At 44.2% G+C, this 1,039,479-nt stretch overlaps 73 protein-coding genes and 6 long non-coding RNA genes across 169 annotated transcripts; 39 read left to right on the forward strand and 40 right to left on the reverse strand.

Moving 5' to 3' along the window:
• Positions 1–2,650: 2,650 nt before the first annotated feature.
• LOC105274461 (G kinase-anchoring protein 1) lies at positions 2,651–5,013 on the reverse strand. The gene is made up of 6 exons (XM_011330616.3): positions 4,531–5,013; positions 4,305–4,370; positions 3,892–4,123; positions 3,537–3,794; positions 3,295–3,449; positions 2,651–3,214 (listed from the first exon to the last, which is right to left on the reverse strand). The coding sequence occupies exons 1-6, from the start codon at positions 4,723–4,725 to the stop codon at positions 3,182–3,184; spliced, it is 939 nt and encodes a 312-aa protein (XP_011328918.1). The 5' UTR covers positions 4,726–5,013; the 3' UTR covers positions 2,651–3,181.
• Positions 5,014–5,163: 150 nt separating this feature from the next.
• LOC105274458 (U6 snRNA-associated Sm-like protein LSm5) lies at positions 5,164–6,225 on the forward strand. Of its 2 annotated transcripts, XR_893078.3 has the most exons (4): positions 5,164–5,454; positions 5,545–5,741; positions 5,868–5,994; positions 6,088–6,225. XR_893078.3 is itself a non-coding variant. In XM_011330605.3 (3 exons), exons 1-3 carry the CDS (start codon positions 5,409–5,411, stop codon positions 5,898–5,900), a joined length of 276 nt encoding a protein of 91 aa, XP_011328907.1. In that variant the 5' UTR covers positions 5,164–5,408; the 3' UTR covers positions 5,901–6,059. The 2 variants fall into 2 exon arrangements, 1 of the variants encoding a protein (XP_011328907.1); XM_011330605.3 differs by lacking the exon at positions 6,088–6,225 and having other exon boundaries at positions 5,868–6,059.
• LOC105274680 (serine/threonine-protein kinase mos) lies at positions 6,043–7,567 on the reverse strand. Its single transcript, XM_011330994.3, has 4 exons — positions 7,264–7,567; positions 7,007–7,185; positions 6,548–6,927; positions 6,043–6,345 (listed from the first exon to the last, which is right to left on the reverse strand). Exons 1-4 carry the CDS (start codon positions 7,338–7,340, stop codon positions 6,043–6,045), a joined length of 939 nt encoding a protein of 312 aa, XP_011329296.1. The 5' UTR covers positions 7,341–7,567.
• Positions 7,568–7,700: 133 nt separating this feature from the next.
• LOC105274459 (band 3 anion transport protein) lies at positions 7,701–24,041 on the reverse strand. 5 transcript variants are annotated; one of them, XM_026973600.1, is made up of 9 exons: positions 23,840–24,041; positions 17,051–17,231; positions 16,886–16,967; positions 16,091–16,483; positions 14,701–15,388; positions 14,133–14,195; positions 11,989–12,580; positions 10,773–11,883; positions 7,701–10,696 (listed from the first exon to the last, which is right to left on the reverse strand). In XM_026973600.1, the coding sequence occupies exons 1-9, from the start codon at positions 23,900–23,902 to the stop codon at positions 10,027–10,029; spliced, it is 3,843 nt and encodes a 1,280-aa protein (XP_026829401.1). In that variant the 5' UTR covers positions 23,903–24,041; the 3' UTR covers positions 7,701–10,026. The 5 variants fall into 5 exon arrangements, with proteins under 5 accessions (XP_026829401.1, XP_011328910.1, XP_011328909.1 ...); XM_011330608.2 differs by lacking the exon at positions 23,840–24,041 and adding an exon at positions 19,508–19,664 and having other exon boundaries at positions 14,145–14,195; XM_011330607.2 differs by lacking the exon at positions 23,840–24,041 and adding an exon at positions 19,508–19,664.
• LOC113562893 lies at positions 21,015–36,754 on the forward strand. The gene is made up of 2 exons (XR_003407225.1): positions 21,015–21,448; positions 34,482–36,754. It is a non-coding gene; the product is annotated as an uncharacterized LOC113562893 (long non-coding RNA).
• LOC105274679 (disco-interacting protein 2) lies at positions 34,659–63,550 on the reverse strand. 6 transcript variants are annotated; one of them, XM_026973597.1, is made up of 15 exons: positions 63,346–63,550; positions 52,647–52,718; positions 48,294–48,452; positions 46,740–46,961; positions 45,731–46,235; positions 45,273–45,609; positions 44,289–45,102; positions 43,784–44,214; positions 43,411–43,642; positions 41,926–42,056; positions 41,449–41,835; positions 41,040–41,375; positions 40,575–40,871; positions 39,938–40,494; positions 34,659–39,747 (listed from the first exon to the last, which is right to left on the reverse strand). In XM_026973597.1, the coding sequence occupies exons 1-15, from the start codon at positions 63,428–63,430 to the stop codon at positions 39,495–39,497; spliced, it is 4,818 nt and encodes a 1,605-aa protein (XP_026829398.1). In that variant the 5' UTR covers positions 63,431–63,550; the 3' UTR covers positions 34,659–39,494. The 6 variants fall into 6 exon arrangements, with proteins under 6 accessions (XP_026829398.1, XP_026829396.1, XP_026829395.1 ...); XM_026973595.1 differs by lacking the exon at positions 48,294–48,452 and adding an exon at positions 50,289–50,510 and having other exon boundaries at positions 46,767–46,961; XM_026973594.1 differs by lacking the exon at positions 48,294–48,452 and adding an exon at positions 50,289–50,510 and having other exon boundaries at positions 41,926–42,038.
• Positions 48,459–52,716, forward strand: LOC109611588. Its single transcript, XM_020034577.2, has 2 exons — positions 48,459–50,092; positions 51,092–52,716. Exons 1-2 carry the CDS (start codon positions 49,731–49,733, stop codon positions 51,384–51,386), a joined length of 657 nt encoding a protein of 218 aa, XP_019890136.1. The 5' UTR covers positions 48,459–49,730; the 3' UTR covers positions 51,387–52,716.
• LOC113562891 lies at positions 52,750–63,352 on the reverse strand. Its single transcript, XM_026973606.1, has 2 exons — positions 55,663–63,352; positions 52,750–55,255 (listed from the first exon to the last, which is right to left on the reverse strand). Exons 1-2 carry the CDS (start codon positions 56,502–56,504, stop codon positions 54,322–54,324), a joined length of 1,776 nt encoding a protein of 591 aa, XP_026829407.1. The 5' UTR covers positions 56,505–63,352; the 3' UTR covers positions 52,750–54,321.
• A 525-nt stretch (positions 63,551–64,075) lies between the features above and the next one.
• Positions 64,076–70,670, forward strand: LOC105274452 (ATP-dependent DNA helicase Q4). The gene is made up of 7 exons (XM_011330593.3): positions 64,076–64,342; positions 64,638–67,811; positions 67,987–68,274; positions 68,598–68,936; positions 69,193–69,355; positions 69,440–69,762; positions 70,050–70,670. Exons 1-7 carry the CDS (start codon positions 64,232–64,234, stop codon positions 70,278–70,280), a joined length of 4,629 nt encoding a protein of 1,542 aa, XP_011328895.1. The 5' UTR covers positions 64,076–64,231; the 3' UTR covers positions 70,281–70,670.
• On the reverse strand, positions 70,596–78,240 carry LOC105274453. The gene is made up of 7 exons (XM_011330594.3): positions 77,118–78,240; positions 76,224–76,817; positions 75,727–75,834; positions 75,490–75,645; positions 72,160–72,549; positions 71,254–71,415; positions 70,596–71,175 (listed from the first exon to the last, which is right to left on the reverse strand). Exons 1-7 carry the CDS (start codon positions 77,451–77,453, stop codon positions 70,969–70,971), a joined length of 1,953 nt encoding a protein of 650 aa, XP_011328896.1. The 5' UTR covers positions 77,454–78,240; the 3' UTR covers positions 70,596–70,968.
• A 103-nt stretch (positions 78,241–78,343) lies between these two features.
• LOC105274454 (probable splicing factor, arginine/serine-rich 7) lies at positions 78,344–80,617 on the forward strand. Of its 2 annotated transcripts, none has more exons than XM_011330597.3 (3): positions 78,344–79,124; positions 79,200–79,980; positions 80,128–80,617. In XM_011330597.3, exons 1-3 carry the CDS (start codon positions 78,803–78,805, stop codon positions 80,489–80,491), a joined length of 1,467 nt encoding a protein of 488 aa, XP_011328899.1. In that variant the 5' UTR covers positions 78,344–78,802; the 3' UTR covers positions 80,492–80,617. The 2 variants fall into 2 exon arrangements, with proteins under 2 accessions (XP_011328899.1, XP_011328898.1); XM_011330596.3 differs by having other exon boundaries at positions 78,345–79,124; positions 80,107–80,617.
• On the reverse strand, positions 80,529–83,920 carry LOC105274455 (dual oxidase maturation factor 1). Its single transcript, XM_011330599.3, has 10 exons — positions 83,388–83,920; positions 83,192–83,249; positions 82,956–83,090; positions 82,765–82,866; positions 82,533–82,686; positions 82,144–82,355; positions 81,667–81,780; positions 81,438–81,547; positions 81,238–81,356; positions 80,529–80,823 (listed from the first exon to the last, which is right to left on the reverse strand). The coding sequence occupies exons 1-10, from the start codon at positions 83,547–83,549 to the stop codon at positions 80,700–80,702; spliced, it is 1,290 nt and encodes a 429-aa protein (XP_011328901.1). The 5' UTR covers positions 83,550–83,920; the 3' UTR covers positions 80,529–80,699.
• LOC113562892 lies at positions 81,774–82,125 on the forward strand. Its single transcript, XR_003407224.1, has 2 exons — positions 81,774–81,873; positions 81,955–82,125. It is a non-coding gene; the product is annotated as an uncharacterized LOC113562892 (long non-coding RNA).
• LOC105274456 (transmembrane protein 208) lies at positions 82,791–85,572 on the forward strand. 4 transcript variants are annotated; one of them, XM_020034570.2, is made up of 6 exons: positions 82,791–82,878; positions 82,963–83,118; positions 84,586–84,738; positions 84,866–84,968; positions 85,082–85,166; positions 85,279–85,572. In XM_020034570.2, exons 2-6 carry the CDS (start codon positions 83,103–83,105, stop codon positions 85,411–85,413), a joined length of 492 nt encoding a protein of 163 aa, XP_019890129.1. In that variant the 5' UTR covers positions 82,791–82,878; positions 82,963–83,102; the 3' UTR covers positions 85,414–85,572. The 4 variants fall into 4 exon arrangements, with proteins under 4 accessions (XP_019890129.1, XP_019890128.1, XP_011328902.1 ...); XM_020034569.2 differs by having other exon boundaries at positions 82,795–82,878; positions 84,832–84,968; XM_011330600.2 differs by lacking the exons at positions 82,791–82,878; positions 82,963–83,118 and adding an exon at positions 84,145–84,246 and having other exon boundaries at positions 84,832–84,968.
• Positions 85,573–86,205: 633 nt separating this feature from the next.
• LOC105274451 (protein abrupt) lies at positions 86,206–89,235 on the reverse strand. Its single transcript, XM_011330592.3, has 4 exons — positions 89,128–89,235; positions 88,453–88,653; positions 87,784–88,375; positions 86,206–87,694 (listed from the first exon to the last, which is right to left on the reverse strand). The coding sequence occupies exons 2-4, from the start codon at positions 88,645–88,647 to the stop codon at positions 87,426–87,428; spliced, it is 1,056 nt and encodes a 351-aa protein (XP_011328894.2). The 5' UTR covers positions 88,648–88,653; positions 89,128–89,235; the 3' UTR covers positions 86,206–87,425.
• A 406-nt stretch (positions 89,236–89,641) lies between these two features.
• On the forward strand, positions 89,642–92,492 carry LOC105274448 (dynein regulatory complex subunit 3). Its single transcript, XM_026973603.1, has 9 exons — positions 89,642–90,001; positions 90,187–90,470; positions 90,531–90,703; positions 90,790–90,947; positions 91,009–91,201; positions 91,354–91,558; positions 91,650–91,898; positions 91,976–92,052; positions 92,133–92,492. Exons 1-9 carry the CDS (start codon positions 89,824–89,826, stop codon positions 92,275–92,277), a joined length of 1,662 nt encoding a protein of 553 aa, XP_026829404.1. The 5' UTR covers positions 89,642–89,823; the 3' UTR covers positions 92,278–92,492.
• LOC105274449 (enoyl-CoA delta isomerase 1, mitochondrial) lies at positions 92,353–93,901 on the reverse strand. The gene is made up of 5 exons (XM_011330586.3): positions 93,561–93,901; positions 93,200–93,471; positions 92,942–93,120; positions 92,761–92,882; positions 92,353–92,679 (listed from the first exon to the last, which is right to left on the reverse strand). The coding sequence occupies exons 1-5, from the start codon at positions 93,661–93,663 to the stop codon at positions 92,513–92,515; spliced, it is 843 nt and encodes a 280-aa protein (XP_011328888.1). The 5' UTR covers positions 93,664–93,901; the 3' UTR covers positions 92,353–92,512.
• A 247-nt stretch (positions 93,902–94,148) lies between these two features.
• Positions 94,149–106,286, forward strand: LOC105274450 (F-actin-uncapping protein LRRC16A). 5 transcript variants are annotated; one of them, XM_011330587.3, is made up of 24 exons: positions 94,149–94,963; positions 95,276–95,373; positions 95,477–95,527; positions 95,613–95,806; positions 95,883–96,060; positions 96,144–96,382; positions 96,457–96,551; positions 96,722–96,763; positions 97,010–97,197; positions 97,272–97,349; positions 97,436–97,769; positions 97,861–98,257; positions 98,344–98,662; positions 98,797–98,910; positions 99,048–99,253; positions 99,358–99,445; positions 99,587–99,811; positions 99,912–99,932; positions 100,129–100,270; positions 100,338–100,587; positions 100,717–101,462; positions 101,647–101,886; positions 102,055–102,119; positions 103,006–106,286. In XM_011330587.3, the coding sequence occupies exons 1-24, from the start codon at positions 94,927–94,929 to the stop codon at positions 103,120–103,122; spliced, it is 4,464 nt and encodes a 1,487-aa protein (XP_011328889.1). In that variant the 5' UTR covers positions 94,149–94,926; the 3' UTR covers positions 103,123–106,286. The 5 variants fall into 5 exon arrangements, with proteins under 5 accessions (XP_011328889.1, XP_011328893.1, XP_011328890.1 ...); XM_011330591.3 differs by lacking the exon at positions 102,055–102,119; XM_011330588.3 differs by lacking the exon at positions 99,912–99,932.
• Positions 106,287–106,713: 427 nt separating this feature from the next.
• Positions 106,714–113,051, forward strand: LOC105274446. Of its 2 annotated transcripts, XM_026973602.1 has the most exons (13): positions 106,714–106,924; positions 107,053–108,450; positions 108,538–108,902; positions 109,019–109,366; positions 109,472–109,730; positions 109,857–110,275; positions 110,409–110,639; positions 110,716–111,191; positions 111,307–111,418; positions 111,491–112,128; positions 112,184–112,269; positions 112,652–112,750; positions 112,848–113,051. In XM_026973602.1, exons 1-10 carry the CDS (start codon positions 106,909–106,911, stop codon positions 111,644–111,646), a joined length of 3,780 nt encoding a protein of 1,259 aa, XP_026829403.1. In that variant the 5' UTR covers positions 106,714–106,908; the 3' UTR covers positions 111,647–112,128; positions 112,184–112,269; positions 112,652–112,750; positions 112,848–113,051. The 2 variants fall into 2 exon arrangements, with proteins under 2 accessions (XP_026829403.1, XP_011328886.2); XM_011330584.3 differs by having other exon boundaries at positions 111,491–112,269.
• LOC105274444 (cytochrome b-c1 complex subunit 10) lies at positions 113,008–113,716 on the reverse strand. The gene is made up of 2 exons (XM_011330580.3): positions 113,559–113,716; positions 113,008–113,250 (listed from the first exon to the last, which is right to left on the reverse strand). The coding sequence occupies exons 1-2, from the start codon at positions 113,597–113,599 to the stop codon at positions 113,136–113,138; spliced, it is 156 nt and encodes a 51-aa protein (XP_011328882.1). The 5' UTR covers positions 113,600–113,716; the 3' UTR covers positions 113,008–113,135.
• Positions 113,257–122,729, forward strand: LOC105274445 (probable ATP-dependent RNA helicase kurz). 2 transcript variants are annotated; one of them, XM_011330582.2, is made up of 18 exons: positions 113,257–113,391; positions 113,910–114,135; positions 114,344–114,523; positions 114,607–115,035; positions 115,107–115,431; positions 115,523–115,758; positions 115,827–116,178; positions 116,272–116,518; positions 116,586–116,754; positions 116,816–117,048; positions 117,250–117,470; positions 117,635–117,868; positions 117,934–118,126; positions 118,417–118,554; positions 118,630–118,836; positions 119,100–119,318; positions 119,394–119,491; positions 119,623–119,879. In XM_011330582.2, the coding sequence occupies exons 2-18, from the start codon at positions 114,058–114,060 to the stop codon at positions 119,697–119,699; spliced, it is 3,636 nt and encodes a 1,211-aa protein (XP_011328884.1). In that variant the 5' UTR covers positions 113,257–113,391; positions 113,910–114,057; the 3' UTR covers positions 119,700–119,879. The 2 variants fall into 2 exon arrangements, with proteins under 2 accessions (XP_011328884.1, XP_011328885.1); XM_011330583.3 differs by lacking the exons at positions 113,257–113,391; positions 119,623–119,879 and adding an exon at positions 122,534–122,729 and having other exon boundaries at positions 113,735–114,135.
• LOC105274443 (prolactin-releasing peptide receptor) lies at positions 119,128–182,261 on the reverse strand. 6 transcript variants are annotated; one of them, XR_893077.3, is made up of 4 exons: positions 181,254–182,261; positions 178,858–179,110; positions 140,840–141,092; positions 139,895–140,204 (listed from the first exon to the last, which is right to left on the reverse strand). XR_893077.3 is itself a non-coding variant. In XM_026973605.1 (3 exons), the coding sequence occupies exons 1-2, from the start codon at positions 182,226–182,228 to the stop codon at positions 178,871–178,873; spliced, it is 1,215 nt and encodes a 404-aa protein (XP_026829406.1). In that variant the 5' UTR covers positions 182,229–182,261; the 3' UTR covers positions 119,128–119,256; positions 178,858–178,870. The 6 variants fall into 6 exon arrangements, 5 of the variants coding, with proteins under 5 accessions (XP_026829406.1, XP_011328881.1, XP_011328877.1 ...); XM_026973605.1 differs by lacking the exons at positions 139,895–140,204; positions 140,840–141,092 and adding an exon at positions 119,128–119,256; XM_011330579.3 differs by lacking the exons at positions 139,895–140,204; positions 140,840–141,092 and adding an exon at positions 122,845–122,927.
• Positions 182,262–187,936: 5,675 nt separating this feature from the next.
• Positions 187,937–195,607, reverse strand: LOC105288250 (autophagy-related protein 101). Of its 6 annotated transcripts, none has more exons than XM_026973678.1 (4): positions 194,368–195,606; positions 194,191–194,281; positions 192,435–193,628; positions 187,937–191,653 (listed from the first exon to the last, which is right to left on the reverse strand). In XM_026973678.1, exon 4 carries the CDS (start codon positions 191,643–191,645, stop codon positions 190,989–190,991), a length of 657 nt encoding a protein of 218 aa, XP_026829479.1. In that variant the 5' UTR covers positions 191,646–191,653; positions 192,435–193,628; positions 194,191–194,281; positions 194,368–195,606; the 3' UTR covers positions 187,937–190,988. The 6 variants fall into 6 exon arrangements, with proteins under 6 accessions (XP_026829479.1, XP_011352673.1, XP_011352672.1 ...); XM_011354371.3 differs by having other exon boundaries at positions 192,435–194,079; XM_011354370.3 differs by having other exon boundaries at positions 194,191–195,606.
• On the reverse strand, positions 193,844–198,766 carry LOC105288251 (transcription factor 21). Of its 3 annotated transcripts, XM_011330574.2 has the most exons (4): positions 198,195–198,765; positions 197,614–198,130; positions 196,764–197,079; positions 193,844–195,829 (listed from the first exon to the last, which is right to left on the reverse strand). In XM_011330574.2, the coding sequence occupies exons 3-4, from the start codon at positions 197,076–197,078 to the stop codon at positions 195,632–195,634; spliced, it is 513 nt and encodes a 170-aa protein (XP_011328876.1). In that variant the 5' UTR covers position 197,079; positions 197,614–198,130; positions 198,195–198,765; the 3' UTR covers positions 193,844–195,631. The 3 variants fall into 3 exon arrangements, with proteins under 3 accessions (XP_011328876.1, XP_011352674.1, XP_011352677.1); XM_011354372.2 differs by lacking the exon at positions 197,614–198,130 and having other exon boundaries at positions 198,195–198,766; XM_011354375.2 differs by having other exon boundaries at positions 196,764–198,130.
• Positions 198,767–198,993: 227 nt separating this feature from the next.
• Positions 198,994–202,183, forward strand: LOC105288248 (craniofacial development protein 1). Of its 3 annotated transcripts, none has more exons than XM_011354363.3 (3): positions 198,994–199,292; positions 199,702–200,067; positions 200,554–202,183. In XM_011354363.3, exons 2-3 carry the CDS (start codon positions 199,731–199,733, stop codon positions 201,072–201,074), a joined length of 858 nt encoding a protein of 285 aa, XP_011352665.1. In that variant the 5' UTR covers positions 198,994–199,292; positions 199,702–199,730; the 3' UTR covers positions 201,075–202,183. The 3 variants fall into 3 exon arrangements, with proteins under 3 accessions (XP_011352665.1, XP_011352666.1, XP_011352667.1); XM_011354364.2 differs by lacking the exon at positions 198,994–199,292 and adding an exon at positions 199,348–199,366; XM_011354365.3 differs by lacking the exon at positions 198,994–199,292 and adding an exon at positions 199,385–199,499.
• Positions 202,184–205,792: 3,609 nt separating this feature from the next.
• Positions 205,793–209,340, reverse strand: LOC105288244. Its single transcript, XM_020034515.2, has 3 exons — positions 209,060–209,340; positions 208,558–208,685; positions 205,793–206,370 (listed from the first exon to the last, which is right to left on the reverse strand). Exons 1-3 carry the CDS (start codon positions 209,249–209,251, stop codon positions 206,085–206,087), a joined length of 606 nt encoding a protein of 201 aa, XP_019890074.1. The 5' UTR covers positions 209,252–209,340; the 3' UTR covers positions 205,793–206,084.
• Positions 209,341–211,799: 2,459 nt separating this feature from the next.
• LOC105288246 (breast cancer anti-estrogen resistance protein 1) lies at positions 211,800–255,987 on the forward strand. Of its 2 annotated transcripts, XM_026973700.1 has the most exons (9): positions 211,801–212,314; positions 238,131–238,280; positions 240,683–240,832; positions 249,003–249,132; positions 249,489–249,783; positions 250,168–250,514; positions 250,725–251,017; positions 251,352–251,708; positions 252,281–255,987. In XM_026973700.1, exons 1-9 carry the CDS (start codon positions 212,270–212,272, stop codon positions 252,566–252,568), a joined length of 2,055 nt encoding a protein of 684 aa, XP_026829501.1. In that variant the 5' UTR covers positions 211,801–212,269; the 3' UTR covers positions 252,569–255,987. The 2 variants fall into 2 exon arrangements, with proteins under 2 accessions (XP_011352663.1, XP_026829501.1); XM_011354361.3 differs by lacking the exon at positions 238,131–238,280 and having other exon boundaries at positions 211,800–212,314.
• LOC113562919 lies at positions 212,321–230,392 on the forward strand. Its single transcript, XR_003407250.1, has 2 exons — positions 212,321–216,094; positions 217,782–230,392. It is a non-coding gene; the product is annotated as an uncharacterized LOC113562919 (long non-coding RNA).
• A 20-nt stretch (positions 255,988–256,007) lies between the features above and the next one.
• Positions 256,008–258,143, reverse strand: LOC105288243 (N-alpha-acetyltransferase 10). The gene is made up of 2 exons (XM_011354358.3): positions 257,996–258,143; positions 256,008–257,218 (listed from the first exon to the last, which is right to left on the reverse strand). Exon 2 carries the CDS (start codon positions 256,990–256,992, stop codon positions 256,438–256,440), a length of 555 nt encoding a protein of 184 aa, XP_011352660.1. The 5' UTR covers positions 256,993–257,218; positions 257,996–258,143; the 3' UTR covers positions 256,008–256,437.
• A 148-nt stretch (positions 258,144–258,291) lies between these two features.
• On the reverse strand, positions 258,292–259,551 carry LOC105288242 (protein TSSC4). 2 transcript variants are annotated; one of them, XM_011354357.2, is made up of 2 exons: positions 259,446–259,551; positions 258,292–259,365 (listed from the first exon to the last, which is right to left on the reverse strand). In XM_011354357.2, the coding sequence occupies exon 2, from the start codon at positions 259,342–259,344 to the stop codon at positions 258,616–258,618; it is 729 nt and encodes a 242-aa protein (XP_011352659.1). In that variant the 5' UTR covers positions 259,345–259,365; positions 259,446–259,551; the 3' UTR covers positions 258,292–258,615. The 2 variants fall into 2 exon arrangements, with proteins under 2 accessions (XP_011352659.1, XP_011352658.1); XM_011354356.2 differs by having other exon boundaries at positions 259,441–259,550.
• A 123-nt stretch (positions 259,552–259,674) lies between these two features.
• Positions 259,675–261,120, forward strand: LOC105288241 (endonuclease III-like protein 1). The gene is made up of 2 exons (XM_011354355.3): positions 259,675–260,487; positions 260,573–261,120. The coding sequence occupies exons 1-2, from the start codon at positions 259,840–259,842 to the stop codon at positions 260,978–260,980; spliced, it is 1,056 nt and encodes a 351-aa protein (XP_011352657.1). The 5' UTR covers positions 259,675–259,839; the 3' UTR covers positions 260,981–261,120.
• Positions 261,121–261,152: 32 nt separating this feature from the next.
• LOC105288240 (nucleolar protein 12) lies at positions 261,153–262,500 on the reverse strand. The gene is made up of 3 exons (XM_011354354.3): positions 261,989–262,500; positions 261,811–261,916; positions 261,153–261,733 (listed from the first exon to the last, which is right to left on the reverse strand). The coding sequence occupies exons 1-3, from the start codon at positions 262,090–262,092 to the stop codon at positions 261,227–261,229; spliced, it is 717 nt and encodes a 238-aa protein (XP_011352656.1). The 5' UTR covers positions 262,093–262,500; the 3' UTR covers positions 261,153–261,226.
• Positions 262,501–262,802: 302 nt separating this feature from the next.
• LOC105288239 (small nuclear ribonucleoprotein Sm D3) lies at positions 262,803–263,750 on the reverse strand. The gene is made up of 2 exons (XM_011354353.3): positions 263,270–263,750; positions 262,803–263,080 (listed from the first exon to the last, which is right to left on the reverse strand). Exons 1-2 carry the CDS (start codon positions 263,583–263,585, stop codon positions 262,968–262,970), a joined length of 429 nt encoding a protein of 142 aa, XP_011352655.1. The 5' UTR covers positions 263,586–263,750; the 3' UTR covers positions 262,803–262,967.
• A 360-nt stretch (positions 263,751–264,110) lies between these two features.
• On the forward strand, positions 264,111–269,246 carry LOC105288238 (major facilitator superfamily domain-containing protein 8). 2 transcript variants are annotated; one of them, XM_026973701.1, is made up of 10 exons: positions 264,111–265,042; positions 265,120–265,255; positions 265,424–265,571; positions 265,710–265,953; positions 266,039–266,127; positions 266,244–266,463; positions 266,626–266,725; positions 266,875–267,009; positions 267,102–267,211; positions 267,333–268,279. In XM_026973701.1, exons 2-10 carry the CDS (start codon positions 265,224–265,226, stop codon positions 267,845–267,847), a joined length of 1,593 nt encoding a protein of 530 aa, XP_026829502.1. In that variant the 5' UTR covers positions 264,111–265,042; positions 265,120–265,223; the 3' UTR covers positions 267,848–268,279. The 2 variants fall into 2 exon arrangements, 1 of the variants encoding a protein (XP_026829502.1); XR_003407249.1 differs by lacking the exon at positions 264,111–265,042 and adding an exon at positions 268,490–269,246 and having other exon boundaries at positions 265,224–265,255; positions 267,333–268,355.
• A 227-nt stretch (positions 269,247–269,473) lies between these two features.
• LOC105288237 (zinc finger C4H2 domain-containing protein) lies at positions 269,474–271,699 on the reverse strand. Of its 3 annotated transcripts, none has more exons than XM_011354348.3 (5): positions 271,375–271,699; positions 271,126–271,297; positions 270,520–270,701; positions 270,162–270,386; positions 269,474–270,017 (listed from the first exon to the last, which is right to left on the reverse strand). In XM_011354348.3, exons 1-5 carry the CDS (start codon positions 271,431–271,433, stop codon positions 269,888–269,890), a joined length of 768 nt encoding a protein of 255 aa, XP_011352650.1. In that variant the 5' UTR covers positions 271,434–271,699; the 3' UTR covers positions 269,474–269,887. The 3 variants fall into 3 exon arrangements, with proteins under 3 accessions (XP_011352650.1, XP_011352652.1, XP_011352651.1); XM_011354350.3 differs by having other exon boundaries at positions 270,162–270,371; positions 271,375–271,697; XM_011354349.3 differs by having other exon boundaries at positions 270,171–270,386; positions 271,375–271,697.
• A 245-nt stretch (positions 271,700–271,944) lies between these two features.
• Positions 271,945–277,829, forward strand: LOC105288236 (ras-related protein Rab-11A). Its single transcript, XM_011354347.3, has 5 exons — positions 271,945–272,303; positions 273,970–274,165; positions 274,536–274,810; positions 275,103–275,256; positions 276,818–277,829. The coding sequence occupies exons 1-4, from the start codon at positions 272,264–272,266 to the stop codon at positions 275,234–275,236; spliced, it is 645 nt and encodes a 214-aa protein (XP_011352649.1). The 5' UTR covers positions 271,945–272,263; the 3' UTR covers positions 275,237–275,256; positions 276,818–277,829.
• A 732-nt stretch (positions 277,830–278,561) lies between these two features.
• On the reverse strand, positions 278,562–280,842 carry LOC105288235 (vacuolar protein sorting-associated protein 72 homolog). Its single transcript, XM_011354346.3, has 6 exons — positions 280,313–280,842; positions 280,013–280,230; positions 279,768–279,950; positions 279,461–279,689; positions 279,103–279,327; positions 278,562–278,961 (listed from the first exon to the last, which is right to left on the reverse strand). Exons 1-6 carry the CDS (start codon positions 280,444–280,446, stop codon positions 278,727–278,729), a joined length of 1,224 nt encoding a protein of 407 aa, XP_011352648.2. The 5' UTR covers positions 280,447–280,842; the 3' UTR covers positions 278,562–278,726.
• Positions 280,843–281,172: 330 nt separating this feature from the next.
• Positions 281,173–283,751, forward strand: LOC105288229 (beta-ureidopropionase). 2 transcript variants are annotated; one of them, XM_011354340.3, is made up of 6 exons: positions 281,173–281,346; positions 281,599–281,762; positions 281,934–282,190; positions 282,267–282,655; positions 282,882–283,199; positions 283,279–283,751. In XM_011354340.3, exons 2-6 carry the CDS (start codon positions 281,665–281,667, stop codon positions 283,348–283,350), a joined length of 1,134 nt encoding a protein of 377 aa, XP_011352642.1. In that variant the 5' UTR covers positions 281,173–281,346; positions 281,599–281,664; the 3' UTR covers positions 283,351–283,751. The 2 variants fall into 2 exon arrangements, with proteins under 2 accessions (XP_011352642.1, XP_019890120.1); XM_020034561.2 differs by lacking the exon at positions 281,173–281,346 and having other exon boundaries at positions 281,394–281,762.
• LOC105288230 (peregrin) lies at positions 283,473–288,793 on the reverse strand. The gene is made up of 8 exons (XM_011354341.3): positions 288,086–288,793; positions 287,511–287,790; positions 286,370–287,210; positions 285,890–286,192; positions 285,562–285,736; positions 285,058–285,476; positions 284,462–284,839; positions 283,473–284,278 (listed from the first exon to the last, which is right to left on the reverse strand). Exons 1-8 carry the CDS (start codon positions 288,203–288,205, stop codon positions 284,101–284,103), a joined length of 2,694 nt encoding a protein of 897 aa, XP_011352643.1. The 5' UTR covers positions 288,206–288,793; the 3' UTR covers positions 283,473–284,100.
• Positions 288,794–289,197: 404 nt separating this feature from the next.
• LOC105288233 (inhibitor of nuclear factor kappa-B kinase subunit epsilon) lies at positions 289,198–292,156 on the forward strand. The gene is made up of 4 exons (XM_011354342.3): positions 289,198–289,835; positions 289,916–291,089; positions 291,180–291,381; positions 291,534–292,156. Exons 1-4 carry the CDS (start codon positions 289,412–289,414, stop codon positions 291,966–291,968), a joined length of 2,235 nt encoding a protein of 744 aa, XP_011352644.1. The 5' UTR covers positions 289,198–289,411; the 3' UTR covers positions 291,969–292,156.
• On the reverse strand, positions 292,149–295,468 carry LOC105288234 (protein VAC14 homolog). 2 transcript variants are annotated; one of them, XM_011354344.3, is made up of 7 exons: positions 295,263–295,366; positions 294,760–295,141; positions 294,102–294,684; positions 293,390–293,961; positions 293,182–293,300; positions 293,016–293,095; positions 292,382–292,695 (listed from the first exon to the last, which is right to left on the reverse strand). In XM_011354344.3, exons 1-7 carry the CDS (start codon positions 295,364–295,366, stop codon positions 292,382–292,384), a joined length of 2,154 nt encoding a protein of 717 aa, XP_011352646.1. The 2 variants fall into 2 exon arrangements, with proteins under 2 accessions (XP_011352645.1, XP_011352646.1); XM_011354343.3 differs by having other exon boundaries at positions 292,149–292,695; positions 294,102–295,141; positions 295,263–295,468.
• Positions 295,469–295,554: 86 nt separating this feature from the next.
• LOC105288228 (nucleolar complex protein 3 homolog) lies at positions 295,555–299,014 on the reverse strand. Of its 3 annotated transcripts, XM_011354337.3 has the most exons (10): positions 298,868–299,014; positions 298,431–298,702; positions 298,068–298,359; positions 297,720–298,005; positions 297,297–297,628; positions 296,812–297,182; positions 296,571–296,735; positions 296,121–296,475; positions 295,946–296,043; positions 295,555–295,826 (listed from the first exon to the last, which is right to left on the reverse strand). In XM_011354337.3, exons 1-10 carry the CDS (start codon positions 298,871–298,873, stop codon positions 295,616–295,618), a joined length of 2,388 nt encoding a protein of 795 aa, XP_011352639.2. In that variant the 5' UTR covers positions 298,874–299,014; the 3' UTR covers positions 295,555–295,615. The 3 variants fall into 3 exon arrangements, with proteins under 3 accessions (XP_011352639.2, XP_026829500.1, XP_026829499.1); XM_026973699.1 differs by lacking the exon at positions 298,868–299,014 and having other exon boundaries at positions 297,720–298,002; positions 298,431–298,861; XM_026973698.1 differs by lacking the exon at positions 298,868–299,014 and having other exon boundaries at positions 298,431–298,861.
• Positions 299,015–299,127: 113 nt separating this feature from the next.
• On the forward strand, positions 299,128–300,372 carry LOC105288227 (membrane magnesium transporter 1). Of its 2 annotated transcripts, XM_011354336.3 has the most exons (4): positions 299,129–299,303; positions 299,462–299,514; positions 299,630–299,807; positions 300,056–300,372. In XM_011354336.3, the coding sequence occupies exons 1-4, from the start codon at positions 299,222–299,224 to the stop codon at positions 300,079–300,081; spliced, it is 339 nt and encodes a 112-aa protein (XP_011352638.1). In that variant the 5' UTR covers positions 299,129–299,221; the 3' UTR covers positions 300,082–300,372. The 2 variants fall into 2 exon arrangements, with proteins under 2 accessions (XP_011352637.1, XP_011352638.1); XM_011354335.2 differs by having other exon boundaries at positions 299,128–299,303; positions 299,630–300,372.
• Positions 300,373–300,376: 4 nt separating this feature from the next.
• On the reverse strand, positions 300,377–302,127 carry LOC105288226 (proteasome subunit alpha type-7-1). Its single transcript, XM_011354333.2, has 6 exons — positions 301,928–302,127; positions 301,403–301,529; positions 301,201–301,314; positions 300,972–301,105; positions 300,686–300,868; positions 300,377–300,577 (listed from the first exon to the last, which is right to left on the reverse strand). Exons 1-6 carry the CDS (start codon positions 302,027–302,029, stop codon positions 300,488–300,490), a joined length of 750 nt encoding a protein of 249 aa, XP_011352635.1. The 5' UTR covers positions 302,030–302,127; the 3' UTR covers positions 300,377–300,487.
• Positions 302,128–304,481: 2,354 nt separating this feature from the next.
• On the forward strand, positions 304,482–312,904 carry LOC105288224 (glutathione hydrolase 1 proenzyme). 4 transcript variants are annotated; one of them, XM_026973704.1, is made up of 12 exons: positions 304,499–304,688; positions 304,763–306,882; positions 307,121–307,271; positions 307,388–307,512; positions 307,672–307,811; positions 307,962–308,194; positions 308,321–308,481; positions 309,175–309,398; positions 310,012–310,207; positions 310,535–310,700; positions 311,181–311,327; positions 311,663–312,904. In XM_026973704.1, the coding sequence occupies exons 3-12, from the start codon at positions 307,146–307,148 to the stop codon at positions 311,849–311,851; spliced, it is 1,707 nt and encodes a 568-aa protein (XP_026829505.1). In that variant the 5' UTR covers positions 304,499–304,688; positions 304,763–306,882; positions 307,121–307,145; the 3' UTR covers positions 311,852–312,904. The 4 variants fall into 4 exon arrangements, with proteins under 4 accessions (XP_011352630.1, XP_026829505.1, XP_011352633.1 ...); XM_011354328.3 differs by lacking the exon at positions 304,763–306,882 and having other exon boundaries at positions 304,482–304,560; XM_011354331.3 differs by having other exon boundaries at positions 304,499–306,882.
• Positions 312,905–315,804: 2,900 nt separating this feature from the next.
• LOC105288223 (NPC intracellular cholesterol transporter 2 homolog a) lies at positions 315,805–319,212 on the forward strand. The gene is made up of 3 exons (XM_011354327.3): positions 315,805–316,008; positions 318,347–318,651; positions 318,899–319,212. Exons 1-3 carry the CDS (start codon positions 315,930–315,932, stop codon positions 318,980–318,982), a joined length of 468 nt encoding a protein of 155 aa, XP_011352629.1. The 5' UTR covers positions 315,805–315,929; the 3' UTR covers positions 318,983–319,212.
• Positions 319,213–320,173: 961 nt separating this feature from the next.
• LOC109611584 lies at positions 320,174–322,501 on the forward strand. Its single transcript, XR_002194007.2, has 2 exons — positions 320,174–320,679; positions 320,771–322,501. It is a non-coding gene; the product is annotated as an uncharacterized LOC109611584 (long non-coding RNA).
• A 2,574-nt stretch (positions 322,502–325,075) lies between these two features.
• LOC105288222 (nephrin) lies at positions 325,076–634,136 on the forward strand. The gene is made up of 14 exons (XM_011354326.3): positions 325,076–327,441; positions 461,986–462,115; positions 556,866–557,077; positions 581,813–581,923; positions 591,638–591,728; positions 591,880–591,992; positions 594,754–594,920; positions 599,844–599,988; positions 602,866–602,996; positions 614,713–614,872; positions 617,934–618,233; positions 620,389–620,709; positions 629,661–629,891; positions 630,239–634,136. The coding sequence occupies exons 1-14, from the start codon at positions 327,357–327,359 to the stop codon at positions 630,577–630,579; spliced, it is 2,538 nt and encodes an 845-aa protein (XP_011352628.1). The 5' UTR covers positions 325,076–327,356; the 3' UTR covers positions 630,580–634,136.
• Positions 404,638–408,331, reverse strand: LOC105288220 (glucose dehydrogenase [FAD, quinone]). The gene is made up of 9 exons (XM_011354324.1): positions 408,223–408,331; positions 407,793–408,006; positions 407,340–407,468; positions 407,051–407,247; positions 406,885–406,979; positions 406,262–406,538; positions 405,705–406,173; positions 405,030–405,403; positions 404,638–404,891 (listed from the first exon to the last, which is right to left on the reverse strand). The coding sequence occupies exons 1-9, from the start codon at positions 408,223–408,225 to the stop codon at positions 404,811–404,813; spliced, it is 1,839 nt and encodes a 612-aa protein (XP_011352626.1). The 5' UTR covers positions 408,226–408,331; the 3' UTR covers positions 404,638–404,810.
• On the reverse strand, positions 408,890–428,584 carry LOC105288221 (glucose dehydrogenase [FAD, quinone]). The gene is made up of 10 exons (XM_011354325.3): positions 428,058–428,584; positions 425,956–426,164; positions 414,411–414,539; positions 413,745–413,941; positions 413,094–413,453; positions 411,710–411,857; positions 410,932–411,249; positions 410,277–410,647; positions 409,866–409,960; positions 408,890–409,780 (listed from the first exon to the last, which is right to left on the reverse strand). Exons 1-10 carry the CDS (start codon positions 428,432–428,434, stop codon positions 409,699–409,701), a joined length of 2,286 nt encoding a protein of 761 aa, XP_011352627.1. The 5' UTR covers positions 428,435–428,584; the 3' UTR covers positions 408,890–409,698.
• Positions 631,786–641,677, reverse strand: LOC113562973. The gene is made up of 2 exons (XM_026973865.1): positions 636,441–641,677; positions 631,786–635,633 (listed from the first exon to the last, which is right to left on the reverse strand). The coding sequence occupies exons 1-2, from the start codon at positions 636,642–636,644 to the stop codon at positions 635,391–635,393; spliced, it is 447 nt and encodes a 148-aa protein (XP_026829666.1). The 5' UTR covers positions 636,645–641,677; the 3' UTR covers positions 631,786–635,390.
• An 11,738-nt stretch (positions 641,678–653,415) lies between these two features.
• LOC105288217 lies at positions 653,416–656,177 on the reverse strand. The gene is made up of 4 exons (XM_011354311.3): positions 655,609–656,177; positions 655,038–655,362; positions 653,709–654,377; positions 653,416–653,572 (listed from the first exon to the last, which is right to left on the reverse strand). Exons 1-4 carry the CDS (start codon positions 655,679–655,681, stop codon positions 653,518–653,520), a joined length of 1,122 nt encoding a protein of 373 aa, XP_011352613.2. The 5' UTR covers positions 655,682–656,177; the 3' UTR covers positions 653,416–653,517.
• A 1,309-nt stretch (positions 656,178–657,486) lies between these two features.
• On the reverse strand, positions 657,487–676,818 carry LOC105288218 (steroid hormone receptor ERR2). Of its 12 annotated transcripts, none has more exons than XM_011354314.3 (9): positions 676,428–676,818; positions 663,492–663,632; positions 663,008–663,121; positions 662,770–662,899; positions 662,289–662,507; positions 662,109–662,219; positions 661,723–661,893; positions 661,416–661,618; positions 657,487–661,234 (listed from the first exon to the last, which is right to left on the reverse strand). In XM_011354314.3, exons 2-9 carry the CDS (start codon positions 663,624–663,626, stop codon positions 660,896–660,898), a joined length of 1,422 nt encoding a protein of 473 aa, XP_011352616.1. In that variant the 5' UTR covers positions 663,627–663,632; positions 676,428–676,818; the 3' UTR covers positions 657,487–660,895. The 12 variants fall into 12 exon arrangements, with proteins under 12 accessions (XP_011352616.1, XP_011352614.1, XP_011352615.1 ...); XM_011354312.3 differs by lacking the exon at positions 676,428–676,818 and adding an exon at positions 671,657–671,812; XM_011354313.3 differs by lacking the exon at positions 676,428–676,818 and adding an exon at positions 671,657–671,811 and having other exon boundaries at positions 662,289–662,492.
• Positions 676,819–676,949: 131 nt separating this feature from the next.
• LOC105288216 (DNA polymerase alpha subunit B) lies at positions 676,950–685,989 on the reverse strand. Of its 3 annotated transcripts, XM_011354309.3 has the most exons (7): positions 685,835–685,973; positions 685,672–685,751; positions 685,160–685,422; positions 679,904–680,028; positions 678,010–678,777; positions 677,673–677,888; positions 676,950–677,528 (listed from the first exon to the last, which is right to left on the reverse strand). In XM_011354309.3, the coding sequence occupies exons 3-7, from the start codon at positions 685,304–685,306 to the stop codon at positions 677,210–677,212; spliced, it is 1,575 nt and encodes a 524-aa protein (XP_011352611.1). In that variant the 5' UTR covers positions 685,307–685,422; positions 685,672–685,751; positions 685,835–685,973; the 3' UTR covers positions 676,950–677,209. The 3 variants fall into 3 exon arrangements, with proteins under 3 accessions (XP_011352611.1, XP_011352609.1, XP_011352612.1); XM_011354307.3 differs by lacking the exon at positions 685,672–685,751 and having other exon boundaries at positions 685,835–685,989; XM_011354310.3 differs by lacking the exons at positions 685,160–685,422; positions 685,672–685,751; positions 685,835–685,973 and adding an exon at positions 683,237–683,793.
• Positions 685,990–686,256: 267 nt separating this feature from the next.
• LOC105288215 (dipeptidyl peptidase 3) lies at positions 686,257–690,363 on the reverse strand. 2 transcript variants are annotated; one of them, XM_011354305.2, is made up of 4 exons: positions 689,958–690,363; positions 689,012–689,309; positions 687,138–688,893; positions 686,257–686,973 (listed from the first exon to the last, which is right to left on the reverse strand). In XM_011354305.2, exons 2-4 carry the CDS (start codon positions 689,285–689,287, stop codon positions 686,816–686,818), a joined length of 2,190 nt encoding a protein of 729 aa, XP_011352607.1. In that variant the 5' UTR covers positions 689,288–689,309; positions 689,958–690,363; the 3' UTR covers positions 686,257–686,815. The 2 variants fall into 2 exon arrangements, with proteins under 2 accessions (XP_011352607.1, XP_011352606.1); XM_011354304.3 differs by lacking the exon at positions 689,958–690,363 and adding an exon at positions 689,588–689,912.
• Positions 690,364–690,585: 222 nt separating this feature from the next.
• Positions 690,586–692,779, forward strand: LOC105288214 (protein FAM50 homolog). Its single transcript, XM_011354303.3, has 5 exons — positions 690,586–690,803; positions 691,014–691,768; positions 691,927–692,081; positions 692,157–692,269; positions 692,352–692,779. Exons 2-5 carry the CDS (start codon positions 691,090–691,092, stop codon positions 692,470–692,472), a joined length of 1,068 nt encoding a protein of 355 aa, XP_011352605.1. The 5' UTR covers positions 690,586–690,803; positions 691,014–691,089; the 3' UTR covers positions 692,473–692,779.
• Positions 692,780–692,799: 20 nt separating this feature from the next.
• LOC105288212 (uncharacterized protein C15orf41 homolog) lies at positions 692,800–694,446 on the reverse strand. The gene is made up of 6 exons (XM_011354302.3): positions 694,272–694,446; positions 694,026–694,130; positions 693,759–693,889; positions 693,580–693,659; positions 693,413–693,462; positions 692,800–693,354 (listed from the first exon to the last, which is right to left on the reverse strand). Exons 1-6 carry the CDS (start codon positions 694,367–694,369, stop codon positions 692,967–692,969), a joined length of 852 nt encoding a protein of 283 aa, XP_011352604.1. The 5' UTR covers positions 694,370–694,446; the 3' UTR covers positions 692,800–692,966.
• A 101-nt stretch (positions 694,447–694,547) lies between these two features.
• LOC105288210 (G protein pathway suppressor 2) lies at positions 694,548–698,188 on the forward strand. Of its 4 annotated transcripts, none has more exons than XM_011354294.3 (10): positions 694,548–694,863; positions 694,945–695,119; positions 695,243–695,456; positions 695,527–695,701; positions 695,787–695,901; positions 696,143–696,196; positions 696,353–696,523; positions 696,611–696,735; positions 697,128–697,408; positions 697,815–698,188. In XM_011354294.3, the coding sequence occupies exons 2-9, from the start codon at positions 695,020–695,022 to the stop codon at positions 697,308–697,310; spliced, it is 1,137 nt and encodes a 378-aa protein (XP_011352596.1). In that variant the 5' UTR covers positions 694,548–694,863; positions 694,945–695,019; the 3' UTR covers positions 697,311–697,408; positions 697,815–698,188. The 4 variants fall into 4 exon arrangements, with proteins under 4 accessions (XP_011352596.1, XP_011352598.1, XP_011352597.1 ...); XM_011354296.3 differs by having other exon boundaries at positions 694,549–694,863; positions 695,527–695,674; XM_011354295.3 differs by having other exon boundaries at positions 694,550–694,863; positions 696,353–696,511.
• On the reverse strand, positions 698,103–705,966 carry LOC105288211 (probable ATP-dependent RNA helicase spindle-E). 3 transcript variants are annotated; one of them, XM_011354298.3, is made up of 9 exons: positions 704,668–704,998; positions 704,102–704,331; positions 703,716–704,016; positions 703,128–703,585; positions 701,662–702,019; positions 701,411–701,577; positions 699,721–701,331; positions 699,276–699,622; positions 698,103–698,815 (listed from the first exon to the last, which is right to left on the reverse strand). In XM_011354298.3, exons 2-9 carry the CDS (start codon positions 704,312–704,314, stop codon positions 698,632–698,634), a joined length of 3,639 nt encoding a protein of 1,212 aa, XP_011352600.1. In that variant the 5' UTR covers positions 704,315–704,331; positions 704,668–704,998; the 3' UTR covers positions 698,103–698,631. The 3 variants fall into 3 exon arrangements, with proteins under 3 accessions (XP_011352600.1, XP_011352602.1, XP_011352601.1); XM_011354300.2 differs by lacking the exon at positions 704,668–704,998 and adding an exon at positions 705,031–705,966 and having other exon boundaries at positions 698,632–698,815; positions 704,102–704,247; XM_011354299.2 differs by lacking the exon at positions 704,668–704,998 and adding an exon at positions 705,031–705,966 and having other exon boundaries at positions 698,632–698,815.
• Positions 705,967–706,619: 653 nt separating this feature from the next.
• Positions 706,620–710,190, forward strand: LOC105288209 (cytoglobin-2). Of its 2 annotated transcripts, none has more exons than XM_011354290.3 (4): positions 706,620–706,810; positions 707,792–707,984; positions 709,449–709,674; positions 709,761–710,190. In XM_011354290.3, the coding sequence occupies exons 2-4, from the start codon at positions 707,827–707,829 to the stop codon at positions 709,890–709,892; spliced, it is 516 nt and encodes a 171-aa protein (XP_011352592.1). In that variant the 5' UTR covers positions 706,620–706,810; positions 707,792–707,826; the 3' UTR covers positions 709,893–710,190. The 2 variants fall into 2 exon arrangements, with proteins under 2 accessions (XP_011352592.1, XP_011352593.1); XM_011354291.3 differs by lacking the exon at positions 706,620–706,810 and adding an exon at positions 706,841–707,004.
• Positions 710,191–710,319: 129 nt separating this feature from the next.
• Positions 710,320–714,283, forward strand: LOC113562981. Its single transcript, XM_026973926.1, has 2 exons — positions 710,320–711,391; positions 711,538–714,283. Exons 1-2 carry the CDS (start codon positions 711,196–711,198, stop codon positions 711,807–711,809), a joined length of 468 nt encoding a protein of 155 aa, XP_026829727.1. The 5' UTR covers positions 710,320–711,195; the 3' UTR covers positions 711,810–714,283.
• Positions 712,302–719,748, reverse strand: LOC105288206 (protein dimmed). Of its 2 annotated transcripts, none has more exons than XM_011354287.3 (5): positions 719,246–719,745; positions 716,406–716,567; positions 715,513–715,704; positions 714,762–714,898; positions 712,302–714,599 (listed from the first exon to the last, which is right to left on the reverse strand). In XM_011354287.3, the coding sequence occupies exons 2-5, from the start codon at positions 716,535–716,537 to the stop codon at positions 714,446–714,448; spliced, it is 615 nt and encodes a 204-aa protein (XP_011352589.1). In that variant the 5' UTR covers positions 716,538–716,567; positions 719,246–719,745; the 3' UTR covers positions 712,302–714,445. The 2 variants fall into 2 exon arrangements, with proteins under 2 accessions (XP_011352589.1, XP_011352590.1); XM_011354288.3 differs by having other exon boundaries at positions 714,446–714,599; positions 716,406–716,564; positions 719,246–719,748.
• An 18,021-nt stretch (positions 719,749–737,769) lies between these two features.
• Positions 737,770–769,067, reverse strand: LOC105274677. Its single transcript, XM_020034576.2, has 9 exons — positions 768,571–769,067; positions 741,652–741,975; positions 741,487–741,559; positions 741,176–741,346; positions 740,931–741,110; positions 740,508–740,673; positions 740,168–740,375; positions 739,676–739,994; positions 737,770–739,494 (listed from the first exon to the last, which is right to left on the reverse strand). Exons 1-9 carry the CDS (start codon positions 768,697–768,699, stop codon positions 739,364–739,366), a joined length of 1,701 nt encoding a protein of 566 aa, XP_019890135.1. The 5' UTR covers positions 768,700–769,067; the 3' UTR covers positions 737,770–739,363.
• On the forward strand, positions 767,551–769,351 carry LOC105288204. Its single transcript, XR_895586.3, has 2 exons — positions 767,551–768,723; positions 769,067–769,351. It is a non-coding gene; the product is annotated as an uncharacterized LOC105288204 (long non-coding RNA).
• LOC105288205 (poly(A)-specific ribonuclease PARN) lies at positions 769,324–774,587 on the reverse strand. Of its 2 annotated transcripts, none has more exons than XM_011354285.3 (12): positions 774,409–774,587; positions 774,085–774,298; positions 773,652–773,930; positions 773,183–773,465; positions 772,921–773,042; positions 772,538–772,764; positions 772,231–772,300; positions 772,076–772,131; positions 771,835–771,921; positions 771,553–771,745; positions 769,710–769,792; positions 769,324–769,617 (listed from the first exon to the last, which is right to left on the reverse strand). In XM_011354285.3, exons 1-12 carry the CDS (start codon positions 774,425–774,427, stop codon positions 769,532–769,534), a joined length of 1,719 nt encoding a protein of 572 aa, XP_011352587.2. In that variant the 5' UTR covers positions 774,428–774,587; the 3' UTR covers positions 769,324–769,531. The 2 variants fall into 2 exon arrangements, with proteins under 2 accessions (XP_011352587.2, XP_011352588.2); XM_011354286.3 differs by having other exon boundaries at positions 774,085–774,290; positions 774,409–774,586.
• A 142-nt stretch (positions 774,588–774,729) lies between these two features.
• Positions 774,730–778,733, forward strand: LOC105288203. Of its 9 annotated transcripts, none has more exons than XM_011354276.3 (3): positions 774,760–775,429; positions 775,552–777,283; positions 777,618–778,733. In XM_011354276.3, the coding sequence occupies exons 1-3, from the start codon at positions 775,375–775,377 to the stop codon at positions 777,619–777,621; spliced, it is 1,791 nt and encodes a 596-aa protein (XP_011352578.2). In that variant the 5' UTR covers positions 774,760–775,374; the 3' UTR covers positions 777,622–778,733. The 9 variants fall into 9 exon arrangements, with proteins under 9 accessions (XP_011352580.2, XP_011352578.2, XP_011352584.2 ...); XM_011354282.3 differs by having other exon boundaries at positions 775,552–776,370; positions 776,578–778,732; XM_011354283.3 differs by having other exon boundaries at positions 775,552–776,295; positions 776,578–778,732.
• Positions 778,734–778,858: 125 nt separating this feature from the next.
• On the forward strand, positions 778,859–791,251 carry LOC105288202 (neuroendocrine convertase 2). Its single transcript, XM_011354275.3, has 11 exons — positions 778,859–779,936; positions 782,851–782,955; positions 783,302–783,569; positions 784,070–784,107; positions 784,844–784,920; positions 785,742–786,006; positions 787,570–787,782; positions 787,894–787,994; positions 788,116–788,514; positions 788,674–788,791; positions 788,916–791,251. The coding sequence occupies exons 1-11, from the start codon at positions 779,781–779,783 to the stop codon at positions 789,078–789,080; spliced, it is 1,905 nt and encodes a 634-aa protein (XP_011352577.1). The 5' UTR covers positions 778,859–779,780; the 3' UTR covers positions 789,081–791,251.
• A 1,398-nt stretch (positions 791,252–792,649) lies between these two features.
• LOC105288200 (neprilysin-1) lies at positions 792,650–800,891 on the forward strand. Its single transcript, XM_026973907.1, has 15 exons — positions 792,650–793,121; positions 794,699–794,918; positions 795,782–795,889; positions 796,178–796,392; positions 796,561–796,692; positions 796,768–796,866; positions 797,032–797,225; positions 797,342–797,528; positions 797,592–797,768; positions 797,882–797,985; positions 798,126–798,181; positions 798,265–798,551; positions 798,643–798,801; positions 798,989–799,065; positions 799,162–800,891. The coding sequence occupies exons 1-15, from the start codon at positions 792,918–792,920 to the stop codon at positions 799,259–799,261; spliced, it is 2,319 nt and encodes a 772-aa protein (XP_026829708.1). The 5' UTR covers positions 792,650–792,917; the 3' UTR covers positions 799,262–800,891.
• Positions 800,892–802,545: 1,654 nt separating this feature from the next.
• LOC105288199 (glutathione S-transferase omega-1) lies at positions 802,546–804,611 on the reverse strand. Its single transcript, XM_011354273.3, has 6 exons — positions 804,458–804,611; positions 803,963–804,120; positions 803,716–803,880; positions 803,511–803,643; positions 803,300–803,415; positions 802,546–803,130 (listed from the first exon to the last, which is right to left on the reverse strand). Exons 1-6 carry the CDS (start codon positions 804,480–804,482, stop codon positions 803,008–803,010), a joined length of 720 nt encoding a protein of 239 aa, XP_011352575.2. The 5' UTR covers positions 804,483–804,611; the 3' UTR covers positions 802,546–803,007.
• Positions 804,612–804,677: 66 nt separating this feature from the next.
• Positions 804,678–810,977, reverse strand: LOC105288198 (mediator of RNA polymerase II transcription subunit 23). Its single transcript, XM_011354272.3, has 11 exons — positions 810,697–810,977; positions 810,372–810,616; positions 810,117–810,249; positions 809,836–810,018; positions 809,423–809,710; positions 807,091–809,233; positions 806,697–806,936; positions 806,182–806,341; positions 805,807–806,094; positions 805,460–805,666; positions 804,678–805,137 (listed from the first exon to the last, which is right to left on the reverse strand). Exons 1-11 carry the CDS (start codon positions 810,748–810,750, stop codon positions 804,999–805,001), a joined length of 4,080 nt encoding a protein of 1,359 aa, XP_011352574.1. The 5' UTR covers positions 810,751–810,977; the 3' UTR covers positions 804,678–804,998.
• Positions 810,978–811,393: 416 nt separating this feature from the next.
• Positions 811,394–822,620, forward strand: LOC105288194 (protein lingerer). Of its 8 annotated transcripts, none has more exons than XM_011354257.3 (15): positions 811,394–811,537; positions 813,054–813,253; positions 813,572–813,935; positions 814,180–814,437; positions 814,603–814,796; positions 814,874–815,143; positions 815,224–815,544; positions 815,635–816,072; positions 816,315–816,506; positions 816,588–816,795; positions 816,862–817,064; positions 818,106–818,315; positions 818,388–818,534; positions 818,610–818,885; positions 818,971–822,620. In XM_011354257.3, exons 2-15 carry the CDS (start codon positions 813,125–813,127, stop codon positions 819,217–819,219), a joined length of 3,459 nt encoding a protein of 1,152 aa, XP_011352559.2. In that variant the 5' UTR covers positions 811,394–811,537; positions 813,054–813,124; the 3' UTR covers positions 819,220–822,620. The 8 variants fall into 8 exon arrangements, with proteins under 8 accessions (XP_011352559.2, XP_011352565.2, XP_011352564.2 ...); XM_011354263.3 differs by having other exon boundaries at positions 818,145–818,315; XM_011354262.3 differs by having other exon boundaries at positions 811,396–811,537; positions 814,630–814,796.
• A 260-nt stretch (positions 822,621–822,880) lies between these two features.
• On the forward strand, positions 822,881–825,242 carry LOC105288196 (WD repeat-containing protein 13). The gene is made up of 4 exons (XM_011354264.3): positions 822,881–823,449; positions 823,521–824,194; positions 824,273–824,565; positions 824,665–825,242. Exons 1-4 carry the CDS (start codon positions 823,329–823,331, stop codon positions 824,909–824,911), a joined length of 1,335 nt encoding a protein of 444 aa, XP_011352566.1. The 5' UTR covers positions 822,881–823,328; the 3' UTR covers positions 824,912–825,242.
• On the reverse strand, positions 825,233–834,275 carry LOC105288197 (transcriptional regulator ATRX). 6 transcript variants are annotated; one of them, XM_011354265.3, is made up of 10 exons: positions 833,333–833,420; positions 832,881–833,020; positions 832,757–832,780; positions 829,080–832,261; positions 828,437–828,986; positions 828,140–828,346; positions 828,026–828,034; positions 827,700–827,826; positions 827,521–827,592; positions 825,233–827,416 (listed from the first exon to the last, which is right to left on the reverse strand). In XM_011354265.3, exons 1-10 carry the CDS (start codon positions 833,418–833,420, stop codon positions 826,896–826,898), a joined length of 4,920 nt encoding a protein of 1,639 aa, XP_011352567.2. In that variant the 3' UTR covers positions 825,233–826,895. The 6 variants fall into 6 exon arrangements, 4 of the variants coding, with proteins under 4 accessions (XP_011352567.2, XP_011352570.2, XP_011352569.2 ...); XR_003407267.1 differs by having other exon boundaries at positions 827,346–827,416; positions 828,022–828,034; positions 833,333–834,275; XM_011354268.3 differs by lacking the exon at positions 832,757–832,780 and having other exon boundaries at positions 826,896–827,416; positions 833,333–834,275.
• Positions 834,276–834,363: 88 nt separating this feature from the next.
• On the forward strand, positions 834,364–835,858 carry LOC105288193 (S-adenosylmethionine sensor upstream of mTORC1). Its single transcript, XM_011354256.3, has 2 exons — positions 834,364–834,640; positions 834,817–835,858. Exons 1-2 carry the CDS (start codon positions 834,509–834,511, stop codon positions 835,735–835,737), a joined length of 1,053 nt encoding a protein of 350 aa, XP_011352558.1. The 5' UTR covers positions 834,364–834,508; the 3' UTR covers positions 835,738–835,858.
• A 114-nt stretch (positions 835,859–835,972) lies between these two features.
• Positions 835,973–836,991, forward strand: LOC105288192 (60S ribosomal protein L28). The gene is made up of 4 exons (XM_011354255.3): positions 835,973–836,058; positions 836,349–836,445; positions 836,542–836,784; positions 836,870–836,991. The coding sequence occupies exons 2-4, from the start codon at positions 836,359–836,361 to the stop codon at positions 836,954–836,956; spliced, it is 417 nt and encodes a 138-aa protein (XP_011352557.1). The 5' UTR covers positions 835,973–836,058; positions 836,349–836,358; the 3' UTR covers positions 836,957–836,991.
• A 10,953-nt stretch (positions 836,992–847,944) lies between these two features.
• Positions 847,945–854,061, forward strand: LOC105288190 (ejaculatory bulb-specific protein 3). Its single transcript, XM_011354253.3, has 4 exons — positions 847,945–848,332; positions 851,193–851,367; positions 852,858–852,952; positions 853,767–854,061. Exons 1-4 carry the CDS (start codon positions 848,327–848,329, stop codon positions 853,866–853,868), a joined length of 378 nt encoding a protein of 125 aa, XP_011352555.1. The 5' UTR covers positions 847,945–848,326; the 3' UTR covers positions 853,869–854,061.
• On the reverse strand, positions 848,658–851,186 carry LOC105288191. Its single transcript, XR_895584.2, has 2 exons — positions 850,037–851,186; positions 848,658–849,961 (listed from the first exon to the last, which is right to left on the reverse strand). It is a non-coding gene; the product is annotated as an uncharacterized LOC105288191 (long non-coding RNA).
• Positions 854,062–871,231: 17,170 nt separating the features above from the next.
• Positions 871,232–967,957, forward strand: LOC105288188 (leucine-rich repeat-containing protein 24). 2 transcript variants are annotated; one of them, XM_011354251.3, is made up of 4 exons: positions 871,234–871,679; positions 932,263–932,309; positions 959,594–960,813; positions 960,906–967,957. In XM_011354251.3, the coding sequence occupies exons 3-4, from the start codon at positions 959,825–959,827 to the stop codon at positions 962,185–962,187; spliced, it is 2,271 nt and encodes a 756-aa protein (XP_011352553.1). In that variant the 5' UTR covers positions 871,234–871,679; positions 932,263–932,309; positions 959,594–959,824; the 3' UTR covers positions 962,188–967,957. The 2 variants fall into 2 exon arrangements, with proteins under 2 accessions (XP_011352554.1, XP_011352553.1); XM_011354252.3 differs by lacking the exon at positions 932,263–932,309 and having other exon boundaries at positions 871,232–871,679.
• A 41,361-nt stretch (positions 967,958–1,009,318) lies between these two features.
• Positions 1,009,319–1,014,581, forward strand: LOC105274675 (pickpocket protein 19). Its single transcript, XM_026973813.1, has 6 exons — positions 1,009,319–1,009,591; positions 1,009,748–1,010,018; positions 1,010,262–1,010,540; positions 1,011,619–1,011,888; positions 1,011,988–1,012,044; positions 1,013,237–1,014,581. The coding sequence occupies exons 1-6, from the start codon at positions 1,009,319–1,009,321 to the stop codon at positions 1,013,503–1,013,505; spliced, it is 1,419 nt and encodes a 472-aa protein (XP_026829614.1). The 3' UTR covers positions 1,013,506–1,014,581.
• The last annotated feature ends 24,898 nt before the right edge of the window (positions 1,014,582–1,039,479 follow it).

A 1,039,479-nucleotide genomic window follows, 5' to 3' on the forward strand; every position in this document is an offset into this window, starting at 1 on the left:
CTTCTTCTACCAATTAATTGGAACAACTTTTGTCTGAAACATGTTTTCTGAAAATGCCTCCATAGTGATACCAAATACTATGTTACACAAACCAATTATGAATACGTAAAAGCATTTAAAAAAAACTGAAATAGCTGTCCCAAATACGGGACAGCTATTTCAGTTTTTTTTAAATGCTTTTACGTATTCATAATTGGTTTGTGTAACATAGTATTTGGTATCACTATGTTTATTAATTATTTTTCCGTTTTTTTGGCCGTACCACTGAAAACATTTTAAAAACATTACAATTTTTTAAATTAAGAAAAAACATGGAACTAGAAACTCGCCACGTCCTCGTCGTTAGTTCTGGATTATGTTAAGAGCGAGACTTTTTTATTTCAAAATGTAGTTTTTATTTCAAATACATGTCAAGGTCAATGGAGGCATTTTCAGAAAACATGTTTCAGACAAAAGTTGTTCCAATTAATTGGTAGAAGAAGATGATATAATAAAAAATGGGAGTTTCCATTTAAGATTTTAAAGTTGACCTTGAGACTTCCTGCATAACTGCTGTCAAGGTCAAATATGTATCACCATTTCATGTAATTGTTAAAGCCCTACAACGTTTGATTAAAACATTTTTATCTGTCACGCTCAGTTATCAAAATATTCGGCATGTACGGGTGGTCTCAGACACCCTGTATATATATATATAATATGTATGTATAATATATATATGTATATATAGCGAGTAGTAGTGCTGCGGTACTCTTGGCCCAAGCAAAATCTCAGCCCGCAGAAATGACAATAGACTGTCAGATAATGAATCCCCACTGTCACCCCCGGTACCGCCGCGCGTCCTAAAACCCTCAATCTACCGTGTTCCCTTTCGACGTCTCGCTCTCACTCTATCTATCTTTCTCACCCTCCTCCACCCCTCCCTCCCACGCTCATTTCTCTCTTTCTCTCTCCCCGTAGCGATGGACTCGAGAAAGTCGCGTTTTATCCGAAAGAACAACTTTCTGCGTTCGCGGAAGCAAAAGCACAATCCAAGGGCCATTGTGGGGAGTTGCTTCTGCAGTAATTAATTCATTACCATGAGAACGAAAAGATCAAAATAATTGACTGCTATACTAATTTTTATCGTACTTGAGAGAGTACACTTCACATAATGATAAATCAGTAGCATCCAATGATAAAGAGATACTTCAAACATTGTTCATTAAAGACAGAATATTTCATGAAGAAACATGCAAATGATGTTCACATGATCGCGCTTGGTCTGGAATTTATTTGTCGTTCAAATGTACTGGCGACTGCAAGCTGTTCAAATTAAGCGGCACGGCAGTTAGATCTATCGCTGAGCGCGCCCCTTCTTGTACTTTCCACCCTCTGCTCTCGCGTAGCAAACAGGACTATGACCGAGTAGGCGAGGCGTCCACTTAGCGCTAATGCCCCTTTTATTGGTCAAGATCTCAGTCAGAAGATGAGTAGAGGCCTGCCCGGGTCGGTCTCCACATATCGGCCTCCCGCTGAAATTAACCCGTGATATTAATCGCCAGCTCTTCGACGTGATTATTCGCGATTTTCGCGATTGACCCAGTAAGCCGCCTCATCGACAAAATTGCAAAACTTGGCGTCGAGAACGCCGAAGCCCACCCTCATTATTTCGGCAGCGAGACTGAATCGAACGTCTAATTGATGTCTCGTGAATTATCGTGAATCCCTTAATTTCGTACGCATGCGATCGTGTAATTTCATCCGCTCGGAGATAAGATAATCCCTTTTTTTTAGCACAAGATATAATTCATATTTAAAGGCAGCGCGGATACGCGGATCCTCTTTTTTCCAATGCGTTACCGCGGAACGGATGGAGTAAAGCCGTAGAAAAAAGGCAAAAAAGGTAGGAAAGAATCGGAACGTGAGGTGTAACGTATCGAACTGCATGTTGAAGTCGCCCGGAGCGAGCCCGAAAAAAATTCACATGGAATAACTCGAGGCAGAAAAAGTGGACAAAAAAATTTCCATAAAAATGCGCACCCGCACGTATAATCCGGATGAAGCTTAGTATCGTGCGAATGGACGTAGCGCCCAATGGAATGGTTGAAAGGACTGGAAATTGGCGGATGGAGATGACGATCGCGGAGCGACGACAAAGTCGCATGAATTTGGAAATCACGGTATTAACTTCGAATCATATTACGCTCATTAATAAAGATCGCGGCTTGCGTACGCTACGCGCAAAAATTCTTTTTATGACTTGCGCGATGCCTCATAAGTTTAATTTTACGTACTGCAAAATATATTCCAGTAATATGATAATATGTATATGGTTTATAAATGTATGTAGAAATCTGAAAAAAAAAAAAAACAAATTAGAGAAATTACAATAAAATAGATAATTCTGGATCTTTATCTCTCGTGTGCGTATACGTATACATACAATTTGATAGTAAAATATAATAGTAATAATCATTAAAAGATGCGAACGTTTTTTTGGTTATTGAATTATGTTACATGTAAATGTAAAAAAGCACGTTGATGTAATCATGCAATAATTACATAAAAATATAAAGTGGGGAATAAATAGGTAATAAATGATAAACAGTATTGTGTAGAATGTTTATTACAAAATATTTCAAATAATATTTATATGTATATATATATATTTTTTATATTCGCACGGATGTGTGTACGCAGTTTTTGGAAGGAGATGAAATACATCGTGAAACTCTTATCCTCTTATAGAAAGAGCCTTCAACCAATATAGTTTTGTCGGGAATTGTTTTACTACTGCCGAATAATAAAAAAATATGCGACTTCTCTTAAAAAGAAATTAGGACAATATAAAGCGCACTTTGCAGTCTTTCGAAATGGGAACAGAAGTGGGAAGCTACCAACGCGCGTAGGCTTCAATCTTACTTTCACGGTACGCATTCGTAGAATAGCTAAGCTAATAAAAACTCTCTCGTGTACCACGTATCTTAAACTTATGCTTCATAAGCAGATACAAAATATGTTGTAGAGATTGTGACGATTTCTTAGAGACTGACACGATTTCCTCTCGCGAAACGTAACGTCTAGCGTACTATAAACATAATGCACTATTCTTCTCTTCGAAAAAAAACCACTACTTAATCAGTACGTATCAATTAAAACTAGTGGATCACAATGGTACGGCTTTTCGCGTAAGAGCGAATTAGGCATTTTCGCTGGCCGGCCTCTTCTTGTTCTGAAAATGGATAGCATACAGTGAGTGAAGAACTCACTGTACTTGATGAGAAATCGATAAAATTTCATATCGATTCTTACAGTCTGTTTGGACGTCTTCACATCTGTGCTGGATGTACGCGTTTTGGACCTCTCTTGCTCCAATTGGGCGTGCAACGAGGTTACCTCGGACGTCAGTTCATCCCGTATCTCTTGTAGCTTCGCTACTTCGGCTAGCACCGACGCTTTGTCTTTCACTGGAAAAAACAATTGCGCATCATCAGTCCGTGCACGATGTTCGAGGACGATCGAGTTGACGTGTCCTGAAGAAACGCGATACTAACTCTCGCCGTGCGACAATATTTGATAGAGCTTTTTATTTCTCTCCTTAACCTGCGCCAACTCCTCCTTCAGCCCGTGCACCTCGGATTTCAGCTGGCCAATAGTCTCGTCGCGTTTCTCGATCTCCACTCTCAGCTGCACGGACGTTATGTCGTTGTCGATCTTATTTATTCTGGCCTTTAGCATATCCTTCTCCTTCCCTTTTGTTATTTCCTCCTTCGTTTCCTTCTCCACCCTGTTGAAGAATTCAGCATCTACGTCTGCAAGAATCGGCAAATATATCGGTTATCGGAATCTGCTCTCATGCTTCGAAGGTGATTTTCCTACGGATTTCCCAGTAATTTAGGTAGATCGTACCTTTCGCTTTATTGTCTACAAGTTCATTTGGTATTACCACTGCTGGTGCTGTGCTCACTCCCATGCTATTGAACTCCTCCAGAGACATAGTTGCCTTCTTCGACTTCTTACCAGATTTTTTGTGCTCCTGTTCCTTCTCTGTCTTTGCTGCACTCACCAGCTGCTCTTCATATGCCAGTTTCGACAGCAGAATGGCTTGGTGCATTTCCTGTTCGAATGTCTCCTCGACGGCCTTAAAGGAAGAGATTACAGTTGGAGAATATTACAGATCACGTAATTCATTAATAAAAAAGACAAAAAATATTTAAAAAAAGAGGTATAAAAATTTAATTAAAATACCATAAATCTCTAACAGAGTTAAGGACACTGGACAAGCAAGTCTCATAGAGTTTCGTCAAAAATTCATATTTTACCATCGTGTCTTTTTGCTTCCACTGCTCCCACTGCTGATCATCATTGTTTGTTTTCTTTTTCTTTCCCTAAAATAAAAAATGATAGGCGGATGACAGATATTCCTTATAATTGGGAAAAATAGTTTTCGAAACACCCGGTTTATCCGCCGCGTCGCAGCATCCGCGATTAAAATTTCGCCGGCTAATCAACAACAAAACCGCAACAATGGACGCGTAGAGCCCGTACTTTATTCTGCTTTTTCTTGTTGGACTGCTGTTGTTGCTGCTGTTGTTGCTGCTGCTGTTGCTGCTTCGGCTTATCGTTCTTGTTCTTCGCGTTGTTCGTCTTGCTCGTTGTCGCGTTCTTCTGCGTCTTCTTCGGCTTGTAATCGTCGTCCTCGATGCTGAGGACAGCGAAACGTGATGGTACGGCGGTCGCCATTTTCCCCGTCTGACAGTGAACGAGGACGCACGTCGAGGTTGACGCCGGACGGTGAACCGGGCACTTCCGGTGTCAGGTTAGAGGCACCGCGGATGATTGGCAACGGGAATCCTGGCGTCCGGGACGAATTCGTCGATACGCGAAACGGCAGTGGATCGGCAAAGCCGGAGGGTCGGAGTCGCGTCGAGAAAAATTGAACGACGCTGTTGAACGAGACGATGATGACGGCTATGTATGTGTATTGTACATACATACACCGTATGTATCCGGCATATACCGGAAGCGGACTGCAGCGCCAGCGCCGTGCCGTGGCGGCTAATGGTGTCACATCGCCCGGCGACACGGGATGACCAACTGCAGAGTAATAAAAAAATCTACCGGCATTTTAATTAATTAATTAACTACACGCTGCACAATGACAATAATTCAAGCACGATCGATTGAGGTCTCTTGCTGCGAGGTTATCTGCCACTGTTGGCTATATTCGGAGTATACGATGCTCGAGCGATTGGCTTCAGGAAGGCAAATCTGATTGGCGGAAGCACGCACCAATCACGAAGAATTGTCATTCAACAGTTGGGTTGTTGAAGCCGAACCGGTTGCGTGTATGATTGAGTACGAGCGTAACGAGAGAATTGGTTATATTTTCGCGAATTTGTGATCGTTTTGAAGTACAGATCACCATGACTACCTCGGTCAGCACGAATCCGTCTACGTTGTTACCACTAGGTAAACTAATCACTCGCAGTTTCGTGAGATTCGCGTTTCTAACCTCAACCTGAGGCTCAAAAGATGCTTTAATTCAATGATCGCTTGCAGAATTGGTCGACAAGTGCATCGGTTCGCGGATACACATTATTATGAAGAATGACAAGGAGATTGTGGGTACCCTGCAAGGTTTCGACGATTTCGTGAACATGTTGCTGGAGGACGTGACCGAGAGCGAAGCTACTCCAGAGGGTCGCAGAGTCACGAAGCTGGATCAGATTCTCCTGAACGGCAGCAACATCACCATGGTAATTACCAGTATCACGATCTCGAGATACATGAGATTCCTGATAGAAGTTCCTGTAGTTTCTGGCATGGCCAAAGAAGTGCAAGACGCGCAGATTTCTCTGATTTATTGATTTATCACGTTACAGCTGGTACCTGGTGGCGAGATGCCAGACTCATAATACTGAGTTGAATCTCCAAGCGGCAGATTTATCCTGCATTCTCGCGCGATTGTGTGGATAAGGCATGAACTGATAATCTAGCTACCTATCACAAGTAAGAACCTTCGTGTACGCTTAAGCTTAACTTTTAGGTAAATAAATATTAACGATCGATTAAAAGATTGAGTCTACTGATTATTTCGCTCAGCGAGGGCCTGTCTGCGATGTTCTGCGACCACGTCGCTCTGAACAACTCCCTGTACCTGCCATCAAACTCGTCGTCGAGATCATCTTTGGGGCGTGTGCCTTTCGCGGAGAGGTATATGATGGTATGGATGTGCAATCCATGGAAGGGTACTTCCCGAGACAGCATTTGCCAGGCTACGATTCCTAGCGAATAAATGTCGGCGGCGAAAGTTGGCGCGTCTCCTCTGAGCACCTCCGGTGCCGCGTAACCTGGCGTACCCTGATGGAGAAGTGCACGTTTGAATGAAAATAAAGATCCTGCTTCATTACGTACATTTTCATGAGTATGTAGAAAACCATTTTGTACTCTACTACACATATGTTTATCGAAATATTTAACAGATTTCGAAAGTTTGATTTAAAATGGTTAAGTTAAAAAAATACGGCATTTCAAAGAAAGATTTAGCGAGTTGCTTACGCACTTGCGGCTTGACCGAAACGTGCGGCTCGTCGATCAGCATAGAGCTACCGAAATCTGTGAGTTTGGCCCGACCATTCGCGGTCATTAGAATATTCGTTGCCTTGACGTCCGCGTGTATCACGCCCGAATTGTGGCAGAATTGGAGCGCGCAGGCGATGTCGCTCCAGACGGAAACGCGACCGTCCCTCGGCAGCGCCGATTCCTGCAGCCGGTCCTGTAACGACGTGCCGCACAGTTCCATCGTTATCAGCGACAAGCTGCTGCCTTCCTCTATATTTAATATTCTCACGATGTTGGCGTGCCGTAGAGCAGCCGCGTGCCTCTCCGCGTTCACTACTTCGTTCTGTTTGCGTTGTATCACTTTGGCTGCTACCTGGTTTCCTGAGGAGTGATGAATGACAGTTTTTCGCGAGATTGATAAATTAATCTAAGATTATGATGCATCTCGTAGAGTAAATACCTTTGTAAAGCGCCTTGTAGACGGTACCGGAGGCACCTGTTCCTAGCACGGGACGATGTTTCCTCGGCAATCCGTCTTTCAGTATCCTCATTCGATTAGGAGTATCGATATTGAACGGTGACAATAATTTCTCATTTTTCACCTGTCTGTCGCTTGGAGTTTTCGGACTCGAAAGTGCTCTACGGAATTGCCGGAATTCACTTATAATCTCTGGCTTGAACAATAAAGAGCTTATCCTTACGAGATCTCATCCTCACCTGACGTTCAATACATTTTCGAGTGGCCGCGGTGACAAATGCTTTAGCGTGGGCATCAACCTTCGCGGTGAAGCCATTTATCTGATCGTTGTAATCGATTGCCATAACAATCCTTACATGCTACTAGTGAAGAACGTAGAGTTGTTTTAGCACCATTTCCACAGGAAATTCCCATGAAATTTCCATTATCCAAATTACCATTTACCCATTATCATTCTATCATGTCTACAGGAAGACAGAGTTCCATTAAGATTCCGTTCACTGTGTACAAATACAGCAAAGGACGGTAGGTGAACACTTCTTACGCGTGGGCTATTTATCCGGGCATTATACGGGGTGTCCGAAAATAATTTTCGACCTACGACATTTGTCTGCCTTCGATGTGTCGCAATGCGAGGTGACGATGGAACGGGATAAATGTGAAAAATAACAGGGAGGAAGTAAAATAACTTTTATTTTTTTTCGGTCGCTAATTTAAGGCGTAAATTAGCTACTGAGAGCCTATTCCTAATTATTACTTCTCTTTTAATACTGTACGTTCACTAGATTATTTACAATCATTCTCTATCGCTCCGTAACAATTCACTTCGATAATCTTTTGTTACAACGTAATATCAATGAATAGTGACGCATGTGGGTGTATCTGTGTGTTGCGTGTGTCTGTGTGTGTCTGTCTGTACATGTGTTGATAATATTCTACGGATCGGTTAAACGTCGCTAAAATCTGCGTTACAAACTCGTTACTAACATCAAGTGCTCGAAGATATCATCTTGCTGTTCGAGTGGTTTTTCTGCTCGCTATCACAATAGTTAAGTATATCGCTTTTGCTCTGCTTTCTAAGTTTTCTCGCACTAATCTGTCGGTTAATTAATTAACAATTGATAAGTCGTAATAAGCGGAAACGATTTTCACGGAAGTTTCGTAAAATACTCTAACGAATGAAAATACAGTGTATTCTCTATGTAGTATATCCTCTCTATTTGTTCGAAAATAGTTCATTTAGCTAACTGCGTTATTGTATACTCTCTCCGCCTCTTTCTCTCACCAGCCTTATTCCTTACTGTAGTTTCCGTTCTAATTATAGCATTAATTGATCTCTTACCCTTGCTCGACACACGCGCGTGTCTGATTCATTATGTTTTTAAGCCGTACGAATGAATTAAAATTGCAATTTTTCTCTTTTTTTTCTGCGAGTATAAATACACGCGAATACCTATCCGGTAGGATTCGCAGGACGTACAGATCAGGTAAATCGAGTAAAACGTTGTAATGCACTTTGCCATCTCGCGGAACTCGAATATTGAAAGATCTATGAAACGGAGGATTTGTCACACGCAAGAATTTAATCGAAAATCCGTGCGGACGCATCTGTAGATATAAAAATATGTATATATCTATATATGTATATATATATATATATATATAATATGTAATATATATAGTATTTACCTATTTTTAAGTATTTAAGTGAATATAAGTACCCGTGCAAGAAAAGGAGATTACCTCAAGGATTTTATGCGCGTGTAAGTATATCTTGTGTAACAATGCATATAAGTACGAATTTAAGGATATTATGTAATATACGTAAATAGAAAGAGGAGCGAGCGCATAAGAATCAGAGATCGCTTTAAGCGAAATTAAGGGAAATAGGAAAATTAAAATTTTTAAATCTAATTATAATGCAAAGTACTGTCATTCTCATAAAATAAAAAACGCGAAGGATCAACTTTCTTTTATGCCTACACGCGACTCACAATAAATGCGTACCGTAAGTACTTATAAATTCGAGGATTTGCACTTGAGCGCGCACAAATGTAGATAGGAGGGAAAACCTAAGTGGACTGGTAGGATTTAAGAATTTGATTCTTAGCTTTGTAAACTGCTTGATATATATCTTTGAACAATTAAGGACTCAAAGGAATTATACGGTATTATTGTATAATTACATTTGTGGAAGGAAGGGAAGAAGAGAAAGGATCTGGAACAGTAATCCTTGCGATCGCCAGTAGCCAAGTATTGATCTCGATTTGGCACTCTATCCTTACGCGTGCCATTACACAATAACTTTTCCTGAGCATTGTATCGTCGAGCACGAACTTAGGCACTCAGAGGCACCGATTTTCCATTTAATTTCAAGAAACGCAAACGTATCCCTTATCACTTACGCGTGTGCGAATGAATCAATCACTTTGAAATGCACCGTTGCACTATTTATATGCAGCTCTACAATAAAAAGCAGCTGGAAATATGGAATACATGGAAGTATACTGAATCAAATAAATCGCTGAAGAGGGACCTTTACGATCGTGTATCCTGAGATTCGTGAAGATTGGAGGGACAGAAATATTAAGTGCAATTGAAAATACGTGGAGATAAAGTGGAAATGAGGATTTTTAAAACGAGAAGGATGAATGGAAGCAAAATTCTGTGGAATCGAATAGGATTTGTGCAAACTGATGATCCACAACCGAGACTTGACAGTCTGACAATTGTCAATTTTCTCTCTACGCCTATAGCGCCTTATCTATCTAAACCACATTACACCGCTTATAAGCCTCCCATCAATGGACCCGAAACATCATGTATGTCGATCTGATGAAAATAGAACTCTGTAATTCACGGACTGTGTCGCTAGATGATATTTTTTAGTGACCCTGATATGGAACAGGTAGAAGTGTAGAATAATAGTTTCGGAAGATACAAGGACAGACGAATTCGGAGGGAAACACGTCATGATACCGAGTAGTCGATTAAGGCACAGTCTAACCAGGTAACGGAGCCTCCTCATAGAAGTCGAGCTCATCTTCGACGTCGTGCTCGGACCCTTTACTGTCGAGGGCGCGCAGCTCCGCGGCGGTGAAGAAGCGGCTCATCTGAGTGCGCAACGGTATCATTAGGATGAGGAAGAATGGCAGGGCCAGGGCGGCTTTGGTACTCTTGACGATCCACAGCACAGTCAGGCACAGGATTTGTACGGCGGTGAAGATGTGCATCTTGGACGTCTGCACGCGGCGCACGTAATTCGCCGTGCCGTGATGCTTCACCGGCATGAAGTACAGCTTGATGCGATCGAATAGCTGCACGCCGTTCGTCGACGAGATGCCCATGTAGAGGAACACACCCAGTAGGACGGACATCGGCACCCGCCGCAGCAGCGGCGCCATCAGCACGCTCACGCCAATCAGTATCGCGACCAGGAGAGCGCTTACCCGTTGCTCCTTTACTTCGACGATGTGCGGCTTGTCACCAGGCGCGTGGGTGCGCGACATTACGGTCACGGCGGACACGTGAGTGAGGGAGCGCACGGACGCGGCGCAGCACCAGGGCGCGCCCATCAAGCCGCATCCGACGTTCATCAGGCACACCACCACGATGTCCATGTGGTAGCCGTTACCTTTTCGCAGTTTGCGCTCCTTCTTGTCGATGATCAATCTATAAAATAAAAGAACGTTGTTGATCAAATACGTATAAACTCCGATATTTAGTAAATCAAGCTGAATTTACTTACTCTGATATTTGCGTTTCCATGAACACCAGAATGTAAACTAGGAGTGCCGGTACCACGCAGGCTAGCGCCATCCAGAGCGGGATTGGTTTCGTGTAACCGAAGGGAGAGACGAACCAACTTCTGTCGGGCATGGTCGGAGAGAGTCCTTCCGGGACCAGTAACTTTTCGGTTTTTACTGTAGCCAGAAAGTCGATTAAGACGAAGCTGATAATGCTGATGGGCACGCCAAAGTCTCCGAAGGCTCGTCGGGCGCTACGTCCCAAGTAATGGCTGTTACGGAAGATCCTCAGGTAGTAGGCACCCAGAAAGGTACCGAGGCATAGAATAGTGCACATCAGAGCTGTGTTGGGTTGATTGATCAACATCCCAACCTCGTTGTGACTAGGTATCAACTCGCGAGCGTTCTCCAATCGTATGATTTCTTCAGTTCCGTTCCATGGCGATCTGCTGACCTTCATCTCGGTGACGTAGAGCGGGTAGATAATAGTATCGTTAGCGTCGGGTCCGAAGCTATATTCATGGTGGAGTGGATTACGCACGAAGTAGTTGTAAAGCTTGATGAATGTCTCGACAATGTAGAGAATAGAGATCAGCCCAGTAAAGATCTCCTCGGTGAAGCGCGTGAAGAGCCGTACAAGAACCGAGCCGTCAACGCAAGCGATCGCCAGGGCAATTATGCCCATCCAGGCGCCAACATATACCCGCACGGTGAGGAACTCGAGCTCGTTCACCTGGCAGAAGTTGTACAGACTTTCGTCGAACAGTAAAAGTGGACCGGTCGTGCCAATGATGACCAGTGGCTGCGTGGCGAACAGTGCCATCACCACACCCGTCCACGAGCCGGAGATCAGAGTCTCGGAGATGCCGATCGTGTTCTCAGTCTTGTCGCTCATCAGCCCGCCGAAGGTGATAGCGGTGCACAGCGCAGCGAAATACATGAAGATTGCCGCCGCGAGGCAAGACGAGTTCAGACCGTCTATGAAATCGGACCCGTAGAACGGATAGCGACGCTTGATGTCATTGATGAGACCTCCGAATGGTCGTTTGGTACGTCGCAGCGGGTCCTCATCGTCGTCCAATGGTTTCTTTTCTTCTTCGCCCGCCAAAAGAGCTGTTTAATGAAACAGATAATAACGATTATAATTAATATCACGAATAATATAAAAATGATTAATAAAAATAAGTAATAAAAATTGAAAGTTTTTGAATAAATCACCTTTTTTTATAATCGCTTCATTCTGCACCGGCTTACTCTTCTCGAGTGCCTTCTCCTTTCTCTTTTTGATCGCTTCACTCTTCGCCTTGAGTTCATCGAACGGCAGTAAGGCCTGTCTCTCCCAGTCGCCGGGTGGCAGTACGATTGAATCGTCCAGGAACTCATTAATAGCCGACAGCAATTCTCGCTTCTCAGTGGCCTTGTAGGCGATTTTGTGGAACGACGTATTCGCCATTAGGGTGGAGATCGACCTACCGATCTCATGGTAGTCCAGTTCCGCGTCTCTCGGTCCTAGTAAGATGAACATGAATCTCACTGGTATTTTTACTTCCGTGAGAGACGGTAAGATCGCACCCTCGGCCAGTCGCACAAAGCCTATCGTTGGCTGATCCAGAAAGTCAACAGCGCCGACGAGAACGACCGTCGCCTCGGCACCGGCTGGAATCCTCTTCAAGATATAATCGTTGTGACCTCTCTTCAGATCCTCGTTACTGCTCGTGTATGTTAGCTCCTCTTTTATGTCGATCACCGTGTGATTACTATCGAGTGCCAAGTTCGACGACACGATCTTCGGTTTTGCATCGTGCAGACTCTGTCGGGTGTTTCGAGATTTTTAGAGAAAAGAACTTAAGAACTTGAACTTTATCGAAAAAGAACTACTTAGCTTTTAAGGGAACTTCAGCGAAGTTTTTGTTCAATATCTTGAAAGTAGAACAACATGTGTCATTAAGTCTTAAGGTATTAAGGCATTAAATATATGATTGTACTATCGATTAATAATAGATTTTATATGGAATAAAGTTTCAAATTTTCACTTATTTCTTACAAACCTATGTGAGGTGCATTATAGTTTTCAACTTGTAGAATGACACATGTTTATCTAATTTTACGATATTGTTCCATATTTAATTTATTAATCACGAAAGAAAAAGTTTAAAAATTTTAATAACAAAAACAATTTCCTACAGAAAACAAATCGACTTATTTTTAAAAGTGTAAAGCCAAAGAGAATAAAACTATACTGTGACAGAAGAGCGTGATTACTTTTTCGTATTTCATGATTTATGAAAGACGACACCACTCAACGATAAAACATATTAACAAAAAGAGTGCACCTGGGTGATAGAAATATCGATTTAAAACTGAAAAGCGAGAGAAAAAACGCTTTGTCGGGCATGTCACATAGCGTACTCGTAGATATACACCAGACAATGTGATGCACGAAGATATGACGTAATCTCGAATACTGATCCTCGCAAATGCTGAAGATCGCAAAATATCTAATACGAACATAAATGTAAGAGACGCATCATATCTTTGTGATTTGATCCGACATGGAAACGTAAAGAGAAGAATAATAAAAATATGTCTACAACTAATCATGAACAGTGTAATCTAATGGAAACGGAAGCGCGATACGTATGATTACAAGCATTTGTAGTCGCTATTGATCGAGCGGCGCTATACGAATATTTCTAGAACTAGTTTGTCCCAAGTTCTAGAATTAGTTGTACTATCAAGATGTGTGCAGCGATGCAACACAATAGGAAAATCGCAAGCTGCACATGATCCAGCAAAGACTTATTTAGACCATGAAATGAAATCACGACGATAATTTCGTCGAAATAAATAAAAACTTTAGTCCCATCTAAATCTTGTACTTACTTTTCACTTCTCGTTTTGAAGATAAAATTTAAAAGATTATACAGAAACTGCAATCAAACTAGATTTCACTCCAAGATGTAGATTATCAAGAGCTATCCTAGTAAATGATCGGTACAGCTATAGCTAATCGTCTACTAGAGTTGATAACAGTCTACTGATAGATGCCAGCTTTATAGTGACGTTATGAATATTAAGCACAGAAAACACACAAAAAACATATATATAAAACTAAAACTAAAAGTATGGAAAAAGTTATCCCAATAGATTATCGTCTTGTTAATCCAATAATCGATTATTGAGAAAAGGATTTGGAAGATCGCTTATGATAGATTTATGCGCTCGTTGCCCCGTAGATTCATGCCGGGTTTACGTTAAAAAAATACAGAAAAAGGTAAAAGATTCGTGTGAAAAGTGCGGGTGAAGGACTAGCAGTAAGAATGAAAACAACTGCGTTTGATTCGGGAAAACGAGAGATTTACATGTCGGGTTACATGGTTCTCAGCGGCTTCCCGCGCAGCATCTTCTTCCTCCAGCCAGATGGACTGTGGAAACAACATTAGCACACTGTCAGTCAAACCTATCTCCTGTCACCACCTACGACTACTCACTACTGATCGCGACATCGCCCTCGCAGGTGGTCTTCAATGTTTCCGTAGAACACGGATTTATCGTAAAAAATACTCGTCCTTTCAGATTTCAAAGCAAATATATCAATATCGACTACATCTACCGCGATTGTTCTCTTTTTTTTCACTTTCGAGCAACTCGAAACATTTTATAAAGCCCAGGCTTGGTATCAGTCTACGAAATAGTAAGAATATATAACAGCTGGTACTTGTTGAATCTAATTTGCACGTCAACCCTGAGGCCCTGCTCGTTACCTGCTTCAGAATTGATTATCGCGACTTCCCGCCTCTCATCGGCGCACATTTATCTTCTAGTACAAGGAAATTCGGCGGAACTCTCGAAAATTAATCGAGGATCGGCCGTTATCACGCGCACGTCTATGTGAACACGCAAGCAAGCGTATCGTTATGAACGAATTACCTGAAGGCTAGTGTAACTGGAATAGCTCTTTCTGCCGCCGAAACGGAAGCCGCGCTCGTGCTCGTGCACATGCTTGTGCTTGAGCAGCAGCGTCCGCATTACGATTGGCTTGTCCTCGACCAGGATCTGCCCGTCCACGGCCAGTTGATCGACCACCCTATAGGCCAATCCGGGCAAAGTCTTCTCCTCCAGATCGAGCAGAACAACGCCAATCTCCAAGCACCGACGGAGGTTCAGTAGCGAATGGAAGCTCAGGGATGCTACATGAGGTCTACCCCACCGGTCGGCGCCTTCTTCGACGTCCTCCTCGTATTTGATCCACCTGGCGGTCTCACGCCACTCGCACTCATCGCCCATGCCATGCAATTCGTCCAACTGAACGAACACTTCGTGTGGTGAATGGTCGTACATCTTCTTGAAGGTATCGTGAGGTATACCGCCCTCCTTTCGTCGGCCGATTTGGACCGTCGAGTGAGCAGCTTTGTGCCGGCGCATGCCGCGCGGGTCATCGCTACGATGCGACTCCAGGTCATCGATGTCCAGCTCCTGCAGGGTACTCGCCTCCTCTGGCTGAACGCTGACGCGTCGAGTCAACAGGCTGGAGCTGTCTGGGAGGCCGGCTCCTGATCGTTTTCGCCATTGCGGATCTTCCTGCAGAGAGTACTTGCGCGATTTATGATGGTGGCGTCTGGAAAAATAGCTCGAGATTGGTCATCAAGTTGTTGGTTTACTAAAAATTTGTTCACGGTTTGTTCACCAATTTTGTTGGCATGATTTTAATAGCTGAACCTCTATATCCGTGATAGAACTCTAATTGAGTCTCTTCTTATAGTGCTTCTATTTATTTCAAATTAAGGGTAATTTAATAGAACCCCTATTCGCGCAGAGTTCTTATCTGAACTCAGCAGTTTAGCTTATCTAAATTGAGTCGCGGATTAAGCTACATTTTTTAGCACACCCCATAAATCTTTAACGAACTGGCCCGCTTGGTACCGCTCCGTACCGGAATTGTCACGCTGCGAATCTAGCTCGTTGCCCGGGATGGCACGGAATAAAGGTCGGCGGTTTCGTGTTCATAATTGCACGGTTTGTGCAGCGCAAATATGAATTCGTAAAATTGTGACCTAGACTACGACGGATTTAAACTTTCGCTTAAATATCGAGGACGATCGGCGAGCACGAAAATTTCGTAGCACGTAAATGCGCGCAGACACAATATTGAAGCCCAAGTTGACTCGACCTGATATTCTCGTCACCTTTTTAGACGTTATCGTATTATCATTATCGGAAAGAGAGATTGTATTTTCATTTAATGCGATCTTTTCTTCTCTTCTGACTTAACTTGCTGACTTGATTCATTAATCGTAAAGAGAAGGAGAAGAGAGCTTACCTATGCTCGTGCTTCTGATGTCGTCGGCACTTCCGATCATCTTCGCTCTGAGCAGCATCCGTCGGCGCTTCTAGCGTTTGCGCGTTCGGCACATCTTCCTCCTTGATATTCTCAAACTGCACCCTCGGACTGCCAATAGTCGGGCTATCGCCAAAAGCGGAAGCTGCCCTCTCCGAGACGAGTGCTTCGCTCTCGCTGCTGATTACATTTTCCGTCTCTTCCGCCACTTTATCGTCGATTTCGGTCTCAGTCCCAACTGCCCCAACAGTCGACTGTAACCCATTGTTCACACCGTCAACTTCCTGGACTCCCTGGACTCCTTGGACTTCGTTACTCTTTGTCTGAGCGTTGCTGTGGTCCTCTTCAATAGATACTTCTGTCGCCGATCCTTCACTAAAGATATCGAAAAATACACAAGATCTATTTCTCCTGACGCTTTAGTTCTCAGTCCGAAAAGTATTTACTTAAACGAACAAAAATAATTTCGGCGTTCGCGAAATTTAAGCGAATCTGATAAACATATTTTTCAAGCAAGATATTTTTTTCATATTTAGAAGTTTTGTTGAAAGTTAGACTCTTGGTAAAAAGTTTCAAGGTTTACCGGAAATATTAAATCATCCGCGTGTCTACAGCGAAATCGATCACCCGTACGTGATATGAAACTGTGAGAAACGGATAAGAGATACGTTCTCTCGATAATGAGCTTCATTAGCAAGATGCTTTAGTTGGCAGGATGTCTGAAGACAGTTAAAATGCATTTTACGGACTTACATCCGTCTTCGCCGGGTAACTTACGGTGAAAAGTGTCGCCGCATAGATCTGGAATGCAGGCTTTTCAGAGGCATGTGCGGATGAGGGTAGCTCTTTTTCCGGTGTTCTGCAGAGTAAACAATGCCACCTTCGATTCAAAGAGACACTTCCAAGAGATGAAGCGGAAAAAAAAGAGAAAAAAGTACTTACGATTGAAATCGCGATCGCCATATCGTGGCGGTGGGCCGCGATCACGATCTCGATCGGATCCAGCCGATTCTGTGGGCGAACCGAGCCGGGCCACGTCGAATTTGTCTCCAGCGTCCATCGCGAAGACCTTCTCCATCTCCTCGTCCAGCTCCGGTCCCGTTTCCGCTCCATGCCCGTCGACCTGACATATCAAATAGATACATGTGTTAACACAACGCACGTTGATAAAATTTCGATTGAAGTTTTCACAGTGGAAATCCTCGAATCTCATATCGCTCTTCCACCCTTTTGTCGAGCATTTTATTTTACAAAGTCACGCAATCATGATTACATAAAAAAATCAGGAAGGGACTTACAGCGGATTATTTATACTGTACAAAGCGCGACGGCTTTTCAGGATTAATGCCACCCATGAGTGAGAAGCTTTATGTCCTGCTCCGTAGGTGACGTACGAACTACCACGTGTTACGTAAAGCCGCACGTATGACGTTCCACCGCGCGTAATGAAATACTCGCCAAGTCCTACATGGAATGTCGTTTATCGCGCGAGTGCGCCGCGCGTTCTCGTTAAAATTTTATATCTATAAATAGCGAGGAGCGCCGCCTCAATTTCTCCCGTGAGAGGCTTTCATTCCGAGGGGTTCCGTTCGTGAGGCGATTCCCGAAAAATCCTGCATGCGAGAGGCAGATAAGTGCTCTAATTGGCTTTAAGCTACCTCGTCTATGCAATTCAGGAAGAATCAATACAGATATCGACTTCCGCGCAGGGTAAGCCAACCCCCGCGATTGCCCACTACGTTATTAACGCTATTTAGGGTAGATGCATATTATCGACCTATTTTAGGAGACTGATAGATAATGCACTCTCTCTTTGTGCAGCGGCGATAATGCAATGTTCCAAGCTAATATAGTGGCCTACCTCTTCAGGTTCCACCGCGCATATTTCCATCACTATAATGCACATGTACATGAAAAACGTGTATTTACACAAAATATTATAGCTGCAGATTTCAAGAGTCGTGATTTACGATCGACGTCTGGCAATTCCGAATTCCGGTTCATTATGCGTCTCGCGCGAAGAAACTGCGCGTGAGATCTACGAATAATTTTTCCATCTGCAAACAATTCGCTGAGAATAGATTCCACCATTCATCTCGCGGAAAGCGATCAATCGCTGCGCAGCATACGTGCCACGTGCAATCTCATTATCTAGCCAATCTCAGTATGGAAATTTACTTTGAACTTCATCGGGTCTCTCTGTGACTCACTCTCATGCAAGCTGAAAAATAGTAGCTGTTAGCATATCCGTTCGGGTCAAGCACATGTCGTCCGTTCACCAAAAGAGCCATTCAGGATCGATCTCGTATTTTGTTATACGTTGTCGAAATCGCGATACAGATATGTACTGCAAATTTAGAATATGTTCTCGTTTTTCCAGCAGAAATTGTGCGGTCGTGGAAATCTCCTAAAATTAAACCGACGCTCTCGAGTTTAAGCCTTCAAATGTCATGTAGAAATATAATACCGATCGTAGCTCAACATCAAGAAAAAAAGATACAAAAAAACTTGGATACCACGTGCTGTAACGACAAATCTGGAGCCAGACATCCAACTAACTAATCTTGTACGTCATCTGGCACGACGATCAAAGATTGCACAATCATTCGGCCAAGTTCTCTCTCGCGAATTGCCACTGTGCTGAAACTCGGTGAAACTGAGAAAAATTGTCGTCTCATCACGTGCTCACCAGCAGCGATTTTGCGACAAGATTACCTTGGAATTCCACGAGCCAGCCGTTTGCTTCAGCTGTGGTTTCCGTATTTTGGCACATATAAACTTGCGTTTTGTTAGGTAAAATTAGATAAAACTAATTTCGCGACAAGTATATTATTCAATTAAATTGTAATTGTTGCCCTGTTGATCCAAGGTAACTGCGATGTAAAGATCACAATAATAACATCATGACATTATCTAAATGAAAATAAAGAAAAATAAAATTATATTGAAACATCCCTTACATACATTTTGCAATGTATTTTACATCAATGAAAGAATGCTTCTTAGTTTGATTCACATACACTTGTATGAAAACGTTACAAGATATCCCCGATTCGTAATCTATTTCTTCCTTCATAAATAATTCCATGAGATACCGAATGTGATTCTGGAATTCGCGACTCTACCGAATCATATTGAGACTTTTATCGATTCCGGATTGTCAATCTTCAAGGTACGAAAGATACAGATTTCACGGATTTCATGCTCTAAGAAGTCTGGCGAGCTACCGCCTCTGCTTGCCTCTCATACTCCGCATGATGATTTTTCTTACTTGCTTCCTCAATGAATAATATTTGAACTGTGAAAGGATTTTGAGAAAGAGACCCTCATCATGTCTGAGAGGATGAGTCCGATCAGTCGCGAGGCGCTTTGAGGTACAATGTACGGGATGTCGTTCACCTGGTGTGTCGTTCGCAAGGAGCGTCGTAGCCAGCGGAGAACCTTGCTTCCCGCTCGCTGAAGAAACGACTTCCCGGAGGAACCGGCGACGGCCTCGGGCATGGCATCCCGGGCCGAGCGGCAATCCGGCCGGTCGGCGCACAGAGCTGGAGGAACCCGAACTGAGGGCGGAGGGTGGTGCTGCCGGACCACCAGGAAGAGAGAAAGAGGGGAACGCTGGTGGGGAACGTGCGACAGAAGGGGTGGCACGGATCGATATTAACCCCATACGCTCAATCGAAGAGCAACTCTGTTCCTTTCTCGCTCTCCTCCTTCCCCCACTCACTCTTATCGTCTGTATTCGATTTATAATCCTTCAAGATTTTCAATTTCCTACTGTACAAGCCAATTTCCTGACCAACGATCATGTAACGCCAAGGGACCATAAAACGACCATATATAACGCCGATTTCGCGTTCAATCGGTCAAGTTAAACAGTACGGCGATTAAGTGCTTGGATGATGGATCATTCAAGAACACTGTGTACTGTTGAGCTGATTAGGGAAGAGGGTGAGCATTTATCCGTCTATATAAAGAAGATTATGTAGTTTATGAATTATAAAAATTGATAGAACTTTACAAAAGGCAAATATCCATAAAGGAAAGTAAGTGATGGAAGATACCTGATCATTCATGCGTTCCAACAACAAAGAATTATCGACCTGATCTACTTTAAAGAAGAGAGATATGAGATATCGATGGTGAAGCGCATCTTGATTCGAACGTTCCGCAGGAGGGCTACGTAGATGATTGGCGGAGGCTGGCGAGCGCAACAAGTGTCAATCGGCCGTGAAATCCGGGATAGAAGGGCCCGAGTGAAACAACTCGAGAGTGGAAGAAGGACAACAGTAGGAGGGGGATCTCTCTACGGTCGCAGGTAGGAAAGCTCAGCTGGTGGTGCTGAATAGTAGACAGTGGGTGGTAGAAGCCAGATGGGGAGAGAGAGCAAGAATCGGAACGGGTCAACTCCGGCTAGGCCTAGGTCATAGAAGCCTTATCGATTATTGTTAGAAGAGAGGCGCGCGAGAAAGAGAAGAAAACCGGTGCGATAACTAAACTCGAGGCTGAGTAGCCTAATTATTCGATCGTTAGGATATCGCGTATCGATCCTGCGTATCTTCCATCAACCCGGTTAGTGAGGCTTGCGAGGGAAAGAACCGGTCGAAGGACGCACGAACGAAAGACCTCACAGAACCAAAAGGATCTCGCGGAATTTCTTGAACCTATGCGTTCGCCGCGAAGGCAATGTTGAGCATGATCATGTCCGTTATCCATCACTGAGCTCCATCAATGATCGCATTTTCGCGAGATGGACCAATATTTTACTACCGTCTGCACTAGTGACCGCGAATGCGAGCGAGAGGCGAACGTGCAAGCTTTTCCACCATCGACCGCATTTCCCCGTGTCCCCGCTCGACGTGCGCTCTTCGCTTAGTGGTCCGATCAACCTTGAACTTGAACCGCAGCCTCCTCAGTTTATTCCCCGGCCGCGCCGCTGGTGACCTTTCCTCCCGAATGCCGACGACGGAATCGATGGAGCATCCAGTGCCTGTTGGCTGGTGACGAGCGACGAGTCTCCTTTCCTGTCGATAAATCGATCATTTCCGCGAGATAACCGATGAACGCGCGATTAATTTTGTCGGGTGCATAGAGGAACGATAAAGGAAGCGTTTGATCTTCTCTTCACAGAGCTCTAGCAGCTTTCACTGTGTTACACGTCTCGTTCTCAGGTGACGTTCTAGAGAAACAAAGGACAAGAGAGATAGGACATTGCTCATCCGCTGAGAAGCTAAAAACTGATACTTGAAGCGGATCCTTTTCCAACTTTTCACGATACGCGATTCCGCAATCTTTCTAGCATCCCAAACATACGCGAGGTCAACGCGACTACAATCCTGCACGGTGAGTGAACATCCGGCCTTGAACTTGACTAAGAGATGAGCACAAGAAGGCCAACAGGCCGCGAAGGAATACAGAGCGTGGAAGGGCAGATCTTAAATCATTCGTCAAGAAATCTCTTCTTCCCATCTACCATTGTTCTCGACCATTGTTGAGCCAGCACAGCTGCACACTTTCGTCTTTTGCAACTAAGTTATCTCTCGATAATAATGTCATCGCAAAATCCGCAAAGAATTATTGTTACCAAGATAATCTTTGTACTTTCTTAAAGTACCGCGTTCTGGCGAGTCAGACTTTGATAGCTTATCCAATTCATGAAGCCAAGCGGCAAAGAGACTCCGTACAATCGTTGCGTAACGAATGATCTTCCTAGCTGGACGTCGTGTGGAAAGAAACGGATAACGATGTGCTATACGATTGTGAAGTTCATTGTAACAGCACGCTATCTTTGGGTGTCCCTACCTTTGAGCTCGTCGCGGACATAGAAGAAATATCTCTCACGCGGATCAGCGCGCAACATGCTCCGACGCAACCGGTCCACCCGTGCACTGACAACGCGGACGACGATCGTGCTGCATGATAGCGCGGACACGATTGACACCACTCTTGATAATCGAATTTGCGGCTTCCGACCTTGCGCAAGCGTTACCCTGAACAGCACGTCCGCGAACTCGTTAACACTATAAATCTACACGACGCGTGTCGAGAATGCAACGGAATGGCAAAATTGAAGCGGATGCAGATTTATTACAGAATTCGTCTCTTCGAATCGTTTACTTGTTTCTTCTCGGACTGCAGCTAGCGTTTTCATAAAAGTGGACGCGTCATCGAATTTCCGGGCGTTTCGGTTCAATTTAGATTCCCATCAGGCAACTTCCGGCTTCAGGCAAAATTCGCTTACAAACAGAAATAGGAGCGAAGTAGATGATGACGCACGAGCGAGCTTGATGATGTTTCCCAGGTTGTCAAAGGAAAGCAAAGAGTTGGGAGTTCTTCACGTGTCTCAGAGTTCCTCATGAGAAACTTTGTGGCACGAATATATGGCGGAATAAATACATGTTCAGCAATTTGGCGTAGAAGTACGTGATTACGGCGTGTTCTCTAACAGCTTTCCTGCCGATCGAAGTCACGTGCCAGTCACCACGCCGTTTCGCCGCTCGTTTCTGGCCGTGTTCGTGTCGCGCGATCCGCGCGCACGGTGTCAAATGGTTATTGACCCGCGACCGTCAACAATCAAGCCAATCAGTCCGCGCGCCGCTCGAGGTTGTCCCGCTTTTACGAATTCATGTCGGAGTTGGGAGACAACCGCGATAAAACGATAATCTGCACGCTATTCCGCGTGCGGCTGGTCCCCGTTCAGCACGCGGGGCTGCAACGTAAACGACCCGCTCGTGGCACGCACGAACCTGCGGCACGGGTCATCGTGACTCATTCACGGACCTCATTACATCTGTTTAGTTCACGTAAAACGGTAGCGCATGCGAATGCGATCGAATTTGTTTATTCGTTACAATTTCTTCAGAACTTCCAATCACGACGATTCTCTTTAATCACAGCGATGCACGAGATATCAATCTTGATTAATGATTCCTGTGAATAGTAATCAATTACGCTTTCCATGTTAAGGTTTGAGGATGTCTGACTGTAGCGAAGTATCGTGCAATGCGGGGCATGCAGTAATTGCTATTGTCGGTGATTCGATCTTCGCTTGATTCGAGCCTGCTGCAAGTGGTCGTTTCGTATGCACCACGCTCTTTTTCACTCTTACAGTCTCGTTCTCATAGCTGTGGTTAATTCGTGGAGAAGAATCATGCTGCTCGTTCATGCCGGAAATCTTGAAGTCGATGCATGACTTCGGCAATTGCCATGTGGCAATTCTCGCATTGCGAGCCACTTGCTCAGCCCTCGTCTTCCTCGAAAACGCTGGGAAAGCGAACATACCAGTCTCTCTCTCTCTCTCTCTCTCGGCGAATGTCATCCCGCGAAAGGGAAGATAAAAGGATGATCAATATTTGAACTTGATATTACCCTGAACACCCCTAGGAATCCGCTGAATTCGATAACGCTAGAATCTCGTACCAATCGATATCAGGGGCCCTCGAAGCGAGGTGAGATTCTTCAACGTCGAAGAAAGCAACAGTTGTGCTAGTGATTCGTCGCACGTACATACGTGGCATACGAGACATCGTCCGAGGTAACGCGATATGCATTTACGACGATAGTCTGTAACATGCATATCACGCATGATTCCGATACCGTGCATATCATGTATCGTTGTTACATCATCCGGTTACTTAGTCTCCGGCGCCCGGAGACCAAGCCTTGACATTTGCCGGTCGATTTGCCACTTTCCTCACATAATTAATTGTTAAAATGACTGTTTCGGTCACTTACCGATACCCGTTTGCCGAAGCCGAGGAAGGAGAGCTTCCTCTTGAATCCATCGGTGTTCTCCATTCTTCACGAGCCACGCGCCAATTGATCGCGCAGCTATTAGCTTAAGGCTGTGTCTTTTTCCTGGGTGCTCGGCCGATCCTGAGTCTGGACGGCGATGTCCACATGTGGAGTAGTCGCTGTGATAGCAGCTCCGTTCTGCTGGCTGTTGAAATACAAGTTATTAGATTAGACAGCTGATCGTCCATCCTCTTTCGTTAATTGGCGATCATAATTGAATTCTCTATGTTATTCGGAGATTGAAGAATACAAGTCATATCAAAAATACATTTCGTCATATAATAAAATTCTATAGTTCGCGAGGCACTTGGTTTTCATTAAACGAGAACAATTGGAGTTTGATGCAGCGTGCAGCTCGCATAGACACAACGATCGGATTTTTCATCCGTCACAAAAGTCCAGCAAAAGTTTTATACCTACAATGCAAACTCATGATAAAAACAATGTTGATGCGGGACGACGGAATGACTTTCATCGAATAAAACCGGTTATATACCGGTTATTACCTGGACTCATCTAGGAGATTAATATCTATGTGCCTCGGGATATCGAGTCGAGCAAGGGGGTTTACGTGCCCGCCTAGCGAAGTAAAAGTTGGAATCGATTAGGTAGTTACGAGCTGCCAGAAAAATTCCACGAGAAATCGATCTCCGTCGATCTGATTGCTTGGAATATCCAACCGGAGACTCAACCGGATCCCGAGTACTTTAGAATTCTATCCGATACACATTCTAGGAAGCCCTACATTACCAAGACTCGCGTGAGCGATTTCGAAGCAAAAGCGGATGATTCGGACGAGCTGGGTCTCTCGAGAGAGGAAGAAACACGAACCTTTGGACGAGATGACACGGTGGTAGTGGTCTCGCGAGCAATCCTTTGCGAACTAACGATCGCAAGGAGCTCTCGAGCGGCAAAGCCACCGCTGTTGGCATCGACAATGAGATATATGCCTCATCGAAAGTGGCCGACGGCCACCAGCAGTACCGATATCCGTCTTTATACTTGGCAATACCTTGGACACTTAGAAAGTATCGAAGTACCGTTGAAGCACGGATACTTTATTGCGATCCGAGCATCGTACTTCTGCATCGTGGTAGCTCGGAAGCTGCTTGAACGTCTACACAATTTCTTTGCTCAGTTTTCGCTCTAAAATCGGACTCTTAGATCGCACCGTATCTTTGCGAATGATTTCGTCTCGTCAGTTCTCACCTGATTACCAAAATTAACTATTTATCAATTTATCACGACGCTTCCAAATACAGTCAGGCGGGTCTTCCTCAACGGCACGTCTCCGGTTACGTGCTGCAATGGGAGATGATGTAATGACACATCCGACACTTTTCCCTTTTCGACACGCTCGTATCAGCAATCAACATAATTCAGTCCGCCACGACACGTAATTTTCGTCCTCGTCCCACCGCACGATCACGTAACAATAGCACATTGACATTCGGTTAAATTAAAGAAAAAACAATTTCGCTCTGCTGGTGTGTTAGATAATGTACACGTGTACTGGATAGACGGCTATTTATTTTACGTACACGCATTATCGATATCGAACTTGATTTTTTCATGTTGCGTTATCTGAACTCACGTAAGTATTCTTAGCAGAACTACCTTTCCGCTTTACTTCCGCGTCTTCGCCCAGGTTTCCAGGATATCTTCTGTTCTCCTGAAGATCCCACAAAGAACAATCAGTCCTCCTTCCAGGAACTTGACAACAATCCGGTCGGCTTTATTGTTGGACAACAGACTGCACAGACACGCAGTGCGCGCGAATATATAGATATAGGGATCTAAAGATCGTTCCACACAGCCAGACGTCGTTGTTTCCTATCCTTCATCGAAGATCATACTCTTCTGTAGAAGTGCGACATTTCGTAAATCGTGGGTGATTTATGCGATCTAAATATCGCTTGACATCTTGATGTACATTAAATTGATTTACATTTCAGCATCTGAAGTCTTTGCAAGGATAATGTTTATTCTAAAGATACACCTGGTCTCGCTGGTGGCTTGGTATGAAGGCACCTTAAGCTTCCGTCGTGATGCCATAATGAGGAGATCTGGCGGTGGCGAGGACCGGTCGGTTCTCCATTTATCGCCGTCTGTTTGGCGAAAAGACGGACCCTTTGTAAATGCAACATCTGCCACGCTCTGTCGTTACGTCAAGTTTTCTTGTTCCGCGGCGTCTGTTTTTACACAGGCTCTTGTGCCTTCATTATGTCCAGGTCTTGCGCATCACTCATGGAACTGTGCAGAAAACGACGAATCGAGCGAGCCGATCAATCGTCTTCGATGAAATCCCAATTCCCTCCAGTGGAACTTGATACGCACAGAGTCGATCAGGAATTTCTTTGCTTATCGCTCACGCTTGCAACTTGGATGTTATCGCAGATATTATGAGCTCATGCAACGTCCGAAATGCAAATGCGCGCCTTTCGTCCGTGGACAAACGTGCCTCATAAAACTTTCAACGAAACCATATTACTACAGCTATCGAGTGAATGCAATAGTAACATCCCCGAGATCGTTAAACGATCGATAAAATTTTACATCGAATAAGCATAAATATTATCCGCTCCGAATACAAAATAATGAAACAGCGATCCTCTTTGTTGCAAGGCAAATGAAACATTGTTTCTAGACATTGTTTATTTACCAGACACCTCGCGCGATTAAAAGGTGATGATAGAGAAACGAGCTTCATGAATTAGAGCTTGGCTCTCGCCTAATCGATCGGCATTAAATTCTCATCGAACAGAACGTGGACAATTCAGCCCGACCTGGGAGCGTTTGACCTAGTAAAAAAACACACGAAACGATATATAAGTAAAATGCATATTACGTTCGTAGGTTTCACGCGAGCAGTCAAGGTTTACGACCGAGCCCCGATTGTTAAATTATTCAAGCGCTCCGCGCGACTAAGAATGTATATACGCCGGCTAAAACACAATTGCATTGTCGCGACTATGAATTGTTGAGAGGCGCACGTCATATAAATATGCAGAACTGTTGCACGTTTAATGTAACATCAGCGTACGGCGTTTCCGATAAAACTTGGAGATCGCACGTGTAGGCACGTCGCAGGACGACGATAATAAAAATCGATCATCCGTCAAGCGTATTCCTCTTTTGTCTCTTCCGTTCCGGCTTTTCTGCGAGCGCTCGATCTCACATTTGCGGAGACACTTTGGTAGATGATGCCGGTTGGATCCTTGATGGATCCTGCACATGCACATGAGACACGTAAAACGGACTCCTTGTGAGAGAAAGGAGCGCCTACGTTTTCCCTCTCGCGTCCCCTTTGTGGGACAAGGTTGTGCAAGCGAGGGGGGCCACCTCGGAGGTTTTTGACCTGGTTTCACGAAACCCTGATACGTATCTACTTCACTCCACACACACATACACACCTACGGGACCGTATAGCGGAGCTCGTTAATATTAGCACTCGCAGAAAGATCGCTGTGGTCCGACTATTTATCTATAATAAAAATTAAAAAATTATGTTTTTTTCCATTACATTTAACAAATCAAGTTTTTGTTTCTATAAAACGACAGATAAATAATTTAAAATGAATCCAGTCCGAAGAGGGAGAAGGCAATCCTCTTTAATCATTATCATCTGCGTTGCATTAACACGCTCCGCTGTACTGTAGTGTTCGCATCCTTCTGGAGCACGCACGTGGTCGCTCCGTTCCGCTCCGGGCGACATTTCGCTTCTCGGCAGAAAAGAAACGGGCTGTGCGCGCGTTCCTTTTGTAACACCGCCGACAGATCGTAAAACCTTCTCTCGTGGAAAATTCCACGGCGGCACCAAAAGGAAAAAAAAGGAAACAGCCTTCTTTTTCTATGTCGGCCGACGTCTGTCTTGTGCGATTTGTGTAATTGTACGATGCTTTTCACCGGGAGAGAAATCAACTCCGGCGTCGGCGAGGAGTGCTCTGAATAATGCGGGAGTATCTCGGTCTCCAGCGTTTCAGTCATCATTGTTTATTCGCCGTAATTGTATCATCTCAATTTTTACCTACATTTTAGCGCGTTCAGTTTCTTTCTTTAAGCACCGTTACAGCTGTCGTCTCGGTTTTTGCACACGTTTGTTACATATTATGCACGTCTGCAACGCTCGCATTCGAAGTTACTATTATTAACGATGTTATTGTTTCGCTTGCAATGGCACGAAAGAGCCGAGAGGATGGACCATCTCTGACGAGTTTAATTCGTCGAAATAAATGCCGGCCACTAGAATTTTATGGCAAACTATAAACTTTACAGTGGTGTCACGATTGACGATCGTCCGGGACGACGGTGACGCTTAATTGCTGCTAATGAACGTGCTGTGACGACGCATCCAACAATCGTCACAATTATTACACGTGCAGCGAGAAGCGTTTATGATCGCGTTTATTATCACGTCCTGCTCTCGCCCTTTTAATCATCCGCGTCTCAATTTCCTTTTAATCGTCCTTGTACAACCGAGAATAATGTATGTAACGAGCGCATATCCATGTAATTCACATGGACGAATTTTCAGCGAACTCCGCACGCTGTATCCATCGCAATCAACTGGTTTCCGGTTATCAGTACGCGATGCTGATTTCGTATTCCAGGCGTATAACGAGTGTGACAAACGTGCAATGCATGGAATTTCAAATGAAGGCTGCGAACGATGACTACGCTGCGGTTCTCCTACCAAAAAGAACTTCATTTGAATTTAATCGAAGAACTTAGTTACACTCCTATCCTCGAACTTTCGACGACATCAGATTGGCAATTAAGCTCGTGCGGATCTGAAGGTGGAACTGGAGCGAATAATAATCCGTTTTGCCCGAAGTTTTATTCAAAGACACCCTCGCGGGAGCTTAATGCCAATCCGATACATCGAAATGTGCGAGTCGTAGAACACTGTGCAAAAATGTGAAATCGAAAGTCTGAAAACTAGAGTGCTCGTGAATCAAGATTAGTCTGCTCTCCGATAGGAATCTTTGAACGTGACACAATAAACTGTGCGATTACTACAATCGCCTATGTAATCGTCCAGCCTGCCGGCGATCCTCCTTGTGCCACAATTTCGCCGATCACTATGCAAATCTCGCACGATATTAATCTACCAAGTCGAGTCTCTTAGGATCTAGGATTTTCGCCATCGAAGAGCTGACGGCCGGCAAGCGTCGTGGAATTGATGGTCGAATTATGCGAACGGAATTGAATTTAATTCAACGCCCGTCTCGTCTACGACTACGGCGCTACGTAAATCCGGTATAAGCCTACTACATTCCGGATTCGAGGAAGCCGTGTGATAAATCGTTCATTAACCGGTTGTTGTAATAGATGACGAACGGCAAGGGAACGTGCTCAGCATTATTTGTCGATTTTAGAAAACCGATTGTAAAACTCGCAGATTGTAAAAATCCGCACTATCAAACCTCAGACGTATTCATCTTTTTGTTGCGTAGCAAGTGAAAGCATTCACTGAAAAAAGAAAAGGTTTTCACCGAAAGACCTGTGGCTCTTTTATGGCTTTTCGGATATGGGCTCCTCAAAGGAATATTCCCAAAGGGATAAGGGTACGTTTTTATCTCCCGGAAGGTCCTCATATTAAAGAGAACATTTTTCCTAAAAAGGTCTGTCTCGTTGAAGATCCGGGTTTCTACAGGTCAGAACTGGCGCGACCGAAGTCTCGTATGGGGAATGTATGGAGGACACGAACGTACTCCCTTGGTGCTGAACGCTTGGGTGTCACGGTGATGATTCATCGTCACGAGACGTCGCGTGTGCGATTAAGCTCGTTGAGAGCGAGACCGTCTCGTGACTTCGATGATGATGATGATCGGAAAGTTCGCGAGACTCCGATAATCACAGCGCGATGTTCCGCACCTGATCCTGATCCTGGCGAGAGATCTTCCTGGTTGTCCGTCGAAATCGGGGCACTAAGAAGGTAGCTCAGTCTGTCTCAGCATCTACGCACGCTGGACCAAAGTGGAAGTCGTGACTGATGGCCGTCGTGATCATGAAGCGTGTTTTGCCACGCATTCACGCGCGTTACGCCCCGGCCGTTTATCGTCGGTGCGATGAATCAGTTTTATCGTGAAACTCGCGCGGCGGAACGCACCGGCATAAACGTTTCGCATTGAGGGTCGGCATAATGAAAACCTCGTGCCGAGATGATTGTCAACATGCGGCGAGCATGGACGCGCGAGACCAGTCATTAACCAGTTTAAAGATGACGTTAGGCGTCTTAATGGTCTGCCCGAAAAAATTACCCTGATCGCTGATGGGACGATTTCTCTTGAACAAGATGGGAACACTAGATCAGAGATCTAAAGGAGCGCACAAGTTTTGTCAATATTCAGGAATAACTGAGCGATAACTGAGTAACCTTGCGATAATAATCAATTTTGCGATATGTATTGAGCGGAATGATCGAACTTGAACTGCAAGTGACGTCCAGAAAAATTTCGTTGGATAGTCCGGCAATAAATAACGACCTTTGTGTGCAATTTTTATTGCACACTTCTGGCCGGACAGAAGCTTCGAATATGTAAACAGTGAATCGACGTTCCGGAATTTACGAATCGTTTATGTTAAGTGCCTTGAAGAAGGCACGAGTTTGTGTGAAGAGAAACAAGCCGCACCTTTCGAGCGCTCCATGATTTCCTGCTCCATGATTCACTTGATCTTTTGCGTAGGTACCAGAGATAATTAAATGAAGCGAAGCAGCCTTTCTCGTTGGCAATTAATTAATTGAGAATATTGTAAAATTCCTTTAGAAGCTTTTGCTCTTCCACTTGAAGTAAAACCTGTGTCTTTCTATTAAACTCAAGAATTTATCTTTTCTAATTAATTGAAGTAACTGGAAATCTTATCGTAGCGGTAGCGGGAACGCGTGCCTTGTCCGCGCGTGTTTCGCCTAATCACGGCTGCGTTATTATGCCGTTCCGGCACAAGGTAACGTGAGTGCTGCGCGATGTGGCACGAGCCGTTCCATCAGTCACGACTGTTCCGGAACCGACGGGCAACCGTGGCAAGTGCAGTCGTATGATGTATGAATCTCCAAGTCAAAAAGACGCGGCGCACGACACTCGTCAACCTGGTTCGAAAATAGAAGGAACCATCAGCAGCTCGAGGAAGCCGCCCACATCCTTCTTCTAGTCCTTGTCCCTGATCCCGCAAGCTGCCTCCTATTCGACGTCAACCTGCTCCCCTGGTTTAGTCTCTTCGTTTTCTTTCGTTCTCCGTTAGCTAATCCAATTTCACAGGCCGGAGCGTTTTATTGCCGTCGTCAACATTTTATCGCGTTGAGCGACAAGGAATTCTCCGTCATCAGGGCGCGCAAATATTATCGCAAAGAAATGCGGACGATCCTCTGCAGAACACGATGCGTGTCCTGCTGACACAAGGTTCCCGTGAATGCGACTGGAATTTTTTCGAGCTATCGCTCGAGGAACCTCCCTCGCTCGAGGATTCGTTGCGCAATGAAAAAATATTTAATGACCGCGCTGCCGGCTCGCCGATGCATTTAAATCGTGACGATGTCGCGACGTGGAAAAAAACGTGCGATTTCCGCAGTAAATTGCGCGACGCTGTGTACATATGACTATAAATAAGCCATATATGTGCATACACACATGTATATGGCTTGCTTTAGCTGCGAGGGCATCTGTGAAATGTACATATACAAGAAACTACACCTTACAAATTATTAAACGAAAACGTTGCGGTCGATATTGATAAAACTTTCCGCAAAACTTTTCCTAAAATTGCTCGTTGCAGAAATCTCTCTCTCTCTCTCTCTTTCTCTAAGATCTCTCGCGCGAATGCAATGTAAGAAGCGCAAGTACAAAGGATACAGGTTCCCCGGTGCCGCGCGCTCGCCATTACTACTTCCGGCGGCGGCGGCGGCGAGAGAAAGAGCGCGAGCGAGATCCAGGTGTACATACACACGCGATTTACGTACCTGGGTTCCGAATCGATCGGTCGACGCGCACCACTCGCGTGGACAGAAGAGGCAGCAGCTTGGCCGCGAGACCGGACCAGAGTCCGCTCCGCGACGATTCTCGGCTTCGTAATACGGCACTCCTCTCAGCGTCCCCGACGAGCGCAACTCATACCTTCGACAACCGGCTTTCTCACGGCAAGAGGCGGAAGACACGCCGATGCCACACACGTGCGTGCGTGCGTGTGTTTACGTGTTGTTCACCCGGTGTTCAACGGCGATGAGGAACCGCGCGGCAGTCATGCGCGCAAGAGCGGCGCTACTGACGAACTGACGACGGCCGGTCGGTTGGCTGGCCGGTCGGTCGGTACAATTCGGGACGAGCTTCCCTTGGGATAGGCTCATTTGTTCTCGCACTCGGCCGCTGGCACCAATACGACTGGCGAAACGAGAAGAGCTGCGGGGAGAGAAAGAGAGGAGAGAAAAGAGAAAGGAGCAGCGAGAATAAGTTTCTGCGAACGACCGGCTGACCGACCAGTCGCTCGAGCCCGACTCGAGTCACTCCGAAGCGGGTTCACTTGCTCGCGCGCCGTCGCAGTGCGCGCGAGAGCGCACGTTTTATTTAAATTTAAAAATATCTTACTTGGAAAAGTACTGATAGGATCCCGAAAATAACGTGGCCTCCTCGGCGTTGCGGCAGAATTGTAAATTGCAATGTTACTCTGTGGAGTTTCCTAATGTAATGTTTCTGCACGTTTGCAGTCCGCGCCTCACGTGAGAAACGTAGTGGTTTCATGCTACATCTTCTTCAATTACATTACTGAGATCGATAAACGCACTTACGTTAATGATCGTGGCTGTCGATGCGTTTGTCCTAAAAGAAACGAATGATTTAATAGAAATAACTGCATTTATCCTATCATTTGTCCGACATGTTAAAGCAAATAATTCTATTACTAAAAAAATATTTTGATTCACTGCAATCAGAAAACAAAGCGACGTTTTTGATTCTAGCAAAAATTTCCTGCAGCGAGATAATTACATAAATTCTTAAATAAAATTTCCATTCAAAACGGAAGTCGGTTTCCATCCTCTTAAAATAGCACAAAACCAGCTTAACGATAATTCTGCCAAGTCAGAGAAGGAATAAGGATACATTTTATGCGAATATATTATAAAAAGACACGCGAGAGACGCTTGAGAATACAGTCAAGAGTCTCTCGCAAATTACCTGCGCACGAAGGGAAGACCCACTCTGTCGCTATGAAAATATTGATTCTCTGATTACTCACGTCGCGTCATCGATGCTAGAAAAATAAGAAAATGCTGTTCGTGGTCCAGCAACCAGCAGCTAGTCATCGGAATGCTTTTTCCTGCAAAACACGGAAGAACATCTCGCACGTCGTGCATATGTTCTTCATGCCGCTTCGTCCTTTTCGTCATGCAACGCATGTTCGTGACGTGATGCGCTCGCGTTGCTACATTACGTTGATGATTTTCAGGATGCATGCACGCGAATACGTGCGGTGTACCGATTTCTTCCTCGTGGAGGAATTAGGTCGACCGTGGGAGATGCAAAGTCGAATTCGCCCCGGTTTTTGATGAATATACATCGCCGGGGCGCACGCTCGTCAGATCCGTCCGTCCCATTTTTTCCTCCTTGTCATCTTGCGCTATTAACGCTATTGCCGGTCGTACGTATGTGGATTATCGGCGCATACCGCCGACATCGCATATGCATGCGTTTGCAACAAGTATTCGCGGTGCTCGTCCACTTTGTGCGCTGCATATGCATTTATGCAAAGTCCGAGGAATCGGCCTGACCGTAGCGTGGTTTCATATCGTTCGGAGTCAACGGCCTCGATGCTTTGCGCTTTTGTGCGCAGTGTCTCTAAAATGTTTAATAATGGATATTCAATGATAAGCAAATGTGTTCAAGTACGTTAATATTTAGTATTTAATATCAAAATTGCTCGTAATTTTGTTAATAAGTATAGCAATTGTAATTGTGTAGATCAGTAAATTGTAAATAGATTTAATATAACGTATGTGCATAAATAAATTTGAATGTTTTCTTTCCAACTGCAACGTTCCTCTCCAAAAACATCGACAAGGAATACTCGAGTCGCCACGGACAATACGCGGCCAGTTTCGTGATGGTAATACGACAGCGAAGGCCAACGATGCAAAGTTAAACGCGCATTCTCGGACGACGCCGTCGCAAATTGTTATCAATTGAACAATGAAGAGCGCAGATTGAGCGTGACGACGACCGCGCGTTAAACCATCACCATGCACTTTTTCTACGGCCAGGCCAATGGGACGGTGTACGATATCTTCACAATCAACTCTCGGCGCTCCAATTAATTAGCTAATCTAATGCATGCCACGCGACAAGTCGTGCGATCATGCCATTAATTGTTCCCCGTTCGCCAAGAGGCTGTTCCACCTATCAAATCTCTTATTTTAAATCTGTTATAAGAAAGATATAAGAATGATAAAGATTTAACAATGAAAAATCTTCAAGAAAATTCCTTATCCAACTTGGAAAATTTATCTTTTCGTTTTAAACAATTACAGAGATCTAGCTCTACATTTTTTCTAAGAATATTTAATTTTACCTTTATCAACTTTTTATTCTTCCAGTACGACGTATCTCCGTGATACGCGAGATACGGGAATCTCTCCAACGCGACCGGCGTGAGGGATGACAGCAGATCAGAGAAAGCACACGCGCGCGCGTGTGTATGTGTATGTGGATTGCAGGAGGACCAAGGCTTGAAGGCTTCGTCGTCGAGGAGGGTGGTACGAACACGCGAGTATTAATATGTCCGTTTAATGTGATACATGAGGCATGATGATAGTATCGGCTTGGTAGAGACAGTGACCGTTATATTATTCGTGATAATAATAATAATAATAATAATAATATATAATATGTATATAATATATATATAGTTCAACGTACAAACTATATACCTTAATAAACTCTAACGCAGGGGATGGAGGAGGAGGAGGGGGCGTCTATGTACACAGCCTTAGACCATGCGCTGGCCTAGGTCATGCCGATCGTCATCGATCGGCTCTAGATCCGATCTCTAGAATTGGGATCTGGGTGGATTGGTGGATCCTGTCCTACATAACTCCGCGGATCCTCTCGTCGCCTCGCGGCGCGGGCGTCCTGATCCTGACGTGCATGCCACGTACCTATTAATTAATTATCGACATTTATACACAGTACAATCGAATTCCTCGCACGCGTACACGCACACACGCACGCACGCACGCTAGGATGCACGCGAGCACACGCCCGTTGGTGGGATCAACCAAGGACCCTCCTGATCAAGGACGCTCCTGGTCGGTCAGCTCGTTTTGGGATCATCGTGCTCGTCCGAGCAGGGATAAGAACACAGCGAGATTACACATAAAATCAACCAAGATTGTTATTGGTATATCTGCATAGAGAATGTATGTGTGTGTGTGGCACGTAACATCTTAAATTAGGAAATCTCCCATTCGCGCAGAGGTGATCGCGTAGCGATTAATTACGCTCGATTATCCTGATATAACGTCGTGGCGCAATGCTTGCCTATGTCGTATGATCTACTTGACGATCTTCTGGGCCAGATTTCATTTCACTTCGCTCTTCGTCTTCCGCACAAGTGCAAGAGCGGACATTCCTCTCGTAGAACCAAATGAAAGCTTGATGGAAATAACAATTTCACTTAATCGTAAATCGCAAAATTAATCATCGACCCGATAACGCCCGACGCGGTGTATTGATCAACTCTTTCGTGATAGAGAGTGCTTAACGCAATACGTCAATCCCGCAATCCCTTCAATCAAATTGACCGAAGGTCCTGCGTTAAAGGTCGGACGCTAACGGGTCGATCGGCACTTTCGCGTGCCTCGAATCGAAAGAGAAGAAGAAAAATCGCACGTTCCCAGAAACGAGAACAACTCGAGGAGGCTTCTTCAGGGATGCAAGGATCCGCAAATCCAACAACTCTTTAAATCGATGCTCCGCGTAATCCTTCCGCTCTTCAGTAATAATTCTACGACTGTTTTTTACGACTTATAGTTTTAAAATACAATACCTGCAAAGTTCTTATAAAACGTTTATATTTATATAATCCATTACGCGCGCGCGAAAGAGGGCTAAATGTTAAGGATTATCTATAACCGCAAGTCTACGATGTCGGAGGTGAGGGGGATCTTGAATATTCGTGGGATCCGTACGTGATCTTCCGTTACAGTCGATATCATTGCATTATTATAACAGCCGCTTCTTGTCGTTACGATATAAAAATCATTCATTGCACATTCCTACTTTCCCCGGGGAGGCATCTGTGTATCATGTATATTCTCTTCCACGCACGGAGAAGGATATCGGTCAGCGTTCAAATTCGAGACACGGGGAGCCTCAAAATCCAGAATTTTCGGCGAGAAATCCGGCTCATTCGCGATTCGATCTATGATATTCCACGAGTAACTTTGCAATTACATTTTTACTGTAAATATACTTCTTCTTCGGGGAGGTCCCTCTTACGAGAAACTAAGAATCAGTCTCTGAATTTCGAGGCAACATTGATATATATAATAACGCGTCCATTACGTCTACACGAAAATATGATTTCGCAGTTGAATCTGAATCAGATCTCGCAAGGAGCAATCAACAGGGAAATTTCAAGAACACTTTGAGAAGCAAAACTCGCAACTTGATTTTTTTCTCGTAAGATCTGATTCAGTTCAAGAAGTTCCATTGTCGATTAAACGCCAGCTGCACTAACTTGCCATCTTGTCAATTAACCAGGGCTAGCTGCTATTTAAAAAAAGTTTGATAAAGAAAAAATTGTTTAAAAGTCTGTAAACGGAGATTCATTAATTCGAGAGAGAGAGATAGAGAGAGAGAGAGACAACCTATTCACCGGGTGTGTTAAACATCATGGTACAAGATGAGATCACGTTACGATAATGTGAGAAAGACAGGAAGAGATGAGAAGTTACGACTTAAAATAAAACTATGAGAAATTGCGACTTATAATGAGGAAAACAAACAAGTATAATACTAACGAGATAGTCAATTAACCAGAACTATCAGTGCAACCGAGCCTGTACAAATGCGGCTATTTACGGGCGTGGGTTTCTTTTTTCCCGTGCGTAAAAGTGCGGAAGTAACGCAATAGTGACATGGCACGATAGCTTAACAACAAAACGCGGGAGGGTAGTGAGATAAGGGTGAACGGGACAAGTGTGAAGATGAGAAAGTGGACGAACGGGTCGCGGCAGAACAGTGGAGCATGTGGGAGGACAAACGCCTCTTTCTCGTGTTACGTATTTACAAAAAGCTGCCTCTGCGAACAGCCGTCGAGAGTCCGGTACGATTAATCATCATACTCCGCGCGAGAGCGATTATAAATCACTATGCCATGCGTATATTGCACTGCCGAAGCCGTCGATAATAAGTTGCGGTCGTTCACGAACGCGCATCTCGCCTATGCAGAAAAAAAGGAAAAAAGAAAGAAATAAAAACAAAGTTTAACAAATCAACAGAAATGTAATTTCAGGTAGAATCGAGTCGAAATCGAGCTTTACTCACATATAGCATTTCTGTCAATTGAATAAAAGCGCGCATTTCACGATCTTGTTATGTAAAGAAGGAAACACTGAAGAATTGAGATATTCCGGCAAACATGAGAATTAATTTCTGTCGAGCGTACGCTAATGCGTCTCTGCATTTAATGTCACGTCTTTCGACGGCGCGAATACACATGTGTGATCATTATAATCGCGATGTGCCTTCGCAGTTACAACAATACGCCGTTCACAACACATTATACGCCGTATGTCGTCTCTCGTGTGCTAAAATAAGAATATAAAATTAAAGAGCTATCAACAATTGTACATATTCGTAGAAAAAGTGGGTAAAGAAAGTCGTCCTCTGGTGAGAAATCAATCGCGATCGACTTCTGGGCCTGGCATTTTTCATTTTTCGACAAAGTTCCAAAATTCGACTCTTCGTATATTATTAATCTTATGTTATGTGTGTGTGTATATATATATATACCAGAGTGTATTTCGTCAGTCTACGTATAAAATCGCACGAATGCATTTTGTACAGAATGTTAAAAGTTAAATTCCTCCGTGTTGAATTTTCGATTGAATCTTAATATTCGTTAAAATCACGCTAATCTTATTTTTACGTCTAAGTATAGGCCAATAATGTTGTTGTTCGGTTGACATTTTCCGATGTACGTATAAATAATTACAGGGAAAAAAAAAGTTAGAGATCGGCAGCCCTAAAGTCGATATTACGCAACACGTTTGGATTTCCTTGTACGCGAGCTTGAGCTGATTTGAGCTGGTAATAATAATAATAATAATTCTTTGTGCGAATAAAGTTTCAGGGAATAGAAAGCAGCCGACAAAAATCCAAATTCCAAATCGTGATCCAAAACTCGACCTCTGACTGAATTATAAAAACACGCTGAGCTAACGATCGTAGAAATTGAACAGCGAGCGATCCGCCGTAAATCGCCGAATCGCCACCACGACGAGACTCTTCGTTGTTCCCATCAATGAAAGGGGACTCCGTTCCTCGCAGTGGGAACTACAGCTAATGTAAAAAGACGTCGGAACGTTTGTCGCGCGCTGCACAGTACGGCGTACAAAGCCAAAGGCTTGTAAGGTACAAAACCGCGACGTTGTGCGTGTCGTAGCTCAAAGTTGTCGCACGTTCTTCGCTTCCTATAGCGAACGCAAGGGATCGGATGGTTGGCTAGGTGGATGTGTGCTACTTGGTCTCATCGTCGAAATTGCATGCGATTGTTGTACGGGTCGGCTGGACGTTGTGGAACGGAGCACGGAAAGTCGGACACTTGCAGGATACGACATCGAACGTTTCGGTGACGAATCGGTGGCTGCTAGAGCGACAACGAGCTGCCAATTTTACGTATTCATTGTCGGCTCTACAATTCGTCATCACTCACTCTGTCGTGCATCATATACGTATGTGTAACGCGATAATGATTCCTTGCGATTTAATCAGTTTCTAGAGATGGCAGCGTGGACTGCATTAGAAATGTTTCGAATATGCACGTACGTACCTTTTGCTAGTAACACTCACTTCGTTAGAGTGACGTTTTTCTTGATACATAATATAGTAGAACTCCATTCCTTGAAGTATTTCCGTTCACGTTATTTACGTTATTTACGTTATTCACTTTTTCGCTTTGAACTATAATAGATATCGCGCGTGATTGACTGACTAAAGTGGCAGGCTGTCAGCACGTCTTAAAGATTCGTGACGAGTATAGTAAGTTATAAATTCGTAGCTTCCATAAAATTAAAAGTACGTGGGATTGCAGACCTGAAGAGTAACTCCAAATTCTGCATTCAAGTTCGCGATCCGGGAAAAAATTTCATAAAGGAGTCGCGATCCCGTAAAACGAATAACAAATTTAAAAAAAACAAAAAACAAAAGAACGAGCTCTCATAGAATTCTCATCTTTGAAATCGTTCGTCCCATCGTCATACTTGGCGCGAGTCGTTGTCGCGAATGGAGTTCCACTGCAGCCTCAGCAAGTCCGATAAGGACTGTCCACGGGGAGGAGGGCGAACAATGGAAAGGATGAGAGTCCTGTGTCGCACGTAACTTGTTCACATATTATACGCCACGTAGATCGGGTCGAGCTGGTCCGCCAGGAAACCGTCGCGTAGGTGCATCCGTTGCTTCTCGCCGCGCGAATTGATGGGCACCACGCCAGGGTCCACTACCACCACTACGCCGACCACCAAGTGGTGCTCCTCGAGCACGGCGCTCGTCACGAGTGCCACCAGATCGAGGGCCTCGCTTTCGTTGCCGTCCAGCTCTACCACTACCACTAGGAGGTTGGTCCATGTGAATACGGCACTAGAAGAGAGAAAAGACACGGTGACATTCGTCGTAAGCAGAAATGGCTAACACGGCGATCGGTTTTTAATCAAACGATTTTGAAAACCATCTCAGATTGTACTTGAATGTGTTGCAGATAATTATATTAATTTCTTTGATATACATAAATGTATTTGCAAATTTTGGGGAAAATTTCCAAGCAACTCACCATTCCGCAATTTTCTTGTGACACCGCATGACACTGTTCTCGATGTCAATCGGATGGTAGCGCATACCACGTAGCAGTATGGCCTCGTCAAGGGCGCCAACGACAAACACAGCGTCGTGTAGCTCTGGATCGCTCGGCACAAGATCGGCCTCGGCTGGATTGGTGGTGTCGCCGGGCACGTCGCTGATTACCGATTGTTGAACGCTCTCTGTTCTCCTGAGGAAGCCAAGGTATCCGGTTCTCGCGTAGACCTCACTCGTGTTGCCGGTGACCAAACGCGCGTTAAAATGATCCGCGTAATCGCTCTCGTCGCCATAGATCGTGAAGTATCCGCTCGCGTTATGCGACGACTGTACCCAAATCTCTCCCAGATGCGAGTCGCCGCACTGACCCTTCGTCTCAGGATTGGCGATGATCACTTTTACGCCAGGCAGCAGCTTGCCCGACTCCATCAAGCACAGAGAGTGCGGACTGCCTCGTTCTACTAAGGACACTCGATCGTTGCGTAACGCGCGAAGATCTACGTAAACCGTCGATGGCTCCGGACTGGATGCTCCCTGCAGAACATCAATTCAACATCAATCGAAGCATGTTTGTGAAGACAATTGAAGCGATTAATTGCGTTAGTCGATCGTACCTGTAAGCAAATGGCAGTATTTACTCGGCAGCCGAACGAGGTGGAGACGGCGCGGGGACTCAAGCCGAGAGCGGAGAACAGTTTGCTAAAACTCGTGGTTAGCGCTATCCGCGGCCTCTCCTCGGCGACGACGACGCACGTCCTCACGCACGCCAGACTGACGCCTCGCGCTTTGAGTGCGTGGACCGAGGAGCCGAGCCCCTTGGTGCACAGCTCCATGACGCCGTACGAGCAGAACGTGTCTCTCACTCTGGACTGGCTGACCGCCGACAGCCAAAGCGCGGGATTGGCTTCCACCTGGCAACAAAACGACCGAGTTAAGTAAGCTCAGATAAAACTAAGAAAAACTGTAATTTTACAATTTTTATTTCTTTAGAAAATGTAATTTTATAATTTTTATTTTACTAATTTTATCCGAAAATTAGAGAACAGGAATTATAAGTAAGGAATCATCATGAAACTCACCTCCGACGGTGGTATCAGTATAGAATGATGTCCACTGTATATACTGCTGAGACACCACAGTGCAAAGCCGAGCCCCGAGTACGGGTCCAAACAGAGAGCGATGTGCCGAGAGGGATAGAGCTCGCACGCTAGTTTCATGGCGCGGCACAACGATGTGACCGCGGCGTGGGACATCTTGATGCCGGCGAGCATGCCCGTCGTCGAGACGCTGAAGTCCAGGTAGGCCAGCATCTCCGCAGTAGGCGCCCGGTACATCACCGGCAATTTCTTCTTTGGCATGTCGTCCATATCCAGAATCATCGGCCAAGTTTTCACATCGACCACGTTATTCGCCTCCTGCAGGAAACAATGTTGATGAGTTAATGTACAATTCCACTTGTACCTTCAACAATCAAACGTTTACGGTTACCTTTGTCTTCAGCAACTTCAAGAGGTTCTGATTGGTCAGCACGAGGACGGATTTGCTGACGTCCACGATCATGCGAACGGTCGGCAAGGTTGTCTGGAGATTTTGCGGATGAGGCGGCCTAATGGTGACCGGCACAGCACCGACGTACAAGCAACCGTAAAACGCACATATTAGATCGGTACCGGGTGGGAAGATTAACGCCACGTGGTCCCCGGTGTTGACCCTTCCGCGATCCAACAGCAGATTTCCAATCCTTTCGGCCTTCTTGTGCAGCTGCGAGCAGGACAGCGAGGTAGCCACCGCGCCCTTCGCGTTCAACGATGTAAATATCACATGGTCCGAAGTGCTGACAGCACGCCACCGTAGAATCTCGGAGATAAATTGATACTGAAAGGTAGCACAAAAATGTAATGCGTGAGGACATGCAAAAACATTGAAAATTTTGCATAGAATGATAATTTCTCATCGGACACAAACCTTTTTGGCATTGTCGCTGTCCTCGTCTAGAACACCCATGTCTCGCCCTTGCGCTGAGGCCAATCGGTTGCCTTGGACGATGTTGCCCACCATGACGCTGGCCGGACCGACATCTGCAACAGAATCCCCCGCTACACGCCCCCGCACCATTCCGTTAGTAAACCAACACAAACACTCAACCCTCAATAATGAGTAGCTCACACACTCTCTCCTGACTGAGGCCGGAAAATCAAAGCTAGAGCAATCTGGTTCTCGCCATCCGAGCCGACAATACAAGCGTTCACGTGGGCCTTCCGCTCCGCAGCCTTCTACGCTTTAACGCGAATCTTTAGATCCACGGATGCTTGAATTCCCGAACGTCTTTTGCGTTTCTTTCTTTCTCATTTTTAATGGACTGTACAATCCACAGATCCCAGATTTGCAATTGCGGTCGCATTGCATCAAAAGTACAAATCAAAGTATAATCAAAAGAGAAAATGTAGAGATGCACTGTACTCTGTAAGAAGCTAAAATAAAAGAAACAGTCTTCCCAGAAAGATAAAACTAGCTAAGTAAAAAAGGCAGAACCTCTTGCCGACGAAATCAATTATGCTTGCGCACAATTAAGACACTACAGGATATTCGGAACTCAGCCAAAAGAAAGAAGGACAACTAAATGGAGTAACATGCTAAGCGTAATTAACCATGTAAAGATTGTTAATGGAATAACAATAGTATGTAATAAGGTTGTGTCTTGATTCAACTTTTTGGTATTTCGCATGTCCAGAAAGTTAGGACGCAATTTTATCACATACTTCTCTCACCGAATGCCTCAAAAATGTGACACATATATTTAATTATTAACAAATTTGTATGTGATATAATTTGCGAATATTTCACTTAAATTGTACAATCAGTATCCAATATTCGAATATTAAATAAATTGGCACTAAACTCCGAATGCTATACATATATATGTTTTATGCACTTATTTCGAGACATTCTGTATATATTTATAACCAAGGACGTTACACCATGCAAGTGTGCGCCAAATTTCTGAAGCCTACCAACAATTTTGTACAGATGCATGAGAGTTAAATTCCTTGGTGCTAATTTAGGATTCTAGAAAAATTGAAATTCGTAATTATCAATATATTTCATTGCCATTTCCCGCTACTCCCTTTTTTTCCGCTTCCACATTCGTTCCTCTTTCTTGTCACTATCATTCTTGGCGACTCATACAGTACAATTCAAGATTCATACATCATCCATACTAAACATTTAACACTAAATATGGCCAGCTAATGATGATACTTTTACCAGATAATGATGATACTCTTTGCAAACGTTTTACTTCGTATAAACAAAACACATTTCTGGCATTTTCAGTAAAATGCTCGCTAGTATTTATATTTGCAACGATTCTCATTATCCAGGTTTACGTCGATACCTGTCGGCCAGATAGATATCGGCGCGATACCCATCAGTGAACTCCGCTTCACTTACCTGAGTGGACTTCGCGTGGTTTCGGCAAGTTGGTGACGCAAGTGTGAGGGCAGAGCAACACGTTCGCCGGATGTAGGGCGCCCTCGAGGAATCGACGCTTCGTCTCCGACAGATGAATGCCGCCCAGCGGCGTCTTGGGCAAGTAGTTGGGTGGCACCAAGGCAAGACAGTATATCCCTACTGCGTGGATCGAATCGACCGCTTGCAGTACACGAGACATCCACTGGAAGCTCTGTACAAAATGACGAGAAACTTTTGAAGCCACGTCGTCGCAAATCAGTTTCCGACGAACACAATGTTATCAGAAAATAAAATATAGAATCTCTTTTTCAATTCTTTTGTAAAATAAATAGTATTTAATTTCAAAACGCACCTCCTCCTCGCTACAATCGGGCCGCTGTTCGGCAACGACGCATATCCTCTCGTCCCTGAGAACCCTCACGCTGAAAACGGCGATTCTGCCGCGGTAGATGAACTTCATCGGCTCGACCGCCAACACGGTGGCGATAATGTCGTCGGCGTTGTGCTTCCTGCCGGTCACCGTCATGAGACCATCGCGCGATCCGCAGACGAATACGAGTCCTCCAGGACCGAGGAAACCCAGCAAGCCGGAGCGCGTATACTCCACGTCACCCAGAGCGGTACTGTCGGCTTGCAACGGCGACACCTTGAAAGTATTGTTGGTAAGACCCTGCAAGCCCCAATATTGGCTGCCAGTCGCAGAGCTGTGCACGCAAATTTCGCCAACTTCATCCGTTTTGCAGATAAATGGTTGCCCTTCCATCTTAATAACGACCACTATGCCTGCAGCAAAGATAATTCTTTTTGAGAATTCGTCACAACAGAAAACTATTTATTAGTTTGTAAAAATGACTTACTTCCAGGCATGACTTGTCCGCAGTCCTGTAATGTCAACGACGTGAGCGAATTCTCCTGATCCACTCTGACGACTCCGTAGCTCAATCCGGACATCGACAGGACTCCGCGGCCAGTTGCGTTTACTCCCGCGCGTCCTGGCCTTCTCACAGAGACCGTGAGTGCCTCGCTGGAGGAGGCACAAGGACAGACAGCGTCCGGCCTGAGTCCCTTGGACTGGAATACCGAGAGAAACTGATCGCAGGATGAGAGAGACCAGGGATTCGCACCATCCGCGACAAGCAGCAGCCTCAGTGACGCCAAGGAAATATCCTTGTGATCCTTAGTGGCTAGCAAACCCCAGTGGAGATCCCGCGATTTCACAACGGCAACGCTGGCACGGTGCTTCGTGATCATCTGCATCCAACTGGCGGGATTGACCTTCATCAGAGCGTACGGGATGAAAATCACGTGCATGCCATTCAGCACACTGGTCAGCGTGCTGTGCCAAAGGCCGACTTCCCGCTTAAAGTCCAGCACGCAAACGGCGTTCTCGCCCTCGGTGTAGCCGCAGGCCTGCGTGAGTGCGCGGCAGTGGGCCATCATCGCCGCCCTGGTAATAGTCACACCCATAACGGAGCCGTCCTTGTCGGTGGTGTACTCGATGTACGCTGGCGTGTCGTCGGTGAGCCGCGGCGGCGGTAGCCAGTCCTTGGGCGTCTTGCCCAAGTGCTCGGTGACGAACCAGTGCAGCTTCGGCCAGCCCTTGAAGGCCACCACCTCGCCGGCCGCCGTCTTCGGCAAGCCCTTCAGACACGCTTCGCTGGTCAACGCCACCTGAAAGTATCCGTTAGATGTTATCAGTTTCCAAGAGGTCGGACGTGTCAGTGATTACATATGCTAATGGATTAACGTCGATGCAAGTCGCAAGATTGTACGGCCAATTGAACATGCAAATGCTCGAAGGAAAGAATGCCGTTTAGCGGGCAAGGCAGCGACCCGTTTACCTGGATTCCACAGCTTCCCAGAAGAAAACCAATCTGCTGGGAGCCCGCGTCGCGGCGGGTCAGAGGCACCTCAATGGGCACCGGTACGATGCCGGCCTGCAGGCAGCCGTAAAAGGCGCACATGAAGCTGATCGGATCGTTGTTCGGGTAAACCAGGGCGATCCTGTCGCCCGGCTTCAGGCAGCAATCCGCGCCGCGACTTAGAGCCTTATTCAGGAGGGTATAGGCGATCTTGTGGGAACGGCTGAGCAACTTCCCATACGTGAGTGTTACGCAAAGCTTGCCATTAGGATCCAGAACGGTGGCCACGGGTGCCTTGTACGTCGCCGAGCCGTACCTAGACACAAATGGATGTCAGAAAATCGATGTAAATATTAAAACATGTGAAAATGGAATTTACAGATTGTTCTTCGTAACGTTCAATCACCGGTTCTCGATTTCAGATACGTGATTCTCACCTCTGAATAGCAGCTTCGAGAGACCGCGGCAAACCGGACGGCACCGACAGTGCCTCGCCCACTGCCGACGTCATAGAGCCACCCTCGGGCTTCGGCGCGTTAGGATCCTTCGGATTCGCCGCAATTTCCAACTCGATGTCATCATCTTCATAGAACTCTGGCAGCGGTCGGCGTTTTGGCCGCTTCAGCGTGTTCAACAATTGCTGGATCTTTGCGGAGACCTTCCAGCGACCGGTGGTGCCAGTACTATTCTGATCCTCGACCATATGTCCATAAAGGTTCACCCGGTCAGCGCCTGGCCGTCGCGTCGCCGATTGCTGCTGCCCGACCGGGGTGCTGCTGGTCACGTGGGTGACATCCGGAGGCTGGATGTTGCAGTAAGCGTGCGGCGTGTACTCGGCGATGTCGGTGATGTCGGCGCCGGGCGGCCTCCTCGCCGGCGGCCTCGGCGGTGGCGGAGTGTCGCGGGCGGAACCAGTGCTGCTGGTGTCCGAGAGACCGGTGCCTGTGAAGGTCGACGATACGGGGTTAACTTGCACATCATTATTGTGTATATCGAGTAACCACATGTCGTGCCGCCACGCGTATCGCAACGTCACGCGCGCGCGGCTTCCTTCACGTTCCAGTGAAGTTCGCGGTTCGACCACTTTTTCCATTTCGTTCTTCCACGTATGGAAGAAAAATAATACGTATTGATTATTGGCGCATCGTCCGGCGGAAATAGTCAAGGACACGCGACGCGGCATGTATGGAGCTGGACTTTGCGTTTAAAACCATAACGTCGCGGTTGCGTTACGTTCTTTTCCAACATGTGCATTCAAATTATACTTGTATGATATTATCAGCATTATGTAACTTACTACGGACATTCCTTAGATCTATATTTATCTATTGTATGCAAAATTCTAGATCTAGCAGAAAAAAAAAGAAAATAAATTTGAATGAGCAATAAAGAACTGTCTATTTAATAATTAAAAATCCATCGTTTGTCATTTGTTTTTAAACATACCGTACATACAACTATTAGTGATCCTACCAGTCGGTCCACCCGCGCCAGGACTCTCCTCAGTGACGACGCTGTCCTCATCGCTGCTGGACTCGCCGCTGTCACGTCTCTCCCGGTCGGGGCTTCTGGCCATCACGGAGGTTCTCTTCGACGGCATCGGCAAGGAGGGCTTCGGCCGTCCCTGCATCGCCGCCAGGGCCTGCTGCACCGCCTCCTGGCGCACCTCTGAAGCACGTACGAATTGATTACTCGAGCGGACGACGAGGAACGGATGACACGCGAAGGCACTCCATCCTCTTATTTCCGCGTCGTCATCCGTTCATCATCTTCCGGCACTATTTATACGTGCACGGCTCATGCATATTGCGCATCGTACCGCTCTTGCGTAGCTGATGATCTAACGCGACGTTCGCGCGGTGCGTACAAATGCGTATACATGGAAGGATCTTGCAGAGGGGTGAAACTTGGAAAGACTCTTGCTTCGAATGAAAAACTTCTTCTCGACTAAACACTGCAAGCCAACCACATGACATCACGACTACGCCAGACGAAGCAGGAGATCACGCGTGATCTGTCTTGCGGTACACATCAAGATATTATAAATGACGTCTCTTTCGCATGCGGCCGCTTGCAAGATGTGCCAACTCGCTCGTCCGGATTCGGATGTCCAAACAGATCCGACAAATCGAATAATATTTGCGGCTGTAATTTAATGTGCACGTCTAGCCGACAACAACGTGTCGGCCAACGTGAAACGCGACGTAATGCAGGTAACATTCGATCACTGAGTCGATCGCTGTGGACTTCCGGGTGAGGCATACCCGTATCATTATTACGACATCATGCAACCGAGGCACAAGCTGTACTCGGGCCGTATATGTCTGCGCGTATATATGATGTCCCAATAAAGCACTTACACTTTAGTTTATCGCGTATAGTTAATAGAGAATTTATGAATATTACTGCAATATTTAGATACAAATATATGAAAGACATTAATTTAGAAAGAATGATATTTTACACTATTAAATAATGATAACTAATTAATTAATAATTGATGATAAAAATGATTACTCTTTAGCTGGCTACATTTCAGAATTTTCTTCGCATGTCAACATAACATTACAGAGACCATCGACGCGAGTGTTCTCGGGCCGGCTTATCTTCCATGAGGTACAGTCCGTCGACATCGGCCGTTAACGGTGCACCAGGTGGAAGATTGCCTGCACCTTGCGTTAAGATAAATGAACCTCTCTATCGGCGCTTCCGAACGAGGCGAGTTTTCCTCTCACTCATGCGAGACGACATTTCACTCGCAGACGAGGAGTGGAATGCGCCGAACAAGGCACGTTCAGTTGAGATAAACTCGAAAGGACTCATTCATTACTCCATCGTTCGATTACATCGCTTTTGCGAAAAGAAACTGCATTCATCGAGTCAAGACGAACAATTTATTCGGTACGAAACACCACATACCGGAAGGAATTAATGACTTAAGGACACCTACTTGCACGATAATTCCGGTACCCCTAAAGTCATCCCTGGAGGTGTACTCACCGGAATGGTAGCGGCTCTCATTGCGCGTGAGTCTGCGATTGCCGCGTCTCGCAGCCGCCGCCGCCGCCGCCGCAGCAGCCGAGTTCGAGTTTCCGGTATTCCCTGTAGAGCCGCCAGATCCCGGGGGACTGGCAATCCCGCCAGGCACTAGCCGGCCGCCTGCATGCAACACAACAACAACGGCACATAGACAAAATAAGGGACGCTACGAGGAGGACTGGGCAGCGCAGGAGGAAAGCGCGAGTTGTCGTCGTTTGCGTTTCCTCGGTCTTGTCGCATCCGGATAAACGAGCGCTCGGAAAGGGACTCGGAAGTATCAATCTTCAGCTGAAGCTGAAGTTCGCTCTCCATTTCGTTTGGAGCGATCAACGAATCACTCTCGACGGATCTACTGATCTAGAAAAACTCTGGAGAAAGGAAGCTGGCTGATGTTAATGATCTGAGGAACTGCGATTCCGCAGATCGTTGGAATGGAAGTGCGGGTCAAGGATCTGTTGACTGCACGTTACTGGAAAGAGGAAGAGGATGAAGGCAGAGTGTAGGCTCGAAGCGAATTAGTAGCAGAGGTCTAGCAAAGGCCTAGAGCGAAGGCTCGCGAGGCACCCTATGAGATTTGCGCATGCCGCGCGGCAGCGTGTTATTTATCCGGATGCGAGGTAACCGCCTAATTGCGCCATCGACGACTGGTCATTCCACCATCGGATGCTGCGTCGAGAGTGCGACCCGTATCGATCGTCCGTGACTTGGCGCAGGAACGGACGGAGGAGGAAGAGGAGATGGAGGGCCGGTCGGTGGCGTGATTCAGTCGGAATAATGATCGCGGGGCCGATTTCAGGAGAGCCGTGCGTATCATTCCAGCATCCGCGTGTCTACCGCGCACCACACTACCTGTCGAGCGAACTCGATCGAACTCGAGCGAGGCGCGGCACGCGAAAATAAAATGCGAAAGAAAGAGAGAAACAATAAAAAGATCCCCTAAACGTTAAGAGATCCGCTTTAGAAAAGGAAAATCTGTCTGATATTTGTAGGGATCCATGGACTCCCCTCGTGCGGAGATCCCGCGCGAGATATCGCAAACTCCTACTCGGATACCGGAAGATCCGCGACGCGGATCCGTGGTATGTGGATATCGGTGATCTACGCGTTCAAGAATCTCAATTGACGGGGAACACGCGAAAAATCGAGTGTTGCGCGCACGCGGATACGCGAGGCGGTCGGTTAAATAGCGAGAATGCCGATGGACGGCAGGCCGGCCGACTGGCTGCAGCTCTTGAGTCACCCAAAGGTGGAACAACCGGTCTCGCGGCTACCGCCTGGCTATGTCAAATTATAAAGGTATCTAAAGGTGCAAAAGCGTCTCGAGGCAACACACGCGAGACAGGGGGAACAAGCAGGCAAGCTATACACGAAGTGAAGTATACACAAGCGGTACGATGGATGGAGACTCTCGTTTCGCCAGGACTGATCGGTCTAACGATTTTCCACACGGTGCGCGCGGAAAACAGGAACGCGATCGTTCCGCGGCGATTTATTATGCATCTGACGTCTCGTGCAAATCTGAACACGACGGTACAGAACGAGAACGAGGACACCGACGCGAGAGAGACAATGACGTGTGTCGCGGGATTGATTAAAGTGACCAGAATGTGTGTGCACCGAATCTTTCCATTCAACAGGAAAGAAGATCGTGGAAAAGTTGTTGTATCCAAGTCCCGTGACCGAGACCACATCAATCGTGGCATCACGAGCGAGCGATCGGGAACCAGCAATGAACTCTCCGGGTCTGCGAGCAACTCTAGGTGAATGATCTACGGTGATCGGCGGTTCTCTACAAGTTCGTGTACCGGAGCGGCAGGCTAGGGGCTAAAAGTCAAAGCAAAAATAAAACACAGAATCAATAACGTGGCTAACGCGTGCTAACGTTCGCTGCGCTCGCCGCCGCGACTCGAAGAAGGTGCTCGTTCGTTCGCTGGCTAACGTAGTGCGCGGCGCTACCTGAGTGATAGCGCTTCTCGTTGTGCGTGACACGCCGTTGCGTGCGCCGTGCACGTGGCTGCGGTCGGCCGCCGCCACCACCTCCTCCGCTTCCGTAACCCGTTCTCTCCAGCCCTCTACCAACGACGCTTCCTCCTCCTCCTCCTCCTCCGCCGCCGCCGCTGCTGACGCTGCCGCCGCCGCCACCACCTCCTCCACCACCACCAACACCATTTCCAGCCCCTACGATCGACACAGGCGTATGCGTATGCACAGAGCTCGTCTCCCAACGTTTCGATTCTCAGACAGTCGTTTACCCTCACGTTACATCAACGCCTCATCGCGCCCTTAAAAGCGGTACCAAACGTTCTTCCCGTATTTGATGTATTGTTATCACATGCAGCAACAATGGTATTGCATGATAGACTTTGTTGGAACGGATACGTTGATGTAAAATTAAAATTTCTTTCATAAATGCATCGGTTGTTATAATGATGACATGAGAGTGATGCAATTTAGCAGGAAAATTGGAAAGAGATTGCTATAAAAGTATACATCTCTGCAAAGACTTCCTTATTAGCGAAATTTGGATTTGATTAACATAATACTCGCTCTTTCCTGAAAAGCTGATATTTGAAACGATAAAAAAAGAAATATACCCAAGAGCTTCCCGTTATTCGGCCCGGACGTGCCGGCTAGGAAACTGTCGTCGGTTCGACTCGCGTTCACGACAATGGCAGATGCACGTAGCATATAACGAGCGGATAACGCGGAAGCACTTCTTCCGCGTGCAGATACAGTTAAACTGCGAGCTTTGATTGCAGCGGCTCTACCGATCGCAGCTGCGGGCGCAAAGGCGCGTCCGAATACCTATACAGGATGGCACCGTGCAAACTCATGAGGATTCTCAATCATCGCTTCCCGACCGAACTGAATTTCACCGGCAACAGAATTCGACGGATATTTAGCACGAAGACGGACAGAAGAGAATGGAAATGTTGTGAACAGAAAATAGACTGGCATTTCGATTCTGATACTAATTGTTTTCAATTTTTCTGTTCAAAAAAAAAAGAGAAAGAAAATGAAAAATTAGATAATAATAACTTCATTCTGCTATGATATAGTATCCTGTATCGCGTAATATGGTATACAATATCTGCATTATTTTAGATCCACTTTTTGCACACAACGAACTCGACCGTGAAATTTCTGTTCGATGCCGTAATCACTTTGCTCTTTTCGTAATCACTTTGCTCATGTCAAGCTTACGTTATCCGGAATATTCGGTTGGGCTTCTTACAGACCGTTAAAAAGCGTCTGACCGTGAAAGGGATTAAATTGATAGGTAACGGCGCGATCGCACGAGTGATGCGCCCGAGGAATGCATAGTGCGCGGACCAGCAAATGACGCGTGGAGACGGCAATCCCGTCTCCGGTAATTTGCGGCGATAAGACGTAGTGTCTCGTGTTCGCAGTTGCGCGACAGATGCGGTAACGGACTCGGGGAATCGACTTGCGTTACACTTTGCGCTAGCGATAAAAGCGATATGAAAATCAAGCGTTTGTCTTCGGAGATCCATCCTGCAGGATTTTCGTGGAGCTCGCGGCCATTCGAAGCGCGATTCGAAGCGGCACGGTAATGAATCACGAAAACAAAGTTACGCACGAAGCCGCGAGACATTGTTTTCAACGCGGTGCAATCTCTTTCTCGAGGTTTTTCCCGCTTGCTTGCGTTCCGCAACCGGCAACAGGCATCGTCCGATTGCGGAACCAAGTAAGTACCAACAAGTGTGCAAGTACGAGCGCGCGTGCCGCGAGGATTGCGCTTCAACTCTTCCTCTTATACATAGGTTGCATTCGCTATTGTGTACACAATGGGGCGCGCGGTCCCTTGAGAATCGGAACGCGATTGATAATGCGAGCTCGCTGCATCTCGCGTGACGCAATAATCGCACACGTCGGGACGCGACGAAGGATAAGACACTCCAGTTGGCGACTCGAGTGTCGCTCCTTCGTCCGATGACGAGACGTCCCTCTAATTATCGCGACACCCGACACTCCACCGATCGTACTTTCTGCCCAGTCGAGGCGCAAGTTATAAGGATTCACGTTCCGACTGGACGTCAGATTGAAATTGACGCGAGCGTGCCTGAGAATGAAGGCATTCTCAAACGTTACGCGGACAATTCCGTCCAGGAGTCTCTGCGAAAGCATTTTTAACGCGCACGATCGATCGAATGTAGCGAGCACGCGGAGCAATAACAATGTTTTCACATCGCTGACTCCTCGTGCGCCTTTCGTGCCGCGGATAAGGCGCGCGATGATATCTCCCAGCTACGGCGGGAATCCTAATGATTCCAGAAAAGCGTAGAGGCTCACCTATCTGCTTCGAGGCGTACTGCTGAAGTAGACGCGTCCGTTTCTTCTCATATCCCTTTTGCGTGATATCTCCTGCAACAGTGTGGAAATAGCTTAATTAATGTCTAAAAAAATCGGTCCAATCTAAAACCGAATTTGCATTCGCACTTAATACCGCTACATACGTGCGGCTCGGACGCACGACGGCGAAGCTCTCTCGTCTTCGTCGTTGTACCTTATGATCGCGCGAAAGCGCTCTTATTGAGACGCGACTCGAAAACCGCGTGTTCTCTCCCATCATAAATTCGTCTTCCACAACATTTACGAGAAATGGAGAGCATTTAGAAGTGTGTGTATTACGCATGTACGCGATATTGACGGCACGATCACGATGCGATGCCGGGGAAGGTGGTATTTGAAAAGTGGAGTATCTCGTTACGGATGGAAGCGAGAAGATGCGGATAAACAACGCGGGATAAGCAGCAGCCAGGCAGTAACGTGTACCTCGTGTAACGCACATCACGTGAATACCGTGCCGGCGGTGTAATTTTTCAGTCGCCGTGAATAAACCGCGCGATTAACGATCGCGCGCAGGATCGAACGGGCGTTTTCAGGATTGAATTTTAGATCGATGCACGCTTGGCTGCTGCCGTCGCGGCCGGTGCTCCGCTGCTGACGCAGCTCGCGCTCGCGCTCGCGTTCCCCGCGTGCACGATGCAAAACTGGTTGGCGTACTCGCGCGCCTTTCGTCACGCCTCGTAACTCGAGAAAACGCCGAAGAATCGATCCTAACGGCCGAGACACGATTTTTCCGACGACGTGCGCGAAACGGAACCGGGCCACCACGATTACACTAATCGACATATTCGAGCGATCGCCGATGCGAAAACCAGATCGCCTTCGCCTGTACGCGACGATTTGTCGAGGGAAAAGCGACGCGGTATGTGAGCGTGCATAAATTCCGCCTGGCGTCTGCGAAGTCTCCTTGCGAAAAGCAATGCAGCTCGAATGGACGGCGAAGGAAACGATAGAGTACTTTACCTTCTAAAACTTGAACGTGGATTTCATATCTCTCGCGTTTAATCGCCGGAATTCTTTTCTTTCCGGAAAGCAACAAGTTTCGATTTCGTTAGGAAAAGAATTGTAATTTTGTTGTTCGTATTTTGAAAAAAAAGAGTTAATTACGCGGGGATGAGCGAGCCTTCGAAGGAAGTAGCGAAAGCCGCCGGTTGAACTACGATCATGATATGCGTGCAGGCTCGCGATCGAGCAAGAAGCTTACCGAAACCGATCGGGAAACGCGTTGCGCAATTAACGTCGACGGACGTGAAGTAACGGCCGAGTAAAGGATAGACATAGATAGATGGAACGCGTAGAGAACGCTCGTAATCGCCGCGATTCAATTGCGTGTTATTCAATAAAGGCTGGATATAACTCGCAGACCTCTAAAGCCGAGATTATGCGATCATGGACTGTTGCTATTAATGAAACGAGAATCGAACGATGCAAGGAAAATACATAATTAGATTTCTAAAAAAGATGCTTCATTGTGTGCATCCGCGAAATACAAGTGAGATCACACAGGAAATTAGATATCATTAGGTTTTTCCAGTGTTTTCTTCATTCATTCTCGCATCTTTAATTAGAAAAAAAACAACTCCAGCCCAGCCCAGTTTCTAGAACCGGTGATCATAGTTTAGATCTTACTGGGGCGTTTCCTCAAGGACGAGCACTTGCGCACGAGGAAAACCGGCTGGCCAGACGTTCTTCTCAACTGCGACTTCCTGCGCAGTGGTCGCCTCCTGAGTCCGGATTTTTGCCTCTTCAGATGTTGCTGTCGCTGCTGGGGAAAGTTGACGTTCCTCCTACGCTCGTTGAAGCGAGCAGCGTCGTCGTCCTCGCTATCGGTCGACGAGAGGCATCTGTAGCCCGCGTTTGAGTTCTCGCTCTTCGATCTCTCTTTGGCAGTGCCCTTAGCAAGGAAGCTGAGGAACTGGCTACTGGCGAAGTAGTTTCCAGAAGTAGTTGTACTGGTCGTCATCATCGTCGCTGTCGACGTCATGGTTGTCATCGTCATCGCCGTTGTCGCCGACGGCTTCCAAATGGTTCTGCGCGTCAAGAGGCCGTTGGTCCTTAGTTCCTCGGAGAACAGCTTGTCCTCATTGAAGTCGCTGATCTTCGGCACCGGACAGGCCGACGATGAGGACGATGTCGCTGAGAAAGAACCCAGGGACGACGAGACGATCGAGTTCAGGACGTCATCCTCGCGGCGCTCGTTGAAGTCGCCCGACAGCAGCAGCTTCTGATCGTCGAATTGATCGTCCGACATGTTCGACGACCAGTCGTTGATCCTTTCTAGGATCGGGCCCTCTTCATCGGGCAAGTACCTGATTTCGCGCCAAACGCGTCGTTGACGTCTCGAGCGACGTCTCTCCGGTGGGACAAACCATACCGGACTGCTGGTGCGAGCAGCTGGCTGTTGACACTTTCTGCGCTGAGAGGTCCTCTTGCCGCTTCGGCGACGAGAACTCGAGCGTCTGGACGCGCTCGTACGCTTGAAGTAGCCCTCTGCACTCACGCTAGGCGACGGCTTCGGTGCTTTCCGGCGGAAGAGACCGTTTCGCGTGACCCTAGAGTCAAGCAGCGACAATTTGCAATCGAGTGATCCTCGAAAATGCGATATTCGTTCGATCAGTGAAAATTCGAACTCTCGGTGCATCTGACTTGTCTCAGGCGTTTATCAAGATCTAATTAACGATTCTCTAAGAAACTATAATTTATAAAACTCAAAATAATATACTTGCTCGTTTCTTCATCGTATTTGAAATAAGGGAATAAGATTTTAACAGAGATATACACCACATGTCTGACAATCTATCTCTGTGTGTTGAGAAAACTCGTCATTAATTTTAGTCAAATGCAGAACAGACTCCTCAATAAAAAGCTAAATACTTTGACTCGAGACTTTGAAACGAGGCGCTTTTTCATTTCCTCATTTTCACTGATCGACCGTTTATCATTACAAACTCCTAATCACCCTGGTCTGAAATCCGCGAGTTTGGCGATCCTGAGGGAGAACCCGAAAGACGACGACGACGACGTGGTATCCTTGCTGACGGGTTTCTCCGGCGCCGAAACCGTTCTCGCGACAGTCGGTTGTGGTTTCTTCTCCTTCAAGGCGCTGTCCAAGGAATGATGGACCGAAGGATTCGAGACAGAGGTGTACGGAGGCGGCACCGGGGCCGAGACCCGAACTGGAACCGGCACCGCGTCCCTCCATATCCTGCCGAGGCTGATACTGACGCTGGGTGGTCCTTCCGTGGAGGACTCCTGGGTCCAAAGACCGTCATGTCCGTTAGTCGTCTCGTCCCGGACATGATCGGTGGCGATCCTGAAGGGTTTCGGCTTGGCTGTTAAAATAGGCGACGCGTCGAGCTTGAGAATCTTTAGATCCTCGGCAACCGAGTCCGCATCAGCGTGCTTGGAGAGTTTTGCGGTCTTGGGTGTGATCTTAGGTTGCTGAGGAGATTCAAGATGATCCTCGTGAAGTTTCTCACGGGAGGAGGAGCTGACCCCGTGAAGCCACTCATCATAAGTGATGGACTCGCGACTGAGGGAGCACTCTTGATTCTTCTTGAACTCTTGCTCCTTGTCGGTCTGCCGAGGGGAGACCTTATCGTTCGTCACTGGCTGCTGCACGGGAGGGTTAGCGGCGGGCTCCAGATTCTTCTGGAGGCGATTACGTCGCTTGCCGCGGTCCAGGTAGCTCTTCCTGATGGAGATTCGTTTGAAGGACTCGCTGCGCTTGAAGGAGGGCTCATTGCGGTCCTTCTTGCGGCCCACGAGCCTCCTCAGATTCTCGAAGGAGAGGGGCCTCATGGGGCAGCGCGACCGACCTCGCCTCGCGGAAGTAGGATCGCTTACGGATTCACGTTACCTCGAGGCGGTGGTGGTTGGATACGTTCGCGCGGTGAAGATTAATGGATGCATTTGCGAATGCTGAGCGCCATGTTAAACGCGAGAACTCGTGGGTACAAAAGGATTCCGGATGAGGAGATCGGGAAAAAGATATTTGTTAGGCCAGGTAGGATCTGGCCACCTGGAAATCCACAAAAGCGAACGTTTTGTGAAAATGTACGGATTTACGAATTCCTTTCTCCGTCTCGCTCTCGCTTCGTTTCTCCGTTTCTCCTTCTCGAATCCCTTCTCTCTTTGTTTCTCTCTTTCTCTTGCCCTCCTTGCCCTTTTACTATCCGTATCCTCCTATCCTGCTCTCTCTCACTCTCTCCTTCCTTGACGTCGTCCCTTCTCCGTCGCGCTAAGGTTCGCTAAGGTGCAACGCCGAGGTCTTCCAGTCGTGGATGATCAGCGTGGCTTTCCTTTTTCGACGCCGTGTTGCTGCGCCGCCGCCGCCACCGCCGCTGCTGCTCCTCCTCCCTCCTCCTCATTACCCTCCTCTTCCCTTTTCTCTCGTACCCTCGGCACGACCGGGATGATCATTCTACGCGAGAAGATTCGGCACGGATTGCATGAGCGTCTTCTAGAGTCAACGCACTCAAACTTGCGATGGACGTGTATTGATTTATTCTCAAACAAGACAAATTTTATGCTTTTGACAATCTTTACCTATCATGACTTTTATTATTTGTTTGTTCTTTTGTGATTGATAATTGTTCGGAATTAAGACAATATTCAACGACAATAATAACTTTCTTACATATCGATATATTAATATGGTTTTGGTTTCGATATATTTTACCGATATTTATGTATTATTTTCAGTCCGAGTCAGTACAACAATGACTGTCAACAAACGCGAACTTTTTCTCAGATCATTATTATATATATAATTTATCAATAGCAATCTTTCCAAGCATCTTGCCTGACAATTTAACTGCCGTACTTTAAGAGCGCTTCGTCGGATACTTTCTCCGCCCTATCGGCATTTGTTTCACCCCTTTCCTCACCTCCTCCGCAGTTCTTTACGCAATATTTCTCAGCGATCCGAGTGCACTTCCATGGAATCCGTAAGAATGTTATTCTCTATATTAATTTACACTATAGATTAAATCTAATTCTTCCGTCTTCCGTCACTTTTTAATACTGAAGGAATTTATCAGAACCGGAATCTCATGTCGTATGATGCAAACGATGCTGACTTAAATCCAAATTTGGCAATGTAGTGAGTACACATTTCTTCTACAGTCTGACTGCACGAGATTCGTCGTTCACGTAAAAGATAACACCAACTTTATACGCCGCCAAACTTTCTTACAGATCTCTTGTGTAACACACTGTTCACACATAACGATTAACACAGAAGAGCAACGGAGCGCTCTATTGCTCGCTTCACGGATCTCTAACGGTCGTTCGAGATCACCACCATGATCACCGCCACAGGCACGTATACACACCCTTTCTGGGAGTCTCGCAGGTATTTTCGCCTTTGGTCGGCGAGCAAGAGCCTCTCACTCGCGCCACGAGACACGCGAGGCGACTTTGCCGCGCGTATACAAACGCTCGCGATCGCTTCGGGTGAAGAGGAAACGTAATTTCCCGGACGAAGGACTGGCGTTCCTCCACGAGGAAGGAACGTTTTAGAAAATCGGCCCGACACGCTTGACACGCGAGCTAAGCGCGTTGCGAGATCGCGCAACGTACGAGGACGGCTCGGCGCGCGTCCGCGCGTTCGAATTCGCGCGGCGCCCGCTTCTCTCTCGCCGTCGAGGCGCGTACTCCAAGTCGCGTCGAATCACTGGCATTTTGCGCGCTCTCTGCGCTCTCAGCGACTCTCTCGTGCGCGCGGGAAGAGAGAGACAGAGATAGCAGAAAGAGAAAGGATGAGAGAGAGAGAGAGAAGAAGCTACGGGTGGGAAGCCGGCTCGCGCGTATAAAAGTCGGAGTAGGTGAGAGGACTGAACGCTGGAACGAGCGAGCGAATGAAGAAGGAGAAACGAGCGAGAGAGAAAGAAAGAGACATCAAGAGAGAGACGGACGAAAGAGACAGAGAGATACTGGGAGTGGTGGTGGTGGCATGTCGTCCGTCCACTCTCGCCTGCCTTCCTCGCTTGCAGCATCCCACTCTCCCTGGATCTCCATCTCGCTCGGCACCCCTGGCCGCACCGAGAACGCGTCCTGCTCGCGCGTTCTGATCCAGCGTTCCGCAGGCTCTCGCGATCTCGACTCCGTGCCCTGCCTCTTTCCGACGGGGAAGGAGCGAGAGAGATTCTTAAGGTGGGGGATCACGAGGGTCGACCGGAGGAGTTTCGGTTCCTCCGCAGGATCAGCGCAGTCAGCGGCGGCGTAGTGCACCCGCTGCAAACCGCGACGAGCAATTATCTTCGTAATAATCTACTCCGCTCTCTCTTTCTCTCTCTTATCCGTAGCATAAATCCCTGGTATCACGAATCTTTGTCGGTTGCACTCGCGCCTCGCGAGTGTCTTTCGTTGGCGCGCTTTGTCACCGAATTTGACTATCTTGGTAAGTCGCTGAACGCGCAAACAACGCGCCCGAACGGAGCGGAGCGGAGGCCAGCCGGGACTCGGATATAACCGCCGACTCGCCCGTAGGAAAAGCTTCAATTTATGGGTCGATTGCTCCTCGACCCTCGGAGTACCAGCGAGCAGGACGGCGATGTGGGCTCTTACTTTCCATGAATAAGATTCGAGACGCCTACGCTCGATCGCCTCGCGCGGTCCGGACGCTTCGGCATCGCCTGCGATTACGGACGAGCGAGTGGGCGGTGCGGAATTACCGCACGGCGAGATGCTTTTCAAACTCTTTCTCTCTTCCTTTGGTCTTATCTGCCCTCTAAGGACCGCAGATTCCACATCTCGCAGTGGAGTGCGCATTAAGCAAAGAACGCGATCGATACTTTACGGACAATCTCAATCAGCTGGACCATGAAGCAATCGTTCACTGGAACCCTGAGAGGGAAACATCGGAGAGATTTTGAGGGAATGATTCAATCAACCGGATCTATAGTAATAGAAATCGTTCACGGCATGTTAAACCTGAAATATTAAACAAGTAATTATCTGGACACGTAATGACAATTAAGGAGCCCCACGTGGTCGTGTCTCCTTTCATCAATGACGCGATTCCCGAATTGTCGTCGGGATAATCGCGCATCGCGATCCCACATGACCGTAATTTTCGGATTCCACGGATGTTCGGCACCGGCGATCCTAGGCGTGGTGCGGTAGACGTGGACCATTACACCATATATAGGTATATCGCCAGAACGCTGCGGAGGAGGGATACACACAATAATGGCCGATAAGCGCGAGGAGTTGTCTACGACACGCTGGCGCGTACCGGGCACACTGACTCTCAAGGCGACTCGAGGACGTTTACCCACGAAACCAGCGACCTTGATCTTACAAACGATCCGTGAAGAAGGAGCGCCCGGTGATGCTGCGGTTCTCCCGCAGCTGCACCTGCGTCGCGTGCGACAAAATCGCCGCTAATCGACTCTGCTCTCCTCCCGCCTCTCTCTCTTTCTCTTTGCTCCGGCTCTCCTGCTGGGGCAGCAGAAAGCATGACGAGAAGATTACGTCGAAGGATTAGCCGGATATTCATCGCGATCTTCGTTGCGTCCTGCACATTCCGAGGAACCATGTGAATGGCAAAAAGAATACCTGGACAATCATGAAAGATGAATGTAATGGTTGATAATAAGTGACGCGATAACATTTACTTCTGTAAAAATTTCTACGACGAGCGGTATCCTATCAAGTTTCGGCGTTAGGATCGTACAATACACTCGTACGGAATCAGCGATGATCCTGCGGATTAAGCAACACCGCGTCGCAATCGTCGGCGAATCCACGGAAATCGTCGAGATAAACGCACGCGTTACCTCTAATTGGCCCTCACATAATAACATGGCAATTATGAAATTGCACGTTGAGATTGCTTTCTATTCTTTTTCTAGGTGAACCGCCCGCTTGTGTGTCCGTATCGAGGACTAATGACTTAATAACGCATCACGTGGCAAATATCCGGCGAAAGAACTATCGTGACGAAGACGGCGCATCCTAAGTGGCTTAAATCACCGACGAACGTCGCGAAATCATGAGAGAGAGAGAGAGAGAGACATTCATTTTAAGAAATACATATTTTTCAACAGATGGGGATATCTACCAAACTAAGATGTGAAATAAAAAGTAATATTTCGTCTTGAAATTGGATTGAAAAATTTCAGAATTCTGAGTACCATTTTTAACATTGAGCATTTACGAAATAATGCGTCAAATGAGCTGTAAAGGAATCCCGTTCGCCTTTTACTTTTCCACTTTGTCTCTAAACATTAGGAGAATGCAAAGCACGCATTCTTACGTTCTCTCTTTTAAATATAATCTATCACAGCGTCCCACGATGATTAATGCATGTATTATTCGTTGGTTATGCTTTCGAAACGAATCAATCACTCTCTCAGTGAGAACACGAAGCCCAGATTACACGATACAGTTTTGCACGCGCCGCTGGTATTTGGTCATAAAAAAGGCAAGAACCCGTGATCTAGAATGCCAGTTTGTCTCCACGAGGCAGCGCGTTGTACGTAATGCAAGAAGTGCACGTAAATACCAATCGCAAACAGTGCAGCGATTCCAATATTGAGTGTTCGTTGTATAATTCCGCGATAAAGTTGTTTCTATTTTGTAAACCATAACGTGTAATAAATTACGAAGCGCCTATTGAAGCACGCACAATGTGCGACAGGATTTGATTTCGACGATTTCTGTCTATCATAATTTTTTCCATTTTTTTATAATATTTAAATATCGGCATTTGTTTCAACCCTTTCCTCAGCTCCTTCGCAGTTCTCCAGCGATCCTAATGCACTTCCGTGGAATCCGTAAAAATGTTATTCTCTACATTACTTCACACTGTAGATTGAATCAGGACGAGAATCGCCATGCGAGGTTCGCGCGTTGCAGTGAGCAGCGATGGAGCCGTCACCTCCTCGCTTTATTAATGCGGATGCATGATGCTGTTGACGCAGGCTTTTAAGTCTTATTTACAGCTGGACGACGTAAGCCGCTTACGTTACACGGCCGTGACCACGTGGTGCTAGTTGGCAACAAGCAGTTGACCAAGAAATTGCGTTTTCCTCGTTCGTTCAACCGGTGAGTCGTCGCCGCTGCCTTCCAAGTGGCACGGCTTTTAAGCCCGAGAGGTGATGACCTCAATGATTAATCGACGTCCGTTCGTAAGTAACGAGAAACCTTTCAGATTCAAGGATCCGTGCATCATCAACCATCGGAATTGCGGACCGATAATCGCAGAGAGTTTAAGGAACCAAGTGTGAATTCTTTATGTCAAGAATCATCTTGAACATCTTAACCGTAACATAAAACACATCGAATCTTTCCAACACAGATGTTCGATCTCTTTATACAAACTTGTGAATCTCTACAAAAAGAGAGAAGGAAGGATAAAGAGAGAGTGCGATTAAATACGTTGCTAAACGGGCAACTCACGGTTAACGATCCGTAATGTTTCTGTAAGTGCAGCACCTAATTAGTTAGTGCGTAATTAACCGAATGAGACTCGTACGAGACGCGAGACAGCTCTTGGCCAATCGACGAGCCCTTTCAATTTCACGTTACATCATCGCGCGAGCAGACGACTAAATTTTCCGTGATGGGACACCTGTCGTCCGGGAGAAGCGGCCAGAGAAACCGGTCGCTTCTTCGTTATAACAGTCCTAACTACGAATGCAAATAAGCGCATTCCCGGGTACGGCGCTTGCTCGCTCGCGGAAAGAAAACCCAAAACCTCGCACCTGCTGTGCGCTGTAATTCTGTAACCGGCGACATTACGCCGGTGTAATTTTACGACGCAACACGACAGAAGGAACAACGACACGCGAAACCGCACGAAGATGCTCGATCAAATGAACACGCAAAATGCAAAAAGAGCTCAACATCACGAGAAATCCTGATCTAAATATAAATAGAATAAATATAATACAAATTTTAGCAACAAATCAGTAAACGCAATAATCTCGCTTACGCCGTTCGCTGTTACCCTTTACCCTTTGCTTTGCCCTTAGTACTCAAAAATGGACCGTTCGATAACCCTAACCGGCATGAACCAGCCGCAAGAGCGATGTGCGAGGTTCAAGAGATATAACGTCACCGGTGCGCCACGGGACAAAAACTGCGAGCAAAAATGGGCGACCGAGGCACGAGCGAAAGGGCAAAGGATCCTTCTGTTACTCGAAGGGGATGGACACGCGCAACGTAACGATCCACGTTAAACGAGCGGTGTCCCGCATTACGCATCGATATAGCACCGTTCATCGTGCGACAAATTTCGTGGCTCCACGCATCGCATCGCGTTCTCGGCGTTCCGTCACTTTCGGCATAAATGGTGACGAATTAAACCGACGTTGGCACGTTCGATGCAAAACGCACTCGGCAAAACGCGCGTCACGTATCGGAGTATCTCTGGAAAAACAGCGGGAGCCGCGTCTCGCCGCACAGGCGAACGGAGACGGCAACGGCCGTAAGGTGTTATCGATTTTATCAACAAACGGGGGGCTTCTAGGGGATTCTGTCTCGGTGTCGCACGGGGTGAGTCAGGAGGAGCGAGGGAGACGGGCGCCGCGGGAGAAACCGAGACAGAAACGGGCGAGACGAGGGTTCGTGCCGCGAGGGGCGGCGGACGGTCGCATCGTTCGTTCGGCGGAGCCGCAGAAAACTCACTCACCCTCGGACAGCTCGAGATCCAACTCGGCGAGCTTCTCCCGCACGTCCTCCGGGAGCTTGCCGATGTCGATGTTGTACTCGGCCATCGCTAGGCCATCCGCGCTGCGCCGTGATCGCGAATCCACCAGCGGTGCATACCACGACCCGTCACCACTGCTCGGCCATCTTGCCTGCCACTGAGTCCACCGTCGCGCCGCCGCGCGGCGCCACCGGACGCGCGCCCGCGCCTCCGAGCCGCGAACAGGTGATCCACGGGCGCCAACTTCGATATATCGAGTCAATCGAACGTCATCGGAGTTGACAAGATGGAGGCTCGTATGCGGCTAAATTCATGCGATTAATTATGTAGCCGAATCGTAGGTTGACATAGGAAATCTTAATGCAGTTTGCAATTCGAAGCGAAATGCGCGGAAGTTTCATATACTGTAATATACGAGAATCGTGCGTTTAGAATTGAATCTTGAAAGCTAAGACACTTTTGTGATCAAGATCTTACAAGCGCGCGCGCGCGCGCGCGTGTAGGATGATTTCAATAAGTTTTATGAAGGAAATGTTAGGAAAGATATTGATGCTAATCACTCCACGCGTTCTTCTAGCTTGTCTTTTGCGAAATCTCATGTATACTGTACGTAACAGAGTCATAAATACCTAAAAAACGGCGTTGAAGAAGCACGTAATCACTTGTCTCGATCGCGCCAATTCCTGCCGTTACGAAACCGCGCACGCGCACAGTACTGCCAACGGTAACGGTACAGTTAATGCTGGCGCACTCACCTGACGAGTGTTTACGCGGGAGACCTTGGGGGCAACCTAACCTCGGACACTCGGCTGATCGCCGAACGTTGAAGTCGGAATAACGTGGTTCATCCGTTTCGTTTCGCGATAAAATGGACGTGCTAAAGGATCCCGTCTTGAAAACGAAGTATCTGAAGAACAAACTCCGCGTGAAGCAATGGGAGAGCGATTTTATGGAGAAATTCGGACGCAAACCGAACAAAGTAGGTTGCCTCATGCGTTTTTATCGCGTTCTCAGTATGCAATGCAGTTGTTTAATATTTTTCTCATATTCGCATATTGACATAATATTATAATAGATGAATTTAATTAAAGATTAAGTGCTTTTAACTTTAGATATGTACCACGAACGCGATTCAGTATTTGTGAGAGCTTCGGCTACTTTCACATATGTCTGTCGTATGATGAATGAAAAATATTGGAAATTACGTTATTGTGAACGTCACATAAATCACTGTATTGTACTGTTGCATAATTAACTTTTTCTGTGCATTCCAGAATGACATAAAGGATGCGGACGTATCGATCAAAGAGGCATACAAGATGTACTGGAAACTGAAGACGCGAGCGCTCGAGGAGACTCTGATGGACATCACTTTCTGTGACGACGTGCAAGGCAACGTGACGAACAAGTCGCCATTAAAGTCATCGACGAATGATCAGAGGCAGGATAAGAACTCGAGTCCGGAGAAACTCGCAAGAGACACAGAGAACATAGATCCTCACAACAGCAAACACGAAAGCGAAGCCGCTGTTCAAGCAGACACGGTGAACATCGAGGGAGTCTGGGGCGAGCATCTGCACAAGAGCAAGGAACAGGCGCCGAAGAAGAAGCAATCCCTGTTGATCGGTAGGTCCTCCTCCTTCCAACTATCCAGGAATAAATTTGAAAGTTCGTCGTTCACCAAGCGGAACCCGAGGAAATCGCTATCGTCGACTAAGCTGAAGAACAAGTCTGGCAAGAATATGCCTAGTAACTCGAGCATCGACCAAGCAGATATGGACAGCAAGGATGGTTTCGACGTGACAACGGAAGAGACAAAACCCATATTTGGTGCACCAGTGAAAGTGACCTTTGAAAATAACAAATCCGTCCCGCATTGTATTAACGCTGTTCAACAACTGGTTGATGGCCACATGACTAGCGTCAACCGTAATCTGAATCCGGGCTGGCTTGATCGCTGCACGAGATACAGCAACTCGGAAGTGGCGTCTTTCAACCCGAGTCAAAGACTCTCGGGCACCAGCGACTCCGGAATAGAGTCTATGGAGTCCAGTACGTATTCCCCAAAGGACATGACGCCTGTGGTGAACTCTATCACGTCCCTTCAAGAGTCTGACGAGGACGATTTCGTGTGCAACAGCGATTCCGAGGAGGAGCGCAGGAACAAACGCATCAGAAATTTCAAGAAACGATGGAGCGACCAAGACGGTCAACTCGCGAAACGACGGTGCGTTGAAATCGAACCCGTTGCGACCGCTCGGTCTGCTGATACAACCGACGGCGGTGCATTCAAGCAGATTTCCAACGCTAATACGAATTCTAGTGTAGTATATAACAATAGTTGTAGTAGTAGAAGCAAAACTGACGATGTTAACGCGTTTAAGTCAGTTAACGATATTAGTACGAACTTTAGTTTAGCGAAAGAGCCGATTAAGGCTCAACAAAACGACAAAGTCGCCTCGAGTTCAAACATTGATTCGAAAGCTATTATTGACGGCGGAATGATGTCCAAAAATGTCCAGACTGATAACGGTCAGACGAAGAATGAATTCAAGATAACGGATAGCGTTCCTAAATCGACTGATATTTCGAATCAAGAATCAGGAACTTCATCTAATGAAAAACTAGTGAAGCAACATGTGCCACATCGAAGAGGTAAAGATGTACTATCGGACGACTCTGATCCCGATTATGTGGAACAGAAAAAACAAACTAGAACAAAAACAAAGAAGACTACCGTCCGAACTGTTAAAAAATCTACAAGTAGAAGGAAGAGAAACGACGAGGGGAAACCTAATTTAAGAAGATCTTCTAGAGCAAAGTTGACTTTAAACGTGGATGACGAAGAACGGAGTTCAGACGAAACGCAAGCGGGAAAGTTCCCGATATACAGCGTGGAGACGTTACAAACGGTTCCTCGCTTCGCGATGACGTCGACTGAGAATGGTGACCTGGTCACACAATTTTCCAAATCGGTTTCCATTGAAATGCCGGAAAGAGGCGCTTCGGTATCTTCGAAAACGAGCGCAAAATTAACTGACAGGGAAAAGCTTGAGAAGAAAATAGCCGCCGGGACGATGAACGACAACTTCGTCAGAATAAATCTGAAGAAGAAAGTATTCGTGCGAGGGAAGAAGAATTTCAATCTGTCCAAGTACAAGAAAAATCAATGGAAACAAAGAAAGAAGGATTTGGCGTCGAGCGAGAGCAACCTGGACGCAGCCGATCTGATCGACAAGAACGGCATGACATGCTTCAAGTGTGGCGAGTCCGGACACTTTGCTAAGAATTGCTCAGCTTCCAAGAGCGATGCTCTTCTGCCTCTGGAGGAGATCGACGAGTCGTCAAGTTACCCGACTCTGGAGGAAGCCGAGAGGATGGCAAATGAGAACGCTGTTGTCGCTCATGGTCACAGGATCGATCGGCTACCCGAGAAACCGTCTCACTCCGTTGCGAAAGCATCGCAGAGCGACGAAGCCGAAGACATGGCTCGATTATTTGAAGACGACTTTGAAACTCCATATGAGAAGAGCGAAACTCCGATTGTCGGGCACAAGATACCGCAGGATTTATTGTCGAAGTTACTGCCGCCACAGATGGACGTGGTTGAGCCGTTGTACCCCACAAACGAAGACGGCAGTCTCACCGAAACCCCAGCGGAGGTTTTCGAGGCGTTACACATGTTCGGCCACGAGAGCTTCCGGGCTGGCCAAGAGAAGGCGGTGATGAGAATTCTGTCTGGCCAATCCACTCTGGTAACGCTGTCGACGGGCTCCGGGAAGTCCTTATGCTATCAATTACCAGCATACCTGTATTCCCGGCATTCGCGCTGCATCACTCTGGTAATTTCACCGCTGGTGTCCTTGATGGACGACCAGGTGACGGGTGTGCCTTCATTTCTATCCGCTGCGTGCTTGCACACCAGCCAGACGCCGAAGGTGAGGGAGCAGGTGATGCGCTCCGTGAAGGACGGCACGGTGAACATTCTGCTGGTATCACCGGAAGCAGTAGTGGCGGGCGAGAAGTCCACTGGTTTCGGAGCCCTGTTGCGCCAGTTGCCTCCGATCGCGTTCGCCTGTATCGACGAGGCCCATTGCATCTCCCAGTGGTCGCACAATTTCCGGCCGTCCTACCTGATGGTCTGCAGGGTGCTCAAGGAGAAGTTGCGTGTAAAAACGGTGCTGGGACTTACCGCGACCGCCACGAGGGCGACGGCGGAGAGTATAGTAAATCATCTGTACCTCCACGACGGCATGGCTGGCGTTATATCGGATGTACCGTTACCCAAGAATCTTGTTCTGACGGTGTCGAAGGATGAAAATAAGGATCAAGCTCTGATCGCGCTGTTAAAGAGCGAGAGGTTCCAGAAATGCGACTCGGTGATAGTCTACTGCACTCGTAGGGAAGAGTGTGCGAGAGTTGCAGGGTTGCTGAGAATAGCGCTGCAGGTAAGCGATAAAATATTAAGCTTGATCAATTAAGTCCGTTTTAAAATTAAGTTTTACAATTAAATCTGTTCAATTGCTAGCGTTTGAATATCTTTCCCTGTTTTTACATATAATATTAAAATGTGCGTGATTTTTATTTTTTGATTCGCATACTAAATTTCTGTACGCCTCGCAGGATCCACGGAATCCTGAGAAGCCGAACGCGAAGGTGTCCACAATAGCCGAGGCCTACCACGCCGGTATGACTGCTCACAGACGCAAAATCGTGCAAAAGGAATTTATGAGCGGGAAGATCAAGATTGTGGTCGCTACCGTTGCGTTTGGTATGGGTATCAATAAATCGGATATTCGGGCTGTCATTCATTACAACATGCCTGGCACTTTCGAAGGATACGTGCAGGAAGTCGGTCGCTGTGGGCGAGACGGTCTTACTGGACACTGCCATTTGTTCTTAAATCCATTGGTATTGTATTATTCACGATCATTATTTACTTGCACTTTCTTGAATTTTTGTCATGTTTTGACTGTGGTCATGTCGAATTATCATGTAAATTCTTCCTTTTGCTTTGTACGGTGAAATTAATTTCTTCACATGTACATCACACATTCGTGCTCGACAGCAGAAACTTATAAAGTATATTGATATCTTGTTAATATCGATAAATGGCTGCAATGAGGAATCAAATATTAAAAAATTTCAAATTTGTTTCACTATATTTCACACGATTTTACGATTTTTTACTCAATTTTTCAGTTTCACTAATCAAATTTATGATTCCTAAACAGCGAGACAGTGATAAGTGGGAACTGCGCAGACACATACACGCGAACGGCGTCGATCGTCATACAATCCGACATCTGCTTCAAAGAATCTTCATTCCCTGCTCTTGCGCGAGGATCAACAAAGAGAAAGCTCCGGATCAAAGATGTCCCGGTCACGAAGTCGCACTTCCGATCGACGAGACTGTTCAAGCCCTCGACATCACGGAAGAAACGATCTCCACATTGTTATGCTACCTCGAGCTGCATCCGAAGAGATTCATTACTGTGCTCTCATCCGTGTACGTCCGAGCGCGAATCTCGAGCTACAATGGACCGCAAGCTCTCAAACGTGCGGCGCAATCTGTAAGTTTCTATTGGAAACTTTACAGTTTCTCTGCAATTACATACAATTGTAATAAATTGTATTGCAAATCTAGTAATTAATTTTAATTAATTTCCACGATATCAATGTGAGAAATTTTATTTGAAATATGTGCAATAGTAATCTCATAGTATCTGCATTCATAAAGTCGTGGTATTAATTAATATAAATTATTCTGGTACCTATTGATGAGTAATCTTCCAAATCGATTAATGAGTAATTTTGCAAACGTTTTAGTCTCCACCGCTCGCGATGGCGATAGCACTGGACATGCAGAAGGGAATCTCGCATGAGAAGAGCAACATCATCGAGTTCCCGATAATCGACGTTGCGTCGGCCATCGGTTGGGACAGCGGCGTAGTCAAGAGCCACCTGAAGAATCTGGAGTGGACGACGGGAGGTGAGCATTCCGAAATTTCACCCCATGTAATTTCTCGCTTTTTTTTGGAAAATGTGTTTCATTTACAAGCAACACTTTTCGCAGGTGACGGCAGCGTAAAACGCTCGGCTATATCGATGCATTACGACAAACTCGGTTTACGGGTGAAGACACCGGGCGATCTCACCGATACCGAGTTGGACGAGGCGCTCGATGCATTGATTGCGCGCACCCGATCTCAGGAATCCTCGTGCTTGCAACAGCTCGAGATCATATCCTCCGCTCTTAGTAAGATCAGCGTGCCGTCGATCGAGCACTGCTCAGTCTTGAACGACAATGTCACAAAGAGATCGGAAGAGCTCAAAGGCACCATCAGGGACTACTTCCAGTCGGATTCTCCTTTGGCCAGTGTGGACATCAATTTCCAGGTACATTTTTCAATCGCAAAATCTGCTTCGGCTTTGCTGACGTGATAAAATATTTGATCTTTTTGGCCTTTCTCTTTTTTACGCATTCTTATCACTCATCCATCTTTTCCTTCTTTTTTTCTGCGTTATGATTTATTTGATCATAATTCTTTTGCTGTTCCTGTAACGTATTTGTGCTCTTGAAGAAATATTATCCCTAGAACGAAATGCTATGGATTACTATTGTTACTGGTACACATAAGTGATTATTGGAGGTACGTTAATAGATTTTTAAACTCTTTTTACAGGATAAGATAGCAAACGAGCAGCAAATTGCCGCTGACGTGCGCAGTTTGGTAATGTGCTACAGAGATACCAAATTCACCGGGCGCGCTGTGGCTCGAATCTTCCACGGTATACAAAGCCCAAATTATCCCGCGGTGATTTGGGGCAAGTGCCGCTTCTGGAGGGCTTATTTAGCCGCAGATTTTAACGCTATTTACAGAATTGCTACTAGAGAAATTTTAGCGCTACGATAACGAGATCAGAGATTGTAGTAAATAACGGGATTTCGTTCGACATGATTGTACATTAACATGAAATGGTAACGTCATCAGTTTTTAGACTTAAAAATAAGGGAATATTCTTACGCTCAGTTTAACGTTAATTATTGGAACAGTGAATTGTTACGCTATTGAGACGCACATTTAAGAGATAACGTAGTAACTTATTTTTATATCGGAGTATTGTATAAATAAATTTTTTTATAAAATAGATACGTTCTGTTATATATTTTATGTAATAGAGTATATTTAGGATTAAACATATAGTAATTTATTTTATACTTAAATCTTCGATAAAAAAATTTTTTAATATGAACCTGTTTACACAAGAGTACAATGAGAGTACAATAAAACAGAGTAATATAAAACAGTTTTCCTCCTACATGTTACGGTGTTAATTCCTATTAAAAGATAAAGTTTTGCATGCACTCCTCTTAGAGGTATAAGACGATATAAAACTTAACAAGAGAATTATAATCTTTAATCACCCCGACGGTCTCCGACAGTTGACAAGCAATGAAGAATAGAAGCATAACAACCGCACAAGAAATATTAACAATTACTTTGTAACAACTTTTCACGTTCGAAGGAATTAATTATGGTAATCATCACCACTTTTTTAACGCTGCAGCGCCTAAAGGATGGCCTCGCGCCGACCAGATATTCATGTCACGACTCTCTTCATGTAGTTGCACTGCCGCAGGAACTTGTGCATGCGGATCTGGTGTAGCTTACCGACGCGGTTCATGCAGGTTTCGTTCTGGCAGAGAGCGCAAAACTCCGCGGAGATGTCGTGGAATGGTGAACGGAAGTACACGTTGGTATTCTTCAAGGCCTTGTTCTTGTGGTGCGCCCAAACGTGGAAAACGACCTGAGGAAAAACAAATCGACGTAAAGTGTTCGAGGCAGCGGCAAAAGTATTTCCCACGATCTCGATGCCTGTAAATACCTCGAAGATCATCAACAGAGCGACGAACCAGCGGAAGTACATGATGGCTGGTAGAAACAGGCACACAGGATTTATCTGACCGAAAGACGCGCCGGCCGGAACCGGCTCCAGCTCCATGTGATGGCGCTTCTTCGAGGACTTCTCCTTTACCTCCTTCGGTATCTACGGAAGACCGACTCGCTCATTTCACGTTAGAATTATTTTATTCTGTAAATAATATTATAAATAACGTTACGTCACTCTGCGCGTGTGTGCCTCGTACGCGTGTGTGCGTTCATCTACGATCATATATCATATATAAAGTTATCAGTATACGATATCTGCGATTGCGTGAGAAAACAAGCCGGTAGACGTATGGAAGTGGAATGCAATATCTTGGACACACCGTCGTGACACGAGCACCGATCCGTCGCTCGGTGGGAGCAATAAAGATGAATTTACGACACATGCAAAATATCTACACGCGACACACGTACACACATATCCAATCCAAATGAGAAACGCGCGTGCAAGCCATCAACCGCTTATTAAGACTGTCGCGCGCGCTTACGTAAAGTCTCTTTTGTGAAGCGAACGTGACGCACTCGGTAAGATATGTATCGGGCGCAAGTTCACACAGCTCGAATCGTTCAAACATTATAACGCATCGGCATCTTGCATCTCACTCCGCAGATTCATGCGCATAACTTAGAGATTTACGTCGAGCGTATCAATTATCGCAGCGCCGAGTATGCTGGCGCGCTAAGCTGGCCTGAAGTCTCGAGTTACTTGAGGTCGGACGGAGTCGAGATGCAAACTAAGGCCTAGTTCCACAACGTAACCAGAGTTTAACTCTTAGTTAATGGAGAATTCACTTTCAGCGAGGGAGAAAGAGAAAGAGACGTAGACGTGTTCCCCGGAGTATACCTGAAACGGCACTCTCCTGTGCCGAGTTTGGAACGTCGTGTGATCCACGTGAGTGACCTCCGGTTCGCCGGTCTCGGCGTCGTTCACCGTCGTCGTGGAGTCGATCGGACGGGCGACGCAGTCGTAGAACGGATGGATCAGGTCCTCGCCGGTCTCCTCGTCCACGAACACCCTGTCCATGCCGCTACCGCGTTCGCGCATCTGGCAGAAAAGAGTCGAGGAACGTGTCCAAGTGTGGGATTCGATCGCCGGGTCGCCGGGGTCACACTTCCCGGATGTCCAACTCCACGCACGCGTTATGTTAATCGCCTTGGCACCTTGAGGTAGGGAAGGAATTCCTGAGGCACGTCTTGCAGCAGTCTGCACCGGGATGCGGCGGTGCCGGTTTTTCTGAATTCGGAAAGGCAAAATTGTTCTCATTAATGTTCCATAAAGCGATGTCGTTAATGTTGCTCGATATTGCTCGAAAAAAATATATATACTCTTATTTCTTTGGAAATATATATATATTTTTGGAGTAAATATATATATATTTCTTTGGACGTTTCTCCCGCTTCTGGAGTGCGCGCGATAATCGCGATAATCGATATATCGCATCGGCCTATCTGCTTATCTACTGCAAATATGAGGAATTAAAGTACGGAACGTGGTGAACGATTGCTCACGTAATACAATAATAATAACGCTTCGAAGAAACGTGTAACACACGGCGCGTGCGATGCGTCATCCGATGCGGAATCCGCCTCAAGAGAATCACGGCGCAGCTGAAGGATCATTTCTCTTCTCCTGTTTTTGTTCTCACTACTTCCACGATGTTGCTCGGCGGAATTGCAGACGAGGCGGACCACAGGCTTCCTTTTTTTCCCCCCCAGTTTCATCGAGAAGCTTCTTACGTCGGATTACATAAAATTATACGTCCGTGAAGACTGACTCTCGTGGCTATTGGTATCATCGTTAAACGCTTCCGCGAAACACACGCAGCACGTGCATCCGCATTTTCTACACGCGCTCGCGACGATTCTGCAAAAATACTCGATCATACAGCACATGACTCTGCCCTGGCTTTGACAGCCCGACGAGCTTCTCCTCTCGCTTCTCTCTTCAACAAAAGAGAATCATCGATAAATCATCATATATGAACATAAAAAAATAACAATCACAGAAATTATTAAATCCAAAACTCACAACAATTAACATTGTACAATATATCAGTTCACGCATGCATGGTTTTTCATTGGTCGAAATTTATTCCCTATTTTTTTCTTCCTTATGTTCTATTCATTGTGTCTGGGCCTAATTCGAATGTTGCGTAAACTTTTCTACATCTGAATAGTAATATCTTTTTTCCGAGGAAGGAAAAAAAGAAAAGGAAAGAGAGAGAGCAAACAAGATACAAAAGAATAAAGAATGAAGAATAGGTATGTATTTTTGTAACGAGGCTTCATATTACTGAAAAGCCATCGCGGTTTTTGCTCCAATAAAGACGAGGACGCGGCGGCGCGATCTCGAGGTATCGGGGAAACGGAGATAACTTCACGGCGGTCAGCGGCGGCATAGCAACTCGCGCTCGTTCCTTCCATCAAGCGCAATTATCGAGGTAATTACGATAGCGCGATGCGCCCCGGGTGTCGCGAGTAAACGACGCGCAAAACAACGGGATAACTCCTGGCCGCTCGTGAGCGTTATTTGTCACCCTGTTTTCCATATACATTGCGTAATGCTCGGGCATTGAATAGTACTATAGATTAATAATAGCGATTTTATAATACGTTACTAATAAAAAAAAATCCACTCGGAACATTGAAAGCGAGTTTTGCACCGAGTTTTCACGAGCTTTCGAATGTTTCGTCATCCGCTTCCGTTTAGGAAAATATTACACATTCGCAGCGCGTGAATTATTATAGCTGAAAGGTTTTGCGAGACGTATAATAACTACTCTAGCAAACTTATCTCTGCACATGCGACTAACTTCAGAGCGAAGATAAGTAACCGAGGAAAGCTGCGAACACGCGTGCGGCTTTCTCGGCGAGATGCGTACGTGCGGGAGAATTTTATTCGTTAAAAGTGCATACGCGTGGCGATGCGCACGCGTACTTTCGCAGCGGCGATACTCTTCGCGAGCAGCATTACGAGGAAATGACAACATCGAGGAACCATCACGTACGCAGCGTGATCGGAAGAGAAAGTGGAGAACTCACGGTTGGCGGTGTCGGTGATCAGGAAGACGTCTCTCGCACAGGATCACGTTATCAAATTATATATATATATATATAAAATAATATAATGAATATATATATATATATATTCGTTACGCAGACACTCGCTTGACGTTAGATCGCGACGAGTCGAGCAGAATTCTCGTGATCCAGATGCGGCCCGTCAGCGGCCCGCGCGGCTGAGGAGTGCAGAACGTGCAGCGCGATGCCGGGACCGCAGCAGCAGAACTGCGCAGCGGTCGATCGAACGCGACGTTCGATGGACAATTCGATACAAAATAACTAGTACCGCACGTGTCTCACGTCGGCAGCGCGCCGTCTTACTATCGACGTCACAGCGGATCGCAGCGTTTCTAGATCGTGGAATTTTCCGACGCATGCGCAGCGGCGACTCGAACTTTTTAGCGTATACTTCAGGAGCGTATACTGGTCCAAATATATGATGAGAATCAAAATGTGTGTCAGAAATCTTTTGAGATTTGTAAATATAACCTGATTAACAAAGTTAATCAGGTTATAGACAAAGTTTGTCATAACTACTTGAAAATAAGATGGATGGATTAGATCAATTTAAAGATGAAAGTAATAAGATGTGCTATTATATTTTTACACATCGTGAGTTATAGAAATAAAGAAACTTTGCTGTTTTATTCTGATAAATCATTTCTATGGAAATATATATTTTCATTTTTATTTATTTAAATTTTATTTAAGGTGATCTCGGAAATTTCTCTAATAATAATATAACGATATTTTCTCAATATTCAATAGCGATTCGATGTATCTTCGTTATGAGAAACTGTGTAACGTTCGCTTTTATCTGCCTTCATCTAACGATTGTAAGAAGAAGAAGTATGACATCGCGGTATTCACGATCTGACAACAGAAACCATGAATTAGAACTATACGCGAAATAGAATATTACTTATACACTGAGTATTAACAAACAGAAATATTCTCTCGAGTTCTGCAAATAAGTAAAATAATAAATAAAATTTTGCTGAAATCCGCGTTTGCGCGATCGAGAAAATCGATGACTCGAACGATAATCGATGACTCGAGAGATAAGTTTGTGTCGATTTTCTTAAAATAAATTGTCACTTCAAGTACTTACAGTAGTAAACATGTTAACATTTATGGAAGACACTTTCATTGCCTTTATTATCATCGGCTTTTGCATCATGGTCACAATAACAGTTGCCCTTACGTGACGGTCGCAGCTAGAATCCGTCCACTCGCCAAAATATATTCCCTCACGAAAGTGCTCGGACTAGATACATACATACATATGCAAGATGATTTATTCTGATTTTGTAATAGTGATTCATCGAAGGAAGAAACGGAAACTTACCGCACTGGTGACGAGACCGCCGTACCAGGCATAGATGAACGCCTGCAGTAGCTTCAGTGTCATGTAAGAGACGAACACCGAGGCCTGGCTGATCGTCAGCTCTGTAAACTGTCATTACTATCATTTGATAATTCTTTATTATTAATTTGTTGTCGTGTTGGTCAGAAAGGCTTTTCGTATTTTATGCAAAATTGTTTTTCACGAAAAGCGCTTTTATTTTAATTATCAATACGGTCTCCGCCTAACCTCCTCCTATCAATCTACAAGCTTGAAAATTCTGTCCTTGAAGAAGGCACTAGTTCTGAATTAAAGAAAAGACTCTCCAACTTTCTTTGGAGTCTTTGTCCGTCGAATCGAATTTTTTTCCGTTAAGAAATTCTTTATTTGACGCGATTACGCAAAGCGCACTAACTGTAAATTCCTGTTTTTCGAGGTAGCTTCGAAATCTGATATTCTACGGAATGTAAATTCCGGCAGTTTCGGATGCAATCGCGTACCGGGGTCGCCTCGAAGATCAGCACGCACATGAGTATGGCGTTCGTGAGCAATATTCGCATGATTATGAATCCCCAGATGTCCTCCAGCATATGGCCGCACCGCAGTAGCCGATTATGCGTCTCCACGCACGTCTTCAGGACACCCGTGAACACGTCGTCGGCTCGCGGATTCCTCAGCCTGGCGGACATGGCCCGCAGCGTCGAGGAGATCTGGAACGCGTAGAAGCCGAACAGGCTGTCGACGCCGCTGATGGTGAAGATCATCCAGCAGGAGGACAGCTGGTACAGGACGTGTAAGAAGAAGAAGAAACCGCTGCTCGGAAGCGGCCACAGGAACCTCGCCGGCAGCAGTAGCCTGTATTTCCTCGGCTGGACATCGTGAATGATCTGGTGGAACATGGAGATCAACGGGGAGGAGTAGAGAAACAGCATCGTTGATGCCAGTACCAATACCAGCAGGTAAAACGGCCGGTCGAACGCGTACAGAGTGGCGAGCGCGGTTTCCTGATCCTGCGCCAGTTCCCGCTCGAAGAGGTCGTCCAGCATCTCGTGAAGCTCCATCAGTTTCTCGCGTTTTACCAGGAAGCAGGCCGACTGGAAGAAAAGGGTACGCTGTCTATTTAAATGTCGCTATCATTATATATCGTGACTGAAAATTTTATTTATTTTATATTGAACGAATTCGGGAATGAACTGGCAACTTTCTTTGGGAAGTTTTTGAAAGAAAACTTTCAAGGCATGAATAATCTTGCGAGGAGATGAATCAAGCGGGAGTAAGAGAAAAAAAGAAGAAATTTAGCAATTTATATTTTGTTAGGCAGAAACAGAAGATAAAACTATAGTGAACTGGCACTTCCTACGCAGACGCGGCATGCGTCTTTACGAAAAGTGTACCATCACGACGGGCGCGAGCAAGCTGCAAGTCAGACCGAAGCACTTGGACAGGAGCAGCAGATTATCCGTGTGATCCCGACAGAAGTTCATCACGAAGAAGCACTGGCTGGAGAACATGACGATCACCAGAAGGCCCATGACGTACGACCAGAATACGGAACGTGTTCGGTCCTGCAAGACACCACCGAGGTACAGCATTCTGCGAATGCGGCGAGTGTACACGCGATATCGGAGCACCAAGGCGTCGTCGACCGGCTTATTCGAGGGTCGCTCACCCTTGGGGTGCCCATGCGGGTAGAAAAATAATTTGCCGGGGGAGTTATCTAGCGGCAACATGTAATATCGCTGGAAATTGCTGAGCAAGTGGCAATACAAAGCGATTCGCAGAGAGTTACGTCCACGTAACGATGCGACTGTAGGAAACAAGTTGCTTCCGTGATATTTGCCAATTATATTGAATCGCGAATGTAGCGGGGGCGGGATGATTGTACATTTTGTGTTACTAGTTTGCCGTTTCCCGCATGTTCGGAACGTATGGACGGCACTTTGAGGATCATCCCTCCGTGTTCATTATGCTCCATTAGGAAAGTTTTGCTATCAAAGATTAATCGTCGATTCAGAGGGAGCATATGGCATATCCGATACAGTTATACAGAGGATTGGTAGGGGTAACGATGTGAGCAATCTTTCAACGCTACTTGCTGTAAACGAGCGAGTGGAGAAACGGTCGGAAGCAAACGACAGTCTTGTCAGAAAAACGAAGAACTGTTGCCCGTGAATTTAAGATCTACCATTCGACACAGGTAATTAGCAAACCGCAAAGAAGAAAATTGAAAATTTGCAATACTTAATATTAATCTTGATGCTTCTTTTTCTAAGAAGTTATAATTTATATATGAACATTATATTATTACTGGAAAAATAAGCTCTATAAATTGTAGAATAAAATTAGTCAATTTGTAGCTTTATGATGTTTCAGTTTTAATAAATCATATAAAATGTGATTATACGAAAAATAATAATATAACAGTAAGTTTAAGTGCAATAAGGTATAGTTGCAGTAATTTAATATACTTATTTTTATAAATCATTTTAATATATATTATTTCTTTTATATTTATTTAGTTTGATTGTACATACGTATATATTTGATTGAAATAGATTCAGTCAATATATTTCAAAATTCATCTTATTGATATTTTCTCAAATATAATATGTAATAACTTTTTAATAATATTAATAAATTGTTATATATACTGTATAAAAATAATATAGAAATTAGCAATCAAACTATACTAGATTTTCCGCCTGAATGCTGATTGGCTCTCAGTTCGGATCTCGATCCTGATTTGTTAGAGAACGCAGCCAATAGTTAATCGTAAACTTCCGGTGGTTTATTGCCGTACTCCGAAAAATTTGTTCGACATCTTCATAAGCATTTTGTACGACCACGGTCTATAAGACCGTGTGTACGACAAAATAAAATTTTTTGAAGCCAATTATCAAAGAATTCCTTCAAAATCCAGAGGCAAGCAATCAATTATTTCAGTGATAAAAAAAGTTCGGTTGCAATCGCGTTGTATCGACGCGCGTGAATTTCGTCGCGGTGAACATAACCTCTATAACCTCAGTTACGTTTTGTGCGGGTGAAATCGCAGTTATTTATCGGGTCGGCTCGCGGTAGAATGGCGGTCGGCTCGACAAAAGTCGTCCAAGTGACGAATATAGCGCCGCAGGCTACCAAGGACCAGATGCAGACGCTGTTCGGGTACCTGGGCAAAATTGAAGACATCAGGTTGTATCCAACGATCAGAGACGTCGCTGTACCGGTGCAGTCACGCATATGCTACATCAAGTTTCACGACCAAGGTTGCGTTGCGGTGGCACAGCACATGACCAACACTGTTTTCATCGACCGCGCATTGATCGTGATCCCTTATCAGAACGGTGACATTCCGGACGAGCAGCGTGCTCTGGAGCTCACTAACAATGGCACGGTTGTGCCAGGTAAGTATGAGTCACGTAGCTGTCATTCGTTCATTCGAAAAATTTCTGATTCTAATTCTGAAATCCCCCTTTCAGGTCTCTATCCATCGGAACCGAAACTGCCACCAAATGTGGTGAATGCCATTGAAGGCATCCCACCGAATCATGTCATCACCACAATGGATCCTAAACTAGAAGCCAACGGCTTGCCGTCCTATCCGCATCTGCCGGGCCATCTGGACAGCAGACGAATCGAGGAGATCCGGCGGACACTCGTGATAGCGAACTTGGACGTATCAGTGAGCCCTGAGCAGCTGATGGACTTCTTCAGCAACAACAACGTGGAGATCAAGTACCTGCGTACATGCAGCAGGGACTCGGATGGCGAGCACTATGCACTGGTAGAGCTGTCGGAACAGGCCTTGGTAATTGCGGCGCTGTTGCTGAACGGCAAGTCACTGGCGGAGAGAGCGATCAAGATCTACCACTCGACACAGGCGATTGCCAAGCCAGAAGCGAAGAGCAACGAGGCCGCGCAGAAGGAGATCGAGGAGGCAATGTCGCGGGTAAAGGAAGCGCATAATCTCATCTCGGCAGCGATCGACCCTATGATCGGTATGTTGTCGAAGGATAAGCGCAGTAGAAGCGGCTCACGCAGCCGCAAGTCACGTTCCCGTTCACGCGGCCGCTCGAGGCGCTCGAGGTCGCGCAAACGCTCGCGCTCGCGCCACCGTCGCTCACGCTCCCGTCACCGGCGCCGATCGCGTTCGCGCTCCAAGAGCTCGAGATCAAAGGATCGCCGACGCAACTCGCCATCACGACGACGCAGCAACTCGCGTAGCCGTCATCGTTCGCGCAGCAGATCGCGCCGATCAAGGTACAATTAAACGATATTCTATCTTTTCTTCTCAATATATACATATATTGTTCTGCGCTTGTGTTGCGCAAGTTTAGTACAGTTATAGTAATCTTTTGTATATACGATTGATAAATTTTTCTAAAGATCACGCCGATCACCCTCCAGATCGAAAGAACGTAAGAAGCGATCTCCACGCCGCCGCAGCCGTTCACACTCGCGCAGCAAGCGCTCGAAATCCAGATCCAGACGGTCTCGCTCGAAATCGAAATCCAAATCGTCCAAGAGCAAGTATTCGGACAAGTCCAAGGACAAGGATCGGGAGGGACGCAGCAAGGATAAGTCCGACAACGGCAAGAGGAGCGACAGTGACCGGGAGAGGCCCGAGAAGGAGAGCAAAAGTGAGAAGAAGTCGAGCAAGGAGAGCAAGAGATCCAGCGACAAGTCCGAGTCGAAACAGTCCGAGGACAAGGGCAGATCCGCATCGGAGAGTAACGACAGCAAAGAGAAGACGACGGAATCGGAAGCTTAGGCGAATACTCTACTACTTGACATTGTCGTCCCGTTTGCGTTTCCATCATTTCGTTTATTTCGAAAAACTCATCATTTATCCTCGTTATGTATTTATACGCTAACAGAAATACATGGATACATGGCATTTACATGGAGCTTCCTTTGAGATGACGATCTGTTCTGATGTTGGACAGCCGGAGGTTTGGAACTGAACTGTCAGTTGATTCTTAGGGACCGACTTTTCCTCTCTTCTTCATTGGAATGGGCGGTGGTTGCAATCGAGGTTGGAATTCAACCTCATCGTGCACTTCCGGCATCCCGGCCGGAGCGTTCATCCCGGAAGTGGATGGTCTTCAAGAAGCGGACGCATAATTTGCTTTGATATTTAATGATACGATATGATTGTGACGCGTGCAGTCTTCATGATAAAAGCTGTAGCAACTTTTTTATTCTATCTCATTTACTTTAATTTTATTTTGATAATGATAACAATTATGAGGATGCAATTAATTTTAGTAGCCAATTATATTCGAATTATAAAAATTCGATTTACGTATAATTATTAACATAATCATAATTAACACCGTGTTTTAAATGTTATATATATATAACATTTAATTTATATTTGTTCAAGTAATTGATGAAAAAAACGAGGAAGTGATTAATTGCACGAAAGAAATGTATTTCCTTGAAGAATATAATCTGTGAATTATCTTTTTCAAACTGTGAATTAGGTGTTCTTAAAATAAGCAAAAACATACGTACTCTGGTATATTGTTTTCATAAATAACTCGCTCATCCTGAGGGATTTCCATTTTTGCTTGCGGGCGGAAGAGTGATTTCTGTGCGTTTTGTATCGTCGATCGTCTTTTCATTACCATTTGCTAGTTTTATTTCGATAAATTAATTATTCGTTTGTCTTGCAGATTTAAATACGGAACGTTTATTTTAGCGTTAACTCTTACCATCTTCGTGTTTGTGTTTTCCGAGGAAGTAGACACGGGAACCATTTCCATCGAGTCGATCGCAGGACGCGAATCATTGTTACGTCGTATGTCATCCACTTGACAGCTTTCTGCCAATTAAAACGGATATTGCTTTAGTTTTAATTCTTTTAACAGGCGGTCAAGAAGTAAAGTAAACTTCTGAGAGATCTTATAGAAGCTATTGAATCACAGTTATTAGGATGCTTACGATATACATCATCGTACTCGGCGAGAGGATCTATTCCCAAGAACGTGGACAGCGTATTAGGATAACGCAAATCCATGTATATCATTAGAATTGCCAAAAACAGACAAAGCAGACCTGGAAAGGAAAAAGTAGATGACACGAATGCCATATGTGTATTATGAAAGAACGTAAAAAATTCGTGTAAAAAATAACATGCTAATTTGATGAGTAAGAATAAGCGAATAAATGGCAGCAAATTTATCACTGTTAATATTAATTATTAATTTCAATAATTTTCAAATATTACAGGGAATTCCAAAAATTTTACTATTGGAAGAAAAAGGAGCTGTAAGAAGTCTTGAGATTCTAAAGATGAAAAATTTGGGAATGTAAAAATTCTAGAGTCGAAATCCGAAAGTCAGGTGCAAGTCTAAAGCCTGCGGATTAAACATGTTGAACAAGACTGAGGATTCGTCGATCGAAGAATTAATCAATCACCGCATCCGAAAGTCATCCAGAAGTGTAAGCCAAACGCCATCCGAATGGTTCCATGCTCGAAAGGAATCGCGAGCGGAGTTGGATTGTGCACGAGGACCCACACGATGCAAGTTAGCAGCTGCAGACAACCGATTACCCCGGTTAAGTAGGCCGTGTACCGGATCACAGACTGCAGAAATATGTTAGCTAGTAACCAGCAGGCGAAGGCTGTCCTAAAATTTAAAGGTTTCACATTTGAACTTTTTCATAAAAGATTCAAGATAAATTAACGAGCGAGATTTATCGTTTTTCTTTTTTAACTGATTTTGATTCATAGACATCACATTACTAATCATCTTCTGTATCTATAATATATGTTATATATTATACATATTTTCTTTTATACTGACCACAATAAGATGTGGCAATACCATCCGGCGGTTCGATAAAACCTTCCGTATCGAATACCTTCGCCGTCAATAACGAAATATTCAGCGATCCACAAGATGGGAATCGGCAAGCCTCTTCTTTGGCCTTCGCGGAAAGTTCTTTGCAGTAATCCAGCTGTAGAAATTTATCTATTCTTTAACTGATTTTATTTTAATTGTAGATTATCAATTCACAGCAATGCAAATTCCATACCATAGGGTCCGAAACCGATTCTGCCTTGGTCCCACGTCCAAGGAAATCTTTCGTTGTAATTGATCGTTTCCTTTGCGAGCGGCGTGCCTTCTTCGGGTTTGGCTTCCGGTTAAAGTAATTCCAATTAAGTTTCATTTAACAAGGTGTGCGATATATCGATCGTCATTTTAATTCGTTTTCATGAATTATACCTTTCAGCGTGATGTTCACCGATCTCAATCCTATCTTGACTGCCATTTCGGCCTCGATCTCCTGACCCTCGCCAGCCCGATAGGGTGTTTTGCTCTTCGTGCAACCGTATTCCCATTCCTGCCCAAAGTTCTCTACTGCAAATTTTAATGTTCGATGTACCAGGTGAATTTACATGTTCGATTTTGCGCACATTACGTAACAAACTTGAAACAAAATTCTATTTTGCGATACTCACTTATCAACAAGCATCCAATGACGATACTGAAGCCGATCTTTATGGCCACGTTGATACTCTACACAGTATCAAGGAATTATTTAATAAGTATGTGATTTAAATTTAAATTCAGTATAATTTAATATTTTTTGATACAAAATATGTAAAAGACTTAATTATATATACGTAAAGAAAAATTTTGTTTCACTGCACTTACTTTTCTCTTTCGGTAACTCGGTATAATACTGACAAAAGCGATCGCAATTATTACAAAGATTGTGATAAATATGACCTCAGTCACGTCCACCGTCACTGGGGTATGGTGCGCGGAGTATATCGAGGGGAAGCCCTCTGATCGTCCAGATTCAAATATACCCATTCTTGTTTAGAGTATAAATAAATTTACTGTTTACGTGAAAAATTATTTAACGATATTTCTACGTAATTCGGCAAATTGGTACTCTCGTAAAAACCCATCGGCACGTTCTGCCTTTATCTAAATTCCTTTTCCGGTTATTCTTATACTTACTGTTGCTGATGACTAAAACCTCGGTTTTCTTATCATTAATTATTTCCGCATAGTGTGTAATGATATTACATCATCATACAAATGAACATATATTTTAAATGTATATAAATGTCTAAAGAACTTTAACAATTCTATAACTTTTTGATAAATTCTGAGAAATTTAGAAATTTTATTCATCTGCGTTTATTATATTCATATTAATACTTATTATAAGTAAATTATACAGATTATTAATAACTCTAAAGGTAGATATAAAATCATATAAAAACGCTACAAACATGTTTTATTGTTTTGCGTACTTTATATTTGTTTTATAATTTACAGATTTGAGCGTGCATAACGCATGTTCTTGCTCCTCAGTATATAATAGTAGAATCCTTATATTTTTTTATTACAATTATTTGAATTTATCATCTTTCGCGCGCTATTACTGCTGCCCCCTGCAACGCGAGTATGCCTCATGAACTCGAGTTACAAATATCTAATATATTCACAGTTCATGAATTACTCACGTGTACGCAACATAGCGGGACGTCAGGTTGATCAGGTTAACCGCTTGTCACCAGTCATCGCCCGTTATCAGTTTTAATGCCGTTTATTCAAAGTTAGAGTAACATTTTTATCAGGAGAATCAAAATGACAGTGAGTCTCGTATCGATCCCTCGTATCTTGCGTTCCTCTCGCAACAAATAATTTATTCGCAATTAACCAGTATTGCCATAAGGAGCGTTTTAATTATCGTCCGTTCTGCTATCGCCACTTAAAAATCACGCGAGATATTTTTGCGCGCGTTATCAGCTTACGATCTGTAAACTGTAGAAATAAGTTGGTTTTTTGCATTCGGTTGCGTTGAATCCGAGTCGTGATCTTTGACATTTCTGTGCAGACGAAGAAGGGCAAGACACTGACGAAAGGAGCGAAGCAGATCAAGGAGGAGAATGCGTCCACCCTGAGTTTCTACACGAATATGGCCTTAGGCGCGACAGGGATCTACTTTGTCGCGATGATGGTGCTGTTCGAGTTCACGATGTTGACGATAGTAAGTCGCACATCAGTCCTCTGGATCTGAACTGGCACATGGTCGTGTAGCGTACGAGTTACCTTAACAGCACGTGTTGCGTTATCGTTACAGACTCTAACGGCATTTTCTGCAATTGTATATACAGGAAGCGTTCAGTTCATGTCGTACATGGCTCGCGCCACGTACTCGGAATCCGGCCAGCTCCTGGATTCTGGCGTCGATCTCAATATGGAAGGTGGCATAGCGGAGTAAGTAGCTGCAGTGCAGTGTACAGTCTTTCCGCTATTGTATTATTTTTTTCTCCGGTAATCTCCTTTGCCGATGTTATTATACGATGTTAATGTTTTGTCGTTCTGTTTAGACATGTCAAAGATTTAATCATACTGACGTCAGGAGTACAAATCTTGTCTCTGATTTCAAATTACTTCTGGCTGCTGTGGCTCTTGGTAAGTATATGCAGAAAGTCATTCGCGCATCATTCTTTTTTTGTGATTTATAATTAAACATGAGAGTAATATCTGTAAAAGAGTTCTTGCTTAATCATGGAAATTTCAATAGGTGCCACTGAGAGGAGGCTGGATGCTGTGGAAGCAGATCTTGGCTCCATGGTTCTTCGCCCAGCCTGAGGAGCAACCCGAAATCAGCGAAAAGAAGCAGCGAAAGTTGGAGAAGAAGATGGCAAGGCGACACTAACGCAGTTCTCGGACGTTTCTCCAGTGCAATATACAAAAATTCCGTTATACAATACAATACAATTTATCTAATCCAAGGATGGGGAACAAGCTCGAGAAGCATACCGGGAAGGGAAAGAACATTAAAACAGGTCCTCCCTCACTATTAAAAATCGAGAATTGCAGGGAGAAATGCGACTGCATTTATGACAGCAATTAATCAATCGGTAGGCCGCCTCGACATTACGATCGAGGCTAGGAAAATTGGGAAATTCTTGATAATCTTTGTAGATCTCTAAATTCTGTGTAAGCCAAAGGTAATTTTGAGTAATCGAAAGATCAAGCGCGACAAATGTGTCAACATAGTTGCTTGCAGTCGTTTTCAGTCGTTCAGAACTCTTAGCGTTATTGTTGCCTTTGGCTCGTACAGAGATAAAACTGTAAGCGTCTCAGTGTTCATCTCTCTCTATTCATCTGTCTTCGTTAGCTACAATGCTAACGTAGATGGTCCACGTTTTTATAATTAAATAGTGATAACGTTGCGATAACGCGCTCCGTTTTATAAAGTTCTTCCATTGTGCGCGAAAACGTGAAAAAATGTAATAAAATGGTGAACAGGTGCCTTTATGGAAACAGAGAAAACGACGGTCAAAACGCGCATTTAACGAAAGCGAACGCAGATATATAACACTTCTCTTGTATATTCGAAAGTTTAATCGCTCTTCTTCTAGTGAAAGTGGATTTTAACTCGATCCGTATCTCTAATTAAGAAGGTATGTCAGTTGCATTATTATTATTATTATTCTCGATGATATCACGTAAATAAATTATGCTATTTATTAAATTCTGGAACATCAATGCATCTCACAATTGCGCTAAAATCCATAATATACTGTATATCTTATAACATCTTTATATGGGAATGCTCGCTGGGAATGCTTACGAGAGTTAACAATATTCCGATTAACTTTGTACAGGTATTTAGCATTATGGCATTTATATTAACCGTTAAGACTTCTTTATACATTGGTCGCGGAATGTATTTGTATAATGTAAGATAAATCCCGTTTCTCTTTCTAAAATTAGGCCAACGTTGTTCGTATCTCGCGTACAACGTTTGTACTAGACTTTAAACTCGCTCTCTTAATTCACAGCTTTCGTTTTGGCTTTCATGTGTGCACGACTCTGTTCAGTGAAATTCATTTATAAATTGAAAAGTATGTCATTTAAATTGGATCATGACTCTTACAGTATTTATACTAAGTAATTTGTTAAATACTTTCTTGGAAGTTTTAAGAGCACAGCAGAAAGGCAGGAAGATAACGAAAGCAGTTTGCTTGTTTTAAATATAAAATTGGAAGATTACGATATTAAAAAAGAAATTTAAAACTCATGACTCGAAATATAATCTATATTTAATGTTATGATCCAGCAAGAAACCTTTAACCGGGATATCCTACAAATTTAAAACAAATATGCCTTAATATAATTATATTGAGGTAAGATACGAAATTAATTATAGACTTAAAATGTATTCTCTAAATTAACTAAAATGGAATGTAAATATGTAAAAAAGTCCTCTTAAAATGATTTACACGCTTTAGGAATGTAACAGCGACATAACGTCATGATGGGACACGTCTCGGAATGTTCTCCTTAAAAACAAATTCAGTTATATTTGGATCTCACTGAACAGCAGCGTACAGAACCGCCAGGTTCTAGAATCCAGTCCGCCGAGGAAATAAACTGGCCAGATCCTAAAACTTTGCCGGTAATATTTACACAATTTGTAACTGGAATAGTCAATATCGCTTTTCGATAGAACCGTATAAAAAAATCCGCGATCACGGTAGATCAATTGTACGCTCGAATATATTTAATATAGCCTAGAGTGTCGCCGGTTTTCAGACATCAGGGAAGTGCACGCCACTTCTGGAAGATTTTCTTATCTCTCGACTTGCATATCGCCTGTTCCAGTTGTCGAATTCGATACGGACGCACAGATCATCCAGAACATACGACATCCCGATTTCTTTAGACACTATCCGTGTCCAGGCCCTTTTTCTTTCTGTAATCGTACTCCGATTGATAACCCGGTAGATGATTGTGTTCGCGTACTCCAGTGGGCATGAACCTCTCGGCGATCACCGAGCATTTACCCCGGCAACCACGGTGCTGCTCCGCGCAACGGTAATGCGACCTGTTCAGCACCTCGGAACGGGAGGTCAAGTTGTACACGTATCCCTCGTGGACCAGCTGCGGTCTGCCTCTCGCGGAGAGCCTGTAAGTTACTGGTTCCACGGCTGAAAATAAATATCGCATTTTTTACTTTATCTATGCAATTTTGCAAGAGATTACGTTCTAATTAATAATTAGAAATTATTGTATGTACCTTCTGACTGCGTTGTAAATTTCCTCGCAATGGATTCGTCAGGTAACTCGATTATTTCTTCGCTATCGTTCATAGCATCGTTACTCTCGCCGTCGTGGGTAACATTTTTGCTACTCGCGGAGTCGTTCGCGTATCTCTCGTCGTCGTCGTCGTCGTCGTCTAACACAAGATTGATATTGTCCACGCTGTTAACGTTCGCTATCCTTTTAGATTCCTTGACCGATCCGCTGTCACCCTCGACTGCGTGCACCTTTCTCTTTTTGGCGCTTCTCTTGATCCTGTTCCTGTGAGAGTGCACGGATTCGTCCGAGCTCTTGTTCTTGCTACCCTGCTCACTCGCGGCGTCCAACAAGGTGGCAGTGTCCTCGAGATCACCCTGTGCATCCGACACGTAATCGTTTAACAGCGGTATGATCTGCCCCTCGCCGCCTTCCAGCCCCTTTATTTGCAACATCTGTGCCACTTTCAGGAAAGTAGGTAAGTCCTCCTGCCTCACGTTTACCTCCCCTTGATACATAAACTTTAACAAAGCTAAAAGCTCCTCGTACTTCACATCCTTTAGTATTATCACTGGATGCTGAGTAGGATGCTCCTGTAGAACAACCCTAAGCTTTTACTTAAGCACATTTATCAGGGGAATAATAGTAACAATTAAAATAGCTAAAGTACCTTGAATATATTCTTGAAGTAAGGGCTACATACAGAAAGGACTAGTTTGTGGGCGACCAATAATTTACCCTCTACAGCAAGCGTCACATCGACCAAATCATGCTGGCTCAAGTGAGAAAGAAAACCGGAAGTCAGATTGTCCGAAAAGTTATTCCACTTCAAGGAAAATTCTTTCGATGCCAATGCAGCAGTCATGTTTGCCTACAGGGAAATAATCGATTACTGATCGGAATCAGAATCTTTTGATCAATTAAATATCTTTTATAATCTATGCGTATGTGAGTTCATAAAATAACATGTGTGTGTCTGACTTGAGAAAAGTAAAAAAATCCCGCTGTAGAACACTCACACACAAAGTTTTTAACGGAGATTGTCAGTTTGCAATTATGTAATCGTAATTTAATACACGAATAATAATATTTTTGCAATAAGCAGTAGCTTAAGTAATACATTTATTTAGCGACAGAAAGATGTATTGATATCTTCATTCGATTATTACTTAATTATGCAAAAATGCTTCAACATGATCGTCTCGAGAATGTTATCGTAAATTGAAACGTTTTGAAATGTAGACGATCGTTTATATATCATTTGGATTTTTTAACCAGGCGACGTCGCAATGACAATGCTTGCGTTATCAGCACCCGCGTTATTATTAATAATAAAATTCGTTACCTTTTTTATTACAAGAACGTGATCCGTGCTGTGTAACTGGGACGCGCCTATTTACGGTAGTTGTCAAACATTTCTGCCATGGAAAAAAAGACAATAGTGATGCGGCTGCCACCGTGCGTGGGTTTCCTATACCTCCAATCGCTACACACCACGCACACATTGACATGAAATGACATTTGTCAATCTCCATCATTGGCTAAAAATTGTAGAGTTCGTACACTCAAACCTGTCTCATCACTCGAAGGCAGGCACATTCGGAATATATTCGCGAAGCATCGCGTCTAGATACTCGTGCATCTTGTTTCTCTTACTCGATGATCGATATTCATATAATTTAGAACTACGCGTGACGATTTGATATTTGTAAGCGCTCGGTGCGCGTGAAAACTAAACATGACATTAAGAAATAACCGTAACAGATACATAATACTGGATCAATTAATAAAAACAAAGTTGGAGTTTTAAATCAACAGTCACGGTGCGTGAACATCAAGAATGAGAACGGAATGAAGAACGAGTTCGATATATCGAGAGAGCTCGATTATCTATCGAACTATCTATCGGTCGCGCGGGCAACGCGACGGATTCCAAACAGACCGTGCACTCGCGTGACTACGAGGACTCGACACCTGAGATTTCTCAAATTTGCACATTTATATCGTCAAATTGCAAACTGAAAAATAAGTTCTCGATAAAATGTACAAAGTGGAGGCAGCCAGCGCGCTGTGCGAAGTTGCGGAGCCAGGCGTGATAACTGGAAACATACTTATTTCCTTGGCGATCGAGCAGGGACCGAAGAACGAGGCTGGCAAATTGTTTCTCAAAGACGGGATCGAGTTGAACAAAATGAAGGAGATACGCATCGAGTTTCTCAGTAGGCTCGCATTAAGAATCCGTACAGTAGCGACGTAAATTGTTTATTTTATATATTTTTTTATTATATTTATTACATTATATTGTTTTTATTATTTTATTATATTATAATTATTATATTATATAATATATTATATAATTTTTATTATATAAATAATTCCAATATCTAAATACATTGCTTTGCAGATATCCTGAACATCGATTACTTGTGGCTGTTGAAAAATCTAGTCAAACTGTCATTGTCCCACAATGTCATTGAGGTAATCGAGAATCTCGACGAGCTTGTACACCTGAAGGAGCTGGATCTCTCGTTCAATCGCATCAAAGTCATGGAAAACCTGAATCACTTGGATCAACTAGAAATTCTGCTTTTGTACAGTAACGAAATCTCGATTGTACAAGGCATAGATAACTTGAAGAAGCTCACTATTCTCAATATTGGTAAAAATAAGATTGCGGACTGGAAACATGTACGTGTGATTGATTGATCGATCTATTACTTCGTTATCAATGACGTTTAATTATTGCAGGTCATGTACCTGCGCGACTTCAAATTGCTGCGAAGTTTAAATGCGTGTGACAATCCCTGCGCTGAAATGGATGGATACTTGGATTATTTAATCGCATTCGTGCCGCAACTGGTTTATTATCAGTATAGAATGATATCGGAAGACGCACGTCAATCTGCCATCAACAAGCATTAGTAATTTTATGAATTTCAAGATTGCATAAAAGAGAAAAGTGAAAGGCACTTTAATATTTTGAGTAATAATGCTATTATTTTTACAGTCGTGTAATTACTAATCTTGAAGAAAACGAAGCAAAACTACAAGCGGAATTAAAATCGCAACAAGAACTGGAAGACAAAATTGCGTTACTGTCTGTTTCGTACGTAGAATACCTTGACGAAGACTGCCTTTTTCAACAAATGTTTTCTCTCGACAAAGGTAAATTTATGTCTCATCTCTTATTGCCAGTCACGCGTGTTAATTTATCTAAATGCATTAGATGGTAGGACGTTATCTCTGATAAACGAAGATACGCAGAACGCGTTTGCGCAGTATCGAAAGTCCTTCTCTGCGATATGCAATGAATTATTCGAACTAGGATTACAGGAGCATAGGAAAAGAGCGGAAGAAGTACGATTGTTCGAGGTTGCCGTTAATGAAGGCAAGGAAAGCACGCAGAGTGAAGCGAGAAAGTAAAGATAAAATATTGATAAAAATTTATTAAAAGGAATACTTTGTAATAATTCTTTCAAAGTTGCGATTATTTAACTGCAATGAAATATATATTTCAATTAATAGCGCGTAACAATTACATTTAGCATGTAATTTCGTTCAATTGTGCAAGGATCATAGACGAGGTGCTTGAAAAAAAAGCCGAAATATTCGCGAACATAAAAAAAGTGATGGAAGCTCTGGTGGAGGAGGAAGCTGAGGCAACTGATGACAAGGCTATGAAAGTGAGAGGATTACTTGATGAATTTAACGAGTTACTGTCCAAGGCACAAACCCAGTTGATGTCGAAGGAAGTTGTACTACACGATCAGCTGGAAGTGCGTATGGATGTGTTAATCCGGAAATGTTTACCGTAACGTAATTATCTGATAATTAAATTTAGAAGAACGATTCGATTTTTTGGAAAAGGACATAAATGAAGTCTTCGGATCTAATATGACGGATATGGTGGGCTCGTTCCTAGAAAATGCGCGGATATACTTCTCCAACTTGCGAAACGCGGAGGCTGAGTATAACGATCGCGTAAATGAATCGGTTTCGTCTTATCTAAGCGGTTTTGGGGACGAAGAGAGCGTACCGGCGCATCTTGCAGATCTCTGCGGGGACAAGGATACTTTGGCTACCACTCTCGCCGCGTCGCATGATGTACATTTGCAAGTAGGCAGTGAACATTTGGAAAGATGAGTAAAAACTGTTCAAAACGAGTAAAGTAAGCGGCAAAGCGGTGATTTTAGGTGATAAACGATCGAGAGGAACGCATGATGAATCGGCTCAATGATTGGCTGAGAGAATATACTGATCAATTAATCGTGTAAGTATTATTTGAATATTTAATGATGATATAACGACGTACAAAATAAGTAGTTAATTTTTTCGATATTTTCGTTATAGAGATGAAAACAAGAGGAATCGTCAACAGATACTGGAAATATCGCATTTCTTTGGATTTCAACGACAGGAATTAAGTACGGTGGGTTTGCCGCAACCGGTAGAGTTGACGGACGTAGATCTGGATATGGATAATCTAAATGATTAAAAGTTAACGATTAACATGCCACGATGTTTTTCTTTTTGGAAGAAAACTCGAGAAATAAACGCACGTGAGTTTTACATTTTACGTATATCGCATTTATTGGCTATTAAAAAATATATATATATATTCTAATATACACAGAAAACCTCTTATATAAAACTCTTATAAAAGTTTATCAAAGCTGATTTATAAAAATCACAATTTTACAAATACAAAAATACAATCATCATCGCCGTAACTATTGTTGCTTTTGCTTCAGGTGTTCGATGTAGAATTTAAGCCCAGCTTGTACCTTTGGTAATTGTATGTAAGTCAAGAATTTATTAACATCAGCTTCTTGATTTTCTTTCATCCATTGAATCAAGTCGTTTCGCACCTCTAACTTGGTCGCGCCCCTTCCGTTGGCTTTATCAACAACAGAATATACGATTAGTATGCGAGCATACCGAAACCCCGTCGCGAAACGTGATACCACGACAGTCTTACCTGGTATATTCTTAAAAGACAGTATGTAATTCTTGCACTTCTCAATCGCGTCGGCTTTATCCTTGGCGAGCTCATCCACGAGTCCCATTTGCAATGCTGCTTCAGGTTTAAACATCGCTCCCCTGAAACGTGAGAGTCACGTCGTACGATGTCTCATCTCGATTAAATCAATTCTACGTACTTTAAGAGTGCTTTCTCGGCCTGTCGATAGCCCAACACCAAGATGTAAACCTCCATAAGCCATTTAGGAGCGACAATGCCCAACTGTGTCTCGTTCAGCCCTATAGTGTGCTTTCCTTCCACGAAGACCCTGTACTCCGTAGACATCGCCAGCATGCAACCTCCGGCAGGACTAGAGCCCTGCATGAAACGGGAAAGCAATATCTTTATTATATTGTGTCACGCGCAGATGCATAGTAACACTTGGAAGAATTGCTACATTGATGGCAGCAGCGACTGGAATCTGCAGAGTGTAAAGAGCCAACCAGGCGTCCTGAAAGGCACGCCAGAAGGTGGTGAGCCTCTTCACGTCGGAATTGTACATTTCCATAATGTCTAATCCTGCTGAGAATACAGTCGGCAACGATGACGTCAGTATAATGCCCTTGCTGCGATTCTCTTGAGACTGCAGCAGAGATGTTTTCAGTGCACCTAGCAGCTCTGTGTTCAGGCTGTTGACAGGTGCTCGTGCCATAGATATAATGTCGATCCCTGTTGGATCATTGGGTCGTAAGACTCAAAATTCAGGGGGTAGGTTGTGTATTAGGAATGCTAGTCTGTGAAGATAACACCGCTGTTACCTGTATCGTTGTCACGCGTAGTTTCGACCAATTTCGAGCCTGTGGCGTAACATCTCCTGAAATACACCTGTCCTCCAGCGATCAGGGTCTTCAGTATAGTCATGTTGGCAGATGGAGCGTATTTCAGTCTTGCTCGCAAATGGAAGAATGGATAGAAAAAGAACTTGTAACAAGTCTGTATTACAACGAATATATTAGAGATAACGACAATATGCTGATGACTGAATTAATGGTAAACAGATATAATTATCTGCTTCACTTCTGTGTAAATAGTTAGTAATCTTGGAAAATCTTCAGAGCAGTTCAAGTCCGTACAGTTAATTAGACATAAACATGTAGTAGTGTCACAATCTTGGAAGCAGCAAACACCGATGGACCGATTGACCAAAGTTCATTTTCATATACGATATCTTTCAGGGATGGCGCTAGAGCACGCAGTGCCTCCCTGATATGCATATACTGTATTCTTGTTGCAACATACGTGATAGCTATAAATTAATATCGGCACAAAAGTTTAATATAAGCGACATAAGTTTTTCCAATATCAATTAGGTAATAAAAATCGATAGATAAGTAATGCATCAGTGTGATGGGCCACGTCGCGCGCGAGATGTCAAAAATAAATTATGTATGTATAAATTTATAATATTTATAACACATCCATGCGACTTTCCATACATGATAAAAAGAGCGGAGCAGACTAACTTTTTAGTTATTAAAATTATGGTCTAGTTAACGTTAAATGCTTCTCCTTTTTTTTCTATTTTTTTTCTTATCCAGAGTCAGTATCTTATGTAATCGATTAATTTTGCATGTATTATCGACTTCATTTTCGTCTAGCAATATATGACATTTGCGATTCTAATTATAAATTGTAATTATCCTCGCGGCTCGTAAATAATTATGGATAACGCGTATATTTATCGCGCGATCGCATTACGCATTTCCATGAAATCGAATCATTTACATTTATGTTTGCTGCTTAGGTCGTGCTTTCTCGCTGCGGCGCGGCGTTCACCGAGAGGGCGTAAGCGCACGGGGCACCTCGCGAGCTACGCGACAATCCGCGCAGGAGAAATCGGTGTTTGACAGCGTCCGTTTCGCCGGGTGCCCTAATCGCATCGCCATCGCTTTTGCCCCCCGCCGTCGCCGCTGGCATCATCGGTGACCATCGCAGCAGACCAATCGCGGACAGGTGCCAACATGGCTGCTACTGCACTGCCTGCTCGTCCTCTCGTGACATCGCCCATTGTCTCGACGGCACTCTAATCTAACGGCGGAAAGCGGAGGGACCAGCGATCGGCGAGCGCGAGACGACGCTTTAAATGGAACGGCGCACTTCAATGGAAGACTTCAGCTAGCAACAATGTCCACCCGGTCGCAGCTCACGAAAGATCTGAACGGTTCGTTTCCCTTTCGTCGCAAAAGTGTTTACATTTACGCGCAAGACCGAGCGAACTGTCATCCGTCATCCCCGAGCGATCATCTCCCTAGCGCTATCGAGTCTTCTCAGTCCGCCCCGCTTTTCGTGCTGCGTGAGTTCTCGCGCGAGCAATTGGCAACTGTCATCGTACCTTTTTACACGTAAAACGAGAAAAGAAAGCGAACAAATTGACGAAAAAGTGCAATTAAATTGCCCGTCCTACTTTTTCGTTCGGCACTGTTGTCCCATGTACATACGACGCACGATTGTGTGAATTATTCATTACTTGCAGAATCGGTGAAAGCGCTACTCGGCAAGCATGTGAAAATACTATTAAAAAACGTGGTGAAATTAGAAACGAAGCAGGACAAGCAGGAAAATCGTGTTCTCGTGAGTAATCTCTGGATCCTTTCTTCCTTTCTCTTTCATGTTGCGATTCGCGACGATTTGTGTTTTGAGTTTTCAGCTAAATCTCTATCCTTTTCTATTCAAGGTGTTTTCGCCATGTCGCCTCTTTCTCTTATCGGCCAAAGTACCCACAAGAGTAAGTCTCGCTTATTTTGTACCTCCTTTCGTTCCCTCGCTCCCTGCGACGCAGCGATGACGTTTAAATTTTTATTCTTTTCTAGATCGACTGCCACTTTCATTACTTAGAGATAACGGCTATAGAGTCGAGAAGAGCCAATCAGTTATGTTTGACTGTTGGGGAACGATTTTACAATTTTACCACCACCAACCAAGGTGCGGATACCACGGAAGTGGACGCCATGATAGAGGCCTTACACACGGCGATTCGAAATATTTTTCCTACAGTACCGTTAAAGTACGTTCCATCCAGTTTGCGATCGAGTTACATCTGCCACCCTGTTACTAACGCGTTCCGAAACATTGTTTTCCAGTTACATTATACGAAAAATAGAGGTAATACCAGCTAGCAGGCTGCAAAGTATACGGGGGAGCGAGTTAGCTAGAAGCACTGAAGCCACGAGGCATACAGGGCCATGCGGTGGTTTTTCTACTCAGTATGCATGCATGTGCGACTTGCACGGCGTACCGTACAGGGAAGAGGTAGCTTGGGTGAGAATCGTGACACTAGTCGCATCCGCGACGCAAAATCTGTTGTTGTAGAAACCTTACTTGAACCTAAACGCGAATTTTAGGATGTGGACACGATATATCTCTCGCACGACACGCGGGAGCTGAATCTGAGGGACTTCGATCACCTGGACCAGAAGGATCTGGTGCCAATTATCTCGGCCTTGGAATACAACACTTGGTTCACGAAATTACGAGCGTCCCACCTCAAGCTGAATCACGAGCCTCTGGAGAGATTGCTACACGTGATGCGGAGGTCGCTGTCCATCCAGGAACTCTACTTGGACAATCTCGGGATTAAATGGTAATTAAAGCATGCGCGTGGGCGTAAGAGGTGACTTGACGCGCGCTCGTAACGTATGAATATTCGTTTTAAAGGGATTTCGCTCACAAGCTGTCGTTAGCCTTGATCTCCAACGCTAACACGATACTGCAAACGATCGATCTGTCGCACAATACCATCGAGGACAAAGGTACGTTGACTGATTAATAAATCGATATCGGTGATCCACATTGCATCGCTTTTGTATTCGAAATCTTTATCCGCACTACACCCGATTAAAGCGATCTCCGTTCTCTCCACTCGTTACTCATAATTTCAAAAGTAAATATCTTGAACAGATTTTTTTTATATTTTTTGTAGGAGCCTCTAGCTTGTGTGGGATAATTGCCAAGCTAATGCAAGGTGTGCCAATAATCACGTATTTTTCTTATCCCTAGTAATTATACTAATATATGTATTACAATTCGTCCATTCTTATTTTACACTCGTAGAATCTCAGCACTCATTACATTTTCCTTTCATTTTGACTAACGTAATAGCCTAGACATCTGTTTTACATTACCGTACGAAGTACTTGGAAATGAAAACAGTAATTTCTAGTCAAACGTTTATCGACGCACCACTTAAAGTTTGTAATGCATATTTAAGGTGGCACGCATTTGAGCGCTCCTATCGGCAAGCTGCCTAAGGGTTTGCAAAAATTGAATTTGGCCCATTGCGGACTAACCGGGAAAGGTGTAGGCCAAATAGCGCATGCACTAAGCTTGAACAGGAGCATGCCGACCAGCTTGCGATATCTGAATCTTTCGGAGAACACCTTGAAGGATGACATTAATGTAAGTTCGTAAAGCATCACTTTGAAATTGAATACAAGTTAATCGTAATCCTGACTTCGACATTTGATTTGCAGAATTTGTGCAATTTCTTGGCGCAACCTAATAGTTTAACACACTTAGATCTTAGCGGTACGGATACTACCTTAGAATGTGTAAGTAGATAATTTTATAATTAATTTCCTCTAGATATTAATTTCAAAAGTATTCATTACTTGCTGCTTTGTAACTTGACTTTTAGTTGTTCGGTGCATTGCTGCGGGGTTGTGCAACTAATCTAGTCCACCTGAACGTTGCCCGGAATTCTTTTTCGAGCAAGAAGACCAAAGAAATACCTCCGAGCTTTAAGCAATTCTTCACGGCGACTCTCTCACTCAAGTACTTAAATATATCCTCCTGCAAGCTACCGTTGGAGGCACTGAAGCATCTGCTGCTCGGCTTGGCGTGCAACGAAAGTACGGTCGGTCTGGAGCTCGACATGAGCGGGAACAACTTGGGGTCCATGGGCGCGCACGTTTTAGAGTCGTGCATTCATGGAGTTCGATGCATAGCGTCGCTCGATATATCGGACAGCAGTGAGTATAACAGTTGCACTGTAAATATTCTCGTCAAGTATCGAAAAAGTGTTTTACAATTTCTTTTTCTTAATTTGAAATTCTATTGCAGACATGGACGTCGATCTCGCGCAAGTTATAACGGCCGTAGGCAAAAACAAATCGATAAAGCAGCTGTACATGGGACGTAACACCGCCAGCATGAAGAGCAAGCACATAGCCGTCGTGATGGACGCTCTAGTGCAGATGCTTCAAGAGGACGACTGCGTGTTGCAAGCCCTGCATCTGCCCGACTCCAGGCTGAAGGGCGACCTGTACAATTTGATCAACGCGCTCGGTAGCAATACTTGTCTTCATGCCCTGGACATCAGCGGCAATCAGATAGGAGATCCCGGCGCGAGGTTGCTGGCGAAAGCGTTGCAGATCAACAATCACTTGCGGACGATCATATACGACAAGAACAACATCACGTTGCAGGGCTACGCGGACATTGTTCACGCTCTAGAGAAGTACGGTTATATATCTAGCAGGAAAAGAACAGAAAGCAATATAGAATTCATCATTTGTAATAAATCATCGAAATCCATTCTTGTAGGAACTGCAGCGTGCGACACATGCCGTTTCCGATTTACGATCTGCAGCCCTGCATGAAAACCTCCGCGGAGAAGACGGAGCAGCTGGCGAAAAAGATACAGGACCTACTGCAGAGAAACGTCACGCCGTGCAAGTACAGTCACGGGCAAGCGTTCAGGTTGCAGCAAGGATTCCTGCTGAGCTCCACGCAGCAGATGGTTGACAGACTCGTCGTGCAAACCCAGGATACCATCAAAGCTCTCGCGGCGGAGAGCTGCGACGCTAACAACGATATCAATTACGCGACCGGACTTATACAAGATGCGGATAATTCTAAACAGGTAAAACGACTTGAGAGCTTGAAGAAATTAATTATTTGGAGCTCCTTCGCATTCCAGACTGTCTTATTTTTGCATTACTTGATTGGTTGAAGGTTCACCTTGAAGACTGTCGGATATAATTTTATATTTTCCAGCTCTTGCCGAGATTGCACGAGGTACTTCAACGGCGAGATGAGAATAATCCGGTGGAACTAAAGTTACACGAGATGGCAAATGAAATTCACAAAGTTGTAACGGTGTATCTACAGGTATAGGCTTTATACCATACATTTATACACAATTGCTTTCTGCTGGTTTAAATTATGAATTTTAATATTTATATATTCAAAGAATAGCCACATTATGCTTATGTAAGACATGCTTGATTATGTAACGATTATCGCAGGATTCCTTGGATGCAATGTTGAAGTGTGCAAATGAGCAGTGTCCTACTATACTTTCGCAAACGGTGATCAGGGGCGACGAGAGTGAGCCAATCGCGATACAGGATGATCTTCGTAACACGTGTAAAGAGAAGAATCAAATCAATAATGAATTCATACACACCACCGTCACCGAGCAAGCCGGCGCGGATATCATTAACAGAGTCAAGTAAGCGTTAATTTGCGCATTGCTATATTAATTATTGCAAAGTTGATTTCTTCATTCCTTTTTAAATCATTTTAATCTTTTAATTCATTCCTTTTTCAAATTAGCGAACTCAACTTGGCGGTTGCGGCGCACATATCCGATAGAATTACAGACGAGGTAATCGAGTCACTGTCAAGAAGTTACAAAACTCTGGTGAGTATATTCTGGTACATCTTACAATTAGAAAATGAATTTTTTAAAGATATTTTGATATATTTTACAATTAAAAAATGAATTTTTTAAAGATATTTTGATATTATAATCTGATGAGTTAATGTAATAAAATGTTTCCAGATTGGCGACTGCGATAGCCGAACACGTAGCAGTACACCGGACGTTCTACGACCCAGTGCCGGGTCGATGAGCAGCGGAAGCGTGATAGGAGTAACCAGCGCGAGCGGCGTCTCTATGACTCTACCTCCTGGCAGAGCCAGTCTCATGTCGGAAGAGGACTGCCCGCCGGAAACGTGCTCATTGGCAAACTCCATTGGCCAGTGCGTCAGCGATCAATCTCCGATGGTAATACTCCTCCTTTAATGTCTCAGCAACGGGCGAGTTTGCAATTTTTAATTGTGTCTGTGGTAATTATAAATTTATTTTGTTTCACATGCGTACGTAGAAATTGGATTATCTCAATCTGGTAGGTATTACAAACATGTACAGAGGTGCAAGCAGAAGTGCAAAGTTTCAACATTATGTATTCTGATATTTTAATAACTTAAAATCTAAAAAATAAATATAATAAAAAGAATAAAAATATAAATATAAAAAATCTAAAAAGATCTATCGTCTCGTACGAATATTTTGGAGTGCAATATTTTTTTGCTTTTTTTTAGGCGACGCCACACTTGTCGAACAAGCGTAAAAGCCTGCATGGACGGAAACTGAGGCCCAAGTCCGTAGTTGACTCGGTAGAGGGTCTGTCCGCCGATGATATCCCGGATCTGTTACCGTCGCTACCGAAGAGTCAAGCGGAAGGTACGTATCAGTTGACGCTGTCGCGAATTTACCACGTTGCGAGATATGGAAAATGATTTTTTTGCAGCTATCTCGGAAACCGAGCACTCGTTAACGGAGTCGTTGGACTCCGTCTCGGAATTGCCCAATACCGTAGGACAGCAGTTGCAACATCTGGTGAAGTCCAGGCCGCGTAGAACGAAAACGAGAGCGCCCACTAGACCGATGCTGAGACCGGATCAGCCGGTCGATGGTCTCGCTCTGGGCGAAGGTCTTGATGTATTCTTCCGACCTACCACGCCGACCACTCCTCTGATATCGCCTACGAGCGACGATAGGCAAGTAAACAAAGAATCATCGTTTTGTAAAATATCTGAGTTTTGTCAAAGTATGACTTCGTTTTTTGAAACTTACACTTAGTGTTTTATAGATTAGAAAATTTAATATTTATTCGCTATAACTCACAGTTCTCTACATACTTTCCCGACGGATGGTAGCCCTAATCTGTCGTTGACGAGTCACAAGAGCATTCCGCCGGACATGGAAAAGAAACACAGCTGCAACTCGCCGATGCTAAAGACGCTTTTGGAGCCCGCGCCGCGTTCCCGATCCAGCGACAATTTGGAGAAATTTTCACCTCTGGTCGGCAGAAGGTCCCAAGGGGATTCTCCGTTAACCGCGTCACCGCTCGCCCGAAGAAACACGACCGACAGTGCTGACAGAGCCAAAGGCGAAGCCTTTGCGAAGGAGACGTCCAACAGCGGCATCGCGAATAATGACGCCAGCGATGATTCTAAGCGCAGCACGTTAACGAACGTGTCCAGCATGAGCCCACGCGGCTCACGCGATATCGACGATAGCTTTACGAGCACGTCGGAGAAGGATCAGGCGTCATCGGTGATGTCGAAGGATCAGGAGAGCCGCAAGAGCGCCATGAAGAAATCCACGACCGACATGGAGAAATCATCGACTACGTCTACCAAATTGCGATCGGCCGGTCACGATCTGAGAAGTCCCATAAACGGCAGCGGCAGCGCCAGTTCGAAGAACGCGTCCGATTCGGCCAAATCGCCCGTACTGAAGCCATTGGTGAAGAACAGCGGGTCCACGAGCGATGGCAAGAGCAACGGCGCACTCATGAAGAATAAACCGACTCCGCCGGCGACGGCGCCTAAACCGCGACCGTGGAGCATGGCCACCGATCGAAAATCCGGTAAAAAATGTTTCCGCATTATCGTATTATTACAAGGTTATAAAAATTATGAAACCATAGAGTAGAATCTTTTTAGAATTTTATATATTTAACATGTATAAAATAATATATTATTATAATAATATAATAATAAAAGCGATTAAATTTCTCTGGATGGGAATTTTGATTTTACTTAACTTTACAGGAGAATTTAGTCTGTTGAGCGACGGCTCTAGTCCAAACACTTCGGCCGGCAACACGCCCGATTCCGGCGACGCTCTCGACGAGTCGACCGACAGCGGAGTCAGCGGTCCAGCTTCCCTGCCGCCGACGCTATCGGCGAGCAGCACCGCGAGTTCGTTGAGCAATACGAGCGTTGAGAAGAGATCGGTGAGGGAATTGGCGGCGAGCTTGAGCAAGAACAAGGCAGACAGGAAGGAAAATGGTAAGTACCTTCGATTAATCAGTTGTAGGCCTCCCTCTGTTATGCGCATGGTTCATTTCTTAGTAACTCGGCGATGACTTTTGAGTTGGACGTTCCCTAATAGAGCGCGCTAAAATACGCATGTAAATCCTTCAATGTACAAGCCTCGCCTGTTACCTATTATTTTAGAGCATACCGCACCCGCAGCATGGCGGTCGCTGCTTCAACGTTCTGTCGACCGAGCAGACGCCAAGGTATTTTATTTATTTTTTTTCCTTTTCATGTACACGAGAATCTTAATCTTAAAAATATAGTTTTAATTGATTAATTTTTTTTATAGTTTAATTGATATTACAAAATATTATTTATTTATATACAGGGTGTTTCCTAAGTAAGTAGACAAACTTAAGGAGGATATTCCTTGGCTTATTTTAAGAAGAAAAGGTCATATAAACATATGTCCTAAACTGCCTTGTTTTCCAAAAAAAGTACATCACTGTTTTCGTTCACTTTTCGGATAGCGTGCTTTTGCAGTACGAGTCAACAGCGGTGGGGATGGAGTGGGGATGGTCTCGCGGCGCCGCAAGTGAACACTCGTTTCAGACTGCGCCGCGCGGCCGCCGCGAGACCATCCCCACTCCATCCCCACCGTTGTTGACTCGTACTGCAAAAGCACGCTATCCGGCATCACTGCTATCACGTTATCTTTGACGCAAACTTTATTAGTTCCTATTAAGTTTAGTAATTTTATTAATTATGGTAAATTACACAAACGCCGAAATGGCAGATATGCATTTCGTATACGGTCTTGCTAATGGAAACGCTCGTCAAGCAAGACGTATTTACAATGACAGATACTTTTTTTGGAAAACAAAGCAGTTTAGGACATATGTTTATGACCTTTTCTTCTTAAAATAAGCCAAGGAATATCCTCCTTAAGTTTGTCTACTTACTTAGGAAACACCCTGTATAGTAGTGACTGCCCAACGCTGACTCGTTTGTGTGCTTTTTTAATGCCATGATTAATTTGATCCCATGTAAATTCTAAATATGTGTGTGTGTATAATCTTCCTTATCTTGATTTTAAGAAATAGCCTTATCGTTATCCTTTGCGAGATATACAACATTCGCACGTTGCAGGTAACGGAAGTGCCGAAAATGGTTGAGGAGAATCGTCTTAGCTTCAAGCTTCGTCGCACGTCATTCTTGCGCGATTCAAACTTCAATTACAACAACAACGATGTGGTTGACGTTTGATCGCGCTAGATCGCGGACGGATGGACGGTCAGTATCGAACAAAAACAATAGTATCTTCTTCCGTGATTTATGCCGACGCCTGGCACACGAGTGTACTCTCCTTGAATCTTCGTGCCATAGGAGGATTTTATTCTGTATATACATATACATATATCAACCGACTTCTAACATTAGTGACAGGGTACTGAAAGTTTTTACGACGACTAAAAGTACTAATCTGTTGTTAAGGTGGCATTAGAGAATCTTATACTAGTTTTCTATGACGCTGCGCTCTCACGGTGCAGCTACGTTTTGACTTAGTCGTATTCCCGTATGTTATACGCTTCATACATTTCGTCTACCGAGACCAATTATTTTTAACGTTTCTCTCGGCTTTCTACCGAGCCGCTTACGCCTTCCAGCGGAACTAAATCCAACTCCCTTCATTCCGTCGAGTCCCCAGCGAGCGGCGCGCTACACACGCTTGCGTGCGAACATCAGCAAAGAAGTTTTCTTTCCGCCGTTCGATCGTTTTCTCTAGCGTGTATATATTTATATTGCATATTGTTCGTCTATATATTTCGACCGCGAGAATGTCTAGAATAGACAGGCCACATCACAGTTTTAACGCGAACTGAATCTTTTACTTGATCTTGGATAGGATGATACGAAAGCGGCAGCTGAGCTAGCACGACGCACGTTGCGCGTGTAGAAAAGCATAGGTGTCTTCCAAGATAAGATGCAAGCGGTAATAACGATACTTCATGCGCACGTATTCTTCGTTCCGGTAATGTTGCTCTGGCATCGTATTTTTTCGTGAAGAACGCGTCGCGTCTTTTTAATCTGTGATTAATTCGTAGAAACATTCACATTTGGAATTCAGTCCAGTCGAAGTTCCTACTACAGTAATATATTTTACTATCTATAAAAAGACGTTAACGGGGAAATCTCTCGTTTAGTAGGATTTCCGTGGCAGCTCTCACTTCCTTTGTTATTGGCCAATAATTTCTTTTTACTGGACGATGGAATTGACGATGTGTAAAACGAGAGAAGCCGTATTATACTAGCGGATAAATTAATTCGATCCTGTTACAGACAATTTATTCATTATTTTTAAGACGAAGTTTCTTTAATTCTCAGGTTTTGATATCCTTAAATTTTATCGTAAACGATTTTCCATGCAGAGCGCATTAACAATCGTCGCGGGAAGTTTCCATACGCGATGTACTTTGAATACGCGATCTACGAATTGTCGATGTATCGACCAAAAACAAATATAGAATTCTAGATATATCTCGTCGTTCAATTGGATAGGACTAACAATACAAAATTATTTATTGGAGCTCTTTACGCCTGCAAAGTTTCGAAAAACAATTCTCTTTACGAGTGTTAGATCATGGTTTATATATACATATATCTCTCTCTTTCGAAAATGCACATGTCTTTTTATATAGCGAGAAACGCGTATTGTACATATATATGTAAAAAGAAGAATATATATATATATAGATAGTAAAGTAACCAGTAGGAATCTGAAATTCTTAATGATCAAATGACGCACGAGGAAGATCGGAACGTCTTATGAATTTTTTTACCATTTACCTATTATCACGTAATGTAACATCGGTACAAGTCCCTCGTGCGGAATTACATAAGACATGTGATCGTACACTTTATCACGATATTACGCATTAGACGGAGAAGCATTCTTCCTCTATCGTTAAGAGTATTAAAGCATCGTGTCGACAAGATTTCTGCGTGATGTGTGTATGTGCGTGTGTATCTTCGTATGCGTGGTGGTGTGTGGTATGCGCGCGCGCACATATGCCACATGGCATATATTTATACTAATTGTAAACGCGTAAACGTGACTGTTTGACGTTATATATGCGAGACGTCCGAGGCAGCCGTATGCGTATACACGTATGGATCTAACGTAAAGACGTCTTTTTCGAGCAGCAGTTGGTCCTAAAGTATACCTCTCTTAATTACTCTAACAAATTATTACGCGGCGAGACGCGTTTTCGATACACTTGTATGGTCTACTAGATAAACGTTAAGGAAGTTTCGCATTAATACTTAACCGAGAGATCCGACTTGAGAAAAATAGCTACTTAGAAGAGGGCGAGCTTGCGACGTTACTTTTAGGCGCGCGTCTCTCTGAACACGATGTACCGCCGGATGTACTGCCCGGTGGCCGGAATCATATTCCTAATACAGTCTCGTATTACCCGACGAAAGAAGAAAAAAAAACTTATACACGTAACACGCGCATTTATTGCATCAGTGATTTTTATATGCGACGTAACGCTGCGCGCGAAGCGCGTTTATATTTAATCTTATTATTGTTGTGTAAGGAAACGAATCTGTGTGTAGTCGAGAGGTGAGGGGGAAGGGGGGGGGATCGATGTAATCGACGCACGTATATAAAAAAAAACAAATGACTCTGCCGACTATTGTGCCAAAAAGCAACAAGTACGCACATTCTTTTCTACGATTTTGAGGATTCTCACGTTCCAGTCTCGACGATTTTTAATACTCTCCGGCGTAGTTCGTAATCGCGTCACTTGACTCGCTTGCAGATTTGTAGATTTCATTCGGCGATAACAACGAGCGGTGTAAATAATCGCGAGGAGAAGAGCCTGGCGATTCGCGCCTCTCACATTCCATGACGTTTCATTATTCATTATTCATTATCGAGCGAAATTGCAATACTTTCATTCAGTGTATATGTGTATATGTGTATATATATATATACATATACATACATACATTCATATATACATATTTATGCACATATATGGGGACGAGAATCAGCAGCATCGGCGTGTGCGTGTGCGTGACGTGTGAACAGAAATGGATGGATGTGACGTAGCGTGTGATATATCGTATATACAGCGTATTTAAATCTTCCCTGATAAAACACACATTCCTGTATACATATACGGTACATTCTATATCATACAATGCGAAGATATACGAGATATACAACACATGCCGAAATATATTGTGAATATTAATGCCATCACGCACGACGCTTCACGTACGCTCGGCAAAGAAAAGGTAACAGAAATGTGCAATCGACGATGTTAACATTTGCAATCTATTTTGGTAGGCAGCTTAATAGAAGCGCGATATAATCCGTTATTGAATAAAATAAAACTCGTATCCACGTACAGAAAGTAGTAACGTTTCCCACTTGCTCTATCATGGACCTGTTCTAAGCGCTTTATCATCGTTGTAAAATTTTTCTCCGCAGGATAAAAATATAAATAATAGAATAAACAATATATAGTAACAAATAATTAAAATATATATAATGTAGATTATTTAGCAGATTTAAAATTAATAATTGAAAAAGTAATATAGAAAAGGTCAACACGTTTACAAAACTTGCGTCTGATTTTTAGATTTCTCTCGATATTATATGTATATATATATAAATGATTTAAAAATATATTGAACAAACCAGTAGGTACATATAAACGATTTACTGGATCGAAAACAAATATATTTATTTTTTTGCCGGCAAAATTTAGTTCTAAAAAATTCCGCTACGAGCTTCCACTGTTTTCGGTTGAAATTGAGGTGGTAGTACGACTCGGTGGCAAATCAGACATAACCTTTCTTCTTAAGTAGTACGATACAACGATGATGCTGACTATTGCAGACGAAATCGAAGAGGTTATAGACTCTAGTGAACCTTCAAAGTCTTGAGTTTTAAAAATTTATTTTACATGTTCATGTGGACGTAGATGAGTTGTGACAACTATTAAAAATAGATCGAGGAATACTGAATTTATTACAATGGCCCTATCGAGAGGTAAATGAGCAGCTTTCGCAAATTTGTAAAAGCGTGTCAATGCACGTTACCGCATAACCTAAAATTGTAATGATAATTGCGAGACACGTTACAAAGTTTTTTACAATAATGAAATTTACATCTTGCAGAGTTCTTAAAACGCTTGAATTCAGAGGAATATCCCTTGCCGAAACGACTAAAACTAGCGGAAACTGCATTTTCCTCGGTGGATCTGCCACTTGTCCGGAAGGAGGACTTGCTTCTGGAATGGTTTTGTCAAATTTGTTTAACGAATCAACACGCTTGGAAGACTTTAAACGATTGTCTAAAGTCTGCTCATGTCGACGTTAAAGCCAGTGTTAAACAATGTGTGATCGACGCGCTTGAGCTGACATTGAACAACGATGTGGAAGACGTGTGTGATGAGGTCCTCGAGTGCAGCAATACGGTCCTTACCAACAATAGCATGCGGCAATATTTTACAAACAACCCGAAGAGTCTAGGGTCGTTGATAAAAGCCTTATTAAATAACGTGCTGAGACATTCCAGCTGCCCTAATGCGTCATCTGAGGATAAAATACTCGAGACACATCGTGAACTGTCGTCTGTGCAGAGTTACACAATAATTAAAGTTATTGAAAGTCTAACACAAATATACAAGCTATCGGTAACCATGAGAGATGAGTTAAGATCAATTTTTATACAAGACATTTTATATCCCATGTGCGAGTTGGCTGGTCACAGATGCACAAACAATACAAACAAGTTTGGTATAGTGGCATGCAAATGTATCCAGCAGTTGCTATTAGAACAAAACAGGTCTGCTCAATATAAACAGATCATGGACAGCAGTCAAACTTTCTCAGATTTATTTTCCGTGCTATCTAAAAATGTGGAAACGCTAGATCTGCGGAGCAATCTCTTAACGTACCAGGTCATTTTCCACGCTGTGATAAGTTCTTATAAATCGGATGCCGCTTCATTGGATAAATTCTTCAGAAATCTTGTCAACTCCGCTGGAAGATACAAGTGGGAAATTTTGAATACTTACCTCAAATTGCTAAATGATGTGACGCTTGATTTTGACAATGTTGTTGACGATATCACGTTATCCGAATATTTTCAGAAGCTTATAAGCGACATTTTAACATGCAACATGACACACACGCAATATGGGGTACTCGCACAACTTGCATATATTAATCCGCTTTTGATAGAGAGGAATGTCTCAGGTATCTTGGATAAGATACTTATGGACGAAGAAACCACTGATCACACAAATTTATTGATCGCAATTTTACATGCCAGCACGAAATTGAGACGCGAGCAGAAGTTTATCATGCAGTTGTTAATGTCGTTGAAGGGACAAATTGCAACAAGGGAAACGTGTAAAGTTGACGCATCTGCATTTTTTCCGTATGAATTAAAGACAAAGCTGATCAAAACGATTAGCAATTTTTCCAACAAACAGGCAATTGCAATTCTAAGGACATTGATATATTACTTAAATACAGATTGCCTAAAACTACTGCAATGTGATAGCTCATGTAAGTCTTTTATCCTTGCGATTATCATTTGAATAAATATAGAAATATACGTAATATTATGATAATTTATTGTTCTGTAAATTGCAGGTAAAAATGTGTTAATATTAAAAGCGACCGTGGAACTGCTCGTTATACTTTTCGAGGGTATGCAGATATTTGAGTACACCAGAACGTTGCCCGCTCACGAGAAACTTATCAATGCTCTGGACGAACTGGAAAGTGCTCTTTCACAACTGATAAACAAATCGCTGTGCTTAACTCACAATAAGAATATTACTATAGTATTACTGAGCGCGGTGCTATCGCTGAGCGAGGTACAAAGCATGTCGAAATATTACGTGCCAAAAGGCGCTGTTACGAAGAAGCTATCTTTTCCAATTCTCGACGATTCCTGGCAACAATTGATTCAGAGAATAACGAACTTCGGGGAAGACAATTGCAAGACTATTATGGTACGTGCAAAATTACTACTCTAATAAATTGTTTGTATTGAATTTTCCAAATGGAATATTTTCACATTCTGTATCACTTCTGCAAAGCTTATTTACATTTTACGTCGCTATTTCAGAATAAACTTATTTTACATCGAGTAAGACTAAACGTATCGAGTGAACCTGTTAAACTTGACGGTTTAATAATAGGTGGCATCGAGTACTCTTGGAGTACTATCTTACAACATGATATAGATGTACTTCCGTTGTTACGTGACAGAGATATATCCAAAGTGACGTGTTTCTTGTTGGCAGACATGACGTCGAGCGAAAATAATTTTCAAAAATGGCGTTATATATTAGTTAAAGAATGCCTTCAAGAGAATAGACGCTTTGTCATGTATCTCTCGAGTCATATCCTTGCCCATATTGGACAGTCCTTGTCACTGGGACGCACAAAATCCATCATAGAACACATCAATGCAGTAAGTAGTGATGTGCAATTTAATGACAGTACTCTTTACGTCTTTTAATTAACAGAGTGCTAATTGAAACAATCGTGTTTTTATTTTATTTTCCAATAATTTTAGAAACTCTTAATGGAGGAAAACGACAAAGTGCTGGAAGTTTTGCAAGTTATAAAAGAGCTGATATCTCAAAAGCAATGGGTGCAGGTAGCAAATGATACCTCCTCTAAAATTATATTACATTTGAAAATATTGTCACTTTTACCGACGATATATCTCGGGCCTAATGTAAGAACATTACTATTTTTGGCTGTATATTCTGTCAGCAGAGAATGTGAAGCAAACGATACAGTATTGACGTTGTGCAACATGATATTCTCAGGTAATTTTATTTTACTTGGCTAAAACTTGTATTTTCTAATAATTTTCTGATTGTTTTATTTGTGTGTGAAGTATAAATGCAGAACACTTGTTTTAGATTAATAAAAATGATTTTCTGATTTTTCAGAATTATTGGAGAAACCAGGTATTGATATATTTCAGTACGTAGAACCGACAATATTGATAAACCAGTTAACGCGAAATAAAGCATTTTCGAAAGCTTGCGAATTCTCTTTTCGCAATGTAACGACATACGACATTTTAAAGAGTCTCATAAAGAGTTGCGTGCAATGCAAGGAAGTAATGTGCATCCTTCTGGAAAGCATGGAGATCGTCAAACCCAAATTGGATACTGAACAGAAAGCTATCTTCAAAAAGGCGGAGAAAAAATTGGCCAAAGCCATTTTAAAATTGTTACCTGACGAAATGGATGATGTATTCGACATAAGATGTTTGATAGCAGTGTTAAAAGTGACAATTTTAACGAAAGAAGTTCCCGACTCTGTGAAAAGATTGACCGAACTAACTCTAAGGAATATGTTTACAGTAAGTATCATAAATAACAGAAAAACATGAGAAATTACTGTAGTATTTGTATATAAAATATTGTATTATTTATATAAAATATAAAAATTAATATACAGATTTTATTGAAACTAAATTAGCAATTTTTTTACAGACAAAAAAAGATTTAGATGACACAAGCGACAATACATTGTTAGAACACAGTGTGCAATTGGCTGTTATTGTTTTACGACATCGTAAAACGTTCGAAGTTGAAGACGCGATTATTAAAAGCCTGTGGTCAGTCATGCTAAGGCACCCTTGCAAGAACTTACTTGAACTGCTCTTAGAGTCAACTGGACCAAAAGAGTTCGATGAATTTCTGAAAGTGCTGTACGATAAAACGGTAATACTTTATTAAAATACATTACATGTTGAAGCATTATCGATAATATCTAAATACGTGTAATTTTTTTATACAGATAAACAGCTTGTCGCAAACAGATGAAACAACATGGACAAACCTGTTCGTTATTTGGAGCGGTATAATGAAAGTAAACATGAACTTCAAACGTAACAAAATACGTTTGGTCGCGGTTAACAGTCTTCTCGAAGCCGCAGAATTACTGGATATTCCCGACAAATGTTGGCGAAACTTGTTGCACTTGTCGCACGACATAATTGGCGCTAAACACTTGGTTATTCCCAACAGTATGATTGATCTGATTATAATAATTGGCCTAAAGTCTCTCGACAACGTGAAGATATCGTCGTGCGAGAACGTGCTGGCTATATGTAGAACGTTGATAAACGTCAGAACGAACTTGATAACGGACAAGCTGCCCATTTTACTGTTGCTGTATAGAGCTGCAGTAAATACTATTGTTCACGCGTCGAAAAGCGTGGTCGATAAATTCGAGGAGCATCGATTCACAAATCTCGCATTCGATATCGAGAAGTAAGTTTGAACAGTTTGGCTTCGAAAGAGATCTGTAAATCCAACATTATCAGAGATGCGTAATAAGTTCTACCGTTTGATCTAACGTAACAATTAATTAATTGTTTTTGAACAGGGTTACGAGTTTACTGATAAAATTGAAGAAAGATATGACTCGACTAAGTGTCTATCTGATTGCTGATTTGTTGCAGTTGATTGTTGAAGGCACTGCACCGTCCTACATCAAGGTACTGTCTTTTTCGTTTAAACACGAGCGTCTTGCATTATTCTTGTACTAACATTTCTCATTTTATTTGCAGACGGCTTTACAGAATGCTCTGTGCCAGTTAATTAGTATTTGTGATCAGCACGGAATTGCCTTCCTGTCTCGCGCGTTACCGACATCGTTACAAGAAGTTTTCAAAGTACAACTGGACATGTTTAACAAATTTTATAAATATTCTGGCAAGATTTGAATTTCCACCGATTGTTCAAGAAGTCTATTCGACTATCCTGAGAAATAAAATTAACAGGATATATAAAATAGGAACGAATAAATTGTATAATGACTTATAGCTTGTATAAATATAATTGTACAATATTTATAAGCGTTTACAAATTCGAGATGTATTTTTGTATAAATAATAGAGCAAGATGTTTTAAAGTTATAAATTGCATTAATAAGGCGTGATTATATAGGTTATACAGATGATCACTGGCGATATTTTTCTATTTGTAATATGATTATGTAACAAGAGTAATATTAGTTTTGTTATTCACGCATGAATAACAAAACTGTTACTTCAGTTTGCGAATTGAATAACAAAAAAATAATACTTCAGTTTGCGAAGTATTCTTATCCTTTATGCGTAAATGACTGCACAGCATTTCGAGAGCATACAATCTTAAAACGTGATTCAAGATTGGGTCTATGTGGTAGATAGGAAGGAACATGAAGGTTAGAATTCCGCGTGGAATCAGCAGAGATCAAATCTTCGTTACTATTATCATAGGTGCAGTCTCCGGTAGTTACATCTGGAACAAAACGTGGCAGCAACACGTGAGGGAAGAACGTGAGAAAGAAGAAATCTCTAATGAGGTAAACCGTTTTCTGTAACAGCGACGTTGACATAACCTAAACACAGCCAGTTCATTATCCCGTGATTTATGTAACAGAATACTTCGTTACATCTAACAATTCATGATTATACCTAGAGACGTTTATATATTACTCTAATTAATATCTTAAAAAATGGAATTTACACGTATACAAATTGATGTGCATAGCAAGAGCAACGAATGAGATAAATTAATTAAAAGAATAAAGATACATTGATTAAACTCCATTTTTTCTCATTTCTCTTCCGTTTCAATTGTTCAGCAGTTTAGCTTTCGATGAATTACTTTGTCTTCACCTCGGGATGCGTTCAATTACGAGCAAAGTTTATTGTGAAATACTCTTTCAATTTTACATTTTATAGTCCATCAGTCAATCAGAGAATTAAGAGGGTGCTCCTTGAAAAATTTGGCGCAGTGGGACTTCTAATTGTCGGAGCATCTCTTATTTACGTAACTTACACGTAAGTATCATCTTGTTCCATACTCGTGGAATATTGCATAATTAACAACAAACCGAACGTGGGAAACACGATTCAAATTGTACTTTTATTTTCACAGGGGTTTTATTAGGCCTGTGTACCGTCGGTACAACAGCATGAAAGCGGAAGAAATTGCAAATATCATCTATGAACAACGCAAGAAAAAAGTTCTACAACAGCAAGAAGATAAAACATAAGAAACTAGGGTTTCCAAGGCAGTTGTTATTTTATGTGCATAATACTTTATCTTCATTTTTATTTAAATAAAGAGGAAACATGTAAATAGCATGATACAATATTCTCTATCATTCCTGCAGGATTGTTACATAATCCAGCGGAGAAGTGATGCCACTGCCTGCTTAATGGCCTATTGTTCGAACTTGCTACCATAGATTGGCACATGCCGTAACACGTACTTCCAGTCAGTGAAATATAATACCGCTAGCGTTGCGGCAGCTCCGTAGGTCATTGCACTTGGCATCCTAAAGCAAAGAATGACAAGAATGACTTTAAACACAGAAGACATTTATTGTGTGGTGGATTGTAGACCCAGTTTCATTGAAGCGTAATGAGATATAGTCTCAGTCTTTGATAGAAAGTGGAGAGAGACAGAGGACCGTGAGGTAAAGTGCAATTAAAATGAATAAGTTTATTCTAGCTGTGTTATGATGTTTCATTATTATTACATCATTATTATGCATTCTTGAGTCTGAAGAATGTTGACGATGGATTATCAGATTTCACTGACGTGATTAAATGATAGATTCTAACGGTAATATGAATGACTTACCATTTCGAAGCTAATACAAAGTGTCTTTTAGTTAACTGCATATTTTTCGATTGTTAAATTTTTCGACTAATTACGAGTAAAAAGGTCGAGAAAGAGACAGATTTTCCACAAACAGTGCTGCCAATGCAATTTGGCATCTAGAGAATTTGACATATATTACAGTGGTATGCATAGTTCATTCCGTTCATGTAACTAGATAATCAGTTTACGTTTTATCAGATCAGCTACGTGATTGGCGAACACAATCTTAGGATTACATTGAAAACAATCTTAATATCATCGAGGTTATGATATCACGTGCATATTATTTTTGAGGAATAAGGATTATTTATATTGTTTGTTCGGCAACAGTTATTTGCAGTGTCTATCTACTAAGCGATCTTGTATTGTGTGGAATTGTCTCCACATCGGACAGTGAGTTAGTACGATTCAATGTTCAATCAGAACTTTTACTCACGTTTACTCTCAAATAATCCACGTGCGTCAGTTCTGTATAATAATGGGGAAGAAAAGAGGATACAACTGGGAAGCAAGAGCAGGTGGAAATGTACAAATAAATGATTCCACTACTAACGAGGTAAATTTTCTTATAATTATAATTTTCTTTTAAAAAAATATTCGATGAGCATGTGCAGAATACCTACTCTCTCAGCAATTTCAATAAAATTTTGTATGTGTACATTTTGCAGTGTAAAGTGAGATTGTAACACACAATGAGAATTGCTGCTGGATATTACATTATTCTCATGATTATTAAATATTGACGACTTATTAAAATATTTCAGATTCAGGTAGATATCAAGCATCGAGTTGATCATTACGACGACTGTAATACGTTTGTATTGCCTTCCAAGAAGAGAAATACAAAGAAAGTAGATCATAGGGTCACAAAGACCCCATTATTGTCAAAAAAACGTAGGAAAGAGTTGGAAAAGGTGATAGAAAAGAAGAAGAAGAAATTACAGGTATATATAATTTTATTGTACAATTTTATTCTACAAAATTATTAATATCAAGTTTTCATAGCATAATGTCTTTTTTATGATAGAGAGCTGCATTGTTAGAAAGGCTAGCAAAACACAACGCACAACGAGCAAGTTCTTCGGAACAACAACACTATGTAAGCGTAATCGATTACCAAAACAAAGGTCGAAAGCGATTTTTACGAGAATTAAAGAAATCAGAAATAAAGCATGAAGCTATCAAAGAAGAAAAGAATTGTGTCGAGACTGTGCCAGAAATACAGGAAGATCCTTCGGAACAACAACATGAATCAACCACAAATATGTATGAATCAGAAATGCAGCATGAAGCTGATGGGATAGAAGAGAATTGTGACGAGACTGTGAGACCTGCAAAAAAGCGATGCAGGAGAAAGCCTAAATGGATGCGAGAGCCAAAAAAACCGGACCTATCCGCTGTGTACCGTCAAATGCTGGCAGAAGGAATAGCCCCTGAAAATATCATTGGATTCGAAGTGAGTACAAAGCAATTGCAACAAAAATCGCATAAAATCGTGATAACACAATAGATGAATATTGTTTTTAGAATTACAGTGATACTAGCGATGATGATGTTCCTGATAGTACTGTCGCCCCAAAGATTACTCCCCAGCAAAGTAATAAGACTAATGAAGGCCTGAATAAAACTGTGGAAAGCCAAGATGTACAGATTGTCGCCGAACCGCAAAAGCCAGTTGAAATAGTGCCACAGGCTACTAAAGTTGCCACACCTGCTGTCTTCGTGCCGGTGAACAGGAAGCCAGACATAGAAAAAGAGAGATTAAAACTTCCTATTTGTGCAGAAGAGCAGCATATCATGGAAACAATTAATGATAATCCAGTAGTTATTATAACTGGAGAGACAGGAAGTGGTGAGTAAAAAAGTGAAATAAAATTCATGCAATACACAATCAAATGTTACTTCTTGAAATATATCTCTTATTTAATTATCCAAATCTGTAGGAAAGACAACGCAAGTGCCTCAGTTTTTATACGAAGCTGGGTATGCTCGAGAGAGAACGATCGGTATAACCGAACCGAGGAGAGTAGCAGCGATGTCGATGAGCAAGCGCGTAGCGGAAGAAATGAACCTCACTCAGGACGAGGTTTCATACTTAATACGTTTTGAAGGAAATGTTACCGACAAAACAAAGATAAAATTCATGACTGACGGAGTTCTGTTGCAAGAAATTAAGACTGTAGGTAGCTACGCATCTTTAATAATTTGATGACGCAAGAGATTCATGATTTCTTTGCTTGTTTACAGGACGTTCTGCTCAAAAAATATTCGGCAATCATAGTAGATGAAGCACATGAATGCAGTGTGCATACGGATATGTTGATAGGCTTTCTATCAAGAATCGTTCTGCAACGTAAGAAACGTAATGATCCGTTAAAGGTGATTATCATGTCGGCCACATTGCGCATAGAGCAGTACATACAGAATCAGAAACTGTTTCCCGTGAAGCCGCCTCTTATTACGATCGAGGGACGGCAGTTTCCGGTAAAGACATCTTTCAATCGGCAAACGAAGAAAGATTATGTGGATGAGGCATTTTACAGAGCGGTAAAGATTCATAAGGAAGAATCGGAAGGCGGTATATTAATATTTTTAACAGGTAATATCGAACTCCTGTTCATTATTCTATATATTCTACACTATTGTTATCAGTATGCAATATTTATGCAATATTTCGTTTTCTGATTTCCAGGCCAGCAAGAGATACATCGACTCGTGAATCGATTGCGGAAAGCATTTCCTTTAAAGAAGTATAACAAGATTCAAACTAATTTGGCACATCCAGAGAAAAATAAAACGCTTACAAAAGAAACAACGAATGAGGAATCCAGTGAGGAAGATAATTCTGAGGATGAATTTGAAAGGCAAGCCATGGAAGCATTACATCGTAACAAGCGGAGACGGAGGCAACATGTTCTTCCGACCATTAATTTGGATGAGTATGTACATTCTCGTTCAATCTGTCAATATAGTTTTGAACCATACATAAGAAACATCTATGTGTAGCTATTCGGCGATTTCCCATGATAACAAGCATGAGGATTCAGCGCAAGACACCGACGAATTCGAAGACATGGATGGTGAACAAGTTATGGATTTCATAGGACTAGGAAGTGCCGAACCAATGTGGGTATTGCCGCTTTACTCGCTGTTGGACAGTCGTGAGCAAGCGAAAGTAAGTACGCAATGCGCAAAAATATTGCGAATACAATGAATCTTACAATATATGATTGCAGATATTCGAGTCCCCGCCGGAAGGGTGTCGTTTGTGTGTCGTCGCGACGAATATCGCAGAAACGTCTTTAACGATACCCAAAGTCCGGTACGTGATAGACAGCGGTTATTGTAAAGTGAAACGTTACGACAAAGTGACGGGCGTTAGCACATTCGATATTTCCTATATAAGTAAAGCAGCAGCCGAACAACGTGCTGGCAGAGCCGGTAGGACTACGCCCGGTTGTTGCTACAGGTACTTGACACTGCAAGCATGGTTTTTCTACATATGAGACAGAAAAGAGAACTTTAATATAGCAAAATAGAAATTCCGCAGTTTGCCAACTTATTCCACTCCTGTTCAAATATCTTTTCTTAGAATTTTAAAGTAACATAAATTTAAATGGATCTCTTATAAATTGTGAAACTTTCACTTTTTAATATCTCTTTCTTCCAGACTCTACTCAGCGGCAGTGTTTCACAATGAGTTTAAGGAGTATGATCAACCGGAGATTCAGAGGAGGCCGTTGGACGACTTGGTACTGGAGCTAAAGGCGATGAATTTAGATTATATTATGCATTTCCCGTTTCCTACACAGCCGGATATCGAGCAGTTGAAGGCTGCTATGGACCGACTCACGATACTCGGAGCGTTAGAGCCACCAAAGAAAAAGGAAGGTAATCGAACATTGTGTCCTAAGCATTCCTGCAAACGAATTTCGGCAAAGTAGTAATAGTACAGGATCGAAGCATGTTGTACAAAGCACAATTGTTCATTCTCTCATATTTAAATAATGAATTCTTCAATTATACCAACATAGAATTATTGTTTTGTTGTTTAGAAATATACCGCACACAAATAACTCCACTGGGTCGGCAGATGGCCTCTTTTCCAGTAGCGCCGCGATATGGTAAAATGTTGGTATTGTCAAGGAGAAAACACTTGGTTAAATATATCATATGTGTAGTCGCGGGTCTTTCCGTTCCGCAGCTGTTTGAGGCGTTCGGGGAATGTAAGAATAAATGGCTGCAATCACATTATCAATGGGCCGGCGAAGGACACAGTTTTCTTATGGGTATGTAATTATCTCGTTTCCGTTTCACGAATGTGAAAAGTAAACGGCGCGTCTTTCTTCCGCAGGCGATTTGATGGTTCTACTAAAGGCCATTATGGGTGCCGAACACGTGGGACCTGTTAAGAATAAATTGGAAGCTTTCTGCAAGGAACATGGCTTGCGACATAAAGCATTGGTGGAGGCCAGGAAGCTGCGACGCCAGCTGATCGATGAAATTAATTCGAGTGTGCCAAACTCGAACCTGACGATTGATCCCGAGTACGTATCGCATGCATATGTTTTTCATAGAATGAATTCAACCAACTGTTTTATCAACGTACTGAAGATGAGACCTCAGGTGTCGATACTAGAGTCTTCCCAGTTTTTCGATGCACAGAGAGTGCAGTATAGAATACTAAGATTCTTGTGATCAGCTAGACGTAAGAATCCGATTGCTTATGGTTACAAGTTCAATTAGACCACAGCCGCAATTTGTGTGTTACGCACACGTACACACACATTATATATTATATATAAGATATCTCCATGTAACATGAGGATTTTTACAGAATGCAGCCGCCAAGTGATGAAGAAGCGAAATTCCTCCGCAAGGTAATTCTCGCTGGTATGGCAGATCAAGTCGCCAAGAAAATTTCGCCCGATGAGATGCCGGAAGGTCAAAAGAAGACCTGGAAACATGCGTACAGGTACGATGTCGCTTCATCTCCTCATAATATTTTATTATTTATTAAGAACGATTTCTAATCTGTGCTGTCTTTCAGGACACCGGAAATGGAGGAACCAGTATTTATGCATTCCTCTTGCGTTCTACGACAGACTGATCCGGAATGGGTGGTTTACCAGGAGGTGTACGAGGTGGATAAGAAGATGTACATGCGAGGTGTCACGGCGATAGAGCCTGAATGGTTACCAAGATTTGCGCCAACCTTGTGCAATATGGACGATCCTTCAAATGACGAGCCGCCAATGTATTTTTGTTTGCTATGATTATGTTATTTTATTTAATATTATTCTCTAACTTCTCTTTTACCATCTTCTGGATTATTCTGGATATATTATAATTATTGCATCGCATAAGATGTATTAACTATCATATTTAAATTTTATTGGAATTACGTCCCTCTGACGTAACTTTTACAATTATCTCTATTTTGTAATGTTAGTTTCATAAAAACTACTTTCCCTTACAATATAAATCAGACTTCTCTATGTATATGTGTCTCATTCGTAGATATTATCCTTCAACCGGAAAGGTCATGTGCCGTGTATCTGGCACATTTGGAAAGGCTGCATGGAAACTGCCAATGGTATATATAGAGTATCCACCATCATCGAATGCCGTCAAGTGGTTTGCTTGTTTCTTCTTGGAGGGTGAGGTGTGTCCCAAACTGAAACGATTTGCACCATTATTGTTGAGTCAACCACGCAGCATGACCAAGTCATGGGCCAAGTAAGTATTGTTACATCCGCTTTTGTTGACTTTAATCTTATTCGATAGATTTGATTATTTCTGTGATTTTTCCAGGTTTATACCACGCACTCAGGCGATATTGCAACCGCTAACAAACCATACGATCTTGTGCAAGGATAAGGTACGAGAGATGTGGGATTCAGATAAGAGATGTAAGTTTATTTCTATTTCTGCAGTAATATATTTCTTTTTTATAATATAACAGGTTAGTACTACATATGTATAATTAAATTTGGCAAAAAATGTATTTGCTACTAAATTGCGGAACTTATGAAATTTTCAGTTTTACTATCGCAATACCAGATGTGGCTGCCTTCATCCGTGCACGCTGAAGTAGCACGTTTGTGGCCACCATTATAAAAAATTTTGTTTTTCTAAAAATTATTATAAATTTATATAAATATAAAAATATTTTGTAAAAATATTTCTAGTCTGCATTAATTTTGTGTGTACGTGTGTTAATTATGTATTGACAATGAATTATAGAATCATATATTGATAATGTAAGATGAAATACAAAACTTGAAACAACGATAAAAATTTGTGTTCGATGACTGTGCCGTAAATATTGCATAAATTTATAATAAAATATGTTCAAAATGCATGCCTTGCATTTCTATGCATTTTTATTTGCTCTGCGGATTTTTCTGTATATAGTATTTCCGATAATAGTTGCTTCGAGGATAATTATACAACATAATAGTATATCTTTTAATGAATAATTATATCACTGTGATGTAATAGAGATTTCATTTTTGAACAAATGTTTGCAAATGCTTTTTATATAAGGATGAATCCAATTAAGCAATGCGGAAAGAAGTCTATTCGAAGTTTTCTAAGACTGTTTAATGCTATTTCATTACGACAAACTTTTTCCTCTACCTTTCCCGATTACTTCTGTGAAAGTATTTTCTGATAAAAGATTAAATATACTTATCAGAGTTACACATGGAGCATATATAATATATACAGGGTGTCCCGGGTTTTAACCGACAAACTGCGGGAGTATATTCTACTAGTGGAAATAAGAAAAAATTCTTATATCGAGTTTGCTTAGAAATGCTTTATTACAAAGTTATAAACCAATATTGAAAAGAAATATGAGATAAGTAACAACGGATTTTTTCACAAAAATAAAAATTATGTACGCAATGATTTAGTGACGCATTTCAAAATGTTGTCCTTGCACATCGATACAAGCTAGACATCGACGTAGTACAAAATTTGTTACAGTACGACATTCCTGAAAATTTTGTTGCATCTCAGTAACTGAATTAGTAATTCGTTGCTTTAAATCTATCTGGTACTCTCCTGTTAGGAAATCTACGTTGATACTCTCGTACGGCAGCTCGTGCATTTCCGTCACAGAATCCGTACACGAAATGAATATCAGTGTATTCCTCATTTGAAAACACTTTTGTCATTCTGATAGTAATTGCTAGTTGACACGACGATTGAAATCTAACAGCTACTGTTGTGAAAGTAACAATCATACTGAATCGTTTCAACATAGTGAACATGAATACATGTGAATACACATAACATAAACATCTTCGACCTTCCAAATTCTACACTATGTTCCGTTGTTACTTATCTCATATTTCTTTTCAATATTGGTTTATAACTTTGTAATAAAGCATTTCTAAGCAAACTCGATATAAGAATTTTTTCTTATTTCCACTAGTAGAATATGCTCCCGCAGTTTGTCGGTTAAAACCCGGGACACCCTGTATATAAAATATCGATATATCCTGAAGCGAGCAGTGGCACGCCTAGTATCACGCTATTACCTGTAGCTGGAAAGATGAATGTATTGTATGTACAGCACGTAACATTTCCTCCCTTCCGCTTTCATTTCGCAGAGAATATAACTTCGTTCCCGTTTCGAGATATTAATATCACTTTATAGAGTAGTAATAACAATGTAATTTACTTTACGGCGTAAGCTTAACGTCACGTTTACGGCCGCGGAAGTGTGCGTCGTTCCTCAAGCGCACTGTCTTCCAAGTGTTAAATGCGTTATACAATTGTCGTCCTAACGAGCGCACATTCATATCAGAAAGCAAAGTACCGCCGGGGAAGAATATGCGAATTAATTATAAAGTTAATTAACTACCGTGCAAGAGGGACGCGCGGTATCCGTGAAACGGATATAAAAGGGGAGTGCTTGTGCAAAGCGCGGATTTATCCTCGTTGATTTTCACGCGGAATCTTCCTCTCTCTTTTTCTCGTGGGCGAAGAAACACATTGCTTTCATTACCGTAACTCTCCACTGGGATAAGCCGTTCGTTCGTTGCATTGTGGCATATGCTCATACCACCATTGAAAATATTTATGGGTTCCATGGACGGCGCTGCGCAAATAAAGACGCTGCCAGGAAGAACACGGCATAACTAATTTACTCCACTTGTGTAACTTCGATAAGTGAGACGAGCGTTCTTCGAGATATGTGAGGTTTCTTTGAAAATGCATGTAACGCAGTGTTCTTGATTCAAGAAACTATAATCTTGTTTGATCATAAACTGGCATCCGATCACAATAATTATAAGACTTATATATTATAAGACTTTGAAAATTTTTCCAGAATCTTGATAAATTAAGTCGCTCACAGCTACGCTTCGTGAAATGATCAGATTCTTCGTGCGGGAGTTACATCAATAAAATTATCGAGATACTTTTTGATTCGTATAAAATAAAAATGAGACGGAACTGTAAATTAGTGGGTAAATGTATAATATTATCGGGTAAAATTTTCTCTCCAAGGCAAGTTCTAAGATGAGACAGAGGATAGTGGGTGATCTCGAGTCGCTGTAATCTTGATTTCGCGAGACGACGGAAACGACTTAATGCGGCACCTCGGGCTCTAAACGTAGATACAAGTACACTGTAAACTTTGCCGAGCCTCTGTGTAATCAGTAGGTTTGACACAATTCTCGATTGTAGTTTCCGTAATAGCGTGCGGTAATTTCCCACAAAATTACTGTCTGATAAACGTCTTTCCACGGAAAACATCATCATTCGATTAAAAATATTAATCACTTGCAAATATCAAGCATCCATAACGAATCATACGAGTATTTTTAATGAGTCCATAAGAAGTAATTTTTTTATTCTTTGCAAAATAGGTCAACGTGAAACATCTTGATTTTCTTCTGTAATGGTTCTTCATTGCTCATCCTCTCTTCTGCTTTCAGCTTTGCTTACGAGCGGAATATGTTGTGCGACGTTCTCGTCTTTCTACCGTTTTATTGGACCGACTTGACATCACGATGAGATTTTTACCATGCAATTTACCGGACGCCGGCGGTGCTGACCACCACACTCTCCACTGCTGTTTCGCCGTTTTACCTCTTCTTTATTATGTTTCTCGAGTGTGGTCCATTCTGGTCTTTTAGTTAGAAGACACGTTGCCACTCTTCATTCGCAGCGACCGCATTTGGTCGCCTTTGTGCGCTAGCCCCATCCTCCCCCGGAGGAAGCGTTTAATTTGCTGGCTAGAGTTGCAATTATCGTTTACGAGAGAGACTTTCATTTATGACCAGAAGTAGCGCCTTCCCTCTTCCCTCCGGCGCGGCGCTGGGACGACGACTTGAAACATCAGCGGAAAGAAAATATGCGTTTGTGAGGGAATTTTATTAAGACACAGAGGCGTGATGCGTGCGAGAAGCAAAATATAACTCAAATTTGTACGTAGGATGTACGGACATTAATTAATATCAGCGATTGTTTCTCAACTGATTGTGAGATCACTCGACGGTTTAATTTTACCTCTTGACATTCTTCTTTAAATAAAATACAATTGTCCCATTCGAAATGTGTTTGATTTAATTAAATATTAAATTGCAGTTGGGTTAAAGCTAATCAAGAATAATTAAAAATTCACTTAACGTAAGTTAAATTAAAAGTCTAACTTTTGATGAGATATCATTGAGCCATCCATGTCCATGTCGCGATGCACCATTAATATAGCGCGTGTGTGTGTATATACATATATTTTTTTTCTTAAAATATCTCGTTATAAAATATATTATCGGCATTCAACTAGTGTTCTCATCTTTCTACTCGATGTTGATACAACAGGATGGCTTGTGCTCGCGAACAACGAGCGGGCAATCTATGGAGGAAACGGCAGACAATTATAAAACACGAAAACGTAAAATTTTCATAACTAAATCTGGCGCTCGTTGGACGGCGGTATTTTTCGCAGCCTGAATGCAATGAGAATAAATTTAATTGCTACGTCGAATCGGTACGCGTCGGAAAATCCATCCACCGACGTCCGCCATTTATTTCCGTATTATTTCGCAATTATTATTTCTCATTTCCTTTCTCCGCTCTTTCGCCAGTGTCGATTTTTCGAGGTCGATTTACCGAACCATTCTATTAAATTGCAAGCGCGGCCTTTTGCGAACCCGCATGGTCCCGTTCCAATCTATTCTCGAGAATTCGTTCAATTCGCGCTTTTATAATCGAATCGTGCCGGGTAATTTAACACACGAAAACAAAGTTAATTTACATATCAGCGTCGACCGATAAACTCGCGTGCAAAATGAGCTCGTACGAAATCGCGTGATTTTAATTTATTAGAGTCAGGAATGGTTCACATGTATTATGTGATAAGCAATGGTATATAATGGTATAATATGGTCTATATCGTGTTGATTATCTATTATTATAGCTATTATTAGAGTGGGCATGTTCCTCTAGAAAATTTCTGAGAAGTCACATCAAAACCAATGTTACAAAGTTAAATCAATAACATTTCAGTGATATTATTTAGATTCCGGTCGGTTGCGTAAAACGGTTTCAATGTGCCGCTCTTTGTACTCCTTTTTGTACACGGAATGACGTAAACGAAGCACCTGCCATTCTCACACGTATATGTGAACAGATTTATCGTGCACACATCGTGCTACAGAAATTCTATAGCACTTTAATATTTCCCCGAGAAGGATGAATCCTTTCGACGTGAATCAACAAACATTTTATTAGCCCGCAGATCGATATTTCTTTTTTTTTCGTTATTACGTAGATTTATTATTTTACGTAACGTTTGAGAGATCGCGTTTGTGAGCGTGGGTTCACTTCAAGAGCGGCCAATAAATAGCGAGTGGCCGAAAACAATCGATCGATCGGCGGTTCATTAAACCCAGCGACGCGATATTTCGTCGAAACTAACTAACTAAGCGACAGTCTCGGTCATTTACTGGCGCACCTCGTAATTTATGATCTCTTCTACGAGCAAAGTGGGAGACCACGACGCGTCCATTAACTATTTATCACTAAAACAGCTGCGCAACTCCGCAATTGTGTTCGCAATTTTATCGGGATTGTCATCGGGGCGAGCTCTCGTTCCGACTTCCGGCGCGATGCATGATTTAATCGGAAATAAATGCAATCGGGATTTAATTCGCGATGCCACCCCTCGGAAACTCTACTACGAGCGTTTCCGAGAGGGAGAGTCGCACGAGGAAGCGTCGTGTATCTTGTAGGAGCATCATTAGAAATTGCATCCGCTGGCAAAACTCTGAATCTTGTGCGACAAATCTTAAGTGACAAATTAATATTTTATCAGCACGAGGAAAGAGAAATCGCATTTTGAAATCAAACGTCACGCCGGAGAGCCACTCATATTGCGCGAGATGCATCTTTCTCGTGTCGGAAGAGCCGATCTCATAAATTTCGATATTCTGAAATATCGGTCTCTCCCTTAAATAAAACCACAAATAAAATTGCGGCGATCGTAAAACTAAAAAAATAAAAACTGTTGCAGATAAATAATTGAGCGTACGTAATGCACTTTATGACTCGCGACCGACCGCGCATGAGACTTGGTCGTGCTGAGATTTCAATTCTGCTTCAAGCGAGACAAACTTTCCATGGCTTTCCATAAATTTCACGATATTCGAGGTAGACACCAGCGAGAATCGCACGTTGTAGCGAGCATTATGCGATGTAGGGTTTCACCGTAGAATCGCGTCGTTTTCTTCTTTGCGCTGAGTTGCAACGACAACCCTTTGGTATTTCCGAGGCACATAACTCTGCCTGCTATTCCGCGTGCAGCTTCTCCGTTCGTCGCGCGGCCGCGGGGAAAACGAACGTTAAAAAGTCTTTCATTTGCAGTACCGAAGTGCTCTCGCATTTGTCAATATTACACGGGACACCGGGAGAATCCCAAAGAAGCGCAGTTAACTTAATAAGCTCTCCGATGTCCTGGAATGAAAATGAAAAGTGGCTGCGCGAAGCTTAATTAAAAAGCTTCTTGTAACGCGGAACGCTCCGTATTCATCGCGTGTTCTTCATCAATGAACTCTCTCTCATTTGGAGATGACTTTTCTCGTAGTATCAAAGCGCCGATGATTCTGTGTACCTTAAAATACTTCGTATTTTTAATGGTTTCTTTAGGCTCGCAGCTCATCCGTCCATCGTGCTGGATTGTCGAACCGTCCTCCTCGTAATCCGATTATCCCGATATCTGTTTAATCAATCCTGCTGATCATCGTGACTTTGATTTACCGTGCAGCCGACTGTCTGGCCCACGTGTGAAGATCGATCTTCGTCAGGAAGAAGTAATTGAAAACTCCTCCGCGAACTTTTGCCAATGTGACCCTCGTCATGCTTTCTTTTCTGTCTTGCTCGTACAATCAGGAGTATTGTTCCGTACTTTTTTATATATCGCTTTTTTTATTATGATTTCGTTTGGGTATTTCGCGGCGTCGTACGTCACTGGGCTATTGTCGCCGTTTCGTTGTTTTTCCCGAGTCGCGCGGCGCGAACGCGAGCTCGTAGAGCCAGAACGAGTCCGTACGGGCATGCGAACAGAAGCAGAAGCAGCCCAAGTATATTTCTATATAGTGCGATTAGTGGACTGTAAAAAGTAAAATCGTTTGTGCTCTAAATATAATAAGTAAAACGAAGCTCAAAATATTTTCTCGCCCCACCTGGAAATACGTGGAGACGAGGGCGTCATTACAGACGCGGCGGATCGACACGACACAGGGTCGTGGCTCGATTGCATCGAAAGGTGCGACACCGCGCACGAGGCACGGAAGCTTCACAAAACAAGTATAATTTGTAAAGAAAAGTCTTCCTTAACGTTTCTTCTCTATGATCTCTCTTACGATTCGGAGACAGGACGCAGACTGATAAAGGACTCGCGTCAGTCTTCGACGTGAATTTCAATTTGCTTTTGCTACTTTTTACTTCGACAACTTTTGTTGCTGCACAGTAGTTACTCTTCTGAAACTTTCGCGCGATTACCTTCCCCCGGAATTTTCTCCATGCGAAATCAGGAGTAAAATGAAGGGACGGTGTCACGCCTCGGAAGGGTAGCCGCATCCGCGTAACCGTCTGCTGGGATTTGCGCGCGGGATGCGAAGGACCAGTGAAAAGGGCAGGCTCTCTTCTCGCTCTCGCTCTCCTGCTGTCGCCCATCCCGGAGAGCTTTATCTCGACGATGCCGGCGCTCGCAGGCATCCGAAATTTTCGACGCCCGGCTGCGGGGATGGTGATTTATTGACGTTTACGCCGGCGCGGATTACGACGCCTCTACTTTCCGCCGTTGCGGAAAGTCGACGTGATTGACGGTGCCCGTAACGTCGGCCCTCGTAGGGCCTCCTCTCGTTGTTGCGGCCTGTGTGGCCGCGCACGTGCCGAGACTTTTATGACTGCCAGTTTTTCCATGCCTCTCCCGTACTATGACGCACCCCATGACGCCTGCCGTCGTCGCAGCCGCCGACGCCGCAGCCGACACCGCCGCGGGGGGTGGATATTATCGCACCGTGTTACCTCATAACGATTCAATTTCGGCGGGTTAACAGCATCGAGTCATGCCTGGCCGACCAATCAGACGATTACGCGAGTGCGGGCTGACCGACGTGAATTCTCCCAGGCGCGAGATGTAACATCGTATATACGAAATCACGCAGGATTTCGTGGGGGTTCTTTTCTCCTTTATTTCTCTTCGGAGGGTCTCATCTCGCGTCTGCTGACCGAGAGACAACCGGACCATACCCGAGTCTCGACCACGTTCCACGACCGAGATTCTGAATAGTGTCGCGCGACAATGTCGCAATTGGGAGTTGGGATCTCACATGAATAGCCCGCGGGATTAAGGGGATCCTGGAGTGACGACCGAACTCCGACGCGAAAGCGTCATCATTTAGATGGATCTCAAAAAATCGTGATTACATTATCAATAGCATTGACACTACCAACATGTCGGGAAGATGTGAGGAAATGCTTCGAAACACTCTTTAGTTTCTTGTTTTTATTTGAAAGAAAAAAAAGGTATAAAGTTTTTGGTTGCATAGTTACGCTTTTAAAGTCGCTTCTAAAAGTTTCTTCACATGCCTTTATTTTGTCTCGAGATCCGACCATTCCAATTTGTGCGTACAAATTGATAACAAAATTATAACTTTCGAACTTTATTTCGTTTTTAACATAAAGTCGAGTAAATCCTCGATTTCTGTATGTACTTTAAACGTGGAAAAAGATTTATCATTTTGTACAATCAATAAAAAGAAAAGTAAGAATTAAAATTTGTCAATTCGTCGATGAAACAGACGACTCCAAGATTCTTTTAAAGAGACCGTGTCAACCGGGGCAAAGAGGACTTAGGAGTGGCAGCAAATCGGAGGGTGGCTCGCCGGCGATCCTATCTCCGCTGGTCGTCGGTGGTTTCATCTCGGCCGTGTCCTCATTACGTTAACCATCGCGCGAACAGCAGCGGCAACCCCTCAGTCTGTCGAATATCCGATGAACTTGCCGAGAACGGGGCACAGCTTCGTCACGCCGGCAAAGTTCCGAACTTAAGAAGTTCCTGACAAACTTACGGACGACGTGAGAACGGATGGATCGTCGCGCATCGATCCCGCTCGCGAACAAAGTGGTAACGAAGCTACTTGAGCTTTTCATGGTCACGGGGGGGGGGGAGAGGCCCGCAGCCGGGCACGGTGGTTAGTTGGGGGTTTCCTCTTTGCATAGGGCAAGCAGCATTTTGCGTGGCACCGGATCTCGTGTAAAATGGGAAGTAATTAGAGCTTGACGCGCGCGAAGGCACGCGGCTTTGTGCGGATTCTCTATCACGGGCCATAAATTCAGGCTCGATATTTCTTACCGAGAGAGGGGGAGGGATACCACAGAGAGAGAGAGAGAGAGAGAGAGAGAGGAGAACGGAGGTGTACACTGAAAGTATAATACTTATGAAGCCAGTTTGTTCGTGGTAATATCCATTGTTGCACGAGTAACAAGGACAAACGCGCATTGTAATGATCCTGGGTATCATCCTCTTTGCAGCTCGACCTTTTTTGCTCCCTTGGACCACAAGATAATGGAACCGTGTATATGCGATACCCAATTATTATTAATATAGGAGTTATGGGTTCTATGAGAGCTCGTTTCACTTTCTTACTTTCTTATTTTCAACCTTTAGCTAACAGAGTCACGAAGAATCGGTATCAGCTGGCCATCGATTGTAACATAGTCTTCCGGACGGAACGGTCGTGCAACGGAAGATCACATTCGCTGCAACTGGTTGCGAGAACTCAAGTTTACATATTTTAAAGAATTCTCTTCATTGGCTTGCAGCGCTGCAGGCTGCGATTTGATGGGCTTTTATGCACAGATGTGCGCCCGAGCAGTGCGCTATAAAATTGTCCGCGGGTGTATTTTACAATCGTGATTTGTCACTTTGGTAGTTCCACTTGGGGACGGTCGAGGAGGGCACTTACGCGACAAAAAATTGCGGTCAAAGAGCGCACAAAGTGTAAAATAGCTCTCGGATAATATTGTTATTTATCGAATGCGAGTGTAGCAAATGGCTGTAATAAAAATGGAACAACTTTGAATTACACCCTCTCGCGAATTTTTATTTAAAGTCAAGGAGATTTATTTATGTATTATCTCATTATCATTTTTACTTAATTTATTATTATTTATTATTTATTATTTATTAATATATTTAATTTGATATATCCGGTATGCTTAGCGTAGCACAATCTCAACACTGAAAAGATATACAAGTAAACGCGAAGGTATCACCTCGGGCTCCTGCTTTGGAGAATTAGCACAAAGCGATATAAAATCTTCCCGCGCTCTTTCGCAAATCCTTCGTAAAGTTTCTGGATCGCGCAAGATGGATATGCTAGCAAAATATGAATCGTGCGTGTGCAGTGTATTCTCTCACTGACTGCTTTTTTTTTCTTTATGTTCTCTCAAAGCCGAGGAAGGTTTGTGCATGTCGGTCTGTATTTTTTTCTTTTTATTCCGTTGCATTTGGCGTTGCTCGAGGCAGATTAAGATAACGGACAACACGTACGATATATGCTGCAAAAATCCGCTCAAGAGGAAGAAGAAGAAGCGGCCCATGCTCACTCGGCTGCGATATCAAATCGAGATCAACTCACGTAACTCTGATCCTTCGGGTGATCCCCTCAGGAAGAATATATGAAATGAGGAAGATGGTCCCATACAAAATCCTCTCGGATCAATCCGACAAACAATTCCGGGCCAGCTTGCCTGCGTTGTTCCAGCAAATGTGCTCGTTGCTGGGCTCAATCGCGGGAAAGTCACGGGAACGTCACTTCGCCGAGAGTAATATCTCGCTTGTTAGTACAACCCCCGTGTGCGTTCGGGATCTAAGTTATGCGTCCCTCAAATACACTCGCATGTGTACTCGTACCTCACCGGGAAACGCAATCTGCTCTAACTCGCTCGAATTAAATTGCGGAGTGAGAGGAATGCTTCGCGTAACGCGCACGAAGGCGACCTGACATGGAAATATGGAAAATCCGATTTTATAAGCTGGCAAAGAGAGATGTTCTCTATTAGGAGGGAGGTTTCTTCCCTTTTGTCATGGCTCCGATTTCCCGCAATTATTCCTCATTACCGCGGGGAATGATTGCGGTAATCCGAGTCTATGTCGAGAGAATACGTGAGGACACAGGGTGGGAACGAACCGAGGGCGGAAGAGTGGCGATCGCCACATAGACCTTGGTACTGCTGGGGGTGAGGGAGGTGGGTGAGTTAGTAGCCACGATTTAAACCACCGAGGAAAACAGCAATTTACCAGCGGCGGCTCTTGTTGTTCGATGCGAGGAAATGTCTGCGAAGCTTTGCCATTATAGTGAAAACTAAAAACTATAGTTTTAACGTCTGACAGCGACGAAGATTGCGACAATAATCGCAAAGATTCGGAGTCCGGTTTTCATGTTTCTTCCGTGCAAAGATGCACATTTGCGCGACGGTCAACATGGTGAGGGTGCATCAAAGTGCATCTACATAAATCAGTTAGATGATCGTAATTGTTGTTTTTTCACCTTAATTCTTGCGAGATGCGTTCGCGTCCACGGGGTGAGATAAAATACCGTAGCGGCGCGTAAGTAATCACCGCACAAGCGATTTCCTCCCTAGAAAGGGGTAAATGTCAAATGCAAGCCATTAAGCGGGACACGGAACTCCCATTTTTATCGTACGTCTAATTCGTCCGCGTTTATTGCCCGGCATAAAACAAGACACGATATTTTGTTCATGGCAGTAATGCAATATTGCCACTAAGGTCTGATATTTATAATTGACTGGTATACGTGCGACATGTATTATCGTTATCGATCGGCGTTACGTTTCGTACGATATCGAGGGACGACGATTATTGCCAATAAACTGTCCTCTTAGTTATTGGACACTTCAGCAGCAAAGGAAAACTCCCGCCTCTTACATCGGGAGAAAATTCGCTCTCGGGCGCGGAGGGTATTTGCGGAACTCGCCAACGGCGATCTGACAAACTTGGAAAAATCGCGAGGCACTTTACTTCGAGCTTCACAAGAGCTGTTAAAACTTCATTAAGCTTACTCTCGTGGAAATGTCGTAACGTGGAAAATCAATCCGCATGGAGACCGGATTATTGGAAGAGTTGATTATTCGCTGGTGAAATGGGGAATTTTGACATCGCCAAGAGGAAGAGAGAGAGAGGCGGAATGATTCCAGGGAGAGATAGAAATTTCGCGAATAAAAATCATCATTATAATTCAGGACGGTGCTCATACGTGAGCAATTTGTTATCTCGGCTTCGCGACACGTGGCCAGGTGCGACCAACTGTACGGGAATTGCCCGGCAACGGAAACTTTTTGACCTCGCCACCCCCCGGGGACGGCAAACGGAACTACCGAGGACGCGATAATGCGGGGTTACTCGAAAGTTGCCTGTATAAATTTTCCCCCCTCACTTAAGATTCGGATTAAGTTTCTTCTCGACCGCTGCGCGAGAATTCGTGCGTAAAGTGACGCTCGGCAAACTGGTATCGACAGTTTTTCACGGCGAAGTTTGCACACCCTTTTACATGTACGTTGACTCTCGGTTCACTGAGTCTCAACGTGTGTGTATGGATGTATGTGTGTGTGTGCGTGCGTGCGTCTGTGCGCACGGTAAATTATTCTCTGACATTTTACTCGGATTTAACGATGTCGATTTGTAACATCATACAGAAATCACGTTTCAAAACTGAAAAATAGAAAGTTAATAAACGAATGAAACATTTTTATTTTTCAAGCTTTAAAAGGCGTGAACGATAATAATATCTTCCGATCTCAGCGGCAGTGCAAAAATTATATAATTACATTGTTAAAAGAGAATTTATTGTTCCATCAGAGAAGATCTCATTATTTCTCAAGAAGATCTAACGACGTAAGATCTTCTGAAAGCACTATTGCTTTCTGCCAAGAAGGAGGCACACCTGGTCTTATTGGAGAATTAACACTTCGATGAGACATTACCGTGTAATGCACTTTCATGCGAGTGCATTATGCGGCCATTCGATCGCAAATTTTATGATCATGTAAAAAAAAGAAAACTTGCTACGAGTACTTTATGGATCGGGCGGTCGTATCAGCACTAAATATTCCAGAGCACACGTGCTGATATGCTGATGCTTGAAACGTGCCTCGTTGTTATGCGGAACTGAGGCATAAGACCGCTCCGGAAAAGTGACAAGGGCGTAATCTCTGATCGATGGCACGGCGATGTAAGCGAGAGAGAACGGATAGAGCCGGTCTACAATGAAATCGGATAATAGACAGGAAGAATGCCGATGATGCAGTGGCGTTTCGGGAACGGAGAACACGTACTCGCGAGAGAATGAATATTTCCGTTTCCGTGCACAAAGAGCATCCGCTGACGCGCGGATAATGCAATGCGTGCAGTTGCAACCCCCGGAGACGCGCTCTCGGTCCAAGGTGTAACCTTTAAGCTCTTTCGAGTCTCCAGCCTGTTCCATCACACAGCGGACTGCAACTTTCTTTCTGAATTTCTCACGAGTCAGCAGATAACTTACGCGGCTCTTAATTAATTTCACGGCGATCGTCAAGCTACGTCGAGCCGATCAATTTACCAGCGGGACGTTTACTGGTGCATTTACCCTGCTTATTTGAAACGAATGGCTAAAGACAAGAGGTATCGATCGGCGCCTTTTAGCGAGGGGAGAAAAGGCGCTGTCTCGGGAAATCGAGACGTATCGTAACCGGTCGCACGTGCACGCTCGCCGAAGCAAGTAATTACTAACGGTGACAAACTGTTTTTCCCGCGTAACACATTAATTTCCAGATCGACATATATAGAAAAATAACACTCGCGAGCGCGGAATAATCTATGACGCGATCGATCAGGTTTATGCAATCTGTAAATACAGAGCCAGGATAGATACCGTATAAGGGGCTCAATTTTTATCACACGGACGTTCGCCGCCTCTATTTGCAATTTCTGATAACGCGGCCTTAATTAAGGATTTCGATGTTAACGAGATTCCGTGATCGGAATTTCTGAACGATACCTGATGAAGATTGGCTTACTGCGAGCTGCTTGGATATTTTGAAACTGTAGCTGAACTGTAGCCGTATCATTCTTCAGGATGTTCCCGATCCCGACTTCACCTCCACAAATTTCAGCTTCAATTCCGTTAGATCGGGAGAGCGTCATCGGGCGAATCAAGTGACTAAACGCGATGATAAGCGAGAGAATCATCATCGATGGCACCTGACGATCAAGCAAGAAAAGTCGTTCGAGCATTTTTCCAGTGTACATCTCTCTACTCGTTCGCGCTCGCTCTCGCAGGAAATTAACGTCTGTCCGGCAAAACTCGAGGATCGACATGAGCCGGACAGCGACACGATGTTGAAAATCATACCAGCGACCAGATGAAGGAGTAACGAGGGCAGAGTTGGCAGAGTTCGTTCTAGGAGACGATAGGATTACTATCTTTGTAACAGATCGTTCAATTTCAGCCGAGTTCAATCAATCGAGCTCAGTCAAAATTCACGCGTAATTATTTTCAGCCAAGTATACCCATTCACTGATCAATTCCTGACCAAAAATCAAAGGTCAGAAAGATGTAAGCGAAAGAAACATGAAGCTTAAGAAATAGAAAAGAAATGTATAGAAAGGGATGACATAAAAGCGAGTATATGCAGTATAAATAAATAGTGGTGTGCAGAATAACATAAATAAAAGGATAAAATAAATAAGCTTTATAAATAAATAAATATAAGAGTACAAGTAAAAGCATTTCCTCCCTTACTGCGCGCATGTATATTTCATATTTCCAGTTTCATATGTGTACGTACACAAATCAGTGTTTATTTTATCATATTAAAGTCTTTATTGCACGAACGATACCGTCGATTGCCGTAGTAGAATCAGAATTTAACGTGAATGGGAACCGTAGCGGACAATCGATGCTATTGATACGCGGCTGCCGGTTTTGCATGGGAAAGAGAAAAAAATCGATGACTGCTTCATATCGGCCATAGTGTCGGACAATATTTATTGTTTTCTGGAGAACCGTGGAACCGTGGCTGAGAGGCACGATTTTACTGGATTGTGCGTGTCGCGTTTCGCATGATTCTACTCGATTGTTGACGAACGCTGCCGTGCACACTGCGCACGTGGCGGGAATGCGCTTTTCCGACAATGTCGCAAATAAATCGATATCCTGTTTGATTGTCCACGATACGCGCGGAAGAGGAATCGGTCATTTAAGAGAGGCGCGTTGCTTGCCAACTTCGAAAGTCACAAAAAAAAAACAAAAAAAACGGACGCATATCGCGTGTCCTGTTCGCTTTTATTGACATTACGATACAGTGCGATCTAGCCGGGTACACAAAAATGCGAGATATTCGACGGATAAGCGCGATCGATCCTCCCTCGCAATCCCCCGACGCATCGTAACTATGAAATTACTCCTTGTTGCTCGGCTGTGTCACAAATAAGCAATCTCCGAAGAGATTTTTACGTAGCTTCGTAGTAATAGACGCTTGCTTCGATACAATACGATACGATCGAACGAACGGCCTGATGTTCCACGTGAACTTCAATCGATCGCTTATATCGTTACATTTGCACACGGATCGCGTGTACAGAACAAATGCCGAAGGGAGACATCTGATGGCCACCGCGTTTGCCGGTTTTATTATTATTTTATTAACCCATATTTCTTGGTCACGATAGCCGCGCATGAAAGAAATAGAATTTCATCGAGTTTTTGCGTTAATTTAGCAAGAGTAACAGCCCGTTGAATTATTAGAGGAGACAGCGACTGAGGAGAGCGCCTCTTTTGATATTATTTTGCTGCACGGACGGGGCAGACGAGCGACGAAGTACGACCGCAAAATACGCTTTTACATTGTTCACCTGGGTTTTCCGTGTTTACACGGACCGAAACCGGCTGGAAAAATACACGCGGATGCAATATATACGAGATAAAGGAAACGTGAAAAGAAGAAATGGAAAAAGTAGATGTTTGAATAACGCTGGACGTAATAATAACGCGTCGCGACGCAAACAACGCTTGCATCCGCGGGGGAAGCCGCCGCGCGGCTTTTGATGTCGTAACAACTCGTTTTTTTCCCTTTTTCTCCTTTTTAGCACAAACATTAATTTTCTTATGCCGCCAGCTAAAGCGTCTTACGAGCCGTTTTACAGTTTGCAGCCTGAGTCACGGTCGTTTCCTCCAAACGCGGACGACTCTTTTGTAACTCCACCAGCGGAATTCCACGGCGAATTTACCGCGAGCAACAAAATGCATCAGTTTGCATAATAATATAATATAATACTGCGAATATTCGAATTTCAATTGGATCCGCGCTGATTTATATTCCGTCCCACTCGACAGTTATTCACCTCGTCTCACTTCGTTATTATTTTATTACTTAATTTATTATCTTCTCAACCAGTGCGCACCTGATTACATCATACTCCTCTCGCTGCTTGTATCTGTAATTTTTTTCCCCCTTGAATTGCATTTCTCTTTGAAGGAAGGAAATAAAGATGAGGAAGAAAGTCAGTTACCGGATATTGTACTTCATTCCTCCGCGTTCACAAAAGGGAGAGATTTCTCCGCGTAAATTTTTCGCGAGAGCATCTCGCGACAATTTTCGCCACGCATGGGAATTCATCGAGCATGCAACGCCGCGTCTATGCGATTTTGCAATCGGTCGCGTGTACCACACAGATTTTCGCCCGTCTTTCACGAACGGCAGATGCGCGCGCGGGGGGAATTCTTTCGCTTCAACGTGGAATTCTGAGTAGGAGCAATCTACTCGATGATTAAATTCCTTCCTTACATAAGGGAAGACGCGTTTCCTTGTACTTCTTCCATGTGGGACACGCGTGGAAGTTCCATTAAAACTACGCCTTGTCAAAGTTTTTTTTTCTTCCTTCACCCTCCGTTGTCCCTCTCGTATGAAGGACGACCCTTACTTTTGACGTAGATTTATTTTCTCACGATACCCAGGAGCATACATTTGCAGAATTTTTATAACGGTCCCGTCGAAATTGATTGCCGAAGGATATGAAAGTCAATTGTTCAGGAATATCAGCGCGGTGAATAATTTGATGACACGCTTGTCGAGCAACGTCGCGCGACATTTGGCAAATAATAATTGCAACGTCCGGTATGCGTTACATAGGTTTATATAATTGTACACAAGACGCTATATTCTTTAAAATAATTCACGTGTTTGTGTAATGAGAGAAATCTTTCGACATCTTTTCCCTTTCGCCTTTTCCTTCGAGTTCACGTTATTCCTCGCGCGTGATTTGCGCATCAGTGTAGCGAGTGATTTTATCTTGATTTCCCTTGATTTGATCCGGGGTGAGATGGCGAGTAATCCCCGCGGTCGAATAAAGTGGGTGACTTTGAGCCGCGAAGGTCGATTGCGGTTCCGCGACTTGGAATTTAAGAAGGGCGCGGCTTAATGGTAAAACCCGAATAGACGGGTGTCATTCACTCAATGTTCGCGGCCTTCGCGCAGAAATCCACTTAAACCTTAAGAGCCGATAAATTTTTGGAACACGATTGCCAATATCTGAAATTGCGTGACGCGTACATCTCTACGCAACCGCAAATACAGAATATCTCCCGTGAACGTCTCAGTTTTAGTTGAGTTTTACGTCTCAGTTTTTTATTAAATCAAAAAGGTTGCGAGTCGACAGCTCAGCGTGCGCCACCGAAACGCGACCTATCGATTCATTACAATGTAATTACCTAAGGAAGCGGGGGCGGCGGGGAGTATGGAGTATTTTTACTCATTTACTTTCCATCGTGGAAGTTAATTGGAAGAACCGTGGGGTACCAGGATTGATACTTATCACCTCCTACTATGACGACGGCTTTCATTAATGGCACTGTCGGCGTTCTTTGTTTTACGCTTTTACTCTCGCCTCACCCTCCACGTCTTATCACTGACGTGGCGCTATCGACACGGGATTGAAGCCGATTGGATTCGCGTAAAAGCGCGATCGAACTTTTCCCCGGCCGATGACTGCTCATTCCTTCGTCTCATGATTCGGTCTCGATTCGATCATCATCCGCCTTGCGCATCATCATCCTCCTTGTGAAAACTTGATTGGAGGATGTTTTTCTGTTCTGTTTTTGCAAAAAACCAACCCTACAATGCGCGCGAGGAAATGGTTTCACCATCACCATCGACAAACATAAAATATTACCCTCGGCTCGCTCGGCGTCACGTGAACCAAGAACTTGATGGAAAACGCTAAGAGAAACTCGATTTTATGTACAATTGTCCTCAATGAAAATTCATTTCATGCGCTTTAATTGGAATTGGAGTTCGTGTGACTTTTTGTAAAGTGTACGTAGATGCAACATACGTACAGCATTTTGTATTGCATTTCGATACGATGATACGTCGGGAAATATTCGTAATTTCAGCGACCGTTATACCATCTGAAAACGAATCCAATTGTCATCGTGATTTCCACAACGCAACAATAACGATGACAGGTCGGAGAGACATCCTACGAACAAATGATGTAATACGATTCTGCGATCGAATTGGAATCCGTTTCCCTTTAACGACGGTAAACACAGAGGACCGCTATACGATTTCAAACTACTATTTGCGCGCGCGAAAAGTTCGTCTTCCACACACGCGAACGGTAATATTTCATTCCCGGGGATGCAATTCGATACGTTCATCATTATGCACACGTGCACTCTCATCTCGTCCTCGGTCCGCGTGGGAAATTAATTAATAGTGTATTCGGTTTTTCGTTAATACACCGTAATTTAAGTAAACAACCCCCGCACATAATAACGCAATAAACAGATGCAAATTGTGGGTTATCAAGCAGATAATCGCGTGATTCACCCAACAAATCTTCTTTTCCCGATATTCCATCGATCGTCCCACGCCTTCGTTCGTCTCCTGCAACGCTCTTGTGCAGGTCGCAAAATACATTTCGACGTGTCCGCACGGTGCCCGCAATTTATTCACATTACTCACTCACCCGCTTCTACTCCCTCTCCGGGAGTTGAGAAAGAATGAGCGAGTGGCGATAATTAAGAAACGGTCAATTTCCCGGCGTCGGCGCCGCGACGCAAACGGACGACGGGCTCTGTTGCCGCAATATCGGTCCTCGTTAGCTTAATGCCTCTCATTAATAATCGTCTCGGTCTCCCACTTTTTTTCCATCCGTCGTTGCGGTCCATGCAGAAAAGTGCGGCCCGTTTTTCAAGCGGCGGAACGTCCGTCATCCTTCCTCTGGAGGAGGACGCGGGAGAGAGGATCTTTCGCGTGGTTATACGTATATATACCGCCGTGCCTCGTAATTTCCATCTCATTTCGTTCACGGCGACGCTTAAATGCCACCCAACGACTCCACGCTCCACCCTCGCGTCACGTGCACCCTGACGACTGCGACCGGGGGATAAATGCGACAGATAAGATGGACGAACGGACGTTAGACGGCTGATTTGCCTTCCGCCGTGCGCGACTGCTAAATTAACCCTCGTGCAGGGTGGCATGGGCACGGAGAGACTCCTCTGGAGTCCTTTTACATTTTAAAAGGAATTTCTGTGTTCCCGCCCCACCGCCGAATGTGCAATAATATCGCCGAGACGCCGTAAAGCGATATTAAGCGGATCAAAGCCGAAGCCCGACGCGACTTCAAATTTAACAATGGATCTTTTTGGACGAGTAGGTTGCCGGTCGTTTTTAATTTTTGGTATTAAAGATCCTTGCAGCGTTGATCCCCGAATCCGCTATGGTGGTGCTTCGTTTTGAGAAACGAAATAAGAAGTGAGATGTTCACGCAGACAGATATACAAGTCTACTATGCACGATAGCATTCCCTTTCGGATCGATGCGTTCCGACAGCCCGCTTTCGCACGCCTGCCTCATTAATCATTCGATGCAGGATTTGGTAGCACACAATATATGCTATTAAAGCCACTAAGGCGGGAGGGAATGTCAGCACGTGATCGGAAAGAATAATCTGTTTCGATTTGCTTTGACAGAGAGTCCGGCGAAACCCTTTGAGATGTCTAATTCATTTTTTTCCTTGGGGAAATATGACGGAAAACATTCTTCGTTAAAATAACTCTGCACCGAGGATAGAATATTAATAAAACTCAATACCTACACTCAGATGAAAAATTATACCGTTGAATGCACGAGAAAGATTGACATGTGCAGATTGTTGCAAATATTTATCAATTCTCCCGGCGGTATTATTTCGAAGATCAAAGCAGAATTCTAGACCATGCGGTTCGATCTCGAGGGCCGAACTTGGCGACTATTGAATTGTCCCGACCACGCATTATTCGCATGAAGGGACGCGTTTCCGCTTTGGTTTCAACTTTCTCAAAGTGTATGGACCGAGTCCTTGTGGACAAAGAGAGAGCCCTCTCGCTCCCTTAGGACATCGGTCAAATCAATTTTAGCTCTTGCGACAAAGTGCAACTCCATTTCCTATTGACTGACCTGTGACCTGTGAGAATGTAATATTCTACAAGTCCCGCTTCCTCTTTCTCTCTTTGGATACGTGCATCGGCGAAATATTCTTTTAATCTAACTCTTTAAATCCTGTTTATTCCGCCAAATATTTTGCCACGCACACAATGCCCGTTTTGTTTCAGCGCTTTCAGTTCTCGTCGGCAGTGATATCCGTTTCGCGATCTAAATTGATAGGAGTGTCTAACATCGAAATACTTTCCCCATAAGAAATAAAAAGACAGTGAGTTGCGGCAAAAAATGAGAACAGTGTAAACGGTCGATTGATGAAGATTTATTCATAATTTTTATATTTTTTACACATTTTGCTTTCGAATTTATCGTCGACGATCCGATACATGCATGCTCTTATCGCTAAAGTGCTTCTAATATTGTTCTTAATTACATCACAGTTTATACAAGTACGCGTGAAATATATTATACAAGATTCGCGCGCTAAACACGTTTCTTCTTTCCTGCAGCCATCCCCATCGCATGTCTTGATTTATCCAATCGACAGTTTCTCGTTCACCGAGAATGGAAGCAACGGCGTCCATCAAGCCTCATGTGTTGTGACTGCAACGTCTGGAAATAAAAACTAATGTTTATTTTGTAAATAAAGTGAAATCGATGACGGGCAATTGGTGGAGATAGACGTGACAAAGTTATATTGCAAAATATGTAATGGATATTTTTTTCCTTTTATTTAATTTGTATTTATTTATCCGTGAATTTTCAGACTGATTTAATAATGTAAATTGGCCTGCAGATGTGAGAGTACGTTCAGTGAATCAAGATAATAAATCAAATTAAACAGTAGATTAAAAGAGGCAATAAATTTTCAATGTTTTTTTATTAATAACGATATTTCGTCATTCGTCATGTAACTCAATATACAGATTTACAATTCTTTTTAATTTTTACGAGTTGATTTTATTGCATGCCAACTTAACCAATTTATTTATAAAACCTCCGCGTTTTTCGATTATAAATGGTTTTCCCAAAATAAAAAAAACGAAACTAGTTTTTTACATTTTATCAGAATGAATGAATGATGATGACCGGAAGAGAAAAAGGAATTGGAACGGTAATGAAAAATTCTCATTGAAATTTCATGATATTGATTGTACTGCGGAAAATTGAGGAAATTATTATAATACAAATTTAAATCAAAAGTGATACAGATAGAAATGTTTTAATGTTACAAAAGTTAAACTTACTTTCTGACAACGTGAAAATATATTCGATCGCCTACGCGCGTACGGGAAATTAAGTATTCCTATGTCGGAATAAAAATATGACGTTGATTAATCGGCGAACGGCGCAGGTGTTTGTAACCCTTCCGTTTTCGAGAAATTCGATCGGGGCTGATCGGCAATGCGTTGAATATTATTAACTCGCTCCGAGTTCGCCCTCACGCGTTTCACGTACGACTGGCAACCCGCATCGCCGATGCGTTTCACCACCGCAAAGCTGTGGAAAGATCTGACAATTAAACGCAGGTGTCTCGATCACCGTTCAGTGCTTCAAAGCATTTATCTATTTCCGTTATTATTAAACGCGTATTTCCATTGTTACCAAAAAGAGCGGCGCACAACGCGTTTACAAACACAATTATTGTTATTTCAACCAAGTGCCGTAATTAAATTCAACTCACAATAACAATTCGATTTACAACACGTACAAAAGCGCGACTTCAACGTTCCCAATCTCGTTTCACCTTCAGAATAATGCAAGTTCACGTTTTAGACGAACTTATTCATCTTAAACGCAATTTTCACTTCGACTCAAACACGATCTCTCACTCGGGGGAGGAGGTGGGTGAGCTCGGGGTGCATTCTTGAAGTACTTCTCATGTAATAACGTTCCCAAGAGGAGGATATAATAATAGCGAGATCAAAACGGTGTTATTTTACACGTCAAGCCACGTCCTTTGACACGAGCAAGGGGGTTGCGGAGAAAGCGCACGGCTGCTCGCGACACGTCGTCGTATTCGTGAGGGTGGATTCCTTTGGGGAAGATACCGCAAAGCTGGGGTTCAGCGCGCGTTCGCGTCGTCGATTTTGCAGTGTGTGTATCGGTGTGACGACCAGTGGTTGCAATACGATTCCTCAGACGTTAGAGTTTCGATACGGAATGGCAGTCCGTCTGTCATTTCGTAATTTCTCGATTCGCTCGATCGGCATTTTGTCATTCAGCACGGAACATCGTCAAATATGCTGCAGTTGCTGCTCATAGGACAGTTTATCGAATGCCCCTCATTTTTCATTTCGGTACTAGCGACGTTTCGCTCTCGGTGCGTCCCTTTGCTTGTCCCCGCGAGCGTTCCATCCCCCGCGAGACGGCAGCTTTGATATTCGTAAAACTCGTTTGTGAAAAATGTGTAGCTCTTGCTTTGGCATTTATTTTTAAAAAAAAGAATTTATTAATTACGAGCGACGGACGCTGATTCACCACTTACGGTTTTTTTGAATATTCTGCTGGCAATCAAGGCGCGTAATTTTAGCTTGGAGATTCATAAAAAAATGCTGCTGGAAATATGAGTTAATCAGATGTGGCGCTCTCGCGTTGGTCGGAAACGCGGAGCTTCATCGCGCGAGCTTCTATCTTACGCTTTTCAAAATTTTCTCAAAATAGTACGTCCTCGTATATACAATATGCGTATCCCCGATGGGATTTGATTTGATTTGACGGAAAGGTCGAAATGCATATACACTGCAGACTCATTGGCACCGAGCCGCAAGTGCACGCGATATGCGGAGTTTGTTGAACGTGTTTGATTATCACATCGGATTCGTCGAATGGCGAGCGAGTGGTCCGCGCTGCATCTACACGCTAATCACGGATTGTTGATGCTGCATCGAAATAATTCAAGCAAACTGTCACATAATTAAAAGTAGTTTAATAAATAAATTGTACAATGTTTATGTGTAAAGATATATAATACAGTCGGCAATTTACACGCGTGCGCGTACACATTTGTTGCATAATCGCGCCGACATTCCCGAAGAAGACAATTCTACATTTATTTGCGCTTTGCGCTTTTCACTTTGTGAATGCGGAATCGCGTGCGCTTTGTGGCTAACGAACTTTCGCGGACGGGATTAGAGAGTCGGTATCGCACAAATAAGGCGAATGTCAATTTAATTACTCTCCATTTTCCACGTTGCGACGCAAATTGCACCGCGTAATGTCTGAGACAACAGCGTGGCGGTAGCGATATCAATTTCAGTTTGAAAATAGAGTTCGGAACTTGGTGTTAGTCTCCGCTGGACTTTCCTCGTTAGGTATTTTTAGAGAGCGTGTGGTGTGGTGCGCGGAAAATACCTGCGGCAAGATCGTTTCACGTAGATCGATCTTTCCTACAGCTCACACGCGCGTGAGATAATTCCCCTTCACCCCTTCTTCCCTCCAGTCCTGAAAATCTCAGGATTAATATAGCCGGTACATCATTCATGCTCACGGCTCATCTGCACTTTAATTCACTTGGAGGTGTTCCTACATCGTTAGTTATTGTGACGATTATCATCGTCGATATTTCTCATCCATGATCCACTGGATACAGTTCCATGGAAAATATTTGTAATAACAACTACACAATTTAGCCACGTATCGCGTAAATTCTGGCTATCACTCATCGCTCTGCTTTCGGTTATTTCTGAGATCGTTCCTTATTATAATCTAAACAATCTGAGTTTCTCGATATTAACGAAATTAATTTGTATTATCAAGTATTAACATATTTCATTAACATATGTATAATAAAGAAACATATTTTGGACTGTCTTTATGAAAATATAATATATTGAAAATTCGGAAATATTTTAATTCGGTATGAAGAACCCGCGAACAGAGGCGCCCCAGAATTTGCACAGAGCACGTAGAAAATTGTTTGTATATCTTCAACGGATTGGCTGATATTTCCATCGAATCGCGAAACGTCGAGAGTTCACAGGATCCGCGCGGAAAAACTCGATTGCCGCGGAACTGCATTCATCCATCTGGGAACTGAAATATGACTTCCTGGCGGTTAATTCCGTACCACTATTTCGAGAGAGAGAGAGAGAGAGAGAGAGAGTGCGCTCGATTTCGGAGTAAAGCGATAAAGTGCCGACAAAGTCGGCGCCGGTTTTTCCCGCGGAGCGATGTCATCGGTAAATTAAAACTCGCCTTTAAAACGGGCGTGCGATGACAATCGGAATTCACGGTTAAACACTTTTCGCGCGACACGCATCCACATCGATTAATTAATATTTTTCATTATTAATTATTATTATATTAATTATTATTAATTATTATTATATATTATATATTATTAATAGTATTATATTATTAATTATATTAATATTATATTAATTAATATTATATTTTATTAAGTGTCACGCGTATTATTTATCACATTCACGTTTGCACATTTGATGCGTTACTGCTCGAACTAGGTCGTACGATACTCCGACGTGTTTTTTCTTTTCCCGTAATTTGTCCGTTAGTTTGCACACATGACGTAATCGTGATTTGTTCGTTTCAGGTTCGGCAGCGAACGCTTTATAACTTATAGGACCGGTATGTAATATTGCACGTAAAATCCTTGCTTCTAATAGTACATGGTCGAATATGCACAAATAAATTGCATTCGCGGCGTGAAGTGAATCGAGGATTTTGTTCATGAAAGGACGAGCGTTCTTGTCTGTGTCTGTAGAGAGTGTAGCACATAAATATTTATGAATTTTTCAGCTTCTCGTATCTGTTAATGCCGCGGCGGAATATTCATTAAGCGCATTCTATGAAACTATTCTATGAGACAAAAGGGCTATTAAAATGTAATACAATTTACAGTATGATTCTAATTAAAATTATTATATAATAGAACCGAGAATATCGTCAAAATCAGGATTAAACGAATTAATAGCAATGAGACCTAATGAGAGATTTAACGAGATTTAATCGCTCCTAATTGCATGCATGGATGATAATAAGCAATCGAGTTTTACATATTTACTCTAATTTAATTTGATTAAACAATATCTGGCTTAATTTAATGTAATCAATTTTCTCGAGTATTTAGACTGTGACGTCAACGTAGTTATGACGTAGTTATTTCATCAAGCGCGATTCAACACGTACGTATTCAATTTTGGAAAAACGTTCCGATTAATCCACTATCGTGCATTCTCGTCGTTGACAGGAATTATTAAAATATTTCGTGAATATACGCGACCTTATATCCGCCAATGTGTATCCCCTCGAAAATATTCCGTGTTGCAGTATTATACATGCGCTTATATAAACTTTTCAAAATGTCGCGTCTATTGTTCTCCACGATCGATTTTCTTTCGACAAGGAAATTAAAAAAAAAGAAAAGCTAAATTGATGTCACGGAATTTTTCAGATATATAGAATTTTTCATATTTATTATGCGCCTTCATTTTCTCTGTGACATGCAAACTACTTTCCATTATACCTGTAAAAAGCATACCCTTAAAGAATAGCAGCACAGTTATTACGTCTATAAATTTTTGAGCTAAAATCTTTAAAAGATTACTCGAGTTTATTCGACGAGTCACACAAATACACATACATAGATCAGCACTATATACATCTATACATACATAGTAAATTCTTTTGTCTACATTGGAATAAATTTACGTATATTTCTACAATGGTTTTTGCTCTTTCTATGAAAATTTGTTATTTACTTTCACCGACTTTAGATCCCTTTTTCGTCATCGGCCAATGCATTTTCATGGATAGCAAGCAGACGCACGAGACATTCGACGCGGCTGAACAACGCTGGATCTGTGATTGTAGCTCCCGTGATTATCCATCCTTCACCCTGGATCGCTAAATCTCATCGCTCGGCCGTGAAATTCCTTTTGTATGGTCCGCGCGGATCGTTTCCGGTTGGAAAGACGCGAAATCGCAGGAGGCGATGGCTGAACATTGCGATGAAATCCGCGCGAAATTGCGCGCGCGATGATCGGCGCGCTGAATTACGACGCGGTAGTTAGGAGACGGTGGATCGCGTTGAATTGTCTCGTGGTCCTTGACATGGATGCTGAATGCCTTGCATCTCTCATCGTTCCGGTTGCCTTGCCGCGAGGCGCAAGTTCATCGCGCGCCGCCGCGTGCAAAGCTGACGAGCGTACCGAGTCAGTCAGTCTGCTATCCTGCTCCTGTAAAACTGATTCGACCTCTGGATCTTGTTGAGTTAGGTCGGACGAAATGCGATCTTTTCGTGCATGCCGATCGCGTGGAATGTGGAAATTGAGAAGTTGCTTTGGGAATTTGCTTTGAGAATTTGCGCACGTTCAGCTAGAGTCTTAAGAATACATAGCATTTGCTGGGCCGGATCGTCGTCCGTTGAAGCAACATTGATTGCTCTAATCCGGCCGGCTCCCCTGAGCACTTTAATCCACCGATAGACGTGCACGGACGGCGCGTTTGACCAATGAGCAGTTTCCTCTTAATGACCGGCTCCAGCGGATCGGTTGTACAGCAGCAGCGGATCGTTTAACAGTTAACCGGGTAGTTAATTTTAGTAGTGGAGTTAGTGGTCGCGCGTCCAACTCGAGCATCTTTGGAAAGCTCACTTTGAGAGCGATTATAATTAATTGCTTGCCGCGCAGAATTTCGGAAGGCGCAATTTGCGCGCGAGACGAATTCGCGAAAGGAATCTCTGTCAATGTCTCTCTCTCTCTCTTTCTCTCTTTTTTAAGCGTTCAGTGTCACAGACAATTCTTTCCGATTCCCTCCATCGTTTAGTCATTTTTCACAGCGCGTGTCAGCCATAAAACACGATTCGATTTCGAGACGAAACAATGGCGATGTGACAGCGCGGACGGTATCTTATCGAACATTCCATCCGAGTGGATTTGTGCGGTACATTGACAATCTCGTTGCCCGATTCTCTCCTAAGTTCCCTCTGATAATGGTTTTTATTTCTTTGTTTTTCTTCAAAGAGAAAAAAAGAAAGAGGAAGGGAGGTACATACACGCACAGTGAGTGGCGACCGATATCTTCCAACAGACGGTCCATTGAACGGGTTCAGGTTCCGTTACTGATTTCACAGGTTGCCGGATGTGTTTTCACGGTAGAGCTGCGTCGCAGCTCGCACGCGAGCCACAAAGCGATTGATAACGGACGCCCTAAACGAAACGTCGACGGGTCCTATTGAAAAGCTGTTGTGCGAGTCGCGGAATCGCGCTGCGACTCGAAACATCATAAAGGAGCCGCTCGCTACCTCGCTCTCGCGCCTTCAATTACATAAGTCCCCGGTGACGTAACGTGTTCACGCGGAGGAATCAATAGCGCGTAGCATATCGGGCGCGAAAGGGGCGAGTGACGTAGCAGCGAGGAAGCGGTAGATGCGATCGGACGAGAATTGCATTTCATCGACGTGGAGCGAGAAAAGTGCCGATAATTAAAATAATTAAGACGTCGGGCATGACTAGTGATCTGTGCGGAAGGAGAAATTCCGTGTTCCGTGTTGGAATGCAGCTGATCTGTAAAAAATGCATTTTGCATATTTTATTATTTATCATCACAGATTAATTTTGTGTAAAAATGAGGATGCGGTGACTGATAATTGCTACAGGATATTCCCGTCGGAGCGGATTTATTTTATACTATATAAATTTCATAATAAATTTCATAGAGCGTTCTCTCTGAAAGGATAATGCGTTTTCTTTTAAAGATGATGGTATTATTCCAAAAAGATAAATTTTCTTGCTTTATTCATTCTGCAAGGATTTTGTTACATATAAACATGCAATACAGTTACACAAAGCAAAGTTCCATAGAATAAACAAATTAGACGTCGAATCTTTCGATCTTGATTTCAATTGATCGAAAACGATTCCCTGTAATTGGAAGTGCCCAAGCGCATCTTGCAGCGCAAAAAATTAATTGCACGTTTAATTACGATTCCGAGATAAAAACTAACAAACACGTATGCAGCGTGCACACGCATGCATACACACAAATATATTCGTTCTCTTTGATGCCTGGAACGGGCGGCCCGACCTCGTAAACAGTTTACGCCTCATTTACTTGAAAATTTTATCGACACGCGCGTCATTTGCATATTTCTTCAATCGCGCTGCATCAGATACATTTTGCCGGGAAATAAAATTCCGCCGAGATCCACCGTTACCCGAGAAGGTCCTGGTAAATCGTTTACGGCGATGCTTGCTTCTCCGTTGTCGTCGCAGCGCGTTTAATTACCATCGACTATCTTATCCGGAACTATTAAATCGCGAATCGCAAAGCATTCGGTTCGCGCAACTGGCTTAAGGCATAAACGATCCTCCCCCTCAGGGACATCCGGCATCACCGGAACGAGATTACATGCACATTTGAGGAAATCAAGGTCGATCTCGTATAAGTCGGAATGCGCCGTAAATGCAGCCGTATCGCAGCGGTTGCGAGGCCAACGAGGATCGCATGTATAATACTCCTTCTACGAGCACCGGGTGCTTGTGTGTGCACAACTCCCTCGGTACACGTACACGTATGTGCAATGCGCATTAGGAAAATGAAAAATCGCGGTGGCGTACAACTGGCACGCGAGACAATCTGCACAACGACGGAGTTGGAACTTTGAATGAACGAGCGGGACTTTCTCGAACAGAAGAAAAGAGAGACAGAGAAAGAAAGAGAACCTTGTTTCACGAAAAAACTTTGATTCAAATTATTCTCGTAGCTCCGGAGTGGATCGCGTTGTACGTCCAAAATCCAATTTCTCTCATGGGGGTAGTATGAAGCAAAAGGAATCGGAGGTCGATCGTTTTTGGAATCGAATGGGGAGAATTCTTCAGGCAATCCTATACAGTTCGGCCAGTTTGCCTGCGAAGGGTCGCCCTTCGTTGAATTCGGCGACGGCTTGTTCTCGGTTCTCGATTTTCTTCTCGAGTTTCTGGTGCTCGGAAGGACGTTGGAGTTGATAACCCTTGGTCGTTCCGGGACCGATAAGCAAATGATAACCAGCTCTCTTATCCATTAAATCTATTAACGCTACCGGCTTTCTCGCTATCGGTTTCCGCGGCGCCGCACTGACGGCGAGCTCCGCTTGGATTTGCCTTGGAGAACGCCGGGTGAAGACCAACCCCCCGGCACGTTTGCGGAGAGTCCCCGGGATTCCCCGCATCGCCGTCATTCGCCGAATCATCCGCGGATTTCGACTCAATTTCTGAGGGAAAACATCGAGATACGAATACCATGCGGATTGTAAATGGATCGGGTGAATGTGGAGAAACGGAGGGAGAAATTACATTTTGATGTCATTTCCTGTGTACGGACCTTATTTTAACAATTCTTTGCAGAATCTAGTCCAGAGAATTAGCTTCAGAATCAGCATAAGAAAATATTGCATGTTAAAAATTAAACAGGAATACGTGTTTGATCTTTTTTTTTGTTCGATCTCGGAGAGATTTTGGAAAGATTATGATTTTGATTTATAATGATCATGATTTACAACGATTCTGCAAAACTATAGTTGCAATCAATTTCGATTAATTTAGGTTTATATTTAGGGTTGATTAAGTATCAGCGAGATGAAAAACTTCCCGGGAATGATATTGCTGCGATGATATACTGGCACGGTATGCGCGATAAATTGCGCGTTATTAGTTTCCCCACGCCGAAACACCTAATTTTCTTTCTTGCCGCACGTGCAATTACTATCTAAATCCGCTTATGCGCCGTGATATATCATTGCACGAGAGGAACGATCTATACAGAGTGTCTCACGAAATCTAAATGCTCACAGTATTTTTTTATTTTTAGGAATTTTCGGAAAAACCGTGCATCTTGACAAGCACTTGATCGGGCACTAAACTTTTTCACAATTTCACTAAATTGAGAGTATTGTCTCGACAACAGGATCTCGAGGCAATTCCCCAGTTCTGGAAAGAGGAAAGTGATTTCAAGTTGCGAAAGCAGATGACTTTTACGGGCACCCTGTATTACAAGCGTTACCTCATTAAGAAAGCGCGGGAGCAATTATCACGGAGTATAAATCGCCTTGGAGAAACCGGAGCAAAATTCAAAGAAGCCGCCGGATGAGATGGGTTATCGCAGCGAGAAAATGAGAATCCTCTTGGTCCAGGTGTACGGTAATCCGCCGCTCGTGCAGATAACAGCGAGTTGCTATTATCCACAGTCCGTGCGCTATTACGTGAATTTTTATCTTGTCGAATGTGCTTATCCGTAGAGAAAGCACTAATAATAACGGCCGTGATAAATAAATAAAAGTAAAAAGAGAGAGAGAGAGAGAGAGCGTGACCTGGACCGAGGTGACAAACTTTTCGGCTAAGTCGGCTTGTAATTCTCTTAGGGAATTAATTCTGGTAAACCAACTCAAGATTATGTACTTACTCCGGCGACGACAGATTAGATCGCGAATTTCGTAGTTTTTTTTGTACCGCTAAAATAATATCCGCTTGCTCGATGTAATTACTTGTCATTTAAGCGCTAATGATTTTGGTCTACTGATCTTGGTATAATGACATTTGTATATAAAATGTATATTATTCCTGGCATTTCGGGAGAAAAATTTTAATGACATTTTGTCATTTGATTGCACAGCTGAAAATTCCCGAGAAGCCTTTTGTTTTCAATAAACATTTATAATTGCAAAAACATTAGAGTTGCGGCGTTCTGCAACCGAAGCAAAATTGACTCCGATTTGGTCACTTAGTGTTGAAATGAAAGTGATAACTTTACACATTTAATCGAGTTTCTCCCCCATATTTTTTTTGTTCGACATTTTCGTTGAATGAATCATGAGGGTGAGGCTGGAATCGATCGATAGCGCCAGTATGCTTGGTGCGTTTCGCAACCAGCCAACCATATGTTTTTCATTCAGCTCTTTCGTCGTCATCTACATATTTAAAAAGCGACGTCGTCATGTTCCTTTTCTCGCGGCGACAGCTCAATTTCTGCGCCAGCAGGCTGCTCTATTTTACTGTTCACAACAGAACCGGCAGGCCATTCGGTTTCGTCCATGCTATAAAATATGTAATACGTGTTTTAAAAAACGAGAAAGAAGGAAAATAGATTCTTGAGATATCGTGATTATATTCTGTCGTCCATGTATATACTACGTATACGGTCTATTACTAAAATAGCAATTACTAAAATAACTCATGTATTATTTGAAATCCTCTGCTAACGCGTTTCACGTGTTAAAATAGAGGAAGGATTTATTATCCTCATGTTTAGACTTGAAGATCTCAAAGATATCTTTCACTGTGATTCTTCACTTTGACACGTTGTATATCAACAAGTTGTGTTTTTCAAATATTTCCTCACACATTTACTCGACATAGAAAGAGATATGCTCCATAATTTAAAACCTAAATACGCCTCTCACAATTTATGCGCCTATGTCCACGTGTCACGGCATCGAATGTCTTGCAACAACGTGCTGCGTATCGATCGGTCAGCATTCGAAATTACCGTCCCTGAAATTAAATACCACCCACATATTTCTGTCAGGAGCATCGAGTGGTAGATGGAGAATCTGGCAAGCGTTCGTACAGGCTCGTAGCAGTTGCAGACAACCACGACATTCGTGAGAGGCCATATTCGCCCACATAGCACGACGATATCAGAAGACAGGAACACGAAATAGCCGCGTTCGTGTCACGGCCACTATATAGTGGTTTCGTAATTGCGTCTATGCTTCAGTAGATATATTTATCGCGATGTAAAATACCTGGTCTCCTCTCTCTCTCTCTCTCTCTCTCCTTCTCGCTTTCTCTTCTCTCGATTACTCTTCATTTAGAATGATTTAGAGCATTAGATACGCTTAATACTGTCATATATAATAGTAAATAAAATATTCAAGAAATTAAATATTCAAGAATACAAATATCAACGAATCATCCAACGCTTTTTGCAGTATCTGGCCGGCGTGTTTCGTGCCGTGCGTTTATGTGAACGCGATTGAAATTCCCCTTGATAGACAAATGATAACGAGAGCGATGAGAAGACAGGTGTAATTACTTGCGGGGTTTCGATGTACGCGCTGTGCGAAACTGCCTGATATTCCGCGGAAATTAAATTCCGCCAAAGTCCGTCAGAGATTGACCGTCCATGTCCGTGCACGCGATTACAATCTCGAATTTCGCGACACCGAGTCTTATCGCGAGGGCCATTATTTGAAACATGCAAAATCTACAAAATTGCCTCATGTGATCGTAAAGGTTGCCAAGGTTTCTAGTAAAATTACAGTCTCTTTCCAAGGCATTCTCCAGAATTTACCAAATATTTTTCCGTCACATTATTTTTTACAACACCATTTATTCCATTCTCGAGATTTCATGTCCTATGCTACCGGTTCCAATCGACTTTCATGGACGAAAAATGACGGGCCTTGGACCTTGAGAGCGGATGCTCGAGATCGAGGTGTTCCCATTCGTGCCCACTGGCGTGTTCACAATCCCGCTGTCGTCTTCCAGTAGATGAATCAAGAATGAAAGTCAAATAAAGGGGTGAAGTTACGGATCGACACCTCGTCGTATACTGGAATCAACCCCAGAGTCGGGCTTTTCCACGCGCCGAGGGGAGTTAATGCCACGAAAAATATTGGAATTTGAATTCTCGCACATCTCGCACCGGGAGAGAGACGACACTCGCGTTGTCGACGTCTGATCTCGATAAAAGAGAACGGCCGCTGCTCCGATTGACAGGACGCTTCTCGTGTGCCTCTGCACCGATCATCTGAGCCTCATCAGCGAGCCAGGGCTATCGGAAACACATCAAAGCCAGCAGCTAATCTTATTCTTGCATTTTTTTAAACATTTGCATTTTTATTCGTCTACATCAAAGCGTTTCTAAAAAAAATAAAAGAAAACAGAAATGAGAGGATACGAACTTTCCAACTGACAGTTCACCAAAAACAGTTCTCCACGCGAGTTTCGAAGATTCTGAAGCAGAACTATAACGCTCTTACAGTCACTTTTATACAATAATTCTGTCATCAGCAAGTGAGTAAATTACAAATGACAAAGCCAGACTTCGTATTGTGGGAACACCTCGTAGACCTCGGCCGGAGGCGAAGCGAGCGAGAGCGGCATTAATTAAAACCGCCGAGCGTGTCGAGCGGGCGCCGATTCGCTATCGCTTCCTCGCGCGACCCTGTACCGCTTTTACCGGCGCGCAAACAGTGCTGTCGCTATCAACGGCTTTGCCCGTTGTGTGCTCGCTCTCTCGCACCCTTCGTCTTCCACCCTCCCCGCGTCGCCGTGTCATATCTGTCGTTCGACGTCCGTATCTATCGTACCCTCTCGCCACACAACGCGACGTCTGTCGACGCTGGCAAACACACCGGCGTCGCCCTCACAGCCGCTTCATCGACAATGAGCCTCGATGCGCGATTAAAAACGGAATCGAATGTGTCGTATGCAAAACTTTCCCACCCTCGGCCGTTCCGATGATTAATCCCTTTTGCGGCGGCCGATTATTACTTCCAGAAATCCCGCAGCTCCAGCTGCTGCTGCTCGATTATTGCCCCCTTATCGGTTTCCCATAGTCTCCCATAGAATGTATTAACTAACGCCGCTGCATCGCACATGCACAACGCGCACGTGGAGCGCAATCAAAAAAGGCGAAGCAATCTCCCACGATCTCGATACCGTGTGCGGAGGTAAAAGCGTCACTGAGGGGTGGAAGGACATCGTGCTCAAGCTTGCACGACAATTTTATTTTACGACAATTTGCGCACGTGCTGGCGCCCGAGCATGTCACCCCGACGTAATAACGCGCGGAATCCCGAATATAATCTAAATGTAACGCAAACACGAGCGCTCGCTTATCAGCCCGGCTAACAGCCACTTTCTTGTATATACGTCGACCTTTTTTTTCTCTTGCCAATTTTTCTCCTCCTCCTGTTTTTCTTTGCCGGGACCAAGCGCCGTTTGCGCAGGAAGCGGGCTGGATTATGTCGGATGCTCAACGCGGTTACTCAACGGACATATTCGCTTAATCGCCGTGAGCGGCATGTCCATAAATCGCGCTTAATCTCCGTGTTCATATCTCGCGGCTTGCATAATCCCTGGCTTGAGGGTAGCACGCCAAGCACGTGGGGTAAGAAAGTCAGTGTCCTTCCGCTTCTGGTTGACTCGCGCGCGATTAACGCACCTCCCCCCCTCTCTCTCGAGATTTTATACCATCCCGCTGGCCCGTGTTGCGGAAATTCCTGGAGAACATCCGGCGATGTTCGTCGGCTCATGCTACTGTTTATGTGATTATCGAGATCGCATTAGTGCACTTGACGTGCGCGCGCGAAGTGCCGCGGGAAACGTGCACGCAGGTAACCGGAAGCTTTGGAAGCGCGCGATCCGGCTGCTAGATTAATAAAAAGTATTATGCAAACGCGCAGAGCGCGCGCGCCGTTAACGAACTGCAGTTATGCGAGAGTATCCTCAGTGCTCTGATCACGATGTGTTCCCACTACCTGCTCATTGATTATATCGGCTCGTAATTCCTATGGCTATGTGCTGCGCCGCGTAATCTCTCTTGCCCAGATTATTTCAGCGATAAATCACTCTATGTGAAACGTTTTTACGTAAACTCTCTCTCTCTGGCTCTTTGGTCCGCTGAAAATTCAACGATCAATAGTGCCCAGAAACTTTGGCGAGTAATGTCCCGAAGAAAGAAATATATCTCATCATTCTAAACTCCATATGATCAGCCTCACGTTATACACGATTAATTAGGGCTAATCGACACGTACAACAGTACAAACAACCCGAATGGAATCGCACCGGCATTGGATCGCGGCCAGAACGCTGTACGGTCCAGACTTGACAAGAGATGTGGCACATCGAGAGAGAGAGAGAGAGAGAGAGACCAGAACAGAAAGGGGTTTCCAACTTTCGCCGGCAATAGTCCACGTCTATTCAATCCGCGACGCGACCTTTGGTAGCCGGAGTGAACCCTTGGGGGTGGACGTGTACGTGTACGAGAGTGTAGTCGTTCTCCTGCGTGTGGAACGTTTCTAAAGGCATTCCCGCGATGCATGGCACGGCACAGTCAGAAGCGGATAGCGGCGACCAGCGCGAGGAAACGCCGTCATGGGACAGGCCATGACACTCGGTCCAACTTGCCAAGTTTGCGGCGTACCTTACTTTATCATGCGGCCACTGGTGAACACGGGGATGCGGTAGCAATCCGCTCAGCTATCTGCGTCCGGGAAATCCGCTTGATTGCACATCGCTCTGCATGTCGCGGCTCGCAACAACGTGGCACGCGTTGAGCGTCACCGATCGCACGTAAAATTGTGCATTAACTTAAATTAACCATGATGAGGATGATCAAAGCGTCGGTGATCAATCCGATCTTTTTGATGGATCACGACGTCGCACGTGACTGCGTGAGACTGCCGCGAGCGAATGTGTGCTTTTTCGAAGCATTTTGTTATTTGATTAAAAATTCGATATCTTGTGTAGGAAAAAAAAAATCTGATCATTTTCCATCCCATCGGGCTGGTTTTGTTATTGGTCACCGTGCGTAAATATTTCTCACTTTTACGCTTTTTATTGGGCGATTCTGCGGGCGATTCGCGCACCGGTGCATATTGTGAGCATACCGAGCTTTATCTGTATCACGCGGATAACGTTTGATGGATATTCTGGAATATCTATCTCAGGTACAGGTTCACTGTAGTTATCTGCCATCGCACGCGCGCGTGGATACGCGTATAATTATAATAATACTGCGTAATAATGCGTAATCTCCGGATACATTGTGCTACTACGAAAGAAAACGCAGTGTGCTCTCCGTCCGAGGAAAGCAATTTCGGAGAGCACGAAGATACCGTAATAACGCGCATCTTTTATTTACACGCGCGTGATATCAAGCGCTTGCTCCACTTGCCCGAATTCTCCCGCCGGATATCATGATAATGGATCCTCTGGTATGGTAATTTCCATTCGATACCCGTTAGAATATTCATGTCACTCGAAAAATGCGAAAACGCGCGTGGGCACGAGGGCTGGCACGCAGCGGTGTTTTAGGCTGCAAAATTTAAAGGAACATTTTATACATGGGGTGGATAAGGGGAATTCCTGGATAAAGGAAGAGCCTCGAGAGCCCAGTCACTACTGGGGGTTTTGTGATCGTCTCTGTTATTATGATGCTCCCCCGAGGAACAGGAGACCTCATATCTCCCGACGCAACGGCAATGTTAATGGCATCAAGCTTGCCTTGATAATTTATAATTCGTGTGGAAACAGCCGTTTTGCAGGATGCGCCTGCACACTCCACGAACACCTCCAGTCTCGCCTGCGAGATCTGTCTCGACGGTGAAAGCTGCACCAAGGGCGAACGCGCAGTTAAGTTAACGGAATTACATGAGCCTTCGTGGCAATAGCTCGGCAAATTAGTGCATTCTCTCAACTGTTAAGCTCCCGGGTGAATTTATCGGCGGCTACGCGCGTCCCTGCGCCCTCGTGCCGGCGGCAGCACGAAGGGTGGTTGTCCATGGCAGCAGCAGCAGCAGCAATAGCTGCTACAGCAGCGGCAGTTGCGGTTCATTCCGACGATTCGGCTGCACTAATTAAGCTTTATCCGTCGGTATAACCGTGAGTTCGTGATCAACATCTTCATGGATACGGGATTACGGATACAGCAGGTATCCGGCGAAATAAACGTAAATTCGTTATCAATTCGAAACTCTTACGTTATCAGACTTCCTGAGGATTCGTAAAATATTTTTTAAAAAGTTAGTACAAAATGAACGAGAGAAAGAGGCTTTTGAACGTAATTAAAATGTTTCCGAGACGTTACACGCGTTACATCGCGATTGCGAGGAGTTAAGTGGTGCCACGGTCCCGTATCTTTTCGACAGAAAAATTAGATTGTCTCGATAAGCCTTAATTGAATCGAGTCGCGCGAGTTATCTCGATGGGGACGCGGGGCTTTAATTCCTCCGAGTTTTAAAGCGTCCTTAAGGCCCTTTTATCCAGCGACCCGAGCTTCAGCTTTTCAACCATTGGCTCGCTAATTAATCCCGTCAGCGTGACCGAATATCCGGGTATGTTCGACGACGCGTAATGGAGTCATCAGCTTGGCTGGAGAATGCTCGAGCGGACAAGTTAGATTAATGCTAATGCTATCGAGTAAATACGTGTGTGCGCGCGCGCGTTAAAAAGGGTACTCTATCAATATATTTTTTTTATGATGTCATACGTGAAGCTATGACGATCCTGTTCGATCGTCCATAACGCGTGACAGTATACGAGGGATAACACAGCGAAACTTGTAAACGTGACATTACAAGGGAAACGTTTCGGAGCTTACGTACGAAATCGTAAAGCGTAAAGCGCGGCGCTTAACACAAATTCCCTCAAAAACTATCCGCGCGCTGCCCGATGTAACCGTAATTGTCTGCACGTGACATCCCGAGAACCATCCCTCTGGTTTGTATGGCACGGCCGCATCTTTTCGAACCATCCGGTCTCCACCTGAATTACAGCATCCACGAATGAAATTGCGTTTAGAAGTTCTTTAATGACATTACAGAAGAACAGAAAGACAGAGGATAATAGGAGATACGCTGGTAGCGGGAAATTTTGCATTCTAATGGAAAATATACGTCGGACTAATGGGATTACTGGGAACTTTCAGCGGGCATCGGTAACGACGTTACGTATAGCTAACCGCTATTAGGACGTTGTAACTATGCAGGTTCTCGCGTATGCCGGCTTAAGGTTTTAACGGGGGACGAATTTGCGACGGAACGTTCAATTGAAGCATTAATTCGCTTGACCAATATAGCAACCCTATTAATACCTCCTGAAGGAACAGTTCCTCTTTAACGGCAATGCAATTCACTATCATCAGATATCGTTTTCAATCACCGATACTTTTTTGGCTTTTCAAAATTTTCTCTCGCGGAAAATAACAAATGCTGTTTTGATTGGAAACAACGATACATATTGTAGAATACGACGAAAAATATACAATAAAAATAATTCACGTAGCTATGCGGTATCATTCCCAGTGTGCGGCGCGTGAATGCAACTCATTGGGGGTGCGAGGAAACGCGCGTGCGTTTTTTTTTCATGGACTCCGACAGTTTTAATATTCGAAATTGAGTGATCTAGGCAAGCGGCAGGAATTTCGATCTGGCAGGAGGATAGGCGAGGATAGGCTCTTCCTCTGGGCAGAGGAAGATAAATCTCAATTCTCCGCGCTTTATTGACAGGCGCGTGTTCCCTGCGCTCGTGTTCTTTCCGTTCGGTTGCGCGTCGCGCCGAGCGAACGAGCGGCTGGAAGAGAGCACGGGAGAGAGAGAGAGAGAGAGAGGAAAAGAAGCAGATTTATATTATATCCACGTTTAGATGGGAATCGCGAATAGAATCCGATATCGCCATGATGAGAATCGCGAATGGTTGCGATCGGGACGATCGGGTATTACGCGGCTCTCGGCATCTGCGCGATCGATTGGCAAACGCGCACGAGATCGCGGCAGATACATATTTTATAGACGGGAACACGCTTTAACACTGCCGAGGATGCTAATTACTTTGTTCTTGAGCTCCTTCAAGATCAAGATATTTCCCCCATCAAGATATTTTCAAGATGAAAGACGCTTCTCTTTCTCTTATCATGATACTTTCGGCGTGATGAAAGAATTATCGAAGACTCGGCAAATCAGACGAAATGATCACCAGATGTCCTAATTTTCTTATTTTATCATGTTCTCTGCCCACGGAGATGTCTGCGGAAAATCTTTCGAGTTTCCCACAGGAAAATCTGCGATTGAGAAGACCCAAGTAGCAGTAAGATCATTCGCAGACGGCGCAGATGCGAATATGCAATTGCCATCAAGCATGCATTGCTCATCTCACTGTCGCGTATGTCTTCAGTCTCATGCAACGAATTACGGATTATTGGGTTATTCACGACTAATTGCTCGTTATCTATTAATATCATATCTCGTCCTGCTGCTGCTATTTCGTTATTAACAGCGGCATCGCGTAGCACGCGATTTATACGGCACTTCGAAAGCTGTCGCAACACGAATATCTCGTATGTTATATGTTAATCATGCAACTTCCCCGTGGGCGATATAGACGCACACATGATGTAGATGCATCTACGGGGACCCGCAATTTATCGTGCACCAATACGACATGAATAAAACAATGATGGCAATTTGCGGGCATGTGTTCAGCCTCGCGCGTTTTCACAGCGAGAATCCGTGTCGCGATTCCACGTACGGTGCTACGTCAGCTTTTCTTTGATTCCGGGAGACGCATTGGGACGCATTAGTCCATGCGACTGCAGGCTTGCGTCAGGATCCCGGCAATTCCTATTAAGATCGCACTCTCGGCGGCACTCTGCCTGTAACATCTGGTAAAGCCGAAGTGAAATCTTAATTAATCCTTTCAGTGGGCGGGTTTCCTGCGCACGGAGAGAAAACACCGTTATTTCTGTCGATTGCTTCCGGATTTGCATCTGCAAACGTCTCGGACACTTGCAGGGAAGTTTATTCGATCGGTCAGCTTCAGCATTGGGATTAGTCGCGGATGGAATCGTCGTTGAAACGACGATGTCTCTTGGAAAAAGAGCGGGACATTGAATAATTCTATGGCTGTACGTGTCGCTAGCATATTATGAGGAGTGAGGGAAGTATCCGTACTGTTTGCGGAAGCTGGAGCCGAGAGGGTTAATTAATCAGTAATTTGCCGTCGGTCTTCTGCCCGCACTTCTCGGCGAAAGTTTCCCAATTTTCTCGTGATTTCCCGTCGCGTGGGACGTCCGTTGAATTTTTCCCCCTTTGATTATACGCGAGGGAGAGTGATTTCCTCGTTGGCGACTGCGTGTTGCCTCCAGTCGAAGCCGTGAATTATTTATGGATCCACGCTGCGAATAACATCAGTTGCATCTCACTCGAAATAATTACGGCGGAGCGAATATTTAACGAAGCGTACGGCATCGCGACAGCTGTTCCTGAAAATCGCTCGATATCCGCTTGGGATCTCTTGGTAGACCGATTCAATTCAGCGGCGGATTTATAGCGAGTTGTCACGCTTCCCTTCATGCCTTCTCCTAATATCTTTCTGATCGCTGAGTTCAAGAATAAGCGGGAATAAATTCATGAAATTTCCAAGAAATTTAGATCTCTCTAGTGGAATAATTCGACAAGTAAACATCTTTTATATTATGCCACGTAATGATCTTGAAGCATCTTAAAAATCACTTACAAACACTTCGAGTGTACACATTTTAGTTTTTATATGTTTACTCTTTTCACTTTTCGCTATCAAATCGCTTGATTTGCGGCAAACATCGTTTCGATCCGTTTCATATCGAGCTTATACAGGGTGTTTTAAAAAAGGTCGGATATTGTATCCACGTAGTAGTACTCATCAAAAGACGCAAAACAATCTTAGGCAACATAGGTCCGCAAATCAACTGTTTCAGAGCTAGAGTTGATTTTGTATTGTTGTTAATAATACAAGATTTTTCAACGAAAAATACTTAAAGAAGATGTTGTATTATTTAGCTATTAGCGCATTTACTGTTCGTTTTTTCATAATAATGCCATTTTGACAAAAAACAAATAAATAAAAATAAAAAATAAAACAAAAATAAAAATACAAAAGAATACAAAATCAACTCTAGCTCTGAAACAGTTGATTTGCGGACCTATGTTACCTAAGACTTGTTTGCTTCTTTTGATGAGTACTTCACGTGGATACAATATCTGACCTTTTTTTAAACACCCTGTATAATATTATGCGACGCACGTGCACGCTTGCAATGTTCGTACTATCGCAGAGCGTAAATATAGATCCTCGCAAAGTTGATGATTTATCATCGCATTACGTATGCCAATGCATAGTTCAACTTGCCACATCTTCATCTTTTATTCACCATCTGCATCTCTCTCTCTCTCTCTGTACTTTCTGTATCTGTTACATGTGCATGTGCGTGTGCAATTGGTTGGGAGCTGGCTTCGTTCCGGGCGCAATTTATGTTCCCTTGTCGAAAATCGGTGAGGTGCTACTTCCGATGAACGCATGTCGGCTACGATTTATTTACGACTCCAGATCCGCCACGGAACTTCGATTCCGCCTGCCAGACGCTCGCGCGGATGACGCGGAATGTTAAACGTTACTTGCGAAATTTATGAGGGCGTCGGTCGACTGACTAACCCGGCGAACTTCGAGAACGAACTATGTGGCGGTCGATGCACAACAGGCAAGGAGCACCGGAAGAGGATGCTGTGGTCTTGGCTGGGACACGTGCTCTTGCTTCTGCTGGCTTGGTGCAGATCACGTTGCCGAAATTAAGCTTTACCGTGAAGCTCGCTCTTGCGTCTATCCCAGTCTGCAGTAATCTGACCACGTTCATTAACAATCTACTCGCGGAGATCCCTGGATTCGTGGGTACGAGGAAGCGGAAGACCTCACTGCAACGAGGAAGTCTATCTACAACGCGAGGCGGAATCTTGCACGTTGGATGACATTAATTAAACTAAAGTCTCATCGTTACGGGCGACAACCTGGCGTAATCTACTCCTAATAATCCCATCAAATTGCCATCGATCAAGCTACTGTTCGGCAATCAAGACGTCGTCTCGAGGCTAAACGAACGCGGAGCACACGCCGGTCGGTGCATGACTCCTTCGCTTCCGGTTCTCTTTCGCCAAACCGCGCGTCGCGTTATTCACTCTGCGGCCCCATGAAAACCAGATGACGGCACGCGGAAGAGATTTTATCGGTGCTCGTAAAATTTATAAGGGCACCAGCAGCGCGGACGTGGAAGCACTATTGAGGATATTAGTCGGACGGACTGCGCGGGTTTAACGGCGACAGGGATAAAATGGAGAACGACTTTGCGTCGAGCTGGCTCCTCTAGCCGGAAGCGTCCCGGTAATTTTTGATACGAACAGGTGGGAATCGATTGACATTTACAGCGAGCAAGCATAACCCTCGTGCTCCTCGAGGTACGATGATGCAGGTCTGCCCGATGCAGTTTTCGGTCTCCTTGCGGCGTATAAATTCGCTCGACATTCACGCGTGCAAGCGAGCTCCCTCGTGAATAATGTATCAGGGGTGGCCCGATGATCGACATTAACGATATAGCGCACCGGCTGCACTTCGAAGGTGGTATATCGCAAGATTATAATATACGATAGAAGGATACTGTCAATATCATTATGCCCGGTGTGCATTCATATGAGAGTGGTGAAGCCGATGAATGTTTCACGATTTGCGACGCGAATATTTTGATAGCCCCGAGCACGGTATTTTTTTAATATCGAGTATGTAAGTATAATATGATATTTTTTAATATTTTAAATGTCCGTGAAATGATGATATTTTGACTTCACTCGCTGGTAAAGTTCTATTCGATCTAAATTCATCGCGGGGCCTTTGTAGACCTTCGAAAATGTCGTTCTCATTTTTTGGATCGCCAGAGTATCTTCCATAGCTGCGGGACGTGGCAGGTATGTGCTACGTCAGTTATTTACAACATTACCACAAACTATTGCTGCCTGAAAATAGCGCCATTCGGGCACATGATTATAAAAAAAAAGCCTCCAGCAGATAGTATTTTATCAAGTACGCGCATGCATCCCCGCCGATGCGAGAGCCGCGGTTCTCGCATCGGTTCTAATTGCGAGGCATTTTCTTGGCGCGGCCACCGCGATGGCATCCCGTTTAATTTGCGACTATTGTCCGCGTGTATCGACACTCGTTCCCGATTCGGCGTCGCATTATCGAGCGCGAAGTCACAATCGCACAATCTCATCGCGCGTTTGTCATGGCAGTACGTGCTCCCGGGACAATGTCAATTGGTTTATAAATCGTCCGTAACTGACTTTATCCCGACGCCGCAGGCGATTAATGTGACACAGGGCTGTTCGCACTGCGTTTCGTTACGCGTGGCTGCTTGACTACATCACATACGTTAAATGACATCGCACGAAGTGCAGGGCAAACACGGAGTGTTTCCCGATCCACGATTTGCACGGGCGAAGCGCCGTATATTCAAGCAAATGGACGAAGAAATACTCGTGAACCGTGATAAAACGTTATTTAGTATTACGTAATGTCCAGGGTACACGACGGGTGCAAGAACATTGCAGTATCGTGTTACGTAACGCGCGCGTTGCGCAGTATACACGTGTTTATTTCACTAGGAACGCTCAACGTAAAGAAATTTGTAATAACCTTTCAGCAGCGGACCCGGCGGCGAGAAAACTTGAGAGGAAATCAGATTAAGGAAGCAGCTTTATCTGCCGCTTCTCTAAAATTTCATTACTCGGATTTCCTCGTAAAGTGCCGTTAAATCTTCCCGTATCCTTTTCGTTTAAGAATGAAAATCCGCGAAAATCTTATAACTCCTTTATATAAAATTCTTGATAATATCCGATTGTATCGTCGTGTAAGCACTATACGTTCAAAAATTCGTGTTACCATTTCAGGCCGCTCGTGCGATAAGAGATCTCCCGTAAAGATTGATCAGATACGCGTTATTGCGCCAGAAATCGATAAAGGGCCGAAAAGCGACGAGTATTACCGTTTTCCGGTGCTCAACAATGCCGTTGTTGCGGCGGAACGAAATTTCCGCGTCAACAGGCTCAGCTCGAGAAACTGCTCGGGGAAGGGTTCATGGGATAACAGAGTTGAATGGGGAAAAGGGTGCTCGGTTGCGATGAAAACGCCGCCCGCGAATCTAAAATGCTCTTTCACGTTCGTATGCAACCGCCGCATGCATTTTAAGCCGGATGCTTGTATTCTAATCTTTCCCCGGTTTTATTCTTCCCTTTTTCTAGCACGTCCGCTGGTGCCGCACGGGGGTGATTTCCGTCTCGTTTCCTGCATCCCGCCCTGTTTTTTTTTTCTCCCGATCTCGCCTGCCGTCGATGCATCGATTGAGTTTACATGAAATCGATATCCGACATCCGTGATTCGTGCAGTCGCAATTTACGGCGGCGCGCATCCGCGAGTGAAAAGTTTGACGGCGATATCGTATCTCACATCGGCGCGATTGAAAGCAGCCACTGTGGTAGAACTCGTGAGGATGGAATTTTTGAAAAAAACAGTGGAACGTATTTATGGAGGTTAGTCTTGTCGCGCGCGACATCAGCCGCAACGAAGCACACACGCGTTCGCGCGATTGTTCGCGCGAACGAGGGAGAACTCAACGCTGACGTTGCAATGTGAGTACAGCCGCCGCGAAGTGAATGAAATCGATGACTATCGACGTTATGCATCGCGACGACAATGGGACCTCACGTTTGCGCGTCATTAAAAATCCCCGTAATTAAACCAGCGACGCGACGTCCCGCTAGCCTGTTCCGTGGAATCGCGTGGATCGAGAGGAAATGGCACGTCAGTGCCGATTGTATGTATTATAATTGCAACTGCAATCGCACGACTCGAAAAATCACGTGGTGACGTTTAACACATTTAACGCGATTACGCCCATGCTATTACGCGATTCAATCTATTTGATACGATTAATATGACTAAAATGTTATTGGAAATGTTATTGGAAGTTTGTGTGAAATTGGATCTTCAAATATAACAGAAAATTATTACTTATCGCTTCTCATTCATTTGCCCATAACATTCCTCTGCCATTAACATTTTCCTGTTTGCCTTTCCTCATGAAAACTCGGATTACTGCAGTTCGTGATATTTGCGGGGGTGAGGACGAAGCGGATTGGATTGGACGGGTTTCCGAGCGACTAACTTTCTGAAATAAATCGGCTTTCGTTCTACCGATTCCATCGGTTTCTCGATTATAAAATCCGTTTGATTCGAAATGGTCCTGCTCCTCCTCCACATCCACCCCTTCCCCACATTTTCGTCCGCCGCTGTGTCAAATCAAACGTCGTCATTGATTCCACCGAAACTGCCCATCAATACCAATACATCATTCTCGTTTCGGATGCAGGCCGTGCGCCGCCGGTTTCATTGTGTTTAACCGCACGAGCGATTTCGATCGTTCCAATATTCGCACCGGAAACTGGCAAGTGCACGCTTGGGGTGCGCTTCCGGTGCATATGCGCAGATTTCTCATTCTCCCTCGCGAATCCGCTTTGATGTGGACCCACATGATCGACACTGTACGAAGATGGTATTCAATATACATATTCAAGTTTCGTTTCGTTTCATTGCCGGACAACAAGCTGGAGAGTCGAGCGATACGCTTCGCTCCGCTCCTAACGCTCGTCGATACTAATGCTGAAACAATCGGGTTTAGGCAATCGCTAAAACGAAGACGCGCCCGTCTTCCGAAGCAGCTGAACCAATTTCTCCGGATGTACCCCGACACTCTAAATGTAAATCAGCCTTGCTATCTTCTACGTCGGATATGGATCTTCGGGATCGCGAACTCTTTTTGTACCCGCAAAGCGGTGGCGAGCGGAAATTAATCCATTTCGCTTCCGTAGTCGCGCGTACGTGCGCTAATTGTTTCGGGCAAATAATACCACTGTTATTGGAGGATATCGCGAGGGCAGTAATCTACGAGACAGTTTCCGCGTTTCCTCCGTGTTTATTATTATCCTATTACTGTAACGAGACGATGATCTGAATCGGACGATGATTTATTTGCGAGACGTGTGTGATTTCGTTGTTTACTTAATTATCTGCGCCCGGGGAAGAAAACCAATGGCTCGTATGACGAAATAGCGGAGTTGCATGGCGCCTCATCGGTGAATTACTTGCTATTCTCGACGGACGCTCTTGCATCCGTAATAATAACAACACACTCGCACGATCTCGCAAGATTGTTCCGCCAGTTACAGTAAATTGAACGCTCGCGTTGTGATCTTCTTTGCAGGGGATTGCACTTGTTCCGAGTTTGATTGCGCAAGATTGTCCCGCCGTGCCGCAAAAAGAATTAGCGCGCAATGACGCAGAATATCCGAGCTATGAAAGGTGCAATTTGCAGTGCAAATTTTGCACATCGGAACAAATAACTTACAATTTATTTATAATTCAATTTATTTCACGATCCGGAGGAAATTTCACGAGATCGGGATTGAGTGACGATTCCAAATTTCGTCGAAATAAATATGATCTCGACCGAGAATCTTGAAGACAGAGAAGCTCGTTCGTATATGAATGCACGAGCGCACGCAATAAATCAACAGCGAGTAGACAAAGGCGACGCGCATCGTAAAGAGACATACATTATCCCTTTTACTTTGCGCAATATTGTTTGATGCATGCAATGCAAAATACGCCGACGTATAAACGCGTTTGACTGTAGTTTTCCGCGTTTGCTGTCCGGCTGATGCAAATACACAAAACGGAAATCCTGATTTGTAATGCCTGCATATAATGCCGGCATCGATTTACCATTTTTTCGCCAAACACAAGTGCCGCGTTTCGCGTTCGCCGCCGGCAAGTTCTCGCGTCGACGTGACAATTTAACGTGTCGTTATTATCGGTTGCAATTAGCGTTTTCCCGCCGATTAGCTAAAGCTGCAGTATAAAACGCGTTGCATCCGAGCGAATCATCAATTCGCGCGGCTGTTATTCTGCACGTTGCAATATTAATGTGCGATACGCTATTCGTGTTATTCGTGTGTCGAAATTGTGCGCGGTAACTCGTGGACAAAATTTAATGCCCTATTATTACAGATATCGGACGCAACGGGTAAAATCTGCGTGAAATGGCTCGCTTTGGAATAAATAGCTGAAATAAACACCAGCAGATGTGTGCGAGAAATAATGGATTTCGATGCATTCTCTCTCGCGTTCCATATCTCTCTCTCTCTCTCTCTCTCTTTCTTTCTCTTCTAATGCAGCCATACAAGTGAATTAAGTTATCACAATTTTAACAGTGAGTAATTAAAATATATGTGGGATAACTAATCTATTACTTTATCGGTTTGTTATCGTTGTCAAACTTTCGGATGAAAATGTGATAATATAATAAACGTAAATCTGATAAATGTTGAAACAAATCGAGTTAAAGTGATTTGTTTATGTTTCAAATCCGTGTGAAATGCTATAAATTCGAAGGAAAAATGGAAAAACGATAAATACTGTTTTCCGATGATATTATGGTTGATGTATAATAGAAGCGGATTATTTTAGAAACATGAATAGTTCAGAGATTTGATCAAATCTGAAAATAGATATACGAAGATAATTAATATCGCAAGTTATTGATGGCAGTAAATACTAATTCACTGAGGAACAAGACAGTTGCATCTAATTACTATACGTGCTCTTAGTTAGCCGCAGACGTCATGAGTTGAACTATGAACTTGTTACGAAAGTACATACAAACTAGCGAACAACCGAGCTCATCGAGAATCTTGGAAAATGTAACGGAATCTTGGAAGGGATTCTGAATTTCTCTTTAGAGATGGATCTTAATGCCTGAAGGCAGTACTTAGTAGTGATTGCAGGATTACTTAACATGGTATATAAGATATTTTCCTCGTATTTCCTAGAAGGAAGCAAATACGTTCGAAGATAAAACGCAACGTTTTTTTATTCAGATATTCACTTTAATTTTAATGTTCTCTCTCGGAGGATTTTGAAATTTCAAAATTCATCCGATAGAATCTACGTATAAAAAAGGATGCATACGTGTAGAATGTACGTGATATGCAATGATGCATATCTATAAAAATTTTAACCCGGTAATATTTTAATTCGGCGCAAGAACGATACGAGAATGTCAGAGTAAAAGAAATACGCGAATTTGATTTTTATAAAAATGAACTGGACACATTTAATATGGAAAAATATTTTATATATCACGGAATTTCTGGGCTACGCCCCAGAAGTTCTACAGAAAGGCAACACGGTATTTCGCGATTTCTCTAAAAGAGCATACAAATGTTTCGTTCACTGTGCGCAATTCAATTTTCGAAACACGCGACCTTTTCGAAATAATCGATACGCATATAACAAAGGGCCCACCGGGTAAAGACTTGTATAAGGACTGGCAAATCCCTACTGCTCTACCGGGTGTTGAGAAAGTTCGGGAAACACGATTACGCGTTATCTATCCATCGTAATGGAGGAACAAAGTCAGTCCGTGGCACTGAATTAGATTTCGTGCAAGCCGGAGACTCGAGTTATCGCAGGATTCGGCGAGACGAAGGAAGATTCACGCTGGCGAGAATTATCCGGCGTGAGCGAACGCATGTTGGACTACCTTATGGGAACCATATATAACACCGTGGAACTTCCCGAGGGATCGGTCCGGACGTTGATCCTCGAGATGCGCGTTATCCGCGACTTTATTCGCGATGACGAGGGTGGACGACGAGGACGTTGCTAAATCCGTGCCGAAAGCAGCTTCGTGCAAAAGCTGTCGCGAAAATGTCGCGTAACTCGTGTGTGTGTTACATGATTTAAAAGCGGATTTCATGATCCATGGATGGATTTGTCGGTCGTTTTCATGAGATGAGATTAGTGAGCCGAATCGCGCGCACGTTCGGTGAGATGATTAAAATAAACGACGCGTCGTACGTGAGCTGTTCACATTGTAATCGAGTATCGGAGCATGGTCACACGCGGGTACACGGAGTTTCGTGACCACGAGCACGGTGACGACGAGGGTCGGCATCGTCAATTCTAATTGAAAGGAGATCCGTATCGCGGCCGTAATCCGCCCCCTGACATTTTGTTCGCCGAATCGCGTCTGGTGTCAGTGATACGACACCACTTTATTAGTAACTAAAGATTCCCGGCATCATTATCTGTTTGCAAATCTCGGTTTATCTTTCCGCGGGAATGTATAATATAATGACATCCTCTCGCTGAAACATCCCCCGAGGGAAACGCCATTTGATACCACTGAAAACCGTTTGATATCGCGAGTGGCTGTTGTATCCTGTCGTATCCTGTCGTATTGATTCGACCCTACCAATTGCAGCGACGAAGTCCGGTCAAGATATGTTATATCGGCCGATCGAATTCACGTTTTCACATTTTAGCCCGCGCAACAACGGCGTTACGACTCTTGTCACGACCTTGTTAACATTATCGCCCGTGCACATGCTGTACTCTCAGGTAATAATGTTGCAGTAAGGCTGGCTTCTCCCCCGAGATAAGGGATCGATCGATGCCCGCGCGAACGTATCCCTTGCCGCTCTCGGTACAGCCGATATCGTGGAATTCGTGACCGCGAAATCAAACATAAGCGCCGTCAATCCTTCACGAAAGACTAATGACGATAGGGATATAATGATATTCACGCGACGCCAGGCGCAATGTCGCGTGCGACAATTTCTCTTTACGAGACAGGCAGCTGCAGCGAATATTCAACGTTGCATTTAATCCCTTCGTTGTGACGAAGTGCTGTAACATAGATATCGTTATCGCCAGCAAGAGGTATACCCAACGCGGTTTCAAGTTAATGGAATGGTATCTTTATAATATACGATGCTCTGATGCAGAAAACGCGGACACATCGATCGTTGCGCGAATTTCGAGAACGGAATTTTATATAATATTATAATAATAATAATGTCGGGGGATGAGAAAATAAGACTCGCCACGGAAACGAGCACGCGACGAATTTTTAATCTAATTGATACTATTAAAAATTAAAGGAACTTTAATATCGCGCGAATTTTCTCCCGGTCAATGAAAAATGATCGATTATAGAAACGTTCGCTCTCTCTCTCTATTGTGCTAAGTTTACTCGAATAACTTCCCTCCTGCTACTACCGCCTCGTAATTTCTTACCCCGGGGGATGATCGCGGCGTAAACTTTCCGTGCGTAATGAATAAGAAAAACCGTGGCACTCTCTGGCGAAATATGTAAAATACTTTGTGAAAATTTAAATCTTAATCCTCGAAACCCTGGCGTTTAAGTACTAAAGTAATCACCCAACCTTAGCGCACGGGATGGAAGAGGTATTTACCCTTAATAAAATAGGAAATAAAACAGAAAAAACAACGAGAAGAAGAAGAAACAAGAAGTGAGCGAAGGAGGCACAGGGGATTATCACGAATAAATTTCCAGATACATAATCCACTCTCTCTTCATATCCGTACCATCTGGTAGGTATCTGGTAGTAATATGGTTAATACAATCCGACACTACCTAAGTGAATTATGCCGGAGAAGAGTCAGACACCGAAGTCGGCCCCTTTATTTCATTTTATCCTGAAGCAGGCAACTTTATCCTTAGCGGGCTTCTCGGAGACATGAGGGGAGGTTCTGACCGGTCGCGTGGATCGGGGGTTGGCCGTGAAACTCCCGCAGAACTCAATTTAACTTAAAGGTCCCGTTGACAAATCCCACCAGTCCGAGGTGGCTCTCCCGGTCCCCTTGGAAGTCACGCCGACCCAATTTCGCCGACGAGTAGTGCCCGGTGAGAGGGAAACGGGGCCGGCGAGGGTGGAATGGAGTTTTATATATCCGCGCGAGGGCCACCGCGGCAGTGAGAAAATTAATAGCAGCACTTCTCGAAAACAGCGTATTTTAGTGCACTTCCGGGAGTTCGGCTCTGCCCCGCGCGCGCACTGGGAAGCATTTCGCTTAATGGTCGAATCCGTTCGCATGTCCAAGAGCAATTCAAGGCCGGGTTCGTTGCACGGGGTGAGAATGCGCGGGCACGTGGCGGGCTTAATCCTCACTCAAAGATCTGTCGATGTTCCCGGAAAATGATCGTGACAACGGAATCGCGGAAAGGAGAGGGGTATTTCTCACTCTCCTGTTATCTAAGGGGAATAACGCAGAATCCTCCGGACATTTTTCGGATCGGATTCATATCCGCGGAAATGGAAAGGTGCTTGTTACAACGCGGTTGCCCTTGTTGGCAGCGAGTCATCAATGGATTTTCGACGCGCGGTTGCGTCGTTCGCGACGCGATAATTCGTGCGAACGACGGCGATAAATGTAAACGTGGCCGATGAATATCCGCAAACACGGTTTTCGCGTTACAGGACTCGCGAGTTAATAGACTCCTCGCCAAGTGCTGTTGACCAATTAACTAATCTCTCTCTCTCGTCTCTCTCTCTCTCTCTCATTTTCTCTCTCTGTGTACAACTCTGTGCAGAGAGGCAAGTACCTATCTACAGGAGTAAGGTGCTGTACGACATGATGTTGCGGTGTTCCCATGACCACGAGTCTATGGAAGAGCCTCACTGGGCCGCCGAAATGGGAAACTAATTTGACGAGGGAGTTCAATGCGAAATAGTGAAATTCCGGATTCTGTCGCCATGCGCATAAATTGTTTGGAGGTAATCTGCCGTGACTGCCCATGCCCATAATTTCTCCCTTTCAAGTAACATCGGAACAAGAGTTAAACGCGTGTAAGTGCGTGCGGGTACGCGCGAGCACGCGAGACGTTCTCTTGGACGGAATAGCCTGTGTACCGTAAAGTTGCCACGCGTCCCGATATAATGGCGCAATTCTGGCATGACGGAATGACCAGACACAGAACGTCGACGACGACGACAACGACGACGAACATTTTCCGTTTCCGCCTGCGAAGAATCGGCTGCGCCGATGTTAGTGAACCCTTAGGGGCTGACGTGTTAGGGCGATGATGAGTTTTACGCGAATAAAACATGACTTTTACCTTCAACTTTGTTCGCCGTGATCAGTCTGGCTGTACAGGATGATCCGCCAAAGACGAGCCGCCAGAATGACTCCGTACCCGAGTCGAAATTTTAGTTCTACATTGAACCTCGAATTCTTCATTTGAGGCGTTATTCAGCGTCTATTTAGCTACTACTTTAACACTAAAATATGTGCGAAATTTCCTTTTTTGCCGCTAGAGCGTCAAAGCAGGTTACGATCAAGATTATAGCCGAATGTTGCAGGGTCAAAATAGCATCTTAACATCTGTTTGTAGGAGTTTGAGTTTCAATGTAAGAGTTCTAGGTTCTATTTTCCTAAAAGTAGGTTCGTACGACTGCTAAAAGCATTAAAGTAGGCGCAAAATTTCGACTCGGGTAGATTCTCAGGAGCGTAAAAATGCGGCGAAGAGTTTGCTCTTTACGACGCGAGATTAATTCGTCTCGACGCCGGTTCAATCACGAAAAGTGAAACGTACTTCTCTTTATGTTAAAAAAGAAATATTTCTTTTTGATCTTAATAATAAATTAAAGTTCTTCCGAAAGCGCCTGACGAGAATGTTTGCTGTTTACGACTCGTCAGGTCTTAGATCAAATTGGTGTGCTTGGAGCAGACTTGACTCGATCGTCTTGATCAAAGAATCCGCTTCAAAGGGAGCTCACGGAATTCGGGACGCTTCGTGTGTGACATACGAGTACCATCAAGATGCAGCGTTGCAACGCTATTTTTTTGATCAAACTTAACATATTGACTTTTGCTCTACACGCTGGAGGGAACTGGGTCACAACGTTTCGCCGGGAAGCTGCGCCGAGAGGATCCTACTAACTTGTGTGCCACGGCTGCCTCTTGTCTCGTGAGGCGTTTATTGCTCACGTCGTTAGTAGGTCGTTGTAAAACGCGGTGAAGTCGTTATGTTCTTGTTACACTAAACTGAAGCGGCCAGCTGCAATTATGCCGGTCGCTTTAATTTCGCGAAGCGGTGAGAAGCGTGTAGCGGCCGTTCCCTACTTAGAGCTCCGGTTAATTACGTAAATAATCATAGGATACGCTTACATACGGCAAACAAATTTTTCCCCCATTTCTTTTTCGTTGCAACGAGCCGCGCGTTTCCTCTCGCTCGCTAAATCGCGGCAACCTCCTGCTGCTCCCTTCCCCCCCCCCTGCGGAGAGAAAAAACGCGAATTGCCTCTCGTTCGGTGCAACATGCAGGCTAAAGTGAAATTACAGAGCTCGTGCAATGGTGTTGGAATTTCGTCCACCGGTTTCCCGACTAAACCGATTTTCAAGCGCGAGCAGGAAAAACGCGTGCTCAAGATAGCCAAGAGGGAACGAACGAATGAACGAACGAGCGAACGAACGTGCCCGTATTTGAGGAAAATGCTACGCAAGTGCGCACAAGTACCTGTAAATTTTATATTCTATTGTAGTAACGGTATCATGACAAAATTGCAAGATTTTTATCTCCGATTCGTGGACAGTAATAATTTGAAAAAATGTATGCCATACGGATATATCTTGATTTAATCACGATGGTTCACGTGATAAAAACCGAACTCGCTCGCAGAATTAGTTTCTACTTACGCAGCTCTCTCTCTCTCTCTCTCTCTCTCTCTCTGCGTGATTTGCTATTTCCTAACTGATTCATCTCCGCAAGGGGGTCATAAAGAGGGAGGAGGGTATGAAAAAAATACTATTCCGTGACGGAACAAAGCAAGTAGTCCGCTCGTCGATGAGACAGCGGAAAGGAGAAGGAACGGCTAGAAAAACAACGGAAAGTAAAATAAACCATTTGCTACCCCCGTATGTTGGAAAGGCTTTCACGATTCTGCTCCGAGACAATGGAAATGAATTAGCGCAAGAAACACTATACCGTTATTCTCTATTTGGCGAGATGCGAAATGCACGACTACGCGAAGAGCTCCCTCGATTATTTGATCGCGTATACGTGTCCGTTTTTTCCCGAACATTGAACAGAATTGAACAAAATTGAAATTACTTACAACAAAGCAAATCGGACAAGCATTACGTACAAATTGCTTCACATCAAAGACCAAGAATGTGCAATCAAATTACTTAACTTTATGTCTAAAGAGTTTTTGATCCTTGCGAAGAATGCTGATACGGAAATACCATGTATTCGGAATACTCGCAGAATTTTTATACGAAAAATTCGTGCATCTACGGTATCACGCCCAAGCATAATTAAAACTTTAACTTTGCATACGAAACTCGCGGACGCACTATCAGGAATTTATAATTAAACAGTTTTTTTCCCCATCTGTGCGGTTTGTTGCAGAATGTTTACGGATCCTGCAAAATGTCGATGACTGTTCGCGTTGTCTCGCTCGTTTCATGAGCAGCATTCAGTGGCGTACAGAATTGTGAGATAAAAAGTAAACGCGCCGTGTTCCTCTCGAGGATAAATGATAACCGTTCGATTTTAATTCGGTTTGACGTGATCAGAATAATAATACAGCACGAATGAGCGATGCAATGATACGTTATCGCAGCGGTAATGGCATCCGCTAATTTGCATTCGCGTAACGACGTGTAACGCGGTAAGAATTTAATCGGTCAACGAGCGTGATTGTTGTTAAAATGCAGCAGCTTTCACTGATAAATCGAATCATTATTTGCCGACAAAGTTTAGCGTTGGACGTTACATTGATTCCCTAACATCATGCCCAGTAAATCAAACATAAATACTTAACAAAGCTTATTTCTCAAAATGTCACTGCGAAAAAGCGTCATGGAATAGTTCAGAATGCAACGATCATGTCGTATAATTGTCAAGATGAGCATTTTTAATAATTCCTTTGGATTCGCCAATTATTTTGGATTATATTATATTGGATCCGCACACGTTGAAACATCGCGCTGACACCTCGTTTCGACATACGTTTATACACGAGCGCATACGCATGAGCGAACTGCGAAATGCACCATTCAGATCGTTTTGTAAGTTGCGATAGATTTCGAAAATTGGCTACAGCGTTTATTGACATGAACTGCGCGACTCGGTGCTTTAATTAGTTATAATCCCTAACGAGTTTAATATATCCAGATAAAGAGCCGTGCCTTTCATTCGAGGGAGTCAGATTCCAGATTTTGAACAAGAGTACATCGATTTTCCTCGCGTATAATGATGTAACCCGCGGTCGCGTAATCAGCAATTTTGGTCAGACATTCTAATTAGCAGGATTATGATGATTTCTACCGCGGACAAAACCAGCCCGTTGCAACATTCGTTATCGCGTTTGTTCAACGATTGATCGATGTTGACAGTCCGACCGAGCGAATTTTCACGCAAAGGCCGATCAACCGCGCAATTACGCTCCCACCCGATACGATTTTCAGAAAATTGGTTTCGTTATCGACTCTTCTCGCGCGTGTGCCGAGAGTAAACGGGTTTTGTCGAATCTTGTGTTGTTCGGGTTTTTTCCCCGGGCGCGAGCTGATAATTAAACCAGTACTCACAATTGTGCGTGTCGACGAAGCTTTCGGCAGGAAACTCGTTAGCTCGTTAGCGCGAAGACATAATTTTCATTGGCCGGTTTGCGAAACGTTACGATAGTGTGTCCGCGCGATGCATAATAAAAATTTATGCATGACCGCGCGTGCGGAAATATAATCATGACACATATTTAATAAAAACAAATGCAGATTTATGTCCAATGCTTGAAATTTTTCAGAGTTGCGTTTTAATTTTCTGGATGTCAAACGAACGGAAAACGAACGGAAAATTATAATACAATATCGATATTTTAAAGAGTTCTTAAGAATTACCGGATAAAATGGAGTTAATTATATTTCGAGATTAACAATCGGGACAATCTTCAATTATAACGTCCGCTTCTATCGTAGGACAAAACTTTGAAATTAATTTCCTCCTTAAGGACAACTTAGCTCCAGCACGAGAGTGCTTGCAGCTCATTACAAAGTCCTTTCTCAAACCCGCCGAATTCAATAAAAATGGAAGCCTGCTTTGCAATTCTTTACCGATCTCGTTACGCGCGTATTACGATGAAATGGCACTTTTGTCTGTCGCTCATTGTTTAATGCAATTTTGCTAATAAAAAGTTCTTCCATCATTCCTCGATAAATGCTTTAAAAGACATCTCTTCCGTACGCATCTCTTTTACAAAAACTCTTCGATAATATCCAGACAGACTTCATTAAGAAGTTTCTCCATCTCCTCTGGCGGCTTTGGCTTTTCTGTCCTACTCGATAATAGGAATTTGTTGGGATGGATCGACTGGTAGCGAATTGCAGCGTCAACGAGAATCGACAGGGAAGCACGTCTCGTGAAACCCACATTCTTCATGCGTTTAGCATATGAAGAAGCATCTGGTTCAACGATAATCGATCGTCACGCTCGGTGCGTTAAACGAGAGACAATTGTATCTTTCTTATGCATAGATATTGTGCAGCTTTTTGCACTGCTACTTTTGCGGATTACCTGAGCAAGCCTAATGTAGCGCGTTATTCAATTTTTATTTTTATTTTAGTCCTTGAAGCTTGAAGAGATGGGCAAAAAAAATGAGGAAAAGCTTCTGGAATTCTGACTCAGGAGACATGCAGTCCGCATTGCTCAAGAACTGGAGGAAAAACACGCGTCTCTTTGAGCACTGTGAGTAGAACACTCTATGAATGCGTTTAATCTGCGATATTATGATTATAGGGATTATAGGAAATCTCGGGCTGCAGCAGCAACAGCAACAGTAACAGCAACAGCAGCAGCAGCAGCAGCTCTGCCAAGTTAGAACAACCTTATCCCTTATATAACACGAGCCACTGTATAATCATCACAGTCAGTCTAATCAGTCTGATAGCTGTTTGATCGGCAGTACACATCGGTTGTGCAGGCATCGATCGGCCTGTTTAATATTCAAGAGGATAACCAACAATTGCATTTCAATTGTATTCTAATCGACATTATCTCCGCTTCTACAATATTCATGCCGCGAATTCACGCGGTTATTGTTGCCACGTTGTGGGTATGTTATGTCCCCGTTACATCGAACTGCATTTATTACGTGCCTAAAAAAATCGTAAAAACATCACTGTGTCATCGCGAAAATCAACTCGTGCAACCGCGCGCTGTGTCTCCATTATAAACGTTATTTATAAACATTAACACGCCCGTAAACGTTTACGGTAATTATTCCGCGGTGGAATTACCAAAATCCATAATAAAATAATATAAATAATAATAATAAAAATAAAAATAATAAATATAAACCAGCTACTTCTTTTCAGTGTTTAGGTAGCCGATATTTTCAGCACGAAGGCCAGAATATCCCGACGACAGATTTACCTTGGCGCGCAAATGAAAGCGTTCGAGTAGCACATTTCTACGCGAAATCAAATAAAAGCTCTACAGGTTGAAGGTCGTTATATCGTTTTCGCGTGCTTTCCACCCCATCGATTTATGGCACAACCTGGATCAGGCTCTGGTACACCCATGGAACGACCCCAGTACCGGGTGATAACGTATGATTGCGTAAGCAATATCGCGTCGGCGCCACTGTACGAAAGGCCGATTCAATATCGCCTTTCGGCTCAAGTTTAACTTGCACTCAGCTTTTAAACAAGGATGAGCTCAGCCGAGCGTGGGTGAACTATCGCATGTAGCTTCGAGATGCAATACATGAAACACCCCTCCAGAAGAGTCAATCTATCCGTCGTTCTCCCGCGGAACTTTCGGCTCGTGACGCGGATCATTTCCGGCGGCTTTGCGGAGGCTGTTCGCTGTTCGAAGTTACCGAACTTCTTCCCGCTTTGTTCCCTCCACTTTTCCACCGTGAATAATTGCGCCGCTGTCACGCGACGCTGAAGTATCCTCGCATATCGCGAGGAGCCCTCTCCCTCGGGAACTTTTCATTCACCTCTACCTCCGCGCTGCATTCCTTCTGCAGAAGCGCTAAAGGTAAAGAGGCGGCGGTAAAGGATGTTTGTATACTACAATCGGAGATGTTATATAATGAAATCTGCGAGGATTACGGAAAAGTGGAAACTTGGAGGAAGACTACTTCTCGAGACGGAAGAAATACTTGCGAATTTCGATATGATAAAGATCACTTGGTCCTTCCGCGAAGAGCGAAGGAAAACGAAACGAAATACTCTGCTTTGCATGGCTAAGTTGTATAAATATTCAGTTACGATGATGATAGCTGAATATATTTATTCCATGAAAAGGAGCAAATATTTTCGAAGCCAGAAAAGTAGCTAAAAACATGAAATATCTGCAGGGATAGATTTTCGATCAGAGTTTTCCATCCATCAGTGTAAGTCGAACGTAGATTCACGGTGGAGATATCGATGGCAATTTTGCACTCTGGCGCCTCTGCAATTTCATTGGTAGGTGGCAACAAGACCGGGAATGAGACCGATAACTCGCACTGCGGTCGTTACGTAAATCGATTCGTCCCCGTTTGAGGAAAGAAGCGAGCTTTTCCGTCGTATCAGCGGTACGTGCGTAAAAAGACCGGGCGATACGACGGCGATTAAGTGCGAATGACGGAATCCTCCAATTGCGATGTCGCGCAAAAATTTTTCTCCTCTCGATCTACAAGGGAGCACGTCTCCGGCGTTCCGAATAATTCCCCCGTTTCGCTCTACTTTTCCAGCTGGTTGATGAAAACCGCGTGTGCGCGCGTGTTCAAACGCGGCTTCCCCCGTTGCCACGTGGATCTCGTAAAATGCGGGATTCCTCCCTTTATTATGTCCGCTGAAACCGCGCGCGCGTGTGCACTATGTTAGCCAGCCAACATTTGTCGTCGTGCGCCCACGGAGCCCCATAAAGTCGCGTACGAGGGAAATGGGAGGGCGTGGAGATGAACATTTCTACGGAATCAAAATACCTCCAGAGAAAAGAAGAAAGAGACAGAGAGAGACCGGAGAGAGAGAGAAAAAAACTACAGAGAAATCAAGTTTTCTTGCGCAAGTGAGACGTCTCGCGAGATTCAAAGGGCGAAAGTCCCGCGACTCCATTTGCGCCGTGTGAGTCATGGGACGAATTTCATCCGACGGCGAGCTGGATACGATTATAACGTTCGACTCGCTGGTCGCCAGAGAAAAAGTAGCGACAGGAAAATTGTCACGTAGCAACGAGAAATTGCGCGTGATACCGAGGAAACATAGTCTTACAGTCCGGCAAGTTTCGCGATTGGATTTGTCACAAACAAGCTGAACGTATCGGATCAGTTTTGTTCCCAAGTAAACTGAATTTATCTCTTGTGTGAGTTTCGATTTATTATCTTGAAGAAAGTCTTAAACCACGCTAGTAAGTTGATGAGTTCTTAGAAACAAAATATATATACACACATCAACTATTATGCCAGTTCGATATTAGTGCCGGCATCTCATATATTTTCTAAGGACTTATTAGATCAGAACCCTCGTATTTATACACTAATATATCAGAAATAAATGATATGCATAAGGAGGCATTTATGCAAAACGAATGGGTATTTTAATGCAGACGCCAAGATGCGATCGTCTCAAGAACGAAGCGTTGTTTGGCGAAAGACAATTTGAATGTAGGATAGATGAGATTCACTGGACCGCGAAAATCCACTATCGCTAGCTTGACAGAATGATGAAGTTGCTCTCTTTCACGATAACTCTATTAACCGAGACTCGTTTCATCTGACGTATCTTCCGTGTCTAACTTTATGTAACAAAGCACATTAACGTACCTGTCGAACTTCCTTACAGAGCAGCGTCGTCGAAGTCTTTGGAAGAGCTCGAGGGCTGATCCTGGTCTTTCGAAACGTTCGTCGTCGCCTCCAGGATGATCATCTCGTATCCCTCGGGATTCTGCACTCTTGTCGTGTTGCTGGGCAGTAGAGTCTCCTGCATGGTATTATTACCGTTACATATCTTGTCGCTCTTGCAGCCCTCCTTGGTCCTTGGAGTGTCGTCGGAGCTTCTCGAGAAACACGGCAGGACCTACGCAAATAATCAATGGTATTGTCTGATGATTCCTGACCTGATCGCGAAATGTTAATTAACGCGAAATGTTAATTAATGATTACACTATTCGCGCAAATCGATGTTCTAAGATTTTTCTCATTTGAAGAAAAGAAAAAATAAAAATTTGTAAAAATTATTTGAATAATTTAACAAAGATAATTTACATTTATAACATAACTTACGATATAATATTTTATATGTTTTAGAATTTAGAATAATTATTCTCCCTGAAACATAAACTTTTTGAGGCTTGCTAGGTTAATTTTATTAGTGCAAGAATTCCCTCCGTCTCTTCTTTTCGTATGTACGTCAAGTGATGTTTGACTTTGCATGATCTTATTTATCAACAATATCCTTCCAGGCAAGATGTATTTAAATTAATTTTGCGCCCGGACGAAATTAATAGTCGATCCTGTAATTGCAGTTTATGGCGGAAGCTTTGTAGGAGTTGTTATGAGATACTCGTCAAGTAGGTTTTATTATTCGCGGAACTTGAGGTCGGAAATTAATGAATGGGCGTGAGCGAGATATAATGGATGCGGATAATTAAAAAATAATTCAATGCAAGTCGAGAAAAATTAATCAAAATCTGAGAGCGCGAAAAAAGTGCTGATGACGCACGAGGATAAAGTCTCATTAACGTATGAGAATATTTTCTATGACTCCAACTACCATGTAGAATCATATTTCTTGGCGTTATACATTTTCGTAATTACTTTGACATTCTAGAAGGATGTCTTAATTTTGCGGCGGAAATTAATGGGCTATTACATGATTACATCATTCTTCTTCTTACTTTTGTTTCCGACCAGATAAGGCTTTACGGAAATCAAATGTCAAGAACAGTATCATAAAGTGCAAGGAACGTCTTGGGAGACGTCATGCAATAATATAAAAAGAAGATAATAGAAATCATGAGTGATATAATATCTAGCACAATATATTTTCAAGAAACGGAAGACCACAGTAAAGTACAAAAATATCATCAGACACTCGTAAATCATCTATTGTATGAATTTACAGTAGCAATGAGGAAAATCTGAATCTTCTCCGGAAAATAAAAAATAAAAGCTAGAAAAGGAAAGAGAGAGAGAGAGAAGGAGTACGAGATTCAACCTTTTACCATAAATTCCTGTCTCGGCAATCGTGTGATCCTGCTTTAAAAGCCAATATAGTGGCATCTTGAATCGACCAAATACCTCTCGCTCAAAATGCCTGACACGATGTTCATGCACGTTTGGCTTTTAATAGATATTAACGTCCTAAATTTCGTCACTTCGCAGAGCGTGCAGACAGAGGGAAGAAATAGCTGGGCTGTAAATTAACTCAGACCCGACGAAATGTAGTTGCTAGTTTCTCCTTTAACGTGCAAAGTTCCGAGGGAACATATCATTACACATATTAGTTCCTTGCTCCCTCCAACGATCTCGATAGTTTCGATGCAAATAATTCCGCAATTACTTAAAGTGCATCATCACACGATCCATCTCGGAGATTGCGTGCGCCGCAATTTACGCGAACCGATGTAAACCTGCATTACCTAAAAAGAGAACTTCTTTCCTCCCTTTTTTGTGGGATATATGCATCAACCGCTGTGGTTATTAATATAATATCGTGCGTGCGCGTAAAATAATTTCTTTAATATTTTTTGCAGGGAAATACGTTCTCAGTTTCTGTGGTAAAATTGTCGTTCAAACGGATCCGAATTCAATCATCAAAAGCTCTGGAAACTAAAATTGCTGATGCGTCATCGGGATCCATTCTTAAAAGAGCCGAACCGAATCTCATTGTCGTCCCGTTTCCGTGATTCGTGTATTTGGCGAAATCCTATTTTTGCTGCGCCGTTCCCGTGCACTCTCGCGATTTTATATGCGCGGCTACCTTTGTAGCATTGTAGATCCCGTACGCGGATCCTGTCGGCTGTCTCGACTGTGACAAGAATAATCGGCTTACTTGTGTACGTCTCACGGGCGGAACGGGACATGAAACGGGAATGAACAGTTTGCCAGATAACTTCTGGAAGTCGCGCGAACGTTCGGTTCTCATTCGAGAGCACGAAAGCCAAGGGTGAGCTCAATGTGCAACCACTGTGCACTGCCGCCACGTGTCGTCATCTCACCTGCTTGAACTCCTTGCGGAAGTTGTCGTTGAGCCAGGCGTAGAGGATCGGATTATAGCAGGTGCTGCTCATAGCGAGGCAGTGCGTTATGAAGAAGCATAGCCTGTAGTAGGACCAGTCGTTGGCGGGCGAGTAGAAATCGTTGACGATGTTGACGATGTTCAGGGGTAGCCAGGACACGCCGAATATCACCACCATGGCGATCAGCATCCGGTTGGTGCGTCGTTTCCGCTCGCGGTCCACTTCCTCGCGCTTGCTGGTCTTGCTGCCGGGCTTGGCGCGCGCCCGATCCTTCAGCTTGATCGACACGCATATGTAGCAGAAGGCGATCACGAAGAACGGCACGATAAACTGCAGTATCGTGGTGATCGAGCTGAAGAGCTTGCGGAACGGCTCGCTGGGCCAGTGCTCCTCGCAGAAGGTGTACGGCTCCTCCAGCTGCATGTAGAGCCCGTACGGCACGGTCAGTAGCAACGCGAACACCCAGATACTCACGATGATCGCTATGCACATCTTGATCTGCATGCGCGGGTGGAACGGATAGATGATCACCAGGAATCGGTCGACGGCTATGCTGGTCAACGTGAGCATGCTGATGTATACGCTGACGCCCTGGGCGTACGGTACCAGGTGGCAGAGGGTATTGCCAAACACCCAACGGCCCAGGAAGGTGTAGAGCGGCGTGAACGGCACGGCCAGGAAGCACAGGAGCACATCGCTGAGCGCAAGATTCGCGATGAACAGGTTCGTGACCGTGTGCATCTGCCGGTTGCGCCAGACGACGAATGCCACCAGCACGTTGCCGAAAATGCCCATGAAGAAGATACCCAGATAGAACACGCAGAAGACAAACTGCACCGCCCGATTTGACGTCACGTCCTCCAGCGGGTAACTGAAGTTACGCGATGACGATGATAGGTTCTGCATCGCGAACACCGACGACGCCGACGTTATTTGCGCCATGTCGTTAGTCATGCCGCGTATTCTGAAGGGGCGATATCGCGCCTCTACTTTTCTTCTTCTCCGTCGAACCTACCCCGAATCGATCACGCGTCGCAGTAAAGTCGCTGACATAGATGGACTCGCCGCCGCGGCATCATTTCCCAACGGAGGACGAACAGAAGGGAAGGTTGATCCCGGTAATGCAAGTCGGCCAGGAGTTACCCGGAAGAGTGCAAAGCTACCGAGGAAGACGTTCGCCGACGTCAATTTGCAACCGGCATCATCGATCTCCGAGCCATGAATTAATTTCTCGTGGCGGTTCACGTCGACGCTGTTGTATACCGCACGGCGGCCGCTTAAGCGACGGGGCTCTGATAGATAAGCCAGTTATAGCCTCAGATAAGCAGATTAGTTGGAGTTTGGCGCGCCGCGGTATCCTCGCAGGGCCAACTCGCATCGATTATGCTCCAAGTGTGTACGCGAGCGTTGCGTTCCCATCTGACTTCGGCAGGTCAAATTGCTCGTTCCTATCGTGCGTTCAATTTCACAATGGGTCAAACGAGGACAAGAAGTTCGATGAGGAAGCTCGTGCTTCAGCATTAGGTGTTCAGTTGTTTTTATTCAAACTCCTCACTTCTTCACAATGTTCTTCGAATGAACTGAGGAGTCCTGTGCCACAGTTTCTCGCATTCAATCAACTGTTTCTTCATCACCTATCGAGCAAAGTTCACGTTGATAGAAAGTGTCGAGAGTCGTAAATCATTGAGAATCGACGGATTCTCGCCAGAAGTGACACCAATTTCCTCCTCGTTCGTTAGCTCGCAAGGTGGCAGTGAGTAAACGTCTAAAGCGTTCTTGTACCAATGAGCTTGCGGAATATTATCAAGAAGCCTGCAACGGGCGTCGGTGCACATTCGCTTTTACTTCCGAAGATGAAGTAATTGTTTGAGTACACAATCTTTATGCTGGTCTTTGACGACGACTCACGATGAAACGTTCGTCTGTTTCGACAATGCAGTCATTTGCAGTTACTTCAACTTGATACGCTCAGTTTTACGCTATACAAATACTATGACACGCTGGTCATGCTATAATACTAACACCAACGCATTTATTCAGGAGGAGCGACGATGACAATTAAGCAATTAACATGCCACGTCGAAAATTTCGAACCCGAGGGAATGGCACGAGGATGGTCGATGAAACTCCCTGAAACAGGACATGAGAGCGTAATTAGGAGCTTCGATTAAGACCCGGCAGGCGAGTGCTCGTGAGCGAAACTTCGCCGGCAAACTTGGACGGTGTTGTCGTCGCCGAGCCGTCAAACAATTATTTGGCAAGTTCTGAGCGGTCGGCGACATTAGCCACGTCGCGTCACGTTTGAGCCTCCACGGCGAAGGGACTATTTAAAAAGCTTGACAGAATCTTCTGAGACAGTTGCTCAAGGTCGTCTCGCCATTAACAGCCAGGAATAGGGAAGCGTTCGCGACAATAGAGCCTCGTGTTCTAGTTCCCGTTCTTCTTGTTCTCCTTCATGGAATCGAGTAATAACTTCGTCAGAAGAGCGTTCTTCTGACGGATCGGTTTTATAACAGCCGGTTTTCGTTTTTGCGAACGCGCGTAGATTTATTTACGCGCTGCTGAAGGGCTGTAAATTACACGAGATGAAAACAGTTTTCCACTCGTTGGACACGCGATGCGAATTAATCGGAGATTAATGGAAGCGCGTTGCGAGCTACACGCTCCGTTGATGCACCGATGTTCCGGCCATCGTGGATATTAATGAATTCGTTACGCTTAACTGAGAACTATTGAGAAATGAATATACGAAGTTCGTGGAACGAGACAAAAGCAGTTTTTTAAAAGCATTCCAGCCTGATTGCGAATTGTTGCGTTGATTCAGCGTAAATTAATTCTATTTCTTTTAACAATATTATATTTGTCCTTTTTAAATGTAATAATTTTGTATAATAAATTCAATAAACAATATAGATTTTTATTTCCAGAGATTACTCAAGAAAATTCGACTTATTTATTTCGTAACGAATAAATCCAATTCTTACTTTCCTTCCCTTTCCTATCTTATTGAACTTCGAGATCGACCCTGTGCATTTTCTCATTTATAAAATTTGCCGTGAGAGGATTGGAAGATTATCGAGGAACGTGTTTGCGAAAAGGAAAAGCTGAGTGCACGGTGAAGAGTCACTACGTACGCTCGCACACGTGCGATATCGATTTCAGCCACCTGTTGAAGAGTCCGCGGCGATTTCTTCAGTCGCGCGATGATCAGGACAATCGCACTGTCGCACGGAACAAGAGATCCTCGGAGCTCGGGAGCGTCGCGACGCCGCGCGAGTATCGTCGTCTCGCGCGGACGATTCGCGCGCGTGATTAGCGATATTAGGCCGGTGTGACTACTGGAACTCGCGCGTCCACAGGGACTCGCGAAGTCGAAAGAACAATATGATATCAGGAAATTAACGGCGATACGCGGAAACAGTCACGTACGAGAATCACGCACGAGGATTCGCTGCGCGATCAAATACTCTTCTACAACGGCTTTCCGCCGTTTTTGCCACGATTATTCCTAATTATAATAAATTAAAGCCACGCTCAGTTGTCGCTGCGTGTTTTTTTACAGTCTGACGACTCAGAGCGTTCCTTTGCGTGAAGGTCCATATGGAGATCTCCCCTTATTTTCTTCTTCTCGAGACACGCGCCGGATATCGCGCGCGACAGAGCAGCACGTGTCTACCACGTCGGATTTCCGTCGCCGGATCGAGCGAAGAGGACGCGTGTCCGCTCGCGCGTGGATCTCTGCGACGCCGAGGGACGCCGGGACTGCGATCGGGGTGCATCCGCGCTCAATCACGATACCCTTATCCCGGGAGTCTCGGACTCGTGGGGGATCGTGCGACGATCACCTCGGAGCGTCGCGGCGCTGGCGATAGCCCGCGCTGCTTCCCTGTCGGCGACTGAGACGCAAGAAAATCGGATGCGCACCGGCTTCGAGGGAGACCGGGGGGCGGCTTTGCCGGCGCGGTTTTTCGCGCAGGCGTGCTCGCCATTACGCGTGCACGCGTGTGTGAGCTACGTGCGAGAGGTGCATATCTATCTATCTTCGAGAGTACTCACGAGTCACATTTTGATGACGTCGAAGCGGCGTGGCGTTTGATTTCGCCGCACAGGACAACCGATTTGTAGAAAGCGGTGCGATGACTTGTCCTCGCTCTTCCCTCTCCTCCTCCTCCTCTCCTCCGCGATTTTTGAAGCCTCCGTCGTCTCGCTTGTTAAGTTCCGGGCGCTCGCGAGAGGTCTGCCAGATAAAGTTTATTAAATCGTGCTCGCCTTTTTTTTGTATCTCATAATCTTTTTTATATTCACGATTTAGCGAGTTCAGCGCGCGAGTTTTAAGAAGCGCGTCCGATAAGATGGACGACGATCCTCGTAATCCTGTATAAATTTGCCACGCGTTTTTTCGGTACTTACCGCGCCGCGCCGCGCTTCGCCGCACGTGTCACGTCGAGAGCTGTGTCAAGGCAAGTCGGCCAAAAATACTTGGGATTCCCGCGAGCCCCGGAGCATTCTTCAGAATCTAATAAAGTCTGAATGAATATATCATTCGCGGTCGGGCGCCAGTGAACATTCGATTACGAGTGGGAATCGAGGCGGACCTTCGAGCTGTCGCTTCGTTTGCATCTTATTGCAAATCTTCGGCAAATGATACAGCCGCCCCCCGGTGCTCCGCTGATTCCTATAGCGCGAGGTATGCGAAAAATGTTGCGTTCCCTCGCAACGACGAAAACGCAAGCCACGCGCGCGAAAGCCCGCGTCACAGGACGAAGGAACGTCGACTGGAATGCCGGGATTAAAAGATGGCGGGAATCGCTCGCGCGAGTTTCTCAATCTCGATGATCCACAATCGCAATCGATAATCGCGGGGACACCAGCGCGTACCGACGCGTGGTGACTCGCTGCCAGCTTCGCTCGGATACTCGCGCAGGCGCCGCTAGAGCGCAGCACTTGACGGGCCGCTTAGCGCGCACTTGTCGCGGTACGAGGTGCTCGTAATTACTCGTAATCGAGATTTGTGTGTCACGAGCCGTTAAATGAGGCGAAGATAAAATATATTTTTGGATGTGGCGAGTCGTATCTTGTTCCTCTTCCATGAGGCAGATAATTCTAGATTGTTTACATTTACACGACCAAAACAAACATTTCGAGTAATATTAAACATATAAGAATGTTATAACGTAATATATATTGGGTTGGCCAAAAAGTAATTGCGTTTTTTTATATAAATAAAAGGCGAATTTTTCATGGGAAACAAAAACTTTATTAAACAATATATTGTCCATTTTGTTTGATTATCTTTTGCCATTTTTCAGGCAACTTCATGATTCCGCGCTCAAAAAAGTTCTTATCTTTTTCAGCAAAAAACAATTCCAAGAACGATTTGATATCCTCATCAGCAGTAAAGGTTTTACCATTCAAGGTGTTTTGCAAAGAACGAAACAAATGGTAATCTGATGGTGCCAGGTCTGGCGAATATGGTGGATGTGGTAACACATCCCATCCGAGCTGCAACAATTTTTCACGAGTGACCAAACTTGTACGTGGTCTAGCGTTATCATGGTGAAACACAACACCTTTGCCATTCACCAATTCTGGACGTTTCTGTTTGATGGCATCATTTAATTTATCCAGTTGACGATAGTATACGTCTGAATTAATGGTTTGATTCCTTGCAAGCAGCTCAAAATACACAATACCTTTAAAGTCCCACCAGACTGACAGCATAATCTTTTTTTGGTGAATATCTGCTTTTCAAGTGCTTTGAGCAGGTTCATCACGCTTGCTCCACCATTTTTTTCGTTTGACGTTGTTGTAGACGATCCATTTTTCGTCGCCTGTTACATACGTTTCAAAAATGGATCATTTTCCTCACGTTTCAAAAGAGAATCGCAGATGTCAATACGCTTAGTGAGATGAATTTCTTTGAGCTCATGTGCTACCCAAATATCGAGCTTACTAATGTATCCAAGTCGTTTTAAATGGTTTTCAACACTCGATTTCGATATGTTAAGATTCTCAGCAATTTCTCGTGTCGTTAAACGCCAATTGGAATCGATCAGTGCCTTTATTTTGTCATCAATTTCGATTGGCCTTCCTGAGCGTGGTGCATCTTTCACATTAAAATCTCCAGATCGAAATTTAGTAAACCAATTTTGACACTGCCGCAGTTTTAAAGCATCTTCGCCATATACATGACATAACTTTTGATGAGCTTGCACAGCGTTTTTCCCTTTTCGGAAGTAATAAAACAAAATATGAGGAAAATGTTCTTTTTGATTTTCCATTTTGAAATCGACGGCAAACAAACAATTGTTAACGAAATCGTGTACTTTCTTTTTCTAAAACAAGCTTGAACTGTGAGTTGTTAACCTACATAATGAATTTGCGGTTTAGAATGAAGTTAGTTACATTTCAAGACATGTATGTCCATCTATTGGAAAAAAACGCAATTATTTTTTGGCCAACCCAATAGTTTAGATCCTTATCGTGGTTCCTCAATGATTATCACGATTTTAAATAATGATGCAATGTTTTATTTTATGCGTATATAATATTGTACATACGCATGTAATTAATGATGTGCATTTCGTCATGCGACAGGAAAAGAATACGCGATGGAACGCGTCGCGAATGGGAGGAGACGCGAAGTAGTTGCAGAAAAACCATTATAAAATACAGTAATTTATTAATAATTACTCATTTATCGTCAGCGTACTCATCGTGATAAATTAAAAAGAAAAACACTTGCAGATATTTCATTTTCCTCGCTATACTATACTACACATTTTGTCACATTTCGTCTCACAATGTACAGGTCTCGGTTTTATCTTCTATTTTGCTATTTATATATATATATATATATATATTTATAATTATTTATTTATAACAGCGTGTGGCAATCTGACAAATCCACAAAACTCTAGTCGCACATGTACACGTGATCATTCGCCCGCTCTTTCGTTCCTTTTCTCTCTCTCTATCTTTCTCTCTTCTTATTCTTTGTATATATCATATTTATACATATATGCGCCCGTACACATGTGTACGCGCGCCTCTCTTTGTCATAATGTCGTATCGCGGTCCAATATCGCGAGATTCCTCTTCTTTTACTTTTTACAATCGTGCATGGCATGTACCGGGTGGCGCGAGGGAAAGAGATTGCCTACAGAAAATCGCAGAGAGCGGCGGACTATCGACGACGACGACGACACCGTGTTCCCATCCCCTTTACCTTTACCTTCTCTCTTTCACATCGATCGGACGAAAGAAGAAAACAATCCGCTGCGACCCGTGACGCTCGAGTCGCCGAATACGTAGCGCTGAATCACTCGAATTACACGTTAAACCTACTTAGAGAACATCATGAGGAAAGCAACAAGGACGATACATGATTCATTAGCGTTCAAACTCTTCATCTACGGCTAACTCGGTATAATAAAGTGCCACTACTGTTTATGCGTCGTGATATCTTTGTCGATTGGTCGTAGACGGAAGTCGGGAGCCGGGAGCGGATCGCGGAACGCGCGATGACCGTTGCGACGCGTTCGTCTTTGATTTACGGCATAGAATTTTCGGACACGCTATTTACATTGTACAATATAATTATGTGTAGAACCGCGCGCGGGTCGCCGCCGACGTGCGCCCCGTTGCATCCGTCGTACCCCGGCTCCCGCGAATTTGAGTGGGGGGGGGGGGGGGGGTGGGCCTTAAAAAACGACGTGACATTAACGACACACGTGGGTTTGCCGTTCACGAGGAACCGAAGAGAAACGCTTCGTCCGTGAGGGATCACAGATTAGTCTTCTGCGCACGAGAACGAGATTATTTCGCTTTACAAGAGACGGGGGGGGGGGGCGGGGAAGAGTGCGTTGCTTCGCGCGGTCAATAAATAATAACGATATTACTGTCTGGATCTCAGGTATGTTAGTTCCTTAGCACATTAATTTAATTTCTCTATCAAAAATCTGACACGAAGGCACGAAACGTTTTCTCGGAGAATGTAAACGTGACTGCGATTTTTCGTGCGATTCTTTCGTATCACCCGGTGCGCTTCGATATCGCGGCCGTCGCGCTTGCTTAATCGTTAATGCAATGTAAACTTATATTACGATTTCATTATTACAACTTAGGGGCCAACGAAAGCGGTGTGAACGATTGTATTTGCTAATCTGCGCGCATCACGCCTGGCATTACGTTACGTATCATCATCACTCTTTAAAATAAATAACAGTCGCTTCCACGCATACATCGTAATCATAAAATAAACGCTCGGCCGTTTACGCTTTAACGCTAAATGTGGCTCTCCGGTCGTTGCTCGTTTTCTGTTGAAAAGAATCACAAATCAAAATTTGATCCAGAAGAATCGGCAAATGTACATTTTGCTCAGGTTTTCTTTTCCGATCGAGGTCGAAATTCAGAATTTCAAGGCAAATATGAAAAGCGCAAAACAAGTTGGATATAATACAATTGGAAAGAAAGGAAAGAGAAATTGCAGAATTTCTTCTACAACTCGATGTTGCAATCATTCACGTTACACGGAAACGAATCCTAAATTCACGCACCACGACCGGATATTTAGCGTTAAATTTACAGTGAAGGCCGTAACAGCAGTTTTACATGCAACGCGCGTGCACGTGCGCTGTGTGTACGCAGCGCTTGTATATATGTACATATGCAGAATAATTCAAGTACTCTATAATCGCCAGTTTATAACTATATATATATACTTTCAACGTTAGTGACTGAAAAACAGAGTATACAGCGCCGAATACAATTACCGCCATGTAATCGGAGGAGTTTGTCAAGGAGTAAGTGACGAGTACCATTAAGATACGTCATTCAAAGATCATCCTACTGGACATTAAAGAATCTGAAAAAACATCCTGCACTTTGTCTAGTAGCTCAAAATATCCGCATCCTTATTCCTAACTCAAATAATCTTCTTGTACGCGCGAAGATGAAGATCGGGAAGTTGTCGAGACTATCCTAGGTACACAGCATTAAAAAAAAGGGAAAAAAAAACGTATGAGAAGGGACAGGAACATAACGTTGTTCTGCCACAAGTGTTGCCGCCTGTGGAGACTGTTAAGTGATGCAACGTAAAATGTCGCGTAAAAACCGTAAAATGAGAAGGGTGACTAACATGATCCTGCTAAAAATTATATACGGCGGACGTTCATAGTAAAGTACAAAAAAAGCAAGTATCACGAGTGTCGTGTTCATTTGTACTATATAGACATTAGAGACACGCAGCAGCGAAAGTGTCCCTGTGATGCGTTACTTCCGTTGTAAGTGATGTCTTCCACGTGATGATGCCACGATGCATGCTTCACGCAACAAAATCCGACGGATTCTAACATGTAGGCAAAGTACTCTTGACGATATCCGCCCGAGGCAGATCCTTCCAAGGACTTCGGAGGAGACACTCTGCCTCTTTCGCAGCGAGTTCGGCAAATTTAGAATTCTCCCTGGTACTCGTGATAACAGCTAAGCCGGCGGGTTAGAGTCGCTGAGTCAGTTATTAATTACAGTTAGTGTGTCGGTGTGTAAAACAAGATCGCGGTGCAGCGCGGAGAACGGAAATACATGCGTCAAATGGGTGCACAAACGAAAAGAGAAAGAAAGCTGGCTTCGCACTTTTCGAATGACTGTGGAGTCGTGTAGCTCAGGGTACACGAGTGTACTAATGCGAGAACTCGAGACTACACGTTACAACGACTAAATGGACAGCGTCTCTCTTATCAACTTCTTCATGGTGTTGCCCATCGTGGTGGTCGACGGACTGGAGGTCGTGAAGGACAGCTTGAAGAGGTACGGCTGTATGTCCGGATACGAGGTGTCGAATATCAGGTCCAACTCGGCCTGACTCGGCACTTTTGGTATGTAATCGTGCCGATTCATCACCTCGGTGATGTAGAGGATCTTGTCGGTCAGCAGATCCCCCACTTTCTCCCGACATATCTGCCGTTCGTGCTCAGTGGCGAGTTTGATGAGCTCGAGGCGCACGGTCCAAACCTCCCACGGAATGCACTCCGGTTGAAACGGCCAGCGGCTCTTTTTCCTCTGGAAGAATTCTAGGGATATCTGACCGGAGCCCGGGCTATCGGTGGAGCGCAGGGCCTCCGAGAAGCCCGATATCTCGCGCTTCAGCGTCTGATCGAGGTGCACCGACGAGCAACAGACATAAGTGAAGTCAATGAAGTCGCAGTCCACGTCTTGGTATCCCACAGTGCCCACCGAGTAGCTGCCCTCCTGTTTGTACTTGAATTTGCCGAGGCTTCGGTGGAAGAGCACGCTGTGGAATATGCTCGCCACCGCCTCGTCCACCTGCCGTCCCTCCATGCTCAGTTCAAACAGCTGTGTCCTGGCGTTCATGGTGATACCTGGCGAATCAAGTATTGTATATCTTTTTATAATGTAAATTCCATGAAAAGGGGATTAATAAACAAGCTTTCATGTGCACGGAAACAATAAGATATCACTGTTATAATTAGAAATGTAATCATCAATAGAATGATGAAATAGAATCAATAGAAATCATCATCAAAACAATACTATTTGTAGGTATAAATTTTTCTACATCAAGATGCTCCATTATCAAATGTTTTACTGATGCTCAAGCCAGACTGATTCCGACAGATTAAGAAATTAAATGATAAGCTGCCGACAGGTGTAAAACTACAGATTTATATTGCAGGAGGGTAAAATGGTGGGGTGCAGAAACCAGTAGTGACTCATCAGACCGTAGCTCAAACTAGTAACAATAACAAAAAGTGTATGAGTAACTCTCCTTTCCTGAATAATCAAAAAAATATACGTCGCTTCAATACATCAACTCAGTGTAAACTTGATAAACGTACAGAATGCTTTTGATTATGCTGCTTCGAAGTGCTACTGCCGAGTGGCCGAGATCTAACCTCAAATTCGTTAAGAACAGCAACAAACGACACATGCACATGCGAACGTAATAATTCCGCGAGCGAAACGGGCAAGACGAAAATCAGCAGCAGGAGCAACGTCGGCACGGCGTCGTCCTCCTCGATCGTGACGCGTCGCGACGCTCCGCGTTCGCCTATTTTACGTAACGTGGCCTCAGAAGAATAATAGAGAAACGACGCAGCCGGAGAGGAAGAATGCGCTAATCATCACCGAAAACAAACTAACTTCGCCACTTTCTCCCTCGGAAACGACTCTGCCCGATCGCGCCGCCTCGCCGCCGCCGCCGCCGCCGTCGTCCTCCTCGCCGTCGTCCTCGTGCCGAGCGATGGCGGACGCAAATAGGTTAGTTTCTCGCGCTCGATTGTTGCTCGCTGACTTGGTGACTTCTGCCGCCGCCAGTGGCCCTGCTAGCCTCTTCCATTGAGCGCGTCTTCCTCGCGCGTCCGTTTTTTCCTCAATGATGCACCGCCGCCGCCGCCGCCGCCACCACCACCACCACCACCACCGACACAACCACCACCACCACTACCACACCACTGCTGCCTCCGCTGCCGCCACCGTCGTCGTTCTGCTGTCGTCCTCGTCGTGACTGTCGTCGTCGTTGTTGTCACGTTCCCGTCACGTTCCCGATTCCCTCGCGATCTACGCGTTACAACTCCGAGAACTCGCTAGTCCCGCGTCGGGCATCTCCCATCGTCCCGACGACGACGAGGGGAACCAGGACACGTCGCGCCGCGCACACAGTGCTCGTCCCTCTCAACGCAGCAACGACGGCACTCCACGAGCTACCACGAGCAGCAGCAGCAGGAGCAGCCAGTGGCCCGCACCACACGGGTTTGTGGGTAAACAACAGCTGTGCTCGTGGCACACGCCATCTTGACGCCCGTCTCACGACTCGCGCTTCGGCACCTGGCCCCGCGAGGGCTCCACGTTCTCGGAATTAGGTTTCTCTCTCCGCGTATGTGTGTGTGTGTGTGTGTGTGCACGCGCGATGTCGAGGACTCACCGAAGCTTACCTGAGATCCGAGACGCGACGCGAGATCTCGTTGCGACTTTTTGCGTCCAATCGCTCGGCTCGGATGTGTCGCGAGCAGCAGCAAGCCGATCCGATCAGCGATCCGATGTTCCGCCACTCCGAGCCTCCTGCCGCTACATCGTGAAGTTGCGCGTTTTATCACGCACGTACGAAACGACGCATGAAGCGAGGATCGATCGACGTCTCCCGTCGGCACTCTGGCAGTCTACTGAGCTCTCCGCGCCGCGTTCCGCTCCGTTCCGCTCCACTCCGCTCCGCTCCGCACCGTAGTCTACAACTTCTTTTTTTATTTTCTTTCCTCGCCGATTGTTATACTGCATCCAATTTTGTTATACTCCTCGTGTTTTTTGAGATTCTTGGTTTTCACTTCGATCAGGGAAGATCTGAGAATGCATATTTTTGCCAATTTTTTACATTTTTTATTTTGGAGTTTATACAGTTAAATTAAAAATATTATGTGATTAAACGCGAAAATAAATTTTCTTAATCTTAACATCTTCAAGATCAAAATTAAGTTCAACAAGATACTAAAAGCGTAAAAAAAAATAAAGTAGGGATTTTAATTTAATGTATCAATAAATGAATGAAGCTTCCTTGAAGATTTAAAAACTTATCCTTTCATGTATTTTCCATTAACAGAAGTAAACTTATCTCTGAGATTATCATCAGAAATCTCCTCTCCAAATGACTATTTTTAAATTTTAGAGATATACACTCAAATAATCCAGATATCTAGTCTTTTAATATTTATCACGCTAAGTAATATCTATCAGAAAGATCAAGTGGATGTTTCCTTCTTTTATGACCTTTTCCTTCGCCAACTTTTAATTTTATCTACAAGAATTATCAGAAAATATACCACAGAAAAATTTTAGTTCTATTAAACACGGTCAAAAAATCTTCAACCATTAAAATAAAAATTTTCGAATATTAATTGTTGATTACCTTTCTATTCTTAAACATTGTCTTGCTTCCGTTTGCTCGTTACTATCAGTATGTTTATTAACCTACTCAGTATTGCGTTGTAAATTATGACCTAAATCAAATTCCATATTCACCACTTCTATCTTTTCACACAGCTTTTAATACGCATTATCACAATTATCCTTTCTCAACTTTTACCGTTTCACAGCAATAAATTCGTTAACGTTTCATCATAGATCGAGAGCTGTCAATTCCATCTGATTCCATCCACAAATGCGCCTCACGCACTGAACGGCCGTGAGAGACTTGGCACGGCGCATGCGCGTGGGCCAACGCGCCAAGTCATATCTGCGAGTAGGAAATTTCGCCGCCTTTTTAATTCGCTGTGCGACGAGCTCTCGCTTGCATCGATTAAAACGACGTTAGACAGAAAACTTGTCGAGTATCTCCGAACTTTTCTCTGAAGAATCGTTTCGAAAAGGCGTCCTACTGCGCTATTTTTTTCATGAACAACCGTCTTTTAGCTTGTATAAATATTATATATCGTATGTAAAATGTGTCAGGAGTTTCGGAGTACAGTTGAAATAAGCATGGCAGGGCATTATCTCGCATTTATAAATTTTCGGAAGCATTGTATGTTGACGTAGCGCGGAGCACGTAAACGATACGTTTAATGCCGGCCGATTTGTCGCCGGGATGGGATATATTATTTTAGTATCGGGTTTACACAAAAAAGCCCTTTGCGCTGTTTATTTAACTTGAACTTCTTTATCCTTCTTACCTTACCGCACACTTCCTCTCTGCCGTTCCGGATGTCATTTGGCGCCTCTCTAGCGAGAAGCGATCTCGATCGACTGCATTTCTCTGACAAACCATAGACGCACATATTGCACAATGTGCACGCACATGTAGCGCGTAATATAACATGAAATATTAATATTAAATGTTAGATATTTTATTAAAAAGAGAGAAAAGAACAAAAAGACTTTCTTCGATTACTTCAGTCATATTTTATATATTAATAATAATTGAGTAATAAAATAAAAGGGAATTTTTAAAAGTCTTAGAAACATTTTATTGGACTAGTTAGCACGCTTTGGTATTGGTTGCGATTATAATATTACATGATATTGCAATAACCAAATGTATGACACAAGGGAATAGTCTCTCCTTTACTTGACTTCGTTTCATCGAGATTTCATTGAAAATCCATTGCCGACTGCGTTTCTTTGGCACGCAAAAATTATGATCATCATTGAAAATACTATTTCCTTGTCACATAAAGTAGAATAGATGTATAATTATATGTTAAGATATGAAATCAATAAATAGTAAGATAGTAAGGCACTCTGGAATAAATAAGGCGTGAAAATACGACGTAGTGTAGTCGTACAATTTAGCCGAGTGATCGCTTTTGGAGATACCGCTCGTTAAGCTCCAATCGGATTGTCAGAATTTTTTGTTAGAAATAAGAGAGCTGTTGCTCCTGATTATGGCGCGTCGGCGCGGCCTGATGCCCTGCATAATGAAAGTTTTGGATATCATGACTCGCTTGCTGTCCTCGATACTGATTACAGCTAGAAGACGTCGAGGAGGACACGTTGCAACTGTTGTTCATCAGCGTGGCGGTGTTGCTGTTTTGCAGAGCGAATGGCCACGACTGTAATTAATGGTTATACCACGTTATTGAGTAAACTCTAAATTGAAACACTTAAAAATAATTTCTATTACGAGCGAAACTACGTTATGCCGCGCATTATACTTTTTCATTCTTCTTCTGACGTCGTTAGCGCTTAAATATTTCTAAAAGTAAAATTTCTAATTTCTATATAAAAATGTATTTCTGAAGTAAGTTATACATATCGAGATTCTTGTATTCTTAATATTCTTGTAATGCCAATTCAGGTTTATTCGAACTAGAATCTGCGTGGAAACATTTTTAGAGATGAATATGCTTTGATCTTCCTCGAAAGAAAAAGCCCGACTATTTCGCAGCGGAAAACGGCACGCTTCTTCAAACAACGGAACTAACTTAGAATTAATGGTGGAAAAGGGTGAGTAGAAGGTTTTGGAGTGATTCGATCCACCTGGACAGACATAAACAGAGTGGATGACTGCGAAGACGGCGCTCGCCTCGCGACTCCGAGTGGATCCACCTGGACTCGATGTTATTTCATGGAATCGTTATCAAGTCGAATGTCTGATTGTAAAAGCGAGAAATAGTCTGGAAATAGCTTTCTCGAATTCTTGGTAAAATCTGACAAAATTTATCCTAGTTTATAAGTCCCGGCGTACGTTTAGCAGTATAAAATAATAATTTTGCAATATGAATTCTCTTCTCTTTAGAGTCTCATTAAATTTATCTTTCCTAATTTGTCAATGTCATTATTATTTATTCTTAACTCATGATATTATTAGAAAATTATGCAGAGTAAGTAGTAGTATAGCTGTTCTTATAAACATTCTTATCAATTACTAATTAATGATGGAAAGTTGATCAAATTTGATTTTTCGTTACCTTTAAAACACAAAACTGGAAGAGGAACAAACATCACTCAAAACATTTCAATTTGCACGGAAATAAATGTACTTACCAAAGCCAGCGATAAGGACTTGGTAGTTTCAGGATGGGCTTCGCCGTCGTCTCTGAGGACTGCTCGCAAATGCGCAATGTAAGTCGCAGCCAGTCTCAATGTATCAAGCTTGCTCAGTTTCGTATCCGCTGGTACCCAAGGCAATTTCTTTTTCAAGCTGCAAAAGGCCTTGCTCAACGTTCTCATTCGGGCTCGTTCTCGTGCATTGGCTGCATTTCGCGGCGCGCGACAGTCCATGTCGTCTTTCATGTACTTTTCTTCGGAAGTCGGGTACTCCTCCAACGACGATACCGACGCGCGTCGTTTTCGTGGCATTCTGTCGCAGTCAATTTAATCATGTTTAATCATTAATATCATTAATAAAAACTATATGTTTAATTTAATAATTAATGAATACGTTGGAGCATTGACAATTAACGGAGAAATTCTCGAAAGCGATGGCGATCGCGCGATTACTTTCACAAATTATGAGATGCGTAATTATCACGCGGCGTAATCTTGATGGGTATTAGAAACTGAACTTCGCACGCACGCACAGTTCAAGAATATCCGCACAAGGCTTTCTTCACTTCTCAATATAACTCCAAGCACTTATAATAACACGAAGACTTACACACAAAAAATCTGAAGTAAAAAGACCTAAAAGCAAACCCCTGCAGTACACTGAACTTTTTATTCCGAACAAACTTCTAAGCAATCAATCAATTCTCATCAATGTGAGGAGACTTGAAAATTGGAAGGTAAAAATTATGCAAAGGAGATGCGAAAACGTTTTTAGATAAATACGTGGCCAAGTCGCCGATCATCATTATTTGCATCGCTCAACAAGTAACGCAAATTAGCTTGATACCTGTCGCGTAATCGACGATTCTCTCTTACGTGACTACGAGCTGATCTGCCAATCGAGCAGAACGTCACGATGGACTTCGCGTCTCCGGCGCGAGACTAATTGTTAGGCAAAGTTTCCGATGAGTGAAAAGCAAAGACAGAACTAAAAGGAGCAACGCGATGGAAGAGATGGCAAGCGGAGAGAGAGAAAATGGGTGGAAGATGTTGATTGGAGGGGCGCGAGATTTTGGGACGTTCCGAAAACCAGGCGGAGCTTTCGAACATCCTCAGCTCTGATCTCATTTGTCTCGTTTCTGTTTTCCAACGTGCTCCTCTCCAATCGCGCGAGCTGCTCGCGGCCACCTGGCACATCCTTCCTGATTTCCGTCGTCCGCTCTTGCTTGGGAATATGCAGAGAGACGATTAGAGATCCACGTGCGATCTTACACGTTGAGCGTGCCAAAGTGGCACTTTGATTCCGAATCTTATCGAGATCTTACGTGTAACGTTACCTCGATTAATTCAAAATCAAGTTGCACCTGTCATTGAATTGAAATTAAATAAGTTTCAATCATCTGCACATGATTATGTAATTATACGTACCGCTGATTTGCCAGTCGCATTGTAGAGTAGATTTTGGTAAATAGTAAATTTCTTGCATCTCAGTTCGCTGCTAAAACTTTAAATCATGTCTCCCCCATAGCGAACCCCGTACAAGCCGCACATGTGCCGGTCCTCCGTCGACCGTCGTTCCTCTCGAAGGGAAGGCTCGGTCGAACTATTAATCCACCGAAAATCCCCGTCAACCGGCAGTCATCCGTTTCGTCGAAATTAGGAGTAGAAATGGATCCTGTAATATGAGGTTAGGCTGAAACCCTACTGATCCTACTTAGTACCTCGACGAAGGCGAGTTTTAAGTTATTGCTCGAGAAAGATTCGTGAAAGATGCCGGCAATCCGACACTACCCGCCGTCCTTTCTCCCCACAATGTCTCGTCGTGCCATTTAAATGTGAAAACCCCGTAACAAACCGTGAACGATGATGACAGCCAGTTCACGCGTTCTATTGAAAGTTAATGCGCGATGTTTTGTCTTAAAGCACACACGCACATACACATAGGTACGCGGGGATTATTATTTCACGTGATAATTTAATCGATGATTTAATCCGCTCGATACGCCACAAGCTATTATTAATATTATTTTTTATGTTTAACAGCATATCATATATCATATATTAGCATTTTAGTATTGTTTGTAGCCTCGTACATAATTCATGAATCGTTTCTCGATCACTCGCGCGCGTGCGGATAATTTAAATGATTACCGTGTGCGGAAAGTTCACTCGTGGTACCCGAGCGCGACGTTAGATGACAGCACATGCACACTATCGGCGCGTTGCGTGCCAGACGCATTTTACAAGTACGTCCGACTCCGAGTCGAGTAGAGTCGAATCGAGTCGAACGCGTCGCGACTTCATTGTGTTTCGCTTTCCAGGTGTTCCGCGGATTGTTCGGCTAGTCGTTGCGTCCTCGTGCGGGTACACGGGGACGGCGTGGGTATCCGGCAACGTCAGTTTATCAACGGTGGCGGAGATTCGAGCGCTAGATCCGCCGCCGTGTCTCGATATAACATTTCCGGAAGGCGAACCGACGTCCGCCTGCGGAATTCTTGGCATCGGCGGCACACCGTTCAAAAGAACGTGAGTCACGAAAGTGCATTTCACGTGGTGCTTAACCACGCTGAGAAATCGGCGAATTTCAGTTAATTAGGGAGGTTAGGTTCTGTAATACTGACAATGCAAGAAAATGCAGCTATATGAAATTCTCAGTTGTTACTTTTTTTCATACCGGGATCCGTTCGTTGTTTTAAATATTTTGAAACAAAGAGCATCGTAGTATTGACAATGGTAATTATTTATTGGCGAGAAATTGCTTTTAAGTTTATAATTTAAATCTCGATTGTTACTTTAATAATTTGCAATGTCTCAAAATGTTCAATGAGAAGAAATAAAGTAATCTGAAGAAATTTCAGGTTTCCTTCTTCATGTTTCTTTTCTCTACAATTTTTCTGGTATATCTGTGATATGTAATTCTGTCATTTGTTTTTAGGTGTCTCTTATACCAGCTCATACTTAAGCATGTCAGAGGAACATCAGCTACCTTCCGATTCAGATGAGGACGACGAGGATTATGTTCCCAATGGCACTGACATCGATCTCGTATCGGAAGTAGAATCTGAGGGTGATGTTGAGAGCAGTCCAGAAGATGAGAATGATGAGAACAAAAGGCAAACTGGACCGAAGAAGAGATCTAAGGGGCGAAGAAATAAAAATTCAAAGCGCGCGAGAACCAAGCCGAGAGCATCGGAGGATGAAGGCAAGGAAGAAGAGGAATGTAAAGCGAAGAAAGAATTGACTGAGGAAGAGGAGAAGAAGAGAGCGGATTCACTTTGGGCTGACTTCATGAAGGATACAGGCAAAGCGTACCATAATACTCATACAAGATCCGCAATCTTATTCAACGGCAAAAAGATACATGCGTCGCAAAGATTTAATATGAGCCTTTTGGCTGCTACTCCATATAGTCCACCTATGAGTACTAACACACCTTATTAATCCTCGCTGAGGACGGTGCCTGGGTCTATCCGGACTCCAAATGTATTATAAAAAGCTAGTCTGAATAAATAATTTTTTTATAGCTTTCGTATTGTTCAATTATGCCGCAATTCAATTATGACAGAACTAACTTGAAAGATAAAACGAAATTAATCGTTCTAATGACAGAAACTTAAAATTTAAAATAATTATATAAATAGAATACCATCGAGCTAACCCAAGTACTCATCAGAAAGTCTGTGCGGTCGCCAGTAGCAGATTGCGAGGATTAAAACGAGCCTAGCATGTAGAATCAAACTTGAATTTAGATTCAACCTTGTAAACATGCTCTTCTGTGATTTCACAGCTGTCGTGTCGAAAGAGAAACCGCAGAATTCAATCAACAAATCGAACGAGAGATCGCCACCGACGCAGAAGCCGAAGGTCCAGGAGAAAGTTAAGATAACGAAGGTTTTCGAATTCGCCGGGGAGGAAGTGAAAATCGAGAAGGAAGTAGCGGTCGACTCCGCGGAGGCTAGACTGTCGCTTTCCGCGGCTGAGAATTCCGCGAAGCCGTCTCCGGAGTCCGCGTCGCCCACGCCTGTGCCCAGAGGACGAGGCAGAGGCGGTGCCAGACGCGTCGGACTAAGCGGTATCTCGTCCGTTTTAGGACAGATCGGGAAGAAGTCCAAGATCAGCACGTTGGAGAAGTCCAAATTGGATTGGGACAACTTCAAGAAGCAGGAGAACATAGAGGAAGAGATCAACAGTCACAACCGGGGGAAGGACGGGTATCTCGAGCGGCAGGACTTCCTTCAGAGAGCGGACCTGCGGCAGTTCGAGATCGAGAAACAATTGCGGAACACGAGCAGACGCACCACGCGGTGAATCTGCGTTTTCCGTTTGCGCGCGCGCGTTTCTTCTCCTGGCACGGGACGATACCATCGCGGCAAAAACATATTTACTCACCGACTTGCCAAACTCGAGCGCCTGCTGCACACGTTTAGCCTAATTCGTACGTGGGGATTTTGCGGTGCATCATCGACGCGATTGCGAGGAGGGGAGAGTTGCCCGCGTTTAATTCGACGCGACGAACTGACGACGCCTATAACTGACGATCGGCGATTTCCCACGAGGAGAGACCGATCCATTCCACTATATCTTGAGACTAATTTCTCTACGTAATCTACGTAACGTAATAGCTTAATTTACTTTCAATGAGTCCGTTTTCGTCTCGGTCCGACGACCGCACCGGAACTTTGCATCGAAGCGGGTTCAAAGTTCCTGACGCTTCTAATGAGAAAGATTATGTCCGCAGAATATTTTTATATTTCGTTTCAATCCGATGCGATGCGTTTGTATATGTATGATATCGATGTGTGCGTGCGTCCGTGCGTGTAGTATGAGAATATCACGCGATACTCTTTTTGGTAATAATAATAATAGTGATTAGCCGATTGTCACAAGTGAGTAAGAAGTATTTCTACTTCTGTCTGAAGTAACTAAAAGTATTTTAGAAAAAAAAACGTAGCGTAATGACATCGATCAACCCTTATTCATGACCACTGCCTCGGGCAATTCACGCGGAATAGCAGTACCGTATTTATGAATGAACCTTGTAATAGATAGTGTAGAACATTTTTCGATACGTCGACGGCGGTGACGGCGGAGTATCTTTGTATATCGTCGTCACGCTGTCCAGTGTTATCGTGTAGGAAAATTACATACATTACACGTCGTATTACTTCATAATGTAATTTACCAGACAGCAATATCGACGCGACACGTTTACTCGAGTATACGCGCGAGTATACTCAATGTCCGATTGACGATTCTCGATTCAGCTCAGGTTTTCCCTCCCGATGTACCGAATTTGGGGATGTGTTCAATATGATCCCACACACACACGCAAGACTACTTTTACGTTTTCTGAAGTAATTGTGTCCTTAATATTAAGCAAATAAATTGTCGATAAAGAATCGCATTCGTTCATGATACTTGTGGCATTATATGGCTCAGACACCGTGAAAAACCTATGAGAAACACCGTGAAAATACTATGAACATAATTCTACGTGTTCTCATTCCTAACTCCTTTGTGAACCTGAACGACTTGAATGGCGAGCTACAAGTACGAATCTGCAGTCGATGAAGTCGGATAAGATAGATGGAGATTCCGTCAGTTTACCATTTCCCTCGAATTTATTGAATCACCGCTTGACACCGAAGAGTTTAACTGCGGATGCACCAAGTCTATTGATTTCTCTGCGAATGATGTTCAATCCCCGGACAATCGTGCTGCGCTCTTCACTGCAAATTCCGACAGTTGGAGGTGAATGGAACGCTATCCGAAAAACGAGCTTGAGTGTACTAACATTGGTTTTGCTGATAACGGCTCGCTGCCCGGTGGATCTGCAGTATATCCGGCCACTTGGATGTCTTTCTGCAACGCACTTCTAGACGTCAGTCCGCATGCTTCTTTTCGCCCACCCTGCAAGAAATCGATGATTCGCAGCAGCACGACTTCCATGTTTCTTCACATTTTTTATTTTATTCACATCTTTAATTATATCTGCTTAAGTTAAAATAATACTTATATTTTTTTCTATTATATTTATTATATTTTTATCTATATTTTTTATATGGAATACGCATTTTCTATCTGGATATTTAACGATAATTTTTCATTCTAATTTTATTTTCAATTTTCAACTTTTTGTTAAAGAAATGATCTACATTTATCGGAAAGATAACGATACTTTTAATTGTGGCGAAATGACGTGCTACTATAACGCGGTTAAATTATTGTTTATACGAAATTAATAAAAAATAGTAATTTTGATATTATTGTAGATTAACTTGAACGCAGCAGCACTCATGATGACTCGAGAGAACCTCGTGAGACGATGCGCATTTGCAAGCACTTAGCTCATCCAAAGAGCGACCTCGCATACAAACGCAAAACGTCGTGAAACAGTCTCGCGGTCGATCACTTTCTCTTTTCGATGCCTTTTTACGTCCGTGGCGTCTTCTCCTCCGTCTCCTTCTACTTCTCTCTTCTCCAGGTATGCTCCATGAATTCGCGCAGCCGTGTGAATTTCTTCTCTGAGAATTGCCACGTCCTGGTATTTGTGTGAAACACGCGTGAATACGCTTTCTGGAGTGTTTCGTTATATACTTTTAATTTCTTTGTCACCTCCACAGGTACATATCTGTTCTGCACGAGAGCTGCCGGCAATCTGTCCAAACGTGCCCGGTCCTGCCGAATCCGTATTAGATGCGCTGTAAAAATCACGTTGAACAAGACAGATACAAAAACTATTAATGCATTACAAGGTGTAATAGCTCAGTTTCTTTTACTTGTGCACGTCCCGATTGTTAACCGAAATAATCTTTCTTTCTAGGTCAAAATATTTTCAGCGATATTTATCTTCAGGAATTTATATGTGTTGTATTTTATGAGTTTAATTTTGGATCAATAGAAGTTGGCACGAAAGAGAGAATTCTCAGGTAAACGTGGAATGTTCCGCGATACTGAACACTACGGTGTAACGGTAATTCATTATCTTGCATCTCACCGTAACTTTTGTGGGAGGTACGTCGAAGTCGAACTTTCAGAGGTTGATTGCGAGACCTGATATTTCTTGCTGAAGAAAATAAGATAATGTAGGGAGATAAAGATGTAACAAAATGCGACTGAACTTGCAATAATTTGTTGACTCATTAAACCTTTTGTAATTTTTTGACTCAGTAAACGATATCCTCAAATTTTTCATATCATTCCTCGAGTGTTTCGAGCTTGGCGTCGTGCGTTTTTGCGTGTTTCTGTACTGCGATGCGGTAGAATTTTCCAGAGAGCCGCGACTCGACGTGGTGGTCGACTTCGGCTCTTTCTCTTTGCCTCTAAATTTACGAGTATTATCGACGATAAAGAAGATACTTAGCAAGTATGTACGCAGCATACTTAAAGTATGTGTATGTCATAGGCGTGTCGTAAAGCGTGGCATTTCATGAAGATCCTGCTCTCGGTGACGGGGAATTTCATAGAGAATCCAATTGCAACCGTCGGCTTTTCACAGAGCGGCCTGGGATCTTCGTGAGACGCCGTTTCGCGACAGGTTTGTGTGAGCGCCTCGCTATGACCACCAGGAATCGATTACTTAAAAGGCTGCCGCGGAGGTTTTTCTCCCCATAACTTTGCCATTTTTAAGATATCAGAATGCGGCTTGGATCATCTTTCTCGACTCATCGCGACCTTTCCAACAACGCCCAGTTACGATCACCAGGAGCCGAGAAAAACGGCAGTTAAAGGCTGTCGGGGGTTTTCTCCCCATTTTCCATGATAAAAATAGAGGTGTATCTCGAAAGAGGTAAACACTTCAGTAAAGTCTGTAATCTTATTGAGCGCAATGTTGCCGTAGCATTTCAAGTGAACAATATTAAATGGAAACTTCGTTTCTCACGTCAATCGCTTTCTGCTTCCGATGCATCGGGGATTGCGACACTGCCTTGGCATTTCCGACTTATCCAATAAAACTTCACGTCTTTGTCAGTCGAGCTGTTGCAATTTTCAAGAGAACAATTAACATAAAATTACATGATAAATAAATGCGGCAATATTATCGATTGTTTTAGGAAAAGGTGTTACAATTTTGCGTATTTTTCAAACATTCTCTGCGACTTTTCACGGAAAATTGATCCAATGAAATAATTTCTTCTTTATATTTGCGATTTATTCCCGCGAATGTTCTTATATGTTTTTTATCTTAATATTTAAATTGAATTTTAACCTGCACACATATGGTACAGATCAATAAGAGCACTCTTTCGATTGCGCGATACTTGATTCTAACTAACTTCAATCAGAAATTTCAGAGAGGGAGAGAATCCTCCTCCTCCTATTCTAAAAAAGGCGTGCTAACTTCGTGAAGTTCTTTTTTATCGAATATTGAGGCCTCTTTTCTGCGACGCTGATTGGTTCTCTCGCTTGGCTCGAACTTCGTGTGACTTGAACTTCGTGTTGCGAATGTCAGAATGTCATAGTGGCTGTCAGTGCGGTTATATTAATTTATTATTTCTTAGGAACGTGAAAACGGCAGCTGTCAATTCTGTCAAATTTGTATTGACGAAACATAAAAAAAAAATAACACCTCTAACGCCTTTTTTAGAATAGGATTTGTGTTATTTATTATATAATAAATAATAGATGAATATTATTATTCGAAAACATTATTAATATTGAAAAATAAAATAGCGCGCGCCTGTGGTGCTAGTAGAATAAAAAATAATGATTTCAACAACTCAGAACTTCTCGGAAAAGAAAAAATTTTTACGGGCTAGAATTTTTTCATTTTCGAGTTTACGGTATTTTCAATAGCAGAGAACTCTAGCAATATAAAAAATACTGATATCAACAACTCAGAACTACTCGGAAAAAGAAAAAATTTCTAAGGGCTAGAACTTTTTCATTTCTGAGTTTACGGTATTTTCAATAGCAGAGAACTCTAGGCAATATGCCAATTAATAATATAAACATCTCAGAACTCCTCGGAAAAAGAAAAAATTTTTTAATAAATAATAGAATATTATTATTCGAAAACATTATTAACATTGAAAAATACAATAGCGCGCGCCTGTGTTGTACTAGTTAGATAAAAATCGATTGTACAATAGCTTCATCGCTTCTCTAACATCTGCGTAACTTTATAAATGATTATTTATCAGAACAGCAAAAAGTTTCTCTATTTATTACGGCGATTACATCAGTTACAGCTGATCGAATGATCGAAGATGCGATCCTCCGCGCATCTTTCTCTCTCTCTTTCTCGATTTCTCGTCAGCTACACAAATAATTGAGGAAATAACTGTGGGCGCGCGCTCGGTCCTGCGGCGCTCGCGGTTACACGTTGCAATGCGTATCGAACGCATCCTCCCGCTCGAATCTGACGCGTGCAACCGCCAGCAGGAGTATCGACGCCAGACTGGCGGCCGTTAGTCCGCGACCTTGCCATCGGCAATTTATTCGCCGGTTGGGGTATTTTACCAGCGGCCATCCGTTCCCCGGCAGGCACCATCCATTCCGGATCAAGCGAGCTAAGATTATTCCAGTCCCTCCGAAGCTTTCCAGCGTGGTGTCTGCAGTTGTCTTTCCGTATTCCATCCCTTCGCGCCATCGCTTCGCTACACTAAAACAGATATTATTATATATTTCGTTTTCGCAGAAATGCTTTTAGGAGAAATCGGAATTCTTCCCAGTAGCCTATCTCGTAATAAATGATATGTGAATGAGAAATGAGGAGATAGTTCAGAAGACGGACAACTTTTTGAATTGCGAAATCGGTGAAAGTAGGATATTACACGTCACGTTTACGTTTACAGATTTGCAGTTGTAAGTGGCATCGCATAAATCGAGCATGAGCTACGTCTAGAGGCGTCGCGGTTTAAATTTAAATCTGTTTTACGCCTCTCGTAATTCCTGCAGGATATTCCGTAGGCGAGATGCACGTTTGCAACAACGTACGTGGCTACGTACGATCGTAACAGCTCATGAAAATCCTCTGGCTATTTTAAGGAGAGCCGAGAGCGAGAGAGACGAGAAGGAGAAGAGAGAAAGGCGAACGAGGGGAGGAAAGACGCAATTCGCGCGCAATTCTGCACAGTCGATAGGATAATAACTTTTAATTGAACGCCATTTTCTAATTAAGGATCGAAGCGCGCTAGAGCAAATCGAATTCAACTCCTCGAACACCGAGTGATCATCGACGTCGCGCGCACGCAGATGAATGTGTTACTGCACGCTTCGCTTCGCGCACAGTGAGCCTTAAGTGCATCAGCCTTCCACCTCCATTTCCTGCCTTGTCAAAGACGGGAGAAATATGTCCCGGGTAACTAAAGTTTAATTGAACCCCCGGTTATCGTATTACTCGAATAATATAGCCTGCCAAGTCCGAATCGAATACGTACACGCATTTGTTTGCTGATTAAGTGATATTTTTTTGCAGCAAGACAGGAGAAAATACAGCGAGAGTTACTGATTTATAAGGGATGCCCGTAACGAGAGGGATTTGATAACGAGCGCAATTTTGAATAAACGGTATCTTAACGGAGCATCGCGATTATTAACGAGAAAAGAGCGATAAAAGGACCGACGGAGACTTTTTGATCGTGGTATCCGTTTCGCTCTGGCATTCCGTTTTACGCAGCAGACATGATTGTTGATTTCTCGTTCGGATCGCGTTTGCATAATTGGAAATATTTCGATTCTTTCGCAACAAGTGCAGCGGAGAGCAACCGAGGAAGGATAATTGATGCTCCAGAGGCGGATGCCCCGCAGACTCGTTTCTCCTTACTTTGACACTGCTAAATGCGATTCCCGGCGCACCTGGCTCTATCCTGAATCTGCAAGGCAAAGCCGTACTGCACTCGCGGAAGCGAAGAAACCGCCTCGAGGATCTGTTTTCATCGGTCGCCGATCATTCACGTCGCCGGAATTGCATTAGCTAGTCGCAAGTATCGGGAATCGCGACGATGATGTGCAAGCACCTTGGACGAAGATTCTGGTCGTTCATCATTTCGTGACGGATAATTCCGATCAGAAGTAGATCGACAGCTGCTATGAATATATGTGAAAATATAATATATAATGTAAAAATCACATTATAGTATAATTTTATAACAAATTATTAATATATCCTGAGCAAATATAATAATACGTGCATAATAAATTTCAACGTTGTACATTTGGAGATCGACACCACGTCGTGCACCTCCAAGACTAACAGACACTGGTTCATTCATTGGACAAAAAGAGATTGATTCACTTCAAAACGCCGGGAGCACTCGTGAGCCTAAAAGTACTTGTGAGTTGGTATGCGGCTCAATTACGTGGAAGAAACGTGGCGCAAATTAATGGGAGACGAAGCGTGGGACGAGGGGGAAAAAAAAGAAGAGGAGACGCTGACGCGAGAGCGAAGTGGTGTCGTTCAGCTTCCTTCCCGGGGGTACTTGTGCCGACAAATCGATTATATTAGATAGAGTGCTCGAGCTGATGAAGAAACGATTTACTCGTGAGAGATGAAATAGTTCGAGTTTCCCATTTCCTCTCTCTCTCTCTCTCTCTCTCTCTCTCAAGGAGCATCTACAAGAGGAACTCGAATGCTGCATTCATCGTTAACGCGAGTCTTCTTGTCGATTCTCTGAGAGCTCTGCTAGCTTAATATTTGCGAATGACGAATAAGTTGGTTCTCGATTGAAGTGATACCCCGCAGCGTGTTGAATCAATATTTAGACAATGCCATTCCGCTCGCTGCCGAGCAATCTCCGACACGTGACACATGCACATTCCATCAGACTAAATCACAATCTGCACATACGTTCTTTCATTACAGTAGAGCCCCATGTATCCTAGCTCGCTAGAAACTCGCTCTGACATTGTTGTTTGTGGAACTTTCGACCAACTATTTGTAACATTCTCCTCTTGCATCCTCCAAGCAAACAGAGACTACAACAAACAATGCAACAAATGCTCCGTTTAATATACTCTATCTGCTTCATTCACTTCACTCCCGCAACTTTATATTGTTATTAGTTATATATTAAAAATTAAAATATATAAATAAAATATCAAAAATATGTTATTATTTTTTTTAATAGTATCTTTGTTATCCAACTTGTATGTCCATCGCATGAACTGTTCAATCTAGCACGCAGATGCAGACGATCTTTAATATCATTTACGTAAGGAAAAGCGATACTTGCGCCGAGCGCAATTTGTCGGCCAACGAACCTCGACATTGCCTTGCCCGGGGTCATTTCACCTATGGGACAAAGAGGAGCTCGTGTGCGTGTCATTTTTCAGCGATCGTTTCCGTTTACCTTCTCCCTGCACGTCACCGAGTCACCGTCCGAGTCGCACCCTTCGTGTGAAAACGAGTCCTGGTCATCCCAACGAGGGTCTCCCTTTCGCGGAAAAACATGTGGCGGGAGGATCCTGGTTTTCTTTAGCTTCGTCATCGCTCGCCTCCTCCTCCTCCTCCTCCGACCACCACTTCCGCCGAGAACCGGCATGTTTTATGGATGCACTCCGAGACCTCTCACGGTACTATCGGCCCGCTGAATATTTATCCGTTTATTTATTTAGACCAGCTAGAAGAAGAAGCCCGTTACTGCAACATGACGTGATTCACAAGTCGTTATGCTCTATTATTTACAGCGACTATCGTGTAAATTAAATCATGTAACAATTCGCGAGAAACAATCGATGAAATTGTCGCTTTCCTTCTCCAACATCAATTAATTTTTAAAACTTAATTAAATTAAATAAATTATAATAATCATCCCCTTAATATCGAATTACTGCAATTGAAATCAATAACCCGGGAAGGAAATGTTATTTCTGTTTATTGCAACGATAACGCAGTACTTGTTGCAAACAACACAATGCGTAACGAGGAAACCGGTCTCGCGATTTATCCGTCTCGCGCGACGATCCGTAATCGCCCCGCGAGGGGCATGATTTAGAATCAATCAACCATTTGTTGTGTGGGAATCGACTGCGAATTGTCCCGGAAGTCGAGCGTCCGACGACGCGGATAAGAGCGATCTCGCCGGATGTAGGTCGTAGAAAGCTGCGCGACCGAGGAAAGTGGTACTCGCGCCGTTTTAATTGAAATTGTCTTGTCGGTTTATGCATGCGGGGTGCCGGGACAGGGTGCAAAAGGGTGTTTTCCCTTCCTAGCCCTTCCTCTCCCCTGTCTTGCCGGATTTTCGGACGGTAACTCACGTGGAAGATGCGTTTTGCATGTGAAACGATGCAAGATGAAAGTGCCAGGGCGTCCGCAGGATTTTTTTCAGGGGGGAGGCATGATTCAAAATGTTATTCCCGGACTTAGAATACTTATATAATTATAATAATAATTATCATTATTTTAAATTATATAATTATAATTATAATTTAAAATTTATACACCTTTTGGTAAAAAACCAAAACTTTCTCACCGCGACAAGATACTATAAACGTGCGTTACGTCTGCAATCTTCTTTCTTTATTTCAAAGAATAACAAGTGTTTAATTGTTTGCTGATTCCGGAAAGGAGGCCCAGTCTTGCTGCCCCCTGCGGACGCCCATGGTGCCAGGTAACAGGTATTTCCCATATGCTTACAAGATTCCCGTACAGGTGCACGCGAAATATGCGCATAGCGTCTAACCTAACCTCGTCACCCATGCATAATAATGTGCGCCGCGACTGATAAGCGAAGTACCGCTTGCAGGTGAGATAGCTCGCAATCGCCGACGTGAGGGACGATAATTAAGCAGTGCTACCTTTCGGATGCAAATGTCCTTATCAGATAAGAGAGAAAGGCAAGAAAAAACGTCTTTATCGCGTCGACTTAAAAGATAAACGTTCGCGTAAACATCAACATGAGAGAAAAGACCTCGCGCGATGACGTTACTGCTCGACTTTCGTTTCGGCGATCGACGAGTCAAGCTTCTTGACTCGCTAGTAAGCAGAAATCGTGCGAAGGGAAGAGCGTACGAGAAGCACGACTAATATGGCAAACTATCGTGTACCACGTGACGTGTTCATTCACGTTTTCGGCGAAAAACATTGACTCGTCCCGATAAGAGGTATTTGATTTGATGACAGTCATTTATGGAGATTCATGTGTGGTGATTCATGCCTCGTGACGCAATCGGTTTGCTTCTCGCGACTTTAAACAGGTGTGGCGCGTGGAAATTCCGTCCCGCTATTCGCCAATATTTATTCAGCGTCTTCGTCCGAAATTCGCCTCCTTAACCTTCAATCAGTACGTTTATTTATTGCATTCTCAAATGCTACTCCGCGCCTAATCTTCAAGTGAACCGCGTGTAAATAATGAGCTTTTTGTAAATAACAGTAGCACAAATTGGAATGCCAAACATTAAGACAAGAAATCTTGCGTGAGAATTTGCAGAAATGGCGATGCGCAGCGATCTCCTGTTCCTGTAAACATTCTCATAAATTTTCACCGTTCGACGGATGTAAGTGCGATGACGCGCGATACATTATCATTACTCTCGCCTTAGTTTCTGGCGTTTCGAGGCATTCCGGCGTGGAAAAGAAAATAATATAATGCGGGGTCCATGGTCCTTGGAGGGACCGGTTGACGTAACCGGTCCACTATTTTTAACCGCGTCCTTTTGTTTCACTTTTTCCCGCCGCTCCCCGTCCTTGTTCCCGTCTCTGCATTCCCCTCTTCCCACACGTTCGCGCGCGAGTGAAGGAAAGTTTCCTCCGTTTTTCCATTTCTGTCCCTGTGATTAAACATGCGAGTATACTTACAATGTTTCTCGTCACGTTTCGGCGTTTCTTCTCACGGCGCAGCGGGCAAGCAAGCAAAATGACTGCGTGACACGCGAACTTCCCGCGAAGAAGAAACGTTTTCGACATGTCACGGAGGAAGCCGCACAATCGCGCGTAGCCGTGGGCTGTCGATAGTCCTCTATCGATAGTCGTTACCCATCAAGTTTCGGAAACGCCGTGCTTCGATTCGGAGCTCGGACGCGTACGCGCGAGGGATGACAGCCTTTCGGGCGCGTCCGCCGATGCTCGGCGGTGCTCGGCCGCGCAGCTACACCGCCCGGACCCGTCAGTCTTGCGCACGCCTTCGACGCGTGGGGTTGTGTCGTTGCCCGCTGCTCTCTGGCGTTTTCTTTCGCGGTTAGGGAACACCTCGCTTCGCCGATCTCTCGCGAATCCCAGTCTGCATCGCGATCTCGGAAGCGTCCGCGGTACGATCGACGGTGCTGCGTGGTTCCGGTACAGTGAGGAAAACCGTGCGAGCGAGGACGAGCGAAGGAGAAACGAGGAACGAGGGAAGCGAGAAGAAGACAGAGAGAGAGAGAAAGAGCGAGCAGGACGGTCGGAGTGGTCGGAGTGCTGCTCGTGATCGATCTCGCAGAGTGTCGCGCGTCAAGGTGTTTTCTCCTCGCGTACGAGTACGAGCCGATCTCTTATTATTATGTCACCGATCGCGTGTGGTCACCGTAGATCGCTTTGACTTCGAAGTGACTCGCGAAACCAAGGAACGACGTCCAACGCAACGATGTTACCGCAGACACCCGATATCATCCCGACTACACTCAATCAGGTAAGTGTCCGTAGTGGCGGTGCACGGTGCACGCGCGCCGGTCATCACCGATTGCCGCCGATCACGTATCACTTTGAGCATTCAAGAAAGTTAGAATTCGTTAGAACGCGAGATGGATTCGCGGATATGTTCACGACCAGCTTGCGACTTGGGATCGCGATCGGTGAAATGTATGCACATGTAACGGCATTGCCGAGCACATATTTGGCGAATCGAAAGTTGTAACGACAGGTCAGACACGTGACCTGTCGAGATGCTGGTCACGTGATCACACGAATTTTATTAATTGTTTCTTTATGGCGGTGTTATTTTAATAAGAATTAAGAATGCTTTAATAGAAAAATTTGTTACTTTTAATAGAAGAATTACTATTTTTCTATTGCACTTACTCGTGTATTTTATAATATAATACTTTGTATTTTGTTGTAAGAGATCGATATTATATCGACGAAACAAGATTGAGAAAAATATCGAGCGCACAACCTCGGGATAAATAAATGGCGTGACGCGTTAGTCCATATTTATCGAAGCCGCCGGAAGTGAACCGGTTCGCGGCTCCGGAGTATCGCGATTTTTCGCGATCGTTGGAAAACGACGCGATGCATTTCGCGGGGAAACATTATTCAAAATGAATGTTTAATGTTAGACAACAGGTAATGGAGTAACAGTTTAATTCTCCGCGATTTCCCGCACCGGTACGGTTGAATTATTTTATATCGCCATAGTCGCGCGCGATTAAGCCGGTTGCGTGCGATATTTAAAGCTCCGTTACTCCGCGGATCATACGTGTATGATGTTTCGCGTTGCAGCGCGCGCCGGGCAGAAATTGATTAACCTTGGTACTCTGCGATCCGATAGAGTCGAATGATCGTCTTAAGGTCACGCTGGATACTTTTGGATCACGCGCGATATATCTCCCGAGAGAAATAACGCCCAGCATCATTCGGCTGTGCGGATGTAATCGATTCGAGCAAAGTCTGAATACTGAGTACCACGGCTAGACAGCATCCACTTTAGTTATCCTAGGAATTTTAATGAAAACTCGCTCCGCCTGCGATTGTTTGCTTTCCGCCGCGAATGAGTGATAAATCCTGCACAACGTCCGCTGAATCCGCAATTTTTCAACCTTAACCTTAGGGGAAATATTAATTGCAATGTTTAATCGCTCGTATTATCAATATTACGGCGCGCGATGAATTTTACGTTGTAGCACATTTCAAAAGGGGGAAACATAGCGATAATTTTATTATAATGCATATATCTTGGCTATTATATATATTGACTATTATATATTATGTATTGGCTATTAGGTTGGCGCAAAAATAGTTGCGACTTTTGTTATTGATAATTGAAAACTGCAGGTATTTTTGCCACTTAATATATCATGGGTATCATTTAGCCGCAACAACATTGTATGCAACTTTTCGCGAAAATATTTAGCAAGAATTGATTGAAAGTTATAATTTTTAGAGATTGATTATGCTGAAGACAATGATGCTTCTCGTTGAAGACATTTTGAATGTCTTTCCCGCAATCTGCCACGAAAATTGAAGCTGGAGTATTATCAAACAATGCATGACAGTTTACGTATCATTTTCAGTGATGAAAAAGGCGTATGCGAGGAAAGGCAGACATTATCGATAACCGGAAGGTTTTGCGAACTCGCGCAGACGACGTGACAATATTGATATTTTATCATATATAAAGTGACTCGAGTGGTTTATCTTCTCTTTCTGCTCTTTACGTTACGCTTTATGTATCTTGAACGTGATACAATCGATCAAACGGACTGGACTTTAAAAATGATTTCTGTCGTACGGTATTTCCCTCCGATATTGAACTTTTATGAGCGAAATCTTTATACGTGGACGTTGAACTAGATTGCAAGATTGTAAACTAATTTTTGCGCGTATATTTTTTACGTGTACGATCCTGAAGAGAAAGAGCTGTAATTTGGAAGAAGTTTATCCCATTAGAGCTTCAACAGGTGGACTGTAAATTGATAATCTCGCTTCGCTAATGTTTTGAAAGACGCTGCAAATCTTGTTTCCCGCTGAGGTTCATCGATTGCTGTTTTTTTATGCCAACATAATATAAAATTATTTTTCAAGGTACGACATGCCAGGAAAATCGATTTACACAATTATTACGTTTTCAATAACAATTTCTGGAATGAAATTCATCGTTGAACGCGGCTGCAACAAGCGCGTTGGAATTGCTGTAATTGCCGCGAACAATTGTGGCATACATTTTTCACACATCGTCAGCGTGTTGGTTTCGAAACGTCGATTAGTTATCCCGATCGAATTTTGCTAGGTCAAAAATTACCGTTGACAATGTGTAACGTGATGTAACGTATCACGTATTCAACGTCAGCAGAAACTCACACCTGAAAATCAATAATAACATTCTTGGTGAAATTGATTCTCTAGGAAATTGATCTTTCTTTATAAAAAATGAATAATCTCTGCTTAATCTTAATAAACTGTTAAGAAACAGATCTCAAAAAAGTGCACTGTCAAAATTTACTCTAAAAATCTGCGGAGTAAACACGTATCTTTTACAATAAAATCCTTAATAAATCAGGGTCCACTTGTTATAGCACACAAACAGGTAAATTTTTTATGGCAACAGAGGACATTTCTGACGAACTTCTCACGAGTAACATGGACTTTTCCAAGTAGCCTCGATAATTCCAGAGGAAAACCACGGTACATTACCCCATGTGTGTTGTCCATGTCCGATTTTGTCTTCTGGTGTTTCCTCCTCGCACTCGTTGCTCAGGTTTATCGTCCGTGGAAGGTGCGTGACGTACTTCACGAGAGAATTCTTCAAGCGAGTCTTATCGATTGCTTCAAGAGCCTGTGTTAAATAAGGCAGCACTTCGTGCATTCTGATACACGACACTTCTCGCACGGAGACGCCCAAGCGTCAAATTGGAACGAATCGACGAATTGGACGCCTGGTGTAACAATTAACTCCACTGGAATTCGCACTTGCAATTTGCGATTTGGCGATCTGTCAACTTCTGCAAACGAACTCCATTCCACATGACCACTCCCATGAGTCGAGGATTAACAACAGTATTTGCAGAATCAGCCAAGTTAACGCCCAGCACATGGTATATCAGCGGCATCGCGGTGTGATAACGCGTTGCGCTCAACCGCTGGCATTTCATCGTCATCGCGCGATTCCGTCATGCGTGTTTTATTCAAATACCGTTTCATGCAAATGTCGTTGACGTCGCGGCCTTTACAGAAGCTGTTACGAACAAGTCGAGCGCCGCTTGACCTCGCAGCGATTCTAGTACATTGTTGCGGAATTGAACGTGGCAGAAGTGCAGCATCGCGGTTAATCCCTTTTCCGGTGAAAATTTGCAGAAAATGCACGAGTACGCCGCTCGCAGGCTCTCGATGATGATAAATCGCAAAAGTGGCGAATAATGATGACAAAATAAATAGCGCAGCTGGGAGAAAAAAATAGTTACGTGTTACGTGGGAAAATAATGATGAGAAACGGAACACGAGGTGATATTTCAACGGCACGTACAGGCCGAGGCTGTGAGAAAAATTCAGGGTTATTCGCGTGGTTACGAAAACGTGGAACGGGGAGTTTAATGATTGCAGGCTCGAGATGCCTTCCGCGCGCGCGGTGTTCCGTGTTAATGATCACGTTGTCATTCATGCGCTGTATGTGTCACGAATTGCACGAATCGCGTCCAAACACAAACCGGATATTAAAACAGAACGTTCTGCCGAAGGCGATCGCGAACGTTTCTCCGTGAACACCGGTGTGAACCTGGCACCTGACTTTAACGAAATGAAAATTTTCGGGCATATTTCGTTTGTACCTGTTTGTACCATCGTTCGTTTCGTTTGTACCTTAACAGTTTAAAAGTTATAAGGGGTCAAACAATAGTCAGCACCCGACTAAAAGATATCCGAATTTTAATAATGCCATTCGAAAGAGCATCGTTTGTACCTTCAGGAACCATCGTTTAAATCGTTTGTACCTCAACGGAACCAGAAATACAAACTTTTAAAAATTTGAAAAAAACGTCCAAGAGGTATCTTCGTAAATTTTTGAGATATCGCAAAACGGCCAACGACATTCGAAAGAGCTCGATTAGCACCCGTTTGTACCTCCGTTTAAATCATTTGTACCTCAAAGCGACCGGAAGTACAGGCTCTTCAAAAAACGTCCAAGAGGTACTTTCGCCAATTATCGAGATATTCGAAAACGGCCAACGGCGGTCGAAAGAGCTCGGATAGTGCCTGTTTGTACCTGCGTTCAAATCGTTTGTTCAAAGGAACCGGAAGTACAGCATTTTCACAGTAAAACAAATAGTTGTTCGTACCTCCGTTGTTTGTAGAGAGGTACAAACGATTTGAACGGAGGTACAAACAGGCGCTATCCAAGCTCTTTCGACCGCCGTTGGCCGTTTTCGAATATCTCGAAAATTGGCGAAAGTACCTCTTGGACGTTTTTTGAAGAGCCTATACTTCCGGTCCCTTTGAGGTACAAACGATTTGAACGGAGGTACAAACCGGTAGAAACTATGCTCCTTCGAATGGCGTTGGGCATTTTCGGATATCTCTACAAACAACGGAGGTACGAACAACTATTTGTTTTACTTTGAAAATGCTGTACTTCCAGTACCTGTGAGGTTTAAACCATTTGAACGGAGGTACAAACAGGCGCTATCCGAGCTCTGTCGACCGCCGTTGGCCGTTTTCGAATATCTCGAAAATTGGCGAAAGTACCTCTTGGACGTTTTTTGAAGAGCCTATACTTCCGGTCCCTTTGAGGTACAAACGATTTGAACGGAGGTACAAACCGGTAGAAACTATGCTCCTTCGAATGGCGTTGGGTATTTTCGGATATCTCTACAAACAACGGAGGTACGAACAACTATTTGTTTTACTTTGAAAATGCTGTACTTCCGGTTCCTTTGAGGTACAAACGATTTAAACGGTGGATTCTGAAGGTACAAATGATGCTCTTTCGAATGTCGTTATCCATTTTGCGATATCTCAAAAATTGACGAAGATACCTCTTGGACGTATCTTTTTCAAAGTTTTAAAAGTTTGTACTTCCGGTTCCTTTGAGGTACAAACGATTTAAATGGTGGATTCTGAAGGTACAAATGATGCTCTTTCGAATGCCTTTAGCCGTTTTGCGATATCTCAAAAATTGACGAAGATACCTCTTGGACCTATTTTTTGAAAAGCCTGTACTTCCGGTTCCGTTGAGGTACAAACGATTTAAACGATGGTTCCTGAAGGTACAAACGATGCTCTTTCGAATGGCATTATTAAAATTTGGATATCTTTTAGTCGGGTGCTGACTATTGTTTGACCCCTTATAACTTTTAAACTGTTAAGGTACAAACGAAACGAACGATGGTACAAACAGGTACAAACGAAATATACCCGAAAATTTTCATTTCGTTAAAGTCAGGTGCCAGGTTCACACCGGTTCCGTGAACACGTTTTCCGGACGCGATCGCGATTTCGATCATCGTGAATTGAAAAGCGAATGGTAATTCGCGATCATCAGCAATATCTGATCATAATCTGATGATTCTTCGCCAACTTGGGAAACCTGTTAGTACGGGATGCGTTACGCTTGGCAGGATTTTTCGAAATATTATCTAGTAATCTTGTCGTACTATGCGCTTTCTAGTAACGAACGAACATTATCGCTTAATGATAGCGCTGTAAAAGCATTCTCGTAACGGGCATTCTCCACTATGACTCGTGATCGTGATGATCGATCCGCCGATACACGGATACATCGGATCTTGTCGATATTAAGGCGGAGCGAAATCGTTCCGCTCTGAAATTAAGCTCTGGAGATTTTAATGAGTAAATCCGCGCCAGATAATTAAGGATCCCCGGGAAGAGATGGGACGCATCCGTTTCGTAATCGAGTCTACAGCCCTTTGATCATCCTTCGCCTTCGTCTTTTATAAGTTGCATGCTAATAGCAAGAAGAAATGAAGAAAGAACAATATTCACAGGAACGTTGACTCTCGGTATCTCCGCTTTCCTCTCCTGAGGGAAAATGATGAGCTTATTATCGGCTTTCACGGTTGAGGCGAGAAAGGACATATCACTGAGCAGATACGGCCGAGGTTGAATAAAATTAACACCGTGGAAAGATCCGAACGATAATTTCGCTTCGATAAACGGCTCGCGCATAAACGGCTGAAAAGTGCAGTTATGCAAATCAAGGTGGGAACGATTTTGCGGCGCGCGGAAGCATAACTTCTCGTACCGATCACCGTAATTAAATCTGTACACTTGCGTCGTTTATACTCGAGCGAGGTCCCATTTATCGGACCACTCGGACACGGTGGTCTCGCGGATTAATAAATCGGCGAGGGGAGAAAGGGGGTAGTCTAAATCGTCGCCGCGGTAATTACGTTGTGCGACTTCTATTGCAAAGTAGAAGGAGAACCCGGCGCGAAAAATCGCTTCCGCCGTGTCGCGGATCAATTAACGATTTTTCATGCTAATTAGAGTGCCGGGACCACCGCCTTATCCGCGTGAAGCAAGACTCCCGAGTCGTATATTGACTCTAAATAATCCAATGCGATTAGAGTATCGGCGTCGGGCCGGCATGCACTCGCATGAGAAAAGGTTGTGCAACTAGTTATGAGTGGCTGCTTACCAAGGCGAGCGTGGAGCGCGTAGAGAGACTTTATTACCTCGTTCTTTGTTCTGTATTTATTATGCTTCTTTAAATACCGCGGTGTTTGCAGAAATAGCATGGCATTCTTTCAAGTACACGTGGACTGCTTTATATATTACGCAATTTGTTTATTTTATTTTATGATGCGGGTTATATGCAATCGAATCCAGCACAGAACGTAAAAGTTCTGTAAATAGAAACTTTTAATCCAATTATTTGACTATGTAATATCTATATATTTATAATATCTATAATTATAGATTTTTAAATCTATAATACTATATGACACTTACCGGGTGATTGACACGTTTGACTTTTGTGAAATCTGCGGGACCATTTAATGATAGTGTTCAGTCACACGTTTCGAAAAGATCTTTGACACAATAATTTCGAGTTTTCTGCATATACTGAGGAAGGTCCAGTCGTGGGTTCCTCGAGGCTGCATCGTGATTGCATTGCCCGGAGCGGAGACGAGAGAGCAGCGTGTGGCTTTCGGGCCCAAAAGGCTCGAAACGGCGAATGGTTTTTTCTCAAGACGAAGCCGGCGGTCTAATGAGATTTTGCGGTCGACAGTGGCGTAATTGGGGGCGGGAGTGCCCTGTGCCCCGCTTCTTAAAAGCCACCCGCTTCCGCGCGCGCGTTTTAACGCGTTTTAATTTACCGTTAGCTGCACTCGCGGTTACCTGCCGCTCATTGGAGAAAGGTGAGTGTATCGGTCCCGGTATATAAGGACGAAGAATGAGCGGAGGACGCCGGTCTCCCACTTTTTCTGGCCATCGAGAGGGGCATGAATATACGTTCGCCAAACGGTATGCGATCTTGCGGAGCTTGCCGATCGTGAAACTGCCGTAAACCGTAGAAATCGAGTTGTGCATTTAGTGACGAGTCTCGACGTAGCTTCGCACAAGAGTACATTGAGCAGTTCCGTGTCTGATACATAGAGATTCATTGACACTCATTGAGATTCTAAAAAATAACACAATTCATTCAGTATATTATGAAAAAATGAATTTAAAACGTAAATAAACTCTGGGATACGAAAGATGAATTATTGAAAAATTATTACAATATATAATAATTGATAAAATGGATTAAAGAACGGAAATTGTTTTATATAAAATAACTTGTTACCTAATAATGTGTCTGCTTTGTGGTTATTATGGTGAAAAACGTGGGCGGATTTTTTATCCTGGTGTGACATTGACCAGACGTGCAAGGAAACCCGAGGTCGAGAGTAGAGAGAAGTAGAGAGAATACTGCGATCGATCGGTCTCGAGGTATGCCAGCGACGTAGACGTGTCTCAAAGCCACCCTCACTGACTTTCTCTTCTTTCGTATACGTTGTTAAATATTAAGAGCGTCAACAACGGTGGTTGTACTGGCGGTGATAGCACTTGGAAAAAATCGATAAATTCTTGATAAATTTGTCGTCCAACAGACGCGAACACATTAGAAAACGTGAAAGTAATATCGGCTATTTTTGTGTGAATAAATTATGAACACCGCATTATTCAACGATGATACTTGATATAAAACGAGCGAATATTTACGCGATTGCCTTTTCAATCAACGTTTTACGTGGAAATCTTCAAGTCGGAATCGTCACTTGTGCAATTGATAACGTTTTGTTGAAGGATGAAACGATCTAAGCCACCGTACTGGCCAATGTAACACATTGATAATTATATCACATATGATATCATATCACATATGATATCAGTTTTTTAAAGGTGTTTTAATAAATTCACACACACATGAGCCTGTGCGCGTATATGCACGCGTTCTTTGATCCGCTGTAGCTTATATCGCGATAAGTCCGGATAAGTACGGATTTTCAAGTGTAATTGAACAAAGGATTCGAGAATATAATTTGTTGTGGCAATTTTTGCCGTTCAGCATATCGGAAGGTTCACCGAAGACTTTGATTAAAGAAAGTCTCGTGTTTGCGTTCACAATCAGTTAGAAATCTCGACAGTCGGTCGATTGTTCTCGCTTTCTCGATGGGTACTGCGTACTGTGTTTGGTTTAGCAACAAGTTGTCGGTCTATGCTTCGCTCTATTGCAACTCACCGATCCTAATAAAGGTATAGACAATGAATTGCGTAAAAACGGTAGTGCCGGTTCTCTCGGTCGTCCGACATGCCGCATTCTCGCGTTCCTCAAGTGATCATTTCAGAAGCTCGAATCTTGCTCGAATGGGTGGCACGATATTTTTTATCCGACCAGGACATTGATCTGCCCATATTCAAGACATATCGATACACGGAGGGATAATCTGCAACGATTCCCACGGTCTTCAAGATACTTCACACACGCGAACATCCACGCCTCTCAGCACGCTACCTTTTCAAGGTGTTTCAGAGGCTGAATCTTGGCGGGTGCAGGGTGCATCAGCCGCGAGAATCGTTCGTGTTCGCCAAGAAAATCCACCAAACCATTATGGAACTTGATTGCACGTGTTTTCAGGATCGCGTCAGTCATCGCGATTTTTCTTTCTCTTCCCTTGGCTCTTTTGTACCTCGTCTTCGATCGGATTTACGATACGTCTTGATCGCGTTCCGAGGAGTTGCCTTTCGACGCAATGAATCGCGTGATTCTTTAACGCACCAGCACACTTGGAATTGATTACGTCTCGCCGATCGAATAACACTCGGCAGGGAAGATGACGGAGGGTCCGAGGGGGATGCCGAGCGATAAAATTATCCGGATGGATTTGTCGCTGTGTGCTCGCCGCGTGTCACGTTCACGTTGTAAAATCCGATTGAGAATCACGGGGGGAACGTTTAATCGCGTGACAGCGCGAACCGCCCGATAAACTCGCGATATTACATACTTCGGGTCCCTTACATCGCGCTTTTGCAACCCTCTTTGCCTCGAATCACCTGCGCACGTAATGCGGTCGCTGCTTGGTAGGTTTCTGCCTGAAACACCTTGTAGAAGATCGTGATGCGCGCGAGACGCAGCGGATTATTCGATTCGGCCTTTCATGAACTTTTTTTCTCCTTACCTCTCCTTACCTCCATTCAAAGAGGACCGCATTGTCGGAGTTTGACGCACCCTACGTATATGGAGCAGGTGCGCGGTTTACCTGCCGCGGGCGGTACTGCTTTTTCATTTTCTCCACTTTGCTCTGCCTTCTGGCCCCGCCACCGTTGTGCCTCATTGCTCCTTTCCTTTTTCTTCCGCAGCATCTTCCCGTCCTTTTCTCCGTCGCCGCACTTGCCGCGAATTAATACCGCACGCATAAAAGGAACGTTTACACGTGAGTAACGTTGGACTATCGTTATTGCGCGGCGACGTGATTGCAACACGCACGCGAATTTCGACTCGATTTACCGCAAACTGTTGTGGCGTATCTAAAATCGCACGAATACAAAGTGAATTTTCTTACTTGCGAATTGCTGTTGGAAACGGTTAGCAGGTAATATAAAGCGAGATTTCTAGGATAATTCGAGGAACAAATCTCAAAAATCAGATTCTTTCAAAAGTAAAGGTGGGACTTTATGTATTGCGATTATCGCTGAGTTATTGTATAAAGGTGGTGGAAGTCAATAAGCCTCTCGGGAGGTAATTTAGTTCTTATAACTTCGGGCCTTTATAAACGTTCTGTTCCGTGCATCCTGTGAGAAAACTCTCCGGAATCCGTTTATTTATTTGAACTGATCCGCCGGCCACCAGCAGCGAATATTCGAAAGGAACGCTAAAGGTCTTAGTTCTACCTTTTCCATCCTTTATATTTCTTCAAAGAATATTAGGAAGAGATAAGTTACATGAAGAAAGCGGCTTTCACTTCATAAAGCGTAACTTAAGGGATAATGTCAGACTACACTAAATAGTAAATTAATTTGTAACCAAAATAGAATACAGAATTCAGAATTATTCAATCAATCATCACTTACATTTATTAATCTTCTTCGAGTTCTCGGTTTTTAGCTTCTTTAAGATTTTTCAATTCTGAACTAGATGTTTCAATCGATTGTTTGAGAACTCTCTCATCCGGAGATTCGGAAATCAGTCAATCACGCGAGAGATGATTCGGTTGTACGTGTGCGTGCGTGCGTGCGTGCGTGCGACATGGGTCCCATGACGAATCATCGTCCCACGGCTGTAATGCCATGACGGCGATGTGGGTCGCAGGTCAAATGACGAAACATTCGCTCGATGTGGGTAAAACTAATTCCTCGACCTTCGCGAGTCGCCAGGAAGTACTCGTGTTCCGCCCGCATTAAATCAAGGATCTTCATAGGAATCCAATGATGATCTTTGCCTTTACGCAACGCCGACTTGACAGAAACGAACATGAGTCATAATTCATGCTGCGTAACATCCTGCTAGTTAAACTTCGCGATTCGTACGATGGAAAAAGTGCTACAAGTCTTATTTCTCGATCGTTTTACTTGCTATGGGAAGAAGAGAGAGATAGAGAAAAAGAGAAAGATGAAATAAAAAAAATGATATTTTCTCGTTGCTGAAGGCGAAAGGAACCGACGTGAGTTCCATCAGCGAGCGACGTCGCAGCAGATATTCCGGGGGGAACTTCCACTCTCCGGGTAGAATCTAATCTCTCGTAGACAGGGGCGATCACGCTGCACAACGATGGCGGGGCTGCCGCCGTCGACGGAACACCCCATTTCTACCGGCTTAAAACGTCGTAAGACGAAAAACAGAGACCCAAAGCAAAGACCTTTTGTTGAAACGTTAAAGCTCGCTTAATTGCTCGCTTGTTCCGGATCGAATCGCACCTATTACGACGCTTCTGCAAATCTCCAATTAACATGCTCCAAGTTGAACTGTAACCCGAGTCTCGGGTCATTTACTGGACACATATTTTTGTCGGAAACAAATGGAGCATTCAAAAGTTTTCAGTTTTCAAAACGTTTTAATTCACGAGATCACGAAGCGAACTCATTACTGCTGCAAGATGATAACTAAAGATCTGTTTAAACAACAATCGAGCAATCAAATCACCTTTTCTTACAAAAGCTACTCCTCCCTTTGTCGAATAATTTTATTACGTTCTCTCGTGCGACGACGGCGGAGACCACGGTAAAGCTAATCCACTCAAGTCGTCTGTATGCTTACTTTGAGGCACTTTAAGTCATCGTTGTTGCAACTGCACTCCGCGTGTAGGATTTCCAGAGACGCGTTTCGTTCCGAGTGGAATGTTTGTGCTAGACACGTTCGCGCTCTATTCCCTCCCTTTCTCCTGCCCTTTTCTGTGGCACTTTCCTTCTTCTCGCGCTTCCATTTCGCTCTTCCAGTCGTACTTTGAAGTCGCCGTCGACGTTTGTCGTGCAAACCAGTTTATTACTACGTGCGCGCGGGTCATGGAGAAACCCGTCGCGTATCTCATCTTGCGGACAATTTTTCCGCAACGTGCGTGTTACATTTGTCAAACCTCGCGCTTCCGCCATGCAAGATGCACGAAGATTACTCTGTCTGATGACAAATCTTTTTATCAAACCAAAATAAGCTTCTGCCGCGATTCCAATTCCACTGTGAATCAAAGCGAACTTAAACAAGCAGTGGAATTTTTCGTTCAAATAAAAATTTCTTTTATTTCTAGCTCGAACATTTGATTTTTTTGTTCTTCTCCAATTGGTTGTAAACTAACGAACAATTGCGGATTCTATAAACATTGTTTACCAATTATAAAATAATAATAATATTATTATTATTACTTTAATTCGTTCGTTTATATTTTACACAGATTTTATAACGCACCGTCAGTAACATCGATCCGTTCTTTTTGGAAAATATCACTCTCGAAATTATCTAATCTTATCGTTCATGCGCGTGTCCGGGGATCGATCGCATTACGTGAACGATAAACGTTGCTATTAATAAAATCACGTCTTTTTCCCGTACTGATATGTTTTATTCGGAAAAATTCTTCACGTAGTCATTTCCTTGATTTTCCACTCTTTTCATTAGGTCGCTCCTTTCATTTACAGTTACGCCAAAAGCGTTAGCAACAATCTCGCGAATGACCGGTAGAATGCGATATACGAGCGTAGAAAAGAGCTTCCTGTAATGTAATTTTGGCCTTCGCGGATTGTCTTGGAAAGGAGCAACGAACTCTCTGCCATTCTGGCTAGTTGCTTGGATTCGTTCATTATGTTGCTCGTACAGCGTATCAAATGATGGACGAATATGGAGGAACATAAAAGAACGAGAAACTATAATCTTCCTTTATTTCCACGGTAAGAGGAAAGAATTCTTTTTCTTAATTTTCAATCGTTTATCCGGTCGATGAACTTTTATCTTCCTCATAAAATGTTTTTTCTTTGGGCGGTTTGGCTTCCAATTGCGACTTTTACTCGACCGTTATCGCCGTTATATGATTATGATAATTGTTTAATTTGACGCTTCTCGCTTGTGTGATATTTTGCGAATTTTTTAAGACTGTTTTGACGTCATCGCGCAGATTAATTATATTCTTGAACTTGAATAGCACGGCCGATTGTATCAAGTGTGACGACAGTTTAGGACGCGAATGCCCGTGCTTGCCGGCACTTTGATTTCACGGTGCTATCTCGATAAATTATTGCCGACTGTCTGGACGTTAAAGAATTATTACGTGCTCACGCCCCTAACGTGGAAGGCGCGGTGCGTAGGACCACACGAGATATCTTTTCGCCGTGAATAACACACGCGATGCACTTGCACGTCGTCCGCTTATAAAAGCGCAGTCACGCCCGCCGACTCGGTCGTCAGAAAATTTCTCAGCGATAAAAACGTCATTGAATTAAACTCTAATTAAGTTCCTTCTCTCATTCCTCTCCTTTTTATAATATATATCGTCGCTTACACGAATAGATAACAATCTAGATGCGCGCTTTATTACTCGGTGCAACCAGAACACCGTGTTATTACACGTGTCAAAGCGATTTCAGATAAGCAGATTTAATGCTCGATTGATGATACCAGACTGCTTAAACACCCGAGATGCTCTCTCACCAGGATCGACGAAATCTTCGGTCACGCGAGAAGGATGAAGGCCGATTTTTTTAGCGTGCGTCCGGTCTAGCGATTAAATTGATCTTATCGGGGTGAATACCATAGGCCATAAGGGATTAATATCTTCTCCATGGCGCAAATTTCCCGAGGACATCTTACGCGCTTCTCGTGATCATCATGCGTTGCCTCTCATTGATATTCGCGGCGTTTGTCGTCTGTGGAAAGGAATCTGATCGATATCAGGCGTGAATGCGGCGCGCGCGCTGATTGGAATATTAATGGTAAGGGTGGATGCGTGAAAGAACGGGAATCAACAAAGTTCTGTATGCCAGATGTATGAAACCTGCAGTCTTCCATCAATTTATACGCGTATCATTACGTGCATAATTAATTCGGTGTAATAATGATTATAATAATTAATGCGAATTCGGTGTATGCCATACACGATCCGGATTCTGGATCCGATTGTGGCGTATGTGAATTTGATAGGCCATTTCTAGCAAATTAAGTTCTGGATACACGAAATGCCATCATTTAAACTTTAAAAATATTAAATATCAGACTTATGTGAACTTGGCACTCCACTTTTGCTGAAATTATAGCATTTTGGAGAAATGATTGGTTACTCTACGGCAACCGCTCTGGTTACTTCCATCCGCAAGGAAAACGGTCTTCATCAAGTTATCTGTCGATATCCTTCGATTTCACGAGTCGCCGATCTCCTCGCCGGAAGCGAGAGGGCTCGATTAACCGGAAACTCCATCGCGGCTAAACCGTTTCGTCGTGTGGTGGATGACTGGTCGTCTTCAGCCAGAAGTATCCGCGGCTCGTTTCTAGTTTGCTCGATATTTGCCCGAGGCTTCGTCGTTTACCGAACGTTTGATTATGAATTTTATTTATACGCATTATGCGAATTAGGATCCGCTTACGTATTATAAAATCCGTCTGGGAATAAGTCGTACTCCTGTGAGCACATTTCTTGCATTTCTCTCACGTCCGTCACACTCTTCTCTATTCACCCAGCAAGCTTAAAGCCGCGCATTCTGATCTCGCGTTTTATTTGGCGAATCTGCGAAATCCCAGGGAATCAAAGGCTCATGCAGAAACGATATGTGCGCGAATCGGTTTGAGTAATGTCGGCGATAATTCAAACTTCGTATCGAGCTTTCCAGAATTTATCGCCACGTGTACGTGAGTGTACTATCGACACTGACGGATTAAGACCGAACGGCGCGGTGGATACGAAATCATTTAGCCGAGTGCATATGGTGTTACCGCACGCATCGTGCGCGGGAATGCGGATAGGCAGGATAAAAATGACACGGGTTGAGACGAGGGCGCGATCCTGACGGAGATAAAAACCCGGCGGAAACGGCACGGGATCGATACAGCGATGGGGTACGTCATCGCTACATGAGGACCACGCCACGTGGGTCACTGCAATGATTCTTATGAATGCGATCCCTGTGCTCCTTCAGAGGATGCGTGACAGCCGACAGGCAGCACATCGTACGTGTCCGTCGCGATTTTAATGGAACATCGATCTTGATTTCACGCTCGACGCCCCTCGATCGTTGCATCGCAAACACTTTCGTGACATTCGGGTGCCTATGCAAAGATATTGGCGCCTTCTGAACACTTGCACCCTCCTGATGCTCTTCCAGACTACGTTTTTATTATGACTTTTTTAACCGTTATATAGATTGAACAAACTGGAGAACGAAATGTATCTTAAGTATTTTTTTCAATGATAAAAGGCGAATTATGATCATCACACGATCGTATGTATTATTCGGGCGTCTAGGTGTATGTAGATGTAATTGTTTATATTAAAAAATAGTTAGTTCATGTTTGATATATAATCCCAGAATCATAATAGATCAAGTAGATATATTATCAATCATAATCATAATCAATATATCATAGATCATAATAGACAATATTATATGAATTTCTTATATTATATAATAATAACGAATACGTTCGCGAAAAATACATGTGTAGAGATCGTCCGCGCGCTTTCGGAACGCAAAGTGTTAAAACGTATCTTCCCCATCTGTGCATATGTCATACCCAGGTATTATATCGGCACACTTGAACAGGATTCTCATGCATTTTAACGACTCTCGCGATCTTTGTGTGGATGAATGCCGGCCGCCATCGATAATTTGAGGGTGGGACCGGGCGCCCGCGCGCAAACAAAAGGTAACGTGGAATATGCATCCGGCAGGTATGCATCCGCATGGGGTTTTCATTTCCTACTCGGTTATTTGCGAGTGTCGTCGATCGTTCAACGACACGCATTTCACGCACACGGCTGGGGACGAAAACGCGAATATTTGCAGTCGCGTCGCGCGCCGATACGTTTCTATCGAGGGAAAAAAAAGATTGCGCAGGATTATGTGTCCATTTAGCAAACAGATACTGTTTATAACGGCACGTCGTTCTTGTAAAATCCAATGGTTATTGATATATGGCAAAATTTGAATTGAATGTCTGCTGTCAAGCGGACGAGCTGTAGTGTGGAACCTGTTCAGAAAAGAGCGCTTGTGAAAAAATATCAGTAGAATTTTATAGAAACAATTTGAGTACTATCCCAAACATTGAATCATGTTTTAATAGAAAATAGTAGAAATTTTAGTAGAGAATAGAAAAAATAAAAAAGTGATTTAGAGAGAGAGAGAGAGAGAGAGGTATCTTTATAAAACAATTTTAGCTGGGCGACTTGGAGGAAGTTGCAAGTTCCTCGGATTGCGAGGGTGTTTCTTCCGAGGGCTTAAACGTCCGATTAGTCATATGACTGAACCGAGCCCTTAGAAGGGCTCGCATTGTCCAAGTGGTCCGAGCATCAAGTTTCGAGTTTCTTTTTCCTTTCCTTCCGCATCATCGTAGTCTCTCTTCCTCTCTCGAGCTGCGAAATTCTCAACGAAGAGAATTATCTCGCACGACAATGCGTATAACACGAGTTACGTGGGCGTCCATTGAATGGCTCTTGAGAGTTGTCCTTAAGACGACTGCGTGCAGAACACCGCGACATTCTGCAGAACAACATGTCTCAAAGCTGAATGAGAAAGAAAAGCTCTTGAGACCTCTATCGAACTGCCACTTCTTGAGTAGAACGGAAGAGGAGTGAAATAACGATGGACAACTAAGGATGCGAAGAAAGGAAGGAAGAAGGGAAACGAGGAAACATGATTAATTGCACAGCATGAGAACAACGAGACAGAAGAAATTAAATGTATGATCGCATTTAGTAGGGCATAAGTCAATGTGTGAACCGATGAAGTGAATGGTCAAAGTTGACTGAGGCTGGTCGCTCTTACCACATGTAAACCAAATGTTCAGTACACGTTCCATTGTTTTCTGCCGCTCAGCCTCCGGTCGCTGTGGACCAGTCGTCATTCTCAATTTCCTCCGCGAGAAATCTCGGACGTCGCCGATGACGACACGTGTTACATCGTAGTTTAGAACTGTGAGCTGACGAACGTGCAGCATTCATCTCCAGTGTATCGCCAGGATACACGTACGAATACTGAGCGGATGAGTGTGGGTGCATCGGCACACGCGTATACATATACGCAGCATCTCGCTTCTTATCCGCGAGACCAAGAGGGAGCAAAAGGACCGACGACACTCGGATCGTGCAAATTGATTCGGGTGCAGAAACTGGTCTCGTAAACTCGACCGGATGCTCTTAATGATCGGCAATTTCAGCGTTACGTTACGTGAGAGAGCGAGCCTCGTCGACGTGTTTCCTCGGCGTGTCGGCGTGTGTGTGCACAAGCGATCGGCGTCGACTTCGGGGCCGTGCACACCTCGAGACCCGATGGGAATTTAATTTTTATGGTAAAAGAAAATAGAGAAAGGTGAAGTAAAAGCAGGTTGAGCGAGAGCTGATTCATTTGCGAGCGCCGCAAACGCCGGTCGTTTCGCATGCGAGACGGCGATTCGCGTGAAGCGAAGAAATGAACATCCCGAGACGCGCCGTTAAGTATCTCACCCCCTTAAACGGGATCGCGCCTCTTGGTGCACCCTCGTTTAAAAAGTGAGCACGAACGGGGACACTCCAGCAGAAGGACGTCGTCGGCTCTTTATTATCCCGCGACTAAGGGGAGAACAAGCGGCCACGGATAAAGCGCAAGGGCTTCTGATTATCCATTCGTCCTGGAGGCCTTCACGTTTTCGGCGTTGCTCGAGCTTCCCCCTTTATCGTCTTACCGCACAGGATGCGCATATGAGGTGCACCTATGCATATTTATGAGGTATCAGTGGCTGGTCGAACGAATTGGGCGCTGAGGCTCCTAATCACGTCCAGCGCTTACGTGGTGTGGTTCCTAATGCTTTAGACTCAGGTAACTTTGAGGGTGCAACATGAAGTTACTTTTTTTAATAATTATAATTGTTTAGAAAGTCAGAGCAAAAGAGATAAATAAAATTTTGATATCGTTAATTGGCTGTGATGGACTGTTAGAAATATTAGTCGCGCGAAAAGCCAGAACAATTATTCTTGATTAAATTAAGATCAGCATTTCTAAAGCGTTATTTTACTTGATACGATCTTTACTTTCGCAACGTTGCACGCATAAAACGCGAGTCTCGCGTCTCCCTGTGTCGTTGACTTCATCACCGGACGGGAACAAAGAGTCGTTTAGCTTTATTCGCGTGACATCGCAGAAGAATGACTACAAGACAGTCATTTTTCCAGCTCGTCCACTCTCACAAAGGAGACCCTGTCTCCTACACGCAGGATATTCCAAATAAATGTGGCACGGCACGAAAAGATCAGATGTGTTGGTGCCTGTTGGCACCTCGCGAGTCCCATATCTCGCGCGAGCGAGATAACTCACCGTATCTTGTAATCCTGCTGCACATACAAAAGGTGTGTTCCGCCTTTTCTACATGTATTGTTCACTTTCTTCATGCACCTCCTTTTCCAATAATCTCCTAACGTCTCGAGTATCAGGAAAAGTATCCACCCCAAAAATGTGCTTTGAACGATAAAATGAAGCTTCTATGCAAATTATATCTCTAAGTTGCATGATCGATCGCTGAATTCAAATCTAAAAAATCGTATAATTTTCAAGTTTAAGATTGCGGCTCCAGCATGTGGATGAGACGGTCAGAGTTTGAAAAATCCTGATTTTGGATTTAAATCTAAGCGATCTATCAAAAGTATTCAGACTCGTTTGAATTCTATTAAAATTGCTATCAGAAATCGCTCCTTCTGCTATTCCAATTGAATTCTTCCAAGAATCTGGGCCCCAAAAGAAATATAAAGACTACTTGGAACATATCGCGTATCTCGTATTATACTCAGCATCCCTGCATTCGTGCTGCAACTCTCGGGTTACTCGTAATCAGCGTATACCCTCGCCACACCTGAACGCGACGACGGATGGAGACACGCTCAACGCGCAAAAAGCGCCGGACGGATGCTGGCGGAGTACTCCGAGTACCGTTTCTCTTTCTGTCTGCCTCCTCGAGACGGCACGTAGCCCACGAGCGAGCGAGCTTAACGATGCTGTATAACGATTAAGCCACGCGTCGATAAAAAATTGTAGAAAATGGTGAAAAATCGTCTGCTATTTGCTGCGATTTTTCTGCGGACAGAAAATTCTACTAAACCACCACTTTCATTTTTCATTCTCACGTTCGAGATATTTAAATGATAATTTCTCGTTCTTATCGTTGCAAATAAAATTTATGATCTCGAAATATCTCTCCATTTTTTTATCCTGCAGGAATTTGTTTATTTAATGAAGAGACGTGGTATTCGTGTTCGCTTGCACGTAATGTTTGTGCAGCATTCGGTTGAGCGAATGGTTAGCAACGAGTCGCTTGCCGAGATTGGCCGTCCGTTGGCGATTCGTCCAGCAATCAAGCAATCTGTTCATTCTATTGGGTTCGCTTGATTTTATTGCTTTCATCAGATCATCGCGTGACTGTTTCGTCCGTGCGCTCGCAGTCAGACATCGCGTTCGATGGTCTCGATAACTGTAAAAACCTATTATTATCCCATGCAGACGCAGGTGCACGGATATTTTCAGGAATGTACAACGGTACTATTTATGTTTTTCATTCATCTGACATTCTTGATACATTCCATTAACGACCTGGAAATACTTCTAAACCAGTAATTTCAGTTTCACGTTTGCTATGAGTTTTCTGCAAAATAGTCACAGGAACGAAAGGGAAAACCATGTTTCCTGAAAATGATAACAAAAACGTTTTCTGACGGTAACAGAAACGAAAGGGAAGCGACAGCCTCGCGCGATCGAGGGACGCAGGATAAGATCAATTCGTGCTTCCGTCTCGCCCACCGCTGGGCAGGAATTGAATTATGCAAATGCATCCCGTAACCTTCGTCCAGCCCCGTGCCGAAATTTCCGGGGGGATAGTGTGGGACGTCATATGTCCTCATCCTCGGCAGCGTGACTCGGAGAACCACCTCCTGTCGCGAACAGAAGGTGCCGTCTCTAACAGGATGTCTCTCCTCGTGCGCTTGAATTATTCCGAGATCGTTGTTATCGAGATACCCGGAGAGACCGGCGGACAATGCGAACTAATCCCGAACTAGCTGTGCACCGTATCGAGACATCGTTAAAACGCACGCGTCCATTCAGACTGATTTAATTCCCCGCGTTACACGCGTTCTCGTAACAGGACGCATCCGGTGTCTGCGTCAATGGCCGTTTTTTTCCTTACGACTCACTCGATCGAATCGTGGGCGGTATATTTTCTCGTTAGAAACTGTAAATATTAATCTCCCTTGTCGAATCTTCTCACTAAAGAACGGAGATTCGATACTATATTTCCAAAATTTCCAAGATTAAAAATCTTTGGCCAAGAAATATAAATTTGATTTGCTACCATGCTATAATCGAAAGATCCATGCCGACTCTCTTATTAACAATAATTAAATTCAAATGGAAAACTCTGCTCTCTCATTAAGAATCAATAAAGTTTTGCATCTCGGAAGGTCTGTGTGGAGTTTTTTGACAGAGTTTAAACGCAACGCTTTGTATTAATTTTCAACGCAGAGTTGGAATTTTGCAATGAGGGTCGACATGGACTTGCCGGTCAACCAAATATTTTCTGAGCTATTTATACCGTGCCTAACACAAGACCAACACGCATATTAATCAGAATATCACGAGTGCACGAGCGTCCATGCGTGAGCGTCATCGCAAGCGGCTTTTTTCTGCAGGATTTCGCTCTTCGCAACTTTTTTTGCGCACGCAAGGCTTGCAGTGAACCTGGTGAACACCCCCGCTGTGCGTAAGTCGGCAGGCTATTTTCGCAGCTGCGGCCACGCGATGTTTCCATATGATGCACGCGTGTTCATTGACGTCGGCACCATCGTGTACGCGTGCATGCATGCGTGCGTGCGTAGGCGGTTGGAGCGTCTGGCTCGGTATAATTGTCGCATCGTACACGACACTCACGCACGTTCCTCGTTAATCAATCGTTTCCGTCGGCGCGCGAACCCCAAGAGAGAAAGACCGCCCGCTGCCGTTTTAATACGACCGCCCAACGTGCAACCTTTCATTTTCCGGAGGTCTACTACCCTGCCCGGGAACAAGCGGGGAACAAGGGCAGCCACTCGTTCGTCATTCGCACGTGGATTACCCTGTAATTACTCGCGATGTTTTCGCCAACGTGCTGCCTCAGCCCTTCGCTGTAAAGTCGACAGAAATCGATCTTCTCGTCTGTGACGCGATCGGATAAGACTCGACGTCGCTCAAGGAGGACGACTGCATCTTATCTTCAATCTACTTGATTTTGCTTAGACCTCTGCACTTGGGAGAATGTGATTGTTTCACATGATTCTGGTTGTTGCATTATAATTATTCTTTGGCAAAACGAACGTCAAGATATTCGAAATAATGCACAGATGATGAAGGACAGAGGGCAATTGTTCTCCATGTGTCTATTATTCGAAGTATCGCTTGAACCGAAAAGCACGTCACCGTGTTTCATTTACACGTGATTAGCCAAATCGCATTATTCGCGCCTCGCGCGTTTCGACAAAACGTTAACCCTGGCATTACACACGAGTAACACTTATAGACCCCTCATAGTACGTGCCATCGCTTTATAAGCCTACTTGTAATTGGATTACAGACTTACGGACACTCGTACACTCCGATGCAAGAGTTCGGCTTTGTCGCTTCTTCACGCTATATTCGTGTAACAGTTGTATGAATTTTTTAATGAAAATCATAGATACATGTTTCGAAATGAATTACAAATTTTAACGGTTTCTTCTTTTTCCAGTAAACAATTCTGGTACGTTATCTCGAAGGGTGTCTCCAAAAAGATACCGTCATGTCGTAAACATTTGCAGCAGTTTACGGTAACTTTGCCGAGCATTTTGTTACAACTGTTTACAGGACGCTACATTTTCGTTGCAACGGGGTAAATGTAGCGGCGCGTTTTTGTGCAGTTGGGGAAGCACATTGACTCATTGTCAACAAGCGTTTGATAATAGCGTCCTCGTAAAAACTTCACTTCCTCCTGGAACAGCACGTGTCTACGAAACGGTTTTAAACCCCCTGCGAAACACGCTCCGTTGCACGCGTCATTTGTATAAGGCTACTTATCTCGACACACGTGCTCGCATCCCCCTGCTCGCAGGGAGACGGAAGCTGGTGAATGTCCCCCTGTAATCTAAATTTCAAAATACAAGTCATTAAGAATTGGATCGGAAAATTCGATGTGCCTTCGAAACCGATCAGCGTACTTCCGCTTTTGTGTAGCATCTTTCACGCCGATTGCATAAATATTTTATCCGTGCAGCAGAACGTACACTTTTCCAATCAAAAAGCGAGGAAAATGTATAATCACTAATATAAAAATTAATTAAAATCGTATAAAATCGCTTATTTTTATATTAAAATCTTTTTTTCCACTTGTGAAGAAAATACCGCTAATATCATTAAATGTCAATAGCATAAAATCATTTGATGTTGGAATAAAGCATTCTATATGAAATAATTTTATCAATTTATTTAATTTAAAATTGACGTTATTGAATTATTGATAACGTGCAAGTGTCAATTTTCTTTGTATATTTAAAAAAATTTTTTTATTTTACATATAATTCATGTAAAATTGTATTCATACATCAGTCCAGTGTTCGTAAATAAACGAGATGGTTTTTAGCAATAACTACACGATCGCGCGTCGCACCAAATGTAATTCGATCCAATTTCGGTCCTGTCAGCTTTGATTCCTTCCAGTTGAGTGGATGTGATTATCCTTATCGATGGGATTATGCAAAGGAACTAACACGAACGGCAAAGCGCGATGAAACGGCTCTCGCCCTATGAAACGGCTCGATGAATCGAGTTAGCCGTGTGTGAATCACTGGATGATCACTTTTGAGTGTCAGGTTCAAGCCAGCTGGACAGCCGATCGGAGATAAAAATTCCTAACGATAACAATTAATTGCATTTCTCGCGACGCGCCCGAAATTACGTATAAACATGAACTATTTGATCATCGACGGCGATGTTTTCTCCCCTGCTCCATCAATCACAAGCGCAGATGTCTGCGGATGCTTTTTCAACCCCCGAACAATAGGAGGGCTGCGTAAATACGGTCTCCGGTGACACGTGTGTGGACCACCCTTTGCGATCGGGGTTTTATGCGCGGCTATCTCAAAAAACCCGTCGCTTTCGATATCCGCATCCGCGTCGCTGCAAAAATCAAATTTTGTAAACGTCAATGAATTTAGAATTAATTCGATTTCTATAGATGCATTTTACGCGAAGCCGACATTGTCGCATATTGGAGTCATCATTTTGAAATTCGCTACGAATCAAAGATTGCGACAAAACTTAATTTATTTCGTACGCACCCTCCGCTTTTCTGCAATTGTACTTCGGGAACTTGTCAGTGAAAAGGTCGCGAGAGTGCATGTATGTACCTGCGCGTCTGGCTTAACGTTCAGGGCAGACGAGCCTTTTATGGCAGCGAACTGCATTCTTGACAAGCTTGCACAGCGTGCAACCTGACCGTTCCAAAAATAGGATCGATGTGCTCGGTCCACGTACAATGAAGCCGACGCATCGATACAGTCGACACAGTGATGAACGGCTTTAGGTGTACATCGGTGCGAACCCACGCTCCTCAAGGGCTTGAGAAAAATCAGAAGGTCCGAATATAATTCGTTTGTGCTTCGCTTGTACTTGAAAAGACATGAAACATGAGATGATTGAAAGACAACGAACGTCCAATTATGAGTCATCCCAATCACATAGATTTCCTCAAATTAATTTAAAAGAGAATTTTATAGTTTCGTTCCTCTATCTCGTCTTTCATCGTTAATATTATATAATTCAATATTAAGTAATACACTCGCGTGCAAACGCGGTTCTCCATCGACTCTCTTCAAAGAAGCAAGCGTCTCGTCGCTTAAGGGGTTACATACGTTCTCGGCGCCAAAAACTTAACGTACTTTGAGAATTTTTTTCAGGAAGGGAGTAAAATAAATTAAAAAACCAATAATTCCGTGTTGTTCCTCGATACTTATTTTATATAAAAATATTTTTTAAATTTATTTGTGGTATATATAGGCCCCGTAATTTGCAGCCGCGTAATCCCTTTCATAAAAATCCGGACTCCATGGGCAGCATCCTAACTTCCTGTAGAAACACGATATCGTAAAAATTCAACTGGTGTCTTGTAAAATGATGTCGCTAAGGTCCATCGGGCCAAATTTTTGAATTTTTGAAAAATAAGAAAATGAGACCATTTTGAAAAAAAATTTCATTTTTCGTCTAAAATTTATACCTTTAAACGTAGTGCAACAATATTAAAAATTAAAATAAAAAAAATGGCTCGATGGACGATAGACAATGTAATTCTGCGTAGATGTGCGCAAATTTTATCCAAAAATATTGAAAATTGTTCAAGTTATCATGCTGCCCGGATTTTTATGAAAGAGTTTACGCGGCTGCAAATTACGGAGCCTATATATACCACAAATAAATTAAAAAAATATTTTTATATAAAATAAATATCGAGGAACAACACGGAATGATTGGTTTTTTAATTTAATTTACTCCCTTCCTGAAAAAATTCTCAAAGTACGTCAAGTTTTCGGCGCCGAGAACGTATGTAACCCCTTAAACGATCGCACTCGCGTCACGTCAGATCGGATGATGTAGCCGCCACGTTTCCACGTGGACTTCGTGGAAACGCGAGCAATTGCGTTCAGTAATAATTTGTAGCAAGGCGATCGCTAATGATCGTAGCGACGCGTTAATTCCGAGCCTTCCCTGAAGGCGCCGGGCATCCGCGGCGGAACTTCATCAGAGATCGCGTTCATATGACATCACTGTTTGCCAGCAACGAGAGAATGAGAATAAAAAGGAGAAAGAACTTGAAAAAGATACTCGGGAACGGTCGCCGCATTGGTCGAGGCACTTCAATTGAGCTCACTTGAGAGCAAGGAGAGACAGAGGGTTGCCTTTGTCGCCGCGGCTTCCTCGTAAAACGCATCTATCGCGCGCTGCACTTCGGGAACGGGATCGCCGTTTAAGTGATCGTTACGACTCCTCTGCGACGACAGAGAGAGAGAAAGAGAGGAAGAGAGACGTCCACCGCGGTGTCTCGAAATAGATGTGGCAGATGGGCGCGAGGGGGTGCGACGTGGGGATAGCGCTAGGATTTTATGGATTTAAATTGGCCAAAGGGCGAGTCGTGCTGCTGCTGCGTGCCCAATTGGCGCGCCCGTGGAAACTACTGACTCGTTGACTTTTCGAATGAAACCAATTGCTTGTTGCGGCACCGATACGATGGCGACGTGCCATCTGTCTGCTTGTACGTCTATCGCACATCCGTTGCGAAAAGTGTCCAGTCAGAGGTATACAGGGTGTGTTTACTTAGCGAGTCCTAGTTGACATAGGAAGTGCTGTTGAATGGCAAGATCGATTTTTCGAACGGGTTCTTTACGTTTCGTCGATGGTACCAGTAGTATTACGAATTTTCATTGACAATTACGGAGAGAGATTGTCAGATACTTTTAATTGTAACTTTAATTCATTACTCATTTTGCGATCTTGACGTTTTCTCTTTTTTGAGACTTAAGGCTGATAGCTTTGCGCGCAAAGTGTCACCACGCTAATTGCATTTTTTTTCTTTTATGTTACAGCAAAAATGCGTGAAAGCGCGGGCTTTGTACGACAATATCGCCGAGGCGCCCGACGAGCTAGCTTTTCGAAAAGGCGACGTCCTCACCGTGCTGGAACAGAATACCGCCGGTCTCGAGGGGTGGTGGTTGTGCGCCCTGCGGGGGCGACAGGTAATTGCTTGAAAATATATATAAATTAATAAAATCAAAAGATGTATTATACAAAAATTTTCCTCGAACGAGAAACTTGAGATTCTTACGAGGGGGTATCACGGCGCAGAAGAATCCTGCAGAGATTCTGCAAACTGCAGATCCTGGATAGATTTATCTATCCTGGATTGGACAGGGAATCCAATTTCATCCGCGTAAGACTGGCTCTGCGGATTTCCCGTTAATCGAAAACGCGTAATGACCGTAATGGATGTAATACGTGAAACTTCTTGGCGGATCGGGATTCCGCCTACGTCTCTCCGTTAACCGAGTCCCCTCGTTCTATCGCGTTCTAATAGAGTTTGCTCATCCTATTAACGAAACACGCGTCCGGAACTTCCACTTCTCGCGTACGTGCTTCGCTCGCGTATTATTTATGTCTATAACGTACAAGATGCGATCCAGAATGAGATTCTCTCTCTCTCTCTCTGTCTCTCTGTCTCTCTCCCTCTCCTTTACCAGCAGCATTATTATCGCGAAAATAGGACGCTCGACTACGCTTGGCAATCTAGCTTCGTGATCTTCTGCCTTCGGGCTGATAGTAGACAGTGCATACCGATTTGCGCAACGAGAATACGTGATTGTCAATGATAAAGAATCACCGACATCTACGCTTATCGTTTCATCCAGAATTAACCAGGCAAGAGAAAGCAGACGAAAAGTTTCTCCTCGTGGACGAAATTGCCGTAACTGGATACTTTGACAGACTTGCTAAAGATATCTCAGGAGACCTACGTGTAATCGCGTTAAATAATAAAACGATAAAATTTCATCGTCGCCTCGTGTCAATTTGATGATGAGCGCTTCATTTCCATTCTGATCTCGCGGCTTTGTATTTCTCGCGGTTATTCAACTCGACGGTTCTTCTTACGATGTTCCATTCAACAAATGAATGTATCTATCCCGGTAACAAAGCTGTCCTCGGCTGCCACGTACGAGTGCTTCGCGTGCAGAAGACAGCTTATGCACATCTGTATAATGCATAAGAGCCGATGCGGCCTGGTGGTTCTCGCAGTATGACAAGGCAACGTTATTATCGCGGAAGTGGGACTAACGACTATGCATTGCAGTTACCGCCGATCTGGCGGTCTCATCTCCACGATAACAGGTATCATAAATGTTCGAACATTACTACCTGGCTTTTTCGAGGAGTCGTATCATGTCTCTCCGCGTTCGTAAAACGTGATCAGTCGTGAAAGCCGAAAACCGAATAACGTTATATATTTTCGTTCGGACTTAATGCACGATGTGTGTACTTTATATTTCCAGCTTGGAAGTAGAGAGATTAAAGTAGATAATAATATTTCGGTATTTCAACGAGCGAAGAAGTGATGCAGCCAGATTTTTGCGAGGAATAGCATTAAATGTGCATTTCTCAAGGATTCTGTGCGGTATAATATTTAATTCTTTTTTTATTATTTAGTTAGTTGAGTTCAGTCATTTACTCGTTTGTCGTTACTGTTTTCAAGTTTCGCATTGAACGTGTATCTCGACAATGTACCAGAAAACTAGGTTTACAATCTGGGACAATCTCCTTACTCGACCGTATCGAGCAGTTTTTCCTGAAATTGCCTTCATCTATCGAACATGTCCTCGTCGTCGTTACTGACACACATGTGTGCGGCAATAATTGAGAGTTCAGATTGAATGATACGGTCGTTTGACCTTTATTGAAAACCGGGAACTTCCGAGGTCGTCAGAATGGCCCATTAGCGGAAGCGTCGGTCGAACCAGTCGCGCATGGATGTGGGATAAGCTCTCTCGCGCAACTTTTGCAGTTACCTCCTTCATTTCTTGTTCATTTTGCGAGGAACTCGCCTGCTAGGTCGTGGAAACACGCCGTACTAACGTCGGTGTTATTATCCTACCAAAAGTGTGCACGAGAGGCTCGTATCTCTCGAGATTTACAACTTTGTAGCACTTAAGTCGCTGCGGGGTAAACGGATGAGTTACGCGACATGCGTTTCTCAGTGGTAACGCCACTTTCTCAAGACACGGTGCCGGAGGGTGCCACGTTTATTTTCGTCCTGATCTTACGAAATTAGACAGCGTCACGGTGCATTCGAAGATGCCTAATTGGAGCCCCCTCTCACTGAAAACTAATATAATAAATAAAAGATAGAAAAATAAGAATAAAAATTAAATGACGAAAATATTAAAAATATAAAATAATAAAACGGGATTAAAATTGAACCTATTTATGTTGCGTTAAGGAATTACCGGTTACGAGGCAGGAAATACGTTCAATTTTATCGGAACATACCAGCGATATGATATCGGATATGAACGTTTAAAACTGTTTATTCATGCGTAGCTTGTATAATCGAGCCGTTGTTACGTTATATGATTTTTTTCTGCCCTAGGGCATCTGTCCAGGAAATCGATTGAGGCTTCTGGTTGGCCAATACGACACAGGGGGTTGTTTGGTCGGCAGCAGAGCCGACCTAACGATTGCGGAGGACGGTATACAGAGACACGGGAAGAGGCGTAGCTGGCACGTGCAGCCCAACAGGGTGAGTTACCTGAAACCATTCTTGAATTACACTTTGAAGCTATTCTCAAGCTACTCACCCGAGTAAATCTTACGTTGCTGTGTCCAGCGTTTCAAATCACCGATATGATCGGCCTCCATTCCACGACTCGTCTTTATTTAAGAAAAATCTAGTACTTGCTCTTGCAGAAAAAAAGTAGAAAGATGCGTCAGAAACCGCCTTGTAAAGTGCGTAACGAGTACGCGAATAATTGCTAGTTCACTGCTACGGGATTACGAAGAGTGCTTGAGTGTAAAGGTACAATCACAAGTGCCGGAACAACCGCAACGAACATCCCTTAGGCTCGTCTGAAGGAGGTCGAGAGAAACACGTGTGGTACCGTTCATTTACGAGCATCTAGATGCAAACTCTCTACGTCCACAAAAGGACTCTGCGGCGAAGGGGTAGCACGAACGCATGAATACGTCCCACGATTATAATTATTCCATGCCGCGCGTTTGAATAGCGTTTTATTGGCCCGACTACGACAGCTGGCTTCTCGAATTAATATATCCACTATCTGAAAAGGCGCGCGCGGGAGCAGCCGGAGCACCGCTCGCTATCGATCGATCGTTTGTAAACGCGTCTATGGGCAGGGTTTCCCAAGCGAGACATCTGATCAGCCCTATAAATCCCTCTCAGAAATTGAAAAATAAAATGAAGAAAAAAACGTAGTTTATTCAGCTAATAATATTTATTAACTTGTCACTATTTTACTGCTAATTTTTCAGACTGAATTTATCGACGAATGTACTTGTAACGCACGCTAAACGTGAATTTATGTTAATATTTTGTTTTTTCTTGCATTTCGAAAATGCATTCACATATGAAAATCGCAAATTATTTCAGATGAAGTTTATTTATACTACAGATTTGTGCGCGGAAGTTTTCGTTATATACTCCCGCTCTTTCCACTCGAATAATTATTTCGCTTTGCTCTGCCACTGCTACGAAAACTCTGCATCTGTACAATTGACAATGTCGCACGGACGACAGTTCATTGTGCTTCTCTTGGGGACGACCTTTTACGCCCTCGCGTTCGTTGAAACGAGATCTGTCAAAATCAGCTGACTGCCACTTGGATCGTCCGACACTCCTGGACATCGCCGTCGTCGCCGCCGCCGCATATTTGGCTCTTGCATGGTTTAACATCTGTCACTGGCATCAGTTCGATGAAATGAATGCGATCGATCAGGCAGATTGAATTTGCCTATGTCGAAACAAAGGAAACCGGTTTTTTGCATTTTTGTCTACATTATTATTCTTCATCTGTGCAATATTTTCCTTAGAATTTAAATTGTTTAGTTTATTTTCTCCCCTTTCATCGAATTTTAATTTTCATTCTTAATATTCGTTGTTCAAGTTTCACTTTATTTGATTTAATTTGATTTTGAAAATTTTATTTTAATATCATAATTGATACATATAAATTTATTGATGTGATGAAGTTTTCTTATTCATATTTGCAACATGTTCCTCTTGAAAGGAAATTTCTGGATATCTCGAAGCACGTTCGATCTGTCATCATGCATTTTGGAGTATCAAAACGTGGACGAAAACGGACGACAGTTTCTTGTCTGCGTTGGCAGTTTCTCGAGCTTCTTGTTTCCTAGCTGGTTTGCCGAGACTTTTCGCTTGTGCGATCCTCGTGAGCAAACATCCGCGCACGACGTCGCCGTCATCGTCATCATCGTTTGCATCGTGGTCGCATGCGTGTGCGTCTTCTGCGATAGAAATACGACGTTGGCGTCGTCGTCGGCGTCGTCGTCGTCGTCGTCGTCGCGGGGTCAACGTAACGCGAGCTTTGCTGTATCAACTATATCATGCAGATTATCCTGCAAGCGAATATTTGCAGATGATGCGAAAGCCAGGTTCGATCGTCGACAGTTGGACATGGAACTCCAGTAACTTCCACTTCCTTCCGTCTTCTTTTTATAATATCTTCTGCTTTTACGAGATATCGCATGAATACACGTAACACTAATCGATTGCCGTAGAAAAACGTATGCCACCAAGACGATAAGTTCTCCGATAGCGATAAGAAGAGAGTTTCTGCAGCTGTGCAGACACCCGAAATCGTGCAGATGTTGTCACGGCGATTTCTTCCCTTTCTACGTCGGTAGCATGCCATCGCGTCGCATCCCCGATTGATTTACGAGAAGTCGAAGCTGCAGCTCGCGGGACAAGTAGCAGCACCCTACAAGGAGCTACCTTTTCTGACGCAAAGGCCGAGGATATCCTTATATGTCCTTCGGTCACCAGACAATGTCCGCTCCCTGACGCCGCTACTGCAGACCTCTCCTCTTCCTCGTGCCGTGTCTCATTCGCGAGGCTGAACGTGCGTGGAAACGCACACCCGCGCACACTTCTACAAAGTGGGGTCCTCACGGAGTCATCACGATGGAATGTCTAGGGCGGTCAGGCTCAAAGAAGGGCGGGTGCGTTTCATCGTGCGCGCCTGTGTGCGTCCACGAGTTCTCTTCCTCGGTTGCATACCCTCGCGCTCTCTTCCTTCTTTCACCGACTGCTTCTCTCGGTTTCCAAGAATAGCCCGTGGTGCACGTTTTTACGGCTAGATCTGCAAGACCGGAGCCGGCTTCCTCTCCTCACTTGCGGCCGACTCGTTACATGCAACAGCGACGCAGGTCCGTAATGGGAAATAAAGGAAAAACGTGAAAAAAGGTGCGTCATAGAGATATCGAAATTCTAAAATCCTCTCGATGTTGCTCTTTGTATAATTACAAACTACAAAAATAAAGAAAAAAATATATTATTTTATTCGGTTTTAAGCACGCACAAAAGAAGAGAAAAATTGCTTTGAAAGAGAATTGGAATAAGTTGGAATATATTTCTTTCCATTAACTTAATGAATTATTTTTTAAAACGAGATATTCCATGGTGTCTGGTCTGCGCTCGCTATATGTGTACCGAGTATTTAAATTCGCGGAGACGCAAGAGGAGAAACACGAGTGTGGAGACATGGGCGAAAGGAGCTTCGTGCACCGGCGATGTTAACTAGAATAACCAGATCGTGGTACGTTCGCCTCCCTCGGACTATAACAGCCAGTAACGTACGCGGTTCCAGCCACTCGAGATTCGCGTGATTCGATATTATTCATAAAATTAAGTCTTGTCAAAGACTGTCAAACGCTGATTATATCCTGCGAACGCACAGGACTTTTTTCTACTCGGACACATGATAAATCAAGACCACAGTTAATTACATAATTGCAGGGGAGCGTTACAGCTTTTTCCTCCCGGTAGCGATTAAATAGTTTATGGCTTGCCTTTATAACCAGCGTTTCAGCTGGGAAACTCATGGAAACCACGGGTTTCATCCGAGGTCCATCTAAAGAGGAGAAGAAAAGAGAATAAAATGCGATACATCTTCGTTCTGCGTTCTGAAGGCGAATGGAGATTGCTCGCCTCCGAACCAAGGCTCTTTTATGCCTTCCGCTTCGAGGATGCAGACAGTGGTGCGATAACGATGGTCCACGGGAGCGAAATGATTTCTGCCCGGGGCGCGAGCGTTCCTCCAGACCGCCACTGGCGAGCAGGCAAACTGCAGCCGCCGCTGCACCGGCTGAAAATGGCATGGAAAAAGGAGAAGGTGGAGGCTGGAGAATAGCGGAACGGTAGACAGGCCTACTCCGGCCGGGAGCCGCGGAAGACAGACTCGGCTGAGACGAGAGTTGTTTGAACGTAGGCAGAGTTGTCTTTAACCGCCGGTATCAATGAACTGTGAAACCCGTACGCGTGGGATTGCTCGCTCTTTCTCAGCCGGCGAAATTTCCGATCCCTGACAAGACGAAGTAATCCAGCGCTGCCGGAAACACCCCGAGGAAATCGCGCTGCGGGAAGTCACGTCTGCCTTGCCTTTTCAACACTGCAGTCACGCGGCACGAAACTTGTCCCTCCTATTAACTTTCGTCCGATGCTTTTAAGGACGATCCCGGGCAGATACGCTGCTCCGCTTAAAGGAGAGTCTATCTGAAGCAGCCGCTACTCCGAAATTTCGGAGAAAATGTTCTTGAGAGAAAAAAAAGAGAGGGAAAATTTGTTTCCAAGGAAAGTACAGTCTGATGACATCGCTATTTCGAATTTCTAATTAATTAAAATAATTATCTTTTCACGATATGCCTATGCTGAGCGTAAATCATTCGGTACAGGAGTACTTTCGAGTTGCTCGAGGCGATGGAGTCGAGGACTGACTCAGAAGCCGCGACAGTAGCCTCCTCTTCTTCATCGTTAAGAGACTGCCTCAGTCGTTTATTAAAGAGACAATAAACGATGTTATCCCACGTAATAAACCGGCGCGCATATATGCTATCATTCATAGGATCGTAAAGGATCCTATTTATCGCGTGTACATGATTTATATATATATCCTTCTCTCAAATATTCATGCGTTTCGCAATTAATCGAATAGGATAATGGGATTATATTTTTATTGATACTCTTGAGCGGAATATATTGGCGAATTATATCGTTAAATTATTATACGAATCGCGAGAGGGTTAATACATTTTTGAGCACTTTAGAAAGGAACAATTTAGATGAGAAATATATGTGCGTGTATGGACGAGATTTGTCCTGAAGATTTTTCTGTAGACATTTAAGCAAGTGCACGTTTCGCGAAATCTAATTTCGAAATCTGCGTAAATCGCTCTTACCTTGTTCGTGCTTAAAAAAATCCTTATCATGGTCTGAGACAGACCGAGAGTCCTGTTTCTGTAGGAAGTGGAAAGCCTCCTTCCGCGTTTCCATGGAAACCATCTTTCTATCTCCCCTAACGTTCTCTTTCTCCTTCCTTTCCCTTCTATTTCTCCCTTTCTCCCATTCTCTTTCCACCCCTCTCAGGAGCGGATCCACGCAGAAGCTAATGAAGCTTTGGCGTAATCTCTTTGAATATCTGTTAACTTTTTAGATTATACGTGATGCAGATTTTAATCGAGCGGGGCTAAAAAGAGTGACAGAAGTTAACAATCCCTCTACAATATATTCAAAGCCTGAATTTATATTTAATATTTGTGTCAGGCATGTCTCAAAGTGGCTTTATGATGTATCAATTTCTATTTGAAAATTTTATTTCTCGTATTAAAAAAGAATACTTAAATGTTTTTACTAAATGCACCGATATTATCGCGCATCTGTGTTATAATAATTAAATTATCCGGGAACCACGAGCTCTACGCTCGATAAAATTTCCAGAGAGCTGCACGCCCGATAAAGACAACAAAATTGATTTCGATTGTGCGTTGGTGGATTCTAAATGTCTGGCTTTCGGGTACTAGAACTATAAATCCACCACTGTTCCGCTTTCCCTCTCTTTCCCTTTCTCTTTCTCTCTTGTCTTCTTTCGTACGCTCTCATAGCGTAATACGCCTTTCACAGTTAGCGCCGCGACGCCGATATCGACCGACGTGTTATCCCCCTCTCCGGCTTCATACTCCACAACACCGCCCCTTCTCTTCAGTTTCAGTGCACCCCCGCGTTACACGAACGCTCTCAACCTTCCCAGCATCCTTCCCCGCTCCAGTGCTCTTGCACCCTCCTCCCCCGTTCCTCCTCTACTACGCGCTCACTACTACGATAGTACTATTCGATTCATAATAACAAAGAGAGCACGCGATAGCGCGCTCGCGTGCGGCTTTAATTCATGAGACAGATCTTGCACGGCGCCACCCCGTTTTTCCACCGCGCGGGGGTCGTCGCCCTGTTCTACATTCTGCACGGGGGTAATTTTCGTTAATCCCCCAATCGATCTCGTAATACGAAATTACGTCTCGAAATCGCAGCTTCAGACTCGAATCTGAACGGGACACAAACGCGCAGGAACGGCTCATTAATCACTCGGGAAATTCTCTTAATTAGGAATCCTGATTCAAGAGGTGACAAAGGTGGATAATCGTGCGAGAGGCTTTTTAGCGTTACTTTCATACTTTCGCCAATTTATCCGGTTCTGTCCCCGCGGGAGTTTCATCTGCTCGAGGACGCTCGTAACTTGCGGAGGGTAATCTCAACTTTGTCGCGTGGGAGGCGAGCTATAATCGAGGGTGAGTTACGGTATAATTAGCACACTTCCCGGTCCGGGAATAACGGCTACTTTCTTGCGACCAGCGCACGCTCGCAAGAAGGAGAACTCGCGCCTGGAGAACGGGCAATTAGTACGGCAAGCTGTTCTTTTCGTTGATTTTCAAGATTTTCGTCGATTTGTCCATACGCCCAAGTTCCGGAAGTTTGCATGCTAAAGAACTTTTCCCTTCAATTCTATTATTCCATGCTCCATTCCTTCTATTTCGTTATTCTATGCTCCATTTCGTGTTCTGATACCTGAGAAAGGAATTTTTTTAATGTAAATGCATGACGTTTACACCGACGCCTATAATAGCTTGCAGATCAATGCTCGCATTCCCTTTTCAGAATCCTACGTGGTTATATCACTGACACACGCTTATATGCAATCCCGCCTTCTCGGTACCCATCGTGGTCGAGTATTCCAGAGGTATTAAAGCAAATCGCCTTGGGTTTCCTAGTAAGAGTGCCCAGTCGCCCGAATTAAATGGGGCCGAAATGATTTGTCGAACGGGGGTAGTGATTCGAAGACGTAGGTGTGGCTCTGTCCTATTTGGGGGATGGGCCTGCCGCCTGCTCTGCTCGCCGAACGATAAGAACTGACCCAGATTCACGTCGAATCTTCGACGATTCCCTGGACAGTGCACGTTGCGGCTCCTGCGCGGCTCTGCTCGTCCTCCTTTTGAATTATACGATAAGTTTCACCGTTCGGAAACTCTCAGTCGTAACTAAAAGCCTCGGCTGTTCCACTTCGGTGGTGAAGACTGGTCATCGACACGCCGCGATGTCACGAAAATGTACTTTCTGAAACTGTTAAAAAGTGGATTAATATCATGTAATCAAAATGTTAACGAATAATCAAATGTAAAGATATACAATGTATTTCAGATAAAATATAAAATAATTATTCATCTGTATATAAGTATGTGTCTATTAACTTACCCCCTGCTTAAAGAAAAATCGCCAGTACCTTGAATTTTTAATAGTTACAAGCGGAAATTTTCAACCGCTATCGCTCCGTGGACGTGGGGACGTGGAAAATAAGGGATGATCGAAAGTGTAGCACACTTTAATCATAACGCAAGGGTTGCGAGGGACTTCTATTATTGCAAAGCAGTGGTCGATGAGCTCTCGAGATTACGCTCCCCTGGGGGATGCTATTCCCCTCTTTTCTCCCGTTATTTATTCGTCGCATCGACTTCCTCACTCGTTTTATCAACGAAATTACATTTCGTCGATGGTTCAGCGCTCGAAACGCGCAAACTTGTTATTAAGACCGGACGATAATTAGCCAGTTTAATTAGCGGTGTGAAATTATGCAAACGCATTATTTCAGCGAATTATTAATGAATTAATCTCTTCGGAGCAACACGGGCATGACGAATATCTCTTTGTCAGAAAAACGTCATGAGAGCGTTTTACGGGGTCCCCCCGAAAGCCTGGCGGCGCGCTTGACGATTCTGTCGATAGGATATTGAAATTCCCTTTTTTATTTCGGTCTTTCTCGTCCCTCGTAGGAAACTCAATTAACGATCTCGTAGAATTAATCCCCGACTGCAGCGACCGCACTCGTCCTCGGTGTTACATCGCGCGCAACGGAAAGAGTAACAGAGCTGATTGGCGTTCGCACAAATAACTTCGTTACGAGTTCTGTCACGGGTGCGGCTCACGTAGATTTAGCTCCTGTGGTGTCGATCGAATCAGGCCTCGTTATCCTCCTTCTTTTCTTGCTTTTTCAAGTTACTGTCGAGAAGCTCGGGAAAACGTTGATGCTCGATAACGACGTCCGTAAACGTGCGGGTGCAAAATTAAAATGCGAAATTGTGGTTCTTGATTCGCGAAGCGGTGAATTTATTGATTTATAGCTGAAAAAAATATATAAATTTTAAAAATGCGTCCAGAAACGCGTATTCCATCAGACAGAATGTTGGAATCGAGTTACTTGGTTACGTTTAATTAAACTTGCTACCAGACATTTAAATTCGTGATGGACCGAACAAGCCACGATGAGAAACTTTCAGTCGCAGAGACATTATTAATCTAGATATTAATCGCTCGGTTGCTTTCGATTGCGTAGGTTGTGACGCCGCAGAAGTGCGGAGATGTCTACTTGTATGATCTCCCAGCCAGCCGGGGGAGTCCCGCGCCACCATCCAGACACGATTCACCCCTCAACTCTACAAACAATGAGCACTCGCACAATACGGGTACGTATTATTCGCGAGCTGAACAGCAGAATATCTGCAGCAGAATGCTCGTTGTGATAAAGTTTACGAGGAGTTCGCGAAAGTTTATTCATTAATTGAGACACTGATCAAGTTTGCCGCCTTCGGGGTAATTCGCGCAATAATTTCTGAGCAATTAAAAGATAATCTTAAGCGACTACGAAATAACAAATAATAAATAACCACAGTAATACAAAATTTCAAGTTTAAATCAGTCCAGAATCCAATCCTCGAGCCATCGTATTTTATCTGAAGCCCATAAAACGCATTGAAAGGAGGTACATTGAAAGGCATCGAGCAGCCAAACAGAAAACGCTCATAAGATTCTATCTGCTCAGGGCGATACACCAGCAACAGCACGCGGAGCTCCGTCGACAACGGGGGTGGCGATGTAAACGAGTGTTACGACGTGCCACCACGTGCCATCCCTGTGATCTCCTCGCCGGCGAGCAGTCCAAGCCCGGCTCCATCGTGCTACGATATCCCAAGGCCGCCGACATCCTGCACACCAAACTCGAATTGCTCTGGCATTACGCCGTTGGATTGCTACGACGTGCCGCGACCCTTGCAACCCCTCACGCCCAGCAGCTCGGCCTCCAGCCTGACCAACGACTCCCTCAGCGGGTCGAACAGGTACGGCTCGCTCGCATTTCCACGATGCGTCGCATTATTCGGATCGATTCTCCGAGTGTGCTTACTATGGCATTACCGGATGTAGCCATGCCCGAGCCAGGAATTTGAGAACTCCGCGGGAACTTGAAGCGCGCAAGGATCTGAAACGCAGTCGAGTTTCAAAATGAATGAAGATCCGAGTAAAGCTTCCAGGAATCCTGCAAGGGATGATTTAAAGCCGTACGAACTGTAAAAGTCGGAAGTCCCGGGAATCCCAAAGTTCCAAGATTGTAATTTCTTACTTTGGAATTTGACGGCGCCGCGTCGATAATAAATTTCTCATAAGTTTTCGACTGAGATTCTTCGTGTGTCTTTTCACCGCATAAACGGTGATCTGGATTTCAGATCGAGTTTGGCTGCACCGGATTACGACGTGCCCCGACCGCGTCTTCCAGCATCCTCGTTGCCGTCCCGACACAACACTCCCATACCGAAGACTCCGACACCACCGCCACCCACGCAGCAGATCTACGATGTACCAGTCAGCAAGGAACTTCCGTTGGAGCTGGACTCCGCCCTGGAAGGTTTACAGAGGTTGCAGGGCGAGGCCTCCGCCGCGATAGCCAGGTTACTGGGCTTTGTAAGCCCCGGCTGGAGAACGCCACAACGGTTGGATGCCACCCTTATGGACTTGAGGCTAGCTGCTCTCAGGCTCAGAACATCTCTGCACGATCTAGCTGAGTTCGCGGAAGGTGATTCTTCATGTTCTATTTTCCTTTATCTTCAGAATATTAACGGCAACTATCTAGCACAAGCTATAATTTTCAAAAAAATCAATTCGTGATATTATAAATCAAGTAATATAATGCTTTCGTATTCAGATTTATTATTCAATTTTTATAAAAATCTTCTAAGAATGTATAGAGGGACATTGATGCAGAGAGGTCTCCTTTTGTGTACAGGTACGCTGGGTAATGCGGGCAAAGCACCGGATAAAGGCCTGGCGACGAAATTACGGCCGCTGGTGAAGGCGCTGCGTGATTCCGACAAGCTCGTGCAGGAAGCCGCTACTGAATTGGACACGATGGAATGGGACGCGAGTAAGCTCTGTCGCGGCGGTGGTGATACTCCGACGCCTACTAATGGATCCCCGCCCTCGTTACTACTACCTGTGCAGCCGGATCCCCTCGATCAGCTGATCGCGTGCGCTAGAGCACTCACGGAAGACGTTCGTCAGGTCGCTAGTTTCATTCAGGTGAGTATCCTCTGCAATTGTAGCATATTTGTCACGAGGGGCTTTCACTCTTCTAGTCTAGTCTCGAGTCTAGTTTATCAACAAGAAATTAAATTTTTTCAATTAAAATCTGGTTGTAAGAGTGAAAATGGAAACACGAAGAAGCTGGAAGAAATTTATTAACTGTGAGTCTCTGATTTTTAAATCAGGAGATATTATTAACTTAAAAAAAACAGATTTTTATTTTCATCTCATAAGTTTCTATTCACGTTCGGGGATTACTGTATTTATCTGAATACGATTGATGATATGAGCGAAAAGAGCTTTTGTCACTGATAAAGGTCTACATGCGCAGGGAAACTCCACATTGCTTTTCAAACGAGCGTCGATCATCTCTACGGGTAGCAGCAACAATAGCGGCGCCGGCGAGGATTACGACTACGTGAATCTGGACTCGCGTGAGGTCGTGGCGAAGCAACGGGAGGAACTGCGAGCCGCACTGCCGCAGGAGCTTCGCAGTAATTACGATCTACTGGTGTCCGAGGCGGACAATGCGGCGATTCAAATGCCACCCACGACACCGACGCCTATGGATCCTAACGACAAGCAATTGTTGGCCTTCTATGTTGCACAAGTGATCACGCATGGCGCACACCTGACTCACGCCATTGATGCCTTTCTGCAGACGGTCGAGCACAATCAACCACCCAAGGCGAGTCAGAATTGAAATTTATAATACCAGTATTCAGCTAGTACTTCTCAGTGAATCCTTTCCATTTGACGGTGGCTTGAATGTTGGAACTCGTTCCAAAAACAGAAATTTCATTCCGCTTTTTACGTAATATTGAATTATTCAATATTACATAGCTTACTATGAAAATGTAATAAATGCGTCGTGCTAAATGCATTACATTTCGTTTGAGCACTGTTTCTTTGTAATGACTGTGCATTATCGCAAGGCGCTTTTAAGTACGCATGCATATAGGTCAATAGTCACGATAAAGATGATAGAAACGTAGATACCGGCAATGCTACAATGTGCTTTAGGTCTATGCACGTCAGTTGCCCGTTTTCATTACTTTTTCATGATGGCCTCTTTCGCTCGGCAAGTGCATTGCACGCAACCGATATCGCGGTTCAAGATAAGTACACGTACAGCCAGTACGGCACGTATCGTGAAAGCAACAACGACAAACGGAATAGAGAATTCGAGAATACAGTGCACCAGAAAAAACTTTTCTTCTTTTGCAATTTATTTGTAATGTCGTGAATGAAATCTTGCAGGTTTTCCTGGCTCACGGCAAGTTCGTCGTGCTGAGCGCACACCGGCTGGTGCACATCGGCGACACGGTGCACCGAAACGTGACGCGCAACGACGTGCGGACGCGCGTGCTGCAGTGTGCGAACGCCCTGAACGAGGCACTCGCGCAAACCGTGCAGAAGACAAAGCAGGCCGCACAGTTTTTCCCGAGCGTCACCGCGGTGCAGGAGATGGTCGACAGCGTCGTCGACGTTTCGCATCTGGCCAAGGATCTCAAGGTTGCCATGATACACGCCGCTCAACAGCCGTGAGGAGGATCTCTGTCGCACGTGCAGTCACAAAACAAGTTCCTCGAACGCACTCCTCACAGCCCACAGCTTAGTCCTCCTCGTTAAGGAGTAGATCTTGAGACCACGGAAGACGGGACTGCAACGCATTACGGGATTCACTTCGCGATTAGATGTAATACCGAGTGCGATCAAATTAAAGATGATATTCGAAGGATAAATATAAAACGTTATTTAAATTTTTTAGATTTTAGAGTAACTATTACTAAAAAATTCCAGCACATTCATGAAACGTGAATATTCATTTTTCACACGATGATTGCAAACTTTGGAGAACTCTCACGTATGATCCTTCGAACATTGTCTATGAGATGCTGCTATTATTTCAGCAAGCTCATGAGCAAGGACGCAATGGTATTGAAAGTGCGTGATTATTTTTTTCAAGAGGAAACGAACGCTAGAGAATTTCGCTTGGAATTCTCGGCGACTACACTTTCAGTACCAAACGACGAAATAATCAAACATAATCCGTATACGCTTCATACAAGGCGGGGAACATTTGAATCTTGCACATTTTAGTACGTCTCGTGCAGCTATTGTCCCCTTGCATTATTATCGTTACAAAAGAAAAAGAGTCCGTGGCCTAAAATAGAAATCTGCTACTGCCAAAGCTCCAGTATATAGTTGATAAGAGAGACGAAGGATGTCTTAGGACGAGTGTCTTTATAATGTACTCGAAGCATTGTAATCTTTCATAGGAAATCTGTATCGTCATTCAGATAGACTAGATAGTCGTGTGTGAAATGAGATATAACGAGGCCAAGTGATAGCTTTCTGGCACGTGAAGCATTTCCCGAAGTGGAAACCTCCGCGAGTTCACGACTTACGGCCAGCACCGTTGTCCGTCGCGAAGTCCACTTCGGGCATACGCCAACGATCTAAGCAGCTAAACATGTAGTAGTTTCATAGATGTACGTATACACGTAGAACATACACATGCAACTAGACAGTTAAGGTATTCATATCTCTCCCTTAGAGCCGGTTTCGCGTCGAGTTAACTGTAATCCGTCGTTCAACTGTTTCCTCATCTCCATCTCCGAACCAGAGCAGAAAGAAGAAATGAGTTAAGCGATGCTTACAGTTAACTAACGTCGCGGAAACCAGCGATTTGAGTAATGCGGATCGGAAGTGTTTTCCTCTCGTCGGGGAAGAATCACCGTTGCTTTTATATTTGAGGGTGATACGAGAAATCGATGTGAATACCAACGCCGGAAGTTAAATTGCACGACAACCGCGTTCTGTGTCTGCGGTTCGATCGTGTTCGATCGGAAAATTGACATCGCGGAAATACAGATGCAGGCCGCGCAAGACTTTGCTGCGGGGAGTACACTCTTTGGGATATGCCGCGCAGGCGAATCTACTTATTTGTTACGAACGGTTTTTTTGTAAGAGGACTTTAAACGAATTTTATACGAAGCTTTTACCGCCGGGTTACGACTTTTTCGAGCGCCCAGGCCTTTTTACCATAAGGCTCTTCCATAACAGCGAATTGATAAGCGCACACCGCGATCCGCAGCGGATCGAGTTTACAAACCGTCGCCGCAGAATTTCCACAACTACCCGTGAAGACTACCAATGCCTTTTTCACAGAGCGAGTGAACGTTGTTATAATACTAAACTTAGCAGGTTCAAATCCTGTGGCAAATCGATGCAGACAGAAAATTGCATGTTTTCATTAAGAAAAAAACTGGAAAGATTTTTTGTCACTTAATCATCAAAGTTGTCTTCTTCATAGTAAGATGGATTAAAAGCAGGATTAAGATTACAACATCAGACAATATCTTCAAGTTAAGAGATCTCAGAGAATCGTGAAACAGTTTTAAATGTTTGAAGTCAGAGATGCACGTACGACCTGATTGCTAATTTGCGGCGTACTTGTTCCAATGGTATTCCTCACGTGCAAAAGTGTACTTAAAAGTAATTTACCGACTATGGAACTCGCTCAATGCATGCGAAACCATCCTTCTATTTATTAAAATTTTGCCGCGCCTCGATTACGCGACGGAAACATGACTGTGTGACCGTGCATACAATTACATGCATGCCGCTAGCATACCGTGCATTAAGATGTAACCGGCCGTTTTCGTTGCAGCTTTAATGGTAACGCGCGTCTGTTAGCATCCTTTTATTATTCACCGAAATTGTTTCCTCTGACGTCCTTTTTTCCCTGAAGGATAAAATTACCGTGATTGTTATTGTAATAGAAACGATCCTTCTGAGAATGATTTATGACACTTATTACGCGACATAGTTCATGCTTTATTTTTTAGAGATTATACACTCAAGCATATCGCGTATGTAGGAAAGCGTTTATACACGAACCTCGTTTACGAGACCTGTATTATAATTCATTGGCGAAGTGTTTTTGTAATATAATACGTATATGGGATAGGCAGTTTATATATATATACATAGACTTTAGAATTGTATATTTAGAAATTTCTAATAGTCGAATCGATAGGTGCTTATCAGACATCCACGTTGAGACATCGTGTGTTACAACAAACGTTAATTCGAATGACTTTTCCTTTTCGCAACCGACCGTTATTGCTGATGTCATCCGCATGACACGTTTCCTTTTTGTACATTGTACCTGGAAGATCCTTTTGCGATAATTATAGACCATCCTCGCGATTATTCATAGACGTATGTGTATACACGTAACGGTATCCCGTATTATTGGATTGATAAGTGATAAAACTTACGATCGAGAGCAGATGAAATTAATTAGACGAAGAAATTAGAAGAATCGAATATAACGCGCGCGACGTAATCATTAGCGGAATTTAATCACACATCGAACGCTCGTTTATCACAGTGACGCTTGTATCATGCTTTCGACATAGTTGTGCTCGAGGACAACTCCTGCGTTTAATCATCGAAGACTTTTTTTGCGCCGTTTCGCAGAACAGAAACTACATTACGAATTAAATATAACTGATTATGTTACCTTAAGAATATCTTATTTGTACATAGATATATTTATACATATTATATATATATACACACATAATTATTCCTATTACAGAAACGGAGTATGTATACATGAATGCAAACGGTACACCCGTGATGCTACAGTGGAGAGTAAACTTGTTTGAATATATCGTGCAATGTCAAACATAATTTTTAAACCAAAATGTATTACGGGGGACGAAGCATTTGAAGATGAAACCGTCTGTCGAGACGGGTATTCGTGAATTCGATTTTAAATGTAAGTAGAAACTCTGTATAAATTGAGCTCATTTTCGATACTGTAAAATATTATGTTTTTCTACATATTTTTTAACACGCTTGTGACAACGCCCTTGAATGATTGATTTCGTATATTGGCGCGTTACTTGTACATTATAGTTTCGATCATTCAATAAAGTTTCGGTAAAATGAATTGACACTCGAGTGGACTACCTTTCCAGAATTTCCTTTATTGCATATATTACATGCATATTGATTAAGTTTTTAATTATGTATAATTTCAGAAGAAACGTATATAGAGTATCGATTGAAGGATACAACAGTCCCAAAATTCATTACCCCAAATTCATCGCGCACAACTTTAACAAGTAGTCTTCACACAGAGTCGAGTAGAAAATATTTTTACAGTGTGATCATTTAAAATATTTTTCCCGATATTTCTCCAGATTAAACTTTGATACGTAGAAGCATCTAGTACATTCACAGGAAACAACCCCCAAGTGTCTATGGTCTCAACCACGTCATCCAGATACGATTTCATTGTTCATGGTTTTTCGTGAGTGACATATGTAGCGCAAATATACTCTCATGTTTGCACGAAGCAAGAATCGGTTCAGTTTCGCTATATAGCAATGAATTGACTACGAATGATCGCCGCAGCATCTGCCAAGATGTGTATGAACGTTACCGTCCTTGTGTGCTCTGTCCCTAAGAGCTTTCTCGTGATGGAAACTGGTAAGATCGCGCTTCATGGCGTACGCGTCTTCGCCATCCGCGTAATACTTGGGCTCAACTTCCGACACCTCGAACTGCAAGCTACTCGTGTACAAATTGAGAGCTGCACGATTACTCCTGCGCACGTGCAGCGAAACGTATTTTGCACCGAAGCATTCCACCATCGCTCTGGAGGCCTGGTTCATCAGCTTTTGCGCGATCCCCAGTCTTCTATGAGAGCGTTTCACAGCCAGACTGGTAATGTGCCCATGAGGATTATCCTCGCAATCTTCTTCCATCTTGGCGAGCACGTAGCCCACTATTCTCCCCTTCTCGTCCTCCGCTACGTAGCTCAACTGTGGCCAAGAGAGAGCGTGATAGAGATAATACTTCATCTGATAATTTTCAGGCAGGCATTGCAAATTACAGTGTTGTATGTTCAGCAGGTCCTCCGTAGTCGCACAACGTATGTTTACAGACATCTTGAGTGGATATGTTTGTCACGAGATACTTGAAATCAATTTCCTTCAGCTTCTCTTGCTTATACAAATTGTGTAATGTTAATATATTAATCTCGTCGAAGCTTCTTTAGACGAGAACGACCGTTCTTTAAATCGGTAACGGCCGAAGATTCGCTTATTCCTCTCCCAGTTAGCTCTCGCACAAAGCGGAATCGCGATAGGAAGAACGTCCAGACCAGATACCAACCTGGAACAAACCAATCGCGCATGAACAAATTCAAAGCAGACTGAATACGCGTAACGACGGTCTGCACAAAACGTGTGAAACGAGAAACGCTATCTTCCTTGTATAATTCTTTGTGTCATTAAAGTCACGTTCCTCTCGACATTGATACGAGTTAACATTTGAAATGCTTCACAACACTTTTTTACCCTTTTTCTTCTTCCAAATAAAAAAAGGAGAGGAAAAAGGTGTTTTGAAGCAGTTATAGTGTTACGTGAACTGCACTCGTAACGTGCAGTACATAATAAAAACACGGTGCCAGCACGACGATAAACTATACCTGCAACACGTGCTTACCTATGACAACAAGGAGGACTACTATAAACAGGCTGAATATCACAGAGAATGCCGTCAGGAGAATTTCCATTGAGATGTCTATTAAAATTTTCACAGGGGCACGAAAAAAAAGGGAAAAAAAAAACTCGCTATACCACTACGCCGTGCATGGAATCAGCAGCAGCGGCATTCGGCAACAGCAGCAGCAGCAGCACTACCCGCTCTGGAAGCAACTTTGTCACGGAGCGACCGGTGACAGAATCGTGTTCGTAACAACGCGGAGGGACGAGGGAGAACGCTGCAAAATGTGGGATCCCGTGCCCGTTATCTGCACCTCACATTGCACACGCCATTTTGGAAAATAAGATGCGCACGGAGGTTATATCTACCCCCACCCGCAATTTATGATGCGAACGTGTAACTGCTGCTTGGACGATCGCGGCGAGTGCCCGTGACGTTACTTACCAAAGTCCGACAAGCTAAACAGCTACCTCGGCTGACACAGCAGCACCTTCATGAGACTCCGAATTTCCTCAGCCGGCACGTAACGTTACAAACAGGAAGTGCACCTAACCTATCGTATGTTCGTGCGCGCAGTTCGAATCGCAGTTGGACAACGTAGTAGTTTATTTAGGGCGGATTATTTAAAATGTAATGTTCGATCACGCACAGCGGCAACTTCGTGACGGGACACTCGACATTGAACCAGTGGAAAATTTATCAAGTTGAAACAATACTACAATAAGTTGAAACGGTACCACTCGTTTTTGTAGACTGTATTTATATTCTTTGTTCTATATTACAAGAGACAAAACAACCAGCTATTTATTGTACTCACGATCAAATTGATAGTTTCTTCAAGATGGTTATATACTTACATATTGCATTCACTTATTGTTATATACAATATTTTAATAGGAGAAATTTATTTCATGCCCACGGCTTGTAATCTTATTTGCACTACGTGTATCATGCAAATGAATAATTCTAAACTTTTGAATCAAGTAAATATCTATAAGTTTCCTTATATGCACAATAGCGTATAATAATTTTAGTTTCTCAGTTTTTTATTTTATATACATTTCTCACTCGTCTTCTTCCTCCAGTTGCGTCAAATGATCCAGTTTCAGCTCTTTCGAACGATCGACCTTAACTATAGGTCGATTCTGCTTGCAAACCTTCTTTGGTCTCTGCCCGACTTGATACTCTGGCAAAATAATTTTACTGCTCTTGAACACGGGCCTGTCATCCGGTTCTACAACGACCGCTTCCGAGTCCTCTGGTGTCGGTGTGGCCTGTGGTTTCTTGAACATCACTTCTGACGTTGACGTATGCTTTCTCGACTTGAACCGTGTCTCTTCTGACTCGACATCCATTTTCTCACGACAGTGATCAGCTTCCTCCTTTTTCTTGCGTGCTTTCAATTCCTTCAGAAATGACAAGGCAGCCTGCGTATTGCTCTGCTCTGTCATGTCTTCATTGGATACATCATCCAGACTATACCTGGTCCACTTGCGCGGATTTTTGCGAAAGTCCGGAATATTTTTGCACCTCGCGCGTGGTGCCGGACCCTCCGGACGGCTAAAGATGCTCTCCTTACCACGAAACCTTTTAGTTTCCCTCTTCTGCTTCCAGTTATCTCTGCAAACTGAATCCCTTTCGTTCATCTCCTTGACTTGAACGTCATCCACGTTAGGACTGTCATGCTTGTTACATTTGCTTTCAGCAATCAAGAGTTGATCGAACAACATTTTTTGTTTGTCGGCAAATGCTGCGCAACCACCACGTAGAACGAAGTTGGCGGACGTGTGCATTGTAAAAGTGATTATATCTCGCTATAAATTATTCAATTTATATAACGTACATCCGGTTAAGATAATAAATAAGCATAAGTATCACATATTCCAAACCTCACAATTGTGCAGTGTCTCGGATAGATTCTGTCAGGTTATGTCGACATTTATTTTGACGGATACAATACTGCCAAACTGAGTTATATTTGGTAAATTTCTAGCAAATCGATGTTCTAAACCATGATGCACGAATATCTAGATACGAGTGATACGACGAGATAGAAATTGCATCGTGCAACCAATGAGAACATAGAATTTCTAGTAAATTGCTAAGGTCTAAACACAATCATTCCCGATTCGATCTTTGCTTGACTCAAATCTTCCTTGTTCAATATAAGCGGGAAAGGTTATGCCAATTTCGAAGGACGTAGTTGGTACGAACACGAGATTAGTCGTTACACGAGGGAGAATTAATCAAACTCTTTGTCAATATCGTGACATCTCTCGCCAAATAAAATGAGTAAAAGGTTAAAATTAGGTGCTCTCACAACACCGAGAAAGTTGCGCTCTGGGAAAGTGTTGGCTAAAGAGTCTACAAAGAAAACGTCACCTTATTTCGACGGTGAGAAAAGCTTGCCGACAAATGACCGTGCGAAGGACCGTTCTCCGGTCAAAATCAAGCGTGAGGCGACAGAGGACAAGGAGGATGCTAAAAGCGTCGATGTAACATCATCTGTCAAGAAAAAAAGTGAAGATATAGAAGAGTCAGCACTGTCAGCAGATGCTGAAAATATTAAAATCGAAAAATTTGATTTGAAAAATGAGATTACAGAGGAATCGGTAGATGTAAAAACTACCAAAAAAGGGGAGCAATGGATGCCACCGAACTGGGAAATTATTTTGAAGAACATCAGGGAGATGAGGAAGCACGGAACAGCTCCAGTTGACGAAATGGGTTGCCATAAGTGTGCAGATCCAAATGCCAGTCCAGTGGTATCTAGATATCAGTCGTTGATTGCTCTAATGTTGAGTAGTCAGACGAAGGATCAAGTTACCCACGCTGCTATGCAGCGTCTGAATACCTTTGGTTGTACTCCAGCTATACTGGCAACTATTTCTGATGAGGTTTTGGGTAAACTCATATATCCAGTTGGATTCTGGAAGGTATACATTTGTATATAGTTCTCAGATATTCACTTGTAAGATATTTGTCAATCGTAGTTGTAAAATATATGTATCTCTTTTTCAGAGAAAGGTGGAATACATAAAGAGGACGTCAATCATACTTCTGGATAAGTATGATGGTGATATCCCCAGAACAGTAAAGGAATTATGCGACTTACCGGGAGTGGGTCCTAAAATGGCTCATATATGCATGCGGATTGCATGGGGAGAGGTATCCGGAATCGGTGTGGATACACACGTTCACAGAATTTGCAACAGATTAAACTGGGTGAGAAGGCCAACCAAGACACCGGAGGAAACGAGAAACGAACTGGAAGATTGGCTTCCTAGATCTTTATGGAGCGAGGTAAATCATCTGCTCGTGGGATTTGGTCAAGAAATTTGTCTACCTCGATTTCCCAAGTGCTCTGAATGTCTCAACAAAGATATCTGTCCATATCGTTCAAAGAGCAGTGAAAAAGCTAAGAAATGATATTTATATAAAATGTTGTTAAGAAATATATTTATTTATAACTCATGTACATTTATCAAACCTTAGCGACGTCTTGATTTCTTTTTAATTCGCTTTGTTTAATTATCGTCAGTTATATTTATAGATACATGCTCTTTGAGCGATGGAAAAAAGAAATGATAAGCATGTAAAATGTTCCTAAAAAATATATTTATAACAAAAAAATTATATATTTATTTACAACTCATTATCATTTATCAAACACCCTTAGTGATGTCTTGATTTATTTCTGACTTGCTTATCGCGTTTCTTGTCGCGTCCCAGTTTCTGAGCCTTTTGCGATTCTCGTCTGCTCTGCTTTTTGTTTTTCTGCTGTTCTATCTTTTGCTTCTGTTGAAAGGCTTTGCTCTTCCTAATTCGCTTCAGCGCCGTTTTCTTCATCTCACGTTTTACATCTTTCAGAGATTTTATGTCTTGGTTATTAATTTTAGATTCCTGACGTACTGGAAGCTTCTGTTTCTCTTTTAGTGACATTCCCACAATCTCCTCATCATCGTTGTTTGAATGTTCACTTTCATCACTTTCCTGATCCTCTTCCTTTTCCTCCTCGATCTTATTTTGGCCTATCCATTTACCTCCTTCTTTGAGATCCGCAATATTCAGTTCCAGGATGCTGACAGTGTGATCCTTCATGTCATATTCCTGCTGAGACAGCAGTTCTTCCAGCTCCGGGACGTTTCGATGCGACACTAATTTTTTGTAACATTCTCGCGTCTACAAAATGCATTCACATACATTTCCCATAATCTTCAAAAATATTTTAGTACTTATGAATAACAGCATTAACGTACCTCTTGTTTAATTCTCTTCCGTTCTTCTTTTAATTGCTTTTGCAACTGTTCTTGGGCCTTTCTTTTCCGCTCTAGCTTTCTTTGACGAAATCCTCCTAGAAATTCTCTACATTCACATGTGTGTATAATATTTCTGACGAGTATATATACATATATGTATATCTAAAGAGATATTTACCGTCGTTTTTCTTCGTCAAACACGAGCGTGATCTTTTTCCGCCTCTTTGGTTGACCGGGTATTTTATTTACGTCGAGTAATCGTGGCTGAGGTTTTTTATACATTATTATGTTGTATGACAACAGGTTATGTTACACTGATAGCAGGTTATGTAGGAAAACAGAAGTGCGGATTGTAAAATTCCATAAACTACACAAAATTGTGAGGCACGTAGTACAAAGAAAACTGTAGAATAAAACTTGAGAAGTAAGCGCATCCACCAATCACGATCGACAAATCGACGATATAAATTGAACCTAACAAACTCGAACCTCTTTTTCCCGAAGATTTTAGTGCCTTGAGGTTTGCATGACTGCGCCTCGTTGCTTGCGTTCAGATTTCAAAACTCAACTCGTGGATTCATCACTTTTGTTTGAGAGGCATTTTTTGCTCAACGTTGAGAGTATTTGTTCGGTGAACTATTTGTTTTCGCGATACTCGAATATATATGCCGTCAATTAGGATAGTAATACTAAAAGCATGGAAAAATGAGGAAAGAAAACATGAAAGGAAACACATGCATAGGTTGATACGTTATTTGGAGAGTAATCGTTTATATCGTAATTTATCCCTAGATGGAAGTTCAAATTACTCCGAAAGTTTGATATGCGATAGAAACGTTTATTTTCTCTCAAATTTCATTAGTTGCCTTGCCTTTTGAGTTTTCTTATTGGATATCAGACATTCTTACGAATGCCTTCGTATAAAGAATTAGTGATACAGGAAAACCGCACGAGCATTTAGATTTGTAAAAATGCATTGAAAAATGAAATCACAATGATATCAATAATTAATTTACTTGCAATCGTGTATCAATGTATAATTTTGTGGACAGTTTATGTGTTATTTGTACTGTTTGTACGTACTACCAAATGTAAGAATAAAATCACTTTGTTTTAATTACGGAAATAGATCTTATTTAGAGCATTAGAAGTAAAATTTAACCCCTGCCTCTGCCAGACTGGGATCCACCTGGCTGATTCTGTTGATTAAGCCAGGGTGCCGAGCCAGTGCCTTTTCCTCTCTGATTTTGTCCTCTTCCTCTACCGCGAGCTGGAATAAATGTCATTTATTAAATAAAATCATATTATTGTGTATAATATTATTACAATATAATATTGCGGATAACATGCGTACAAAAATTTTGTCTTACAAATACTTGAATGCGATTTTCTCACAACTAAATTTTAATTAACAATTAAAAGAGATAAAAACAACATTCTATATATTCTGATAACATACCTTGAGCGCGCAATATAGCTGACTTTCCTCTGCCAGCGGTGCCTGATCCCTTGCCGCCAGGTCGTTTAAACATAGGAGCGTTCTTCAGCATATCAGGTAATATGAGGAATCTTATTTTCGATCCGCGGATGTACACGTTTTCGAGTTGCCCGACATGACCGTCTCGGTACGTTACTGTGATATTCTGCATCTGACAATTCATGTTATCCTCCGCTTCTATCAGCTTGCCGCGATACACCTCGCCGGTATTCGTCTCACAGGTTATGATGTGACCCTCGGCTTCGTGAAGCACTTTGATGGGAACTCCGATCGACATGGTGTTAAAAGTGCTCGGAAATACTTCTTCTTTCAGTCTTAAACAATACTTGCAATTTGTTTTTCAAAAATGTAGCAGCATGTACAGCGGCTTCACACACAATCTCAAAATTGTGCTGGACACACAAAATGTCACGCAGACTCGATACAGTAGGACACGTAGCGTCCTCTTTCGTTTCGTAAATATTGTATCACGCATGCGTGAGCGGAAATGCAAGCAACACTGTTGGGCTCATGCACACAAGACGCGGCAAGCTTTGCTGCGTCCTGTATACCTGAGCCCGTAGGTTTTATTTATTTATCTGTAGTTAGTTAGAACTACAGATTTTGCAAAAGACTTTCTATTCTTTTTCTTTTTCAAATAAACAGAAGGATAAAAAGTGTCTTGTAGCATTCGCAGTGCTAACTGGATTACAGTCCACTAGTTACTTTTGCGAGCGACACAAAAATTTCATCGCTGTTGTGCATCTTCAGACGTATTTTGTTAATGGCGATTCGGATTCGTATATTCACTTTGGCCCTCTAGTGCTGTCGTATGGGCGTTATTCGCCAACTGAGCCATACAACAAGAAGAAATCATATATTCACTAGGCTCACTAGACTTATTTTTCAGCTGTACGCTTTTGTGATTTCGAACAAAGATGCTTCACGTCAGAGGAGAAAAGAAAAAATTAGCGTAAAAAGTAAAAGTGCAGTAAACAGAATGATTTACTGTCGGACTGTATCTGATATGTCATCTGAATTAGATGATCTGAGCAGGTTATGTTTACATCACGGGCATCACGATCGGAGTGCAGTCTTCGTATCTAATAGTGTAGGCGTGAAGTAAATCATGTAGCACTTTATTTGCTTGTCATGATGCGCTTCAGCGCGCTTTACGCGGATGGATGGATGGATGAACCGTGAAAAATTATTTCCTAGATGGGCACGGGATGCACCGCGTGCCAATGCATCTCTCGATGCATCTTCAAATCGGTCACGTTCAACTACGTGGAACGGTATCTAGATTCTTCAGAATCAGCTGTTGAATGTCAAATGTGTTTTCTTTTATTTTGCCAACTCATGGAATGACACTTTTGTTCCGAGTTTGATCTTGTAGTGGAAAAAGGCGTTTGGTTCAACGACCCTTATCGCTCGAGTATGATTAAGACTGATCGCGTTCCGTGAGGAAAATAAAGAAAAATAAGTAGTTGGCCTTGCACCTTTGTCGAGAGATTACCTTGATAGCGCGTTGTACTAATAGCGAGGAATGTCGCACAATTTATATGCTCAATAACAATATTAGCATAATTAACTTTTCCTACAAAAAAAACTTTAGATTGAAAAATTAGTATGTTCTATTTGTGCACAATGAAGCAATAGATATATTCAAGATACATATAGTTTTATATCTGTATATGGAGTAGTCAAGCGATACGTATGTCAGATCAAAATCTGCAGAAATTTTTGCAAAGAAAGGCAAGTGTCACAAATTTATATAAATTACAATCATAATGTAATAGTTTGTGTGAATAACGTTTTTATCCATTCAATAGAGATTGATGATCTGTGTGTCATATATTAATGCTTGGTGCCAAGATTTTTACAACAAAATCTTCAATTATATTTTTAAATGGGAAAATAGTATAGAACTATCTTAATGGATCGCTGTAAGAAATTTTTTATCAGAAGGTAAGTTATATACACAGCCTGTTTTATCAGATATCATATTATAGATATTAGATAATTATAGATAAGTGCTAAGTAAAGTACCATCTTGTATCATCATCGATTAATCATAGTATATTATATATTTGTATACCATTAAGATTGCTGAAACATGTACATCTGCTTTCACAGGAGCAGTGTATCTTCCCTTGATGGTTTAGAGACTGAACTAGAAAGAAAAGAACGATGGAGAAGCATCTACGCAATTTACTTTACCATGTTCCTGATGTCCCTTGGTTTCAGCATTATACTTACTGGCGTTTGGCCATACTTAGACAAGGTAGATACAGTAACAACAATAAATATAAAATATTTAATATAAATAAAGAAAATATTAAATATTTTATTTATTTATTTTATATTCTTATTATATGAGAATTAAATGCAACGCATACCTGAATGTACATTTATGTCTCAGTTGGACCCCACGGCAGGAAAAATATTCATGGGTTACGTGGTGGCGGCCAATCCATTGGGACAAATGTTATTTTCACCTCTGGTCGGCTGGTGGGGCAATAAAAGGGGATCAGTGCGGTTACCACTTTTGATAACACTGGCTTTATTCACTCTCGCATCAGCAGCTTACAGTCTCCTCGAAGTGATACCTGGTGATAAAAAGATTTATATGGTCGTTGCTAGATTCTTCGTTGGAGTTAGTTCTGGTTAATAAAAATTCTTTTTGAATTTTTAGATCATAACGTATATTTGAAAAACTGAAGTAATGTGGATGTATGTTATCTCTTACAGCTAATATTGCAGTAGCGAGATCTTATTTATCTGCAGCTACAAAATTTTCAGAGCGCACACAAGCTGTTTCTATGGTCTCTCTTGCACAGGTAATTGTTTCATTGTAGCTTAATATTTGTTAAAACTTTGTAAAACCATTTTTATGCGAAAAGTGCTTCAATGATTCATATTATTTATTCAATTAAACGAAGAAGTAATTCTGCAGGTACTGGGTTTTGTGGTGGGTCCTGGTCTGCAAGCTGCCGTGACACCTCTTGGAGATCATGGTGTAACATTTATGATGCTGCCTATAAACATGTATACAGCAGCTGGTTGGATTAATGTGATAATGGGAGTCATCAATTTCATTTTGTTTTTTCCATGGAATTTTAAGGAACATAAGATTGCCATAAAAGAAGCTATGCGTAACGAGGGTAAAGCTACAGGTAATGGACATATCAATTTTCTTCTATGATTTTATTGCCAATTTTTGATTATATATAAAGTATCACAAAACTTTGTCTAAATGTTCCATAGAATCTGTCCTTAAAATTATTACCGGTAATTTTAAAACGTCCGAATTTATATTAAATTTGTTGCATTTGTAGAAGAAGAAACTTGGAAGGCCATTAAGCCTGATTATCTGGCATCGTGGACATTAATTTGTGCATTTTTCGTTTTGGTGTTTAACTTTGTTCTTCTTGAGACGTACGTATATATTCAGTTTCCAATATAAAACTATAATACAATGTACATACATATGTAGAAAAATGTTAGTGATATTTAATTGAGAATGTAGAAATTCAAATCACGGCTTGGAACATAAGGAATCATAATTAACAATTGTTTTCTTGCAGACTTGGCACCTCCCTCACCATGGATCAATTTGCTTGGTCTAAGAAGGAGGCGCTATATTATATGGGAATATTGATGAGCGTTGGGGCTGTAATAGCATGCGTTACATTCGTCTTGATCGGACCACTTTGTAAAAGGTAATTATGTAATATTTTATAATAATATATTAATGATGTCTTTCATTTTTTCTTATAAATGGAGTATGTAATGCTGCGAACTTTTCTAACAGATTCGAGGAACGTAAAGTAATGTTATGGGGTGGATTCTTTTTGATGGTGATTGGAAGAGTGCTATGTATCCCATGGGGTCCTGATCTTCCTAAAATTGCAGATTTTGGACGTAAGTGTCTATTTTAAAGTTACGTCTTTACACCTTTATATACTATGTGTTACATTATAATATATACATACAACTAAGAGATTTAACAAAGATATATCTTGATGAATATCATGTTTTGTAGCATATAATAATATTACGGAGGACGATAACGGTACAGAAATAGTAGGATGCCCAATTACTCAGGAATGGTGCCTGTACACTCCGCAATTGACGATTACTCAATTTTTCATCGGTTACGGCTTTACCTCCGTCGGTTATCCTCTAGGAGTTACTCTGATACAAACGATATTTAGCAAAGTCCTCGGGCCACGTCCGCAAGGCGTGTGGATGGGTTTGATGACGGGTGCGGGTTGCGCATCTCGCGTCTTGGGTCCGGTGTTCGTAGGCTTCATTTATACTCGCCTAGGAACGTATCATACCTTTGGTATCACCGGGATAATGTTGATCATTTCCATGCTTTGGCTGCAAGTCGTGAATAAGCGTTTGATCCCACCAGAAGCGAACCAAGATAGCCACGCGCCGGGTAAGGAAGGCAAAGATGTCGAAATCCCGTTAGTTAATTTAAGGTCTGCAAATATTCAGACGTCGCACGAAACGGAAAAGCATAACGGAGCATCGGATTGTGATAAAGCGTAACAATAATTGTTGATAAAGAAAATCCTTGCCAGTGCAATATGCCAGTGCAACTGCCACAAGACAAACGAATGCACAAACATTAGTGCGATAACGATACGAATTAATCTATATTTTTTATGAATCTATACAAATTACTGTTACATTCTTTATACACGTGTAGATATTTTATACAATATTATTATATACAATGTTATAGGCGTTGTGTTAAAGTATGAAGTGAATACCTTACTTAGAATTGTTATGAATATAACAATGAGACAAAAAGAGATTAATAATTATTCTAAACAACGATTTTAGTGATACAATTTAGTGATACAATTTGTTCATTTCATGATATTTTTATAAATTCACGTTGCAAGCTCATATTAATAATTACAGGATAATTAGATAGCTATTGCGAAACTTAGATTGCAAAGTAGTAAAGACTCGCCATAAATAACGCCAAAGATGGCATTTTAAATTTTTTGTATTCCTATTCTTACTGATACAAAGATGTTTTAACTCTAAGGTACTATAATATATATATATATATTATAATATTAAAATTCATCTTAGTACTCTTTCGATAGAAAAGTAAAAGATATTAATATATATATATATATATATTAATATCTTTTACTTTTCTATTGAAAGAGTACTAAGATGAATTTTAAAACAAATCATGATTTTTATATATAAAAAATTCTAGTATTAGAATAGTGTCATAATTAAGTATAAACAATTTTGTAATGTACAAATTCGAGTCTAGTACAGGCCCTAGTATATTATAAATTACAGGTAATATCGTGTACAAACTTGTACAACATTTTTACGAAGGCCATAAACGTTATGCGATATTTGTATTGAAATTTTATTATGGAGGACGCAAATTTATTAATCGATTCTTCCTTTTTATCTCGTTATTAGTGAAATAACTTGTTCTTGCTCAAACTAGATGTTGAGATGTTTACTAGATTGTAACAATTGCATACTTTGGTACTTCTCTACTGAATAACGAAATGCAACATAAATCAATGCAAGAATGTAAAAAGGTGCAGTCTGTTTTTTTACCTCTTCAGGTAGTTTGAAAAGCAAAGACTGACCTCTAATAATTTTTACAATTAAATAGAAATTTTATAGACCATATAAAATTAATGTAGGAAATAAATGATTAGAGATATATTTTAGTAGCAGATGTATTAGAAAAATTATGATATATTGATAGCAATAATGTATATTATAAAAAAAAGATGCAGTTTACATATACTGTTCGAAGTGCAATCAAACTAAAAACATAAAGCGATATTTCATATCTACAAAATGCGATGTAACACAAAATAATATATATACATAGATATATATTTTTTAATACTTATATGAAGAAAAAATGATAGTTTAAATGAACTACTTGGCGGCAAAATAAAAAAATATATTGTACTTATGATTATATACACATATATTATATGCCCACGTACATACACACACTGGTTGATAGGCATAATATTTCATATATTTTATATCAAAATTAATAAAAATAGAACATAGGAGATGTAAAATTACAATAAATAATTTGCATTGTTATGCAATGTCTAATGCATTTGATTTCTTGTGAAAGATGGAAACCTTTATATTGCACGTTGATATATAATTCTTGGAACAATATATTATATTTATTGCTTTTTACGATTACAAATCAAACGATAAAAAAACGAATATCAAACTTGATTAAAAATCAAGTGAGTCGCCAAATACTAAATTCTCAATTTTATTCTACAGTAGTATAGAAATTATTTGGTTATATTTCATACTTTCCGTCTTATACATTCTTAACTCGGATACACTTAATAAATCTTGGAATCTAAAAAAAAGCTGTCGTTACAAAATTGACATATTACGTAAACGTAGATTCTTATGGATGCTGTGCTATCCCTTACAAATGCTAATGATACGGTAATAGTGCATAGACGCTATGGATTACAAAAATGATTAATAGATGCAGATTCTTATGGTGAATTGTAAAAATGCAGATTATACTCATATAAATAATAGTTCTAATTACGATTAATCTTTTTTCTTTGGTTTCTTAGGATTACGTGAACGTGATTTTGCTTTGCACAGCGGGCAAATTGGAGCATTTCTATGAATTTGTTGATGGCACGAGAGGCATGACTTCATGGGTGGCGGTTGTTGCCTGCAAAATCACAGAAGGAATATTTTTGTTCTGGAAATGGCAGATTTGTAAATTTACATTGTTGCTCATTACTCGTTAACCGTAACGTTCAACGATACAAACTATACTAATTATAAAAAATGTAATAAGGGGGTTGAGATATACCAGTGGTACCTGAATGTTGGAGCCGGCGGCCCCGGGGCTGGCGGTAATGGTCTGGGTTCTGGTTTGCTTGGCCCTTGAAGCGGCTGCGGCGCTAGGAAGGGCGTGGAACCACCCGGATGTCCGGGATGGTGCAGTCCTAATTGCGGCAACAATTCGTCACCTCGTACCTCTACTCTCCATTCCGCCTTCTGCATTGGTCGTTCGAAGTAGCTATGAAAAAAGCGTCTACACAATAAAAGTTTAACTCAGCTTAGTCTACAATCTACAATTTCATCTCCCATTCATCAATGCAGTCATAGACATAGACATAGTCTTTTCAGGCTGGAACTTCAGCTTCATCATTAATTAAACCACTTACTCAGGAGAGATAAGATCCGCCTCAGTCTCGTACAATTCTGGTAACCTTTCCAAGCCCAAAATTTCTCTGCGCATACGGTCAATGTCGTGCTTCAACGGTTGATAATCATTATTATGAATCAGCTTAGCAGTTTCCCTTGCTCTGTTACGTGCTTCCTCTGCCTGCTTGATCACTGATTCCATCTAACAAAAATGTATGCAAACTTCTAAATTCGCGTCATGGAATTCAAGAGTCAGTTTATGACCGCGAATTAGAGTCGCGAAAAACAGGAGCAGGGCCTCGAATAATGAACTCTGCATCTTGGACGAAACAAAGTTAATAATAAGAACAAAAATTTCGATTACAATCGCTGTAAAGGGAGCCTTTTCAAGAAAGAGCAAAAAGGGCGGTATTGTCTGCGAGTGATCTGTTTAATTATAAGACATCCAGGTCCATGACATGGACCATCAGTAGCCCATACAGCCTAAAGGGAAAGCCATGTGAAATTGGCGCGACACTAAACTTGTTAAGAATTTTAATTGCAATTTTAAGAGATCTTATATCACAATATGCAACTTCTTGTTATCTTATGCTTGTAAGACAATATAATAATGTATATGAATGTACCGCATTAATATCTGCATGTATCTGACGTAGCTCTTCTACATGTGCCATTTTTTCCTGCATCAGCAGGTCCATTTCTTGTTTATACTCCAATAAACATTTCTCTTCCTGCTCGGTCTGCTCCACTTCTTGCAATATCCTTTGCTTCAATTTCTCCAACTGAAGAGTCTTTGATCTGGAGAAAACGCAAAGGGGAAATCGTGTGACATGATCAAATAACTATGCAACCTACAAAGATATCGCTTCACATACCTGATGTCTTTCAGAGCTTCTAGCTTCGCAAAAATCACTACTGTCTCGGACGCTGACATTTTGGAAATAGCTGTCTCTTATTTGTTGTTACAAATCCCTTTAATAATTTTCCTAACTCAGATTATTACATATACAATATCGGAGTAATTAAAACTGGTATAACCGATATAAAATCTAATGATTCGACCATAAATAGTCAAAGGAGTCTATAAATTGGCTGTAGCGTCTCGGAAAACTATCTGACAGGAGTATGTCAATAGCAGTGTCGCAAGAATACAACGAACCCAGCGAGCAGTTTATTAATCGTTTCTTATTAATCTACTCGTGTGAGATAGTAAACTTCAAATCTCTTCAATGAGATGAGACGGGGCACGCCATCTGGGATGCTGGGAAATGCAATCTGACTTGGCGCTCCGATTCTAGGAATCTTTTACTTTATCCCTATCGCGTCCGCGCTCTCTCTAGACGCGCGATGCAGCTTCCTCTCTCAAGTAATCGTGATCAATGGCGCGTGGGGCCGCGCGTGCGTGCGGGGTACGCGTACTGCGCACGCGCGGTCTATCGGCTCTGGAGGGGCGTAGAAAGGAGGCCATATTGTACAGTTAAATTGAAAGAACGAAAATAATTGTATCGCCGTCGCGATCGCCCGCGTTCGCGCTCCGCCTTCGGTTTCCCCTATTTTTATCCCGTGTCGTTGCGCGACGGCGTTGCCCGACGTAGTCGCGTGCCGTGGCAGCCGAGAGCAGCGAACGGGAACCAATCGGCGGCGGTACCTGGCCTCCTGTCTCTTTGTATATAAGCCACACATCGCGCAGTAGTACGGCTCGACCCTACACGGGCACCTCGACATCGGCTTGCCAAAAGGTGCTTGTTGCTTGCTGCGGTCGAGATGGGCACTCGAGACGACGAATACGATTATTTATTTAAAGGTAAATCTCGACAATGACTTTTTCCTCTGATATTCCGCCTGGAGGAAGGTGGAGGAGGAGGAGGAGGAGGAAGAGGGAGGGGTGACTTCCGCACGATCCTCGCCCGTGATATATTCCAACGGGAATCGCTCCCGTATTCCTCCGCGGCGGCGACGCGTGTAACACGTCATACGTCACGCCGAAACGGGACGTCACCTCGCATGAACCTGAACGGCGATCGGGGCCCTGTCGCCGTCGCGATACGCGCCGTTGCGATGACATCAGAGACGATGACCCATCGTCACGCAGAGGCCACGCTCTCGCGGGCGGATGTCCGCGATATCGCTCGCACCGTCGGTGGCGGGCCGACTTCCTCGTCGACGATGATTCCGAAATTTTTTCTCGATGGACCCCCCTCAATTTTTCTTATCGCTTAGAAAACCGCGACGTACCGATTTTTGCATTACGTATGTAATCGGGCGAGCGCGCGCGCAATATATGTACTTCGAATCTGCACGATGCACGATTGCGTGTCGCGGTGTTACTAGCCGTGTCGTGATTGTACGTGTGTGAGCGCGTACGTGCGTGCGTGCGTGCGTACGTGCGTACGATCGCGGATACGTCTTTGGCCTTACCATCATCTCCGCATCATCTGCATTTTTGGAAAATTTTCGGGGGGAAAATCGCCCCTGTAATCGCTTTGTCATCGTCGCGTTTCTTGTCAGCTGTTGCTCTCGCACACATTCTTCGTTGAATTTCTTCCATTTATGTCAGCCTTTACTCGCAGCACAGTTAATGGATTAAATATGTGGCCCGAGGATGTAGGCGTATTCGGCTGTTTAGCATTAGCATTCGCTGGGACATTTCCATCAGCATGGTCGGTCTTGACCCTTGACTTCATAAGGATATAATGTGATCATGCACATTTAGATCTGTATCATGTGTGTGTTCTCTCGTACACACGTATATTATGTATGAGTTTGATTACTCATGCCTTCTTGTTTGAGCATTCCTGAAATAGTCACTATTGTTTGTATAGATAATTATGTAGCTGTTAAAATAGTGGAAGATGTTGTTAATTTCTTAGAAAGAAGGAATAAATAAATAAACGTTTGTAAGAGCAAAATGCAGAATAAGAAGGATAAACCATGTTTCTTTCTGTTTGTCTTGCATTATTTTTGAGATGTCTAAAAAGCAATACAGGAAGTGCATTCATATGTACATGTATGATTTCATGATGTGGCACTGATTCATAGACTTCAAATACTTTTTCATTATTGGAGATAGAAGCCTTTGTGCAATATTTTACACTATTTTCAATGATAAAATTAATTGATTTTATTGAGGATTATCTTCTTCTTGGTATAATTATGACCAATTAACTGTAAGCAGAACTAATTGCTTCTAATGATTGTAACTAATGGTTTTTACGATTAAAGTGAGACGTTTTTAAAAAAATGATATAAGGATTGTGAGAAATATGGAACACTTTTCATTGAATTATTCTGTAATATAAAGCTTACATTTCATTTCATACCAATTCTTTAAGATATATCTTTATAACAATGATTTTACAATTTTTAATTATCGTTATCAATAAATAATTATGATAGTACTACTTACGCATCAATTCCAAAGTGCAGCAGTTACTCAGGGTTTTGTCTAATTGATTTTCTTTGGTTTTTAGTTGTCCTCATCGGAGATTCTGGAGTAGGAAAAAGTAATCTCCTATCCCGATTTACGAGAAATGAATTCAACTTGGAATCGAAGTCTACCATCGGAGTTGAGTTTGCCACGCGCAGTATACAAGTAGATGGTAAAACCATTAAAGCTCAAATTTGGGATACAGCTGGGCAGGAGCGTTATCGTGCGATTACCTCTGCGTAAGTTTAGATTTTCATTCTATATCGTATACACACACGCACGCACACTTGAAACTTTATCTTAATTTCAAATATTCTCACAAGTAAATGCCGAAAAAGGACTGCGGTAATAAAATTAAAAATGTGGCAATAGACTTAATAAACAATATTAAATAACAAGTAAAAACATATATTTTTATTATTGAGACATGATTTATCAAAATGTTTCCAGTATGTAAAAAGTTCCATGATTCTCCAGAAAACTGTCGATATTCATAAAGTTTGTTTAACAAACAAATAATAAAATTAGAAAAATAACTTAAAACTGTTAAAACTGTGAAATATAGATTTAACAGACGTAATATTAAAATTTTTCTTCTCGAATTATTAGATATTACCGTGGAGCAGTCGGTGCACTACTCGTGTACGATATTGCGAAACACCTGACGTACGAAAATGTAGAGAGATGGTTACGAGAATTACGGGACCATGCGGATCAGAATATTGTGATCATGTTAGTGGGAAATAAGTCAGACTTAAGGCATCTGCGTGCTGTTCCAACTGATGAAGCTAAGGCGTTTGCTGAGAGGAATGGCTTGTCTTTCATTGAAACATCCGCTTTAGATTCTACTAACGTTGAGACAGCGTTTCAAAATATATTAACAGGTAACAATCTTCGTTTATAGTACCGTCATATATAGCTAGCGTACACAGCTCATTGTTGAGCATTACGTTAAAGCCGTGATCTGCGTAACATGCAAGTGTTTGTTTTCATGAAAACAGTTATCGTAGTGTGTTACACATGTTATTACGTTCACTTAGACGGAGTTGTCGGATGTAGACATTATTTTCTTTTAATATAATTTAATTCCTTTCAAAATTCTCTTTTCGTACTGCGCAAAATGTAGAGCGTATTTAATAGGCTGCAGAGACTAACGCAACTCTTTCGTTTGTGCAGAAATATACAGAATCGTATCGCAAAAACAGATACGAGATCCACCTGAAGGTGATACAATCCGGCCACAGAATGTAGAACAAATTGAAGTCAAACCAACGATGAATGAGGGAATGCGTAAGCAGTGCTGCCAGTGACTCACCTTGTTGCTTAAAATGTGTGTATACATAAATACAGTATGAATATTGAGAAAGTACAGTTCGATGATATCTTATTTCTAATGATGAGGGAGATTTAGTTTATCCAGGTGCAGTAAAAACAATTTCTGGGATGATTATTTGTATGATAGGGTAGACTTAATAACGTAAGGAAATTGTGGTTAGCTTATTACAAATACTAACTTGAGATTGTACATTGAATTAATTTTATCACATATCAAATTTAAATATTAGCAAAGATATGCTCTCATCACGTTTTTTTTATTCCGATAAATTCTGCTCTGTGTGTGTATGTTAAGAGTGGTAACGATGAATATGTATTACGTTACAAGTACGTTGCAAATTATTTGTAATAAAAAATGTAGTTTTGTGCTCTTTTATGCTATTGCTATATACTTGAAACTATTGAGCAAATTATAAAGGAAGAATGCCGAAACATGTTAATGGAATACCAGTTAATGGAATTTCTTTTTCCTAGTGTATGTATATATAATAATAGTTCATAGAGAGAGATACATATTAGAGTATTGTACGTCTAATAATATATAAATGAGTATATAAAACTTTTCTCCCTTTTAATCATCATGAAAGTTGTTATATTTAATTTTCAGTACGAGAAAGCTTATTGTTTGTAATAATCTATGTAGCAATTATAAAATAGAGAAGAAATTTGTTGATACACAGCTACTTATATTTTTTTTGTTTATGAACATTAATGAAAATCATTTGAGCATTAACTGTGTGATTCACAAAGATGTGTTGTAACCTTTAGGTGATTTGTGACATCATTGTGAAGAAAGTTTGCATGAGCGTGGGTGCGATTCTGAATAATTACGGAGTTATGTAATGTTCATAGATTCTAAGAAACACACATCCCTATATGAATAGCGTCACAGTATTATTAGCTATATTTATGTCTCTTTGTAAGTATTCTTATTATTTCTGTTTTTTATATATTTCTTCTGTACCTTTCTCTTTCTTTCTTTTTACTCAAAGTGTGGGATTTGCATTTCAAACATGCGAAGCAAGACGAATTTATTATCCCTATCTTGCGTGTCTCACAGTCATTTTATTTTCCTTGAAAATTCATATCAGTCACATCCGTAATCTTTCAGAATTCTAAATCCATGCTTATACGAACTTACTGAAAACGTTTTCATCCAGAAATCATTATGTCTATGTGAAGCATTAGATATTACAGACTCAACTCTATTTTTTCATATAAATAATTTCTAAACCATAATCTGTTTGAATATTTATGGTCCCACTGACATAACGCATACACGTTTGCTTTTGATTGACTTGATTATTCATACTTGTATAAAGAATATATAATAACGCACCCACACACATTTAAAAATATGAAGAAAATCACATAGGAAAAAGGTATGTTAATGTTGTCACGATGTAAATTACATTTGTACGCAATATTTCTTTTAAGATGCTAAATTTATAGCAATTTTTAGTGATAGAACATTCTACGCATACGCAATGAATCGAAATGCCTGATATTATTGCTGCAACGTGTTTGCTGAAGAACCGTTTAATTTTATTTTACAGAAGCAGTCATACAGAGGAGGAAAAAATGGAAGGTCTAGCTGGTGGTAGATACATTATAGCAGAGGTGCGCGCATAACAGAACGAGAGTTAAGACTATATGCGCAAGCATGTAATCTCATGTGCTAGAAGGTTTTATCCGTAACAATATGGAAAGTTCCAGCAATCCATATACGAGTATACATTACATATTCATGGAAATAATCAAGTAAGGATAAGCGTCGAGAAATTGTACGATGCTGTAAAACGCGAGTAACACGTGCACCATTCTGTCCGCGAGAAAGATCATCTTTACTCTCTCTGTCTGTCTCTCTATCTGTCACGATATAAATTATGTTATAATATAAATAAATGTTGTATTACTGCTTCTTTGTAATACATATACATATATATATATACATATAAACGATTCTTCTTAAACGCGTAGCGTGATCGTGAGTATGTGAACAATTTATGATCGTATAATGCAATGAAGTATCAATGAATAAGCACTATCATGCACTGCGTAGAAGAAAGCGAATGCGATATATAGAATAATGGGCTTACATGGCGAATGATAAAACGGCAGTGGAAACAGTTAAAGTGAGAGATAGTCCTTTCTCGTTGCTCACTCTCGGCTCGTCGTAAATAATAGCGTTAGTCTGTACAAGCTTGGGCACTACATGCTTCGGAGTTATTTTATTTTTACACCAAGTTTTTCCCACCAAACGTCTTACCGGATACAACTGTATAAGAATGGTTACGTACGAGGCTGTATAGTAGGCATTTTTCAAAAATTTTGAGAGATACCGTTGCTTTCCGTGTGGCTGTACTGTAATACGTTATCGTCTCTCTCACGAGCTTTTATTGTATCCTAAATAAATAGAGAGTGAGTAAAGTGTTAACAAATTGAAGTGTCTACTTCTCAATGGATTATGTGCGAGAACAACGGTTTTCAATCTATCACTTACTTATAATGATCTTTAGAAAGATTATTATGAAAAAAGCAAGATTAATAAAAAAAAAATTACTAGTGCATCGTGCGTGCGTTTAACCTGATTTATAGTACGTATAATTTACATTATTCTCGCGAGTTATATATATAATCCGTTGCAAGAAACGAGAAATGTGATGTTGTTTCTCGAAGCAATCTTAAAAGAGAGTAAGCTAATCACAAGTATAATAATTACCATTTGATATAATGGGCTTTATTGCTTTATTATGGGCGACACTCAGAACTGTAATATGTACAAGCAATGTCAAAGTGACCATAGTTTTTTTTACAGAGATACCTTTGATTTATTCTGTATCCTTAGGCTACATTATACAGAACTTAGGGAAAGCGAAAGAAAATTTTCGATTTCCTTTACACCAAGTAGAATAAATTTATACTAATGAAGGATAATTTAAAACGCGTAAGATTGTTTCGGTCTTGGTTAATCACATAAAAAAAGGGATATTATATTTACAACAACATAGATTATTATTAATATATAATATGCCTTGTGTATTTCGTTATTTTATTAATAAAATATCAAATTTGCTTTTAAGACGGATCTTTGTAGAGCGTATCTACAAATACTTACGAGTCGTGTAACTCCTATTTTTTTCTTGTCTTGTGGCAACCTACTTACACGATTAAACTAATCGCTGCTTTTTGCGAAAGATTAAGTATTACACTATGCTTATTTTATGAAATTGCTATTGACAGCAAATTACAACTAAAATATTAAGTGTAGAGTAAAATCAGGAATATTAGGAAGAATTGCGAGATTCATACATTGATATAAAGTATCAATAAATATATCAATGGACTTTATTAATAAATACATATTGTATATTTCTTTAAATTTAAGTAGTTACTTAAATTGATATCGAGTCGAGAAAACACTGTGCAGTGTTATTTCAAATTGCAACTCACAAGTAAGAAAGGCTACGAAGATGCGGGCAAAGAAGACGCTGATTCCAGGCGGACAGTGTTTTTCTGCGAGTTACCATGATTTTTCTGTCGCCATTCAAGCCATCGTAGTAATTCTGGACTCTGAGAAGTGTCGTTCGTGTCAGTTCGAGCTTCTAACTGTTGATAGTACGCTTCTCGAAGTAAACGGAAGGTCTGCACATTTTTGTACGGCAATTGTGTCATGGGATCCAAGTACGTAGCAGGCAATCTAGCAACCATTTAAAGAAACGTTTACATTACATTTGTACAAAGTTACATCTTAATACTCTTTACTATGCTTAAACAATAAAACATAAAAATCCAACAATTTCAAATATGGAAACAATTTAGTTAACAGTATTTTTTTTACCGTGTAATAGCGCATAGAGGTTTCAATGGAGGCCTTTGTGGCGCAGATTTTTTAAATACATCTAAGAACGACTGTTCATTCTCAAAAATAATGAAGGTGCGTTCGTAAAATGCTCCAGTTTCCTCAGCATGGATATCTTTATTTTTAGTGGAAGTAGACAGAGCTGCGTCTGCAGATTCTCCCTTATCTTTATCATCCTTTCCATCGGCTTTTGATTCTGCGCCACTATAATACGTTAGATGAGTAAATTATCGTGAATAAAATATCTAATGTTTCAAATTTTATCTTAAAACCCTGTCATTTTTTTTATACATCCTTATAGTCTGCAAGTGAATAGGAAAATGTGCACATTTATTACCTTTCTTCCTTTGAACAGTTATTAGAGTCTGCGTTGTCGGAAATCGCATTTGCTTTCTTTTCGTTGTCACACTCAACATTGATTTGTTCATCATCTTTATCGTCCACATACGTCTCGGATAGTACCATGACTGGCATAGACAACGATTGATACCTGATCATTGGTCCAATGTGCGTCTTTCTCACAACCCTGGTAGTCTTCTTTTCATTTTCTAGTTTCTGATACTTTTCTGTGAAAAATGATTATTATTTTTTATAGAACAATTATTTTTTCTCTTCGACTAAATCCATAATTCTTGTGTGCATACCTAATGATTTCATATTAATTTCTTCTGTTTGCAAAGCTTCTTCCAGTAATTCTTCCTGCGTTGGTTTCCATGTATCATGCCTTACAATCTTTATCTTCCGTTTTTGATCTTCATTTCTTTCACGCAACCGTTTTTGCGTAGCCGCTGATTTTGCAGCAGTAGAACGACGTATCGATTTCCTTTCTGCATAAAATATCACACTATTATTATTAAAAACCAAAAGATAATTATGCCATTTATATTACCTATGCTATCTACAAAACTTCTATCTTGTTTCGGTTGCTTGATTTTCTTTTCCTTGGGTACTTGAGTATGTAATGTTGGAGCTTTTGGTTCTTTATAAGCTTTCGTTACTAGTCTACGTTTCTTTTTTGGTCCCTCTTGCTCGGTATCAGAAACCGGCTCATCATTCTCATCAATACTAAAATCTGAATCTACTTCGTCTTCTCCTTCATCTTCTTCCCTAAAATTAAAAGCTTTGTATAATAAATAAGGTTTTACCGTACATAAAATCTGACATAAATAGGCAATGTCTAGTCACAAACATGTAATCGTGATCCTGCTCCACTTCATCAAAGCCACCATACGTAGTTTTATAAAAATCATCCTCCTCTTCCTCATTTAATAATCTTGCCATCTTATTACCAGCATTTGCACGTCTTTCCCTTGTTGCAGCCATCGTTGCGAACAACTTTTTGACTTATTTCTCAATAAATATATATATAGATATTTATATGTAATCTAATACTGTATTAAATACTTGTTACAGAAGATTGATAAATAAAACAAGTATAATAATTTGATATATCGTATATCGTTACTGATTTTTCCTTTGTGTCATTGTTAACATAGACACACATTTAGGTTAGAACATTGATAAGTTAAAATCTAACTTAGAGTTCAATGTTTTGGTAAATTATGTACTTGTACGCACAGCAAAGATTCTACACTATCATACGTTGAGAAAATTCACACATTATATGTTGAATAATTTAATTTTTAGGACAATTATTTAGTTGAAAATGCATGAAAACATGAATCAAGAACGGTGGAGGCTCGTAGCGGAATTTTTTCGAACGAATTTTTCTTCGCGCCTGTTACATGGCAACCCGGCTACCCGGTCTGTTGACTGGATTATCATGCTACAGGCGCAAGTCAACGCTCCATGGAAGTTCCAAAAACATCCGCTACGAGCCCTATTTTCTCGATGTGGCGTAGCTAGTCATGGCGCCTGTACGAATTAGCCAATCACGCACGAACCGACGCAGTCCTTTCTAGTACACATACATGTCTCGTGATTATCACATGCGAGAGCCCAATAAAATTGCTGTATTTTTTTATCTTATAGATGCATTGAATTTTACGTAGAGATAAGATTAATCCAAGCTGATGTAGCTTTATATATATATATATATATATAGTTTTTTATTACTGCGATGAATTATATCTCTGAATTAATAATCCCATTTTAATAGTATGCTCTTCAAAAGAGATGTACCTGAAAAAAAACTTTATTTTATATTTAATCTAATATACATATAAACGTGCTTTTTTACTGTATATTTACAAAAGTTAGCACGTACGTATGTACATTCATGTATTATTCATTCCGTTTCAAAGTCTAATATTTAATATCATATATATTTAACAATATTATAGCAATAAGTTTATATTAATTTCGATTATCGCAGAAATTAATAATAATTTAAACCAGAATGTAATGCAATGGAATGTAGCAACTTCTTAACATCTTTATGATATCTGTTCTATATTTATCTCCTGCGTCGGCTTCAGTGAAATGTGTTTATCACACTCATTGAGACTCGTAAAGTTTCAGCCTTCAAGATTACTCGGTATCAAACAACAACGACAACTGAACGAGACAACTGGTGCAATCATGTCTTCCGAATCATCTCTCGAAGAAATTTTACAGCAATATGTTCCAGAGAAGGAATTGGCTGAAATAAAACGCATTTTATATGGACGTGATTTCAAGTAAGAATTTTTATATCACGAATCATGTGTTCTCCGCATATAATCCATAGAAATATTCTCAAAAATGTTTTCGTTGTTTATTTGGTCGTACAATACATAACATACAATCAATCTTCTGTCATGTTCATTTAAACAAGGATATTTATATTGCGTGTCATTGTTGTATATTAGACCACTATTAGACGTACCAGGAAAAGAAGTTTCTGAAAAGAGTTTTGAGATAAAAGGATGGATGATGCACAGTGGCATCGCAGAACAGATTCGTCCCCCACGTCTCGTTCGCGTTGGACTGATACAACATAAAATCGTGTTACCAACGACACATCCCATCTTGGAGCAACGAATTGCAATACATAAGAGAATTGAGTCGTACATAGAAGAAGCATACTTTTGTGGTGTTAATATCCTGTGCCTCCAGGAAGCATGGAGTATGTGATTCAGTTTTCCTACGTTATAATACACATAAGAATGATGTAATAATTGATTTGTGAAATTTTATTGTAGCTATGCCATTTGCTTTTTGCACAAGGGAGAAGTATCCGTGGTGCGAGTTTGCGGAGGAAGCTGAGACTGGACCAACGACCACATTGCTGTCTAAGCTTGCTCAAAAATACAAGATGGTAATAATATCGCCAATTTTAGAGAGAGACACCGCTGACGGCGATACCATCTGGAATACATGCGTAGTGATCGACGCAGACGGTAAGGTCCTTGGGAAACACAGGAAGAATCATATTCCTCGTGTTGGGGATTTTAACGAGTCTACTTACTACATGGAGGGCAATACGGGACACCCGGTTTTCAATACTGCGTATGCTCGCATTGCAATTAACATCTGTTATGGACGTCATCATCCCTTGAACTGGATGATGTTCGGCTTGAACGGAGCAGAGGTAAGAGTCACACATATTTCTGTTGTGAAATACCCCAGAAAGAAATCGTGCAGCGGTTTTCATGTGAAATTAATTTATCCTGGTAGAAAAAATTTTATTATTAATGAGCACCATAAGAAATTCTATTTCTTACATAAAGAAATCTTATAAGGTTCCTTATGATGCTTCAGATTTCATATTCTTATCTGAGGTGTGATAATAATCTTCTCTATGTGTGTATAATTAGATCGTTTTCAATCCATCCGCGACTATCCAAGGATTATCCGAGCATCTGTGGCCGATCGAGGCTAGATGTGCCGCAGTGGCAAACAGTTATTACACCTGCGCTATTAATCGCGTGGGAACCGAGGTTTTCCCACACAAATTTACATCCGGCGATGGACGTGAAGCGCATAACGAATTTGGACATTTCTACGGCTCCACGTATATCACCGCCCCCGACGGTTCGCGAACGCCAGGTTTAAGTCGAGACAAAGACGGTTTGCTCATCGGAGAACTGGATCTCAATATGTGTCGACAAATGAAAGATATCTGGGGATTCAGGGTGAATATTTTACGTACTTTTATGCAACGAATATACAAAAAATGTATTTTTTTCTTGATATTTTATATGTAAATTTCAGATGACGCAAAGACTCGATATGTATGCTGAAGAACTTGCCGAGTTCGTAAAGCAGCGTGGTAAACAAAATTAAAGACTACAAATGCATCTGGCATGCATTTTGCATATAAACTTATCACTAGAGATATCTGGTATATCATGTATATGCATTTATCTCGAAATCTATACATTGTTTAATTAACTCTACACTGTTTATACATTCATATGAATTTATTCAATATTGTTATTAATGTTTATGCACTATGCGCAGTCGAACTTTATAATGACAACTTGTATAATAAACTTAATTGAGACTTAACAAGAATTTTATATAATTACAATAAGTAATTCAGAACGTAATGTAATATTTTGTCGATATCGTGAAAGATTTATTCACCGTATCTATATGCTACTTTTATAATAAACTTTATAAAGAGTAAAAAGTGTCACAAACGGTAGAAACATGTTTCTATAAAATAAAAATATTGTTCATGTGTAATAAGATTCACATAAAACTGTACATTACAATAACCCTATTTTATGTCTTGTCTTCAAACTTAAATTTATCTTCTTAATATTAATACATTAATACTTCATTTCATAAAATAATTTCTAGCAAATTATTTATATTCTACAATTATATACATCCATAAGATATACGTTACATTTCATAAATTAAAATTTACTATTTTGATTATCTATCCACTGTTTTTTGAGACACCAAAAATATATTTTACTAAAATGTTAGTTTAGTGCATATGAAGTATTTGTATCGTCCAAATGTGGAATCTTTAAATGTTTATATATGGCAACATAAATATTTAAACACGCTATCATATGAGATTTAGCTATTTGGTGTGTCTAACGCAGCATTATGCGTTTGTTTATAATAATGCAAGGCTTCTTGGTAAGCCTTCTTCACAGCTTTTCTGTCTGCAGGTTTACGTGATTCAATTAATTTCGCTTCATCCACTTCTTGCGACACTCCAAGTTTTTCTAATTTTTCCCCTGGCAGCCATTGCCTGTAGAACGTTTAATATTATATGTAATAAATTTTCATATATTATGGAAATTGTTTAATATTATTAAACAATTTTCTGATTTATCAGATAAATTTTCTGAAATTTATCTGATTATCACTTATGAATTATTATTATTACAATAATATATGACATATTCCGCTGGTAAGAAATAAAATTCATTACCATGTACGTTTTGTGTCAAAGAACAGCACAAGGAAGACGGGCTCTTTGAAATTATCACCTGGCGCAAGCGCTAGAACGTCATCGGGCGGTGCGGGAATTGGCACCCCTTTATATACAGTACCTCGGCGTGTTTTAGGATCAATAATCAGAGCTGGATACCAAGGATATCCTCGACACTTCGCCCACACGAGTTGCAAGCATTCCAAACCGTTACTAGCGCTCGCCTGTTTATTTTCACTCTCTTTCTTCGTATCCGGGGTCTCTTGTCGTTGTTTCTCCTCTTCTGGATTGGGGGTGGTGGATCTACTCGTAGGGCAGCTACTGCAACTCGACGATTGGCTTTCTGCTTCACCAATATCGCTGTCCATTGTACCACTCCTAGACATATTAAAACAGTTATGAACACGCGTGTAATCTTCAGCAACAATTATTTCATAACGATTAAGTTTCAATCAATTAAGAAATAATTTAAATAGAAAATTTAAATGATTAAACTTTTAATTAATTTCAAAATAACGATTTATTTGTATACAATCAGCTGTTATATATATATATATATATATATATAAATAAAAAGGAATATGATTATTATCTACCTGTATACTTTAAAACTATCACTTTGTTTCTTCCTATCATCTTCCGAGAGAAACATCTGACTGCTCCTAGCATTACGCGCTCTAGCCTTACGCGTAAATAGTACAGCCGTTCTCCTGTTTACACCACCACCGCCGACCTCCTTCTCGTTAGACTGCGACTCCGTTTCCGCGCGACTGCGACTGGATCTCTCTCGTTTTCTAGGTTTTGGGCCAGCCTGTTCGGGTTCGGTGACCGGATCGAGGTCAGGATGGTCTTTGCGAACCTGCTCTATCAGGGCACTACCTTGCTCCTTCATTTTCATCCCGGCTCGATAAAACATAGTGTCCTTGCGATTGTATGCCAGGCAATTGTTCACCATCAAATTGAAATCAGCCTGGAATGCCGCGATAGTCTCGTACTCCTGCTTCTCCAATTTTGCCTGTAATAAAAAGATGATTTTGTCTTTTGTACCACGAACAATCTTTGATTGTAGAAGACGGGTGCGTGAAGAATACTATAATTACCTGCATAGTAGAAAGATCCATAGGATGCGACACTATTTCGAGATAATCCGGAACTTCTTTAGTATTGACTGGTTGTCCAAATACATCATTCACATCTTTCGCTTTTATCGCTTCTAGCAATGTACGCAAAATGCTCTCCAATGGTCGCAATTCGAACAACATACATTTCTCCTTTCTAGAATCAATTTTTCAATCAAATTAATAATTTTCTCGGAAATAATGTACATTCCATATAATTCGTGTAAATACTAATTTACAACAGCTATATATTTTATTATTGCACAGTGCATAAATGTACATTTGAAAATAATATTTTCGTAACACTTACACTTTCACGAGTTCCTTTTTCAATTTCTCACGTTTGCGTACTAGCTCGCACAGCAACCGTGCGCGTTCCAAATCTTGACGTAGGCATTGCCAGTATTTCAGCTGACGACACATTTCTCCCCGTAATTCATTATCATGTGTGGGTGAAGTAGAGTGTTCCACAAGCGGAGGAGGTCTAGATTGTGGATGTGAACTTTGCAGTCTTCTGAGAAGTGGTACACCATTTCTGTACTGCCGTTTTAGTGTCCAATAGGCGATTAGACGTTGTATCACTTGACTCTTTTTTTCTAATCCTTCAGCCAGACTAATAAAGTAAGCAGTTTATATAGTGACATGACTTTAACATTATCCATCATTCTATCTCTTTTGATACTTTCGTTAAAGCAAACAATCAATTGAAAAAGTGATAAAAAGTGTTCGAAACGGAAAATGACTTATTGGATCATAAAATACATAAGAAAATATAACAGTCGTTACTTACTTAGCGATTTCTTGGATTCTCTCAGGTGGTATGGTGGGAATGGATATGACAGGCGCCGACGAACTCTTTTTATTCGCTATCGCTCGCCTCCTTGCATCCACGGGATTCGTGGAAGGCTGGTAATCAACGGGAGTATGTGCCTCGCAATAGGCAGTCTTTTGTACAAGCATTGGCTCGCCATTGGCAGGCTGTACTGTTCTCATACGCATGCATAGACCGGCTTGCTGGGCACAAGTCACGTGAAATGCCGCGTAGCAGTTGCTCTTGTGGCACTGGATGCATGCGCCTCTTCCCTTTTTCTTGCACACGCAGCAGATGAGCTTCCAGCGGGCTTGCGGAATGCTCTCTATGCTGTCGATGGGTTCCAAGAATACAGTGTTGGCGAATCTTACTTCTGGTATCCACAGAGCACAAACCACATGTGCCCACGTTGCCGAACGGTCAGTCTGCTTGAATGCACCACCTCTGTTCGGGCATAGAATACAATCCACAGCTCTAGATGGACTCTGCAGACACCTTCTACACAGCCATTGTCCTTCGGGTATATACGGCACGCCGTAACAATCTTGATGGACGGCAAGATTGCACATGTCACAAAACAGGATGGCATTACTATTCTGACATTCACCGTCCATGCAGATGCAGCAGACGGCGTCCTCGTCCGCAGCGACGCCACCTCCACCGTTGCTCTGTTGTTGAAAGTACGATTCTTTCTCCAGCCTGTCCATTAGCAGTTCGAAACTATCAGCCTCCAGTGTCTTCAGTCCAGAAGCTGTTCTTCTTTCATTCAACATAGACAACCACGTAGTGTCTTCCTCGTCCATATCGTATTCTACTTCTCCTATTAAAGTAATAATTTAAGGTGTTCATAGCGTTTCTTGTAATAAGATAGTCTTAAGTGTACCGTTTAGATACTAGTACTAACAATAAGCTATTTAACTTTAGATATTAAGCTATCTGATTGGCTAATAAACATCATATTTGAGATTTTAATATGAGAAGAACGATTATGAGTGCTGAATGTTAGTTTTCGAAAAGGAGAGGTTCCAATATATCGATACAATTTTATGATATGAAATAATATAGAAAATAGAATTTTCATAATACAAATATTTTACTTAAAAATAATATTGCAACGTACCGTCAAGTTCTTCGCCACTGCGTTCCATAAATCTAATGTAAGAATTTGGTAGTGGCTCAGCTTTTCCCAGTTGTTCCTCATAGCCTTCTATTTCTCTAAATGTAGCGACAGGTAAAGTACTAAGAATATTTTTGTCTTCCTTCTCCTTTTCCAGCAATGCTGCGTTACTCTTTTGCATTAAACTTTTGTCATCCATACTCCCATCCATCGAGATTATAGGGATTGCATCTGAGATGGCTAACTTGACTGGTTTATTTGCATCCTCTCCTATAGGATGTACCTATGAATATAAATTATGTATCATATTGAAATATAGTTAATAGTATGAATAGTTAATTACTGAAAGTATTTATAGAATTATATTACATCGGAATTTATACTTTTGTACACCATTAAAAATAATAGCGTAACAAATATTGTATAAAATAATCAATATTAAATTTTTGTAAGTTGTAAATTGAACAATCCTTCAAATTAACATATTTAACATATTAATCGCTAAGGGTAAGAATGCTGCCGTTCTGAATGAAGTACCTCCTTTAATTTATATATAATATACGAATATTTATCTGTACCAAAACAAACTTCGCTGTTTCCTGGTTGCTGAGCGTCTCGATGTTCGTAGGGCTCATAGTTTCATTGGGTACACCTATCCTGCTCCTGCCCTTCTTCTTGTTAGACTGTGGCGTGTTCATCTTCTTTATTGTCTCATTTAACTAATAATATACTTTAAAAAAGTCAATCACACCGCACACACACTCTCTCTCTCTCTCTTCGGCAAGTATGGCGAGTACCTCCATTAACCTCTCGCACTTCTTTGCCACCAACACTGCGCCGAATGGTACAAACTCTCCGCGATTAAACGTAGCACATCAGTTTTATGAGCTACACTGAGTTTATTCGTGCAGTCATCACGTAACTTTAGCTCTGCTCTGTAATTTCCATCGTAGTCACTCAACGAATACAATCGGCAAACGTCTCTACGCGAATGTGCATGCTCAAAGTTTGTCTCACAGGTGAGAACGTGTACAACGAGCGTGACCACGATAATCTGTAATTGATGTATACTACGTCACAGATTCAATCTCTTTCTGCAGTCAATCACGCGACTGTTCGTGTTCTTTAAATATTGGAAACGTGCTTCCGTAATAGCACACTCCTCAACGAGGTACGAAACTAGGATACGTGCCATATGTGCTACACCTGTGTAATACAATGAGTTTTTGGCGGGAAAAGGCAACAAGGAACAAATCGTAGGGAAGAATAAAAATACGCTTAGAGCTTGGTGGGAGAATTATTAGAGGTATGGTGGGGGAACGGATCGAGCATGCGTAAAAGCGTTGAGAGACGTGCTCAGTCTCCAATGCCGTACTCCGTAGATTCTTTACTGCAAAAAGGCGTATCATTGCGTCTAGAAAGGAAAGGAATAAGCAATAAAAATATAAACAAATATTTTTAACAATTGACAAAACGAAATGCATAATAAAATGGATTAATATTTTGCGTCAATCATACTGATATAGTATCTCGTATGTAACAAATTATTGGTGCATAAAGTATCTAAATATAAAATATTATATAAATATAATTTATAAATATATTATAAATAAATATTTAATATAAATATAAATGTAAAAATAAATTATAAATATAAAATATTTATATTTCAACCCTCAACCCTCTCAACATATATTCTAACAATAAGCACGAGTCTGTTTAATCAGTCACGTGACCTATACGTACGACACACTGGTGAGAGTTGTCTGTTCCATGTCTGGTCTAATCAGATTGATCACACTGTTTTGATGGACGTTAAGCGGCATGCACACAGTGGGTAGCACCAGGTAGCACATGGCAGCGGTAAGAGTGGCAAGCCAATAATAAGAGAAGCACGCAACGACATGTCCTTCCTACGCGGCTCCGCCAACTACGTTTGGTGCACCACCAGCGTGCTTGGCAAGGGTGCGACCGGCGCGGTGTTCCAAGGTGTCAACAAGAACAACGGGGAACCCGTGGCGGTGAAGACCTTCAATCAGCTGAGCCACATGCGGCCACACGACGTGCAGGTGAGGGAGTTTGAGGTCCTGAAGAAGGTCAAGCATGAGAACATCGTCAAGCTGTTAGCGATAGAAGAAGAACAGGATGGCCGTGGCAAGGTGATCGTGATGGAGCTCTGCACCGGCGGCAGCCTCTTCAACATCCTCGACGATCCCGAGAACACGTACGGTCTCGCGGAGAGCGAGTTCTTCCTGGTGTTGGAGCACCTGTCAGCTGGTATGAAGCACCTGCGCGACAATAATCTAGTTCACAGAGACCTGAAGCCAGGTACGTGGAATCCCAGAGGAAACGAATGGTCTTGATGTGCCTCAACATCTTGAAGCATGCTTGTTATGTTTTCTCTTTAGGTAACATAATGAAATTCATCGCCGACGATGGCAGTACGATATACAAGCTTACTGACTTCGGGGCTGCTCGGGAACTGCAAGAGGATCAGCAATTTGTGTCTCTGTATGGCACCGAGGAGTATCTGCATCCCGACATGTACGAGCGCGCGGTCCTGAGGAAACCAGTTGGTAAAACGTTTGGCGCAACTGTTGATTTGTGGTCCATTGGTGTGACGCTCTATCATGTCGCAACGGGAAACTTGCCGTTTAGGCCGTTTGGTGGGCGAAGGAACAAGGAGACCATGTTCTACATCACCACGAAGAAAGCGTCGGGCGTGATATCCGGCTTGCAGACGTCGGAGAACGGGCCGATTGAGTGGAGCAGAGAGTTACCGCAGACGTGCCAGTTGAGCGTGGGCTTGAAAAAGATAGTGACTCCGTTACTGGCCGGTTTGTTGGAGGTGGATCCGCAAAGAATCTGGAACTTCGATCGCTTTTTCAGTGAAGTCACAGACACGCTTTGCAGGAAGCCTGTTCATATATTCAACGTTCACAAGGCCAGCCTGATCAAGGTCTTTTTACATCCGGAAGAGAAGCTGGTTGCTCTGCAGATACACATTCAAGACCAAACTGAGATTATGCCGCATGCGCAGATCCTGCTTCTCGGGGAGTCTCCTCTCACGAATCTCGTCGAGGAATCTACGCCAGGCAGAGGGTACCCCAGTACCAGCAACGACAAGCCGTTGATGCTGTTCTCGCGTGAGAACAACAACGTCGTGCTGCCGATGGAATCCGAGCTGCCCAAGTTCCCCGTCTTCGCGAATCTCGTTTCCGTGGAGAACGACGCGAGCCAAGCCAAGGTCGCGTGTTCCGTGGGACACGTCTGTAAACGTAGAATCGATAAATTAGCATTGTGCAGCAAACTGTCGCGGGATGCCATAGAAGCATTTAGCGGCCTGCTATCTACGGAACTTACTCGGGTACTGGACAAGTGTCAGCACTTGAAAGAATTTACGAAATCCGTGGAGGACACCGTGCTAGCGGTAGAGAGAAGCGAGACTTTTGCCAGGCACGTCTTTCGGAAATTCGGCGGTCAGACCGCTGTGGACGTGAAAAATTGGCGGAAAGAATTGGACATGAAGAGTAAAGAGCTTACCACCGAATTGAATCCAGCGATAGTGCAACTTCATCAAAGGTAAATTATCTCAAATAATGCGAAACGATTGATTAGATCCGAGAGATAATACATGATACATAAATATAAGAAATATATCATTAATTGTAGGTATGTAAAAGAGGGAAGCTTACGGGGTGAATGGGACAATAGTACTCGCGGTTTGTGGTGTCCGTGGGCTACGAAAGCGAGTCAAAGGGCAGCGACATTGGTTGATCGTTTGAGGGATGGGTGGCAACATTTGCTGAGAGACAGGGCAACCCGTAGTCTCACTTACAACGATGAGCAGTTCCACGTTCTTGAACGTATAAAGGTATATATCAGTTTACGTTAAAATTCTACAAAATTTTTTATCGACAGAGCGATATCTTCGATGATTTACGAGAAAAATCGAGAAATGATAAATCGTACCATTTTCTTATAATTGCTATTTTATTGAGACATTTTTATTTTATGATGAAACAGGTCACGGAAACGGGACGACGATTGAAGGCACTTCTCGAGACGGAATGTGCACCGGCGATGACGCAGCGATCCGAGTGCGTCGCCGATTGGTACAAAATGGCACAAACGGTGTTCCTGCAAACTCAGATATTAGATAAGGACATAGACAGCTACGAGCACGTCTTGGAATCATTCTCCTACCGTTTGTCGCAAGAGAGCAAGGAGCGTAACGAGAATCTTTTGCACTCACTGGACAGGCTTCCAGGAAAATCGAAAACGGTCGAGAAGACGAACGTGCCGGCGCAGGAAAGCACGAAGAAGTGGCGCAATATCTGCGACGCTCAAGAGCAAATTACGGTACTTCTGTATGAAAACGGCCTGCTTGTAGATCAAATTGATCATTTGTCAGCGATCGATAGATTGGAGGATGCAGGAAATACGGGATATGAGCTTTAATGCGGGCAATTTTGTCACTTCTCTAGCAAATTGTTTTTTGACGACACAAGATAAAGACTGAAAATTAGATTATGTTACATTAGACATGCAATATACCTATATGGATATTAGTGTATAATTTACTAAGGTAAATGTAAATGAGGTATAATTCGTCTTTTACTCTCTTGACTAAATAAATATTTTAAGATCATACGATCGTTTATTTTCAACGCGCGCGTGATTGCACTTTAATAAATAATAATCATTTATACATATATATATATATATATCGATAACAAAGCTTAAACACAAGCGAGTATATATTTTTGACTTACGTAATTCCGGTTCGAGTAAAAAATTAGCAAATCAAGTATATCTTTGTATATCGGATGTAAAATTCGCAGATATAAATTTCCGCGTGTAAGAAACGTGACTCACGCATCTGTATGACTACTATTCCTCTCGATTAAAGAGTTCAATCGTTGCTTGCGCTTGTGTTCTCTGTGTTGCTCCTGCACTACGTGAAAATGCTTTAATAATTTACTAAAATCGAATGGACAATATGCGCCCGTGCCCTTCTCCTGCGATTGTTCACTTTTAGGTATCGGTTTCGTAGCTGGTGGTATCGCCGCTAAACGACGTTGCAGTGTAGCGTAGGCTTCACTCTGTGGCAGAATCATGAGCAGGCCGTATAATGCGTATATAAGCGCGTCATTCTGCTCCCATTCCAACAATTGCAGTCTTAGATCTTGAACAAGATAAAAAAAAAGAATAATGAATAAGTATTTTAATATTATTACGGTAATGATTATTGTGTAAAATTAAAGAAATCCGGAATACATGTATATATGTAATTATTCTTATTGTATATTATATAATTATTCTTAGCAAAACCAATCATTTTAGCCCTAAGAATTTTTATAGATTGTTAGTTAATTTATTACCAATATTTCTATCTGTGTTACTGTGTATCACGATTTTACGTAATATAAAGATATAATTGCTGCCAATGAAACGAGACTTTTGTAATAAAATGCCTTTTAAATGGAACATGTATCGCGTACTTACAAGTAAATATCGGCGATTCTATTAGCTGCACCAGTTTGTCTATTTCCGTGAGAAACTCGACCGTAACTTCTATGTTTTCACTGATAAAGAACGTTGAGTTAAGGCGTTAACGTGTTCTCATTGAGAGAATGAAAATGGGAACAAAATAAGAGAATGTAAAGGATACAAAGATCGAATGATGTTGCACGCGTGTCGATAGTGCTGAGACAGCAGGCACAACGCCACCGTTGCGACCGGATTATGGCACCATGATACGTATAGGCATTCAAATAATGCGCAACTATCCTAAAATATATATAAAATTGGCATTTTAACAATTTAAGAAATAAAGTTCCACAAAACATTTTGAGTAATTATGATATCGCAGAACTTACTGCAGAATCCAGATGCCTGAGCTTGTTGCGCAAATCGAATAACTCGGAACTAGTTAACAGAATAACGTTCAGAGTCTGTATCATCGTACACGCGAAGCTTAAATTTTGCTCTTCTAATAATATCTTTGCTAGTGTTTTGTATATGTCCTCCGCGCTCAAGAGCACGCATAGTTCCCTTATAATGAAAGCACCTCGTTCTTCCAACAGGTGTCTGTCGGTCGAGAAGAGTCTCAATAAATTGATAATAAACTTTGTGAAATATTTATTCTGCATTTTCCCATCCGGATCGGCCGTTACTGCCTCCGGCGATTTCGAGCTGATAATCTCAGCCATTACCACTAAAGTCTGTTGCACCACCTCGTCGGACGTATCGCTTAATGACTTCATTAATATCACAAATAGGTCTTCCGTATGATTAAACATTTTATGCGGAATGTTTATGAACAAATGGTGCATCCACTTTAAAACTGCGACTTTGGTTTGGACCGATATGTACAACAAGTGTTTTGTAAGTACCTCCACGACACTGGCGAGATCTAAGCTTTCAGCCAGGGAACCACTTTGCGTTATGTCTGAAAAGTGAGAAGAAGAGAATTGCACTTATGTCATCATGCAAGCTTTTTCTAAGACTAATAATGAACAAGTAATGTTTTCCTAGCAGCCGTTCAAGCATTTTGAGTCGAAAATAATGATTAAAATTACCACTGCTTACCATCCTTATCTCTTGTAGAATCTGTGTTATTATCCTGCTTCTTATTTGGAATCTCCGTATTTTCCATGATTATTAATTTCATCAAATTTGCGTTTACCTGAGTGGCCGTTTCTTTAATACTTTTTCGCGTGTCACCGTCGTAGGCCAGGCACGGCAAAACGGCCACGAGAATGCCCGACATGTATGGTAGCATAAGAGGACCAGACAACTGTACAAACTCCTTTATCCACGTAATCGCAGTTAGCTGTAGCAATTCATCGGTGCTCTGAGCGTGCATGATCAGTATATTTATCATGGCAGGGAAGTCCACTCTCGCGGAATTCGACTTTATGCTACGTAAGAATTCACCGAGAACGGTATCTGTAACTTTCTTGATTTCCGGCGTCGGATCCTCCAATATTCTGAACAATCCGTCCAGTATCTCAGGCAGGAATATGATAAAGTCCATGTTAGGCACTGCGGCTAGCACGGACACCCATGATATTACAAACTGCCTGCCAAATGGATTCTTTGTGTAAATACGCTCACGCAACAGAGGCATGAATCCAACTAGGTCAAAGAGGCCGCTTTCCGTTACAATATCCTGAAACAGTACACAATACGCAGTATAAAAATCTTCTCCTTTTAGCAGGAGATGGAACATGAATCCAATCACTACCTTCATCAATCTATCAAGCAACTCAGTAGCATTCTTTATGTTCTGCTCGGAATCACAGGCGAGTTTGCTGAGAGCAGCGAAAATGTCCGTAAACTGAGGCAATACAGCACCTCTCGCCACCTTCACCACGTTGTACAGACTCTCGCAAGCATAATATCTGACTCTTAGGTCAGCATCGCAGAAACATGCCAGGATCGGGTGTATTAAGTCTTCTATGTACTGGCCGGTATCCTTTCCAAGACCAACGGCGATAGCTGCGAGACCTATTAAGCCGCCTTTCCGGGTGTGTGGATTCTGCGAAGTGGCAAAGTCCTGTCCGAGAACCTTTAGTAGTCTCTTGATCTGCACAGTGTTATTGTGGGCAGCAAACTCCTTCACCATCCTGCAAGATTAAGATCGCTGAGCTTGAGAAGCGTAATGATATAACGATATACATGAACAATATAAAAAACTTTTATATTAGTTTATTTTTTTACTTTATACTTATATTAATATAACCTTACTTCTCTATCTCTACCGCAGCTGGTTTCCGTTTCTCGTACAATTTGTCATTAAGGGAACGAACACACGCCGCACTGAGGGGCGCGTAATCCCTCTCGGACATCATCGTTCGCGATTTACTCCGAAGTACTTCTAGGAAAATATTTTAATGGAACTCATTTGCGGAATGAAAACATGTCAAAGCGTAGAGATGCGGGAGTAGCCAACAGCTGGCGCATGCGCAGTCGGAAACGCATGATCACCGGCAAATGTCAAATGATTACGGGTATCGATAGTAATCGATATCTCGGGCAGTTGCGCGAAATTCAATTTTATTAGAATTTTATTGTACATTCGAAGTTTGTCCTATCACGTTTTACGAGTGATCTTTACAATCTTCATAAAAGTTTACGTGTCCGTTCGCGAACGGGTCGTTAACGTCGACGGTGTTAAGATACTCCTCAAATTTCGGAGTTACATTGCAATTTGCAGATGATTTTTTAATAGTACTCTTCTTTGGGACGGGAATGGCAGGATTAAACGCTACGCCCGCTGGATCGTATTGTGTATAAAGTTCTTCTGGTCCTCTGAAATTAATAGAACAATGTGGAATGCAGAAACTTGACTTAGCTCCCACTTTACATATATAATACAATTATATAATAATAATCAGATTATTATAGAGAGATAACGTGCTACTACGTACAGTTTCGCAACTTCGGCAGCCAAGCTACCTTCCCCGCTCGTAGGTACCACATGTGCTATATTTTTAGCGAGTTGCCGTACGGTGCTGTGATAGTGACGCTGTAAAAATATATATTGTCATATTATTTATCGTTTAATACTTGGCGGACGAAAACGATATTACCTTGGAAACGTACCTGTAAAGCGATTATCTCCCACAACGCAGTGCAATGAGCGTTGCAGTAGTCAGGTTCCGTAATCTCGGGCTGATAGGAACCGTCCCCAGACGATTCCGTGTCCAGCAAAACGTGTGCCGTTTTCCCGAGTTGCATGACCTGTTTGATGACACCGAGGAGTTCTAGTATCACGTTGTGTTGCGACTGCAGAGCCAGCACGCCCATCCTTTTCACAAAGGCGATCGTACGAGTTTGCGTGATCCTCTTTCGCTGATGAATGAGGATCTGTATCAACGTTTTCAGCACAATCTCAGCGTCCGCATTCGTCCTCCCGCAATGAACGTTTAATAAGTTTTTGTACAGATGCACATAGAATCTGTAAAAAGAGGAATATCAGGCATCTGTTTTATGCAACTATAAAATAGCATGGGATTTTTCTCATGTACAAGCAATAGTGAATTGCATACGAACCTGTATGGATCGATATTCAGCGCCGTGCCTTGGCCAGATAATATTGTAAATATACATTGAACGCAATGTAACTGTTCCTTCAGACCTAGATTATCTTCATCTATTAATCTATCTATAACGTTTACTAAATCCTGATAAAAAGTTATGTTGATGCAGTGTGCAAATCTAAAATGTACAGACAAAATGTTACAGAAAGTATATCAATTAAACATGCGATCCATCGATCTGTAAAATGCCTTACTTGGCTAATCCTTCCAAACATGCGGACAACACTTTGCTGTTTGGTGCTTGTTTCAGAACTCTAAAATATATAGTAAATACTATGCTCGTAATTTCTGTGAGAATCTTCTGTTTTGTCTGTTTATTTTCCTCAGCCTTCGTCTCCATCAGCTCCTGTTCCACTTGTTCCAGTTTCTTATTTTTCTTTCTCTCCCGTTTGCTCAATGCGAGAATTCGTTGTTTGTGAGACATGAGCTTCTTCTGCTTCATTTCGTCTTCTTTCTCTTTATCCAGGTTAACATCTTTTATGCGGAGAGACAGCAACACTGTTATAACTTCAGGACGTACAGAGTGCTTCCTCGATTTGATATACTGATTCAATTTTCGAACGATCTGAGAAATTTTGTTAACATAATTAATTAAATATCAATTAAGTTATTTTCTCGTTAGCGGATTAAAATATGTAATAGAAATTAAACTCTTTCTGTTATCAAAATATGTTCTTACCGTGAGAGACAATTCGCCACGTTTGTCTTCTTTGAATATCTGAGAAAAGCATTGCGCCACTTTTTCTCTTACATTGTTGTGTTTGTCATCAAGAAAAGGAAGGAGGTATTGTGCTACGTTATTGGATAAATTAAAATATGGATGAGCGGCGAGAAGCTCGCACATACACGATATAGCCATTTCACCCAACTGTAATTCTCGTTCGTTTGATCGCGTATCTTTTTTCTTTTGTTTCAAAATTTTTAACATTTTTTCGAGTCTCTGCAAATAACCCTTGTAACTTCTTAACAATGTAGCCTCGTAATTCTGTAGCGCAAGAGTATCTTTCTTCACTAAAATTGTATAAATTGATTACAACTTGTAGGTAATCTCATTATCTTTTTGTGATTTTGTTTCTTATATATAAATATCTCATATACATACACTTTACTCCTTCTTGAGAGATCTGCAGGATGTTGTACGACGGTAGCAAATCTTTAAACACTTCCAGAAGAGACATCATAGCGAGTTTTCTGACAGTGATGTAAACTTCGCAAGTTTCATCCATCATATTTAACAGTATCTTGAAATTTGCAGATTTGAGTTGTGGATTTTCTAGGATACCACTTGAGAGTATACCTATCTTGAAACGTTTTGACCTTAATATCTCTTCACGACATGCCAACAGCTCAATGGTAGATACTGTCTTATCAGTTTCTTGCAAATTCTTCTGGAATATTGAATAATTGAATTTAATAACTTTAATAATTTTTACAGATATTGAAATCTTACCTCTGTTTCTATATCCATTTCTATGTCACTGTTCTCCTGCTGAGAATCATTTTTCTTATCTTTTTCTTGGTCATCGTCATTCTTGCCTTCATTATCTGTTTCACTTGCTATTTCATCTTCTTCGATCACGCGTTTTTCTATAAAGCCATTTTGTGTTTTTATAGGAAGCACCATCCGCAATGACTTCCCATCTTTCTCTTTCATAATTTTAGAAACATTATTCTCATATAATTCTTCCAATTGATCCTTTTCGCTTCTTTTCCTTTTTCGTTTCTTTTGCTTTTTGTCTGCTCTAAAACCAACAACAATCAATAAGAAATTTTATAGGATATTTTATTTTCTTTAGATCATATAAATTCATACTCGGTTAAATGAAATTTTTTCACTAAGTTATAAGATTTGTTGGATATAGCTTTCTTTAGAAAATTGAGATCATCTTCTTCAATCATATCCATTAAGTCTTCTCCATGATCACTTTCTTCTTCTTCCACTTCTTTTGGACGTGGTGGTGGTGCTTTCTGAGGTTGTTTCTTTGATAGTTTATGCCGCCGAGTTTTAAGTTTGCCTTGTTTTGAAAGCTTTGTTTTTGTCTGATTGTTTCTTTTAATTTTACTGATTTTTGGCTTTCTTAATTTCTGTAAAATGAGCATTTACGTAGATATAATTCATATCTCATAATTATTAATATCGTTTAATAAACTCATAAGTGCAATTTTTAGAAGTTAAAATACTAATTACATCTCTTAAATAAATACATATTTAAAAGATTTAATTAAAAACAAAAGTTTATATTAACTTACCGCCATTTTTGATAAAACTAAACCTAATTGTTTAGATTAAATTTTTACAAAAGCACAGTAGGATAAAAAAAATACAACTTTATATTACAACTGTAAATTAAACATGTGCACATCCATACGCGTTTAGGTTATCATTCCATGGGCGCCGACATGCGGCTTGTTACCATAAAACAGGTGCTCTGATGAAAGAAATCTTCTGAAAATCAGTTCCAAAACATTCCGCTACGAACCTCCACTATTCCACTCCGGTAAAATGAGGTAGCAGTTGTCACTCTCAGTTGTTACATACTGTTATAGTATACTGTTGCTAAACTTTAATGCATGATCTGTGATATTTTATTGCATTAATTCACAATGCCTGCTACGGCTATGCATAAATTTATAACTTTTGTGGGAGTTACGTCTATATTACACGCAGCTTACTCCGCAGCACAACGTAAGTACTCCAACTTTGTTCATTATTCGCTTTTCATTGGTGTTTTTAGGTTACTCTTTTAGGTTAGACAGATTTATATTAAAACTACGATTTAAAGTATCTATCCGTTTGATTTAGCTGTGAAAACAGCTGTTACGACAAAAATTCTCTGTTTATAGATCGCTCTTATTTGAGAATCACCGAGCAGGAGTTTACCACTTTGCCAATAGATGTAAGCAACAATTCTTGTTATTACCAGATTTTTTTAAAGAGCTTATGATTACTGTCATCGAAAAGTTTGTGGATTTTTGTCGCAATATGATATTGTTACCTCATTCATGTTACAGATTTTAATCCAGGGTATAGCCAGCTTATTTATTGTCATGTACGGCATTATGTATATCGCTGGCGATTTTAAAGAAATACGAGCAGTCGTTGATCTGGAAAACAAATCCTGGGAGACACTGCGGAATCTGCCATCCTTTCAAATATTTAATCATCGTGGAAAATCTCTCTGGCAAGAAGGTGCCGCACTATCTAATGCGTATATATGAGTGAAATCATATTTGTCGTGCTAAATCATTTCTGAAGAACACTGAATCTGTTGAGATTCATTCATGGTGTTCGTTAGATTACATCTTTAGCTTAGGCAAAATTATAAAATAAAATCATGTAAAATACAATGAATTCAGAAACATACCTAGAGAAAGAATGAGAAGAATCTTTGCGTGAAATCTTTAATTAGATGTGCATTAATTTATTAAAATTCACAGGTTTTGCAGAAATGAACTATGACTAAGTCCTCGATGTAAATAGGATTAAATATATTAAAATGTGATTAAAACTTCGACTTTAAAAGGTTTCGTATAAATGTAAAGTAAATGGAAGCATCAGTCACAAAGCAGCCATCTGTATGTACAGATATGAGATTTGTTTAATGCTGAAGATAACTGATAGTAGATTATGTGATCTTCCTTCACATATAATAGTACTTTAACTTATAAATTTTCAAACATGGCAAAACTGATTTTGTACACATTTCACACGGTTTTGTGATAGTAAATAGTACAAATAAAAAAGTTCTCACAGTTTTATCGTGTTTCATTTTATCTCTTTCCTTCCTATAATATTTGCAGTGCAATTTTATTTTATAAGAAAAGTTAATAAAGATACAATAGAACCGCACACAATGGGATACAAAAGCATCACTTTTTCTGCTTCTTCTTCTCCGCCTCTGCCTCCTTCTCTTTTTCGATTTCTGTCACGTATTCGCCTATAGTGTCCGTATCTAACATCTGCATCAAACAATTATATCAAATATTCGTAAGAATTTACGGAAAAAGACATGAATATTTTTAATCGAAATTTATCCTCGTAAACTTTGACAAAAATTACAAAATTACCTCCAATGGTTGTCCGCGTCGCATTACCGCTATTTCTAAATTCTTCTGTCCAGACTGAACTACTTCGAGTAACGCTTTGATCGCCAATTTTATACAACCCCTTTCTGCCGATACCTCTTCTGCGGTATAATACTTTTCCAAGAATTCGTGCACGGTCTTAGCACTGCGACCTGTCGCATTTGCCTTTACACGTGGAAGAAACAATTGATATCAAATATAAAATAATTATCCATCCAACTTAAAAACAAGAAGAAATTAATAGAATTAGAATTTTATTTTAATATACCTTCCACTCATAATATATTCCTGATGGTTCCGTTTGATACAGATGTGGACTACCATCATAATCAAATCCAGCTAAGAGACAGGATATTCCAAAAGGTCTGCGACCATTACTCTGTGTATATTTCTGCTTTAAACCTGCGATTACAATAATTTTGAAGTTATAGAAAGATCATTTCGAGCTTCAATTTTACTTTTCTACTAAATAGGATCTGAATGAACTGATGACATACCTGCAATGTACCTTGTAATGTATTCCAAGGTAACGGGATCTTCCACGGTTAACTTATGACTTTGACATTCGACTTGTGCACGATTAATTAACACCCTGGCATCAGCAGTCAAACCTATCATGTGGAATAATGATTATCCTATTTTAGACAAAAAGTTCTTAGTCGATATATCTTAATGCAGCATCAATGTTATATACCATACCTGCAAATGCCATAATTACATGATCATCCAAAAGACATATCTTGCGCACCGTACGTTCCTCTTGTAATTTAGCAACTGATTTCTTCTCGACACCTAAAACTACTACATCAGCACCGCGCACACCAACCTGCCCTTACAGAAAATACAATACATATAAAAATATGCATCAATGTTAATTGTATCAATAATTATATCCTCCTAATTTAATTCTTTGTTATTTAACAATAACATATAAATATTGATCACATTTTATTTATAAGAAGACATTTCGAGATGACAAGACAGAAACGTAACGTGACAGTCATAAAACATGTTGACGCAAAACTGTCGTCTCTAACCTAACTCGAGTGAGTTCACAAAGCTGTATGTCAATTAAACAAATAAGATAGCTTAATTATAAATTGAATTCTTTAATGCAAGTTATTTCAGAGTGTCAATGGAATAAGTGGATTTAACATAATCAATAGTGATTTTCGAAAACACTTCCAAACGTAGAAAGAGGTTATATCGAACTGGTGAGCGTACCGCTGTTGATCCTTTCTTGACAGCCTCCTGAGCGTATTCCACTTGGAGCAGATGTCCATCCGGCGAAAATACCGTAATTGCTCTATCGTATCTCGTCGACATCGTTTCAGCCGTCCGAGATATATGATATTTTACGAAAGGCTCGAAATGACTCCGCCGTTTTCCGAGCAGTCAGTAAACTACACCGTTTTGCCGAACGTGGAGGAACATGACAACGCATTTCCCTAGATACTGCACGATATAACCAGAAAGATGACTCCAGTGTCGACACCTTTTGTCTTCTTTACATTACAATTCCACTATGGCCGGTATTCATAGTCGACTCTTATATTGATTTCTTTTTCCGAGGAATACTGGAATATGTATATTGTTAATTGGCATATTGCCTAGAGTTCTCGATGATTTAAAATTCGTTAAAACAATAAATGAAAAAGTTCTAGCCATTAAAATTGTTTTCTTTTCCGAGAAGTTCTGTGCTATTTATATTGTTAATTGGCATATTGCCTAGAGTTCTCGATGATTTAAAATTCGTTAAAACAATAAATGAAAAAGTTCTAGCCATTAAAATTGTTTTCTTTTCCGAGGAGTTCTGTGCTATTTATATTGTTAATTGGCATATTGCCTAGAGTCTCGATGATTTAAAATTCGTTAAAACAATAAATGAAAAAGTTCTAGCCATTAAAATTGTTTTCTTTTCCGAGAAGTTCTGTGCTATTTATATTGTTAATTGGTATATTGCCTAGCGTTTTCGATGATTTAAAATTCGTTAAAACAATAAATGAAAAAGTTCTAGCCATTAAAATTGTTTTCTTTTCCGAAGAGTTCTGTACTATTTATATTGTTAATTGGTATATTGCCTAGCGTTTTCGATGATTTAAAATTCGTTAAAACAATAAATGAAAAAGTTCTAGCCATTAAAATTGTTTTCTTTTCCGAGGAGTTCTGTGCTATTTATATTGTTAATTGGCATATTGCCTAGAGTCTCGATGATTTAAAATTCGTTAAAACAATAAATGAAAAAGTTCTAGCCATTAAAATTGTTTTCTTTTCCGAGGAGTTCTGTACTATTTATATTGTTAATTGGTATATTGCCTAGCGTTTTCGATGATTTAAAATTTGTTAAAACAATAAATGAAAAAGTTCTAGCCATTAAAATTTTTTTCTTTTCAGAGGAGTTCTGTGCTATTTATATTGTTAATTGGCATATTGCCTAGGGTTCTCGATGATTTAAAATTCGTTATAACAATGAATGAAAAAGTTCTAACTATTAAAATTTTTTTCTTCGATCAGCATCACTGCGGAAGTACAAAATGGCAAAGTTTCAGCCAATATCACCGAAAGCCATTTTCCATAAGGTTAGTGCGGGGTCCTTTTTTACGTCTGCCTAGCTGGTCCCCCACTTGACCAAATCTTAACGAAGAAATTATATAATAATGCGCTATTTGTTCGCTCGTCAAGTTCTCAAAAAAAATAGGTTGCGCTCATTTCGTTTAGCCAAAAACATTTTTTGTTTGGGGAGGCTGAGTAGGTTGCCAGGGAGCAGTTTAGGACTCTAAAGCTATTAAAATGGGAGACAGAACTCTCAATAATTTATGAGTTTCCGCAAAATGAGACGCTAGCTTCACACACACCTCGTTACCAACATTAAATAACATTCGCGATATCATGTGTCGGTCAGCGTCGGTAGAATAGATTTTATACATATTGCAAAATCTGTGTTTTATATATTTTGCTGGCTGAATTATAAGTTTTGTTTATGTTTGCGTTTGATTTATATCTTCATTGCTACTGAAAACTGGTAATTAGAGAACTTTTGATAAACTTTGCATTATAAAAAAATAAAAGAAAAATATTTATTTTTGTATAGAGAATTATTAATGATATTAGTGAAATGACTTCCGTCAGCCAGCACTTTCTCAAGTTTCCGTGTTCTTCTTGTTTTACAATATTTTTTGACTTTTAACATAATATCTCACTGTTCTTCATTTCGAGTGGAAATCCATTAAATCGCAGGTACTGAGAAAAAAACTAATAAAAATTTGAAATAAATCTTCAAGTATTTCATATAAAATATATATTGTTAAATTACAAATAAAATCTTTATGCAAAACTTTAGTTTTATATATTTATATCATATGTTGATAAAATTTCCTGATCCCAACATTTATATTTTTTTAATAATTTGCGGCAACTTATCTCACTGACGCGAAAAATACATTCAATATGAAAATAAAATAGAAATATTTTCATCGTATCGCTGCAAGATTCATCGTAAACATGTAATTATATAATATAAAGGTCGTATTTCGTTTTATATTAATTGTAATCTATTAAATAAAATATCTTTTAATTAAGTTTTAATAATATTATTAGTCTTTATTAAATTTCGTTCGTTGCTTCCGGCAGTTCCATCTGCGAGTGAGAGTGCGTAATGTGCTAGAAATAAAAAAGCATAATATTAAACCCACGTCTGTGCTTTGGCTCCTGGAATTTCACGTAAATGGGTGGGGATGAATAGATAGAAAGGGTATCACTGCTCTTATAAAAGGGGCGATCGGTTTAGAGAAACGTTTAGTCAACTGGTCGTTCTGTCACTGCTGTGCTGCGCTCGTACAACTGTGCAATATGATCGGGTCGGTATACTTTTCTCTTCCTCGTTTCACCTGTGCAGATAGCTGGAAACAAATATCTAACAGACAAGATGATTTTTTGCGCAACATTAAACCGAGATGACACGAATTGGGAAAACGATTCACAAAGAGTAACGAAAAATGAGAATTTCAACGTTGATTCCAACGTGTCGTGTGAGACTACAAAAGAATTCTTCTTTTACAGTGATTATTGTAATTCGTAGTGTGAAAGACATTTAGACTTGCAAAATTTGCATCTAAATACAATAGAGATGTGTATTGCAAGATATTTGAAGAGAATATTTGGATAATTGATACGATATTTGGAGAATTAAGTGTTCGTCAAGCGCGGAATTACATTACATGCCACTTTGTTCAAGGATAATACGTTAAGAAATAGTACATGAAATACGTGAGAAAGAACTCATGATAAATATGAAATGTGACAACGGTAAAACGGACAACGATCTGTGACCTATGTACAAATTTCAGGAATACTTGAAGTGCTTAACTCATATCATTTTTTTATATACACAGAACCTGAAAGAAATAAACGTGAGATTTATAAATTGTTTCGTAGAAAGCGACAGCTAAATTTATGATTAAATATAATGTGATATCCGATACTGAATGTCATAAAATAGAAACAAATTGGCTGTATTTTTTCACTTTCGATATCTTTGATGAAAGTTTTCTATTATAAAAGTAGTATCTGTCTTTTAACTTTTCGTCTTTTATCCTACCGTAAGTATTGCGTATCGGCAAGTTCCACGTGATGATAGTTACCCACTATTAACCGCATTACAATTGCAAAATCGACTAACTGCCGGTTAGTTGTAGATAAGGTTGTATCTACAACTTTTTTGTACGTAATCATTAAATACCTTCGCAGATGCAAGAATCTTTTTCACATACTTAATCGGTGAATTGATCAGATTTTTTTCCGAAGGTGTCTGCTGAACTGTTGCAATAGTTATTATTGTTTAAGAGATCTTCAGATCGCGATATACACACTTATCTTTATCGACAACATTACTGTCGCAATAAATCCATAAATCATGCTTATCTAAAAGAATAATTCCAATTGAGTAGGCACTCATGTGTGCTGTTTAGTAATATCCAAATAAATCACTTAATTATAGTTTAATTATAGCACCTCTGACAACACTTTGAAAATCGACTTTTTAATTTCGAAGAAAACATATCTACATTGCATTACTTCTCCTACGTCGTATCTTTATTGCATGTTTATAGAGGAATTAACAATCAAATAAAATACCTGTTCTATATATAGATGGATCAATTACTTCTGCACACACATGAAACAAACACGCGGTGATTTAACAATTATTTATAGAGGTGTAGACATATTCAAGTCTCTCGCAAAAATTGACCAATTATGGATGTTTTGTGTTTGTCTCTTGCTATTTTGCAATCGTGATTGCAATTGTACATTACGAAATTGATAAAGCTACAGCTAACAGTTTGCAGCTCTTCCGACACTTTGGGATCTGTGCCGTGTGAATGTATTGAATGAAGTATACACACATTGTGCAATTTCAGCGAACTGTAATAGTAAATGTCTTATGCGTGTGTAAATCTGTGATTAGGCCATGATAACTTGACGTTGTTGAATCAATGCTGCAGTCAAGGTGGCAGTAACAGAGTGCGATCTCATTGGTATTTTCCGAACGATGCATATGTATTTTTAAATATGTATTTTTAATTAATATACAGATAACTCTATAGATAACTCTATAGATTTATCATTCATAAACTCTAGATTAATCATTGATTGATTACGAGATCCAAAGTGATTACATATCAATATTCATAAAAATGATTGCTTGTTATGATTGCCGTGTCGTCTTGCTGCGATTGCAACACTAATTTTAGCACGATTATCACATTTCGCGTTCATGTTTTAATTACTTGTAAAATTGATGTTATCGCGCGAGATGATTCTATAATATTAAATAGACTGTATGGTACCATTGAACGGTGTAACAATTATTTTATAGATAATGCAATCGTATATTGTTAATAACAATAATAATAATCGTATTTTGTTGCCGCTAACAGAGCTTTATGATACTGATGCAGGTGTAAATGCGGTCATGGCGAACCATTAGAGCGTAATCACGGTCGCGTAACTCGAACCGGTAGAAGCATTACTGATTTCTACGGTTAAACATTGTATAAATGTTTTGTACATCATACATCAATCTACTATACATCACAATGCATCCTTTATTAAAAAAATATATACTTTTGTTTCGCTGTGCATGTCTATCGATGCATTAAAATGCGCTGATCGATTGTTTAGTAAGCAAATTTTATTTTAAATATTTGACTGAATAAGCGAAGTAATGTTAAAAATATTTACGTGTTAAAATATTTTGTAGAAAAATATTATAAAGTGTTTACATATATTAATCTTGATGAATTCTATGATATTAAAATATTGCGATCGGTCTTACAGATGATTTATATAAAATCGATTTTTTATTATTTATACCTTTTGTATATGTCTCTCTTACATATTTACATATACATTGTGCAGGGTAAGGAAGAGGAAGCTGATTTTGATGAGCCTGGCCGGACTCGTACTTCTGGCCGCTTTTGTAGCGATAATAACAGCCTCTGTTATACGCAATTTGAATGTTAAATGCGACAAGTACGTTAGTTCCTCCGAATTGGGTCAGTATGCGAAGGTAATGATTAATTTGTCGATTAATAAGTATTATATAAAAAATAAGATATTTGTAGAATGTAGGAATAGACAATTACTCAAAAAACGTGTCACAATTATCGATATAATCATCAACAGGCCGCCGTAACAACAAATGGTCAAGAGTGTGCACAAATCGGTGCTGACATTTTAGATAAGAACGGTTCGGCGGTGGATGCGGCGATTGCGGCACTCCTCTGCGAAGGTGTCGCATCTTTGCACAGGTATACTCTGCACTGTAATCTCTCGTTTTACTTTTCTAGCTTTCCCTGCTAAGTGGGGAGAGAAAACGCTTCTGCGGAAAAGATTTTCACAAGATTTCAATCTTGCACAATTTTACAAACGAGATATTCGCTGCAAATACTCTTTTATTTGATTTAAAGTATGGGACTGGGTGGCGGATTTCTCATGACGATATGGGACGCGAAGACCAAAAAGGCGGATTATCTGGATGCGAGAGAAACCGCACCGTTGAAGGCGACGGAAGATATGTTCGACGGCAATGCTCGCCTAGCCATGTATGGTAGGATGTTTTCACGCTCCTGAGGAAAATATAGCCAAAACTTACTGTCGGATGTAGTACAGCAATGATTTATGAAGTATTTCGTTATCTTCTTCTGTGCACGAAAATTAATTCTGCGATGTATCAACAAGTGAGTCTATGTGTTGTCAGGTGGATTGGCAGTGGCAGTTCCGGGAGAACTCATGGGCTATTGGGAAGCGCATAAAAAATACGGGAATTTGCCGTGGTCTGAATTATTTCAGCCTACCATTGCGTTGTGCAACGTTGGATCTCGCGTCAATGATTATCTGGCCGCGTATCTGCGCGTGAAGGAGCCCATGATAAGAAACGAGAGCAGTTTGGCAGAGATACTCATAAATCCTGCCACCAATAAAACATGGATTGTAAGTATGTGCTCAGATGAGTATGTGCTTTTGTACCATTGTTTTATTCTTCTACGCTGAAAATATATATCCGATTTGTCCAACGAACGAAAAGCATTCATTATACATTACAATAAACGTTTACAGGCTGGAGACAGAATAAAACGACCGCAACTGGCAAAGACGTTGAGGCTGTTAGCGGATGAAGGTCCCGACATATTTTACAATGGTACCATGGGCGACGGGTTGGTCGACGAGATAAGGGCGTTCAAAGGGATAATCACGAAACAGGATTTTCAATCGTACAGGTGAGCGTAGCTTTCTTCTTTCCTCTGTGCTGGAGTTTCCAGGATATCTACAGAGTGCGAAGATAGCTACGAAAAAGATAGATCAAAAGACGATTACACATTTATGACCTTCTTTTACGTAGTTAAAATTTTACGATAGTACATAAAAAAAAGTAGGTTACGGTAGTAGATAAAGACGATGTGCCGCCATCATATTAATGGTAAATGTACTTCGCAAATAATATTAAAATAACTAAAATTACACTATTGGAAGTTCGTGATTCAAAATGATTATTTTTATCATCGTAGAGCTCGATGTGTTTCTATTGTGTTAACAAAATCATCTGCTAAACGTACAGGCAATGCGTAAACAATGCTGGTTAACAAGATATCAGATTTTATTATCTGCAGCCGGTGGATTTAGAATTGATAACAACATAGCATCAGATATCGCGAATATTGTGTTAATCGGATGAAAAATACATTTATATAAAAACGATTTGTATATAATAGAAATGAAATACAATTTATATATAAAAACTAACATTGAACGTTCATCGTACTGATAACGTTCTTTATCTCCGTAAATTAAATTCCATAAACTTACTACTATAAATGTAATACGTTGATTTGATTCAAGACTTTAAAAATGTCAGCAAGGTTTAAAAGATATATTATATTGCAACATATATTGATAGCGTAAATTTTTTCTAGAGCTATATGGAGAAAGCCAATTGTATCGAAAATAGGAAACCTGACGATCTACGGTGCTCCTCCGCCGGGTTCAGGTGTAATTTTGGCATTCATAATGAACGTCCTTCGCCGACTTTTACCGGTCGACAATGAGAACATAATGTGGCAACGTATAGTTGAGACCTTTAAGTGGGCTTATGCAAGAAGAACCGAGTTGGGAGATCCTGACTTCGTCAAAGGAATGGGTGAGAATATGAATGAGTAATGTGTATCGGATATGTGTACCTCTTAAAGTGACGTGAAAACGTATCTTGAAAATAATCCGTCTGGAATATAATAAATAATCAGATCTGCTTAAGAAAGAAGAAATCGGTTGATATCATAAATTATCTGAATGATAAAGATAAGAAATTGAAACACAAAGAACAATAATGCTATTTAGCAGCTATTAAAGAATAATTAATATAATTATCTAAAATTGTGCTAATCGAAGATGTATCACGTATGACGTTATCACACGTTCACTTTAGCACATCGAAATACTTGATAGAGGTTTGCAAAACAGACGTAATATTTTTACAGATTAAATCTTTATCGATATTTTCTCTTTCTTTCCGACGTTGCGCATTATGATGGTTAAACGATGAAGGGCAACAAGTAGTTTCTTGTATTATGTCTGCCATCGTGATTCGACATGTTTTTTCTTGTAATTACGTAAACCCATCTAATACGCGAGTGATGTAACGCGTTTAACACAATGCAGACGTATCGTTCGAGCACGTTAGAATTTCTCTGTGATTTTCTTTGGCGCAATTCGCTCGAATCCCGCCAATTACGAGCAGAATTATTTCTTTGTAGACGCGGTGCTCGCCAATTTAACGTCCGACGAGTACGCGGAAATGATAAAGGGAAGGATAAAGGACAACTGTACAAGCCAAGACCCAGAGGAGTACGGCGCTGTTACTGCAACAATCATGGATTCAGGAACTGCTCATGTATCTGTCCTTGCTCCTGACGGTTCCGCCGTCTCTGTTACGTCGACTATTAATCAAGTGTAAGTAAATTATTTGCAAGTGCTGAATTACTCGAATTAGATACTAAGATAGTGAATTTCGCAATTGATACAAAATATTTAAATACTTACAAGTTTACTATACACGCGATTAACATTTGAGTCAAACGATATTGTCACAAACTCGTCTTTTAGTAAAAAGAATGTTGTAAGACATCAATTTTTCTTTTTTTGCTTTCACTTTGCAAGATGTTTAATAGCACGTCGTCCTACTTTTCAACGTTTTCGATACTTTCGCTTAAGTTGCATTATGTCCTGCGGAATAATATATAGTATATCCATTTCGTTACAAGAATATTTATTTAACAGTTTTGGCGCGATGATACGTTCCACATCTACCGGTATAATATTCAACGACGAGATGGACGACTTCAGTTCACCCAATATAACCAACGGCTTCGATCTCCCGCCGTCACCGGCGAATTTTATTCGACCCGGTAAACGCCCGTTGAGTTCGATGAGCCCGACTATAGTGGTAAGCCGCAGTGCAAACAGCTAGTCAAGAATTCGAGACTTGCGTAGAATGCAAAAACAAATAGACGCACTCGTTATTCGTTATTCGAACAGCCTAATGATATTGTTATAACGAGGAAATTGCAATTAATGAACGCGATAACGTGTGTGCCCATTGATTCCGAGAATCACTCGACTGAATGATGTAATTACGATCCACAATGCACGCGATCAGCTTGTGCTTCCCGGAGTCTCGCTAATATTTGACGCATCGCGATGTGCGATCTTGCGCGCATAGAAAAATTATCTCACGTGTATATAAGAAGTATTACATAAGAAGAGAGTCATTAGGAAATTCAAATAGCTTTATCTATCTATTTAGATTTCTTAATGACTCTCTTCTTATGTAATTCAAAGGAGAAGAAGCGAGAGAGACACGTGAGAGTCATGCTACAGACGACTAATTTAAACCCATTTAAGTCAATTACGCGATCTCTTTTAGGTCGATCAAAACAATGATGTGAGATTAGTGATAGGTGCAGCTGGTGGCACGAAGATCACGACTGGCGTGGCGATTGGGATGATCCTGAATCTCTGGTCTGGTTATAACGTAAAGGAAGCGATTGACGCGCGCAGGCTTCACCATCAAGTGAGTTCGAGCGGTATAAGCGTTTGCACGAGCCAGCGAATTCAATCAGGAAGCAAATTTGTATAATGCGGTTACAATTAAAGAGGGAAAGAGAGAAGAAGTATTAAATTTTTAATTCCGTAATGCATATACAAAATTTATGTATGCATTATCGGATTAAAAATTTAGTGTTTTAATGTAGTATGCTTTTACTGCTGCTACGTAATAGGAATTTTAGATTTAATTAATCTGCTGTTAAATGTGTAAGATACTTTTCTGTGATACTATGTATGGCTTATATGTACTTTGTGCATTACAGATAATAACTATGTTCTTAGAATATTGATGAATTACAGCTGATGCCTATGAACGTGCAGAACGAGAAAGGATTCTGCCCAACTACGCTAAATTACCTGTACGCGATTGGGCACAACGTTACCACTTTCACTGGAATTGGCAGCGCGATTACGGCGGTATCCAGAGAAAACGGGCTTATAACAGCGAACTCGGACTATCGTCGACAAGGAAGGACGGCGGGATTGTAGAAATTACTTTGTACAATCCGTGCAGATGATCTTGTAATACTAGAAATTCTTTTTCGTGACACTGTGATCTTCTTGAGAACAAAAAACTGGTATTAGCAAGTTGCCACTTTAATATCGATATTATTACTGGTATTCTTTGGTAGAATAAAATCTCTGTTGCCAAGTGTTCTACTTCAAGAGAACGCAGTAGCGTAGAGTGCTTAAAGTTACAAAGTCGTCCATGTGATACATAGATAATTTTTCTGTTTTAGCGTTATATAGAATTTTATAGAGAAAATGTATATATATATATATGTTGAAGTGAATCATTCAGAATATTGTTATAAACATATACATATCATCTAATTCAAAATTGTAGTATCGGTTTAAGATGATAGATGATTGAATTTTACATTTATGATAAATGATTGAATGAAGTTAAGAGATTTGGCTCTCATTACTTATGATTTAGTTGTAGATATTTAAGAATTACATTTGCATGTATTCTTGTGTGTACGTGTATATATTTTGTCGCTCGTAGATCATTGCATCTGTATATATTTCATATAATATGACGTACATGTTGAAGAAAAATATAAAACAATAAAAATTATCTGTATAATATTTTCATGAATAAAAAAGTAGCGTAATTTAAAGTAAAGATACGATAATTAAAATATGTATGCACACATAGGATGAGCGCAGCATAATTAAGTTTCGATTTAAGTTTCAGTAGATCACTTAACTTAGTAATTTCTTGGATATAAAGTAATTTATATAACAATTCATTAACATTGAGATAATTTCTCAAGACGTTTCTATTGACGTTTTTTATCATAATAATAATAGTATTTACACATGGCTATTTATTTTATGCTAATAAAATAATAATGTATATAAATTGCAATTGGTTTCATAATGTAAAGAAGTAAAATACTTCGTTTATAATTAGCGAGTTTATCGCTATTTTTATATTCTATTCTCGCAAGTATTTTCATATATTATATGCATTATTTTAGGTACTGAAAGACGTCAGAACAGCAAAATAAAGAAACATATCCTTGGCAAGTCACATAATTTAATATTAATTTTTGAATAAACAAAAAAATAGATTAGCAATATCTGTATTTATATTTGACAAAGTTACATATTCATGATTCATCTATAAACAATCTTACACAAATCAATTATAATGTCAATAATATAAATTTTAATTTGTGTTGATGGATATATTATAATCATTTGCAATTTAAGTTGATGTCACTCTCACTAATTAATCTGCCAATAATTAAAAATATAAAGTTATAATAGATTTTCAAATGCAATGCAGCTTGAAATAAGAATCTCGCGATCTAGATAAAGAAGGAAAATCTTTAAAAGGAAGCTTCTTTTCTACACTTCAAGGTTACTACCGCTGTGGGAATTAATATTCCCCTTGTGTTTCTGGCTTAACCATTACATCCACTGTACGTCGCGAATATAGAGTATGTGTTCTCCTCCTTCCGTTAGTGCAAACACGACCTTCGTTAATAACATCCGCGTATTAATATCAACGTATACCACTTCCGCTTTTATCACAATGGTACAGAATCTACACGGATATACAAGTTTTTTTTATTTATAAGATAATAAAATTTATTATCTCTTTATGCAGTCAACACGTTGTAGTCTGCAACTGTTTCTTTGGTAAATAAAATTATCTATGGGAAAAGATGTGTTAAACAAAAGCGTCTCTTGAGCGAAAATCATGTTTGAAATATTTATTTTTATGACTGTACATTTGTCTATTGACTTTTGATCTCAAAGGCAGAGCAGACGAGTGCATTTATCATCACGCATTTATCGTCACGAAATGATTTCAGAAAAGTTTCATAACTATTCTGACTCACCATTCTAATCGCTTATTATTGCTTGGACAAGTTAGTTCTCTACTGTGGACTAACCATGGACTAACCGCAAATCAGCTAACATCACTTCGATTCCGAGAAAAGTACATATTATATCAAATCCTGATTTAAACTATAACTATGTATTCTTCTTTTGATATACAAGAATGCTGATTAAAAGCGTTTTTACTAATCAGCATGGATGGAGTGAGATGCAATTTACATATCTATAAATTGACATAAATTCGCATTTAAATGCTACATTTCGTGCAATGTCATTTTCCACGAATAATGGCAGAAAAAAGTAAATGTTACTTTGGGCTCGTTGCCGAAGGAGGATAAACGGAACAATGACGACGAACTTGAATTATACCTAGGAAATTCCAGTTGTAATCATTTATATTCTACATTATCACAGAAAATATTACATTCAGTATCGCAGAAAGGCGATTGCTGTTATTTTCCAATTATTAAAGCCAACAAAGTGTATGTGAGCTTGATCGTGTGATTTACGTACGTCGCGTTCTCCTGTTTCGTATGCGCACCATGTTTCTACGAGATACATCGCCCGATATAATGTCGACGCGGTTACAATAATTTCAGGAGTGTACGGTTTATGAGCATTAATCGAGATACCCGTTTGCTGTTGAAAATAAGGAGACTTGTGTGCACAAGAACCGATGCCAGAGGCAGAGAGAGAGAGAGAGAGAGAAAGATAGAGGAATTGCGGGCAAGAGTGAAACGGAAGAGGAAAGAGACGAGATGGTGGACAGAGATTCTTAATTTCCGGTGCTTTGTTCTTGTGACCATGGTGGTCCGTTTCATTTCCGTTTCGTTGTGCCGAGGTAAACGAAACGAAAGCAGAAAAAAGGTGAAATCAAACATTATGAAGAGCTGCCATTGCAAGTCCCGATTAAAGCTTTGTACAAAACTTCCATGCGCACTTCGCGCAAAAATCGTCTATTTATTTACCGCAAATAGTTGTTTGTCATAACGACTAATAGCTGAAAAGAATGAAAAATGAACAATAAATTTCTCGTTTTGATTCATCCATTTTTGACCATGCATTTGTTTTTAATTTCCTTTCAGCTTATTTGTTAGACTTTTTTTAAACGCGCCATTTGAATACTTTACGAGTTTGAAGAGTGCTTTACTGCTGCTAGTTAACTGAGATAAAAACAAGTGCAGTCTTTATTTCGCTATTTTGGCGATAAATAGCGAGGTCATAAAACTTCATGAGAGCTGACAATTTAATAAATTGCTGTCTCCGATAAGAGAATTGAACTGAAAAGAATTGTTTTTGATAAGAGAAAATATGTTATAAAATTGATTTCCAATTTCAAAATTTGAAGCCACGATTGTGATGGAATTAGTCCATTATATTCATTACGAAATATAGCGTTATAAAAAAAATCCCAATAATATCATATAAAATATATTAGTAAACTGTTAGATTTCAATCTGTGTTAATTAAAATATTTTGAAAAAAACTAATGCTATATTAGATAAAATAAATTTTCTATGAACATATATCTTTACTATAATTGTGACACATTCTTTAAACGACGTCAGTATTGAAATTGAAGACTCGGTAATAACATGCAAATATAAACATGATGTTTTATATGCATGGAGGTATTTGAAGATTTCTCAGTAAATATAGTATAAATTATCTTGATGACTCATTCAAATTTCAAATTATACGAAATTTACATATCATAAATCACGTAAAATTAATATATATCTATAATATAGAAAATAAATGAAAAGTAAAAAATATAGTTTTTAAGATTTTTGCATATAATAGTATATATGTATTATACTTGTGAACAAATATTGAAAAGTATGTTATTATTAATAACTCTAAGAAATCTTGTTATAACTAATTGTGATTATCTCAATTCTCGTTTATTATTATTAAATCATTAAATAAGAATGTAAATCACTTTTTATAAGGTCTTCGGACACGCACGTACCTCGTTAAATTAATGCACGAATATTTCCGCGCGGACTTTGACGTTCTCTGTTTTGTTACCCCCTTCCTTAAAGTAGTAAAGTCTACTTAAGTAGGAGTTTAATAAACGACGCAACGACAGGTACCGTGCCTGGACTACAGTCGTCAGTCGAGAGTCGAAGCTAGGTCTGATTGGACCCACGAGCACTGACGAGGTTCTCCGGGCAGGCAAACGCAGTACCGAGACACTTTCACCGGGATGCTGAGGGAAACGGTTCTTGTTTTCGCGGCGCTCGTCGTATTCGCCGGTGCAACCACAGTAAACCAATGCGGCTCAGGTGGGTAAAATACAATATGTTACGCAAAAGTGTGTTGCTGATTGAAAGATCACAATTTTCCATCGATTGTTTGTAGTACATTTGAAATGCAGAGTTTCACGCTGTTGCAATTCTCGATTGAACATATGCACGTTAATCATTTTTTCCTTTTAATGAATTCGTCTTCTTGAGCTTGTTCAGTTAACTCGTTTCTCTGTTACGTTATTCGTGTATGATTTTTACGTGTATTACACTATAACAAATGTCATTAAAACGCGATTTAAGTGATCAATAGTGAAACAATTACTTGAATCACGACATAAAGGATTTCTTGAATTTTCTGGTGTCTTATAACAGTTGCGTGTTATAAAATTGGCTCTTTTGAAGAGCTACGAATGTTCTGATGTTATTGGAGAAGAGGCCAAGGACCTCAAGATGTTTACTTTAGGATTATGTACCTCTTCGTCGTAAGATATTGTTGAATACTGTTGAATATCACCGTGAAACTTTTACGGTGTGCCATTGTGATGAAGTTTCATTATACACCGTACTTCGAAAATATCTGTTATTTTATCAACGTGTTCTGTTAATCATAAGACGTCGCACGATGAAAATTGAACATGAATTTTGGTCGCGTGCTGCTACGTATTATCAGATATAAACTTCTTCTTGTTGAATTTCCTCCTGAGATGCCTCAATACGATTTCACATCCACAATTGCATGACAAATTGCTCAAGTAGAGCTTTTTTAGAAATTATTAGATGACGAGATCATTGCGCATTATCACGCGAGTTGTGCGTATGAGTATTGAGCGTTGTGTCGAAGGTTGTCTTTTCTGCTATAGTATATGCTATAATTACCGTTCTCGTACTTTTATCGTTGCACGATGAGCTTAATGATTGCTAATTATCGAAGATACAATGCGAATGTTAACGGTGCTGCGAGTTAAAGTATTGTTATTAATACTCATGTAATTACATGTAAGAAACATAATTGACATGAGGTGAAAGTGATGAGAGGAGAACTAATGGGCGCGTTAATTTACAAGTGACGGTTTCACCGGTTAGAATTCTAATGTTGAATTGTAGAGAAACTTGAAGAATATATTTGCTGCACTATAATTATGATTCGCACATACATTTCCATGAACAAGAACTCGTCTTCGGTGTACTTGAAACGTGCGATCGAAAGCAACGGAAAAGAGCATACATGGAATGTACAATGTATAAGATTGTGACAAGAGCTGGATCGATTCGCGAATACCTTTAGAATTACAATCGGGATTTCTCGAAAATCGGTATAAAAACATTCTATATTACGTACATTCTTTTGCAATCTGTTTTGCTCTGCATCATCATTTTAGCATACATGCTTGATATAAAATAATTTTTAAAAATAATCCTTCTCTATACAAATTATACTTTCTCTTGCATATTTAATTTATCGTGTATTCTTAATATATGATTTTGTATGTCTGATATATGATTTTTTATGTCTGATTTATAAAATCGTAAATATTATACAATAAAATTATCATGTAAAAGTTTCATGGTAAAGATTATATTGGCAAACACATACGTCGCATTTGTGTTTTCTTAAAAATAATATTTTAGTTTCATTATCTAAAATTGTTTTTTGCTGTAATTATAACTGTTTATGGCTATTTGTGTGTCTTGGCCTTCGAAGAATCATTAAAATGCGAATATCTGATTCTCTTTGTGATGTCAGCTCTGCTTTTTGTCTTATTTTTCTCAAGTAATCATTGCATATTTATTAACAATGTATATGCTAACATAATTATATAAATATTAACGATCAATTAAGTAAAATAAAATTTATTGTAACTAATGTTTGATAAATTTTTCAAAATATATATTGTTTCTTTGTATAAAGTTGAAGTTAATTGCCAATTACATATCTGTTAGAAAAATAATTAAGAAATATCATGCATTGAGTATACTTCGAACTTCTATTTAATTATTTTCTCTTCACTTCGTGTTCTTGATGATATCGCGATGACTTTAAGACTCGACGAAGGAGATCGAGTGCCTCAAGGTAATTTACTTTTAAGCTGCAAAACATTTTATCCTAGCAGGAAGAGAATCTTGCTGTTTGCTGATACATATATGCTAATGTATATATATTTTTCTCCACAAATGCATGAAATAATATGTCAAAATCATGATATTTCTGTATCTGACAAATAAAAAAGGTGATGCAATTTGCTCAAACGTAAATACCATACATGATGAAACAGTTTCGAGTATCACGTGGCAACGCACTTTTGCATTGTGCGAAAGCATACCGAATGCAGTATTACAATTGCAACGTTAACTCACTAATAATTTGTGATTTTAGAAATACCATTCGAGGATTCTACCCAGATTAGTGTATCCGATTGCGATAAGCCGACATGCATATTGAAACAAGGAACAACAGTGACCATACAGATCAAACTTGTACCCAATAGAACTATCAATAATTTGGTCAATGATGTGGGCGCAGTTCTTTTCAACGTGCCCTTGCCCTTCGTAGGAGTTGATGGAACAAATGCCTGCGAGAATATTTATAACTCTGATGGTAGCAAAGCTGGATGCCCGTTGCAACCGGGTGTCGAGTACATATACAAGAACAGTTTCGACGTGCTGCCATTATATCCCAGGGTAATTTCGCAGATCTTTTTATAATTTATGAACGAAACGGCGCAATTGGACGTGATTACGTAAATGAGATTGATTTTCACGTGTGTAATGAGATATAAGTCGCTGACATAAACGCCAATCATTGCGAATGCTTCAATAATACTCGGATTCTTCGTTGGCTCCTTCGTTTAACTACATTATCTCTTATTTCCTCGTAACTGATTAATCTTCCGGTACTGATGGATGTTTATTGTTTTGCTGTTTGCAGGTCTCATTGATCGTACGTTACGCACTGCGAGAAGGAAATGACAAGGTCATATGCTTCGATGTTCCATCAAAAATTACGAAATGAAACTGTTTGGTTCGCCGACTTCGACATATTAAAATCAAAGGCCACACTGCGCGCAGTTATAGCTTGTAGCTTACGTAATTTAATTGAGTCGTGTGCAACGTTGCATGTAAAATGATGCTTCGAAGATTAGTGCGATTGAAGCGCGTTATGTATGTTCGATATACATTGTTGTAATAATAAGCATTTGTAATATGCATAATTATTTTTAATAAAATTATGTATAGAAAATATTTTCAATTAAATAATTTCATTTCTGTATCTCTTCAAAGAGCTTGCTCTACCTATTTCATCTACTTTATTGATATTAATTTAAATAAAAAAAGGCTTTAAACTGTAAAAGTATGTATGTACATGACAAAGTGTCTATAAATAATTTATACAATTTATTGCAAATACATAGAAATCGGTTAGATACATAATTATATATATATATATATATATATATATATATATGTCCTAACTTATATTAAGAACGATACGAAAATACATTGCCTTTCAACAAACATTGCGAAAAACAGGAAGCACAAGATATTGCAGAAAAGCTCATAATTGAAAAAAATACTATAGAATTCAGGTAAGTATCACCGCAGGAAGAATTAACCGATTGTCGATAATATCACGGCGTTTGCAGACTTAGCTTTAGCAATATGTATGTACGAATACATGAATTAATACGAATTAATATGAATATACGTAATATCAAATATGTGTAATACGTATAATAATCAAAATAGTCACAAAATTGCAAAGAAGTAAGATGCGTACCTGGCAACGATGATACACCAATTGCACTCTCACTGTACATACCTTAACCAGCAAGGCGCGGTGTGGAAATACTCGAAGAGGAATCTCGCTGATTGCCGAGCACACAGAAATGGATCAGCCGCGGATATCGAAATCCGGATATTTGCATGCGATAATGATTCATTTCTTAATGTTAGACGACATGAATTACAAGAAAAAAGCGAACGATTACCAACGATCTGTATACGCGATGATCCCGCCATGATGCGATTCGCGATTAGCCGCCGCTGCCGCGAGATCGAGATATATCGATCTGCAAGATTGCGATTCTCGAACATAGTCTTGACGGTCGCGGCGGTTAACGGAATCGTGCTCGGACGTGCCGCGTTTTCGCGCTCTCGTTAACGTGGAAAAATCGCGTTTCTACTATCGCGGAGGCTGAAATCACGCGCAAAAGTCGACGCGTGCTCCCGGGATACTCGAGTTTCCGACGCAGGTCGGTGTTAACGCGTTAAATTTCCATGCAATCGCGCTGTCGAGCGTTACTAGCTAATGACGCCATATTGGGCATATCTTTTCGATCGCCCGAATTATTTCGCGTGTCGGAAACGCAACTTGGCGATGGGATTCGCTCGTTTTCAATCGGTGTATCGATTGTGTCGTGATATTTCGGTTTGCGGTTGTCGGCACGCACCGCGCACGCACGGGAGCAATATTTACATCTCGTACCGCTCGCGAGTGGCCGATTCGGCGTAAAAGCGCCCATGCGCTTTTTAATGCGCTCATTAATCGCGTGCGTAAAAGCAATCGAGCGTCGCGTCATCGAGTGAACTGTGCCGCATCAACTGCCGGCAGCAATCGGTCGAGCACGCCGGCGATCCGCAGCTTCGTCCACGTTCGGTTGCGCGACGCGGCGTCCAGTGGATGTGGCGAAGTCATTTGATTGCTCGAAGGTAAATCGTCGTGCAAATTTCTCCAATTTTCCGCCACTTGTCGAACGCAATAGCAAAAGCGTGTTGATGTCATTTTTTCGTTCGATTTCAGTCAGAAGAAAAGCTGAGAAGCAGAGCAAACGCGGCGCAATTTTGGAAGCTGAATCTGCGTTCTGGAAAACGTCGGAGGCGGACGGCGCATGCGCAGCGACCGGTGAGTCGATCCATTTGTTACTTTTGCGTTTAATTATCGTTGATTGATTGATTGATGTATCGATTGTCGCCACTGATCGCATTGCATGAACGTTGTAATCAAGTAGGATTAATCTCTTTTTCGCCTGTTATTTCGTGAAACTCGCGAGATGCAGCAGATTTACCGCAGCGGTGCTCGTGTTCGTCTCGATGTTTGTTTTGAAAAGCACAAATAAAAATGATCTTTTTATTTCTTTGAAAGTTCTGCAGATACTTTGTTGCGAATATCAGAAGTCAAAAGCGAATAGTTTAAGGAACGTTATGCAGCATGTTCGAATTACGTTAAATCAGAGGTTTCCATGTTCAATTATCAAAGCATGATAGTTAACACAGATTGATACAAATTGATTGAATCATTTCCTGCTTATATATTATTCATTTCGAATGTTAATCAATATGTTTGACCCATAGCGTAATTAATTACGAATAATGTACATTTCATTATACATTACAATCAATATTTCCGCGTGTACATATCTGTTCCAGAAGACGCAAACGCGATTTACGTGTGATCGTTTCGATGTTTACGTAAAACTGTAAATGAACTACGTGATATAAAGTTTATTCAATTTACATTGCATAAATTAATGTTATGGTCAAAACTCGATTCATGTACAAACTTCATACGGCAATTGTCAACTGCCACACAATACGTGACACATAATTGATTTTGGTAACACGTTCCGATGTTTAATATTTAATCGTTTTCTAATTGAATCGGAGACAAATTCGCTAATGAGAGAATTAATCTCACTAAAAGTATTGTTTTATTTGAGTCGCACTACACAACCGTAAAATCAAACGTTATTACATAAAGTACATGGATAAAATCATGAATTGTTAACTGTACTAAACAGTATTTTCCTTTATTGCTGCTTCAAAATCGCAGCAATTAATGGTTCAATGGTGTCAGTTGAATTTTATATATTATTTAATAATATATATAATATTTAGTTTTTGCATTATTTCATCACGTATCGCATCCATATATTATAGACAGAGCCGTATTTATTTGATGAATATTACAATACTTTACACCGAAATGCTATTTCGGTGAGTTTTATGTTTTATTAAAAAATTTGAGTCTCTGTCTCTCTCTCTGCGTTGAAATATAATACGAGTAAAATTTAACAATAATATATTATGCAACTAAATTCAGAAATCGTTTTTCTTGACGTTGTAAGGAAAGATAATGTGTGTGACTATGATTTTATTCTATATTTGCATGGCCGTCAATAAAATGATAAAAATTATTTTTGGACTCCATAAAAATTTATATTCGCGTGAAACAAGTCATTTGTCGTGCGAGTCGCGTTTAGGTCTATTCGATTGCGTGAATGGCCGCTGCAGCATTTAACAAGCTCGCGCGATCTTTAACAACATAACATAGTAACAATGGCACATTATATTATTTTCCGCGAAATATTATTCTCCCGTCGGTATCGTATCGAGTGACCTGCCGCGTTTCACAACGGGCTGATCGACGCGAACACGAGACGATAACCGCTGTGGTATTCGTGCCTCCTTCGATGTCACGAAATCTCATGCTTCGCGGTGATTAAATATGATTTATGCAACAATAACGAAAAAATAAATATTACGCCCAAGAATAACAAGGTAGGATGCGTGTTGCAAAGTTTTGCAAGGGGTAGGATTTTTCAAGCGGTAGTGTGAGGTGACGAATCTTTCAGGGGTGCGTAGGCAGTTTTCAACAGCCAAGATAACTCTATTCGCGTGATTTTAGTCCGATATTTCCTGACGCAAATCGCTCTCGCAATTTTGAATCGCGCGATAACTTCACCCGATTGGCGAACGATGAAAGCCCGGAACCGGTGTCGGCTAGGGGACGTACGAAAAACGCGAAAACGAAGGTTGACACGAGTAAACGAGTTAACGAGCCCCGGATGAAACCGTCATCCGCAAAGTACCTGCCATTTTTCGTCCTCGAGAGGGACGGAGCCCCTCTACATATTTACACGCTAGCCGCGCGAACGTGCACGTACACACAGAGACGCGAGGGTGAATCCACGCGACCCCCAACGAGCGAGTGAGTCATTCCCTCCTCGGAGAGATAGCTTTCAGAGGACGCGCGGGGCATTTCTGCCTTTCAGAAGCTTTCAAGATGACCATGATCCGTGACACCAGTTGGGGAGCATCTGCTTCCTCATCCACCTCTTTCGCCCCGAGGTCTCTCACCCTATTTCGATCTGTTCCCTCCGTTCTTCCGGCGTTCCTCCCCGTTGGACCGCCCCTTGCTGCACCGCCAACTTCTAGTCCTCTTAAACCACTATAAACCGTCTTCGACACTGAACCGAAAGCAAGCACTCGTGCACGGACGAGCGAGTACGCGCAAGCACCTTAACCCGACTATCAAGAGCTACCTCCGAGTTGAGCAAATGGCTGGGCTCTCTGCGCTCTCTGGATTTAATGTCCACGCGAAAATTGGCCGCGATCGTACGAATCGATTTAAATTATTATTCGACATTTGGTGTGCGAAAGTATTCCTCCCTCTCTTTCTCTTTCACACACATTTCTTCTCTCTTTTTCTTTCTTGCATCGCAAGTGATTTCTCGGGATCGGAAACAACATTGCGAATCGTCGAGGGTAGCCGGGCGTAAAATCTCGCGATATTCCTAGCGTGTTGTTGTTCATCTATTGATCAATTATTGTTACATTTTTTGACACGATTGTACTTTTTGCCGTGATGCGATATGCATTTGACATATTACATTATTGATCTTTTCGATGAATTTAACGCAGATTATTACCTGTAACAGAAAAGAAAATATTACAAACTAAATTGAGAGTTACCAAAGGTAGGGCATGTTGAACTGTTACTCAATTAATTCATTTTTTAAATGGACACAAAGAACAGTATTAACTGGAATAAATATTTAAGCAAAGCGTAGCCGCACATATATCAATAATAGCATCAATAAACGCATGAACGCATGAATTAAATCCTTTTTAAAATTATTTTGTTATAATATTTCTATGTGTTTTTTAAATATATAATAATGTATTGTAACCGTTTTCATTTTAACCTTTTCACTCTCAAAATGACCATCTTTTATGTTTATGGCGTAATTAATGGAAATCCAATAACGGAAATAGGTGATTTGTCGTGGCATTTATATACCTTACTATTTTATCAAATATTAATGCGTGTATCGGTGCCTGGGTACTTCCGTTGCTTTTGACCTTTTGTGTCGCATATCAGTAACGTACGTACATTACATTCCGGTACAGAAGTTTCGAGTAATATGCAAATATTACGGTGCGGCTAATTACATGAGTATCGTAACAGTTTCAGCGGACCGCTTAATTTACATTGGTCGTTATTTTACAATTATGATTTAAATCATTTATTTTTACATCGTACCCCTTCGCACGATAAATAATCCGGAGCGCTACCGTCTGCCTTCTCTCATATCTTTATTTATTTTTATCTTTTAATTGTGTATTTGCGTACACGTAGTCGGTAAATTGTTATCGGCATCTCTCTTTCGCGTTCTACCAATGTGTAATAGGTATGCAGGCAGTCCTCAGATATAGAAACAGGTACGTATCTCTAGCGTACCATTCCCTAGAGATACACGTTCGCCGCATTACGTAAGCATACCCAATTATCAGCGAGCACAAGTTAATATTAATAATAATTATTTGTCTATTAAAATCCACTTCTCCACGTAGGAGAGTACGTCTCAGAATCGGTTGAGTAGGTCTGGCGCTCTTTACATGCTCTCAGATGCCAATCGACGACGTTGAGTATCAAATTAAGCACTCGTCGCGGCGGAAGATGTGTACATGAGATCGGACGCTACCCTCTTCTCGTCTCGTTACTCACGGAGGGTGAAATATCCGCTGGCGAGGCTTACCGGCGGGCACCGGTAAACATTTATCGATGCCATCTCACATCGGCCACTCCGCGTATAGTTCTACTTCGCGAAACGGAGGGGAGGAAGAGATATGACACGGCGGGGTGCCAAAGAGCACGCGTGTGTATTCAGCTGGGGCATCCCTTTCACCTCCGTGCCCACTCCGGCGACGTGCATTATTCGAGTATGCGCCCTCTTAGATACAGAAACAGACATCCCTTTCTGCCGTAGTATCCCTCGAACGATGGTGGCGGCGGCGGTAGTGGTGGTAGTGGTGGTGGTGGTGCACGAGCCGAAACCCCTTTTTCCGCGCACCTCTTCCTCCGCGCCGCGTCCACCTCCACCGCCACCTCCTCGGGAGGCTTTGCAGGCTGCGCGTCCGTCGCGGCGCCGTTTACTCGTCTTTTCCGTCAGTGTGCCGTCTGCCGTCGGTCGAGAATCACGTGTTCCAGTGGCGTGTCATGGTGCGTCGCGAGGGGTGGTTATCGTGTGTCTCTGCGTGCCGCTTGCAAACGATCGAGCGATAACGGCGGAGAGATTGCGAGAGAGCGATCAGAGATCGATGCGCGACGTGCCGGAAAATTTCAGCCGGGTATGCCGGACGACACTCGTGGGACCCGGTCGAGTTAGATGCGCGTTCCGCACACATGTCAACTTCACCCGCGGGCATCCTATGAACGTAAATGGGAATAATTCTTACGTGCTGCCGGAAAGCGCGATAACTGACTTACGTCTTCTTCTTTCTTATGGGACTCGTCGCATGGACGTGTCCGCTGGGGAATCACGTCTTCGTCGCTGAGGCATGCTCGTAGTATCTCTGACGTGCTTGTAGCCTCTCGATTTTCGTATGTGGACGCAAGAGATGAAATGAGTTGCCGCAAAGGGATGAATGAAAATCATCGGGAGATTCCCTGACTTGGTGATCCCGGTGCCGGATGATCCCCTTGGTCGATCGAAGGATCCAACGATGGCTGCGTGATCGAATTCACTGGTTTCCTCGATCTTTCTTCGAATCGATTCCAGGTGGCTCACAACCATTGCTGTCCCCGAACGTGATTGCAGGCTTTTGTGTCCCCTCGGTCGTTACTTGGACCGATTCCAGGAAAACCCCAAATCTGTGGTGGCCCAGCGTGATTGAACATCTCCGCAGTCCTTCGGTTTTTCTATATGTATCGCGATTACTCGCCGTCGACAAACCTGTGTTCGAAACGGTGAACAAGTATTTCTAAGTGAACCAGGATATCTATACCTTCGATCTCTTATCGAATATGTTAACGTTTTGAATTACCTTCGTAAATCACGGCGAAACGACGAGCGTTTATCCGCCGCGAGGATCGTATTCTCGAACGTATTCCAATCGTGCTCCGACAAGGGGCGATTGTACGCTAGATTGTGTCGATTTTGTAATTAGCCTGATAGATGAGAGTCAGATCTTGATCATTAGTGCGAAAAGACGATCGTGCCTCCGCAAATAACACATCGAAGTAAAACTTTACTCTGATAACAGTGATAATATCTATATGATGGACAGCTGTGTCATAATTTCGTGAGATAAGCATCCAGAATCTCGTTTGATTGGAACTATATACTTACATCGACCGATCATTAAACCCTTCGCTGCTCACCGTTTGAGAGGAAGAACCCGACACTCTAGGCCCCTTGGTGGAGAACGCGTTCTCCAGTTTTTCTTCGATCCCTTTGATAACGACGTTGCGAACTCTACCTCGAGTCGTACCCTGGTCACTGAGGACCATGGTGGACGTTGCGGGTTATCGGCGATGGTGGCGCTTGGATGGACCGGAAGTGCGAAAGATTTTCTACCGCCTCGGAGATTACTGCTCCGCTTGTACCACTCTTTAATAACGGACGAACGGTGGTGAAAAGGGAACGAGGGTGGAGGAGAGAAGCTTGGTGAAAAAGCAGGAAAAAAAGAAGTGCACGAGCGGCAGAGAATGCGCGGTGGGTGCTTTAATTAGTGTTTAATTAGAGACGAAAAACAGAGTGCACGGCGCCAAAGCCGTGGGTACCGGAAACGCTTCTTGCGACCGGTAGACCGGTAGTTGCGCCGCAGCCGGAGATCAACATACGCGACGGGGGATGCGGCTGTGGAGGCGAGAACACAGCGGGTGGCTACCTTAGGTGGATTGGAAGGGAACGCTTATCATCGGGATCCCAGGCCAGGTTTACGTCGTGCCGGGTGTCTCAAAAAACGCGCGACTGCGCGGATGTGCAGGGCTCGTCACGGACGGTGGTGGTAATTATCGGTGTCGCGCGAGATCGCTTCTTATGAGTCCAACTCGCACGGGAAGGGGATGCAGCCGGTCGAGCTGATGACCGTGGCGTGATCGAGCTGATGACCCGCCGGCGAGTGATTCGGTGAACACTGAAAATGACGACTGAACGTAACGTGGTGCTCTCGTATCGGGTAGAGGCTCATAGATGAGTCCGTAGACCGGTTGTGCTCTCGCCACCCCGAAGACCCCGGTGGAGAAGTGCGTAATCCCCCCGCGACGTCGAGTCGCGCATAATCTTTTCGTGACGAGGATTTACTCGGAATAACGAGAGAACATGTGGAGTGTAGTGTTGTTTCTCGGACTAACGAAGGCTGCCTCGTACGTTGCTGGGAGCGGTACCATCGTCGATGAGAAATCGGGTATGTCGGTGTTGTGTACTACACTCTTCTTCTTCTGTAACCATGTTACGGTGCAGTTACTGCTGCGTTTGAACGAGCGAGTAACAAGATCTGCGTGTTATTATTAGCGTCATGTATCTTGTATTTCCTACCATTATCGGTTCTTTTCTTGCTCGCCGGACCCTTTGCTGAACGGCCTCCGATACCTTTACGCGCGCATACCCGGCAGTGGATGCAGAATATAAAATATTATTGTAACGAATCGCTCCGATTTTGCGTTGATCAGTTAATATCTCGATATGCTTGTCGATGCGATACGAGCGGACTGCAAACTGATTTCACAGAAATTTCTCCCGATTTATTTGAGCGTTCAGGTTCTCTCAGGTTCGTGGAATGCTGGTGATTGAAATTTTGATGCTTGGAACAAGCTGTGTTCGAAATAATATTTAGGAAGAAAGCAGATCTCGGAGAACGATTGTTTTGCATATGAATAATGTTCCGAACGTGAAACGGAAATCTCATTCGTTTTATATTTTTATGAGCCGGTTATCTCTGCGTATTTCTATAAAGTTTGTACGGACTGAAATTACTTTTACTCCGTTTCCTATACCGTACACTCGTCCTATTCTGTAGAAAATATCAGATAGGACCAAACTTTATACCGGTATATCGGCAGACTTCAATTTTATTTTCGTCTGGCTCTCATGATAGAGAACGTCGCGACGAGAACCAGAGGCAAAATATATTTTTCCCAGGACCAATCAATGAAAAACAAGCGGACGATCGCTTTCCGGCATCGATGATCCCTATTCGTTTCTTTCTTTTTTTTTGAGCAGAGTCGTTAACTCTGTCTAGCGAAAATCGGATCCAATCTTCTTTCCGTTTCACATAAAATAAAAAGATAATTTGTACAATCATAGGAACTATATTTATCCATATTATCGTACAATTATCCGTGAAACCTGCGTAATTGTTACAATTTACTACTTTACGATTTTACACATGAATCTGAACGTTACATGTCATGAACATGGTCATAAACAGGCATGCTAAAATTTATTTCTGGCAATTTTCGCAATTTAAGGTTGTAAAACAATTCAAGTTAATTTTTATTTTGTTAATTTGTATTTTATTTGCGGGATTAATCGAATGTGCTACGTTAAAATCATAAAATAACATTGTGCGCGAAATGTAATATTGAAATTACGAAATTGGGTATTGCCAAGGAGCCGCCGTGGAATTCATGATTTCACACGTTTCACACGGCAGACATTTCCGCAAATCCACGATGAATGATTACGCGCGGAATAAGAAGCTACCAAGGAATATCCGCGGTTCTTTGCTGGCATGTTATGAGGATATCACTTTGTTGATACAGAATATTGCAGGAACGTATCAAGAGCTTACGGCGGTTAAATACGTTGTGCCGTTTCTTTGAACGTCTTCTCTCGTTTCGTCGACCATTCAATTATTTTTATGAAAGCTTTAGGCAGCTACGCTTGTGTTCGGACGACATAAGTAACGTGGTGGAAACCCCTGACCTTATTATAGCGCTCGTGTTCCAACTTGGTACCACGCAGACACAATTGCAGGTTCCTCGGCGCAGTAAAAAGGAAAACGAAATGTTAAATGCCGAGCACAAATTCGCTTGACATATATCGCGGGCTTGGAATTTTTCTCCTGTTGTAATCGTATCAAGATTTCAGGGCACTATTTTCAATCTTTGCCGGCGCATTCCCAAGTGCATACCTGTACGGCGGAGAAGAAAATTTCTACGGTGGACTTATATCGAGATGTTAATGAGATATGGCAGATTATCTTATAAGCGGATTCACGCTGACAGTTTCCCGATAATGCTTGATATTATTTAAAGAACAGACTCGAACAGTCTTCTTTGACGTTCGCTGATGAGATCGATTTAATAAAGATTTTCTCTCTAAGTAGCTCAGTGACATTCGTTCGTTTAAGTACTGCGCATCGCGGACAATGTACGATTGCCGCCACCGTAAACTAGTTCAAACTATCTCAAAGTCATCGCGCGCAGCATACATAGCACACGGACTGCATTTTTCACGAGTGCCGCTTATACTTGGCGCCACCAGTGTAAAGCTTTGAGCGCGTAATCAAATTTCACATACACATAAGATTTCTTTGACTGAGTTCCGTATTGATTTTGCTGTATATTTCGAGTACGGAGTGATGCAGGTGGCAATACAGTTAACCGAACGGAGATTTCCCGTGCGAAAATCCGCGCTAAATCCTGTTTAAATTTCTCCCTTTGATCGGCGATTTCGATTGCGCGACTGCGTTTATCATCGCGATGTCCGGCGAGCCAAGTGAGAACGTATTTTTCATTTAACGGAAAATAATCTTTTCGCACGCAAGCTTGGTGCGCGTCGATGAAGGAATTTTTTAATAACGCTCAACAATCGAGATCTTCTTACTTGGTATTCTGTTTCGTGCTTGTTGGAGACGCCGCTTATACCTTGACATTTACTCTGGCCAATTGTCTCCGGCGTAGTTCCTGATGCTAAACAAGTTCACCGAGCGCCGCCAGGAATTCGATTAAGGCGCCGCGATTCAGGCGCAAAGATATTCTACTCCGTCAATCAGGCAGGAAGGTCTAGAGATTCCGTTCCGGTGATCACAAGAGATTGACGACGATCCAGTCGCTTATCCGTATTTCCGGTGGAAACGGTAAGGGTTCGATTGGATTTTAGCCCGCGCGTTCGTTTACTTCCGCGCTCTCAATTGCCGGAACGTGCACCCTCACGTCGGCTTTTCTTCGCGAGGCTTTGAGCATGTACAACAAATAATAATTGACATTGAATATCTTTCATTCACTGAAAACCCACGTCATTGTTAATCTAATGAGATTAAGAGTCTGCAGTGTGTAAATTTTTATTTTCTATCAATTAATTCTGCCTAACAATTATACCTATACAGTTTCAGCAAAGAGTAACTTTGTCATTTATTATCTCTTATCGGACAAAATCGTGGCTAATCATATTTACTGCAGCCAATAATAATCTGCGTGACAATATCTTACCTTTCCAATTATCGACGTCTGCTCGAATCTGTCGATTGCATGTTCTTTTTTTTTCGTCTTCTGGACGGCGCGGCGTCGTAATACCGCTTCTTCTCTTGTGACAGGAACAGATCTCGTGCTTAAGGGACGGATAGGACTGGAACACGCGTAGGGGTGCAAACCGAGCGGTACGCGAACACAGCCGACGACACGTTACTCGCGAATATATTAAAGGGTATCACGCTGGTGTGTGCGAGGACGGACGGGTTTGGGCAGACTGGAACTTGGCCGTTATAATAGGCGAGGCACCACCACCAAGTTCGGGAACTTAAGGAGGTCGGAGGACGGCAGTACCGGGGGTGGGTCGCAAGCCAGGGAAGTTCGGACACGTACTACGATTTTGCAAGTACTTCAGCGTCGTTTCTGGATACGGGACGGCGCGGTGCGACGCCGCGACGCTTTCACGGGGCCGTCTCGGTCTTCGGGTTCTTCAGGGCTTAGAAAGACGTCCCTTCAGGTTTTCATGCCTCCGTGTCGGTGCTACAGATGGACGCTCTCAGCTCGTTTATTAATCCACTCCGCGTTCACGGTGAGATTAAATCGTCTCCTGCTGGCACGCGTTAAAGATTAATAGCGAGGCGGGGATTGCTGGCTAAAGAATTTTTAATTCTCGGATGAGGTGTGTGGGACGGTCGTCGTTTGCGAGCGCTGTTCGCGATTTTACGTTGGCGTTGGAAGGTAACTCGGACAGTCTTTGAACAGACATTATAAATATTGGCATATCGCGAGTGGGTTCTCAGTATTGAAAGCTTTCGAGATTCAAGCGAATATGCAGTCGCTAATATGAGTTTTTAAATAACGTAGTAGGATGTAGACTAGAATTCTTACACATACATGACTAAGAAAATCTCGTATTTACTTCCTGCTGAAATCTTAATGATACCCATCAACAATGTGATTTAAACTTTTATACAATCTCTCGATTTTTGCATTATATATATCTCAGATATATTTTCTTTTCATTTATTGATCTGGCAACTGCAATTACGCAAGCTACGCAATTACGTCACTTGAAAATGCGAGCGGACAAGCTGCGCGTGTCGTAATAACAAAAACCTGTTCGAAATGTAACAATTATCGACTGCGACATTGCGTGTTGCAGGGCGGCCTTTGTCGAGTGTCATTTGCACGCGCGGAAATATCGTGGTGAAAACTCTATCGGCGTTGTTCAAAGCACATGAATTACACACGATTACATTTTCGACGCTTTTGAAAAAAGCCGGGCAGATGTGAAAAGACCCGATAAAGCTATGCCGGATTTATTAAGTAATGGATATCTTTCAGCCAGGACAGCGACGTGCATGATGTACAATTGTACACGGATATCGTACATACAAGTCTGAGTGAGGAAATTTATTTTCGCCGCTTCTTGTTAAGGGTGGCTTTACAGAAATACCTCTGCCCTCCTATAAGATTCATAGTTATGACACAGTCACTTACTCGAGTGCCCTAGATTTTTCGTCGTACGTCCTCGTGATTCCGCCTGCACGCTCGTGTTTTATGGAAGGGATGTTCGATAATTCTTACTGAGTAAAGTCGCCCCCATCGAACCTGAAACGCCAGCAAATGTCGCGACGTATTTGCATAGTTAAGAGGACACTCTCAACTTGTTACTATTAATTATTGATGTTTCCGGTTACCGAAAAAAAACAAAATGTAATGGCAGTCGAAAATAAAAAAACAAGATATACGTATGGAGGAAACGTAAAACTGGCTCTCTTTATTGCTCTTCATGATAGATATATCTGGAAAGCCAACAGTTACACTAATAACGTTGCGTGTGTCGAGTGTCATTCATGTTGTTTTTGTACCTCGCTTGATACCGCGATTTCTGTTATTTAGCGTATGAAACGTACACACGGCATTATGTAAAAAGCAATTAATAAATATAAAAAAATACTCGATAAATCGCACGTATCCGTAAATCAGGAAGCTCACATATTTATCTGTTTTTTTTTAAAGAAATTAAAAAAACATATGTCTGCAAATGTTTGCAAAAATAAGTATATGTAAATTAAGATAATGTGCGTAATAATGTATCGCATGTATACGCGTGCTTGTATAATAAGATAACAAGAGAAAGATACATCATAAATACTATGCTGCGCATGTTTCCCTCGTGCAATGTAAAATTGCAACTCCATAAAATCCGAATGCGAAGGGATCGAACGCATTGTGCATTAGGTTCCAGTTAACCGTAAACATCTCGAGATGCCGGTAGCGTTTCGTGAGAAAACTCGGTTTACAATATCGTGTGTAGCGTATATATGTACGGCGGGTAATGCGGATGCGGATAAAGAAGAAAAGATTAAAGTGCTCGTGGACGCGGGCTGCTCCACTTCTTCCAAGTGCAAACACGGACAGGCAGGCAAGCGGGCAAGCAAGTAAGCAAGCAAGCATGCAGGGAAAGCAGGCATGCACCACCACGAGCATGGTAGTCGATAAATAGCGAATACGAGCGACGAACGCGTCTTTAAAAATAGAGAAAACGGGTCTATTCGCGATCAAAGAAAAGACTGGGGGCTCGTATGCGACCTGTCGTTGCGGCGCGGGCGTTTCGTCCTGACGTGTGCACGACATGTACGTGTACGCGCGTGATACGCGGATCTCAGCACGTGCTGCTAGCAAGCATGCTTCCATCTCTCTCTCTGTTTTTCCTCTTCCTCTCTCTGTCTCTCTCTCTGATGCTGCGCTGGACTGGCGAGGGAGCTGCGCGAAGAGGGTGTATCGAGAAGAGGGTCGAGTTTTCTTTCTCGAGGTGGTTTAACGAACCGATCCGCCGCAGTTTCCTTCCCACGGCTTTTCCCGAGGTTCTCCTTGCCCCTCGGCTACCATCGGTAGTCTCTGACCGTCCTATCCTTTCTACTTCCGTTTTCCATCCTCCACACTCGCTACGTAATGCACCCTTTTGTCGTATGTGTCTTACCCCGCATTTTCTTTCGCCTCCTTGGGCTACCGGGCTCGTTCGCTCGTGCATTCGCCCCTATATTCCGGTAATCTCATTTCTTAATTTTCACCCCACGACACACGTACGACGCCTACTATATTTCTTCCAATTTCGCAGTGGGGCGATAAAGTGCCGGCACGGCCGATTGCGGAGGACCGAGGAAGAGAGCAATTGCTCTCGACGAAATAGGCTTCCCGGCCGCGAGGGCATTTTTTATTAGAAGGGCATGAGAATTAAATTCATCTGCGGAGAGTTACGCACATTTCATGGTGTACGTGAGTGGTCTGGGCGCGGATAGTAAAGATTCAAGCCCGAGAACGCTTTAGATAGCATCGCTTGACTGATGGTAACGCCACGTTGATACAGTTGACACAGCTGACACAACTCATCTAGATTACGTGACTGAAGCGAGAATTAAAGTGCGTGACTACCGTGTATTGGCAAACTCGTAGAAGCTGTATCATCCTACTCACGGAAATTGCGCTTTGTATTTGCATTCCAAGATACATCGGCTTAATTCGTTTTATAGTTGAGCGCTATTTGAGAATGCCGGAGTCATAGTCGGCGTGTCTCCTGTTAATGCGATTGTATTGGTATCTGCTGCTATTTTATAGTTCTCATCCATTATACGTGTGTACCTCAAATTCGCTCGAACTTGCCACCACTTAACACGTACGTTTTCAAGTAGAAACTCTTTTATTCCCGGCGCGATTATCGCGCGAGGTCTTCATTTCTGCGACTACGTGACCTGGGGCGAAATCTCACGAGGTGCGCATACAACTTAACGTCATGCTTTATTGCCGCGTAATTTTTATCCCGGGGCTTCACGATTCATTGACTGCCCCCGCTTTCTTTGTGATACCGATCGATGGGACACGGGAAAAAAAGGATGGCGAGCGAGTCTCGCCGATTTCGTTTTTTCTCTGCGCTCTTTTCAGAAACTTTACGCTTCGCCCCGCGGCAGTTTATTTCACGCTGTGACATCGCCGGCACGATAATTCCTTGCGTAACTCTAATCGAAAAGTGATTCCTCTCGCTTAATCGCGAGCAACTAGTTAATTTTCGAGATGAAATTTTCATCGACGCCGACGACGCCCGCCAACGACGTTCGACGACGGAAAAGTTTCGTCTGAAGGAATGGAAATCTGTCGGCTTTGTAATCAAGGTAAACCTCGGAAAACAGATTGCTCTCGTCTCTCGTTGTGTTACGAATGAGTCTTAGACCTGCAGTCGCAGCCTTGGCAGTTGACACGATTTGCGCGGGAGGAAAAAAAGAAACGAAAAACAATAAAATTGATCGTTCGACATTAATGGTGGACAAAACGGATTATCGTACGTACGACATTTTTCACGGTGCGCGCCCCGTTGTTTGGCTATAACATAATTCACCCGTCGCCGGCTATATTGTATTTGTTGTTAATATCATCGGCACGTGTATTTGTTTAGTGGCCTCCGCGTTTAAACTGTGAGTGATGCATAGAGTACTCCGCATCAGCGAAGTTAATGCCCGGCTTGTCGCTTGCTGTTGCCATTATCGATGCAACGAATTTGCAACGTAATACTATGGAGGAGTAAAATGCAATTTTAGTTTCGGCGTTAGCGCCGAGATTTGTGATACTTTTCCGTCAACGACTCGCATAAATTTCCCGTATAACGCGAATTCCTTATCCAGTTACTGCCGTCTTCCTCAATCTTCCGCCTTGATGGTGTACAATTTAGCCGGCACGTACGACCCGAATGTTTTCCAGCTGAAACAGTAAAGTAGACAGGCGTGGAAAACGTGGGGCGATTAACGTGCACAGTGCAAATCATCTCTCGACGTGCTATCGGTTCTTTCATGCTCTAGAACGCGTCCTCCATTTACACGGGCTACCGACCTTTGATCATTCACTGTATACTCGATGTTGACATATTTCTAGTAAGAGGCACATAAATGTATTTATATACCTCGGCCACACAGGGGATCGCCTGTGCCTGCGAGATCGATGCAAATAATCGGGCGTTTCGAGGATAACCCGGATATCCCGGATAACTCCGACAAATCAGGATAATTGTTCGAAAAATTCGCCACTGGTGTAATTTATCGATCTGACGAGCAAGAGGTATGTGCGCGGAACTATTTTTGCGGAATTTCACGCGTGTATGAGAAATTGCGCGACGCGCGCGCTCGCAAACCGGAAACGTGTCTCTCTGTGTCGCATAAAATTACGATTTTTCGCGATAACCGATTTTAAGGACGGCACATGTCGTCCACTTCGATTCTGTTGCTCGGGATTGACGACTTTTCGTCGACGTAAGCACATAACATGTCCCAAAAAACGATATCATGCGAATTTGTCAATTTGGATGAAAAGAGACACAGAGATGCAGAGAGAAAGAGAGCTTTCGTGTACCTCGATTTGCGCGGTGCTCGTTTTATTTGTATTTTCGACTCAACCCGCCGCCGCGAACCCCTTGCTCCAGATACATCGAATCCAATATTTCTCCGGCATTCGTATCCCCCGTCGGTTTTCGGTGGATGCATCTCGGCTTTAAGCCCGATTCTGTCGCGTCGACAGTTACAAACGAGACGTCCTATAACTGTCAGCGATGAGGGAGCTCCCGAAACGCAGGAGAATCTTCTTTCTTTGGAATTGCATGCAAATATCGCGATCTCACCCTGCGCGTCCGGAAATTATGCCTACCGCGTGCGTTATTGTGCCTGTAGCTTTCGCGGATCTAGCGAATAATGTGCAGAGGCGAACGAGATAGAGAGAAGAGAAAATAATTGTGAATGCATGGTAATATTATATAACATTTTCTTTCGGATTCGTCTCGAGAAAGGAATGCCATTTTTCTAACAAGAATACTGCACTGATCGCAACGTGCCTACGTCGCTCAGCTGCGTTAGAAATCTTTGGCAATGCTTTACTGGAGACTTATATACGGGAAAGGTTGAATACGTCGTGGTTTTCTTGTTCCTCGTGGCATAAGATATTTATACGTCAACGTCAGACTTCGCTTATTGAGTCAAGTCCGCAACTTCCACCGCGCACGTAGAATTCTCGCGCTTCCTCACGGGTCTCGCGATGCATACCGCGAGTTTGATGCACGCACGCAGCCGGAGGAATTTTCGTCTGCACACCTGCAATCTAAGGTGGCAACCCTAGGTGGTGGCAGTCGACACGGAAGAGAGAGAGAGAGAGAGAGAGAGAGGGATCGAGATTGAATCTTGGCTTGGCGGAATCGATTCCGCTTCCGGCGTTGTCTCACCGAACGATTTCAGGTTATTTCCCATCGTCGATTCTTCGCGACGCGCCAGCGGAAGGGTTCGGGATAAGCGGGAAGTGGTGAAGGCGGTAAGATACGGGGGATATAAGCTACTTGTTTCAGCCCGCATCAACGGATCCGCACGGGATATACGAATTTACTTCGAGCTAAGAGCCGTCACTCGTCGCGTTTCCTTTTTTGTCTTCTCGGATTCCACATTCAGCCTTGGGTACCTTTGCGGATGAAGCTCGCAGTGAACTTTCCACGCAGCCACTCGTGATAGAACGAAAGCAACGTAACATTCCTTTTCATGCGACGTGGAATATCAGAAGACCGATGTGACGATAAATTAAGTATTCAGTAATCTACGCGCTGCACGAGGCTTGGATTTTGCCCGGCTCTCACCTCGAGTCTGTCCGCGTCAGGATCGTTAAGTAACCGTAATAAAATCAGTAATGCGAAATCGATAATCTTCCTTCGTTAATATGTCTCCAGCAGCGTTATCGCGTAACTATTATATTATATTAAGCTGCGACTGCTACGGTTGCACGGCAATTTGGCTCGCGCAGTTACACGTCTTTTTCAACAAGGGCATTAATCCGGCTGCGATACGCGATACCAGTGTCCCGAGATTCTCGAATTACAATTTCGTCAATCAACGTCGCTAGATAAGCCGCGACGCCTGATGTCGCACTAAGTAATTTGCTTTGGGGCCGTCTCGGATGGCGGCTGGTATTTGGTCGCACCCAGGCTCTAGGGCAGGGGCGAGGAGAGAACTATAAAGGAAGCCACGGTTTGTTAACGACGGATTAATTTACTGGCTTGGGTCGCGTAATCCCAGTACTTTCGGCGCATCTTATTGATCGAGGGCGCAAGGGGAGCGAGTGCCACGAACTTGCTGCCGCCTAGTAAACGAACGAGAATCGCGCAATTGTTTGTACTCGCTGGTAAGTTTCGCTCGTCAGCCATAAAGTGGGCCGAAATATAAGGAGCCTCTCAAACTGCGATCATCGCACCCGCTTGACGACGGATTAATTTTGCAAACAGGCCGCTCTGTGCTACACCACACTTCGGCTCCGATCGATAGTCGGCTATGATGGCCAGTACTGATTATTGCAATATAGAAGTACCAGCGGTTAATAAAATTCAGAAATAGACTCCGAAATAGGCAGGGTGAATAGAGTCTCCAGATATTACGAAAAGGGCAGGGTAAGACGTCCACATTGGCAGAAATGTCTCGTGACTCTATGAATCTTTAATGTTTCTTTTTAAATTCCGACTATTCCCGTGATTTTCTCTCTGGAAAAACTGGCAGAAGGGAGAAAATGGAATAGTCTATATTTAATTACGGCTGAAATATTTAATCTTATTATTCAGTAAATGCGCGGAGTAGATCATTTATATTTAGATGAGCCCAAACGATAATGTTCCTCTCTTTTTCTTTTTTCTTCAATGGTGACGATTTATTCTTTCTGCTTCCTTTTTGTTTTCCATAGACGATTCGCGCTTGGCTCGACTCAATTCCGTGATTCAACGTGAACAATATTTGTTGACTGCTGCACGTGTAACAATCGCACTAAGTTAGTTCGCGCATTCGACTTGAGGTAGAACTAGTTCCGTGCGATACAACACAATCGCCATTACTTTGCGCCGCTTTATCTCAACTTGTCATCGTTTAAATGTTATAAATGCTGTTACATATTTATGCATGTAGAATCTAATATCGTCTGAATCTAATAACGTGTTTCTCATTAATATTCATCTCTATATTACATCGGCTTCCTGTTTTTCGTGTTGCAGCAATTTGTCATGAGTATCGGAGAGATAATGGAGAACTTATTATATTATTCTATTTTTTTTCTCCCGGATTTGATCGCGAACTAATATAAGAAATTTATTGGATACATATTACTCGATAATATTCCGGGCAGAGTTCACTCGCTCGAGCTCTCCCGTACAACGTCGGTATCCACCCTCTCTTTATACACCCTTCGCCCTACGGTATTCGTCGATCAAGCTGCTGTTTCTATTCTTTACTCGGCGAACTTCCTATCGCGTTCGGTCATTGAAGCAGACCTCTCGATCTCCCTTTAAGGAACTGCCGAAGACCATCCACGTACCAGTTTAGCCGCTCGTTTTTCCCGATCTCGTAACAATGCCGCCAACGGAGATTCATGGTTGCCCTAGGAAAAAGGATAGCCAAAAGAGCTGCCGCGAAATGGGTCTTGTCACGTTAAGTAATGTATCTATCTCCGCTCTTCTTCTACGCCATCGTGATGCTAATCGTTCACTGATACCGGCATTGTTCGAGGTGTACTAGGCGCTTTTGCATTCACGACCGCTGCGAGGACAGGCAATCGATACATATTCGTTGCAAATACGCGAAAATTCGTTCATGTTAAGTCTTTAGGAATATACGAGTTAAAGTACACGTCGGGAAGGAATATAATTTTACATTCAATAGAATGATATTTCAGGCACATTAAAAGAGTATCTCGTTAGCAAATATTTCATTCTTGAATAAACTTGAATGAACGAAGTCGTCCAGATAAAACAATCCTATTTCCACTTTCGATAGTATCACGGTGAACGGTCTGAAACGTGTGTGTATTATGAAAAACGGCATTCGCGGAATCTGAATACTTACATTGCAGCGAAGTTACATTTCTCGTTTGGGTTACGACTGAAAAGTGAATTCGCGATGCCGTATCAGCGGTCTGTGGATTTACACATTCAACGTAAAAAGCCCTGGCAGCGCGGTACGCGGAGCGTGCCATGGTGTTGGTGGATGGTGATTCTGAAAGTACGGGTTCGCGAAGAAAAGACTGCGGCTAAATTAAAGCTGCGGAGAATTCCAGCCGGTGCAAATAATCCATCGTTAGGCGACGAAGATGCACAAAAGATTTCTGGTGAGCTCGCCTGATCTTTAACAATAAGGCGCCCGACTTGCTCGTCTCGTATTCCTAATTGAGTCTTGAAGCTTGAGTTACTTTTGTACGTACGAAACCATCTCGCGACCCATTTATATCACACTTATAGTCGCGTGAATAAAGAAGCGCGAGTCCTTGGATAGCGAAGTCATAAAGCAGCATCGATCTCTAATATTGCGCGCTGCGTTACACTATCGGTCTGTATTGCCACCGTCGCCTCGTTATAACAAAACATCGCGGAAATCGCGTAGTCCTCCCGCCACTTGCACGGAAAATTTCCATGGAATATATCCATTTTACGTCACGTATTCCCTTGCGAATCGTCTCCTCCCCCGTAATCACGCGACGACGATGTATTCGGAGAAATATCTTATTTCGCTAACAAGAAGCAGAGTTCTCCCTCTGTCTCCTCGTCCTCGTTTGGCGTGATTGTAAGTTGCAAATTCGTGGAGGCAAAATACGCACGCACGCACGTACAGACACGCGCGCGCACACGCGAGAGAGAGAGAGAGAGTGATGGACCAGATCGAATTATTAATGTTGCATATTAATCCGGCGCGTTTACATTCAGTGATACTTTTCTAAATTAATGGCGCTCTTGACTCTCGGGGTTATATTCTGTTATAATAATGCGAGGTTGCTGTCGAGCAAGGCAGCGGCAAGATAAGAAGAAGAAATGTCTGTCCCATCAGCGTGATGAAAAGATGATGGGATCAGGATCTCCTCGTAATGAAGCGCTTTATGGTCTCCCCGGTGAAATTTAATTGTTCGCTCCGGAACGCGTAAGCCGGCGAGAGCCATGGAGATCCTCGCTCGGGAAGGCTCACACCCTCTCGTCAACGTCGCACCCTCCCGCCCCTCTCCCCTTCGCCCCGCTTGCGAACAACGTGATATTTTATTAATTTTATACCTCTGGTTACCTCCGTAATTGTTCTATCAATTTAATGCTCCAAGCATTTTACGGGACTAATCATGAACGGCGTTGGTGTCTTCCTTTAAAGCTCCGCTGGAAGCTACCCTACCGGGATAGAGGGCCACTTCTTCCCGAGTCTTATCGCTGGATGGATAAGAGGTACTTCCATCAGCGTGATAAAAAGTCGATGAGATCAGAGGCGTCTGGTGACTCGGGGTAGGTCGCGGCCTCCTATGGGAAATTGCGTATCATGAGGAACGGCGGAATGCCGTCCACCAATGGTGAGCCGTCAGTCAGCAGCACCGTGAACGATATGTCAACGTCAGACGTACGGATGGGTAAAAGATGAAAGGGATGAGAAAGGAAGAAAGAAAGAGTAGGAACCTCACAGAGAATTCTTTTTCGGCGTGGCGCCGAGATGACAGATCATGAAAATAATAGCGCGCCAACGTTATGACCGAGTGCACGTGTACGTGTTTCGTTGCGTACTCCAGACCCCGTCAGATACCTTTATGGTATTCGCCTGTCATCGATAACGGCGGCACGCTGTCGTTTCACTTGCTCCAACATTCGTGAGAAGGAGTGTCGACGTTTTCCGTAACATGGAAATGTCGCGATGTTCCCACGGATAAACGGCCGAACCGTAAAATTAAAGGTGACGAAATTGTTGGCCCGGTACGATTGTAATTTCGCGGCGAGATAGAATTCCGGGTTAAGAGCACGCGTCACGTAATTCGCGTGGAGGGGTTTAAAGTATTAGAGAGATCAGGCGGGGAGAGGGGAGAGCTGAATCGTAAAACTTTTTCTACTCGGGGATGATAAGGTTGGTTACGAGCCGGCACGCGATATATGATACGATATGCATACACGGTCACTTTAACGACAATTTCCAGGCTACTTGAAGACCGCTTACGCGCGTATCACGCCCGAGTTATCGTCCACGTTCTCTTGAAGCCGCGAGGCGTTTAAAATGCATCGATGCATTCGTCGCCGGCTGACTGCGACTGACTGATACGATCGGATGTAAAACCTCGCGTTTTTAAGATCGGACAATCTCCCGTCTGTAACATGTAAAATATGAGCGATACGTCTTGATCGATATGGAGCGACAAGTATGTTAAACGTTAATTTCACGTTAATCTCGAATGACCGATAAGTGGAACAGATTAATCCATTCGGTGGACGTGGCGCGACCTTACATGATTGATGCGCATTCATCTTCAAAGATCACGGTAATATCCGCGATATAATCTTCGATCGTGATGGCATCCGTCCGACGTGACATCTTTACGGTTTCGTTAATTTACATTGTCGTTCGCGTGTAATTATCAGATTACGACTACATTTTCGTAATGTTGTACTCCTGCTCCTCCCCCAGGGGGTTCGTGTAAATTATTGTACGTCGCGCCGGGGGTGCCGGATCGCACACGAATCGTTGCGTTCTTTTTCGCCATTTGCGCTTAATGTCGTCTTGACGACCGTACGACAGAACGCAAGTCCTTTGGGGATCATTATCAAATCTGTTCCGATGGTCAAAACGGAACCTTGAGTTCACTCTAATTTTTTAAGTTACGCACGCCAGACATGTCATGCGCTACGAGCTGCAACCTGCTTCTACTTTTAGCTCCTACTTTTAACGTAATGGTTATCGCGCGTGCTTGTACCGATTAACACGTGCTTTTTTGCACCCTTATGTAACTCCTCTCGATATTGATCGGTTTCACCTCATAACGCATACCTCTACCTCTCTGATTATGTACCTCGCGCTAGACGTGCAAGTTAGAGAAGCAGTCGGTGACATAGGAGGGAGTAGACTCACGTTGATTTCATCGATCCCTCTATTTTTATACGTATTTCGCTTTTTTAAAACTTTCGATACGACGGACTTGCAATGCAAAGTGCATGCGCTTCAAGATGCTAACGCGTCAATCACGACCGACAGTCAAACAGTCAGTAGTGAGCGCAGTTTTGCGTATTTTTCGCGTAGTTTTGCGAACAGTATTGTATTATTGACGGATTATCACAAATGTTAATGTCCGTGATAAAAAATACTTCTGTTAGAAATAATAATATTTTAAATTCAAGCTTCAAGATAATTTTTGCTTTCCGAAATTTGAATGAAATATTTTTTTGTGCATCCATCCGATTTTAATTGGTCAGTTGATACGATCAATTGATCATGTTTTGAAAAAAATACGATTTTGTTTATTCAAAAAAGTCATATTTCTATAAATGACAGCACAGTGAATCATGCAGCAATTGGCTCGGTAGCAGCGGCACCGCAACTGATGTGTTATGTTATAATGTTCGATTTCCCGTAGGATTCTTGCGCGACTGATCACTCGACTGCAGTGGTCAGGGGTCATCCGTTCGCCAAACAGATGACCCCTCGGGGAATGATGCTTTCACTGACTCGCTGCGCGACAGCGCTGGTGTTAACATTGAACATTTCGCGATACGCGAATTAATTTCCGTGGTATTTCTTTTTTGTCTCCACTGGGGATATTTAGCATTTGCGCGGCTATGTTTTTTTCAACGTGTATCACTTTTCGCGCGAAACCAACCAACAGAAACGTCGCATCGTCGCATATCGTCCACTTGCGTGATTTTAGCATTCAATATTGATGTGACAATATTGTTTTCATATGTAAAACATTTTTCCGCACAGCGCGCACAGTTCTTTTAGAAAACTAAATAAAAGAAAAGAAAACGTTACGTCGGCTCGATCACGATTTCCGTAAGGGTGTCGATTCCGTTTGAGGGACAAGTACCAGCGTCGAGTATTATGAGAATCACCAGAGTTTAATCGTTCCTCTCGTTGGGTATTAATTCCTCGCGAATTTCTGCGCTCGCTGATAGGCGAAGAAGATAATCGAAAATACACTTATCGACAATCGTAATATCGTCCCGAACGAGCCGTCTAACCGAGCGGAAAACGCATTTCGGAAACCGCGACAAAGTCCGACGTTAGACAGTACGACCGGCTTTCGAAGAAAACGCTTTAAAGTTTTAATCGTGCTTCACGACTCGTTACCTATCGACCATACTTCGGTTCTGTACCGCATACGCTTTCGCCCGCGTGTCCCAGGAGGCTAAACTACTTGCCAGAACTTGTTGAAACTCTCGTTGCTACAATTTCAGAACGACTACTTACATAATGCTATTTCTAGACTGCTGTAACGATGAAAAATATATTTATAGCATTCGGCTGTTGTTGTCCTCCCTCGTAAAATATTCGTTCACGGCGAAAGTTTCATCGCTCTGCCACACTGGTGTCAAAGTGTATTTCCTTTAGCATTTGAATTGTGATTACATTTCCTTCTACTGTGTTTCCATGAAATGCGATCATCCCGCGAATCGACTTGAACTTCGCTCCGCCGAGAGTATTCCATTTATTTTTCACGTAACGTGCGATGACGGATAATCAGGTTGTGTTATCATACTGATCCGTGGAGCACTATCGGTTGCGTCCTTTAAAACACTCGTCTCTGTAAGTTTCATGCAAGAGAGTTACCGGCAAATCCTGGTTGAGATGCAGATAGAATCGCGAACCGAGGAGAAACTTTTCGAACCCACCAGCGAAAGCTGGCTGTTTTAAGCGGATGCTCCGATTCCATATCGTTGCGGAATCTTTCGCAAAACATATTCTCGCATCGCGTACCTCTTGTTTGCGGGAGGAAAAATGAAAACGACGACAAATGTGGACACAGTGATACAGTATAATATGCAGAGACTGCACTACAATGTAAATCTGGAGAGCTGCGTTTTTTCCCACGAATGGATAGCGAGAGATATTACTTTTGTGGCTCCTATTTCGGGATTGGCTCTTTCGCTGGATCTACACCGGAGCATCTAGCTACTTCATCGGTAATGCGTACTTGCACGCATCTCAAGGTACGTTTGCGTCTTTGCGTTGAGCGCGCAGAGTACTTCTCAAAAGCCGTCACGCTCACGCGAAGCCTCTCTGTGTTCGCAGCGTGTGTCTAGTACGTAGCAGACTGCGTCTCGAGGTTTCACGTAAACAAATTCTTCTGTAATATTCCGACTTGATCCTTGAACATGAAGGGATTCTTGAGCGCTTTCTTCTTCAAAGAGAGAATAGTTCGCCGTTGAAGGTTCACCAGGTTCTCTCGGTGTGACCCGGCGCTGACTGCGTCGTCCTTGCCTCACGTTAATAGCAAGCGATATGGAAAACAAGTGGACGGATGTGCATATACTATTCATGGCGGCGGAAGAGGGATGAGAGTTATTTGCGTCGCTTCCTCCCCAGGGTATCCCGGCGAAACGTCTCCGCGGAAAGAACGCATTTTATTGCGAAGCTACGTCCCTCGGATTCAGTGAAGTGCTTCCGTTTTCTCCTTGGAGGAAACACAAAATCGCATGTCGTCAACGAGTAACGTGCCAAAGCGGTTTCGAGTTTCCCCGCGACGCACAGTTCCTCCGTAAGGGCCAAAAAATTCCTCGATCCGATCAACGCATCGAGGAATGTCGTTATCGTCTTCGATCGATAATTTGTGGAATCCTCGCTCGATCGAACGTTCTTTCGTCACATCGAGAAACCAAAGACCGAAGACGCGAGAATCCGCGCGAGTGGATCATCGCTAAGAAGAGCGCGTTTCCGGCCGGATAAACAAGCATAAATTTGCCGGACGCGAAAGGGGTTGCGAGATGAGGGTGTAAATCGTGTGTCTTCGCCCGGTACCATCGGTAATGGAACTACGCACGGGCCGTGCACGCGTGCACGGGAGCGCTTGTGCATATCCGTCTACATTACGCTGCATAATTCATGGGGTTGTCATAGGCGCGAGAGGCGGATAATGGTACCGTACTGGCCGTAGACCCATTGTCCATGGGCAGATGCCGTCAACTAACTTGGATCCGGAGGATGACGACTACGATGACGGCGACGGCGACGCCGGCTCTCTCGGCGTCCGACGGCCACTCGCGACGACGACTCGCCGGCCGAATGTCCAGGATTCACGCACGCTGCATCCCGCAGATTGGCCCGCACTCCCATTTACATAACGCGTTGTCCGCATATTGTCATGCGAAAATTCACGCTCATTGTGCTGTCGCGCCGTGCATTACGCGCGGTAAACAATACTTGCGCAACAGATCGACCGATGTCAAATCCGGCGCGCTGTGAGAGATCGTCGTCCTGCTGTGCCTTTCGGAATATATAGAGTGAACTGCAGAATAGGAAATTATTTCTCATCGATGGGTTTGCGAGAAACGCGCGAGGAAGTAGAGATTGTTATAATAATACTTGTATAAAATCAATTTCAGAAATTTAAATTCTTTTCAGAATGCAAAGAGCGAACAGTAAACGTATCAAATAGCACGATGTGGTTTTAATCGTAGATGGATATCTAGATAATCTATAATCTGTCGCTCTTGTTAGTTAGCTGTCAATGCCTGCAAGAGATGTAATTTTTTCATGTCTAAACATAGCAACCGCTAAAAGTTAGTTCGTGGTACATACGTCACATTCGCGTTGCATTAATATAGCGTACAGAGTTATCGTGCATAATATCAAAGCATAAACACTTTACCGTTGCCCGATATTTCACATTCGTCGTTTATAAACGTCACCGTCCAGACGCAATAAACCTGGCGAGTTTTTATTTTCTCTAATAAAATTTCCTATAGGCGGAAATACCTTAGCGCGATATCCCGCAATTTTCCATGGGAATTCGCGGCCGTTCCGCTCTGGTCATCGATGCTATTCGGACATACTTCGATGGCTATTTTGAATAAGAATGAATTCAACTCGGCGACGCCTCGAATTTATCACCAATAAATTCCGCATCCGCGATTCAGCCGCCATTCTCGCAAGAAGAATGCGCAAAGCGCTGTCGCCGATCCGAGCGTAACGACTTCGTTAACTGCAATCGCACGGACGATCACGATCCATCGATCACTCGACTGTGATATCGCACGCAAATTGAATGAACTATGCGAGGAATGGACGTGAACAGTACCGCACAATTAAACGAAGATAAATTACGCGTGCGTTCCGTCACGGATTAGAATATAATAATGTCGATGCACGTCCAATCGCAACAGATGTGTGTGATAATCGTGGAACACTCACCGTCCGAATCACAGATTGATAAACTGGAAACGCAGCTTATGATTATATTATAATTTGATTATGTCCAGTCATTATAATTTTGAGCACTTAATTCCATTCGGATTAAATCACATTAAATTTCATCGAAAATTATAATATGCTGAGTAAAGTAGATAGACAGAAGGATTGGCAGCTAAAAATCTGGAATCTTCTCTTTCAGGCGTTTACTGCAACTTGCAAAGATGTAATACGTTGATTTCGACGCGATAAAAAATTACGGATACAATTACGTGAGATCTCCACCTAGGGACGACCGGCGTCCAAAAGGTGCGTTTATTTCTGCTTTAATGCGATTTAATATGTCCCTCCGCCCGCGCCGGTGCGCCGGTGCACAGTTAATTGCGATTTGTTCGCAGAATGCGCGATACCCGTCCGACTAATTTTTCCTTCTCGGCATTAAGCACGACCGTATCCCGCCCGACCCTTCGTTCGCGCGTTCTTTAATTTTGCCGTTTCTGTGTATTATTTAATTTTATTAACGCCCGTTCCCGTCTACGTCTCGTTCGTTCGTTCGTTCGTTCGTTCGTTCGTTCGTTCGTTCGTTCGTTCATTCGTTCGTTCGTTCGTTCGCTCACTCATCGTTCCTGAAACTCTTCATTTCCGGCTTTTTCCCACGGCGGAGGATTTTTCTTGTCTATGCTATCCATCCGAGCCTGCGCGATCTGCATGATGAACGCTTCCGTCAGTAGTGCTGCCTTTGTTAAGAATAAATGCAGAGTAAACGTTCTTTGAGTTTTTATACAGGATGTTCCAAGATAAACCGGTGAAATTTTAATGACAGGCTCTTCGACGAAAATTGAAGCTCGAAACGCAAAAAATCGGTGAAACCCAGCAGCAGTTTTTATTCATTTCAGATTCATTGTTCGCACTCCATACTTTATAGTCATGACTTAAATTAAATCTTTACTAAAGTAACAAATAAAGTTTACTTTAGATATTTAATAGAAAAATTAATTGCAAAATGCAAATTAATTACCAAAATTGACGGAAATTGTGAATTTATATTCTATTAGGAGTATTCTATGCACATACATATTGTATGTGTGCCTGCGTGACTACAATTTTAAACTAAATATAAATGAGAATATTTGGTCCCTTGAATAGATAAATATCCAGCGTTTAAATTCAGTAAAATTGATATTACCCTCCACTTTGATTTTTAATTTCGCGGTTATACAGAAAACTGATCGTTAATTTTTACAACAGGAATCTCGTAATATGACATTTCAATGAATACTCGATAAAATTAAAGCAAACTTTGTTTTAAGCGAGTTTGGTGAAATCGGCGCTAATCCAAATTGTGCGTACCAACGAAAACTGAAACAACTCCGTAATCTAATCTTTTAGCCAAAAATCAATAGAGTTAAACCAAATTCTATTTTAAATTGAGTCTGCGGGATCGATTCTGTTAACCTACGCAATGCAGCGAACAAGAAACCAAAGTTGAAACGAGAAATTTGGGAAATGTGTTGGGCAATAAACGATGACAAATTGACGGCTCTACATGAGAAATTTTGTAGAATATTTATAATTGTTCATAATATATCGAAAATATTACATAATAATTAAAATTGAAGTTACTTCATGCTGCGATAATTGTTATCTCTTATCATACATCATTTGCGTAAAATTCCGTAATTCGGTCTCTGGTTTAATTTATTATTTTTCGAGTCAATTAACCGTTCTTCATTTTTTACGTAAACAAGGAAAAAAAAGAAATGACAGGCAGAAAATTAAAATCGCGTTTTTCATTTGCAACATTTTCGCTCCGCGGCAACCGGTCACTTGAAAAACTGATGTGCAAGGGACAACAATATGAGTGAAACTCGAGTGCTTGATTCCGCTGTTAAAATAAATATCTGGGTAAATGTGATTTTGATTGTTCGCGATGTATTATTTTATTGAGATCACTTCGTTCGCGGCGGGGATGCAGCGCGCGTATGACGTCCGCTGGCCAGTGCGGTACATTTTTTTTATCCACCGTTCGTATTACACCGCCGTCGCGAGCAAATTTCCTCAATTTATGTTTCGATCGTGCCAATATTTTAAATAAGTATCGACATTTATTATATCGAGGCATCTGTTACGCGCAATCGGCTGTTACCGATGATCGTAACGTTTCGATAAAGCGGGCGTGAAGGACGGCGGGGGTTGCCAGCGGGAACCAGGGCGCAAAATGAGTTGGTCGATTTTCGTCGTTGGTTCGCCGACAACGGCAGTCAGTGGCGCGAGCGCGGAAGAAGAATAGGAGTTGTTAGCGGACACTCGAGGAAAGAGGGAACGCGACGGGACATCGGGACGGTAGCGCGTCTAATCGCATCGTGACGAGCGCAACCCCCGAGGAGGGTGTTCGTTCGCTTCACGGAGCACACGGAAGCGAAGTTGCGACGGCAGCGGCGGGCGGATCGACGAGAACGAGTTCGTAATGCACATCTTCTCCCGCGGCGAGAACACGTACAAACAATAGCCGGGCTTCGACCCCGGCGCTCCCCCGCGTGGCCCCGCGCCGCGCCCCGCTCGAGTTGAAATTTATGAAAAACGATCGTCGATTAAGCCCAGTGGCTCAGAAAGAAAATCCTCATTGTCCGCGGGGGTGGCGGAAGAAGGCGGGAGAAGAAGACGAGGATGAAGACGGAGAAGAAGAAGAAGAAGAAGAAGCGGTGGAAAAGAACAAGCCTGGACAAGCTCCGTGGGGAAAAGAACGCGAGCCGCGCTTCGGGGAGGGTTGATGCGCCGATGGGGATGGTGAAAGCGCGGTGATGGTTAGTATTGTGCGCTTCCCGTATTTACTGCACCCTCCTCACGTAGCGAGGGTTGTACGGCTGCCCGGCTCGATCTGATGGGGAGCAAAGTTGACGATGAAGAGTGCCCGCAGTTCGTTAAATTTTATTTCATCACGGTATTCGGTGAGATAGATATTAAAACGGATTCGGAATTACGAGAAACGCGCCGAAATTTCTGCAGCAACGGAGATTCCACAGAGTTCGAGCGGAAAAAAAGAAAACAGTAAACGTCATTTCCTCGTTTCGCGTCGAATTTGCGAAATTTCAGGATCCATATTTTATACGGGACACCAGGCGGTAAACGAGAACCGGCCGTAAAATCGTCCAATTTCCATCTCGTCGCGTCAGGCGCGAGAGAAGAATTTCATAAGTATATCCGCAGTAGGAATTGATACTTTTCCTTTCTTCGGCGTTTATTTGTCCCCTGTTCTTGTTTTGCATATTTACCGGCTCGTTCCGAGTTTAGCGCCGCTACGGAAAGTTCTAACCGAAGAGTTCTATCATTTACGGACTTCTGCGAGCTACAGCGACAGCGCAAAGAAGGCAAAAAAATCGCGTATTAACAATTACATTAACGATATTACATCATCTTGTTCGACAAGTGCATCGAAGATCTTAAGTACGAGGTAAGAAGATCTCTCATCTCTCATCCGGCGTGTCTGTCCCGCGCGACAAGTTTGCAGACTCGATTTAAAATGGTATCTATGCTGCACGACAAACCGGATACAATACGTCGTACCGCGTTTGCTTGCCAAGATTTTCTTCTATTTGGATGATCGCTCCTTTGAATGCCGAATTGGTTACTGCCGACGACTTTCCTCTCTTTTCTTCGTCGGTCTTCGCCATGCCAAATACATATTTAATGCATCACACGTGTGTACCTATTCTTATACTTGTCCCTACGTGGCCGGCATTACGTATTTTCGTTACAAACCGCGAACTGATGGAGGAGAGGAAGGAAAAAAACTTATCACGGGGGAGGCACTCGCAGTTTTGTACTTTAATAATTCGCGCTGAAATTAATAGCGCGCTTCCTACCGATTCAGGCCGATTCGATAAACAGTGGCACACGGACTTATTGTTTATTGTAATTGTAATTACCGTGGTGATTACGCTTATCAAGTATTCTATTACGGGTTTGGAATTGCCAATTATTCGGTCACACTTGACGCGCCCTCGCAGTTATTAGTGAGTCCGGATAATTATGAAACGTTTTTCTCACCGCAATTCATCGACCTATCCAATTAATCCTATTTTCGCAATAACAATTCGTCGCTACGTTCCTATCGTGGTCCAGGAATGCAAACTTCAATATCAAAATATTGATTGTTACATACTGAAACGCGACTGCAGCCGGAATAAATACGCGCGCGCGCGCACATCCGCGTCTCATTAGAGTTTTGCGAATTAATTAGCCGAAAGGACAGTCAGCAAAAATATTTCAATTTGATCGAGGGACGGGGAAATTTCGCGTTGCGTGTATACATGGACGATTATGAGTGGTAAGGCGAAGTTATGCGCTCACACACCACGGCGTGTTTACCGGGGTAAATATGTACGTGAACCAGGGGCGGTTTGTATGGACGTATCAAATATTGCATTAGTTAAGTTCTTCCTCTCGTCAAATGTTGAAGCTGATCCTCGACTGACGTGTTTGCTTCTTGATTGTTTGCGCGATAATTCCTTACAACCAGTTTGGTTCGGTCGTCCCCTCCGGTACGTATGATTCTGCTTCGAAATTCCATGGCGGTGAATTATCGTGCTGATATTTTCGTTCGCGGCAATTAGCATCGCCGGCTGGCTCGCGCTCGTCCATCGATTATTACATTCGACGTTGTTATATGCTTTCATGAGGTATGCGCATACGTACGTACATACGTGCTCGCGTACGTTGATTTAACGGAGGCGAACTTATTTAACATATTCACGTGGAAAGAATTGAATTTTTATTCCCGCCCCTGTTATTCTCACGTCGTTGTGCATTAATGGAAAGCGCCGAGTCTAAAGGCATAATTGAAGTGGGAAATTACTTCCGCTTCCTTTCACGGGAAAACGGAACGCAATGAAAAAAGAATTAGACGACACTTGGGGACGGCGTGACGATATCATGTGAAAGCTTTCATTGTTGACCCTAAGGAGGCCCATCGAGTGGGACGCGATGGGATGTTTGCGAGATGAATTAAATTAAAAATCCGCTTCCTCGTCCTTTCACCCGCGCCCGCTGCCCGACAATCTTCGTGTAAGATCTTGCCGCTGTCATTCAATTTGGAAAACTGCAGGTTTGTTCTACCCTCGGTTCTTCCCTTAGTTACATTTTCTACGCTTGTGTCCTCCTTTCCTACTTCTTTCTTTTTCGTTAAAACACTACCACCAGCATTTGTTCCGTCCTTTCAGTGTGGAAAGCACGGTAAAAAGTACAACTGAAAGCAGCAGGTTTTAACTTATTGCAATCACCTGCACGCGAAAAGGGCACGTTTTCTGTGCGTGTACGTTGGTTGTACAACATCTCGATTTTGCCTGATAATTTCTGTTTGTTTTCCTTCCTTTTCCTTTTTCTTGTCTTTTAACATCTCGCGTGTGTGTGCGTATGTTTTCCTCTTTTCCTCTTTTTAATTCAAACTTGTAAGAAAATTATTACTTGGAAAACTGCTGAGTATGTGTTGCTGAGGTCCTCCTACATCGGTGGGTGGTCCGATGTCTCAAAGCGATGAGAGAAACTTTACCGTCCGGTCGGTTCGGTCTGTAATGCGTTTCGACGACGTAATCAACTTCGAAATCGAGCACGTTAAACCATGTCGAATAGCGTTAAGATCGCTTTGGAATATCGTATTTTTCTAGAATGCCGCGTTACCATTGTATTACCGTTTTATGACGTTATGAGTGGCTGAACGTTATCGTATTGAACTGTGATATTTGAATGGTCCAGCGCTACGCTTCACTCTTCTTTTTCCTCATCATTTTTCTGTTCTTTTTCTTTTTTGAATAAAATATTGGCATTAGGTACTCGTACTTCATTCACCGTTTGTGCACATAAAACGTTCCTGATCGGCGAGTTCCAGATAAATCCGTGGCTGCTAATGCACGTGAATTCTACAGCGTGCCAACTTCTCGCATTTACGTCGAATCATACAGTCTGAGAGTTCCTCTCCTCGCGAGGGAACTTTGTTCGATAGCCCCGTATCTTCGTTTATCAGCCAGTGGTATTCCGGCAACTCTCAAATTTCTGTTAGCTTTCTCCCGTTGTCCCTCCCGTTGTTCTATCGTCTCGTGTTCGGCCAATCTCGCAAGAAGATACTCGACAAGAAGTGGCTGGGTGTTTTAAGTAGCACGGCGAAGTGCCTCGTTCCCTGAGCATCCCTGTCTTCCATCCACCGGGCGTCTTGCACGGACGGGCGAAACTTTGGCGTCTCTCCCCAGCTGGTAACACGTTTCGACGTAGTGGCGCCTTGTTTCATCGGTAAAGGGTTAGTCTTCTCACGTCACGGACGTGCGGGGGATGAAGAAAGATGTAACCCGAAACTGAGCTCGCTGGAGCATTTCTCACGTGTGCGTTGCATTCAATGAGTTTTCCGTATTTTTGCTCCTTCTCTGTCCATCTCTCTCCTCTCCCTCTTTCTCTACCTCTCTTTCTCTCTCTCGTTTTTTTTTCGATGGCCAGTAACACGTGAGTGGCGTCGGGTAACCAAGGGTAGGATAGCCAACAAAAACGAGAAAAAGCCGCAAAAGGGTTTCGATTTCCACAACTTTATTGTACTTTATTTAACCTGTTTTCATTTTCTCCGTTCGACTCGAAGCCACGGTAACTGACCACTCTTTAGTGTACTTTCACGATAGTTATACAAACGTTAAATGCGATATATAAAATATTTCACTCGTATGATGAGAACGCCGCGCAGATGCAGAAACAGTCCGCGAATAACGAAATTTTTTTACGCCATGGGGGATAAAAATATATCGCGCATATTGATACATCGTTTTTTTATTCCCGGTTACTTCAAGAATTACCCTCGCATAGTTACGTCGTTTCCTCTCGCGGTATGGGTCTGCAGGATGTTTTATTGTGTGGGTTATAGGAAGCGTATACGCGCGGCGGTGCAAAGTTATTGTGGCAAATTCACCCGACAAGTTATTCGCGACAAACAATGACGTGTGGTCGAGCATAAATATTTCGATCCGATGCGAGAGAGGGATGAAACAAAGGTGGCACGGAATTTACATTCCTGCGCGCCAGTGACACGCGTTATTGCGCGAATTGTGCCCAAATATATGACAACTAATAAATAATCCTTAATCTGATGACCATTATACAAAAAGCTACGTGCACACGCATGCTTTTTTTGTTAAATTAATGGGAACTTGATCGCCATTTTGCTTCGCGCGCAATTCCCGAATTATGTGTTTCGACAAGTGTTTGCAGTGTTGAGTGTTTTTAGGTTTTTTTGCAGTGGTTGGTTAAATTTTAAAATTTCGAGAACGACGTTGTTTTTACACGAATCCGATCATGTACAAATATTATACTTGGTTAATTATTATATTCCACGGTGCGAAAGGATCGTGCTAACAAAATTCGCATAATAATCCGCGGGGTGTGGGTGCCCGCACGCGCCCGCACGCGTCCGCGCGCGCCCGCGCGCATTTCCGTTAAGTGAATATGATCAGTTGGCAGACTATTTATTATTTAATGCTTATTCAGCGGCAACTCATACAACATTGGCCGCCGTTATTCGCGGCAACAAATCCGCGCCATGCAAACGTAAATTCCGCGGCACTTTTGTTCCACACCCGCGCTCGTATTGCGCCGAAATTTATTTTATCTCGCGCGCGCGCCCGTTGTTATTCCATTCTTCGCATATTTTGGCAACGGGCGAACCTCCGCGTCCCGGTTCTTTGTTCCCTCTCTCAATTTTCTCGTCGGCGATACCGGCGCCGAGAATTTGCGTAATCGTAATGAGCTGCTCGATGACCGTCGATAAACATTTCACGCTTACTGAAAACGTCCACGCGTTTTCACGGTTCCCATCCTTCAATGGTACCACCAGTTAAATACTATATTTGTGCGTCGATCGCAAATTCGACGATTTTAATGAGGTGTTACAATCGTAGCGCAGTCGGCTTAATCGCGACCAGCAAATTGCATTATTTTCGATTTTCCTGCCCTTCGATTTTGACGGAATGCATGAAGAGCGCAGATTTCCAAGTTATTATCCCCCTCCCGTGGCTCGCGTGCTCGTGCAAATAACATCCGTTTTTAGATTGGAAACAAGCTCGTCGTACCGTGGCACGCCGCGCCGTGCGATGCATTAATGGCCGTAACAGCTATTTTTCCACATCCTCATTGCACGCGCGCGACGTTCATAACTGCGACAGTTTTGCGTATCGCAATTATAGTGTTTTGACAAATTGCAGTATTGTAAATGATGTTTCTTCACTCGTTCGCGCTTGAATTTTCAGTTTTTTGTATCTTTTATCGTCAAGCCGTAGTTGTGACAACCGACCGGACGTACGAAACTTTTTATTCGTTTAAATCCAACGTCGCGCGCGTTCGCCTGCATCTCGTTCGTCAAAACGAGACAAGGAGCTTCCTTTCGCTCGCCGTCGTTCTCCGTGCGTCCGAAAACGGATGGCCGATCAATATTCATCAGGGATCGCGAACTCTGGAACGCGAGTTTCCGCTGTGTAATTAGAAGGTTCTCTTGAATTTTCTTGTCGACGACCACTGTGCGGCGCAACTAAATCCGCGTCGAAGAGGCAGGCCCGCCGTCTAAGTACCCGGCCGCGGAGGCCGTGAACGAGGAGCGAAACTGCTCTCTGCGAAGTCGTAGAAACCGCGTAAACTCGACCGAGTGTTGCGGGACGCGGGCGTGAAATTAGCCGATGTGTTATCGGGAGTGTGAACGGGGGTTACGGCGCGGCGGTTCTAATGAGAGCCAAGCGTTTCTTTCACCCTTACGCTGCAGCCGCACGGGCCCCGTTACCCCGCGCCGTCTCGCCTTGTAATGGAGGCGGTAACAGCGCCGATATTAACGCTGATGATGTAACGACGATAATTCTAATAGACCTGATAATTCTACCGTTTATCATCGTTATTATTATTATTGTCGGAGCGGCGTTGGAGCTCCGAGCGAGCGCAACCGCGTCGTGTAATACGCTTTGCGGTCTCCGTGTGTTCATTAATTAAAAAGCCAAGAACTGCCGCCGCGCTCTGACGTGTATATATGGAACGTTGCGCTCGTGTGGCACGAGTCGGCAAAAAAAGGCAACGGGTCCGCTCTCGCTGTGCTTCTTTTGCCCGCTTGTTTCAACGGTTTTATTAAAGCACCTGGGCTGGGCCGAATTAAAAAGTAAACTGCCTGCAACCACCCTATGCTGCTGCGCGCGTGTCTACGTATGTCCGTGCACGGACTAAGCTACTGAAGCCGCCCTTTTCGTGTTGTCTCTGCGAACCTTGACCCTTGCTCACTTTGTTCCACGAGTGAAACGTGACATCCCAAAATGCGTGCTCGTCGTATCAATTTTTTATGTGCTTTTCACCTCGAGTAAGTCCGGCGTCATGTGTTTAAAAATACTCCTAGTCGCACGCACGCGCATACGTATGCATAAATAAGACGTCGCTCGTAATGCGTGCCGTGAAGAGATTGATGGATCATAATGCTCTTCTGCTCCTTTCTGAGTATTATACACTGGATCGATTGACGTGATGACGTCCATTTCAAAGAGGTGCAAAAGTATTAAATTGTAACGGTTAATCGGTCCGCGCCGCGGCGGCGAAATTGTGTATTCGTGACCGCAATTTCGATCACACGATTTCGCCATTACCGTTCTCGCCGTGGAGAAAATCGCGAAGAAATCTGGTAACCCCGATCTGCATATCCGAGCGGCCAGTGACGGTGTGTGGCGGTTATCGCAGCTTTTTCAACGATGCGGGATCGATGGGGCGTTCGATGGCAGCTCGCGAGTTCGCCGAGACCACGACGAGACCGGCCAAACCGTGCCGGATTTCACAATAATTACGAATTTGTCGCGCAAATTAGCGTGTTTGGCCTAGCCGATAATTTAACTTACCGTGGGATCCTGTTGTGTCCAACGGCCGGCGTTACCTCCCTGCCGTTCTCTGTATGTGCCGCAGGGGTTGACGGCGAGGGGCTCCGGCGAGGGGTTCGAGAGAGGCACGGAGTAGGAGTGTAACTTGTACCGCTGTGAAAGCAAGCCAGTGTCCGCTCCAATTAACTTTTCACCACTAATTTATGCGGCAGCTCCTCTCGGCGCGCACACGCGAGGAACACGTGCACACACGTGCGCGCGTGTGTTTCCAGTCCAACCCCCGCCGTCTCGTTACTGTTCCCGCATGCTTTACAAATTTCCCGGCCGCGTTCCAACTTCTCGCCCCTTCGGAAGAAATCAGACCTTATTTTCAGAATACACTTCACGTGTGTGGCACACCGCTTCGCGTGAAAGCAGGTTACGATTAGATTTAATTTTATTATTTATTTTTCCGTTCACCGCTGTTATCGACAAACTGATTGCGGCAAATCATCGTCAAACTGATTGCGGCAAATTGATTAAATTCAGACAAATCGAAAATCGAACGAGCCGAGGCTAGTAATGCAGGTAGCATTGTTGTAGAAATGTTTAGTTTTGCAATTCGACCAGTTGATGCGATATCTCGTTATTTCACTAAATAACTTATTGAGAAAATTTGCAGGTAATCGATTACCATTCGAAGTTTCGCGCTCCCCGTAATAGGAACGCAAGCCGCTCATCGATCCGGTAACAGTTTTCGTAGTCGATCATAACTCTACTTAGCCACTTGTTCGCGGCACGTACTTGTTTTGCACGTGCGCGATTGCAGGTTGCACGTTTACTAGGGATCCCACGAGGCGGTTTAACCTGCCGTCGAGTAATTTACGGCGGGAACGTACAAATCGATTTTCATGATCTCTTTTGGCCGATGCTCTGAGCGCATCATTAATTTCTATCCGCGGTCGAAGCGAGCGCGGCAGGAAGAGAGAGAAAGAAAGAAAGAAGGAAAGAACGTAGGGGTTGGACGAGAGGGAGAGAAAAAATGGGCCGTCGATATTGACGCGAATATAAACGGGGCGGCATAAAGCTGACAAACTCGAATGTATCCTCTCATGTATTATTAAAATCGCTAATATATAGCTTAGGATGTAGCTGCGTGCATTATTAAAATCGTTGAAATATAGCTCGGCGGAGCGCGATGCAGCGCCGCGCGCACCCATTTGTACGGGGAAAAAATATGTCGTCGCGTATACGCGGCCGTCGCGAGTCCGCCGAATTAAATCTCGCGCTTGACGGCACCTGCGCGGACAACTTTTAATGGAAAAGTAATCCGCTGTTTATCGAAAATATAATTATCGGATAGGAACAGGGAATAAATGGTGGCGGACGAGCGCGCAGTAGAAAGGCAAAAATGAAAAAAACACACGCACATACACACACGCACCTGCAGACACACACGAAAAAGAAAAGAGCAAAAATATACCGAGGCCGGAATCACAGAGCGCGGACGTGACAATGCACGACATTATTCAATATCCGTCAAATATATATTAACGGATTCCCGCCGGCCATCAACCAACACCCGTTAGAAAAGTTTCCCGGAATATGCAAAAACGTTATTGCAGAATCACCAAAAATCCGTGAGAGAAAGGGGGCGTTTGCGAGCGATCTCGCGCATAATTCCGCGCAAGCGAACCACCCGCAGGATCATCCGTTATGTTATCTCGTGTCTCATTATGCTCGTGCAATTCGCTGCTCCAATTATACTGTGAGTCAGTTTTATTCTCTTTAACCGTGCGTGCTTGCGTGCGTGTGCGCGGTGTGTGTATATGTGTGTGCAATGCAAGCGACGTTACCCGTTCGCGCTTTAATCGATCTCGCATCGCGACGTTCATCAGGATCAATGGTGCGAGTTGTCGCCGATCTCCCTCCGCCCCCGTATGTCGGAATTGAAACGGGAACGATCGCAGGAACAACGTGGATCGGCGGAGGTGGTGAGAGGGTGGCGATCGAGGGATCGTGACCAGGAGAGACCGAGATAGATGAACACGAGTGGAAAGAGAGAGAGAGAGAGGGAGGGAGGGTTACGAGCGACGGGGTGGCGACGTTGCCGAAAGGTCGCGGGGGAGAGGGGTGGTTCACGGGAAACGTTCGATACAACGACGTCGGCTCATTCACGGTGGTCAGACATTTCGGTACTTGTTTCCCTATTAATATGCATGTCCTCGTCCCTTAGTCACCCCCTCGCTGCACCTCGCTCTTGTTCCGTCCGCCCTCTCGTTGCGCCGTTACCGCCGTCGCCGCTGCCGCCGCTACCCCCTAACCCTTTCGCCACCCCGTTCATCTCTCTGTCTCTCTTTCTCTATCTCTCTCTCTTCTCTTTCCCCGTGCCGTTGTATCCCTATTCGCTGCCAAGCATGAAATCCGCGTAGCTCGATGCCACGCCGTGCCGCGCCGGTGGTGTTTCCTGTCCGACCAAATAAATCCACGACTACTGTGTCGGCGCTCTGTAGCGAGCCCCGGGCGGACTGTCCGCCCATACACGATCCGTTACTACTGCAATACCGGGCGATTGATTGAAAGTTTTCCCGACGCTTTTTGCGGCGCCGCGCATTATATGCGTGCGCACCACCAGCTTCAAAAGGCCGCGACACTCCGTACCTGTCCCGAGCGGTGGATCTTTTTATTTTTTCTCTCCCGCCTCTGATGTCCTGCCTTTTTTTGCCCGGCGTGCGACGATCCCGGTGTGACGATTCTCCGGTGTGACGATCCGCGATTCTCGATACTAGCCGATAGCTCCCGTTTTCAGGGGGGATTATCGAGAGGATCAGAGCCAGTCACGCGCGCGCGAGAAGTTGAAGCGATTTGCCCCGGAAACATTTTTGGGTCAAGAAACACACGATCGACATTCGCGCTCGTAATAGTTCGCGAGAGTATTTGGCGCAGGCTGTTATAATATTAACGGGTATTGTTGCGTTTCTCAGCCGAAGCGTTTTACCTTTCGTATTTAATGATTCGTTTCGGCAAACTCGTGGCAACCCGCTCACCCCGCCGTTTTAATGACGAGGGAAACGAGTAAGCCAATGTTAAATAGAAACTGTTGACCACTGTCGTCTAGCGGATCACGCAAATGATGTTTGATTACGCGAATCGTATAATTATATAAAATCATACAAATCGTCGGCGGCCGTCAAATGTTTATCGTGGCATTTATCCTGCGGTAAAAGCGACGGAAAATCGGGTCGGTAGAGATGGATCGCGTTGCATGTTAAGGATCTGTCCGTTGTTTCCGCGGATCGGAAACCGCGCGCGCTTCATTCCGACGTCGTTTGCAAGCGTTTAACATCGTGCCCGCGTCAATGCGCTAATTATCACGGGGTGTTATGGAGTTTTACGGGCGCGCTCGATACGATCGATGAGCGCTCAATACGGATATTCCGATCACGGAACACGGACTACGGCTGCATCAATAAACGTTGCAAATTTAGAGAGTACGATACAGGCATGTAACAAGTACGCGAGCTGAAAAGCGAAGCGCTGTCCGCTTATGTAAAGCTTGTTACTATCGGCATATCGAGCGATCGAAAATCAGTACTGTCTGTCCTCTTTTTTTCTCGTTATATACTATTTCCCCGTGTCTGATACATGCGCGTATGGATGCAGCATGAAATTTTCACGGCTCAGACATGTACGATTCTTTTTTGGAATACGATAGACGATAGACGACCGATTTCTGTGCCGCGCTGATGCAACACTGTTGCTTATTCTTCAACAGTATAAGTTCCGTGAAAACACGTTCCATACATTTTCGCATTTTACATATTCACAGGATTACGTATTCGACACTTTGTTACACATGTTATTATTCCCGAGTTTATTTTCCTTTTCTGTTCCCTTTTCTATTTTTGATGCTTTTATGATTTTTCTTTATTCACGAGCACACTCGTCTAAAGTAAACTGATATACAACGCAACCTTTTTAATAAAATAAAAAACGTAAATAAATGATTTGATTGTAACGTGCGGATGCAGATCATCTTGATGCATATTAAACGCGGATGAATAACCATGCTAAATAAATATGTGATATATTGAATGAACACGAAAGGTTGAAAATTTTATTTCAGTCAATTACCTTTCGTACGGTCATTAAACAAAACGAGATGTGCATTCGGCATCAATTTCATTCGCACTTTAAATCAATGCCTCGTTTATTGTTATAATAATAGTCAGAAATAGTTGGATCACGAAATGAAGGTACGTCTAGAGTCTCAATACCCGTTGTTGTAACTTCAGAGTACAATACGGGCGTGTAATGCCAACTGCAAACTGTGTAAGACGATCTGTCTGACTATATAACGGCATTTACTACTCCAACACTGGACGATTGAACAGTCGGTTGCTTACTTTCCAGACCGATGAATGTTATTCTGCGGTCTGTCCAAGTACTCAAATTGTGAAATGTATCTGTCATATTTTATAATAATTTGTATAATTTATGATAATAATTTGCAAATCGTGGATGAAATTATGAAGATATCAAATTAACATTAATTTCTGGAATTGTTTTTTTTCTTATTATTTTACTTGTTATATTATTTATTATTTTATCTAATTTCTCTCGATTTAAATGTATTATATGATATGTAAATAACATTAGTCTAGCGATGAATCTCTCTCGAGAAATCTCGACCGCTGGGACTTTTTTTGATTTTCCATCGTGATCATATCTGGTTCGCGAGTATTCTATCGTATTTCCGATCACGAACGCGGTGCCCGAGTGACGTCGATGCTCGTAACAACTTTAGACTACAAAACAGGAATGTAACACTCGCGCTGTCGATGTGACAACTTCGTGCGTCCATGCAAAGTGCGAACCGACAACCATGGCACGGGAATTTTGAGCTGTCCTGTATATCTGCCACTTTCCGCAGCACGTAGAGTGACAACGATCCGCTTTATTTTTCGGTAGTCGCGTAAAGCCGAAAACCCGTAAAAATTCAAGCCTGCCTGCGTGTGGAATTAAAAAAAATGCATATATAAATATCGTTATGCATCTCTGCGAAAAGTAGGTAGCTCAAGGATTATCACGTCCTTACGGGATTGGAAAGTACGCGTTCTCGCACATACGCCATTCGTTTGAAACTTGGCGCAACTCGATCGGTGTCATCAGCTCTCTCTCTCTCTCTCTCGAATTTTCGAGATCTCGCGCGTTTCTAATTCTAGGTCACGCTATACGTTTCCCTGCGACTCTCTCACTATCTACCTTCCCCTTGTCCTCCTTCCCTCGTCGCCTATTTTGTCTCCTTCCCCGCGACGAAAACTATGTCTATGGCTCTCGTACATGTGGACGTGTTCACGTTCCTAATTCCCAAGTGCGACCGGGTGGGTATCGATCGAATGTGTTCGATATCCAGGATCACGTAGCCGTAATTCTTCCTTAACCGTCCTCCCGATGTAAACCGCTCCTTATCGCGAGCGCTGTAACTTCCGGGCCACCGCGAACTTGTGTTAACAGCCGTGTTGACGCTACGTTTCGAGGATACCTGTTGTGACACGTGCACGATGCTAAATATTTCACTCGTTATGCCACTTCTACCGCCATCTTTCATAGCTGTTATGGAAGAAAGAAGTGTTACGATTTTATTAAGAATTGCCACCTTACTATCTTTACGTGACACGAATATTTTTCTTTATCTGACAGCTTCTCTCTCATTATCTTGTTCCATTTTTCAAGTTGCTTGTCATTGTTATGCATCAAGTACATCTACAAGCTTTTTTCGTCGATAGTATTGATAGTATTGATTGAATAATTGAATTAATAAGAGACACTGATGTGATGAAGAGAATGAAGAGATACTGATATCGTATCTATAGTTTTATATCTTGCCTGTGTGTATCGTGAATAACACACGAGAACAGCAATGCTACTTGGGGTGGGCGATAGCTCGATAAATAGGAGCGTGCAGGCGTAATCGTGCGCGAGAGTCAGCTTCGTCTTTGCTATTATCATCGCCTATTACCAGCAAGATAGCATTAGCGACATTGCTGTCGCCTCGGTCTCATGGGGTGCCGATCGGGACGCAGTGGTCGCCAGATACTCCTGGAGATAAACTCCTATCGATTATCAATCGATAGACCGCTGGGCAGACACGCGCGCGTTGCAACCCAATCGATAATCAGCTTGATAAGGCCCCGGTGGGATTCAATATTGGCCGCAGCGTATCCGGTAATGGGAGTCGAAGGAGAAACGTAAATCGATCCGTAAAGGCTCGCACAGGCTCTGTCGACGGCGTTAACGGCCCGTCGATTATCAATTGACCAGCTGCCAGCCGACAAAATCACGTTGTCCGCCGACGATCAAGCCGACCTGATAAGGCTTCGTCTAACGAGCCTCTACGTTATTATCCCTGTGCGATATCGCGCCGGACAATAGGAATGGAAGCCTCCAAGGGCCAATCCGCAATAACGCCTGCTGCTCGCCGAGAGGCGACGGCTTGAAACAATAAAAACGCGGCGCTCGGCGATTTTCCGACGTGTACATACGATTTCCCATAGTCCGACAGACTTGGACAGGCCGACACGGGACCCATGGGACCGACGTTTCCGGAACGGTCTTCTTGTTTCCTGCCACGCCGCTCTGTCGACTTGGAAATAATATTGAGCTGTCGTGCCGTTAAGCGGATTGTCGTTTTTACTTTATCTGCGCATTTGCCTGAGAAGTCGGTCTCGGGGTGGGACAGATAAATCCAATAGCATCGAATGGCGTCTTCGCGAATTCATAGTTATTTCCGCAAGGAATGCAATATCTTTTGAGGTAATGCAGTGCCCCTGTAAATGGAATCGGAAATGTAACTAAAGGAAAAATATTTCCTCCGCAGCTCCCCTCTCTCCTGCAACCTATCGAAAAAGCTCCAATGGAGAAACCGCTCGGAAAGGAAACGTTACGTCGATTATTGTTTCCGTCGGAGACAAGTAAGATTTTTCGCGGTCTTGTTTCGTATTCCTGTTATTATTATCCGATATATTCGAGCTGAGTACAAGCGAATCGCCCATCGATTTCCAATAATTAAGTATCTTAGGTTTCTCTCGAGACACCGATTCTTTCATTCGTCAAGCTGCGTCTCAGGTGAGGTTCATTTTTCTTCCCAAGTCCTTCCTACGGAAATTCCTTCTACATCAGATGGATCTCCGCTGAAACGTGGTGTCGAGCAATTCAAATTCGCGATCGCTAACAATTACTCAGTTAGCGGCACCTCCACGCCGAAGTGAGCTTGGCGAACGAGCGTCGCTCTTCTAGCCGCAGACTCATTTTGTTTCTGCGGAATACACTTTGGCTAATATTGCTATTGACATTAGTTTCACCGATAAGCAGGAACTTGGCATACTTGATTCTTGGTCTCTTGTCGATGCTATTCCGATGCTACTCCCTTGTTCGTCGTGAAGACTAATCAGCGTCTCCCCTTCGCTTCAAATCAAGAGACGTTTCTCTTGCTTTTCGCGATTGCTCCATTTATACTGAAAATACACTCCGAGCAAGACGGACGAAAAGTTGGAAAACATTGCGCTGACTATGCTCACGATATTTTTTAATATCTGCCGAGTTCTGTTAATGCAACATTATAACCGTCGTTAATAAGCTGCGAAATAGTGGCTTTAATTAGATGAAAAATAACATAAAAAGGATTTACACCGGATGTTTTTTATTCTGATTAATAAAGCAGCGGACTTAAATAATCGTATTTCCGCTGGTTGTTGTGATGCTAGAGCGAGCGATTCATGGGTCGGTCTGAAAATGAATTTACGTGCCAACCAACGTGCAACCATCTACGTATTATATATTATAGTTTACTTTAGTTTGCGCCAGGAATTCAGGCGTGATCGATACATGGGAGATATCGAAAAAGATAAATGCAACGGGCCGTTAGGAATTCAAAGCGCGCGTGATAATGTGTCGCGGGCAGATTATTAACCTATCGTGGATCGATCGTCGCATAATTTCGACAGGGAAATCAGATAAAAGATGCATTGACACGGAATACATGTGAATACCGGTATCGCATGTGCATCTGACGAATTTACGCTCGCGGTACTCGCAGCATCCGACATCGATCTGTCAAGAGATCGTCGGCCAACACGGTGATAGAATTACACTCGAATTTCGACTTGTTATGCTGATGATTAAACACCGGTACTTGTGTGTTTCGTACGTGCTATGTCGAGCGAGTATATTGAATGCGCAAATTAATAAATTGTACTCGCGAACCGCATTTTGTACCGCGAACACATAATTTTCGCATTTTTATTGATTATGCACGTATTTGATTGGCGAAACACTGGACGTTCTTGTCCTAGAAAAAACTCTTGTTATTCAATAGACGTAGACGCGGCGCTAACGTGTTACGTGTCGATAGGCAGTACAAATTCCGTTCCTGCAAATTTGTACTCGATTAGGCGGATAGTATATCAAACCGCAAGATGATAATACAACGAAGACACGAATGGAATTACCGCGAATTATAGCGTACCGTTTCTTGCTGCGTTTTGCTAAATTCGTTGCATGATTACGGACTGTTAGGCACTTCGGTTAATTTATTGCATTTTTCCATGCATCTTCGGTATAAACGCGGTGCGAAGTGATGCATGCGAACGAATCGCCTTTTTGCCCGTTGCCGCCAACATTCAACTTCGATTCTTCGCGGCCGGCATGAAAAAAAACTTCACTACGAGGATTCGCAATGTTCTCGGGGAATTACAGTTTTTTCTACTCTCTTAACGGGGAATCTGCAATTGTTGCACAGCAAAGTGTGCGCGGAACGCGCTCGTTCTTTGGGGAAACACCGCGAACGCGGTCACTAAACGATCGCTATCAGTAATACACATAGTGTCGTATATGGGACCATACGTGCGCGCGGACAAAAGCTGCAGCGGTTCACTGACGTCGCAATGGCCTTTTTTTCCACCCGCGTATGCGTGCCGTGCCGCGATGCGAGGTCGGGGGGTGCGCCTCGATCACGCGGTGCTGCGCTTTTTTTATTGCCCGAATGAGCAGCGTCCCGTGCGCGCGACACACCCGACTAAGGTGGCAATAGCACGTAGCCAGTTCCCTTTATGGGGCCTCGACGTAAAGTAGAAAAAGAGGATAGCGTGGATAATTACCCCGACAATAACCCGTTGCACGTAAACCGGTGCTCGCCCTTTCCGAAGGTTCCGGGAAACCACGTTCGGTTATGAAGGGATGATCACGCATGAACGGCGCTCTCGAGGATCCGGCAAACGCGTTGGGTTACTGTGTGATAGAATTATATGTCAGAGGGAGGGCGTTGGCAGAGGGAGAGAGAAAGAAAGGGAAACCGGAGAGGATTTTTATGTTGGCGGAAAGACGCGAGAATTTTATTACCTCGAGTGAAATGCGACTGCAATATGCGACTTAAATTAACGTCCTAATGTTGTTAATGGGCAAATAACATGACTTGATATGACATGGCAGACCAGAGTAAACTTGGGAGATTCCTGTTCGATCGCGGAACATCGTCGCAGTCCTGATGTATATACTTCGGTATATATTTTCTGCAGTATATTTACAAAGTAAACAGACCACAGGAAGTGTGATCTTCTACGGAATCTACGTCCGGGTGTGCGAGTTTGTTACTCCATGAGCATACATTCCAGTTTGATATGAAGCAGGTTTAGCGGGAGAAAGAGCGAAAGATAAAGTCTCGGTGTAGAAATTTGGATCATGGAGAAAAACGCTTATTACTTTCATCCTCGTGGAATAGCCTGTACTTCGTGGAACAGATTCGGGGGTGATATTTCTGGGGGTTCTTGTGATGAAAGGCGAAAAGGGATAACGCCCTGGGGTTGCCTTCCTATCGCGTCAGCAAAAATCTTCGCACATTTGATGAGTGCACGAGTGCGTGACCCTACGTATAACGTAAATAAGATAAGCAAAGTGGACACGTGTGACTGCCACAGCCGCGGATTAAATTGCGCACTGCTACTTTTTTTCCGAGATCTTGCTTTACAGAAATCCAAACGAGTTTTCTCGCTGTCTCACACACGAGAAGTGTACGTTTATGTATCTCATGCGACACAGTTGCAATCACATTACGAACGAGAGAAAGTCCCGGAATAATATTTCTTTTTTAAAGGAATACATTTCAAGTTAACAGAAAATTCTAAATTCACATGACATTCGTTTACAACATAAATAGCAAACTGTTACAAGAAATTATAGATCAGATATTTCATTTTATTTAAGAAAGAGCATCGCGTTATATACCTGTCTAGTTATGCTTCTTATGGTTTATATGTTTTAAGATCGAGAATTATTCCATGTTCAATTGCTATATTTAATTCCAAACAGATATTATTGTTCCCATTGCAACCACAAACGTTAGTTTTATATTCTAAGGAATCTTTATTATTCGTGTCATGCTTTCTCTCCTCGTGTAAATATCGGTTTTTATTTTCATACTAATTGGAATTCGGTCCAGTAACTGGACTCCAGTTATATGATCTTGAGAGGAAAATTGGAAACAATTCGAGAGCTTCTCAAAAATATTACAGTCTGATGCACGGGGGTCGCGGCACACGATATTAAGTTCTCGATGAGAGCGACTTTATAGGCAGAAACACACCGACCGGAAGAAAGGCAGGAAGTAAGTACGGGAAAGTTAAGAAACTCGAGAACTCAGCATCTTCCCGGTTAAGGCCTGGCGGGTCGTGAGAAAAAGCGAGCGAGGGGGTAGTATAGGGCGACACCACATAACTTCCACCGCATATTGGTCGACAGGTCGTGGAGTAACGGGGCCGGAAGGGAGGTGGGGAGAGGGAGGAGGAGTGAGGTGGTTACGTAGGGTCGAGCGCGAGTATACGGGGGATGCCATATCCAATATTATCGAACGAGTTCCAGAGTTCTGACGCTCTGCATGGGGATTTCGATGAGGCGGGCCAGTCGCGGGAGGAGGAGGAGAAGGAGGGCATGAGGGGGGCAGGAACGGGAACGGGAGGAAGGGTGAGTTGCAATCTCGCAGTTTGACTTGGGGTGCGCGCGTCATGTTTAAGCGGCAATTTTGGCATCCTGCAGACCCGGGCCCCACCTTCTTCAACCACCGTCGTCGTATCTCTCCCACCCTTCCGGCCGGCGGTACCACCCTTTTGGGATCCTTATGTCCCCCCGAGGGGCTGCCTCGCCTGCTACTGACAGATAGGACGAAACTCGCGTCTCCAGTACCGCCGAAGCCGAGGCATTGGAATTGCACCAATACATTGCGGATTCTGGAGACGGCGGTGCCGCGCTATGCGGTTGCCACGCGCGATCTATAGGATCGAGTTGTATGCGTTGTTGAAACGATGGCTCTTGCACGATGCTCTCGGATAGAACCGCGGTAAATACACATAAGATAAATAATAAGTTTGCTCGCGATCGCGCACACGCCTGCGGGAAATTCAATATGGATTTATCGCGCGCGACCGGTTTACTTTATGCGTATCAATCTTTTCTGAGTGGTTTAAATGGAGCACGGCTATTCGTAGCAGGCAATATCGCAGTCGTACGATCACGTACGATATCGCGTTAAATATTTGTTGCTGTCACTCTTGTAATAGATAATAGCTTAGTGTAGACGTACAAATTTGTAGCTACAGTTTTTACTTAATTACGAATTGCTTAATTAATTTTGTGGATAATGATGGACGAGATAAATTGATTGAGAAGAAATTTATATGCATAGCATGATAATACCGTGTTCCTATTGTAATTATTCTTTGAGGATATCATTTCGCTGATACGCGACTTTGCAAGAATAACGAAATAATGATGCATCAAATAACGATTATATTAATTGCTGCACGAGTAAGCTACAGAAGAACACGTCCCGATGCTGCATCCTCAACCAATACAATGGCCGTTTCTCGGAGACACCGGAGGCTATTATCCTAAACAATCTTTCCATCGATAACCGTTTAAGCCACTTAAACCCTAGCCGACCGGAACGAGCGAGGATTAAAAGTACGAGCGATTAAGGTTAATTTTCTTTAAGTACCCTGTTAACAGTACGATAACATTGAGCAGCGAACGATAAAATTACGGGAAGCTCGAGAGAGCCTGCGCTGCGGTCAGTGGAGGTGCGAAAGAGTGGAAAAAGAAGTAAAAGAAAAAAAGGAAAATAACGATGTCGCCAGGCACGTCTCACCGAATCGCCATGAAATATATTTCGCCGACTCAGCCCACGGTGCGATCGTTTTGCCGAGGGAAAGAATCGGACGTCGAACTGGGGCTGGACTCCGGTCGATGGTGGGTTAGCGAGACGGGTGGCGGGAAGGGGATGGTGGAAGTTAACCCCCTCACGAGGATTCACGGGTGATTCTCCGGCTAACTCAGGTTGGGGAGTACATTTTCGTATTACGGGGGTGGCGTGCGTGTGGTGGATCGAACCATGACAGGAATGAAAATCGCGAAAATCCTTCGCCGCAGCTTCGTAATCGCGGGATACCGTGAAATCGGCGTAAATCTCCGTTTAATAACGGCCGCGGATCGTATTTCGATCAACGGCAAGTCGGTTACGCGGCTGTCGTTGAATTGGATCATTAATTAGAGACTGACGTCGTATATGTGCATCAGACAGCGCAGCAATAACGTGCGGAAGGCGGCGGTTTTGCCGTGGAGAAAATTACGGTATCGTCGTTGATTGATCGGGTAATTAATTAGACATTGACGTGCGGGCTTGCGGCGCTCGCGCGCGAATTTGGAATGTAAGATATACTGCGAACGTTTAAAGTCGGCTGCAGTTGCACCCTCTCGCCGGGATACCCGTCTCTCTGTAATGTAACGACGCGACTAACGAACCGTGACTACGGAATAAATGTAACCTGCTTCGCGAAACGAGTATAGTGGTAACTGTAATTGAGGTATCGACAAGAAAATAAATCAAATCGCATCGGCTCGTTATTGATGGAGCCAATTATGTCCCATGGCTCTCTCTTCTTCCACCCTTCCTCTCTCTCTCTCTCTGCTCCTTACATCGTCGGTGTATATATTTTTCTTAACTTTACGAGCGCGATACTTCCCGCCGTTGCAAAAGTGACGCGATATTGAGTTATTCTAATGAAATACTACACGAAACGATCCGATCGTGTCGTTAACGTGCAGTTCTCGTAGCGTGAATGAGCGAGATCAAGATTGCCGAGTAAAAAATTTTGTGGCGGAGAGCAGAAAGTTAGCCGCGCGCACGACTCCGATGTTGCTTCAAGTTTCGTGATTCCCCGGGCGGTTTGCCGTTTGTCCATCAGCGGGATTGCGAGTGTATGGAGGAATTCGCAAAAAGCGTGTCACCCACGGAAATAAATCTCGCATGCCGCGTTGTTACGGGCGAACTTCGTCAAAGTCGGAAACAGACGTGTCGTTTCCTTTCGGGGAATTCCTTCTTCGTCGTTCGGAAGGTCGCGCGCATCGGTTCGGCCGCTCGTTTTCCATCATACATCATCGAGACCGTTTCGCGATGACGCAACGGGCTTTTTCCGAACGGTGCGTTGAGGCCGCACACGCAGGGGCGGATTCCCACCGGAATTTTATTAATGACAGGAAACTGATTAACGATCGGCGCTCCGGCTGTCTTGTTCGCTCTCGTCTTATTACAGTCGTAGCTCTTCCACCCTCGTGTTACGTTCTCTCGTCTGCATGTACCGGGCGATTCGAAATGTATACCGCCTCCCTACTGCCCATTAAATCCTTTGAAACGCCACTACTCTTACTAATGAGAATGCCTTGAGAACGCGCCGACCGGCGGTTCATGAATGAGGAGACGTGAATAATTTACACGAGACGGGTATAACTACGTGGTAATTACGGTAACGATTAACACACACATCACTTAATTTAGTCGCTATGATTCGCCACCTTATTTCGCCGGCGTAATTTCATGAAGAAGACGCGAACCGGAAGCTTCGTAAAAACCGCCCGGCAGAAAGATGAATCCTCGTGAAGCTTTCATTTTTGTTCATCGCATTCGCGCCGTTCCTGTTCTCGTTAGCGGAAAACAAAAGGTGGAAAATATTGTCCGAATGCACCGGCAACTCGCCGCAATACATTTTGTTAATATACCAGTATTATCACGCATTATGCCGTCTGTGTGTATCTGCAGCAGTTTTAAGCCATTAAAACGGACGGCAAAAAGAAGTCCGGTTACGCTATTTCGCGAGAACAAATTCGTGCCAACGAGGTAACTTTTTAAGTCACTATTAATTATTTATTAGATTCGCACAGAAAATGCATCTCTTCCTTTCGAGCGATGGCATCCGAGCGCCAACAGGTTACTAGTGGAATCTCGTGTCTTCCACCATCTTGTTTGCAGTTTAGATGAATGCGTCTTACCACTGAGGAGACCTCCGCTAACCGAGCTCGGCATTTAACTTGCTGATATCATATTCATTGTATATTCATCGTTGGCGTGGAACAGCCCGTACCTTCGGGTAACGGTTGTTTCGTATGCTTTATACTGGTGTTATTTTCCCGACATTGAGGCGGGAATATATTTATTAATTAGACAGATGAATAGGAACGTCGGTTTTTGACATAATTATGACGCCCCTGCTTTTTTATTTGCTCGCACTGATTACGAAAGTGCCACATTATCTCTCCATCTCTTGAAATTCTCTCGCATTACGCGTTTCGATCTCTCATTTAAATATTTAATTTCCAACTAATGCGGTCCCAACTTGCATGCACATCTCTGGATACCTTTCGGATATTCACCGGATATTTTTCAGATATTCTCGCAAAAATTTCTGGAATAAATGCAGATGTGAGATTCTGGCGCAGATTATTCGTGGCAAAAAATATTTTTAGTGAGACACGCGGCGCTACCCTTTTCTAGGAGAGCCCAAACGAACTTGGAAAGTCTTCTGAAGTTGTCAAATTAGGCGAACATCTGTTTAATTTATTACGCGTAATCAAAATATAAGGCAGTAACCACGTTAATCGGGGCAATCGATCATGTAAGCCTGGACTTACTCGCAAACTTGGTAACTTACCGTCCAGCCATTTATAGTTCGACAAACTTTGCATTGCCGACACTTTGGCAAACAGTTTACCGTGGCATAAAAGCTGGAGCGGTTGCTCCGTGTATCTTGTAAGTTGAGTCTTATAAATCGCTTCATGACATTTTTGATAATTTCTGATCGATGATGATTTTCAATTAAAATTTCTTTTACAAGATTACAGCTACGATTACCCAGTAACTTTCAATATTAAATTCTGAATGAGAAATGTTAGCCTCATCTGCCATATCTTGAAGAAAAAAATTAAAAAAAGATTAATGTAAAAAAAGATTAAGTTTATATCACGTAATACACTGGTAAATTCTTATCATCTAAGGTCTTCAATTCTCGCGGGTCGCAATATCTTCAAATACCCCTACTCAGAAATAAGACAGAGCAACGAGTGTGCCTTTTTACATGTTTGAGCTCTCAGAGTTTTTGTGTACTTTCGCGGCAAATTGCTACAGCTGCCCGTGCAATGCCTTCTTTCCACAACGTCTAACGTCCGCATCTCCACGACGTCTCCGAGGGATGACACTATCCGTCGTCTAAAGGCAAAGATCTCGGAATTACCAGAAGTTCATTGAACGCGATCTTCTCTCCCCCGCTCGCTCAGGCCGTATCTCGTCTTTCTAGTATCCACCCTTTCGTTGAATTTCGATGGACCCGAGTCGATACACGCTCCCGGATGAAAGAGTAGAAAGCTAGGCAAGGGCAATCGTCCGAAATGGAGGAGGTAGAGCCCAATTTTCTTACGACGCTCGGGTGCGGGCGGTGACTACGTGAGAGTCGTGAGTAGAATTCTGTTTACCCTTCGCTCGAGCCACCATTTGTTCCATCCACTCCAACATTCCTCTCCGCCGCTTCTACTCGCTCGTCCGCGCGGTCCTCTTTCACCGGCAATTCGCCGGCAGTTACATTGACTAAAAACAGCGGCGCTCGAGGCGAACACGTTAGATGGATTTAATTACCGTGGTCCTCCGACAAAGTGGCCGGATAATTTCGATTGCGCTCACGTGCCTCTCCAGTCGGCATCGGCGAGCCTACATCATCCCTCACGAATAACGCTAATCGCGTAATTTCACCCCAATCCCGCAGCAGAGTTGCTCAATACGCTCCGGTCGTGAAATCTTCACTTACCACGAGTAATTTACTTCGTTACGAACGGCAAGAGAGAGCGTCTCGCGATCTGTTCTTTTTTTATTTTTTTTTTTTTCAAACAGATTTCATAATTAACTGTACTGTATCGCGAACGGGGAGCGGAATATCGTTCTTTCTTTTTTTTATATCTCTTTTTAATCTTCGTGTAACTTGTTACGTTACGCCACGGGCGAGACCCAGGGACGGTTATTTGCAAAGATGGTTATCTCTTTAATTGATGAGTACTTTGTCCTCTTTCTGCTAAAGGCGGATTATGTTTCCGTCCCGGGGCAATTTTATTGTGCCGTTACTGTTCTAGAAAATCGTGCAGTGTGCGGTCACGACAGACTACTAAGTACAGGATTAGGGAAGTAGATAAGACCGGTTGCACACAGTACTAAGGATCAATTACATTACGAAGGTACAGATTACGCGATTGTGTGTAGAATTTTGCTGAATGTTACCTCGGTCCTCTTTTATTTCCTCTCTTAATTCTCCCGGTCTTGCCTCCCAAAGTTATTCAATTTTTTTCAGCCATTAAAGCTATTCATTCTTTATAGCGACAGACGTTATTTTTTTTTAGTATCACATTAGAACACAAATGGGGACAATTGCGATATTTCGCGCTCATCAGTCTCCGTTATTCACTTCTCGGTACACGAGTCTTTAATTAAGAACGAATCTTTCGGTGAATGACAGTGAAATAATAAACGTAAAAGCGAACTGTCGTCGGTGTGCATAGCGCCTGGGAGAATAAAGCACGATAATAAATATCACAGCCGTGACATCCATAGAACAGATTAATCGCGCAGATAACTCCATTTTTAAAGAGGATAGACACGGCTTTGTGACGATTTCATAGCCGCAAGCATGTTACCATTCTTATTATTAACAGAGCAAAAACGTTCGTCAATTACTCTTTTACGCTTTCCATTCACGATGTTTCATCTCATCATATTCAGACAGATTCTAATGCTCTTGATTAAATAATCGTCACGGTTTCAGTGGATACGTTGCAGAAGATATCTGTGGCTTTTTCGGTGTCCCGCATTCGTAGAGATATTCTGCGCACGATACATATCAGATGGATAAACTATCCAGGCTGCGTTATGTATAAGGAGCGGCGACCGAATTAAATTCCACCCCATTCCCCCCTTTTCCCCTATGGCTAGATGCTGAGCCGTCATATGGCTTTGTTCGCGAGTTGATAATGTTTCGAAACCGACGCCCAGTTTCGTGCGGAGATGAGAGAAACGAACGGGTGGACACACTGTGCGTGGCGACATAAAAGAGGAAAAGAGAGAGATGCAGCGGCCGAGAAAGGGTAAGGGGAAACGAGCTCGAACGAGAGAAAGAAAGAGATGGAGAGAGAGAGCGAGAGACAGAGAAATTACCGACGGTCAATGACAGAGCTTCCTGCGGTTTTCTCCGCTCGTCCGCCTGCATTCACGGCTCAGTAAGCTGGCAATAAATCCACTCTCTCCACCTCCAACCCCTACCTGCTCATCCATCCACTTGCTGCCTATGTACGCATCCCCGAAACTCCGCGTTTTGTTGAATCGCCGGAACGAGATCGTAAATTGACATAAATTAAATTTGGAATGGTCCCATTCGTGTCGAGGCGCATGAGCAACTGGCGGACTCGCGACGAAAGCCTGCCGCGGATTTTCACTTCACGCTCCCGCGATCCGTAAATAAGGCACAAACAAATTGCGATTTTTACTAAAATAATCACCATTGAAAAAGGTATTACCGCGTTTATCCTGGTGTCCGTAATTGCGTCCTGATTTTGATGCCGCACGAAACCGAGTAAACACAAAAGTTCATTTCGTTTCACTTCGTTAATCTCCGAATTTATTTGGCGATTGTAATTTTCCGAACGAATCAAGCACGACGTTGAAAAACAACAATAATATCGTTAGTGATTTCCGCGGCTAGGATGCTTCTTGCTTTTCGCTTCTGATTTTAGCACGATGATACTTGCGAACGAGACATACGTATACGCGCGTGGACAACCGAAGCGCAGCGTCGATTCAGAAATCGCCTCGACCAGAAATCCTCGACGGTCGATTGCTACCATACTCGTCGATTAATCCCGTAATATCGAAGTCTAATATTTGTCTCGTAGCGGGCACTATCGATCGGTCGTGTCCCCGGCCGTTACTTGTACGAGAAATTCGTTGCTTGTTGACACGTCGCGGAGAGAGACTAGGCGGGCGAGCGAGCGATCGCGATGTCCCGTGAGTCCCTTTTGCGGAGTGCACGAGGTCACTTTCGGCGTAACGTGGACTCATTCGAAACTATTCGACATCTAGCTCGCTCGGGCGATCAAAGACCGTGCTTGCTTGCTTCGACAGTTCCCCATGGTGTTGGTACGACATCCTCACAGAATTCTGAGCGTTGTCGTTGCCTTTACCATCGGCGACGACGTCCTCATCGTCATCGCCGCCATCGCCGTCGCCGTCGTCGTCGTCGTCATTCAGTCGTCGTCGACCAATCGCTGTGACGCGGGTTGCGCCGAGATTTCGGTCTGTCGACGGGAAATCCCATCCGAGGAACGTAGCAGCCAAGGTAGCACTTAATCATCGGCTGCTGCCAATAGTTTCGCTGTCTGTAGCACGTAACAGCCTCTCCCTTTCCTCCCTCCCTCCCGCGACGATACCTACGAGGGCCCGAGTGTATATAACTTGTCCAGATGTAGTTCCTTAGCCGCGCGTCAGCTGGATGCAGCCCAAGTTTATTACGCCGGTAATGTCTAAGTTGCCACATATATCGGTGATAACGTGGACGGAGCTACAAGTTCTTGGGGATGTACATCCCGGGCGCGGTAACGATTGCCTTGGCTTGGTACTTGGAGGGCTAGGAAGAGGAGGGGGGAGGAGGGTGCCCGTGGAATTTGTTAACCACTGGCATTAAGGTACACGGATATCGTATTACGCGTCTCTGCCGGTTCGGCTGTTGGATGTGATAGTTACAGGGTACAGAAACGATGTCGGCTACCAATTACGCGTGCCCTTACTCATACAGGCGAGCGTTTATATTCAGCCTTCGTTTGCGAATCAATCCCGGCGCCTATAGCCGAGGATTTACATAATGCAATTGTACACACAACTCGCGGCACGATCATTATCGCACAATTCTTCGTCAGAGAAAAGATACGGGAGAAGACTTTATTCGGGTCGAGCGGAACACGAAAATAGCCTGACTTCTGCGGACGCAACTTGCGCTGTACGATCCGAGAGAGAGTTCTTGATTCGCTGGTTTTTCAGTTCTCGCGCACGGAGGCATTAATCACGTGCGGTCGGAGAAAAACGTCCAATTTCAGGTAGTCGCGTCAATCGGCGAGGGTTGCAAAACGGCCGATTAACGCGCTGGAACTGAGCGCGATCGCGCGTGATTATCGGCCGGCTAATACGCGGCCGTGTAATTTGCGCGGACCGCGCGCACTCTTTTCCGTTTAGCGCGGCCGCGCGTTCCGGCGACGCGCGACACCTTCGACGTCCAGCGGGGACGTCCAGTCGGGACACCCCTGGACGGCCACCGTGCTCGAAATAACAGAGTTTGCGGACAGAAATTGGTGTAACTCAGAGCTTTGCTGGCCATTAATAAAGCGCGGCGCGCTCGAGCGCCCACTCACAGAACTCACGTGTTCGCGCTGGTTCGCACGAATATACCGCAGACACGTCCGGCGTTACACGTGCACGAACGGGCACTTACCGGGCGACTCAGCACGGTGACCGAGCACGCTCGCTCACGCGAAAAGCGCGGAGAGAGCACCTCCGTGCTCGTGAGCACGGGGTCTCTCGCTTCTCCGTCACGGCCTCGCGAGCGGAATCGATGCGCGGGGGGTTGGAACTGCCAGTACGACGAGAGGGTGCGCGGAACGGGAGAGTAGTCATTACCCGTGTTTCGTACGTGCTGGGCGACTGCGGGCCCGTAATGTCGGTCATTACAGACGGATATCTGGATAGATGGAGTTTATTGCATATGTAACATGTACGTGGAGTAACGGTCCTCTCAACGGATAAGCAGATAACTGGTGAAGAGGAGAGCAGGTATAATGCACCGAAGGAAGATCATGCGTTACAATTTTATTTAAAAAAAAAATTAGTCCACTATTGATTGCATAGATTAGTGAGATGTAACACGATGTTTGGAAGAAGATTTCCGGTTGAAGATTTGTAATCGTAGATGAGAGATCAAAATGTTACGCGAGGGAAAATCGTGTTAATTAATAAGATACAGTGGAGAGAACTCTGACTTAACTGGATTACCAAAGAATGCCGAAGAAAACTGGTTGATAAGATGAGCTTTATTAGGCGAATCTCGTTGCTCTGTAAATCTGATTTGGGCGGATTACTCGCGAAGGGATCGGCTCCGATAATAATCATCTATGACGTTTCCGACTGTCGCAACACGGCGAAACGTTATTATCGTGTTTCAGATTCTCTTTCGTAGGAATTCCTGTCGAAAAAGAGGATCAGATTCGCGATCAGATTCAGTACGTGCTGCGCGCGGTACGAGCATCAGCGCGTGCACGCGCGGGACGAGATGATCGTCAAAGGGTTAATTAAACGTAACAAAGAAATAAAACGCCACGGACGTTATCCGTGGCGTGCCACATATAGATGCACACAAAGAACGATGCATCGCGGTTGGCATCGCGTATCACTTGAGGTATCTCGCGTTTTCTCGTGGCTACTCCGCCAGGCGAGAACCGGAAGTTGGAGCGCACAGCTCTGTTCCGGTGGCATGGCCGAGCGTTTGCGCTCGAATGGCGGGATTAATCGCGATACGCGTCAGGCAAGAGAACGCTCGGCACTTCGAGGCGGAAGACAGAGAGAGAGAGATGGATGAGGAGCGAGACGAAAAGTGTAAGAGGAAGAAATAGAGAGAAGGAGAATCATGCGCATCCTTTAGACGTTTACAAAGGTAAATTGTGGTTCGGAATTTGTTAGACGTGCTCTCTTCCAGTCGAGATGAGGGGTCCTTTTGGAAAAGGGGAGAATGCTGAAGCGGGATAGTTGCATACACTGTGCAGACAATTCGTTGCCAGGAAATCACCATGCTATCTGGATGAAACGTGAGGCGGTGCCGTAGTATATAAGCAAGTGCGAGAGCTAATTAAATTACTGAAACTGTAATTCTTGATTTTAAACATGTATTGAATTTGGGCGTTTCTAAGTGGAAGATGATGAAATATAATGACGAAAATAAACATGGGAGCTTGTAATAAATATTACATCTCTATTATGTTTTTTTCCTTCAGCATAGCAATTTTGCTAATGGCAACATTGAACGATGATCAAACAGATGATGAGGTGATTAACAAAAATACCGATCGCGAGGCTTGATTGGCACAGAAGTGGATTTGGCAATTTGATGAATAGACGCGTGAACGTAATCGCGTAAAGGATGACGTAATTCATTAGAAGCGGATCGACGACGGATGGATTGACCGGTGCATAGACAAAGGGAGAGAGGATGCGTCGGGTGTGTTTACAAAGGTAAATCGCGGTGGTTTTCGTGAAATTCGAACCGGTGTCGGTCGCACTGTGAAAACGAGAACTGACGCCCGAGGTGTGGAGTAGTTTCGCGGGGACAACAAAGGACAAAGCTTTCGGGGAGCACGGATATCGTAACGAAGAACGGGCGCGCACAGCTGTGTCCTTAATAATGAGTGCCCACATTAACGACGCGATGGTTAAGAGGATAATTGAAGCGCAGCCCGGGAAAAGTACAAATAAATTATGCGTTTGCGCTAATGCGATAGGTGGAACGCTCGTGCGCGACGAATTTCTACGTGGCCAACGTCGAACGTGCATGGAAAACCTGCTGCAAGCTCCTCACCGGATTAATCGCTTTCCACGGGAACGGCAGGAAATATCTACCCTTGCGACACAAGGGTGAGCAAGCGTGCGAGAGACGAGCTACGTGCAGGATAGGCGTCGACGCTGGTCGCTCAAAGCTAAATCGCGGCTTTCATGGAATTCGACACTGGCTCGCATTCGTTGGGAAAACGAGTATGTAAGCTCGAACGAAGTGGTGAAAGAAAGAGGGAGAGAGGAAAAAAGCTAATTCCGCGGATAACAGAGAACAAAGCGCGCGTCGATGGGAAGCTGTTCTCCAATGGATTGCGGGGAGGATTAAGCTGATACCTTATATATCGTAACTTTGCGCGTTACGCGATCATTTGTGGGGAAACCTTTGTCTGGCATTCAGAACTTTAGTCGTGAGTGAGTGCAATTACGTGGTAAATCAACTTAATGCTACTTGCGTTCAGGTTTTTAAATGGTGTAGTGATTATTTCTGTGCTATCATCAAGTTTTCTTTATACTTTGGATTTTATATTTTCTTTATATTTTAAACTACTTTTAGGACATTATTAATATTTTTCTGTTTTACGTATTGTTCTTAGATGGCCGCGAGCGTTGGAATATTAATAAAAATAACACACGCACACATTAATCGTGTTAAAGAAGCACGTTATGGATTAGCTTGTAACAACCGACGAATATTTATTGCGTCTTTTAATCTTCCTTCGTCCGCATCTGCGCTTCTTAATCTTACTCTTCCGTTAAGATATTTAATTCATCGAGTGCATCGCAAACTACACGCTACCCTGCTATACGTGCATCTGCAATATTTCATTATTCTATCACATCGAACGGCGAAGACGGTGAAATTAGTGTTCTCCAGTCACGATTTACAGGATAGCGAATTGCACGAAGGGCCGGAGGCACACCGGAGGGAAGAAAGGCATGATCCAACACACTCGTGCACGTTGATAATAACGAATTATTCCGTCCCGTGGACCGAATTTATCACGCGCGTTGCAAATCCGGACGTGTGCGAGTCCGCAAGAGATGCGTGACGAAGCAGGGTGCAGTGGCCGTCGTTGGATTAATGGCGATACAATGCTACCCTTTCGGAAAAGCTCTCTCGAAGCGCTTGGACAAAGTGGACGTGGAGAAGGGATCGTACGCGCTAACCGTTCAAAGGTAATCGTACCTTCCACGTAATTCGACACGGATACACTTCACCGACTAGAAAACAAACACGGTAGAGAGGATACTTTCGGCGAGCAACAAAGACAGGCATGTTTGCGCGCGGCAGATTGACGAGGCTGAAAGGGATACACGGAGCAGCCGGAAGTAGACGTTACGTGACACACAGAGCTCTATTGCAATATTAACGCCCACGTATGTAGAGAGAATAAGGGGACCGGTATTGCGAGTGTGATAAATGGCAGAATTACTGAAATGGTGAAAAAGAGGAAAAATTAGTAAGGTCCTATTTCTGGAAAAAATTCGACGAGCACAAATGGAAGATCAAACGCGCCAAAAATCGCATTAATGTGCAAAAAGCGAGCCAGCTGGCTGAGCGACAATTTTTCTGGTATTATTTGGATTGGCATTACTGGCGAGCAGACGTCATTTCGATACGTAGGGACCGGCGAGGGACAAAAGGGAGACGCGAGTTTGGATTGCCGGCGCAATGTGAAACCGAATCACGCGAGTTATTATGATACTAATCAGTTGCGAGGATGATTGCTCGCGATGTAAATGCGAGCATCCTACCAGGACGAGTTATCTCGCGTCGCGGAGGAGGTAACGCGCGCGCGGAAACGAAAGTTGGGACGGAACAGGATTCAAACCGCCTGTCGCGACCAGTCGCTACGGTGAACCTAATCAAAACAGTCGCGAATAACTCGAATAAAGCGGGGTTCAACTTCCATGCCCGGGGTAGTAATACCCGGGGTGCGCGCGCGCGCGCTTCTAAACGTACAGACGTACGCGAGATACGAGCGTGTCCGGTGTGTACGGCGACGAAGAGGGGTGAGAATGCACCGCGGCAGAGAGAACGAGAAAAAGGAAGAGCGGAGACGAGTGGTGCGAGGAATGATAGGTGAAGGGATGGAAAGGGAGAAAGAGAGAGAAACCGCTTGAGGGAGAGGAATACTGAACAGTACGTGCAGCGCGAAACGAGCGGATTCAGTGCGCTGGGCGGGCACGATGGGTGGCGGTGGTAGTGATATACTTTGGTCGGACATGCAATTAGTAGTGCTAGCGTGACTATGGCCAGGCAACCACCGCGGCGGTGGTGGAACCGGGGCGAGGGGCACGAGCGAGGGCGCAGGAGACGGTGAGCGCGCACGGGAGTGCGACCGCGGGAGACTCGCACCGACCGCGATATTCTCTCGACCTCCTTTTCGTCCTGCCGCATAGATAGAGGGGTACAGGAGGGTGAATAGAGATTTCTTCGAATCGTTCGACGCTTCTTCGCGCGTGATTCTCGCGCGTTTCGCCGCGCAGTCGGAAGCACTGCGCGCGTGGGGCTATCACGATGCCTTCGTGAGCGCGAACGTGTCTTCTTCCGATTCTGCAGAGAGGAATGACGGATGAAAGAAACGGGGGTTCGTCGAGGTGGACAGATGTGTGCCGTGCTACTAATGAGAACACACCGCGACGGCGATTATTAGCACGCGCGTGCCGTACGTTTCCAGTTGGGACACAGCGTGTAAAATATGCGACTGCATGCCGGGGTACGAACCCTCGCGTTGCTAAAAGCAAATTGAAAATGTTACCGCGCCAGAAATGCCCCGCGAGAGCGCCGTCGGCGGGTTTGGCATCATTTCCACGCGGATGTTAATTGCACGCGATCTTTTTTGCGGAAAGCGGCGGTTTGGACGAGCAAAGGTCAACACTGATAATTCATGGCGTTCGACGATAAAAGCGGCACACGGCCGTCTAATAGCGGGCTGTTATAATTTATAATGGAATGGCCATGGCGCGGCCTGGACGGCCAAACAAGGCGGGAAATATGGCGTGGCCATTAAAAGCTAACGATTAATTAAGCACGAAATAAATATTTGTCCAACGAATTACGGCGATATTAATCTCCGTTTTGTGCGTGCCGTCGTGTCGCATCGCGCGTTACGCACCGTTCGCCCCCTCTGACCCTTTTCGTGTTTGCGCGCTCGTTTCCGCGATTATCCGGACACGAGCTCTCTTCAACTCTCTCTCTCTCTCTCTCTCTCTGTCTATTTTTCTTTTGCGCGGAGATCAGGATTCATTCTGCAGCGGAGTAATTCGTTAGTGGATTATCATGACCACCAGATATTTTATTAATCAAAAAGATATGCTTGCGCCTGGCGATTCACGCAAGTTTAATCTTTTACGAAATAATTTTGAGGAATTACATTAACGTCAATCATAATTATCCATAACTAGATCAATCCCGCAATAGAGCAGTGATTTTTGCTTTCGTTACTACTTTTCTTTTTGACGTTATAAATGTCAACTAAATCCTCGCTGAAATTTGTCGGTATTTTCTACCTTCAAAGACTCCATTAGGTCGAAGAATATAGGAAAATGAAATTAATCTATGTGACATACATCTGCTGTCAAAATATTTAAACGTGAGATACTTTTACTAGAGCTGAGCATTGCATTCCATCAGGTTTACGCGACCGCTTTGATATTTGCTTGCTCTGCCAGTATCAGTCTGCAGTTAAACACATATAGTTTTCATCGATACATGAAAAATGTTGAAGCATGTAGTACGAGATTAGGAATCGAAAGGAATGTTAGATATTTAAATAGAATGCCCGTATCCGTTTACGCTGTATTTCTCCCAGTTGGGCAACAAAGGATTAACTCTACTACTGGTAGGTCCAGTTGGGTTAGCCACAGGCGTTCAGACGTTCTTTGCCTCCATTAAATTAACCCTTTACGCTGGTACGTCTAACTCGTCCGCCCACGGGCGTTTAAACGTATTTATACGCTGTTCTGATTAGCTTGTCTCGCAACTTAGCTACGATAAGTTTCCCATTTGATATATATCGATCTGCATTATTAAATTTTCGTTCCCTCTTACTGTACCTACCACGAATAGATGCAAATAACTGCAATTATTAAAATTACACTTTCACACGAGAGGAGTAAAAAACAGTAAAAAATGTAATAAGTAGTCAAGCGACATATCCTCGAGTGTGTGCGTTAATTATCTACAACAGAATAAGAAACGAAAAATTTATACAACCGTGCAACCGTGTAAAAAACAGTCCGCCGGAAACGCAAACATATGGCGATCCGCGGCCCGGCATGTCGCAATTAATCTTCATGATTTTAATTAAAGCTCGCGGGGGCGTGCCTCAGTGAGAAGAATTTCGCAAATTGAAAAACGCGTCTGAATTTGAAGGAAGCGTTGCGTTGCGTTCTCCGCGCAACGGGAACTTTCGCGCGCGCGATCGTTTGTCTTGCGTGTTTTTGCCGGTACCGCGCCGCGCACCGTCCCGCTTGTGTCTATCACGCGAAATCCGCGGCTGCTTGCGGTGTAACCGCAGTTACACGCTGTGCAAAATTCTATCCCGGTTCACAAGAGGAAGGCGGGAACCTGCGGAAGATGCCAGACATAGAAGACGTCAGGCAGAGAGATGCGAGTCACTCCATCATAATTAGTCTCCTGGTGTTCCCCAAAGGACTGTACCGCGTTACCTCGAATTCAAAGTAATGCGATCGGTGATTAATACGTTGCGTATAATTAATTCTGCCTACTATTAGGCGAGATGTTTGCGCGTGATGCCGTGCGGATTTACCGAATTTCTCTCATTTCGAATTCACCCGACGAGGTAGCGATGAAAGAAGTGGTTAATAATTGCGCATGGCAAGTCGGAATTATTAATGCTGGTATCAAATTGGATACCTTATTAAAATAGACTAAATACATTAGAAATATAGCCAGTTTGTTGATAGATCAAATTAAAGTTTTAATCGATGGCTCGGTAGTTCGTTGCAAAAATTTGATATTTTACTCGATATAGTCGCGGAGAATGGTATATAGTGTTGTTATTAGTTTAACTGACGTGAAGATATGTCTGGTAGTCACACGATTTGACACTTTTAGATCTGGCGACCAGCTTTGTCTAGTTGAATAATGATCGAAATTTCAGTTGGATACGTCCAACTGTTTCATCGTTCCATCGTTTAACAATAAGTGTAATTAATGGTGCTATCTTCGGAGCATCGTGTAATACTGATTCCGACGAAACGTGCGAAAAAGCATAAAGACAACGAGCAGGAAATATAATGAAGGGCTATCAACGAAGAATGACTCGTGATCGATTTACGTAGAATACTTGATCATTTGCGCGAAATTTTCTTACCAGACATTTACATGGCTCCTTTGTCTATCTGACATTTCCATGAACTGTACTCTGCGTGGGAGTTTACTCGAGTCGTTATCGAGTATCGTTATTGAATTTTGTAGAAGCGGGCGGTCGAGTTATCCAAGTAAAATCGAATCAGCCGTGACCGCCTTTGACGAAAAAGGGCGCGGACCGTGAAGAATCCCACGGTCGGCTACTTATACCAAGCTTCTTTTCGCGTGTAATTTGCATCAAACTACGGCGGTGAGTCAGCGCCACAGCCTTAATTGCTTACTTTGGAGGATCGTTATTCGTAGTTAGTCGCTTTACGTCACCCGACGCTTAAGTCGCCGAATGACATGGTAGGGACATAATCCGAAGTAGCTTGCGCTACGTCGGGCAAATAGTTCAGGGGAACGCGATTCTCGATGCATCTCAGATGCTTCCGCACGAGCAGCCCGGTAATACGGGAGAGCGGACGGCGGCAATCTTCAAGTTGGCGAGATTTTCCGGGCGCGTCTTGCGCGCCCCGGGAACTTATTAGCCGTTCGATGTTTGTTTCATCGAGTTCGTCATCGTTTTCGCGGAGTTACGCGCGTTACGGCCTCAGCAAACGGCAAGTTAGCTAGCAATTCTGAACTTCCAATAGCATTCTGCAAATCTCAAACGCGCTACCCACCCTAAAATTTCTACGGGCTAGAGTTAATTATGATAGCAAACGCGGTTTCGTCCGCAATATTTGCGGCTATTAAGCTTCGCGGTTATTACACGATCAAGACAAGGATAAGTTCAAAGATCTTACAACGTTATCATTACCAAGGTTATTGAAATCGAGTTGTTACTCTGAAACACGCCAAGTTTCAATGAATTGATAGTAACAGTTGAGATTGATTATGACGGTAACTCGTGAATAAAAATTAGTGCTTGAATATTTCGTTTAACTTTCGGCGGTTTAACTTTAATCCTCACGAAAATTTATCACTGATATTGCGTCGCGGTCTTATTACTATTATTGGCTTAATTAGGAATTTCGCTGTGCGGCAATTGAATCTTCAGAAATTCAGCTGCGGCATACAATTAGCGAATGTTCTCGGTGAGCAGCCTCACAGCCTCACAGTTTCTGTTAACGCATTAACTACTCGCACGTCGTGCGCGCAAGTTTAATCAGCGTTTTTAATAATTCAGCGTTTTTAATAATACGAGCATCTTATTTCCGCCGTCTTGGGATATCAGTCTACTTCTTTTGCAATGAATATCTAATAAGTAAGAGCGAGAATAATTTCGAAAGCCGAGCAGGTGAATTTAGCCACTTAGAGCCCAGGATCTCCAATGATGTCATCGTTGCGGTGTATCCTGGCGATGCGCTATTTTAATCTATCGCGCGTCTAGTTGTACCACTGCGCAGCTTCCAATCGTGCGGAGCCAAAAACGATTCCGCTCGGCGTACACCTGGAAACCCGCCGCGACTTTGCTCGCCAAATGGCTGCGCGCGACAACGCGCTGTAATAACTAATGGCGCGCCCTTATCCCGTCCATTACCTCAATTACAACTTGGACGTCGGGTTACAATTGCGTCTTCGGGGACGTCTCGCGTTGGATCAATGCCGTCGAGAGAGAGTCGCTTCCTGGGGAAGGGCGGAAACATTGGATTTTGTCGCGACAGGCGCGGCCACGAGAGATCGCGAAGGAAATCACGGTCGTGCGATGAAACCGCCACGGCGCTCTCGCAGTAATCCGTGCGGCGCGTGTAAAACGCTCGCGTACGTACACGCAACCCTCTCTCCTGGGGGATGAAAGAAGCGCGGCGGCGGCGACGGTGCTACAATGCTCCGATTATCGTTGTCTGTCGTCAGGGGACTTTTCAGGAAGTAAGCGGGCGTCGTGCTGGTACGAACGAAGCGGGTACGAGCTAGGTTCCCCTCAGTCATCGTGACGATGCGAGCATTAAAGACCGCGGCTCGTTACTCTCGCACGGCGGATAACTGAGAGGAAAATGGAAAACGAGCGACAGCACGAATGCATGCAGGGCGCGCGGAAAGGGGTGGCGATATCGCGACCCTCCTTTCTTCCACGGTTTTGTTCGATGGTTGCTTGTGCTCAAGAATTCCGAGTCCGTCGACGCTCGTCTTCGTTTCGACGTTCCCTGGAACAATCGCGGTCGCACACGACGTCGTGCACGCTTGGACGATTTGTCTGAATCGGTGTCGGTAATAATCTACGGTGACGGTGAGTAGATTTTACCATGAACGTAACAATCCCATCTGATACAGCTCGATAATGTGTCAGTGTTAATAAACAAGAGACAAAAATACATTCTCATTCAGCTGCGAGATCAGAAATAAAGATAACTGAAAAAATTATAGCTCGATGTTTCTCTCTTTTCCTCTTCCTTCGAATCAGTAAACTCACTGTTAATTCGCGAGCTTGGAATAAAAATAGATAGCTTTCTCTTTTTTCTCTCCCTTTCCGTAACAATCCAAACGATGCGCCGTGTATAATAGTATCTCAAAAAAGAAAGAAAAATAAACCATCAACGGAAAGACGCTAGCGTATCTGAAACACCATGGGATGTTAAATGGGATAAAAGAGGACAGAAAAGAAGAGCATTAATGTGCAGCATAATTAAATACGACGTAAACCCGAAACGAAAAATTCACCGCTGGTGTTGCATTTTTGATGGCGCTCGCTAATGCTCATTTTCTACGTGCGTTTTACGCGAGCCCCCTACTTCCTGGGCTAATTCGGAAGCGCAAAAATGCTTGTCTTTTATTTTAATCCTTCCTCGTCGACCTCGCGAAGCAGTAATTGAACTTGCATATATAACGCTCAATTCTTCCGCGAATATATTAAACGCGATTCTCACGTGGTACTCATAATTTCCATGATGCGGTAGCAAGTCGCAAGTCTCCGCTCTTTTCTTGGTTTTTTACTTTCCTTAAAGCAAAACGTCATTTGAAACTCAATTAGGGACAGTTTTCACAAACTTCAACGACTAAGAAATTTAAAAACTCGAGTTATACATGAATTCATAAAGAGAAAACACGAGTAAAGATGGCTTTGAAAAGCAGCAGCTTCTGAATAATAGGTTTTTTGGGCAGTTAGTTTTAAATGAAGAACTGTCATTTTTTGGACAAAAGCTGTACTGACTGCGGAGAACATTTCTCACTCATAGCCAAGCTTTTGTCTGGAAAATAGTAGTTTTTCAATCGCGTGAAACTGATTCAAACAAAATAGTTATTCAAAACCGAGTTTCGAGTTTAAAACTACTCGTTCTTTTCTACTTTGAAATAAGCGAACTCTATAGTTATAATTAGTTATACAATATCGTTATAAGTTGTACTTTATAATTGCCCTATCTTTTACCAAGGAATGCACTTTTGTTAAAATAATTAAATTAGAAAATAATTAGAAAATGTTTTGAAAAATTCTCTGTGCTAATTCAAAAGCTTGTCAGTCACGCAGCAGCTTTTACTCATCTCTGTAATCATGGAATTAAATTATTTTTACATTATATATTTTGCATGATAAATAATTTGCAAGAAATTCTCAGAAACCATGCGTTACTGAATAAGTAGTAACGTTTGGAAAAAATATTTCTGTTTAAGGGCGAACATTTCACGCAATTCCGCTCTAGCGTGCTCTCCAATGGGAAACATTTGTAAATTAAAACAATAAATCTTCAGCATAAAGCCATAAAGCGTCCGATGCTTTTAATTGCGGCAGACAGCATCGGTCTCGTCGAGGTGTATATGTGTTTTTATGTTTCCCCTCCGGCTTCTAGCAATAACGAGCTGTTACGACATCGGGATATCTTAAGATTCCACGGGGGTGGTAAAGGATTGGGTACATTATTCATCCTCTCATAATAACAGGCCCGCATTCTGAATAACTTAACGCGGAAATTATCAGGCGCGGGGGAGAGATTTTGTAAAGTATAATACATACTCCTGTATATTATTTTAATGCTGGCTGAATTATTGCTCCGGGGTATGTCGCACGGGGCGTCGCCTCTCGCCTCGGCGGAACGGAAATGCAAACCCCCGCGACATAAGATACGCTTGGAAACAACGATGCGATATCTTGTTGCTGGTATCGCCGAGAACGAGAAGGACGATTGGTAATTAATCCCATTAACAGGGTGGCCGCGTACGGAAGGGGGCGTGTGGGCTTCTTCGCGAATTTCTTATCTGCGCCGCACGCGTGCACAAGTACAACGTTTTGTGCCGTGGAATTGTTCGTGCCAACCGTGCGCTGGGCTGCGCAAACGACTATTACTCGGTAGGTGGAATCGTTTTTACTGACCGCGTCAATAATGCAATGCTGTGTAAGCTATACGGTATAAGTGGCCATCGTAAATATCGCGGCGCGACGCTGATGGCCAGGGCAACCTCAGCACTAAAGCATCCAGAAATGTCGTCGCAACCTCGGTGAAAACAACGCGAAATGGGATCTTTCGATCATCATCGCCTTGTGACATCTTACAGCCTTTCGAGAACGGTACTTTTTATGAAATTATCTAGCAGGGAAGCGATGCAGAGCTTGGCATGCACTCGGTGAAGAACGCGCACGATGAATGAAAGATTGATAGAAGGGTACACACGGTGTTTCTTTGTCGCTTCTCATATTTGTAAAAGCATTGTACGTAAAACTAAAGTTTTTATCCAGAAATGCGTTTATCGTTTTATATCCATTACTTTTGAAATCGAGTAACGCAGCACCGCCCACTTCGCCGTGCAATAACGTAGTAATAATGTATAAGTGATATATTTCGGGTATTATTACATAATTATACGGTAATTAATTCGCGGGATATAATTACGGCCGCGCAAATAATACGGGCGCATATTAATTGATCAAAGCGTCGTCGCTTCCGTGCCCGCGGAATTCGCTCGTGATAAAACGAGACGCATCGTCGCGGCGCGTCGCGTCGCTCGCTTCGCTTCCGCTTCCTGTGTAGTAATGCCGCTCGTTACGCGACGTTTGCGGCAAGATGGGAAATTCGCTTTTCCCTTTTTCTCCCTTTTTCCGGCGACGCACGGCGGTCGCTCCGGGCGGAGTTCATTCTTGAAATCCAAGTTTGCCGTATAATTTTATCGCCGTCGTTTCGCGCCATCACTTCGCATCCGTGCATTAAAAAAATCCTTGCGGCATAGCGGCCTGTAATGGTGGTTATTAAGAATAATGACTGTCGAGACTGGAAGAGTAGGGACTGCTACGTGGATACATATTCATGAGGATAAGTGAATCGGCCAATATCTTATAGTAGTTTGCAGGGCTCGAAATTGGATACAAATGTCGTTTCGATAATCGGTTCTATATATACATCTGTTAACTATATATATATATATATATATATATATATATATATATATATATACACATATATCTTAATCATTAACCCTCGCCCGTGTCGACACGGTAAACCTACTGATGAACGTTGTAATTTATGTCCTCTTAATTATGGCGGGATTTCGCCCTCACGTCGCAATAAAGACATCGGTATTCACGATGCGCGAGACGAGGAATCTGCATGAAAATTCTTAGACGCATATTTTTTTCGAAATTCCTGGAATGCTCATTGCAATTTTAATATCCCCGCGAACGTGATCCAATTTTTATTACAGTTTGGCCCGGGGCGGATAAACATGGCGTTTGTTTTTTTTCATAGCTATTATATCGCGTGTTCGTGATTAAATGAAAACGTTGTACATGAACTTTTTACTAACAATAAGTTTAATCGAAAGCTGTCCAGAATTTTAATATTTAGCTGTTTAATATGCTCCTACTACATAAACACATGTACATAATATGTACATAATATATTATATTTTTCATCATTCGATATTAGTTAAAGTATTTAGTCGATTTGTTGCTCTTTCTTGTTAGTTGCCAACAATATTTTATTGATACAATAGCATTCAGTAATTTAGGCTACCTTAATTGGCGGATTTGGCATTGTATTATATAAATGTATTATGTAAATTTGTATTACTTATCTGTTCCAATATTTCTCTACATTTCGATCCCACCGCACAAACTCATCTTCTGGAAACGATCATTTAATATCCAGGCAAATCTGGTGAGCGGATGTACTCTAAGTTTTTAATAGCCTTTCAATAATTAATCGCTCAAATGAAGCATCGGAATATTGATCGAACATCAATTATAATATATTTTCTCGTGGAAACGATTGTACACGCGGCCTAATTAAACATTCAGAATAAGATACTTCATATTTTGCCATATCACTGTACATTAAACATGATTAAAACATGTTCTGTGCGATGATATACGATCGTTTTCCGACCAATAAACATCATTATTAAATACGTAAAATAGGACGATACGAAATTGGAATATTGATCTTCATTAAGCCGTCTCTTGTCTCGGTGATGATGTATGCGAACGGAAAATGTCTGTTGTTCACGTATAAAAAATTCGTGGATATTTATTCGTCAAAGTTTTTACAATATAGTTTATTTAAATTTACCTATTTTCGTTTCAGAACTGTGTTTTTAGCTTCGAATGGCCATAACTGTATAATTCGATAACTGTATAATTCTTTCTAAATATATTCCTCGTTGTTCAATTTTACTTCCGCATCGGATTCAGATCGATTCGTCGAGCGTAAGCATTTATTTTCGGAAATGATATTTTTGCTCCCTTGAAGCAGAATCGCTCGTAACGGAACAGAACGGAATAATATCGCAGCGCGCGATAATAAATTCCTCGTATGGCGGTAATGAAAAAGTAGCGCGTGTCATTGCGAGCGCAAATAAATCGCGACGCAAACGGCGCAGACACGCTCCGGAAGATGCGCGCGGGAGAGGAAATCGCGCGCTTCCTTCCACTCGATTAACTCTCCCAATGATCGTGATTGGATCTACCGCCAAGTCGGAAGGAATCAATTATCCCTGCGGATTTCCGAACCCACCCCTATCCAAGCAGGACTCGACGAAGACGAATCAGGACGTATCCCGGAATGTATAGCCGAGGGAGAAGAGACTTGCGCTCGGAGGATTCAGAATAATTTTTAATAAGCTATTCATTCAGTATAGGGGAAGAGGAAGAATACTCGCACGAGAGAGGGCGATCGAGCTGCTCGTCTTCTCGGCACTTCGTCTTCTCACGCTTAATTCCTCAGGATCCGAGCGAGCTTACATGAGTTTTTCTTTTGTTCTCGGTGTCGTCGTTTCGATATGGATCTCGACGTGGATCTTCAGGTTCCCGAACATTTCTTTACAAAGTTCCACGACAGACATTTTATGCGGAGTGGGACGACGGTACGGTAACTTTCCCCTCGCACGCTCGCGGAGAGAGAGAAACTTCATGATCTACAAGTTCCACACGCGGCTGACATATATCCAACATAACGTAAACCGCAAAGTTCGAGCAAATGTTTGTACGTTTCTCGTGGAATCTCAAAACGGTGAACGGACGACAGAAGGGAGGCTTATGATTATTCAAAAACCGGTGTTACCGCGGTTCTCGACACGAGGCGCACACGCTCTGCGTTCCGCTTCAATCTCGGGTCGAATAATGCGCGATAGCGCGCGGCGTAGCGCAGGATTGGTGTCGTGCAGTCTAGTGGAGTGGACGATTAAGATCTCGAAGGGCTCGTAAACCAGCGCAAGTTTATTGTTTTCACAACCCTCCTTCTTTTTCCTCGCGTCCTACCCTCGGTGCTTTTTCATGTCGCGGGATTTACGCGTCTGCCTTTTATTTATTCACGCTTTAATTACCACCCTGGTGTTCATCCTTGGATGGGAAGGAAGAGGGGTAGCGGCGAAGGGTTGGACGCGCGAGTAACGCAGCCGCGCGCTCCTAAACGAGAAACTTGGGGGGAAGGAGGGGTAGCGCCGAGATTAATGGGAGCTGGTTAACGTCGCGCTGCTGTACACCAGGTGAGAAATTTGCGTTATTCGTATATGACTGGGAAAAAATGAAGGGAGAAGGAGTAGGCTAGTAGTTTTATTTCAATGTTCCGCGGGCAAAGATACCGCGGCTACGTTTGTTAGTTACGCGGCAGGTAACACGGAACATTAGCAGCACAAAGAACATTCACCAGGGGTATGATGATTAATGTCGAGAAAGAGGGTTCAAGAAGCGAGTACGACGGACCAACATCAACACGTTATTCCGGTTCTTATTTTTTTTCGCTCCCTTTCTCTTCCTGACTTATTATCATATAGGCGTGTGGAACACCGTGAGATATGTGAAGTAGCTGTTTTATTTCTTCTTTACGATGGCAATTTTTCTGCAAGTTGCTTTGGGAAATTCGTGCGACTCGCCGCACCCTACTCGAAAATTTTATTGTTCGACGAGATTGCTCGTCGGGCTAGCCGCGCTCGTAATTTCGGGGGGATTTCTCGCGCCTGTCTCGATAAATCTCGCGATTCGTTCTTCTTCTTTCTTATGCTGCCTCCCGGGCAATTCGTTTGAATCCTGGAAACTCTCCAATCGAGTATTCGGGTAGAACGTCTTAATATCACTAATGAACCTTCCGTGGATTCTCGCAAAAAAAAGAAAGGTATCGCTAAATGCACCTTCAGCGTTTGTTCTAAATACGAATTGCGTCGTAAAAGTTTTATTGCTGAAAATTTCCTTTCCGTAAGAGAGCCAGCCAGAGATTCTAATTTTCATTATAACTGCTACCTTAATTTTCCGGACGGGTTTTTTAACGGAGTTCACGAGCTTCCTCGATACTTTGAAACTATATAAATTGAAGCCTTTAACTTGGAGGTAAAAGTTTGTTAATGCCAATTTTATTATTTCTCACATGAGTGAAAGTGAGTTTGCGCGAAATTTCTAGGATAAACAAATTGATAAAAACTTTTCGTCTGGATAGTCTTGTGTATCAAATATTTAAGAGTGTAATTATGGTTGACGTCTCCAACACTTATAACGTAAAATCTATTTTAATTGATCGAGTGCACCTACGGACGTTGCGATTCCGAATTGGAATCTCCGGTGAACGAGATGGTGTTTCCGGAATGTTATACAAACTGGTCATTGCCGAATGACTTTTGAAAGATGCGGGACTTGGGCCGGTTCGCTTCCTGAGATTCGTGACGAAGCAGACAACGTGGCGCGATACGATCGCGGAGTCAAGGGGTGGCCGAAGAGGGCAAGGGGCGACCGGCATTCATCTGGACAGATAACATCGCTTGTTAAACCCACCCTTGCCTCCGGTGTAGCTAGCACGCTTACCTGGAGGGACGCCATTGCTCCCAACATCGTACTGACACGAGATAGCAACCCCAGTCACTAGCTCATCCACCCCCTCGCACCTTCCCTCGTTTACCATCGGGTCCTCCACCATCACACCGCCGCCGACCACTACCACCACCGCGAAACATTACCAATATCACCTGAGCGTCGTTGCCGTCATCATCACCGACCACCACCACCGCACGAGCGCTATCACGAATTCACCAATCGAGCCAGCTGCTAGCATATAACGCGGATAACTGTCGCGTCTCAATTTCGACAGGGACTCTTTCATTAAGGGTGTCGGCAAGTACATCGTAGTAGTGGAAGATACTCGGGAAGGGTGCGTTTTGATCCTTGTGTGTGTTGTTTACGCCAATTACCCTCGACTTGACGTGATGCGACTACAGAGTCGAATAATTAACTCCCGCCGCGGCAGAAATTTCGTGCGCGGGGTGTCTTAGGGATCATTACGAGCACGAGTCGCGCGCTGGTAAAAGTTACTGATCGGGGATGAAATAGGAGAGGACAGTGGCGTTAGTGCAGTGAGGTCGGTATTTTTGCCGATATACTTACAGATAACTGCGCTTTCGGAAATTTATCGTGAAAATTTACGTGCGTGCGAGAACCCCGCGAGAGAGCGAACGGTTAGCGTCGCCTCATTGGTGGTGCAAAGTGAGTACGACAAAAATAAAGGAGGTAATAATAATAAATCATCTTTATTATGGCTGTATAATGGACGTAAAAAGGATGCTCGCGGTAATGGCCCGTAGGAAAAAGGCATAAGCCAGAGAGCTCTAGTCTCGTTCGTTCAACGCGGTTCCTAATTAATTATTGCCATAAATAGCCGAAGAAACACAATTAGCCGGGCAGCCTGCGTAGGTGAGAAAAAATTTCATAAAGTGCCTTTTTGCGATGGAACCCCCGCGAAAACTTCCTCTCGCTCTTTTGTGTTCGCGGGCATCATTATACGCGCGCCTGCTTTTTTCCTGCTCAACCATTCAATAAGTTGCATCGCTATAACGATGTGATTAAATAGTTAGATAAAGGATACCAATACGAGAGGAAATCTTTTTAAAGAGGTATAAAGGCAAGCAGTTCTTTTTTCCAACATCGACGATTTTATTTCTACAGAGTCGAAGAATAATTCTCATAATTTCGTATAGCGATTTCTGGATTTTATTTGGGATTTTATCTGGCGCAATGGCAGAGAGAGCGGTCCGAACACTTGGAGGAACGACATCTCTCCTTTCCCTCAGCTGCTCGTGCTCACGTTTGGGCAGTAAGAAAAATACAAATACAACGTCTTCGCCGGCAAAAGAGAAGGTAGAAACGGGTATCGATAGGCGGAAAGAGGAGCAACGCCTCAGTCGCTCGAAGGGTGCTAGCCCCGAAAAACAATTGTCGCGCCCTAACGGCGCAGATTTGTCGAACGACGACGACGGTTCAGCCCCTAACTCCAGATCGAAAAACGGCAGTTCCCTCCGCGTCCCGGAGATAAAATGTTGGCAAAATAAATAAAGCGTGACTCCATCGAACGAACCCTTCTGGGATCTTCCTTCTCCTCCTCCTCTGGAAACGGAGCTTCGTCCTTCACAGCGGGAATCCGCATCTAAAGTGACACTGAAATTAAATGAGCGGCAGGATCCGTAAAAGTGCTTCGCTAAAAGAATCCGTAATCCGCTGTTCGAAGACTTCTCTTATAACAGCCGTGACGTCTTTTATCGCATCGCGGTTGCGTCCATTTAGCGACCGGGCTGACTGTAAATTTGCCTTAAACTTTCGGCCATTTGTGGCGTTTAAATAGTAATAGTTGTTATGCTAAGATAATCCGAAATAATGACGCTAATAAATAACCGACTGCAACGGAGTCGGACGCTACGAAAGGAGGGGATAATAAATGATAAGCAACCTAAAGTAGCGAACAATGATAGCCACCCCCGTTGCGGCGGATAAATAATAAATTCGCATTTCCCGAGCGCGCGTATCGTCGCACAAAACGAAATGGCCAAACAGATAGAAGAATATATCGCGATGGTATTTAAAACTTCTCAGCTTATCGTTCGCGTCCTGATTGCAGGCGTGCCTGATAGAAATTGCGCCGACTTGAGCCTCGCGGTATCCCCCGAAAGCATTCCACCGTAGCTAAATCCGCATCCGCGAGGATACCGGCTTGATGCCGCCACCGCCGGTAATTCCACCGCGCGTATACCAATCAGTTGAATTCCACTTTTCGGAAAGTAGGACGGGATAACCGGGCACGTCGAGTCGAAGGAAATCATTCCGACGTGGATCCCGCGGCGCGCGGTATTAATGCACAAAACGCAAAGCATCGGTCGTCGTCGCCGCTGCGGTGCGGTGCATCCCACATATTTAGTCGAGCGGAATCGCGCTTTTCTTTCTTTCTTCTGCCTTTCTGCTTTTCTTTCTTTTCTTCTTTTTCCTCCACCCTCTGCACTGCGAAACTGTAGCTTAACGCCGGCCTCGGTACGCGAAGGCGCGAGTATGCGGATTGGGAGCTTCCGGTCCGTCCTGGGCGTGTCCCGCGGGAGAAGCGAGAAGAAAAAGGGAGAAAATAGAATAACGGGGAAGGAATTATGGGGAGGAGAAGCGGGAAGCGAGACGCGGCTCGCGGGGACTCGCACATGTGCATCTACGCGAAACCGGAAGCGGATACGGTGGAAACGGGCCGGGACGGACGGGGAGACGGTTACGGCGAGTTGGAGCGCGGGAGAGAGAATGGGAGAGCGTGGGTGACGCGAAGGGTAGGCGACGAGGGTTCTGGGGCTGCGACGGAACCGCCGCTGCATAAATCCTGCGCTTGACGAGCGCCGTTGTTTTTGCGATTTACGAAGCGCGACAATATTTGCACATTCGTTCTGCGCGATCGGTGTCACCGGCTGTCTCGCCGCGACGGAAGAATGGAGACCGGTGATAATTATTCAAGGAATCCAGCGATCCGCCGCTCTATGACGTATATATTTGCCGGGAACGTGTCATGATTCATGATCGGAATTCGCCGACGCGATATTTGCGGTGCCGCCCTTATAAATTCGTTTAACACGTCACACATTATATGACGTGTTTAGGTGTTTAGGTGTTTTGATAAATAACGTGTGCCTCAATCTCTATGCATTTTTTGTCGAAATGAGAAATCGTGATTTGATTTGATATACGTTCCTTAAACGATATCGTAGACGCTCGTTGGAAAAAGCACCTTATGCGCAAAGTGTGAGGAAAGTAGCGATTCATGGCGGCTTTTATCGCTGGAAGTTAGTAGCGCGAGAGCGATATCGTTTCACGTGCCGGGCCGTTTAATTAGTCCAATTATGACTAATAACCACTCCGCTGGCAAGGTTGTGCCGAGATATATGGATGTCCAATAAAACGTCAGCAACCCATAAAATTGACTAGCGCGAGATTTTGTGTATTTTTCATCCTGCAAAAAGAGAGAGAGAGAGAGAGAGAGAGAGAACACGTGCGGTTTTGCAGCTTTAATCTGCGTTATCGTCAAAGTTTCATCGAACAACGGAACTCCGTGATTGATAGTGAGCTCAAAGGATTAATAATACTTGCCGAAAAAAGAGGAAGAGACAGAGAAGGTGAAAGAGATCCAAAAACCGAAAAAAAACGAAAGAAATCGATATTACCAACGATATATTGATAGATTTCTTGGAAGAGTTAATCCATCTTTAGCTAAGCGTGACGCAAATATCGAGAAAGCGCTGCGCAAAGAGGTCTGAAAGGTATCCTAAGCTTTGTGCTTAGTTTAAAGGTCTCTCCGTTAGTCTCGTCGTTTGTGTCAGCCATGCTATCCGTTCGTTCAAGCCACGCGTAAGTAGTTAATTTGGAGATTACGTTTTGTCGGTGTCGTTTTGCGTCTCTGTAAAGAGAAGCGAGGTAAATGCGCGGCCGGAATTTCTCTCTCCTCCCCCCGTCCCTCCCTCTTTCCAGTATCAAGATCGTCAGCAATTCCGGCGCGGAATTGAACTGCGGAATACTTTGATGCGAAGGACCACGTTCGGTCACTGTTGTCAGAAGCTCCGCGCGATATTGCGAACTCCGGAAGACTTTTTTTTCAAAGAGAAATTCGTCAGGCTTTGGCCTTGTCTGACCGGATACAAAAAAAAGGAAAATGTTTCCTAGCTGATGGACGCGAATGGATAGATCGCAATATTACGAAACCGGCGGGAAAGCGGGGAGGGGAAAAGCGATCGGCGGTCGCCACCTCTCCGGAGGTCGTGCGTACATGCACGCGGCGTTATCATTATTATTATCAATTTAAACAGATCCCGGAATCAGTATCGGCATAATTACGGCCGGTAATGACTTGTAGGTTAATTGAGTATCGGCCAGATCGATTTTCGATAATCCGTCAAAGAGGACCGCTCGGCTCGGCTCAATATCGTTGCCGGCGTGGCCACTCAAGAGAGTGCAATCAGATCGTCCATTATCCGGTTTATTCCGTAGCTTATGCTTGTATATATAGAATGCCAGCGTGCAGGTGCACGCGTGCACGGGATATTCGTAAGCTAGTGAACGTGATTGTACCAAGGCAATGAATTAAGCCCCGTGCGAGGCTTATTCATCGGGCGTTGCCGTTTGATGCTGATTATTGAGCGGCCAGCGTTAATACCGCGATACCTCGCAGGCTGTTTCTTTATTATGCCGCCGGTGTGTCGCAAGCGCGTGTAATTTATATGCCGTTGCATAATTCTTAAATTGTCGCGTCGCGGTGTCCCCCGAGCGTGTCCACGCGGACTAATCGCGTCTGTCGACCTGAAAAGTAAATTTCTCGCGACGTAATTCGCGTGTACGCGTACACGCGTTTGTCAAGTTCGTAATCTGCCATCGGCAATTGCGCGCGGCGGTCACAATTTCAAGGCACGCGAGCTCGATCGAGCGTGCGGTATGTCAAGCCAGTTTGCACACGCACGGACGCGGACTCGCACACGCACGTACGCACGCACATATACACGCGGTCGAAGTCGGAGGGCAATTCATTAATATCAATTAGGAATTATCGCGGCGCGTTGCGCGAGGCTTACAAAGCGAGGCGATGTCAATCACGTCTGACGTGCTCGGATGTCTTGCGTGCTCGCAGGAAACGGGATTGGCTTGGACGGCAGCGGTGGTGCGGTTTACTCGTTCGCCGGCGATCAAATTGCAATTCTGATTTGCAACGGACGTAATTCCAGCGCGCGCGCGGAAGACGTAATAACGCGCCCCCGGCGCCCTCTTCGCCTCCCACGCGCCCTTTCTCTCGCTTTAATCCGTCGCGAGGGCTAATTGGAAAAAATGCAATATCGCCGCCTCTGCGGGAAAGGGAAACGTAGCATGACGTAGCAGTTCGATCGGTCCGCGCGCGCCGCTCGTCTATGATTTATGCCTATCGGAATTTGTTTTATCATGCTTAGACGATGATTTTAGCTTTTAGCACATCGGTGCGTGTGGTTTCGACCGTTCTTGTTATCGTCGGGACCCGTGAAGCCCGCTTGCGCGAGGGTGCAAGATTTACAATGTCCCCGTTTCGCTCGTTCGAGCCACTTGCTGCACGATGCGATCGCAGTTCAGTTCAGCAGCCGCGCACAAATCGATGATGTATGGCGATGGGCACTCGCGATGTTTTCCGTATTTTCGAAGCATCATGTGGGTTTTAAGTGGACAAATTTCGAAAGTCGTCGAGAAAGACAGGAATGTCAAGGAGAATAAGAAGGAGAGAGAAAGAGAAAAAATAAAAAGGCTTTGAATTGTAACTCTTTAAAATAATAAAACACACACTGCACCATCGAGCCGATCAGGCTGTCACCAGTGAAGTTCACGATGAAATGGTGCGTGAGTGCAACAAAAATGGGAACGTGGGGTGAGCTTTGCGCACGATTTCATATGGATTTGGTGGCATCTGTGTATGCTCGCTGCGAAAATGGAAACAGTGAAACGATAATGGGCCTGGTTAAACGAGACGATCATGTTTTCCCTCAGCGGTACGACCCGACGTTCGATGCGCCGTTTGTCATCGATGCTCTTGTCTGTTTTGTACGCGTCTTGCATACCTGAGACACGTAATTACGCTAAACATAACGCGAAACTATCGCAGAACATACGAGAACGAGAAACTCGCGGCAATCGGTTATTGACGGAACAGTAATTCGCGAACGAATGATTTCACTTTCCTTCTTGTTCTCATCTCGATATGTCACGTAGATATGTCCGTAGGAAAGCCGAGAAGCTAAGCGCGAGAGCTCGCCGCAATTTAATATCGCCATTATTTATTATCGCAGTTTATCGCTATCATCCGTGTTTGCATGGGGGCAATCACGCGAGACCGGAAATGAACGCCCGATAAGAAAAAAAACACGAGAGACGCGTAAAGAGTCGGGCGGCCGATGAATGAGAGAGAGAGAGAGAGAGAGAAACAAAGCAAAGAGAGACGGTGGGAGAGAAGAGCGAAACGGTAACTGTGCTCGGGCTCTCGAGAGAAATCGGATTGGTCGACGCCCGCGCCGGCCGTCGCGTCCCCGTACGCTCACTCGGGGGTGAAATAGGATCAGGGGTTGCTCGTATCGCGCGGAGAACACTGACTCCGTTCCAATAATAGGGCGATACAATCATTAGCCCGCGTGTTTCGATGAACGTGCATTTCCCTCTCCCGAGCTACCCTCGGAAACACCCTCTCGTACCGCGCACTCTCTTCGTACGCATCGAAATCCGCCGTGCCGCACCGCACGGACCGAACATCGCCATCGGAAAAGCACCGTAAATCGGCCTCTTCATCCGCTTTCCGATCCTTCATCCCCCCGGCTCGGAATTGGAAAACGAACGTGAAAACGCTCTACTTTTTTTACGGCGCCGTGATTAACCTGGTGACGAATATGACGCACCGAGAGGATCGTTGTATATTTTAACAGCCGTAACGCTTCGATGCGATTTATGATTCGGTATTGTCCGGGGTAAATGGACGAAAAGAATCGCACGCGTTTTACAAATCGGCGTGAACGTTTCTGGATCGCGATTGCTGGCTTCTCGCACATCACGATCATCTCGCGCATGTGCGTGTGTGTTTTGTGTAAGTTAATTTTCGAATAATTATTAATGCGCTCGTGGGGAAGTTGCATGTGTCGCGTTTTCTATTCCGCAAAATTTGACCGTGGTACGCCGCGGCATCAGCGTTTCCAAATCCGGCAACATTAACTTCGTCACGGTAATGCGATAATGTGATGCGAGCCACTTGAAAATGACGATGTTACGCCGATGTTACGTAATGAATCAGCAGTAAGCGAGCATCCATCGATTAATCACGGAAAATGCGATCGGTACCGTTCCGCAAAAGCACCCGAAACGTAACCGCTTGAGTACTTGATAAACGATTGATATCACTCGCACATTCCGGGATCATCCGAAATTAATGGCGTTACTCCGGGCCGAGGAGTCGCGTTGATTTTTGCTAATTTATTCGCGAAGCAGACATAACAACGGACTCGGGTGTAAGTGGCTATCAATGGAAATTTATTTAAACGTCGCTCTAATTGGATCACCTTATACAAGCGGTGACTTCGCTCGGGGGTATAACGAGGCTGCATATAACGAACCCATTTTCTCGTGTGTGTGTGTGTGTACCGTTACATTACGTAATCGTGACTATTTCAAATTTAATAACGTGCTTCCGCTAGGCGAGTGGTCGTTGAATTAATTGCGTTAATTGATCGTCGCGGTGTACCACACTCGTGCCTCGCTACATTTTGCTCTACTTTCTTGCACCTCATTATCTTCGAAGCGGGGCTCTGGCTCGACGTGAATGGAACGGGTCTCGCTCTTCCGAAATCCATCCCTCGGTCAAATCGATACAAATTCCAATCGATATACGTACGTAACGTTGCATATTTCATCGAGGAAATTAGGAATTATTTAAGCGGCCGCAATCGCGCGGCTCCAATTAGGAACTTTGCGAATTAATTGTCGTTGATGCAAGTTGCATAATCCTCTCGTTCTTCGGGAACAGGAGGCGCATCGATCCACTAAGCACAAAAAAAATATACTTTCGCACCAAGCGAATCCCTTCTAGGGGATTGGGGGGGGAAGAACCGCGAGACGCTTTCGTCGACATATCTTATTTTCTCGCTAGGTGCCTTGTACATTGTCCTCGTGCTTGTGGCTGCATGCCGCGCAAAAAGTAGGGCAAAAGCGGTCTGCTCGACTCGGGCCAACTTGTGTAACAACGTACACCCTCCCCAGTGAGCGAAGTCCTGCTCTCAAGGTGGGACATTTATTACGACGACTACCGACGACACCAACAACTTTCTCTGGCAGGATAAATAACGAGGCAACCGGCAAAATATTTTAGCTGAGAGTTGTACGTTGAGTGTTACGTTGCCGTAAGCCTACGTGGCTTATAGGACGTGACGCGATTGGCCACCCTTTCCGTTTCTCCGGGCGCTGACAGTGAGCTACCACTCTGGATTTGTCGGATAATCCGCGAGGTCAAATATTAACGATTCGGCTCGTTTATCCGTGGATCTCGTAACAACGGAAGTCTGTGGAATGCCGGGGATTTCATCCTGGCTATTGTCTGAATGATAAAACGCGTACAAAGGTGCCGCGAATGCTGCAGGAAGTTATCGTCGAAAATGCTCGTTACCCGACTTTCTTGTTAAGGAAGATCGTTAGAAATATATATACGTATAATCAGGGATCATCGACAGTCTCGATTCGGAGCGTAAAATGTTGACTCACTCGAACTGAGAGCTCCGCAGCAAGGCGAGGTAGCTAAACTTGAATGGAGAGCACTGATAATCTTTACTTTTACAACTTCTGTTTCTAGTGGTAATGTTCACGAGCAGCTTTATTAGACGGTAATATTCGCACATCGTTATGCCCTAATTAGGACAAAGTTTTGAGCACCGAGGGTAATGCAGTTATTTGTTTGTCGATAGTCAACTGGTTGGCCGGGCCTTGCGTAATTTTATAACTTTGCGCTACATTAACGGCACGAGGAATTATAAATTTCGGCGTCAAAGAGACCGGTGTTACTACCTAACGAGGCAACGGAGATTTCATTACACCAGGCGCGAAGGGCTCACCCGGCGTAATCGGATTCGGCCGTAGGAATTGGGGCATAATTTTCGGAAATACCCGCGACCGCACCTGCTTTATCAGTTCGATATTTCGCAATTTAATGGATTACATAATTCATAAAGGCTTACCGCGTAATGGGTTAGACTTGCCGATTGTCCTCTTAAACCGGCAAAAATATCGCGCGCGGTATTTCGCGGATTCGCACATATTTCATGATCGCGTAGTCCGAGAAATGAACACCGCTTTGCGAAAGCGGGATGCATTTGCCGGCGATGCGTCGCACTGTTTGCTCTTTATCATCCATTAATATGTCATTGGCAGTCGAAGATTCACGTGGCGACATTTACCGCGCCACGTAAACCGCGAAGAATCGCTCGCGAAGTGGTCGACCTCATGTCATCGGCTTCATGAGGAATCATACAAAATAAGCGGCGGTTAGTATTATGAGAATCGCTTTTTCTTCGAGTTTCCTGTAAAGCGCGTGGCTCTCGCTCGTCGAGAGGTCACGGGAGGCGTTCGAAGTCGCCGAGACTCCGGGGCCAACCGCGCCATCCCACCATGAATTCATTCGCACCCTCATGAAATTCAAAGCAGTCGTTACGCTCCTGCACAACGACAACGAGCGCGGCGACGACGAAGAGGACGAGATGGCGCGAGACGGCATATAGTACGCGTGCGGATGGCGGTGCCTACCCTGCGTCGTGTTCGATGTTTTATTTATAATTTGTTTATCTCATCATCTGCTCGGACTCGCCGACTTGTGTATGTAACGGTGTCTACACGGTGCCGCCGTCGCTCGTCAATGTCTCTCAAGCATCCGCCGGAAGCATGAATAGTCAAATCCTTCCTATATCCTGCTCCGTGAACTTTTTTCCCAACGAGCCCAGCCCGGCTCGAATGCGGAAGACGAACTCGATACGAAACACGAGCGAGAGTGCCGGTTCATTTGGCAAACTCGCGAAAAAAATCCACCGGAAGTCGTGATGGAAAAGCGGAGCCAAAGGGCGTTCGAAAATCGAAAAATTACGCGTCGCGGAGAGCCAACGGCAGAGCGCAAATAATGGGGATGACATCTGGATTTTTTTTTATGGACCCGTCCTTCGCGTCCATAAAACGGGCGCACAACAGCGGCAATCGACGAACGTATGGTGCACGCCGCGCGATTCGCAGCGTTACATAAATTCGCGTGAAATCTGAATGGATATGGAATCAGGGAAGCGCTGGAGGACCACTCGGGCTGCAACGCCTCGATTCGGTTAATCCTTCGCGAAATAGCGCGGCCAGCGTTGCGTTGACCGATGCCAATCGATTCGGACCCGATCGATTTACCGGAAACTAACGGCTAACGTGATCATTCAATTTTCGAGCGGATTTTATGCGACGTGTCTTAATCGCGCGGAGCGACTACGGTGTTTTTTCTACAAGGTAAACGCAGTCAGATCTATAAAAACCTGAGAAACGTAACGGTTTCGCAATGTGCTTATAAAACGTTAGCTGGCATACCAAGTAGTTGTACTACATCTTGGTATTAGGTTACATATTAGACGTGCGAGTATCTATTCCGGAAGCATTCGAAATGGCTCGGTCTGACATTCTCCCACTGAAGGTGCATTTCTCGTGACGTGACGTGTTATTCAAGGCCGAGTCTTATAATAGTTCCAGTCTACAGAATGTAGAACACGTAAATATCTTGTACTGACTTCAACGAGTCGTTTTGCATAGAATATGCAAATATATTTAGTTCCGTTTTAATTACGAAATTGAGGAATTTATAAATTGCTGCAATTCTTATCGCATCTCAGATCGATGTCAGAGACACTCCTAGTCATGTTCAAACAGAATCATCTACTCTCGTGCGAAAACGTTGAAAAAGTAGAGTAATGCTATCCGTAGGATAGTATTCTCGATAGGCGAATTCGTCAATTATCCGTACGGAAACGTAGTCCATGTAGTCCGAATATTGATGGATCGCGACTTTTTTCCGGCGTTTCATTGGGTGTTCGAGTTTAATGCACTCTCGAGGCTGGCGCATTCGACCTCGAGAAGTTCAGATAGATGAATAGCTACTGAGGTCAAGCGAAAAGTCGCGAAATCGCTCTCGTGTAAGCACGCGAGTCTAAGGAGGTCGAGTGCCGGCACTCCACCTTCCAGTTTCTGTGACTCCTCACGGAGCCCGTCAGTACCGCTCCATTCTGTGCCGCTCTAAGGTGCATTCCTTCGTTTTATCCCCTTTCCATCTTAATAATTGAGACGTAAGATATTGTAAGTGGATCCTTTGAGACGTATTCTTTCGCAGCGCAAAGCCGCGCGTAGCGACTTTAATTTCGTCTGCAAGTCTATGAATAGTTGGGCCGAATGCTCGATGGGTGAATTAAGTAATAATATGCAAGTGCTTTATTTGGATAGCAACTTGGTCGAACTGATTTGCTAACTTAACTTTTTATAAATTATCCGTAAGTGATTTCGCTAAATGCACACTCTTGTTTGTAAAGTTAACTGTATTATTTTTATGTATAAATGTGAAATGAAATGAAGAACAAAATTGTGCCAATGTGAAGATATCTTTATTAAACATTTCATTCGAAAATTGTCATATTTACAGATGAGATTTTACTAACAAATATCATTTGAAAAAAATACTGCAATTCTATATCTAATTTTTTGACATAGAAAAATGTTAATTGTTTTATTCGTCTCAATCATTTCTTTTTTTTAATTTCATTGGTCATTATTCTTGATGAAATAAGCGGCTCTTTCGCCGATCATGTTGATCACAGCAACAGGATTACCGGATATCATCTAAAAGACAGAGATAATTTGTATAGAAAAGATTATTTGCACATCAGACGTCAAATCAACTTTCCATTGTCAATTAATAGAGCAAAAGATATGACAAAACGATGTTAATCATACGTATTATTTTTACATAGTGCTTACTTTCGGTATAATTGATGCGTCAGCAACTCTCAAGCCATCTACGCCATGAACCTTGAGACTTGGATCGACGACAGCCATGGAATCCGCGATCGGGCCCATTTTGCAAGTTCCTGCCTGGTGGTTTTCGGGTCTGGTGTTGTATCGAAATTGGCAATCCCAGTATTCATAGTTCAGATGTTTTTCGTACTGTTTGCATTCTGGGACAGTGTCGAGCAACATCTTCAAGCCGTACTTTTTCATTGCTTTCGATTTCGACAATTTTAGTATGTGTTGAAGACCCTGGTAAATGATCTCTCTATCCTGCGGTTGCGACAAGTCGTTGCTCCAGATGATCGGATGACTCAGTGGGTCTTTTGATGCTAGCGTGATTCGACCTAGAATTTACGAGTAAGATATATTCGAGCAAGCCATTTAAATGAACGAAATTTTCTTTTCTTAATAAAACACATATACACACGATTTTCTGCGTCATACGCGAAATTAAATGCATTGAGAAAAGTTCATTAACAGAGTAGACAGCATGTTATGGAATATTTATGATCGTTGAGCAACTATTCGTTGCTGAAACATTGTTAAGAAAGGCACTTAATATAACATTATATCTTATCAGCGTAGTACTCCTGTCTAGCATTTCGTCATTTGGAATACATGCAGCTTACATAATTGCCAGCTCACCTCTGCTAAGGGTCTGAATATTTACGGAGGTAAACCTGATGGTCTCCTTGTTTTCGTATGTATTCAAGTCCTCAATTCTGCCGCCCGTGTTGCAAATGGCCTGATAGCCGGCAAAGAAGATCTGGATATCCGGATCATCCGGGGTAGTGTAGTTGGACACGAGGATTCCGGTGAGCTGCGCCATACCCGTGGACGACAGTGGGCCAGTTTGGTTGTACAGATATAAATTGGCGCTGTCGATGTTCAGCTCATCCTCATTCGCCTGATTGAGAGCGAAGTCCACGCCGAATGACGCATGGTTGTGGAGATTTTCACCGACTCCGGGTAGATCGTGGACCGTGCGAATCCCCACGGAATCTAAGTGTTTCTTCGGCCCGATGCCCGACAGAAGCAGCAGCTGGGGCGAGTTTATGGCACCGGCCGCGAGGATCACTTCCTTCTTCGCTCTTACGTTGTAATGTCGGCCGTTCTACGAGCACAAAGTTCGTCTATTGCGCGATGAAACAATAATAATAAAGTCGCATATATGGAACCTTGAAAATAGCGAATCGACTCACCATAAGGACGGTGATTCCCTCAGCCTTTACTTTTGAGCCCAGCTTTCTCGTATTGACTTTCGTCGCGGTCGCATTCAGAGCAATGTGCAGATTTTTGCGGTGCCTGACCGGCCACAGAAAAGCTCTGGGAGTACTGAGTCGTACGCCATTTTTGCTGATGGTCTGCGCTACGGTGAATCCCGTGATTTTTGGGCCTACCAAGTCTGCGGTGGTACCCAAGCCTACCTCTTTCGCTCCTTCTATCACGTCCCAAGCGATTTTTGGCTGCCAAGGGAATCTATAAAGGGAAAGTGATTAATGTCTATGTAAATTTAAATTAAAACGACTAACTAAAGAAATAAAAGCGAATTGTAATTTTAAATATAGATGTTGCTTGATAAACGTCTGATAGTTATGTGTAATGGAGAAAATATATTATAAATTGATGGTATCGATGGTCCATCTTGCAAGCAACGCAGTCACATGTTTACGAATTACACCTGCCGTTGGATAACTTTAGATCTTTCTCATGTGATACATTGTTAGCCGGAAGATCAGTGTTATCGGAAAACGAACGAGTTTTTCGAATAAACGAGAGTTATAGTAACGGCACAGCTTAGAAAGACACATCGCTGCATTCGCACCTCTCGACTGTCATTGGACCACCGACTCCATGATCCTCCCGTCGAACTCTACCAATCTCCTTATTGTCCTCCGACTTGAAGAAGAACGGTAGCACCTGGCAGGCAGAAATTTACCTTTATTAACAACTTGAGGTTTAATAACAGCTTTATAATAATTATAACGTACCTCTTGCCATGACCACCCCACGTTTCCCATCTTCACCCATCTTTCGTAATCCTTCGCGTGTCCACGATGGTAAGCCATGCCGTGATGGGAAGTGCATCCGCCGAGATTTTTACCTCTCGGCCAACTGCAGCTGCCATTGGATCTCAAGCATGCGAATGTCTCGTTCGTCGTCTTGTACTTCCAATCCAGATCCGTGTCTGCGATGAATCGCGATTCGATTAATTATTAATATGAGCGATTAATATGAGTGATTATGCAGTTCTGATAATTGCGGAAATATAAAAATTACTGAGATAAAGCTGCAGGTTGCTCGGTATTTGCGTGCCAGCCGGCTCATCCGGGCCAGCTTCCACAAGAAGTACTTTCCAATTCGGATTTTCGCTCAATCTAGAGGCTACGACTGATCCACCTGCGCCACCTAAATAAAAAACAAATGCACCGAACTAACATTCAATCCCTAGGTTGTTCAACATTAAGCAGCATTAACGAGTTAGACGAAAGCTGACTTAACTCTCATTAATCCTTCGTAATGTGAATTAAAATTCGTAATTTAAAAATCGAATTCTCCGTAACTGATTTGCTGAATTCGACAAGACGTCTATAAAAGTTTCATCATTCTTCTTTATCACATGGTAATACTAATATTTTATTGCCGAGATATATATATAGATGATTAGCAAAATATATCACCGATTTAATTTTTCTTTGTAATTATTCATTATATTTGCATTCATTATCTTACCTCCGACGACAATAAAATCATAATAAAGATTCGGTTTCTTGATGGGAGTGATATGTCCGCATGGATCATTAATTACGGGGCTGTAAGCGACTAATGTGTTCAGCATAGTCAGAAATAAGTTCGCAGAATTGGCATTGCAGACATCGGTCAACGAGAGTCCGCCTACGAAGGGCGACGTGCATGGTGCTTGTGGCATCCCCCAATCTCGCCAACTCTATAACATTGCATAACAGATTATTCGTACAACTGAATCTATTGTGTGTGAATATATACATAAATGTGTATGTGAATACGGGGGCATACGAATAACTGAAACAAATCGAAATTTCGATTTTGGTTTCATACATCATTTAACTGTACAATGACACGTCTTGTTTTTTATTTTTAAATTTTTGCAAAACACGATACATCCACAAAAATTTCAACGTACCATTTTTCGCGTGTATTCTCGTTCACAAAATTGTAAGGAAAATCGTGCCCGTTGAGCTCAGCTTTCACCTCCTGATTGTAACGTTTTTCCTGGTGTCACTTTGTTATATACTTGTTTTGTATTTGCATATGTACATTCTCCGAAATGTCTCGCCGTGATTAAGTGTTGGAGGTAACATGTTGATAATTACGGTGCTTGTTATAAAACCCGGACTTGTCACACTTGTAAATCACCGCACGTACTATCATCGTACGTACGTGGGCAATTGATGAGTAGTGTGTCAGTAAAATAGCGCAAATGGAATAAATTGCTGCGTCAAACTACGTTTTCCTTAACTCCTTTAGTCCGCATTTTGTAAGTGAGTTGGTTTTTCCTCGATCTTTTTATCAAATCGTACCGTACGAACGAACCATATGAATTGAACTAGTTATGCAATAAAAATTTAGCTCGTAAAATTTAGTTATAAATGTCGGATGTTTTTAAGAGGTTTCATTATCATTTATGTCATATATAAAAAATATGAATGCATTAATTTTACTCTTTATTTCCTCTTTGCAATTTCCGTGATATGACTAATGCGTTATCTATAATACGCAATCCGCAGTAGGAGTATATATATGCATGTGTCTGTAGGAGCGAATTGTCATAAACGGGTGTAAGTTCCATATTTCGTTTCTGCTATTATGCAATCTTGTTTATTTACAGCATTTTGATTTACATACGCGCACTCTATGAGCAGCCGAGCTATTTATATTCTGTAATCTATTTCTTTTTTTACACATTCGTTCGTTAACACTACGTTTTTGGCTTGCGGTCGATGCACCAAAATTTGTCTTTGGTCATGATTTTAATAGGATATCTGAGAATTGTACATAATATATGTTATAGCTATTATAAGAGACACTAGAAACTCGATATATCAGAGGAAATTATTAGGATAATATATATGTATATACACATACAAACGTGACTCTGATACTCCGGACATTAATCGCGTGGTTAGGTCATAGGAAATTATAGGAAATAAATCTTTTTAAGAAATTAACAATAATAATAATAACAATACTCTTACAGGGGAATTGTAACGGAGATTCGCGTGCCGTGGCTAATTGATCACGATGGCTCTTAGAAAAGCCGCGACATGCTATAGGACACGTTGTAGGAAATTCCCCCCCTTTTCTCCCCCTTAAATGGAAATTGAGACATGGCGGTACAGCGAGACAACGACAACTGTCTTGAGTCGTGCAGCTCTCTGCGTTAGTAACAACAATAATTGCACGTTGCGACGCAATTTCGGATCTACCGTAGCGCTCGAACAATCGAAGCGAAGTGTGACTGGCTCCGAATACCGAAGAGAAAGGAAATTGCACCCTGTTGCTTGAGAGAGTCCTCGCCTTTGGTCGCGTTCACGACGACCTTCTTAGGCCGCGGAAAACGCGATGGATCACAAGAGACTAGATAGATCGTGGTGCCTGGCTACCATATAGTCTGATCCCAGTCGATGTACTTGATCCCCCATAGTAATAGGTCCAGCGAACTGTCGATCGTCGTGCGAGAACTAGGAAACATGGTAAATTGCTGGTGACTAATGGTGCTTCCACGTGTTGCTGATTTTCCATAAGGGGGTAGGTGCTTTCCCGTACCATTGTGTACTGTGTACGCCCCAGTCGGACTTGATGAACGCGGCTGCTCTCTCGCCGATCATCATGGACGGGGCCGCCGTGTTACCGGACGTTACCTTGAAGAAAAATCGCGCTAGCGTAAATTAAAATACATCGAAAAAATAATGATATGGACATTGTTAAATCGTCGTGTAAAGAGTACATCTTTGTGCAACAGAAAAACCCATCAATGACTAAGAATCTAATGACAAATACGTAAGCAGAAATCTGAATGCTAAAATAAAATTCTCGGTAATAAGAAAATAAATTTGACTCACAGTTTCTCCATAATTAATTAATTTAATCGGAAAATACGACTCTTAATTGGGTAGAGAAAAGAAGACGCATCCGGACTCGCGGTATTTCCACGAATACAGAAAGTCAGTGATTTACCTGTGGCATAATGGACGCGTCGGCTACACGGAGATGTCTGATGCCATGCACCCTCAATCGATGATCCACCACCGCCATGGGATCTCGGGCCGGTCCCATCTTGCAGGAGCCCGCCTGATGGTTTTCAGGACCGGTGTCTTGGCGCACGGCACAGGCCCAGTACCCCTTGCTCAACAACGGATATCGGGAGCAGGCGGGTATTGGATGGTTGCTCAAAGTCATATTGTACTTGGACATGGCACTAGTATTGGCGAGAGACAGCGCGATTTCGATGCCCTCGATGAGGATCGCCAGGTCAATGGAATTGCTCAGATAGTTTCCCCAGATGATCGGCTTCTCGAGAGGATTGTTACTGGCGAGGCGAAGGTGTCCTGAAACGAAGTTCATTATTCGCGGACGCACCGTCAAAATTTGCGGGAAATTTAACGCGCCATCGATGCAACGAGGACGTTGATTAATTGATACAAATTTCGTAATAATCGTGGCAGCGCCGCCGCTGGCGAGCCGAATCTATCATTTACACATTAAATCACGGAATCGAATTTTCAGCGGTGGCCGTAATCGACAATGAATTCGTCACAATTATCATGTAATTAGCATTTTTTCTGGACCCGGTGCCGAGATGACGGCATCGCGGATTAATCGCGTCGCTTACCCTTGCTACGTGGCTGCGTCATCGTCGGCGACATGCTGATGCTGCGTCCGTTTCCGTTCATGATGGCACCCACTTCACCGGTGGTCGCACAGGCCGCCTGATAACCACCGAAGAACAGCTGAAGATCGGGATGATTCGGAGTCGTGTAGATCGATGGCAGTATTCCAGTCAACTGCGACAGACCTGTCGACGACATCGGTCCCCTCTGAAAGGCGATATATTCCGTGGCAGCCGCCCAGTTCAGGTCGTACACGTTCGGCTGATTGATCGTCCACGATAGAGTGTACGACACGTGATTATGCAGGTTCTCTCCGACACCTGGAGCAGAACAGAGTTCGTCCGATTAAAAACGCGAGATTATTGATCTCGTCGTCGTAATTTCTTCCGCTGACGCAACGTAATATCGACTAACCGTCCGTTTTAATTAATCACGTTTTATCGGAACGTAAACTTTATGGTCGCCGTAAAGTCAGTAAGTGCATGTCCTAATGCAGACTTGTAACTCGAGCTTTGATCGATACCAATCGTTTTTCAAATAAGATATTCTAAGGTACTTAGAGAATTAATCTTTTTCAAATAGCTTGTTGAAAACGTGTGATCATTCTTTTTTCCGCAAAGCTCTCGTTTAGCTAATCATTACGTTTACGTGTACTATAGATCGAGTAACAATCTTTCGTTACGGAATTATGTGAAATTGCGTCAAAGGATCATCATCATCCCCCCGAGCCGATGTATCAATGTATTCGTAATGACTTGTGCGCGATGAAGGATTGCTTACCTGGTAGATCCTTGACGACCGTGACGTTTACCGCTCGCAGATGTTCCTTTGGCCCGATTCCGGAGAGTAGCAACAGTTGAGGCGAATTTACGGCACCACCGGAGGCGATTACCTCCTTTGTGGCACGGGCAACTCGAAGTTCACCATCCTGAAGATGCGTTCATTGAAACTCACATCACCAAACTCACCGCCACGTTCTGGAGTGCGAACTTGATTTCGTGCCTAAGTGCCGGTAACCGCTCCGGCAAAAAGCAAAGTTCGCCGATGGCGCGCTACGCGATATCGTTACATTGCGCCTCGTTTATTTTCAGCAACGCGTATTTTGCGGGATACAACTGTGTACTGTACTTTACACGCGGTATTTTCACGAGAACACGTCTCCGCCGGATTCGGCTGCTAACGATACGGTACCGATTTTTATAGCTCAAAGATTTAAAAGCATCAATATTGTACGAGTAAAGCGTGCAACGAGGGATTAATTATCCGCGTGTGGAAATGTACAAATGCACCGTGTATAATGGAAGGATTTGCAATGCATTTCCATACGGATCTAGCGGGTTCTGAAATTAGTGTTTCAATTAAATGCACTTTGATGGGGAAGTGGCTCTATTGTATCGTGCAGCTTCTGCTCATGGCCGCTGGTGTTACAATATATATGTCTTAATATAGATAATACAATAAAATAATATACAAAACCCTCGAGGCAGATTCTCATTCGTGCGTAATGAAAGTTGTTCAAGCGTAACGTTCAACGTATTAATAGAACTCGCAACAAGTTTTGCTGCAACTTTCGACTGAATAAAAACCTCGTGCTCACAATATCGTGACAAACAGAATTTCCGAGTATCCATGAACTTTATACTTGTCGCACCATCGCGCCACTTAATACTCAATCAATATTTATAAAAATTAGTTTGTACGGTGCTGTTGCTGCAGTAACGAGGCAATAAAAGAGTAACGAACTATGAGAAACGGCACAGGAGATTTCTCTTACATTTTCTTCCTCGAACTGAAATTTTTATATATTTGCAGACAAATATTCTCCAATTAAATCATATAATTGAAATCGGACATATAAAGCTATCTCAAAAATGAGCTGTACTTCCTAAGCCATAGTTTTATTTTCATTTTCGTAATAATATTAGATTGATTGTAATTGTGGTAATTATTGTTGTAATTATTCTATTGCATTTCGAGAAATAGAAATTCATTAGTAATTCCAACAAAGTCACGCGACGTGTGCCTCTCTCGACGTATTACTTTCCAAAATTTGTTCGAGTGAGCCTTTTGAACTCTCGTCCAACAATGGAACAAAGAATATCTCCCGTGCCGAGTATTGTCATCGCAAACATTAAAGATTATGCAAATAAATGCGTATACTAACTTGATAATACTGAACTCCGACGGCCTTGTGATTCTCGATGATGATCTTCGTAGCGGTGGCGTTTAAGGCGATTTGCAGATTGCGCCTATGCCGAAATGGACGAAGGAAGGCTGTTGCGCTACTCACTCGCACGCCGTTCTTGGTTGTGGCTTGTGCCACGGTGAATCCTGTAAATTGGTCGCCATTCAGGTCTTCGCTAATCGGATATCCCCTTTCGGCCGCCGCCGCGAGGATGTCGTCGGTGATGGAAGGCTTCCATGGAAACCGTTCGACGGTTAACAAGCCACCGGTCGAGTGATACTTGCGACCCACCCGATGGATCTCCGTATTGTTCTCGGAACACATGAAATGCGGCAAGACCTGTATAATACGAAGCGTTTGCTTTCACCTCTCGCAAATATATGTTCTTCTAATCGATCTCTCGAGATATCTCGGAAAGCCCTTCCTAATTAATTTTGAATTATCTCATTCTGAGTATCATTTCAGATAATGGCAAGTCTTGCAGCGTTAAATCATAATAAGGACATTTATATATCTCAGTTTTCAGCTGATATAAATTGCTCTGAACGATTCAAGATCCGTGAAATAATTGAGCGAGATACATCTATGTCGTATGCGCGTAAGTGTATATATATGTGTGTGGGATCTTACATCACGCCAACTCCATCCGACATTACCCATGGCTGCCCAATTGTCAAAATCTTTCGCGTGACCCCGGATATACATCATGCCGTTGTGAACGGACGTCCCGCCAAGGTTTTTACCGCGCGGCCAGCTGCAGGATCCGCCAGTTGACAGACAAGCGTTCATCTCGTTCGTGGTTTGATACTGCCAGTCAATGTCAGTTCCTATCGGCAAAATTGTCAGATCGTTTAACATGCGTAAAGCTCGCAACAGGGATCGCAACAGCTCTCGCAATAATATAGATTCCACATGAGCACTCCGCAACAATTTCTCTCTTCCGGTACTCCGGCTATCATCGAAAGTAATTTTTAACAAAAACGACGTGAGGTATTCCCCGCGTTATCCCGGCTATTTCGTGCGCGAAGTCTTTTTCACCCGGCAGTGGATTTAAAGCCGATTTTTATCTTTGTTAATTCGGCGTCGAGTTTTGCCGTTCTCTCTTTGCTTCTCGCCGCTTCGATATTAGTTTCCGATATTGAGCGATGACATAAAAATGAAAAAACCGATTCTGGGGATCGTCGCCGAAACTGCGAGACACCCTAAATGCTCATTATCGCGCGGCGAGCTAGCGAACGTTAGCGCAGATAGCGGAGTAGCGAGACTGTGTACATGATAGGTCCAATTGAAACTTACCCAGAAACATTGCCACCATACTGGGAACATCGGCACCCGGTGGCTCGTCCGGGCCGGCTTCTAGCAACAAAACTTTCCATTCGGGTATGTCGCTCAGTCTAGACGCCACCACGGCACCGGCTGATCCACCTAATTCCGAAGCGACAAAAGTCATTAAAGTCCTATCGTTATTCAGCGCGAGCGCCCGGGCTGCTTTCCGGGAAAAATGCATTCGCGATGCAGACGCGCTGATGGAAGAAACAGGTTTCCGGGTGAATGTTGTTAATTGCATTCGCGCTGGAAAGGAAACATCTGCCGCGCGACCCTAATTAACTTTTTCGCGATCGGATTTGCCGATCAGCCACCGATATAATTCACAGTTTCATCGTCGGCAGATTATTCGTGAATTACTCCTCGCGGCGTGTACGTGTATTAATTTTCGCTTTATGACAGCCGCGAGGAGGAAAGCCAGGGAAGGGGAGGGAAACAAGGAAGTCCCATGTGCGTCCGATAAGAGCTGAAAAGTCACTAGCCGATAATTACTTGTAATTATCGTGCCTCGTGACGTAAGAACGTAATATATAGCTTCAGATTGTTATGTTAATTAGCTATCGCCGGATGCATGTAATTTAATGCGGCCACCGTGTTGTTATTACGATCCTATCAAAGATTACGAAAAGACCTGTTCGCGAGCCGCTGGAAAGCTGCTAGTTAAGGCCTTGGCAATGGTTCACTAACAGCCGGGTAATTGTATCATGCATCTCACACTCTTTCCTCGAGAATTCAATTATATCCATTCCCTTGTGTTTTCGCAAACGGATTCCTTTGTAATTGCCGGATTACTGGCTACGGTCATATAAGTATTATACATGGACGTGTGTAGAAGTATTTTGTATATATGACGTTTAATGCTTTGTATGGACACTTGTTTTTTTAACTTTTTTTAAAGATTTGTTTGAAGGCGATTATAATTAAATCTTGAGTTATTTATGTGTTCATGTCTTTGGTAACACGTTATGAATATAGGGGATACTATAAAATATACTTTGACCCCTTTCAAGTAAAATCATTTTACAATTAGCGTAATGCTTTTTACAACCGCGTACAAATGAATTGCTAATTTAAATCCTCGCAGATAAAACAAGCAAGCGCTCCCCCGAGCAAAAATCCCTGCGATCGCGTGGTCAATCGTGATTTGTGAATTTCATCGCATTATCGGTGACGTTCGTTTGAGTCGGTCACGCAGCTCACACAATTTGTATATCCGCAAAGCACAAGTAAAGCACAAACACAGTTTCAATGATTGTTTTAAAAATCCTTTGTGAAAATGTAAATAATAATTGTAAGTATATCAATAATAAGAGCGAAGCAGGATGTACGTGCTTATAATTAATTAATCAAACAATACATGTATTCTTTGATTAATTAATTAATTATAAGCACGTACATCCTGCTTCGCTCTTATTATTGATATACTTACATATAAGTTATAGAGCTATTTGTGACATTATAAATAATAATTATCTCATGACATTTTACTGAGGGCAGTTATATTGATTCTGTCATCTTTTTCTTGAATGTGCTTGATCAATTGCGTTGATTAATGAGATAACGAGATGGCGGCGCGTGCGTTGCACATGATATAAATGCGTTTTGCAAGTCCATCGCTTACATCGAAATCGCGTTAATCAAATCCTACTTTCCCGCAGATATTGCGGATTACAAGCGGGATATTCTAATCAAGGAATTCAATTAGCATTTCCGCATGTGTATCAAATCGCGTTACCGCAACCGCCACTTGCGTAATACGATTTACTCTCCCTATTTTATCGATCACGCATAATAACGCGATCCATGTAAATCGAGTTCGCATGTAACGGCTTCTTTCCCAGCTAATCTCTTCCGTATGAATATGCTTACGCACGGCATTTCCATATATCCATGCTTGAATTTTACAGGCAACATCGCTGCGTAAAATTCCAATTTTTATCTCGTCACACAACGCTGTTTTTCCTATCGATAAACAAAACTGATAAATATGTCAGTATGACGAACCGTGGGTGCTGAAAAAAAAGCTGAAGAGAAAGAGAAAGAGTGAGAGACAAAGCGAAAGAGCGAGAGTGATTTTTTTCGACTGGAGAATTTTCATTTCCGTTATTTAGAGAGCAGCATATTTTCGCGACGGCGAAAGCTATGGTAATTTCGTAATAAAGGTCGCGCACAGAACGCATTCATAGGAGCGAATCTGCATTTCTGGCATAAATGCCCGGATTTGCACATCGGCATATCATTTGCATGACCCTAAAATTGCAACAGTGTAACGAACCGGTAATCTTTCCGGTCACACATAATGGTGCACTTGATAACAGGGACGTATTATCGCACGGGGGAAAAATGTCGTTTCTGCAAGGCGAACGCGTCATTTGTCCACATGACACGTGCCCCACATTGAAGCGTTGCACAATACACACGTGTCGCATGTATGAAAAAAGCATGCATGTGAAATAAATTTTTGCTTCTATAAATCTTTCCTTTCCCCTCCTCCCTCGAGCATTCCGTAGTTGTGTAAGCATTCAATTCTCATATTAATTGCCTTTCAACGCATTACACGCATTTGCCCATATAACTTCTCTGTCATTTTTCCCTGCATTCGGTTATAACATTCATACTTATGCACCAGAGATTCCCCGTAAATTTTGAAACGGATAATAACGTTACAAGATGTATGGACGCGGCGCTCTCCCGGTAGTCCGATACATATTCAACAAGATTATTTCCACGAGCAAGTTCAGGATTCCCTTCGCCTCTTTCTAATATTCATGAATTAATTTTATATTTACGACAGGAGGAGGCGAATAAATGTTTATTTAACCGTCGCCGTGCGTAGTAATATGTCGTTTAAGAAATCGCGGATGTTTAAACGATATTGAAGGTGAAATCTGCGGGCTTATCGAATGCAGTTCGCGCGGTAAAGTATTTCCGATCGCGCCGCTTCTTCCGCTTATTCCGCTCGATGGGACACCGGCGACATTTCAGTTGATGGCTGTTAAACGCGTTCGCGGCGTGCTCGAGTGTCATGACGCTATCGTTTCCAGAAAACGAGTTGCACTACGAGACTGCGAGACTGGTTTTCCTCCCTTCGGCCCGCAAATAGAAATGAAAGCGGCGAAGAGGGAAGAAAAACACGCTCGGCCGAGTTGGGAGGCACGCGCCAAATTCGTCTCTTGGTAATTAGCCGTCTGGTTGAACTTGACGCTGCCGACCGTAGGAGAGAACGAACGGTGGCCCCGACATTTCTAAAGAAGAATTTTCATATTGACGCGCCGAGTCGCGGAACAAACCGGGAAGAATTTTATCCGCAGTAAATCAGCTTAACGATGTCTATAATTAGCTCCTTTATGAGAACTAATTTGAATTCAGCAATTAATAGGGAAATTGCTTTCTGTTCCGGACAAACTTTAATGCACGTACTTTAAGTAGGCAAACGTGAAATACGAATTGGATTTATTTCCGCCGTCGTACATTAACGCTTGAACGGTGCCAGAATTGTTCGAATACAGTGTAATAGAGCACGCGTAAAATTTTCAACTAAATCCCGATTACATTTCTAAATAAATACTTTAATATCTTGAAGGAGCGTCTTGTATCTTGTATCTCCAAATCTCACGAAATCCGTTCACGATCCGTTTGTTTGGCGCGCACGATTCAACACAGATCGAGGAATGCCGTCTAATGAGAGTGCTTTATGCAAATGTCGTTCCTTCGAATGGTAAATATCCTTCCCATCGCGTGTTCGCGCGCGCACGACAATTGTTCTTTATTTCTCACGTTTTCGCAGATCGGCGAGCCGCTTTCGGCGCAGCAGCGCGGAAAATAGACCGCGTCCGATCGCGATCGTTCTTGTCGCCGTTTCTTTCGGCGTTCACGATCCGCCACGATCTCTCGCAGGAGGGAATCGCTAAAGTGGTAACGCCGCGAGCTACGACACGACGATAGCAGTCGCTTCGTTCCGCATGATTTTCGTTCGCGCTCCAGCGCATTGAAAAAATATTCCTCTGAATCGTCGAGTCGAGATGATATCTGGTTGTTAGCTGTCTCGGTCGCGTGCACGGTAATTTCTCCCCTGTATGAAATATTATATGTACATCGCGAGATACACTCGTTGACGTGTAGGCCTTTATAAGGTCGAGCTTGCGGGAGTTGCTGAAAACGCAAGTGGAAATATGGCGGAAGATAAGTTTCCCGGTTGGCGTAACGTTGGTCGAAACGCCAAGCATCGCCGGGGAATCTTAACGGAGAGGACCGAAAACGCGTGCGATGTTCGTGTCGAATGTTCGACGAAAGATCGACAAGAATTGTTGCTGCGAGACGCGAAATTCTAAAAGGCCACTTACTTTTATTAATCTTTGTCCGAGAAACAACGAGGGAGGATTGTGCACTAGCCTTTACTAGCAACGATCTCTCTATTCTTCTTGTATATCGCTATTACACCATTAAATATTGTGCATGATGACGAGGGGAGGGCGGGATAGGACGGACAATCCGTCCGAATGGTTCCAATATCGCTCGCAAATTGCTGCAAACGCGGGCAAAAAGCGTGCAAGAAACGGAAAACGAGCGATGGAGAGCGCGCCTAATTTATGTGTTGCAATGTGAACGTTTCTCGGTTTGTTACTTCGAGCAGAGGGGTAAGAGAGGGAGAAAGAGAGAGAGAAAAAAATAGCGGCGACTGGGTCTCTGAATATATATATCCGCGATAATTCGCGCGTGTGCACGGTAATTCCGCGCCGGCTGGTTTTTTCGTCTCGCGCGGCACGTTACGGCGACGATACGTCTCGTACCGTCCATCGTTCGTAACGCGACTGCATTCGAACGTGGCCGGAGATCACTACAGGTGAAAACCGTTCTGCCCGACAAAAAGCACGGGGCGGTTGCGTAAGCGTCATACCACGCGAGCACATATTGCTCCCGCTGAAAGGAACCCGATGCACTCGTGCACCGTTCGACGAGCGTGCGAGCGGATGCACGCGAGCTCGTCTGAGGCGCACACGCGAGTGCATCAAAGCTGATAGCAAAGCTGATTTGTCCGGATTTTTCCCGGCGATTTTTTTCGAATGCGTTCGACGGGCGTTCGACGTGCTCGGGTCGCAGCGAAAGTAACGAAATACGCGAGATCTCCGTTTAACGGGGAACCAGCGGGGAACGCTATTTTTCGCCTGGTTTCACCTGGTATCGGCGCGCAAAACACTCGCGCTATTTATTCCCGTTCGTCGATTCGTATCTTTACGACCGCCGCTCGCTCGCATCCGACGGTTTACTTATCGTTAGACGCTATTACGGGTCGGCGTGTTGCCGCGGATACCGTGCGGCTTCTCGGTCAAGGGTCCGTGATTTATTGCTGCGCAAGAAAGTATCCGCACGCTGATCGCACGCTTCCCGGATTTTATTATACGTACCGCGTACGATGCACAATGCTTTCCGCATACGTATGTATAATTGCCCGCGATTTCCGCGCTGTCGCTTCCGCTGACGGTTTTACTCAGGAGATGCGGAGATAGCGAGTCAAGTAGCTAACCGTTGTATCGAACCGTTGCGTTCCGCCAGCACGAAATTCATTCATCCGAATTTATTTGGACGTTCACGTCACAAAACGTCCAGAATGTCTTATCTGCACCGCGCTGCGGCCGGCGTGTCGGTTTTCCAACGTCGACGTTAATACCGCAACTCACCGTGATTACCGTGCGATTAGAAATTAATCGTAATCGGAAACGAGCCGCACGTGAGACTCCGACGACGGGTTGTACAATTTGTACTCTGTCCAGGAAGCCGGGAAAACAAGCCTGCCCGACGATACAGCCGCGTAACGCGCGAGTCAGCGAGCGGAACATTATTATGTATCGCTACTTAAGTATTATTTATAAGGCGTGAATAAATGATGCGAATCCCAAGCAGTGCAAAATAACGCTTATAACTGCCGCAGCCAGCAGCCGCAGCGGAGCTGGTATTCATATCTGTTACCTGTATTTTCGCACATGGAATATTTAGCGGGCAATTAATTGGGCTAAATAGTGAATTAACCTAACATTTCGCGCATTAAATATTTTCAATGTATAAAATATTCCACAGCCAGTAATTAAACTAATACTTAAAATAACTTGATGTGTGCGCGCCCCCTCCAATCCTCTCCTCCCCTACCGGCATATATTTCGAGAACGAAAGCGCGCTTATTACGGGCGAGTGATTTTCAAGAGATATCAACTATTACCATCGGTGATTTTACATTATTCGCAATTTCATTTGAATATTCGTACGAGTTATCATTTATATAGCGGTATCGTGTCAGAAGAAGCGACGCGGTGGTCATAAAAAAAATCGCGAATATTTAATTCAAATTTGATATCTAATTATTAAAATGACGCGGACGTGCGACGTGGAGTAGAGAAATTTTTTTCCGCCGCGGGCGACTGCGATCTCACATCGATTTCGGCATCGGTCGCCGCATATTTTTCAGACAATATTTAGCGTATCGCGTTTTGACGCGTTGCAGACGCAGACTGATGCGCATTTATTCCGCTCGGGTACTATTTTATTTTCTGCCTGTGCGGGCAACCGTGTTTGATCGGCGAAAAATGCGGGGAGGGGAAATCGCGCCCTATCGAGAGGGAGGAATACGGCCGATCTCGGTGCCTGTTATTGCCGCAAAAAATTGCGGACTTGAGGATTTGTAAACCCAGTTGGTGAATCCGCGGATCCTGCTTAGCACCATCTTCCTCTATACAGGGTGAGGCACCTAAAACAGGCCACCTGAATATCTCGGCTGTTATTGGTGATAGAAAAAAATGTGTCAGACCAAACTTGCATGGTTTCGAAGGACACATAATTTGTTTTAAATAGTTTTTTATTAGGTGGACGCGTAGAGGTCATATGAAGGTCAACTTTGTTTTTTTAAATGGTATGATATGTTTTTTTACGTACCATCTAGTAGAGCGTTCGAAGATGCGCACATTGATCTACGGGTCAAAATCATTCAAGGTCACTGAAGAGAAACTACAAGGGAAAATAATTTACTTTATATTGCCTAGAGTTCTCTGCTATTGAAAATACCGTAAACTCAGAAATGAAAAAGTTCTAGCACTTAGAAATTTTAGCCTTCAGTGACCTTGAATGATTTTGACCCGTAGATCAATGTGCGCATCTTCAAACGCTCTACTAGATGGTACGGATAAAAACATATCATACCATTTAAAAAAACGAAGTTGACCTTCATATGACTTCTGCGCGTCCACCTAATAAAAAACTATTTAGAACAAATTATGTGTACCTCGAAACCATGCAAGTTTGGTCTGACACATTTTTTTCTATCACCAATAACAGCCGAGATATTCAGGTGGCCTGTTTTAGGTGCCTCACCCTGTATATGTGTATCTATTATTATGATCTTGTATAATCTTATATAATGAATACATCGGTACCAAATTCCTACTATCTGTCGCGAGTGATCTTCCGCGTGATCGTCTCGGCATGATTTCATCATCGCTTCGATCGAGCTTGATAATTTCATAACGCTCGCCGATACCGTTCTCCACGTTCGGAGTGGATCGATTACGTACAGTACTCATTCTAATGAGGTTCCAGCAGTAGTTCTCGCCAAAGCGTATAAACAAAATGCACGTCGGACGCGTGCACATGGGCGATCACATCGGTGGTGCGAATTATTCCGAAATGCAAAGAGCGTATAAAATTCGTTGAGCCGTTTAAATCACATTATGCGTTCTCCGCATTGCGATCGCGCGCGGACAGCCGCCGAGCGATTCGATTCCCGCCCTGCAACTCCCAACAAATTTTGCCACCTTCGAGAATTTATATCTCTTTTCGGCTAGGGTGTGAGAAGGAGGAGAGAAGAAGACAGACGGAGAGAAACGGCATGGAATAATGGAACGAAGCCGACGTAACGACACGACGGTTGCTCGCATCACGCGAGGTGGCTTTCGAAGGGCGGGCCGGAACGGGGCGGTAATTAAATTAATGATGCAATAATCACGCGCGTCTCGCCCGAATAAATAACGGTCTGTATTAATATCGCATCCGGACAGGGGGAGGATCCGCACGCGATGCGTACGGGCGAACATGCGCGTCGAATTGCGTTTTCGCTGGCAGTATCGTGCAGCCTTCCTGTAAACGACAAATAACAATTGCCACCGTGGCGGCGATTCGTGATAACTCTGTTTGGCCGTGGTAAACATGTAAACGCCACCACGGCAGGTTTACAGTGTTTTTCGTTTCGCCGGACGAAGACAGAGAATTGGCGAGTGTGAAATCTCGGTCGCGAATGGTCGATCCCGGACGTCGCGGTTCGCATTTAGAGCGAGCTATTTCCAATTATTTTTTAATTAGTCTTTTAATAGCTTGTTAAATTTCCGCGTAGAATTTACGGAAGCGAGTTGTATATCTGCCGCGCGGAGGGATCCATGCACGGAAAATCCCACCGTCTCTTTCATTAATTTATTATTCCGGTTACGGTTTATAGCGTAAAACGTTACGTAACGCTTTACAGCGATTATTTCGTTTGTTAATGTTACGCTGAATAAATTTATTCATACATATTTCTTCATCTAGCTTCTATTATATTTTTCATCGGTGGACGGGCATAACGTTTTTGCAACAGAATGCTGAGTAAACGCCGCGTGAAAAACGTTTGTTATCCTGATGGATTTTTCGGGGTTTAGATCTCGCGCGTTATGTACAGAACTTATTTACGTGCCACATAAATAGCCGCGCGGACCAACCGTGTCCATCCGCATTTTGTACTTTTTCCGACCGGTATTTTCTCGATTCGCTAATCCATCTTCCGCATTCGGGAGATCTCCGTGCGATAAGGGCCGCTCGTTCTCCGGATTGTTACAGGTGCGCCTTCATCATCCACCGTGTCGGCTGTCGACGGAATAATAAACTCTTACTTTAATTCCGGACTCCTCCCTTCCTCTCACCCCGCGTACGTGGCTTGCTTTATATATGCAATTCATATTTTCGACTCGGGTACTACTACGGCGATTATTTCAATTGTACGGTGCCACGCCGCGTCGCCATTCGTATCGTGATTTTATTCAGCGAGGCTTTATCGCGCTGACCCGCGTCCCGCCCAGTTCCTAATGATAATGACAAAACCCATTTTCTTTCGCTTCCAGTCGACTCAACCCTTTTACCGTCCTCCGACTTCTGCTTCGAGCGTCGCGCGCGCCATTATAATTATTCCGCGAGCTTCTTTCCTACGACTGGGCAATCGACGGAATAATTAATAAGCATCACGCTAATTACTCTCAGCGACGGTATTATTAATATTTTCACTTCACCTCCGCAGTAGTACACCGACACGACGATTAATCATCCTACACATTCGCACGTGCCTCGCCACGCGTCCAGTTTCTGCATCTTCGCGCTGGATAGACTTACACATTTATTCAGAAAAAAAGAAAAAAACTGCGTTTTTACGTAACGCGTCTTCGGAGTGCCGCATCTCGAATTAGACACGGCGATCGTAACGGCGCCCGAAGAAACACCGAAGACACTTTCTACGTTCATTATATTTTTACGTCCGTGTTCTCCTCGCCGGCGGAGTGCCGGCCGATATTCTTCACTTTACGACGGACAGAAATTCGGGCCGGCAAGGAGAACGATCGATATCACGGAGCGAAGCGCGGCCATCCACATCGCAACCGGATAACCGGTCGAGTCACTGAAAAATTCCATCTTCCCGCTCGGATATCCCGGGAGTCCTATCGGGAATAATCACCGAAAGGGAAGCAAAGAAAATTAGTTTCGATCGCTCGATCGGGTTCGGTATCACTCGCCCGTCCCGTCCTGTTCCCTCCGCAACGGACCGGCAAATTTCCGGGACAGGGATTTACACGACGGGTTATATCAACCGCATACTAAAATATTCAATTATGTGCTCCTTCCTTTTTCACGGCGGCTCGCTGACCGAATGTAGATGTCGAAAGTCGCGACGAATATATATATTTCGCTGTCGGGGAAACCTGCTATTAATCTTTCGCTCCTCGGCGAACTACATCGCGGCAACATCACGAGTTCCCGTACCTTACTGTGCTCCTATAACGGACAATGTTAATTAAACAGAGAATTAATTCTGGGCATTACCGGGCGGATAGTTTAAAATTTCGTTGTCAGTGCCGTTGAAGTAGTATCAAAGTACGTTAGAAAATCTCATGAAAAATACATAGTGGCGTTAAGAGTTACGGATTATTGCCTCTGTGATACGTCAATATTATTAAGTTTATGAATGGGGCATTTTGTTCCCATTCCTCCGATAAATTATGCACTCTACGTGAATGTTTTATTAATTCAATGATGTATCGTATTGTGATATGAATATCGCGTGCCGATTGAACCGCCCGTTGCATGATAGTGCGCGATCATATCATTATCAAAGTTGTTTGCCTTTCTAGAGCAGAAGTAGTGTAAATAACACAAGCAATTTTCGCATTTTCTTTCTTTGTTATTAATATTCCATTATTTCTATTATTTCGGTATTGTGACACTTTCTCTCTCTTTCTCTCTTCTCCCCTCGCTTCCTGTTATTAGAATCAGTTTCCTATTGTCTAAAAAAATGGGTTACGAGTGGCCTTTTGCACCGTCGCGTACAGCCATCTCTCATTGCTTTTGAAGGTTACTGCTTTACATTTTACTATTTCCATCGCGGTTCGCTGACTTTCACGAATAATGAGCCACGTTTATGTGCCTCACTATTTAGCTTCCGCTGTGCCCCGAAGCGAACCGTTTTGGTCTGTTTATTGGAATCGACAGGCTTCCGTCTGCGTGTCCAGGTAACAGTATCTAAGTAAGAGCTGACGTTGATTGGCAAAACGATTTATTGTTTACACGAGATATCCACTTGTTACTCTAATAAGGCTAATATGATTGTTATCGCGCGCTCGGACCGATGATCAGAACCGGTTTCTCGATCACTTGAGTACGTCAAGCAGCGCGCAAAGATACATTCCAATTACGCTGATCAATTTCACTTGTCCATTAGAAAATCGCCAACTGTTACTTTCCGCAACTCTTCCTCTCGACGCTTTACTAGATGTCCGCGTTACTAGATGTTCATTAGGCTTTTATCTCTAATTAAACGTTCTCCGGTTGATAGTTTCTTGATTAGCCATCGTCTTGCAATACGGCTTCCAAATGATAGTTTTTATTATCGGGAAAATGTACTGTGCATGTTAAAAAAATGCAAGATTTTATGATCCTCGCATCAGTGAGAGGAAAAATCATTCGAGTCATAAAAACCATACAAAGCGCGCGAGAGAAATCTTTTGCAGTTATTATACTCTTATGTAACGTGCCAGTTAAAATCCTGAGAGAATGCGCTTGACGAAAGTGCCGTCGCAAAAGATCTCAATTACCGATACGAGATCCGAATTCAGCACGTTCCGCGATGCACATTTTGCATGCGTATACGCAGCGCATTTTACGTGCGTAGTTACGTCCTCGGTAGCTCGCAGTTAAAGTAGATCGGTAAACGAGATTCACGAGTCTGTTTACTCACCGCCCACGACGATGAAATCGTAATAGTATTCCGGCGGGTCTACCGGCCTTATACGCTCGCACAATTGAGATACTGTATCTTGGGACCGCACCAGCGCGTCCAGAATTGTCATGAACGTCAAGTATTGCGATCCTGGACAGACCTGGGCGAGACTCGGACCGAGATAGGGCTCCGAGCATGCTGAACTCGTCGACAGATTATACGACATTCTGTAAACACAACGTGATGTCACAATGACAGCATTAATTCGCAATCGATACTGCATTCGCCGTAATTTATCAGTTTGCGGAATGTCTTTCTATTTACGCTGTTCTTACGTGTCTCTAGTATTCTCGGGTGACAGATAAGCTTGATTTATTGCTGTTGATTAGTCACGCGAGGTCTATGGAATACCGTTCTTGTTAGATCTTTGCTCAGTTTTGACTCGTACACTATTGTATTGAGTCCTGTTTTTACATACGGTTCGCTTTTACAAATTAACAAAAGGGCGGTTCGCTAACTATTACTGCGTTCGCGCAGGATATCGCGTTATATTTCTATCGGTAAGATCAATGTCACTATCGATAATTGGATCGATAATCTTAATCGTAAGCGGTCGGTAATAACATATCCTACATTTCTTATCGTGGTAGTTGTTCTAGATGCCACGTGACATTCACCGCGCCTATCAATTATTTAAAAAAATGGCAGACGAGGAGGCGCGTGTGAATTGATCGGTTCTCTCGTTCCATTTAATAGATTAATAGAAGTGAAAATATTGTGCGGTTGTGCAAAGCCGGCGCGATTTACGCGGTGGACGACGACGACGACGACGACGACAGGTAAGCGCACAACTCCAGTCAGCGAGCGAAATTATATTTAATTGCGTTTGCAGCGTTTCTCCGGTATTCGCGTTTCGTGCGATCTGGTATTCGTGCAATCTCTTTGTTGTTTTTTTCGCCGCCGACTAATGTTCATATCCGGTGGTAATCGAAGTCAGGGACATATCGAAATACCACTTCGCGTAGAACATAAAAACCGTCGACTTTCCCGCTCGAGACAACGCTTGGGACCTTTACTCGGTGCATAAGCATGTCGCGTTAGGAAACCCCGCATTATTTATATCTGTTTATTTAATAGCTACAAGCACACTGTTATAATATTCCTGATATTACGTATTTGTAAATTACGTATATACGCGAGACGTTATAACCATCATCCAGTTTTAATTCGTCGAGCGAGCAGTTCAACGTTACATTAACGTGCGCTATAACGTGACGTTACCATAAGTCTTCCTCCACAGTACCGATGTAGCACGTGCACAGAGGCACGGTGTTTAACGCAAATAAATATTCACTTTAATTACGGAATGAGTTAATAGCATTGTAATTAACCGAGCATGTTAATTAATTCATCCCTAATTAACGCGGCTACCTTTCTGTGCTACCGCTACGCGCGCGCAATATATATAGTGCCTAGAGGAACAAAGTACGAGCCACAAAGAGTCGTCGCGGCGCCGGAGAGCGGAGCGCCAATGATTATCGCGATCAATTTGCATAATTCGCCCGTCGTGTGTCGTACGAAAATCGCGAATCGCTCCTTCGCGCCGTGCGCTGGCCGTACCGCGAAAATCGTGCCGGCATTAATTAACGTGCGACAAATTTCGGGACGCCAAACCCCCTGAGTCACGTGAATCATCAATGACACGAGCGCGCGATCGCGCGTTTTATGTCTACCGTTTGTAATATACACACATCAAACTGTTGAACATATACGGGAAACGCGTGTATGATTTATTGCAACGAGCTACAACACGAGATTGTGCAAAAAAAAGAGAGAGAGAAAGAAAAAAAACGAGGGAAGCGCGATAGGTCCCGCAGTGGCGAGCGTAGGAATGAATCGATAAGCCCTCGTACTCCGGAACTGTTTTTCGCAAAAACAGGATTCGCCCCCGACTGTCGTGGAGTTTGGAAATAAACATCGTGCTGCCGATGTGGCTGTTACGATCTGTCGATGGATTGCGAGCTGCAATTCGAGCGATCAGCGAGATGAAATTGGGATGAGAGTGATTCTCGACGGATCGCGATTTAGCGAGATGCGAAGCGCGTTAAAGTCATACTGACGTGCACTGGCTGGTAGGTACGGCCTCGCTCTGCGTCTTCCTCTGTTTCTCTCTTTCTCCCTCTCTTGCCGGGTTTCTTATCAATGCACCACGATGCAGGATACACGCGTGACCCGGTGGTGGCTCGCACCCGTACGGCGCGACTTTGATGCAGCAAACGGGCAAAGTGTAACTGTAAGACCTCTCACCGTACAACGCCACTTTATAATTCATCTCCCACTCTGGCCGTCTTATTCCCCAGCGAAGGTGCCCACTATGGATCACGTCGATGAATCCGGAATTGTAAAATCCCTTCTTTTCATTTTCGCTAATCGCGCATCCGGCGTCATGCGACGGAAGAATGTGCCGCGTAATCTTTATTCGAATTGGGAATTCCATGCACTTACATGTATTCCCACGGTAATCGAATAATGAATAATAGTCTTCGCGATGGAACGTGATTCAAAAGTCAAGCGCGACGGTGACGCAATCAGGTTTTTGAAAAATTGAAAAAATCAAGTCGAGTTCTCAAACTCATTTTTATTATTATGTTATTATATACGTTTGTTGTTATGTATGCAATTTTTGTTATTATGTATGCAAAAAAGCACATTTTCATAATTAGTGCTCATGCAAGATAATATGTGCATAATAACATGTACAAGAAGGAATATCTGTATATGGTTTGTGGTTAAATTTTGAAACGTTAGAGAGATCGCAGGGAAATGAAATTATTATAATATAATCTTCGCGCGGTAATTTTTTCATTTATTAAGCACTATACAGGCGTTTATCAGGTCTTATTAATCAATCAGCGTAAGCGTGATAATGATACATGAAAATTTACGCAAGGAGCTACAAACACAAGCGTTGATTATCTATTCACTAAGCACTTTGTTCCTCGTTTCATCAAACGCGTGATTTTATCCTCCGCACATCCGCGTTTATTGCCACCGCTTAGTTGTTATCTCAATGCATGGCAAATTCAACAGAACAATTCGATCTTCGTATCAGGATTATTAATTCATTGTATGCGATGTCGGTTGCTAATAACGCTCAAAATGGCTTTTCACGAGAGAGAGAAAGAGAAAGAGAGAGATCACAAAATATAATAATTGCACAATTGCCTAAACATAATAACGGGATGCTCCAAGCGGTGCAGGTGTGACTACCTTTATATCAAGCAATGCAATGTTAACATTATATTACAATGCGATATTATGTTGTACAACATTATTCGAATACAACATGTTAATACACTGATGTACATAGATACGTTCGCATGAAACACAATATAAACTATAATTCCATAATTCAAGTTGCCGGTAACTTAATAAGATACATGTTATTCACACGCATGTCACATTCATTTACTCAGGCAGCCAGTGAGCGTGAAGTGCTTGGTGTCGGCAAAATGCGGAACAACTTCTTTGTACACGCAATTGCAGCGTAACCACGTTCTGAGTGATGGTCCTTTAACACGCGTACATGTGTCGGCGATAGGCCACGACTGCCACGAGCTCATTATGGCGAAAAATTAACGATCAATCTTAAATTTTCGATAAGAGAACCGATCGATGACAATCCTCGGTCTCCGATAAGAGAGCAATTATGTATAATATTCACGATCACTTAAATCTTACATAACAATAGCCGCGCGCACATTATGTTTGAATCCGTTAAATATGCATAATGTATAAAATATAATAAAGCAGTTATTAATTGTGATTTCTGTTAAATTTGCAGGCGGATCTATTTATTGAATAATATTTAATTGATAACATTCAACGGTATTTAATCTTATGCAGTATTTCGTCTTCTTTATATTTGAATTAATACATTTCTCGTATGATTGGACGTATTAAATATAAACAGCAATTATTGGTAATCAGTGGTATAATGTTGCAGTTTTAATCGTATATCATCAGTTATTATATCATGTATCACGCGAGGAATTATCTCTTTTTGCGAAACGCGTCTTTATCTTTGCAAAGCTATACATATTTCCTAGATGCGGTGTCATAAATGCTTTCAAGAGACAAAGTAGTTATCGCTTGCAATTGCTATTGACATTGAAAATAGAAATACATTTGTTTAAGATAGAAGTATCACTCAGAGATATCACCAGAAACGTAAGCTCGACTTTTTCTAAGACTTTCCAAGAAATATGCGCACAAAAGTATTTTTAAATGAAATACCGTAAATATAGTATTATATAATATATATTTCTATATTGTCGACGTGTAAAAATGTCATCGACGCGATTGGATGCATTAGGTCTGTTCTTTTCAGCTGCACTGCTGAACTAGTGCAATACGTTAAAGTGAGACAAGTATATTTTTTCTCACTCTAACTTATTGCACCAGTTCAGCAGTGCAGCTGAAAAGAACAGACCTATTATTATCTTTGTGGCGGTACGACACGTGTCATTAGACATTCACAAATATGAATGAGCAGATAAAATTATTAGCAAATGTCAGAGTATTCCTGTTGAAAATCGGAGAAACTTCTTTTTCCAGTGGAAACAAAATTCGCAGGTAATTTCGCGATCGTGCGCGCTGTTTCGCAAATAACAACGATACGCTCGAAACACAAGCGCATTAATGGAATCGCGATAATCCACGTCTGCAAAATCCCGGGCGATCGTCCAATGGACATCCATTACCTTAATACACCGTAACAATTTAGCGAAACAATTTGATCGTCGCGAGCAAATTATTAACGCGATGTCGCCGCACGAAAAGTCGCGCCGCTGAAGTGCGAAACAACATTTTCTCTTCACCGCAGATGATCGCAATGTAATAATATAATTGCGCGGGTATATATTATACAAACGATAACGATGCTCCACATTTGGTTACAGGCCACGCGCGCGCGTTTACGAGCGCAATTTCTGCGCCCGCCGAGCGAGTCAGCGCTCTTTCGTTCGTTTGCGCCCATGGAACAACGGCGGAATATGGCCATTACCGAAATTAGCATTGCCGATTCGATTACACGCGGTTATTATTACTTCATCGTGGGTGCGCGGCTGTACGTGCGCGTATGTGGGAGCGGGCAAGCGGGTCGCGCGCGCGGACGCACGCGATTATATGCCTTTGATACATTCATCGAGATCAAAGGCAAATCGGCGATGTTTCGCGATGCCTCTGATCAGAGAGATCAGGCGGAATTCTACGACGCTGACTCATCGAAAAACACGTGCATTACGCGAGCGTGATATTGGGTTCCTCCGAAAAATCCGAGATACGCAAATAGGTACGTGGCGCGGATCGCGCATCGCGGAATTAATAATCGCCATTCGAACGCTTGGGAAGAAAGACGACCCGAGGAATGACGTCTCGGAAACAAGATTAAAACCACCGAGTTTCACCGACTAATAATTCGTCTGTTTTTGGACAGACGAATATCGGAGATCCCGAGGGACTATGATAATTGGCTTAATATAATTCTCTTCGAGTTCATCCGTCCGCAACTGGGAATACGCGACTCGCAAAATCCGCCACATAAAATTATCGCTTCGACCAGCAGCAGCAGCAACAGCAGCCAGTCTCATCGCCGATTCCTCATCCGATGCTTCGTGGCGCACATTATGCAACTAAAAATATGTTCAACCTCGCGGGCTAGGAAGCATTATAATAGCGACTTGCTGGACGTTTCAGGAACTTGCAGACCACGAATTGCGTCGTAATCATCCGCGCGTTCACAATCGCCTCCACCAGCGCTCACCAGCGCGCGCAAAAGATCGCGATTCCAGAAATCTCGGTTTCTGCCGCGAAATTACTCCCGATTATGCAGCTCGGTAATAATCGGCGAGAGGAATCGTACAGCTGCTCGATGCACTCTCGACGAGTGCGTTCCGCGGGATCCGTTAATGGGATTTCGTATTGCTGTGCGATCGATCGCGAAATCGGCGACGGCGGGAGTACTCGGAGCGGTGCAGCTCGGATCGAGCGAACGTTCTTCGCAGATAAAACGACATTCGGCATGAGAGGGTGAAACCTTGGGGCGTTATTTTACGCGCTCCTTGCGGTGGATCCGCATTGTTCGGTCGTGCGCGCGGTCGGCCACGCGAAAATCATATTTCGCGGGGAAACTCGGTACGTTGACGAACAATGGGACTTCCGGCTTTTTTTTCCGGTTTGCCGCGACCGCCGTGCCGGACCGGCGAAGGCCTCCAATAAATTTCAGCTTACCCGCCAGCAACCAGCGCGGAGGGCGGCGTCGGTGCTCTAGCACGCGTGAACGTGAGCGCGCGTAATATCGCATCCGCGTGCATGTACCGTTGCAAGTGAGAGAAGAATAAACAAACCCGCTTTCATTAACGTCGTCGTAATGCGTTAAGTAGAACGGAGTTCCTGATGCCGTTTATGACACACGCTGCGCGCGGAATTTAACTTTTTCGATAGAAGGGAAGATATTTTATCGTCCTCCGCGCACTTCGAATTGGTTCGTAAAATTCGATGAAAGATGACATCATAGTTTGCATTATTATATTAAATATCTTGTGTAAATATCTTGTGTGTTCGGATGTAATATTCGTAATGGCATGAGCTAGAGATCGTCGATAAGGAACTCCACACGTGTTCCGCGCGTTTCAAGAGCGTCCGCGAGTACTTTTTCAGAAGGAACGATGTCAGGAGACGCTGAAAAATACGCTGTGGTAGACACATGACGCAACTTTATCATGATTTTCAATTTGCTACGCTGCGAGTTTCACGGGCAAACGTTACAGTCCTACTTTCTATTTTTGCGACCGCCAAGCGCAAAATGCCGTGGAGTACGTTCAAAGTTCGGCTTGACCGCCCTCGTTAATTCCCTTAGGCACCGGCACGACCTCCAACGGTCTGCGACGGTTATTTCCGCTTGCGTCTTGCACCCTCGAGTTTTCTTTCGGTACCGTGCAAGCCACGAATTTAATCGGACTGGACGGCCTCTCTTTAAGACGCTGTCCAAACCAACAGACGGTACCGACGAAAAGAGGGACAGGGACGAAGGAAGAAAGGGCGCTCTGACGAAAAAGCAGCTTCGCTTCTTGCGAGCAATTTAAGAGTTTCTCGGGGATTGGTGTGCGCGACTATACGTTCGTTTATCTTAATTCTGAGACGGAAGAAAAAAAAACGACTTTTGTTTCCGTTGCTCGTTGCACGAAGACGAAATGCGTCTCTCGATTTTCCCATTGACGCGAGATGTCTTTTGAGCACGATCCCCGATGACGCCATCGCTTGCGCAACGCATTTCCATTTTGTCCAGACCAGCATTTTTTCACAATTGTTCTCCATATCTTCTTTTTTTTCCTCGCGATCGTCATGCACGAAGATGTTCCGCGCGTGATCGAGCAATTCCAGCCGGATCGATAATCATCTGCAGCCGGAACAAGTCGATGACGCGTTGCGCCGCTGCTGCGTCGGAGCTCGTCGCAAAATTTCCCACCGTAAAAGCAGGAAGAATGGCCCATGATTTTATAAAACGCGCGTTACGTGGGCAATGACGCCATCGTCACGATGACAAAACACATGTTACACCGCGGAATAAAATCCAAACCGCGACCATCCGGGTTCGTTAAGTGAAGGATTGTTCGTTGACAAGATGGTAGGAAGAACGCGCTGCCGTCGTGAATGCTACATTTTGCCGGCTTCTGCTAGGCAGAGCGGAAAATACGAGCAGACGCAGGGCATCGTTGTTTCATGTCTCTGCAACGTCGCGCAGAATCATTATCTGTAATAAAACATGCGGGACCGATTGTCGGAACGTATTTTTCACTCTCGAGAACCTGTTTTTTCGTGCGCGACAAACGAAGCGGGTATTGATTGCACATTTATTATCCATCTTTTTGTCAGCAATAAATGCGACGGTTGATAATCATCGTTGTTTTTGTCCAATTACGATTTCCGCGCAATTGCATTACGTACGTTAATTGTTCGCATGTAGCTGTATATATCGGAGGACTGTTTTATCTTTTAACGTGCGCGATTTGCGATCCATTTATCACGAAGACGACTACGACGACGGTGGCGGCGCGAGAACAAAGAACGAATGGAGGAGGATCGCGCGCCAAGTAAAACGGATGATGAGATATTAGCGTGTATAAGCAATGCATATATTAACAAAGTTCTTATCCTTTCTGAGCGTTCGTTTGTTTCTCCACCCTCCTTCCACCCTCTTCAACCCCGCGAGTCTAAAACTTCCCCTGGGGGATATGAGTAAACACTCCGAGGTACTTGCACGAGAAGAGAGCGCACGGGAATTATTACTCAGAACTGCAAAGAGAGTCGTCAGAGGTAACGCGTTGGGATAGCCAACGAGCGCAAAGTGTTCCAATACGACGCGTGTGACCCTCGAAGAAGAGAGAGGAATTTTTCATTTCATAATAGTTTTAATCCTTCCTCCTCCTCCACCTCCCTGTAACAAAGCTAATCCTACATGTTTCGCGCGCGCATACAACTTTTGTTCATTAATATCATTTCGGTCCGCGCGATGTTGTTAATCCCTTCGTGATTAAATGGGTCACACATTATCATTGTAATATTCCGCGCTGGATAATAATATACTTTTGTGAAATATTAAATTGAGCGTAACGCAAATATTCCGCTTATCTAAATAATTAGTGTCGACGTGTGCGGTGGATTTTTCCTATGCATGTACATAATATCATGGGCTGAATTTTTAACGTATAGTTGTGTTAGTGGCGAAGCACAGTTAACTCTCAAAGCCTTCAAAAGCTATTTTTTTCAACCGTGGCAACCCTTTAGATAGCAGGATCCACGAAAAGATTAATGTATGTTAATTACGGTATGTGAAAGAGATAATGCTCTCCAGATAGAGCCTATAACGTAGGCTAAAAGGATACTTTTAATAAATAATTTCGATATATCAGATAAAATATTTTAATTCGTTTAAAACATACGTAGCACGGCAAGGACTCGTGTATCATTATTTTTTTCATTATTAATTAACATAAATCAAGAATATTATTTCAATGCGCTAATAAAATGCAAATTTTATCCTTCATTGTCTTAAATGAATATATATTTTTGATGACGATAATGATAAAAATTTGAACAAGGCCATTTAGATACTTACTGTTTATTATTGTGTATTGTATACAGGCTGTTTGCTTGTCGGAAGTTCATTCGAACCAACGGTAATACCGTTAATTACGATGAGGCGAATTTCTTGGTAAAGAGGAAGTATCGAATTTCTTGGTAAAGAGGAAGTATCGATAACGATAAAAAATGCACGATATCTGCGTGACATGCAATAGACATTTCCGTTCTTGACTTCGTCATTGAGCATGATTATCTTGTTACACTTGACGCACGTTACGCACCTAATGTCAATTAGTCAGGCGCGCTACTGTTTCACGTCGGCCAATTGCAATGCCTTCATTTGCGTTGCACATACGAAATCGTTGCTCCACCAAGCAACAACGCAGTTCCGTTGGCAAGAGTATCTAAAGAGCACCGCCGCGAGTGAGTGCATTGCTCTCGCGAAACGATTATTAGCTATGCCTGGCATACTTTTCGTCCTCGCTTGTGCAATGCACTCGTTAATTAACTTATGCACAATTTCATGGTAGTTAAACAGCGGAGAATACCGCCAGAATTTCTCCCGGCAACCTTTGTCTCGGCGCCGCCGAAGCATTCGCGTGTGATTATTAACAAACACAAATAAAATAACAGCCGTGAAACGTAAACTGAAATCAGATTAGCAATTAGCTACGCAATTATCAGCCTTGTCACCTTAGTACCACAGACGTTCAACAGATGTTACGTAAACGCGGCTGCGCCGTCGTTGCATTCGAAATTATCGCATCCCGACGCGTATGCATTGATTCATCCCTCCGAGTCCCTGTGTTACCCATTCAACGTATGATCGGTGCAATAATTATTATTATTTCTTAATTGCTTGAACTTTTACCGATTCTGTGCACAGAGAAAGAGCAAAGGATTACGACAAGAAAAAGATTATTAACAGGCCGCAGGCATTGTATAATATCTCACGCTTTATTTATAAACGTATAAAACGTCGTTGTTAAAACGTCCGTACCATGAGTACGCAAATGTGTATGAATTTATTACGAAGTCTTGGTGCGGCTTCGGATAAACCTGTCTTGGGTCACTCCATCCCCCTGGTCATCACTTGGGACATCACCGCCCAGCTCGTATTTTCCAGAACAGTCGTTCTCCATGCAGCTGCACGTTATGGCGTTAAGGCGAGCCCGTCATTACGGGGCAGCCTGTACAAATAGCCGTCCTTCTTCCACCCCCGTTCTCTTCTCTCTTTCTCTCTCTTTGCCAACCCCTTTTTTAACATCCCGCCTCTCTCCTTTTTACTGGGAACGCATAACTCAGGCGCGTGTGATGCGCCGCTAATATCCATCGGTTTTATGCGCGTCACTCGCCTTTAGTGCGCCCGGTCAGGAAAAATGGCAGGGCCGTTATAAAAAACGAGCCTCGCGCGCGCTCTCGCCTGATATCGCGGCCGTTAAATCCGTGACCCGTTTATTAGTTAATATACATCGACGCACAACCCCGGGAAAGCGGGTACAACCCCATCCATCGGGATCTCCCGTGGAAAGTCGTCGGATAATTCGCCCGTATTTACTTCGCCGGCTGGATGTACATATTTATGGGAGCTGCGACGCGCGCGGTCGATGTGTATCCGTGATTTTAAATATTTAATGGGGTGGCGATCAAAGTGTCATTACGCTCTTGCCGCATACTCCCTCCCCGCCGACGTTAACGAGCAGCAGCCGCATGTTCCGCGCGGTGTCCGCCGCTCATTGGTTTCATAGTTTTTCGACAACTGCGAAAGGGACAGCGTGAATGGGGGTGGATCTACAACTTGATGTATATACACAAAGCGCACCAACATGAGCAACGAAAATACGCGATAATTCATGGCGGAAAGCGAGGGGAAGAAAAAAGCTGAGAAGTGCTTATCCCATCGCTGAATGCGACAAATCCCATCTTACGTCAGGAAGAAATAGCGACGATACGAGAGCCGACGCCGACGCCGACGCGGAAATGCGTCAAAGGCTCAACGAAAGGCTAAGGGTATAGCTGCGGAGCTGTGCGGAAACCGACACCGTCCTCCTCCTTGTCCTCGTCGTCGTCGTCGTCGTCGTCGACCCTGCGCTCTCGTGCAAGCCCTTTTTCAGCCCGCGCACGTTGCAGCGGCTTCTCTGAATTCACCCGGGGAGATTACAGTCGGCGCTGAAAGCGCAAAGCACGAAGTAAGCCAATAAAAAGAGAAGGAAATTTCCAAGATCGCGGAGCTCTCTCCTTCGTTCCCTTCTTTGTCCGCTGTAACTGTCGCGACGACGACGACGACGACGACAAGCAGCCCGAAGAAATACCGCGGAAGCAATGTCAATACCAGCCGTTTCCGCGTCAACGCGACAACGGAAATACGATCGTGTATCTTTTATCTCACACACGTAGGTCTCTCGCCATGTTCCGAACGCAGTTTGAGTTTGAGCTTACTCGCGATCGAAGTGATTCTCGCCCGTTGGGCTATTAAGGTAACTCGCGTAGCCTCGGCGCAAATGTATCTGTAAATGTTTGATACGGTCAGTATCGGTCAGTATCCGATGCACTTTGAGTAAAGTGCGATAGGATATTTTATTATTGCAAGATAAATGTGCTGTTTTTAATCAAAAGATTTTTCGATGGACTATATATAGATATAGCGTTTGTAAGTGATGAAATCATCGCAAACAAGTGAGCATGCAGGGCTTTAGCAGTGGCAACTTCGATTTTTCAATTCGCGTGCACGATACTCTCATTATCCAAGTATCTCTCTTGCTTTTTTCTCTCTCTCGTTCTCTCTTTCTCTCTCTTGCCCCGCGCCCTCTTGCGCTCATTTCGCGGTAGTCCGGGAGCTTTGCTTAAGCTAAGCTTAAATAAGCAAACTGTCGCGTAGGTAGCTTCGGCCAACGTTTCCCCGCCCTCTTCATCAACTCCGTCCGAGCTCCGGAACTTTTTGGCGGATAGTCTGTGCTAACTGCCGAGTTAACTCCGCTCGCAAGGAATATTGCCGTAAATTGTCAGCGAAGAAGCCGCGGATTCCCTAATAACGGCTTGACTGCCCGTTAAAGCCGAAGGTAAATAAGTTACGGAGCTACCGGAAACTTTGGTCCATCCGGCTGTCCTTCAAGTCTAAAAAATCTGCAGTTTCGTGCAGGTTCGCATAAAGGGAAGGTAGGCGTCTTTCTCGATTTCGAGTAATTTCGATAACACATTGAATAAATCACATTCTCGATATTAAAATGATTTACATTGGAGCTTACACAAGATTACATTCTCGATATTAAAATGATTTACATTGGCGTTTACACAAGATTACATTACATTAACGTTGCCTTTGCTTGAAGCAGTATTTACTTCATCTTGATCCGAGCGTGAAATTGCGTATTTCGTTATTAGATATCTAAATTTTTAATTGCGTTGCGAGCAAGTTAATCATCAAGTCGATCTGTTCTCTGAGCCCACGCTCGGGCGAGAGTTTATATTAAGATAAATTGATATACCATGTATATATATGTATATAAAGTGGCACCGATTAACGCTTCTCCGCTGTCTTCATTAGCTCCATTCGCAATTAAGAACTCCGTTGGAAAGTCAGTGCCAAGTATTGGATTATATTAGCGCGTGCTGCGGCGAGATAGTGGATAAAGGAAGACTTCGGGAGTGTCGCGATATTATGTGCAGAAAAGTATGTTAAAATCATGACGTAATATTCCTCTGGCTGCACATTTAATATCTTCCATTTTGATGGAGCTAATAACATTCTTATTAAATCTGTACACATTTTACAAGAAATACTACCTAGAACGTTATGGGAAACGTCAAAAATATCACTGCAAGATTATAAATGATTTATCGCTGCTTTTTATCGGTTTTATATGCATACAATGTTTTTATAAGAAATCGCAGGTTACAAGTTGCATACAATGCACGTAATGTCTTATACGTATATGTACGTATATATCTGAGCGTGTGTGTGTGTGTGCGATTTCAATGGTCGTGTAAAATGGTTCGCTTATTTAACACGGGATGCATTATTGATGCACGCGTATTCTGGTATTCCGCGGATTCGTCGCGCTCGCCATTGCCGTGTGTCACCGACAGGAAAACCGCGAGAAAGCCGCGGAATAATCACGGAAACGCCGATAGAATCGCGAGCAAACGCCGAACCAATAATACCGATGCCCCAAGGGAACGTAGAAAAGCTCTTGGACGACATCGTTCGGCCATCGTTGCGGACGTGTTCGCGCAGAACCGGAAGCTTGGTCCCTGCGGTAAGATTTGTCGAATGCTTCAGACTCGCTCCTCCGCTCTAAGTGTTCTTTCTTGTATGTCGGAGATTCTAATGACGCAGAACAGCGAACGCGTATCGCGTACGTAACACGAGATATCAACTAATACCCCAAATGGAGAAATTTCTCGCTTGACCGACCTGATTCTGGTTCTCCTGAGTAAAAAGCAGAAGCTCATCGATGTAATCGATGACGTCAACATAATCATGAAATTAACGAGAATAATCGCAGAACGATCATACGTGTCATCAGAAAAGAGCGTTCGTTTCGTACGCGCGTACGCTACGGATTCAGATGGTCTCGGCTTACGAAAGAAACGTAAAAACAATCGCCCTTACGTAAGGGTTTCTTCCCTCAGTAGACCGCCTGTGGAATCGGGCAGCCGGGGAGCACGATACGATCGCGACCTCTTTCAAGTAATGAGCGCATTACTGTACTCTCTACTGTAAGCCCCGCGTGGTGAGGATTATAAACGCTCCAAGTATTGCATGCGCCATACGTAGATGATGCACACGCCATGCACGCCGCTCAGGAACGGTCTGGAATTTAACATTTTACGACCGCGTGATTATTTCGCGGTGGATTCCGCCACACCGGTGCCATGCAGAAGTATAAATCGGTTTACAGCTCATTAAAGCTGACTTGCGTCCGCCACGCATCTCGGCGGACCGACTTACATACTCGCTGCACGAATGGGCGTGCATACTATTCTTTTTTTACGATCGCCAATCGCGTCATAGATCCTCGCGCGAACGCATCCTGCCGTTCCACGGGGTGGTTCAGTAAGTTTATTAAATTCCACAGCAGCGAACGTTCCGCGAGTTCCACTGACGGATCATGCGAGTTAGCAGGTTTGATTTTCGCGAAATAATGTATCAAATGTACGCGAAAACGGACGAATAAAAAAACAGAAAAAAGGAGGAATAGAGATTTACGATGAAATTGTGATACGTATCGAGGAACGTAAATCTTTCTCGAGCTAACGTTGATACATGCTTGTTAAACGTGAAACTTGGAGCACGCCATCGGCGAAATTATAATACCATATGATACAATTGCGCGAGCGCTATACTCTGCCGCCGTCCACGTCTTTGATGATGAGTCGTGCATGGGAAATGGCGTCTCGATGTGAGGAAGATGCATTTAATCACGCCGGTGTTTATTTAATAAATCGCTGCGCCACCAGGCGCCATTAGATGCTCGCCGAGCACGTACATACATATCTCTGGATAGTAAACGCATCACGTGGCGGACGCGAAGTGGATGCAATTTAAAAAATTGAAAACATTGTTTCTCCATTAACGGGGGAATACATCCCCCAGCGATCCTGCGAAAAATCAAGAAGAGCACGCGCTCGCGCGCTCTCGCTCGCTCGCTCATTCGCGGCGTATATCGAAACAGCTCGAGGGCCAAGCGGAACAACATCGCGAGGACTTTCCCGAGATAATATTGTCTTTGCGGTCCTTGCCGAGCTTAGTGACTTCGATGCCGGGCTTAAGAACCGAGCGCACACGAAGAACCCCGGTGAAGCTCCGGTGTTTTCAGCCGTAATATTTGCACTTGGCTTCGAGACTACGACGTCCCACGGGCGCTCGGAAACGCGGATTGCCCTGTTCTGCAGGCGAGACCGATAAAAATGCCAGCTACACTCGCAGCACGCGGCGGTTACGAGCGTGTACGAGCGTGTACGAGCGCTCAACGTCTGCTCACGTTGAAGCGATCGTAACCGGATGACGTTCAATGGGTTATTGGATGCTGCCTGCGTAGACAGATTCACTTCTGCGTGGTATACAATCGTCGTGTGATAAGATATTTATAAACTATTAATTATCTCTTCCACTCACTGCCGCGCGCGTGACTTTAATAAAGTCAATTTTGCAATTATGGTTTGCGGATACGGCGGGTATGCGGATCGATCCGAGTGCAGGCGGTTTCTCGCTTGAACGTTCCTTTGTTGCGTAAAATGGCTATTGACGTACAACATATGTAACAATTAGTGTGTATAGTCACGTGATCCCATCGTTAGTCGTAAGCACACAGCCCATGAATAATCGAAGTTACCTATTAACCGATCGCCGCCGCAAATGATCGAGTGGAAGTTCCCTCAGTTCGATTAGTACGCGATTAAACGTAATCGCGAAACTCGAAGCGGCTCGACCGCCGCTCGTTGCGACTTAAAGCCCGTTTAATGATGGAAGAAGAGAAATTACGCGCTCCACATGCCGCCGATGTGGGTTAACGAGCGTACGAGCGTACGAATCGCGCGGCGCCAAGTATCGCGCTTCGGATCTGAAAAGTACGGAGCAATTCAAGGTAAAACTTACAGGTTCTGTGAGATCTCTTTCCGTGGGTTTTCAGGATCAGCGATGCGCCACTCGTCGAGCTTACATCCCCTCTCCGAAAACCCCATCAAAGATCGCGCAGCCCGTTCCGTAAAAAGACTCCCGCAACTTCCATCTCGCTTTTAGCGAGATCCCGCTAGCGCACTGTCATCCAATCAGGCTAATGATCCGCGATTAAATTTCTATTGGATTCCGAGGATTCTGCTGGGCGAAAAAAAACAAACGCATGAGTCACCTGAAAGAAAGTCACGTCGGTGCACATTATTGCCGTTGTTAGCACGCAGAATCCTACTTTTCGTTCTGCCTAGATGTTTTATTGAAACATCCCAGCGCAGCTACGGGATAGCTGATCCGGTTAATGGATGTGCGAGTATCAATCTCGCCTTAAAATATGATATTCTTCTCGAAACACGTTCCCAACGACTTTCCGCTTGGTCCCGTTTATATGCGAACATCCAGACTCGAATCAATCTCGTTCGAATCACGTACTTTGATAATTTTGCTAATTACTTGGGGCTTATCCCAATTCGCTCACAAGAAAGTACCGGGCGCGTCATTCGACCGACCAACTCCTGGACGGGTGAACGGATGGACAGACGGATGGATGGACCGATCGATCGATCGATCGATACGCAAAACGCACGTCGAAAACGGAGATCCTCAAGCCGGACTCTCTATCGCGTGGTGCTAGTAGATTCGCGATAACTCCGAGCATGCAATTACCGTCGAAGTGGATTTCGACTCGCCCCCTCGCACCCCTTCCCGCGCCCAGCTAGCGCGTTATCCACGCTCGAGGGTGGAATGTACCGAGCACTTCACTCGTCAGGCTCTTTGGCCTGGTAGGTTCGAATTCAAATTTGCGAAAGCCTCCCTATTCCTCTACTTTGACTGATGTTCTCCTACGCCCTCGCAATACCAAGAATGCCAATCGCATCTGCCCGCGGCCAACCGACTGGAAATAATTGTCGATCTTCCGCGCGCTTTCCACTTCCTTTAGCGAGAAGGATGTTTTCACGTGACGGACGGCACACGCGGCTCAGATTTTCCAACTCATTGTCAGATTTTGCGCCCGTGTGTTCAATTAAGGGATGTTAATTAAAATATATTGACACGGTCGGCGGATGCCGGCGTCGCCGGAGCGATCAATTATATTTTATCAATGGCGCGTATTCGCGACTAATGCGACTCTTGACTCCGCGATCGAATGGGCGGAATCGGGAAACAACGCTGCACCGCGCGCAGCGATGCGACGCCGAACATTATTCTCGCGCGCAATTATTCTCGCTTCGTCCTTTTCTTCCGACACCGTTACGTTCATTAATTGATCCCACGACTGTTTAAATCAAATCAGTCACCCGTGAGCGAGCGCACGCTCTCGGAACGCTTTGGCGCAAGCAAGATGGCTGGAAATGTATTCAGATGTTCTCGTCTCTCAGTAAGATACTTGGGACGAACTACGTCAGACATTTTCGAAAGTTCCTGTTTTAATTTGGCATCGCGCGAACTCGATATGTACCCTTAATCGACGCGAGCCCGAGCACTTACGGGATTCGGGAGAGCTTTATGGCTGACGAGGTGCCTGCCGCTCGAGACCATTTCCACCTGACCTAACCTTTAGTACTCTTTCCATAAAGCAAGAATGGTCTTCCATACGGCGTTGTTACGAAGAGAACTTCGAACTGCGACGGGGGGTCAAAGTACGTCGTTTCCACTACCTTCGCCGGCACGGCTCCCGCGATGCGCGGCGACGAGAGCGGTGATGACTGAAGCGGGAGAAGGTATGCACTCCGTGCTTACCTGATTACGTCAGCTCTTAGCTCCCGCATTTGCCTTTAAAACTGTCGAAAATTTACAACCCCTTTGCCCACGTCTTGCGTCGCCTCGCCTCGCCTCGCCTCGCCTTGGCTTCCCTTGCGCATGGCGTGTGCATGTTTATTGCAAAACTTCCCCCCCGGCTCGGGCTCGGTAATACCCGTTAGGGCGATGAAAACACTTACGGAATGGAAAGTGCGATACGTTAATGAAGGGCCCGAAGGGCATTCGTTAAGCTGGGAACTCCGCCGGTGGAGAATTTAAATGCGAACCAAGAGGGAACGAGTGAGTGAGTGAGTGAAAGGCAAAGGGCGCGAGATTAGACGGATCATTTCTGCGGAGAGCGGACTACAATTTCATCAGTTTTTCAGGAAACGAAAACTTCACTCGCAATCCTTGTTGCACGTTGTGTTCGCTGTTTTATCTTCCCTCCTCGTAATCATTGCTCCGATCGGGAGCGCTGTCTCGCGAGACAATCGCGTTTTGCTCTGATTGTCGTGGCGTTGGATAATTCGCCTTGCCCGATTTAGATCGAAGATTCGCCGGGCAGATCGAATCATAAGCACGAGAGAATATGGTATTCTTTTACAATATCGGACACCGTTGGTCCACATGCGCGCAAAACTCCGACCGGATGTCGCGGATAGAGACTGGCAATCCATTCGATCGTTCGCATTTTCCGCCCCATTCTCTCGATAAGGCCCACCGCGAATCGACGGTACAAACAGTTTTCTCCGGCCGAGCCCTTGGGGTGCCCATCCTAATTTTCCGTTCCCGTTGTCGCGAAGGCTCCCATTCAAAGCGCGCCGGCAAAACGGTTACCGGGATCGTACTTGTTGAGTCGCTTAATGGGTCCGGGAGCATCGCGCGCGAAAGTTGCCCTGGCAATTTTTCACTCGGCTAAGTCCCCGAAACTCCATTCGATTCCAGATTGCTCGACTTGTTCGAAGTTTGTCCCTGGTGCAGCGGCGCGACTCTAAGAACCCGACCCACATCTCCCCAACGATCGTCTCTCCCCCGTCCCGCCCCTTCGCCTTGTTCTCTCGCTCGTTTCCTCCCATCCGCCGCTCTCTTTTAGCGTATGAATATACGTATGTTAAGATGCGACATTGCGCGATTACATACCGCTCCTTGATGAAAACTTTTGTCGTAGCTCGTTCCCGACGATTCTTACAAACTTGTTCTCTCCTCGGGAGACCTCGAGAAGCATGAACTTCGACCGGGAGGCCGACCGGGGACTGGGGAGACCGAAGGGAACAAGTTGCCGCGGCAATTATGTCGCGGAAAACCCGCGCGCACTCCTCGAATCGCGCCGATGGATTAATCGCCGGGGAAACTCGCGTCGAAATTTATTCGACGATAATAATTGGCGGGAGGAGAGCGGAAGGGGGGTGGGGGTGGAATGGGTCCGGGTATTGACGCACGCAAGAAAGTTTCATCTACGGTGAATAGCACAGCGCTGCAATTATGACGCAGGGCGCACGATTAATAGGTAATCAAATTCGAGACGAGGGCGACGTGCGCGATGCGTGCGTATTTCAATTACAGCGTTTGATGCAAACTGCCAGCAAACCGTAATATATCGCGACTGGTATCGAATCAAAGCTAAATCGAATTAGCCGCGTTGAAGACGCTAATTTGATACCATCGGCGATGCGATCGTAACGTTTCGATATGATCGCGCAGTGAGCTACTACACCGTCCCGACCCCAAGGACCATATTGGATCTGATTTGCGCGTACATTTAAGTTACAAATTGTATTGCGTTAATTGACGGGAAAACTCTCGCGTCCCGCAGAGCGGCATGATGAAATATTTATTCGGGCGGTCGGCCAGGCCAACTAGCTGAAAGCGGACTCGCAAAGCTGGTGTGCAACGAACGAACACGCGTAATTGCGTGCACCGACCCTCGTGATTAAGCTTGCCAAAGTACCCTTGATTATCACGGGGATTAGTCTGACGAGTCCTGTCCGTTTCGTTTTCGAAGCCCTACATAGAGGTTACATCGATGGGCTAATGTCGCTGCTTAGATCCCAGTGCGGATGATCTTGTGGGTTCAACGTGTATCCTGCCGCTAATTGATCACGTAAGCCTGCGAAACAGCACGGAAATGGTACCGAGAATTCCATTATCAATTATTTTGTTACCATTGGAAAGGAATTATCGCTGAAGATATCTTATTATACGGTCAACAAATAAATATTGTAATAATAGATCGGCGGTTCCATTCTCGGCACAGCCAGTCAAATTCTAACATGTCATAATCAAATTCCACGGTTCCTGCTGCAGCTCGTGATGTTTCCCACTGCGGTTTATTTGCGCGATGGAGCTTAGAAATGATTGAATTAGCCATAAATCACGTTAATCCCGGAAGAAGCAATCGGCTTCTTCATGCCTCGGTCACGTCGGCAATATTCTCGTTTATCGTGCGAATTAGCCGGATGAAACTGACCGTTTCGAAGCTCCGTGTCGAACGCAGTCACGTAGATCGCGCGCGCTTTCGTATATATCCGGCCGCAAAAAGCGGGGGTAGATGCCTGGGCGCTAGCTGATACCAGCTAGCAGGGAGCATGTTGAAAGCATTAGGAAGTTTCTTGCCGCTCTCGTCGGTAGAAATTAGAGGCAATCATTCTCGGCTTAACCGATGCACGGTTTGAACGGTTTTGCTCGCCGCTCCATCCCCCCGAAGAAGACGAGCTCGTCCTTCTAATAACGGCAACCCTTGCCGCGGTTGCGAGACACTGCAATTGTTTTGCGAATGCACCGGCGTTCCGTAAAACGTAAGACATTATCATCGATTCTCCAAATTGCCAATACAGTCGAGTTGTCGGTATTTGTCTATGTAATGTTACTTAATTGTTACTTAATAATTGTGGAAAGCCCTTTTGTAGGGATGTTATCATCGTAGCGTAACATCATCTAGAATCGTTCGTGATGAATATGGATATATGCATTTTATAATATATGCAGATATCATTGATTGAAGGTTTGCCGGTTACGTGAAATCGATTCTCGTGTCCACGCGATCGTTTTAACGACTTGTTCTTTCTGTATGCAGTCTGGTAATGTATTCGGGGAAGTTCTATTTGAATATCTTCTGCTAGTTACGTATGCCAAGTTCGTCCAACTAACGACCCCGATTTCTCCTTAATTAAATACAATTCCACTTATAGAAATCTGCGCACGCTTCTTCTAAACTTCTTCTGCATTACATTACGTTTGCTTGAAGAGATCGTCGAAGTACTTTTATTAGGAGCCGGTTAAATTATGTGTCTTTATGTTCGTCATAAGAATTCTTTGCGAAATTCGAATCGTATACCTCGGGTCGTATAAGAGCGCGTATATTTTTCAAGAATGAAAATAAATGAAACTTAGCGATATGTTTTAAAAGCACGATCAATATTATAACTGTACATCACACACATATTCAACAAATCTTTTTATTAAAAGATGATTAATATAATAATAATAATAATAATAAAACGATTATCATTTTCCTTTTTTATACATTCTTAACGCTCAAAATGTTGAAACGTCAAATATTTCAAGAGTAATTATTTTTCGTTGCGGAATTGACTGAGAGACAGCCGTTGAATAATCCACGTTACAACTTTTGAAGCTGCACCGCGCGACATACGTATATCACAACGGCAATGCGTGTCGTAACATTGCGGTGACGCTAAAGTAATGCGAGAACGAGCAGAACGAACGAGCCGGAAATAAATGCTCGACGCGCTGCAGCTCGTCACTAAGGCAGATTACTAAGGCAGACCATCGGATGTGGAACGAGGGAGACTCGCCTGTTACTCTCTGGAAACGTGGAAAGCGTGAAAGATCGCTTTCCTGCGCGAAAGTACTTTCCATTTAATCACGCGACGGACTACCCGGTACGTCTGGCTCGGCGCGGCGCGAGCGGAGCAGAGCGGCGTTAATTGAATTAGAGAATGGAATTAAGTTAACAATTTCGTCCGAATAGCCGACTTCTACGACCCTGACGATTATCTGTAACCGACTCGCGCCGTCATACACCCCCGTTCTACGGAGCACCGTACAACCCCGTATATATTCGGCCAGCGATATGACCCGTTATTCGCGCCATATATCTCGCCCGCTTTAGCTCCCGTGGCCGCTATTACATAATCCGATAGCGTACTTTTAACACGCCGCTGCCGCCAAGAATACCCGTCGCGCGATATATCGAAGACGGATAGGTATGCGCACACATACGCGTGCACGTTACATGCACGTTACAGCCGTGTAGTAACGAGCACTCACGCTGATGAAATTACATTTGGGATTCACCTGGAACTTGCGCGAGAGCATCGCGCGCGAGCGCAATCGTCCGCGGCGATCTGCCTCGCGTGGGAAACGCGCGTGTGCCGAATCCGCTCGGCGTTCTCATTCTTTTACCATCCCGGCTTATCTTCCGGCGTGAAGCGATGACTTTATTTACTTTTAATTACATCGCCCGGCGGCGGGGTACTCTCGTCTTCCAGTTGGCTCAGCCGACTTCTCAAGGTTGCGCGATAGCCCGCGCTCCTCCACGCCTTTAATGATTGTTCAAGATCTGAATGCGATATCGCGCGTGAGAAATAAAATTACGGCGAAGCTTTCTACGTGACTCAATTAGAGCCGCATGAATAAGTAAACGCGCGCGTGTACCGGCGCGTTTGTGGCGGTTGCTGATTAAGAGCCGACTCTCGATGCTTCGTGTGCCGGAAATTTTATTGTACGTCGCTAAAGGAACGTGCTATTTTTTTCTGACATTACAACCCTCTTACATGCAAAGTAGACGACGGCTAGAAACGTTGTTACTTCTACGCGGCTAATTGTGGTATCGTTTTTCCATCGCAGTTAGAACAGCGTTGTGCATTATCCATTTGATTATTGCGTACTGTTATACAATAATTGCAGCTCATTGAAATACGGATTTTAGTAAAGTTGCTTGCTCGCGGTAGGAAATTTGCAAAACAGCATGTCATAGCTCATGTTATTATTTATCTCATGTTTTTCATCGAAGGAAGCATAGAAATAACTTTCGTACATTTCAAGCTTGCGATCCATGTTTCTCTCGCATATTAACAAGTAAATCAATCTGCATTTATTGTAATTATGCGAAATTGTAAACCTGCGTACGTTGAAACAATTTTAACATCACTAGATAGATAGCGGACAAGACATTAATAATTGCCGAAGAATTGAGGCACCCCCAGGTCACTAAATATTAATACCGCTCTTCTTGTCGAACTGCAGTTTAACGAAATGATTTGTTCCAAGAAATCGCATGGACAGCTCGTTAAATGTTCGCGAATAATTCATCGAAGTGTCTGTCACGTTGATTCGATACGTATGAAAATCGACGTCATCGACGCAACGCGACATCATCGTGATTGTGGTTTCGCGTTAATATCAACGCGCGGATAAAATGCACACGCTGAAGTCGGACGCGTCGAATGCACGCGCGCGATCCGCATGCGTTCGGCGGCGTTACGTCTATACGGAACAAATCGTGACGTTATCTCCGACGACGGAATTAATTATTGGAAAGCGGCGGACGGTCAATTATTCACGGTTTTCATTAGCGCGAGAACCCGCTTCTATTACACTCGAGCATTGTCATTTCTGCCCTCCCTGCCGAATGCAGTTTAATGCCATCGACGACTAACACTCAGCCGTTCGTCGCGCATTTATCCGCGCGTTTCGCATTATCTTCATTTAAGGGGGGAGCCTGCTTTAGAACGCTGAAAATAAGGTATATTTTACGAATTGTTTTTGGAGAAACTATACAGCGGATCATCATAAAACTTTTATGCATTTATTAGTACATGTTTAAAGATAAAAAAAATTATTTTTTGATTTGAATATATCGCTTGTGGAGGTCGTCCTGGAGAAATCTTAGTGCAGCCGCGTCGCCGGCATTGCAAATTGGTGAGCATTCTCCTGCCTCCAAATTTCGTCTAAACTGAAAAATTGAAATATGTTCTCGTTATTTATGAATTCCCATCGTCGATGAACCAAAGAGAGAAGAAAAAAGTTGAAAAGTGTCAAAATGGTGGAGCTTAGAACACAAAAGTACGATTTTTAGGCAAAGTTTTTGAACTTTTTCATGCAAAAATAATTGTTTAACTTAATGTTTTTATGAATATTAAAGGTTCATCGACGATGGGAATTCATAAATAACAAGAAAATATTTCAATTTTTCAGTTTGGATGAAATTTGGAGGCAGGAGAATGCTCACCAATTTACAATGCCGGCTGCACTAAGATGCCTCCAGGACGACCTCTACAGGCGATATATTCAAATCAAAAAATAATTTTTTTATCTTTAAACATGTACTAATAAATGCATCAAAGTTTTATAATGATCCGCTGTATAGTTTCTCCAAAAAAATTCGTAAAATTATACCTTATTTTCAACGTTCTAAAGCAGGCTCCCCCCTTAATATAACAGCGAGGCTTTTCGAAGCGAATTCCTGCGAATTATCGGAAACCAAACTGCGGCGGTTGTTTTCGGCAGGAAGTGTCTTTCGCGTGCGATCGCAGTTAAAATGAAAAACCAAAAAAAAGAAAAAAAAGAATAGAGAAAGGAAACGAAAAATACTGTCAAAAGGTAGACAACATCGGACAACAAGCTGCGCTGACGCGGATCGACTGTTATCGCGCGACTGTAATGGCGGAACAACACTTTTTAACGGTTCGGCCGTTCTCACTGAATCCGGACGATCGCTGAATTCACGCGAAATCCATATTTGACATGTTTTACCGGCAAAAAGCGGAAATATCAGCGACGCTGCACGCGCGCTGCACAAGAGGTTTAGCGATCCGATTGGTATTCCACTCCACGACAACAGACGCGAAAAATATCAAGCTCTCTCTGTTTTCCTGAAATAAATCGGCCGACAGAAGCTTTTCTCTTAGAGGGGAAATTCGCCGGAAATAATGAGCGCACGGTCATTTCGACTGGGACGCGGTTAACTATGGCGCGGCGTCGCGATTTTTCTTCGTCGCGGATTACGCCGAAGGATCTCGATATAATTACGCCGGAATCGAGTACGATTGCGAAGCATAAAGGGAAATGGAAACAGTACCGGCGCCGTGTTCGAGGCGTGCAGAGTCGCTTATTGCAACCGGTCGCAATACCGGTGTCGTGTGGCGGCAACACACGGGGAATAAAACTGCGCCGGCATCTTTGAATGCGGCCCGGGACGACCGTGCTCCCACGGGAAGCAAAACAAAATAATAAAAAGACAAGTCAGCGGAAACAAACAAGCGAGCTCGCACACGGAATCGCCGATAACCCGTGCCGTGCCACTTGTATCGGCGAAACGGCAAGCTCGGGTTCATTTGCCCGAAATTTATTTGCCCGCCCTTAATCGTTCCAGTGCACCGTGCTTCCTGCTACGAATTGCTCAAAGAATTTCTCGGGATTTTATGAACCATTGAGAAAATAACGATCAATTCGCTACTACGTGCGCGTTTACGCGGAAAAGAAGCGATCAAAACCTGGATGTTAATATTAGATGGAAGAAAAATTATGTCACATGTGGATTTAAATTGCATAGTTTTTAAATTTCAATCGTTGCACGTAATCGTCAACGCGAATATGTATGACACAGAAATTTCAATAATGTAGAAATGTTAAATTGTTTATGCAAGGACACGACGCTGTATATTTCTCTGCGCATCTCATTGACTGTTTCAGCAACTTGAGCGATGTCGGGACCGAAATTCATTGTAACCGAATCTCTGATGTTTGTAACGCGCAGTCTGCGCCAGAACAGTCACAATAGGTGACATTATCAAGCACGGGATTTGTAGGTGGGAGTGCTCGGTCGGGGGTTTGGCTGCCTATCTACCTCGCTTCAGGTCGGATATTTGCTAGTTAAGTGACAGTATTGACGCGTGCGACAAGCAAATACCAATATGCCGCCGTCGGCCATCGTACATATCTACCAACTAGACGACGATCAAACAATTACACTCGTTCGCGCTCCGAAAGCTGAATTGTCAGGAAAATTCGGTGACCGCGCGTCGCTGCCTTTTTAACATTTTCCCGCAAACGCAATAACTTTATTTTACTCTGATTAAAGAAAAAGCTGTCGAGCCCGCGTATTCTCGTGCATGGAAGAGTCACTCAATATTTGCCAAATATTGCGGAAAAAATTTACGTAAAGTGACGAAAAAATATGTTGAATCGCAGGTAGCTGTCGGATCGTGTCTCGTGAGGTGCAACAAAGTTTGGGAGATTGTTAATAAGCGCGCGATAAAGCGCTTCTCGAAAATCGGCTACTACTAGTGTAAAAACTTTCCGAACGACGTCGGCTACAGACTTTATGAATCTCATAAGAAAGTTCGTTAAGCCACTTTTGTAACATAATCCGATCTGACAAAAATATACTTGAGAAAATTAATAAATAACGAACAATTTAATTTCTATGTATTATACGAAATTGTACTTAAGAAGAAGTTAAAAATTTTATTGATAGTTGTTGATGACGGCAGGAAATAATTGATTTGCACTCGGTCGAAATTTATGAGCGCACTGGTTTGAATCTGCAGTCTGCAATCTGCAGTCATCGTTTGTTCTGCTACCCTTTCATGTCACCCTTTCAAGCGTTGAAGTATAATCGACCGCAAGATCATGGCATTATTTCTAAAGTTGTTGTAAACTCGATCCGCTATTCGCCGTGGATCCTGAATTCTCTTTTCTTACGCGAATTACTTCGGGCGGAGTTTACAAACATTATTTAAAGTTTTCGAAGAACGTTCACGAGAGGTCTGCCTCGGCTCTACTCCCTTCTATCTTTCACCCCTTTCATCGCACTTTCTTCTTCGCTATTCCTAACGATTTTTCGAGCAGCCCCGCGACGTTCTAATTCTTTATCCGGAATTAATTCAATCTCACTCCATCGACCAATATTCGCATTTATGTATTCGGATGAACAGATAAGGATGCTGACATTTATTAATATTTATTTCTTGATTTTTTATCAAAATCACATTTTATCACAAACACTTATTCAATGCACTTATTACAATCAACAGTCGATATTTGTGTGATATCGTGACAGATTGTTGCTAAAAGTGGCGAAGCGAGATGCTTTCACCGAGATGCTTCTATCTACGTCTTTTTCTCTCCATGATAAATCGCCAAACTTCTCGACTGATTCTTCTTCAGCAGTCGACAATGAGGCGGCGGCGCCGCTCGTTTGCCGCCAATTTTATCTCTCCCCTTGCGATAATAAAGAACAAAACGGTTGGAACGAAGAAACGGCAACGTCTTGGACGGCTTTCATTAGCGTCGATTAGATTTGCAACGAAAGTACGTTAATCAGAGATATCTTAAATACGTTCACCCTCGTCTGGGAGTCCGACCTGATACCCGGCCGGCCGTTAAAATCTGTTAAATGATCGCCTTTGCGCGCCTTCCCGCTGCAGTCGTCGCCAACTATCGGACTTTTAATGAGCCTGATAGATCTTTATTCAACCGTTCTCTTCTCACCGCGAACGTAATTCATGCATTAGACCATCCGCGAGACTATTTTTGCCGCAATGTCGCTCGATTCTTCGCTACGTCCATCTTGTGTGTGTATGTGTGCGCGCACCAATTAAAACTCTTACATGAGTTTCGCTCGCAAGCGTCTCAATACTCGAAGGATTATCCTTAATTTCATCAGTTGATCAAGGGCGTCCAGTAACGCGGAATCATTCATTCGATGTGCAGGCAGAGACCAAAGTTATAATCCACCGGCCATGAATCCGCCACGAAGATCGGGTCCATCCCGCAAAGGTTTCGCGCGAATTATACGTAGTCGGGGACGCAAGGGGGGCGCTTTGATCCTCGGTCAAAGGCCAACGTCTCCGAAGGGAGTGCAATGTTACGTGGGTCCCTTGGCCCATTGTGGCTCCCATTGTTGCGCAAACTGCATTACAACCGGAAGTGGCCGCGACCTCCCTTCCGTGGCTCGTAACTCAGTGTCTCGCGGGCCGGTGCCAGTGTTGCACAATGCAACAGCAACGGCACACTACCCGCAACACCGACGTCAGACGTCGCTCGCCACGGCGACGCTGGGGCGCCCGTAACGTTCATCGTATTACGCTTACGTTATACGTCGCATCAATGCCGGGACGTCGCACGTCTACACTTCTGTTACGTGTCGCCCTTCGAGACGACGTGCGACGACGGAATTAGTCACGCGAGTCGACAATTCCTCGTTCTCGTCAGAAAACGTGAGCGGAAATTATTGATTTCTCTTTCTGCGGAACAACGCGTAGGTATAGGTATAGGTACGGGTATCTAGGTATGTATGGCAAGTAGCAATCTGGTGAAACTTCCCGGTGTCATTCCGAATGATGCAGAATGCGCAAGTGGTTCCATGCACTCTCGCTCTCTTGCACTTTTAATTCCGCCGCACCGTTTCGTTCTGTTCAAGTGCGATGACCCTTGCAGGCGTGCAAGTTTTAAATGTCGCGAGTTGATGAATCCTATTTCTAAATCCAATCCATAATTGATATAAAAAAGACGGATATGTGTACATGAATAACACATGTCGAAAAGTAGTCACTTGAATTTTCGAATTTTTCACCTGAATTTCCATGAGCAGATGTTGAGATAAATCTAGATTGAGAAAAATTAATATTGAATAGTTATCCACGTTCGAATTTGGATTCCTCTCTCTTGTATTGCGTCAAAATTGCCGGGGTACGGGGTCGATATTAATTCCGTTTAGGATATGTTTAAAGATGCATTGTCTGACTAATGAGTTATTAACAAGGATGCTGCGATCCAATTACCATCCGCTTATCGGATTTCTAATAGCCTCGGACACACATTCTCTTATGCGGCTTTGTTATACAGGATATCCGCCTCATGGTAGCCGTCGTTCCTTTATTCTCTAGAAGTCTAGACGATGTCGTACTACAATCTCATTTTCTCTTTTTCCTTTTTTTATTTAACCGAAATCGGAATGAAATTTGGATCGAGATTTTCAGACGGGTTCATCGATTTCGAAACTATTTCGAAACCACGTCACGCATCCGAGGTCTGTTCAAAACTTGCACGTTCATGTCTTACTCGTGCCCTTTTTTGGCCGTAAAGACGCTTTGCACCTAAGGTGCATGTCCGACACCCTTTACGGCGGCAGTCGTCACCCGCGTAAGGAGACTGAGAGGGACCGGTTCTCGGGCAACACAATGGGGATCTCGTGGGGTAAGGATCTATTAATAATTCCAGAGCGACGTCGTTACGCTGTAAGCGCGCCACTGCAGCTCGAGGGAAAGCAGAAGAGAGATAGAGCAAACGGGAGAGAGCCCGCGTGAAAGAGAGATAGAGAGAGCGAGGGAGAGACTAGAAGGTCGGTAAGGGCGGAAGTGGGGTAGCTAAGCGATTCGTTCTACTCTCCGGAGGCCGACCTCTCAATTAGCTTGCTTCCCTGCAAACTACGACTCCCCTGCGATGTTGCGATGCGCCGGCATCGCTGCACTCTGGCAACATGTTTTCAGGATATCCCGATTCTCTTGATTCAACTGGTAAATCGGCGCGAGAAGCCTGTGAGAAGCGCGTCCATAATTCGCCGGACCAGCGCAAATCCGTGATTGCGGCACAAAGTAAATCAAGTTTTCGGGAAACTCAATAACGGCGCGCGTTCCCGCGTAACTTTTCGAGCTGTTTCGGATGTTTCACGCTCGATACGGGATTGAATTTTCAGATTCGGTTTATACGCAGGATTTCGGGATCATCGGATTCGCCTGGGCAAACAAATAAAAATGGAAGAAGAAACGGATATCCGTTTGAACTTATGTTAGCCGCGTGAATAGACTCGCAAAGACAAAACGCTCGCATACAACGAGCGGCTATATCGAACGAACAGCGAAAACCACGTGAGGAACGCGACACGCTCGAGATCCGCACGATTTCGGAGCCGGCATCGCTCCGGCTCTCGTGGATGATGGTCCACGAGATCTCGGGCAAAGTATAATAGAACGTGCTGGGAGCTCGTCGCAACTAACCATCGAGCGCGGCTAAGCCCATATCATCCACTTGAATCCAGATCCGCGCGTGGATACGACAATAGCTCCCTATTATTTTTCGTTCTGTGAAATCGAAGCTTCGACTACCGGTTCGCAGACACCGGGAACTGACCAGAGGGGGCCGCCAGTTAATCCACTCTTTCGTCGAATTTTATGAGAGCGGCGTCGTAGCTCGGCCCGCTGAACCAGGTCGCTCGTAAACGTCCTAATTAATTTTACGCGGTTCGGCTTTACGGAGGTTTAACGCTGTGACCCGATGGCTGTCGAGGAGTTTGCCGGGCCAGCTTTTCCGCGATACCCGGCCACCCTGCCGACCCTACTTACCTACCGCCTACCCCCAAGGATCTCACCCCTTCGTCCTCCCACCCTGCCGCGCTTCACCGTTCGCCGCCACTCCCCAAGAACCGTACCAAGTTTAATCCCTGCGGTATGGAGCCGACGGGAACTTTCACGAGGTGGCTTCGTGCACCGAGTTCAGCCAAGACAAAGCGTCGCCCGGTCCAATGAATTCCCTTTCCCTCTCCGCAGCCGGCGTTTTGTCGAGCGAGGAAATTATTTGCCAACAAGTCGGTTCTGACGCAGCTGACGAGAAAAATTCAAGGGCACCGGCTCGATGTGACGTAAGGGGATTAAATCCTCAGAGGGACGTAAAGTATTTTGTCGTAGGTGCCCGTGTAGGGAAGATTATCAGCGGAGGATGTATGATGGATATAACGCTTTTACGAGTGTTCGCGCGGCGCATATCATGATGAAGAGGCACTTGGTACATTTTATATTCTTTCTTTTTACTCATTTTTTGCGCCAGTGTTGAATTGAAAGCGTACGTTTAAAGGTATTCAATGGGAATGTACAAACCTATCCTGCATGTGTGTTTCGCATACACAATACGCCACGCATAAGTATCAATTTGGGCGAGAATTCTATCTCGGGGAGCCGGCGTTGCGGAACCTGTGGAATCGTTTCTCGCGATGCCGCCGAAGTCACACATCGACGAAGCATCAGAACACAGCCGGGAACGGGTCACCGAACCTCTCGCCTCCCTCCGCGCGATCGTAGGGAAATTCCATCCTTTTAAGGCGATCTTCTCTATTCAGGATACTCGGGGAAATAAAAGCAAGGCAAGAGCCGGAACGGAACGGAAGCCCGACCGTCGTTGCCGGCGGGTGAATCTTTGTCGCGAAAATTCAAAGGTATAAAGTGTCGACGAAGCGTCGCGAGTACGCCATCTCGCCAACCCTTGTAAAGACGTTGAATTTTATGAAACGTCGGGGGATTCGGCGAAAATATGTAAATACGCAATAAAGCGTGAGCCGGGCTCTGCCGTCCTGTCGCCACCACTTTCGCCTGCAACCCCCGGTCCGACCCGACTCCAATCCCGGCATCGCTTCCACGACGGCAAACGCCGCGGGGTCCGGGACGCGGAAATCCCGGGCGCGCAGACCGCCGCCACGTTATACGCTATACGCCTGGTTTCACTGATTCCACCACGAATTCGAAGACAAAGACAGTCACCGCCTCCCCCGCAGTTGCCTCGGGTTTTATGGACTGCCCGGGCTTTTCGTACCAGCGCTATTCTCCAACGATGGCTCTACGAAATGGTCCACGTATCATGTTTTAAAGCGGTGCATGCTCGTAGCTCGTAGTCGAGAAGTTCGTCGCGTGAAACGGGAAATCTGCCATCATCATACTGCCTCTCTCCACCCTGCTTGTATACGTTGCGCGCATAATGCAAAAATTTCGGAAATGTCAATACGGGCGATGCGTTAATCCGGGGAAACCCAGAAATTCCGTTCTTTTAAGCGCACCGCGCAAATGGCATTGACGCAGCGAGCAGATCGCTACGAACTGTTTGAAGGAAACTCGAAAACTCGTTGGTGAGTGGTCTCTCCGATTTATTAGCGATGAATTTTTACCGGCGTTACTTCGAACGAGTCTTCGCCATTAAAACTTCGCACCGCGAGGAAGGTACCTCTTCGCAAACAATAGATTCCCCCGTGCCTAGCCCCGGTGATTTTGAAGCAGCAAAAACTCGTTGCATTCCCTCCATTTTCCGGGCGGGAACGGTCCGGGGAAAATTAAGGAACTGATTAACGCGGCTGCTAATTTGTCCTGGATGGTACTGCCCTTTAACTTAATACGACACGAGGTAGACGTGAGAAGGCGGGCAGGGGACAATGAGCGTAGACAATGGTGAGGCTGATACGCTTAGTGGAAGCAAACGGGTTTGCCAAGTTGAAGAGACCTCCCCGTAGGAGTGTTCTGGGGGCGGCAGGAGGGTGCTCAGGACACTTAACTACCCCTAAATAACAGACCTCCCATCGCGTTTCGGCCCGCTATTCGCGAATCCGTCCGACCGTACCGAGAACGCTCGTAATGCGACGAAACTACTCGTATTGCGGCAACTAATTCGCGGCAGGACCTGCATGGATGTCGCACTTTCATTTCTCTCGTCACAGAGAAATTATTTACCACCTGCGAATCGATACGATGCTTGCGTGAGCGCGGGATAACGTTGTCCATAAATGTCGAACGCGTACGAGAGGAATATTCGATTGATGATCGGCGACGTCTCGCGTCTGTTCCTTTCCGAAGATGCATGATGTAATAATTGTATATGCGTAAGTCGCGCGATGCGATATAGCGGTACCGTCCATTAACGTGTATCCTCGTTGGCTCGAGCGATTAGGGTGTAATGGCGACGTCGATACGGCGACATGATCAATCTACGTCGCACCCGGAGATTTATGAAAATACTTGCCTTTGCTGTCATGTCTGTGGCTCAGAGAGGATGCTAAGGTATAAGTTCAGAAAAGTTCACGCGAAAATCCCCCGGGGAGAACACAACGGACTTCGACGTCCACCTACGACGAGTCTTGTTTCCCTTTTTCCCCTCGGCGGAGGAAACTTCCGTTCAATCTTTCCCGCGCCACATGCTGCGCGCGATATTAACGGATGGAAAAAAGGAACGGGAAAGAAAGGAGTACCGAGAGAGAGAGGAGGGGGGGAGGCGACATTCTCAAAATGTTCCTCGGGACAAGTAGCATTAAGATCATGACTTTGATCTCTCACTCCTCGTTAGCAATTAATGCCTCCCATGGCGAAGTTTTTGTCGGAAGTTTTCATTATTCACACGGTTCTCCGGCAAATGTAATGGCCCGGCATTATTAATAGAATTATGTAACTCTTCTCGACGCCGCCCCTCGCGCACGCTGTAATTACGCCCGCGATGCGAAGCTGCCGAGCGGGCGCTGTTAATTATTAATGAAGACATCATTCTGAAATACGCGAGTGACAACGTCATGTGGCGGTGTAACCGAACATCTGTCGCTGCTGCTAGTGCGGTAGTATAATTGAGAGCGTGTTAAAAACGCGCCGCATGAGTGGCAAACGTCACGCGTCCGTTACGTTTTAAACACGACACACGCTCATTTCATGTACTCTTTCTTTCTTTCTTTTTTTCTCTCCCTCTCTCCCATCCACAGGTGTACGGACTAAACTTTTTCGAGCTCTCCTTCTCGTACAAGAGTTGAAGCCCCATCTCCGTGCGGTGTTCAATTACCGCGCCATTTCAGCGACGCGTATTTTTGCGCGTTATCGGAGTTCAAAGGTTCTCGAGGTACCTTATTTTACAGCGAAAGGGTCATCCGCATCGAGTTTCGGGGGATTTCGATATTTTTTTCCGTCACTTTTCCGAATCGCAGCTGACCGAATCACACGTGCGATTAAACGATCGGTTTAACGAAAAACAATCTTCGTCGATCGGGACGAAAAACGAGGGATTCTCTTTTGGCGAGAAAATCAGCCGAAAAATTTGTCCAATCAACGATTGCGATCGCGCGATCGCCTTTCCGCGATTTCGCGATCCAGCAAACTCGAAACTGTGCCTCTCGTCCTTCCTTCCTCCCCGACATCCGCGGGCGTCGTCGTACACCTGGAACGCCGAGTCCGAATGCCGATTTGGATCGATAATGAATTCATTAAATGTGTTTCGGATGCGACACGACCATCGTCCGCCATTAACGCGCTGCTGGACATTTCGACCAGCGCCTCGGGTCTTTGAGGGTTAATTGCGGACGTGTTGCGGAATTCCATTAATCGAAACGGCTTTCAAGGCTCCTCTGGTATTTAAACTACACGCGCATACACACGTCGACCTGCTGCGCGGAGTGGCCGATCGATGATCCACCGACAGTTGCTTTCGTGCTCGCCGATCCAGAAATCGTGCATAAATATGTAACCAGCGCAACGCAGACTATTCGCAGGATTTCCCGTTCTCGTCGTGCACCGAGACGGAACGGTGCTCTACATAAGCGAAGGAATTCTCTCCCTCTCTCAGCAGAATTAGATCTCGCCAGACGGTTCTTTCGAACTTCCGAACCGAGTGTGAGCAATTGCACGCACGAAACGTGTACATGAAATTATAACGAAGGTCTTGCATTTTCCACGATGGCGCGGTGGCGAGGTCTTGCGGTTTTCTTCCGCTCGCGCTGGTAGCACCAGCATCCAGCAACCTCCCCTCTTTGAGGGGAGGTAAACTGCTTGTTGCGCGTCGACGAAGCCCATTTTATGCTCCGGAAAAAGCGAGAATTCAAATGAGCGCCGTTACGCCGGGGCGTTTATATGATAAAGAGTCACCCTTAAACAATATTTATGCCCGTCGTTGGAGCCGGAGGCATGCAATAAATACTAAGCCTATGCTAATCTTTATACTTGTCCTTGCGCGCGCCCTCGCTGCTGATAAGGTTTTTTTAAAATTCCATCTTGGGCCATTCGAGAGGCGCGGACGAGCGATTTACGCTAAACGTCACGTCGTCGTATCGATTATTGATGGGCGATAAAATAAAAAAGACTTGCGGTGGGATTAATTAAAGCGAGAGCTTTATTAACTGCAAATATTTTCTTAGAATACTGCTTCATGCTTTGCCAGAATTATATTACGCACCGATTAAGCAACCCAGTTTCTTTCTTCCTCGTCAAGATAAATATTGTATAGATGATAAAATTAATCTAGATACTCCACGATCTATCAAGCTCTTCACACACACGTACAACTCCCTCACGGTAGAGATAATATACGTTCTTGATCTCTTCGTGCTCATGAATGTGACATTTCCTGTGGCGTAACGTCGTTTATCTAACAGTGGGAAGCAGATGCCTCGCAATCCGGTGTCACGAGGCTGACGTTTTTGACGAAATATTCTGGTGATCCAACGTTATCTGCTTGACGCTTTGACATGATATCGCGCGATGTTAGCGAAATAGAGCTTCGCTTTAGCATTTTCCAATATTACATACGATCACGCAAGAATGAATAAAAATGCGACGATCATTCTTTATTAGGAATCTAAAATAAAAATGTAAAGGAAACACGGTCGCATATACATATATTTTCGCGGAAAAATATCCTGGATATCATCCCTAAGTGAAATATTTCACGATTAGTGTATTACATCTTGTCTGCAATGACAGGCGAATGATACTGAAATAGCCTCGCGAGTTTGAAAGGATGAGCAAACGTACAAAAGTTACCCGAGCAAAACGAATGACGGAATGACAAACGAAATTGTCATGTTGCTCCCTTAATTTCGACACGAGTCGCCTTATCCCCTGACGCTGGGCAGCGGCGATTCGGTCCACACGCGCGACAAATCGGAAGCGACGAGGCGAAACGCGGTCGCTTTCTTCCCCGGATCGGTCAACGGGGCAAAAAGTCCGGGCGAACCTGCGCTACAAGCGCCACGGGCACCGGAACTCGCCACGGAACTCGTATCCCGGGACTTTCTCTCCCTCCGCGAAGCTCTCGCTCGTCACGCGGGAGGAAAACGAAGGCAGCCGACCGAATCGAATGGAAACTCGTTTCTTGGAAATAGCCTACCTTGGAAATTTACGGAAGGAATTGGCCTTCCCGTGCGATCTGACCAACGAGCTATCCACTTACTCGAATCGGTCCGGCCGGATTGCACCCCCGGGCCTCAGCAGAGGATGCTGCGCCACCCGCGCGGTTGTGGACATGATCGTGGACGTCTCGCGGAAGCGGGATTTCATAAGCCGGATCTCTTGATGCCATCGCGCACTCGGACTTCGTGTATCGTCGTATCGCCGTTAATCGCGATCGAGAAATCGGTTCGCCGATGTCACCTGGGTCGCGAATGCTGCTTATCGATTTACGGAATTGAGTTGTTTCTTATTTTGGGGGTGTTGCCCGGAAAAATGTTTTATTAAATTTGTTAGCACGCGAAGCTACATTTGCATATCGCGGATTAGAGACTAAGTTCTCCGAACAGGATCGTAAATTTTAGTCACTCGCTCGCTCGTTATCATATAACACCTATGATACGAAGGCTTTCACTCTAATTAATTTAATTAATTATGTTTCCATTTAATTTTATCTTTTTCGTGAAACACAATAACTATATCGTTTTAACGAGCAAAATATCTCTTTTTCAGTCCCATTGGTGAACATCAGCGTGGTGGAGGGAAGACCTGCCGAATTACCGTGCGACATAACTCCTCCCGGCGAAGACACGCTGCACATGGTTTTCTGGTTTAAAGACGAAGCCGGAGTACCGCTCTACACGTGAGTCTACAAGCTTCTTTAAAGCTAAATTGTGAAATTTACAAAATTAGCATTTACGAAACTGCGCTTTCCATGCAGCGACTACTACCAATATTTAAATAAGCAACAAGAGGCAGAGAATATTTATAAGAAAATATTTTCGGAGCTGTCCAAGTTTTCAAGAGACACTCGAAGCTCTCGGAAGATACGAAATTCTTGCGCAAACGCTGCACATTTACTCGTAATCGAAGAAAATTGCATAAACATTCCCATTTGCCTCGAAGCAGACGTCGATAACGCCTGTGCGATAATCCGTGCCACGATTTACCATCCCACCGATTCGTTTCTCCTCACGTCGCGAAAAAATCTCGGATTCTCCGAGAATCTATGGCCCGCGCGACTAATATGCAGTAAAACCATCCCTATTGCAGCGCTCTTTTCCATTATGACACCGTGGTGCGAATCCAATTCACCTTCCGTTATTAAACGTGCATCACCACTCGCTCGTTGGTGCTCCTCCCGTTTCCGACCGAAATTCCTTTCCGCATTCCATATCCCCCGATGTTCCGCCACCTTCATATAAATAAGCGAGCCTCGAATTATATGGAACACCCTTCGCGCACCGCCGTTTGTTCAGGTAGGCTCCGCAAAGAGATTTATTTCCGGTTATGCTCGTTACAAGCGCAACTCTCAGGTTTATGTGAACTTTTTGCTTAAAACCGATATTACGCTCCGGCGCAAGTGATCATTTGAATTTTAATGACGTCGAGAACGCGCTTAATTAAGCGCAACATGCTATCGGTACCATTCACGTTGTTTGGGCATTTTGATGCGCCGTAGATCGCTCGGGTATGCTATTAACCCCGTATGCCGACCTCTTCAATATTTTTCGATCCACGCGGATTGAAGACAAACAGCCCGTTCCGACGAAACGCAAATAGAAGCCGGGAAACGCTTAACCGGTTCACCGTAACGAATACATACGTATCGCATAACCGACGTGCGCACTTTTTCCTGCCGGCCTTTGCTTGCCTCTACTCGCACACGCACCCCTCCGGTTTTCGAACTGGGTACTTTCCTCGTTTCTGAGTCGCTCGATCCGTCGTCATTGAATCGATACCACGGAAATATCCAGGGGGGAGAACGAGCCCTTATCGACGCTCTTTTGCGCCGATTCACAATCAAATACGTAATCAACTGCTGCTCCATCATGCAGACGTTCGATGGATTCGATTCCGAGATGATGAGGGAACAGCAAGACTGTATATTTTTTATTGAGCATAGAATGTATTTTGGATTATAAGTGGAAACGTCAGCGTTCTCTTTCTTTCCCTAACAAGACGTCTAATGCCGATCCCGAGTTATTTTGCGGGCGTTTCCACTTTTCTAACAGCCGGCTGGAAATTTCGCGATACCTCTCTATCACTACTTTAGCTTTGACGGTATGTTAAGCGAAGTACGAGCTGCGACAGCACCCCTAACCGCGCGCGTTCGCCTAATGAGAATCAGAACGCTGCACAATCAACTTCCGTGGCGTGTAATTATGGCGTGTCAATAAATTTCAATCGACCAGCGTAAGGGGTAGTTTGCTGCACGGCGGTCGGAACTGCCCGATGTTTCAGAGATTCAGTTTGGCAGCTTTATCGGCGTATAATTGATTACGGCGGTGACGCCTCTCTGCTGTTCGTGCACCGTCGTAGTTACACTGCAGATTTCATAAAAGTATCATTTAAATGTTACTGTACGTATTTGCGTTTTTCGTGGTGAAACCTTGGGTAACCCGGTGCCTAAAATTACCGACTCTCAATTGCTGATTCATCTTAATCTGATTCGCCGTCGTTCAAATGCACAAATCGGAGTCGCTAGCGACACAATTGTGCTGCTGTATTGTGTGGTATTGACATTTCCCTACATTTAGCTGTTCTATTTAATTTAATTCACGAGTTGGTGTTCTCTGAGGTTATCGAAGACGGCGCGATATAAAAAAGAAATATCAAATGTCCAGATCGAGACAATAGTTTAATTACTGGTGTCATTGTTATCAGAGCGCCCTTAATTCGCCGTCGTTGAAATGCTCAAAATAACCACGCAGAGCCCAAGCAGAAAAACGATAATCACGGTGGTGCGCGACGCCCTCTTAAGGGTGCCTGCCACTCGCGAGAGATCCTCGCGGCGTACCTATGTTAAGAGGAGCGGCCCTCTCGCGATATTTAATTTCCCAGCTGCGCCTTTCCGGATACAAGTGCTCCGCGAGCAATTTCGTCCCGGGTCGTTGCGTTACGGTGTTCAAAGTACCGAATTAAAGTCTTGATGAAACATAATTGGGGTTGCCGGTATCGGTGTATGTATCTTTCGTGCACCTATACCTCCGTCGCCGCCGTTTCCAGAGGCTATCCGGCGTAACGATTATTACGGAAGAAAGCGACGGGCGACGGTACGATGGAAGGGTGGGAGCGAACTTGGTAAGGGGTGCCATCCGCGACTTCCCCGACACGTTACCCGACCGTCTTCTCTACCCTATTCGTCCCGGAACTACGTGCAATTGCGGCCGCCCTTCCTCTTGGTCCTCGCACTCTCGTTCCGTCCGCACCGCACCATGGGGGTCTAATGTCAACGACGTTTGTCGTGGCAAATGAGAGTAAATGACGCTAATAGAGAAACTTTTTCCTGCGTGAGCCGCGCGCCGGGAACTACTCCTTCGTGCAACCCTTCCGTTTTTCACAGAGAAATCGAGATCAAAAACCGATTTCGGATCTCTTGATTCATGGCGCGAGAGCCGGCGGAGGATTGCACGGCGACACGATTAATTCCACCCGCGCGTATTATTAATAGATCAAGTTCAAAGCTGCGCGTTCCGCCCGAGATGCAGTACCGCGTCTTGCAGATATGAAAATTCCTGGCGTTTCGCGATAATTAGCATTACAGATACGCGCGAGAGGTTTGGAATTTCCTTCAACGTGCGTTTCAGCAAGACGGGAAGCTTTCGATCACGATTGAAGAATGCAAGCGGCAAAGCGCAAACGACTGACTTCCCTGCGAATGAGAAATTTCTCGCGATGTAACGCACCCGGTTGCGTTTAAAAATTCTCGGCTACAAAAAAGATTTTTCGCTGACGCGTTTACTTGGCCGGAGTTGCGAAACATGCTGGTGTCATGTATGCGCGAGATGCATACATATAAATCTATTGCGGCGGTTAAATGAGACCGGGATATGCTTGCTCTTTGCATGCGCACGTATTTTTCCCCGCAAACACGCCTGGATGACTGTTGAACAAACGTTACGCAATTCGCTCTGCGCGCGATTTTTCCGGACGAGCATCTAGGCCAAAAATTTCATTCTCCCCTGGCGAGCAGCCATCGCGGAGATTCGGTTTGCGCACGGGGTTCATGTGTAACGAGATCGTGCGGGATATCCAGGGCGCGAAAAACTAGGGGGTGGATTAGCTGGCGCGTCGCAGAGCATATTGAAAAATTCGCGCGAGCCGAACGAACCCGTCACGGATGGCTCCGCGCGGAATTCAGCTTTAACGATCCCGCGTGTTGACGTTCCTTGTACGCGAGTCTTCGTCGTTCGGCGACAAGCAACCGCTCGCGGTTCTTGCGTCTCACCATTACGCTGCAGCGTCGTGCACCCTGGTACCTCCGATGTCAGGCCTTTCGCGCGTCTTCATCCGCGCCAGGGCGACAGCATGCGCCCTTTGCGAGTCGCGGCGCGGGGGTGGCTCCCGCCCGCGAGCGCGCGTGTTTCGCTCGGCTGCGCGGGCACTTAACCCGTTGTTTATTGGAGCCATCTCATTAGGGAAGTATTCCGAAGCCTGTGGACATATCAATGTTGCGTGCATGCACGCGCGCGCGCGGAGGAGGAGCACTAATTATAACATACCACGCGAGGAAGGCCCGGTATGCGAGTTATGCGCGCGGCCGAAAGCGCCCCTCACTCCTCTCACTCTCACACCCCTTTCTCGCCCCCTGCGAATCGCGTACGCACACGGTGCGTAACATGACGCACGCCACCGGCACGCTCGCGCCACCACCGCATCTATCTCGCTGTGTTATCAAATATTTATGCTCGTCCACTTGTGCAGCACGACGTGGGTTCTACCCTTGTCCACTTTGTGCGTTGCCAAAGGGCTCGCGCCCGGTCTTTTCAGGTGCTCTTTCTTTGTACGGCGGGCAAACTCGTTTAGGTCGCGCTCTAGGTAGCCTTAGGACAGTCCTGGCTCCGACGTGGAGGGGCATTGATCTTCCCGAATTCAATTTTGTGCTGCTGCTTTCAGCGTTTATTGATCTTTCTTCCCTCTCCTTGCCTACCGTTCTCTCTGTGTTTCTCTTTGTTGGATTTTACAGCCACTCGAGTTCTATCTTCCGGGGGTTGAGATCGAGGGCAAGAGGAATAACACGTTAAATGGCTGCGAGCCGATTTTTGGCGAACGTTTGACGGATGTATTATATAATTGTCGACTGATTCTCTGCGGAGCTCCTATCCGCTTGCGTAACGCGCGTAAAGAGATATGCGCCGATAAGGGTATACGGCGACGCGTCTGGGGGTGCTGAATGAAGGCGAGAATGCACGCTATACTCGTGACGGCAAAATTACCCGCGGCGAATGGCCTGAACGCATCGCGCGTAATCGAACGATACCATAAATTCGGATGACGTAGCCGTGCCGTACTTTCTCGCCACAGCGTCCGTGCATGCGAGCCTGGTGCTCGTTTAACGATGAAATTCCTCGGGAGAAATGCTCGCCAGGCCATATGAACCCGCTCGTGCGCGCGCGCGCGTGTTACGATTATATCGAGAGTTTTTTCCTCCGACGCGCGCGAGCGCGGACGTTACTATCAATTTTCGAGTAATTACGGTAATTTTTCGTTCCGCCGTTACGTTCGACAATAATCTGATTAATTGCGACAGCTCGGCTGGCCGAGCACGTTGCACGCCCTGGCCTTCGTGCCATTTTTCCGCGAGCGTTGCGTGCATCGCGTAAATCATCGACGTCTAACGATTACAACGGTATTAAGAGTAATTGGAATAGTGATAATGGCGTAATTGAACACGCTTTTTCTCAGCCTGGTGAACGTGCAGACATAAAAAATTATCTTGATGCTATTTGTACAATTATCTGTCTCATTTGACATGCAATCGATTCTCCATTCTTTTCGATATTACAGATATAGACAGTCCATTGCAGCTCTTATTGCTACAATGGGTATAATTATAACATGATCGTTATAACAGCTTGTAATTAATTATTTAGACAAAAAGTTTAGAATATCTCGTGGATGTAAGTACTCTCAAAATAACGAGATGACCTTTGACCCTCGCGTGACATTTTACTTCTTTAGATTCACTGTTAATAATTGAAAAAGACAGTGCCGTAACTGTGTTAAATATTGCTTGATCGTTTGAGCGAGCATTTCTGGATTTGTCCTCTGTGACAATGCCATACACCGACGAATTAACCTTTGATGTTCGGCTGGCTCGGTGTCAGTGATGCGATCGATCGACCGACTTCCGCTCGGCGTTTTGCACTACCCACTTTTTCGTCGGTTATTATTACACAAAATCGTCGAGAACTTTCAGTTCATTTATTCCTAATTACGTTCATGGATAATTGCGCCGAATAAAATGCAATTAATTGCGTGCGAGCCGAAATGTGAAAAATTCATCGAGCATTCATGTTCGCCACGTGAAAAGAAGGATAATGAAATTGCATTATCAAAATATCTCCGGACAACTAGCGCATTTCAGTATTCATTATTTATTCATAATCCAATTTATGCGAATAATCGCGATGTTAAGCAATAATCCAATAAGATCAAAAGTACCGCTTGAAATGCGAAAGGAGAACTTTGAAAAAAACTCGTTCGAAGACTTCGCCACGGATTCAAGATCTCCTTCCAGAATCGCGAGAAATTTCCATCATAGAATCGTTCGCCGATTACGTTTATACCGGAGGACCGGAGGTGGGATTCGGGTACAGGAACTCGGGGAGCTCGCAGGAAGACTTTTTGGCGAAACCAGGCCGTGGATCTTGGGGATTCATCCCTGGATTACGAGGCGTGTGGAAACTGTCCAGGGGTCGTGGCCCCGGACCGTGCTCCCGGGGGTTATAGGTCAGAAGCTACGACTGCCCCGTATGCACCCCCGAGAATTCACAGAGCTCGGAAATCTTCGCGCATATCTGTGATTATGATTATATAATTTTTAACAATCATGGGCATCGGGAACTCCGCGACAATCATGCTCACGCGATAAAGTGCTGTTCGCAGCGCGGCAGACTCCACGATAAAATCCCGTTTCGCGACAATAACTTCCGGTCGATCGACGATCGCTACGCCCGCGCAGATTACGGCGTTATCGTAGCTACGTGCTCGGGTCCAATCGGATTTATCGTTTACATCCGTTTCAATCTGATTAATCATAACTGCAACAATTAACGATGTATCATCGCGCGCACGTGCGCGCGAGCACAACCGTCCACGAAAATTACGTTAAATTTCTACATTGCAGTCGTAAATGCACAGTTAATATCTGAATAAACTGAAATTAATATCCTCTGCAGTGGCCGTTTACGTGTACGTTATTCACATATGTATCATCCCTCTTCCTCCGCGAAGTGTATCCGATACCGGGTCCGAAATCCTAATCGAGCCGCAGCTCGGAGCACGCTCGATCCTACCGCAACTCTTACAAATTCCATAAATCAACGTATCCTCACGTCTCGGTCGTTATCTCGCCCGGCGCTGCGCCCTTTTATCCTCCTTGCTCGAGCGATCTCTTTTTCTCTGCCCGACGGCGAGACATCCTCGGCATTATGCGGCAAATAAGCGGTAACAACGACCGGGGCTCTCGGTCCTTCCTCCTTCACTATCACCACCACCGACCGGCGCGACCATAATCAAGAAGCTTACAGTGTGCAGCCCTCTGCACACACAGAGGGACACATACATACATACAGGTTCATACACACACGTGCCGCATGTCGGTCGAGTTTACGCCGTATTACGCTGCGCGATGCATGTGAATCTCGTTGTATGAAGAGAGAGAGAGATCCACGCATACAGGCGTATAGTGTTGCTGCCACAGCGATCGCTGGGGTGCACGCGCGCGTGCAAGAGGGTGCTTATTGATGGTGGGTGGGCGTTGGCGTGCAGGTCGAACGAGCCCAACGCTCGGCATGCAACCGAGCCTAACCGCCATCGCCAACACTATCATCCCCGCGGAATAGATTATAGAATAATACCGAGATTCGAATCACATAATGTCTGCGGAGCCTCCGGTCTGCGGTCTCTCGAAATCGGTAGCCCCCTTCCTCCCGCCTTACCCTCCCTAGCAGCTGCGCGAGTACCCCACGTGTTGGATACCTCCTTGAGCACGAAAGCGACCAGGTGAACGAGTTTAATGGTCGCCCCCACGTCGATATCGGGCACGGCGATCTGAATGGCCCCTGTCGAAATTCTTCCCCGCAAATTAAAATCCCTTCTCGGCTTTTTGAATAAACGTTCGGCCAGCGCCGAACGAAACTTCTCACCGGCGAGGTAGCGCGCGGTTTTTCACGCGATTTACGTCGCGCGCACTTACGCGTCACATTATGGGTACGGATATGAGAGAAGTTTTAATCAATCATCCGAGATGCGCGTACGCGCCACGGCGAGAAATTAATTATTGACTGCATATCGAGAGCAGCACTTGAAATCGCGGAAGCGAGACTTGCTTTTTCCCTCGGTGCGGGAAATCACATCGGTCCGTACTAGGCGACGTCCACTTCCGGTACCTCTTCTCTGCGCATCGATCGTATCGCGTTTGCAAACTGCCGCGAATGAAGTATTCGACACGCATGAAAGATGCATTAGTGATACTCGACAACTCAAACGACAATTCCGACGGTGTAGCCACTTCCTGTCGCAAGGTATTCACGATGCCGTAACCGTCAGAGTTATGATTGCGTCTGTAAATTTCACGGAGGCATCCCCCACTGTTCTTGTAATCGCGGGACCGCCGAATTGTTTCGGCGTTTGGCCGCGGTTTGTGTGTGCCGCTCGTAAAGCGTTTTAGTACGTTCCCGCGCTATTTCCTGCAAACTCTCTACGAAACGCGACGTAAAGGATCGTTTGCCGGGCGTGTAACCGCACCGGTTAGCATTTCTGAGGCACGATATGCGAGACATTTCCAGCGTTTATTCTTTCACGCGTACGCCATCGCGACGCGTGTGTTCTCTAAGCCACGCGATCCGCTCCGTAAACCACTCGAGAAACTCGCCCCGTCATTTAAGTTTTATTGCGTTTTTTTCATTCCGACGATTTTCTATTTCTCCCTTTTCCTCTCACTTTCTTTCTCTCTCTCTCTCTCTTTTTCTCCGATGGTTGGCGTCCGTGCGACGCACGTGTCGAACTGACACGTACCGGAAAATCGAATGTTACAGTTGGGCAAGTTGATAGCGCAATGGTCTCCTTGAAATATTTTTCGTAGACTTTATCGTGGCGATTCCGCGGTATGATTTATCGCGGATTGACTGCAAGATCGTTGTTACACTCGGCCGACCGGGTTATACTGCTGCTGCAATAACGATAATGGCCGTATACTACGCCGCATCAAACCTGATAGCGAGATCAGACGTATGCAATAAATCGAAACGGTATCGAGGAGGAAATTTTGATATTCAGGCGTTTCGGTCCGCATGACGGTGACGCGGCGATTTCGCACAGCCGGTGATAAATTGTTTCTCCCCCACAGGATTATTGCCCCAGGAAGAATCAAAAAAGCATCCCTCACTTGTATAATAATACTCGGCCCGTGCTGCGCGATAAGGCGCAAACCGTGAAGCCATCAATAAAACTGTCAAAGAAACTTCGAGCGTCGTTAATTATAATTTCATTTCCCGCGATACAACGGGAAGCATCTTCAAAGTGACTTCGATCCCACGAAGGACAGTAATGTCGTTTGCCTTTAAAACAGCTCGCAGCCGAATAAAGGGCGTACTAGATCGTCGTCATCGTCGTCGTCGTCATTCTCGTCGACGATGGTCCTCCGCTCTTCCGACGTTAATTCTCATTTCGATCTTCTTGCTCCGCGAATCCGTCGGACGTAATACTTTTCGAAGGCATCGGCGGAATAATAAAACCCGCGCGCCAATCAAAAGTTATACGACGTCAGTATCAACGACGGCCCTAAAGATGAATCCAGTAACGCTTTTGTGTCGGTCTACGCGGCAATAATCTCGGAAACTGCCGACATCGGGTGAGCGGAAATATTGGCACGGCGCGAAATAAAGATCGCAGATTGTCCGGTAGTACGCGCTTCGGGAATTAAGCTGCCTCGTTGAAATCCGCATTGGCGTTTCTCTCCCCTCTTTCTCTGTCTCTCTCTCTCTCATCTCTGTTCGCACATATGCGACTTGCCAGTAGAAATTTATGTCGGCTTTCAAATGTTCGATGCATCCCGCGCGTTACTCATCCTCGCCTCCGCGCTCTAACGGAAAGTCTCGTAATTCTTCCTGCGTTTCAGCAGAAGTCTCAAAATCCATTTCGTCACAATATTTCGCTGAGTCGCTCGTTGGCAAGAAATTATACGTACGTGTAGCAACGTGCGTGCGACAGGGTTGACGTTGTATAAGTTGCTGCTGCTCGTCGACCTAGTTATCGACCGACTAAAGCTGATCTAAAGGCTACAACTAGTGAACAGCAATGAGCCTAGAGGTTCGAATATTCCTGAACTGCATCGCGAACATTTACGTGAAGAACGCCCGTTCGCGCGAAATCGCTGGCTTCGTATGGCATTAAAGGTAGCCGCTGCTACCCTTAAGGGTACCAACCTGGTAGCTTTGAGCCGGCCGCTAATAGTGGTGCACATACGGCACAGATGTAAAGCTTGTTACAGGCGGAAGATGAAAGTCGTTAATGTCCCATATATCGTGTCCGCATACGTACGTACATACGTAAAGTTTAGATTTCAGCGTCGCAAAAGACGCGGACATAACATTTACCACGCAGGTGCGTGTAAATTACATTTTCCCGTAACGACGGCGCGTAACGGTTATCGCCAACGATAAAAAACGAGGAAGAGAAAATGGACCTCTTTCTCGGATTAGCGGCCACAGTTTTTCCGAAGTGATGCGACGTATTATCGCTAAACCCATCGTCGTCGTAAGAGATCCGTGCGCGTCAATCTCCCGAGACGTGCTTCGACGGCGCCGTAATAGCCAACGATTGCGTAGTCGCGAAATTTCATTCGGATTCACGGCATGCGCGATTACCCGGAACCGTCCAACTCGATCTCGAGTCCATCTCCAGTAGTCGGTCCACGGTCGGCATATCAAAGACGCCGGCCTCCATCCTCGCATCGAAATCGACGAAACTCGCCGTCTTGCCACTGCGCACGGTCGGACAGCGACGTCGAGGGAGATGCAGATGAATAGACGAATGGATACGCTGACAGAGAGCGAGAGCAAGAGAGAGAGAAAGAGACACGTATAGATATATACGTTGATAATTATCAAACTGGCGGGCCGGTTTCGTTCACGCGGGAGGTGACGCCCGGGGTCACGGAATGACGGACAGGTGTAAAATTGGATTGCGGTAAATCTTAGGCTGCTGTCGGGCGGTGCGTTGGGGACGCCCGTTGAAATGCGGATTAATTACGCACGTTGACAGTGCCTGCGGTCTGGCGCTTGCGGCGGCCGCTGCCGGGTCGCCACGCCAGTTGACACACCGGAGATCATTCCGATTGCGAATCTCTTCCTCGTCCTTTCCCTGTCCCAGATCGTGCGGAAACAGCGCGACAGCCACCCCATCGGATGTCCCGGTCGTGGCGTGCACGCGCGCGAGGGAGAAAGAGAGAATAGGGAACGAGACGGATTACGAATGCAATCAAGTTCGCGTAAGCTCACGTCGATAGATCATTACGTAGGAATTAACGGGTGGTATTTGAGCGTTACGTAAGAAGATCGGGAACTTTACGTGGTAAGGAAACGTGATGGGACGACAGGCGGATTGCGTAAGAAAAATATATAACGGGACCGCGCTCGTTCGCTTTCGTCCGGTGCGACCAGAATGGATCGCGCAGACGCCTGTGCGCCTGTGACGATTGGGAACGGACGTAGCACGGAAAGATTATGCCCTGTTGATTATATAGGCGATACCGTGCAATAATGCGCGTGTCGATCGTAATTACGGTACTTGATCGCGAACGAGAGCTGCGGTCTAATATCGCATTCTCGTAATGACACGTGCGCGAAGTGGCGCGACAGGTTTTATTACCCCGTTCGATTAGAGACTAAAAGATCGCGGTGAAAGCCTCTAATTCCGCGCAGTTATTCCCCGCACATTACATCCGGAGCTTCCGAGCGGAACATCGGGACAATCGCCAATGTTCCGCGCGATAAAGGCTGCTTACGTTCGCGCGACACCGTAGATTTATACTAAAGGATCACACGACCGCAAAGTGCATACAAAGATGCGCATATTGGCCTCTAATGGCCTCTAATTGCGTGCAATTATTAGCGGCGCATTAAAGGCCGACGCGTCCCCCATTAGTCTAATGAATGATTAATTAATAAGCTTTTGCGCTAGCGCCAGGCTCCGCTGTTCGGTCTTTGCGAGTTCCTATCGGTTCCATCTGCCACCGTTTGTTCAGGCGCATCACGTCATCATGTCACTCGCGTAATAATACGCGTGCACCATTGAAACAGTACGCGTCACCGGTAAATTATAACAATCCGTTGAGTAAGAGTGCGCGACAGCGCGTCGGCCGTATATAAACGCTCTTGTAATGAAGCACGCTCACGCGCAGGAGGCATCATAATTTCGCAGTTAGATAGCGGATAATTGCCGCGCTTCGATTTCACAGCGCGTTGCCTCGCCCTCGACGTAAATACACGCGCGCGATCGAACTCTCGCAATCGCCCGAAAAGATGAGGATGCTGAAACAAGCAAACAGAGAACCGAGCGAACGCGTTGAAACACCCGGCTCGCGTCCGAGGCTGGTCATTTGCACCGGATACCGATTTGCATCGTCGTCATTCGGTGAATCGAGTACGATGCATTTGTAATTGCTATTATAGACGGCAACCAGGAAAATAAACGCGCGACGCGCGCGTCCAGATTACACGGACAACAAATCCGGATCATTTTTGTGATCGCGTCGCGCGGCGGAGATTTCGAGAAGAGACATTCAACGCGCGGCGGAAATACGCGTCGCGGAGAAACAACTCGCGCGACACCCCCGGCCCGATTCGAGCTGATACGACATGAAGGATGGCGGCCGCACCGTCTCTTAAATACCCGTATAAAATGGCTTTCCCTATCGCTCGAGGAATAAGAGCGAACGCTTTACATGAACCGGATCTGTGGGGGGTTGTTACGACCGGGCGGAGAGCCATTGCTGTCTTCCGGAAAGGGGTGGTACGAGGGAGTCGAGGTGGATGAGAAATAGTCGGATCGGTGGAACGGGATTCTGCAAACGCCGGCGAATGTATCACGATAGAGCAAAATGGATAAAAAGGGGGGATCAAAGCAAACGAGCGCAAGATAGATACATACGTTTGTATTACGTGTTCTTACTGGATTGATAATACGGGAACGATTACGTAAATCGTGATCGATGTACTCGTCGGACATGCCGGAAACCGAAGCTCGCTTTCCAAATTAAATTCCGGACCGGCATTTTGGATTTAAGCCGGTTTGAATTACACAATGAACGGGCGCCGGAAAAAGAGGGGCGGGAATGGAGGACGCACACATAGGATTCGGTCCGGCTTCGCGAATGGAACCTCGTCCATCTCCATTTAAATCGCGTTGCGTGGCGATGCTTAACTTTAAAAATGGTGTCTGTATATTACCTGCTCCAATCGCTCTCCTCTCTCTTTTTTCTTTCTCCCCCCCCCCCCTCTCTCTCTCTCTCTGTCTCATTCTTTTGTTCCTCGCTCGTCCGCTCGGTTTTACCGCGCTCTTTCGAGCACTGCCCTTAAACTTCTCCCTTTGCGGCAGCGCCGCGCCCGCGCAACCACCGAGTGCATCGTTTACGCGGCAATAAGGGAAACTTATTGCCTGCCGGCTAATAACGAACGATTCCCACGCGAGATATCTGCGGTCTTTATTTCCCCACAAGCGCGAAGTTTACGGACCGACCGGGGCGCTGCGGCAATCCAGGAGTTCCTATTGCGTGGAATCCTATGCGAATTGTTTCGCCGAAATCTAAGGATTCTATTCCCGCTTCGCAGCCAGGAATTGCAGCAATCGCTCGCGAAAGAGAGATACTCGGAATGACGGATACGCGCTTCGCTACGCTTAACATCAGCGCTAACATACCGTGCCGGCCATTATTTTCCGTTAACGAATTTTCGGGAATCACTACGGTGACTTTATAAAAAGAGACAATTTATAGGAAATTAATTTCTTTATTGTATCGTGATTTGTTCACGCATTCAAACATCAAGCAAGATTATTAAGCGCAAATGGGAAACAACGAGATAAATTTTCAACGATAATAGCTGCCTCTCCGTACTTTCGCTGTGTATAGAAAATTTGAATCTCTAGACTGTTATGGTGTTTATACCGTTGGTTAGTATCCGGGGCGTAACCAGACATGAAAATGTATAGAATAAACTGCACGTAAGTCGATGCAGCACTACCGTTGTTCCCGGGAACGGGCCAGTATTGCACCAGCTGCTAATAATGAACAATCCCTCGAGGAATCACGGTCTTTACACGCTCGTAACTTGATATTTACAAACCTCCATGGATGTTCCGTAGTAGCTTCCGTGGTAGAAGCGCCGATATTAGAGGCTTAAACGCGCATATTTACGCAGATGCTATCTCTGACGGCGCATCTTTTTGCAAATTAAAAAATCGACATTTTTCCAATTTCCACAAATTTGATAAATAAATGTTCTCCGAATCCGTTTTCACATCAAGCGTATTATATTCAAGTGAAATTGTCATTGTTCCGTCGGCGCGAAATGTTTGACGGCTTCGTTTGACATGTGTCGATGTATAATAGATGTAATAGATAACTATATACGGCAATTGTACAAACTCGATATCTCGTCGCTCCGGCGAATTTTCAGTCATACAATTCGCGATATTACGTAAACGTCACAATTATGTGATGCATGATGTATGCATTTTGGCAGCGCCGGCAATTGGTTCCCGTCTATCCCGACCTAACCCGCACAGTAATTATGCAAATCGTCTCCACGCCCGAGGAGCGGCGCGATGATTAATCCTAAGATACACGCGGCTCCATAGACTTCGTAGGGCTGGCAGGCTGGTTGTATTGCGCCTGCGGCTAATAACAAACGATTCCCCCGTGGATTCCGAATCTTTACACCCATAATCTGATATTTACGAACCTGCTCGAATAGACTCTTGGCTCGATATATGGTAGTCGCGTCACCCGGGGGTGGTACCTAATGCCGGGATACGGGCTGCTGCCCTTTGTCAAAGAGCACTCGACGTCAGTACGTTCTCCTCCGTGCTGTTACCAATCAGTTCTCGTTACTGCCAGTGCAATAAATCCGCCTGCAATAAATACAGAGTGGCCTCTTAATCGCACGCAACAAACGGCGTCCCGTCGTGCTTCCGTCCAGCGTCCAAGTAAAAACCGTTATATCGAATTTTACACATCAGAGATCGAAGATATCGGGCCCGTGCGAAAGACGCGTATCGCGAAAGCGGCAAATCGTCCTCAATAACGCTCGAGCCTTTTTCGCGCGGACGATTCCCGCCGCTTGCCGCTAAGGAGCCATCCCGCATCCTGATATTACGGTATCTATCTATCCATCGGCGAGTTATTGAGGTCAGGATGGCGCCTACGCGATGTAATATCGATAATACATTGGCGGCACGAGAAATCGCCGCCGTGGCGTGACACGGGAAGAACGGGGAGGAAGAAGGAAAAAGGGAGGGTACAGGGAGCGAGCAGGCGGGCGAGAAAGACCGACGAAGAAACGTGCGACACACGGGGGTGGGAAGGGACAATTACGTATTCAGAGAATCGACCGAATTGCACTCGACCGAGGAGTTATGGATCGTCGCATTGCCGAGATGCAGGTGCGAGGAGAGGGCCATTCTTTTCTCCACCTCCCCGTGCTTCTCACCATCAGCGCGACCGATAAAAGAAGCGGCGACAAAAAAAGGAAGAAAGAAGAAGCTAGGAAGGAAGAAGGAGAGAAGGAAGAAGGGGAGACGTCGCGAGAGCGTCGGCGAGCAGCGAAATAAACGGCGCTATGTGAACGAAATTAAATGAGCCTTAGGAATGTATCTGCACCACCACCAACACCCTCCACCCGTCCCCCTGCAACCCCCGCATAGGACAGCGCTTCGAGTGTGCCCCCGGAAAGAAATACGGCGTTCGCGTGCTCGCGATAAACGTCTCGAGCATAAATGAGGGAGAAGCCGGTGCGCTTAATGGACACGATGTTCCCGTAAAGAATGATTACGGCGCCGAAGACGTCTCGCACGGAAGACGGATAGATACATTATTAGCGCGGACGCAGCCGGGAACTTTCCCCGATTCGTTCGCGGAGATCGCTGCGCCGCCGTTCCGGTCGTTACATTCCTACTTCGCGAATAGAACGCACATCGTCGTTCAACCCGAATCTCGCGAGCGCGATCGTGTTGCCCGAAACATGAAAAAAAAGGTATCAACTAGATCGTTCGAGTCAACGGATCCGCGTGTCCATCACGTATCGGCCGTGCGTTTCGCAAGATTATCCCGCAAGCTGCCGCATCAAGTCGGAGAACACGTCGCTTTACCGCGAAAACCACCCGACACTTAAGCGACACACGCTACCACCCTTATCGCCACTTCCTGCAGCGCACGATCGTAAGCCGCAGGATAGCGAAGGGAGAGATAGACAGGGTCGAAAGGGCGGAACGGCTCTCCCTGCGCAGCGTCGATTATGACGTCGGGGGTGAGGGTAGGTCCGGGTTTTTGCACCATCGTTGCAGCCGTCGTGGAAAGTTTCCGCGCGGACGATGGCCGGTGTATCGGATCGCCAGTAATTATTTTCAATGCTCTCCGGCGCGCCCACGTGCTCATCCGATCCACCCCCCTTGTGTCCGAGGGGGTGTCTCGTTCCGTTTTATTGCAGGATATCCCGATACCGGCGAGCGAGAGACGTCGGCGCGCATCAGCGGCGCTCATTTCACCCTGCTGCTATCTAATCCGCCTGTTTTCGCTGATTCGCTCTTTCCACCACCCTGCCACGGGCCATAAAGCATCCCCCGGTGCACGGGAACACAAGTACACGTACATAGACCGTTCACGTTCGCGTTCGCAAACTTCACGGAGGTGTTTTACAAACCGTCGCTCACGAACGGTGCCTGTGGCAGGTGATTACTCTCTAGACGAAATTTCGCCGGTTCCACATAGGCGATATTAATCGACCCGCGGGTATAATCGAGACTCCGACGTCACCGGCCGTGATTTATCTCGACGGGACATATTGCGGACCTTCCTGCGTCCTTCCAGCTTTCATTCATATGGTACGCAAGATCATTGGGACAATTTAGCCTTATGTGGACTCTGATCAACTGAAAATTCAGCTCAGAGGTCGAAAAAAAATATCAAGTTCCTGATGTCGTAATACAGGGTGTCTCAGAAAGAATGGGACAATGCTCGTGTGCAGATAGAGCGGACTGAACTGAGTCGAAAAGTTTTGTACCATTTTACAATTTTCGCAATAATTAACGAGTTATTAATTATTAAAAATTACTGTATTATTCCGGCCTACCGCCGAATGCAAGTGCGCGGCGAGATGCGACCGCCTAGCGATCGAGGGTGCTAGGCGCGCGGGGTGTTGTTTATTACAAGTGGCCTGCCTAGCCATTGCCACTGCGATCGCTAGGCACTCGATCGCTAGGCGGTCGCATCTCGCCGCGCGCTTGCATTCGGCGGTAGGCCGGACTAATACAGCGATTTTTAATAATTAATAACTCGTTAACTATTGCGAAAATTGCAAAATGGTACAGGACTTTTCGACTCAGTTCAGTCCGCTCTATCTGCACACGAGCATTGTCCCATTCTTTCTAAGACACCCTGTATAATAAAGACGCAAACTGAATAATGTAATGATGCAGAGTACAGTGACGTACAAATGTCCGCGTGCCGTATGATGAATTTCTCGTTACAAAGTTATGGGACATTTCGCCGTTATCTCGTTCCGGAAGTCACCCCTATGACTCGCTCGAAAGTGACGATAACGCTCTCCTATTTTCGACGCGTCCGGACGCATCGCACGCAGAGACGCCGGCGGCCGTATCTCATCCTGAGAAAGAAAGTGTCGCTGCGGGGCCGCCGACGAATTTACGCGGCAACTTTTTTCCCTTTTTTCCTCCGCTCCGCTCCTCAAACTCGCGATATTACTTTTTTATTCCCGGCAACGATAACGGCGATCCCTTCGCAAACAATAACGGACGACATTTCTTTACTTACTGGAAAGGAGATCGATGAAACGAGCCCGTAGCAGTTCGCGCGCCGCCTCCGATAAGGGTCGATCCCCGAACAAAGGCGTACGTAACCTTCGGACTTTTCCAAGGGGTAGTATTTTAAGAGCTGCTCGCGCCTGGCAAGGGCTACGCGAGTCCCAGGTTTTTGCATTCGCGTGGTAACCGGAAACGGAAGCACCCATAAATAGAGCTCGATCTAGATTTTATCCTTCTATTCAAGCTTCACGCTCAGCGCCAACGTCATATTGAAGCCTGAGGAGTTCAGGAGTTAAAGGAACCTGCCACGCTTTTTCGAGCAATCTCGTCATCAAAGGAGATTCGTCTTTCGATTTCCGATCGGAAAAGTACTGATGATATTTACTTCAGAAACATCCGGCCTATTTATATATTAACGCTACCATTGCGGAACGTTTAACATTTCGCTAAATGTCACAGAAGAAATAGGGAGTGAAATTAATTAGTAATGATTCTTTTCAGCTGATGTGGAGAATTGCGAGATTCACGACGTCGGATTGTCAACCCTCCTTTGCAAGGGAAAGACAGTTCGTTGTCATCGAGTTTATCCCATTAAGACGCGCTGCTGGCTCTATCTTAATTCATCCTTCCTAGACCGTGCAGAGACAAGCGTTGCCTGGGTCAACGTGTCTTTTCTCAGCTAAAGTCATCCCTCGAAAACATTGCCTGGTTCGGTCCCAAGCATGTCGCCGCTCCAGCGGCCAGCAGCAGCTCTCCGTGCTTGCTCCGAGCCACTTCCTTTGATCTTAACCTCGTGGAGGCAGGCCTCTTTTCAAGCGTTTCAGCCGGCTTATGGGCTCGTAATAGGTACCCTTCGCGAAAAACCGAGCCACGGAGAGAATAATCATCCGGAAATCGTCGCGTCGCCCTGGAAAGGCCAGCCTCGAGAGCGTCTTCGCAAGTCGTTCATTCTCTCTCTCGCTCTCTCTCGTTTTCTCTTTCTTTATCTTACTCTCTCTTCTCTTTCCCTCTTTTTAAATCCCCGTCCTTGCGCCGAGTTTCTCACCGCTGCTCTTCACTCTTTCCTCACTCCGCCCCTTCTGTCTCTCGCTTCTTTTTCTTCGTTTTCCCTCGGCTTCGTCACGGCGGCCACTCCACGAAATTATTTGGAGTCGCGAAAAAGAGAAAGAGAGAAAGAGGAGAAAGAGGCAGCATTACCTCCTTTAAACGCGGCGCGTGACGCGACATTGTAGGGATCTGAAATTGCTGTACGAGAATTGCTATAAGGAAAGTACCGTACGGAAATTATCGTGCTGCACGAGCGTGCAATCTGAGGCCGAGTCGAGCAAAGCCTGCAACGCGAGACTCGTTCCTAGTCGTGGGATTTCTTAGATTTTCTGCTGCGCGAGGGGGATTAAACGTCCAGAGCAAACAGGTTGCGCGGCATTGTGTATTGTCATCGTTCCTCTTGCGCACTTTGTCTTCTCGGGGTGAGTACGGCGCCGTAGTAACGCGTTGGCCCGTAAATTACGACGATAAAGGTAACTAAAAGGAGAGACAGACTGCCGCCACTTCGTGTCGCGATTCATCAAACGGTCGATCGTCGCGCGAGAGGACACGCCGAATAGCCGTGGGCGCGGACAATATCGAGGACGACCGTGAACGTCGTTCTCGTTCTCGACGTGAACACTCGGAACGAACGAGCGGAACACAGCGCGGAGCGCAAACCGGTGCTAGACAATAGCGAGCACTCTCGGTAGCGTTGATTTTCACGCTCGCCGATCGGCGCGATTTACTTCCGCGCGAGCCTCTACCTTCGCGACTGACAGATTTATGGCGTTTGCGGGGGTGGTTCCTCCATGCAAAAGTATTATACGGGGTCGCGTTTCTCTCTTTCTTTCTCGAAAATACTCGCCGGACCCGGCGAGCATGATCGCTCTACACGCGCGGCGCGGATCGAGCGCGCGAGGCGAGAAGCACCGCGTGACGGATAGCAACGGGACTCATGTCATAGATCGTGATCCATCGATCGCGATCCAGCCCCTGCGTCAATAGATGTGCCGCTTTCGATGTTGAAAGTTGGTGGGAAATGAGAAATCGCCATCCGCGATTTCTCACTGCCAGGGGACGCGAGGGTGGAGACATCGATAGTCTCCTGGATGACGTAACCCGGAAGGTCGCTCTCTTTTTCCCTCATTTTGCGCGCCGCTATTTCCCTGCCCTGTTCTTCCGTCGCCTCCCATTCGCCACCGGGGACGAGTGTCAATAATATGTCGTGTCCCATGTCGCCTCCGCTCATGATCTGTTTCGTTAATGATTAAGTGAACACGCGCGAGATGCACTCACGTGGATGAGATATCTACCTCCCTTTCTCTCTATCTCTTTGTCTCTCGCTCTTTTTGGGTTTTAGACGACGAAGACGCATGTGCATATTTATGGAACAGCTCGGCCGGAATGAAGGACGATGTAAAGCGTAATGTACACGCGTGCATACTCTTCGTCGGTTACCCCGTTGAGCCCGTTCTCATTGCGTCAGGTGTTCGCGCACGACTCACGAACGCTATTTCAGGCGGATTACGCTCGACGGAACGAACAGAACGGAAGAACTTTTGCCGCGGCGTAATAGTGAATCTTACGCGAAGATTTTGTAACGTAAACAAGAGATTTGAATGTACGTGGATGCGCTACACCGCCAGGTTATTGCCCGTACCCCGAAACCGTGGCGCTCGTTTGCGCGAATTGTCTGACGGGTAATATTTACGGGAGCACAATAAACCCTCGCCACTTTAGAGGAATTATATTTGGAGGATGCAAATCTCCACGTACACACATACGCACACACATACATGCACACACGCACACGTATGTACGCACGCATGCTGGAAATGTGCGCGAGATACCGCGGAGTGTTCTCTAATTCCCATGGCGGGCTTGAAACCGTGGATAGGAGACGGCGGCAAAACCGAGAAAGAAGAAAACATTCTGAGATCGCCTTTTCTATTATATTTCGAAGTGACGTGAACGCCGGCGCTCAAAGAAGCGCGGAACAAAGCTGCGGGAATCAGAACGCCAAAGGGAGAAGTTAGAAATTATACGATTACCTTGCCGCCGCCGCGAGTTCAAGTACTTCCGCCGCGCTCTCACCGAGATTGGATCCGTGGAAAAATATGCCTCGTGATAATCGCGCGAGTTTATCAGGAGAAAAGCGTTCCTACCGAAGATTACATCGACGTTTTCGGTCACGTTCCGCTAACCGATCAGCATTACTCGATATCGTCCGTTTTTTTTGCAGTTTTCTTTGTCACGCGTGAAAAAGCCAAATGATCGAATTTGACTCTTCGATAGAATTTTTGTCATTATAATTGCTGCACCGTTGTCGACGATAACGTCGGATGGTGATGGAATTAAACGCGGTACTTCATATTGTCAAGCATTGTTCAAAGTTCGGAGTTAATTATCAAACTTCGCAGTATACTTCTATCATTTGCTGCGAGAGCAGACGAACGACCTTTGAATACAAGTTCCGAATTTACTAAGGTTACCAAGTGACTTAATTAACTCGTTACGGCACTTAGTTACGCTTCTTTGGCTTTCGCCCAGAGAGGAGGCGGGAAATGAACGGGAAACTGGAAAATTAAAAGTAGAACGGAAAATATTATTTTCGCGCAGTGCGAGTACACGGTGCGCGGTCTCGAAAAATATTTGATACGTTGATTCATTATTGAAGCGTTATACTTTTGAAATCACTTTGATATAACGTTGCAACGAGCGATTTTATCAAATTATATCGCGTAGAATGCGCCATTGTATTGGTTGATGCAATTTTTATTTGGTTGGACGTGGAAACCAAATATTAATTCCCTTTATCGAACCAATAAACCAGAGGCAAAATATCCTCGTCAATTTGCAGCGCGTATTACATACCGATGTGCGAACAAACACGCGTGTTTAAATGCAAAGCAAAGTTTACCAGCTTTTGTCAATCAAACATATTGTTGTTCTATTTTTGCCCGTTCAAAATTTCAATGAAACGTACACGCAATAATTTATATCTCTCCTGGTCCGTTTCTCCAATCGTTTAAAATTCTTGTCAACGGCTGGTCGTTCGCGATTACAGCGCGTCGAAAAATTTGATTCCCGTTCGCACGTGACGAAAACAACAGCGATTCGTTGTTCCGCGTGATGATGCGTTTCGCACATTTCGCGAGCGGCGCGATAATCCACGCGAGGATTTTCAAAACGAGGATAAAGGGTACCGCCTCCGAGGTGCGGCGGCAAGACAGCGGGGAACGTACGCTGGAGCGAACGTAGAAGTTGTCGGCCGTAGAACGGGCGACTGAGGACGACAAAAAACTGCGAGCACGGTCGGAAAGTTACGATTTTTCTGCGGCCTAGCCGGGGCTTGCGCCAGCCGAGAGTATGAATTTATGTGACAACTTTCGCCAAGAACCAAATGCGGAGAGATCCGCATATTATATATCGCCGTGGAAGTCAGTGAAGAGGGGTAGTTTATCCTTTGGCAGACACGGTCGAGACGTTATGGGCCGCTCCTAGGATATACCGGGCGGCTCTTTCATGGGTCGACTCGGTGTTCCTGAAATTCGCCGGCTCGTTCCACATAAAGTTATTTACGAGCAGCCGATCCTTCAAGCCGACCTGCGAGAGAAAGCAGGGAAATCGATCGACGTGTCGACGATCCGTCGACGATTCTTCACGGCGATTCTAGCTAAACTCGTTCGCCTCCCAAAAGCGATTCCGATCCTTCATCGCTCGAGTGAGAAGTCATATTTCATTACGAGCTTCTAGCAATAATCAGTGCAAAAATTGAAAATCGTTAAAAATCTAATTTTGCACATTTCCAAGAGTTACTTTCAATATTTCAACATTTTATGTAGTACAATAATGGTTCTAATGAAAGGAAACTCGATAACACACTTGTTTCTTAATGTCCTCAATTGCACACTGAGAAAAATTTTCATCGGATAAACCGATTACATAGTAACAAACGGATATATCCAATTAAAGTGCATAAAAGACAAAGGAAAATGATCGGACATATCCGATGAAGGTAATCGGAAAACAAAATTTACAATCGGAAAACTATTTAATCGGTTTATCCGATGAAAAATTGTTCTCACTGCAAGTAATTTTGTTTTGACGAAGATGCATTACGCTAATTGAATATCAACGTGAGAACATCTTCCAATGTATTATAAAAATTACACGAATATGTAAGTGATCCGTGCTACAAGATTCTCTTCACACTTACCAGAACGTAACTTGGCCGATCGTGACGTTCGTACTGATAAGAGTTCATTCATTCATTCGGGATCACGTACGTATTCCGGGGAAATCTGTGGAAATTTACAAGGACCTTAGCTTGGGTGCACATCTATGAATTAAAGATCGAGGGGGCGGATTTTCGCCGGTGTCATTTTGCGCGACGAACGTGCGTGCGCAAACACATTGTATCCGAAGGACCTCCGTTTGCTTGGAGGAAAAGTAAAAGGATAAACCGCGGCGAGGGAGATGCTAACGTGAAAACGCGACCAACGCTAGAGCTGAAACACGTCGTTGAGAAGTGACAAGGGACGCTTGACTGATTATACGTAATGCTGGAATTTAAAGGCAGGAAGAAACGAGATTTCCCCTTTATCTAGAAAATATCTCTTAATATTACGTAAAAAGGACGGGCGGTGGTGCGCTACACTCGTTAACATTTTCGCGGAAGTTTGAAATATTCACGGCGACATTATAAATGTCTCGGTATTTCTGGGACGTTGCGAATGGATTATTATTACGAAGTCGGAGCGAACGCGTTCGCTGCTTTTAATTAAAGAACATTCTGTGGCGAGCAACGTTCCGCAAGACAAGAACAACAATGACTGCAACGGCGACTGCGACTGCGTTGATGATGACGCCGCGGTTGTACGATCGAGACAATTACCCGACGTTTCCGCCTATGAGTGATTTGTTTGCCCGCCGTACGGTATCATTTGAAACGTTCGTCTGGATAATCGGAGAATCTGTTAGAGGAGTCAAATGGCAGGGGAAGGTATTTTGAGGGCGCGCGGGTTGCGCGCGGTGACGTGACAGCCTACAATCGCTTTACATATTCATGATGTAGCTCCACGGACGTGCATCGCGAAATCACGGGATTCAGCAGCCTCATCGGCTATTCAGAATTATTCCAGAGTCTCTGCCGGTTGATTCGCGTCATCCAGTGTTTTTAAATCATTTCAAGGGACTCGACGAGATCGTAAATTGCGTTCGGCGCAAACAATTAAACGGCAAAGAGAGGAAAACAATGGAGACTCAACGGGACGCGTTAATGACGGAAAATGTATTTAAACACCATGTTGGAATAAATGACGGGGTTGCTTGACGTATCGTTAAATCTACGAGTGATCACGCGCCTCGTTCGACAGCGATTCGCGTAATGTCGCGTTAGCTTTAGGCGTGCGCTATCTACGCGAGATACGTATTCAAGATTAATGAGGGAGGTATCGATGTGCAAGAACGAGCTAAACAGAGAGAGAGAGAGAGAGAGAGAAGCGTTCACAGCAAATCCGTCCTACCCCAACCGATCGCGTGCCTGGATCGGAGCGAGCGTGCTATCGATTCCGTTCTTAAAGCGCGAAACGGGTCGCCGGCTCTCCATCCTTTTCCATTCGGCGCACGGGAATTAGGGTCGACGAATCCTTTCCGAGCGAAGGACCCGAGAAGGGCCTGAAAGCCAAGAGGACTCTGGGGGCTCTTTCTTACGATAAATTTCACTGAGTGTCGGGTCAATCTTTCTGTCGGCCCCTTTCGCCTGTATTTGCCTCCCGCGATCCGAGCGAGTGCGCTTTACGTAGCTGTGCCCAATTATTCTCGGCTAACGGGGTGAATACCTACCGAAATTGCACGCGTTATTTCCGCGACGTTCGCCTCGTGCGAGTAACCGCATGAATTTTTATTCCAAGACCTCCCCGTGTCATCTCCTATTTATTTTATTATTCAAACGCGCGTAATTTTGCTACGGATTCCGGATACGCATTCAACGATCTCAGCAAATATTTGCCCGCACAATGCTTTCGCGGCAGTATCGAACCTGGAAATTCAATATCGCACAAAGAGTTCACCGCCGCGCCGTGGCTATATACCCACGCGACTCGTCCTTTTGCCCTTTTAGTCGGTCGGCGAGAAAAAGTATCTCAAGAGTATCGGGCCTGGCTTACGTCACCGTTGCCCTCCACCCGTGAGATCCACAATGGACTAAATAGGGAGGGATTCTAAAGACACCGCGCGCCTGCGATCGGCCAGGGTTTCAAGAAAACTCGTGTTCCTCGAACGAATGCAGATGTAGGATAGGTAGGAGGCGTCGAGTCGGGCGGCGTCGGCGCCGCGGTCGAGGGGGCGGCAAAGGGGTGCGGAACGGCGACGGTGAAGAAGAATGATAAAGGACGAAGATGGATGGACAGGTGGAACGGTCTGACGGGAAAGAGGGGGTGGATAGGAGGCAACAAAAGAAGGCGCGCGCCCGTGCGGTGCACATCTCCCTTTTCAAAGTATTTCTATGACGTTGCCGCGTTTCGTGGTTCATTAGCGAAAAAGGGTTTGCTTTCTGTCGGGACCGGCGATACTGATGCGAAATACCGGCGCGAGGCAGCAACACGGGTTTCGTGGGCTATTAGCTGGTTGTTCGAAGCCGCTAACCCCTCCCCAGACATTCGGCCGATCCCTCGATGATAACATCGCCGCGATAACTGCATTCAGCCGGGCGACGGCGGACCGGAAGTCGGAACGGGAGGAGAGAGAGAAGAGGCGCGAGCACGATGAGGGTAATTAATCTTATCGAGACTGCTAGTCTTGTGGGCCGGTCGTAAGCTTTGGATTAACGTGCCGCGGCGTAATAATTACCGCGGGATCGTGACGGAATGAGCGCATCCGCGAGAGAAATATTACACGCGGTACTTCCGCGCCGTACCTTCTTCCGCGTGTTTCCGCGCGCCTCCGCTCGCGTCCGCCGAATTAATTCGGAGATTAGAGCCACGTCTGGTTTCGCGGATTTACGATTACTCTCGTTCATGCGTACGACGCGCGATCCTCGCGCGGCTTACTCGCGGTGAGATTCTGGCGAACGGAACCGAGAATGCTGAGCATATCGAGGCCGCTCGCCGGATTTTTTGCAATTAGCAAAGTGCCGGGCCAATGGCGGAATCCGACTGAATGTGACGCCTCGCGCTATTGTGCACCGGCACCACGGCGCATTCTACGCCTATTCGCGATCGTTTTTGGGATGCGCCCAGTTTTCTATCTAAGCGCGGTGCCAGGAGCTCGCTGCCGATACCGAGACCGGGCGGAAGATCGCCGAAACGTCAGCGTCGGTGACCTGAATGGGCATTCGCGGGTGCGACAATGCAAAATTGGAAGAATCAGAGAACGGGGACACCTCGCGCCATCGTTCGATGTGAAAACGAGAAAGCTGCGACGAGCGGTGGAGCGACGAGCACTCGTTTAAGAAAACGTAACATCGAATTGCGAAAGCGCCGCAAACTGCAACGAAAAACAAAAAAATATTCCCCGAGCGTGAGAATGGTTGATGGACGAGAGACTTTCGTTGATCCGGTGCGCGCGCGGGGGGACACATTAAAGCCGTAGATTCTTCCGACATCGCGCTTCCGGCATCTATCCAATCCATTTACGGACATTTCGGTAGCGTTCCGGCAACAATGGACGCCACTTTCTGGTCGACGAGTCGTTTGGCTCGGGTTAATCGGAACTCCGTAAATCGACCGGAGAATTACGAGAATCCATTTGTCGATGCCGGTTGAGATTAGAGCCGGTGCTGTGTAAACAGGGGCAAAACGGTGTAAACGATGCTGGGACGTCTGCGCAACGTTGTGCAATGCCTGTCGTTATTTCACGTCGGTGAGAGCGCTCGTCCATTAATCTATCTCTATGAAACATATAGCTCGATGCTCGATGAGACGTATTAGTCGAACTGAATAATACGTGTCTTCGTTTTTAGTCGTAATTACTTTTAAGTCGGAAACAATGTGCAACATGATAGCTGTAGGTACACTTTGCGTCTCGGTACTTGCTACAATTAATGCTAAAATATCGAATCGATACCGATATTAGATTTGAACGAACGATCATGCAATCCTTATTCATGAACAATCAGATAAGAGAGCTGTCAGGAGGAAGCTCTATATTAAGGGCATCAATACTTTCATCTGATCCGATTATTAAAACATTCGATTAATCAAAAATTCATTTAATATCGCTTGTTAAGTAAGTGAGGATGGTAAAACACACACACATACATATATACATACATACACACACACAAAGCTTTCGATTATCCGCTCTAAAATGCAAAAATTGCAACTCGGGTAAATTCTGTTCTCAGGAAATTTAATTTTCTCCTTTGTCTTTTATTGGCGCAGTTATGTATGAAGTTCACAGCATGTACGTATCTATTTTGCGTTAAATAAAACATGCGACAACGAGTAATGTGACGTATAATTAGATTGGATGTTTATCATGAGTTTATCATGCCTATAAAGCATAAAACAAGATATTGTCGTAACGCTGCAAGTAATTATATCTCGTTCAAGTAGACGGTGAATGACCGGCGGACAAGTACATATATTTAAAAATGCATCCCGTTTATTGGACGTAACTCTGAAAATATTAAGTGACAACGTAAAGTAGATTGACGTATGTTAATAATTTATGATAAATGTCTTGCAATAAAGCTTTAAATATAACATCGCAGCAGGTTTAGTTCACGTTTGAAATGCACGCGATACATATTTTAATTTTATTAGTTATCTATATTTTACTGCTTCTATGTACATGATTTCATTTCACTTTTTTATGTAGATAATCTATTTTAGTATTATATATGTCACTACATTATAATCTCTGCATTAGCGATGTATTAATTAAGTGGCAGCTGCGCCTCGAGATTTCCACAAATTCCGAAGGCACTTTCCACGAGAGATAAGTTCATACGTAGGGGCAGCGAGCAAGTCAGCCGGTGTAAAAGGGATATTTAACTCTCAGAAGAGGAATAACTATATGAATATCCATGAAAGCCTTCTCGATATTACGCGGAGATAGTTTGCTGTCATATTAGAAAGCATTTTGCTAAACTATCGATCAAGTCTTTCCTTTCTGTCTCTAAACTTAGAGCCTCACGCGAAGTTATTACTTCGATGGTTTGATGGGACTTGTTAATTGCATACTCCAAAAGTCAAATAACTCATGAATATCCATGAAAGATATTGGACGAGGGCTGGAACTTTAAGTTTTTTCAATCTTCACCGTCCATTAACGTTAGTTATGTATACATTCGAAAAAGGTGCAGCGAGAGAGTTTCCGTTTATCCCAACTTGCGTGATTAAAACTTGTGTTATAAATTATATATCCATTCTCACACGTGATAATGGTGCCGATAAGGGATTTATTTAATTATCCGAAATGACGCTTCCGTGTTATGTCCGAGCAGAAATAAAACTGCATTCTCGTGTGGATTGATATTGACTTAATCCGGAGAATTTCCGGGTGGTGAGATACGGAATGTAGCGTGTATAACCAGATTACCTGGTGAGTGGTATTTTGGGGAACTCGCGCGATGCCCAAATGACGTCTAATCGATAATATCGTCTGGAACGAAGGCGGATCTTTTGACATGAGCACGACGACTCATAAATATGCATCGCTCGTGCAGGAGTCAATCTCTAAGTAAAGCCGGCTTTAACGCGCAGCCGGCTGAGTTTTGACGCGGGTGACCTCTCCGCCTCGCGATCTTCGCTTCGCCGATACTTCGGTGAGATATCACCTTTGTTGCACTTCCGGTTTTCAAATAGACGACTCTTAAAATCATTCACATGCAAATTTCGGACATCTGTAATTGATGTCTGATTTTTTTCTCTGTCATTCATTTCTCACGAGTATACAGACATTTTTCATGAACATCGTTACGATATCCATGAAACCTCACGCTAACCGTTCGATTAATACCGACGGTCATCCCTGCAGGGACTCAGCACGTGAAATTTCATTTTCTCAAGAACAGATTAACTTCGTGGCCGGTCGGAAGGTCGCCTGTTAAATTAAATAGCACACCGGCGCAGCCACGGCGAACGATAAATCACGCGTCACGCGCGTCCCGGCGTCACATTTTTCTGATGCACGTTCGCGCGAGAGAACGACGAGAGTGTGCGGTGACGATCCGGCGAACGCGCCGCATAAAATCGCCCGAACGCATCGCGTACGTGTGCACGCGGCAGCACGGCAAATTTAAAAATATATAAGAATGTCGGGAGAATAAAAGAGATGAAGAAATCCGTGGCGCCATCGCCGTCGTCGTCATTCTCGTCTCTCTCGAGGAAGAGAAGGAGGACGCGCACCCCCGCACGTGCTCCAGCGGGGGCTGCCGCGCGCATCCGTCTCGTACATAACTTATGCATGTGTCGCGCGTCAGAATATGCATTTCGCGAGCGTCAAGAGGGTATATTGGAAGGTCCGGCGCGCGGAGGGCGATAATGGTGCCGTGACCTACTTACTTTCCCGGCGAAGAAAGAGAGAGAAGACAACGCGATGTATTTTCATCCACCCAGGGACGATCGGCGGCCGCGCGCCGGCAACGGAGCGGAAAACGGCGTAGAGAAGGCGTCGACGAAGGGTGAAGACGATAGGACGCGCGGCTCAGCTCGTGCCGATAAAGGCGACAAGGGTGCGCTAGGGAAAGTATCAGGGCCATCAGGGGTAGTGCTACCGATAAACGCTTACTCTTCCCGTACACTCCATCGTTCTCGCTCTTTGTTTTGTAAAATTCCGCGCTTCCGCCTTCTGCGGATTTACATCCGAGCTCGAGGGGCTATCTTTGGTGAACCTTGTCAATGGGGATACAATGATAGATACAGAATGATGCGTTGTATCCATCGTACCTCATAACACAAAGAATACATGTTACCGTTACTAGATATGCGAGGGTTGATTTTTAATCGACATCGATCGTATCACCGATGCTTCGACGCTACGTGTTCAATCGGACTTTACCCGCTCGATTCTGTTGGCCAATTAATTACGAGTCGACGCAGGGAGTTCATAAAGAACCAACGTTTGCGGAATTCCCGGACTTTTTTCCGCTCGGCACCAACGAGTCCGCGAGCGTTTGAGAGCGAAGTCGTCGGCGGCAGTGAGCGGTGCGTTCGATTGTCACTGGCCGACGAATCGGCCGCACGGGGTTGGTCACGCATTAGTAATTGGCAATTTCCAGGCTTTCCTAAACCGACATAAACCGCCGTTGTGCCGCGTCAAGGGAACAGGGAATACCCCAGGCACGCTGGCGTAAACGCGCCGAATTCTGGCACGACCGGCGCCGATGAATTCAATTCCCCGCTCGTTACTCGCGAGATGAAGAACGACGATTTCATCGGCAACGTGACGCTCACGTTCGCGCGATCGATCGGCCGCGTCGATGGTCCGTAAATCGGTGTCTTCTCTCCACTCGGTTTTCTTTTCCTATTTTCCTCTTTTTGTGCTGATACACGTTCGAACTGCGACCACTGTAGATCGTCGTAAACGTTCAAGTAAGGAAATTACATGATCGCTATTGTTCTCCAATTACTAACGTATCGACGTCTCCGTACTTTCCATTCAGAAATTGATGTGAGAGTCGGACGCGACGCGTACGATATTCCCGTGCATCGCGCGCGCGACCGGTCGACTTGTATGATTATTCATAAAACCGCGGTTACGCGATCGGCCGCGGGGTTATTTCGTGACACAGCTTGCAAGTAGACCCGCTGGACTGACAGATTTGGAAACGTCATAAATACGAGGAGATTCATGAGCGCGGAAGTACCGTCTGCAATATACCCGGGCACGATTATAGACGGCGGAAGGTAAACGATCCGGCGCACACCGTCGATTGCGGGGGGAGTTCATGGGTATTCATAAGCCGGTGCGCTCACCCGGGTATATCTACCATTACTCCAAAGTTCCAACCGCAAGGGCAATGCGAGTCCTTAATCTCACCCAGAGAAAGAAAAATGAGATGTATGCAAAAGTTTTGATCTTTTTCAGCGCTCTGGTATTTAAACTTTATATAAATTCTCTCTCTTTTTTAGAGTTTTTTAAGAGTTTACATCAGAATTAGATAAAACGTTATATGTCATGATTTAATAATAAACATAACTTTGAAAAACAATGGTGAACGCGATGAGCACTGAAAAGCTATATATGCTTTTCGTATTCAGCAATTTTGGAAAGTTGCCCTGGAAAGTTTTTCCCGCATGCGGCGTGTTCACCCAACTTGCGGCCTTCGGATTACCACTTATTCCAATCGATGCAGTACTTTTTAACTGAATAACTTTCAAGATGTGGCTGAGGTACGAAACATTTTTTTTTTCAAAGTATTCAAGCAACGGAATTCAAAATTTATTCGAGCGATGGTAGAAAATCATAAAAAACCTTTAATTAGAGGGCGAATACTTTAATGACTGAATTGTATTGCATGTACAATATTATACACCTAAAAAGCGAAAATGTGCAAAACATGACTAAAACATTTGCATACCTACACCGAATATTTTACAGTTTTACACGTTTCCAATTATTACGATATTATTTGCGCACGGATATATGCGCATCACAGATTACTCGACACTCCGATTAAATGGCCTATGAGAGACGGGCTGGTTAGCGATGTCTCGTATTTACGCGGCTGCAAAAAGCCGGCGAGCACGGTACGAACGGAGGATAAATGGCACGATGAACGCGGCGCAATTGTTGCGCGGACGTACACGACAAGGCGAATTTCGCCGGGCGGCGATACAGCGACAACGGTTAAGTACCAGGCGTGTACGCAAAACCGAATTGTATTAGGAACTTCCCGCGAGCACATGCTCGAATTTGCATAAACGCCGCGAACTCGCCTCCGTTGCAAACCCGCGTGCAACCGTGTCAACGTTGTATGTATGTACATGTCGTGTACGTGTATGTGCCAGGACGCGCACACATCAGTAAGTTACCTACGTGGTACCATAAGTGCGCATGTATCCGGTAGTTGCACCCATCGAGGGTGACCCACGCTCCGCAGTATTTCCAAATCGAATCGCCATCGTCAGCGATATACCGGTTTCGCAAAAGTGATCTTCCGTTTCTCTCGATATTATATTATTATAATCGTGGTTTCGCCACGCGCGTTTAGCCGCGCGGGATGGCAACGGAGCACGCAAGTTCGTCAGCATGTGACAGATGGACCGGCAGTCGAAGTTGCCTTTCGACCCCGGATAATCATTTCCGTGCGGTTTGACCTGGCAGGACCGGGTCCCGCACCTTCCAATTAGGACCGGCGATCAAAGCAGCGATCAATTTTGTCGCCCATCCACCTGTAGACGGGCCCACCCCCTTGCGCCGATTAATCTAGGCGGGACAATCCATTTCTTGCCGCGCGCTGTACACGCCGGCGACCATTCGTCTTCCTTCGTCGCTTCCGCTCGCGATATTTGACTATCGGTTGCCTATCCAGCGTGCACGAAATATTTTACGGCGCTCCGTGCATCCGTCTTCGCTTCTGCAATACGGCCCGTGGGATTGATCGCCGTACGTGGGAATCGAAGTATGAATCGATATCCAGGCCGATAAGCGATAACGGCCGTGGCTATCGTCGCTGTCGACTCGGCTGGCCTATTTCGCGCTCAAAGTGAAGTTATCGCGCGATGTAGCGATGCGGAGGAATTAAATCCTACGTCTCTTACTAGTTTTTTTTTTTCTTTGGGAACTCGCTTCTCCATCGATCGTGAATCGAGATATGCTTGATGTTCTACGTGAATATTACATTCGAGTACCCACCGCATCAGAATCTGCATCTTCTACGTAATCACGTCGGTTTCGATATCTGATTCCGGTCAGGATTCCGGAAACCAGACGCGTCGGCAGCACGCTGGCTGCCACTCGGACGAAAATCGTGCCCCGGTTCGAATTACGGGGGTAATACGGGGATGAGGCTTCCTCGGAAGGAACCGGCCGCCGCGCATTCGTACCTCCGATCGTCCTTTCCGCTCTCTATTTTCTCTTCCCTCCGTGCGATCCTCCGCTCACCCTCGCTTTATCTGTTTGCTTCTGTCGCTACTGGCTTCGCCGCGTTTTCCGTATTTTTGTAGCGCGCGATATTGGTCCCAACGGTGAGCTCGATAGTTCGATACCTCGCGATACAGCCGAGTATTATTGCCATTCCTGTTTACCCCGACAAAACAAAGTAAAACCCGGAACTCGCGCGTTCCATGTACGTACACGGATAATGGCGGCACGACGAGAGGAAACCACGCGTTCTCCGTCTCTTTTAAACACCCGAAAGTAATTCCGCTCCGTCGTCGCTCTCGATGTCTCGCGAGCGATTCGCACGAAGGCATTTGCCGGGGTTGAAATTAAATTCGATCGCGCGACATCAGTACCGGTACCGGGGCATAATATTACGAGCGGTCGAGTCAATAAATCGCAGTCGATAGTGCATTCTCGGGATAAACGCCCGGCTCGCGAGACACGACGACGAAAAGGAAGCTTAAACGCCTGGTGGTTTTAATACGGTTTCCCTGCTCCTGCACATTGCGTTATGGCGAGCTCGTACAAGCGGGCTAATATGAAATGTTGATGAAAAATCGCGCGTTCGGCCACGACGCTCAGCAGTTACGTATCGCCACCACGTTCTCTTCTCTCTTCCCCTTTTTTTAATCTTCATCGTGAAATTAGATATCATTTTTCTGTCGTGTTTCATACGCGCTACTCGTGTCGCAGAAACAAACGACGCGTAGAAAAATGCATCAAGATTACGGCGCCGCCAAAGCCGACGTGGCTTAATGGTGCCCGCGCGATGGTACGGGTACACACGAGCGTTACAACGGGATACCAGAGGGTTAGTGTTGGTGTTGGTCATGGTGTTGGTGATGGCGTTACCGGTGGTGGCAGGGTGGTATGCGCGTAATACGGAACCGTGCCGGTAATACGTTGCCGTAGCAAATCACGAAATAAAATAAACGCACGATGGTGAAACGCATTGCCCATAAAATAAGCGCTGGCTTGCTGCCTCTGAGCTATTGCCCGCTTTGAATACGACGACGACGACTCACCCGCAGCCTCTTGCCGGTTCTCCCGCTGGTCTCGGTTCCGCCGCTAACATTACGCGCGCAACGACGTTTGTAGAACATTCGACGAGGCGGGAAAAGGAAAAAAAAGAAGAGATATGCTCTCGTAAAGCTGCCCGTTTGCGACGCGTGTCGCTGCGTCGTAAGGGGAGAGGAAACGTGTGTAGGGCGTAAAACGTACGTGCGTGACCGTAAAAATGGAAAGGGACATACGGAAGGAAGAACGAGGTCGGCCGCTACATTCAACCCGCACCGGTGGACAAGCTAAACCGGCGGGAATGGATTATTTGCCGGACAGTATCCGGCAGAGTATCTGCAGTTTTCGGAGCTTCCGAAATACCGCGATAAAGTCCCGCAACAAAATGTTTCGCGCGCGCCTCAAAAGTGCGCCGGCGAAAAAATGATAGCACGCGATTTCAACCGTTCGCGGAGCAACGCCGAGCGCCAGGAAATAAAAATGGGTAGCGTCTAGTTTGCGATATTTACCCCGACTACGAAATCACTTCATTACGGTTATGTGTTCATGGAAAGTACGTAATCGAGCGTTTCTCCTGCGTCATTACTCACGTTGCCGCTATTTCGCGAAACCTTTACGTGCGAAATCGAATCACGATGATAAGGAGAAACGGTAAAGCTGGCCTCGCGTATGCCTGCAAGATTTTTACCGCCTGTTATTTAACGAAGAGATTCGATTGAAGCTCCTTCGAGCATGAGTTCTTCTTATAATATTCTGGCCTTTATACGCGACCTACGTTGGCCCTTCAATTACTGTCGAGTTTCTGCTCGCTCTATTAGAGTTTAATTTGCTGTTCCACGCTGCATAAAGGAGACACCCCTTTACGCACGTCTTCACTCCCGCGGATGACAAAGTTTATAATTTAACTCACGTATTTAATTTTTTATCCTTGATTCAATTATCAGCTGATTTGCGATCCGCTTGGAAGCAACTCCTTGATATAGTCGATTAAGCATTTATCCTTTAAGTGGGGAGTTTCAAAAAGCTCTTTGTGAAGTAGACTACCTATGAATTATGCATCGAATGCATGCTTCCGCCCGAGTGTCGCTCCGCTTCATCTCGAAGGCGCAGCCCTCAGGGATAATAATTACGATAGCTTCGATATAATGACGGCAGAAAACTTCGGATTCTAATTATCCCAAGTTGCGCGACGTCCCTCTAAGTCGCGCGCGTAAACGCCATAACTCTCAATTAGCTCGGCAGCGCGGAGGAAACTCGCGTGGATCCCGGCATCTAATAACTATGGCGATAACTATAACGACTCTAATTGCTCGCTAGAAGCATTAATTAATATTCACCGGAAGCATAACGGTAATGGAGAACCGGACCGTTACGTGTACACGTATCTATCAAGACACGCACGACACCGACGATTTACTAATTCCGTATACACCTGCGTTTCCCATAAATTTGTCAGACTTTGGACACGAAGCTTTCTGGGCCCAAAGTATACATTAATATTTCTCCCCGAGCCGCACGCGCGCGCGGCAACCCAGAGGCGGTGGCTTCCGGTACCATCGAACAATGTCCACGTGCTGCTGGCCGAAACGAGGCGAACGATGAAGGTGGAGAGAGGAAGAGAAACAGAGCACGAGGAAGGAAGACAGAAAGGCAGAGAGAGAGAGAGAGAGAGAGAGAGAGAGAGACGGAGAGAGCAGCCTGATAGGACAGGCAGTGATTTCGCTGCTTACGCCTGACCCATTTCGCATTCGTACCACTTGCCGGTCGAAATACTGCCTCGTACGCTGTCGTGTGTTTGCACAGTGACTACGGATGGCCAGTATGGCCTAGCGGTGGTGGGCGAGACGGTGGTGTACGAGGAAAACGGAAGAGAGAACGGATCGGGGATGTGGAACGCGCGGGGGTGGACGGCAGGGGATGAGAGAGACAGAGAAGACAGGCAGGGGGAGTAGCTTGTGAGGGAGAGAATGCTCGCAGGACGAGTGTCGGATTATATCCGGGCCAATTCTACTGAAATGCATCTCCGTCGTTGTACCTGAGCATGTTCGAATGTGCGTGCGTGGGTGCGTGTGCGTGCAACATTGTCGCCGCATTGCGCGATCCGGAAATAGGAGGATGTATAGTACCGGGTTGGTTAGTACACACGGTGAAAAATCATTGCATCGGTTTTTACGTCGGTGCAGTTAGAAAGCCTCGATTACAAAAAAAAAGGAAGAAACAGCGCTACGGTTAAAGGTTTTCTCTCGTTATCGTGAGACGAGTTTTATCTGAAATGCTTCACTTCGGCAAATGAGTAACGAAATTCGATACGTGATCGCTAATGCGCGAATGCCATACTTGCTGAACCTTGTTGCAGCATATTGTTTGTATTGTATTTTTCCCTCGTTTAAATCAATGTGGAAAGTGTATACGCGCAGACGTCTCACATTTCTCTCTCGTTTCGCTGTTGTATGTTCCAATTTTCTAGTCATCTCGATTAAAACGCGTGCGAGCGAGCGAGCGGACGAACTGATCGAGCAAGCTGGTCAACGAAATGTCATCCGACTATTTTTTCCTGTTTTCATTCTGTTTCTCTGAATATTATATTTCTCTCGGGACAAAGTTCTCCGGTATTATCGCAAATGTCTCGCGCGTAGCTCGGAAGGGACCGAAAAATTCACGAAAGGGACATTTCCGCGCGGATTTTTTTCCGCGCCCGTCGCTCCGCGGAAGTCGAGTTACTCGCCGAGCTGTCGCACTCGAACATTTTGATACATGTGTAGGACAAATGTGCGGAACGTGTACACGCACACGCGCTCGCGGAGAGATTGGCAAGCCGAGCGCGAGCTCTGGACACTGCGCCGACCTGGAAGTTGGCTTTTCGGTGGGTACGAGGTTGCGACAGGACAGTGGCGCAGGGGGTGAAGATAAGGGGACGAGGGGGAGTTGTAGGAAGGGTCGGTTTAAAATTTCACAATCCAGCGGTAAGCGATACTCTAGGCTAGGCTCATGAATATTTCAAGGTGTTTCGATACAGGAAATAGGAACGCCGTCGCTCATGGTGCAAGCGGCTTCCTCTTTGTCCTGGTTCGGAGCCTCGCGCGCGCGCGAGGGCAGGCGGAAGTCATCCTCAAGGTTCAATGAGTGTCAAAGGTATATATATTCGGCGAGCGCTTTAAATGAGGATCTCGTCGAGGCTCGTTTTAAATCAAAGGCAGGATTTGCACGCGATATGTGTACCTCACGGTACAGTCGCACGAGATCAACACTCCGGTCAACCCCGAGTGAACCCCTCGGTATATGTGTGTATCACCATAATCCGTGGTCCGTCATTCGAAAATCGAGACAATTGAGCCGTTTGTTCAGCACGTCGGTAGCGGCGTATCACGGTGGATTGTTTTGACATTGTACGCTCGACTCGACCGGAAACACGTGCTGGCAATCCCTCGACCGGGCGGCTTCTTCATTATTCATCGGCGCGTTCTCTCCTGTCCACTTTGTCTTTCCTTTGTCGTCTATCATATATTGATCGGTCGTGTGTCACGAGGGTTAAGTTTGTTCGTAAAGCGCGGTATCGATCGTGGCTTGCATCACCGGCCATTGTCTCGCCGCTCGGCGAACAAATTAATAGCCCCGCACAATGATCTCAGCGTAAATGCCGGCGTAAAACGCGAGAAACATACGCGCGCCAACGCACGCGATAAATGCTCATTATGCGACGTTATTTATTGCTTTTTATAATCGGTCGCGGATAAATGGTTGTGCACTAGAGGTACAAAACGGTATCGTCAGAACCGGAAGGGTGTTCGGAGAAGGGGACAAACAAAGCGAGCGCAAACTTCGCTGTTGGAAATTTAATAATATCCTTTCGCGCCGGGGAATTCAAGCACTTCATAAAGTCGCCTTAAATGCCGTCGGCGCGTCTCGACCCGTCTCAAAAATTTCATTACGTTATTTACGACGTTCCTGCCTTCTTTTCTGTCGCGCGCTGCGCCCAGGCGATGAGACAAGCATCCGAAAACCAGAAGCGGCGCCGAAATCGCCAGAAGCGATGGACTTGCTTGTTGATCCATCATCAACTCCGTATTTCTGAATTGGGCGATATCGATCATCGACCGCCGATTGGCACATCAAATGCACCCCGAGGAATGGCAATACGCGATACTAATACACGACGCCATCGTCAGATAACCAGGCGACCAGAATCGAAAAGCGGACCGCGTGCTTCGTTCCGCTGGCATGAAAATCGCCATATATACATAATGCATGGCGGAAGGGGATGGCCGATATTATTTTTCCGCGAGTACTATATCACGCGAGGAAATTACAAGCCCGCTTCAATAAGTAATAAATAACGTCACGAAGTGGCGGCCGGTGGGAACGAAAGAGAGAAGGAGAGAAAGAAAGGAAGAGGGCCCGTCGCGGGACACGTACCCTTCCGCCACGCCTGTCGCCCTTTCGCCCTATCGCTTCCCTCCGTCATCCCCGTTCCATCGCGCCTTCTGCCTTCTTCACCCTCTTGTACTTTTCGCTTTCTCCCTTGTATTGTTAGCGCGATGATACATTGGATTCCCTAACGTTCACGAGCCAACCCCGAAAGGCGCGTCGCACACACTTACACGGACGATACATCGTCGCACACGGGCGAGACGATACCGAGCGGAGTGTTTCGCGGACTTTGAAATTCTTCCCTCGAGTAAAGAGCTCAATCTTCTCTCGCTGTTCCTTCTATCTCCCGCGTGGTTCTCCTCTCCGCTCGGCTACCGCAGCTCCGATCGATCGCCTCGCGCTGTCATGAAGAGATCTGATAATATAAATAAAACGGTGCGACGCGCCGAGTAATTAATATATCCGCAATTAAAGGGGGAACTTATTGCGGTGGAACAAGCCGGATAATTTATTCGCCGGAAAATTCAGCGGCGCTTACAGGTCAATCGCGATCCTATAGGGTTTCCAGCGGTAATTTTAGAATCCATAAAAGCAAAAGCTCGAGCGAAATTAATTGGCGGAAAATTGGTTAGAATTCCATCAGTGCTCTCGCGCGCGCACACAGAAAATATCTCACCTGCTTCGAACTATTCGCAAATGCCATAGCAAAAATATTAATTAGCAGTTCGTCAAAGCGTACTGTTTTTCCTCTTTTCACTGCATGTAATATACCGTTGCTATAATAACTACAATTAAATTACGCAGTAAGAGGAACGGCCGCAGGTCCCGCATGCTTTAAAACTCATCGCACGTGATTTATCGTAAAAATTCCGTACAGACGCGCGCGCTCGCGCGCAAGTAGGAACTTTCTTCTTTCCGGTCTCGTTGCCGGTGGTGTACAACTCGATATAACTGCTGCAACATCCTCGAAGCCGAAGGTGTTGCAGACAAGCCAGTTCAATTTCATGGCTTACACTGTTCCTCCATCCGCCGCAGCCTACCGCGCGCGCCATCTTCCTCTTTCTTTTATATCCGCCTCTTCCGCCCAACCATCCACCCTTTGAAAACTTTTCTACTCGGCATCCTCGAAACTTTCAAATCACTTCCCCGTTTCCCTCGAGCTTTTTAAAAATTCATCCCCCTCCCCATCCAGCTCGCACCCATCTCTCTGACGTCCGTCTCCTCCGGCTGCTGTCCTCCGGCCTCCTTGAGGAATTGCGCGATGGATCGAGCTAGGGAGATGATTCGACGGGGTGGCCGGAAGACGGGCGTACGCTTAATTTGTAATTGAAATGCCAAGGGAATCACGCGACGTGCGCGTACCTCGAATCGGCTATTCGCAGCGGCAAGTCGAATGAATCGCCAAAAAAAACCACTCAAGGGAAAATAATTAATATTTTCCGCTGAAAAGACTGAAAGAAGTAACTGGTCTCTCAAAGCATCTCGTAATACCCTTGGAAGTTCCCTTGAAAGTTTCCGATTGCATGTGAACCCAATTCCGAAACATTAGTCCCGCTACAAATACAGTAATTATGATCTCCTTTCAATCACGAGCATTTATATTCTCCCAGTCTCTTCAAATATATATTCCTACAATACAGAGTTTCAAACGTCAAGTCTCCATCTTTCGTATCCCCGTGGATATAAATCTGTAAAACTGGTGCAACTATCTTTAGAAACGTCGCGTCTTCTCAGTTCTCTTGGTCCGCCAGACCGGTCGGATAGATCGGCAGCGCCGTAAATAGATACGCAGCTTCCACGAGAGCCACGGGACCCTGGAGACACGAATTTTCGCGTTTACGATCGACCGGTCCGGCAACCGCGCGCCTTATTCTCCTTTGCGAATTTAAAATCACCGTGGAGACGCACGACGACGTCGGCCAACCACGAAACGAGTCCGGGAGTGGTAGTTCTCGCATGATCGATTATCGATAACTCCTGGCTGGCTTGAACTCTCAAAAAAGTCCTCAGTATCCCTCCTCCCTCTCCCAGCCCACCTCGTCTTCCTCTCTATTTCCCTTTTCCCCGCTTTAACTGTCTGTCCGGCACTCTCCGCCCGTCGCTATTACCCCTTTCCTTTCTCGCTCGCCGACCTCCTCCCTTCTCCCCGCGCTTGCCTTTTTGTCTCTTCGTCGTTCGATATCCGCGGCCTACGTCCCACTTCTCTGTTCCGCCATTCGCTGTCCCTAAATGGTCACTCCCGAGAATCCACTTTGTGCTGGTACGGAACGATTCGATCGCGGGGGTGGAGCGATTTTTCAGCCGTTTGACTTTCATTTCCTAATTGCTGCCGCAACAGAAGCTGTCGCGCAACTCCAAATCGAGGACCCGGAATTCATCGTGCCCCCTTTCCGCGCCACATCGATCGGGCCGTCGAGCGCTTTTTATCTCACCCCCGCGGCCATGCGGAAAATCGCGGTAAACGTGGAGCCGACCGACGCGCGGACCGGAAGTGGACGAAAGAACCAATTAATTATCGCTGTGCTCTGACTGTGTGCGTCCTGATCTGGTCGCACGTGCGAGCGTGATATTTTATTTGTGATATTCCACGGATTCAAAGGCCACCTTGTGCGCGTTAAACCTCGGACAATCCTGCAGCGAATTACTCTCCATAGCTCCGCGGATAATAAACCGGTGAAGGGATGTCAATTCGACAGACACGCGAGAGAACACGCTGAAATCAAGATGGCAAACCGCGGGAGGGACGCGTGTCTGTACACCGAATTAACATTTATTAGACGCGTGCGATGGTCTAATTAACAAGAGCGGTCGATGCGTGTGCTAATGGGGGCTAGAGACGGCAAGAGCTTAACTACCGCACCATCAGACCGTACCTAATCAGAGAAGACCGGAAGCGTGAGTCGCGCTCCGGGTACTTGCATTTAAACGTTACGAAACCGTCGCTCGACCGAATTAATGCGCCGGCAAGCTCATAAAGCAACTTGAGATGAGCGGTCGGCCATACGATATGAAACTCAAGCCGGTGTTCCATTCCTGGATTTTATTGTGGATGTCAATGGCGAACGGAAGGCGAATGGTATATCCTGTGAAAGCATTCGGATGCCAGACCATCCGTTGCGCGCGTCTCTCCGTCCCGTCCTCGACTTTAAAGATTCACGGGCCCTAAATCGACAAACGTGCTCTTTCCGCGCACGAGCACACGGGAACGGCCGCGAGACGGGAACGTAACAAGAATGAAAATGTGTTGCCTGCAGCAAACCCTGAAACACGTTTCCGTGGTGTCGCGGCTTAAGTGCATGCGGTGTGTCGTAAAACGAACGGGACGTCCCATTATCCGAGAACTTGTCAAGAAAGATATAACGCCACTGGAAAGGGCACGAGCGCTGGGTGAATTAATTGTAAAAGCGCAGAGGGATTAATTGTACTTCAAACGTGGACAACGGTACACAACAATATAATTAAATTTTTAAGAGATGATACTCGATATAAATGATATTTTAATGTAATTATGCTAAAATGCTAATATTATAATTATCGAAATAATAAATAATTTTCATTATTGAAAAGCGGGAGCTCCAGCGTTAGCTTTCGTTTTAATAATAAAATTAACGAATCGTTCCGCATTTCCCTTCAATTCGGGACACATCCTCGTCATTGTTTCGAGCTGGACATCGCGTCATCGCAGGACAACTGTGACGAGATGTGTCCAGCGATGCCGGTTAACAGTAGTAAATCCAGCGTTTAGTCAGACCAGTGACTAAGGGCCGGCCGATGCGAGGATCGAAGGAGTCAAGACTCGGCTTACGCGGAAAGAATCGATCGTACGTCTACCCTCACAGCCTTCCCGGCAGCAGTTCTCGATGTCCTTTCGGGCTTAATGACGCCTGAACCCGGAGCTTAATCGCGGATTAAGTTACGATCGAGCGGCGTTTCAATGCGATTAGAAAAAGGCCGGCGAGAACTGGCATGCAAACGATCGCGTAACATTCCCCTCCGTCTTTCTTTTCCGTCTTTGCTTTTTTCTTATATTTCCTTGCTTCATATATTTCTGCATGCACATGTATTTTTATCCTTAATATTCGTATAATAATTTTTGTTCCGTCTTTCATTTTGATCATTGATTTATCTTGATGTGAGATGGAATATAAGAGTACTGGAGAACATTGGATGACATGGTACGGTATAACTTGGAGGGAGAATGAGCCAAGAATATACTTGATACATTGAAGGAAAGGACTTGATGAATCTTCCATAATAACGCAATGCAGATTTTCTTTCCAGACTTGATTATCTTTTCACTGCGGGAGAAAACAAAACGCAGATAAAATGACATTTCTGCCAATCTTTTTTAATCAAATACAATGTTATTGTTAGCTGCCATTAATTATAAGCTTCGCAACGCGGTTGACTGGTGCAGAAATTGCGAGCAGTAAAGTTGCATCGGGGTCGCGACAAACTTATATATGGCATATATCAAACTTTACCTAGACGAGATCGAGTAACTCGTTAGAAAGGTATGCCCCTGGATTAATCAGGTATTTTATATGCGAGTGTACTCTGCATGTCGCTAATACATACAGAAAGTTCTCGTAATAATCGATAAGCGTTTCACAATTCCGTACCTTATAGATTATGTGCATTATGCGGCAAGTTCGTTAAGATACACGCGAATCTTACTCTCACGAAGTATATATGTAATCCTGAATAAATTATTAACGTGTTTACGTGAAGCCAAAGGAAAATATAATAAAGACAATTTATCGTTGAAATGTTTTTGTACGCGCATAAGCGATAAATCTTCGTGAGTAGAAAATGAAATTGGCAGATGCTCAAATAGTTAATATCATTGTTATTCGAAAAGGAAGATTTGCATCTTTTTTGAAAAACTGATGGCATTATGTCGCGGAAATTTAGAACTGTTACTTAAAAGATCATATTTTCGACTTTAATTTGACTTGTGATTTTTGAACACGTAAGTGACACGTGAAATTGGATTTGCACGCCAAATCTAATTCTACGATGCGAATTTTTGACGTAACTTGATTCGAAGATATGCGACTTTTTCTGTTAAATTGAAAAATTAATGATATCCGAGCATGGCACTACATCTCTTCTTTGATATCTATTAGATAACATCTATACGATATATTTACTATCTAAAGATATATTAAAAAATATATAAATATCAAAATATATTAAAAAATTATATGTTAAACATGTGTTTAATGTTCCAAACATTACTTTTTAACATCATTTAACAAACATGATGTGACACGCGAAATTTTATTACAGAAAGCTTTTCCAAACGCTGTGTGATTTTCTCTCTCGAGCCTCATCAATAATCTCATCGTAAAATAAACATTAATTGAACGCGCTTCGCGGTATATTGCCGCTTGATACGGGCACAAATAATCCCGATAGAATTATTGCGAGTTGAGGTTTCTTTAGCTGTATATTTACCGGATAATCATTTAATTACTTAAACAGATATTCCCCCGTCGTAAACGAGATATTAATTGAACGTAACGGGGATTAATGGGATTAGCGTCTAGCATTCGCGCTACCAACCGAGAGAGCGTGGAAATTCCGCGCGATACCCGCCGGGGATACTCGCCCAATTTCTTTGAAAGTCCTCGACTATTGCGGTAAGCCGGGGCAACGAGCCGTGGAAAGCAGTAACAGACAGAGGAACCGCATTCTGCAGCGCCCTTTTTCTCGAGAAAATCGCGAAGTACTTTAAGCAAGGCGCATAATTCCTCTCGACGTATTCACGGTAACTTCCGATTCTCCCTACCTCCGGACCCGGCGCCGCGGCTCTTAATATTGGATTTTTGTGCCGTCTAGCCCCGTGAACACACTCGAGCGTGCCCCTTTTCCTCTGAGAACGCGCGTGCCGGCGTTCACACACACGGCCGAGTGGAGAGTATCGCGTACGCAAACACCGAAGCCACCCACCCCCGAATGTTTTCCACCCCCGTTGCTTCATTCAAACTGCTTGCCTACTCATATCGCGCTCGTGAGAGAGCATTATTCGCATAAATCCATCGTTACTAGTCAGAAGGCTGATAATCCTTGTCGATTTTACGAGTCCTGTAACATCGGCTTGTTACCTACGTAAAATTTCGCGAGGGAATGTAAATCCTTAAGGAAAAAAGAGAGGGACAAGTAATACAAATAGCACGATATATTAAAATATATTATAATTATTATAATATATTATATTATGTAGTATCCTCGTATTTATGTTGTATATTACGTACATTTTTGTCTTTTACCAAAAATGCGCGAATCTAGATGCAACATGAGGCGAATGTGCAAAATAAAATACGTATTCTCTAAGGGCTGTCCCACGAAAGTATGCAATTAACTTAAAAATTCTCACGAGGCTTCACAGGGAAGTAGAGACATGAAGAGAGAAAGAGAGAGAGAGAGAGAACGCGGATGTGTTCGGTGGGTTTATTTATTCGTCATCGCCACTTCCGTTTAACTTTACCGTCCCCGGGGAGCTAACTGGCGAAATCGAATTTTATATTTTACGCGTCTTGGGGAAAACATCTCACTTCCACTGCTTGTTTTCGCATCAAGCAGCCGTTATTGTGACACGAGCCCGCAATCCGCTCCTTCTCTCGCGCTCCTATTTATGGAGAGTACTCACGCGGATGAAAAAGAACGAGGCTACGTGCCTCGTCGGGATAAAATCGCCCTCCTCCTCGTTCGCAGACTCACGTGAAACTTACGGCTCATTAATTATCTCGAGCTTCAATCTGCCGCTCGCGTGGCGAACGCGCGCGCTCAGTTTTTTTATCAGTTTTGTTAACGTGACGTGAATGTTTATTAGACGCATCGCTGTTTATGTGTCAAATACGCCGCGTGCTAGATTTGTTTGCGAAACGTTCACGCCGCTGCAATGATTTTAATATATTTATCCGTTAAACATACGCTAGATTTTGCACGTGTGTTTACAGGCGCGCCGGTGAGTGCGCTGAAAATGCCGATACCACCGGTTTCCGCCTGAAAACTCTTCGGCCTAGCGTTTAATTGGTGCATTAATAGGTCAATGGAATTCGAGTCGCGTTTGTCGTTCCCTCCGATTCGCTTGCTTCATCGTATCGCGTTTCCTTCCGTCCGTCCGTCCATTCGTCCAGTCGGTCGGTCGATCGATCGATCGAGGCGGCCGATCCAACAGTGGACACGTCCGCGGGATCACGCGGACTTCCGTTTTGCCAGAAAATCCCGAGACGCGCCTGTCGGTCTTGCGTGAACAACGGGAGTAACGAGGGACGTACGCGCGCGTACGTGGTGGCCGAGAGAAAACGAGAAAGAAAGGGAAAAAACGAAGCACAGGGATGTGAGAGAGAAAGAGAAAGGAGGAAAGGGTGGCCGGTGCATCGAAGGGAAAGGGACGGATCCCGCGGCACGGATGAACGAGTATCGGGCGATCGTTTCGGCGAGGCGCACGTACCAGCCCGAAATCCCTGATTTACCGCAGCTCGAGGACCCCGCGCTTACTATTCCCGGATGCGAGGCGTGCTCGCAGCCGTAGCGACGCTAATTCGTGTGCGAGAGGCTGTACGTGAACGCGTATATTAATGCCGAAACGTACACCCGCATATCGGCCGCGCATATCCACACATATCCGCGCACTTACGCTGCTAGATGTTTATTTCTGCATCGTGGAGAACGCTCGCACGCCCGCGCGCACAGCCTACGGCCGTGTCACTCGCACGGTTTCTGCATATGGCACGTGTATACACGTGTATTTAAGCCACCCCTGTCTCTCCCTCTCTTTCCCTGTCCGTCGTATTTAGCCGAATGTTTACACGTATTCCTATCTAGCTATCCTGCCTAGCCGTACCCACCCTATTCACTTCCGCACGCGGAATTGCGCCGAGCTTGGATAGTCACGCGCGCGGATGGGACACGCGCGCGCGAGCAATGGCATAACGGGGTGAAGCATCCTCGTAGATCGCACCCCGCGGACGTGCGGCCATTGCGCGTTTGTACGTACGTAATATCATTTACACTCTGCGAAACCCGTGAATGGGGCGCGAGATCGCTGGTCCAGCGGATTTCTTCCTCGGATTGTTGTGTTAATATCACCGCGAATTAGATGCTACTGTTTAGTTTCCTCAGTTCTCGATCGCCCGATAACTTCGTGGAACGCCGGCCTCGTTACAATTGGACGATAACGCGGTAACCGTTACGGATACCCGCGCGGTGCGAAATTTCGATGGCACGTGGATCGATTGGAGGTTCGCCCTGCAAAAAGGTTGGTCATACTTTCGGTTCGGCGTGTACCGACGATACCGGGGCAGAAGTTCCTTCGCACTTCTGCAAAGTCACAGCGCGCTCTCGGGCACAGGCTTTTTCATATTTATCGCCAGAAGTGGGCGAAGACAAATCCTCGCGCTCAGTTTTCATTTCCACCCTCCGTGCGCGGCTGTTTGCCATGGACTCCTTAAATTTTGCAGAACCCCGCTCGTGCTCGCGAACGGCCAGAGACGGACAGATCCGAGCTGCTTCCTCCTCCCTTATATTTCTCCCTGTATCCACACCTATCCCTCGCTCTTATCCTTTCTTCCCGACAGCGGGCGGGTTCAAAGCCAAGGCGTTGTCACCGCTTTTCCACGGCGTAACGACCCATCCTTCTTCCCCCTTTGCACCTCTCCCTTCACAGACATCGCCCACGTTCGCGCGCGCGCGAACGTGCACACACGCGCGCTCTCCTCACCCTCGTTCGTTTCCTCTTGACTCTCGCCTTCTTCCGCTATCCCTCTTTCGTTCCCTTTTCCGTCTGAAGATCAGCTCGAGTGCCTCGGCGTTTTGCGTGTTCCGGCAATTATTCCTCACAATCGTTAATCTCCCGCCCGCCCCGTTTCACCCTACACCGGCACCTACGACCCTTCTAAATACGCACGCATTTCAGCAACCTCGTTGTCTCACGTGAGAACACTCGGTGCATTTTTCCCCCTGCGCGGCTCGTTTCCTAAAGCCATGTGCACATCGGTGAGCGATGAATAACAAGCTACTCGTCAACAGTGCAAAGGTGGAAAGAAAATCTTCGCATTAACGTAGACACGTGAATCAAATAATAACGTAATCAAATAATCTTTGCACATTTATGCAAAAATTGTCCTTTAGCAAATATAGGGCTCCATTCGTTCTCGCAATTTCTGATAGAATATTAACACGTCCGACGTTTGCAACGTTCTAACAGAATTTCAGTCTGCAATTTGTGCCCGTCATATTTTCGCGATGTGAAACAGAGCAGTGAGAATGGCCGAGCGGGCGGCAAGATGCCATCCGCGACTTCCGTCCCATGATTACAAACTCTCAGAGTTCCCGGGGGGCGTAAGTGACCGTAAAATTCATCTGGATTTCACGGCTCCAAAAATTTAAGATCCTACATTCCTATAATTTGAGGTCTTAAGCCGGGCATTTAAGTTGCACGTGCCGCCGGGGCCCGCGTCTGAACGCCAACATTATTACCGAGCTTAAAGCTCGCGTGCCTTGTAATCTTGAGCAGTGGGAAGTATATAATACGGCAATTGCCAGCTCGTTCGAACGAACCCTTATGGCACACGAATCTTTCTTTTTTTCTTCTTCTCCGTCCCGGCTCTTTGATCGTAAAATATCAGGCCTGGCTCAGATTGGATCGTAGCTTTTAAAGGATAACGTGCACGCCGCGCTCGCGTCTCGTGAGCCCTTAAAGTGCCTGTTGTCATCCTGAGGGGTACTTTGCGAGAGGAACGCCACTGGATATTTATAGCGGCCGCTTTAATTCTATCTGATTGCTGATTCCGCGTCCGGCCGAGGGCCGAGAAGGATGCGAATCGATTTTTCCTCGGACATTTACGCCCGACGTATGAATCTTGTATTCCGGATTTCAAATACAACTCAAGCGAATTGAGAAAAAACTTTATTTCTGGAAAAGGTATAAACGTAAGATAAAACAAATAAAATAAGTAAATATCATCTTGCATTTGCTGTCAATAAACGTAACAGACAATACAACTGAATGTTGAAAAACAATTTATATCAGGTCACTACCGAATTAAATTACAATTGTCAAACGTGTTGTGAAAAATTTACGAGCATTCAACGAAAATTGGATCTTTGTTAAATTTATTGAAAAAATCAAGTGCAAGTGGGTTAATTGCAACAATTACGAAACTTTAATTTTGGAGCGGTATAATTGAATCTCGCAACCGTGGATATTTTCGTTTTGTCTACATGTGTATTTCGACGTCTATAATTATATCTATAGTTATACTAGGACAGGTAACCGTCCGCGATACGTTCTTCCTATTCCGTTTAAGGATCGCTCTTCCGTTTTTTTTTGTCGGATCTCCGCTAGGATGACAGCTAGGAGGACCGATTCGATTTTGTCGTGACAGCGATCGTTTTTCGGCTCTACCCGTTCAGGATTCCGCTTTGCACGCGTGGCACGTACACCTCTCTTCTCCCTTCGGTCGTCTACCCCTCGCCCACCCCGGCAGCTCTGTACATTTTTCGTATCGCATTCGCGTTTCACGTATCGCTCGGGCAACGAAATCTCGCGTCCTGTTTTAAATCTGGTTACAGTGATGTATTGTCCGTCTAGCGATGCCTCTTCTTGGGAAATGATTAAACGGAACAAGCCCGCATGGGAAGCCGTGCGACACTGTAAAAGTTCACATGCAATGGGAAAACCCATGTGCGCGCCACGTATCTGACACGGTCGCAAATAATTCGAGTCGGATTGATTCTGTGAGGTAACACGATTTATTCAAATTGCGATGAGTTTACATTACCGTATTATCGGCTCATCAGGAACATCACTATAAATAAAGTAATCGCAAACTTTGAAATTCTCAAATATTGAGCTATCAACTGCACGATAATTCCAATATGCATAATTCCGTCTGTGATATTCCTATCAGAAGCGTAATACTCGCGAGATTTAACTAAAGTTTTCATATCGCAATTATCCTCCGTTGGCTCAAGCTGCGCAGGGCGCGCGCGACGTTTATATTAAATCCAGTTTATCTTTCGCGGAACAAATATTTTTGCAGCGGACGTGGATTATTAAAAGGCTCGAATAATCCTCGCAAAAACGTGAGAGTTCACGTTTTTCATAATTTGCAGATAGTCATTAACGCCACGCGAGCTCGGGCGGCTTCCTCCGCAGCGATGCCTTCTTGAAAGCCTTCGGTATCAATAATTCGGTGCTCGATAGTGCTCCTTCAGAAGCGCTGCCATTCCTCAAGATTCCCCGAGAGCGCCGCTTTTCAATCCGGGATCTCGAGTTCCGCGTCGCTTTAAGCCTCGCCCGTAAAAAGACGCGTACGCGCACATCGAGAGGATCCTCTGATTACAGGCGGGGTGGCTCTCCGGCTGTGAATAGAGACCGCGCGCGCGCGATTCGCGCGGAGTGGCTGGAGCCACCCCGAATTCTTACCGCGTGGAACGCGGCCGGGAAAAAAATTTCGCTTCGCCGAGCACGCGATCTCCCCGAATTCCCCGAGCGAACGACGCCCCGTGAAACGACCCGTTTACTCGCACTTTTGAAAAACAACCATCAATATGCAGATGCCAGTTTTCAACGTGCGATCGAATGTTGATTCAAAGTTCCGCGAGATAGAGTGGTGGCCGTGCCGCGTAATTAATAATGTCGCGGCGCGGAATTTTTCAACGGCGCGGCGAGGGTAGGTGCGTCCGTTCACGTCGGCAGATCGATGTCTCGTCGAGGTTCGAGTGGCAGCCAGATGTCACCGGTAACTCTCGACGTTCGAATTTGCACCTCGGTTCGTACGCCAACGCGTGCGGTAGAGCGTCGTTCATGCGCGCATCGTTGGAACGAGAAAAAAGGACTGAAAACCGTAGTGCGAGGCCCGGAAAGATTAAATTTTACGGTCCGCGGGAGCGAAATGTAATCGCGCGGGCGCGGCGTCGCGAACGCATGGCGTCGCTTCGCATCGTCCGTCATGGCGATTCTGGCATTCGGGGGGGGGGGGGGTAGCTTCGTTTGTCGCGAGCGCGCGGGCGCTCACCCTTTAATTACAAATTAACGGCTTTAATCAGGAAACTTGCCAGCTCGAGCAGCCTCGTATTTTCGCGTCAACCAACGACGACGCCCCCGCTGCGGCGCTATTATCACCGTCGATGCAGCACAGGCCCGACGAGGTATACGAGGGAGGCGCCACATCGTTCATCGCCACCTTATTGGCCGAACTTGCCAACTAATTTTATTAAAACGCCAGTTCTCCGGCGCGTCGACGCGCTCCGGTCCGCTCGTCCGCTCGCCGCTCGATCCCGTAATTTCCGCGCGCAAAAATCTCATCGGCTGTCGCGCTTGATGTGCGGATAATGAAATTCTTTTCGATTATCTCCGCCGCGAATCGGAGCGGGATTCGCGTTATTAAACACTAAGCGCGCGCGTAACAACAACGGCAACGATGGACGTAAAGCTAAGCGAAAGAGCGTGAACGCGAGGTGCACGTAGGCGTGTGAGATCGACCGGCTCGATATCTATTTAATCTTCTACTAGTGCGCACCACCTACCCGCACTCCTACCCAGCGAGCACACGAAATAACGCGGTAAATTACGGTATTTGGGACATTTATGGCGCGGTCGCGCTGTTTCACCGGTAACGATCGGCTCGCCCTCGAATATTCCGCAACGTATATTTTCGCGATATCTTTTCCTCACAAGCGTCTGCTACAAATCATCACGCGGTATGAGAGGCACCCTCTTGAGAAGCGTTACATGCGTTGATGATGGATTCGCGTCGATGTTCTCCAATCACGGCGTCTTCAGCGATGATTAACAAGAAAGCACTCAAGAAAGCGTTCAAGAAACCAGGCCACGACGAGAATTCAAACCGATAGCGTGTCCGTGTACGCTAAACTCACTTACCCCGCGCGGTATTCAACGTAATGATAATAAGCGGCATTACGTGCGACGCCACCCCCGCCGGTTCTCGCGGAAATGTAATTTATGCACGAAACGCATCCCTCTAATAAAGAGGCGGGTCATTAATGTTTTTTTCGTTCCCTCCGCGCGCGAGCGCGAGTAATATTTTCGCGCGCGTTTTTCAGCGCGGCCGCCACCTCTCGCGAATCCCAGGCCGTCATTTGCCGCTCGCTCGATACGTCTATATCTCTCTCTCTCTCACACACACTTTTTGCTCTTTCTCTTTCCTCTGCGAGCTTCTGCTGGAATACATAAAACGGGAGACTTTGATGCGTCGCACATTAACAGTTACGTTATATATATATATATATATATATATATATATATATATATTCTTTCTTCTGGGTCGAGCCCCTCCTAGAGTTTATTTGACGCGTGCTCGTATATTTCTCGCAAAGCCGTCTCGAATGTGTCTCCTCCCCGCTCACGGGGTCACAGGTTCCTTTCACGACACACCATGGAGCTGGCATTCCATCAATTCCCGCGTACTCGACGCCAGTAATTCGCGCCAGGCAGCATCTAAGCGCTGTTTATTAAGAACGTGGCGGTGGCTGACTCGACGCTATCGTTTCTACTTACCGGTGTAGGCTCTTTAGGGCGCGACGGACTGCTCCACGAAGATTTTTCAAATACCCTGCGACTGACCGGACTACTTCGGTTCGACGGAAATCTTTTAGAATAGCCTGCTGATAAGTAAACTCGACAAGAACCTCGAATACCGTCCATCTAATGGTCCTCTGATAGAACGTTGCACGCGATTGCACATTTAGAACCATTAATCCCGTCAGCTCTCGGTAGTAAATATTTTATGTCCAGTAAAAGTCTAAAGCGGAAAGCAATCGTTCATGCTGACGTCGATGTATCGCATCTTGGTATATTCATGGTTTCATGGAAATTAGATTCTACCAGTATTGCATGTACAATGAGTATTCTCGCGGTGTTCTCGTTTGCGCACGGCATTATTATCATAGTTCCGAGCCAATAAAATATTTCTATAATTATTTTAAAAAGAGGCAGGAACACAGTTGGAAAGTTAAGCCAACTATCTCTGTATTGACGGTAGTTCCTATCTACGGATAACTTGCGCGATGAGTTTCTGCCGCTACATGCGCACACACATGCATGCAACAGACACATGCACCTCTCTATCGCGTTAAAAACGATTTTAAAAACGATGAAGGAATTTTCCTGGAATGCGGCGATCGTGTAATTGGAGCGATAGATACAGAGTGCTGCTGTAAAAGAGTTTAGGTGTTGCTACACGCTATTTGCCTCGCGTGTGTAACGCGGGTGAACGAACGAGGGCTTGTAGGGACGCGCAGTGATGCTCAACGTTACGTCCATCCGGCTATTCTTCAACCCTGTTAAAGGGTGTAATTGTAATTCAAAGAATTCCAGCTGAACCATGCGTGGCTTCTCATTTCGCACACGCGGAGCACCGCGCGCGCGCGCGCCAAGCGCGCAAGCTGGAACGGCGGCATATGTCGCTTGGAAAAATTAATGAACAGATTCGATGAAACGATTAAGCTCGCCGACACGGAAACGAGCGTGAATCAACGCGCGGGAAACGACGGGAAGATATTGTCGCGCTCGCAATTTGTGCGCGACGTTACCATCGCCCACCCGAGTGATCTCGAAGGCGCATTTGACAGGATTAGTTGACTGCGGCACTTGTAATTAACAGCACTTATCTAAACGAGTTCTCCGCGCCCCGCGCAAGCGGGGGGATTAAATTAGATTCGTGCAATCTATTACGGGACGCGCGCGTTCGGAAGAAACAACAGCGCGTCGCGAAACTGCGCGCCCAGCGCTACGCGCGCGGTTGCGCCCCTTAAAAAGCTCGACATGGGAATCATTCGGCGAGACCATAAACCCCGCTGTTGTTTTAGAACTGTGCACACAGAATACACTTCGCGCGAGTTTAGATCGAGTCGAGATTGTCTGAGCAGTAATACTCGGTTTTATTCAAACCGCGGTGGAACGACATTTCAGATATCTCAAATTAATGAAAAGTACCGCGAGTTTATCAAAATGGACTGATAAAACGGTTTTGTTCAGTTTCCAGAATAAAACTGCTTTTGGAAAATATTAAGGTCGAACCGATTATGTCGCAGATTGTCGATTTGCAAGTATCATCTATACAAATCAAACTGACGCTGCGACTGAAAAAAAGAAGCAGAAGTATTTCTGTAACAAGCAAAGTAGCTTTTTCTAATATGATATTTGCAATCGCGATGACAATGCAACGGAGCTGATCCAGATATTCGAGTCTCGCCACAACGAACACGATTAAAATCACCAGTCATGACGTGTGTCTCGTATATATACTCGTGATTCTGGCGCTTTGTCTTCGCGTTCGTAGCACGCTCGCTCTCAACTCGAACAAGCGGCAACCTCGTCGACCCTCCTTTAATAATTCAGCAGACTGCCTTCTGCTGCGGATCCTGTCCTAGGGGTAGCGACGATACCTCAAGTCGAGTGCTCCCTGAAATTTTCGTGTCGCCGGGGTGTTGAACTTCGTCGGCGACACGCACCCACCACGCCGCTGCCGAGAATGTACGACGTCGACGTCGCGACGAAAGAGCGAGCTTGAAGAAACGGCGTCCAAACTTTATCAAAGCCATCAGCCACGATTGTGTCCCGACACTAAAACTGCAGAATCGATATCGGCGAAAGCGCCCAAGGAGGATTAAAGTAACTAGGTCGACTGTGCAGAAACGCGAACATAAACGCATCAGCGTCACTTTCTAACTCGTTCGAAATATTATATTTAACACCAGTGTATTTCTGGCGTTGATTTCATCGAATGTACTGAATGCGTTTGCATTATCAGATTGAGAAATGTAATTTGCATATACTCATATTAATTCCTCCCTTCCCCAGACGACAATTCAATAATAACATCGATCAGTGTATAATGAAGCTTACAATGTGTTTTAAAGGGATACAAATCAAGTTTCATACAGATGTAATCATTGCTGTTCTCATATTTGAGTTTACAAATACGCGACTTATAAATAATACTTATAAATACGCATATAAATTTATTAACATCCAAATCCAGTGAAAAATCGATACTGCGACACGATATCGTGTACGATGTACGTAATCAGGTAATTAGGTAGTTAAACAGATACACAAAAATTGATCGGATTTTAAAAAACTTTTTATCTCTCGCACCCCGACATTCGCGGATCGGCCGGGCGTAACGATTTTTGTGAAAATTAATTTATAACGCACGATACTTTGGAGGGTATAATCGCGGTGGCATCGGCCAAAAGCGCAGCAATTATTTGTATGGTGAAGTGGCTAATTATGCCGGGATGAATTTTGGAGCGTCAACGTGGACGCGCATAAAATACCGTGGTATTTGATGTGAAAATCGATTACGTGAATTGCACTTTATATCGCTACGTACTGATGACGAGCGAATGTGTTTGATCTCTGGCGTTTAGTCTGCGGTATCTGTATTTAATTGCCAGTGCATTGCACGCCTCGTTATTTCCATCACGCGAATCGGCAATATTTAAATAAGCTCACACAAATGTGCTTTCAATCCCGATAATTAATCAACCCGGTGGCTGGGATTCCGGGCCGTCGTGCCTGCCGCGCGGCGCGTTTGCGAGTCCACTCGAGCGACTTCAGAAACGTATTCGTCACTTTCGTCGAGTGATGAGCTCGAGGCCGGTGAATTTTCAGTTGTCATGCCAATCGGATTAAATTAATTAAACGAGGGGAAAGAGACAGACAGAAAGAGAGGCAGCCTTTCTCTCACCTCGCAATATTGTCGAGTTACGGTACGCACGTCACGTGTTTTTCAAACTTCGGATGCACTCGAAAGTTGGTCCGCGCGCGCGGACCAACTTTCCATCTCATAACTCGACGTGTAATGCTGCGCGCGCGCGCGTTTTCGCCGTGAAACTTACAAATTCGCGGAGACAGTCGGGAATCGTAAGTGGAAAGTGGACAGAAACGGGGCCGTATGAAATTATGCGGGTCGCGGGCGTTGCTTCTCCGATTGCCACCGGAAGTGCCAGAGACCGGTTCGCGTTCGACATGCGACGTGGAACAAGACGCTCGCGCGACTCGATCCACGTGCATACCTGTGTGTGGGTGTGTGTGTGTGTGTGTGTGTCTTTGTGTATGTGTGAAATTGAAGTTTATAACTCAGCGCTACGAAGAGGATAGGAGATCTCGGGCCAAATAGAAGACAAACTCAAGCCGAGTATATGGCTGCCGCATATAATTCACTTTCAAATCCAATTACAGTAGCGAGAGATCTTTAGTCTCTCCCTTGCTGCCCTTCCTCTCTCTCTCTTTGTTTCACCCTCTGCACTCGCTCCGCTTTGAAACAAAGTACATCGCCTTCCGATTCTGGGCTGGATCCTTCCGGCCAGCTTTAATAGTTCATTACAACGTTCATGCTCCTCCAGCTGGCCGCGAGTGCTCTGGGCTTATTAGAAGTCCGCGCAGACCACGCTCGTTTCGCGCGGCGATACGCGCGGTGTATGAAAATTAAAAAATGCAGATACGCTACCGACGCGCACATCGGTCGCCGTGTGCGCTGGATGTGCCTAATTGAAACCGCGTTTTAAAGCCGGCGAGAGGGATCTCCCTCGCGCGGACAAGATGCCGGGACGCGCGAGGGGATTAAAGGGACTCGTCATCGCGGCACTGTAATCAGAAGTGCAATCAGGAATGCAATAACGTGAAGTAAATCGAGCGAATTACCGGAGCGGTGAGCTCTAATCGGAGCTCGTCGCAGCCAACCGGCTCGGCGCGACTCTCGCGAGCATCTGGCGAGCAGAAAACGCGCGAGGATCTCTCCCAAGGACTGACCAAAATGTTCACGAGGTGCCTCGCAGCCCGTCGTGTGTATAAATGACGCCGAAACCCGCGAGCGTTTTAATCTACCGGCCAGTGGGGCCATTACTCGCCGCTGGTGGAAGTCGTTCCGAGGCGACGTGTATGCATGTATATACGTGCGAGCACCTGGCTTCCTCCAACGGTGGGCTCCCCGGCGGGGAACAATAGAAATTAGAGCCCTACCTATCTCCATGAATCACGAGTCTCTAAATCTTTATCCGGCGCTGCTATTATTTCTGCCTGGGCCGCGCGCGAAATTACGCCTTGACTTTTCCCCATCGATTTTATCAGTCCAGCGACTGACCAAACGCCCTTTTCCCTTTTGCCCATCCTGCGGCCGCAAGCCACAGGATTTTACGTCACGTACGTCGCTACGAAAAATGTATCACTCTCGATGAAGCGATAGATCACGAGAAGGATGTATGCATCTTGCGAAAGAAAATCGAGCGCAGGTAATTTGCGCGCGTGTAGCCGGACCACGAAGAGAATACGGTCGTGTGCGTGAGGGTTGTATGCGGAGGTCATGAACCCGGCGGATTTATCGCTTTATTTAAAGGCTACTACAAGCTAACGAGAAGGTTGACATATCCACTTTTCCAGTGGCGAGAACAATTTAGTGGCGCGTTACACGCCAAGCGCCGCCCCTTCTATGAGTTATCATCCTTTGAAAGCCCCCGCGCATCTTCCGAAGCATTAATCTTGCTCGGAATCCCTGCACCTTGGGCACCACCTGGTACATGATAACGCGGAATGAGCCTCCCCTATTCGTAGACAGAAAGTAATTTGTTTCGGTTAACAACACTATTTGTAGCTTTGTTCCGTGGCATCGGAACGACCGCCATCGACGATATCTCACGTGGATATCTGCTGTTGCCTGGGTATTAAGAACGCCGGATTGAGGAGCTCCGAAGCTCGAGAGATTACAGCGGCGCAAAATAATGCCATCTCCCTCCCTCCCTCCCTCCCTTCGAGTAATTATTGCAGCCGGAAGATGTCAAGACGCAGCATGCTAATGAAGATAATGCCCGCGCTGTGAATCGTGCCTGCATTAAAATGCGTTCTCCTCTCCCGTTCTGACTCTTTCTCTTGTTCTCCCTTTCTTTCTCCCTCCTTCTCCATTTTTTTTATTTTTCACGTAAGAGGCGGAGGGATGAAGTTAGATCGGTGGTTGTAAGCAGGGAAACGGGCGCTTCTCCCCTGCAGCAAAAAGGATTATCCACCGTGAAACTATTTACTGATTTAAACGTCGCATAAATCTTCTCTTTTAGTTCAACGGAGATTTTACTTAAAGGCCAAGGAGAGCCGGGGCCGGTCGTGTCTGCCCTCACCCCTGACTAAATTCATCGCTTTATTTAAAGCCCCATACGAAGTAACCGGGCACGACACGCGCGCGAGCACGTATTGGGTCCTGTGTGTGCGCCCCCGGGAAATATTTACTGTCTTCACGCACGCCAATGTTCCGCGTTGCCTTATCGCGCCACCCCCGCAAAAGCAGAGAGCCCTTCCGCGTGGAGCCCTTTCCCTAATCAAGTATTTACGAGACCGATACCAAGACCAGGCCGTATAATCTGATACGATACAACTCGTGCGAGGTGAAGGAGTGCCGCACGACAATACGAGGATCATTTTCGTGCCGGTGATGTCACCGACAATTCTTTTGTCGGAATCTCCCCGTCTGACTTCTCCCTCGAATTCTCCGTCTCCTCAGCCGCGCCGTTCGCAATCATCCGGCCCTTCTGGAAGTAAATATTAATTTCGCCGAAATGATATGCACGGTTCACCAAACGGCTGAGACGTTCCGTGCCCTGCCTATCACGCAAGGGGGTGCACACACTCCCCCTCGTAATTGTCGTGTAATCTGGTGTGCGGCTTTGCGAGAGACGGCCGGCAGCCCCTAAAAATCCCCGCGATACGATCCCCTTGTAACCGGATCGCTGTATTGGGATTGTAAGTCACGCGAAGCATCCGCTTTGAGCAGTTAACGCCCTGACTTTGTTCCGCGGCCGAGACGTCGTAATCGCTCGAGTCTCCTCGCGCTTCTTTACGAGCTCGTACGTACGATAGTAAAAAGTGTCCGCGCCATGTTGCGGGCTTTTCCCCGCAAGTACGGACGAAAAGTATTCGTCTATAAAGCTGCATTTTCTGCCGGCACTCAAAACCCACCCCCCTGCGCGCGCGCGCGCGGCTATTACGAAGAACAAAACACCGCGGACAATGACCCAGAAATATTTTTAGATGTCCTATAAAAGCGGTATCGATGTACGTAGCTTTGACGTTACGTGCGGATGAGAGTGACGAGATAAAAGGGAAGAAAGAAACAGAGAGAGAGAGAGAGAGAGAGAGAGAGGCCAATAAAGAAGACTTTCAGAATCCATCGTACGGTCGGAGCAAATTTTTAGGATACAATTCTCTCCCGTTTTTTCCCAGCCACAATCGCGAGGAAATTCGATTTCGAATTTCCCGGGAAGACTTCCATTTAGCTCCTCTTTCCGATTCCGATGCCAGAAATTCCCATAATTATTATTGCCGGCGCGAGTTGATAATTAAAGAAAGTGCAGCCTTGTTCGTTACGTTGCTCGTGCGATTCGCAGCCATTAGCGATATTGCGGGCCGGGGCTAGCTCGGATATTTCTACGTGTTACGCAATCTCGACCGCGGGCCGTGACGTGTTGCATTATAATTTAATGGCATGCCGCCGCACGGTTTCTCTGATAAGACGAGGTTGGATTCCAGCGCTAGTTTTATCCCCGTGTCAACGCGGTGTCCATCGTTTTGGTCGTCTTGGAGCAGTCGATCAAAAACAGGCGTGCAGTTCGGGTCGCCAATTTCCCGGTCGCCCATAATCCAGACCCATAAACATCCCCAATAAAGGTGCCGACGAGCGTATGTACACCTCTCGCACACACCGCAACGCATCCATTCGCTACCACTCGCAATAAATAACCGTACGGTTTTAGGGTTGTGCGAGCTCGGATCTCTTCGATTGTCTGACGTCGTTCGATTTTTATTGCCGTCACTTAACGGCTTCCCACATGCCTTTCCCAGGTACTATTGAGCTTCCTGTATCTCGCCGCAGCTTTGCAAGTAATGGACCACCCGTTGGGTGCTCGAGATGTCGCGTTACGGAAAAGATACTGAGAAATTTTCTCCAAATGATCGGATTTCGAACGGCAGGAAAATATAAATACAGCTAGAAATTTATAGTTGGTTTGTTATTTAATATTTATAATATAATCTTTGACATAAATATCAAATTCCTCGTTTCGCAGAATTCGCGCTGTAAATCATCTCGTTGAAATACAAATATTGAAATTTTTCTTTTGTTTTATTATATTTTAATTTCCACGTTCTCTCATCATAATATAGCCTTATAGTTAAAATGCACGTAACAATAACACGCAGAGAAAGTCGAATCGTGAGCGCGATTTTCGTTCCGATCACAGCTTGGAAATATCGCAGTCATTTGTTTTTCGGTCGTGGTTTTCCCCGCGGAAGGAATGGTACAACTGAACGTCTCGACTAAAAAGTAGCGCCAGGATCTCCTTATCGGATGACCGGTCAAAAGGGTGGACACTCACGTGGCAATACTGCGAAAAGAAGCTTAAGGAGCACGATCTCGCACGGTCCGATTCTCCACGTGTTTTTCCACAAGTCCCTCTCCTCTCTTTCTCTCTTTCTTCTTCGGCCTTCCTTCTCAGCGTTTATCTCGCTTCTTACATCAGCGTTCGCCTCCATGGGAAAACTCTTTGATCGACCGCATGCTGCGCTACGTTTTCGTCGTGTGGACGAAGGGGTAGGCGACCCCCTTTATGTTCGAATCCCATCGAAAGAGATCCAGAGACCGCAGACGAAGAAAGACCAGTGTGTAGCCGGTAAATGTCACGCGAACGTAATTTATTTATGGACCCCGAAGGGGTGATGGATGCGACGTTGCGTGGACGGCGTGGTAGATAGGTCGAATCAATCGATGCCGCGGGACGGCTCCGACGATGATATTGCTACGGTGTTCTATCTTTTTCGGATATCCACGGAAATTATATGAAATCTCGCAGCTGACGGCAACGAGATACGCCGGATCGTCCTAATGGAGGAAAAAATACCGGGAGCTGCGAGGGTAATACCTGTTGTTTCACGCGTATCCACGAATCTCCTCGTAATTAGTGATGAATCACATAGGCCGGAGTAATCTCGATCGTCGAGTACGTTTCATCCGATTTCGCGCTGTAATTTCGAATTAATTGAGTAACCATTCAAACGGGATCCACGTAGATCCGCGTATCCGTTGAGATCGTCGCGAGGATTAAGGTCGCGCGAAACAGGGTGGCGAAGGACGGGTGTTTCAGTTCAGACGACCTCGCCCAAAGGCTGTCAAACAATAAGCGAATAAAAGCTTTATCTCCGCGCTTTAGCCCGGCGACGTGAACCACGTGCGTAGCTCTCTTTTAGCCACCTCTCTCATGTGACTCGTCCGCAAAGAGAGAGACGCAATAAAACCTTTTATGCCGCGCCGGCCGCAGCAACCCCACGCCGAGCTCATCTTCGTGACTCGCGTCCCCGCACGTAGAAAACTACCCACCTACTTTTTGTCGTTGCCTCATGGTATATCTCTGTTACGTAGCACTCGCGTGACTCGTCCTCAGACATAATAAAACCCCTTTATCCGTCCGCCCTAACTACCTCCCCGCGGTGCTCGCAAACATTCTCCATTACCGCGCCTTCGTCCGCTCCCTCGGCCCGGGCTTCTTTAGAACCTTCTTCTTTTCGCTCTTTCTCGACGACGGCGACAACGACGACAACGAGGACGCTCGTTTTCTCGAGGACGATCGCGGGAAAACCTGCATTCGCTCTCGAGTGCATCACGTCACCTGACGAGCACGACGTCGACGTGGATGACGAGTGGCACGCTCGGCGGAATTGCGCGCGGAACAAGAGCGGAGAGCCCAACTCCTCCGCTCGACGGAACGGTCCCTTAATGGAGGTGCGTCGTCGTTCGGGAAACGTAAGCGGATGTCGAACAGAGCGGCGCCGTCGGAATCTCCGAATGCGAAACAGGCAGGCACGGTCGATCGTCGGGACGCGGAATTACTTGCAGCGGTGAGATCGCTTTTAGTTGTAGCTGAACTCGTATTGAGTACCGAGAAAGATCGAGACGGTCTCGCTTCTGCAGCAAGATGCAGTTACACGTCGAGCGTTGCCTACGAGCGTCGACAGTTAAACGGATTGTCAATGTGGGCACAAGCGATTCTTTGTCATTTTTGGTTTTTCGATTAGATTCGATTCGATGGAATTAAACGATGGGAAGTTACTCGTTGGGTCTCTCGAGGTCCCTTTTATCAAAACGCAATGGGATACTGGAAATTGATCCGTTACGACCACGACGGTAGCACCGGCGATCCTTTTACGATCTCGCATCCTCGAGAGGAAATGAATTATTGAAGAAATCCGTTATGGCATTCTGCGCGTAATGCAGGAATACTCTTGATCGGCGAGCAGCTGCCTCCGAAAGAAGCGCGACGATGCGCCCGCTTATGAGATGGTATCCGAAATGGGTTAATGGGGATTGCATCAAGGAGGGTTGCGACGCGGGAAACGCCGAGGTAACGACGTAGGATACCGCGGCTCGTAATTTTTAACGACGCCACCGCCCGCTTAAACGCTCTCGCAAAACGGCGGCTTGGCAGAAGATGGAGAGACAAAACGGCAGGCTAAGAGAGACGAGAGACGTGGAGGATCCTGAGGAGGAGGAGGAGAAAAGGCACGGAGGATAGCACGGAGATGGCAACCCGAGGGATCTGGCGTTGTCTAATGACCTCACATTATGCGCCGCGGAAAACTCGCTTTAATTAAAGATTATAACGCGTGAAATGAATTCGAGCGGCGCTACGCGGTGCGTTTCTCCGCCCGTCATCCCCATCGTTCGGGAAGGAACGCGAGAACCGGATGATCATGGGATAAGCCGCACTTTCAACAGGGTTCCGGGCGGAAATAGCGACGCGAGGATCTCGCGAGGGAATCTACTTCGCGGAAAATTTCAGGCCGTTCCAACTTCATTTTTCGATTCCCCTCGCAACATCTTCATTGAAAAAGGAAATCCGCAACTCGACCGAACTTGCTGGAGGGAGGACTCCACTTTTTCCCGAAATAGGGGATGTCTGCCCGAGTTTAGCTGCATGTGCCATCACGCGCTGGAGGTTGTAACGCGAGAACCAACCAAAGCAGGATGAAGAACTCAGCCATTTTTCCGGATTAGGGTGCGCATTGTACGCATTATTCGCGTTGCGAATTTACTCGGGGGAATATCGCTCGCAACACGTGTGCCGTTCATATCGATGACGTTCTCCACGGCTTTTCCAGCCGCACTCCGCGTCCTTGTAATAATGTTATAGCTCGAACGAACAGAGGCGGACTCGCGCTCGCGCTCCATGTAACTGTTATGATCACTGCTGGCGGGACGATTATTGGGTGCCCGGCTGTCAGGGGAAACGACTGCTCGACTTTCTCGAGGCTCCCGGTGCATCCTGGTTTTTTTTTCTGTCTTCATCCCGGAAACGCGCACACGGTGAAAATGCAGCGCGCGCAGCGCGCTCGTATTCCGATCTTGCGCGGGATCCGCTAGGATCTTCATCTGGTATTCCGCGCTCTAAGTGCCCGTCCCAACTGGAGCGTCGCGATTCTCGCGGCTCGGATTATCTATTCAGCTCGCAGTACCTGTTAACTTTAAGCGCCGTGCCACGATGGAGGTCAAAAAGCTGCCGTTGGGACCGATATATTAAGAAACGCGCCGACGCGCAGCTCATTACGACGGTCGTATTATCAAATTGCGAACGCGAGTCCTAATTGGTGTTTCCGTTTCCGCTGACACGTAGCAAACACCTGTCAAGAATTAATAATTAGCATCACGCCTGTACAGTCACTTGCGAGATGACACAAGGACTTCAATGATACACTCATGACTCATTCAAGCTTCCGGCAAAAGCATAGAATTCGATTCCTCGAGCGAATGCATCTTAATGCGTTCTCCTGGACGCGTTAAGGATTCTCGTTTAATTAACCGGCATTAGTTACGGTTCATTTGCCGATACGAGTGTCGAATTAGCGCGGTGAGTTGGCTCGATAAACTCTGCCCTGCCAATTAGGTCATAAACGCGAGTCTTTTGTCCGGCGAATGTGCCGGCTAAATCCGCTACAACGCGCCGTACCACGATCTTGCGCCATCCGTGGAACGACACATCGGTAATTCTGGCCTAACGGCAACAATGGAAGCTTCGTTGCGACAGCGGCATGGGGAGGAAGAGAGGCGAGTACCATGTCTGACAAGAATGTAGCTGCTACTACTCGCGGGGACGGGATTTTCCGCAACCGGAGCGATTAAGTGCCGGTGTCGTTACACGATTAATCTTCGCCCGCACGGATAGCGACGTATATACATGAACGACAGCGGGGACGGTGGTAGTCTGGGGTGCGGAAAGGGGCGATTGGGGTGGAAATCGAAGCTTTTCTCTTATTATCAAACAAACAGAGAGCCAGTCGGCGCTTTTAAAAGCACTCTCCGGCGCATAGGAAATATGTGGCGAACTTACGCTCTCTCGGAGAGACGGCAGGTGTTCCATTAATATTCCATTCCCTAGTACTAGCCAGACAATACGCTACGGCTACGACCATTAACGGGGAAACCTAAACAACAGTTTTTTACGCGAGATCTTCGTTAAATCGAGTTCTGTAATGGTCGCAATCGGTGACTGACGCTGCATCGTCTTTGTATTGATACTGAAAATAGGTAATATGGAGATCGGTCGTTGGAGAAGTCGGAATCAAAATTGATTCATATTTCACTGTTCACGCGCAAAGATAGTGACATACGAGATGACACACTAACCGTCAGAATATTTTAAGATCAGTTCTCTTGCGCAGAGTTAAAGTTCGTGCAAATAGTATTATTGACGAGTGCAGTTGATATCTCTAATCAAATAATTTTTTACAAGGGGAGGCCACAGGATGTACCTGGACTTTTTGGACGAAACTTGGTGAGTATTTAGAGAACAATATGTAGATAACGGTAAGAGGGGTCTCCACTTTCGGAACTTTTCGGAACCCAAATAAATAAGATTACAATAGTCATTTTTTATTACATTCAATTTTTCCTTTCCCGAACAAAATTGAGCAAAAATTACTTCTGCAATCTTCTTTTCTAATCAAAATAGAACAACCAAAATTATATGTATATACAGGGTGTCCCGTAAAGACCGGATGAACTCTTAAGGGTAGATTCCTGAGATGATTTTAAGGCGAAAATCCTAATACTAAAATGTCGAGGCTATAATAGTTTTTGAATTATAAGCATTTATAGTAAGCGAATTAGATCGCCTAAAGTTGGCGCGCTCAGACGTGGCACAACGCAAAGTGCTAAAGGCGAAAAGTAAATGTCGCCCTTCTTGTTTACATCGATACAAAGATTACTTATGCGAAGATAAGATTACTTTTATTAATATTTCTGCAAACGCGCATTGCGCAATGTAACCTTTTACCGTTTTTTTTAAATATTGGAAGTGGATATTTTTGTATTTTTATGTGATACATAAAGCGCAAGCTGTCAGATGACATTTCCTTCAGAAATCCGCTATCAATTTCATATTCTACAGGCAAAACTATAGTTATCAAACAGAATACTTAACAGAGTACTTTACTTGAATGAGTTTCATTTGAATATTAGCAATAATAGCTGCTTAGTTTGTTAAATAATTGTAAACTAAATACATATTATTGCTAATTACATAGTTACTGTTTGATAACTATAGTATTAGGATTTTCGCCTTAAAATCATCTCAGGAATCTACCCTTAAGAGTTCATCCGGTCTTTACGGGACACCCTGTATATACATATAATTTTGGTTGTTCCATTTTGATTAGAAAAGAAGATTGCAGAAGTAATTTTTGCTCAATTTTGTTCGGGAAAGGAAAAATTGAATGTAATAAAAAATGACTATTGTAATCTTATTTATTTGGGTTCCGAAAAGTTCCGAAAGTGGAGACCCCTCTTACCGTTATCTACATATTGTTCTCTAAATACTCACCAAGTTTCGTCCAAAAGTCCAGGTACATCCTGTGGCCTCCCCTTGTTAGAGCGATTATTCGTAACTTGTAAATGTGCATAATCTGATTATATGAAAAAAAGCTACTCTCGTCGACAGAATCAGATTTATCCACTAATAATGATTAGAGTTTCTTGTCGTCTTCTCGTTTTCTCGTCATCTTCGAATTTCGCTGATCGATCGGCCAACGTGCGATCATCATTCTCACATATTTTCGAGAATAGCAATAGGGATCGTAACATCGAGTGTGATGGTCACTCTAGTTCCATTTCCGATTGAATAAATCAACCGTATCTACCGCATGCCGTACGACACGGTCGGCAGTATCAAATATAGGTCCGGCGTGTATATATTCCACCTCTGGACGTATCATCTTTCACGTGTCTTTCTACCTCATACTTCTTCTTTGACCATTCACCCTGAGACGCCGATCTCCCGTCTTTCCCTTATATACCGACGGCCGACGGTTTTTCTTTCCGCTTTTGCCGCTGCCGCCCGATGTTCTAGACATCGAGTGTTACTACTGAAAATATTGGCGGCCCATCGGTCCGACGCTTTTGTTCGCGAACGTCTGTATCTGCCCGTAAAGCAAGACAAGAAGCGTGAAATAATATTTCACGTAAGCATAAGTGCCTTTCCGCGAGAAATGGATGGTAGTCGAATCAACATTTGTCATGTTAAACTCCGGCTCTTGACCGAGGACGGCGGGTCCGTAGGCGCAGAAATTTCACGAAACACACAAGACGTAAATCGTACGTGTGAGACCTTCGAAGGTGAAACGCCAATAAATTCCGCGACATATAAAGTCTAAAACTTGCTACAGAGAATCGTGGCTAAAATATCTTTATGAATTATGATGCAGTTGCAGATGCAGCTTTTTGAGCTTGTCATACACATGTTAAATCGTTAAAATGTTTACAAGAAATGCACGACATAGAAATGGAAATCGAAAATTATTTGCTGCGTCGAAAAAATATACGGATAAATGGAACGAGAAAAATATGGAACTCGGTAAACATTATTTTACCGCACACACATGTGAAGATCGCTGACGCCGATAGGCCGGAGAGTCTCATTTGTGCATTTGCGCGACATTTGAAAACGCTTTAAAGTTGCGGCTATCCGACCTGCTCTGAAACGTCAAGTAGCGGCGTTTACAGGCTCGTTATGAATGTAAACTCGCTTTCACGCGTTTATAAGCTTGCGCCTAAGCCTCGTAACTTCCTTACGGTCGACATCGTGGTTTCCGTCCGCGTCGCAATTGCGCTCGCGCGCTCCTGCAACTCGTATACTCGAAGATGTATGGAGCGGGATAATACTCAAAACTCCAGGGAAATACAAATAATGTCCCGTCTGTTAAATTCGCGCGATACGCGTAGAAATATAAAATTGAAATGGCCCCGCATCGACGTAGACAAATAGCACGATAATGCAAATTTCCGTTTCCACTTTTTTCGTACCGTCGCGAAAATATATCGAGCGAACTATATGCTCCCAAGCATGTATAAATAACGTTTGGTCGCATTTAATTTTAGCAAAATATAAAAAACTGCAATTTTATTTGATTTGAACAAACAAAAGCGGATGTTTCTAGGGTCTGACCTCTTATTCTTTATAAAATGTAAAATATATTTGTTCTCGAAAACGAAAATATCTGGTGTTGATGATCGTACACAGAATTAGTACGTTAAAAGGTAATATGCTGACCGAAATCCGAAATGTTTTTTTATGTCAAACTTAATGTTGCAAATGATATAAGTATTTTGAGATATATAAATTCTGCTCTCCGAGATTTCATTTAATAAAAAAAATAGTTGACGCAGCGAATCAATTTTTATCCGTGCCGGTACGAATCGTCCGAATAAAATGTGTACACTCGGATTAAATTTATATCTGAAAACTTCCTCCGAATCGATTTTCCGTAACGTTGGGCGCCGACTCGCGCAGATTTTGCGCCGTCTAACCGTAAATAATTTATCGATCGCGGTCGTCGCGGTGTAAAAAGTGATCCTCGCGTAACGACCACCGGTAATTAATTTCCCCGCGACTGTTAAAGCGCCGTTCGATGGCCGCAAACGCTTTTCTGTGGCGCGTCGCGCTTCACGTTCGACTTAACTTTTGCGCGAATGGAAGGCGCGAGTAGAATGTCGCGCGAGCGCATTGAATCTATATTCGTTCCGCTCCTCTCCAATGCGTAAGACCACCTCCGCCGCACCACAGAAACCCGCAGCAGACTTCCTTTCCACCACCCTCCCAGCCAGCCACCCTCCCTCGTCCCAGCCACCTACCCCTCGTTTCATGGAAGAACCTCATCGATGTGCATTCGCGAACTCGCGTTCACGAGGAAAACGCCTTCCGATTGAATCCAGTTATGTAAAGGATGGCGTGAATTTTACGCGTCGGCTTTAGCCATGCCGCCGGGAATAACTTGGTCGGGGTGCTCGCGCGCGCGGCCACCATTCCAGGAACCAACCCCTGAATAAATTTCTAACGATTTACCCGGCGCCGAACGTGAATTCCCGATGGTCGTCATGATTCGAGAAATTTATCGGCGTGTCGATGATGCAACCGGATTCGCATAAATAAAACGGAACAGGTGTTTCCGCGGCCGCTCAGCCAGGCGAAAACGCATCGCGAGACGCACGGAGAGACATTATGGCATAAAAAAGCAGCTTGTATGCCGAGCGATACAAGCGATACGTGGAATACAGGCGCGAATCGCGCATTATTACAAGCGTATTCCGCGTCGCATCGCGCGGAATGTGCCTCGTGAAAGAGAACGTAAGAACGAAACTGCTACGAGTCGCAGTCCGCGTAAGAAAAATATACAGAGCGACGTAATGCGACACGTTGTTGCTACACCATCGCGCCCGATAACTCGCGACATTTCCGGTTTATAGGCGCGCTTTTTATATACCCACGCTCGCCAATCTTTGCTATCGCTCGTTCACACCCGTTCATTTCTTGATCCAATGGTCGGTCTATGACACGTATGGTCGTATATGACACGACGAGTCGACTCGTCGTTCCAGCATCCATTTAACGGATTAACGACGCGATGGTGACCCGCTGCCCTTGCCGAGTCCTCCATGATATTTGGGGTTACGGACTTACGGGGTGCCGTCGCTCCATGAGGGATAAGTCTACTCGCGCGGATGCGAGTCGATTTATGCGAGCCGGCAGCGTGGAATATAGGCGATCCGAGATTACCGGCACGCGGAAAACGCCCGCTACCTGCGGCTAATGAAATTCTACGGAGGTGGTTATTGGTCGAATCGTCGGGGTAGAATCGACCCCCTGCCTGGCTCGCGCGCATAAACGGCGACGTTTACACGTACTCGTAATTCAGGCAATCGGTAAACTGTCGCGTAGGAGCGGAATTAATTGATCCGCGGGCCTCGATTATTGGCGTACAGGCGACTGTTGAACTTTGCCGCTTTCCCACGCTGATTGCAGGCTGGCGAGACGAGAGATAGAGAGAGATAGATAGATGAGAGCTCGATGAATAAACGGCGATCGTGATGCGAAGAGCGTGATGTATCGAGCGATCCTACTACCGCGGTGCTTCACGCGCAAGTGGATTTTATCGCGTATAAAACCGTCGGATTTCGTCGGATATGTAAGTTCCAGCGGCCGTAGGTTTGATCGGGCGCCGGCGAGATTATTTTGAGTGTCTGGAATCAAATGCCAGAGCGAAGTTTCGCACACTGCACTACTCGCTCGCTCGGTCGCTGAAATCCAGCGTGCAATCGCTTGATACTAATGTAAGTTAATTTTATACAACGCTAGCGCGGCTATCGAGCGGATGCAAGCCGCAAGCGGGAGAAGCAGTGCCGTTACATCGCGAAATTAACAAAATGAATAAATTTCTTTCGACTGAACGAAATAATTAAATTGGATATCGGGGAAAATTACGCGTGATGTAACGGATATTTCACATAAAATTCATATAAAATTCTTTTATATGCTTCCGCATGATCGCAACAAAAATACATTAATTTGATATCAGTCACTAATGGCGAACACTGAATTTCCTTTTTCTTCTAATAAATCGTCATCCACATAATCATCACGAATAACCATCGCTAATGTCTCTTCGCTCGCACCATCGGGCAATATCGCGAAATCGCCGTCTCGTTTCCGGGCGAGCGACGCGCTAGTGCCGCATCGACGTCGCCCGACGATCCGTGAAACTGTTGTTCAATGCGGCTAGACGGCGACCGTTTAGATTCCGCGGCGATTTAGCCGCATTTTACAGACGAGCGGCAAATATGTCGGGACGCGCGAGAAGAGAGATGACGTCTCCGACCTGCGACGCCGAGGCCGACGTCGACGTCGATCGATTCTCCTCGTTTCGTCGCTTCGACGCCGCGCCGTCTCGAGTGCCGACGAGTGTTTCGACGCCGAGGAGAAGGCTATACGTTTAAACAACGGGAGCGTTCTTCTCCCACGAACGCTTCCACGAGCGTTTAACGAAATTACTTTGAAACGCGAAGGAGTACGCTCTCGCACGGCGTTAGTTCGCTTGCTTGCCCGGCTCGGTACCTTTCCTCCTCGTATAGACGGCTCTTCCGCCCTTCGTCCTTCCACACGGTCCCTTCGCTTTTAGCTCTCTCCGTTTCTCGCCCTTTCTCGTCGCTTCTCGCTGCTAGTCGCGCGCTCGGTCGCTGCGCACACCTTCCGACCGGTCGACGAGCTTTAAAAACGACCCTCTTAAACCCGTTAGAATTACGCCCGGCGATCTCTCGGTCTCTTACCTTCTTCCGTCCTCTCCGTCGCTCGTTTCCTGGTGCGGGCGCGCACCTTCATCTTCCTTCTGCGAGCTCCACGCTCGTTTTCTGCGGGGTAAACAAAGCCCGACCGGGCAGCCCATGCCACGTAATTATCACGGGGGAGAGCTTATCTTCGCCTCTCTCTTTCTCTTTTTCTCTCTTGAGCTAGTCGTCGCCCGTCTGCCTCTCGGGAACGGTAAAAATCCTCTGAAAGATTTCTTACAGCGAATAATGCCCGTAAACCGGCAATGTCCTCGGAAATTAGTGCGAGGGACGATCGTGCCGTACGCGCGGTAATGACTGGTATTAAATCCGAGGATACGCTTTAAAGAGACACGCCGCGCGCAAGATACCTGAGCGAACGTTCAAGATAACGATGTCGCTCTCTCACTTTACTTTGATAGATCGGACGAAGCCGCCGTGGATTTTCTCTCGTCGTACGCGCGCACGCGAACTTAAGAGCAGATCCGGAATTACTCGAAGGGCTCGGCGGCTCTGGAATAAAAGGATTCATCCCTTTCATAATTTATTCCCTTTTAAATGTCGCATGCGCAACCGAGAGAGACATGTCGCTCGTAATGTGTCACTCGCTGTAATCTGATCCGCGATAACGAGATGTAATCGCTCGACAAATTTCATCGGTGACGTACTCCTCGCGTCTGTGCTTTCCTCTGCGAAAAATGCAATCTGTCGTATACTTGCTCCCCTCTTCGCTACCCCCTCGCGCGAGGAGCGCCTCTCGTGCACCCTTCGCGCTCCTCGCCGCTTCGCCGTCACGTCATATGCATAATTTAGTGGTTTTAACTTCTTCGCTTCTTGTTCTCCGCGGTAAACTGCGTCTATATACGCCACGTTGCGGTGACATTCAAATTGCACGCACGTACGTGATACTGTCGCGGCGTTACGAACAGCAGCAGCATTATTCTTGAGAATCAGAAACTACAAAGGAACCTAGCCGCGAGATAATGTTGTACGTAACGCTGCGTAAAAAGAAAATCATTTTTGATGCGAGCTCATCGCTCATGGTATCCCGGCAGAGATTAAGCTCACTCGCTCGTGCACGCGAACTTGTTGCGTGTCGCATGCCACGAGAATAATCGGCCGATTGGAATCGCGCGCTGCCAAGGAAAAAAAGCATTAATCCGAATAAGGATACTGCGGCGGTGACCGGGCTGCGTGACCCGGCAAACTCGCTCGCGCGGTAAGATTGATTGTCATTTTTCGACATCTCGTGACGTGAACGTAATCCCGATTGTTAACGTCGGTTTTCCTCTCGTGCGTATGCCAACGAATCGCCGGAGGAAAACGTTTGAAAGGTACATGCCACCAGATTCGTATCAATACGCTAACGATACCTTGGAAGGGAACGGAACGCTCGCGATAAGCAACATGGAACAACGTTTATCTGTTCATTTTCAAAGAGAGAGCAGCTTTTCCTGTAGAATCAGTTAATTCTAAAAATTAACCTGTGACAGTTAATTGATTCGCTGTAGTTTCTCGATTGCGTACTCTCCACGTCTTTCCCGCTTTATCCATATCAACGTCGATCAAATAGTAATATTTTCACCTTGACAGAGTATTTTGAAATAGAATAGCGTTGAGTCAATTGACACCCGAGGTCGCACGGAGCTTCACTGGCTGGGCTTTCCCGGCCTTCCACAAAGCACGTACAACGCGATAGAGGACTTTTGACGTCGAGAGGCTCATAGAAAGCCGAAATGACCAGCACAGAGTGTTGTCCGGCCTCCGCAGTACGAACGTGGCGAACCGTAAACCGTGGATGTTTTACCGGAATGATCCGGTACCAGCGCGCCGACATGCTCGACTTCGAGCGGACGCGAGCGAGCGAGGGAGCATGCGAGCCGGCTTCGAGGCCGGCGACCATAAATTCGAGGCTGACCGCACGAAAGGACCATTCTGCGGCGCCGATATTATTAGTTTACGAGAACAGTGACTAAACTATAGACGGCCACTAGAATAGAGGAGGACGGCCAGGTCAGGTGCATACGGGGCGTCGCAAGGGGGTAACGAGGGGTTCCGTGGTGGTTACCGTGCACGACTCAGGTACCTAGCACCCCGCTTGTTTATGCCTCATTAGCCGCAGTAGTTACGTCAGTGCCCTTAACTATCCTACGAATTGAACACCCCGTGCTGTGACCCTTTACCAACGCGCAGCCGGCTCGTCCGCCCCGCGATCTATAACGTATCCGGTATGCATAGCCTCTCTCTGTGCCGCAACGACACGACGGTCGTTGAATATTCGGGTCGGCGTGCATAATATTACTGGATCTACGACTAGCATGCAAAAATGTATATTGCATTAACGACGCGCACGACTTCGACCGGAAGAGCGCGCACACCCCTGACATTCGACGCTCTTTATACCCGCGTATGAATAATTATCATGCGAACTTGAATTCTCGAGGTCTCATTGTGAAAATGTTGATGTGTACTCGCACGTGTCGTGTGCATAATGCGTCAATTGTTAAATTTATATTTGCGGGGTTGAAAAAAGAAATTTTGTCTAATTAACTTTTCTTTTTTTAGAGAAAGAACGGTTTCGAAAATTTGCCCCTCAATACGTGACACAACGTGGTGAAACGCTGTTTCAGTACGAATCTCGTAATACAAGGCGCGTGCAGATGATTACCGGGTGCAGCAGCTTTTTCTGCCCGCGCGTTACCGCCAACGCGGAACGCTGGAGTGAACTTTGGCAAAGTTGCGCTTTATGTATAATGAAACTTCGCAGTGCGGTTCACGTCATGAGCCACTCTCCCCCGGACACACGAGCGCGAGACCACCGCGGCGTGTTGCATCGACTTCTACTTCCACGCGAGCGCGGACGTTTCGCAGATTTGCGCAGCCCCCTTTTTTTATTCTAACCGGAGACTCGGTCGGATTAATAATTCCAGGTATGCAACTCTCGAAGTACTATAAAATTCTATCGTGCGCTGAATTTCATTTAGCGGACTCTCATTTCCGCACGGTTTCCAGCGCGAACCGCGCGCCGGCCAGATTGAGCTCATCAAAGAGCGAGGGGTAGTCCGCTTTATCGATTTGTGCCCGCGCTCGCATTGTCGCGCGCGTTTCGTGCGTCGTGTCAGGCGACAGGTTGCAAAATGGAGGAAGCGAGGAAGCTTAAGACCCAAAAGGTGCAAGTATCTTTTCTTCTCTTGCAGAGAGTCCATGTAAAGTATCGCGCCACCCCTTCAAAGGCAATAACTGACGTGGAATTGCATAAATCCGACATATCCCGAGAAAGTATCCGGCACATTTTCGCACAACACCAAATGCGTCCTGTGTGTGTCGCGTACACCATTTCTTTCTCTTTCCCTCGTGTTTTCTCTCTCTTTCTCTCACCCTCTCCCTTCGGCCCTGCTTTTACTTTCCACTTTTGTGCGCCGGTGTACGCGTGCGGAGTTATCTGACGGAGCCGAGGCTTAAAGCTCTCGCCGGCAAAGCCTTCGCGTTTCGTAAAGCAGGCGACGCTTCATACAAGCATTCCCTACTAATGGAGTTTCAGCTCAGCGCTTACTAGACCTCGTCGAAAACTAGGCGCGAATTGTCGCAACGATGAAACGCCGTTCAATTGAAGCGCGACTGATTACATGGCGCGTCGTCCCGTTTGCGCTCGCGCTCGCACTTCCGCTTCCCTTTGTCACCGATAGCGCGTAAAAGTTTAACGCCGTGATCAACGCAGTCGCTCGCAATCAGCGCCTCGGAGCGGAATATTAAATATTTCAATTTGCAACTGGGGTGCACCATCTATATACCCGCTTCCCCTCTTCCGCGTAATCGCATTTAAATCGAGGACAACGCGAACGCGAATATATATATGTACGCGGCGGTCGCCCCGCCGCGGAAGGAATCATTTAAGTTTCATTCTTTACGTGCAAACAATTTCACGGCGCGGGAGCGCCTCGCAGAGAGGCAATTCCTATTTCGCGAAATAGCTCCGCGTCGCAATTGTTTTGCATAAAAGTCACCGAAGACTACAAGTAAACGCTTTTATTTCACGTGCATATGGTCGGCGTTACGCAAAAATATATTACTCCGCCGGGCTCGTAGCTTTGAGAGAATTTTCTTTCGAATGCGCCGGGAATTCCGCGTTATCGAGCTACGTATATGTGCATTGTATGTAATGCAGCTTCGAAAATTTGTTTATTTAACACGTTCTCGCACGCAGTCGTCGTCCGTGTATGCATGCTTCACGTCTATACGAAAAACTTTTCACACGGCGCGCGTATCCGAGTCGTCCGATAAATCGCCGCGTCGCCGTGTGCACAGTACTACTTTGTCATTTCGAATTTGAACAACAAAGTTTCATTCGTGGAAAGCAGTAATAGAAACTTTACGCCGACAGCGGAAGCTTGTACACTGGGAATCCGCAAGTTACCAACATCCGGCGGTACTATCACGAACGTGCGGTGCATTTACGAATATTGGTGGCCAGTAAAAAACACACAGCATTATGTAAACTGTTAATAAATGTGTATAAACAGCATATTATGCAAACTGACAGCTTAGCGCGTGTCCAGCAAAAACTGTGTTAAAGAAAACTTTACGAACGATTTCAGTTAATTAAAACTCTCTCTCTCTCTCTCTCTTTCTCATCTTTGATACGAAATAGGAATTTTTTGCTTTAAGGTCCAAAATATAAGATTCTTTACTTTATAAAACGGAATTATTTTTTTCAGCTATATTTCAGGTGATAATTGTTGCTCGTCCGCTCCGTGTATCTTCCGCGAATGATTCCTCGCGTTGCACTAAATAATGATCGTTGTCGATGTCGCCGAATCGGAAACGTAACGACGTCACGACTCGTCGTACGTTTGCATTCATCAAGCGTGAAAATCAACGGACGAAACACAAATTGCGCAAATTGCGACGCATTAATTTTTGCGCGCTCTCGTTTGCCGCGTTCAGAGTATTTATTGCTGATGAATTCGCGAACGGCGAAATTTCTGGCGGAAAACGAAGAGAAAAAGAGGGAGAGAGAGGCAGAGTAAGAAGGCGAGAAATGACGGCTGGCGGCTTTGCGTTTTAGCAAAGAAAAATAATGTGACTCCGCGCGCGACGTCCGGCGGAAATGGAGGTGCAGACAGGAAGAGCCAACCGGCGGGTAGGTAGGTAGATGGGTACCGCGGATATTTTGTAATTAAACAGGATAGAGTCCGCGAACCCCGTTGATTCATCGTTTCGTATTATGACCGAAACGTTTCGCAATTAAATGCCAGTTGCACTGTCGCAGCGAAATGTCGGAGAAACGGAAAAAATGGAAAAAAAAGTAGCTTATTGCGACCTCCTATGAGGCATAGTTTTACGTAAAATCGTGATTATGCCGGCTAATGATTTACAGTGATTACAGCAATCGTTCAAGAAGCGCGTTTAATAGAGAATTCAATCGTTCCGGATAGTCGGACTCGATTTATTTAAAACAGTCGCTAGACGTCAAAGCGCGATAAATGTAGAATATTTGTGTTCACGCGAACAAGGAGCAATCTCGCGGGCAGCGGCAAACAGATGTGACCTGGAAATCTGTATGTGAATGTTTAAAAAGGATGATTATATCGCGTGCGCGCGTGTACGGTGTCCACGCCGTGGTAAGTATAACACACGAGTACGCAATCAAGTTGCTTCTACGGTAATGAGGTAGAACATGCAACGCCGGGGCGAGCACGAAGTAAAAAGAGAAGCGCACGAGAGAAAAGACGAGGAAGCGCCCGGTAAGATAGTGAAAACTAGGTTGAAAAAATATCAGAACGGAGGAAGGGGTGGTATCGCCAGCATACGTATGATAACCAACGGTAGCACGATAAGTAGAAGGGAGAAGGCGTGCAAGAGCGAGGTGAAAATAAAATCCACCGTGGTGCTAAAAGGGAAAAGAGATGGAGCAAAGGGAATATACGGCGAAGCGTAAGGGAAAAAAAGACGAAGCGGAAAACGGAAGATTAGCGACGGAAGGGCAGTAAAAGCGCGAGGGAATAAAGCATCGCGAGAACTCGCGCATTGCCACTTTCTTAGGAAGTCCTCGTTTTTCCTTCCTCTGCATGTAGCCGTGCCACACGCCAAGGGACTAAGACGGAGCAAAAGAGCGGTGGGAAGGAGGGAGCAGAAGGGGAAAGAAGGGAAAACAATGGTCGCGGGAATATACAGCGAGAAGCGAATTAGACGGCTATTAGTAAGGCGCTCGAGGTAACGCCGTAAAACACCGTGGCGTGGAAAGAATTCGGAATTATAGCCGCGGGTTTATCGCGCAACTTCGGGGAACCTTCGTCCCTTTCTTGTAACAATATAAGCAGCGATTCTCCGGCGCGGCGTCACGGCGCAGTAACGGGGAAGCCGGGGAGGTGTTTCGCGCTCGAGTGTTTCTTTCCGCGTTTCCGCCGGACATATTTACCGGCACAATAAACGTAATCGATGCACACTGATTTAATGGCCGCTCCTCGTCCGCTCGCTTGCACCCCCTTTTATCGCAAGCCCAGAGGCCCGGGCTGCGACCGCGCTTCCTCCCATCCCGCGTTATTCACGGCTTGCTAATCCTTTCCTTCGGACGCATTTAATTGGACGGCTGGCTGGCTGGCTGTTACGGAACACGATGCTGCAACGATGCTGCTGCGCGCCTCTGCACAGAATCCACCTCGTAAATAAAAGAGACGTATCCTACCCCGATCCGGCGATTCGTTATCCTCCGGTGATGAGTTACTTGTTAGGGAAGCAAAAGAAGGAAACCAACCGCGATGTGAATTTTTTCTCCTACGTGTGTGATGTATACGCGCTTGTAGGGGGTTCACTGACTCCTTTGTAGCCAAGTAATTTATTTCTAAAACAGCTCATTAGCTAATATCCGCTCCTCTCCGGCTTTGAATATTCCACGTGACGTTAATTGGATAGCTGGACTACCTGTGCTTTTTTTGACTGCAAAGTCAGTTTGGATACTCAATCTGTCGTTGAGGCGAGAGATGTCTCGTTCGGAAGTTGTTCAGCACGAAGAAATTGCGTGCGAGGGCGGTATACAAGGCGGCAGAGGGATGATTACCTTTTCCTGAGATAATAAATAAGTTAGCAAATAAGCGAATTCGGCGCATCACACTTCGTCTCTCTCTCACTTTGATGGAAATGAAGCATCGCGCAGTAATGAGTTTCCAAGAGATTCCCATAGCCGGCGCGATATTGCTTACAAATATTAACACGGCGAAAAGTTTTCTAATCAATCAATTTCTCGCCTCGATGCCGCATCTGCCGATATCAACCTAAGCGCGAAGTTTCCCAAATGAGATTGACATCCCTGCAAACCGCCCCCGCAAACGAAACTCACGCGACGGTACTATCACGATTCGGTTCGCATTCCGACTACATGGACATGCTCATCGAAATCCACGAATGCTCGTCGAAATTCACAGCCGGCAATTTCAAAGAGAATCGACGCTGCAACCGTGCTACGGATGAGCGTCACGTAAACTGTCAATCGCGTCTCGCTGAAAATAATTATAATACATCGTTCTGAGAAAAATGTTTCCTGCATAATCTTATACGAGAAAGGGGGCTTCCATCCCTTCTCGCTTTGGCCACACATCTACCGTTAGGTCGTAGATTGGACCTAGATCCGTAGAAACTGGCTGGATTTTGCGGGACGTAAATGCCCGTAAATTCTCAACTTTACTCCCTCTTTAAGGTCTTAATCCGCTTACGTCACCAACAGACTTTACGCATCACGCAGAATTAACCCACATACGTCGCTCCAGCCAAGTGTCTTGCTTAAGTGCATTCATTTTCTTATCCCATCGAGCAATAATTCCCCTACGGATTTGCTTCCGAGGGGGTAGTAGTTTTAAGCGTGGCACTAATCCGCAAAGTACTTATCCGCGAAGTAATCTTATACTTATCAATTTATAGCCTCTTAAGAAGCGTCAGATCATTTCAGAGGAGTCTTTAAAAATAAGTATGTTAGAGATTAATAAAATTATTAATTCTTCTTTCCACACATCTTTGCACACTTCGTTTCCAAAACTGATACGCGCAAGTCACGCGAAATCTTTTCACGAATTACGAAAGGAGGACAGCAAGAGTATCTTGATGGAGTCAAGATGACTCCATCGCGGGCATTCTGATGTTAAGAGACCATACTGTTACGCGGTAATGTCGCGCACTTTGACCTGCACAAGCGACTCGGTCGTTACTTCCCAGCTGGGAAAACGTCGGTTCGGAACAATAGGTGCACGAGCTCTCGTGGCGCAGCTCTTGACAACATCGCGTGTCGACGCCGAATCGGTTGAGCATGTGACGGTGAACCTCGAGAAAAGAATTTACCACTTCCTCGCGAACTGCGAATAGTAATAAGGACCCCGCCGACTCCGACGCCGACGCCGTCGTCGTCGTTACGTGCTGCTCTTCGCGCACGACGCTTCGATGGATTTTTCCAGCAGCCGATTGTCGATGCGTCGGCAGAAAGATTTTCACGTCTCGTCATGTCATCGACGCCAGAAGTACGGATATTTATTCAGCGGGATTTTTATCCGACCGAAAATGATTGCGCGCCTCAAAGTAGTCTCGAAATCGCAGATGCGATTTACGCAGCATCCACGAGACGAGTTTTTCAGACACAAAAGGGCTGAGGAGGGCGAGAGTTTGTGTTCCGGAGGGAAATTTGGAGCACCTATCGCGATTGATAGAAACGAGGTGTCTATCTCGTAATTTTCTCGCAGGAATTTTCCTCCCGCCTCGTGCAACCCCCTCAAAGGAGATCCACCTTGCTGTAAAACAAACGTCTTGTATTCTGGCTGACTGTGACGTATGCAGGCTCACGTTGATATATTATCCGCTAACCCGATGTAACCGCCGCATATCTGGGATTATAGCGGGATATCCCAGCGTTTCTCGGGCGAAAAACTGATCAGCCCGGATGCACTCTGTGTCGTACTACGGAGTAATCCAGCTTACAGACGGCGTGGGCAACGTTTGCCGCGGCAATTTCGCAAATGCGCGCTCGCGTAGCCTCGCTCTGCAACTCGGAGGAAATAGAGAAAACCTCGACGGGTTTGCGGAGAACGAGAGAGGTCAGGGATGTGGGAGGGTGTGGGATAAACGCAGCGCGGGGTTTAGTAACGGGTGAAGAGCGCGCAACGGTCCGACCGGCGCACTCACGGAAAGGTCAAATCCGCGCGTCGGGGGTTACCGCGTCTCCGGGAAATGAAGCGTCAGCTCCGCTCCTTATCTCCGCGTTAAGGAGACTACATAATCTGTCGTGTATCCGCCCGCGGAAAATCTCGTCATTCAGACTTAATCCCGACGGGCAAATATTCCGCTTAATTTCTCTCGCGCCTCCTGCTAGTGCGGGGAGTAGCACGAAAGGGGTACACATCACCCCGGATTCCTTTTTCATCCTCGTCAACTCGACTCGACGGCACACCACCGATCTCTCGCACACGAGGGGCGCATTAAATATTTATCCGCGTCGCACGATCGTGTGGCGCGCATTTATCTTGAGGGGGTGGAGACGGAGTGCAGCGACGGAAGCGGGTAGCCGACTCGCGCGATTTCCCAAGGAGAAAAACGCGCTCGAAGCCGCTGCGCGTGGGATCTTTCCGCAGGAGGTGGATAAGGGCTGGGTTGCCCGGTCCGGGGAACGAAGCACCTCTTCGTCCCCGAGGAGCACCGCGCGCGAAAACGGTCGCGTCAGCTCCGAGGATTCGTTGGCTTTACGAGGAGACCGTGGCCCGCGAGCATGTTTGCTCGTCGAAATCCGGCAGGACGCCGGTTTACGGGTGACGTAAACGGGGACCCTGGCAGCGCAAGCCGGTCGTCCCGGCGCGCCACGCTGCTGGTGGTTTATGGCCTGGTTATTCGGTTGACGCCATCCTCGCCACTTTGCAGGATTCGCGCGAAACGGAGAGCCCCGCACAGTGAGGTGACGCATAATAAGGTTTCTCCCCCCGTTCTCGCTACCCTTTTCCTTCATCCCCCTTTGCCACCGAGAGGTCGGGGAACCTAGGGTTGCGACCTCATCTTGCGCCGCTCTCACGAGGACGAGATGATCTCTCGGCGATGAACGGCAGTGCTCTTATGTCACATTGATTTCTTCGGGTACAGCTGTCGCTCTTGTCGCGCTCGCGGTAAAATTTCTCCCTTGTGGAATATAACGTTATCAAAGGGCTAGCCTTAGGCGATACGTTTCTAAATGTTTTAGGGTGAAAAAGCACTTGACTTATACGGACACACGTACATCTCCTTGGAGAATGAGAGTGACTCCTATCTGTTATCGCCTATTCACGCATCTTGTTCTTGGATTTGTCACGAGTACAGGATGCCTGAGAGAGGATGTACAATAATAAAATCTTCCGCGAGTCACAGTCGTTCACAAAATCGATTTTCTCTAACATGAATAACAAAAATGTATTCATTTTATACCTCACTTTCATAATTAGATAGTTTATATTCACGTTTCAATTGAAACGGGAAAATATATTCAGAATATGTAGCGAAATGGAGTATATTTGCGAAGGGATACGCTTTATTTTAATTATCATGTTAAAAACGGAACAGAATTAAATAATAAAAAAGTCTTACATTTTGTAATCGCACGCATATGCAAGTTTTCAACAAAAACGCGCGGCGGGAAAGTGATTAATAACAATTTAATCCACTTTACATCATGGCTGTTATATCCGTCGACCGTGACGCGATATTGAATCAACGCGGTACCGATATGCGAAACTATATTTCAATTTCCTCTGCAGAGCGGGGATTACGCGAGCTTGCGAGCCATTATAAATATGAGTTATAAATATGAGAATCTCAGGAATCTCGTCAAAGCGCTCCGCAACGCGCCGAGCCGGGCGGAAAATGCATCACGATGGAAATTACACGCGGGAACAATTGGCAACGCGCGCGCACGAGAAATCAATCTCAATCTTTTCGCGGAGCCGCATAATCCCTTAGCTGCCCCGTGAGGAAACGACATTCGACGCTGCGGAAAAATATCATTCTCCATCTAGCTAAACACACTCAATTTATAACTCGGCAAACAGGAACAAGCGTCCGTGAAACGAGTACGCTGAAACATGGCAGCAAATACTGGAGGCTGCTTGAAACTTTGGGAACTTTCCTCCTTTGCTTCCTTAACGTGGGATTCTACTTCGCATCTCTGTCGAGTATCTTTGTTCTCGCGAGCAAAGCTGGAATACCGAGAACGCGGCATCGCTCTCGAGATCGCAGGAATTGTTCGAGGGAGCTCTACGGGTTTGAACTTCGCGACGCGATTAAAGATCAGGATAGCAGCGTGTTATGTCGATGCGATGGTATTTTATTTTCCAGCCGCGTTGCATTACATCTCGATTTAGTGAGGTTTGTCCTTATTTGCTTCATTTCGTCCTGGTTTTTCAAAAATTATCTCGTCGACCGACAAAAATTGAATAACATCGGTTAGATGTACGAACGTTGCTCTTCACAAATTCCGTTAAAGTCGGAAGGATGCAAAATAACGGAAATATGGAAACGGAATAATAGAAAATAATGTGTACATTGCTGGTGGACTGAAATTTCCGCAAACGTAATTTTCGATCAGGACTTGATGCTGTTACCTAGAATTCGGTGCTTTGAAGCGACGGCCACGGCAGAAGTTCAACTTTGGCGCAATCCGAAGCACAATTCCGCGCTTCTTGACGCATCAAAACAGAAACTGCGGCCATCCCTTGCTGCAACGTTTTGGAAGCATCTAGCAACTTCCAACCGCCGCCCTGCACATGCAGCTCGCTTAAAGGACCGAACAATTCCATACTATCTCTCGCAGTCGACATCCGAGTTCCAAGTCAGTCGCAGACCCGGTGAGATAAGCAAAATCTACGAAACTATGTAACGCGGCAATAAGGGCTTGCGGTACTTAGCTACACGCGATAAAGAAGTCGACTCCATGATTAATGGACATCGGATTAAAGCGCTGAAATCTTTGCCTTGACGAAGTTGCGCATATATTATAACAGGGAATTAATGAACAATTCCATCTTTAAGAAAACGTACCAAAGTATCTTGTAATTAACGATGATATCGATGATTTATTAAATGTGTGTGCGCGACTTGTACATAATAGTTTCCTTAATGCGTGATGCCACACAGTGTTGCTCGCAGCAATCTCATTATAACAGTAAACTGTCTTAGTTGGTGATTCCTTTGAGAGATGTTAGCTCCTATTAAGCTCGCACCGGTCGCACCTTAACGAGGCGAGGACTCGGAGAAGAAGAACGTTCAGAGAGAAAGAGAACGGTAAAAAAAGCGGGCAGAAAAAATGACAAAGAAAGGAAATTTGGCTGCTTAATCAATGCTTAATATCAGCGGTGCTTTAACGAGTCTTAAATTAATAAAAAAAATGGATGTAGAAGACATCAGAGAGGAGATTACTAAATTTTCCTTGCAACAGAGAACATCGTAAAACGAGCCGTGTAATCTGCTTGTTTTGAAAGTACCTTGTTTGTTCTTTAACGTACAACACATTATCTCGCTCTCAGAGCTTTGTCTTTTACGATCTCTCAGAGTTAACAAAATGTTTAAATTAACATTAAATGTCTAGAAAGGTTTTGGGTTTTGCGAAATTTTTATCAACGATGCAGATCGAGCGCAAGCTTTTTTTCCATGGAAAAATTCTGATGTGTTACACGATTGGAAGAAGCCATAGTTCGTGTTCATAGAATTGTGGTCGACACGCTCGCCGAGCTATTGTCCCACTCTAGTTACGCGCGGATACGACATCTCACTCCGGACAAAACCTCGAAACCCTCGAATCTTTATCAACTGACTGATCGACCTGACCTGATTGCAACACCATCTTCGTCGTACGTGACGTCACCCGAACGTATTCCCAGTAGTCGCGTTCGTTCGCGAAAATCGACCATCGTCAAAATCAACTAACCGTTTCTTCAATTTTGGAAACGAGGTTTCATGCGTTACGTGGTGGTGGTGGTGCAACTTTCGGGCAGGAATCTGTCATGGGACCTTCCGCTAGAAGTGACCTGCGGTTGAGACGAAATCGAATCTACGAACGATCGCGCAGAGCTCCGTTTTATCGCGAGAGAGATTCTTGCGTCAAAGTCTCCGCCGTGATTGTTTTATGTTCACTTTGGTGTTAGCGATTTATGTGATAGGATTTCATTATCTTTTTTTTAAATCCGCGTTACTTTCCTAGATAGCTTTCTGTGGCGCAAATTCAAAGTGCACTTCGTTCATTTTTATCTTAAAATATTGATTGATTGTGGATTAACAAGAATATATTGGTTGTGAATTAACAAGAAAATATTGATTGTGGATTAACAAGATCATACTTTCGTTCATTCAATCAATATTTTTGTTACAATCTATCGAGAGAGTCGTGAATTTTCGTCGAGCGGTTTCTCAAAAAGTCATCGACGTCCCTCGCGCAAAGTCCCTTCGCTAACATTTGTTTTAGGGTCGAGCCGAGAAGGCGGGCCTAACGATAAAATAAAATTTAGTCCCGTCCGCCGCGGTCAGTTATATTTTACGAGCCGATCATTCGGCGAATCTTGCTGCCTTCCCGTGAAACATGAACGAGGTGTCCGACCTCGAGCAGGACGACTACGTGCGGACGTGCCTCGCCGTAATTCAAGTGGATAAGAGGCAAGGTGGTCCCAGTGCGACCCCGGACTCCAAAGTCCACAAGGGCTCGGGTACACAGAGGATGCGAATGAGAAAGCCGTGTAAAAAGGATCCAGGGGATTAAGATGACAGCAGCCGCGATGGGGGAATGGCCGGCCACGAACGTGATTCGTGCCCGAGCCCATAACGCGAGTATATTTCTTGCGAGGATCATGAGCTACTTAACCCCGTCCGGATCGATTCCACTTTCTTGGGACAAACTGTACACTGAACGTAACGTCTTCCGTGCGAAGGCCGGCCGTTGAGAAACGAAACTTCACCCGAAACGCGATCTTCTCGAGAGAGATCTAAAAAGTCAATTTACTTTTCCCGTTTGAGTAAGCGTATAAGGGTGCCGCGCGTTTGCATTTTGCGCGAGACAATATCCGCAGCGCTTGGCGCGAACCTCACTATTTCGCGATCTTATTATTACAGATTGATTATCCGTCTCGAAAAGCACCATTCAGTCCGCCGCTTGGGGTGATAAATGGCGAGTGACAAGCGTTATTACTAATTGCAAGTACCGACGTTATTAGGTTCGCGCAAGCGATAAACGCTTCGTCAAAACGTATGCTGATACCCTGATCGCGACGAGAGTCTCGAAATCGGCCTCAATGAGCGCTAGTCGATAAGCCGGCTCACTCGCTCGCTCGACCAACATGCGAGACCGACCAGAAGTGGAGAGGTAGGACGAGAGAAAATGGAGAGAAAGCGAGGGTGGAATAGCTGCCGGCAATTATAACGTTGTACAGGGCCGAGCAGTAAATAATGGGTTCTGGGCTTGTCCGGTATTCAGCCAGAGCGTCAATCACCCTCAATCAGTTAGCGGGCCAGCTACGACCTAAATCAGAGGGTGCGAGAGGGAAGGCCGAGCGAGAACGCGGACGAGAGATCGAGATAGAAAGGATAACATAGGGGAGAGAAGGATAACTGGCGGGCCCGAAATCGCAGCCGGTGAGTGTCAGTTGATAGAGTAGGTATGACAAAGATGGAACGGGTCAACGTAGGGAGAAATATGGCTGAGGAGCAAGAGATGAGGGATATTGGTTGCGCGATCCGACCAGGCTTACGTACAGCACGTCCGTAATTGGTGATTTAATCGGCCAGGTGGGATGATCCCTGCGCGCAAAAATAAACCCGTAAGATTAGTAGTCCTCCCGCGGAACGATTCCCCATTCTCCGTACGTCGCACGCTTCCCCGTTGAAATTTCTGGAAAAATCGTCGATTGCGACTTGAGCGAGGGTGCATTGAGAGAACGCATCGGAGAGCGGTCCAGCTTCGCATCGTTCGCCGCCATCTCATTGGTGAACATCGGCGTATTGTAGGGCGCGCGATAAGATCACCCCGTCCCCCCCCCCCCTCCGGTGATCGAGGACGTCGAGATTGGACTTTCGCTCGCGCTGCACTCGAGCACGAGTTATCATTGGAATCGCCGGTAACGTATCGAATCATATTGAACCGTCCGCCCCGGCCAACTGGTCCGCACAATTGGTCCGCGAGCGGATTGGTTTATCATCTCGTCGACAATCGGGGAGGGAAAGTTGGAACGTCAATCGGCAAAGTGCAAGCATAGGCACCGCGATACAGTAGTTGTTATCGGTCGCGCAGACTCGATTTCAGGACGGGCGGCGTGGCGACGAGGGGGCGAGACGGGGAACACATCGATGTATATTGGGCAGAACTGTCTTTCGGAATTGACAGCGGTGAAATTCGCTTCCAAAACGGCGTGTTTCCGCCGTCGAAAATCAACTACGGTACGCGCGATTCGGCGAAATTAATTCGTCGTCCGCTATGCGATGCGTGCAACGGGGAGGGGCTGAGCGAGGGGTTGCACTGCGCCAATTTGGCTAATAGCGTGAAACGAATGTTTGCCGATTGTGATCTTTTCATTGCCGCTGATAATCGCGCGCGGCGTTCGTTGCTGTATCGTGCTGAAACATTTCATGGATGGGGCTTCTCGTGCTCACCTGCAATTCGCGGAGACCGTCGAACGTTCCTGGCATTCGACGTAAGATGAATTCTCTCCGCCTCATGGACCACTCGTCCACCTCGCTAGAATCCACTTTTCTCTACGAAGATGCAGTTTCTTTGTTCTCTCGCGAGGGCGGTCCGGATAATTAGAGTCCGAATCGACGAGTCCAGGCGCCAACGAACATCCGATTCCTTTCAAGCATTATCGATTTCCGTTACTGTTCTCCGGCGTTCCGCTTGTTTTGTTTCTATCGCGCGACCGGATCAAATAATCTTTTCCACTTCTATTTCTCTTTCATGTCCCTGCGCCCTGCGTTTCCTTTCTATACAAGAACGCGCCATGTGGCGCGGGTACCATTTTTGCATTTGCATGCAAATAAAGACGCAATGTGCGCGAATGCGGATTCCGTTTGGCTGCGCCACGTTCTAAGGAAAGCAAAGCCGAGCGCCTTTGTTATCATGTGCGAGATTCTTTTAATCACGATTTTTATCAAAGGGACATTTCCCATTTCGTAACACGATGCACCTGCTCCTGTGATCCGACGAGTCTCTTTCTCGCACGGTTTTCTCGCTTTATCGATCCGGAAAAAGCGAGTACACGCGTTCACCACGCGCAAAAGAAGTACCTGACCATTTCCATAAATTTTCCTTCAAGATTTACGCGCGACTAAAAATGTCGCGCACGTAGCTTTCACGTGGCGAAGCTGCGAGAGCGAGAGGAGAGTCGAGCTACTCCTTCGGCATAAACGCTCGCGTTTGCACTCGGTAATTCTATAAATCACCTTTGCTATAATAGGATGAAACTCAATGAACGCTGATAGGACGTAATTGTGTTTCGCCCCTCATCGAGGAAGCGCATACACGGGACAGGTATATCCCTGTTATCGCAGCTTAGACGACGTTCCAGTTGCGCCGCCGTTGGACAGCGTTGGTTACGTACACGTACTTCCATTTAGAGAGGAAACACGCGCGCAGTTTTGTCACGTTATCGTTCCTCGAGCAACCCCTTCGACATTCACCGGGCCGGACGTGGCCGCACGCGTATGCGAATGAAATACCCGCGCGGTAAAGCCGCCGCGTACGTTTCCTGTCGTGTTCGCGCGCTGTCATCGCTCTCGTGCGGACTTCGTTCCATTTTCCTTTTTCTCCACCCCCCAGCCCCTATTCTCTTCTCCCTCTTTCCGCTCCGCTCCGTCGCGGGCGATAATTCACGCTCGCAATCATTACAGGCAACGTCCAAACCCGGCCACACGATGTTATTACTGCCCATTATCATTATCATTATTATTGTTATAATTACACATATAATTAATCATCAATTTGAAATAACGAGAACCATGGCACGGCGGGCATTACGGTGTTACAATGGCTGTCGTGTCACCGTAACGTCGCGTTTTTGTGACGTGCATGTAATTACGCTTTCATCCGCGCTTTAGCGAACGTGGAGGAGAGGGCTGATGGGATGGAGAGAGAGAGAGAAAGAGAGAGAGAGAGAGAAGGGGCAAATTTAATCCACCGGTATTCATAGTGAGCGTGCGGGAGCTTCGGTGCGAAGAAATGACGCAGGAGCGAAATTCGAGCGCGCGACCGTAGTAACGCAAGTCGGATTGGAGAAACGCGATTTAAGCGAATTGGTCCGCGCCACCCCTTCCCATCCCCGCATCGCAAATGGATCTTGATATACTAACGGGTCTTTCCGTTACGTTCCCTACTTAGTAAGTAATTTCGGCCGTTTAGACCTCCACGACTGGCTTTGAAAGGGTGTCGTTCGAATGAGACTGGAGGTGGCAAAGGGAGAGAAAGAGAGAGGCGAGAGGGAGAGAGAAAGAGAGAGGCGAGAGGGAGAGATTGGAGGTGTTTTACGAAACGTACGATTTACCGTACGTTCGTCAGTTAACGTTGATCAAAGGTCAAATCGTTGCAGTCGAGGTATTTCATGGAGGTAATCGCAATATCCGTCGCGAACTTGAACTCGTTAGCGACGTTCAATTACCGCACGTAGCGATATAGAGTAGGCGAGGTGTACTTAGCTAAAACGCGATAAAGTACGCGAGAAGAGAATTAAGTTTTTTTCCCCCCTCTCCCGTTCGGAGGACCAGAGAAGAAAAGAGGATGTTCAACGTATTCCGTGAGAAATTACGAAAAATAATCTCCAAAAATTATCATGAGAATGGGCCCGCAGTTGCGCACGGAGGTCCGGCCGGAGCAACAATGCCGTCTGGTGCCATCTGCATAACAATGTTTAGCCGTGAAAACAAAGCACCGTGACGTGCCAGGAAACACCGTTAAAAAAGTGATGTATTAGCCCGGCCATGGTTTTCGACGAGGTCGTCGAATTTAAACGCGAAGCCGCTGTTAATTGTTCGGGCCCCCTAACAAAAGTCTGTCCTTTGTCGATCTTTCAATAAAATCTCGAGAATTTTTGGGGTAACACGGAGCAGTAAATATCGCTATTGTCTAGCCCTCGAACATCATTAAAATTAACGAAATTAATAATTAACGGCATTGACGGATATTAATATAATTATAATATCAAGCTGATTCAACCGCAAACTTGAATCCCTAATTTAAAATCCTGTGACTTCAAATTCAACGTCATTGAAATCGTAGAAGGCTGGAGTCAATCAAGCTGCATCAGATTCACCTCGCAGAGGTCTGCTTTTACCTCACCAGGCTCGATAATTTTGGCTGAAAACTAGAAGGTCGAAAAAGCAGCCAGACGCCAACGCCGAAGGGGTGTGAGCATGAGTTCTAGTGGCCGCGCGAGAGCGCGTGATGCACTCGCGTGGCGTGCTCACGAGTAGTAACCCTAAATATTAACACGGGACTTATGCGGGCGAATTGCCGCCGCATTACCATCGCCACTGTGCTAGGCTATTACCGTGGAAATATTGAATTTCGCTATCGACCCGGAATTATCAGGCCGACCTCGCTACTAAGGACAAGCATTACCGGACCATAAAGTTCCGGGAACTCTTCAAAGGTTCGACCGGCTGGCCGAGGGATGAAGAAGGATGGGGTTGGCGCACGATGGCGGTTTCGAGCGGGATGAAAAGCGGTCAAGACACGAGCTTAAAGCCCGCCCGCGAGCGTGCATTACGCGCGCGGCTGCGAGTCAAAAGAATTTAGAACTCAATGCGACACAGGCACGAAACGAGCGCGCGCGCAATTTCACGTTGGCGTTTCTCGATTATTTCATCGTTGCTTCTCCTCCTCGGGTCTCTCGGCGGGTAAAGTCTCACCGATTAGAGTGGTCACGCGAGTGCGAATCGCGCGGGAGTGCTGTCACGTTTTCGTAATATCACCGCGGCGAGACAAATCGTGTACTCGATACTCGGGCTTAATTTTGCACTCGCGTGCAGAGGAAATCGGTACAAAAGTGTGTCCTTTGTGCGGCGTCGTCTGCAGGCATGTAATATGAGAAACAATCTCCAGGCGAAATTTTCCCGCGGGATAATCGCGCGCTCTTATCGATGCGCGGCGCGTCAAAGGAAAGTGCGCAGCGATCGCATATTTCTCGAGTATCGTCAGCCACCCCAACTTCGTCTCTTCTTTGATTCGTCGGCAAGCAGGGGTGGGCAAGCGGGCGAGAGAGGGTGGCGGCAGGCTCGAAACTGAGTTTATGAGCTCTCCCGCGCCCGGATACGCTCCGAAGATAGGACGATTTTTCACTTACGGCGCGAGCTGACGACGTGGAAACGTGATACACCGACGATACCGGGTTCAATTTTGCGCTCCGACGACCCCTTTAAGATAATCCGGCAACTAATTGTAAATTGAATCCCGTGCGTCGCAATACATACGTTCCATCGCGTGCGCGAGTAACGCGTTATCATCGTCATAAACCGCGTGGAACAACTCGCGCATCGCCCATCGGAACAAGCAACGCTGGCAAATCCCGTCGCGCGAGTATTTATGGCGAAAGCCTCATGATTTCATCACACGGTAATCGCGCCGGAAAACACGATGGCGAAACGAGGTGCGCGGCACCGCGCGCCCGTAATATTGTTCCTATCATTCAAATTCATCGAAACGGTTACAGTCGTTAACCCTTCGCAAACGCCGTCAGCGAAAAATAAATCCCGCGACAAATTGTCGCGACATCGCTCGCACATCGCTCTGCCGCCGTCGAATGCGGTCATCACGCAGACATTTCCAGATTGATTGGCTACTAATTCGAATTTTCTTCGCTTGTCGGTCCGATATCCACATTCGAGCATTTTAATCTGTAATTCGCGTAACGCCGGCGAGCCGCGCGCGACAGCAAGCGCGATCGTTTTATGAGAACACGCGCTACATTAACGTTTTATTTCCATTAATGATTTACGCGCGCGCGCGAGGGGTGGGAAACCCCGCCGATTCAGAGAGGGCGAAGGAGCGAGGGAGGAAAATGTAAAACAGTGATACAGGTCGGCGTGTACCGGCGATCGGCCGGCAGTAGTACGTCACGATAGCGTCAGCCGCAGCTACGCGCCGCTAACCCGATATGTCTAACTGCGTGTCGTTATTTCTGCTAAAATCCGACGAGCGAGCGAGGCGAACGCTGGTCCCAAGTACGTACGTAGGTACGTGTGTCCGTACGAAGCGGAAATGGTCGGCGAAACCGAGGGAGACTCAGGACGAGGGACATTGTCGACGACAGCCGCAGAAGCGAAAACGCAAATAGGAATCGTCGGGGCGCGTGAGTTAGCGCGCACAAATGTTTCCCCTCGTCACCCTCGGCCGCAGACCAGCGCGCTTTATGCCTCTTGATGAACACTGGTTACGCTTTGGGTACATTGTCGGAAAATGTCTCATTCACGTGCCCCGAATCACGTTTCGAACGAATTTTAAATTTCACCGTGCAGATCGGCCGCCCTTCCGACACTTTTCCGGCCTCGATCGAGGTTCTGTCGTTTTGTGCAATCTTCTGTATACCTTTATTTCCGCAAGATTGATAGAAAAGACTTCGAGAAATACAAGATAATTTTTTATTGATGCATTCGAACTCGAGGGAGAGTTGATTCTTTTTCTGTTTGGCGTCAATGCGATTTCCGGTGTTTCCCGTCGCCGTCGTCATCGTCCGCCGATCGCGCGCGTGTTGGCGCGAACCACGCTCGGGGCGGCAGAAATCGATTATGGCGGTCGACTGTTATCCCAATGGAACAAATTCAAATTTCACGAACTTCCATTCACACACCGTTGTCCGTTACGCCGCGTGGCACAGCCAACGCGGCGCGGAATGATTGCATTACCGATATCATCGGGCCCGCGATGGACGTGTCCCTTTCAATTACGCGCGCGATATCTATTTGTCACTTTATACCCGCGCGCAAATTATTTTGCGATAACAAAACCGACATGTAACGCTTAACGCTCGGCAATCTCGGCGCAGTGCGGGACACCGCGCGATGCGGGATACAATTACGAGTGAATTTATCCCGCCGCGCGGTAAAACGGCGAGCAGAGCATTCCCGCGCGTATCTGCACGCGTGTTCCACGGGTCGGCCGAGCGACACGCGGAATCGCCAAAGTGGCATATTTTTCGCGGTTTCGTTTTGCGGTCGGAGAATGTAATAGAGAGGGACGGCAGCCCGGGGCAATAGCGGTGGATGGCAGTATGTACATTTATTCGGCCGTTATTTACCCTTTGCACGGTGGGATCGTGCGTCACTTTTACGACGAGAGTTTGAGACGGGAGGTCAGAACGTGCGAGGGACGTGCCTCATGGATATCGCACCCTCGAGCAAAGTGTCGATCGCGAGAATGGAAGAAAATGATTTTTTCGCGCCACTTGCTGAGAAGAACGAAGAAGAGAGACGAAAAGCCGCTCGGTCAGAGAGATGATCATCGCGTATGCATCACTGCAGTTTAATGCGGAGCAGCGTGAACGATCGTGGCGAAGGTGAAGCGCTCGATGTCACGTTCGATAAATTTCGGAGAGACCTGATTTATGAAAACAGCGCGATATATATGCAGAGGTGCCAGTACGGATACGTAAAAACACCGTTCATGAATATCATGGCTGCTTGTCCCGCGCGAAACTGCAAATCACTGCGTTAACGTAACAGCCTCATTGACTTGATTAGAACGGGAGTGTAAAAAGTGCCACGGGAATTTCGAGCGATCGTGATACCAGCCGAAAACGCGCTTTTTCACGGGGAAACAAGGGACCGCGACAAATTAACATGGAACTCGCGGGAATTACGGAAGAAAAAAGAATTTTATTGCACGCGCGCCGCGCAAACCGGGTGCCATACGTTTAGCCTCCTCGCTGTTTACCCTTGCCTCACGGGGGGTGCGTGTTATTTTTCGCTATAAAAGACCGCAGACTCGCGATGCCACGAGAAGAGGAAGGCAGCGAAGGGCAAAGGGAGCCTGGGTACGTGGACTCACACAGGCTGGGAAGCGTGGAAGTAAAAGTGGAGCGAAATATTAAAAAGCACTCAGCCGCTCTCGAAATTCATGTAATCTAGAAGACTGCAAAGGGGTCTCCGGCGACTTTATCCCCCGCGCCGTGAGTAAACAACGGACGGCGACGAGAATTATTACCTCCGTGCTCGCGGTGGACGGGCGGCGGGGTGGCGCGAGGCAGAGTCCGGGTTAAAGACACGTCACGAAATTAATGCGCCAATAAATATTTAGAAACGTATAATTTTCTTGTACCCGATGCAAAGTAGCTGCTGCGGGCGTACATTTATTCCGTTGCTATTTACCCTTTGCCCGCCGAACATTTATCATTTTTACGAGGAGCACGGGGCGGTCGAATCGTTAGCCAGGGAGGACGAGGTGCGCGACGGGGAAGGGAGGAAAGGTCGTGCACGAGAGCGTAGCGGAATATTGGAAATGAATTTAACTGTACCCTGAAATTATTCAACCTAAATACGAAACGAACCCTGATTCCAGTTGTACATGTCCGCGAAAAGACACATCCCTTAAACGTGGACGTTTCCTCCTTGCCTTTCTCTCGATCAATATCGATAATCGTGAGTAGAATCCATCAACGACTAGAAATAGTAACATTTCGCCCGCGAGCTCTCGACAGTCTACACACTGGCACACTTGTCGCGTATTTGCTTATTTTATCACCCTCTAAAACAGCGGTTCTGAATTATTTTGACTGGTGTTCCCTGAAGTTTCGAAACGCTGCTTCTTTCTTTATTTTCATCTTTTTATTTTATCAATAAACATCGACACGACATACATGCGCCAGCGAAATTTGTCCGTGGCTGTTCCTTAAAAAATTCAGCACGACAGTACTGAAGAGACGTTCACTCGACAGGTTCCAGTGGACCGTTGGCTTAAAAAATATGTATCATTCCCGGGAAGATAATCGAGGCGGAAACATACCGTCGATCCATCGAAGGAACGGTTGGCGTGATGAAGCGGGAGCGAATAATAGCGCGAATAGGGTGCGATAGATCAGAGGAAGAGGTGGTGAACGAGGCGGCAGAGTCGAGCGAAATATTGGAAAGCTACGCTTGCCGCGCGCGGCAAGATAAAACGTTTCATAAAACAGACATCGATTCCGTACTCGGCACCCGGTTGACGTTGAGTCGAGAGTCTGGCTCGAGTGCTCCTCGAGAACGCCTGCGAAGGATAAGGGAACGGTTCCGCCGGCGAATAAAGGAACGGAGAGGGATACGCATTTCCTTATTGCACCAGGACGCGGCTGTATCGAGCCGCCCTTCGTCTCCGTCGCTTTGTTCCCGCTCGCATCCGCTTGCATTCACGTTATCGCGTAGTCCCCACGAAATCCGGAGTGGAAGAGAAATGAGGACCCTTATGCCACCACAAAACAGATAAGCCTTCGCGAACTCGAGACGCGGAAAAGCGCGGCTCGATCTTTCCTCGGCTCAGATATGATAGGACGTGCGATTCCGTCTACTTCCGGGATTCCAGGATCGTGCAAATGATCCCGCATCGTGGATATCTGACGACGTGATATCGTCGTATTTTTTGTGCCTTTGTATTATATCGCACTATATTAAATTAAATCGAGTTTTTTCTTGACCTCGCGTAAATTCTTTTATTAAATAATCACACGTTACGGATTTCATCGATGACGAGTATCGTACCCTCGAGCAAACCCAGATTAATAATGGAGGAAAGTTTCCTTGCGCGTTGATCGCGATCCTCGTATCGCCACTTCGGTTAATAAAATAGGTATTATAATTCCGCAGCGGAGCGGAAGCTTTTGACATTACATTTACGTCAAACGAGATCCGATATTACGCCGCGGGGAAATTTTACGTTCCCATTAATATATAGTTACTATATTATGCGTGCACATAATTGCAGTTAATGTCAAACGGGAATTGCTGAACGTGCGCTCATAAAATCACATTTCAGAATTATCGTGGAAACACCAAGCGAGCAAAAATCAACTGCGAATATTTCTCTCTATCTTCTCATTTCTGTCTCGTTTCGCAGCGCTTTCTTTGATTCCCATTATTTCGTGAATTTATTTCGTGCCAATCGCCGTTACGATCGCATATAGCTTCACAAACGTTCTCATTTCTCTATCGGTATTTCTCTAATTTCAAGAAGTTCTAATACGTTGACACATACACACACGTATACATGCACATATCTGTTGGGACTTAATTCAGTCGCACAGAGTGTATCGACAATTCCTCACTTTCGCAAAATACGCGGATGTTTTACGCGAGCGTTAAACTGTAATATAACGTAAATACCGTAGAATACCGGTGAGCGCGGTGATTATATTTTCCAATTATCTATTATAATCAGCCGACACGGGTCCGCCGCTCGATGCGCAGCGATCGAAAATCTTTCTTCTTGCAGCTAGGCTAGTTATCTACGAAGCGATATCGATGAAACGGAAATGAACGGTGTCCGTTCAAAATATCGGATAACACGGCTGAGATTTAATTGCGTTATCGCCGGCTACCTGCACCGCGCGCTCTACACTATACGTGCGCACGATAATTATTCCATCGATTTGAAATAATTATATCGGGCTCGTAAGCGGGTAATACTCGATACTACCACGGTTCGCTGCGGTGGTCAATGAATCGCAATGTACATTTTTTTCAACGCCACTTCCAACCCTTCCGGCGCGATTCTATTGTCCGCGCCGCTCGGCGATACCTGCGCGTGAGGCTCGAATTTCATCGGCCGGAAATTGCGATCGTTTGCTCTGTATGTAGGTACATATCGGAATACCGCACCGATCGTGCTATGAATACTCGAAATTCTGGGCAATTGTCTTACAACGGACGGAAGAAAAAGAAAGGGAAGATGCTCAGTGGCGCTGTATCGAACTTTAGAAACAGGAACAGCGTGCAGCTTACAAGTTGCGATTAATCAGGTCATTAACATCTTACATAGAAGATGTATTCAGGAATACATATTAAATAGAAGATTTTGTTATTCATATGAATAAATGAAGCGCTTACATAATATATACTGTACATTGTTAAATAGAATATCTTTAATGATTCAATAAGAGGGATCGTAATTTCCACATGTGCGTTATTACATATTCATTAAGATTAGCTATAAATATTTAAGAGTTTAGAAATGACTCGTTGAAAATTTCATTTGATCAATTGTTAAATTTGGCGAATTTCCCGTTGCAGGATCGACGCGCGAGAGAAACCGGTGACGAATGCGCAGCACTCGTCGGACTCTGGCGTTTTCGGACCACGTGCTTTTTTCCGGACGGCCTTCCCGAGCCCGGCGGTTCTGGTGATCGACGACATAAAACGGCACGACGCGGCGACGTACAGATGTCGAGTGGATTTCCGGAAGGGTCAGACGCGCAGCTTCCGCTACAATTTGACCGTGATCGGTGAGTATCCGGCTGGAAAATTTGAGTTACCACCGACACTCTTGATTCCTTGCTGCGCGCCTGCGGCTATCTATATAGCTTCCTTTTTTGCAATAACAATAATTTATTCATCTATTAAAAGCATTCGTCGTTCTCGTAAACGTTCGAGCGAGACAAATAAATAAAAATAATAAATAAAAATAAAAAAGAAATGAATGAAGTTTAAAACGGGAATATCGCGAACTAATTTAACCGCGGTTTTAAAGGGGAGCCTTGGGGCGCTCGCGCGTTATCCTCTCGCGAGCGGAAAAGTGAAAATCGGTAGAGGAAGAAAGGGAGAAAGAAAGACGGAAAGGAGAGAATAATGGTCTCGTTCGGAAAATCGATCAAGCTCGGCACGCACGGCGCGCTGCCATGAAGAAAACGGTTCGATCTGATCGAACACACAACACGGACGGCACTGAAGGGCGGTTATTTCGCGAGGGCATGCTCTCGATCGATCTCTCCCGCTCAGTTCCGAACTTGCGGAACGGAAACCGCGTCACCGTCCCGCACCTACCACCCATCCTACCAACCATACCTACATACTCGAACGTACCCCCGTTCACCAGCTCGATCGTTTTGCCGCGACGTACTACCTCTCGCCAGACCCGGACGAAAAGTGCAACCCCGGGCACGAGGCAGGAAGGGGGTGCGGGTCTGATCAAACAAATGCCGTGGCTGTTGAAAAATGCATGAACCGAACGCGTCGTCACCTCCGTCGAACCCGTCGTACGCCCGCGTGCACGCCGACAGCTTTACGCCACGTGGTCACACCGAGATCCGGCATTTCCCAATCTCGATTTTTTGAGCACTCAAGTGTCTTGGGCTCTCTCAGCTAGTCGGACTACAGTTCGCGAATTCGTATCGCCACCGAATCGCGTCGAATCCGGGCTCTCGTGCAATACGATTCTCGCATCCTGCGATAGTGACCATCGCTATGGGGGGCAAATCGCCAAGCTTCAACCTTCAAGCTCGGAGAGCATCGCGAGAAATCCTGCAGCTATCGTTAGATACGACAACCGAAGATATTCCATCGCGACTTAGAGTAATACTCGGGGGTGAAGCGTGTCCTGCACTCTTCTTCCGCCGGATGCGCTGCTTGAATGCAATGCGGCGCGCGCGCACACGAGTCGATCATAAAGTCCACGTCGTGCGAAGGTGTAACTTTCATGGAAGCCCCTTTAAAGCAGTCGGAATAACGGAGTGCGCTCGGATCCCAGGATATTCCGTATAGCTCGCGGCGGGAATATAACCCAGAAAATCCTGCTCCCGATTCTTCGATACGGGAATCCATCTTTGGCGCCGATCCCGTGCCTCTCTTCGCCGTGCACCCCCCCCCCATCCATCCATCGGAGGTTAAAGAGCGGTACAGTGAAAGGGAGAGAAAACGAGCGCGAGAGAGACGCCGGAAGGGGATCAGAGTGAAACAGAGAGAGAAACGGAGATTGGGAACGACAGGGAAAGGGATAAGGGCTGGCGAGAAGATAAGCGTCGCAGTGCAGATTCCGGGAAGATCCTGACGACCAGCATGGAATTCCTCCGGCTGATCCCTCAGGCGATTTAACCCTTTCCGGGTGATAGCCGGGTGCACATAGTGTTTCTGAAACGCTCGACCGGAACCTGTTCAGCGTCGAATATCCATATAAGACCAGCAAATGCAGGATATCCCGGAAAACACGAATGGCACTCTTTATTTACAGGTTTCTCGAATTTGAGCTCCATTTCCTCAGCGAAAATATTTAAGAGGGTTATTTTTGCTCTCGATTCAGTAAGGCTGCGGTTTTTAATATATAATTACAATTCACGTTAAAATTCCATTGATACCACAAAAGCGGCATTACGTAAATTAAGGAGCGTCTGTAAAACGATAAGTAATTCTCTGTGCGCTTGATACGCACGGTGCATCGACGACAAGACGCTTCTCCAACTGCGCCCGCAGACGCGGCTGCAAGCTTTAATTAAGCTGCGGCAATATTTTTCATCGGAAGCGAAATCGATCGGCGGGAGCGCCGCCGAGCCGAACGAGAGCAGCAATCCATTTTCTGCCTCCTTGGGTCTCGCTTTTGCCGACACTCGCTCGTCTCTTGCCGCACGTACCCTCAAAATGTTCCCCTGGAATCTGCCTCGCAAGGGCCCTAGCGTGCGGGACGTCCAATTCAAACGTACTCGCGGTATTCCAAAAAGTAACGAACGAAATTGGCCCCCGCGGGTGCGGTATCAAACCTCACAGAGGACAAGGTATTTTCATCAGAGAAGATTGGTTCCCGAGAGTTCCTAGATTGCATCTCTCTCGCTCTCGCTCCCTCTCTCCATCTCCGTCCGACTTTTCCGCGGTAACCGGCAACGTCCTACCTATCTGCGCCAGCGACGCAATGTCCAAGCGCGTCTCTCCCGCTTTACCTCTTTCCCTCGCTCGCATATTGCGTCACTGAGATGCTGGGAAAAGTACGTATCTAAACCCTTCGACGTTTAACTTCGCATGAATGCGGCCAACCGTTGAGCGAATCTCCACGCATGTCGTTCACCTTTCGTTATTTTCCGCAAGTCGTGTTCCCATCCACCCATCCGCTTTTCTGAACCACACGAGTTGCGGAAATTCATACTGAAATTCATGCTTGCCGTTACGGTTTCGGGCCGCTTTCACGGAAACGCGCTCCCGAAATTCGACAGACATATCATTTACACGGCTGTTCGTACAGCAAGCGTGCGTTCGACATCATTTTATGGTGTATTACGAAACGTTGCAAAAAGAGCAACGGTTTCCGCTTCTACCAAGCCGTAATAATTTACGTCGTATCCGATTTAAGGATGAAATAGCCGCATTTTGGAATTGCGAGAAACTCTGCAAATAAATGCAACACCCGTTTTTTCTATCAACCAGAATTCAATAAAAAAATTACCTATGTTTAAAAACCAAAGTCTAATTAAGCCATCAGTCCCATCGATTTAGGGATAACTGGACGATTGCCACGCGGCTTATCGTTACATAAAGAACGCAGGCGATTACATAAAGTACGTATGCGCGTAATAAACTGGATGCGTACATTCTTGCGAGCACAATGGCGATCTACCATCGTACACAGGCAGCTACCAGCGTGCGTGGAGCACCGTCCTATAGATTAGGCTAATGCGCCAGTATTCACGCGGTATTGTTACATTATCGTATTACAAGGCGCTATATAATGCTATATAGAGGCGTAATATTATTATCCGGTGTAATCGCGTAAGTATATTGCGCGCAACGCTGCAACAACCAGGCGTTGGTTACTTATGCGAATTTTGCGAGCAGCCGCCTCTGAAACGCGCGTCATTGCGCCAACCATTTCGCGTAACGCGAAAATGCCGTTTCGTCCCCCTCCGCCCCTCCTCAAAATACCGGCGCCCGATAGAGCGGAGGAGCCGAGCGATGTTTCTCAATTTCGAACTCGAGAGGGAAGTTTTGGCGTGTCTCCTCGGTTCCTTTCCTCCCGTTCTCTCCATCCCCTTTCTCCTTTTAATTATTTCCTCCTCGAGTCACCAATCGCTCCTTGCGCGCGATCGTTCGGCTTCCTCCACCCCTGCGGGCGACGACGAGCGACGTTCTTGAAGCGAGCGAGCTCGTACGACGACCGGGGGACGTCGGTGAAAAGAAGGATAGCGCAGATTAGAGGGGTGAATTAGAATTTCAGAAATCCGCGCGAACTTTCCGCGTTAGCTCAGGCCAAACTCCGCCGGCGAACGGAGTGCGAAGGAGGGAGAGTGGGAATGGACGTGGGTGGACAAACCCCGTCGTTAAGTCTTCCCTTAATTAACCTTACCTTTTCCCTCTCATTCACCCTCCGCGCGTTCCCCTCCTGCCCCTTCCTGTCGCCGTCGTGCCGTCTCTCCGCTTTCCGCCTTCTCGCTGCATTAACGCTGAAGGGAAATCACCGTCTACGTGCCGCGAGAGAGAAGAAGAGCGCACCAGACCAGATCGATCCTTTCGCTTTGCAGTTGAAATAATATCGAGTGACATTCAGGTCGGATAATGCGAGTCGAAATTAAGCTGGAAATAATATAAAGCGTCTTTGTCACGAACGATGCAGCTACTCGCCGTCTTTAGACAACGGCGGCGTCTTCGCGAAATAATTCGCGACGAACGAAAGCGGATTATATCGGCTCGGTCGAGTCGTCCGGCGAAGGAATCTAGACTTGAGTTTGTGTTTCCATGGGGATTTAATCCGCCGGCTATAAAATTTTCTTCCTCCGTCGGGTCGTTAACATGCGCTTCGATGGCATTTCGTAACATCAACGATGATAATTCGTTCTTCGGACAATCCAATCGTATCGATCACCAAATGGAAACATAGAGGAAGCGATACGCAAGAATGACATTGTATAAAACGTAGACAAAACACATGTACAAAATACAAAATCCGGAAATTGCGAAAGAAATGCAACGCTCGTCGCAAGGCACACCTCCAAAACCGCTCGGAAAATTTTTCTGGACCACGACCACGCATCGAGCATGCCTCGTGTTTGACGAAGAAAATCAAGAATTAAACAATGACCGTGTTACGTTCGTACGTCCACAAAAGTGAGCGGCTTGCAAAGTTGATAATCCGATTTACGAGATAAAAGCAACAGCTGCGGCGGCGACAACAGCAACAACATCAGCAGCAGCAGCAGCAGCAGAGCAACCGGGAGCATCCTCGAAGGCAAAAATAACGCGAAATACTTTGACACATGTGACGCAGGTTGGCGAAAAATTTTATCCTTGCCCCTTCAACCAAAGGGGCTGCCATCCGCCTTCGCAAAGCGCAGAGCAGAAATTTGTTCCACCCTTTTAAGCCGGCGCACACGGCCGCCTGCACCCGTTCGCTCGCATACGTACGCGCGCGTACGCACGCGATGAACAATGACGTCGGGTTTGTGTATCGAGGTCGGCAACCCTTTTTCCATTGGGTATACGGTTATATCCTATGCGTCGGCTAATGGGGTATAAGTGAGCCGCTGCGTGTGAGGGATGCGAAAGGAGGGATGTAAAGTGAAAAAAGGTAGTCGGCGCGCTATTCGCGGTCGTGTATAACGCCGTATAATCGAGCTCCTTTGTGGCGAGGCTAATTAACCATCCTTCCTGGTGGTCCCCTTCCCGCTCACCCTCTCTCCCTTTCACCTTTCCTGCACTTTTCGTACAAATTAGATTGCGGGGTGTATCGTTCCGTTTACTCTCGATTCGATATTTCTTGTCAGGCGGTATTTACTGTATGCCAAGCGATTCGCTTAACTGGACTCACGCTTCTTTCGACGAGCATGCGGATTGCATCGGTTTTCCATTAATCGGTCGTCCGCGTCGCGTGTCACCCCTCGAGAATCGCCCGGCAAGCGCAGTTTGCGAGTAAACGCGACGATTTAATCGTAAGCGCACGTCTACACGTATGTCTGCGTTTGTTCGTCTGCAATTATACGTGTTACGCGAGGGCAAGCATTCTTTGACGTTAACACGATAATTCTTCGGCAGTTAACAATTTACGGGCTGAATTTTATGATGCTGTTTCTTCGCATGCCGCACTGAAGCGCGTGCGAGTTTGCTCATAACACGTCGTGCACGAACGAACCACAGCATATAGTGTACCCAAAGTGCTAAACTGACGTTGACTTTCATATTTGCGCAACGGGTACCATGTAACACGTCGGCAGCGTCGCGATTTCTCGACGCCCTCGTCACCATAACGGGCAGGGTGAATTGTGTGACTCGTGCGAGCCCCCCGCGACTGGAAGGCGAGCCCACCTTCCACGCGATAACAAATCGACTGCGATATTTCACGCGATAATAAGTAGCAAACTGACCGCAGACGGGAGGGTGGTGGAGGAAGGGTGGCGAGCGGAGAAAGAAGCCGCGGAATGCCGGAATGCGGCTCTGGCCGGGGACGGAAAGAGCGGTACGTGGCGTGTGAGGTAAAAAGAGGGTAAGGAGAAGGTGCGGGCGAGAGAGGGAGAGAGCGCGGGGGAGATTGGCAAACGGGATTCGAGATCGGAAAAACGGTCCGCGAAGTCGCATGAATTTATGGGAGACATAAATCCAGGTCGCCGGCTCGCGCGTACCACGATTTTCGGAGGCCTTTGGACGTCGGCCCCTCCGAGCTGGCGGCTCGCGCAATCCAGCCCTTCCCGGTAAAATGGGAAAAGACGATCCCTTCGATTCCCACCTCCGCCGCTCCTCGTCGTGATGATCGTCATGCGTGACACGTCAACCGCCGTTTCATCGATATAAACGGCGGACGTAACAATTCATGGCGTCAAAGATGAGGCCGATAACGCGGCTTTAAGCGCGCGCCTCTCGCGCGGAACGAGTTGACATAAAATTCACGTCGAGTTTGATCCGTTTGTCGATGCGCGGGGGGGAAACCTTTAACAAAATCGTCGATGATGGAACCATTTCTCGTTAATAGAAGAACTCGAGATGGGGGATAATGTTGCGCATCGTCGAGCGCGGTGAGATAGTTTCATCGAAGCTTTAATGCAGCGAAACGAAGCGAATATGCGAGCAACCGGGATAAAATCCGCAAGCCGACCCCGACTTTTCATTACAATGATTTTGCGACGAGGCGACACAACATCCCGCATATACGCACTGGCACGTAACGGAAGATAATTGATGATCTTTTATGAAAGCATCTTTTACACCTCGAAGCATTGCACTGCACTGAGAGGACACCGTTTCCGCGAAGGAACACGAAATGGAATGAACAATTTCATCATGGCGATTTATTGGAATTTATTGCGACAGTTTCTGCAACAGAAGATGCTCATTACGTATACAATTACGTGTTCGACGGAAAATTGGTAGGTAATATATCCGATCGCATAAAATGATGAGAAAATAATCCGTCAATTAGAGCGGAAATAAGAATGATATTTCTGCTAATAAACTCGAAATCAGATTTCTTCCGTCATAATTACAAAATAATTGATTTCATTATTTGATCTTAATGTGCATTTATTTACCGCACATGAAGCCCATTCGAGCTCGAATTAATTCCGATTGTATTATTCCATCAATATTACAAAATCAACAATGCATATAAACTTAATAAATTCAAAAATGCTCAAATCTACAGCAGCCGCGGAGAATTCGCAATTTAATTCTCAGCATCACGTATAAATATCGTCAAAAAAATATTGAAAAACTTAATCTCTTTTTCTATCGAGACGGTCTTCATAAAACCATCGAAGTTTCATCAGCGACTGCACCTATCACACAATAGTCGCACTCGGTCTTTGCTGAAATTCATCAAAACCTTGGCACATTAATAAGCGAATAATTCATCGGGCAAGTCGAGAATTATCCGGTCGAACCACCCGAACGGACGAGAGGGGCGGCGCGGCGCGTTAATTAAAACTGCGTTAATGTGGCGAGCGATGCATCGTCTCGCGGGGGTTGCAAAACCGACCCGCAGACTATCTCGTAGACGGCTTCTCATCCGGCGCTTACCGAGCGTCCTCCGCGGTCTCGGTTTCGGCTTACTGAACTATGTGTACAGCGAAAACAGGCACAAGGATCCACAGTGCGAGCTTACGTACGTACGTACGTAGATAGGTGGTAGGTAGGTAGATACAGGGGGGTAACGGGCTGGCGAACGTTGTCACCCGTGGCGTGATAAACTGCCGTGCGCTAACTACGCGAATTATTCCAAGTAGATGCCGGCGCACAGTACTTGCTGAAGAAGTTTCGCCCGCACATCTCTCTCCTCGAGCCTTGGTGCCTTATATATACGCGCGCGGGCGGAACAAACGAAGGGGCCGAAGGGGATCGCGCGGACGGGCTATGACGGGGTGGCGCGGGCATTCCTCGCGCCACCCCCGCCACCAGAGAGTCTAGGGGGTTCTACGATCCCGCGCGGTTAACCAAAAACGTGCCCGGTAATCGTGTTAGTTGCCGGAAGTATCCGAACACCCCGACTAATATCGCCACCGTGCGAATTACATCATCGTTTGCGGCCGATTCCAACTATCGGGGGTTGCGTCCGCGCGAGCTGGAGAACCGCTCAAGTTACCCTCAAAGGTAAGTTTGCAACGACGATTGACGGTCGCGACTGCTCCGTTCGTCGTTTGTTTCGCCGGTCGGTCGGTCAAATGCGTGTTCACGAAGCGCGTTAAATAATAGATGTATAAAAAAGGGTGGCCACGTTAAAGCCGCTTAATTGTTTAATAATGGCGAAGCGCGCACAGCGGCGTCGGCCGAGTTGTCGCGCTGCGCTTTATGCATTTCGCCGGGAAATAATGCGACTGTCGCAAATAGAAGATTCGGAATGAGACCAGTGATGCGCGATGCCATGATTTAACAACAAACAACTCCCTCGCACAAAGCCGTGAGTATTTTTTTACTTTAGATAGAAAAAATGTGGGGGGTATCACGATAAAGCATAAAAAGTAAGCCCTCTCATAAAAGCGCGGTATGAGATAAAAAATCATTCCCTCACATAAATCTAATTCCAAAGACTTTCTTTTTATGCGGGGTCGCACAGACGTACCACGTGTACATCCCGCGGTATCAAAAGCTCAACACAATTTATAATATCCGTCGAGGGATAAGGATTTTCTCGGTGAGTGATTCGAGATATCTTAAAACGGCAAAATTTTATGCGTTTTTTCGCGACGACGTTTCTTCGAGAGACTAAAAGAGGAAGAAAGAGAACGAGGAAGAAAAAGAAGACAGATTTGCGCGGTTCCGCCGCAGAGAGCCGATCGATCTAATTGTAAGTGCACGGGCGCCGACTCGATTCAGATGCAAATTACAGCAAACGAACTCTATTCGTCGATGGTGCGAGATTCGCAAGTCGCGCCGCGCCGCGCCGCCGCTGGAATTTCGGCGAAAGATGTGCACCACTAAGAACGCACTGCCAACCGCCCCCGAAACGAAACGAGGGAGGGAGAAACGGAATTCACGAGGACGAGGACGAGGACGAGTGTTCATTCCGCGAGTATGTGTGTCGCTCCGTCGTGGCGTAATGTTTCGCAAATATTGGCGTAGAAATCGGCTCCTTTGCCTTCCGGTCCTTCGGATTCTCGCTATTCGCCCATCCCCGTTGGTCCCTGCGCCACCACCATCCTCGTTTCCCCCCGCGGCCTCCCCAGCTGCAGTTGATCTGGCTGCAGACGCCTAAATTGGCTCGATACATCCGACGAACGTGAAGCGAGTACATAACTCAATAAGTACACAAAATTTTCCTCGCCGTATCCACCGCGCCGGGACGGAATATTTCAGACGACGTACGTATATCTCGGCAGAGCGTCTACGAGACATTCCCAACTCACCCTTCTGTCCCTCTTACCCCGGCCGGGGACACGACGGTACCGTCGCAAGTCGAGATCTTTATTGCGCACGTGACGATCGTCGTCGACAATGGAGTTGAATGGAGCTTCATATTGTACGCTGCGTTTTTTTATCAGCACCAAATTACTGTCCGACATCGTCGCGATAAATAATAAACGTAAAGCAGTGTGGTTATTATTGAAACCGTGTCGATTTTACGATGCGGCCGAGACTGGGTTCACGTTGGATCGATTGCCGCCGATGTAATCGCGTTACCGCGCGATAAATTTCAGGGATCGCCGACGGTGCCCGTCGGCTCTGCATAAGTCATCGATTGCATGATTATGTAATGTGCGAATGTCAGTAAATATGCCGCGGTAATAAGTTTGCACGTCAGCGTGCGAATGGCTGAAACAGGTTTTCTTCGATAAACGTTATCTTCTTTAATCATGTGTACTCCATATAATTGACACTAGTCAGACGAATATCAGAAACCTATATCTGTATTAACCATAATTTTGAACAATTATTTACGCATAAAATAGGGTTGTTAATTAAACTATTAATTATACAGTTAATTACGCTAATCTTTATAATAGACAAGAGGGACAGTTTTAAACAGTCTTATTTCCCGATTCTTCATATGTGTATTAACAGAAGAGTTTATTTTTTTGTTCTGTCTTCGGACTCAATTGTGATCGCATCACATTCTCCTGCGAAATGGGAAGCACTCGCTCTCTCAGATTCACGTTGAAGGGCTGCATATCCCGGCGATCGGCCAGCAGATTTTAATATTTGCCGTCATATCTCAGGGCGAACTTTCGACTCGGGCAACGGCGAGCTGACTCCCACACTTAAAATCACTTTATACGAATCGTGGGTGCTTTCTCACCCGTCGTTGGACCCTCCCCTCGTACTCCCCGTGTCGAGTTCCGGGCCCTGCCCTATTGTCTCACCCTTTTCGCCCCCGACCCATAACCCATATCCCATGGATAACTCGCGGGAATCCATTTCGCCGTCGTCGACTTCTGGAAATTTCCGGCCGTATTATTCTCACCGACACCCCACGGCTCTCTTTACGTTATCCCGAAGATGTATGGTGTCGGATAACATTTTTCCCTGAGAAACGTCGGCGAAACGTCGCGACTGTTCACGATGACATAGTAGCTGGCAGTTTCTCGGACAGACCAGGTGTATTCCGAGAGATTTCGGGGCACGCATTGCGTGCTAATGCGGCACAACGAGCACGGACCAGATCGAAAATTTCAGAAAAAAGAAAAAACAGATTGCACCGACGCGACGGTAGGATCAATTAATCTTCCTTGCGGGAACGAGTTTGCGCAAGTTATTCCGAAAGTAATTTCGCATCGGTTTGTAAAATATGAAAGTGGAATCTCGCGAACGAAGGAACGGATTCGAACGGTGAATTGGAGGAGGAGAGTATCAAATGACCGGTATATATAAGTACATATATATCATATATACCTGATTCATTCGTGGAGCATTTATACGAGAGGCGGGCGACCTCAGCAGATATCTAAAACCAATAGACAGCCGCAGACACACTTCCTCGTCCACGGTGGTTAACGAGGTACTAAGGAATCCGAAGACAGCCATTTGGTGGCTGAAAATTAGACCACTTAGGCTTAAACGACTCTGACGATTGCTTACGAGAGTTGCCGTAACTTTCAAGTTTTGCCGGACGAAGACACGCTACCGTAATTACGATTCGATTGTGTTATCGAAGCTAGCGGACGGAAAAGTATATAATAGAGTCAAAATTGACGCGAAGTTAGTACTTGCATGAGAGGGAAAATTTTCCCGCAGATTTCTATTTTCACGCGACATTTGACACTTTGAATAAATTATAAAAATATATGATTTGATAATATGAAGTTTTTGTCTATTTGAGCGTGAAATATTTAAAACGAAAGGTTCTCTCGTGAAACACTTTTCCGATATCTCTTATTTCTTTACGTCCATCAACCACATTTAACGGAAATCAGACATCAATCTAATTGCTATCGTGACGATCATAATTCAAGTCTTGTAAGTGTGATAAAAACATATAAAACGATTGGATTTCATTTTATGAAAAATCTCGTTCTCAAAAAGATAAAATAGATAAATAGACGGAAATATTTTGTTCGCCGATGTGGAATCCAAATTTTTTAAATGCCGATTTAATAGTATGTCGCAGTACATATCGCAGATATGTACTGCGACATACTGCGCATATATAAAAAATAAAATATTTAATTTATCCCGATTATATATACGAACGAATACGGCGATAGAGAATTAACTTCTTAAAAAAAGAATTTTCTATTTTACATACACGCGAAAAATAGACGCCGAATAATTGACTTCCAATTATTCTGATTTTCTCGCTTCGCCGCTCGTATCGCGATTTGCGCAGATTTGTATTGCGCCGTGCGTATTTTCCGCGCGACGATAAGCAAGAGAAGAAAGGAGTGGGCGGACTCGTTGGAGCTAAAAGAATTAACGAGGATCGCTGGCGTTACAACGGTTTCCGTGTACCTTGCAATTTCCGGGTGTGCCATAATTAAAATGTCGGTCGCTTTGACTTATCGACTTGGGGGAGTGGTGAAAGAGGGTGCGGCGGGGTACGGGTTCCGCAAGAAAAAGGAGGTACGAATCCTCGGACTCGGAGACAAGGTTCCGGAAAAAAGTCCCGTCTTTTCGATCGAGTCTCCTTTCACGGAGTTCCGGCCAATCAGCTCGGCTCTGACCAACGTTGCCTGGCAGCATTGGGGAAGGTGCGAGGGGGAGTATGGAAAGATGAAAGACGTTGTTGCGAGGAGATGGATATCTTTTCATCATCGAGAGCCTTCTTTCATTTCAAGTTCCATTCGTACACCGTCGGCGGAAATATTTTATTTTTCGCCATCGTTCCGCGTCCAATTAGTTCGCCGCTCTCACAGGTTCACTGAGAACCGCGTGCCTACTTCGTCGTCTTATTAGCTACCTGATGCCGTATGTATGTCTATCAGAACGTCGCCCCACGAAGCCCGATAGAAATATCGGATATGATTCATGCATTATTATAATCCTTAAAGATGAGCATTGTGACGTATCTCTTTACTCGCGGATGTTCTTTGACGTATTGTCCCCGCAATATATCGCCAGAGTGTCGTCTCTTTCCGGTCAAGTCGTCAATCGTCACGCAGCGTCTCCATAAAGCTCATCCGAGCTCGTAAATCGTTGCGAAACTAACATTCTTCACTACTGCCAACTAGCGCGTCGCTGACGGAAGGAATTCCCATAAATCCAAGGTCACCTTCCAGATACGTAGTCGTCGACTCCTCTTCTGGGTACCAGTAACAGCCGGCTCGAATAATGCGGGGATTTTGCACTCGAAATCGATGGTCGTCGATCGTACGTCCCGCACGTGGCATACAGATAACGCGGAAGTCTGTTAAGGTCGTCGAACTCCCTTCACGTCCTAAACCCGTCGCCGTCATCCGAATGTTCGATTAAATGTATCGACGTGCTCAATAAATGTACACCGATGCGCCGTGCGCCATAAATTCCAGACGATCCTGAAGGATGACACGGATCCCGCTTCCGCCTGTCCCCGTACGTTGCTCGTCGCAAAAACTGCTGGCCGTAAAAATTTAACAAGGGAGCTCCTGGACCGCCGGGTTACAGGATTTGGGTGATGCCAAGGGAGACTTGTACAGAAAGAGAGAGAGAGAGAGAGAAAGGGAGAAGGAGAGAACTGAATCGTGCGCAACGAGACAGGAAGGAAGGAAGGAAGGAAGAAAGAGCGGAGAGAGAGGCGGGCGTGCGGGGAAGAAGCTCTCGCAACTGTTCCAATAATGCGAGATGAAGGATGATTCGTGCAACGAAGTGATATTGAAATCCGTTAGAATCCGATATTTATTATTACCCGGCCGGTCGCGTATCGTTCCGCGGACAGCTATTGTCGCCCCGATAAAGTAGGCGCGGCATTTACGCCAGCTAGATTGCCGGAATTCTTCTCTTTCCGGTATGTCATCGGATTTCCGCCACGGTAATTTACACGTTGAATAATCACACACCGCCGCCGTTGTAACCGGCAAATTTCCCGGTCGTTTGTTATTTTGTCTCTTGATCGCGATTATGGAAATTGCGGCCTCAAGTTGCAGAGATCATTCATTCCAAGATAATCACTTCCATTGTGCGCTTTTGAAATAAAAAGAGAAACGAGTAATAAGAAGAATACCATTTTTCCGTGTAGCTTGCACGAAGAATGACGCAAAACGATGATTCTCGACACAGGATTGATCGAGTTCGGGTCACTTGGACCACGTCGTCGCTGCGCTTTAAGCATTTCCCCGGTTGACCCGCAAACCCGAACGAGGCCGATGGTAATCCGAGATTTCGCCGGCAAGAGAGAGAGTCACCGTGGTGTATTCTCACTTCCATTTCGCCTGTCTCTATATTTGGCATAAAAACTCGCTCACATACAATGCGCACACGGCCGAATATGAAAATGCTCGGCTGCTTAGGAACGTACTGCGCGCAGCCGGCATACGAAGTGGCATTCGACAAACACGGTGCGGCTTTTCAACTCGCGCGAGAGCTTGAGGCTCAGCAGGCTTATTCAAATCGACCAGCGGCCGGAAGTGAGACAGAGCCAGATGGCACACCGGGAGAAAATAACGCGGTGTGGAAGGCAGAAAGAAAGAAACGAAGAACGGCGCGGCGCAAGAAGCGGAGGATGAAACACGCTGCCACCATCACGTTCGTTTTCTCATTTTTCCACCCTCTCGTGTCTCCACCCTCCCCGTGCCCCCTTTGGCGAAGCGTGGCGTATCTACGAGCGAAGAGACGGACGAGAGACTGGACGAGGACGATTACTTCAGACCTAGATGATGCTCGTGAACGCCTTATCCTACTTCCGCCACTCGAACGGAAGATGAAATATTCTTGGAAATGAAGCGCCGTCCATGTATGATTGGGCTATTCCAGACGGAGGATGAATTTAAAGGCAGAAGCGAACGCCATTTCCCTCCAAATGAATTGCCGCGAGAGAGGAAGAGAGAGAGAGAGAGAGAGAGAGACAGAGAGAGAGAAGAAAGAAAAAATACGAAAATAATATAAGTAATATAGGAAATATCACTGAATCAAGAATTATTTTTGATCAGTAGTGACATATTGGATTAATTATTGCTAATCACAATAGTCTGTCTGATTGTTCAATGTTTTGTTAAAAATCAGTAAATAGAATATTAAAGATTCCTGTTACCACACACGTCAGTGACATGGTAATGTTCAGTATGCAACGGTATTATTATACGTGACATTAATTTCTATTAACACACAATTCGCGTTTCAGAAACGAACTTGATTGTGGGGAATGGTTAATTTTCCCTCTTTTTTTTCTCACAGCCCTCCGATCCGGCTGTCACGGCGAAACGTATTCCGTCCCGAGCAATCTACTTTCTAAAATGCGGTCGCCTCCAGCGGCGTACTCGGCATATACCACAGTTATTTTTTCCCTCTTGCGAGATATCGCTCGCGAATTTCGTTTCGCAGTCGACTCAGGTGGTCTCGGTCGGACAAGTATTTTAAAACCGCGGCGCGACCCCGACGATCGAGTACCGTGCCCAGTTCACCGGCGGGTAGCTCGTTTGAATTTTAGAACGATAGTGGAAACTCGTGTACCTCGCACGACTCGTGAATTTAACTTTCCGGCGAGCGAGGCGGGTGGGCCGAGGTAGGTGGTGGTGCTGGCGCGAATTAATTCACGACCTCTTGACAAACCGTTTTCCGCCGTGCTATTCCGCCGTTGCACCGACACACGACTTTCCATATTCACCCTCGCGGATGTCGCGATATCACCGTTACGATGATATCCCGTCTTCCCTGGTTGCGCGTATGCGATATCGTGTCGGGTGAAACACGTCGGCCGATCCCCCAGAAAGATTCGGACTCGCCGAGTGCGAGACTGCTGCCATTACGAGGCCCCATTACCGTTACATAGAACTGCAACGTGAGTTCCTCCGAGAAGCAGCGGGCTCCCCTTCGATCACGTCTCGGAAGCGATATAAGCCGCCATCGGGTTAAAACTCTCCTTGTTCCTGCGACTTTTTACGAGCGGCAGGGAGACGGTAAAACACCTGGTGACACGCAGCGGACAGACCGTGCTGCAGGGGTGGGACCCATGGGGAAAGATCCGGGTGGGGGTAAGATGATGCTGGCGAAACGACGGGACCCGGGAAGGGAGACGGGTTCCGGCGCGGCGGTGACAAGGAACATGAACGATGAGCGCGACGGCGATGTCGGCGAATTTGAAAATAAAATTTGACGTTTTTATTGAAATCCGAGGACGGAGCGGCGCGCCACGTCGCCGGCGCATATATACGCGTGATCCTTCACCGCCGCCCGGTCTCGGGGGGATTTAATAGCGCAGTTACGAATGATGGATCTTAACTCGAACGTAACCGTCCGCCGGATGTAATCCATTAGCGCGCGATTCGGAGAGATAATGGCGTTTCGAGAATTCCTTCTCGGGCGGGCGAAGCGCGATCGGCCGCGCCTCGATCGAAGCGGATCGAGGGTGTCGAGGGGATGATTGGATTGCGGGAATCAGACGGGAGCTGTTCCCATTGAAAAATTTTACTTATATACATATACATTTAATCCGGAAATGCAATTCATGGCCGATGTACATCAAGCCCCCTGCGAATTGTTGGGCATTATAAAAAGTCGCGCAACTTCGCTCATTACGAGGGATGAATAAACAGAAAAACCTCCTTTCTTTTCGAGAGTCTCTTTAATAATATCGCAACTTCCCAGGACGCGATTCCAACTTCTTGACCCAGTCCTCCGGCATGCGCGCCAAGTACTTTCCGTGATCTCGCTCTCTCGCAACCCCTGCCACCCCAGCCCACCCCTTGCTGATACCAAACCCCGAAGCCAAGTTTCGATTTAGCAAAATCACGTCGTCTCCGGTTCGTGTTGTTATTCTGTGCATTGAAAAGGGTTACTCGCGCGGCTCGATTCGGCGGGCTGCACTCACCCTTCTTGATAAGGGACAGAACAGGGTGTGAGGGAGACGAAATCGTGGCACGAAATCGCAGCCTCTGTTGGCGCATCGGTTAGGCGCTCGTGTTACGTACGTGGTAATTGCTTGAGAATCGATTTAGCCGCTTGCACTCAAGCGACGTCGCCTTAACCAGCGCAGTACGCCGCGAACGATGATATCCCTGTCGATAACAATTTACCCCCGATACGACAGCCTGAAACGCGTGTCTTTCCGGCCGCCGTGAGCGACCCTGAACATAGGGGATGGAGCAACGCGCAACAATACGGCGAGACAGCGTTGACAGCTTCGACTCGCAGCAAGAAGACATGGGATCATATGAATAAAAATAAAGCGCGCGTTTTCTTATCTGGAAATCGATTTATTTTCCGAAAATAAAAATGGAAATGTCACTTATATCACGTGTTTTGTATCGCATGCCAATATCCATTTCGTGACGTTTTGCATTTAATTTTGCCTCCAAAAATCCTCCTCGATTTATATTTTGGATCATTTCATGTTCGATATGCACGCTTTTCGCTATTCGTATCGCGGGCGATAAAAAATTGCTCGTTTCTTTTTTCGCCGTATTTTATATTTTCACCGGGCTTACGTCGATTCGCTGTTCGCGTTTAAGTGTCGGAAACGTGACGGAAAGGAATTCGCGCGTGCATTCGCACATTCGGAGGAAACGCGAAATGCGCTCGACGAGCCGTGCGCTATTGTCGCGCGGCTAAACGACAAGATAGTCCGCGCGATGGCGAACACATACGGGGGATTTCGGGTAGCGCGATGCGCCACGTGAAACGAGATGGAATGGTACTTATTCCCGCGCGATTAATGTACCGTGCAACGTAATACAGCGAGACGCGATACGCGGGATTAAATCACGTCTCTCGCGAAAAATTCCGAGTGATTTCAATTAATCATTCGTCCCGCGTGCCTGCTGAAAATCCGCGTTCGACGCTAAAACGCGGCGAAACGCAAAAATTTATGAGAACCGGCTGAAGCGTGACAAACGAGCCGTTAACTTCGTGTCCCCGTTTCTTCGCTTGATCGTACCGTACATTCGCGTAATCGCGAGCGATATACATAGGTATGTATATATATTTATTTACAGAAGAAGCAGCGAAGCTGCATTGATCCTCGCATTGCGCTCGGATAAATAATTCTCACAAAAATGTGAGTGGCGATATTGTTTCTCGGACGCCGACAATCTGGAATAATAAGCGAATACTTTCGTGACACGTAATTTCGTTTGCAGGTGCCATCTCGATGCACGATCCGTCCGGTCCTTTGGGGGCTAGCCGGAATCTCGATAACCGCGCGAGCAATCTGCTTGAACCTGCGGGTCACTAGGTCACTGTTCCCGGTTATAACAATTTCGTATCCGCACACACTGAAACGACACACGGAAATTCTGATAATCGTTTCCTCGAGTTGCTCACCGACCGACGCCGATAAAATACCGTTTCGTTTATCGTGTCATAATAACGTGACGCTTTATTTGCTTTATATCCGCTAAATACACGTACATTGTCCGCAATACGTGCTTTATTGGATTCATCGCATTTCATCGCGAGCTGGCAGGTGAAACAATAATTTTAATTACGTCTCGCTGCGCGATCAATCTTCGGCCCGATCTCGTCCCATTTTACGTTGCTAGCTCCGCCGCTGATGAAAATCACGAATATTCTTTTCGAAGCGCGCGGAAGCGCGCTCACGTTTGCGTTTTCGTTGGTTCTGCGTGCGGTGAGTTCACGCGGAAAAAAAATATAATAAAATCGGGACTTGATTGCACCTGGCCTTTTGGGACACGCGTACCGCGCCGGCCGGCGGCTCGTTACCGCCAGTTTTACGATTTTAGGAGAACGTGGCTGATTGTAGTTCCCTCGAATGGTCAAGTGCGCTCTCGTTAATGTCGGAATATGTACATTATTAGCCCTTTTGTACTTTGTAGCCGCGTTCTTTTAATAAAATCGAGTAAACACGTTCGTACAATACGTCTACCGTTCGCGGCGTAACGTGGCGAAGGGAAAAAAGGTCGCGTTCAAGCTCGTATTCAAAAAGCATTTTCGAATTCGATTGTTCAAAGTAAATGCAACTTTCGTGTTGCAAAAATCTCGCGTAAGCCGACTTGGAAAATACCGCTCGATCCCGCGCGTTGGTAAATCGAAGATCCGCGAGCTTTACAATGAAAAAAAAAGAGAGAATATCACTTTCCTCGCGGAAAATGTTTCCAGCGGCAAAATGGTCCGCACGCGCCTTTTTCAAATTGATCTTTCTTTCCAATTCGCGTTCGCTCGAAGTCGCTCATGTGTCTACCAGGTCGCAGCCAGTAGATAGGTCGGTCGCCAGCTCAAAATTAACTCAATTAAAATTGCGGCGTGAGTTCACACCATTCCCGGCCGCCACCTCGGCCTTTCCACCTCCGCGTGGATACACAAAACCACTCATTTTCCCGCTGGTCTTGAAATTATCGACGCGGTCTGAGCCGGGGGACCATTGATTAGCACTAGTAATTGCCATCAAAACTGCCACCCTAGTCGTGTCCAATCTCCTCTGACACACGTACCGCCACGTATTCTTCATGCAGGGGGTTTATAGGGCGGAATTCAGAAATGTCACCGCTCATGCCAGCAACAAGTCAGCATTGCGATCTGTCGATTGTTGCAAGTGGCGACAGGCAAAAGTGCGACTTGCAACTGGAGGCTTCAACTGCATCGTCCTAATTTATCCAACGCAAAAATCGATGACCAAATACCCGCGCGGGAGGAAAAAACCGAGTCAGCAACGCAACGGTAGACACGTGAAAATTTCGCGCGATTAATTCGCACGTCGATTCACGTGCGCGTTTTGTGGCTCTTTCCTTTTTTTTGTTTCAAAGAATCTAAATATTTATACGGGACATTCGCGTAAAATGCAGAGGTGCGTATGTACGTAACGTCAACATAAAGTGGCCTGGACTCCATATTTGCAGAGCGGATTGTTACACGTGTACGACGCGGCACGTAAAACTAGACTTCCCGTTTGCAGAAACGAACGGCCGGTAACCGGCCTCTGAAGCAGCGCACTCCGTATCTGCGACTACCGGCGTACCGGTACGATTACATTTTGCGTGCGAGCGATACCTCTTCGAGATACACTGGCACGTATGCATAACTCCTGATTAGTATCGCACGCGGTATCGATCTTGCGCCGAAGGAGGTAATCTATGCGCAGAGCAGATCGCTTGCTTTCTCAAGTTTCTGTAAAGACGAAAATGAAGGGGCAAAGGAAACGGCGTCTCGTAGTATTATATCGAGCACATCGAAGCGTTTCATTACTTATTAAAATATTCGGCTTGACGTTTAGCGGATGCTCGAGAAACGAGTGCGTCTATTTTAACACGTAAGAAAAAGGGAGAGAGGGAGACTTAATTATTACTTCAGTTCTCCGAGAATAAACTCCGCGATGAATGAAGATGAATGTCACAGGTAAGTAGAGATGTCTGCGGAAGAAATACATAGATACTTTTGCTCCGCGATAAGCTATGCGTGTAGACGCTGTTCTAAGCAGAGCGATTAACACACGTAATAGCTCATTATCGCGATCGAATAAGACGCTGATTGATAAATCGATAAACCGAAACCGGATGAGATCCCGTTGCTTTTCGGATCTGCATGCGTTCGGTATCGTCGCCGAGGCGATTCGCCGTGACGCGAGCATTCCGATAAAAGACAGCTTTATCTCCTCGCAGCATGTAACCATTAATTGCTCAATCTCGAACTTGATTCATCAGATAAAGTGACGTCAACGTCATTTTATTCGACTGATTAAACTCGATTACGTGCAAGTTCGATAACAAATAAATCTCGAGTGTTCTCTCGTGTCCGCGTTGCAAATAATTCCGCTGTATTCTCTCCGCTTCGATCCTTTTAGATCGAATCGATCTTTCTGCATCACAAATCTACGACGAGCACGAAAGCGAAAACTGAAAAACTCTAGCTGATCTAATATTTCATTTTATATCTCGCTGAGAGGAGACAAATATTGCTCGTTTCAGTGATCCCTCGGCTAAGGTTGACGGTAAATAACGACGGTGATATGAAGCAAGTTGCGGCTCATTCTTATCACGCGCACAACGACCAAGTGCCTAAAACTCGGATGTCATAACGTGACAATGAAACTGGGACAAATTGAGATGAATCGAAGTCCTTGAAGCGAGAGTGCTCTTCCGCTTATTGCGATTACTTTTTTAAATAAAGATATTTAATTCATGCAGAAAGGGCGCTTTAACAAAGGTTTACAACCGTTTAGCTATTTACGCTTCTTCTCGGGACAGCAGGCGACCCTCCTCGTTCCTAATTTATTCATCGGGCATGGCCTCTACATTGACGTCACCGAGAGACCGTAGGCTCAATAAATAATCCTCGCCGAGATATGAAAGGATTACCGTATGATTGGGATCGATTGCGGATTAAAGAGCGGAGAGAAAACGGGCGTGCTGCTCGTGGTCGCGCGAAAGTTCAGCGAAATATCGTCCCTCGGGTCTCGTAGAAATTAAGCTCTCCGGGGTGTCATCACCCGTCGCAGATCGTCCCGGATGATGCACGACACGCTGCGATAGCCGGTTAATTCGCCCGAATACGCAACTTTTCGCGGCAAATTGCGCCAAATTATCGGCTATGCCGCTAAACGTTATGCGCGAGTGTTGCCGCGTTCGTCCTATCATCCAAATGCGACGTTTAATTATTATTACCTGCCAACTGCATTACGCATGAATTGGAAGGAGGATCACCGAACGCTCATCCTTCCTTTAGCCGCAATCAATTAAATCCGGACGTTACTCATAATTTTGAAATATTAATGTTAATGGTAAAATGCAAAGAGTATTTTTTATCTATTAAGAGTATTTTTTATTTGCAACAGCGTTTGATAAAATCACTGGATAGTTTAAGAGAGATCATTGTTATATACTTTGCATTTAATATACAATATAGACAGCACTATTTTTTATCGGATTAATCTTGAAATGAGGATCCAGTATTCGCGGTGTAATAATTTGATGCAATTTTCTAATAAATTGCACGCAAAATGAATTTTAGACTGTGCGGGCGTCTTTTGCACGGGTATTATGAAACGTAATTACGAAGTTTGTAAGAATATATACCTAATGGTACGTATAGTTACCATTTTATAAATTACGAGCGGGCGCGATTCTAAAGAGAAGGGCGCACTCGAGGAAAATGAATTGGAAACGAATGGCAACATCGAGAAGAGCAATTCGCACGCTCTTGCGCATCGACTTTGATGCGGATTTAATTAATCTACGCCCGAAGCTCAGTCCGTGCGCGCGCAGCGTCAAACGAGCTTAACGCAGAGGCTCTCGCGAAGCGAGGCGAAGCATTTTCCATGCGAAAATCCTACAGCGATATCTCCTCAGCGTTCCCTTTCTGCGCCGACTCTCAAGGCTGTCCGGACGGCGGAAAAAGAAAAGGGAATAGGAAGTAAAAAGAGGCAAAGTGGCAAAGAAGTGGCGGACCAGGAAACCAGAGCGAAACGCCACGCCGTCGAGAATAAGAGAACAAAAGGGGTGCGCGGGCAAAACGGGGGAAGAACAAAAACGAGAAAGAGAGAGAGAGAGAAAGAGGCGCCGGGACGTGTCGATTGATTGGCACGCTGACGTGCGCGGCCACGATGGATGACGCTTTATTTTCCACGGTGCACTCCGATTATGGATTGAAAAGCGGCCATAAATCCTCGTGAATACTTTACAGGTACGTTCCGGCAGGTGGAAACGCCGGCGGGCGAGACGGGAAAATTTCATCACGGCGTTGCGTCATCGAGAGGAGACGATGCAGGAGGAAGAGGCTCGGGGCAAAAGTGGCTGAATGGGAAGAAAGGAGAATCAGAGCGGCCGGACGAAGCAGAGAAGGGGGAGAGGAGGCCGGCTCGGTCCAGCCACGAGATGTTGGATGGCGGAGGATACTACGCAACATTATCGTTTGCCATTTGCTGATTTCTATTTTTGATCGTTTCTGGCAGGAGTCCACGCTGTATCGGTCTTCGCGTCCGTTGCTGCCACGATCTTCGCATTCCTTCTCTCGATGTATTACGAAGTCGAGCTGTTTTCGTGGATCCGACGCGCAGCGATAATTGTTCCGTTCAACTTTGGTGAGCGAGCAATGTACACAGCAACGTGAGAATTTCTTTATGAACAAATAGACGCGAGCCAATGTTAGAGCGGCCAATTATAAATTGAACCGGTGCTTCTCGTTCATTTTCGATTGCATAGACTCATTTATGTCTTGCTGAGATTGCATGGCTCGCGGAAGCACATCACGTTAAACGGTACTCTTGTACTTTTTCTTGCAAAACGCAAATCTGCCTAGAACCGTTCGTAAAAAGAGAAAACCTCGGAACTATGAGCCGTAAAATTCAGGTTAAATATTTCGCGGGTCACCAGAGATGTACCTTTTTCTGGTGAATCGCGCGGCGATTTTTCGCAGGGAAAAAAGGCGGATTGCGTCAGACTGGCAGGACGCTCTGTCGCACGCGTGTAGCATGTATCCCCACGATAAATGCGATTGGCATAAATAGAGCGAATTCATCGGGACATTTTATCCGATGCATCGGAACTATCAGCATGATATTCGCATTAAATTCACAGGTATTTGCGTATTAAGGGTGATTGCAAAAAAGCGCTTTTTAAATAACAACGGCCGATAAAACGCCAACGTAAATGTACTCACGTGATTATCGTCGTTGAGAAAATTAGTTCAGGCAAGCAAGCAGGAATCGAAGCGCAATACCTGAGATTGCATAATCTACGAAAAAAATTAAATGCAGTCGAGGCAGAAAAGGGAAACGGAAGGAAACGGATGGATATGGGGCAGTAAAAGGAGAAGAGAGAGAGAGAAAGAAAGTGCTATATCCTCGTTGATAAAATGCCGGATACGTTCGACGTATGCACGTAACTTCCAAAATAATGAAAAAAGCAAGAGAAATATCCTGGCCGGTTTATCCGAGTCCACTTCGATTTCGTGAGAGCGAATATTCCGCGAAAAAATATCGCTGTGCTTAATCCGCGAACAATCATAGCTACACGCCAGTCCGATACTGCATATCCTATGCAGCTACGCCGAATTTGTTCCAAACAGCGAACAATAAAAAAAAGAAGGAAGAAAGCCAGTGACGGCTGCATGCATAACTTAAGTGACATAAATATTCTCAATCTCGATGTCCGAGCGCCTGCAGCCTCCGTAAAACTTTAATGGAACACATACGATCCGTGAAAATAATTGGATCCTCTAAAAGTTGCGTTACACATGCTTGCGCGTTATAATGAAAAAATAAGTCGAGCCAATAAACAACAACTTAAAAGAAAATGAGAGATTTAGATCTCATGCATTTATGATTCGTTCGTTTTACATCTTTAATAATGTGTTTCGTATTTTACGTGAAATTATTCTTTAAAAAAATGTATGAGCGTAATAATCGATGATGAAAAAAATTTTTTATGACATAAAACATTTTTTCTTTTCGACATGCAAGAATAAAAGACATCTCATCTAACTCTCTCATTGAAAATCTCTCATTAAAAATCAGTGCGATATACGAAGTGCGATACTGCATGTATTATCGCTACTCTAAAAAAAATGAACACTCATCAATGCGCGATAAAATCCCATGAAATCCATCGTCCATCGAAGTACATTCAATAAAATTGACTGTCCAAAATCTCTGCAGCCTGGAATTTCTTGTCTTGATGCGCATCCTTCATCGACTGCACTTCACTCCTTACTTCACTTAACTTCACTTTACACTTTACACTTGCACTCGCGATGCGGTATTGTTCTTAAAGTCGTTAAACGAATATTTATGTTGAAACAAAATTCACTACATTTCAGTGGCGGCGTGTAACGGTCCCATGATGAATTGTTTCGCATTATGATGGCGAAGCTTATTTCCGCAATTCTTGGACATTGCTCCGCAATATATTTTCCAAGACTGCTACCAATGTCTATACGAAGATTGTCTACGCGTTATATTTATGAGTTTTATTTTGAAACGGATTTGTTTTAATTTAAAAGCGTGTTTATTCGAAATGAAATTTATCTCCCGAAATCTTGTATATAATATAATATATACGTGAGTTAAGGTTTATACATTCTTTAATCAATAATTTGTATATGCATGCGTAAATCTAAAAACGCATCTACTAAAGCAATGTAAATTGCACTGATCATTAAAGTATTTCCACCGATGGATTATTTCATTTTATTATATTATTATACTTTCATTACATAAAATTTTCATTTAAAATTATAATTTCACTGTCCTCTTTCGTTATATCATTTACACATTTATTTCATTTATTTCTATTTTCTGAAGTATTTATGCGAAACTTTCCTTTCTATTGCAGTGCCACCGGAGCAACCAACCATTTTGGATCGATGGGGTCGCATCTTGAACGGCACAGCTGGCCCTTATGAGGAAGGTGATACACCGTATCTCACGTGTCGTGTCACAGGCGGTAAGCTAGCACAAAATATAGTAATATAATATGTATACGCTAGGAAACATTTTATATATCTCTCTCTTTCTCTCTCTGCCTCTCCCTCTATCCTTACTAAATGCGCTCACCCCATCAACACCCGTTTATACTGGTGCCGCAGACAACGTACCATTTTCCACGTTAATATGTAGCATACAAGCTCGAAAGGGTGCGTCACCCGTTCTCCAGCGAAAACCGAGAATAAATCAGCGAGTTTCCGAATCTTCACACGCCGGCATCGTCAGGAACAAAATTCTTCTTCATCCCACCCTCTCCCCTAGCGTCTAGGAACTCGGGGACGAGGCGAGATCACCTCGTTTCCCATCGAATCTCTCGACCACTCCTTCAACCCTTAGATCGCACGCGGCGTATTTTTGAGAGTCGCCGCTCGCGGCAATCTCACCGCGAAATCGTTGGAAAACTTCGATCGCGGTCGGAGTCGGCCCGGTGTCGCCGGTTATTAGATCAGCCAACTTTTTATCGGCGACCCTGGCTAAGTGAAAAGTTCAGTGAGACGCGGGGCCGCTTGCTCCCTCTGCAACCCCGGAACCTGCCGAGCGCGGGGAAGCATCGCGAAGGTTCACCGAGGGTTGCTACTGGTGGATCAAGCGCCGTGAGGCGCCTAAGGATGGGGGCGAGGAGAACGGATGACATCCGAGTAAGGCTTCACCCTCCTTCACCCTGCTCCATCCACCCCTTCCTGCCGCTGTTTACTTTAGCAACTGGATCTAAATTTCTGTTTATAACTGTGCGGCAACTTCTGTGGCTGCCTTAAAAGATTATTTTCAGCCCGCACCCTCCTCGGGCTTCAATCTGTCCGTCGACTCCCCCCCCCCCCCAGTCGTTCTGTCTATACGAGGCTATCCTTCGGGCTTTCGCCGTGATTAACTACTAGCTTTCCCTCGTCGCCGCTTTTCCGGAGGGCCCGGGGGTACGTCGGGCACGGGACGTCGTTAAGGATCTTAAGTCGTCGCGAGCGAAAATTCGGCGAACTCGAGTCGCGGCAGCCGCATCTGGCTGCTGTTTGAATATTCATTGCCGCTGTCGTATCTGCTCATCATTACTTAATTGTTTCAATCAAAACGCAACTAGTCTCGCGAGTTGACGCGGATTCCGGGCAACGTTGTGATAATTTAGCAGTAACGCGCGCTTAATAATTTCTGTTTTGAACTGATTATAATTACATGGATTGTTTTCTTCTCATCTTTTGTCAAAAGCATTAGTTGACACGTTACCTTCAGGTACCTTCGTTGCTTTTTTTATTTAGCACAAATAAAAGCAAGTTGTGTGTGTGTTGCTACACTTGTACCAAATAATACTAGAATGTTTCCCGGTACGACTATCATGACTTAGTTGTTGCAGTGACGTGAAAAAATTTATTTGTTTCCCCGGAATGGACGAATATGTTGGGTCGATGTAATCTGTCAACGACAAATTTCTATCGAAGCGTCCGTCCATCGGTGAACAGCGTTATACATCACGATATTGTCCACCCTTCTCGTTTGCTAACGGCGAAATAAAAAAAATATATACACATATCTGATGCTTCGCTGTGTGTCACACAGCGCGAAGAGATCAATTCCGTTGTTAGAACCGCTCGGTCTCCTCTCGGAGCAATCATATTAGTCATCGTTGCCAAATACAGGCAACGGATTACGGGCGATTCGGCGCCCTTGTTCATCGCGAGGCTCGTCGGCGAATATATCGAAATATACGAAGCCGGGAATATTGCCATATGCAGATTCGATGGGAATTGCATTCACGCTGCGCATCGATCAAACGCACTGCGGCGTATAAATTGAATATCGAGAAGATCGGGGCTTATCCTTAACAATACGGCGGCGCCGCCGAGGATCCCGCCGCGCGGAATCTGACGCGGATCCACCGTTTTAATTTAATTGTAAATAACGCTTATGCACCAAAAGGCGAAAGCCGATTCGCCAGGAATCGCGTGATGCGACGCAACGCGAGCGAGTCGGGTAAAGCCTGGCAATTTTTTCATCCGTCTTTGCCGAATTCGATCCTGTGGTGAGTTTTAATTAAATTCATGACCACGATGCGTGAAACGCCGCATGGGGATACGATTATTAACGCGCGCGTTAAATGTCAGTCTCATCTTTGGTGAGCGGTGCGCGGCGCGGACGAAGCGTGAACGCGAAGAGAAAATCGCGCGGGTTTTTATTTAAATGATTACACAAAATTAATGGGGATACTGTGCGCCGCTTGTGTTTTTATCGTGCAAAATTAAAAATTCGCTCTTGCGTTAAAACGCGATCGGTGGACGGCGTTTCCGGTTGTAAGCGACAAGCTGACGCGCGTGACAGTCCGCTCGGTGGGAACCTTTTCGGCGCTTACGGGCATGCGTAATTCACGTAGTTATCAAAATGCCGAAAACAGATACGGACGGTATTATAACCAGCGCGTTATGTACGAGAACCTATTTGCTCCTCTTGCTCTTGCCCCGCTTCCTCTCTCTCCCTCTTCCTCTACTTTCGTAATGACGTGCGCGCGTTCGGGCTGCATTATCGAATTTTCGAAAGTTACATTTCCGACCTGCAGTTGCGCTCGCCCGCGGCGTCCGCAGCTTGCCGGCTGTTCCGCCGCTCGTTATCCTCACACGCGTTATCCGAGTCGCTAGAAAATTGTCCGGAATTCATGCGACTTGCGGCAGGATACGTATCCGGGATGGTCTAATCTTCATAACGTGAACGCGACCACGGCAGTGACGCCGAAATCCGGAAACAAGATCCGCGATCGTCGCAAGCGATTCCGCTCTTGCCACCCTCGTAAAAACAACGTGGCCATGTGCCACGTAATTAAGCGGCGCGCGGTGTCGACGTTAATGTAATAAAAATGAGAATTTAATATCACGCTCATCATTCTCGAGTTTGTTGCGGCGGTACCGTCTAAACGGATCGATCGGCGACGCCGTATACGCGAAGTAGGAAGTCACACAAACGTGGTCCACGCGACGTCTGCAGCATCAGGAAAATAATATTAACGTTGGTTCTTTGAATTTATACAAGGCTCCGAGAAAACGAGTGCAATCGATCCACATCGTATGTGATGCGCAAAAAGGTGCAGAAAGATGTAAAGAGCTCGCGGAGGAGGTACCGAACGACAATTATAAGTTTTACTCCGGCATGCTCCGTTGTACGCGCGATTTGCAGGTAAGCCTAACCCACTTCGCTGTGGTATCCGCAGTTATCTATAATTTATGACAATGCCGGCGAGGAAATTTTACGACTCGCTCTCCGCGCGAAATTTATTGCCAATTACTTGACTTCGTGCCCGGAAAGAATCGAGGGGTCCTCGCGCTCGGGGATGTGTACGCGCGTAAAGGAGCCCTGCTCCTGGTACCTCCTCTCTTCCTGCCTCATGCCTTTCCCGCACACTGGCGTATGTGAAAATATCCCCGTCGTACCGCGAATTCCGGACGCAGGAAGGATTCGCCCCCTTTATCCCGTATAAATCCTCATATTTCGGCTGATTATCGTCGATGACATCCTCTGAATTCGGGGGTGCAGCCTCGATCATCTCCACCGAGCCCCTGGTATTCCGGTCACACCCCGAGTCACTCGTCGAAAGTGAAGAAACGATTATCGGAGGATCACGAGGGGAGGAAAAAGAAGGGGACATCGACCGATGTCCGCATCGAGGATGCTCTTGTTACGCAGCCAGCTGTGCGTCGACCTTGTGGGGAGGAATGCGAGAAGTGAGCGCCAGGAGAAATTATTTCACCATCGAGATGAGACCCGCGGGAGAAACAGCTCTTTGGGGCACGACGTGATCATCGGAGCTGCGTTAATTCCGGCAACCCGGCGACAGGCGCGTGACGAAAATTGAGATATCGAATTCGCGATTTCTGATTCGGGGGTGCGGCGGTCGGAGCGGAGCGGAGGGAGGCATCCACTTTTTCAAGCGACGCGTGCGATTAAATGCAAATCCCGCGCGGCGATTCCGACGCGTGCAATTTTCCCCCGTGTCTAACAAGAATATTAATACATCAGCGCGTGTGCGATCGTGCTTTTTTTTTAAACTCGTATCTTGCGTATTTTTGGTGAATTTAGAATCGGCCGCGTGCCGCGCTTACCGTTCGCATCGTTCCGGATACGGTAAGTGCGCGATAATGCCCTGAAACCGTGCGCGTGCGGTCGGTCAGCAATATCCCGCAACGGTAATTGCAAACAATCACGATTGACCGACTCGAAAACTTTTTATATCCGCGAATCGTCTATTTTGGACTATCGTAGCGATGGATACCACGTGCACGTGTGGTAAACCGGCTTACCCCCGATGTAATTCTCACCTGTGTGTACGTGTGTATGTGTGTGCACGGAACAAACGAATATTTCTCTCTCGCCTTTCCTACACTTTTTTTTCGCCGACTATATAACTACGGAGCATTCTCTCTCTATTTCCCTGGAGCGTATGTACGTATAAGCTCGCTGCCTCGTTTATCGGCCACGCGGAAAACGGACACGCGTAACACGCATACGTACTTTTTTCTTCGGCAAATCTCCGTTCGATTCGCTATCGTGCATCATACGCCATGAAACTTCCGTTGTTATATTATAGAACGCGCGCTCGTGCGCGATTGCATAATTAAACATTTCATCAAATTGATTCAGTGGCCGCGGATAATCGCGATCTAATTTCTACCAATAATGTCATATTTGCCGTTCTATTAAACGCACAATAATTATTCGTCGTTCGGCGCCGGTTGTTACATATCGCATCTATTCATGTCGCTGCGGTTTTCTACATTTTCGGCAACACGTATCGTTTTCGGGATGATATTAACTATTGCCCGCTTATCTCAGAAAGTCGAATTTCAACGTAGAAGCCCCATGGCAGTACGTGGCGCGGATCCGACCACTGTTCGAGCGTAAAAATTCATTTCGTTCGCCGCGGTATTGAAATCAAACGCCTGGGGATGATAAGAGCGCGCGCCAACCGGGAGAAAGCATCGGGGCGAAGGAATTTTTTGCGGTGCCCCGTAGAAAATATTCGTCGGACACCGCAGCGAGTTTTTACTGCTGGAACCGATATTGGCCGGCCGCGGGAAACGATCGGTGCTACGAACGATTCGAATATGATAGCGCACGATGCGCATCTCGAGGGGGTGGACGCGAGGAGGATGGAGAAGAAAGCCGAGGCAGGATCGGAAAATATAATCCGCAGGCAAGGGAGGCAAGCACGTAACTGCAAAACTCGTAAATCGCGATAGCTCGAATCGAAAATAAGATACGACGGTGATAAATGAAAATTTGAGATAATGCGTTCTCGCTGGTATCTCGCCGGGTGGAAATACGGAATAAATGGAAGCGGAAAAAGTACGAGGGAGAGAACCGGAAAAAAATGCAGCACGGTTAATATTCACGCGGGTGCATCCGGACGCGGAATCCGCTGTTTGCCAGAGATGAGCGCCAGAAATGCGGGAGGGCCAGTTGTCCCGGTCAAATTTACCCTGATAAGAAAAAGTGGTCGTATGTATAAGTGTCGCGCATAAACGTCCGCGTGAACGTCGCCGTAGATTTCCCATCGAATCATAATCTCGAATAAAATTTACTACCGGCGATGCGCGGCCGCCATTTACGGCCCGTAAATGTAATTCGCGTAAAGTAATTCGCTATTGGCAACGTCCGGTCGGGGGAGGATTTCACCGTGATAAACGCGGACGACTTAATTTGTACGAATTTACCGCGGGAATCGTACGCGTGTTACGGATAATCCCCGCGCGACGGAAAATCCGGCACATTTCAATGCCTACGTTTCGATATAATGCAACAGCCGATAAAGTGCCGGATATCACGAGAACTACGAAAATATTGATATTGGAGGCGTAATAACCGTAGCTATTGGTTCCACGAGCTGAAGACGCAAAAATCCCCCTCGCATACACACACACACACACACACACACACACACACACAATATACACATATCGCCGCTCTCATATTTCCGTGATACTTTCTTGCTGCTGTCGATACGGACATTTCTCGATTTCTTTGAGATATTTCGTTACTTTGGCAAACTGATATGGGACTCACGGTGAATACCAAACGTAATGCGGTTACGAAAAAATAATGTGATAAAATAATAAAATAAATAATAATAATAATAAATAAGCTATTACATCTATTCACAACACAAGAGTAATTCATAAAGAGTGCATTGAACTATCAAAGTTGTGCGATATGTTGTACGCTATCTCGTAACTTCGTTACAAGACTCTGAGACTCCAAGATTCTACTAACACGCGAAATTGGTTGGTTGATGATTCGTCGCAGAGTTTCTTGCGCGAACGAGATACCTCGTCTCGTACCTTGTATCTTCCAGGGGGTTACAGTCGGTTGCCGAGAGGCAACCGCAAAGAGGCTGCGTGGGAAGAGTATTGCGATCGGTTTTAATCAAACAAGGACTCCCTTAAATCATGACGACGGGGAGGCATGGTGGAGTAAAGCGAGCTGAATCCGCCGGATACTCCGGTGAATCCCCGGCGGAGGAGTAGGTATTTGCTTTAAGCGGAGTTCGAACCGGCGGTAAACTTGTTAGATGTGACCCGGCGCTTGCGGACTGGTCTTAATCCCGGAAGATATCGTCCGGTATCCGCGGATTAAAATCCGCACTTTAGTGCCACCCTCCACCCTCAGCACCCATCCACCCATCCCAGTCACCTCTCTTCCCTTCGTGGCGCAAATAGCGTCGGTTGTCGGCAGGAACTCGTAGGGAAAACGAGCGGGGCGAGTGGCGGAGGGTGGCGGAGAGGGTGCGATGCGTCTCGTCGTCGAGCGGCGTCGCGTCAGGAGTAGGTAGGTGGAGAGTTCGAATATAGTCCGAGAGCAGTTAAAGTCAACGCGGGGGAGGCGTACCGAGACCTTACTCACACCCCGCGTCCGGTCATCACCCTTATTCCGCTTAACCGCGCCGCCGACCTCTCGCTCGGTCCTAAATACTCATGCAAACGAGCGGCTGAGCTTACGAATTAAGTGGGCACCACCGCCGCGTCGTTATAACGCGCCGTCTGTTCCCTGAAAAATGCCCGCCGTCGAATTAAAGCGTAACGGCCGCCCCACCGGCGCGAACGCTGCGTTTTGCTGCCACCCTCTTTGCGCGCGGGGAGACTTTTCGTGTTAATCGCGTGAAACGCGACGCGATAATGTAGTATCTGTATAATGCGACTGATGAGGCCGAGGGAATCGCAGGCGTGCGCAATTTGTGCGTTTAATTGTCGCGAAACGTGTGAAACACCATGCGGAGAAACTTTGGCTCATAAATTGGAGAATTCAGGAAGAGAGAAAAAGAGAGAGAACGTTTTGAAGGCACGGCAGTTTTTGACGAACAATATTTTTTGTGCGAGCGAGAAATGTAGATACTCGGCGGTCATAGAACTTTTGTCCGAAGGCCAGCGGCTTTTTATTTGAAACTAACTGGAAAAAAAATTGTTATCCCCAAAACTGTTATACCTTGCGCATTCGAGGCCGTCTCTCGCTTTCCCGCAGCTTTAACGATATCTCCCTCCGCAAATTATCGTTATTCGATTCCACGTCGGATACACTCTGATCAGATAAATTCTGTTAGCTGGTTCACTTTGGCTGCGTGAAAACGGCGGACACGCTCTTGATACGTCAACGTGCGTTTTGCACTTTTACATCGATTTTACGCGATTCCTTTCATCGGAGTTAATTAAAAGGGATGCTCAGCACGCATAAATACGAGAAGGGTTTGTTAAGGGAGTCATGAAGATTTCTTCTCTTCCTTCCTCCTTCCTTCTTCTTTCCTTTTTTCTCTTTTTTTCTGAATCTGTTACATTTCTGTGGAAGTCGCAACTCGGGCGAAATCCGGTAAACATAATGGAATTAATTCCGAGGGACGAGCAATGCGCGGCGTTCACGAAACGACGCCGGCGAGCGAGAAAAAGGAACGGTAACGGCACGGCTGGGCGAAAACGATGAGAATCAGAAGCAACGAGACGGTTAAAACGCAATCAGGATTGGCGGGCATCGTGAATAACAATGATATGGAGCTAATCTAAGCGGGAGAGCGCTTCCGCGTCGGTTGTGCGCGCCGTGTTTCCTGGCTGCAGATCAGCTTGCAATTTTAAGTGTCGCGTCGATGTTGCACATCGGACCTGATTAAATTGCGCTTTCGGCGCCGCGCACCACCGTGAATAACAATGAAACACCGGTATTCGGATAGCATATTTTTCCCGCGCTCCCGGGGCTCCGAGGAATTAGTCTCTCCTATTCTGCCAGCGATTCTCATTGATCTTCCCGCAAAATTGCCTATCCGATATGGATATCGGGCGAGCGAACGAGCTACAATCGCCTTATCGTGCGGCGTCTCGGCGAGATTAAAATGGTAAATGATTTTTCTACACGAAACGGATTTCTAATCGACATTTGCGGTCGGCAAATGGATCGCAACGCGCGCGACGTTATAAACGAAGACTTCATTTCAAAGAGAGAGAGAGAGGGGGGGGGGGAGGAGAGCTGAATTCATATTTTCAATAAGTATGAAACGAAGCGAGATTGCACGGAGCCCGACACTATTTCTTGTAAGAGGAATTACCTCCATTCGCTTCCGGTAAAAGCCACGGTAACCCTCGTTATATGCTCTCCTCCCTTGATTACGTCGTCGACGCCCGTGTGTTTCACAACTCCAGCCAGGTAGCGCAAATATTGGCGTGACAGTCAGCAATGGATCGCAAGCAATGGATCGAGCCAATATCGCGATAAAATATCGATATTTCTTAACGTCGGATCAGCACTTCCGCTCTCAACGTCTTTAGAGCGAAGGGATATTCGAACGCCAAACGTATAAAATGTTAATTATTAATATTTCGGCAGTAGATACTGTTGCGACACGCGTTGTCTAAATAGAGATTAGAAAAACTGACATAAAGGTAAAATGTACTTATTCTATCGCAAACGAGTCTCTAGTCTCTTCTAATTCAGTCCATATCGATCGCTAACAGTTAGTTCGCAAGCCAATCTAAAACGGATAAAACACGGATAAAAAAAAACCTTAATAACCTCGCCCGCTATTTATAGGAAGTAGCACATTGGTCAAACACTTTTAAAGCGATAATAGGCGGAAAGTTGAAAAAGTCCTGCAGGGGAAGACGCGCAGTAATCGCGTTTGCTCACGGCCGCACTTCATTTTGATGTGGAGAGTGGCCGCTTTCCACGGGCCCGTCGTGTAATCTCGTTTTTAATTTTTCAATCACTTTGATCGTTCCCGCCGCACATCCTGGATGTTATACAACCCGTATTTATCCGCCCCCTTCCCCCTCGCGCCCGTTATTGGTGTGGCGACCTATAACTTCCAGTTATCGAGCACGCGACCGAAGTATTCCAGTTTTTGTTTGGTGCACCGCACCGAAAGCTCTGGGGTATCGACTAATTTAAAAGTTCCCGGGAACTCATCTACCGCTTAGCAGCCTCGGGGAAACTCGCTGCACCGTGCCCGCCCTCAGTACGCCCTCGTGTCTCCCTTGCGCGCGGTTTTCGGTACTAAATGATAATTACGGGGACACGTATCGGGTAGCTACATCGGAAACTCTCTTACCGGAAGTTTATTCATTGTAAGAGGTACATGAAGAAAACATATAGCTAAGCCAAATCCTTAGAATCGTATAGCATTCGAATGACGCATTGTGAAATTCGGTCGATGTTGCGTCTGTTGCAGGTAAACCGCAGCCGATGGTCAGGTGGCTCATAAATGGCCGAGTGAAGGATGAAGAGTACGAGAATAATGCCGGAGATGTGATCGAAAATAGGTACGATGATAGTTATAGAGATATCTGTACGCGTATAATTTTTATATGAAGAACATTATTTTTACAACTATCTCGCATGATTAATTATATATATATATATATATATATATATATATTTATATATTTATACATTAATCTTTAATGTCGACAGATTAACGCTGCAACCCATCAGCCGGTCTGAGCTAGGCTCAAATTTCACCTGTCAAGCGCGCAACACGGATCTGGTGGAACCAAAGGAGACTTCGATCTGTCTGGATCTCAATCGTGAGTAAATTAACATTTTTCCGTTCAAAACACAAAAAATCTTTGTTTATAAGACACTTAAGTCTTGTCGGTGTCATGTACAAATTTGCGCTTTCTTCTCACGCTGTACACAAAAATCAAATATTTTTCTTAAGAGAGCCGGGCTAATGAAAGCAAAGAGGAAATATAAATTCTTATCACGCGGCCAACAAATCAGAGGCCTCGCCCCGAGCCTATCTCTTGTCTCGCATTAGCGATAAAATCTACGAGACACCAAAAGTGGGCCAACATCCTTTGCTCCCTCGCCGTTGCGAGTCGCCTTTAAGGGAAGATAAGGCGAGATAAGACGAGAAATATATTAAATCCGCCCTCCAGCCTCGCCCGGCTTGTTCGTCCCCTTCTAAGAAAGAGCGCGAAGAACCATGAAAAGCCGACTATCCTTTAGGCTTTCCGAAATTAGAATTCTTCGTTAACTCGCCAGCGCGGGCGAAAGGGCGGCTCGTGAAATAGGAATACAGGGGGTCCTAATTCTCGTATTAAATCGAAAAATTGGCACACAGAGTTTTATCTTGTCGAGCCCGGCACCATCCGCGACAGATCTCAGACACAATTATGGTGTTCGGTATCGCGAGAGCCGATTTCGTCGCCGTCTCTTCACGCGTTGCTTACCTTCTCCTCTCCTCCACCTGTCCCCTCGATCGCTATCATCGGCTATTCGATTGCCGGCCCCTTGACTCAATTACACCGTTATCCATCACCGACGTTCTCGTAAGGATTCCATCAGTCTTGCCCTTTTTTACGCGCGTATTATGGAAGCAGGAATTTCGGTTTTGCACGCGGGGAATGCTCGAATGCCGGGGTCGTGCTCGTGGGGCGGGATAGTGATCGATACGCGTCCAATAATCAGGTCTCCCAAAAATCACGGATTTTCGTCAGGGCTACTAACGAAATTGAAGGCCGGTTATCGATGAGCGAGGGGGAGCCATCATAGTGGCGAATAAAAAAATTGCAGATTGTGAAGCCATCAATCGAGGGAAAACCGTGATGAAGGACGGTGGATAGGTGGGTGAGTGGGTGGATGGGTGGTTGAGGGGTGAGGGGAGAGGGAAAACGAATGGAGATCCAACCTGACCTAACGACGAGCGCTGACGCTCTTTGATTTTTGTTACTTCGACGAAGTGTCCGCGTATTCTAATGCGTTTATTCGACGTCGTTCCGCGCTTCTTTTCCTTTTTTCCTTTCTTTTTTTAGTCTATTTTCGTTAAATAAAAACTATACAAATGGAATTTTGCACAAGCAGGACATCCGCCTGCTTTCGGCGCTTCGACGGGTAGCGCATCAATCGCGTGATTGCTATGATCGACAGACGCATCATCGGCTATCAGCATACCTTAACTTTGAAGACTGATCAAACTTAGCGAACATTATCGGGACGAAATTATTGGTCCGACAATACCGAACCCATTTTACTTTGTGTCACGTTCCATGTCGCATTACGTGCCCCTGCATGAAAGCGCTACTTTGACAACTTATAAATTCCCGGTCACACAAATGCAGATTTTTCAATGCAAGTCTAAATCAAGGTGAGTTTCACGTTTTTGTGTAATTGAATAATATAATTCCAACAGAAACGCACTTCGATTCACGTCGAATATTTATTTTGAACCGCAGAGAGCAGGAAGCTGTTCGTTTCATTAGAGAGTAAATAATTTAAACATTTAATTAAATTTTTATTCAGTTGTATAAGTTATTTAATTACAGAGTTATTGGATTATATGATTTAATTAGTAAATAAGAGGATAAATATTTGCTCCACTCTATACTAATAATAAAGAACGGCAATATAACAATAATTAATGATAAATAAGGGCTACGCCCTCCGCCGCTTTATCGAAGTAAGTGCATCGCAAACAGCATTACGCAATATGGAAACCTCTATTCACGATTTTCATATTTCACAGGCGAGCGAATCGAACGCATCTAGTCGACATTGGACACAGGCCGATTGGAAACCCGGATTTATTGGCCGTCAGAACGATCGTCACTTCGCGAGTAAAATTTAGAACATCGCAGTTTTTTTCCGGCGTGTTCGTGTACATGCTATGCAAATAGCAACGCTTGTTAAAGAGCAATTTATTAATGGCGGATTAAAAATGATTGCAAGGAACGGCAGAGTGCCGCGGGCATGTAAAATATGTATGCGACTAAATATTCATACTTTACGAAAATATTTGGCGGATAAATGTTCACCGGGATGCGCCGCACGTCTCTCTCTCAGTCCGAGGAAACGCCGGAAATATTTGTTTTACTTATGCAATTGTTTTCACGTAGCACGCGACCGTATCAATACAACGTGAACTGCCAAGACTTCACAGGAAAAGTGAAAAGTGGCCGTGATCGGCAATCTATCATTTTATAGCGCGAGATTCATTTTAGCAACTCGACACATGACCATGCGCGCTTCTCGCTTATTTTTTTTATCGATTACCTTTAATCTTCTGAATAAAACACACGTGGTAAAATCTCGGACTAAGAGATAGAACCAGGTCAACTATTTCATACCTCATATATTATTAAATTATATTATTTTCGAGAATAGAATTACGTATTTTTAAACGCCACTTTTTTGAATTTTCTGCTTTTCGACTCCGCTAGTCGACTCTCAAAACGCTTATTATCTATGTATGCAATGTGTATAATACAAGCAAAAGCGCTCTAGACTTTATTAACATAATATAAACGTCTTACAGCAACATTCTCAAAAGTCGCGTTCTCTTTCCAGTGAAACCCCTTACTGTGATCATCCGAAGACCAGGCAAGAAGGGAATCGGCAACGATTCCCTCCTAGCTGGGAAACGATACGACATGGAGTGCGAGACCACTGGTTCAAGGCCACCCGCGGTGATAACCTGGTACAAGGGCCGGAGAAGACAGCTCAAACACACGACGGTAAGAGAGAAGAGAAATAAGAAGTAACGGCGGATTCGCGCGACCCGCAAGTAGCTGCTCCTTATCCCACCCGTACAGCCGTTATGCCGGGGTAGACACCCCCTCGCTATCTATTGTCACCGGCACAAAAGCTGCTTCTTTCTCGTTTTCTTCCCGTGGATTGCCGCACTGGTTGGTTTCTGCATCGGCGCTTACGCAAAGCAGCGCGAGGCTGATGCCGGAGCTGATGACTCGCTCGCTCGTTTACGCGTTACGGATTAATCACGCGCTACTTGCTAATACGCTGTTTTAATGTCAATACGATTCTTGCGTAATTCCCGTGGCGCGCACACAGAAGTGGAGTAATTAACGGTTAAGCTGCTTATCCTCCGACCGGGTCCCCGTCGTTAATTAATCGCCACCGCCGCCGCCGCCGACAACGACCGGGAGTTAAAAAAGGCGGAGAACAAAGATAACGCGATAACGGCCTGTCTGACTCGATTCCGGTTGTTTCAAACTTTCATTTATAAAGCTCAGGAACTTTGCTTAGTTGTATTTCTTCCGGGAGTATTTCCTCCCACAGATGCGTTTGTACGAAATTACTTACGTTATCGGAACATTATGCATCTTGCAGTCAAATCGAAAGTAAAAAAATCACACGATTTGTTAATATAATGGAATATTGAAGAGAAATCTACCAATCGACAAAAGTCTCTTTAATATGCAGCGATAGTTAAGATGTAACACTCTCATTTGTCCTCTCCCCGAGATTGCTACTCGTTCGCGCCAATTATTTCTTCACACTCGATAACGAGGTCTCATACATTGATGCATTTAAAAAATATTCGACGATGACTTGTCTCCTCGAACGGCGACAATATATCCTTCCACGTACAGCGACGGGATTGAGTCAATTTTCCAATGACACTTTCAAGAGTTACGTGCCGGTTTCGAGCTTGTTGAGAATGAGACGTTGAGCGCGAATGACGGCGCGGGTGCGGCAGGGAGTGCAGGCGGCAAGGGGAGAACGGAAGGTCGAAACGCCCCGGGGAACCGATAACTACACCCCTCGGTAGCGAATCTTTCCCTTGGGAGAGATTCTCGCGAGAGGAGCGGAGTCATAAGAGCCAGAGCGACCAGGACAAAGAGGAGGAATGCGAAAATGGGAGAGAAAGAGAGGCAGCGCGAGGTAGAAAGCTCGAAAGAGAAGCGATGGGAAGAAAAGGAGGGAGCAAGCAAAGGAAGGAGAAAAAGACAGGCAGAGAGGGTGAAAGAGGGTCAGGAACAAGTAAAGAATTGGTACTCTCCCTGAACGGATTGGATTCGCCTGGGCTCGAGTCGCATCCGATTGTGATAGCGAGTTGAAAGCGGGGTGAAAGGGGTTGAAAGAGCGGCGATGGCGGCGGCGGCGGCGGGTGGCAATGGTGACGGCAGTAACAGCGACGACGGTGGCGGTGGCGGAGATCGGAGCTTTCGAGACGTGCCGATTGAATTAAGCAGCCGCACCTGTCGACTCCAGATATTTTCATTGGCGGCATGCTAATTGCCAATTAAGCTATACCGATTCAACCGATCCCGCCGTCCCGAACATCCACTTTACATTTACGTCTCTCTTATACGGACGCCCGGCGCTGAGACTATCGAAGCAGACGATGCCTTCGTTGCGTTTAACTGAACAAACCGCGCCGACAAGCGAGATATCACGAATGACGAACAAGCCAAGCATCACCAATAATATCAAGTACGTCAAGAAGCTTTGAATATCTTGACTTGTTCTATAATATAATATATAGATATTAAAAATCAATTTAATTAACTCAATGCGTACTATATATCCCTCGTTGCTAATATTGCATTTCTTTCAATTGTTGAGATAGGATTCAAATTTTCGCATCTTTTTTCTTCCTTTTCTCAACAAAAAGATGTCGAAAGTATTAAGAAAATGGATCACGTACCAGAAGCTTGCAAGCGCGAGTTACTCGTTAAAACGTTACACCAAGAGTCCCTTCCGTTAGACGCGGTCGCTGCAAGGAGCGGCTTTTCGCGTGCAGTACGAAAATCCACGTCCGGAGATATCCGCTGGGGATATTCGACATTACCCGTTAATGTATGTATCGTCAGCAGCGTTACTACTGGCTTGCCGGAGTGTACTAGTAAACTATTATACATCCGAACGCGGAGCAAGGGCAAGGTATTTCCTGCCCCGCAGAGAATTGCCATTTGTTAATCACGACGTAATGAATGAAACGCCAAACCGACGAGAAAGCTGCACGTAATTAATGAAAATTAAATGATTTCCATAAGTCCCTATTTTATTGGCGTATTGATTAAAATTTGTTAATTGTATGTTAATGGATATTTCAGTTGCCTTGTGCAACACAAGGTATTCTATTATTCGCCGCGACAGATATTGTTAAAACGTTTATCCGTTTATCGAATTTGCGATTGTACTGTTTTCTGATCAATGATTTGTTTAAATTTCAAAGTCTGTGTAAGAGTCATAAATAATGCGACTTCAGTTTCAATAATGTTCAGTCTGGAGAATATGAGACGTTGCAGATATAGCATTCATATATTGTAATTATACATCTATCTCATCTATATCGAGACATGAGTTTCACCTATATCGAGACATGTCATTCAGCATATTCACATATGAAAAAGTTATTTCGATTTTTTTTAAATAGAATACCAATACTTATAAAAAAATCGCCACTTTTTAAACTTGTATTAAAAATTTAAACGAAACAACGAAACATCGGTATTACAGAACAGCATCTAATGAAAAACAAGTAATGTAATTATAGAAATGGAAATTTATTTGTGACCAAGCTGGAACTACAATATGACACTGCACAACGTTTCGGCCGTAATCTACGGTCCTTTTTCAAGTGTAATCCTCAACATCAGTAAGTCATATTCTATAAAACGAAACCGCATATATAAGTAATATATATGCGTATTGTAGTGCCAGCTTGGTCACAAATAAATTTCCATTTCTATTTCATCTACTGGCGTTTATTGAAGTTATTGAAGGGGTAATGTAATTATAGTTTTTAAAGTGCTTTTCTATTTTTGATATACAATACATTATTAGCTATTTCCGTTTTACCTAAAAGCGTCTAAAAGCGTTTTCTGAAGACGTAAATAAAATGATTATTCGATCTTCTTGACGCAGTTTCTGCCCGAGCATGTTCCAAAGTTCGTCACCCTCGCGTTGCGACTCAAATGGAAATACCTCGGTCACGTCGGGCGTCCCGGAACTTTACTAGCCAGCACCGGGGGTGGCTCGAATCGCGGTAGTTAGATACGGTGGAGGCCCCTTAGGGCCCGCATTATCGATAATCTCGAATCAGAGCTATAACTTCCGCGCGTTCGTCCGCGAGCACATGTACGCGCCAACGCCGCGCGCGCACTTCGAAGTCGACGTTGTTGTCTCCGTTGCCGTGACATACAGCCTTAATTAATTCCGCGTAGTTCATTAACAACCTGCGGCCGCAATGCTTAACGACGTTTTGGCATCTTCGCGTATTGGGAGCCTCAATAGTCCCCGAGCAAGCGAAAACTCCGTTATACTCGCTGATTAGCGGTGCAAATCATTGCCGTGCGCGCCTTCGAGTTGCAGCTGCTGTTGCAGCAGCGACAATACGAAAATTTTATTAGAAATTGACACGTTGTAATTGTCTCACTCGCGTGCAATAATTTATCTCATTTTGTATTTCATGTGAGTGTAAGAACGTTGAACAGCAAGAAACATGCTAGAATTTAAGGAGAGCGTCATCTTACTTTAGGCGGTCCAGAAATCCTGAGAATTTTGATGAATAACGCAGTTGGCGTTTCCCCCGTCGTATTTTAAGCATCATCAATCCTTGTAATATCGCCAACAACGTTCTTTTGCTTAGGCGTAAGCCCGCATTGTGTAACGACGAGTTCAACTGCCATCATTACTTCGCTACTTTTGTCGGAGGAGACGAAGCAACGTGTAAAGCGAGAAATAATTCTGCCGCGTTCGGCAAAATTGATTGTAACCGTCAAGCTCGACGAGATACATGATTAAGTGATCGGCATATTCTTATACAGTCATTAACGTATCGTCAATTATCACGGCAGACTTATTTTTATTATACGAAAATTATATCATGAGTCGCGTTGCCTCGCGATTCCCGCGGTTATGTAATATTCTCTTCCCACGCAAAATAAGTGGCGTAAATTTCTGGTGGCAAGGTGGAAACAGCGCTTATCCTCAGATGCAAAATGAGCGGAGCTCCGAATTGAAATTCGCGTTGCTTAGAAAAGATCTCCGTTGCCAGGTCGGCGAGACTTAGAGTTTTCCCGAGCGTCCGAGGCTGGCGAGGACGAATTTCCGACAGATGTTACCACGGTTGCTTACGGTCCGCCTGCGGAACCTAATATAACCGAAATTAACCATGGCGAGCGGCGCGTCGAATCAGCTTTTTCTCATCCTTTTTTCCTGTTCTGCTTCCGCTCGCCACCTTGCGCCACGGAATTATAGCGCGCGAGAGCGCCCGAAAGCCCGGCCGTCCGAGACGCGCTCTCCGCGAAATTATTATTTTTTAAATTATACGTATGCCCGTATCTCTCTCCGACGAAACGGAGCAGGAGCCGGTTCCCGTCGCTGTAAAAAAGACCGTTTCTTTTTCATCGCTATTTCCGTCGCTCTTTTCCTCTCGTGCCACCGACATCCATTTTACTCGTGTGTGTCTGCAGGCATTGAATCATCTACGTTTTCGTCCAGAAAATTGTACGCGCGTTTGTTTAGAGAAACAGAAATGATTAGTCATGAAATTGCGGCAACATAACTATGAAATTATTAACTTGCGCAAACTTGATACATAAATGATTTATTAACTTACAGACATACGTGTGTTGCACACGAGTTTTAAGTAAGAGAAGCCTAATCTCGATTTTCCGAATGATTCGCAGGAGGAGCGATCGGAGAACCGAACCGTCAGCACAGTGGAGTTCGAGCCAGGTGTGGAAGATCACGGGAAATCTATCACTTGCCGAGCGGAGAATCCAAACGTGACCGGACTCTTCGTCGAGAGGTCCTGGAAGATCGACGTCGTGTGTGAGTACACACGTTACACTTTTCCTTAACGTGGCAATTTTCCCGCGGACTGTAAACTCGCTCACGAGCGGCGAATCGCGAGACTGATCGCGGTAAATCGAATACGACGACATGACGAATGGCACATTACGCTGTTTATCGATTCCGAGTCCCTCTCTCTCTCTCTCTTTCTCGTGCTCTCTTTCTCTCTCTTTCTCTTTCCTTCGCTCTCTTTATATCCTCGTCCTCGCACAGATCGCGTGTCATAAAAGGAATATAAGAAATTGCCCGACAGAGCTGCCGTCCTCGATCTCATCTTCATTCGGAGCCCGAATCGGCCGATTTTATGAGCCTCTTCATTTCGCGCATACAGGCGTCTCTTCTCGCGCGCGTTCACGCATCATTCCCCCTTTCTTGTATCCCATCGAGCTTCTCCCCCTTTTTACAACGGCAATAAAAAGATCTCCGTGGGATTTACCATAAATTGCAGCCGAAATTCGGGGCCGCCGTGCATCTCCCTCCCTCCCTGCCTCATCTCGATATCTCATCCCCAATTATCGTAAAAGGAGAAACAAACGCTAACAAAAATGTGAAACACGAGTTCACCAGCAACTTTCTCCGCATAATTTTACAACGTATAATCTCAGATGCTGTGGAGTTTTGGGGTTGTTTGGGGTCCCACCTAAGTTTTCTCATTCTTCCTTCCCAGAGCCTTCCTAGACTTCATTGCACCAAATGCCTCTCCGCTTCGAGACCCAGTCAAAGCGCAAAACAGAGCATCTGTATCCGACATCGAGCGGTCATCAAGCGCCTTCTCATTTTCACGGGATGTCTTTTTTCCCCATTCGTTACGACAGACAAAACTACGACATGGAAGATATACGTACCGGACGAGACGTCGCGTACGCGTTCACCAGGCATTCATGAAATTTATCACACGACCACACTCAACCGACCTCATAAACTTTACGTTCGACTTGTCGAGAGTTATGGCACATTTCTCAGTGCATATTAAAACGAAAGGAGACAACAACGGCAACGAGGGATCGAAAAGGGAACGGTATCTCGTTCCGTCTGGCGTTCCTCAAATGAGTTGCGGTTGAGATAGCTTGAAAATTTTCGGCGCAAACGTCCGTACATTTTATATATTTCGACGGCACAGAAAATGATCGCACGAGTTATATCTCTGCGCTTTACTGTTTCTCATCTTGCGAGATTAGGCGCTGTTCAGCAAGTATCTCTCTTTTTCTCTGTTCCCTGATACCAGTGTGATCAGTAATAATGCTTGGACGGCGATTATAAATATTGTGCAAGTTGGAATTTTGTACAAAAGCTGGATTCGTCGACTGTGCTGTTCAATAGTACTCGATAAGAGCAATTTTTACGATGCGCGAGGCGCCGTATATCACCGTATGTTCATTTTAATTGTACGACACGTAGAACCAACGGGGAAAAAGCACGACGCAAGCGAACGATCGCGCAACGCTCGGAAATTTTTTCGATTTTGTAGGGACGCGCGCGCGCTACTTCGGCAGCGATAAATTTCTCGATTCCGTACGGTTTTATCGTTCGTTCTCATCTGTCCGGTTGTGTCGGTTGTACCTGCACATCTAGCAAAAATATAGCGGCGACCGGAACGCGGGAAATATGTAAGGAGCGCGTGAGAGGACCGAGGCCGATTCGCGAAACGAGAAAAACTGCAGAATACGGGAAACGATGTCACGTATTCGATTACGCTGGCCATTCTGCAGCACCTCGCACTCGAATCTACACCACTCCGGAAGATCGTCCGGCCTAGAATCGGCCAGCATCATTATTGTCGATCCACGAGTACTGTCTTGGATTGCATAGTTGGCCACCGATTCGCGAGACAACGAGAGCGGGAATTGAATTTTCGGCGAATTATTCGGGCTTTTTTAATATTGACGAACGAATTATAGTTACTCACGAAAAGGCACCGGGATCATAAGGGCCCATAGATCACCATCACGGGATTAAATTCCGAGGGATGTGATGGAATTGACGGAATCGCGAAGGGCTTGAAAGCGGGAGGGGATCGATGATGATAAGATCAGGAATAAAGTGACGCGCGATCGAGCTAATTAATACTATCTCGGGCAAGTACATGCCCCCGGCAAAAAGAGGAGTCGACTTCTATAAGACGGGGAATTTATTGCGATATACGATAAGGTTCCGCGAGAAGATACGTCGTGAAAGTAAACTGCGGAAAAAGAGAGCCGGGAGGAATCAGAGGGGGCCGGCACGATATGATTAAACTAATGTACACAGTAAATGCAGGATACGGGGAGCAAATAAAACGGCTCGATTGTTGAGATTCTATCCGGGAACGTCCACGAGCTATCGCGGGATATTATTGAGAGTCCTACCGGCAGGAAAAATATCGCAGCTAATGGAGGTTGAAGATTATGCCCGGGACATAACTGCAGAACGGCGGAAATCGAGATATTTTGTTCCGAGTCCGGTAATGAAAACAGCGATTATCGGACTTTTTGTAGTCGCGTTTACAGTACTACGTGCGTATTTTACAACGGAATATTTGAATAAACGGAATTTATCGTGAAATCACCGAGTGCTCTTGTGTCTTACACTTCTTTTATCCCGATTAATGCTACTTTTAAATCAGTTTATTATCTTTTACATTTTATAAAACTATTTTCATAATTATTGCGTACACGCGCGCGGAGATGAATTCTATCAACTATGACGAGACATCGATTATTCGATATGCAATTCCTTTCCTTGTATTTGTATCATTAGTTTTTATAATTTTATAAGTACTATAAAAAAACGTACAAACCACTAATTATTCCTCTCTCCCTCTCTTTTACTAATATATAACTTATAACATAAAAGGCTCTCCATATTATGTGTTCGCAGATCCACCGATAGTATCATTAAACCTCGGATCGACGTTAAACTCAGAAGACATTAAAGAAGGGGATGACGTGTACTTCGAGTGCCACATTAGAGCGAATCCTCCCTGGTTGAAGCTCATCTGGATACACGACGTAAGAATTCTTAAATACGTTACACGCACCGCTTTTTTTATTTTACGATATCGCCGCTTCGAAAAATATGCCAGGTAATACGCCGCGTAAATTTTACGCAGCGTCATGGTACCCATGCATAAGGAGACTCTCGCTCTTTCAATGGAGGGTTCGTCGATATGCGTAACGCTGGTTGGCCCACGTAATGCTTCGTATATCGCACGTGCATGGGCGCTGACTAGAACTTTAAATCCTTTATTTGCATAATATATGAGCTACCACACCCGGCAAAGTCGACGCACGAGACGCGAAGCGACGATGTAGACTTGTTCTCATCTCGAAAATCTCCGCGGCGAATCCCGTTTACTCGCATGATCAAACTCGCACGTCGAGCAACCCCATGGAGTGCTGGCTTCAAGAGCGCTGGTATTTCGACTTTATACTCTAATCGTATCGTATCGTATCGTATTTATGAATTTATTACGGCTGCTCGGCGCGAAACGCGGAAACGGGATGAATATCCCGTAAAAGAATGTTTAAACGACGTCACTTTTACCATGAGCGTGTTACATGTTATTGCCCGTATATCGAGACAAATTGAACGGTCCGTGCGATTCGCTCGTCGTATTTCATATTCGCCATAGACGCCATAGTATCCGCGGAACGATATCTACTGGGAAATAAAAAGCGCGCGGCGAGCATAAAACGGTTATCAAAGCGGGCATAAAACCGGTAACTAATGTTAGTCAGAGGCGCTCGTCTCTCGTACGAGATAGCTGCCTCGGGAGACGCGGTTGTCTAGCCTATTCTAGGCAGCGCTCCTCGAATTCCGAGGCGCATTGTGTGTGCACACCTAGCTGCCTGCCTCGCGCATGCAATTGCGAGCGGCAACGGAAATTAAAGGTACGCTCCCAAGGCGTATTCGAGACTATCAGCGACAAACTTTGGCTCGTGTATCGGTGGCAAGCCACGGACGCGCACTTCCTGCATCCTAATCCTCTCGATCGGCCGACTACGCGCTCGGAATTGCGCGCGTATCGCGACCCGCGACGTCGCGAGTAAGCGTGCATTAATTTCGGCCGTTTCTCGATAACTTTCGTATATCTGCTTACGACGTGAGGGCAACGTTACCGGGCGCTCATCGCCGCTCATGATGAGATACGCGGTTTATGTGGTTGTAAGAACAAAGTTCAATCTCCAGACGTGCAGTTTGAGCCGCGGAAACGTGCGATTACGGATGGCTCGTTTGTTTGTGACGTCCGGGATTTCTCGATGACTGCCGTAACTCGGGTAACAATATAGGGACAGCCATCTGTCGCGGACACCCCTCTGTCTTTTGAACAGTCGCGGAACTTCATGACACTTATTATTTCGTCGCGTGTTGACAACAAAATATAGAACTTGCCGACATCTGAATAAAGTTCAGCAGCTCGCGACGGGCGTACTTTAACTTACGGAATGACACGGTTACAAATGGTCGCGCATTACTTTCGACGTTGCTGTCTCTCGATAACTTCCGCAACTCCGCCGAAGTGCAGCTACCTGCGCGGCACCCTTTCGAGAGAGATTCTTCGACAAATCTGTTGATATTACCAAAAACTCCATTTTTGAGATACCCTCGATGAATGATCTCGCTTGAAAGATCGTTGGGAAGGTGACTCTTCGCGGAGCGATAAACTTAACGTAAAATAGCGGTGGTCGAGTTTAATTTGGAGCTCCGAAGATGGACGCGTATCCCCCATAGATTTCAATATATTAATCCAGCAACTGTATGGTGCCGGCGGAAGACTGCGGTTCATGCACCGCCATAATTATATTATCATCGGGCACGCTAGCCAGGAATCCCGTAGGAGCGCGGCGGTGCATTAGCTTCCCTCGGTCTTTTCCGGGATCAACCCGGCCTCATATCCCTTCCATGTTCCGTCGCTCACTTTAACCCGGCTCATCCTCCCGCCACCCTCCTCCCTCATCCGCCTCGCCGTCTTTTCGTTTCGTCGCACGGCGACCTTTCGCCAGATATACGTCGCGAAGGGCTGCAGGAAACGGGCTAACGGTGGGCGAGCAGCAGCTGCTACCGCGTAAGAGATTTCCCTCGAAATTGCATCTTAAAAATATGATCCGACTTCATTCCGGAGGGAGAGCGCCCGACTATCGTGCACAGTGTCACTTTCCCTCCCCCATTTTCCTCCCTTTCACGTACGCTCGCAAATCTCTCTCTCTTTTTCTCTTTCCTTGCTTGCGGATTGTGCTGGTGGTCGCGGATGAAACGAACCGCTCTTGGCCCACCAAGCTCCACCCAGTCTTCGTACACACCTTCGACCGATAGACGGATCACCAAACTAAACGCCGAGTCGCGCCATCACCGTAAAAGTGGATCTTAAAACTATCCAAGGCCACCGCAGCTGGACTTCCCGATGATTATCGAAGTTCTGCAGTAACGACGTTCGAGTAACGCTGAGTGCTTCTTTCGAAGACGTTCAGGACGTTTAAGTAGAAATGGGCGTCGAGGACGATTTGTTGGCGTAATGCGCTTGCGACCAGGGGCGCGGGAAGATATCTTCCCTCTCTTTAAACGATTACCCTTTCAGTGCACAGAAGTTAACGTCCGGGGTCGCTAAATGCTCTTCGGTTATGCGCCGAACCGACACCGTGCACACACGCCTCGACAGAACATGTCGAGGGAGATTATTACAATTGGAAAGATGTTGTCGAATCTCGCGTCGCCTTATTTCCATCGATCCCGTGTTACTCGTCGATTCTGCCAATCTTCTAAGCGGTTTTTCACGTTCGCGCTCGACACCAACAGAAACATTTCGCTCGGCATCGCTCCGGTCCCTTTCACTCATCCAGAAAGGTTTGCCTAGGAATTACAACGACTGTTGGCACGTTCTATCTGCCAATCAATCCCGGGCTAGCAATCGAACCGAGATCCGGCACCGTCGGGTCTTAGAAAAGCGTTTCGGACTGCCCCGGCAGCAGTAACCTTTTGAGTGGCAATCGTAAAGAGGGAGAAAGAATCATGAACGTTCTGAGGGCGAGCGAAGGACCGGGGGGAGGGTGCAGGAAACGACGCGAAGCGAGAGGGACTGAAAGGAGCCGGCAAGTGAAAGAGAAACGGGAATAACAGAAGCTGGAAGAATAAGGAGAAAAGGAGGAGGAGGAGGAAATCGAGAAGGCGAAAAAAGAAATGTGGGGGGTAGTCAACATAATGGAGTGCAGTGATTAAGTCGGTTCTATCATTCACGGGGACAATAGAGGAGCCCTGTAGCTACCTGCAGCAGCGACGAGCCAATCGGCCGGCCGGTTTAGAGACGAGGCGAGCCTGAAAGGACTCCCTCAACTCTTCATCTTTTCGCAAAGTGGATTGACCGAGCGGACTGCCGGGCGGAACCCGTTAATACCGTTATCCTCGCGGATACGCAGAAAGATCGAAAATTTATCGGACATATCTTCATATCTTCGTTTCTCATTTAGAGATGATCTGCAGTGCAAATTTCTACACACAGCTCCAGAATTAACGAGAAATATATAGCATTAGGAGTGTGATTTAGTTTTGAGGGTTTTGCAACAGATGGCTGTAGTGTCAGTTTGTTCCAATAGCTGTTTCCACTAACTGTTGTTTCTTACAGTGTTGACATTATCCATGGCATTTAGTAGCATTATAGCAATAGATGCAATAACAGTCGTGTTTATATCATCGTAAAAATGCAACTTCCGAAAGAGTATTTTCGACATGCGTTGCTTTTGTTTTTTAATCAAAAGAAAACTGCGGCTGACGGTTATAGAATTCTTGTGGAAACTTATGGTGATTCTGCCCCATCAATTAAGACGTGTGAATACTGGTTTAGACGCTTTAAAAGTGGTGATACTGATGTGAAGGACAAAGAACGCTCGGGACAACCAAGAAAGCTTGAACATGCAGATTTGCAAGCATTATTGCACGAAAATCCAACACAATCCACTTCAAAACTTGCCAGAGCATTAAATGTTGATCGTACAACAGTTACAAAACATTTACATGAAATGGGAAAAATTCAGAAAGAAGGGAAATGGGTTCGACATCAATTATCGGAAAGTGCTATTTGAACATTTGCATTTCGTTGATCGCCAAGCAAAAAAAGAAGTCTTTTGTCTCGGATTGTTACTGGGGATGAAAAATGGATCTATTTTGATAATCCCAAACGCAGAAAATCATGGGTGGATCCAGGCGAACCATCAACATCCACTTCGAGACGCAATATTCACGGTTCAAAAGTAATGCTCTGTATTTGGTGGGATAGTGTACTATGAGCTGTTAAATCCGCACGAGACTGTCACGGCTGATCGTTATCGACACCAATTGTACAAGTTGAAGTAAGCATTGGACCAAAAACGACCACCAATTGCGAGTAAACGACGGAAAGTGATTCTTCTTCGTGACAACGCTCGACTTGACGTTGCGTTATCAGTGAAACAAACACTATTAGAGCTTGAATGGCAAGTCTTACCGCACCCCGCGTATTCTCCGGACATTGCTCCATGCGATTATTATTTGTTCCGGTCGATGCAACACGCTTTAGAGGATACACACTTTCATAATTTCGAAGAAGTACGAAAATTCGTCGACGAATGGATCAACTGAAAAGAAGAGTCATTTAATAGTCGTGGAATCCATCTGTTGCCAGAAAGATGGGAAAAAGTTATAGAAAACGAAGGAAAATATTTTGATTAAGGTATTCATTCATTATCATATTTAAATACATGCGTTTTTGAGCAAAAAAACCCTCAAAACTAAATCACACCCCTAATACATATGGCATTGTGCTCTCAAGATTTTTCTCAGCCAAAATATCGAGACATCACTCCGAAGTCTTAAACCGTCAAAGACGAGAGGCTTCTCGCGAACTGAGCGTCGGAAACGCCAACAAATCATTGACGCGCGTCTCTGTGCTGCAAACACGAGCAAACGAGTCCCGTTGGTACGAAAATGGCGAGATCGATCAAACGCGAAATCTTACGTCGCCTCAGCGCTGTTCGGTGTACTCATATCGGCATCGTGGCTTTTGTACATCAATTGGATCGCACGATCGCGCCAAGGATAACGGCTTTCTCACTACGAATCGATCGAATGCATTCCCGCACACGCGAGATTCGGCCCGACAAGTTTGGATCTTAATGCGGCATGGGGTGCGAAAACGCGGAGGAGTCGAAGAGTACGTATGTGTATGAGTGTGTACGCCTACGTACGTATGCACGTGTGTACGTGCGGGGGTTGGTGGTTCCCGGGGAACTGGTTGCTAGCGTCGAATTCGGCGGGCCGTACATCAATCAATTTCACTACCATCGCGATCAGGGCGTGCTGGAATTCCCGCTAAAGGCGACTCCAGAGCGAGAGACGGGGCACCAGGGGTGAGATCGGGGTAGGGAATGGCGGTGGATTCGTTCCGTACGATTTCGATCTCGCAATTTTTCGTTAAGAGATAAGACGAGCCAGGGCGAGGAATCGAAGGCGATAACCGATCGCGTAGTCACCTCAAGTCTTCGCCTGGCACTTTCAGAAAGAGCTCGGATAGTTGGCAACTTTCGAACAGCTGTTCGGAACTACTTGCTCGCCGTATCTCGACGTACTTCCGCCGAATACGTCGACCATAATTCCGTGGATCTGTTGATCTGAATCACTTCTAATGGCATGATACAGCCGCGTTTTTATCCGAACATTACGAAAACGGATATGTGTTCTTGCGCGAATTCCTCACGGAAAAAGAGCGACGGTGAATGTAGAATATTTTGTTTAAACGTGGATCATGAAAGAATATAAAAATATCATATATTGATTTTGCAATTTAAACGTGCAGTTGATTTAAAGTTTTTTATTCAAAGAGTGGATGGAGCACTTTATGAAAGTCCTCTCGATTGGCGGCAGCTCTTAATTTCGAGCTTCATATTTTGATAACCGGTGGAAAAGAACCGCGCTTCAAAAAAAAAGAGAGTGGGGAGTATATAACCATCTAGTGCGTGCGGAAAATATCTCGCGAAAGCCAGTCAAAAACAGCGCGATCCGCACAACATCGTAATTGATCGACTCCGCGCCACTCGTTTCCACCGTAATAAAATCGACAACATTGCAACGCACTACGAATATTCGATAACAGCATATCCCTGTATGATACTGCGTGCACTCACTGCAGCTGGATACGGTGCTGGTACAATCAAAATACAAATAACAAACAGATATCGGCCATCGACTGCGATCGGCGACGCGCGTTTCGCGCAATACGTTCTCGCGTGAAACTCCGCGACGAATTCCGCTCCGGCGGAATTAATTGGCGATGCTCGAGAATACGATATCCCGCAATCCACCTGGACGACCTGAAAGAGAAGCGGAGCACATTCGCTTCGCGGTGGAAAGTAAACGGAGCAAAGAGATTCGCCCGATACTTTGAGGAACGGCGGTCCAGCAGGAGGCGAAGCGTAAGGAGCAGGAAGAAGGAAGGAAGGAAGGAAGGAAAGAAGAGATGGAAAGAGGAAGGAAGTATGGCCGCGGCTTGTTGGCGATTTTTCAAAGAATCAGTGCGCCGTCTGACCGGAATGAACGATCCCCCGTCCGCCCCGGGAACCCTTTCTTTCCCTCAAGCTTGCGCTCCCTTTGGCCGCTGCGAGAGCGCCAGACACTGAGAGGAGATCACGCGACCGCACGGGATCTCCTTGCGATGTGGAAGATGGCTCCTGTGTGTCCACCACCGCCGGGCATTCCTACGGGGAGGCGATCTCCCTCCCGTTGAAGGGCGCGAGGAAATTCGATGGATCCTCCGGATCGAGAGGCGACGCCGAAACGAAATTGGACGGACCGTACGTCCCAAGATCTCTTGGGGGGAGCGTCCACGGCGCATTCCCAGAAATCGAGTGTCACGGATGGAATATCTCGCTATCGATCGCCGTGCGCGCGCGAGAACACTCTAAGAACTCTAAGAAAAAGAACGTGAAGATCCGTGATGGTCATCGCCTCGGCCAAGTAGTGCGATCGCGATCACGATCGACTGCAATCGTTCGAAAACGTGCGAAAATTATTTGACGACGATCTTGCGTGATCCTGCGAATATTCTCGATGCCCGTCGTTCGATACGTCGCCATGATCTTTTTCAAGGCACCGGCCGAACAAAGGCGTCGAAGACGCAGAGATAAATGGAATTAGTCGCAAGTGATAGCATTCCCTTTAGACCGTCGACGCAATTAGGAACGGGTTGTCGATAGGCCGAGGTAGAAGGGTGTCAGAGCTATCTGCGCTCGGAGAATGGACACAATGGGGAAGTTAGTTGATCCTCATTTACGGAGCAAACCCTATGAAACCTAATTATCGAGAGCGCAGTGCTCTCTCTCTCTCTCTCTCTCTCGCTCCGTGTCGAGTCTTGAGACTGACTGATCAAAGGGTCCTGTTGCGTCTGCCGCAGCGCTCCTACAAAATGAAACTAGTAACGTTGCGCTAAAGTGCACCGTGTGATTGGAGATGGCACATGATATTCTTCCGGTAAACTCAATGGTCGCATTACCAAATCACGTTTATCGCTCCATGTGATTTTCACGCAGTAGATCAATAAATGTCACGATTTTTGGAACGTATTAATGCCGTATATCCGCCGTTTCATCCCGAAAACCTGGCTTTTACGATTAACAATATTACGCAAAATTCGAAACTCGCTATTTTCTGCCTGAATTTGACTTTTCTCGATTTCTATACTGCTGTAGCACCGTGGAAATACGGACGCTCGCGAAGTACTTAAATCAGAAGAAAATTACTGGTGCGCGCGCGATTATACTTACACGAGCAAATACAAGTACACCAGGTGGAGAAGTAGATTGGATAAGTGGGAGGAGGCGCAGGACGGATGGTGGCTCTTCGCAGAATGGCTTGGTCGCAAGAAAAGATAAACGAAAGTCAGAAGCTGACTACACAGGACGATATCGTGCTCTCCATTCCGCCTCGGGACGACGACGACGAGGAGAAACGCGGACGACGGAAACGACGAAAGAACGGAATCCCGACTCGTGGGAACAGGAGGATGGGGTCTGGGGGATTCGAGTCGCGAGAGGAAACTTTAAACTTCGCTATCTCCACAGGGACGGAAGTGCGCAGCGGGACCATACGTGTAAGCTTCCGCGATATCGATCAGGGTGTAGCAAATCTCTATCTTGGAGTGTGTCTTTGATGGTGGTTTTGATCGATAAGCCTCGATGGTTCCCGTTTGATGCGAGCGAACGCGAGAGATAAAGCGCAAATCTGCGAACAATTTTGTTTTTCAGCCAGTAAGCGCAACGATCAATAACTCCAAACTACACAAACTAGAACACTTTAAACTGTCAGATAAAAATATGTTATGTGTAATCTTGCTTCTCTCGTGTGTATTAATATGCCCTCATGTTCATTCATTATGAGAGAGAGAGATAGAAATACTTTATATTTTATATATTTAATAAAGAGAACTTCCTTTCCAAGCAAAGGAGAAGATTATACGTAAGAAAACGTATCGTCGCGGTAATGCGATCAGAATTATTTTCTAAAATTGTTCAATATGGAGTGGCCAACGATGCGGGCAGGCAAGAGACGCAAAGGTACGCTCCCTCAAAAATTTCTCCGTCGGTCTTAACAAAGTATAACGTTTAACGAGTCCTAGCCGAGCTTCGTCTCTTGCCGCAAGTAAATCGAAGATAAACCACGGGTTTAACTGGGGCTTAACCTATGCTAAGCACGCTAAATCTCCTAGCCTAGACTCGACCACACGGATAGCTAGGTTACATAGATTACAATACAGTTTAATCGAGTCACCACGCTAATAGTTGCAAATAACATTTTCCGTCCGTTTATTAATTTTTATATATTTTTTCCTATCAACCGCTTTATTGTTTTCCATTTAGTTTTGCTGAAAAAAACATGCGCGAATTTAATCGACTGAAAAAAGCTCCCTGTATATTAACTCGCATGTCTGATTCATGAGAGTTATATGAATCGGTTAAGTGCTGCGGGTAATGTGCCGTCTCCGATATTCCATTTGACACTCGTATGAGAGTATCGCGGGATTGACCATATCATAGAATTGAAGAGCTATGTATTACAGAAATCGAAGATTTTTTTAAGTAAATTTCTTCGTAAATTTATACTTCTACAAAATGCGATTGCCATTCTTGATTGAATCTTCAAGATCTGAAATTCGATTACGCATTTCGATTAGCGCTTGTCATCTCGCGCCGACATATATATACATCGAGTAAACGTGCGCGAATAATTAAATCTCTTCTTCAGCGTAAAATCGGGCGAAAAATGGGACAAAGGGTAGCGAGAGAGGGCAGAAGAGAGAACATCTCAGCGGGACAACGCCGCAGCGGTGCGCGCCATGTCGAGCTGTCGAGATTATAAAACAATTGAATAAATCCACCCCTTCGGGCGGGCATTCCGCGGGAAAGAAACGTCCCGGTGGGGTAGGACAGAAGTGGAAGAAGAAATCTCTGAACCTCTCTTTACCGCCCCTCAACTCCTCGCCTGCTGCACCCCGCTCCGCCAACTTCTCCAAGATTCAAATGGCCTCGTTTCAAATCGATTTCGAATTATCTTCGGCGAGCGGATTCTGGCGGAACCGGCGCGGTGGGAGAGAAGGAGGGGTGGGCCGCTCCGGTGTAATGGAGGAAACGGTAGTACCGTAAGAGGTATGAGAACGAAATGGCGGTAAGGGGTGCGGTTGGAGTAAGACGGGCGGTGGGAGGAGGAAGAGTGAAAAACTTAAGGGACTTTTACTGGCCGAGGAAATGTTTGTTCGCCGCGGCGAGACAAAGACATTTGCCCTGGCGGTCGTTCTCTCTCTCTCTCTCTCTCTCTCTCTCTCTGATTAAATAGACAGGACGACCACATTTAAGGGACGATGCACTATGATGGGCATACGCGCCAACTCTCTTCGAGGTATTCCTCTTATAAGTTCGCGCCCCTTTCCCATCTCTCTTCCCCTCGCTGTTGAACTTTTACCGGGCGTTCGGCGATATAAAAAAGATCGGGAAACGTAAAAGTGGAGTGGAGCGTCACCTGAGCGCACACGTCACGTCGCGGGAAAGTTTCGCGAGAAAGAGACTGTGATCCCATTACGCGACGATCTCTCGGGAAGCCCCCGAGAATAATACACCCCAACTCTCAATAACAATTTTGATGAACGGCGTCTGATCTTTGTCGAGCAAGGTTAATTACACGCCGTGAATTACGCATCTCGTCAACGACCAGTCTGTAAATTAGGTGGTAGACGGTCGGTGGTCGACGGAACTTTCGCGGGCCGCTTTTCGCCTGATTAAGCGGTTCGGCCTGCATTTGGCAATGACGGCGTATGCACCGACTCCAGCTACTTGTTGGGTCTGACGTGTGCGGCTGTTCCACTCTGGAGTTCGTTTCCCGCTGCAAGTTTCCGCGGAGTACGATATTAGCACTGCATTTGTCTCGGTTCTCATTTTGTTGCGAGATGCGAAAACGGGGACGAAGTAAGGCATAATGGAGTTTGGCCTTTTGCAGCTAATTAAAGCGGCAAATTCGTTACAGCAACATGTAACTGTGCACGACTCCTTTTGTGTCCTGCTAAAGCTATATATTTGTCATACGCTACCGGTACGTCTGGCAAATAAAATAATACAGGATGTGTTACACCGTTGTATCGTTGGTACACACAATGTCGCCGAAAGCATCGAATGAGATAATCCTGGAAATAGATCTCGAAAATACAAATTTAGAGCGCAACTTGTGATTGTGTGCAAAGAACGCATCACTCGAGTGATCAATACTAGCAATTTTAAAATTATTTATATTATATTTATGTTATATTTATATTATACATTATTATATTATTGGGTTGTAACATATATTCGATCCGTTCTTTTAGTTTTTAATAATAACTTTTAATAATTTATTTTAGTTATTTATTTATTTTTTAATTTAGGTTTTAATAATAATATATTAATAATAATAGTCTGTAATATATATTCGTTATTAAAAATATTAAACAAGCGGAAATATATGTTACAACCCAATACATTAAATAACTCGCGCTTAAAGTGCAAAATTTATTTAAAACAAAGAATGAAGTTTCGTTACTCCCGTAACTGTTACGCTCAACAGAAATTTGTAGACGTGCACGATAACAATCGTTGCAATTTTGAGCTGGCGTTAACGTACTCTGGCAGATACATTAGCGTAAACATTAATATGCAAAAACAGTATGTCAGTTTCGTGAAGGCTCGTTACGTGAACACGACTCGTTAACTCATTCGAGTTATGACGGTATTATATCGCGCGCGTACCAGCGCGCATTATAGGTACACGCTGTCTCGTAATCTTGTAAGATACCTCCCCTTTGTCTTCCGCAGATATTCGCGACCGTAAAAGCGGTCTACGACGGCATTTCTCGAAAAAAAAATGATGATACGATAACGAACGGTCGTAACAACGCGAGAGGACATCGTTACGAGACACGGTTGCGCTTATCTCTAATTTATCACGAAATTAGAAAATAACGAGAAATGGAATCACACAGGCAATCTCGTAGCGGACAAGTCCTCTCGAAACGAGAGAGAGACAGAAAGAAAGAGTGGAAGAAGCATTCGCCCTCTGCCTCTTCCCTTTCTAATAACTATTTAATAAATATGCACGCAGCGTTGCATCGCTAAGATCACTCTGGACCTCGTCTGAGTCTCGAGAAATGCAAGTTAACGAGTCCCTCGAAATTTCTTTTTGCAGAATCAAATCCTGGCGCACAACACGTCGGCTAGGATCATCTGGTCGAATCAGAGCCTGGTCCTGCAAAGTGTAACCAGAAGCAGCGCGGGTCGTTACGTTTGCGCGGCCACGAACGCGCTGAATGAGACACGCAGCGAGCCGCTGCATTTTCGAGTTAAATGTAAGTTTCAGTCAGATTCACGATCTTGTCACTTGCGACAACAATTTATCGAATTATAGAATGATTGAGAATACGTTTACTTTGCTATGCGTTAGACGGTGGAATTTGCTGCGTCGAATCGTTGGATATTCTTAGCAGGACGCCGGAGATTTCCATTCCGACTTGGGAGTACTGATTACACGTGTCGCACGCGAGCAGCCGCGTGTTCTCACGTGTATATTAACTCACGTGTCGCCGTGGCCCCCGGAAGCACATTTAGCGTGAATATTTCACGAGTGCTTAGCGCTGGCTACATTTTTTAAACCCAATTCCCCGGTTATGGCCGGCTGCCGACGTAGCTGGGTGCTCCTTCGTACTTCGTGAAAGAAGTGATTCGCCCGGAAATGGGAGGCAGGACACGTACGCGTTTCTCGCTCGTGAAAACTCTCTACTGCGCGAATTACCGGAGCTGGTCGCGAGTAAGAGATCTCGACGGCACTCCCGGAGCGGGCTTCCTCCCAAGGAACGCACGATTTACGGGAGAACCGATGGATCTGAAAAATTTCGACTTACCGCCGGCTTAGAGTAGGGCAGAAGGGATTGCGGGATACTTGAAAGTACGCCCCATTAAAAACGAGATTCCGCGCATACGTTAAAACAAAATGTTGCGATCCCGAGGCCAAAGTGGAAGATTGAAGCAAACCGGATCTACCGCGTAAAACAATTCCGCGTAAAAAATAATTCCCGACACGACGACTTGACAGCTGCGCGAGAGAGCGCTTAATTTAATGCCGCAATAAAAGCATCGCGCGGCAATTGGCAGTAGCTATATAGGTGTTTAATACGGAATCACTTGCGGGATCGCGTTCGAATTCCGCAGACGAGTGTATTTGGGGCGCGATTCTCAATATTTAACTATGGATCGTGACGGCCTCGTAAAGATAGAGGAAATAGTCTCGGATAAGCAACCATCTCGGGAGTACCCACGAATCGAAATCGGGATAGTTTCGTGGATATTACACACCGTTGTTGCGAAAGGGGAAATAACGTTTGGTTTACGCTATCGGCACTATCATAATATAACGGTATTTAGACTGGTCGGGGGTACAAGCGCCGAGTGAATTTAAAGGAGATAGGGCGGAAAGCATCGAGTCACTGCGATCCAATATATATTCCCATCAGTCGCAGCAGAAAGAGCATACACACGTAACGAGGTAAAAGGAATTTTTCAGAATAACGAGAAACCGAGAGTAGAAACGAGAAGAGAGACGAAATATGAGAGAAAATGCTTCCTTTTGTAATAATTTACCATCGGATTCTCTTTATCCGTTTTACTAGAATGTTCGTAAATAAAATAAGTATTATCGATATGTCGTTGATATTTCGAAATCTATGACATTTTATTATACCTCGCTCTGCAGCATTTTTATTTCATCCGCAATAAAGTTTCCCGCGCTCTTTATACAAAATTGCTTTATCTATATCTTCTCTCACCAGCGGCTCATTTATTTTGCGCTGCTTGTCTGGGCAAAAAGGTACGATCGAAATCCGAATATGAAGCAATCAAAGTACTGCAAATGAAATAACACGGCATAACGAGAGAAAAACAATAAGCCTGTAAAGCCACTGAACGCGGCGCACTCCAGCGCGCGAATTCAGCGTAAAATCGTAAAAAGCTTTAGCTCTTTCATGGAATGCCGCATTATGGCTATCATCGAAAATTAATATCAGTTTGCTTGTTTTGCGACAGAATTACACAATAGGAAATGCACGGTAATTACGAACGCAATCAAACTGAAATGCTCGTAATAAAAGTGACATGCTAAAAGCGAACCGGATTTCATAATTGATACCTACGACGGCCGTATCGCAGAGACACGAGGTCCCCCTTTCAGTCCCGGGGATTTTAATTCATTTGATGTCGTGTTGATGTTGCACGTTTGCCGAACGTATTTCATTTTGATTTCCATCGCGATCATAGCGCAATATCAATTTCATCGACCTCCCCTCTCAGTTCATCCCGGAAACCGGTCTCGTTCGGTTACACGATAAGACGTATGTCCGTATATTTGTCCCCCCTCTCTCCTTTTCTCCCTCGTGCCACTCTCTGCGTCTCTACAAGACGGATGGAGACAAAGAGAGGCGGAGATAAACGCAGATAAATTGGGACAAATATATATCGCCGGCGAAGACGAAGGGAAGACCAGATCTTTTTGCATAACTCGCGTTGATAAAACGATTCCGGCCGGTTTACGCGCGGTGGGACCCCTTCGTGACAAAACGCCGAGGCGTGTCAGTAGAATCGTCCGCACGATATCGCGTGTCATTTGCGTGTTTTCCCAGATGCAGCAGCTATCTAGGTCATCATTGGCATATCGTCAGTCGGGAGATCTTCCGCCCGTATACAGATAACCATTGAGGCGGCACTCGGATCCCCCGCTCGCTCGCTTTTACGATTCACTTTGTCTCGTTTTTCCGGATTTTTCTGATCGACAGAAAAATCTCCCCCTTCTCTTCGACCTTCCAATATTCTCGGGACGGAGAATAATTCGCGCCGCGCTATCGGAAAACAATCGTTTATTCTCGATATTCATGATTTAAATGCACGTAGAACACGACTGCATGATTTTATAACGATTTCCTAAATTGCAACTGCTCGACACCGAGATCCGATGTAACCAATTTGCGAGTTAAATGCTTCACCAGCACTGACGAATCCTTACTCGCTTTCTTGCGACGAGCATTCGTCAATAGTTACATTTTGAAGCTTCAGTTAACGCGTTACAATGATGCAGCGCGCGGTGTCGCTTTTACCGAAGCGAATAATGCGCGCGTCCCGCAACCGTGAGAATCAAAGATATCCGCAACGCTTCGAGTTTCCAGTATAGAAGCTCTCACGGGGTTGCCGTGAGATTATTCGTCGCAAATCCCGCGAACTCGGCAGCACGGACGATAAAATCCGTAGCGGGGTGCGACAACCGGCAAAGGCTACCGTATTACAAGCCACCGTTGAAACGCATAGCGGAAGACGATCTTCTCGCTCTCTCGGTGGTACATGGAAAATCGATAATTCTGCTTGCAGTCGCGCCGGTGTGCAAGGAGGACCGAATCATAGTGGTCGGCGCATCGAAGGGCGAATCACTCGACATCGCCTGCAGTGTCGAGGCCGATCCGCCGGCGCACAATTTCCGGTGGAAATTCAACAACAGCGGCGAGACCCTGGAGGTAGCACCTGGTAGATTCTCCATGGAGAAGTCGAGCGGCGTCAGCGTGCTGAGGTACACGCCGAACACCGAGCTGGATTACGGTACCCTCTCGTGCTGGGCGGACAATCTCGTTGGTACTCAGTCGAGGCCATGTCTCTTCCAGCTGGTAGCGGCCGGTGAGTGTGTGCACGATAAACTACGGCGTAGCATGGCGCGATGCCCCAAGAGAGGACAGATTTTAAGGGGACGAAAAAAAAGAGGGGACAAACAGGGGAGAAAGGATGGCAGATATTTTAAAAATACATCGATATATCGACGCGCGAGAAACTGTTTAACCGGTATCTCCGGGAAATGGGTTGATCGAGCGGAGTTTCTCTCCGCGCGAATCATCGCCGCGAGCGCGATGATGGGCGGGCGGGCCGATCGTCGAGCGTTAAATCGGCGTTAATCCCCGGGCGAATTTTTTCGCGTTCCCCCATTTTTCCTTTTTTTCTTTTTTTTTCCTTCGTCCGTGCGTGATCGACAGTGACGTTGACATGGCGATCGGCCGAGGACGTATTGACGTTGACGAATACGTCGAGTGTGAGCGGCACACCGTGTGCGCTCTCCCTCCCGAAAAATAAAATCGCCCGTCCTCCTCGCTCGCTCCATCCGCGTACCATCCGCTCCTTTGCCTCGTATCGAAACTCTCTCGAGGTGCTCCGCCGATGCCAACGACCCGTAAACCCGATGGCATGAAATTATTTTTCTACCCCCGACCTCCCCCGCGATCCCCGGCCCGCGACGTTATTGATGTCGGTTACCATTCCGCGAAGCATTTCGGCAAGGAATGTGCCCACCGGAGCGTGCTGGAACGGTGGTAAAAAGACGGGATTTCCGGGACAGAATTTCGCGGTAGACTCGAGAATCGTGTTAGACATCACTTGTTACGCGCATCGAACATAATTGGAATTCCGCAACGTATCGAAATTTGCGATCCCCGAACGCGCGCAAACGAAGCGGAGATATTTCATTCCGGAAAAAGGGATCTTTTTGTCGCGGCGGGTAAGAAGAAAAAGAAGTACGATAATCGGACATGTTAAATTAGCACGCAAAAACATGCGTCAGTAACGAGGAAATTTAGCATGTAAGTTCCTATAAAATTTGTATTGTAAAACTAGAAATATGTTTGAGAAATTCGCCCGCTTATCGATTGAATGCACAAAGTAGTAGATCACTATACACTTTTGCCGGTTGTAACAATGATACATACACACGGCTTGCAGTCGGAGCACCGATCTTTAAAGGAGACACTCGTGCAGAAAACCGCTGCATAAGAGAGACGCGCTATTTTACGAGTCATTCAGTTTGACAAACTTAGCTGTCTTCTTCGCTCATAAAACTAATTTGAATTTGCCTCTATCCGGCGCAGCCCTTTACAACTCGAGAGCAGGGATTGCAAATGTTCTCTCACGGAGGTCCGGCTACGTGCAAAGAACGTAAGAGGCGAGGGAGGGATGAACGAAGACGAACGGGCAGAACGAGCGCGCGTAAAGCACAAACGAAGCGTTCTCGAGATTCAATATAATACGTCCTGTAGATCCGCGCGAGTCATAACGAGGAGGAGGAGGAGGCGGAGGAGAAAGAAGAACAACGACGTCGACGACGGACTTTGTGATTAACGTGAAAGAAATGAAATCCCGAGCGACTCGCGGGCGCGAAACGCAAAAAGGACGCGAGAAATATCGAAGGCGGAAAGCGAGGGGATGCGCGCGAAATCGAACGGGGGCGCACCGGCGGAAGCGGTGCACCAAAATTGATTTCGGCCCTGCTCGAAAGACGTGCTCGTTCTTCACAAGAAGGGAGACGAAGGGCGTGGAACCTCTGAGGGGTGAGAGGGAAACTGTCGCAGCGATGTGTCGCGGTGACGATAATAGCCGGCTCGCGCGGAGACCGAGAAGAAAAAGCGGACGGGACGTCTCTACGGCCATTACTATCCTGGTACACTAAATCTTTGCCACTCGTAGACACGCGAGCATTTTTCACTCGCGCCGCCGAGCTCGATTTCCAACCCTGGTCTCACGCTGCCAACCTGTAGAGCCGCGTAGACGCGTGCACAATGTCCGGGAAATGTCACGAGACGGTAGTGGCGATCGTGCGATGGTGCGTGTCCCTGGAAAAGATTTAATGTCGAGAGACACCGGCTGAGAAAGGGGAGGAAAAAGAGTCCCTTGTAGCACTTTGGTCGAAATTGTATTTTTAAGCGGGAGGACCTTTTAGCTGTATTATCCACCGTGTATTAGCTTCCGTTTCGGTTGGCACAGTCTAACATCGGCGATCTCTTCGTTCCAGGGAAACCGTTCTCGGTGCGCAATTGCACCCTGGCGAATCAGACGTACACCAGCGTGGAGGTGAAATGCGTGCCGGGATACGACGGCGGACTACCGCAGAAATTCGTCCTGGAGGTTTATCACGGCGACGTCGATTTCCTCACGAGCAGCCAGCCCCTCTACAACGTTTCTAACCCGGACGAACCAACCTTCGCCCTCACCGGATTAGAGGCCTCGGTCGAGGCTGGGGTCCACGTGGCGGTCTACGCGGTCAACGCCAAGGGACGAAGTCAACCCGTCACCCTCAGCGAGGTCACGTACCGCGATGCTGAGAAACGAACCGGTGAGTACAGTATCGACATGTATCTCGGATTTGCACGTCACGTTCATCACGTAAAACAGAATTTGATGACAAGGATAAACCTTTTGCATTGAGTAACATTTTGCTTCTCTGAAGTCCAGTGATCTTGTTTTGTCTATAAATGTTCAAGCTGAGTTATGGCGAGTCGAGTTTTTCTGAATTTATTGGACGTGTAAATATGTTTTCGAGGCCGATACTTTGTCGATTCGGGTTGGATTATCCCGGCAGAATGAAAAATCGCGTATCGTCCATCACTCGCTCAAACGCAAGCTCGAATAAGGAGCATCGCCGAGGCGAGTCGGGAGACTCCATCGAGCTCGTTCGACCCAGCTCAATTTAACGGGGATCCGCGATTGCCTGGAGATTAGCGAAAGGTGCTGGTCGAGTACACGGATCGACGCAAGGTCACTGTGGGTTCATGTGGGTCCTTCGAGCGGGGATGAATCGGATAGCGGCTGTTCTCGGGGTGGGTGGTGTCAACGACGCCAGGCGGTAAGCAAGACGGATCACCACCCTCGAGACAACGTTACGAGACGAACGCACCACACCCCATTAGACGTTCGTATCTGCATCGTGTTGCTTATCAAGGAAGGCTCGGAAACTCGCCGGGATTAACTCCGAAGACAATCACGGGGTGTTTTATTTGCAACCGACCGCGGAATAATCTGATTAATACTGCTATGAAAAGGACATATTGTATTAATTCAAAAAGGTGTCAGCTTATTATTCTCACTCTGAACTTTCCACACCGTAATAGAGCTTCAAATTAAGTCTGTTGAGATAGATGCGTCTCGACGAGGTGCAAGGGTTGCACGATGAGAGCGTGGCGAAACGTTATGAGTCGCGTCGCGCTGCGTATCATTAAACACGGGGTAAATGAAGCAGCCACCAACACTCGCGTAACGCACGCAATGTAGACAGCATAGTGTTTCGCGCACGTGCAACTCCCGCAAACATTACCGCAGTCCGCGTCCGAGGTAAAACGAGCGGCGTCGAATCAATTGTCAGTAAAGTGATTTACGGTCGTCGCAGCGTCGATCAATTTGCCGCTCGATGCGAGCGTCGCACCGGGCGCGACGTCTGCATGCGCACCCCGACTTTCAACCCCGCCGTGTTGCCCGCCGCCCATCCCCGCCGACTCTCAGGACTCAAAAACAAATTGAGGGATCCGTATCTGAATGCGAGACGAAGGAGATTCCGGCCGGCGCGACGCGATTTATTTCCGGATGCGATCTCACGACGAAGAAACAACCCCCGTGATTCGATGTCGTTTGTATGTACGCTCGTCGCTATCGTTCGTGCATTCGCGACTGCGAGAAGGAGGAAAAGCAGGAGACTGCGACTAGTAATCGTAAAGTAAAAGACAGTTTTACGACAGTGAATTGATCTCATGATGCGGGGGAAAAATGGAGGGATGGAATCAAGGGGTGGCCGACGACGAAACTGATGAATCGCGCGAGAAAGAGAGAGAGACTTCTCCTGCGATCCTATACGTCAAGGCGCACTTAACCCGTTTCTAACTTATTACGCGAACTTTTTTGCTCCACCACATAGGCAACGAACATCGAATTAAGGAAAGCAATTACAGATAATGGTCCCAGCGGCGGCGGCCAGCCGCCCCGGCGCTGCGAACGGGTTAGAGGAGGCAGACGAAAGAGAAAAAGGGAGAGAAAGTAAAGCACAGGAAACTGCGGGGGACGATAAGGGGAGGAAAAGGAAGGCCTAGAGAGATACGAATGTACAGGGGTGGTCATTAAGCAGCTGCAGCTTTCCTTTCTCTTCGCCTCTCTGTCTCCGTCTCGACCTCGTTCCTTCCGACTTGCTTTCCTCTCCATCCTCCCTTGTTCGCTTCCCCTCCTTCCTCCGGCACTCGTCGTCCTTTTGGACATTAAGCCGTTGCGCGTGCGGTAATTTTCCCGGGGTCATTTTTGCCGCTCTTCTTGCCCGATCGTTAACTTCACTTAGCTCTGTTTACTCCCGTCGTCATTTTTCACAGCACCTCCGCCGCCTCTTCTCCATCGGACCGTTCATATTCCCATCCGGTTTCGCGCTTCCCATTTCCACGAGCAGCCCCTTTGCCCTTCCACCAGTGCGCCCCCGCGCCCCCGCGCCCGCCGGTAACGTTCTTTCCCTTCCATTTCCGTTTTTATCGCGTAACCTCGCCCGATTATTCCGTCCCCGACGAGGCGGACACCTTTTTTCGCGCGCGGTCCAGCGGGAGAGAATAATTAGTGCGCCGCTGTCCATCCCTGTGTTCTCATCCCTCATGATGAGCATTTCCTTTATTCCGCTCGTCCGCTCTTCAAGAGCTCACGGTTCTCTTTTGTCGTCGCGAGGTCGTACTCGAATAATCATCTTGCGCCGGAGGAGGGCAAAGTTTCGGCAACTTCATGTATCGGGAAATGAAACTGGAAATCCCAGACTTCAAAACTTTAACCGAACCTCACTTATATGGTCTAATAAAAAGTTTCCAAGTCAGTCGCGTTAAAAGCGGATTTTATCCGTTACCGATACGATTGTTTGATCTGCTGTAATCTTCTATATCTACACGCACGTAATAGCTATTCTCCACTATTGTTTCACACACAACACACATACACACATTCTTTAATACGTGAAATCCTGAGAATACGTTTTTCAAGAAATATTATTTAAAGATGATGCAGCAGGCGATAGCGGAAAAATACTGTGTTACTTCTCTCAAATTGTCTTGACTGTACAGAGATGCTTGTTGCACGCTGCTATCTCATGCACAACGATTTCCGTCCGAGATATTTGCGAAACTGTCGCTCGAAGGCTCACCCGGATTTTAACTAGCAGTTTGTGCTTGACGGAAGGAAGATTGCTTGTGATGCTGCTAGTCGCTCGTGCGGGGATGTGTATTTCTTTCGTATTTCCCGTGTACGTAGATCTTAAAATTGGACTCTGGCAACGTGCAGCGTGGAGCCAACTCCGAAAACCGGTCTTTCGTCTGACGCAACCCCTTTAAGAAGATACTCGAAATAAGATATCGCCCGAGCAAAATGCACCCGAAATAATCACGCTTCGCAATTCGGAACATATCGCGACAATGTTATCAATGTTAACCAAGTTTCTCTCTGGTTTTAATTAAACCACGAATTTCAAACAAGAAATCTCGCGAATGCTGGTACATTTTCGACTTGGGAAGTCTGTCAGTTAATCCAGACAACGCAGCCGCGAATAAACGCGATCCTGGTAGCACCTTATGCCTGGTAGCGCGCAATTCGGGATTGATCTCGGGGAGAGACTGCCGGGATAATTCGGTCGAAACGACCCCGCGGGTATGCGAATTAAAGCGGCATCAGGCGGGAGCGGTCCCGGATAGATAACGTCGTATCAGATAAAGGGTACCATCGACGTCGCCACGCCGCCGTGCCCCGTACAATAATTGAGATTACAGCTCGCCGGCTACAAAATCTTCGACGTCGTTGACGATCGGACTGAAGCCCCGATAAGCGTTTATTATCGACGAGGTGCTCAGGTTCCGCGGCCACGGAACGTAGTCCTTTCAACTTGCCTGACTATGCAACCGAGGTCAACTCGGCTTCGCGGAATTGCGGTGGTAATTGCCGCCCGATTCCACCCCGCACGCATCATCAAGCGTATCCGTGATACGTGAACACGTACGTGGGGATATGCGCGATGTGTGTGTCGCACGCAAGTCTGAAAGGAAGGATCGATCGATGATGATCCTCTGCGAGCTGTTACATCCGATTGCAATTAAGAGAAGACAACGGACGTCACATTGAAAGTCGTGAATCGTAGTTTCGTATTCGTTAGATAAAATTACAAACACGTTCTAGAGGTATTTTCGAGCGAACGCAGCGATGATATTCGAATTATCGTCATCGAGTCTATTTTTATAGAGAATGCACGTATCTCGCTTCCAGAAATTTTCGTAAACGTCTCGGGAATGTACTCTGGGGTACATTCCGACCACAATATCGTCTAATTGTGTCAAAGACGATCCCCACGTACGTTGATGTCGTCTCTTGATCATCCTTCATTAGCTTTGCCGAAACGCGCGCTCCGATGACTGCTGATTCGGAACAAAGGTTTCCTGAGATGCTCGAGCAGTACTGTTGATCTGCTAAAACGATTAGCACTAATCGGTTGATTTGCTCCTGTATGCCCGCATTTGTTCTCCCCCAAGTTCACCGATCTGTAAACTATTCGACATGGAATGTTAGAATAGGTCCTCCAAATCCATCACAAAGGAGGTCTGAAGGTACTTTCATATGTAGAAAGTACACGCGACATCTACAGATGAACTTGCACCATCAAAATGAGAAAAGGGTTCCTACGTACTCTGGAAATCCATTATTTAAGGGCGGAATTTCCACGTTGGAGTCAGTTCCCCTCTAAAGTAGACCGATCCAACGAACGGCATGAAATAATTACGTTAATGGCCGGGGACATGTTCGGGCAACATTTACGTTTATCTCTGGAATCCCAGATACGCCGTAAGGTTTGGGAATTCGTGAGGAATGATCCATGGTGACGGAGCGATGAAGGCGAGCCGCGCGAACGTTTCATTAATTGAAAGCGGAGAGCGGATCTAAGTCGCCTCAGCCGACCCGGAGGAAAGATGGCGTAACAGCGATTTGGGGTCGACCCTATGTTGGAATTAATCCAGGTGAGCCGAACTTGGATTTGGGGGCCGGCTAAGCCCGGCTTCTTGGTGACTTAACCGGCCACATGACCTCCATGAGCTTCGTCTTACCTCTGACGCGAACGCCACCGTTACGGGGTGTAACCCCTCCCCTTAAAGACGAGCTCCCCTAACCCGGCTGAACGTATTGCTCTCCTATATAACTCACCCCATACTCATCCCACAGAGTAATTTTAGTTTGAAGATTTACCAGATATAAAATATTCTCCTCGGCAAAACTCGGAATTGAATTTTATTAATTAAAGTCAGAGCATGTATGTGTGTATGTGTGTGTTTAAACTGTGCCAAGGAATGAAACGTTGTAGTCTTTCTGGGTAAAATTAGCAGTTACATCCCGTGTTTCGCAAAGTGCGATGAGCAAAATTCCCGGCGTCTCTTAACACTTATCTTTCTATCTTAAGATGGAAAAAGTTTCGTAACAATTCGGATTTGGACGATTATTTTTCTCTTGTCTCATGAATTCCTATATCCACACGCTGAGGGATATTCCCCCAAATAATCCAAGTGGAGGTTATATAGATTCCGTCCCTGACCCTACTACAAGTCCGATTAGTGATCTAAACTTCGATGAACTTGGGATTCGGAAATCCGCTGGGATATGCGATCTTCTCTCTCTCTCTCTCTCTCTCTCTCTCTCTCTCTTCGTCCAGAATCCCGTTAGTCCTTTCTCAAGGATCGACGATATAAGGACCGGTTTATCTTTACTACCCTGGCACCAGACGTTTCTCCGCGTAGAACTCGATTAAACTTCCATTGCAACTTTTACGAGACAGTATCGAAAGCTTAGGGTTGTATACGATCGCTAACAGTACCTATTTCCCGTCGAGTTTCGTCCTAACTGAGGAGTAATAATAAATTGAAAAATTATCCGCCGGTATCACACAACCGCTAATATTAGTTGCAGGACGTAATAACAATTTGCTGATACGTCGCGTACTTACGTAGAAAGAAATTTTAAGTGGCACTCAAATAAAATAGTTAAAAACTTGAGGCGTATTAAGAAAACAGCGCAAGCTGCATTGCAGCTGGATAACGACTGAGAAATAAATGAAACATTTAAAAGCTTAAGTCGTCAAGATAGCACGCGCTACTCCGACGCCATAAATCTTCCTCCGCTAAATTGTCAAAAGCTTTACTGCAGTTCATCCACAGAGCTGGATGAATTTACGAGAGCTTCTTAAGCTCGTTGCAATAGGACTCCGCGTCACTTGTGTGTGCCCACACGTGACATGCACGCTGTACGTGCTGCTGCGGACCCCCATAAATCTTCCTTTATAGTTTCGGTCAAAGCCGCGGGCAATTACGCGAAATATGAAAACGATCAGGCGCGTTGCGGGTACGATATTGTCTAATATTCATTAATAATCTTAATTAACAATCGATCCAAACAACCGATGTAAATTTCGTAAACAACCCTCTTAGGATTACGTCGAATTAGAAAATTAGTAGGAAGTAGAATGCAAATAGCAGCGAGTCAGAATTTACAGTAACTAAAATTTCGCATTTACATGTCGTTTCTCTGTTTCCGACCGGCGTTTCCTCTCAGGAGGCGAAACTCGCGTTGGCGCCGGCTGTGCGCAACTCTTATGCGGTCGCGTAAATACTCGTACACGCCTTAAGCAACGCTATTTAGCATTTATTATGCAAAAAGTCAAGGCAAAAGTTTGTCATGAACAAGATGCATTTATTTCGATCAAAATATATTCCGCGAAATAAACGTCACGAGAAAAAGGAGAATAGTACTTTTCTTAAACGTGTCTAGAAGAGCATTTGGCGTCTAAGTAACACGTACAATTTATCTTTATCTACCTCTTATTTTTTTCTGAGACAATTTTTCTGAGACTGATTACAAGAGTTCTACTGCTTCGAGAAAAATTTCGCTCGCCATTGTAACACAATTCCTCGGCGCTTCGAGCGGATTTGTGACATCTTTAGGTACCTGTACGCGCACGGCGGGCGATCGATACAGCGCGTGTCCACGCGTTGCGTAAACGCCGATCTCGAGATTTCCGCAGGAATATGTCAAGATCCACCGTGCCGTTTACGAGTTCCTTAAGCCTGCTCGTCACTCGTCGAGGCGTTTCTCCGCGCGGAGATTTCGCACGAGGAAGCTCATTTACGGCCCGACACCATACCCGGCATAATACCCGCGCGTGGCGCAGAACGTTCTTCGGGTTATGGGGTCGGTCATGGCAGTGGGTACACCTAGGCTGCCGGCTGATTAAACCCAGGGTTTTACGGGCATACGCGCACCACGTACCGGCAAAATACCTCACCTCGCACGTATAACGCGCCGCACACACGTGTGCGCCACTTCCCCCTTAATGCATTTACACGCGTAAATATGCCTATATTACGGCACCAGCCGTACCGTACAAATGAGACGCGATCCGATTGTCTCTCTTTTTCACGAATTACAATGTTACACGTGGTTGCCTCCCATTCAGAGATCCGCACCGAAATTTCCCGCTCCCCGCATCGTCTCGCCGTGATTCTCCCGCTTCTCCAAAAAGAACAGAATCAAAATTCTGCAAGAAAATATTTAATATGTCCTGATCATTATAATATAAAAAAATTTTTTTTAATGAGTAATAATCGATCAAGTTCCGAAGAGTGTGCGTTTCGGCAAAGTTAATAAAGGATAGTCAAGATGTTCGACACTGTTTAATGTTCTTTGGTTCGCAGAAGTACACGAGGCACGGCGTACGTGATTCGAGTTTGTGATATAAATATAAGCACACCGCAGTCGGCGGGGGCGGGTGGGAAGTTGGCTTAATCGACGCGAATAAGTTGGCGCCAGACGAGAGAGTTTAAGAATGGGGGTGCATTCGCAGCGGTGCACTTTCGTATCCACTTTCGCCATAGTCAGCCGCGCTCCGCTTTGCACACGCGGCGTTGCAATCCCCTACGGAGCGCAAGAAAGCACGGTTTCGTTAATTATCCGACAAAAACAGCAGGCACAGTCCCACGCCACCGAGCGGCCGCTATCAAGCGAGACGTGTTATCACTTGCGCGCGAGCAGGGTAGCGCAACGATACGAGCAGCGAAGGAAGGCAAGAGCGAAGGCGAAAAATAACGCTGCGAAACTTCTCACCCCCGTGCGCGCCGCCGATCGCGCGCCGAGAGATAAGTTCAACGGGACCCACCCACCCCGGTTGCAGCAGACCGCCCCATGTGTCATCGCGTTCAGCTCTTTAAATTAATGTACTTCTACGAAATTGCAAACTGACAGGACGTAAAATGCGCATTTTGGGATATTGCGAGTACGCGGATAATTAGTAATACTAATTATTATAATTATCATAGTACTAATTAGATAATTGGTTGTTCAGATGATGTTACACGTTAATTAGTTGTTCAGATGATATTACGCGATCATCATGACGTTACGCGTTGCAGCGATCATCATGATGAAATTGATCGGATGGACATACGGGCGATCGTTATCAGCGCGTATTTCGCGAGATCTCTGCGCGACCGGGTACTTTTACATGCAATCGCGATGCCATTACTACTTGAGATTCCACGAGCGATTCGAAAATACAAAACGCGGATAAAACCACGCGTACGTGACAGCACCGCGAAATAATACTGTGTGCCAGATGTAATCCCGACGTTGAAGAATATAAAATGTGGTACTGCCCAGAGTGTGTTTACATACGTAGCGAAGCTGACTTTTAGAAAAAGAGGGAGGGCACGAAAAAATAAAGTAATACTCGTAAGCAGAGCAGAGTGGACGATGCAGTCGTTTTCTCTTCATGGTGACACAGTATGGTTAATCCTCAGCCTCGAGGGATTATACACATTAAGTTTATATTTCTTTGACCGCTGATTCAACGACAAGCTATAACAATCCTTTGGTGCCAGCCGCTTTAATATATTCGTTGAATTCTGCAACGTTTAACGAAATATCACAACGGTTCACAAGATGTCTATCCAGCTGTCTGAAATTCATTAAAAATTTGTAAAACATGTAAGCATTCTGCATGGTTTGCTTGCATAATTACGTTTGATCCAGACGTAAAAAACTCCTCATCGAGCAATTATCCCTTACCGCAAATATGCAGAATTTAATCTTAAAATAATGTCTGTATATTCATTACCTGTGATATAATTATAAATAATTATATTTAGTCAGAACGTTTCTGCTTAATTTAATGAACAATGATTTAATGATAATCCTAAGCTTTTATTTAGGAAAATTGAGAAAATACAAAAATCATCTGATTTGTCGTTACAGGCCAAGATGCCGGGATCGTGTTATCACCGCTGATAGGCGTGATCGTCGGCGCTCTGGTGACCCTGGTCCTCATTATCCTGGTAGTGGTGGTCAGGGTACGACGAGAGCGCGTGGCGAAACCGCGGCACGAGAAACCGGCGGAACTGAGCGAGTTACCGCCCCAACAATACCCCTTGCAGAATTCTCAGCAGACCGTGGAGACTGATCCCGACGTGATCCCGAACAAGTTCGGTAAGACCGCCACTCGGAGCCAATACCACTAAACAGCCCCCGCACCTCCCGCACGCGAATCCGATTACGATCGTTTGCTCGACCGTGTACGCCGGCGTAAACACCCTGGGTGAAGGGGTGAGGCACTGTGGCGGCACGTACCACCCTCGAACGGGACAGACGGAAAAGACCGCGGATCGCGGATACACATTTTACGAGGCAACCATTCCGATCGCGATCGTTTCGGAACGGTTAACAGAATCGTGCCTTACCTCTCACATACACACCCCGCTCTCCGTTTCCGCTCTGTAATTGGTACATGAGAGTCCACACTCTGCTAAAGATTCCCTTCTGCTTCGGTATTCCAGAGGGTAACCTCGTGGAGGTCAGCCCGCCGAGCTACCCGGGTGGCTACCCCCCTGGACACTGGGTCACCCCCGGACCTACGCCGAGCATAGACGAGCTCTGCCACAAGTTCACGGGGCGGCCGACGGAGCTGAGGTTACCGTCAAGGAGCACGATACCGAGTCTACAGGGGATGCCGGTTACGGGGGTGATGGTGGGCGCCGGACAGGGTGTCGTGATCGGCAGTGCTCAGGGTGTCGTCGTGGGTGGCGGTCAGGGCGTCGTCGTGGCTGGCGAGTGCCTGGATGGTGAGGCGATCAAACGAAGACTGATGGCGAACAGGCTGCCGGAGAGCTGCGTCTAGAAGCTCGACTTGTCCACTGATGACGTGACGTCATCGCCATCGTCATCCGCATCGTCTACCCTGGTGGCGTATCAGAGGATGCGCGATGTGTCGCGCGAGAGTGCCGCGCGATGATCTCGGCGACAGGCGAGCTCGAAGGCGCACTCGAGGGCACTCGAGAGTGCTCGAGCGTCCAGAAGCGATTTTCAGGTCTCGTCCAGGCAGCGCAGCCTTGTCCGTCGTCTCGCGACAATCGTCTGTTAGCTCTATAGTGCGTTCTTGCGATTAACGATCCGGCGCGATCGACTCGTTCGGTGAAAGGATGTTGGCGGATGATTCGATCGACGGAGGAGACTGAAGAACGCATCGGAGATCAGGATCGAAGACGAACTCATGCGCGATCGGTTTCACGCAAGTCTCCGGATCTTGATAGCCGATCCGAGGCGGCGCGATTTCTCGTGAAATGGTCCACGGGATCAGGAGGACATCGTCCGCGTCGCGATTGTTTCGGAAATACGATTACCGCGGCAGTTCTCCTTCGGGAACGGGGAAGCCGTCGGAAGTATGCGGGGAAGTTAGCCGAAAACTTGGCCGAAGTTTCTCCGCCCGCGGAAGGTATTGCGAAGTTTCGACATTCTGTTTTCGGTCGTCGACTTAACCGTCTCTGCCCTCTTTTTGTCCCGTACCGAGATGATCTTCGACGGTGTCTTCTCGAATATTTCTCCCGCGAGTTCGCTCCTCTTCGTTACAGCAAAAAGAACAGCAGCTATGAAAAGAAAAAAATCGGAAAGATCTATAAAAGAACTCGAAAAGATTGTAGGGAAATAGAAGAAACGAGCAAGTGCAGCTCGTGAAAGGTGCTTGGGTTTAACGTCGAATTGAAAGTGCATTTTCGGGAAGCGACTTTTCCATCTCGGAATCATTCGAAGATCACGTCGAAACATCTGTGATTACATAAATGTTTACGGCAGACGTAATAAATTTTCATTTCATCCAGCATATCCAATTTAGGTTTTGTCCGGTTGCACTTCTTTTTCTTTTTCATATTTTTCTGCTCCATGGGACTCTTTCCGGATTCTCTTTTTCTCGTCTGCTTATCATTCATTTTTTTTATTTGTATATCTACTTACTAGCACATCTCGCGGCGTCTAAATAAATCCCACCAACGAGACGCTGGCCCGGAAGCATCAGGCCGTGAAACACGAGAAAAGATAAAAGGCTCTCGAACGAACCCCTTTTCCGATGGCTCGAATGAAGACGAATGGAGGAACTGCGCGAATATATACCGAGTCGAGGGCGCGTACGGGGAGGAGGGAACCGCGGAATGAAAGGAAGAAAGGGAATGCTCGATGCCACTTTGGCGTGTAGTTTGAAGGCGTGAAATGCGGTTTTAAGGTTGAACGATCGGCCCCGATATCGCGATAAAATCAGGAGGCGAGGGGGAGAGAAACGGAGCACCGCGAGGTATCGATATCCTTAAACCCCGAATTCGATATTCTTGGGCACAACTTTCGTACGCAACGCGCGGACGGCGTTGACGTTATTAAATTTCCGAGACGAAGAAATTTCAAAGAAATCACTAATCACCAAACGCACACGTTAGATCTCTAGATCGTATCGATCGTACTTTCTCTCTGCGTAACGCGTCGTGCGATCGCGAATGAATAATTAAATAGATAATTAAATATTATACGAGCGGCGAGAAAAATCATGCAACTCCCCCCTGCCATTCTAAAGGGATGAGCACGTCGCGTATATATATTATATATAACGTACAAAGCGAAACGACTACTTATCGAGACCGAGACCAGGCGAGACATCACTCTATTGGTGTAATTGTGATAGAGCATTTATAAATTTTTCTACCGCTACCGAGATATGAGTTTCACCGTATTCCCGCGAACGTCGAACAACTCACACAAGGCCGAGACTCAACATTCTCAGAATTCCATGGGGTGATCTTCATCCGGATGTGTGTGCGTGCGCGCGTGTGTGTAAATATATACATAGTTTAATGAGTTCTTTATTAAATCGTTACGCGCGATTTCGTTCAATTCGCGACAAGAGGAGGAAGAGAGAGAGAGAGAGAGAGAGAGAAGAAGGTAGGAAGAGAATCGCGAGGAGGCACGATATACGTGGCGTCCGCAAACGAATTTCTATGCTCGCGCGAAGAAAGCTTTCACTTTGCAAGCTTCGCAAAAACTGGTCTTCCACGTGGCACTTCGCGACGAAGTGGTGAAACTTCTGCGGCGAGAATGGAGCTAACGAATCGGCAAAAAGCGTATCCCTAATGGAACGGCGTAACGCGAATTTTGCTCGTGGAAAGTTCGCTCGCTTCGAATGATCGATAGACTCATAATGTGTAAAAAAAGGGAGATCGTTGCGACGGACAGGAGGAAAATGAGTAACGAGTGTCGCGTCGCGACACGGGAATCTCTTCGGCATACGAAACGTATAAATAATGTCGAATCAATCGAGTGTGTCTGTTTCGATGTATAAAAAGATAATGATCCAGTACGATGGTTGCTCGTTAGCTAATGTATCGCTGTACATATTATCACGGGAAAGTCTAACGATAAGTTGGCCCACGTCCGAGTTTCCGAAATGAGCGACAGAACGGCCACGTTGTCGGGCACTCACCCTCCCCCCTCCCCCTTTCCCTGTTGGATTGTTCATTGGCAAGATGAAGAAACGCCGAAAGAACGCTGAAATTGTTCCTGTCGATCCGCGAGAATCTCCAGGTGGTTTTCGCATTTACGCGGACTGCCGTGCTCGACAACGCGTTCTTCGAGCTCCCGCAAATTCACACCCCCGTGTCGTCACGGCTTTGTGGTTTTTTGACGATTCTCCAGAGCCTTTCACCATTGAAAAGAGATTGAATGAACTCGAATAAACTTCAAGTCTTCACATCTCTTCTCAATGATGTTTCCTTTTAAAAAGATCTTTGAGTCTACCTGATAATTAATCTGATCCTCAATGTATGAAATTTTTATCCACGCGATTTCTTGTTTTATCAATTTTTTTATACTTCTGGATGATCGTGAAAGAATCGGCAGCGGTCGATTCAGCGACACGTATCTTTCACGTCCACGAGAACTTGTTGAAGAATGAATAATGTCGAAGACGACGCATTAACGCGGGCCGAGAGTTAGAATAAGACGAAGAAATACTACTGGCCACATATTCATTTTGTAAAGCGAGAAAAATATCGGGGATATTAATCTTGTCATGTGTAAGGATCTCTTATTTAGCGAGGAAGCGTGCGAGGAAAATCGCCAAAAGTAGGCACCGGAAGTAACCGTTCTCGGCGCGATTCAACAACCGCGCGCGAGGCGAGGAGAATAAGGAGAGCATGTACGAAGAGGAAGTAACATGTAGTAGCGAGTAAAATGACTGTACATAATCAGCTGTACGTAACGACGCGACACACCGAGTCCATGTAAATCGATCGACAGCCGCAAGCGGAACCTCACGTTCACTGTATAGGCGATTTCATATCAGATCCATATCGTTTATCGTTTAAGCCGTATGTATATACTACACCATGTTTTGATCTGAAATAAACTGTTTAATTGTCTGAACACCAAAGTATTCAAGTGATTCCCGCTCGTTTATTCGCGCCACCCCCAAGAAGGCGAGAAACGCCACCGTATTACTACTTCTCCGCGCAACGACCGTGCACTCGGGAGAGAAGAGCACGCTTATAAAGTAAAATAGGAACCTTGACAAACGACGCTCACGTGCCGCAAAAAGGATAGACGCGCTTGAAAAATGGGACCGAAACTTCCTTCCCGTTCGACGAAAAAGGAATACTCGCGCCCGCACGAGAAGTCACTCGGAGCGACGGCTTCGAGATATTCCGCGCTGCGCTCGGCGAAACTTGGTCCTGCTCTTAAATTTCACCCTAGTTAGCTCTCGTCTGCTCCGTGTATCGATTTCACTACGCGAATTTGATCTGGAAAATATTTCTCTCGAATCACACGCGCATACGCATTTAAATATATAATTTATATAAGATGTTCAAAAATTTCTAGCATCTAAAAGCACCGTAGCGGAAAGAGTCGTAAAGACACGTAACGAAAGTAGAGTTTTTTCCTCCAATTTTTAAGCATCCAAGTCTCCTTGTATCTAAGATTTCACGACAATAGTCAGGCGGAGGAGGGCCATAAAAATTGCTTGGGATGCACGCCTTGCGAGCTCCCTCGCGTGCCCTTGAGCGTTGCGGAGGAAAATGGAAAAGATGCCGCGCGGAATTTTAATCCCGCCTCAGACACCTCGTGGTTACCGCGAGCATACCGCGTGCGCGGAAATAAAAAAGAGAAGTCTCGCGTGTACCCTCGACAATCCGCGCGCGAATGTTTCTTCGGGAAATGAAGCACGTTTATTTGCGTTAACGTCGCCGTCAATTCCGAGGGATCCGATGCCGTAGCCGTTCCGCTTAAATCTCGCGTGATTAGATTTACGAAAAGCTGTAGAAAGCTTCGCGGGGGTGGGTGCCATATTACCTGATATACCCATACGATAACGCTTCAAATACCGACACAATTCCTAGTCGAGACGTGTCGACGTCGTTTTCTCAGCCGAGTCGCACGGGAATAGGATAGTTCGCAGCTTCCGATGCATCTCCAGCGGCACACTGACGATGATATCCATACATCGCACCACCATGCGATTGTACACCTGCAACGCCGAGTATTTCATTCGGTCCAGATGCGGCAGCTGCACTTGTAAAGACGACAGTGTGTCAGTGAGAGGAGTCCGTGGACGACAGAAATTTAGAAAACCATGCGGCGTTAAATGTAACTTGACATTTTCATGTGATGTTTATATATTCACATTGACAGATTCATACTCACGTCACTGGCATCTGGTGGTCGGCCATCTATAGCATGCGCAATCGACCTCATCATTCTATAATACAGATCTTCCGTTTTAGTACTGTCGCCCCAGAATCCTTCCGAGCAGGTCCAATAAATAAGACCGGTACAGATAGCGCCTTTCATTAGAAACATCACGAGTCTGCAAAGTTTTTCGCCGCTCGAGAGGGGTGGCAGCTGCGCGGGACAATCACAGAGCTGCGTGAATAGAAACAATAATTAATTTAGCCGAATGCCACTTAATTTACGTTTTCATATATTTTATTGAAGAGCAAGGAATTAACGAATCTTTTCGTTATTTTCTTGGCCATTTAGTGATTCAGCACCTTTGGCATCGTAATTATCAAGTTTCCTTTGAAATAAATTAGTGCGCATAGCTGCAATGCCAAATTGTCAATTACGAGCGCAAATACATCCTTCGTTCTATACGCCATCGTGCTTGACCCCTCGTTCCAAGGCCCTACGTGGATGATGTCCCTAACAATCACGAGGACTCGGACTGTCCTCCTCCATTAGAGACCCATCGATGTCGCTGTAGCAGTGTACACCGACTGTCGAGCTAATTCCAGGTAAACGCAACTACGTATCGACTAACCAATTCCGTACAGGTGCTCGAACACCATCATCTCGCTACATGGCGTGTCAATATCGCACGAGGGCAAGTGAACGCTCGACGCAGCGACAAGCCACATGATTTAACGCAAAATTGGATGCCGCGCGATTCACGTCGAAGGGCTCGTGACAAGTATATACCGGATGTACTTTCCATCCAATATCGAGTCAAAAATTTAACATTGATATGTGCTTAACTTAACGGTATGTACTTAACTTTTACACGAGCATAAAATAGTAGTATTAACGATGGAATCTCTGTATTTTCAGCTTTTAAATGTGGACACTTTTTGTGATATATTGTTATACAACTAAATTGCTATACGGATAAAGCTTATCTGAAATTTTATAGCCGTGCGTAAACGTTTGAAGATTGCAACAATCATTCCCTACCTTCGGCGGGCATTTTCTTTGCGTGTCCTGCCGTGTGCAAACTTTAATCGTCACTGGTCTCGGTGCACAGTAATTACTTGCGCGATTAGTATCGGTACGAGAATCCTTATCCGCGCTAACGAGTCTCTGAACCGTTGGTCTTACACAGGTTTTCGGATCGGACAGATTAATGGTTTGAGCGATACATCTTGTTCCTCTCTTCATCTTCTTTCATAATCTTTGTGCAACGAGTCATAAATCGCGAATTCTATCTTGCTTTTCTGCGTTCAGGGAGTCTTTGTGAACGCCGAGTCGCGTAATTGCGAGCTAAAAATGAAATAGAAATTTTAACGAGGTCTTCAATTTATTACGTAATTCAATATTGAAAATGGTAGCGCACGAACTTGCAATCACTCCATTTTAATGTTTAATGAATTTGAATTATTAACGTTTACATTGAGGTATATCAAAGATGTAATATTTGTAAATGAATAAATATAAACTTACAGAGAGACGATCACGATTAATCACGACACAATTTCAGAACTAGAGTAATTTGAGAGATGTTTCAATTTGACTTTATCTTTATTTATTGTGTCAACTACATTTTTAAAATCTTTATTGCTTGTTCTACCATAAATTTATTTGACATAATGACATATAACTGACATTTTTAAAATCGCTTAGATTTTGTTCCCAAACCTGGTGACTGATCCATTTGCACTTCGTTTTCGTTTATTAAATTTCCTGTTTTTAGAAATAACATTTATATGTCATGAGAGAAAAGAAAAATATTTATAAATATTATTAGCATTTATCGTCAACATGTCAATCATCATTCGTCAATTCGTCTATAGATATAACAATTCAATTTTTTAGCAAAAGTGTAACAGTCAGTAACGCGACAGTTTGAACATGCAAATAAAAAAAATATTAAACAACTCCATACATCAATCATAATCATCATTCACTTATTTTATTACATGTTTGTGCTTCGTTGAACATTTTTTATTTACTAAATAACATTAATTCCAAATTGGTGACAGTCAGATAATATAAATGGACAAAATGCAGTTTTCGAGGGATTGACGCTTAGCCACTCGACTTCTTAGCGGATGATCGCTACCGGAGGTAACAAAGGGGTAACGCAGGAGTGCGAAAGAAAATGTGAAGACGTGTAACAGATACGGCAGGACGTGCGCACGAAAGAGCAGGTGGAATAATGTGCAGCGAGTACGTAACGAGTACTTCCGCCGTCAACTTTGGAAGGCAAAATTCCGTTTCGGGCCCTCGTGTATCGCCCTTTCCCTACAACCTTCTGATAAGAGCGAATATATAAAGGAACTGAGATTGCGACGAGACGGCAGGCGCGGGAAGGGTGGTGGGGTTGGAAAAAAAGGGGCCAGTGTGCTTGATGAAACTCAGTTTCCAACGAGGTCTTTACGCCACTCTACTTCCGTACTCCATTTCGTTACGGCATACAGCGAACGACCTCACGATTTCTTATTCATCAACGCCATTGGAAAAACTCGTGAAATTTGCATTCGACACGATCGTGCGTCTCTCGCGCGTATCCCCGAGCCATGGCCGAGTGCTCGTGGATGTCCTCGACAACGTGAGTCTCTTCCTCCCTGTGAAAGTTCACGCGATTACGTAGTTAAATACACACGTGTGGAGGGTGTTGGCGATATTCTACACGAAAATTCCAAAGAAGAAACTTGAAGAATTATATTATCTCTTTTTCTCTAGTTCTCTCCCTCGCCAGAAGACACTGCATAATAATTTAAGCTTCAAATGTCGCATCCCTCGTCGAGAGTCCTTCAAAGAATATCAGTTAAAGTTTGCCACGTCGCTCCGGCACATCGGCAACGTGGCGGTATATTTGCAGGACGTAAAAAAAGAAAGGAAATGACGGGATGCGCGGGGGTGAGCGGCCGACTATCGCACGACGATAAAAAGAGATTCACGATCGTCCGCGTCGCCTGTGGATGGACATTAAGAGAACCATGAACGTCGCCGCAGAGTAGATCTACGATCTTTTAACGAAGCTCACGGACGATGAAGCACGAGGGGGTGAGCGCGGGAGAACTAATTTTCGCGATATTAGTCTTACGAAATTGGTTATTGATGTTCTATTCGTCCGCCGATAATAGCAAACGGAAGCGATTCCTCGCAGAAGATCGTAAGTCTCAGCAAGGGTCAAGGATCCCGGGTTACGTTGTCCTTGCCGGGTCGCCCGTTCCTTCTTAAAGGAATTGCTTCCTTAACGGGCGTTAAATCGACTTTGCTGGCACGGTCCTTCTCGCTCTTGCGATTGACAGATATTTCGTGGTCTTCGCCTCGCCCCAGGCTTGCTACCTATCTTCCTTCCTTCCTTCCTTCCTTCCGTCCGTCCTTCCTTTCTTCGTTCCTTCCTTCTTCCCTTTCTGCCACTTACCACTCTCCCTGGTCATCTCAGTTCGTTTCATCCCGTCCTACCACCCTCTTCCTCCCCCGATTCCACCTCCGTGCATTCTTTTTCGCCACTTTCTCTCACAAAGGCTTGCCAGTCCACCTCGCAAGTTTCTCTTTCCAGCCGGACGAACGGCTGCTCGCCTGGCGACATTCCAAGCAATCTCTCTTCGCCGGCCAGGAACTTTCAAAGGAATACACGATATAAATTGATAAATCAGCGGCCTCTATACTCCTCCTATCGGCGGATAGTCGTTAAGTACGCTCGTAATCATTCAACAATGTCAACAACATTCTCGGCAGTCTTGTCGACAGTGAGTTTCATCCCTTTCTTCTTACTAAATCTTACCTAATTAATAAAGTCGATATAAGCAGCAGCTCTCCCGATCGCTGACTAATAACGCGAGAGTGAGGGCAAGGGTGGAAATAGTGGAGCCGCCGGCACGTATGATTTGCCGCGGTGTCGTAAATTGAGATTAGTGCAGAGTTTCGGTAGTCGCCATCTAACAGCGATATCAAGGAGGAGCAGAACGGCTCGCAGTCGCTCGACTCGAGTCAACCGCGCCCGGAGCTCAACCATCGACTCAGAGTGAACCGAATTATCGTTCCCTCGACCTCCTCGCTCGTCGTGCCGTTCTCACTCCGGTCTCTTACCCTCGCGCGACCCTCGCGCGCCGAATACGGAGACCAGGAGGCACATACGTTGTTCCCTCGGATCCCGCGAAGCGCCGTGCTCTAAGGGACGGATTAGAATATCCCTCTCGTAGAGATAGGGGTAGAGCGAGGAAGGATAGAGACAGAGACCTCCGCCGGAGGGACGAACTTCCCGGTGACATTATTCCTGGGTCGATTAGACGTCCAAACTCCTCGCGTCGTCCGGGGCCTAATAACGTCGACTCGCGGCCCTTGGATCCTTCGGAGATTAACACGAGTGAAATAATACCGTCCCGCTCTCTAAATATAGATTGACTGCCATATAAAGCGACCCGCGCAGTTAGTCTTAATAAGAAAACAATTAGCCTTAATTGCGACGCGCGGAGCCGGAGAATGGTGCCCATCTACGAATATTTGTGTAATCGCGCGCGACGTTGGTCCACATCTTGTGTTTTGCGACGATTCCGCGCTGCGACGGAGGAAATCGACAGTGGACATAATGAGACAGACGCTTCCTCGTACCCGACACATGCTGAAAGGGAAAAAAGAAAATTAATTTGAAGGCACCGTGCGATAGGAAATATTTCGTTGCATGAATGGTAGCAATAAGGAGGAACGAAATCGAATTGATTTTTATTTCGCGTCAACCTGCGGTATTATAAACCGCCGATAGACCTTATAACGAGGCACAAGTCACACACACACACGGTTATGTGTACTGTACGTGAAAGAAATACACGCAGAAGGGCGAAACCCTTAAATGAGAAACTATGTAAAAGCACTACAGCGAGACTCGCGACTGACGTAACGACGTTCAAGGGACCAGCAAATTCGTGCTGGCGCGAGACGTACAAGCAACCCCTCCGTTTTCGTGAGTTACACTACAAGCGATGAGAACGAAGCGAAATTTAAAAGTTTTAATGAAGTGCACCCGGAACGTACGCGGGAGTAAGCGCACCTCGAGAGCATCGGATCATTTTTTCCATAGCCTCTCGGCAATGAATATAAATTCATAAAAACATCACGAAACTGGATATCATCAACAATAGCTCGGCTGTTATCGCAAGTTTCAGGAGCCGAGTAATTCACAAGCTAACGTGAAATTAACGTTCGAACGCACAAGTCGGAGATATTCTCATCAACACGTAAAAGTTGCAGAGAAAATAAAAATGTTGAGATGCAAAAATTTCATGAAAACATAATTTATACGAAGTCCTTCGTTCATTGAAATTTAATCGTGAAATGCAACGGGGTAGGCAAAGAAAGCTATTTATACCACCATGGTAAGAACACACGGGGCTCGGAGCTGGGCGATAGATCTTCTCTTCGAATAATTCCGGAAGTCTCCGGTCGGAGGGTCGCGGAGAAGGGTAATATTGAAAAGTAAATCGGTACAGTCCGTCTTAGTCGATAGCGGGTGCATTAATTACCGCCGGCGAATCCAATTAAATCCGGCGGCGCCGCAAAGACACAGAGCCCGTCCTCCGCCATTTCGCGGTCCAGCGTGGATTGCGGGATAGGGTTGGCGGTCGAAAAGAGATGGGCCGCACCCGGAGGTTGGGGGTGAACACGGTGGCACGGCTCTCATGGCACTCGCGCGCGCGCGGCGGGATGGAGAGCTTAAAAATATGATTTTAATACCACTGCTCCGGGGTCGCCGTATATCATGCTTTTGTCCGCCTACTATTGTCTCTACGCCGGACCCATACCCTCTCAAAACCGCCCTCTTCCACGTCCAACGTCCGACCCAACCCCCAACTTCGGACAGACCGGGCATCCCCGTGCACCACACCACCTTCCCACCTCCAACCGTGCACTGGGGGTACCGGCTGTGCCCACCGAAAGGCTCGTAATTGAAAATCTTCGGGCCGTGACTGGTACATCGGCATTCGGGACTTTGAACGTTCAATGATCTTCGCTCGAAGCTACGTGGAAGCTACCCCAGTATTTTTTCCGAGAGAAAATCGATTTCAGTTGGCCGGAGAAATCCGTCATCGAAACATGATACGGTAACAGTGGAGAGAAAAATGTACAAGTTAATTTAACAAGAGCGTTAATTTTCAGTGTTCCAAAGGGCGGTAATCAACGCGAGATTGATGAAACGTAAATAAAAAAAAATATAAAATTCCGCAGTTATTAGTTTTTCGTGACGAAATGCCGGTCGCGTTCCGCGCGATGCAGCAAGTTCCGTCCTTTCACTACGTTGAAGTCATCGCTGCCATTTGTTAACAAATTATGCGACGTCAGATAATACCGCGTAATGATATAAATGTGGTGAGAGCGTAAAAAGACCGGCCGTGCGGTTTTGCTTTTTGCCGGCAGAAGGAATTTAGAGATCCGCGGGCGTAATTTTTATTCGTTTTCAAGAGAGCTTAACGAGCGGCGGTTCGGCAAAAAGATTCTATAGGTTTTCCGCACGTTCGACTCTGGTTTTACCGAATCCTTTACCGTGTAATACTGTGGGTTTACTGTCGACGTTTTATGTGCATCCGCTGAACGACATATTTTCGTCCGGATTTGGCCGTAAAAATTCCCCATAATTCTGTTTCTTTTTTTGAATTTTTTATATTTTTCGAATTTTTTAAAATCTTCAAATTATCTTCCGACAGATTGGAAACCGCGTTCATACCATGATTACATTATTTGCGAAACAGGAAATTAAACATTGGGAACGAAACTGTCGGTTAATCTGACGAATCAGATTTTAATAACGGCCTTCGAGCGCGAAGCTATTGACGCGTACGTCGCTTCACGGAGATCTTTCCGAACTGGTCAATAGACCATTCGAGCGTATCTTCACTATTAAAGCTATTTCACACGCACGCGGCGCAACCAATCACCCGCAAATTCGAATCGAGCCCATCAACTTGATAAATGGATCGCGGCGAACGAACGGTTCGATAACACCCAATGGCATCAAAAACACCGTACGCCGCATACCTATTATAATTTCATCTTGGAACCTAAATTGATAATCCTTCCAAATTTTCTCACATTTTATGAGCGATTTGAAGCGTGAGTCAAATGGCGGCGTTATATTAAGCCCGCATATCGCGGATAAAGTGGGATGTCGAGAAATGACAAGGGGATAAATTTCGAGAAGATGGGTATAGCTAAACAGATAACGCACGCCCTATATTAACCCATATAAAATACTCCCTGCGGCACAATCAATTATTGTCAATCCCTAGATAAGATTAGATAAGAATGGGATAAGCGGGCGGAGGAGAGGGAAACCCTACACGTGGAGATTCTACAGGAAGAAGGGAGGAAGCGTAAAACTAGTACTATTTATTTTATTGTTGTTGTCTGATATTTTCCTGTTAAATATATTATACATTCTGCTGAAATCTGTACAAATAAGGTGCACTTGTTACTGACAGTTAATTTTTCTCGCAATGGCACCCCGTATAAATGGTCTTTAGAAAATACAAACGCCGCATTATGTAAGATCAGTAATAACCAGGCTTTGGAACGAGGGTAAAACGCGATGGAAATGGCCCCGCGGGAGGGAAACGGTCAGTTGGTTCCGACAATCTCGGTCGCTAGTTGGTCCCTGGGGTGGAACCTAAGCATGCCCGAATTATATTATACATCGAGCCTACTCGCCTCGTCTCTGTTCTTTTCTACCCTCAAGTCACAGCGCGAGAGAGAGGAAACATGGAAGTATTGCACACTGAACATCATAAATGCTTTAACATTTACTGGCTGGCCATAACCGACTGCATCGTATCCAGATTTTGGTACATGTAATAACTGTTCGCCAAAAAAGTATTACATCTGTCTCTGTAAATATCTTTGTAAAACATATTTTAATACTGATAATTCACGTTGTTTAATGACAGATAAGAATATCAGCCTGACAACCGAGTCAATTAAATATCCTTGTCACGAAAATGACGTGACGTAAAAAACTTTATAATATAGCATACCCGACTGTTAGAGTATGTACATCACTTTAATTGCGGGGAAAAAAGGTAATCTCAACTCGCCGCGCGCTTCGGCTGGAAACTTTTTAGTACGTATGAAGCGCATGTCTCCTTTATTTGAGATAATTGTAATTTTGATCGTTTTCGCGACGGAAAAGCACGTCGACCGTACGTCAGCGCGCCGTTTAATTTCCTATGACAGCGTGACGATCACTGCTCGCAGCCAAGACCGTTTCTGCGTGTTATAACTTAGCAACCGCCGGAATATAAAATGATATAAAACCATTTGATAAAAAAAAGTACATCATCACGGTAAAAAAGATACTCTGTCCTCTTTCGCCGCGCTGTCCCGTTGAATCCTACTGAAATTTAATTTCTATGAAGCTCGCGACGTGAAAAGTCAGTGATAGTATTATAACCTGACGTAATATGGAACATCACATACGACCATCGCATTTTCGAGATTTTTTAATACGTTTGCCTGAAACGCGAATTATTCGAAATTACTTACAGTTCAAATCTAACTACTAGCAATTCCTCTAAATACTCTATATAAATTGCTATAAATTATAATTGTTCAATCTCTAAATAAAGATTGCCGGATCTTGAATCTCTTTCATCCGCGTTCGTAGTAATTCGATTCACGGCATTGTCGGGGGTGTCCAATCGCTCGGAAAGGGAGACAGTAAAAAAGGTGGGATGCCTTCATGAGGTACCTCTTCCTTCGGGCATAAAGGATACGCGCCGCAGATACCACGTTGGATCCAGCAAAGTCTTCCTCGGGCGACTGGGCAAGGGGAACAGGCGAGAGGGGTGCACGTGTAATCACCGAGGTGTAATGCGTGCGTGCAAACCAACCCCTACTCACGCCTCGATACGCGCGGTGATAGGCGTTTCGTAGGTAGTCGCACGGCTGGCTCGAAAAGGGAGGTTCCAGCAGTGCCGTGGACTATAATTCTGCATTATCGGTGAATTCACGGGCCAACGCACCTCGGCTTGGATAGGGGGTGGCGCGCACCATTCTCCACTAACCCTTTCTATCGGTGTGTCCCTCATCGCCCTCGACAGCCACGCGGTGGTACGGACGGTGCGCTCTCGATTTCGCTCCTTGATCGAAATAGTCCACTTTCGTGCAATTAACACTTAGTTAATTGCATCCCGTGGACTTGCGACACTCCGGAGAAACTGACTGAGAAGCTACCGCAAGTAAAGTAACATCGAGCCATGATTATCGACTAGTTCGCTTCTCCTTTAAGCAATAAATGATTCGTGATCATAATATAAGACGTTTTATTTTTAGTTGATAATAATGCATACATCGATTCGTGATACTTTTGCATTCGGGGGTGAGCATTACTCAGAGTGCTTCCGTCACGAGAAATCAGAATTCACCCCTAAAGCGGAGTAACGTGGCGCGCGGCCGCAAATCAGCAATTCTCGATATCGACGATTTTCCCTAAGTAGAAAAACGCATCGGGCGAAGAATGACGGGCGCCGGGGAAGGTGGGGTAGTCGGCCCCGGTTAGGAATGATTTAAGGGTTGTTATCGGCGAGTGCGGAGCTGCGGGTCGGGCCGTCCACGTCAGCGAGAACGTTCGTATCAATTCGAGCCATCCCCCGAACCGGCCTTAACTTCACCCTCCCGGTCCGCAACCCCTCCGTCCTCCGCCCAGGCCTCTTCCCCGTGCGTCGCGCCTTGCTCACCCCAAGATCGAGCGGGCGGGCGAGAGGGCAGGCATTAACCGATCGTAGTAGCCGGGCCCGAGATTGTCCATACCACTGCCTCTTCGGCGGCCTGTACCGGATCTATTAGATCGGCACGGAGAGGCCGCAGCTACGCGTTTAGTACGGTCCATGTATCGTCTATCTGGTTAGGTTCACGCGCGAGTGCCTCGAGGGGCAATGGCGGGTGATGAATTGGTGATTAAGATGAGCTGGTCGCGATCGGCGCCCTCCCGAGCGTGTCGTGATCCCAATCGATCGCGAGCAAGCGAGCGAGCGAGCGGCTTCACGACTGAATCCGAACGCACCTGCCCTCGCATCCCCCTTTGCCAAGCAGCGGCTTACATACAATAACAGAATAAATACAATTCCGAGATCAAGATCAAGAGAATCAAGATTTATTGTTTTCATTGTGTTTTCTATGAAATCCTCTACGTAGCCTAGCGTCCGTCGATGAAATTTGTGGAAACCGAGATCATCGGGAATCGGAACGACCGAGATTTGGACGTGGAGGAAGCGGCCGGTTTGCTGCACGCACGCGGAATTGCGAAGCGAAACGGCGTGTACCGGCGCGATGCTAATATTGCTAATATTCACTCCTGGCCGACCGATGTAGCCGAACTTCACCGTACCGGCAGCGGCAATTGCCGGGCATGCAAACGAGACTGCGGGTGTTTCGAATAGTTGAGGATTACTAATGTCGAAGAGCGGGAGATTGCGGGCGCGAGCCGTGAGCGAGGGGTAGTTGCGTCGTCGCATCGACACACTCGTCTCACTTTCACGTGGATGGTTGTGCGCAAAAACGAGTTAACCCGCTAAGTAACTGCGCAAAAACGAGTTAACCCGCTAAGTAACTGCGCTAAAACGAGTTAATGCAAGCTCGCGTTCTCGGATGAAGTTTCACGGACGGAACTTTGTGCCGTTCACACGCGGATGAGCAATCCCGCATGAACGAAAGGGAACTGCCAATGGTGGTTTCGCCGTCTCTATGTCTGCGACATTGACGATAATCGCGAGATGCGGGAAAGATAGGGAGAAGAGAGAGAAAGGGAGAGAAAGAGAGGAAGAAAGAGATCCGTTACTCTCGCTACAACGAAGCCGTGAAATAACGAAACAACCGAAATATTACCCTCTCTTTTATCCCGGCAATCTCGTTGGCCTTTGTCGAACGCGATACGAGCCCGAAGCTAATTTCCATGCCGGTGCGCGGAGTTATAAAGAGACTGGCGCGAGCGAGGGTGAAATTGGGTGAAGCAAGGAAAATTACTATAATCAACCTTACAGAGTAACAATTACCTATAGGTCGTGATGTCTTTAAGAGTCCAGGGCGAGAATACACGCAAGAGTGGCTCGATGCTCGAGGAGATACTGCAGTTGCGCTCGTTTCGGGGGTGGCGCGAGTTGACTGCCAGCTGATCGAGCCGCATTTTGCTACAATTCCAAAAGTTTCGCAATTACTATTAGGAGTGTGATTTAGTTTTGAGGGTTTTGCAACAGATGGCTGTAGTGTCAGTTTGTTCCAATAGCTGTTTCCGATAACTGTTGTTTCTTACAGTTTTGACATTATCCATGACATTTAGTAGCATTATAGCAATCGTGTTTATATCATCGTAAAAATGCAACTTCCGAAAGAGCATTTTCGACATGCGTTGCTTTTGTTTTTTAATCAAAAGAAAACTGCGGCTGACGGTTATAGAATTCTTGTGGAAACTTATGGTGATTCTGCCCCATCAATTAAGACGTGTGAATACTGGTTTAGACGCTTTAAAAGTGGTCATACTGATGTGAAGGACAAAGAACGCTCGGGACAACCAAGAAAGCTTGAACATGCAGATTTGCAAGCATTATTGGACGAAAATCCAACACAATCCACTTCAGAACTTGCCAGAGCATTAAATGTTGATCGTACAACAGTTACTAAACATTTACATGAAATGGGAAAAATTCAGAAAGAAGGGAAATGGGTTCGACATTAATTATTGGAAAGTGCCATTGCGAACCGGTTGAACATTTGCATTTCGTTGATCGCCAGGCAAAAAAAGAAGAGTCTTTTGTCTCGGATTGTTACTGGGGATGAAAAGTGGATCTATTTTGATAATCCGAAACGCAGACAATCATGGGTGGATCCAGGCGAACCATCAACATCCACTCCGAGACGCAATATTCACGGTTCAAAAGTAATGCTCTGTATTTGGTGGGATAGTGTACTATGAGCTGTTAAATCCGCATGAGATTGTCACGGCTGATCGTTATCGACACCAATTGTACAAGTTGAAGCAAGCATTGGACCAAAAACGACCACCAATTGCGAGTAAACGACGGAAAGTGATTCTTCTTCGTGACAACGCTCGACCTGACGTTGCGTTATCAGTGAAACAAACACTATTAGAGCTTGAATGGCAAGTCTTACCGCACCCCGCGTATTCTCCGGACATTGCTCCATGCGATTATTATTTGTTCCGGTGGATGCAACACGCTTTAGAGGATACACACTTTCATAATTTCGAAGAAGTACGAAAATTCGTCGACGAATGGATCAACTGAAAAGAAGAGTCATTTTATAGTCGTGGAATCCATCTCTTGCCAGAAAGATGGGAAAAAGTTATAGAAAACGAAGGAAAATATTTTGATTAAGGTATTCATTCATTATCATATTTAAATACATGCGTTTTTGAGCAAAAAAACCCTCAAAACTAAATCACACCCCTAATACATAAGCGCGTATGAGAATTTAAGTTCTCGTAAAAAATTACGACTGTTGCGAGATATGTGATCCCGTCTGAATAGAGGAGGGTGAAATTCGCTCTGTGCAAAGAGAAAAAAGTTCGGACAGCGGATGCTCGTGGACGCGAAACGCAAGAATTTTCCCGATGCTGTAATATCCGATTCGGCGACATCGCGCGCGTATCCGCGACAGAGAGCCGCTATTGAATTTATTATTATGCATTTATGTAGATTGAAATTAATATTAGGACCCCGAGGGTGAATCCGCGCGCAACGCCTGGCGCCGTTGCGCGATTCCGAACGGCGATTCCATGGAAATCCCACGATTGGATTCGTGGTCATGATTAGTTTCTCAGCTTACTTTTCTCCGCTTCGTCTTTATGAATGCCCGGTTGAAAGTTCTCAAGTTCCACTTTACCATTTTACTGATCTACATCGCCATAATAAAGTGACGTTTCGCACCGATTACGTCGTTATTCGTTTCCTCATCAAGTCCCCTCATTACATCCTCTATTATGTCGACCTAAGAATCGCTGTTTCATTTATTTTCGACATAAGAATTGCTCGGGATTACGTAAACGCAGTGTTGCTATTCGGGCCGCTTTTTCTCGCGCATGCGCGGCGCGCAACTATGAAACCAGCAGCGACGGTAGTCGGTAGCGACTGTCGTTTAGGTAAACAAATGTTGGGCGCGAAAAGGTGATGGACAGCGAATAAGAGTAGGTAAGTAGATGTTTATCACCAAACATACAAGTATTTAACACATATAAGCATAACAAATTTATATTAATTATTTAATGGAAATGGATTCGAAAGGAGCTATTAAAAAAGCGCGAGTTTTTCATAAATCTTGGTTAGATGATAATTTATTTAAAGGATGGCTGGCTCCTCATCCTACAGAAAATGATAAAGCAATTTGTATTTTGTGCAATATCACTATCAGATGCTGCAAAACAGATTTAACACGCCATTCACAAACGGTCAAACATATAAAAAAATATAATTCTCAAAGTCAAAGCCAAAACCTTCAGAGTAATAGTAGTTCACATATTGATAACATTAAACGAGCTGAAATTAAATTAGCAGCATTTTTGCCGAGCATAATGTTGCTTTTTATACCACAGATCATTTAATTCCTTTGTTAAAAAACGTATTTATAGATTCTTCAATCGTTCAAGATCTTTCACTGGCTCGATCTAAGTGCACCAATATTGTAAAAGATGTAATCGCAAAACGGGAAATAGAAAAACTTGTTAATATTTTGCAAAAACAAAACTTTTCTATTTTAATTGACGAATCTACGGATATTTCAAAAACAAAAATTTTATGCGTCCTTGTACAATATTTGTCACCGATAAATGAAACAGTCGAAACAAAATTATTGAAATTATTACCATTAAATGCTGTAAATTGTTCCGCAAACAATCTTTTTGAATCATTTCAGAAACTTTTGGAAAAACATCAAATTCCTATTCAAAATATAGTTGGAATGGCAAGTGATAATGCATCCGTTATGATTGGATGTAATAATTCTTTTATTTCTCGTTTACAGTCCGAAGTTCCGGGAATAATTTTGTTGAATTGTATATGCCATTCTTCCGCGATTATAGCTAGTAAAGCCTGCGAGAAATTGCCACAATCTTGTGAGAATTTAGTTAGAGGAGTTGCTACTTATATTTCGGGCAGTGCAAAGAGATGCGCGATTTTACAAGAATTTCAAGAGTTTTTTGAAATAGAAAAAAATAAAATTTAAAAATTAGCAAATACAAGATGGCTTGTTTTGCACAAATGCGTGGTCAGATTTCTCGACAATTGGAAAGCTTTAAAAAATTGTTTTATATTAACTGTTCACGAAGATAAATTAAGATCTGCGGAAATTATTTTAACAGATTTAAATAATAATAACATAAAAGCATATTTATTATTTTTAAAATATTCGTTATTATATTTCAATATTTTTAACGCTACTTTCCAGTCACGCAAAATTTTGATTCATAAATTATTTGAAGAGTCTCAACAAATAATTTGGCAAATTGCTCAAAATTTTATATATCCAGAGGTTTTGCAAAATATTATTTCTTTAGATATTGACGATGAGAATCAGATACAAGATCTTAATAATATATATGTGGGACCCGACTGTGAAAACTTTTTAGCAACACAATCTGTAGAATGCGCGCAAGAAGTTCGGTTAAAATGTTTAGACTTTTATAAAACAGCAGTCTGGGAAATGATAAAACGTTTATCATACAAATCTATATTTTTTCAACAATTAACTTTTTTAAATCTGAAAATTGCTCTTTTTGACGAAGGCAGAATTAAAATTAGAGATTTAACAGATATTGCAGCGCGTATAAATAATACACACATTGATATTACAAAATTAGCGTTTGAATGGAGAATTCTGCCATCAATTTTCGATAAATCACAAAAAACAGAATTACTTTCTTTAGAAATTGATAAAGTGTGGCAAAACATGTTAGAATATAAGATGATAATAAAGAGAAAGTTTTTCCAAATTAAAAATTATTAGTTGAAGCAGTCCTTTCTCTTCCCCATTCAAATGCCGAAGCCGAACGGATTTTTTCAATACTTACTGACGTAAAAAATAAAAAACGAAATCGATTATCTGTTGATACTGTTTCCGCGATTAGCATTGTGCGATCTAGTTTTCAGGCTGAAGGCATTAATTGTATTAATTTTGAAATTGATTCAAGACATTTAGAGTTGCATAACCCGCAAAATTTATATGCAAGACAATCTGATAGCAGTTAATCTGATAGTGTTTAATATTTATTTTTTTTATTTATGTAAACTTTTCATATAATATTTTTAATTTTATTTCATTATTTTCACATTATATTTCATGTTAGTTGTATATTGTTATTTGACAAATTACATGTATTAACCATGTTTTTTTCCATGTTTTGCTCTGGCGAGCCTCCGCTAAATCCTCCGAATACACTCAGGGTAGATGAGCCCGACCTGACAGAAGGGATGGACGATTTTCCGCGCGTGCGACAAGATTCATCGGGGATACCTTAAATCTATTGTCTCGATTCCGCCAAGTTCTCCACTCGCCAAGAACTTATGTACCTGCATAATGTGCAATTTTTATTTTGAAAAATTATTTTCTTATTTATAATTATAATTATTTATTCTGTTATAATTAAGAAAATTTATTTTTGTTAATATTCTTAAAGGCTTTATGTTTGGTTTTACATATTATTACAGAATTTAAATATTTAATAACTATTGTTTGTAAGTTTGTATGTTGACTACATGGATTAAATATGTAAATATGTAGTTTATGTTTATAATTATATTTATATTAAGAAAAATGTGGATTTTGTATTTATAATTGTTAATTAATATCTGTCATGTATATTTTATTTTATGAATACTAGTAAGGTTTTATGGCAGTTTTCCTTACTCTCGCAACAAATGTTGGTATTTTTTGTGATTCTGCCAAATAAAGTATTTTAACTATTAAAACGTAATTAAAAATTATTTAAACATCCTTTTCTTCTTTAGTCTGTTTGTTATGATATTATATTTATTATTATTAAAGTAAAATTATATGTACATGTTTCACTTTTTATTATTTCTTTACTTTTACTAATTAACTTTTTATTAACCCTTTGCCTGTAACGTTTTTATGGAACCTTTATCCTGTAAACGGGGGTCATTTACGTCCACCTCATTAAAAAATAGGTTAAACTGTTTTAAAAAGCTGAAACAATTCGTATAGTTATATTGACTCTTCTATTTTGTAAATCAATCGGAAAACCAAGTAAAAAATAGTTTGTTTAAACAATGTGTTTATGTAAACAAAGTAAAACACGGAAAACGTACTATTTTGTTTAAAAAATTATAATTTGGGGACAAATTATCGAAATAAAAAAAATCAAATGGGAAATTAAAGCGTAAGGATAATACTTTCAATAAAAAAATATTGCAATATGGCACAATAAAAAAAAAGCTTAATTTTTGAGCATGAAAAAAGCATTTTTAAAACATTTGTTTAAGCATGCAAATACAAGTATTTTACAAGAAAATCAATACTTTTTTATTTTAATGTTATTTTATTCACAAAAATAGTTTGAGTAAAGAATATTTACATATAAAAATTGTTGATATGAGAAAAAATAATTATTAAAATAATTATGTTTTACTGCTAAAAAGTGTACTTACACTAAAGATTTTGTCTTGAAACTTATTTTCTAATAATATATATTACAAATCTTTATAAAAAATGTAAAAAGAGTTGATGAAAAAGTCACTCACCTACACACTTGGTATACGTTAACTGTAAACGAGGGTCGTTTACGTCCAGACGCAATTCGAACTGCTTGCTATACTGGCTGTATGTGAACTAAGCTTACTAAACTTGGGGAGTGTGTACACTGTCTGGATACAATTTTACACGACATAGTCCAAGGCGGCTCCCTTCCTCCGTTTTTAAGGTATCGAAGATAGTCGCTTTCGGCCGGACACAAACGACCCCCGTTTACAGGCAAAGGGTTAATAATAAAATTTTAGATTATTATTATAACAGCTTAAGCAAAGGGTCTAAAAGTACTCTTTTTTTCTTATATTAGTACGTCTCTGAGACCGATTTCCAAGCGCATGCACGAGAAAAAGCGGCCCGAATAGCAACACTGCGTAAACGGTCGAGACGCAGCGTTTTTATCGCGCTGATTAGACAGGACTTGATTAGAGCCGGTATATCAATTTTCGCGTACATAAATTTAACGTTTTGGAGATCGGTGGTGCATAGTTATCGCTAATCGCGACGATAGGATCGCCCTCCTTTATTTAAACGCCGTAGCAGCCGTAACTCAAGCGTGTGGTACCATCGCCGATACGCGAGCTCGAATATATAATGCCGCAAACCCATCGTATCCTATAAATTCTGATCCTTATGGGGCCGCGAATTCTTCATATATTTCGGCGGGCGTGCAACACGTAGACGTGGTAGACGATATTCCGGCTTCGGGAATAGATATATCGGGACATCGTGGCGCAATCGTACGTGCCGTCATCGATTGAACGTGCTCCAAGATTCGCGGGGCGGCCGTTTCGCAGATGCGGGAACAACAGGTACGAAACATCCGAGACGGCGGAATAAAGGTGGCGAAAAATAAATGGGGCGCGATACGCCGTATTACACGATTCGCATTATGCGGCCGTATCTCACGCGGAGTAAGTCACGCGATTCGAAGCGATTCCTGCCTGCTCCGCGACTCGACGTCGACGAAAGGAAAATAATGGGAGAGCCTGAACGCGATTCTAACTCGACGTCGTCGCTTCGCCTCCGCGAGTGCACTTGACACGCGCATCCTGTGCATAACGTACCGAATCAATGCTTCATTTTCGTGCGGAAAGGCAATATTGATAATTCATCACGTATCTAGCAGCCCGCTGAATTGACGGGCCGGAATCGACGAAACGTTTCGCGCAAATGTTCGCTCGCGAAGGGCTGCCTGAACAACAGTAGAAGAAACAAAAATCTTGCGTCGAGCAAGATCAACTTTATTGAGATTCACCGCAAGATACGTGCAACCGTTGTCCGTCCGACGAAACCCACCCCCGCCTGGCCGGATGGACATATCCACTCATGTTTTTCCCGTAGGTTCAGTCGAAGTATCGCTGCTGCTGCTCGCATGTTTTCTGGAAGAAGATAGAAGAGTGTTAGCAAGATTGCTTCCGTTTCCAAAGTTTCACCTATCTTGCTCTCTCGCACTTGTTACAAAAGTTTCAACTGCCTTCGATTGTCTCGATTCATAATTACTTACAGATTACTCACCTTGCGTCTTCTTTATTCCTGTCGACGTCGTGAGAGCACGCGGAGGCCCCATAGAGGGTGGTGTCCAAGCTCGCGCGTTTCCGCGATTTCCGGAGATTCGTCCTGGATGCGTTTAATCTCTGCGCCCGATAAGCTCGCGCAACATTGGGGATGCTAAACGGCGCTGGTGGAGGGAGCGTCACGTATCGCCAAAACTCATTCGTCGCCGGTGATATCCTGGTGCGGTTCCTCACGTAGACTTCATTACCCCCTCGAGTCACGAGACTGTATCTCGCCTTGTTCTTCAGGTTCTCGTAGATCTTGTTGTGCGCGCCCTTCGAGCGCTTACGCACGGAATCCTTTGAAGGGTGCTTCATACAGTTGCCGAGTATCTTGGATCCAACGGTGGAAAATGTAGCGTTAGAGTAACGTGGTTTGACTCTCGTGTTAAGATCAGTCGATGACGTAACATTCTGATGACTACTAGCGTTAGGTGGAATGACGGTGTCGTTGAAACTCGAGCAGCTCTTCGTCGTCGTTCTCGCGGCGCTTGGATTTATTTTCGAGCAGTTATAATTGCTCCAATTATTACTTGAGATTTCGTTTGCCAAATAGCTGTCATTTAAACCGCGCGGAGTGCTCGTTTCGTTTGCGGTTGATGCGGTTGTCGGCACTTCTCTGAGACACTTCCTAAAATCGAATTATTAGAATACATGATATTTTTGAAGAAGTTTTTAATGGATTCAAAACAATTATTAGTGCTCATTAAGGAAAATCGAGAAATGCTGTTGACAATGAAATTTTGCGATGCAAATGAAACATTTCGCGTAAATTGTATATTAGAAAACCTGTGTGGCTCTCTGTGCTGGCCGTAATGGTAGTGATTCAATAAATTCATCATCCAGGACTTCCCTCGTTCGCCCTTAGCTTAAATCCTAACTTAAATAGACGCGAGACGCGTACCGGACTAAGTTCCAGCGAGTTTGATTACAAGGGAACGTGTCTCCAACTGCACTTACCTTCGGTAAATAAGCTGCTGCTGAATTGTTAAAGCTCATTTTCAAAGAATCTCACGATTCGCGCACTTGGAGAGTTTTCGCAAAACGAAACTTTCGTCACGCTCCACGGGAATCAAATATTTAGACAGTGTGTATTATTTTAACTTGACGCTGTGAGACACGTGTAATCACTTGAAAGAGGAGAGTCATCACTTCGAGACGAATGATTATTCGAGTGTGCTGCCTCGTAAAATAATTTCCAATACAAGTAGTAGATCGTTCCTCGAAGATGAAGAACGGGATACGAAGCAGAATTTATTTCCCTCGCCATCGAGAGATTCGCTCAACTTACTTTGAGGCTTGCGTATCGCGGCTAATCACGTCGAAACGTTCCTCCATCTGATAATAAGCGATTATCAAGATTCGCATCAGTTGGACGAGTTTCTGCTTGATAATTGACCCCTCAGGTTGTGCTTCTTCAAGCAGTACAAGCCTAGACCAGTCGGATTTTAACGCGCCGAAAGGCAGAGCAGAAATAGGACACTTGAATCCGGCGATCATCATTTTCACGGTAGGCACATCCGTAAAGTCTAATTTGGACAGGTAAATCTCAATCTCGTCGATGTCGAGCTTGGCCAGTTCCAGATAATGGTCTGGAAAGCTATTGGTACGCAACGCTGAAAAATAAATGGCAAATAAATCGAAAATAAATGGAAAATAAATGGAAAAAGCGGGAAATCAATTGGAGAACGGTTTTTAGAAAACAACGCAAATTATTTTGTGTCTCGAAGTGTCATTACGTAACGATATAAAAAATTACATAATTTAATATCTTCCGTAATAATCTTTTAATAATAATATAAAGAATGCTCCTTGAGAAAATCGTGCATACACATACATTTCTAAAATGATACTTCACTTACCGTTGAGACTCATCATCGCGCAGAGCTGAAGCAGAAGATGTAGCAGTGCATGTGATGGCACTGATCGCAACATGGTTTTTGCATCGACTGAACGCGGTGTTTCGTTAAGGTCGGCACTTCTTGAAATGCCAGCAACTCCTGAGAACGTGAGTACAACGTCCGTGAAACGTAAGGCAATTCTCGGTTCTTGTAAAGGGAGAACCGCACTCGATCCCGCGCGGAATTGGCGTGATAGCGGTCGCGCAAGAATGCACGAAAGTATTTCTGCGACGCTGTATGCATACAAAGAATCGGCTTATCCGAGAAACAATTGTATTGCTTATCCGTAAACTTTTATTCTCGATGATCAGCGAATCGCGAAATCGCGGGCAATTGTACACCGCGATCGCCGCGTGTTTGCACAATTAAAAGCGTATTCCCCTATTCGAGACTCACAGCGAAAATTTATTCATTAACGGATTAATTCATTACTCGTCACACGTTTGAAAATTCGCGATGTCAAATACCGGGCCGTGCATAACCACGGCTGGAATGAAAATTATGTGAAAATAAAGCCGGCGCTTGATACGAAATGAATAATGTAGCATCGTTCGCCCAGCGAGAGAATACAATCGAATCGCTTTGAAAATCGCTTTGAAAATCGCCGAGACTCGCGTGAAGAGCTTCATCACACGGCGGAATAAAGAAACACACACTCTTAAGCTTTCATACGTTATTTGCTAATCCTGTACGTGGACATTCAGAGGTACAATAAACGAAGACGGTATTACCGAGGTAGTTTCATACACAGCGTATCTTTTGTTGGTTTATTCTCTGCGTCTCGTTGTAGATATCGTCATCTTAATTAACTCTCTCACATAAGCATACATGCATTCTCGTCCTCATCCTCTCTCTCTCTCTCTCTCCCTTTCTCGCTCGGTCTCTCTCACATGTATTATTTTAATTACGTACGTTACGAAATATTCCCCGCCGCTTTCAATTATGTCGCATCGCAACGACGCATACATTGGCGCTGTTATTATCTCTTCGGCTTCCCTTTCGTAGGTACAGCGAACTATACCGCTCATTCTCAATGTGCGCGCACTTACAAAAATTATGTCTAGAGGGAGAATCTACTATATACTATGTTACAATTACGAAGTAACGTACATATTTATAATCGTCATAGGAGCGGCATCTCTTCCTCCCCATAAGTGCGAATTACATTAATTTTGGACAAAAACAATAACCCTTTACGCAAAGAAAGCCAAGAAAAGCCAGAAATTCAGTAATTTCGCCTGATATCATATTACATATTTGAAGAATTTGAGAAGATCCAAGTTGTTTTAAAAATATAAAAATCCCAAAATAACAACGCGCGCGCCCACGCCTCTCTCTCTCTCTCTCTCTCTCTCTCTCTCATCATTTCACATACATATATATAAAAATTATTTATATCTTTCTCGTATCGTAAAAAAAGTCAGAAGAGTAATACATTTATCGCCAATGGAACATATTCAATCACAAGAGAATCATCGGCAACAATTATCATTGAGATTACAATAAAAGAAAGCATCATTATCACATCATATCATTTTTTTTTACAAAAAATTACATTACGTTTCAATTTTTTATTACAACGATAAACTATGCGACCATTAGCCATCAACTAACTCGAAATAACAAATCTCCAGTTTAGCCGGACGTGTGAGTAAAGCAAGCTGACAATTTTGCAGTCAATTCGAGTGTGCGATTCGAGTATCGCGGAAAAAGAATTCGATGATTCAGTATTTGCAAACTTCGATGATTGAAGAATCATGTTACTTCTATCAAAACTGAAATATTAATTCTCTCACTAATATATGTCATCAGCATAATGATTATATTTTTATCAATAATTTTTCTTCTCTCTCTCTCTCTTTCTCTTTCTCTCCAACATTTCCTTCATTTCCGTAACAAACAATTGCCGTCTTCGTAATTTGCGAACTTTTCTTCAAAATTTCGTAACCCGATGTATCGGTATCTTCATACATATAATACGCACTCTTCGCCACATATTAAATCTATATTTATTACTAACATTATAATGTTTGACAAATATATTCGCACTTAGCTATTTTGTATGTGTCTAGGTTTTTGTATCGTGTTTGCTTGTTTGCAACCCTGAGACTACGATTCTACCGCCACGGCGAATCGGTGTGATTATATATACACGTACAAAGAAAATGCTCGAAAAAGTATGAAACTTCGTAAGTCCAGCGGTACACGTAAAAGTTGCTTAAAAATACCTGACGCTCCCTCTCTCTCTCTCTCTCTCTCTTTCTTTCCTTTTCCTTTTTTGCTTTGATCCTTCTTCGACGAAGCAATGCGAAAATATTTTGCTCTAACATATTTTAGCATCGTTAGAATCTATGTCCATCGCGCCGGCGCGATTGAGAGGGTAACTTTGGGGTCGAGTGGCAGCATGGAGTTGCACACAGTTGTTAGTAAGCGATCAATAGATTTATTAAGCAAAAATAGAGTCATCGATAATTTAGTATGAAGAAATTTAGTATAACGGAGAAAGAATAGTTTGGACTAAATTGGCGCACATTTCTTCAAGTATCGCAATTTGTCTCTTGAGAGTGAGAGGAATTTACATATGAGATAAGCTAGTTTGTACGAATATATATTCGGATTGATGGATACCACCGATTTTTCTAAAATTATTTAACAAAACAAAAATATAAAAAGGAGAAAACACACTGCAGCTTAATCGCAGCTGTCGTAGATGTGATGCGCCAAGTAACGTGATTATCACAGTTAAATGAGAAAGCTCGTTGGTCTCAACAGAAACGAAAAGAACAGAAAAATCAAAGCATCGCGTTACACAGAAAATACTATCGGGAGGGAAAACATCTTTAGATTTAAAAATTAATAACTCTGAAATATATGTTAACGTGTAGTATGGCGAAACGCAAAAGCTCTGCAAAGTAAAGACCATGGACATAGTCGCGAATGCTATTATTGGATTTTAATCGGTTTAATCAATTAGTTGCATTAAATAAAGTTTAGATTTAAATGCAGAAAGCACGAGAAAAAAGAAAGATACGTAAAAGTAAGTAAAATACGATTGTGACAAGGGAGAAGCAAAGGGACGACGCTCTATCTTATACATTAAGAACGAAATTGATCTGCGTGTCCTGACTTTATTGCACTCTATACCCATGACGATAGTCTCGCGATGCAAGTACGAGGTTCACCCGGTTTTCATCAGCTCCATCTCCGACTAAAAGAGACAATAACCGAATCTCAAATTAACGCGGATCACTTTATCACCAGTTCTAATTTAACGTAAACCTTTTTTTGCAACGACAGGCACAAAGTGATGATGTGTAAAAGGCAAAATGATCGAAATTGATAAAAACCGTCGTAAACTCGTGGCAATAGTCGTCAAACGAAGCTCCATGGAACTTACTCATCTTCTATAGTATATGGCTCGTTCTTTCCGTAAAAGTTTTTCTCTGTCGTGAAAGGCATTTTGTAGCGTTACGCTCGCGCATCAACGCGAATACGATATTAAGCCTATTCTACAATGGATGCAGAACGGAGAATGCAAGACGCAACGCAAGCCGCAGCGTGACGCATAAACGCATGGTTCCTCCGCTGAAAATCATTCTTCATTCTGATTGGCTATCACGCTGCGGCTTGCGTTCCGCGTTCTGCGTCCACTCTAGAATAGACTTTACGCGCACAAATCTGCTCGCTGAGTTTTCGTAACAATAATAATTAGTGTGATAACTAGATAATAAAGATCCCTGAATACATATAATAGCAATAATAATAATAATAATGATAATAATAATAATAATAATCGTGTATTACTATACTATTAATCGTAATGGTAATAATAATGTGATCATAAAAATAATAATATTAATAATTTTAATAGCAATATAATATATTTTCCTGCTCATTTTCTCGTGTGGCACAGGCAAACAATATATATCGCGTTTATCATATTAACAACTGGGTTGACATTTTCGTCGGCGAAAACCGCGGTAATATGGCAATATAATACCTGGCCAGATAAGTCCATCCTCGGGGAAATAACTCCTCGCCCAATATCGAGACCCAAGACCCAAGTCGGCAGCGAGGAATGATCCGTCCGTTCCTCCCTACCGATGTGCCTTTATCCGCTCTCGCATAATTTTCGCGCCCGTTAACTGTGTGTTCTCGTTTACATATTGTACAAAGATGTATTCTACGATAATGTACAAAGATGTATTCTACATCGCTATATAACTATGGATGTTCACAATACAGCTATCACAAATATATCGAGAGAGATTTAACGTTACTCAATTCTTTTTCACATTTAAGGTATTATTATAATTACAAGTGCTAATGCAAACGAGGCAATATACATCACGCCGAGGGCGCACGGGGGAACCCTCCCGTCTAAATACATCGAACAAAAAAAAAGAGAGAAAAGAAAACAACACATAAAATGAAATGAATAGTAAAATCAAGAGAAAATGCCGTTCGATAACAATGATTTTGATTTTTGATCCTTAAACCAGCGATGTTATTACGATGTACAACGTTAAACACCCACAGTTACTACATATTACTCGGTTTTTTTTTTCATCGTGACAATCAAACGAAAACGCTTTTTATTTGGTAATGCGACGACGACGAAGCCGATCATTGGCCTCCACACGCTATCCTAAGATGAGTACTCTGAAAAAGTCTTCTCGCATCTTGTACTACACGTTCCTGTAACAAAGCTACACCTTTCTTTTTTTTCTTACTTTCTTCCTTCCATCCTTTCTCTCATTTTGTACCTGTAAATGGGGTACTCGAAAAGGAAAGTTTGGATACTCCGAACAAAGGCTACGCGCGTATCCGTAGGTCTTGGGAGCAATCCGCGCGAATCGCGACATTGATCACCATGAAGCACTGGCCAAACCCCATCGGCTCTCTTGAAATCTTTTAGTCTTTCCGCGCGCAAAAGAAAAACGAGAACAAAACATAAAGACAGATTCACGAATCTATTAAAAAATAGAAAGGATCGCAGAAGGGCATCTTCCTTCCCTCCCTCCTGATAACTTCTTTCCTTCTACGCACTAGTTTTTTTCACTCACTGGTGTCTTTGACATCGCAACGATACGCTCGGAACAGCTCATTATCCAATAACGATGTACAATAGTGTGTGGTCGGTTGACGGTAGACACCATCACGACGTGATCCCGGCGGTGGATGGCTGAGTTATCGGATTCGCGATAGTGCGAATGTGCAGGTCGAGCGACGGTGCAACGGTGTGATCTCATCGATAGCAAACGTTCTCCAACATCTCCTCGAAGAGCTTGTTCATCGGTACTTTGCCGGTTCTGTACACGCTGGACCAGAAACGTCTGACGATCCCGTCGGCCTGTCTCAGGCTGGGCAGCACTAGGAACATGTTCTGTGTGGCGCGCAGAGCCTGTCCGGGCCTCACTGCCGCCACGCAGTCAGACAGGGAGTTCAAGATTGAGTCCCGGAAACGGTAGAGCGCCTGCGGCTCGTCGGATCTAGCGTCACTGTTTGCTAGGATCAGTGCCTTCAGCACGTAGTACTCCTCGCGCGTCAGGCCCAGTCGCTGAATCCTTTCGACGATCTGTATGCACTGTTTAAGAAAGAAGCGATGCAATAATAAAAAACCTTCAAACCGCTCTAAATTTATGTCTTCCGAGAAACGAGATTTGAATGGAACGGCAGATAACTTCTCGCGGTATTACAATATACAAACTCCTCTTTTTTTTCTTCCGAGAGACGCGATTGTAAAATTAGCGTCAAATTACACTTACGTGCGTGTACAGCTCCATACAATGACAGTCACGTGCGAGTCTCTCGTCCAGCGTAAAATCTTGTGCGAATCTCAATCTGCCGGTATTCGGTGTGCTTCTCCATGCTAGAGTGAAGGTTAATATCTCGGCCCAGGTACTCTGCAGGAGCCGCATCTGATCGTTCAACGCTAGATCGCCGAATCCCGGGATCTGCTTGGCCCAACCTGCGATCAAGTAATCGTTATAAAAGTATTTATTAAAAATAATTATTAAAAGTATGAGTAATCTGATGTAACAATTGTAATATCTGATAACGACTGATAGTTACCGATTATGCCGACCAATTCTCGATCATAAAGATCAGACAGCTGTCCGAGGACTCTCTGATCCATCTCCAACGTGTGCGAGATACTGGATACTTGAAGCATGTCCGGCTCGCAGGCTGCTAGCGCCTCGACCATCTTGTTATCTGGAAAAGATAACGAGACACCGAGTGTCTCTTCATTTAAATTGCCCTAAGGCAAGGCGCTAGAGTGCCGTTACAAGTCATCAGTAAGCAAGTAAAATAAGCGAAGGATTGCATGCATTAAACAAAAAAGGTGGAATTTTGACGAATGAGAATTACAGCCGAAATAAACATAATCAAGAGCTGACGAAAAGGCTGCAATGTCGTAAAGAAAAGGTGCACGATGACATGACGATTCGATAGCTTACTTATCGTGTCGGTAGGACCTCCCGACGCTACGTTAGCTTGAAACATTGAATAATTCGAGTTAATGGCGTCCCTCGAGAGCGGTGTGATGTCTATCGTTACAGACATGTTCCCTTATTATATCGTAGAATTAATACGAGACGTAGCGACGTAGTAAAATGACTGTTATAAAAGGCAAGTACCCTCTAACGTGGCGCTCTTGGCCGAGGTGTAAGGATCCGTCCTCCTGTACTTTTGCCGGCCACCTCTGACGCGATCCAACCTGACGCCTTCCTTCAGCATTCCTTGGCGCAGGCATTTCTGAAATCTGCACGCCTGGCACGCTTTCCGCCTCCGTTTGTTTATCTCGCACTCGCGATTCGCCGGACACGTGTACTCGATGTTACCTGCAAATTTAATGGCTATTTTATCGTAAATTTTATCGTAATATTGTCATCTTAGATACGTGTTTCAGATAGCACCAAGTGATTTACATCGCTGCTATTACACAGCTGTCCACGAGACTACACGTGTCCAGTTCTTGTCAGATTCGTGATATACTGCACACGTGTATATATGCAAATACCCGCGCGATCGAAAATGCGGTGTGGATTAACATAGTCCTTGGTACTATCTGAACGAAACTGTTGCGGCCTTTTACGTAAATCGATATCGCCCGCTTACCTTGTATAGTTCTCTTGAAGAAGGCTTTGCACGCCTCGCACGAGGCGACTCCGTAATGAAAACCACTCGCGACATCTCCACAAACCAGGCAGAGTCGTCTGGGTATCATGTCTTCCTCCTTAACACCGTCCTGCAGAAACGAGAATGATTCTTTATGCAGCAGCTCAACCACAGATCTCATCTCGCTGATGTAAACTCATATTTACGGAGTGACAGTTTCCAAGACGCGAGTACGAACCTCTGGAGTTCCCAAAGGCTGCGTCGTTGAAGAACAATGATGCATCTCTGGGCTCTCGGGACTGCCGCTGCTACCGCCATAATCCGGCGCAATGTCCAATTTCGTGCATATCGACTGAAAACATTTACGAATCATATAATCTCGGTACTGCGATATTACCAGCACTGTAGTTGTAATAAAAAAAACAATAATAAATAATATGCGACCAATTAATGAAACTTGAATATTTCTGCCTATCTCTCCTACTTTATTTATTTCATTTTTATCTAATTTTTTAAGTCTTTTGCAACGTTGATGTCTTTCACGGTGCAATAATCAAATGCGATAAACAAGTATTTATTGGTGGAATATTAATTTTGACCACGTCGAAATATAATCCCGTGGACTAGAATCAATTAGCATGAATTAGTGGCGAATATGCTGCGTATATTCTTCACGAGAAATCGATCGCGACGGATTCGAGTTCTCTCAACAATCTCAATACCTCCTGATGTTGGAGAGTCGTGGTAGGCGAACACACTTGATAATTTTGTGTGGGTGTTGTGGGATTATCGATCTCCTGCTTGATGTTCGGCATCGTCCTGTTCCCGATCATGCTTTCCGTGGCATCAGACATCATACAGACCTGTCGGAAAACACAATATAGTGTACCTCGTCCAAACTATTAACGTAACGTTGTTAGTTATTCCACGTGCGCATCGTCGCAATGATCGTAAAGGCGCGACGGAGCAGCGACGGAGCTTAACGTCAAGATGGACCGATATCTCGCGAAAACAAGAGATTCGCCGCCTTCCCTTCTCTGCAGTCGGCTGCATTTTTTTGCGCATGCTATATTTAAGTACGGCCAACGCCTTGAGCATTTTTAGAATTGACTTCAGAGAGTTCGCGGTACCGGCGATGCTCTCGGTGGGGATCGCGTGTTCTTTCCTCTACGCACGGTCCGCCCAGCAATCTTTTTGCACGTATACCCATAAAACAAAGCCGGTCTCCGTTTTTCAAAATGAAAATGCCGAGCATCTCTGCGAGCGCGTATCATGACATATCATGACATACATGTGCAAATACTATCCTAGCACGAGTACAGAATACAATTACTGGAACAATACAAGCTTGCTGTCTTGAACGGCAATTTTGGTCACCGTTTTTCCAGAATATCAGTGAAAGATGGTCTGTAGATTATAATTTGATTCTTTGATTGAACTTGTTATGTTGATGCACATTACTGAACATTTTTTTAGGAGTCGTAGATTGAGATGTCGATGAACAAAAAACGGTGGAAGGATTGCGTAAGCCTCCTTTCCTTCTCCCGCCTCTCATTCGGTCCTCTCGTGCGTCGTGTGCTCGCAGAAAGCGAAATTCGCAGACAGGAAGGAGGAGGAATGGTCTAGCCAACCTCGAACTTGACTTTTTACCTCCGTAAAGCAATTGATAGCAATTGATCTAATTGATAGAGCTCTGGCTGTTCTCCAAAGGGCTCTAGAGTTCTCAGTACATATCAAAAAGAATTCCGACACTTAAGTGCAAAAGATATAAGTGCGACAAGACTACTTTTACTTTCTCCTTCTACGTTATTCATCAATATCAGTAACAACTTTTTCATTTCAATCAAGATCCGCCTGAGTCACTTTTCAATACAACGCTTTTAAAGTTATCCAGAATTCTCATGAAAGTTTCAAACAAATCCTCGAAAAAAGAACTTTCTAATGAAGAGGCGTACAATTTTCATTCAAGAGCCAAAAAAGGTCGTCTCGCCTTTTATTAGTTAGCATTAACTATCGGGTTCTACATCCCTTACAATATTCCAGAGGGAGAGATAACGGGTAGAGGGTTGCAGAAGTATTCTCTTCCCTCAATTCCACATTTCTCGATTGGGAGCTCCAAAGTGGGAGGAATCAAAAACGAGAGAGACAGAAAGAGAAAGATAGAGAGACCTCGGATAGGCTCGCCGGCCTTGAACTTGACTTTTCTGTAAGAGAGTGAGAAGCTGACGCGCGCGCTCGCGAAGGCCGCCGCGGAGCCACGGCATCGCAATTTTAGACGCCGAGCGCCGGCGGAAACGGCCGACAGCCACGTCCTTGGGCCTCTCCAATCTCGCTTTATCTCGTTTTATCTTGTTTTATCTCCTCCTCTGTCCTACCTTCCTGTCTATACGTCCGTGACTATGTTCTCCCGTCGTTCCGTCGCACTCCACCGACACGACGCAACGCGACGCTAGATCGCCGCGTGGTCCCCCGATTCCGCTAAGAGCTCACCCGAACGCGATGCCGTCGTCGAAGAACGACGTGAATGGCCGGTATTGTGTAGAAATCCGATTAACGCATCAGTTTGGAGCAACTGCCGGCGAATAATCCGCGTGTACCAGCGCCAGGAGGTCATCCCGCTCCCGCTCCGGCGATCTTAATTTCAACGGCGATTTTAACGACTCCGCGACCTACTTTGCTCCCCCTCGGCGAGAATGTCAAGGGGGATTATATATAATTGTTCACGTCTCGAAACTTTCGGATGTTTCGTACTACGCGGGGTATCTTCTTTGCGATCGAGTCCGCCGGATTAAAAACTCATCGCGAGACTCGCTCGGGATTACGCGAGGAATCGACATAAGCCGCCACGCTGTACATGATTATCGGCCACGGCGCTGTAATCCCGTGTCAATTGTGTATTTAGAAAATGTCATTATCGTGGCGTAATTACAGGGAGTCGCGGTACGCGGCGTTATGCCGCACGCACAAATTAATACGGACGAGTGCACTTTACCGAGGCGAGCATTAATTCATGCTAAAATAATAAACGTGCAATCGCGAGTAATTGCGTCCTCTTGTAATGAACATAATGGCGGGAATTAATTGATGATATATATACATATATATATATACATATATATTCCGCGCACGATTATTACAGCGTAATTTCATCTACAAACTAAACCAAACAACCAAGATCCAATAAAGCTCACGAGAGAGTCAAGATCCGTAAATTACGAACTACTCAAAATACACAGCTTTTCAAGGAAACGTGAACGGAGAACGATTACCGTACGCTATACATAAATACAACCGTAAACGTTAACATTACCGTGACGCATAATTTGACTTGTACATTCAGATTACTACGCTACACACACATACAACGTAAATCATCACCTACAAGCTCATGATAATGCAAATGCAGTAATTAGCATATCTCTATCTGTATCTGTATCTCATCAAAGAGCTCATCGAACTTTTCCTCAATGCTCAATATTTAACATTTTTCAAGGCTCATCGCGAGACTCATTGCAAATCGATCGATTATGTAAGCGAGAAAAAACCTCCGAGCGCAACGCGCCGTTAAAAAAGACGAACAAAAACGAGCGCATATTTCATGAGCGCGGGACCGTAATTTTATTATAACGACGTCGATTGGAAAGTGGAAAGAAATTAATCGAGAACCGCGCGCAACGAGAGGGGTAAAAATAAATAAAAGAGTTCCATTAAGAGGCCTGATCGGGAATCGCTACTATACTGGATTAAAACGCCTGCGGAGGTGTGGAAATTATATAAATCCTTTTTCCCTGCGCTAAGCGCCGAATAAATTAACTTCCTCGCATATCATTATCCGTATTGCCGCGGCTGAGCGAATATCTGATAAAATTGTTAAACGCGATGTTAATGATACATTAGTCTTGAAACACCGAAAATGTTGCGGTGCTATGACGCAAGTTTCACTTTTTATGTTGCTATTGCGTTAATCATCAACCGCGACGGGCGAGAGGATGATCGATTGCGGATACACGAATACGAGACTAATGAGACAAACAGCACTGCCGAACAATCGGACGGGGTGAGCACACGGTATCGCCTACCCTGGCACAAATTAAGATACGCCGCGATTAACATCGATCAATAAACAGGTCTCTATCTGTTGCTAGGTAAGATATCGGCCGATAGTGCACAAATCGCATAACTGTTTCGCGTAGCGCCTAACTTGTCCTGCTGAGTGTTGAAAAGTATCCTAATGCACGAGTCCCACTGATCAATTCTTGCGACAGTTTTGATACATACTGTTTGTATGTGTAATAACTATATGCTACATACGCAGAGTCTCTGCATAAAAATATTGCCCTCTCTAGATACTTTTGGCTCTCTCTTACACTCACAAGTATCTTATTTTAGAAAACAGATTAGTTCATGCATTTTTTTTCACAGTAAATAAATTATATTTTAATTATTTTGACGTGAAGACACACGAATAGGTCCGTTAGTCTATATCGCGGTTGCAACAAGTTATGACGATGTTATTTGTGAATTATTATAATTGTCTGCTCGCGCGAGTGGGAATATCGCCCAGTATGTATGTACGTAGGTGGTTATGGAATTAGACCGCGAAAAGAACAGATCGATCCCTCGAGGATGAAGACCCTGGGCCGCGGTCAAGGCCGGGGCCTTGGCGAGAACTACGCTCCGATTTCGCATCGATCTTATCCAATAAAAATAGCGCGATAACGCGCCCGTGTAATTCTCACGATGTTGAAACAATGGCAACAATAACTTTAAGCTCGCAGTATTCCAATATGGACATATCGACCGTCAAATCTATCCTCGTGTCTTGTATCGTTCCAACTTTAGCTCTCCACAGTTCTACATCTTCGAAGATCCAGAAATCGCAGGTACGAGTTGCATCGACAGTCTGAACCGGACATAGCGATCGTGGAATCCCTCCCTTTCCTTAAAGAATATAGTCTTACTCACGATATACACAGGGAGGAAGGCCAGGTATATCAATTCACCATAAGCTCTTTAAAGAAAGGTTCGTTAAAAGATTTAAGAAGAAAGTGTGAGGTTAATCATAATTTCACGCACGTAAAGCTTCATTTCGCGTACCTTGTCATCATCAGCAATCACCAAGGCAGTCGTAATCGTTACTAATAACAGCGGAGCTTTCGCTACGGCCCATGTTTTACAAGATCCGAGGAAATGATTAACGTATAGGAACGTGAGGGATGGTCGATTGAATCCAGGTAAAAGTTGGATGGACCTGCGATGGACCGATCTGACGCTTGTACGATCCACGAGCGGCGGAGTAGCTCGATGCCGAGTCGTATCTAGTAGGGAACGATAATAATCACTCTCCGGAGATACTCGGAGGGGAGTCAAGTTTAAGGCCGCGAGACGTTGATGACATCATCCCAGAGAGCGAGAGATAGAGAAAGAGAAAAAAAGAGGGATATAGATAGTGAAAGAAAACTCTGCAAATCCTAACCTTGGACAATGCGAAATACGTCAAACGATCGGTGGACAGGTACGTTCTCCGGCTTTGAGCCGATGAGATGGATTTTGAACTGATCCGAGGTACGTTATGACTTTTTAAATGTACAAGCTGGTCATAACGGATTCCCCTCTCCTTCTGTTTCCATTATTAATCACTGGATAATGAAGCGGAATGCAAGTCTGATACTCCGGTACCAGAAGTATTCCTTTACGTCAGTGTGAATGCATCGGCGCGTGAGCGAACGTTGCTGATCGCAGTGTACATGTAATATGTAGTAGTAGCGACCTTCACATTGCTACTCTATCACGACTACGTTCCACTTCCTACTCGTGAGCACTTGTTTATGCGCAACTGGCGATGTGTGTCGTAATGCCTTTTTCAATAATCTGCCGCGAATTTGCGTAAGCGTTCTGATACCAATTCTCTTTACGCCTGATTGACTGTATTTAATGTTTCCACCATGGTCGCGCATTATTAGATTAATGCGTATGATTTATTGTATTTGTCAATTATAGAACTGATTAAATACCTCAAGCTCGAAAAATAATATTTATAGATGAGACTCGTCAGAGATTCCAGTTGACAATAAATTCTTTTATTCAAGAAAGAATTTGCTAGTTTCCTTTTATAAGAAATCAAATCTGTAATATAATGCGAAGCAAAATTAATAGAAAAACGACGATTTCTTGATAACAATATTTAATATCTCTGATCTACCGCCTTTTTAAAACTTAATTCTCCAGTTAAATGCATAATAATAATTGGATATCTTTTATCTAAATTTTAATTTACCACATTTATAAACCGTAAAATTCCACGTAGTCGTAAAATTATAAAAGTTTCAAAGTTATAAAAGTTCTGAAAGAATACAAAATACATATGACATTATCAATATAATATTGTCAATATAAATGCACATATTTTTCGTTATTATTCGTCAGTTGTATCTCTCACAGAAGCAGTACACGATTCCAAGGTAGCAAGGTATACCTCACAGATATAGTTTATAAATTTTCTATTACGAGTTATACACCGATTCATGAAGCCGGAAAAATCGAAAATCCAAAAATACCTATTGACGTAACTCGCGATGAATACATTTCTTCTACCAAACTATGTTATTGCATCTTTCGCTTTTTGACGTTACTTTTATTCTGATGCATACAATTTAAATTATTCTAGTGAAAAATTCCGATATTATATTATATATAAAATAACTTTAAATTCCACGTCACGTGCCACGTGTATCAAGATTTAATATAACATAACTGAAACTAATATTGACTCGATTTTTTCTTGATAAAACTATCAAGGAAACTTCCGAAGTCGTGAACGTGGAGACAAAGAACTCGCGGATCAGCGATGCACTGCAGTCTATAGATATACCCCACTTTGTTATCTATTTTCTCTTCTAAAGACCAGTTCGACCGAAGTGAGCTATTTTTAACCATTAATTATGTGGAACTACAGCTACATTACGATATAGATGACGAGGAAATATTTATTCCAATTCGATCACGAATCTAGAAAGACTCTAGAACGATATCCAGATATCCAGCTGTTCCATGACAATGCATAATATTCATTCATCATAATATACTTTCATCACTCTTTTTTTTATTGTTTGCATCTGTGAACAATTTGGAAAATAGTCAGTCATTTGCTTGTTAGATCACTAAATTGCTGCGAATCTCAATCAATCACCTCAACCTAAATTTGAAATATATGAGCGTCAGCATAAATTCCTCGTTAATTCATCGTCAATTTGGCCAAACGGCAACGACGAGGCGAATTAATATCTTCAGTACTTTCGACAATTTTTCTCGGATGGAAATAGTCTGCGCTTAAACGTTACGCGAACGTTATGGACTTTTCGACATGTAACGCGAGACACAATTGTTTACAAGTAGCGAGGTGGAGCCCCGCATTATCTATTTTTAAAACGGATCCGTCAGGATCTCAACGAGCAAAATAGACCGCTAACAGACTCTCAAATTCATCGTTTCGATAATCGATTTTTCGCACGGCAATTTTGAGCTGCAATTTCGCGTGGGAAATGAACGAAACGAAGGGAAGCGAAATCTGCGCGCCGGCAATAATCATAAATCTCGGCGCACTCATTTAAAAGTGACGCAATTGATCCGAATGACGCCGAGCATTCTTTCGCCCTGTCTCGTTATCGTCCAAAAAGAATTGTGTGCCAGGCTGTCAGAATCTTTCTTTATTACGGAGCACGTAAGATCGTTACGTTATTATCATCATCGCACCTCGCGATTCGTTCGCGGTGAATATCGGGTGTCTCGGAACCGCAATTTGGTCTTTTTACTGTAGATGTTTGAGCGAGGAAGAGAACGGCTCAACGAGCAATCATCATTCGCACGCGATTTCGCGCAAAGCGCCAAAAAACGCGCAAACGATAAAGAAGCAAAGAGAGTGAAAGAGAGAGAGAAAGAGAACAAAAACTGTTAAGCTAACGCTAACGAGAGCTCGTCGAAGTACCAGAACAAACGCGTGCTTGTTTGGGCCCGATCACAACAAACACTTTTTTCCCCGGTGTTTTCGGAGTTGCTCATGTCACAAAACACTCCAATTATCTCGAAACAAGAATGCGGCTGGAGTTCCCGTTCGCACGCTCAATAACGTGATACCTCGATTATTTTATTTTCCTAAAACGCGACGCGACACCGCTCAGACAACCCTCCGTCGTCAGAAAGCTCTCTAGGGACGAGGAATTGACGATCGAATGGAGGAATATGGAGAAATTGATTCTGAAGCACAGGATAAGTTATCTAACACCTCATCAACACCTCGTGTCGTAACTTATTGACCGACTCGTCAGAAAACATACGACTCCGATTTATTTAATGCACTGTTCTATCAAAAAGAAGGTCTAAAAGAAAGCGATTAATAGCATTTAATATTAATATTATTTATCAAATAAAATATAAAATTCTCTATCAAACTTATATCTATATCTATCTATAATCTATAAATATAAACACGCAAGTCGTTTGCTTGTTTCGCATGGGACCAAATTGTGCACCTGTAAGAAATCACGAAAGTTGCAAAATCGGAGAAACTATCAGAAACCACGCTCAATAACCAACATTGCTTTACACCCCTAACCCTAAACCGTGAACGGGGTAACGGAGCGACGCGTATCCTTCTCTTCTTTTTCCATATTTTTTTCCAGGGAAACAAAACCGCGACGAGCCTGCGGCTAGAGTTCGATCGAAAGATCGGACTTTTGGGGAGGCAGCGGCGCAGTGCAACGGCGCGCATCTCACGTAAACAAAGCCACGAGATCGCGCGCGGAAGAACGGAAGAAAGGTGGAGGGAAGAGAGATAGAGAGAGAGAGAGAGGAAGAAAGAGGTTAGGTGCCGCGTGCATACGGCACTTACCACATCGTACATCCACGCGTCCATGGCCTCGTCGTCGTCTCACGCGACGCCGAAAAACAAGGTACGTCCGTTCCTCTTACACCTCCTCACGCTCGGGACTGGCGCGTCCGCGGCATTCGGCGCTACTCCGTCCGGATGGCGCGGTCGGCCCGTCGCTCGTCCGTCGCGGCGCGAGCTCGCTCGCGCCGCCCCGTGCAATATTACACACACGCGCGCGCGCGCACACCGATGCTCGCGCGCGACGACGTTCGCGGCACCGCTCGCCGTGCGCGACTGGAGGCGCCAACATTGGCACGTTAAGCGAATCCGCGGCGCGCGGTGCACGAATAACGCGCCACCGCGCCGCGAGACGAGTCGTCCCCCTTCCCCTCTCCCCGCGACGGCCCTGATCGCGGCCGCGCAGCTGCGTTACGTATCGATGCGGCGTACATCGTGCCCAACTCCACGCGGATCTTCGTTCACTCTCGTTTCGCGTATTTTGATCATGGAAGCGTTAGAAAATAGCTGAAATGCACATCTATACGAAACGAAACCGAAGGCGGCTTTTCTCGCTAATTTATTACTGGCTGCGCTTTCCTTCTTTTTGAATTTAAGATGACACAGGTGCATATCTGAGCTTTGCATGAAAGATAGACGCGGAAGATAAGAAGCGTACAATACGACTAAAGTCAAAACAAACAAACGACGATGTGCGATAGATGACGTCTTAATACAAAATTATCCAAAGTTCATTTCCGTGTTGATGAAACGATGATCCGAACGAGTTGGGTGTCGGTATTAGCACCGCGTACGTTCGTGTGCAATAAATTGTGCCGTGATTATAGGGCGGAAGAATTTGCAGCGTGCTCGATAGATACATGATGATATTATGTTTCGTTATGTAAAGTAACGCCAGTTCTTAATCTGAAATAATACCCGTCGTACAATTGCACCGCGTTAGGCAACATTGAGGTATCTTTACCTTATCGCATTTATCATCGATAAAAGTAAACACTCCCTCGACGCGTAACAGATGTTACCGTTTTTCATGAAAGCGTGCAGTGTCATTTTAAATAAAGTAATGGTCACTCGCAATCGGTCATTAACACCGCGAGTCTCGTATCACCTTGATACGGCTTAAACTTTATCGCGTGCCGGCTTGAAACGGTTTTTTTTCGTATCTACGTACTCTGATTTATATTCCCCCCTTTCCTTTCTCCCTCCCTCCCTTGCCCCTTCGTCATTGCACCAGCTCCACCCTTTCTGAGAAGCGGGCAAGCATCGCCGATATCCGTAAAATAGTTTTACAGGCTAGATCAATAGTTTTGTGCATCACAGCCGCCCAACTATAACAATATCCATTATTAATCATAAACCTATGTTCTCATCTTTGTTTTGCGCGTTTCTCTCCAATCATCCTATAACTATAAGCAATCTAACCCCTAACGTTTTAAACCTCCCCGCGCTTCGGGGGCACGTCACGCCTCTCTTTTTGAGTCGCAAAGTTTCTACGTACAACCTCCCCGAGGTGCTGTACTTGCAGCTGTATCCGCGCATTTACCTACGGTATACGGCGAATTGAATTTTCCCTCGCTGGTGGCAGCGAATCGATCGAGCAGAACACTCCCATTTATTCCGTCGCGCCGCGCCGCGCCGCGCCGCTTCGCATCGAGATTCGAGAATCGCCGCCCGGCGCTCGATCACGCGAACACGGCAGTCTGAACTTGCTACGCTACTGGGCGTTAGACGCGCCAATGCGTGTATATCACGGTGATGGAGGGAGGGAGGGAGTGAGTGGGTGGACAGGCGGGCGGGTGGCGGGGCAGCGAAGGCGACGGCGGCTGCGGCTGGTGGGGAGAGGTGGCGGAGACGTCGGTGGCCTTGAACTTGACTGCCGTCGTTTTTGCGCACAGCCGCTGCGTCGCCTGCCCAAAACAGCCCACCGGCGTAGACATGTCGCGCGATTACCGATAAACGTTGCGTTTTACGGCGTCGTCGCGAATGATCTTTCTCATTCACGCGCCGAATACGGGGCTGATAACCCAGACGACGGGTTTAATGGTCGAGTTGACAGATTGACTAATGTCTGGGAAATTAAAAGCTACGGTTGATTTATGGTCGCAGAACTTTCGGACACGACTCAACAAGCATTGCTACAAACTTTTACTAGAGCGCCAATCAAAAATTCTCTCGTAGCTCCGTTTTATTGCATCATGTTAGAAACTATTAGGATATTATTTATAAAACAAACCGTGACAGAAATTTAGGCACTTTTTTTATTTCTTTCTTAGTGTATCTTTAAATCTGAGAATTGTGAGAGTGCCTAAATTCACCTGCACTTATGCATCATTAGAACCACTGTTTCTGTCAAAGAAAAAATAAGATTATATATTAGAGTAAGATAAAATTAAGATAAAAATTTCCCTTCGTCGATAGTCTCGCACGGAACTACACTACATTCACAATTCATTGTCGTGTAAAAAAAGGCATTGATATCATACAGAATGTTAAAAAATGACAGGGAGGCGGTGTATCGTTCCCAAAAATTCATCAAAAAAAAACAAAAACCGACGGAGTTGCTGCCAGTGGCAGCAGACCGTCGTTCAATGTGTACGAGACGCTAGGGTTGAGGTAGGTAGACTTCACGCAATATCGGATCGATATAGCACTCTCGCTTTCTCGCATTCCCGATACGCGATGACGTGCACGTGCCTGGTCGTATCTGAAACGAGAACTGGAAACCGGTACTGATTCCTGAAAGTTCAATTTCCGACACCGTAAACACATCAATAGAGTACAAGATACGATCATTACGTCAATCCTCGCGTTTCACTCATCCATTTCATATTCACGCTTAAACCCGGTCAGATTAGTGCAATCTCTGATGTGAAACGTACACAATGCGAGCGATGCGCGCACTCTAATATCATTCAATACGGCCGCAGATCAGAAGTCCAACAGTTAAAATTCAAGACGCACAATTTAGGGCGGGAGCACAGACTTTTGCAAAACTCATAAGAAAAAAAAAAAAATCCTTCATTTCCAACCCGGGAATGAAAATGGGGAATTCCGATTGGTTTATTTTCTTATGCGTTATGCAAAAGTCTGTGCTCCCGCCTTTATTCTCGCTCCAATAATTATAGCATTAGTTGCCAATTTCTGTTCAAAGAAAAGAGAAATAGTATGAACAAACGGGCAATAACGTTTCATAACGCATTCATAAAGCACAATATACTACGTGCCGAAGTTAAGGACGATATTCAGTCTGTTTTTGCGTTGAGGTCGTCTTAAGGGGGGAGCCTGCTTTAGAACGCTGAAAATAAGGTATATTTTACGAATTGTTTTTGGAAAAACTATACAGCGGATCATTATAAAACTTTGATGCATTTATTAGTACATGTTTAAAGATAAAAAAATTATTTTTTGATTTGAATATATCGCTTGTAGAGGTCGTCCTGGAGAAATCTTAGTGCAGCCGGCATTGTAAATTGGTGAGCATTCTCCTGCCTCCAAATTTCGTCTAAACTGAAAAATTGAAATATGTTCTCGTTGTTTATGAATGCCCATCGTCGATGAACCAAAGAGAGAAAAAAAAAGTTGAAAAGTGCCAAAATGGTGGAGCTTAGAACACAAAAGTACGATTTTTAGGCAAAGTTTTTGAACTTTTTCATGCAAAAATAATTGTTTAACTTAATGTTTTTATGAATATTAAAGGTTCATCGACGATGGGAATTCATAAATAACAAGAAAATATTTCAATTTTTCAGTTTGGATGAAATTTGGAGGCAGGAGAATGCTCACCAATTTACAATGCCGGCTGCACTAAGATGCCTCCAGGACGACCTCTACAGGCGATATATTCAAATCAAAAAATAATTTTTTTTATCTTTAAACATGTACTAATAAATGCATCAAAGTTTTATAATGATCCGCTGTATAGTTTCTCCAAAACAATTCGTAAAATTATACCTTATTTTCAACGTTCTAAAGCAGGCTCCCCCCTTAACTATGATCTTAAGATATCCATTAGCCAATCAGACAGCTATATTAGTGTCTACAAGGTACACTTTTGCATAACTCAAGGGACCATCTCGTTATAAAAATGTACTGTGAATATTAGCCTACATAAAAGTGCATACATTGTTTATGCAGTTTGAGCGGCTCAGTCGGTAACGCAGATATTCGCGTAGGCGTCGGTCGATACTAGCTCATTAGGACGTACGCGATTTTCGCAAATATCTCAGCTGATATGCAGCCGATGCACTTGCTCGTGCGTGCACAACGCCTGCGTAATCGTTTCGTAATGTTCGCATCGTCACTATGGAAACAAACAATTCGATAATGTGCACAACGACACGAGAAAGCATTCTCGACGCATCAAACAGTTCCGGAGGCGAAAAAACGGAATAGAAAAGGATCTCGAGAGAGAGAGAGAGAAAACGTTTATCACGGACTCGCAAGGTCTGCTCCGAAAATGTTCCGCTGCGCGTTCTGCATGCGATCGGTCAGTCGAACGGTCGAACTCGTCACGCGATCGACTCCGAAAAGGGTCCCCGAGGGGATCAAGGTCGGCTAGTTAAATGCGCTCAAGTATCTCGCGACGCGACGGATAAACGGACGAGTGAAAAAAAAACGACGCACACACCATTTATGTGGAGTGCGGACGAGTTTGTAGCAAAGATGGCGGCGAAGAATCTGGCGAAATCATCGGTACTGGCTGTTACGCGACAGCGGGCCTTGAGATGTTCGAAACGGATACAGGAACGGATTGTCGCCGATCACGTTTACTTACCGCTGGAAGAGCTCACCAGCGCGATCGCGATTTCTCCATTGAGAATAGTGGCCACTTGTACGCGACAAAAATGTGGAGTAATGGCCGATTTTATGGCCCACCAACAGCGCGATAGACAACTCCGAAGAACCTTGCGGGGGGCAGCAGCAAGCGCGAGCGCGTGGCGCCATCATGCGCGCGTGACGCCAGATTCGTCGATTATAATGCCGATAATTCAGCATTATAACAATACTCTTTTCATTTAATTAATATATCTTCTCCATCGAAAATTAGCGCTATTCTTCCTCCTCTGCTTGTCTATTTTAAATTTATGAAAGGAGATCGTAATAACTAAGTTTTAAAATCTTACGAAACAAGTTTCAAACTAGCGAACAAATTTTTCCTCCCTTATATCCGGTCAAAGATATAGTTAAAAAATTCTGAAAAGAAGTCTTAACAATTTCGAATGCTTCACATTATGTTTGAGAAATTTGAGACATTGGAGAAAAGGAAGATACACTGGAGAAGAATATAGACTTCATATTATTGCGATTCATGTAAAAATATTATCTATTTAGATTGTAACATACCTAGATATACATTATAACAGCATTTTCTGTAATCACGTGTAAAGGTCTAATGAAATAACGATTCAGCATGCATCATAAAAATATTAATCTTTCAAGTAGAAAAATTCTTTTTTTATATCGTTTAAAAAATTAACTTTTCAAAAAAACATGAAACCGTTATTGCATCAAATCCTTAATTAAAAACAGACGCGAAATGCTCTAATATTACGACTATCAAACTTTGGCAATGTCACACGAGATGTTATCAGTACTCCATCTACCGCCCCAAGATGGTTTAATGCACAATTTGGCGTAAGTATTCTTGTACAGACGTTCCGGATTTACTGTCACACAATCGTTTATCACTTTGCAGTAACACCGCATGTCGGACGGTAGAATTAGCAAATGTGGTTGTTGGTCGAAAAACGTGTACTTCTCCCACATTTCCGTGTCTACATTCAGGTCCTCGGACGGAGGGTACACGGGATAGAAACACGTTTGCGAGAGCACGTGATCGGCCAAACGACTAAGTCTGTCCATACCTGATATGTTCCTGAAAGTAACATTTAACATTACATTTAACAGTTAACATTTTTTTTTAAAGGATCATTTATGTAAGAAAAATTATACTTTTCAAAATATAAAATATACAGCAATATATGTAACATGATCGTTAAATGATCCCGTAAATACTTACGATATCTCTTCCTTTCCGATATGTTTGATGACGTCAACCGATGTGATTCCAATCTTTAGGCCCTCGACGTCCAATATACAAGGATCCGGCATTAATTTCAAGTTCAAGTAACTCTGTATGAATTTTTCGTTAAAAATATTGTACTGCGGAGTTGGAAATATAGGTTCCTGATGTACGTCGCGGTTAGATGCCACCAGCACAACTTGCGTGCTTTTCCTGCAACCCCGCACACTTCTGTAATTACTTGTAACTCAAAGATTTACTTAATAATCGACTCAAAAATGGTCGACGAATACGTAATCGACTGAAAAGAAATCTGTCTGAAACGCTCGGTTACCTCGTCGATTCCATTAGTCTCGTGAGAAGTTTCTCAAAATATTCCTGATACGTGTCCGTCATGTTCTCCACTTCGGGATGCGTATAGTCGATGAAAGGCCCGATTAGTATCAATATGTGCGGCTCATCGATCGCGACCTTTCCCATCAAATCCCACAGCGCATGATAATTCATGTTGCTTGTTCCGGTGAACGGACCAGCCGCGACGTACACGTTGATCCTCGATTCGAACCTGGGTGTGGGTGCTTGCGGCGCGTACGCCTTCGCGAACACCTCCCGCACGTACAGCGTGTCGCCCAGCGGATTCGTCGCCTCGACCGCCACGATCTGGCCGGAGAAGACGGAATATTGTTTCACATTACGGAAGTCCAGCTCGATCGACTCGGCCGCCGAGAGGCCCTTCCGCCTCATCGAGCCCTCCAGGATCATCGTTTTCGTGGACTCCTTCTTCGTGTTGATGCGACCGAACGTCCGGAAGTATGTCTGATTCACGCTGCGGACGTTCGTCACGTAACGTACGTCGGCGGCGTTGTTGGCGTCGGTCGCCACCGACCACAGTTTGAACAGTTTGTTGCCCAAGCTTCGACACACATACGTGAAAATGCGTCCTTGCTTGGACAGGATCTCGTACATGTAGCTAACATTGCTGGGCACATGTGGCTCGTCAGATTTTTCGACCTCGACGTTGTAATCTGACGTCCGCCTCCAAGATGCGACGGTCTCGCCGACAGAGACCAAGATCCTCTCTTTATCTTTCTGACTCGTGCTTCTGAAAACAATTGCGTTGTTTTACAAAAGCACTTGTGCCCACGCAACTAATTTAACGCTAAGAAAACAAAAATATCGTTCAATTATTAATATTTCTCTCCGATTATTGTAATCTTAAATTCTGTTTAGAATTCTTTTTTAAATTCTTTTTAGAATGTAAGTTTAATATAATAGAGGAGAATCCCCTATTATGAGATATGCTCCTAATATGAGATAATGGAGTTTCTGCTAAACTAGTAAACACCATCTGTTAGTTCCACCATGAACTTATTACTCTTGGTGTAAAATGTATTTAGTGAAAAATTCATTGTTCGTTATTGCGTTTAGCCTTTGCAAGAAAAGGTTTGTGAAATTGTGAACATGTCAAAGGAACTTGAGGTAAGTCTTTAAACCTTGTTTATTATATAATAAAGAAATGGTTGGCAATAAATTCAGTATGCAATGATAGAGTAGAATCGTAGTAACAGGAAAATACGCAATTTGTTGAATTGCTTAATTATAGAGGTTAAATTTCATGATCGCGGAACCGCTGGGCGTGTGGCTCGTATAATGAGATATTCAGGGTACTCTTAATATGAGATAATTATTGCTCGAATATGAAGATTATGTAGTGTAATAAAAAGAAAGAAAATACTACTTAAGGTTAAAGAAAAGTTAATACGAATTTATATTACGAATTTTTGTGTATTTAATTTTTATAGAATCTGACTATGGAGGTTAGAGATACGAGGAAGCGTCGACAGTGGAATCGTGAAGATTTGGCGAAGGCTGTGGAAGTATTTTTATAAAACTATCTAATAAAGTTTTTTAATTGCAATACTGATGTATTTTGCACTTTTAACACCGATTTCTCGAGGTATCTTATATTAGGAGCACATTTTCTCGATCCTGCGTAAAGCTCTTTTATCAAATTTTTTTAATTTTCAAAAAAAGAAATATTTAAATTAGATTTTTCATTTCACCAACCTAAAGCTTATTAAATTCTCTTCAAGATAACGTATTACATTTTTAAATTCTGCCCATAGATTTCCTTACATTCGGCAAAATCGATATGGTATCTCATAATCGGGGACTTTCCTCTACATATAGATATCCAATGCATATTTATTGCTGAAAAAAGTACTTACTCGATCTCGGAGACCTCGGTGTAATAAAAAGCTCGTCGAAACGAGTAGTCTACAGGAGCAGCTCTCGTTTTAGTAGGCTGAACGTCGGCGTTGGTCTTTTCTGTCTCTGAACACTTTCGTTTACGCTGCAACGAAAGAAAAGGAAATTATCGCACTGACAAATAAATCTGTATCAATACAGTGCTGTCATAAAGTTATTTATTATGAATAACGTTCGAGATTATTATGTACATCGTGTAGATGACAATGGAGTTGTCAGGATTACGCATCGTCATCGGACCCGCGAATACTTACAACAAAATAATATTGAACATTTGTACGTGTGTATATCGCAACACACGATATTCGAAACGAATATTCCGATGTCAAGGAAAAATTGCCGTAGAAGAGTATGTATCTAGTCACGAAATTGCGACACGCACGTGCACCACATTCATACTCGTCTATGGAATTGCTTCTCTTCTCCGTTCGCAATTTGGTGCTTCGAATGGTCGAATTCGTCGAGAAGATACGGTGATACTAATTCGATCACCGACTAGAAACGCTCGTTTCGAGATTCACTATCACGAAGAAAAAACCTTGCGGGGATTTTTTAAATTTCTTCATTTTCAATCCGTTTTTCGAGGTTGATAAAAAGGTCGAAAGACGCGCATCTCGAGGCGCGAGTCGAGAACTGCTCGTCGAGTGCGCACGCGCGCGAGACTCTTCGTCGAATCTTCATCGGATCTCTTTCGAAAACGTAGCTGCATTGCCCGAACGTGCTTAATGAGTGTGGATCTAGTCACAAATTTAAAGACTGTGCACTAGACCTCCACTCATTCGGCAAATTCGAGAGGAATCGTCCCAACTGTCTCTCTCTCCCTCTCCCGCTTTGCTTGAGGAAGACACTGATCGACTCGCTGATCCATCCTCAGCTTGATTACTGTTCGGTGGTCATGTCCGATATAACCGGGGTGGAGAATACGAGACCCCGGCGAGCTTTAAACGCCTGTGTGCGTTTCGTCTTTGGCGTGAGGAGGGAGAGCGCATCACTCCATATTGCAGAAGAGCTGGGTGGTTGAAGGTGCATGAGCGGCGCGATTACTTTGTAGGTGTCTCGATGTACAAGGCCCTGCGGTACCGGGTCCCACTTCATCTGTCCGGGAGGCTTCGCTATGTGACTGATGCTAGAGACAACGTGGCGACGCGAGTCTGCGGGCTGGACCTTGTCGTTCCTAGTTGTCGCGCTGCGACTTATCGGAGCTCTTTCCTCGTCTACGGTACGCGTCTCTGGAACTCCCTTCCCGCGTCCCTGCGTAGCTCAGCCTCGGTGCCGGTTTTTAAGCGTGCGTTGTATGATCGTCTCTTGGAGCTCTCCGTCCATTAATTATAATTAATGTTCTTCCAGTGCATATTAGTGTAATGTAAATTTTGTATTAACTTGTTATTACGAGATGAATTGTATTAACTGAAATTCTGTATGGGTTTACCCACTTTTGTTTTTCTTTGTACTTAAGGGCACGCACCCAGTACAATAAAATAAATATCTATCTATCTCTCTCTCTTTCTCTGCACTTTCTCCGGGGTGGTTGATCTGATCCTGCGAACAGATGCGACTGCCATAACGCTAACACGACTCCGCTAACGCGTGCGATACCGGCGAAGACGGGGGAGGAAACGGGCGGTCGCCATTGCTGGCGAGCCGACTATAGAAAGGTTAACTGTGATTAACCTGTCCGCTTCTAGCGCCCGCTTTATTGCACTTGATTTCAATCGAGTTCCGAGATGCTCCCGCTCGTTCGCGTGCGATGCCGTTCGATCTGCTGGATCTCCACCGCCGCCACTCGGATCGATCGATACCGATGCCCGATTTTGCGAATGCCTCGAGAGCGCCATGCCTCCAATTACTTCCTCAATTCGGTTTCTCCGTTGCCGTGACACAGTCCCTGAGCTCCACGTACGTGTCTCTCCCGTTGAGCGTGCAGCGAGTGATCCGCAGGATTCCGTGCCGATCGGTGTCCAGATAGCGAAGACTCTCGACAGAGACACATTCCGACACGTCGGCACAGATACGCTTCGATTTACCGGCAACAACAAGGCTTTCGAACGTGACTTTGTTTTTCCACACGAATTGTTTTCGATATCCCTCGAAGATGCGTGTTGCTCCTACCTAACCGAAACTGTATTCAGCGATTGTATATTTTGATCATCGATATCGTTTACTTGACAGTTCTCGATCGATACAGGTTTTTGCAAAATGTTATTGAAACTCTCTTCCCCTTTTTTCTTTTTTAGTGAAATAGACTACGGAAAAATATTTTTACGATGTTTGATATATTTGTTTCTCGGCAGGAAAAGTCACTAGAGTGAACACACTAACCGCTCCAATCGAGTGCTCGTTCAAATATCCGCGGACATCGATTTATCTGTCTGGCCCGACATTATGCGACAAATGACAGAGATGAAAGAAATGCGCGACGAGTCGAAAGCCGGGCGGGCGAGGGAAGAGAGATTGGAACAGTTGTTGTTCAATTGCACTTAATTGATGGAGAAACGGGTGCGCGCACGAGGAATCCGTTCGTCAGACGCGATATCGCCGGGCAAACGCGAGACGTCGAGTTACTCGCGTTGTTCGCCAACACGAACGCGTGGAAACGGGCAAATTTCCCCCCTCCCGCCCCCAAAATACTCTCGACGAGCGTACGAGGAGAAAGTTCACGCGTCTATTATGCGTCACCGGTGAAAGGTTCGCTGGAAAATCTCGTTCTCGAGCACTGCGAGATAACCGCAACGTCGGAGGCTCGATTCCCTCTTAAATTCGTTCGAACAAATCCGATCTGTACCGCGCGACGCGCAAAGAATTCAGACAAGGCAAATCGGATTTTTGCATCTCGATTCAGAGGCAGACTTGTAAACAAATCGAAAGTTGCGGTCGACGCGGACTATACAATGTACAATAGTTAACCAAGAACACGACTTCCGCTGATCTCTGATGGCGCCAAAGTTGAATAGTTTCCAATGCCCTCGCCTCCACACTCCGAATTAGCAAAAAAAAAAAGAAATCAATCAGGCGGCTCCGTTTCGGTCGAGCTAAATTTTTCTACATCAACGTCGCTCGAAACGCGAATCATCGAGTACGCGCGCACTCGTGGTATCGTTGATCGACGCGCAACAGGTTGCAGCAGCGAGAGGTACGGGCTCCAGGATTCACCGAACCGACTAACGGTCGACGCACTCTGCGCGCGCATCGCGTTCTCCTTCGCGCTGCTCTGCGCATGCTCGCCCGCGTGTCCGCGCGGCATTAACCAACTAGACGGACGTTAATCGGCGCATCGTTGCATTATCTCAGGTTACCATTTCCACGATAAGGATCGCCCTATATGCGAGCGAGATCGCGAACGTCGCCGGATCACGATCGGCGAGAAGATCGCACTCGCGCCGACAAATTCATCATGGCTGCCATCCTCGCCGCTTTCCTCTCTTCCCTGCGTGCTCCGCTTCATACCGCGTAACCGTCGCTCTCGCACACGGTAGCTCTCTTGGAAACGAATACGCGCGAGCGATATCGCGTCGAGGATCCTCGCGATTGCGACGCGATCGCCTCCGGAAGCGCGCGGAGCGCAAAACATCCCGGAGGAACTCCGCTCGCGATCGGCAGACGCCGATGGTAGCGTCGCGTTGGCGACGCCATCGGCAGCCGCACGACACACCGTAACGACAACACGGGCACGATTACGAGAACGCGAAAGTATCACGAGCTTCGAGCAGCGAGATAACGACACGGGAGCGCGATCGCGCGAGGCTTTGTCCGCACCGAGCACGCGTGAACGCGAGCACGAGCGAGCGCGGGGCATCGGCGGTCACAACGGAGTCCTTGAAAACTGAAATCGTGCCCTTCGAAAGAAATCTGTTCAACTCTCGGCGACAGGGGTGGGGGGAGCGAGGAGAGACCCTCTCCCGCGCCGCTGGAGCAACGCGCCGTCCTCGTTCCGCCAATAGAAACGAGTTGTCGCTCCCCTCCCCTGGGCCGCGCGCGCGGTGTATCCTTTGTGAGAGAAAGAGCGGGGAGCGACGGCGGGGTGTGATCTACCTGAGCGATTTTTATGGCGGGAATTACGGTGACTCTACGCGAGATTCTCGGTACCTGGGTACCCCAACGAACGAGATCTGTTAACGAACAAAGCACGCGCAACGGGGTTTCATTTTTCTGATCGAGCGAACTTTTGATAAGAACTCGGAAAAATTCGTGAAATCGAAAGAACACGATATCTCGCGAGAATGAGCATGCATATGCTGTTCGAGCCGAAGCGAACGAAATGTACGAGTCACATTTGAGATCAGCCATAAAAAATATAAAATAATGCTGCCAGAAATATTCGTAGTTTGCTATGAAGAATCGTCTTCAATGTGATCTTATATTAAGAATTGTTTTACCATGAGATCTTAAGATATTTGTTAGTCAACTAGTATCCAAAACAAGTGGACTATCTTGTTCCAAGAATGCCCTACGAATACCGCCCCATTATTTCACGGTACAAAGTTTTACGAGAACAATAGCGCGGAATTTTGGAAGAAATTTTTCACGTCTTTTTTACCGTTTTTGGGGCCATTTCTGTGTACCAGGATGATTTATGTCATATTGTTCTCGTACTATTGTTCATATTTCAAAAGTATCGTTCTTTCAAGTTATACCTGAAGAAGGTCAGGAAATGCGTGCAAATACGTTTTCTTTTCGCTATGCAATTTACAAACTAGACAAAATATTTTCAAGATTATAAAGTTTTCAAAACCTGAAGAAAATACGTTTTCGGCATGCAATTTACACGCCAGACAAAATATTTTCAAGCTAAATATAGATTACAGTTTTCAAAACCTGAAGATGTTAACAAAAAACCGTAAGACAAATTATTCTCCAAATTCTTGAATAAGTTAAATTATTTATTGTTATATTAAGTCATCGAAGAACATATTTTCAAAATTATCTTCTAAATTTTGTAATTTTTATTTTAGAGGAATGAAAATTGTAATATAAACTTTTTGCGATAGATGAGAAAATTGTGATAGATTTAATTTTTCCAAAAAACTTATATATAATGTAATACTAAGCTATGAGAACCTTTAAGATCTAAAATGATTTCAAAAATAAATTCTTTCAAGCAACTGTATCTGCAAATTGCAAGGGTATCAAAATATTCATGTTTAATTGTAATAATCAATAGTAATCTACATTGAATGAAGAAACCAAACCATAAAATCAGAATTCTAGAATAAGCTTACCTTCAATCCAGATCCAGTATTGCTGCAGCCATACATGCGGAGTACATCATCAGTCTCACTAGGATATGATTCATTTTCCATCTCTTTCACAGTCAGGTCATCCAATTGATATCCAATTGGATCTTTCTTCAATATTGCTTTTTCCATTTCGAGGAGGCCATCGAGAGTAGGATTAATGTCTTTGTCATTATTCACACAAAAAGTGAGCCATAATTCCGTTAATTTTTCCACATTTGTATCATAGGATTCACAAAGCTCAAAACCTGTAATCAGATTCGTAACATGGCCAATAAATTCGATAAAAATATCACAATTGCTCTTCAATTAAATATTAAGAAAATAGAAATATTCTCTGATAGAATCTCTCTCTTGAAACAGTACAAAGTTGAACAAATACTTATATTTTCATGCTAGTTTCATGCAAGGTAATTGCTTCAACTAATACTTTGTTAATATTTTGTTGTGTCTCAAAGGAATCAGAATTAGTAAAAGATAAGAAGAATACAACCGACTCGTTACACAGTTAATCACTGTTGATGAAAAAATCCAGAACTTCGTAGTACTTTAGGTTTTTCCTTATGGTGTGAAAATTCTAGATTTCGAAAGTAGGGTTATGTGAATAGAAGGAAGGAAAATTAACATTCGCTTCGCAATATATATACGATATATACATACATTTATCAAGAACAGCGTCATTTTCGGCTTTGCAACCCAATTCTTGAAATAATTTCGCCAATGATTCCCTTCTTTCCATCTTGTACTCTAGAACGACATATCGTTACAATGATGAACTGCTTCACTCTTGCCGCCAAAACCAAAGAATACACGGTTGAGTCATCACTAGACACCAGATAGGAGTTTAAACCATAGAGAATGAAGATCTGTGATGTGCATATAGAGGATGTTGCGTTTATGAATAGCTTCGCGCATTCACCGCACGAGGCCTCCAAGATCAATTCGGAGATAGAGTCTCTATATACAGGGACTCTAATTCGGAGATCCCGGCTCGTCATAAATTTAATCACAGATAATTCCGTAAATAATTCGAGAAATTAGTGCAATGAATTATAAATATCTCAATTTATACATGCGTAAAATGCTTTTTATATAATATTTATTATGCTTTTTATAAAATAGTTTTATATAATTACTCTCCTTTATATATCGGTACAAATTCATTAAAGAATCGAAGATTTCAAATGCGTCGCTTCATAATTTATGACAATAACGTTAAATGCGATAGTCTGAAATTCAGTTGTATTAAACATGTTTTTTAGGTTTTATCTAATCTTGTACTTTGTTTAAAGAAATAAAATACAAGAGATTAGATAGATCCAATAGCGATAATGAATGTTAGAATGTTACGTGTTAAAATACAATTCATTATACGTATATATAATATATTATATCATCTACACCTATCCACGGATACACCTTTAAAAAAGTTAAAGCTATTGCACATATGTATGTACATATTTCATACCCAATTTCAGTAACTATTATCATTCCATGTTTACAAAATGCGGTTTCTAAATGTAATACTTTCGAACAAACAACATTGGTCATTCCAACTCTTAGCAATTAAAAGAGGTGTTACAAGAACATGGAATTTTTTTATGTTTCAACGGTCGAATCCACGAATAGACACACGAACGATTAATTATTCGCCAGTGGAAAATGCTTCTTGTCTTTGTTCCAAAGCGCTATCAGTGTTTGGGATATGTCTAAGTTCGGAAATCTCTCTATCCACGATTGTATAAATCCCGTGAACGACGACTCGTAATTCTTCAACACCACGTTATTGGGGTCAAAACCTGAAACAAATTAGATTATCTGTTAAAAAATATTTTCTGCGAAGAATATTGCAGTAAGCCCATTCAGAGCCAAGCAGGACGTTTAAAGAAAATCGTAAGAATGCCTAAAGCATCCTAAATAAAATAATCTTTATAAATGATTTTTCCATCTTTTTAATACAAACCGTCGATAAACGTGTTTGACTGAACAAAGATCTTTCTCGGTTCCTTGCGGGAGAGAATTATGTCCCTCCAGCGAGCCCATGGATGTGGTCCGCTTTCAGGCACTGCGCTGTATCTGTCGTACATCTCCTTCGCTGACTCGACATCTCCCATACTCTTGTAAACTTGCAGCTTCAAGAGGAAATCTCCGATGGCCTTCTTGCCAGTCGTAAAGATTTTCCTGCGATCGACGCTCATTTCAAGATTTTTTCCATCTTCGGTCTCAACAACGTTGACGAAACCGTCGCCCGCCTCGAGACACACTCTTAGCAGAACGTAGCGTGCTTGGGCGTGCGCCTGTGACCAAGTGCCGGTAGACGGTTGGTACATCTCGAAAGCCTTCGCGAACCCTGACCACAACAGGGACAACCAATTCACGTAGATTATGTCCTCCGCGATCGATCCCTCGTGACCAAATATGCTCAATACCTCTCTCTCCAAGCTCAAGTAGAGGCCGACCGCCTCTGCCCTGCATTCCTCGTATGAAGAGCCCATCGGGCCAAATTTCGAATCGTAGGTCTCTCCTTTCAAGAAGAACTTGTCTATCTTGCCTCCGTTCAGAGGATTCTTCACAACGTCGCGATCGAAGTTAAAGCTGTCCGGTCCGGTCTGCTTGAAATACTTGCCGGTACCATGGCCGAGAAGCTCGTGTAGGCCGACCTGCACTTCGAAGCTGGGTATCCTGTACTTGTGCATCAAGGCCTGATCGGCTTCGGACAGGAACGGAATCGCTCGAGTATCCTTCATGTGCGCGGGAATAACGTTTCCCAGGGACACATTTTTGAAGCCCTCGGACTGCCTAATCTCGTCGTAATTCGGGATATTTATTCCCGACGGAATGCACGATCCTGCAAACGTTAGAACATCCAGGGAGGTGAAGTCTGGCCTTAAAAATGTATCCTTCTCGAAATCATTGTTCCACGGCAATTTCGGGATAAATTCCTCGGCCCTGTTGACCAGCGTGGCGAATTTCTCGGACATTTCTCTATTTACCATCGCCACAAATCCCTCGAACTCGCCTCGCTGACCGGCCGGGTCCCGATATGTTTCTATGAAGCCGATGTAAGTTTCGATGGCCGGCCCTTTGTCCTTTATCCAAAGGCGAGAACCATCCCTATGATCATCTAAAGATCCCGTCTGGAAATGATCGATGTACTTGTCCAGCATATCCTTCTCGGTTTGATTGGAAGCATATGCCTTGGCCTTCTTAAGATTCTCCACAACGCGTACCATGAGCTCGCTGTAGTCTCCTCTGGTGATCTTAAATCTGGCATTCCTGTACGTTTCCTCGGATAGCGTTATCTTGGGATCGTCAGAAGTCTCCACAGATGCCAATTTGATCTCGTATACGTCAACGCCACCGTTAGAATCGCGTATCGTTGTCTTGAAGCACCTCGCATTGTAGGACTCGAGTCCCTTGTGTTCCATGAAAGCGTTGACTTTATCTGCATCCTCTTTCGTGCAGTTCGCGGAGAAGTAAGTTGTCACACCTCTGTCCCCTAATCCCAGCGATTGTAATTTGCCGTCTAAGGAATATAAAACGTTTGATATATTGTTCCATATGTTTTGCACCTCCGTCGAATTATCCCTGTAGGCCTTCGAAGCTTTCACTATCGTCTCAAATGCATTTTTCGGTAGATTCGGGATAATTTTAGTGTCACCCATAGCCTTGTAGTTTCCGGCATTAGCGAACACTCCGCAACTGTAAACTAAGAAAGCCTGCAAAAAGAAACGATATTTTGTCATTCTATATATTTAATGTATATTTAAGAATGTTTATTAAATTAAAGAATTATAAGAACAATTAAAGAATATGCTGAAAGGAGAAAAGTTTTACTGTAAAGTCGTCGTCTGTGACATTGGCACGCATTGCAGCATCTTTCAATTCATCGATAGGTTCTGCCAGATAGATCTTATGCAACAATGCGAATATGAGTGGTGATTCCGGCGAGGTCTGTATTAATACTATTAATCCTCCGTTCCATGATGCTTGACTCAGATAATGGGCATACAGTTTCTCCTTCTGTGTCAAGGATTTGAATGCATTTTCACATTCCAACGCAACAACAGGTTGATTGTTGGGTAGCGTATATAAAGTAGTATCTATACTCATTGTCGAGTATGTCTGTCTGAAACTGAAACATGCAATTATCTGTATCTGTAATTTATAGAAGTCAAATCATTATAATTTAGATGATAAAGATTTTATGTGTATTTATTCACGACTAAAAACAAATGGCAAAAAGCGATTAAAAATTTGTAAATTTATAAAATCGAAAATGTAAGTCAGTATCGAGTTTTTGTTCTCAATATCCACTTGATGATACTTTACATAAAAAATATGTATTTTTTAATTAATACGTAATTTAATGTAATTTGAGAGATTAGTGTTTCGTGCATTTGCGTAACATACCACGAATATAATTTGCCGCTTGGATTGTCAATCTGTGTATTGGTGTGTACGGCAGCTACGCGGTTCGCTGTGCGAACAACTTTCGTAGCATATGGCAATGAAAAATACAATCTTTTGTAACTAGTGCTACCAATTAACCTAAATGTATGTAAAGCTTGTGTCTTTAACATATTAGTAGACGTAAAGGAGTCTACTTGACGCGATGTCAGTGACGTGGTATATTACTGCGAATGAAATGATAAAATAAACTTGATTTATGTCAATTAGGTGCAACGAATTTTGGACATTTGGACATTGCAAGTAGTTACTAGTCGGTACAAAAATATAAGTTACAATGGTTTTTTTTTTATTTGTCGATTCATCTGCTTACCGGGATAGGAAATAGATCCAATCAAGTGGAACAGGACCGCAGAAAGAAGATCGAAGAAGATCGAGTTTTAGCGAAAGAAATTATATTACGATATACAGATAAGAGAAAGATAAGATAAACTCTTGATTCGGAGCCGTGCATGTAGCATTAAAAATGTCCGGTTGCACGAAGGTGCATAAATCATAGATCATGCACATTAGATCTATAAAGGTTGTTTTCCAACGAAGAAACCATAAAGAGAATAAATGGATAATAAAAAAAATTATAAATAAGAAGATTGAATATCCGAAGCATAAAGCTAAATTATACGAAATAACTTAGTTATAACCTGAATAAAATTGACTGAGATTTTCTTTAGTGACTTTCAAATCCATATTCAAGAATTTTCTAGGGACCCTAGAAAAAATAATATAAATTATAAATTTGTATTGATAAAAGAGATATATGACAAATATTTTCTTTGCAACATTATGATAAAATATCAGTAAAAACTACTAAATTATATCCTAGACTTTGCCGACGTTTAGTAACCAATCAGTGTCTCATGCTCATCTAACTCGATATTTTTTCAAGCATCCTTTTCTCTATAAATAAAGTATTCGTGGTTGTTCGTGGTTGGGTTTGTTATGCTGTGAGCTTGGTCAGTGTCGGCATATTATTTTATTGATTTTAAAAGCAAGCAAAGATTAACGAGATTTCTGCAATTTAGTTTTTCGTTTCAATTGCTTTTATCGTGACGTGCACTGAAACGTAGAATTATAATAATAACCTTGCGTGATAGTTCAGCGAATGGATGGATTCTGTAAATTCATAAATTCCTTTTAAACAGTCATAAATTTATCACTGGTAAGTACAATATGTGTCAGAAAGAAATCTTAAGTAAATTTATAGAGTACTTTTTACTTCAAATTCTTATATATTCTTATATCATTTGTTTAACGTTTTTCTGAAATTAGAAACGATCTTGTGTCACAGTTCACTATTTATAACATTTGTTGTACCATCCAACAGGTGATACATAAATATTCTTACGTAATGCAATATATTTATTTTCAGAATTTGTACCTGCAATAAACTTGTTAAAGACATCAAGAAAACATATATAAGCAATAGTTGACTCTTCCTCTAAAACATGGCGCATTACAAAGGAGCGGCCAGTGAAGCTGGCCGAGCTATGCAGCTGATGAAGAAGAGGGAAATTGCGCAGCAAGAGATAGAGCTGCGGAAGAAGAAGATTGAGGATGACTTGAAGATTCACAATATAGAGAACAAGTTCGCGACTCATTACAATGCCGTTGAACAGCAGTTAAAGACTTCCACAATTGGTCTGGTAACGTTGAATGAGATGAAAGCGAAGCAGGAGAATATAGTGAAAGAGCGCGAGAGGAAACTTGCCCAGAAGGAACGGGAAAAGGAGCAGGAAAAAGAAAGGGCACTAGCGGCGAAACAAGCAGAAAAGAACAAGCAAAAGAGGCAGATCCAAGCGTTGTCCTTCAACTTGGACGAGGATGAGGATGAGGACGAGGACGAGGACGAGGCAAAGGGATCCGACAGCGATAGTACAGAAACACCAACCAAATCGGAAAGTGTACAATGCGATGAACCGGTTATCAAAAAGATCAGGAAGAACCCAGACGTAGACACAAGTTTCCTGCCGGACAGAGAAAGGGAGGAAGAGGAGAATAAACTGCGGGAAGAATTGCGGCAGGAATGGGCGAGAAAACAGAATGCACTGAAAGAGGAAGAGATTGAGATTACGTTCAGTTATTGGGACGGATCAGGTCATCGTCGCAGCGTCATAATGAAGAAAGGTAAAGACTTTAATGTAACAGAAAGACCAATTATCTGCTTGCGAATTTTGTATTCTGATTTGTATGTTTCTTCACAACACACACACACACACAAACGTTATATGATTAATTCTATTGTAGAAATCTTAAAAATTCGTCTTCCGCTTTTCCTGATACAGGTAATTCAATCTATCAGTTGCTCCAGAGGTGTCTGGAAGTCTTGAGACGCGAATTCAGCGAACTCAAAACAGTGATGGCTGATCAGTTGATGTACGTTAAGGAAGATCTCATCTTGCCGCATCATTACACGTTCTACGATTTCATTGTGACCAAGGTAAGGATAGCCACTATGTCTATGAGGTAACGCGCGTTACGATGCGTTATTTTAACGAATAACACGAATAATCAGGCACGAGGGAAGAGCGGACCATTGTTCACATTCGATGTTCACGACGATATACGAGTCATGCACGATGCTTCTGTTGAAACTGAGGAATCGCATGCTGGGAAAGTTTTGCTCAGGTATTTATTGTCAAAGAAATAGATTCAAGATTCTTATTTTCTCCGACGCTTTAGCAGGATGTATACTTTCTTATATTTTTAGATCATGGTACGAGAGAAACAAGCATATTTTCCCAGCGAGTAGATGGGAGCCGTTCGATCCAACTAAAAGCTACGATAAGTACACGGTGTCGGATAAAAATAGGAAAAAAGATAAAATTTGATAAGCTTAGTTCTCATGAATTGCTCAATGCGAGACAGAAATAATTTTCTGCCATAAGGACCTTGATCAAGTAATGTGAAACATAATCATGACTAATAGTTATCTTTGTTCCTTCATAGAAAGTATACTGTTACGTCGTTGTAATATATGTATATATTAGCATAAATTTATTGCACTTTGTGATTCTACTATTTGACTCACATATTTATATATGTATATTTATATATAAGTGAAATAGTATATAGCTTGTAAAGTTTGAGAGGAGTGCCGAAGAAGAGAAATAAGTTGAATAAGTTTAATGAAAAAAAGTAAGAAGAAATAAACATTTCAATGATACAAATTTAATGATCATATTCATCATGAAGATACAAAATTATGTATTGATTACATTTAATCACAGTCATATCGAGTAAGATCGACGATTTAATAGTCGGTATAGTACAACGTGAATCTGTAACGAATGTTAAAAAAATCTATTTACAAATCGGACCATAATCACGTACTGTTCGCGGGCTTGATAGAAGCCGGATCCATATATGTAATGTTTTCGGGGAAATGATCCATTATAATGAACTTTTTCTCAGTCGATTTATGTAAAATCTCGAGGAAGCCAAACCAATAAATGACTAGTCCAGATCCGAATCGATTCCAATAACTCAAGAACTGTTCCCTCATGTACTTTTGATGAACCTCCGTATTACCGAACCGGGCTTTGGATTCGATCCAGTTTATCACACAGCCGTTCACCGCAATTGGCACTTCCAATTTAATGTCTGGGGTTTTATCGTATCCGCGTAATCGTAAATGTTCTTCGTTCCGGAACGCGATGTTCCTTTGCGTCAGGTAATTTTGAAGCTTCATTTCATACTCGTGTCCTATAGAACTGAAAAATAAATTATTAATCAATAAATTATCGTAAAAATATTGTGAAGAGTACTTACATTCCGATCGCATCAGCTATTGGTCCATACAAATCGTCGTATAATATACACTGTAAAAACAAATTAAGTCACGAGTTTAGTTAAAAATTCTAATCGGGACGAGGATACACATAACTTGATCTTCGAGCAATCTTTGAAGCAGTATATAATTCTCGTAAATTAATTACCAAATAAATTTCATATGCAAGATCTCTGTTTTCAATCAGTGTAGTATCCTTGAACAGCTTTGCGACTACATTTTTTGAGACTGAAATAATTTTATGTGATATTACATGATTCGATCTTTGTAAGAACAAAGTACTTGTTAATTTATCTTATTTTGTCTGTCATTAAATGTTGACCATACCATTTGCATCCTTCAGGGTGCAGTACTTTTCCAAAACGTTACGTGCTAACAGAGCTGGGGAAGTATCTAGACTTTGTGCCATTCTCAACAAAATACCCATGTGTTCGCCTCTCTGTACTGCCTCTAAATAACTGCAATTAAGAAAAAACGTTTTTGCGAAGGAAAATGCAAATGATCATAATTTAGACATTAAAAATATATTCTTTATAAACAATACACATCTATTATTTATAAGAATTTTATTAGAGCCAACTTTATTTAATTTACCTGTCATAATAACTTTTATTGTTCCCAAACAGTTTAGTATGATTGATTTTCATTTTCTGTTGTATTTCCAGAGATAGGATGCTGTAGAGTGTGTTTGGAGGAATGCTGTGGGAATAAGAGAGACGATTCCTGAGTTTTTTCAAGAGAGGAACAGCTTTTAATTACAAAATCTCTCTTAACTGACAAATTATTTACTTCGGCCTGTCATTTAGCTTTTTTTCATGAACAGAAAAAGGAAATTCTTACTCTTTGTACGATGTCTGCAGCATATTGACGCAATCCCGTGACAGACCCCGAAAATTGCGGATTGCCGCTATCACGTCGTTATAAACCTCGAGTTTCATTATTTATATGTACACTGGTTACAAACTCGCTAAAACACTCGTAACGAATTGACATTTAATGCCATTATGTAACGTTTCATCAGATAGTGAACACATTCGGCTTTGGATGCGGTTCATTTAGCGCTGCAAATGTTTCAAATCATTTCCTAGCCTTTTGATAGAAAATGTTTTGTAGCGCTAAGTGGACCGCACCCTTCATAATTCAATGACTCATAGCGCATAGGTTATGGAACATTCTGGAACAAATACTGAGTTAAATGTTAATCGTGTTAAATTGTGTTTTAAGATATAATTTATAATTATAATTTTAGTGAACGTGAAGTGTGGAAAATATTAATTTTATATTAGAATTAGCATTATCATATCGAATACGATGAAGACAAGTGAAGCGACGCAGCTCACAGCATTCTTATAGACGTTGTTTTATATTTTTAGTTATTTTGTTCATATGGTATTTCTTTTAATGTATCTTTTAAGTAGGAACATAAAGAAGAGTAAGCAAAATACTTTTGTGAGATACTTTTGTAACAACGGTTACCATAACCTCGTTCAAAAACAAAACCATGGTATTTTAGATTACGCATCGTGGCAAAGGGAACTGTTATCCTTATATTATATACTTTATACGAGGCACATCGTAGAACAGGAAAATGCCAGCGATTTTAGGTGGCGCACCTCCCCAACGCAACGAACAAATGTGGCAAGGATTAAAGGCGCATATCATGAGAGAGCGTCAACGAAAAAAGGAAGGTAACGTCAAGTTCATCTTTTGGTTGCGACATAAGAATTGTACGCTTAGACATATGTTTATGTAGACATTACTGCTTCAGTCTTTACAAGTAAGAAAAACTACGTACTTCTACCTTCTTTCAGAACAAGAAGCCGATGCGGAGGAGGAGCGTTTACGCAAGGAGAGAGAACGCCAACAGAAGCAAGACGTGATGACGCTGGGAGAAACGCGAGAACAGATCGCCACTCTGGAGAACGAACTCTGCCAATTAAAGGAAGAGAAGCACCAATTATTCTTGCAGTTGAAGAAAGTGTTGAATGAGGACGATAGAAGACGACAGCTTATAAAAGAAACCAGGTTAGCGTCGTGACTGCAACTCTGTAGCTCTTGAAGAAGCAGCATCTCGAGACAAGGTTTTCTTTTCCAGCGTTTGTTCCGAGGTTCTCGCAACAGTGGGGGGATACCCGGCGACGAGTCCGAGAGTGATGCATTCTCAATTGTTTTTACCAATGCAGCGAAGCAGCAGTCCTCTCTACAAAGTCGCGGTTGGCACACCTACGCACTTGATACCGAGTGTAAGCCCAAGCTTCTACCATCTCGATGTGTGTGCAGCTTGTTAGAAAACAGAGACTTCACTCGGTCTCGCGCTCCCGTCGTAAAATGGATTTCAATCTGTCGTACTTTCAGGGTACCATGAAAAGGTCTCACAGCCCGTCGCCGCCGCCCGCTGCGTCTCCATATCATAGCGCGTACGGCTACAAACCGCCGCCATCCATTCCGAATTACAATCCGCCACCTCCCAGTAAGTGTACAAAGTGCCACATATGCCTACAGACATGTGGCAACACGTGAGTACTCGTTTAGTGAGAATCTAGGAAACATTCTATTGAAACGGAAACGTCATGAAGACCAGTTTCTCGAGCAGTGAATTTTGATAGGATACGCAAGTCGTAAATGACATGACGTTGCTCATTGGTATTGTATTTTATATCTATACCGATATATACATATATATATATCTATATGCATGTGTACCTGTGTAGAATCCGAGGAAGCTGCTAGGAGGTCCGGTGATTCTCGAGCAGTCCTCTGGAACAGTGAGTGAATAAACTTGCCCTTTCGCGTCCACTCCTTGCTTCCTTCCTCAAGAGACACTAAAGAGCATTTCCCCGCTGCTTTCACATGAACGAACATGTCACACGGATATACTTATATATACTTTCCCTTCTCCTTTTACCCGGCTTTCTTTACAGAGAACAATCAGTACTCCGCATCGAGCTTCTACTCGGCGCCTGCAGCCCAGAATGTCTACAGTTATTCCGCACCCGTGTCGCAACCATCCCGAGAACCCTCAGAGTCGGCTAAACCCGTTTATCTTTCTGGAGGCAGGGCACCATTGGCTACACACGCTGGTAACACGCACTGTTTGTTTCGTTCGAAAGTTTCTTGATGTCGATGATGGATGGTGAAGATTTCATGTACTCGTCTTGCTCACAACTTAAATTTTGCAGCGTATGTAACTAATTTGCATACAATGGAACACAAGGGCACTTACGGCGAGGATAAATTTTACTTACGACCGACGAATCACGTCACTGTTCACGGTGGAGCCATACCGATTCAACAACAACCTCAGGTTGCACTTAAAAGAGTCCATTATTCACTCAAATTTTCACGTTGCACTCGCATTTGTTAAAAATTAATGTCCCAGCGAAATGCTTCGAAAGATAAAGTCGTAACACTGGGTAATATTTCTCGTTACATTGAAATTGTTGGACGGACCGAAAAGTCCATGTTGATTTTGCTCGCAAAATACGTTGTATTAAAAATTAATACAAAGTTTTGCGTCGTCGAAAAGTCCGTGCGAATTTTTTTTTGGCAGGATTCAAAACTTTGCGTTGATTCTTAATGCAGGGGTTTGCTGAATTGAATGTTGCTAAGGAAGTCGGCATAACCACCTCATTTTCATTGAAGTATCAACTCGTGCTGTATGTTTGAATTTCCATTCTATGTATGTGTTGTACGTAGGGTGCGAAAACTGGCGGAATTACTTCGGGTTACCCTGTACGTGCCCCGCAACCACCACCTGGTCCATACCCGCCGCCACCACCGCCCTCTCCTGGCACTTACGTCAGCGGTGCAGGTGCCAATGTACCTGGCAGGCTATTGTACACGCAGCCTGGCGCTCGCTACCTCCAGCGAGAAATCTAAAATCGTTCTCTTGTTCAACGAAAGCTTTTGTCTTTAATCCGCTTTCACTTAATGCAAAGTTGCGCAAATCACGAGGGCGTTTTTCGTAATTACTTCAGGTAAATAGTTTACAATTATCTATATTCTTAAAAATTGAATGCATATATTTTTGCAGCAACAGTTGTTTCATGTCATATGTTCAGGTTTAAAAGACACTAAAGTATGAAACTCGTGTTAATTTTCATGCAAATGACTAGTATTCACGGAACTCATGAAAAACATTTTATTGCTCAAACAATTCAGAATCAAATATAGAAAATGTGCCATTATTCCTTTTAATTGAAATTAATCTTTTGTTCGCGTTTGCAAAATTATGTTTAAAAAATGAAGAATTTTTATCATTTCATTATATTGAACATCTTAATATTTTTTCTGACTTTTGTCAAAATGTAAAATTTAACATAACACTTTAAACTGCTACATAAAATGTGCTATATAATTATAAATCATTTTAACTATTTACAGCACACATGGAGATGATTAACAATTATGACTTAATTGTTATGCATTAAGGACAACTGCTTCGATTTTATGAGAACGACAAGTACTTCAATTTTATGGTGACCGAGGAGTAAAATATACTCAGTATGAGTAACGGCGGATTAAAATCACAAATTATGCAATGTAATCTAATTCTGTAACTTGATAAAACACAAAGGGTTGAAGAGAAAGAGGTTGAAAGGGGATGAGATATACATATACATCTATATGTGTATATAAAATGATTTAAATAATAAAAGTAAGTACTCTTTCTCTGTATAACGCTGTATATGTTTGAAATACATGTACCTACACTTATCTATATTCATATATCTGTAAATTATTTCGAAAACACAAAAGACATTGCCATTGGAAGCTAAAAATGAAAAGAAACAATGTTAATCTCAAAATTATTGCTCTGTCATTACGTAACTATGATAAATCTTTGGAAATATAATATTAATCATGTTATACATAATGTTGTGTATTACACTTATTTGACAAATAAACCTAGAGTCCAACAATAAAATAACTCGGATATCACGTGTTATTCCAGTGAGAAATAAACTTAAATATATCTATTCATATAAAAAATATAAAAAAATAGTGGTCATTTTATTTATCACCTTATAGTCTCATTTTCAAGTCAATGAACTAATAAACTTAGAATTCAACAATAAGATAACTCAGGTATCACGTGTTACTCCAGTGAGGAATAAACTTAAATATATCTATTCATATAAATAGGTTATTAATAATATATAAAAAATATAAAAAAAGTATGGTCATTTTACTTATCGCGTTATAGTCTCATTTTGGCTATTATATTCTGTAGGTCCTCTCCAAAATCGCCAACCGTATCTATCATTTGCATCTTCGTCTGATGTTCTTTTGAACAGAGATGTATACGAAGGTTGATAATGCCACTTACTTCCGTCAGGCACAATTTACAATAAACTGCTTTGATACTCATCTCGTACGGATCTCTGCGAACAAACAAAAATATAAAATAATATAATGGCTATTATTAATTTTTAATCAAATCATTATCGTTTATTATGCTATTGAATAATTCAATATTGTACAGAGTAAAAGTATCTATTTCTATTTGATCAAATATCGATAATAATCTGATGGAATACTTTACGATTAATCATACATTTTGAAATTAATTTATATGAGGGAGAGAGCTGTTGGAAATACTTTATTACATGTATTGTTTATGTGAGTTAGTAACGCGATTGTGTCTTCTTTAAAATGTATTCTAATAAATGCTAAAAAAAACATTGTATTTTCTGCACGCGGTTTTATTATTTTATTAGTTAGTTAATTGACCAAGTTTCAACTGTAGAGTTCCGCGAAAAAAATGAAGAAAATAAAAATGCAAATATATTTACTTGTTAAATTCAAGTTCTAGAAACGTTGTAAGAATACATATATACTTACGAGTGTGCCAATATTTCTAATTCCAACACGTGATTGACAATCTCCTCGAGCTCCTTGTTTTCTTCGTTCAATTCCAGTGCTTTGTGTAATCCATATACTTTACTTTTTGCCGAGGTCTCTCGAGCAGGCTCGAGAAATAGAGATTCGTCATATAGATTCCATTTGTCAAAGTTACTGATTAAAACTGACTCCTGTGGCTTGCGGGTCTTATATATCACCTCTTTGAAGGCACCTTTGATTTGATTCTGACAATTTACAATCAAATTAGCTGTATTTTCATCATGCTCGTTCATCGACCCATATTCGAAGTTCATTGCGACGTTTATCCAATGGCGTAACTTGTTTATCTAGAAACGTAGTATAACTTGTATAACTCGTGTGCTATTAAATTCTATTAGTTGCTTATGAAAAAAAAAAAACAGGAATATAACGTTTTTAGACGTACCATTCGCAAATCATCCATTGTGATCTCGACATCAAATAAGACTTCCAAATCGTGTTCCTTGAATATGCTTTCCCCCGTGGAGTAATTGTATCCTAGCCCGCAATAAGCTCCCGCATAAGAAGTACCCAGAACATTGCGCCGTAACTCCATATACGGCGTGAAGATTAAAGCGATTAGTGACGCCAGGCCAGGCGTGTCGGGCAGAAGGGTCGTATTTCGCAAAGTCAACCGCTTCGTTTCGGGACTTTGATTGATAATTTGCGCCACTAACAGTCCTCCCCGTTTGCCCACGGAGGTCTCGAGTAGAACGGAATTCACTGACATGTTGTCGATAATTATTGCCTGGGATGATCCGGTAACCGGATGAATCAGCTGCATCTCCACGGGCGAGAAAGGACCTTGAAGGTACAATTTCGTTCGATAATCGCGGTGATCCGGTAACTCCGGATACGGCTTCTTGTCGTACATGTACCGTCTTTCTGGCGGTTCTCCCGGGCTAGGAGGTACTTGACAATATATATTTCCGTCATTCTTCTCGAGTCCGAGTTCCTTCACCCGATGAATCGCCTCCGTTTCGTTCATCAAATCTATCACTATCGGAACCCCACACTGTCGCATCTTGATGCAACTCCGGACGAAGAAGGAGTCGTCCGGTGGACTATTCTTGTTCTCATATTCGATGTAAACGCGGGAAGATTGGTCGAAAGACACTGTTAGGTGTTCTTTGTAATTTTTAATGTTCAAGTGCCGTCCGAAGATTTCCTGGAACTTCCTGGCGTACAGCGATCCGGGTTGATTCACTGGCCACCCCCGTAGGATGATGGTGTTCATCGGATTGCGCAGGCAGAGCACCTTTTCAACGTCCTTCTTGCGTTGCTCGGGGTTATGCGGGAATTTGACGAAGTAGTTGGGATAAAAGGCACCGGCTATTACAACTTTAAGAACGAAGGTACGAGTGACCTGAAGACTCTCCCAAGTGTGCTTATTCGCGTCAATGTTCTCTCGAATGCCAAAGTGATTCAACTTGTACGTTATTTCCCTTATGAGAACGTCGATTTCGCGTAGCGACTTCACGCGGAGATTCTTCCGTCGCGACCACTCCTTTTCCTGTTGGTGGCTGTTTATGCGGCGACTTGCTTTCTCGTTCCGCCACACCTTGAACGCGTTCAAGCACGCTATACTGTCGCTGTCGGAATTGGCAGCCCAGTACAGCTTCTGTTGATAGATCGATTCTGATTCGTAAAATCCGATGTTGAATATTTCCCTCACGGACATACTAGCCGCGATAATGATTGCGTCCTGCAGAACGCCGAAAAGATGACCGAGAACGATCAACTTTGACATGTGTATGTCCAAGGGAAGGGAAGCCATTATGTGACCCAACGGAGTCAATTCCCCGTCGAATTCCCGCGGGTTCTCGTTTCGGTTGAACAGTGCGCCGATTTCTTTCAGTACTAATATAGTATTTCGTAAATTGCTCAGATTCGGTGGATCCAGAGAGAGAGCGAGGATAGCCTTAGGTTCGCCCATGTTTAGCATCTTTGTCTTGAGAACTACCTTTGCAAGCGGAGCCCTAAGGAGTTCTGGAACAACGTCATCGCGCAGCACTTTCTGCAAAGCAGAATAATGTAATTTACATTAGATTGTTCCAGGCAGGTGTCGTGGAAAGTTGGAAAAATGATATACTTGCCTCATAAAATGCCTTTGGCACCATTCTGTATACTCTACTGTCCATCACGCGACCGGCGCGGCCGGCGCGTTGCTGGCAATTTGACTTGCTCGCCCAGCAAAGTTCGAGGTGCTGGTAATTGGTCTCGGAATTGACGACGAGAAGTTTTGTCATACAAAAGTCGATCACTAAACAGAAAGGTGACAAGTAAATAATTTTATCATCAATTATTCGTCAATAAAAAGAGAGAAATCAATCTAAATCTGACGTACCATACTTAGCATTAGGCACGGTGATGCTGCTCTCGGCGATATTGGTTGACAGTATGATACGCCGGAAACCTTTGGGTGGCTTTTTAAAAATCTTCTCTTGATCTTCAGTCGAGATTAGCGAGTGTAAAATAATTATATCCCATTTCGCATCCGCGTGTTTCTCCGACTGCATGGTACTGCGTAAGTCCTCGATTTCGTAAATTCCTGGCAGGAATATCAGCACAGCGGGCCTCTCGTCTTTGTCAACGTTGTCTATTTCAGTGGACGGCTTGTCGATACTATCAAAAACGTGCAAGACACGTATGCAAAATTCGCACATAGTTTTTGTGAGTCGTGGTTCTGGAGTTACGTCAGGTATCTATACAACATTACAATATATTTTACATATAATTAACGTTTTGATTAAAATCGTGGAAAGAAGAAAATATATTTGTACGATTCATTATAATAACACTCCCGCTACACGCGTTATTATTATATAACATTTAAACCGAATTTGCTACAAAACAATTACCAAATTACCTTTAATTTATTAATAGTAATATCTAGGAAAAATATATGTGAACGATATCCGACTTAAAAATGAGATTTGTTAATATGCAACCAGTAAAAGAAGCAAAGATAATGAGATTTTCTTTTTAAATATTGAAATATTCATTCAAATGTTTAAGATATACATATATATATACAGGGTGTCCCGGGTTTTAACCGACAAACTGCGGGAGCATATTCTACTAGTGGAAATAAGAAACAATTCTTATATCGAGTTTGCTTAGAAATGCTTTATTACAAAGTTATAAACCAATATTGAAAAGAAATATGAGATAAGTAACAACGGAACATAGTGTAGAATTTGGAAGGTCGAAGATGTTTATATTATGTGTATTCACATGTATTCATGTTCACTATGTTGAAACGATTCAGTATGATTGTTACTTTCACAACAGTAGCTGTTAGATTTCAATCGTCGTGTCAACTAGCAATTACTATCAGAATGCCAAAAGTGTTTTCAAATGAGGAATACACTGATATTCATTTCGTGTACGGATTCTGTGACGGAAATGCACGAGCTGCCGTACGAGAGTATCAACGTAGATTTCCTAACAGGAGAGTACCAGATAGATTTAAAGCAACGAATTACTAATTCAGTTACTGAGATGCAACAAAATTTTCAGGAATGTCGTACTGTAACAAATTCTGTACTACGTCGATGTCTAGCTTGTATCGATGTGCAAGGACAACATTTTGAAATGCGTCACTAAATCATTGCGCACATAATTTTTATTTTTGTGAAAAAATCCGTTGTCACTTATCTCATATTTCTTTTCAATATTGGTTTATAACTTTGTAATAAAGCATTTCTAAGCAAACTCGATATAAGAATTGTTTCTTATTTCCACTAGTAGAATATGCTCCCGCAGTTTGTCGGTTAAAACCCGGGACACCCTGTATATATATTCACTCACAGTTCCCAAATTTTCCATTTCGTCTATATAGTATATAGAAATGTTGTACGGGTTACTGCGTGGTATATCGATGACGGGTGCTGGTAGAAGCTTATTTTCCATGGGCGTAGAAAAATATTCGGCAAATTTGTCCACATCGATCGTCGCAGACATCAATACGACCTTAACCGTCGGGGAGTTGGTGCGTAGTAGCCTTTTGACTATGAGCAGTAGGAAATCCAAATCCTCGTCGCGTTCGTGTACCTCGTCCAGTATAACATGAGTATAATCCAACATGTGCTTCTTACTTACGAGTAGCTGCAAGAGCACGCCAGTCGTGCAATACGTTATGCGAGTGTCAGCACACGTGTTCTTGATCAAACCTATTTGGTATCCTACCAGTGTGCCAACAGGCCATTCTCTCTCGTGGCTTACACGTTTCGCGATGCTGAGGGCGGCGATACGCCTCGGCTGCGTAACTACAAAATAGATACATTCTCGTGCGTTATACTCGATGGCAGATCAGTCGGAAATTAAAGTACTTTGATACTTCGCAAACGCAGCTCGAACGTTTGAAGAACGTAATCTAAGTTTGATCGCAAAGAGTACCTATGATGTTACAGTGCTGCTTCTTCTGAAACTCGGCATCGAGAATAAATTGAGGCACCTGCGTCGTCTTGCCACAACCTGTGGAACCGCGAATGACGACAACCGAATTGCTCGCGATCATAGACACGATCTTGTCCTTCACTTCAAGAATAGGTAAATTAATCTTGGGCCGATAGGCAAAGTTGTACGTTTGGTAAATATGATCAGTATTGGTCTGAAACACTTTGTCTTCCGTAGCTGCAGTAACTTCCGACATATTGTCCACAACGTCACACTTGTTGAAGATCATATTGTTCATCAACTGTAAGAAATGATAAACAAATGTGGTAATGATGATAAAGTACAACTGTGAAGAGACTGCAATATTATTACATGTCATGTATTACTTTCAAATAGTCTTCATCTTCCTTTTTTTTATACTGTTCGACATACTCGGTTCCCATTTTACACTTGCTATTGTCATGAACATTTGATGCATTATCTAACTGAGATGTATTGGGTATTCGTCTCCGAGTTGTAGCAGGTGGCATTTCTATGACAAAGTTCTTATCTGAATGTAGCATCTTTAGAATTTCATCCACCATGTCATCATTGTCCATTGTGACAAACCACTGATCTGTTTGACGTTACATTGTCATTGAAAATACACATCAAATTATGGATTATAATTCTACAATGCTACAATTTTATAAATTTTGTGAAATTTCAGATCACAATCAGAAATTAGCTACTCATTTTCATCAATTTCATGTCTCGTAATCACTTAAATAATTCTAAAAACAAGTTGTAGAAAAATTCTACAAATTTCTCATTAAGAGACGAAGGAAATCCTGTCATTTTCTACGACAAGATCATTCATCTGCTAATATGATTACAACAATCACACATAAAAAGCTATTAATAAGGAAATAATACTTGATAGACGTTATAATATAACCTCTTAAAGACTTACGCGTTTGTACAGAAGCAGATCGAGATGTATCACAAATAGATATGTGTATTATCGTTCCAAAACGATGTAAATCATCAAAAAGATGTACAGTGATCGAAAACAAAACCGATTAAGTCACAATAACAACACAAACTTCTAATCAGATACAATCATGCCGGCAACCGTGCACATAGTACAGGATTTGCGCGAGACTATTGAAAAAGATGCATATCCGTGCGGAACATTTTTGCACGCGCGTGAGCAACATTTTCTACTAACGTAAATATTTTGAATTTTATTTCTACGTTAAATAAATTCTACATTAAAAATCTTTCATTTTTTTAAATTTTTTCTATGTTTATTTCCTGTAATTCCTGCACTTACTTAGTTTCGCGCTTTTTCTCGTGAAGTTCAAGGTTCGACTTCCGTCGTTCCTTCTGGATCTCTCCTATTGTTTTCAAACGGCGGGATATATATTTCAAATGGCTGATTCCGTAATTCCAACCTGCCCCGATCCAACCTCTTTTCGTGAGCCTTCCATTAATTGCCGCGAAGAAATTCGCGCTATTCGCAGTGAATCCTCAATTTGCTGTGAAGTTCGTCGTGTCGCACGGATCGTGTTTGACGCTTCGAGAATCGTGACGTCACGAGTCGATAGATTTCGAACGGCCGAAGTCACGGCATATCAGTTACGGAATCGCGCTGCAACGTATGGACCGCATGCAATTTCGTTCCGCGTTTTTCGCGATTGCCTGCGTCCAAAAGTGAATCCCACGCGGAGAATTGCGTCGTGAGAAGCGTATTCCATCGAGCATACGTTATATATGCACTAAATATGTCATATATATATATACAATTATTATTATTATCGTGATCGTACCGTGATAACTGATAGCAACGCAAAGCCGCCGGTGTTGCACCCGTGAGCTGCACGAGTTCGCCATATCGAAAGTTTCGATACTTCGAGTATCGCAACCTGCTGCTTCGATAGATTTCGAATGGCGGTCAGTTATGGAATCGCACCGCCGCGGAAGCCGGAGCCGCACGAGATTTCTCACGATCGCTCGCGTCGAAAGGTGAATCCGCGCGTGCGAAAATCTGCCGCGATCGAGTGTCTTGTAATAAGTGTGTCTCTTATTTAAGTGCGTGCGTCGTAGTGTGTCAAGTATCGCGTGCAATCGCTGTTATGCCAGTGTCGTGATTTCGGATTTCGGCGATTCTCTCTTGTGTGCCTGTATGTGTGCGTGTGGAGATCGACTCAGCTGGAGCTTATCTTCTCGTCGGAGTATCGAGAATGCGACGATGACGGATCGTCGCCAGGTATGCACATGTCCGTACTATATTTGTAGTCGCGTTCCGTAGCATAACCGTATCTCGCACGTGCGATGTTTAAATGGCGACGAGCAGACGACTATACGGCCGCCATTTTCTCATTAATCAGCGTTTTAGCGCGCATATTAAAAATCGAATCTTGATTGGGAAGCAACACAACTGTCCTTCCGCCTTAAAACGCTCGCGGATTTATATGATTATTTATCATTAAAGATAGATATTAAAAGTAGATCGTAAGTAGATTGCGCAAAATGAAAAATATAAATAAATAAATAATATTTTTTTATAAAATTGGTCCTTCCGGTCTGCAGTTTTCATATTTCTCATACAGAGAGAGTGAGACTTATAATCAAAACTGTAGAATACATGTGCGTATTATTTGAAATGCTCACGTCCTCTGACGGACCTCGAGGCCATTTGGCAGATTCCACATAGTCACCGGCATTGAATTCGATTTGCGGCATTATCCGCGGAAATAATCCGCTCGCTCGCCTCGTGCAGCGTATTTCCCGCTATTGTTTAATCGAGATCTCTATTTGCGGATGGCTTACTGACTTCGGAATGTCTCGCGTGTAACGCAATTTCTTCATTGGGTATCCTCGGAAGTGGAGTGGGGACGGCTTTAAAATAGTTAGGCCGGCAGCAGCATCGAGTTAGTCGCTGCTTGAGCGATGTACACGCGTGGCACGTGACATATCATAGTGAATTACGGAGTAATTGGAACGATTCTCGATAAGCGAACCCCGCCGTGTCAGCCCGTGGTTGCTCGCGCAGTGTCTCCGAGCTCTGTTTGCAGAAGAAACAGTGCTCTGTTTCTTCATCGTATCGTCTGGTATCGGTTCAATTTCCTCTGCATGCTCTTTATCTGTTCCCGGCGAGCGGTTTCGGCAATCATCGCGCGAACGGTTTACGGCAATCACGCCGAGCCTACTAAAAAAGAACGAATAATCATATCAGAAACGAAAGTCGCTATAAATACTTGAACGAGCTGATTCCAATTTAAATAATTCTTCTTTTATTTTATCGGTGCGTATTTAACATTGATCTTCCGCAAATGCGTGAATTTTTATTAATCCGAGAAAAAAAGAAAGAATCGTTTGCTGTTCGATTTATTTGCGCCTTTTTCTAATAATAGTGTAACTTGATACGTGATACTTTGTTTGTTAAGGTGATGTTAGTCCTCGCATGCACGTGGGTTTGTATGTGTGTATTTGTGTGCAGGGTACAAATTGGAAAAATACTCACTGATCCAAAAATTGTATTGCGATATATTTCTTCTCGTGATTGTTTTCCATTGTTTCTCGACTCCATATCATTTTCGTATACGGATATGTTATATTATTTGTAAAAGGTTTAATTTTAAGAACTAAAAATATAATTATCTCGTTGAGATGCTTGTTTCCCTTATTTCGGCCTGAAATTGCTTTTGTGTTTGATTCCTCGTCGTTTTAGTCATAAACAGTTAAGTGACATTTGAAAGGAGACGGTTATTGCTCGATGTTCGAGATTCATGCATGCAAAGCGAACTAAAGCACGATTTAGACGATTATTGCATACATGTTCTTTAACTACTTTTGTCACGAGTCGAGTTTCTCATTGAAGAATATCTGTAGAATAATTCACCCTTTGAAGATCGATGCACGCTAGACGACATAAAAAATAACATATACCTAATAATATAATATTATATTATTAGGTATATAATAATATAATATTAATATATAATATTAAAATTTTTCTTCGCATTAAATATGTGCATAAAGTCGTTTCGTGTCTTGCAGCGTGAATCGATTCTAACAATTGTTTTCTATAGATCAGGTGTTTATTTCACCACGTGACGCAGTAAACATGGCGTTATTCCGTGGTTTGCTTGATATCTTTGCGAGCGAGGCTAATAAGGTAGATGGGAGAACCGGTATGACCGAGAAGCAAAAGAGACTGGTGCAGAACACATGGGCGATCGTACGTAAAGACGAGGTCTCGTCTGGAGTCGCCATCATGCTCGCGTGAGTGAAATTATCGTTTCTTCATCCGCTCCAATTTGCCAGAACGATAAACCGAAAGTGGCCGGAGGTGATTGTGCTCTGTACGAATAAACGAAATCGTTCGCATTCCGAGACTAAAACGTTAACAATTCCTGAAAACATCGTCAAATAATATATATATAGATTGAATATCAGTATATATCAGTATTGATATCAGAAATATTAGAATTAGAATTAATAGATACATTAGAAAAATGTTATAGGAATAAGTGATAGATGACGTTTCATTTGCGATGTGCTCGAGATTCTCTCTTGAATTTTTTTCCATTGATGGGACTTCCGCATTCTAGCGGGCTAATTATTTATTTAATGAATTGCCGGTGCACGTGCTCGACATCATCGAAAATCCACGTCACGTCACGTTGCCTCGTCGTCAACACCCTCACGTCTCGGCAATACCATTTGCGTTTGTTAATGCGCGTTGTGTCGCGGATGCGTCGCAAAAGACACGGCACAATGCGTGCTATGAAAATTTCAACGCTAGTATGTCACTATCACCTGCAATACGGGATTGAATTGTTGTGCCATGCGAATCGTTTGTAGTTTAAAATGTTGCATCCGTGATATATTATAGCGTGTGACGCCGTGAGTAATGTTGGTAACTTGCAAGCTTCTGAAATGCGCCTTTGCATTTTTTATTTTGTTTATCTGGCTGCATGTCGCAATATCATTAAAGTAGCCGGAATGTAATCGGAGACGGATTATGAGACGTAGATTTTAAGCGTATCTACCTACTGTGAAACATGCGAAAAAAAGAGGTAAAAAGTTTCTCGAAAATCGTTTTGAAAAATCAATTCCGTATCTTTCAATACGTTTTATATTTATTTGTGAAATCATATTTGTGAAATTTAAATGAATCACTCTGTACATATATACAGAGTGATTCATTTAAATTTCTCATCGATGTTGGCTTGTTTGTCAGCGCCGAGTGATTGCATGCATTCATCATTCATCATTTACTTTTACACACGGATAAATTAGCTCTACTGCATGCTACGTACCAATAATGAGAGTTATATTCGTATTTGATAAAACAGACTTGTGAAGTAAATTAATGGTTCTCTCTTTTTTTCTTTTTTCATGTCGTTATTCTTGTTTATAATGATCAATTTTGATATCGAATATACTCTTCACATATGACTACTCATTAATAAAGAAAAAGCAGAAATGGAAAATGTTTAGTATTTTCAATATTCTTATGAATTCATTTTATCAAATACGAATAATAGTATGCACATAAAATGGTACATTCATTTCCATACTTTAATAGATAATAGGTTTGTTTAATTTTTCGATTTAGCATCGTAACTCGCTTCTGTAACAGAAATCAAAGACTTTAAAACAACTCCATTTTTCTAATTATTTCTCTAAAATCTCTTTGGTTTGCTGTAAATTTGGTACGTAACTTGAAATCGCTCTTTGTAGCCTTTTCACGGAATATCCGGAGTATCAAAAACAATTTAAGTTATTTAAAGATGTACCTTTCGACGAGTTGCCGAAAAATAAGAGATTTCAAGCTCATTCTGCCAATGTTGTGTCAGCGTTGAGCAGTGTAATTCATCAAATACATGATCCAGCATTGATGGAAGCAACTCTGCTTAGTCTGGCCGATAGGCACAAAGCACGCGGGCAAACGGAGGAGCAGTTTCAGGTACACGAATTGTTCTTACGGACAATGCCTCTGCTTTCCTGAATGACGTTTCTTTGCTAAACCAAATACGAACAATTAATTTTCAGAATTTAAAAAAGGTGATGGCAAATCTTTTTCCTTCCGTATTGGGGAGACAATATACACCGGAAGTGCAGGAAGCATGGAGGAAAATGTTAGACTTGCTCTTCTCGACGCTCTGCCGGGTTTACAAAAATTAAGATATTTATATGCATTTGCAATTGTTGAATTATATAACTGATAAAATATAATAATTAAATCTCTTAGAAAAACACGAGACAAGAGGTGCGATAATACCTCATGTAATCATGTTAAGTATTGTATATAACAATAACAAAAACTGCGAGATATGCAGCTGCGCTCTCTCTTGAAACTGTATTGACTTGCATTTTGAGAAACAGTACAATTAACAGAAATGATATTACACGATATAAAAATAATATACGTATGACAAAACTTCGTACATGCTATGTTTCACAATAAAATGCAATTGTATAATGTGCCTATTAACCATTTTTCAACCAAGGTCCTTTCTTTCTTCCTTTTAAAAACGATCATTTCGGAAAATTTCATATAGTTTCATTACAGATTTTTTCATACCGTACGAATCTTACATCTCGTGTAACAGCAAGCGTGATATTAGTCAAGTATGTGTTATTTGCATGACATTTCGATATTTTATTCATTATGCATCTCGATTCACCTAACTACGAAATGTCAATCGCTTGTCGTTATTAGTATTAGTCAAAACGTAGGGCAAAATGGCACGGAAAGTATTTGAAAAAGCGAGGAATGAATGATACCAACGCGTCCCTCCCTATTATTATATCAGGTGAGTGAAACGAAGATTTTTGGGGCAATGACGATGACATTCGCGGTATGCGTTTTTAGGAAACCAGTCGTACACCTTATCGCTTCACGTTGCCAGCGGTATCATAATTGCGACGATACTTTTAACTTGCTGCTGCACGCTGATCGTGAGAAACAAGTGTGCGAGATTCTTTCGTAAATTTACTGGAAAGAAAAAGAAAGAGTCAGTATAAAATCTCGTCGTATTTTTTAGATCTAAGTCCCGTAATTAAATGAGATCTGAAAAATCGAACGCGCGATTAGCCTGCGAAATTGTTAATGTTTAGAAAGTATTTCCCTTCCGATATCGAGGAAGGACGGAGGAAGCGAATTACAGCGAGAGAATTGCGGAAGAAGCGGAAGACGCCTGTTTCACGAGACTTGGGATACACCGAGACTCCGGTACCGGAAGCCACCGCGCCGATTATTCCCAAGGAGCTGGAAAAATCGGAAAATGCATCGCCGATCCCTTGTTATAAATGTTACAGAAAAAAGAAGAGAGGAAAGAGACCGAAGAGACGATGATATCGAGAGACAGATGGAACGAGAGAGAAATCGAATGAGACATTTAACTGAATTATAAAAAAAAGAAGTCATGCGATAACAAAACAATAATTTGTTTTGTTTAACGCGTTCTTAACCTTGTAAAGAGAGATGCAACTTTGTACGATCGCTGTATACGTTACCATCGTCGCGATGATTCTCATCTCGAGAGTCAGCGGTACGATAGATGTGAATCTAAGCGAATTGGAGTATCTCGCAGCTCGACTGGATCCGTTCGAATGTCGACGTTTAATCGCTGCGCTTCATTACACGACTTATGATTTGCCAAAGAATTTAGCCGCGGCTGGTTAGTACTTTCCTGCCGAATTATTTTGCACTCTTTGAGAATCTTCGAGCATTTCGAATTGCATTCAGAATATTCACGTGTTTTGTATAAATTAAATTAAATTATTAATTGAATAATCAATGCTCGGTTACCTACAACAATAAAAGAACGCAAAGTAGATGAGGAGATTCCGTGCCTGCGACAATTACTGCACTGGAACAGCTCTCCCATGGAAGGTAGAGGCAAGACACACACGGCGATTATACATCGTCTTCGACAACTAAATCGCAACGATCTCGCGGATTGGCTCGGCAAAACCACATTCAAACAGCTGGGAAAGGATCTGGACGATGCTATCGCGCTGTCCTTCGAGGAGCTAGCCAAAGAAGAAACAGAAACTAGCACGTCAGCATTCCACGATCGCTTATTAATTCTCTGATGTAGCAATTCTCTGTGTAGATAAAAGTTGATCTTAAATTTAGTTTTGAAATCATTCTGTAAAACGTAAAGAATAGTAAATGTCAAAGATTCAATATCAGGAGAGCATCCTTCATCTGTGATTATGTCGTTTACAGCCTTTTTACAACAGCTGAGCCTCTTGCTTGGACTGAAGAGGAAGATTGGCTACCGATCGATACAATTCTCATGGCGGTCTTGCTTGGATTGTTAGGAACGTTACTTGTTTTAATTGCAGCCATTATTATACACACTGTCAAGGGTGGTAAAAATTAAATACCGCATATTCTTATTCTGTTGAGATTTAAGTGTTTAAGACTTGTAATATAAAAATATAGAAATTTCTAATGTTATAAAAAGCTGAAGATGAAGAAAGGATGTGGTTTTTTCATTCTTATCTTAGTATTTCTCACTTTTTGTCGACGCAAGTATCATCATAATTCTTACAGAAAAAATTGATGCAGGTGCAGCTTTAGGTGAATCACTCTGTATATTCTTGTGTAAAACTCTTAAAACACAACGCGTATATAATATTTACATGATAAAATATTGTATGTAATAAAGATATACACCATGTAATCTTTCATGGCAGGATCGTTTCCATAAACATTGAGAAGCTGACTTCGGTTTTACTGTGTAGTTCTGTCTTTTGAAAGAGAGGGACGCAGTTAAATCCTAATTTTTTAATTAATGATTATGGAAATGATACGTACTCGCATATACAAAGAATTGCGTAGATGTAATATCGAACTATACTAGTACATTACTTTTATAATAATATCAATAAGAATAAAAGATAATTATATTAATGATGCATGTAGTGACCATCACAATGATCATGGCAATGATAATAACAATGAGGACGATAATGAGAATGGTAATAACAATGTTACAATAACTGTAATGATGTAATGATATTTTCTAGTAGTAATCATAGTAGACTTGCAATTGACATGGAGAATAAGTAAAGTTATGTGACTGAAAAATAATTTACAATGTTAATAATTATCCAAAACGGTATGCTATGTAATTTATGGGAAAGATATATTTGCTAACCAATAATAGGCGCTAATCGCATTCGATTTGTCGCGTAAACAAAAATTTTGTAAAACAGGTGAGTGAGATTATAATTATCCAATAATCAATGAAGATTATAAAGTGAAATGCATGTTGCAACAGATAATGTTATTACTAATGGAACATTCAAATAATGTGTTATTAATTTAATAAAATAACAATAATGGTAATAATGCACAATCGTAATAACAGTAATAATAATTTCTTAAGAGATATTAATAAGATCAAGGTATTAAGAGATAATTAATAATATCTAGTAACCGCGTAACAATGATACCACATAATAATAGTATTAATAATAGTAGCAGTAGCAATAGCGATAGTAATAGTATAGTAATAGTAGTAAATAGCGGTAATATAGTAGAAATAATAAAATAATAGAGGTGATAAGTGTAGTAGCGATAGCAATAATAGTAGTACTAGTAATAATAGTTGCAGCAGCGACAGAATAATATAATATTAGTAATAGAGAAACAGAAGTGATATTAATCTCTAATTACGATAATTATCATAATAACATCTTGCGCTAGATTGACAATGTCGATAAAGGAATAAATTAATGGAAATTCTACGATCCAGAAAAAAATCGCGACATGAATTTGCACAACCGTTATTGCCGATACATCTGATATGCTGTACATTGCAAATCTATATCCCGTGCCTCTCTTTTTTGCGATATACGTTTTACAGCGAGCGCGCGTCTGCTTGACCACATCATTACATTGACGTATTTGGAAAAGTATACATTATTTCTCAATCATAGATAAGAGACTAAGGAAAAATTCTGATTAATGTTTGCGTCAATTTTACCGCATTAATGACTTTTAAATTGTAAGTAATTGTAAATTATACAATTTCGATTAATTGAGCTTGAGGAATTCAAGACTACGTAATGTTATCCTTAAGAAAGCGCTCTTCCTCAACTAATCTCAAATGGACGTTGCTTCAACTATCGGAATCTTAAATCGATGTTTGCCTAACGAAGTATCTAAGGTCGGTCTATTAAAAATTATAAAAAGGATGGCTTCCTGCGAAGTTTCTTCTAAGGATATACACCTATCGACGTTCGGTTCATCGAGAAATCTCTGCTTGTGAAAGATTACGCGCTAGATCTGAAACATCCTGTACGTATAATCTAATACGCGCACTCTTCCTGTCTTTTTCTCTTTTTCTCTCCTATTCTTTTCTTGTTCACCTTATCTCTTATGCTTTCTCTTTCTTTTATTCTTCATTATCCCTGTTCTTTCCTCTTGCTTTCCTTCCTACCCATTTTTGCGTTTCTCTCATTAGTCTCGTGTATCTGCGGAATTACTTTTAATCATTTCAGCGCGGTATTTCGAAGAACGTTTGACGATCTACAAAGATCTATGGCGATAATGAGTGAATCGTCGCGGATTGTTGTCCTTACGAAAGGCACTAATATGATATTTTATCACAGAGTCTGTATGTGTACGTGTACATGTATGTGCGTACGTATGTACGTGTGTGTGCGTATAACACGTGTGTGACTCGACACGCCGCGTCGTTTAGATCGAATTTTTCTTAAATCCTGCGTTCTAGATCTTCATGGAGAAGGCTGTTGTTGTTGGTCTCGTGGATCGACGCGGGCGATGATTCGTCAGGTTGCTCGCCTCCACTTAATTCTAATTGACCGGTGCTGTCACCGCTGCTGGAACCGCACTCGCCATCGACAAACCTGAAAAAGATGTGTTTGCTGCATAAATCTATATTTCAAATGCTCCTACCCATCGCTTAAATAATTTTAAAACAAAGAAAACTCCGGATGTTTGCGGACAAATTGCACGTGCATTCACACCATGTCGCGAGTCAGAAAACACTTTGTTAGAGCGATACTCACGTGTACGGTTGCTCCTCGCCGCGCATCTCGCATATGACATTCGTCAGTGCCATTATATAATTTTTAGCGAGCGTGAGCGTTTCAATCTTGCTGAGCTTCCTCTCCATTTTTACATGCGGTATCACCTCGCGTAATTGCTAAAAATTACAATAGAGATAAGTGAATCGGAAGTCCATATACTTTGTTGTGCTGTATCCACGATGAACGTTTGCAATGTTAAAATGTGATCGAAAGTTGATATATTTTTTATAATGGGCGATCGTGACCGGTCAATCGAACAAATCGCTTATCGAATAGACCCTATCAAGCGCTACGGGCGCGAGTCGTCGTCGCCGTTTATCTCTCGCACAAATCGTTTTTTCTTTATACTCCGTTATCGTTTGCATTAACGGTCAGCGTCGTCAACAACATTTTACGTGATAATATATCATGATCTTAATAGAACTTCAAGTTAATAAGCGAATGACATTTCTGCGGATATTTGAGAGACATCAGAAAGGACAGGAACTTTTTCACTTTTTTAAGAAAGGGAAAGTAACTTGCTACCTTGAGTGCAACATGCATTTCTCACAGTAATTGGCTGAAGATCTCATAGTTCGATTTTATGATCCAGAGATTAATTATCATCGTGTGTCACTTCGACAGTTCGCAACTTAACTCTTGCTCTTACAACAAAGTTCTTTTTTTCGCGTACACGAGTATCATCGGCGCGATGAGGCGAAAGTTTTACGAGAAAAGAATAGATTGTTACCTCAAAAGCGTCATTGAGCGAGTGCATTCTCATCCTCTCTCTCTCGTTACTCTCGAGCCTCCTTAGATTCCTTTCTCGTGCGGAAATCCCGCTTTTCCGTCTCCTCGTGGTCGGTGGTGCACTCCCGCGATTTCTTCTCTTCGCTTGTTTCGGACTCCTCTCGCTTCCGCTGCTGTCGCTCTCCTCGCCCACCTGCAATTTCGTGCGATTCAGAAATCTTTCTCAAATATCTATGTCATTCCTTTATGCTTAACAAGGGACAGGGATGGAGTCTTACTTAGGGAGTTTCCAGAAAGCAGTAATTTGCACTCGAGAATATCACGCGCGAATATCTCGAGAAGATCGCGTGAATCGTGATACCCAGTCTATTTAAGGAACGCATCACCACACGCTTATAGATATTTTATTATATTGTGCTATCTCTTTTGCCTTTTGCAACAATGCGCTTCGCGACTATTTGTCGTAGCGATAAAGCCTGATAAAGTGTCAGCAATTTCCTTCGCCGCTGCATAACGCTGATAAAGAGATTATTTGCTCAATCTTAATCGATAATGAGATGTTGTCCTGCGTCTAATCGTATCCAACAGTCCTCCTCTGGATCTGATTTGTTATCTATTCACCGAATTCGCTTAAAGTAACTTTGACTATGTTATGCTAATAGAGTAGCATTTCGCAAGTTATTGCAAATTAATTGAAACACGCAAAATTCAAATTCTACCAACTCTAAAATATAAAAGCCAAAAAAATTTCTATTCTATGAAAGTTTCGTCGTGAGTGAAAGATTGCGCATTGAGTGAAAAAGGAAAAGGAAAAATGTAATGAGAGAGAATTATTATATAAGATAGATATAAAATAAGTATAATATAATATAATGAGAGAAAAGGATGACATACCTCCGCGCCAACGACATGGTGGCGACTACGTTTTCCGGTAAGCGAGTCGACGGAGGCGTCGTCCAGGTCGATGTACATTTCCCGATCACCACAATCTTGGTCGCTACCTGATAGCCTATCCAGGCTTCGCATTATCTTGATCAGAATCACAGTTCGATTCTTCTGTAACATGTCGCATCATCTTGAAAAACTTGAAACACGCATCTATCGATTACGATATTTTAAAGAAAGATTCCTAAGCGAATATAGTGTTTATTCTTCCTGTAATAATAGACAGACGAAACAGAAATGTATGATAGCTAGTTGATACCTGTAATAATATTTATAATATTTTACATATAGCCAAGTTTACTTTATAAAATAAGATAAGAGTCAAATTATGGTATCTAAAGTATTTCTGCCAGAAATATATCAAAGTTTGTACAAGATAAGACAGTGGGGCAGTGTGTGATATACAATAGAATGTTACAAGTAAATAGACGTATACATGTAAATCTTTTCAAAGTTACAATACAATATAATAATACTTTTCCAATTTAAAAGTTACTAAATATTAATAGTAAATATTAGTAGTTTAACTATCTGCTTTTCATATTTGAAGCAATATACATATTTAAGCGTCCAAGTTATTTATGGCACTCTAGTTTTATTGTTTCAAACTTTCTGACTTGAAAATGACTACATTGAGGAAAAGCAAAATACCACGATCCTCAGCAATATTTTATAAAATACTAAACTACATTTTATAAGGATACATAACACAAAAGTTTACCTTGCAATACGTGAGAAGCAACGTAAAAATAATTTTAATGTTATCAAACAATACAGTCAGCATAATAACAGGATATATTAAGAGAATAACCGATTATAAATCATGAGACTAATATTATTCCTTTAAAAATTGGTGTTCTGTCGGCACGAGCGGGAGTTGAGAAGTGAGAGGTCGACACGCACGAACGAAGATAATCGAATCGGGGTATCCCGTTTTTCCTGCTTCGCTTTAATGCCAAGAATTCCCCGCTCGCATATATGTTAGATTGGGCCGGTTTAACCATCTCGCTTGAATCACTAGCCTCTCTCTTTCTCTCAATCGAAACTGATGATTTAGAAGTAAGATACTTCTTCGTAGCTTTTACTACTTTCTCCTACTGTCGTGCTCATGATATCATGATATTTTGTCAAATTGTTTTGTCAGACTCACGCGTAAACGCACAAACGAGTATAAATTATGCAGAACTATCAAAGATTAAGTAATGCATATATGCAAAATTGCATAATGCATGATGCGATCTTCAGGATGTCATCGTGAAGCGTTTAACTTTCTATCTTACGGGCTTCTCGCTGCTTCTAAAAATAATCTGCATCTAAAACCGGATTTTTCGTGAGGGACTCCTTTATTCGAAAATATATACTTGAAAAACGGGTAAAAAACGTGTGCGTGCGCTGATCTTATCGTAACACGTCTCAGAGAAAATTTCGTGTCTCTCGATCTAGCGTTTTGTCGTCATTACGTCAACGCCGTACTTGCCAGATGTTTTTCTAATACGTCAGTTTTCACGTCAAAGTCCGGTTCATTCAGAATGATATTGCGAAATTTGCAAGTTGTCGCGTCGCCGGATTCAACGTTATAAAATATTCTCGATCATAATTAACATCGAGCAAAGCGCATCGCTAGCGAAAACTTTGGAGTCCGAATTTGATCCGTAAGCGTTGCGTTAACGTCCGCATTATTGCCAGCGAGCATGACAAATTGACCTACAATCGAGGTGGCGAAATACCGTTCCATTCGCGAAATGGAATTTTCGGGCCCGTATCGCGCGTCGGTGTACGTCGTATAAATTTCGGTAAAAAGAATACGCGCGTCGTACAATGGTCAAAGTCGTTTCCCGCGTATCTTTTAATAGTGCGCCTGGTCGTATCCGATATCGGTACTGCTCCTAGCACCATAACTTATCGTTGCACTATTGGTGCTGTCGCACGTTCCTGCTATTCCACGTTACATGTCTCTGCAATAACAGCGATACAGACCGCTCGCAGCTGAATCCTTATCAAAATGTTTTATTGGAAACCGCTCGAAAATAGTGCGCCATGTTTTGAATGTTATTTATTCGTATTATCGAACATTAATTTGCTTTTATTATCAGCGCGATATACTCGGTGCTCTTGACGCTTGAAAGAAAAGTACTCGCTTATCGGATAAAATGTCAAGGGCGACATAAACAGCCACTGAAATCGCTCAATTTCGAATTTTGATTTCCCGGAGGATTTTGAGTCCGCCTCGCGGCTGCAGCATTGAGTAATTTAATTGAAAGACGAGTGGAATACGTAATCGAACGATCTCCGAAAGCAATTACCGCCGTACGATAACCTTCGAGTGCCACGTTACGATTTATCGTCAAGCACCGCATCCGCTACGTCGGTGTACACGCTAGCAATTTTGCTTTCAGCTTTTCCACAGTTTAAAAACTGTGTTCAATTTTCCAATGGGAGATCCACGCAAGCAATCTTGAAGCAACTCGGATCGACTGGAACCGAGAAACTTGTCCGCAAATCGTAATTCGAGATCCGCATTTTTTACAAATGGAGAACACGTGGAGGAGCGCTGCGCGAATTGTTTAAAAATCGCATTGAGAAAGATCGGAAATTACGAAAGACGGACACGTTACGAAACTTTTCACAGTGTGGAAGCAAAACATTTTCCAATTGCGAGCGATATGATAAAAAAAAAAGAAAAAAAACAGCGCACATCCGGATCGGCGGATTCCGAGGCGACGTAAAAATGCGGACGTGTTCGCTCCCCGCTCGTTGCAATTCGATCGTGTCGCTGAAGACGTATTTACCTCGTCGGTCGATTATTCTCCATCAGTGCCCGGTGTAAGTGTGACGAGTGCACGCTCACTGAAACTAGCGTCGTCGAGAGCCCAGCGCGCTTTTCGCCGGCGAATGTCTCGCACTTTTCCTTTCACACGACACTCATTGATCTTGCCACTAAATTAATCACTGATCGCTACTTGGCCCGATGATGGTCCGTGCCAATGACGTGCCGTTGATTACAGCCGCTGTCAAGTTTCAAAATCGAAAGTGATGATGTCGCCAGCGACAAAATTATCAGCAACAAGAAGGGTATTTAAATAAATGCCGGCGTGGCAAGGAGCGTGGCGGGGAGAACGGCCGTTTCAAGTCACTGTCACGATTCCGGGCTTCCGGCGGAAGAGGGACCGTCGCCTGTCCGAAAATCCGAGAGAACGCGTAGCTTTATCAGCCGACTGGCGTGCTGATACTACAGTCAGGGCCGGCCGAGCGCCCAATGCGGACTGACTATAACTGTAAACGATCACTTGTCGGCGAAGAGCGAGGAGGCCCCACCGGCTTCCCTTGGGGACTCCCGCCACTGCATGAATATACTCGCGACAACGTGCCAGCGTACCAGCAGCTTTACCGGTGTATGTACCAGCGTACCACTTCGTGGCTCCCACCAAACCAGTTCCTACTCCAGAACCGCGTCCACCTGCTCTCTCGCGCTCTGAATGCGCCCGAACGCGCCCGGCCGATTACCAGCTGAAAACTGAAAAACCTTTCCTCAGCTCGAAGAGGCTTCGAGTGGTCCAAAGTGAGAAGGAGAAAAAGAGAGAGAGAGAACGAGAGAAAGAGAGGGAAAGAGAAGCGCGTTGATGTCTCCTTGTATTCTAATCTCTGAATCCGACTCCTCTCGAGTTATTCCGAAGGTATTCCGATCTCGTAATTCTTATTGGAGTATGACATGCAACGGGCTGCGCGTTCCATTAGAAGACTCTTCCTTTCAGCGAACGATATTTGTCTTTTTTTTTACGTCACCAGGAAGTATGACACTTGACGTTATGTAACCGCGCAACTTCCGCGAAATGCATGACGCTGTTTGCGAAGACTGCCACTTATCGTCGTTATAAACGAATTGTCGAGAATGTGTCTGGCGCCTCTCCTCACATTTTTTACATGTAACATTTTTGGTACATCTGTAACAGGCGATTATCTACGAGGTATTAAAGCACTACTAAAGACCTTTTTCGATATAGTTTCTCGATTTTTGTTTCGACAAGAATATCGATGCGCTTTTGATTGAGAATACAAGACTGTTGATCAGCGTTAGGAGGGAAGACGCGGAGAAATTACAAGGATATATGACGTGAAAAATCGGAGAGGTGCAATAAATGATGATTTCTCTCGACATTCACGCCGAGGAGAAATCGTCTCGAAATTGATCAAAAAAGCTGCGGTTAAAAAACGCCTCTGATGGCTTTCGAATATCTCGTACGATAATCGTTGAATATAAGAATCAAATTGACATGAATTGATGTGCCTGTTCTAGACAGTAAAACGGACGTGCACGCTTAATGTTTCGTTGCCATCGGTAAATATGTGTTCCGGGGTCTCGTGGCTCAGTGGTGGCTCCTCCGAACCGGTTCCCGATAATCTGAAATTAGGGCAAGGAGCCTTTAAAATGCCACGAAGCTTCCTGCGACTTTTATGCACCGAATCTTGCGGCATAGCAATACGTTATCGCAAGTGGTTGCGGATCAATTTCCGTAAATTCATCGGTTTTCAGCACGGAGCTGCGGGTTTATCTTCGCAGTGCGCTTCTCGCGGAACAATGTGGAGGTTGTTTCCCCGATCAGGAGGCGCGCAGCAGCGGTGTCAATCAAGGTTTCGCTCGCACGGTTAATCTACTAACCGGAACACTTTCGTCTTGCGCGCTTGCTTTCTAGATCGCCGGTAGTCCGTCCACGCGAGGTCCCTCCGCGACGTAACGGTACGCGGGACATTCCTGGTCGACTGAATCAGTCGACGTCCGACGTCGTCGTACATCGTCCGCGTTGTCCATAGCCGATGATCACGCATCGGTCAAGGCCCCTTCTACCTTTTCCACTTCGCCACTGCCTTCTTCCACTTTTGTACGGCGAGAGAGCCACCTTCACCTTCTCTCCGCGCGTCCTTTTCTTCTTCGTTCTCCGGCTCACTCGGTTTCCGTTTTTTCTCCACCCCGCGCCTTTCGCTCGGCCATCGGCGCGAGAAAATGCGAGGAGCGTGTTTTAACGTTAGCGTGTTACGCCGGGCGAGAACAATGCGTTCTTACGTCAGTCGGGATAACGAGCGTTAGGCGAACGAAGGTATATGATGATACGTCGGCGCGATTGCGCCTGCATCAGATTGTCGTTCACGGGATCACCGTGAACACAACACCACAGCGGACCGTGCGTGCGCCGTATTTCCGTGACGTAACACGGTATCAAACAGCGAAATGTCACTTGCCCGTGGTGCCATTTAACGGAATTGATATCGCGCTAGAAAATCACGCTGATACGTATCAAGTACAAAGTAGACGGTGTGTAATAACTGATAAAATGATTACGTGTGTACGCCAATGTGCACACGCACTCGTGCCACCTCCATTAAGGCACACGCACACGCCTCATCGACGCATTATCGCTCTCGTGCTAACACCGGTCTCTCTCAGATTTTCATAAATGGTCTAATCTGAGTTAGCCTTTAAGCTAGATTGACTCGTAGGATGTAACGAGAGATCGTTTGTTTCTTCGTTTTGCCAGCGTGTCGGTTCTTTGATTTCTTGATTGATCTAACGCACACTTATAATTACCCGGCACGCTTTGGGCCATGTACTCGCCATGAAGCAATAGCGTTCCAAGTCCCTCGGCGTTGCTACAGTTGCGTTATTCGGTTTGATCAGTTGATATCGGACGTGTATCAGGAGTAACATACTTCGACGTAAGAGAGACGTCAGTGCTCTCTTGACTCGGCAAGAATCCAGCTGAAAACACTTTGATACACACACCTTCCTTCTGCGTGCTGGCGTGTCGCTGCACAAGAGCGCACCTTGTATTTCTCACTGCAATGTCTCGGCACAATGTTCGGCGAGCTAAAACTACCGATTTAACTTACGCAAGCAGTTTGATTGATGAATTAAAGATGAATTAAAGAAGAATGCACTGTGGCATTGTTGCGAGTAACATTTGCAGCTAGCTCTTTCGGAAGAGATATTGAGTATGTTTACCTTCTCAATCAGGATATCAATATTTGATATTTTGGAGATTTCTTATTCTTATTTGTAAAGCTTAATTATTTTAATCTTAGAAAATGAAAATCCTCTTATCTTGTGGGTTTTAATAATCTAGCTATTAATATTGTTTTTGATAACAAAAATCGATTATAAATTTCATAGCGAATAACGTTATTTGTCTGCTTCCCGGCGTTCTTGGAACACTCTGTATTAATTAATGTTTTCAAAGATAAATATGTTTTGATACAAGTACACGGTTGTAATTACATATCGAGAATGTTTGGCAATATTCTTTTAATATAATGTCAGTAATTCTTCTCTTTCTCCTGATACACACGTGTAAAAGAATATGATGTGATCTTTAAAACAATATTTATATTGGCAATATCATCCTTGCAACATTTCATGATCGATGTCTTTGGTAATTGGAGGATCCTTAAAAGGACGGAGAACGATTGCTCGATCTTATTTAATTTGGCTCCGGTTATAAAAGACCGGTTTTAACGTTTCGTTGCGCTTCGTACACATTGTGTGCACGCACCATCGTCGGAGCAAACAAAATTCTCAACAAGCTATCGAAACTTTGCGTTTCGAAATGATTATTTTTTAAAAATAACCTTCAGGGCATAATATATTAATCTACCATGTTATCACGCTAAACAATATTAAAAAGTATCTTCTTAAATATTATCTCACAATTAAATTTACTTTCCTTGTATGGCTCTCTTGTGTTTCAAAATGTTTCGGGAATTAAAATTGAAATTTGCTTTCACTTTTCTTGGTCAAGAGAACCATTGATCTATGAAACATAAAAAGAATTATTTGTTGGCACTATCTTAAAATTAAAAAGTACAACTCGCTCGAACCGGAATGTGTCGCATACGTTCCTTATGAATGCTGGACATGTTACCTTAAATTATCGTCGGATCGATCGGAGACATGTGACGGAGCCAAAAAACGAAAAATAAAAATCCCATTAAGTCGACAGGAATCCGCCCTCGCCCCGGGCACAATTTCTCTCGAACGATCCAGGTCGAAGTCAACCTCGAGAGGAGAACGAGAGGAACGAAAGGAAGGAAGCGGCAGGTTCTGCTTTCGTTTAACAAATTTTATCGCTTGTAAAGCGATCAGGGAGGGTTACGCTCACTCCGCGCGAGTTACTTTACCTTGGCGCGAAATAAAAGAGCATCTAAGTTAATCTTATAATTAAATCGCGCGAATCATTAGCGCAGAGATCAAATGACTCATTGTGATCGGCTGAAATCGCATTCAATATCTGAGATTTTACCGATTGCTCGTGAGAATAATCGACATCGGAGCCGGCGCGGCGCTCGAGGACTCGCGGATTTTCAACATGTGCGGCGCGGCGCGTCAGTGTGAAAATGCTCCTTTCACCCGGATTCTGGCGCGAGAATGTCGCTGAAAGACGAACGACGAGCCTAAAGAACGATAGGCACATTCGCTGGATTCGCTCGAGTCGTTTTCGATCGAGGCAACTGGGCGGGGAGGATGAGGATGATGAGCTCGATCAGATTTTATGCAATATCGCGACACCGCGTGTACTCCGTGAAAAATCCTGGAGCCCAGCATTGCTCATTCGTACTTAACTGTTATTACCGCATCTACCGGGACGAACAATTATCGCACGTTAAACACGCTAGCGAAGTGCTTACTTATTAACGAAATTGCCTGTGTGTTACTTTGATATATACGTCTTGTCTGTCCCGTCTGTGCCGGAGAAATCCAGACTGCCGCGAGTTAATTGGACTACTTACATATTCCAGTCCGCAGGAATTTTTCCCCGCTCGCACGCTCACGCGAAAGGTCACGCAACGCGGATGTAAAGGCGAGCGAACGGAGAACGGTGTGCTGGCGTATACGCGCACGCGTGCTGCTGCGACTTTTTCTCGCTTCGAACCTGAAAAATCGCTCGGAAACCTGAGAAAAATCCGCTATTTCGCATACTGATACTAATTAAAAACTTCCACTTACATTCCTGTATACTCAGACACGAGCGAGAATTTGACGACGTCATTATTCTGCAAAATGCAGAATCACTAATCATTTTGGCCAACTTGATAAAAAAAACAGAAGCAAACAATCGAATAAATCTTACGTTAATTTTATGGACATTTCCTTAACAGGAAGTGTGTGTGTTGATTTAATAATAATAGTTATTGAAATTTTGGACTTTGAGAGCCGTAATGAGAAATAATTCGTTGATTAAATAAATTTTGATAAAGAAAAAACAATTTCAGAGTTATCTTTTTAGATTATACATATCTTTCCAAGAGATATCTGCACATCGTTAAGATACGTCTGTTTAATCGTGTACGTTCTGCATAATGAATATTAATTATTTGTTAATTGTTACTTCAAACGATGTGAATTCTTCCGCGTTGCTTGCTTTTTCAGACTGATTTCGTGAATCAGTTTTATTTCGCTCGGTTTTGTAAAAGCGACATCAAGACGCGGGAAAAGTGCAACGCTTGCTGCTGTCTGGAATGTAACGCCGTAAAAAGACTTTGCCTTGGCGGGGAATATAATTAATAGTGAAGAAATGGTCAGTGACTTTCCGTCTCTGCTTGCCGCTCGAATTATACGTATGTGTGCGGGCGCTCATTTTTCTTTTCTCCTTACAGCGCGTGCCTTAATATCACCGGCACAAACAGTATGAAATTTAATTTTCAATCTGGAAGAACGACAATAATTTATCCGGTCGTGTGTAAATGTAGACATAATATTTAACGTTACATATTGGTACCGCGACTATTACGTTGACATTACGTGATTTCTTTGAAGGTGTATACCTTTTTATGGCGATTAAAAATAATCGTTTGCATATAGATGAGATGATATAAATACGATATATATTCTACATAATTACAGGAAATATCTTTCCGAGTTAAACAATTCCATCGGATAATCCAAATTTACAATAGGAAAAATGTCGTGTAGGAAAAATTTATATCAGTCAAGATACGTGCACTATCTATCGACCGTGAGACAAATTATATTTCTACGTGTTGCACGACTTGCTATAAACACAGAAAAAAAAACATTTCTATAAAATTTTATCGTCCTAAAGATAAGAGCGCACGCTGCTTTATACGTATCACTGTATGCAGATAACTCGCCTTCCCTGTCTTTTGTACCGAAAGTGCAGTCATGTAGGATCTTTCATAATCAATGCTGGAGACTTTACGCGATTTGTTGGAGAAATTTTTCGAGAAAAAAAACAATCACAAAATTACAAGCAAATCAAACATTAAATAATTACAGTTACAAAACAGAAAGCTTGAACGCTAAAAAACGCTGAATAAATTCATTATTGGTATTATTAAATTCAGCAAACAAAAAGTGATTCTTTTTTGTTTCTTGTGAAGCGAAATTTGCAGATTTATCGTGACATCAACGCAATCTTGTGACCGCGATTACGCCGTCGCTTACACCTCGCGCGTAATTAATTGTTGGACGGAAAAGTTTGTGCAACAAATTGTCAAGGTTCCCCCGCTCGCTGTGAAGCGTCCTGTACGACTGGCAGGCGCGGCAAGATATTTATCGCATATGATTTTCCGTCACGACGCCCTAGAAACTGGATGCACCGACGTCCTTCGGCGTACGGCCGTCCGGTCGGCGAGTCGAAACGAACGGGACACCGCTTCCGCCCGTTTCCCCGTTGAATTCTTCTTTTCTTTTCCAGCGATCGCGCCATAACGCGCGATCCGCGGCGTTGAAATCGCTCCAAGTCCGCTCTCGCACGATTTCTAAATCGCGGGGCGATCGAGCGCAGTAGGTGCACTTTCTCCGTGCCTTTCTCGCGGCATTAAGACACATCCCGGGACTCCCGGCGCAGGATACCCCGATCCGATCCAGGTCGATTTGAGAACGGTTTTGTAATTGAATTTCGAGCGTTCGGAGATCGGTCAGGCCCGCCGCCAGGCATCTCCCGGCCACCCCAGGCGTATACGTTGCGAAAGCGGCGGACCGTGGACGAGCGATCGAATCGTGTAGAATGATTGCAAGTAAGAGTGAATAACGGTTCCTACTATTTTACTGTTACTAGCGGTACCGCGCGGATTTCACTATACGCCGGATGTGTGTTAACTTTTGAATTTTTGCGCTACTCCGCACGCGACCGGTGTAATGCGGCCGCGAGGTTCATTTATAAAATTGAAATTCGTCGCGCTAGTATCCCGCTTTTTTCTCCTCTCTCTTTTCTCTCTTTTTTTTCGTGCGATCGTGGATGGAACGGTATCTCCGTCCGTCGCGACTGGGCGAATTTCGCGCCGAGCGATCGGCTGGTAGATAGGCTGCGATATGATAGACACCGGGCTGGCTACGGTGTACGTGTTCTCCTGGAATCTGCTCTCGAGGTTGTCGTGGGTGGGAGTCTGAAAACTAGGCCTCGCATAAGAACGCGGGTGTCTAACGGGTGTCTGTTTCGCCTGTATCGTGCGGGATTGATGCACGTGGAGCGCCATCGATCATCCCCGTAAGCTCGAGAAACGGAGCCGCGATGGATCCGCTCCGTTGGACGACGCGTACTCCTGGAAACGATCGGTGCCTTGACACTTTCGCCGAGCGGGAAGAGAGACGGGTTTTCGCGCGGCTGCTTCGCAAGGAACGGCAGAGTGGCCACAATGGCGCTCCGTCAATTTCTCGGACACTCTGTAGCCGGCGGAGCGCAGAGCCGAGGAACACGTAGCGAAACCTCTGAATGCGCAATCCTTTCTAAAGCGAACTCTCGAGTTCGGCGGACGAAGTGCGGAATAAGAGGGACGGAACGAGAGAGGAATGCCGACACGTGAGGAGAACGAGCTCTCTCTCTCTCTCTCTCTCTTGCCAGCTCTTCCTCTCTCTTTCTTGCTTTCTGGCGAGCGTGAGAGATGCGCGAGAAGGCGCGACTATGTGCGCGCGTATACTCTACATACCCTACATACCCTACATACTGCGACACTAATGGACGCACACGTGACACAAGGCCGTGCAATCACCTTGTCGAGAGGCCTGTCGAGACACCGAGACGTTCTTTTTGCGCGGAGTAGCGGAACCGTCATTTTACAGTTAGCCCAGTCGGATGTTCGACCTTCCCGCCGCATCGCGAACAAACGCGGGATGCCCGCGAGGATCTGCGAGCAACGGAGGCTGGAATACGTGGTCCTGCAGCCCTCTGGATCCTTTTTTTGCGGCGCGCACCGATCGAAGCAACTGTTGCATCGACAACGGCGATAATGGTGAACGGCGACGTGCGTCCAATAAAGACGGTCTTGCCGACGTTTCTTGCCGCGTTATGAAATCGACGAAAGCGAGGGAAAGTAACTCCTACGTCGCTCTAACGATGCAACTTGACGGAGACACGCAGGAGTATTTATAGCATTAAGAAATTAGAAGTTGCGAATTTACTTATTTATTTATGCGTCGTGCTCATTCGGGGCTGGGCGGACGATTGTTGCGCGAAGGGAACAGATAGCATCATACACGAGCGTGATAAAAATCCTCCAAGTTCGTAACTCCCGCGGTCTCAAGAAAAGTACAAATTAATTATCTCGAAGCGAATGGTAATCTCGTTTTGCGTCATCGCTCGGTGAGCACTTCAGTGAGCACCTCAGCGAGAGATCACATCTCTCACCTCGTTCTCGTTATCGCGCGCCGGCGAAAATTGCATAAGCGGCATCAGCTGCAATTTTCGTCGGCGAGACGTCACGGATCGTTATGTCGAAACATAACGAAACAATGCGTTACGCAGGTTGATTGGCTTTTCTGGACCACACACGTCTCTCTCGTTCTCCCTCCCCCCTCATCTTCTCTTTCTCTCTCGCTGGCGTCAACGCCGGCGTCGTTGAAAAGCGACGTCGGTGTTGGCGTCAACGTCAGCGTTTCCCGGCGGCCTTGCCGATTACGACACACTTGTTAACACATAGTCGCACGTCTGCACGTATTTACACACGTGCGCAGAGGATCCAGCGGTTGCGTGAGACGAGCGGGAAGACGCGCAAATATTTGGCGCGAATCGGCTGTGCGGAAGCGATATTACGCTATATATCGATGTCTTAATGCGAGTCGAGTGTGCGCCAGCCGCAGGTGCGCGCTCGCTGCACCGACAAATTCATTTATCAACAAAAACAGTCCGAAGTAATTAAGAATACTCGTAAGCAGGCTTATCGAAGCTACCGTTCAGGAACCGCCGCGCAGAATTGAGAGCGACGATCTCGCGATGATGCTGTGTGTAACTCAAACAGATCGGCGGATTGGATCGACGATCCGTTTGAGTCGGCCTGCAACCGGCTCCGCGCTAAAGTTGCTAAATCCCGTCCCATTAACCTCTTGATCGGCGATTATGGGCGAGCGGATAATGATCGACGATTCAGCGTCTCGCTCGAGCGGCTCTTGATAAGTTTATTCGAGAACTGGTCGCGAAACGCACGATCGCGGCCCATCGACCGTCCAATTTTTTTATCACCGTTCCGTCTAACGATTCGCGTCATAATGCCCGCCAATACCCGTGATATAAATCTTTCTCGCGCCGATCGGTGAAACTCGTTGGAAACTTTCGACTCGGCACGACTCGACTCGCTTCGGTTCGCTTGCGGCACGCCGCGGAAAAATGCATCCACCGAGGAATGTTCGTTAATCGCAGATCGAATCGCCGGCGGGCAAGAAGGGCACGAATCCGCGGTTTCATAAAAAAACAATCAGTCTCATCGGGGCAACTGTGCCCATTACGGTTTTGTACTTCCAGTCTCTTGTCTTCTTCGTTCTCTGCTGATCGCCGTATCTCTCCCCGAGAATATCCAGCTCTGCCCTGTTCGTATATTTAGCGCCCAATATAGCCGTCTGATCCTAAATTTTGTACGTCTCGCGTGAAGATTACGTACAATGTTATCTCGGAAACGAGCAACGTTCAAGGATGCAACATTTCTTGTCAATGTTTATTATCAAGAATGCTTCACGTGAAATTTGGAATGATTTCTGAGAAGGGATGCTGATCACAAACAATCGCGAGAGCGTTTCTTTTCTCTGGAACAGCTCGTCCCCATGGTAATCCTTTTTTAAATAATCGATTTAGTGTTTGGAGAAGATTGACTATTTTTGTGTAGCACGAAGGTGAACGATAGCAGCCGAGGTCAGAGGTAATCTGTGCGTATGCACTGATAAAGATAGACCCGTGCGCGTTTCGCAAAAATCGCAACGCGCTACGAGTACGCGAGCGATTACGCGACGCCTTGGTGCACGTGGTAATCTATGCTTGGAGTCTTAGGTCAGCAACTTTTGGGGGTTCGCGTTCGATAAAAAGATTATTATCTCAACTACGGTTATTCTTAGTTCCAGGCGAGGATGCTGTCGCGGCGCGTAACTGCGACACGACTTACGACCCCGTCCTCGCAATTCGATACTCGCGATATCCCGGCTCTGGTTTTCTCCCAAAGCCGATTTGCGCTATTGTTACCTGGCGCTTGCCACTCACTCGATATCGCGCGCTTAAATGCAATCTTTCCTCGAGCGTCGGACGCGAAAGGCCCTCTAAAGTTACCCCTAAGCTCCCCAAGCGTAACTTGCGCTTTCGACTTGCGTCTATTCTAGCGCGAGTCTAGCACCGAGGAAACATGGACATTACGAATTCCGTGATGCGCATGATCGCGATTTGTCGATCCAAGCCGATACGGGGATCAATATGACCGGTGCGTATTTTTAATTTCGAGATAAGATAAAGAAAGGCGCAATCGTTCGAGGCTCTTGATCGGAATAATCGGCCGAAAACGGCCATGAAACGCTTGTCTCTCTTTCTCTCTTGTCTTTTTTTCATTTCTCTTGATGATAAACGTAACATGGGCGAATTTCTCGGTTACCGTCACTCCCGCTCGCAGAAATTAGATATCTCGCATGGTGAAAAAGAAGAGAACGCTTTCTGATGATCGGTTGATCGGCTCGCGATCGTGTTCCGTGAGAGCAACACTACTGTGTTGCGCTAATGAGACACGTGTGGAAAAGCGCGGCTCATTACCGCGATGTACACGGCTACGCCTTAATTTTCTTTCCTTGCACACGCACGAGAGACTAACACATCAGGCTTATCTCGACCTCGCTCTCGATCGGCGCATACCTATACGGGCGTCGTGTGCGTTCCAAAAAATAATTCGCCCGTATCTGTAGCGGCCGTACATACACACGCGTGCACACACGCGCGAAAGGTGCTCCTCTCTTCTCCGTAAAACGAGCGCCCGCATGATCGCTCGCTTTACGCTGATCCCGCGAAACGCTCGCAAGAGCATACTTTTTCTTTTATCGTTCGCGAAGAAAACTTTCATTTCGAGACGTGGTTCCTGCAGTACCTTCGTCTCGCGTCTGCCAGTCCTCATTAAAACCGAATCTGGAGACTTTCGTGAAATTTTCATAAACAGATTAACATTGATTCATCGATTCATCAGAGAGACCGTCATTAAAATTACGCTCGAAAATTAACAGGACGTGCTGAGTCGTCCAGCAAAACGTAATCAAGGAGGACTGATACCGGACGTCACTAACGAATGCTCTTGACAGTTTTTTCCTTGCTTATTATGAATAGGGAAAATAAATGACACAACTAAAAGTGCATTATACATCGTCCCGCGCGTATCGTAAATTATTCGCAGCAGTCTCGTTATCTTTACAGGTGCGAACACGTTTGTCGACGCTTGTTAAATCGAAACCGTGCGCGCTAAAAAGTGAGGTAACGGAATTATTCGCGACGGTTTCTGCCGACGACGATCGCATCGTTGTTTTGCCATGGGTTGCTTCTGATTGCTCATGCCACGCGGAACGTCTCTCCTCGATAAACCGAGACAAACGAATTCTTACATTATGCTACGCGTTACTTAATTACTACGGCTCGCGCTGATTAGCCGCTGTAAAGCCGTTGATACCGCGCGCGTGTAATTGTTATCGACATGCCCGGCGTTGTATTTAATTTCGTATCTAATGTCATGGAGATGAAGTCTGGGTATTGCAACATTGTCGAGTAAATGCACGCAACGAGAACGTATCGTTCAATACGATGGAAATAATTCATTCATTGCTGCGTGTCGAAACGCGAGGGAACGCGACAATTCTTTTTCGCAGTCTTGATTTTCTGTCATCGCAGAATCTTTTATACGTTCTCCAAGTCGCTAAATCAGAGCTTCCGATACGTGCTTTCGTTTCTTCGCACTCGCTCCACAATGCTATCTGTATCGAAAGGAATACTGGCTCCGGCGCTGCCTGTTGCAACGTTGAATATTTATCGCGTCGCCGTACGCGCCGAAATAATGGCGAATCATCGTGAACCTGTCGACGTTCTTCTTCTTTCTTTCTTTTCGCGTGCGAATCGAATTTCAATGGGCTCCGCTTACGAGCGTTTCACTCACGATGTAACATCACAGGCAACCAGTTTCTCTGATTATGCGAGGGACGCCTCGAGAGCTGATTCGTACGAGTCCGTCAATGATTTCGGCGAAAAGCTATAAAACGATCGGTGATGCTGACATTTTCGCATTGCGATCGATACATGTATATACATATATATGTAGCGCAGTTTTTAAATTCAATGATCTCAAGAATATCGGTCAAGGATCAGGCCGTTTCAGGCAGCTGCCAGGAATTGAAGCAGAATGCTGAGGAAATTTCCGTCGAAAATAGCAGGCCGGCGGATTCGCACGTAACAAAGCGTGACGCGAGATGCGTCTGCTTGCGAAACATGCGCATTTTGAAAGTTCACGATCTGGTCGATCGCCAATCGCCCGATGAAAAACTCCGCAAAAGCGCAAAGCGCATTTTTCGTCATAATAAAGCGCGCGCTTCGTCGAGCGTGAAATAACTTGGAGCCGCGGTGTTTCACAGTGGCTCGCGCGATTATTAGCTGCTATCGTACACTTATGCAACCGTCCTGTATTCAGAACGGTAATATTTGCATGTTTCCGGGTACACCTGAGTCGCTGGCGTGTGCGGAGATAGCTCGTTTCAGTAACGTCACGTTTATTCGGAGTGGCGAGCTGATAGCGCGAATTTATGTTCTGTCCAGAAAGAATCAAACCAGGAACGATGTTGCTTATACAACAATCATTCTGTTCTGCATCTGCTTCGCGCGCTGCCAGTTGCCCGAGTGAGAATCCGGAGATGTGCTGCTGCATAAGCGAAAAATGTAACGGCAGTCACCGAAGATGTAATGATTACATCAATCGCTTCCACTTTGCAATAGATCCAGCGACTCGGCGTCTACCTCGTCGTCGATAAAGAAGGTGGTAGAATGATCTGCAATTTGCAACTTGTTGTTTAACGGATTGCAAGAGTGCCTCTAGGCCGCGGTGCTCGACGGTCGATGCTCCGATCGATCGCTAGACACACATCATCGCGTGCGTGTATGCGTGCGGAATATGTTATGCGAATTATATACTTATCTCGCTATCTGCATTTTTTGCTCCGAAACAAGCGCGGCAACTGACATTTGTCTGGCATTCAGGCGGGGAACGCGTTATTGAAGTCGATCGATATTAAGTATACGCGGAGCGACGCGTTAATCGGATTAGCTTTGCGTTTTCTGGCTACGAGACGAATCGAAATTTTGCTCTCCCGCTCGCTCTTTTGCGTCTGATGCGATGCAAAATGCGAGCCAACCGGACGCTGTCTCGCGGGAAAAAGGAGGACGATGACGATGACGATGATGACAGTGTATCGACGACGACAACGACGACACGAATCAGACAAGGAACGCTCACGCTCGTGTTTCTTGAATCTGTCTTATAATAAATTCTTATAATAAATAATAAATTATAATAAATTAGGATACTTACGATAATATTCAGAGAGAGAGAGAGAGAGGCAATTTTCTTGATGATCTCTTAACCGCCTTTCTTACGCGGCATTGCGCTCCGCATTCTGCGGGATTTCAACGTGCGGATTACGTTATAACGTAACGCACGGTTAACAAACTGCGCGATGCAATCCGCTCCGATAACTCGTCGAAATTAGTTAGCAAATCGGTTGCGAAACTGCGAATCGTATCTTTCGGCGACACGATGCGCGACACAGGATCCTAATTCGTAATCTGCAGCCGGCTTACAAATAAGCGATACAAATATCTGCACGATACGCGCAGCGGTGGCCTAACGACGTAAACACGTCCGCGATGTGATGTAATAATTCTATACCTGAGAAGCAGAAAGATGCAAATCAGAAAACTCACTTTTTCTGTAGGCGCTTGTAAAACGCGAGAATCGCAGATGATTCACACGAGAATAAGATAAGTTTTATTCTCTTAATCACAAATATGAGTAAATTCAATCAGATGGAGACTCGCGCCTGTCGCAACGCTATTCCTGACATTCATCCCACCATTTTTAATGTAAAGACTAATTTATTCCGAATTAAATAACAGAGGAGAACGCGATGATTATTTTCTGCTCGTATTCTTCCGCTTTACAAAATTACATCTGCTTTCGCGGTTCGTCCGAATTTTCGGATCCACGACGAATGAGGCAGGAGATATTTCTCCCAAGCCTGATTTTTCGACGGTGAGGACGACGAGGCATTTTTGCGGGGCGAGTTGCACAAAGTCAGAAAATTATGAGAACGAGGTTGGCGGATATCGAATAATCGCCAGTGGTCGAACCAGTTGGCCGGCGTTGTCGATACGGCGATGTCGCAATCGCTCGACCGTAAACTGGACCCACTGGGCCAGTGGTCAACCGTGAATGGCTGACCACGCCCTCGTGCACCTTTCACAAGTTTCCTTTATTAAAAAAAAGAAAGAAAAAAATGCCTCTTTATAAATTATCTGTAAAATCGGCGAAACGATAGCGCAGTTTATTTTCTGCAAGACCGTCGTTCGTCGTTCGTCTACGCGCATTTTTCAACGTCTGCACAACTGATCGTTTACAGCGTTTGCAGGGGATCTCGGAATTTCCGATTTAGTATGCGCATTTAGGATTTAATATGCGCAAATGACGCGCACTTGTAGTGTCGAGACAATCTGAAATAATATCGAGAGAAATCTCGGTAGTCGCGGTGCTTTATCGCGCGAAAGATTGAAGATCATTAATCATTGAGGTGGATTTTTCAATGTTCCCTCGAGCGAGCGGTCGACCAAACGGGGAACGGGGCTACTATAATGTCTATGCAACCGGCTCGATCGGTGCTACAGAAAGCAAAGACAACGTTCACTCGCGCCGGATTCGTGATGACGAATTATTTTATTCCGTGGCGGTCGGCAATGATGGAGTCTATGCTCGATACCTCCGAGTCGGTGGATCATTGATGATGCGGCGTTAATGATGTTAATTGGGTACTCGGGATATAGTCGAATATGAAATCCGAGCTGAGTAATTAAAAATTATTCTCTTAATAATGTTTTATTAATAAATTCCATACAACATAGAGACATTAATCCGGTTTAGTAACAACTGTTATTCTAACTACTGATATTAAATGTCGTATAAACAGTGCTTTATATTGCAGCAACGTTGCTGCAAGCTTGTAATGCTATATTGCATACTTTATCTTTGCACGTCTATTTACTGCAGCAAATATCATGTACTTGTCTTATTAAAAATTTTTAAACGTATATTGCTATCTATCGTGTACTTAATGTTCTCTTCTATCGCTACTCTTTTCATTCTGCTCTTCGTTGAAAATGGAAAAATTTTACGGAAACGGCACGTCAGCAAAAAGCGACAAGTGGTTATTAAAATGTGCAATAAAATATTAAGTGGTGCAAAGAGGTATTTCTTTACGAACGATCGTTATCAGGAAGTGGATGGACGTACCTTCAATTATAAAACGGCTGGACACAAAGATCCTCCGGAGGAACGCGGCTGCGGCCCCGTACTAACGAACATAGATAAACGATAGCGCGGCTGGAATGTCCGCTATCGTGTCTGCCATTAGCGTCCCGATCTGGCTGCGTTAGATTTCATCCTGATCGCTGGACTTTCCTCCAAAAAGTTCTGCGAGGGTTCAGCGAACCGGACCAGCTGGACTGAAAGTCACTTCCGCAACAAATCGAAGCTTGGCAACACTTTTAACGCTCTCTACTCTCTCTTCCTCGCAAGCAGATACGTTTACGTATCAAAGATCTGCAAATGTAACGGCCTTTACTCGCGTATATTTATTACTTTGTCCCATATTATTATTTATCAGCCAATTACGTCTCGAGTGAGATACGGTTATTTTAAATCACACATTATTTTGTATTACCTTTTTTCGGGCGTGTGCTTGCTTTCTTCGTGCGGAATATTACGCTGACGATGCCCGATCGCTGTTTCAATAGGCGCAACGTCGAAAAAATCGGTTCCCGGTTCCCATTCGAAAAGTTCAACGACGCGAGCCATGGAATACGAAGAAAGCGGCATTAGCGTGCTAAGCAGATGCAGATGAAACAAATGGATTCGCTCGGTGACCGTCGTAAATTCACGGTATCGCGACACGATCCGTACACTCTCGCACGAACGGAGGTACGGCCGCTGCATCTCACGGCAGGGTGAAATTTGCTCGGTGTCTAGGGGGACAAAAGTATTTTATCTGCGCGCGAGTATAGACGTGACGTTTGACCCTACGTACGGATTTTACGATCATTGCGTAGTGGTCGCGTAACTTTCAATTTTTCTGTCTGCAAAGAGAGTTTTAAATATTAGTGTACATCTCAAATATCTCGTTTTAAATCTCTAGATCAAGAGCCAGACTGAAAAATTTATCGATTTATCTGGCACTGGATTTGATTCTTTATTTTCTCGCAAATGTTAAGGTAAAGATGAAAATCTTGTCGAGTAGGCCGATAAGAAAATTCTTATAATTTCCGATAATTATCAGAGAAGGAGCGTTTGCAGTGCATTGCGTGGTGCACAGAGATGCGAGATCTATTTCCGTTGGACAATTCAATTGGGAGCCATCTCGGCGGTTCGCTAACACGAGTGATGCATTACATTATAATAAGCGATAGATATAAGCAATGCATCACGCCGGACAATAATTTGTCAGCCTTCCGTGATGCACGGGTGATCGATGTTGCATCCGCCTGAGATCGTTTAAATGGTAGCGCCGGTTTGTCGGTGAGATTATTAATGACGCGGATTAGACATATCAGAATATATGTACATATACACAACAATAGCGGTACATAACGAATTGCAATACTCTGTTCTATCGCGAATTATGAATCTAATCTAATCTTCTCCGAGCGTCACCGTTGCGGATGCTGCTCCGTGCATGATCCTCGCGCATCCCGAGCGTCTCGCGTAATCCCAAGGAGAATTTCACGTATCAGAAAGAAACGGAAAAATAGCGTAACAGGGCAGCAGATGGAATGCAACGGAACGGTACGGGACGTAAATTCAGATCATCGCTCGCGCGCTCGGACGTCGCGCAGGTTCCGACATTTTTTCTTCCCGCCCAATCCCGCGAGGAGGAGGAGGAGGAGGAGGGTACTGACTTCCTCGGTCATCGATTCCTGCTAAAGTCATCGACACGTGACTGCGCGACCGGTCCTGCAATCCAGTTCTGTCGCGGGCCCAATCAGGCGGGGGACGGACCGCGGCGAGGACGGGCCGGCGAGGACGAGGGCCCCGAGGAGTCCTGATCGCTATCTGCGAATCAAGGACGTCCGCCTACGCCCGCTTCCCGTATACCGTTATTACCGAATTCCGGTTCCCCCGGCCGATGGCCGTTTTTTTCTGCGCGGATGTGCAGCGTTCTCGTCGTGGACTCAGAAAATCGTCGCCGATTCGTGATTCGCAGCAGCAACGACAGCAGCAGGAGCAACGGTGGCGGCGGCCACGGCTTATCCGATTCGCTCGTGGTTTCCGTCCGTTGGAATCCGGATGCCGAGGAGCGGGCGAGCGACGCCGCAGCTGCGCTCGCGGCATTCTTCGCGCGTTGCGAAATCGCGCGTGTTCCGCGACGTGTCGCGTGCTCGCGTGTGGGTTCACAGCCGGACGCGCTCGGGCGCATTGCCGCGATGGTCAGCATCATCATTGACGGACGTTCGCATGTGTTTGGAAATGGTATTCCGAAAACGGGCATTTCGAAATTTCGATGACTCGTCGCGCGAGCGAGAGCGAACCTGAGAATTCGTTCGTTCGCGACGTGGAATCGTAAATGAAATGTTTGCGGAATAAACTTTTGCGACTAAACCACTTGGTTTTTAAGTTACAATCTTACGTTGCTTTTCTTCGGAACGAGGAGCTCGCATTGTTTCAAATATTGTCTCATAAGAGTGTTTATTTGTAGTTATGATATGAAATACGTATGATAAAAATATGTGTTTGATGAATGGTTTATAAAATGGTAAAGAATTGTGTCTATATAGTTTCTTACTTGGAAATATCACGATTATATTTTTCAATATTATGAACATTTTCATTTAACATACACATAATATATGAGTGTACATAAATTATATTAAATATAGTGCATCTTAGAATGTTACAATTCTCAACAACATAATACGTTGATAAAAATTATATAACATTATTATACAGAAGTTATACAATATTGCAGATTGATTTAGAAACAGATATCAGATTTCTTATTTCCAATTTTTATCATCATTTATCTGATAGCTTTTCAATAAAAATATATTTAGTATTACGCATCTATATACTATATTGTACATTCTTTATATTTAAATCTATATATATATATACACTTAAAATTTAATGTAATCTACAATAGCATTCATACATACAATTCTACCTTAAAATTATTATGTTAATATAAAATTAAAAATTAAGAATTAAAATTAAAAATTATTAATATTTTGCAAACAAATGATTAATTCGAAACTGATCAAAATAGCTAAAAGCACATCTGATTCTTTCGAGACGCCATACATGATAACACATGCAAATGATTTAATATAATAACCATAATGTTAGATATACAATCTGTGGCAGAGTCGCATGCTGCTAAATAAGCACCGTTGCCCGAGGATTAATTATATGGTGGACCGTTGTACGCTATCGGCTATTAGGCGTAAATGTCCGCTTGAAATCCCAAGAGTTAGCTGCCGGGAAGCAGGACGATTACGTTCAACTTAATTTCTTTTTTTTATCGAAACCCATTGCATTTCGTTTTTCTTTTTTATCAATCCGGCACGCCACTGTCTCGCGGCCGGCGCGAAATTGCGGAAACTGTTTTACGAGCGTCGCTAAATCAACGCATCCGCGTGAGATTTTAGCGCCATTGGATACCGAACTGTAATTATCTGCGCCATACGTTTTGCACCACTAATTATAGCAACGACGGCCAGTTACGCTTTTGAATATGTAAAATATATTTAGTATTACATACCATCTATATATAGGTATTATACATTCCTTATATTTAAATCTATATATATATATTACTTAAAATTTAATGTAATCTACAATAACATTCGTACATGCAATTATACTCTATCTTAAAATTACTAAATGTAAATGTAAAATTGCTAAATGTAAAAATTATTAATATTTTGTAAAAATATGATTAATTATAATATTATAATAATGAAATTAACAGGCCCTTTACGATTTCGATGCTTACGATCTCGCGCAAACACGCTCAGCCTCAATATATTGGGCGGATTCCCGGCTTGCATAATTTACTTCGACATGCCGCGATCCGTAACGATAATTTACAACGATCTCTCTATCGCGCAGGAATTATATGTGCAAAGCAGTGTACTAGTTAAATGCATTAAAAGTGTAATCGCGGTGTAAAACGGTAAAATTCTATTTTCTATTTCCGCATGCTGTAAAATTTAATTCTTACGAGTTATAAACGTTGCACGGATGCGCAACTCTTGATACGATATATTAACGGTCGATAGTATTAAAGACATATATATATATAGATGTACGCACAGCCGTTTTTGTATTTGTGCTCTCTCGACTACACTTCATAACACATGAACGACTGATTATCGAATCGTATCGTGGAGAGGTCCTATTCGTCGATATTTGCGACGAGGTGCATATTGATCCCGGATCCTTTCGTCGTCGCCAAAAAAGTTCCAGAACATGAAAACGTTGCTTGCACGGGAGTACGATACTGCAACAAATGTCCGATACGGTATATGAATGTTGTTCAATACGGAGAGCGTCTCTAAACGAGACGCGCTTTCAGGAATTATATTAGAACATTATGGGAGAGTGTTATTCAATATGAAATGCAAAGAATCAAGATCACAGATTGTCTGAAGTGATAGAAAGAAGAAGCAGGACTTGCATACCTAGTTTATCATGCGCATGGTTGAACATCAAGAACGAGATCTGCATCTCGTTCTCTTTGTCGAGCGGGACCGCATCGACGATACGAGTGACACTGCCAAACACCGAGATGCTGATCTCTTGGTCAAGCCCGTTCATATGAATCCAGTGGACGACCAACTCGCCGCTTAACTTGTTCCAAAGGAGATGTCTCACAGTACCGAGCGACTTCTCGCGCACGATGCCTATTCTGGCTTTCTTCTTCGCATGCCAAAACGTTAATAATCCGTTGTACCCTCCGCCTGTACAAAATAGGGGCTCGCTCGGGTGCCAGGCGATTGCCTGTCAGGGAACACAGAGAAATTAAATTAATTGATTTGGATGTGATAACGATTAATCGATCTCCCATTAACAGTGCGATCGTAAATCATTTCATTCGGAGGTGTCAGCTTTCGCGATGACTGAAGAATGCTAATGCTTTGTTGAGAATCCAGAATTAATTGTAATCGATCTACCTTGATAGTTCCGTAAACTTGAACACTGAGAACATTACAGCCATCAGACCATTTCATCACTCGCAATTTGCCATCTTTCCCAGTTGTTGCGAAGTATTTGAAATCTGACGAGAAGACCATGCACACGATATTATCATCATGCAGTATTATATTCCTTATTAACTGACCTTCCTTGCTTTCGCAAATCATTATTATATTGTTGCATGCACTGCAATAAAATATCATTTTTTATACATTGCATTTTGTATCACTATTTATTATATTGTTGTTGTTAGTGTTGTTACTATTCGTTGTTGATTATTATTATCATTATTATCATTCATCACGATGTTGACATTACATGAGAATCTCCTTGTCTCTCTTAGACCAGCATATTCCACACATGATGCACGGTGTATCCGGGTGTAGGCTGTAACACATACATGAAGATCTCCATATACACTTCTTCAATATTATATCCATCACTATGATTTTTCCTTTTTTCGAAGCAACCGCTATTTGGGAACCTGGAATAATACAATCATTCATGTTATTTTCTGTATCGAAATAATTGCATGTGCAATCTTATTTATAAAAAAAGGAAACCGGAAACTATGTTTAATATGAATATAATATGAAAGAACAAGAATACAATAAAGTAGAGTAACATAATAGAAAGAGATAAAATAGGGATAGAATATAGAGATCATCGCGTACATTGCTCTGTATCAAATTGTTCAACCAAATATGGTAGATTCATGTCTCATTGTGCCTTGTTGCTTACCACTGTTGCTGCATTTGATGGCTATGATGTGATCGTTTTCCTTCAAGCTCGTTGGTATATATATGCCTTTATAATAGTCTGGCATGTTTTTAGGCAGTAGTCTCAGCTTATTCTTACAGCCCACAACGAATATATTTAGGTTACTCCAATCGACCATATTGCCAATAGAATCGGAATAATCTTCAAAATTGGAAAGTCATGATTAAAATGTGCTTTTGATTCTTAGACCGATTATGATAATTTACCTTGTAAAAATAAAGAGTCAGGTATAGTGTACATATCCGGACTTCCTATTAATTTTTTCTGACGTGGCTTGCATTTCCAAGTCTTCTCTTCAGAATTTGAATCTAGCGAATTCTCTGAATCGTATGATTTCGTTGAGTTAATCAATTGTAAAATCTTGTTTTGTCTGAACTCTGCAAACGTACACGTCACACTTTATTTCGCATACGTTTAAGAGATTCAAAGATGTTCGCGCTTTTTGATCGGCCATGAGCGTAATTTTTTTGTACCAATACCAATTACGTGTATTAAATTCTCTAAATCTCAACATTACCTGGTCCGACGAAAACTTTTACCATCGACTTATGCATAGCTCTGCGTTGGTGCATATGTTCCAGCTGTTCAATCTGTTTTTTGAAACATGTAATTATTTATGTGTACACGCGTGTACGTATGAACAAATAAACTTATAAATGAGCAATGTTTTATATATTGAAACCTGTTCACGAATGTCTAGCTGGACTGAAATAATATCCGTCCTAAGAGCAGTATTATTTTGAGAGAATGTCGTGTCTTTTGTCAGCAAATAGTAAGCCGCTTCGAAACTGTAACCGCGTCGCATCGGTATGTGTCTGTCTCCTAAATAGGCTTGTCTTGATGTTGACGGCTGTGGTTCTATTGATTCGATTTCACTGCTGGTCAAGGTGGATGAAATGCAACTGGTTGAAATGGACAAGTCAGGTTGCTCGGTATCCGAAATGCTCAAAGTGTTGCTAGCATCTTGGTGCTTGCTAGATGCTTGCTGAGATGCTTCTTGTGTTACCTTAAGAAAATTTAGAAAAATGTGACGTTTACTTATCGGTATAAATAGTGTGAACATAAAATAAACTTTTTACTTTAAATCTTAAAAATATGTCAATCATCCTAAACAATCGAAAACAAAGATATTCTTGTGACTCAGAAGTTGAGATATTTAACAATAAATGTATGTCACTTAAGATGACAAACAGAATGTAACGCAACTGGATGAAATTTAAAGAGACTTTGTTTCAGAATTTAATTAAAGTTGATCGTTTAAAATCAACGTTTAACATCAAAAATCAATCTCTGACAGTTGAAAAGAGTCAATTCCAACACGTAACACGAAAAACTGTCAAAAAACAAAATATTACCCACTTGAATCCTGCTTAAAGAAGCATCGAGTTCGAATCTGCTAATTCACAAGAAAATTCTCAGGAAGATTCGAGCCTTTACGAACTTCTGGTTAGTGCAGATTTCCGGCATGTCGCGCCGAAGTACCAGTCGCGGTTTTGCTTCGCGCGCAAAGACTAATCTCGGGACATCGCTTTGATCGATTAATTGCCGCTTAATCGTCCAACTGACGATGCATTGCGGCTAATTGAAAGCTCTATTCCCACGGTAAATCGCCGCGGTGGGGAACGGCGTGGCACGGGTACGGCGTGGCGGTTCGAACCGGTCAGCGGGGAGCGACGTGTGTGATGCGAAAACGCCATGTCGTTCGTGGGCCGTACCACCTGCGGCAAAACTCAGTCTTGCAGGGGATGCTCCTCGAAGATGAGAGACAATATATATTCGAGAGACCCGAGGAGGAGAGCTACAACGTGGTCCTGTTTAGGCGGCGCTTTCTTCAACGTCACGCGAACGTTTTAAGCGGACGTTCCATTAAATTCGACGCGACGCATTGCGGCGCAAGAGTTGCGTGTAAACGAACACGGAGTTCAATGGGATGCATGTTAAAATGCTGCAAAACACACGCCACGATGCCGGCTGAGGTAACCATCTCGATTACGTGCCTTGCTGGACAACAGACGAAAGCAAGAAAAATTTAAAGGAATTGAGTAGTAAAATTTCAAGAATTGAACGGATTTAATTTACTGGATTTAATGGAATTTCCTCGGGCCAGGCAATCCGAGTGCTCGTCTCGAGTGCCTGTGTCTGCAGACTGGTCGCGCACAGTAAAAGGTGAAAAGGTCCTACCAGACGTAAAATCCAAAATTTTCTACGAGCGACCGTGCGGAGGGTGCTGCTGGATAATTTCTGCTGGCGGCATTATGCACGAAGGGGTAATACCTTATACGACCATTGTACCCCCTGCGAACATCTGGCTGTCCGGGCTAGTGATGGATGGGACAACTTACCGAACCTGATTCCCGTAGCTGGACCAATCCACCAAGCACGTAGGCTCAAAAAATGCTCCCGTGCGCGCTCTCGCGCTCGATCGTGCGCTATAAAGTTATAATTTATAAGGCTGGACAAGCTTAAGGAGAAAAAAGCTGTCGTGCGTCGTCGTGAGATTTTTGCGTGCAATAAAAGTTTTATCTTGCGCACATATAAAAGTATAATGCGTAATTCTGCACATTTGATATGATCACTGTACAGTTGCAGCATGGTTCTCAGGCATTTTCAAACAAGAACATGAAAATTAAGAATGCTACACATGTTTCATTAAACCAGCTTAAGGGATGTGCTTCTCGGACAATTTCCGCTCGAAGATTTATATACTTGTTCGGCGTCGATCTTTGGTTTTACGCATGCGAGAGCTTGGAATGCGGAGATCATTAGCATCTCATTACTCTCCGAGTATTTTGTAAAACGAGCGTTTCAATTTCGAAACGGAACTCGTAACTTCGTCGCGCTTTGAGTGATAACCGTGGATGCAGGGACGCACGATGCAGGGACGCGACGATCTAAATCGCTTGGGCCCCAAACGGCACGTAAGCACGACGCAATCTCCCTCCACTTTCGACACCCGTTACGAGCAAGGCATTAGATCGTACGTTAGACACGCGATTGGCTCCCGTCGGACGCGAAGAGGTTGGGCCAGGTGGGCCATCAGGGGGCACATGATGCGATTGGCAGCACGAATAGCCGCAAGGAAGGGGGCAAACGAGTTGGCGAATCCACAGCTTCACTATAAACGAATTATTACGGCTGTTCATTGGTTCTCTTGTTTATGAGCTTGTACCATTCGTACCAGCGCGATTAACTAATTAATTAACCCATCGTTGATTCATGGCGCAGGCATATTATCTCGGGCATTACATTATAACATGACATAAACTGGTTAAAGTATCGGGTTACAATACGCCAGCTAAGAGCACAGGGAAGCAACGTCCAGAGTTCCGCCTCATTAGCACGACCGCTAACGAAAAACTTCAAATTAGCCAAAGAACCCATGAGGGATGATTTCCATTTTCCTCTCCCCACGTAAACATATTTTTTAAATCCTCTCGAGGCGGGAGCACTTAATTGTGCACGGATTAATCCATCTGGGCGAAGTGACCTGAAAAGAAAAGGAGAATGCGGAGTATCCCTATACGCAACAGTCGGAGAGCTGGATTGTCCGCATTCGCCTAGAGTGGCCAAACCTCACACTGCGCGTCGCGCGCGCCAAAAGATACGATCTTCTCGGAGCGTCGTCTCTCGATCGAGGGCGCGAAATGCGTGCGCCGCGATCAGGTGGGGAACGGCCCTCTCCCGGCCTGAACCGGGGCGCAGGACGCGGAATGCACGACGTAGGACGTAGGACATAGGTCCCCGCAGGTGGGGAGTCCTCGGAGCACGGCATCCTTCCCTCGCAGCAGCGAAGCGACCGAACTGGTCCTGGAACACGGCGCGGGGGGCTCGCGAGCCGGGGCCGTGGCGTGGCGGGCCCCGTTTCTGGGCCCGCTGTCTGCAGCCCTCAGTCGCTCGCTGATGCTTGGACGAGCAGGAGTGTCGAGTTATCCTGGGGCAGAGCTCGTCGCGGTGTTCCGTCGACGTTTCTTGCTTCTTTCTCTGTTTGGCCGGACGATACGTGCTCGCGGCGAGTTCCGGTTGACATGCCGGCGCGCGGCCGATCGTACCGTCGTTTCGATGATCCCGGATCGGCCGCGAACAATCGGGATCGTCGAGAGAGGATTACTCGAGCTGCCACGTAGCGCTGGTCTTGAAAGACGAAGGAAGGAAAGCCCGGGAGATGAGTTTCCTTCCTGCGCCTTGCTTCTGCGGATCGTGATACAGCGAGATCGATGATGACTCGGTAATCGCTATTTCGCGCTTCTTCATCCCCGCGCCCGCGGCCTCCATCTCCGATTTTTGCCCTCCCGCTCCTTGATCCATGATCAGTCGCTCCGCGCTTTGCACGGCCAACTGACTGTTCTGCGACCCGGAGTCGGAATCCGAATACTGACAGCAATACGTGGACATCCATATTGACGTCTTGTGGAAAAGTGTCGAAGAGTGGAATTCTGTTCGAACTTGTTCTAATCATTATCATAATGCTACCCTTGATAAACAAATTATCGACAGACAACTGTTTGATAGATAAGGGTACGATTAAGTGATTCCCCGGGACGAAGAGAGAGAACTAAGTTATGCCAAGTTACTCGTTCGAGGTCAATCGTTTCCTCCCTGTGCTTCCGTAATCGACCATGATACGGAGTCGGCAAGAAGACTACACCGTAAGCTCGCGTGAAAAAGTGCCGCGTGCGACGCTCCGCTCGCGGATCCGCTGGGCGCGAAGCGGACGAACCTTACTGAAAGGGCGAGTGCACTTCTCGAGCGAACATGTCGAGCAGTACATTGAACATCAGTATGAGATGCATGCTCTTGACATTGAACAAGACCCTTGTGGCTGTAATCGCACCGGAGAAAAATACCGCTCGGCTCGGCTCGGCGCCTATGCCGCGAGGCGTGGTTCGTTCGGCCAAGCAAGGTTTGCCGAACGGGTCACGCGATAATCTGTCGATCGGAGAACATTGCGGAAGATTTCCGGCGGATCGCGAGCATGCCGCTGCAGCCTCGCTGCCCGTACGTAGTGCGTTTGAATTCCGATGTGCGTGCCGCGTTGGATTACGCCGCGGGGTTGCTCGACGAGTGATCGAGGAAGTGGGAGTCGGCTGTGATCGCACAACCGCGCTGCGCTGCGCGCCGGTCGGGATCGATCGAGCGGAAAGGCAAAAAATCATTCCGGCAAACGAGGATCCCGGAGGCCTCGTCGTTACAAGGATCAAGGATCAATGATCTCCGTGCGATGATTTTTCGAATTCTCCCGGGGTATACAGTTAGGCGTTTTAACATTTTCCATTGCTCTCTATGGATATCGCACGAGTCACGAGTACGTAAACGAGTATGCATGCAACGGGTTGGATGAGATTTTGCGGAAGACGCTGCGCCAGATGGTTCCGTGCCAGTTTCAGACGGATGCAAAGTCGCACAAAGTTGCACTCACTTGCGTCGCTGATGTCTCCAGCATTTTCCGCCGCAATGTGCGCCACATATCCACGAATTCGTAAACATCTATCGTTTCCACAATGCGAGCGATAAAATAGAAATCACGATAAGAGAAACACAGAAAAAAAGAAGCTGATGAAAAAGGAGAGTCTCCCAACATCCTGTGTAGAACCTGAGAAAAGAGTCGCTTGCAGTCACCTCATGTAGACCAGTCGCTAAATGATCCATCGACTACGCGAGCATAAGTACATGTAGAACTCTAAACGTCCTAAGTTTTGGACATCTAAGAGCTTCTCGCAGCGACTCCATCATTCTACATCTTCCTCTCGCAAGAAGGACCGGAAGCATTCGCTCCGTTATTCGGTAATTCGCAATCAGCGAAGCAGGAGGAATATCAGCGCGGGGGATACTCCCCAGCAAATCCGACATTGTGATATCGCGGAAGGGATCTCGAGGCAGCCTGCGGAGGAAACTCGGGGAGCAGCGGATGATACGCGCTGCTGCGAGGAATCCGACGCGCGAGTGGCAAGTGAAGGAATAAAGCACGACGAGATCACGACGTTCGAGAACGCGCGTAAACGCGAACGAGCCTCGCGCTGCCTTCGCAGAGAAGGAAACTTCCCCAGAGACTTCGACGCGTGCATAGAACCGTCGCTGGTAAGTTAACGCATCCCGATCTGCGCCGAGCTTTTCTGCCGACCGGATCCCAAAGCGTGAAACGATCTCTCCTGCCGTACAGTTATCGGAATGATAATCGGAACGCCTTTTTGTCAATGCTTAATCTGTTTAAGCGCGCATTTTTCTCGTTCATGATAATAATAGACGCAAAGAGATCCTAACACACTTGAATGTTTCTAATTAAATGCTTATTCGACGTATTTTCAGTGCAGGGATAATCATCGCGTTATGATGATTGCTCCATCTGATACTCTCGTAAAACAACCGTGTCCCTGCCTCCCTTCCGCCTCTTCTATTACCGATTATACTAACGGTTGCCTTCGACTAGGGATCGATTCGCGACTGGCCACGCAGAGCATCGTTAAGCATCGTGGATGATTTCTGGATGATTTCCAACTAGCATATAGCTCTTTTATTGTCTGTCGGAATACCTATCGACGAGAAAAGCGTATTCCTCGAGCCATCATCCCCAATCAGCCACAGCGACTATGCGACAGCATGATATTGTGCTATTATCTCTCGTCAAGAACTCGTTTAATTATCGTTACTTGCTTTACGTATGCATGCCATTGGTTTTTCAACGGAGAGAAGAAGTCTCTTTTTTTTCTTCACCTTAGCTAATTATTTAATATAATATATTCGAAACGAGATTTGTATAAGAAAAATTCGAAAAAGCATCACGAGAGTGGAATCGATAACTTGGAACGTTCAACTTGGAATAATTGAGATTACGTGAGAGGTACAGAAGATCAAGATGAGACTACATAGAAGGATCGAAATGAAGACGATCGAAGGCGAGCTTTTCATCTCTAGACTCTTTGATGAATCTGCAAGGCCTGTTCCTCGAGCGAGAACGTTGAACGCGAACACATGCTAGCCGGCTGAAAGCACTTCTGCTACATTGTGCGAGCCTATGAAATGCGAATTACAGTCATTACGGGGGCATCGATAAATTTCGACCCATCCTCGTGGAACTTCTCGTGACTCGGCGATCGCAGCCTCACGCGCTCTTAATCCTCTCGTGGTACGACGATCGCGAGTTGACCGGTTATCGAGTTAACTGCGGCGATAACTTGGTAGTACGACTTCGTTGCCGGAGATCGGGTTTCGTCTCCCTTTGCGGATATTCGTGCAGATGCTAATGCATCCTCTTGTACGCTTGTTCGAACCTCGCGTCGCGTCAGAATATCCTGAAGAGTACGAAACGGTCAAACGTTTGATTGTCATTCCAATCAATATCAGTCAACCTACGCTCCTTTGGACTTTGATATTGGTGATATCACATGAAGCGTACAAGAAGAAAGTTATTGCCGCAATTAACTCCATAACCGAGGGAGTATTTGGCGTTGCCGCGCGCAATGCTATTTATATTGTTATTTGGCATATTGCGAAGAGGTCTCGACGATTGAAAATCCTTTAGATTTAGAAATGAAAAAGTTCTAGCCATTAAAATTTTTTCTTTTTCCAAGGAGTTCTGTGCTATTTATATTGTTATTTGGCATATTGCCTAGAGTTCTCGATGATTTAAAATTCGTTAAAACAATAAATAAAACAGTTCTAGCATTAAAATTTTTTTCTTTTCCGAGGAGTTCTGTGCTATTTATATTGTTATTTGGCATATTGCCTAGAGTTCTCGATGATTTAAAATTCGTTAAAACAATAAATAAAACAGTTCTAGCCATTAAAATTTTTTTCTTTTTCCAAGGAGTTCTGTGCTATTTATACTGTTATTTGGCATATTGCGAAGAGGAAAGTAGCATCGAGTTATAGCAAGTAATTTTATCAATGCAGAGGGAGGAATATCTTATTCGTGTGCAAATATTAATTGTTTCATGATTATCATATTCTGCATAGTTTAATTATTCAAAACAAGAGAAATCCCATTTTTTTCTTAAAGTTTTCTATTGTGTAAGGATGCGTGCATTTTTCTTGAGAGTCCTTTACGAGGAGTTTCTAGTCAATCTTTTCTTGAACAATCTCAAGCTACAGAAATACGGTATATTTCCACATGAGTGACTATGGGGTGTTTGAGTCCTAGACGAATTTTCCACCATGTGGGCTCGTTATCGGAACTAGCACTAGCATTGCGCGCGGCAACGCCAAATACTCCCTCGGTTATGGAGTTAACTGCAGCAATAACTTTCGAGGCGACTTCGTCGCTTCTCCGCCGACCTAACGAGTCGTCGCAGCAACAACCTACGCGAGTGTAGGTCTACTCGGTTTCACAACTCTTTCTCCACCTACTTGCGCTCCTCCTCCTGCGATTGTAGCGGCACGTCTCGATTGGAGTAGCTAGCTAGCTCGCGAAGGTTCAGCCGGGGCCCCTCGGGCCCCTGCGAGGAGAGGCCCGTACGAGAGTTCGCGAGACCACGCGAGCCGTACCAGGAGCGAGCCGCTTCAATGGGCCCACCAATCTTAAATACCGCGATTTAGAGCATAGCTTAACCGCTCTTAACTGCGCAGTAACTTTGCACACTTTCTACGCACTGATAACGAACTCCCATGCTATCTCCCTCGCTCCGCTCCTTCTCACGCCGCTTTCGACGAGAGCAACTCGTCTAGCTGTGCTCGATAACAGAGCATAAGAATATAAAAAGATAAAGATTTTTAAAGATATAAATTTAAAACAATTACATACACGGAGAAATATGTAACAAGTGTAACAGTCGTGAAATTAATACGCATTGAACAATATCTCTGATTAGTTTCTAAATTTACCCCTTGTGAGAAATTGGGTGAAGCTAATTTTGTTCTCTGAACATTTCATAATATTTCGTCCTTAAATTTTACCCTGCTCATCGCGATACGTCACGAGATGCGGCTCATCGTAGGAGGTCCCCGAAAATCCCGACGGCTCGAAGAGCGAACCACGAACGCGAGGGATGCCCTACCCCACGATATGTCACGATGATCGATCTGCTGTACCAAGTGCAGTTATGCTCGCTGCGCGCATGCGGCGATAGCGTTCCTTTCTTGTCTTTGTCAAACGGTTATATATCTCTTTCGTCGTAACCTTCGATCTGCCGGGCAACCTTCGTAATTCTTCATGCGTTCGTAAATTAATTAACCCTTAACCGGAAGAGTATACCTGGGAGACGCCCATGAATTATTGTTCGTCTGGTGCGGCCGGATAATGATTGAATATTATCCATATTAATTAGAGTTCCTACTTTTAAAATATTCAGATATTATTTCAATATTATTAAGATATAATGATAGATATTTAGTTGCTCATTTTCGGTAGCCGTTCTGTGGAAATTAACTTACTATCTAATAATATAATAATAATACGGTGCGTTTGAAACCCACACGAGATTGAGATAGAAAAGAGGCAGTTCCTATTAATCTCTCAATTCTCGTACTTGACGTTCTCGAAAAGCGAAGCCTCGTGGGGAAGAGCAAATTATTTGTTACCCCAACTTATTTAAATATCACCCTTTGCTAAACGGAAAATAAAGCGTGTTTTAATACGCGGTGTGCGTGGAACATTACGTATGTCAGGGTTAAAGATTAATAATACCGTAAGGATATTACTCTGTCACGTATCGCTTCTGCGTGCCGTCCCGGGATAATAGCAAAGCACGCGGAAAGCTCGCGTGAGCGGATTGATACAAGTTCATTGCGCCATTACGCGTAAAACTGTGCATTAAGACGCAGGTACGCGCAAGGAACGTGCCGTGCATTCCAGTGGCTCGGTATGTACCTCACGCGATAGTTTAGCGATCGAGTAAACTTTTACGATTCCATTCCATTCGGGCGGAATCTTTCGTCATTCGTCCCATTAAAGCGAAGTCGCGACATTTTCTTTTTCCGCTCGCCGGAAATCAAATTAAGGGAGCGCGATCTCGCTCCGCGTGTCTTTCCGCGTGTCGTTTCCGTAAAAACGCGTAGCGGCCTGGTGTGTGGCAATCTTTTGACCGCGATGATGATAATTACAACGGCGGCGAGTTACAATCTCGCGGAACGGTGGGCGTACCGCTAAGAATCCAATGCGCGGAGCAGAAACGTATCTCGAACGCGCGCGCCGGGTCGAGATCAGCGAAATACCATCGTGGCAGCTGCCGCCGTCACGATTGTGCCCCCAAATCATTTCGATTAATCGCATTAAGCGACAACCATCAATAATTGCTCTTGCTTAATCGCGAATTGCCGCGGCGCGGCGCGGCGTAACGATCGTAACGTCAATCGTGCGGCGTGGCGTGGCGTGGCGCGATGAGGCAACGCGCCCGTTCGGTAACCAAAGGCCTTATCTCCATCAATAAGCACCTGTCGGGCCTTGCTGGCCCCACGTGAACACCAACAGCGCGTGTTTCGCCTCCATTCACGGGGGCTCGATCGGCACTGCCGGGTGTTCATTCGCGCCGCGCGCCGCCGCGATCTCGAGGAAGTTTCTGCTTTCGGCACGCGGTGGATACTCGAGGATACCCGGGAGAACTCGCGAGAACTCGCGCGGTTTAGCTCCCGAGACCGGATACGCTGGTTTTCTGAATGTCCGCCGGTTTTTGCCGGTTTTTACTCATCGCACATGAGTAAGGCACTTTACGTGCGACCGCGTTTCCTGAATGCGTACCATCGCAAAATCATGCGCCGAATCGTGGTCATTGCCAGTCCGAATCGACGTCGTTTGTTAAGTAACAAACGTTACTGCGCGCTGGAAACGTGAATTTCTCGCAATTCCGTCGGCGATCGCGCGCCTTCCTGCTGCAGCATCCGATGCAGCGCGCGCGCGAGCCCGTTGCGGTCGTGATCCGTTAGATATATTTGGGAAAAGTGCGGGAATAAGTAAGGAATGACCGTGAGACGGCACGCCCGGGAATCATTAAGAGATAACGGCCGTTTAAATCATGATTAATGTGCCGTGTGTGCACGTTCGTCCTACGCGCACGCAATTCCGAGAACGCGATCTGTCGCGGCGAGTTAGCTGCGTTATTACAATTTTGCGTCGGTCAACAAATTATTTATGAATAATGTACATAGTTGGCTGATCAAAGCTCCTTCGGTATTTCGATTTTTATTGGGTCTGGTAAGATTCAGTTGTTTCAGACAAATTCGAATCACTCGGAGAGATCGAGAAGAATTCCCGTGAAAAATTCAATCTCGTGGCGTACGTTTCTCTTTATACGGACTTTGATGAACAGACAGATAAAGAGATGGCCGCATACGCCGGTACACTGTGCAGATAATCGAATGACCGCAACATTGTGCGAGTGCGAGTCACTTTGAACAAAGCAGCATCGTGTAAGGTAGCCGCATCGAAGGCGCGAGAGACGATTCGATCGACCTTAGGAGAATGCTCGATAGTAGATTGGCATGGCGAGATAGAAACTCGACGAAGGTCGAAGAAAAGGGAGAGAAAAGGGAAAAGGAGGAAGAAGGAGGAGGAGAAGAAGAAGACGAAGAAGAAGAAGACCAAGGAGAAATAGAAGAAGAAGAAGAAAAGAAGCCGGGGAGGAAGCAAGGAGAGAAGAGGAAGAGGGAAAGAGAAGGTGGAAGGCCCTCGGGAGGTGAACGTACGATTATGTGATCACTGGAGGATGCACTCCTCTTTACCCGTCTCACAAAACTAGTTTACACCGAGACTGGAACTGGAAGACGAGAAAAAAGCTCCCGCACGTCGACAGCCGATCTGATTGGATTTATCAGAGGGCATTTTTTCAGTGCCGATAAATTAAATCGGGCTGGGGCCTCCGCGCCGCGGCGGGAAACATGATGAGAAGGATTATTGAAATAAAACGGTTCCCGTAATCTGCGACGTAATCGAGAGGAAAGTTAATTACGCCTCTTAATCGGGCGAGATGATGCTGGTAGTCCAAGTTGTGGATCGCGGCGTGCAACAACGTTGCGGCACGGCGTGGCGCGGCCAGTTCCATCGCGGGTCTAAAAATAATTTTGCTCCCCGATCGAGGCTGAATCGGCGGCGGCCGAGGACGAAGACGAGGACGTGGAACACGTCCAGGCGTGGTAATGCCATTAGAATACGTCATGTCGCAGTGCTTTTCAGGCGGAGGGAAAGAGAGAGGAGCAGATCGGTCGAGGAAGACGATGCACAGGGGAGAGAGGCACCCCCCGGGGAGTCGAGGAGCCACCCAAGAAGCGGGCACCGCGATCGCTCGAGTACGACATAGCCGTAAATACCGTCGTCACGGTACATATGCAAGATGATTCTCCCAGGATCACCCTGTATATGCACTCGATGCGCGGCCAGGTGGTCGCTTCTCGGTTCCGATTTAGTTGCAGATCCACGATGTTGCGACGATCGATCTGACGTTGATATGTTATCGTTGCTCCATGAACGAGTCGCTTTCCAGCTCTTGCGAGGCGACGCACGTTAATTAATCGAGCGAAATTTTTCGCGTGCGAGCACGCTTGCAACAACATTCCATGTGGCGGATGTACGCATCCGAACGAATTACGCGACATTATGCATTCCGGGATCGCAATCTCGAGATTGGTTCTCAGTGGGCGTGACATTACATGGTTTACTACTTGCATCCGGAAACTAAGTGTTGTATGAGTTCTCGGCCTAGCCAACGTTAATTTGTTATTGGACCGGTCGGCCGTGCTGGTGCGAGCGTCGCAAACAGTCTAATAAATTTGTAGAACCGGCCGATCGACGAAAAACGCCGCGATATTTTAATTTTCACATCAGGGACTCGTTTTCCTCCTCCCGTTAATATGAAGCATTTACGCGTTTTTCGCAACCGGTTGCTGATAAACTGCGGACATATTCGCCATGTTACGGATTATTCGTATTCGCGGCCCATACTGTCGGCAAGCTGCGTAATCTATGGGGAAGATCACGATTGCGTGTTACAGCCAGATTTCAAGAAGAAACTTGGAGAAAGAAGCAGAAGAATCCGCGGATCCTTCTTTTCTCTTATCTAAACGTCTTTTCAAATTGCATCGTGCTCTATTATTGACACGACAAGTTAAACATGACCTTAGATCATTAATTTAAATCTTTGGCATAACACAGCAAAAACTAAGAGAGAACAGGGTTGCCGTAGAGGAACTAATATTATTCATTAAATATTTCAAAATTCTACGTACATCATCCCAAATATTTCTTTATTTAAAAATTAATGCTAAGCGGGAAACCGACGTGTTGCATTTCACAAGTCTCAACCAAATAATGCATACGATGACAACTGATGCTGATAGAACTGATCTTACATTGGTCAGACAGGGAAACATAAAATAGGATCCTCGTGATCGTCTCGATCACGCGAGCTGTCGTCGTCGCATTATGAACGTGACGAGGGCCATCTCGATCGAAGGGATGGATCACGATTTCGATGCAGAGCTGCATTAAGGCGAGACTCTCGAATCCTGTTGGCCGCTCCTCCGCCTCGAGTTTCTTCGGGACCGAGTCCGGCCTTGTACGACCGCGTCACGGCAGGTGCAAGCTCGACCTTTTTCTCTCTTGCGTCTTTTTTTTCCGCATCCACCGGTTTCGTGCTGCCCTACAGGCGCAACGAACAGCTGAGCGCCAGGATCGGACCAGCCTTGGCCGAGTACTGGCCCACATCGAATCCGTTATAAAAATGAAGCCGCGATGCGAGCCGCTCGAGCGGCGCTTACACATCGCGCCGAGATCGAAAGGGTGACCGAACGGCGCATTGTTGTCACAAATTTATATCTTTTCATTTCTACGTCTTAATTGTCTTAATCTTGACTGTCTTAATTGCTCTTTAATTAATTGGTTTTTTTATTGCATAGATAATTTCATTTTTTGTTCATCTTCAGATCTTTGAGATCTGGCGCGATGACGATATTAATTCCTACAAAACTCATCTCAAGTGGCTATGAATAAAAATAAAAATCTGTAGGTTGTATTTTGAGACAGTGTGTGCCAATTATGTACTTTATTCAGTTGATGGACGAAGCTACGTGTACGCTGTTACGTATTGAGCACTTCTCGTCTATTTTTCTCTTTCTCTTCGACTGCTTTTCACGTCAGGATCCGGCAGGATGTCGGCACGTTTCCCAAAGAATTAAGTCACATTACAGTTTTGCAGATGTTTCTGCTCGACCTTCCGTCCGATATCGCGAGAGCCTGGTCGCGCTGAAAAAGTCGCACGCCGATCACGAAACTCGACTGATAACAAGTTATCCGCTTTTTTAAATACCGAACCGGTCCGCCGGCCACGAAGAACCAGTCGATGGACGCTAATAACGCAGACCCAACACACGCAGAATTACGGCCGGCAAGTACACGCTTACAAAATTGCAGTTGCGAACTGATAAAAATACGAGCGATGCTGCCTAGTAGTCACGCGATATATTCCGCCCTTCCAGTCCGCCATTATATTAACGACGATATATCGCGAACGTGCGAACGAACAATCTGGATTCCTTTGCTGCCCTTTTCGGCCGGATAATTTCCACCGTGATGAGAAACTCTGAGGCGCGAACTGCAGTAATCATGATATTGGCCGTAATCATGTTACACATGAATTAATTGAACTTTCGTAATCACACACTATTTTCCAGACACCGTGATAAGGAGAGGTAACGTGAAGAAGGAGTGCCCGTTAATTTCCTGATTATGTGATTCCCATGATGACATGAGAAACACGAGAAACATTAATTTCTTACGATTAATTCTCATTTTAAACAATCTGAGACTTATATTTGCTCAAATTACTTAATTTTCAAATTTGACTAAGCTTCCGCAATCACACAATAGCTTCCCGTCACAGTGATAAGGAGAGATAATGCAAAGTGTCCGTTAATTTTCTGATGATGCAATTCTCATCTTAAGTGATGAATTCGCATCTTAAATCGATGAACGATCTCATTTATATTTTCCAAAAGTACTTTTTCAGAATTTTCAAGTCTGATTAAGCTATCACTGGATTTCGTCGGCCACTTGAATTCCCTTCGCTCCGGCTGATGTTCGTTCGTTAGATGGGTTTCTTCTCGACGGGCGTTCACGGATAATTGAATAATCGAGACGGTCATACAAGACGTGCGGGATGAGCGATCAGAGATGCACGGTATTCACCTGATAATTTCTCCGGCCACTCGCGAACAACGTGGCGCACTCGTAAAAGTCAGCGCAGCCTCTTGTTTTATGCGTTACGGCTCTATAAGAGGCTCGTGAGCATCCCGGGCGTCGTGTGGGGTGTAGCCTGTGCACGGCTCTTTCTTTTACCTTTCTGCTGGCCCGAACGGACGCGAGCCGGTTTCGAAAGGCGCGAGCATCGATAATGCGGGATGACACAAAATCATAGACATAATCTTCGACTGTGATCTACGGGGGAAACGTAACACGACGATCACGGCACCGAGACGAGAGGCTCTCCTGATTGAGAGTTACGAGCGGAGCTAAGATAAACGATCTTGCGCAAACTACTGGTGCAAATAGATCTGATGAATTTCCGTTTCTTTTTTTTTCGGAAACTTTGTCGGGTTCGTTGGCTCGGGAAGTTTGGCGCCGCGCGGCGAATAACATTGCTCCGAGAGAAAAATCAAAATGACTTGTTGGTCAGAGGCTAATGCAGGCCGCATACCGCGATATCATGGCGAGCGGAGTGCCGACGTTTTGACGTTTAACGCAACGGTGCTGCTAATTGCCTCGATTGATCACCGCAATGCTATTCTGTAATCCGAAAAAAAACGCGATCTCGATACGTATATCGAGCGAGGAACGAAAAATATTATAAAAATATAAGTGGATTTATCTGAATGAAACACTATGAGAAATGTTTTCTTCGTGTGCGCATATTTCAGAGGTCTTGGAATAGAATATTATCATCTGACCCAAGTTAATATTATACATCGTCGGCGGTTAATAAATTATCTATCGCGTCGCTCTTCTCTCTCTCACAATTCATACTTTTGCGATGTCGACAAAGTCGCACGAGGCGTAGCTAGGCCTTGGTTAAGCATGGAGGCCGAGGTTAATGGAGGGAACTTCGCGGCGAAGTCCATGGTGATCCATAAATTCAGTCGCTCCGGTTGTCCGTTTTACAAGCTGGCATCTCGTGCGATAGAGCATCCGCAATGTAGATGACAGTGGACTATTTGCGATGTGCCATTCTACGCGATCCCACGACTCCGTAAACGCGTCAGTCTAACGGCTAATATTTCACCAATTATCTTGGACCTTGATCTTCCGCTTGATTATTGTCGATTGACACGTAAAATAAAAACATTCTTTCAATAGCTTTGTATTCGTTTACTTCTACTTTTTCAAAAGAAGAGGACTACACGCAAACGTTTGACTTCACGAAACCTTGATGGAGTATCATTTATAAGTATTTATCAAGTTTTAATTGCATTGTTTAACAATGAGCCAAGAAACAGTTTGTTAATATACAAAAAGTTCGATTAGATGCAGACCGGTTAGTCGGTCACGATAATTACCGGTATTGTTGCAATCTCCAGCTATTTATAGCCTAACAAATAGCCTAACGATCGTGTCACCCCAGTCCTTAATTGCTAATTGGCCTTGCACCCGAATGCATGTGATCTCGTTCCGCTCGAGCGATAATCGGACCTATCAAGAAACGCGACAGTGTCCAGACCGGCGACGCCAGGTATTTATTGAGAGTCTATTTTCAGGAGATCCGTCTTTTTGAACATTAAACCCTCTCTCTCTCTCTTTCTCTCTCTCTCGTGCCACTTCTGGATTACTTCTAGCGTGTCTTTTCACGTATCGAACGTGTCGCTGAATCTCCTGGAGAATTAGCAAGATCGTTTTCTCTCCGGACGAGCGAACCGTGAACGTCACACGACCGAAAGCCGGGAAAGAACAGCCACGACTGTGTGCTTTAATACGTCTTATACGAACGCGCACGTACACGGAGCGCCCATTTATGCATCCGACAGAAAACGACTCGCTACGACCATTCGAGAGTCCCCCCTTCGCCTGCCCGTAATTTATCGCCGTAATGAAACTCGGTCTAAAAGAAAAAGAAGGACGCGATGCGGCTACTGGTCATCTGCATGACGAGTAAATAGGTTCGCATTACTCGCGCCAACGCGGCACTTTATATCGGCTGATAGCCAGATAAGTTTCCGAGTAAGCGGTCGCGCGCTAACATCACGGGCGAAAAGATCGCCGCCATTTGTCGGGGATGTAACGCCTCGTGAGTGGAATTATACGGCGGACTTGGTGAATCCAGCGGATTTCCAGCATAGCTCCGCCCGAATCTCAGTCTTCAGATTCCGAAGATTCGATCCGGATCGTTTCCCAGCGAACTGTTGATCGGCTCGATCGAATCGACCATGCTGCTACAGAGGAAATTCTAATTCTAAAAAATAAAAAAAACTTTATTCTGAATTTTGAGATAGCTTTCTTCTTAGAGAGAGAGAGAGAACGCTATCAGAGCTCAGGGTAGAATTTTTGCCTTCTCGCGTTTGTTGCTTGATCGGAAAAAGAGCGGATAGCGGGTTGCGCGGCTTAATGGCGCGATCAAGAGACGCGGCAGCCACGGAACGGGCTGCGGGAGGCAAGGCAGCGGTAATTAGGTGGTAATTAATTGCATAATTAACGACGCACGCATCGCGGCGCTCGGGGCCGCGATGTCCGTTGCCCAGGTATCGGGTGTCCCGGGCGTCGAGCATCGAGTTTCGATTTCCAGCATCGAGTGCGTACGTATTCCCCGCCCCGCGTGCACATACACACGTACCACATAGTATCCACCACCGCGCCTTGAACGCGGAGGAGCTAGGAGCAACGGCGTACACTTTAATGGAGTATCGCGTCGCATTCCAGCGTCCCGCGATAATTATTACGAACGTTCTCCCGCGAAAGATATGCCGACCGGCGCATAAAATCTAATAGTAGGTACGTCTGAGGAGTCGCCCGATTGACGAAATAAAAGGAACGCGTACGGCCGTCTTCTTATTCCATTCGAGTCGCGAATTACTCGGTCGCGCGGATCTTTCGCAAGGAGACGCGACGGTCTCTGGAAAACGATCTCGAAACGATGGTATGGATCTCTGAGAAATGATCTCGAGATGATGGTACGAGTGTGTCGGAAATCAGTTTGATGTCCAGCTTCGCCAGATTACGCGTCTTTGCGTTTCTCTCTTGCTCCCTTGCCCGCTTTTTTCGTCCCGGGGGGCAGTTGTTGAATACGGCGGACGCCATCTTGTCAGGCGTGCCTGCGTGAAAGTACCCCAAAGGGCTGCCCTTCGATCATCCTCGGATCCCGCGTAACTATTATTCCCGATTACGTGATAGTACCGCCATTCGAGCGTCATAGGGCAATGAGTATTTCGCGGCCGCAAGAAATACTCCGCGCTCTCTCTTTTCTTTCTCTCTCCTGAGGAATCTTGACCCCCGATCCGCCGCGCGGATCGTTGGTACCTCGCGGTAACGGCCAAGAATTGCTCGCATCGTGCTCTCCTCTTCGAAAAGCGGACGCTCCTGCTTCCTACCTTCCGCAGCGAGCAAGAGTTCACTTCGATACATTATTCACGTGTCCCCGCGACGTGTGTTCCCGCGCTAAAGCGCCCTAATGCGCCGCCAATGGCCGCGAATGCTCGCTGAGACCGCGGTCAATAATTATGACAAACTCCGTCCCGCTTGTCTGTCTCCTCGCAAGCCCCCATAGGTCCTCCACGGTTAACCGGATTAAACTACACCCAAGACGCGCCCGAGCGTGCTTCAGCCAGTCGAGCAGCCGGCTCCGCATCGTGACCTTTCGGTCCATCGTGCTGCATCGCGCGTTGCAACGCGCGTTGCAGCGCTCGTTGCGTAGCTTCGTGTCGCTGATTCTGAAATATGGCTGTTGCACACTCCATCGCCTCCATCGTCCGCGTAAACTTGGTGCTCGCGGCCACCGAGTGGCCGCAGCTTCCACCTCGGGTCGATGGCTGCTCGTCGACGTGCAGCTCGAAATTTTGCAGCGGGGAGCAGACTCGAGCCTGCGGCTCGATAAACCCGAGTCTTCATTTTTGTAATCTCCTTTCTCCGTGGGATTAAACCGCGTCCATTCCGCGGAGCGGGGCTCGAAGATGGCAGCCGCACCACGGCTATGGCTCGACGAGGAACGCTGCAGAACGGCTATTCCATCGCCGGGGAGCCGATCGATTTTCTAGCTGAACGTTTTCCAGCCGAGCGTTCGCGCGAGATGATCGCGCGATAAGGCCTCGGTCTCGCAAGGCTCGTTCAAATCGGAAAGAACTCGAGGAATACCTGAGAGGAACGCTGTCACTCGCGAGGAAGAGCCGCGAGCGCGCCTTAATGGTGCGCGCAGCGGTACACGTGTGGATTCTGGTATGCGCTATACGTGTTATAATTCACCTGGAGCAGTCATAACTCACGACATACGGCTTCCACGGTAGACAGTCCAGCATGGGCGGAGCTCTCTTCCTATTTATTGCACTCGATGCGTGTGTGACGCACTGCTAACGAATTCCCGATAAAAGCACGCGCTTCGCGTGCACGGAAGGTACTCTTCCTTGACTCCATCTAAGATGATGACACCTCTAAGTCTTCGTCGTCAGAAGCATAGAAAGATGCTTCACGAGGAAGCTCCTTCCTGCTTCTGGAAGATGTATCCTAATAGCGTGCCTGTACATGCCTGTTTTATTCACGCGAGGATTAAGTATTAGGAGCGTGATTTAGTTTTGAGGGTTTTGCAACAGATGGCTGTAGCGTCAGTTTGTTCCAATAGCTGTTTCCGATAACTGTTGTTTCTTACAGTGTTGACATTATTCATGACATTTAGTAGCATTATAGCAATAGATGCAATAACAGTCGTGTTTATATCATCGTAAAAATGCAACTTCCGAAACAGCATTTTCGACATGCGTTGCTTTTGTTTTTTAATCCAAAGAAAACTGCGGCTGAGGGTTATAGAATTCTTGTGGAAACTTATGGTGATTCTGCCCCATCAATTAAGACGTGTGAATACTGGTTTAGACGCTTTAAAAGTGGTGATACTGATGTGAAGGACAAAGAACGCTCGGGACAACCAAGAAAGCTTGAAGATGCAGACTTGCAAACATTATTGGACGAAAATCCAACAGAATCCACTTCAGAACTTGCCAGAGCATTAAATGTTGATCGTACAACAGTTACCAAACATTTACATGAAATGGGAAAAATTCAGAAAGAAGGGAAATGGGTTCGACATCAATTATCGGAAAGTGCCATTGCGAACCGGTTGAACATTTGCATTTCGTTGATCGCCAGGCAAAAAAAGAAGAGTCTTTTGTCTCGGATTGTTACTGGGGATGAAAAGTGGATCTATTTTGATAATCCGAAACGCAGAAAATCATGGGTGGATCCAGGCGAACCATCAACATCCACTCCGAGACGCAATATTCACGGTTCAAAAGTAATGCTCTGTATTTGGTGGGATAGTGTACTATGAGCTGTTAAATCCGCACGAGACTGTCACGGCTGATCGTTATCGACACCAATTGTACAAGTTGAAGCAAGCATTGGACCAAAAACGACCAGCAATTGCGAGTAAACGACGGAAAGTGATTCTTCTTCGTGACAACGCTCGACCTGACGTTGCGTTATCAGTGAAACAAACACTATTAGAGCTCGAATGGCAAGTCTTACCGCACCCCGCGTATTCTCCGGACATTGCTCCATGCGATTATTATTTGTTCCGGTGGATGCAACACGCTTTAGAGGATACACACTTTCATAATTTCGAAGAAGTACGAAAATTCGTCGACGAATGGATCAACTGAAAAGAAGAGTCATTTTATAGTCGTGGAATCCATCTGTTGCCAGAAAGATGGGAAAAAGTTATAGAAAACGAAGGAAAATATTTTGATTAAGGCATTCATTCATTATCATATTTAAATACATGCGTTTTTGAGCAAAAAAAACCCTCAAAACTAAATCACACCCCTAATACATTGTACCCCGCGTTTGTTAAATATCCAACTATCCACTCTTGGGAATGTATCGCCATGAGAGATGGTACGCACGGATCCGCTTCTGATGGTAGCTCAGATACGGTTCAGATAAGAGGTAGCAGCTGAGACAACGAACGCGATATCCTCGCGGTTCGTCCGCGGAGAATGAGAAGACTTTCCTGCGCCCTGAGGTAGCCACTCGCCGTTCCGGATGTACGTACGCGTTTACATCTAACGGGCGCAGCCGTGGTGCATATACGTGGTGCTGCCCCTGTGCTCGTAACGCATCCAGGAGCCGAGCGCTGCCATTGTTAGGCTCAGGATCCATTAGAGAGCTCCGATATTTATTGGACGCCAGCATTATCGGGGCACGGTCAGCGCGTCCAGCTGCTTTTATCAGCCGACCACGTCCTCGCCGATGTCCGACATCTGTCGATCGGGGATCCATAAAATGTTCCGGGATAACGTAGCACAACGCCATAATCGCAAATACTTTATTCTTGATCATTACTGTGTGCCTTTCGATGCCAAGTCTCTTCCTCCGGTATGAAGAGTTCGTGAGGGAAGCATGAAGGAAGGCAATAATCAGCAAAGAGCAGCAGTCTTAACTGCTTCTGCCGAGAAGCCGCGATGGAGCATTATCCGGGTGTCGGCTGATCACTCGCGATCACAAACAATACCACTGTGCGATCCCAAGGTGGGCCGGTAAACGGCGAATCCTGGAAAGCGTTGTACCGAGTGTTGCAGGTGCGAGCAGGTCGGACGAGCAGGTGCTCGGCAGACCCAGTGGGTGTTCCCGATTGTACCTGGATTGTGATCAGGATACCCGCGATGGTGCGCGATATCCTGGGATACGGTATTCCGCGTTGCCGCTTGAATGCTTGAACGCAATACAGGTATTACTACCTCGAGCAGCTCTTGGCCACGTTCGCTTGCGTATGGCATCGCGAAGGATGTTCCCGGAGGCTTACATGGAACGTGGACATTAGGTTGTCGTTAGATTGTCGCGTGCATCGAGGAGTTTCAATTTTATAGATCCCCGGCTTTCTGTAGTTTCTGGAGCGCAACGTCAGTGAAAAAAATTATAATAGGTCTGGCAAGAAGTTGCGATTATCGTGTGTAATTTATTGAATTTGGTAACGAGAAAGTTGCAAATCGTGGACACAGGTTGTAATTCTATTTTGAATCACGCGTTTCCAGAGAGACTTCATTTTCATGACTCTATCTCGATCGAGCGCGGGCAACTTCGAGAAGCGGGAAAGACCAGAAATCGGAAACTCGTCGTCGGCCGCATATTTTAGATGGTTTAACTACAAGTACTGGTTTTTCCGAGGCTGATACGATCTAATAACGTCAGAGACACGTATCGTCTAAAGCGCGACCAATCTCTGGTAGGCAGTTGACCGGTAGGTCGAACCTGTTCGAGCTGCGAGCGCAGCAATATTGCATTATTATTTATTAATTCAGGGCATACTAGATGCGTATCTCTCGTACTGCACCACTTGGAATCACGACTCTCTTATCTCGAGAGGCATACAGTGGTTCTCGAATGCTGCGATTCCGCTTGCCCCGCGATGCGGCGTGGCTGATGAAATGTTAATGTGGCGATTGTTAAGCGAAACGTTGAGTGCAACGAACACCGCAAGTCGGGTGATGCTGCAATCTTGGGAAAAACTGCGAAAAAATCCAAAGTCTTGAACCTAATTATTATTTACGAAAGACGTTACTCAAGAATACAGCCGCGATACGTGCGAATTATATTTCGAGCGTTGATTACACAGAGAACGGACAAGAAAATGCATAAACTGGATAATACAGAAATCCAGAAGTTTTAATCCATTCCTGTCCTTGTGAAATACATGTCAAGTAAACTGCAAGCCTTATTATCGCACTTAACTTCTCACATGCATTCTACACATTAATTTATTAATTCCACAGATCAAAAACTACCTGCCTCACGCTGTAGCGCGTACGTGCCGTCAGCACGAGGCGAAATATCGCTCGATCACCGATTGATCTGTTAATAACGCACCGCACTATTTCTCTTTGTCGGCTGTCGGCGCGCGTATATTCGCGTGTCAGATTTTCCGCCGATTGGCGGCGTGGGTCGGATTAATTTTTATCGGCGCGTTTATTTTTATCGCGGAAAGAACGAGAGAGAACGAGAGGCGTGCGCGCGAAGCCAAGTCGAGTTCCAGCCCGGGAACGGATCCTGAAGTCGAATGGGATTACCACTGGACTGGATAGTGTCCACCTCCAAGGTACTTTCCTGCACGGCAATCTCGTGGCATCGGTCTGACCTCTCCGGTACCAGCGGCTACTGTTCTGTGATTACCATGATAATTCGTTGACTCGGCCATACTCGCTCTGCCCCATGGCACGCCAGATAATATGCGATACACCGGGCAGCTTGACGCTTAACGATCGCAGCCGCGTGTTTAAGCGGCCATTGTTTCTAGCCACCCCTGATCCCCGCCGAATACGAGGCATCGCGGAACAAATCGCTCGCATGAGCATGAGCTCGGATGGGAAAAAAGAACCAGGTCGGCCGAGCGACCGGCAGACGGAACGGTATCCATCCGACGCTCGCACGATCCTTGACGCATGACCCGCACCTGGGATACGCCAAGTTTCGATGAATCAGTTCCGGGACGCGGACTTGCAAATCGCGATGCGTAATCGTACGACTTATATGTGAAATCGCCAGGCTCGATCTTCCTGATCCGCTGGCCTTGCTGCTGATTTGTTGCTGAGAGCGATGCGTATGTGGTAAAAGGATTAGAATTGAGATTGAATATTCTTCGTAAAGAAAGTTTTAGAGAACAGCTCGGAAGAATTTCCTTAAAATGCAATTGCTGATTTATGTAAATGTTACTTTATTCCTCGTAAAAATTGCGACGCGCATGTTGTCATTGACTAGAATCGCTCGCGAGACGGAACGGATTCGATCGCGTCGCGTAAAACGGCGTTCAAGCGGCGCGGGGCACGCGCAGTATTTTAACAAGGACTTTTTAAAGAGAGCACTGCCAGGCGCGCGTATGTTTATCGGGACTCCTTTTGTATACTCGGGATTGAATTTCATCCCGAACTGGCGCGCTCTCCCGTTCGGCCGCGCCCAGGTAGAATAAAGAATTCACGAGCCCTCCTTCGGCAATGAGCAAACACACGATACTTTCGATCAGAAAGGAAGATTACGCGGGAAAGGGTTAATCTCCGGCTCGTCTCCTCGCCTTTCTTCCCTCGCGCGCGCGGCGTAACCATGATGCCTCCTCCGGCTCACAACCCCCTCGTACACAAACCCCCCGCGTACAGCGGTTTCACAAAGGGTGAAGGGTCCACCCTTAGGTCCGGAAAGACGAAGCTGACTGGTCGGTCGATCGGTAGAGCGTCACGATAGGCCGAAGGGTGTGGTCCGCCGCTTTTCTGCTATCGAGGCACGCAAAAGAAGAAGGGTCGTCAGCTCGATCGATTTTCCGCTCTCTCCCTCCATCATCGGGAGAGGTCGAAAAAAGAGACGGACAGTACGCACGCACGCACGCACGCACGCGGTGCGTGTGGCGCAAAAATATCGCGTGCGTGGCGCGCCGTGGCGGGTTGAAAAAGTCCGGGTCCGGCCACGGTGTAGTGTGCCTCGTCTCTCTCTCTTGCGCCGCCAAGAAAACCACCCCGTCGTTATCATCGCCGATACGCGATCCTCTTATCGGCCCCGCGCGTGTGTCCGTGTTCCTCCACCTTCCTCGTTCTTCTCTCGGTTTCTTACGGTGGTGCGATTCCGGTGCGAGGAGCGAGCGCGCGCGACGCCGGCGTCGGGAGCGTCCGGGAGCGTCGAGGCGTCCAGTGTCGAGCATTCGGCGGAATGAGGAGGGTACGGCGATGATGCCGCGTTCGCACCTGCGTACAAGACGCCGGCACGTCGATGCATCGCACGTGCACGTGCCAGCACGGCGCAGCTAGCCGAGGTGAGAAGCGGAGTGTGAGTAAACGCGACGTCCGAGTGGTCATCGAGAGTCGCCTGCACGCGAGCGAGTGCTTACGCGATGTACGCACTCCTCGGAGTGCCGTTCGAGCGCCGCGAATGCGCTCGCTTCAACCCTCTTGCTCGCGGAACATCCTCGCAGCATCCTGGCCGCTCGTACGCGCGAGCGATGGACCGTTTCTGGCCGGATTGATCGCTGAAGGCTTGAGAAAAATTGTCGGCGATTACCTTGACAACCGATCACCACCAGTCGATCACTCTACGAAATACTCGCGTACCTCCCACGAGTTTCGGATTGCATAAATTGAATTGTAAATGCTCTCACGGTAGCCCACGTATATATGCGACCCGCGTGCAACCCTTGCACGCTGCTACAAGAGCTGCGCGCCCACGCGAATCACTACTCGTCGACATCATCCATCGGGAATGCGAACCGACACGCTGTTCGACATCGGTGGTCGATTGCTCATCCCATTTACTTGCTAATTTCAGAATTTAATTACGCCATAAAATGATTAGAGAAATTCAATGATCAGAAGGCAAGGCGGTGCGCTCGACAGACTGTCGAGCGCTTTTTGATTTTTCGGGGGATGTGTCTTGCCCGAAAATGAATTATGCTTGCTCAGATGGCCGATCAGAAGCCCGCAAAATGGCGGAGAACATTATACCCACTTAGCTTTAATCAGTGTAATTTGTTTCACTTAACCGCAGCAACTTGAATGATTTCTGAAATATTCTTCTTTTTTCTTCTCAAGAAATGGATTATGCGAAGAACATAAAATGGGGGGAGTAGTATGTTAAGGCCATTTTAATTTTCAATTATAATTCTAGTTATCCACATTTTCGTGAAACTAGACTTCAAGTATACTGAGAGTAATTATACATACATGTGCAGAATTTTTATCCAAATACGAAAAGACTTAAAGATATTTTTATCTTTATATATTAAATATCAAACACTTGCTATTTAATGTTTAATATTTAACATTAATGCTAATTAATGCTATTTAAAAAAGTTGTAATTTTCAATAAAGAAGCAACCATAAAACGTTTTATAGTTTATGAAAATGTATAAGCCTCGTCACTGAGAAATGTTTCACAAACTGATTAAGCTGACTCGTTTTATTGTCAGATGTCATCGTGTGCTATTTCAGTTTACATCTCTCCATTCTATCGAAACGTACTTTTTACGTGTTGCCCATTTCACGGACTGTGATAGCATCAAATGGAATTGCATGCGTCGTGCTGTATTACGCAAACAACGATCGCAAGAGTATCTCGCGTGCATCCTGCACCACCGCTTATCTCATTTTCTCGATAACGCTTCCGGCACACCCGTTATTTCGTAGCGTGCATAAAATCGCCGAGGATGACTAGGTGCACTTCTGATATCCAGTATAATGAATGAGATGAACAGTCTCGGCCGACGGACGGCTGTTAAAAGCTTCCGACATATTAGAGTTCAGCAAGTCGAACAACCCTGTCTCGCAGAAATGAGAGAAAGGCTTAATACTAATAGTACTTAAAGAAAAAAGTGCTTTATTGTTTTTCTCTCATCCTGCAAAAGACTTTTAATGTTTTAAAAATTTAATACGTTACACTGTGATTGTTGAAAAAATTATATGATTTAAATATAATTTCATTTCATTTATATAATAATATAATTTGTTTAATCACTTGCTCCATTAAAATGATATAAAATTACGAGTACGATAAAAGTTTTGGAAAATATGTTTTGTTGAACAGTAAAATGCGACTAAATAATTGCTTTTGGGATATTTTTCAGGTACGAGAACACTCGCGCGGTGGATGTAAGGATGAAAAATGTCGAGGGATGATTTGGGCCTTAGTGGTCCTGTGGTGGCTGCGTTTGAATCCTACTGGCCTGCTAAGTCCCAAGTTATCTCCGGTGTAAGCGCAATAATGTCGACCCGAATGAAAGCACTCAGAAAATCTTTATTCTTAAAAATGGTAACTGTATTATATGATGAGCTCTTTAATTGTGCAAAAAATATGTGGTTATCTCGTTCTCTCTTTGTTTTTACTATTGATTAATAAATTGAAATAAAGTCTTCTTTCGTCACAACGCATCCTGAGAAGAAGAGTGTCAATTCCTACATTATATTTTGTAAATGTCGAATTATATATCTGAAATCTGTTTTCGGAGATCGAGTTTAACTGTTATTTTTTCGTGTTTATACATAGATTAATGCATGTAACAATCTATCAAAATAATCGGGCAATTAATAGTAAAATATTAATGTAATAAATTAATTGTAATTAATAATTTACGTAAGTAATGATCATCTACCAATCTTATCGTATTTCTTATTGTTCTTATTGATTTTATCACTTCTCTTTCCATGCTTTAAAATTTTTCTGAACTACGATTTTTTCCTCAGAAAAATCGTTTGTATTATGGATATGACATCCGAATTAATTTCTAATTCATATTATGTGATACAAAAACTCTCATGGTATTTCTTGAAAAGTTGCTGAGAAAAATTAACTTTTAATACAGTTAAAGAACACGCGAGTTTTCAAGAGAAATTTGTTGAGGCAGCTTTGGGGTTTCTATGCGGCATGTGCCTCGCTACGAAACGAACGCAATGCCCTTGGAAATCCCAAAGGAGTCCAACGCATCGCACCAATCTGGAAGAAACTCGGAAGAATGTACGAAATAGGACTCACCTCACGTAAATTTCGTCTTTCGGTTCTCTTATATATTCTTTTTCTTCGGAATCTCAGATCACTCAGAAGTTTATGCGAAGGAGTAAAATCGATGTCTGGAATTTCCTCATCTGTCTGTGATTCACTCATCTTTCAGCGAGACGTCTTCAAGACGTAAGCGAACCTATGTTGTTAATATTTTAATAATTATGTTATTTAATATTTCCTGAATTCAGATAATAATTGAAGAAAAACATAAGAAATATCTGATAAGGAACCTGCAATTGTGTTTTGTGATTTGAATCTGCGAAGAGAATTGTAATTTATAATTAAAATAATTTTTTTAATTCTGTATGATTTTGCGACTAAAAGAACTTTTACACGTAAATCTTTATAATATTCTATATTCCATATCATATATTTTATATCTATACTCTACATCTACATTATATATTCTATATTCTAATATTTTTTGTATTATTTTGCGTTAATTTTATTTCTTTTTATTCTTATCTAGGGTATCACCTTTGCAAGACTTGGCCAAGCGACAAACACCGCACTGATACTGTCTATCCACAGAAACGTAGAAACACTAGACCTTCACTAAACAGTAAAATCCAAACAACCACCGTCGGTTGAAGGACACATTGCTTGGGACAATCATCACATCACAGAAAGAAGGAATTTACAAGGTCGATATTCCCAGATGTAACAAGACTGTTGTACACAAAATACGAATATAATACAATAAGGTACAAATGACAATACATATTACCAGAAATAAAGAATTTATTTTAAACGTACTTTGTCGTAATTACATCGTATTTAAAAATTTGTCTCATAATAAAATGGATCGTGAAATTAAGATGTTTTGTGATTCAGTTTCGATATTTGTATGTGAGTTTAGCGACGAGTACACTTCGTGTATGGTATCGCGTGTCTTAACCGTGTACACGATGTTACTTATACAAGTTGATTGCATCTATTCCCAGGTATCGTTTTCCTGGAAAACCTTTTTATCGGTTGCGCCGCCTGCTTCTTGATCCTTTCGTTTCTTGCGTCTTTTACCTACGTGTGCGAGCGAAATCAGATTATGAAGAACGTGCAAAATAAAAAAGAAAAAATAAATTACAGAATAAAGAATGTATTTAAATATCTACCCGTGGCGATTTTCCACCCGTCATCCTCCTCGGCAGGTGCCTTCGCACCGTTGGCAGCCGACTTTTCATCAACCTCCGTGTTCCTGCAACGATAATTCACCCTTGAATTCCATCGGCGATGGATAAACGTAACGACGTTTCGTGGCGAGTTTATTTTCGTAATGAGAGTCAATCGCTGTGGACGCCGACGATCGGGTGCGCAAGGAGCGCGAGTCTCATTCACGTGGATTCTACCGTTTTTCATTACGATCGGTCGTACTTAACGAGTACGCGGCACACGTGCGTTACATACGCATGCACGTGATGCTGCATATTCATAAGTTGCGAGCCGCGAGCGAGCGAGTCCAACACGCGCATCGAGTAAATTCCTCGAGAGTAATGTACGATAGTGTCAATAATGCAGAACCACCAATGCGAACGGTCTCTCTCCCGTTCACGATTGCGTCTACCGTACACGGCTACATGTTCTACGTGGTCCCGATATTACTTCCTTCCTTATCCTTTAAATTTAAGTTTATTTTATTCCGAGCTGTGGATCAAGCGATAATCTTTTCTCTCCTCTTCTTGGGACAATCCGCTTGAAAAGAATCATCGCCAACGTGCGACTGTGTGCATGCGCGTGAGCCGCGGGTGGGACTCAACGATTCATGTCGATTTAAATCAACCGACTGTAAATTCCTTGTCCTCAATGGCCGCTCTGCTGTTCCTATAAAAGTACCGCTTGTCCCGGGCGATCATGATCTTATTATCATCTGGCAGTCGCCGCTCGAGCGATTCGTCCGGCGCGAAAACGCGTACGCGCGCGGCACAGCGGGAAGAATTACGAGCACCGTGATTGCGAGCACGTGGGCGATTCATTAATATCGTGTTGGCCGTCCGAGACTGACCGACGTTGTAACTACAATGCGGTCGAGACTGCAACTGGCTGCAAAAAGATGTACGCGCGGAGCTCACAGTGGACGAAGACCGCGGCTAACAACAGTTGACTGGAACATGTGCCCGGGATATTGATCACTGCAGCCATGGTACCTCGTTAAAGATTTCCTCATAGACGCTGCTTTAAACGCGCACGATTAATCACTCACTGCTGTTTGGATACATATACATGTATTTGGCATTTTAAGAATTCTTTGGATAGATTTCTATTAACAAAAAAAAAACAAATAAAATTTTATGTGTAATACGATTAACATTTCTTTGATTTCACAAGCTCCAAATATTAAATTATTGACTAATTTAATAATTTTAGTCTCATTTGGAAAGAAAATGTATATTTAAATTAAATAAATAAAGGAAACTGAGAATTTTGAACAATTTCGACTTCGTACCTACGCATCATTTAACACATGCAAGACACCAGTCGCTCACATGGCGATGGTACTTCGCAGATCGTACCAGGGGGCAAGAAGAGGAAGAAAGCGGTGAAGGAGGCGCAAGCGGAATAACAGGAAACAGAAGGGGAAAAGGAGAAGGAGAAGAGCAAGAAGACAAGATAGGCCTGTAGCAAGCGTCGCGTGCATTAATTCAGAACAAGGTCTATGCAAATGTTTCGTGTACAGGAAATCTTAGGAGGCTGCCTAGGGTCTTATATCTTTCTCTCTCTCTTCTGCTCTGAAATCATATCGGGCCTATAACGCATTACTCATTCTCGCATTGAATATATTAAACGCTGATAGCTCGCGGCAGAAAATAAATCGCGACGGAGAGCATCTATTTTTGGCGAACGCGTGCGATTTTTACAAACACTGCGCGGTGATACAGCCGCGTATATCCACATCGCGACAGTTTTACATAATGGTATATCGCGCAAAATGATTCAAAGTTGAAAGCGTTGATAACTTACTCAAGCGATGGCAATTTCCGTTTGCGTGTCTCGTGAGACACGTCGGTCTCTAGGCTGGCCTGATGCTGCGAGTATTTCTGTACCTTGCAGGCTGTTTGTTTAGCTAAGGTCTTTGTTGCGGCGCCGGTTTGTTCGCGACGATGTAAACTCACGTATGCAGATGTATCCGATAGCCATGAAATGTATCCACCTCCTGTAAAAAAAAAGAAATCTTGCTTTACTCCGCTGCACAGAGCGATGTTAATTAATACGCTTTTATTCGTTACATGATGCAATGCTTACCAAATGGAGCGAAGAGTACACTTATATCCGAGTATTTCCATTCTTTAGGGAACGTTAAGTGAAACACGTGATCTCTGCTAGGAATTGCTAAAAAATAGAAACATGGAACGTTTTAATTTTTAATTAATTTATTATTACGTGATTACACTATTGATCACGAGAGAACGATGATATGAAGATAAAGTCTAACTCTATTATAATATTTACTAAGTTTTTATAATGACAGCAAAAATATGCTTACGATCTTTTCCTACTAAATTCACATATGGAATATCTTTCAATCTTTGTATAGGAAGTCTGCAAAAAAATTTAATTATTAAATAAATAAATTATTATTAAATTCTTGTGAATAGAAATAAGAAATGTTATTCAGGTATCAAAGCTTCCAATACTCACTTGTTAAGAAAAGGGTTGAGCAAAGGAGAGTTTGCTAATACTGTCGTATTTTCAGACTTCTCTAGTGTCCCTGAAAGAAGCAATGGTCCTATGTACACTTATTGCCAAAAATTAAGAAACAAAACGACTATTAAATAAATCAATCGTTTAATTTAATTTTATTTAATACGTCTATGTATACACATGCAATTGACTGCACCAAATATGTAAGAAACTTTTTACTCTTAATAAAATCAATATCATAAATGGATAAAGCGGTCCATTATCATAGCATTAAGATATTTGTATCTGTTGTACTTCTACTAACCGAGATAATTGGATAATGCGATAAAGCATAAGCCAGTGATGTACGCGTCGTAGCCTGCCTCATGCGATTTTTCTGTTAATACAGAATAACTGCGCCCTTCTGTCGATTGCACATCGGGAATGGAAAAAGGAGATTTGCTAACAATATCTAGCAACGTATTCAGATTCGTCGATGATACGCATTCCTTGAATTGCTGGGACTGAGAGATCACTTTCGTATCTATTAAACTTGAAGAGGAAAAAGTAAAAGATATACTTTTAGAGATATAATTTTGCTGCAGATTTCATGTCTGGATTTTAAGCATTACAGCAAATATTATTAAAACATTCCATAACTAAAATATTCCTAACAAAGTACATGAAGATAAAATTCCTGCGTCTCACCTAGGAAACAAACTGTGGAGCAATGTCTTGAATTCGGAATAGTCGCTTGGTAATACTGTAAAAAATTGATGCACTATGTGACACAGATCTAACAACATGTTATGACCAACAATTATTTTATTCTGAAATAAAAAGATTGAGATATGTTTAGATATACTTTATAACAATTTTAATCAGAAAACCAACAAGTTAAAGCATTACATGTAACATGTAATATGATAATTTCTTTATATATGAAACAGATATATATACATGTACTCACGGATTTAGCGATTTTCTGCAAAAGAATGCTGAAGCCCACAGCTTGCTCCATTTCTAATTTTTCTTTCTCACGTTTCTCATTTTCTCTCTCTTCCTCCTCTTCTTTGGTGCCTACCTTCTGCACCGAAAGACAGTGCCAAGTTCTTTCCATTTTACCTTCAACCCTAAGTTGGTTAGGCCATCTTACTCTGGCCTCTTGGTACACGAGTCTTCTTATAAATGCGTTACACTTGTCTATCATTAATTCCTCCTTATCTGAGGCAAGAAATTCTTCTATTCTAGAACTAAAGTTAATGCAATGTACATTTTTCAACATACTTTTAATTTGAATCATGAATTTCAACTTTCTTGTTCATTCTTGTCAATTTTGATTAAAAAATGAAACAAAAATAAAGAATTATTTTCCTTTAATCTTGTTTTTCTTTAATTTTCTAACCAGTATATATTCTCATGTATGTATAATATATTACCATATTTCTTCTATTTGAGGTTTGTCAGTGTCAGATATTGGAATTAAGTCCATGTTATTCTCTTCTTTACGTTTTTGTTTCTCTTCCATACGTTTGACAAGCTTTTGCTCATCATTCGCACTCAGATATGGTATGCCATGCTTGAAAAGTTTGTTGAAATCAAAACTTTGATTTACTAAGAAATCTATGGAGGATGCCTGACAGAGGAACCTACAATCTGGCATCTGATGTTTTGTCGGTTTGGGAAACACGTAGAAGTTATAAGAACGCTGAGTGTATCTGGAACAAAGAGAACATTTTCTCATATAATTCATTTTATTTAATTAATGTTTTGCTGCTTATTTTCTCTTGAAATATTTGTGTCCCTTTTATCAAATTTCAAATGAATACTGTTCGTAACAGTGTAACAAAATCAATCAGTCATTTAGCTTACTTGTCTGTTTCTGCGTCATACGTGAAGGCGGATAAACCAAACTGTACAAGAAGACAGTCCATGGATCCCGATCGAAGCTTGGCATAGTACTGCGCTGGCGTATCAAAGGCTCCTATGTCCGAACCTGAATTGAGGCCTGTGAATTCACCATCGATACTGAGGAAAGTGGCATCTTTTAAAACGTCATCCAGTTCCGACAGAACGTCCTGAAAATCTGTAAAGTTTATGTTACATTGAAAAGAGCAAGTAAGATTTATCATGAAAATTTTACTCATACACAAACGTATAAATCGAGATTAATGGATGTTTCTTGTACACACTTACTTAAGCAAGTTACTTCCATTTTTACGTATAGTGTTTAGGCGATATAGGCGCACATCAATCTGTACACATGATTTTACGTAGAAATATTAAGTTATCACGTGTATTTTGAAAAAGCTGGAAACAAACCCATGCGTTGTTCTACTCCAATTTTCCAATAGAAGATAGTGGAGGCTCGTAGCGGATGTTTTTGGAACTAACTTTCGAGAGGCTTCGAGGGATTAGAATGCTGCCAACTCAAGAATTGGACATGCATTCTGCAGGCACTTTGGTCTCTAGCGAGCCACTTGAAAATTAGTTCCAAAAAAGTCCGCTATGAGTCTCCACTGTTTTCTACAGAAAAATGAGGTAGTAGTACGACTCAATAAAGGCTCAGCAAAAAATTACATTTTCCATTAATATGTTTCAATAGCGGATTCTATACAGTTTTTATTTTCAAACAGTATAATTTAATAGCAAATTGGAAAAAATTATCATTTATATATGCTTAACGACGACACGAATGTAATGGTTAATCAGAAAACTTATTTTTAGATAAAAAGATATAATAAAATACAATAGTTTTAATATAAATTTAAGTATATTTTTATTAAAAATAAAAATATAGTGGTAGCAATGACAAAGAAAGAATATTATAAAGAGGAAAAAGAATTTAGTACTGAGCGTTACTGAGCACCTTCCTTACTCTCTATGTGCGTATTCCATTTCAGCATTGCATCTTGTGACATGTCATAATAAATTTAAATTTGGTTTAATGTATTTATCTTTGTTTGGAAAAACTATTAATTGAATACTTGTTTAAATGGTTTAAAGTGTAATGTTCTGAACTAACACTTGTATTAAAGTTGAAGATACTTGAAATAGCTTGATCTTTATCACCCTGTGACAAAGGTTAAGTTATGATTTATTGAAAGAGATTTTGTTACACGATTCCAAAATCATAAAGAAGTACATTTATGTAAAAGAAAAATGAAATGTGTAAGAATAAAAAATGATAAAAAATCACATACGAATATAAGGAAAGGTAAATGTAATATTCCGTTTTAAGTGTACGAAAAAGACTACTTTCTGTAAATTAGAACTATTACTAAAACTGACATTATTTATCTGATGAACAATTAATTTAATTAATATTGCTTTATGCAGATGATGTCGAGAACATGGCAGCGACGGTAAACGACAAGGTAAACAAGAAGAATGACAGCTCTCCACAGAGTCGGGAACATCCAGTTTCTAGTACACCACTTAGGAAAATGCAGAGTACAAACGCAGAAGAATCTCCGGACCTCGATGGTTATCCTAGTCCAATTTTCCCGTGCACACAAGAGGGTGGTAACGAAGTTGCGTGGGATTGGCAAAGTTCCTTGAACAAAACTCCCGAAGGCAGAAGTAAGAAACAGAAGGCTCAGTTTGAGACTCCTAAGGGGACCAAGCTGTTGCAGAGGAAACGAAATTCAAATTCGCCTCTGCTGTACAAGCCACTCAAGAGGAAGACCATCAAAATGGAACATATGGAGAATATTGGGCAGTTTGCGGCCGAGTTACAGGCGTTAAACGAAAAAGTAAGATTCATAAAGCAAACTGACAAAAATTCGGACGTTTTAATTGAAGAAAAGCCACCGATCGTGGCAAATACGAACAGTAAGGAAGAAGTTGCAACGATTCAAGGTAAAGAGCAAGATTGTATCGGAAAAACTGATAGCCATGATAATGCTGGCAAGAATGATGCAAGCGGTAGTTATGATGACTTATTTGATGATTCTATAGACGACTGTATGGCCAGATGCACTCAAGAGATAGAGGAAAAGTTCAATTTGATTACAGATAAGGGGGCTACGCCACACTCGCAGACAAGCGTCAAGAAAGAAGAATTGCCATCCTCAAAATCAAGTAACAAACCTCCTGTACAATCCACTTCCAATGACAGTATCAGGGAACCATCAGTCAGGAATTTTCTTCATAAAAGTATAAGTGACAATAATGCATTAAAGACATATTCCAAATTGTCATTGAGAAGAGACGCAAACTCCAGTATACACGTTCCGCTACCAAAAGAAAAGGAGTTGCATAAATCGCATCTGAACAATAACAATATGATACGTCCCTACTTTGAAAAATCATCCGATCATACAAGAGTGCCAAAAAGCAACATCGAACTGTTTGATATTCCAGACGATTCCTTCGACGATTGCTTGGCGAGCTGTGTTGAGGACGAGAAATTGTTATCAGCGCCGACCGGGTCCGACAATTTCTCGAGCCATAGAAACGACGGTACAAAATACGAGGCCAATTGTAAACACTTGATTCAAGCGCCACTGAAATCGGAAGCGAAGTCCACCAGCTCTGTCAGGACAGCGGCGAGGGACGAAGCATCCAGCTGTGCCTTTTTCGAAAATAGAAAATTCTTCAAGACCAAAAGTCTATCGGATCAGTACATTGGACAGGACACGATTGCCAGTGCTAGAAGTACCTTGAACGCGTCGTCCTCTTCATGTTTCACGATGAGGTCCAAGTTGCACTTGAACTCGACTAAAAGTACGACAGCCACGCATACAGGTACCACGCGTGGCTCCGTAAGTAACAATTCAATTGTCACGAATCACGATAAAGTTGAGAATAGTGCAATTTCGTTAACGCGTGACACGGGTCGGACGCACGGATCGGATGTTAATAGGTGCGCGGTAAGAGAAGGTGGTGATCGTTTCGGTAGATACCATTCCACCGGCAATATGAGAAACAATACGAAAGAGACGAGGAGCGGTTCGCAGCCGTCACAATGTACCGCGGAAGAAATCGAGCAGAAGCGACTGCAAGCCAAGATGAGACTCGAGGCGAAAAGAAAATTGTACAACCTGAAGATTAGCAATAACATTAAGAGGTGAAAATAGATGCTTCACCAGTCTTGCTTATTGCGGGAAGATGATGATAAGTTTCTTAATTAATTTAATGTTACATCATTCGTTCATTACCATCAATAAATTTGTCACTCTGTGATCGTCATTGTTATAATTGTGTCTTCGTTCTTGTCATAATCATCATTGTTACATTATTCGCGAGAATGTTTTAAAGAAAATTGCGCGCAAATATATTTATAATTATAAGTAAACAAGTGATCTATTTGTAGACCATGTTTTTAACTATAAACCTGTAGAATTTAAGAGATGTAATTAGAACATGCGTTCCCAAAAGTGCCTAATGTTTTCTTTTTTTAGATGATGATTGTGTAGAGTATCGCTAAACTGTAACAAAGCGGATCCGCAACGATCAAATTTGAAAAGTAAAATTTAAGATAGTCGATGCCAGTGTGTGCATATATATGCAATGATAACAATGGATTACGGTTATCGGCAATCAGGAAGGCGATGATTCTACATAAAAAATAAGAAATGTAAAATGAGACTTTATCGAAGAATTCAATAAGAATAAAATTTATTCAAGTTTTACTTTTTCAAGAATATAATAGAAAATAGTTGAGATTTTCCAGCAATTAATTTTCTTCTTTATTTTTGTAAGTAGAAGTTTCATTTTTCCATTGATCTCTTTTCGGCTTATATGCCACCAAGTTAACCGATTGTATCACATGCATAATTTTACTTATCGAAATTGCGATATGAACACATCTGATTGTATAATTTCTTGCAGAACTTCTTGTACATATCTCATCAAATATTTCAGTGGATTTGAAGAGATATGTTAATTTCGCGTACAAAAACTATGTATATACGTAAATTGTATAAAAAAACTGAAAAATGTATAACCGAGTATATGTATCACCGTATATATGCGTATATATACGGTCTAACAGTACAGAAATTGTATCATTAATTGTATATGCGCCATCTTGTCGATACGTGGCGTTTACTTTTTTACTCAATTATTTCTTTGCGTTCACAAGATTCAATTGCTAGATCTAATGTTCTCCAAGAATTCTTGTAATATTTTCGTACTGTATAAAAGTTCTTCTATAACTCTTTATATTTGATTAATCTTTTTTTAGTTTTCTCTTCCTGCTGTTGCGCGAGGCAGCATTTCCAATTGTCATATTGCGTTATATTCTCAATATAACTCAATATAATAATTGATTATTTTCTAACATTTATATAATACATATATGTATTATTGCGGCGTCACAATCTTCTCCATCAGGAATATTCTTTTTATTAAAATTCAAGACATATTTACTAGAAAATATAACGTAAAACGTAACATTTAAAACGCGGAACATTTTACACAGAGAGAGGATTTTTCGTAAATGGAGAGGTTCCTTGTAACGTAATTTTTTCCAGTAAAAGAAGTGTAATATAGCAAATTATATTTTTTAAGCGTAACTGTGTGCACACATTCATTTCCCTCCCTATGAGAATTAAGCGGCGCTAATTTCTAGACGTCATAGATAACGTAGCGTAGTATCTCTCGTGTCGAGATTTTTCAAGAACTCTGTACTCGCGCATTTGTATCGCTTGAAATCAGAGCGGTTTTCCTCATTCAAACGAAAGGTACCAAATCGTTGATTTCTCTTCTACTTCACTCGGGGAGATCCACTCCATCGAAACGGAACAGATTGGCGCACGCGCGACTGCCAAATTTCCATGTCGTCGCGGACGTCGCGACGCCGCTTGATCAATATATCGAATGACGTCATGCATTATCACCCACCCGCGTCGTTGTTCTACGCGGCGCGACGCTACGCAATCGGTGTCTCCCTTTCTCGCACGCTGTTCCCTTCGGTACTCGCATTGTAACTCGTTCTCGCGGTATCTCGCTTCGCGGCTTCGCTCGTCGAACAGCGCGCGATTCGAGACAACGCCCGCAACGATGAATCTTTCGTAGAGAACATAGAAAATCCTTCTCTCGCGCATTTATCCTTCTTTTCCGGGAGACTGAAAAGAGTTCACGTGTTTATTCAAGTAGCTCATCAATTTTCCTCTTTTCCATTCTCTTTACGCGCTAGACACATCGGTGGGAGCGACATCCATTCAGTGGCGCGCATCCGTTCTCATCGTACGTCCGTTCTCCCTCGCTTCCTCGGGCTGCAGACCTGCCGTGCCGTAGAACGTTCACCAATCGCCACCACCTGGCGAACAACCCTTGCGATCTCGCCGCCGCTGTCGAGGAGAGGGTGAATTATTTTTTTCGACCCTTCGTCGGCCGCGTCATCCCCGCGCTGTCCGTGCGCCGACTGTCACTTCCGCCGCCACCGCCGTCACCACCGCCACCGTCGCCGTCGTCGCCGCCACCGACGCCGCCGCTACGAAGATCATAGTACCGTCGCGTACCTCGAGTAGCCGAGTATCCCGAGTGTATCCTCCAGTATTCCCGAATCCGCGAATGCGAAGGAGGACCTGGACGCACTTCGCCGGCCGCCACTCGTCACGATGTTGCGACTCGCGGTGATCGCGCTCTTCCTCCTCGCCGGTACGACGACCGCCGAGATCTTCACCAACACGTTTCTGGTGAAGATGCGGCAGCCCGCGGAGAGGCATGTAGCTGATCGCGTAGCGCAGAGGAACGGATTCGTCAATCTCGGTCCGGTAAGTGGCGGAGTCCTCACGCTGAAAACCCTTCAAGATCCCGCTAATTCCATCTGCTAATTAAATACCTGTTGGGGAAAACGGAGGGTATTAGTCGGAGCGTTTATTCAAGCACGGGAGTATTAATCATTCTACCGTTATGCCCACAAATCTGTTCTCCAAAGCGGAAATGTCTGTGTCTACATTCCGTGTCTGCTTTCTCTCCTCCCTTTTACTTGGATTACGTATTTATTTTCCTCGCGTGAGCAGCGTGCATATTGCATTTAAAAGAGAGGCAGATCTTACCTTGACTTGATTATTAATGAGAAAAATCATGCATAAATGAAGTACTTGGAGATGCAAGAAGCGAGGTCCGAGCAAATTCTGAGTAACGACGTACATACGCGAAACGTGATCGAATTACGGAACGACGAACATTTTATCGATGTCGCTTTTTTTACGTATGGCGCGTTTAAATTCTCGGGAGACGACATGTGAGCGCTCCTGGTCTAGATTGTATGTGCGTTCGTATTGTAGCTTGCGCGTAGCGTAGCGCCCTGAAATTTTATTAGTATTTTATTAATCGATTTCCGTTACGTACGTTACCCATTAATCCAAATTCTCTAATAAATGCCACAATAAGAAATAATTGTTTGGCGATATATTTCTCCCACGTATTTATTATGGACGCGTATATTGACGTCATCGTCGTTTTTGATAATAATGGTATTAGTCATTTCGTTATTCAGACTCAATCAAATTAATTGTTGATCAGGCACAATCAGGTATGACACAGAATAGATAACTTCTTTTGCATGGCATATTGCTGCGAGACCGTTGAATCCATTACCATCCAGCGCGTCCAATTACTTTGTAACGATTGCATTTTTAATTGCATTTTCCAGCATTCTGTTCGGCAAAGCGATTTATTGGTGTTCCGTGCCAATTGATATAATGATGTCTCTATCCTCCTTCCACCATTTCTTCTTTTCCTTCTTTCCTTCTTGCAACATTTAGGTCTGAAAGATGTGAAAAATAGGTTTTTTTTAAAGGTTTCGAGTAATCAGACAGAGTATCATTTCGTACATCAAATATTTATGACTTTCACGATAAATAATTTTGTACAGCTTTTGCATTCAGCAAGAATGTAAAGTAAATTATAATCGAGCATTCGTGACATCGTCACTTACAGCCAAGAAACACGAAAATGATAAATCTGAGCGATTTGCGGTACAAGTTGCGGCACGTCGCCAAGTATTAGTCCGCGATTCCACGTCGCCGATAAACGATGGAATATTTCCAGTAATAATTCTGTTGGTTCTACGCGTGGTGTGTCATACGACACGCGCCACGCGTCAGATTCAACGCCACGTCCGCTCACAGTCTGACGTATTCTACTGAACGTGGAGACCGCATGCGGTATTGGAAAGGAGAGAGACGGGGAAATGATTTTTCTTGGATATTCTGCTTCATAAAGGAGAGATAAATATTACAGTACGCAACCGGGGCAAGAATAGCGTCTTCACAGATTGTCTTTTTTGTTCTCGATACAACTCTGCAGAGAATTCTATCTCTGCAGAGATAGAGGAGAAGGTCCAAGTTGCGCGGAAAGTTTGTTAGCCGTCACCGCCACCACGAGCAAGTCGACAGGCGTTTATATCCGAGTTACTTGCAGAGAATTCCAAGTTATACGGACCCCTACGCGCACACGTACACACCGAGTTATCGAGTGGAAAATTTTCTATGTGCCAAGACCGTCGTGCCTTTTCAGGCGATCAAAACTTTTCTTTTTGACATCATTTAAATCAATACAGTCTGACCTTGTTCTGCGACGCGTTTTAACAATCGTGTCATTTGAATTACTACTCTTAAAGGAACAACACTGTTGTTAGATGAATGCTGCAAGAGAGATTTGATTTGTCTGTTTAGAACAGCATCTTACATTAAGTGAACTTGATTTTTTTCCTGGAACTTGACCAATGCAAAGAAAATTGATATCATGTAAGCTCTATTTACCGGAGACGTTGTGACGTAGTTTCTTCCGATTAAAGCTGTTTCCTCGCTGTCTCGTACGATTAACCGCCATGGGACGTGAAAGCTGAATTATCGGCACGATCGATCGCTTTTCCAGTACGATGCGATTAATCCTGCCATCCTTGGCAGTGAGTGATTTTATCGTGGACGAGTTCGCGTAGCGGCTGATGCGATCGATTGAACTTGCTGTTATTTGATAACTTATCGAATTAATCGGTTTCTCTCTGTTATTTTTATTACAGATTATACCGCGTAATATTAAATGCATTCGTGCTAAACTTCGTATGTAAGCAAATAAAAATAATGCAAGAAAAATGTCAATAAGCATATTCAAATATTTGTGGAAAAAACAGTGCAAGATCAACGAGACGAGACGAGTTTTCAAACAAGAAAAACAGTTCTGCTTGTTTTCCCTCAGGTTTTCTTTGTTACAATATCCTCTATAGATGATGGCAAACTGCAACGAGGATTTGCATGTTGATATAAATATTTCTCTCGTATGGAAATGGTTTTCATTATTCATGATGGCCTAGAAAATTAATTATTTCATCTTGATAACGCTTGCCGCTTGCTAATATAGGCGTAATCAGGAAAGCGGATTAAGTACACGGTGCAGTTGATTAAACGATGTTTCTAATCTATTGCGATAGAATTTCCGCGTTCAGAGGTTTGGTTTGCAGTTTCCATTTTCTTCGGACATTAAACTCTATTTGATCGTACTTGTCTATAGTGTATTTCTCTATTTCTGTATATTGTCGTCGTTCCTACATTCGATTATAATTCAATACATTTTTGTCAAGCGGGAGACTGGGAAAGAAGATAAATATGTGATACATATTTTATATTTTTACATGTTTTTAAAAGAGCTTTTTCTATTCCGGATATGTGATTTCTGTTGAAGGTTTTGGGCAGTCAGACGGAATACCATTTCGTACATACAGCTCTACCACATGTACGAAGCAAAAGGTCCGTGCCGCACACGCGAAAATTAAAGGTCGACCCTTTGGTAAGTTAATACCTTTTTCAAAAAATTGCGCCTACGTGACAACTATTGTTATGAGGAGAAAGAAAAGGAGCAAATAATTTAGAATGGTACAAACTGACTAAAAGAAATACATGTAAAGAAGAATGTAATATCACCATCTAAACAAATAGCAATTTTAAAGATAAAACGAAGAATGGTATTCAGTCAGTGACGTTTTCAAGCCTTTATTTTATTAAAGACTAATTAATGTTTATCAACCTTTTTCAATATACTGTTTTCAACATACTGCTTTCAACGATCGCTGCTGAGAAGTAGGCGTTGCCGCGCGTGAAATTTGACGAAGTTAATAGACACTGGCTTGATTTAGGTGGCCACGGCCATCCAGCAGGCTGGCTTCAAGAGGGTGAAACGGGGTTACAAGTCACTAAGCGTGGACAACCTTGTACCTTTATATGAAATGAAGAATCCCACGAATCCCGGGAGTAAGGATCCGACTGATCCCTACTTCAAGTATCAGTGGTACTTGAAGAACGTCGGACAGAACGGTGGTAAGCCGAAATTGGATTTGAACGTCGAGGCCGCCTGGGCACAGGGTGTGACGGGGAAGAACGTAACTACTGCTATCATGGACGACGGTGCGTAAAGAAATCTTTTTCAATATAAACGGGATCTCGGCTGGGATGTATATTTTGTAGTCAAAACAGTATTGAATTACACGTGCTCGAATGCAGTTCGCGCTCGCAGCTTTGAATCGATATCGTCAAGAGGCGAGTTACGTAACACTCTCTCGTTTCGTCGAGAAACGGGATATTTTTATTTTAGAAAGAGAGAGAGAGTAATTGTAACTACGATTGTCGATTGTCGATCAGCGGTACAATGAGCGATACGATCGAATCCTTTTAGAGTGTTTGCTCGGTTTGCGTTAACAAAGACACGAAATTGCCGCTTCTCCATTTTGCCTCGGCAAGTCTGACCGCAAGACTTTATCCGCCCTTTGAGGAGCTCGGTACTTTCATTTCCGTTATGCGAGATGCACGTGGCAGCGTATAATGTCGGGGTTTCTTCTTACCACCGCTGACGTAAGTCCATCCGTAACGTGTATGCTAACTGCTCTGTTTCTGCTGTTCTATTGCAGGTGTTGACTATATGCATCCGGATCTCAAGTACAATTATGTAAGCATACTCACCCGTTACGATAGTAGATTGGAGCAAAAGGTTTCCCGTCAAGAATTATTTTAGAATATAGAAATGTACAGATTTACAGATTCGAATATTTTCAAAAGATAAAACTGTGGTTGAGTCGATCCGAATAACAAAAGCGATCTTGAAATCTTATATTTACTTTCTTTCTCTATTGTATTTGCCAGATAGAACAAGCCTTTTGTACCAATTCAATGAGACTACATCAATAAATTTCTTACGGAGAAGGAAATCGCGTGAAAATAGCACATTACGTACGCGAAATCAGTGAATGGTCGTGGTTTTCTCGTGAATACATTTTGCTGTAAATCTGTAAGCATAATTTGCTATAATGCAGCATAACTATGTCGTAAGCGGGATCAAATATTCCTTTAGCACGAATGCCATTCTTAGCGCATCCTGCGCACAACCATGTCAGGAATTCCACAACGGGAGAACGCTGCATTGACTACGGATTAAGGAAACGGGCGGAGAGGAATAATTCCGCACGGTATTCAAGGGAGGGAGAGGAAAGCTTTAGTTATCTATTTTTCTATAATAGTCTCGGCAGGCATATTGTGTAACGAACTTTATGGAGTACGCTATTCTCGACGTCACTTTTACATCGGTAACTAAACGCGGCGAGACGATAATTTCGCGAGCAGCAAATTGTGCAGTTACTCGATTAGCAATCGTAAACATCACTAACATCGACATCCCCTCGTTTCAGAACGCTAAAGCTTCTTACGACTTCAGCAGTAACGACCCTTATCCATACCCGAGATACACCGACGACTGGTTTAACAGGTAAAAACCACTTTATGAAAAGATCGAGCAAGGAGAAAATTAACGCGAGGCGAGACGAACGAAATACGTAAATGAATTATATGGATAAAAGTGAAACAAGCTCTCTTTTATTTTAATAGAAGGCGGACACAAAAGCGCTCGATTATAAAAATGAAATAATGACATGTCCTACATTTCGTGCGAATAATGCCGTGACTTTAAATACGTGTTACAAGTTGCAAAATGCGCTTGATGTTACAAGTTTGACCTTTCTTAGACAGACATTTCCAGAAAGAACGGAAGTTTCTGCTTGAGCGCTTCCCGTGTAAAAAAATTTATAGGGTCCTAAGTAGGACCCGATTAATTTTCCTCAATATTAATATGGCCCTAGAATGGTATGTAACAAATATTTTTTCGGGACCTTATAAGGAAATAATAAAAAATATAATATCTAATCGGGCCACGATATGGCAATGATAGGGCATCCCTTTTTAGGACATCCCTATTTATTCCTTATAGGGGCCTTTACTTTCATATTAGGCCCTAACAATTTTCTGCACGGGTTGTGCGTTCGAGAAGAACAGTTTCGAGAAGATGTGTTTTACAGTGACTCTTCTGACTCGGTAGCACAAAGCATATCTGGAATGGATCAATCAATTCACTGGAGACTCACTCTAAAAAGAGATTCTTTTTGTGACAATCGAACAATGTTCGCCAAAGTAATCAAGACGATAGAGTCAAAATGAGTGAATTGAACGTCCGATTCTCGTCGGAAGGCTCACTGTGGAACGCTTCGATGATTAAATTGAAAGCGATCTCTTTAACAATCATTTCTATGAAAGTCATGGCACTCGATGCGCCGGGGAAGTCGCAGCCGCGCGCGATAATGGGGTGTGTGGCGTCGGGGTGGCCTACGATTCGAAGATCGCCGGGATTCGGATGCTGGACCAGCCGTACATGACAGATCTCATTGAAGCGAACAGTATGGGCCACGAACCCGATCTCATCGACATTTACAGCGCGTCCTGGGGACCCACGGACGACGGGAAGACGGTGGATGGACCGCGAAACGCGACCATGAGGGCCATTGTGCGCGGCGTTAATGAGGTACGCGTTGCATAATTATTCTCCGGCTGAATTCAATGTACATCGCATATGATAGCAATTAGCGCGGGCTTAATAGACCCGTTATTAATTTTATATGAGAGATCAATTAATGTGATTGACAAACGTGAACTGGTCGTTTCAATCTATTGGGTCATTAAGTATGAAACTTTACAAATGGAAAAGCGCCATCTTTAACATTTGTTATCTCAAATTTGGCGCCAGACGTCAGTATCAGGTTAGGTTAGTGTGATAGATGTATGTTCGCTCTTCAAATGTCATATTTGTTTGTTCAAATATCTTTATTAGTTTTATTGGTGGATTCTTTTTTATAGAACTATGGAAAAGTCCAAAATTCGTGTGATTTATGAATATGAGTTCCGCCGTGGAACCACAGTGTCGGAGACAGCTCGTAATATCAACGCTGTATTTGGTGAAGGTTCAACTACTAAAGCAACGGTGGGCAATTGGTTCAAAAACTTCAGAGATGGAGATTTCAGCCTCGCTAATGAGCCACGTGGAAGACCAAAGACGAAGGTGGATAATGATCACTTGAGAGCCGTAGTAGAGTCCGATCCATCTCAAAGTACACGTGAATTGGGGCATCGATATTCAATGTTTCTATACCCACCATATTGTTCATTTAGCTGCAATTGGTAAGATAAAGAAGTTGGACAAATGGGTCCCGCACGAATTGACCGATGCGCAGCAAGCGCAACGTCTAGAGGCTTCCCTTTCTTTTTGCTTTCCCGTCACAAAAATGAATCTTTTTTGAATCGAATTGTGATCTGCGATGAAAAGTGGATACTCTACGACAATCGTAAACGCTCACATCAGTGGTTGAACGCTGATGAACCACCGAGACATCACGCGAAACCCAACATTACACAGAAGAAGCTTATGGTGACTGTTTGGTGGTCCAGGTCAGGTGTTATCTACTACAACTTTATGAAACCTGGTACATCGATAACGGCTGAAGTATATTGCAAGCAACTGGACGAAATGATGCAACAACTTGCTATTAAACAACCGAAATTGGTCAATCGGTCAATGCCAATCCTGTTGCATGATAATGCTCGACCGCACACTGCACGACTGACCGTGGCAAAGCTACAGGAGTTGGAATTGGAAACTCTCCGTCATCCACCACATTCACCAGATCTATCACCTACCGACTATCACTTCTTCCGGAATTTGGACAACTTGTTGGTGGGAAAATTGTTCAATTCTCAACAGGCAGTCGAAACAGCCTTCCGCGACTTCATCGATTCCCGTACTCCTGGCTTCTATAGTAGAGGCATAGACCAACTACCACTAAAATGGCAGAAGTGTGTAGATAACATGGGCGCATACTTCGATTGAAAATAAATCATGTCCATGTGCCAAAAAATGCAAAAGTTTATGTTCTATTTGTAAAGTTTCATACTTAATGACCCAATATATTCATTCTATATTCTAAAATTAAGTCAATATATTTCTTTTCTTCTTTTAATTTTCCGATGAGAATACAATTTATTAAATCTGGAATTGAGAGTTTTGATGGTTCTGTCATCTTTGATTTTTTAGGGTAGAATGGGGCTGGGTAACATTTACGTCTGGGCTTCTGGAGACGGTGGTGAGGAAGACGACTGCAACTGCGACGGATACGCTGCGAGTATGTGGACCATCAGTATCAATAGTGCCATTAATGATGGCCAGAACGCCCATTATGACGAGAGCTGTTCCAGTACCTTAGCTTCTACCTTTAGCAACGGTGCCAAGGATCCTAATACGGGAGTGGTAAGTAGTTGTATTACATTATGAAGAATCCTTTTCTACATATATTCGATATGATTTATGTAAGTAATGTACATAATATCTGTTTTATTCATTACGTGGTTCTCTTTGAAGGCTACTACAGATCTGTATGGAAAATGCACGACTACTCACAGTGGAACGTCCGCTGCGGCACCGGAAGCCGCGGGAGTATTCGCGCTTGCTCTTGAAGCCAAGTAAGTATACATATTATACTAATAAAATTAGTAATGTTAATAATGATCAACGAAGATTCTTTTTCATCCAAGTCTTTTTCATGTTACAATTTTCTACTAGATGTTTCCTTTATTTTTCTAGCCCGCAGCTAACGTGGAGAGACATTCAGCACTTGACCGTCCTAACTTCAAAAAGAAATTCCCTGTTCGATGCGAAGGACAGATTTCACTGGACCATGAACGGTGTCGGACTCGAGTTTAATCATCTTTTCGGATACGGCGTCCTGGATGCGGGCGCCATGGTAGCGCTAGCTAAAAAGTGGAAGACCGTGCCACCAAGATACCACTGCGAAGCCGGCTCCACGTTCGAAAAGCAGAAAGTGACGAGTGATCGATCCATTCTTGTAACGATTAGGACCGATGCGTGTGCCGGCACCGAGTACGCCGTAAATTATCTGGAGCACGTGCAAGCCGTCATTTCCATAAATGCAACACGCCGCGGCGACCTCGAGCTGTTCCTCACGTCCCCGATGGGTACGAGGTACGACAAAAACCATTCTTGGCTTGAAGTTTCGATTTACTTTAAATTTGATAACTAATTCTGCACCGACTTTCTGCTTTATCTCTTTTAATATCTTCTTTTATTTTTAATCTGGATGAGAAAAATAATTCTAATAGATATAATATCTATAATTTCCAGATCTATGATCCTGAGTCGCAGAATAAACGATGACGATCACAGAGATGGGTTTATGAAATGGCCATTTATGACAACGCACACATGGGGCGAGTACCCTCAGGGAACCTGGATGCTAGAGGTAAACTTTCCACACGCATCGACATTTGTGCTCAAAGTTATCGCAAGTTTTGGATGGCACATGCTGCCTGATCGTTCATGTAACTGTACAGCTTGATCTGATCTGAACATTGAAATTGTTTCAGGTAAGCTTCAACACCCAAACGTCGCAAGAGGGATGGCTGAAGGAATGGACACTGATGCTCCACGGTACCAGAGAACCACCGTACACAGGATTGTCAACGGCGGATCCTCACTCGAAATTAGCGATCGTTAAGAAGGCCCACGAGGAACGACTGAGCGCGATCTAACGTTGACGGCTTATGCGATTCATCGCCGATTCAAGCGTGGAAAATGATAATATCCCGAACGAAAGATGTTTACGCGTGCGCTCCCTTACTGCTTTTCCTGATTTTGCCGCGCGGCCGGAGGAACAGACGTATGCCTCGATTTGAGATTCGATTTGCGCGCGATCCGACGGTATCAACCGTGCCAATTTTTGTATCTCGCCATTCATTATTTCAGCATGTTAACTTATTCGCGCCGAGTCATCCGCGAGAAGCTAGATTTCGGTACTTTTCATTATAGTCGCGTTTGCCGAAGCATCGTCTAACACAGTGACTCGATATCAACTACGGCTACATATCATACAGTTTGTACCAAAAGTTTATACTATTAAGAATGCGGACCTTTCGTGTCTTCTTGAGTACCGCTAACTTTTCTTTAAATGCGCTCTTACTGACGAGAAGAAAGTTAACTCTTTAGTGCCCAATAATCAAAATTCGCATTTTTTCTAGACAACTTTGATTATATAAAAATTTCTTATGAGAAATCTCGGGTGATTCTATGTTCTACATAATTTTCTGATTTTTCAAGCTCTTCGTTTCATGAAGAGATACGGGATTTGAAAAGAATTAATTCGGGCAGTAAAGGATTAAAGGTTCTTCAAGATGTTAACTCCGCTATTGTTTGTTATAGATTATTTATTATCTGTTATCATTAATTATTATTATTATTATTATTGTTATTAGTTATTGGTTATCAAACTCAGAGAAGCGTGCAATGTAACTATCTAGAAATAACATTTTGTTGAAATTGTGTCCGCGTTGACAGCTTTCTGAAACCGACGATCGAAACTTGATGTGGGGGAACAAGGAGATAACGGAGGGAAAGAAGTTTACTATGTATTACTCAATAACAGAATAAATTATACTCTTCTGACAGAGCGGTAAAACTTGCAACACTAGCGTTTAATGGTCGTTATCGAATCGATAGCGTGCAGGACGCCTGCAAAAGAGTATTTCCGGGAACAAGAATTTCGTGTGATCATCGTCGTCCTCTCGATATTCCGAGTCTTGAAATTTTCAACTGTAGTGAAATTCGATGGTGCGGCGGGTCGAATTAAAAAAAAAGGAAAGATTGTCCGCAAAATTATTTTTTGATAGTTTCGTGATATTGTAGTCCATGACTCGCTTTATCGATTTATCTTTTTGTCATATTTTATTACTCGATTATCAATACAACTTGAACTTTTAGCATACAAAGCTTAGATAATTGTTTAGTGAAGAAATTGTTAGTATAAATTATATATCAATAGAAATTATGTAAAAAATATTTACTTGAGGAAATTCTGAAGCATTCGCAGTGCGCGATGATAATTAAAAATCTATTTTTCTTCACCCGCATGATTAATGCGCGCGACAGAATGACGCACGAGGACGTCAGTGAGGAACACGAAAACGCGAAATACGGATGCTACAAAATCCGAATGTGTAGATGATGTATCTTAGAACTGTAGCAAACAGAGAAATTTGAACATTGCATTAAATCATATAAATATAAATGCATATATAAATAAGATATGTGTATATTTACATATATGTATGTACGTGTAGAATACCTAATCACCATCGCATTATCTTTGAACGATGAATTAATTAATCTTGAGAAGCGATTAAATATACTAAAAGTCAAACTAATTTTAACCATTTAAAAAGCTGTACAACTTTGACATATCTTAGGATTTTAGTTTCTAAATTATACAGAGAATCCATCGTTGAAAGATAATGCAATAATAGCGAAAAATACCCTACAAGTATATACATATATCTTACCTATATCTTATATGCAGAACAGGAGGCAGGAAATTTTTGGCGTAAATGATCTTCGTTGTAAATACAGTTACCGAAAAATGTCTTGAACAAAAAGTCTCGCAGGTTCCAAGGAAAGTATGATACATGATGTATTTAAATATCTTCTTAAATAAGTACTCATTGTAAATGGCAAGCACAATAATATCAGCATGTTTCAGCAACTGTATATATGACAGAAATAATATGAGTCACCCAAAGATAAATATCCCATTCTGCATATTTTATATACGTATGTCCTATTACATATATCTTACAATTGAAATGGATTTAATCAACTTTATTGTGTATGCGTTGTAGGTGGATGAATAAAATCTGTATTTTTTGGCTGGCATCGTTTTTATATCTAGAGTATACCTTCGATACATTTTCTATCGACATATTTAGCTTTGTCCTTACTTTCTACGATTCCTCTTTGGCCTTGTCGTCCATATCATGAAAACAATAATAACAAGGTGAGCGAAACACATAATCTGTTATCAGCATCTGAATATAATTTATCTCAATACATTTTTATTTTATTTCGAAAGATCTTAGATATGAATTTAATCTCTCCTAATTATTTTCCTGTGCGATTATACATATTAATATAATACTAAACGTAATATAAATGTTAATTTTTGGTTTAGTTATAGGCAGTTATAACGTCTTGATCTTGTTGAAATATCGCGCGAGTACGCGCGGCGAAAGCATGCCTGTCGCACGCGTCTTGAACACGCGAGATTAAACTTTAGACAGAAGGCGTTGCACGCAGAAGAAGAAACAAGAAGGGAATTACGCGGCGAAAAGGAGGGGCAGAAATCGGGTAGTTAGTGGGAGACTCGTAGGGGTGGAACGGAAGCGGAAAGGGTTGAGGCGCGTGGGATATAGAAGAGAGCCGCTCAGTCCGAGTTTAGTCCGACAGTCCGCGTGTTACTCCCAGTGCGGGAACGGAGCTCGATTGCATTCGTTAATTTGCCAGCCGATACCACGAGTACATAGAAAAGCAGAGGGAAACTTCCACTGTCACGAAACATCGTCGATTTCGAACGACGCGTCGAGCACGTCATGTGCATGTCCCGTTTTTCCGAATCTGAACGGTCAACTCGAAGCGAAGTTCGAAGGAACGCGGCGAATGTGTGCGAAATCACGATTCTCGATCGAAACGCATCGTTCTCGTTGAAAATCCATGTAAGTATCGTGATACTTATGTAAAATATCTGTTAGATTAATTCGAAAAAACTGTCATATTCATCAAGTAAAACTAAAAGCGAAAGTACACAGTTTTGACATAGTTTTTGTTGAACAAAGCAATCATCGCGTCGATTTGACTACTTTTTTATAAGAAAGTTTTTAATTTCTTCCTGAATTGGAAAAGTCAAATTAGAAAGTAACTTCATCGAAAAAGGGAGCTAGTAGGAAATTAAGGAATCATTCTCAAGCGACATAACGACGGATTTGCTTCACCTTCGATTTTTCGATCGATTCTGAGGTAGAACGGAGAACGCGACTCCATGAGTCACGAAATTATCACAATTTCACGGAATAGTAATTTGTCATCGCGATTTCAGCGGGAAGGCGAGTCGTGCGAGGAATCGGCGCTTATCCGGTGAGAGCTGGTGTCTCGCGCTTTTGCTGCCTCCCGATCAGCATCCCTCCCGTGGCGTCGGGGGTCGGCGAGGCAGATCGTCGCGGAGAAGAAACGACGATTGGACTCGCGGCGGGGGTGGAATTTAGGGACCGGACGTACGGCGGAACCCGGCAAATGTGGCTCTGTGCACGGTGAGCCGGGGTTACGGGGGCCGTGTGGCCCGCGGGGCCCGTGCTGGTGGTGGTGCTGGTGGTGGTGGAGGTGGTGGTAGTAGATTACGTGGCGAAGCGCGGCTGCCCTTGAGCCCCCGCACTTTATGCGCCTCCGGGGCTGGTTCTCGCGGGGGGCACGGTGCGGCAGCGACCGTGGCTACCGGGGGTGGTATCGGGGGTACGGACGACGCCGGCATCGGGTTACCGGACGAGCCGATGGTGCACGTGGAACGTTCGGCGCATCAGGGTACATGGATATGCTGCGTGCCCTGTTACTGGGTGAGGAGGAGCAAGGCCGTGCACAAGGCCTTGCTCACCTTTGCGATGGTGCTGGTCACCAGCCTCCTGGTCACCAGCCCGGTGCTCTTTCTCATCACGACCTTACCGGAGGGGGAGCAGCCGCGGAATTGCGCGCCATTGGTGAGTAATTAGCCTTGAACGATCTCTCGGTTCTCTTTCTGTATCGCTTGATCGCTGTATCGCTTCGTCACGCAGGGTGGAAAGGGTAGACTTTAAATACGGCGTGGTTTCGTGCGAATTCGAGTGGTTCGAAAACGGAATAAATCTTGATAAGCCAGATCTGCGTTGCTAAAATAATGCGCGAAGAAGACTTTGAACTGCCGATTTCGTTTAATCGCGAATCAATATCGTTATCTCTCGTGTATCTTCAGTCTCACATTGAAATTCGATAGAAATTTGATAGAAAATGCTGATGATCATATAGTTTAAGTTTAGGAACAATAGCGTGCTTTCAATGTCAGTTGCAAGTAAAAATGAAAATATATATGATTATTAGCAATACATGGCATAAGTCGTTAAGTTATTTATATAGTTTACGTTCTTTATCGGTCAAGGATCAAGCCACGCAGATTTGCGAGTTTTATTCAAGTTTCGCGTAAAGACGCAAGTTGCTCATCGCTCATTTATGCAAATAGAATGAGTTCTATGCTGTATACCCGCGCATTCTTACGATCGTTTGCCTAAATTTTATCTTTGGAGAAAATATTGATCCGATGCCCATAGCATTGTTTGATGCGATAATGGGAGCATTTCGGCGGCATTGCCAAGTACGTTAGAGATTATAATATAACATTAGATCCCCGCGCGAACATGATGTGCACAGAATAGCTTGCAAATGTGCTAAATGTATGACGTGACGCGAATAAGTAATCGTCTTATACAGCATGGGACGTTGCTAGTTGCCCGAAGTCACGAGTAATTTATATCGATCACGGCCTGGCTCGAAGTGAGAAAGACGGAAAGTCGGTAGTATTTAGCAATGGCACGTTGAAAATGTTTGTGATCAGCGTCTGTCTCAGTACGACGAACTTCACCAATTTTGAAAAAGATGAACAAGAAACTGGTCTCGATATTGAAGAAAAGGGAAAAGAAGTAAAAAAAGTTAAACTATAAAATGCAAATTTAAGACGTTTCATTCACCTGTACGAAATTGCGAAGTCACTCTCGAACGACAGAAGGCCACACTTATGATAAATCGCGATTACTCATGATATACATCGTAATACAAGCCAGTACAAAGCGAAGCCGTATTAGTAAGTAAGGTTTCGAGGCGAATAGAAAGCTCATCCACGGCTGAGGTCAGGGCTTTGCCTGTTATCCTGACCCCTTTCTAAATTTATATTTTTTTTATTTGATGTTTACGTTATTTTGTGTGATTGTTTCATCATTACAAATTTTCTATCAAATATATAAAGATATTATGTTAACAGATGTTAAGATTCAATGAGAAATATAAATGCTTTAAACGAGATTGTAATTTTGCGAAATTAAATTTATGTTTCTTAATTCAAAAATATAAGATATAATAAAATAACGAAAAAATATTCAAGTATTTTTACTCTTTTTGGCTATTTGAGGAAACAAATAAACATTTGAATGTTCTAAAGTCGAGAAATCAGCGTCTTCTTTCTTCATCAAGTAAATGCTAGGAAATTATAAAAATGCGTCTGTTAAAGCAACCAATTTCACGATTTCAGGATGAGGCTTGCATCAGGGAGCGAGATGGGCCCGACGGTGTTTGTAACACGGACATTTGCGTAGAGGCTTCAAAGAGGATTCTAACGTCCATGAAACGAGGTGTCGATCCTTGCAAAGATTTTTACAAGTTTGCCTGCGGTGGTTTCCGCGATCAGCAGCCCTATCAACCGAGCGCAAGCTTCAACATACTTCAAGCGCAAACTGACGACCGTATACACAGTGAGTGTCTAGTAGTCTTTTATTTTTTATCATCTACTAGTTTTCCGTCCCGCTGCGTACTCGATCAAAGTCTCGATCGTTTTGCGGAATCAAAAGTAAACGATACGAGGAACGCCCAGCGAGTTATGCATCAATCTTCATTAATTGATAAAGAGCATGAGGACTTGGACAGGGAGCACGACCTCGATTTGGTAAGAATCTATCGTGAATGCGACGGTGGTGGTGGTGTGGTGGCGGTGTCGCCAGCACGACTGGCGCCGAGCAACTGGCACCAACTATGTTCGCGTATAGATCGCCGCGTTGCTGGGATAATATAACTTGGTTTGGGGATCGAAACTTAAAGGGGAGCTAGATAAATATCGGAAGTTGGAACCGCTGGAGGACACGATCGTGGTATCGAGCCAACGATGCATCCCTGATGATGTCGGTCGAGGGTGTCGCGCCTTGTCCAGACGTGTCATTTTAATGCTCCGCATTAATGTATCGCCGAAAGAACGAACGATAGGGGCTCCGTTTGGTAAAAACTTATCGGACTCTAACGCGAGGAGAAATCGAACTGCCGACTATAAATAATGCACGTTAATCGATATACGTATCGTGTACACATACGGGTATTACGCGAGTTGCCTATTACTCGATAGAATGCCCCGTTACTCGTTAGTTTTACGCAACCTTCGAAATACTATTCGCGTGATTCAAGGTCGGCAAATTACCTTCACTGCGAGCTAATCAGATTATTTAACAGTACGATCTTTAACTACCACGCATTGCTTGTTTGCTGGTTCGCGGTCCCTTGTGGAAAATAATAATAATATTTCTCTGTAAAAGATCGGATCGTGAATAGAAATATTACTGCTTCGCAGGAGCTTTGGCGAATGAGACGGGGCAAATGGTTACCGCATTTGAGAAGCTTGGGCAATTTTACAACGTTTGCCAAGACTTTCAGAAAAACCCCGTAAATTTTACACCCGGTAAATTATTTATGATACTTATCATGCGATTTATAGATGATTCGCTAGTGTTATAGACTCTTTAACATTAAAATACATTGTACGTTCAATATTGAACAAGAGAAATGATAGAATATTCAATAAGAATAGATTTGAGAAGTTCTTTTAATTATTCCATTGTTCTAATTGTTTGATAAATCAAACGTTAAAGAAAGATTTGAGTTACTCATACGAATTTACGCTTTATTAATGTTACTGTGCAAGATGTTTCCCAAATCTACGCAGATAAAATAAATCCGAGTGTTTCAGTTTACGAGCTCTTAAATGAACTTGGTGGCTATATACCGCCAAAAAGCACGGCATCAATCGACATCACCCCTCTGATTTCCGCATTACTGAAAGTAAATGGCGCGCCTCTCTTTGACTTATACGTCAACGTAGATCTTTACGATCGCACAAAGTCATCCCTATACCTCGATCTACCTACCAAATACCAAAATCACGAATTTCTCGCAAAGGACCAGGTAAAGATTGCGCAACTTAAATTTTGGTTCCTATAAAATGATTTAAAAACAGAATCCAACGAATTTAAATGCATAACAAACTTGCCTCCAGATTCTTTAATATTTTCTTCGATGATCCATTTTTTTAAATTCTATATAAACAATATACTATAATATATCTCTTCTCAGAAAAACAGAGACGTACAAAGATCGCGTAACATTCAAGAGATTGTTCGAGGATTCTTGCCAAAAAATATGAGTCCTAAAGAACAATCGTCGGAGATGGATCTGCTTTTGCAGTTTTGCTTATCGCTCGAAAAGGTAAACATAAGACATTAATTCTGCAATATCACAAATGAATGAAATTAGTTGAACGATCTTGAACGATCGTTTCAGATTTATCCAAAGCACAAAGACTTGTACAATTGGGTGGACGTTGATCAGAGGGTATACGTTGCTTACAATGTGACTTATCTTCAAGAGAGCTTTGGTTACGTAAGTATATAACAAGAATAAGTATAGAAAGAATAAATCTATTTTAATTAAATACTCGTCGCAACTTTCTGCATTCCGATTGCGCCTCATTTACTTTCTTATTTTCTACTTTGACCTAAACTGTCTTCATTCTTCAAAAGTAAGAGACTTGCTTCAATGATTCAGATAAGATGGAGATCGTTACTAAACGCAACGTTAAGCTACCGTATAAACGAAATAGACTTGCACGACGATAATAACGATACGAATCGTGTACAACGACCACCCTATGTTGCATCTGAGGACCAGATTTACGTTTATGTTACGGCACCACGTTATTTCCGCAATCTCGGCAAGCTACTGAGTCGTTCCTCCAAACGGTATGGCTTCTTATGTCCTTTATATAATATAATATACGTATTCTCGCAACACGAACACATTGAATTCTACACATTGAATTATTATTATTGATGATAATTGTGATAAATGAATGAAGGATTATTCATAATGGGCTGCTGTTGCTCTATGCCATGGACACGTTGCACGATATCGTCAACGTTACTGCCGTCAAAGATTGGGAAGCTTCTTGCTACGGATTGACCAAAAGCCTTTTCAGCGAAGCAGTCAGTGCGCTCTACGTGCGACAATACACTCCGAAGTACCTGGATACTCTAGTTAACAGGGTATGTTTATTATTTAATCTCTTAAATACTATATTTTATACACGCTCAACGATGTTTTCATAGGTGACGGCATTATTCCAACGTGTGAAAGAGACAATAGCCGAACGTATATTAGTGAAGTCATGGCTCGATGATGAGACCAGGACGCAAGCTTTGTTGAAGCTGAATGCTTTACGTGGACGATTTCACGTGTCGGCCGCATTTTACAATGACACTTTGCTGGAACGTGAATTAGCTGAGGTGAAATGAAATTGAACGTTTGTCATATATAAAATACAAACATTGCAAATTAAAAATTAAATTGCTGGCAACAGCTCAGTGTTATCATTTCTTTGAGCACGATTGTCTTATAGGTCGTGATCGATACGGATGACTTTATCGCTACCGTCTTGAGAAGATTCCGCCAGATTCGGAGAGCAAAGGACCAAAACTCGTTACAAAGATACGCAATGGAAAAGTGAGGAAAATATTTTTCAAAACTGTTATTTGAAAATTTACGAGTTATAAGAAACTCATAATATTTAATAATCTGTTATTTTCTTTTTCTTTATTTTCTTTCTTTAATTTTTTTTGCAAGTAATGTATTCGAATTTTCAGACGTTTCTATCCTTACTCTGTGCACGCCTATTACGAGTCCTCTACAAATACGATCGGTGAGTATCAATTATTAAATGCATTATACACAATGCCTGCAATCGAGCAATTTTAGTAAAGTTGCTCTTGTTAAAAATGGAAGGAATTCCATTGGCTATGATGACATCCTGGGCGTGGTCATGGGATGGTGGACCGGCTTATGCGGTTCACGCTACGCTAGGATCGGTCATCGCTCATGAGATTCTCCATGCCTTTGATTTTCACCGTCGTAGATTGCCTATAGATCCAGATCTGAATGTTGAAGAATGGCTCTGGATCACGCCTGAGTCGTGGAAACGATTGGAGACCCGAATAGAATGCGTCGCGAGACTTTACGCCAGGAGTTTTTGGCGGAAGGTTCAGTTTTACGGGAATGACGTCGCTGTACAGGTACGTTGGATTTACATGGCAAGCACAAGAACATGCTTACATCTTCGAAGAGCAAGCGGAATATATATGTACTAATTCTCTGATTGTACAGTTTGACTGGAACATGACGAGAAATGAGAATGTTGCGGATATCGGAGCTCTGCAGATTTCTCACAAGACCTGGCACACTTTGACGAACGGAAAGGATCGGAGTCTCCCAGAATTAGAAGGGCTAAGGCCTAGTCAACTTTTCTTTATAAGCGCGGCTCAGGTACCGACTAACTCTTTTCAGCGTCTTATAAAGTCATAAGACAAAGTTATAAGTATAACAAAGTTTTCATTCCAATTCTATCATGCAAATTTAGAAATCACTTCAATTTTTATTTTAACTTAAATTTCTCGATAAGATAAATCGTTTTTCTTCTTCCTTTTCTTATTTAAATATTTTTAAATTAAAGGTATACTGCGTTAATACAACTGCCGAGGCCTACGTTTTCTCCGTCGAGTTCGACTATCGTACTCCTCATCCGGAGAGGTACGTGAAGCTTTTAAATTAGATTTTCTCTCTCTCTTTCTATATATATATATATATATACATGAAATAAGATATAAAAATTGGTTAAATTTTTAGAGTAAACGGTATAATGATGAATTCACAAGCATTTGCGGAGGCGTTCCGCTGTCCACTTGGAGCAAAAATGAACCCTCCAAATAAGTGTACGGTTTGGTAATGCGTTTTTGTATATCGTCGATTACGTGCAAGAGAATAATTATATTCCGTTTGATATTCTCTGCAACTGTGACAAATTGTGCAGAAAATTTGAGAATAGCAATTAGGACAGGAATTAATATTGCATAAAGGAACAGAAGTTTGCCGTTCTACGTGGACTCTACTTAGCAATTTAATCTGCAAGATTCTCATCTTCAGCCTCTCAACTGTTAAAGGGCACTACGGAAATATATTTGCTCGGAAATAATCGTCATTTTTTCTAAAATCGTATATTACATAGGATAAGAGGGAACATTTTAAACTAAAAAAAGTTATTATCCGCCCATTACGCTGTGAAACTTGTCTGAAACTGTGAAAAATGAAAAGCAAACCGATTGTATTTGAACGAAAACAAGTGATTGTACTTGAATTGTATGGAATAGCAATAGATTGCAAGAAATTGCAATCAGCAGTAAGAAATTGTAATTTACGACTTGTTACAATTTACACTGATTTATATTTGTGATGAACTATATGAAATTGTAACAATGCGTAAGAAACGTATGGACAAATAAATCGATGGTGTCCGATAATCAGCAAAAATTGGATTTACATGCTCTTTAATGCTATTGTTAAAATATTAATGAATATATTGACATGTTATATTGTTACGGTGCTGGAAAGTTTATAATAAAAATGATATAATAAAAATGAATCTGTGATAAACGTTTTCTCTTGGATTTCTGACGAATTCGTTTTTTGTTGATAATAACGGACGCCATTGATGCGATACAAATTTATTACGGAAAGTATTTTCGCGCACTTTGCTTTGTACGAGGCTACTAGAGGGAAGATAAGTCACATGTGCAGATTGTTCGCTTGAATTGCTCATAAATGTGCCGTGAAACAAGGAAAACGGATTATACGGATTATGTCGAATCGAATTCATTATAATTGCGGTTTTTTCGTCAGATCTGACTCGATTTCTCAAAAACGGTATTAGAATGCGGAAACTGATTTCATGGATCTTCAAAAGTGGGATATTGTTAAACACACAAGCGATCTCGTCTCATTTTATTCACTTAAATTCATGTTAACGGGGATTTCAAGAGACCTTGCCTTAAACGCCTGAAACCGTTTTTATAGTGATTGTCGACTATACATAATATTCGAGCAGGAAAATTAAAATTTACGTGCGTTGTTCAAGAAACCGAATCTTAGAAATTGTGCGACGAACGTTGTACGTGTTGTATGCTATTACACTGTTTTAGAGAGCTATTTTTATCTGATCAAATATTGCAGATGTTGCTTCATACGACCTAGATAATTCTAATGTACATACATTTTGTAAAGCTTTTCGCTCGAAGCGTGTTCTCAAGTGATACATACAAACGATAGTCAATAACGTATATTTTCTCGTAGAAAAATTAGAAGACGTAGAATGGAGGAGTAGAGAAACTATTAAAAGCGATTGGATACGCTTGAGTTAGATGTACGCAATGTGCTACAAATAGAAGTCTTGCCTGAAAATTCGAAAGCAAAACGGCACTTCTCTCTTTGATTCTCCCTTTGATATATCTAATACAATTGAAATTTTAACAGTCTCTAATTTTTATAGTCTCTAACTCGTAAATATATTATATTACAGACTAGTCATTGATACGATCAATCATTAGTAACTTATTATCCCATAATGAGCGTGCATTGACTCAGATTTACCTTCACAAGTTTAATACATCATATCCCAGGCAGCACATGTTAGCCTAATGTATGTTTCTTAGACGTATCTAATGTCTAAGAAACATAAAGTACCATTTAAGAAACGGTTTAAATAGAAACCGTTTTTAGACCTAAATTTTAAAAACGTATTTTTCACGTTTCCACAGAAACGAAAAATGTGTTTTATTAAATTGATTTGAAGTTATATAATTAATATAGAAAAAATAGTAATTTCTACTTACTTTGCGAGTATTAATTATTTTTACATCATACGTTTCAATGTACTCGATTATGGAACAAGAGACAAAAATCAACACAAATGTGTGTGATTCCCACCTCTGATTCACCAAACGACCGATAGATAGCCAGACGTGACGTTCTCGGAAGTAACATTTGTGTTATCACCTTATAAATAACCATCCGGAAAACCGATCCAATACTCTTTTCTTCTTCTTTTCTTTTGAAACTTTTGAGATCATTATTACTTGAAATGATATTTCAAAAGAATGAGATTCCACTACACGAAATTTAGGGAGTAATTCATAAAATATAAAAATCTAGTTTTTTACAAAAATGTGACTTAACTCTGTCTATCTTTGAGGCACTGATATATAGAATTGATAAATATTTTTCTGATGGTTTCTGAAACGTTTTTTTGCCGAAACGTTTTTTCGTTGGACATTTTTCTCCTAAATAAACGTTTCAATAAAATGGTTATGAAACGTTACGGCAAAACGTTTATGAAACGGTTTTGAAACCAATGTGTGCTGCCTGGGATCGCTCAGAAAATCGTAAGACACTTGGCAGAAACGATAAATGAGAGACAAATAAGTAATAATTATTCAGGAAAGCTACCATTTGAAATAAAATTTGAAGTATAGTGGCTTGCGTACGTGATATACCGTAATGGCACATAGCAATGTAAGGATTTATTTTTTTACACTGCGTATTATAAACCACAAGTGTACATACATCGGTACCAACGAAAAATTCCGAAAAAATATTATTTTTAAAGAATTCGAGAAGTAAAACATCGATATGGTTTTAATGCATTAAGAAAATCTGCACGTACCTGGCGATCGTTATCCTCGCGATGCTTGGCGACATTTTTGCTGCGCTCAATGTGAAGTTAGCGGCGTGAAGTATGCGACGATTTCGGCTAACCCCAATCAATGAAGGAGCGAATCGCCGATAACTCGGAGAACGCGATATTATTGTAAAATTCGGACTGCACACAATGTCCACGTTACAACGAGCACTTTCCAAGATATTTGCGAGAACTTCTTACGCGTGAGATCAACTTGTGCATGGTAATAATGACGAAAAATCACAGAACAACGGGAATCGCGAAACCGCCATTCGTCCCGTGATGCTCTCCATTGGCGCGATTCAAATTGTATCACAGTGCGGCGTGATTGCAGCTCGAGATATCGAAACGATGAGGCGGCGACCGAATTTTAAATTCAAACTCGAAAAGATTCGAAGTACTTAGCAGCAAGTTAGAAATGAATGATAGTAAATTAATTGAAATAATCTGATAAATGAGGAATATTTAATATTGATGCCATGAAAAACTATGAGACGTTGTAAATGAGATAATTTACACTTTATAATTATAAGAGAGTTGCAACAATTATACAGTGCAAGTACATCATATGTGCTCAGTTAGCGCTTCGTGTATATTAAAATGCGGAATGAGTATTATGCCGAGTATTACATTGAAAATTACACTTGATACTAAAGTAATCATACTTTAATTGAGATATTTCACTTAAGTTGTAGTATATATAGCTCTATTGTATTGTCGTAGTAGCAAATAAATTATAAAATGGAAGTGTACGCTACGCAGCGTGGTATAAGATATTGAAAAGAAAATAGAAAAATTATTAAATTTAAGAAATTGCACGAATCACAATAAGACAGGAATGATACACAGTATCATTGGAAGTTGTTAGTACCATTGGAACGTTAGTGCCATTATGTTAATATGTTCACTTGAAGCGGTTCTGCATATCATTTATCCTTGCGATATTTTATGTGTAAATGCATTTAGATATTGTCATAATCGATGTTCCCAGCTCTTGAGGCTTCGATGACTTTCGCGAACTCTTCGTACGAGCATCTGTTTTTCACGACAAATGGCAGGTCCTTCATTTCCGCCACCCACTCCATCTGAAATGTGAACACGAATTGATAATTATAATATATAATTAAAACATTATAATAATTATATTAGATCATTATACATTTAAGAAGTATTGCGTGTATTCTATTGAGCAAGAAATCAAGTCGATGATAGAACTGGAAAAATGATATTAAACGCTATGCACTGCGAACTTACAAGTTTAGGAAATCTCTCTTTGTCAAGACTCGTGCATCGTTTGTAGAGTAGAGTCAGAGCCTTGGCGCGCTCAAACCAGGGCCACATCAGCATATCCAACATGCCAGGATTGCTGCCTGAATAAAATACGTTTAATCACATCTCAGATCAGAAAGAAAAAGGAGGAGAGGAGAAGAGGCACGAGAAGAGAATGAATGATGAGATTTTATACCTCCGAAGAAAGGTGTTTTACGTGTATTGAGCTCCTCCTCGAATTCTTGTAGATTGTCCATCACTTCAGCCAGAATCTCTTCGAACTGCCTCTTGTCCTTGTCATGTATACAATTCGAAAAGGTACCTATGACCTTTAAAGAATATGATACAGATCAGAAAATGGATCGTTCCTCTAAATTCGAGCTGATTCTATTAATCAGTACCTTGGAATAATGATCTAACAGCTCCAGGTCACGACTTTTTATCTCGTTGTTGTATAAAGGAGGCTCAGGATATTTCTGATCTAGATAGTTCGCTATTGCGACCGAGTCTGTCATCATTGTACCATCCGCATCTATGTAAACTGGCACTTTCCCCTTCGGATGAACCTGAGAATTTTATATGAATAAGAAAGAAAACTCAGTGACTGCGATACACGCAGTACAGTTCAGAGATAAGCTAAAAACGCACTTGGAGATACCAATCTGGCTTGTTCTGCAAGTTGATGTTGACTATATCGTGAGGAATATTCTTCAGTGCGAGCACCAGTCGTACCCTATGAGAAAACGGACAATATTTCATGCTATACAAACGCGCCTGACCCTCCACGTCCGCTGGCTTCTCAGAGCCTGAAACGTGAGACACGAATTATTCAACGAAATTAAATTCATTAGCGAGATCAGCCAATGAAATTGAATTAATTAACCAGATCTGCCACTAATTTAATTTGAACGATCAGTCAAGGAAATTACATCAATTAGCGAGATCTATGGAATTTAATGAGATCACTCTACAAAATCGAATCAATTAGGTGTCACTTTAAGGACTGCACGTAACGTGCGCTGCGTCTTCGCGCGCATTGTGACAGCTGCAGGCTGCAATCGCAGCCGGCTTTCTGGCGTGACACTGACAGGTCTCCTCCGTAAAGGGGGAATGTCCCTCTCGTTGGCACATAAAGTCGCTTACCACTCGCTAGATGCAAGGAACTCATCGGTGCGGCTTTCCCGCGGACGAGGGAAATGATGCGACAGATTCGATGCAGTTCGATGCTCACTCGAGTCTGACTCCGAGCGATGAAGACCTTTTTTTTTTTGCTAACGAAATGACGGCGCCATCTCTTCAGGATGCGCGGAGGTGATTGAACGCCGGCACCTATTCACCGACGAAAGTTAACAGGCGAGAGGTAACTTTGCGTTAAATATGTTAATTTTATTATAATACGCTTACATGTTCTTTTAATTTCTAGTCGTGTGTGTTTTTTCACATCGAGTCGTTTATTATAAAAGTCTTGTTTCTTACGAGAGATAAAAAGTTTTTACCATTTTTATATCTATCCGATATTTTATATCGAATATTCCTTTTGAATTACAGGAATATTATTTTTAATTCGAAGTAAATAGTAATACGTATTTAGTTTGGAATGACTGGATTGACGTTTGATTTCCGGGTATGCTGAACACGCATCGTGACGTTAGGTAGCAGTCATCGCAGCAGGAACAACCTTGTTTCAGGATGTGTGAATCTCATCGACATTTATATGTGCGATGAAACGCAGCCGCATCTGCAACGGGTGCCTCAGTCTTCGTACGATACACTCCACTTCATTCTTCATCATATCACCAACAAACATGTACTTGATGTGATATCTGTTGTTAAGAAAAATAAAATGTTCTAATAAAGATAATTCGTAAAGTAAGAAGGCAATCAGAGGAACAAAACGATCGTTAGAAAAAGGGAGCTTCAATATCGTTTTAAATTATCGCTCCAAATAAATTTTTGCACGAGCATGTCATTGACATATCTAACGTTTAACGTACAAGTAACAAAATACCCAATTAAGAATTAATTAATTGATAATAAATAATAAATTAAGAAAGCGACAAAAGTAGTTGGTAAAAATTGTTTCAGGATACAACTAATCGCTACATTTTTGCAGAATTTAGATGACACATAAACATATGTACGTACAATAAGTCACAAACTGGATCCATGTATTTCAATGTAGTCTGAGTGTGATCGACTCGTTCCAACATCTCATACAAACAAACGGCTAGCTCGACCACGCAATGTGGTCGTTCTGCGTTAAATCTTGCCAATGTGGGACCAATCAAGTGGCAAGCGTATATCAGTTGTTCCTCGCTGGTTACAAATGGCTGAAGTTTCTCCTTGATGAACCTAAAGAAAAAAATAAAAAGTTTTTGTTAGCTCTCGTCTCGGTTTTGCTTTATAAAATGCACCGTTTTATCTATCGTATTGAAAGATATTTTTTTATAGATGTGTGAAGTCATTTACATGTGAAAGAAATTGCTACTTACTGCGGCATTGTCGTGATTTGTCCAACACCTGCGTGATGCCACACTGAATGCGCCAGTGCAAGCATATAACTATACTTGTTCTCTAACAAACTATTATGAGTGATGTCGAAATTGAACATTTGGAACGGCGTTAAGTTGTTGTACTGCCAGTTGACCAGACCGGGACTGTTGATGGTCTCGACCAAGCGATCGTGCAGTGCTGACCAATAACATTCTGGCAAAGCGGCCAAGAGCAGACCAACGCAATTTATCCACAAATGTATCTCGTCTGACGGTATAACGGTATACCTGTGGGAACGTGTAAGAATAAAATTGCATAAGAAATCAACAGTACACGAATCCGAGCATGTAAATTTAAAAACAGAAGACCAGTACCCTTTAGCAACAACATCCAATAGTGAATTAGCGACCAATTGTGGAGTAACGGGAACAGCCATAAGTTCAACACAGGTCACGTATAGTGCATGTGCTGCTGGATTTGGGAATTCGTTGAACCTCCAGTCAGTAGCAGGGAAATGGGCCGTGCCAGACATAGCTTTAACACATGTGCTCAGTTAAAGTGAATTATTGCTACTCTATTTGTAACTAGAGGACTGTGGCTGCCTCGACGTTATCAGTGAAAAGAAAATTCAAAATTGCTCTAGAAGTCTATATACCAAAATGAGAGAAAGTTTGCCATGTTACATGTTCACATTTTTAAGAGATAAAAATGAGAGAAAAATTGAGATGTTAAATATTTGCATTTTAAGAGATACTGCGACTGATAGAAACTGATAACAATTTAGTTGCTTTTTCCACTCCCTATCGAAAAAGCTACAAAATCAATTATAATAAAAATATGTCTATTAGCTAATCTTATATTTACGATATAAAAATGACTGTTGTTTTACTTTCTACCATCCTTTGTACGAGGCGAACGTAGTAGTCCAATTCTGGTATCCAGTTGACAGCGTTATCGGCAGAACGTGTCATGTATATCTGATAAGCCTCGGAAAGTGCCCATCCTGGTGCTCTGATCTCGCGCAAGGAACCCAAAACGGCAGATACCAATCGGCGCTTCAATGAAGGCCGATCTCGTAATTTCCTTTCGTAGTAATGTAACGTGTTGTAAAGGTATGTAACGGGCCGATCTGGAATTGATAAATTGCGATCACATTCAACAACCAAATTACATTCTAGCTTATATATACAAATTTATCTTTTCTAGATGCATTTGTGTAAAGATAAATTTGAATTAAACAACTTTTGTATTCATTAAAAATAAGACATTTTTACTAGACCTACCATGAAATTTATACAAACAGCCCAAATGCTCCAACAGCGTTTCCAAACTTTTGATAACAGGTGGTATCTCTAGATATCGATGTACCACTATGTCGAAAACCGGTAAAAAGCGGAGACACACGTTGCCGAAGTACACAGGCAAGCTCTGATACTGGCTAGGCCCGCCGGTAGTTTGTTCCATGATGCCTTCCGGCGCGAACTTCTCCGGGAACTTTCTGTGGAAGGCAAGGTGCTTCTCGTGCCAGTTCGATTGCTTCCAATGTTCCGGTGAGTTTTCCTTAACGAATTCCTGTACCCGGTTTCTGAATTCCACCGCTTTCAGCAATAATAATTGTATGATGAAGAAACACACTTGTGCCTCGCTGCCCTCCTGAGTTCTTAATGCTAGGCAGAGTACCAGCCTATCGATGGTCACTATATTGTACTTCCAGATCATATCGTTGATGGTGTCCACGCATTTATTAACGTGCTGACCGCCCGCACTATTGGCAAATTCAAATACTAGATAATCACAAAATTTTCGGAGATGCGCCGAGAGAGCTCTGGCGCCAATTCTTTCGAGAATTTTATATGCAATGGGACTGATACAGTCTCTTTCAAATATCATCTTCCACACGAGGCACAGAAACAGCGGTGGCGTGCCAGGCACTGAGAAGTGCGCGATAATATCATTTTCATTGTTCATCGACGCCCAATTTCTGTATTCCTCCTCAACAGCCTTCTTAATCTGTTGTTTGTTTTCTTTGGCCACGCTGTTCTGTTGAAAAAACTCGCTTAATACTGGCGGGAAGCACTGAAGGGTGTGATTAGCCCAGGAGTGCGGCGTGTTCTGCATAATTGTGTGCAGTAGCTCCTTGCACCACGTGCCACTAAGACTGTCAGCGCCAGTGCCAGTCACATGCATGGATCTTGCCAGTGTTAATACTAACACCCTGTTGAGTTCCTCAGATTCTGCGGACACAAGGGTCTTCGGTTCAGATAAAAATCTGGATAACTGCGGCTGGACCTCCGCTGAACCTAATCCTGTAATGAGCCTCAGAGCCGTGCTCTCAACACATAGATGCAACTGCGTCTGATTGGTTTGGGGTACCGCCGCGAGACTGTGAAGGTGCGACAGCAGCTGAACTCTGTAATGCGGCTGGATGTGATGCATCCTGTAGCTGAACATTTCCAGCAACGTGTACAGCGTGCCCCACGCGTGAGATTTGAACACTGTCGGTAGCAACTGACTGATGAATCCTTTTATGCCGAGGCTCTCGATCTCCGTGTAAACCAATAAACGGCTGTAGGTTTCAACCAGTGCAGGCGCTAACGCCATGTTACTCTTGGATTGCGCCAATTTAATCACATGTGTGACAATGCTGTGAATCAGACTCATTTTCGAATGAACGGTCAGCGAGTCCAGGATGGACATCGAAAGCGGCGTCGTCGGGCCGTTCGCCAACGCCGCGTTATTCTGCAACGTTTGCAACGGTTGCTGTTGCTGGCTCTTCTGAGTACCCAAGATGGTGTCTACCAGCGCTGCCATCGGTCTGCTGAAGTATTCCTGATTCGTCGAGTACGCATTACATAACAGGGCGATTCGATAATCCGAACCCATGCAAAGGGACGTGTTCGGCATGACTAGATGTTGCAGAAATTCGTGATGGACCTTGAGCGTGTGGGGTATAGGCCGGTGAATATTAGAGTGTTCGGACTGAGCTTTCTTCAGCAGATGAATCCATATACATGTAATCGCCATCTGATGCGTACAAAGTGCCTGGGTGTAGTCCGGGACAGGCAAGGGCTCTTTCTCCGGGTAGAGAAGATCGTACAACTTCAGCACGGGCAGGAAATTCGAAAGCGGATTTCGTTGTATGCTGCCAGAGATAAATTGCAAGAGAACCCACATCAGATGGTCCCTCCCTTTCCGCAATTCTCTGCCTGCCAACTTATCGTGTATCGCCATGACGATGCTTGGAAAACAGGCGAATTGAAAAAGAATAAAGTAGATCAGCTGTGAGGAGAGATGGAGCCACACCCAGTGATTGGCCACGGTCCCGTCTGTCCCCTCCACTGGCAGGGTCTCGTTCTCGGATCGTTCCATCGCGAGTATAACGAGCTCCACAAGCTGTTCCTCCAAGACGATGCAGCGTTGCTTATGCTGTCGCGCAAACAAAAATGTATTAAGTTCGATATAAACAGTGTCTTCTGATAGCAGCATAACTTGAGAGGTGTATTCAACAATATATAAAATTAATTAGTGGATAAAAATTTATATCTCGCTCTTATCTTTTAATAACTTTCATGTTCATGCTTTACACGACTTTATACGTATGCATTTCAATTTTACCTGTTTTTGTAAACCGAGCATCGAGCAGACCATATCCCTGCTATACGGTTGCTCCAGAACATATCTAAGTAATTCCGTTTGTGGTTTAAGTAAATCCGGATTGTACGGTAAGTTCCCTTTCAAGGAAAACTTTAACGTAGTAGGATCCAACAACCAGGGATTAATCAAGTGATCTGCATATCCCGTATGTTCAACTACTGGCAACATCTTTGAGTGTCCTACTATGGACACCATTTGCGCGGTGTTGCGAAAACTTTCAACAAAACTAGACAATAGTTTCGCTAATCTCTGAAACAGACAGAAATATTTTAAGCATTCTTCACGCAGTGCTTTATTTTATTATGTTCGAATAATCCTGGAATCATCAGCTTTATTTAATCATTCTTATTAATTTAGAATGCTTTATCACTTACCCAATGAGGCCAATTTTTGCCATCGGGGTAGGCTTTCTGTATTTCATTGACAATAAAATAACCAGGTAATAAGCACGCGTTTCTGTCAAAAATATATTCAATAACGTTTTCCAAAGCTTTCAGTTGTGGTTGCACCGATGCGTCTAACCGGGCTGGTATAGTTTGTGCCTTTTCCTTACATCCCTAAGAAAATATGAAGGAAAAGCTTCTTTACATAAGATATTTTTGGTGTTTAATAATTAAAAATTATAAGGAGATATAAAACACATTGATAGACGTACTTTCATGATTTCTCTAACTCCCTTGTAATCTACTGCACCAATAATACGTCGAATAAGGACGAAACATTCAATCCAAAAATCTTCCAACTGATACTGTAACTTGTCGCAACTTAAAATACATTCGCATACTAATCTGGAAAATTCATAAGAAAATATTTATTTATTTTTATCTATCTATTAATTTTATCAATTTATCTGTTAATGAAATGGAAACCTGGAAAGCAAGACAAATTATATCGATTAATAAAAGTATACCTGGCAGGTAAAAAATTAGAGTGCACCAAGTTCTCCAGCAACGATAAAAGTAACTGTAATCGTCTGTGATTAGTCATAGCTGCTGCCATTGATAGGAACTGACGAACGGCAGCCTCTTGCTGCTCCTTTGTCAATCCAGTCAAAACTGATTTCAATTCGTTTTGCCATGTTGTTATTTTCTCAGTGTCATTATTAGGATGATGAACGAGGACGCAACTGAACGCCTCCTCTATCGCCTCCACTTTCTGAAAAATGTGAAGAAAGCGAATGTTGCATTATTAAATCTCTCTTGATTGTCGGAATAAAGGTTTTTTAGCTTACTCACCAATATATCATTTACAATATTTGCAATCTGATTTTCACTGCTCATCTTCTCCATGTATAATATCCACGTTAGCACAGGTAATTGTAAATTTAATTAAAACATATTCATCGAACGAATAATTTCTGTGGTCAATTGTACGATCATGCTTTCCACATTTATGTTCTTTCAAGAATAACTGAAGAAATCTTTATATTTACAACTGCATAACCTTTTTATAGAAAGTTCGAAACGAACTTTTCTTCTTCCTCCACTATCGAAAATCCGTCCAATAAGAATACGGAGCCATGCTGACGTCAGTTGATTTATAACTATTATATCTAATCTCTCTAGATAACTTACTAGCTAGAGCAATCGTAATGCATGAAGTTGCATCATTTCGGGGTATACTTGAAACATTCCTATCATTCTTATCGCATCTCTAGATATTCGTGCTTTATGACTGTTGATAGAAATCCAAAACTATCTTTTATTGGACAATTCGTAAACCATATAAATTATTTCTATTTTTTAAATTTACGTTTGATCTTGTTTTACATATTTAATTTCTTCAATATACAAGTCAACGAGTCGCGATTGATAGAAACGAATCTTAAGTTCCGGTTTTCATGAGACCACTTCCGGCACTTCCGGCGCTCGCGTATCCGCGGACGGCAGTCAAGTGAGACGTGGCGCGGTTATTCTGCAGTTGCCGTCCTGAGCGAGCAATAGGTACGCGCAGAGCCCAATAAAAAGCTAAGAAGCGGTGCCGATCGCGCTGTTAGGCACTGGTAGGTGCCTGGTGCGTCAGGGAAGGGGGGCTTGCGGTCACGTGACCGAGCTGCGTTTTGAGCGCACTAACCAGGTACGAAGGCGAATCCGTTGTTTTTCTCGTAGTTTTTCGCGCGCCACGGCCCCAAGCGCCGAGGTGCCGTGAGTCCCGCAATCGTTTCCTGCATTTCGTCACGCCCGCAACGAAACGCGCACGCTGCCCACGAGTGTGAGTTATCCACAAAGATTCCTTCCGCACGGCCATTCCGGGAGCGACTCGCCGAGATCCATTGATGCATCGCCGCGACGTCGATGGTTGACGAGCCTTCTCCTGTGCAAGGCAGAAATGGCGTCCACCGTGCACATGGCCTGCTGAAAGTATTCTCCGCTCGTGAGAATCGCCCTGGTGCCGGGGACCCGTAGCGTTGTATCCGTTATACCGTGAGCCGACTTCCATTGTATCCCTCCTCCCCCCCCCCCGCTCCCCGCGCGGATTTTCCATCCCAGCGTGCGACCGACGTGCGTGCGTGCCTGCCTGTTTGTCTCCCCGCGTGCGTGCGTGCGGCCGACGACGCGCCCGAACCGAGGTGTTCTTTTTTTTTCGTTCTATCGGATTCCCGACGACGCGCAACGTTGGGATTCCACGGCGAGGATCGCCCCGGGCGTCCCACGGGATTTGGAACGTGCACCGTGTTTCCCGCCCGAGTCTTCGATGCTCGCCATCGCGCCCTAACGTGTCCTCACGGTGCTTTTAACCATTGTCGCGATATAGTTGTTCCACGAGGTATTGTCGTTACCACGCGAGATACTCCGCGGGGCTTTTACGCGCCCAATCCCGCGTATCGTGTTGTAGCGCGAGGACGAGGCTCCCTATCACGGAAAATCGTCCGGTGCGATAAGCGCTCGGTGCAACTCTCTCGTCCTCGTCCGGACGGACTTTACATCTACATTACCCGTTTATCGTTCTGACCCTAACCTTGCGTAGTTTGCACGAGCCTTTACATAAGCCAGCTTTTACAAACGTGTAATTTATTTGTCTGCGCTTCGAACGTAGCTCGGTCAGCATCCAGTAATTATGAACAGTGAATGTTTATGGAGGTGTTTCATAAATTTTTTATTCGATACAGATTCAAGGTGTACCTTGCGATAACTTGCCACCAGGGGAATCGTATGTTATTCTGCAAGAAAACTTGCGGAAAAGTTATCTTATTCCAAAGAAAACTTTTACATAACATTGATTTTTTTATTGCATATTATACATAATATAAGAGGAGATACACATAACTTGAGAATCAAGTAATTCAAATCAGAGTAAAAGTCAGGAAAAAGGTAGAAACCTGATGGCCAAAGATAACGATAAAGTAGATTTAGAATGTGGAACGAAACGTTTGAAACACCTGCAAATTTAATTCAATTATTGTTAATTTATTCTCAATAGTTTGCTCCATGTCGCAAGATACCACATGTTCACTCCAGTTTCAATCAGTTTCTTTGTCTTTACACCTGTTATAACGATTTCGATATAATCTCGTCCATCTGTGTTATAGAAAGTTAAATTAATTTAGCAACAACACGCAAGTATGTAATAATGCATATACATTCTGTTTCAGACTGTAAATAGAGACTGTACATAGGAAGTGTGATCTTGTGAGTGCTTAGGTGTGTGGGGTTTTAGTTGGCAATGAGTTCAAGCAACAAAGCCTTTGTGTCCTCTGGTGGAAGAGGCACCAACAAAAACAAATCACAACAACATGGCAAATCAGATCATCAGTCTAAATCATCAGATTCGACTAAGCATGACAAGGCCCAGGTTGGTATAATGATAAAGTACAACATCAAGTTTCGTGTACAATGATGCACAAACTTCCATAAAAGTTTATGAAGACACGACACATTTAGCAGCTGTAATCTACAATAATCTTCAAATCAGAAGTATTAGACTCTCTAAAAGCATAACTAACACGAAAGATTAGTTTCGTAGATTCTACAAAATATTTAATTTTATCTATTATTTTACCTATTTCTAACAAAATGATCAATAGATGACAAATAAAGAAGATAAACACACATTTCATGACACCTGCAGTTTTCGAACACTGGTCAAATAAAATTGATTTGTTCCTTGCAGCAAAACACTAATCAGATCCGGCACGCACAAATTATCGACACTAGAATGGCGGGTGGTGAGGATCCTGTCTTGAAGGAGCGCATCAAGCAGGTGATGGATATGACACGGCGTTCGGAGGATGAAGTGATTATGGCTTTGCATGATAGTGACGGCGATCTCGATCGTGCTGTCAATGATCTCCTCGAAGGTGTGAAAACAGAGTGGGAGGTGAAGAAGAAGAAGCCTCGTCAGCCCAGTGGTTCCAAGCAGAGTACGGATCAGTCGGGTGGCCAGGACGACAATGGCGAGTGGGAGGAACGGCGCAACCAGCGTAGTGGCGGTCCTCCGCGTATGCGAGGCCGCGCCAATCATGACAATCGTGGATGTTCGTATAATTGTTTTATTACCTCTTTCGGCCACGTTATTTAGAAGAATAAATAGCTGCGGACGATCCTCGACATCGAGGCAAAGAAATTCAAAGTCAAATAGAATAAGAGAAGAAGAATGAACGCACGCATATACATATGCTACTCTTTTTGTTTTGCGTCTTAGTTTGATAAAAATTGCATTGCACAAAGATTCTTGTACCCTGTCTCTTCATGGGTGAATCCTATTTGTCCTGTGAACAGGGCGTGGACGAGAAAACAAGGAGAACGAAAGGAACATGGAAGACGGCGTTCGCGACGGCAGCTACAGCAGAAGAGGAAGAGGAGGACCTGGAAGATCGGGTCGCGGTGGTCGTGGTGGTAGCAGAGGGCTCGGCTCGAGGACGTTTGCGAACCGCAATGACTCGGCGTCTGGTTCCGCCGCTCATAGCTTTAATCGTCCCATCGACACCTGGACAGGCAGCGAAGAGCAGCAACAGAGTATTCAAGAACCAAAAATGGGTGAGACTTGATCTGTAGTCGTTAAAGTTGTTTTTTCTTCTCTACAAATTGTAACTGTTTTATTATTATTATTAACGAAACATTCTCAGGAAAAGAGCGAACTGTACGTTTCATATTCGGTTATAAAAGAAAATATTATAATTTGATACGTTAATGCAAATTTAGATGCTTGGAATAATTTGGACTCTACAGAAGACTGGGATAACGAGGAGTACACTGGATCTTTGGCGGACACTAAAGTCTTTACACCAAGCACGAATATCCTTGAAGCCCCTGCTGCTTTAGAGGAAGCAAAGTCTCAGGAAATACCATCGGCGCCATCGGGTCAGGGTGTTAACTTATCGCTGCTTCAGCACGAGGTAAGATCGAATTACAAGACGTTAGGAAATGTGTCGTGTTGCATATTATAATGATCCTTCTTCAACGCAATTTATAGGAATTACCAAAATTGGCAGAACTGTCTACGATGCAACAGCAGAGTCTAATGCAGCAGCAAACTCAAGCGCAGCCGCAGCAGCAACCGCAGCAGCAACAGCCGCAGCAAACCGTGCTGAGCTTGTCAACGATGCAATTGTCGCAACAACCAAGCGCTATTAGCAGCGGTGTACTAACAGCGGCGCAAACACAATATCTGACGCAACTCACTCAACAGGCGAGTGAAAATTTAAAAGCTGCACAAACCTTTTCATCGTCGATATCCAGTCAGGTAACGTAACGTGTTCGCCCTTTTAATATTTGCCCGAAACCTGAGATGATCTACATTTATATGCTATGTTTGCATTTCAGCCGCAAAGACTAACGAAGCAGCGTCCACGGGTTCCTCCACCGTCAAAGATACCGTCGAGCGCCGTGGAGATGCCAGGCGACGCGGTGAACAGCGGAATCGGCTTCCTCGATGTACAGTTTGGTGCGCTCGAGTTTGGTAGTGACTCGAGTTCTCTCGACGGCGGCTCCGCGACCGAAAAATACAATTCCACAAATAGTACAATTCCCGGCGTAGATATGACTTCCGGCGCGAACGCCGTGAACACTGCCAACACGAGTAACTCGCTCGATATTGAAACGACGCAGACTTCCACCGCACTCTTTAACGCCAGCTCGCAGATGGTAATTTCTCTTTAAAATCGCTTACAAATACGTAGCGTGTTTCGATATATATACAAACATTGCGCTGTATCGATTGTTTTCGACTTTCAGTTATCGAGTAGTGACAATCTGCCGGTGTCGGGCGAGCACTCGATCAGCTCCCAAAGTTTCACCGCTCGTGGAAGCAGTACCGGCCAAAGCCTGGACATAACTAAGCAAGACTTCACGTCGCAAGTCTCGCCCGGGAACGCACCGGCGTACGGTGCTACGACGACGTACCAGACGTCGCAGAAATCCTTCCAGCCGTCGAGTGGTACGCCGAGCACTTACAACGCGTATTCGACGAACAATCAATCTTCTCAGTCGACCTTCCAAACCGCGTCAGCCGCTAACACGAATAGTTATTCCGCGACAGCGACGGTGTCGCAGGCTAGTTATAACTCGTCCACGTCGTTCCCGCAATCAAATACGTCGACCTTCAGTCAAGCCTCGCCTTCCGCGTCGGCGTCTGCGACTTCCGGTTACAACCAACCCACCACTAGCAGCCAGGTAAACGAATCAAAATCGATCTCGAATATTGACAATATTCTATGAAGGTTTTCTTTCATTTATCATGAACTTTGGAGGCAATTAGTATTAGGCTAACGTTAAGTATAGTGGCGCACAAGTTAGGATGAGTGGTTAAGGTTTTATTGTGAACCAAGTCCTTTTCCTAGCGCAAGCTCAAGATGAATTTCTATCTTTCATTTATCATGAACTTTAGCTGAACACCAATACGTCTTTTTGAATAGGTTTATCAATCTGCGAGCTACGTACCGACTACGACGTCGCAATATCAGGCGCAATCCGTCGCTACTAACACGGTATCGAACAGCAATGCTGGGTATCAAACTTACCAGCCGCAAGCTTATCAGTCTTCTGTTACGACGTTCACGTCGCCGATAACGCAAAGTTCTGGCGCTTACCAGAGTGCCGCGCAATCTGTAAGTACAAGTTTACAGTTTCTTTTATTCCGAGGTAGCGCAAGTTTACACGTTTAACATTGAATCAACAACGCTCGGCAGGTCTACGCGAGCCCGTACGGCAGTTACGCTAGCCAACCGCAAGCGGCGTCCCACAATCACAAATTGAACAGCACCGCGGCGAAGGACTCGCAGTACGATAGTAGCGCGACTACATCCAACAGCTCTTTGGCGACGACGAGCGCGCCGACGTTGGGCCTCACTTCTACCTCCGTCAACAGTTCGCAGACTAAAGTGACGAATTCTAATGGTTAGTTTAACGCTAGAAAGCGCGCTCTTCTGATAAATCGATTTAACCGGCACTTCTTGTCATCAGCTGTACCAAAAAGCACCTCCAGCGGAGTAGTAACGGGTAGCAGCGGTACCGGTAACATGACGGGCGGTGGCGCCGCCGGAAATATGACTCCGATGCTCAGTCATCAGTACATCATGGGCCAGGCAGGTGTGCCGTACGCGTTCCAGCAACCCGTCTACAGCTACGAGGACCTGCAGCTCGTACAGCAGAGAATACCGCACATGGTTAGTTACTGCTCGATCAATCAGTTCACTTGTTTCTATATATTTATTGAAGTACAAACACAGCACTGTTATCTGGGTAACGCTTCTTCGGAGTAGCGGTAATTCACTCGTCTCTATCATGTCTCGTCATGGATTGTCATGGATTGTAGAAATCGGAATGGAATCACCTCTGCTTCGAAGTGCGCCTTATCCTATATATATTTATTATTATCTAGTACAATGACTGCCGAGGTGATCGTTTCTTTATTGCTTGGTAGTTGCTCCTTTATCTCGCTCGCTCTTTCTCTCTTCCTTTTCCGTAATTTTAGTATCTTTTTTTCCAAAGTTTTCGATATCTTCTATGAATACCTTCACGAATGCCAACTCGTGTATTAGTTCATAGCAAGTATCGTATGAAACGGACAATTATGCTGGTAAAAGCGGATCAGGTTTCCGAGCACGTTTTTGCTCTGCGCAAAAAGACTTTTAACGGTAAAAGGGTGGAAGAGGTACTCCTGGGACGAAAGCTTGTTTCAAGTTTCGATACGCTGGCCACAGGACACATTATTTCGGTCTTGGCTTGTTTCTCCTTTTTTGCCTTCATTGAGATTACCGTGGGCTGTATAGTAACGTTACGTGTTTTGAGACTGTATGGGAACACGCGTACTTCCGCGTGGTTGATGTGTAAAAGTGATCGATGAAAGTTATAATTTGTAGCTTGTCCTTTTTACTCGAACATTTTAGATTATACAAATGTGGAAAATGTGATGGCATATTTATATATGAGTGAGTGAGAGTGTATGAATATAGTATCAGAATGAATGTACTTATGCATCGCGATCGTACATGAGCGATCTGTAGCTCGATCTGTCGCAAGTAACAGTTTCGACTGAATGAGTATCTTGATATCTTTCTAGCAAGAGATAGATTCAGCCAAGCAATCGCATGTTAATTGTCCCAGCCCGGTACGCGTAGAACTTAGACGTCAGTTAGCCTTCTTGTATTTGGAGTACACAGTGTATGCATGTAGTTTTGTGTTTGCCCTTCCTGACTAACGTGCAGCCAACTACTGGTTACTATGACGCGGCCTTGGGCTATCAGACTACTGGTCCTGCTACGAGTCTTGGCGGCGGCCGGGGTGACGCGCTCTCCGGCGTGCAGGGCGTGCAAGGAGTCCAAGGTGTGCAGGGAGCCTATACCAGTATTAGCGACGCCAGGTTCGCAAGAAACGACAGCAACGCATCGCCAGTTCCTTCCACTATGTCGCAGCAGGTGAGTCCGCTATTAATCAACTTGTAGAGCCGCGGCAGACGTGGGTGATGAGAATGTGCGAGAATTCACAAGAAATCGATGCGAAATTTGCAGACAGCCACGCAGCATCAGCAGCCGATGATGAATCCTACTCTTCCTCCGGGATATGCGTACGCGTTTACGTATAGCAGCGGAATCATGCCAGGCGGTTTCCAGTACGGGACTCCCGCTATCTATCCGGTAGGTCTCGCACCTTACGTCCCTTCCTGGTCCGCTTCGACGAATGAGCGCTCACCGAATCGATTTAAATCACAGCAAATCGCAACGGCCGGCAACGCCGGTACAAATAGCGGTGCGTACAGCGCTAAGCCGGGCAGTTACGGATCTGGATACGGTGCTGGCGCGAGTTATGATGCGCTAGCCTCCGCTGGTCCGTCCGGCGAGTACAAGGGCGCCGGTAGCAGTTACACCGGTACCCAGACCGGCAAGACCGGCACTTCCACTGGAAATACCAATACCGCCGGCTCCTCTGCAACGGATATCAGCGCCACGATGTACGCCAAGAGTCACGTAGCTCTCGGCAAAGTGAACGTAAGTGGTTCCTTCGATAGTCGTCCTTAGGAATCCCATGTATACTGTCTACATGTTCAATACATCGATCCTTTTACTATCGCAGTCTTATGAGAAACAGACTTTCCACTCCGCTACTCCGCCACCGTTCGGTCTCACGGGTAGCCAGAATGCTGGCTTGCCAGGTGGTTACGGCGCCCCGCACTTGTTCATCCCGACTATGCCGCATCAGCTGCACCAACCGCTCCATCAGGACAGTGGCAACAGCACTGGGCAAAGATCCAACACGAGCTCGCAGAATAAGGCGCAAGCAAAGCCTGGATACAGTCCGAGTTACTGGGCCGGCAGCAACTAAAGTTTTGCGCCTGCAACACGGGGAGAAAACGAAGTAATGTAACATCCTTCTATAGAGAAAACAGGTCGCCTGCTATTGTGAGACACGGTGGTGCGATGTATGGACTTTGACGTTACCAATGGTTAAAATGACAAACGTAATAGACAAAGAGAGACTTTTCACTTAAGACTAAACTGAGATTCTGATACAGCACACGAGTCAATGCGATATAAAGAGTGAATAATTCCCGAAAATTGAAAGGTATATGCAATTATTATCATTGACCGGTTTATAACACTGACGAACAATCAATTTCGATTTAAGCTCATGTTCAGTGACGCGATCCATAGTTTCTCTTTATTTGCTCGATTCCGCGGTCATTTCGATTGCAACACTGTGTTACAGTGTACTGGGACAGTAAAACAATTTTTTACATCTTATGCGATAAAACAGTTATTAGGTGTAAATCCTGTATAATAATTTGCATATTCCTTCTACGAATTGCACTCGTGCCAAATGTAAAATTGTAGCGTTCGCAACGCGACGATTACGAGACGGATTACGGTCCGTGTAGATTACGATTAAAGCTATGACAAATTTCCGGCAATATTATGATACGCGACGAAGCCGGGTATCGCGACATGCGGCATGATTCGCGATATGATTCATCGGAAAAGGAAAATAGAAGAGTACCATCCGTTGAGTTTGCATCAGATCTCCTATATATTTACAGTGCAATTTGAATATATTGACTGAAGAGTGGTGATAAGAGTGTTTTTGTAATTCTTTTTCTTTTCTTTCTCTCGCGTATAATATAAGCATTTTGACTTAACAAACACGAAGAGCGCATTATTCTTTCTTTGCGAGGTGGCGTGAAAAAGTATGATAGCTGGTGTGTATAGAAATGCGCAGTATGTGCAAATTTTTCGACGTAGTAGCATTATTACCCGACATATTCACGGCGTCGTTGTGAGAAGTGTGATTCGCACTTGCGTGTATTTGCTTTGAACGCGTTATGTATCTCTGTAACGGCAATCCATTTCTATTATTCATTAGCAATCATTAATGACACGCGTACGAGTTACATTATTATGCCGAAATTATTACGTGTACGTAAATTCTTACTTGTAATTTTGTTTAAACGGAGAGCTACGTATGCACACAACTCACATTACTTCCCGATATATAAATAATTTAAAACCAAGTTTCAAATACAAGCAGCAAATATACACAACGGAATGATGTACTAACTTGCTAGTTTCGCTCTTTTATTATTTTTATATCTCTTATATCGCTACATTCGCACATTTGGGCGAACTCGCGCGCGCGTAAAGCCGCATAAACTCTTCGTATTTCCCGTAGATTGACAATAACAGCACTTATATATTTTATTCTATCGGAATCTCTTAAATTACTACTCGTAAGAGCATCTCTCATGAAAGTCGGACTACAAAATAGATTATCTCAGCTTTCAGGCAGATATTAAAAGACTTTAATATCTAATCGTAATTAAACTTGTGAATGTTTTTATCAGAGACAATGTTACAATATCTACCTGGATGTAGATAACAGAAACATTCATCCTGCTGCTTCCAAATTCTCTCTCGTCTGTATATTTCAAATTGTATTAGTTGTAACATATTTTTTGTTTAACAAATTAGTCCCTGATGACACAATTTGAGGAATTTAATTTATAAAGATTATAATTTTAGGTTCATTATCGATATGTTGTTTACTGAAAAATATCGTTTGAGACATGTCAAAAAGTGTCGCCAACCATTATTTGGCATGTTTCTGGACGTATCGAAAAGAAAATAAATAGATTATTTCGCGTGGAAGAGATTTTAAATATCATTAATTAAATAATCTTTATCCTTGTATTGCAATATTTTTTTTTGGAAAAGCGTTGATGTGATGTTAAATCAAAAGTTGCGGTTTTTTACAATTCCCTTGTAAACTAACCGCATTTTCGACACTCGCTCAAAATATAAGTGTGCAGAGATAATGTGACGATTTTCCATTGTGACAACAAACGATCGTGCACTCACTATTTACTCACACAAGAAAATATGAGCTGAAAATTTGACTGAGAAGTCAACAAGAACAAGAAAGGTCAAGACGAGATGAAGACAAGATCAACATGACGATTATCGTGACGAACAGAGCATAAAGTAACGATGTTTGTGCAGTAACAATGAGTAACAGCGACATTTGTATCTTTTTCATTGAGATTGTAATAAAAGAGAAGAAGCCATCATCGATTCCGTCTGGTGTACACATTCGTTGATATTGCATTATTCATGCTGATTAGAGCGTGCGAATTGTATAGTCGGTATACATATTAATCGGAAACGAAAATAACAGATTGACCAAACGGAATACACACATACACTCACATACGCATATTTTGAAAATATATACTTTACATTTTTGCATTGTGAATAACGAACGAATCGCAGGTATTCCTCGGGGCGAGAGCAAGTAATAAAAAAAGCAAGCAAGTACGTACGAACGAAAGAAAGAAAATGTGAAATGCGTTTTCACGAAGGTGCTGTGAGAATTGTTACGATGTTTGCGCGATTTGTACGATATTGAGAACGTGAGGAAAATGATGTTTCTTCTAGCACGAGTGGACCGACGGACCGACGGTCGTCAAAGCTTTACCAAGTACCGCTAATGTAAGCGAGAAGTAAATAGTTGTAAGTAAACTCTCGTTAGTAACTGCATATATATATAAATATATAAATACATAAACGCTCGTATATAAAAAAAAATGCGATATGAGTAGGATGCGTTTTGACGAACTTGGAAGACCAAATGTAGATTAGCTTCCTTTTTGTTTTTTCGGGGAAAAGTGTAAATCTGTACTCATAAACTCTCTCGAGAAAAATGAAAATCGGGCTACATTGTCTTCGCCGTGGTCCCGCCGAATGCTGTGGACTACCCAGTCGCTCATTCTGATACGCGCATTCGACTATGAACACGTATGAACGTATGTGAACGCCGCCGGCCATCCACGGGGATGAACGATCGACGATATATCGGCCGGCAGATTCAAGTAACGTTTTCGTTTTGTATTAGTGTATGTTTTAGTCCATTCGCACTTATCGTGTATACTCGGATCAATTTAGGGCAAAAAAACAAGTATACTAAGTGTAATGTATAATGGAAAGTAAGGGGAAAAAGTAAAATAGAGGAAAGAAGCAAGAAAAAGAAAAAAAGAGCTGAGGTTCGGAGTTAAGCACGTTTGTTCTCATAATAATTATACATTAATAATTTTTGTATTTTTGTCAAATATTAACCGATCGAACAGAATGCAAGATGCATTATGCCACACTACTGCTATTATATAATTAATAATAATAATAATAACTACTACTGTGTATAAATATGGATATATGAGAATAAATGTATTAAAGAAGTCTTGTGATTTATACGTACCGTGGTGCAAACTGTGTATTTCGAGACTTGCAATAGACGCTTCTCCCAAATCCTAAAACGTTTCTTCTCTCCCTCGCAACAAATCCCGTAAAACGTACGAATTGTTACCGTGCAAGATACTGCGTTACTGCGTTTGTTCATTTTGAAGTTTGACCTCCCGCTCGATCGATCGATAATTGCAACGAGTCTGCAGTGCGAGAGTCTGAACGTGGCTGCAAGTCGGCTGCAAGTGACGTAAATCGACGTAACCTGAAAGTACGAAAAAAAATCGCGATGAGAAGAAATAATTCAATCATTGGTGTACACTGATCATATCCCTCGGGAAAAACGGGAAACCCGGGATTGCGACTCATTCAAGGATGCTCGACGAGGTTAAAACGATCGGAGGAGGAAGGAAGGTTATGCGCGAAAGAAATGAAGTCGCGTTCTGCGGGGAGCGTAACGCGTTGCGGATTATAAACAAAATGCATGTTTGATCTGATAGAAATAGAGAATAGATCTGATAGAAATAAAGAAGAGAAAAGGATATTCCATGACGTTCCGTGCCATCGATTCTATTTTTATGCGGATTTCGTGCAAATCTCATTGTCAGTGAAAATCTCTTGCTACGCACCCGAGCTGTGTAGTTGCTCGGCGAGCCTTTTGAGAAGCATGTTTCCGTGGAGTGCCGCGAAATCCAAGATACATTTATGGCAGAATCACTAGGCGGAATTAGCGCATCGCGGAAAATGGCCACTGCGTGGCACCAGCAAGTGTTCGCGCTCGACGCGAAGTACAATACACTGCGGGCTAACAAGTTACCCAGTCTAGGTACATAATATAGTACTCATTTAACGTGGCAATCCGGGTTGAATCCGTACATCATCGAGTTCCTGTTGCAGGTATGTTGTACATTCGTCGGAGGAACCAGCTGCTCCGCGAGAAACCGTCCAGGGACCCAGAGATCGGTGCGCGCTATTTAAAACTGCGATCGGAATTGCTGCGCCGCCGTTACGGAGAGAGGCAGGAGCAAAACAGCGTGGGCAGTCACACGATCAGCGAGGAGACGTCGGAGAACAAAGCAAAACATCACCTCGCGCAGCGGAGATCCACAGCGGAGAACTTCGCGTTCGCCGGGGTCCACCATGTATTCGATCAACACAAGGCAGCCGTGACGATGCTCAAGTTCGCCAATAACGATAGATCCAAGTTGTGTTGCGCGTCACTGGACGGTACGCTGTCCATATGCGAGGTCATCAGCACGCCGCCGAAGGTGATCGCTCTGCTGGAAGGTCACCGCAACGGTGTGACTGCTCTCGACTGGAGTATCAGCAACGACCTGATAGTTTCCTCCTCCCTCGACGCGACTATCAGACTCTGGAGAATATGCGCAGACTCGGAGCCAGTGTGCTTGCGAGTGGTGAACGACCAGCAGCGGGCGGAAGTTCTCTGCTGCAGTTTTATCCCCGCCAATAATAATCTGATAGTAGCCGGCAACTCCCAGGGACTGATTCAGATCTTGAATGTGTCCACTGGTATATACACGCGCGGTGGGTCCTGCAAAATCGGTGGGAAGGTCAGTCTTGTCGCGAGGAAGGAAACAGCGTCTCGAGAGAGAGAGGCTTCGTCTAAAATATTACGCATCATTCTTCAGATTCTTTCCCTCGCATGCGAGGGTAGCGGTGGCACCGTGATCTGGACCGGCAATGATCGAGGAGTCATAGTGTCCTTTCGGTTGGAACCTGGTGTAGGACGGTTGACCAAGTTGCAGAGGGTACAGGAGACCAGTGGGATGATAACGAGTCTATCTTGGCGTTCCTGGATATCAAAGGATGCCCCTTGGGCGGCACTGCTAGTAAGCAGCGCGTGCAACGCTGTGTTGCTATATCGCGTCGCGGACAGTCACGGTTCTCTACTTCTCTGGAGAAAGTATCCCATCAAGCACAGGTATCATTTTATAAATGTATATTTTGTTTTTTGATATTACTTTCTTCAAACTGCTTTTCATTTACGATTTACGATAGTATTCATCCGCAATTTTTGTAGGCATTATCCGTTGAGGTCTACCTTCTGCCCGCAAATGGGCGCGTGTTTGATAGCTACCGGATCGGAGGACGGGGCTGTCCATCTGCTGGATTCAGCGAGAGAGGGAAAGGCCGCGAAGATCAATCGACTGCACGGTCACGCAACGCCTACGTTGGCTCTATCTTTTAATTACGACGAATCTCTACTTGCGTCCGCAGATCACGACGGACTGATTATCCTGTGGCGCAATCATCAACGTCATTTGTAAAATATTTTTCTGCCCGCGGAGAGTTTTTATGTCTCGTTTCGCTGATTGCTCGCAGATCCCGAAGCTGCAACGGTGAATTTTCGATCAAGACGTATCGGCAGGTCCGTTATGGTTTTTTTGCGATCTCTATCGCTTCTCCGAATGGAATTTCCTTTCTCGTAGCGAATCTTTGGACGAAAGAATTATGTTTATTGATATATTTGTACATATTACGAGACATTTATATTTTATTGGAAAACGAGATTATTATTATTAAATTATTAATTAAAAAGTAAATCAGGAATTTTAAGAAGGTATGTTGATTGAATAAACAGTCTTTTCTGTATAACAATATATTAATTGTTCTCTATTTTATCTTATATTATAGTGAGCACAAAGCAGTATCAGTAGTAATAGGTGTGGTAATAGCGAGAGACACGGCAGCACTCGTGGTGCCACGACAGCGGCGCGAGTTGATTTGTATATCTTTTTATCAATATCGCATACACTCGTGAAATAATATAGTGGCACAGATATCTTCCCCCTTTTCCCCTGTTTAATTTTCCGCTTTAATTACGCTAAACTACGTTTGCGTTCGATACTGTTTCATTGGTTCGTTCTTTGTTTAGCAGTCTCTCTATGTTTCCAATACGGATAATTATATAATAAGGTACATCATTGCAAAAGAACAAATACTTGTAAAAATTTCTCTAAAACTGGTACTCCATGATCGTGTCCGTGTTCGCGTGTCGCGCGCAAATTTGCGATTTTGTAGAAATACTCGTTTCTCAAGAATGTGCCATGTTAGATTGATTAATGGTTACTTGTTTGTATTGCACACTTTCTCACACGGTATTGAAGCAAAGAATATACCGTAGTCCGTTACCTATCAACAACTACCTACCGTCGTTACGTTACTGTAAAAGTAAGTAATAATATCTGATCCTTCTGTTATGTCGTTATAAGGAAAAGGCAGATGTAGACGTATCATGATCTCGTATGACGTATCGAGAGGGAGGGGACCGGATCGACGGATTCTCGTTTCAGTTTTACAATACACGCGAGTACTCCAATTCGAGCTCTCTTCTCTTCCTTCTTTCGATTCTAATATAAAACAAATTAATACACGCACGTATCGTATTCTCATCACAGACCTAATAAAAAGTAAAAATCTATCGATACGTCGCGCATATATATATCGCGTAAAAAATTAGTCGTGCAAGTCGTTCATCTTCACGTTCCTCCTTCGCCAAGAGTATATGCGGGAGATTGTATGTTCTGTATACTTTGCTATGCAATACTTCGATAATAGAGAGCGGATCTGTTAATAATGTTAATTAATATCATGAATTATGTGATGATAATGGATGCTCGTAAAGCAAAACGGTGACGCAAAAGGGAGATGGTTACGCGTCTCTTGTAAGAGGAGTCACAAAAATAATCGTATCGTTCTACGTAGGCACTACTCTGCTCGCGTTTAACGATCACGCTACAAACAATAACTATTTACACGCGCAACAAATCGTTCATCGTGATTTCGATGTAGCTCCTACAAAAAATCGATTGTCTAGAATTAATACTTGTATCCACTTTATACAGTCCTCCGGCCGTTATCTAAACGTTCCATTCATGACGCAAGCCGTCATGCGAGTAGTGAGCTTTATCAATGTAAAGCCGCGCGACTATCTATATATTGACACGTGTTTCGTTCGTTTACTATAAGAACAACTGTAACAACTTTCGCTAACAAAAAAAAACTCCCCACTAGACAACCGATCGACAACTGTAGCCTCGAGTAAATATCCGCTACGCCTTTTTGCTATGTACATTTGTTCGAGATTCGTGTCACAGTAATAATCTCATCGATGATAAAAAAAAACCATCGGGCCAACCGCGCGATTAGCGAGGAAAAATCACCACATTTTCTCACGACGAGATTGTTTCGGACGGACTTGGACTGAACTGTCTTTCATAAGTCTCCATTCCACGGACTCGAGTCACGAGCTCAAACACTGCACTTCTCGATGGGCTCCAGCGTCTCCTGGCTATCACACTGTAAAATTCTTGTAGAAGATGAACCGACTCGGGGCCCATCCTCGTGAGGCACCTTTGGCAACGTGTTATCGTCATTTATTGGACTTGATACGATACATTGGTCCTGCATGACGTTCCCAGTGAGTTCCGACTCGTGGTTCTCTTTAACGTCTAATTGCTCGTCATCCGCGTGCGATTGCTTTACAGGAACGAACGAAGCGGACGGCGTACCGTTCGATGATACTAGATTCAACTTCAAACGGTCTCTAGTGTGTCTTAACTCTCCTAATTGATGCTGCTGACACTGCTCGTACTCGTTCACGAAATCAACGTTGTTCTGTTGCGGCTCCCGCCGGCAGCTATCCGTCTCGTCCCGGTCGTCCGACAACGAAATCGCATTTGCGCCCGGGAAAAATTGGCTGACGTACCTGCTCTCGCCCGTCTGGAATTGAAACGGCCGATTCGAACTAGTGACGAAGAACTCCTCGTTTCCTGTAACCGAGACAAATGTGCAATTAGGCGTGTAGGCGCGCGCGTACGAATATCAAGTAAAAGCATATCGTCAAGATTTCATCTCAATTAAAATTTATACGTACCAGTGTGATTGGCGTCATCGTAATCCAAAGGATACAGATCCAGTCGTGGTTCATCCATCATTTCCTCCCAATCTGTAAGACAGTCAAACCGTATTGTTATTTAAATCCAGATGTTGAAGAACAATTTTTAGACACGCGCAATTTAAAGTATAAATTGCGCGTAAAAAAGTATTCTGTACCAGAATATGATGTCGGTTCCGAATTAGTAGTGATGTCCGCCTGGCTGTCCGCAGGTAACGTTTCCTTCGGGTATTCGTACACGCAGTGATAGCGCTGCTTCTTGAACCACACGCTCTTTTTCTGATCCTGAACAAATCGCGCACCCATTCAGTCCGATTGCAGAGAATGCGTGATTAAGCTACATCTATATTTAGCATATATATGTCCAGCATATATAAATATATGTGCGCCTCAAATACCTCAAATTAAATCTGCAAGGAAAAGAGCGAGAGGAACGTTAAAGTTACATGCACTGTTTCTGTACTTAAGCAATCGACACACCTACCAACTCATCCTAGCGGCAATCAAAAGAGGAAGAAGGCATTATTTTTTAATACCTGTGCGACGTACCAACGCGAATAAGTTTGTTAGCGGCGCATTCATCGCTTGCCATGCTTACCCCGGATTTTAGCGTTTTGTCCGGCGACCTCAATGCCGACCGATGAGGCGCTAACGCAGCGTTCCAAGCTGAAGGCGTGAATTCCTCTTCTTCCTCCTCGTCTTCGACACCCAAATCCTCCTCCTGCTCGACGCTCGCCGTGTTTGCTTCGTCGTTGTTCGTGGTACTCCTGACTCGTATCTGTTCGATATGCGGTTCGTTGTATCTCTGCAAACGTGAACGTTATATCGTGATTAGAGAAAAAGATCAGCAAAAGTGTCTGACGCAGAGTTCTTGGCGAGGAAATAAATAACTTACTTTCCATACAAATTCTCCAGAACTCGAACTGTTATCCTCGTCCTCCTCCTCTCCCTCCTCGTCCTCCTCGTCCTCGTCCTCCTCTTCCTCTTCGTCTTCATCCTGGCTGTAACACTCGCGTTCTGTACCAAAACTCGTCGACATCAAGTCGTCTTGCAGCGGTAAGGGTAAAGGTAACGGGAACGATGAGGGTAACTGCTGCCACTTGGTTTCGTCCTCGGGACTCGGCAACGGCGCGCTACCGCTCGACTTCACGATACGCGGTCCGTCCTCTAACGGACGTGCTATTGAATAAGTGTAGTCTAAATTCTCCTCTTCGGACAGATCGCCATTCGTCGTGTCCCGATCCTCGTCTTGCAGTCGTTCCGCCAGTCCTTCCAATAATATCATCTCGTTTGTACGAGTGTCGACTAACAGCACGTCTTCCGACGGCACGGAGTCCTTCGAGGCGATAGACGCTTCTCTGGAGTTTGACATCAAAGAGTCGGAATTGACGGTGCTTTCCCGCTCCTCCAGGATCGGACTGAGTGGCGTTCCGTATACGTTGTATCTGTGGTAAAAAAATCACATACGCTATTTATAATATTTATGTAAGAAAACAATTGTCACATTTAATTTAGATGAATTTTTCAGATAATTATACCTGATTGCGATATCGACACCTCCGCTAACTTGATTGGATGGATCCTCGTCGTTATCATCGTCATCCCACTGTTTACCGTACACGTCACTAGGATTCTCATCGTCGTGCGCCTCCAGGGATTCCACAATCTGCATCTGAGCTTGAGGCAGCTTTTCTCGGAGTTCGTTGCGAATCGCCGTTACGAATTCTTCCTCCATACCGAACGATACGTAGGAATTGTCGCTACGCAGACTCACCGTCGAACTATCTTCGTCCTCGTTCTCGTCGCCTTGCGAGTAATGCTCCGAGTCTCGTTGAGTATTGAAAGTATCTGCCTCCAATTTTAAAACAGCCTCCGTTTCCGAGCCGCGCGATTGAGCATTATCTTCGGCTGCCAGCTCTCCCGTTCTTTCAGAAAGAATCTTATCTTTGATTTCTATCAAATTTTCCTGACTTATTTTTACATGATCCGGACTCTCTCTTTTCGTATTGATTGCTCGTGTTGAATCGAAATTGGCAACATCGATCCTTTTATTTTCATCCACGTTCGTCGAAACTTGATCTAAATCAGAAACATTCTGTTTTATAGGCGATACGTTTTTCTCGACGCTAGACGCGGAAGTTATACCTCCCGTAATACTTTCAGAGCCAGCAGGAGTGGCGTAATATTCCGCGTCGAGAATAGTATCTAGTTCGAATAGAATTTGCAGCGGCTCTTCCTCCGGACACGACGGTTCCGAAATTGCAGCAGAATTGTTGGCCGAAGGCGGAAGAAGATTACCGGACGCTGGGCAAACCGCTTCCTCCTCCTCGCAAGATTCCTTATCGCGGAAACCCGAGTCGGAACTCTGCTCATCGTCTGGCGTGGATAACTGCTTCCTTTCCTCTTCGTCGTCGTTTGATAACGGCTTTCGCTCTACCTCCACGTTTTCTACCGTAGAAAAGTTATCGTTGGCGGTATAAATCGAATAGGCGTTACAAAAGTGCGACGAGTCTGGTGTAGACACTGCGGTCACAGTGAGTTCTGGAGCGCTGGCGTTGGTCCGTTGAACCGACACATCCATGTACTCGTTGAATTCTGCTTCGTCCGAAAAACCCGGCACTTTATGCTCCAAAGCAGAGTCCAACGCGTGATTCCAAAGTAAAACGTCCACCGTATTGTGCTCGTCGGTCCCATCGATATTACTTGAAACAAAATGATCGGGAGAATTCTCGGTACTCTCCTTAGCAGTGGAAGATGTATCGCGTGCCTCGTGTTCCTCCTTCTTCACCGCTTCTTCGACGGAGGGCATTTGGTCAGGTACATAGCGAAGAAGGGGCAGATCCGGATCTCCTTTCGACACTTCGAGTCTTAGCACGTGCTTTTCGCTGCCGCGTGTGCTATCCGTGTTCGTATTGGACACTGCAGCGCTGTCGTTCTCCGGGGTTTTTCCCGCATTGTCGAAAGACAGTCGCAGAATCGGCGTATGACCCTGATCCATGGTCAGAGTCAGGAGTTTTGGCCGTTCCAAATTCTCCAGCGATCTGACTTTACTGGAAGTGTTATTCGGCAGAGGATCACGTAACTTCTTTAACGCCTCGTCGAACTCGTCCGCGGGAACGGTATGTCTAAGGTCGCTCTCACTACCAGTCGCAGGTAGCTTCTTCTTGACACTTTTCTCGGACACTGGAGCTCCCAGTGACCACTCCGCGTCGGAATCGGGGTCGATATGTACAAGCACCATAAGGTCCGTGACGGATTTCGACTTTTGTTTGACTTTTTCTGTATAGACACCCTGTTCGATGCGACCCTTCCAGCTTTCCTCCTCGGTTTCCGAGCCGGACTCCTGAAATACCGTGGCAGTCTTCAACCTCGGGATATTCTTCACCTGTTCGTCGGGTCCGAGGCGAAATGCGGACTGCAACGTATCCGTCGCCTGCACGTCGTCCACGATGTGAGTCCAGTAATCGGAATCGATGCTCCCGCGTAAATCTTGCAAGCTGGCACTACGCACGTGCTGCTTGCAAGCGTTATTCGCACGTAAACTCTCCCATCGCTGCTCGAAATCCATGTGTACCGAATGCTCATTCAACATGATCTGCTTTACGTTGTCGAGAGAGGGCCTATCTTTTGCGTTGACGTTTAAACACACGCGAATCACCTGGAATATGTTCGGCGGACAATTGGTGAGATAACTTTGCAACAGCCGCGTACCGTTCGGCAAAAACTGTTTCTTCAGGGATAGGATCATCTGTATGATTTGCTCGTCGTTCATGTCGTTGTAAGGCCTCTCTCCCCAGCTGGCAATCTCCCAAAGCAGAACCGCGTAGCTCCACATGTTGGCCTGTGGCGTGATCTCCTGCGTTTCGATAGTGGTGTCCGTGCAGTTGAGACTTTCCGGTGCGGACCATCTAATAGGTAACGCCCGATCGCCCACAATGTAATAATCTTCGGGATATTTCTCGACACCAATACCGTAATCTCCTAACTTGGCCGAGAGATCCGGGGCGACCAAACAGTTCCTCGCCGAGAGATCCGTGTGCGCGAAGCCGTGGTTGTGCATGTGCTTCAAACCGGCCGCGACTTCTATCGCGATTCGTATCGGTACGTTCTCCTTGGTGAGCGCCTCTCTCGACTTGACGTCGCGATTCGACAGCAGGAAACCTTTCAGGTCCCCGGCCGGACACGACTCGAATAACAGAAGGTACGGATCGGTTTCCAAGCAGAAACCGAGTAAGGCCAGAACGTTCTGATGGCGCAGCTTCAGATACGGCGTGGCCTCGCCGAGGAACCAGGCCTTCTCCCTGGTAGTCGCTTCCTCGGTAAGAATTCTCACGACTACGCCACCCGACTTCGGTATATCCTTCGACTGTTCCAAATCTGCTCGACCTTCAACTACTTTCCCGAACCATCCGTGACCTATCTCTCTGAGGTACTTCAATTTCTCTCTCGGCACATAAAGTTCGTTCGAGTTGAACCATTCACTGCACGGCTCCTGCAGAATAGAGTGGTCGGTGTCTTGATCGTCGCTGCGCGGTGCCGACAAAGGTATCGCTTTCGGTTTCGGAGTGCTCTTATTTCCGGACACGATGGTGTCCACAGGTAACGGTTCAAACTGCACTCTCTCGGAGGCGGCTAGTGTCCTAGAGACATCTAGTTCCAATCCCTCGACGGATCGATCGAATGCGCCTTCTTGTCCTATACTGCTCCCATCCTTGAATTCCTAAAAGAATAATGGCAAATGAAAGTATCGTTTCGCGTGCATTTGCATTATTATTGTTAGCTTTGATGTAAAAATGAAGATTTGTCATATATACTATGCATGCTACTGGTTAACGAATGATAGTATGTCTAACGTCTATGTGTAACTACAAAATGAGTATAATCAAACGATTTCTTTAAAGTTTAGCTAGACATTATCTACATTAAATCATACAAAATTAGCCTTGCAATACTGTACAGTTATGTGTAACGTCAATTGCATAGACTCCATCTATAAGAACTTATCGAACAAAAAAATAATTTAAATATGATTCATATATTATAATTAGATTATTATTTATAGATTTACATAAAAACGTGCAAATTGTAGTTCATATAGACAGAGTCTCTTTTATTTCTAAGAGCAGCTGAATAATTAACTTTCTTTACATTCCCATTTTAACTGATACTTTTTACACATCAAGATCATAAAAAAAACCTGCAATATCAATGTTACCTGATTGCATTTTTCTGCTTTGTCCTATAATTGAAAAATGCAGAGACTAGCGTTAGAGCTGTGTGAAACAACGACATCACTCTTTCTATATTATTTACAAGACACAGGGATCTCTCAGACCTACCTGAAATCCCTTCGGTCTTCTGTGTCGCTGACAACAGAGACATCCGGCCAGAGTTAACGCTGTGGCAGTGACACTTGACAGCGCAATCGCATAACGCATCCAATAGTGTTCCCATTGCCAAGAACGAGTGTGTGGTGAGTCTGTAACGATTACAGTAAAAGTGACTTAATGCTCATCTTGATGGCAATCTCTAGAATCATTGCTACAAACTATTAATCCCGATTGAATTAATCAATTTGAATTCTCCACCTTTCTCTAAAAAAAGAAGAGAAAAGCGAGGTTACACCTTTCTGACTGCAGCACATGTATATATGTATACACACGCACATGCACGCGTACATAGAAGACAGTTTAGAAAGAGGTGGCAAGAAACGGCTGTGTTGCTCAACACAGATCAAGCAGAATCGACATTTAACGGTAATGGCCCGCGGCTGTGACTGACGAGCTACTACCTGTGACGAGTGACGGGGGCACGGGGTAGGCTGCGATTATCGGTAGACCCACCCAGAGCAGCCAGCACGCGCGACGTAGGTTCCGCATCGCGAGCCAAGTTTCTTTCTGATCGTCCGCGTTCAGGCAGGCTGGCCTAGGTCATCCTCGCGTCCCTCGGCGACGAGCCGCGCGAGAGGTAACGAGGTTGCGGCGGCAGCGCGTGCAAGTCGTAGGGAACGGCGGCACGGTGAACGTCGTCGCGCGACGACGCGTTCATAGTCCTCGCCTCCCCGCGTGTTCCTCGCGCCCTCGTAACAGCGGCAGCGCTGGCGAAAGCTGGTGGCGACGCGCACAGCACAGACACGACCCACCCGGACCGGGCATGATACGTTACGCCACTAAACTCTACCGACACTGGAAGGCGCACTCGCGCGCACAACGTGCGGGGACATGGTTGCTCCTTTTTTTTACGTCGTGCACTCGCGTATCAGTCTCGTGCAGGAGAGTCGTGTGGGGAGGAGAAAGCGTCGACGAGTAGTCCCGTGCTTTTTTTTTCTTTCGCGCTGGCCGCACCGTGCGTGCGCATCGAACGCATCGTACAATCTCCGACGGAAGTTTAATCGGTGTTATCGGCGTTGTCCATGAATAATAAATCGCTGGAACGAGTGACGGATTGGCCATGAATCGCAGGCAACTTCGGGTGGTGTCCGTGCGCGGGTCGTGGCGAGCAATTTGCCCGACGCGTCAGAATTGGAGCAGCAACATGGCGCGGCCAATCCGATCCTTCGTCGTAGCTTTCACCCGCGTTTGGTGATAAACCGAGTCTGATGCGGGATGATCACCAATCTGAAGTTATCAACGAAGAGTGAACAAGTGCGAGTGAACGTGCGCGGATTCGGCGGATTATAATTTGATGAATACTGGCGAATCTTGATTGAAATTACGGAGTACTGCCAATATATTCAACATCTTCGCTGCACCTGGAAGACATGAATGGCATTGAACAGGCTAATCTTCTTCTTCTTCTTCTTAGTGTTAAATGGCACCCGATCCCTTTCAGGTTCGATACGGCCAATTGCAAAAATGAGTGAAATACAAAATACGAAATAACAAGTTGAAAAAAAAAACTCGGAACAATCGTTGTGCACCTGACGACTGTCCCCTTCGGAATGAAAACAGGCTAATCGAATGTCGAGATGGCGACCGAAGAGCATAAACGCCTGTCCGATGTTGTGAAGGAAACTCATCTCTCGTTACGCGCCGAGTGTCGTCGATATGGAGCCCAGACGGCGTGGGAGCGTCATATGGCGCGAAATGATGTTTTGCAGGTGTTTTATTTTTTTTAAAGTTTTTTTATCCTTTAGATACAGCTATCTGATTGGCTAATCTGGCAAATACTTGAAATTTATATTTAAAATAATTTTATAAGAACGAATTATGAATACCGGCCTTAAAGTTGCGTTTTCCGAAATTTAAATAAAAATATATAAATATTTTATTCCAGAAATATGCGGCATCCATGCAAAAGTTGGCCACCGAATGCTGGGCGGATAACAATTTAAACTCGAGAAACGGAACCTACTGCAGAATGGAGTGGATAAAGACTCAGTGCAAGGACTACTTTCTCAATGGCGGTAAAGAGAAGTACGACGAACGAGAGCAGGACATAAGTACAAAGATCATCCTGGAGAAGACCAGTGATGAAGATCGCAAAACTCAGCAGGAGCCAACACACGTTAACGATAGGTTGCAAAAGTTTCACGAACGGAAGATATCCATCCTGGATGTAGGTAGCTGCTACAATCCGCTGAGCGTTGACGATGCGTTCGACGTCACCGCGATAGATCTCACGCCTGCAGCGGGAGTCCTTCGATGCGATTTCTTGAACGTCGCGATTGGAAGGGAGACCGTTCTCTCGCCAGACTCGCGCGAAATCCATCAGCTATCCGCAAGCTCGTTCGATGCAGTCGTGTTCTCCCTGTTACTGGGATACATGCCGTGCCCGAGGCAGAGGTACACCTGCTGCAGGAACGCGTACGACGTGCTGAAGAGCGGCGGCGCGTTGATCATCGTGAGCCCGGACTCGAAACACGTCGGCGCGAACGCAAAGCTGATGAAGTCCTGGCGGTACACGCTGAGCAAGTTGGGATTCATGAGGATCAGGTACGAGAAGCTGCGTCACATTCACTGCCTGGCATTCAGAAAGTGCCGGTGCAAGGCGGTGGCGACGCGGTGGGCCGATCTGCAATGTTTCTCCGAGGACGAGGAGAAGTACATGTCTGAAACGGAAATGTTCATTCCGCAAGATTTTCAAGATATTTGTCCCCAGGGGAGGCAAGAAGACTTGGACAAATACGATGAAACCGAATTAGTGGACGTATTCTCGGAATTGCCGTTTGACGATGAAGCGCCAAGTGATTTGTGAACGTTCACGTGGATTAAAATATTTTGCAGGTGTTTCATACGCAAATTGGAGTTTTACAGTTATTAACTACGTATTATTTATGTATACTATGTAATATATGTATATATGTAAGAATTTCAGAGAAAATATACTGTTATTTTTTTAGTAAAATTTGTTAGTAAAATCCTCATCTCCTAGGGAGAAATCGTTCGTCACTAACGTCAGATGGCACTAAGATCACAGAGAAATGTTGAGTTCCTGCTACGTGTAATATAATCGATGTTGTTTCCTTCGCCATCTTGAAGAATTCTTTCGTGTGGTATCTCTTCGCTGGTACACGTGGTGAGTACAATTTTCTCTTTATTATTTGAGTTTTATTAATACTTCATTCTGCTAAAATCTTATTCTACTTTTGTGCATGCTACTTTTTCTGTACTATTTAACATTTTTGCAGTATCGCAATATTCCCGAAAAATTATCTTCTTTTCAATCCGCGTGTGATATAACCTATCGACGTACTTTGTACGATTTAATTAAATTTATCCTTTGCTTACTATTCGCGTAAACAAGAAAACACGTAATTATGATAAAAAGTAACGCGTAATGATTGTAATGCATAATGTTCATAACAGGGAGTCCAAGATGTCGTCGCACTTGAATTGGATGATAATTCGCAACAACAATGCCTTCCTTCTCAAGAAGCGCAACATCAATAAGCCCTTCTCCACGGTTCGTAGTATGCGGTAGCTTGCAAATTTCAAAGCTACTTAATTGCAGTTACTTGAAGAACCATGTGATAAGATAAACGTATAAAAAATCATGTAGGAGGCCAACAATTTAACCAATCTGAGCAGTTTCCGCTATTCCGGGGTGGTCCATCGCAAGAGCGTAGGTATCGTCGACACTCCTGATAAGAAAGGATTCACGGTCGTCTACAAAAAGGCTAAGGCAATCAACAAGCCTGCCAAGGCCACCGTGAAGAGCACAATGAAGGCAGGTGCTCGTCGTTCTCTTCACAAGTTGAAGGTTCTCCTCAAGAAGAACAAGTATCGCGTAGATCTTACCAAGGTATGTGAATGGGCCGATTATCGTCGCTGAGGTAGCAGGTAAATATCGTTTCAATACTAAAGCTCTGCAATGCGATGTTTTCTAGGTTGCACTGCGACGAGCTAGCGCGGTTCTGAGATCCCAGAAACCCCTCCCCGCTAAGAAAACGCGAACGGCTAAAAAGGCTGATTAATTTGTATCATTTATTAAATACACGTTTAAATGTAACTTCTCATGGGCGACATGTTCTGTGAAGTAAAGGTGCTTTCAGCTTGTTGAGCAATTTGTTTTAAAGTGAGAATAAATTATGTTGCACATCTATACTTTGCAGACATGTCTGAGATAATATTTTTTATATTAATATCTGTAATGTATGTTAGTTACGTTATAAAAATTTGTATTAAGGTAAGCATGTACATCCTTTTAAGGTAAATTAATGTTTCATAAACAACTTATCTTATATTTTGTGGAGTCTTCATTTTCAGATTAATAAAAATATTGAAGCGTATCTACAGTAGATTAATCGACAGGAACCATAATTATTAGGAAAATTTTATTTAATTGCTATTTGATATGAAGATAAATGTTGAAAATGAAGATATCTGAATGCAATCGTTAAGATATATGAATGCTATAATTTCTATAATATTTTCTAACTAATTATTATTTATATAAATTTATAATTTAAGCAAAGAAATAATATGTTAACACGCTTATTTTATTATTAGGTTATTTGGAAAATCTTCAGTCAGTGGAGCGACGTTTAAGGTTATGTGTGTGAAGGTATGTGTTCTTTTATATAATTTTATTCATTTTGTTTAGATTTTACTGCAATGATGTTCACCCAGCTCTCTGAATGCCATGATTATCTCATTTGCTACTTCTGATCACATAAAGCAAACTTGTATGAATAATGTTGCTAAATAGAAATTATATATGCTCTTCTATTTTTCAGATTCGCTACAGTTGTGAGACTCTTTATAAGATTGAGAGGTAATTTTCAATTTTTTTATTACCTAAAATATGTATTAATATCTAAAAATGATGATTCTTACTATCACCAAGATCTATGAATGCCATGATATACAGTATTTGCTATCTGATTTACATTAATTAAAAATATTTAAGAATATACTAATATCAAAATATTAATATAATTATTTTATTATTAGGTTATTTGCAAGGTCTTCAGTCAGTGGAGCAGCAGTTAAGGTTGTGTATGAAGGTATGCGTTCTTTTATGTAATTCTGCTCATTTTGTTCAAATGTTATTGAAATGATGCTCCAATTTACACCAAGATCTCTGAATGCTGTGATTATCTCATTTGCTACTTCTGATCACGTAAAGCAAACTCGTATGAATAATGTTGCTCAATAGAAATTACATACGCTCTTCTATTTTTCAGATTCGCTACAGTTTTGAGACTCGTGATAAGCTGACAGGTAATTTTCAATTTCTTTTATTATGTAACATATGTATTAATATCTAAAAATGATGATTTTTACTATCACCAAGATCTATGAATGCCATGATATACAGTATTTGCTATCTGATTTATATTGATTTGAAATATTTAAGAATATACTAATATCAAAATATTAATATAGTTTTTTTATTATTAGGTTACTCGTAAAATCTTCGGTCAGTGAAGCGGCGTTTGAGATTATGTGTGTGAAGGTATGTGTTCTTTTATATAATTTTATTCATTTTGTTTAGATTTTACTAAAATGATGATACACCCAGCTCTTTGAATACTATGATTATCTCATTTGCTACTTCTGATCCTGTGCACGAAGCAAACGTATGTGAATAAAATTGTTCAGTAAAAATTACATGTACTCCTTTGTTTTTTAGATTCGCTAAAGTTTCGAGATGAACTGGTGGGAGAGATGAACTTAGGGCAATTAAATGACAAAATTAATAGGTAATTTTCAGTTTTGTATTCTACAATATATTAATATCCGAAAATGATGATTCTTACTATCACCAAGATCTATGAATGCCATGATATACAGTATTTGCTATCTGATTTATATTGATTTGAAATATTTAAGAATATACTAATATCAAAATATTAATATAGTTTTTTTATTATTAGGTTACTCGTAAAATCTTCGGTCAGTGAAGCGGCGTTTGAGATTATGTGTGTGAAGGTATGTGTTCTTTTATATAATTTTATTCATTTTGTTTAGATTTTACTAAAATGATGATACACCCAGCTCTTTGAATACTATGATTATCTCATTTGCTACTTCTGATCCTGTGCACGAAGCAAACGTATGTGAATAAAATTGTTCAGTAAAAATTACATGTACTCCTTTGTTTTTTAGATTCGCTAAAGTTTCGAGATGAACTGGTGGGAGAGATGAACTTACGGCAATTAAATGACAAAATTGATAGGTAATTTTTTAGTTTTGTATTGCATGATGCATTAATATTCAAAAGTATGATGATTCTTATTATCACCAACAAGATCTATGAGTGCCATGATTATACAAAGTATTTGCTATCTGAATACTTTACCGTAGTTTTATAATTTTATGGGTTACTGTAATTTTGTTACAAAAGGAAGTCCCTTCTCTTTCAGATTCTTTATCTTTGGGACGTGTCGGACTTTCTGCAGGAGTTTTATGAAATTATCAGAAATTGTATTAATTGTAACAGTTTAAACAGTAAATGTCAATAATAAATAAATTTAATGAAACGATTGTTATGGAATTTTCCAAATTAGAATCCCTTTGAACTAGGTTCTCAGCTGCTCTCATATGTGTAAATTGCGTACATTCATGTTAGAAATATAATCTGATCCGTCTTCCGTTATACAAAATTCCTCGTTCTATTATGCATTTTACTTTGATAAAGATCTGTTATGCTACTGCAACATCGAGTATCGATGTTATCGTTCAATGATAAATGATTACATTTTTTACTGTTACTGCCGGGATAAAACAGTAGTAACGATTACCGATCGTGCTAGAATTCGAGTCTAGCGCCACAAACGAGAAAAGTCAGAAATTCGAAGTGTGATTTCGTGCATCGGAAACTTTCTTCACTGTTTCTCGCGTCGGCTTTGTGTGTCGCGAGTTTTCGGTTTTCCCATCGAGAATTAAAATTTTTGTAATCTTCAGAAGTGCGAAATGTGTCGGAAGCTTTGTTCTAGCGATGACACAATGTTAAAATCGTAGTAATAATTAATTATACAGCTATCACGGTTTTAAAAATTGAAAGCTAAAAAATACTTATTTTGGGAATTCTTTTACACGAATTGTATCGGAATCAAATGTCAAATAATTTCGGCACACTTTACAGCTTCTAGATTGCAAAAATTATTCTCGCGGGGAAAACTCGCAAAACGAAACTGCAAAAATGTAACGCAGCTATATGTGTCATTCGATCGTCTCTTCGACGTCACAAAACCAAGATGGCAGTTTCGAGATAGCCGATCCGGAATTAAACGCTGCTTCGATGTTGGAGAGTACACGGGAGAGGTGCGCTAATACGTGTTTATACGAGTAATGAGGGCAAGCAGCTCCCTAGGCTGATTATTTTGCGGTGGGCGGAAGCAAAGAGACTCGCATTACGTGCGAGCCGTTTCCGCGTCTGCCCTTTCGCCTTTCCGTTTGCCACGGAGGGTGAAATCGTAACGCTTCGGGATTGCGGTTCGCCTCGTTTGCGAAGTCGCGCGATATTAACTGCGCCGCTAACGAGAGGCGGCCAGGAATTGTAATAGCCGTGTGTCGCTCTCTGACGTCGCCTCGCTGTTCGATTGAATAACGCGTGAGCTCTCGACTGTATATAAGGCTTATTAATTTAACTTGTGCAGAGCGCCTCGGCGACAGGGTAGCTGCTAAGGAAGCTGCTGCACCGATCGATCGCTCGGAAACGTCTATTAACATGTAAACGCTATTCGTGGACAGTAACTGCTGACTGTGCCTGGTAGCGCTTAAATTTAATGGTGATACGATAGCGTTATGCTCGTTTATCATTGAACGCTAGCATCGATACTCGATATTGTAGTAGCACGTAATGGAACGCGTCTTCCCTGCGATATTAAATTAAAATGTTAAAGATCACTGTGACTAATTATTGATTATCGTAAATGTGCAGATACGTGGTATTACGGAATATTTCGCATAACAGAAATTCTTTTCTCAGTACACCGAGGGGAACGCACGACGAGAGAGTACGCACACGTACACAGGATAAAGAGCTTTCCAATCCGGCCGAATGCGATGGTACCCTTCGGCGAATGCAACAGGAACTTAAGTACGCACCCTACGGAACAAACGGACCTCTCCGGGATTTTTATCCAGCCTTTGTCCCGTAGAAGTATGCGAGGAAAGAGGGCAAGTCTCGAGGCGACGCCCTTTGCGGCTTGCGCGGGATACAGAGATCCGATGAAATATAAAGGTAAGATTCGTAAGGAGGTAATGTATAACGTTAACGATATGCGTGCTACAGGATTTTTCAGAAGCCTCCTTCGACTTTAAGTCACGATTTTAAGTCTGGAAGATACGACGTTTACATTATTAATTAGGGAATGAGATATATAAATATATCATTTGTTTAAAAGAAAGTGTTTCTACATGAAATTACTTTTACACACATTCAGGTATCGAGTGTTACATGTCCTCGTAATAAATTTAACTATATTATCATATACACACTTTTCTCTTTATATTACATACTTATGAATCGTCCCATACATTTTTTCGTTTTATATTGTGTCTTGCGGGAAAAGGGCCATAAAGTCTCACAGGGAAATTATGAGAGGTGATATATACCATTATGGAATTCCGCGGGGATGGAAAACGCTATTCCGGGTACTCGTGTTCCGAATTACGGCGATTTCCGCAATTGCGCGAAGCTCTACATCGTCGTTTGCGATGCTGGACTAGGTATTTCGTTGAAATTATGACAATTAGTGCAATTAAAATTGGTTCGCGAGTAACTTGTATACGCGAATCATGGCGAAATCTGTTACGAGTGCACGATGCGAGCACGACGCTATTCGCCAGTATTAATTAATTTTTGTATTTTGTATTTTTTCTTAGCAAAGATAAAGATTTTTTAACTGAAAAATTCTGTTACGTGTGAAAAAAGCTATTGATCCCTTCGAGGCTAATGGGATCGTTAACAATGCAGGAACGTACATGTCTAAGAGCTAAAGGTCTCGCAAAAATGATCATCCCTTAAAAAAAAAGAGGACTGACGGTGGAAAGTCCGAGAGACGAAGGTAGAGATGCACCGCCGTTCCTTGGTGGTGAAAAAAAGAGGGGTCGACTCATGAATAATGCGGGGGTGAAAGCCGGCTGAAACAATTGCCGGGCGTCGCCCTACTCCAGAAATTACATCGTCAGATTTTCCGCGAAATTAAAACATTATACCGGGTGCCCGAGGTATCGTGTGCATTCTCTTTCTCTCTTTCTCTCCTTCTCTTTCTCTTCGCGTCGGCTGCAGGTTTCTCAACAAATTCTTTCTCTGTGATTTCGCAATTTTTAACATCAAATATCTTCATAATTAAGCGCCGCGTTAAAACACTATTCGCTTAACATTAAATAAGAAATAAGATCTCATTGTGCCTTCGGGCTCTCCCTAGCTTGACCCTTTAAATTTCTCTCATTTATTAATCACCCATAACTTAGAAATGTTGACGTTAAAATAAATTATATTTTTGTTCTTCTTGATTTTTTTCCCCTCGTGTTTTGCGCTTTGGTCGCTCAAATAAATATTCTTATAACGGATCGCGCGTAAATCTGTTATTAGAAACGACCATTTCCGGGTTTCAGAAATTCTGAAAATCGCTTTTCGTTTCTGATCGATGAAAAGAAACACCCCGTACATTTTGTCCTCGTCCAGGGCCACTTGTCTTCCTGTCCTTTTTCGTGACCCTCCTCCTCTTACGCGATACCTCGCCTCGTTCTCAGAGAAGAAGCTCAGAAAAAAATCGCCGATTATGCGATCTGACTGACGCGGCGATACGCGAGAGGACACTTTTCCTCAGGATTTAGTGGCTCGTTCTTGCCGAGGACGAAATTGCGAGACTGACTCGCACCGAGCAATTTCTAGGATAATGTCGGCCCGGTTATTAAACGCCTTATGGTCGCTGTCGTTCCCCAGGAACGCGATCCCAGAAATCGAAAGATCCGCACATTTGGGCAGGCACCTTGCACCGTAAGAACATTCCAAATGCAATCCACAAAAGCGATAATTGCATTTGTCAAACGAGCATGTGCTGTTGATCGTTTTATGAAAATTCAGAATTTTTCTTTCAAATTTTCTTTCGTCAGGCGCATTTTCACCTTTCATGATTATGAATTGGCGTTTTTATCCGCTGTTATCCGCTTTGGTCCATATACTTGGATCCCGCGAAAGGAGAATGATATTCGGGGGACTCATTCTCTACGGTCCTGTTACTAACTCTCGAGTAAATCCCCGTTTCATGCGGCGCGACCCTTGCCCGGTGCCTCAATGGTGTTGATTGCTTATCTGAATATGCATAATCGCGATGATAATGACAGCGCGCGGGCCGAACACTCGGTTATGCGCCGCGCATACGTAACGAGAGTGTAATTCCCTTATGCGTCCGCATATGGACGATCGCCGACAATAAAGCGATCATCGTCGCTTACACGTCGAATACCGACCTATAATCCTTTTGATGGCGGACCGAGCGTTTATGGATGCTGCGTGTTTTTCCAATTTTTCGGGTTTCAATATTGGGTCGAGCGCAAAAGCGTTTCCGACCTTGGAAATCCATCCTGATCCTCTCCGATATGAAATTAAATATTTAATTTTCCATTCGCACTTATTTGCTGTTCGTTTACATTTTCCGTGTATGTCCTTTTACATGAAAATTTTTGTTTTCACGCTACGCGGTTCGCGAGTTTTCTCGCACACTTCACGTATTGTTTCGTTCATTATTGCATGATGCGTTTGTTGCACACGGTAAAACTGAAGTTTATTACTGAATTTTATGGTTGACCAATGGCGTGGCGCAACTGTACACTCAGCCTTTTTTTCGTTTCATCAGATGCATTTATGTGATAATATGCTTCGCGCTCGATGTATTCTGTATTTATATGCGCGAGAGATAAAAGAATCCGCGAAAACTGACGTGAGCGGTATAGAAATGTTGCGAATGCGCGTATGTGGTCCCTCGTTTTTTTTTCCTTCACGCTGTACTACCCGCGATCATAAAAATGCGTGATAAGTATGCGAAGGACAAGTTGCGGGACATGCAAAATTATTCCACGTGCCTTATTCGCGCCAGAAAAGTTACATATACATATAATGTCTGCTGTTGGCATTGTTGCCGCTGGCCATTAGTACCTTTAGACAATAACACGAAAGCTGCTAATGCATCACTACCTGGAAAATTCGACTCCGAGATGTGTCAAGGATGGACCACAAGTGCGTGATTCTACGTGGTAGACTCGTATATCTACATGTGGCACGCCAATTTGCACTGGAGATTCGACGTACCAAATATTAGATGTTATGGAACAACCTTCGCCTCTCTGCGAGGCGGTATGCATCATGCATACGTGTCCGTCTGACGATAAAGGCCTCCACGAGATGATATATGAGGGCCGGTTTTCACGTGTAAATTTACATCAGACAGAAAGTGAAAGACACAAAAAATACGGACAAACGCACGCACGTATGTGCGGATTAATTTCTTAAATGATAAAATGAAAGAATCCGACGCGGAGAACTGGATCCTTCGAGAGGCAGAGTCCTCGACTTCGAACTAAAGTGACTTCAGTTGAGAGAGATTCACTCTTGATGAGATAGAAAAAAGAAATATAATTTTTATGAAATTATTACTTTCCTAATTTTCCAAAATTAATCTTCTCCTTACTTTATTTACACGTTAATTATTTTTGCTTGTAACGTAAACTCAAGTCGGTGAGGCAAAGGGTAATGCTCCCTCCTTGGTATTTAGTAGTCCGCAGTCGAGGGAAATAAAGAGAGAGCACACAGTGCCGGAAATGCTTCTCTGTACGTCGCCTCGCCCGAAGAGGAAAAAGTTTGTGCATCCCGGCATGGTTTTTTACGGCGTCCGGACATAATAAAATAACGGACGCAGGGGCGTATAACGAATTGAATTTCTGCAGGAATGACCCGAGGCGCGCTCCATGGAAGGGTTCGGACAGATATCCTTGTACGCGAAGTTATAATAAATTCAAAGCGAACGAGGACACACGGGCGCGGGCGGGCACCTCAGTTCTCGGGTTACGTCTGGATTTCGCATGGAATATTTCACACGCGAATTCAAAGCCCTTAGTTCGTGCTGAAAGTGTGTAAAAGCCGGCTGCTAAAGAACGAAACCGCGGCGAACGCCAGGTGATCCCAAGTTGCGTAAGAATGGGGCGCAGAATTTCCCCGTTTCTTTTTCCTGAAAGCGCACTTCCTCGAGGTATACTTGCAACTTTCTGCCGTATCAGTTGTTATACTCCAATTACGTCGGTTGTTATTTCGAATTATTAGATACTCCTTATAACGTTGATTATGTCAAAGTTAGTTCTGCTGGAGAATAGGTCGGCTGGTTGGTTTGTCCTTTCATTCACTTTTCTTCCTTATTTTTTATTCATTTTGCGACGTTCTTTCGTATCTTTGCGTACGATGAAGATCGATGTTTTTAACGATAATTTATGCCAAATGCGCAGTCAATAAATATTTCATGACTAATAAGAATGCAAACACGTGTGCTCCTTGCTCTTACGATTAGTACTTAGCATATTTTTGCGCGTCAGGATTGTGCAATGGTTACTGGAGCATTGCTATTCGTTTTACCATATAGATGGAATGGCACACAGATAGTAGTCTCTAATTGTAAGAGCTATAATCCTAATGTCTTTTTAAATCTGTAGCAAAAATTTTAACATTAATATAAGTTTTAATAAGTAAATGTGTTTCGCATAGATATTAATTTTTCATTATTAAATCGAAACAAAGTCCAATCTCGAAACACGTAATACATTAACGTATGTTTTGATGCACAACTAAAACAGGCGCAAATGTCCTTCATTTTGATACATATATATTGTGTATGTGTGTGTATTATATATATAATATAAATATATAATATAATATAATATACATATAATATATAATTTTCCTCTTTTCGAATAATAATAAAGTTGTAAAAATAATAAATGTGCTGCGTAATATTTTTTATCATCTTTCTGTGAATTATTCAGAAAAACGAAGATTAAATATCAAAATAACAATTTGCTTGATAATAATCCTATAATGGTTTTTATTCATTAAAAAAATAATAAAATAATGCCGATAGCTTTTAATTATTCCAGTATTATATCAGACATCAACAATATGTATATATTATATAATACTGATGTTATTGGAAATTATCGGTGCATGTAGCAGTTTAACTAACAATTCCTGCAATTTTCATTTTCGTCATTACATAGAAATACACAGAGAATCTCGAAAAATACCGTTGATACAAATCATACTATTGATACTACTGAATTTCGGTTAACGATTTCCGTTTCTGCGCTAGATTACAGCGCATCATCGCGTCTGTGATTGATTTCCGCGGATGTTTGGAATATATCAATATGAATAATGTTGTCGAATAAATTAATAATACACAATTAAGTTAATTAGCCAGGCAGATTGCGGCAGAAAACGGGGATTGTTAATAATTCACTCGTATTATTACCAGCCGTTTCATAGTCTGTGTTCTTATGCATAAAAATTGCAGAATGTAAACTAATACATTTTGTATTTAAAATTTCAGTACGCGCTACTCTCGCATACGTAGCCACTTCCGCTTTGTAAATAACACAAGAGTTAATAGCAATATTTTGGCAGTTACGCACACGCATTGTAACCGTACTTCTGTGGCGGTATTGCAAATTTTACATACGATATTTTTCGCGGCTCATCTCGATGATTCTTTGCGGATAACGCGGAAAACGAGTGCGAGCGGAATGCTAGTCATTTTGGCGGTGCAATTTATTAATGATGTTAATTCTAGACGGAACAAAGGAAATACCTGCTGGCGGGGGATTATCGATATCGCATTAGTAAAATATAGATTACGCGCGAGACGTCCGTAACAGGTGTACACACACGCAGCTGGCCCCTCGATATAATAATAAAATATTCCACGTTTTATTATGCGCACCGTCAGGTAAATTTAGTACGCGCGAGTTATAAAGATCTGGTATGACGAACGGGTCACGCACTTTTAAGGGCGGCCGAAAGACAAATTATATATTATAAAACAAACGTTGCAACTTATTTTTAATTACCGTGAGATTTCTTTGTTGTTAATTGGCTCGGCCAACGGTTACAACCTTTACAATACCAGGTGAAATAATGTTGCAGCAATTTCACGCCACACGCGCGCACATACACGCAGTTTTCCATTATTATGTGAAATGGAGCGAATCGCAAAAGTGCGTGGATAAAAAAAGCGATACGAGTTGTAACGGAATAAAATACACGTGCACCTATAAAAAAAAAACGATTTTTCGTATAGTAAAAACTTGTTTTCTAAAATTTCTACATTGCGAACACGGTGTTTTGTTTTGTTTCGTTATTATTACTATGTAGCTGTCCATTGCATAATTCCAATTAGACGCAGAGAATCCCGCGTGATATTACGCAAGTGAGTTTCGTCCTATCGCGGATTGGATCGGTCAACAGTACATATACCTTCGGGAGAACGCATCATCTCGGCCGGTTGCAGAAGCTGCACAGCTCTCGCGCGGCTTGCGCAACGCGCTGACCCCGCGGGAGCCTCGATTTTTTTCGCGCGAGTCGCCTGTTTTTGCGCGGCTACCGGAACGGAAGCAATAATTCCCGGCCGCGGCCGACGGCGAAGTTAACGAGGTACGAAGCGCACGCCCGTTAACTTAACGTCGGCCAAATATTATTTTTGCAATTCCGTCTGAATCCCGCGCTAACGAGCGCGCGCGCTCTCGTGCAAAAGCGCTGACGCCTCCTCTCGCTCTCTAACGTCGCGCGCGCGCGCGGAAATCTCGCAATCGTGCAATGACGCACGGCGTTTAATCCATCGCATTTCGCCATTTTTTCCCTTCCTTTTTTTCTTTCCCGCCGGTAAACACCTCGGGGAGCGCGTGTGGGTCCGTCACGAGAAATTACCGATCGCGGGGCGAGGCGGGTCGTCATTTCTTCCAGTTTCCGGCTGCAGAGCAGCGGAAACTTTCACGAGGGGAGAGCGAAACGCAAACAGAACTCGAGTCGGGCATTCCGGGAAATCCGAGGAACTTTTTAAATCGATTCAGAAACACCCTGTGTACCGATCAATATTTGCACGGCACGAGTGATCCGCGCGAGCCGTGTCAGCCGATTTCCAAGATTTGTGCGCACCTGTGACGCATGTTCTCTCGCATCTCCTCGTCATCTCGTCGTCGAGAGGAGTAGCGAGAAACGTGAACTGACCGGGAGAGATACGTGTGAGTAAGGCCGATTCGATGAATTCGGGGCCCAGGCAAACGGGGGCTGACTATAAAGCTGCTGATCGACGCCGCCGCCAGCATCAGTAGTCTAACTACGCTCGAACATGAAGGTAAGCGCAACTCTCTCATCCGCTCACCTCCGATCCTTTGCATTTCTCGTGTCTACCTTGTTTTTTTTCACCTGTCCTCGTATCATCCTTCGTAATCCTTCCTTTAACCCCTTTCTGTCGTAATGACGTTTTACGTCTGCCGTGACCTTCTTAAGCCCTCCCGGTGATCCCCTCCGTCGTCCCCTTTTGGATTTTTCGAAGGTAACACGGATTGGTGTGCTGTTGGTTGTGAGTGTAATCTTACTACGTCGGTTTTTACGGGAAACGTCGGTGGAAATACGTGACGCGATATGAGATAATTGCTGGTTTCTATCTCCGTATTTTCTTTTTCGAGTGTTTGCAGAGACCGTATCTGCTGTGGATCATGTGAAAATTTCGATTGGCTCTGATTCTGGTTTGTATGCATGTACAAACTGCTTATTGATGACCTGTTTCTTCGTCAGAGACAGTAAAGGATCTAAAATCCTCATTCTTATCGCGATATCTGAATTATTTCGAGCATGCCATATTTTTCTACCATGTGGGAATCGCATGGACGTTAATTGCCGCCTTTTATTCGGCGAAAATCTGATCCTGAGAGGCTCAAAGTGAATAATGCAGCGCCGAGTTCTTGGGCGCATCGAGGCTGTTTCACGTCGTTAACGACCTCTGAGACCGCTTAAGGGTCTCCTACAGTGATTCAACGTCTGTCTTCTCGTACATCCTCGCAAAAATTCGCCGTTAATTCGCCGTTAAACGCGCATGAACGTTTTTGCGACCACGGTACCGGTGTGTGCTGTTAAATCGCGAGTAGCTCGGGTTGAAACGAGGTGAAATTTCTTCATGAGAGTGAAAGGCGTCAGGAAGTGTCGCTCGTGGTAATGGCAGCGATTGCGTAATGAACGCTTATAACGACGCATACATGACGCTTTTTACATCATTCAGAAAAATAAGTTTTTGCTTCATATTCTTGCTCCATTCAATAAAAAGCTTTAGGTTTTAATTGAGAAAATTGTGTGTATTGTTGAACGATTAATTCGTTATCACGATTTTAAGGTTTTGAATTTGCTAAAACATTATTAGAAATATGCAATTGAATATAATTGACGTTATATATTGGACGTCATGACGGTGTCCTCACTTTTAGAGTTAAATGTCTCTGGATCGATCCACGAGGACAACATCATTGCGGTCGTTGCTCTTTGCGCACTTCATCCAAAGTATAGCGGGTATCGCATGTTCCTGCTCCACAACGGGTCCATTCTATACTAATTAACATCCTAACTAACTCTCCGGCATTAACCCGTAATGTACCAGCGTAACCAGATGGTCGTGGTCTTCGGGGATGAGGAATCCCCACGCTTCGAGTTTGAAGCTCCTTGTCGAAGATGTAGTGGTTTGTGTTTTCGTCGAAATTGGATTATCGATTTCCAGAAGAAATCGAGTCCAAAACAGGAAAATCAGAATTAGTTAAAAGTGAGATTTCTGGCGGTAGAGACATCTTATTTTTGCACACTTATCATGTTACGTGCATTCATCTTCCGATTCTATCTAGAATCTACTCTGTCGCGCGAAAAGCAAATTTTATTTTTGCTTGCTTTGAAGTGCGTGTTAAATCACTGATTGCATAAGTAAGAAGTAGACCTGAAGCTAAAAAAACAAATTTATTGCTACTTACATACGAACTAAGAACTCGTTTTTCCTTCAAGATTTTATAAAACGTACCTGTAGTTCAAGGTCTGATTTTTTGGAATTTGCGTGCGAAAAGCAACTGCTGAATCAATATGTTGGAACTGGAACAATCGGCATCATTTTATGAGCTCGGGATTGGAAGGACAAGCGTCCTATATCCGAGGACGCGATATCACTTTTCTTCTTTCACGGCGCGACATTGATTGCTCCAGTTTCTTGCGCTGTAATATTCACACACGAGAGAATCATCCGTCGGATAATAACTTAAACGCGATATCCGTGATTGCTAATACGCATAAGACACCAGCGCCAGACACAAACTGGTGCAAACTAATTTATTTTAATGAGGCTTTCGCAAATTGGGTCGCGTTACTTACGAAATAGGCGAGCGATACGTATCGAGCACTCGCGTATTTTACATACCTTGTGTCGCACGAGCGCGACTTTAATGTTTCACGACGGAAGTGTCTTTCTCGGTGCTCTGTACGGCTGCTATTTGAGAAAGCGTTTGACACACTTTGCGTAATTGAATTGATTTTTAAGCTCGGAGCGGCAGCTCCAGCGGCCGGCCACTCTCGTCTTTACTTTACCCACTAATGAGGCGTGCAATCGTGTTCGCGCGCACGCGTGCTCCTATTTTCCATAAGCAGGGGAGTTCCCCGTGAACTCACTCCATTTTCGCAAGGTGCAGAGGAATTTCCACGGAATCATCGATCAGTACGGTCACGCGTGCGACGTAGACGTACACATGTACACACACATACACACGCACGCGCACGCTCGTTGGTATTCACATCACGCACTAAATGCGCTCGTATGCGCCACGATTCTACATTTTGGCGGCACGATTGTGAGCGCAACTGGCTTGCCAGCAAACATTTAGCCGCGTATGCACGCATGCTCGACATTTACCTGCGGAAAGCAGGGTCGCCCTTTGCATTTCGACACTTTGTTCACAGTCTGGCCGATATATTTATGATCGTTGCGCGAATGGCGCGGTCTTTCGGATTCGCATTTAGTTCCAAATTCCCGGGGGATCCATGACCGGGGAGGTTTCAGCGATCGTACCGCATTCAATCTACATCGGTATACACGGTGTAGATATATCGCAGTTGAACGTATCGAAATATTTATTCGGCATCTCCGGCTCCTCCGGATCTTACGGAATTTTCTTTAATGCACGATCCAGGTCTTGATTCTGTTGCTCCTCGCGGTAGCCTGTGTCCTGGCAGACGACAAGTACACCACCAAGTATGATAATATTGATCTGGATTCGATTCTGGCGAGTGACCGCTTGCTCAAAAACTACGTGAACTGCTTGCTGGAGAAGGGAAACTGCACCCCTGACGGCAGGGAGCTCAAAGGTAAGACTTTTCTCGCGATCTCGTTAATTATCAGTATATCTCGTGTTCTTTTAATCAATAAAACTGCCGGTGAAAATATGTTGCATGATCAGACAAACGCTGGTCTTCCTCTTCATCTCTTTTTTAATCCCAAAGACGATGTTAGAAGAAAATATCTTAGAAGAGAATATCATAATGTGGGTTACCCGGCATGAGAACATACTTCATTAAAATCATTTCAACATCGTTATACTTTTGATAAAATAAAGTTTTTGTAATGTAACGTAATGTAACAATGGCGATGGTAACGAGAAACTTGAATCCGTAACCGAGGTGCATTTGATGTCGGTGCATCTTTATGTACGCGGTAATGCGGAACAGCATGTACGATGGAATAAGACCCCGTAATAACGATCTTTCACACGCTTTCTAACTCGCATGCGAGAATCAGCCTCGGTACTAATGGTCGTCTCTTGCATCGCGAAGGATGCGAGGATACGCGACGCGCAGGATCGTTTCGTTAACGGGGGTACATATGTACGTACGGCACCAGATATGAATGATAACATTATGGCGTTTGTCGCCGAGGGAATTTTGGCAAAAAGTACTCGTTGTCGAGACATCCGCGGGCGTTGTTATTCATGTTCGCAGTTAGCAGCACGAACAATAAATGGCAATTTTTTCAGCGAGGGGTTTCGAGGCAAAAATAGCGTCGAGGCATCCTTACATGTGAGGGTGACGTCACAAACGCGCAGGGGTGTCCTATATGGAGTTCGAAACTATGTAATGCGTATCGCGGAATTAGTTATTTGCCGGCCCAAGCTAACACGCACGTACACTCCCGCGAGTTGTATTAATTACTTGTCACGTTATATATCCATTCATTTTCCCCATTGAGAAAATCGCGTTTATCGCCTTCCTCTTGTCCGAGTTTCCTCTTTTTCCTCCGCTCGCATTATTCCATCGTGCGAGATAAAACGCGCGATGGACGGTAATACGTTATCCAGGATATATAGTCCTTGTCTCAGAAAATTCACGAGCGATATGCGCGGGGGTGTACGGCCAGCTGACCGGAGCAGCTGGTGCAAATGACGCGGGACGGCAAAAAAGCCGGGGCGAATCCGGCGGGACACGCGCACACACGTCGCATATATTCGAGAAATAACATATAATATATTATTATGAACTCCGTCTCCCATACATGAAGAAAATCCTCGGTCGCGGCAGGGACGAGATCGATTCACACGTTAAAATATTCAACGACGAGGACCGATTTTAGGTTCTTGAAAAGAATAGAAAAGAAAGAAAAAGGTCAGCTCTGAATTTTTTCGCGAATTCACGGGCAAACTGATATCCCAGGGTGGGATCTCCGTACTCGTATCTCCATATCTCGTGCGTATCCATATCTCGGACGTAGGGAACGTGCGGTTCCAGCATGCGAAGTCATTGCACTCTCATCGCAGCCGCGTCCCTGATCTGAATTCCGTCATAATTCTTTCCTTTGATTGCAGATAACCTTCCGGACGCGCTTGTCACTTCGTGCAGCAAGTGCAGCGAGAAGCAAAAGAAAGGCACCGAGAAGGTCATCCGGTTTCTAGTCAACAAGGTACGCGAGCTCATGCAGGCCGCTCTCATACGTATCGCCTGTCACTTTTCGCCGGGCTAATTAAACATGGGTCTGTGTAATGAGTTGACACCGACAAGAGTAGAACCGGCATGGGAACACTCCAGGGATACGTCGACCGGCTTTAAATGCCGCGGAACTAGTTTGACTTTCGCTCAGAGAGACGGGTTAACCCTCTCCGGGGTGATGGTGGTCCGGGATGCGACAGGGGATGTCCTGGCGACTCGTTACGAGCCGCGCCCGGAAAACTTTCGCATCCGTGGCCAAATAATTTAACGGTGACGTGGATCCGTCGCCTCTTCGATTTGCGTCCCTTCTTTGAGAATCGATTTCACCCACGAGCGGGCAGAGAGATATTTTGATCCAGCTCGTCCTGAATCCATCGTATTTTAAAGTTTCAGTTCTAGAAACGTCGAGCACATTTTTTTGGATTAGTACAATTGGTCGTTTAACGTTTATATGTATAAAAAAGAATCTAGTTTTACGTATTTTACGTGAGATTTCTTTGTCTTTTTAAGATCGCTGGTTTCCTCAATTCTTAGCTTTGTTACGTAAATATCTTTCTTTTTCTCGAAGTTAAAGGTACTGTTTCAGTGATGTAGCACGATTTCATCATGTTCCTATAAAGTACAAAGCGTCAAGACGAAAGAAGTTAGCAAACTTTCAGAGTAAAAGTCTCTATGATTTTATATGGATATAGTTATCGACGCCCCGCTTTCGTCGACAAACGCAATCTTATAAGCTTCTTATTGTAAAGAAGGACGATTGCTTAGACAATTTTTTATCTTTATTTCAGAAACCAGAGACTTGGGAGGAACTTAAGAAGAAGTACGATCCCACTGGCGAATATTCTGTCAAGTATGTAGACGATGCGAAGAAGCAGGGAATAAACGCGTGAATAATTTAGATTCTCATCTCGCAAGATAGGACTTTGAGAAATCTATCCTTTTTTTCTACCCATACCGTCCATATCGAATTGAATAAATCCGTTAGTTTGTTGAAATTTATTATATATCTATCAATGAAACTTCAGGAACTACAAAGAAACTATTGTGTTTTTAGATGTTAAAATAAACGATAATTGATCGGTATAAAAGGCTAAAGTTATTAACGATCGAGTGATCGGCGAATTAGAATAGTTCAATTATTGCCATCGATCATTTCCATTCGTGGTTCCCTCGTCCTCGCCTCCCGTTCTTCCACCTGTCTCCGTCTTGATGGGCGAACGACATTCGTACGCTAGTCACGTGGCTGGCAATAATATATTTCTGGATTCCGCGGCTCTTCTCCCGAAAGCAGTTCGACACTTCGGGAAGAGATAAATCCCGGCACAATGCTGAGAAAAGTTCCCCGGCCGAAGTTTGAGGTCCGAACGTCACCCTTGAGACCGCCTCGCTTAATTTCCTGACGCTGTCCAATACGAAATATATGTGCGCATACCTATCTATACGCCGCGTAGCTTCGCCATTCGAAGCTCTGCCGGAAACCGACGGCGATTTTGTATTTCCACCGTCCTACATCGAGCTATGGGTGAAACGTTCCGACCAACCCCCGCTCTCGAGGAACCGTCCTCGCCTTCCTCGTCCACCATTCCCCAGGCCCGGAGTTCCGGAGCACCGTATTTCATCGTCGAGAAACAAGAGCATCGGACGATAATCGATACGCTTCGGTCTAGGTAACGACCGAATCAACCTCCTGAGTTATCAAAGTTGCGTGAGGATTAGCACGAGAGCAATTTCGCACATCACGCGTTCTCGCCCACGGATCAAATCTGATCATCGCCGGAAGTCATCACACTCACGGCGTTATTCCGTTCCCGAAATAGCATTGAGATTAAGTAAAAAGAAAAGAAAAAGGAGCATAAAAAGTACTGAAGGTTACCTTACTTGCTGTTTTCCATCGCGGTGATTCTCGCCCCGTCCCTCGCACGTTATTAAATTAAAGAAGTTAAGAGTTGATCGACAAGTACGTACACGTGCATAACTAATTACTCCCTTCGTTGCACTTGCCACCCGGCTGTCCCATCCGCGCACGGCGAACTTCGCCAACGCGACGCGCGCGTTAAATATGTAAATGAATTACGGGATTAGTGTATAGTCAACTTAAGCAGTCGATTTAAATGCACCGCGACGGACGAAGACGCGCGAGACATGGGGGAGGTTGGGTCGAGGGTCACTCAGACGATCGGGATCGCGCAAATCGAGGGGGAAAATTCGCGAGGGCGCGACTCGAGAGGGAAAATCTTGCGGCGGCGGCTCGAGGAAACCGAAAATTCAATCTCTGCGTGCCGCCTCTCAACAAGAATTTCCCCGCTCTCTTAGACACCCCTCGTCCCTCTTCCATCCCCGTCAGCGATCAGATTGAAATCCGAATGTCGTCGATTCGACGGGGCACTCGTAGGAAACGGATTTCAGGACTTCAACAGGTTGAGAGATCCGCACGCATCCTGAAGCACCTGTCGACAGAGAGGAAGAGAGGCAGAGAGTGCGAACTGATCGCTCCTCTTCTCCTTCTCTTATTAAATGGCAAATTATCGGTAATCCGCGATTCGTACTCACGATGTTCGTTGTACCTTTGCTACTTGAATCGACTGGAAATAATACGAATGTAGATTATGCCGGATTCCACGGATATCCCTTTGCAAGCGATAAGCAGTTGAGGGAAATTCCGGTGAAACCGTTCGAAGAGGAAGATAAATTTGTTATTTGAACGTTAAAACAAATTAAGTCATAGCGCAAATAATCTTGAAGCATTGCATTTAATTGCAGAATTACCCAAATGATTTTAAATATGAAAACCGCGTTAAACGTCATCAATTGATTCTGTACGTTGCAAGTTGAAAATATTGTGATTGGATTCCAAATATTCTCTGTTACATGTAAAGCATTTTATACTGAAATTACCAGAATTGCCTGCGATCAACGAAAATTACAGCATCTCTATTATTGTATATATTTATTGTATGTTATTGTATAATATTTCTCCCGTTTTTCTTTCTTTTTTCTTCAACATATGCTTTCTCTTTTTATGTCATTCATATTGAAAATCATTCATCATATCTTCTCATGTAAATATAACTCAATCTTAAGAGATTCTACTTTGATAACTATGTTTTGTGAATCAAATTCGATTGTGAATCAAATTCGATTGGTATTCTCGCAGAAGGGTAGACAAGAGAAACTATCGACGTACTATGCTGATAAGCCCAGGTCAGAGTGCAGCGATTGCAACAGGATGCACATATAGCAGTTTAGGTAAGTAGGTATGTAAACAATTTTTCCGTTTTTGTAGAAACAGTGCTTTACAATTTACAAGTGAAATTTACATAATTTGTTTAGCGAAGTCTTGTGTTTAACGAAGCCCTTGTGCATAACAATTTGCATAAAAATGATACTATATAAAAATGTTGTGGACTAGTTTTGCGCGAGGTTTGATGAGTCCCTTGCGAATTCCACGAAAATAGATGTTATATACAAAATTATGTACATATAACTGTATGAATAACTCATAGTCTTTTTCATTCAAACTTTAATGGATAAGAGTTTAATAATGAAATCTGCTAAATCTATTCATTACCAGCATCTATGCATCATGTATGAGAAATAATATATAAAAATCATAAATTTTTCGTTTTTAATGCATGATTATTACGAGAAAAATCTTTTATTTCTTTATTGATCGGACGTAAATATCCTTGCATTTTAATAAACGTGCTCCGACATTAATTTGTGCAGAAATTATTTAATAATTATAATCAGCAATAATCAGTAATAACCTATAATAATTGCATTTTAACTATCACATGATTATGATTAGTTAATTTATAATAAAATTTCTAACAGTTATCTCATTTACGTTATGCTTGTTAAAAAATATGTCCGATAATTATTGTAAATATTTTACCTCTTATACCTCGTTGCGAGTCCAGGCATATTTTCTGGTGCGTCGTTAATTAACGTAAAAACTAAATGCTCGAATATTGAGCTAACTTATTAACGTGTATTTCATGCAGAATTTTGGCCATACAAGACTGACGTGCATGCGTTCGGCTTACTGTATCTACTCTTCTGTCATTTACTTAGCCGTGCACTGCTGGCTTTATCTACTGGCCAAAGCATCCATTCCTGTAATTAGATATTTAAGGGCGTTAGAACGGAATCGATTTTCTGGGTATCACTGTCCCATCAACTCGGCAGAGATTCCATCGTGAGCTGCGTAGGGAAATATATTACTATGGAGTGAATTATGTTTCTTCCAGTCCATTAACTTTGAACATAGCAGCATTAAAATACGGTAATGAATTCAAGAATATAATGAAAAATTCGAGAATTTTTGTCATATTTCACTTCATTATTATTTCGTCATTACGTGAATTTTCGAAGAATACTTTCTCTGCAAAATTAACTGATAAATTTATTAAGCAAACATATTATGTATTCTTAGGTAGTCGGATGTGTAAGTTCTGAGAATGTTAGAGAGGTTTTTAGCTTTTTATATTCCGACATGTTGGCCTTTCTAAGGGCCTCGCTCTCTGAAAATTTAACATTTTTGAGTAAAGAGATGGAGTACGTCCTTACCGCTTTGAAAAGAGAGATCTAACACACGTGGTAGGTCACGTTTCCGTCAAGTTTCACAGGACACGCTGCTGATCGGTTAAAAATTAAAGTACACTTCATTTCCCGCTTGCCTGCTTCCGCATGAAAAGGAATTGAAATAAACCTCGCCTGGTCCACGCGTGTGCTGACCTTTCATTGTAAAGGGGGTCAGTTCCGTTATGTTCTTCAGCTGACATGGCCGTTTCCGTAATTAGAATTTCCATTTCCATCTACTCTACACTCTCTGTATTTTTACTTCTGTTTACACTTTCGTGTCCGTAGAAACGTTTACCGGCGTGCATACGCGTGCCATTTTCTATGAAGAAAACTCTTGGTACTACCCTTGGTAACGACTCTTAATCCACGGGAACGTTAATCTGTTTCTTATGCGCTCGTGCTTGTGCCAGTTCTCGTAAATTTTGCCGTGGTACGTCGGTAGAAGCCCGTGAAATTCCGTATTGTGCTACACGCAGAGCAGTCCCGCACTCTTATAAGAAGCTTTATGCGCGAAGTTCGGAGTTTTAAGAATTTTTGCGGAATTTACGGCAATCTCAGATTTCCGATTCTCATCAGTGGCTGAATAGCAGATCGACACAGGTTTCCGGCAGGAGGAGGCGGCTGTGTCTGCATTCCCTAAAAGAAAAATTCAATTTGTCGCATGGGATGTTTGATTGGCAATCTGCATTCTGCCGAGCGTTTCGATCAACGTCGATGAACACTCGCGTTCTGCCACGTGCCGACGCATTATTTCCCCATTTATTCGCCTAATCCCGCATTCGGCTCATCTCGCATTCACCTGCGCCCGCGTCCCGAACCAAGGACTGACCGACGACCATCACGACGGTGGGCTAATCTCCAATTTAGATCTCGATTTAGCGTCCACCCCGTCGTGCTTGGCGCGATGTTCGGACGCGAGATTAGGTGCTGTTCCGTCTTATGCACTGTATAGCGCCTGGATTATAGGCTCTAAACGCGCGGACGCCGACGTTACGAGATGATACGTGTGTACACGCCGTGGCTTTGTCGTGTCCACCGGCTGTCACGGCCATTCCCGTAATGGAACGTTCGCTCCAGATTGAGTTTGCCCTCGGGTCCCTCGCGTAATCGGAATGTGAAAGAGAGACGCCGCCAAATCGCTTTCGCGCCGTCCACTCGCCCTACTCATTCCGATCCTTCGCCCCCGATTTTTCGCGGATGCGATAATGCGTAAAGAGATAATCGATATGCCAAGTCTCGATACTGGGAGATCTTGATTTCGCGAATCTGACAACGTTTTCCGTTGAAACTACGTGTGCCCGTGTATACAGGGTGGCCCATTTTAATTTATACAGTCGATTTTTTAAAAAACTAAAAGAGATACGAAAAAATGTTTCAGACAGACATGTCACGATTTCGAGGGGGACATAAGATGATACCATTGGTTTGACCTTGAATAGTCGTTTGAAGGTCACGCGAAGATCACCATCAATTTCTTAAATTGAAACCCTAACTTTTTATTGCAGATTCTTATTCTCCATCGAAAAGTAAGTAACTTTTGTCTGAAACATTTTTCCGAAAAATGTCATCTTATGTCCTTAAAATGTCCTCAAAACTCATCTTGAAGATCATTTTAAGGACATAAGATGACATTTTTCGGAAAAATGTTTCAGACAAAAGTTACTTACTTTTCGATGGAGAATAAGAATCTGCAATAAAAAGTTAGGGTTTCAATTTAAGAAATTGATGGTGATCTTCGCGTGACCTTCAAACGACTATTCAAGGTCAAACCAATGGTATCATCTTATGTCCCCCTCGAAATCGTGACATGTCTGTCTGAAACATTTTTTCGTATCTCTTTTAGTTTTTTAAAAAATCGACTGTATAAATTAAAATGGGCCACCCTGTATATCATTTGTAAGTATGATAAAAACATGTTTTTCAGTGCCGCTGCGATCGGAATAGAGTATACATTTCTTTATAAACACCGTGTACCAAAATATAAAAAAAAGTTAAAACGTCGAGATACATTTATCTGAACGAGTTTGCCGTATTCTTCTCCCATGTATCCTAATTAACGTTAATTAACCAGCTCAGTGCGCGCGCGCTTTGTTTCATGTAACAGCATCGTGGTGTTGTCAAGTACGGAGTGAAAAAGATGACAATTTCAATTTCGCCGTAGCTTGCTGCAGCACTGCTCGGCAAATCGCGAGTTCCCTCCGACGATTATCGTTGCAACTCTCGATACGAGTTACGATACCGTTACACGGTTGAAACACTCCGCTCCCGGTACTTTAAAATGGAAATCCGATAGCGCGCAATACTGCACGGCAGCCGAATCGAATTACAGCAACATCGCGCTTGATTCGTACCGAGCAGATATTATATATGCATATTTATGGAGATTCATTATGGAGATCACGGAGGGGCGCAGCGCGCGATTCGCGATCGGTGGCGGCGCAACTGTCCGCGATTTCTTCGGAGGCGATTTCCGCATAGTAGATTGCATAATTAGCGAATTTGTAGTCAATTTGCGGACTCGGTTAATCATCGAGCAGCGATAATTGATACGCGACATTCGCATCACGTCGCTATATATTTAAATAACCGAACGTTTCGTATTTTGCGTAAACCAGCTCGGTATCCGTTATCCGAGCGGATATGCATATCCGATAACGTTTTCCATTTTTTTTCGAATTAGTTACATTTACGGTATTGAGACGATATTTCGCGATGCACAACGCGCACACCGATGCGGCGCCTTCGTGCGGTTTCATCACCCTTGGATGACTCTCAGGCTGGAATACACGAGTATGCGAATTACACGTGCAGATGCAACGCACGTGGATGCGGCCGCACGTAGACAGACGTCTAGCGGCTGATCGTTAGTCGTGTCTCGCAATCTCCTCCCGAAATTAGGTGACGCTCGTCCTTCTCATCTCGCCCGCCCGCGCTTCCCTAATCCGTCAGAACGAGCTCCCGGCAGCAAAGGGGTAAGTTAAAAACCGGGGTCGTCCGTGATAATTGCGAGAACGGTGAATGAGAACGAGATAACGCGAGAATCGTGCCCTGCCCGTTCGTCTTATCAATTCAGCTTGATTTCCCTATCCGACGTCCCTCCGATTTTTCAAGGGCTATAAAGAGAAAAGAAAAGCGTGAAAATAACGTCCCTGTCCCTGTGTGTAAGGGAGTACGAATTCGCGTATATAAATTCATTTGTCGTAGAGAGAGCTGACTCTCTATGAATTTATTTGTTACAACGGCTTTGTCCCGTCCCTTGCGTCTTTTGACCGCGGGATGTGATCCGGATACCGAATTCTTCAGGTTTACTTTCTGGTCGACCCTCCATCCCTTTCTTCGTTCGGGGTGAACACGATGATCGGGGCGACGTCGGCGTCGCCATCGACGACGACGGCGACAGTGTGGAGCAGACTTTTTGTCACGGCATGAGGGGTGTCCGGGGGAGTAAGATCGACCTTCGGGTTATCGGGAATCCCAGTGCGGTGAATCTCAGGAAATTAGTGTCGACGAGTTTCCCCGTGCGATTTGTTGCTTTTCCCATCGGGCATGACGGGAAAAGGAATCCTCGCGTCTACATGACTTTACAGCTCGGTCATTTTCAATATCTATTATAACCATGAGATTTTCATATTCTATTTTTCGTTTTGCATTTTGTCAATTTATCATATTATACTTTAGAATATTTATACAGACTATTTAGAATAGATTAAATTTTGATATGATAATTACATAATCGTATAAGTTATTTATTGTTATAGTTTTATTGTATTGATTAAATCATTTTGATATTATTAATAAATTGTATTAGTGAAACAGTATCTCATTGGACGTCGATTATCCGAACGTCAATCATCCGAACCATCAATTATCCGAATCACTGCAGCACCAAAAAATAATCTAATATACAGGGTGGGGCAATAACTATTACCACCTTAAATATCTTCTAATTTATAAGAGGAAAATTTATGTAATCAAAATTATACGGTACGAAGGGGGCTAACATATGGCGATAATAACTTTTGTCCTGGTGGAGGCGCTTCGAAGATATCAAGGTCACCTTCATTTTTTTAATAGGTTCGGTATGTTTTTTTTCCATAATTTTATAGAGGAGCTTAAAACAAGTACGGAACTCATGACACAAAATTAAATGTAAATGAAAACGATAAAAAGTACATTTTTATATTAAATGAAATTTACGTTTAAAAGATGTACGAAATGACGCTTTATTAGTATGTTTTGTCGGAATGTTTTGATTTTGACATTCCTCATAAATGAGGATCAACTTGTTCTTCAAACGGATACATCGATGAAAATAAATAGTGACGTAAACTTATTTCAATGAAAACAAAGACCCTTTGAAGGCCATCTTAATAAGTTCACAGGATAAGATAAACATAAAAAGTAGTATCGATAGATAAGTCAATCATGCAAGATGTATTCATTTGAAGAACAAGTCGACATGATGGAGAATGATCTCATTTATGGAGAATGTCAAAAAAATTCAGTGAGAGCGCAAAATTTATACGCTGAACGATATCCTAATCGCACTCAACCGTCGCGTCGAACATTTAACATCCTATTTATTTTCATCGATGTATCCGTTTGAAGTATATTAGATTATTTTATATATGCAAAATATATATATGCAAAAACATATGTACGCCGCAAACGTGATGATCGAGGATAGGAATAGCAGACTATACGTGTCAATTTGCCACTTTCCCAGTTTTCCTCACGCGTTACATAATGTGAAATATGTTTTAGTATAATATTACGTATCGTGATGAAATAAACTATATCGAGGCGATTCTACCCCAACTGAAGATAATAATGATGCCCAGTGGTTCACGTACAACCGCGCAACAACTGATGTTGGCACGAGAACACGACCGGAAATGATATTATGTACTCAGCACGTGTTCACATGTATTGTTAAATAAACTTTAGTAATGGGTGAGATAGGTAATCGAGAATTGCCGGTTCAAAAGGGAACTGACTGAATGGATGTTGTTACTCGAAATGAATATTCCTGGTTATTAGGTAGTATAGACCGATTAGCTAATTGTGCTTGGCTACCCTTTGTCAGAGGAAGCGTCCCGGCAACTCTTTGTTAGAGGATACTCTGCTCTGTAATTATTGACAATATTTAGCGCGCACAGGTAATATCCGGCTTTGTTCTCGCCGGCCCGATCTCGCAAGTGGATCGTTTTTACAAAACGCGAGTCGGTGGATACGTTTATTTCTACGTTATCGCACACTACTATAAAACGATATCGGAAGAATTATCCGATTAAAAAAATATTGTTACGCGCTGGAAAAATATTTCGTTACCTTAAACTGCCGCGTACGAGTAATTGCATTTCGTCAGAATTGCGAAATCGTGTTGCGCTACATGAGCCAGTTAATTCGGGTAGTTAATTTCTACGGATATGTCTAAACATGAATTCGTTCGTTCAGAACTCATGCGCACAATTTGGACGTTTTCACCTAGGGTGACGAGTACGAGCGAATCCGGCGAAATACGCCTTAAGCGATACCGGGCTGAGCGCGAATTCGCACGGAAATTTGCGTCGCTTAACGAAGTTTGTAAAACAAGCGTCGCGCTCGCGGGCGCTCTAATTGCTACTTCATTCTGGCGCGGAAGAGAACTTAAGGCGACCGGAAGTTCATTTAGTGTAACGTCGTATCCCGTTCTTAATACATTCGCCAGCTTGTACGAAACACCTATGATTTGCCGATGCGATGTAGCACTCGATTTCCGAGACGGTTTCGCGTTTCATGCAATTGTTGTATAATTATGGAGTTGCTCCTCGGTTAATCTTTCGTACTTTCAGCAGTGAATTTGTCGGTCATCATCGATTTATTGGGGCAGACGCCCCAATATTTATTGGACGAACGAGGAATATCCAGGTCCGTTTAAAGCCCCGATTGAAACTCGTATGAGCCATTTAGCGGGAAAACCTGATGGTGTATAAATATAAATGAGAGAAGTGGCCAAGAAAGATCTTTGCTACCCGAGAGATCTCGACGACTTAATTTAACGACGATGAATCCGTTGTCCCACAGCGGCAGTTTTATATGGAGCGGCCAGTTTATATTGTAGACTGGGAATAACTCCCTCGTCAGCGATATGATCTCGCTGCGGTCGCGCGCCAGGAATAGCTGCGCGATACAACGTTTAAAAGAGTTGCCTCTAAATAGCGTTGCTGGACAATCTCCGTGAAAAATCAGGAAAGCTAATTATAGATGATTTTAGGAGAAACATCATGTGACTATTAAAAAGCGATAATTTATTGTTTAGCTCGGCGTAACGCGCCAAGAGAAAAAACTACATATTAATAACGCTTAATCTCGCGAGGTGCTCATCGTAAAAACATTTTTATTGCGATTAAAAATTTCTTACCCTGGAATATAAGGTTGGTTTTAGCACAATGTGATTATTATAGCTCGTCGAGATATTCTTTTCTCGGCACGAGATGAGTCCACGTTTACGACGCGCGTTTTATAAAAGTGTGCGCGATGCGTAAACGCACCCCACGTTTACTGTCAGGGAAATCCATCGGGCTTACGGTAATCTTCGACATCGTTTTCATACATTGCGTGAGTCATACATTTATTCGCCAGCAACGCATAAGCAGGCGATCTTTGTTGGAGGGCGAAGGAACTCTCGAGACAGGATCAGGGAACTCGTCGACCCTTCTCGTCGGGATAAAGCATCTCCAGTCTCCCTCGATGTTCTGTATTTACGCGTTTTCGTTAAAAGGCGACTGCTTCTTTTGTTGGATTAGGATACTTACACAAGCTGCGCGTTTAACGCAATTAATGCTCTCCAAAGTATTCTCTGAAAATTGCGGCTATTGTGACTCGTTTCAAATGTTACGTCTTGTGTTATTTCAAGAATAACGTCAATTCAAATATTCTGTAGAGATCGAAATTTTATCTGGAAAATATAAAATATGTAAAATTGAATTCCTGGAGAGAAAGAGAGAGAGAGAGAGAGACAGAAGGAATTTGTTGGAATCTCATATATAAGGTTCCTCTTTATCTCTCTCTCTCTCTCTCTCTCTCTTTCTCTTTAATATATAAGATTGAGCTATTGTTGTTCAGTCGTATCCTAGAAATCCGTATTTTCCTATTTCTTTTGTTAATTGTTTATTCGCTACTATGCATGCATGTACGAAGGCGTTAGCGTTGTTCTCTGGTGAACCACACGTTGAAGAAAGAAAAACAAAATCGCGCGAAACGAATGATGGCTGGACTTTTTTCTACGAAAATTGTCGTCGGTGTTTCGCGTAAATCGGGAGGTAGCTTGCGGACTCTTACCGTAACGCGGAGGTCCTCAGCGAATAAAGCCAACGCGATTATAAAGGAAAAGTCTCGGGGATGTACTCGCAGTTTACGGAGCCGGAACGAAACTCAACTTTATACATCGCTTCTGCCGCCAACCTTCGTGCCGTATAGGACGGATACAATCCGGTTTGAGAACTTGCGTCAACTCCCCCGTTGTTTATACTTTTAATTCAATATTATTCGTGCGCTCCGCCATCCCCAGCGTCAAAGGGATGCGACGCTAAACCCAGCCGTTTTTAAAAGGCCGGTTTTAAAACGGATCACGGAGACGCCGTCGTGGATTTTTTTATTTAAGTACATTACTTAATTTCGTAAACAGCTCGTGCTCGTCCTGTCCATTCTGGGATCATCGTTCTCGCGAGGATGATCGCACTTGTACATCTTTTTGATTTCGTGCTTCCTCATCTTCATTTTCGTTCGTCTCGCGGAACCCTTTGAAATACACATTCTTTTGGGAGTATTAAAGAAAAAAAAAGTAAATATCACAAATTTTTCTTCGTGATATTTTCTTGTTTCTTCGCCTTGCCTCGATATTCGTTCGCAAGAAGAACCGCCCTCTTTCTCCCGTTCTCTCTCTTCCTCTTTACTTTTTCGGAGAGTTAAGTTTCTACCGTGTTCGTTCAAGAAAAACAAGTATCGGGCGTATCTTGCATCTTGTGAATATACATTTTTCAGCTCGTGACAACGAACTTCCGTATTTCAGGCAAGGTCCACCGTTAGGAAGATTCCCTCAGTGGTTCAAAAGGGCACGTGGTGCTCGTAGCTTCTGCGCGCTCGAAGGGGTTAATATTAAGGGCGCATTTGTACGTGTCGCTCCTCCTCCTCCTTCTCCTTTCGTCCCTCCTTCTCATAGCATCGTGGACTGTTGGTGACCCGATTTTCGCCGATAACGATGCTGTGTAGAAACGTCTGCATAATTCAGTGTCATATGAAGCGTCCTTTTCGACTGATACAAGCCACCACTGTACGCCTTCTAACACACTTTGAGAGCCAAGCTATACTTATACTTTTAATATAATTTTTTAAACATACATACAGTATGACCACTGCATCTGAAAAATAAATAAAGAACTTTTACGATCGATTTGAACTGACTGTCTATCTGTTGTCGGCTTCATAAATATTTGCGGATGTTGAAAATGCGTGAGTGATGAAGAGGAAATTTTTAAAATATGTTTCTAAAAATAATAAATGTGTTGACGCACAAATATTGGATTGTAATATATATCCATCTCGTTTTTTTAGTGTTTTAATAATATGAGTTATAATATATATTCGTTATTAAAAACGTTAAAAAAACGAGACGAATATACATTGCAACTCAATAAAATATTATATAAATAATATTATATAAATAATATTACAGTGCATCACAATCTTATTTATCTAAATTATTGTCGACTATTTCAAATCGGTGGCTGTAATTATTTTTCTCGAAAATTGCTAAAGAACATTTTTAACAAAAATAACTAGGTGCAACATGTATTTGATTTTGGCGCCTTTCTTCGCCCAATCCAGGACGCGCGACATACGTCGCGCCATATTTATGACGCCAGTTTATCATTCGCGCGGTAGTACTCCCGTCTCAACTTCTCCTCGTATTATTTATTCTCCGTGCGTGTTTACGTCAGGGTTCGAGACCGAGAGAGACAGACGTGATAACCGAAAATCTCGCTCGAACATCTCACGATTAACAATGATCAATCCACGCGATTTATTAACTGTCGCGAGATTCGGCTTGACAATGCACGCGAAAGCGCGTTGTGGTTAGTTGCGGCTCCGTTCGAAGTATCGTCGTTCTGCCGTACTGCGCATGCGCGATTACTTTCGCAGCCGTGAACGAGTGTCGCGTCGGAATGCGGATTTTCGCGTGATTTAATCGTATTTTGCGCGTGAATAAGTACCGCGAAAATGCAGTGATCGATGGATCATCGACAGGAGCTGCAGAGGGAGGCGAGGGGTGCATCGGGGCGACGCTGGAGCAACCGTGGGGTAAATAATCGTGCATACAAATAATCGTAATATGTAGCGCACAATAACCTGCAGAAGATACGCATAAATGGCGCGCTACTGCCGCGTTGCAGTTGCTTAAAAATAAATTGGAAATACCGCGCGTTTGCCTGATAGTTTGTCGGTTAGCCAAAAAACACGGGAGGGTGCAGGGGAGGAGGGGGATAAAAAAATTCGAGGAAATGGAAACAATTGTCCGCAGCCCGGGTTAATCCGAAAAACGGCGGCTGCATGCGTTTTATTAAACCGCGTTGCGCGCTGTATTTATAAATTGAGCGTGTTTCACTCGTCGTGTCGCTTTTAAATCGCGTAACTGTTTTTAATTTCCATTCAAGTTCGAGTGGGCGGGGGCGAGCGGGGAGGGAGATGGAGGGATTCCATGCAGCGTGCACATTGGCCACCCGTGCGTGCGCCCGTCCGTCGGTTTTCCGCGACAAAAAAGAGAATATGGGCCGCGGGATCTCCTTCCGTTTGCTCCGGTACCGATGAAGTACGCGTTTCACTTGGCGGGGATATTCCTCTGCGCTCTCGGCCCAAGTAAACTCATATTGGCTCTCCTCTCGCTTTCGCAGTAAAGAGCGAGCTCGCCCGCTCGAGGAAGTCGCCGCTCCGAGTCGCGGAAAACTGTTTTTTAATCTGTTAATTGTCGAGATGTTTGGTAGATCTTGTCAGAGCCGTTTGCCACAGACGCTCGCGGAACTTACGAAACAATCGTTATCAATACGCCATTATGCGCGATGGCTCTCGTAACGACCTCTCTTGTCCTCTTCTGGTATCGTTAAGAAAGTGCAATTCATCTCTTTTTGCGTTCCAAGTCTTACTAATTGACGACAGAGACGAGCTCCTTGGCTTCGGCCCCCGTATCGTTACGTCGGGAGGATAAATATGAAAATAGTCCGCCTGCAATTGAAGCACGGGGTTCGTTATTACGGGCTTCTATTTAACTTTCCAGTTGCCTGCCTCGTTCTTCGGCTGCAGATCCTCTCCGCTGTGAAAGAGGAAGAAAGAGGAAGAGAGAGAAAGAGAAAACGTTAGATCAGAATACTTGTGATTTATAAACGTATAGAACGGAGATGCGTTTGTTGTTTATTCTTGCAATCGCCTTTGCGAGAGGACGTCTCTCGTGGAAGACTTATTATTCGTACATTGACGTTGAAAACAAATTTCCAGAAAAAAATACGGATAAGGTGAAGCTGTTTGTGTGAAAAGCAGGCCCTCGATTCGAGCTTAGTCGTTAGTTGATTGTACTTGAGAGATTGTACGACGAGCAGGATGGATCGCGAACTCGAGGGATCCTGTATGTTCTTCAATAATGTGAGCCAATTACTACATGAACTATAAATTACCTCAACTATTTCTTACGCGGTTGCGTTGCGGCCGCGGCGGTAATTTTGACGCTTATCATTATGTGCGGAACGTTGCATCGCGAGTGCAGCGTGTTAAAACGGGCTTCGCGAAGTAGTTTGGACCGCAAACTCTGGATGTTCTGCCGGATATCCAGGCGAATAAATTACAGGGTAAATTACATAATCGAGCCGGATCTCAGCCGAGGGAAGCTGGAAAGTAGCATCAGATATTGAAGTGTTCGTTAGCCTCGAATAGCAGTCGCAACATCCGACAATCCTTTTCATCCCTCGTGCCCCACGGTTGCTCAGGCATCATGGAAACTCTTAAATTTATTTTCATTCCTAAGTAAGTTCCTATGTGGAGTTTAATGTATTAAATGCACGAGTATCGGCAGTGTCGTTTTTATTTTTTTCACGAAAGGTCGCTAACAATGAGAGGGAGAAGAGGTTTAGGAGAGGCATTGGACAATGGCAGAACAATCGGTAAGGTAAATAATTTTACACACAAATAATTATATTAAAAAATTGTTTTATTAAAACGATAGATTTTAATACACATTCAACTCTTACAATTCGATTGTTCGTTGATTTTATAACATGTAAATTAAATTTTAAATGAAATTGTAACCTGACAAATCGAGTTTTAATAATCGCAGAGCAGTTGCATCGAAATCTAATCAAAATGATTATTTTTATTTCTAGAATGTTTCTATAAGTTATTATTAATTGAATATTATAGCAAATTGTTAGTTTAGAATGTTACGAGAAATCGGAATAATTATTTTTGTTTTATATTCAGATGATCTTGCGATCTTTGCAACAGATGCGCGTCACTAGAGGATCCGGTTCGAGCCAAGCAGGATCGGCTCGAAGGTAAGTTTGCATATTCACATTGCATTTCCATTAATTGTTTTACACTTGAAAACTGAAAAGTACTCATTGAATTAATGACATATTGTGTGTTAAAACAGTAAAGGAATAATATGTTTTCGTTATTTACATGCTGAAATCTAATTGATGGATGTCTTTTGTTTCAGACTTTCGTAACAGGATGCGGCCGATCCTGAGTTGCGGCTGTTCGGTGAGTGATGCATGAGAAATTATTTAAGGTGATAGGTTCTTCTCTTGGCTTCTTCTCTCAGTGCGATTTAGCGTTAACATTATGTTTTTGCATGTAGATTTGTGCATGCATAATTGTTGGATAAATAGTGATATAAATCATAACTTTCTCATTTAAATTTTCATCTAAATCTGTTTTTTTCTCTTTTTCACATCTTGTTAAATTAAAATATTCATAAAATCAAACTATTTTAATGTATTACTTCTTTTATTAGTATAAAAAAAAACTGAAAACTTCTCTCTAAATTACATACGAGTTAAATATACAGTATATATTCTTTACATTACATGTAAAATTTGTCTTTCTCTATAATTATACCACTGTTTTATTTGATAATTTAACTTTCAACCTTGGACATTTATAATTGTTCGCATAGAAACTTTGAGAAGTTTTGCATAGTTTAATCACATTATCTGACATTGTGAAAAACTTGGGAATACTTTCGGAAACATTTATAATCTGTACTATTACAATGCCTTTGTTTTATTTATACACGTGTTTGTAATAAAATTTAATTAAAAAATATCGTGAAGATAAAGACAAAACTATTTAATTCGTATATATCGTAATTAGCGCAGCAAAACAAAATACAATAAAGGAAAATGCCGAAATTCATTCCGTACGTCGAAGGATTGTTAAACATATTTCTAAATTCCATCATCTTTGGAAGGATATTTGACGTGTATATGTATATATTAAAGAACGTTACAATAAATTCGTAAAAAACGCGTCGCGAGTGCAAGTGAATTTGTGAATAAAGTGTAGTCAACGACGAAAGTGCAATCGACAAATGCAACAATGGATTGAAGCCACGCCAGGTATCTATCCAGTGTAAAAGGACCACTTCAAATGGCCGATCGGTGGACTATGACGGACCACAATGGACTCCGAGGGATTTCATCGCGCATTGATGAGTGCTTAATGTTTATTCGTCGAGTAGCAATAGTGCATGTGTAATTTCTAAATCGCACTGACCCTTAGAAAACTTAATTAGAGCAGCTTTCCCTAATATGAAACAATTACTATCAGGAAACAAATAACGCGTGTGCATATTCTGATTGCAAGTAGCAGACGCTATTAGCGACTTTAATATCGTTGACTGAACCCCTAAATCGACCCAGGCCTCGCCACGTGCCGGAAAATGATGCTTCGGGAGCATCCTTCTCTCGGAGAAGATACTAAAGGAGAATTCCACCCCTGTCGCGTATTTAAGAATTAGCCACACCCTTTACACACTCGACCAACTTTCCCTGCTGCCTGCCTGTCGTACCCGACGCGCAGACCTGTCACTCCACCATCGATTCTCATTCCCTCTCGATTTTCGCGGCGCAGACGAGCGCGCGTCCCGAATCCACTCGACCGTCCACACGGTCCGTCCCTCTCGTGTATGCGCCGGGGGGTTGAAGAGGACGCGTGGGAGACACGCGCCACTCGCGTATGGCGCGCGCTGCACGCCGTGCCGGAGATATGCGAACCGCTCTACTCGGCAAGACAAACGTTTTTATTACGAAAAATCAGGAGGCGAGACGAAATCTAGGACTGCGCGCGTGCGCCCGCGACCATCTCTCCCTTCTCGTTGGGGGTGCCGCGGGAAATCCCCTCGTTGCAACAGGGAGAGAAGGGCGCGAGCGATCGAGGGGAGAGACTCTCCGTTTCCCCCGCGGCGTTCTCCACCGTACGATCCACCAGCTAGCCGGAGACCTCGTTCTGTCCCGTTCTCTCTGTTTGTCTCTCTCTCTGTCGCTCCTACACTCCGCAGGCAGCGCCACTCGCGGCGAGAATCCTCTCGCTCGATTCTCTCTGTTGCTCGTCGTGTTTCTCCCTCTGGCCCCTGACCCCCTCCCATCTGGGCCGCGTGAGAGGGTGGTTGGGGTGTTGTCGGAAGGGTGGAGGTGTCGGGCGCCAGTCGCTGCGCGGACGTTGAGCTCGGGTTTTCTGTCGTTCTCATGAGCCTTTTTTTCGGTATCCTCCTCCTCTCAGTCGACGTCGTTTTTTTTGCGCCACATCAATCGAGATCGAGAGATCTTCTCGTGATCTTGACGTGATCTTGTTCGTTTTTTCTTTTCTTTTTGTGAGACCTTGGAGGGGGACAGAGGTGCAGCCGGACGTAGAAAGAGGGTGAGATTGTTTTCGCGTGTGCTCCAGCAGAAACTTGCGTGATCGAAAGCCGGCAGTGCATGGAAGGATGTAGATCTTGTGTCCTGTCTCGTGCGCTCTCGAGGGATACTAGAAGATCCTGTGTCCTCCCTGGAGGAGATACTCGCGGTCATGGCGAACGGCGTCTCATGACGGTAAGTGGACCGAGGGCCTCGATCTCGATAAACTACCGCGTGACTTGCTGGATAGGAAACATTCCGTGGTGAACGCATCTTGCGACGTTGGTTTCCGTAGTGCGCGCGAAAAATGCTCGTGATCGTCAAGTTTCTCTCATGATCGAGGATCGAGAAGTAGCTTCGTTGCGTGGTTATTTTAATCGCAAATTTTAATCGCCTCTTTGTGTGAAGAGTTTGTAAAGATAGCTTAAGCTTATGTAACGAGTCAGTAGACAATTCGAGAGGACATGTATGAAAATTACGAATTCTCGAGAAAGTTAAAAAATGTTGTTAGACTAAAAGAAATTTAAAAACCAGTAAGATTCAATTGATACTCGGGTGTTTGGGAAACATGGTGGCGTTAATTTAATGGTGAGCAAAAAATATGGAAAGAGTGGCGCGTAGCACTTCATAACGCGGGCTTCTCCGTCAGAAGAGAGGTATGAATTTAATCGCAAGTTTTGAGTGCGAATTGAAAGAGCGGCGTAGATTTAATTGCAGTTTCGGTTGGAGCGAGAAAAAAATTGAGAGGCGCGAATTAAAATGCTGATTCGCGAACGAATCTAAAAAGCGTCATAAATTTAATCGCTATATGCTGGGCTGGTTAACCATAGAGAGGGCGACGGGGAATCGTGACAGCGCAATAACTCAGTCCAGAATTTGCTGTATCTACTTAGGCGTGCTTGACTTCGTCCCTCTTTCTCTCTCTCCCTCTCGTGTAAAGTGGCGCGAGTACCATTATGTGGCGACCCTACGGTCTCTGTTACATCCGTAATGAATCAAGTAGGCCGAGTGTTCGTCCGTTTTGTTGAAACTAATGGCAATGCTGCAACTTGGCAGCTTCCATCGTCGGGCGGGAATTACTCCGCGCCCGCTCGAGATCCTTCATTCCTTCGTTAATCGCAGCGACTGTAATACTGAAGCGTCAACAATATAATCTGTCTTACGTCATGGTTGCATCACACGGGATTCACGTTCGGTTTACAATTATCAATCCGGCTTTCTAATCGATCGCGCAATGCGCGATCACGACGACGCAGCATCCAAGTCGCGTATTCGCTCCTCACGATCACCAGTGCAAACGGGGGTTGTCGCTTCTTGCTCGTCACGCTGTAACGTAATCACCGCCGTGTCGCGACTCGACACCGTAATTTCTGTTACATCACGCTTATTAATCCGCGTAAGCGCACCCGTCGGCTTTTTCATCGCCCTCGCATTTTCACGCGAGATTATAAGTCGAGACCCCGTTTACCCGGTCTCGCTAAATTCATCACTTCTCGTCGCGCCAAAGTCACGCAACACCGTTCCGCAGCACCCTCCTGGAACGTCGTCGCGTGCCCGAACCCCTTCCTCACATTCGCCCGGGGTTTCTTCCCTTCGGAAATCGCTCGCCGTCGAGAGATCGACCGGCGGTAGCTCTCCTGTTGGCAACGAGAAGAAGAGCAGTCGATTAAATGAAATTAATGGCCCCGCCGCGACGTCGGTCGGCAATTAGAGGGAAGGATAGAGAGTGCAGGGGGACGGGGAGGATGAGCCCTCGTCGATCCTCGACGATCCAGTCTCGTGCCCACTTTTTCATCTTTGCGGATAAGCGTATTTTTTTACCGTCCTCGTCGAATGTTCTTAACGAATACCGTAACGGCACCTCCGTGAAAAGAAGAATATGCGCTAGAGTACATGGAGGTTGTGGTGTCTTGGGAATCGTGAAATTTAGGAGCTCAATGTCGGAGGTACCGAAGATTTCTATATAGAAGCTGCGGATATAGAATGGATATTCTCCGCCTCCTCTCTCGCGAATAGGTTTTATCGTGAGAGCCGGGGTTCGCAGCGGTGCTCGCGATTTGCGATCGGTGGAAGAGGATAGCTACGGGTATTAGATACTCGACTGCGAATAGCAGCTGCAATTCTGCTTCGGAATCTAATACACGCGGAAGACAGAATAGTAGTGGCGAGCAAAATCTGCAAAGGTTCCGCGGAACGCCGGGATTTGACGGGAGGAATCTGTGGAACCTGAGATCCGCGGAACCCGCTGTTCGCTTTCGCTATTGTGTATTGCGTCGACCGTAGAGTCCAGCAAGTTGCAGACTTACCCCTGTGGAACCTTAGATTTTCGGCGTAAGCCTAGGATCCCCGGTAGTATTCGAGGTAGTTGGAGGATACGGGAGATCTAGGTTGCGCGGAATTTAAGATCCTTGAAATCGAGGATCCCTGTGGATCGTCGATGTAAATGCGCGCTGCAACGCGAAACGCGCGATACAGAACCGGCGCTGAGAATCCACCCTTGTTATTCACATGCAGATGACAGCATCGGCGAATAATCCATCGCGCAGTACTTGCGCGATTCACGCGGGGAAACTTTCCACTTTCGCGCGGAACGTGACGTGTGTCGAGGAATCTTGCAGCTCGATGGCCCCTGAAAAGCGCCCAACGACTTTCAGCGAACTTTCCCAGCCGGACGTAACTTTTTAAAAAACGTTTTACATGAATCGTCAGCGCGAAACTCGAGCGACGTGGCGATGGCAGTTGCCTGGTATTAACACTGCAAACTAAAAACTTTGCATTTCTGTTTTTAATACCGATGGCGATCATTACGTTTTCTAACAATAACCAGGTTTTTTAATGAATATCGAAACAGAATATCGAAATTTAATATCAGTCATGTAATATTGATTGTATTGTTGTATGTCAAGAAATGATATAAAATTCCATGAATTAATGTTTTTTATTCTGAGCATAGGGAATAGAGGCAAAAGGATGTGGGATCTGATTGTATGGCATATTGATATCAAGAATCAAGAAATAAATATAAAAAAAAACATGTAATCGATAAATATGCGCGCGATTCTCATGATCTTGTTTTCCTTCACTTTCAGCAATATGAGATTCACACTTTTAGCATTCGAATGCTTCCAATATTAGCACGTTCGATCTGACATGTTACTTATGTAATTGTTTTGCCGCGGGGATGAAACTCGAAGGGTGGAGAGGACCGAGGGAGTCGATTGTAACCCTTAGTAACCCCCGAAGCAGTCCGACTGTGCGAGCGGGGTTATCGACCAAGTGGTGGTCTGGTTTTTCGGGCTGGCGACTCGGCTGTGGGGTGTCGACTTTTTCCACTTGAATTTCCGGCGGATTTTGACACGCGCAGCTGGCTCGGTAAACAGAATTTATCGATTTCTTAGTAGATTTGAACTCTCGAGGCAAAATGTCGAATATAGCCATTTTCTCTTTGCCAGAACTCTTTCAGCGAAAAAAGTGTTAGGAAATGGTACGAACGAGAGGCAGTTGTTCGATTTTGAAAGAGGATTTAGAAGTGACTGTATTGAAACAACTATCGAATGGAAATACGATAACAGTATATTATCGAAATCCTTCCTGAGAGAGACCTGGCCGAAATTAATCGTACCCATGGAGAACGCGTTCGTAATAGCGTTCAAGCAACACTAATTGGTGCTATTGGCGTAATAACAATTAGCATATACAACAATCGTTAATTGCAAAATGATATATAATCAAATGCAGGCACTGATTCATTATGGTTACTATGAAATTTCATCGGTTGTTTGAAGAGATAGTATTAATGTCAACGAGTATGTTACATCAGAATCGCGAATGTGTTATAGGGCGAGTTAACATACTTCACCCATCGGTTCCACGCCCTTTTAGCCAGCTTCAGAACTTGTCGAACTTTCTTGGTTTCGAAATCCCGAAACGAAGATAACAAAAGTTGCGCAACTTCCGAAACAACTATTTCCCTTTTAAGGATTGGATCCGGCGAGAGGAAAGTAGCGCCGAAAGACGTCGGGATCGAAGCGGGCGGATGGAAATCCATTTGTCGACGCGGCACGACACTGCGTAGTGATATTTCCCGAGACACCCCGTAGAAAACCGCGGAAAATACGACACGACGTAAATATCCGTTGTTACGCCGCGCTTCTTTCACATGTAAATTCAGCAGGACGCATATAAATTGCGTTGTTACGCATTACCAAGATTGTCCTTCATATACGCGCGAAATTTCGTCGATGATGCCTCAAAGTCACGGCCATATTCCATTTTCACGCAAATTTCACACGTTACGCCGATTTCGTTACGTGTAAACGTTATTTTTTGTTTATAAAAAGATCTTTTTTTTTTAAATTTAATTTGCTGCTAGCGTTTATCGATCATAAATCGATCTAAATAATAGGCTAGGCCGACGTTCCTTCTTAATCCAGTATGAGATTAATCTAATAATGAGAAAGTACTTTGATAGCATATCAGCACCGTCGTGTTTAGATCGCGTGTGGATTTTTCCGCGCTCCGACGATTTCTACAGGAATCAGCAGACGAAAAAGGCGGGGAACCGGCCGGAAAGTTGGAGGCAGGTGACGGAAACGCACGACCCGCTTCCTGTGTATCGAACAATCGAAACGCGGTGCAACCTGCGTGACGAGGCAGCGTGCGAAGGCACACGCAATTTGACGCATTGTGGAACATATGCCAAGGCCGGTACCAGCAGGATGGACAATGCGTGCCGATGTTCCTCTTTCCATCTGTCACGTGTTTGCGTCACATGCCTATTAATTCTTAGGAATATGCAATTCACAAATACATAATCCGCGAATTTGTGTGGCGGGAAACATGATGTCTCTTATGCGCGGAACTAATCGATGAAATAATAAATACGGTATTTTATGAGATGTGGCAAATGTTAACATAAATTGTTTAACATTACGATTGTTTTAATCGAACGTGTAGTTACGTGAAACTCTCTTTCTGCATTTTTGCTGACGCAAGAGAGATAGATAAAGAGAGAGAAAAAGAGAGAAAGAGAAGGAGAGGGATAGAAACGAGCTTCATTTCCCCATATTTGCTTTTCCAATCGTTCTCGTATCATTGCGCGGAGTTGAACGAACAATTATACGCGCATAAAAGCGGCCTTTAATTAGTCACGAACTTCTGACACAATGCTGTCATTTTTAATGAAGCTTATTCATTACCGCGCGGGTTAGTGTACAATGACAGCTCGAATACGTTTTGTCAATATTAATTGGCGGTTGCGCCGACAAGTAGTACTGGAAGAGTCTTTTCTTCCTCCAACAGTTAATTCCGCGGAGATTGAAATGATTTTGCGGGTAAATCTGGCAAACAGAGCAGAAAAAAGAGCTGATTGCTCTCGTTGTTTGCGCGTAACGTCACGCGCAATTTTCGCGTGTCCGCGAAACGAGACATCAGAATCAAAGAGACATACGTGCGTGCACGGAATAACAATGCGATGTTTGACGTAACAATCCTGTAAAAGAAAGCTATGTTTTCAACGTGCCGATCATCTCGCGCGAACCGGTTACAGCCGCTATTGTTACGGCTGCTAAATGCGCGCGTTTCCCGTAATGGCGAATACGGTAACAATGTGATTCCCCTCAGAAGATCGCCGCCAAGTTGGTTGCGCTATTTCACATCGATAGGATCTCGTTTATCTACCCTCGGCGCCGCGCTGTAACTGCTCAAAGGATTAGGATACGAGGGTTACCTCCTTCGTCTTCGGCTACAAATATTTCGGCGGAAGATAGTGTCGCTTTCTCTCGTACGTGCGAGCGCGAACGCGCTTGCGGGACCGATATTCAATTTAAGAGAGGAAATCCGCATCCCTCTCGCGTTTGCCAGAGAGCACAATCGCTGGTCCAGCAGAAAGACAGGAAAAACAGCTACACGCTATGTAATTAATGTGCCATGTAACCCAATTAAAACTGGACTGTTGAAATCACATTATAATTGTGTATACCTAATTATACATTATAATATTTCATTTTGGTGTAACAATTTAATGATAATTAGATGCTACAATTAAAATATTATACAGTCCCGCGTTATGACGTTCACATTCGCAAAATGTACGTAATCATTTAATTACAATCCCATATTATAATGTACTGTATATTTATTTAATCATCTACACGTATTAACGGTAGTATCGCATAATGATTTGATTGTAATACATCCAGTCAAGTCGAGGACCTGTGGCGTCGCCTCGTGCTGGCGGATGTGACACATCCCGCGATCCTCCCGCCGTTACAAACTGCCATTATCAATGCACTTTGCTACATCAACTTCGGGCTGTCGCGATGTGCTCCGAAACATAAATCAAGCGATGTACTTTCCTCTCGGTGGGATGGTAGCACAGGACGGCTATAAATGTGGACTTAAACTCCTTTACGAGTATCCGAAAGATAAACTGGCAACATGCCCCCGCTTGCTCAAGCCTCCATATGCCCTTTCCAGGGCGCTTCCACTCTTCCTCTTTCCTCAGTTAAGGCTTGATACGCGATACTCGATATGTCCATCGCTTTCTTTCATCTCGATTCAGCATGCTTCGCGAAAGCCTAGAACGGCGGTAATGACAAGTATCAGGTTACTCCTTTTCTCAAAGCGTTTTGATCGATCCGGAACGGAAATCCTGGGTTCCGGATCCGCGGGAAAAAAATGGAGAAGTCTCTCGCGGAGAGAATCGGGGTGAAAGCGAGTAAAGTACGAGTCAGATATAAAACCGAGACCCAAGTTCTCCATTTCCATACCCCCGAGAGCAGCGAGTAGCGAATTTTAAAAGTTTTACTATCTTCTGATGTTATCGATGCCTTACTTTCTCGAGAGACGTAATACAAAGTTACGTCCTTAGCGATATTACTCGTCAGAGCGGAAGAGGTAATCAAAAATCATTTATCGTCGTGTGTAGAGGTATATATATATATATATATACAATACACAAAACGTGGCCTCTCTCCAAATTGATTATTTGAAGAAAAAGAAGAAAAAAAGATCGACGTCATTTTAGTCTTAAAACTTGGAACGCACTATTCGCCCCGTTATTTCATTGTAGTGTGCACACCATTGTATTTTCAAGCTCCACGAAACTATGGCTAGTAAATGGTGCGTGTAAAGTTCAAAAAACTTGGATGCCGTGCTCTTGTTGCCGCGCTATTTGAACCGTCGTTGCGGTCGAATAGTCAGCCGGAAAATTGGAATTTTTCCCGGACTAAGTATCCTCGGCGTCTTTTCCGTCGGTTCACCGAGATCCGCCATTGTTTCTCTGTCGTCCGCTCGTCCGCCCACTCGCGCGATTTTCACTCGCTCGCAAAGTAACAATGTTTGCAAGGAGAACTTTGAGAGCAAACTTCTTTCGTCTCTTCCGTCAAAGAGAGCATAAAGCGATCCGGCGACCCGCGCGCGACATAATATTTGCTGCCCTTTTGTCCAATGGAAATCGCTTCCGCCTTTTGCCTCCTGCCAAAAGAAGAGGGCATTAAATATTCCTTAGTATGCAACGCGTGTCTTTATGGAATTCACCTTTTTCAGTATCAGCACTTAGTTATCAAACAGTTATCAGATTGAATCGTGCGGCCGTGAGTTCTTTTGTGCCGGCGCAAATTGTTTAAGCAACAGTGAACAGTTTTCGCGGATCGATACGTAACAATGATGTTAAAATCGTGATATGTGATCTCTCGAGGCGAAGCACGTGCAACCAACCGAACTTGACATCGAGAAAAAGCTGCTCGTTACAAATAATAAATGAAACGAAACGCACGAATGCTGTATTTTATAGTGGCGCGTCGTGGATAACCGGCTTATTCGATACTCGAACTGTGCAGGCAAATTGTATTTTTCACTTTCCAGTCCACTACGGCATGACTATTCAATTAATCACGACACGCGAATTTTGAATCGGCGCTTATTTGACTTTTCACTGCGAGAACTGCGTCGCAGTTCCATGATTTTTGGCAGAGGCTTCCATGAAAAGTTCCACGAACTCGAATTTTCCAACATTGAGTGATTCCGATCGGGATGGAAGTCCACGTGAATTTAGCCCATTGTCTACTTTCCCCGGGAACTTAGTGAATACATAATGTTTCAATTGAAAGAGGCGGTTTGCTCGCCGACGATGCGAGCTTTTCACGTCAGGAGGCGAAGCTTGCCGGGTGTGATTTCTCCATCTCGACCTCTCAATGTTTCGAACCGCCGTTGTCTGCGCGTGATTGAAATTTGTGATTAAAAATGCATGAACATGGCAAATTGCTGATGAAAAGGCGCCACGAAAGGGCCGAATTGTGTATCCATGTAGGTACTGTATATGAGCGGAGTCCCTCGGGCACGCGAGATCCTTTACAGGTTTACGACTACGTAATCCAATAATCCGTCTGATATTACGAGTGCCTCGAGTATTCTCCCTCAGGAGGCACAAAATAGCCGTTATCGGGCGCACAATTACGAGCGCGAATCTCGGGCCGGTTCGCATAATGATCGTCTCCGCGCGTGTCCAGCCTCGAGTTGAACTTACGGCGCTTCGATAATATCGGTACTTGTAATACTTGCGTAACGTAACAGCGGAACATTCCGCATCCGTCCGATATTATACGGTGTCCGTATCGTTTGTAACAATCAATGAGAATTAATGCAAGCAATTGAGCGGCGAGAATGTAGAGGATATCGATATCTCGTTACTTTTAAGCGTTCTCGATCCGACACGCGAGGCGGAGGGAAATTGAAGCCTCGTCGAGAGGAATAATCGAAAGATAAAAGTTGCCTCGTAAAACGACGATCTCCGTAGTCCCTTCTCACAGCCGGCAACACTTTACTACGACGAAACTTTAAATACTTTTGTGTCCCCGAGATCTTTCAGGAAAGATCCTTCATAAGGCGCGCGCGGGGAGGACTGAGAACGGGAGATGGACGGGAAGGAGCGGATTATCGATGTTAATTAAGAGTACAGGTGTCCCTGGCAGCTAGCTCGTCCTTAAAAATAAATCGACGCCTCGACTAAATTATCCCCGGGGAGCGGGTATTTAAATTGTAAAGACGAGTTTTAATCGTTAATTAGTCACCAAGCGAAGTCGGCGCTCAGGACTTTCCCACCGACCGTAAAAATAAACTTTTGCGATGAAGAGAGATCAGAGCCTCACACACACTCTCTCTCTCTCTCTGTCTCTCTCGCTGTGTGTGTGTTAGGATAACATATTGAGAATTAAATCTGAAAGTATCTCGATTGAGACTTTGTGATTGATATTTGTGCGAGTTTCGTGAGTGATTGCATATTCGAAGATTTCCAATTTCGTTTTTCTAAGAAGCAGGATATTTCACTTTCTATCCGGCGCTCGCGTATGGTATTTCCAGTTTTGATTTTGGGATTCAGATTACCGCGATGGCCACTGATGGCGGGCTGCCTTCGATAATAAATTATTCCGAACACGTGACCGGATAAATAATTCCGCACGACGATGCGAGTTCGAGGCGTATCGATCGATGCGGCTACAGGGAAATGGAAATCTGCGAAAAAGATATGTTCCCGGTAAAATCAGCGATACGTTGCACGAGTTCCACATCTTTCTCCGACGTCGCTTATTGCGTGCATTAATAACGTCTTGGCGATCGTATGTCGGGAGGGTATTAATCTTTCAAGAAGACATTTGCCACGAGTTTCTGATGTTTAGACCTTTGACCTTGTGCTTCTGTGATTTCTGATTTAAAGACACTCGATGTGAGATCTGAGATTTGCGTTATTATCTCTTTCATAATACTAAGTACATCTTGATAACCATTTCTTTAAGAAGAAATTCCATCTCGAGAGTAGTGGGCGAAATTTTCTTGCAAACTCCTTAAACCTTGCCGACGATCGGAACGGATGGTCCACTTTACTTAACACCTTCGGAATGAAAGTAACCGCCGTTTTACTCCGTAAAGGAGAATCGCTCGGGGTGGAAAGATGGCTGCCGGGGATTACCTTGCGCAGCGATAAGGGAAAATAACAAAAAAAAACGCGTCGCGACGGTGAGACATACGAGAAAATGAAGCGCGGTAATATATCGAATGCGATCTCGTGATAACGCCGTATCTGGGGAAAATAAACCGCGGAAGCTAAGAAATTAATGTTGCAGTAACCGTATGATAAACGTTAGTGAAAGCACTCCATTAATAAAAATCAGTCCACTATTGCAAGTCACAAGGTGGCAACTCTGAAGAGCATATTACTCTCGATTATATCAAAATTAAAATGGATTTATTGATTCCTCTTGTTTCAAAGTACAAGAAATGGCCGTTGGTCGAGTGCAGCACTCAAGAGGCACTTAATTACCAGACACTTTCGCCTGGAGAGTGAGGGCACGTTGCGAGAGCATCGTCGGGACTCGTCGAGTTCCTCGTGCTTTCACGTTCGCGAAAAATCCCGTAAGAGACTGACCCGTGGCTGCAAAAATCATTTGCATACGTACACTTGGTGCGGCGGGGCGCCGCCACCCTTAAAATATTCCGTCCCCGTATCTCCGCTCGAAGTATTTCTTTGAGTGGCGCCTCGTGACTTCTCCACGAATTACCGGTGGCGATATGAAAATCACCGCACTCGATGCTCTTCTAAATTGCAAAACAGCCCGCATAAGTAGCGGAGGAAGCTGAGTGCACGTGCAACCTCCCTTCTTCGTCCACTTTGCCTCTCCGAGTTTGTATATCTCGCGACGCGCCTACGTCCATTTTTCCCGCCGCCGAATATATGCGCACTCCCGTGTGCGCGAGTATATCCGCATTCGCGCGTACTCTCGTCGTACTTGTAGTCGTAGTAATTTGCAGGTGCGCCTACGTAATTAGTTGCGAAATAATTTGCGCCCACGGCAGCAGCGGGAACGTTCGCCATGAGGATAAGCGCGCGAATGCCAACCCCCCTTCCCCTATTACTCTCTCTGTCTCTTTCTTTCTTCCTTCCGCTTTCTTTCTGCGTGCTCAAAAGAGTCAAGAGCTTGAAAAAAATCTCTAAAGAGAGGAAAAACACAAGTATTATAACGATATGCAAGCGCGCTATGAGTTCACGGAAAACACCCCGTCGGAGTTGTTGTATCGCGAGATTACGGGATTATGACGTCTCGGGGATGCGTTATCTCCATTTTCGCGCGCTCGATATATTCGCGCGCGGAAATCCGCCGATAAAACGACGCATCCATAATGAGAGAGTTAGGGAAGGGGACTCGACTGTATTTGCACATTTTAATATTTACCCGACGGGACGTGATTAAAATCACGCGTTACGCCTAATGCCCAGCGCGGTGATTAATATTCGATTATTCCCCAACGTATATTTCAATCACCGGCAATCCGACGCCGTTCCGCCGTCCGATTCCCGTCGCCGGCGGATGCGACAGCGACAAATAAAGTTACGAGCGTGGCGAAAGTTGTCCCGGACGAGAAGGAATCTCTTCCTTCCCGATGTAATCAACGGCGCATTACGTGGGAAGTGCGAAAGAGAGAAAAAACGCGGCATTCAGGTAAAACAAGTGTTACTAATATTAAATAGTTTGCATAAATGCAAGTACGAGCGCGCGGGATCTCGTGGAAATTTTCTCAACGGTGAATTTAGCATGAAAAATAAAATTTCTATTTGCGAGAGTGACGCGCGGTGAGAATCCAATTTAATCTCGATTATTATCATTACGAATTTACTGTGAAATTGTTGGATTGTCTCGCTTTTAATACCTATCGAGTTTTGTGACAGCCGGATAATAACTTTCCAATGGCGTTCCCTTAATTCCCTAAATATTTATATCGATGAATGAACGAACTAACAATTCTGCAATATGACGTTGTCATCGTATCAAAGCGACGAGAGTTGAGAAAAAAATGCATTTCCTCAATCCGGCCTTGTAGCAGTTCGTTGTCCGCATCCTGGCAATCCTGCGATAACGTCCGGCGTGTCCTTATTGACTGGGAACCGGCCAATAATTCGTGGGGTTCGGCGACCCGTGTAAAATAGGTTGCTACCGCCACTATAGACAACGCCAGTGCTTACGTACTGGGTGCTCTCGAAACTAGCGCCCGATAATAGCGCGATCGGAGCTTACGTAAAGTTCTCGAGTGAAGATTAATGTTGGCCTTTAAGTACGTATATCCTGCGGCTAAGTGGCTTTTGCATATTAGCTGTATTAATCAAGAGATGAGCTCGACTCAGCGTTACCGCGCAACCATTTTATTTGCGGAAAAATCCGCTCCAAACCGCGTGGAATCAGAGAGAAAGAGAGAAAGAGAAGGATCTTAAAGATTCTATGCGCTTCTAGACGCGCGAATCCAGGCTATTCGAGATGTTTAAGGCATTCTGATCCAATTTTGGCGTCCTGGAATCTCGACGTATGGGAAAGAGAGAGAGAACGGAGGTCCCTAAAGTCCTTCGTGCGATAGGATGATGCTGAAAGATCCCAGGATCCCGGAAGAGCGTGAAATCGTGTGAGTGATAGGTGAGGATTCGAGCTGACGGGCTATCAATGTCCCTTGATAATAGCAACGTGACGCGCCGTGGCGATTTCCGGAGATACTCCATCGAAGTTGCGGTGAACCCTGTGTGCAAGCTGGAGAACAGAGTTTCGTCGAGCGCGGAGGGCACGCGCGCGTGATCGAGCGTATTGAGACGTTTCGCAAGCGCATCGCAACCGAGGACACCATTTAACTGACGTGGAACAGATACTCCGCCAAATTCGCCGATAACGTACGAACGCCCCCGCGATAAACAGAGCGTGCCACTTCCGGCCGCGTATCGATTTGTAGTAACACGCTAGAAGCCCTATTAGCCGCGAGTGACTCTCCCGTTAAATGCCGCGATCGGATTCGCCGTGAGGCTACTTTGAACGTTTGCGCTTGGTGGCTTTAAACTGAACGAATCGTCGACGGCGATCGTTTCGGACAGCGTACACCAAGGCCGATTCGTGTTCGCAAATTTTGCGCGATTTGCCAGCAAAGAGAAATGTCTTTCATTAAACTTTGCGCAGTTGCAGACCCGGTTTTTAGAACGTGGACGTAATGAATTGTTGTGACGTTTTCAAACGTACCGGGAAACTTTTAGGAACTCTGCGGCCAGAAGTTTTCGGCAGCGGTTGATTCTCACAGCGGATTCTCGAGGGGCTGATGACCCCGACGTTAAAGCAAATTATCTCACGCGAGGTATCTCGGTGAGGAGGTTTCCAGAGGATAATCGATTAAACGGATGCAGATAGGAAAATTCAGAGCTCGGCCTATTTTCAACGCCGTTGAAATTGGCGTGCACAGTCAGATAATGGTCCCCGCTTATCAGATCCGTTAAATCTGCGCCAGTGGCTACTACAGACTGGCACAGTACCGACAGGGCTGCCTTTTTAAAAGCAGCGATTATCATTCCATCGTTGCAACGTCGTTGCCGTTACAAGGGGATGTTAGATTCTTTGACTGGTTTGGGGTACGTTGAGATTCTTAGATACCTGGGTAGTCAGCTTCGTGATTTCGTGGGCTTTGCGTCCACCGAATTCTGGAACATCCTGTACAGCGTCGTGGAATCCCGACAAATACGATCGAGCGAGCATTCGGGAACATCGGAGACATTTCCACAAGCGCATTGCATTCTGGCATTCTATTTAGTAGAGATTTAGCGAAATCGTGGATAACTGAGTAACGGGCTGAAACAGTTCTATTGTCTCAATGGAGCTATGTCGCAGCAGTATGCAGCGATTGTTCTCTGATTTCCTCAGTCTCTACTAATCGAGATTACGTGTAGCTAATAAGTAGAAAACGCAGTTCCCGCGAATGCATTTGTGCGCGTTCAACGTGTGGGCAAGCAAAATCTACGTATATTTTTCTGCATCGGATTTTCGAATCAATGTCTAAATGAACGCAGTGATTAACTCAATTTTACCGTTACAGCTACTGACGATTAACAAAACCTTTGAAATTATCCAACGTAAATTCGTTACGTAAAATGCACGGTATCTCGGATTCCCCGCATAACGAAATTATTCTTGAGCGTATTATCAAGCTTCAATTGTGTGTCGATGGTATCTCAACCCATTTCAACTCGATTTGCTCCGTTTAACCCTGGGGATTCGCGCGTTTTATCGTGCGAAATGCATTTCAACAATTTATTCGCTTCGATTGACCGAATCCCTGACGCATCATGGAATGCACCTGGACACGTTACAGGTTCCGTTCGGACTTGGTGTAATAACTGCTCTACCTGTATTCTGACCAACCAATTAGAGATCGACCAAACGGTTATTTGCCGGATCTTCAATCTCTCGCATTTCCGGACGCAACATGGTCGTACGCTCTGTTTAATGCAAAGAGTTTAATTCACTGTCAAATATTACTGATGCACTCTTTCTTCCTTCATCTATCTCTAATATTATAACAACCAAATATGATTTTACAGCTGTTCTTTAGGTAAATCTCAACCTCAATAAAACTCTGTCAAATGTAGCAGATCACGCACAACAATTCGCATCAGTTATCGTACATAACAGATACGGGGACGATTTTAAACGAGCACCGTAACGATATCGTAAATATAAATGCGGTTTAAAGGGGAAGGCGGTCTTTACGATCAGGTCAGTATCGGCAGTAGCTCGACGGTCCGATAACGATCGGCGGCAGCAATGATTATCAATCGGCCGCCCTGGGCACCGGGAAATTCCATGGAGGACGGATTGTCCTCCCGGGAGTTTCGGAGTCGCAACCTCGTTGCGGTCGTTTCTAGTTTCGACCCGGAACAATGTCGAACAACAGTGGAACTGTTCGCGGGTGGAAGCTCGCCGCGACGCTCCCGGAACTCGAACGAATCGCGGCTCCCTGCAGCAAGACGAAATCTTTCCCACCCTGGTCACGCCCCGAGAAAGGATCCCTCTTGCTCGTGGAGCAAGCTATCCGCCCTCTTCAGTAAAGCAGGTTGTATGTTGTCTTCCCGCGAGTTGACCTGCTGCACGTCTGTTCCGTTCCGCCGGTTTACATTTTCCGATTAAAAGAACGATTTTTATGCATAAAACTATTTTTTTTCTATGAAATCGTGTGATCGCTCATATAGAAGAATTCTATTGGGGATTAGTGCAAGAATAATTGTGATTTTTGCTATTAAGCTGAATAGCAAAAACCGCAATTATTTTTGCACTAAACTAATGGAATAACGGAAGTTTCTTCTTTACTTTCTCGATTGTTTTATACGGTTGTACGTATTGATCTGATGGATTAATTTAAGATACATATACATCCGTTCTTGGAACAAATACAGGCTGGAACAAAGTTCAATATTATCTTGCGGCACGGTAGAGCAGCAGAGCTCCGGGCGACCTATCGATACGTATCTCTTCCGAGAGTTAAGGGAGCTTCCCAGGTGTCGCAAAGCCGATTATTTGCCCCATCCATAATATTCCCCGATCCCTCGACACGCATGTAAACTTGACGACATATCGACGATTGGAGGCGCTTCTATGTAGTCGTCTTATAACATATCCTCGTTACTCGGCTGCTGCTGTCACCTCTTCTATTTTCCATGATATATTTTGCGCTATAGCAAAATAATAGTAATAATAATAATAATAATATTAATAATAATAGTGTCGGATCAGTACTGGCAATTAAGTACGGCACGGCGTTACACTCCTGTGTCGAATCTGTACTGGCACAATACTGGCGGCCAGTACTGCCACGATGGCAAACGGTACAGTCCCAGTATTGGACCGTTTTGAAATTTCTACGTGAGTAAATGCGGGTTCGTAGTTTGTCCGTTGAATAGATAGATCCGCGGATTTAAAATCGGAATTAAAATCGGAAGTGGCGCATTTGGCGTTAAATATGCGTCAGCTCGACGGAAATTTCAGCCTTTGGGCGGATTGCGTCGGGGATAAAAACATTGCAACACTCTCGCCAGAGAGAATTCAGTCCTTTTTCTCTGACCAGAAAAATGTCGATCACAAAATAATAGAGCCGTGTGCATGACTGATGGCGGAAACGTGGCTTCCGGTAAACGATTGTCGGCGAGGGCAGCGCACGTGCGCTTTCTGACCCCGGCAGCGCTCGCGCGTGCGAAATCTCGCGGTGTATTTTTCCGATTAATTCGTGGGTATACGCTCCCTATGATTTCGACAGTGCACGAAATCCTGAAGTATACTTTTCCGATTAAAGCGCCAAAAAGTGCATTTCCGTCAACGTTACTGTTCATAATGGACGACCGTCGACCGACGAAATGGCAAATTTGCACGTCCATTTCGACTGTGGTCGACTGTTGAAATAACAACTTTATTTAGATAAAAAATCGGATAGAGAGCGCTCATCTTTATGCACATGTGCAGGATGAGCATTAAATCCGGAGCGGAAAATACTCGCGGATAAAAAACGAGTTTCTCGCGCTGAGTGAAATTTATGTCAAATAAAAAACTTCGCGGCAGCGGCTTTTGAATATTTCATTCGGTTTATCAAAGCTAAGGGAATCTCGGCGAGTTAATTACGGTGAATGCATTATCGTCGTTAATGACGCGCTCTTTGCCGCATTCCGGGCGAACTCATTCACGTATCGAACGTTAATCGGTCAACTACTACGTGCTAATGTCAGCCAACATCGACGAGTACGCGATCGCCAATGCAAATTTTAATCATTATCGAATAACATTACCGGTAAATAACGTTAATGCTAATTTTTACATGTCAAAATACGTCCATCGCAGGCCCGCTCGATTCACTGAATATTAATGAAGCGAAAGTCAGTGGAAATGTCACTCACAATGATTAGCATAGTTTGTTTAAACGCACGTTTATTCGAACTGGAGTTGCAATTGCAGCTGTAAATATTTCTAACAGCTCACGATCCGAGCAGGCGCGACGATAAAATGAAAAAAGTTGTATCTGGTATTAAAATGCAGGTGCGCTCAGTTCAATTGTTTGCCCATAAGGGCGTGCACACGCGCGCTTGTAAAAGCTGATCGCAGCGCAGTGAAATCGAACGTCATCGAAATTTCGAATATCCACCGCATCGGGCCAAACCGCTCAAACGGCAGTCGCGAGCTTAATGAAATTTAGCAAAACGAACCGAGTTATTGCCGTAATATCGCGCTAACGAGGCAAAACGGGGGCTGGTGGTGCTAAAATTTTCGGATTTCCATAAACCGGGATGGTTGGCCAAAAACCAGTTTGCCCTCGGTGGATGTCTTTTCATCGGTTCTATTCCCTGGCTAATAGGATCGCCGTGGCCGCAGGCGTCCCAGGGAACCATCGCGTGATTAGATACTTTCCGCAAGTTTTCGGCAGAGCAGACACGATTATTTTTTTACAGGCGAGCACGGATGGTATAGCTTTCAACGTAGCTGGAAATATTTAAATTGCAATCATTTCGTGCGGCGAGAGAATTACATCTCGCCGGGATGAACTAAATTCAGTATGCAAATGAGTCGTATTACCTTAATTATCTTGCTTTTGTAATATTTCTGATTGCTCTGAGCGGATTTGCTCTCATGATGGGACTTTGATTAACCTTAATGACGTGCGACAGGTGAAACAGAATGATTACGACTCGCCGAATTACACTGGGAGAGCTGATGCTGTTTGTGACCGAAGGAAAGCGTATTTAGTTAAGCACACACGAGTATATGCACGCTTTGTTGGGTTAAAACAACGCGTTCGAATATGGTCCGAGCTAATCGAAATGGGTTGCCCCATCCCGAGGCGCTTTCGGGACGTATCGCATTTCGTCAAAGGCGAAATTAATGGTTGTTAATTTGATGCGATCGTTTTCCGATACTCTCGTTATCGTAGCTTCGCGGGTCAAAAGCTACAAGACTCCGAAAGAAAGGGCCGCAAAAAGATCTGTTTCGCGCAGCGCCGCCGTCCAAAGCCAGTGCGGATTTTCAAAGTTTAATTCGCATAAAATAAGAGCTCAATCCCGCATTTTCTCAAAGGCAAGTTAATCCCGCGCGGCGCTTCGTCGAGAGAGCTAATAGTCGTTTTTGCCGTTGCGGAAGAAGCTCGATCGATCGCCAGGGAAAATTAGAAATTTACGCGCGGTAGCGCGGGAGTTTGTAAGCAATATCCGCGTTCCGATGCTAGGCAATTAAACTTTCATCGATCGGCGGCTCATTCGCCGATGCCGTCAACCACTCGCTCTTCTTTTTTGTTGTACGCGCTCTCGTGCGCTCCCCGATCGCGTTTCATATTCGGAGTGATCGGGGCACGACTATGTATATCGGGGTCGCCTGAAAGCCTCGCCTCGCGTTCGCGGGCGTTTTCATCCGCCTCTGTCGTCGGGCATAAATTTGTCCGGGTGATTTGTCGATGGCCGTCCGTTTTCGGCCGTTTATTTCGCAAATGCTCGGCTATCGATGAAACGCGCCGCATCCCGCGAGTGTCTCGCCGGGATTTAATCCCATGTGCTGGCGCGGCCATCGAGTGTCCTGCCAAAACATCGGGGAAACGTAAAAGCGAGTTTACACGGTTCAATCTTGACGGGCGTCACCCCTCTCGGTTGAATCAATCGAAATGGAAGAAGGCCACTTGTAAAACCCACCCCTTCGCGCCCATAAATCCATCTAAAAATGAAAAATCTGATAACTTTAGCGTGGCTCGACACGAGGTCTTTTCTACTCGATTTATTCGCCTCGGTCGAGTCATCGAGATAATCGTCAGTCGAGAACTGTGTAAATTCGGCTTAAACGCAGTGCTCAAAACTGCAACTGTGATATCGAATTTTCGGTTTAATAAAGAAAATAGAAACAGTAATTGGATTATTATTGACGCGGCTGCGAAGAGAATTTAATTAGCTTAAGTAAAGTATTCGCACTGGTTCAGCCAATCGCCGTGGAAATGTTCGACAGTCTGAAAATATATCTATCGAGCTAGCTGTTGCGATTAATCAATTTTGAGGAAATACCTATATTTATAAACGTAATTGCCTTATTGATTCAACTTACGCAGATTATTTATTAACTCGACTATCGCCGCTTTCAATTAACTTTTATAAAGGAATTAGCAATAAAGTATTGCGTATAAGTCGATTTGAAGATTGCGACACGGACAGCGCTTTAATAAAAATTATTTAATACGTTGCAAATTTTTCGCTTCTATGTGACGACAATGAACCATCCGTTCTCTATTACAAACACACCGTTAATGCGCTTGTTTTAAATTTACGCGACACTGTGTGATTCACGTTTTTCATCGAATCAAGCTTGACAAGAGGTAATTTATTTCAGCTGATATAAAAAGTCAGGACTTAATGAGCAATTTGCACTCACTTTACTTAAATCCTCAGATTAAAGGTTCCGATCCACTTCTCGCAGAATTCCACGCAAGTGCTATTATCGGTGCACACACGTGCACACGCGGTGATTTACAGCGATCCATCCCGTCGACTCTAAATCGAGCGCAGTCCAATAAAACGCCCGCCATCGAATATCCTTTTTCTTTTTTTTTACCGCTTGCCGCGCGCGCGATCGAGCGTTTTCGAATCGCCGGATAAAACAGCCTCGAATTGGTCGTTTCGCCTCGGCGCCGATGCGATGGTTTCGCCATAGGAATTACTTGGTAAAAAATCGTTTCACGGACGATCGCGACGCCCGTCGCCCGGCGTAATCGAGTCCTCGAGCAGCGATCGACCGGAAACGAGACGATAAGAAGGCTGGGCGCTGTCACTTGTCGTGGATGCGCATATCTTACCCGCGAACAATTTGCCCCGCGAGCGAAGCGATTTACCGCACATACGCGTTGCGATTAGGAACGCTAACGATACCGCGACACCCATCACGGATTATCGCAAACTCCGACGTCGATTTAAAACGGCGAAACAGCGAAGAAAAATCGAGTCTGCGCGAATAATTTATGATACAAATGTTACGGCTATATCGATATACATTAGTTACATCTCGCAATATTTTTATATTACGCGGTGTAACCGCATGAATCCAGAATTGACATTTCTTTTTGCGTAAAAGCGGTTTTCGCAATGTTTTAGCAATAGTAGTAAATAAATATAGTAAATAAATATATTGCTCGTTCGCAGTGGTTATCACAGTGGTTATTGTCTCTCTCCCCTTTGCTCTCTGCCTCTTCATATGTACATAAAAATCTAAATTCATCGAATTCGCGTCAATCGCATGCATCGACAACAAACTGTGCCGACACGCGAACCGTGTTGTGCCGGTCCCGCATCCGGAATTGCGGCAAATCGACGAAGCCTGGTCGATGTCGGATAAACAACAGGGCGCAGTCAATTTGCCGCGAAAAATCCGACGGGAATGAAAATATCGTGAGAATCGGGAAGGTGGAGAGGGGAAAGACTCGCTTTTATCCCGACGTCTGCTGACTCGAGTCCTTTTTCACGGATATTCCGGATACGTTCCGCTGCCACGGCAGTATCGATTATTACGTTAGACGGTAGGCCAGATCGAAGTTTACCATTGTAGTTGAAAGAAAGAAAGAAAGAGGTATCCGTTCTTTTTCTCCAATTCTCTCTTTTGTAGAAAAGCGAGGCCGGAAGAGTGGCGGATTATCGGAGGGACGAAAATCTCCTTGCGGAGAATCACGAGATCGTACAAAGTGAGAGAAAGAGAGAGAGAAGCTATTCGTATAAGGTGCTCCAGAAGCCGCGAATTCTCATCCTCGGATAACTCGTTACACGTAGCGTGATTTAAAAATTCCAGAGATGACGTATGTACAAGCGTGCGCGTGTTCGCTACCGATCAATAAAACTCACCCGCTCGCGCCGTAAAGGCAACTTATCTCGTCAGCAATTAATAACCGGATGTTTTTAATTATATTGTCACCCATCCTCTTCGCGAGGAATTAATCGAACGGATCGCGATATTTTTCCGGTTTTTTCACGAGTAATTGCGTAACCATCGAATCCCGTCCATCGATACTGTCGACCGGTATTATCGGCATTAGCCCGCGAACGGCTACATAACGTCTGGTATCAGGCTCGCGAATGAAGTGCACGGGGATTGCTTTGATCCATCATCGAGATGAGGCACTGAGGCTTCCCCGGTAGCCGGTCCATTCGACAAAGAGACGATGCCTCGGCTAATGAGCTCGAGGATTTCATAGCGCTCGTATGACTGCTCTCGGTCGTGATTATTGATACGCGTGTCGTATCGCAGAAACGCGAAAGCAGGCTTGGTTCTATTCGTGACTCGATAGGTTGGATGTGGTTAGACATAGTAGGTTGGACGTGGAGACCTATTCAGGCGGTATCTCGGTTATCAAATCTCATGCAGCAAGACTAATTAACATTAAAATAGAAAAATTATTTAATTCCTTCCGCGGAATTTCTTCATTTAATTCGTGTATATATATATTTGATGTGTTATGTAGTAACAACGCCATGCGTTGTTTGCATACCGACATGTAAAATCGATGTCGAGATCAGTATGAAAGTTAATATCGGAGAATATCTTCTTCTTTAGAGGGTGAAGTTTTTTTCTCTCGTCTTGCGACAAAATGCCGGGAAATTGGAACTTCCAGTCTCTGTCGCGTCGCAAATTCGATCGTCGCGGGGGAAGCAGAATCCAGCGAGAAAGGGCTCGGGGAGAGGGTCCTTTTCTCGCGGCGTTATCGTCCTCGCCTACGCGTCACGATTCTTGGCAACATCGACTACTCTTAAGGATCCTCAAACGAACCTCGCGAAGCGAGGAAACGTCAGGCCGTCTCGTCATCCGAGGCTCTTGAAGCGAATTCGATGGTCTGGCTGCAGTCCAACCATGTTAATGGTCTCCTCTCTGGAACGACTTTGAAATTGCAGCGCCTAATTCAATGCCCGCCATGTCCGTTCGGCGCACAATTCCGTTGCGATAAGCCCTACCGGATTTATGGAGCATCCGATATTGTCGCGTCTTCCGAACTGCTGTTGACGTTGTTCTCGAGAAACACGAATTCCATGTTTTTCCGCTATTTTTATGCCAGTGAATGCTTCCGCTCGCGACGCCCGTAATTATTTCATCCACGCTTGCAACATAGATACTCATGCAATTCTGTGAGGCAATCCAGTCATTCGCTGAAATATTCAACATAGTTATTTAATACGACGCAAAACCTAAATAATTTTCAACGGTCCGGTAATTTCAGGCATGCAGAATTCTATTCAAAGTGTTTTAAAGAATCTCCGGATGTAACGATGATACGACAATTCGAGGACATCGGATCTCTCGGATCCCAAGAAAGCTCTCAGATTCCAAGAATCCTGAAAATCTCGTTGCAGAAGTCTTCTCGACACATCTCGATAGCGAGTCCTCGTCAATCCGAGCGCGTAATCCATTTTACGCGCGAATTAAGCGGCACCGCGTGCCGAGCTGCATCCCGAGCGCTATTAAACGGGCGAATCATTCCCGGTGGTGCCCACATCCTTCTCGGCGGAATCGCGTTCCTCATTTCCGGTCGTTCGACGTCGCCGAGATTGCGCGACGATGTATTCCCTCGGCTTCCCCTTTTTCCTTTTTGCGTCTTCGTCGCGTTCTTCGATGGGGCATCGATCCTTTTTCCCGCTCCGTTCTCCGCTCAGAATACTTACCTTCGGTTCCTTTCGCGCGTCCACATCCCTTCTCCCAATCCAAACCCCCGCACTCGATATTGCAATCGTTCGTGTCGATCCGACTTCATCGAGGCAAGTCATTTACATCCGGCAATATTCATGGAGCCACGAGATCAAAGCCCGATTTGGCGACAGCCGTCGTCACCGTCGTGTAAACGGAATAGGACACCGATGGCGTAATCAAGACGGCGTAATCATTTAATAACGCGAGCACCCCCGCGCGTAGTAACGAGGCCGCGGAAATTGGAATTCACGTCACGCGCTCAACCGATCCCAAGCGATCCCACGCGCTCGAATTTCACGGATCATTCTACGGGAATGAGGATATATCGCTTTGATCTCCGAAGTAGGGAATCGCTGAATCCCTGAATTCTTAAATTCTCCTCCATGATCCTCGTATCAAAATTCCCTCCGATTCCGAGACGTATCTTCCTTTTCCACGAATACGATTCGGTAATTACTTGGTGATTGTCATGCAGGAGCCAATCGGGGTGGAAATAAAGATTCAACGTGTGTGCGTGTCGATGTCGCCGTTAATGCAGATGGTTGGCTCGCGAACATTAATTTTATCACACTCGCCGTGTATAACGCGCTATTAATTCCAGGACGGACGTGTCTATCTCTCTACCTCTTGCCCTTTTCCCCGTTCTCCTCGCGCCGCATCTCGCCCATCCTCAGGACGGAGGATTTACGAGGTACAGGCTCGCTTCCAGAAATGAAAACTTCGTTTCAATTTCATACATAGCAGTTCTCTTTCTTGGCGGAATTACACGGTATATTTTAGCGCTTTACGCGGAGCGCCGCCTGTATTTCACGACTAAGTATCGGCTTACGTATTCGCATGGAAAGGATTAATTTTATCGTAACCCCGGCGTAAACAACGCGCGCGTTTAATACACCGACGAAGGCGGAAGCTGCGACGCTGCACTATCTCGAACTGGCTGCTGCTCGAAAACGCGAGGACTTAATTTAACTTTAACCAACGGGAGCATAGCAAGTGGTGATAAATTGAAGAAAGCGGCACACACATATTTATTTGAATCTGAGCGTTTATTCTTTAAATTTACACTTGTATCAATCAAATTAGAAATATAATAATAGAGATTCTATATTTCTTTGTCTCATCTCTCCCGTATCGTCGATAAGCGTGTTCTCCTTCGGGTGCCGAGACGGGGGTTGGTTCGGCGCGAAGGATTTACGAGGTACACCCATGACCCCCTAGAAACGAAGCCGGCGTTTAAATAGTCGTTCCAGGCGACGATTTGTGGGCTGGCATACTAGGCCACCGACGGCGAATCGCCGAAATTCCGCATAATACGAAGGCACGATGGCGGGGGCGAACCCTGACCCTTCCGCCCTCTCTCGCTCGCTCGTCCTCACGTCCTCTTTCATCCCTCTTCGAGTCGCTAAGCCCCTTCGCGGCCGTGCCATTGTCGATCCCGAGTGTTGCAGCGGCCGCGGAAAGCAAGAGAGACCGTTTAATAGCGTTGCCGTGCGAGCATGGATCCTCGTTCCGGTTTTAGCGCGTTGACTAACGGCGTCGCGACGCCCGCCTTCCATTGTCTCTCGTGTTGAACGTCGCGCCGCTCCGCTGGCCCATGCACCACACACCACGCACACGGCACGATCCAGCAGTTTGCACTGGAAACTTTTCATCCGTGGCGTTTGCCTTCGTTCTCCGCGTGAGACTTTGGATTAGCATTTAAGTTAGTTTGCATACTTAGCGCGGGATCGTCGCAGAAAGTCACGCTATAATGGTACACCGGGATACGCCCCGGAGTCGCGTTGTTTCTGCCGGTGCACATGGTGACTCGCAACTGCATAGGGTTGTCTGAGTATTAGGGGTGTGATTTAGTTTTGAGGGTTTTTTTTGCTCAAAAACGCATGTATTTAAATATGATAATGAATGAATACCTTAATCAAAATATTTTCCTTCGTTTTCTATAACTTTTTCCCATCTTTCTGGCAAGAGATGGATTCCACCACGATAAAATCACTCTTCTTTTCAGTTGATCCATTCGTCGACGAATTTTCGCACTTCTTCCAAATTATCAAAGTGTGTATCCTCTAAAGCGTGCTGCATCGACCGGAACAAATAATAATCGCATGGAGCAATGTCCGGAGAATACGCGGGGTGCGGTAAGACTTCCTATTCAAGCTCTAATAGTGTTTGTTTCACTGATAACGCAACGTCAGGTCGAGCGTTGTCACGAAGAAGAATCACTTTCCGTCGTTTACTCGCAATTGGTGGTCGTTTTTGGTCCAATGCTTGCTTCAACTTGTACAATTGGTGTCGATAACGATCAGCCGTGACAGTCTCGTGCGGATTTAACAGCTCATAGTACACTATCCCACCAAATACAGAGCATTACTTTTCAACCGTGAATATTGCGTCTCGGAGTGGATGTTGATGATTCGCCTGGATCCACCCATGATTTTCTGCGTTTGGGATTATCAAAATAGATCCACTTTTCATCCCCAGTAACAATCCGAGACAAAAGACTCTTCTTTTTTTGCCTGGCGATCAACGAAATGCAAATGTTCAACCGGTTCGCAATGGCACTTTCCGATAATTCATGTCGAACCCATTTCCCTTCTTTCTGAATTTTTCCCATTTCATGTAAATGTTTGGTAACTGTTGTACGATCAACATTTAATGCTCTGGCAAGTTCTTAAGTGGATTGTGTTGGATTTTCGTCCAATAATGCTTGCAAATCTGCATTTTCAAGCTTTCTTGGTTGTCCCGAGCGTTCTTTGTCCTTGACATCAGTATCACCACTTTTAAAGCGTCTAAACCAGTATTCACACGTTTTAATTGATGGGGCAGAATCACCATAAGTTTCCACAAGAATTCTATAACCGTCAGCCGCAGTTTTCTTTTGATTAAAAAACAAAAGCAACGCATGTCGAAAATGCTAAAGAGCTTTCGGAAGTTGCATTTTTACGATGATATAAACACGACTGTTATTGCATCTATTGCTATAATGCTACTAAATGTCATGGATAATGTCAACACTGTAAGAAACAACAGTTATCGGAAACAGCTATTGGAACAAACTGACACTACAGCCATCTGTTGCAAAACCCTCAAAACTAAATCACACTCCTAATATTTCGTTTACTCTATCCGGTGTCCGCACGTTCTTGTATTTTTCGTGATAGGAATGTTGCGAGCGGTCGATGTAATCAACGAGACACTTGCAAACGTTTTGAAGAAATGAGAATTCTCGAGAGAAGAAATGTTGAGAATACTTGACAGAGAAATCCTTGACACTTAATTACGTCGCTCGATTACTCAGATATTGCACTCCACGTCGCCACGCGCTGAAATAATAAACGCGCTGACGACGCTCGGTATCAGCAGCAGCAGCAACAGCAGCTCGAGCAGCGGCATATCCGTTTTTAATATTGCTCCTCGCTGAGGGGATGATTCTCCGCCATGCCACGCGCGCCTAGAATCGCTTGAGCGTTTAATAGCGCCCCGCCACGTATCCTCGTTCTGGTTACAGCGGTTTCCATTGTTTTGCTGAGCTACCGCGCTTGGTGCGAAACGCATGTACATTTTGCATAGCGGGTGCGTCCGAAGCGTTGCGCGATTCCTCTCGATGGCTCGCGCTTCTCGGTGGAATGGCTCGAGTCAATTTTCCCGAACGAAAATTTAATAACGGGTCATCTTTATTCAGGACTTTTCTTTATCCGTTGGACGTCAAAGCGTCGTATTAAAATTCTACTAGAGTAAAAAGTCCACTCAGAATTAAACGCGGGAATCTAAACACCGTGTCTGCCATCTCCGGGAAATTCTCGCTGATAGCCGCGCCCCGATATTTATTAAAATACGGATTGCTCGTGAAATTTACAACGCGAAGTTCGTTGAATTTAATCGAAGCACAAGGCACTCCTATTTAGCCTCCGCCAGAATGAAATTCACCCGAGCCGTCAAGTGGTCGCTCGTGGTACCGAATCAAATGCAAATTGCTCGAAGACCAGAATCCTGTCGCGCCCGTATTTCGCGCAACGGCGAGGGATGAGTACACGTGTGCGCGTGAATTTCTTCGTGCCCCCTCGCAGCCAGCCATCGTGAACCCCATCAAAACCGGCTTAAGCTAATTTGCAATTTACGGCATGTATGGCCCTCTCGCTACATCAGTTCGAACTGACCGATGGCGCGGGGAGAGGAGAGCGAATTTCATCCTATTATCGTATCTACCTCTCTCCCGCCGCCCTCTGCCGCCCTTCTGGCCGGTGCAAGGCCTGGAAAATTGAAATACGTATCAGACGCATAAGGAGATTTGCGCCAATTACAACGCCTGGTATAGCTCGGGCTATCGCTAGGAATTCATTAATTCTGATTATTCGCGTGATTATGTACGGGGGGGCCGGCGGGTTGCCCGCACTTTGCTAAACAAGAGCTGATGCCATATTTACGTCGTTTGTTGCCGTAAGCGCAATGTAACTGCGATCACCCGATCCCTCTCGGTTATAATTAATAATTTTTGTATCTGCCGATTATTTCGGAAATTGAGGATAAATATTGATTCAGGTAATAATGTGTGCGAGCAAATAGGTGGTTCTTGTATAATAATTATCATAATTATTCGCTTTTTGCGAGAGCGTGTGCAACTTTCGAAAATTATTACAATCTTGTGTTTGCGCTGGATGTAAATGGTAATTAACAAGTTTTAGCATTCGTGACCGCTTGATTGTTTGGAAATGAAAGAGAGCTCTGTTGGCAGAGCAAACGTTTGTACAATATACGTATAATTGTTTCTATGGATGCCTTTACTTACTTTTGATGCAGGACTTCTCGCATAAATATTTAGCCGTGTATCTCGCGAAAATTTTCATTTTCTTCACGCAAAACGCGAAACAAAACAGAACGCTGAATTGTGAATTCTAAGAATTTAGAAAATTGCTGCATTAATTAAGAATTTTACGAGTCTTTATAAATTTGAAACAATGAGAAGGATCGTCTTGAACAGAACGTGAAAAATCGTGAGACTTGGAAAACTTAAGTGAGAAAACATTACAATTGCTGCCGTCGAAACACATTACGCGATCTTTTATCGATGCCGAACAGGAAAATAGTTAGAATTCCTTAGCTACGTTAACTCTGTATAATTCACGGTAACGAAGTTCTGTGCTTCGTGTCGAATTTCCGCAATCCCCTTGCGGAATTCCAATACGAAGATTGGCAGAGTACAAAAACGCGCTAAAGCAAAGAAAAAAGAGAACATATTCCAATTTGCCACGTCGCAAAAAGATGAGCAGACTTCATTCAAATCGCCTACTAGGCGATAAATTAGACGAATTAATTTTGCACGTTTTTGGAATTTTCTCATTCTCTTGTAAAAATACCGCGTTAATTTGATACGAATTCTCATTGTAAAATTTTAAAAAATCCTCGTTATTAAGTGTATCGAGCGTATCATCAATTGAGTAATAATAGTTTTCAGATACCCATTTCTTCTGCTATCAATAGTCATGGCGACGAATTGTTTCGCCTGCGTGAAAATACTAGCCGCCAACAGTATTTCACCCTGGATCCCACGGCGAAGTCCGCAAACGCTGCGGTCGTTCGGTTTTTGGTGTCGACCGATGTCACATCCCGCCGTCACCATTCATCCATTTTGCTGTCGCATGCCGATGCATTTTTGATCAGCCGTTTCGGATGACAGAACACGCACTGGATAACGCTACACGCTCGCAAACACAAAGCTGGATTTTTCGCTACACGTTCACAAATGCAAAGCATATTTTGTAATCTGAGAGCGCGCAGGAAAGTTCGCAAATTATATTCTTCACGGGGATTGCTTAAGTCCAGACTCCAATAGGATCTTAACTGCAATCGTAGTCTTCGATCAATTGTCGCGCTAAATGCTCGTTAGTAGCACCCCGGAAGTAGCATAACATTGGGAACGTGTCAATAGTTTAAACAAAGCTCGTTGGTTCGTCGGTCAAAGTTCGTACTTTGATCGGAGTTCGTCGATAGTGCTCGAACGAGGCTGGCCGATAGTCGAAAGTTTCGCAATTGAAATGAAATTCGTCCGCAAGCAGCGAACTACCCGCTCTCGGTCTCGATGCGGGAATCGAATAAGTGCAATTTGTCAACAGCGTTGTCGCCGACGACGATATTTTCCTCGGTGTGCACGGGCTCACCTTTCGCGCTCACTACTTCTATTTTCATGATACATCGAGGAGGAATCTTGGCACGCTCTACCCCTCCTGCCGTCTCGGATCTTTATTTCATGTCGACATATATATCCGCGATGAGCGAAGTTGCTGAACGTATGAATGATTCCCGTTCCTCCCGAGGAACGCTTCGAGGAATACAAAAGTGAAATGGACGACGAGAATTCGAGAGGTGGAATCGCTGCCTCACCAGTTTCCTCGCGTGAATTCCGCGGATGCTGCAAGGGACCGTCGTAAATCGGAAGTTTCGAATTTTTAAGCAATTTGAGCTTTTGTAGAATTATGTTAATATATACATACGGCAACGAAAAACGTCTCTTCTTCAATTCCCATGTTCTCGATTTCGGATTCGCAGATCCTTGACTTGAATTTTGTTTACCTTTAGATCTCAGAATCTTAATATCCCTCGACAAATTTGTTTTTCTCTCTCTTTCTCCGTGTGATCTGAATCAAAATTTATCTTTCGTGGTATAATATTGATTCTTCTTAGATCGAGTATTGAGTTTATGTTATGAGCTCTTAAAGATTCTCCTCGCTCTTTATTTCACGAAACTCATGTTTGTATTAACAATTTGTTTCTAGCACAAATTATTCACATTGTAAAGTTCTTACACATGTATACCATCTAACTAATTATACTTATTTCAATCGAGTTTACCTCATAGCACTAAGCCGATTTCTCTCTCTGCCTCTTTTTCACTTTGTTCTCCATCTTGTCTTGCAAAACTCATGAAACAATAAACTTGAAGAAGCTGCTGGAGAGATTTCCTTCGTTTCGTAAGGCATTTTCTCAATACGAAGCAAACTGCACTTGCGCTCTTCTGCTTCGCATCCCGTCAAATATTAATATCCACTGCTCGTCTTTATGCTTGCTTTCCGCTTATAGACGCGTGTCTTATTGCACCGGGAAAAGCGGCAAAAAATTCCTGCCGTCGCGGGGAGCGCACATGTGTGCAATTTCGCGCAGAATTTTGCGTCTGTCGGCGTAAAAATGCGGAAACGCGCTCTCGCGACGATTCGAAATTGAAATGCTTGGCTAAGACGACGCGTAGTAGCGCGAGGGTGCAACAATGCGAATAAATTGCAAAAGGATGTGTTTCTACTTTAATATCGAAATACAGTTACGCGCGCGCGCGCGGATAGTCGCATGCATACCGTCGCGCTAGTAACAGTTCCAATTCGCAATCGACGCGAGTCTTGCATGTAAATTGTTCCGATATGAGCAATCGCGTGTGAATTGAAACGAAAATTTTTGTTATAAATTTCGCGAGAAATTTCCCTGGGTCCCTGGAAGCTGGGGCTTCGAGTTCCGTGGAAAATCTGCAACCAGGAAGAGAAATACGGCGTGACACCCTGTACATTTCGTCGACCATTGAATACGAGCATCGCGATAAACAAGCAGCGGCCCTTTACCCGTATGCACAATATGACGCTGTTTCGCTATTTACAGAACCGCTGCGAGTAGTGCGAAGGGAGAAGCAGCAAAATAAAAGTGATTCCTGCCGCCCCCGACTCGGCCGGCGCTTTCTCACTCGCCTTATCCCCTTCGCATTCGTTTCTATAAGGTGCCCACCTGAACGATACAAGCTCGGATAGTCGCATGCATACGTTCAAATGTGTAGACGGGGGTGATAAGCGAGGGTGAAATTTGCGAGGGTGAAATTCTGGAAGGACTCGGCGACGGCGACTTTGAGCGGACAAAATATCCCCGGCTGAATAAAAAGTTCTCGCTGAGGAAGAATTGACTCCGAATTGATCGAACCATTGTAGATGACTAGTTACGCGTATTTGCTATCTGGATAATTCTGGCAAATAAAAAAAAATAAAAATGATGTTTATCTGTTATGTGTACTGTGTGGTACAAAAAAAAGTAATTAAAGTATCTATGAAAATTTTGTGGACAGTTATTTTGTAGAGTTTAATTATTTTTCTTTTAATTGCTATTTTTCGAAACGGTCCACTTCACACCGCGGAAATTTGTTAAAAATACGGACACTTTTTTTTCAGCGACACGATTCAAACAGTAGAGAGTCGGAGAGAAAGTTAATTTTGATTATGCAGATTCTGCTTTATTTTCACGAAAACTGAATAATGAAGCCGGTGCACGTTTGTGGTTATATCCATTTGCAACATGTCACAGATACATGTCCCGGATCTCGCTACCTGCAGCCGGAAGTGGAAGTGGAATCGCTTTTTCCGCTTTTCAGGATTGGTGCCTGTACTGTTCAGAATGTGAATTGTTTAAAGTGACATGCATGAGTAACAGCGAATTGAAAACTAAAAGCTGTCAGGTAGTCCGCTTATTAATCTTCGCTTGCAGCGTCATCAAATATTTGCAAATATTTATACAAACTCGCAAATGTTTCGGTAACCCGGTGTTTTAAGGAAACGCGCGTTTCGTGACGCGAGCGCATTCGGATTAAGGAATCCTTCTGTTGAAGATGCATCCTCGCGAAATGCACTTCTGCAATTGGAGCGCCGGCCAGAGGGATCTTGCTGGATCTTAGGAGGTCGTGGTATAATGCGGTTTACATCCGTGCGAGTGAAGTTAACTCGGCAAGCGGCTTTTAGTCGCGCAGAAGCTCGCGTGGGAACGCGCGATGGCTCCCCAATGCAAAAGTATCTTTAATTTCTTCTCGCACTGACTTTAATGGCTGTTTTTCCGCCCGGCGTAAACTTTCGCGTCCAGACAGGACGGCAAAAAGATTCTACTCGGTAGGAAAGTTCTATTCCGCTTATTTTTCTCGGGCAATTTGTATGCCGGCGAATTTCGCTCGCGAACTAATAATATCAGAAGTCGCGGAATCCGTGCGCGCAGGAATTTTTAAGTCGCGAATGAATCGTAGCGTGTGTGAAACTGTTTTAACGCGCAATCTTTTATGTTTTGGCAGTGAAAAGGATCACGAGCGATAATTGCGTCGCGAGACATAAAACAGACAAAACTGTGCGCGAATATATATTTATGACTTTTCAGAATATTTCGTTTATATATTTCATTTATCATATAAATAGACGATCAAGCGGAATTAGACTTGATTTATCTTCTCTCACTCGGCTCCTGGTGGTAGTTGCCTGCCGGATATTTCGAGCTAATAACGAGGTTTTCTCGAATGCCGGTCGATCACGCTGCGAATGCATCGCGATAATCCGCATAGTAAATCTTTTCGCTTGTTTACCGATCAGTGAACAGTCGCGCGATGCGCACGTCGTTCGATCAAACACGCGGTGGATATAATTAATAGCGCCGAGTGCCGTGTTTGCACGAAATTACAGTGATAAATTCGCCGTATTTGCCGTACCGGAAATATTTACGGCCGTTCGACTCACGACTCTGATCGCGCGAAATAAAAATTAGGCGCAGTGATTTATGATTGTGCCCCAAATAAATAATCCATGCGGAAACGGCGAGAGGTATCGCGGACCGTGATCGAGAAGAGCGTTGATTTTTCGCAGGAGAGGATTCGTCGTCTGATCGCACGTTTTCTTTAACCGGTTTCGCTGTTTTGTATTCTTGCGTCAGTGAAGATTTATTGAACGTCAAACGCGCAGAACACCACGATTACCGAGACATTTCGCCAAGATATATCGCGACATGCAGAAGAACAATGTACGACATCCGATGTGATTAGCCGCAGGATTCATCATGAGGGTGGAAACGCAGAATCGGATAATTTATTCCAGTCATTCGTCGGCGCGCGATCATAATTGCGAACGGTGGAAGGTGGCGATCGATCTATCATGCTTGAATTGTTCGACATTTACGATTTCGTGATGGAACACCCGGCAACCGTCCCTATCGATAAAACGACGGGGGTGGTCGTCAACTTTATTCCCCCGGCGTCGTCTCGCAAACAAACTCGAGAATCCGAGCGCCACAAGATATTCGTCCGCGCGAGCTGTCATAAATGTCGGGACTTTCGCTGAAATTAAATTTTAATATCGTCGTCAGTAGCGCTTGAATGAGAATTCTCGCCTATTCTCATGTTTTTCATCGTCGTTGTGTTTATACGTCATCGCGCTTATGTACATTTGACTTAAAAGGCTGTCTGAAGTCTGTAACAAAAAATTTTCAGAGACAGACTAACTAGATTCACTTGCACGCAAATGCGTTGTACTGCTGAAGAAGAGTAAAGGAACGAAAGAAAGAAAATTTGAATCGTGAGATTAGATTATGAAATAGGAGGTAGCTGCGATATAAAACGCTCGAGTCGCTTGTAATTAACTTCTTTATGCGACGCCGGGGAGCACGTATAAATCAGGAACATTACAGGCGAGACCGGGGTGAGCCGCGTTTTCCCTTAGGCGAGATCTTTATTTCGCAGTTAAATTCGCGAGTACACACGAGAGCTCTTCAACCGCGAACCCGAAGATTCTGCTCTTGCGATGAAATTTCGGTCGTGGTAGCTTTTCGTGAAATTTTCACATACGCGGGTAAAAGCAGATTATTTTCCAGCGAAATGCGAGACCAAGCGTGTATGAATATAATTAAAACACGCGTTTCACGCGTTGAACTATCCATCATAGTGGCTGGCATTTGGTATTCTAAAAATTAGAAAGTGACGTTAAGGGGATTTTGGAATCGCATTGTTTTACCGGAAATGACAAATTTTAATTCTCTTTTCTTTTTATTCATTGTACACAATGACGCTTTCGCATTGGAGTTCAGTAGTTATTCCCTTTAACGGCTACGAGATTTTGCGCTTTAGAATTCTGTGCTTCTCAGGATACGAATGGCGCGAGCTTCGAGTATCGATCGCAACGTGTTATTATTATCGTCAATCTATTTATCGTCCAAGATTTGATACGTCTCCACCGTTTTAGTAATAATCCCGTGAATTTCCTCGGAAATTGTACACCATGCGAACGGGGCTTCGCACGTTGCAGTAATTGGCAAGAATTGATACGGACGGGGCGCTCCAATGCAACCCCGAAGTAGCCCATCTCCTCGCCCCCTCCGTTCGCATCGATCATCCATGAGCACGATGATTAATTTAACCTGCAAATCGCACGTCTCAGCGCGTGAGGAAGCCAACCCTGAACGGGTGCTAAACGCATATCGACAAGCCGCTCGCGGCGAGTCGCTTGTACCCGGTGCATAATTTCGGATCTACGCTTTCGTCACTCCGATTCGATTGAACGCACGTCATCAAAGCCTGAGAGTCTGCTGTTGGTGATGTGAATGAGCCGGTGACGTATTCACGTGCGCGTGTGTATTTACTAATCAAATATTATTATAAAAGACGCTAGGAGATTTCAAATAGAACTGCAATCGTTTTATTTTGAGGGGAAACAGAGAAAGAGATATTGCATTTTAATATTTTATATATCGTTATCGTTTTGTGCATTCATATTTTTTGTTACAGTCAAAGATATAATATGATTTATATGATACGTCATCCAGGATTTTCCATCAATTTTCTGATATACAATGCTCTTTTGTTATTTTATATTAAAGCAAAAACATTGCAAAAAGCGCGCGGTATCAATTTCGCCGAAATCCTCGTGTTCCTTAATTGCGAAAAATTACAAACGCAAACACGAGTACCACGGAGGAGAGTCGAATGGTGCTGCCGGCGTAATTAGCGATGAAAAAGGAGATCCGCGACTCAAGAGGTAGGGAACGCCCGTTCGTTATTTCGGAAAAACAGACGGCGCCGAGAATACCGGAGATGTTATTGGACGGCAAATATCCGCGGCTAGAGGGAAGATTTCACCCTCGGTGTAACGCAATATGAAGTCACGCCCGGAAGCGCCACGATTGAGCAGAACCGCAGTACAAGCCGTATATATGGAGTGCTTGGAGTATATCGTATGTATATAACGATATTGAGCGAGCACGAGACGCAGAAAATAATTACGCAATAGCTAAAAACAAGCAGCAAAGAATTTCAGCAACAAGATATTACAGGAATTTTTATTAGATTCATGTTTTTCCATGTTTCATAACATGCTCGATGTACTTTTTTTTTTAAAGTGGTCTTGTGATGCGATGTCGAATGCACAGACGTTGCCTCATAGAATACGCGTTGTCGAGTTTACGTTTGCGGGGGTCAGAGTACGTCTCGTGGAAACTGGTAGATTCTTGAAAAGAAATAAGTTCGATCGTACAATGTGCTCGGAGCCAAGTCAGTTTTTTCAATTTTTCGCGGTCCTGCGAATCCGAGTGAACTCCCGGGCGAAACGTCCTGTATGTGCGCTTCGTGGAAAATAAGACGACGTCGTCGGCACACTTTGCGATCGAACGAAACCGCGACTACTTTTATTTGGTTACAGACGCGAGTCGTATTACGGAGATATAAGACAAACAGCTTTCGGGATTCCCAGAACGGTTTACTGATCGATATGGGGCTTTTCGTGGCGCACGAGAACGTGAATCGGAACAGATACGGGATACGCTGATGCATCGGGGTCGAATGTCTCCCCTTTTCACGATCGCGTCTTACTTTAATTTCGCGCCACGCGTAATCGCATCGACAGTTACACGACTTTACTCTTTGCCAATGCGCGTGAGAAATTCCTGCCACTCGTAGCATTGAGAATTTATGTGGCCGGGATTCAGAGCGCGTTAAACCACCAACGTGAAACATCCCGAAATAGAAATATTGTTTATTGCTTTACGTATGGACAGCTGTGCACGGAACATCAAATTTTTATAAAGCTATTTCACGTTTTTCGTTGCCGTACCTGAAAGATGCATTGCCCCCTGCGTGCTATATAGTTCGCGCCCCCGAAATCTGAAAGGGATCACCTGCACCTGTATCAGATGCACCTGGACTCATGGGGATCAAATTTTGCCACAATTCCGTTTCGTCTTGGGCCCCGTCTTAAATCATTAATACTGAAAGCGATAATGTGTTCACAGCAATTTCCGTTTCACCGCGTGTAGTTGTGCGCGTGCGAAGTGACGGTGTAAGGGATGATTCCGCAAATTACAACGGAGGTGGTTATCGCGGGCGCGGCTTAAACGGAGCGTAAACGCCGCGACGGCCGCGGAAACCACACGAATGCTCAGCACACGTCGTGAGCATTCGTGTCGACTTCCGACTTCGCACGTACTACGAATGCTCTCGATATGTGGCTTGATGCGAATGACCGATAAATAGATAAATTTATGAGATGAACGGGATAATTCCATTAGCGTAATGGGAAACGCGCAGAAAAACATGACGTGGAATATCGTGAAATGTGTTGGCGCGAGTATGAGAGCAAATTAAGAATACGAAGCAGGATGGAGAGCATGAGAAACGCAGAAACTGAGCAACAGATTAAGACAAATTAAAAAGACTCGAAGATCGAGTGAATAGAGGTGATTTACTAATTGTTTATTTACAGGAGTTAACAATCTGCAACGAGCCGTGACACGTTTTCCTATAATCGTTATTGATGTTAAGCGCATTGGCAAGTACGACAGAAAGATCGGATCGCGCCATTATTTTATTACATTATTCCAATAGTCCATTACTTAGCGCGCGCCGGATGTCGCAATAGCGAGGGATTATATCACAGAATCGGCAGAAAATGGATGTAGCAGCACTGCCATGCGTTATTATTTCTCATCGCGGGTAATTGCGGAGTGATACGCGACCAGGTTTCCATTTAACGTGCGAAAATAGTCGCTGTTATGTCAACGAGAGATCGAACTCATATTCTGTTATCTACGTGAGTTTCGCAGAGAAAGGAGAAATTTATCCTCTGCCCTCGTAACAATATTGCAGGGAGAAAAGGGACATTATTGCTTGCGTAAAATTCTTATGAATTTTTTTCTAGTAATGTGCGATACGCGTTGCTTTGTTGGTTGTCCACGAGTTTTTTGAATATTTTATTTAAAGTCAGCTTTCCTGTGACGACAATGTTTCGAAAGTGCATATGTTCTTTCGACAATTTTTCGTAGTCGAACCTAGATATCTGAACAAATGAAATTATACGGTGAATAATCACGTTAGCTTGCTGATAGTTTAGCAAGTTTTTATCAGATTTTCCTTCACTCTCTGTCATCGTCGTCGTTGATCGATACCATAGCTTCGTTCGCCAATAGACGAGCCGACGTGGACGACCTCGATAACGCCATCATCGATCGATTTTGACGCCACGATGACCCCAGTGGGGTCAGCCGCTTGACTGACATGACGTTTATCGCCTCACGTGGCTTCGACAGAGCAAGTCAGCCATTCAGAATTCGTCCTCCGATTCCATGTCAGTGCCCTCTTCGCCTTGCTCATCGTGAATATTGACTTTTGCGGTTGGAAACTGTTCTTCGCGCAAACGGAAGGACTTTCTCCACATACATATCTAATTATTTTAAGATTCCAAACTTAAAAGATGAGAACTCAGAATCTGGAGGCCATTAAAAGTAATTTTTTATTAGAAATTTGCCAGATAAAAATATAAAATATAAATAATTTACACGATTATCAAGGATACCATTACATTCTTTTTGCACCAATTTCCATCCCATAAAGTAACCGAGTTTACATTATTTACCGTGTTCCATTCGGCAAAATGTTAACCGCCCGTCTAAATTGCCAAGCGAGGCGCAAAACCACGAGACGTTGCTTGTTGTAACATTCAGCACGTGCGACCCACTTGTCGTCGGTAGATGATGAGGAAGGATCCCTCAGGACCGCCAGCACATTCTGGAGACAAATGTGCCTCGTGCAAGCCTGCGAGACGAACACACAGCGCGTTTCTTCCAGTCGGGGAATTCTCCGATTAGAAAATATCTAGGAAACATATTCAAATAGAAAATCAGGTAGTCCATATAAACGCTGAAATTTTACAGCATGAGTCATACCTCTTCTGGTTGAATTTTAGACATTTCTCAGCGACGATTTCAAGTGAAAAGTCGATACTCCATAACTCTTCAATATTCAACAATCGCGTGTTTAAGAATACTAATAAAATATTGATTCAATGCCGATCGTCTTTTCAACTTGCGAAAAGAAACTTGCACATTTATAAAGAGCGTTTATTCAAGCTTCGGTCAAATCGGGGAGTCTCGCTAGGAGTCATTAGAGCGGGAAAGCGGGGAAATGTTGCGCGACACTTAGCACGCGCGCCCCATTTTCCCGTAATGGACGACGAGAAAGGGCTCGTAAGACCGAAGGGTTGCCTGGCTGGGCGAAGTAGCGTGTAGCTACATAAAAGCCGACGTGTATCCCTGCGAATGCTTAACCGGGATCCGGATTACCATTGGACGCGAGAGAATACGATGCGTCTGGCATTATAGCGTGCCGAATAAGCATGCAGCCACTGATAACGCGGAGATAAAAGCGGGTAATAATATTCTTGAAAGCTGCAGCCTCTCGAAGTCCAGACTCGCTGTATCAATCACCTCCATCCTCAAATATCTCCTGATATTCGTCTTTTGTTTCCTTTACTTTTTACGAAGCATCGGATATTTCACGTGATCTTGATTCCGCAGGATTGTAATCGGGCGGACCCTTCGCTTCCGCAAAAATCCATGAACACGTAGGCACGCACGTCCGATCTTATCTTCCGTTCTTATCGCGTTCCTGCCAATATCATATCATTCCCTGTCGCGTGCCGATAGAGAGCAGAGAGAGAGAAAAAAAGTAGAGATAAGGTGAAGGGCTCCGCATAACTCAACGCCACTATATAATTTCATGAGGCGGATGACTTTTCGCGGGAATTCCGTAGCGCGATGTTCCATAAAAATTGCGCCGCGCCGTAAGGGTCATTCCGTCACGATAATCGTTATTCTTCTCATCGAGGTACAGGTGTTCCTCCGCCCTCTTCTCCCGCCACCTCTTCTATCTTCTCGCGGATTCGCGACGGTAACCGTGGCGGTAACTGGTAACGCGGGATAGACGATGGAAATTCTTCCGGGGAAGTCGAGGAGGTCGTTTAACGACATGCCATACTCGTCGTGCTTGGCATGCGGGCCTTATTATCCCCTGACAGAGAGTTTCCATAAGGCGGGCGCTCCTCCTACTCCATGGGAATGGATGGAGACGTCCCCGCGAGAGGATAAAGGGGACCCGCCGGTGCGCAGGATTAGACCGTTCGTTTTTATCATCCTATCGAATACATCTGGATACCGGGAGCTTGAGGCTGCCCCTTTACCTTCCATTCCGATCACTGTGAAAGACTTGAATAAGGATCTGCCTCATTATTACGGAATATCCTCTGAGTATCAATGACGGATAACTAACTGCTCCCCGTAAGGTCGCGGATATGGATTAATCGACAGAATATTACCGATCAAAGAGAAGATTTGCTTAAGTGTTCAAAGTGTTCTCCGTTTCGACGTCTGCGAAAAATTTCAGTCTTGAATACTATTTACCTTGCTTTAGCTCGCATAAATTCCATCGAAAGGAACTGTTAATGAAATCACAGTTCTCCTAGCGGCGATCTGCGTCGCGTCCTCGGAACGTTATTTGAAATTCAGAGATTCCCGAGAGAGACAGAGACGAGAAAAGGGCCGGAGCCTTCCGTGTCGCAGGTGTTAAAAATCAACGACGCTCAAGGCACTCGTTTACGGAACGGGAATTAATCGCTTATCCGATTACAGGAGATCCCCCTCGATGAAGATCACTCCTGAAAATGTCGGGCTCCGCGTAATCACGGTGTAGACCTTAACGAGCGCTTTTACGAGCTGCATCCTCGCCTGATGCGACACCGCGTCTTTCTTACCTCAGTCGCGTGGAAGAGGGGTAGGCAGGGGAAAATCCTCTTCGGCCTCCGCTGAGTTGCGGCGGCGGCGGCGTCACCGGTGCGCCCTAATTAGATGATAATCGAGGTGCAATATTATCGAGGTTGAAGTAAGACATCTGCTCGTTTTACAACGTCTTTCGAGAGTGTAGGCGAAAAAGAAATTTCCAGGCTCCCTCCTAATCGCGCGGTAATGAGGCGGTAATCCTGAAAGACGTACGAGGACTCCCGCAGGGTATAGACTACGTCACCTAGCAACCATTCCTTCCGGCAAGGATGAAAGGGAGAGAGAGAGAGAGAGTTCTGCCACGTGGCCGTTCGTTATCCTACCGTTGGCTGTAACGAGGCCGACTTAACAGCGCGAGCACGTCATAAATGCGCGCACACACGAGCGCAAGTGTGTACGCGCGCGTTCGCGCGCGGCCCACCGGGAAGCTCGCCCGTTTCCATTTGTCCTAATCAGCCATAAGTTCAGGATACTGTTTGTAAGGCGTAATGAGAGTTGCCACTGACTTGCCACATCGCGTCTTGGTATTAACTGCAAGAACCGCACTCTCGACTGTGTGAGTTCCGCTGCAATCCACCTGGAGGAAACCTGAATTCCGGAATGTAATGGATTCCGCCTGACAAGGGCGACTGATATTCTATCTAATCCTTTCGGCGTGAAACATGTTGTTTTCACGAGAAACACTTTCGGCAAGTGGTTCTTACGTGATTGCGGACGCTTTGAGAACGCCGGTAAATCGACTGATATCTCGTTTAATGTAGTTGAGGATACGCTATTCTTGTTAAAACCGACAAATTTTAACTGAATCACCTGGCAAAGGGACAAACTCGCTTCGGATCCGAGCAAAGGACGAGCAGAGTTTTGTGAAAAAGGATTATTCGCCCTGGAGCTTGATTAGCGAGCGTTACTTATCGTCACAGGCAACGTTCGGGACAAGGTTGACGATCAAAGAACGACGTATCTTTATCCGTACCATTATAGCGCTTTTGATGTCCTTTTTCTTTGTTTGCCGTTGCAGTCGAGGCATGAATATTTCTATCCGCACCATCAGGATAATCGTTCGACGGTCCAAGACCTCTGATCATTAATCGGCCGCCACGTGGAGATCCATTATTTCACCTTTCGTGGAACCATGCACGAAAGAAGAGAACGCCACACGCGGAAGTTCTCACGAAGGCTGACAGGAAACTTCGCGGTTACACGAAGGGGTGTGCGGATGCGGTGAGGAACGTCGTAGTCTGAGAGCTTGTCTGCAGGATGTCTAGCGTCACATAATCCATGGTTGGCTGCACTAATGTCAATTGAGGCTCGTCACATCTTCCGTTTAATTAAATCTTCTCCCTTAATCAGCCTTAGGTGCCTTTGCCAGTAGAGATACATAAGTAAAGATACATCGCACATTATGACAAATGTATCGCGATTAAATTGCGATTCTCGTGATACGTTTAATAAATATCGAAGTTTTCGTTACCAAGATTGATGTCTTAGAAATTTCAACGTAATGATGATTGAAGCATACGGCCCCAATGTTCTCAGTCGCCTTATGGATCGCCATAAAATAGCGTTCCAAGAAAATGGTCTGGGGGAGGACAGGTCGGAGTCCTCTACTTGAGGAACCATCGCGTGGCTCCTTGATATTCTCGCGAGGGACCACGAACTCGGACCGCCTGAGCTTAAACGCGGCGTTTCGTTTCCACGCAAATCGCGCATTACGCGGCGGTTCGAGATTGCCGCCACGCAACGGCTTGATTTAGATTTCACGAGAGGATATTGTACGTTCCCGGCTCTAATCGGCCGCGAATTCGCGTACTCCGCGGGTTCCGTAAGGTTCGCATCGAAACATTCTCCCTCTACGTGCCTCGCAATTATTTTAACGGCTCGGGACTCTCGTGGCTGAAGCCGATAAACGCTCGACAATGTCGAACTACGACGTACTATTACTTTCCGACTATTACGCCAGCAGTTGCATTAGTTCTTGACCCAGGAACGATAACGCGGGTAGCCATTAGGCTCCTACACGAACATTTCTTGCCTACAACGTACGTTGTTGTACGGTGTCTTGATGTTCGATAGTCCAAAGTTGCGCTATCTTCCTGCGCTACTAACGATCGTTCGCTCGTTGTCCGTTATTCTTCGACGTGGTAAATCATTTTCTACCGCTGTCGGTAGAAAAGATTCTCGTCGGTTTCGTTTGTATAGATTGCGAAAATAGCCGGAATTATCTCCAGTTTGAGCGAATACCCACGCCCGTATCGCACCGCTTTTAGCCTCGATTTATTTCTCAAGTTCTCTTTTCTTCATTTACAGTGTTAAAGCACTCGATACGTCGAAACGCGATAAACTCGTGCCCGCGTCGCTTAAGCCCCGCGATCGCCTCATTTGTGAGGTCACTCGTCGGATAAACGGCGGAAATGTTGCCCCGACTTTACTGTTTCTTCTTTTTCTCTGTTTCTTCTATTTTTACTTTATACGCCGCGGGAAATTACATATCGGGAAACCGTCGAATCCGTTCATGACGGTTCTTTTATTGGCTGAGCCGGGGCGCCCGCTCGCTCGAATCCGTTTGCGTCGGCGAGGATTTTGACGAGAGAGCTTTCCTGTCGGATTGAGAGGCCTGCCGTTGGCCATTCGCTCTCACGTCCGAGAACTCGGGCCTGTTCGCACACGGAGTGCTTTCCCGTGAACGCCAGTCGAAGGAAATGGCAGCGCGCGGCCAACCAATCAACAATCAATCGTTCGCACATTTTAACATTTCGAATCTCGAAATAGTAGTCCCGAGAATACGTCAACATTATTATTCGTTGTCCAATACTTCTTTTTCATTTCTGACAGCGCTCACGTGCTTTACTGCAACGAAAACTTGACCGTTCGTTCAATTTGAACACAAAGGAGAGTTGCTTCCAGCAAAATGAGAGACTATGCGCATCGCCGGCACAGGCACATCGACAATGAAAGGCTCTACTTATAAAACAGAAATAGTGACGGCGCAGGCAACGTTAAAGGAGTTAAAATGACTCCATCGGACGGCTTGTAGCGTTAATTTGTCCGGGTAATCGAGGTGGACAAAGGACCACTCCGCCTCTCACCGGTATCCGCTTTAAGCTTCCAGCGAAACTATCACTCCGCCAGGATTCTCGTAGATTCCCATCTCACCTTCTTCGGGGCACAGCATCCCCTTAAGCGCCCTTTGAAGTCATTCTTTCCCATTTCCACGATGCCACAGGCCCGTTTGAGACCTTTGCATACCCTCACGCTCCGTGTGCAGGCTTTATTTGTGCAAGCTGATAGAGAGGAGCTCCATAAGGCGATCGCGGCGCGGGTAACCGGGGGAGAACAGGGAGGGAGCGGGGGTTTGCAAGGGCGGCTGCCCTCCCCGAGGCCTCGGAGGGTGGAAGGGCGGGTTGAGTCGGTCGTTGAGGGCTGGAGGATGATGCCGTGGTCCCTGGATCGATCCCGGGCCACACACCACACTACTACCACTAGCACCACTACCATCACCACTACTCCTGCTGAAGCCAGCACCCCGACCCGCCTCAACCACCGAGCATCGGCTAACTACCCCTCGTAGAAACATGTACGCACACACATACACACACATACTATACGGATCTGCACTCCCGCGCCCACTGTACGCTTGCACTCTCCACCCTCTCCACCCCTTCACGAGCGTGCGTGATCCCGCACGGTGCACTCGCGTGTCGACGCGACACGCTCAAGCGTGTCACGCGTGTGCGCCGACTCATGCATAGATATCAAGTGCACGCGTCCCGGAGGGTAGACGGGGGATTCCCGGTACCGCCGCGCCGGTACATGCGCGAGCATTGATGGCGTGGTGGAGGGTGTGAATGTTTTACGTGTGTGTCAGGCTTACCTCCGGTAAGGGGATGGATAAATAGATAGATGAATAAGGGCGGTTATTACGATAAAGAAATTACGCTAATGATGGCGTTTGTGACAAAATCGCGGCGTCGTATCGCTCTTTAATTTCTCCGCTCGGCGTAGACATTGAACGTGTTACGCACCGACGGCGAGTGGAGGGGGAGAGCGGAGAGGGATATTAAATATTTAAAATGCAAAATGAAATACTTGCATCGAGAAGCGAGTCGTTGCAGTACAATTAAATATTTGAACATCAAAACGCGGCGGAATGTCAGAGGTTGAGTGAAGGGGGCGAGGGGGGAGATATTAAAGATTAAAATTTAATTTGAATATATTTTGGAGCCCCAAGTAGGGAGATCAGTCTGTGAACCCTCTCATTTTTAAGTTACCACAATTTCCATGGGCGTCTCGTGCGGGGAATAATCCAGACGGTGAAGCAGGTGTTCCCGGGCTCGTAATTTCCTCCTTTCTTTCCCTACCTTCGCTAAGCGGAAGACGCTGGGCGTTTGGTCGATCGATCTCACGTCCGCTGATCGCGCGGTACTCGGAGGCGCTTCGATCATCGCCACGCATCCATCTTTGCGACGTTATTGTGCTCCGAGCTATCTTTTTGAAGCAGAGGAGCAAGGGAAAACTGGCTGAGAGTGCTCGGACACGTGTGGCTGGACACGTGTCGCGGAACGATGAATAGCCGAATGACAAGCTAATTTCGGGACGTCGAGATGTCCCCGTTGCGTTCTTCGAGATGACATTGATGGGTTTATGGTCGACGTTAATGAGTCATTGTGTCATTGAAGATTGATAACCTTTATCCATTTCTGCATCATTAGTTAACGAAGGTACACTCATCTCCCTAAAGAGTTACAGCACGATTAGGGCTAAATTACTATCCACTTCCCGAGAGAAAAACTCTGCGGTGAGTTAATCCACGGATGTGTCGTCGAGCTCCATAGGGGATGCTAATGGTGCTCCCTCGCTAGAAGAGTATATTTCAATTTTGTAAATTTTACCATAATTACTTTTGCGGTAATTTAAAGTAACGTTTATCCGACAAACTCTGATGATTGCCACGTAAGCTCTGACAATCCTCTTTGCGCTTTCGAGGGTTCTACAAGTTAGTTTTGCGACCTACCGTACGATCCAAGATCTGTCGTCCCTTCAACGTTTCGCATTAAACATTTACGTGAAGCCTGAAATTTTCCCGCCAGCGGCGGGAGTATGTCGGCCGGATTTACCTCAACGTTGTTACGTGACATGCCTCGAAACGTGCGCAGGATCGAGGCGCGCGGGGGCGGAATGAGTCGTGTGCGGGGTGAAAATTCTCGGCATTAAGTCGTCGCTAATTCCGGCGAAGACAATAACACTTCTTCTTCGTGGGCGTCGGCCTGAGCCCCGCGCACCAAGCCATTTTGTGGTCCAGGTTGTCGGAAGTTACTTCATATTTATCGCGGCCATTGCATGGACACCACGAGGTGGAGAACGCAACGAGCGGCCATGTATTCTCTTCCTCTTTCTCGGACAAAAGCCCTTTTTCGAGGAAAGGAAGATAAATGACTCACAATCGTTTATTTAAAAAGCTCTGAATAAGAATCTAAATTGTACGTGTACAATTCGTCGTTTACATGTAACTTGTATTGGATATAGGACCTTTTATCGATTGCTGTTAAATGTTGAACGCAATGAAAGTTTCAATGTCGCCAAGTTAAAAGTGACAAAGTCCTCTCTTCGAGGGGTCAGTGTCGTGGAATAAATACGAGCTCCACGACGAAAACACGGAACCACGGTCATTGAACCGAAAGATAAAAGCGACCACGTCCATCGAAGCGTTTGCCGTCCATTTTGTCGTACGGTTGGTTACTTAACAACATAATTTCGAATCTTCCTCCGCGATCTTCGGCAAACTTCATCTGCGAATAGACGATAATTAAACGAAAGGATATTTCCGGCGGTTTTCGGAAGATATTGGATAAGCGTAGGGTACACGGAGAGAGGGGCGTGGCGTAATGGCGTAATTCCTGCAAGGACAATTCCGACAAGGGAGAGAATTCCGAAGGCGGTGCGAATCGCATCGCTCGCGGCTTTCGTGGCGGCCAGATCGGAACTTCGTCGCGAAACTTATGCGACGCGGAATTGCGAAGCTCACCACCGCCGCGCGAGAAACCGCCATCTTTCGATGTGTAGTTTGGTAAGAGGATTTCCGTCTTTGCGCGAACGATGCACGCCAGGCACGTTCAATTTTCTGCTTTTGTCCGCTCCTAATTACGAATTTCGTAGCTGTAATGTTGTTAGGAGTTGACGCGCTTCGCGTCGCTTGCACAGTTCCGACGTTTGCGTCTCTGGTAATTCGCTTAATAATATAATTTACATCGTAATAAACCTTTCACTTGGCGCTGTAGGCTTCGTCCGATATTTCTTTGTGTTCCACATAATTCCGAGGTTGAAGGGAGCCTGTTCTCGTTGCTGATTAATGACGGAGTGTTACATCACGTGGAAGGACGTGATTCATAGGATGAATTCGATAAAACGTTGATATTCAGATTCCGTGATTGTTCGATGCTATCGTAACAGTCTTGACGTAATAGGCAATCCGGCGATCCGCAGTATTTTAATTTGCAAACTCAGCCATCCCGACACTTCGCTGTTATCGAGTTAACCAAGGCGGATTATCAGAGGTGATACACTTCAGCCGGCAGTCCACGTAGCCGAGCTAGATGGTCGGGGAGTCTGCTTCATTATCTAATTTAGTGCCACCCCGGAGGTCGCTTGCGGCACATCCACTAACCTATTCGATCCTTTTTCGCCCCGGGGTCCCGGGGGACCCGGGATAATTTAAGTCGCATCGAGCGGGGAAACTCGTGGTGTACCGTGAACGAAGTTAAATATCTAAATTTCTTCGCTACCACCCCCGAGGAGAAATTCAACCGAGCCGTCGTTCGGCTGATATATCCACCCATTAAAAAACCGGCATGCCTTTTCGCGTGAATAATTGAGGGGTGCGGAATAGCGGGCTCGCGCGCGTTCCCGTTATTTTATGCGCCTTCGTCTCTGCGAGTGAATGTCGTGCAGGTTGCAATGTTGGCAGGCTGGGAAATTTGCGGTCAGGATACAGGTATGTCGAAAACGTTGCTGTCAGAGGACTAATTAGCTTATTTTCCCATCGGCGGAATAGTGTTCTGATTATTGACTCCACTCGGATTCATGAGCCATACTGATCGGTCAAGTAATATCCATTGCGCGTAGCTTCTCTATTATAGGCAAATGCAAATGTTAACTTAACACTCTCGCAAATATGTTCCGTTCACCAAACCCCGTCATTGCTCTCGAATTATGCAGTGCGAAGTTGCACAATTCCGTCGGAAGTCTTGCGCGACGAGAGCTTTAAATATTAAAAGATACGGTTTAAAGGTGCGACTCTTCCTTAATGAACTGATAATTAAAGTATTCGTGAATTAAGGATGCAGTTCAAGCGGACTACTTCTCTAACTTAGACAGTTTGATGAACTGCGAGATACGATCCGCATCGCGTTGCATTTTAATCATTTATTTTGACGATTAAAATTTAATTAATGCAGTGTACGTAGGAACGTGCTTTTTTAAAAAGATCACATACGCTGGCTTATAGTATTGTAGGATTTCACATGAGAACAATGCTGTAATGTAACTGCAGAACTAGTTTAACCGCTACGTGCAATAAATCCGAATGTACCCTCATATATGAGACTCAGATACATAAAAGGGTTGATCTGCAGTTTCAAAATTGCCGGAAATTCCACGGTTCGATCCTCAACGAGCGTCGACTTTTATTGAGGAATAAAATACTTCTAGTAGTAGCCCTATCAACCGGAAGGAAATGATTTCTACGTAGAGAGCACTTCAGGGGGACATTAAACGCGTGCGAGGCCTCATTGTGCCGCATACTATTTCCCCGGGAATTTCTAGGATCTGCCTCGAAATCGGCGAATTCCGCGAAACACGCCGGCTGGTAACCAGCAATTAAGTTACCAGTCGATTACAGACGGTTTTGTCATTTTGCAACTAGTCACATTCACTTGGTAAATTCGCGGCGTTGCGCCGCGCGCCGCTCGAGGGTCGTTTACCTTCGCAAACCTTGAGAGAACGATACTTTACGTTGTCCCTCGTACATCCCTCGTAATTATTTATGCGAATTACTCAGAAAGATCCGACTTCCTTTCAGACTCGCAGATTCTTCGCGATATTCGTGAATTATTTAATCAGCAACCGACGTTAAATCTTGAATCGTCAATGAGAAAGCTTGAAAGCATAGCTTTTGAGTCATGTGCGTTTGTCCTGTAACTCGCTTATAAAGCGACGCGCGAGTGAGTATACGTGCATCCATTTCCACCGGCGAATGGTGAACACGATTTCCAAACATAATTTCCTCGGATTATGTTAAATCCAAACCTAGATTGCGTTTGAGAGCTCGACGAGGAAAATGATATGATAAATCGAAATAAAGAAGTTGGCCACCAGCGGACACGCGTACGTGCAAGATGCCGTATAATATGAGATGTATTAAAATATTAAATCCGTAATATTGCGTGGTAAAAATTGCAGTGCTGTCAAAATGTTCTCGAAATACGATACACTCTAGATCCTGTGTACGATCTCGTGTCATGCACATTGCGGTCTGCTAAATTGCGACGTGAATAAATTCGCTGTGTCATTTCGTTATGAACGCATTCATTATATCCGTATATCGCGCGACTCTAATTGTGTTTTATAAAATTTTAGAATTATAATAAATATGATAAATAATTTGTCCGATAAAGGGAACGTAATTGAAATAAGAGTAATCGCAATAATGACATATAGGAGGATCGTTGAAGTGGAAATTATCGATCACAGTCAATAAATTATTATCACGAGTGGGTGGTTATTAACGATCGTGTTGCATCATTAGCAGCTTGTTGACGGATCGGTTCTCCCTCTCTCCCGACTTGTAAATCGGGCTCTGTAGCTGTCGAGGAGCAATAATACAATTATAAACTATCGCGTTCAGTTCCAGTGATTTACTATTTGGATTATCGCAGATTTGCATATCCGGCGACATCGATACGCTATCGAACGGCGACCGTTATACTGCAATTCGTGACGAGTAGTAGTTTTGCGGATTCGCTGCTCAGCACAATACGCACGTTCTATAAATACGGGCGAGAGCTAAATTAGCGGGAATGATTGCTGAAGGTGTTAGAAAAAGCTGAGTATTATGTCCAACAACATATTTCAGTAAAACGCGCACGTGAATTTTACGCGCGATTTACTGGCTTGAATAGCATTGTCAGACTTTATTTCACGTGTCAGAGAAACGAAGTGGCCCATGCGCGATTGAACGAAAATGTTTTCGATAATACAAACTAAATTTTGACGTTTACAGCACGGTTCGTATTTAATCGCAAATTTGCATGAGCGCGCACGACTAATGCCAGCACATTTCTGTGTTATATCGGCGCTTTCGCAGATCCGATAATACGCCGATAATATTGTTAAGCTTCAAAAATTGCGCATCCAGGTTGACGATGATAAATGACTCTGGTCAAATAAATGCGAAATTCATAATCGGTCATCTGCCTGGTAAGCCTCGAAACGAAATTCACGTCCACGCCCGACGATTATTACGATAATTGGACAAACATCGCGCATAATAAAACTAATCGTCGAGCACGCGAAGTCATCGCTTGGATAATTAAGCGAGAAATAACTGCTGAAATTTTCAAAAGGATTATTAGCAGCCACACCTGGTTCGATATGGACGTAATTGGCGAATCTGTATTATCTATCTTTGTTTAAATATCAAGATCACGCGATTAAAGTGAGCTTCAACGATGAATCGCCTTAGTTAACGTCACGACGAAACGAAATGAATCTGAAATTGAGATTGTTCACAGGCTATCCAAACCTTCTTCACGTCATTACGCTCGCGATGCGTCATTTTATCATGGCATAACGCTCGAGTGCCAATCAATCTTGCTTTCGCGTAAAAAATTCGAGCATAAAGCGGTACGCCCGATGATTTCGTGCGGCGAAATGTCGCACGGAGCTCTTTTAAAGATAAAATTCATCATCCGCATGTGTAATGTAACTCGCGACATAAAATAACGTGTCAAACATCGACTGACCCGGTTCATCCCGATTCGATCTGGCTCCCACAAACGCTACGCGATAATTCCGCGGTCGCTTACGACATCGCTGGCATTTCGGTCGCGTTATTGCGTCCGCGTCGTTTCGTCTCATTAGAATCGCGGAACGAGCGACGACAGCCCGGCGCGGCTCACGGAGCGCATCGATCCATCATCAAAGCGCGCTGCAATTCCATCGAACAAAGTTGGACCGGATGGTAGCTCCGGCTTCGGAGTGCCGGCTCGCTCGGCCGCGTCCGCAGGGTCGTAAAGCCGGCGTGTGTATACACGGCTCGGCTCTATATGCCAACGTCATTTCCACGTGTGTAGCTACATCGGATTACGCCGCGGTAGTTCCGATGCGCTCGCAGTCAGGATTTATTGAACCCTCTCAACCCTACTACGCTCCTTATCGCCCACCCCTGTCGTCTGTCGGTTCGCTGGCAACTCGTCTTCCTTATCTCCGCCGTGCCTCTCGCGAGAGAGAGAGAGCGAGTGAGAGGGACTGCTAATTCTGTTTTACATATTTTTTCACTCATCGACATGAGACAGAAATCGCACATGCATCTTTTAGAGCTTTTTTCCTTTATTATTTATTTAAGAGTTTCTTTCGACGGCGAGGGAACTTACGACATGATCTCTTCCCTTTGCCTCGCATTTTACTCATAAATTCGGAAACACGGTTTATTGATCGCGCCCTTACATCGCCCGGCACTGCGCGTTCACACTTATCTACGTAAATTTTTTGTTGCATGCGCTTCTCAATATGTACATGTATTACCCTCGCTGCGCGCACCTGAAGGGATTTGCCCCCGAGGCATAATAAAATCCTCATCCCTCTCCTCTTCTTTCCTCCCGCACGTTTATGGTTTCTTTTTTATCATTTTTCTCTTTTTTGTTTTGTTATATATTTGCTTCTTCTTGCTGGGTGTTCCTGTTTGTCCGCTTGTTCTATCGATCTGTCGGTCTCTGTTCATTTTTTTCTGCTCTGTGCTCTACTCCAATCCGCTCTACATGTTTCTCTATATCTACTCCAGTCTCTCCTTCAATTCTCCATCTCTTTGTGCAGCCTGCATTCTCGTCCTACCTTTCCCTTTTCATGTTATCCATCTACTTCCTTGTCGACGAGCACAAGGAGCGAGAAAGTCGGTAATGTTGAGCGCATATCACGGGTTTCACGGGTCGACTGTCAAACTCCACTCAGGGCTTCCTCTTTTACCGTACGCGCGTTCATGACGCGCTGCATGGCGAGCCACAAGCCGTTTTGTTCTGCCATATTGTCGGAGGCTATCTCACCGATGCGTTTTGACGACCGCGGCCCGTCCGATGCACGAGCGAGCCGAGCGGTTCCGGTTCCCTCGGGTATCCGGCAGTTTCGTTCGACTCTCTCTCTCCCTGTCTCTCTCTCTCCTGCCTGTTTATCTTTCTCTCGCTCATCCTAGCCCGTTCATCCCGTCGTACATTTATCGCTCTCGTTGCCGTCGAGCGCAAACCCGACACTCGGACCGCGGCGACGTGAAATCGCGCAGGAATTTCATCCTACGCTTAATTTACCCTCGAAACGTGTCACAAGTAGCATGTAACGCGAGCTAGCGTCGATCGCGCGTGAACAACACTCGTGACTGGCCAGGCACTAAGACTTTCAGCGTTCGAATTTTGCATTATTTTTTATGCGAGCAAGATTACAAGTGCAAGTAAAGTGTTAAATCAAAAAGTTTATCGAAGGGTACTCATTCTCTTTCCCCATTAACATTAAGGCTAATTATTCGTCACGGAAAAGGGACATCGAATATGTCTCACGAGACGATCGATCATCCCTCTTTATCACCCCCTGGCCCCGCAACTTTTCAATTTATCAAGTCTTAATGTACAAGGGGATATTACAAAAGCGTCGTAAATTCCTCGGAAATTTTTCGTGTCGCGATAATTAATTACGTCTTTAAAACTCCTCGGGGTTTAATCCTCAAACAAATGATGCTGCCGTTTAATCGATTCGCGCGACTTTTCCCTCGAACTTCGCGTGCTGACCCGTAAAGTCCCAAGTAAATCACCCTCCGCGGTTTCACCCGGCGCGTTTCTCGTATCTTATTTTTATATCTCATTACGTTTTCCAAACTTGCCCACGAACTCGGGCGCACGGATTCGCCCGTACGAGCGGGATAGCGGAAAGAGTACCGTAATGTAGGAGGCTGCTCTCTTGACCCGAATCTCCCACGAAAAGATCGACTTGAAGGAATTTGGGGAATAAATTTCCGATCGGGAATAAATTCTATCGATCGCCAACTTCCATGGGTCACCGTGTACACACATACAAACACACATAGCGGGTCGGGTAAAAAACCGGGGGCTGCCATTACCGAGTGATTGATGGTGCGTTGGGGGTGGAGTTTCACGGCGAAAAAAAAGTGGCGGCCTCGGTCGAGCGGCACTCGGACCGGGCGAATGTACGCGACGAACGGCGACCTACCGTCAAAGTAAATATCCATTGTTGATCGTCGCTCAGAGATTGTTTTCTCAAACGTTACGTTGGTTCGGTGTACTTTTATCGAGCATGGCGAGCGAGCATCTGATCTGCATCTGATACGTTGCATCGCTGGCGCAAATCAATCGGCGCGCTTTTCATGGGGCGCGAATGATTGAATCGAGGGTTGATAAATTAGCGATGATGGGAACTCGCTGCTTGGTTGTCGCTCCTCCCTGCGAAAGTGGCGGAATATAAATTGATGAGAGTTTAATCGTTCTTCGACTCTCACGACAATGACGTTTCGCTCGTTTGGCGACGTGACGGAAGCGGGGGAACTTTTAAGTTATGACGATATCATCAGTCGAGGGGTACCGGGCCACGCGAACGAGAAGAACTCCAATATTTTTACGAGACACCCTGTATCGCGGGTGCACGAGGCATCGGTGCGTAAGGGTGTGCATCGAAATACCGATCGAAAAGGGATCGCCGCTATTAGTCGGCGAAGTTGAAAACTAGGTGGATGTTGATCTAGGTCGCATGGCCGAGTTTTACAGCGAGATTATTGCGGTGTGCACGCGCGTGGTGTGTGTGCGTATGCGTGTGTGTATATTTACACGCGCGTGCACGCGCGCGCACGGGAAATGCCTCTACTCACCGTTACGGCGCGCGGAGGTAATTGAATCCGGCGATGAATTGAATAACGCTGCAACCGAATGCTGCAAGTGGATCGGATCGCGCTATTGCAGCGACGTGTTGAAAATAAAAGAGTAGAACGAAGGGTCGATGTCTGACAGAGGGTATTGTGGAAAGTTGGCTAGTCATTTCGTAGCCCGTGCAGTTCTCTAAATAGATTTACTGTATTTGAAATATTCACTGCGCGTCAAAAGTTGAATATCGGAGCACACATCAGAGTAAAATATAAATGCTGTAGTAATAAAACTAGAAACAGAGTCCCTTTAATATCAATTTTCTGTCATTTTTCATGTCATATCCAGTCAGAATTACAATGGCGTTTTAACATTTCATTTTTAATAATAATCCGGACTTCGATATAGTCCGGCTGCACGTAATCGCATTACTTTTAAATCTGGACTGAAAATACTGGCGATTATGGATAGAATACAATATTTTAATAATTAATTTGCAAAAGCAAAACTTTCGCTAGAACCAGCAAATAATACATCGGAGGGTTTTTAGTTCCCGCGCCGAAAATCTTTCGTTTCCACGAAACGCGCGACGCTTTTCCAGATTAGTGAAAAAGCTTCCGCGCCTTTGATTAACACAGAGCTGTTCGCGATTTTATCCCGCAGCAGGATAACGTGCTCGCAGAACGAAATCACGTTCCGCGCGTCAGCGATTTTTCCGTCGCGCAGATTGACGCGATTTCCGCCCGAGGTGATTATCTCGTGATGCCCGGACGACGCACATAAGCGGAACGATTACGAGGCCGCGGCGATGAAAGTCACTTTTCCCCCGAAAAACTTTTTAAGCACAGGATGTATGGTAATGGGAAATATCACCGAAAAACTTCCGAGGAATTTGATGGCAGATAGTTTGAAAATCGTGCTATCTTTGAAATGCGACCGGCCGCTCTTTAATATAATTAACGAGACCCGATAACGAGAAGATTTGTATTTTTGCAGCCACATGAACGCTGCGCATCCGTTCTCGTTTACGTGCAACGTGCATGTTGAAGATCCGAGATAACTGAGCGCTGGTCAGAATTACTATTATTACTATAACGGATATCGCGGGTTATTTTATCAGCCGATATAAATAGAACGGTCGCGCGAAATCCGACATTTGCGACGCTCATAGTGGCGAAAATAGCTGATCCCACGATCGCCGATATTTTTCAACCTGGGTATTTATTCGGGGCTATCATGGAACGCACGTGCCTCACGTACCTATTATATCGCGATGTCGATCGAAAATGGCTCGCTTAAAGTGGTAGTTGAATTTAGGCGGATTCTATTGGGTGCGCGAGAAGCACGTATGCCGGATTATGGCGATTATCCGAATTTTAACCATCTAGATTTCATTGACATCGATTATTGGAATTGTCATCGTTGATGTTCGTGCGCTGATGAAGGAGCACCGAGCTTTATCGTCATTTTGAGCACGATCAGAAAATGTTTGACTAATTTCTGATCTAAAAACATATATGCATCAATAAACACAAAAAGCGGGATCTGAAAATCAGCCTAGAAGAAGGCCAGAATAAATTTTTCTGCTCGCTGACATTTTGGGACACCCGTTAGTTCCAGTTGCGATGCGCTAGAGAAGCGTCGGCGTGAATTTCGCCGATGCGTTTCTCTACCTGGAAAAGCAGCCTTTCGCCATTGTTGAGCGTACGTGACCACGTGCGCCGGCTTGCATTAAACTTAAATTAAATCGCGCGTCGAGAGAAAGGGAGACAGAGATACGAGAAGCGGCCGAGAACAGCGGGGGTGGAGGAATGGAGAGATGAAGGGCGAAACCTGCAAAGATATAGTGCACTCTCGGCGGGCTAGTGCATCGAAAGACTCGCCACATTTTCCCAAGCTTTGCTGTTGTCATTTGAGGCTCGCGGTAATGCAACGACACAACGTACCTGTAACGCATTTCATGACAAAAATATGGAATTACGCCAGCGGGAACGATATAGCGGGATTATTCGCGCGGGCTCATGAAATTGTGAAGCCAGCAGAGCACTAACCATAATCGTATTCGCCATCGTGTACAGCGGTTTTAAACATTCCTCGTGCCATTAAGTACGAAACGAAGGCTCTCTGCAGATTATCAGCAAGATGCGGCAATTAATTCTCTTAATATTCAATGATCCTGAAATGCACTCTTGTTAAATTTCTGATAATCACATTTCGCGTCAAGATCCTCAGCGAGATATTTAATTGGACGCTGCACGATCCAATGAATTAATTGTCCGGCTATGTCAAATCCGGATCTCTCTGGATTTTGCGATGATGAGCACATCTCACATTTAGCATATTTTTTTTGCATTTCTTTTCGGTGCATGAAAACCGTTCGTCGGTTCGTAAATAATTTTGCACTAGTGAAAAGCCCGTATTTCATTGATATTTCCGGTTCGCCGAATTATTAGTCCGATTCGAGGATGTTCAATGTCGAGTACTAGCGGAAATAAATTCCATCGCGCGTCCCAGCGTTACCCTCTTCTCATTTTATCTTTTTCGCTGGAGGCCGCCATCGAGCGCGCGAGGCGACGCTCGTGTGTGCGTTGATCTGTCGATACGAGAGACTCCCTTAAAAAAGGGAAATGGGGCCGAGGAACTTTTCGGTTACCCGTCTTTTTGCAAAAGCATAGCTCTAAAAAAGGGCCGTGTACTTTCGGCGTCCAACGGCATCGGCGAGGAGGGCGGTAAGCGGGGCAGCCGGCGAAATGACCGGTCGATCCATTTTCTTCGGTCGCGTCTGTTCGTTACGTCTTTTTCCACTCTTCCCTTTTCCACGGTCGCGGCTCGGAACAATGGCTCCGCGCTTTCTCCCGTTCTGCAGGGAAAATATTCCTCTCGCTCGCAAAAAAGCTCGCTCATCCGGGCTAGGATAAACAGCAGTGGGCACGGGTGCGATTATGGTAGAAGTATTGCGGGAAACTGCCTCAAGTAAATCCATTGGCTCCCGCTTCACAGTGTAGAGAGAGAGAGAGAGTGTACATCATACTTACGCCCGAGATCTGGTCATCATCGATGACGTACCGTTCCGCAAAATCTCCCGTCGACTGTTTCTAGAAATCTTTCTTTTTTTGTAGAACTTCTTATTTTTTCAGCAAGATTGATCGTCCCTTTCTTGAAAGGACCTCGCGGGCGGACGTGCTCTCGCCCTTCGGGGTCGTAATCGTGGCTCCTTGCGCCAGCCTGGAATCCTTTTTGCGGGTCTACCGCGCGGTGGAAAGCTTGGAAGGAAAGCTCGTAATTCTTCCGGCGACATCGCGAGACGTTTCATTAAGCTTTCCTGCCGGTCTTAATTTATTAACGAGCCGCCCGGTAAATAAATTATCCCTCCCTCCGTTCGCACATCCCTTTCGCGGGGCTGGCCGGGGTGGAAATTCGGCGGCTCGATTAATCGGTCGGCACGAACAATCGACGCGCTCGGACGTCACGACGCGTTATTCCACGTGTCAGGATTAATCAATCGCCGATTAATTACGGTAATTGACACGCAGAAGGGGCCGTTAATTCGTTGCCGTGATTATCGCGCGGACATTAACGCGACTATTATTTGGATAGAAAGACAAGCGATCATGCGACTTCCAACTTTTCGGCAGTTCAAAGTATGCCACGTAGTTGCACTTGTTTATTGTACTTTGCATGAGGCTACAGATATGCGGAAATATTGCTCATCCAGATCCAGATTGCGAGCCGCAATTATTTCTATGCTTCTCCATCTCGAGTTGCGTAATGTAAATGGTTCGTTGCTTGCGTCTCGCGTTCTGACGTTCCCGGAGGATTATTAATAGCTCATCCCTACCCTATCTGAGATAAACTTCCCTTCATTGTGACGTAAACGATAAATAGGAAGCTTCTAATTAACACTTTGTTCTGAATCTAATAATTATATGCGATACGGATCAATTATTTAAAGTATTGCGAAGAAGATCAATTTGATGTGTCCGATGAGAGTTGTTACATCGATGAATAATTCGTTCCTCATTATAATTAATTAATCAAATAAACATTTGGTTTCATCCTGTAAATGCTCTCTTCGCGAATGTTTAATAATTAACGCTTACCATCACATGTTTACTCTACGTTGACTATTTTATTACGCGGATTATATTTTTGCGTAAAATTGCTATGTTTATAATTATTACTCAACTTTGTCATACATTATAACGATATGTGTAATTTCCTTCTATAATTTTATGTAACCTTGTTGGCTTTATTTGATGTTTGCTTTCTACGCTTATTAACGCAGCGTAAAATGTCATGCTAATTTTATGGTCTAAAGTTGCAGAGAATACAAAAATCGTTGAGTGCAGCGCGCGCTTTAATTATTCTAATCGCTGACAACGCATTAATTAAACGAATTCGCGTTCGACACTGTTACATTAATCACAAAAGTGCGCGAATGTCTGAACGGCAAAGCTGCTTTCTTAACTGCGAACGCGCAAATAATCTTCGTTCGAGTGATTTCGTTACTGAGGAAAGTTCGAAAGAAAGTAACCGAGGAGGCTTTCTCACTATGCTGGGGAGCCTTTTTAATTAATTAATTAAGAGTTTATCTCCGCGCCAGCAGTTTATCGTTGTGATCTAATTAACAAACCCCAACTCGTTCGGTACTCTTCTGGGATTTATTTATCAGAAAATATAAATGTTGATCTTGCCGTAGATTATCCGTCCATAAATTAATAAAGGAGGCTCTGTCTTCTGGGTCGACGCGACGTAAAACGCGGAATAACGGGAGTATTAATTAATAGTTTATCTTGCTGCTGTTAAATAAGTTCGCAGTCGCTAAGCCAATTAACGACTAAAAGAAATAAACGCCGGTGCTGCCCGTATTTGCATTACAAATGTGGAAATAGTTACTGTTCTCTGTTGAAGAAGAAACTTTCGAAGAGGTTATCTGCATTTGCCAGCCGGAGTCACGTACTACTTTATTAATATTCGTGTAATGTTTACGTACATCTTGGTTCAATTACTGTAATCCAGTTTGCCGCAGCGAGTGCGACTGGGTACCACTGATGGCAATTTATCGTGACTCGCTCAGGAAGCGTTTCGTCAAAGTGCATTAGCGTGCTTTAATCTTTAATTATTTTAAGATTAAAAGGTACAGATCACCCTTGCGATACACTTTTAGCTTTTTCCCCATGGACCGTGGACGCGCAGCTCCGAAACTCGCCGGCTGATTCCGAGCTGCCGCGCCAAACGAGCGAATAATTAGTGAGATTAATTAGCGAAATACGGGATGGATTGGCAGTGGCTCGCGGTGGGATTACGACGTGGCGATTTAATCCGTTTCGACGGCACCGTGCTTCTCCAGCCTGTCGATGCGCGAAACAGCAAGCGGACAATTGGCCCTCGTGAAAAAGAGCCCGGCGCATGCTCTCGAGTCGTGGATTATGAACAATGCGGCGAACGAAGGAGCATCCCACTGAACAAAGGAACGGGAATCGCTCTCGATTTTTCCTCTCGATTCTCCCGAACGGAGTCGATGATCCTCCCCTCGTCGTTTCGGTCGTCGTAATTATTTTTTTCACTTCCCTACCATGCGCGCGCGCCAGCGCGCACTGCTTTCCCTTGCCCGCTGTATAAATGGACGTCGCGATTAAACGGGCGGACGGGAATTGTTCGGACTCATCGCAACCGAACAAAAGCCGTATCTCGTATTTTTATTTTTGCTCGATGCCCGGTTGTTATCAGGTGACGGCAGCAATGTGAAAGATAGACAGAGACAGAGAGACAAAGAGGGAGAGAGAAAGTCCGATGGGTTCAGTTTGGTGACGTTCTAGAATCGAGAGGTAATGAGGAGAATTCGTGAGGTTGAAGCTACACTCCGTGCTCCGTGGAATTCCGTTAACTCGTGGCCGTTCTCTCATGGCCGCGCACCCAATTTGGATCGCTTTCCTGAAATGAGAATATAGAAAAAGTCAAGAAACAAACGCGGTACTATTCGAGCGGATACGGATACGGAGTGTACGAGAGAGAGGAAGGAATTGGTTCATTAGGCACAAGGGAAGTAAGAAGTTTCATGACGCATGCATGAGTTATCTGCAGTCGCAGATGTTGATTTCACGAGCGTCTCTCGCGAATCCTCGCGACGGCCTCAATTCGCGAGAGGTCTTTAATTTTCGATGTTACATAATTGTGCAATTAGATCCGCACTTCTGTACGGTTCATCCTCGCATTTTCTGACCCCGTGCAAATCCTCGGCTGACTTCTGTCTCACCGGGACACCGTGATGGTGCTCTCGAGCATTCAGATTTAGGAGGGAAATGTAGGTCGGCGTAAAAAATGTAACTCGATTCAGATGATCCTTTCATCCTGGTGCGATTCCTCGCGCGTAAAGTCGTCCATAAAGTCACCTATTTACTATGGCTCAATCCCCTCGGCGACGAACTGTATTAATCATTAAAACCGACAGTCGCACAGATACGAAGCTTTTAGCGATGAATGGCGTCGAGTCGGCCTTAAATCTCAAATCGCTCGTAAGTATCGCCATCGTCAGAAACTTGCAGACTGCGCGAGGCTTTTAACCACCTACATTCACCTCTCCGGTTGAATGCCGGACCACCCCCGAGAGTCTCCCGTCTTCTCTCGCTTCCATCCTGGATCCCAGCCCTTTCTTCGCCCTTTCGCGTTCGCGAGATCGGCGACCGGGCCGGACTTGAAGTGCGCGTGACCTCGATATCTCGCTCCTTTCCTTTGTCGGCTTGCTGTTTCCGGCCGACTCACCGAAAGGACTAAATTACGACGAGGAAACCGCGGAAATCTAGGTCTCCATCTTCTCTCAGCAAGAGTCATGGGCGAACGATCATTAGCTTCGTTGCGCTGCGAGTCTTTCATGTGGAACTCGTACCAGCGTGCTATTGAGGATTGTCGGTCCGTGTGTGCGTATAGATGGATATATTTCCATGACCCAAACTTAACACAGTTTCGGGTTACTCGTGCACGGCTGACGCGGAAGGATGAAAGGTATTGTGTTCACTTGCGCTATTTTCGATCAAATCGGCAATCGAGAAGAGAGAAGCGAATGAAAAAACGTACTACATTGTGACCCAGGATTTATGGAACAATTCGCTTTTTCATCGTTAGATATAAAAATCATACGATCCCTTCTTCTTGGAACCTTTACAATTTCTTACAATTTCCCCCGCAGCTCGGTACTCACGTAAATTAATAACTTTCAGTTCTCGAGCCTGAACTCACGAGGACCATCATCCTTCAGCTCAGAAAAATTCGAGCTTAAAACTTTAAAACAGTCGGACGTAGACGAGTGCTCTCCGGCGGTCTCACTTGCTCGAATCGTTTAAAATAAATGAGCGCATTGAGGGTAGGGCGGTAGGACGTGCAGAGCAGAATGGAATGATTGGTTACCTGTAGCGTGCGCTGTGACTGCGATATTCCGCTCGGCACACCGCGAAAATTCAGGTCCCGACAGGAGTCACAAGTATTACAGTTTATAAGCCCCGTTCCAGTGTGTCTCCCTAGTTAGCGCAAAGCTTGGCGGAAGTTTGCGACAACTCGCTTAAACGGCGCCCTCGTAACTAATTCTTTCGGTATCGGCTTATAGGTATTCCTTCTGTTCCTCGCCTCGTGACAGGGATCGCTTATTTCCGCCAAGTTACGCGATACGCCTCCCACAAAGGATTAATGCCAGGATAACCGCGCGGGGATCCTTTCGCAGGATATCCCGTTATTGTCGTAGCATTACTGCATGGTTTCTCGTAAAGGAGCGAAGGGTAGCAAAGGAGTATGAGAGCTCGCTGTGCAGCGTCGATCCTCGGCAAATATTATGTCAACGTAAAATTGTGTTATTCTAGGGGTAAGTTTAGCAGGTTTGCCACACCAGCAAGCATTCGTCTAGTTTTGCCTCATCTTGTCAGCGTAATGATGCGTGATCGAATGTGTTAATAGATAATAATTGCACCGTAGGCAATAGTGCGTATGAATGCGAGGATACTTCATGATGATATAATACAATCACTGATTTGCTTTCCGCGAACATTTGCAGTTGAAACAGCATAATGAATTATTAAAATGGAAAGATATGCTCTTCAAGTATTACAAAAAGAATTTGATTGTTACATAAATACATCAATTTGGCTGCGCTGATCGATCGTATATGTGATTTTTTGCGAATTTTTGGCGATACGTACATCGTAATAATAATTTGAAGATAGGTCGTATGATCCAAATTTACTCTTCATTGTTCTCTCTTCATTGTCACAGGTCCTTGGTGGGCGAGTTTGGAGATAAGAACCCAGCCATCCTTGTAGGTGAGTTTCTCGCCCTTGTTTCGACTCCTTTCAAGTCAAAATCCAAATTTCTAGTTGTCTCTCTTGCTCTTTCTTTCTCTTATTGCGTGAGCTAGATATCTCGGTGAAGTAGCAAGACTTTGCCGTGTTGAAACTCGAAATTGCTATTGTTCTTTGGTCTCCAGCAACTCTCAGCACACCGATTACTATAATTAATTATCGCTACGGCGAAAATTTCGCGTCGCGTCGACAATTCGCGTAAGCGCGTGCATTCAACGCGCAGTACGAGAAATCGCATGAACGCACAAATCGCATTACCCGATTTGCTCGCTCGCGAAAAGCTGCGAGAAACGGCAAAAAGCTCGCGAGTTAAGCTTGCGAGATGCGGAGACGTTAGCGCACTTTGTTTGCTGATGTTGTTTGATACGCAGGCGACAATGTAACTCGCGAAATCGTCATGTAAATATAACGCAACGAACTTTATCCTACTGTGATTTTAAATCTGAAATTTGTAAAATTCTTCACTGTTGGTAATGCCAATAATGATAATAATTATGAATGAGCTTCTGGCATCCGCTGTGTAATAAATTAAAAATATACATGTCGGCACAGGAATTACATCTCATTTTAAATTTTCACGAACGTACACATACTCGATATTATCGAAGCGCGACGCGCAAAACACCCCGCAATCAACGATTGTTCATTCGATCAGAAAATTGGATAAGAAAGAGTAAAGTCACTAGAGCGCATGGCTCTTAACAGACTCTTTTTGCTGGACCATCTGATATGGGATGGTTGCGGCGCGCCACTTTTTGTCTATTAAGAACATTGTCGGATTAAATACGACGATGCCGGCACATTTCGTCTATGTCGGAGATGAGTGTCATCACCACGAAAATTAACGAAGTTTGATCGGAACCCAGAACCGATCGCGCACTTAAGTCACCCTCCCCTTCTCCGTGATTGACGAACAATTTAATGATCCGCGTGGAATCAAAGGCAATTTATGCCCGCCATCCCTCAGCTCTCCGCTTTCAAACAGTTCCGTTGGAAGTTTCGAGCGTTTGCGCGTCGAATTTAATCCACGCGCGATTAATTTTTGCCGATAATTCACTGCACGAATGTCTGGAATTGGCAGATGTAAATTATTAACAACACTCGAATGTTTCGATATACCGCGCTTTTTCGACAATTTGTTATCGAAATTTGTGAATATTGTCGCGCTTAATTTATTCTGCAAACAGTCTTCCGCAATGAAAATGCGGAGGAAGAGAAAGAGAAACACAGATATAGATACTAACTGCTAGCAATCCGGACAATTTAATGCGACAAAATAATTGAGCGATACAGTATCTACCTGAAACGCGCATGAAGACTGCTGATTTTCGTTAAATCAACACTATTTTAATAGATTATGTCCGTCGACTTTTGGTTCTATCTAAAGTGTGGAGTGTGGTCGAGCGCAGGAATCCCGTATATCTGTGCATAATCCCCGAGTTACAAATTCTATTAAGCGGAAGAGAATGGAGGAGAGACTGAAAGATTAAAATTACTGAGTATCTTATTAAAAGGAGAAATTGCGCTATCGCGTGCTTCCTTCGATCAAATAACGTGGCCCCCCAGGCTGACGAAAAATATTTCCTGGTCCGATCATATAGCCCCCTAATTGACTATCTTCTTGATGAATATCTTAAGATAAATTCTCATAGATATTCATCCGCCGTGCACTTTGATGAGGCGGTTTAACGAGGGATTTAACGTTTCTCCGTTTCCTGAATATTTAAAGGAAACGGCGATTTCTCTCGGTTCCGGGTAGAATACCTTGATTTAATTACAGTATGCGGTATACGTAATCACGATCGCGTCACCGAGCGCGATCGGTGTACAGATGCACGCAGTTTTTGCGTTTCGCTCCGCGAATTTAACTCGCGCGTTCCCCTTTTTGTCCCGCTCGCCGGAGAATCAGCGGCCCTTAATTGCGAGCGATCGTGCGACGATTAAACTTCGCTAATTGTCGCGCCGATGACCCCGGACTCCGATAAGCACCGTGCCATTCTACACGAGCCTGCATTGGCCTGGATGCGATCCCATCTCATGGTTCACTAGCCATGGATAGGTAGAACGCGTACTTCTTTGATCGATGCCTCGGTGTATCCTCGAACAGGCTTCGAATAGACACATAATCTAAACTTCTCCTCTCAGAAAATCATCTTGCTCAAAGTCTGTCGCACGGGATACTCTGAGTCTGTAAAGTTTATTGCTTTCCCTCATGAAATTCTGTGCTACTCGACAGTGAAGCGTAACGGTATAGGGAGACGAAAGAAACGACCAAACCAAAGGTACCGAGAGGAGATGGAAACTGAAGATGGGGCACGAGCGTCATGAACGAGAGATAGCGTTATCAGAATTGCCTTCGGGAACTCCACTAATTTTAACTAACAGTGGAAATATCGCGAAACTTTTGAGCGGCGAGCCCTCGCCAAACAATTTATCTCTCTATCTCCATGAGAGATAAATAGAGAGAGTGAACGAGAGAAGTAGAGAGAATTAGAAGAGTGAGGAGAAAGAGAGACAGGAAGAGCGAGAGGGAAGACCTATAGGGTGCGAAAACTTATATGAACTTAGCACATCACTTTTAACATTATAATATTTTTCACTTTTGAATATACGTAACGGAAAATGCATTTCGTTTGTAGTTAGTTTTAGTAAAAATAATTTCGTGTATTCACAAATCCTCTAAATATTAAAAGTGAAGTGCGAAAATCTACGTGAATTTGTGTTACTTATTCCCAATAATATCTAAATCTCGGAAAACTTATTCATCCCGATTAAGTAAGTCACTAAACGAATATACACGGTGTCCCGGGTTTTAACCGACAAACTGCGGGAGCACATTCTACTAGTGGAAATAAGAAAAAATTCTTATATCGAGTTTGCTTAGAAATGCTTTATTACAAAGTTATAAACCAATATTGAAAAGAAATATGAGATAAGTAACAACGGATTTTTTCACAAAAATAAAAATTATCTACGCAATGATTTAGTGACGCATTTCAAAATGTTGTCCTTGCACATCGATACAAGCTAGACATCGACGTAGTACAGAATTTGTTACAGTACGACATTCCTGAAAATTTTGTTGCATCTCAGTAACTGAATTAGTAATTCGTTGCTTTAAATCTATCTGGTACTCTCCTGTTAGGAAATCTACGTTGATACTCTCGTACGGCAGCTCGTGCATTTCCGTCACAGAATCCGTACACGAAATGAATATCAGCGTATTCCTCATTTAAAAACACTTTTGGCATTCTGATAGTAATTGCTAGTTCACACGACGATTGAAATCTAACAGCTACTGTTGTGAAAGTAACAATCATACTGAATCGTTTCAACATAGTGAACATGAATACATGTGAATACACGTAACATAAACATCTTCGACCTTCCAAATTCTACACTATGTTCCGTTGTTACTTATCTCATATTTCTTTTCAATATTGGTTTATAACTTTGTAATAAAGCATTTCTAAGCAAACTCGATATAAGAATTTTTTCTTTTTCCACTAGTAGAATATGCTCCCGCAATTTGTCGGTTAAGACCCGGGACACCCTGTATATATAGTTAACAAGTTATTAATTATTAAAAATCGCTGTATTAGTCCGGCCTACCGCCGAATGCAAGTGCGCGGCGAGATGCGACCGCCTAGCGATCGAGTGCCTAGCGATCGCAGTGGCAATGGCTAGGCATGCCATTTGTAATAAACAACTTCTCGCGCCTAGCAACTTTGATCGCATTGAAAGCATTTCTAAGCAAACTCGATATAAGAATTTTTTCTTATTTCCACTAGTAGAATATGCTCCCGCAGTTTGTCGGTTAAAGCCCGGGACACCCTGTATATCATTGTTGCTCCATGATATGGCCCCCGTAATGGTCCGTGTCGCGTGAGGCTAAGCTTTGAACACCATAATTACCAGCTTGAATTTCCCGCGAGAGGCGATAAAGGGCCCGTCGGACTTTTTATACCCGCGTATGCAAATCTCGACGTTACGGGCACGCTGTAACACTGCGGGTTAACGTTTACCACTTCACCTCCACCGTTCTCCTCGTTGTCCTCCGGCTCGAGTGCATATCGTTGATATAAACGGCCAGTAGATACGACCCTGACGGGTCCGCCCGGTTGCATTAACTGCGCGCCATAAGAAGGTCGCTATTGAGTTTTGCGGCAGTTTATCGCGACCGTAACTGGAGTGGCTTTATGCTTCACTGATAAACCCGTGGGACGTTGGTCGTTCGTCATCTCGTCTCTTCGTTATCGTAGCGCTAACGGCAGAATGGACAAACGGAGACGCACCTCTTCCTCCGACAAGTCCTCGCGACAAATCGTGAGCGCGACAATCGTGGGTAATAACGAGGAATAACGGAGAAATTACCGAGATAACGGGACGCGGTTGAATCACATCGTAAGGATCGACAATCGTAAAATATAATTTCGAACGTAAGCTCGTGAGCTCTAGGCAGCCCGCAGTTTCTGAATCTTGAACTGTCGTCGAATCTGATGGAAGACGTGAAACACACCAGCGCAACGTGACGTTAAAAGCTCAGTCGTTTATACTGCAATGCACTATGTAATAAAAATAATTAAAGACTACAATGCATTTTTTGTTTTGATGGCTAGCTCCCCTTCTCTCTCTCTCTCTCTCTCTCTATTTATCTATCTCTCTCGCGGGATGCATTCAGCTTTCCGTCCGTTTAGCATGACGTTAAACGAGCTACTCTTTTTTCACGTTGGCGGTTAAAGTTGTTAGTAGCAGTTTAAATTCGCGATTTAATTGAAACCTCGCACGGAATTCCACGTGCCGGCGTATCTAAGCGTGAGTGATGCTCGTCGTTGAACTTTTTTAATTTGAGTAAAATGTTTACGGAATTGTTTGCGAGCGTTACTCAGCTTCCTCTCCCGTTTTCTCTTTTTTTAAAATTCTTTTTGCAGGAGAAAGGGAGGTATCGGATAGTGAACGCGATTTCGCTTTTTTACGACAATAAACACGCACCACGTACCACGATCGGGAGTACAGAAATTTTTTGTTTCCGAACGAGCTACAAATAGCGTTCGCGCGTGGCCGCTAAACCGACGGGGAAGCCATCAGATGCGTTGGCTTTCTCCGCATTTTAGCGGAAACCGGGATCTATATTAAATCCTACCAGCGACCTGTGTTGATTTTAGTATGGCGCGGCCGGCGGTCGCTCGGTTTGCCGTAGGAATTGTCCGTGCCGACAGAAAAAAGGCCAATCCGCTTGATTGCGGCATCGAAAATGTCCGTTCGCGGTGGCCCGTCTCGCAGAAATTCGATCGACAGGCGACGGGTGACGAGATATTACAGAAGTTTTATTACATTGTTGATATCTGTCCTGGTGTTACACGCTCTGATTGCGGATTAATTCGGTCGTGCGAAAAACCAGAATGTCTGTACACTTGTTCATTGAAAAAATACTCTTTTATTGAAACAATGACAAACGTACAAATATGTAGCGATCATGCAACGTTAACGTCGTGTGCGTTTGTTCATGCGATACAATTTACGTTTGTGTGTGCGTACGTACGTACGGCATTGAATTCCATTAATGAATGATTGAATAAATGCTAGATAAAATATCAATTCGTCGGAACGATCTTTCCCTTGATGCCTTCTAAAGGTCTCGATGGAGCACAGCAGGCATGCTCGAGTGCACACGAATGCACGAGCGGATGCACGCGGCGCGTTCGCTATTAGGAGGCTCGCCTCGCTTCGCGTGCGATCTCCTGATCGTGATCAATTCCTCTCGAGACTTGAGTCGAGTTGTTAATCATCATTTCCGACGACCTTCCTCGTTCGAAACGAGCAATGAGGAAAACAGTTTGTATATTATATGTGTGTGTATATATATATATATATACACACACACACACACACACGCAAGACCTTATCCCTTTCTCCACCCCCGTGCCTGCAAGTGCAGTTCGCGTTTGTTGCGGTCACCCCGCGCGCTCAGATGTGACTATCGATTTGCCTCCGACCGAAGAAAAATGAATACTATCGCGTTCGTCTCCGGAGATTGACTCCAGATTACAAGTATGTTCTCTCCACCTTCCCACCCTCTTTTTTTCTGCATCCTCCCCCGTTCTCTCTCATCTTCCTTTCTTTTCCTGCTTGCATCTCGAGGGAACGCGAGTTATAATTAGTCGTCTTGAATTTTATACGTGACGATTGCATGCAACGATCGTATCAACAACTGCAGCATCAAGGTTCTCTCGCGTTTGTTTATCTCTCTCGATGTCGGATAACCAGAAGAATGTTTGTAATGTCGTTAATACGAGCCTTTATTGCATTGTGAACGGGCTGATTGTAAACGGGGCGCGTACTGGCTCGCCGCTGGTATCGCGGTCATCAGTTCCCCACCGGAAGTTCCGTGCACGCGCGAGGCGGAATATAAGGGTAGTTAGAAATTCTTTAATAACAAGAGGAGCAGGAGGACGTTCCTCGGGGGAAGAAAACTTAATTAAGTGCTAGTGGCGGGCTGGGAACTTTTTTGCGGCCGTGTAATAAAAGATTATGCTAACATAAGGTATACAGGACTAACGAACGGCGAGTTTCCCGTCGACTCTCGAGTTCGCGCGCGCCCACCGCCGCCGCTTAGCGAGGGTGAATTAAATTACGTTGCCCGGCGTGTATTTTTTCTCGGGACGCGGATTGAAACGCTCGTCTATATTTCGCGGCCAGCACCAGCTGAGCGGTTTCGCTCGATGGGGTTGCTCTTTTTTCGAGGTGTAATTTACGCAGCGCGCGACGGATTTACATCCGCGCGCGATTCTTTCACGAGGCCGCATTTGATTATCTATCACGGTGTCCATTCTGCAAGCAGCTTTATTCGCACCGTTTCAAAATTCATATGTACTGCGTGCACAAGATGGGAGGTCATTGTAAGGGAACAGAGAAAATGTACATTATTGATCGCCGAACCATGGAGTTAATTTCATGAATGAATAATACCACATTAATATAGGTTGATAGTAACAGCCGTGATAGCATCAAACCGTTTGTATCGAATTGACTGGAGCTTCGCTGGATCAAATTACAGCATTAAGAAGACCAGGACATCCGTTGTGATAGCGCTGGGGATTATTGTTATTCCATCGGGCGTCGCATTATTATGCGGCAGGTCCGTTCTCTCTCGTCGCGTCGCGCAATGTTAGGTAATCCACGGTGCCCGCGGACGCGGGATCGCGATTCGCCATGCAGCTCGAAATTATGCGCGCTATCATTTCTGCGCGGTGAATTAATGTAAACAGTCGCGATATAATGCCCGAACGGCGGCCGAATGGCATCAATTATGTCGGCGCGCGTGTAAATAAGTGCCGTGCGAGCGCCACGAAAATTATTATAACATATCCACGCGACAAGCGCGTTTAATTGCGAGCCGCGTTTGTCGCGTTCGTCAACTATTATTAATCGCGGACCCCGACTAACGTTAATCATCTATAGCGAATAGCCGACCTGTACCGAAACGTTGGCGCTTCGATCGTTTGACCTGATTACGCTATGAACGATGCATTCTGAGTTAATTCAATCTTTCGGACACGACGCTCCGCAAGCGCGCGGCGGCGAGCGAGCGATTTCGGCGTGTAATCGGAACATTGAATGCACCCTGACGTTACGCAGTTTCCCACGACTCCTCTTTTTTTCATGTAGGTTTTGTTACAGCCTTCGTGAATCCTCGTTATCCCGAATTTCCGCAACGCGATACGTCGGAAACATTTGCGACGCGCCTCTAACCATCACGTTGTGTCGTTCGCGCTGCAATTGCGCGGGGTTCGCTGCATATCGCGTCGCCCATCGAGATTAATAATGCAAGCAGCTCCGGCAAGGAGGGAGGGTGCCGCGAGTTTCCCCATTTTCCAGGGAAACTCGAAGTGTCCCACGCTTTAGCATGCACCTCGCGGACGCGCTCGCGGTCGCGCGAACGCTAAACTGCATACGTGGGGATGCTTCTCCAGCGCGCGAGGTCGAAAGTTTTCCCGACCTCTCGGATAGGGTAAGTTTCCCGCGCGCGGGGCGGGCAATGCACGCGGCCGATGCGGCGCATTAACGACTTGATTATCCGCGAACTGCGTTACGTTCCCGTCGTCGCATCGTCGAGCGTTCGCGGATAACGCGCGATCCAAACTCTTTGAATAAACCATGAGGTAACGACTAGAACGCGCGTGCAAACCATTATGGCGTACTCCGATACTATCGATACGCGTCGTTGAAGGGGTAGTTACGCCATCGGTACCGCGGCGATTATCTTCGAGTGTTTTAACAGCGGGATAACGAGAAGATTCTCCGATCGCATCGAGTTTTACAAAGTATTCGCGGGTGTTCGTCAGCCTCTTGATCGATGGTCCTTCAATCAGACGATTAGATCGCTCCTCGTTACATCGAGCACGGCCGGCATATTTCAGAATGATGGATCCTGTGAAAATGGTAGTCGGGCCAGCCCTTTTTCGTTACAGCGGCGAAAGAGATTGATTCGGTTACGTGCTATTCGATCGGCGCGTCGTGTGATAAAGTCGTGACTATTCGAGTGCCGTTTCGATTGGCAACTTGACGCTGACAATGGCATAACCGCCACGTTCGTTCCGCGCTGGACGAGAATCGCTCGCGATCGTCGCTATTGAGTCCTCGAGCGAATCTATAGCTGTTCTCTGTAAGATTGCCGCGCGAGTAATCGGAGCACGATGAAATAGAATGGAAAGCCATAATACGATAAAGAGAAAAAAAAAGTGAAAATCGCGTAAAAATCGATCTCGATATATCACCCCTCGAAACGTAAAAGCGCATTGACGTCGTATAATTTTCTCGGCGGCTGACACTTCCGATTAACATCAATATCAGCGACGATCTGGATCCTGAAAAGACGAGTCTGTCGCTGCCAGGAACACGCGGCGATTCGGGTCGTCCCGGCAAAGCTGGCTCCCGGGCCACTTGACTGACAATGCGCCATCGCGCGCATTGTGCCCGGACAAAGGATTTTTCACCATCTTGCAATTTTAGGTCGGTGGGTCGCCGGGACACTTCCACTGTCGGTGGGTCGCGCGTATGAACCTCTCTCTCTTTCTCTCTCTCTCTAGCAAGGAGAATTACGTTCAATCGAAGTGCAGTGTGCGGCGGAAGCTGCAAGTTTTACCCGAGGTACGATCCCAGTAAATATCAGTGCGAGTACACATCGACTTGAATACATTTTTAACCATTTAGCTCTCTGCAATCGGGTTTCGAAAACAATGGTGGGAAAGGCAATAGAAATATAATAGTAGGATTTCATCGAGCGGCGGACGAGAGGGTGGTCGCGAAGGGAGCCCGGATGGGTGTCTATTATCTTTATGCAAACAATAGGCAATAGGCGTCCAGCCGGCTAGAACAACCCTCTTGTTAACTGCGCTACTCTCTGCGGAAAAGGCCTGACGCGAGCGGCAGGCGTTGTTTGTTGCGTCGTCGACGGGAGAATTCTAAGCAGAGATGTGTCTATTATTTATTCCCATCCTTGGATCGGTTACGTAATGTTCCATTAATTCTGAGCGCGGCATCGAGCATAGCATCGATCGTTACGATTTATCCGTCATGCCTGGGCTTTTTAGCGCGCCACATGAGTATCTCATTAGTCTTTTGCGCGTGACAGAACGGTGCGACTCGCTTCCATTAATACGCCACGGAATTATTAGGATCCAGCCCGAAATTTCGCCCGCAGGGAGAGGATATTTCAGATCCTCGCGGGACGAGCGAACTCCATAACATTCGTGATATCAAAACTCAAAATCCCATCTTTCATCGGACTTGCCACACGGAAATGGTAGACTTCGCTTACAATCGCAGCTGTCGGACTGTCGCGGCCTGGCTCGCTCGCGCGCGTGTCGCTCGCGATTTGCCAGGACTAATTGCGAGTGAGAGATCCTTGTACATCTGTCACAAAATGTATCCAACACGGGCATTACAAAGTCGGACAGGTGTCGTTACTCACTGCGGCAAAACCAACGGAAACGCCCGACGAGAGAAAAGGACGAGAGCCCGACCGGCAGAAGGATGGCGAAAAAGAATAGAATAGGAGAACTCCCATTTATTTCGGTCACGGAGGACGCGTGTGAGCACGCGTGCGCGTCCCGCGCTGGTGATCCTTTTTCGCGGGATGCTGTAACCGTCGTTCCTCCTGGAACATCGGGAATCGGGTCGGACTGGCAAAAATTCTAGGGAACAAAGGGGTTGTCGATAGTCTGGTCGTGCGGTTGTACCACTGCTCTTACACGGGACGCAATTCTTTCTTACATTACGTATTGTTACGCGAAAGTCTTGCTTCTGAAAGTCTCGTTTCTGATCACAGTCTATACTAATTTCCTGGTAGGTTTTGAGTATAATTTAAATTGTTATTAATTATAAATTATCCAGAAAATCTTGTATAAAATTCTTACTCACAGTTCGCAGGAATATCATGGAGAATGGTAATAATTTATTGTTAAGCAACTCTTATTACGCATTCGTGAAATTTTACGTTCATTTACCAGATCGCATAATAGCTACGATATTCGATTAACATTTAATCTGTTTTGCGAGTTCCTGTAGTACAATATTAATCATTCTATTAATTAGCATGAAATTCCCTTTATCGAAAAATTACATGAAATTTAGAAATTTATTACTTATTATACATACGCGAAAGTGCTTTTTCCAGGTCGCTGTGCGATAGTATAACTCGATTAACGAATTATAAGCTCAAATATATATTAAACTCTTATGTTTATTTTTCTCAAATAAAATTTTTCTCTCACGCAGATGTTATAAATATTATAAATATTATAAATCGCGATCGGTCGGTAGAAATTCACGTATTACCATATTCGCGTATAAATCTCTAACGAGACTTGTGACTACATAGATATATTTGAATGTAGGTATATTTTTAGTTGTCGATAGGATTGTACCGCGATTGTGTAATCGCTGAATTGTACCGTTCCTCGATTCGTTCCATTCCATCCCGATGTCCGTATGTTGCACTACCTCACCCCGATGCTGCACTCACCACCGCGGACGTGTGACACAGAACGCGCGGTTCTTCAGGACACCGCGTGCACTCGCGGGTCTATATCGAGTTTCCACGGCGCGGAATTTTTCCAAGTATAATGCCGTAAAAATACAGCGGCAAGCGACGTTGACAAAGTCATGAATAATGCAGCGGATCTCGCGCAGGAGGGGGAAAAATGAGTAACAGACAGCAGCGGCGGGAAAGTTCCTCCACTTTCTTCGGGGGTCTACCCTCGTTGCATTCTCCCTTGCGTCCTTTTTTGTCACTCCGCTCTCTCCGTCCTTATTCGTGTCTTTTTTCTTCTCCTTTCATCCTACGGTTCTCCAGCAGCAGCCTTCTCTCTGCAGCGGACAGAGTTGTCCGCGCGCTGGTTCCACCCTTTTCTCACCCTCGTCCCTTGCCTCACCTCGCCGCGCGAGACAGGAAAACGGAGGAGAAAGGGAGACAGGACGTCGGGTCTGAGAAGCGCCATGGAAAAAGGGACGTAAAAGTATGTCCGAAGGTGAAGTGCGGTTCTTCCACTGTTTGTAGTACTTTCTTCAAGAATAAGCGGGCCGGAAAACGAAACCGCGGCGACGAAGACGAAGGTGAGGAGGAGCCGTTAATACGGTTATCGGCGAGTCTGCAGGCAATTCGTCTCTGCTCGGACGAGTCGGCGACGAGGACGAGAACGAGGACGACGTAGGCGACGACGACGACGACAGGAACGACAACGACGAAGACGAAGGCGACGCGGTTTCGCATTTCGCGATGCCTTCTCGTGTTTCACCACGCCGGACATTTTTCAAGAGACGCCGTTGTTGTTTTTATCTTATTACGGTGACGATGTGCGCGATGCGATCGAATGGGATTGGAAAGTGGCGCGTCGATAGGATTAACGTGAAAAATATCTATCTGCAGGTATAACGATTGGACGCCGGACGGATTATTGTGATTTCAATCAAGAAAGTCAATCAGAAAAATCCGGACTTGGTCGCTTTCAATTGTACGCGTGCACATGTGATTCGGAGATTACTTGATAATCCCTTCGCGTCTCGAGCAAACGGTCAGAAAGATAATGCTGCAACACCTTGTACGATACATCATTACGTTATTATTCCGTTATTGCTACTATAATGCATTTGCTATTTCTTATTCCCGTCGTTGCTGTTTTCTCACGTCGTGCACGACGTTTCTGTAAATATTCGAGAACGTGATTTCCTCTCACGCTTTCGTGCAACGAGCGCACGCTTGTAGTTGCAGCGAATCGGCGATGCGAACTGCGTCTTTGAGAATTTCTGCAATATCTGGCAACGTTTGCCGTTTCGATTGTGTTCCGCACTCGTGATTGTGTCTCTCCCATCTGGCGGTACCTCAATCATCTCGCTTCACCCTCTCTTGATACAGAAAACAAAAAACTTATTTTAATAAGCGCGCTTTTGAACGTTACCATTAATGATACATTACCGTCACAAATTATTAACTCCAAAGCATCGGTGCTTCAATATTCCTTTCAGAAGAACACTGTTGGAAGAACAGTGACTCACATATTTTCACATACGATACGCGCGACAATAAAATCGATGCTTATTATTCATGCATGAGTACGCTATGGCCAAACAAATTTAATTAAACGCTAATTAAACCCGATTGCGCTTATCACGATGATAGCAAACTCGACCGATAAAATAACACATAACAATGGGGGCAAAAAGGTGCTCGTTGACTCGCGGTTCTCGCAATTCGATTTCCGTTTAATTACGGAAGCGTCGATCTCTCTCCGAAAGTCGGGACGCGCCCGCTTATCAAACTTTATCGTCGCTCTCCGGTTTTCATCTCGACGGCGAGATCTCGCGATCGATCCTCGTTTTGTTGGCGGAACAAATACGCCGGCGCGGCGTCGGAGTTCGCCGGAAGTTTCGACGTGGAAATTGTAGGTGGGTCTCCCTGACGGGAGAAGGAAGTTTGCGAGTGGGGGAGGTAGACGAGAAAATCGCATTAAGTTGCTAATTTTTAAATCACGCTATGTTTTTAACGAGCGTTTCTGCGCGCCGAGACGCTGACATAAATTGGTTACACGGGCATTTTACGAGCGACAAAGACGAGAGCAAAACGGCTTTGCTACCGATAAATAGCAAGTGCGCTCGTTTAATTTTATGAAAACGATATCTGGTAACCCAATGATTGCAGATGGCAAACGATATTAACTTCCACATGTTACATGACACTTTGCACGCGACTACTAGGCGCGGTTCCGTTATTCCTACGGCTTGATATCTAGCGAAATGTCATTTCCGCGCATGTCGAACACTCGGTGTCTCGATAACGCCACTGGTTTAGGTATCTCCTCTTGTCCTCGGTGAACCGACAACGATCGTACCCGGCGATCGCTATTGTCCGACACATAACCGTCGGAGAACGGCGAGTTGTGCCATCAGCAATTGTCGGAAGTCGAGCAAGCGTCCAAGTTTAGGCGAACGCAGGAGGGAAACTCTTCGAATCGGTTGTCGATGTCGTCGTGGGAACAAATACGTGAAACTTTCCGAGAGACGCCGGGCCGAAGTGTCGAGGGGGAAGGGATCGAATTAAAAGAGCGGGGGAGAGAATTCCTGTTTCCTCCCTCATCCCTTCATCCCCTAATCGTCGGCACCTCACGACTGTACTTAGCTAACGCGGCGAACGTGCCTCATCTGTTCCCTTTAGGGTCGCCGATTACGTTCGTTTAATATGCAAAACGATTCGACACCGAAGTTCGTCGGGTCGAGTTCGGATTATCGCGCTGTCTTCGCTGCCGCGTCTATATTGTCGACCGTTCGTTTAATAGCGATATCATGCAACAGTCTATAAGGCTGGCCATTATTGCACTTCGAATTAAATTTCTGCTAGCAGCGAAGTGTTGAAAAATTAATTGGCAAACGATACATCATTGTTACAATTAATTTCACGAAGTTTCGTTTTCCTCTCCATTCAGATTTAAATTAATCTCAATTCACTTGAAATCTTTCTCCTGCGAACATTGCGTTCAGCAATATTCACGAATCTTGACGATTTCGCGAATTCCATTAGAGTGGAACTCGCGGAAGTTTCTCTTTTTTTCCCCTCCTCTATGCCTCTTTACTATCCCTTTTTCATCCACTTTCCATGCTCGTCGGGCGGCACTCCGCGTCGATCCTTTCTCGAAAATATACTTAAATTTATTCATTCGCTCCGCTCCAGTCGCTCGGTCCATTAAGATATTAAAGCGGCGTTTGCCCGGTGTCTACCTACATAGGTGAGAAACTTTGCCATTTTGCGCGACCATAAACCGGCCGTCGAGGGAAGGGCGTGTTAGAAACTCGCCGCGGTTGTGTAGCCTGCGGACAGGATGAGCCTCATCTCAGTACAACCTCATTTTGATGATAGAACGAATTAAATGCTTGCAATATCTCCTATCGATCGAGTTGTTGTAATCTACCCGAAATACTCTATACAACTGTTGAATATTCTCATGTATCATTTTTGCATAATGTTGATGCATAAAACAAGACTTAACTTTCATAGGGATTACATCAGAAAGTTGGATCTCCCTTTGTGGGTTAATATGCGCTGCGATGAATTATGATGAAAGCGTTTATTAGATCAGTCGGTCACTCATTCACGAAGTAGGATATGAGGACTTTTACGAAATGTATGCTTAATGTAACGTACGAACGAATCCTTTGAGGAATTAATTTCCGCTTCGTGCTTCTACCTTTAATTAGGCATCGTGGAAACGTCGAAATGATGTTTTCTGGACGCTGCTGCGGTGAATTAATTGAAAATCGCGCGCGAGTATTTGTTTACTTCGACGGAGTGCGCACAAAGGCATTCTTACGAATATAATTAACAAAAGAGTTCATTAAATTTGTACGTGCCACTAGATCAATTTTGTTGCCGTGCGTCACACACATGTGACAAGCAAATCGTTTCTCACGTAACGGCAAATTCTACTAACGTATGCAATGCAAGAGTGTGTTGAAACACAAATATCTTTTACGAGATCGACAGATATAATTAATTTCTTTTGCATTTAAAATTTGTTTACTATCGCAGGCAATAAATTTAATTAATATTGTCGTCCGCATCCTTGTGTTTTTTGCTCTTAGTTGGACTGCAGCCATTGTAGATTTTTCTTTCGACCTTTGACAAGCATTTATTGGTATCCACGAGATACACGGCTTCATAAATGACTCCGCGCGCGTATCAGCGGTCTTTTCACAAGAGACGGCCGCATACGAACCGCGAATTACCGCGGTCTCTCTGAATGGTTCAAACAAGCTTCCTTGAAAATCCTGCAATTTCTCGACGGGCGGACAGAACGGGCGCGAGAGCCGAGGACAGATTCGATTTGCGACAATGAGAACGGACCGCTTCGGCCACGTATGAGACCGCACGTGGCCCGGAAAATATCGCTTCGCCATTGAGAGCATTTCCTGACAATAAATCTTGAAATTACTCAAGACTGAAATTTCCGCACTGATTAATTCCGTGGCGCCCTTGTACTTCGCCGTTCTCTCTGTTCTCCGTTACGTTTCTGCTCAGGAACTCCGCCACTAATTCCATCCGCCGTGAATTTTCAAGAAAACAGTTGGACGCCGACGCCGCTAATTATTTCTTCAAGTCTGCCAGTGCATTAAGCACTCGACTGCGTTGGAAAACTTCACGAATGTGTGGGCCGCTTTGAGCGCGAGCTCGACTGCCAAGGCAAGCGGAATTATCATGATTTTATAGTGCTGCGAGCACTTCGACCATTCAACAGCACGCTCACATTCCCTACAAAGAAAGATACTCTCTTGCCAACAACATCGCGAAATTGCGCGCGGTTTTCACGGAGTCGTGGACCTGCCAACAGTAAAAATTGATGGAACAAAAGACGGAACGGTGATGTGTGACGATGTGCGGAGAGCGCGATGTAGGGTGGAAAATCCTCGGACTGAAAATTTGTTGAAAGCACTGGATTTTAGTATCCGTGAGATCGAATAGGACCTACGTGGATACCGTGATCTATAGATCTTCGACTTATAGTGCGCGCAGGAACCGGATCCAACACCAAGAAACCTGTGAAACCGAACTTCTCCCCTTCGAAGTTTGAGATCTGTTGAATCTGAGATCTATGGAAGTTAGAATTTACGGGAGTTTGGATCGGCGGAGCTCGCCTTCGAACAGTTACGCATCGCTAAGAATTGCAAAATTTATGAGTTGCGGCAGCCGAATTCGGCGCGACCTTTCAACCCTGTCGACGGCGGAACACCGTCTCGCACGATCATACGTAAACTCATTGCAGCGTTCACAATCCGCCCGTACAGCCATTTGGAGACAGGCTGAGGCTTCAAGTATAGGGGACTGCGACGTAGGCCTCGCTCGGCGTGGCAACTTCGGAAATTTCGTTAGAACGTTATTCGAGCGAGTTAGCGCTCGGGTGTCGCCAAGTTTGACACTTCGCTCCCGTATTCGCACCTGACACTTAACGTTAAGTCGTGTCGTCTGAGCGCAAGAACCCTGCCCCGTGTTTGCGCCCGTGCGAACCGCATTCAGCGGCAAATGGGCCTGGATATCAAACTTGGTTTGTTTACATCCGCTGCGTTTGACACGCGATCATCGAAACATCTCACGGCGATAAACAGCCGAACTTGCATCGAATCCGTGCACCGGTGGATATTGCCTAGCTTAAGCTCAGGCCGAAACTTCGCATTGACTGTATCCCGACGTTTGATATTCCACCGAAAATTCTCCCATGCAAAATTTCTAGTCCTTCGTTGATTGAAATACGAGCGTAACTAGCACGAGGATGGAATTACGCACGTTCGTAGAAAATCGAGGAAACGCACGTGGAAACGCAACGGTGGAAATCCCACGGAGGACCAGGCCACACGCCGGGAGTTCTCGCTTCATGGGAGATCTACGAGACTACTTCGCCATTACTGCGATAGTGCTAGGTTACTTGGAATCTCGGCGTGGTACTCCGGGTCACGGCGAGACGCGCAAAATTACAAATTCACCACCGTAAGTGTATTCTCGTCGTTCAAAAGGAGCGCCGTGCCATCTCGTAGCGTAACTTATTTACGCCGCCATTGTTAGGCGAAACAGTTGCAGAGACCCGCTTGCGGAGCTTATTACTTGAGGACGAGACAGCACTTCGGTCCGCATAGCTTCTCGTCGCGTATCACATACTATTGCATCCCAGCGTTTGCAAATCCACCTGAGTCTTTAAACCCCTTTGCTTCGGGATCTATGGAAGACGAATGTCGTTGCGGATTCGTCTTTGGATCGTGAAATACGTGGTTTCTAAATGCCACTGACTGAATTTCAGTACGAATCTTCTTCAAGCGCATAAGCGTGTCAGTTCCACTGCTAATGCATTCACTGATAATCGTTGCGCTGATACTCATCCGTTCAACATAAGAAATTCACTGCGCAAATCGTGCATGTTTCCGGATCTGGAAATCCCGGTGGTGGCGCGTAGCCGGGTTTAAGGGAGTTTGAAACATTCATGGCTGAAATTCCTCTGCGAAAGCGGCCCGTCCGCTATCGCGCCGATATCAAGCTCGTAAACCTGAATGGAAACGAGAATCTCCTCCATTTCAGCCGCGTAAAAACATGCAACTCGCGTATGATCGAGCGAGCGAGGTATCGGCCAACATGCACACACACGTGAACGTATAACATGTCTGATACATACATGTGTTGTACATATCGGTACACTCGTTGCGTATCGCGCGACTTCTTGCCCCCGGAAAAGGACGAGATCGCGCGCGCAGGGATGCGCCGTAAAACCTCGACGATGATATCGTCTATTTGCACCTAGTAATGGAAGTCGTTCGCCGGCGCGATGTCTGCCGGCGTTTTCCTCTGTTCAAGGCAAGCCGAACGGGAATCGCAATTCGCTTTACTGCGTCGTAAACGTCAAACGTTTCTGACGGAGGGAGAAAAAAGAAACAATACCGCGGGGCCAGTCATGATGAAGGAAACAGGAAACGGGACTCCGTCAAGACTTGGCCGACGGTGAAGCCCTTGGTCTTGCTTTTTTATTGGCGCATTCTTCCTTTATTGAGCCGTCAGTCGTTGCGCAGTGCATGAACCGGGATCATGTCAGCAACGTGATGTGACAATATGAGACATTCCTGAAACATGTATTAGTTCCCGCGACAACTCTTGTGCAGGACGTTCGTCACTATTCCCGTCGTAAACGGAACGCGCGATTATTCCGCGTGGTTTCCTTCGAAGAGTCGAACATCGCGGGGAGAATTTTCGCAGAGTATGGAAAACGCACGGTGGCCTCTTTGCGAGTAGCACGGGGAACTGTAGATTTGAGAGTGGAAGGCGAGATATCCCGACGTCCAAAATTCTTGGCCTTTCGATGCCTGCCTGCACGCTTCATCCACTCAGCTAAATTAGAAAGCAAGTAATCAGTCGAAAGTTGCCGGACCGTTCAGTCCTTCATTCGCACGCGTGCTCGAGTATTCTTTTAGACAGAATCGATTAGTCGAAAGTAGCGTTCGGCTGCCATTAATGCTAGACGTGTAGCCGACGTGTTGCGTTCGCGGCTAGCCGCACCGCGTTTCTTCGTGTTGTTCGTTAAGAAATCAATAATCCTTACCCGAGAGCGTATCCGCGGCCGGGGCGAGGAAAGGGGTTGCTCGGGGGATGGGTGCACGGTGGTTTATGGAAGCACGGGTATTCTATTTGCCGCGAACTGCTGAATACTGAAAACGGCAATTCGCCACGGTCGATACATATTTTTCTTGCGTTCACCGCTCGGTGTTCATTTACGCGATCATTAGCGAATCTCTCGTGTAATATCTCACGGTGGAGTGTGTCGCCGTAATGTACCGTGCAAGAAATTATTCCAACGACGACGATAGCTATTTAACCGACGATGTTCCGCGAAGAGCTTAGAGACTTTCAACCATTAAGCTCGTAGGAACAGCGGGGAAGTTTGGCCCATCCTGTGCACTTCCTCATTTAAATCAATATGAAAATTGACAAAGTCCGCGCGACAACGTTTGCGGGAGTTCACCGAGCTGAGCACTTAGTTTCCCGTGAGAGTATATAAGCTACGAAATTAATTTATTAAAATTACATTATTAATTGTCTGCTCGCACAACGGAACAGGCGAGTTCGCGGAATGATCAAAGACGACTAATTACACATTCCGGAGACTCGCAGTCGCTTGAGCTGACAATACACAGGCATGTATATCGCTTTGTTATAAGTTATAATTTATTTAATAATCTTCACTGATGAGTTAAATCCGGCAGTAACACTGAAAGAGAGGAAGGAGGAAGGGGTCGAACGCTCGTTTTCTTGTCGAAGATTCCCATGAGTGTTAACGTGCATCGCGCTGCGACGCGATTTCCGACTTTGCTACTCTTTTTTTCTTCCCTTCCTTTTTTTGCAAACAACGAGGCGTCGGCTGGCCGGAACGGCATCGCGGCGCCGCCGCTTCGAGTTTTCCAACCTCCATATGTCCCTTTCGTCCCGTTTACACCACCAGCACGACGCGACGTGGCGCGCAACAAACGGCGTGCGATATGTTCTGGTATTCCCTCTTTGCCCACCCCATCCGCGTCCTCGTCCTTTCGACGAGACGTATCGTCCACCCTACGCGTCGCAAACGTATTGGCCCTTCCAAACATTCTCTTTTTCCTCTGTGGTCGCCTCCGGCCTTTGGTGAAATATTTTAGTCATACTGCTAGCCCCGCACGATATTCGTTGCACCAGTCCGTATTCTGATATTTGTTTAGCGGTTTTATCACGGTACTATGCGAATCGATATTTGAATTCTGAAAATAGTATGAGCCAGATTTTGGAAATGTAGCTGAAAAGAGAGAGAGAGAAGGCGCGTTGCACTCCGATTCGTACATCTAGGCGATAGCGAGCCGAGTTATCGCGCGAGACCATTTTCGGAGAGTTACGTAAGTCGGACGATCCCCGTGAATAAATTGGGGGATGATGACGCCACTAGCGAAATTTCGCTCGTGCGGAATTATGCTAGCACGAACACACTCGGAGAAGCGATCCTGTCGGACTTCGCGGTGGAGCCGTTTGCATCCGGCTGCATATTTCACACGTCGCATGCCCCGTCGTATTTGCATCGTGGCCTCGTAATCTCGTTGGAATACAACCGGCCGCGAGACAGACACCGTTCGTGTTGCTCGCCAGTTTACCGTCCGAGTCGTTTATTGTCGTCATTTGCCGTTCCCGTGGGAGAGCGTCGAATTCAGAACGGGGCATGAGGGATGTCCGCGATCGCGCGGAATGGCGACAATGGCGAAAAAAAGCGTTGACAGCGTCAAACTGACGCATTCGCATTTAAGGGCGAGGTTTAACGATGTCTATGCGTTCTTTGTCTTTATAAAGCCAAATCGAATAAGCTGAAACGTTTCGAAAGATCGAGTTTTAGCCGCACGTGGAAGTGGCGAGACACGATCATGTCACAAGCGCTTATTCGCTCGGTGGCTCGAAGTTATGGGATCATATCGACGGCGGTGTTGGGGATGGGAACGATAGAAACGCGAGCCACGTCGCCGAAAACAGAGAGAGTGAAACTCGGAATGCGAGAGAATGTCATTTCCACTGACGGGATGAGCACAAAACGAGTCGACGTACTGCGCGCCGTATTTTACCGGGGCGCCCGACGGAAACTCATATTCCCGGGCAAAAACGCGCGCACGTCGGCTAATTACAGCGCTAATTTAAAAAGTCTTCACGACGTTAACACTGCTCATTAAGGGAGTAACAAGCAGCGCGCGGCCGAATATAACGAAGTCTCAGGCCAAAATTTTCTCGGGCGTAAAACCCGCCACGGGCATTGTACAATATTATACGATATGCCGGGCGACGATTATAACGCCGTTCCGTGAACGAAAGTCGTGTAGAAAAAGGCGACCCAGAAAGCCTTCCGTCGCGCGATAAACACGCGAGACGGATATCCAGTTCCATGGCAGAACGGCCAAGCACAGGAGTAGTCGAGTTGAAGTGGGAGACAAGTTAATCGCGCTGTGAAACGATTTCATAGTCTGTACAGTCGCGTCTTAAAGTCCATAAATTTCTCGCCGGGCACGTTAAATTAGCACGCACAAGAATCTAAATTACACGAAGCGACACATTCGAGTTTCTTTCCTTTACGTATCGCTGCACGAGCGCAGGGGGTGCACACTGGCGACCGGATACGAATTGGTATAATCGGGTAAGAGAGACATTTCATAATTTCGTGACGCATGCTGGGTGCTCGCAACGGGGTGGCCGTTCGCGAGTCAGATTAGATTGTATCTTCGCTGACTCTAACGGGCGCATTAAATCTCGTAAGCTTCGCCTGATGGCGGATTCCGCAGCGAGTTACGTCCGCGCGAATTTCCCCGGTGCCGGCGATATCCGCCGTCGGCTTAACGTCGAGCGACGTCAGGCGTCGGCGTCGGCGTCGGCGTTGGCGTCGACGTCGCTGTCGGCGTCGGCGTCGATGCCGCTGCTTGGTGATTCAGCTCGCGAGAGGGACCAACGACGCACGTAATAGGGAAATGCGTCGACCCCGTGGAGCCGCTTCGGACCCTTTTTCCTGAACCGAGGAGCGAAGGGCGAGTTCGATGACGATTTGGTAATTTCATGGCTCGACGGAGCGAGTCGCGTTAAAAGCGATTGCCGCCGGATGTCACGCGTCCGCATTTGATCGTCCAATAGGGTTGCGGTGGGTCCGCCGCAGAGAGGGATGATTTATAGGGTGATTTAAGATAAAATCAGTTTCTCCGTATCCGTGAAAAAATGCGTATTTAAATCGGGGGTGCACTAAATTCTTCCCGTTCGCGCGGATGTAAAATCCTTTATCTCTATCCAGATAAAGTGGGAAATCCTCTCTTTAAATTCATGCTTATCGATAAGGGCGACGATCTGACGCGACGATTGCTGCGCAATTGCTTGCTGGTAAATAACGGTAAAATTAGTGCCGCGCTATTATCACTATTAGCCGCAGTTATTAGTGCAATAACGAGCGTAACATAATACCTATTTACAGAGCGCATCAGAACGTAGATCATTGCGACGCTGATGCGACACCGCTAACGAACAGTATTTTCGGTACAATTAACTGATAATTCACGTCGGCGATAGTTCGGGATGTTGTTCAATTTTGAAGCAGCCGCATCTATGCCTCAACCTCATTAATGATATCTGACATTGATAACGAGACTTGCTGTATCAGTTACGAAAACGTGTCCTTCAGTATTAAATGCCTTCAGTGCTTTTTAATCTGAAATGCGTTATTCCAGTCAAATCGCTATGAAAGTAAGTGGAAAATGTTCCAATGTTTCCGCAGTTTTCAAGAACTTAGCTTTCCGAGCTCTTTTATAAGTGATAATCTATCACTGTATCAATGGATCGCCGTGCTCCCAATGTTATCGTCGTTCTGGTCAGTTTCGTCTCTACAGTCTACGATTTCGAGGAAACAGGGCGACCCTTTCGCTCCTGGATCAACCTGTATATTCGTGATTTATTACACGGGTATCCGTCGCTCGGTCCGCGTTTACCGGACATTATCGGTGGCTTGTCGTCGGCGAGGCGTTCGGTCCTTTATTTCCCGGCTCCGCGGAAGGAAGAAAAATAGACGGCGCTCCTCGCGGCGCCCCAAGATCGTTACTTTCCAGATCTCTCTCAGTGGGAAACGGAGGAAAAGGTCGGGCGCGTTCTCGCAGCGCATCGATTACGGTATTCGGTAATTTTGTGCTCCGCCGGAGCGGGCTGAAAAAATATCGCCGCGCGTTATTTCGGCGCCGTCGATTCCCATGGAGAAGTGCTCGCCCGGAAATGAAAATCGGGATACGATTGTTCCCCGAATTGCGTATGTAGCCTGATGTGATACGAGTGGGCAGAATATACGTTGATCGCGTTTCGATCGAGATCGTGGAGAACTATCGTTAAATATATTAAACCAATACGTTAAATGATATACGCGATAAATGCTACATTTTGAGTGGGCGAACAAGATAACAGAGAAAGGGAGAATATCATTTTTCTTTAATAAAAGAGGAAAAAATAACATCATCTTTCGTCTTCTGTAGTCATGTCAGAACTCGAGAATGTCGCTGTCCCAATTCGGTGGAATTTTCCACGCTGGAAATTTGTGTTTATCCAATAAGGGCTCTGTCAAAGCGAGGGAGACGTGTCCGCGAGTTTGGAGAAGGGTCGCTGCAAAAGGAAGACCGAGAAAGGGAGAAAGGATCAAGTTCGCCGTTCGATTTGCGACTGATCGATCGTGACGCCCGGTAATTCTACGCTCCATTGGAGCGGCTTGCATTAACGAGAAGGGCGAAGAAAAAAATTTGGTTTTTCGACATGTACACACATCCCGAGCGTCGCGTAATGGACATTATTACGATCGAGTTTGGGAAAACAGGAAAAAAATAATCAACTTGTTTTTTTGCTGCCTTCAAGATAAGTATGATATCAGTGTACATGACTTTGATATATTCCAATCTACAAAAAACGATGGTTGATTTAAATAACAGCGATAAAAGAAAACTTTTTACAAAATGGCTAAATATTAGATTTATGAGATTAGAATATATCGCAGAGATACGAGATGTTACAGAGTATTACATCATCAAGTAAGATTCAAACCTTTCGATTCTTAAAGAATTGATAAGAATTGAACTCGAATGATGTTAAGATACAATCCCTCATCGTTGTATGCTTCTTGCGCAACTCTCAGAGGATATGGCAGAATATCCTTTCGAACTCTTTCTCTTTCTTTCTATATATTTTCTATATTCTTTCTACAAGTGTGTGTGTGTGTGTGTGTATATATATTTCAATTTCTGATTCTTCCTTATATTTTCGATGAGTATCTAGCCATTGCATTGGCAAATTTACCTAGCCGCTAACTTACTTCCACGCTTACGAAGTCGTATCGACGAAGGGATTGGCCGTTCTCGATGCTCGCCCACTCGATCTCGAGCCTTTGTAAGTCGCGCTGTAAGTCGAGAATGAAGATACCGAAGACTGCTTGCCTTTAACCCGCCTGAAGAGGCAGGAATAAGAGGCCGAAGAGCTTCGAACACGCTCGAGGAGCCGAAAGAGTCTCGCTCTCGGATAATTTTAAGGAACAATCGCGCGCTATACACCGCAGTTCTTATTTCAGTTATTGTATTTCTCTCGTGTACAACACTCGACGCTATGACGTTTTTATCACAGTATTATGTTATATCGTACGATTTCTATGTTTTTATGGCGTTCATAAAATGAAAACGGCGCAAAGTGTTCTGAACAATTCAAAGGGACTAAAGTGCAGTTAAAGAAAGAATTACACGTTTGTGTAAACGTCTTCTCTTGCTCACGCTTTTCTTTATCAGTCGGTTCAATTATCGATAGCTCGACACATTCGACACGCCTCATAAACAAGTAATTGACCGCCATAAATGTACGGAATCAATTCGACCGGAAGTCCGTGTTCTCGGTTGGTTGGACAAGATCGATAAAAAGATTGGCGGAAATTCTCGTCTTTGAGGTCTTTGTGTCGCGTCTCGTAAGTTGAAGGCGAAGACACCGGAGGCGGCCACCCTAACCAGGAACGGGAACCCAGACCCAAACCGTTCGTATCCGAATCGAATAACTTTCAGGAACGTTTTCGCCATTTCTCTCCCTTTCGCGCGCTGCTTTTCTCTTTGTTCGTGCTACCCTCTTGTTTCCCGGTAATTAAACGGGGCTTGATGTTAATTAAATTGTTCTGCCATGTTTGACACATGATATGACAGTTCCTCGACAATGAGAGATACGTTACCGCAATCGATGGTCGCACGACTATTCGTCAGTCATAAATGTCACGTTATAATTGTGTAGCGACACTTGTGTGTGCTGTAAAATTAACACGGTGTTACTTACGTTCTAATAACATAATTATGATTTTCGTAGCACGTGAGATATTCGGGTGCGTTAGGTGAGAACTTAGTTCATCGAGGGATAATTCTGGAAGTGGTAACAGAGGTGGTATCGATTGTCGCTTCCATCGCGCACATTAACGAAACAGGGAAGAACCGTCTCGTGGTCTCAATCGTTTTTTAACTTAACGCGTACATTTCAGCTGTCGCAAATGTATTATTCCTTTGCTGATAACAGTCATAATACTTAAAATGACGATTCGCCATTCGGACGGACGCTCTCAGCGCCGTTTAGTTCTTCGTCTCTTTCGCCTAGTTTCCATTTTGCCGCCGGAAAGCATTTCTTCTCCCATCTCGCCTTCGAGAGCATTTCTTCCCGCGAGAATGGTGGGAACAATTAACGAAATGGCGCTCGAATCAGCACGACCGCTAAATTTAATCGCGACATTATCGTTAAGGCTTTAACGTGATCGAAGACGTCATTTAACCCGTTTTTAACTTAAGGATCTGCTAAAGGCAGAATGGTATCCTTTTTTTCCAAAATGGATTATCCCTTTATCGATGTTGATGTGATGCAGAGATGAAATACGTGTCTGACCAGAATAACCTGAAATGAAATATCACATTTTTTCACCCGAAGGAAAAACCATTCGTTGAAAGGTTAAAAAGCGTGCCCTCTCTATCCCCTCGTCCAGCATCTGACTTTTTCATTTTCAGTCCTCATTTCCATTTCGAGCGATGGAAATAGAAGCGTATTCCCACTATTTCGCATTCGATATTTACTGCTGGCCGCGAGACGCTGCCACAATTTTAAACGAGCGCCTTTAAGGGCACTTTTTCCCACACGCAAAGCGAACGGTGGTTTACTGACGGCTATTCGGATATTTCCAACCCCCGGGCTCGACAATTCGCATCCCGATGAAAACGTTGCTGACTAAACGAGCTCGCGATTCCAGGGTGGAACGCGAGAAAGCGGAAGGAACGAACGAACGAATGAACGAAGCTCCCGCATCCTCGTCGTCGTCGTCATCGTTGTCGACGGTTTCTTTTTTTTGTGTCTTCTCGCGTATTTCTGTGCGCGATTTTTGCTGCACCAGATTTTCATTTATGCGAATTCGCGTTTACACGGGATCAGGTGCGCACAGAGGAAAGCACTTCCATATAATTTGCGAGCGCGCGTTTGAAAGGAACGTGACTGGATGAAATGTACGTAATTCCGATTTACGTATAATAAAGTATTTATAATATGCAGGATTAACATGCAGAATGTGTGATTGTAAATCCAGGCATTCTTGTAATTATGTATGAATAGCGTGCGCACAGTTTTTTGCTAATGCGGAATTCGGTCCGGTTGCGCGCGATTGCAATTAAACTTACAACAGCGAATAAATGGAAATGCCTGTTCTATCGATGACACGAATTCTCACATGACACGTAATATTACGTGAACCGGTTGAGCGGCGTGTCAAGATTGCACCTGCGTCGTTCGCGTTTTCCATGGAACGCCTCTCTCAGCAGCGACTTTAAAGATGCTGAGAAAAAAATTGCAACTCACGCGGCTGGGGGGGGGGGGGCAGTTGATATTGAATTCGAAACATTCGGGATCAGCAATATCCTTTAGGCCCTTTCCGCCCTTTGCATTCCTCGACGGAGAAAGGCTCCTTCGCCGGGCATCTTCGGCATAAAGCCACGAACGAGCGGAAGGTTTGCATGCCGCGCTGCACGGGCGCGCTCGATATTCCGATATCCTGATATCGGGAGTGTTTCTCCTCATGACATCCTCGCCTCCTCTCAGGATACACACCCACTTCATGGAATTTATTATCCGCTCTCAACCTGCGCTCTGTGCGCCCCCCCGCTACGCCGGAAACCCTTCGGAGACTATCCCCCGTCTTGCCGGGGGATTTGGCAGTTTCCACGCCGCGAACGGCGCTTGTTTTTCCATAGGACTCTAGACGAGGTAGGTCCTGATCCTGCCGGGAACTACGAGAGCCTTTCCGCTTGCGGGCAAACCGTCGCGAGCAAAATCCCGTAATCGATTGTCGTTGGTAACCTGCGGAAGCTGATAAAAAATTTACCGGTGGAAATAGCTTCCCCGAAATAACACGCGGAACTCGGAACGATTACGGAAACATTAAGTTCCCGCGGAACTACTCTGGAGCACTCGGATCCGAGCGTTGAACTCGTGAGTTAATTTTCGAGTTTGCAAAATTATTCAATCCGTGCATCCACGATCACGTTGAGTCTGTCCTGAATTATTGCGTGCGGATTCGTACTCGTGCGATGTTAATTGTTTAACAGATGCTACCCTAAAGTGCATCGTAACTCATCAGTTCGCTTTGCTGTTGTTGCAGGATTCCGCCTCTGGGTGTTACGTTGAGCTGATGACCTCGTCGGCAATCCCTCACTCACCACCGCGTCGACGCGATCGAAGCACCGCAGCCTCCCTTCACGAACGCTGAAGGGTCAGCGCGCGAGGGTGGGTCAGCGAAAAATGCGATAGGAACGGAGGAGCACGGTCGCGCCTCCAGAGGAAGAAGCGGACGAAGACGAAAAAAGGGTTCGTCGCCCGATGAGAGAGCACCATGTGCCCGATCGCACCGGCCTGGTGGCGGAGAATTGCCCTCCTCAGCACGATGCTGCTGCTACTGCTATCCTGGAGGGTGGGTGCGGCGGAGGGCTGCCCAAGCATGTGTGCGTGCAAGTGGAAGGGCGGGAAGGAGTGGGTGGAGTGCGCAAATCGCGACCTCAAGGGGCTGCCGCAAGGCGCCCGGGAGGAAACGCAGGTGCTCGACCTGTCGGACAATCATCTGGTCAGTCTGCCGTCCGAGTGCTTCCAAGCCCTCGGCCTAATCAATCTCCAACGTCTCTATCTGGGCAGGTCCCATATCAGCCGAATTTCCTCCGAGGCGTTCGTCGGCCTGGTCGGCTTAGTGGAGCTGGATCTGTCAGAGAACCTGATTCAGGAGGTGCCTACGGACACATTCAAATCCTATCCAAGTCTGATGAGGCTCACACTGAATGGCAACCCGATCAAGGAGATTCGTCAGAGTGCATTTCGCCATTTGATACACCTGACCTATCTGGACATGAGCAACTGTACGATAGAAGTCATCGAGCAACATGCTTTCGAGAACCTCCAGTCGTTGGAATGGCTTCGGCTGAACGACAATCGGCTCGTTTACGTGCCTGATCATACTCTGCCACTAGGGGGAAGTCTCAGGGGACTGAGCCTACATAATAATCCATGGCAATGTGATTGCAAACTGCGCATTATGCAGACCTGGCTGCAGGAGTCGGCACCAGTAGCGCCGCAGGAATCCGAGCCCGTGTGCGAATCCCCGGAGAGATTACGCGGACGACAAATCAAGCTCCTCAAGCTTAATGAATTAGCCTGTTTACCGCGTATAAATCTTCAAGATCACGTGGAAATCTATGAAGGCGAGAACGTTACTCTCAAGTGCGACGTTCACGCGATACCGACTGCCAAAATCGCGTGGTCGTTCAATGAGGATCCGTGCGAATTGCAAAATGAAAACGACTCCATAGCCAACGGTATTTCTATGTTTCCAAGGTGAGTGAGTTGCGAGTTTCTACTATGTACTATACGTACAGCTGCAAATATTTCTTTTGGTATTGAACCATATTCCTATGGATTTGTTGCAGATGCATCTACCGACAACGAGGCGGGACCAATATAAGCAGCACACTGTTTCTCTACTCGGTTGAGTCGCTCGATGAGGGTGTCTACAGGTGCATCGCGGACAACAACGCAGGATCCGCGGAGGCAAATCTGTCCCTTCGCGTGCTCTTCCGCGAGAAGCCCACTGTGGAGCCACCCTCCGACAATCCCGCATCCGGCTACGTGGCCGCGATAGCCGCAGGTGCACTGGTGGGCACCCTATTGGCGCTGGGTTGTCTAGTGGGCAGCGTGATATACTGCGCGAAGAAACGTCGTCGCGATCGGAAGCGCAATTCAAAGGCGTTGGTGACACAAAGCAAGTCGGTACTGCCTATCACGAAGGATACCACTAGCAGTTCCTGCCGGAAAGGTAACGGGAGCCTGATCGGCCTGGAGCATCAACAGATGGTGTCCTACACCGAGCGGGAAATCAGTCGGGCGGCCACTCTGGAACACCGGGAACACTCCAGAAACAACTTAGACGCTTACCGGGTAGCCAGTCCAGTCGCCAAGTATCTGACCGAGCCGGATCTGATCAATGAAGTACCCGAGACCACTGAGGTAGGGTACGGTCAGTTGTACGGGCGACACCATCAGCGAACCGGAGGTGCCGACCGACAGATTTTGGAATACGACTCGGGTTATCCGCTGCAGCCTGACCTGCGACCACCGCCGGTTCTGCCGCAGATGAGTTATCTGGATCAGGACGGTTACCCACTGAACTTTGGCCTGCCCAAGATCTCTTTCACCGCCAGCACCCTGCCGAGACTACGGCAGAGGATGTCGGAGCCCGGCTCGGCGGCTTCGCCGGCAGCTCGGTACTCGCGCGAAGCTGAGTTTCTGGCGAGATCGCCGGGTTACGATCTCGTTCTACCGCGAACTGACGCCAGATACACCGCTGAGGGTTACCCCTATCCATTGCATCAGCAGCAGTTGCAACAGCAGCAGCAGTCGCAACAACAACACCAACAGCAACAGATAATGCCACCACCACTAGCGATTCAACCGGTCGAGCAACCGATTCAGCAACAGCTGCCCGTTCAGTCGCCAGTTTCGCCGGTCGCTGTCTTCCCGGAAGTACCCTTCATACCATCACCCCCGGCGGCTTATAGGGGCGAGACCACTCCACTGTCACCGAGGTCTCTTCTCGGCAAAACCGCTCGCGAAGCTGCAGCCGCGGCTGCCGCGAGGGCGGAGGAGCTCCAGCCTCCGAATCATCCGGAGAGTCCTGATGAGGGCTACGTGGGAGATGCTATGGATGTATGAAAAATCGCCAAGAGACCATGAGAGAAACACAATCTGGTCTGAAAAGCGTGGGAGACGTTCTGAATCTACTGTGAATAACACAGACATTATCATTCGCTTCTCGTGGTTATATCCGTTTTCCACGGATCTACCTTGGAGTAAAGATTTCTTGGAAGCGATTGAGATTCTTCTGCGAAAAGTCTACCGCACATAGTTGAAGTTTCCCGGGAGTGAAGAAGTTTCAATGCACAAATTTTCCTTAAAATAACTCGAAGGAGTAGCTCATTATTTTCTCAAGAGAAGCTCTATTTTGTGATAGCAAATTCTTGAGCGGTCGTATAACTCGCACAAATATATGTGAATATCCGTAGACCGTCTTTCAAGTTTGTTTCGAGTACGAAGAAATTAGTTCGGGAAAAACAGTGTCTGTGTCATATTCGTACACAAATTTTTGTACGTGTCCATCAGCGATGGTAACATCGTGACAGTTCAAGAAGAAGAATCTGTCCCCGTTGCTTTTGCTCAGAATATTGATCCAGCAAGCTTAACGACCTATACATTTGCATAGAACTTTTCGCGTAATTTTTACAATTACCTCCCACGCGCGTCAGATGTCAGGCATGAAGACCTTAATGAAACGACGAACGACCCGTACTACCGGCATCAAGGAGGAAATCTGTCCTCGTCACGTTACCAGATTAATTCACGGAGGATAACAGGGTCCAGGATGTGATTGGCGGAACAGGTCCGTCCGAGACGGCGCGAACAAAGGACACGGTGGAAACGTAATAGATTAATCAGAAGGCACGTCTCGAATGTCGTCGCGGTGCACAGTCCTCGTCAGAATCAAGGAGAACGACGCAGATGTTCAATGGTAGGACGCGTCGATCCCCCGGTGCATTCGAGGGAAATCGACCCCAAAAAATTTACGCGGATCGCGTTTAAATGCGGCGAGTGCTTTTTCGGACATAAAAATGGCGGCCGGATTTATTTAAACGGCGTGTCGCGCGCTCGTGAAATACGGCGACGTTCTTTGGACGCGCTCCAAGGAGAAAACGTTCGGCCGCGCTGAAAAGGAACCAAGATGGCGTGACTGATCCTTAAAGTGATAGATAAATGTTTGGCGGACTCGATCGAGTGAAACGCGTCTCGGGGACACCGAAGACGCGCTTTCAGCATCGCGCGCAAGGACGTGACTGGTGCTCAAAGCGATTCCTCCGTCAGGATTCGCTGAGAAATGCGACATTAATTAAATTTAATTGTTCATGTTGACTCCGGAAAGTTTTAACAGTTGCGATAAATCGATAATTGCAGGACGGACGAGTCGATAAAAATATAAAGATGATGCAAGAAGAAGACTGTCCTCTTTAATCGTGAATGTTACATATAGATATTTGAGGACGTTTATAATTATGGTTTGCTCCTGTAACGCGACCTTCAAAGATAATTTTGCAGGATTTTTTTAGCGGACTATTATTATATCGAAGAGATATAAAGTTTATTGTACTGTTCGTCGGATTTGTGATGATGAAAAAGTGATCTGTGCGCGTTAATTAATTCCGATGGTTCTCAGATTGCTCTGCTGTTGTTAGGTTCGAGAAAATGGTGTTGCATCCCCCATACGTGCGCGATAGGTGATGCTCATGGCCCGGAAATCTGCTCAAACCATCCCCGCACCCTCCGGCAGCACTTTGTTCTAGATTCACAGAACAGATATCGTTGATTTCGATCGAGGACTCTCGGTCTCGGCGTTTCAGGCGGAGACGCAGTTGTAGCGATTCTGCTGTAGTGATAATAATGTTAACTTGGTGTTTAAGACTGGCGAACTGTGCGCGATTAGGAAGCCGCAGTGACGCTCGACCTGATGTACAGAGATCGTTGAACGTACAGGGTGCTCTGAAAACAGTGTATACCGAGATTGCATCGATGAGAGGTCTCTGAGGATTTCCTCCGAGGAAATTTTCAAAGGCTTCCGAAAGCGAAAGAAACCCATTAATCTTGATTTTTTCTAGAAGAAGAAAATTAAAAGCTTGAGAGAGGAATCGAGAGGATTAAGGGACTCGACGTAACGTAATTCGACTCGACACTGAATTTCATTTATCAGAATTTTAAGGAACGACGATTTATCCAAATTGTTTTCGTTTCATTATTTCATTAGGCTCAATATCTCGCTGAGGAACATTTCGCGAGTTAATTTCAATCTGCGAGAGTGGTATACGTCTTTTCTGGGACGCCCTGTAAAGCTATATACATATGTGCGTATACATAAATATATTATATATACACACAACACAGATAGATATATACATATTATATGGCGCGACTACTAAGGAACCACTAAGGAACAAGAACCGGTGAAAGTAGTTATTTTTTAAAGGTGTCTTCGAGACTACGATTCGAGCTGGCTTCGCTCTCTCAGATATTCAGCCGGTTCATCACGGTCGATAGATTTGGACTGGAATAAAAATTGAGCGTTTTTGCTGTTTCCGTACGAAAAAGTACTACGGGGTAACACCTCGTACAAGCGGAGTTCGCGACTTCCGACAATTTGGAAAATGCTGATGGACTGATGACGAATTATCATAAGTGCAAGCTGGCGCCGGATGTGACGAGAGAATGCGCTTTGAGGAAGGGTCGAGTCCTGGACGACCCTTTCGTCGTTAGAAGTACTCGGCGAGGAAACTGGTTTCCTTTCCTTTCGTCGTAATCATGACACGATTCACGGATGAACAGTGTTTGCCTTCCAGTCTGGTGATTCGCAAGGATATAGAATCCTGCCGTGTCCCTTAAGCTTTGCCGACGAGATAACTCGAAATTCGTCTTCCCTTAGAGTTTCGCATATAACAATATTTCATCCTGTATGTGTTCCGAGACAACTAATTTATTTACGTTTCGAGAAATTTCAGGCGAAACGAGAATGTCTTAGACAAGAGAAGTTCCTGATACGCCAGGGAATTAAAACGGTCTCTTGTAGTCAATTAAAATTAGCTGTTTTAAATTAAATTAAAATCCTGCACTTTCAAATTGATGAAACGAGATAGAGAAAGACAATTGACATATTGAAATTAAAATAATTGTTTTTTAATTAAATGGAAATATTTTCTTTGAAAAGGAAATGACCATAAACATTCTTGAAAAAGTCGCGAATAATAAGGTATATTTTTTGTTTGCGCAATATTATCGGGATCGTCAACTTTTCGAAATTCTGTGTATGGAGTTGTAGGAGCGAATGCAATTTCACGCAGTGACGATATTCTGCAAAGAGAGTTTCGTATTCACCGTTTCATTTAATTAGAACTTTTTAAACGAGCTTGCTAACGAGAATAACTTCGAGGCGCGTGGTCAATTTTGCAAATTTCAATTAATCTACCACAAATAGGCGAACCATTAGGCCGTATTTTCGACAAAATTTCTGACGAAAATATTATTATGTTAAAATCGCAAATGTTCAATCGAACTCAAGTTCAGCAAAAATTGTTTGAAATTTAAAATTACATCGAGATCGTTTTACATGATACCATTATGATAAATTATGTAACATTGCTACATATTTTAATGAAATTCTTCTGTCTTTTTTGTATTTACTTTTTTCACTTGAAGAAAAAGAAAAAAGAAAATGCATAGAATATGGAATATTTATTAGATATTTAAATATTGCGATTCAAGTGCTGAAAAATATTTCTTAGGAAAATAAATAATTACACAACGTACAGCGCTACGTTTAATCGCTATTTCCTTAAGAAACTTCCTAAAGGGCTTTCCTGAAAGACCTCGCCTGTGGGTTGAATAAATAATATCGTTATGTGAAATTAAATTTCGCGATAAAATGCATCTCCTTGAGGGAAACCTCGTAAAGATGATTATTTCACGTATCAAAGGGATTAGAAGCGTAAGATTCCACGTCGATTTTACATTTTTTAAAGAAGTCCGAGTTTCCAAGATAACATTTTCCATAGGTGAAAATTTTTCATAGAACATTCTAGTGGCTTCATGCATATTTATTCGCATCGATTAAAATCCGGTGGAAAGAAAATAAAAGTACATTCAAAACAATTTCTCTCTTGCAAAAAAATCTAAACTAGGAAGTTCGATTTTTTCGTTTCCACTTCAACGCCGTTCTTCTAAATCGTTTTTTTCGTAGATGAAATTTTCATCATTGCCGGTCTGTCACTTCCTTCGTATGTATTTTTGCCGAATTGACGATCCAGCGATTAAATGCGGGAACAAGAAAAACAGTGGCAAAGTTTAACGATCTTGCTCACAGTGGAATTGCATTCGCTCGTTTGTCCGAGTTAAAATGCATTCCTCACTCTCTTTGTCCATTGTTCGCGTTTTTATTTCTTATTTATCTCTTCTCGTCTGTGCACACTAATTATAACCGCCGCGGCCGCGAGCTTGTTCGGTAACGATGTCGTTTTTAGTGAAAATGTCTCGGGAAGCTTTCCCAGATTTTCCTCGAGAATTTGTACGGACCGCATTTTTCGAAATGTATTTCATAAGGAAATTATACGAGTTGGGTGATATTTTTCTTCTTCTTTTCTTCTAGAACTTCCGATTGTTTCAACTTTCGCGACTTTCAATATTTTCAACGTGGATGGGAATACTTCAGAAACAAAATTTTGCTCTGATAAATCGACCGAATTAAATTTCCTAAGGAAATCATACGCGCGGAATTTCATCGTATAAAGGCTTAGCGTCCCGAGATCGGTCGTGAATATTAATCGGCTTTCCTCTTGCAGACTCGCGCAGTGAAACATTCACGCCGGGGAAAATCTCGCGAGGAAAGGGAACCCGCCCTATTAACTTCCCTCGCATTCACAACGTGCCGCTACGATGCTTTCCGGTAAATGTAATCACACGTCGATGCATTAATCAGCCAGCTAACGAAACTCTGGGTAACTCCTCCCGTCGGATATGCACGTCAGTTAGAAGTTGAGGGGAGAGACGGGATGACGACGGCGGAACGTACCTCGGTTAAATGGGAAACGTCCCTCCGGGGACTATCGGGAATTGTTATAATTAATTATTATGTCTAGATTTAAATATTTTGCATATTCTGATCTGGCAACTCGAAAATGTTGGAAGAAATACTGTCGACTTATAACTATCTATTTTCAATAGAGTATAACAATATGGCAAACAAGTTGATTTTGTTCTTTTGTAGAGTAAGTACTCTGGCGGAAGGATATTATGTGGCGAACGCGGGAAGTTTATGAATTCTCATGCTGCGAGGTTGATTATGGACAAGGCTGTGTACGTGAGTGTTGCGTGTGTATGTGCGTGCGTGTGTGAGTGACGGGAAGGATAAGAGCGAAAAGCGAAAAGAGGAGAGAGCCGAGCGGGATAACGTTAAGTATACACGAGAAAATGAGGGCCGAAGCCACACTCGAATCGATCTCCTTCGAAACCACCCGTCCTGCCACTCCACCGCTCCCTTTTTCCACGCATAAACCACCCTCCCTTCTCGACCGTATAAAACTCCTGCGGAGAGTTACGACTCCAGGACACAGGCACAATCCTGCATATACGGACGGACGCACACATTCGTTTTGCGTACTTACTTTCATACATGCACACGGATACGTACACAAATGTACACACACACTGTACACATACCGAACACACGCGTGCAGTACACACGATGTTCCGAACGATTGAGCAATACGATTTGTATTACCGTGTATAACGTAATGTATTCGATTCTGCACATGTCGTACGTACTTTGGATGTAGCGAAGGATTTTTCACGACTGATATGAGATTAAAGGAATAAAGATAGCTTTTGTATTAAAGCCCGGTTCTTATTTCTTTTTCTTTATACGCTGCGCGTACCACGATCCATTTCCCGTTTCCGCTGCAGCTTCCGAGGAAAGATTATGTAAGCGTTCCTTCATCGCGCGGTCGTAGTTGACATGTATCACGGCAACGTGAGAAATTGCGAGGAATCTTTATCTCGTAGAGGAGTTAACACGTTGAACTAAGAGAACAAACTGCAGAGGTACTTGTTCAATACGTTAGCTCTGCATCTGCAGAGTGCGTTTCGCGATTTCATTTGTAGATTTAATATTTATTCATGTCGGTCATAATCGTAATATAAGTCGCGTGTTGTAATCGTCGTGTAAAATCTAGCGAAGTTTGTCGCGGTAATCTGAGTAGTAGTTGCTCGTATCCGTGCGTGTTTTAATTTTTAACATTTACCCGGGTAGAAATTATGTTTGGTAAAAGTTAGGGCCGAGTAAGGCATGCCGGCTCTGACATTCGGTCCTGATTCGGTAAACCAAATTCGGCCCGGATAAGGGGTGTAACGCATTTTACAAGTTTGGATCGGATCATGTCTGCCGTATCTGTTCCTAAGTAAACGCAGGGGGGAATTCACAACTCAAAATTTGGTATACCACTGCCGATTTTAAACAATGCTATAAAATTCGAAAAAACACTGCCAATTAATTATTCTGACAATTTAATCAAAATCCCCCCGTACCTCCCGTAAAACGACAATTTAACTTCACAATTGTCTCAATTAATTAATATTAATGATTTATAATAGGCCACTGCTTATTTTTTTCAGTCCACTGAGGTTTTCCGGATGGTTATTTATAACGTGATAAGCAAATGTTTCTTGCGAGAACGTCACGCTTGGCCTGGCCATCTATCGGTCGCTTGGTAAATCAGAAAAAAAGAATATTCGACATGTCAAATAATTATTGGATCTGGCATGCCGAATCCGGTATACCGATCAAAAATCGTATTCGGGCCTTATTTGGCATACGCTAGATCAGTCATGTCAGACTAAATATTCGGCATGCCAAATAATTATCGGATCTGGCATGCCGAATCCGGTATACCGATCAAAATCGTATTCGGGCCTTATTTGGCATACGCTAGATCAGGCATGCCAGACCAAATTTCTACCCGGGTAGGTGTTAGCATTAATAAAACGACACGCAGCCGAGTCTGCAGGGTAATCTCGTGACAAACGCGTTAAACTGGTCGCAAAGGGATTACAGCGTAGCTCGCAAATCGTATGCTTCTAGGGGAAATCGCCCGAAAGAAGCGCGACAGGATAAAAGGGATTTAGGTAGGAGACGGACGCGGCTCGAAAACACGCGCGTAACTCGAGATATTTTCACTGTTCAGCCCGCCATACGGCATGATCTCATGATTTCCATCTAACCCATTGCCATTTAGGAACGTCGGACTTTCCTGGTTACACGCCAGGAAGGAGAAGACTTTTTGCCGGTGGATATTACAAAGGGAAACTACAAAGTAACTTGTATCCGGCCGGCGTCCTCGAGAAGATCACCGAGGGAATTTAAGGCAGCGAGATAAGAAGTTTTCTTTTCTCTGTTTCCACGTATTGCAGAGGTAAGGCTGATATGTATTCCCGGGGCGGGATCGATGACCGGGACAGATAGAGCGCTTTATCGTTGAGAACGACGAGAAACCGATTTCAAAATCGGAATAACGAGAAATTACGGATAGTCGGGGTGACGCGCCTGGCATTGCGCACGTCGTGCAATTATTTGTCGCTCTGGCGACACTAATCGATGACACGAACCCGCCTCACGCTATTCTCCCGGCATGAATCCGACGTTTTATTAATGTCGCGGGTCGAGTTTTAATTATGAACGGCGCGCTGAATGCGGTATCACGCTTAATGTGTATTCAAAGGGACGTTATCATGTAATAACTTCAACCAATGCGACTGAAAATTTAATCACAGCTGATAGACTAGATCACAAATATTTCTTGCGGATGTATAACCCATACTGAAGACATTTTCACAAATATTCGCACAATAGAAACATTTTTAGTGCATACCGTTTTTTTTCTTTTTTTTTTTAAGTGAAATCTATTTTTGACCTAACTGTTGTATATCGACATGTCATTCAACATTGTGTTATTTCACAATTTCAAGAAAATATTTCCGCGAGCCATGGGAATAAAATTTATAATAGAAATAAAATTCACGGCAGAAATAAAATTCACAATGTGGAAATGAAATCCACAACTGCGGATCGCGGAGGCGCCCGCAGGAAAATGTCGCAAGACCCGTGGCAAAACTCCGTATAATCAATGCTGTTCCACTTCAGCGCTCAGAAGTTGCGATACTGAAATTTTGCAGCATCCATTTTCCCCCCCGGACTAAAATTTTATTTAATTAAATCAAACTTCTTCACTCTCGTGAGCGATACTCGTAATTTATCAAAACTTCACGCATCTAATAAACGTTCTCCTTTATGTTTTTGGTACGTATTTTACTATTATTATTTCATCGTTTTATCAGAAAAGTTCGACGTGCCACAAAAATAAAATTCACGGTTGTGAAACGATGGCGAGACTTGCTCGACGAAAAATGTCGCGAAACTCGCGCACTCGATAATCTTTCACTTCGGCGCTCTTCACGGCAGGCTGAATCGTCTCCGTACGTCGTGACGTGAGACGCTTTTCCGCACACCGTGAAAATAATTGGACAATTTTTAGTCGTTACATTGCCGATCCCAGTCTCTCGAGGAACTCACGCGTATTTAAGGAAACTTTCTGGAAACTCCAGCCCCCATAAGAGCCGACCCCCGGCGAGAGTCGCTCAAGTGGGCCACGTTAATATTCTGACGAATGACGAAGGAACGAATCGCGAAAAAAAAGCACGACGAAAAAAGACGACTTCTCTGCAAGATAATTGGATCGATGAGGGGAAACCGCCAAGGGAAGGAAAGAAAGAGAGAAAGAGAGAACGCCAGGAAAAGAGTTCTGCAATATCTAAGAATCTCATTGGGACTTACCGAGTCTCGCTGGCTATATTAAAAAAGAGAATATTAAAATAAAGAATAAGTCGAAAAAAGATGCTTTACGGGAGTCATGATCGACCCAGTTTTAAATAATGTCCACTTATATTTCGAGTTATGAGTAGTGATCGGGTAATGACATTCCATTTATATATCAGAAATAAATGAAGAACGTATTGCAAACAATCGACAGGTTGAAAAAGCCTAAAAAATACGTTATTGCTTATTATAGATTAATGTGAATACACGTAACATGCATTGTATTACGAAATTGTCCAATATTCGCTCGTTATTTCACAAAATATAGGTCTCCCATGTGACAAAGGCAGCACATAAATACGTAAACAAATGCAGTTGCAATAACCATGAGAGTTCGCGTTCAATTGTTGCGTGTTAACATAAAATCACAAATTTATGCAGTCGCACGTTCGCGCGTAACTTCTCGGTTTTCGACTACGGCTCTCGTAGAGCTCGAGAATTTTACGTTTACGTAGGCAAATTGCGACAATCTTGATTTGCAAAATTTTCGCGAAACACAATTGAATAATTCACGAAGCATTTCCACGACATTCCTGGTCGGTTTTATCTTAATCTAGGTATATATATCTGGAAATGCAAACATCAATAATGCCGCCGAAAGCGGCGACAAAATGGTGAACTGACGAAAAATTCAGCCGCTTGGCTGCGCCAGCGCGCGTCAGCTGAGAATTTTCTGTAATAATTCCTCGGCGACGCGGAAACGCTGGCCGAGTTTTATGGCGCGACCCCAAAAACCCCCCTTCGCTACGAGCTATTTAACCGCCCTATCTCTCTTTACGGATATTAAACCCCCGGAGCCGAGTCCGTTGTATCGAACAGTCGAAAACTAAGTGAGCTTCCAACTGGTCCGGGACGTAAAGCGCCGCGTCCAATCATCCCGTGACTGCAAAATAGAAAAAGAGAAAGAGAGAGATTGCGGAAATTGTGCAGTCGCGATTTTTAATACGAACGTCTCAAAAATGAGTCACGTGACGAATAAGCCGCTCTAGATAGAAAAGCTATTTAATCGCTCGATTCGTCGTCGTCTAATGGATTAGATTCTGTTGAGATCTCTAGGAAAATCTGCGGCGTCCATCAGTCTCTGCAGAAGACTGTCTCGAGGGTTTGTTAATCGAGCGGATTTATGTAATCCAGAATCCAGAGAGATAGTCCCAGGGTCTCTGGAGCCAGAATATGGAACTAAACTCTGCGAAACTAGAACTAAGAATCTGCGTAATTAGGGATTGGTGAACCGAGGATTTATACGGCAGAATCTGCAAGGAGTCAAAACCGAAGTTTACTCGAACGCACGCAGTTCTCTCGACGCGCAGATAAGGCTGGAGATGTCATTTTGTTGCAGCGTTAGAGACAGGATGTTCCAATATCCAATGCGATCGGCTTTTTCCCTCCATCAAGAAACTTGGACGATTCTATTACGATCGCTCGCGATAGAAACGCCGATTAGTTTCCGGTCGGCCGACACGCCGGAAGTCGGTTAGCAGAGGTTTAACGTCCGTAAAGAGGTTGAAAGGTTAAATAGCTCGTAGCGAAAGGGTTCGGGGGCCGTAAAACTCCGAGACTGAAATCTTGTATCGACGCTCGTCCGACGGCGAATCGAGTCGTTCCGAGCCGTCTCGGATCGCTCCAACGATCCGGACGCGTCGTGCACGCGCGCGAAGGTGGAAACCGATCGGGCGAATTTCGATGCGATCAAGCGATCGTGCTCGAAACTGGAAAGTACAGTGCTACAGTGCCATCGTCGATGTGTCATTACCACGTATTCAGTCGCGCGTCCTATCGATTACGTTTTTTAATACCCTGAATGAATTTCAATAATGAGATAAACCGCGATCCCGGTACTGCTGGAGCATAAAGAACGCGTAAAAAGTTCGGTGAAATCACATAATCCTCATAAAGGTTCTTTTAATGATGCATCACGAACACAATAAGCGATACACGAGAAAGGATTAGCGCGATCACGCGAACGGGAAAGCGGGAGAGTAAACTTATTCACCCCTACTCTCGATGCGGGGTTTTTCTGTTCCCTTCAGGAATTTGCTCCAGTTTCTGCGGGAAGTGATCCGCTTCAGCTCTTCACCGCTGTATTTTAAGCAACTTTGCGATGTCGCGAATTATAAACAGGAAATTAAACGGCGCGCTCCTTACGCCGTGACATGTAAAGTTTCTCTCTTCCCTTCAGTGTCGTCGCCGCCGCCCTTGGCAGAGACTTCGCTGTCACCATATCTCTTTCTCTTTCTCTCTTTTTCCTTTTCGCCCCGATTAGACGTAAATGCCACGGACTGATTTCAGGTAACGTTACGAGCGGCAAATTAGAACACGAGTATATTGCACGCGGAAGTACTTCGCCCTTATGCGACTCGGGGCGGAGTTGCCGGTGGGACTCAATTACGGGCGTTGCCCTTAGCTTTCGGCGTCGCCGGGCGGAAGATTTTTCCAGGCGCACCGCGGCAAGTTCTGGCGTTGAATACGCCACTTAAATCCGCAAGTATACGTGCACACTGGAACGAACGTGCCGCTCGCGCCAGAATTATGCCCATCTCCGCGTATCTCCGATCCCATGTAATTTTGCCATCTTACGAGAGTTCGATCGCTCCTTACGGCCGGTTAGGGCGCGAATTTAACCGCACGATGCGAATGCATTTCGCGTTCCGTACACGGTACGGTGACTAGCGATTCAGACGGTACCGTGTCGTCGTATCCGTAACAGTCTATCGCTTTTCCGGTGCTTTGGTACTTTGGTACCTGGAGCACCCAACATGAATGAACAATCTAATCTCCTTGCCAGCCTCCGTCGATTTTCGTCAACCGCAATAGTCCCGCTCGCATCCATTTCGTAGAGCCCGTAGTCGATTTGCGCGGGATTTTACGAGTCGACGTAACCCATAAAGAAAGTTTTCAGATGGAACCCTTCCCGATCTTTCTCTCCGTCCGTCTCTCTTCTTCCTTCGTCCCTTTCACCGCAGTTCCTTACCTCCTCGGCCCTTCAGGGCTCCTTCTTTTCCTATCTGACCGCAGCCCTTTGGGAGATGTCGTTATCGGTCCCTACCGCCCGCCCGCTCCTCCCTCGCCACACCGATAGCCGGAGAGATATCGACTGTTCCTTCCCGGTTTATGCTTCTTCTCATCGGACACCACGTACTTTCCGAGGAGTTATATCTAATTCGCATTCGATCCGTCTCCGGGCTCTTACTGCGCGCCTTATTCCGATCATCATCCCCGCTGGATGTCCTGCGACCAGAAAGTGCAAGATAAAAACGACACGTCCTATTTCTCCGTAGAAATCGGGATTTTAGACATGTTCCACGAAGTTGAGGGAACGCGCGCTACCCTCGAAAATACCCTCTGCACATCGCTGTTCAACCTTGTAAATAAGAGTACCCTTGCTCCAACTCTCCGCGTGCACTCGACTGGATTTTTGGTTGTAGCATAATTATGGAAACGCGCGAGTGAGAGCGCTCTCGCCGGAGCGATCGACCTCCGGGGAATGTAGAGAGGATGATAAGTCATAAGTGGATCATCCTGATAACGGGCGCTCCCGGTGAGCCCGTCGAGATCGCTGAACTCCATTCGATTCACTTTCAGACGCTTACGAGGACGGAAAACAATCGGTCGGCGCCACCTCTCCGTGAGGGATTTCTCAGCAGTGGGCGAAATTTCCTCGTTAATTTCTAACGGCGGAAATTTTCCGGCTAGTACTTCTCAATAAGCGCATTCTCAGTCGCGCGCGTCGATTGAGTCCGGCTTGGCCGAACTCAAAGTTCCCGAATCGCGCGAGGCAAACTCTGCCATCCACTTTGTACATCGCCCTTTGAGAGTCTTGAATTAATCTCTTCGCGCATAAATTGACCCACTAGAGCTATCACACACGTACGCACGCATTATTTAATCTGGATACACGCAGGCGCGTATATCTGTGCAGTTACATGATTTAATTACAAGTTATTATACATGTTTAATTGCAGCTGCATTATTTATTTGCTTCCACGCGTTTCCACTTTGCTCATGCAAATTCCGTGCTGCATATGCATGTTAATATGTACGCGTATTACCTTACTATGTGCTCCAGCAGCGGCGGCATGGTCTCGGAGTATAATGAAATCTTTCTCTCGTCCTGCGCGCCTGTTCTTGCGGCGGCGGCTACATCAAAGAACTTGTGTTCGCTAACTCCGGACGCGCTTGTACGTTAGCGGACACACGGCGGAAGAGGGCTAAAACATTTTTGCAATTCCGCGCGAGCCGCCGCACCCCTACAGTATACGAGTTGCGCGATCTATCCGCGAACCGTTCGGAATCGCTTCCGTTCACTTCTCGAACTGGATGCGAACTCGGCGCAAACAGACAGGGACGTACGGGGAATTGCGGAATACGATTTTACGCCGAAAGGAATTTTCTTTGGAAGAAGAGGAGATCGCTTGCCGCGATTGCTTCGCACGGCTTCGCCGCCGTTATCGATCATCTGCGAACCGCAACTGTAAAATCAATGGCCATCCAGTGAGCGATTGATGGATTTATCGTGATTTATCATGGCTCTCGCGTCCTTCTTCTACCATTAAATATATAATGCATTCGCTGAGCGCCATCCGAAAAAAGAGTGTGATTAAATGTCCGCGACGTTCTTGCCTACCAAGCATATATTGTACAAACGAAAAAGATACGTGGGAAAAAAAGAAAAAGCGATTTCTATTTTTCACACGCTTGAGACACGTTCGACAATACCGTGCGTGCCGGCCACAATCCGTTTATCTGTCGCAACGCGTCTATGGACGGTCCTGCATAATGCTGTCTGTCCTTCCTCTGCCGAATTTGGTCGAATGGAGTTCCATCGCGCGATTTCGCGAGGGAGTTCGAGGGGCTTCGGCGACGAGTACAAATCGTCGATACATAAAGCGCGATTCCTATTATTGAACTTTTTTCGCGTCCAATGTATAAACGTCAAGGAAGTCGTTTGGGGACCGGCCGAGACAAGTGATACGCGCGGGTGTGCGATCAGACGCAGACGATTATTTATTGCCGTTTCTATCCGGACTCGTGAGAAATGTAAGGGACGATCCACCCCTTCGCACTCGCCGCGGTCCTGTCCGCAACACATCCAGCTCCTCGCAGGATAATTGCATCGTGAAAATGTAATCCGGTGGCCACGCAAAGAGACGGTGCGCTAACGCTGTTTTAAGACGTTAAATATGAACGTTAATCTAACATCTCTATGTGGTTCTGTGCAAATTTATTTCGCCACGGGGGAGTTATCCCCGTGAGAGATAATTCGAATGCGACCGTCGTGAAAAATTATTCGTGAATCAGCTATTCATTCTGCCGATCCGATTGATGTTCGTATCGGTCCAATGAACATCATCGAATTAAATTCTCGATATCTCGTCGAGATGCGGGTGCTAAATAAATAAAAACTTTTAATTGGACGACACGTCCTCTCGTGAGTACTCCCGGAGTCCATTCGCTAGGGAACTGGGAGTAATCAAAGGAAGTTATAATCTACCATGAGAGACCCGCTGCAAATAATACGATCAAAATTGGGACGAAATTAGGACAGCGATCAGAAATCGGCAAAAAATAATCCTATTCTCGTGCAGAGGAAAATGTCGGGGAGATCATCGTTATCTCTTCCTCTCGATAAATATTTATTAAATCAACGCACACGCAGCGTGGATCATTAATTCCGATTAATTCCATTTTCTCTCTTCTATCCTAAAAGAATGATTACTTTTGTATTATGTGTTCTCTGCGGTGGATGTAAGGGATGTCCGATTCGTTGAAAATTAGAGTGATTTCCCAAGAGAGAGAGAAAGTTATTAAAAAAAACTCTGTAATTACCGCAGCAATTAAGCTCTTTAAAGACGGATTCAACTTCGTACTCGCCAAAAGTGGAGCCAAGCCACCGACTCCTGTGCTTTCGGGACACCCCGTGTAACCTCGCAGGAGAACTGTATAATCGGGAGGAGATATCGAGCTTGGTGCGATGTAGCGGGAGATTAAAAAGTAATTGGACGAGGCCACTATTCACCGGGACGGAAGCCACAATGGATGCCTTCGGGGAGCGACCCGGGGGACGGAGAGCAGGAAGAGATAAAGAGCAAGAGAGAGAGAGAGGAAGGCGTAAAGAAGAGGAAAGATAGCCGCCTTGTAACTAATTTAAGAAAGTGCTCCGACACGAGCGAACGTATCGAATCTGCGCTCCTGCTTCCTTCCGGTCGGCGTTCACTGACCATTTCATCCTCCTGCTCGCGCCGCAGGGGCGGACAAGCGAGCGCGAGCGAGAAGGAACTCTTATCACTGAGAGTAGATTCAGAGGACTCCGCATCGTAAAGTCAATGAGAGCCCTGTCCCTTACATTTTTCAAGGGCCGGATCGAAGGCGCGATAAACAACTGTCCGTCCCTGATCGCGCTTGTTCCGATTCCTTCGATAAATCTCCGAATGTCCTGTGGGAATCTTCAGTGACTACTCGCATTCGCGTTTGAATTGGGCTGCCCGGAGGAAAGTGAAATAATCGCGAGTGACGCGTTCTCCTATTATTTTCTGCGTTGAGCAACAATTGTCTTGACATTCATTAGCGAGGCGGATCACCATGAGAAATATCTCATTCGTTGCATCGCGATAATTATTGGTTTGTTGGAGTTGACAAATTCCAACTGGCAGGATTTTTCGTACCTGAAGTTTTTCGCTTGATTCTTGGGTTCAGCGTTTTTCCTCGCTTGTTCTTCCATTCGCATCACTTCGTACCCGAAAAATGTTGCCGACTGCGCTTTTTCCGCGACGTCCAGTCACGCTCTTGGGAATCCCGGCCGATTCGAGCGGACTCTCGTAATTTGCATACCTGACGCGGGAATCGGTCCTGAAGTGCACGTAACATCGGATAGTATCGGACGATGCCGGGATTATTCGTCGATACCGCGCATCAGAGGATATTTGATCCCCATTGCACAGCGTGACACACGTCGAGAATGCCCTGCGAGGATACGCTAGCAGTTGACGCTATTGTGTCCGAAACACTTCGCGTTAAACGTGAACTTAACAGAATTGGCTCGACGCTCGATCGTACAAAAATACTCAATGCTGAGGAAATCCTGGAAACAGAAAGCGGAATACGAAATCTGACTCTTTTAATTATTGCTTAATCAGTTTCAAGTAAATTTTTATCTCCTAAAGTTTTGGAATGTCGAGTCGCAGATTGATCAAGAAGCATTCAATTTCGTATTCTATTAAGGAAGCTCGAGATGTGGAGAATAGCGACAAGATTAAGTCTAGAGCAGCCTGTGCATGTCACCGGGGAGAGAACGACGGATCAGCCGTTTGAACGTCACGGAACAAGCGTCGGAGTGCGACCGCAAGCGCCCCTCAAGCGCGGCGATGCTGTTGGGCGCATAATCAGGCTGTCGAAGTCGCCAGCGCGATTTAATAAGCTCAACAAGTACGTCGCTCGGCGTCTTTGTGCACTAGAATCAGTCGAGCGTGATATCAGGTGCTTGTGGAAATAGATGAATAGCTAAACCGAAATTTACTTAACTTTATACTGAACAGCGCTATGATGACATGTCTCTTCACGGCAAGTTTATGTAAAATGTAATACAATAATATATTTCTACGTAGAATTACATTATACATTATGCTGTGCTTAGTAGGAAAAGCTACAACTGGTACACTTCTATTAAATGTTTGACTGACATGATTGTTATCAGACAAGATGTAGTTATTTATAGAGATTAATAGAGAGGAAAAGGAAAACAGGGAGGAGAGATAGCTGCATGTGAGAAGGAGACTTGTGTCCGGGGCAGAAATCCTGCAAGTTACGGTCGACCGAACGTAACAAACGACAGGCTGTGCGGGAGAAAGAGCCGGACCGGTCACGTGACCGCAAGGATAATCCCCGAACACCATTCCTCCCTATAGAGACCAACTGCCAGGGCGTACGTCCCATCGGGATAGACCTGTAATAGGACTCGTCCGTGTACCGACGCCTTCGATCCAGAAATATCGCCGAAAACCGACATTCCGTAGCGGTATTTATTTAGGTTCTTCCTTATCGTTGCCTTTTCTTTTTTTGAGACATTAATCTGCGACTTAATCCTTGGATACATACGCGGCCTGAATTCCTCCACCTTTTGCTCGCTGATTGCTAACGGGATTACACTTAGAACCCCTCATTATGGAGGAACATATCGGCACGTAGCACGGATATCAAGAGTCCTCCATCGAATGTGTCTTTCTTTCTCTTTATTGTGGATGCAGCGATATTATGGACGCGCGGGAGGTACTTGCGCTTCGTCCAGCGCACGACTCCCTTCAATTACGGCTGATGTCCTTTTTACCGCGCGGCCCGGAATTCATCCCGACGCAATTTCGTCGGATGCGGCACCGGCGTCCAACCGGAGCAAACAAATACGGATTTATCGAGGCTCCGTCTCGAGGAAAGCGGATTTAGGGTGAAACGTGTCGCACTTGCCACGACGGGTACTCCTCGTCTTAAGGCCAACACGTCGCACCATGTCCCCCCGCCCTCTCCCTCTTCCATGTGGATCTTTCCGTGCACGACGCCTTCCACTTTACCTTGATATTACGGTCACCCACTTTTACGGGTAGCTTCGGCCATCAACGTCTTGTTGAGCTGGAGATATCTGAATGAAAGTCCGTGCTTGACCCGCCATTCTTTGGTCAAGGTAAGTTTCTGCTTTTACTTTTTTGACTCGCCATTCTTTGGTCAAGATAAAATTCTGTTTTTCTTTTTAAACAAACGACGTTCGGAAACGGGTTTTATAGTTGCAGATGGATCATCTTGAAAATGTAAACTTTGCTTTAACAGAACTTAAGAATTTTTATATGGAGAATCAAGTATCAGGTATCTAAGTATCGGACATTGAGATGTGTCACGAGTAATCTTATTCATTTCTAAACTCCCAAAACTTTTTCGCTATTGAAGCCTTGGCAAAATTCACGCGATAGCCACTACTGATATGCGATGCATGGACAGTGAAATGGCTAATCCGCACGCAGGATCTCGCAAAGTGTTCGCAATCGTCGCGTTTCGTACGGAAACTCTCATGCCCGTGGGAGGATCCCGTGGGAACTGACGGTATGGTTACGTCGGCGTGTCCTTACACACTTACTTAAGGCCATTCTTTCTTATCATTGCTCGCAGCCAAGTAAGACCCGAGAAAAATCTTTAAAGTTCTTGCGAGACTCGACCTGCTTCTCGTGTGAGTGTTTCCTGCGAGCGAGTCGAACTGGGTCGGGTCGTGATCTGACATGACGAAACTCTAATTATGTTTTTGGTGCAGACATAATGGTACCACACTTGCGAAGACACATATCCGAGGAATGTGCGATCTATGGAATGTTTCAATAAATTGAGAAGGTCTTCTAACAATGAATTATTACACGTATTTTGTAATAGAAGTTAAATAATCTGTTCTGTTGAAAGAAGCAAGCATCGAATATTCTCGCTTCATGGACTGCTATAGAAAATCTTGCATCAGTCTTGCGTGGTGCAGCCTCGTTTCCTTCGATCTTGCCTTCCAATTTCCCCGAGCTATAAGAAAACTGCTGATTCCTTCATCGCTGCGAACATCTCGCTGAAATGTACCGTGGTTTATTAATACTCGACACCGGTGTAAAATTTTAGAACGCGGCCCAAGCGTGATTGAAAATCTCGCTCGATATTTTTTATCGAAATAAATATTTATCGGACAGTCGTCGGAGAGAATTATTACCGGGAGTATACCGGTACAAGTACCGCGTTTACAGTCTCTCGAATAATCGATTACCGATCTAGAACCTGCGCGTGCAATTCTCCGCAGATTTCAAACGAAGAAAAAAGCATTAAAGTTACGGAACTTTAATTTTACGAAAGTAAGACGACACGTTCTTCAGTTCTCCCGATCGTTTGAAAGACTCCACTGGATGGAACAGTGTGCTTTAAAGATCTTGCAGAAGACGATGATGAGGAAGAATGGGCTTATTGTTGGCTCAAGGAGCCTGCAACTCCTACAAGCTCACCTCTCTTTTGCAGATACGAGCACTTTGCAAACACCGTACATCCCCCTCGCACTTCAATGCAGATCGGGTCACCTCTATCTCTCCAACTCTTTCATCTTTCTTTTCTTTTTTACTTCAAACGATTTCACGGTGGTCGAAGGTCAACAGGAGACGACTCTCTCGCGTTGAAAGCTTGATCAAAAGCCCGAGGAGACGATTTTATACGAATGTCGTGTCGACCTATTTCACAGAGAGCTCGATGGGTCAGCGAGTAAATGGATACCTTGATGAATTCTAACAATATCCTCAATTAATTCGATGTGATACTACCGGCAATCTTTCAATGATTGCCGAGAATGAGCTCGACATCTTCTTCGTTCTTTCACATTTCTTGGCATGTGTGTGCTATCGATATGACGAATTTCCTCAAAATGAGCATCAGATTCTTTCCTTCATCAAACTCAAGCACTTAAATTCTCCTTTCGAGTTGCGTTCTTCGTCTGCGGGTCGACAAGATCCTGTCGGACGCCTCGTTGCGCCCGAGACGACGGTGCGCGAAAGTTCGATTAGATTCGGGAAATTTGCGTGCCGACGTGCTCCTCCGCTTCATGCCATTCGTTGCGAGAGACGACGCCTTTGCCGTAGAAAACATTCGGAAACTCCGGCAGATATTTTCATCTCGCGAAAAATGTGACTCGGTGGAAAAGTTTTTGGCAATACTGAGTTAATATTTGACGAGTAATCACTCGTGCCTCACACACGCACACATGGCACGTGCGACCGTGGAATCTGTTTGTTCGTGAGCTAAAATATTTCGAGATCTACGAATTCCGACAATTTTCGTATTGCCGAAATGTTCGCGAAATATCTCATGTTATTTCAGAGTTCTCGTTAATGACTACAGTAGTAAGTAAGAGAATGTGCAAACACGTATTTAGTTTCTCACATTTTCAACGAATTTGCGAGTAATATGTAATAATGTATTAACAGCTCTCCGATAATGAACGAGCACGAAATTTTACTAGTGTAAGGCGGTAAAAGTTAATATGAGAACTGTATACTTACACGTTGCACTTTTTCTTTTTTTCTCTTGTAAGCAATTGCCATTGCTCACACAAACTCTTATTTACACAATTGTAATTCACGGTTACGAAGCATTTCTGCCAATTATAATAAAATCCTCGCAAAGGAAAAGTGCGCCATCGCGCGAGATCGCATAAGCCTCTTCATATCGTAAATTTAAACCAAGCGTAATTACACGAACAGATTGCGACTTTACTTCCTGATTTTTCAGATAATAAGCTTGCGGGCAAAGCGACAAGCCGTAAAATCGTTACTCTAATTATTACAATATTTATTAGGTACCTGTTCACCTTTTTGCTGTTTTGTTATTTATCTTTCTTTCCATTAATATTAATACAAAGTTACTTTAGATAAAACATGTATAAACTCAAATAATGGACTACTTATCGTGGCGAATATTCAAACGGCATAAAACAGTTAAAGCGTGCAAGAGGGAGGGGACAATACTTATTAAAAAACTCTCCTCCTGATATTATCCCAATCTAGTTCGCCGGAAATTTAGGTCGCAGCTGCTCGCGAATTAATTTTAATCGCGATCAAATTGCCGACGCAGTTGCGACTTGGAACGGGAGAGGAGGACACGCGGCCTAGACTCTATTATTCAGCTAGGACATCTCTCGGTGGCGGAAGTCCGTTCCTATGAATTTTAAAGTCGTGCCATGCCGACGTCGACGATGTTCCGATCGAGCGGGCGTCCACCCGCCGGCTATGACGAGGGAATCCGTAAGGACCTGTTCCTGTCTCGCGCCGGGTCCTGCGGGACGCGCCGCGATAGACAATGATAAGGAGGAATGGCCCGAGGTAAGCGCCAGGACGCATCGGGATCGTAAATCCCCGGAACGGCTGAACCCTCTCTGTCGTTTTACGCAGAGACGACCGTACGAGTTTCGGGACAGACGGTCGGTCCATAACTTCCCCGATGCTTACGCGACCCTGCGATTCTTACGTCCTTACGTGACGAGCGAAGAGAAGAAAGAAAACCATGCTGCAATAAAACCAGCTGCAATATGTTTTATTACTGATTGGAAGATTCGTGGCAGATGTTTGTGAATTACGTAATGCCGACGGACGCGCAAGTGTACCTGAGATACTCGTCCTTATTTTTAAATCCTGGAAAGAAATTTCGCTTTACGGGTTAACTACCACCGTCCAATAATTATTACGCGTTTCCCTAGCTTATCGCGAGAAATATTGCGCATAGTATTACTACGCAGCCTTGTGCACGGCTGTCATAAAGTCTCGTGTTCCGACTCTATTTTTTTGCTTTTATGAGTAGCAAGGCGGAAAAGGCGTTGCTGAACGAAAGCCGCGCCATTGACCGAAATTTCTAAAAATGTTGGGTGCACACCTATTTCTTCACACATATGTATACGTAGTACAAAACACAGCCAACAACGCAGCTAAAGTTTACGACTGCAGCGTAGTGCATAACCCACGGTATTAAAACAAAAAAAAGAAACAGCAAATTCGCGTATTTTTGTTAGTTTCACAAACAACAGAAACGAAATATTTTTGTCTGCAATATATGATTTGATTGAGAAGCAAACACGCTAATTGCTTGACGCATCGTATGAACTCCGTTGAATAATAAATCTGCGGCGCGTTATCGAAATAGACATTTTTCTCCATCAGGCTGAACTGTCGCCGGTGGGGCTGAGGTAGCAGGGTAAAAACCGAGACGCGAGAAATTCCATTAAGGTGACGATCCGTTTATTAATTTTTCCAACGACCGGCTCGTTCTCTCTTGATGGGCTCGCCTGGCTGGTCGTTTGACAAATGCATCACCGATGCACCGACTAGCGCAACGATACACGGCGCATTCGATTCGGTAGGAAACCGAGATCGGGATGGATGGCCTCCCCCGAGTGAGCAGCATCCGCAATTTCGACGGCGGTGAACGCAGGAGTGCCTGGATGATCCTCGCGTTGCCGCGTGACGAACGAAAAATAGTACGATGAAATCCACGGCTGATACCCGAGCTGAAACGCGAATGGGTTCCGCGTTTCGTGTTGTGGAGAAACAATTTACTGCAAAGACAATATTGGTGCGACTTGATGCTCTCTACGGAATTAAAAGATTTAAGAATACAACAGAAGTAACTGTCACGCGTGCACTAATACACGTATGCATGAGACGTTCACGAAAAGATAGTGTAGATTATGGATGCTGTCGCGTAAGGATCTTTTAGGGACCGACGTTCGTCGTTTAGAGATCGTCGAGTTAAAAGACAACGAATTTTGATGGTATCGAAACACCGTAAGCATCTCAACCTTAAGCGTCCGCTACTCGAAAGCCGCGAACTCGTGGAATCTCGTTACTTCGGAAAGAGCCATAAATCCACGTCGCTTTTGAAAGCTTCGGAAATTGGCAGGGCGCGTTGCTGCCCTCCTCGCTTCCCTGTCCATCCCCTTTTCCCGCTTTTCCTATCCCCCAGACCACATTCCTCGGCGGAGTGCATCCTACGTGCTGTACCGGCGAAACGAGCGCGTTGCCGCGTCCTAAAAAGGGCTGGGATCTGCAACTGCAAACTGCAAGGACAACGAGCCTGTCGACGTTGTCGAAAACGAGACGCGCGTGCGCTTCGACATTCCCAGGAAACTCGTGACCGATGAGGGATATTACTGAGCTTATTCCCGGCATCGAACTTTCGTAGTTAACGGAGTTAAGTGTCCCGGTCAAATCTGAAGTTACTCCTGACCTCATCATGAAAATAACGACGATTAAACATCGAAATCCGTGGAGTTAAGAGTTTCGGGAATAATCGGAGATCCATGAGACCAGAGCACCACAGGATCAGGAGCATCGATTTCATTTATTCATTATGTATAGGTACAATGATCTGCCTGTAAAGGGATGACACCCTCTCGCTACATTCACGTGTCGAAGAGCGTGATTATCAGTCTAATTGCCACACGCGTACGCACGAACACGCCGGAAAACACGTGTCGTTAATTGACCCGGTTGCGGGAAAAGCAGCAATTCGGCGGGGAACGGGAGGGTTCCTTTCTATCACGCCGTGGACAAAGGCGGTTGCATTGTTAATATTTCCAATTACCATCGCTATTACGGCCATTACCACCGCTGTAACTTATTATTGTGGTTATTATGCTGGGGCTAACGTGCGCGTAGCCATGCCGGCTCAATGGCCCATTGACAGCCCTCCGGAGGGAGGGTGCCGGCCGAGGGAGCTGATGGCGCAAGGTTTTAATTATTTTCGCGCTCATTACGGTGTTTCGAGAAAAAAAGAGAGGTACTAAAAAATTGATGGAACTCCCGCTTTTGTAGCGAGGGTTTTCTTTGGCGACACGCCCTCCCCTTTGCTGTCGCGACACGTCCGCGAGGGGATGCACTCCGCTGGTGTATCGAATGCGTAATAAATCCATTTGCGCGCAACCGTTCGCCAACTATCTCGCACAGTTGAAAAATAGTGGCGCTCCGCGAAAGCGGAAAACTGTTTCGTGAGATTTTCATGGCGCATGTACAAGACGATTTGTGACAAATCTGCGTGACGTTAAAACCTGCTCTGTGAGGCTTTCGCTCGGCGAAAAAAACCCTTCCTGCTCGTGAGAAACGTGTTGAAAAATTACTCGGACTTTTGGGCACAATTATTATTATTATAAAATAATTATTATTACTATCGCTTATACGAGAATTAATGTATTGCACATTTCACCGCTTTCACTGATGTACTAGGATGACACAATAAGTAGACGTCTCACAGTCTATTATACTTATTTTACTTCTTCATATTTAACCAGGAGATACAAGATGTATCTCTACGACATAGAGTCTATGTTATGCATTAATATTATATTTGGTAAAACCGCCTTTGACAGATTTTAACATTTGACTCTTCAGTTGACTATCGTAATGTTATACTTATTGCTATTTATGTGCTCTGACATGTATTTTCTGCTTTGTGCGTCTAATTACTTTCATCATTCTAGTATACCATAAGCGCATTACAGCTTTATCCCGCTTTTTAGACAAGCAGAAGCAAGTAACGAGAAATCTGGCTCGATCAATGATACGTATCCTCGTGGAAATCTTCTCTGGTATCAGCATGAGCACGAAGAGGAGCAACGAAACGAGATGGAAATGTCCCGGTTTCCCGAGCGCGCTTTACATATGTTTAATCGCGGTGGGTCAAAGGCGCAGCGACGGCTGATTAAATTAAATTTCTGCGGGCGCGGCTTTAACGGCGTCGCCTTCATTCGCAGTTCGCTCATTCGCCCTCGTTCGCCTCGCAAATGCGCTCGTGCAGACGCGACTATCGGCATCGTCGTGATGGTCCTTATTAAGGTCGACACACCAACCTAGATCTGGACGCCGGACCTGGAAAATTCGCATTTCGCGAAGTCTATTCGAAAAGTATGCATTCTGCCCGCTACCTCGCCAAATTCATATTATTTATCATGGTAGCTAGTTTATGATCTCCTGAGTTGTAAAGCTCGCACTGCGTTTTTAACTCGAACATGCTGCACATCTCCCTCACTCCTCGCGAATATTTTACATATTCATATCGCAAAAGAAGGGAACGATATTCAGTTCTCGTTCTCCATGGCATTCCGCACGAAATACTGGCGGTTCGAGCGGTAGTTTTGATTTACGCGGATTCTCGCGTCTAGATTTCGGTAACGCGCTAACCGCGCAAATCGAGCACAGCCTGCATACCAATACCGACGTATGCGTTAAAATTTAAACAAGAACTCCTTTTCCGCGCCTTCCTCCCCCTCGGAGCCGGGAACGTCTCTGTGTTTCTACGATGTGTAATCCGGGATGCAACGCTGGCTCCCATAAACGGCGACTTTTCACGGAGTGCGAGCCAGTTAGCGCTTCACCAAGCACGAAACCAATTTTCGAAAAGGGGGTTATTTAATTAAAGCAATTTATTCGAGGCCTTCTTCTACCTCTCGCTCCGACGTGTCCTTTCATGCCGTTGGAAAAACCTGCAATATCCACGTCGGTGGCATCCAGCCAATTCCCGCGATAAGCTTTTAATTATTATTTCGATCCTCGGCGAGGTCGTCCAGCCAACCGTGTCGACGTAAAGGTCGGTTCACACGAATCAGAGAAAGTACGGTGGAGGAGGGACTGCATTCTCTGGAAAGATTAAAGATTAAAGATTCTTATTACTTTTATTACAAAGAGTTATTCATTACAAGAATCTTTCGACTGTTAGGGAAGTAGTACCTCGAGGGATTTAAACGTGAGGATTTGTTATAAAGGCCGAAAATTGAAAATGAAATATTTAAAATAAGTATTCTCTTTAAAAATTCTGTTTAAGTTCTTGGGCAGCCGGATCTTGGGGTTCCAAGTAATAAGATCGTGGTACATGGAACGAGTTGCGAGTAAAACGGCCTTTATTGGTGCAGCGGTTTTTCGTTCGGAGGAAAATCGCAGGAACGTCGCGAGCCAACAAACGTGAAAGTTTCGCCGTTTACCCAATTCGCCGATGACGCGGGTTTAGTTGGCGGCGAATAAACATGGAGAAAACGGGACTGAGCGCGTATTCGTTCACGAGGTGCTTTTTCGAAAGCTTTTTCCGATTGAGCAACGCCCGGCGGCGAGATTGGCTCGCGTACGCCTGTGCGCGCGCGCCGCACTCCATGTCGTAATGTAATTATTAGATTATTACAAAAGTTCTCCGTAGAAAATTCTTCGTGCAAACAATTACTTTCACAAACCCGATCCGTTTTTTTTTCTTGCGCGAGGTGCTACTTCGAAAGTCGCCCCTAAAGAAAAAGTCGATCTTCGGAGAGAATGGGATTTGGAAAATAACTTTCGCGAGAGAAACCCGGAACTCGATATCGCGAGGCGCATCTTTTTCCGAAGATATTCGAAAAACCATTCGAGATAAAGTTCTGTAAATATGTACAGGATGCTACCTAATAACGGGAATAAAACTCAAATCGCTCACGCGATAAATAAAGGCTCGGTGCTGCGAAAGGATTAATTACTCCCTCACCGTTTACTTCGGTGAAGTAACAGTCCCGTTCAATTACCAACGGATCCGGGTTCAGATCCACCACTGCGATCTACAAAAGGACGGTCGTCCTCCACTTCCGTTTACGAGCGGGCGAGCGTACGCGATTCTCGACAGCTTGTCAGCATAAAGATCGTTACCTCGCGCGAGTGAGCCCGCTTAATTACGCTACGTTAATTACGTTGGTCGCGCTTTTACGCCGGCGACAACGAACGGCGTCAATTTTTACGACGGCTACCCTGCTGCTTAGAAATGAGTTCTTGGACTTATCGGTCCGCAGAATAGCATTGACAGGCACGTGATGGTCTCCGCGTGATCGTGCTGAACATCCATAATTTAACGCGATACGGATGAAACGGGTGTAAAACGTCACGATGTCATGCAGTTCTCAAATTTTATTGGAGAATAAAACAAATTAGGGGATGAACACAATTTTTGCTGGTCTGTTCCAGGCTGTCTTTATTTACTTCGCACCTCGGCTTTATTCCAATCGAATTATTGAGCGGATACGGAGCAATGAATGCCATCGCTTTTATTTACTTTATTTATCGTAAAAAGTGTGTTAAAACGTATTAACAAAGGTATCAGGGTGTTTTTACCGATAAAATAAATGAGAGAACCATGAAAACAGACGAATGCCTCGATAAGAATATCAGTTCAATTGGTGATTTCGTGTGGCAAGCTTGAAATAAATCGCAGCATGTTTTGTTTTTGCTTATTTTGCAACATGTAAATAGCAGAAGCGGAAGATTATTCATACGAGACGCAGCGTGCGCTTTGCCTTTAGCTTCCATGCTAAAAGCAGTTGCTGCACTTTTATTCATGCGGCATGTTACCTACAATTCTGTATTGCTTCCATGTCTTACTTTAATTTTTCATTGCGCATTGTGCATATGAATGAGAAGCCGGATAAAATAAATGAGAAAAAACGAAAAGTAGGGAAACAACAAGAACAACTACAAGAGAGAAATAAAGAGAGAAAGGGTGAGAAAGGACGAGAACAAGAAAGATAGAGAGAGAGAGAGAGAGAAGGGTAGCCATGTGTGTTTAATTTCCAAGCTATTTGCCCAAACGCAGAGGATAGATATGTTTCGCCGCTTCGCGATCGGTATCGCGCTTAATTGCGACTAATTCAATTATCCGGCCGAATATTCGAGCGGGTGTGCGTCCTGTCGGAGCATCCTGCGTCCTACGTGCCACGGGATGCGCATTCTCCCGTTCACGTACGACGGAGAATTTCATCTCCGGGTCAGTATTCAAGCACTGCTACTCAGGATATCTCGTGCAATTTTATAATACGCATTAACTATCTGATTGCCGCAAGAATGGCAGAGGGAAGCGCCAATAGCTCTGTTCGGTATCACAATATCGAGCGTCATCGATATTCGCAGCCCTGAGGAAGTAAGGCGTGCACTCTGGGTGAACTTTGAATCGATACCGGAAACCTGATGACCTTTCCGCTTGACTCCCGCGAGTCGCGGCGAAGTCAAACCGGAAATTATATTAATCCGTTCGGCAATCGATGCCAAAGGACACGGCGCGCCTGGAATGCGGGTCAGATGTTATCGACTCCGATGGAGTCCTCGATTCGTCGAGGACCATCGGTTGCATCGCTGCGTCGGCTCCGCGCAAAGACGAGCAAAGGGGGTTTAATCCTTAATCCATTTGCATGGGCAGGCATGCCGGGCTGAGCTAACTGGCCATGCTATTTGTTCTATTGAGCGATTTCAATTGTCCGCAACTACCGCTCCGGCGAGCCTCACATGCCTCGTTTTATCTGTCATTATTTCTAGAAAAACGATATTGGAAAATGAAATATTCAAAAGAATATATCGCGATGCCTTTGGCAATGAATTACAATCAACGGAAAATAATACAGGTGCAAATTGATTGCCGTCGGGCATTGAAGGAGCTAAAGTCCGGCCGTTTCGATGTTTTAGCCCCGTAGCAACGAAAACAGCATCGAGGGCAGCGTCGAAAATAATTTAAATACCGTAGGAATCGCAAACGGCATCCGGTTTGATATGTAACTACCGGGCGGTGCAAAATGGCTCGTTCATTGTGCGTGTCCATTTTATTTTCAGCGATGAATCGAGATCCAGGACAATATATCGTTGAGCGGTTCTATCACCCCGCGACAAAAGATTGATAATACCGCGTTGTATAATCGCGCATAAATATCGGAAATGCGCACGATAACGACACATTTTGCGACGCCGCCGGGATTCACGGCTCGTGATCGCATATCGCGGACGCTAGAGCTTCCTTTGATATGGAGAAAGAAAGCTGACAATAGCTCCCATTCACATACGTGCATGCACGTGCATACGCACACAGTCAAGTATTTGGAAATGATATACTCTATCGTCGAGTATTTCGTCAAAATTTATTCTGCAATTCTCGTAAAACTCATCGTAATTTTACCCCCGCAAAAACACAACCGTTTTTGAGGGGGCAAGCGTTCAATGCTGTTTAGATTACGTTAGCCCGGTATTGTTATTTCGGATTTAGCACGTTTTCAAAAACGGTCTCTCATATTTCAGCCTTGCGTGGGCCTTTATTCGGCCTTTGTCCGTACTGAGGCAGAGCCGGTGTTACCAGGGAATAAATACCGAAAAGTTCACACGCGATGGGAAGCACTGAAGCTACGAATACTCTCGTTTGATCGAAGCCTTGTAACGCTGACGGGGCAACGTCGGGCCGCGGACGCGCTCAGTGCTCATTGTTCGCCACCACTGTCGCGTCACGAGTAGCTTTTATAAGCCCCAAGTGAATTTCACGCAACTTTTTGCGCGGTCGCAAACCGCAGAATTATACTTCGCTTTTGATGCTTTTATCGTGACAGCGCGTGCAGTTGGACGCACCGGCTTTTCCCGGTTTTCCGGTTTTCCCGCGTCCTTTCAGCGGTAGCAGGACCGGCGTCGGCAAACAATACGAATACATGCGAAACGGAGAACATCTTCTCATTGGAAAATTAGTTAACACGAAAAATTAATTGAAGGATAGTCAGCGTAAAATCGATGAGATCGTAAAACCGCGCGCAATTTCTGATTCGCCAAGATAACCGTGAGCACTCGATATATATCTTGCTTAGGTCACTTAATCTGCGAATAACGCGCAAGAAAGTACGCTATCAAACTAACCGATGAAAGGAGAAATAATTCTTCGGATTATAGCTCCACGAGGAGTTTCCGCATATTCGTTGGCTGCGCAGCTAATATAAATTTAATGCAAATCTGCGCGCAGTCGTTATTACTTCTGCCTCGCGCATCGGTGGATGTCGCGTGTGCCCCTCGATTTTCTCGCTCGCTCCATCAAAGGGCAAACCGCGGAATAACGTAAATTCCTATTATAATATTCCATATGTCAGACTTACTGGACTTGTCGGGCGGCGCTCAAGCGCGCCGTAAAATATGAAAGAGCGCTCGCGGCTCACGATCGATTTATTATTAGGTCGCTCAGGGATTTACCGTCGTAACAGCGCCATAAGAGAACGCTTTTGTCCGCGGCTATCGGGTGTTCTTTTGTATTGCACTTAAGAATAGACCCATCAGGTAGACTTTATTAATTATCTATTCGTATCATCGACTGTTCGAGAAGCCTCCAAACTTTAGCTTCTTTTACCTCTTCGTTCGAAACCAATATCTCGATTCTTGTATCGAGAAAAAAATTCTTCTTGGTCGAAATTGGCCAAGAAACCCGCATGATAAATCATGATTGATTTATGACACTCCATACATCTCGCAGTTGTACGGGAGTTAAGGAGCCTTAACGTTAAATCGTCTTATTCCGAGGGAGCGAGGAAACTCGAAGTCAATTCCCCGCATCAAATCGCGATCTCGAGTTGCGCTGCTATATCTCGTCACGGAAAGGCAATGCCGATGAAAGACCCTTCGGCGCTAAAGCGTCGCGCTTTATTTTTCCCGTTCAGCACTTCACGCGAGCCACGCCGTATATTTTTAATATTTCTCGCATACGCGCGGACGACGCTTGGTCGTAATTCGATTTTTCCCGCTCGCACTCGCGACTCGGTGCTCTTGAAAGCACGACGTGTTTGCGCGGACCGAATATATTCCCGAAGGCAGCTCGCGCGCCGCACGAAAACACAATTCCCACCCTTTTCCTACGCCGCCGTCCCTTGTTTTTCTCCCTTCGTCCTCCGTCGTCGCCAAAGTCTTCCTTTGCCTCCACTCCTGTGTGCAAACTCCAGGAGACGCGTACCGCGCGCCCGATCGATCTTCGGTCCCAGGCGTGTCATCCGAAGACGTTGGACTCGCCACACACACGAGACACAAATATGTCGAAACACCGTTGCTTAAACGCGCTGACGGCGGCAGGATCAGTTTGGTATCACTTCGTACAAGAGTCACGACGATGTAAAATCGTCGCTTCGCCTTCTTCCGAAACTCTCAAGTGGCACGTCGATGGCATCTCTTTGATCGTCGGATACGGTTCTGCGTAACACAATAGCTACAACGATGAGGAGGAATGTCGACCATCCGATGGAGTGAACCTGGACCGGTTCGCGGCCCGCTTTTTGCGCGTCGCCAATTCGTTTTCCCGGGGGTGCAGCCAGATTTTTCGCCAGCGACGGGGGCGCGCAATTAATCGGCGGCCGGAAAAGTTAATGAACAATGCCCGGCGGCGTGAAAGCGGTCATTCGCGACGGAGACCGATGGTGACCATTTATTTCCGCGCCCCCGGCGCCACGCCGGACGAAGTCGCACAGCCACCCCCTCGGCTCGACTTCACCCTGCCCTGCGCCCTTCTCGCAGCGGGGCGCGGTGTTTCCTCTTCCCTCTTGCATTATGAACGTTTGTCACATTCGGCGGCTCATATCAGTCTGCCGACGTCGCCGTCACGCCGAAACGTTCGCCGCGACGCCGGCCAGATTGCGTTATCGATTTCCGATGCTTGCTCAGCTCCCTCACCCTCATCCCTCTCTCGCGCGCCACTTCGCTCTGCTCCGCTGCGACTTGATGGAGTCAAGTGCACACCCCTGCCAACACGCGCCGCTGATTTTTCATTCTGCGTATATATCGGCTACTTTCGGTAATGCACATTGCCAAGTGGTAAGACTAACTTTCGTGTGAATATATGTGTAACATACACACGTGCATTCGCTCTCTAGAAATAAAAATTATTTTTCGAAGTAATTTCGGTAATTCTGCAGTAATGCTTTATTGCACATAATTGTTTATTTAAATACAATCGCAATTAATTACGCAGCTCTTCCAATTCGACGATGCAAATTTATAAATGACTTATAATAATAAAATAAATATTAATAGCGATAATAATAATGTAAATATTACAACGTGGATCGTACGTGGTGCGATATTTCGAGCATGAAAAATGATTTCAAAAGAGAATTTACGATCAAAAAGAAAACATTGGTCGCAAAAATTCCGAGATAGATATCGGTGCAAAATGGATAGATTATTAAAGCTTTTTTTTCGCGCGTCTTTGGACGGATTTACATGATATCGTATTCGTACGTGGTCGTTAAATAACCGGATAAACGTCATAAAAATTCATCTGCGAATTAATTTGTAAGCGCGCATTTAATTCAGATTAATATTTAATTTTGTGAACGGATCAGATTTCGAGTTTTAAGCTAACTCGTCCATTAGTTATATTTTTCGTTTCTCAATGAAAAGCGAACAATCTCGATGGACTAGTGCACTAATTAAGAACCGCCCATGCGGATGATCATGCCGCTCATTATCGCCGTTGACGAGCTACATGCTGGATAATTATCTGACAATCTCGGGCAACAATGAGTTTCGTAATTATTATCATTAGCATATATTTAAACGGCGGGCGCATTTTTTTCATGACTTACGCTAATGGAAGCGATTCACGTCGAATTATCGGTGGAACGCGAAGGCGATAAATTATACGATTCTACGGAAAATCCGTTCGCTGTGTTCGCAGGTAGATTAGCGAGAATGCTCGATGAGGGACAAGACAGAGATAGATAGAAAGAGGGAGGCGACGAGAGAACAAGAGGCGTGGTGGAAAGGCAATATTCGCTCGCGGTTATCAGCTCGACAAAAGTCCCTCTTCCTCTTCCCCATTCTGTTCCTCTTTCCATCCCTTATCCTGTACTCTCATGCTGTTTACAAAACCCGCCCGTTCGATCCAGTAATTTAAATTCGCCCTTTGGTACGGCGAAATCAAATCGCTAAAAACGACGATTCATCGAGTCGTCACGATCACGAGAAAAAATTGCACACTTTGTTTTGTGAGAAGATCAATCGAGAGACCAATATGTAACCGGAGTATAAGTGGTCAGTTAATTCTTCTTTCTACTATCGCGCGCAAGTCATTTTCTCTTCTATTGTCACAAAAATGTGTGATGTAACCAGTAGGATGGAAGCCATTAATAATTTTATTGAAAAATAAGCCGACCATATACAACTGTCTTCTGTACGTCGATTCTGTTATCCAGACATGCCGAAATAAGCGGCACTGTCTTAGTAAATCCCGAGCGTTTCCTCGATGGCGTCTGGCAGACGGAATTTTTCGTCTGACTTGAGGCCGTTGTAGGGGTGAAGGGGTCGGCATGTTTGGGGCGACGAAGGGGGCCAAGGGGGAAACCGGACGGGGGAGTAACCCGGATCAATAGTCCCGTTGCCGCCTCACTCAATTTGCTCTGCCTTGCTCCTACCGAATTTGTGCAAACTCACCCGTTGATGTTCATTAACCGTGGGATCATCTCTTTCCTCATCGAGAATTCTCGGGCATTTAAAACAATTCGCCCCTCGGCGAACATCGAGATATCACTCGCGCGTGAAAGCGAGCGGCAATCTTTCCGTCAACGTCGCTCGAGAAGGTTTCGCTCTTGACTCATCCCGGGTGCGAGTCTCGCAACTTTTATCTCTCGTAAATTATGACTGAGCGCTTTTCAAACATTTCTCCCGTGAACTCGGCCGCTTAAGTGTGTTCAACACGTTTAACATTATTAAAGAGGCGTTCGGCTGACAAAAGGCGCCCGTCATCTCTGCCTCTTCGATCCCGGCACATCTTTCACCTCAATCAGCCGAAAGTAATCTTCTCTTTGCAAGCCGACGGGGAATGATCGTTCCTCTACGTTATTGCCCCTAAAAGCGCGTTTAATTCACGAAAAAGACACGCGTCATCTCTCACTCCCGAGTTTCCGCGCCGCGATCAACCGGTGAGCAGATTTTCCGGTTCGCTCTTCGGGAGATGATCCCCCGCGATGAAGAGATTTTGCGCCCACGACAAGAATAAGACGAAAGCTTCTGCTTGGGAAACGAAGCTCGTTATTGTCTGCTTTTACGTCTCGACGTTTTGCGGAATTTCCGTTCTGCTTTCGAGAGATCGTCGGCAGGTTGCATTGTCACTGCCCTAATTTGTTCTCGCTTCGGGTTTCCGCAAGTTCATCCACCACGGCGGTCGTCCGGGGATCTCTTGCCTCGCGGTACCTCATGCCGGTCCAGAAAACTTCGTCCTCGCGGAATAACTCGTTTGTCCGGAGCGACGCACTCAAAGTGGCGAGAAATAATTTCTTTGTTTCTACCGCGGAGCAAGAGAGAGAAAGAGAGAGATTTTCTCCTTGGTGCGAGGGCAGCGTGGGATCTCGATGGTCGAGGCAAATGAAATTCTCGAAACTCTTGGTGGATTATTTCGTCCATTCGCTTTTTACTTTCGCTATCGTTAGTAAAACAAACTTCGGCGGCTCCAGCTCAAATTTGTACCGTTTTCTTGCCGCGTCGGCGAGAAGCGTTATTTCCTCTCCTTTCCGCCGCGTTCGGGATCATCGAAAGCCTGCCTTAATTATCCGACTGCGAAATCTCATCTGGCGGAATGTATCGCGGGTCTCGTCTCAATAACGAAACGTTCGATGATTTCCATGCGGAATTGTTTCGCTTCCGCGAAATAAACGTTGACCTGTATAACGTTTTCCGGGTTTCCCTGTTATTCGTTTTCATTCGCCAGCATCTACCGATGCAAATTCTCATTGTAACAGCAATGTATTTCTTTGGCGAGCCAGCAACAGCCCGTGCCGACACGTCACTTTGTTTGCTTTTCATTTATTCTCGTGAATTCGAGCGCGCTCGCTCTCGGCCACGTTCATTAACCGCGAGATTCGCCTCGTCTCGTCACCAAGGTTCTCCCTTTCGGTTTCCCTCAGTGAAGAACCACTGCGAGAATGCAGTTTTCACCTCTCTCAGGGCTGACTCGTTCATGCATATTCGCTGAAAAGAGGAATACATGTGACGACGCGAGATGAAAAATCAGCGAGACGATTTCCGATTGTTCGAGACAGAAACGCGCGCAGATCGGATGATCTCGCTCAGCTCCAGATACTCAGTTATAAAATAGTGACAGCGAGACAGGAAACGGACACGTCTCCTTTGAGGATTTAATAGCCAGTTGCTGTCTGTGCCTGGAGTTTCTCCTTCCGCCCGACTTAATTCTATCCGCTCGACAGTACGATTCGTCGCTGCTCGGATCCTCCGTATCATAGATATCCTGTCGAGTTCGCCAGTGCGCTACGACGACGGCCGACGATTTTTCGCACGTTCCATACATCCCCGAGAGAGAGCGGATAATCGGGATCACGTCGGTTAACGGGGATTAACGACGGATTCGCGTAAATTGAGTGGCGACGGCGAATCTCCAGCGCTGACGAGAACGACGCCGTTGATCTTGGTGAGCTACGACTATGACGACGACGACGGCGGCGACGGAGTCCTCATTTGAAATTAAAATACCGCAGCTTTTTATCTCGCGAGACGGATGCGAGAACATCCCCAAACAAAGAAGTCAACGACGAGCTATTTTCAGAGCGCCAGGAGCCCTTAATTCGCGAATATTCGCGCGGCACAGGCACACCTCTTTATTCCGCTCGCCCGCTCCGGAAGGAAAGAGAAAACTGATTAGATATGTCGCGCACCGCGCCGCTTTCGACGGATGTATCGTATTTAATCTCGCTGAAATGTTTCTCGCGGTGACGTCCCGTCACCGGCAGTTGCTCCTTTAGAGCTAGCTTTACAAGCGTGTTCTTTTCATGTACTCCCATTCCGTGCAGGCGAGAGAAATTACCATGTTTACGAGGCGCGGCGTATAGCATGATCAACTTCTGGTCGGTGATCACCTTACTACTACTACCATCACCATCGATAAAACACTTCGCGGAGTATTCCTTGGACGAGGGGTCGGGCGCGCGATTATCACCGGCGAGGCACCCCCGCGAGTTTCGTGGTGAGTTTTATCGCCGCCCCCGCGAGTTTATCGGTGTGTTAAACCACTGCGCTCGCCCGAACGCATCGGCGACTTTTATCTCGCAGTCGCGCGTTTTCACGGCCAATAAACATATTGCTTGCTGGTAAATGTACCCAATCCCAGGGAACGCTGTAGCGGCCGTAAAACCGCGTGTGCCCGGACAACCGCTCTATCGCGGTTTACGTAGGGCGTCATGCCGCTTGATCGGATCACAATCACGCGATTTATCAAACGGATCCGGAATTTTGGAAAATTGCAGAAGTTTCATCAAAAATCAAATCATACCGTCGCAGATTATTTCAGTGAATTTATTTTGTGCGAATTAGTTTGTTGATGAATATTCTTCTGGATATTTTCTTAATGCACGCTTAATACAGTTTGTTGCGGATGTAAAACGGTCGATATATAATTAAAAAGTTAAATATTATGATCTTTTGCAGAAAAACATGGAAGCTATTTCACCGAAAATAAAGACAGATTAGTCTCACCGGCGAAAACGTGCTATTTAAGCTAGCAACTTATCCAACTTGGATTCATAAATTATGACGAGTATTCGTCATAATTGTATCGCCGTTAAGCTGATATCGCCCTAATTATGCTCCCGCGCACACGTCCTTGCCTCGCATTAGTTATGTTCATTAATAATCGCGGAGCAGGATAGCTCGTGCATCTCGCGATGCACTTTTAATCCCGTAAAGCTGCCTTAAGTTGCGACTAAATGTTTGTTAATTAAGTTTGCAAATATTTATTCACAATTTATCATTATCCTTTATTAAAAATAAGGAATTCTGACAGCCTTCTACCAACGCTAATACTTCCTTTTTCCCCCCAAAAAATTAAAGAAGACATATGCGTATAAATATAACATAATCAAATGTGACAATATTTTCTTACATTGTCATCGAATATATATATGTATTTAGAAAGCAACACCCGGCGAAGGGACAAATATTCAATCTTGTATAAATTGGCTTTACTAACGCAACATTAACAACATCTCTAGAATTTCAGAAATGAAATCCCAGCGGGGTGGTTGAAAATTAAGTCCCGTACGTGGAGCCTTTATCTCCACTCTGAGTGAAAATGCCCGGCCGGTCGGCCAGTCGCGTTCATTATTTCGCATTCGAATTAATTCGGTTTAACGACCGTCCACCGCGCCGGTAATATTCCTGTGAATCACTCGGCCGCGCGGAAATTTTATTTATTCGCCATCCGGCGAGAACCGGAGGAATTACTCGGGACCGATGCGCGATCTAATTTTGCGGAATTGTCTTTTTCTCGTTCACGCGCGCGATTCTCTCCTTCGCCTTCTCTTTTCGCCATTCCGCCCACTATTTCTTTTTTTTCTTTCTTTTTGATCGCTGGAAGATGATTTCATTCGGAAATTGGGCGCGATGGACTGCCGTTAAGTGGTCTCCTCGGAGTAGTTTCATTCCGGGATGCGCCGCTATTTGTGTCCGCGCGATCGCGAAATTTATCGCCATCATGGCCCCCGTGGAGCATCGGGGAAACTCTTCGTGCGTTTATCCGGCAATTCTCGTCGTGCGACGCGCCGTTTCGGTTCGCGAGCGGATCCATAAATAGAACGAGAGCGTGAGGTTAATTAAATTATCTTACCGATCGATGAGTCTTTGGTTCGTATTCGCGCCCCGCGTTTGACGTTAAACGCGACCGTCCAATTTGGCAGCGAATCTGCTTGATATGAAAAGTACGTTTCCATGTGAGTCGAAAATCAAATAGGCAAATATATAAATATGAATTCGATTTGTACATTTTGTATCATAAATAACTTATTGGCTGGTAAGTACGAATAAATAAATTAGCGACATTTACGTTTTACAGCAAGGGTTTTTCAATATATTTGCCGCGAGCTATTTATCACCGCTGCAATTGTTGGTCATTTTCCGCGCCGCATTCTCATCCGTCGTAAAATCGGGAAACGCGATGCGAAAGTGAAGGGAAAACTTTTCTATTGGCAGTTTCCGCGAGCCTTATTCATGAGATAACGCATAGTTTAATTCAGTTTACCGCTTTTCGTCGCATCGGCAAACTTTCGGTGTGCACATTCCGCTAAACCGCGCGATTAATCACCGTAGCCCCTCGAACAAAATACACGATGCACACGCGAGTCGTACGTTCGATAACGGGAATTGTTATTAAACTAATTATACGAGACTATTAAATGCAGTATCTTAACAATTAACAAAATTTGGTAATTAGTATTTACGCGATATGAATATGCATACCGCCGACAATAATAAAGCGCGCGCTAATCTATTTTATATTAATATAAAACTATTCACTCCATGAGAAATTCATTCCAGCAAGAGAAATTGGATTTCTTGAAGAATGCAAAGAAAACTGGGTGAAACCTGGCAGAGCTGATCGTCGCGATATCGGATTTTCAATGGGCCAATTAATTAAAAAAACACTCCGAGGATTATTTGAAAGTGAACCACGCCCGTTAGAAATGGGCGAAGATTAGCGGTACTTGGTGCAAAAGCACTAACCCGATAACAGCCGGCGACAGCCATGGCGAATTGCAAATATGTAAAGGGAACCCGTGGGAAAACGGAGAAGATATATACTTCCGGCATGATTCTCCATCGTCCGGTTTATTTAATTCAATTAAAATTCTTATTAAGTTCAAACACCGTCCAACGGCCGTGGCTGATCACTGCAGATTGTGATTCGCAGTATGCCGCGCCGAGGGGGTGGACGGCATTCACAGTACGCTCGCAATCGGACGAATGCACCTCGGCCGATTTCAGACCGCGGATTTACAGTTACGCGATCATAGACACGCACGCACACGCACAGCTGGGATTATGCGTTCCCGCGTATTGCGGAACCGATCCCGGGGAAATTCACTTCGATCCCCGAATAATTTCCCCCGATATCTATCGCGTGGCGTTTTCCCCCACGGAAAATATGGCGAGTGGGCAAGTCGTTAATGTAACAGAAGAGGCCGGAGACACCGCGTCCGGAGTCGGACGTAAAAGAGTGTATCATGTAACTCAAATGTTTTAATGGCACGGATCGTGTTCCGGGCTTGCTTTGTCTCGCTTTGACTTCGCGTTTTGGAAAACTCACTACACGCAATTTTAGGCACGGTCGTGCGCGAGCGTAAAGAGCGTAATTTTAAAAGCACGTTTTTTAGAATGGCGTTACACGCCGGTCACTCGATACGCGATTGGAGGATCGGCTTTTCGAAATTGCGTTTCGTCGCGTTTGTTGACGGGAAAATCGCTAACGAGCTGGAAACAGCTCGCCGAACAAAATATTCCCTCTGGGAGTCGGGGAGCGATGACGTAACGAAGTGACGCGGCTTTTATTAACCCGTCGTATCCTCATTGCTCCTTTTACCGTGCATATTTCGCGAATCGCCCCATAGTTGTCGCGTTTTTTCTCTTTTTCCCCATTTTTCTTTCTTTTGTTTTAATACTCTACATGTATTTTCTCTTGCTCTTGTAAAACTTACGGGGAGCCACGTGATGTCTCAGGTAATAACATTCGCGTATGTATTTGTAGCCTCACACACCTCGGGTAAGCTTATTATTCGAGATAAAAAGTGTTACAACGCGGCAAAGCACAAACTGACAGCTCTGTTCCGAACAACGTCACATGCGAAAGTTGAACAACAGCAGCAGCAGCGGCGGCAGCGGTAGCAGATTTCAGCAACATCCTACGACGCGGTGCTCCACAGTGCGTTCTGTAACGGCGTTACATCGCGTGCCCGTAATATAGTTGTAATTTCCCGTATGCATTTTACGCACCGGTAACGTTACATCGTGCGGCGCGATAATGCAGGAAACTGCGGCGGGATGTTGCCGGGCCCTTGGCGAAATCCAGCTACGTTACAGCGCGAACGATAATGGATGTGGCGAAGGGACGTGTAAGGGTTACGTCAAGTTCCGCCATGCTAACTACTGACTGATTAATTCGCTTGGAATCGATCGCAGGAGCCACCGCGAGGTTCGTTTCGCCAGTTATAGTCCCCCCTCTCCTCCCAATCCCCGTAAACGCTTATGGCTTCGCCACTGTAATTTGATTTGCCACGGTCGACCCCACCGTTCGTCCTGCGGACGAGTCGTCCGGAACTAGCCGGACTCCTCGTTCCAAGGGATGAACCGACCTCCGCAGGAAGGACAGAGACGCGGGCAGAAAAGTCGAAATGAGAGATTTATATGCGTACGTACAGTTACGTGAAGTATAACGCTACCTATTTATCAGGATAAAACAGAGCCGTGGTCCCGCAGCAGCCGGGTACTTTAGCCGAACTTAACCGTAGTAATCGAGGGTTGAAACGTCTCGTTGGATTACGGCAACTTCGTGGGATAAGCCGCCGCCGCGAGAATTTTTCTCCCGCGAACTTTGGCGCAAAGCCGTAAGTCGTTACGCGTGAGCATGTAAAAAGATCGGAACTTACGCTACTTTCCCGCGTCGGGATGTGGCAGACTTCGCAAGGAATGATTTACTGCCGGACGTTGGATGATGTTTGGACCAATGCGCCGTCCCGCTGTTGCATTACTTAAAGCGTCCCGGAATTTATTGTCGAAAGAAAATTTGCTGCGAGGAGAGAAATATTCGAGTGACGTTCGTCTTCGTTTATCAGCCGCGTAAGCCGGATAATACAGCTTGATGTACGCAGTGGCTCGAAAATCCCGCATATTCGAGGGGGTGGATATTCGTCGGTATAAACCAGCATAATTATCAAAATATTTAATCTAATGCAACACGTCTACATAATATATCCACGGAAAGAGGATAATTTTCCACTTTCATTTAAATAATAACAGTGTATGTATGCTAACGCGCTTCCAGCATTCAGATAATGCCGGAATACGGTTCACCAAGAGGAATAATATCTTGTTCGCGCGAGCAACGCTACGAACCGATTTCTCGAAAGTTATCAAACTGGAAACATCGACATATTTCCAGCACGGCGACGTTCATCCCGCCTCGCGAGAAGGCGGAACACCCAATTCTAATTAACCGAGATAAGGTGCCGTTAATCTGGCCTCACGGAAATCACCCCGCGGGCACGAGATCCACCCCCGCGGGACGAATCGCCTGCTTATTATTCCGGATCCCGGGACTTCATCGTGCTCATCCGGGGCGAAATTTAACCGCCGTCATAATGGCGCCTTGCTCGGGTAACAGCCGGTAAGGGAAACCAACCCTCCGTACACAGGTGAGGAATTTCCCCTCCGAGAACACTGTAACACTGAGGCATTAGGACCTTTTTCCGGTGGCGGGGATATTAACGCTGTTTAAGACTGCAACATTTAGCGGAACTGCGAGGGAATTCGCGCCGAGAACTCGAGGTAAAAACTCGAGTGCGTTCCGATGAAACGGCAATTGAGTTTAATCCCATCGGCGTCTAGTCCGTTAGGAAAAATCGTATTAACGACGCTGTCCGCGGAACTTTCTGCGCATTATCATGTAGAAACGTCCCTCGATGCAGCCACCGGACTTTACATAACAAATTGCCGTGCGTATATTTGCCTCCGACTTTGGAAAATGGGTAATTCCGGCTCGGCGGAGCAAAAGTCCAACGTTCATTAGCTTAAAATCAATGTCTCATTGTTATGGAAAAGCGTCTTTTTCGCACCCTTCTTTTCTTCCCGTTTCTTCTCGGTTCCTTTCTCTTTCTCTCTCTTTCTCGATTTGCAGTAATTCGTTAACTTAGAATTGTCTTTGAAGCTGCTTAATGCCAGGTCAGGCAGCGAATCGATATTATCTCCAGGATAAAAAAGATTCCCGAGCTTTCACGGAAGGGCCGGGGGAGGATGATATCATCCAGAGACAGAGGTGGAGCACGGGGGAAGCCAGGATTGGTTTCTTCCACTTAAATCTTCAGCCGTGGAACAAAACTCGCGGATTCCTGAAGATCTCCTCGCCGGGTTTGACCCGAAACTTTGTTCGCGCTCGGCGACTGGTAAGCGGGCTTTCCAACTGAAGAAGCGTGTCTCCGAGTGTCACGCGGAATTCGCCGGCACACAGCCTCCACTTTACGAGAAAAAGCACAGATCACGTGGCGTTTTCCTGCACCCGCATCAGGAGAGTGCGCGGACTGAAGGTACATCTATGAAGATTACGTGGTGCCCGAACACCCTTGCGAGTGATGCAAAGATCATGAGACAGGTACGAATAGATACGCCTCGGGTTTCCCGTATCTGCGTCGAATGTTAAGATGGAAAGGAAAAAAGAAGGATATCTCATCGGAATTATCGTTCGCTTACACCTGCTGAATACTTCAGTAACATCGACAAAGGGATCACCACCGTAATCGAAAAAAAGAAGATAATTCGTCTCCGAGAAGAAACGAGGATACGATTGTAACGGGAGCCGGGAAGGAGACAAGAGGCGGAAGACCGTTACGTTTCCATCGCGGGCTCCGAAGGGAACGTCGATAGACCGTAATTTTATTGCCGAAGTTACTCCGGCGGTGGCCCCGAAGTTCACTCCCGCGAACATAAAGGCAACGGGATACAACACAATTGGAAACTGTCTGCCGCGAAACGGCAACCGACGCTGATCCCGAGTATCCCTGCTGCGCCCACCCTCGTGAGCCTTTCTCTTCGCTAAAAAAAAAAACAGGAGAGATCGATCGTAAATGCCGGTATAACTTTTGCACCAGCATTTAATGGCTCGTGCTTCGCGCTTAAACGCGCTTTTTTCTCGCAATTTTTTCAGCTCCACGAAGGCGTAAATTGTTATTCCTGTCGGTTGTAAAGCGTCGCCTGTGGAAGAGAGTTTCAAGCATCGTGCTGTTCGTTTAATATACGGGAATCTGACTCGTGACCACCAAGGATCAGGAATAGAATGTAACAACGTGCGTATGAAAATACACATTTATGTAGGCAATGTACAAAACATAAAAATTTATTGTTGGAAAAAACATCAGCAGCCACACGAAATGTATAAAATTATTAAGAGTGATAATTAAATAACATTTATTCGCCTAATTTCTGCTGAAGTCTACATTAAGTTAAAATATATAGATTAATGATACCCGTAGGGAAATTACTCAAAGATCGTTATTAAGTGCAATTATTGTGTAACCCTAGTGAGATTCGCTTCTCGGTTACTTCTCGAAACTCTCGGCAAAAGAAAAGAACATATCTCGGAAGTGAAAACTTTCCAACGTGCATCGTGCGTAACGCACTTTATGTGACGCGAGTGCTGTGAATAACGCTTCTCTTTTGCGCGGGCAACAAGAAATTTCCGAGTGGAACGGCACGTCGAAGGTTTCACATTTCCATGGCGAGTTCCGAGCAGCACTGCGAAACCAGTAATTTCATTATCGAACTTCTCGCCTCTCTTTTAAGCCGAAGTTCCGGATCTCTGTAAGCTTCGCAAAAGCAGAGGTAACGCAGATTGAAAGCTATCCCTAAAGCGGGCGCACGAAGGCTATCGACCGTCGGATAATAAAGAGCGTTAATTTTAGAACGTTGCCAAAAAGCTCAGCAAGCTAAAACTCTAACAATGTAACAATGTAACGAGCATTATGTACTCGTAAAAATCCAGGTCACGAGACAAAGAAAGAAAGAGAGAGAAATTGGGTCTGCGGGTTCAGACACATTTTTCATTTATCATGCTTGTCGGCATGTTTATCTTAAATTTTTATTAAACGACAACATTTTACTGTTTTTGCTCGATATATACAATTAGCGGAGTTAAATGCATATAATTATCAATTAAGTCTTAAACGAAGCGCATGCAATTCTTTCTCTCTTCTTGTTTTGTCCGTTTTATCCTCTTCCAGCCAGAACCAGAGTACTTTTTTTCTCCGTGTAAGCCGACACTTCATTAACATACTTATTATACCGCATTAATTATGGGCTTCGTGTTTACGAAGGTATATGTATGCATATTCGCGAAAAGTAGCGTTACGTTTTGCGCGTAGCCCATAAATCGCAAAGCCTGTAAACGATGTTTCTACGTGCGCTTTGAAACAAGTCCGCAATATCGAGAGCTTTAAAAAGACACAGCAAAAATTCTTCAACAGACCGATATTCAATAGACCGATATTTTCGGTCTCTTTTGAAATTATTTCTTATAATATAATTCAACTTTTTCTCTTGTATTAAAGATTAAAAAATTCAAGAGTAATGCAGGAAGAAAATTACTGCCCAAAAAATTGAAATATACTTTTTTATATTATAATTTATCAAGAAATATTAATATCTTTTATTAATAATCTTTTATTATTAATTGTCTTTTATACTAGAAACCATGCAAAATGACTTTTGTCATTCCTGAAAATCTTCCGAAGTATAAAACTTGCAACTAATTCAGGAATAAACATGTTTTCCATGTTACGCAACGCTTAGATCGCTGCAGCGAAACTGTTTGGCAACTACATTTAATTCTCAATTATTCCAGTAATAAACAGCAATCGGTTTAGTTTAAATGCGTCAGATGAATATCCAGTTATTTCATTGAGATCCGTTATGCACTAACTCGTGTCGGAAAAATGATAATTTCCGGCATTACGCTGCGGTGAATATTTATCAGCTGATTAAGAGCAATTCCTCGCCAATGGAGTCGCCCACTAATTCAATTCCTCGTGGATTTGTAGGCAAATGTGCCGCCTTAAATTTTTCTTCCACAGTAAATTCGAACGAAAAGCTTATTAAAATATAATCGCAATATATTATAACAATGCAACTGTTATATTACAACAGACGACGAGAGACAACAAATCTACATTAAATCATTTCTCACTCAGCAGAAGTGAATTTTAATTTATTTTAGTAGGAAGGAAGGAAATTCATCAAGATTCGAATTTCCGCACGAGAGACGATTGGACAAATCGACGAAAGCGATAAGACTTATTACAGACGATTTATGTATATTATCCTTAACTCCCATCAATGTAGGTAAACGTGGACTACGACAAGCGGATGATAGATTACGACTGTTTAAATGGCTGGTGTAATCATTGACCTGCCTATCGTTATCGTAGATCATCGTCGCACGTTGGTTGGGATATAATAACGCGCGTATGTACACAGGCTTACACGTGCTGATTCACGCGAGAAATACAGGGTGTCTCGGTTCTATTGTCACGTTTTTCATATAGAAACTCTGTCAGATCAGTTTGAAATCTAATCTGATCCGATCCATCCATTCGTAACACGCGTACACTTTAAGGGGAGTCTCATTTTCGATGGAAAGTGAGACTCCTTCCTCGTTGATAGAATTTGTAAGCGGAAGGTGGTAATTCCCGGACATCCTGTATAAAATAGCTTCGAATACGCAATATGGTTGTCTCCCGAAATACGGGGGCAGCACGCTGGGTTGCGTTCCTGATGAATGGCACCGCAAACACGGGCGAATTTTGCCGGCGACATTCATAATTTATGCGAGCGGAGGATGGGGATGCCTAAGCTATTTAGTGCACAGCGAGAAATACTGGATAATTTAGTATTAACGAGTGATCGTTGTTAAGGGCGGTAATTATGAAGGACATTAGGAGGAGTGAGATCTGTTATCGCGGTTAAAATAAACTGGGCGCAAAGAGAGCGTTCACGAGAGAGAAACCGAAGAAACGTTCGCCTAGCACCTGCACGCGCAGTGGTTGCATTAAAGATATATTATCGCGAAATAAAGAGAAACGAAAATTTGGAAGACGTTTCTTCTCGAAAGCAATTCAGATTACTCGGGAATAATGTTGGAATGTCTTGCTTGTTTGAGATGTAAATATCGGTTTAGTCCAGACACTGAGACTAGTGCAGAATCACGGCATTGACGCACACGATCAACACGTTGCATTTGCCTGCAAAAAGCGAAAAAACTTGAGAGAATGAGAATAATTCAAACTAGAAATTTACAGCTGGCCAACACTACCGTCGCCACCGCAAGAGACGCGAGTCAGAGAACAAATTATTGCACTACACTGGAACGGTCGTTGTCAAAATGAGTGTAGTTGTTAAACGGGGGATGAATATATGTGAAACTGATAAAGATGAATAAAGACGTTGCCATATAATTTACCAAAAGTTTAATTATCTCATAAAAATTAAAAACTTTGCTTAGTGTGTAATTATTAGGCCGGACGTTACTGTTATTACAAAATGTGAGCGAAATTATGGTAGAGAAAGAACACGAATTGGAGAGGCGGCGAAAAAGCAGAAGAGCGAAAACGCAGACAGCGGAAAGAGAAAATTACATTTCGTTGTCGTTGAAATTTTTCATGGACCGTCACCTTGCTTACGCAGGATATTTCGAACGTTGCGATTCGCGCGAATATGCGTGCAGCAGTTCAGCGTATTCCAGGTGAGAAGTTTTCGAAAGACAGCTGTGTATATTCGTATGCTGCTCATACGTTTGTTCACATAAACGTGTCACATGTTCGGCGACATCTGTATATACCTAACAATTGTGCAGCATCGGGAAAATAACGGAATAAAAAATTTTTTCATGTTTAGAGAGCAAAATCGCATAAAGAAAGTTATGCACAAAAGGTAATGGAATAAAAAGTTTTTTCATATTTAGAAATCAAAAGCAAAGAATACAAAGGAAGATATGTAGAAAGTATGCGCTCAATAATTTATTATACAAAGGTAAATGGAATTTTATTTTACAAATTTTATTTTATCATGCTCGATCATTCAGATAAATTTTAGAATGATGAATGATTAAAAAACTCGAATTTTGCAATCTCCCAATTTTCATTCTACAATGTTATCATCTTTCTCTCTAGTGTCTTAATTGAGATTGTAATATTTTGCAGAAAAATGAAAGAGAAACAAATTATCACTACTGCGATACAATCGATATACACGGCAAACCGGTATGGGTACAGGTACACAGATTAAACGTACATGCGATGTGTGCGCGAAATGAAAACCTGTGATGTTTAAGCGAAACTAATATTAGAGCGATTGCAGCCGCGCTGTTAATAGAACGTCGGTTCTATTTCTGGATAATGAAGCACAGTTAGAACGAAGAGTCAACAGTGTGGTGTCGATTGTATCATAGGCATTGTTCGAACGAGAATTGCCATCGCGCACCCACCAAAATGTTCATTTAATTCTAAATGATATTCTACAATAGTAATGGCACCTTTTGAACAACGTGAATCTGTCAAAATCAAGGAAATTGATATCAGTTTCAAGATATCTATAGAAACGCTTCCAAAAATTCGTAAAAACATGAAGAAAATTAAGCAACAGTTTCTGTTATTAATTCGTACTGTCGATAAGTCATTGCTCCAAGAGAAATTATTCTATCAATGAAAATAAAAAATCTCATACATACCGAAACCGATGCAGACAGATCCATACATCTGCATGGATTTCTGCGCCTTTAATTAACCGAATTTCGTAGAGAATTTCGCCGAACTTGGGATCGAATGGGCCGAAACGTCGATAGCTTTCGACGGTGTAACAGTAGCCGGCTAAACGAATCGGCGAGTTCTGATTTCTCTCGTTCGAATTATACCGGGGGTTGCAATCAAAACTCGGGCTCGCGATCCCTGGGGGCTTCTTCATTATTCGCGGACATTGAAGCCAGGCGAGCGTCCCTCCCCGCTCGTGTCGACGCTGTTTGCGCAACAATCACGCTAACCGTATTATCCTGATCACATCGGGCGCACGTTCAAACATGCGCCGACCCCTTGGCCCTTTCCCACCTCTCATTCTACTGGCCGGCTGTAATTGATTGGATTTTATTTGCACGATCCAGTGCTGATATCGATAAAAAATGAGGGATAAGGCGTGCTCGACCTCCTTCCGTCCTTCGCTGTCCAGAACGCTTTCAAGAGGATGCTTCAGTCCGCTTTCGACCACGAGGGATGACCATAAGGATGTGTTTATCCTGTCGGTGTTAAGTGCCAGAGACTCGGCCGCACGAAGGTGAACGAGGAGTTCGTTTCACTTTATCTCCCGCCCCTTCATTTATCTCAACCCGCCCGAATTTCTGCGCTGGATGTTTCAGTTGGAGAACCTTCTTAATTTTTTACAAGATTTGCCACCGTGTCTTCAGGTTTCTCGCTCTCACGTTCCAGACATGAAGTCTGGTCAAAGGAAATTGGGAAAGTTGACGAGAATCGCGAGGAATGCGACTGCGAGAATCAAGTCGCGCAGGAAGAAGGGCAAACTGTTCAGCAGCAGAATCTTGCAAGCGTTGCGCTACTTTTGCACGCACACGACTCTTCACGGTCTACGATACGTCGTGGATCGCGATCTACACATGATCGAGCGATTCCTCTGGTTTATCGTCTTCATCGTATCCTCTAGCATCGCTATCCAGGTGATCTACTCGTTGGCGTTTAGGTTCCAGGTAATTCGTGAGTAAAAAGCTTGACGATCATTTTGGTGCACTGTGCATGTACTTTGCTAAAGTTTCAAACTATTAATTACCTCTTGCACAGCCATGATATAATCGAGTGAATATAATGTCTTTTATCAGAATATATCGACGTATAAATTTCTTCAGGCTGCACCGACGGTGATCGATCTCATATCGATGCACTACGAGGTTTCAAACCTGCCATTTCCAAGCGTGACGCTTTGCCCGAATGATCGCGTCGATTGGAATCGGGCTCTCGAGCTCGAATCGAAGATTTTTCCTAACAACACCGACAAAGCGAGTCTCGAGACTTATCGAAGGATACTGGGCAGGCTCTCCATGATGAGCTTCGGGGATTTCGACGATCTGGAATTCTTGAAGAATGAGAGAGAATCAAAGCTCCTTCACAATTTCGCAAGTAGGGCGCTCTGTTTCTGCCTAGAGTTTTCCAAGCAAGCGTAAATTTCGCAACGGCGTTTCTCGAATTTTCTGATTTGGCTCTTGATATTCTCGTAAAGACATCGGCATTTCGCAATTTTGTTGATAATTAATGAGTCGCGTCATGCGTTGGTTAAATTAATATCAGCCTCAATGCTTCGGATTATTCGCTTCGGTTTGCGATAATCTCGCTGACAGTGTCGAGTAATCGTTATCGAATCAGGTATCAACATCACGCATGTGTTGCACGAGGTAATGCCGCGCTGCGAGGAGCTGCTGTCTGCCTGCTGGTGGCGGAACTCCAATCGTAATTGCTGCGAGATCTTCGAGGTGCAGAAGACCGAGTACGGTTTCTGTTACTCGTTCAATTCGGAAATGGCGCAATCCTCGGAATCGCAGAGATCCGCGGAGTCGCGACCACGAAGTGCATCCGGTTACGGTGACTGGAGCGGCATCAAGGTTACGATTCATGAGGGAAATATAACGAAGCCACCGGATTCGGGTAAGAGTTCGCAATGAACTTGATATAATATTCTACGTGTCGCGCACAGCAATCTATATCGAAGAGAACCATCGGTATCGAGTATGGGGTGGAGCAAAGAGACACCTGGCCGAGACTTGTTTCGCTCGAAAAAGTGTGATCATCTTAAATAAATTGCTCCGAAAATTCGGAGTCGCGGCGATCAAGACCGTTGATTCGCCTTCCAGTCACGGCTCGGGGAATTGCCTTCTCGTCGTGTCATGTTGAAAGATTCAACAGTTGATCGACGCGAATTAAAGAGCTTCTCGAGAAATTCGCTCTGATGGCAAACCCACCTGGGGAGTTTCGAAATTTTTATGATATAAAATAACACAGATGCGGGAATAGTTTACTTATAAATCCGCGAATGCAGATTGTTACACAAGTCATATTTACTTTGGATTATTATATCGTGTAGTTCAATACACTCTTAAGTCATTAGTATGCATAATTTCAGTTTAGATTTTCATCACGTATTGTTTACCATCGTATTATCTTGACTAAGAGAGATAAACGCATTATCTGAACAAACATTTAACATAAATCCGGATCGGATGGGCCCTCGGCCACATAATTGCAAACAAAATGTAAACTCGGGTAAACCGTGCGGCGAATTAATAGCTAATATCATTTCCGTCGAGATCCGCTAAATGACAAAGTGCACACCAACGACACATCGTTACTAATCCACCGTTATTCAAACCGCATCGCAGAATCTCGCAAATATGATTTTAATATCCTCGCGAAACCCACCGACGCATTTTCAATGGGACGCCACTCCTGTTCCACCATAATATCGCTCCTTTATTACCTCCGCGTAATGGAAAGGGATTTATCGTAAACTGCAAAATCGATGTATCGGCACCATATTGCGCGCACAACGCAGTTATTGAAATGCCACCTCCAAAGAGAATTCCCCTCTCGCTCCCCGCGTTGATTCCACGCCGCTCTGATCGTAATCCGGATCAGCGGAAGTAAGATTTTTCTCGTGCGACACTAAAAGCTCGTATCGCCACGAGAGAGTATGTCGATAATCGTAATAATCAATTGTTGCACGCAGTCGAGATCGGTGGCATCGTCGTGATAATAAACGGACCGCGTGTCTGGCCTAACAGCGGCACCATGATACCATCAGGTTCGATGGTCAGCATATCTCTGGATTGCGTTTCCGGATACGCGACACAGCGAGTCCTCGAGCTAGACGAAGACAAGCAACCGTGCCAATACGACGAGACCGGCTTGTACAACCAGGAAACCTGCCTGGCTCTCTGCAAGCGCTATTTCGTCGCCAAGTACTGCGGCTGTAATCCATCCTTCCTGTTTCCCGCAAGTACGATCTCGTATTTCGTGGGAATTGACGACAATGACGGTACAACGATGATGATGTCGATGATGTCGGTGTCATTAACGTTGACGTTTCGTGTTTCAGCCAACCGTTTCCGCGATTGCACCATTGAGGATTTCACGTGCCTGATCAATTATAACGGTAAGCAAATTCTGTCGTGCGTCCCGCGTGCCGATATTGCGCAAACACACATCTTAACTGCAATTATCTATGAGTAATGTAATTTGCTTTTACGGGCCGGATATAATGTATTGTGTGTACAAGACAATTTCAACGACTACATCATACACTTCGACGAGGAGAGGTTTCGCAACGTTCCCAGCATGGTTTGCGACTGTCTGCCGGAATGCGACTACTACATCTACAGCACCCAGTTTTCTAACGTGCCGCTGTATAACAGGAACGACATTATGCTGGACGTGCATTACAACGGGCAAACTAGCTTCCGCTACAAAACGGACATAGTTATCACTGGACTGGACCTTCTCGGTGAGTTCACATTTGCATTAGGATGAAAGACAAAAAATATCTCTGTCACAACTCGAACTCGCGTTACATTTTGTTCCGTCAAACGTATTCAGTGTACCTCTCGCGTGAGAGAACGACAAATGAGTTCGAGAAGAATTGGAATCTTTATTCAAGATCTCTTCTTTTTTTTGTTTTTAATCCAGTCGAATTCTGTTTGTAGAGGGCGGAAGGGATCGAATTATACTTACAATTGGCCTCTAGGATTTCACTCCCAAAGTGCATTAGCGAGTTAATCGTGGTCGTGTCAGACTTGAGAAATTTATAGGGGCGGGATGAGAGAAACGGAAACGGAAAAATGCTCGTGAATGCTTTATTCAAACTCGCTTGCGAGATTCGCGGAGAACTTTAATTTGCGGCGCCTTAATTATTTCCCTATCTCTATTAGTCGTGCTGCGGCGGTTTCTCGGGCCGCGTAACGAGTCCCGCGAGATATCGAGTTACGAATTCATAGCTGCTCTCATGCTTCTTACTCAAAATGTTTGCACTTCCTTGTTTACGGGGCTATTTTGAATATCATTCACGGTTTCGCCGCGATGACGGTGTACCGTGATGTCTGCTCGAGACGGCGCGGGAAAATACTCGGCCGCTGAGATTGCGCCGGTTATAACGCCGCATTGCGGAAATTAAAGCTAACATTGCAAATTGCGTCCGCGTCGACCCCCGGATTCGGATTTCGCCTAAATCCACGTCATCCATCCACATCATCGACGTCACCCACCATGTATCCCACTATCATCGAATGTTTTGCCACGATCACCATATTAATAACTCGGCCGCACCGAACAATTTGCATTCCACTTTGCAGTGTCTTTTGGCGGCATAATCGGCTTATTTCTGGGCGGCTCTCTGCTCAGCGTCGTCGAGATCGTCTACTACCTGATGATAGCGGTGTACTCTTCCCTGCGCTGGCGAAAAAGAACCGTGGACAACGACTCGAGGACACCGTCGGGCACGATGATCGTCCGTACAACAGTGCTGCCCATCTTGGATTATAGCCCTCTGAAGCCGCGAGCGAAGAGGATACCGATTTTCGCGAATTGCAGCCTCGCGGAATCGAATTTGAACAGATATTGAGTTACCACGGAGGGATAGAACCTGCCCCAAGTCTTTCAACGGGCAGGGCCGCTTACAAAGCCTCTATTATGGCGAAGCCGCCGGCTCGAAATTTGAGAAGATAAAATAAGAGCGAATTTGTCTGCTCTCTCCCCTCGCCGAATCAATATTTGTTATGTCGAAACGTGCAGAAACGTATGCGGATGTGCGGCGCATGCCTGCATACGATTCGTTAATGGAATTCTATTCTTCCCGCGGCTGGAGAAACGAAGTTTCCACGCGAGATGCTCGCGTATAAACGCTAAACGCCGCCGTGAATCGGAGATACTGTCTACTGGAATAAACGAGTCCCGTTTTTCATAGACACGTTGGTTATTGTGTCTTGCCGTGTGCCTGTCCCCATAAATCAAGAAGTAGCCGCGATATCGATCGGATTTGACAAGGAAATCGAGGATGTCTTGCTCGCGAAATTTCGTATAGCTTTTAGACATTCATATTCATGTGTAGTCGTGTACGTAAGTGTGTGTGTGCGTCTAGGCAACTCGTATTTTATTCAACCTTATATATGATACGTATCTTCCATCTTGCCACTTTGCGGCCGCGTAACGCTTGACTTCAATAATACACGCCATATATTTTACATGCATTTCAAGTGACTTTCTTGGCTTTTTCCAGCAGACCGGAGAGTCGAACAATTGTGTAACAAATTTATATTTCCACTTTGAAACGACAAACGTGAAGAATGTGGAAACTGTTCCGCGCTTAACTTTTCCCGCTAATCCTAAGTTTAGACGGTATCAGTCTTCTTGCTGTTCTTTATAAAAAGTAGTCATATGCAGATTACTTATAACCGTGTTTACAATTTAGGAAATTTTTAGCATTATGAAATATCACTATCATATATGTAGTTCAGATGACAGATGTTAGAAGAACTTAATAAATTTAAAGTAATCGACGATAATTTGACACGTAACATTAATAAAGCCTGATTCAACTTCGAAGTGGTCAAAGAATCTCAAGCTAAAAAGAGGTCCGACGAAGAGAGAGCTAATGTTCTGTATGTACGATACGTATTATCATCATTTTGCACTACAAAAGTAGTCCCGTCGACAAAACGCCGACGCGACTGACGCAATTGCAGCGTTTTAGATGACCGCTGAAATGTATGAATAACGCGGAAATAAATCGCACGTATGTGGTCGTGCAGTCGGTGCACTCGGTAAATTGCGGGCCGCAGTTCATACTATTTGTACGGGATGCTGAGAGCGCAAATAATACATAAAGACTCACGCGCTGCGCTCATCTCGCGAGTTTGATATTCACGCGCGCATTCGATGGGTTATTATTATCAATATGTTATTTCGCACGCACATCGCTGTTGTTGCACAGGATATTGCATCGTATCCCGCCGGCAGGCACGTATTTTCTACCTGCCTGTACCGTGAAATCCGATGTCGAAAAGTTTCGCGGAAAAAATGGCAAGCTCGCTGTCGCTAAGGACGCAGTTATTTTCCACGGGCTGGCGATTTTTCGAGCGACGACGGGCCGGATTTTTCCCTTTAGACAGCGCTCGCTTTCACGCCATTGAGGATAACCGGCGCACTTAAAACAGCAGATAAGACACGCGCCTCCCATTTTTCCATTTTCCGTGCGCGACACGTGGGAGCGCTTTAAAGCGCGCGCGGTTGAGACGGAAGTGAATGTACCGGCCGTCTGGCCGGGACCCATTTGGCCATTTATTATTTATGAGAGGGGAGGAGAAGAAGAGAGAAATGAGAGGAAACGAGGGAGGAGAGGTGAGGACAGGAGCGAGAGAAGCTGTCCAACGAACGACGTCAACTCCCCGGAAAAAAATCCCTTTCTCGCGCTTATCTCTTTTTAGGGGCGCCGCCCGCCGGGATTCATCCACCGTGAAAGGGAGATACTTCACGGAAGGATACGTCTCTCTCTTTATTTTTTTCTCTCCGCTACGTTTTAAAAGCATCCGTCGGGGTTTAGTCAACATCGCCTATTATAAGGACGCTCGCTCGTCGCGGCTACGACGTCACGTGCGCAGACAAGTCGAATGAAATAGTCATGGCTCGCGCCTTCATACAAAACGCGAGGCACCATCGAATAAAGGGGATTGTTTGGAATTCGCTAGCGGTCATTTTGACCACTTCGCAGTCTTTCCAGTGTAAACTTCCGCGGATATTGCTCGCAGAATGTGGCCCGAGCAGACCGAAGATCTACGGGTCGAGAACAGGGATAGACGGAGAAAAAAAAGGAAGTAAAGCGAGAAAAGCGAAAGCTTGGAAGTGCAAGCGGGAGGGCGTGCAATTGCTGGAGGCAGGGGCGGTGCACCGCTGCTCGTAGGACGATGTAGGAACAGGAGGAGGAGGAGAACGAAGAAGAAGATGAAGAAAAAGAGGAGACTAAGAAAGAAGAAGCAGAAAAACCGATCGTTGTCAGGGAAACGAAGGAAATCTGCATTTTGTCAAACTGTCGCTTGGAAGTTCGCGAGCGCGTCTGGAAGCACGGAGGGCGAAAGGTGAGGTCGACACGGCACGGGGGCAAGGGGATTGGCACAAGGTGGCAAAGGATTGTCGAGCGACCAGGGTGGAAAAAGGACGAACGACGACGCGACTGGCCTCGGAGAAGGAAGCGGCGAAGTTTCGAGTAACTCTCCGGCATGCTGTTATCTAAACCCTTCACGTAGCGTCTCGAGTAGTTGGAGGTCGAAGGCTGCTCCTTGCCGGGGAATATCAGCGCATTACTTTCGATAAGGATCCCACAGACGGTAACTCGCCCCGCCTAATTGACAGCAACGCGTTGTCCTGATCCTGCCGTGAATATAAGACTCGAGAGAGAATCGAGGGTAACTCCGTAAAACCGAAAACTTTGCGCGGAAGAATCTATTGATCGAGGTATCCGCGTCGACTTATATGTCGCATCATGTGTTTTTAAATAATTCACTCTACGATGTATTCGATATACGATGTATTCGTCGAATTTGTTATTCCTATATATTTAGTCGTACATATTCAGTTGAATTTGTATAAATCTATATAAATGCACATATGGTCATTAATAATTATTCGGAATTATTCTCCGAAATTAATTTTGTTACTATGCATAACTATTTGCATTACAATTAATTACAGTGTATTAATCATAATAATAGCTATAATGCCAATAAACTAATGAAACATGATATTCGGCAATCCTTATTTTCAGGAATGTATTAGAAACAAATCAAACTAGGACGGCCGCATTTAACATTAAATGCGCTACGAAGGTACAAAGCAAGGTACGCTGTTCGAGGCGAATGTCCTGACGATATTACTTGTGACATCACTCTGCAGAGGAATGAGCTCGTTACGATAAATGCGACGTCGATGACTATTAAGGAGGACAGGCACTTTCAGCCGCGTCTGCTCTTCGGCTCCGATAAATTAAATCTTTTCTTGGACCCGTATACTTTCTCTTTGTCTCCTCTCTTTCTTTCTCTCTCTTAGAAAGCGACCGACAGAGGGGTTGTACGACTCCTCTGGTGGCAATGGGGAAGAGGTATCGTTTGCTTGGCTGCTTTCTTGGTAATCTTGAAATAGGGTACAGCAGAATACGAGCATTGGCCGTTCGCCAAGCGACTTTAAACTTCCTTCCTCTCCGAGGATTGGAAACATCTTTGTCGGCGCGCGCCGTAAGGATCACCGTAACGGAAGGCAGGACCACTCGTCGAAAATTCGAAACGTGCGCGCCTGTATCGAATGCTCGAGGAGTACGTGGATGTTTAAGATTCTCCGATCGGTGCCCTTCTTGAGATTTGAGATTTTCGTCAGAAAATCCGCCGATATTAAAAGCAACCGAGGGCAACACAGGAAGGCACATCAAGCGCGAAATTAGAAGACGCGCGCGCTCGAATTAATATTAAACGCGACTCCGTGACGTTCTCCAGCAAATAAACGCGTATCGTAGATCTGTCTCCTGCAGATCCCAGACGGATACGAGCTATCATCGCGCACGAGAGTCGATATTACCCGACACATGTGTCGTTCTCGACAGAAACGGCGAGACACTTTACGAAACTCCCTTCCTCCTTCCCTGCTCCCTTCTTGCCGCTCGATCTTTCGAACGCCTTTCCCTGAAAATGGAAATATGGCCTTCGAGCGCCGTTGTCGACTTTAGAGCCCCGTCGCATTTAAATCTTTCTGAAACGCAATACCCTCTTTCTGTACGCGAGACACACGGTCTCGCCGGATCAAGCGGCGTGCATTGCGAGCGCAGCTGCACGCTCCTGCCGAGAGTTCGCGAGCGCGAGATGCATAACTCTCAATTTGCCCGTCGGCAGGCCCGATATTACTTCCTTCGTATTCGATACACGGGGTGTTCCACAACGGGACGCTTGTACATATGGCATTGTTAATGTCTCTCGTCCGCGGAGTTTGCATGCGCCGAACAAAGCGTTTCCGCAAAATCGTTGCGCGAAAAAAGAATTAATTTGTCTTTTTGTTAAATTGTGCTCTTTCCAGTGGTATCTAGTTCCTACAAATCTGGATAGCTCAATGTGAAGCTAATAATAACATCGATTTTATCATAATCGTAATAATGGAAACAGAGCGACACCGCACTGGTCCAAGAATATAACAGGTCCCGTTGCGGGACACCCTGTATAGCCCAACTGGCTCTTAGATATGGAAGACTACACCCTCGAAAGTGGGTGATGCTTTAACGGAATGGCTTGCCACGTCGTCGCTAGGCTCGTCGATATTCCGGATAGTTTTCCGCCGGGAAACGCGTCCACCCATTTTTCCCGGTACGCGCGGGAAACTAGAACGACACGCCGGTGCTTAGCCTTGAGCCGGCGACGACAAGTGCATTCTTCGAGACCGTCCTGCAGCAAGCAGGCTTCGTGAGGGTGGCTCCGTCTGCGATAGAAATGTCGTGGAAACATCGGGGAACAAGACTGATCGAGACTGCAGCGAAGAGGACACAGCACGTTCCTGATCGACGATGCACGTAATAACAAGCAGGAGACGTAAAAGTATACTCGAAGTTCCGGAATATTACGTTGGCAAACTTCGTATTCGAGATTTTTAACTTAACAGAAATTTAATTGGACGGTCTTTTCATTCCGGTAACTTCTTAATTCTTAACGTTATGTACTTAAGTAACAGCCGAGCCGGCCAAGACGGTGCTACGTGTCGAACAATACTCGAGGCTCAACAGTATTATCATTAAATTAGTCACGATCCTCATTATACTACGACGCGTAACGCGATTCCCCGTCCCCGACCCCGCATCTCTCGAGATTTCCAGCACCGGACTTTAAGAACACTACGAGCTGTCTTTCGCTCAGTTACGTTTTATTGTTCGGATCTTCTTCAAGGATCTCGCCGCGAACTTTAAAGAATACTTCGTGCAGCACACCCTTGATATCCGAGCCATTCAATGAACTCTATCTCCCGAGAGGGTTCATTGATCTTTGAACTAGTACAATGTACTATCCAGAACGCAGGCACTCTTAAGATGTTTTCAATGATAATAATTATCTTCTATTCCTTTAACTAAAAGTTGACATAAGCTACAATTAACATATGCATCGGCCCAGCTGATAGCGCTGATATCACTGGGAATGCTACTGCAGTGCCGGCGTAAAAACTTCTCGTGAACGTAAACGTCTGAAGTCTGACGACAGACATTTCCTCGCAGACTACGATACATACGCTTCCTCTCGTGAAACTACGAAACTTTGAGGTATAGCGCGTGCAACGACGCGGAAAATTCAATCGGCCCGATCGTGTTAGCTTTGCGGGGGAAACCGTGTTTTGCGCTAAAGTCGATCTAGCGTGTGCAGAAAACGCCGAAGATGAGAAGACGACGTCCGCGGCGCGTACCGTCCTGAGAGGAAGAAGCCGTACGATACCTGCAGAAAGTACGGAGTCGCGAATCAAGAATCGTTAAAGATGAAGATATGCGGAAAGTAAGAATCTAAAAGGGTGGATTCCTAAAGGAGTCACGTGAGACCGAGACAAGCAAAGTCAAGAGGAGGTGTGCAGTCGGAAATTTGTCGGAACGAGATACGAATCGAGAGAATCAAATGTGTAGGTTCAAGGACGCTCAAACATCTCTGCAATCTCTGCTCAATCCTAAAATCTTATAATTACATAAATGGCTATTCTTTTTGATCCAGGTTGTAGCAGTAGACATTAAAAAAATTATGCTGGGTGCGCATAAAGATACTTTGTGAAACGAAATGTCTGCAGAAAGCAGATATTTTATTGCGAAACGATGCCGTTCTGTAGCACGTCATTTGGAAGGAACTTTCCAATTCAAGGCGGGAAGGGTATTTCGCCAAGTCATTATCATTTTTAAAGCGGACGTATCGTCAGTCTCGGTAATCTCATCTCCCTTTAACAACTTCTTTCAGAGCCGAGAGATGCGATTAATAGCACTAGGTCGGACGCGATTAAGATCGCCTGTCAGCCCAGTTTAAATTTAACTATCGACCTGGGTTTACTGCGCTGGGTTGCATTGCCCTCGCGTACTTTCGACTCAATTTTTTATCCGGCTAACTCCACATCCATATAAAAAACTCGAGATGAGGCGTGCCCGTAACATAACGAAATAATCGCAACGCGATTATGAGAAGAGATAAACAGTAAATTAAAAAAGTTACCAGCGGGAAATATTAAGCTGTGAGAAAAACGAGAAGAACGTTTTAAGTAGTTTTAAGTAAACTGTGGGTATAAAACTATACCGATTATCTTTTTCTGAAGCAACCAAATATTTTAAAGGCAACAGCGTTTGATTCATCTGTGCAGATAGACTTCGCAACGCGCGGATATAAAAGTTTTGCTTTTCCACTAAACTGCGCCAAATTTTTATGCAGACTACGTGTTAACAAAGATCAAAGTTAATATCAAAGTTTTGCGCCGAGATTCGCGGGGCGTGCAAATATTTGCGGTATTTCATTTGGCACGTTTCGCTCCAACGCGCGGTTCTTCCCGCGGATTCTTTTTTTTCGAATTCTCTTTCTGCTTTTCCTCGCTGCTTCCGTGTTCCTTCGATCATCATTGCACTTTCAATCTCAAAACACGTCCAAAACTTTGATCCAATCATCATCAAGCCATCTCAATGATTCAAAATGTATATCAAGGCTATCTATTACAATTTGTATGTTTACTTCTTAAACTGACTTGACCTCGCATCTCTTCTGGTCGAACGGATAATCATTTCTGCAACTCATTATTTTAATTAATATGCCACGGTCGCACGTTTTATCGGCTCGTTGTTATGAATTTTTTTATCGATTCGAGCAATAATTAACGCGACATCTCGTTATCCGAATTAATAACGCAGCGTCACGTTCCTGATTTTCGTCCCTTTTTTTTCTTTTGACGACATCAGAATTTTTTATGCTCGTGATCGGTATTGTCCTTAAAGCGGATAAAGCGCTCTCAGAAATGAGCGCCGCGTCCCCTTGACACCCGCATGAATAAATTCACCCACGAAAGAAATATTAATGATGACCCGCTCGCGACAGATGTGAGAATACTCCCCCGTAAAAATATCCCGCAAGAAACACGGCGCGTTATAAAATCAAACAAATCCAGAACATTTTTCATTTAACTCGCGTTGACTGTTGCTCTGAAAAAATTTGCGGTTTAAAAGATAAGCCAAACAATTCTGCAATAACTACGAAATACTCTGTGGTAAATGGTAAATGTTAACATTGTGCATTTCGCAGAATCTCTCAAAAAATAATTTCCATCTGAATTAATTTTTTCGATATTTGGAACGAAATCTTCTTCAAATTGGTTTGGATTCGAACTCGCGATTCAATCGCCGGGAATAATGTTCTCGTAATTAAACTCAGCTTTCGTAGAAATGCATGGAACACCAAATCGTTCGCGATAGGCATCGCTGAAATTAAACGCAATTAATATTCGTTGCGTTTTATCGTATTCATGAAATGCACTCGATAATCTAAAGCGAATGCCAACGCCATGGCTCGCTTTGTAACTTGAATTAACGAGATCATTTTGCACTTATTAGATCTCGAGACAGTTGATTAAGCAATGTTAACATATCGGTAATTTTATTGATTAAATTGTCGATAACATATTGCCTGGACTGTGCTGGTACAGTTTCTTTTAACACATGCCGATATCCGTACGGTCGATTAGACTTTGGTGCTTCAGGATTTAAGCTAGTGACGTATCTGCGAATCTTTTTACTGACTGCATTGATAAAAGTTGCAGCGGTGTACGAAATGCATCGGCTCAGGTAACTAAAAGAGCTAAAACGAACGGGATCCCTGGTTCTCTCCCGTCTTTAATAAATGTTTGAAATAGACGTACCGGGACTATGCGATTAACGTCGCACGCCAGTTAATCCTCAATTACGTATCGACCCTGCGTAGCAACGCCGCTAATATCGCATGGCGACTCATTCTAAATTTGGTCCCCGATAATTGCATTCCGCTCGTCAGATCACACCGCCGCGCCGTCTCAGCCGCCCGCATAACTAATTTCATCCATTTCAGTTTCCAATAAGCTTCTAAATTTATTACCCTCGTCCTCCTCGAGAAATTCGCGAAAAGTCTTTACCCTATTACTGCATCCCATCTAACGAAATAAAGTAGACGAGATTACGCACGCACCGGAAAAAGAAAGCAGAAATCAAGACGCAGAAGACTAAATTACAGATCTGCCGACGGATTGCGTTAATAGATGAAAGGAAGTACACGCGCATGCAAATATTGCAGCACGTTTATCTGTACTGAAAACACCGCCCTGCAACGCATTCAAAGCTCCTAATTCCTAATAATTACGTTTTCGTAGAGCCCCCGCGCTGCGCGCATCCCTTTCATAACGGGCGCGAACGCGACATGTGGAGTTGATTTTCGCACCCCTCTTGGAAGGGGATAGATTCCAAGTCTGGTCCGCGTCTGGCAGGAGGCGTCTTATTCTCCATTTCGTCGCTCCATTCCGCCCCGACATGCCGATCTCGCGCGCGTCGCTCTCGGGCGATTGTACATACTGCACATACGTACAATAGCATACGCATATATTGGTAGACGTGCGGAATATTCCGGAATTATTGCCCAGAACGGATTGCCAACGTCTTTATCCAGCCTCCGAATCTATTCAGCGCCGATCCTTCCGCCGTCCGATACTTCGATCATATAGAAAACGAGATATCAATGCCGAAAATGCATATCGGTACCGTCGATATCCCGATACCGTCGAATATAGCGGGAGCAATTCCCACGGCGCAATACATCCGTGTGGTTTCACGCCGGGCGCCAATATCGACCGAAAACCGGTTAAATATAGCCCCGTGCGACCGGCGGGGTGCATTGCACCGCCACGACGCGAAGTGGTGCACGCCGTCGTGATGGCAGACCGAGAAACAAACGCGCTGGTATACGCGTGCACGTTTCCTCGCTTGTATGAACAGTAGAATTAATGGCACCTGGTTGGCACGTCACCGTCACACGTGCTCCCAAATCATCCACTGTACAGAGATCTAATTGATCCGCGTAAATCGCCGATGTTTTATACGTCCCGTTTATTTCTGGATCCACGCGAGGTACTTTGAAAAACATTCGACGACTAAAGTAGATTCGAAAGAAGAAAGTCTCGTCTTCTTGCTAGTATTAGCCATGTCTTAAGGATGATCTTATGTCTTAAGCATGGATCAGAGTTAAGTACGGGATTGTAAAGTGCCACGGTATTTTCTTGCTTATCTGTAATATCGTTCTCCGTTCAGCTCGCATTGAATTTTAGTAGTTTTGAGCTCGATTTTGAGATGACTAGGTTTACGCAGTTCTTTGACGATTTAACATTCTGTATACTTAATGTAACATGAAATTTTGTCCATCGTTTGGAAGCATTCCGCATCGGACACTACTATTGTACTTCCTTGTGCAAAGTGGACACGTCATATGTGTGCGGGCTATTATATGCGGGAAGAAATGTGCATGCATCCACTATACAACAGCGAGGAGACCGTTGTTGTGCTCCTTCCGCTTCATCTTTTATATTTTCGGCGGGTTAGAGGCACTAGAGGGATGAGAAAGCGTTCGGATATCGACAGGAATATATTTTGAACGCATTTCGGACTGCCATGAATTTTATTCCCTTTCTCGGTCGTTGGATACCAAAGAACAAATAAGGTCGTTTAGAAAATAGTCTGTGTAGGGTGATTCACGACGCATCTGCGTAAACTTTAAGAGCTTATCCCCGCAGGCGTCTATATGATCACAAGACTCCACATAAACACGCGTTCCTTTTTTCGCGTTACGCCAGAAGTGTCAAACCAACTGCACTTTGCATTTTGTCGCGGGCGAATTTTCGGGTGTGAATGCGGTAAAGTGAAGGGAAGTGAGAAGCGAGAACGCGCCTGCAGTCGCGGACTCTGATACCGCGAGGAGGATATTACGACGTCGAGGAAACATTGTCATACCCTGCACGAGACATTTTGACATCGTAATAATACGAGGGAGCGATCTTCGGCTTAACGTGGTATACAGAATGACGCGTATACTGGGTGTATCAGAAATTATACAATTTTTGTCTGTTCAGAAGAGACGTTAGCTTTTCCGAAATCTATCCAGTGTCGGAAATTCAATTCCGAGAGCTTTACTAAATGTTATACTTAGATTTTGCATCAGCGAGAATTTAATTCAAATCACAAGTATCAAAATATTTCTAATGTTTCTGGAAACAAGAAGGTCTTTAGGATTGAAGTTACTAACCAGATTTTTTACAAAGGAACACAATTGGCTACTTGTAAAAAAAGTGCTTATTCTCCATTTCCCGAGTCACCTTATATATTCCATTACTAGCATAATATCGCTCCTCTTTCAGATGCTCCCCGCAACTGAAATGCAAACGAAGAATTTGTTTTCACAAAATTATTTCCGTCGTCTCACCGTGACAGCAAAATAAAGATACTGGACAAAAGAGGAAGTATATTACGTAAGATGTATAATAGTACCAAAGATTTATTCCGGATGCAAATTACCTTCGACTCTCCTTAGAATTTTTAATCGGGTGCTTTATTCCTAAATTGCTCAATTTTGCATATTTCTATGATTTACGGCTATTTTATTTTTTTATTTTATATTTGATTAAATTTGATAAACTATATTAATTAAAAGCTATTGCAATTGGATTGTAATAAAATTGGTTACTGAACCGTTCATTGTCATCGATCGCGATTTCTCTGCAATAGTAAACTGTGATATATAATATATATCTTTACTAACGCTAAAAATTTTGTCCACGCAACCAGAGTTTTTTGTTGTCACACGCAGCCTGCCTATCTGGTTGTAAAAAAACGAGGTATATTCACCTACATTCCAAAAAAAATAGAATGCACACGCTTCAACAGACTTCACAACGCAGCCTCTAATTTCGACTACAAACTACGTCGGCTGGAAATGATATTTGATAAAATAATTTCTCAACTACCGTAAAATCATGTTATATCGTCAGTTTCTTTGCAATCGGCAAACGGAGCAGCGTGGACCTCCATCATCCCCCAATCGGGCAACCTTCCACTCCTTTTCCGCAGACCCAGGTCGTTCGCCCGTACGGCGAACCCGGAGAGAATTGAAAAATGGCCACCGACGAAAAAGCACTGATTTATCTCACGGCGGTTCGCACTGATCTCCGTCTTTGGCTCAACAGTTATTTCGTTCCCGCCGGCCTTCCTCCTTCGTCTCTCGCGTCTCGATGCGGTTTTTCTCGCCGACATACACGGGGTGTATCGAAAGCGGCTTCTTAATTACCGAACTTTTTACCGGGAGTCATTAAGCCACCGCGCCGTCAACATTGACGAGATCGAAGTTATGGCTAACGTTTGCTCGTCTACAGGAAACACGAAGTAAGAAGTTCCCGACATGTGGTATCAGAAATTGGCGCTGATCGATTTCCGGACAAGCTTCTGATTGCCTGCGCGCGTCCGCTCCGTCCACGATGATCACCACTCTGCGCATCTGTTGCAGAAAGATGTCGATGTGAAAAGAAAGAGAAAGAGAGATAGGGGAAGAGACAGACGGCAGGATAAGCGAGCTTCGTCTCTTTTCGATACTGACACAGCTTCCGTCGCCGTAGTCGAGGGTTGGTATCAAAGCGACGATAGCACGCCGAGCCGCTCTACGTCGTGGAAATCTCGCTTTATTCAATCCGATGGCAAGCGCCGAGGTGAGAAGCTGTGTGCGACAGCAAGGATCGCTCTCAAAGCCGGGCGGTGTTCTCCAGCGCGTTAGATACGTTGATGCGACATCTTTATCGAGCAGCTCGATCTAGAAAGCAGCGAGACGCAATTAGTCCAACGATTCTGGAAACGGTTCTTTATGGGAGCCGCGCGCGTATACATATACGCAAACGATACGTCTCGCTTTTTTCAGTCTGTTCCATAAAAGTAGATTCCGCGGCATCTTTATTCCGGGGTTTGCGAGCAACCGGGGTGAATTCCTCAATGCGATCACATTCTAAATTGCATCCACTCGCGTCGCTGCGGGCGCATTACGCGGACACTTCCGGTAAGATCCGCCAAGAACGAAGTTGTCAGAAACTTACCGGGCTCCCGTGGGCGATTCTATGGTACCGAACTGCTGCAGTGGAGAACACTACGTCTCGTTTCCAACATCGTTGCGACAGCCGTGCATCCTGTTTGCTCGTCTCTCGCGTGTCGTTGTCTGTCGTTTACAAGCCGTGACAATTTCGGGTAGCAGATTGGCGCAATTGTTGATTAATGCCGGTACCAAACAATTTCCATAGCGGGAACGCTCGCTATAGAATTCTTGAATGAATCCATATCTTTATCGCGGGAATGGGGAATATTTCATAAATTGCTTTTAACAGAAACATGCAATATCAGATGTAATATCAGTTCGTGCACCGGGAATATGTACCAACGACAAATACTGGAAAATTAACAATTTTATTTGTTGCACACCGCATTTCTCGCGGGTGAATCAAGGAGACGACAAATATGGCCGTGCGCGACCACCGAGTTTCGTTCCCGCGTTAAATTCCGTGCTATTTAATTATGTCCGGCTCGCCGCATCGCTTTCGACTAAGTCGACTCGGGAGTTGCCGGTATTTATTATGCGATTATACAAAGCAAAATATAATTGAGGCGCCATGAGTAATGTCGCTGTTCGAGCCGAGTGGCGCAATATTACATTTGCAATCCGTTATGCTTCGGTAGTTACGCTGATTGTTGTTAAATATGAGATATGAGCGAATACTTTGGCTGAAATGTCCAGATGTTGTTTTATACTCCATTTTCCCATGCAATAATAGTCGCTTAATTAACGCATAATTGCTTAAAACATATTATCCAATGAATTGATCATAATATCATCAAAAACAGTCAGAAGTTTCAGCATTGCAACGCCATTTATTTGATTTTGATGCAATCAATCAGCGTCGAGATATCAACGTTTTTATCGGAACACAATTTCTATCACGAACACGCGCCGTAAAGAGGCCGCCACATGACTGACGCGCTAGCCAGCGGCAGCAATGGTCACGTGACCTAGCAAAAAGTAGGTCACGTGCATTATTGGTCACCATTAACTTCCTGTTTTAAATAAATGATAGGCGCAGAGAACTTTAAAGCTTTTAAATGACAATGAAAAATTGTCATAAAAACATGAAACCAACGATCGGTATGCTCGGAAATCAAAGTCGATTAACGACAAATTACGTCCACGAGAAGTAGCGGAAAGCCCTGCATCACTGACGGAGACGACCGACCGAGGGTGGCAAAGAAGATAGAAGCGATGCAACTGAAATATACATACTGAAAGAGGGTGTGGAAAACGGGGTTAGGAATAACAAGACGAGAGGGTTGCGGGGCGCAGGACAGAATTCTCGCGTAAGCGAGAAGGGCTTGGGGTAAAAGGGGGGCTCGTTTTGGAGCGACGCCCTTGTACGCTTCATCAATCTTCGCTTTGCGCGAGAGGACTAACGACGTTGCGAGATAAACGGAGTGACTAGGCAGCGAGGAATCTTGGTATTCCGGGAGGAACTCTCTTATCAGCACACGAAGTTTGTGAGGGTGAAAGTGCGGTGGGCAGAGATAGGAAAAGAATTTCAGCCAAGGCGCAAAAGAGTCACAGTTACATTCATCCTTTCAGTTGCAGATATCCTTTTGCAGAACGATTTATTTCCAACGGTTGACTTACGTGTGAAGCTGGATATTGTTTAACAATTTTTTCACTTGAGACTCTCCTATCGCAATAGTAATTTATTTTTTCCCGAAACTTTCTTGAGTATTTGTATTATCGATAGACATTGACGGATAATGATGGGCTGGCAAGCTGAAGATATATGAGCATATGGCGGGTTTGCGAAGGGTTTAAAAACATGTCGCGGAGAAGTGAGAACGTTGCCATGAATCGTGATTCCTTTCGGTTACCTGCTTCGTAGCTGAATACCAACGCGGTCGCGGTAATGTGAAGTATAAACTCGCGTGTCCGAAAATATGGCTGTGCAAGGGGTAGGATGAGGGGGTAAATATGGCAAGCAATGGTTGTAGTTGTAGTCCAAGCCTGCGGACACTATGCCAGGTGGTGGAAAGGTAGATATTGCTATTCCGCGGATGCAGCCACGCCTTTCTTTCTCTCCCTCTTCCTCTCTCTCTTCCTGTCGCGCACGGGCGCAGCCTCTCGAAGGATCGTGAAATAGAATCTTCAGAATAGCAGACAGGGATGTGTATCACATCTCTGTATTGTCGACATTTATTTTTGAATAGCTTAATTTCGACGAGCACGTGCATTCCATTCTGACTTCTTCATTCTCGACGTTTCTTTTTTCCAGAAAATTCATGTTGAATTCGCTGCGTCATTTCCTCCCACATCATGCTCATATTAATGAAACAAACCGTGAGCAATTCGTCTTGCATCATGCACTCCATTAATTTAGATTATCCTTACAGCCACGCGCGTACGTTCTGCAAAATGCATTGTTATCCAAAACGATCCAACAAATATATGGGGTTGTATATCGACGAAAATGCATAAACCCAATCACCCAAATTAATAATAGTTTAACCATGAAGCAATCAACTGTCCGAAAAACAAGATTTCGATATCGCAGTCATGCTTGCTTTCGCATGGCGGTTTATTCAACTATTACACATATATCAGATATCCTGATTAAAATCTCGTTTGCTATCAGCCATCATGGCGATCAGTCGCAATAATCAATCCCGGCATCAACGGGCATCTAATTCGGGCATTCTCCAGAGTTGCCCACATATTTATTGACGAGGATGCCTAACCGCCAAACCTGGCAAATTTTCTGGGATGATCCAACATATCTGCATGGTAACATACGCGAAGCAGAAGAGCCAACGCTGCTCACCACAGCAGGGGCAAACATCCTATTGTTTACAATGGAAACCGAAACTTCGGTGGACCATATTTGCCACACGCCTACGCCCATGGGGTGCAACAAACACAAAAGCATGTTGCGTTTCTACGCGCGAGATGGCCTCGGTGGTTGGGAAAAGGGGTGAGCGGGGGACGCGAGCGGCGGGGAAGGGTAGCGCGGAATATCTTTGTTGAGTCGCCGTCGCGGCACACAGGCAGCCTTTAATATATTTGACAAAGTTTGGGCTTTCGGGAGTGTGGATGCGAGCCTCGTAAATCCTCGCCTCTAAAACTATGCGCGAGCCCGAGGATAAGTCTTCGTTTCTGAAACTTTCTCTCCGCGCGGTACATCACGATCGCGCCGGATACATTTTTACGATCCTCCGTGCTCGTTTGCTATTGTTTCTTTTTGCTGACTCTATTCCACTCCGTGTTGCCTAAACAATTGGTGTTATCGTTGAAGATTGAACGGCGCTGGCCGCTGCTGCATTCGGTATGATCGCATTCGGCTAATGGAGTTCTCAAGTTAAATACAACTACAATTAATCCAATATTGAACCCAAAAGCGCAAAACTGTTAAACGAGGAAAAAACGGATTTGAATTTTATGCACTATCGTGTGCATCGAGATTAGTTTGACTGCGTACACAAGAAGTTTTAATTGACAACGTCGACCGTCGAGAGCGGAAAGCGAAATGATACTTTTCGGGGAATATCTGGTTCCCATGATGCGCATGAATTATTAAATTAGAACTATAATCCAGGAAAAGTTCTCGGTGCTTTGAAGGTACATCCATGTGCATATTGTGTCCAAAACGGTGCTTACCTTTCAATTCAGATACTGACGATGTGTTTGATGGTAGGTGAACTTGATATCCTGTCCGTTTGCGGTTAGTGGTGCCAGATGACGTTGTAGTGAACTTGATGCGCTTAATTCGAAACAAAAATCTCTCCGAGCTCCCGCTGAAGAGCTAAAGTTGCGAAGTTACCATGAAATTTTCCCAACAGCACATAACGTAACTCTGTATGTGTGGACTCATTGTGGAACGTGCAAAGAGAATTAATTAACATCTCTTTAGACAACCCAACGTCCCATTTCCAGCAACGTAAACGGAACGAAAATTTCAATGCGGGAACTCGCGGAATTCATGCACGACACGTCCTACGACGAAATTACGAATGGTCCCGAATGGGACAATTGATTCCCAGGGATTTATCTTGGCGAACGGGGGCGCCGTCTGCCTCGATTCCGTTCGACCGGCAACCCCGTCTGTATTCGCATCATCAATTTCAGCATTGCATCCCGTTGCGTTACGTTGCTGCTGGTGGGGATCAGCGTCGTGCCCGCGAATGCAATTCGCCCCAGGGCGCAATCAATGCATTGTAGCGTGGGTGGCTTGCAAATTCCAGGACTGGCAGGGCGAACAGGAGGAAGGGAGGAGGTGGGTTACATTCGTTCGCCGACGAAGACGAAGGATCGCTTCACCCTTCAATTGTTTCGCGTGTTTCGTCGACCTATGTGGCGGTCTTACATGCTGACTTCGCTTTCACCCTCGACCCTACTTTCAATATTTTCCCAAAAGTAACTACTAAGTTCCTTTGCTTTATGATTACGCAACCTGTGGATTACTTGTGATACGTTATAATTTGTGATTATTAGGTATTGGGGCTATAACACACGTAGGATAAATGGTCGATGCAATAATCGGGTTAAATGATTTCAACGGAGGGAGATGATTTTTCACCGACGCGTTTCCAGTTCGGAGTTTAAAGCGTATACGGGGTGTCGTTCCTCTCGTTTCCGGACGATCGCAGCGATACGTTGTAATTTGTCACTTGGCGCGGCAAATAAATTGTATCGATTCGATCAACTATGCGCTTCCGTGGACGAAATGAATCGCGACGCGCAACAATGACGAGGCCATATGTATCCGAGGATTTTACCGTCAACGACGGCCAACAATGCGATGAACCGTCGCTTTGTAATACAGTTAACGAGTGATGTCATTTTCGTCGCGAAATAGGACGCCGAACACTGACGAATACTTTCTTCCGTCGTACCTGTAGTCGTGATCGCGATCGCATTAATGAGCAACGTTTTGCCCGTTTTTCACAGTAGTTTGCCTCGTTTGCATGTCACGAAATCAAGTTGATACGAGAGTTGAAAAATGAGAAGAAAATCTTTTCTAAAATGATCACATCTGGAACCAAATAAATCGCCAGTTCTAGATCCTAGGTTCTTAAATATTAAATATCTGCAGAATATGAATTTCGCACCCCTCTCCGGGACCATTTTATATCTCAAACAAGTTAAGATACAATCAATCTTAAAGTAGAAAGACTTATAAAATAAGATTTATAAAATTCTTTGTTTTCTTCAGGAAAACATTCTTTTGATTAAAGCAAAGTCTGAAAAAAACATACTTTGTCGTCGAAAGCATTAACATGCGCGATTCAACAGCGGTGTAATCGTGCGAAGTGATCTCGTTTGTTCCGTCGAATGCTCGGTCAATCAACCGGAAACGTCACGTGGACCTATCAGCGCACGTCGAGGCAATAAACCGTGAAAAGCTTCGTCAGAATTGACCACGTCCCTTTGATGACATTTTTCAAATAAATTACTCGCAACATTCCTCCGTTTGTACTGCCACTGAAGGGGGATGAGGTAGGGTGAGAGAGGCTTGTCAAATACTCGATATTGATCTAGCACCAATAAAAAGAGTTGAATCCATCCTGCTTCCAGCCCTTTTTTCTATTGTGAATTTAAATTCAGATATATCGAAATCAGTGTTACACGTCGTGATAATCTACGTTCACTAACATTTCGCGATTACGCTTACGTTGCACGTTCAAACTCTTTAGAAGAATGAGAAATGCACGCCAAACATTTTATATTGATTTAAGTTTAATAAAAAAACTCGCTCCCAGTTCCTTTATCCAGCTTTATTTTTCATACATTTGCATGTAAATTTGTATTAGATAGAAATGTAAAATAAACGATTTTTTCCAGTACAAACAAGAACATTTTTATCGCTGTATAGGAAAGAACGAGGAAGGAATGCACACGGAAATCAAACGTATACTTATTAAACATTTAATATTATATTTACGTTAATTGATAAAAATAAAAAAGAAAAAACTTTAAAAATAATTTACCAATGAAAAATATATTAAACGTTACGTAACTCACAATCGCACCATAACTTTTATATCGATAATTTCAGCGCGATATATGATTCGTAATAAAATTCGCGTCTGCTTTGACCCTCCGGCAAACCACCTTCGATAAATTGTTTCGAACAATCCCGCATATAATCCTGGATTTTGAGGGATCGCCGCAATTTTTCATTAAACCATTGGCGGATCAGAGAGAGTTATAATGTAGTTTGTATTTCGCAGCAGCGGAAGCAGCTCGCGTTGATAATCGATGGAACTTTGAATATCGATGACTCTAGTTTATACTAGCATCAGCTTATTCGAAGTCTAATATTCCCGCCTTGGAAAAGAAAAAGTAACAGTTTATAATATTAATGTTTAATTAAAAGAGATTCTGCCTTATAATTTCGTTTATAGAAGTGAGCAACCGCAATTAGACAAACTAGACAGACGAAAGTAAAATCAGATAACTTACCATTCATCAAAAAAAACATCCCTCTGCAATTTGTCTTCTTCAATTAATAAGTATATACGCAGTGAAGTCTAATAGAATCCGATAGATAATTGCAATAATTTATCAAAACAAAATTATTAAATTTCATGTGCTCGACAGTTGTTTGAACATCAGGGGTAAATACCCGTTGGAAATCCGTCACTGCTTGTCGCGGTGTGCACCACTGCATCGTTGCAAAATGATCGCTTAACGAAAATCAACAAACGCGGTATTGTTCAAACCAATTGAACGCGCGGCTCGATCGATCGCAAATTTACGCAAGTTAACGTTGTTATTTCGCGATAATAATATCTGATCGTTCGTTTACAGAAAAAAAGGTGGATAACGGAAAAATCGGCTCTCTCATGGACCTCGTAACAAATTACAAGGATCGCGCGGGGTTGTACATCATTGTTAACTCTTCTGCGAGCTTATTATACTTCGTTTTATTACGGTTTCTTTTTCGTGTCTCGGGAAATTATAATGGCGTCGTTTGAGCGCACAACCGATTTAATTACTTCTCTGAATCGCGGAAGGAAAAGCGCAACTCTCTCCCTCACCCGTGCTTTGAGCGAGAATGCCGGAATGCGATTGTGAACTTCTTTCTTGCGTAATGAGATTTTTTAGTTCCTTTTTTCCTTGCAACCGAACGCTCGGGTGCCTCTCTTTAAGCATCTTCCTCGATATTGGAAAAAAGTCCAGCTGCGTGACAACTATCACGTAAGTTACACGTAATCAAACACGTAATCGCACGGAATCAATCGATACCTCATTCTCTTTTAATTAATTTATAGAATTACAGAATAGCTTCGTGGCTTTCTGAAAAGCGATATATTTTTTTAAAGTGAGAAAGAAAAGCAACTGCATTTTCCTATACGATGCTCCCCATATATTATCATTCGCCTTCAGTTCGAAAGAGTGTAAAATACTTGTGCTTTGTGAAACTATAAAAAAGAAGACACACGTCGTTCTTTTAAGAATATTCACATCACTTTGAAGATTGTTATGTATTTGGCATATTTTACTTCCTAAAATTTATGATACTGCTCTCTCTCTTCCTCTCTAGGTAAAATGTTGATTTTATTCCAAGATTAATTTCATTTAATTTATATTTAGAATTGAGTTATCATTACGAACAATTTGCAATTTGTGAGAGCCACGGATTCTCAGAACGTTCTATCTCGCTGAAATGTTTTCTGCGACAGTATCAAGCGTAATCGGCAGTCACGCTCCGGCTTAATCATGAAACGCGATCGAATTGCCTGACCTCGCTGCGATTCAATCCGCACGGGGACACGTAATCGATAGGCGAGACAATGGATTCCATCAACGGGATACTCTTCTCCTTCTCCTACGACAACACTTTCTTTTAGTCCAGTTCGCCTAACTTGCTTTTCTTAGATTTCTCTTTTTTCTATTCAGATATAATTTATCTGGAAACAATACTCTTCAATAAAACTGGACCTTCCCAAAGATTGTTCTCATGTTACAGATAATATATTTTTCAATTCATCTATAGTTGATACTTGATACATCCATAATTAACATATCATAAACTTTACCTTTTTGGGTAGATATTAATTTACCCAACATCTTTTATAAATAATAATTATCGACTCATCGCCACGTATCACCTAACAAGATTCGATTGAATTAGGGATCATGAGAGAACAGGAGAAGATACTTCTAATAAATTCTAGATAAAAGATTATAATATTCCTTTGATACCGCAAATTTAATCGCGAAATAGCCAAGCCATGTGATCTCTTAGCGCGATATCCTTTTAAAACTCACCCAATATCAAGCTTCATCAGAAGGAGAGAGAGAGAGAGATGGATTCTGTTAGGATGATAGTCTCTCTTTTCTTCTGATCTTTCCTTATGCTTATCCCCATCGTCCACCGTCCGGCTCTTTCATTTCGCCTGTATCTTGCAACCCTTTTCAGGCAGCTTAGTGTGAGATTATTAATGTCCCTAAGGTCTTCCGGTTGGTTCGCTAGAAGATGTTGTGCCTCGCGATAGTTTGGTCTGATAAAGAGGCGCGAGCAAGATAGATGATATGAGATAAAGAGAAGGATTAAGAGTCTAACCTAAGAGAAAAACCTATTTCCCGTTAAAAGTATGATTTTCTCATTTGCGCGAATGCATGCTATCGTCTGTTTTAATTAAATACAGACGATAGAGTAATTGCAACGGTCCACCATTTTGTAGCACAGTCACTGATGCAAGAAAAAGATTAAAACTGTTCAATATAATTGCATTAAACACTTGTACTACTAAATACTAATTTATTAAAAGAGCATGATAAATAATCATTATTTAATGTTTGTCAAGCATGCAGTTAAAGCTGAATCAGCAACGATAAGAACGGTGCTTCTGGAATGAATTCTACAGAGTCGAGAAACTTTTCTATGCCGCGAAAGAAGTTTTTGGGTACCTTTTCTTCACATAAAAAGAAGATAAGCAGTCGAGTAAAAACATGAATAATGCGCCGTCGTATAATTTGTTGCAATGGGATTCTCTACGATGTGCAATTCCAATCGCGAGAAGACCGTAAAAATATTTTTGTATTAAATGATATAAATCGCTGTATTAATATTTTTTCTATTTATTAATATATTTTCTTTTTTATTATTAATGTACACTCTCAAAAATGAGCAATTATGACTGACGCAAAATGGACGTTTTCACTTTCGGCTTCACTAAGGTGCTCCTCTTTCACAAATCCCTTGTCTCGTCACTGGTCTTCTTTTATCCCGTCTTTATTCACTCCGTTATTCTTTCTTCTGTCCTTAACAGTGATGTCCCTTGCTCCAGCCAAGTCTACTCTACACTTCTCTGTACCAATAAGCGGCTTATTGTACGGTCATCGAACGCTTTCCGAGCTTATATTAAGTACGCCTTCGACGAATCTCGCACTAACAAAAAATTTTCTATAGGTGAAAGTATCGGGTTTTTGTTACATAATTTTGTCAAAATTCTCTCGTACAACATACGGAATTTCTTAAAAAGTCTGAAGCACTGTGTTGTAACAAAGTAAGAATAAATGTACACAGCACAGTTTGAAGTAGAATATCAGTACACAAAGATCCGACTTATAGAACGTTTAAAGCACCCTATCTCCGACGAAACTCGAAGTAAACCCAGGAAAACTTTCCATACGTTCCTTGACAACCGCAGACACCTGGCCCGCTAACTAACTGCTAATTTCAGACGAAGTCGAAGACAAGCACGACCATCCTTGTACTTGGGTTACTTTTGTGGAGAAAGCGAGCGCTCGTCGTCAAGAACATGGTCTATTCAAGCCCCTGAATTTACTCGAGCACTTAGTACTCGTTATTCTTGCAAACGAATTTTTTTAGCTGTTACACATCGTCCCGTTCTAGAAGAAGCGACTTGAGCTCACTTCTCCGTTTACTGAGAAAGTATTCTTTTCATTTTTCTTCGTTAAATTTTCTCAAAATTAGCTTTAAATTCCCTCGTTTTTTGTGCATTTGTACACTTGTACAAACTACAACTTTTACAAACAGTTCAGCGTTTTCTTGATAACCATCAATGTTTTAATTTTGATAAAACTGATTTAAATATATCATATCCGATTTATTACGAATTACAAGTCACGCGAGGATACAAGACGATGGCTGAAGTTGGAGATCAATCCCGCACGTAATAATTATGCACATGCATTGCCGTAATAGTGTCGATGAATCCTTTGTCGTGTTTATGTACGCGTGCACAAGTACTGTAATATTGATGTCGTACATCGTTCCCCGACACAGCAACTGCACGGAGATGCTCACAAAGGCAGCCTCCGATTCGTAATTCAGAGAATTCAGAGCAGTAATCATAGTCTCCAGTTTTGAAATTGAATTCTCATCAATTCTAATGTTATCGAAATGTAATATGTCCATCGGACGAATCGACGTCCGTTCCCTTAACGAAGCCTGTAAATGTATGATGCATTCTACTCGATCAGTTTAATTCTCAATATTGTAATAAAACATTCATTTTTGGAGCATCTCGAACACTTTAACCGATAATAAATTGTTTAATTTTTATGTTGCCGATTAAGTATTTTTGCATCGTAATTAAACGATTAACTAAATTAAAATTTGCCTCCTCAAACACTCGCAAGGATAGTACTAAATGGATTAAAGAATAGAATATATTCATTGTGCATTTCGTTATTTACTTGTTTGTCATGACTCAATCTCGATTCTTGGGTCACTGCATATAAAAATCGCTTAATTGCATCGCAAATTAAAGTCCTAGTGTTTGCTTCCGTACAGATCGCTTTCAGGGCTGGCAAATAGATTAGTAAATAAATTGCAGCATGATAACGCCGTAATAATTACATTCAGCAAGTGTCATTAGCACGGATCGTTGACTGACATGGAGTTAATCGCAGATGTTTATAATATGAATTAAAAATTGAAACGGAAACGCTCGTGGGTGCTCTGCTTGCAGCTGTCATTACAATTATACGATTGTTTTTTGACGAATGAGACGAGAAACATTATCCAGCGCATTTAATAAGCAAATCTTTAAAAACTGGGTAATGTAACTGTGAATCAAATGTAGTAGTTCATTATCTCTCCCGTCCATAGCAAGTTTAGAAATGTATGCGTTTAAAGTAACATGTTCGCGCACGCGCGGAAAAAGGAGAAAACAGAAAAAAGAAACCAACCGATCAATATTATTATATAAAATAAAATTAGAATCCAAGAATTGGTTACCTAACGTTGAAGTTGTATTCCTTTTCAAAGAGATCAAGCCAGTATGTGACATACATATGTTTCAAAGAGTAAAGAATGGACTTCCATCTATCGCGCGCACGGAAGCACGTCCTTAAATCGTTATAAGACTTTTACGAGAGTGGGCGCCATAACATTGGATGCAAACCGCCTGGGAATAGTGAAAATCCATGTCGGATGAGTCAGACAGTGCAATAAAATTTGTGGACTACCCCCAGTAGTAGCAACCTCCTTACAACACACTACATCATCAGCAAAATATTTAAAAAAAAAGAAAAGTAATAAATGTCGAAAATACCTTTTTGGAAACTCTATTTTGAACGCTCGGAAAAATATGATTGTTTTATTAGGAGTGTGATTTAGTTTTGAGGGTTTTGCAACAGATGGCTATAGTGTCAGTTTGTTCCAACAGCTGTTTCCGATAACTGTTGTTTCTTACAGTCTTGACATTATCCATGACATTTAGTAGCATTATAGCAATAGATGCAATAACAGTCGTGTTTATATCATCGTAAAAATGGAACTTCCGAAAGAGCATTTTCGACATGCGTTGCTTTTGTTTTTTAATCAAAAGAAAACTGCGGCTGACGGTTATAGAATTCTTGTGGAAACGTATGGTGATTCTGCCCCATCAATTAAGACGTGTGAATACTGGTTTAGATGCTTTAAAAGTGATGATACTGATGTCAAGGACAAAGAACGCTCGGGACAACCAAGAAAGTTTGAAAATGCAGATTTGCAAGCATTATTGGACGAAAATCCAAAACAATCCACTTCAGAACTTGCCAGAGCATTAAATGTTGATCGTACAACAGGTACCAAACATTTACATGAAATGGGAAAAAATTCAGAAAGAAGGAAATGGGTTCGACATGAATTATCGGAAAGTGCCATTGCGAACCGGTTGAACATTTGCATTTCGTTGATCGCCAGGCAAAAAAAGAAGAGTCTTTTGTCTCGGATTGTTACTGGGGATGAAAAATGGATCTATTTTGATAATCCGAAACGCAGAAAATCATGGGTGGATCCAAGCCAACCATCAACATCCACTCCGAGACGCAATATTCACGGTTCAAAAGTAATACTCTGTATTTGGTGGGATAGTGTACTATGAGCTGTTAAATCCGCACGAGACTGTCACGGCTGATCGATATCGACACCAATTGTACAAGTTGAAGCAAGCATTGGACCAAAAACGACCACCAATTGCGAGTAAACGACGGAAAGTGATTCTTCTTCGTGACAACGCTCGACCTGACGTTGCGTTATCAGTGAAACAAACACTATTAGAGCTTGAATGGGAAGTCCTACCGCACCCCGCGTATTCTCCGGACATTGCTCCATGCGATTATTATTTGTTCCGGTCGATGCAACACGCTTTAGAGGATACACACTTTCATAATTTTGAAGAAGTGCGAAAATTCGTCGACGACTGGATCAACTGAAAAGAAGAGTCATTTTATCGTGGTGGAATCCATCTCTTGCCAGAAAGATGGAAAAAAGTTATAGAAAACGAAGGAAAATATTTTGATTAAGGTATTCATTCATTATCATATTTAAATACATGCGTTTTTGAGCAAAAAAAACCCTCAAAACTAAATCACACCCCTAATAATTTCTACTAAATGTAACACTGATTGTCTAAAGAGATTTTGTAAGGTTTACGTTTTCAGCTTCGCCAAGCTGATATAGAGCATTCTAAACCTTAAGGTTGGCACTCCAAAGTCGACTAAGTGGCAGGATATTTGAATTTAAAGCTGAATTATGATTGATTAAAGGTAAAAGAATTACATTAATTTTCCGCATTTAATAAAATATATTTTATTTTTCTGTGAATAAATTGTTCAATTTCTTTAAAAAAAAGACATCAAATTACACTTTTAAGGAAAAAAGGTTATGTTCTTTGGAAAATTTTTATTAAATAAACTACATACAGTACTACATACAGTACGTTCATTTATATTAATTAAATCACAATTGACAATTACAACTAGATTTGTAATGTATAATTTTGTTAAATGTAAAATACATATAACTTCTAGAACTTTTCGGCTATGTATACAGGGTGTCTGACATAAGGCGAAAAACCTCTCGCCCACGGGTAGATCTCATCAAACTGAATTAAAAAGTCGTGTACCATTTTGCAAACAACCACGTAATTAACTTAAGTTTTTCGAGTAATTAAGTAAAGAAAGTTCACTAATTCAGCGAACGC

Source organism: Ooceraea biroi, chromosome 11 (assembly GCF_003672135.1).
Source record: "Ooceraea biroi isolate clonal line C1 chromosome 11, Obir_v5.4, whole genome shotgun sequence".
NCBI classification, from domain to species: Eukaryota; Metazoa; Arthropoda; class Insecta; order Hymenoptera; family Formicidae; genus Ooceraea; species Ooceraea biroi.

What these genes read in the sequence shown, in the direction of transcription:
- LOC105288210 (XM_011354294.3), top strand. Translation starts at nt 695,020, where the DNA reads ATGCCAGCGATTTTAGGTGGCGCACCTCCCCAACGCAACGAACAAATG. An exon ending in CAAGCTTCTACCATCTCGAT is followed by an intron (nt 695,702 to 695,786) that starts GTGTGTGCAGCT and finishes TCGTACTTTCAG; the next exon opens with GGTACCATGAAAAGGTCTCA. An exon ending in TCGAGCAGTCCTCTGGAACA is followed by an intron (nt 696,197 to 696,352) that starts GTGAGTGAATAA and finishes CTTTCTTTACAG; the next exon opens with AGAACAATCAGTACTCCGCA.
- LOC105288193 (XM_011354256.3), top strand. Translation starts at nt 834,509, where the DNA reads ATGGCGACCGAAGAGCATAAACGCCTGTCCGATGTTGTGAAGGAAACT. An exon ending in CGCGAAATGATGTTTTGCAG is followed by an intron (nt 834,641 to 834,816) that starts GTGTTTTATTTT and finishes ATTTTATTCCAG; the next exon opens with AAATATGCGGCATCCATGCA.
- LOC105288235 (XM_011354346.3), bottom strand. Translation starts at nt 280,446, where the DNA reads ATGGCTGCAACAAGGGAAAGACGTGCAAATGCTGGTAATAAGATGGCA. An exon ending in GAGCAGGATCACGATTACAT is followed by an intron (nt 280,231 to 280,312) that starts GTTTGTGACTAG and finishes TTTTAATTTTAG; the next exon opens with GGAAGAAGATGAAGGAGAAG. An exon ending in AATTAATATGAAATCATTAG is followed by an intron (nt 279,690 to 279,767) that starts GTATGCACACAA and finishes CATTTTTCACAG; the next exon opens with AAAAGTATCAGAAACTAGAA.
- LOC105288230 (XM_011354341.3), bottom strand. Translation starts at nt 288,205, where the DNA reads ATGAACACGCCACAGTCTAACAAGAAGAAGGGCAGGAGCAGGATAGGT. An exon ending in AGAATCCAAGAAATCGCTAA is followed by an intron (nt 286,193 to 286,369) that starts GTAAGTAACGAC and finishes TTACTTTATTAG; the next exon opens with TCTGGCTGAAGGATTAGAAA. An exon ending in GATAGTTTTAAAGTATACAG is followed by an intron (nt 284,840 to 285,057) that starts GTAGATAATAAT and finishes TAATATGTCTAG; the next exon opens with GAGTGGTACAATGGACAGCG.
- LOC105288206 (XM_011354287.3), bottom strand. Translation starts at nt 716,537, where the DNA reads ATGCGAAGCCTGGATAGGCTATCAGGTAGCGACCAAGATTGTGGTGAT. An exon ending in CGCTCAATGACGCTTTTGAG is followed by an intron (nt 714,899 to 715,512) that starts GTAACAATCTAT and finishes TGTAATTTTTAG; the next exon opens with CAATTACGCGAGGTGATACC. An exon ending in GGCGAGGAGCAACCGTACAC is followed by an intron (nt 714,600 to 714,761) that starts GTGAGTATCGCT and finishes CATCTTTTTCAG; the next exon opens with GTTTGTCGATGGCGAGTGCG.
- LOC105274677 (XM_020034576.2), bottom strand. Translation starts at nt 768,699, where the DNA reads ATGAGTGAATCACAGACAGATGAGGAAATTCCAGACATCGATTTTACT. An exon ending in AAGTTTACGGAACTATCAAG is followed by an intron (nt 739,995 to 740,167) that starts GTAGATCGATTA and finishes GTTCCCTGACAG; the next exon opens with GCAATCGCCTGGCACCCGAG. An exon ending in CCATGCGCATGATAAACTAG is followed by an intron (nt 739,495 to 739,675) that starts GTATGCAAGTCC and finishes CATTTGTTGCAG; the next exon opens with TATCGTACTCCCGTGCAAGC.
- LOC105288200 (XM_026973907.1), top strand. Translation starts at nt 792,918, where the DNA reads ATGGTGCACGTGGAACGTTCGGCGCATCAGGGTACATGGATATGCTGC. An exon ending in CAAAGATACGCAATGGAAAA is followed by an intron (nt 797,986 to 798,125) that starts GTGAGGAAAATA and finishes TCGAATTTTCAG; the next exon opens with ACGTTTCTATCCTTACTCTG. An exon ending in CGTACTCCTCATCCGGAGAG is followed by an intron (nt 799,066 to 799,161) that starts GTACGTGAAGCT and finishes TTAAATTTTTAG; the next exon opens with AGTAAACGGTATAATGATGA.
- LOC105274461 (XM_011330616.3), bottom strand. Translation starts at nt 4,725, where the DNA reads ATGGCGACCGCCGTACCATCACGTTTCGCTGTCCTCAGCATCGAGGAC. An exon ending in ACAAGAAAAAGCAGAATAAA is followed by an intron (nt 4,371 to 4,530) that starts GTACGGGCTCTA and finishes TTTTTATTTTAG; the next exon opens with GGAAAGAAAAAGAAAACAAA. An exon ending in TGAAGACGTCCAAACAGACT is followed by an intron (nt 3,215 to 3,294) that starts GTAAGAATCGAT and finishes ATCCATTTTCAG; the next exon opens with AACAAGAAGAGGCCGGCCAG.
- LOC105288227 (XM_011354335.2), top strand. Translation starts at nt 299,222, where the DNA reads ATGCCTGCTACGGCTATGCATAAATTTATAACTTTTGTGGGAGTTACG. An exon ending in AGCTTACTCCGCAGCACAAC is followed by an intron (nt 299,304 to 299,461) that starts GTAAGTACTCCA and finishes CTCTGTTTATAG; the next exon opens with ATCGCTCTTATTTGAGAATC. An exon ending in TTACCACTTTGCCAATAGAT is followed by an intron (nt 299,515 to 299,629) that starts GTAAGCAACAAT and finishes TTCATGTTACAG; the next exon opens with ATTTTAATCCAGGGTATAGC.
- LOC105288197 (XM_011354265.3), bottom strand. Translation starts at nt 833,420, where the DNA reads ATGCGGAACCTACGTCGCGCGTGCTGGCTGCTCTGGGTGGGTCTACCG. An exon ending in GCCCCCGTCACTCGTCACAG is followed by an intron (nt 833,021 to 833,332) that starts GTAGTAGCTCGT and finishes TAATCGTTACAG; the next exon opens with ACTCACCACACACTCGTTCT. An exon ending in GGTGTCGATATCGCAATCAG is followed by an intron (nt 828,987 to 829,079) that starts GTATAATTATCT and finishes TTTTTACCACAG; the next exon opens with ATACAACGTATACGGAACGC.
- LOC105288202 (XM_011354275.3), top strand. Translation starts at nt 779,781, where the DNA reads ATGTTGCGACTCGCGGTGATCGCGCTCTTCCTCCTCGCCGGTACGACG. An exon ending in TACTGCTATCATGGACGACG is followed by an intron (nt 783,570 to 784,069) that starts GTGCGTAAAGAA and finishes GTTCTATTGCAG; the next exon opens with GTGTTGACTATATGCATCCG. An exon ending in TTGTGCGCGGCGTTAATGAG is followed by an intron (nt 786,007 to 787,569) that starts GTACGCGTTGCA and finishes TTGATTTTTTAG; the next exon opens with GGTAGAATGGGGCTGGGTAA.
- LOC105288205 (XM_011354285.3), bottom strand. An exon ending in CCTCAAATAGAAGAAATATG is followed by an intron (nt 773,466 to 773,651) that starts GTAATATATTAT and finishes CATTAACTTTAG; the next exon opens with TTCTAGAATAGAAGAATTTC. An exon ending in CGGAAATTGCCATCGCTTGA is followed by an intron (nt 769,793 to 771,552) that starts GTAAGTTATCAA and finishes TTATCGTTGCAG; the next exon opens with GAACACGGAGGTTGATGAAA.
- LOC105274446 (XM_011330584.3), top strand. An exon ending in GTGCAACATGATATTCTCAG is followed by an intron (nt 109,731 to 109,856) that starts GTAATTTTATTT and finishes CTGATTTTTCAG; the next exon opens with AATTATTGGAGAAACCAGGT. An exon ending in CTCGCATTCGATATCGAGAA is followed by an intron (nt 111,192 to 111,306) that starts GTAAGTTTGAAC and finishes GTTTTTGAACAG; the next exon opens with GGTTACGAGTTTACTGATAA.
- LOC105288236 (XM_011354347.3), top strand. Translation starts at nt 272,264, where the DNA reads ATGGGCACTCGAGACGACGAATACGATTATTTATTTAAAG. An exon ending in ATACGATTATTTATTTAAAG is followed by an intron (nt 272,304 to 273,969) that starts GTAAATCTCGAC and finishes TTTGGTTTTTAG; the next exon opens with TTGTCCTCATCGGAGATTCT. An exon ending in GTTTCAAAATATATTAACAG is followed by an intron (nt 274,811 to 275,102) that starts GTAACAATCTTC and finishes TCGTTTGTGCAG; the next exon opens with AAATATACAGAATCGTATCG.
- LOC105288244 (XM_020034515.2), bottom strand. Translation starts at nt 209,251, where the DNA reads ATGCCGGTTCTCGGCGGAAGTGGTGGTCGGAGGAGGAGGAGGAGGAGG. An exon ending in CGGTGACGTGCAGGGAGAAG is followed by an intron (nt 208,686 to 209,059) that starts GTAAACGGAAAC and finishes TGTTTGTTGTAG; the next exon opens with TCTCTGTTTGCTTGGAGGAT. An exon ending in CTCTACTGTAATGAAAGAAC is followed by an intron (nt 206,371 to 208,557) that starts GTATGTGCAGAT and finishes TATCTGTTTTAG; the next exon opens with TGTAGCGAAGCGATGGCGCG.
- LOC105274450 (XM_011330587.3), top strand. Translation starts at nt 94,927, where the DNA reads ATGTCCACCCGGTCGCAGCTCACGAAAGATCTGAACG. An exon ending in CCTTGAAGGATGACATTAAT is followed by an intron (nt 97,198 to 97,271) that starts GTAAGTTCGTAA and finishes TTTGATTTGCAG; the next exon opens with AATTTGTGCAATTTCTTGGC. An exon ending in TTGTAACGGTGTATCTACAG is followed by an intron (nt 98,911 to 99,047) that starts GTATAGGCTTTA and finishes CGATTATCGCAG; the next exon opens with GATTCCTTGGATGCAATGTT.
- LOC105274448 (XM_026973603.1), top strand. Translation starts at nt 89,824, where the DNA reads ATGTACAAAGTGGAGGCAGCCAGCGCGCTGTGCGAAGTTGCGGAGCCA. An exon ending in TACTACACGATCAGCTGGAA is followed by an intron (nt 91,559 to 91,649) that starts GTGCGTATGGAT and finishes TTTTTGGAAAAG; the next exon opens with GACATAAATGAAGTCTTCGG. An exon ending in CGCATGATGTACATTTGCAA is followed by an intron (nt 91,899 to 91,975) that starts GTAGGCAGTGAA and finishes CGGTGATTTTAG; the next exon opens with GTGATAAACGATCGAGAGGA.
- LOC105288198 (XM_011354272.3), bottom strand. Translation starts at nt 810,750, where the DNA reads ATGGAGAAGATGAGCAGTGAAAATCAGATTGCAAATATTGTAAATGAT. An exon ending in CTGTTTGTATAAATTTCATG is followed by an intron (nt 806,937 to 807,090) that starts GTAGGTCTAGTA and finishes TATCAATTCCAG; the next exon opens with ATCGGCCCGTTACATACCTT. An exon ending in GATCCAGTTTGTGACTTATT is followed by an intron (nt 805,138 to 805,459) that starts GTACGTACATAT and finishes TCTTAACAACAG; the next exon opens with ATATCACATCAAGTACATGT.
- LOC105288196 (XM_011354264.3), top strand. Translation starts at nt 823,329, where the DNA reads ATGGCAGAATCACTAGGCGGAATTAGCGCATCGCGGAAAATGGCCACT. An exon ending in TAACAAGTTACCCAGTCTAG is followed by an intron (nt 823,450 to 823,520) that starts GTACATAATATA and finishes TTCCTGTTGCAG; the next exon opens with GTATGTTGTACATTCGTCGG. An exon ending in AAGTATCCCATCAAGCACAG is followed by an intron (nt 824,566 to 824,664) that starts GTATCATTTTAT and finishes CAATTTTTGTAG; the next exon opens with GCATTATCCGTTGAGGTCTA.
- LOC105288250 (XM_011354369.3), bottom strand. Translation starts at nt 191,645, where the DNA reads ATGAACGCCAGGACACAGCTGTTTGAACTGAGCATGGAGGGACGGCAG.
- LOC105288240 (XM_011354354.3), bottom strand. Translation starts at nt 262,092, where the DNA reads ATGTATAAAAAACCTCAGCCACGATTACTCGACGTAAATAAAATACCC. An exon ending in TTTGACGAAGAAAAACGACG is followed by an intron (nt 261,917 to 261,988) that starts GTAAATATCTCT and finishes ATGTGAATGTAG; the next exon opens with AGAATTTCTAGGAGGATTTC. An exon ending in GGAAGAGAATTAAACAAGAG is followed by an intron (nt 261,734 to 261,810) that starts GTACGTTAATGC and finishes TGCATTTTGTAG; the next exon opens with ACGCGAGAATGTTACAAAAA.
- LOC105288203 (XM_011354276.3), top strand. Translation starts at nt 775,375, where the DNA reads ATGAAATGTGTAAGAATAAAAAATGATAAAAAATCACATACGAATATA. An exon ending in ACATACGAATATAAGGAAAG is followed by an intron (nt 775,430 to 775,551) that starts GTAAATGTAATA and finishes TGCTTTATGCAG; the next exon opens with ATGATGTCGAGAACATGGCA.
- LOC105274452 (XM_011330593.3), top strand. Translation starts at nt 64,232, where the DNA reads ATGGACGTGCTAAAGGATCCCGTCTTGAAAACGAAGTATCTGAAGAAC. An exon ending in TCGGACGCAAACCGAACAAA is followed by an intron (nt 64,343 to 64,637) that starts GTAGGTTGCCTC and finishes TGTGCATTCCAG; the next exon opens with AATGACATAAAGGATGCGGA. An exon ending in TGCTGAGAATAGCGCTGCAG is followed by an intron (nt 67,812 to 67,986) that starts GTAAGCGATAAA and finishes TACGCCTCGCAG; the next exon opens with GATCCACGGAATCCTGAGAA.
- LOC105288229 (XM_020034561.2), top strand. Translation starts at nt 281,566, where the DNA reads ATGTGTTTATCACACTCATTGAGACTCGTAAAGTTTCAGCCTTCAAGA. An exon ending in GTGCCTCCAGGAAGCATGGA is followed by an intron (nt 282,191 to 282,266) that starts GTATGTGATTCA and finishes ATTTTATTGTAG; the next exon opens with CTATGCCATTTGCTTTTTGC. An exon ending in TCGGCTTGAACGGAGCAGAG is followed by an intron (nt 282,656 to 282,881) that starts GTAAGAGTCACA and finishes GTGTATAATTAG; the next exon opens with ATCGTTTTCAATCCATCCGC.
- LOC105288214 (XM_011354303.3), top strand. Translation starts at nt 691,090, where the DNA reads ATGGCGCATTACAAAGGAGCGGCCAGTGAAGCTGGCCGAGCTATGCAG. An exon ending in CAGCGTCATAATGAAGAAAG is followed by an intron (nt 691,769 to 691,926) that starts GTAAAGACTTTA and finishes TTCCTGATACAG; the next exon opens with GTAATTCAATCTATCAGTTG. An exon ending in GCTGGGAAAGTTTTGCTCAG is followed by an intron (nt 692,270 to 692,351) that starts GTATTTATTGTC and finishes TTATATTTTTAG; the next exon opens with ATCATGGTACGAGAGAAACA.
- LOC105288243 (XM_011354358.3), bottom strand. Translation starts at nt 256,992, where the DNA reads ATGTCTGTAAACATACGTTGTGCGACTACGGAGGACCTGCTGAACATA.
- LOC105288226 (XM_011354333.2), bottom strand. Translation starts at nt 302,029, where the DNA reads ATGTCGACGAGATACGATAGAGCAATTACGGTATTTTCGCCGGATGGA. An exon ending in CATTACAAGGTACATTGCAG is followed by an intron (nt 301,106 to 301,200) that starts GTATGTCATCAG and finishes TTGTAATCGCAG; the next exon opens with GTTTAAAGCAGAAATATACA. An exon ending in GAATATATTATGAGTGGAAG is followed by an intron (nt 300,869 to 300,971) that starts GTATATTAAAAT and finishes CCACGTGTAAAG; the next exon opens with GCAAATGCGACAGGTCGCAG.
- LOC105274456 (XM_011330600.2), top strand. Translation starts at nt 84,160, where the DNA reads ATGAACTCGAGTTACAAATATCTAATATATTCACAGTTCATGAATTAC. An exon ending in CGGGACGTCAGGTTGATCAG is followed by an intron (nt 84,247 to 84,585) that starts GTTAACCGCTTG and finishes ATTTCTGTGCAG; the next exon opens with ACGAAGAAGGGCAAGACACT. An exon ending in ATGGAAGGTGGCATAGCGGA is followed by an intron (nt 84,969 to 85,081) that starts GTAAGTAGCTGC and finishes CGTTCTGTTTAG; the next exon opens with ACATGTCAAAGATTTAATCA.
- LOC105288217 (XM_011354311.3), bottom strand. Translation starts at nt 655,681, where the DNA reads ATGTTGCGATCAGTGCCATCACATGCACTGCTACATCTTCTGCTTCAG. An exon ending in CGCGATGATGAGTCTCAACG is followed by an intron (nt 655,363 to 655,608) that starts GTAAGTGAAGTA and finishes TTTATTTTTCAG; the next exon opens with CGTTGCGTACCAATAGCTTT. An exon ending in CGCGATACGCAAGCCTCAAA is followed by an intron (nt 654,378 to 655,037) that starts GTAAGTTGAGCG and finishes ATTCGATTTTAG; the next exon opens with GAAGTGTCTCAGAGAAGTGC.
- LOC105288239 (XM_011354353.3), bottom strand. Translation starts at nt 263,585, where the DNA reads ATGTCGATCGGAGTTCCCATCAAAGTGCTTCACGAAGCCGAGGGTCAC. An exon ending in AGCTATATTGCGCGCTCAAG is followed by an intron (nt 263,081 to 263,269) that starts GTATGTTATCAG and finishes CATTTATTCCAG; the next exon opens with CTCGCGGTAGAGGAAGAGGA.
- LOC105274451 (XM_011330592.3), bottom strand. Translation starts at nt 88,647, where the DNA reads ATGACTGCTGCATTGGCATCGAAAGAATTTTCCTTGAAGTGGAATAAC. An exon ending in ACTTCAAGAATATATTCAAG is followed by an intron (nt 88,376 to 88,452) that starts GTACTTTAGCTA and finishes GTTGTTCTACAG; the next exon opens with GAGCATCCTACTCAGCATCC. An exon ending in ATTTACAACGCAGTCAGAAG is followed by an intron (nt 87,695 to 87,783) that starts GTACATACAATA and finishes ATTTATTTTCAG; the next exon opens with CCGTGGAACCAGTAACTTAC.
- LOC105288234 (XM_011354343.3), bottom strand. Translation starts at nt 295,366, where the DNA reads ATGATGTCCGAGAGGGATTACGCGCCCCTCAGTGCGGCGTGTGTTCGT. An exon ending in TTCTACAAGAGATAAGGATG is followed by an intron (nt 293,962 to 294,101) that starts GTAAGCAGTGGT and finishes CTCACTTTTCAG; the next exon opens with ACATAACGCAAAGTGGTTCC. An exon ending in TGCAACATCATTCGATCTTT is followed by an intron (nt 293,096 to 293,181) that starts GTATCCTTTACA and finishes GTTCTTTATCAG; the next exon opens with TGAAAACATAGAAGTTACGG.
- LOC105274455 (XM_011330599.3), bottom strand. Translation starts at nt 83,549, where the DNA reads ATGGGTATATTTGAATCTGGACGATCAGAGGGCTTCCCCTCGATATAC. An exon ending in CGAGTTACCGAAAGAGAAAA is followed by an intron (nt 83,250 to 83,387) that starts GTAAGTGCAGTG and finishes GATACTGTGTAG; the next exon opens with AGTATCAACGTGGCCATAAA. An exon ending in TATTGCCACATCTTATTGTG is followed by an intron (nt 82,356 to 82,532) that starts GTCAGTATAAAA and finishes TTTAAATTTTAG; the next exon opens with GACAGCCTTCGCCTGCTGGT.
- LOC109611588 (XM_020034577.2), top strand. Translation starts at nt 49,731, where the DNA reads ATGGAGACTCTCGTTTCGCCAGGACTGATCGGTCTAACGATTTTCCAC. An exon ending in GGGTCTGCGAGCAACTCTAG is followed by an intron (nt 50,093 to 51,091) that starts GTGAATGATCTA and finishes CTTTGATTGCAG; the next exon opens with CGGCTCTACCGATCGCAGCT.
- LOC105288209 (XM_011354290.3), top strand. Translation starts at nt 707,827, where the DNA reads ATGGCGTTATTCCGTGGTTTGCTTGATATCTTTGCGAGCGAGGCTAAT. An exon ending in GGAGTCGCCATCATGCTCGC is followed by an intron (nt 707,985 to 709,448) that starts GTGAGTGAAATT and finishes CGCTCTTTGTAG; the next exon opens with CCTTTTCACGGAATATCCGG. An exon ending in AAACGGAGGAGCAGTTTCAG is followed by an intron (nt 709,675 to 709,760) that starts GTACACGAATTG and finishes ATTAATTTTCAG; the next exon opens with AATTTAAAAAAGGTGATGGC.
- LOC113562891 (XM_026973606.1), bottom strand. Translation starts at nt 56,504, where the DNA reads ATGAGGCCCCTCTCCTTCGAGAATCTGAGGAGGCTCGTGGGCCGCAAG. An exon ending in CTCGCGGATTTCAGACCAGG is followed by an intron (nt 55,256 to 55,662) that starts GTGATTAGGAGT and finishes GCTTGACTCTAG; the next exon opens with GGTCACGCGAAACGGTCTCT.
- LOC105274458 (XM_011330605.3), top strand. Translation starts at nt 5,409, where the DNA reads ATGACTACCTCGGTCAGCACGAATCCGTCTACGTTGTTACCACTAG. An exon ending in GTCTACGTTGTTACCACTAG is followed by an intron (nt 5,455 to 5,544) that starts GTAAACTAATCA and finishes GATCGCTTGCAG; the next exon opens with AATTGGTCGACAAGTGCATC. An exon ending in ACGGCAGCAACATCACCATG is followed by an intron (nt 5,742 to 5,867) that starts GTAATTACCAGT and finishes ATCACGTTACAG; the next exon opens with CTGGTACCTGGTGGCGAGAT.
- LOC105288238 (XM_026973701.1), top strand. Translation starts at nt 265,224, where the DNA reads ATGGATCGCTGTAAGAAATTTTTTATCAGAAG. An exon ending in AAGAAATTTTTTATCAGAAG is followed by an intron (nt 265,256 to 265,423) that starts GTAAGTTATATA and finishes CTGCTTTCACAG; the next exon opens with GAGCAGTGTATCTTCCCTTG. An exon ending in TTTGGCCATACTTAGACAAG is followed by an intron (nt 265,572 to 265,709) that starts GTAGATACAGTA and finishes TTTATGTCTCAG; the next exon opens with TTGGACCCCACGGCAGGAAA.
- LOC105274459 (XM_011330607.2), bottom strand. Translation starts at nt 19,609, where the DNA reads ATGCCCGAGGCCGTCGCCGGTTCCTCCGGGAAGTCGTTTCTTCAGCGA. An exon ending in AGAACCATGTAACCCGACAT is followed by an intron (nt 12,581 to 14,132) that starts GTAAATCTCTCG and finishes AACACCCGACAG; the next exon opens with AGTCTGCACGATGCAAAACC. An exon ending in TGAAGCGATTATAAAAAAAG is followed by an intron (nt 11,884 to 11,988) that starts GTGATTTATTCA and finishes TTCATTAAACAG; the next exon opens with CTCTTTTGGCGGGCGAAGAA.
- LOC113562981 (XM_026973926.1), top strand. Translation starts at nt 711,196, where the DNA reads ATGCAACTTTGTACGATCGCTGTATACGTTACCATCGTCGCGATGATT. An exon ending in AAAGAATTTAGCCGCGGCTG is followed by an intron (nt 711,392 to 711,537) that starts GTTAGTACTTTC and finishes CAACAATAAAAG; the next exon opens with AACGCAAAGTAGATGAGGAG.
- LOC105288221 (XM_011354325.3), bottom strand. Translation starts at nt 428,434, where the DNA reads ATGGAATTCCCAATTCGAATAAAGATTACGCGGCACATTCTTCCGTCG. An exon ending in TATGGTGGCAATGTTTCTGG is followed by an intron (nt 413,942 to 414,410) that starts GTAAGTTTCAAT and finishes TTTTGCCGATAG; the next exon opens with GAACTGACATTGACTGGCAG. An exon ending in TCGGAGTTCAGTATTATCAA is followed by an intron (nt 411,858 to 413,093) that starts GTTAGTATACGC and finishes ACGCATCTTCAG; the next exon opens with GATGGTGAACTTCGAGTTGC.
- LOC105288215 (XM_011354304.3), bottom strand. Translation starts at nt 689,757, where the DNA reads ATGTTAAAGACACAAGCTTTACATACATTTAGGTTAATTGGTAGCACT. An exon ending in AGCGGCAAATTATATTCGTG is followed by an intron (nt 689,310 to 689,587) that starts GTATGTTACGCA and finishes TGCATGTTTCAG; the next exon opens with TTTCAGACAGACATACTCGA. An exon ending in GTCAAACACGTTTATCGACG is followed by an intron (nt 686,974 to 687,137) that starts GTTTGTATTAAA and finishes AATTTGTTTCAG; the next exon opens with GTTTTGACCCCAATAACGTG.
- LOC105288237 (XM_011354348.3), bottom strand. Translation starts at nt 271,433, where the DNA reads ATGTCAGCGTCCGAGACAGTAGTGATTTTTGCGAAGCTAGAAGCTCTG. An exon ending in GCGGATCTTATCTCTCCTGA is followed by an intron (nt 270,387 to 270,519) that starts GTAAGTGGTTTA and finishes TTTATTGTGTAG; the next exon opens with ACGCTTTTTTCATAGCTACT. An exon ending in CCAACATTCAGGTACCACTG is followed by an intron (nt 270,018 to 270,161) that starts GTATATCTCAAC and finishes GTGATTTTGCAG; the next exon opens with GCAACAACCGCCACCCATGA.
- LOC105288228 (XM_026973698.1), bottom strand. Translation starts at nt 298,717, where the DNA reads ATGCTCATTTTACAGAAATTAAGAAAGCCAAAAATCAGTAAAATTAAA. An exon ending in AAATGGATATAGAAACAGAG is followed by an intron (nt 298,006 to 298,067) that starts GTAAGATTTCAA and finishes TCAATATTCCAG; the next exon opens with AAGAATTTGCAAGAAACTGA. An exon ending in GGGAGATAATCGCTTTACAG is followed by an intron (nt 296,044 to 296,120) that starts GTACGTTTCCAA and finishes ATATTTTTACAG; the next exon opens with CGTCACTATCACAGCACCGT.
- LOC105288242 (XM_011354357.2), bottom strand. Translation starts at nt 259,344, where the DNA reads ATGCACACGTCCGCCAACTTCGTTCTACGTGGTGGTTGCGCAGCATTT.
- LOC105274444 (XM_011330580.3), bottom strand. Translation starts at nt 113,599, where the DNA reads ATGCAGTTAACTAAAAGACACTTTGTATTAGCTTCGAAATG. An exon ending in TTTGTATTAGCTTCGAAATG is followed by an intron (nt 113,251 to 113,558) that starts GTAAGTCATTCA and finishes TCTTTGCTTTAG; the next exon opens with GATGCCAAGTGCAATGACCT.
- LOC105274443 (XM_026973605.1), bottom strand. Translation starts at nt 182,228, where the DNA reads ATGACTAACGACATGGCGCAAATAACGTCGGCGTCGTCGGTGTTCGCG. An exon ending in TCCGCAAGGAGTTCAAGCAG is followed by an intron (nt 179,111 to 181,253) that starts GTGAGATGACGA and finishes TTATTTGCGTAG; the next exon opens with GTCCTGCCGTGTTTCTCGAG.
- LOC105288188 (XM_011354252.3), top strand. Translation starts at nt 959,825, where the DNA reads ATGTGCCCGATCGCACCGGCCTGGTGGCGGAGAATTGCCCTCCTCAGC. An exon ending in GGTATTTCTATGTTTCCAAG is followed by an intron (nt 960,814 to 960,905) that starts GTGAGTGAGTTG and finishes GATTTGTTGCAG; the next exon opens with ATGCATCTACCGACAACGAG.
- LOC105274453 (XM_011330594.3), bottom strand. Translation starts at nt 77,453, where the DNA reads ATGTTGCCGCTAGATAACTCCCCCGGCAAATTATTTTTCTACCCGCAT. An exon ending in TGATCTTCGAGGCGACCCCG is followed by an intron (nt 75,835 to 76,223) that starts GTACGCGATTGC and finishes TAGTAATGACAG; the next exon opens with TTTACAGAGCTGACGATCAG. An exon ending in ACAGGAGAGTGCCGTTTCAG is followed by an intron (nt 71,416 to 72,159) that starts GTATACTCCGGG and finishes GGTCTTCCGTAG; the next exon opens with ATACCGAAGGAGGTAAAGGA.
- LOC105288224 (XM_011354328.3), top strand. An exon ending in ACGTCGACTATTAATCAAGT is followed by an intron (nt 310,208 to 310,534) that starts GTAAGTAAATTA and finishes TTTATTTAACAG; the next exon opens with TTTTGGCGCGATGATACGTT. An exon ending in CGATGAGCCCGACTATAGTG is followed by an intron (nt 310,701 to 311,180) that starts GTAAGCCGCAGT and finishes GATCTCTTTTAG; the next exon opens with GTCGATCAAAACAATGATGT.
- LOC113562973 (XM_026973865.1), bottom strand. Translation starts at nt 636,644, where the DNA reads ATGAAGAGAGGAACAAGATGTATCGCTCAAACCATTAATCTGTCCGAT. An exon ending in AAAGAAAATGCCCGCCGAAG is followed by an intron (nt 635,634 to 636,440) that starts GTAGGGAATGAT and finishes CTATTCACGCAG; the next exon opens with CTCTGTGATTGTCCCGCGCA.
- LOC105274680 (XM_011330994.3), bottom strand. Translation starts at nt 7,340, where the DNA reads ATGGCTTCACCGCGAAGGTTGATGCCCACGCTAAAGCATTTGTCACCG. An exon ending in CTACAAGGCGCTTTACAAAG is followed by an intron (nt 6,928 to 7,006) that starts GTATTTACTCTA and finishes ATCACTCCTCAG; the next exon opens with GAAACCAGGTAGCAGCCAAA. An exon ending in ACGTTTCGGTCAAGCCGCAA is followed by an intron (nt 6,346 to 6,547) that starts GTGCGTAAGCAA and finishes CTTCTCCATCAG; the next exon opens with GGTACGCCAGGTTACGCGGC.
- LOC105288194 (XM_011354257.3), top strand. Translation starts at nt 813,125, where the DNA reads ATGAGTTCAAGCAACAAAGCCTTTGTGTCCTCTGGTGGAAGAGGCACC. An exon ending in CATCGTCGATATCCAGTCAG is followed by an intron (nt 815,144 to 815,223) that starts GTAACGTAACGT and finishes TTTGCATTTCAG; the next exon opens with CCGCAAAGACTAACGAAGCA. An exon ending in TAAAGTGACGAATTCTAATG is followed by an intron (nt 816,796 to 816,861) that starts GTTAGTTTAACG and finishes TCTTGTCATCAG; the next exon opens with CTGTACCAAAAAGCACCTCC.
- LOC105288211 (XM_011354298.3), bottom strand. Translation starts at nt 704,314, where the DNA reads ATGGACAATGATGACATGGTGGATGAAATTCTAAAGATGCTACATTCA. An exon ending in GCAGCACTGTAACATCATAG is followed by an intron (nt 703,586 to 703,715) that starts GTACTCTTTGCG and finishes TCTATTTTGTAG; the next exon opens with TTACGCAGCCGAGGCGTATC. An exon ending in CAATGGATGATTTGCGAATG is followed by an intron (nt 699,623 to 699,720) that starts GTACGTCTAAAA and finishes CTACGTTTCTAG; the next exon opens with ATAAACAAGTTACGCCATTG.
- LOC105288212 (XM_011354302.3), bottom strand. Translation starts at nt 694,369, where the DNA reads ATGAAACTCGAGGTTTATAACGACGTGATAGCGGCAATCCGCAATTTT. An exon ending in AATAAAAGTTATTATGACAG is followed by an intron (nt 693,890 to 694,025) that starts GTAAATTAAATA and finishes TCTTAATTGCAG; the next exon opens with TTATTTAGAGGCAGTACAGA. An exon ending in ATAGCTGATGCGATCGGAAT is followed by an intron (nt 693,355 to 693,412) that starts GTAAGTACTCTT and finishes TTTATTTTTCAG; the next exon opens with TTCTATAGGACACGAGTATG.
- LOC105288218 (XM_011354312.3), bottom strand. Translation starts at nt 671,680, where the DNA reads ATGGACGCGTGGATGTACGATGTG. An exon ending in ACGCGTGGATGTACGATGTG is followed by an intron (nt 663,633 to 671,656) that starts GTAAGTGCCGTA and finishes GTTTTCCGACAG; the next exon opens with GTCTGTATGATGTCTGATGC. An exon ending in CAAGAGCGCCACGTTAGAGG is followed by an intron (nt 662,220 to 662,288) that starts GTACTTGCCTTT and finishes CGATATAATAAG; the next exon opens with GGAACATGTCTGTAACGATA.
- LOC105274675 (XM_026973813.1), top strand. Translation starts at nt 1,009,319, where the DNA reads ATGAAGTCTGGTCAAAGGAAATTGGGAAAGTTGACGAGAATCGCGAGG. An exon ending in CGTTGGCGTTTAGGTTCCAG is followed by an intron (nt 1,009,592 to 1,009,747) that starts GTAATTCGTGAG and finishes AAATTTCTTCAG; the next exon opens with GCTGCACCGACGGTGATCGA. An exon ending in GCTCCTTCACAATTTCGCAA is followed by an intron (nt 1,010,019 to 1,010,261) that starts GTAGGGCGCTCT and finishes TTATCGAATCAG; the next exon opens with GTATCAACATCACGCATGTG.
- LOC105288246 (XM_026973700.1), top strand. Translation starts at nt 212,270, where the DNA reads ATGTTACCGCAGACACCCGATATCATCCCGACTACACTCAATCAG. An exon ending in TGAGCACTCGCACAATACGG is followed by an intron (nt 249,133 to 249,488) that starts GTACGTATTATT and finishes CTATCTGCTCAG; the next exon opens with GGCGATACACCAGCAACAGC. An exon ending in TCTAGCTGAGTTCGCGGAAG is followed by an intron (nt 250,515 to 250,724) that starts GTGATTCTTCAT and finishes TTTTGTGTACAG; the next exon opens with GTACGCTGGGTAATGCGGGC.
- LOC105288220 (XM_011354324.1), bottom strand. An exon ending in TGATTTTATTGTCGTCGGAG is followed by an intron (nt 407,469 to 407,792) that starts GTAAGATAATGA and finishes TTTTTTATTTAG; the next exon opens with GTGGCGCAGGTGGATCAGTC. An exon ending in TGGGGTGGTCATGGCAAGAG is followed by an intron (nt 406,980 to 407,050) that starts GTACGTTATAAT and finishes TCTGCCTGCCAG; the next exon opens with GTGCTACCGTTCTTCTTCAA.
- LOC105288223 (XM_011354327.3), top strand. Translation starts at nt 315,930, where the DNA reads ATGCTGAGGGAAACGGTTCTTGTTTTCGCGGCGCTCGTCGTATTCGCC. An exon ending in AGTAAACCAATGCGGCTCAG is followed by an intron (nt 316,009 to 318,346) that starts GTGGGTAAAATA and finishes TTGTGATTTTAG; the next exon opens with AAATACCATTCGAGGATTCT. An exon ending in TGCTGCCATTATATCCCAGG is followed by an intron (nt 318,652 to 318,898) that starts GTAATTTCGCAG and finishes TGCTGTTTGCAG; the next exon opens with GTCTCATTGATCGTACGTTA.
- LOC105288199 (XM_011354273.3), bottom strand. Translation starts at nt 804,482, where the DNA reads ATGAGTTCCTTGCATCTAGCGAGTG. An exon ending in TTCCTTGCATCTAGCGAGTG is followed by an intron (nt 804,121 to 804,457) that starts GTAAGCGACTTT and finishes CTCACGTTTCAG; the next exon opens with GCTCTGAGAAGCCAGCGGAC. An exon ending in TAAAACACCTTTCTTCGGAG is followed by an intron (nt 803,416 to 803,510) that starts GTATAAAATCTC and finishes TATTTTATTCAG; the next exon opens with GCAGCAATCCTGGCATGTTG.
- LOC105288241 (XM_011354355.3), top strand. Translation starts at nt 259,840, where the DNA reads ATGAGTAAAAGGTTAAAATTAGGTGCTCTCACAACACCGAGAAAGTTG. An exon ending in ATCCAGTTGGATTCTGGAAG is followed by an intron (nt 260,488 to 260,572) that starts GTATACATTTGT and finishes TCTCTTTTTCAG; the next exon opens with AGAAAGGTGGAATACATAAA.
- LOC105288248 (XM_011354363.3), top strand. Translation starts at nt 199,731, where the DNA reads ATGTCAGAGGAACATCAGCTACCTTCCGATTCAGATGAGGACGACGAG. An exon ending in TGACTTCATGAAGGATACAG is followed by an intron (nt 200,068 to 200,553) that starts GCAAAGCGTACC and finishes GTGATTTCACAG; the next exon opens with CTGTCGTGTCGAAAGAGAAA.
- LOC105288222 (XM_011354326.3), top strand. Translation starts at nt 327,357, where the DNA reads ATGTGGAGTGTAGTGTTGTTTCTCGGACTAACGAAGGCTGCCTCGTAC. An exon ending in GCCGGAGTACCGCTCTACAC is followed by an intron (nt 462,116 to 556,865) that starts GTGAGTCTACAA and finishes TTCCCGTTGCAG; the next exon opens with GATCGACGCGCGAGAGAAAC. An exon ending in CGATGCTGAGAAACGAACCG is followed by an intron (nt 620,710 to 629,660) that starts GTGAGTACAGTA and finishes TTGTCGTTACAG; the next exon opens with GCCAAGATGCCGGGATCGTG.
- LOC105274449 (XM_011330586.3), bottom strand. Translation starts at nt 93,663, where the DNA reads ATGACTATACTGAAGACCCTGATCGCTGGAGGACAGGTGTATTTCAGG. An exon ending in TACGCGTGACAACGATACAG is followed by an intron (nt 93,472 to 93,560) that starts GTAACAGCGGTG and finishes ATGATCCAACAG; the next exon opens with GGATCGACATTATATCTATG. An exon ending in GCCGAGAAAGCACTCTTAAA is followed by an intron (nt 92,883 to 92,941) that starts GTACGTAGAATT and finishes CTCACGTTTCAG; the next exon opens with GGGAGCGATGTTTAAACCTG.
- LOC105288251 (XM_011354372.2), bottom strand. Translation starts at nt 198,214, where the DNA reads ATGCGACTGGCAAATCAGCG. An exon ending in ATGCGACTGGCAAATCAGCG is followed by an intron (nt 197,080 to 198,194) that starts GTACGTATAATT and finishes TGACTGCGACAG; the next exon opens with AATGCCACGAAAACGACGCG. An exon ending in AGTCCTTATCGCTGGCTTTG is followed by an intron (nt 195,830 to 196,763) that starts GTAAGTACATTT and finishes CATTAATTACAG; the next exon opens with TCGTGGCCATTCGCTCTGCA.
- LOC105274679 (XM_026973593.1), bottom strand. Translation starts at nt 63,430, where the DNA reads ATGGCCGAGTACAACATCGACATCGGCAAGCTCCCGGAGGACGTGCGG. An exon ending in CGAGAAGCGCTATCACTCAG is followed by an intron (nt 46,962 to 50,288) that starts GTAGCGCCGCGC and finishes TACGTGCTTCAG; the next exon opens with AGGTGCGCCAGGAGGCGGTG. An exon ending in TACTGATACCACCGTCGGAG is followed by an intron (nt 40,872 to 41,039) that starts GTGAGTTTCATG and finishes TTTTGTTGCCAG; the next exon opens with GTGGAAGCCAATCCCGCGCT.
- LOC105288190 (XM_011354253.3), top strand. An exon ending in TGACGGCAGGGAGCTCAAAG is followed by an intron (nt 851,368 to 852,857) that starts GTAAGACTTTTC and finishes CTTTGATTGCAG; the next exon opens with ATAACCTTCCGGACGCGCTT. An exon ending in TCCGGTTTCTAGTCAACAAG is followed by an intron (nt 852,953 to 853,766) that starts GTACGCGAGCTC and finishes TCTTTATTTCAG; the next exon opens with AAACCAGAGACTTGGGAGGA.
- LOC105274454 (XM_011330596.3), top strand. Translation starts at nt 78,803, where the DNA reads ATGGCGGTCGGCTCGACAAAAGTCGTCCAAGTGACGAATATAGCGCCG. An exon ending in CAATGGCACGGTTGTGCCAG is followed by an intron (nt 79,125 to 79,199) that starts GTAAGTATGAGT and finishes TCCCCCTTTCAG; the next exon opens with GTCTCTATCCATCGGAACCG. An exon ending in AGCAGATCGCGCCGATCAAG is followed by an intron (nt 79,981 to 80,106) that starts GTACAATTAAAC and finishes ATTTTTCTAAAG; the next exon opens with ATCACGCCGATCACCCTCCA.
- LOC105288192 (XM_011354255.3), top strand. Translation starts at nt 836,359, where the DNA reads ATGTCGTCGCACTTGAATTGGATGATAATTCGCAACAACAATGCCTTC. An exon ending in TCAATAAGCCCTTCTCCACG is followed by an intron (nt 836,446 to 836,541) that starts GTTCGTAGTATG and finishes AAAATCATGTAG; the next exon opens with GAGGCCAACAATTTAACCAA. An exon ending in ATCGCGTAGATCTTACCAAG is followed by an intron (nt 836,785 to 836,869) that starts GTATGTGAATGG and finishes GATGTTTTCTAG; the next exon opens with GTTGCACTGCGACGAGCTAG.
- LOC105274445 (XM_011330582.2), top strand. Translation starts at nt 114,058, where the DNA reads ATGGGGAAGAAAAGAGGATACAACTGGGAAGCAAGAGCAGGTGGAAAT. An exon ending in AGAAGAAGAAGAAATTACAG is followed by an intron (nt 114,524 to 114,606) that starts GTATATATAATT and finishes TTTTTATGATAG; the next exon opens with AGAGCTGCATTGTTAGAAAG. An exon ending in AGGACACAGTTTTCTTATGG is followed by an intron (nt 117,869 to 117,933) that starts GTATGTAATTAT and finishes TTTCTTCCGCAG; the next exon opens with GCGATTTGATGGTTCTACTA.
- LOC105288216 (XM_011354307.3), bottom strand. Translation starts at nt 685,913, where the DNA reads ATGGAAAGAAGGGAATCATTGGCGAAATTATTTCAAGAATTGGGTTGC. An exon ending in TGACGCTGTTCTTGATAAAT is followed by an intron (nt 685,423 to 685,834) that starts GTATGTATATAT and finishes ATCTGATTACAG; the next exon opens with GTTTTGAGCTTTGTGAATCC. An exon ending in AGACTAATGGAATCGACGAG is followed by an intron (nt 677,889 to 678,009) that starts GTAACCGAGCGT and finishes GCGGGGTTGCAG; the next exon opens with GAAAAGCACGCAAGTTGTGC.
- LOC105288233 (XM_011354342.3), top strand. Translation starts at nt 289,412, where the DNA reads ATGTCCTTCCTACGCGGCTCCGCCAACTACGTTTGGTGCACCACCAGC. An exon ending in ATAGTGCAACTTCATCAAAG is followed by an intron (nt 291,090 to 291,179) that starts GTAAATTATCTC and finishes CATTAATTGTAG; the next exon opens with GTATGTAAAAGAGGGAAGCT. An exon ending in ACGTTCTTGAACGTATAAAG is followed by an intron (nt 291,382 to 291,533) that starts GTATATATCAGT and finishes ATGATGAAACAG; the next exon opens with GTCACGGAAACGGGACGACG.